Below are 1,098,192 nucleotides of genomic sequence, written 5' to 3' on the forward strand. Positions count from 1 at the left end.
TTGAGATACACTGTTCTATAACAATACACCTAACTTGATGTTCAAACAATGGCATAGCAAAAAGGGTGCGGGGGGTCCGCCCTGGGTGTCGTCCTCCTAAGGTTGTGGCACCCATCCTTCTCTCCACCACCCCCACCCCGCTCTTTTCCTTGCCACACCCGTGCACTCCATGCCTTCCCTGTACCTTTTTTACTTCCCATGTGCGAGGTTGCTGCCCTTGTCGGCATCGGCGCTCTCTCTGACAACACTTCAGGGACCTGTGTCTAGGAAGTGACATCAAAGGGCGAGCGGACACTGACGTGGGCATGCTGTTTACGCCGGAGAAGTTAAAAAGGTACAGGGAATGGGAAACATAGAAACATGATGGCAGATAAAGGCCAAATGGCCCATCTAGTCTACCCATCTGCAGCATCCACTATCTCCTCCTTTCCCTATTGCATCCACTATCTCCTCCTTTCCCTATTGGCTAAGGCTTTTAACATTTGTACCTCCTCTTCCTATAGGCTAGGCTCTTTGCACCTGTATTGTGAGGTCATAGAGCTGCCCATCCGCAGTAACCATTATCTCTTTCTCTCTCTCTGAGAGATCCCACGTGCCTATCCCAGGCCCTTTTGAATTCAGACACAGTCTCTGTCTCCACTACCTCTTCTGGGAGACTGTTCCATGCATCTACCACCCTTTCTGTAAAAAAAGTATTTCCTCAGATTGCTCCTGAGCCTATCACCTCTTAACTTCATCCTATGCTCTCTATTGCAGTTTCTTTTCAAATGAAAAAGACTCAACTCATGCGCATTACATTAAATAGGTATTTGAACGTCTCTATCATATCTCCCCTCTCATGCCTTTCCTCTAAAGTATACAGATTGAGATCTTTAAGTCTGTCCCCATACACCTTATGACAAAGACCACGCACCATTTTAGTAGCCTTCCTCTGGATCGACTTCATCCTTTTTAGATGTTTTTGAAGGTGCGGTCTCCAGAATTGTACACAATATACTAAATGAGGTCTCACCAAAGTCTTATTCAGGGGCATCAATACCTCCTTTTTCCTACTAGCCATACCTCTTCCTATGCATTCTAGCATCCTTCTAGCTTTCGCCATTACCTTTTCAACTTGTTTGGCCACCTTAAGATCATCACATACCATCCTACCCAAGTCCCACTCTTCTGTCATGCACATAAGTTCTTCACCCCCCTAAACTGTACCGTTCCCTCGTGTTTTTGCAGCCCAAAAAAAATGACCTTGCATTTCTTAGCATTAAATTTCAGACCATTCTTCAAGCTTCGCCAGGTCTTTCTTCATGTTATTCACACCATCTGGCTTGTCTACTTTATTGAAGATTTTGGTATCATCTGCAAAGAGGCAAATCTTACCGGACAACCCTTCAGCAATATCATTTATAAAAATGTTAAAAAGCACAGGCCTAAGAAAAGGGCAGGGGAGTGGCACCACCACCCCAGACGCCTTTCACCCTTACTACGTCACAGTGTTTAGCATCTGGGACAACTAGAGGACCTATCTAAGAAACTCTTCAAATATATTCCATCAAGGTCACTGTGCTTTTCTCAAAAAGATCATTTCCAACTACCTGGTCTTAAAGAGGTCAAACTTTCATTCACCAGCAGTAGAGCCTTTTCCTATGCTGGACCTGCACTTTAGAATTTTTTATTTGACAATTTTTATAGTGATCTTTCATATTCAGCTTTTTGCAAATTAATTAAGACAATTCTATTTCAGCAATATTATGGGTCGATGATCATTGACTCTGGGTAACATTAGTCATTTTAATACATGCCCTGTAGTTTCTGGTATATACATTTGTACCTTTAGCCTTGATGTTTCTTGTAATTGTTATGAAATTTTTGTATTGTGTGCTATATCAAAATGAATAAACCTAATCCAAGCGAGGAATGCCCCTGATCTGCTCCAGCTATGTCCCCTTTTCAAATTACGCATTGCAACTGGAACATAATTTTTACAGAATCACACTTTCTGAGTTGTGCCTGCAACTTTAATTAGTCCCAATTAGCACCAATGACAAGGTGTTAAATGCCAAATATTAGTGCTGATTAGCCCAATTAATCAAATTGTACACATATATCGGCTATGCACACCGATGTACATGCACAGCTTTGGGCACCATATACATAATTTGGGGGTAAGTCTATATCACATATGATCATTTGACTTTAGTGACTAAAACATTCATACCGCTACTCTGTAACACAAAGCAAAATTAATTTGCTAAATATTTATACAGCCAAAGCCTCCATGCTCTCATTAAAGGTGACAAAGCAAAGCCTAAACTGTTAATATATCTAGGGATCATCAATTCAGGTTTGAACCCAGTCCCATTCCATAGTTTGTTTTCCTGTAGCAGTAAATAAACACCACAGCCTGACATGTCAAGCCATTCTAATAAAGCAACCTATGTGGATTTACTCAGTTTTCTATACCGTTCTCCCAAGGGAGCTCAGAACAGTTTTACATGAATTTATTCAAGTACCCAAGCATTTTTCCCTATCTGTCCCAGTGGGATCCCAATCTAATGTACATGGGGCTCTGGGGGGATTAAGTGACTTGTCCAGGGTCACAAGGATCAGTGTGGGTTTGAGTGAGGTGCTGAGGCTGTAGCTTTAACCACTACACCACACTCAATCCAGACTCACTGCATGCACTTAGAATATTTATTGATTGAAAATGATATTTATTGATATTTATTTGTTAATTAAATGATAATTATTTTTCCTGTCCGTGTTTCAAAGCTTGGGCAGGGTCTTGGTCTTCAAAAGGGTTTTCTCCTGGTCTGTATCTTTGTACACAACCCTAAGGGAACAAGAACCTTGTTCATGGAGGTTTGCAATTGATGTTGAAGGATAACGGAAGCCTTCCTTTCATACTCCTGTTTGATTGAAGAATTTTAACAGGGCACTGTTCATTTCATAAAGCTCCTCAATGTCCTTTCCTCCAGATATTACTTTCTTGTATACTTCATCCATCTTGTCTCTTGTCTGAACTATAAATAGAAAATATCATATGTCAAGTAGATAACAAATCAAACCTTCACCATGTAACAAGGCCAGGGGTCACATGAAAGGCAGAAAGGCTGGCTAAAATAGAGAATAAAAAGCAAGAGAACTTGCATTTGTTACATGGTGATCACATATTGAGGAAATTCTCTATATCAGTGTTTTTCAACCGCTGTTCCGCGGCACACTAGTGTGCCGCGAGATGTTGCCTGGTGTGCCATACAATCAGGGCCGCCATCAGGGCAGTACCACCAGTCCTGCATTCAGGGGCCCGGAGCTGACAGGGGGCCCGGGCTCCCCCAGGGTCCTAGGCCACAGTCTAGGGAGAGGGGCGGTCCACCCCACGTGGACAGGAGAGAGCTGGAGGGGGACCCGCGGAGTTCAATACATCCCGAGCCGCGAGGCTGGTCTTCTGTTCCTGCCTGCCCTGCAGCTAACATATAGCCGATCGCAAGAGTTCCCCGATGTCAGCGCTGATGTCGGAGGGAGGGCTTAAGCAAAGCCTGCCCTCCGACGTCAGCGCTGACGTCGGAGAATACTTCCGTTCGGCTATTTGTGCGCGGCAGGGCAGGCAGGAAGCAGAAGACAAGCCTCGCGGCTTGAGCTTCATTTTGCTGAGAAAGTTGCAAAGATGGGCTGGGAGGCAAACACGGAACACAAAAGGGGGGAGGGAGTGCGTTTTGGACACAAGGCATGAACTTGGGAGAGAGGAAGGGAGGGAAAGAGATGCTGAGGTGGGGGAGGGAATGGGTTTTTGGACACAGAAGGCATGGACTTGGGAGAGAGGAAGGGAGGGAAAGAGATGCTGAGGTGGGGAAGGGAATGCGTTTTTGGACACTGAAGAAATGGACTTGGGAGAGAGGAAGGGAGGGAAAGAGATGCTGAGGTGGGGGAGGGAATGAGTGTTTGGACACAGAAGGCATGGACTTTGGAGAGAAGAAGGGAGGGAAAGAGATGGTTGTGTACACGGGGAATAGAAGAAAGGAGAATTTTTGGTCATAGGGAGGGAGTGAGGTACAGATAGTGGCATACCAGGGTGGGGGGGCGGTCTGCCCTACCCCGGGTTTACATCCCAAGGGGGTGCACAGCTGGCCACCCTCCAGTGTTGTCCCTAGGCCGGCAAACTGCGGCTATTTAGCCACTTGAGTGCCACCGCCGCCATCGGAACAGGCCGGTGCCAAGTTCTCCCTGCTTTTCCCTTTGGGGCCGGCCAACTCTCGCCACTCGCGTCAATTCTGACATCGGAGAGGATGTTCTGGGCCAGCCAATCGCTGCCTGGCTGGCCTAAAACGTCCTCTCCGATGTTAGAATTGACGACGGGTGGCGAGAGTTGGTCGGCCCCGCGGGGAAGAGAAGCAGGGAGAACTTGGCGCCGGCCTATTCCCGATGGCGGCGGTGGCACTCAAGTGAATTACTTTATATATAGTCAATATAGGCACAGAGTTAAATTTTTTAACATTTTCTAATGGTGGTGTGCCTCGTGATTTTTTTCATGAAACAAGTGTGCCTTTGCCCAAAAAAGGTTGAAAAACACTGCTCTATATGATGTCCAAAAAATCAGCACGGAAAAACTGCTTAGCGCTATTCTTTAACCGTGCCTAAAGTTAGCCTTTAAAAACACCTTTTTGAAGCTCCTGTTAACTCTTAAATCCCATTTCCCCCTGTTCACAGCCTTAGTGATTTCACCTTGTTTGTTATTAGAAATAAATTTTCCAGAGCTTCTTATTTGTCTTGTCTATGTTGTAAGCTCTTAGGAATAAAAGCTATTCCTTATATGAGCACTGTGTACCTGTATATATTGTAGTGCTAAACAGAGTAAAGAGGATGGGACTTGATGTACTGCTTTTTCTGTGTGGTTACAATTAAAGTGGTTTACATATTTTAAATATGTACTTATTTTGTACCTTTGGCAATGAAGTGTTACGTGGCTTGCTCAGAGTCACAAGGAGCTACAGTGGGAATTGAACTCATAACCTCAGTGTGTTGGGGCTGTTGCTGTAACCACTAGGGCCTAGATGCACTAGAAGATCAGAAAGACCATGTGGGTCTCTCCGATCCGATTTTTTGGCCAATTCAAAAAGAGCTATTGATGCACTATAAAGATTGCATTCAAATGATTCATGCTGAGGTTTGTCATAATCCCCGTCTCTCCGACTGATTGATGGTTGTGAGAGCGACTCTTGCACATGTGCTGAGCCTGTAGGGAAAGCCCGCACAGCTGTTCGGGGCAGGAAACCTTTTTTTTTTTAATGGGCACAAATGCAACCTGTATAGAATCCAGCTGATAGGAAAAAGGCAGTCTGTTATTACATTCAGAAACATTTTCCAGATAGTGCCTCTGAATATCCTGGTCAGCAGCACTGATTGAGATGCTTTTATCTGGATAAGTGCTTTTGAATATTGACCTATAAGGGTCCTTTTTGTTACCTTAGCATTTGAAATACCATATTTTTCGCTCCATAAGACACACCTGACCATAAGACGCACCCTAGATTTAGAGGAGGAAAACAAGAAAAAAAACATTCTGAACCAAATTCTCCCTGCCAGGCTCTGCACCCTGTCCCCTCTCCCTGTCACGCTCTGCACCCTGTCCCCCCCTTTGGTGGTCTAGTGGTAGGCAGGGACAGGGCACAGATGGCAAGGCAGATGACTTTTTAAAATATGTAATGTCACCTCAGTAAAAACTATAGAAAAATAGACAAACATAGTGCAAAATATAGACATCGGATATAAATTATCAAAACTGACACATTCTGATCACTAAATTGAAAATAAAATCATTTTTCCAACTTTGTTGTCTGCTGATTTCTTTCTTTCTTTCCTTCCTCAGGCCCAACAATTGTCCCTTCTTCCCTCCCTCCTTCCTATGTCCTCCTCAATGCCTTCCAGCCTTTGTCCTTTCCTCACCCCTTTGTCTGGTGATTTCTTTCTTTCTTTCCTTCCTCAGGCCCAAAAATTGTCCCTTCCTCCGTCCTATGTCCCCCTCAGTGCCTTCCAGCCTTTGTCCTCTTCCTCACCCCGTTGTCTGGTGATTTCTTTCTTTCTTTCCTTCCTGAAGCCCAAAAATTGTCCCTTCCTCCCTCCCTCCTATGTTCCCCTCACTGCTTTCCAGCCTTTGTCCTCTCCCCCCCCTTCAACTCAGGCCCAACAATTGTCCCTTCCTCCCTCCCTCCTATGTTTTCCTCACTACCTTCCAGCCTTTGTCCTCTTTCCCCCCCCCCAACTCAGGCCCAACAGTTGTCCATTCCTCTCTCCCTCCCATGTTCCCCACATTGCCTTCCAGCCTTTGTACTCTTCCCCCCCCCAACTCAGGCCCAACAATTGTCCCTTCTATCCTCCCTCCTATGTTTCCCTCACTGCCTTCCAGCCTCTGTCCTCTTCCGCCCCCCTCCCTCAAAGCCTGCCCGCCTGCCCGCTGGTTTTAATTGTCTCCTGCTGCTGCCGCTGTGAGGACACATCCACGAAGCAGCAGTGGTGGTGGGGGGAACTCCTGGCTAAAGCAGTGGGTTGAACTCGTCAGTGCGACACCGAGAGCAACCCAAGGAATGAGCGACGAGCCAGCGGTGCTTCACTCCCTACGAATAGAACAAATTGCTGGGAAGAGCCAGGTGGGTGTCTGACATCAGAATTGATGTCGGGGCTAAGGCTTCTGGGCTGGCAGCGTGCAATCGCTGCACCCGCCTGGCCCTTCCCTTCCTCTACTTGCAGCGAGTGACACAGCGGGCGAGGGGCAGGTGCCGGTCTAAATAAGGTAACAGGCAGGGGGATTGGGTATTCGCTCCATAGGATGCATCCTTTTTTCCACCCACTTTTTTTGGGAAAAAAGTGCGTCTTATGGAGCGAAAAATACGGTAGATCTATTTATGTCCTTTTTTACCCAGCACTCCCAAGTTACCCAGTTTTTGGAGGAAGACTTTTTGAACAATCTTGGTTGTAAACTTATATCCCATACTTGTGTGGTATTTGATTCTGCCCCTTGTTATCAGTGCTGCAGGACCCATAATGCATCAGGATGAAGCTGTCAAAAATCTAGAACTGGGTAACTTTGAAGCTCTGCTTACCTTTGAATTTTCTTTCCTTCTGGATCTTATCACCAGAAAAAGAAAATTTGAACATGTGACACCACTTTTAAAATCAACACACTGGCTACCAGTGTGTTATTGATTTACTTATAAAATATTGCTTTTGGTATACAAAACTCATCAACCACGAGCCCTCCCCCCGTACCTAAACAATCCCCTACATACCCTCCACTTACAATAAAATATTCTTACTATACTCTCTTCCAGACAAATAACTTATGACTCAACTCACAAAACTATCATCTCAGCAGTCGGACCCACCTTATGAACTCTCTCTCCAATGAACTTAGACAGGAATCTAACCAAGACCACTTTAAGACTACGCTCAAGACATTTCTTTTCAAGGACACTTTTACTTAGCCCTCACCTTCTTTAGAAATTTGTAAATGATACATTAATTTGGATATGTTTAAAGTGCCCTGGGAAGAGGTTGGCACAATACCAATGCTCTGACCTCAATTTCATATATTTTCATGTTAGCTTTATGGCTACTATTAATTGTTTTGGATTGTAAGCAGCCATGAAGGTTTTCCCTAGGTGTCGGGGTAGTAAAATTTTAATAAACTTAGATCTTTATAAAGTTAAACTGACTGCCCTGTTGTTTCCGGTTTACTCCTCTCTTTCCCTCTCTCTCTCTCTCTCTCTCTCTCTCTCCCTCTCTCTCTCTCTCTCAAGATGTCAAATGTTTAAGTGTGTCAGTAATCAGCTCTGGTCTGGAGAGAACAGTTGATAAAATCTTTCCTACTCATTTTTATTTAGGGAATTATATTTATATGCTTCAGACTGCTGTAGGCAGTATACTGTCTCATCACTGGGAAGAAAATTCTAAACACTATTGTGACACTTCAATAAATATGAAACAATTGGCCTCTTCCCTGGAAAGCAAGGGAAAAACAACACTTGTGAAATAAAGTCCTTCAGCAAAATGTGAGCATGGAATCAAAGCATGTTCAGTGCATTTTGCAACCACCCACAATTCTATAAACTGAAATGACTGTACCTAGGTTTTATGATAAATTACAGATTGTTTAATGTCTATCTAAGGTTCGGGCAGTCAGTCCATGACTGTGTGAAGGTGATAAAATGGGTTGGAAAGTTAAACTTGAAGCAGAGGTTGCGTTCCCAGCCTTGGACACTGTAGATAAGTTGGCTCCACAGTCGCTATTCAGTCTACTGTAGTTTCATGTATTCCAGTGGAATTGTAGGTCACATGGTAGTACAGGGAATTTTCAGCCAAGGCCCAAGTCATATCCAGGCATCCAGGATTTCAAGATATGGACAATGAGCATGCATGTGATAGATATGATTCACTGCTTTCATTGCATGCAAACCTCTTTCATTCATTGTCAATGTGAACTTGTAGCTTGAAAACTTGACTGGCTCTAGAGAGCCCCCCAGGACAGGTCTGAGAACCACTACACTAAGGTATTTTTCTTTGTGGTCTAAGCATGCTTGAATTCTGTCATCATGTTGGTTCCTTTGTTTTACTTACTTATTTGGAATACTGCAAATGATGCAAGTGCCAAACTAAGAACCAAAGCAGTGATGAAGAGCAGAAAGCAGATATATTGACTTTTTTTGCTTTGTTCTATCGGCAGAATAGACTCATCGGCCCTCATTCCTTCTTGGGTATCTAAGAAAAACAAATAACAAATAATCTCAGGTTTAGCACTTTACCAATCAGTGATATAACAACTGTGTTTCACTGTGAGTACCATATTTTTGTACATATTAGTTGTGGTTAATATTCATTTTTACATTTTAACAAGACCGTTCACAGCTAATATATGGGTGCAGTTTATATATATTCCTGTTTATTTAATTGTGTAGTGAACCATACAATGTAAAGTCTTAACCTAAGAATGAAGCAAAACACAGTAACACAGTTTAAACACGTGGAGGGGCATAATTTAAAAAAATGTCTAAGTCCCCTTTTGGCATAAGGCCTTAAACGTTGAAAATAAAAGCAGGGAAAATGTCCATTATCAAAAAAAACATCCAAAAGGAGGTTTTTTAAAAAAAATAATGGCCTGCCTCTACGTTCAGCTGTTTAAACGCCCAGACCACCACTACATCTAATCTATACCATATAATCAACCTAAAAAAAGCCTTAGCCCCAAACATCGAAAACAAGGGCTTTTAGGCAAAGGAGGAGCCAGTCCTTTGCCTAAAAGCTGGATTCTGTAACTGGTGTCTGTCAAAAACAATACCAGTTACAGAATCCACCCCCCCCCCCCCGGCAACATCGGGGCAAGAGGGAGTCCAAGCCCTCTTGCCCCAAAGCACCCCCGACCTCCCCGACTACAATTGGGGCAAGAGAGAACCCAAGCCCTCTTGCCTCATAAGAACATAAGAACATAAGTAGTCGCCTCCGCCGGGGCAGACCAGAGGTCCATCCCGCCCAGCGGTCCGCTCACGCGGCGGCCCATCAGGCATATTGCCTGAGCAGCGGTCCCTGACTAATTTTATACCTACCTCTACACTTATCTCTAAACCTTCCACTGCTCTTATCTGTACCCCTCAATCCCTTTGTCCTCCAGGAACCTATCCAGGTCTTCCTTGAAACCCTGTACTGTGCTATTTCCTATCACGGCCTCCGGAAGGGTGTTCCATGTGTCCACCACCCTCTGTGTGAAAAATAATTTCCTTGCGTTTGTTCTAAACCTGTCCCCCTTCAATTTCATCGAGTGACCCCTTGTTCTTGTGGTTTCTTTCAAATTGAAAAATCTGTCCTTGTCAACCTTTTCGATGCCCCTCAGGATCTTGAAGGTCTCTATCATATCTCCTCTGAGTCTCTGCTTTTCCAGGGAGAACAGCCCCAACTTCTTCAGTCTGTCAGTGTATGTAAGGTTTTCCATACCCTTAATCAGTTTAGTTGCTCTTCTCTGGACTCCCTCAAGCATTGCCATGTCCTTTTTGAGGTACGGTGACCAGTACTGTACACAGTATTCCAGATGCGGGCGCACCATAGCCCGGTACAGTGGCAGGATCCCCAACCCCCCCCTGCCGAGTCCAATGGGGCCAGGAGGGAGCCCAAGCCTCCTTGCCCTGCGTTTTCCAACTCCCCTCCCCCCCATGATCCGGCCAGGGGGGAGCCCAAGCCCTCCTGGCCACGTGACCACCACCCCATACAAGATCGGGCAGGAGGGAGCCCAACCTCTCCTGCCCAGGTGGATCCACTACCCCCCACCCCCACTAAAATATGGGCAGGAGGGATCCCAAGCCCTCCTGCCCTCGACTCAACCCCCCCATGACTGCCCCTCTGAACCCCCGATCGGCACCCCCCGCTGACCCACGACCCCCCCTGCCCATGTGCTTAAGGCCCCGCCCACAGGAGGAGCCTAAGGCTCCTGGGCTTATTCTGGTTGGCCCAGGTGCCTCAGACCCCACCTGTGGGCAGGGTTTGAGCCTCCTGGGCCAATCCAGCCCCATTCCTGAGCTGGCTGGCCTGCCGGATGGGCGGGCTTGGCACCCATTTTTCCAGCCAACGCTTTCAAGGTATGGGAGTGGGATTGGGGGTGGGGGGGTCGTGGGTCGGTGGGGGGGCCAATCGGGAGTTCGGGGGTGGTCGTGGGGCAATTGAGTCAAGGGCAGGAGGGCCTGGGATCCCTCCTGCCCGTATTTTAGTGGGGGTGGGGGGTAGGAGGTCCACCTGGGCAGGAGGGGTTGGGCTCCCTCCTACCCGATCTTGTAGGGGGTGGGGGGTCACGTGGCCAGGAGGGCTTGGGCTCCCTCCTGGCCTGATCGTGGAGAGAGGGGGGTTGGAAATTGCAGGGCCAGGAGGGCTTGGGCTCCCTCATGGCCCCATCAGACTCGGCGGGGGGGGGGGGGTTTGGGGATCGCGAGGCAAAAAGTCTTGGGCTCCCTCTTGCCCCAATCATAGTTGGGGAGGTCGGGGGTGCTGCGGGTCAAGAGTGCTTGGACTCCCTTTTGCCCCGATGTCATCAGGGAGGTTGGGGATCACGGGGCAAGAGGGCTTGGGCTCCCTCTTGCCCCGATGCCGGGGGGGGTGATGTATCATGGCAGGAGAGATTGGCCATCTCCCGTGCCGCAATGTGATCACTCCTCTACACGAACTGCCCCACCCGTGGCACGAGAGTTTGGGTATTTCTCCTGCCTCGAGTCGCGGCAGTTCGGATAGAGGGGTGATTGCATCGCAGTAGGTGAGATGAGGCATCTCTCCTGAAGCGATGGTTGCGGTGGGGGGGGTAGGTTGCCGGGCTGCTGAACTGATTGCGCCAGCCGCCATCAGCTCAGCGGCCCCTTTTTCAGCATTTATACCTGTTTTGACTTGGTCTAAGTCAAAACATATAAGTGCCGACTAGGCAACCTGTCAAATGTTTTGGTTATACATGTTGTAAGCCTAGGTGTAGGTCGGCCCACCTCCCGCCCACCGCCCGCCCTTTCCCCTCCTCTAAAAATGCCTCTTTTCGCTGTATGCGTTTAGAGGCAGGGGAAAGGCCTAAGCTAGTTTTAGATACGTCTAAAACCAGCTTTGATCATGGGTACTTGGACCATCAGGCTTTTTGATCATCCAAGTAGCCATTCAGGCCACTTTTTAGACGTTTTTTTTTATTATGAGTCCCTTATTGTAAAATATAATTATGTAAATTACTTTAAAAAAGTGTCATAATGTGAATTCAGTGTTTTGATTTTTATCATTATCATCACAAGACAAAAATCCTTCGAAATGTTCAGAAACGTCCAAATCCATTAAATGTTTCATCGGAAACTTTTCTACTTGATCAGTTTCTTGCAACAATCCCTCTTCTGAATTATACTCTGATTTTTCCAGCAAAGGTGGATTATCATAAACAAGAATCTGCACCTTTTTGAACCCGTTAACCATTGTTCCAGCCTTGTTGGCGTCCCATGCAGCCAACACTTATTGCACCACTTCAGCATAAGTTCACACCACTGTTTCCCAGAAAGAGTTGACATCCATCATTCCCACTCCTTTTTAACAAGTGTCTTAAATGGATAGCAATATCTATAAGCTGAAGTTTACAAGTGAGGTCCCCCAGGTATCATGGCATTATAAGCACCAAGATAATATCTTGGAAGTCAGGACTTCCATATGGAAATCTGTAGCAAAAATATTTACTAACTGAAACAAAGGAAATAAATTCCAGAGTGATTAAGGGTCTGTTTTGGAAGTGAAACAGGGTTTTGTTTTTTTTTAGCACTTGGTGATATGTTTCTAAACATGCTCTTTTTTTCTGGCATATACAGCCAATGAGATGATCCTCTGTTTAGACAGCGAAGGCTGCCATCTATGCTTGTTGAGTCTATGAGGCTGCTTTAAGTAATTTTTCAGTGTATAGGTGGTTCCTGCAGCAGAAACAGGTACTGGTATTGTAATATTATTGTTTTCACACTACATTGAAGAGTGTGAACCCCTCTTTTTCATAGTACTTCTAAAAAATTTTTTTAATTCTATACAAGTTATCATACAAGTAATCCAAACACATCCAGATCTTATAAAGTATAATGCCCTCTAAAGCATTAAGGGCATTGAGAAACTGTGGATCCAGGATCTTAGAAAAGCTGGATCAGTGTATGACACAGTTGAATTATGATGAGTAACCTTCATGCGGACAGGATTTAAAAAAAGGCCATACTGGGCTCCTATGTCCTTTAAATCCTGGCAAAGATTCAGAAATTCCATGCGTTTGGACACAGTTGTAGGCGATAGCTCAGGTACTATGATGATTTTTTTCCCTTGAAAAATCGAAGAAGCTTTAGTCTTGGCCGCCATCAAAATCTGCAGAGCATGTGGGTAGCGCAGCAATTTAGCAATTATAGTGCCTGGATGTTTGGCGCCATTAACAGGTTTTGATGGAGTATGGTGGGCCTTTTCAAATTTGAGTGTAGGGGCAAATTCGATACCTAGAAACTTTGGAACCCAGATCAGCAGAAAAGATGTTAAGTCATTGCCTTCAGCACACTCAGGTATTCCCAGAATACATATGTTGTTGCACCTACTTCGGTTTGATAAGTCTTCAAAGCTGTCTTACAATTTAGTAATGTTGTCGGTATTAGCAGTGATTTTTGGGACCATTTCCTCTAGTTTAGATGTTCTGTATGGGAGTAAAGTCATTATTTGTTGAGAGGTCAATAACTGGGCATGAATGCCCTCCAGTTTGTCCCGCATATCTCTGGAGATAGCCATGTGATTGTTTAGAAGTTCTTTAATTGATTTAAGCTCTGACATTATGTTTTCTTCAGTAAGCATGGAAGGATCCGGCCTTCCTGTCTTCTCTGGTGATGGTGGGTTTAACGTGAGTCTTTTTGAGGTGGAAGGGAGAGTAAAATTAGCCTCTGATTTGCTTTTCTTCATCCTCAAGACGCAGACATACTATTTAGATATATATATCTGATGAATATGAGAGACGGCCGTTCAGAAAGGAAACCGTTTTTCAGAGGAACGGCAGGAGTTGATGTCCGCACCAAGAAACTGTGACCATAGCTAGGCTACAACCTTTTAATGAGCTTTCTTAACCAAATGTGCCTTTAATTGTTATTGAAATGAGACTAGATTGGAAGTGAGCCATAATTCTAAAGGCAACGATTGACCCAGTTACATAGAAAACTGAAGAATGTTACTGTTCCCGCCTAATCTGCAAAAAAGATGGCACATCTAATAAACATTTGTTTGAGGAATGACGTGGTCTCAAAGGGCAATAGATCCTTAATAATGATGCAGCTGGGAAGGTGCATCATCATGTAATGCCCGATGTGCATGTGTCAAAATTTTGAGCTGTGTTCTAGACATTTCCTTTAACCTTGCAGTGAAGCTGAGGAATACAATCAAAATGACAACAACTACTTTAAAACCCCTTTTACAAAACTGTAGTGTGGATTTTAGCACCGGCCACAGCAGTAACAGCTCCAACATGCAAAGAATTCCTATGAGCATCAGAGCTGTTACTGCCATGGCCGGCACTAAAATCCATGCCACAGTTTTGTAAAAGTGGGGTTAGTTTCTCTGTGATTTTAGAAAATCTGTGACATCCCCTCATTAGGTATCAACATGTTCATACTAGGGAGCCTTTCTGTTTTGATCACTCTGACCCTTAATTACTAAATTTTAGCTTGTAATAACAGCATTATTGTGCATTACCTGCCACAAAGCTCATTATATATAATAACACTGTTATCACACACAAAAGGTTAGATTCAGCAAATGGTGCCCATAATTAGGTGCTGGGTTATTACATATTGAGTGTTAATTCTATGAAAGCAGTTCTACATGGAACTATCTTTATAGAATACTAGCTTAAGTCATTTTTGCACCTAACTTTAGACAAGAGCTTTTATGCCTGCCAAAGGCTGACGTAAATGCTCGTCCCTAATTACTTATGATTCACAGTTTATAGGTATTCAAATCATTTTCATACTCAGTGCATTAAACTTACATACTTTGTGCTTGTTACAGAGAATGAATCTTGAAACAGCTTTCTGGTGAAACATGATGTCATGTTGGGAGTTCCCCTTTGAAGCAGCTATTTAAGATGAATTACTAAATTAAAAGTATATATATTAAGAAAAAGTTTTTTTAAAGTTTAAAATAAGCTATTGAAAGGACTGTTGAAGATATTTGGCTATAAACTATGAGTCATAAGTTGTGTTGTATTGACGTATAGTGGCTCTCACAGGATATAGTATACTGATTTATTATTTACTGTGTCCCTGATTACTGAAGGGTACAGAAACGGAAGCATTCTATAACTCTGCACCTAAATCCTGGAAATTCCTATGCCCTGCCCTTGCCACTCCCTTTTCCACACTCCCTTTGGAGTTGCACATAAGAGAAGTTAGACACTCAGATCCTGATTCTATAAACAGCATCTAACTCCTAGAACATAGAAACATAGAAACATAGAAAATGACGGCAGAAAAGGGCCACGGCCCATCTAGTCTGCCCTCACTAATGGCCCACCCCCTAACTACCTCCATGAAGAGATCCCACATGCCAATCCCATCTTTTCTTAAAATCTGGCACACTACTGGCCTCAATTACCTGTTGTGGAAGATTATTCCAGCGGTCAACCACCCTTTCGGTGAAGAAATATTTTCTGGTGTTGCCATGAAATTTCCCACCTCTGATTTTCAATGGATGCCCTCTTGTTGCCGTGGGTCCTTTAAGGAAAATGAGATCCTCTTCCACCTCGATACAGCCCGTGACATATATGAACGTCTCGATCATGTCTACCCTCTCTCTGCGTTCCTCAAGTGAGTACAGCTGCAACTTACCCAGTCGTTCCTCATATGGGAGATCCTTGAGTCCTGAGACCATCCTGGTGGCCATTAGCTGAACCGACTCAACTCTCCGCACATCTTTTTGATAATGCGGCCTCCAGAATTGTACACAGTATTCCAGATGGGGTCTCACCATGGATCTGTACAACGGCATTATGACCTCGGGCTTACGGCTGATGAAACTTCTATGGATACAGCCCATGATTTGTCTAGCCCTGGATGAAGCTTTCTCCACTTGATTGGCAGTCTTCATGTATTCGCTAATAATCACCCCCAAGTCACGTTCTGCTACAGTCCTTGCTAGGATTTCACCATTTAGGGTGTAAGTCCTGCATGGATTTTTGCCGCCAAGGTGCATGATCTTGCATTTTTTGGCATTGAAACTTAATTGCCAAGTCTTTGACCAATGCTCCAGCAGGAGCATCATACTGTCGGGCATTGAGCTTTTGTTGGGCACTGTGCTTTCATCTGTTGTGCGGTTGCCTACTATGTTGCATAGTTTGGCATCATCGACGAATAATGTAATTTTACCTCGAAGCCCCTCAGCCAAGTCTCTTACGAAGATGTTAAATAGGATCGGGCCCAAGACCGAGCCCTGCGGCACTCCGCTGATCACCTCCATCGTATCGGAGAGGGTACCGTTTACCACTACCCTCTGAAGTCTACCTCTAAGCCAGTCCCTAACCCATGCGGTTAATGTTTCACCCAGTCCCATCGAACCCATCTTGCTCAATAACCTGCGGTGTGGGACACTATCAAATGCTTTGCTGAAGTCCAAGTACACGACGTCCAGGGACTCCCCTATATCCAGCTTTCTTGTTACTCAGTCAAAGAAGCTGATCAGATTTGATTGGCAGGACCTTCCCTTCGTAAAACCATGTTCATGGGCGCCCTTCAGCGCGGTTCTCAATCAGCCACTAGGCACCATTTATAGAATCACTTCTAAAGCTACTTAAGCATTCTTAGACACCAGTAGGGACTGAATCCTTAGACGCGCTGCCATTTAGGTCAGGGTTTCGTGGCCTAAATGAGTGCACCTAAGTTAATCCATGCCCAAACTCTGCCCCAGATCGACCTTGAATCAATCCCTAACCCTGCCTACTTGCCTGTAGGTACCTCAGTATCGATACCTATCTCAAAGTGGTAGGTGCCTACCAAGCAGGCACTTACCGGCATTTCAATGATCAGAGCTGATTAAGCCAATTAGAAAAATTTAAGTTAGGTGCCTAGATCGGTTAGACCTGCTGATCTAGTTGCCTAATTATAGATGTATTTTATAGAATCAGGGCCCCTGTTAATAGAATAAGAATGTAAGTACCATGTGCAACTACCAATTAGTACTAATTAGTGTTTGTTAATGCCAATTAGTACTAATTAGTGTTTGTTAAATGCCATCTATTGGTACTTATCTTCAATTACGTGCCAATCTAGTACTAATGAACTAATTATATTACATGCGTAACTGATCCTATTCTATAACTGGGCATGCATTTGTTTATTTTTATTTATTTATTTAAAAACATTTATAACCCGCCTATCTACAAATCTAGGCGCGAAACAATAAACATACAAAATAAACAACTAACAAATGACAAAATACAAAAATAAAACATATCAACAATATCATAAAAACCTCCTAAAATATCTAAGCATCATTGCACAATTACAAAATATATCTTCAAAACAGTTCAGTGCTAATACAGTCACAAACTGCATGCATTTGCATGCACAACCTTAGGAACTATTTATAGAATTTGGGGTAGATGTTAGCAAATAAGAACCTCTGAGCTCTCCAAGCAATTAATTTTTTTTAAGAAGGGGGAGACAGATGATGTAGCTCCTTTCTGGTTCCACCATTCTCCCATACCAACTGCCAGAATGTTTTTGAATGTCAATTATATTACATTACATTACATTAGGGATTTCTATTCTGCCATTACCTTGCAGTTCAAGGCGGATTACAAAATAATTATCCTAGATGTATTACAACAAGAACTTACAAAAAAAAAAAAAAATTGGTCATTTTAAAAAAGAGTAAGAAATGGGTAAGGTTATTTGTTTGGGGTAGTTGGCTTTAGTGAGAGGTGGAGTTTGAGACTTGCGGTATTATTTCTTTTTTCAGAGTTTTCTTGAAGAGTATGGTCTTTATTTCTTTTCTAAAAGTCTTATAGTCGAGGGATGCCATCAGTAGATTGGTGATTTGGTTGTCTAGTTTGGCTGCTTGAGTGGCCAGGAGGCCATCATATAGTTTTTTCCGTTTGACCTCCTTAATTGGGGGGTATGAGAATGGGGTGTGAGTTTTCCTATGTCTGGTTGCGGTGTTGTGGATGAGGCGGTTATTCAGGTAGTTTGGACTGTCTCCGTATAAAGTCTTAAATAGTAGGCAGTAGAATTTAAATTGTATTCTTTCTGGGATCGGAAGCCAGTGCGATTGGAGATATGCTTCTGTGATGTGATCATGTTTCTTTAATGAGTAGATGAGTCTTAGTGCTGTGTTTTGGATAGTTTGTAGTTGTTTTGTTATGGTTGTAGGGCATGGGAGGTAGAGGATATTACAGTAGTCAAGTAGGCCTAGTATTAAGGACTGAACTATGAGCTGGAATTGAGTTTTCTCGAAGAATTTTCAAACTTGTCTTAAGTTTCTCATGACTAAGAATGACTTTTGTATTGTTTTATTGATTTGCGGTTGCATGGTGCAGCATCTGTCGATAGTTATTCCTAGCAGTTTTAGGGTGGTTTGTATGGGGTAGTTGATTGCATTGATTTCAATGTTGGTTATGGTTGGTATTTTGCTGTTTTCTAGGAGGATGAATTTAGTTTTTTCTGGGTTCAATTTCAGTTTGTGATCTTTCATCCAGGTTGCTATTGATTTTATTGTTTGGTATATTGTGTTCGTCATGGAGAGTTCAGGTTGATCGAAGGGTATGAGAATGGTAATGTCATCGGCATAGCTGTAGGAGGTTATGCCTTGTTTGTCCATGTGAGAGTTGAGGGAGGCTGTATAGATATTGAAGAGAGTCGGGGATAGAGGGGATCCTTGGGGAACTCCGCAGGGGTTTGACTGAGGTTCAGATTTTTGTTTGTCTGATTTTACTCTATAGGTTCTTGATTTAAGGAATCCTTCAAACCATGTGTATACTTTATTTGTGATACCTATTGTATCCAGGATTTGTAGTAGAATGTTATGGTCCACCAAGTCGAATGCAGTGGTAAGGTCTAGTTGTATGAGCATCATTTTTTTTCCTGTGCTGAGATGTTGTCTGGCTGTGTCCAAGAGAGATCCTAGTAGTGTTTCTGTGCTGAAGTTGTTTCTGAAGCCGGATTGTGTGGGATGGAGTATGTTATGGTTTTCTAGGTAATTGGAGAGGAATTTGGCAACTAGTCCTTCTATTATTTTGACGTAGAGTGGAATAGAGGCAATGGGTCTGTAGTTGGCTGTTTGGTCTATCGGTCCTTTGGGGTCTTTGAGGATCGGGGTGATGATGATTTCGCTGAGGTTGGTAGGGTAGTGGCCGTTTATTAGCGAGATTTGTATCCAGTTTAGAAGAAGAGCGCAGAATTTTGTGCTGGATGTTTTTAGGAGATATGGTGGACAGTTGTTGAGGTCACAGGATGCATGGCTGTATTTTTTGTAGTATTTGTTGAATTTGGGCCATTGTATGTTGGGGAATTGAGACCATATTCTATTTGCTGCAGTAGAATCTCTATCTATGGGGAGAATTGTGAATTTGTTAGGATGGGTAGAGGTGTCATTGAGGGTAGCTCTTGCATTGGTAATTTTATTTTGGAAGTGTTCTGCTAATAGAGTGGCTGAGGGGGGGTAGTATTGTTAGTGGTCAGGTAGGGTTTGGTGTCGGTTAGGGTTTTTAGAATTTGGAATAGTTTTTTGGTGTCTTGAGTTTCAGTGCCTATTAGGTTGGTGTAGTGTGCTTTTTTCTTGTCCTTTAATTGTGATTTGTATTGTTTGTTGATTTTTTTCCAGGCGGATTTTGTATGATCCGAGTTCGATTTTCTCCATTTTTTCTCTAGTCATCTACATTGTCTTTTGAGTTGTAGCAGTTCGGAGTCGAACCATTTATCTGATCTCCTGCTGTGTCTGGATTTGGTTAGCAATGGGGCTAAATCATCAAGGGTGTTGGAGCAAAGTCTTTCCCAATGTAAGATGAAGTCCTCGGGGTTGTTTTCTAGAATAGTTTCATCTATTTTAGACCAGAATATGGAGGGTTCAATGTGTTTGCGTGAGGTGTATGTTACTTTATTGAGTTTTGTTATAGTTTTTTGGTTGTTTTTGGTCCAGTTGATGTTGAAAGTATAGGTGTAGTGGTCTGACCAGATGGATCTGGACCATGTTCCGTTAGATGTATGAATTTCTGTTAAGGATGGTTGGTGGGTCATGAAGGCTGCAATATCCAGTTGGTGGCCTTTTTCATGAGTTGTTTGTGGATTTAGCATTTGGAAGGATAAGGCTTTGAGAAATGAGAGAAAGTTGTCTACTTGTTTGGATGACTGATCATCTAGGTGTAGATTTAGGTCTCCTAGGAGTAGGTTGTAGGTTGCTATTAGTGAGTTTTGGTATATGAAGTCTTCCACTTCGGTTCTTGCTAAAGACCAGTTTCCCGGTGCTATGTAGCAGAGCATGCAGTTTAGTGTGTCTTTTAGTGTGGTGCTTGAGAGTTGGCAAGCTAAAAGGTCCATGTACGGGTTAGATGTTTTCTCAATTATATTAAGGTTTAGATCTTGTTTGATTAAGATTGCTAGGCCTCCGCCTCTTGTTTTCTCTGCAGACCACTGTAATTTTGTATCCTTGTGGGCAGACTTCAGTTATTCTGGGGTCTGAGTCGGAGGTTAGCCAGGTTTCTGTGAGGAAAAGACAGACCAGGTTTTCTTGTGTTATCCAGGTTTTTATAAGCTCTGTTTTTGGACCTAGCGCTCTGATATTTAAGTAGGCGCATTTGAGTGTGGATATCTCTGTGTGATAGTTGTGGGTTGTGTTTGGATATATAAGTGATTTGGTGTGCCGGTGTGGTTTAGTCTTAGTGTGTGTTGGTCTTCTTCCCCATGTTGTGGTAATGGAGTGTAGAGTGTTAGATTGTAGGTTTGAGTTTCTGTCACTTGATGTTCTCCTATTTTGGAAGAGAGATTTATTTATATCTGTAGCAGGTGTAGGGAGGAGGTTATTTGCTGCTGTCTTCCCACTGGTTAAAAGAAGGATTAACAATATGAAGTGCTGGGCTCGTGAGGTTAGCTTCATTTGGGGGTTTTTTTTTAATTTTTTTATTTTTTTGTTTGGTGGTTGGTGGTTGGTGAAAGGTAGTAGAAGGATCTTTGGTGATTTGGCTGCTGTTTTCAGTTGGTTTTACGTTTGGTAGTGTTGTGGGGGTGGATTGTTTCTTGGTCGCTTCACAAAGGTGCTATGAGCGTCTTAGACAGCGTGCTGTTAGGCGCTGAATCTTTTATTGGTTCAGCGTAGTCCTGTCGGGTGGGAAGGAGGGGCGGAGTGCACTCCCACGCTGGCAAGCCTCCCTGCCTGCTCCTGGGTCCAGCGATGTGGCCACAGTGAGTTTCAAATGAGAAACAAGAAGTAAACAGAAACTAACAGAAACACGGGTGCTGAGAGACTTCCTGAGCCTTCCAACTGGCTCAGTGTAGTCTCGTCGGGTGGGGGGAGGGGCAGAGTGCGCTTCCATGCCGGCAAGCCTCCCTGCCTACTCCTGGGTCCAGCGATGTGGCCAAAGTGAGTTTCAAACGAGAAACAAGAAGTAAACAGAAACACGGGTGCTGAGAGACTTCCTGAGCCTTTCAACTGGCTCAGTGTAGTCTCGTCGGGTGGGGAAGGGGCAGAGTGTGCTCCCACGCCGGCAAGCCTCCCTGCCTGCTCCTGGGTCCAGCGATGTCGGCCCTGTGCAGTCCCGTCGGGAGGGGGGAGGGGCGGAGTGCGCTCCCATGCCGGCAAGCCTCCCTGCCTGCTCCTGGGTCCAGCGATGTGGCCAAAGTGAGTTTCAAATGAGAAACAAGAAATAAAAAGAAACTAACAGAAACACGGGTGCTGAGAAACTTCCTGATCCTTCCAACTGGCTCAGTGTAGTCTCGTCGGGTGGGGGGAGGGGCAGAGTGTGCTCCCACGCCGGCAAGCCTCCCTGCCTGCTCCTGGGTCCAGCGATGTGGCCAAAGTGAGTTTCAAACGAGAAACTCAAAATATATCACTTTCTGAATCGTAAGAACATAAGAATTGCTATACTGGGACAGACTGAAGGTCCATCAAGCCCAATATTCTGTTTCCAACAGTGGCCAACCCAGGTCCCAAGTACTTAGCTAGATCTGAAGTAGTAAAACAGATTTTATGCTGTTTATCTTAACAATAAGAAGTGGATTTCCCTAAGCCATCTCTATAAGGGCCTATGGGACTTCCCTTTTAGGAATTTATCCAAAACTTTCTTAAACCCCGCTAAGCTGATTTTACCATATTCTTTGGCAACAAATTCCAGAGTTTAATTCTTGGGAAGGGTAACATTTTTTAAACTGCTTTCATTACTATATAATGGTATAGCATGCGTTACTTTGAATGAGAACAAAAGGAAGAATGGATTTACATTCCATATATGTTATATTACATTAACTGATTATAATTTAATTGTTGTACCTCTGTTCAACAAAGAAAGCATATTAAAGCTGAAATACTAAAAACATTTTGCCTTATGGCCTAAAGCACTATTAATCCTCCACTCTCAGTCACTCTCCCCTTCCTCCGCATCTGATATTGTAGGATAACACAGTAACATTTTGTAATAAATATACTTTTGAATCTTGTGTTTCTACTATTTTCACTTTCCCAGATATCTCCTATTTTTGCTTTGTGCTTTTCTCTCAGCATCTTTCTTTTTGTATAAGTCCTATTCTGCAGGGAATACCATGTAGCAGGCAAGGGGCTACCTCTTGGTACAGCAGTCTGGAAATATTGTTCACAGCTCTAGGAGAGGGATTCTCTAGTGAGGACAGAAAACTGCACGACCCAGGAGGATCAAAAGCACAGTTTTTTTTCAATAAAAGCCTCCGCAAGATGAATGTTGTTCCAAAACAACAACATAAAAAGTATATTTTATTGAGGCCCAAAATCAACTAAAGTAATACGGGATGCACCAAAAATAAAGGCTGTAGCAGATGGTCTCTGAGGACAGCGGGTATATATTAATACATGTGGGTGATGTCATCCACAGAACCCAGTATGGACACTGCCAAGTGCACTGTCACTTTAAATCTTTAGGCAGTGCCCATACTTCACGCACACCGGTGCCTTCCTGCCCGAGGTCAGCTCACAGAACCATCAGTTCAGTAAAAAAGCTAAGAACCCAACTAAGGAAGAGCAGGTTGTGAGAACATATACCTGCTGTCCTTAGAGAACATCTGCTACAGGTAAGTAACTTTGCTTTCTGCAAGGACAAGCGGGTATTATATTCCACATGTGGAACTTCCAAGCTGCAAGGATCATGAGTATGAAGAAAGAATATTTTATATATAAACATGAACCTGTTAAAACCCTAAAGGTTGGAGGGAAAGTTGGCATCTAGGAAGAATAATAGATTTTGCAGAACTGCTTGCCCAAAATAATTGTCTCCAAATGACATGGAATGTTGCCCAGAAACAATCACTGCTATAGATCTTGTCAAAAAATGCAAAAAAAAAAAACCCATTTCAAGTCTGACTTAAATATTACTGGGTAGATCCTTCCTCGCCCTAACGCCTGCTACCACCAGATCAGCCCACAGACATAAACTATCCTTCCCCTCTCTACATGGCATCCTCCACGCAGGTAAACTGGGAAGATCCCTCCTCTCCAAAATCACGGGCCTTTGGAACGATCTCACTATCCCACTGCGGAACCTGGGCTCCCTCCAACTGTTCCGAAAACAACTGAAAACCTGGCTTTTCTCTAATATATAACATCTCCTGCTTACTTCCCCTCTTTTCATATGCTCTTGTAAATTCTCTCTCCCTTCTCTTCTTGTATTTTTAAGCTTTGTAAACCGTGTCGAGCTCCACTTCCGTGGAGATGATGCGGTATATAAACTTAAGGCTTAGTTTAGTTTAGACTTTACCTCTCGTTGCCTTCCCACCCTCCCACCCATTCACTCTACCTTGGTATATCTAAAGATCAGGTGAAATTCCTGCAGCACTTTTTGGACAAGTTTTTCTTTCTGCAAAATTTTTGTGAAATCATTGTTTTTCATTCAGAAACTGCAAGAAATCAAAGATTTGGCCAAAAAGATAATCTATTTCCTTCCTGCTCACAAAAGGGCTGCCATGAACAGCTCTGCCATTTCAGGGTTCAGAAGGAGAACGTATGTAAGGAGGCTCAGGATTGGGGGGGGGGAGGGGGGAGAGGAAAGCGAAAAGGAAATAAGGTGACGGTCTAGAGATTTTTTTTTTTTTTAATTCTTTATTCAATTTTATAACTTACATCAAGTGCATCAAAAGGTATCAACCATTTTAACTTAAATATATCACTTGAAATTCTACAATTCTTCATAATAGAATTATCCCTTTCCCTCCCATCCTTTCAACATCTCATAACGCTTATACCATATAATAAAATCCCCCCTCCCCCCACCCCATTCATCTGGAATCATTGGATGATTTCAGGAATACGTGTATTAGAAGACGTTATTTCCAATAGTAAACTGCTTGAGTTTTCACAGTTGAAACATAAATATAGCCTTAATAAATCACAAAGTTAGATGGATACAACTGAAGCAGGCCATTCAGGTGGGGTTCCCTGAGTGGAAAAATCTAAATAATCAATATAGTTTGGAGTTCTTATGCTTTCATGTGGACTTCCTAGGACACCAGGCTGCTCAGTGGTACAAATTAATATCTGGATTTATGAATAAAAAAACCAAAGACTGGTCTTAGAGACATTTGGAGCATTGAGATTAAGCATCAAATTACTGTGTCTCAATGGCCACGAATTTGGTCTTGGAGGATGAGATGTACAATGTCTGCATCTATGAGACAAACATGGTTTTTTCTGTTGCATAGAGCATTCTGGACCCCTGTTCGTTTACAAAAATTAAATTGCTCTAAGTCTGATAGATGGCATTGTCATCTTGAAGCAGGGACTTTAGACCATTTATTGTTCTATTATCCATTTATTATGGATTTTTGGAAATCAATTTGGGGCCAAATTAATAGTTTATTAGAAAATAATGTGGCATTATCTTATGATACAGTACTATTTGGAATGTCTATGAGGTCTAGAGATGATTTGATGAGGGAGGATTCAGATGACCGATGAGATAGTTGCATCAAAATTTGGAAATGCCTAGGTTAAGAAAATCAAATATGTGTGCATCTGGTCATTATTAAAAATCCTTAGTAGCAAGGTTTAATTTATTGAAATGCTACTTTCGTTACCTTACAGGAGTATTCCCTATAATATTAAAGTTTAATTTCTAATTATGCAGATCAATTTCTGGTGATACCAAAAAACATCAATTACTCTGTCTTTGGCTTTATTGTCTTTTTTATTATATATGTTAGAATTGAAGATAGCATGGGCTATAAATTTTTCTATAATTAATGAATAAACAAATAAACAACCTTTTACATATTACCAGCATTGATATTCCCCCTCCCCCCTCCTTTTTATTAAGCTGCACTAGAGGTTTTTAGCGTGGGCCAGCAAGGTAAGTGCTCCGACTCTCATAGAACTTCTAAAAGCATCAGAGCATTTACCATGCCAGCTAGCGCTAAAAATCTCTAGTGCAGCTTGATAAAATGGGCACATAGCATCTTATTTATTTGTTCCTCTTTGCTTGTATTACATCATTTCAATTACAAAAGTCTGCAACAAATCACAAAGAGGGCCATTTTTGATAGGACATCTGGGCCCGATTTTGGACGTTTCCCACAAAACAGGACAGGTCATCCAAATAATAATTTTTTTTTTTTTAAATCCCCAGGACGTCTAATTTTATTCGCCATTTTCGACCAAAAAAGTCCAAGTTAGAAATGTCCAAATAGGCAACATGTAGAAGTGGTAGAGGCCAGCATTATGATAGACTGGCCACATAGACATTCCAGTAGAGCAGTGGGGTACCTTAGAAGGCACTTCTGTGATTATTGGACGTTTTTGTGTTCTGAAAATATCCCTAAAAGTCAACATTTAACGTAGAATACATAAAATAGACACACACCTAAATTGTAAATTAAAATACAGACTCATAGCATTAAACATATATCTTGGGGGGGGTCCCCCCAGAGAATTCTGAGTAGTCTCTTTGTTTGAGCTTCTATAAGTAAAGAATTCTATAACATGGGTACAAAAATGGAGAAGGCTTGGTCATGAGTCACTGCCAAATGAGAGGATGTAATCTCAAATACTATATGAGATCCAAGGATCTAATGATTAAAGAGAATGAATACTGACCTGAGGTGTCATCATGTCTTTCAAGTAGTGTGGCCTTCACCTTTCAAGGCTTTGAAAGTCTTTACCACTTTTTTAACTATGGGGTGATATGTTTGTGCAGGTCAGCATTGGTATGCAGTCCAGCCACTGCATTTTGAACTAGTAGCAGTACATGCATTAACTAATTCACTGCATCAACATATACCACGCTACAATCAGCTTGTAGATTGGACACTGGCTGACTGAATTACCATCCTAAATTCTTCAACAGGAAGATATTTCATGTCATATTAATGTAAGCATGTGCAAAATGGCTTTAGCAGTTATTTTAACTTGATTTTCAATGAATAATTAGCATCAAACAACATCCAGATTTCTAATTTCTAACAAGAATAGGAAAGGAGATAGACAAACAATTTATCCAGGGAACTTCTCTTTGTACAAGAGTTAAGGCCAATTTCTTTTGAGAAAACCACTTTTGACCCATAGGCATGCAACTGGAGATAATATCTAGCACAGAGAAACCATTCATTGGAATTAGGAAATGCAACTGAATATCAATGTTTAGCCCTGGAAGAGTAAAGTGATAATGCAGGGTACAGGGACAAACATTGAACAAAATGGTTAATAGCATAAATCCCTGAGCTATCCCTGTCACAAAAGATTTCCATATTGAACATCTGTTCTTAACCATCACTGGTTGCCTTCTCCCAGACAGAAAAGAAGCAAAACACTTCAAGACTCTTCCATTAGTGACCTTAGACTAGAGAATGACACGGTGGCAGAATTCATCACCGTTCCTGTCCTCGTGGATAACTGCGGGAAACCATCCCATGTCATTCTTTACTGTCTATCTCAACCTTAGTCCTTCTACACCAGCATTCTTTAATGCAAGGCTTGAGGGTCAATGGTTGTGCCCATTCATGCTCTGATTAGTCCCTCTCTCTTTAAAGAATAGTTTCTAGTTTATTTATTTATTTATTTATAATCACAAAATCATATACATATTATACATAACAAGCATCCATACAAAATCAGACAACAAAAAATGCATCTTTCTTCACTACAATATCCACTATTCTACTATAGAAAATAAACGAGATTTCAACACCCATATTTCATTTCACAGAATAAATACCGTTTCAACAATCTTTTAAAAGCCTTTACATTTCCTTGCTGCCTTATATACTGTAGGTCAGGAGCTTGTTCCATTCTGCGGGGCCTATGCACGAGAAAACGCTCGCTCTTGCTGTTTGTAATCTTATTTCCTTCCTGCAGAACGTAGTTTTTGGAGGGGAGCATAAGATGAAATGCTATCAATCAAGTATGTTGGTGCTTGCCGATAAATACTCAGATAAATTAGCAGGAACAATTTATATTGAACCTTGTGTTCCATTCTAAGCCAATAAAGTTTGATGTAATAATCTGACACGTGATCATATTTCCCTACTCCAAAAAGGCTTCAAATAGAATTTTGGGTAACCTGTAAGACATGCAAAGCTGTCATAGAAACCCCTAAAAAAACCCAAAATTACAATAATCAATGCTGGACAATACAATTGACTGGACAGCATGCTTATATTCATTTCCGGAAAGGTACGATCAAAGATTATGACATGGGGATGGTTTCCCGTGGTTATCCGCGGGGACGGACAAGGATATCTAGTTATAAGCACGGCAGGATTAACCAATAGGTCAAGTAGGCATGTGCCTAGGGCCCGAAATGGTCAGGGGGGCCCGATGAAGAAGGGCATCAACATTGTTTTTTCCAAACGGCGATGGAACCCTCCAGCATCGATCGGCAATGTGGGCCCCCCAATCGGCAACACGGGCCTCACCCCGATCAGCAACGCAGCCCCCCCCCCCAATCGACGGAAAGTAAGCCAAGCAAGCAATGCGGGTAAGAAAGGCAACAGGAACTGTAATTGTGCAAGCGGTGCTGCTTGCCCAAAGCTTCCCATTTTCGCTTGAGCGTATGGTGGGGTGGGGCAGGGCAGGGGGTCCCAGTGTACTTGTGTGCCTAGGGGCCCTCGACGAATTAATCCTGTCCTGGTTATAAGGAATATCATGACAGTGGCATCTTCACTGTCAAGATCTTGTTGCAATGAAATCTTGATGGCGGAGTATCTGAGGAATTCACTAACTGCTACTGATGGATTAAACAAGCTTATTGTGAGGGAAAAGTATAGCAGAGACTTCAGCAGGTAGTATAGAAATAGTCATTTTGTTAGGTTTTCATGGCCAGAAAATCTTTCTTACTGGTCATTACATGAAAAAATGTTCTCATAATAAGTATGCAATTATTATTTAGCTATTTTTTCCAGGGTAAATTCTTCACAATCAATATAAATATAAATATCCCCCAGATACTCTCATAGCCTTTTTTCGATCCTCAGCAGGCTCCTTTACGGTTTATATTGATGTATTCACCTCATGGGCTTCACTTGTCATCGGATCAAACTTTTTAAACTTTTCTTCTTATACTCTAATCCAGGGCTGCCCAAGTCCGGTCCTCGAGATCTACTGGCAGGCCAGGCTTTCAGGATATTCACGATGAATATGCATGAGAGAGAGATTTGCATCCCAAGAAGGCAGTGAAGGCAAATCTCTCTCATGCATATTCATTGTGGATATCATTAATTTATATTTATAATAAAAGTCACTTATCTGTTTAGGCTTAATGCAAGGAGTGCCTCTCCCGATGCAATCAAGTTTCAATTTTACTTTTTCAGGGTCGAGGTTTCTGCAGCGCTCTGCTATACCAACTCCCAAATATATTTTCCATTATGTTAAGATTTTAACCGCGCTTCACAGAGTTTGTTGGCAAATGTTATTTCATTTGGAGACGCCACAAAATGAAATAACAGTTGCGTGTCAATCTTCAGTTAGGCGCTATTTAAAGAATTACACCAAGTGGCGCCTAAAGTGGATTTAGGTGCCAGCAAGTGCCTGAACCTTAGGCATCCCTATTTATGCCAGGGTTTTCGTGGTCTAAATACCAGTGCCTAAGTCCAGTTTAGGTGCTTACATGCAAATCACACCCAAGGTCTGCCCACGATCCGCCCCTAACCACACTCACTTTCTGGTAGGTGCCTTGGACTAGGAGCCTACCTGAAAGTCGTAGGCGCCTACCATCCAATTAATTGTAATTTTTGCCAATTATGAGCTGCTAATTACTCATTAAAAGCAATTAAGTTTATTAAATAATTAAGGGCTAGAGGCAGAAAACTCTGATCATGTACCAATGTGCGCTAAACCAGTCTGACTGGTTTAGCGACCGACGGAATTTGCCGACCTGATTCTCAAAACGGCTCACCATGTGGTTTTTCATGTGGTCATACATTCTCCAATTCTGGAGTGCAAACGACTTCATTACTATTAAAATGAGGTCATTAATATTAAAATCAAACATCCAGTCAATCGCATAACATTGCATGCCAGAATCTGTAATACTGACCTGAAAAATAAAAGCGATAGCTCTGCCTGTTTTTTCTTTCTGTTTTTATAAGCAAAGAGGTTGTGTGTGTGTGTAACACACACACAATATCTGGCCCATTAAAAAAAAAAGTGGAGCCAACCCCCCCAAAATGATATCCCCCTAAACCCCTGGAAGCAAAATAGAAAAAAGCCCCAGCAGCTGAGTGGCAGGAGGCTGCTTTGGGGCTTCCCCTGGCCACTCAGCTGTTTGGGCTTCTCCAAACCGGCTCTGCACATGTGTCAAAGGCACTTTTACAGTGACCAATCAGATGGGATTACAGCAAACCTCCAAGAAAATCATTTGCATGCAAACTTGTTGGAACATTGGTCGCTGTTTCAGAATCGGCCAAAACAATTGGCCCACAGTGACCCACATGGTCTTAGCAACCGTGTTTTGTGCATCTAGCCCTAAGTTAGGTACCCAGATCAGCTAGGCGCACCATCTAAGCGCCTAACTTCAGGCATCTTTTATAGAATCAGGGCTCCTTGTACTAAGGCGCGCCAGCATTTTTAGCGTGCGCAAAAGATTAGTGCGTGCAAACCACACGCTAAATGAAAAATACTAACACAAGCTCTATGGAGGTGTTAGCATTTAGAATGCACTAAAATCACTAAATTTTGGTACCCTTTCTTAAATCCACCCCTTTATGTCTGTGAAATGAGTATGATTTTATAGATTCTCTCTCTAACCCCCTTTGTTCTTTTACATCAATTATTTTCACAGATGAAAACATCCTTTTTAAGCATATGTACAGGCAAAAAATTAATTGGTTTTGTATGGATTATTTCTTGACTGTAAAGTGTATTTTTTTTCAGTTCATTTCACACATATATTTTAATAGAAATTTAATATGCACTAATTGACTTAACTTTGAGATCTTGGCATGCACACCGGTTTGCATTTCATTTGTACTTACTTAAATGGTCCTGACAATCATCGGTGCAAAGGTTTAGCTTATTTAAGTTATTTAAGGAGTCAACTGCATACAGTTTCCCTTCCTCACTGAAGTCAAGGAAGTCAATTTCCAGGGAAGAGGTATTCATTGTACTCTATCTGAAATAAAAATGAATGCACTATGAATCACAGAGCGATGTGTTCATTGCTAGTCATTGCGATTGGACACATATGAAATTCACTCCAGACAAACTTAATTGTTCATAGTCTGGAGAGTGTGGCATAGTGGTTAGAGCTTCAGCCTCAGCACTCTGCGGTTGTGGGTTCAAATCTTCCTGTGACCCTGGGCAAGTCACTTAATCCTACACTGATGTAAACTGCTTTGAGTGTGGTTGTATAACTACAAAAAGACATTATACAAGTCTCAATTCCCCTACTCTAGTATGAAATTGAATCGATAATTAGGAGGAACAATGCCAATCTTTCAATTCACACAATGTGACTTGTACACTTTTTCTGGCACAATTTAATTATGTCAAACACCTTTAGCGTGCTGTTTTAAAACCCCTACTTGAATCGCAAAATTCATTATCAAATGCAAGACCTTCATTGTCCTATATTGGACATACGCATCCAAGCACATTCCCACTATGTTGGCTTCAACTAGGAGCCAAGAAGCACAAAGTGCTCTCCCACACACTTCAGTCAGCATGCTGCATCATTTAAATATGATCAAAACCATTTGCACTGCCCTAAACAAGATGATTCGTTTGGGGGGGAGGGGGGAATAATAAAGAAACCAACTAATATTTTATGAGGAAGCAAAAAATGGATACACAAAAGATAAGAAAGGGTCTTGTGCCTGATGCTGTAAAAAAAAAATTAAAAGAAAAGAGTAAGGCCATTGTGTATTCTGTTTGTACATGAATTGGAGAGGTCACAAGGGTCTGCTACCTGCTATAGCATGCTCATTGTATTGTACGCCCCTGCTCGATGAGGGCTTGGCCCTTCCACCCTCCCCCTATTCTTTGCTCCCTCCCACTCTCCTTTTCCCCTTAAATACTAAAGTCGAGACCAATGAATCTTCTGCTAGAAAAGCTGCAGTATGGCTACAGATGTTTTTTTCATACCTACAATTACAATAATTATCAGGGTCACAGACATTGTTTCAAACCTAATTATCCTACCCAATTAAGAACTGTCAAAAGAGCATTCCTAACTTATGCTAACCTTCACCTGGCTACACAAACTCTAGGTAGACCTGAAGTCATAGTGCACATTGAAGGGACCACTCCACTAATGCAACTTTGCAATAACCCAAAGTGTCTTCGGTGATCGATAGGCACTGCCATATAAGCAGATCGCTCTGAGTCCATTTAGCCCGGGTCACCATCAAGCTTCCCAGGCCCCATTGCATGTCCCCTTTTATCTTTCCCCCACCATCCAAAAGAGGGTAGGGACAACTGTTCACGGTTCGGGCAGGCCCCTCCGTTCAAGGGGGTCATCAGTTGCAATGTGGAGTATGAATCCTCCCTTATCCCACCATTGTGAGCTTCTGGGTCGCCCTCACTTGCCCATGTCACCTCTCGTCTGTGCCTGCAAAATGGCTGAGCCAGGAGGGGACTGCAACTCATGTCCCCTGCTACTTTAATCAGATCCCTCCCTGGCTTCCATGATTGGACCCCCCCCCCCCTTCCCTCACATGCCATACCCTCGTCCCTGTGGCATGCCTCCCTTTTCTAAGTCCTGTCCTTATTTCTCTCCCTCCGGTGCTTGCCCCGCCCCCTATTTTTTTTTTTTTTTTTTTTTTTTTACATTTTAGCCCTGCAAGGTCCTTCTCTCTGTGGCCAGTCTCCATCAGTGCTCCAGCTGACAGCTTTCTGGCAACCTGTAATGCTGCAATTATTGTCCTGAGCCCTAGAGTTTGCTCTTGTACATCAGGAGCTATAGCAGATGCCCAATGAATTTTGCTACACTGACTGGTAATAAGAACATAATGAGAAAGTTATTCAGTGTTTGTCGATAATGATAGCTTTTTTGGTGTTTAGTCGTTTATGAATTTGCAAGTCAGCAAATAGCAAAGGGCAACCAAGATAATAAAGGGGATGGAACTCCTCTGTGAGGAAAGGCTAAAGAGACCAGGGATCTTTATCTTACAGACGAGAAGGATAAGGGAAAACATGAAAGAGATCTATATAATAAAAATGGAGTTAGACAGGTAGATAAGATCATTTGTTTACTTTTTCCAAACGTACAGGAAATAGGGGCATACAAGTGAAGTTAATCAGAGAAAATACTTCTTCGCTCAGTGTCTAATTTAAGCTGTGGAATTCATTGACAGTGAATGTGGTAAAAGCCATTAGCATAGCAGGGTTTTAAAAAGGTCTGAACAAGTTTCCGGAAGAAAATTCCATGAACCATCATTAAGGTTGACTTGGGAGCATCCACTGCTTATTCCTGGGTTAAGTAGGTTAAGGGCTCTTTTACTAAAGAGAGCTAAAATCTGGGCTTAACTAATTGTAATGCAGGATTTTACCACATGCTACTATTACTACTATTTAACATTTCTATAGCGCTGATAGGCATATACAGTGCCGTACAACAATGTATTTAAGAGACGGTCCATGCTAAGGCCAGATTTAACGTGGCACCTTTTGGGGTCACGCCCTCAATTTCGCATTGCAAGTTGTGAATTAATAGAAACATTAGCACGCAGTACCTGCTGATGTTGATTCAGGACCATTTACCACCTCCTGTTTAGGAGGCACTAAGTTGTCCTGTGTTAACGCTGCATTATCCAGTGAGCTTGCAGTAAGCATAATGGGTTATGCTTCCATGCCCACTCTCTGCCCATGCCATGCCTCCTTAGAAAATATTTCAGAAAAATACAATAATGCAACATTGTACGTATGGCAAAAGTCAAATAAGCATACAACTCCTCAACACCTTTGGGTGGTGGCCTGTTACTGCATGCTAACCACACATTAAGCCCCAGACTATAAATGCACAAAATTGCAAGCTGTCATGAGATGCACGTGCAACTAAATTGGCTAATGAGCCAATTAGCACCAGTACATCAATTATCAGAATTGGCAACAATTTAGATTTGCAGGCACATCTTGCTAAGCATTATTCTATAAAGATCTACATGCAAATCTTTTAGCATGTGACTTAGAAGGGGGCATGGCCATGGAAGTGATCGTCATATCCATAAGGGATGTCTGCTCCAGAGGCTCATATGGCAGATGAACCAGACCATGGAGAACTAAGTTAAGATTCCAAGTTGGACTTTCTGAAGTTGATTAAACAGCCCAGGTGCTGCAACAACTGTACCACCTGCTGAACACCCTGATGCCCCTCAGATTCCGAACATCCTTTAAGGCCACTCTCCCGTCACTGTGGAGAGAAGTGCAATTGGTGACCTGCGCCTCCGAGGAATCCACCTCCTGAGAAGCAAAACACATGTTAAAAGACATCTGCCATGGGATAAAGCCATGCCATGGTGTGAGCACATTTCAAGGGACCCTCAGCAGTCTCCCAGATGTCCGTAAGAATCCGAAAAAGGTCAGGATGATCAGGAAAAGAGGTAGATTGTGGCCTCTGGTCACTCATGAGGGAACATTCTGCAGTGACAGGCTGCTCAGACTGCAGCTTTAATTTCTGGAGAGATTCAGAAATCAAATCCACAAGATGTGCTTGCTTGAAAAATCTGCGCACAGTGGGATCCTCCCCCAAATCAGGGGCTCCACACTGGTTCAGATCCTGGAGATCCACCAGATCCGCCACATCTGCAGATGCCCTTCTGCAAAAGCAGAGGTATGGAAAGCATATCTAGTGCAACCTCAGGCACTACCAGCTTGGCACCTGCCGGCACCCCTAAGGAGATGCAAGAGAAAAGACCTTGGTCCAAAGGAGCAGGGGGTCCCTGTGACTGGCATAGAGGCCGGTGGAAGGGAGACAGGCATAGACTTTTTAACCAAGTATGCTTGATACAGCATATTAACAATCTGGAGAAAACTCATCCTCTGTAGCAGGAGCTGAATTCTGTGTACCAGATTTGGAATGTTTGGAGGATTTATGAGGTTTATCTCCCAAGACGCGCTTGCATTTTGCCATAGCGTTGCCTGTGCACTCCCCAGGATCCCCAAAGCCATTTTTGTGGGAGTCAGGGCAGAAGGCACTAGAAGACTCTTTGGAGTTTGAAGGCATCGAATCTGGGCAAGCCTCACACCCTCTTGGGTCGCAGCATATGTGGAACACGGCTGCACATCCGACAGCCATCCACCACCTCCTGTCCTAGGGAGGCCATTTATGTGGTTTTCTTTCAAAAACAAAGCTGGCAAGTGCAAAAAATAACTTCAAATCAGGAAAAATCCAAGATGGCCACCAGAGGTGCCGATTTTGATAAAAATAGCCTGGGAAAGCCAAAAGAACTCTCAAAAAACATCGATTTTAGGATTTTAGGGGTGGGTGTAGGGCATGCAAGGAAACCCCCCAAAAAACCTTTTTAAGACCCCCCCAAATCACTGATTCAGGCTGTCAACCTGTACTCACAGAAACATGCTGACTGGAACACACTGCAGACAGAGCTGAAACAGCTCACAGGGATATCCTCTGTCTCAAATAGCTAGAAAGCTGGACTTGGATTCTTCTGACTGCCCCACCCTCCATAGCCAGGTACCTCCACCACCCTTGGACATGCCACGCCGGTATCTGGAGGAGGAACACTGTCTGGTTCCGATCCCGGGGTGCACCTCCACAGAGCCACGCAGACTGCACTTGAAGCTCTAGCGGACGAACCTGGTGTGAGCAAGCTCCCAAGGGAACGGTCCCTAAGCCCCGATCTGATGTGCAGGCTGTCCAGAGAGTTTACTTACAAGCAGGAATCCCCTCCAGAAGCAGACTTTTCCAAAGGTCTGCAATCTCCTGCAATCAGAGCTGACCCCGCAGGGAACCTCCGCAACACAAGGGCAAAAACCACAAACTGAAATTACACAAAATAAAACACAAGCAGAAAAGATAAACTCCTACAGTCTGACTAAAAGGAAGGAAAACTGATGTTTACAAGGACAATAATGAGGTAAAAGGGAGAGGGGTTTAAGTCTCTGAAGTTTGAGGCTTCCTACAAAGTCTTGGCGAGTAGACAGAAATAACCCACTGGTCCCAAAATAAAGTGGAATAAAGTGGGATTGTACAAGAATTTACCCTTATGGGATCATTTTCAAAGCACTTAGACACACAAAGAACCATAGTAACCTATGGTAATTTGTGTGTCTAAGTGCTTTGAAAATGAGCCTCCAAATGTCTTAAGAGCATCAATTTTCTGAAATCATGTATATATGTTATAGAATACTATGCTCAATATTATTTTACCTTTAATTATAAGTAAGTTAGAAACACTTTTTGTCAAGAGTTCAGCATCTTATTTAGCATACATGTAAGCAACAGAATGGTGCTCAACAGTCAATTATATAGATTTTGCTCCTGCTGATAATTCAGTTTTTATTTTCTTGCACTTCCTTCTCTTCTGTGAGCAAAGTTCAGAACCACGCTGTATGTGATTATTCAAAGTAATTGAAAGGTAAGGCCTTTATCTACCCTAAACACTAACAGCTCTAGCCTGCCAGAGATTCAGTATTAAGTATTTGATGTAATTCACAGTACCAGGTAGAGATCAAATATAATACTCTTACACAAAATAATTATGGTGAGAGTTATATTATTTGATAAACATATTTTTGAGTGCTGTACTTTGCTGCAGATCCATCATGTTAAGCTAAAGGAAAATAACAGTAGTGGGGCTCTGTGGGCTCAGAGAATGGAGAGAGGCCCTCAAGAAAAGAGATTAATTGGTTAAGACAGAAGGGGGAGACAGCAGACATGGAAGCTCCTTGCCCTACTGGTACCTTACTGATAGATGAGTAGAGGGAGGGAAAAATGCAGATGCAGAAAGGGAAGGGTTAATATGGAAAGAACAGCATGTTTCTCCTCCCTGGCTCCCCTGCTTGAGCAACCAAAGCTCAAGAAGGGGGAGAAGAAATGAAAAGAGAAAAGACTAGCAGGAAACAGGGTTCTGCATGCAAAGCACATGTTTTTATGCTGAACCAGAGGCTATTTCCTGATCCACCATCCCACAGTAGAAGTCCAACCAGCCATAGCAGCAGCATGAAATCTGTACCGCTGGCATCTCCTCCACATTCCACTTATTTTAATTTTTTTTTCTCTTGTAAGGCTATCTTATTGATGCATTAATTCAGCAATCATTCTTCTGAACTGGGAAAATTAATTAGAGACATTTGCAAAGAAAAATCTCCATTTAATCCTCAGTTAATGAAATGATGATCACAGAGGCTGAAAATAGAGACGGAACAAAATGGTTAATAGTGTAAATCCCTGTGGTATCCCATCACAAGATGCTACCATCCTGAACAACTTTCCTCAGTCCAGAATCATCTTTGACAACTGATCATTCATGCACTTGCTGTCCTTTCTATCTCTGCGACCCAGTGGTCTGACCAGGATTAGTGATTGTACCTGGGCAAATTGCAAGCTTAATTTTCATATACATCTGGCACCCACTCTCTTGCCTCTCTACCTGTTCTGTCACTCATGCAATTGCTCTGCCTGCCTGCTTATCTTAATGCCATGACAATTTGACCTACTAGAGATTTTTGCAGTCTCTACCCTCCCATTCTTGCTTCTAGTTTATCTCATTCTCATATCTCATTAGCCAGTGGCATACCTAGCAAATGTGACACCAGGGGCCAATCATTTTTTAACATCCCCCTCCTCTATTTGAAAAACACAATCTACAACTCGCACCTAAGAAAAGGCACCATTTTATACACTGCAGTGAACACTAGAACATGGATACACCCATCGTAAAACTAAACAAGCTAGATTAGTACAGTCAATGTTAACAGAAAACCATGTCTTTCATACACACAGAACACAGAAACACCATCGCCAAGTATGGAATAAGTAATCACAAACTAAAAAACAAAAATATGCAGATAAAAGTTACATTGAACCACCAAGAAGCCAGACTGCCATACAGTGCAACACCAAAGAAACAGTGATGCATGTCCCCTAATATTGTGCAAAACACGAGGGGGTGCTGAAAAGTTCTCAGCCCAACCAGAAGGGAATAACGTGGAACCATGAAACTTACAAGTTATTCTACATATTCACCCCTAAGTTCCACACATTTGGCACATTGTGTCTGAAGTTTCTGTAATCCTTCCAAAAAAATACTCCGATGTCTAGTCACTGAAATACTGCTCTGCATCTGCAAACACCTCTAAATCACTTGAAAATTGTTGCCGTTTCAAACTCTTCTTAAGGTGTGACACCAGGGGCCAATCATTTTTTAACATCCCCCTCCTCTATTTGAAAAACACAATCTACAACTCGCACAACAAGGGTGTACCTAAGAAAAGGCACCATTTTATACACTGCAGTGAACACTAGAACATCGATACACCCATCGTAAAACTAAACAAGCTAGATTAGTTGACTTTGTTGGAGAGGGTGCAGAGGCGAGCCACGAAACTAGTCAAAGGTATGGAAAATTTGAGCTACAAAGAACGCCTCAGAAAACTGGGACTATTCACCCTCGAGAAGAGAAGATTGCGAGGGGATATGATAGAGACTTAAAATATTAAAAGTATTTGATAAAATAGACCAGGAAACAGAATTACTAACATTTTCGGAGGTGACACGGACGCGGGGTCATAGCCTGAAACTGAGTGGCAGCAGGTTTAGGACAAATGTTAGGAAGTTCTGTTTCACACAGCGAGTGGTTGGCGCTTGGAATACTCTCCCAGAGGAGGTTGTGGCGGAGACTACTGTTCCGAATTTCAAGCGCAAGTTGGATACACACCTTCTTGAATATCAACAGCAGAGAAGGGCGGGAAGTGCCGACTGCACCCCTTTAGTGCTTGTAATCTGGTTGACCCCCTTACACTCCCCCCTTGGTACACCACTGCTTCTAGCTTCAGTATAGTGGTTGATCTATGATTTTCTTTGTAATGCCTCCTTGCTAGTCAATTTGTCTGTCAGCCTCATGTGTTTGCCACTGTTGTTGCCATCATTTGCTAGCATGTGCCTGAGTTAGCTATTAGTGCAGGCTGAACTCATAAATAAATTACTACTAATAATAATTTTTGTAGTGCAGCTGCCCTGGGCCCCACAGCTCCAGGAGTCCCCCCCACCCCCATCCAGGCATGTCTTCCTCTTTTCAGGCCATCTCCCTCCCTTCCCCTCTGATCTTCTTTCAAAATCAAAATTTTCCTTCTGAGAGGGACCCCGGTATTGGCAGCCATTCTAACAAGCTGCCAGCAGCTGCCCGAAGTTTTCCCTCTGCCGCAATCTACTCCCACCCCAACATAATTTCCTGTTTCCACCTTGGTGGATTGAGGCAAAGGAAAAGTTTCAAGGCAGCCACTGGCAGCCTTTGAGAATGGCTGCCATGCCAAGGTCCTCAGAAGGAAAATTTTTATTTTGAAAGACTAGGAGGTGAGGGTAAGAGAGGAAGATGGACCAAGAATGGGAAGACATGCCTGGACCACAAGGCCCCTGTAATTCTTTTAAGTTAGCCTAGGAATGGGGGTGGTTAGGGATGAGAAAGAGGGGGAAACACCAGACCAAAGGTGGAGGAGGGACTAGAAAGAGGTTATAAAATGGGGGAGGGGGAAAAGAGAAATAGTGGTCAATGGAACAGAGGGAAGAGAATGCCAGAGATGTTGGACCCAGAGGAGGAAAGCAAGTCTGGAGAGGGGAAGATGCTGGATGGAAGAGCAGTCGGGAAGAACAAGAATTATGTTGCAGCGGGGTATGAGAGGGAGGGAGAGAAAAAGAAATGTTGGACTGGGGGAGGGGAGCAGGTGTGAGAGATGCTGGATCATGGGAGGAGAGGAGGAAAGAACAGTAGGGAAGAGAGCAGGAGCAATGTTGGACCATGAGGGAGAGGGGAGAGAGGAGGTGAGGTGATGAACCATGGGGGGGGGAGGGACAGGAGGGAAGAGAGATAAGACAGGAAGATGGTGGAGGAAAAAGGATAGGGAGATGTCAGACCATTAGGGGAGAGGAACAGGAGATGCTGGGTTGCAAGAATGAAGGGAGGATTTATACTGGAAATTGTGGAATCATGTGGGAGAGAACAAGGGAGGTGGCAAAGAGATGAATGAGAGGATTGCAAGTACAAAGGTAGAAATGTGGTAATGAGTAGATGAAAGACAGAAGGCTGGGGAAGGCGTAAGATGGGAGAGCTAGAGCATGAGAAAGGGAGATGGAAAGTTGTTAGGTAGCTGAAAAATAAAAAGAAGGCTGAAATTTGAGTGAACAGAGAGGTAGAAAAATAATAATAAAAAAAGAGTAGGAAGAGTTATAAAGGAAAGATCAATATAATCAAAGACAGATGCAGCGAAACAATGAAACAAGACAGGAGAGAGGAAAAAAGGCATGGACAGCAACCACTGGAATGGGAATTATTAAAAGATACATGAAAGCAGAAGAGACAAAATGGGACCAATATGATGGAAAAATAAAATGTCCCCCATCCCCAGCTACGTTCCCCACAGACACAATCCCAGTGTCCTTCTTGTGACCCTAAAGTCTACCATAGTTAGATTGTGGGTCCACTGGGACAGATAAGGAAAAAGGCTTAGAGTACCTGACAAAGAAAATGTATGAACCACTTTCACCTTGATTGATAAAGCACAGTTACTTACCGTAACAGGTGTTATCCAGGGACAGCAGGCAGATATTCTTAACGTATGGGTGACGTCACCAACGGAGCCCCGGTACGGACACTTTTAACTAGAAAGTTCTAGTTGACCGCACCGTGCATGCGCGGGTGCCTTCCCGCTCAACGGAGGAGAGCGTGGTCCCCAGTTAAGATAAGCCAGCTAAGAAGCCAACCCGGGGAGGAGGGCGGGTCCTAAGAATATCTGCCTGCTGTCCCTGGATAACACCTGTTACGGTAAGTAACTTTGCTTTATCCCAGGACAAGCAGGCAGCATATTCTTAACGTATGGGTGACCTCCAAGCTAACAGAGGGGGAGGAGGGATGGTTGGCCATTAGGAAAATAAATTTTGTAACACAGATCGGCCGAAGAGTCCATACCGTCTGGAGAAGGCATACAGACAGTAGTGAGTAGTGAACGTGTGAACTGAGGACCAAGTGGCAGCCTTGCAGATTTCCTCGATGAGCGTGGAACGGAGGAAAGCCACAGAAGCAGCCATAGCTCTGACCCTGTGGGCCGTGACAGCACCTTCCAGTGAGAGACCGGCCTGAGCATAACAGAAGGCAATGCAGGCAGCAAGCCAGTTGGAAAGCGTCCGTTTAGAGACAGGACGACCTAAACGGTTAGGGTCGAAAGATAGAAAGAGCTGAGGGGATGAGCGGTGAGCCCTGGTGCGATCAAGATAGTAAGCAAGGGCACGCTTACAGTCCAGCATATGCAGCGCCTGTTCCCCAGGATGAGAGTGGGGTTTGGGAAAAAAGACAGGCAAAACAATGGACTGGTTGAGGTGAAAATCCGAGACCACCTTGGGAAGGAACTTAGGATGGGTGCGCAGAACCACCTTGTCATGGTGAAAAACAATGAAAGGTGGGTCGGCAACCAGTGCATGCAGTTCACTAACCCTCCTGGCAGAGGTGATGGCATTGAGGAAAAGCACCTTCCATGTAAGAAATTTGAGCGGAGTTGTGGCAAGAGGCTCAAACGGGGGTTTCATGAGGGCTGATAAAACCACATTCAGATCCCAGACAATTGGAGGAGGCTTCAGAGGTGGTTTGACGTTGAAAAGGCCTCTCATGAACCGGGAAACCAGGGGATGAGCCGTGAGAGGTTTTCCGAGGATAGGCTCATGGAACGCAGTGATGGCACTGAGGTGGACTCTGATTGAGGTAGACTTGAGGCCAGCGTCGGAAAGAGAGAGCAAATAGTCCAGTACAGTTTCCACCGCCAAGGAGGTGGGATCGTGGTGATGTAGGAGACACCAAGAGGAGAACCTGGTCCACTTCTGATGGTAACATTGGAGGGTGGCCGGTTTCCTGGAGGCGTCCAAAATGCGATGGACAGGCTGAGACAGATTCTCTGGAGAGGTCAGCCCGAGAGAAACCAAGCTGTCAGGTGGAGCAAGGACAGGTTGGGATGTAGTAGAGACTGATGCTGCTGATGCTGTAAGTAGAGTAGGAAACACAGGAAGAGGAATGGGCTCCCTGGAGCTGAGCTGGAGCAGGAGGGAGAACCAGTGTTGGCGAGGCCACCGAGGGGCGATGAGAATCATGGTGGCTCTGTCCTTGCGGAGTTTGAATAGCGTCCGCAACATCAGAGGCAGTGGAGGAAAGGCATAGAGGAACCGATCCGACCAGTCAAGCAGGAATGCATCCGGGGTCAGACGATGAGGAGAGTAGAGTCTGGAGCAGAACTGGGGCAGCTGATGGTTGTGAGGAGCTGCAAAGAGGTTCACCTGAGGAGTGCCCCACTGAGCAAAGATGGAGCGGAGTGTGGGAGGATCCAGAGTCCACTTGTGAGGTTGAAGGATGCGGCTGAGATTGTCGGCCAGGGATTCTGTTCGCCCTGGATATAGACAGCCTTGAGGAAGAGACTGTGGGCCGTGGCCCAGGTCCAGATGCGGATGGCCTCCTGACAGAGGAGTGGAGATCCGGTGCCGCTTTGCTTGTTTATGTAGTACATGGCGACTTGGTTGTCTGTGCACAGGAGAAGAACCTGAGGGTAGAGAAGGTGCTGGAAGGCCTTGAGAGCATAGAACATGGCTCTGAGTTCCAGGAAATTGATGTGATGTAGACGCTCCTGAGGGGTCCAGAGACCCTGGGTGCGAAGATCTCCCAGGTGAGCTCCCCACGCATAGGGGGAGGCATCCGTGGTGATGATCATGGAGTGAGGGGGCAGATGAAAGAGTAGACCCCTGGAAAGATTTGAGGAGTTCAACCACCATTGAAGAGATTGCTGAAGGGACGATGTCACAGAGATGGGATGAGAAAGAGGATCCGTGGTCTGTGACCATTGGTTGGCCAGAGTCCATTGAGGTGTCCTGAGGTGGAGGCGTGCCAGAGGAAGCACATGGACTGTCGAGGCCATGTGGCCCAGGAGGACCATCATTTGCCGAGCAGGAATAGAGCGACAAAGGAGCACCTGATGGCAGAGATGGAGCAGGGTCCGTTGGCGGTCTGAGGGGAGAAATGCCCTCATCAGAGTGGTGTCGAGGACGGCTCCAATGAACTGAAGTCGCTGTGTGGGAAGCAGATGCGACTTGGGGTAGTTGATCTCGAACCCCAGGAGATGGAGGAAAGAGATGGTGTGTTGAGTGGCTTGTAGCACAAGCGGAGATGTAGGAGCTTTCACCAACCAATCGTCCAAGTATGGGAACACCTGGAGGTTGTAAGACCTGAGGAAGGCCGCCACCACAATAAGGCACTTGGTGAACACCCTGGGCGATGATGCGAGGCCAAAGGGTAGCACTTTGTACTGATAGTGGCGGTGCTGAATCTGAAATCGGAGGTAGCGACATGAAGTCAGATGGATTGGAATGTGAATGTAGGCCTCTTTGAGGTCTAGGGAACATAGCCAGTCGTGTTGAGAGAGAAGAGGGTAAAGCGTGGCAAGGGAGAGCATTCTGAACTTTTCCTTGACCAAACACTTGTTGAGGTCCCTGAGATCGAGGATGGGACGTAGGTCTTCTGTCTTCTTGGGTACCAGGAAGTACCGGGAGTAGAATCCCTGACCCCTTTGGTCTTGGGGGACTTCTTCGATGGCATTGAGAAGAAGGAGGGATTGGACCTCCTTGAGGAGGAGGAGGGTTTGAGAGGAGTGAGAAGCAGACTCTACGGGAGGATTGTCTGGTGGAAGAGTCTGAAAGTTGAGAGAGTAGCCGTGGCGAATGATGGTGAGGACCCACTGGTCTGATGTGATGACCTCCCAACGGCTGAGAAAAAGTTGTAGGCGTCCTCCGATAGGTTGAGGAAGAGGTAACGCTGGTGAGAGACTGGCTATGCCCTGGAGAAAGGAGTCAAAAGGGCTGAGCAGGTTTTGACTGAGGAAGAGGCTTGGCAGGTTGATGAGATTGGGAGCGAGCCTGAGATTGCTGTTGCTGACGAGGTCGGCGAGGTTGTTGCGGAGGTGGGTGAAGAGGTCTGGCTGAGAATCTGCGTTGGTAGGAAGACTGCTGTCTATAGGGGCGAGCAGGCGGAGTCTTCTTCTTCGGTTTGATGAGAGTATCCCACCTGGTCTCGTGAGCCGAGAGTTTCTGGGTGGTGGAGTCTAGGGACTCTCCGAAAAGTTCATCACCAAGACAAGGTGCGTTAGCTAGGCGGTCTTGGTGGTTAACGTCGAGGTCGGAAACTCTCAGCCAGGCCAGACGTCTCATGGCGACCGCCATGGCAGATACTCGAGAGGTGAGTTCGAAAGAATCATAAATGGAGCGCACCATGAATTTGCGGAGTTGGAGCAGACTGGAAATGTGTTGTTGGAAAAGAGGGACCTTACGTTCAGAAAGATACTTTTGTAATGAAGAGATTTGTTGAACCAGATGCTTCATGTAGAAGGAGAAGTGAAAGGTGTAATTATTAGCTCTGTTTGCAAGCATTGCATTTTGATAAAGGCGCTTGCCAAATTTATCCATCGTTTTGCCCTCTCTGCCAGGAGGGGTAGAAGCATAAACACTGGATCCCTGGGTTTTCTTCAAGGTGGACTCGACAAGAAGAGATTCATGGGGCAGTTGGGGTTTGTCAAACCCCGGGATAGGGATGACCCTGTAGAGACTATCCAGTTTTCTAGGGGCCCCCGGTACCGAGAGAGGGTTCTCCCAATTATTGTAGAAAGTTTCCCGTAAGATGTCGTGGACGGGTAACTTTAGAAATTCTTTGGGGGGTTGCTCGAAGTCTAGGGCATCTAAGAAAGCCTGTGACTTCTTAGAGTCAGATTCTAACGGGATAGAGAGAGCTACTGACATTTCTCGAAGAAATTTGGTGAACGAGGATTGTTCAGGCTTGGAACCGGTATCGATTGTGGAGGGTTCCTCATCGGATGAAGAAGCCTCATCATCGGTACCGGGTTGGGATTCTTCCCAGAGGTCCGGGTCCCTGACGTCGGTGTGTATAGGACGGGACAGTGGTGTGGATGGTTCTGCGTGGCGAGTCTTAGAGAGAGATTTGCCAGAACGCATGGAGATGGTACCGGGGGAAGAAGAGCGGTGCCGGTCTCGGTCTCGGGGGGCTTGGTGCCGGTCCCGATGTCGGAGAGGATCGGCATCAGAGTGTAGTTGCACGAGAGGATTAATTGGTTCCGCCGAGAGCACCGGCATAGACGTGTTTAATGGTACCGATGGAGTCGACTCCGGTGGTATGGTGCGAAGCTCGGGCCGGTCCGGTACCGGAAGGAGTGGGGCCAATATTGTTGGTGTTGTAGTTGTTGTAGTTGTTGCTGTAGTTGCTCCTGTAATTGAGTTTGGAGTATGGCCGCTATGCAGTCGTCCAGAGGAGGCACCGGTACCGCTTTTTTCTTTTTCGGTACCATAGGTGCTGCTCTACGCCCCGGCGATGAGGAGGCCGATGACGAGGCACTCACCGAAATCGGGGCGGAGCGTTTACGGGGTCGGCTTGATGCCGGGAGGACAGGTGTCGCCGCTATGGCAGGAGGGCGCTCAAGGGAAGTGGGAGGCTTCTTAGCCGGCTTACCTGACGCTATCGACCCCGAGGAAGGATCAGGCGGTGTCGAGGTAGTCGGTGCCGATTTTAGCGGCGCCGTCGATGGTGTGGCAGACTCCATGGCAGATCCGGTACCAAAAAGGATGTTCTGCTGGATCTGCCTATTTTTTAACGTACGTTTTTTAAGAGTGGCACAGCGGGTGCAGGTGTCAGCCCGATGCTCTGGACCCAGGCACTGTAAGCACCAATTGTGCGGGTCAGTGAGAGAGATCGGGCGTGCACACCGCTGGCACTTCTTAAAACCCGGCTGAGGGGGCATGAATGGAAATACGGCCTCCGCAAAATCAAACCCGGAGGCCTGTATGTTGGCAACAGGCTCCTCCGGGGCCGGCCAGAAAAATAAAGGAAAAAACAAATTTAAGATTTTTTTTTTTTTAAGACGAAATAGAAACCCGAAGGGAAAAAAGCAAAAAAGGAAGAAAATTACACGAGCGGGAAGGCAAAGTAGGATATTTCAACAGCCGTTGAAAGCACATGCGTCTTCTTCGCTCCGCGGAAACGAAGAAACTGGGGACCACGCTCTCCTCCGTCGAGCGGGAAGGCACCCGCGCATGCGCGGTGCGGTCAACTAGAACTTTCTAGTTAAAAGTGTCCGTACCGGGGCTCCGTCGGTGACGTCACCCATACGTTAAGAATATGCTGCCTGCTTGTCCTGGGATAAAAGTATATATGTATGTAAGTTGAGTTTATTTGATATACCGCTTTTCCTCACAATCCTTATTTCTTTTTATTTTATTTTATTTTTTTATATTGTGAAAATTATGTCAAGAATCAGTTTTCTTATTAGTTGTTCTTTGTATTACCAAGTAACATCTATTGCCATGGGTAGAGCCAGATTAATTTTGTTCATGATCTGGGTGCACATTAAGGGGACTTTTTGAGATGTATTCAGGACCAACTATCTGGCTTTTTTTTCAATAAATCAGCAGAATTTTACATAAATATCCAGAACATAAAAAGATAGTTAATAGGCTCGAGCATTTTTCTGAGTTTAAAACCACTATTGGCATTGACAGTTCTCTCTTTCTTGCCCCCCCCTCCCCCCGTGAATGATTCTGTCCTGTCTGCTTCCAATATATCTAACAGCAGAAATGGTGAGTAGAATCCAGCCAATGGGAAGGTAGAGAGCGATCTGCAGAAAATTTCTGTGCTATAGCAGTGACATTTCTGCAGGTGGTGGGACAGAAATGAGCCCCGTCCATTAATTTTTTATGAGCAAAACAATTTGGACAGCTGCAGTATATGTATACAGTACCTGATTCACTATAACACAGTGAATAAAGAACAGCACCTTTTCAACTGCTCTCCTCTCTCAGCTTCTCTCCTGAGCCCAGACACACAGAATGCAAGTACACAAACACCCTCACTAACCCCCTTCCCAACATATGCATTTGCATACAGAGAGGTTGGAAAGAATTCCATGAGCCCTACTCTGCATACTTTCCCCAACAGTATACTGTATACAGCATAGAAAAAGCAGTTTTTGGAAAAAGCATACCAATTGAAAGCCACACACACTACTTACAATCGCTTGACCACCAGCTACATAGAATGGAAAGGGGGGGGGGGAACCTATCAAACTCCAGCAGAAAACCAAAAACACTAATACATTGCTCTGTTTCCTTATTGTAGCATTACTGACGTCCTGGGCTTTTCCAGTCTAGCCACACTATGAAACTGATGCACTCAGCAAACCTATACTTAGATTACATTTTAACCAAGAGATTCAGTTTCCACATTTTGAACTACTGTATTTGAATACCCAAAATAGAATATGATACAGAAATTTTTTAAAAAGCCAGCTTACTTAACTTTAAAGCTAAAGTAAGCTCTCAAAAAAAAATTAATTTAATTAAAAAAAAACAAAAAACAAGCCACACCCTCCTTAACCAGAGGCTCATACGTCTGGTTTGTAGATTTGACTGTAACTATGCTACTTACATATTAGCACTGGAAATAATTTATTTGTACTCAAAACTGATTAGGAGAATGCAACATAGAACTAGCTTTTTCTGTGGTTGTCCTTCCACAATTTAGGGCTGCTTTTACAAAGCTGTAGTAGCTATTCCTCGCCTCCCCCCCCCCCATAGCAAATGCACAAAAGCCCATTCAATTCTTATGGACTTCAGTGCATTTGCCACAGGAGAATTGCTACCACAGCTTTGAAAAGGGGCCCTTAGTTAAAATAAAAAATGGAGAATATCCTACCCATAACTCAAGCCTACAGATTTCTAATATGTAACCTTTTTTTGTCTTTTAAATCTGAAACATAAAACATTTGTAGTAAATTCAAGTGAAAGTCATTTAGACCCTCCTTTACAAAGCCACGCTAGCGTTTTTAGCGCCAGCCAAGGCGGTATGACTCTGACACTCATAGAAATTCTATAAGCGTCAGAGTTCTTACTGCCGCAGCCGGCGCTAAAAACACTTGTGCAGCTTTGTAAAGGAGGGGGTTATTTATTTATTTAACCTCCCCCCTCCCTTTTATAAAACCATAGCGCCTTTTTTAGCGCTGGCCACAGCGGTAACTGCTCCAACGCTCATAGAATTCCTATGAGTGTCTGAGCTGTTACACACTACCGTTTCGTAAAAGGGAGGGTTAGTTTTAGATCCTGTCCTTCCCAGAAAGCTCAGAATGGATTACAGTGTAACATTCACAGTGTTACAATATAACATTACATAGGGCTCCTTTTACAAAAGCGCGTTAGCGGTTTAACGTGCGTAATACCACGTGCTAAACCGCCAGCCGCTACCGCCTCCTCTTGAGCAGGCGGTAGTTTTTGGGCCAGTGCGGGGGTTAGCGCCTGATGAAAAGTTACGTGCGTTAACCCTGCTAGCATGGCTTAATAAAAGAAGCCCATAGTGTTACAACCTCTCCAACCCCACGTAGACACTAAGGCCCTGATTCTCCAAAGTGCATCCCGATTTGTAGGCATCCTACAGCTGTCTAATCAGCCAATTGGGATGCACGTTTTTTTTAAAAAAATGCTCCCCAGGCAAGCCTGAAGGCGCCTCTGGGAGCCTAGGGAGACCCGCAAGATGCCTAAGCTCGTCTAAGGGCCTTAGGCGGGCCTTAGGCTGAACCTAGGCGGCCCTACGCGTCTCCCTAGTAGAGGAGAAGCTTAAAATGTAGGCCAGCAAAATGCTGGCCTACATTGTAAGTAGACGCGGCCGCTATACTTATCGCGGCAAGGGATCTCTCTGCCGCTAAAAGTATAGCGGGCCGCGGCCCCCTGACCAGGAGCGTGCCCAAACCCTCTGCCCAAAGACGCACCCCCCCCCCGACACTACCGACCGCCCCCCTGACACTACCGATCTCCCCCCCCCCGACAATATCGATAGCTGGCAGGAGGGTGCCCAATCCCTCCTGCCCGAAGACGCACCCCCCTCTCCGGCGCTAACAACCCCCAAACCTCCACTCCACCAAACCTGTTCTTAGATGGGTCTTGCACGTCTTGAGCCGGCAGTCACGCCTCGTCGAAATGAAGCGGGCACGCCCCTTCCCGGCCCATCCCGCCGAAGCCTAAGGCCTGATCGGCCATAGGCATAGCGGGTCCGCCCATCCCCACTTAATCTAAGGCCTGATTGGCCAAACAGACCTTAGACTTAATCTAAGGCCTGATTGGCCAATCAGACCTTAGACTTAGTGGGGATGGGCGGACCCGCTATGCCTAAGGCCTGATTGGTCCAGGCTTCTAGAGCCTGAGCCAATCAGGCCTTAGGCTTCGGCGGGATGGGCCGGGAAGGGGCGGGCCCGCTTCATTTCGACGAGGCGTGCCTGCTGGCTCAAGACGTGCAAGACCCATCATCTAAGAACAGGTTTGGTGGAGTGGAGGTTTGGGGGTTGTTAGCGCCGGGGAGGGGGGTGCGTCTTCGGGCAGGAGGGATTGGGTACCCTCCTGCCAACTATCGATATTGTTGGGGGGGGATCGGTAATGTCGGCGGGGGGGCGGTCGGTAGTGTCGGGGGGTGCGTCTTCGGGCAGGAGGGATTGGACATCCTCCTGCCAGCGAAAGATATTGTCGGGGGGGCGGTCGGTAGTGTGTGTGTGGGGGGGGGGGTGCGTCTTCGGGCAGAGGGTTTGGGCACCTTCCTGGTCAGGGGGCCGCGGCCCGCTATACTTATAGCGGCAGAGAGATCCCTTGCCGCGAAAAGTGTAGCGGGCCGTGTCTAATCTATCCCGTTTCTCTAACCCGCGTCTGTAACATGGACGTCGGTTACAGAATCGGGGTTTAGTTTAGGCCGATTCTGAATAGGACGCCTCTCCCGGGCGTCCTATTCAGAATCAGGGCCTAGGTGTCTTGCGGGCCTCGCCTTCAGTATAGGCGGCCTGCCTGGGGAGCATTTTTTTTAAAAAACGTGCATCCCGATTGGCTGATTAGTCAGCTGTAGGACGCCTAAAGCTGCCTAAAATCGGGACGCACTTTTAGAGAATCAGGCCCTAAGAGGCAAATTCTATAAATGGTGTCCCAATTTTAGGCAGCCTACTACTGTCTAACCACCAATCTGAATGCATGTTTGTTTTTTAAAAAATTATCCCCAACAGGCTGTATGGAACATCCTGAAAGAAGCCTTTTGTTTGGAGGCACAGTCTCCGATCCCACTCCATTTTCACCATAAATTTTTATTGGAGTCAACATGCAGCATCGATGTTGCTTCTTGGGGGGGGGAGGGGTCAGCGGATCTCAGCACTCCAATTTCAGATACTCTGTTACAAACTGCCCTTAAAGCTGCATCACAACGTTGGACCTCAGCTCCTCTGTTTGAATTACGATATAAGTTGATACTGCGTTTATACATCTCTCCATCCAGAGCACACCAAGCTACGTTGCGCCTGGATTCTTGTTGTCCCAAATGCCATCAGACGAATGTGACGCTGGGCCATGTTTTATTCGTGTCTGAAGATCTTGTGCTTTTGGAAGCTTATATGCTCATATTTCTACTCTATTGAGGACTAAGTGCACTCCCCAGCCCAGGCTTTTTTTCTCACTTTCTTCATTGACACAGGCGATCCCCAAAGGCCTGAGGAGTTTCATGCGGCGTGTCCTCTTGTTTGCCAAGAAACTGATACTGTTACACTGGCTGGACTCTCCCCTTCCCAGTTTCAGAATGGCATATGCTGATGTTTCATCAACTGAAGATGAAACGCATGAACGTGACCGATATGGATTCTGTAAAGGGCCTCCAGCTTGATTGGGAACCTTATTGGTCTTTTTTAACAGCATATGCGCGTAGTAATGTTCTGAATTAGAGAATGATACTGTGGATGTTACCCGTGGCTAGCCGCAGGTAGCCTGCCAAAATGGTGGAGGGGGAAAGGTGCTCACCGCAGGTATGGGGACAAGGCCATCCACCGCCCCGTGGAGCAGTGAATGGCCTTGTCCCCGCAGTTAAGGGAGGGAACAGGCACAGTCACCGATCACGCATGGCCCCCTCCCTCCCCCTCATCTTCATGGCACGTTTTAAAGTTTGTCTTGTTGAAAGCCGCCGGAGCGTGCGTGCAATCGCGCGTGTGGGGGCGGAAGCTTCTCCTCTGACACAACTCCGGTGGCTTTCAACAAGACTGAAACCTTAAAACGCGCCACAAAGGTGAGGGAGGGAGATGAACGGACTGCGCGAGGGGTGCCAAAGGGCAGTGAGGTGCTGAGAGGGAAGGGTGGATGCTGTGGGGACGGGGCGGTAAATGGGATGGTGGCCCGGTACTGGGGCAGTGACGGGGACAGATTTTTCCCCCCGTGTCATTCTCTATTCTGAATCTCTAATTGAGTGTTAATACTCGTTTTCTGGTATGGTTGCCCTCTCTATCTCACCTCCTTCTTCTATACTTTTTAAAAAATCTTTTTAGGTAGGTAGGTGAAGTTTGGATTACTAATATGATTTGTTCAAGCAGATTCGGTGCCTGTTCAGTTTGTACTACTTGTTTTGCTCTGTTTGATCAATAAAATATATTTGAAATAAAAAAAAAACTTTTACCCTATAGCAGCATTGAATTCAAAAAGCCATAGTTCCAGGATTAAGATGAAGCCATATTAGAATCAGCAGTCACAGTAAAATGGCTTTTTCAATTTGATATAAAGGAGCCAAATTGTTTCCTGAACCTAGCCTAAGTATTATGACGCTAACCTCTAGCCCTGGAACACTTTTACTAGATTCAATTATGTACAATCTAAATACACCGCCTATTGTATCAATTTTTAGTTCAAGGGTGTTTATAAACAAATTTTGGCAAGGAAAATTGTAGACCAATGTTATGTTAAATACTGACTAAAGTCCTCATGTCAAGGGTAACAATATACATTGTGGGCAGGGCAGTACAGGTAAAAAGTATTAAAGTTTTGGAACAATTGACAGTATAAACATTCAATCGAAGGCATACAGCACATTTCCCCCCTAATTTTATGGGATGCACTGAAGGTTAGGCACCAAAAGTGTACTGCTGGTAGTTAAAAACTTAAGAATTGCCATAATGGGACAGACCGAAGGTCCATCAAGCCTCCTGTTTCCAACTATGGCCAAGCCAGGTCCCAAATACCTAGCTAGATCCCAAGTAGTAAAGGAGATTTTATATTGCTTATCCTAAGAATAAACAGTGGATTTCCAAGCCATCTCAATAATGACTTATGAACTTCCCTTTTAGGAATTTATGCAAACCTTTTTTAAACCCTGCTATGCTAACTGATTTCACTACATTCTCCGGCAATGAATTTCATTGCGTGAAGAAATGTTTTCTCCAGTTTGTTTTAAATCTACTACTTACAGCCATGTGAAAAAAATTAGGACACCCCATTAAATATTCAGTTCTTTCTTAAGAAATGTTTACATATCAATGTCAAATCTTTTTTATTTTATTTATGTCTGGAAAAGAACGTGATGTAATTGCAGGTAAACAACAAAGATTTTCAAATTATTAACAAATTATTGCAATGAATAGGTATTATTTTCCCTGATTTGTACAAATGAAAGAATGGGGTGGAGGAGGGGGACTTTTATTATATGGTATGAGATATTGAAAGGTTGGGAGGGAAAGGGATAAATTTTATTTAATATGAAGAAATGTAGAATTTCAAGTGATGTATTTAAGTTAAAATGTGGTTACATTTTGATGCACTTTATTCATTTTTATAACTTACATCAAGAACTTAAAAAAAAAAAGATTTTCCTTGATTTACTCATGAAACAAAAGATATCCACAAAAATGTGTATTCTAACTGAGGAATAAATTAGGACACCCTACACCCTAATTGCTAGTATTATCCCCTTTGACTGAAATAACTGCAGTAAGACGCTTCTTACAGCCATCTACCAGTCTCTGACATCAGTCTGAGAAAAGTTTGGCCCACTCCTCAATGCAGAATTCTTTCAGCTGTGAGATGTTTGAGGGGCTTCTTGCATGTACAGCCCATTTCAAATCACCCCACAGCATCTCAATGGGATTAAGATCAGGGCTTTGTCTCAGCCACTCCAGGACTCTCCATTTCTAAGTTTTCAGCCAGTCCTTGGTGGATTTACTGGTATGTTTTGGGTCATTGTCATGTTGCAGGGTTCAGTTCCACTTCAGCTTTTTCTTACAGATGGTCTCACATGTTCCTCAAGCACCCTCTGATACATGGTAGAATTCATGGTGGATTCTACGATGATGAGCTGGCCAGGTCCTAATGCAGCAAAGCATTCCCAAACCATGACCCTTCCACCTCCATACTTCACAGTCGGTGTGAGGTTCTTTTCCTGGAATGCTGTATTTGGTATTCACCAAACATGTCCTCTTTTCTGGTGTCCAAATAATTCAATTTTAGACTCATCTGGCCATAGCACACCATTCCAGAAGTCCTGGTGTTTGTCTACATACTCTCTGGCAAACTTCAGTCTGGCCTTGATGTTAATTTGCTCTTTCGTCAATTGCTCTTTTGTCTACTTTTATTTTACCTATTTATTTGTCCTTCTATTCCAGTTGTGTTTTACCTTTAATTGTTGATTCTTTCCTCTCTAAGATTGTATTTCTATCCCACATGTCCTATTGTATTCTTGTCTTATCTTAATTAGTTTGTTTTGTGACTTATCCCCTTGTTAATTATATGGTCTATTTTATGTATATTTTAGACAATTTATTTTACCAATTTGTACATCGCTTAGAATTTGGAATAGGCGATTAATCAAATAATAAATAAACTTTAACTTGAAACTTTCTCTTAGAGAGCAAAGGTTTCCTCCTTGCACACCTCCCATGCAAGTTAAATTTGTGTAGTCTTTCTTATTGCAGAGGCATGCACTTTCACAACAACAGTAGCAAGAGCCTGCTGTAGGTCCCATGACGACATTTAGGGTTTTTGGAGGCTTCTTTTAGCATCTTGTGGTCTGCTCTGGGGGGTCAACTTGCTTGGACAGCCAGGCCTGGGCATGTTGGCAGTTGTTTGTAAAGTCCTCCATTTGTACACTATTTTCCGGACCATGGAATGACTAATGTCAAATTCTTTTGAGATCTTTTAAAATCCTTTACCAGACTTAGAAGCTGCTATAATCTTCTTTCTGAAGGCCTCAGACAGTTCTTTTGATCTCACCATGGTGTTTACTCTCACCACAGCAGTCATGAGCACACCAAACTAAATGTCTGAGGTTTAAGTAGGGCAAAACTCCTTCAAAATGCTGAGTAACGATGTTCTAATTGTGCACCTCATGCGATACACCTGAATATTTCATGGGGTGCCCTAATTTTTTCACATGCTTGTAGTAGCTTCATCACATGCCCTCTAGTCCTAGTATTTTTGGAAAGAGTAGACAAAATATTCACATCTCCCCTTTCCACTCCACTCAGTATTTTATAGACCTCTATCACCCCTGAGCCATCTCTTCTCCAGCTGTTTTGGCACAGTAGGTGCAAGGGGGATGTGTTCTGACCATTCCAACACATGCTTTATAGAATACTGTCAAGCTGCATGTACATGGTGCTGCTTTTGTTTATTACAAGTAAACATAGAAGAGGCTGCCAAGTTCTGAGCTCACCCTGATGGGAAGGGTTGGGGAGAGAAGGAAAGGGGTCAGAAGCTGGCACCACCAATCATGCCCAAGGACAATACTAGCCAGCTGAACTGGGAACCAGTTCACCAACTGGACCAGAAGCAGCCTATCCAGCACCCAGAGCTTATAGCTACGACTATCCACCTGCTTGGAGATAGAAAATACCGAGGAGCTGTGAGGGTCAAGTAGTACCTATACAGTTCTTATGTTTCCTATCTTCTCCTGCTGGTCAATGGACATTAACTATCCCGATGGTCTGGAATAGTGGGAAGGATGCTATGGAATTTAGAGTATGTCCTTACCAACTTGTGCTAGTGTTCTAGAATGGCTTTGTGTTCAACTCGGCATTCAAATTTCTTTGGTACCCATTACAGAACTACCTCCTATTATATACAAACAAGGCTGTAGATGACTATTGTTTATTTGGATCATAAGGCATAACTACTAGTCTTTAGTTATAGAATCCTACAACACATTACATGTTAATCACAATGCATTAAAAACTCCTATTTGATCATAAACTAGCAACAAAGCCACCACCATATGAGAAAACATCTTTAGCAAGAATTCCGCTCCATGCAAATTCACTTGCTGTCACAGCCCTGAGAAGTTTAGGCATGGGACTGTCATCAATTCTCTCAAGTTGACTTGTTGCAAAATAGTTTTAAACTTTGCAGTATGACCCGAAGTTGATTTGAGATGCTATACCCCAGGGGAGTCCAACCTTTTGGCTTCCCTGGGCCGCATTGGCAGAAAAAAATGTTTCTGGGGCTGTACAAATGCGCAAACACTGCAGCAAGACAGAGGAGGAAGCCAGCAAGATGGTAAACACCCGGGGGCAGCAGAGGAAAACACTGCATCGCCCTCGACCAGGGCCGCACAAAATACTTCACAGGGCTGCAGGTTTGGACACCCCTGCTATACCCCATTAACACAACAGTTGACCTTTTTATGTTGGTAAGTAAAAGACCGCCTTTTTAGAGGAAGGGGTGAAAGTCCTTTATTTCAAAAATCAATACATGCTGTGTGTAAAAGTCTAAGATGTGCACTTACTATAATGCAAGAAATTTTGGCAGTTTCATTGTGCATGTTTATTGTAACATCCCAGTCTTCAGAGGTTATCAACTCAGATTTTCTGAGTAATCATTAACAATGTAGATATAATTGCATACAGACAGTACATGCAGATGTCCTGATGACTGGGTTAAAAAAATACTGCTTTAGAGGGATGTACACTAATTCAGTGCAGTTTCTGTATAAGTTTGGTTAAAAAGACAGGTCCAATTAAATTCCATTGAAGGTAAAAAGCAGCTTCCAGATGTTAACACCATAGAATCTGCAATATATATATATATTTTTTTATAACTTAGCACCTAGATTCAGGAATAGATTCAGGAATTTCAAATAGTACGCTTGACAATATGTCCCAAACATGTCTTTCCATAAAGGAATGGATCAGATATACGAGCAATGTTGAGAATTCATACTTCAGATTATATTAACTACTCCTATTTCTACATACATAAAAATATATTTAGTAAAAAAAAAAAAACATGCACTTCCAATTACTAGACATTAGGAATTAAAGCTCACTGAAGTGTAATGTTAGTATATGGAAATCATATTTGAAAATTAAAAAGACACAAAAACACGGAATTGTGAAAATCTAGAAGAATTCCCCAACATCTGTTCTCTTGTCACGAAATTTGCTTCTAGCCTTTGTTCGAGCTTTGAATGCTGCAGAGTTGTACAAGTGCTGAAAGAAAAATAAGCGTTACATCATTTACTATGATATCTCTATCTGCACCTTCAGCTAACATGGTTGTATATAAACAGTTACTACAAATACTAGTGAATCTCTCAATTACGGTATTACCATGATTAAAATTGCCACACAGCAACAATAAATATTCCTACGTAATGCTTTAACAGCACAGGGAATTGGTTCACAAAACAATCATTCTGGTGCATCTCTGCAAGCGAGAACAGTTAATGTCAACTGATGCTGGATTTAAATTGGATTAACACTACAAACCCAACACAAAAACTACACACTGTGTTCATTAAGTTCTATGTACTATGTGTTAGTGTAACCTGCCTAGACACAAACATCAGCTTACCTTTTCAAAACGTGAGATTTTCATAGTCTTAAGACTGCCTGCATCAACCATCATAGGTGGTCCAAGTTCAAACACGTTCCGAAGAAACTCATTTGCCTGTGTAAGACATTGTATAGAACATTTGCTCTTGAGCATTACAATGCACATTAATTGCTATATTACATTTCTTTCATATTTATTTATTTATTCAATTTTCTATACCTTTCTCCCCAGGGAGCTCAGAACAGTTTACATGAATTTATTCAGGTACTCAAGCATTTTTCCCTGTCTGTCCTTGTGGGCTCGCAATCTATCTAATGTACTTGGGGCAATGGGGGGATTAAGTGACTTGCCCAGGGTCACAATGAGCCGCATGGGTTTGAACCCACAACCTCAGGGTGCTCAGGCTGTAGCTTTAACCACTATGCCACACACTCTCCTCAACCACTGCATCACTCTCCAGAAAATTCTACACATGTTAAAGTAAACATCTATCCTACTTAAACAGCTCCACTGAACTCTGATGGGCAAGCTATGTGCAAGTCAGCTTTACTTTCTGCTAAAAAGCAAGCCTGGGGTATAAACTTCTGAAAATATTAGTACAAAGTTTAGGAGCCACAAAATGCTTTTCTGATCTTTTGGTGGGGGGAGAGAGATCAAATTTATCCCTCTTTCATTTTCTATTCTTGTACACCAGGCCCTGAATTTTAAATGTCCGATACGTTTTGTAGCCCCGGCCTGTGGCCATTACTGAAACTAGACTCGGATGCCTTAAAACAGGGCTGGCATTAAGGGGGGTACAGACTTGGCATCAGTCTGCCTTGTGCACCCAAGCTTACCTGAAATTAAAGGTTCAGCTTGCTGGTGGGTTTACTAAAAACATGCTGGAACCAAGGATAGAAATTAACGCCAGCCTTGCCTTAAAAGCAGCTCCTGATTGGTAAGGCCCGACTTTAGTGCAGGAAGAGGCGATCAGAGCATACGACGAGTGATTGCCTTCACTCGCTGGCGCTCCAGCTGCTCTCTCCTGCCTCTCCCACAAAAAACTGTATTCGCAGTTTTACAAGATTCTCAGGGGTACCTGAACGGAACCGCTGCAAATATTGGGGGAGGACTGTATACCAAAAAACAATGCTCCTTGGGCCAAAAGTACTTCGAAGTGGCTTGAAGGCCAAAAATTCAAAGACTGAATTTAACCTCTAGAAAAATATACTGAAAGAAAAAAAACAAAAAACAACAACCCAATAAAAATAAATTGAGAAGAAAATATTGGGAAGGCACAAAAAAAAAAAAAAACAACAAACACACCCCACACCCCACTTTCAAAGTTTGATGTGCTGAGAAGGGATTGGGACTTATACCTTTTTGTAGTTTTACAACTACACTCAAGGCAGGTACTTCAAGCATTTTCCCTATCTGTCCCAATGGGCTTGAAATCTATCTAATGTACCTGGGGCAGTGGAGGATTAAGTGACTTGCCCAGGGTTACAGGGAGCAGTACAGGGTTTGAACCCACAACCTCAGGGTGTAGAGGCTGTAGCTCTAACTACTGCGCCACTCTACTCTACGAAAACTTAGGCCCGTTGGTCCCGTGTTCTGATGCTGGGTAAGACGGTACCTGCATGCACACAGTGTGGGCACTGCCCAAAGATTTAAAGTGACAGTGCACTTAGCAAATGTGCATACCGGGTCCTGTGGATGATATCACCCACATGTGACAACGTTATTCTTGCTTGTCCTTGGAGAAGCCTTTATCAGGAGCTCTATTGTACAGGAAGAAAAGCAAGCAGCTGTTTTTGAAAATCAGTTATATTAGTGTCAAAGTGCAAATGATCATCCCGAAGGCATACCTGAATTGCTTACCTGCAAATGGTACTGCATCCCTGATCCCAAGAGCTCTTTAAAGGTGTCATATGTGCGCTTCTTAACCCAACAGTCAATATACATTCGCTCTGGTCCAAATTTATAGTCTCTGTTGAGAAATCGCCTTCCTAGGAAATTAAAAAAAAATAAATAAAAAATTAAATGTGGCTTATAGTTCAGTTGTTAAGGGGCTGGAGGAGTTGCCGTACAGTGAGAGGTTAGAGAAACTAGACCTCTTCTCCCTTGAAAAGAGGAGACAGAGGAGACATGATTGAAACATTCAAGATAATGAAGGGAATAGACTTAGTAGATAAAGACAGGTTGTTCACCCTCTCCAAGGTAAAGAGAACGAGAGGGGATAAAAGGGGATAGATTCCGTACAAACGTAAGGAAGTTCTTCACCCAGAGAGTGGTAGAAAACTGGAATGCTCTTCCGGAGGCTGTTATAGGGGAAAACACCCTCCAGGGATTCAAGACAAAGTTAGACAAGTTCCTGCTGAACCAGAACGTACACAAGTAAAACTAGTCTTAGTTAGGGCACTGGTCTTTGACCTAAGGGCTGCCGCGTGAGCAGACTGCTGGGCATGATGGACCACTGGTCTGACCCAGCAGCGGCAATTCTTATGTTCTTATAATTCTTTAGAAATATAGAGTATATACTATTGGGGGTATGAGGGTAGAGCAGGAATGTTTATATACAAGCTTCTCAGTATTCAGAAGTACTTATCTGAAAGTCTTCTCTAACCACCCTGGCACCATCTAATGTCATGCTAGGACAGAGGTGAAATTATCCAGGTTCTGCTGATTCAACGCTGGTGCCTAGAAAACTAAACAGCTGACCCAGGCAAATTATAGTGGCTGTTCTAAACCACCTGGTGCTTAATTTGGGAATAGCTTTAAATGCTGTGGTTAGCATTTTAAAACAAATGCAGCAATAGCATTTTAAATATCAGGAGGAGAAGCTTTACTTTGGAAACAGTAGCTTTGATTCCCATGTGTCTGCTCATCTCATTCCTTCCTTCCCTATTGCTCCCTTTTAAACTTGCTTTCTTGTTTGTGTTTTTCATGCTCCTCAGCTATAGAACTAAGGCCTTGATGCACTAAAGATAGTCGGTAATACAGACTGGATTGCTGTTGGCTAATTCTCTGGCCGATTCTGAACTAGCAATCAATGCACTACCAAGACTGCATGCAAATGATTTACACGGAGGTGCAAATCATTTGCATGCAAACTCAACAGATCAAATCGCTCAGTGTAACACAGGCAAAATATCTGTGACATTGAAAAAAAGAGAAATAAAAACAACCCAGGCTGACCCGTCAGGTTTTTCCAACAGCTAAACCCATTTTTAGGTTTTTTGTTTTTTTTTCATAGTCAAGCAATGTTAGTGCATCAATCGCTTGGCTACTTTGCATGGGGTTTTAACTAATTTGCATGGCAGAATTAGAAAATACACGCGGTGAGCCGTTTTGTGAATCGGGTTGGTAATAGCAATTGTCACTAAAGCTGTGAAAACAGGTTTAGCAATGATCGCCGACTTTAGTGCATCTAGCCCTATGTTTTCCCGTCCAGTATTTCCTTGCACTTTACTAGGGATTTTTTTAAAAATATACAAGTCTGGTGAGAGGGATGGGATAAAACCAAGTTCACCCTCTTAAAAATGCTTACATGTACACACCTTCAAGATATGACACTATGCAAGACTTGCCTGAACTATGGCTTTGACTAAAGATAGTCTTACAAGAATTATTGAGATGCTTAGGGACATGTTGTGTTAGTGGTGCTTTCAAACAGTTAAGAGGATGCACAGGTATGAGTATTAAGCAAGCTTAATCTTAAAGAGCAATCATCTAGTTCAGTGTTTTTCAACCTTTTTAGAACTGTGGACCGGCAGAAATAAAATAATTATTTTGTGGACCGGCACACTACTAGGGCTAAAATTAAAAACTCCCAAATCATTTCCGCCCCATCTCCGCGAGCTCGGTCACCTCAGTAATTATAGAAAAATAGACAAATATAGTGCAAAATATAGACAGCAGATATAAATTCTCAAAACTGATACATTTTGATCACTAAATTAAAAATAAAATCATTTTATCCTACCTTTGTCTGGTGATTTCATGAGTCTCTGGTTGCATTTCCTTCTGTCTGTGTATCCTTTCATTTCTTTCTTTCTGCACTCAGGCCCAACAATTGTCCCTTTCTATTCCCTCCCTCTTTCCCTCCCAGTGCTTCCTTCCCAAGTCCTGAATGCCTCCTTCCCATGCCTTTAGTGCCCCCAGTGCCTCCTTCCCATGTCTTTAGTGCCCCCAGTGCCTCCTTCCCATGTCTTTAGTGCCCCCAGTGCCTCCTTCCCATGTCTTTAATGCTCCCAGTGCCTCCTTCCCCATGTCCTTAGTGCCCCCAGTGCCTCCTTCCTATGTCCCTCTCACTGCCTTCCACACTTTGTCCCACCCCCACCCCCAAAGCCAGCCTATCTGCCTATCTACCTCTCTCCCTCCCTCCCTGGCCAAAGCCAGCCTGCTTGCCTGACTACCTCCTTCCCTCCTTGTCGGAAAAAAAAAAAAAAAGCCTTCCTCCTTCCTTTCCCCTGCTCTTACCGCCCTGCTGCTGCTAAACCCAACAGGAAATCTTCTTTCCGACGTCAATTCTGATGTCAGAGAGGATGTTCTGGGCCAGCCAGGCAGTGATTGGCTGGCCCAGAACGTCCTCTCCAACATCAGAATTGACGTCAGAAAGAAGATTTCCTGTCGGGTTTAGCAGCAGCAGCAATCTTGCCGGCCCTCCGCAGACTGGCAGAAATTTCCTGCGGACATGCACCGGTCCACGGACCGGCGGTTGAAGATCAGTGATCTAGTTCTCTGCACAGGAAAAACTACGCCATAATCATGTAGCACAGTAATTTGTACACAGCCTTTCCAATTTATAGAGAACCTCTCCAGGAAAGCAAAGCCATTTTCACATAAATTAAGTTTTGTAAATGACAAGGAACAACCAGTCTCAACATTTATCTATCTACCAAGTTTACCTCCACAGCTCTGAGGACATCACGGAAAACAGAGCGCTGTTTTCTTTTGTCTACTTTAGCACGGTGCTTGGTCCCATCTGTAGCCAGTGCTCTCAGTGTCTGAGCCAGGGGTTCAATATCTTCATAAAGAAAATCCTATCAGAATACAAGAACTTCTTAAATACCATTGAAGGATGTTGTAAGAGTGTCCATCAAGAATATTAAGGGTGTCTGCACTTCTGTCCCTATGACTATGTCAAATGTTAATATGAAATGCATTCTAGCTGAAAGCTAAGCTCTCCAGTCACTCATTTTATATACTCTTCCTGACATGAAAAGGAAACAACTGCCCTTTAAACTTGATTTACAGTCAACCATTTCCACCCAGATGAAAAGAATAGGATCTTGCATCCCCCAATGCACTACACAAATTATCCGTGTCCTAAAACTATGTCTAACCTTTTCTACAGTACAAGCACAAGTTTCAGATACATTTGTACTATTGATTCTAGTTTTTATTTACTCAAACACAGTTCTCTGCTTCTCGGATCATGGCCTTATCTAGTCAAGGCTGAGGCACTTTGCCAGAGCCCTTCTGACAGTCCTCCATAAAAAGTTGAATTAAGAAAGACATTAAGCATATACAAGAAGCCAGAATGACTTGGATTTTTTTTTTAAGTCATGCAAGTGTTGAGCCACATGCAAAAAGGTTTATACATTTTTTACTGCTGATTCTAAAGTTGGAATAAAAACAGGCATGTTAAGTTGGTTATTTTTATATGGGGCTCTAAAGATTTCCAGCTCCTATCTAGAAGGCTCTAATAGGCTATGCTCAAGTGTTTAGTGTATCTGCTTATGGTTTAAAGGCTCCAAAGACTGCATATATTCTACAAAATTCTCAACAGACCCAGGCGGTCACTGTTGCTCTTATCAAGAGCAAGATTTTTGACCTGGTTAACCCTTTTGATTTAAATCAAATTAAACATTCTGGTTCCACATTAATGCATATCATTAGACAACCTATATTAAAACTAGACTTACAGCATCAGTTTCTCTTGCTAGTTCAAAAAGAAGAGCCAAAGTTTCTCCAGCAGCAATTCGCATTTTCACATCATCACAGGAGAGCAGGCTTGGAAGCTTTTGCAAATGCCTAGGAAGAGGCTTACTGTTATTTACATTTAGAGCAGGTGTCCAAAATGCTTTGAAAGGGACTGCCACATGGCTTACAATTTCTCGGCCCAGACAGATTTAAGAGTAAAGGAGAAAAAAAACTGAAGGGAAAAGGTTTTGGAAGACATCACACATTTATAAAATGAAGTTACATTATGAAAATATATATAAACTAATATGTATTTTGACATTGCTCAAGTAGCAAAACTCGACAACCAAATCTCCAAGCTACTAATTATGACCCTAGACTACAAAACATTCAGAAAAGAAATAAGACCCTACTCTTCAAGAAATTCCTGCAAACGACTTAATACCACTAGCTCCTTACCACTAACACTCCCTAATACCTTCCCAATTCCCCAAAGCAACCTCATCTACTCCGTATCTCCTTTAGAAATTACCAGATACCTTCTTCATGTAATACCTTTAGTGTAATTCTTTTGTAATCCGCCTTGAACCGCAAGGCAATGGCGGAATAGAAATCTCTAATGTAAAGTAATTACAACCACATGAAAATCATGGCTGCTTTGCCATAAATGTAATATAGTTATCCAAGCTAAAGGCTTCATACTGACATGCACACCCTCCCCACACCCTCCCACTCCCTCAAAATGAGCTCAAGGACTTCAGAATTAACATAAGGACTTTGCTTTCTCATGTTCATCCCTAATTTTTTTTTTTTTTTTAATTATTATTATTAGGATTTTTTTTATATACCGCCTATCAAGGTTATCTAAGCGGTTTTACAATCAGGTACTCAAGCATTTTCCCTATCTGTCCCGGTGGGCTCACAATCTATCTAACGTACCTGGGCTATGGAGGATTAAGTGACTTGCCCAGGATCACAAGGAGCAGCGCTGGATTTGAACCAACAACCCCAGGGTGCTGAGGCTGTAGCTTCAACCACTGCGCCACACACTCCTCCACATATGCACTAATGTGTTACAATAATATAAATTTTACAAGTTGCTATACTATAAAACACTCAGATATATTGTGTTACTTGTGAAATCTAGAAATCCAGCCAGTGAGTTAGCGTATATGTAAAGTTACGTAAACCTTTTAGGTTTAAACGATATAGAAATTTTTTAAATAAATAAATTTTCAGAACTGTCGTACTAAGTGGGATCAGTCATAAATCTGGTTTAAGATTGATCTGCCACAAGCGGCAAAATGTACTTAAAGCACATCTATGGGGTCCTGCTCTACCACTATTCTACTTCCCTTCATGAGATAGCTTCTTTACCTTCCAACACCAATTCCACTGGTATGCGAGTAAAACAATGATTTTTAACATTGACAGCTTTCAGAATGGCTGCTTCCTATATCTTAATACCTGGAACAAAAGTCTTCTTCCCAGGTAAGGAATCAAAGTAATACTTTGGCCTTCTTAGCAAGTTCACCTGCCTCAATCCATAATTTCATTCAAGCATATTCAAGTCTCCAAATACTGCTCAGGATCATGATTCATGCTTTGACTGGATGGCCTTAGACAGGTAGTTTGCCTTTGGTGTCCAGACAGCTGCTGTTTACTTTACTTATTCTGGTAGAACACACTGAACCCCTTATCCCCTCTTTTGCTACCTTATCCCCTCTTTTGCTTTGCTCGTCAGATATTAAGCCTTTTGTTTCTTTGCTCCTGCACATCTTTACATTATTTGTATTCAGTTTACCCATTCCTCTCTACTCTTAACAAATTTATATCAAGCATTATCCAAAATATCTAAAGTAGGTCTCTCCTTAAACAAACATAGGTGGCATGTACCCATTTCCTAGTCTTTCTAAAAGACTTACTGTCCTGGCAGAAATACCATGATATGAAAATGATCACAATTCTTCAGAATCCATATGTAGTTACTTTTAGAAGCTTCTATGTATGTTGATTACAACTGATCAACCCAAGACAGAAGCAATGTAGTTTTCTAGGACATGTTAAGATTTATATAGTTTGACCACTTCATACATACATTTCAAGTTTCTTCTTTACTTCAGCAATTGGGCAGATTGTTAACAGGAGTGCCCATGTAAGGAGGGAGTGCGTGTGAAGGGATGTGTTTGTTGTCACCTTCTCTTTCTGATAGGATTTAGTGAACAGATTCTCCAAGCATTCCATGGTTGTATACAAATCCTAAATATAAATGGGGAGGGGAGAAAAAATAGAGAGAAAGGTTGGACAGATTAGGTTCTTCCCTCTATAATCTGGGTTCTGTGAGAATACACAGGAGTCCATACTTGAGCTGTTGATTCCCATTTCCCGTGAACTACAGAAGGATAGCCATTTAAGAACTTGAGAATTCCTCCCCTTCTGCAGTGGAGCTCAGCACCCTCCTCAGCTGGTACCAAAGCAAATCAAACTCCACTGAAAACATAAGAAAAGAGAAGGAGAGGAATGGGTAACTTCCCCAGCAAGAAATATATTCTGCTCTGAAACTTAGAATTCACAGCAGGAGCAGAAGACACATGTTAGACCTGTTCCTGTCCTTCTAAGACAGGGGGGAAGGTAGACTAAGGCCACAGGCAAAATGGCCACACTTCCTGCCAAAACCAAGGGAAGGCTCGCCGACAAAACTGTCTCCTGAAAGAAGCGGCAACGAGGCATGTTCCTTGTTTTGGTTCTCGTTAATTATTTTAATTTTTATCTCTTCAATATAAAATTGTATTGTATATCGCCTAGAATGTTAATAGGAGAGTAATCAAATTTTTAATAAACTTTGGAACCTTGACTAGACCCTGTCACTAAGGCAGGACCACCTGCATCGGAAAAGGAATCCCCAGCACCCCTGGCAGTCAGCTGAATCTCCCCAACTGCTGGCAGGGTGGCAGGGGAAGCCCGGGCATCTTAACCACTCCCTGCTGATGAGTAGTGCACGTGCAAAGGGAACCCCTGCACAACGACACCTGAACCCGATGCCGGCTCCCACTCGAAGCAGCCAGAACACATGCCGATGGCATCCATCACTTGGCGCCCACAAAAAACGCACTGCTTTTTAAGAAGTGCTCGTAACGAACGCACCAGAGACCCACGCACAACAGCACTGTATAAAAATGTCCCTCAAGCCCTTTTTATGCTCCTTTTATTTCTTGTTCTTTATTTTCTTCTTTTTCTTCTCACAGCTTACCAGCTGTATCAAGAGAGCAGACCTCACTGGCTCTCTAAACTGTAGTCTGTGCCTAACAGGTGGCCAGGCTCCTCTACAGCAAAGACATAAGGGGAGGTGGGGGAAATGGGGGGGGAGGGACTCAACCCTTCCAAGTGTGGCACCCCTGAGGTCAGTAGGACCCCATGAGGGACAGCAAAAGGGACAAGGGATCTGATTCACTAATCAGATCCAACAGGCCCTAACAAACCTCAGAACAGACCCCTGGGATTCCTCACGTAGTAACGGGGAGTGGGGGGGGAGAGAGAATTATGCAGCCGGCTCCCTGATACCCTTAGGGTTCTTACTCAGGGGCCACACAGCCAGCGCTCAAGCCTCTGACCAAATTAGCAGGTGAGTCACTCCAGGGGAATGGACCCCGAGATCTTGAAGGGACCCAGAGCAGGCTGACACTGCAGGAATCTGAGATTGTATTGGGAATAGCAGTCTTCCCACATGGGACTGCGTCCTTTCCCCAGCGGAATATGCCGAGTGGGGGACCTCCGAGTACCAAAGCCACTAGGAACTTCAAAAATCCAGCAGAAAAAAAGTGAAAATAAAGAAAAAGAAAAACAGAGCAAAACACACCCGAGTTCACTTGCTGAAGGAATAACCGAGGAGGGTTCTATGCTTCACTCAAATTCTTAAAGAGGATATCCTTCTGCAGTTTGCGAGAAATGGATATCAACAGCTCAAAGTATGAACCCCGCAACAGAACCTCAATTGCAACCCCCCTCCCCTTCCACAGGGCTGTAGATTATACATAAATCATACTTACAGTAATATCATCAGTAGCAATGAAACAGCAAAGTCCATAAGCTGTTACACACTGGAAAAAAAAGAAATATTTCATTTAAAACTTGATTGGCAAAGTTCTGATTAACTAATGGCATCAAGTATTTAACTTGCTTTAAATACTCTGTGGCTGATGCAGAAAATAACTGCGGGCTCAGCTGTGGCATCACTATAGGTAAATATGAATTGTACGCCAAGCAATGCAAAAAAAAAAAAAAAGAGGGCTTGGGCACAGAGGTTGAACATTCGTAAACAACCATAGGTTGTATTAAAGTGTAGGTTAACAAGCTAATTAAAGTATTCCATGCCATACAAAAGAGTAAGACACTCACTTGACAAAATAATGTAAGAATCTTTCTGCCAGGGCTGTGCAAAAAGGTTTTGCAGAGGATTTCTTGGCAATCCTTCACATTTAAGTGCTGGTTTCATTTTGCATGCAAAAAGGGAAGCCCTTGCAAGTTCTAGACAGGGGGTGGGTAAGCAGAGTGGGCAGACTTGATGGGCTCTAGCCCTTTTCTGCCATCATCTTCTATGTTTCTATAGGAAATTGGGTCATTAGGGCATAGACAGGGGGTGGGTAAGCAGAGTGGGCAGACTTGATGGGCTGTAGCCCTTTTCTGCCGTCATCTTCTATGTTTCTATGTTTAGACACACATGGTAGCATGTCTGAAAAAATACCATTTGTGAAAGTGTGCTGTAAAATTAGGCACCTATTTCGGAGGCGCCTAACTAGATAGGCGCCTATCTAAATTGAATAACAAGCTCAATTAAGCTTTTTAATCAGCACTGATTGAAACATAGGCGCCTATCAAGAAAGCGCGATTCTGTAACAAGGCACCTCTAAAAACTTAGGCGGCCTTCAAAAAAATAGGCACTCTGCATGTTAGGCGTCTTGTTACAGAATCACTGCTCTTAAGCATGCTTAAGTGCTCAACTAGGCAACTAACATTTAGTTGTCCCTAGAGTTGGCCTATTTATTGGGCGCCTCCAAAATAGGTGCCACTCAGCGCAATTCACTAAACAGCACCCAATTTTACTTGAATCGCGCTGAACAGTGCCTAATTGGGCGCTTCTTATAGAATTTTACCTTTAGTTCTGGGCCTAAGTGAGCCTCTCAAATTTCAAAAGCTAACAATTTTTTTGCAAGGCTCCTCCTATTTAAGCATGGAAGAGCAAGCGATGGATGCTTAAACTTACAGCCTCTTTTACAAAGCTGCGCTAAAGGCCCCGAAGCCCATAGAGATTTAAAGGTCTTCAGGGCTGTTGTCGCACGGCAGCCGCTAGCACGGCTGTGTAAAAGAGGCCGTTAGTTTTGGTTTCAACATGTGCACAAAAAGCCACACTTACCACAAAACCTTTTGGACGTGTATCTAGCATACTCCCTTCCCCCCACATTTGCTGCAGGGTATCTGCCTAAATTTACTGCATTTTGTGATATTACACTTTCAGTAGAAGCCACAAATTACTCTAATGCGAGTCTTCTGCATCAGCCCCTCTGTCTGTACATGGGCAGTTTTTTCAGACTAACAGAATTGTCTTAGAGTTCCTCCTAAAGTTTCCAACCTTTGTTTGGAAACCAGTGTCATCAAGAACTGGAAGAGTTAGCTAAACAGACGTTATAACTTCCATGGTCTATTTGTACCAGCCACCCTAAACACATGGTCCATATAGGTGTAAGTTTTAGCATTTGATCGGTGGCATAGCGAGGGTAGGAGGAACCCGGAGCGGTAGAGCCCCTCTGCACCCGCCTCCCCATACACCCATGCCACACTCGTGCCCTCCCTTCCCACCCTCATACCTCTTTAAAGCTTCTCCAGCCTGCTGCTCGTATCCTTGTCGACTTTCTCTCTGATATCACTTCCTGGCCCCACAACCCGGAAGTGATTTCAGAGGGAGTCAGGCTGCCGTGAGCAGCAGATCAGAGTAGTTGCTCGTGCTGGTGAAGATTTTAAAGAGGGAAAGGGCAGGTAGAGAAGCGTGGCAGGCAGGCCCCCACCAAGACAGTGCCCGGGGCGGTCCACCCCCCTCCCTACACCACCACTGCATTTGATATAGATATCTTTTGCTAAATTTGTAATAAAGTTCTGAAACAGATGTGCCAGCTAGGATTAAACATATTTTTAGTAGTTGAGCTTATGCATTACTCAAATTGCAGACAAGAAAAAATTCAAAACCTATATCAAAACAGTTATTTATAAGTTTTGAAATCTCTTTAGGTATTTAGAAGGAATGGGCATGCTCCCATGAATGTATGTTATATAGCCCTAGTATCAATTAATACATGATGCTTATAACAAATCTTAGGTTATCACCTTCTAACCCAGTGGCTCAGCTCTAACAAAACCTCAGGTTTGGTTCTCCAGGACATTCATTCTATTTCTGTGCTCTAAATAGTTATTCTGAATGAGTCTGTTTAATGTCCACAGAAACCAACAGTCTAGTAACTAATTGGTCTATCAGGAACAGCTGTAAGGGTAACTGACTTGTTACAGGAAACGAGAGACAGAAAGAAGGCATGGTATCCTGGCAAGTACCCAACCCAAGAACGGGAAACTAGGCAACTGGAAAAAGTTAATCCCATGAGTAATGTCTTGCCACAATATGCTCACAGGTAACGTGTCACCAAAGTCCGTTTTAGAATTTGAAGTCCTTCCGTACTCAGCAAATAAGTCGGGAGAAATACCTATATTAAACATGGCCTTGACTAAAATGGAATTTAGAGTTATTTCAAGCAGGCATCTTAAGCTTTCCTATTTCTTTTGCAGTCCACCTGTTAAGTGTTAATTTTTAAACCTACATAAAGCAGCATACTCCCAGTTTTATTTTCAAGACCACTCTTTCCACTGTAAAGTCAGCAGTGGATTTTTACCAATTCACTTTTATATTCCACAAAACTCAATCAAGTTCTATGCAGGTAATTTTACAAAGAGAACTAGACTATCAATAAAAAACTAAATCAAATTCTCAATTCAATTAAGTATTCTTTAAAAATTTCTTGAAAAAGGCCTTCAAAATGTTTTCTAAACAAACCATATTTACCCTTTTATCAAGCCGTGATAGCGGGGTTAGCGCAGATATTTCATCACGCGCTAACCCCCGTGGCCAGCTAAAAAACTAACGCCTGCTCAATGCAGGCATTAGCGGCTAGCGCGGCAGGCGGTTTAACGTGCGGTATTATGTGCATTAAACCCCTACCGCAGCTTGATAAAAGGATCCCCAAGTGTTCTGAATTGAATAAGGAGGTTGTTCCAAATCTGTGCTCCAAGATAAGCACAAGTAGATGCAAAAAGAGTAAGAACAAAGGCCCTTAGGGCTTCAAAATTTTAATCATAATGGGTTTCTAGATATAGCAGCTCTAATTGAAGCAGGAAATCTAAACTATATCATGCAAGAAAGGGGTATTTCCATCATTATTAAAAATTGTAATGCCTAATTTAAAATGGATACATGCTTCTCTAGGTAGCCAATGTAATAATAACAATAACTTTATTTTTATATACCGCAATACCACAAACAGTTCATATAAGTTTACAGAGGGAAAGACTGTATACAGACAGCGATATTACAAAAAGAACTTTAAAAATTACATTGTAATGATCTAAATAGGCCACCAGGATGATCTCGGGGCTCAAGGGTCTCTCGTACGAAGAGAGACTGAACAAATTGCAGCTCTACACTCTTGAGGAACGTAGGGAGAGGGGAGACATGATCGAAACATTTAAGTACCTCACGGAACGTGTCGAAGTGGAAAATGATATTTTCTTTCTCAAGGGACCCTCGGCCACAAGAGGGCACCCGCTCAAACTCAGGGGCGGAAAATTTCATGGTGACACCAGAAAGTATTTCTTCACAGAGAGAGTGGTTGATCATTGGAACAAGCTTCCAGTGCAGGTGATCGAGGCAGACAGCGTGCCAGACTTTAAGAATAAATGGGATACCCATGTGGGATCCCTACGAGGGTCAAGATAAGGAAATTGGGTCATTAGGGCATAGAAAGGGGGTGGGTAAGCAGAGTGGGCAGACTTGATGGGCTGTAGCCCTTTTCTGCCGTCATCTTCTATGTTTCTACTGTTTTGTGTATGCCCATCAGTTGACTGGGCAGCTGTATTTTTGTAGAAGCTGAATTTTTTTCCACTAGAAATTTAGAACCTATGTAGATACTGTTACAATAATCCAATTGTCCTAGGACAAGGTTTGAACAACCATTTTTTTAAATACATTTCACAATAAAAATACATGTTCAAATTCTACAAATGCAAGGCATTAGGATCAAGGGTGTCCAACCTTGGCCTTTGCCAGGTCAGGTTTTCAGATTTCTCCAATGAATATGCATGAGATCTATTTGCGTGCAAATTCGTTAGGGAAATATTGAAAACCGACTAGATTGTGGCCCTAAAGGACCAAGGTTGGACAACACTGCATTAGATCAAGGAGTCTGCTTTAATATCTATAGTCATTTCCTCTCCCTATAAAGCAATGTTACTTACCGTAACAGTTGTTATCCAGGGACAGCAGGCAGCTATTCTCACTAGTGGGTGATGTCATCTGACAGAGCCCCGATACGGACATCTTGCAAGCATGTCTTGCTTGAAGAAATTCAGAAGTTTCGAGATGCCCGCACCGCGCATGCGCCAGTGCCTTCCCGCCCGATGCTCCGGGCGTGTCTCCTCAGTTCAGGTAGCTAGCAGAGAAGCCAACCCAGGGGAGGTGGGTGGGACGTGAGAATAGCTGCCTGCTGTCCCTGGATAACAACTGTTACGGTAAGTAACATTGCTTTATCCCAGGACAAGCAGGCAGGTATTCTCACTAGTGGGTGACCTCCAAGCTAACCTCAATGGGATGGTGGGAGAGTTGGCAACTTAGGAGAATAAATTTTGTAACACTGTTTGGCCAAACTGTCCATCCCGTCTGGAGAAAGTATCCAGACAATAATGAGAGGTGAATGTATGAACCGAGGACCAAGTGGCAGCCTTACAAATCTCCTCAATCGGTGTCGATCTGAGGAAGGCTAAAGAGGCTGCCATTGCTCTGACCTTATGGGCTGTGACCTTACAGGGAAGGGGTAATCCAGCCTGGGCATAGCAGAAAGATACAAGCCGCCGTCCAGTTGGAGATGGTGCGCTTCGATACAGGTCGTCCCAACTTGTTTGGATCAAAGGAGACAAAAAGTTGAGGAGCAGTTCTGTGTGGTTTGGTGCGATCCAAGTAGAAAGCCAAAGCACGTTTACAGACCAGAGTGTGAAGAGCTGATTCTCCAGGATGAGAATGAGGCTTTGGAAAGAACACTGGAAGCACAATGGATTGGTTGAGGTGAAATTCAGAGACCACTTTAGGCAGGAATTTCGGGTGAGTGCGGAGGACCACCTTGTCATGATGGAATACTGTGAAAGGTGGGTCCGCCACCAAGGCCTGAAGATCACTGACCCTGCGAGCAGATGTGAGGGCCACCAGAAAAACCACTTTCCAAGTGAGAAACTTTAGTGGAGCCTTGCTCAGAGGCTCAAAAGGAGGTTTCATAAGCTGAGAAAGGAGAACATTTAGATCCCAAACCACTGGAGGCGGTTTGAGAGGAGGATTGACATGAAAAAGTCCTTTCATAAATCTGGAAACCACAGGATGAAAAGAGAGAGGTTTCCCTTGTAGAGGCTGATGGAAAGCCGCAATAGCACTCAGGTGGACTCGTATAGATGTCGACTTGAGACCAGACTGAGACAGATGTAAAAGATAGTCCAAAACAGAGGATAGGGAGGCTCGCTGAGGCTCCTTAGAATTGGAAATACACCATGAAGAAAATCTAGTCCATTTTTGGGAGTAGCATTGACGAGTAGCAGGCTTCCTGGAAGCCTCCAAGACATCCCTCACCGCCTGTGAAAACTGGTGCGGAGTTACGTTGAGAGGAACCAAGCTGTCAGGTGGAGAGACTGCAGGTTGGGATGAAGCAGAGACCCCTGATGCTGAGTAAGCAGTGAAGGAAACACTGGAAGTAGGTACGGTTCCCTGCTGCTGAGTTGAAGTAGAAGGGAGAACCAAGGTTGCCTGGGCCACCGAGGAGCTATCAGAATCATGGTGGCATGGTCGGACTTCAGCTTGACCAGAGTCTTTTGAATGAGAGGGAATGGCGGAAACGCATACAGAAAGCGATTCCCCCAATCCAGCAGAAAAGCATCTGCCTCGAGGCGATGAGGAGCGTAGATCCTGGAGCAAAACTGAGGCAGCTTGAAATTGTGGGGAGCCGCAAAGAGGTCTATCTGAGGCGTTCCCCACTGAGCAAAGATCTGATGAAGGGGCTTGGAATGGAGTGTCCATTCGTGAGGCTGGAGAAGACGACTCAGTTTGTCCGCCAAGACATTGTCCTTCCCCTGAATGTAGACAGCTTTGAGGAAGGTGTTGTGGCGAACCGCCCAATCCCAGACTCTGAGAGCTTCCTGGCAGAGGGAGGCCGAGCCCGTGCCCCCTTGCTTGTTGACATAATACATGGCGACCTGATTGTCGGTGCGAATGAGGATCACCATGTCGTGAAGCAGATGTTGAAAAGCTTGAAGAGCATTGAAGATGGCTCTGAGCTCCAGAAGATTGATTTGATGGAGTCGGTCCGCACAGGTCCAGAATCCCTGAGTGCGAAGCCCATCCAGATGAGCCCCCCAGGCATAGGTCGAGGAATCGGTAGTGAGAACCTTCTGATGAGGAGGAGTGTGAAACAGCAAACCTCTGGATAGATTCGAAGAGGTCATCCACCAAAGTAGAGACTGCCGAAGAGCAGGAGTGACTATGATGTGTCGAGTCAACGGGTCTGACACTTGAGTCCATTGAGAAGCTAGGGTCCACTGAGGAATTCTGAGATGGAGCCTGGCAAAGGGCGTCACATGAACTGTAGAGGCCATGTGGCCCAGGAGGACCATCATGTGTCTCGCTGAGATGGACTGGCGAGAAGATACAGACTGGCAGAGACGAAGAAGAGCATCCATGCGCTGAGGAGGAAGGAATGCTCGAAGCTGGATGGTGTCCAGTACCGCCCCGATGAAGGGAAGGGACTGGGTAGGCTGCAGATGAGATTTGGGAAAATTGATCTCGAAGCCTAGGCTCTGCAGGAAGCAGATCGTGGTCAAGGTCGCCGAAATGACCTTTGGAGCTGACGGGGCCTTGATGAGCCAGTCGTCAAGGTATGGAAATACCTGAAGACCCCTGTTCCGGAGTGCAGCGGCCACCACCACCAGACACTTCGTGAAGACTCTGGGAGACGAGGACAGGCCGAATGGAAGCACTCGATACTGCTGATATAGATGTCCCACCCGAAATCTGAGGAACTTGCGGGAGGCCGGATGAATGGGAATGTGAGTGTAGGCCTCCTTGAGATCCAGAGAGCATAACCAGTCGTTCTGCTCGAGGAGAGGGTAGAGAGAAGCAAGTGTCAGCATGCGAAACCTCTCCTTGACTAGGAATTTGTTGAGGGCCCTGAGGTCCAAAATGGGTCGCAGGTCGCCCGTCTTCTTCGGAACAAGGAAGTACCGGGAGTAAAACCCCTGGTTCAGTTGGTCCGTCGGGACCGGCTCCACGGCACGAAGCCGGAGCAAAGCCTGAGCTTCCTGGAGAAGAAGGGCGGTCTGAGTCAAGTTGGAAGGATACTCTTGGAGGATGGTCCGGAGGGACCCGATGGAAATGAAGAGAGTATCCTTCCTTGATGATAGTAAGGACCCAGAGGTCAGTTGTTATGGCCTCCCAGCAATGATAAAAATGATGGAGGCGCCCTCCGATGGGAAAAACAGGGGGAGGCAGAACGAGGTTGGTTATGCCCTCGACGAGACAGTCAAAAAGGCTGAGTGGTCTTAGGGACAGCAGGCGATTGAGACTTAGGCTGACCCTTTTGGGGAGGCTGACGCTTCGCCGGTTGCCTCGCAGGAGGAGTTTGCCTCAGCTGATAACGCCTCTGATAAATCAACGGCGGACGAGAAGGTCGAGACTGCTGAGGCTTAGGCTTCGGCCGAAGGATAGATTGGAAGGACTTTTCGTGGTCAGACAACTTCTTCGTGACAGTCTCGATGGATTCGTCAAAAAGATCCGCCCCAGCACACGGGACGTTTGCCAGGCGGTCCTGAAGATTCGGGTCCATATCAATGGTCCGCAACCAGGCCAACCGGCGCATCGCCACCGAGCAGGCCGCCGCTCGGGCGGAGAGCTCGAACGCATCATAGGCAGATTGCATTAACTGAAGCCGAAGTTGGGACAGCGAAGCAACCACTTCCTCAAACTCAAACCTAGCCTGGGATTCGATGTATGGTGTGAACTTCCGAAGCACAGGTAGAAAAAATTCCAAGTAGGCTGCAAAGTGGAAATTGTAGTTCAGGACTCGAGACGCCATCATCGAATTCTGATAGATGCGTCGACCAAACTTATCCATGGTTCTGCCCTCGCGGCCGGAGGCACTGAAGCATAGACCTGGCCAGGATGAGACCGCTTGAGCGAGGATTCGACCAGGAGGGACTGGTGAGAAAGCTGAGGACCCTCGAAGCCTTTATGATGCACCGTGCGGTACCGCGCATCCAATTTGCCAGGGACCGCAGGGATAGAGTAAGGAGACTCGAAGCATCGCATGAAGGTCTGGTCGAGGAGCTTGTGCAGGGGAAGCCGCAAGGACTCTGCCAGAGGACGAGGCAAGTGCATGGTATCGAGGCACTCTTTGGAATATCGAGACCCAGCATCGAGAGTAATGTCCATGTCATCCGCCATCTGCCTGAGGAACGATGAAAAGGACAGTTGGTCTGCTGTCGCCGGTCTGCGAGATGGACTAGAAGAAGAAGAGGCTTCAGGCTCCAGAGAGGCCTGCGAGCAACAGGACGAGTAGAAAACCTCGGTGTCCTCGAACTCCGGGCCCGGAGGAGGAGACCCAGTCGAAGCCGCATACCCCAACTGAGGCAATTTCTTTTGAGGCGAAACGGTCGAGTGTCGAGAGGAATGCTTCGAAGAATGTCTGGATCGATGCCCCTCCCGATGCCTGGAAGGGGATCGAGCCCGTCTGTGAGAAACTGGGTCAGACGCCTCCAAGGAGCAGATTGGACTCGATGCCGATCGCAGAGGCGGCGCCTCCCCCGACGACGCCCAGGTTTGATAGGGGGTTCGGAAGAACTCGTCCTGCTTCCTGCTATGCCCAGGACTGGGTGGCCCCGAGGTGGACGCCATACTGAGTCATGGGGCGGAGTAATCGGTTCCAAGGGAGGCAGGTCACTAAACGAGGCTTTCCTCGAGGGGATGGGCTCCAAGGGAGGCATATCACTAAGGGAGGCCCTCCTCGAGGGAATCGATTCCAAAGGAGGTACAGCGCTAATGGAGGACCTCCTCGAGGACCCGGACACCGCTCGCCGCTCCTCCTCGCCAAGCAACGAGGTCGTGCGGCGAGGAGGAGGAGGAGGGGGCGGTCCGCCCCTCAAAGCCGAAGCTGGAAGGTCACCCTGGATGGTGGCAATCAGCCGAGGCCCCATGGTCTGCATGAGCTCCACGAACTGAGCCTCCAGGATGGACCGCAACGAAGCCGATATGGAGGGATCCGCACCAAAAGGGGGCCCTTCCGCACGGTCTCTGCGCTTCTTGGGTGCTGCGTGCTTCTGCTTGCCAGCCTTCGGCACCTTTAGCACCACTGGTGGAACAGTCGGGGTCGATACCTGCTCCGAGGAGACGGATGAAGGCACCGGCGCCGAAGTCGGGGCCGAAAACGGTGTGAACGATGCCGGCTTCAGGAGGCCCGAAGCAGCCGGGGAGGCAGAGGGCTTCGCCGAAGGAGTCGAAACACCCGTCGATGTCGACGTCGAAGCTGCAGGATCCGATGAAGCTTCCATCTTGAACATGGACTCCCACAGCAGACAGCGACGCTTAAACGCTCTCGCCGTCAGAGTGGAGCAAGGCTGGCACGATTTCGGGAAGTGATCCGGTCCCAGACACTGTAAGCAGCGTCGATGAGGGTCCGTGAGCGAAATCGCGTGCTGGCACTTGCTACACTTTTTAAAACCGGTAATCGGCCGGGACACAGGCCGGAAAAGCTCCGCCGCAAGGTCGAAGGCGCGGGGCCCCAGCCACGCGGCCGACCCGGTATCGGAAGGAAAATTTTTTTTTTTTTTTTTTAAAGAAATCAAAGAAAGAAATAAATGCACAGGAGAGCCAAAAGAACTCAACCCGCGGCAAAAAAGAAGGCAAAAAAGAGATTCAATGGGCGCAAATTGAAGATAGACTTCTCAGCTCCGCGGAAGAAAAAGAACTGAGGAGACACGCCCGGAGCATCGGGCGGGAAGGCACTGGCGCATGCGCGGTGCGGGCATCTCGAAACTTCTGAGTTTCTTCAAGCAAGACATGCTTGCAAGATGTCCGTATCGGGGCTCTGTCGGATGACATCACCCACTAGTGAGAATACCTGCCTGCTTGTCCTGGGATAATAGCTAATACTTGGAGAGACCTCCCAGGAAAGGGACTTGGGAGTTCTGATCGACAAGTCCATGAAGCCATCTGCACAATGTGCTACGGCGGTGAAAAGGGCGAACAGAATGCTAGGAATGATCAAGAAAGGGATCACAAACAGATCCGAGAAAGTTATTATTCCGCTGTACCAGGCCATAGTGCGCCCTCACCTGGAGGGCTGCGTCCAGCACTGGTCGCCGTACTACTCGAAAGGGTCCAGAGAAGAGTGACTAAAATGGTTAAGGGGCTGAAGGAGTTGCCATACAGCGAGAGATTAGAGAAACTGGGCCTCTTCTACAAATGTAAGGAAATTCTTCTTCACCCAGAGAGTGTTAGAAAACTGGAACACTCTTCCGGAGTCTGTTATAGGGGAAAACACCCTCCAGGGTTTCAAGACAAAGTTGGACAAGTTCATGCTAAACTGGTGAGACTGGACTCATTTGGAGCACTGGTCTTGACCTTGGGGCCGCCGAGTGAGCGGACTGCTGGGCAGGATGGACCACTGGTCTGACCCAGCAGCAGCAATTCTTATGTTCTTATGTTCTAATTCATCAAGATAATGTTGAATTAACAGGACACACTAGTTGTGGCAGATGTAAATATTGCTGCCATTCTTTGATTATTAATCAAATCAAAATACCTAATACGAACAATGTTTATTATTTACGGGGTCATTCGGATTGTAACACCTCTCAAGTAATATATGGGATTTTTTGTCCTTGTAATAAGATGTACATAGGTCAAACCAAAAGAGCTATTAAATTGAGAATAGCGGAACATCTGAGTAGTATTCGTACCAATAAATTAGAAGCTCCTTTAACTGATCATTGGCATTCAGCTGACCATTCTCTTAATGACCTCAAATTCTGTGTAATTAGGCATTTTGAATTTAATAGACAGGGTGATATCTCTCATACTCTTCTTTATCACGAACGTTTAATCTATACTTGGAATACAGTAATTCCTAATGGTCTTAATAAAGAAATAGAATGGACCACTAGATAATTGTCATGTATTATTTTCCAACTATATATAACAATATATCATCAAGATATCACTTATCATGTGACTCTTTGACGGTCTTTATATACGTTGATACGTTTAGACGTCATACGTTGATTCGATTTTCCTGTCGAAATCTTTTGTCGGCGTGATCTCTCCATTGTGAGGTCCGAAGGTAATTTACTTTCTAGTTTAGAAGTTACACTTTTTGAATATTTTTGATTTTTGAGAACTGTTATATTTTTTGTTGTTTTATTTATTTTCAGTTATTTCCTCCTGATGACGCAAATTAAAGTGAAACACGATCGGTGTTGAGGAAATGTTGGATTGTTTTCACGTTAAGGAGTTCTAACTACATGTTGAATTTGATAAGCTTTTAACGGTGGATTTGGGGACTCACTCATTTTATGTTACCAATTCTAAACCAACTACATAAGAAGTACTTCATTGTACGACTCCCAGTACCGACGAGCAGATCTCAAGAACACTTTTGATTATCTTGAGACGACATATTTGATAGTGGAGATTTTCATGTTTTTCATCAATCATATTCAGCTAAGTATTCATCTATATATCTTCACCACTACAAATTTGCTTGAACAACTTAAATTTAACTAAATGTTTAGGGTTGGTAGGTAGGTGAGTGCAATGATGCAATGTTAATACATCTTCATTCTATTAACCTGTTGGTTTTGAATAAGATATTACACTGAGCACTCTATAATTATTTTTAATATTATAGTATATACTTTAAATGATTTAATTCACTTTATTTGTTACATTATTAAGTAGGTGAATAAATTTATAAAAAAATTTTCTCCCATTTATTTAAACTTATGTTCTAATAACCAGGATTCTGCTTAGAAATACTGAGCACTGAGCAGAGCATGTACCACAGAGATAATGTGGCCAGGACTTGGAAGGGAGGGGATGGAGGGGCAGCACTGTTATTTTGGTAGTCCCTCTTAACCAGAGTAATGCCAAGAAGGCATCTCCAGCCCTCAGGCTAGCAAAAATATCCAGTGTTGCCCAAATTTAAGTGAAAGGAAATATGACCAGAAAGTTAACCTAAGGGCACTGAAGGGAAAAAGTTTATCCCTGAATGGAAGCCTCAGCTCTATGAACTAGGCTCCCCACACTATTCAAAATACCAAGGATAATATTTTATTAGAGAATGCATTACCACACCAAAGCAGCATTAATTGGCAAGAGGTGGTTAAAGGGCTTCCAAAAGCAGGAACTTTTGTAGCCCAAAGTCCACTTTCTCAGATGCAACTGGAAACTTGTATGATACTCCAAAAGTGCATGCTTCAAATAGACCAGGGGTGTCAAACAAAAAAATACACAGTGGGCCAAAATTAAAAACTTAGACAAAGTCACGGACCAACCAAAACAAATGCTATGTTTAAGGACAAGGTTCGGCAAAAGAAACTAAAAGAGTGTAAACATAAAAGTGGCCAAAGAAGCATCGCGGGCACATAATAAACTAAAACCCAACAAAACCAAATAAATAAATAATATAAATAGTGAAAATAAACAACAAAACCTTGCGTGCGTAAAGATTTAAAAATGCATAAATAAAAAAGTCTCTGCTGCAGAGCGTGAAAAAGTGTAGCTGTCTTGCATTAACAAGCGTCGCAATGTGGCAATAGACTATAGAAAAACATAAAAAACATCAGCTAATATTTCATGGGAACTTAAGATAACTTAAAATAACTATGTGCAAGTTAAAAATAAAAAGGAAGAATGAAATAAAGCCATGGTGGCTCTTATCTAGTAGAGACAATCTGTAGCGCTCTGAGCTGAGCAAACCGAAAGTAAAACCGGCTCGAAAACACCTGCAATTTAAAAATGGGGGGGGGGGCACATGACAAGTGTCGTAGTCACAACCATAATCATAAGCAAAAAGTGGCACAAAAAACACTTTAAAAAAAATAAAAAAAACCCACCCAATGGTCACATGAATTAAAACCCGATTAAAAACAACCGACACGCATCATGAAGATAGTACACTTCCCCCTCCATGTTCGCAGGGAGTTAAGGGCAGAGCCGGCCCGCGAATATGAAAAAAAAAATCACAAATAATATTTGGGCCGGTTCTGCCCTTATCCTCGGCTTCCCACAGCTATTTTTAGCCCTGTAATCCTCCCCTTAAGCCTTACCTGGTGGTCTAGCAGGTTTTCAGGCAGGAGCAATCTTCCCACGCTCCTGCCCCGTGCAGATCGCTCACAGGAAATGGCTGCCTTGAGCTCCCGTAGTCTCTCGAGCCATTTCCTGTGAGCAATCTACACGGGGCAGGAGCGTGGGAAGATCGCTCCTGCCTGAAAACCCACTGGACCACCAGGCCAATCGGGTTTTCAGGCTAGCCCTAATGAATATGCATGAGAGAGATTTGCATATAATGGAAGCGACAGGCATGCAAATCTGTTTCATATATATTCATTAGGGCTAGCCTGAAAACCCGATTGGCCTGGTGGTCCTCCAGGACAGGGTTGGGGACCACTGCGCTAGACCACCAGGTAAGGCTTAAGGGGGGGTGGGGGGGATTACAGAGCTACAAAATGCCCGAAAAATTAATATATATTTTTGGTCAAAAATCACGAATAACCGAATCTGTAGATATGGAATTTGAATATGGAGGGGGAAGTGTATAGCTGTCCTACATTGACATACCCAGCGGGCCAGCTCTAGTAGACATTTGGCATTTTCTCGTGGACCAAATATAATTACATTGCGGGCCAGATTTGGCCCATGGGCTTGAGTTTGACACCCCTGAAATAGACTGATTTAGCTAAGGTGCCACTTGCCTCTGTCAATTATTATACCAACTACCATTTAGTCTTTTGTTTATTTCAAAGCAGTAAGTGTCAGAAGCAGGTTAAGAAAGGAGTACATTGAACAGCACCACTCATTTTCCAAAATCAAGTTGAATTTGATATGCAAAGTTGACATTCTGCTCCTGTAATACTTACAGCCTGCCGTGCCTGCACACTAGCTGTTCCATCACACACAATGTTCTTCAACACTGGCTGTAGAGTTCGAAACACCTCCTCACTCTCAATTCCTGCACCTAGCTGAGAACAGAGGAGACACGCCAGTGCAGCTGCAGTTCGCTGCTCATCACTCTTACCTGAGACAAACAAAAATGATTTCATGCAGAATGAGCAAATACAAAAAGGTCAAAGTCATGTAATATGGGAGAAACTAACATATACCTTCTGTACCTGAATGGATTTAGCTCACACCTTTTGGAGTAGTTAAATGACAAAAAGCTGATGTTTTGAAAACCCTAAAAATAAATTCAGGAATTTTAGGAATGGCACAAATGCTTCAGGCTGCATCCTGAAATAAAATCAGCTAGAGCAGCGGTGGGCAAACTTTAACTCGTGGGCCACAACGGGTTCTTAAATTTGACAGAGGGGCCGGATGCTGCAGGAGGAAACAGCAATGATTAACAACAAAGAAAAGAAAGAACCCCCTTCCCAAACGGCAGACAAAGCAAAGCTCGTTACAAGGTGCCTCCTGCAGCATCAGCCCGACATGTATTCGTCCGTTGCTTCTCTGGCCCGGGTGAATCAGTTCAGCACCCTGCATTTCCAGTTGACTCAGGATAGCGTGACCGCCCACAGAAGCAGAGTTTCATGGCCGCCGCAGAATGGAGCCGCCCGGTACTTTGCAGCAGCCATTGCGCACGATGATGGTAAGAGAAAGGGCTAAGGCAGACATGGGCAAACTACTGCCGCCTCCGCAGGCCGGATTCTAAAACTAAACGGGCCGGATATGGCACGCGGGCCGTAGTTTGCACATGTCTAAGCTAGAGCCCCACATATACTCGTAAGTGTAGCAGATTTTGGCTCATTTTCTCCAAAAATGGAAAATCCATCTACTTTTGATTATTTTGAAAAACTACATGGACAAACTTTCTACCCCCTCAGCCCTTTTTTCCATCTCTGAGGGACAAATCCAGGTAATGCATTAAGGAGCTCTTAGTGCTATCTGGCAGAATCCAAACAAAGAGTAAAGTTTCCCCTAAACCAGAATTTAAAAAAGCTGTTGCCATTTGCTAAAAAAAAAGCCAATAAGTTATAAGGAACAGAGATTCAAGACAGGATGAAAATACATAGTTTTCTAATAAAAAATTATATCCAGTAAAAACACATAATTCTTTCAATTGGCCTATCATTGTCTTGTAATTTCACAAACTAATAATAATTCCAATAATACTTTTAAACATGTCCTCCTTTAACCTGAAAAAAGGAGAGGGGCTGATGACAATAATAGTAGTAAGTAGGATATGGGGGTGGGGGGTCCATAACCCAATATGTGCGAGACACCCCTTGCCTTAGATATACAGTTAATAAAAGATGGAACTGAATGATATAAAAATGCTTTAGAGTTACAGTACAAAAGAATATTGCTTGGTTAGAATCACTGGCAAGCTGTTACTTAAAGCTTTTAAATAGATGTTTTGGCCGGCTATTACTTCCTGTAGATTGGGTAATGGATGAGTCCTAAAACAGGGAACAGGTCACTGTGCCCTAAGCTAACACGTTGTTACAAGATGTCCAATGCATTCAAAAGTAAATGCCGGCAGGAGCGAAACAAATAGCACATGATGATATACAAGTCATTATAGAATTGCTAATGTTAGGGAAAATTACTAATGACAAGAAATCACATGACCAATGAACCAAATATGGACTAGTGGCAAAATACAGTCATAAGCAATTTATCATTGATCTTAATGAAGTAATTGTATTGTAGTTGGAAGACGTACTAACTTGCATATGAATAATAAATGAAATAATGTCGAAGCTAATAAAATGGGCTGCAGCCCATGGCTCAGGGAGACTCTTGGTTTGCATTTTATCAGTTAGCGGATCACTAAGAGCTCTAGAATTTGTCTGCTTGTTATTCTTTGGTCTCCCTCAGGGATGAAGAATGGGCTGAGAGGGATAGGAAGTTTGTCCGTGTAATTTTTCAAAGCAATCACTCTGAGCATCCTATCACAGATAAACATTACTTGCCTAAACTGCCTATTACTTTCATGGACCTTATTCACTCACACCTCCTCCCCCGTCTACATCAGCTTCCACAATGCAACTTCAGAAAACCTAAAAAGAAAGACTTCCTAGAACCGAGATAGGTTAAAGCTTCACATTCAAATCCAGTATACCTATTAGTAGTATGGAGCTAAAGACCAATAGTTCATGCTGTGTTCTTTCACTCATACAGGAATCAAAAGCAATGTGTAGTCAGACTTCAGTAACTGGTCACCTCCCATAGACTAGAAAATTCACAAAGACCCATTGAGATAGATCAATATACACTACTTTTCCCAATGTAAAGTAGCATTTTTCACCTAGGACCAAAGATTATGTCATTAACAAGTTACCAATTACCTTTCTTTAGACAGCGTTCTATGCTATCTGTTAAAGTCATTCTTCGCTCCAGAATAAACTCATACAGAATCTTAGTTGCCAGGGCATTTTTGAGACCATCAAGGGCTGCCTGCCTTGTCTTTGCACTGTTAAACAAAAAGAAGAAAAAAAAAAGCAATCCATTTAAGTACCTCAAATCCAAGTTCCTAGCAGGTTGTCATATACCACCCACCAGATGGGATGTTTTAGGATGCACCATTTCAGCTTTGCTTGTTAACACCTAATATGTAGATTTAATCTGAGTACTTTTGGCCTGCTTAAAACGAGTTTGAGGGGGGGAGGTTTATACAATCAGAATGCAGTGAAATTATAATTTACCTTACAAAAAATTCCCACCTCAAAACAATTTGGTGACTGGATTATTATACCATGATGCCATAACCTCTAAAGAAAATTACCCCCTAATAACTTGTGAATTTAGTAGTTAACCAGGTCTTCACTTTTTACATCTAATCCTTTTATAATCCACCTCTATTTCAAAAGGCAATAGTCTCTGCATTCAAGAATAATCCTGAACGAGTTGAAAACTCTGGTTCACATGCCTCATGAAAATCATGTATATCTCAAAGACCTAAAAATCAATATTTTAAGCATATTCAAGAAAGCCAGGCCATTACAAGTTTTAACTTGCATAACAATTCTGGCTTATTAGCAACCAGTAAAAAAACAAAACAAATGGGGATGCCCTAACCAGTTTCTCCACCTAAAATCAATTTGGTTGAAGTGTTTTGTAAACTACCCAATTTTGAAGCTATAGCTAGATAGGAATAGATAACACAATATTTATAAACCGCATAACTGTAAGTTCAACACAGTTAACTAAAGATTAATAATAAAATAACTTAACATAAGAAGCAAATAGATTATTTCTCCAGATACTTTGAGAAAAGGTAATTTTTAAATTGGGTTCTAAAATGTTTGCAAGAACAAGCGCTATGCAACAAACAATCTGCTGCAAACTTGGAATTAGAACTGCACTTAAGACGTTAGCCTGTAATTGACAACCACTTTGCTCTTCCATAAGACTACAAATAGGAATACAATATTGAAGGTAACTACTAAAGAAATAATGATGTCCACAACTGTAAGAGAAGTTTGGCAGAGACTTCTCAGTGTTAAATTATCCAGAGCAAGTTAGAACAAAAATGTGTTCAAATGAGCCTTTGACAATTATGTAAAAACCACTACAGCACTGGCCATTTGTATAAATCACTTACTATTTTGAATCTTGAGCATTACAATTGCAAATGGTAAAGTTTGCTCTTACTGCTAGACCAGTCCAGACTGATGGGTTATGAAGGCAGAGTAGCAGTCTTGACGGAAAAGGGGATTGTGGGAATCCCATGGGTCCTGCGGGACTCCTCCCCCTAGGTCTATGGGACTCCCACAGGGACCCCCTCAGGTCTATGGGACTCCCACAGGGATCCCCTCAGGTCTACAGGACTCCCACAGGGATGGAACTGGGGTTCCTGAGACCTGGAATTTGTAGAAGATAGACAAAAGCAGAAACTGGGACCAAGATGATGGAAAAACTAAATGTCTCACCAGCTACAGCAAGGGAGATGTTCATTTTGAGTGGGCTAAGCCCAAAGTGGGAGGCCCAGCCCCCTCTCATGGCTATGCCATCAATTGTGTTTAGTACAAAATGAAGTACTTGCTGGGTTTGTTTGGGGGATTCCAGTTCAGTTTTGGTACCTGAAAAGTGTTTCTCTCAAATCTGCTTTAAATGATTTTGATGCTGTACTGTTTGAATTTTTACTCATTGTTACATTAAAAATCATTTGTGGATCTTGGAAGGACCTCTCACAAGTTACCTATGCCAGAGGTTGGAACCAGATTTGTTTGCTCTACAGATATGAGCTTTATATTGCCAAAAGATCCAACTCTTATTTAACAAGAAATGGTCGACCCTACTGTCGCATGACCTAATGTCTATTCTAATTCTTTCCGGTGATGTATGCTTCTCTTATTTGTTTATATTGTATTTTATTATTGGTTTAAATAAACTAAGACTTAAATCAAAACTGTCAGAAGTAATTGCTGCTTTTTATGGGGACAGGTAACTTATGGGGGGACAGAGGGAATTCCTCGTGGGGATGGAGGAAATTCTGGTGGGGAAAGGTGGGAAACTGGTAGAGACAGGCAAGATTTTTGTCCCTGTGCAACTCTAAGGTAGAGACATAACACCAGACTAAGGAATGTGCAATCTGAACTAGCCTACATTGCACCAACAGTCGAATTGGATCTTTGTGCAGAAGCCCTGCCTGCCCTCCCCCCCCCCCCCCAAATAATAGCAGGGTATGACCCAACAGGAAAATCAGGTTGGCATACCATGGTCTGTGAGATCTAGGGCTTCCAAGATGGTCAAAGAGGAATGCATGGCCATTCTGAGGCCTCTAAGGAAAATATACAGAAATCCTCAAGTTTCATCCAACCACCATATTTAGAAATCTTCAGGCTATTGACCCTTATACTCTCCACCACCGTCACCTCTTTCACATATTCTTATCCAAGTACATCAATGCTTGCCTCTAACTCTTGCAAACATCTTTCCCTATACTGAACTCCCTCCTCAAAATACATCTTCTTCCAATCCTCTCCCTTCCCTTTCTGTCCAGACTATGGCCACATAAGTTGTGTGTGTTCTTTGCCAGGTCAGCTTCATTTCCCTTGCCCCCTGTCCCTGCCACCCTCTTCCTTTTCTAAAAATTAGGAAAGAGGCTGCATCTCTCCTCTCCAAACTCACTACCCCTTCCTGATCCCATTAATTTACTGAGCTTTATCTGCCCTGCTGTAACCCCTTTCCATTTAAACTGTTTGACACTTTCAAAACAAGCAATTACACCACTCAAGCCTTCATGTAAACCAGGGGTGTCAAAGTCCCTCCTTGAGGGCTGCAATCCAGTCAGGTTTTCAGGATTTCCTCAATGAATATGAGATCTATTAGCATACAATGAAAGCAGTGCATATAAATAGATCTCATGCATATTCATTGGGGAAATCCCGATTGGATTGCAGCCCTTGAGGACGGACTTTGACACCCCTGATGTAAACCCTACCTGCCCTTTCAATGACTGCCCCATCTCCTTCTTCCCTTTGTATCCAAGCTAATGTTCACTGCCATCTTGCCTTTGTCTAAAACTATTAAGTCACTATAATCTGTCTTTAAATCTACTACATTCTACAGAAATACCCCTTGCCAAAAGAGACTCCAGTGACCTGTTCCTAGCCAGATCTAAGGAAGCAGGGTCAGGGCCTGGCTAGTACCTGAATGGGAGACCACCTGGGAATACCAGGTGCTGTAGGCTGAGGGGCCCTATGTTGGGCAGCAGCAACAAAGTGGAGCCGCACTCACAGGGTGGATTCCTCATTGCACGTGTTTTCATGAGCCAACTCAGTGGCATGATCCATCCATCCTTGAGCTCTCTGCTGCTTTTACATCATTGGTCACCACTTGAGAAGATGTCCTCACTTGATTTCATGGCTCTGTTTAGTCTTGAATGTCTTCATCTCACTCAACATACTTAGGGGTTGATTCAACAAAGGCTGCCTTAAATTAGTGCATGAAATTAAAGTCTAAAGTGCAAATTCTATAATGGCAATTGAGCAAATTGCCATTATAGAATACTAGTGTAAGCAAACATTTAAACATTTACAGTAGGTGTGACCATGTCTATAGCAAGATTAAGTATGTGCACCTAAACACTGTGTGCAGAGCGGACAGTATTCTATAACAAGTGTGTTCTAGAATAATCAGATACCTATGGAGTAGCCTAGTGGTTAGAGCACCTGCCTCAGCACCATGAAGTTGCGAGTTCAATTCCCACTGCAGCTCCTTGTAACTCTGGACAAGTCACTTAACACCTCATTGCCCAATATAGCAAGTTTCATCCCCTATGCCCCTCCCATCTGAATGCCTCTTTGCATTATGACAGAAGTGTGTAATTGCATGCATGCGTATACAATTAACTGCAAATTAGTGCTAGTTAAGGCCAGCTGATAGCAAAGGGGCCAATTAAAGTACTTACATTACATCCTTAAGTGGGTGAACTATTTATAGATTGAAAGGGTTGGTGTATGCTCTGATGATCCTCTTCCACTGTTATGCCACTATCAGTTAGTGTACCTCAGGGCTTTGTCTTGCGACATCTTTATATGCGTTCCCTTGATGCCATCATCCCCTCCCATGTTTTCACTATCATCTTGACACCAAAAACTTCAAGATCTACCTCAACATCAGAAATTTCACCAGGAATCTAGGCCCAAGTCTGTCTGCTTGTTCCAGCTGCTGCCTAGATACCCCACTAACATCTGAAACAGAACATGACCAAGACTGAACTTTTCATCTTTCTCCCTAAACCAATCTCTCCTCTTCCCCCCCATTCTTTATTTCTGAGGATGTCATCCTTCCAGTCTCCTCAACTTGTAACCTTGTCCTCTGCACAGATAATACTAAAACCTGTTTTACTATCAAAATTTACCTTTTTCTGAACACTACTAATACCCTTACCACCACATCCGCTCCCACTTGCTCCTCACAGCTCTCCACTGAATCATATTTCCCTTTCACAGGTCTCCTATATGATTTACCTTCCACTCATATAACCCTCTCAAAGTCACTTTGCTGGCTCCCTAAGTTTTCATATATTATTCAAAACTCCAACATAGAGCATTCATGCAATACCTCAGTATCTTTTACTTGCCTTAGGCATCTGAGCCAATCAGGGCCTTAGGCCCCTTCCCTCCTGGCAGGCCTCAGAGCAGGAAGGACTGAGCATCCCTCCTGCTCTCAACTTCTAACAAAGCAGTATTTGGTGGCAGGAGGGAGTGGGCATCACGCCTGCCTTTTTAATTTTTTTTTTTTTTTTTTGGGGGGGGGAGGCCTGGTGCGGAGTGAGGTCACCAAATGAGACCACATTCCAGGAAGACCAAGAGCTGCTGCTGCTACTACTATTTATTATTTCTATAGCGCTACCAGATGCGCACAGCGCTGTACAAACAGAGAGTCCCTTCTCAAAACAGCTTACAGTCTAAATTATGAAAGATACATTGGCTGGCTTGGCTTCTCTATAGATTTACTTAGGCTTCTGGAAAGTGCTGGAACTCCTGTTATAGGTTCCTGGCAGATTCAGGGGTACCTACTTGTCTGCACATAGTCTGTGGTTGCCATGGAAAGTCAGGTGCATAAGCCTTTTTTTTTTTTTTTAACTCCCTAGGTCATAAGTTCACTCTCTAGATGTTATCCATTATTCCAACTGCCAAACTGTGAAGGCCAGAGCTGCCCTGCACTCCAATACACAGCATTAGAGAATGACATGGGGACTTCCCTGTCCCCCAGCGGGAATTCATTTTCCCATTCTGGAGAGTTTTTTTCTGTCCCTTCCCCATTCCTGCAAGCTCTGTCCTATCTGCCCAAGTCTCAAACACTTTAAAATCATAAGTGTTCAAGGCTTGTCTAGTTAAAGCAGAGCTTATAGGAATAGGGCAGGGACAGAGACAAACTCGTGGGGACAGGGAAATTGAGTTCCTGCGGTGACAGAGAAAAATTTGTCCCCGTATCATTCTCTACACAGCATTGATATGTTAAAACTGTAAGCCTGCAGCTCTGGGAAATAGATGCACCCATCCCTATAACTCCTTACTTCAGTGCATACTATTTGCCCCGGGCTACATATGTCATACAGCTCCATATATAGTCTATACATGCAAAGAGGCCCTTTTCTATAGCACTTAATTCATGCTGAAGAAGCCTTGTGTGTACGTACCTTGGATAATTTATTGCCCTAATCTAAACAAGGAAGACTGATATAAAACATACCCTCAAGCTAGAGCTGTTCATCAAAAGATTAAGGCACTTTAAGACCATGTTTGTATATTAAATGAAGGATTTGTGAGCCAGTTATGCGTCTGTATCCAAAACAAATTTTCAGATTGCAAGATGAAGTATCACTTAGTGATAGACATGCAAAGCTAGTTTCTAGATTAAGGTTCAACCCTATGTGTTAACTATAGTCCAATGGCTGCACAGTGGCCTACTTTGGCTGTACACCTATGCTCTGAATAGCATTTCCTTACCTCTTATCTAAAGTAAGGTCTACAAATCCCTTCAACTTGTATTCAAAATCTTCTTGAGTTACTTCCTCTTCAACTTCAGGTCCTGAAACATGAAGCAGACTTTGGTTTGAATGATGGAGACCAGTTTGCTCAAAGTTCTCTTCATCTATAACCTACTACATGTGTGCTATCATCCCCAACACAAACATTTGCTAACAACCTGAATGACTAGTGCCTACCTTCATCCGTAAAGCTAGCAGCGTCACTGAAGCTGCTGCAGTGACTCATGGTTTCGATAGATGCATCCTCATCACTAAAAGGTTGCACATTCCTTTGCTGGCCACCTGTAAAATAGTTCACAGAATTACCCAAGGCAATGCATTCCTCAAGATCACTATCATACCTGAAAGAACACGTAGAACCAATAAGTCTCTAAAAATACTAGTCGGGTACAAATTCCAAACAGTAAAAAATTTTGTAAAAACAAATTGTGACATTAAATCAAACATATATAGGGAGATAATTAATGCATACCTAAACTAAATACATAATACACAAAGGTACAACACAAATTTTCAAATCTCAGTTTTCATAATTATACTATTCTTTATTCAAACAATATCACATACTATATATCTTATATCATTTTAAAACCAACTGCTTCAACCTCACCAAACTCTATTCAAATATAATTCTTAAACACTCATTCAAAACATATCACATTACAAAAGATAATCGCTAACAAATGAAAAATTACACTCCTTTATGGGGGGGGGGGAGGGGTAGTCAAAAATGTGACCTTAGGCGAATATGCACAATAAACGCATCCCCCACATGAATAACAGGCCAGAGTTTCATCATACTCCACTACTGGATGTGATAAAATTTTCAGAGATTGCGAATCCTCTTGAAAGCGAACCCAGGATATTGTTTCAACCGAGGATGCATACCAACAATGTACCAATACTTTCTAATTATATTGCATACCCGATGTGAACCAGAAGTGTACACGAGTGGCTTTATGTTCATTCTTATTCAATCTGTTAGCAAGTGTGAATTCATGACTACAACTCATATAATCTTCCCATTCACTATATCAATACTTAGCCTACTTAAATGCTCTTTTTATACCATGTAGAGATAACCCCTTGCCATAAAATCACAGATTCATTCATTTAGCTTGATTTTTAAATTTGTGGTCACAAAATTCCCCCCAGTTGGATATCCTTGATCATCAAGGTTGGGCATGAGGCCTTTTAGCTTCCGATTTCAATGTCCTTACTGCATTTGCATAAATACAAAAAAAAAAAAAATGTATGGTTAATGTATCAGCTGTAACAGTACGTTAGCTTTTGTGTGTTATTCCTCCTGAGGAAGCCGTTTGGCGAAACCCAGGCCTAGGTTTTGAACTTATGGTATGGGAAGTGGGTTGTTATATACTTGATGCAACACAGAGGGCATAATTGTTCCTGCTGAGCTGACTGAACAAAGTGTATTGATCAGGCATTGCAGAATACATTTGGATCCTGATTGCATTTATTTAACCAGATACAGCAAATGATTTATCAAACATTTTTGGTCAATTGGTGGTTTACCAGCAGGGTCTGGCAGGAACGTGAAAGTGAAGGATGGTTCCTTAATTATACTCTTGCAGCTCTTATGATCCTGTTTTTTATTATTATTATTTATTTTTAACATTTAACAATCCGGTTTCAAAGATAAGCACCTGTATCGCTGCAGTATGTTAAAGACTAATGTCTTGCTTACTAATTTCCCCAGGATTCAGGCCTGTGGAAACAAAACTATTGATCAGATACTGGCAAAAAAAAAAAAAAAGAGCACCAAGTGCCATTAATGAACCAGTGACAGAATGTAACCACCCCCATGGATAACCATAGAACACCATCTCCTGTCATTCTTTAAGGAGAGAGAAGAATCAGAGTATGAATGGGCACAACCACTGACCCTCAAGCCTTGAACTGAAGAATGCTGATGTAGGACTGAGGTTGAGATAGACACTAAAGAATGACACAGGATGGTTTCTCACAGTTAGCCACAAAGACAAATGGCCACAGTGTCATTCTCATTCCAGAGTTCTCGCTCGATGAACCTGGCACAGGCTGTGTTTCAGCACAACACCTAGTGTCAGGGGTCAGAGTGGATAATCCAACCTCTCAAATAGTTGGAAACCAAAGTTTTAAAATCACAGCACAACATATGAAGTTGGCATCCCAACTTGGTACACTGTGCTACGATTTTAAAACTGCTTGGTGGTTTTATGGCTTCAGTTTCCAACTACATGCCCCTGTCTGTTTGTGACTATCTTTAGGGCCAACTGACCCAATCCCACCTCCGACTCTCCTTAATTTATTTTAAAAAGGCTGGTGGTCTAGCAGTGAAGCAGGGCAGGAGTGATATTCCTATGTTCCTGCCCCATGCAGAATCACAAACAAATATGACTGCTGCAAGCTACTGTAGTCTCGCAAGACTACAGCAGGAAATCACAAAAACCATTTTTTTCACAGCTCTGTATGAGGCAGGAGCTTAGGAAGATCGCTTCTGCTCCGCTTCACCACTAGACATCAGTCTTTAAGAAGTTGGAGGGGGGGGGGGGTTCCAGGAGGCAGGGTTGGGTCAGTCAGCCCTAAGTTGGGGAGGCTTTAAAAAGTAAGTTATGGCGAGGTCCGGGAGGAGGGATAAACCTCAAATAATCAAAGTCACGAGTGCCAAACCCATCAATAAAGGATGCTGGCCGATACCTTGCCACAGCATACTAGTGTGCCTCCGGAGATTTCAGGTGTGCCACAACACACTGGGGAGGAGAGGCACCAGCTGACTGCCTACTGGACGTGCCTCTCGTGGCAAGAGGCACATCCTGTAGACAATCAGCTAGCGCCAGCACCTCTTCTTTCTGGTCCTCTTTCCTGCTGGCACCCCCTTCTGCCATCTCAGGGCCTGTCTGGAGGGCCTTCATGCGTGTGGTTATCATGACGACATCCATACACTTCCGGATTCCTAGAGCCACGGCCACTACGTTTAGTATGCCGCGGCTCAAGAAGCTTTGCGGGACAGTGTTTTATTGTATTAAAAGAAAAGAAGCACTAGGGGAAACATTAAGTAGCCGAATGTGAGCTGCACTGGCCAACAGTCACCCTGGTTATTTTCTTCTAGCATACAGCTGCTGTACCAAAGTCAGTAAGCAGCTCATTCCCCCTCACCCCCCTTCAGCAGGGGAAGTTAACAGCAAATCAAGTGCTTTAATGGAAGGGAAATCTTAGATCTTCTGTGCCAGGTCATGTTCCAGCCTTGCTGAAGCCTCTCAAAGTAGGGAGATATTGAACATAACTATTGATTTCAATGTTTAAGCATTCAGAGGCTTATTTTTTCTAGTCTTTAGACACTACTGAAAGGTTCCAACTTTTCTATGAAATGTTTTCATGATAAAACTAAATGTATTAGATAAGTACTGCATTGTTACTACAACAATATCTTAAAATAATTGCTGTTAAAATGACCAGTTGGGAGTTTTGTTCTGTATATATTTAATGATGCAGCATTGTATAATCAGTATGTTTGGTTAATCAAGAATGTGTAACATCAGATATTCTGTGACCTTTAAGTCCTAAGCCACAGAATATCTACTGTCCCTAAATATGTTACCTGCAAGCCAAGAGAAGTAGTATACATCCAGGTACAGTGGGTAGGCTGCCTTCCTGAAACTCAGTTACCACAACAATCCTTTATTTTGTATGTGAACCTAAATTGCTTTGCTCACAGCCAACTGTGCACTAACCACTAAGCTCACCCTGAAATCTCCATGAACACCAATGTGGTCATTTTCAAAGAATGCTGCTACAAACATCTATGTTATTGTCCCCCTGTTCATAATTAAGACATTCCAGTCTCTAAAATGGATGTTCATATTGGCTATTTCCAGCATATGATATCCACTTCACTTTTTGAGCAGAAAATCTTGATGTATTTCCTGTTCAAAACCACAAGTGAAATAGATATCCATTTGACAATGATTTGGACATCACTATTCTAACTTAGATGTGCTTTCAAAAATGCTCCTCACTAGTAACAGATCACCTGCTAGTGCCAATAGGGTGGCCCCCCAAAAAATTAACACATTTCATTTGTCCACAAGGCTAATTTTATTCCTTTACTGTACTGTATATAAAAATGAACACTACAAAATTTTACTTAAAGTTTAGGGGTCACCCCACATCTTTTTTTTTTTTTTTAACTACTGCTAAGTTTTTAACAGTTACCATAATTCTTGTGCACGCAACAAATCAATGGTCTATAACACAAAAGCTGCCTTTGATGCAGAAAGAAGCTTCTTCCGGTGGCTGGCCACTAGCCGAAAACCAAATTGCTTCTGTTCTTCATCATTTGTCAAAGTATTCTATTTTTCAATGAGGCTTATTCCTTATTCTGCTGCATCATTAACAGTCAGTTTGGATGCCCAATTCCAAAGTTCCTTGAAAACTGGATCGTCAGTCCATGCTGCGGAATGTTTATTCTGGAATATTTTCACTTTTGCTGATCCTCCTTCAATTAAGAGATCAAAAAATGACTTTCTGCATTACAAGACTTTCTTTTTTTCTAGACCACAATACCTTCCAGATCGATGCAGTCTACATCAATGCTCTTCAACCGCTAGTCTGTGGACCAGTGCCGGTCCGCAGAAATTTTCTACCAATCCATAGGGCCGGCACTTCCATCGGGCCCAAGAGATTGTTCTGTAGCCGCCAGTCCTCAGTACGATCAATGCAGCATCTTTGGGCCGGCTCCCTGAGTGTTGCAGTACACAAAGCCGTGGGATAAGGCTCCTTCCCGCGGCCTGCGCCTGACCCGGAAGCCTTCTCTCAGATGTCACATCAGAGGGAAGGCTTCCAGATGAGGTGTGGGACGCACGCGAGGAGCTGCTTCCCACAGCTTTGTGCAATGCAGCACTCAGGGAGCTGGCCCGAAGACTCTGCGTTGATCGCACCGTGGACCGGCCTGAAGCTAACATCAGGGGGGCAGGCCAGAAGGCAAGGCACATGGCGGGAAAGAGACAAGGGGAAATGCATTTATTTTTTTTTATTTAGTGATTTTACATCTGCCCTAATTGTTTGTTCAAGAAGCAATGTATTTGTTTGTTTTGCTCTGGGGGTTGTACTGCTTGCAGGGTCTTGCATCTTAGGGTTTGTTTGTAGAATATTAGTACTTTTAGTTTTTGGTTTTCTGGTAGGAATGAATGTTGAAAAGCATACATTGTGCTTTGTGTATTTTAATTTTGTGGTTAACCGTTATGTGTTGTTAATATGATTATATTGTATGTTTGTACATCTGAAAAATGGATGGAAAAAATGGTGTTACTACTAGTACTATTATGGGGGCGGGATCTGAGTTGGAGATGGCAATGACTTAGCCCATTGTTCTTCAACTGCCAGTCAGCAGACCGGTGCTGGTCCACAAAATAATTATTTTATTTCCACCGTTCCATAGGTGTAAGAGGTTGAAGAACACTGATCTACATCATCAAAAGACTGTACATCACAGTGAAATACAAAAGAAATATCATCTTCCTTATTTTCATAAGAATCTTACAAAAAGGAATCCAATAGTTTTTGGTTTCATCTATACACGAGACATCGTGGAATGTCTGGCAACGGTGGATGCTGTAAGTTTTGCACCATTCGTAGCTTTGTTTATGGTGCAATTCTGTCATCGAAAATGGCAAGTGCTGCTAGGTGCTCAGACAGAAAACAGATGTCTAGAAATGGCTATAAGCACCTTGTTTGCAACAGTTTTATTTGAATATGTATTGATGCAGAGTACTGGTCACCGCAGTAGACACTGATTTCATAGGCCGATACTCATCTCCATTTTCAGACTCATCAGATGTTGAAGAAAATTTAGATGCTATATGGGTAACTGCTTTGGTCTACTTTTCCTCATGCTTCGCTTTTGTCATGATTTTCTTTTCCTCGAGCTGCCTCTTTCTACTTTCTTTTGCAGTTCGAAGGTCAACTCCACTTATACAGCAGGAAAACACGTTCTGCCTTTGCTTCTGTAGGAATTCTCGATCTTCATTTGTGCAATCACTTACATACATGACACAAGCAAACCGTGCATGCTGGGGTGACCTCTAAATATTGTCTAATTAAGGTGCCTCAGCCAATCGAGGATTTCCTTAGGGAGGAGGCTAAAGAAGTCCCTGATTAGACTCCTCCCTAAGGAAGTTCCTGATTGGCTGAGGCACCCCAGGTCTCTCCCAAAGGAGGAGCCAGAGGCGCCTCAGCCAATCAGGGCCTTAGGCCCCTCCCCGTGCATCAGATGCACTGGGGCATGGCCTAAGGCCGGTATGGCATAGTGGCCCGGCAGAGCAGCAGGAGGACTTTGCACTTCCTCCTGCTCCCAAAAATCAGATCACGGAGGCCTAAGGAGCAGGAAGGACCGGGCACCCCTCCTGCTCCCAACGATTTTCAAGGTCCGGGGAAGGAGGGGGGTGGGTGGGTCTGGCCAGGCCTGACCCGACCAGGGGTGGGCCGGTCGGGGGTGCCGGTCTGGGGGGGTTTGCGGTGGGCCAGTCAGGGCCATGCCGATGGCAGGAGGGAGACCTACGGAGCAGGAGGGACTGAGAACTCCTCCTGCTCCCAACTTTTATGTAGGGGGCCGGGCCAGTGGGTGGGCAAATTTTGACTCTCCTGCTCTCTGCCACCCTTCCCCGCAGTGCAGCCCCGCTTTAAAACCACAGGCTCGCACTGTGGGGAAGGGCGGCAGAGAGCAGGAGAGTCGGGGGAGCCAGATAGTCAGGGCAGGCAGAGAGCAGGAGAGTCGGGGGAGCCAGATAGTCAGGGCAGGCAGAGAGCAGGAGAGTCGGGGGAGCCAGAGAGCAGGGGAGCCAGAGAGAAAAGAGTCACGGCAGAGCAGTTTTTTACACAAGCGACTGGTCCTCACCAGTCGCTTACTCTTGATCTGCCAGTCAGTCTGTGAGTAGGGGAAAAAGTGTAGTGAATCGCGTCCTTTCTGCTTTGCATACCGATTCCCCTCATTTGCATGCATAGATTGGGATGGGATCACTACACAGGTTAAGGAATCGGGTCAGAGGGAAATCGGGTCGCAAAGGGCTCCCAAACTGATCGATACACGATCGGTTTGCTTAGTGAATCTAGCCCTAAGAAGTTTGTAATTTTTTTTCCTTTTAACTATTTAGCTGGAAGCGGTACCATTAAGAGCAATGGCCAGCCCAGCTGTGACCTGGGCTAGGTTTCTATATAGATAAAACTGTATATAATAAATTAGGTGTAGTAGAATTACACCATAGCTTAAAATTCTACTAGTCAATCCAGTCTGGTAGGTTACAGTCTTATCCCATAAGAAATATATTTAACCATCACCCAAAGCCTTAATTAGGGGGCACTACCCAAGTTTGCCAAATTTAGTACAGTCGTGTGTTTCAGGCACTAGTCTTATATTTCCTTAGCTAATCCATTACTTGGCACATAGCAAAAAAAAAAATTAAAAATTAGGGGGTGCTAAGCCAATGTATTACATCTACATGAACAAAGTTATTGAAAAATATTTGTACTGCTGGGTCTACTTGAAAGATTTTGCATGGTGGAACAAAGCTGCCAAGATGATTCTGGACAGGGCAAAAGTTGATTCAACATTGGCTTCCAGTAAAGGCATGAGTATTAGTCATAAAAGCTATTTTTAAAATGTTTTTATAGAAAATGTCTGCTTTATTTAACGCACATTGTTAAGTGGTCCACTGAAACTGATGGTATGTCAAGTGCCTGTAAACACCAACTTTCAAGTCAGTTGAGCTCCCTCAAAAAAAAATTTGGCTTGAACAGTTTACATTCCCAGTCTTACAATTGTGCAATAAGACATTTCAGATTACAGTGTGTTGGTTTGGAATGCATTAACATCCAAAATATGACATTTGTCCTCTTATAAAGAATTCAAGAAAACTTTAAAACATGATTTCTTAGGTTATTAATAGAATCGACTTTAGTTTGGATTCATAAGTATTTAACCCTAGTTGCTAAAAGCTATTGTATAGGATGGAGACTAATCTGAAACTCCAAATAGTTTTTGGCCATTGCTTGTGATCACAGCTTCAGTAATTAGTTTGCAATGGTATCACAAGGTGGATATTTTTATTTGTATTATGCCTTTCAGTTACAGTAATTTCCCTGTCCCCAAAGGGCTTACAATCTAAACTGGTACTTGAGGTTAAGAGACTTTGGCCAAGGTCACCGACAGGAAGGGGGATCTGAACCAGGCTTGCCCACCTGCCTCTTAAAACCATTAGGCTACTATGGCTATACAGACCACTTGCATATAGACAGTTTAGTAATTCTCATTGAGCTGGAAACCAAGCAGATTGGAAGTGCCAAGAACATATTAAATATAATGAATAAACTAGGTTGGTGTGTCCAGAATGTACTTTCACAGAATCTTTACTTGTGAGTCGGATGACAACGGCGGCCTCGGGAGACCCTTGAGACAGCACTATATGTGCGAAACATGTCGGGTCCGACTCCCAGGTTTGGCTGTGTGTAGAAGCTAAGTATACAAGTTCTTTAACTTTTGCACTTACTCTAACTTATTGAACTATTTAAATCAGATATATTTTTATTAATGAATAGAATAAATAATACACAGCATTAAAAAATGGATGACCTATGATGAGGCACCACATAAATCTCCCGCTTTCTGGAGTTGGCTTAGCGGTGGAGTGGTGGGGCTGAGGTATCCTAGTGAAGAAAAGTACACTCTGGACACACCAACCTAGTTTATTCATTATATTTAGTGCATTTGAGAGGGTTGGTATTATCAATATACACTGGCCATTGTTATATAAGAACAAATTAAATAGCACCCACAGAGCATGCTCATATCCTTTGATACAAAGCAACTATGAACCAGTCAGCGGTTTTATTCTATCCCTAGGATACAAACGCCAGCTTCTAGATGTCTAGAAGCTCGAGTTGTACTAGTTCTTTAGCCACAGCTCCCCACGACGACCACCACTCTCTTGAAACAAGAGGAAGCCCCTGCCCTTCAGTGACGGGCACGAACTTTCACCATCTTCCCAGCAGAGGACGTGGCCGAAAGCGTGACATGCGCGCGGCAGCCACACATATGTGGACTGAGGCAAGGCTGTCCAGCCGGCTAGGCTCCACAGACGTCATCATGTTTGGCAGCTAAAACCTACTATAAGGCTCCCACCCCACACTAGAACTGCTCAGAACCAGAACAATTAGGAAAAATATGTAACAGCTCATGCTACCGACTGAAGGCTAACAAGATAATTTCTTAAGTAGCGAGCAGTAAATATTCCACGTCGCAGGACTAAAATGATAGCGGGGCTCCAATGGGCTTCCAAACCCGATTCCAACACTACAGTTCCCAAACATTAGGCCCTCACTACTGAGGTGCGGCTTAAGCCACGACCACAACCATCTCCTCTGCTGCGGTTGTAAGGGCCGCAAGGTATCTGTGGAATGGTAGTTTTATCGGATCCAATTTTGCACGAGTCCTACAACAGGATGCTTGGCCTTACCTACAACTCCCAGAATGCGTCACTTCTGCCACGCATGCCTAGTGACGCGGCCTGGCTGCCAGCTGGTACCTTACCTGCTCGGCTGTTCCTCTTCTTAGATTTAGGCATGTTTGGAGCTTAGGAACAATAAGAATCAGCCGATAGAAGAGCACTTTTTACTAAAACGTCTTTCAGGAATCAGATGTAAATCTCCTAACGGCAGAGGCGCGAAACGGCGGGAAGGAGAAGAAGCGAAAGAAATTCCGGTGATTGCCTGCGAACGAAAACGATACATTTTCCCTCTCGAAAACTAGGGCTGAAGTAAATGCCGGTGGCGCGGGGCTTATATACCAGGCGACTGCAAACGTCAAGGGGCGGGTCGTGACGCAGCAATGACAAAAGAACTGACCAATGGTTGGACTTTGGAATATCTATCATCGCTCTCCGTTGACTCTATGGTTGGAAGAGGGATGGGTGGGTGGGTAGAGGTTGTTGTAGTAGGGTGAGGCAGTGAGAAAGTCGGCATTCCTTTCCAGCGTACTGCAGTGCTGTCAGGCACTTACATATACTGTAGTAACACAGTAAATGACGGTAGATAAAGATCTGACTGGTTCATTCAGTCTAATTCATAGTCACATTCATAGCACTTGATGGAGGGGAGCACCTAAAACTGGAGAAATTTGGTTTACCTCTTATACCCAAAGCATTAATTTTATGAATTCGTGTGGCTGTATTTTAATTTTAACCATACAGATATGAAAAAGCTGCTGATACTGAAAAAATAGTACTTAACTATTCTGGGCCAACAAGAAGTCAGATTGGAGATTAGAATTTTGCACCTGATTACTGAGCAAAAGTTGAGAAGAAACAGTTTTATATGAACAAGAGAGAGTAGGGGTTAGCCAGGGTGTTGGGTTGCTTAGAGGTGGGACCTGAACTTAACTAAGCCTTTACTATTCCATTCTGGATATTTGAGGTGAGGGGTTTTGACAGCTTGGCATGAGAAGGTAGGGCAGCAGACTGTGCTGGGCTGATTTACCGACAGAACTTTGCTAAACTAATTTTGCTATGGAGCTGGCCTGGAAACAAATAATTATACCTGTTAAATGTAGTTATGTCATTTTTTTAATTTTACATGCAAGTTTGTTTATAAAAATTGTTATAAACTCTCTCCTTGGAGGATGGTATACATTTAAAACATATATATATATATATGGAAAACAGTAGGAACAAGCTTGTTCACAATGAGTAAAAAGGAGAAAAAAGAATCCCTTTATAAAACAAAAATCTTTATTATATGTCCAGCAAAACCTTTTGTGACATATTCAACAGATGAAATCCAAAGTTTTACAAAGAATCAGTCTATATAATATGTCCCAATAGATAAAATCCAAAGACTTGACATGGGCCATGTTTTGATGTGATGTTGTTGTCAAGAGTTACAAAATCTAAAAAGCATACGAGAAAATATATATGTAATGCAAGAAAAACAATATATACAAGTACACTTTAAGTCTAGCATCTTTCAGTCTTGCAATAAAAAACTGTATACATACATATATACTTTTATGATTAATACTATATATTTTGTATATTGTTGGTTGTCACTACGTATCATAAGAACATAAGAATTGCCTCTGCTGGGTCAGACCAGTGGTCCATTGTGCCCAGCAGTGCACTCACGCGGCGGCCCCTAGGTCAAAGACCAGTGCTCTAGATGAGCCCAGCCTCACCTGCTTACTTTCCAGTTGAGCGGGAACTTATCCAATTTTGTATTTATGTATATACAACATAGAAACATGATGGCAGATAAAGGCCAACTGGCCCATCCAGTCTGCCCCTCCGCTGTAACCATTATCTCTTCCTCTCGCAAAAGATTCCACGTGCCTATCCCAGGCTTTCTTGAATTCAGACACAGTCTCCACCACCTCTTCTGGGAAGCTGTTCCATGCATCTATCAATCTTTCTGTAAAAAAGTATTTCCTCAGATTACTCCTGAGCAGTGGCGTACCTAGCATATGTGACACCCAGGGCCCATCATTTTTTGGCAACCTGTACGAAAAACATGATTTTTAGTAACAAGCCACACTTTACACATGAGTACCTAGGAAAAGGCAGCATCTTACATATTGCAGTGAGCAGTACATCAATACACCCATTGTAAAACTAAACAAGCCAGACCAGTACAGATCAATCCTACATTGTCAATCCTAACAGAAAACCATGTCTTTCAAACACACAGAACACAGAAAACACCTTCACCTAGTATGGAATATGTCATCACAAACTAACCCCTCCCCCTTTTACAAAACTGTAGTGTGGATTTTAGCCACGGTGGTAACAGCTCTGATGCTCATAGAATTCTGAGCATCAGAGCTGCTACCACCACGGCTGGTGCTAAAAAACGCTCCACAGTTTTGGACTCTGCATAAAATGCAACACCACAGAAACAGTGACATATGTCTTCTAAAGCAATAAATAAATAGAAAATGTTTGTTCTACCTTAGTCTTCTCTGGTTTCTGCTTTCCTCATCTTGTTACTGTCTTCCTTCCATCCACTGTCTGCCATCTCTCTGCCCCTCCCTATATGGCATCTTCTCTCCTTCTAAGCCCCTTCCAGAAACTGTATGCCTCCCCCTTCCATCTCTCCTCTAGACCCCTTCCCCCCTTTGGTCTGGCATCCATCATCTTCCCTCTGTTCCCTCATGGTCTGGCATCTTTCTCCTTTCATCTCTCTTTCCCTCCCCCCTGTGGTTTTTAGCATCTCTCTCTTCTTATTTCCTCCGCTCAGATCTGATATCTCTGTATCATTCCCCGTTCTCTGGCATCTCTCTCTCCTCTCTCTCTTCCCTTTCCTTCTCTGGTCTTCCTTCTTTATTTTCTGCCTCCATCTAAATTAAATTCTTTCTTACTATGTAGTCCTCAGTTTCCCTCTTTTCACTATGTCTACCCACAGCTTGCCACCCCTTTCCTTCACCCCTCCACTATCTCACTAACTCTATCTTCTTCCCCCATCCAGCATATGTCCTTTTTTTTATCCCTCCTTCCATCCAGTATGTGTTCTCTTTCTCCACTTCCATTCAGTATTTGCTCTCCCTTCTCCCCACTTCCATCATCTACCCCCTTCTCTCAATCTCTCCATTCACCACAGGCCCATCTTTCTCCCTTCCTCACCTTTCCAATTTTGGCAACAAGATCAACACCCCCCCCCCCCCCCCCCCCCGGAGAACAGGCCCGGTCCGACAAACCTCCATGACCTGTGGCTGGCGATGTCTAAACTGCCTTCTTACAACAGCTGGAGTGTTGTAGTTGCATATGGCTGCTGTAAAGGTCGTCTCTGATGCAACTTCCGGTTGTGTCAGAGATGACCTTTACGGCAGCCACACGCAGCTTCAACGCTCTAGCTCAGGGGTGCCCACACCTTTTGGGCTTGCAAGCTACTTTTAAAATGACCAAGTCAAAATGATCTACCAACAATAAAATTAAAAAAAAAAACACAAAGCACACTGTATGCTGAGAAAATGTTAATTATCATTCCTATTCTGGGTTTTTCTCAAAGAGGTGAAGGCAGATGACTCTATGCACTGTCACTTCAGTAACAACCATACAAAAATAGACAAATATACCCCCTCCCTTTTTACTAAACCACAATAGCAGTTTTTAGTGCAGGGAGCTGCGCTTAATGCCCAGGGCTGCTCTCGACGCTCATAGGTTCCCTGCGCTAAAAATCGCCATTGCGGTTTAGTAAAAGGGGGCCATAGTGCAAAATATAGACAGAAGATATAAATTCAGACACATTTTGATCACTAAATTGAAAATAAAATCATTTTTCCTACCATGTCTGGTGATTTCATGAATCTCTGGTTGCACTTTCTTCTTCTGACTGTGCATCCAATCTTTCTTCCCTTCTTTCAGCCTATATGCTTCCTCTCCTCCAGACCTCATTCCACCCCAAACTGTTTCTTCCTCTCTCCCTGCCTCCCTTTCTTTTTTCTCTCTTCATGCCCCCTTTCTTTTTTTCTGTTTCCCTTCTGTCTCCCTACCTGCCCTCTTTCTTTCTTTCTCCCTGCCTGTCCTCCACCAAGCCACTGCTGCCACCATCGAGGAACAGGCCCCAAAGCCACCGCCGCCGCCGCCCCAAGATCTCTCTGCTTCCCTGCGTCGGGCCGACCAGCATTCCTCTCCCCGACATCAATTCTGCTGTCGGAGAGGAAGTTCCGCCCAGCCAGACAGCAATTGGCTGGCCCGAACTTCCTCTCCGACGGCAGAATTGACGTCGGGGAGAGGAAGGCTGATCGGCCCGGTAGATTGGCAAGGCAAAGTGAGTCTATGCGATCGACTCACTTTGACTTGGCGATCGACCATTTTCCGGACCTGGCCGGCTGTGCATCCCCCCCTAAGGCTGCACCCGGGGCGGACCTCCACCCCCCCCCCCCTTGGTACGCTACTGCTCATGAGGCTATCACCTCTTAACTTCATCCTATGCCGTCTCATTCCACAGCTTCCTTTCAAATGCAAGAGACTCAACTCATGCACATTTACATCATGTAGGTATTTAAACGTCTATCATATCTCCCCTCTCCCGCTTTTCCTCCAAAGTATACATATTGAGATCTCTAAGTCTGTCCCCATACACCTTATGATGAAGACCACACACCATTTTAGTAGCCTTCCTCTGCATCGACTCCATCCTTTTTATATCTTTTTAAAGGTGCGGCCTCCAGAATTGTACACAATATTCTAAATGAGGTCTCACCAAAGTCTTATACAGGGGCATCAATACCTCCTTTTTCCTACTGGCCTTATCTCTCCCTATGCACCATAGCATCCTTCTAGCTTTCGCCATCACCTTTTCAACCTGTTTGGCCACCTTAAGATTATCACATACAATCACACCCAAGTCCGCTCTTCTGTTGTGCACATAAGTTCTTCACTCCCTAAACTATACCATTCCCTCGGATTTATGCAACCCAAATGCATAACCTTGCATTTCTTAGCATTAAATTTTAGCTGCCAAATTTCAGACCATTCTCCAAGCTTCGCCAGGTCTTTCTTCATGTTATTCACACCATCCTGGGTGTCTTCTCTATTGCAGATTTTTGGTATCATCTGCAAAGAGGCAAATCTTACCCAACAGCCCTTCAGCAATATCGTTTATAAAAATGTTTAAAAGAAAAGGCTAAAGAACAGAACCTTGAGGCACTGGTAACATCCCTTTCCTCAGAACAATATGGCATTTTTTCACATATACATATATATATTTTGCACACAAATATAGTGGAATCTAAACATGTATATGCATAATCATTGTGTAAATGTTAGCGCCTATTTGTTGCCTGCGTAAAACTGGTGCACATTTTGATGTTTTAATAGTTTGCCTGTTATATACTGTAATTGCCTGCCTAATTTTTAAGGAGAAACAATGTAAGTAGTTTGTCTTTGAAAATTAGTGCAACATATGTACACTTCTCCCTCCATATTCGCTGTGATAGGAGATTAACAGAACTGCAAATACAGAAAAACTGCAAATAACTTTTTCATATGTTATTCGCTGGTTTCTGTTAAAAACCATTGTGAATATGGTGAAACCGCGAATAACATGGTGGGAGACCTGGCCTGTTCTTGAAGGAGAAGCAAAACATAGTGAAGAAAGTGCTGGTAATCAGCGATTTCTCTATGCAAGCTGAAGTAATTTGGGGAGGGAGCCAGCAAGCTAAAAACCGCGATTGATGAAACCGCAAATACAGAGGGAGAAGTGTACAATCAAACCACAAAAAATGCTTATATTAACATACACTTCTCCCTCCTAATCCGCGTTTCAGCATCTCACGGCAGCCATTTCCTATGAGTGATCTGCACGAAGCAGGGGCGTAGGAAGATCGCTCCTGCCCCGAAAACCCACTAGATCACCAGGTAAGGCTTAAGGGATTCCAGGGAAAGCGGGAGGGAGGTGGGGAAGGTACGAAATACAGGTTTAATTCCGGGGGAAAGCGGCGGGTGGGTCAGAACCAGCCCAAATATTATTTGCGGTTTTTTAATATTCACGGGCCGGCTCTGCCCCTAACCCTGGCGAATATTGAGGGAGAAGTGTATTAGATTATGGCAGATAAAGACCTGTATGGTCTATCCAGTCTGCCCAAAAAGATAAACTCATAACATGTGATATAATTTCCATTTTCAGGGCACAGATTGTAGTCTGCCCGACACTGGCCCATCTGTTCAGCTATGATCAGGACACAGACCGTAGAAATCTGCCCAGCCCTGGTTTTGTTTCTCAATTATTAATTTTGCCATCTAATCACCACTAAGCTTATTTGGTTTTATGCCTTACATACAAGATTTTCATATGTTTATCCCACACATTTTTGAATTCCATTACTAAGAACATAAGAACATAAGAAGTTGCCTCCGCTGAGGCAGACCAGAGGTCCATCTCGCCCAGCGGTCCGCTCCCGCGGCGGCCCATCAGGCCCATTGCCTGAGCAATGGTCCCAGACTATCCCTATAACCTACCGCTACTCTTATCTGTACCCCTCAATTCCTTTATCCTCTAGGAACCTATCCAAACCTTCTTTGAAGCCTTGTAACGTGCTCCGGCCTATCACAGCCTCCGGAAGCGCGTTCCATGTGTCCACTACCCTCTGGGTGAAAAAGAACTTTCTGGCATTTGTTTTAAACCTGTCTCCTTTTAATTTTTCCGAGTGCCCCCTTGTACTTGTGGTTCCCCGTAATCTGAAAAATCTGTCCCTGTCTACTTTTTCTATACCCTTCAGGATCTTGAAGGTTTCTATCATATCTCCTCTAAGTCTCTGCTTTTCCAGGGAGAACAGCCCCAGCTTTTTCAGTCTGTCAGTATATGAGAGGTTTTCCATACCTCTTATCAGTTTAGTTGCTCTTCTCTGGACTCCCTCAAGTACCGCCATGTCCTTTTTGAGGTACGGCGACCAATATTGGACACAGTACTCCAGATGCGGTCGCACCATTGCACGATACAGTGGCAGGATGACCTCCTTTGTCCTGGTCGTGATACCCTTCTTAATGATACCCAACATTTTGTTTGCTTTTCTTGAGGCTGTGGCGCACTGTGCCGACGCCTTCAAAGACGTGTCCACCATCACTCCCAGGTCTCTTTCAAGGTTACTTACCCCTAGCAGTGATCCTCCCATTTTGTAGCTGAACATCGGGTTCTTTTTCCCTACATGCATGACCTTGCATTTCCCTACATTAAAGTTCATTTGCCATTTTTTGGCCCATTCTTCTAGCGTCGTTAGGTCCCTTTGCAGATCTTCGCAGTCTTCCATGGTATCAACCCTGCGGTAGAGTTTGGTGTCATCCGCAAATTTAATAACTTCGCAATTTGTTCCTGCCTCCAGGTCATTAATAAATATATTGAACAGGAGCGGTCCCAGCACCGACCCCTGCGGAACTCCGCTCATGACCCCATGCCAGTCCGAGTAATGGCCCTTCACTCCAACCCTCTGTTTCCTGTCCGCCAGCCAGTTTTTGATCCATCGGTGGACCTCCCCTTGCACCCCGTGTCTCCACAGCTTTTTAAGCAGTCTTTCGTGCGGTACCTTGTCAAAGGCTTTTTGAAAGTCAAGGTAAATGATGTCAATGGATTCCCCTTTATCCACCTATCTGTTTACCCCCTCAAAGAAGTACAATAAGTTTGTGAGGCATGACCTACCCTTGCAGAAGCCATGCTGGCTCGACTTTAGCTGTCCATTGTTTTCTATGTGTTCACAGATACTGTCCTTAATCAGTGCTATTTTCATTTCCACCATTTCCTAGAGGAGATTTCAAGTATCTACCACCCTCTTCATGAAAAAGTACTTCCTGATTGTGACAAGGTGAAGTTCCTCTCTCAGGCCAGCAGAGGAAGCTTGAGAAGTGAAAGAAAAAGCTAATCTGCATACCATCCTGCAAGGGCTGGTGGGAGCTGTCTGCTCACCCTTAGGGAACAGTGGTACTGAAAAAGACAGGTCCCAAGCAGAGAGCAGAGAAAACCAGAAGGAGCTGGAATGCTGCCTTCATCCTAACTCTCAGTAAAGTCAGTGCTGACAGAGGGCACTGTACCAGAGAGAGATCCTGCCCTATATTGCCAACCAGTAGAGGACCCAGAGAGAGAGCATCTGAGGGACCAGGAGAGTTAGAGATAGGGATATTGATAGGCCAGCAACCAGAGAGACCAGTAATAGCCCAGAGTGAGAGTCTACTTGGTAGAGATTGGAGAAACTGGAGAGCCCTCAAGGTTGAGGGAGGACCAGTGAAAGAGCATCTGAGTGACTTGGAGAGTGCTCAGAGAGATAGAGAGTGCCTGAGGGATCCAGTGCAATGCCTGAAGGACTTCTATGAGTTTAATCCAGTATCATTTCCATGATCCTCTTGTTGCATTTTTCTGTATTTCTTAAACACAGACTCTTTTGCCCTTATTTTTTCAGCCATTTGTTTGGAGAAGCATATAAGCTTCCCATTTCTCTTGTTTTTGTTTACTTTCCTTGTATAAAGACCTGTTGCCATATTTATATCTGATGCCATAGTTATTTGTTATTCAGTAAGATGTTCAAAGCACAATGTCTTCCAATGCAGCTGGTAGCCCTTTAAATTGAAAGTTTCACAATTGCTCAGAGTAATGTCACAAGTTGGAGAAGCAGTGGCTCCCTCGCACCCAGTTACAGGTGAGCACACACTCTGTTATGGAAAGTTGGCTGTCTGACAGGTTTCCATAGGGAATGGTTCTATTATTGTTCTTCTACATAGTACAATCTAAGTTACTGGGCGATAAGGTAACTTGTCCAAGATCACATAAAGGCAAAGGTATAATAGAATTAACCTGGAATCATAAGAGTGCCCTTGATTTAAGTCAAAAAAGCACAAACCAATAAAGTATCTCTCCTTCCACATCTCCCCTTCAGATGTCCTGCAACTCTCTTCCCCACCCCCTTCAGATGGCTAGCATTTTCTCATCCTGCCTCTTACCCCCACCCCACTATCCCTTCACATTCCCTTCCCATGTCTCGCATCTTTCCTTCCCTACTCTCTCCAGGTATCCAACATCTCTGTCCCTTCCTTACACCCCCACCAGATGTTCATCACATACCCTACCCTTCCCTTCTCTTCCCTCCTCCTAAGTCAGGGATAAGCAATTCCGGTCCTCGAGAGCCACAGGCAGGTCAGGTTTTCATGATATCCACAATAGATATGCATGAGATAGATTTGTATCTCAAGAAGGCAGTGCATGCAAATTCATCTCATACATATTCATTGTGGATATCCTGAAAACCTGACCTGCCTGTGGCTCTCGAAGACCGGAAATGCCTACTCCTGCCCTAAGTGTTCAACATATCCCCATTTCCATTTCTACCCCTTCACCTATTTCCAGCATTTTATATCCCCTTACCTAACCCCCTCCCCTTCCGTGTCAAGCATATCCCCTTCCCTCCTTTCTTTCCTTTCCCCTCCCTCCAGGTATTCAGCATTTCCCATTTCCTTCTTTTCCCCTTTGTCTGTGTCAAACATCTCCCTCCTGACAGGCCTGCCGGCACCACCACAACCACAAACACCTTATCTCTGCCAGGGCCAGAAGATGCAAAGATAGATCAACATGAAGAAAAGTCTTCTAGTACAGACCTGCATACAAGTGCTACTGCATCCTTCCCTTTCTGATGCAAAGTTTCTTTTGGAGGGGGTGGGATGTAGCAGGAATCGACTGTGGGCCTGTTCTGAAAGGCCCAATGCCAAGCTGATGGATAAAATAAGATAATATTTGAAATATGATTTTCAATGTGGTTGCTCCTAGCCTAGACTATTACATGATCATCCTGCTATAATCATCGGATCCTTCAACTGCTTTGTTGTTCAGTTGGCTGGTGCCGAAGTCTTGACTGGATTTAATGGCAGGCCTCTCCAGAGACTACTGTTTCTTCAAGACTATTTTCTGAGGGTTTTTTGGTTCTTTTTACATTCATTTTATTCTTTTTATTTCTTTTATCTTTATTCTTTATTTCTTATTATTGGACTTTACACATCGATGTCCTTTATACAATAACTCCCAAAGGCCTTTGTTACAGCTAAATAGAACTCTTAATATTTGAATTGTAACTTTCCCTCACCATTCTTGGAATTTTGTTAATATCTTTATCTTTACTATTTTAATAATTGTTTATTTACTCAGGTACTTTAGCTAGATTGTGAGCCTTTGGGACAGATAGGTAAGTTCTAAGTACCTAATTTTAATTTTATTTATTGTAAGCCACTTTGATCTACTGCATTAAGCAGGATATCAAATGTACAATAAACTATGGAATAATTTTCTAATCCAGCTAAGGTCTGAATTTTGCTTGAATAAATTTCAGTCAGGACTAAAATCATTTTTAACTAAAGATGCATTCTCAAAGTTGATTACAGAACATTTATACTATTCATTGGGGTTTGAACTGGTAGTAGGTCTGGGGATCCCAGCAGGATGGTACTTACTGTCAGCATAGCTATTGCTAGCAATTAGCATTTTTGGTTGCCCTAACCAATGTCAGCAAAGGCCTATGGGAAATTATATCAATCTGACTCTGGGATGTGGATGCAGATAGACCCTAAGGCATAGATTCTGTAAAGTGTGCCTAACTTTAGGCGTGCTTTAGGCGTCCGATTTAAGTGGATAATGAGCGATTTAAGGGTCTTAACAAGCGTTAATTGGAACTTAGACGGACTTAGATGTCCTTTAGGCATCCTTAGACATCAGATTACACTTAGGCATGCTTAGTATAAGAAGGTCCATCTGAGCAGTGTTTTCTCTTTTAGGACATGTATTCTGTGTTAATGCTTATTTTTGAGTCTTTACTTTTCTTGATTATTTTTTTACCTTTTCATTTCTATATCTGCCACAACTCTCCATTTCATAGGACCATTAGCAGCTATAGTAATTTGCCATTTTGATGTTTGTCTAACCTTTTTCATCTTTCCAGGAACAAATCTAGGTGAGAATTATATATTGCTAGCTATTTAGGTGTCTTTATTAGATAAGAGCTCAGGCAGAACTGATTTCATCTTTTGGACTCCTTTTGGACTCCTTTTGGTGATTCTCCATTAACTTTTTCTCACCCTGAAATCTTCCACAATTCTCTTCATTCCACAGGGTCATTAGCAGGTCTGAGAATTAGTGATGATAATAATTGGTTCCAGGAATCTTGGCTGAAAAAAACCCATGCTGTTTGAAACTTTGGTGCCAGCAAAATAGATATGCAAGTTACATGAATATGTGGAACCTATAGCAGTGCTTTTCCTCTTAGAGCTAAAGGTAAAACTTTTTAGAGTCATAATTGTTGGGTATCCTTTTAAAAAAAGGAAGTGTTTCTTATGCTTCTGTTCATTCTAGCTGTTATTCTGAGACAGTTGGATTATATTTTTCCATATATGTCTTGACCTTTTCCCCTTTTTCTCCTGATTTCCTGTTCCCAGGTCTGTTCAAACTGGGTTCAGCACTAGAGCTTGCACTTGGACAAAGCTCAAATACTAAAACAGACAGAATAAGTAAGAATGATGTACTGAAACCTTTGTTTGCCCTCTTGATGAATTATCTACATTTTCACAATACTAACATGTTTCACACTTTTTTTTTCCTTCAGAAGGGTATAGTTATAGAAGATTTTCTGAGAAAACAGTCAATTGGTGAGTTTTACAAAGGTGCGCTAAATCCATGCATGTGCTAACTACTAACGTGTACATAGGATAACATGCACGTGTTAACCTTTACCATATGCTAACGGCGCCTAAACGGTGCCGCTTCAGCAGACGGTAAAAGAAATTTCCCTTTCCTGAACCCATGTTGACTGGGTTTCAGCAAGTCGTGTGTATCTAGGTGCCGGACTATGCTATCCTTGATCAGTGCTTCAACCATCTTTCCAGGGACAGACGTAAGGCTCACAGGTCTGTAGTTGCCCGGTTCCCCTCTCGATCCTTTTTTGAAAATTGGCGTGACGTTCGCTATCTTCCAGTCATCTGGTATCTGTCCAGTTCTAATTGTCAGATTGGCAAGTTTTTGCAATAACTCTCCGATTTCAACCTTCAATTCCTTTAAGACTCTCGGGTGAATTCCATCCGGTCCAGGGGATTTGTCACTTTTAAGTTTGTCGATCTGGTAGTATATCTGGTCCAACTCCACTTCAACTGTGGTGAGGCTGTCTTCTATTACTCCACTAAACACTTTCACTGCTTCTGGTATTTTTGCAGTATCCTCCTCCGTAAAGACGGACGCAAAGAAGGAATTTAGTTTGTCTGCAATTTGTTTATCTTCCTTGATGTACCCTTTTCTTCCCTGGTCGTCCAGGGGTCCCACCGCCTCTTTTGCGGGATTTTTCCCTTTCACGTATCTAAAGAAGGGTTTGAAGTTTTTGGCCTCTTGCGCTATTTTTTCCTCATAGTCCTTTTTGGCATCCCTCAATGCCTTGTGACATTTCTTCTGATCATCTTTATGTTTTTTCCATGCTTCGGTTGTTTTCATGTGTTTCCATTTTTTGAAAGAGTCCTTCTTTTCTTTTATGGCTTCCCTCACCTGTCTGGTAAGCCATGCCGGTTCTCCCTTACCTTTTGTTCTCCCCTCTTTGGAGATCCTCGGAATGTGGAGATTTTGTGCTTCTGTGATAGTATGTGGTAAAGGTTAACGCATGCATTTTATCCTATGCACACATTAGTAGTTAGTGCATGTGTGGAGTTAGCGCACCTTCTGTGAAGGTATTGAACTTGGGACATGGCGTTTGTAAGGGTACCTCACATAACCCCACTAACCTTAGTGTGGGGCCGCTAACATCCTTACACTTACCCCCTCTTCTATTAAACTGCGCTAGCAATTTTTAGCGCAGAGAACCGCGCTGAATAGCCTGCACTGCTTCCGATGCTCATAGGAACTCTATGAGCGTCGGAAGCAGCGTGGGCCATTGAGCGCGGCTCACCGCGCTAAAAACTGCTATCGTGGTTTCGTAGAAGAAGGGGGTTAATCTTTTAATCTCTGTTTTCCTATTATTAATGGAGTTCTTTTTCCTTTTTGTTTACATTTTTATACCAATATTTTTTGCACTGCTCAGAAGGCATTCAATGGATGGTGTGAGGGGCATTTTCAACAGGATGACTAAGTCCAACTTTGGACGTTTCCTGCAAGATGTCCAAAGTCAGAGGTAGAAAAACACCATTTTCGCAACTGGAAAAACTGCTAGACATCCAAATATATATATATATATAAAATTGCCTATTTAGATATCTTGGAGCCAAGATTTCCAGTCTTAAGATATCTAACTTTGCTATTTTCAACCACATAAATGTCCACATTCAAAACATCCAAATCAAGACCATTTGGACATGGGAGCGGCTAGCATTGTAATGGACTAGCCACATAGACATGCTCATGGAGCAGTGGGGTACCTTAGAGGGCACTGCTATGAACTTCATGTAAAGGGTGTCAGATGTGCCATAAGCCTCCCAAAACTTACTGTATCCATCTGTCTCCCACTCCAGTAGCCCTTATGGTTGCAGGTGGCACCTATATGGCAGTATAGTAGGGGTTTTGTGGATTTTCATGTGCTCCCACTTTCTACCATAAATATAGTGGTTAGAGTGTCTTATGGGTCCGGATCCTCCTCTCTAAGGTTCACTAGCCCACCCACCAGGCTTCTTAGACTCCTATGTGATGCTCTACTAAGCTTTCCCATACCAGGTACTGCTGTTGTAGAGACAGGTATGTATTGTTTCTTTCAGATCTTTGTTGGGTAGAAGGGGGGGGGGGGGTCAGTGACCACAAGGGGAGTGTGGGAGGTCATTACTTTATCCTTCCAGTGGTCTTCTTTTCAGTTTGGACTCCTTTTTGGCACTTAGACGCTTTTAAATCAGGTCTAGCTCCAGACGTCTAAGTTCCATCCAGGACGTCTTGGGGAAATGTTTGATTATCACTGCAAGACGTCCAAGTCTAAGCACGTTCAAAGCCTGCCCAGAACACACTTCCTACACGCCACACACCACTTTAGTGTTGAATACACAGCAGCTATGCCGTCTCACAAGACGTCCAGAAGGGCTGTTTTGAAAATCGGCATTTCAATGTCCTGGCAATTAGGACATCCAAATGTTGATTGATTTATTTTTTCAGTTTTCTGTACCATTCTCCCAAGGGAGCTCAGAACGGTTTATATGAATTTATTCAGATACTCAAGCATTTTTCCCTGTCTTTCCCGGTGAGTTCACAATCTTTCTAATGTACCTGGGGCAGTGGGAGGATTAAGTGACTTGCCCAGGATCAGAAGGAGCAGCATGGATTTGAGCCCACAACCTCAGGATGCTGAGGCTATAACTTTAGCTTTAACCACTGTGCCACACTCTCCCATTTTTTGGACGTCATACTGTTTCGAAAATGCCCCTAATAGTAAGAAACTAATATATTTGAAACTCTACTGCCACACAGGAGTTGCATACCCCTCTCCCCAAATTTGTTGTCATTACATTGAAACATTTCAGTTTATTGTGTTCATCTCCTGATTCAATATATTTCTTGTATCCCTCTCTTTGGCTCTTTTTATATTTAAATTGATTTTTTGATGTGTCCAAAATATATATGGAAAGATAACCTGACCCCAAATGTTTGAATTGCAACTTTTTTTTTTGTTGTTCAGAAAGGATTGTTACATGAAAACATATGTTTATAATGTTTACAGATAACTGACTACATATACCAGAGAAAGCTTGGGTTCATTAACAAAATTGACTCTAGTAATCCCTCTTTACTATAATGAATTAATCAGGTAATGAAATGGCATTTTAGTGAAAAGCAGAAGCATTTTACATTCATAAATCAGTTCATACTTCAGCAAACAGCTTAACGAGTTAATTACCTTCTTACAAAACAGGAATGTCAGAAAGCTGATGAGAACCAACTTCAACATCAGGATGTGCACTCCATAGTCTGACTCAAAATGTTTCGTCCAAGAACAGCATAATTATTTTAACTGTTATGAAATCACTTTTGCTTTTTACAAGGGTTGATTTTCTCTCTAACCTTAAAGTGTCTTGAACTAAATACTGAAGTTTTTAAGCAGTAATTCCTTAGGCATAATATTTTTCCCCTACCAGACTTAGGGCTCCTTTTATTAAGATGCGCTAGCGTTTTTAGCGCAAGCAGAAAATTACTGTGCACTACGCTTCTAGAACTAACGCCAGCTCAACGCTGGTGTTAAGGTCTAGCGTGCGTGGCAATGTAGCGTGCGCTATTCCATGCGTTAAAGCCCTAGCGCACCTTAGTAAAAGGAGCCCTTACTGACCTTTTATGGTAAGGGTAGGGGGTGAGCAAGGACAGTGGAACAGCGATACAAGGCTGATGTGACAGGCTTTCATTTATATAAATAACATTCATTGATGCCATGGTTTTTCCCTTGATTAGATGCCCCTGCGCCCACATAGTTTGGTCATTGGATTAATGCTGCTGTGAAAAGCAAAAATACAGTAACTATTGAGAATACAAATATGAGAAAAGTCCAAAAAACCTGATTTCTTCACCAAAACTAATTTACCCCCTCCCCTTACAAAACCGTAGTGCAGTTTGTAGCCCAGACCGCAGTGGTAACAGCTCTGACACTCATATGTGTTTCGGAGTTGTTTCCACCTCGGCCATCACTAAAAAACACACCACAGTTTTGTAAAATGGGGGGAGGGGAGGTAATCTTTTACTAGTATGTAGGGAAGGAAGGCTTATTATGTACTAGAATCAGTTTGTCACTTTAAGTGAATTTAAGAAATCTGATTCATGTTGTGTTTCAAAAATTTTAGTCGCTGTGCTCTGGCTTTTCATGGCATAATAGTTCAGTAAGGAGCACTGACCAAATTTCCCTTTGTAATCCAGTACATGTGCAATCTAAATCTATAGGTGTTACTATACTGCAGTAGCTTAGATCCCCCCCCCCCCCAATCTAAGGGCATAAACACTTAGGAGGCAATTCTATAAATTGGCGCTTCAATCTAGGCACTCCAATGCCCTTTAGAAAATTGGTGTTAACTTAGAACCACTTATACCATATATACTACTTATACCATATATACTATATATATATATATATATATAAATAGTATATATGGTATAAGTGGTTTATATATAAACTAGTGTTTAAGCCCATTACATTAATGGGTGTTAGAAAGCAGCCCCCTTTCCCTCTCCCCCTCCAGTTCCTCCCTGACTGTCTCTCCGTGGCCCCCTTCTGTCTCCCCCCCAAGCAAAGCTGTCTGCCTCCCAGCACACCCTTTCACCCAAAGCAGCCTCCTTTCCCTCTCCCCCTCCAGTTCCTCCCTGACTGTCTCTCCATGGCCTCCTTCTGTCTCCCCCCCAAGCAAAGCTGTCTGCCTCCCAGCACACCCCTCCCCCCAAAACAGCCTCCTTTCCCTCTTCCCCTCCAGTTCCTCCCTGACTGTCTCTCCATGGCCCCCTTCTGTCTTCCTCCCCAAGCAAAACTGTCTGCCTTCCAGCACACCCCTCCCCCAAAGCAGCCCCCTTTCCCTTTCCCCTCCAGTTCCTCCCTGACTGTCTTTCCATGGCCCCCTTCTGTCTCCCCCCCCCCCAAGCAAAGCTGTGCGCGCTTAGGGTTTTATTATATAGGATTCCCATTCACCAAATATAGAAGAAGGGATCCAAAATTAGAAATAGAAACATGAAGACTAAAATTTAACTGGAAACCCAAAAAGTTAAACTTGGCAAATATTGCAACACTGAACAAATAAAAACAGAAAAGCACTCCCTTTGTACTGAACATAGTTGGTGGTATACCAACAGGTAAGCCATGAGTTCAGGCCGCCCAAAATTTGCCATCACCCTTGCTGTGATTGACAGGGAACCCCAAGCTGCATCAGTTGAAGACCAACTCCTCCTCCAATCTGGTGGCCAGAGCTTTCCAAGCTCTGCAGCTGATGGCTGGGTCAAGGTGTAGCCACCGCTGCTGGCCTCCCCCATGCAAGCTCAGTTTTTATTCATATGCAAAAACCAAGTATGCACAGAGGAATGAGACTGACAGCAGCAGCTTAGGTACACTACTGGTGGCTGCAGAACTTGGGAGTTCTGGCTGCCAGAGTGGCAAAGGAGGATGAAAACTTCAACTGGAAGTGCATGGAGATTCCCCACTCAGGCATTTATATTTTGCATTTGGGCAGGGAGAAAATTTGGTGGCCATCCAACTTTGTTTTCAGCACTGCCCCTCCCCTTCTACCCAATCAATCATCTAGGTATGCCACTTTAGTGTACCAAGGACAGGGCAGTGGGGGGGGGGGGGCATGGTGACAGGGGACTGGTATAGCTGAGTCATGCATATGTGGACCATGGCCCTGTGAATCCTTCATGCGTCCCTGGAGGAGTTTTTGGTTTATGAGGATCCACTGCAATTTTGGTTTCAGCTTTTGGACAGTTTTTGTGGCAGTTTTAGGTTGTCTCTAGTTGTTTGTTTTATTTATGGGGAGTTGCAAGATCTATAAAAGCAACAATTGTGCAATTTTGCTTCTGAATACTGTGATATTTTTCTGGAGTCTGGGAAAGCCATGTCCATAGAAGCAAACATTGTGTGTAGGTCTGAGTTTGATACTCTTATTCCTGTTATATTTGGACATTAACACCATCTGGAAATGTATTAAAAGCCTATTTCTGCTAGCAAAAATGATTTCATCTGGAGAAATTGCCTTCTTAGTTAGGATGGAGGCTTCTCTAGGCTTGGGGTGTAGGAACTTTGGCACCTGCTAAGAGAAGCAAGAGAGAGCGAGTTACTGTGCAGAGAGGGATTCCTCGTCAGCTGCTTTGAAGAAGAGCCCTTCTCTTAATAACCCCTTTTTGCAAGGGTTGGTGCGGGCCGGAGGTCCCAAGAGGGTTGTAACAGGCAGTGCCGAGTTTTCCAAGGCAGAGACGGAGGCGTGGCCTGTAACCAATACAGATCATCAGCTTTGCCTGCCCGGCAACAGGAGCTCACAGCTCCGAGCAGCTCGGAATACCTAGATCCACGGATCCCCAAACTCCCAGCACCGGGATGCACAGACTCAGGTTGCTCGCCGGACTGTCAGCATCCAGGTAGCGCCTTCTTCCCCCTCATTCTGCCGGTGCATGAGAATTCTGCAGCCTCTGCTTATTGATTTCAGCCAGGTTAGTGGGCTCACACGATGGGTTGTTTTTGTTTGGGGGCGGGGCGGGGCGGGGCTAGTGCAGCTTTCTTGATCTGTCAGTAGTTGTACTTTTTTTTTTTTTTTTTTTGCAGTTTTACATGGAACAGATTGAAGAAAAGAAGCAGTGATTTTCCTTTCGTTGTATGATTTATTTGCACTTTTTTTTGTTAGGGACTGTGCTCTATAAAAAACGACAGATATACATTTTTGCTATGTAATGCCTAAGATGTTTAATATTTTTGTGGATTCTGGAAAAAAAACATATACTGTAATGCCATGATCAGGGTTGCGGAATGAGGAGCGGTAATTAAACAGCCCTAAGAACAACTAAAGACTGCATGTGAAGTTAGTTCTTTTTTTTCTGTTGTGCTACTCAGCACTTCGTCTCTAATTTAAACCTGTTTTGATAATTTAAATAAATAAATAATTTATATTCTGCATATCCTACAATTCTATGCGGATTACAAATTATTCAGGTACTCCCACTAGGGATTAAGTGACTTGCCCAGGGTCACAAGGAGCAGTGCAAGATTCAAACCCACAACCTCAGGGAGCCAAGGCTATAGCTCCAATCAAGGTTTTTACTTATATGATAATTCTTAATCCATATTATCGTGGATATTTTGCTTCCAGGTTAAATAGTAGGATTTTGGATAACAAACCAGGACAGTTACTAATTAATGGCAACGTCATTTCATACTAAATATTTGTGCTGGTGGTATTGGAGAATTGTCGTACTAAAAATATGCAGACTTCAGTGTAATATGTTTGTATTTGTTGCAGCCAGTAATGTCCATAGCTCCATGCATTTTGTGTAGGTCTGAATTTGATGTTCTCATTTATGTTACATTTGGGTCTTTACGTCAGCTGGAAATGCATGTATTATAAAAAAAAAAAAAAATAAATCACAAATCAAGCCTGTAAACTTTTGCCAAAGCATTTCTTCTATATTCATAATCTCCTCTGCTACCGATGCAAACCTGTCTCACTTTCTGTTGCCCAATAGTTATAATAGGCTTTTACTGGACAAGAGAAACACTGAAGTCTCTCCAAATTTGTGTCCTTGGGAGGGAGGAGAAACCAAGCAGATACAGTATTATAGTTTTGAAGATGAGGCAAAAATGCTGGGTCAAAAATGCTGTTCTTATGGCAACAGGAAATGTGCATTGCCCAGGGCACAGACTGCGAGGATTCCTTGAGCTTGCATACAAAGCCATCTCTACATTCCCTTATTTGTAAGATGTACAAAGCTTGGAGCCACTCGTGCCTCACTGCTTTTTCACATGTGATGACGCTGTGAGTAGAGAATGGCACGGGGGACACATTTTCCCCCGTCCCCACAGGAATTCATTTTCCCGTCCCGTCTCAGCAAGTTCTTTTCCTGTCCCTGCCCCATTCTTGAAAGCTCTGTCCTCATCTGCACAAGTCTCAAACACTTTAAAATCATAAGTGTTTGAGGCTTGTGCGGTTAAGGCAGAATTTACAGGAATGGGACAGGGATGGGAAAAATTTGTCCCCGTGTCATTCTCTAGCTGTGAGTTAACCTTCTTTAATGACCCCTCTTCCCATAATTTGCCTGAATAGGTTCTAGTGGTGCCTCACCTGTGTGCAAATAGATTCAATTAAACCGAGAAAACACACGTTTAGAAGTCTGAAGTGCTTCTCACAGATCACAAATTTTATTCTTAAAATAAATCCTGTATGATATTTGCATCCCACTATAGTCAATTTACCACAGATAGTGGGCTTTTTTTAAAAAAAAAAAACACTTATTTTTCCCACTTGTCCACTGCCTTTAGAGCCATTCTTTTCCAAAATGCTAAGAAGCCCATTTTATTCTTAAGTGTTTCTTAGCATTTATCATGTGCTAATCATTAGTACAGTGTCTCTCAAACTGTGTGCCATGGCACAGTGATGTGTCCCAAAGATATTCCAGGTGTGCCACGAGAGATTCCAGAATTTTACTTTATTTTTAAATACAGTGGAACCTTGGTTTATGAGCATAATTCGTTCCAGAAGCATGCTCGTAAACCAAATTGCTCATATATCAAAGCGAGTTTCCCCACAGGAAGTAAGGGAAACTCACTTGATTGGTTCCACCTCCCCCTCCATGAAGCCACCAGCGCTGCTCACACCCGTGCTTGAAGCAGCATCCCCTGCCTGCCCAAAACAAGCTCCTTCCCCCATATAGCACCAGCACGTCCTGTGGGTTGGTGCTGCGTGCCGTTACCAGTGAACGAAGATCTCGCCAGAAGGCCTTGAGCATGCGCAGATGCTCAAGGCCCAGCCCAAGCAAGAGGCGGGATCTTCGTTCACTGTGGGTTGGTGCTTCGTGCCGGTGCCAGATGGGGTAAGGGGCTTGTATGGGCAGGCGGGGGATGTCGCTTCCAGCACAGGGGTGCGATGCAGGTTCTCAAGGGGGCGTTCGCAGGCGGGAGCAATGTTGGTTCGAGCGGAGGGGGTGCGATGCCGGTTCTCGGGGGGGGCATTTGCGGAGGGCAACAATGCCAGTTCGAGTGGGAGGGGTGCTTGCAAATCGAGTCAACGCTTGGTTTGCGAGTCATGATTTGCGAGAATGTTTTGCTTGTCTTGCAAAACACTCGCAAACCACGCTACTCACAAACCGAGGTTTGACTGCATTCCCTTCACAAGTATACACTAGAATAGATGACATGTATGTTGTGTACACAAGAATCTTTCAATTTTGTGAGTGTTTGCATGCGTAAGGATACAACCGCCCAGACAAGCATTATTCATTGACGTGATTGGTCCCTGAAAAATTACAAGTAATTTTATTTTTATTTTTTATGCAGTAGTTATCCCAACTTGAGCAACAAAGCAATCTTATCTTTGCAAACATAGATTTTCAACTCTTACAGAAATTAAATTGAAAAAAAGCAAATGGCTGCAGATGGTGGATGATGAAATGCGTGTTTGCTTGTCGACTATCGAGCCATGTTTTGAGTCAATTTGCACTCATAAACAAGCACATCCATCGCATTGATTAGCAATTCTATCTATTGTAGTTTCACCGTTGTTATAATTACCCATCCATAGCTTAAAAAAACTGTAAATTAATAACTCTCAAATTACATTTTTTGTTGGATTTGCAATTTTATAATTTCAGTTATAATGTGCCGTGAAAAACATTTGCTCTATTTAGTGTACCGGGGCTAAAAACGTTTGAGAGACACTGCCTTAGTAAAAGGAGCCCATAGTAAAGAACTCCTTATGAGAAGATTATATCCATTCATCTGTCTCCAACCTCATATCACATGGGTGATGGTCTTGTGCCTTGATGTCATTTAGCAGTGTGGTGTTCCAGTTACAAGTGCTGAAATTCATGCTAGTCAGGTCTGTAACTGCAGAGCTTAGATAGTGTCAGACATACATTATTACCAATCCTGCCAGAGTAACCTCCTTTGCTTGATCCCTTAACTCCCTTTTGCTAAAGATGGAGCTATTTGTGTCTTAAGTCCAAGGAAACATACTGAATGAGTTTCCCAAAGGGTGGTGTCAACCCTGCCTTAACTTGCTGGCCTTACCAATGTCAGTAAAAGCCTAAGGGAGGTCATATCATTTATGTCTGACCTTAGGGGATGTCATTGCAAACAGCCTTAGCCAGCCTAAATTAAATCAGTGCTTAGAGGACCTGGCAGTAAAGAGGTGCAAAGAGGTGTTCTCTCTGGAACCCGAAGCTTGGAACATTACCCTCCCCACCCCCCTTTCTCTCTCTACCTCTCTCTCTCTTTCTTTGTCTCTTTCTAAAGATTGCCTTTCTGTATTTCTATATTATATTCTTTATGCAATCACTTCTGGCTGTGCTTGTCATTTGATTTTACTTCCTAATGAATCTTCTGTGAGGATATTGAACCCGGGACCTGGCGGATTGTAAGGTCACTTCAACCTAACCCCTCCAAATCTGACCTTTTGGAGGGTCTAACCCAGAGGTCTCAAAGTCCCTCCTAGAAGGCACTGCTTTCAATGCATATTCTTTGGGGAAATCCTGAAAACCCGACTGGATTGCGGCCCTCAAGGAGGGACTTTGAGATCCCTGGTCTAACCTTACAGGTGGCTTGGCTACCAAATCAAGTAGGAGAGGCAGTTTAGTTTATTAATTTTTTTAAATCAAGAACTAACATTCTAGGATAAAGAAACCCAGAGTCCTTGGGGTGCGATAGAAGTGGTATCATAATTCTTTATATTAAAAACTTCTGTTTTGTATAAGCATTTCTCTTACATATCAGTGATGCTTTTAAAGATGTTCTATCCATTTAATTATCATGAGCTTCATGTTTGGCAGGAATACATGTTCTACTGTTGGTTGGTTGGTAACCAAAACAATCTTCTGCAGAACGGTTAACATCCAATGCAAACTTATACATTCCCAAAGAAGAAAGATCAAAATTCAAATGGTAAATTTGGAATTAACAGGATACTGCTGTAAGGGATGACAGATTTGTAATAATAAAAAAAAATAAAATAGATAGCTAACTTAAAAAAGAAAAATTATATGGTGCTCTAGTCCAGTGTTCTTCAACCTTTTGACAGCTATGGACTGGTGGAAATAAAATAATAATTTTGTGGACTGGCACCGGTCCGCGGACTGGCAGTTGAAGAACACTGGGCTAAGTCGTGCCCATCTCCACCCAATCTCCGCCCCAGACTCCACCCCCATAATAGTACTAATTGTAACATCATTTTTTCCATTTATTTTTCATATATACACACACACACAATATAATCGTATTAACAACACATAATGGTTAACCACAAAATTAAAATACACAAAGCACACTGTTTGCTTTTCAACATTCATTCCTACCAGAAAACAGATAATCCCATGCAAATGCAGGACCAAAAACTAAAAGTACTAATATTTACAAACAAACTCTAAGATGCAAGACTCTGCAAGCAGTACAACCCCAGAGGAAAAGAAGCAAATTAATTTCTTCCTGAACAGACAGCAGATGTAAATCAATCACTAAATAAAAAAATTAAAGCTTTCCCCCCTACTGTTGTTGTCTATCTACCTCCATGCTGTGCCTTGCCTTCTGGCCTTTCCCCCGGTGTTATCTTCGGGTCAGTCCATGGTGCGATCAACGCGGTGTCTTCGGGCCGGCTCCCTGAGTGCTGCATTGCACAATGATGTGGGCAGTGGCTCCTCGCACGCGTCCCACTCCTCATCTGAAAGCGCTCCCTCTGATGTTGCGACGTCTGAGAGAAGGCTTCCAGTTCAGGTGCAGGCTGCGTGTAAGAGCCTTTTCCCATGGTTTTGTGTACTGCAGCACTCAGGGAGCCGGCCCGAAGACGCCGCGTTGATCGCACAGTGGGCTGGCGGCAAGAACACTGTGGACCGGCAGAAAATTTCTGCAGACCGGCACCGGTCCACAGACAATGGTTCAAGAACACTGCTCTAGTCCAATATAAAACCCCAAACTACCAATATTGCAAAAATGGTAGAAAGGAACTGGGCACTCATTAACTGAATGCAGGGCCAGTTCAAGGGGTTACGGTACCCTGAGCCAACTTGCACTCCCCTCGACGGTGCTCCCCACCCAAAGCATAAATTTTCTCCCCTTTTCTCTCAAGCCTCTAGTCCAGCACTGCTCCCTCTCCTCTCTCCTCCTCCCCTATAGCCCTCTAAAAATTACCTTGCTTGTCACTAGCAATAGCTTGCATAGCAAGCTGCTTTCAGCCAGCCTTGGGTCTTCCCTCCACTGTGTTCCACCAACAGGAAATTGCAGGTGGAACATGGCAGACAGAAGACCCAGGGATGTCCAAAAGCAGCCTGCCTTGTATACTATTGCTACTGGCAAACATGCTAATGTTTAGAGAGCCGCAGGGGAAGGAGGAGGGAGGAAGAAAGAAAGAAAGAAGAGGAAACAATGCCAGACTAGGGGCTGGAGAGAAGGAGGAGAAAGCTTTAGACCAGGTAAAGTACTGACAGTGAGCTCAGGGACCAGGGATTTCAGCACCCTGTATCTCTGGTGCCCTGGGCCAGAGCCTCACCTAGTCCAATAGCTGAGCCAGCCTTGAACTTAAGTCAGTAATGTCAATCCTTTGGGGGATTAAAGAAATCATTTTCTCTTTGATAATATAAAACAATTCTTTGGGTTTCTTTTGCAACCTGAAGCACTTACCACTTTGCTTATCAAAAGGACTTTAAAAAAAAATTGACATAAGAACATAAGAATTGCCGCTGTTGAGTCAGACCAGTGGTCTATCGTGCCCAGTAGTTTGCTCATGCAGCGGCCCCCAGGTCAAAGACCAGTGACCTTCTAACCAAGACCAGCCCTACCTGCATTCCTTCTGGTTCAGCAGGAACTTGTCTAACTTTGTCTTGAATCCCTGGAGGGTGTTTTCCCCTATAACAGCCTCCGGAAGAGCGTTCCAGTTCTCTACCACTCTCTGGTTGAAGAAGAACTTCCTTACGTTTGTACGGAATCTATCCCCTCTCGACTTTAGAGAGTGCCCTCTCGTTCTCCCTACCCTGGAGAGGGTGAACAACCTGTCTTTTATCTACTAAGTCTATTCCCTTCATTATCTTGAATGTTTCGATCATGTCCCCTCTCAGTCTCTTCTTTTCAAGGGAGAAGAGGCCCAGCTTCAGAAGAATCCTCTTGTACAAGAAAAACAGAAAGAAAACATAAAACTAGGAATTTCAGCAATAATGCTAATTAACATAAAGTAAATAAGATCAATCTTTCTCAGACCACTACTTATGGAGGAGGAGGGTATGATAGAGTAAAGAGAGACTCAAAAGAGAAAAAAAATCTAGGAATAGGCTTAATAGCAACGATCCCATAATCGTAACTACTGTTCTGATCCTTACCCAATGCCAGGTTCTTCAAATCCACAAAGGATCATAATTGTTCTGGTATAAAGAAGACATATTTAACTCCCAGAAACTTTACTAAACATTTGCAAGGATATGCTAATTGGAATGTTGCTCCAAGAGTTAATGTCTCATTTCTCATAGCAAGAAACAGTTTCCTCCGCTCCTGTGTAGTTCTTGTGACATCAGGGAACATCCAGATTTTTTTCCCATGAAACAAGCATTGAGAGTTACGAAAATATAATTTCATGATTCCATTCACATCTTGTTCGAAAACAAAGGATATTAATAGAGTAGCCCTCTCTGTATTTTCAGATACTGTGGTTTCCAACAGCATGGTAATATTTAAGGAATTATCTTCTTTTTGTTGTATCTCAGGCGTTGCTCCCATAGCTTTTTTATCAGGCAAATAATAAATTTAGTTTATTGGAGGTATATGCTTGGGGGAAATTTTTTATATTTCTATTAAATATCTCTTCAACATATCCAAAGGAGCTACACCATAAGCTTTAGGAAAATTCAAAAGACGAATATTCAGTCTTCGGTTATAATTTTCTAATTGTTCAATTTTCCTAGCCAAAAGATTTCTTTCTTTAACCAGGTTGTTAATTACAACCTGAACATCTGCCACATTTTTTTAACTTGTTTAATTTCATTAGAAAATTCTTATTTCTTAATTTTAAGAAATTTCCCAAGACCATCTACAATACTTACAAGGTAAGCGATTTCCTGGGAAGACCTGGACATTGAGGAGTTCAGCCTCTCGAGAGCGTCCCATATGGTCTCGAGAGTAATCACCTTTGGTTTTGATGTTCACAAGCCGCATTTCAAATCTCCCTGCCGTACTTGAACTGTCGCGAGCCCAGCCCCTTGGTCTGGGGTTTCCCATGCCTCTGACTCCACGCAGGGCTCCCCTGGCAGGACCATGATCACGGCAGGGTGCGGTGGTGGAACAGCTCTTGGAGGGGAGAGTGAAACCTTCAACTCAAAATCTCCAACCGTTCTCCCGGGTGAAGACAGCTCGGGCACTCCTCCAGGTACTCCTTGGGAACTAGTGGTGACGGCGGTAAAATCCAGAATTGATCGCTGGGCAGGGTTAGATGTCCTATCAAAAGGGCTTTTACTAAAGTGCAGTAAAGATTAGCAGTTATTGCAAGGTACATGGCCAGTTACTGTGCATTAACTGCAAAGCCTCTGTGGTAACTGTTGGGGGCATTACAAGCATTTGACAATGTAATTACCACAGACAAACTTTTACTACCTGTTAAGTGCATTGGCAGAGAGCATGGATGCACTTATCACTTGCTATTACTACTATTATATTACTACTATAATATATAATATTTAACACTTCTATAGCACAGCATCAGGCAAGAGGAGTAGAAGCAGCAAGGGAGAAAAGCAGTTTTAGAAGCAAAAACGAGCAGAGGAGGGAGACAGAGGAGAGCAGGAGGCTAGGGGCTGGGTGAGAGTTAGCTCCGCCCACCCCCACCGCGTCAGAGGAGTCAGCACCCGAACCCCCCATAAAAGGGGGCGGAGCCAACGACGAACGTGGTGCACAGCATCAGGCAAGAGGAGTAGAAGCAGCAAGGGAGAAAAGCAGTTTTAGAAGCAAAAACGAGCAGAGGAGGGAGACAGAGGAGAGCAGGAGGCTAGGGGCTGGGCGAGAGTTAGCTCCGCCCACCCCCACCGCGTCAGAGGAGTCAGCACCCGAACCCCCCATAAAAGGGGGCGGAGCCAACGGCGCACAGCCATTAGGCGCGCGGCAAAGGCGCTCGCCTTAGCGAGAGCGCCTTTGCGAAGGGCCTCAAGAAGGGCCAAGTCACTACACCCAAGAGCACAGGGAAGGACTGAAAGGTAAGGAAGTGGCAAGCAGCGCAGAAGAGACGAACACACAAGCAGCAGTAAGGTAAGGAAGAGAAAAGACAGCACACACAAGAAAGCAGCAAGGCAAGAAGCAGATACAGAAGGAACAACCACACACAAGCAAAAGTTAGGCAAGGTTGTGCAAAGGCACCAGGCACAGAAAGAACAATCACACAAACAAAAGTAAGGAAAGGTAGAGCGTAGGCAGTCCATACAAAGGCAGAAGGCAGTAAAGCAAGAAGCAGGTGCAGAAGGAAGCAGGCACCGAAGGAACACGTAAACTTATCTGTTTTCTTAAAGTAGTAACCCCGATGGAAGCAGAAGGTAACCAGAAGATGAGCTTTCCAGTGTTCTGCGCGGACTGTCATATGTATGACTACCTCCCCTCGGGGAGACAGTCATACGTATGCAGTCGGTGTCAGGAGCTGAAAAGCTTGAAGAAAGAAGTCAAGCGACTTGAGGACAAGATACAGGAGCTAGAAGGACTTTACACCACGGAGGACCCTACCAGGGCATTTGAAGACTTCAGGAGTGAGAAACACATCGAGAAGGAAGTCAGGGAACTCGAGGAATTCATTGAGGAAGCATACAGGAGGAGGGTGGAAGAGAACGAACTCCAGATGAGAGATGATGCAACACCAACTTGGAAGGGGGAGCAAGAAGCAGATGACCTCAAAGAAGACACCCACAGAAGAATACCACACGAGGGGGAAGAATTGGCTAGTCGATGCCCAGAAGAAGAGAGAGCTAAGCACACCGAGGACATTGACCTGAGACCGATAAGAAAATTGAAGAAGGGAAAGTCAGCGATCCTGGTGGGAGACTCGATATTGAGGCATGTGGACAGCCACATAGCAGGAGGAAGAGAGGATCGACTGGTGACCTGCCTCCCAGGAGCGAGAACCAAGGACATCGTGGACAAAATTGGGAAGGTCCTGGAAGGAGCGGAGACGGAAGAGACCGCAGTAATGATCCACATCGGGACGAATGATGTCAGCAGGAGAGACTACAGAAGAGGCACGCTGATAGAACAGTTCAAGATTCTAGGAAGGAAACTGAAGATGAGGACCCAGAAGATAGCATTCTCAGAGATCCTACCGGTACCAAGGGCAGATGTGAAAAGGCAGGAAGAACTACAATCAATAAATGCATGGATGAGGAGATGGTGTGAGGAAGAAGGGTTCCACTTCGTGAGGAACTGGACAACGTTCTGGGGCAAGAGCAAGCTCTACAGGAGAGATGGACTGCACCTGAGCGTGGCGGGAACAAGACTTCTAGCAAACAACGTCAAGAGAGGAATAGAACAGGCTTTAAACTAAGAGAAAGGGGAAAGCCGACAGTCGACCTAGCGTCGATGATTCGGAAGAAGGTATCCCATGAAGATACTGAGGGGAAAAAAGGCAGGGAAGAAACAAGAGACAAATTACAGGAGTCAACTAACCCAGAAGAGGAGGTTAGAAAGATTGTAGCAAAAGAGAAGACACCAAAGACTGAAGCACAGGGAAAAGAAATGAAGACGACAAAATGCCAGGATCTAAACTGCATATATACTAATGCAAGGAGTTTAAGAAACAAAATGGGGGAGCTAGAAGCCATGGCCAATGCAGAGGACATAGACATCATTGGAATCTCTGAAACGTGGTGGAATGAGGAAAACAAATGGGATACAGCACTGCCGGGGTACAAGCTCTATCGCCGGGATAGGTCAGGTCAGAAAGGAGGAGGAATAGCCCTATACGTAAAAGAAAGCATACAATCGACAAGAATGGACACAGCAGAGATGATCAACAAACTGGAATCGCTATGGGTTAAAATACCGGGTAGGAAAGGGCATGAAATAAAGATGGGCCTATACTATCGTCCACCCGGGCAAACCGGAGATAGCGATAAAGAAATGGATGCCGAGATGAAGCGAGAATGCAAAAGTGGTTACACAGTTGTTATGGGAGACTTCAACTATCCTGAGATAGACTGGAGTCTTGGAAGCTCAAGATGCGCTAGGGAGACAGAATTCCTGGAGGCTATACAAGATTGCTTCATGGAGCAGCTTGTTAGAGAACCGACGAGAGGAAATGCCACTCTGGATTTAATCCTAAATGGACTAAGGGGACCTGCAAAGGAAGTGGAAGTAGTGGGACCATTGGGAAACAGTGATCATAATATGATCAAGTTCAAGGTTGAAGTAGGCATACCGAACGGAAAGAGAACCATAGCGACATCTTTCAACTTCAGGAAAGGAAACTATGAAGCAATGAGGGAAATGGTAAGGAAGAAACTTAGGAACACTTCCAAAAAATGGCAAACAGTAGAACATGCCTGGTCTTTTTTTCAAAGACACAGTGAGCGAGGCACAAAATCTGCACATCCCCAGATTCAGAAAGGGGTGCAAAAAGGGTCGAACAAAAGACCCAGTATGGATGACTAAAATAGTGAAGGAAGCGATAGGCAATAAGAAAAATTCATTCAGGGAATGGAAAAAGGACAAAACTGAAGGGAACAAGAAGGAGCACAGGAAGTATCAAAAAGAATGTCACCGTGTGGTTCGAAAAGCCAAAAGAGAGTATGAAGAGAGGCTAGCCAGGGAGGCACGAAATTTCAAACCGTTCTTCAGATATGTTAAAGGGAAACAGCCAGCTAGGGAGGAGGTAGGACCGCTGGACGAAGGAGACAGGAAGGGAGCGGTGAAGGAGGAGAAAGAAGTCGCAGAAAGACTCAACATGTTCTTCTCGTCTGTATTTACAAACGAAGACACAACTAACATACCGGAACCTGAACAAATCTTCAATGGAAATCAAGCAGAAAAATTAACATCCATGGAAGTGAGCCTTGATGATGTACACAGGCAGATAGAAAAACTTAAAACTGACAAATCCCCGGGTCCGGATGGAATCCATCCCAGGGTTCTGAAGGAATTAAAGGAGGAGATAGCGGAACTACTGCCGCAAATTTGCAACCTATCCTTGAAAACAGGCATGATCCCGGAGGATTGGAAGATAGCCAATGTCACGCCCATCTTTAAAAAGGGATCAAGAGGTGACCCGGGAAACTACAGACCAGTGAGTTTGACCTCGGTTCCGGGGAAACTGACGGAAGCACTGATTAAAGAACACATCAATGAACATCTGGAAAGAAACGAACTTTTGAAAACAACCCAACATGGTTTCTGCAGGGGGAGATCGTGCCTAACGAACTTATTGCACTTCTTCGAAGGAATTAACAAACGGATGGACAGAGGAGACCCCATAGACATCATATACCTTGATTTCCAAAAAGCCTTTGACAAGGTGCCTCACGAACGTCTACTCCGGAAACTGAAGAACCATGGAGTGGACGGAGACGTACATAGATGGATCAGAAACTGGTTGGCGGGTAGGAAACAGAGGGTAGGGGTGAAGGGCCACTACTCGGACTGGATGGGGGTCACGAGTGGTGTTCCGCAGGGCTCAGTGCTAGGGCCGCTGCTATTTAATATATTCATAAATGATCTAGAAACAGGCACGAAGTGTGAGATAATAAAATTTGCGGACGATACAAAACTATTTAGTGGAGCTGGGACTAAAGAGGAATGCGAAGAATTGCAAAGGGACTTGAACAAATTGGGGGAATGGGCGGCGAGATGGCAGATGAAGTTCAACGTTGAGAAATGTAAAGTATTGCATGTTGGAAACAGAAACCCGAGGTACAACTATACGATGGGAGGGATATTATTGAATGAGAGCAACCAAGAAAGGGACTTGGGGGTAATGGTGGACATGACAATGAAGCCGACGGCACAGTGCGCAACAGCCGCTAAGAAAGCAAATAGAATGCTAGGCATAATCAAGAAGGGTATTACAACAAGGACAAAAGAAGTTATCCTGCCATTGTATCGGGCGATGGTGCGCCCGCATCTGGAATACTGCGTCCAATATTGGTCTCCGTACCTTAGGAAGGATATGGCGTTACTCGAGAGGGTTCAGAGGAGAGCGACACGCTTGATAAAAGGGATGGAAAACCTCTCATACGCTGATAGATTGGAGAAACTGGGTCTCTTTTCCCTGGAGAAGAGGAGACTTAGAGGGGATATGATAGAGACTTATAAAATCATGAAGGGCATAGAGAGAGTAGAGAAGGACAGATTCTTCAAACTTTCGAAAAATAAAAGAACAAGAGGACACTTGGAAAAGTTGAAAGGGGACAGATTTAAAACGAATGCTAGGAAGTTCTTCTTTACCCAACGAGTGGTGGACACCTGGAATGCGCTTCCAGAGGGAGTAATAGGGCAGAGTACAGTACAGGGGTTTAAGAAAGGATTGGACAATTTCCTGCTGGAAAAGGGGATAGAGGGGTATAAATAGAGGATTACTGCACAGGTCCTGGACCTGTTGGGCCGCCGCGTGAGCGGACTGCTGGGCATGATGGACCTCAGGTCTGACCCAGCAGAGGCATTGCTTATGTTCTTATGTTCTTAAGAGCGTACACAGTTCTGTATATTTTGACATTAAATAGACAGTCCCTGCTCGGAAGAGTTTACAATCTATCTTGGACAGACAGACATGACATAGAGGATTGGGGATGCAGAATCCAAGGTGAGAAGAATTAGGTGTTGAAAGCCAGAGACGGAGCCTGCTGTAGGGATTCAGGCAGTTTGTTCCAGGCATATGATGCAGCAAGACAGAGTCTGGAGTTGGCAGAGGAAGGAGTGTGTGGCGCGGTGGTTGAAGCTACAGCCTCAGCACCCTGGGGTTGTGGGTTCAAACCCTGCACTGCTCCTTGTGATCCTGGGCAAGTCACTTAATCCTCCATAGCCCCAGGTACATTAGATAGATTGTGAGCCCACCGGAACAGATAGGGAAAATGCTTGAGTACCTGATTGTAAAACCGCTTAGATAACCTTGATAGGCGGTATATAAAATCCTAATAAACTTGAAACTTGAGGAAGAGAAGGACACAGATAGGAGGGACTTATCCATTGAGCAGAGCTCACGGGGGGGGGGGGGGGGAGGGAGGGCATAGGGGTAATGCGAGTATTGCGGTTCTCACAGAACATGAGTCATACAGCTGAATTCTGGATGGATTGGAGGGGAAAAAGATGGCAGAGCGGAAGACCTGAGAGTAGCAAGTTGCAGTAATCTAAGCATGAAGTAATGAGGGCGTGGATAAGGGTTTTGGTAGTATGCTCAGAGAGGAAAGGTCATATTTTGGTAATATAGAGGAAGAAGCCACAAGTTTTAATGATATGTTGTATTTGGATGGAGAAGGAGAGAGAGGAGTCAAAGATGACCCCAAGATTGTGAGCAGACAAGAAAGGGAGGATGAAAGTGTTGTCCACAGAGACAGAGAATAGGGAAAACGGGGAGTGGGTTTAGATAGGAAGATGATCCGCTCCGTTTTAGCCATATTCAGTTTTAGATTGCGGTGAGACATCCAGGCAGCAATGTCGGACAGACAGGCTGAGACTCGGGTTTGGGTTGCAGTAGAGATGTCTGGTGCGGAGAGGTAGATCTGGGAGTCATCAGCATATAGGTGATACTGGAAACCATGGGAGGAGATCAGCACTCCAAGTGAACATTTTCAAAAACATTTGGGGGTCCTTTTGCTAAGCTAGGGTAAATACTAACGTGAATCTACTGTAGGAAAAAAGGGCTTACTGCAAGACACGCTTAGGCGTGTTCATGTGATACCCATGTCCTAAAAACTAAAATTTACTTTTTAGTGCTGAGAGTGGATTGGGAGAGGGGAGAGGGGGCAGTTCTACACTAATCGGTTAGCACAGCTAGATTGCTGACTGTAACCAATTAACATGTGGTTAATGCATGAGCTCTTACAGCTTCATGAACCAGTGACCATGGGAAAATTAATGTGTGGTCATTAATAGGGAAAAAATAAAAATTGGCCATTTTACCCCAATGGTAAAAATGGCCTTAGAGGGAAGGAATGCACTAAGAATACTATCACTGCAGTTTGATAAAAGAAACCCTTGGTGTCCTTTCTGTGAATATCAGCTCACTCTTCTGCTTAAGTATTTCTGATATGTCCTATACTCAGCTAAAATTCTGAAAGACTATGACAGACTCCGGAAGGCCTTTTTTTTTTTTTGCTGTGGTAAACACATGTTAGTGCTGACTGCAGCTTACTCAGTTGACACCTAATAAAGCTAATACAAATTTATATAAATGTGCATATTTTTCTTAGGGGGAGATATTCACACTAATGAAAGTCAAATGAGAGACTATACTTTAATTACAAATGTTTGTTATACTGAATATATCTTTCTTTTCCAGATCTAGTTAAATGTTCATCAAGTTTCCCCCACCTTTACTGAATAATTTTACATGTGGAGACAAACGTTCAGTAAGGAATGTGGAAGCTGGCATTTTGACTCTGTTGAAATTTTAAAAACATGGGAAGTGGAGCATCAAAAAAACAGCTGCAAGAGACACCTAGAGGCACATCAGAAGTCAAAAACTCCAGCACAGGTCCTTCCTCGGCCATTTATGATGAGACATCCAGTGGAAGAGAGATAGGCCTGTCTAAAGCAGAGGAAGATGAAATACAGGAAGAAATTGAGCGGATGGCACAACGGTTTAACAGAACTGGAGAGGACATTAATGATGTGAGTTTTATGATGCGCTGTGCTTCGTTTCACTTTTGATATTTGTCTTGTGTTAAAGCAATTAGGAAAAAAGTGTCAAAATGCACCTATTGTATACTTGCTTTATAAAGGCACTATCAGAACATTCTTATTAAATTGTACACTTCTCCTTCGGTATTCGCAGGGGATAGGGGCAGAGCCGGACCGCGAATGGAGAAAAATTGTGAATATCTTCTTGTCCGGCTCTGACTCACCCCTGCCTCCCTCCCGCCTTCTCCCCGGCATCCCGGCCTTACCTGGTGGTCTAGCAGGCTTTTGGGGCAGGAGCGATCTTCCTACGCTCCTGCCCCATGCAGATCGCCAATAGGAAATGACTGCCGTGAGTTCCCGTAGTCTCTCGAGACTACGGCGGGAGCTCACGGCAGCCATTTTCTATTGGCGATCTGCATGGGGCAGGAGCGTAGGAAGATCGCTCCTGCCCCGAAAGCCCGCTAGACCACCAGGTAAGGCCAGGATGCTGTGAGGAAGGCTGGAGAGAGGCGGGAACGTTTAAAAATATGGGGGGTTTTCCTCCCCCCCAAAAATCACGAATTTGTGAAACCGCGAGTGTGGAAACCGCAAATGGGGAAGGGGAAGTGTAATGTTGTCTTAATGGATATTTTCATACACCATCATGGCTTCTCTTCTAAAGACATGATATATGAGTTATTATGGCCTACGAAACTAACTATTAAAATATTACAATGAATGAGTGTTTTGAAGTTCTTTTGACAGATCTCTCATATTTTTAAAATATCAGTGGTGACTGTTTTATAATGACTGCACACCTCTACATAACTAGGGTTACCATTTTTTGGGGCGCAAAAATCCAGACTGCATTCCTGATCTGTAGTGGCAAATACTGATTGGACACAAAGCTTGCAGAAAGAGTATCACTTCAAACTGCAGCCTTGGAGTTGGAAACGAAGTTGTTTATTTATAGCACATGGAGCACTGGGAATTAAAGATACAGTTCAAATTAACACTGTAGTTATTTCCCTGAGCACTGCACAGAAAATTTATCTCATCATATTGCCTTGACTGTGCAGACAATAATAGTTCTGGGGAGAGGAATCTAGGCACAATGCTGCATTCTCCATTTCATTTCCCAAGGGTTCCAAAGTGGCTTACGATTCCAATAATTATGGATAAAGACCTATCTGCTTAAATTCCATGGTATCAGAATAATTGAAAGTAGCAGTGCAGCCACAGGTGGGCCTAAGTGAACAATAGAAACATAGAAACATAGAAAGATGATGGCAGAAAAGGGCTATAGCCCATCAAGTCTGCCCACTCTACTGACCCACCCTAGTAAGTCTAAATGCTAGTGACCCAGTTCCTTAACTCGACCTTCGTAGGGATCCCACGTAAATGTCCCATTTACTCTTGAAGTCAAGCACGCTGGTGGCTTCGACCACCTGCACCGGAAGCTTGTTCCAGTGATCTACCACCCTTTCCGTGAAAAAATACTTCCTGGTGTCACTACTAAATTTCTCCCCTCTGAGTTTAAGCAGATGCCCTCTTGTGGTTGAGGGTCCTTTGGGAAAGAGGATGTCATTTTCCACCTTGACACGTCCTGTGATGTAATTAAATGTCTCAATCATGTCCCTCCTCTCCCTGCTTCAGGCCCACCCAACAGTGGCGCATCCTTACGGTAGCTCATTGGAATCCCCAAACTGAAGATCATTTCTGAAGGCCCTCAGAACTCCCTGCTGTCAAGCTCAGCAGTAGGCATCATTCCTGAGCTACTGACGCAGGCATTGCACACATAGACACGTGTAAAAACTTAAGTATGTACAGAATGTCTGCAGAATTTTTAACTTTCTGTGTGGGCTGGACCAGCGAATATTAGACCTTTGTTTTTTACAAGTTAGACCTAGCCAGGCGGTTGTTGGTCAAAGGTGAGATTATGGCCCTTATTTTAGAAACATTCCCATGTGTAAATAGTAGCATTGTAACATCTGGAAAGGACCAGCCATATAAATGCTATTTCAGAACTAGGGTCATTCATATGTGGAGAAGTTAACTACAGGGTGTCCCAAAAGTTATTATACACATTTAATAAATTCTTAAAAATTACACAAGAAACTGAATTTAAAGTCATTGCAATTTTACTTGCTAGGCTTGCCATCACGTTCCAATGCCTCAAGGACTAGTTGTATATCTCCACACGAGTGCCTCCATTTTCAATAACTTTCAGCCACCTTCAGATGCAAGCCTCCGACGTTTTGCAGCATCTCTTCCCTGACCTCGCTGCAGGCCATGTGCATTCTTTCCTCAAGCTGTGACAGGTTATGGGCTTTGCTTTTGATATACTCCCACAAAAATAAGGTCACAAGGTGTAAGGTCAGTGGAGCGCAGAGCCAATTCGAGGGGACCCATTTGACCAATCCATCAGTCAGGAAACTTGATATTCAGGAAATCTCTGACTAACCTTGCAAAGTGGGGAGGGGTTCCGTCTTGTTGAAAAAAGATATTACGAAGGTCACCTCTCGCTTAAAGTTGTGGCACAACAAATTCTTGCAGCATATTCAGGTAATTTTCCCCTTTAATGGTGGTCTTGTTACCGGATATATCATGGAAGAAAAAGTGTTTTCATCGGTGGTGGTAGTAGCAGGCCTTCCGCTGCGTGGTTTGTCAAAAACAGATCCTGTTTCGAGAAACTTGCCATGGATAGCGTAAATTGTGTCACGTGTTGGAGCAGTATGACGGCCATAAAGCTTCTCAACTCTCGCTGAACTGCAGTCGGAGACCGAAAAACTTCTTACTAAGTGGAAATTTTGCAATGCTGTTCTAATGTCTATTGGCGAGCCATGGTTAAGTGATGATACGCTTAAAACTTGCAAAGCCCAACTATTCTTTTGTTGATGGCCTCAAGTTTCTCTGAATGATACCTGGAATGAAATAGAAAAAAAAAAAGTGTGTAGTGACTTTTGGGACACCCTGTATATACAGATCTGAAAGGGATGTGGGTAGGGCTAGGAGAGGGAGTGTCCTGTTCAGGTCTTCAATACAGACGTGGATTCCCCATTTCACATAGGGAATCCATATCTGTACTGAAAAAGATAGACTTCAGTATTTACAGATGGTATTGTATTTATTATATTTGATAATACCACTTGTACGTGAGAATTAAGTGGTTTACAAAACTAAATACATTAGGCCCTTTGGACTTCACTCTGTCTCGAACAGGCTCACAATCTAAACTAAAGCGCTTAAGAGAAAAAGAACATCATTCATATAGTAAAGATAAAACTAGAAAGAAGACGAGAAGGAAGAAGGAGTCCCAGAGATGACCCAAGGCATGTATAAGTGCCTGCTGTAAGGGCAGCAGTAAATCTCCACATCTGCACCCTTTTTAGTAACCCTCTCCCAACGCCCATACCCCTATGATCAACCCTCTTTTCAACATCTGATCTCTTCTTCCCTCCCAGTTGCTACAATCACCCTAATGCAGCAACCCTCCAAAGGCCAGCCCCTCCTGTGACAAACTTTCTCCATGTGTGGGCAACCACCCTTCACTTATTCCCCATCCCCCAAGAAGTCTGATTGAGCGGTATAAAATTTTTTTAAAATAAACTTGAAACTTGATCTAAGCTTGCAAGATGCAGCCCTGGCAGCCCTGCCCCACTCCTCAATCCACTCAATCTTACTATGTCTCCGGGATCTAGTGGAATAAAAATGGCCATTGAAATCTCTAGTGGTAATACTGCCATCTCTATGTAACAATATAATCCATCTTTCAAAGTAATTGCATCAGCAAGTTCTTAAACTCAGAATGGGGTCAAAACTAGGGTTACCAGATGTCTGGAAAACTGTCCAGGTGCCCAGATGAACTTTCCAAAGCCCGGCAGTTTATCCGGGTTTTGGAAAGCCCCAATAAGCTCCGGACGCATCTGGAGGGCTACTGAGCATGCGCGGATGACGTGAAACACATCCTTGCATATTCTAGGCCTTCCAGACACGGCCGGAGCTTGTCAGGAAAGGCTTTGTGGGGGTGGGGCTGGGGGAGGAACAGGGCGGAGCCAGAGACAGAACAGGACGGGGCCATGTTTCCAGGGTTTTGCAGCCCAAAATATGGTAACCCTAGTCAAAACAATTCCCACTATCAATACCTATACCCACATTCCACATCAAACTAATAGAGTAGCATTTGAGAGAATCTTATCATATGGAGAGATTCAATCTCAGAGGCCATTGCTTGGCCATTTTAATGGAGGTTCAGAAGAGATGAGAGCCTTCGGGACAGTAAGGGAATTTTTCAAGTACCTTTCTTATTTCTAATCTTAATGTATATTTTCTGTAAACCGCTTAGAACCTAACGGATGTAGCGGTATATAAGAAATAAATTACATTACATTACATTACTGGTGCAATTTTCATTCTAAAAACTGAAGCAGAGGGAATAAGCTCTTGTTTGGCAAAACATGAATTCACGTTGGGCTCCTGTTTTCTGCCACAGCTTCTTCTAAGACTGAATCTCTGTATAAAGTAAGTTGAATGATTTTTGGAGTAATGAATGATATCCAAAATTAAAAAGAAGGATCAAGGAAGAATATTAGAGACTACTGCTTTTGAAAAGCTCTGAAAGGCTACAAGACTGATAATCATATCTATCTATATACACACATATAGAGGACCCAGTTCTATATGTGGGCCAAAACAAGAACACTATCCCCAAAATTATAATTGGCAATTAACAACTCATAATTGGAGTTAATTGAAAGTTATGTGCACAACTTGGTAGGCACATAGCACAAAGGGCTAGATTTGCTTACCTCCGATTCAAGTTACAAGTTTATTAGAATTTGATGGATCGCTTAATCGGTTTGCTAAGCGATGTACAAAATTATTAAAAGAAAAGTGTGAATTACAAAAAGGACAAACCAAATAACAAAATTCTTAGAGACAAGACAAACTTGAGTTGGGAGGAAGGGGGGGAAAAGTTACAATTCTATTTAGAAGAAAAACAAAAAAGGAAAAGAACAAAAGGAAATGGGATAGTTAAAATTTAAAAATATTAAGCAAATCTAAAGTTCAAGTATTATAAGCATCTTTAAAAAGATAAGATTTAAACGATTTTTTAAAGGAGGAGAGGTCTTTTTCATTTTTAATATAATGTGGTAATGAATTCCATCATTGGGGGCCCATTACAGAGAACATATCGGATCTTCTTGTGCCTACTATTTTCAAAGAGGGTATAGATAAGAGATTTTGGAAGGATGACCTGAGTGGACGTATTGTCTTATGGGGTATTAACATTCTGGCTATGAATTGAGGTTCATTATAGGTTAGGGTTTTAAATATTAGCAGCATGAGCTTAAAAAGGATGCGATGATTGATAGGGAGCCAGTGAGAATCGATCAATAATGGCATGACGTGGTCATATTTCTTAGCATTATATATTAGTTTAATAGCTGTATTTTGGACTAGTTGAAGCCTTCTTTTTTCTTTTTGGGAGATGTTAAGTAGTAGTGAGTTGCAGTAATCCATTTTAGCTATAATCAGTGAATGTATCAGAATATTAATCGATTTGGGCTCAAGAAATTTGGCGATTGATCGTATTAAACGCAATTTATAAAAACATATTTTGATTCCGTGTCTGATTCGTGCCCGATTGCATGCAGGCCGACAAATTCACAAAAGGCCTGCATGCAAATGTGGAAGATCGTTGACACTCCCCCCCACCCACTGCACGGATCACTAGTGAGCGATCCCGATGCATGCATAGACCATCTATAGATGATCTGCGCATGCATCTAAGAGCCGTCAAAGCCGCAATTTTATTTTATTTTTTTTAGTTTTACTAACCCAGCAAGCCCATGGTTTTAACCTGCTTTAAACCTGCGGGTTAAAACCACGGGCTTGCAGTGCGGGGAAGGGCAGGAGAGATGCGGGGCAGAGAGATAAATATTTGGGACAGCAGAGAGCAGGGCGGCAATGGAGCTTGAGAATAGGAAAGGATGTCTGCGACTGATCCCCAGCAGTCGCTTCTTGTGTTGATCAGCTAGCCCAGTCGGTTTGCTAGATTTCTTTAGTGAATCAGATCCTTGCCTACTTTGCATGCTGTTCCCCTCATTTGCATGTGCGGATTGGAATCGGATCAGCAGAGAAGTAAGTGAATAGGGCCGGAGTAAAATCGGGTCGCAAAGAGGTCTTGCTTAGTGAATCTAGCCCAAAGTGTTAAGCGATATGTTCAGTGCACATATTTAAAAGGGGATGTGGTTAGGGGGTGGATCATGGGTTTCTGCAGCCGCCTAAGAAGTGGCTGAGAATTGCACACCAGCGTCCTATACAGAATCACATCTGCCCTAAGGGACAGACGCCTAACCCCACCTAACAACCCCGATTCTCTGACCGGAGCCCATGTCACAGCTGCCGGTTAGAGAATCACGTTGCCACTGAGCTGATCACGGCAAGGGAATCTTCCTGCTGCAATCAACTGAGCAGCAGCGACCCCCCTCCCCCCAACACTGTCCATGGCAGGAGGGTTGCCCAATTCCTTCTGCTGCAATCCCCGAACCCCCCCCCCCCCTCGAAGTCTCCTGGCAGGAGGGTTCCCTGCCGTGGCTCAGCTGATAATGGCAGAGAGATTTTCAGCGGCCGCATCTATTTGAAATATAGGCCCGCATTTTAAAGGCCTACATTTCAGACATCTGTCAAGGCTCTAGGGAGATGCCTAGGGCTGCTTAAACTCACTCAAGGCCACTTCCAGGTGAAACCACGCCCAGCCTTGGGCAAGCTTAAATGTTCCTATGCGCCTCCCTAGACCCGCAAAAACACCTACAGTGTAGGCCGCCTGCCTCGGGTAGGTTTTTTCTAAAACCATGTGTCCCGATTAGCTGGTTACACAGCAGTAGGACATCTACCACTGATAAAACTGGGACGCCGTTTATAGAATTTGCCCTAAGTTCTTCATTTATGCGGCAATGTGTGCACAACTTAGGCACATTAATTAGGCCAAGTTTTCCTTGGCTTAAAATGGGTGCGCCTAACAGTTATGATGATACCAGCGGAAAGTATGATTCTATAAAGTGTGCATAACTTTTATAGAATCGCGCTTAGCACTGCTCTAGTCAGCACTGATTTATTATATAGAATATGGCCCTAAGTGTTATTCAATAAACGGTGCTCCGAGATTATCGAACAGTGCCTAGCACCGGGGTCTCAACCTAAATTTTAGGCATAAGGATTTGCATCAACAGAAACCTGGTGTAAATCCTCACACCTGAATTAGACGAAGATCTAGAGTAGTCTATAACACAACCCAAATCCCTGGAATGCTCATGACCCACCCATACACCTCCCATGGTCACGCCCCCTTTTTTGGATCCACGCACAAGAATTTACACGGGCATCTATATAGAATAGTGCATAACAAAATACACATGTAAATTCTAATTATTGCCAATTAGCACTGATAATTGATTATTAATGTCCAATTATCAACAATAATTAGTTTGTTACACAATTAAATTGTACATGCAAATTTGTACATACAATTTTATGTGCCTTATAAAGAATCTGGGAGAAAATGCTCTCAAATGCTACTCTATTAGTTTGAAGGGGAATGTGGGTATAAATATTGATAGTGGACAATATACTATCTCCCTCTCCTACAAAGCCATGCTAGCGGCTGCCACGCGGCAACAGCCCCAAAGCCCATAGAGATTTAAAGGGCTTCGGGGCTGTTCCCGCACGGCAGCCGCTAGCGCAGCTTTGTAGAAGAGGGGATATATGTCACATTACAATATCAATAGGCAACTGCATTCTATATACTGCACATTCATGCTTTTTGTTGCAGGCTACCCAGCTTGTGATTTCCACTAAATAGAAACCACATTCCATAGTTTTCAGCCATCTGGCAGGTACAGAGGAAGGTTAGATGCCATCTGTGTAATAGGTTTGGATGAACTTATGGTACAAGAGTTCACATGAGTCATTGGCTATTAAGAAGATTTGTTTGTCTAACAATTCTATTGAAATATATCAGCAAACAGTTTTAATCCTAAGAGATATTTGTATTGAAAATTCAAGTCGTTGAAGTTGTTTTATTTCTGGTATATTATTTTAAATTGCTTCTAGGCAGCTATTATATGACAATATAAGGGGGTGCTGAAAAGTTCGCAGCCCAATCAGCTAACTTCTTAAATTCTGAGCATTATTTTGCCATTGTGGCTGAAAAGAGTTTTATCTTATTTCATTACGCGCCAATTTGCAGAAACAAAATTCTGTGTTTTGACATTGTTTCAGGTCATTGATTGAACCCTATCCATGTCATTCTCTTCTTGGTTGGGCTGAGAACGTTTCAGCACCCCCTCATAAAGTATGATCACAGGTAAAGGGTAAAAGGTTAAAGGGTCAAGGACTTGATATATCACCTTTCTGTGGTACAACTGAAGCAGTTGATATATATTACAGGCAGGTATTTTCTCTGTCTCTAGTGGGCTCACAATCTAAGTTTTTTTCCCTTCGCTTCTTTCTTTGTTCTTTGCCTGAAAGGATTCCGTAGCTGTGAGTAGCACTGCACAGACAGACGAGGTCTCCCTGGCATTTGAGAGCTTCCTTCACAAGAATGGCACCCTCTATACTTGCTTCACTCAGAATGGCACCCGACTTTATTTTGATGAAGAAAGGGTAAGAAAATCCACAGAGTGATCTCCCAGCAAGGCTGCTATATATTTCAAGCTAGAGTTTTGTCTGTACGGCTCCCTCACTACCTAATGTGTGTGTATTTTATTTAGGGTCTGATACCATTCCCTCAGGAGCTTTACAACCAAGGAAGATTCATCGATGTGCAGAACTGGGTATGGTGTTTCCAAATCAATATTTCCAGTGTTTATATAAACATAGGAGAAAGCAATAGATTAATCATTATTTAAGAGCGATCAGTTTGCTTCACACACTCATTAGGTCTGCCAGGGTGCTGAAACAGGATGGAGATATTGAGGGCTTCCTACTGTCCATTTTCATCTTCATTATAATAACTCAGGCAGTTCTCAGCTGAGAGTCTTGAATCAAATATACAGGCATTTTATTTATTGAATATAATGAAAAAAGTCCAAAATGTATCACAAAATTAAACATGCAAAGTGGCATTGTAGAAAAGATGTGCAAATCAGCATTGAGACGCTAACATCAGATTGCCTCAGGTTCTTCTAGATTTTTAGAACAGGATCTGCTGACATTTATACTGTGGTTATGTGCAGCAGAAGCAGGGCCAGTGGTATATAGGCTGGGACCCAGGGCATAAATTAAGGAGGGGGTCTTCTTCAATTCCTCTCCTCTCTGCCCCTTCCCCCGATTTTCCCATCCACCATCTTTCCCTTTTTCCTGCTAACTTCCCCCCCTTCATTTTAAAAATCAGCCGCTCCAGTGGGCATTCATGGGCCAGGATGCCTTTCCCTTCTCCCCATCAAGTTCCAAAGTCCCCCTCACCTGTAAAAATGCAAGGAGGTTGCAGGCGCGGCAGCAATTCTCTAACGCTGTCCATGACCTCCTTGGTGCTGTTCCTTTACCACGGCCTGCCCCTTATGATGCAACTTCCTGTTTCCGCTTGGGCAGACTGTGACAGAGAACAGTGCTAAGGAGGCCACGGGCAGTGTTAGAGAATTGCTGCCACGCCGATGACTACCTTGCATTTTTACAGATGAGGGGGGCTTCGGATAATATTCTACTTCAGTGCAGTAAACCAATGAGATCCAAATTCAAAGTGCACAAAACTTGTGCACTAATTGGAAAAAGGTTTTTGGACACGTTCACAACGGTTCTATGGTATGGGTAGCTTCACTGTCAGCAGTCTGAAGAAAGTAAAAGTGCAAGCACATTTTTGCATGTTATTCAGGGCATAAATATTAGCTTCAAAAAAATTTATTGTAAAATTTTTTTTTACCAGGCTTATATTTATTCACAAAACAACATGGTACTTTCTTTTTCTTCAGACATGCACACAGTGAAGTCTTTGTTACCTCCATCCGCAGATGTTACTTCCGTTCTGCATAGCATAGCATAGCGGGAGGGGCCTTAGGTACTTGGACCAATCAGGCCCTAGGATCCTGTGGGTTGGGCAGGGGAGGGGCGGGCCCGCCTCATTTGGACGGAGGCAGGCCTGCTGGCCAGACGTGCGAGGAGCTGTCCGGTCCAACTTGAGAAAGTAAGTCTAAGGGGGGGGTCCGGTGGGGGGAGGTTCGTTGGGGGGTGTCTGGCAGGAGGGGTTGGGCACCCTCCTGCTGGCGATCTTAGGGGGAAGCTGTTGGGGGGGGGGCTGGTAGGAGGGGTTGGTCACCCTCCTGCCACGATTGTCGGGAGGGCCGTTGGGGGGGTCGGCAGGAGGGGTTGGGTACCCTCCTGCTGCGATTGTCGGGGGGGCAGGTTCTGTCAGCATGAAGGATTGAGCACCTTCCTGCCGGCAATCTTAGGGGGGTGTTCGGGGGTCCGGCAGGAGGAGTTGGGCACCCTCCTGCCGGCGATCTTCGGGGGGCCGGGGGGGGTTTGTCATGTTAAACCCTATTCTGTAACTGACGTCTGCAACATGGACGTCGGTTACAGAATCGGGTTAACTTTGGATGGGTGTAGGCCCGATTCTGTATAGGACTCCCGGACCGGCATCCTAAACAGAATCCGGGCCTAAGTGCACATGCGCGCTTAGGGTTTTATTATAAAGGATAATTTGAATTAGTCATAGAATATTGAAATGTCTGTCTAAAAAAGAAAGACCACTGGCAGTTGTGTAGCTCCTTTCCTGCCTCCCCCCCCACCCTTCCCCATACCTTTTAATCATCACCAATACGAACAGTTTCTCCGGCCTGTTGCTCACACTGGCGTTGGCTTTCCCTCTGATGTCACTTCCTGGCTCTGCGACCCAGATGTGATTTCAGAGGGAAGCCAGGAGAGTGTGAGCAGTGGGATGGAAAAGTTGCTCATGCTGGTGAAGATTTAAAGAAGTGGGAGTGGAGGCTAGGATAGGGAAGGGAGGGTGCAAGCATGGCCTGGAGGGGCAGAGAGGTGCCGGCGCTCCCGCAAAGATGGGAAATGTATGGTGCTAAATGTTATGCATTATTTCTACACCATATTTTCAGAGCAAAAATGCATTCTAATAGATGCAGGGCACCCAAATGGGGCAAAAATGGCAGATCCATGCAAAAACACGTGCCCATTTATAGAATAGTGCATGTTTCTGTGCAGATCTGTAAAGGGGGTATGGCCATGGGAGGGGCATTCTCTTAAAATGCGCTGAATGTTACAGAATTCAAGGGATCCACGCCCAACTTGCATACTAGGATTTATACCTGGTTTCAGTTGGTATAACTCCCATTGCCCAAAGCTGAGCACGAATCTCGGTGCTACATGCTAATCTGTAAAGTGCGCCAATCTCGGGACACCTGTTATAGAATACTGTTTAGAGCTGATTTTTTTTTTTTTGCACCAAATTTTAAGCACCATTTATAGAATGTTTCCCCATATCCACAGTACACACAGTCACAATGCAATCATGTGGCCTGGTTTTTTAATTGTATAAAGGAAAGCTGTGTACTGAGCAGAACCTTGAACCATTACTGGTCCCTGAGAAATCTGCACCTACCTATTTGTTATATCATGAGTTCAATGATTGATGTCTTCATTTACTAAGCAAGTTTCCAATAGGCACACATGTTAATAGGCCCCCAAGAATGGGAAAATATTTACTAAAGCCAGATATGCCTAAACATTGTCTGAGTTAAAAAAAAAAAAAACCCCAAACAAACATAGAATACATTGTGATTCTGCTAATTAGCAACAACTGGTGCAGAATAAACTCTAAAACTGAGCTACCTGTGATAAACTGGTATAAATTTTAGACCTCTGAGGTTTGGGAATTTATGCAGTTGTAAAATATTACTCATGATTTGTCATTTTACTTCTATGAACCAGTTAACCAGCAGCTCAGACAGCATGGAGAATGCTTTGGTTCCTGAGCCCAGCTATATGGATAATGAACGCACTAGTGGATTCTATCTACCTGGAAAGGGGATGGTCACAACCTATATTTTTGAAGTAAGATTGTTTATTACATGATTTATAATGCAAGTAAAGCTGTATACCCTGATAATATAATATACCATCTAACAAAAGAATCCTCTATATAATAAAGGCTGATATCTATCTGATTGTGCCAGGTGGAATTTGGCAAAAGAAATCTCCATATTGGTCAAACCAATGCTTTTGTGTTACACTGCATATCACCTAGGTTAGCACTGTCCCTACAAATTGCTGAGTCATCTTCTGTCCTTCTATGCTCCTTCCAGAAAGTATGCCTCCCCCTTCCATCTCTCCTTTCACCCCATTGGTTTGGCATCTCTCTCCTCTCCTTCCCTCTCCCACACCTCTCCTCTGCAATCCCTTTCCCTTTTTTCCCTCATTTTCCTTTTCAATTTATTTTCTGCATCTGTCTAGATTATGTTCTTACTACCATCTCATCAATTTCCTTTTTTACTGTCTACCTAAAGCTTGCCACCTCTTTCCCTCACCCCTCCAGTGTTTCCTTAACTCAATCCTTTTCTCCCCATCATGTGCCCTCCTTTTATTTATCCCCTCCTTCCATCATGTACCCTCTTTCTCTAACCCTTCCATCTAGTACCTTCTCCTCTCTCTGTCCACTTCCGTCCAAAGCCTGCTCTGCTCTTTCTCTCCTCCCATTTCCTTCCTGCATTTGCTCCCTTATCTCTCCCATCTGCACTTCCATCCAGCATAGGCTCCCCACTACCATCCAATGTCTGCTCTTTCTCTCTCCATCCACTCCTCTTCAATCAGCATCTGCCCCCTTTCTTTCCCTCCAGTATCCTTCCCCCTTATGTCTCTCCCCTTTCTCTGTACATCAATTCCATCAGCACCACCCTTCCATACCACCCTGCCCCCTTTCTTTCCCTCCACCACTCTTCCATTCCAGCAGTCCTGCTCCTTTCTCTCCCTTCATGCAGCAAGGTCCCGCAATGATTGTAGCTGCCGGCTGGCAGTCCACCCCACTCCGACATACTTGCTCTGGAGCAGACTCGGCAGCCGCATGCTGGAAGGTCCCACGATGACTCGTCTGCTGGCTCTGCTCTGGAAGAAGTAAGTTACGTCGGAGGGGGTGGATCTGGCAGACACAGGGAGTTGTTGCAAAGTCCCGCAATGACTGCGTCTGCCGGGTCCACCCCTTCCGACGTAACTTACTTCTTCTGGATCAGAGCCGGCAGATGAGTCATCACGGGACCTTCCTGCACCTCAGCGCAGCTGCCAACTCTGCTGCAGAGAAAGTAAGTCAGAGGTAATGTGACCATTTATTTTTTTCATCAAAAGGGGACATCTATTAATTGACTGTGTATCCTTTCTTTCATTTCTTTCTTTCTGCACTCAGGCCCAACAGTTGTCCCTTTCTATTCCCTCCCTCCTTCCTTCCCATGTCCTTAGTGCCCCCAGTGCCTCTGTCCCGTGTCCATAGTCCCCCAGTGCCTCCGTCCCGTGTCCTTAGTGCCCCCAGTGCCTCCGTCCTGTGTCCTTAGTGCCCCCAGTGCCTCCTTATGTCCCCCACTGCCTTCCAGATTTTGTCCACCCCCAAAGCCAGCCTGCCTGCCTGCCTGCCTACCTATTTCCCTCCCTCTCTGCCGCACTAAAGCCAGCCAACTTGCCTGTCTACATCCTTCCCTTCCTGCCGCAGAAAAAAAAAGCCTCCTTCCTTCCTTTCCCCCGGTCCGCGCCGCTGCTAATCGCCAAGAAGTCTTCTTTCCAACGTCAATTTTGACGTCGGAGAGGATGTTCCGGGCCAGCCAGGCAGTGATTAGCTGGCCTGGAACATCCTCTCCGACGTCAGAATTGACGTCAGAAAGAAGACTTCTTGTCAGCGATTAGCAGCAGCAGCAGGGAGGTAAGACTGCAGTGGCGCAGACCGGGAGAAAGGAAGGAGGTACAGGTCCAGTTGCACAGTAGGGCAGGAGACCCGGACCTGGCCGGCTGTGCACCCCCCCAAGGCGTGCACCTGGGGTGGACCGATCCCGCCCCACCTTGGTACGCCACTGATGCTGATCTAGATGCCTAACTATGGGCATCTTTTATAGAATCTGGGCCGTTCAACCCAGGTGGAAAAGTCTGTGTTAAACCACCAATATTTTAGTGGCATTGATAGAAAATGCTCTAATATTAATCACCATACCCTTTTCCCATTTTGGTCACAGGAGAGGACAAATGTCTGCAAATACTTTGATAGCCACTCTGGTGCCTGGCTTATTTTGCCACTGCAGTGGGAAATGAATTTGGATTTTGTCAAATATCGTGTGCAACAGGTTAAGGTAAGGAAACAAACAGACCAATAAGTAATGGTTACTCATTGAAAAATATTATTGATGCAGCTAAGCCAGGGTGAAGAAGTCTTTCAAGACTTCGGTTCTGACTCAGTGGGTACAGGACCCTGTTCAGATCTTGCCCCAAGCTTGTTTGTTAGGAGCTCATAATCAGAGGACCTGGCCCTGGCAGACTAAACTGGTGCACATGGGTCTAGCGGGTGCTAAATGTCTTATTGCCCAGTATTGAAAACGTTCTGTTGCTCCTACTAAGGAGGAATAGATACTTAAGTGTAGCAAGTTAGCCCAGATGGAATGCTTGGCAGCTAAACATTTGGGTTTTTATGAACAACAAGAGAGTACCCGGCATAAAATATTTCAGTGCCTTGAACATTCCGTGGGTGGGGGGAGGGGATTGGGGAGGGGAGCTTTGGTGGGTCCTCTGAAGAAACCACAGAGGGTTCATCTTACGGGGTTTATGAGTGTGAAGGGTTGGGAGGTTGGTGGGGATTTTGCTGCATGATTGTGGGGTTGACAAGGGGGGTAGGGGTTGGTGATTTTCATAGAGGTTTCGTTTTGGTTTTCCGTTGCAATATCTGGGGGAGTTATTCAGTTTTTACTTTGCATTTTATGGTACTGTGTATAATTTGAGGTGTTTGTTGGAAGAGACTGTTATGTTCTATTATTTTTCTTGCAGGGAGTTTCATTTGTTTTGTATTGCAATTCTGCTTGTTGTTATTATATACAAAAATTTCTAATAAACATTTATTGAGAAAAAAAAAGAAGTCTTTCAACTGTCTGATAAGGTAATAAACAGAAATAAAATGAAGCATTAAACAAGGAAAATAAGATACCTTTTATATTGGACTAACATACTACATTTTTTTGACTAGGAGGCTGTTTTACAAAGGTGTGGTAGTACTAACACGTGCTTAACGCAGCAAAAAATGGCTTACTGTGGGGCGCTGAGGTGCAGAGTTAGGCAAGTAATATATTACTAACCCCACTGAATGGCCTGCTCCCGACACTTATAGGAACTCGAGCGTCGGGAGCAGCGCAGGCCATTCAGCATGGCTCTCTGCGCTAAAAACCGCTAGTGCGGTTTCATAGAAGAGGGAGTAAGTAACATCTTATGGTTTACTAGTGTTTAAGCCCGTTATATTAACAGATGCTAGACTATATGTCTATCTGTCTTTCTTTTTTTCTGTCTCTCTCCCTCCTACTATCTGTCTGTCTGTCTCCCTCCCTCCCGTTGTCCGTCTTTCTTTCTGTCTGTCTCTCTCTTCCTGGCCCCCTATCTGTCTGTCTTTCTTGCTTTCTGTCTGTCTTTCTCCCTGGCCCTCTGTCTGTCTTGTCTTTTTTTCTGTCTCTCTCCCTGCCCGCTGTGTTTCGTTCTTGTGTGCTGCCTGCCTGTCTTCCTGTCTCTCTGTGGCCCCCTGCTTGCCTTCCTTTCTTTGTCTTTCTCTGTGGCCCCCTTCTGTCTCCCCCCCAAAGCAAACCAAGATTGCTCCCTGCCCCCCAGCACACCCCTCCCCCCAAAGCAAAGCAAGTTCGCTCCCTGGCCCCTTTTCCATCTCTCCCACTTCCCTGTGCAGCAGTAGCAGCAGCATTCCCTTCCCCTCCATTTCCCAGTGCAGCAGCATTTCCCTCCCCCTACCTCACTTCCCTGTGCAGCAGTAGTATTCCCTCCCCCTCCACTTTCCTGTGCAGCAGCAGCAGTATTGCCCTCCCCCTTCCCTTCCCTGTGCAGCAGCATTTCTGTTTGTTTCTGGCCGGCTCCCTTACAGTCCTTGCTGAAGTTATTTTTGAGTTTAAAGCTGCCATGGCAGCTCCTCTCATGATCTGCGCCTGCGTCGGAAGCCTATGCTTATAGTCTTTCTTATGACTAAGAATACAGTCTGAGTATGCATTATAGAATATTGTATTTACCCTATATATATAATCATCTTACATAATTATACCCTAATACATTCATTCTATGTATATATACTATAATTCTAGTTTCTGTATTTTATTTATCATATATCCGACTATCTTTATATTTTTCCGTGTTCACCCTGTTGTGTTCCAAGTGGGAAGTAGCCTGCTATTTCCTCCAGGTTGCTATTCCCCCTGAATATTTCTTTATTTGTTAGTGTTCTGTGAAAAGGATAGTCTTTATTCCTTTCTTGAACTTTCTGGTGTCCTTTTCTAGTTTTAACTTCTTCAGGAGGAAGTTTCGCCACACTGGAGCCATCACTGAGAATATTCTAGTCCTGACACTTTTGTATTTGATGTCTCTGAAGGAGACATATTCCAGTAGGTATTCTTGGCTCGAGTACAGGACGCGTGTCGGTGTATGGTTGTGTAGTCTGGTTGCTAGGTATCGCGGTTCTGAAAGATGAATGATTTTGTGTATCAGCGACATGATCTTGAATTTTATCCTGCTTTCAATTGGGAGCCAGTGTAACTCAGTAGCGGGGTGGCACTCATCTGCTTCGATTTTCCCAGCAAAAATCTTGCTGCTGCGGTTTGTACTGCTTGGATCTGTCTGATCATGTGTGACTTCAAATCATTTCGAAAAGAAATCAAAACCCTGCTATTCAAAAAATTTATCTAGATATCAAAACTCATCCCCATGTCTATCCCCCTCTCTTGTAAACTTCCCTTCAAAGTCTCATCCACTCTTGTAATTTTCCCTTCAAAATCTCAATCATGTAAACAGCACCCTAAATTGTAATTTTCCTGGAAATGTCCAGCTATCTTCTTTTGTAATCTGCCTAGAACTGCAAAGTACTGGCGGAATAGAAGTCACTAATGTAATGTAATGGTTATGAGCAAAAGATGACAGTATCAGAAATATATAAGTGAAACATGAAAGCACTGCAATGACAGTCTCAAGAGGAAAGGTGGGGAAGGGGGGAGTGTGAAACATAAAGTGATGGATGATTGGAAGATAAAAATGTATAATTTTATGGTTTATACTATAATAGAAATGCCAGATCTTTATTAAGTCCTCTCTTGGTGTTGAAGTATTTCATCTTCTTAACCTCAAAGGTTTTATTTTCCTGGATTATTTTAAAATTTCCTCTTAGTATTCTGACTATAAAGTTATTGATTCAATTCTCTGGCCTTTGAAAGCTTTTTTTAAAAAAAAAAAAAAATATTAATAAAAAGTATCATCATATTTTCCTTTTTTGTCAATATTAATTCTATTTATTACCTTTAAAGTGGACTAACATGGCAACCACATTACTTTAACTGCCCAATAAATAATTCACCTTATAATAACAGTCCTGCAACAGTCCTTTAGCTGCTTCTTCCCATATTTATAATTAGCCTTTGAGGAGCTGAAGCAATAAACAAAGCTTAGCAGAACCTGCTGTAAACACCAAGCTACTGCCTCATGCCACACAGGACAGTTGCTGAATTCCTAAGGGAGGATCAAAGGCTTTCACTTAATAAGCAACCGATGAACTGCAGGTCCTACTGCAGTACTTGATACATAATTTGGTTATTATAAATTTATTACCAGGTCATGTAGTATGCATGTCGTTGCAAAGGTACTGCTATCCAGAAGAAATTTGTATGAAAAAGGTTTTAATTTTTTTTTTTAATACTAAGCAGCTATAACACAGGAAAATCCAGGACTGCCAAGTCTCCCACATTCAGCGGGTCATCTCCCCAACTCCCATTAGGGAGCCAAGAACTCCCATTGACAGTAGGAGATATGTTAATAGGATAACATCTCATGCTGCTAAGGGAACAGTATTGCAATAAGAATTGCAAAATTTCACAGATCTCATTGTGAGAATAGTCCTACAGCTACAGGCATTTGGCATTTTAATAAGGTGTCTCCTGCTGCCAGAAGAGGAGGTGGCTTATTGGTGCTGAGGGCCACGGAATTGAGGCATGCTAGGGGGTGGAGCCAGGAGATAAAGTGGGTGAGGATATAGGCAGGACTGGGCAGAGTTGAGAGAAGTAGAAAGGGAGGGGGGGGGCTGTATTAAAATCTTCCTGTCAAAAATTGGGCCCCCTTGGCAACTCTGAAATTCTGTCATTTCAAGTGCCATTGTAAGGGATGAGACTAAGGGAAATGTGTATTAATATAGGGAACTGTAGTGTTGAGATGGCTTTTTCAAAGACTGAAAGTCTAAAACAAAATGTCTGATTATTCTATTGACAAGTAAATTGACACTAAAAGAGCAATTAAATTGAAACAGATTGTTCAGATTCTAAGAACCTCAGACTCCCATGGTGCATTGCAGGTGATGATGTCACAGAACACAAGGCCGGATGAGGCATTTATGAGCTCTATGTACTGTAGGACAGAAAAGAGGGGAAATAATAAATACTACTAGCAGCAATGATGTACTTAGGGTGCAATTAAAGAGAAAACATAATTTTTAGACGTTCCATTTAAGATTGCTTGGCGTTATTTTTTCAAGTAAAGATCCTTGCTTGTAAAACAATAACATATGGAATGACAAATGGAATATGGAGCCTTCTCCTATGATGAGGTCTGGTATAATTGTATTTTTAAAAATTGTACAAGCTAAGGTAATGGTTTATTTATGATGAAATCCAAAACGCCTGAAGAATTTAGGTGTGCCTAATGCTCTAGCAGTGGAGCCATCCGAGTCACAGGTGAGCTGACAGCCCAGCTGGTTTCATCAGAATGTCCTGAACTGAAGTTCTCTGTACAGCCCTGTAGAATAGGGTTATTTTCCCAGGTCAGAGAAATGGTTTATCACGGTTTGTGCTGGTGCTGCAGGTGACATAGAACAACATGTTTCAGATCAAAGTCATGGCAGCAATCTGTCATTTTTTCTGCCAAAAGATCGCTAGTCCAAGTAGCGATGTGAGTCTGGTGGATGTGGGAGATTTCATTTCACAGTTTGTCAGAGAAACAGCAGCACTTTTTTTGATCTATTCAGATCTATCCAGTTCTACCAGAAAACCAGGTGAAAGACTGGCACACAAATGAGAAATTTAGTTTGAGTCAAACTGATACTTTTTCCCCCCCAAAAAAGATAAGGTTGCTGTTGCTTTAAGTGATGTACAGTAGTTCATAAATATCTGCCTGTGATCCATGAATCTACAAGACAGGGGGTTCTGTTTGATGGATTCACCCTCTCCCCCTCATTCTAGCAGCTGACCTCATAAATATATTTATGAGCTCAGGGGCCCTATATGCTAACCAGTGAAAATATTTTCAGGTTAAATATCAGTGAAATTTAGCTATGAGATACAAATGAGCTCTTGATTTATTTATATTCTTAACTTATGTTCCCAGAGAATTTCTCGCACATTCTAGGGTGTGTAACATGTGAGAAAATCCTAAAACAGGCTCCTTCATATGAAGGAACATAAGAGCATAAGATTTGCCGCTGCTGGGTCAGACCAGTGGTCCATCGTGCCCAGCAGTCCGCTCACATGGCGGCCCTTAGGTCAAAGACCAGTGCCCTATTTGAGTCTAGCCTTACCTGTGTATGTTCTGGTCGAGCAGGAACTTATCCAACCTTTTCTTGAATCCCTGAAGGGAGCTTTTCCCTATAACAGCCTCTGGAAGAGCTTTCCAGATTTCTACCACTCTCTGGGTAAAGAAGAACTTCCTTACGTTTGTACGGAATCTATCCCCTTTTAATTTTAGAGAGTGCCCTCTCGTTCTCTCTACCTTGGAGAGGGTGAGCAATCTCTCTTTCTCTACTAAGACAATTCCCTTCAATATCTTGAATGTTTCGATCATGTCCCCTCTCAGTCTCCTCTTTTCAGGGGAGAAGAGGCCCAGTTTCTCTAGCCTCTCATTGTACAGCAACTCTTCCAGTCCTTTAACCATTTTTGTCGCTCTTCTCTGGACCCTTTCGAGTAGTACTACTGCCCAAATTGGAGGACCCCAGAGCTTCTTCCCTGGAGGAGTGGTCTCTAGTCCCTGGCAGCCTAGTGAGCCCAAAGTCTACCTCCTCAGCCCCAGTGCAAGGCTAAAATGTTTTAAACTTCCCATATTGAAGCCCTTACCCTGACCAAAACTATATTGAGGGCTAGACTACCTTCCCCCCAGTGCACCCCCACGAGGTCCTGGAGAGAGGGCAACAGGGACAGAGGCGACCCCTACTCCTGCTCCTGCAACTGTCTAGATGAAAATAATGCTGGCTGACCTCTATCGACAGACTTACGGTACTTAACCCCTAGAAGTCAGACTGCCGAGAGGTAACCCTTAGAGGTCAGACTTCCGAGAGGTAATATAATGGCATTCATAGGGTTGCTTTGATAATTATACACCCAAATGATTTTATACATTCAAGTGATTTTACAAGTGAGTGATTTTATGATTTTGTACAAGTGATTTTGATTTTTGTGTCAAGGGCATGCCCTAACAGCTCTCCACCATTTCCTGTAAAACAATGTGCTAACCAGCGTGGCTTGATTATTATTCCCTCACTTGCTTTCACTTTTAGAATAAAAATATTACTCTGAATACAAATCGAATATTCAATAGAAACCCACATTGACCATGGCTTTCTAGTTGCTTCTTCCATTGCTGCTTTTTTGCAGGAGGCCCTGCCTGGAATCACAGATTATAAAGAAATAACTGCTGCTCTTCGGCAGTGCAATTATAACACAGATGAGGTCATATCCGTCTACCTGGCCATTTTTGGTGAAAGTTTGGAGAATTCATTTGATGATCAGAGTTTTGAAGAGACCTTTCTTCACAGGTAGGAACTATTATTGTATTTGTGACAAAAAGGCATCAATATTTTATTTTTCTAAGATATAGAAGTACCTGTAGTATTTTTTTTATAAGATTGATGGATATTATGATATACAGTACTAGATTTCAGGGCTTCCTGTGTTAGAACATTTTATTAAAGTGCATTTTCAACATGCTTTAATTCCACCCACCCTATGAATGCCAGATTCACCAAAGGGCATTAAGGGGTTAATTCTATAACTGTTCTCTTATATAAACACCCAAGGGATATCTGATTGGCACATATTCTATAAAGGAAAGTAAGCTTATGCAGATAAATGCAAACACTTATACCAGCCATACATGCACTTCAGATGTAACCTAAAAACCCATTTGTACAATAAGTTCCTGATAGAACATTGATCTAGGCATCTGTACTGTATACTTCTCTGACTTTGCCCAGCCTTTAGATCACTGTTCTTGTACTATGTGCTGGTTCTGTTCACCTTTTAGATAATTCTGTTAACCACATCAAACTACCAGATGTATAGCAATATATAAATAAAATCTTATACAGAATCAGGCCTACACTAACCCCGATTCTGTATCGCGGCAAGGGATCTCCCTGCCGCAATAGGTATAACGGCCACGGCCGCCTGTCGTCGTCCCCCTGCAATCGCCGGCAGGAGGTTGCCCAACCCCTCCTGCTGGAGGATGCCCCCCGTCGCTCCCAATCGCCAGCAGGAGAATGCTCAACCCCTCCTGCCGGAGGACGCCAACCCCTCCAGACCCCCCTGCTAACACCCTCCCTGCGGACTCCCCCCTAACCTTCCCCCCCCCACACTAACCTTTAATTATTGGCCGGCCGGCCGGGTCTTGCTACTGGCCCGCCTCATCAGCCCATCCCTGGTATCAGGACTGGCTCAAGGTAGGCATGGATCAGGTGAGGTGCTGGCTCAGGGTACCAAACTTCAAGGGCATCAAAGGCTGCATCACTTGTTCCCCTGCAATATCCAAAATCTTTGTCCCCTGATTTGGCAATCCCCTTCTCTTTTAGGCCGCCCTCCCTGCCTACCTTTATATGCGATTGTTTCCTCCTATGCACCGGCAACATTTCACCTAAGGTTACCTGTACCAGCCCCAGCATCTTCCCTCTGCCACTCCCCTGCAGAAACAGACATTGCATCAAAAGGGGAGGGGTGCAGCAGAGGGAAGACGCTGGTGCTAGTGCTGGTAGCTTTAGGTGAAATCTGCCAGTGCTTGTGAGGAGGCAGCCATATATAAAAGTAGATGAGGGGAGGGTGGCCTGAGAGAGGGGTGGTGCCGAACTGAAAGTTGGCTCAGAATGCCACAGTCCCTTGAGCCAACTGTGCTGGCAGGAGCCTCTCCTACCTGGTAAAATCATTTTGAATATCAGACCCTATGGGGCATATAATCAAAACTTCAACACTTCAAAAAACCTGCCCAAGTCGGCACTTGGTCGTCCTAAAAGACCGGTCGTCCAATTACCGATAATCAAAACGGCTTTTTGGATGTATCCAAGGACTTTTTAGGCCTCTAAATCCCACTGGAGGAGTGGTTTGGGCAGGATGTGGGCCGACCTAGACTTAGTTGTCTTGCAGAGATAATTGAATGTTTGACGAGACTTCCTAGGTGAAACTTATACATTGTGAGATGATGTAAAAGCAGATATAAGTGCCAAAAAGATATCCGAAGTGACTAGATAACCACTGCAGGGACAAAGTAAACACCCCCACATACTCACCCTGTGTTCACTGACCCTGTTACACCCCCACAATGTTCAGAATAAAAACATACAGTACATACCTGCCTCTAGAACATCAGCACATGCTATAGGAAAGCCTAGTACAGGTGGCTTAAGTAGTGTGTGGGTGTATGTGTGTGTGTGGGGGGGAGGCTACTGAACCACAGAGAGGAGGACCCAGGCCCATAAGCCACTCTAACCATTACATTAATGGTGGAAAATGTGAGCACACCAAAATCTCCCAAACTCTACTGTACTGCTATATAGGTGCCACCTGCAGCCATAAGAGCTATTGGGGGTTGTAGACAGGTGGGCATAGTGGGTTTGGAGGGTATTTTGAGAGGCTCACCCTTTTTATGAAGTTCATGGTAGTGCCTTATAAGGTGTCCTTCTGCTCGGTTGCCATGTTTGGGTGGTCAGTGCATCACAATGCTGGCCCCTTCCATATCCAAAAGATCTTGTTCTGGGCGTTTGGGACTTGGATGAAGTGTTGGTCGAGAATGTGGTATAAAGATAGATGTACCTGCAGTCTGGACGATCAAACATCTGGATGTACAGAGAGATGATTTGGGGGAAAAAAAATTAGACTTACTTTTCAAGAATGGACAGTTTGCAGCTGCCAACATTGGGTGGCTAGCGCCCTATGTCCAAATCGGACTTAGATGTTTCTTTTGATTATGACCCTCCACATGTTTACACATGGTTTCCCTATTCACCACTTTGTCACTTTAATTAATTTTATTTATTTAATTTTTCGCTATGTAAACTCCACCTGGTTTAATAGGAATGTGAATGAGAAAAGTTTTCACTTGGTTTTCAGATCATTTTCAGACCTTTTTCATGATTTTAAAATGATTGTAAATAATTTTTTTTTTCTGGTAAACAAGATTTTAATGTGCCTTAGTGCATTTAACATACGGAGGCCCTCTTTTATCAATCAGCGTTAGGGTTCTTTATCGTGAGTCGCTGCGGTAAAAGCTCCGACGCTCACTGGAATTCAATGAGCATCATAGATTTTTCCACAGTGACTCATGATAAAAAACCCCAACATAGCTTGATAAAAGGGGGCCAGAGATTGCTTTTGCATAAACTAAAATAAACTAAACCTTACGTTTGTATACCGCATCATCTCCACAGAAGTAGAGCTCGGCACGGTTTACAGTAATTGGTATAGAAAGAAAGTACAATGAAAAGTAGAAGGTCTTAGAAAGAGAGGTTTAGAGGGAATTAGTAAATCGATGAGGGAGAGGTCATTGCATTTTGGAGAAGAGCCAAATGGATTAATTTGTGAGTTAAGACACTTTAAACTGAATTTGCATGCACTAAATTGTTAAAGGTGTACTAATGAATCAAACATGTGCTATTATTGTGCAGCCCTCTTTCTTAAGTAAAACCAAAGACCTGAAAATCTGTGAGATGCTTTTTAAATATTATCATGAAATGTGAAATTAGAATATTGGCATTTTGGAATTTTATTACATTATTTGCATTATTTTATTTCTACCGGAGGAAGTGATCAGGCAGAGTACGGTACAGGGATTCAAACAGAGACTGGATGGATTCCTGAGGGATAAAGGGATTGTGGGATACTGAGAAAGCTAACCAGAAAATAAATGTAGAAACCCAACCAGGTCGTGCAGGTGCAAGACCGGAGGGCTAGGACTTTGATAGGAAGATAGGACTCAATTAGGAAACCAAGGAGGCATGGGGGCCCCTTCTGGTGATTTAGACAGGTCGTGACCTGTTTGGGCCGCCGCGGGAGCGGACTGCTGGGCAGGATGGACCTATGGTCTGACCCAGCGGAGGCACTGCTTATGTTCTTATGTTCTTATATTTATTTAAAAGTGTTTTGATATACTGCCAATCACAAAGACATCATAGTGGTTTACAATACCAAATTAAGGCCCTTTTTTACTAAGCCGCTTTAGAGGTTTCTACCGCAGCTTGGGGTGCTTAAATGCTCTGATGCTGCTCTGGCACTCAAGCTTCAAGTTTCAAGTTTATTATAAAATTTGATTAATGGCTTATTCCAAATTCTAAGTGATAAACAGATCGATAAAAAACAAAATTGGGGAGACAAACAAAACTAACAAAAAGACTAAATCTTACAAAACATAGTAAAAACCGACTTTGTAAACATAGTACAACACAAGGAAAGAATAGGGGAAGAAATACAATCTGATTAATAAAAAGAAGGACAATTAAGGTCAAAAACAATAGGAAGGGGAGGGACAGAAAGTCTCAAAAGATAAAAAGAAACTCCTAGGCAATTCATTTAGTCATTAAATTCATCTTTAAAAAGAAAGCTTTTGAGTTTGCTCTTAAATTTTTCCAATTTTTTTTCCTCTCTTAAGTAAATTGGAAAGGAGTTCCATGTTTGAGGAGCTGTGTAGGAATTCTATGAGTGTTGGAGCAGCATCGGAGCATTTAGCATTCCGGGCTGAGGTAGAAACCATTGCCGCAGCTTTGTGAAAGGGGCGGGGGTAGGAATAGTTTAAACATAAATGATGTTCCATAAAATCTGAAAAGTTAAACTAGACAAAAACATTGAGCAACAGGAGAATTTGCACAAAAAATAATCAGTGGAGAAACAGAACCCAAAAGGAGGGGTGAGAAGGCTAAATTAAAAGAATAAAAACGCAGGGCTCCTTTTACTAAGGTGCGCTAGCATTTTTAGCGCACGCAGCAGATTAGCGTGCTAACCCCGCGCTACGCGGCTCGAACTAGCACGTCTAGCGCACGCGGCATTATTCCGCTCGTTAATGCCCTAACACAGCTTAGTAAAAGGAGCCCTCAGTGACTGGAAAGAAATGCCTGTCAGAGTAATAGTGTTTTAAATGCTACCTTAAACTTTTCTGAAGATTCAGTTATGCAATTCTAAAGACAAAAAAGCTCCATAAAACTGAATTTTTAGGTCAAAGCAGAATATAAATGTAAAATGAAATGAAATGAAATTGTGTGTGCTAGATAGCTACTGCAGATCCTTTTCTTATGAACTTAAGGGGTTTTCCATTAGACGGTATAAGCCCTTTTTCACAAAGTCGATTATCACGGCGGCCCATGGTAATTGCACCGAAGCCCATTGGGAATTAATGGACTTCGGTTCCATTGCCGCACAGCAGCCGCTAACACAGCTATGTAAAAGGAGGGAATAGAGGGGAATTCTATAAATGGTGTAGAAAAATAGGCACAAAAAAAAAAAAAAAAATCAGCGTAAAGCGCTATTCTATAAACAGCTCTCAGGGTTGAGTGCTATTTACAGAATAGTGCTTAGAGCCAAAAGTTGGACACTGGTATTTACACCAGCTGAAACATGGTGTAAATGCCAGCACCCAACTCCTCAATACTTAAACGACTAATGTCTCCACTGTCTCATCACCTCTATAGTAGAAATTTTTTGATTGTTAACGGGCTTCAGACATGCCATTTTTTGTACGCCCACATTTTTTGGCGATACAAAATGCTCTTAGTAGCTATGACTGCGGCTTCTTCATTCGCCCAAATTTTTTATATTTTTATTTTTATTTTCTTTTTTACTTTTAAAGTGCATAGTGCCCTCATAAATATTTGCAATAAAAATATTTTGCAATAAAATTTTACTTATCTTAAATATCTGTTGGTTCCTTAATAGGATCAAATATCGGGTAGGGGCTTGTCAAAAAATCAATCAAAAAATTTCTACTATAGAGGTGATGAGACAGTGGAGACATTAGTCGTTTAAGTATTGAGTATTGAGAGGTGACTAATGTAGAAGAGGAGACTGTGATCTTTACTTATACGGTGTGATTTTCAGCACCCAACTCCTGGCATTTGTGCGCAGAAATGGAGCAATTCAATAAACCCTGCCTGACTTTTTGGAATGTCTCTGCTCCTCCCCTGTAAAATATCTACTACTAGGGAGTCAATTAATAGTATTCTGTGATGATTAAATAATAATAATCTTTATTGTATCACAGCTCTATCTCAACTTACAAAAATATATGTTAAAAACAAATGACTCAATAACTCCAAAAGTACACTGATTCAGTATCCAATAACGCTGAAAAAATTCTTAAGGCTAGATGTTAAGCCAAATCTTCATAATACTCCTGCCATCAAATAATGAGTGGCAGAGATGATATAAAGTCAAATATCAGCGTTAATTGGAATATTGTGCAACTAGTGCAATTTGTGTAAACAATTTTTGATGTGCAAAAAGTGCACTTAAAGTGCCTTGTACATATTGATTCAATGCCTGGCCCCCCGACCCGGGTTTTGTGTTCTTCATCAGGAGGGGTCTGCACAGGCGAACTAAACCGGGAATGGCACCAGAACAGGAACTGTTCGCCTGTGCAGACCCCTCCTGACGAAGAACACGAAACCCGGGTCGGGGGGCCAGGCATTGAATTAATATGTACAAGGCACTTTAAGTGCACTTTTTGCACATCAAAAATTGTTTACACAAATTGCACAATATTCCAATTAACGCTGATATTTGACTTTATATCATCTCAGCCACTCATTATTTGATGGCAGGAGTATTAAGAAGATTTGGCTTAACATCTAGCCTTAAGAATTTTTTCAGCGTTATTGGATACTGAATCAGTGTACTTTTGGAGTTATTGAGTCATTTGTTTTTAACATATATTTTTGTAAGTTGAGATAGAGCTGTGATACAATAAAGATTATTATCTGCTCCTCCCCTGGCCAAGACCCCCCCTTTGAATTACACACTAGGGTATTTAGGCATGCAGGATTATTTGATGTATTATTGTTTGTGAACCGCTGTGAACTTCGAAGAGGTACTGGCGGTATACAAATAAAAAATTGTATTGTATTGTAGATGCATGTGCAAATCCTAATTATTGCCAAATAATTGCAATCATTAATAGTTACCGTCAACTATTTCTTAGTTAATGGCTCATTTGCTCATTAAGCTGTCTCTTGGATCCATGTTCAACTTTCAGCACATAAATCTTAGCACCATATATACCGTAGAACCCAGGGGATAATGTAAGACAATCTGTCCTGAGGCTGATGGCACCACATAAGCTAGCCAATTTAGGGGTCCTTATATTAAGGTGCGCTAAAGATTAGCTCTTGCTAAATGCTAAAGCGCCCATAGAATATAATGGATGCCTTAGCATTTAGCATGCGCTAATCATAGCGGTTAGCGCACCTTAATATAAGGACCCCTTATTGAGGAATGAACTTTCAAAGAGTCCACAATGAAGAGGAGGCTTGACCTCAAAACCTAATTCCTCAATAAACTAGTTAGTCTATAGGGTGCCACCAGCCTCTCTTATTTTTTTTTTCTGAAGACTAATACACCTGCCCTCTTAAAGTTTTCTGTCAATGCTGAAATAGCCTATGAACGTGCAATAACAATCCCTTAATTACCAGAGATTTTATTATGGAGCTAAGGTAAGAGTTGCTACTTCCTATTACCAGCACGATAAAGTACCTGAATGTAAAACCACTTAGGATATAAGTGGTAGATAAATACATTTATTAATCATTTTGTTGTGGTATTATCCAAAGGGACCTCTTTGAAAGGGATTCAAGGATCGAAAGCTTAAACCACAAACTCCAAGAAAGAGAGAAAGAAGTGGAAAACCTCCAGGTGAGGTGCAGATGCATGCAAGAGGAAAATCAGCGCCTGACTCATATGACCCAGTTTTTGCATGCCAGAGTGGCAGAGATAGAAGCTGAGCAAGAGAGAATCCTGGAAAAGATGAAGGCTCTGCAGCGCACGCCACCGCCCCCACCCCCTGTCCCTGCGCCTACAAAACCAAAACAGCTGTTCGAACCAAAGAAACTTTCACGACTCTCAAAGGCAGCTCGAGATCTGAACATTTCCAACCAACAGCTCAAAGCTACCGTACGCCTTAGTCTCTCGGAGTTTGGACAGCATATAAGTAAGCTAGGAAGTGTCATACTAGAACTGAAAGATTTTGAACTGGGGTCAACGAAAGAAATTGAAGAACTGAGAACTCTTTATAAGAGGGAAGCTCTGGAAAGGAAACTGCTCTACAATCAGCTCCAAGAGCTCAGGGGAAATATCCGTGTCTTCTGCCGCTGCCGGCCAGATCCCCAAGGCCTCACACTAGTAGAATTTCCCTCAGATGACCAGATCATAGTTAACCAAAATGGAAGCAAGAAGAAATTCCAATTTGATCACGTATTTGCTCCTCGTTGCACTCAGGTAAGCATTCCTTTCAGCCTATAAAGATCATTTCAAAGGCCATGTTTGTGCAACCATTAATTAAACTTCCAGAACAAATTACATGCATGCAATTCATTTGTGTTTTGAGCTTTTGGTATGTTTAGTTTAGTTTACAATTTGTTATACTGCTTATCGTACTTCTAAGCGGTGTACAGAATATAAAATAGTGAAAAAAAGAGGAATTACAAACTAATAATATAAAACTATACAGACAAGACATTACAAACATATTGGAGACAGAAGGATATGGGGGGGGGGGAATTCTTAAAATATATAGAATAGTAAGACATTTAAGGGAAGTACAATAGGGAGGGAGGATCTTGTCTGAACAGTATTTGAAGGATTCATATTTTAGTTTTTTATCTGAGCTAGCCCAGAAGAAAAGATTTCAGATTTCAAAAGCATTAGTGAATAGGAAGGTTTTTATTTTTGATTTGAAGAGGTTTAATTGGTTTTCTTCTCTTATATAAGTTAAAATAGAGTTCCAGAGTGAAGGGGCCGTTACTGAAAAAATAGAGGATCAGGTTGTATCGTAGTTTATGTGGCGAAGAGAGGGTATTGTAAGTACCGTAGATGTTGGGATTGCGATCTGAGTGATCTGGATGGTGTGTAGGGGATCAACAGTCGGTTTATAACAACAAATCATCTCTAGCCAATTAGTTCAGAGTGACATTATTGAACCAGTTGCTGTCAGAGTGGTCAATAACAAGACATAACAAAGATGCACACAGGTCAGACTAAAACGCCTAAACCAGTGGTCTCAAACTCGCGGCCCGGGGGCCACATGCAGCCCGCCAGGTACTATTATGAGGCCCTCAGTATGTTTATCATAATCACAAAAGTAAAATAAAACAGTTTATTGATCATATGTCTCTTTAGCTATAAATTACAATATTATTATTAAGACTTAGCTAAAAGGAAAGATTTATAAACTATAAAGAGCTTTAAAATTACCTCAGGCAGAATTGTCATTTCTTTAATAAGACATTAACTATTTTTTTCTGAGACCCTCCAAGTACCTACAAATCCAAAATGTGGCCCTGCAAAGGGTTTGTGTTTGGGACCACTGGCCTAAACTATCTTATAACTAATTTAGAAGCAGAGAAAATGATGCCAGAAAAGGATTATACAACCTTTCCAGTGTGCCCATCCAAAGCAGCAGCTCCTTATTTAAGAGATCCCTGGTTCTTGTCCCATGCTTTTTTGTTTTATTTATTATAATGAATTTTTAGACTGCTAATTGAACAGGTTGTTTAAAAACATTTTTTTTAAAAAACACCCCAAAACAGCTAAACAGCAATATTCACTTGAAGAATCCCCAGCAAAATATACAATCCCTTAAGAGCGTGTCCAAAGAAAAACTTTTCATACTATTTTTGTCTGTACCACCTGCACCTCAGTCAGAAGACCCTGGATCCCTGGAAGTGGTCACTGTTTCAGGAAAGCTTCACCTACATTGTCAATCGGTGGGGCGCCCGACGTTCGATCTGCCATCTGATGTTATCGGCAGCCAACAAAAAGGCAATTCAGTCCGAAGATACGAGCCAGGAAGTGAAGGCCTGAACGCCCTGGTGCAACCCTGACCAAAGGCAGATCTTCTTTATGCCTTCCCTTCATGGCCCATTGTAGGCCCATGAACATACAGTATATGTATTGTCTTGATGAGAGGAAAAACAGGCGGTCTACACTGTTGTACTACCTATAAGCGAGCACTGTGTAGTAGAGGACTACGGAGTCTCTATCTTTAATTCTTGGAAGGATTCCATGATCATCTGCAAAAGCGCTGAAGACTTGAATAGCCTGTGCACAGTCAGGTCCTCTACAAGATTAGGGGCTTCACCAGATCCAGCCCCCCCTAGAGATGATATAGCATTTCCTGCTACAGAGGATTCTGACTGGATTTCCCTGTCTTACGCATGGCATTGTCACTGGGAAATTGTGCTTTTGGGAGGGGGACCCCAGGTGCCAGCATGGCTGCAGTCCCTCAGGGTTCCATGCAGTCCTTATTATTCCTGAAGGCTTGAGACATTATATTGATGAATTTAAAAGGGAACCCCTGCGAGGACATCCAGACAGCCCCTGTGGATACTCTCAAGCTCCCTTCTGGGGTTTTGCGGTAGTGCCAAAGCTGCACTTTGCCAGGGATGCACTTATATTGCTCCCTGGCTCAAACCTGGCACTCACACCATTGGGGCACTAACAAACCCTGAGGGACTAGAGGGGGCTTAGCCAATGGCTTCTGACCCCATGCATTGCCTGGCACGTGGAAACGGATGATCCTCGGATGGCCATCCTTTGCAAATTTGGCATGAATCCAAAGTATCCTGGCCTGAGGAGTCCATTACACCTATTTTAAGGCAAAACCGAGGTGTTTTGAAGCAGATAGAGGTTTTTATTTTCAAATTGTGAAATCCAAGATGGCCATCGTGGCAGCGGTTGTAGCACCAAAAACAGCCCAGGGAGCTAAAATTGGGTCTAAAAACTAGCAATTTGGGGATTTTAGAGATGGAAGAAACCTGACTAACTCCAGAACCCCCCTCAAAACAATTTTAAACCACCATTTTCCAATTTTGTTTGTCAGGCTGTCAACCTGTAACTCACTGGGCCATGCTTTGTGCTGGGAGCTGCAAGTGCTGAAACTGCAAACAGCTTACAGGAAGAACTTCTGCCTCAACAAGCCTGGAATCTAGACTGCTTGTGTCTTCGGACTGCCTCTTAGGCCTAACAAACTGATCGGAGATGTCAACTCCCACCGGACCTCGCGTACACAAACAGGAGGAGGAAGCATTTGGCCCCAATCCTGGAAAACCCACCATGGAGCCACTCAGCCTGTGCTCAAACCCACTGCAGACAAACCTGAGGCAAGCTATGCTCCCAAGGGATCAGCCCCCTGAGCCCCCCTGAACTGTAGTGCAGGATGTCCAAGTGTGTGCACTGTAAAGCAGTGTGCCCTTTGGAAGCAGACCCTTGACCTTAGAGTCTGCACTGTCCTATAGCCAGAGATGTCCTAAGAAAAGCCTCACAAACGGTAATCCCCCCCCCCCCACCAAATATAATTGAAAAATAAACAGAAACAGAAAAGACCGGCTCCTACCATCTCGCTTGTAGAGAGACAACTGAGGAATTGAAGAACAGCTCAGAGGGAGGGGAGGTGGAGCAAAAGAATGCTGATGAAGCTCCCTATAAGAATATTTATGAGAAGGGAGTGACCACCCACAGGTTCAGGAATAGTGTCTGTCATACCAGTTATATTTAGCTGCTTTTGGATTTGTCGATGGGTGTGGTACCTGAATTGTACTTTTAAGATTTCTTTCTCCTTTCTTTTGTTCTGTGTTAGCTTTTAAAAGTGGAGTTCTTTTATGCCATAGATTTTTGTGAAGCACCCTACTGATTATGCGAAGGGCAGTATATAAGCCTCTTTTAATTAAACATTATCCTTGCATAAACTTAGTTAGATCTGGGAGTTATTATTGAAAACAAAAGTATAGGACCAAAGCAGATTCTAAATGTAACAAAAACTGCTTTTCTTAGATAAAAAAATGTGTGATGTACAGTAGTCCAGTCTCTATTAAATAAGTGTCCTGGATTACTATAATGTATGTAGAGTAATTAATATAGAAAAAAAAAATTCAGATTATAAAAAATTAATCTGACAGGTATTGATATAAGGGAGAAGATGGGAGAGGGCCTTTCCATTGTTATAAAGATTACATTGGCATCTAATCAAAGAATATTTATTTAAATTGCTTTTATTGACTTTTAAGGTGTTTCACAATCAAACCCCCCTATATTTACAGTAAAAGGCTAGATAAAAAATTAAGTACCTAGGAGACAGCAGAGATCTCAAGTTTTCAGAAAGTGATGTGTAGAACTAAAGTTGCCTCTGGAGTTAAAAACAGCACATAATTTAGGGGTCCTTTTACTAAGGTTCGCTAGTGCGTCTTAGCGCACGTTAAATGCTAACGCGTCCATTATATCCTATGGATGTGTTGCCACATGTTAGCATTTAGCGCGCGCTAAGACGCACTAGCGCGCCTTAGTAAAAGGACCCCTTAATGTCATTTAGAATTGGTTAGAGATTACGCTCTTTCCCTCAACTTGAAGTGATTTCAGAGTGAAGGATGAATTATGGTATGTTGTATTTGATTATATCTGAGGACATGAATATTTGTTTTAGGAGAGTTTATAATTATGTTTATTTTGACTCTTTGATGTGAATTTTGATGATTATGGTTAATATTTGGACTATAATTATGTAAGAGGATCTGCTCTTTCTCTGTTATATCATATTTTTGCTCTGTCTTTTATTGTATTTTGATCAAGTGTAAACCTTTTTCAATGGACTTGTTCCACTAAGATGGTTTAGAACAGGGCTGCCCAAGTCCGATCCTCGAGATCTGCTGTCAGGCCAGGTTTTCTGGATATCCACAATGAACATGCATGAGAGAGATTTGCATACCAAGAAGGCAGTGCAGGCAAATCTCTCTCATGCATATTCATTGTGGATATCCAGAAAACCTGGCCTGCCAGTAGATCTCAAGGACCGGACTTGGGCAGCCCTGGCTAAGAACATAAATACAGTGGTACCTTGGATTACAAGCATAATCCGTTCCAGGAGCATGCTCATAATAAGTGTTGTGAGTTTGATTCCCACTGCAGCTCCTTGTGACTCTGGGCAAGTCACTTCAACACTTCATTGCCTCAGATACAAAATAAAGACCTATCTAAAATATGTAAACTGCTTTGATTGTGTAAACCAGTGATTCCCAACCCTGTCCTGGAGGAACACCAGGCCAATCGGGTTTTCAGGCTAGCCCTAATGAATATGCATGAGAGAGATTTGCATATGATGGAAGTGATAGGCATGCAAATTTGCTTCATGCATATTCATTAGGGCTAGGCTGAAAACCCGATTGGCCTGGTGTTCCTCCAGGACAGGGTTGGGAACCACTGGTGTAAACCACACAGAAAAATCGGTGCACAAGTCCTACCCCTTAGTTCAGAATAATCAAAATGAACATGGAAGGATAATTATGTGCGGTTTGGGCAATTCCTTCATGCTAAAAGCCAACATTGTTAGGTTATTTCAGCTGTACTGTTATATGCCTGCCAAATGAAGAGTAAGCTAATGAGGGAGAAAAATAGGCTAAAAATCAGAAATTGAGCACAGTTTTCACTAATACAGAAAGGTCAGAATTTAAAAAAATGCCTACCAAGGAAAGTTGCAATAGAATTTCTTTATATCATAAGGATTTTATTTAAACCAGCCTGACATGGCCACGATTCATTTGGCTTGGGGGTTAACGTTAGTGGACAAAACAGAGGGGAAATGAGGTCACTTTTTGCAATTTCAAATACAATTTTTGTGAGATAAAGAAATGCCATCCTTGTGATCTGCATTTCTGTTGCCCCTTTGCCTCTTGTGGATCTAAGCAGCCTCTCTTGCATCGATTCCTATGAATGGAAAGTTCCATTTGGACAAACTGCTGATGAGTTTCCTCCCAATTATAAATTTGGCAGGAAGATGTGTTTGATGGGACTCTTCCAATTATCAAATCCTGCGTTGATGGCTATAACATTTGTATTTTGGCCTATGGACAAACTGGTTCTGGAAAGACATATACAATGATGGGCACAGAGGACAAACCTGGAGTGAACATAAGGTGAGCCGTGATAAGCATGGTTAAGGATAAGTTATCTGTCTTCTGGAGAATGCATTTGCTGGATGTCTAATTAAGCAAATATTAAATTGTTTTTGAACATATGACAGATGTGAAGTAAGGAGAGCATGTGTTGTCCATAAATAAAAACAAGAATGCAAAGTATTGCACTTATTTCTCCTATTATGAATCCATTCTCTGTTTCCTAACCCTACCCCCTGGATACAGCTGGTCCTTGTTGTCAGTGTACCCACAATGATTATTCATGAAATAAATTTACATGCACTTCTACCAATGTATGCACATTTATCTCATTCTCAACCTGAGGACTGGGTTGAGAACCATTGCAAGACAGATACCTCTACATTTAGATTTAGCATTTGAGCAATAAATCTTTGTTCTGCAGAGGGAAAGAGGTTTCCTTCTGCTCTTTTGGGGTCCCAGCTCAATCAAAACCAAAGTTGGGATCTGCTGCTATAATTTCATTTTCCAACTACCTAGACATTTTTTTTTTCTTCTATTTTATATCTCTTTTTTTTTTTTTAAATCTCCCCTAACTCATTTTTCTGGTGACAATCATCAGTTAGGGTCCATGTTCTAGAACAGTGTTTTTCAACTTTTTTACACCTATGGACCGGCAGAAATAAAAGAATTATTCTGTGGACAGGCATCGGTCCATGGACCAGCGGTTGAAGAACACTGGGCTAAGTTGTGGGCCAGACCCCGCCCATCTCTACCCAATCTCCACCCCAGACCCCTCCCCCATAATAGTACTAATTGCACCTTGCATGTCCCGTGCCTCATCTGGAAGCCTTCCCTCTGACATTGCAACGTCAGAGAGAAGGCTTCCAGTTCAGGCGCAGGATGCCCGCTGGAGCCACTGCCCATGGCTTTGTGTAATGAATCAGTTAGAAAGAGGGAGCTAGCTCGAAGATAACACCGCATCGATCGTACCGTGGGCCTGATGCACATGCTGGCCCTGTGGACCGGCAGGAAATTTCTGTGGACCGGCATTGGTCCATGGACCAGTGGTTGAAGGACACTGTTCTAGAACGTTCTCTGGAGACCTGCAACAATAGATCCTAAATCCAGCCATTAGGAAAGTAATTCTGTAAGGAATCACATAGATGTAGGTGGCATGTATGTATATAAATGGCAATATTCTAGTTATTTGCACACATATGTGAACATTTACTCTTCTGTAAGTGTGCCCGTATCTTCCATAATATGTATTTTAAAGGTGGTCATTCAGGGGGAAGTATCTGGTCAGAGCACAGCATGAACACACATTTAAATGCTTAACTTATAGAACACTATAAGTTATGTGAATCTCTCCCTTTCTAAGTGCTAGCATTTAAACCAGCTCTATGGTGCCAGGTGCTTGTGCTTAAAATCTTATATACAGATATGCCTAGTTATGCTAGTATTCTAAAATGGAAAGAAAATGTTTACTTTCCTATATAGAATAGGCACCTAAATATAGGCTCCCCTGTATAGAACTGCCCTCTAAATGCCATGATTGTACAATAACTAGGATTCCCCTCAGGTATTATGAACACTACTTCTGCAGCATTTCCAGCCTTAGTCAACCAGAGATCAGAGGTTTGACCTAAGAACTGAATCCAGATCCTTTGCATGGCAGTGCACAACACTGTCACTGGTTCCTAGTATACAAGTATTGTACTACCACCCATAATATTATTGTACTACCACCCATAAGTATTGTACTGCCACCCATAATATTATTACAAAGATTTCTTGCTCTAAATGTATGTTATTTTATTCTTTTAAATAGTGTTGCTGGTGTAAATGTATACAGTGTGTTCTCATTCATGGGAGTATGGTTCCCGAAAATGTTCGCAAACCACAAAATTGTGAATAATGAAACATTGAGTCTACGGGATAATAGAAGTTAGGTTATAGCAGTATACATAACAGCGGAACCTGGATAGGCCTGCTCCCTAAACACACCCCTTCACCTATGCCCCACCACCCCTCCTTCCTCAACAGAAACATACAAAACTCTACAGATGGTGAAAATTAGCCCTGTTTATTGCATATTACACATTAAATATATAAACAGTATTAACATCATAACACAAAATTCCTGAGCTACCTTAAACAAAAGTTATGGCCCCTGACCCCGCCATGCTAGCAAGGATCTGAGGGGTGGCATGTCCCCCACATTCCCCATTCTCCAGGGTCACCTGAACCACTAGGCACAGCTCCAAGCTGGGCCACCGTTCATCCCCTGATGAGCCCAGCAGCCAGTAGCTCGGAATACCACACCCCGAGTCACCACAACCCGACAATCTGAGCCGTAACCCAAAGGGCGGGCGGGAAAAGCTGCCTCAGAAGATCAGGTAAGCCCCGAGTCCTCCCAGGTCCCGGCTTTTAAACCCCACCCTCCCGACGATCTCCCCAGCTGCGGCCTGCCAATAGCAGGTCTTCCCCATGGCGGGAAAGACCCGCCAGCCTATCTGCCTCCAGCCCTCTCCCTGACCGGCCCTGCACCTATGACGGCTATCAAATAGGCCTCCCAGCTCCGCGTTAGGTTTGCCCATTGAGATGGGCACTCAGGCTACCAATTACACTCCCAAACCATAGAAAGTAAACCTTTGAAACGCATTGCCAGAGGATGTAGTAAGAGCGATTAATGTAGCTGGATTTAAAAAAGGCTTGGTCAAGTTCCTGGAGGAAAAGTCCATAGTCTGTTATTGAAACAGACATGGGGGAAGCCACTGCTTGCCCTGGATCAGTAGCATGGAATCTTGCTACTATTTTGGTTTTTGCCAGGTATTAGTGACTTGGATTGATCACTATGAGGTCATTTACTGGGCTAGATAGACCACTGGTCTGACCCAGTAAAGCTATTCTTATGTTCTTATGTAATGGATCCTATTGAGAAGTACCTGTAGTTCATTCTCTGGATGCTTGGAGGTAAGGTTACCAGATTTTACTTTAGTCAAATCCGGAACCCCAGACCTGCCCCAGGCCCGCCCAGTTCCACCCATCCCTGCCCCGTTATGCCCCAGACCCACCCCCAATCCTACCCTAGCCCCGCCCCCCACTGCCTGCTCTTGTTGGGCAGGAGGGCATCTGCAGATGTGCATGATTTTGAGGAAACTTTTCAAAATCCGGACAAAGTGCCTGGTTTTTAAAAGCTGTCCGAACCCCTGGACATATCCTCGAAAAGTAGGACATGTCCGGCGAAATCCAGATGTCTGGTAATCCTACTTGGGGCCATATCTGAAAGCAAAGCCTGACCGTGAGGTGAAAGTGAAAGCAAAAAAAACCTTTTTTTAAAAGCACCAGTCCACAAATACGTGATCACTGTGATGCAAATGGGGAATATTAGTAGCAATTGATTCAATTGTGAATAGGCAAAATCACACATTGTGAACATGTAAATAATGAGAACAGACTGTATACAGGAATAGACTTAGGAATTAACATAAGTAATACTCTCTTTCTGCCCATTCCACCCAGCATCTGCCCATCTCCCTCTCATCCAGTATCTGTCTTGCTCCCCCCCCCCCCCGAGAGGGTCCAGGGTCTTCTCTCTATTCCCCTTTCATTGCAGTGACTGTCCTCCCTCTTGGTGGCAGCAGTGGCTTGGTGGAGGGCAGAGAGAAAGAAAGAAAGGGGGCAGGCAGGGAGACAGTAAGAAAGAAGGGAAACAGAAAAAAAGAAAGGGAAGCAGGGAGAAAGAAAGGGCATAGAGAGAGGAAGAAAAAGTTGGGGGAGGGAATGAGGTCTGGAGGAGAGGAAGCATACAGGCTGAAAGAAGGGAAGAAAGATTGGATGCACAGTCAGAAGAAGAAAGTGCAACCAGAGACTCATGAAATCACCAGACAACAAAGGTAGGAAAAATGTGTCTGAATTTATATCTGCTGTCTATATTTTGTTCTATGGTCCCCCTTTTACTAAACCACAATAGCGGTTTTTAGCGCAGGGAGCCTATGACCGTTGAGAGCAGAGCTGGGCATTCAGTGCAGCTCCCTGCACTAAAAACTGCTATTGTGGTTTAGTAAAAAGGGAGGGGGGTATATTTGTCTATTTTTGTATGGTTGTTACTGAGGTGACAGTGCATAGAGTCATCTGCCTTGACCTCTTTGAAAAAACCCCAGAATAGGAATGATAATTAACATTTTCTCAGCGTACAGTGTGCTTTGTGTTTTTAAAAATTTTTATTGTTGGTAGATCATTTTGACTTGGTCATTTTAAAAGTAGCTCGCAAGCCCAAAAAGTGTGGGCACCTCTGCCCTAGACCTTCACTTCAACCTTCCACCCCGCCCAATAATTTTCAAGTCCCTAGTGACCACGTCAGAGAGAAGGCTTCCAACGCAGCCACGGTTCAGTGAGGTGTAGACGGCCGTGGATTTCAGCAGGGGAACCGGCCAGACATGCTGGGCAGGGAAGGGGATAAAGGTAGAAATGCTGCACAGGCAAGGGTAGAAATGTTGCAAAGGCAAGGGGGAGACATGCTGCTGCTGCTGCACAGGGAAGGGGGGGGGAGAAATGCTGCACAGGGAAGGGGGGAGAAATGCTGCTGCTGCACAGGGAAGGGGAAGAGAAATGCTGCTGCTGTAGCACCCAATTGGGGAGAGAGAGGGAAGGAGGGAGAAGGAAGACAAGGGAGAGAAGCCAGAGATGCCAAGTCCATGGGAGGGAGGGAAAAGAAAAAAGGAAAGGAGATACCAGACCATGGAGGGGGAGGAAGATATGCCATGGCATGAGTGAAGGGAAGGAGATAGAGATACCACACCATGGTATGGAGTGGGAAGGAAGGAAGGAAAGGAGAAGAGAAAGAGAGAGATGCCAAAGCATAGGGGAGGGGGTAGAGACAGAAAAATGGAGAGGGGTGAAGCTGAAATGAATCATGTGCAAAGGAGAGAAGGAACCCTAGATATACAGTTTATTGAAGGAACATAGAAAGAGGGAAGATGCCATATGGAAGAGAGAGAGGGTGGATAGTAGATGAAGGGGCAGAGAGAATGTGGGCAGTAGATAGAAGGGGTAGAGAGAGGGCAGAAGCTGGGTGGAAGGGGCAAAGAGAGGGCAGATTTGCATGGAAGAGAGAGAAGACAAACGCTGTATAGAAAGAAGAGAGCAAAGAGATGATGATTAAAGCAGAAATGACAAAAGGTAGAAAGATTTTTTGTTGCTTTACTTAGAATCAAGTAGTATTGTAACTGTATTGATAAAAGTTTATAAATAGGAAATGGAAATAAGGCAATTTGTTTTGACTAAACCCCTTTCCTCAGGACAGAATACCATAACTGCAGTATACTGTACTGAAGAAAGATTTGGCCTCTGAAAGCTAATTGAAAAATAAAATGGTATTTTCTTATTTCTCATTATTTGTTTTACCTTTATTTGTTAATTTGCAAAGTGGTGATTGTTATGTATCAGTTTTTTTCAAATTTGCATCTACTGTCTTTATATTTTGCACAGTATTAGGGGACATGTGTCGCTGTTTTTGTGGTGTTGTGGTGTTGCATTGTATGCAGAGTCCGGTTTTTGGCGGTTCAGTTTAACTTTTGTCTACATATTTCTATTTTTAGTTTGTGATTATTCCATATAGGGCGAGGGTGTATCTCTGTTCTCTGTGTATGAAAAGGACATAGTTTTCAGTTGCCATTGACTACAGGATCAATTGACTGTGCGGGATCTGGCTTGTTTAGTTTTACAATGTATGTGTTGGTGTTCTAGTGCTCACTGCAGTGTTTAAGATTCTGCCTTTTCCTAGGTACACTCTTGTTGTGCAATATGTGGATTGTTACTAAAAATCATATTTTTCATATAGATGGGGGGGGGGGGGCAAAAAATGATGGGCCCCGGGTGTCACATATGCTAGGTACGCCACTGCCCCAACCCTCCTCCTTTACAAGCCTTGAGAAGCCTCCATCCTAACTAAGAAGGCAATTTCTCCAGATGAAATCATTTTTGCTAGCAGAAATAGGCTTTTAATACTGTACATACATTTCCAGATGGTGTTAATGTCCAAATGTAACAGGAATAAGAGTATCAAACTCAGACTTACACACAATGTTTGCTTCTATGGACATGGCTTTCCCAGACTCCAGAAAAATATCACAGATTTCAGAAGCAAAATTGCACAGTTGTTGCTTTTATAGATCTTGTAACTCTCCATAAATAAAACAAACAACTAGAGACAACCTAAAACTGCCACAAAAACTGTCCAAAAGCTGAAACCAAAATTGCAGTGGATCCTCATAAATCAAAAACTCCTCCAGGGACACATGAAGGAGTCCCAGGGCCATGGTCCGCATTTGCATGACTCTCAGCTCTACCAGTCCCCTGTCTCAATGCCCTCCTCCCCCCCCCCCCCCCACTGCCCTGTCCTTGGTACACTAGAATGGCATAGCTAGATGATTGATTGGGTGGAGGGGGGGGGGGGCAGTGCTGAAAACAAAGTTGGATGGCCACCAAATTTTCTCCCTGCCCAAATGCAAAATATAAATGCTTGAGTGGGGAATCTCCATGCATTTCCAGTTGAAGTTTTCATCCTCCTTTGCCACTCTGGCAGCCAGAACTCCCAAGTTCTGCAGCCACCAGTAGTGTACCTGAGCTGCTGCTGCCAGTCTCATTCCTCTGTGCATACTTGGTTTTTGCATATGAATAAAAACTGAGCATGCATGGGGGAGGCCAGCAGCGGTGGCTACACTTTGAGGACCCAGCCATCAGCTGCAGAACTTGGAGAGCTCTGGCCACCAGATTGGAGGAGGAGTTGGTCTTCAACTGGTGCAGCTTGGGGTTCCCTGTCAATCACAGCAAGGGTGATGGCAAATTTTGGGCGGCCTGAACTCATGGCTTACCTGTTGGTATACCAATATTTGGTATACCACCAACTATGTTCAGTACAAAGGGAGTGCTTTTCTGTTTTTATTTGTTCAATGTTGCAATATTTGCCAAGTTTAACTTTTTGGGTTTTCCGATAAATTTTAGTCTTCATGCTTCTATTTCTAATTTCTGATCCCTTCTTCTATATTTGATGAATGGGAATTTATATATAAACCACTTATGCTCGTAAACCAAGATACCACTGTATACTACTTGGACAAGGTGTATTACGTGGTTTTCAATTGGGTACTCAAGCATTTCTCCCTATCTGTCCCAGCAGCTCACAGTCTATCTAATGTGCCTGGGGCAGGGGAGGATTAAGGGACTTGCTCAGAGTTACAAGGAGCAGCGCAAAATTTGAACCCACAGCTTCAGGGTGCTGAGGCTGTAGCTCTAACCACTATACCACATTCTGTATTTGGCGAAGGTCTGTTTGTGTTGTCACACCCACGCTCTCTGCGAACACCCTGAGCCGTCGGGTAATGACATGAAGCTTGTTACTGGCGTGGTCCCTTTAGAATTAGGGTCACCTTTCAAGTTGGTAGTCCCTGGCAAATGCCCAACTAAGCTTATTCTTCAAGGGTTTTGAAAAATCACACTTTGTCAGAATGGCCTTGGTGAAAACATAAGCTTTTATTCGGCCACCGGCCGTGGAATTACTGTGCCGCTCCAGGTTTTCCTGGTAGCATGAACATCATACAAAAACAACAGAAAAAGTTCATCTCACTCGTAGTCACCCAGTAATCAGCTCTGGACTGGGTTAATAAACCACATACAGTCATTAATATTCCAGGAGGTTAGGAGGTGAAACAGTTAGCACAAATAACTCTCCATTGTAGCTTTACAGGAGAGACATTCTTGTTCAGGATTGAGAAATATTCTGTGCTGTCTTCCAGTGCTCTTACACTCTCCAGCTGGGCTGGACTTTCTCCCTAGTCCCGAGCAGGCTTTTCCCTGAGAGGGTTAATTTCCTTATCCCTATGAGGCAGGCAGACTAATTGAATTAGTTAGTTGCTAAGGCACTATCTTTACAGCTGGGCCCTTTCACGGAGTGTGGAAGTCAGGAAATTCTGGGCTTTAAACTAGCCATCATTACACCCTGGCTTTTGGTTCAGCTGTGAACATAACCTGCAGAGGAGATTACTGTAGCCTTTCCAAACTCCAGCAAAACAGCCTGTAAAATTGCAATACAGGATTATTTCCCTAGTAACTCCCACAGTCATTAGTTCACAGAGCAAGCAGAGAAATACAGCCAAGACAAAACCTCTGTTCACAGACCTTTCCCAGGATATTCAGCTCTCCATTTCCTCTGAACAGCTTTCCTGTATAGCCCCACTTTCTTCCCATACCATGGGCTCTGGGGAAAGGAATTCAGTGGCCAAATTACCAGCCTATTTCTCCGTCATTTCCCAGTCAGTGCTGAGGAACTGCTCAGCCCCGTCCTGCCTCTGCTCTACTGCCAAGCCTCGTTCTGCTCTTCCTCCCTCTGCTCTCTAACGAGCCTGGCTTTAAGCTGAGGGGAAGAACCACTCCCCCTTGGCTTTGGATGGGGGAAGGGAATTCCTTCCTCAGCCCATGCCGTTTCTCTGAGGGGAAACTGCTTGTGAGCTTTCTGCCTTACAGGCAATGGCCAATAGCAAGGCAGCTTCTTCCTGCCTGGCTTTGGGACTGCTTCAGGTAAGTCTAAGCCTTCCTGTTCTATTTCCATTTCATAGTCACTCACCAGGTAGTCAGCTAATTTATTGTCCTGGGCCCTGACCTGGTCAGCCCTTCTGCACTGGGGTTTATATACCGTATTTTCTCGCATATAACGCACGCATTATACGTGTTTTTTACGTACCGCGCATACCCTCACACGTTATACCCGTGAGCGTGTTGTACAAAATTTTTTTTACATAGTTCCCCCCCCGACGTCCGATTCACCCCCCGTAGGACCGCTCGCACCCCACCCCGAAGGACCGCTCGTACGCACCCCCACCCCGAAGGACCGCTCGCACGCACTCCCACCCGCACCCCCACAGCCTCCCGACCCCCCCCCCCCATCATGTAGAAGCTCCTACCGGTGTCCTGCTGCTTCCTCTTGGCGGTCCCGACACCCGACACAATCGGGGCAAGAGGGAGCTCAAGCCCTCTTGCCCCAGCCAACCGCGGCACCCCCGACACGATCGGGGCAAGAGGGAGCTCAAGCCCTCTTGCCCCCCCCCCCGACTCCCCGACACGATCGGGGCAAAAGGGAGCCCAAGCCCTCTTGCCCCGCCGACTCCCCAACTCACTGACAATATCGGGCCAGGAGGGAGCCCAAGTCCTCCTGGCCCTGGCGAACCCCCCCCCCCCCCCTAGTTGTTCGGGCCAGGAGGGAGCCCAAACCCTCCTGGCCACGGCGACCCCCTACCCCCACCCGCACTACATTACGGGCAGGAGGGATCCCAGGCCCTCCTGCCCTCGACACAAACCCCCCTCCCCCCAACGACCGCCACCCCAAGAACCTCCGACCGCCCCCCCAGCCGATCCGCGACCCCCCTGGCCGACCCCCACGACACCCCCATCCCCCTTCCCCGTACCTTTGTGTAGTTGGCCGGACAGACGGGAGTCAAACTCGCCTGTCCGGCAGGCAGCCAACGACGGAATGAGGCCGGATTGGCCCATCCGTCCCAAAGCTCTGCCTACTGGTGGGGCCTAAGGCGCCTGGGCCAATCAGAATAGGCCCGGGAGCCTTAGGTCCCACCTGGGGGCGGGGCCTGAGGCACATGGGCCTAACCCGACCATGTGCCCAAGGCCCCGCCCCCAGGAGGGACCTAAGGCTCCCGGGCCTATTCTGATTGGCCCAGGCGCCTTAGGCCCCACCAGTAGGCGGAGCTTTTGGACGGATGGGCCAATCCGGCCTCATTCCGTCGTTGGCTGCCTGCCGGACAGGCGGGTTTGGCTCCCGTCTGTCCGGCCAACTACACAAAGGTACGGGGAAGGGGGGTGGGGGTGTCGTGGGGGTCGGCAAGGGGGGTCGCAGGTCGGCTGGGGGGACAGTCGGAGGTTCTTGGGGGGGCGGTCGTTGGGAGGGGGGTTTGCGTTGAGGGCAGGAGGGCCTGGGATCCCTCCTGCCCGTAATGTAGTGCGGGGTGGGGGTAGGAGGTCGCGTGGCCAGGAGAACTTGGGCTCCCTCCTGGCCCGATATTGTTGGGGAGTTGGGGAGTCGGCGGGGCAAGAGGGCTTGGGCTCCCTTTTGCCCCGATCGTGTCGGGGAGTCGGGGGGGGGGGCAAGAGGGCTTGAGCTCCCTCTTGCCCCGATTGTGTTGGGGGGTGCCGCGGTTGGCTGGGGCAAGAGGGCTTGAGCTCCCTCTTGCCCCAATCGTGTCGGGTGTGCCGCGGTTGGCTGGGGCAAGAGGGCTTGAGCTCCCTCTTGCCCCGATCATGTCGGGGGTGCCGCTGTTGGATGGGGCAAGAGGGCTTGAGCTCCCTCTTACCCTGATCGTGTTGGGGGTGCCGCGGTTGGCTGGGGCAAGAGGGCTTGAGCTCCCTCTTGCCCCGATCATGTCGGGGAGTCGGGACCGCCAAGAGGAAGCAGCAGGACACCGGTAGGAGCTTCTACATGATGGGGGGGGAGGTCGGGAGCCTGTGGGAGTGCGAGCGGTCCTTCAGGGTGGGAGTGCGGGTGCGGGTGGGAGTGCGTGCGAGCGGTCCTTCGGGGTGCGGGTGCGTGCGAGCGGTCCTTCGCGGTGGGGGTGCGAGCGGTCCTGCGGGGGGGGGGGTGTGAATCGGACGTCGGGGGGGCATCAGGCTTTCAGGGTGGTGACAGAACTTCAAGGGGGAGAGGAGAGTCGGGGCGGGCGAAAGGAGATTCGGGGTGGCCAGAGGAGAGTCGGGCGGGCGAAAGGAGAGTCGGGCGGCGACGGGAGAGTTGGGCGGCGACGGGAGAGTCGGGCAGCATGCGCGGTATACGGGTGTGCGCGGTATATAAAAATTTCTGTACATAGATTTGTGTTTTTCGCGCGCTATACCCGTGTGCGCGTTTTACACGGGTGCGCGTTATCTACGTGAAAATACGGTACTTTCCTTAATTTCCCTGTGGCAAACCTTGGGAAAGACGTCCGTTTGTCACAGTGTGAAGAAGTCATTTAAATTTGTTTTATGTGTGGTACTAATAGTGAGTAAGGGGACTGGACTCGGTAAGCACTGATATTCACTAGGTACTATTTTATAAGGTAGTGCCTAAATGCCATAGAGCCTAACTGCAAGGGAAGCCATGCACATGGGCAGAGCACTGGTGTACCATGGGATGTGCATAGAATACTGTAAATTACGTGCATCATAAGAGAGCATTCCTATACAGGGATGTGCCAGTGTTGACCTTATGCCAGTATTCTATAATGGAATCTTGGTTTTAAGTTAACACCAATTTTCTAAAGGGCATTGGAGTGCCTAGATTGAAGCACCAATTTATAGAATTGCCTCCTAAGTGTTTATGCCCTTAGATTGGGGGGGGGGGGAGGAGGATCTAAGCTCCTGCAGTATAGTAACACCTATGGATTTAGATTGCACATGTACTGGATTACAAAGGGAAATTTGGTCAGTGCTCCTTACTGAGAACTATTATGCCATGAAAAGCCAGAGCACAGCGACTAAAATTTTTGAAACACAACATGAATCAGATTTCTTAAATTCACTTAAAGTGACAAACTGATTCTAGTACATAATAAGCCTTCCTTCCCTACATACTAGTAAAAGATTACCTCCCCTCCCCCCATTTAACAAAACTGTAGTGTGTTTTTTAGCTCTGGCTGAGGTGGAAACAACTCCGAAACACATATGATTGTCAGAGCTGTTACCACTGCGGTCTGGGCTACAAACTGCACTACAGTTTTGTAAGGGGAGGGGGTAAATTAGTTTTGGTGAAGAAATCAGGTTTTTTGGACTTTTCTCATACTTGTATTCTCAATAGTTACTGTATTTTTTGCTTTTCACAGCAGCATTAATCCAATGACCAAAATATGTGGGCGCAGGGGCATCTAATCAAGGGAAAAACCATGGCATCAATGAATGTTATTTATATAAATGAAGGCCTGTCACATCAGCCTTGTATCCCTGTTCCACTGTCCTTGCTCACTCCCTACCCTTACCATAAAAGGTCAGTAAGGGCTCCTTTTACTAAGGTGCGCTAGGGCTTTAACGCATGGAATAGTGCACGCTACATTGCCAGCACGCTAGACCTTAACACCAGCGTTGAGCTGGCGTTAGTTCTAGAAGCGTAGTGCACAGTAATTTTCTGCTTGCGCTAAAAACGCTAGCGCATCTTAATAAAAGGAGCCCTAAGTCTGGTAGGGGAAAAATATTATGCCTAAGGAATTACTGCTTAAAAACTTCAGTATTTAGTTCAAGACACTTTAAGGTTAGAGAGAAAATCAACCCTTGTAAAAAGCAAAAGTGATTTCATAACAGTTAAAATAATTATGCTGTTCTTGGACAAAACATTTTGAGTCAGACTATGGAGTGAACATTCTGATATTGAAGTTGGTTCTCATCAGCTTTCTGACATTCCTGTTTTGTAAGAAGGTAATTAACTCGTTAAGCTGTTTGCTGAAGTATGAACTGATTTATGAATGTAAAATGCTTCTGCTTTTCACTAAAATGCCATTTCATTACCTGATTAATTCATTATAGTAAAGAGGGATTACTAGAGTCAATTTTGTTAATGAACCCAAGCTTTCTCTGGTATATGTAGTCAGTTATCTGTAAACATTATAAACATATGTTTTCATGTAACAATTCTTTCTGAACAACAAAAAAAGGTTGCAATTCAAACATTGAGATCAGGTTATCTTTCCATATATATTTTGGACACATCAAAAAATCAATTTAAATATAAAAAGAGCCAAAGAGAGGGATACAAGAAATACATTGAATCAGGAGATGAACACAGTAAACTGAAATGTTTCAATGTAATGACAACAAATTTGGGGAGAGGGGTGTGCAACTCCTCTGTGGCAGTGGAGTTTCAAGTATATTATTTTCTTACTATTAGGGGCATTTTCGAAACAGTATGATGTCCAAAAAATAGGAGAGTGTGGCACAGTGGTTAAAGCTAAAGTTACAGCTTTAGCATCCTAAGGTTGTGGGCTCAAATCCATGCTGCTCCTTCTGACCCTGGGCAAGTCACTTAATCCCACCATTGCCCCAGGTACATTAGAAAGATTGTGAACTCACTGGGAAAGACAGGGAAAAATGCTTGAGTATCTGAATAAATTCATATAAACCGTTCTGAGCTCCCTTGGGAGAATGGTACAGAAAACTGAAAAAAAAAAAAAATCAATCAACATTTGGATGTTCTAATTGCCAGGACGTAGAAATGTCGATTTTCAAAACAGCTTTGATAAACGAGCATTTTGGATTACGAGCATGCTCCTGGAACGGATTATGCTCGTAATCCAAGGTACCACTGTATTATCATATTTTATCCATCAGCTTGGCATTGGGCCTTTCAAAACAGGCCCACAGTCGATTCCTGCTATATCTCACCCCCTCCAAAAGAAACTTTGCATCAGAAAGGGAAGAATGCAGTAGCACTTGTATGCAGGTCTGTACTAGAAGACTTCTCTTCATGTTGATCTATCCTTGCATCTTCTGGCCCTGGCAGAGATAAGGTGTTTGTGGTTGTGGTGGTGCTGGCAGGCCTGTCAGGAGGGAGATGTTTGACCCAGACAAAGGGGAAAAGAAGGAAATGGGAAATGCTGAATACCTGGAGGGAGGGGAAAGGAAAGAAATGAGGGAAGGGGATATGCTTGACACGGAAGGGGAGGGGGTTAGTAAGGGGATATAAAATACTGGAAATAGGTGAAGGGGTAGAAATGGAAATGGGGATATGTTGAACACTTAGGGCAGGAGTAGGCATTTCCGGTCTTCGAGAGCCACAGGCAGGTCAGGTTTTCAGGATATCCACAATGAATATGTATGAGATGGATTTGCATGCACTTCTTTCTTGAGATACAAATCTATCTCATGCATATCTATTGTGGATATCATGAAAACCTGACCTGACTGTGGCTCTCGAGGACCGGAATTGCTTACCCCTGACTTAGGGAGAGGGAAGTGAAGGGAAGGGTAGGGTACTTGATGAACATCTGGTGGGGGTGTAAGGAAGGGACAGAGATGCTGGATACCTGGAGAGAGTAGGGAAGGAAAGATGCGAGACATGGGAAGGGATAGTGAAGGGATAATGGGGTGGGGGTAAGAGGCAGGATGAGAAAATGCTAGCCATCTGAAAGGGGTAGGGAAGAGAGTTGCAGGACATCTGAAGGGGAGATGTGGAAGGAGAGATACTTGACAGCTTTGGGATAGGAAGGGAACAGAAGTTAGACTAAGGTAGTTAGGCAAGGAAAAGGGAGATTGGACTTGGAGAGGGTTAGAGCTTTGAGCTCTCATGGGGGTAGTAGGGGAGGCGTATGGCTGAAAGTTCACATAGGGCATCAGATACCTTCAGGCTGGTTTTGTTCTTAAGGTATTCTGGCTCTTAAGAGTTTTGAAAGAATTGCTACATTACCTTACACTAGATGAAGAATAGCTGCAAGTGAAAAGGGTGAATAAGTCAATCTTTACTGGTTTATGCTTTTTTGACTTAAATCAAGGGCACTCTTATGATTCCAGGTTAATTCTATTATACCTTTCCCTTTGTGTGACCTTGGACAGGTTACCTTATCGCCCAGTAGCTTAGTTTGTACTGCTGTAGAAGAACAATAATAGAACCATTCCCTATGGAAACCTGTCAGACAGCCAATTTTCCATAACAGTGTGTGTGCTCACCTTTAACTGGGTGCAAGGGAGCCACTGCTTCTCCAACTTGTGACATTACTCTGAGCAATTTGGAAACTTTCAATTTAAAGGGCTACCAGCTGCATTGGAAGACACTGTGCTTTGAACATCTTACTGAACAACAAATAACCATGGCATCAGTTCTAAATATGGTAACAGGTCTTTATACAAGGAAAGTAAACAAAAACAAGAGAAATAGGAAGCCTATATGCTTCTCCAAACAAGTGGCTGAAAAAATAAGGGCAAAAGAGGCTGTGTTTAAGAGATACAGAAAAATGCAACAAGAGGATTATGGAAATGATACTGGATTAAACTCACAGAAGCAAAGAGGGAAATATGGCTAGCAAAAGCACAGGTGGAAGAAAAATGGCTAAAGATATAAAGAGAGGTGAGAAGGCCATTTTCAGACATATTGGAGAAAGGAGAAAAGCTAGGCAGTGGCGTAACAAGGGGGGGGTGACGATCAGCCCCAGGTGCAGACTTAGGGGGGGGTGCACAGCCGGCCGTTAGTCTAAATTACATTCTTACAGCAGCTTGCGTGTGGCTGCCATAAAGGTCATCTCTGACGCAACCGGAAGTTGCATCAGAGACGAACTTTAATGGCTGCCATAGAGCAGCCGGCTGCTGTATGAAGGCAGTTTAGATGTCGCCAGCCAAAGGGTAGGGATGTTTGTCGGACCGGGCCTGTTGTCCGGGGGGGGGGGGGGGAGAAAGCACCACGAAGGTAAGGGGCAGGGAGGGAGAAAGGAAGGAAAGGTGGGACGGAGAAGAAAAGACGCTGAAGGGAGATGGGTAAAACAGAGGGGGGAGAAGGACGCTGAAAGCACATGGGGAAGACAGAGGGGGAGAGAAGGACGCTGAAAGCACATGGGGAAGACAGAGGGGGGGGGGAGAAGGACGCTGAAAGCTCATGGGGAAGACAGAGGGGGAGAAGGCCACTGAAAGCACATGGGGAAGACAGAGGGGGAGAAGGACGCTGAAAGCACATGGGTAAGATGGGGGGGAGAAGGAAGCTGAATGCACATGGGGAAGACAGAGGGGGGAAGAAGGATGCTGAAAGCACATGGGGAAGACAGAGGGGGGAGAAGGATGCTGAAAGCACATGGGGAAGACAGAGGAGGAGAAGGACGCTGAAAGCACATGGGGAAGACGGGGGGAGAAGGACGCTGAAAGCACATGGGGAATACAGAGGGGGGGGGAGAAGGACACTGAAAGCACATGGGGAAGATAGAGGGGGGGAGAAGGACGCTGAAAGGACATGGAGAAGACAGAGTGGGGAGAAGGACGCTGAAAGCACATGGGGAAGACAGAGTGGGGAGGATGCTGAAAGGACATGGAGAAGAGAGAGTGGGGAGAAGACGCTGGCAGGGAAGATGACAGAGATGCCAGACTATGGGGGGAGCAGAGGGAAGAAGATGGGTGCCAGACCAATTTGGAAGGGGGGAGAAAGGGAGAGGCACAGTAACAGAGCAAATGGAAGACGCAGAGAGAAGAGAGACAGTGGATGGAAGGAATTGAATGAGAAGATGAGGAAAGCAGAAACCAGAGAAGACAAAGGTAGAACAAAAATTTTCTATTTATTTATTGCTTTAGGAGACATGTGTCACTGTTTCTTTGGTGTTGCATTGTATGCAGAGTCCAGCTTCTTGCTGGTTCAATTTAACTTTTGTCTATGTATTTCTATTTTATCCCCCCTTTTACAAAACTGTGGAGCGTTTTTAGCGCCAGACGTGGTGGTAGCAGCTCTGATGCTCAGAATTCTATGAGCGTCAGAGCTGTTACCACCATGGCTAAAATCCACACTAGTTTTGTATAAGGGGGAGGGGTTAGTTTGTGATGACATATTCCATATTAAGCAAAGGTGTTTTCTGTGTTCTGTGTGTTCGAAAGACATGGTTTTCTGTTAGGATTGACGGTGTAGGATTGATCTGTACTAGTCTGGCTTGTTTAGTTTTACAATGGGTGTATTGATGTTGTACTGCCCACTGCAGTATGTAAGATGTTGCCTTTTCCTAGGTACTCATGTGTGACGTGTGGCCTGTTACTAAAACTCATGTTTTTCGTACAGATGGGGGGGTGCCAAAAAATGATGGGCCCCGAGTGTCACATATGCTAAGTACGCCACTGACCTGGACAACTCAATTCCAATTTCTACTGCCTGTCTAAAATGGTATCTATATGTGTATTATTACCAGACCAGAATAGGTAAATAGTACAATATATAGTGATAGTGTCTGAAGATCTAAAGGCAAAGAGACAGTGTGACAAGGCGGTGGCTGTTGCCAGAAGGATGCTAGGCTGTATAGAAAGAGGCATAGCCAGTAGAAGAAAGAAAGTATTGATGCCCCTGTACAGGTTGTTGGTGAGGCCCCATTTGGAATATTGTGTTCAATTTTGGAGACTGTATCTGGCGAAGAACATAAAAAGACTTGAAGAGGTCCAGAGAAGGCGTCAAAAATGGTAGGAGGTTTGTGCCAGAAGACGTATGAGGAGACTGGAAGCCCTGAATATGTACACCCTAGAGCAGGGATGTCAAAGTAAGTCCTCGAGAGCCGCAATCCAGTCGGGTTTTCAGGATTTCCCTAATGAATATGCAAGAGTAATGTTAGGAAATTCTTGTTTACTGAGAGGGTGGGTTGATGCCTGGAATGCGCTCCCGAGGGAGGTGGTGGAGAGGAAAACGGTGACAGAGTTCAAAAGGATGTGGGATGAACACAGAGGATCTCTAATCAGAAAATAATGGTATATATTGAAGAACTAAGGCTAGTACTGGGCATGGTCTGTCTCCCGTATATGGCTTTTCAGTTGAGGATAGGCTGGGATGGTTTAGATGAGCTGGCATGAACTTCAACGGAGACTCCAGTAGATGCACAATACTGGGCAGAGTTCTGGGTTTCTGGCCCAGAAATATCTAAGAAAAAGAACAATTTAAATTAAATCATTAAATTATAGAGAGTGTATGTTTGGGTAGACTGGATGGACCATTCAGGTCTTTATCTGTCATCATTTACTATGTTACTATGTAATATGGTAGGATGGCACTTAATTATTATTATTTTTTTTAATGATACAGATCAATCAGGGAACTCTTACGTATATGTCAAGAAAGAGAGAAAATCAAGTACACAACAAAGGTAAGATTTCATATTGTTGTAACAATTTATAAAGGGGAAAGTTTGATAAAACTGATCATCTCCATACTATGATTGGCATAGGCTTTTGAGTATCTCCTGCTCAGTTGCTGCTGGGGCCTGGCTGCACATTTGCAAAGAGGTGCTACTGTACCACAAAAATCACATTTTGATAAACAATAGATCCAAAAGCTTCCAGCCTTTTCTAAAGTACTATAAAATATACATAGCAAAACCAAATTCATAGAACAACTGAGAGGAGGAAGCAAAAATACAGGACTAACAGGATTCATCCTTGATGGTTTTTCAAGTTCTCTTTTATTAGGGCTACCAGATTTTCCGTTTGGAAAATCTGGACCCCCTCCTAGCCCCACCCCCCAATCCCGCCCTAGCCCCACCTCAGCCCCGCCCTTGCTGCCTGCTCATGTCAGGCAGGAGGCATCTGCGTATGCATGTATGTACGTGACATTGCGCATGCGTGGATGGCCTCCTGCCCAACGGTGATTTGATAGAAGCTTTTCAAAATCTGAACAAAGTGCCAGGTTTCGAAAAGCTGTCCCGACCCCCAGACATGTCCTCAAAAGGACTTGTCCACGGAAATCTGGATGTCTGGTAACCCTATCTTTTATAAAACCCTGGCATGCCTTAGCAATAATTTTTAAGCTATTGTTTTTCATGTTTCTACTTCTATTGTTCTATTTTTGTATTACAGTACAGTAGATGCTATACAGGCTAAAGATTATTATATGCCTTGATTCCACACCATTTAAAAGTTTGCAAAATAAAATTTCATGAGATAGAGACACATATCCCCCACACTAGCCCAAATATAAATATCTCCTGATATTCTCACATTTACATGGCCTATGAATTTTTCAAATTAGAAGCCATAGTTTTGACAGCCCTGCTTCTTATAGCTTCTGAGTACCGTATTTTCACTCATATACCGCGCACACGGGTATAGTGCGTGAGAAACTGTAATTTATGTAAATACATTTTTATATACCGCGCACACCCGTATACCGCGCATGTCGCCCCAACTCTCCCGTCGCTGCCCGACTCTCCTTTCGCCCGCCCCGACTCTCCTCTGGCCACCCCGACTCTCCTTTAGCCCGCCCCGACTCTCCTCTCCCCCTTGAAGTCCTGTCCCCACCCTGAAAGCCTGATGCCCCCCCCGACGTCCGATTCACCCCCCCGCAGGACCGCTCGCACCCCCACAGCCTCCCGACCCCCCCCCCCATCATGTAGAAGCTCCTACCGTTGTCCAGCTGCTTCCTCTGCCGGCAGTCCTGGCCCTTCTGTGAGCGCTGCGTCTGCGCTGCTTCCTCTTCCGGCGGTCCCGCCCTTTCTCTGATGTCAGAGAAAGGGCGGGACCGCCGGAAGAGGAAGCAGCTGTGGGGGTGCGAGCGGTCCTTCGGGGTGGGGGTGCGGGTGCGAGTGCGTGTGAGCGGTCCTTTGGGGTGGGGGTGCCGGTGCCGGTGCGAGTGCGTGTGAGCGGTCCTTTGGGATGGGGGTGTGAGCGGTTCTGCGGGGTGAATCGGGCGTCGGGGGGGGGGGAACTATGTAAAAAAAAAGTTGTAAAACGCGCTCATGCGTATAATGCGCATGGTTATGCACGGTTTGTAAAATCGTGTATAACGCACGCGTTATATGCGTGAAAATACGGTAATGTGAGAGTAAATGATTTATTGAAGATTACACAATAAGTGGTGAATGTGGATCTGGAATCAGAGGCTCTGGGTTTCGAGGTGTAATACACCACCCTTGAGGACAATAAACACACCCGACTTTCTGGATTTGCAAGCTATACAAATAACCTGCTTCTCAGAACAAATATGTGCAAATATGCCTGACGAATAATCAGTGTGGATGGGATGAAAAGCAAGTACGTTTGTGGCCCTCTGAAACTAAGTTATACATCTCTCTTCTACATAGTGGTACAAATTTATATAAATATGTCCCGTTCAAACAAAATGTTCCGACATCTGGAGCATGAAATAGGAAACATGCCCTCCAATCTCCCATGCAGTTCCAGAAGTGCTCTTTAAAATATGGTGTCCAGGGCAATGCCCCGGTCACTTTACCTGATATGTAGCTCTGCTGATCTTTACATTCTCAAGGGACTTGTATACTTAGCAAATAATTTTAAAAGCAATCTTTCAGGTAAATATATGACCTAAAGCAGTGGCATAGCCATGGGGTGGCACTTGGCGGCCTGTGACCCCCCATTCGGGGCTTAGGCCTCCTCCAGAACTTCAGCACTCCTTCACCTTTGCATGCGCAAGAAGTCCTGGCGTCTGCAGCTGAAGGTATGCTACTGTCTTCTGCTTTAAGGAAGCAGCATGAGAAGGAAGAGAGTGGTGGCATTGTATTTATTCTGCTAGGGCCTGTTATTCTTGTGAACCGCTTTGGCTTAACTGTTTTTGTTAAAAATTGTGGTATATCAAATAAAATAATTGTAATTGTTGTAATTACACCCTTGCCAGCAAAAGTATGTTTGGTGCACCCAGGAAGGTGTGTGTGGGGGGGAGGGAGCAATGCATTGCCCCCCAGTCCACCCATGTCTCCCCAAAATTGGAAGGCTGGCTACGCCCCTGGCCTTAAGTATGTTCATTTTTATTAGTATAAGAAAGAAAGGATCAACACAGAGAATAAAGACTAATATGTTCATAGCATAAACATACCATTTCTTCAGGAGGGTCTTGGGAGAATCAATTAACTAATATGGCCTTTTTTGCCATCAGCACCACCTTCCTTAGAAAGCAAGATATTCCTTTGAGCTACGTTGTGATTAAATTTACCAAATAAAATTCTGATTTCCAAGGAATAGTACAAGACCACTAAGCAGATATTGTCTTTAGGAGTGACTTCCAAAATATATGCATTTAAACTTATGTACCTGTGTATGCATAATTTTATAAAATAATCTGGGATATTTGTGCATGCCAGAGAGTATTTACTTTCTGCAAAATCATTTTCAAAGGAAAAGTATGTTCTTATGTTACCATTCAAAACTGGTGTAATTTATGCAAGTATCTGCTATAAAAGCCAAGCACCCTGATATAAATTATTCTATCAGTGATAGATTTTTGTTTATCTGAAACATATTCTAATGTCTTCTGTGATTGTGTGACCTATATTTTATGGACCTTGCTACCTTTACCATTACTTCAGGAAGATGACTACCTTTCTTTTCAGAAGGAACGCAAGGAGTTTGTTTTTTTCAAATGGGTTTTTGGATTGGAAGATTATTAGTGGGGTATAATGGGGCGGGGATGGGTGGCACTGACTGGGCCTGAGGGTGGGTCTAGGGGGTCTAGATTTTACTATAGTAAAATCTGGCAACCCTATACCCCCTGCAACACATACCAGGCCGTCCTATTCCCATGGTACCCTAACTGGGGGGGTCTGCAGAACTTATAAATCAGCTGCAGTGACAGGGGTCCCTCTCTGCTGTTGCCCTTAGAGGTAGTCTTGTGGTACTAGTTACTAATAATTAAAAGTTAGTAGTAAAACGACAAATATTAGTCTATGTTGATAACTTCCTCCCTAAATCTTTAAAAAATCTACAAAAATATGACACATTTGATTTTGCATACTTTATTGTTACAAAAATTTTCTGTTAATCCAAAATGAACTTACATCCGAAATTCATAGGAGTGGAATTGATCATACTATTTCTATATACCTAGATATCCATGTTAGAAATCTACAACGAGACTATCAAGGATCTGCTTTCCAAAAACCCAAGCAACTCTCTAGACATAAGGACACAAGGAAAGAGTGTCACAGTGCCTGGCCTGACAGAGATTGTAGTATCAACAGAAGCTGATATCAAAGATACAGTAGCACTAGGTGAGAAAAACAGGACCGTGGCTTCCACAAAGATGAACACAGAAAGGTAATGAATATGTCATATATGCTAAATTATTTTTAAAAATAGCATTAAAATAAATTATCTGCCGTGAATTCTCATGGTATTTGCTTAAAAATGGATTTTTGACTGAATGACAGATTTGGAAATAATTTATTGTTACTTATAGTGGCGTAGCGAGGGTGAGAGGTGCTCCTCCCCTGCCTTCTTCCTCACCCCACTTGCTGTGCACTAGAGAATGACATGGGGGAAAAAATTTATCACCGTTCCCGCTCCATCTTCGTGAGCTTGTCCCTGTCCCTGCTCCATCCCTGTGAGCTCAGTCCCCATCCCTTCCCCGTCCCCATGAGCTCAGTCCTCGTCCCCGCCCCGCAAGCTCGGTCTTCGTCCCTGCCCTGCAAGATCGGTCCCTGTCCCTGCCCTGCAAGCTGTCAGATCCCATCCGCACAAGCCTCGAATAGTTATGATTTTTTACTGAACTTATTTTATTAAAGTATAAAAAGAGACAACATTCTGTACAATTGTCATTTTATAAACACAAGTAATACAAAACAAGGATCAACAAAACTCCTTTTTCCCCTCCCTTTCACAAATATCCCCTCCACTATTGTGAAAACTGAACAAACCAAATTACTACAGAATGCTACATAGAAAAATCAAGCTAACAGAATACTTCAGTCACACATGGCAGGAATAGTGTTGTCAACTGCCCTCTGGTCAGAGAGAGCCCTAAGCTAGCTGGAAGCTAAAGAAGCAGTGCCTGGGCTTTGCGGTCCCCAGTTATTTCTAATATCAGCTCTAGCAGGATACATATTTCAAATCTGTAATATTCTAATCACAAAATATAACATTTATTTTTTTCTACCTTTTCTTGTCTGGTAATTTTATTCTTCAAATCACATTAGTCTCAAGCTTGGTTTTGAGTTCTTTCTGTCTTCATCGTGGCATGGCTGGCTCCTGAAGGTAAAATAGGCGCAAGAGTTGCTGGGGAGGAGATGTCGAGTCTGACACAGGTGCAATTTTTTAACCATAGGAGACTTTTCACTGCTGCCACGGGGTAGTAAAAGGTCTTGTCCCTGTTTCTGCGGGGCAGTGAAAGGTCTTGTCCCCATTCCTGTGGTAAATCAATTGCAAATGTCTCCATTCTTGTGGATTTACTGCGGTGATCACAGTTTACTGTGGTAAACAGTCCCCATGTCATTCTCTACTGTGCACGTGCCCCTTCTCATTCACCATATCTTTTTAACTTCTCGTCTCGCCCCTTTGATATCACTTCCTAGGTGCGGGACCTAGAACTGACATCAGAGAGAGTGCCGATGCCAATGTAGGCAGCAATGTTGCTCACACTGGAGAAGTAAATAAGGTACGGGGGAAGGCAAGGGGCCTTAAGCATCCGGGCCAATCAGAGCCTTAGGCTTCTTCCCGGTACATCCGGGGAGGGGTCTGAGGCTCTGATTGGCCCAGGTTGTATAAGGCTCTTCCTATGGGAAGGGCCTTAAACAACATGGGCCAATCAGAGCCCCAGGCCCCTCCCCGCTGCATCCCAGGAGTTGAAAGCCCATTATGGAAGAGGTGGGCCAGCTGCCTGGGGGGAGTCGGCATCCCTCTGGTCAGCCATCTAATTAAAGGTATGGGGAGAGGGATTGGAGGCACAGGGGGTGTTGTGATGCAGTGGGAGAGAATGGACATCTTTCCTACTGCTGCTGGGGGGGGGGGGAGTTGCTTGGCAGCGGGAAAGTGGGCATCTCCCTTGCTGCAGGGGGGAGGGGGGTATCGATTCTCAAAATGGCTTTTCTAGCAGTCTCCGACCCTGCTATGCTGGGGTTTTAAACTGTGTTGTCACTGTATCAGCACCCCTGGACCAGTCACTGATTTATGTCACCAAAAACCGACGCCGCTCTTAGAGAATGGCTCGGCGATTTTAAAGAATCCACTGGAATGCTCATTTTAATGTTGATGAGCCCATTTGCATGTCAGTGTCAGAGACTGCTAGAAACCTCGTTAAAAACAGAGATAAGCCATTTTGATAATCCACCGCTAAACCGTCAGAAAACAGTTTAACGATGGCTTTAAACTTTTGAAAATCTGGGCCTAAATGTTTAAATAATTGCAAAGTATTCTGAAACTATGTAAGGGGGGGGTCTTGTTTTTTTCCATACACCATGTATAAAGGAACATAGGTGCCTACTATTTTTCATAAAATACTAACATGTAATATATGCATAACTTAGGCATAAGCACTTATTCCAGCCATAGAGCTGGTGTGTGTTTGCCTATGTTCTGGAGATATGTACATAACTTTGTGTCCCACCCAGACTCTGCCCATTTGTACATCCACCTGTAAACTATTAACTATCAGAAATATGCATATACAGTGCTCCCACGGTCATTTGCGGTCCCAGTCATTCACGGTATTTTCCGACTGCGCAGGAGAGGGCAGCCAAAGAGGCAGGAGAGCAGCCGGAACGCCAGTGAATGAAGGAAATCACTCGCGGTATGCTCCAACCGCCTCTTCCTGTCCCGAAGCCTGTATGTTTCCCCCCTTCTTCTTCCTGGTCTCACCTTAAGATTTGGCCCACCGTTCCTATCCTCCCTCCATCCCGGCTTCGTGGTCTCCTCTGGACCACCGACACGAACCGCTGCTGCTCTTCACTCACGTCTGCCTTCACCTGGCCTCCTCTTCAAAACAGCATGCTGAGGATCGCTGGCCAGCTGTAGCGAACCTCACAGGCCGCTGTCCACCTTGGTAGCACGTTCCCTCTGACGTGATCCCGCCTTCCTCTGACGTACGGGATCGTGTCAAAGGGAATGTGCTACTGCGGTGGACAACGGCCTGCGAGGTTTGCTACAGCCAGCCGGCGATCCTCAGCAGGCTGCTTTGAAGAGGACACCAGGTGAAGGCAGATGCGAGTGAAGAGCAGCAACGGCGACAGTAGTTCATGCCAGCGAGCCAGATTTACTATAAAATTTAAAATGTCTGGTGGGCCAATTTTTAACACACCGCAGGCCAGATTTGACCCGCGGGCCAGAGTTTCACATGTCTGACCTAAGTGTTATAGCATCTAACTTCAAAAAGGATGTATGCATAGGTGGAACATAAATAATCCATAGGCATGTCTCCTAAGTAAGTACATACATTTTAGAATACTATAAACAATATGTGCCATTTCATGCACAGAGGTGTGAAAATTTTCACCTCCCATTGACATGATATAAGAGGGCAAACCTAAATATGGAAGTACAATAGCCAACTCACAGCAATGGAATCTTGACACCAAGATGCAATCATAGAATTGACATTAAGCACAAGGCCTTGGCGCACCTAGACTGATTCACCAGTTTATAGAATTGCCGTCATTATTCGTTGGGAAATACACTACAAGTTCTTATGGAAGACATATATACATAGGCCTGGATTCTGTAAATGGCACCGAAATTGACTGGCGCTGTCCGCTTAGGCGCCATTAACAGAATCGTGGTGACTGGTGCCTATTAAAAAGCTTAGGTGCCAGTAATTTAGGTCAGGGTTTTAAAGGCCTATATTTCCGGCACCTAAGTTTTTGGGAGAATCCTGCCCAGCAGCACCTAAGGTCATCTCCACCTCTAGATGCCTACTTTAACCTTTGGCACCGCTAGGCGCTATGCTGTAGGCACGATTCAGATTCCTACTTTTATTTTAATGAGTTTTTAATCGGTTTTAAATGGCACAGTCAATTATCACACCAATTAAAGCTTTATAGTTAAAGCAATATAGTTAGGCGCCGCTGGGCACCTAACTTTCAGCACTGTTTACAGAATATGGCCCATAGAGCAGTGTCTCCCAAACCTCCAGAAACTGCGGCACACTAAACCCTGTGAAATGGCTGGAGGACATCCGGAAATGCGCAGACGTCATGATGATGTAATGCACATGTGCAAAGGCCCTCCAACCGGGCCCTGAGCCACCAGTAGGGGATGCTACAAAAAGAGGCGTTTAGAGAAGGAGAGACGCCGGCAAGGTGGAGAGGCACCTCTCCTCCTTGCCGGTGTCTCACGGCACACAGTTTGCGATACACTGACATAGAGTACGAGCTTTCAAGGCTAAGCTCATATTTTTCAACTTTATATTTGAAATGTGGAAGAGGTAAGGGTATGTTGCTCCATATTTATTGGGTGTGCTATGTTTTCCAGGATCTGTGGCGTAGGATGGTGCACTGTGTGCAGGTGTTGATGGAGTTTGTTGGTTTATTGTATTTCCAAGGCTGGCTGACCTGCTTAAGGTCATCCTTTGTATTAGTGGAAAAATAATATATCAGAACTGGCTACTAAGGAATGGTCCATCCTTTACACAATGGAGAAATGCCTTTAATGAACTGATGGAGCTGCAGTCTAGGTGGTAGCTAAGCACTTTGCAAAGTGTGTGGATTTATGGTCTCCATATCTGCCTGCTCTTCCCCCATGGGCCTGAAGTATAGTGTTACATTTGTAATGGGGTGGATGGATAGAGCTGCTGACTTAGAGCAGGGAGGTATTGTCAAATAAAGTGCATGCAGATTGTAAGTCTCAGATATGTCAACAGGGGATATCATTACATACGTGTTCTTTACCGTAGTTGTAAAGTGAGCTCAATTCTGGAAATAATAAAGAAATTTGAACTATAAATGTAACACTATTGTAAACCACCAACATTCAACAATCCTTTTGTTAGTACAGTTCTCTGTATCAGGTTTACAAGGTTATCCTGAAAGTCCTTTCTTCTCTACCTCGTGTATCCTGGTTCTTGTCTGTACCCCCCTGTCTTTCTCTTTAAATAATTATTGCTATAGACTTTGTTCCCATTACATGAGACCCTTCATTTAGGAAACTATTTAAATCTTTCAGAATGCTTTAAAGAACATCATTCCCCACATTCTGTAAATGGCACCCAAAGTTGGGCATGCAATAATAGAATAGGGCCAGTCACACACAACATAATTAGCTGGCATTAAATTGGTAATTAATTGGTTATACATACCACTAATTAGCTGTGGTAACATGAGCAAGAGAATGCCTGGATCCAGGACAAACTGGAGCCAGACAACAGGTGCAGGTAAAAGAAATGACTATTTATTATAGGTATCAGGTAGTGGTCCTGTTTCATTCACAGGTGAGGGAGAGAAAACTCCACATAGAACTGTTCTGTAGATGTACCAAGGTTCTCCAGAGGCCTGCATGGTGTACATTACTATCTCTCAACATGGGAATACAGTATGTTTCTCAGAATTACCAATGTAGTCTCTAGTAATTACTTGGGTCAAAAATCCAAAGTTGGAAGGTCACTCGTACATAGGCAGTGGAAGCAAATGCAGTTGGGTGTTGCTGCTTCCATCTCGGCCTTCTTAACCTAGTTGTGCCCCAGTCTTTTCTACTTTATATATTTATTTATTTATTCATTCATTCAATTTTCTATACCATTCTCCCAGGGGAGCTCAAAACAGTTTACATGAGTTTGTTCAGGTACTCAAGCATTTTTCTTTGTCTGTCCCAGCAGGCTCACAATCTAGCTAATGTACCTGGAGCAATGGGGGGATTAAGTGACTTGCCCAGGGTCACAAGGAGCAGTGTGGGCTTGAACCCACAACCCCAGGTTGCTGAGGCTGTAGCTTTAACCACTGTGCCACACTCTTCCAGGACTATACCTCCCATGTCACTCCCCCTTGGGCAGGACTATGGGTTTTTAGCTGGCTTTGACACTGTGAGGGCGTATCCTTAAGGGGAAGTGGCAGTGTCTTATAGACTTCCTCACACTAGTGTTAACAAGAACTAATTAAGATTAATTTGCAGTTGCATGTATATCAGACTTATGTCCCTATTTCATAAACAATGGAAAAAACTAATCTTCCCTGACCCTAGAATACGGATGAGGGGAAGAGACAACTATACCCACAGTTTATGCTCACTTGGGCACAATATTGTGACAGCTAGCGCACTAGGGGTTATGTATATACCCCGTGGCGAGCTATGTGACTGAGGGCTCTCCGTTCATCACTTATTATTATTATCTTTCTCGTTACTTTGGTTGAGTTTTTTTCCGTGGGTATAGTTGTCTCTTCCCCTCATCCATATTCTAGGGTCAGGGAAGATTAGTTTTTTCCATTGTTTTGCCGTTTCTTCCCTTTTTGAGTTTTTTTGAGATTTCATTGTGAATACCTATTTCATAAACAGCAAGCTTAACTTGTCTCAGGAACTATTGCAAAGGGGGGTGTTAATACGGGAGGGGCACATGCATGTTGGTACTATTCTGACTATACTTTATAGAATAGTTGCATTTATTTGCCCAACGGCTGCATTTTGGTACCACCATTTATGTCGGCCATAGACATGACCTAAATGGTTGGGCCTAAAGTTTGGTGCATAACTGGTGACTTACATTAGTATTCTATAACAAATTTGGCATGTAACTCTGCCCTTATAGAATTCCAGCTCCCAATTTTTTGCCACCTTACTTTAGCGACCTATACTGAATTTACCCCAAACTAAACTTTAAAGATAGCTGTACCCTAGGTAGTGACCAATATTTCAAAGGACACAAAAGTTGTATGGGCTAGATTTTGAGCTTGTGCAATGACAGATAGACATGTAACTTAATCTATATACTGTAATTCAGCAAAGCTATCCATATCGGTAATGACACTGAAGATGTGGTTAGTGCTGCTACAATGACTGCATTGTCTGCACCTTCAGAACTGATACCTACATGAATACCAGGGGCAGCAGAATGCCTTTTTGCTTGGGGATGCCCAAGCTCCACCCCTGGCCCTCCCTCATAATAACTGCAATGCGAGAAATCCCAGAGGTCCCAAAATGGCAATAGCAGCAGCACAACAGTCTGGCTGCGGTGATGCAGGAGCCAGGAGGCGAGCAGACTCAGAAGGCGATAGGAAGTTATACATTATATAACTTCCTACCACCAAATTTTGGGGGTACCATGTCACCCGTGGCTTCCCCGGTTCTGACACCTATGAATACCTTTGTTGAATATATGGATTAAGTTAAAAGCCAGTGGTCAGTGTTTAAGGGAAGGGAATGCGGACTTGTATACCAGCTTTTTGTGGCTTTGCCATTCCAGAGCTGACATTCAAAGCAGTTTAACTTATGCCAGACACAGTCTGCAGGCCTCATCCTTAGGCCTGGCCATTCTACCTGCATAATCCCTTTTTATACAGGCATAGATCCTGATTAAGCCTTTGAAAGTTTACCCTGAACATCTGTTTTCTTTGCTTTATATTTTTTTCCTTCTATTTCTGCCACATATTGTTCCCATCCTTCCACAGGCAGCAGAATGGAGTGAACCATATCAGTAGCAAGCGAGAGGGCTTGGAGACAGGGCTGGAGATTGGTTTGTTTGATCCCCCCCAACAAAAAAAGGTGTTCTAATGCTCCTGTGTGCTCCTATGCATGGATGCTGGAATTTACCTGTTACACAGAAAGAGAGCTTGTCCTCCTGTAGCTAGAGATATTATTCTCAGTGCTTATTCTAGAGTAAAATCAGTGCAAAATTCAGCACTTAATTTCCTACATATTTTCTCTGGAATGATTTTGTAAAGAAGTGGAATCTTTCATCACTGTCTCCTCCCAACTAGGGAACCCAGGCTACTGGGAAGACCATTGACCCAGAGCATGAGCCAGTATTCAAACTGTTAAGGAGCAAAACCAATACTGCACCAAACCAAATAAGAATTTACAGAAAAAACAATGACAGAAAATTGTTTAATTCAGGCAATGCACAATTTTCATTTATGTATGAAGTTGCAGCAGTTTAGCTTTTCTTTGTCTTGTGGCTGGGTTACTGTGTGGCTGAACCAAGATTTCTTTATCTGCAAACTCAGAGGTGTGGAATAATCCCATGAACTGGCCCAACTACCTTTTTATTTATTGGCATATGCTAAAAATTACTATGGATTTAATATAATATTTCTAAGGCTCAGATGTTTTGAAGAACCAATTGCATTGAGAATAACATAGCACTGCTTTTTATAAATACATGCACTATATACATACTGTCATATGAAAAGGTTAGGACACCCCATGAAATATTCAGTTCTTTCTTAAGAAATGTTCACATATTGATCTCAAATCTCTGGAAAAGAAAGTGATGTAATTGCAGGTAAACAAAATTTCCCTTGATTTACTCATAAAAGATGTCCACATGACTGTATGTATGTATGTATATATATATATATATATATATACACACACACACACACATACTAGTCTTTAAGCCCGTTACATTAACGGGTGTTATAATATGTGTCTGTCTTTCTTTCTGTCTCTCTCCCTACCCCTGTCTCTTTCTTTCTGTCTCGCTCCCTCCCGCTGTCTTTCTTTCTGTCTGTCTCATTCCCTGGCCCCCTTTGTCTGTCTGTCTTTCTGTCTCTCTCCCTGCCCCTGTGTCTTTCTTCCTTTCTTTCTGTCTCCCTTCCGCTGTCTATTTTTCTTTCTTTCTCCCTCCCTCCCGCTGTCTGTCTGTCTGTCTTTCTATCTGTCTCTCTCCCTGCCCCCTATGCAACAGCATTTCCCTCCCCCCACTTCCCTGTGCAGCATCCGCAGCAGCATTCCCTCCCCCTCCATTTCCCTGTGCAGCAGCTTTTCCTCCCACCCCACTTCCATGTGCAGCAGCAGCATTTCCCTCCCCCACTTCCCTGTGCAGCAGCAGCATTCCCTCCCCCTCCATTTCCCTGTGCAGCAGTATTCACCTCCCCATCCCACTTTCCTGTGCAGCAGCAGTATTTCCCTCCCCCTCCACTTCTTTGTGCAGCAGCAGCAGCAGCGGTATTTCCCTCCCCCTCCACGTCCCTGTGCAACAGCTGCAGCAGCATTCCCTTCCCCTCTATTTCCCTGTGCAGCAGCATTTCCCTCCCCCACCCCATTTCCCTGTGCAGCAGCAGCAGCAGCATTTCCCTCCCCCCACTTCCCTGTGCAGCAGCCACAGCAGCATTCCCTCCCCCTCCATTTTCCTATGCAGCAGTATTTCCCTCCCTCACTCCACTTCTCTGTGCAGCAGCAGAATTTCCCTGCCTCCCACTTCCCTGTGCAGCAGCCGCACTAGCAGCATTCTCTCCCCCAACAAAAATGCAGCTAAAACGGCTCCCTTAGTTCCTTGCTGGAGTTATTTTTAAATTTAAAGCTGCCGCAGCTGCTCCTCACAATCCCCACCTGCGTCGGAAGCCTTCTCCGACGCAGGTGCGGCTCGTGAGAGGAGCAGCCACGGCAGCTTTGAACTTAAAAATAATTTCAGACAGGGAGTGTAAAGGAGCCGGCCAGCCCGGACATTACCTTGGGGTCAGCAAGTGTGGGGCCATTGTCATATTTCCTCACAAGCTAATAGAACCCTAAGCGCGCCTGCGCACTCCTACCTGCCACGGACCTACAGATCATGGGTCACGCAGGTAGGAGTGCGCATGCGCGCTTAGGGTTTTTTTTATATCACATGACTTTCATTAAAACATCAGAGTAGTTTACAAATTCACAAACTAGAAAAAAACCAGAGAGAGATGTGGCTTGTAAAGCAGACAAAAAAAAAATCATGTACCTGCAAATATATTTAAATTTGGAAGGACTAGAGCTCTTTAATTGTGCTGAATCATTATTATGCCATATTCTACTGCTGGTTCTGACAGTTCCCGATCACACCTGATGGTAATGCTACACGTGAATGGCACCGACAGTATCTCAGGAGTGGTATCTTATGGAACACTAACCCTGTGTGATTTGGCTGGATCTGAACGCATATCCAAGACTGAAGCTACCGGACAGAGGTTGGTGGAGGCAGCTGCAATTAACAAATCACTAACAGCACTGGGACAGGTATTTATAGACTATTGTATTTAATTAAAAAGATAAGAATGACTTGTAGATCATTAATGCAGTACTATGTTAACCATATTCAAACTGCTCAGGGTGTATGATGAAATACTACCAGAAGGGCACAATTTACATGTTGAAGCACCTGCCTTTAGTGTTACTTCACATTCTCTGTTCTGTGCTATTCATTGCACAGTTGAGTTACTGCACTTTTCAACTATCTTAAGATGACTACAATTTCTAATTCTGTTGATAAAACATGCAGGATTTTTTTTTTTTTGGCTTTATAACTGCAGTCTGTTTCAGACTGCCCCTTTTCCTTTGGTTTGGACTGTACCTGATATTTAGACAGTATTAGGTTACATTCAGTTTTTAAGCTGACTTTCTGCCTTCTGAAATGCAATTAAAATATAAAACTTGCTTGAATTGGATTTAAGGCATCACAGCTAACACAAATCAATCTTCAATGTTCTTTTTCTATGACAGGCAAATGCATCAACACTTACCTCAGAGAAGTGTACTGTCAGATGTTTTTAGAAAGACTGGTTTCTATCCTCAAGATTATTCCCTACCTCATTAGCTCTCGTGGACACTGAGTGGGAATCCTTCAACTGCATTACTGCCAGTGGTGGGTGGTGCCTCAATTAGGGTTACCATATGGCTCCAGAAAAAGGAGGACAGATAGAGACATCTGGGTTTTACTTTCATTGAAGGCAATGGAAGTAAAACCTGGATGTCTCAATCCGTCCTCATTTTTCTAGAGCCATATGGCAACCCTAGAATCTCATGTTTTCAATCGCTAGAGATAGGCAGGTTACATGGGCCCAGCTGCTCAAAAAGTTGCCGTGCCAGTAAGACTCGTTAAAGCAGTCTTACTGGTACAGAAACTCTCCTGATGTTCAAAAGGGTTCTCTGCGGTTGCTACTGATCCTCGAAGTAGCCACCAAGAACACTATTCAAATACATTATAAGGAGCTCATTAGTATTCTAATGAGCTCTCCTTGTGATGCACCAAAATGGAATGCACTCCCCTGCCCCCTTTTTTACATCACAATTTTCCAGCAGCTCTGGACCTTCCAGTAGCTGTTGTGTGCTCACACAACACCTGCACAAAGCAAAGCTGCTTACCTGTAACGGATGTTCTCCCTAGACAGCAGGGGAATGCAGCCACACTTGCTGGTCAAGTTCTGACTGAGCCTGCATGCCGATAATCTCCCCAGATACAGTAGATTTTTTTCTACTGAGCATGTGCAGGATGCCTTGCCTCTGGGAGGCCACCCCTTAGCTGTCAGTTATGTCACTAGCTTAGAAAAGTATCTAGTAAGAGGGGATGGCGGGCGGGCAAGTGTGGCTGCATTCCCCTGCTGTCTATGGAGAACATCCGTTACAGGTAAGCAACTTTGCTGGTGAGACCCTAGCTTAACACTGAGATGGGTGGAGGTAGACAAACTTATAATGCAAATAAATTTCAGAGGACTGACTGTCCAAAATGCGTGTCTTGCGTTGAACTTTGATCCAAACAATAGTGCTTAGTGAAAGTATGTACAGAGGACCAAATTGCTGTTCTGCAGCTATCCTGAATTGGGACTGATCTCGTTTGCAACTGAGGAAGCTGTAGCTTGCACTTGATGTGCTCCAATCTGTCCTGGAGGAGATAAATGATTTCTAGTATAGCAACAAGAGATGCAATGAGCAATCCATGAAGATATAGTCCATTTAGATCAGGGGTCTCAAAGTACCTCCTTGGGGGCCGCTATCCAGTCGGGTTTTTAGGATTTCCCCAATGAATATGCATGAGATCTATGTGCATGCACTGCTTTCAATGCATATTCATTGGGGAAATCCTGAAAACCCGACTGGATTGCGGCCCTCAAGGAGGGACTTTGAGATCCCTGATTTAGATACTGCATTTCCTTGAGTCACTGAATTGAAGGAGACAAAAAGTTGATTAGTAATATGGAGAGGTGCAGTTTTATCTAGGTAAAACAAAAGTACCCTCCTGCAATCTAGTGTATGAAGACTTTGTTCCATTGAAGAAGGATGTGGAGGAGGAAAAACCGATGTTAATGTTATAGACTGATTGATATGGAAGTCTGTTGCTATTTTTGAAAGAAACTTTGGATAAGTGCACAGAAGCACTTTAGTAGGAAAAAATTGGAGGTATAGAGAATAAATGACAAACGCTTACAATTCGCTAACTCTTCTTGCTGATGTAAGAGCTATGAGAGCAGAACCCAAAGTTTCAAAAGAGTGTTTCATCAAATGGTCCAAGACAACAAAAGATGCTGCCACAGAGTCCACAGAGTTGAAAAGCTGTTTGAGCACAAAATCTATTCTGTGGTTTTGGGCATCCTTCAATACCACACCACCATCACTAGGGAGAGAAGTGCGCTTAGTAGCTTGCAACACTAGAGAATCCACTTTGGGGAAACAAAAAGCTGATTAAAAGTATCCACCATCGGCTAGAACTTAGTCATAGGCTTTAACACTTGAAGATGTCCTGGCATCTCCTAGTGATCCATAAGCATCTTCGTGATATCTGGATGGTCAGGAAGACTGTGGCTTTGTGCTACTCATAAGGGAACACTGCGCTGTCGAAGTCTGAGGAGTCTCTAATTTTAACTTGTGGAGGGATTCCAAGATCATCCCTATAAATGCTGATGGTCTGAACAGTCTCCACATAGTGGGGTCCTCCCTAAGACTCAGAGCGTCCTGCAGATCCAAGTCTTGTAGCTCTGTGGCTCTTGCATCATCACTCAATGTGGAAGTACAGTATACCTCTGCAAATTCATGGTTCACAAAATCATGGACTCAGTCTTTTGTGGTATTTTCCAACTGCCTCTTCCTGGTACTAAAGTCAGGCAGCTCCTGATTGGTCTAGCCCAGGAGTAAGCAATTCTAGTCCTCGAGAGCCACAGGCAGGTCAGGTTTTCAGGATGTCTACCATGAATATGTATGAGATGGATTTGCATGCACTGCCTCCTTGAGATGCAAATCTATCTCAATCATATTTTTGTGGATATCCTGAAAACCTGACCTTCCTGTGGCTCTCGAGGACCGGAATTGTCTACCCCTGGTCTAGCCTGACTTTAGTTCCCAGAAGAGGCGGTCGTAAAATACTAAGGATGATCCTGCACCCGATTTTCAGCATCTGCTGGTACCCCAGCTACCCTCTTCTGCCTCTGATCCGCTCCTAAACTGCATTTGCGGTTTTTAAAATTTGTGGATGTTCCTGGAACGGAACCCCCATGAATTTCGGGGGAGTACTATACCTGTCAGAAAAAGTAAAAGCATAAAAATAGCATCCGGATCATCTGAATCATCCGCAGGTGGATTATACATGGCAGTGCTACTGGGGACCTGCGGTCTTGGGGGAAGAGAGCCCCAGCGCTAATAGGCCGCAATATTATGAATTCATAGAACCCTTGTTAATCAAATAAGCATGAAACATCATATTAATAAATTCAGGGGGAAATCCTTGCCCCTGAGGGGCAGAGGACTCCTCTGTTCTTTGTTCTGAGCATTTGTGTGATTTTGGCACTGAATCAAAGCTGCACTTTGCTAGGGATGCATTTGAGTTGTCCTAGCTCAAATTTGGACTTTATGGATGGTCCTTGGATGGACTGGGCACCTGAACCTCCCAAAGGGACAGAGGGGGGCTAAAGTAGCCGTTACTACCTCCTTAATGCGCTCCATGGCACGTGGAACACAGATGCTCCTCCGATAACCATCCGCCACACACAGGGCATGGATTCACAGTATCCAGCCCTGAGGAGTCCATCCTACCAGTTTTTGAATAAAAATGAGATGTTTTTGAGGCAGATACAAGCTTTTTACTCCAAATCAGGAAAACCAAGATGGCACCTGTGGGAGCAATTTTTGCACCAAAAACAGCTGAGAAAGGTAAACTGAAAATTAAAAAATGATGATTTTATAATTTTTCAGCTGGGGGGACCCAGGACTAACCACCAAACTACCCAAAATGTGATTTTGGAGAACCCCCCTCAAAATTGATCTGCCAGGCTGTTAGCCTGTTACTTACTGTGCAATGCTGTGTGCTGCAAAATGGAAGCTGTAAAAGCTTACAGGGAAATCTTCTGTCTAAGAAGCCTGGAACCTGGATTGCCTGTTTCTCCTGAATACCTCTCGGGCCGAATGTACCAGATGAAGACCTCCATCCCTACCAAATCCCGCGCACACTAATGGGTGGAGGAACACGGTCGGCCCTGATCCTGGATACACTGCCATGGAGCCTGTGCTCAAATCCATTAGCAGACAAACCTGGGGTGAGCTATGCTCCCAAGGGAACAGTTCCCGAGCTCCCAAACTGTGAATGCAGGCTGTCCAGGTAGGTGCACTGCAAAGTAGCCAGCTCCATGGAAGCAGACTCTGCATGCTACGTTTGCAATCTTCCACAGCCAGAGCTGTCCCCCAAGGGGATCCTCTGCAATACAAAAAAAGGAATCACACAAAGTAATGGAAAAAATACTGAAATTAAAGAAAAATAAACACAAGCAAAAAAGACTAGCTCCTACTGTCTCGCTTGTAGGAAGACAAATAGAAGTTGGAAGGCAGCCTAGAGGTAAGAGAGGAGGTGTAAAATGATGCAAATGAGGCTTCCTACAAGAGAGGTCGTGAGATGGGGATGGATTACCTGAGAGTTCAGGAATAGAGTGAGGTTGTACAAGAACTTTTTATGTTTAAGAAATGTACAAAATTACATGGATGTAAAAAAAGAAAAGTCTGCGTTAAAAATCTAACAGATTTATAACCTAGTCTCATTTTATCAGCCTGTAAGTGCTTTAGATAGAGCTACTATATTAGTAGTAATAGATAGTAAAGAAGGTGATTAAAAAGGAAGTTAAAAAAAATTGCAAGTATAAGTATGTTGTTGCTTTCCGTACCATATCTTGTTAGAGGGTCAAACAGCACTGAGTTACCCTATAGCAGTCATGTTTACTGTTTTCCATCAAGTTCTGATAAATACATTTCTCTGTCTGAGCATCCTATTTTCTAAAGCCACTGTCCTGTACTATGAAGGCACACAATCTATGGAGAATTAGGTCCTTAATCTCTTGTAATTATTTGCTTACTAACATTGTGCATCATTTGTCACCCAATGAACGCTTAATATAATAAACATGATAACCTATACAACGATACCCAGACCCCCACATAAGAATTGCTGCCTCTGGGTCAGACCAGTGGTCCATCATGCCCAGCAGTCCGCTCACGCGGCGGCCCTCTGGTAACCCCTTTGCTTGCATCGAATGTAATAATGTAACTCCTGGGTATGACCAGTTTCTACTTCCCCCCCAATACTAATGTAATATAAATTTGGTAAAGCAATAATGTATCGTAATTCCAAATTCAGCAGTTCAGAGATAAATTCAATTTTAACACTGCAATTAATGTTGCTCTTTCACTTCGACAGTGATTTCAAACAACCCACTTTAGTAAATACAAAAGTGAAGCTAAACACATGGGAAAACTACATGAACCACGTTTGATATATTTTCTTACCTTTTGTATCTTGTTTTGCACTTTTTACTTTAAATGTCTAGCTGCAAAAAATTATAGGTGTTCTCCAATTAGACATTAGTTTTCAAGCTGATGTGTTTTACTCATAAGACATTGCAAAAGCCCATTTATTTAATATGTTACTCTAGACTGCAGGAATAAAGGATATATTTTCTTTTTAATGTGAACTGTTGTTTTATGGTGATAGGTTTTTACAGCACTGAAGAACAACACTCTGCACGTGCCCTACCGAAATTCTAAGCTTACTCATCTTCTGCAGCCATCACTCAGCGGCAATGCCAAGGTAACAGTATACCAGGGAGTGTATTTAACCACTGCCTTTTGTGTTTATTTATTAAATCCTCATTGAAAAACATCAATGAGGATTGGAAGTGTTTGAATTCAACTAAACTCCTCAGAAGAAACAGTGTTGGTGAAGGTGAACAGCTAAGTTTGTGGATATACAGTTTATTTAAAGTGATAGACAATCTCAATTAATGCTTAGTAAGCAATTCATTTGTATAGCTCACTATCAATTCTGCCAGCTTTGGATCTTTCTGAAAATGCTACTTCCCCATGTCACTGCACTGCTGCATTAGTGGATAATTCCACATCCATACTATGGTGAACAGAAAAAAAAAGTGAGAATGCCCAACTGTTAGGTACTATTCTAAAAATGGATCCTATCTCATTTTGGGAAATGTTTACAGGTTTCATTATGCAGAATTTTAGTAGCTGTATTGATCCTAGATAAAACTGAAGTTGTTGCAACTTTTTCAGAATTATTAAGAGCTTTTGAAGCATATGAGATTCCTTCAGTACTTGTATTTACTTTTAAAAAAGGTTTAAAAAAAACAAACAGTAGGATAATTTATGAAAATGAGATACCGTGGTACCTTGGTTTACGAGCATAATTCGTTCCAGAAGCGTGCTCGTAATCCAAAGTACTCGTATATCAAAGCAACTTTCCCCATAGGCCATAATGGCAATGCTGACAATTTATTCCACAACCCAAAAGGTGCCGAGGAAGTGGCGAGGGGTGGCCAAGGGGTCTGTACCTGTTGGGTGCCGGGTCTCTAGTTAATGCCTCCTCTGTCCGTCAGCCGCTGGAGAACCCCGCAGTGCCGCTTCCGGGATATTCCTTGTCTGTCTGCCAGCCGCTAGAGAACCCCACAGTGCCGCTTCCGGGGGATGCCTCATCTGTTTGCCAGCCACTGACGAACCCCACAGTGCTGCTTTAGGGGGATTCCTCTTCCGTCCACCGGTCAGCCTTCCACACATGTTGGGAGAGCCCATGCAGCCGAGTGCCGTCCCACCTGCACGTTCTGTATGATCACGCACATCTATTATTGACGTGCGTAATCATATGCAACATGCAGGTGTACGGCACTCAGCTGCGTGGGCTCAGATAGAGGCTCTCCAACATGCGGAAGGCACCCGGCGGACGGAAGAAGAATCCCCCTGAAGTGGCGCTTCCTGCAGCTGTAAGTGCTCATTTATCAGGGCAGTGCTTGGTTTGCGAGACAAAAGTTTGCTGAGTGTTTTGCTCATCTTGCAAAACATTTGCAAACCAAGGTTCCACTGTCTACCTTTTTACTTTGTTCCATGTACTACTTTAAACATTTTTTATACTGTTTTAACACAGCAAAATGGTTTTATATTGACTGACATCAGACCAAGACCACGATCACGATCAAATGACATGGACCTTTACCTTCCACTACCATAACATTTAGCACCAGAAGCACACATGTATTTATTGAAGTTTCTTTGCTGCTTTCCAGCTAACAGCTAATGATTAAACTTTCCTTTTCTTTTTAAAAGGCATTAATCTTATGTTTTGTTTTCTGCTCTAGGCATGTGTTTTTGTGAATGTAAGTCCAGATGCCAAAAGCCTTGGTGAAACATTGAGCTCACTACAGTTTGGCTCTTCCATCCAGCAAGTAGCTCTTGGCAAAGCTACTCAACACATAGTGCATGCAAAGCCTGAAAAGTGACATTACCAGCCTACCTAGCGATGCATAGTAGCCGGGACAAATGAGAACTGTTCTGAGATTCTTAATGCTTCCCAAAGAGCATACAAATCCAAAGAGTAACACATGAGTTAACTGGATACACAAAAATCAGGAAACAAGTATAAAAATTAATCTTTATTGTATAGCATCATAATTTGTTTCTGCATATTAATAAAAGACATTCCTTGCACATTGTAGACTACTGAATGCCACTTCTAGATGTATATAAAAATTTGTTATGTGGTCCTGATGATTCTCTAACCTTTCAGCAGACCATCAATTTCACATTACACTCTATTCCCTCCATTCCCTGTCGTTACAATCACCACTTTAGTATCAGTTGTTTACAGGCTGGCAATAGAGGCTTGAGAAACTTGATGCACTACAGTACTTTCATGTTATGCATGAAGCCCAAGTGACCTAGATAATAAAGGATTCAGAGGTATTTGTGAACATGAGTCTCTAGTCTTCACAGCATGACAATATTCCACATTATGACCATCTTAAAGGGTCACAGTATTTTTAGGTAAAGGGAATGGGACTTAATATACTGCTTTTTCTGTGAGGTTACACAATCACAGGTACTTATTTTCTTCCTGGGGCAATGTAAGGTACAGGGTAAGCCAATTGTCAAGCAGCGAGTTGCTATCTCTATACTATTCTAGAGGTCTGTCATTCCTTAACACTTCTTCGCTTAGCAGTTGGTTTAAAATGCTGCTTTGTTTTAAGGCTTCTAAGTTTGAAAGATCTTCTCCGATGACAGGGATGTCTTCAGGAGTATCCTCTGCTGCCGATTCGCTCTCACTGTCTGACAAAGTGCACAGCAGTGTATCGTTTTCATATGTGGGAAAATAGTACCTAAAAAAAAAAAAAAAAGACCATTAGCCAGTTGTTTGAGAACTATTTTGTACTGTATGAGATACCATTGACAGATCATATTATTATACTGAACAGATCTGATGGTATCGTGTGGCTTGGCTGTGTATAATGGATTTTTTTTTTTTAAATATTTTATTTCTTTATTAATTTTCAATTTAAATCAAGCTAAACACTTGTACAGAAAGCAATAGTCATAATAACAAAATAATCATGAGGTAATTTAACATCCAATAAGAAAACATTATTTAACTATTTAAGCTCAAGTCCTCCTAAGGGATCCAAGATTTTAAATTAGCGAAAAATAAAATTAAAGAGATTATTTTGCAAGCTGTTCAAAGCAGAAGCACCGAAAAATGAGGTTTCTTAATTATATTAGGGTTCAAGATGATTCTCTATCCAAACGAGACATAGCTACAAAAGTTGTCAATTGAGATGGTTCAAAGAATACATATTTAACAGAGCGGTAACACACTATACATTTACATGGATGTCTCAAATAAAAAGTTGCCCCCAGAGAAGTAACCCCAGGTTTCAAAAGAAGAAATTCACGGCGACGCTTCTGTGTCTCCCTTGTAAGGTCAGGGAACATCTGTACTTTACAACCAAGAAAAATTTTTTGTCTATTTTTAAAGTAAAGTCTTAATAACCATGTTTTGTCTAACGGAAGCGCCACAGTTAGAATCAAAGTTGCTGGTGATGCCAAGTCTTTATCAGATGTCTCCAATAATTCTGAAACATTTAAAGTTTGTTGACCCAATTCTTTTTGTTGATTTATAGAAATTTTCATAGGCAAATAATAGACACATAAGAATGGTGGTAACATTTCTTCTGATACTTCTAAAGTTTCCATCAAATATCTCTTAAGCATTTCTCTCGGGTTTACCATTTCTAATTTAGGAAAATTAACTAGCCTTAAGTTATTACTACGAGAATTATTCTCAAGCATTTCAACTTTCCTTCTCAAGTTGGTGTTATCTTTAATTAAAGTCTCTTGAAGTTGTTTTGATGTAGTTATTTCCTTTTCAATTTTCTGAATGGTTTTATCTGAGTCAGATAGTTCTTTTCTTAAATCTTTAAGTTCTTTTGTATGTTCTGTAATTTTTCCTTCCAAGTATTGAAATTTAGGTGTAGTGAGCTTTACAAAGCCAGTAATTAGGTCCCATAATGAATCTAAGGTTACAACTTCAGGTTTTACCAATGAAATTGAAGCTTGTAAAATAGTAGAGTGCTCACCATTCTGTAGAAAGTCTTCATGGCCTGTCTCTTGGATTTCACCCCCTTGTGAAGCTGGATTCTCCTCGGGTATATTTGTTAGGGCTCCTTGAGCATGAGCCCCAACCTCCAAACCTTCTCCCGGATTGACACTTGCCTCTGAGGGAGAGAACACCTCCAACTCCGGGGTTTCCCCACCCCTGGGAGAACTGGTAACCTGAGGGCGTGGGGGCGGCTCCCTTACATCGGGGCTTCCGTGCCCTGGAGGAACAGCTACGGGTTCGCCTCCCTGTGTCCTCAGCAGGCTGCCTTCCGACGCTTGAGAAACCTCCTGCACTCGCCTCAAAAGCCGCTCGATATTGCCCAGAGAGGGAACCTCCGGACGCCGCAAGGATGCAGCAGCACTCCGTCCTCTTCTCTTGGGCATAATTGTAAGTAGACTCAAACCCTTCCCAGAGTTCAATTATGAAGAAATTATTGATTTATAAGCAAGCCCGACGCGAGCAGCTCAGCGCGTCTGACTTGAAGCAGCCATCTTGGATCTGTAATGGATTTTTTTGTAAATGGAGTGCAGCAACTAGATGCATCTCTCAGTCGGTAAAGAGACCTTGCTAATATCTTTTCTAGTAGACAGGTGTGTCATTCTGGTATTCTCCCCATGCTCATGAGATGTGCAGAAGGAATCCAATTCCAGATTTTCAAATCCTCTTCCTTTTCCAGAGGGCTCTGCTACCCACTTCAGTTTGTGCCAAAGCAGGTATATAGATACACATAAAAAGGAGAGGTACAGGGAGACTCCCTGAACTACAAAGCTGTTCTCCTCTGAAAATATAACAAACATATTAAACATTTTAATTGAACAAGCGAAACATCAAAATAAACATACCAATAAGAAACATTTATGGAGCTCAAACATTCCCCCAAGGTGTTATAGCAATAGATTATTCTTCATTCCCTTAAGGTCTGACTAACATCAAAATTTCAGTTTTTACTCGAACTTCCTGATTGAGACAGTAGGCAGGCGGAGTAAATACTGACAGGACAGGGTTCCAGAAAAGATATTAGCAAGGTAAGAACCTAATCTCTTTTTTCTAGTGCAACAAGTGTGTCATTCTGAACAGTACAAAAGGAGTCCCAGAACTCTAGGGCAGGACCTTTGCGCCAGCTCATAGTACTGAGGACTCAAAAACGGTATCCTCCTGTGCTGCCATGCCCACTTTATAAAACTTGGAAAATGTATACAGATTGGATCAGGTTGCTGCTCTACAAATCTCCCTGGGCGAAATCGTCCAAGCTTCTGCCCACAAAGAAGCCATGTTCCCTCTTGATCGACATGAAACACTGAAATGACCTTTGGCAATAAGGACGGGACCATGCACAAGGAAACTCCCACCTCATTGATCTTGAGGAAGGGCTCCCAGCACAACAGGACCTGCAGCTCCGAGACTTGTCTCGCTGAAATAATGGCCATGAGAAAAACGGTCTTGATAGTAAGATCCAATAAGGAAGCCTCCTTAATAGGCTCATATGGAGCCTGAGGTCAAATAAAACCACATTAATGTTCCATGACAGAAACGGTTATCTTACTGGTGGTCTGAGCCTTAATGCCCCCTTTAGGAATCTGGCTACGTTTGGATGAGAAGCTAGGGGAGCTTTGCATCCACAGGCTCTGAAACACCCCAAGTGACTCTTATGTGAGGTCGTTGTCGAGACTTGCTTGGATGAAAGCTAGAATCACTGCAATTGCAGCACTAAATGGCTCCATATTTTCTTTCATGCACTAGTGTTGAAATGTCTCCCATGCCTTAGCGTAAGCAGAGACTGTTGTAGGCTTCTTGGCCCTGAAGAGAGTAGTAAGGACTACCTCTGAGTATTCTTTGTGCTGTAACACCATGTGCTTAAGAGCCAACCATAACACCAAAGCAATCCAGATCTTCTGACCACTGTTCCTAAGACAGAAGATCGTGCTATACCTGTAGTCTGAGACCCTTGTCCCTCTGAAACACATTAATGAATATGCATAAGATGGAGGTGACAGGCATGCAAATCTGCCCCATGCATATTCATTAGGGCTATCCCAGAAACCCAATTGGCCTGGTGGTCCTCCAGGACACGGTTGGGAACAACTGCTCTTGAATATAGCACCGAGCTGCACAATTCTAGCTTGCATCAGCCAAAATTATCTTCTTTTCACTATGGCCCTGACCACATCTGGAAAGACTAACAGTCTCTTTTACAAAGCTGCGCTAGCGGCTGCTGCGCGGCAACAGCCCCGAAGCCCTTTAAATCTCTATGGGCTTCGGGGCTGTTAGCGCAGCGCAGCCACTAGCGCAGCTTTGTAATTCTCAATACTTCTTCTTCCCTCTTCTCAGTTTCCAACAAAAATACCACCACAGGTGGTTGATCAGGTTCCAACATGAAAGGTATTATTAGTATTGAAGATTTTACCTGAAGATACTCCTGATTAGGGATGTGTAAAATGACATGGGAAAACATGTCTAAAAGGTATGATTTCCCATGCCATTTCATATTGTTTTCTGCCTGAAATGGAAAGAACCCCCACCACCAACAATTTTTTTTTCATTTCATTACCAGTGCACACACTTTTTGAAAGCAATTATATTGCTCACATTAAAAAAAACAAACATTGAGAAAAAAAATGAACAAAATGAAAGTTCCCTTAAATAAGAACACAGAATATTAAAGTTGTCATACTGGGACAGGCCGAAGGTCAATTAAGTCCAGTATCCTGTTTTTAACAGTGGCCAATCCAGGTCACACGTATCTGGCAAGATCCCAAAGAGTAAAACAGACTTTATGTTTCTTATCTAATCTAACCCAGTATTTTTGAGCCGCACTAAGCCTAATTAGGCTCAAGGCAATTTACAAGGAATTATAGACTATATAAGCTACATTATATTATAGCAGTTTCAAGAGAACCAAATTATGAGTGGAGTAAAGGGGAAGGAAGGAATTGAGATTCCATGACTGTACTGGTATAAAGTATGGAATTTAGTGATACTAGGTATATTGAGTTAATTGTCTATAGTGTGTATGCTCTCAAAGAAAAGAGTTTCCATACTAATGTCAGTCGGGAGGTTGTTTCAAGTCTTGGTGCCAAGATAAGTGAAAAGCGAGTTCAATATGCATTTGTATTTCATTCCTTTGGGAGATGGGATGAGTAGCTGAAGCAATTTCAGTTTTTTGGTTGATAGAAACATAATGGCAGATAAAGGCCAGATGGACCATCCAGTCTGCCCATCTGCAGAATGGTTACTCTTCCTCTCTCTAAGAGATCCAATGTGCCTATCCCAAGCTTTCTTGAATTCAGACACAGTCTCTGTCTCCACCACCTCTTCTGGGAGGCTGTTCTACGCATCTACCACCCTTTCTGTAAAATAGTATTTCCTTACGATTACTCTGGAGCCTATCACCTCTTAACTTCATCCTATGCCCTCTCATTCCAGAGCTTCCTTTCAAATGAGACTCGACTTATGTGCATTTACACCACGTATGTATTTAAACATCTCTTATCATATCTCTCCTCTCCTGCCTTTCCTCCAAAGTATACATATTGAGATCTTTAAGTCTGTCCCCGTACGTCTTATGACAAAGACCACGCACCATTTTAGTAGCCTTCCTCTGGACCGACTCCATCCTTTTTATATCTTTTTGAAGGTGCGGTCTCCAAAACTGTACATAATATTCTAAATGAGGTCTCATCAGAGTCTTACACAGGGTCATCAATACCTCTTTTATCCTACTGTCCATATCTTTTCCAATGCACCCTAGCATCCTTCTAGCTTTCACCATCACCTTTTCAACTTGTTTGGCCCCTTAAGATCATCACATACAATCACACCCAAGTCCTGCTTTTCTGTTGTGGATATAAGTTCTTCACCCCTTAAACTGTACCGTTCCTTCAGGTTTTTGCAGCTTAAATGCATGACCTAGCATTTCTTAGCATTAAATTTTAGCTGCCAAATTTCAGACCATTCTTCAAGCTTCGCCAGGTCTTTCTTCATGTTATTCACACCATCCTGGGTGTCTACTCTATTGCAGATTTTGGTATCATCTACAAAGAGGCAAATCTTACCCAATAGCCTTCAGCAATATCGTTTATAAAAATGTTAAAAAGAACAGGCCCAAGAACAAGCCAGGAATTGACGAATAAGTTTATGAGCTGGCTCTGATGTTTATGCATATAGAATTTGAAACATTAAACAGGATAATTTGAAGGTTATATGAGTTTTGATGGGAAGCCAGTGTCAAGTCTTATAGTAAGGCGAGACAGAGTCAAATTTTTTGAGTTTGAATATTAGTCTGATCGCCATATTTTGTATCATCTGTAGTTTGTTCAGGAGTGTGGAGTTTAGACCCGCATAGAGGGAGTTGCACTAATCCATCTGCGACAGTATAAGCATTTGTGTTAATACAGCAAAGTGGCGCTCTTGAAAAATGGGTCTGGATTAGTCTTAGTCTTCTCATATTGTAGATGGGTTTCTTCCTTAAGTTGGATACTCGAGATTCATATGATAGAGTCAAGAATAACTCTAAGGACCTTGAACACTTATTGATAATCAGTGTGGATCCTGAGGTTAGAATTACAGCAGAAAGAAGCATGTGTACAAGTATGAAACCACAGAACTTTGGTTTTGTCCATGTTTAGTTTGAGTTTGTTGAATGCAGCCCAGGTCTGTATTTTGTCTACTCCATTTGATATTATCAGTGTTGTGTCATTAGTACTTATCCTAGGAATAAAAAATGGACTTTTGTTTTAGGAAATTATCTAAATCTTTTTAAAACCCTGTTAAGCTAACTGCTTTCCCCATATTTTCCAGCGCTGAATTCTAAAGTTTAATTACATGTTGAGTGAAGAAATATTTTCTCTGGTCTCTTTTATATGTACTTAGTATCTTCATCGCATGTCCTCTAGTCCTAGTATTTTTGGAAATTCTACAACAGATTCACATCTATCAGTTCCACTTCACTCAGGCCCCAATGTTCTAAGCTTACCATGCCTTTAATGATCAACACTAAACCAGATCTAACCGGTTTAGTGTTGAAGTATTTCAGCTACCAATGCACAAATTGGCTAATTGCGGTCTTCTTCATGCTCTGTAGCAGCCTCTGATAATCATTTTGAAATGTATTGAAATGAACTCATCACTATTAAAATGAACACTCCGGACAATGCCCAGACATTGCCTGATGATGCACAAAATGAAGTGCTGGCCTTTAATGCTCCAAATTTAATGGCAGGTCTGGAGGTATCGGTAGTATCAATATGCATGTGTTAGAAGCACATCTCATGTGCATGTATCAAAGGTATGTCTCATGCATGTTTGTTAAAAGTTCAAAGACAAAAAAATATGGGGTTAAGGGCACCATGTCCCACTGAAGCAGTGTAGAAAAAAAACCCACTATACATATCTTGTATTTTCACATTTGTATGGCTTGCTTATAGTATTTTCACATTTGTATGGCTTGCTTGTAGGTAGTTCTCTGCCCCCTCCTCCTCTCCCTTCCTTCAAATGTGTCGATCCGATGGACACTTATTGCATATGCCATCTTCTCCAGGCTGAAGAGCCCTGGTTGCTTTAGCCTTTCCTCATAAGGAATTCGTCCTATCCCTTTCATCATTTTTGGCGCCCTTCTCTGTACTTTTTCTAATTCCACTATATCTTTTTTGAGATGCGGAGAACAGAATTGCACACAATATTCAAGGTGCGGCCACACCATGGAGCAATACAAGGGCATTATATCATCATCTTTGCTCTCCATTCCTTTCCTGATAACTCCTAACATTCTATTTGCTTTCTTAGCCGCTGCTACACACGAAGCCGAAGGTTTCAACATATCCTCAATGATGATACCTAGATCCTTTTCATGGGTGGCGACTCCTAGCATGGAACCTTGCATCACATAGCTATAGTTCACATTCCTCTTTTCCACATGCATCACTTTGCATTTGTTCACATTAATCATAATCTGCCATTCTGATGTCCAGCCTTGCAAGTTCCAATTTTTCACAATGTTCTTGTGATCTAACATCTTTGAACAACTTTGGGTCATCAGCAAATTATTGCACTCATTATTCCCATCTCTAGATCATTAATAAATATGTTAAAAAGCAGTGGTCCCAGCACAGACACTTGGGGAACTTCCTATTCACCCTTCTCCATTGAGAATACTGACCATTTAACCCTACTCTCCGATTTCTATTTTTTAACCAGTTTTTAATCCATAATAGGACAATATCTCCTATCCCAGGGGTGCCCAAAAGGTCGACAGGAAGACAGAAAGAAAGAAGGAAAACAAAGAAAGTGGGGACAGGAAGACAGACAGAAAGAAGGGAAACAGAAAGGGGGCATGGAGAGAGAAAGACAGATAGAAAGAAGGGGGGCAGAAAGAAAGAAGGGGGGCAGGGAGGGAGGATGAAAAAGATGGGGGAGGAAATGAGGTCTGGAGGAGAGAAAGCATACAGGAGGCTAAAAGAAGGGAAGAAATATTGGATGCACAGTCAGAAGAAGGAAGTGTAACCAGAGACTCATGAAATCACTAGACAACAAAGGTAGAAAAAATGATTTTATTTTCAATTTAGTGATCAAAATGTGTCTGTTTTGAGAATTTATATCTGCTGTCTATATTTTGCACTATGGCCCCCTTTTACTAAACTGCAATAACGGGTTTTCGTGCAGGGAGCCATGAGCGTCGAGAGCAGTGTGGGGTATTCAGTGCAGCTCCCTGCGCTAAAAACCGCTATTGCGGTTTAGTAAAAAGGGAGGGGGTATATTTGTCTATTTTTGTATAGTTGTTAATGAGGTGACATTACATAAAGTCATCTGCCTTGACCTCTTTGAAAAACCCCTGGAGTATAAATTATAATTAACATTTTCTCTGCGTACAGTGTGCTTTGTGTTTTTTAAAATTTTATTGTTGGTAGATCATTTTGACTTGGTCATTTTAAAAGTAGCTCGCAAGCCCCAAAAGTGTGGGCACCCCTGTCATATCCCATGACTTTCTAATTTACTCAGAAGTCTACTAAGAGATTTAAGTTAATCTGGGGCCCTTTGACATCTTTTCATGGATTCTTTGTAGTTGTATTTTCCTTTGTTCCTGTTGGTATATTGTACACACACCCAGGGGGAGGGAGGGTGGGAGGGGAGTATTTCTTTGTATGGCTCTATTCCCTTATGAAATGTTGGTTGGGTGGGTTTTTTTTTTTATTGTTGTATGGATTTTGATTATAAATGCATACATGATTAATATTATTTGTATAGATACTGTATTGCATTTTTGTTGGTTTTGAAACTCAATAAAGATTTATTAAAAAAAAAAAAAGAAGTCTTTTATAAGTTACTTTGTCAAATGCCTTTTGAAAATACAAATACTACAATATCAACCAGCTTACCTTTATCCAACAGTCTCGTGAGACTATGAGTAACCTCGTGAGGCTGCCACTGAAAGTCTCAGCAGCTACGTTTGTCACTGAAAGAGCATGGAATCACTCCTGTGCCGATAGCACAAGGTAGGCCTGGGATCTTTCCTCTGGATCTGGGAGTGGGGTTGATGGTGTCTGGGGAGGGAGGGGGATTGCTCTCTTTTCTTGTAGAGGGTGTGTTGACGATGGGGGAAAGTCTCCAGGTTTGGAGGGGGGAAGGGAGGGGCTGGACTGATGGCAGCGGCGGCAGAAGCAGAAAAGGAACACTAATGGGAGGGAGGGTGATAGGAATGGTACTTCGAGGACAACTCAAGTATAAACTGAGACCCCCAAAGCAATTCAGATAATTGGACATCCGGATAATTAGCATTTGGATAATCGGCATTCTACTGTACATGTTCTCTGCACAATGCAATTCAAGAATATACTAGACAGCTATAGAAATAAATTCTAGATGTATGACTGCTTGTTTTGAGAGAAAAAAACTTCACATTTTTTACTGCATTTCTCCAATATTGTCAGTAAAGTACAGCAGCACTCTATAAAACAGAAGCTACAAGAGACAGTCTTCTTGAGATCATAATTTCCAAAGTATGCTCACACAAGTTCAAAATTTATCACAGGTGAATGAGCAAGTAATGCTTACTGTGGTTGATTCCATAAAGACCTATCTGGGAGTAAGGCTATGTGCTTGGTTTCTTCCATGTGATTTACTAATGCAGGTTTGGAGTGGAACATCATTTGGCATCCATGACACCGGCCCTGGTGGATTTCCCGCCTGAGAAAGTTAACCAATTTCACTTGTTGATAGAACTTCAATCCTGAGAAGCAGAAACCCAAATGAAGAGAATGCTTAATTTAAGTGTATACGGAAGACATGGATTATCTTGCATAGCAAAACTGTTCATTCATAAAAGGTGTTTCTCTGAAGACAAGCAGTTCATCGGTGGATGTGTGGATTGTGTGATATTCAGTATCACCTATCCCAGAATTTTCAGGAAAGATCTAATAGTCTTTTCAGTGCATGCATGGGAGGTCCTGTGATGCTGTGGTCCTGAGTTTCACTCAGTTCTATTCAGACTGACAATGGTAGGGTCTATATGACTGGTGAACAACTATTTTCTTAGGACACCACCTGCAGGTGGGCAACTTCATTTTCCAACGATAAGCAAATTCACAAACCTACATAGTTAGAATTCCCTAGCTAAAGGTCATCTTCAGCAAAAAAGGGAAAACAAAAATCTTATTGGGTAAAAGCCTTACAAGTTTTAACTTTTTAAGCTTGTTTTATTTCTTGGAATATAACCTGAAACAAACCAGGCCCTAAGGACATACAGCTGTGCTTTATTCATTAGAAAAGCTATACAGAACAACCAGTATAACTGTATAATTCCATTAGAAGATTATACTTGAACAGTAATTTTAGCTTAGTTTCAGTCATATCTTAGAACCTTCCCCTCTACCACATGGAGTCCCCCAAGAACTGATTTTGGTACCCATACCATTTAATATAACTTATGTCCCCTTTAGGTAGCCTAGTCCAAATCTTGGAGTTGATCCCTTTTGTTTTAAGTTGATGATATTCAAAACACTGTTCCCTCTAAGCTGAGCAGGAGTCCTCCACCCACAGTCTCACCAATAGAGGGTGCTGTTTTACTGTCACATTTTTCAATTGTGAGGGACAGGCAAGTTCTGCAGGACTCCAGGGAACATACCTGTCCTTAGCGACTGAAAATATTCCACCCCCTAGTGGTAGCAATGCAGCTGGAGGACACCTGCTCAGCTTAGAGGGAATTAAATCTGCAGGACATCTTACTAATCAATCAAAGGAACATTAAAGGATGGCAGATAAAGACCTGCATGGCCAATCCAATCTGCCCAACAGTCACACTCATTTGAACCAAAAAATGAATGCGATTGTTGGGCAGAATGGATAGACCATACATATTATTTATTTATTCGATTTTTAGCCCGTCCTCCCAAAAGAACCCAGAACGGGTTACAAAGTACATCCACAATAATCCAGACAGAGCAGAGATGACATTTTACATAAATTACAATATAGATGACAGTTTACATAAATTACAATATAGACATAACAATAAAACATATGTACTAAGTAGCATCTGGTGAAATTAAGTGACATAGGTGAGTTGACTGGGTGGCATTTCAGGGTGAATGACTTTAAGGTGCTGGGTTAGTAAAGAGGAAGGTTTTCACGGCCTTCCTGAAGTTCCAGAGTCCATCTAGTGATCTGACAGATGGAGGGATTGTGTGCCAAAGTTTGGGTATGAAATGTGAGTAGGAGCGTTTGCGGGCAGTTTCAGTTTTGAGGGAGCGGCCAGAAGGTATGGTCAGTCGTTTTTCTCCTTGGGACCTCAGTGGTCGTTTTGGGAAGTAGATTTGTAGTTTAGTTTTCATGTAGTACGGAATCGTTTCATGGAAGGTTTTGAAACCGAGGAGCAGGGCCTTGAAGGTGCAGCGTTTTTGAATGGGCAGCCAGTGCATGGAAGCTAATGCAGGGGTAACATGGTCTTGGATGCCTAGGTTTTTCAGAAGGCGGATTGCAGCGTTTTGCACCCTTTGGAGGCGGGAGAGAGTTTTGGTAGGCAGTACCACTAATAGAGCGTTACAATAGTCTACGCGGGATAGAACAAAAGCGTAGAGTATTTGGGCAAATTCAGATTCTGAGAAGTAGGCACGTATGGTTTTTAGCTGGCGGAGGTAGTAGAAGGAGGATGATACTAGTTTGGATACGTGATCTGTCATTGATAAATTAGAGTCAAGAGTTACTCCTAGGCTGCGGACGTTATCTTTGGGTGTAAGGGTGTTTGTGGCCCAGGAAAAGGACGGACGGGGGTATACGCATAAATCTTTGTGGATCCAGAGAAGTTCTGTCTTGGATTCATTTAACTGTAATTTGTTTATGGTCATCCAAGACTTTATTTCAGTTAAGCAAGACTGGAGATATTTGATTTGTGTGTCTCGGTGACAGCCTAGGGGAAGATAGAGTTGTAGGTCGTCAGCGAAGGAGTGGATTCTGATGCGGTGTTTACCCGCTATGTCCAGTACTGGTTTGACATAGAGGTTGAAGAGGAGAGGTGAAAGTAAAGCTCCCTGAGGCACTCCATAGTGGAGTGGTTTGGGTTCAGATAAGGATTTTCCTAGTAGGACTCTCTGCGATCTGTTGTTCAGGAATGAAGAGAACCATTGAAGTGCATTGTCACGGATTCCAATGGACTTTAGCCTGGACAAGAGGAGAGAGTGGTCTATGGTGTCGAAGGTGGCACTGAGGTCTAATAGTACCAGCAATGCATCATTTCCATCATCTAGGATTTTTCAGCAGTCATCTAGGATGTCCAAAAGCACAGTTTCTGTGCTGTGGTGTTTCCTGAAGCCCGATTGGAAGTTGGAGAGGGTGGCGTTTGTCTCCATGAAGTCTGCAATTGCGTGAGTACAGTCTTTTCCAATATTTTTGAGATGAATGGGAGGTTTGAGACAGGTCTGAAGCTGCTTGGGTTGTCTGGGTCCATGGTTGTTTTTTTCAGGAGTGGTTTTACTATGGCTGATTTCCAGCTCCGTGGAACTACACCTGTCATAAGGGACTCATTTATTAGGGGTAGGATGGATTCCAGGAATACCTCATTTGTGTTCAGCAGTGTAGTGGAGGGACATGGGTCCAGGATCGAGGTTGCGGGGCGTACGGAGTTGATTATTGTTTTGAGGTCATTGTGGGAGATCGGTTTGAAACTGTTCAAGGTTTCCATCTTAGGTAGATTGTCATCTTGGGCAGTCTCTGGGATGTATGGGAGTGCTTTGGCCTCAGAGTACAGATTTGCGCTTATCTTTGATATTTTGTCATGGAAGAAGGTGGAGAGGGATTCGCAGTCTAGGTTCGTTTGCAGGGAATGCATTGGACCTTGGGATAAGGAGAATAGGTTTTTCATTAATGAGAAGATGGCCCTCAATCTGCTTGAGTACTTTGATAGTAGAGCAGTGAAATGAGCTTTCTTTGCTTCATGTGTGGCTAGTTTGTAGTTTTGCAGCAAGTTTTTCCAGGAGGATTTGTCCTGGTCACTGAGAGTTTTGCGCCAAGTATTTTCTGCTTTTCTAACTCTCCTTTTTTATACTCTCAGGTCTTCTGTAAACCAGGGTGAAGAGAATGGTTGTGAGTTAGGTTTAATCACCTTGACTTTTGCTAGGTTCTCATAGAGTGCTTTAATGCCTGAGTGCCAGGTCAGTGCCTTCTCTTCTAGGGAGTTAGTGCCTAGTTGTAGTTTGGAGATGCCATGGGAAAATATGGTTGGGTTTACTGATTTTGGGTCGAACGTAATTGTTTCCTGGGAATTTGTTCGGTCTGCTGCCTCTTTAACTCTGGTGTGCAGGCTGAACGTGATTATATGGGGACCACGATGTTTGTCAGCGAGGATGTTATCTGGTCAATTTGTGGGCCGTCTGGGAGAAAGATTAGGTCCAGTGTGTTTCCAGAGGAATGAGTTGGAGAGGTGACTTGTTGAGTGAGTCCCAGATCTGACAGTGTTTTGATGAAATCTCGTGGGGCGCCTGTGACTTCTGGGTAGTCCGCGAAGTTGAGATCGCCTAGGACTACGATTTGTTTATGGATTACGGATAGGTTGCTTATAATGGATAGCAGTTCATCGAGCGCAGACATAGGAGAAGAGGGTGCTCTGTAGACTAGTATGATTGTAATTTTTTTGTCGTGGCCTATTGAGAAAACGAGGCATTCTAGGTCTGGTAGTGTTATAGAGTGTATTTGGCGTGGGTTTAACTTGGATTTGGCGATCGCTGCCACCCCTCCCCCTCTCTTGTTGGGACGGGAGCATGCCAGTGCTTGGTAGCCTTGAGGGCATAACGCACCCAAGGTGGCTCCATTATTGTCTTTGAGCCATGTTTCCGTCACTAGTAGGAGGTCCCAGTTGTACTCTGTAATGGCATCTGTGAGAACGAGGTTTTTGTCGTTTACGGATCTGGCATTCACTAGGGCTGCTGCGACATTGTGTGCAATGGGGGCATATGTGTCAGTTTTGATCTTTATGAGGTTGTGGGTATTGATTTTCTTGGGCTTTGCGCGGTAGCAGCTTCTTAGGTCTCCATATTGACCCTGGCCAGTGATGGTGGGTATGTGGTATGCCATCACGGGGAGTATGAGTGTGATGGCTAGAAGGGGGCACGGTGTATTGACTTGGTTGTGTGTTGAAGAAGAAGTTGACTGCATGCTACAATAGGAGCCCCTAAGGGCGGAAGAGAAATGAGCTGTGAGCTCTGGGAAGAAGGGGTGGGGAACGGTGGCTGCTTTCCTTGCAGCGGCTTGAGGCAAATAGTCTCCTCTTCCGGCTGGCTGTGGGGAGGAGGTAGATCAAAACTCGGGTCAATGAGCAGGGAACGGTGTCTGGATGCCAGAACAGATGAAAACCTCCAACAAAGCAGTCAATTCAGACTTCAGACTAGTCAACAGCCCCAGATCGTATCGCACAAACTGCCTCTCAGATTTCTTCTTCTCCACACAGCTAACAGCTGATCCAGAGCGTATCAGCAGCACAAACACCACAGAAGTCTTTGGATTTTATCCTGGCAGTCAGCGGCCACACTTTCTCACAGTGGAGCAGGCAGGCAGTCTCGACGGAAGCAAGGCAGGGCAGTAGCAGTTACAAGATGGCTCCTTGCAGCGTTCAGTTGAAGCAATTTCAGAGCTCCCGGCAAGGGACTAGGGGGCGGAGCAAGCTCACACGCCCAGCCCAGCAGTGAGAGGGTAATCAGGAGAGGTAAAGGTGTCAATGAAAAACTCACTTACTGACTCCAAAGTGGGTTGGGTTCAGCTGTTCAGTATAAGGATTCTGAGCCGAGCATCACGCGACCCCGACTCTATTTAAATTAAATGCCGAGTCCTCCGCATTTAATGGGTAGCTCCCACACTACCTCTTCACTGGCAGACTCTAAAGTGAGTAGGTTCAGCTGTACAGTTTGAGGAGTCTGTTTAAATTTAAATGCCGGTACCCCCACTGGTCAGAAATAGGGCGGAGCATAGCCAACTACTTCATAAAATTAACTCACAGTCCAACAGTCGCTATCAGCATTAAGTCTCTTCTGAATCATCTGATATCAGCAGGCTGCTTCTTCAAAGTAATTCACAGTCCAACTGCCACTGTCAGCACTAGGCCTCTTCTGATCTGTCCTTACTAATCAATTTAACAAGCAAAGACAGATCTTCAGGTGATCACTGGAAATATTCACTCCGAGTTCTCATTCATAGAGCTAGGCACTAGAAGAAATACCACCGAAGATGTAATGGGCTGTCTTAAAAATAACTTTTTTATGATAGTCTTACACAGAGCTTAAGCTGATGCTGCTTCTTCCAGAGTTCTAGAACGTATCACAATGACTATCATCTAACAACTTAAACTTAATCCAGAGATGGCATATAAGTTCTCAAGTTGGTAAATTCTGCTGCTCTCTGTATAGCAGATAACCAAATTCTTGGTGCAAAACAGTATTAAAATTCTAGGCATCATCATAGATGATGAATTGAGTTTTCAAGCATATATTTCAAAATTGACTAATCAATCACAATTCTCTTATACACCTTATTGATTAACTGTTTCAATTATTGTAATGTTCTCTTTGATTAACCGTTTCGATTATTGTAATGTTCTCTTTGAAATATTGGTGAAAACCAATATTGAATGTCTCCATATAATCCAAATGCAGCCATCAAATTTCTTCCGAAGGAAGAACACTGACTGCCTATATCATCTCGTATTTCATTTAAGATTCTAATTTTAGTACATAAGATATATTATTCAGAACTGTCATTATTTTTGCAGTGTTTTGTAAATTCCTCATACATGTCTGGTCTCTTAGATATGCTTAACAGAAATTATTAATGATTTTTTCTTTTAGACACATCTGTCTGGGTACTAAGAAATTCCATTTTTAGTGAAACAGAACCTAACTCTTTGGAACAGCTTGCCTATATATTGGAAATATCCCTGCCAAAGTTTAAGACAAAGCTAACATATGTTTTTTTTTACTAGATCATTTGATACAGTAATACTTACTGTGAATGCATTATTGTAGCCCATCTTGCTAAAGGGGGGCTATAACTAAATAAACTATAGAGTATTAATTATATGCAAAGATTATTTTGGAACAATATTTGGTGGTATGGCACAAATAATAGGCTGGATCTGAGACTTAAGTAGCATGTGTTTTTCTAGATCTTCTCAACTTCTCTTTTAAAATGATGTAACCATGTTTTCTTCTCTTTGATTAATGAGATTTATTCTCCTGTAAATCATATTTTAATTGTGTAAACCATTCAGATGTATCACGTGATGGATGGTATATCAAGCACTGAATAAAATGAAACTTGAATAACTGTCTAGCACCAAGTACAGTAATATAATCATCTTTTACAATTTGATGAGCCTGTATCTTTAGTGCATTACTGAAAGCCCACAAAATTAACAAATAATAGCAACTGTTTGCGATAACATTTTCTTTCACTTGTATACCAGGTGAAGGTATCAAGTCTGAATCTAAGGGCAAAGGAAGAATAGGCAGAGAACCAACAGAGCAATTCAAGCTGGCATCCGACTCTCAGGATGCCCTTATTAGTTCTGCGAAATAATGGCCCATCTGCCTTTTGCAATGAAGCAGAGGAATGCCACAAAGGCCTTTTCAGTCAGACAAAAGGAAAATATAACATCTGAAGATCAATTATGACTTTTTTTTTTTCAGTGCTCTCACCCCATGTGCTATAGACTAAGCTAGCACACTAAAAGTACTCACCAAGGGCTGCCTTTGTTTTGTTAAGGTCAAATCCATGTGCATCCTAGAAAATGAGAAGTCGGTTATTACTGCATTGAGTCCTTCATGCGGGAATAAGCCTGGAAAGCTTTTACAAAATACTGAGCCATGAGCTGAAGTAAACAATACTTTATATTCTTCCTTTTATCGCTGTTCTGCATTCTCTAACAATTTAACATCAATTAAAATGAGTATTTCATAAAAGGAAGTTTATGAATTTTAAAGCAGCAAATGCTAGCAAAAGAAATGCCTAGATAATACAAACAAAGTATCTAATTATCTATTTATTATGGAAGGGTTTCTACTGAATTTAATGCTTGGTTAGGGTGCTGGACTAGCAGAACTGGAAACCAAAGTCCAACATTTTATTCTGAGAACAGGTACAGCACAGGCAACAGCAGTCTGCACATTCTCATAAGGCCCTGCCAGCTTGCTTCAGCCTTACTACAGAATGAGAGGGTTAATCTCTATCAGACATCAGGTGCCCCAGCAAGAGGCAGGAAGTTCTTCAAGTGGCACCAGCATGTCCTGTGGGCTGCGTGCTGGTGCCAGATGGGGAGTAAGTTTGAAGTTGTTCGGGCGGGGGCTGCCGGTTCGAGCAGAGGGGCCTTTGTGAGCAGGGGAGGAGCGATGCCGTTCTTAGGGGGTGGAGCAGCGCTGCTGGCCTCGGGGGGTGGGGGGTGGGAACGTATCAAGTGAATGTCCTTTAGTTCCTATGGGGAAACTCGCTTTGATATATGAGTATTTTGGTTTACGAGCATGCTTCTGGAACGAATTATGCTTGTAAACCAAGGTTTCACTGCATTTCAATCCTGACCAGGTCAGGTAAATTAATTTTCCCCTTCTCTACTTCTTCTGCTTTCCTATTGTTGTTTTCCTTGCTATTTTATTAGTTATGTTGCAAATGGCTTTGATTTCCATAACTGAAAGGCAATTTCATTTACCAGTCAGCAAACAAATATAACTGCTTATCCATATATAATTGAAAAGTTATATGGATTATATTGGATAATGCTGGGCCTTTTAAAATCACTACATGGTCACATATTATTGGTATAATTAGGGGCCAGATTACAGAAGGGGCGAAAGTAGTTAAATATAAAACCTAAACTAAATGGATAGTGCCGATGCAGCAATTATGCAATGGCCCTTATATTATTTTCCTGCCTTGAATGCCTAGAAGCACGTCATATAGAAGTGCTGTTGTTTTTATATTCATTCACAAATAATCTACCTTCCTCAGGAGTCCAAAATTGGTTCAATAAGTCACAACAGAGGCCGTATGGGTCCTTTTTCCTCTAGTCCCTTTTATTTGGTTTGAAATTGATTCATCTGGATACTCTTATATTGTTACAATAAACTTTTTATGTTTCTCCCACTGTGTGGTATGACCTTATATTAGGAGCACCTACCTATTCATGATTTACATGTGTAAATATTGACATTTGAATGTATACCTTTATTAAATATAGAAACTAATTTTAGAATGAGCTATGGAAATATGGCAAAGGGGCATGGTTTGGGCAAGACTAGGGTAGAACTAAAAAAATACAGTGTTCCCCCGGTCGTTCGCGGTCAGCGGTCCTGGTCATTCGTGGTATTTTCTGACTGTGAACCGCCGACAAGGAGAGGGCAGCGGGAGAAGCAGGAGAGAGCAGCTGGAGTGCTGTGAATGCAGGAAATCACTCGTGGTACGCTCCGACCGCCTCTTCCTGCACTTCGGGCCTTATCCAATCAGGAGCTGCTTTGACACGCAGCTCCTGATTGGATAAGGCCCGACTTAGTGGAGGAAGAGGCGGTCAGAGCGTACCGCGAGTGATTTCCTGCACTCGTGGCGCTCCGGCTGCTCTCCTGCTGCCCTCTCCCGCTGCCCTCTTCAGGCTCCCCCATGAAAAAAACATATTCGCGGTTTTTCGAGATTCGCAGGGGTTCCTGGAACGGAATCCCCGCAAATATCGAGGGAAATACTGTACACATGCATTTTCAATTCAGAAGGGGAAAGCACATAAGAAATAAGCATCAGAATTTACAGTTGCTCCTGGGTATTGTGATATAGAGGTTGAGTACATGCAGCAGGAAAAAGGGATGAGTGGAATAATTCCCCCAGTTATGCCCATTCTAAGGAATCAATTTTGAATAAAAACACTAAGAATCCCTTAGTAAAATACTAGCACCAGTCCTGCAGCAATATTGTAGATCAGTGTTTCTCAAGTCATTCCTGGACTACCCCTTTGCCAGTCAGGTTTTCAGGATATCCACAATGAACACGAATGGAAAAAGATTTGTATACAATGGTGTCGATGTTTACAAACCAATCTCATGCCTATTTATTGTGGATATCCTGAAAACCAAATTGGCAAGGGGGTACTCCAGGATTGACTTGAGAAACACTGATCTACAATATTGCTGCAGGATTGGTACTAGTATTTTACTAAGGGATTCTTTTACTAAGCTGCAGTACTGTAGCAAAAAAAAAAAAAAAAAAATGGTTTACTGCCGGACGCGCTGAGATATCCTATACAGAGGTACCTTGGTTTAAGAGCATAATTCGTTCCAGAAGCATGCTCTTAAACCAAAACACTCGTATATCAAAGCAACTTTCCCCATAGAAGATAATGGAAACTTAATTCGTTCCACATCCCCAAAAACTTAATTACCATTAGGGACTCCTCCACCGCTGCCTCTGCCACAGACCCATCCACGCGGCTCCTCCAGTTCTCCTCCTCTGCTGCTGTTGGCTGCCTTTCACTGCGGGTGGTGCTGGCTAAGCAAACGCCGCCGCCGCCACCCCAGCAACAGAGCCCAACTGGACACTGTTGGCTCTGCCGCTCCCGGACGCTGTCCCCCCTCCCCCCGGATGCCACTACCCCCTCTGCTGGGACTCTCAAATGCTGGCTCACTCCTGCCAGACGCACCCCGACTCCCATGCTCCACCCGAGGCCACCGGCGCTGCTATCGCCTCTTCCTCCCCCTCCCCGACTGGCCCTGTCCTTACCCCTGCACCGCTGGTGATAAAAGTGCCTGCCGCCGGTCTGCTGCTGAGCCTTGAGCATCTGCGCATGCTCAAGGCCTTCTGGATCTCACCCTCTCCGAGATTCTCATGAGAATCTCAAAGAGGGTGAGATCCAGAAGGCCTTGAGCATGCGCAGATGCTCAAGGCTCAGCAGCAGACCGGCGGCAGGCACTTTTATCACCAGCGGTGCAGGGGTAAGGACAGGGCCAATCGGGGAGGGGGGGGAAGAGTGATAGAAGGGCCGGTGGCCTCGGGGAGAGCAATACTGTTGGTTCCCGCGGTCGGGTCAGATCGGGTCGGGTGGGGGCTCGCATATCGAGTCAATGCTCGGTTTACGAGTCAAAAGTTTGCTGAGTGTTTTGCTCGTCTTGCAAAACACTCGCAAACCGGGTTACTCGTAAACCGAGGTTTGACTGTAGTAATTTTGCTATGTTCATGCACTACACACGGTGGGTCTGGGGGTAGAGAACATGCATGCTCTGCATTAGTTAGCACAGCAAGACTGCCACACGCTAACTGTTTAGCATATTTGCCCTTACTGACTTCACAATGGGTGATGGTAGAGGTTCATGCGATAATGGGAAAATCAGCATGTGGCCATTAATGCTAGAAATAGAAAATTGGCCATTTTATCTCTGCTCAAAAATGGCTTTAGTGTGCAAGAATGACCTGCGTAAGGACGTGCTAGGGTCACATTTTACTGAAGTTTGGCAAAAGGGCCCTTCAGTCACAAATGAGCCTTTTTGTACTAAAGTAGTACATTTTGGTTTCTCCATCACTCCAGAAAGCATGCTTCTTTCAAGGTCTGACCTTCATGTGATCCAATAATTTTTCAGTTGTGTCTGCTTGCTTGTCACAAAACAGACACACAGCACAGATAGGGTGTTCTTCCCAATCGGACCAATCACTAAAAATATAAAAGAAAACAAAGGTTCATCAGGCTGAATTTATCCTGCTAAGCATCTGGAAGTTGAAAGCTTTAATTATGCAAGGAACCTTGGGTGAAAATATAAAGACAGCTGGCGTTTCCAAGGTTTAGAAGGAAATCAAACCCTACCATGAATGGTTAAAAAAAAAAAAAAAAAAAGTTTGCACCACTTTTACCTTTAGTTTTGTAAAGCTGAAAATTTTGCTCCCGTATCATAGGCCTCCATTCTAAGCCACAGGGTGTGTCCATAAAAAAAAAAATCCCATAAAACTGTGTACAGCAGTAAATCTCTAGTGAACAAAGCCAAGCAGCACCCAAACCAATAATTAGAATTTAATGAGCGAGAACAAAACTGATGTGATACAAATCATTTCCAATATTCAGCAACTTCCATGGTTCTAAAAAGGCTTTGCTGCATAGTATATCTGTGGATGACAGACTTTAACCTATGGCTGTTGTCTATTATACCCTGCACTGTACAATTGTGAAATTAGAAATGAGTGCTTTAAGACTTCAATATATTGGAGAAAGTACAATTTGTTGTAAGGCCACAGGGTGGCATTAATCAGTTTTACAATAGGTATTCAAGAAGGGAGAAATGCTTTTCTCTTATACCTATTCTTTGTATTATGTATTAAAATTTTATGACTGTGTCAAAGTATTGGATCATATACAGTAATTTGCTGTGCACACTGGAATACAAACTTCCATAATGCTTCTTGCAAAAAATTTCCAGAATTTGATAATCTCATCCTGGGGAAACTAAGAACTGAGTTCTTGCTTTCTTGGCTTTTGGTCCTATCTTTTAGCTGCTTGGACATGATACTCTATGTCTATCTTCTTTCCAAATGGAAATAAGGTATGTAGAGTTTCCTATATCCTGAAAGAAAGGATGGATAGGCACTGGCTACCAGTTAAACACTGTGTTCAAAGCACTTGTTATGGCCTACAAGAGATTCCACTCCTTGAATCACAGCTCTAATTTATTATATGTTATACAAAATTTTTTCAGATTTGATTTTCTAGTCCTCCAAATTGGTAGGAGGAGCCAGTAATGGTGTCCCCTCCTGAGGAAGAGTCTACAAAACTCGAGTCGGGGGGGTCATCCATTCTACTGTGGCTAAAGTTTTAATTCAATGCACGTTTGAGCACTGTACTTTAAATCCAGACTATAGTTAACAGAGAACAGTTGTTATCAACCTCTCGCCGTTCCAGATAAGTTCAACAGCTACTTGTATTTTATTACTTATTTTATTTTGAATGGTATCTGGCGAGTGGTGATGGGACCGTAAAGAGCGATGATGGTCCCACATGAACCATAGTCTTATGTTATCACAATACAAGTTGGTTATGGGTCTGAGCACTTTACAAATAATTTTGTATAACATATAATAAATTAGAGCTGTGATTCAAGGCGTGGTATCTACAGTTTCATCACAGAATTATATAAATATTTCCCTAGTTATTGTTAGTATTTAGTACTACAAGAGATTCCACTTCATCACCCCTGCCTACATCACATTCAAACTCCCTCAATATACTCCCGCCCGCCCACTCTGCTTTGAAGCAGAGAAACGACTATAAATCCCTGCAGAAAGATCCCTCTAAATCAGTGGTCTCAAACTCGAACCCTTTGCAGGGCCACATTTTGGATTTGTCGGTACTTGGAGGGCCTCAGAAAAAAAGACTTAATGTCTTATTAAAGAAATGACAATTTTGCATGAGGTAAAACTCTTTATAGTTTATAAATCTTTCCTTTTGGCTAAGTCTTAATAATAATATTAAACTTATTATGAGAGAGAATTATAATGACAAAACAAGGGTGATACTGAAAATACTGCTTTGATTAGTCACCCATCAGCAATCTATAAATCTTTGTATATATAAAAAATGAACACACAAAATATGATATGTGCTTAATAGTGAACGCTCAGACCCACAACTATATCCCAGTGAAATATCACAGAGAAGCTGTGTAAAGAGACCATCATATTTTGTGTGTTCATTTTTTATATATACAAAGATTTATAGATTGCTGATGGGTGACTAATCAAAGCATTAATAATAATATTGTAATTTATAGCTAAAGAGACATATGATCAAGAAACTGTTTTATTTTACATCTATGATTATGATAAACATACTGAAGGCCTCAAAATAGTACCTGGCGGGCCACATGTGGTCCCCGGGCCGCGAGTTTGAGACCACTGCTCTAAATGGAAGTAGCTCGTAAACGCTTATACAGCCACTTAATCCCCTGTCTTTGGAATCAATTGCCTGTCCAGATAAGATCACAAGACTCGCTAATGACCTTCGGAAAATGCTGAAGACCCATTGCTTCAATTGAACAATGCTAATGGACAACCTCCTCCTAGCTCCTCTTCCTTATCTCTTTCTCTCCTCCCACTCTGTTCCCTGCTCCCCTTCCTTTAACTCCTTGCTCCCCTCCTGCTCCCCCAATCTCTCCCCTCCTCTTCCCTTCTTCCCCTTGTCTCTCTACGTCTTCTCACCTGTCTCTTCTTCGAATGCCTATAATTTTATTGTCCTGTAACTTTATTGCAAATGCCAATTGTAACCCGTTCTGAGCTCCCAGGAGAACGGGATATCAATCTATCCATACAAATTAAATAATTAAAGGTGTTTTCACCTTATTCTCTACTTTAGCCATCTTTTGGATAAAAATAGGAAAGATCAACACCCTAAACTGAAAATAGCAGCAATTTTGCCAGAATATATAGCAGGTCTTACTCCTCCTGATGATCGATGAGTTCCCGGTCATCTTCAGACTGCACTTCTTCCCAAGACTTTCCAAGCTCCTAGTTTAAAAACAAAACAAAAACAAACCTAGGAATGCATGAAGACCTTTATCAATACATATATAAAAGATTTCATAAAACAGTTTAAAGCAATTATGTACCACTTGTTATATTAAGATTTGGATGGCCTTAAAGAAAAGCATTAATTGAAAAAGAACAGCTACCTGGAAAGTGCAGATCACTTTGAGTCAGTGGCTGTATATGATGTAAAATTGATTTGTCTGTATATTTAGTGAATGATACTAAAATCTGCAGTAAGATACCTTGAAAAAGGTGGGTAACATGAAAAAGGATTTGACAATAGTCTAGAACAGATAGCAAAACCAAATACTAACACATGCAAAGTCATGCATTTATATTGCAAAAATCCAAGAAAGCAGTATAGCATAGGGCCTAGGCAGTGCTTTACTAACGCAGTAAGTAAATGTAACTAATTACTATACTGTTACTTTTACTTGTAAAGAAGTAATTTCACCAAGTTTTACTACTTTTTACTTAGTTACCTCTGATGCTTGCAGTTAAAAGTAAAAAGTAAACGTGGAAGAGAGATGTAAATGACAATTCCTTAGTAAATCAAATAAAACAGTAAAAATTGGAACAGGATTTTACTATTGTAAACCTGTCATGCAAATAGTGGATCATCTCATCTTAAATTTTGCTGTTAAGGGAATATAACCTATATAAACAGTGGAGTTGCCCATGTTTGAACTGGTTACTGGTTTCTAGACAAAGAGAACAGTGATGAGATGGGTCACTTTAAAGCAGAGATGAAGCTGAAGCTGGTAGTAATTCTTGGTGAACAGACAATGTAGTTGTGATGCCCTTTTTGAATAAAAAGCATTATATTAGGCAAGAAGGCCCAGATTCTATAAACGATGCTTTGACTGGCAGCTACTCACAAAAGTGGCGCCAATCGCATGTCAATCACGCGACTGAATCATTTATAGAATCGTGGCCACATCACAGATAGGTGCCAGGAATGTAGGCCAGGGTTCAAGACCTACATTTCCTGCATCTATCTGTGATGAGAATCACAACTACTAAGGCTAAGGGCTCCATTTACAAAGCTGCGTTAGCGTTTTAGTGTGCGTAATAGCGCGCGCTAAACTGCTGGCCACACTAGACACTAATGCCAGCATTGAGCTGGCGCTAGTTCTAGCCACGTAACGCGGGTTTAGTGTGCGCTAAAAAGCTGCGTGTGCTAAAACCGTTAACGCGGCTTCGTAAAAGAAGCCCTAAGAGTACCTCTGGCATTAACCACGCCAATTTTACCCTTAGATGAACTGGATTGGGCACATAAAATGATAAAATTCTCTTAATATTTTAACCAAATCCATCTTCTCTGAATCATACAAAAACATAGAGAAAAAAACTCAGTTTTGAATACTACTGAGGTTTGAATCAATTGTATTTTGTGAGAGAAGTGATTTACTTTCTACTTCCTAAACAAAATTCAGCGTACAACATTTAAACTGATCTCTTACCACACCTTCTTACCAAATAATTTATGACATAATAACGATCGTATTCTCTGTTCTTTGAATTAATTCTGCGATGCTGCTTCTTTCTCATGTGATCTTTCAATGTGTTTTTGTCCCGAAATATTTTCTCACAATATAAACACTGCAAACTAAAGCAAGGTGGAGAAATACGAAAATGATCATAAACATGGCCTCTACAAAAAGGAAATAGTAGTATAAAAAGTGAATTCAGAACATGAAGTTGTGAAAAAGAAACCCTCAAGAGGAAGATAGGAAAACCGTCAGAAAACAGTCAGTGAAAGTAGTTAGATGTTCAAAGGCTCAAAACAAAATTCTACACAGAAAAAATTGAGAAAAAAATGTCAGATCATGGACTAGAATATTCACATTTGAAATTTAGGAAAGGACTAAATTATTTTTTTGACATTTTGATGAGTTAACTGCTTTAGTAGTGTCTCTCAAACTTTTTAGTTCCGGAACATTAAATGCAGCAAATATTTTTCGCACCATATTATAATTGAAATTATAAAATTGCAAAACCAACAAAAAATTACATTTGAGAGTTATTTATTTAAAGTTCTTTTAAGCTATGTTTGGTAATTGTAATGGTGAAACTACAAGTAGATAGAATAGAATTGCTAATCACTGCGATGGATGTGCTTGTTTTTGAGTGCAAATTAACTCAAAATGCAGCTTGATAGTCAACATGCAAACATACATTTCATCATACACCATCTGCAATTGTTAACTGTTTTTCGATTTAATTTCTTTCTGAGCTGAGAATCAAAGTTTACAAAGCTAAAAAGATCCAAAGGGTAACAAAGCCTCAATTGCTTTGTTGTTCACGTTAGGATAACTACTGCACAAAAATAAAACTAAAATTGTTCACTGTTAGTTTTCAACAACCAATCACGCCAAAGAATGACGACTATCTGGGCAGTTGTATCCTTATGCACACAGATGCTCTCGAAACGTACATGTCAACTAACCTTTCCATCTCTGCAACAAGTTCAACAGAAAAAACTATTTGAGTCTACTTTCGAATTCCAGGCACCCAAAGTATGGAACAGCCTACCATTATACTTACGTCAACTTCCCTTATTACAATTTCAGGAAAATGTTAAGTCATATCTCTCTTCCCTGTATTCCTCATGATCTGTGCCTATTAATGTTCTTTGAATCTCATTATAAAGATGGATCTGGAAATCTTATGGTAACCTGCAATGAATCCTTGCAGGATATAAGAAACGGTGTGGAATGGTATCTATTCTAGTGTATACTTATTAAGGGAATTTTTAAAAATGAAGTAAAATTCTGGAATCTCTCATATCACACAGTTTGAGAGACACTGGATTTTAGGGTACTGATTGTTTATTATATTATTTTGAGATGATGTTCTGTGCTTTAGTAGTTATATATTTGTTAGAAAATAGAAAACACTTAGGGCTCCTTTTACTAAGCCGCATTAGGGCATTAACGTGCGGAATAGCACGCGCTGGACGCTAACGCCAGCATTGAGCTGGCATTAGTTCTAGCCACTTAGCGTGGGGTTAGCACGCGCTAATCTGCTGTGTGCTCTAAAAATGTTAACGCAGCTTAGTAAAAGGAGCCCTTAGTCAAAACTACAATTAATCCTAATTAATGTATTTATTATTTTATTGTAAATCATTCTGATGAATTATTTGAATGGCTGTATATTTAAGAAATAAAATTGGATTAGATGAAAAAGCAAAGGAAGAAGCACTAATAAAATGAACTCAAAAAGAGACATGTTGAAATGAGGAAGCAATTTATTTTAGCTTACTGAAAAAAAAGGTGAAGGAGATATGCTGAAGAAAGAAAACAGGAATACAAATGCCAATAAATTATTAACAAATCCACACTTAGGAAAACTCTATAGTATTCTCAAGTCCCTGTTACAACCTTTTTTCTCTATTCTTGAATCCTCTATTAACACTCTATTTGACAAATTATTTTCATAAGAAAATTCATTCCTTACAGCAGAGTTTCTCAACTTCTTCAAGCCAAGTACCCCCTAAGTCTTACAAATATCAATCAAGTACCCCACCCAAGCTCCTCCCCTGACCCCACCCCATAATAGTACTTATTGTAATGCAATTTCTTCCATCCATTTTTCATATACACATAATATAATCTTATTAATACATAATGGTAACCACAAAATTAATAAAACATAAAGTACAGTGTACAAAGTGAAAATGTTAAATTTATCATTTGTATTTGGGGTTTTTTTTTTTTTTTCAAGAGGTCAAGGCAGATGACTCATTGCCACTTCAGTAACAATCATAGAAAATAGACAAATATAGTGCAAAATATAGACAGCAGATATAAATTCTCAAAACTGACATTTCAATCACTAAATTGAAAATAAAATCATTTTTCCTACCTTTGTTGTCTGGTGATTTCACTTCCTTCTGACTGTGCATCCAATATTTCTTTCTTTCTGCCTCCTGCACACTTCCTCTCCTCCAGTTTTCATTCTCTCCCCCAATCAACATCTCTCTCTCCCTCCACGAGTCCAACTTTTTACTCTCTGCCCTCTCCCTCTGTGTGACATTTCTCCTTCCCCATCCATCTGTCCCTCTCTCTCTCCATGAATCCAACACTTTCTGCCTCTCAAGTGCGACATCCCTCCTTCCCACCCCCAATCCATCTCTCCCCAACCCCACTCACATGTTCTCTCCTCATGACCCATTTCTCCCTGTTCTCCACACCATGTCCATTTCTCCCTCTCTCATCACTCTCACTCATCCTGCAACAAATTTCCTTCCTTCCTTCTCTCTCCCCCAATCCCACTCACAACTATTATGCTCTCTCCCCATGCACCGTCTCACCCTCCTCTCCAGCGTGCAGCACCTTTCTTTTCCCTCCTATTCAAGTCCAGTACTAGTAGCAGCTTCCCCTTCCTCTCCCCTTCTGCCAGGTCCAGCAGCTCCTCTTCTCCCTTCCCCCTTCCCTTTCCCTCCCCCTTGTCCAGCAGCACCTCTCTCTTGCCCCATGTCCAGTAGTACTCCTTCTCCCGTCCCCCGGCCCTTCCCCATGTCCATCAGTACCTCTTCTCCTTGTCCAGCAGTACCTCTCCTCTCCCTGGCGGCAGCTCACTTTATGCTTTTAACTTCCCCACACAGCAGCCACTAGTGTTAGTTTAGTTGCGGTTCCATCAGGTAGCCTTAGGGTCTTTGCTGGGCCGGCCAGCCTCCGATGATGCAACTTCCTCTTTCGTCAGAGACGGTCTGGTCTAGCAAAGGCCCCGAGGCTGCCTGATGGAACCGTGGCTAAACACTAGTGGCAGCTGTGTGTGGAAGTTAAAAGCATGCAGTGAACTGTCGCTAGGGAGAGGAGAGGTACTGCTGAGTCTGCAATTCCATCAGGCAGCCTCAGGGCCTTTGCTAGGCTAGCCCGCCTCCGATGATGCAAGTTCCTCTTTCGTAGGAGGCAGGCCAGCCTAGCATAGGCCCGAGGCTACCTGATGGAATCACCAGCTAAACTAACGCTAGCGGTAGTGTGTGTGGAAATTAAAAGCACACAGTGAGCTGCCGCTGCTGGCCCGGGGAGGGAGGCTAGGGAGAGACGACGAAGAAGGCAGGAGATACGCAACAGAAGGAAGTTGGGAGACATACAGCACCGGCGCTGCATACCCCGTAACAATGGTGCGCATACCCCCTGAGGTATGCGTACAACATGTTGAGAACCTGTCTTGCAGGCAACATTTAAAACTTCTCTTATTTTCCTTCTGCTTACAAGCTCTACAGATAAAAAGTAAAATATCCAGTACCTTGTCAAAATTCAGTCGGCTTTCCTCCTTTTCTCAACCCAGTCCTCAGAGAACATGCAGCCTGTTGAGTTTTCAGGATATCCATACTGAATATGCACGCTATAAATTTGCTTACTACAGAAGCAGTGCATGCAAATCTCTCTCATGAATATTTAATATGGATATCCTAAAAACTTGACCTGCTGGGTTTGCCCTGGGTTGAGAAGCACTACCTTACAGTACAAAAATCTGACATCTATCAGACTAACACTGGCCCCCTCATGATCCACTTCTCTCAAAATTTAGTAGACAATTCAATATCCTTTTTGTTTCCTTTTATATTTATGTTTATTCAAGATACTTGCCATGATCTCAATAGTCTCCAACATAGGATTTTCTAATGTATTTTTGGAAAATAATACAATTTGTCTCTTTCTTATGGTTACATCTATTAAGAATAGAGTAGGGTTTTTTTTAACTGCAAGTCTGTTATTCCAGAATTTTGAAAACAAATGGAATATTAGCATCTTGTGGCTGAACAACTGAACAATTTCTTAGATCAAACTAATTTACTTCACACATATCAGACAGATTTCTGGAAATCCCACAGCACTGAAACTACTTTTCTAGGACTCTCCACTTATATCCAGACTCATCTTCATCAAGATAATTGGTTTTCTTGTTTTCACTATACCTTTTTGCAGCTTTTGACATAGTGAATCATCCTATTTACAGATAAGAGTTAGATACCTCCAGTAACAAACTGTTAGCCAAATGGAAGGGATCCTTTGAGATAAGGAGGCAGTTAGGCTCAGTAACCTATGAAAAAAGTCTTAATGTGAACTTGTTAAAAGCTTTGGTGGAAATGGACAGGTTTCTGGGGTAATGTGTAGAAGAAGAGGAGGATGATCTAGGCCCCAACATTAAAAAGATGATAGAAGGTCAGGGATTGAGAATTGGAGAACACTTGTCTCTCTAATAGAAGGTTCAGGATCATGCCTTACTTCACCAATTTGAGAATGTGTTATCTCCCATTTTAGGTAGATCTTCGATAGGAGTTCATTTGATTTTGATTGAGACCCTTTCCTGAGAAAAGTGTTAGACAAAACCCATATCATCTCCCTGAAGCAAAAAAGAAAGAGGTAGATAGGGAAGTTGCTGAGATGTTACACCTTGGGGTTAAAGAAGAATCTAATAGTGAATGGGCTAGCCCTATTATGTTAGTACCAAAACCCAATAGGACCACAAGACTGTATAGATTTCAGAAGGGTCAATAATATATCACATTTTGATACCTATCCAATGCCGAGGATGGTTGAATTAGTGGAACAACCAGGGAAAGCACAATTTTTGTCCACACTGGATCTTCCTAAAGGATGTTGGCAGATTCCCTTAGATAAGAAATCCAAAGAAAAAAAGGTGTCCATTATGCATCAGGGTCTCTTCCAATTTAATGTCCTCCCTTTTGGACTCCTTGGGCACCTGCTACCTTCTAATGAGTAATGAAAGTGTACTTTGACCATACCAAACCTTCGCAAAAGCCTATTTAGATGATGTCATCTTTTCAACTAGTTGGGAAGAACATCTGTAACACTTAGAAGCTGTCTACAGATCCCTTAGGGAAGCAGGTCTAATGGCTAACCCTAAGAAGTGTGCGATAGGTCAAAAAGAAGTGCAATGTTTAGGGTACTGGGGGGGGGGGACGACTAGATAAAACCAATGCCCTCCAAAGTAGAGCCCATATAGAACATAAAACCCCAACAAAGACACCTGCAAAGATTTCTGGGAATAATAAGGTATTACCAGAAATTTATTTGTAATTTTGAAACTATACCAGCTTATTTGACCAAGTTACTGAGAAACAACCAACTCAATCCATTATGCTGGAATGAGGTGGCAAATTGTACTTTTTTATTAAATTTAAGGAGGCTTTGTGTAAGGAGCCCATTCTCAGGAATGTGAACTTTGATTTGAAATTTCTGTTACAGACAGATACTTCTGGGGTAGGGTTGGGGGCAGTTTTGAGCCAGTATTATATCTCAGCTGAAAATTGTCTAAAACAGAAAAGCAGTATTTGACTATAGAAAAAGAGTGTCATGTAGTCAAATGGGCAGTGGAAGCCTTACAATATTACTTTTTAGGTCGCTCCTTTGTATTAGTGACAGACCATGCTCCTTTAAAGTGCTTGGAAAAATGAAAAATACAAATGCTAGTCTCATGAGATGGTATCTCTGGTCCAACAATGGGGGGGGGGGGAGGGGAAAGGAAGGGTACACATTCTGTCACTAGAACTGGGGAGTTCCAGAGAAAACTCCCTTAGAGGGAAAACATATGAGAAGACAACTTGACTCCGAGAGTAGATTTTGGAAGTCTTTCATTTCTATTGGGGCAGATTATCAGAATCCTGCTAGTGGGTGGTGATAGCGAGTTTAGGAACAGCTACGTGGGAGGTAGCAGGAGAGGCCAGTATCTCAATACTGACCTGTACCAATTCTTTGAGACTGAGCAACACCAGATTTGATTCCTTCATTACTCTGAGTTTGAACTCAAGAGTAAATTGAATACTAATTTGCATATGTTTTCCCATTGAGAGAACTGCTATTGGAAGGACCTTTCTTTGTGCCATTTGAGGATTTCCAGGACTTGGGAGGCTTGACCTATTATGAAGTACAGTAGACCTTGGGAATTGATAATAAAGACCTAGAGACTATGTTTTGTTTACTAGGAGTTTCTCAATCTGATGAGGAAAAGGCCCTTGAGGAAGGACCTTTGGAGGATCTTGGCCTTTTTATTCTTAGACTGATTTCTGAGCACTTTTCTTAGAATTCTGGTTCCTACAGGCAACCCGCGAGGAGAGGAATGCAGGCCTCTGGACTAACCCTTGATAAGCCTGCTACAGAAAACAGCGAGGACTGGAAGTGAGTGGACCCTGGTGATTCATCTAGATGATGGACACTAGTCACAGAGTAGAATATAAAATATCAAAATAATTGTTGTTCCCAAATTATGTAGTAGGTTATGTGGGAATTTTCAGGGGTTGGGAGGCACAGACAAGGATGAGGGATTTCAAATGTGTCGTATTACAGTTTTATAATTTACATGTTTTAGTCAGTGTATCTCTGGATTGTTGGCAATTAATACAGAAAATGTAATAAAACAGACATGCATCTTATGAAAGAATTTAGTGATAAACATGGTATATAGAGTAAAAAAAAATCATAGTATTTAGTATAATTATAAGCTTAAGTTCTACTGATAGTCAGAATTATAAGTTGTCTTCTGACTTCATGACACCTTTCAAAGAGTTCAGATATAACTCACTTCACCTCAGGAATTGTGTTTCACTAAACTTATAACTAACAATATTGGGCAATTTCACATTTTTTTTTCTATTAAAAGCTGTATATATGTTACAAGATACCAAATCCTAGAGACTTGGAAATATGGAAACCAATTTTAAAAAATCTGGATGATCCATGTAGACCGTTTACCTTTCCTTGAATACTTGCTTATTCTTGGCTAAAGACAATTAAGTAATGTGGAATTCTGAGGCCAACATTAGGAATACAAATTATCTTTCAAAGCTAGTTCATACTTATCAATTTTCTTCTGTAAAGAGTCCAAAAATTCAGTGCAAAATACAATGTTATCTGGTAGGCCAACATTGAAAGCGTGATCTCTGTTCATGTGGTTGAAAAGAACAGATCTAGACAGGAAAAAACAAATGGACAGGCATTATAATTTTCACTGCTTCATTTCCTGTTCTTTGACAGGTTTGGAGTTCTTTTCTTGAGGATTATGAACTATGTATTGTAAACTGCTTAGATCCTTTTAGGCTGCTATGGGGTATATAAAGTTCTAGGGATATGGGTGTGTCTTTGTCCGATGCTCAGAAGCAAGACACCTATCTACTAAGCATTTTTAAAATGTTTTCCTGTGGTTATATGTATAACTTTGTCTGCTTTATTCATAAAAGTGAAAATTCTACATAAAGTAAACATTCACCCATGCAGATTGGTAAATGGCATATAGCTGTAGTTTCTAGTTGCTTGAGAGTTACTCTAAAAGTAGTTTTGTCTCCCTTCCCACCTCACTCTCTTCCTCTATCATCCCTCCACTCATACTTGTAGGTCCAGCATCTGTTCCCTTCAGTCTCGATCACTTTCTCTCCTCACTTATGGGTCCAGAATCCATCCATCTCCCCTCCTCCGTACCCTGATGCACCTGCTGGACCCTCCCCCCACCCACTTCTGGTCCACCTCCCTCCCTCCATGCAATTCTGGCCTCCTGGATCCCCCTCACTTACTGAAGCAGCAGTGGCAACTGATCATTGAGGCAGCACTGTAAGTAAGTTGCTTGTGGCCAGTCCCAGCAGGGCCTTTCCTCTGCCGTTTCAGAAGTGATGTGCCAAAGGAAAGGTCCTGCTGGGGCTGGCCGCAAGCCTGTTTTCAGTGCCGCCTCTGTTGACTGGCTGCCGCTTCAGGCAAAGGAGGGATCTGCAGCTCAGGATTGCAGCCACTGCTGGTGCTTTGGGACTGGAAGGAGAGGGTTCGCGGCTCAAGACCACTGCTGTTGCTTCAAGGATGGATGGAGGGAGGGGGGTTCGTGGCTCAGGACCGCTGCTTTGGGGCTGGAGGGGGATTCATGGCTCAGGACCGCTGCTGATGCTTCAGAACAGGAGGGAGAGAAGGAAGGGTGGTTCGTGGCTCAGGACTGTTGCCGCTGCTGCTTCAGGGACTGGAGAGAGGATGACTTTATTTTTGCCAACTCTTATAAAGAGGCATAAAGTCAACTCTAACTTTTGCTTTTCTCTGTCTCCATCTTCTAGCAGGGAGATATAACCCACATGTCTAAAAAGGTCTGACATGAACAGTGGCGTACCTAGGGGTGGGGTGTGTGTGTCAGATGGTGCAGCCCATAACAGGGTGCTCCGATGACTCCCTCAAAGGGCCGGCACCGGTGTCAAGAACTTCTTCCCAGCAGCAGCTCTTGCCAGCATTGGGCCTTCCTCTCTGCTGGGTCCTGTCTTCACAAAAGTAGGCAGAGAGGAAGGCCCGATGCTAGCAAGAGCTGCTGCTGGGAAGAAGTTCTCGACACCGGTGCCGGCCCTTTGAGGGAGTCATCGGAGCAGAGAGGAAGGCCTGATGCCGATAAGAGCAGCAAGTTGTGAATGTTGTACTGTCGACTGGAGGGTGACAAAGAGGAGAGGATGGGGAGAATAATGCTGCACCCAATTGGGGAGATGGAGGGAGGGAGAAGGAAGACCAGGGAAATGAAAGAGATGCCAGACCATGGGAAAATAAAGGAGGGAGGGAAAAGAAGGAAAGGAGTTGGCATGTCAGGCCAGGGAGGGGGAAGAAGATACCAGGGCATGGGGGAGGGAAGGAGACAGAGATTCCAGACCAGGGAGAAAGGGGGGGAGGGAGGGAAAGGAAAAAAGAGGAGATACCAGAACATGGAGGGGGAGGAAGAGATGGAAGAGAAAGAGACACAGATGCCAGACCATCAGGAAGGGAGGGAAAGGAAGGAGAGGAGATGACAAAGCATGGAGGGGGAGGGAATAATGGAGGGGTAGGAGAGGAGGGCGATACCAGCCCACGAGGTCAAGGAAGCAGATGCCAGACCATGGGGTCATTTGGATTGGGAAGGAGGGAAGGCAAGGAGACGAGAGATGCCAGAGCATGGAGGAGGGAGTGGAGACAGAAAGAGGAAAATGGAAGGTATAGAGAAAGAGGGTAGATGCTGGATGGAATGGAGAGTGAAGAGAAGATGAAGAAAGCAGAAACCAGAGATAACAAAAAGGTAGAAAAAATATTTTTTTTGTTGCTTTAGAATAAAGTAGTATTGTATTGATAAACGTTTATAAATAGAAAATGGAAATAAGGCAATCTTTTTATTGGACTAATTTTAATACATTTTTTTTACTAACTTTTGGAGATTAAAATACCCTTCTTGAGGCAGTGGTGTACCATGGGAGTGGTTCGCCCTGGGAGCAGCTCCTGAGGGGTGCTCCTCTGATCTCTTTTTAAATTTTTCAGGGGGGGAGGGGTATAAAATGAACAGCCCTGGGTGTCACATACCCTAGGTATGCCCACTAAACATGAATAAATAATATCTGATTTTACACTAAGAACATAAGAACATAAGTAGTGCCTCTGCTGGGTCAGACCACAGGTCCATCATGCCCAGCAGTCCGCTCCTGCGGCGGCCCAACAGGTCATGACCTGTCTGAATCACCCCTTGGTTTCTCATCGAAGTCCTATCTTCCCATCAAATTCTTGACCCTTTGTCCCCGCACCCCTTTCAGTACCCTACGATCCCTTTGTCCCTCAGGAATCTGTCCAATCCCTGTTTGAATCCCTGTACTGTATTCTGCCTGATCACTTCCTCCGGGAGCGCATTCCATGTGTCCACGACCCTTTGGGTGAAGAAAAACTTCCTTGCATTTGTCTTGAACCTATCCCCCTTCAGTTTCTCCGAGTGCCCCCTCGTACCCGTTGTCCCTCTCAGTCTGAAGAACCTGTCCCTATCCACCCTCTCTATGCCTCTCAGGATTTTGAAGGTGTCTATCATATCTCCCCTGAGCCTCCTCTTTTCCAGAGAGAAGAGACCCAGCTTATCCAGCCTCTCAGCGTATGGGCAGTTTTCCAGCCCTCTTACCAGCTTCGTTGCTCTTCTTTGGACTCTCTCAAGTACCGCCATGTCCTTCTTGAGGTGCGGCGACCAATACTGAACGCAGTATTCCAGATGCGGGCGCACCATCGCCCGATATAGTGGCATGATGACTTCCCGCGTCCTGGTTGTCCTTCCCGCGTCCTGGTTGTCCTTCCCGCGTCCTGGTTGTCCTTCCCGCGTCCTTCTTTATGATGCCCAGCATCCTGTTGGCTTTTTTCACCGCTGCTGCACACTGTGCGGATGGCTTCATTGATGCATCCACTAGCACACCCAAGTCTCTCTCAAGTCCGCTGTCTCCCAGCAGTGCCCCCCCCCATTTTGTAGTTGAACAACGGGTTCTTATTTCCTATATGCATGACCTTGCATTTCTCAACGTTAAAGCGCATTTGCCATTTGTTTGCCCAGTCTTCCAGCTTGTCCAGGTCCCTTTGCAGGTCCTCACACTCCTCCCTGGTCCTAACTCTTCCGCAGAGTTTGGTATCGTCCGCAAATTTTATAACCTCGCATTTTGCCTCCGTTTCCAGGTCATTGATAAATATGTTGAAGTATTTATCACACAAAAGATTTAACTCACACTGGTTTCTCAGTACCAGAGCTGAACATTTCAATTCAGCATGTACCCTTGTATATAGAAATATATATGGTTGGAATATGTGCTTGCCCTGTACATTTGATGTATCTCAAAAGTCCCTGCCCAGGCAGAAATAATGATTTTAACAAAGCATTTTACAACAGGCTTCTGGGAACCAAAATCAGTTTAAAACTTGAAACCTTCAAGCTGTTGACAGTTTATTGGGTAAAATCCTTTATTTTACATATCAATTACTGTTAACGCTCTGGAAATAATTTATGGTTCAACTTAAGAAAAAAAACCAAAACTGGAGTTTCTGGTTACAGTATTTACTAGGTTAGTAAACAATGTAAAATTATTTCTATTTGAACTTAGAATATTTAAGATGCTGGTTTATTTCTATACCAGAATGAATGAAGCATCTGGGTTGCCTGACAACAAGCTCTTTTTTCCCACGTCTACCCTCTCCCTCTACTTTTATTTGTTCCTTCTTTCCTTTCTCCTTCCTTTTCTCCCTTCTTTGCGTTATCAGGTATTTACTTGTCTTTTGGTATTGATTTCTGTTCCACGCAGTTCCTCCTCATCTCTATGTATGTCTGAATTATTTGAAATTTTAGCAATTTTAAATAAGCTGCAGACAGTATTATTTTACACTGCTATGATGTGGATTCTAGTAATAGTATATTGAATATCAAATAAATTCAATATTTTGCAGGTCTGCAGCTTTGCATGAACTTGCAAATTCAACATGGCCCTCAACTTAAGTAACAAATTCTAAACATTAACCTGTTGCCTGTGAATTCCTCATTGCAGAACATGCATATGCCGTGAAATTCCGAATCATATCGTTCTTGCTGCTGTTGCTCCAGGATTTCTTTCTGCAAGCAAGAAATAAAACAAATCAATGCAAGCCTGATGAAAAATTCCATCAAAAACCATCCCTCAAATTCTATAAATGGCACTCAAAATTGCAGTGCAATTTAACTGAACAACACATCAATTAACACCAATAACTGTGTGCTGACAATTACTGGTATTAATTGGCAACAATTTGCCTTTATGCATGCATCTTCCTAGTCAGTATTCTATAAAGATGTGTATGCAAATTTCTAAGCATAAATCCCAAAACGGCAGGTGTGCCACTTATGTGCACAAAAAAGGAAAAGGACTTGGGTGTGATTGTATGTAATGATCTTAAGCAGGTAAAAAAGGTGGCAGCGGTGAAATCTAGAAGGAAGCTTGGGTACATAGGGAGAAGAATGGCCAGCATGGGCTGGTCAGTGGCATTCCTACAATTTACGCAGTGTTATAGAATATGGCAGATCTGTGTTTAATTTAGGCACAAGGATTTACACCAGGTTTCAATTGGTATAAAGCCTTGTGCCCAACAAGGAGCACTGTTTATAGAACAGCGTTTAGCACTCATTTTTTTCAACACTTAAATATAGGTGCCATATCCTGATCCTTGGAATTGTTTTGTAAGTTAAGAGATTGTGATATTGCTGTATCTCAGGCCCGGATTCTGTATAGGACGCCCGGGAAAACCCATCCGTCCGGCCAACATTTCACGGTTAGTGGGGGAGGGGGTTCAGGGGGGGATCCGCACATGGGGGGGGGGGGCTCTCCAGGCAGGAGGGGTTCACCACCCTCCTGCTGGTGATCAAAGTCTGGCGATCATAGTGGGGGGCTCTCCCGATAGGAGAGGTTGGGCACCCTCCTTTTTCGTTCGTTCATGGGGGGGGGGGGGGAGACTGGCAGCCGCAGCCACAGCTGCTATATTAATTGCAGCAGGGAGATCCCTTGCTGCAATAAATATAGCGGCTGCATCTACTTACAATGTAGGCCAGCTGAGGCCTGTGCTGCAACATGGAAATGGAGGGTGAAATTAAAGTTTTGTCTGATAAAGTTGCTACTCAATCCCAGGAGTTAGTCCAAGAAACTGATAAAGTAGCTTCTTTAGAAGCTGAAAAAGTACAAAATCTTAGCGTAACTTTTATGAAGGATAGGAATTTTGTGCAAAGGAAGATAAGAGTACTTAGAGAACCAATAAAGAAGGAATAACCTATGGTTCCTGAACTTTCCCAAGCCACAAATTATATCTTCAGTGAACTAGGTAGTATTTTAAGGAAGGTCTTAAGATACCAGAAGAAGTTCTACCTACAATTGTAAGAGCACAGTATGTATTGGGGAGAGCTACCGAAGGTACAGAGATTTTGGGAAGAGCTCCTACGGACTTTGGTTTTCTTGAATCCTCACTTGAGATAGTCACAGAGACTTACTTTGTTACTTCTGTCCTGAAATTAGGCCATAACAATATCTTACATTTGTATTTTCACAATATTAATCAACAGTATATGGGTTCAAATATAAGTATTTTTCCTGATCACTCTCGAGACATGCAGAAATGGCACCAGGCATTCTTGACCTACTAGTCAAGGGTGGCAGCTTTGGGAGCCAATTTTGTGTTGAAATTTCCTTGTGTTAGAAGTTTCTTTGATATCTGAAGTGGTCACTGGTACTGTGGGCACAGCAGGGAATCCTGGAACTGAGATTGCAACGGCCTAAGGTAATTACCATGGAATCCATATGGGAGGCCATATCTAATATGCAATCTTCACTGGGGAATCAAATCCAACAATTATCTTCACGCTGTACTACTGTTCTTTCAGAAAATTTGGAACTCAAAAATAAAGTATCAAGTCTGAAGAATAAAACGTGTGACATTGAGATTAAAGTAAAAACTTTGGAAGTACAAGCTCTAACTTGGGTCAAGGACAGTGCTAGTTTGCACTTTAAACAAGAAATGCTGGAAAACTCTGTAAGGAGAAGTAATCTCCGGATTATCAATTTTCTGAAAGTACAACCTATAACTGCCCTAGCTATGTTTAAAAGATATTTGTCAGAAATTTTTAAGGTACCAGAAACCTCGTACCCACCTCTCTCAAAAATATATTACCTCCCAATGAGAGTTAAATCCCAAAATCCAAACCCAAATCAGCAGAACTTATCTGATGATAGTTTGGATTTGACACAGTTTCTAGAGAGGTTGGATACTGAGATTCAGGTCCCCGCCACATTAATAGTACAGTTTGCAATTGATTCAGACAGAGACTGGATGCTTAAGATGTTTTTTAAGCATAAAGATGTTCCATTTATGACAAATATAATAAGGATGTACCCTGATGTATCTCGTTCAACCCAGAGAAGAAGAAAGTAATTTCTAATATTGAGGCCTCAGGCTGCACAATTAGGGGCAACCTTTGTCCTAAGATATCCCTGTAAGTGTGTTATGACATTTGGGGGGAATAGATATGCATTCTATGATCCACAGCAGTTATCTAAGTTTATTTCTGATAAAGAGTTTTCATGAGTTTCTCTGCTCTCAAGTTAGCTCTAAAAGATTTGTTCAAGAGCAGTCAGATCGCCTCTTTAGTTTGCCTTATACTTAGTTTCTTGGTTGCCTTATTTCAGTTTTTTCTTCAGCTTCGTCTCCGAAATTGTGGACTAATAATGCGTTGTATAGGTTGATATCCTCTAAGCAGTTTGGAAATTTGATTTAATTTCAATTTACATTGTATGTTTGCTTATTGACTTGTAATTATTGTCAATTATTAAAATTATAAAGAATATTAAAAAAAAAAGAAATTTCCTTGTGTTTGTGTGATAGTCTATGAAGGGACAGCTTATAATTTCTTTGATCCTAAACGCCTATTGGACTTTATTTCTGCAAAATAGGAACTTAAGGTGGCGGTATGAATTTCTCAGAGAAGATGATCCACTGTTAGTAAGGTGGGCTGAGATGGTCATTTGGTGTTAGCATTCTCCGAGAGGCCATTTAAGGCTTTTTAACTCAATCATTCTACTGCTGTCCTGCACTCATTTAAATCCACCTGTCCCCCTTGGAAACTCAGCTACCTCACCTTGAAAGCAGCTCAAAACTCGTTTCTACTTTTGCTTCTATCAGGGACATTTACTTCTGGAAAATATATACAGACTTCTTGGATAGCTTTAGAGAAAGTCTCTACAACTACATTGTGTTTTCTGACATTAAACCTATACCCTGCCACCCTGCCCCTCACCCCCCCACTCCTAGGCTCACATTACACTTACACACCCATCATCCATAATAACATTTCCATTAATGCTATAAACTATAAACTAAGAGCTCAAACCCATAGCACAACCCTTGTGCTTTCATATACTCTCCTACATCTCCTGTCTACCAATCAAATAAATAACATAATTTCAAATCCCAACCCCTTCTTCCTAATTACAGTGGTGCCTCGCATAACGAACGCCTCGCACAGCGAACGCTGCGCACAACGAACTTCATGTCTTGCTTCCTACAACGAACTTCGTTTCACACAACGAAGTCGCCCGAGCTGCATCCTTCCGCGCAGGCACTGTGCTTAACTGCCCTCTCTCCGCCTGGCTCCCTGTGCAGTGGCGGACCGTCGGCTCGCAGGGGCCCGGCGCCTACTGCTGATGCGTTGGGGGGGGGGCGGAGCTACTCTCGCCGCTTCCCCGATGCTAGAAAAAAAAAAAAAATGAACAGTTAAGTCCCAGTTTTTGCCGCTGAGACTCTGCCCTCTCTCACTGTAAAATTAGACTCTACTTAGTCTGTCTTTAAATTTAAAAAATGTGTGTTGTTTTAAAAAACAATTATGTTTTTAGATGTATCTAAATAAAAATAATAACAAAAAATTTATCTTTTTTTATGTCATCTTAGCATATTTTATGCTACAGAACGAATTATTTTTTTTAACATGTATTGTTATGGGAAAACGCGTTTCACATAACGAACTTTTCGCATAACAAACTTGCTCCTGGAACCAATTAAGTTTGTTGTGTGAGGCACCACTGTACTTCCAATTCAAAACAAACTTAATCACACCCATCCTTTCCACCATACAATGAAATGGTGTCATACATTGCCCATTTTCCTTCTTGGACTAATCAACCTAGCAATGACCTCTCATCCAACTTGGCATCCTACATATCACATCACCATTCACACAGATCCTCTCTACCTATCAACCAATGCACCATGAACTCTGGATTCTGTTGGGGTAGGGGAGGGAGAAGGTAGTACAGAGATGCTGGACTATAGAGATGGGGAGGAAAGAAGATGCCAGATCTCTGTGGGAAAAAAGAAGAGAAGGGTGAGAGATATGCCAGACTGCTAGGAGAGGAGAGAGAAAACAGACAATGGGAAGGGGTGAAGGTACATCAGGTCCGTTTGTGTTGGTTTTAGTTAATAATTAAGACCCTATTTTAAATTGTAAATTGCTTTGAATTAATGATATTGCGATACATCAAAATTTTAATAAAACTTGAAACTTGAAGTAAGGAAGGAGATGCCAGGGAAGGGGACAGATGCCAGATCACAGTAGGGTGAGGGGAGGAGGGAAGGAAAGGAGGGGAGAGATACCAGACTATGGGAAAAGGGAAAAGGAAGGAGAGAGAAGGGGATGGTGGTGCATATGGATGGAGAGGAAAGGCAGAGAGAGGGAAGAGTTGGTACACATGAATGGAAGACATGGAAAAGTAGACATATTGAAAAGGAAGCAGAAAAACAGAAGAAATTTGCTCAATAAAGAAATATTATATATATATATATATATATATATATATATATATATATATAAAGTTAATGCCAAAGATGGATAAAGGGCAAAAAGGAGAGAAAAACAGCAAATAGATAAGAAGGCCATAGAAAAAGAATTAAGAGTACAGACAGAAGGAAGTAGAGCCAGAGACTGGAAAAGATGATTAGAAAAATAGTCACCAGGTAACAAAGGTAGAAAAATGATTTTATTTTCAGTTCAGTGATTGAAATATGTCAGTTTTGAGAATTTACATCTGTTGTCTATATTTTGCATTATCCAAGAAGAAATGCATCTCTCTTTCTCTGGTGGTACACTGCATGCAGAATATGGCATCATGGGTTTCATTTGCATATATTAGTACTTTTACTTTGTGGTCCTTTATTTGCATAGGGTTTTGCACTGTGTGATCAAGGCCAGTTGTTCAGGTAGTAATGAATACTGAGAAGCATATTTGCATTATGGCCCCAAATAGGAAGATGTTTGTCGGTTCTCCTTCAGTCCTTCTGGATCCCAAATGGCCCTCATAAGAACATAAGAATAGCCTTACTGGGTCAGACCAATGGTCCATTTAACACAGTATCGTCTTCACGGAAGCCAATCCAAGTCACAAGTACCTGGCAAAAATCTAATTAGTAGCAGCATTCCATGCCACCGATTTAGGGCAAGCAGTAGCTTCCCCAATGTCTGTCTCAACAGCAGACTATGGAGTTTTCCTCCAGGAACTTGTCCAAATCTTTTCTAAAACCAGCTACATTACCATGTCCTCTGGCAATGTGTTCCAGAGCTTAACTATACTCTGAGTAAAAAAATAATTACCCTATTGGTTTTAAAAATTAGCAAAGACCACTGGAGTACAATCTTCCTATCAGACATTCAGATCTCTCCTAAAAATCCATCTTTTTGAGAAAGCCTTTGGTATTTACTTGAGTGACAGCAGTTGCTCGAGGACCCACTGTCCTCTGCAGTAACACTATCTTCTCTTTTTATCATTACTGTATTTCTCTTTCCTATTGTAATTGGTGTTCCTTTCCCTCTTCATTTTAATTGTACACCATTTGTTATCTCCCAGAAGAAAAGCAATATATTAATAAATAAAATGAACCATAGCATTCATAAGCTCTGGGAGGAAAGAGGAAGTCTAAATAATTGCCAATGCTTTGGAGCTCAATTTGAGGCCCATGCTTGCAGAGTTCCAGCAGGGGACATATACAATAGAGGAAAATTTTTCCGATAGTTGCAAATGAACGGCGATGGTGTTGGATCTCAGCCTTTGCTCCAGTTGCACTAGAAGAAATAACTGAGCCAACAAAGAAAGAAAGTATACAGAGATAAACATTTTCTTCATCCAAAATACAATATTGTTTCTTGATATTCCAATTAGTTCTTTTAGACAGAAGACCCTAGTGTGAAATAGCCTCAGCTCACCTTTTTACCTCAATTTCTACTGTGTGGGCTGGATACAAGGACAGAATGCATCTGCAAAGTAAATGACTGCACAGTGGCAGAGGTACAAGTCTCAGAAATAGCTCTCCTGCTCTAACATGTGATAACTATTTCATTGTACATTATGTCCCTAACATGTTCTGTACTTTCTTGTGGAAGACTGTTTCTGTTAATTAACGAAGCAGCAAATTAAATCTGCTCTTCCACTGCATTTCTTGAAGAATGTGTTTTTCATTTACATCAGTTAAAAACATACTGAAAAACAGATCCTCTCTCATACCATCTGTTCCTGATGTGCTGTCTCTGTGCTTCCCCTTCAACTGTCTGCCATTAACTAGTGATCCTACACAGGAATTGCAGTGCTTTGCAAAAGATTTTGCACACTGGTATGTTTTTCACATTCTGCTGACTAAAAGAAATAAAATTCAAAATGCATTAAATATTTTTTCACTGCAACATTCTCCAAGCTTTTGAAATCAAAGAGCAATTATTCTTAATTACTTTTTGAACATTTCTATATGAAACAAAAAAATCTCAGTTGTAAAAGGCCTTCGCATCTTTTGTCACAGCAGTGGTTAGAGCTACAGCCTCAGCACCGAGGTCATGGGTTCAAGTACCATGCTGCTCCTTGTGACCCTGGGCAAGTCAATTAATCCCCCATTGCCCCAGGTACATTAGATAGAGTGTGAGTCCACCAGGACAGATAGGGAAAAATGCTTGAGTACCTAAATATGAATAACTTAAGCTATATATATATGTGGTATATAAATACTTAAATAAATAAATAAATAAATTAGCTCTGGTTAACAAAAATTGTCTCAATAAGGCCCATAAACATGTTAAATGGAGTCAACATGTGCTTAATTACACTAGCTGAGCTAATTCAAATATTCCTAGAAGCATCATCATACTTTTTCTTTTGTATGAAAAGAATGTGAAGCAAAGGTGTAAACATGCCAAACACGAACCACCAAAAGAATGCTAGGATAAAAATTATCAAAAGTACAGATTACACTAGTCTATGATATTTTAGAAGTCATCTACTTCAGAGGTAAAATGAGTTATTCATTATGGATTTTGATTATGCAAAATTCAAATATGACAAAACAGCTGAATGGCTACTGTTCTAAGATATTTAAGTATTTACATTCTACGTATATGTATGGAGGCCATAATTGAAAGAAACGTCTAGGTCCGATTTGGATAAAGGGCACTGGTTGTCTAAAGTCAGAAGTTGCAAAAGGTCCATTCTTGAAAAGTACGTCCAAAAGATTTTTTTTCGAAAATCGTCTCTATGTACATCCAGGCGTTTGATTGTCCAGACCGCCAGTACATCTATCTTTATAACACATTCTCGACCAAATATTCATCCGTCTAAAACAGGGGTGTCCAATGTCAGTCCTCGAGGGCCGCAATCCAGTCGGGTTTTCAGGATTTCCCCAATGAATATGCATGAGATCTATTAGCATACAATGAAAGCAGTGCATGCAAATAGACCTCATGTATATTCATTGGGGAAATCCTGAAAATCCGACTGGACTGCGGCTCTCGAGGACCGACATTGGACACCCCTGGTCTAAAATGTCCAGAACAAGACCTTTTGGATGTAGGAGGGGTCAGCAAAGTGATGGACTGGCCACCCAGACATCACAAGAGAGCAGTGGGGCACCTTAAAGGGTGCTGCTGTGAATTTCACAAAAAGGGTGCCACAAACATCTCACCAGAATTTGGTTTTTTTTTGGTGGCCTCACATTTTTCACCATAAATAGTGGTTAGTGTGGCTTATGGGCCTGGGTCCTCCTTTCTATGGTTCACTATCCCACCCTCCAGACTACTTAAGACACCTCTGTGCAGCACTATTAGGCTTTCCTAAGCCAAGTGCTGATGCTCCGGAGGCAGGTATGTACATTTTTATTCAGGTTTTTATGGTGGTGTGAGAGTGTCAGTGAACACAGGGGAGTTTGTGGAGGTCTTTACTTTGTCCCTGCAGTGGTTCTTTGGTCACTTTGGATACCTTTGGGGCACTTATACCTGTTTTTAGATCGCCTAAGTTCCATCTAAGCAATCTTGTTAAACTTTCAATTATCCCTGCAGTTAGGCTAAAAGCTTAGGTCGGTCCACATTGTGACCTAACCCCTCCTCCAAAAACACCCCTTTCTGCTCTGGGCATACACTTACTGGAACATTGGTCCGCAACTTGGCAACTAAGTTTTAATACCAAAGAGTGTAAGGTCATGCACCTTGACAATAGAAATCCATGCGTAACTTACACCCTAAATGGTGTGACCTTAGCAAGAACCACTGCAGAAAGGGACTTGGGAATAATCATTAGCGAAGACATGAAGTCTGCCAACCAAGTGGAGAAAGCTTCATCCAAAGCTAGACAAATGATGGGTTGTATCCGAAGAAGTTTCGTCAGCTGGAAGACCGAAGTTATAATGCCATTGGTGAGACCTCATCTAGAATATTGTGTACAATTCTGGAGACCGCATTATCAAAAAGATGTGCAGAGAATGGAGTCAGTTCAGCGAATGGCCACCAGGATGATCTCAGGACTCAAGGATCTCCCGTATGAGGAAAGGCTGGGTAAGTTGCAGCTATACTCACTTGAGGAGCGTAGAGAGAGGGGGGATATGATTGAGACGTTTAAATATGTCACGGGTCGTATTGAGGTGGAAGAGGATATCTTTTTTCTTAAGGGGCCTGCGGCGACAAGAGGACATCCGTTGAAACTCAGGGGTGGGAGATTTCATGGTGACACCAGGAAGTACTTCTTCACCGAGAGGGTGGTTGATCATTGGAATAGTCTTCCACTGCAGGTAATCCAGGCCAGCAGCACGCTGGACTTCAAGAGAAAATGGGATAAGCATATGGGATCACTTCAGGGAAGAATTTAGGGGGTGGGTCATTAGAGTGGGCAGACTTGTTGGGCCGTGGCCCTTTTCTGCCGTCACCTTCTATGTTTTTATGTTACAGTGGGATTCAGAGGCCTAAAAAGTTTCTGGATATGTCTAAAAACCCGTTTCGATTATTGGCACTTGGACAATCTGTCTTTTTAATCATCCAAGTGCCGACTTAGGTGGGTTTGCAGATGTAGTTCTGTTTCAATTATGAGCCCCATACTGTTTAGATAGTATAGTTTAAATAAAAATTGTAAACCTAAGTCTTCATTTGTGTATGGTTGTTTTACATGATATTTCACCTGTTCTATTTATATAAAACTTTAAAAGTCAGCAAAAGGGCTATATACATTTTATTATGAAAGTAAAGACAGAAACCTGTTATATATACTGTACATTATAATTTCTTCCTTATTCAAAGTCTACTCAGAGCTTCTTGACTTGTCTCTTGTTAATGTCCAGCAATATGTTCTATTTTCCCTGATGGCATTTTTCCATTTCTGCAATGTCCTGCTGAAACTGAACATCATGCTCATTAGGTGATGTTTCAAAGCAGTGCCAAACATCCATGGAGGGACAGATGAACCTGCCTACAAGACTGAGGACCCAAAAGCCCCATCCTCTTAAACCACCATGTCCACTCTGTAGAACTTTGTAAAGGTATGGAGAGTAGATCAAATAACTGCTTTACAGATTACTTTGGGTGGAACTGCCCGGGACTCCACCCATAAATATGCCACACTTCTGGCCAAATGAACTTTGACAGAAATAGGCAGCCGATTGCCACAGTTAATGTATGTCGACGAAATTGGCATGCAAATCTATCTGGCGAAAGATGGCTTGGAAGCTGGTCTGCCTAGTCTGGACTGACTAGTTAGCACAAAAAAGATGATCAGAAAGGCAAGACTCATTTGTCCTTTCCAGGTAGTAAAGTAGAACTCTTTGCACATCTAGCTTCTGCAATATCTCATCTTGTTTGTTTGAACCCGTAGGATAAAAAGTGGGTAAACTATTGGTTGAAACGAAAAGCTGACACAACCTTTGGTAAGAAAGAAAGACGGTATCGCACACAGAGAAATCCCAGCCTCCGAGATTCTTAGGAAGGGCTCTCTTCAAGAAAAAGCCCACAATTCCAATATCCGTCTTGCAGAGACTATTGCCACCAGGAATACCATCTTCATTGTGAGGTCCAGAAGAGATGCCTCATGGAGAGCATCATATGTAGGCTTGGTTAGGCCCTTCAGAATGATATTAAGATTTCAGGATGGAAAAGGCCAGTATACAGGAGGTAGCAACCTGAGCACTCCCTTCAAGAACCAGGTCACATCAGGGTGAGATGCCCAACAATTGTTTTCCCCCTTGAGCTCAGAAACAAGACAGATATGTTGTCTGAACCTTGCGATATGCCACTGCTAGGCCCTTTCCTAATCCACTTGAAGGAATGCCAGGATCAGACTGGGAGAATGTGACTAGCGGTGTGCCCCAGGGCTCGGTACTTGGGCCCCTCTTATTTAATATTTTCATCAATGACCTAGAGGATGGAACATCCAGTGAGATCATCAAGCTTTCAGATGACACAAAGCTATGCCGGGCCATCAAATCACAGAAGGACAGTGAGGAACTCCAGAGTGACTTGAGCCGATTGGAGAATCGGGCAGATAAATGGCAAATGAAGTTTAATGTGGAAAAATGCAAAGTGATGCACTTAGGCAGAAAAAATAAATATAGTATGTCAGGTGAAAAAACAAGTATAGTATGTCAGGTGCTACTCTGGGAAAAACCGAACAGGAAAAGAACCTGGGCATATTAATCGATAGGACTCTGAAGCCATCGGCGCAATGCGTGGTGGCAGCGAAGAACGCAAATAAAATGCTAGGCATGATAAAGAAGGGAATCACGAGTAGATAGGAGAAAGTAATAATGCCGCTTTATAGGGCGATGGTCAGACCACACTTGGAATACTGCGTCCAACATTGGTCTCCATACCTAAAGAAGGATATAAAAATGCTCGAGAGGGTGCAGAGACAAGCAACAAAGCTAATAAAGGGCATGGAGAACTTGGAATATGAGGAACAACTTAAGAGGCTGGGATTGTTCTCCCTTGAAAAGAGGAGACTGCGAGGGGATATGATCGAGACTTTCAAAATACTGAAAGGAATCGACAAAATAGAACAGGAAAAAACATTATTTACAATGTCCAATGTGACACGGACAAGAGGATATGGACTGAAGCTAAGGGGGGACAAGTTCAGAACAAATATTAGGAAGTTCTGCTTCACGCAACGAGTGGTGGACACCTGGAATGCTCTCCCTGAAGAGGTAATTGCAGAATCCACCGCTCTAGGATTTAAGGATAAGTTAGATGTACATCTCCTTATGAGAGGCATAAAATGACATGGGTAAGGGTAATCTAGATGCACTTCTCCTTATGAGAAGCTCAGAGTGATATGGGGACTAAAACTATGCCAGGGTACACTTGGCGGGGCCTCCGTGTGTGCGGATCGCCGGACTTGATGGACCTAGGGTCTGTTCTGGGGATGGCACTTCTTATGTTCTTATGTATCAGAGTAATTGGTGCTGTGAAAGGCTCAACCTAATCTTTGGGGCACCAGAATTGGAAAGCCTTCCAGGTCTTAACGTAGGCCACAAACGTTGACTGCTTCTTTGCTCGAAGGAGAGTAGCCCTTGTGGATCAAGGCTTTGCTCTCAATAGCCATGCCAAAAGACCAAAGCAATCTGGGTTCTCCATGGGAATTGGACTCTGACTGAGAAGACCCGCATGCACTGGTAGTCTGAAGCATTGATCTCGTTGGAAATGGCTGGTGAGAGCAGTCTGGGGCTAGCAAGATCACAAATCCCTGGAGAGATGCAATTCTGAGGATGACCCAGCCCACCATGGGCCACGGGGAGAAACACATATAGAAGCCTCTCTTCTGGCCAGGGTTGAACCAATGCATCCAACCTTGTGCTTCCCGGTTTGCCTCTTCGGCTGTAAAAATGTTTCACCTTTACATTCTTGGCCGATGCCATCAGGTCCATCTCTGGCCTTCCACATAGCATTGCATAATGAGGCCGAATCTCTTTGAAAAACAGGGACCACTCCTCTGGGTCTAGAGCAGTGTTTCTCAACTCGGTTCTGGAGTACTCCCTTGCCATGTACATTTTTCTCTCCCGCTAAGTGGGCTGCTGAGAGTGCCTGAAGATGGACTTCTGCCCACTAGAACAGCATCTGAGCCTCCAGATTTAAGGGAGCAGTTCTGGTGCCCCATTGTCTTTTCATATAAGCTACCGTGGTGGCATTCTTGGAGAAAACTCGGACTGCCTTTCTTTCCAGGTACTGTTAAGCAAATGGCTTGGAGTTCCAGGTGATTTATAAACCATTTCCTCTGCTGATCTACTGATCTTGTACCAGATGACTGATACAATGGGCTCCCCAGCCAAACAGGCTGACATCAATCAGGGTCACCCATGAGGAGATTCAGAGGGGTAAGCCCTTCAATAAGGCGTCCTCTTGGAACCACCAACACAAGCTGCTTCTCGCACTCCCGGCCCAGGGAAACTGCCACTGTAAGGAATACCTCTGTGGGGACCACCTGGAGAGCAGAGCATCCTAAAAAGGGTGCATATGTGCCCTCGCCCAGGGTGGCCACCATCGAGCCCAACACCTGAAGGTAATGCCAGGCTGTAGGATTTGGCATTGCCAAGAGTCTGAAATCTGCTTCCTGAGTTTCTGTTTGCAAGGCTCGGGAAGAAAGACGCAGCCTTTCACTGTATTGAAGTACACCTGTCAGATATTCCAGGTATTGGATCGGCTCCAGATGACTCTTCTTGAAATTGACAATCCAGCCCAAATCCTGTAAGAGATTCACAACTTGTCACACTGCCTGCTCGTTCTCTGGCTTTAATGGTGCTCTGATCAGCCAATTGTTTAGGTATGGGTGCACCTGTATTTCCATCTTGTGGAGGTGAGCTGCAACAACCACCATCACCTTAGTGGAGGTGCATGGGGCCGATGCCAGACCAAAAGGCAGGGCTGCATACTTGAGATGTCATGTCTTTCAATGACATTCTCAGTATTTCCTGTGGTCTGGGATCTAGAGAGGCTAAGAATTCCCCTGGAGCCACTTCCACAATGGACTGAATAGTCTCCATGTGGAAGCACGGTACTCTCAGCGCTGCATTTACAGATTTTAGGTGCAGGATCAATCTTAGATTTTCAGGTGCTTTCTTGGGCACTATGAAGTACGAGTTTAAAGAGTATCTGCTAGAGCCTGATTCTTCTTCAGGAACTGATTTTATAGTTTGAATGTCCAACAGTCTTTGCATCATTGCTCGAACACTGTCCTTTTTCCAGCCTGGAGGCTGGCGAGTTGATAAACAGATCTAAAAGGAGGGCAATAAAACTTGTTCTTATGATCCTCTCGAATAAAATCTAGAACCCAGCAGTCCGAGGAAATTCGATCCCATTCCCTCCAGAATGCCTACAGACTCCCGCTAATGTGTGGGAGCGCAACAGCGGACCTGGTGTCATTGTGATTTATTGGAGGTTGTGCTGACAAGAGACCCTGAGAGTTGCTGGGATCTAGAGTTGCCAAAGCACTGGCTGGACTGCTGATAAGATCTCTGAGCAGAGGAACCTGCCCAGAATTGTTGGGAACATCATGAGGGATGAAAATTGCCTCCGTCTCCCCCAGCGGGTTGGTGAGGTCTGTTATTGGGCAGAGATTTTGGGTGGCAATCTGCCACATTGCCATAAAGTCATCAAGGCCCCTTTCAAATAGCATCTGCCTTTTGAAGGGCAATATGCTTAAGGTGGCTTTGGAGGCTGAATTGCCAACCCATTGTCTGATTTACAGCATGCAGTGGGCAGAAAATGCATACGCCAACACCTTGCTCATGACTCTAATGATGTTATATAGAGCATCTGTCACATAATTCACCCCCTCCAGTACCAGCTGGGGACATATGTCCTTCTCCTCAGCTGGATTTTGCCATAACCTGGTGTGGCATGCACATGCCACAAACGAGGCTGCCACAGTCACTTTGATCCCCAAAGCTTGTGCTTCAAATTGCCTAAGAACTGCATCCATCTTACAATATTGCTCATCATTTAACATCACTTCTCCTTACTAGAAAGGGAGGTACATTTAGTTACTTGAGCCACAGTGGAATCTACCTTTGGCTGACTAAACAGCTGCTGAAATTCCAAAGCCATAAGCTAAAGTTTGGACATTGTTTTGGATACCTTTAGGGAGCCCTCTGGAATCGCCCCTTGTTTAGTGACCTGCAAAGGTGATGTCTGGATGTGAGGGAGAAAAGGTGGTCTAAGCATTTGTGCTGCTCATGACCGTGCACTGTGAGGTAGATGGCTGATGAAGCTTCAACTTCAACTCCCTGAGCGCATCTGTAATGACATGTGGGCAGTAGCCGACTTAAACAGTCACTGCACCAACAAATCGTCTTCCTGGTCGAGAGCAATGATCACCTCTTGACTCCCTGCTCCTGAACCAGAATCTTCCTGGGACAATAAAGGCGTGAGCCTGATTGCCAATCCTCCAGTCCTGCTCTGCTTAGTCACACAGACTGGGAGCTGGCCTCCTGCACGGTGGAGAGAATTTCTGAAGAGGCATCTATCCTTGGTCTGATACTGGCACACTCTCAGGCAGTGCAGTGTGTCCCGGGCCCATCAAATAAGCTTTCCATAGAAGATTTACAAATTCTAGAGTAAATCCTTAGACAGAAGGACCCAAGGATCCCTGCAGAACCTCAGACTGGCTTCTCTTGCCCCCCCCCTCCCTTTCACTTTCCCAGCCACAGAGGAGGCTAAGCCCAAGGCTCCCGCCCTTCCCTTGCATTGCCACGGCATGTGGTACATGGACACTCCTTGGCTGACCATCCAGTACAAAACTGGCATGATAGGGGTAGAACAGCCTGAGGAGCCCATCCCAGTCAATTTTGAGCCAAATTGAGGGGTTTTGAGGCAAATGGAGGCTTTAGGAAAAAAGATAGTTTAAAATCCAAGATGGCCACCACCAGAAACATCACACCTGCTAGAAAAATTGTGCCAAAAATGGCCCATTGGGGCTCCTCTATAAAGGGAAAGGGGTTTTGGAGGTGGGGATCCCTATCTCTGGCTCTAGAAACCCTTAAATTTAACTTTTTCAACCCCCCCCTCAATTTACCCAATTGGGAATAATGGGCTGTTCTCATTGTGCTGCTGGTGTCTGCCTGTGTCAGTTTTGCTTCAGCCTGACTGAAGTGGAGAAAACTTTCTGCCTTGAATCCTTGTGGAACAGTCCAGATTAGAGAGTTGCGCGGGGACAGAAATCCCACCCGTCCCCACCCGTCCCCGCCAAAATCCCACCCATCCCCACCCGTCCCCGTGAGGAATCCCTCCGTCCCCACCCGTCCCCGTGAGGAATCCCTCCGTCCCCACCCGTCCCCGCGAGGAATCCCCTCCGTCCCCACCCGTCCCCGCGAGGAATCCCCTCCGTCCCCACCCGTCCCCGCGAGGAATCCCCTCCGTCACCATCCTTCCCTATAAACTTCAGAAATAGTTATTTTATTTAATTATGCTACTGAATTAAAGGCTCTGGTAGAGACCCATTTACAAATAAGCAAAGAGACTATTAATTTGGAAATATTAATTGGGAAGAATACATACTTTGTAAATGGGCTTCTACCAGAACCTCTAATGTAAATATAAAATATAAATACTCAGCTGATGAGAACCCACAAACTGTCAGCTGAGGACTTCCTTTGCAGTTGGCCTGGGGTCCCTTTTGCCAAGCTTGGCAGGCAGCAGTAGCGTCCCTGAGTCACAGATGCTGGCACCTCAGTGGCTCATGGATGCTGCCAGCAACTGCTGCGCTTGGTGGAGGGGAGTTCTGACCATCTCTAGAGGAGGTCCTCTGCTGGCGGTGCTTGGGGATCCCCACCAGTCACAGCAAGGGCCAACAAGTACTTCAACACTGTAGAAATAAAACCAGAAATGCATTTCCTTTTCTTTTGAACACAAAACAAAGATATCTGCCATATACATTTCCCAAGGCAGATGACTCTATGCAATGTCACCTCGGTAACAAAATACAAAAATAGACAAATACACCCCCTCCCTTTTTACTAAACCACAATAGTAGGTTTTAGCACAGGGAGTTACGCTGAATGCCTCGCGCTGCTCTCAATGCTCATAGGCTCCCTGCGCTAAAAAACAATATTGCGGTTTAGTAAAAGGGAGCCATAGTGCAAAATATAGACAGCAGATATAAATTCTCAAAACAGACACATTTTGATCACTAAATTGAAAATAAAATCATTTTTCCTATCTTTGCTGTTTGGTGATTTCATGAGTCTCTGGTTGCACTTTCTTCTTCTGACTGTGCATCCAATCTTTCTTCCTTTCTTTCAGCCTCCTGTATGTTTCCTCTCCTCCAGACCTCATTCTCTCCCCCAACTTTTTCTTTCTGTCTCCCTGTTCCCCCTTCTTTCTGTCTCTCTGTCTGCCCCCTTTCTTTCTTTCTCCGTGCCCTCCCCCAAGCCACTCGGTTTGCTGCCACCGCCATCGGGGAATAGTCCCCAAGCCACCGCTGTCCCAAGCTTTCCCTGCAGAAGCGTCGCGCTGACCAGCATTCCGCTCCCTGACGTCAATTCTGACGTAGGAGAGGAAGTTCCGGGCCAACAAGGCATTTCTCCTCATTCCATCCAGCCTGAGCCCCATCTCTCCTTGATCCAGCATTTCCCTTCTGTGTCTGTCAGAATTACCATTCCACCTATTTTCCAGCATCACCCTTCTTTGTGTCCATCTCACCTATATCCGTATCTCACCACTTTTTCAGAATCTTCATTTGTCTCTGTCCTTGTCTTTACCCCATATTCACCATTTGCCCTTTCAATGTCTTTATCTCCCCCCCCCCCCACACACTTTTTCAGCATTACTTCTATGTCTCTATTTCACCTCCTCTTCATGTCCCCTCTGTATCTCTATCCTTATTCAGAAGGTCCTGCTTACCCTTTCTCTTCTTTGTGTCACTATCTCCATTTTCAGCTTTCCCCCCTTTTCCATTGTTAATGCACCCTGTAGCCAGAATCTTTCCACCCTCCCTCCACTCCGGCCCAGCCCAGTATGAAATATTTCCTTTTGTTTCTCTCCCCTCTCTCTTCTCCTCCCTCACCCACGAGTCCTGCATCTGGCCCTCTCCCTTCTACCTGCACCTGGCAACACCCCCCTGCTCCGCGGCTCTCTTAAGCAACTCGTCAGCAGCGGTGATCAAGACAAGCTGCCGACATCGAGGCCTTCCCTCTACGAGTCCCACCTTTGTGGAAAAAGGAAGTTGAAACAAGCGGGACTCGCAGAGGGTAGGCCCCGACGCCAGAAGCTTGTGTCGATCGTTGTTGCCGAAGAGAGCCGCAGGTAGAAGGGAGAGGGAGATAGGAAGGCAGTAGAAGCTCCGGAGCATGACACCGAACCCGGCCAGGATGATTTCTTTTTCAGGCTGCTGCTGCCGCTGCCGCTGCCGCTGCCATCCCCCACCCGAAATGACAAAAAACAGCCTAATGCCCGCGTCGGGAAATAGCCATGCTGAGCAGTGAGCTCAGCACGTACACAGATGAAAGCCTTGCTTGCTGATTGGTCCGGCGGCACGGTGGGGCGGGGCCGCCGGACCAATCAGCAAGCAAGGCTTTCATCTGTGTACGTGCTGAGCTCACTGCTCAACATGGCTATTTCCCGACCCGACGCCAGACTTGCATCGCCAGACTTGCATCGCCAGAATTTAGGTAGGTTGTTTTCATCCCCGTGGGAGTCCCGTGGGCAAGGGGGCGTCCCCGTGGGAGTCCCGTGGGTCAGGGGGGCATCCCCGTGGGAGTCCCGTGGGCCAGGGGGCGTCCCCGTGGGAGTCCCGTGGGCCAGGGGGGGAACCCGCGGGATCCCCGCGGGACCCGCGGGATCCCCGCGATCCCCGTTCCCGTGCAGACCTCTAGTCCAGATCTGGAAATCTTCAGGCTGCCAGTTGGACCAGAACTGACTGAAGGCTCAACCCCCAACAATCCTCAAGGTGCAACAGGGGGAGAATAAAATGCCACCAGCTCCCTGAAACCCAAAGGGATTCATACAGGGGCTCCACAGCCTGTACTCAAGCCTCTAATAAATCTAAAGTTGAGCAGGCTCCCAGGAGAACAGACCCTTAGCCTCAAAGTAATACAAAGCAGCTGGCTCATCAGGTACACCTGGGGGTTGCCTTGTGAGCTGCAGTCCACCCTCACAGAATCTGCATTTTCTCCCAGGCAGCGTAGTCCCAAATCTGGGGTTTTCTGGCACCAAAGTGATCCAAAAATAATAAAATCTGAATAGAGCAGATCAGAACACCTTCTTGATTCTCTTATAGAAGGAAAAACTGAAGAGGAAGCTATACTCCATTGGTGAAGGAGGAGGAGCTGAAAGATGTGCCTCATACCCTTCTGCAAGTAGTTTGCAAGCATGGATTGATCAACTAATTTATGGATTCCTGCGTATATGTAACAGAAAATTTGTTGCAACTAACTGGAAGGCTTTCCATGCTATTTCATTTGGAAGAAGTTTGCAAATCTGAGGGCCCTTTATCTTATTTTCACTTAACCTTGGGAATTTTCTATGGAGGTACTTGAAAGCTGTTTTTGTCTTGTCCATGGATCCTATCAAATATTTTCAATAGACCCAGCTTGATGTGTAAGGGTGGCAAGAAAATGTTTCATTCAACAAGTGCTGGACGATGAACATTTTCCTTTCAGGCTCCAATGATTGTCTGGGCAGTCAGTCTTTCTTGATACAGTAGGAATTAGAGAATGACACGGGGAAAAAAATCTGTCCCCGTCCCACCATCCTCTGCACCACCCCATCACCGCCATTCCTTTCACCGCACCGTCACCGCCATCCCTTTCACCGCCCCGTCACCGCCACTGCCATCCCATTCACCGCCCGTCACCGTCTCCGCAGCATCCATATAAGCCTTAGTACTGTAATATTTAGCTTATTCCTTTCTTATAAATCAAAGTTCTGGCTGCTGAACTAGAGAAAGAGATGTTCAGCTGGCTGGGCTTTGTTTATAAATTTTTATCAACACAACTAATATACTACTTTATCCTAAAGCAAAAAATAAATAAATACATTTTTTTTTTCTATCTTTGTTGTCTGGTTTCTGCTTTCCACATCTTCTCATTCAATTCCTTCCATCCACTGTGTGTCTTCTCTCTGCATCTTCCATTTGCTGTTTCTGTGCCTCTCCCTTCACCCCCCTCCCCAATTGGTCTAGCTCCCATCTTCTTTCCTCCGCTCCCCCATAGTCTGGCATCTGTCTTCTTCCCTTCCAGCATCTTCTCCCCACTCTGTCTTCCACATTTCCCTTCACCCTCCTTCAATGTCTGTTCTATTCCTTTCCACCACCACCCTTCCCTCCCTCCTTTACCATCTGTTCCTTTCTACCACCCTTCAGCTCCTCTCGCGTGGCCTATCTATCTACCTTCTTCATCTTGAACCTTCTTTGGTATTAGTGGGATAAATAAATTGAAGGAGATATCATCCACAGCTAAAACCAGGGCTAGTTGATGAGGAGCAGATAGGTTGTGAAGGAAGGCTTAGGATGTCATTGTCTAAGGAAAATGCTTGAGTACCTGATTGTAAAAACCGCTTAGATAACCTTGATAAGCGGTATATCAAATCCTAATAAAAACTTGAAACTTGAAACTTTACTTGCAAATGAGCCCCAGAAAGCAGAAGGAACCCTCTACTTCCTGTGCCAGCTTTCTTTCACCAGCCCAAGCTCAAAGGAGGTTCTTGAGCTCCCTCCGGAGTTTTCACCCATTGAAAACCCATCATTTCCCCCCACTCTCTACTTCCTAGCACTGATTTCTCATGCCTAGTCTTGCCAGCACAGAAGGGGCCAAAAGCCTCACCTTGAATTGGACTCGAGAGCAAGGAAGCGGGGCGAGGTTGCTCCTTGGCCAACCTGCCCTCTTTCTTCTCGGTTGCACTTTGCCGCCCTCCTCTTCGTTTGCGCAACTGAACACGATTCTGCTGCCAGAAGCGTCGATGACGATGAGCAGCCCGGCTTTCCTCGACTTGTCCTCTCCTCTCGGCTGGCGCAGGGCCTTTGCTGGGGGCCGCGTCCGGCTCCTCCTTCGGGGCGCCCTCGTGCAGATGCATTATGTCAGTGATGTGGTTCAAGAACAGCCTGAAGCGGGGGCTGTGGTGCTGTTGCACGAACCGGGCGTAGGCATTCTTCTGGGGAGGGGGCGGCGGATCCATGGGGGAGGGGCGGCCGTCACTCTCACACCAATGAAGCCATTTTCCTCAGGGCGCTTGACCTGAACCCGTCAGCCTCCCGGGCCAGAACTTGCCCGTCGCCGGCTGCTCAGTGTTCAATCTTCTGCTCTGCTGCAACTTCCTGTTTCCGGTTGCGTCAGAGCAGAAGATTGAACACTGAGCAGCCGCGGGTGCGCGGCTCTTTGAAAGTGTGCAGGTCGCCGAAAAGGAAAGCCTGCAAACTAAGTTGAGGTGAAGGGAGGGAGCTGGCTAAGATCCATCGGGCGGGCGGGCAGGGGCTATGGGGACTGCGCGATCCTTGATGCCTCACTGCGGAGACAAGACCATTCACCACTCCATGGGGCGGAAAATGGCCTTGTCCCCGTCCCCGCAGCAACTGCTATTTTTCTTTCCCCGTTTTGGCGGGTTACCTGCGGCTAAACGCGGCTAGCCGCGGGTAACCGCCACTGTGTCATTCTCTAGTAAAAATCTCTTGCACAATTATCCTGCTCATAGAGAAAACAGTAGCACTTTGATTAGCCAATCTGTAGCCCAAGCAAGAGAGCAACAACCTTCAAGTTGCCACAAAGCTGCCACTGATGCTGGTCATAGTTTATGTACCTCAAGTTGCTTCATGTTGACATAGGTTTCCCTTTTATGAAATGTATGACCAACTGGAATTGATAGCAAAAAACAGCTTTAAGACTTTTCTTTGATGAATCAATGAAGTCTCTACTCATCTGGATCATGAATGATATTGAGGGTTACCATCAGATTATCAATGTTGTTGCAGGCTACAAGATCACCTTTCATGAAGAATAGGACAAGATTATTTTAATAGTCACAGAACATAGAAGCCCTAACATCACCTGCCAGGAAATTACACTGTTGTAGTCTTGAACCTGACAGTTCTGCCTTACTCTTAAGATAGTTCTAAATCCCTGACAAAATAATTCAGTTCATTTTGTTATGAGGTGTGGTTCAGATGATTGATTGTTCATAACCAGAAGTTTCATCCTCACCCTCTTCAGACTCAAGCAGGAATGATTCGGATGCACTAGGAACTGGAAATAACTTCGCTGTGGGGTAGTGGATATATAGCTGATGGAATTGTTGATATGATCTGTTGGCTTTCTCCAGACCATTGGCACTGTACCACTTTGACTATATCTTGAACAGGGTGTACATCAAGTACAAAATAAACAATAGAAGGAATAGCTTTCTTTTTCCTGTTCAACCATAGGTAAAGATTTGTTGCATTAGCATATATGCAGAGCCAGAAAATGTAAAAATCCTACAAGTAAATAAAGTCCACTTCAAGAAAATTTGTATTTTATAAAGTTTGCAATAAATAATATCCATGCACAGGAGTATATTTCCATGCAATACAAAATGGCCTCAATATCCTTCTGCAGCACGAGAAAAATGAATGCCATGAGTTAATGATTCTAAAGATATTCTGAAACATTACATAGAAGGCTAGGCCAAATATTTGTCATATACCATTATATGGAATGAGATATTGTAGCCTACTCAAAAAACTAATTTTAGACATTGTTGAATAACATTACCAAACTGACAGAGAAATTGAACAGGCATATCAGATGCAACTGGATAAGAACTGCAGACCAAATATATTTCTGGATCATAATCTAGTCATAAAAACACAGAATAGGACATAACAGATAAATATTGCAAGGCCCATGTAATCTGCCCATCCACTGTATCCTTGTCCAATATTCTCCTAAGTTTTACCATTTTTGCAACTGGAAAATATTCTGGCAATTCACTTAGGAGTCAATCAAAATAAAATCAATTTGCAAGACAGATTCAAAAGGAGTACCGTATTTTCACGCATATAACAAGCGCGTTATATGTGTTTTTACAAACCGTGCATAACCTTGCGCGGTATACGCGTGGGGGCGTTGTACAAAATTTTTTTTACATAGTCCCCCCCCCCCCCCCGACGTCCGATTCACCTTCCCCCCGCAGGACCGCTCGCACCCCCACCCCGAAGGACTACTCGCACGCACCCGCACCCCCACCCCGAAGGACCGCTCGCACGCGCTCCCACCCGTACACGCATCCCCACCCTGAAGGACCGCTCGCACGCACTCCCACCTGCACCCGTATCCCCACCCTGAAGGACCGCTCGCACGCACTCCCGCCCTCTTGCCCCAGCCAACCGCAGCACCCCGACACGATCGGGGCAAGAGGGAGCTCAAGCCCTCTTGCACCAGCCAACCGCGGCACCCCCGACACGATCGGGGCAAGAGGGAGCTCAAGCCCTCTTGCCCTCCCCCGACACGATCAGGGCAAAAGGGAGCCCAAGCCCTCTTGCCCCGCCGACTCCCCAACTCCCTGACAATATCGGGCCAGGAGGGAGCCCAAACCCTCCTGGCCACGGCGACCCCCTACCCCCACCCCGCACTACATTACGGGCAGGAGGGATCCCAGGCCCTCCTGCCCTCGACGCAAACCCCCTCCCCCCAACGACCGCCCCCCCAAGAACCTTCAACCGCCCCCCCCAGCCGACCCGCGACCCCCCCTGGCCGACCCCGACACCCCCACCCCCCTTCCCCTTACCTTTGTGTAGTTGGCCGGACAGACGGAAGCCAAACCCGCTTGTCCGGCAGGCAGCCAACGACGGAATGAGGCCGGATTGGCCCATCCGTCCCAAAGCTCCGCCTACTGGTGGGGCCTAAGGCGCCTGGGCCAATCAGAATAGGCCCGGGAGCCTTAGGTCCCTCCTGGGGGCGGAACCTTGGGCACATGGTCGGGTTGGGCCCATGTGCCTCAGGCCCCGCCCCCAGGAGGGACCTAAGGCTCCCGGGCCTATTCTGATTGGCCCAGGTGCCTTAGGCCCCACCAGTAGGCGGAGCTTTGGGACGGATGGGCCAATCTGGCCTCATTCCGTCGTTGGCTGCCTGCCGGACAGGCGGGTTTGGCTCCCGTCTGTCCGGCCAACTACACAAAGGTACGGGGAAGGGGGGTGGGGGTGTGGTGGGGGTCGGCCAGGGGGGTCACGGGTTGGCTGGGGGGCGGTCGGAGGTTCTTGAGGGGGCGATCGTTTGGGGGGAGGGGGGTTTGAGTCGAGGGCAGGAGGGCCTGGGATCCCTCCTGCCCGTAATGTAGTGCGGGGTGGAGGTAGGGGGTCGCCGTGGCCAGGAGGGTTTGGGCTCCCTCCTGGCCCGATATTGTCGGGGAGTTGGTGGGGGTAAGAGGGCTTGGGCTCCCTTTTGCCCGATCGTGTCGGGGGGGGGCAAGAGGGCTTGAGCTCCCTCTTGCCCCGATCGTGTCGGGTGTGCCGCGGTTGGCTGGGGCAAGAGGGCTTGAGCTCCCTCTTGCCCCGATCGTGTCGGGGAGTCGACGGGGCAAGAGTGCTTGACGTTAGAAAAAGGGCGACCGCTAGAAGAGGAAGCAGCGCAGGCGCAGGGCTCACGGAAGGGCCAGGACCGCCAAGAGAAAGCAGCAGGACACCGGTAGGAGCTTCTACATGATGGGGGGGGGGGAGTCGGAAGGCTGTGGGGGTGCGAGTAGTCCTTCAGGGTGGGGGTGCGGGTGGAAGTGCGTGCGAGCGGTCCTTCGGGGTGGGGGTGCGAGCGGTCCTGCATTGGGGTGAATCAGACATCGGGGGGGGCATCAGGTTTTCAGGGTGGGGACAGGACTTCAAGGGGGAGAGGAGAGTCGGGGCGGGCGAAAGGAGAGTCGGGCAGCGACGGGAGAGTCGGGCAGCATGCGCGGTATACGGGTGTGCGCGGTATATAAAAATTTCTGTACATAAATTTGTGTTTTCCGCGCGCTATACCCGGGTGCGCGTTTTACACGGGTGCGCGTTATCTATGTGAAAATACGGTAGGTCCGTTTACTTGGTTTCTGCTTTCTCATTAAAAAAAGGCATAAGCCAAGGCCACAGGCATAGGCTGATGAGTTTAGCCCACAGGCAATATGTATCATCCATTTATAGAGTATCATATTCCTAATGATCAGAACTGCGAACAGATAACTGTAAAACCCAATGACAACCCATAGCAAACACTGCCAAAACATTTCAGTGGCTTATTTTTTCTTATAATTATCTAGTCACAGCCCTATGTATGTACAAGAAGGTTAAAGACTTTAACAGATGGGGTTATTGCTGGTTATTCTAAGGAGTGCATTGCAAAGGAGAGATAAAGTAAATCCACATTAACAGCTCTGGAGAAGTGGTGCCACACCTTTTGAATCTATGTTAATTTTCCTACACTGGTCTGTTAGCCTGGCAGCAATGTTGTGCATTACGAAATGGGACACAGTTCTGACTTCTGCTCATTGGTCCCCTAGGGCAGTTATTCTCAACCTAATTCCCAGGGAGCACCCAAACAAGTCAGATACCATGATGAATATGAATAAGATCTGCAAGCACTGCTTCCCTGATATGCAAATCTATTTCATGCATATTCATTGTGGATATTCTGAAAACTTGACTGACAGGGTGTGCCCTAAGGACTAGGCTGAGAACCTCTGCCGTTGAGTGTAAGCCCTATCCTCATTTCACATAAGACAGCAATTTATATTCTAACTCAAACGCCCACAGTTCTTACCATCAATAAGAACTTTCTTTGGAAAGAAGAACCAGTGACAAACAGCATCCCATATAGCATAACGACACAGAAAAATGCCACAAGTCCCATGCTAGGAGTCTATGATCTCTATTTAAAGTACTTCACTTTGGATAGAGAAGGAAAGGTCAGCCTTCCAGAACATGATTAAACATTCTCATTTTTGGGAGAAAAACAAATAAGGGCAGATTCTGGTTTGTAAACATGTGTGAGAAATTTTAAGATAAACCTGAAGAGATGTATACAGCAAGTTATAATAATAATAATAACAACTTTATTTTTCTATACCGCCATAGTCAGGCGACTTCTAGGCGGTTCACATTGAAAGAAGGCTGGACATTCAGGCCCTGATTCTCCAAAAGTGCGTCCCGATTTTAGACAGCTGTAGGCGTCCTACAGCTGTCTAATCAGCCAATCGGGATGCATGTTTTTAAAAAAAATGCTCCCTATATTGAAGGCGAGGCCCGACCGCCCCCCCCCCCCCCAACACTACCGATCACTGGCAGGAGAGTGCCCAATCCCTCCTGACAGAAGATGCCCCCCCGACACTACCGACCGCCCCCCCCGACACTACCGACCACCCCCCCCGACACTACCGATCGCTGGCAGGAGGGTGCCCAATCCCTCCTGCCGGAAGACGCACCCCCCCCCGCGCTAACAGCCCTCAAACCTCCCCCAACCAAACTAACCTTTCCTTGTTGGCCAGACGGGACTTGCCCGTCCAGCCGGCAGGCCAGTCTCGTCGAAATGAGGTGGGCCCGCCCCTTCCCGGCCCATCCTTCCGAAGCCTAAGGCCTGATTGGCCCAGGCCTTAGGGATAGCGGGTCCGCCCATCCCCACTAAGTTTAAGGCCTGATTGGTCCAGGCGCCTAGAGCCTGGGCCAATCAGACCTTAGATTAAGTGGGGATGGGCGGACCCGCTATGCCTAAGGCCTGATTGGTCCAGGCTTCTAGAGCCTGGGCTAATCAGGCCTTAGGCTTCGGAAGGATGGGCCGGGAAGGGGCAGGCAGGCCTCATTTCGATGAGACTGGCCTGCCGGCTGGACGGGCAAGTCCCTTCTGGCCAACAAGGAAAGGTTAGTTTGGTTGGGGGGAGGGTTGAGGGCTGTTAGCGCGGGGGGTGGGGGGGTGCGTCTTCCGGCAGGAGGGATTGGGCACCCTCCTGTCAGCGATCGGTAGTGTCGGGGGGGCGGTCGGTAGTGTCGGGGGGGGGGGCACCCTCCTGCCAGCAATCGGTAGTGTCGAGGGGGGGCGGTCGGTAGTGTCGGGGGGCATCTTCTGGCAGGAGGGTTTGGGCACCCTCCTGCCAGCAATTGGACAGGCGGCCGCGGCCTGCTATACTTATAGCAGCAGAGAGATCCCTTGCCGCAATAAGTATAGCGGCCGCGTCTACTTACAATGTAGACCAGCATTTTGTTGGCCTACATTGTAAGCGTCTCTTCTTCTACTAGGGAGACGCGTAGGGCCGCCTAAGACCCGCCTAAGGCCCTTAGGCAAGTTTAGGTGTCTTGCGGGCCTCGCCTTCAATATAGGCGGCCTGCCTGGGGAGCATTTGTTTAAAAAACGTGCATCCCGATTGGCTGATTAGACAGCTGTAGGACCCTACAGCTGCCTAAAATCGGGACGCACTTTTGGAGAATCAGGGCCTCAGCAAATAACAATAAGTCTTAATACAATACAATAAGTCTAAATAAAAAACTTACATACTAATTGGAGTTCTATGGGTAAAGAATACATGAAAGGAGCTTCTTGAGAGAAAGAAAAAGGCATTTACAGAGGGGGAAATCCTAGTGAGGGAGAGGACAGTTTTAGTCAATGAATTTGGCAAATAGGGTGGTTTTAATTGATTTTCGGAATGCACTGTAAGTCAGATTGGGTTCATTTATGTAGTTTCTCAGCCAGACTTACTGTCTGTTTTCTTGGAACTTAAAGGTTCTATCCAGGAATGATTTGTATCTACAGCCTGTGATCTTTGGATATGCAAAGATGTTTTTGTTTCTGGTTGTTCATGTGGGGTTGTGTAGGATGAAGTGAGTTTGCAGGTATGAAGGTGCTAGTCCCCAGACTTGTTTGAAACAGGTGCAAGCAAATTTGAATAGTATTCGCGCTTCTATTGGTAGCCAGTGCAGTTTTTTATAGTAGGGGCTAATGTGGTCATTTTTTCTTAGTCCAAAGATTAGGCGAACGGCGGTGTTTTGTACTAATCTCAGTTTTTTTACTGTTTTTGTGGGATACCCAGGTAGATGATGTTGCAGTAGTCAAGAATGGATAGGATCAGCGCCTGCACCAGCAACCTGAAGGATGTTGGGTCGAAGTATTTTTTTAATGGTCCTTAGTTTCCATAGCGTGAAGAAACATTTTTTCACTAGTGAGTTTGTGTGGTCAGTCATGGTTAGGTGTGTATCTAGAGTGATACCGAGTATTTTTATGGTTTTGGATATTGGGTATTCGTGATTGTTTATTTTTATCGATGTTCTCATAATTTTGTCATTAGGGCTTGCCAGAAAGACTTTTGTTTTCTCTGTGTTTAGTTTCAGTTTGAAATTGGTAGTCCATTTTTTGATTTCCGTCATTATGTTTGAGAGGTTGTCTACAATTTCATTTGTGATGTCGTTTAAGGGGATTAGAATGGATATGTCGTCTGCGTATATGTAGTGCTTTAAGTTTAGTTTTTGTAGGAGGTGACCTAAGGAGGCAATATAGATATTGAAAAGGGTGGGCGATAGGGGGGGAGCCTTGAGGCACGCCTGACGGGTTTTTCCATGGGTTGGAGTAATTTCCATTGCTGATTACTCGGTAGAATCTGTTTGTTAGGAATTCTTGGAACCATTTCTTTACCTTTCCAGAGATTCCCATTACATCAAGGCACAGTAGCATGATTTCATGGTCTACCAGGTCGAACGCGCTGCTGAGGTCTAGTTGTAGGATCAGTGCGCTTTTGCCTTTGCTAAAGAGATCATAAAGGTTCAGTAAGGAGGCTAAGACAGTTTCTGTGTTGTATCCTTTTCTGAATCCTGATTGGTGTTCACTAAGGATGTTAATCTAGATGATCATCTAAAATCGGTTATATTAATCTCTCTTGATTTATCTGCAGCTTTTGACACCATTGACCACTCTTTACTTCTATCTAGATTAGCTGACTGCAACATCACAGGTCCCGCTCTTAACTGGTTTATATCTTACTTTCATCAACGCATCTTCAAAGTTCATATAAATAACCAAACTTCTACCCCTGTAACCCAAACTTTTGGAGTCCCTCAAGGCTCTATCCTATCCCCACTCTTATTCAACATTTTTCTATCCCCTCTTCTGTCTCTGGCACAATCGCTAGGTTTCTCAATTTTCGCTTACGCCGATGATATTCAGCTGCTTTATCCTATCAATACTTCAAATTCTGCGGATATTACTGACCTTAATACTAAATTTAATATCCTAAGCGATTGGCTGTTTTCTAATAAACTTTCACTTAATGTTTCCAAATCTTGTGGCTTACTCCTTCCCATTAAAAAATCCGAAACATTACCAGGAACAATCTACATCAAATCCACGCCCCTACTTATGGACACAAAAATAAAACTACTGGGTGTTACTCTAGATAGAGATCTCACTTTCCATGATCACATAAGTACAGTTGTAAAAACATGCTTCTTTAAACTTCGTATCATTCGTTCACTTATTTCCACCTTAAATACTGATTCAATCACTATCCTCATTCATTCTCTGGTCATTTCTCATCTAGACTATTGCAATTCATTACTAAATGGACTACCCCAAAAAGAAATCCGCCGTTTACAGATAGTACAAAATACCGCAATTAAACTCATTTACCAGACGGGAAAATTCGAGCACGTTACTCCGCTCCTTAAGGAAGCTCATTGGCTCCCGGTTACATACCGTATAACTTATAAAATTTTACTGCTTTCTTTTAAAATCAAACTTTCACATCTTCCTTTATTTCTGGACAAATTACTTATACCCCAAAGTTCTCCCCGCACCTTACGATCTGCTGACCAAAAACTCCTTTTCATTCCCTCCATAAAAGAATCTTACTATACTAGGAAAACAAATTTTGCTATAACAGCCCCTACACTATGGAATTCTCTCCCTCAATCTCTTCGAGACGAAATTCATTTACCTAAATTTAAAACTAATCTTAAAACTTTCCTATTCAAGGATGCCTTCAATAAATCCTAATCTTTTATATCCACTTACCTACTCATCCTTTTCAAAAAAATATCTTTTTATTTCTGCGCATATCATTTATACCATGCACCCTTATCCTTCATGTTCTATCCCTTCCCTCTATCTCATTTCCTCAAATATTATGTAACTTTTTCCCTCCTTCTCAACTTTCCTCACAGTCACGTTTGTCAGTATATGTCTTATGTGTTTTTTATTAATTTTTCCAATACACTATCAACTAGTTCTAACTTTTCTCCTTATTAATTTCTTGTTTTTTTTTAAATTGTTAACCGGTCAGATATTTGTTTTATGATCGGGATATCAAAAATCAATAAACTTGAAACTTAAATTTGTCTAGGTAGTTTACTAATTGAAGATTGACCAATCCTTCCTGTATCTTTGTGAAAAGGGGAATGCTTGCTATGGGTCTGAAATTGGATGTCAGTGCTGTAGAGGTTTTCTGATCTTTAGGGATGGGAGTGATTAGTATGTGTCCCATTTTTTTGTTTAGTGTTCCGCTTGTAAGGGCAGTTGTTAGCCATGCGAATAGTTCCTTTTTGAATTCTGGTGGGGCAACTGTCATGATTTTGGGGGGACATGCGTCGAGTAGACAGTTAGATTTGGTGTAATTGTTGAGTAAATTTAGGAACTGATGCCAGTTTGGGTATTCGAAGTGGTCCCACATCATGTCTACTCTGGAGTCTTGGTCATGGGGTTTGAGGTAGTGAAGTGCATTTGTTGTGGTTGTGGGTAGAGTTGCTCTTAGATCAGCGATTTTATTTTTAAAAAAGTTGGCTAGGGTTTGTGCCGATGGAGTGCGCTCATTGTCCTTTTTCAAGATTTGTGTTGTATCGGTTAGTGTTTTTACCAGTTTGAACAATTCTTTGCTGTTTATTTTTGAAGTACCAATTTTTTTTGCATAGTGCTTAGTGCGTTTTTCTTGATCAGATTTTTGTATATTTTCATTTTTTGTTTCCAGCTTGTCTTGTCTGACTCATTGTTTGTTTTTTTGCCAGATTCTCTCCAATTTTCTTAGTTCCTGTTTGGTGGTTAGTAGTTCACAATCAAACCATTCATTTGGTGGTCTATTTTTCTTTTTGTATGTTTGATATGGGGCTATTTGGTCTAGAAGTTCTTTGCTGTAATTTTCCCATCTTGTAGGGAAGTCCTGAATTTCTTTGGTTATGGGACATAGCTCATAGTGAGCCCAGAATTCGGTTGGGTTTATAATGCCACGGCTGGTTATTGTTTTCGTGTTGTCGCTTTTGTGTTTTTGTTGTGTACTCTGTTTTAGCCAGTGTAGATTGAACTTGCCAATGTAGTGATCTGACCAGATGCAATTATCCCAGGACCCTGGATAATATTGTATTTTGGGGTCTATTGTTTCTTTGTGGGAGAAGGTGATTATGTCTAGTTTGTGTCCTTTTTCATGGGTTATTTCTTTGTCTGGATTTGGAAAGTCAAGTGACATTAGGAAGTTGGCGATTTCAATTACTTCTGGTTTTGTCTTTTGTTCTAGTGAGTGTTTATGTCTCCCAGAAGTAGGTTGTATGATCCTTTTAGGGTAGTTACGGTAAGGAATTCGAAGAATTCTTCTTTTGCGTTTGACCATTTTTTGGGTGGGATATAGAATAGAGTTGTAATTAGTGATTCTTCTAACTGTGCGTTAGTGATTTTGCAAGTTAGTATTTCAAGGTTTTCTGAAGATTTGGAGTCAGTCTTGATGTAGTCAAAGTGCTCTTTTAGAATAATCGCTAGGCCTCCTCCTTTTTTCCAGCTTCTTGATAGTGGGATCATTTTGTATCCCTGAGGTAGGATTTCTTTCATGATAGTGTCTGTGTCAGAGATCATCCATGTTTCTGTCAGAAACAGGAGATCAGGTTTAGTTTGTAGTATCCAGTCATTTATTATGTGTGTTTTGTTTCTCACGGAGTGGGTATTTAGGTAGTATCCCTTAATCTTTTCGTAGCTGTTTGGTGTAGGGATTATATTACCGTCTTTGATTTTTCAAAAGGGAAGGGAGGAAAGCAGGTCTAACAGAGAAGTCCATGCTAAGCTTCTCAAATGGTAAACACACATAAGCACCGAAAACATCCCAGTTTTTAACAAACAAGAGGCAGGAGCACATGATTTAAAAAGAGCAGACTTACTAACACTAGGAAGGAGCCTAGATGTATCACCCATCAGTAAAGCCCCTCCCCCCACAGCTAAATTTGCAAACAAAGCAAATATGAATTAGATTTGTCAAACACCACACACCTCTACACAGCTATTTATAGAAATAGAAAAGAAGTAACATCTTAACCCTGATGAGCCGGGATAGCAATGACAGTAATACAACTAATGAACAGCAGGTGGTGCAGTAAGGAATGAATAGCATTTTCAGCTGATGGGAGTTATGTGTTTGTTTCTCCTTTCTCAACAGTGACATAATACAGCAAAAGCACAAACACAAATGCTACCAAAATGTAGATACTTTGTAACATCTGTACACAATGCTACTGTAATCAATAGATACTTACAGATTTTACATATCTGTAAAAAGGAATGGCTGTGGGCAATATACTGTACAGTATTTGTGTTATTAATTAAAGAAAACAGATTTAATTGTACAAAAAACTAAATGGAACCCCCCTCCCCCTGGTACAGTGTAGAAAGGAGAAAGAAGTGAGGAGGCACCAAAATAAGGGAAATGGGTCGATCAGCAAGAGTAATGTGGAGTGAGTGAAAGCGATGAGGACAGGAAACTGAGAAAGTAAAAGCAGCAGCTACTCCTAACACACTCTTAGAGGCATGTCACTCTGTTCTCATCACCTTTTCATTATATCAGTTGACAGGGATGAAGTGCACGCTCTTTTGGGTGACACAATACACTCTAGCCCTGTGACACACAAGCTAATATAGATTCTCTTTTTTTCTGCTCTCGAGAGTTCAGTTTTATTTTCTACATATTTCTCTCTTATTGATGCAGCATAGGTGTATTAAGGAAATATGTACATATCTAAAAATGATAACATAATGCACTGAAAAGAGATCATCGAATTCATATCTCGGGTAATTCAATTTGGCAGCACCTATCAGATCCTCTAAATCAGTGTTATTGCAAACTGTGTGCCCCGGAGGATTTCAGGTGTGCCATGAGATGCCAGCGAGGAGGAGAGGCATCAGAGCCAGCTGACAGGACATGCCTCTTGCGGCGAGAGGCACGACCTGTAGTCAGTCAGCCAGCGCCTGCACCACTGCTCCTTCTCCTTACCTCTCCTTCTGCAGCACCCCCCTACGGTGGTAATAGGAGACTCGGGACCGCGGCTAGAGGGCATCCGCGGATGCATGGACATCAATGTGATGACATCACGCATGCGTGTGACATCATCACGTCAACATCCGTGCATTTCCAGGTGCCCTCCAGCTACAGCCCCAAGATTAGGGTGCCAGCAGCATAAAAAGTTTGCGACACACTGCTCTAAATTCTAAGATGCTGGTAAAATTGCACTTCATGTTGCACTTCACTTTTACTTTTTATTTTAGAACTAAAAGGTATACACGGTTTAAGAACATAAGAATAGCCTTACTGGGTCAGACCAATAGTCCATCAAGCCCAGTAGCCTGTTCTCACGGTGGCTAATTCAGGTTACTAATACCTGGCAAAAACCCAAAGCGTAGCAACATTCCATGCTACCGATCCAGGGAAAACAGTGGCTTCCCCCATGTCTTTCTCAACAACAGATTATGGACTTTTCCTCCATGAAATTGTCCAAACTTTTCTTAAAACCAGCTATGCTATCTGCTTTTACCACAACCTCTGGCAATGGGTTCCAGAGCTTAACTATTCTTAGAGTGAAAAAATATTTCTTCCTATTGGTTTTAAAAGTATTTCCCTGTAACTTCATCGAGTGTTTCCTAGTCTTTGTAATTTTTGACAGTGAAAAATCAATCCACTTGTAACTGTTCTACTCCACACAGGATTTTGTAGACTTCAATCATATCTCCTCTCAGTCTTCTCTTTTCCAAGCTGAAGAGCCCTAACCTTTTTAGTTTTTCTGTACTCCTCTTCTTGGTTTTTATATTTCAGGAACGCCAACTCTGTTGTCTTAATTTTTTTCCCGCTTTTGAAGAATCCTCATCTGCGCAGAGTGATGATTCAGTATTGGCCTCAGCGCAGAGTTTCTTATTTGGACATACATCTTTGGCACCTTGGACCCCTGAGGAAGACAGCATTGTCGAAACATGGACTGTGTTGGGTCCACAGCTCCCAAAGATTTGGGTCTTAGATATATTTTATGTGGATTATCAAATTGTATATTTTTAAATAAAGCCTGCATCTTGATCACCACCATCTCCACAGAGTTTTCATTTTCGCTGCCTTTATTTTCTCTGCCACTAGTTTGGAGAACCATATTGTCTACAGTGACACCCAGATCCTTTTCTTGGGTGCTAAACCCCAAGGTGGATCCTAGCATCTAGTAACTGTGATTTGGGTTATTCTTCTCAATGCGCATCACTTTGCATTTGTCCACATTAAATTTCATCGACCAACTGGATGCTCAGTCTTCCAATTTCTTGAAGTCTGCCTGAAAATTTTCACAATTGGCATGCGTTTTAACAACTTTGAACAGTTTAGGTTTATCTGCAAATTTAATCAGCTCACTCGTTGTTCCAATTTCCAGATCATTTATAAATAAGTTAAATAGCATCAGTCCCAGTACAGATCCCTGCGGCATTCCACTGTTTACTCTCCTCTATTGAAAAAAAATGACCATGTAACCCTACCCTCTGTTTCCTATCCGATAACCAATTCCTAATCCACAACTGAACTTTGCCTCCTATCCCATGACTCTTTAATTTTCTCAGGAGCCTCTCATGAGGAACTTTGTCAAAATATTTCTGAAAATCTAGATATACTACATCAACTGGCTCACCTTTATCCACATGAATATTCACACCGTCAAAGAAGTCAAGCAAATTGGTGAGGCAAGATCTCCCTCAGCTGACTCTGTCTCATTAAATCATGTTTGTCTACATGTTCCACAATTTTATTTTTTATAATTGCTTCCACCATTTTGCAAGCACTGAAGTCAGGTTTACTGGTTTGTAATTTCCCAGATCTCCCCTGGAACCCTTTTTAAAAATTGGCATAATAACATTGGCCACCCTCCAATCTTCAGGTACTACAGATGATTTTACCGACAGGATGTTCAAGTTCTTTTAGTACCCTGGGATGTATAACATCCGGTCCAGGTGGTTTATCACTTTTTAACTTGTTGATTTGGCTTAGTACATCTTTTAGATTCACCAAGATTTTTTTCAGTTCCTCCGCATCATCACCCTTGAAAACCATTACCAGTTCAGGTAGATCTCATAGAGAATCTCTGATATTTTAAAAAATCTCTCTCGTCCCAATTTGATGATTAACTCAAATGCAGTATGGTGGGAGAGGATAAGCTCAAATGCTTTTCAAAACTTTTAAAGTGTAGTATATTGTCAGACATGCAGGGACAGTGGAACACCTTTTAGGTTAGAGGGGTCAATCAAACCAAATTTCTGGCTCTTCCCTCATGCTCTCTAGTTGCTATATGCTAAGTTAGGAAAAATATTCGTCAGGCCATGACCCCAGTGGCCAACCCCATCATTGCCAAGGCAGAAATGGAAAATATTTGAATATAATCTTTTCTGCTCATTTTAGTTGCTATCCAGAAAATCTAGAATTTTTTTTTTTTTTTGCTAGTGCTGATGCTTCAATAATTGAAGTATAATTACTTTTTGGAGAATTAGCATCTTCCTGCTTTGGCCATGGTTTTTATATCAATGTGTCTCCAGTGGGGTCAGGAAACTAGGAGTTAACTGCCCTCATATTGGGTACTTTCTCAATCTCGTCCAAAAAGGACTGCTCCTACCTTGTTGTCCAGAGCCAATGCTTGGGTCTTAATTAAAAGGTCAAGAAGTGGATCTAGCATTCTGACAACAAGTGACTCACACTAAGTAGAGCTGCACAATACCAGAAAAAGTGATTCAAGCCACTAACAGTGAGGAAGCCAGGAGGCTGGTATCTGGTGGTGAGGAACGGGAGATAGTTTTCTATGATATTATAAAAAAAAAAAAAAAAAAAGGGACAATTATATTAAACTGCTATGGCATTAAAGGAAAATGGGAATGTGATTAAAGCTATACTAGGAAAACATGGTCAGCTTCCTAGCCCCTTGGCTTACTTTTCAGACTTGCCAAAAGTGATTTTATGAACATGGATAGTTTTCCTTCACACATCTTATTCTCAAAAGGCTGATCTTGAATGTTCTAGAAAATAAAATGAGCAGTTCTAACTTAAGAAAAGTTAAGCGAGACAAATGTTACCATGAAAAAAGATTTTGCTGAAATTTGTGTCTGTATAGTCTGGATATAAGAACTTAAGGAGAAAAATGGTACAAATTGTAATGCCAATAGCTCTGCAATGGAAAAGTTGGAAAAAGAAATAAATAATTTTGGGGTTCTTTGTACAAGCCTTCAAATCCATACTATATTAACATATTTGTAACTTTAAAGGCAATAAGTTCTATTTCTCATGCTGTTACTGCAATACAGTAAGTTCCTCTTTGCAATGAAATGAAAGTAGCACATTAAGAGATGACATTAAGCAAGATTTGTAAACATGCAGTCACTCTTTCACCCATCATTCTCCAGTGCTAATGTGAGCATGAGTTGTCGTATTCTTCCTGCCCTGGGAGCTCAGCCACAGCAGTAATGAATCTCATATTAAAAGGAAGTCTTTGATCTGTGCCTGGTACCATCAAAACTTGCCCCCACTTAAATTCCACAGCTTCATGAAGGAGATGCAGGAGAAGTCGCTAGACTCATACAGAGATCTATATTTAGCTACAATGCAATTTAAGGCTGACAGGAAAGGAGTAACCTAGTGATCAGAGTAAGAAAAAAGAATCCAGGGTTCAAATCCTGCATCTCCCACATGTTCTTTGGGATTCATTTTCAAAAAAGAAAGACATCCAAAAAGTGACATGCAGGCACAGATGGATGTTTTTCTTGCCAAATCTTTCCAATTTGCTATTTTTGAAACCTATTTTCTGGACGAATATATATGCTTTTCGTCTGTAGTTCATCTAAATCTCAAGGGGTATGCTAGAAGCATGGTTTGGGCGAGACTTGGGCAGGCTTATGACTTGGATGTTTTTCAGCCATGATTGAATATTTAAGAATACACGTCCAGGGCACAATTTGGATATCTGGGGCTAGACTTATTTAATAACGAATAAGTGCCAAAAAGGTGCCCAAACTGATGAGATGACCACTAGAGGGATGTAGGCATGACCCCTCCCCCCACTTCTCCAGTGGGCACTGACCCCCTCCAACTCCACAAAGATGTAAATGAAACAGTGCATACATTCCTGTATGCCTGCTGCAGATGTTATGCCCGGCCTAGTAGAGCAGCAAGCAGGTCTCTGCAATAGTCTGGTGGTCAGTGCAGGGGACTGCAGAGAAAGGAACCCAGGCCCATATCCTACTCCAACTATACTTGTGGTAGAAGGTGTAAGCTCACCAAAACCCACTGTACCATTATATAGGTTATACCTGCAGGCATAAGGGTGTGATGTACAGTTGGGTACAGTAGGTATTTAGTGGGTTTTGGAGCACTCACCATAAACTCTAGGGGGTTATGGTGAGATGTGTACCTGGGCCTTTTTATGTAAAGTTCATTGCAGTGCTTCTCTAAGGTTCCCTACTGCTCTGCTGAGATGTCTGTGTGGCTAGTCTACTAAAAATGCTGGCCCCTCCTATATCCCAATGGCTTGTTTTATGTATTTATCTTTTGGATATGTGTTGCTTTTTTAAAATGGTTCATAAAGATAGACACACATCTGCAAAAAGGCCATTTTTGACCCCCCCCCCAAAAAAAAAACAACAAAAAACAAAACAGGATAGACGTTTTGAGGTTTTGAAAACAGGCATGTTTGATACTGGATTTTTGTGCATCTTCTACAAAATGTTTTAACTTGGATTTGGACATCATATCAAAAATGGTCACGTGACCTTGAGCGAGTTACTTTATCTTCCATTGCATCTGGGACAACTTAGATTGTAAACCCTCTTGGGCAGTGAAATAACTATAGTATCTGAACTGTAACTGCTTTGAACTTGGAACTGGAAATAGGTGAATAATTAAATCTAAAAAATCATTAGGATTTCCCCTACCTGACGTAGTAAATAAGGCAAATAAGAGCAGCTTTCCCATTCAGTCTGCTCAGTTAAGGGTCTCTCTCTTTAGTTCTCCACCAACATGATTAGATGATCAAATAAACATATCAAACTTAATACTTGCTGTGCCCCATATATCTCTCACCACCCATCCTAATTTTGTTCAAATCCTGCCATAGTGCCAGACTCCACTACCTCCACAGATAGGTTACCCCAATTCAACATCCAAACAGCAATCCACAGAGCCACCAAGTCTGTAGAGTCCTGAACACTCAGCATTCCCACAATTAATGGAAGCCTGATGTAGTCATATGACTACTGTTCAGTGTTGTAATTATTACAGCCGTACTGAATAGCATATGTTGCTCCTCATCTGAATATGAATAATGAAAAACATTATTTGGTGAATATAAATACTGAATACGAATAATGGGCATTGAGCTTTAATGAAAGAAGCAAAGGGAAATCAGAGATCAAAGTGTTTATTTCATTATAAATTAGCAGAATTTTGATGGCAACACCTAAAACAAATAACAAATGAAATATCCATGTAAAAAGTAAAAGTAAATGTAGATCAGATTTAGGATGCTATTTAAAATTTGGTAAGGTGTTCCAAATTCCCCTGGGTTATTAAATGTTGCAGAGTGTACACAGTAAAGTCCTGGATTATTTGTATCTGAATTTAAGATGTAACAGTTTTTTTTATTGATGATACTCAAGAAGAAGCAAACATATAATATAAATGTGGTTAGCCATACAAAGCCAAAGACTACATAAACAAAGTCTTTATAATCAAGGAAGAAAGTATGATCATCAGTTTTCAAACAAAGTAACTAATAGGTCACAACTATCCCCACTACAAGATAAGAATGCAGTCACATCCATCTCAGGGCTCTGGACTCTTATGAGCCCCAAGGATTAAGGTTACAACCCCCCCCCCCCTTTTTCCCTAACTTATTTTTAGGAAGCTTGGAACGATATTTCAATGACCACAGAGAAATACAACAAGCAAGAAATGGAAACAGTACTGCGCTTGGCAACAGTACTGCGCTTGGCAGTTATTTTCAAGAATAACCAAACCACCATCCCACGTAAAAACTATAGAAAATAGAAACAATACAGTACAAAGCATCCAAAAAGAAGCAGCTCCACCCTCCCCACCCACACCCCTTTCTTACTGCCCCCAGAGTGGATGCAGGATGGCTCAACTCATAAGTACATTAGGCCAGCAAGTTCAAAATCTGACTATGAGATTTATGCGGAAGGGAGTCAAGATAGGGGTCCCAGATATTAAGAAAGACTTTTCTCTTTTTATAAGAATCATGAACGTCTCTAGCCTCCAACCCCATGAGTTCATGTATGTTGACTCTCCACCCCCAATAAGAGGGGATGTTAGCTGAGATCTATTCTTTCAAAATGGCTTTATGCCCCAAAATACTCAGTTTGCGAACCCAAAGCCTAGGCCCTCTCCCCTGAAGCCCGCTAGAACCCATTATACCCAACAAAAGGACCTCTGGTGACATCGCTACTCTATGTCCCAGGACCTGTAAGCCGTAGGCTCCCACCCGCTTCCAAAACACCTGTATATCTGGGCAAAGCCAGAAAGCATAGAAAAAGCTAGCTGCCTCCAGTTTACACTTTACACAATATTGGGCCTCCTGAAATCCCATTTTATACAGTTGGGAAGGCGTGAGATAAGCTCTATGGATCACCCTAAAAGCGCATTCCCTCAGCATAGCACAATAAACTTCAGTGGGGATGCATCTCACACTAGCCCTGGGGTCCCAGTGGGACACTAAACCTCCCAAGTCTTGTTCCCATCTATGCCATAAAGGTGAAAGATCCTCAGGAGGTACCTCTGTTGATAGAGCTAACCGAATGCCAGAAATGGATACCCTCCCCACAGAAACAAGATCAAAGAAATGATGTATTTTATCGCCAAAAGGGAAGGCCAGGGTATTTGTGTTCAGAGATCAAAAATAATGTTTAACTGACAAAATACATAACAGTCTCCCCACGTGGGCGTCACTTTGTGTGTGAATATCTCATAAGTAAGCAGACTACCGTCGGGGCCAATTAAGTGTTCTAACAGGACTAATCCGGCCTCTTCCCAGCGGCAAAATGCATTTGTATTTGAATTTAAATCACTATTCAGCTGAATACAAATAATGTATTTGGGGCACTATTTGGGGGTGAACTGGTTTGAATATGAATATTCAATGCAGCCCTACTAATTATGCCCATTTTGTGCAGGTTACCCCAATCTTCTTGGAAGCCTGATGCAAATGAACTAACACTTTATACCCTTTAGCTTTCATTTTTCCTCTTTGGTCCTCTAAAAGTTTCATATGATTGAGCACACTAAAACCTCCACCTCCCCTTCTTTTACTGTACCTATTTGCTCTTGCCTGCCCTTACCACCAAGCTCTGTTGAAATTCTGTTACAGTTTTGGTTGCCACTACTCCTAGAAGATTATTACAGGCATCTACCATGCACGGTAAAATAATATTCTCTCATGCTTTATTTGTATCCTTATACTCAGAGCTTCACACCACAACATCTTGTTCTAAAAATTTCCTTTTCTACAGAAATTTTCACCTTTCCATACTTTATTGAAACATATCAAAACATCTGAATGTCTATCATGCTATCCGATCTTTTCTCCAGCAAATTAAGCCTTTCTTTTTAGCAGCAGTGTAACAGGCCATATACCCTTATATTAGCCCTTTTCTACGGGTTGAAAACTGTTTCTGCAGTACCCACCCAAAGCACGGAAAGACTGGGTACAGGCTTCAGTAGTTCATTCACTGCCCGAAGTAGTGTGTTCTCAATGTTGAAGAATGTGTGGGTGGGGGAGGGGAGGAGAGACATATAGCTCATGGCAACGTGAAAAAAGTAAGCAAATTGTTTTTTGCTGGATTAGTGTAAAGCTGACTTCATAACAAGAATGTGTATGTTTTCCCATGAAGTGCTTTTATTTAAATGTCATCTGAATTAGTAAGTGTCACAGGCATAACTACTCACCAATCTTTGTTGCTGGAGCTCTTCTCGGAGAACTCGATCTTCAGGTAAAACGTCACACAGAAGAAAATAATTATCCTGTTTCTCTAAAAATGAGAGGAAATAGTTTGGCGTTTACACTTGGTGTATACTGGAAGATTAGATTAGATTTAAGCTAGTAAAACAGATGTTCTTCAAAAAAAAACCCAACCTTATTTTTTTCCCCTCAATAAAAGCTTGTGTATACAAAAGATTAAGGAGGGTAGTTGACAAATATAATGGTAGGTTGTTCCATACTTTGGGTGCCTGGAATTTGAAAGGAGACTCGAATAGTTTATGTTGAACTTATTGTGGAGATGGAAAGGTTAGTCGACACGTAAGCCATGTGAACATCTGTGTGCATAAGGATGCAACCACCCAGACAAGCATCATTCTTTGACATGATTGGTCCTTGAAAACTAACGGTGAGAAATTTTAGTTTTATTTTTTAAGCAGTAGTTATTCTAAATTGAACAACAAAGCAATCGAGGCTTTGTAACCGTTTGGATCTTTTTAACTTTGCAATATTGGATTTTAAGCTCTGAAAGAAATTTAAAAAAAAAAGAGAACACGACTGTAGATAAAATGCATGTTTGCTTGTTAACTATCGAGTTGCAGTTTGAGTTAATTTGCATTCATAAACAAGCACATCCATAGCATTGATTAGCAATTCTATTCTATCTGCTTTAGTTTCTCTCTTGTTACAATTACCCATACATAGCTTAAGAACTTTAAATAAATCTCAAATTTACCCCCCATACACATACACTTTTACTAAACCACGATAGTGGTTATTAGTGCAGAGAGCTGCGCTGAATGCTCCGCACTGCTCCTGACACTCATAGAGTTCTTATAAGCATCGGGAGAAGTGCGGAGTATTCAGCGTGGCTCCCTGCGCTAATAACCACTATCGTGGTTTAGTAAAAAAAGGGGGGGGGGTAATTTTTTGTTGGTTTTGCAATTTTATAATTCAATTATAATGTGCCATGAAAAACATTTGCTGCATTTAGTGTGCCAGAACTAAAAAGGTTTGAGAGACACTGCATTAAAACAATATGCAAAAAAACATACTATATACAGCTAATAATTCTAACCCAGGAATGGAGAAGAGTTTTCAAGTTACATTTGTAAAGGGAAAGTTGTGAAGTCAACAGAAAAGGCAACCCATTCCACTCACCTACTGGAGCTTCTGAGTTTGTCCTGATCACACTACAGAAGTCTGTTGTGGGCTGCTCAGTGAACCTTTTCTTCCAGTACAATATATACCTAAAATATATATACATATAGAAAATATAAAAAAAATCTATCCCAATAATGGGGGCCTAAGCTCTAAAGTAAACATTAATGTTCTCTGTTATAAATCGCTAATGTGAGATGAGATGTATATACGAGGGGCCCCTGAAAAGTTCTCAGCCCAACCAAGAAGAGAATGATGTGGATCCATTAAACTTACAAGTTTATTTCACTCTTTTCTTGACACTTTTCATTTCAGTGCATTTAGTAAATGGGCACAAGTATAGGGAAACCAAGCCATTGTGACATCACCAATCAGGTTGGCTCTTAGGCATTGGTGGAATGAGGTATTATGACATCACAATACAAGAGGTCCCTGAAAAGTTCTCAGCCCAACCAAGAAGAGAATGATGTGGATCCATTAAACTTACAAGTTTATTTCACTCTTTTCTTGACACTTTTCATTTCAGTGCATTTAGTAAATGGGCACAAGTATAGGGAAACCAAGCCATTGTGACATCACCAATCAGGTTGGCTCTTAGGCATTGGTGGAATGAGGTATTATGACATCACAATACAAGAGGTCCCTGAAAAGTTCTCAGCCCAACCAAGAAGAGAATGATGTGGAGCCATGAAACTTACAAGTTATTCCACACTTTTCGTTTCATATCATTGAAACAAAATGTGTCAAGTATGGAATAACTTGTAAGTTTCATGGCTCCACATCATTCTCTTCTTGGTTGGGCTGAGAACTTTTCAAGGGCCCCTTGTATTGTGATGTCATAATACCTCATTCCACCAATATATATACACACACAGTGTGAACTGAAACCTTCCCACACACCAAAATGCTTTTTTTTTGTTATCTTCCACAGAACTCTGCTGATTTTTATGAAGTTTAGTGCATCATGTCCTCAATGAAGTTGATGTAAAATGTAAATATTTCCTAACGCACCACAACACTACCTTGTGAAAATGAATTGTTGCCGAGATACCCGCATAAGGAGACAATAGCTTGTAAACAGTCTCTGTATCAAATGGTTTTCACTGCAGAAGACCGAATTCTGATAAAGAACTTGGTACTGCTAAAAAGTTACAGCAGTTGACGATTGCTGAAAGAGTTCCCACAGAAGGATTGGAACAAAAACAGCCCTGATGTGCTACGCAAGATCCAAACACGGGCACTGTGGATCGTAAGCCAGGCAGTGGATAACCATGCTCGATTCACACACAAGAACACATTGATGTTGTACACAATCTTGTACCAAGCCAGGAGGACGCATTGCAAACACACCAAACAACTTGCCAAATAGCAAGAGAAACAGGAATAAACCAGGCAACTCTGGTTAGGATAATTTATGATGATCTGAAATTTGTGTGTCTTAAAAAGTGACATACCCAAGAGTTAACTTTACACAACACAACAAAGACATGCCTGAAATGGTGCAAGCAGCTTTTGACCAAGTACCTGGAGCACAGAATCAGCTTCATCTGGTTTACAGATGAAAAGATATTTATAGTAGCTCCACCAATTAACACACAGAATGACTGCCCGTACGCACCTTCAACAACACTGAAGCGTGAGGTTAATGCCAAATATGGACCTGCCCGATCTTCAGCCAGTCATGGTCTCAGTCAGAATCTTGAAACTGAGATTCATAGATCTGTTCTTAGTAACATAGTAGATGACGGCAGATAAAGACCCGAATGGTCCATCCAGTCTGCCCAACCTGATTCAATTTAAATTTTTATTTTTTTTTATTTTTTCTTCTTAGCTATTTCTGGGCAAGAATCCAAAGCTTTACCCGGTACTGTGCTTGGGTTCCAACTGCCGAAATCTCTGTTAAGACTTACTCCAGCCCATCTGCACCCTCCCAGCCATTGAAGCCCTCCCCTGCCCATCCTCCACCAAACGGCCATACACAGACACAGACCGTGCAAGTCTGCACAGTAAATGGCCTAGTTCAATATTTAATATTATTTTCTGATTCTAAATCTTCTGTGTTCATCCCATGATTCTTTGAACTCAGTCACAGTTTTACTCTCCACCACCTCTCTCGGGAGCGCATTCCAGGCATCCACTACCCTCTCCGTAAAGTAGAATTTCCTAACATTGCCCCTGAATCTACCACCCCTCAACCTCAAATTATGTCCTCTGGTTTTACCATTTTCCTTTCTCTGGAACAGATTTTGTTCTACGTTAATACCCTTCAAGTATTTGAACGTCTGAATCATATCTCCCCTGTCTCTCCTTTCCTCTAGGGTATACATATTCAGGGCTTCCAGTCTCTCCTCATACGTCTTCTGGCGCAAGCTTCCTATCATTTTCATCGCCCTCCTCTGGACCGCCTCAAGTCTTCTTACACCTTTCGCCAGATACGGTCTCCAAAACTGAACACAATACTCCAAGTGGGGCCTCACCAATGACCTGTACAGGGGCATCAACACCTTCTTCCTTCTACTGACTAGGCCTCTCTTTATACAGCCCAGCATCCTTCTGGCAGCAGCCACTGCCTTGTCACACTGTTTTTTCGCCTTTAGACCATTCCTCTAACTTTTGCAGATCCTTTTTCATATTTTCCACTCCCTCTTCGGTGTCTACTCTGTTACAAATCTTGGTATCATCTGCAAAAAGGCACACTTTTCCTTCTAACCCTTCAGCAATGTCACTCACAAACATATTGAACAGGATTGGCCCCAGCACCAAACCCTGAGGGATTCCACTACTCACCTTTCCTTCCTCTGAGCGACTTCCATTAACCACCACCATCTGGCATCTATCTGACAGCCAGTTTCTAACCCAGTTCACCACTTTGGGTCCTAACTTCAGCCCTTCAAGTTTGTTCAACAGCCTCCTATGAGGAACTGTATAAAAGGCTTTGCTGAAATCTAAGTAAATTACATCTAGCATATGTCCTCGATCCAGCTCTCTGGTCACCCAATCAAAAAATTCAATCAGGTTTGTTTGGCACGATTTACCTTTTGTAAAGCCATGTTGCCTCGGATCCTGTAACCCATTAGATTCAAGGAAGTACACTATCCTTTCTTTCAGCAACACTTCCATTATTTTTCCAACAACTGAAGTGAGGCTCACCGGCCTGTAGTTTCCTGCTTCATCCCTGTGACCACTTTTATGAATAGGGACCACATTCGCTCTTCTCCAATCCCCAGGAATCACTCCCGTCTCCAGAGATTTGTTGAACAAGTCTTTAATAGGACTCGCCAGAACCTCTTTGAGCTCCCTTAGTATCCTGGGATGGATCCCATCTGGTCCCATCGCTTTGTCCACCTTCAGTTTTTCAAGTTGCTCATAAACACCCTCCTCCGTGAACGGCGCAGAATCTACTCCATTTTCTCATGGAACTTTGCCAGACAGTCTCAGTCCTTCTCCAGGATTTTCTTCTGTGAACACAGAACAGAAGTATTTGTTTAGCACATTTGCTTTCTCCTCATCACTCTCCACATATTTGTTCCCAGCATCTTTTAGCCTAGCAATTCCATTTTTTATCTTCCTCCTTTCACTAATATATCTGAAAAAATTTTTATCTCCCTTTTTTACATTTTTAGCCATTTGTTCTTTCGCCTGTGCCTTCGCCAAACGTATCTCTCTCTTGGCTTCTTTCAGTTTCACCCTGTAGTCCTTTCTGCTCTCCTCTTCTTGGGTTTTTTTATATTTCATGAACGCCAACTCTTTCGCCTTTATTTTCTCAGCCACTAGGTTGGAGAACCATATCGGCTTCCTTTTTCTCTTGTTTTTATTGATTTTCTTCACATAAAGGTCCGTAGCCATTTTTATCGCTCTTTTCAGCTTAGACCACTGTCTTTCCACTTCTCTTATGTCCTCCCAGCTCTTTCTTCAGGTACTTTCCCATTGCATTAAAGTCCGTACGTTTGAAATCTAGGACTTTAAGTATCGTGCGGCCGCTCTCCACTTTAGCCGTTATATCAAACCAAACCGTTTGATGATCACTACTTCCCAGGTGAGCACCCACTCGAACATTAGAGATACTCTTTCCATTTGTGAGGACCAGATCCAATATCGCTTTTTCCCTTGTGGGTTCCGTCACCATTTGCCTGAGCAGAGCCTCTTGAAAGGCATCCACAATCTCCCTACTTCTTTCCGATTCCGCTGACGGAACATTCCAGTCCGCATCCGGCAGATTGAAATCTCCCAACAGCAGAACCTCCTCTTTCCTTCCAAACTTTTGGATATCCACAATCAGATCCTTATCAATTTGCTGCGATTGAGTCGGAGGTCTGTAGACTACACTCACGTAGCTAGAAGTTCCATCTTCTCTTTTCAAAGCAATCCATATAGCTTCTTCCTCTCCCCAGGTCCCTTGCATTTCGGTCGCTTGGATATTGATCTTTACATAGAGAGCTACTCCTCCACCTTTATGACCATCTCTGTCCTTCCTAAAAAGATTATATCCCGGTATGTTTGCATCCCATCCATGTGATTCACTGAACCATGTCTCTGTGATAGCAACAATATCTAGATCTGCCTCTAACATCAGGGCTTGCAGATCATGAACTTTGTTGCTTAGACTGATCTTAACCCTATGATCATTGATCATAGGGTTAAGATCAACAGCGCTTACTACTGGGACATCCTCTTGATGCAGAAGCTGTTGCCAGCAATCTGTCATGTGTCAGGAGAGTACTTTATCTTCCACAGGAAAATGCCCCAGTATATCGGGCAAAAGACACCATAGAACTGCTACATCGGGAGACCTCAGACTTCATTGGTCCAGACCTCTGGCCTGCGAATTCACCAGACCTAAAACCAGTTGACTACTGGATCTGGGGACCGCTACAGGAATGTGTCTACCAGACAGCGATATCTGACGTCAAAGACCTTAAACAGTGTCTCATCTCGGCTGAGCTGAAGCAGCACATCGTTGAGAAGTCCATAGATCAGTGGTGTCTAAGGCTGAGGGTGTGCATTCGTGCAAAGGGAGCACATTTCAAACATCTGCTTAGTTAAAACATTATTTTTTGACTTTACATTTTTCTGCACAATTAAAACTCTCTCACAGACAGTGCCGTGTGAGCTGGTGCATTGTCGTGATGCAATAACCATGAGTTGTTGGAGAAAAGTTCAGGTCATTTTTGTCTAACTTTTTCACGCAGCCTTTTCAGCACTTCCAAATAATAAACTTGGTTGTTTGTCCAGTTTGTACAAATTCATAATGAACAATACCTCTGATATCAAAAAAGGTTTGTAACATTGTATCGACTCTTGATTTGGACTGGCAGAACTTTTTTGGTAGTGGAGAATTGGCCGACATCCATTTTGATGCTTTGTTTCAGGGTCATATTGGTACACCCATGTTTCATCACACAGTGATAACATGGCCCAAAACATCATCTTATCTCTCCATAAAGGTCTTGGAAAACTTCAACTCTCCTTTGCTTTTGTTCATCGGTGAGCTCCTTCAGGACCAGGTTATGAAACCTTCCCAAGTTGTTTGTACAGTGCAGTCAACATAAGCGCACTGAGGCAAGTTCGTGAACTTAATTGTCAGTCCTCGTATATCTTGCATAATTTAACAATTGCCTTTAAATTTTTGATTTGCCCTCATATGTGTGTATAGACAGACAGACAGACAGACATATGTATATCTATCAGGTGATCAGCCTATTTTAAAAGTTGAATAACAGCCGTGGGCTGAACTGGGATTCAGGTAGTCAATGCTGGATGCCTTCATTTAATATCTAGGTCAAGGGTGGGCAACCATGGTTTTTGAGTACCACAACCCAGTTGGGTTTTCAAAATTTCCACAATGAATGTGCATGAAATTGATTTACATGTATGGCTTCCATTGTGACCCTTGAGGACTGTGGTTGCCCATGCCTAGTATAGGTCCTTGACAAACCTTGAAGCTATGCTGGTGCCAGTTGATAGTCAGTGTGCTTGTACCAGCACACCTAACTGAGCAAAGAAAAGCAGTTTCTTTGATGCTTTCTGGTAGAATACAACTAAAAATAAAGTTAACAGCACACACAGATGCAGCCTGGACAGAGGAGGAAAACACACTTATACAAAAGCTATGTCAACAAAGTAGGAGTTGAAAGTGAAAAAAAAAAAAAAAAGAACTCAACATTTTCCTGAAACCCCACCCATAAAAAATGTTCTGCTCTTTCAGCTGGTTTATGAAAAGGGCTGCTGTGTCAATTCCAGTAGCAATGTCTTTAACCATAGCATTGCACAGAGTTCTGGTCCTGAAGAAAAACTAAAATCTTTGAAGATCATGGCACCTTTCATCGAATTCTTAAAGAAAATTAACCAAAAGGCACAGCTAGATATCAATTTTTGTCGCCAAGTAAGTCTCCTCTAAAACCATGGTACTGAGGGACTACAAAGCGATCCAATTTCCACCCAACTCGGCAGTGCACAAAATCAAAACAATTCATGCCAGCTATCAGATTTTATTGTACCAGAAACCATTTTTTATTGTGCTATTAACCCTTAGAAAACAATACAATAAAGCCTGACTTTTTTAAATGTTACCAGATGTATTTTTAGAACAAGAGGCAGATTTAAAACAAGACCATTGGGCAAAGGGGGGGGATGCTGCTGCTGCACAAGGAAGGGAAATGCTGCTGCTGCACCCAATTTGGGAGAGACAGAGAGAGGAGGGAGAAGGAAGACAAGGGAGAGGAGAGGAACAAGAGATGCCAAGTCCATGAGAGGGAAGGAGACAGATGCCAGACCAGGGGAAATGAAGAAAGGAGGGAGGGAGATGTCAGGACCATGGAAATAGCAAGGGAAGGAGAGAGAGATAGGAAAGGAAGGTAAGACATGGAAAATTAGATTTTGAGAAGAAAGCAGAAAAATTGAATGTTAAGTTAATGCCAAAGATGGATGCAAAAAACATAACTGACCATGTAATATGGTCTTCATAATGAATGATCTCTTAGGAGTCATTTTACTAAACCGTATTAGGTGCTAATGTGTGCCTGACAGTGAACAAAATTAGCCTAATATAGGACATGCTAAAGCATCATGTGTTACTGCACACACATCACAAACCTAATCGCATGGTAAATATTTTGGGAACTTTTTTTTTTTTTGAAGCAGTAGAGAGTAGGCATTCCTGCATTAACCATTTAGCACATCTACATTACTAAGGCAGGCCTTAGAACAGGGGTGTCCAACCTGCGGCCCCGTGAAGTATTTTGTGCGGCCCTGGTCGAGGGCGATGCAGTGTTTTCCTCTGCTGCCCTTGGATGTTTACCGTCTTGCCGGCTCCCTCCTCTGTCTTGCTGCAGCGTTTGTGCGGCCCCAGAAACATTTTTTTGGCCAATGCGGCCCAAGGAAGCCAAAAGGTTGGACACCCCTGCCTTAGAAAATTGGAAGCCTGGGTATCCAAATGGCAGATGAAATTTAATGTGGACAAATGCAAAGTGATGCTTATTGGGAAGAATAACCCAAACCATTGTTACCTGATACTAGGGTCCACTTTAGAGGTCAGTACCCAAGAAAAAAGATCTAGGTGTTATCGCAGACAATATGCTGAAACCTTCTACCCAATGTATGGCAGTGGCCAAAAAAGCAAACAAGAAAAGGGATGGTACATAAAACCATGAATGATGTTATAACGTCTATGATATCGCTCTATGGTGTGATCTCATCTTGAGTACTGCATTTAATTCTGGTCGCCGTATTTCAAAAAAAGATATATTGGACTTAGAAAAGGTTCAAAGAAGACTGACCAAGATGATAAATGGGATGGAAATCCTCTCGTATGAAGACTAAAGAGGTTAGGGCTCTTTGGCTTGGAAAAGAGACAGCTGAGGAGAGATATGATCGAAGTCTACAAAATCCTGAGAGTTGTAGAATGGGTACAAGTGAACTGATTTTTTACTTCATCAAAAATTACAAAGACTAGGGACACTCTATGAAGTTACAGGGAAATACTTTTAAAACCAATAGGAAGAAATATTTTTCCACTCAGAGACTAGTTAAGCTCTGGAATGTGTTGCCAGAGGGTGTGGTAACAGTGGTTTAAGCAGCTAGTTTAAAAAAAAGTTTTGGATAAGTTCTTGGAGGAAAAGTCCATAGTATGTTGAGACAAACATGGAGGAAACCACTTCTTGCCCTGGGATGAGTAGCACAGAATGTTGATATTATTTGGGTTTCTGCCAAGTATTTAAGACCTGGATTGTCCACTGTTGAAACAGGACACTGGACTAGATGGACCATTGGTCTAACCCAGTATGGCTATGTAATACTGACATAAAGAAAATGTTAAATACAGGAGGATAATGTATGATAGCTTAGATATACTGTGGCTGTATATAACTATAAAAAATGCTGTACTATAGCACAGATTTAAAAATAATCTTTTGATGTCTTCATCAGATTTATCTTCTCCACAGACAGACTAGGATTTTAATATTGTTAATTTATCACAAACAATAAGGTACTAATTGTTATGTGAGAGAATGTATTTTTATTGATATTATTATATATGAGACACCCAACACCCCATACTGAATTTATAATGAAAAGCAAAATATAATTTAAAACAAATTTACAATATGTACTCTTGAAACACAAAGTTAAAATAAAACAAAACAAAGGAACCCCAAATCCACTAAACTAGAATTCAAACTGAAAACCCACTTGCAGGGACTCATCCTAGTTTCAGAACAATGCCTCCCCTCCTCTTCTCTCTGGCCTCATTATCAGCATCTACCTCAGATTTTCCTTGGCTGGCAGAAGAATGTTTCACACCCCTGCAGCCTCCTCTGCCATGTAGTCCAATATCTTAGCATAATACTGTAATGCTATACATGTGTGTCAAGGATGCTACCGCAGCTGCCACTCTTGCTGGGCAGGTCACAGAGTAAGCAGAAGTAGTTTGAACTAGCGAGAACAGACTTCCGAGATCCCCAACCCCTATAACAGGATGCACCTACGTAATCTTGATCATCTGAATCCAAGAGCTAGAGGGTGCTGCTCAGCTCTATTTTCACCAAAATGACTAGACTCACATGAGTATTAGATTATAGAACAAAAGGCATTTCAACTTATCAGTCAAAACTAGCATTTACATCATCACATATTCTTCAAAGATAGAGTATTCTGAAAATCATTCTACATATACACTAATGCTTTCAAATAGCTGTGTGAAAAAAATCCATTTCTTTTCATGAAGTCATGTGTAACTATCAGAGATTTCCAATACATTTTATAGCCATTCACTCATTCTTAGGAGAAACCTACCTTCTGAAATCTACTATCAGCTTGACATCAGCTATGACAAGCTTGTGCTCGATAATCATGTGTTTGAGAAGCTTGTCCTGCTCTTCAAGAAAACACTCATCACAAAAGAGACAAGGCACAGATGGAGAACTTTCCATAGCAGCAGCACCAGCTGGACTCTCTGGCAGAGATAAAGGCTCCAAGATACAATCTCTATTCACTGAGGAGAACAAAGATATAAAATATAGAAATAAAAATAACCTGGTGACTTCTCCCCAGTTCTCAGTACAAGAGTCATGGCAAATCACTTAAAGACATATTTCCAAAAGAGGTAAGAATGGTAAATAAGAGGGTTCCAGTTCCAACTATTTTGGCTATAGAAAAACACAACACAAATTCTACAGTAATATGATACAAATAGCAAAGCTGTCCAAATTGTGGGGGCATGATGATGCACTGGAATAGCAAAATTTCAGCTAAAATGTTTAAACTCTGACAAACTGATCAGCATTTGCAAATAACTTTTGGCATAAAATCTCTCACAAAAAACTCATACAGTAATGAAGACATTAAAAAAGGCCCTACTTCTTTACTCCTACATCAGCATGAAACCAACAAAAAGAAAGATATTTGTATGTGATAGGACATCTCAATGTTAATTTCATATGTGTAATATCCATTTTCTAGCTAACTTCCATCTAAAGCAAATGATTTAAAATTTTCTTGTTTACACTAGAAAGGATCCCCAATTTTGACCAAAAATCCAATTAAAGAGTTTGGTATTTTTGTTGTGAAATTTAAAAATTTTGGATGAGATTTATTTTTTGACTGTACATCTTGTGCTATAAGAGCTCCACACATACATCTCATATCGAGAGGCATCTGCATGAGTTTAAAGACCATATGGGTCTTTTCAGATTATGCAAAAGACTCGGGTTCATTTCAACTCACCTGTCCGGGGTCCTTTTACAAAAGCTCAATTACATGCTACAAAGCGCATATGGATAAAATGGGCTTCTAAGAATTTAAACCCCCCCCCACCCTTTTTGTTTTCAAAACCGTAGAAGAGGTTTTTAGTGCCAGCCAGCAAGCAGAATACTTTGCGCTACTCTGACGCTCATAGGAATTCTATGAGCATCAGAGCAGCGCAGAGCATTCAGCACGCTGACTGGTGCTAAAAACCTCTTGTGCAGTTTTTTTAAGGGGAGGTTAGCGTGTGCCAAGTTTAGTAAAAAGGTCCCCAAGTTCTTTCCCAATTTTGGCCTCATTGTTGTAACTCAAAATCTGGTTTTCTCCTATATATCTTATGAAATTCTATACAGAAGTGGGTTGATATTCCATACCTACTTCTTATTCCTGCAACAGAAAAGGCTGATTAACGCCAAACTTACATTTAGTTCTCAGAACATTTCTGTACTCTAAATCATCTTAGATGCCTGGTTAAAAAGTTACCCCGCCTGAGTTTAATAGTACCTACCTATCTTAAATCCACTCATTCATAGCCTTGCTGACTAAACTCTGAAGCCTTTTATTTGTTATTCATTGTATGTCTTGTCTGTCTTGACTAGACCATACGCTCCATACAGTAGTGACTGTTATGAGAGTAGGCAAACTGCCCACCCTCAGCAATGGGCTCTTATAAAGTTAGGTCATGCCTAAAACTATGCAAACCAGCAGATACTTTTACAGCAATTTATGTGCATATTTTAGCTTCAGCGTTTGAACTGGAGGATATAAGTGTTGTGTTTATGGATTTTTGCTCCTGTTCCTCTTTATTTTTATTTTTCATATTTTAAAGTATCGCATAAATACAATGAGGACAGCCAAAAGTGCTGCGATGCTTTTATTATTCAAACCCAAATGACTCGACACGAACATGTTTTTGACCTATGGCCTGCGTCAGGAGTCTCGGTGCTTTTGTATCAGCCTGTTTGAACAGTACAGCTTGTGGTATTATTCCCTTAAAGTGAAAAACCAATATGGACCATCATATCAAAAAAATATAAATCAAGATTGCCTTTAATAAGGGACATGACAAGCTTTCACAGACTTTCATTGTTAGTTTGTTGGGTTTTTTTTTTTTTTTTTTAAGACTACTGCATTCTCATAGTAAGGTAACACCACAAAAGCACAGATTTCTGATGCAGGCCAAAACACATTCATGTCAAGTCTTTTGGGTTTGTATAATAAAACATCGCAGCACTCTTGGTCATCTTCACTGTGTTTGTGTGAGTCTTTATCTTGTGGAGGTGTTTCTCCTGTTTGGTTCCTACTTTAAAGTATACATTAACATTTATGCCTGCTCTTTAGCAGGCATAATGTCTGTACCTTCAATCTAGGAAGGATCTGTGATAGTATTACATCAAGTCACCTAAGTATTTATCTATTTGCTATTCTAAAATAGTGTCAAAATAAGTGCCTTCCTGCTCACTTACCTAGGCAACCTGTTATAAAATTATCTCTTATGTGTTTCCATAGTATTGCACACGACTTGTTATGTTCTATATAAATCATGATAATACTAAATACAACCTCTTCATCTGCCATGTAGCTTCAAAAACACTTCAATTACAAATCACAGACTGAGCTAACACTATCTTAATACACGTTATCAAGAAGCTGTGAACAGCAAAAGAAACACAAAATGCTCCATTTTACATAAAATAGAGAGCTTAGAATTGAGCTGCTGAGGTCTGGATGTGTTCAGTCCTAGTGGTATATTAGAATAGGATATGTGGACCCATGGAGGGGCATTTTCAACATGATGTTCAAGTCCAATTGTAGATGTGTAGCTGAAAATGTCCAAAATTCTCATCCTGAACACACCTTTACCCCTTATTTTATATTGTAAGCCCTTCATGAACACCTAAAAACATACTGTACACCACTACAAAAGCCCTCAGGGCTGCAAGTCTTCTGTCTATAGGTACAGTTGGTACTTTGTAGGTTTTGAAAAGCTCACAATTTCCACCACAAGTGTAGTAGTTGGAGTGGGATATGGACCTGGGTCTTTTTCTCTACAGTCCACTACCTATTCTTTTAACCAGCTTGCTGCTCTAATAGGAATGGCCATAATATCATAATGGCCATAATATCATTGTCACCTCTATGGTTGGGGTATAGGTGTAATGCCTTAATTATTCCAGTGGGTAGCTTGTCAGTTAGGACACCTTTTTGTGACTTAATTATGATTGAAATAGGTCTAGACAAAAATGTCCCAATTTTATCCTTGTTGTTTTTAGCTTGTTCCATTCATTATCCCTGAAAAGAACATTCAAATTGTGGGCTTGTTCAAGTTCAGTCAAAAAACAGCCCCCCCCCTTGCAATTTAGACAAACTGGAAAAAACCCTGTTAATTATGAGTTTTGAAAATCACAACTTAGACATTTTCCATGGGAAAACATCTATCTTCCACTCTGTGCCACATGAGACATTCTTCTCTTTTGAAAATGAGAGCTGTGGAGGGGCATAATCAAAAATGTGCCTAAGTCTGAGGTTGGACATTTTGTGCAAGTTGTCCACAAAACCTAGCAGGAAAAATGTACAAATATGCCAAACGTCTATCTTTTATTTTTGAAAATGAGCTAGGTACAAGTTTGGGTCCTTAGGATATCTACCTTTTTTGCCCATTTTCAAATATAAAAATGTCCACAAGCAAGTTTTGTAGACAAACCCAACTACCTTGGCTGATCGCAGCACAAGGAATCCCCATCAGCTGAGCTGGTTTCGTGGATTCCAGGCAGCTCAGCCGATGGGAATTCTCCCTGAAAGGATCAGCGGAGCTGCAAAGACCTACACTCTTCCCCCTGACATACCATCCAGAAAGTTGGATTTGATTATCAGCACTTGGACATCTCTGCTATTATTATTTTCTCAGTAACCGCCCCCATGCTTTGGAATTCTATGCCCACCCATTTACGTGAAGAAACGATATTAGATTGATTTAAATAAAAATTAAAAGCATTCCTATAATTGCTCTCGGTTCTAAACCTTTATTACAGATGGGTCCCCTCCTCGTGTATTAACCTTAATTGTTTTTCTGTTCTATTTTGATATGTAGTTCTCCCCCTTTCGTCTGAGTACACCTGTGCGTCTTATCCTAAGTATCCCCTGATTTTATGTATGCCGTTTAGAAACTAGATAAGCAGAATATAAAATTTTAAATAAACTTGGATTAGGATGTCCAAGTGCCAACAGGCAGGTTTTTGGATGTTTTAAAGTTTTGATTGTGAGCCTCATAGCATCTTCTAAATACTTACAGGAATGCACAGGTATTTGCTGGCTAAGCAGCAGGAGCAGCCATTTTACTAAGATACATGCTGATAAAATGAACAGCCTGGAGTTGGAGGCTTCCACTTAGAGTTTTTAGCACTTATATATAGAACACAGAGGTCATGAAATCACCAGTCCTATATGAATTGAGGCTCCATATGTCTTTATAAAATATGCTGCAAAACAGGCACTGGTTTGGTCCTTTACACATATACAACTTTTCATAAAATTACCCTCCATTTTCTCAGCTACTAAATGCCTGATGAAAAGATTTTGGGTCCAAGACAACCCCACTTCATCTCATGTAACTACTTTCAACTCATAAATGGTAAGGATTTGGAACAAAATCCGACTTAAAAAAAAATAAAGGCAATATTAATCAGGTTTATGAACTGTCAGATCTTACCATCAAAACAGAAAAAAAAGAAGAGAGATTTCTTACACAGCAGGTGCCCATTAAAACAGGTGGGATGAAGAAAACGTATAACAAGCAACTGTACTTAACAGACACATTCAACAGGGTCATGCTGTGGGGGAGGGTTCAGGACAGTAGTTTCATTAGCTTCAGCAAATGTTGCTATGGGTACCAGAGAGGTGGCCTTGGTTCACAAATGAAAAGGAGAAAAGTAGAAACTACTGAAAAATTTAAAATAAGTATTAAATAAAATCTACAGATAAATTTAAACATAGCTTTTAAAATGCAGATACCCTCAAGAGTTGTTGCAGACTACACTGTGATTAAGTTTCATCCTTGTAATTTAATTTTAACGCAAGACATACCAGCTTCTAAAATAGGTAATAGGTACAGTTGTTGTTAGGTGCCATCGATTTGTACTCGAGTCCTAGCGACTTGATGAATTGTGGATCTAAAAAGAAATTGGTTTTGTGCTCTTCTGGAAAGGTCCTTCAGCATCATCCCCATGGTTGTTTTCAACGTGTCCAGCCATGTAATTGCAGGTCGCCCTCTTTCGCTTGGTTCTTCCCAAATAATGTCCTTCTCGAGTAATCTCTCTCTTCTGATGGTATGACCAAAATAAGACAGTCGTAACTTCATCATTTGAACTTCAAGTGACATACCCAATCTCTTCCAGAATCGATTTGTTAGTTCTTCTGGCGGTCCACGGCACGCCTAAAATCCTTCTCCAGCACCAAAGTAGAGAATGACAAGGGGACAAATTTGCCCCTGTCCCTACAGGAACTCAATTTCCCTGTCCCCACAAGTTTTGTCACTGTACCTGTTCCTGCAAGTTCTGCCTTAACCGCACAAGCCTCAAACACTTACGATTTTAAAGTGTTTGAGGCTTGTGCAGAAGAGGATGAAACTTGCAGGAACGGGGTAGGGACAGGAAAAGAACTCATGGGGATGGGATGGGAAATTGAGTTCCCGCGGGGATGGGGAAAAATTTGTCCCAGTGTCATTTTCTACACTAAAGCTCAAATGAGTCAATCTTCTTTCTGTCTTGTTTCTCTAGTGTTCAGCTTTCACATCCATAACTGAGAAAATTAGTGCATGGACAAGTCTGATCTTCATTTGGAGCGTTACCTCCTTGCCTTTGAATACTTTGTTGAGCGCTTTCATTGAAGAGAGACTAAGTGCTATTCTGCAGAGTATTTTTTCTCAGGTGGTTGCTTCTTTGTTTACAAAAGAGCCCAGGAGATTGAAACCCTTTATATCTATTCTATCGCCTTCAAGCTCAAAATCTTCATCATTTTCCGTGTTCATGACCTTCGTCTTGTTTATGTTCAGTTCTAATCCCATGCTATGACTTTCAGCTTTGACTTTTCTCAATAGATACATCATGTCTTCTTTGCTGCTAGTGATGAGGGTTGCATTATCTTTATAGCACAGGTTGTTTATATTTACATATACATAGTAGATGCCGGCAGATAAAGACCCGAATGGTCCGTCCAGTCTGCCCAACCTGATTCAATTTAAATTTTTTAAATTTTTTTTCTTAGCTATTTCTGGGCAAGAATCCAAAGCTTTACCCGGTACTGTGCTTGGGTTCCAACTGCCAAAATCTCTGTTAAGACTTACTCCAGCCCATCTACACCCTCCCAGCCATTGAAGCCCTCCCCTGCCCATCCTCCACCAAACGGCCATACACAGACACAGACCGTGCAAGTCTGCCCAGTAACTGGCCTAGTTCAATCTTTAATATTATTTTCTGATTCTAAATCTTCTGTGTTCATCCCATGCTTCTTTGAACTCAAGTCACAGTTTTACTCTCCACCACCTCTCTCGGGAGCGCATTCCAGGCATCCACTACCCTCTCCGTAAAGTAGAATTTCCTAACATTGCCCCTGAATCTACCATCCCTCAACCTCAAATTATGTCCTCTGGTTTTACCATTTTCCTTTCTCTGGAAAAGATTTTGCTCTACGTTAATACCCTTCAAGTATTTGAACGTCTGAATCATATCTCCCCTGTCTCTCCTTTCCTCTAGGGTATACATATTCAGGGCTTCCAGTCTCTCCTCATACGTCTTCTGGCGCAAGCCTCCTATCATTTTCGTCGCCCTCCTCTGGACCGCCTCAAGTCTTCTTACGTCTTTCGCCAGATACGGTCTCCAAAACTGAACACAATACTCCAAGTGGGGCCTCACTTGGAGTATTTCGGCCACCAACTTTGAAACCAACACTTTCTTCTTCACAATTTGCTTTTCTGAAGATGGTTTCACCATAGAGGTTGAACAGGTGACAAGATGCATCCTTGCCCGACGCCACGTTTTATTGAAAACCAATCAGTGCTGCTGTATTCACTTCTCACTGTAGCCTCTTGATTTTCAAATAGGTTCTCTATCAGCTGAGTTATGTGTTTGGGCATTCCCATTTGCACTTGAGTTCTCCATAGTTTATTGTGATCCACACAGTCAAAAGCTTTGCTGTAGTCGATGAAGCAAAGGTATATGGATTTTTGGTATTCTTTGCTCTTTTCCAATATCCATCTAACATTGACAATAATGTCGCTTGTTCCTCGACTTTTTCTGAAACCAGCCTGAACTTCGGGTAGTTCTTGTTCAATGTATGACTGGAGCCTTCGTTATTATTTTCAGCAATATTTTATTGGCGTGTGGGATTAATGCAATTGTTCTGTAGTTGTTACAGTCCTATACTTTGGTATAGGTATGAACAGTGATCTTTTCCAATCGGTTGGCCATGTTTTTTCCTTCAAATCTGTTGACACAGTCGGGTGAGGGCCATGATAGCACCTTCTGAGCCTTTTTTTTATTAATTTAATTGGAATACCATTGATAACAGGTGACATGTTTTTCGATAAAGCTTTACTTTCTGCTATGGCTTCTTTTAAAATATATCTGGTTTTTCTTCGGCTTCAGTTTCCAGTTCAATTTCCCCAATATAATCCTCATTGCCTTGTTTGTATAAAATGTTCGTAAATTCTTTCCTTCTCTTTTTAATGCTTTCTGGATCATTCAATATCATTCCATTGGTGTCTTTAAGCATCCCCATTTGAGACTGGAATTTCTGCTGCAATCTCAATCTCCTGAAAAGCTAATATGGTTTTTCCATTTACATGTTCTAATTAAATTTTCTGACAAATATCCTTGAGATATCGTTCTTTGTCTTGCTGAACTTGACATTGAAACCCTCGGTTCATTTGTGATAATTTTACTTGTCTTCTTTCTTCTGTTACTTTTCTGGTTTCTTCTGAGATCCAAGGTGATTTCTTGGCTTTTTTCCTTCCTTCATCATTAATTACAGTTTTGATGTCATTCCATAACTCTTCAGGCTCTGTATCTCCTGTAACAAGCAAGGCAAACCTGTTTAGTTTTATTCAATTGTCTGATGAGATGTTTTCAATGTTGTATATTGGGAGGTTTCTAATGATCTTTCTTCTTGTGAAGCTTCACTTTGATCTTGCATGTCAAAAGCTCATGGTCACTTCCACAATCAGCTCCTGGTTTAGTTTATGCAGTCAAACAGCAGATTTCCATCTCTGTCCTACTCAGATGTAGTCAATCTGATTTCAATACATACGATTTGGAGAGGTCCATGTGTTCTGGTGGCGTTTGTGTTGGAAATGCATATTCATGATTGACGGTTTGTTTTGCAAAACTGTACTAAGTTATCACCAGCTTCATTTTTTCCTCCTATGCTGTGCTTTCCAACCACTGCATCTTCAGATGTACTTCCTACTTTTGCATTGAAGTCCCCCATAATGATCAGTAGATCTTGTTTCGGTGTTTGATCTATTACATTTTGAAGTTGTTCCTAGAACAATTCTGCATCCTCATCTTCTGCATCTATCGTTTAAGCATATACTTAGATCAAGGTGACAATGATCAGCTTTCCCTGCAGACGGATTGATATGACTATCACTGATAACACTGTACTTTTTAGTACCATCTTTGAAAGCTTAATGAGGATGAATGCTGTGTCATTTTTCCTATGTGTTTCATGAACAGAGTAGCAGATCCAATGCTCGTTTGATAGAAAATGGCTCTGTCCTGTCCATTTGAGCTCACTGATCCCTATCAAAATTGATTTTTTTTTTTTTTTTTTTTGGGGGGGGGGGTTCATTTGATCTATAACAATTTCCAGTTTTCCTTGAGTCATACTTTGTATATTCCATATTCCTATATTGATAATATCTTTACAGCTTCTGATCTCCCTTTTCTGTCCAGCATCATTAGCATCAGGACATCCTGGTGGCTTTGATCCGTCAACACTGAGCATACTCTGGGAAACAGTCAGCTGTTCCCTAATAGTATGGCGAGTGCCTTCTGACCTAGGGGACCATCCTCAAGTCCCCGTGGCACGTCAAGCCTATGTACCATGACTGGAGAATATGTACAGTACAAGTCCAAAAATCCAGATGCAAGAAATCTGGACTACCCAAGAATTCCAACTCTAAAATTATGACATCCAGACTGCATGAAAGCACAGTTACTTACTGTAACAGGTGTTATCCGGAGACAGCAGGCAGTTGGTATTTAGCTCCTGTGTTTTCCTTATGATTTCTTCTCTCTGAGCTTTTATCATTTCTTTTTTCTTGTAGAGTTGATGTATAAATTCATTTCTCAGTTTCTGACTGATGAGTTTGTAGAGTTTTTCTGCATGGTCAGAATTTATAAGTGGTTGCCAAAGGATTTTTGATCTCGAGTCCTTTGGGGATGATGTCCTTCTTGCAGATTGTCAGAAAATAAAGGCGACTGTTCAGTTTGGTTTCTTTTTCTGTAAGTTTGCTCATTTGTCTTCCATCTTGAGTGAAATGGTATGCTGGCCGTGTTAGCTCACTCTTGAAGGTAATATGTAGCAATAAAACAAAAAGGAAAAACAAACAAACCTTTTTTATTGGACTAACAACGTACTGGACTTACTCTTTCCAAAAATACTAGGAATCATGCAATGAAGCTACTAAGTAGTATATTTCGATATAACCCCAAATAAAAAATTAGTGATTACTTATGGCATGATCCCTGACAAGTATATCCATCAAAAGAATCCACTCTTCAAAATTGCAATTCACATTTATTCATACATTCAGTCGTTCAATAATTTACCAATGTACTATATAAGTTCAACATATAATCAAATAAATTCACATAAATTCATTCATACATAGAATACTTTAATAATATCACTGTAATCATCAATTAATACACATATACCCATCATATGTCCCAGAGATTTAAACAACGGAGATATCTTACTCGTGTGATAAGACGGGCGGCTAAACGTGCTACTTATGCTGAATGACAATAGCTTTTTCTTCCTAAGTCCCCTAGAGACAAGCTTCCCTTCTCTCTTTTGTCGTCTCATGTACATAACATTATTGGCCAACATTGGCATTTGTTAAGTTTTCATCCGGTGTTTGGAAGCAAGCCTAGGTTTGCTTTCAAACGCAGTAGAAATTTGGGGGAATGTTTTAAACATCATGCTCATTATTCTATTGATGATGGTGAGATGGGTCATACCCCTTGTGGAAAGTATAGGCACTGTCAATATTCTATGAACACTGAGAGTGTATTAATTCCTAATGTGCATAAACAGTTCAAATTACATCAAAAAACCAATTGCTGTTCCTCTCAGGTAGGGTATGGCATTTTTTTTGTCCTTGTAATAAGCTCTATATTGGGCAGACTAAGAGAGCTATTAAACTTCGTATTGCTCAACATCTCATCTGTATTAGAACCCAGAAAAGTGAAACTCCGTTGGTGGACTATTGGGTTCAGTTTAACCAATCTTTATCTGATTTACACTTCTGTGTCTTTAAGCAGTTTGCTGCCAACACTGGGGGGGATATCTCTCGGCTGCTAACTTATCAGGAGCAACGGTTGATTTTTTCTTAGCGCACTGTGATTCCGGATGGTGTCAATAGAGAGATTGAGTGGCTGGTTTTGCATTAAAGAAAAAATATATATATCTTTTTTAGCTAGTAACGGATTGTCTCCAATTGGTTTATATGAATGATATTTAGCTGTGGCTTTCGTCATCACGTATTTTCTTATTTAATGTGCCGCTCTCTCTCTGTTGTCATTACGTTTGGGCGGTGGCCTTATTCGTGGCTCCTGGTTAAGTCAGCTTCTACTTCCCACCTGGTATGATTGCCTATATTTACGCTTATATTGTTTGTTTTGAGTAAGTTGGTATGATATGTTATGTGTATTGTAGTCAATATGTTTTTGTGCTTTATTTTTCTCCCAGCGTTACTCTTCCTCTTGATAAAGATTAATATCGAAACACGGCTCGTGTTGAGGAGGGAGTTGATTATTTCGGATTATTTCATTGGATTTATGCACTTGCACTTTATCTACTGTGGTGACTTTGGGATCATTTTGCACATGAACGTATGAATTAACAGCTAAGGACTCCAATCTGTTCTTGATATCTTGGTGGATTCAATATTGGAAGATTAACTAGCTGAATTTAAGCTACAGTTTGTCTTTATTCAAGATAAGTGATTATTGAAATGACTGTTGTGAATATGCTAACAGCATGAACGATTGGATTCCTCTGCTTTTTAGATTTTGGATATTTGGGTATATGTGTATTAATTGATGATTACAGTGATATTATTAAAAGTATTCTATGTATGAATGAATTTATGTGAATTTATTTGATTATATCTTGAACTTATATAGTACACTGGTAAATTATTGAACGACTGAATGTATGAATAAATGTGAATTGTAATTTTGAAGAGTGGATTCTTTTGATGGATATACTTGATTTGATTTGAATCCACTGTGCATTTTTGATTGTTGTTTTTCTCTTAGGGATTTTGTTTTGTTTGTATTATGATCCCTGACAAACAACACTCACATAACCCAAATTTCTCAACCTCGGATTATATGCGAGACAACCTTTTTTTCCTCCATTTTGTGGGAGAAGAAGGTTTCCTAGGTTTATATTCAAGTATATACGGTACGATAAGAGACTGGAGGACTTGAATATGTATATGCTGGAAAAAAGAAGAAAGAGAGAGGCGCATACACACACCACCTTAATTATTGAGATGGCTTGGGTAAATCCACTGCTTATTTCTAGGATAAGCAGCAAAAAATCTGTTTTATTCCTTGGGATCTTGCCAGGTACTTGTGACCTGGGTTGGTCATATTGGAAACATGATACTGAGCTTGATCGACCTTCAGTCTGTCCCAGTATGGAAACTCTTATGTTCTTATGAGCTTACTTATTAGTCAGTTCATAGAGCCTGCAGGATATGTTATTTGTGCAAGGATTTTTAACACCATGCTATCGATCCGAGTCAAAGATTTATTGTGCAGGTGCACAATATGAGATTTGTGCTCCATGTGCACGTAGCTGCCTTTGAAGAAACTTACCTATACAACTCGCATTGGTTTTAAATCAGTTCAATTATGGAAGAGACAATTGGATGATATTATTTTTCTTTGAGAAGACACTGAATCTCAATTACATGATTTTGTTAGGTGGTTAAATTCTTTAGATCATAATCTTGAATTTACAATGTCCCATAGTAGACAACAGTTGGATTTTTTGGATGTCCGATTATGCAAGCTAATGGAAGATTACCGATATTCACTTCTTTATATCATAAGGATGTAGCCAATAACACCTTGCTATACTTTCAGCGTTTCCATCCATATAGTTTGAAGATGAGCTTACCTGTTAATGTTCTTCATATGAGGTTTAAATCCAAGCTATTGATTTGAATCAACAGTTTATTGAGCAGGTATATCCTTCTTCAGCTATTCGGAAGGCTCGTCTATGAGCTTAGGGCTCCTTTTACAAAGCCACGGTAGAGGTTTCTACCGTGGGCCAGCAAGGTAAATTCTCCGACACTCATAGGAATTCTATAGGAAAAATATTTTTAATTTTCAATTTAGTGATTGAAATATGTCAATTTTGATAATTTACATCTTTTTATATTTTGGACTATTCAGGAAGAAATGCATTTCTTTCTATTTCTCTTGTGGTGTACTGTGTGCAGAGTCTGGCATATTAGGGTTTCATTTGTGTACAATAGTATTTTCGGTTTGTGGGTTTGTATTTGAAAATATTTGTTTCTGTTTTCTGCATGTGTGACTGAGTCCAGGTGTTCTGGTGGGGATAGAAGTCCAGAAACTTTGGTTGGGGTCGTGGCCCCAAGTATGAAAATATCTGTCAGGTCTCCTTCAGCTTTTTTGGATTCGATACAGCCCCAAATGAAAAATTAGTGATTACACTCACATAAACCAAATTTCTTAACCTCGGATTATATGCGAGACAACCTTTTTTTCCTCCTTTTTGGGGGAAAAGAAGGTTACCTAGGTTTATATTCAAGTATATACGGTATGATAAGAGACTGGAGGACTTGAATATGTATATGCTAGAAAAAAGAAGAAAGAGAGACAGAGAGAGTGGTAATATGATACTAATCTTTAAGAACTTGAAAGGTATTAATATTCAAACAAATCTCTTTTAGAGACATTGGGAAGTTGAACTAGAGGACATAAATGGAGGTTGCAGGGAGACAGACTCAGAAGTAACGTCAATTTTCCACAGAGAGATTGGTGGACGCTTGGAACACCATTCCGATAGAGGTGGTAGAATCCAAAACTGTGAACGAATTCAAAAATGTGTGGAGTAGACATATGGAATGCTTAAATAGAAAAGATGGAAACGTAACATAGCTGTTAAGGTGTTCTTGGACAAAAATAGTGGGAGCTGAAGCCAATGCTGGGCAGACTTGTATGACCTATGTCCCACCTGTGATGAGGGACAGATGAAGATTCGACAACTCCAGTGTGTTGGACCATTTTGTTGTCACATACTGTGAGTGGGGAAACTGTGCAACTTAATCTTGACTGCAAGTTGAATGCTGTCAGCAAAACACCATATATCATCCCCATCATGTTTGGCTGCCTACATAGTTGGCATGGTGGTGACTTCATAATCAGCATTTAAACATAGTGACCAGGGCCTACATGGAGTGGTAGGTGAGGCTTTGGTCACCTTGGGAAAACTGGATAGATCATGAGGGTCTTTTTCTACTGTCATTTACTGTGTTACTTCAAATATTGTTTTTGTTGCAATACTTATCTTAGTGAATATCACAAAAATGAAATATTCAGCAAAACAGCTCAGAGACAGAAGAGTGCAAAACAATTGTGATGGATGAATTTCATTAGTATTCCACAGATAAGAAAAGAAAAACAATCTGTGATAGAAATAAACATTGAACTGGCTAAAGCAGTGATTCTTAAACCTGTCCTGGGGGACCCCGAGCCAGTCGGTTTTCAAGATATCCCTAATGAATATGCATGAGTGAGATTTGCCTATAAAGCAGGTAGTATGCATGCAGCTTTCTCTCATGCATATTCATTAGGGATATCTTGAAAATTCGACTGACAGGGAGGTCTCCCAGGACAGGTTTAAAAACCACTGGACTAAAGGGAATGAGATGTCAGAAAGTATTTTATTGGAAAAGAGAAAATCTGCATTGGAAAGCAAAGCAGAACTGGCTAAAGCAAGAAAGTCATCAGAAAGCAGAAATTAAGTACTATCGACAGAAATGATGGTAGAAATCACTCCTTCAACTAGCCAGAATCAAACTACAAAGGAGAGGAAATTCAAAATAGACTATGATACAAGGAATTTAAATGGTGAAAATTTGATCAGAGTAAAGGGTATAGAGAGTTGTGAGGACCCTTTCAAACTGGAGACAGTTAAAAAACAAAACACCTGAAAGCAAATTGAGCTTTGGAAATACATAACAGCTAAGAATGCACTTTGTGTCTCCAGAAGCTACACTCTTGGCCATATACATGGAAAAAAAAAGGATAACAAATGTTTGCCCATAGGAAAGCACTATTCAATACTGCTTATTATATTGCAAAGAACAAGCCATTGTCTGATTTTGATAAATTATTGGCACTGATTAGTAAACTAGGGTCCTCTTTTACTAAGGTGTGCTAACCAATTAGTTTACGGGCGCTAAATGTGACTCTGTATATGGCGAGTTTCTCTTATAGAACTACATTAAGCACCATTCTGGTTGGCGCCAATTTTTTTAGGCGCCCTTAAGTAGAATTACGAGGTTTATGCACTCAAAATGTATCTTCAAGCCTTCTCTCACACATTTAACAATAAGCCAAATAAAACATCAAATACTGTACTACTTACACTCCATGAGAGTCACGGGTACTTTAGTTCCTCACTGAAGAAGTCTCTTCAGAGTGACCTACATCAATATTTTCCCCTTCTCAGGTATAAGGAGAGACCAAAAAGGACTCGACATCACTCTAAGAGCCGGCCCACAAAGGTGGAATAAACTTCCTCAATTTATTAGATCAGAAAAAAATATTTCAACATTTAAAAAACTTTTAAAAACATATTTATTTAATGATGCCTTCGACCTTCAGTAGTTTTTTTTTTTTTTTTTTAACGATTTATGAACTGGTTTTATTGTTATAGAAGCTAACGAAGTTTGCTTGAGCCATTTTGTTCTATCTTTTTACCCTACCTTTTGTACTTTCCCTTTTTTCTTATATAACCCGAAATTGTAACTTTTTAATTTTCCCTTGCCCCTCAAGTATGTTTTAAATGTTTTTATTTTATGTCATGTAATTAATTATTATGTTAAGTTTCTTATCTCTTTTTATTATTATATGTACATCGCTTAGTAATTGTTATAGGCGATCCATCAAAAGATTGAATAAACTTGAAACTTGAAACTTCATTAATTTGTTGCGACTCCGGTTCATGCCTGATAAAATACTGAAATCATCCTCCAACCAGAACACCTGAGCATGAACTCCCAGCCTATAATTGGAAAGGCTTAGCCCCTATCAAGGCTATCATCTCTTTCAATCTTTCTTCCTGAAGCCTGAAAAAGGCTAACACTTTCTTGTAAGAGAAGATAAACTATTACTACTACCGCTTACTTCTGTATGCAACCACATAGAACAAAATCCCTGCTCAAAAGAGCTTACAATAATCTGTCTTGAATAGACTAGGAAAATAATAGAAATTAGCTTGCCAAAACATTTATTCCAATAAGTGTTTGCATATTTTGCTCACTCTCAAATACCGACCTTATATATTTTGGGGAAAACTGTATCTGTATTTATGCAAAAAAAAAAAAAAAAAAAATGTATATATATATATATATATATATATACACACACACACACACATATATATATATATATACATATATATATATATACACATACATATACATACACATACACACATACTCACAGTATATACAGTCAAACCTTGGTTTTCGAGTAATGCGGTTTGCGAGATGAGCAAAACACTCGAGCAAATTTTAACTCGCAAACCGAACGTTGACTGCCGCTGATCTTCTATGCTGGGCTGCTGCGGGGCCTTGAGCATCTGTGCATGCTTAAGGCCTTCTGGCACCAGCATAGAGCATCAGAGGCGAGTCCTACCCAAAGATGTTCAGCACAAACAACGGTAGCTGCCCCTCCATCTGGCTTGTCCTGCTGCCGGGGTGTCCAGGAGAGAACGCTGTGTGCTCGAGCTTGGGTGGGGCTGTTAGTCTGTATGAGACGGGGAGAATCACAATGCGCTGTATGCACCCTCTCTTCCTCTGCACTACCTCTTCATATCTTGCCAGGTGTTGCTGGAGGTAAGGGTTTGGGGGTGGGTAGTGGGGGGAAAGAAGCCGGGGAGGGGTGGAAATGAGTAGCGCCAGTGGTCCAATGGTATACCGGACAGGAGCAAGCTTTTTGCGATCTTGCCCTGTGTTGAGCCCCTCCCTGAATGGCCATCTTGAGTTCTTGCGGCCCAGAGATATACCAGGCATGAGCGAGCTATCCTCGCTCCTGCCCGGTGCTAAGCCGCTCACTGAATGGCTGCTGCAAGTTCTCGTGGGCCTCGTGAGAACTTACGGCAGCCATTCAGTGAGCGGCTCAGCTACTTTCAAAATTACCTTAGAGAATTCATTTTAAACACTTGTAGCCCGCATATCAAATATCTATGTGGATAACAACAATATGTACATAATTACAAATTTAGGTGCCTATACTCAATTTTTCAGACGTGTGTAAATGGAAATGTCTTCCCAGCCCTCTGTGCAGACTATCTACCTGTGATTAAAGTACTATTTTACTTGAGGAAATGCTTTTGAAAATTACATTCCCTTCTTGTTATAGCTGGTCTATTTTTAGCCAGCTTGAATTTAGCAGGCTAAGTCAATTTTAAGCGCTAGCCAGCTAAGATTGAGCTGGCCAAAAATAGACTGGATATTCAATGGCAGTTACCGAAAATGGCCTTACATTGAATATCGGTGATCTGTGCTGAATGTGAGAGTTAGCCGGCTTGCCTCTCACATTCTTTATTATTGTCCCCACAGTTCAAAATGCATTAAATTAGGAGATTGTTTCATTGATCTATGTAGAGAATGACACAGGGACAAATTTTCCCCATTCCCATGGGATCTCTCTATCCCCGTCCCATTCCTGCAAGCTCTGTCCTCATCTGCACAAGCCTTGAACACTTTAAAATCACAAGTATTTGAGGTCTGTGCGGTTAAAACAGAGCTTGCAGGAATGGGATAGGGACAGAACTCATGGGGATATTTAGATCCTGTGGGGAAGGGAACACATTTTCCCCATGTCATTCTCTGAATATTTTTAGAATATGTCTATAATAGATTTTTAGTGATGAAAGTTTAAAGTAATTATGAATAAGAGGCCTAAAAGGCTTGTGTATGAGTTGTCACACCCTTTGCTACAGCAAACTTAGATTAGTTCTATAATCCAAAAATGCCTTGACAAGGCCCACTATTAGTTAAAAGGGTTAACTGAAAAGTAATGAAACTCCCTCTGTTTTTCATTCTATAAAGTAGACATAGCAATACTGTACTGGTTCTCATGAAGTTCATACATCAACGTTTCTGAACCAGCAGCCAGACTGCCGCAGTCTTTATTTATGGGGCACAGTGAGAGGAAGAACTTTATATGTTTTGTCATGGCACATGAGGAAGATGCGTCTGTGAGAGTACGCCAGAGATGAGATTTCATTAAGTGCCAATTTTCAGAAACAAAATTCTATGTTTTTTGACATTGTTTCAGATCAATTGACTGAACTTTAGCAGTGTCATTCTCTTCTTGGTTGGGCTGAGAACCTTTCAGCATCCCCTCGTATGTCTGTGTCCAGGATCCAGAATAAGGAATTCTACACTGATTTGCACATTGAAGGCTCTATTAAATAGTTTGGCCAGACAGAGAATGCAAGTGTTGCTTATGGTGGATGCGGCAGGGAGCCACTAAATGGTTCATTAAAAAGTCATTCATAAATAAGGCCCTCACTGACATATATTACTTGCAGAAAAGTTGTCTTTCCGCTCATACACGGAAGTTTATTTAATGTAAGCCCAATATTTGTCCTACAGAAACGTTAACCATTCCCCTCCAGTCCTCAGTACAAGTCTATAGTAACATACATCAACAAAGCATGATGTAGACCAGTGGTCCCCAAATCTATCCTGGGGGGAACCCAAGTTTTTAGGATATCCACAATGAATATTCATGAGGGAGATTTGCATGTACCCCCTCCACTGTTTGTAAATGAATCCTGAAAACATGACCCAGCACATGTTTGGGACCTACTAATGAAGAAGAGAGGAGTGGCCTAGTAGTTAGAGCTGCTGCCTCAGCCCCCTAAGGTTGTGAGTTTGATCCCATGATCCCAGCCTGCTCCTTGTGACTGAGAAAGTCACTTAATCCTCCATTGCCTTGGGTACCATAGTTAGATTTTGAGCCTGGCAGGACAGAATTGAGACAGAATTTAAATAGAAATATATACAAAAAGACCTAAAAAGTAAGAGCAGGAACAGGGTTAGGAGATTGGGTAAAAACTGAAAATATCCCTTTTCCTTGGAGTTCAGGTTTTTTTTAATGTCTGGAAATAGGGTAATTGAACTTAAGGTGCTGAAGTCATTTTGCTCTAAGAGGCTAACTGATGTATTATATCACTAGGGAAGGTTGCCATGGCATTATTTATTTATATGCTTGTATTAATTGTTTTAGCTCTTGTTTACCACTCTGGTCATCCGTCCATAAAAACCTGTAAATAATAAATCAAATAAACACATGGGATGAGAATGACATGCTGCAGCTAAATATGTAAATTTACAGGGTTTTGCACTCACTTGGGACAAACACATTCTTGGCCATCAGGCCAAAAAGTGGTGATGAGCTGAGGCCAAACAGCAGAAGCATCTTCAGCCTTAATAGTGGGTGGGGGAGTAGGGAGAGGATTGATTGTCTGTTGAGAAAATATGGGTTCTAAGGGTGAGAGGAAGGAGTACAAAAAGAGAAAAAAAAAAAGCAGAAGGGAGAAGTGATGAGAGCAAGAAGGAAGCAAGGTGTAAATTAGAAAACAGTGAGAGGGAAGGGTTGGGCAAGGTGATAGGAACACTGGTAAGTGCACTTACCATGTAATCCTCCTTTCACCAATGAAAACAAATTATTGATAGAGACAGGTCAGAATACAGCAAGATTTCTTCATCCCCAGCGAGTGAGTCCTGTGTTGCTTACTCAAAATAATGGTACAGAAACCAAAAAGAAGACACGTGGACAAACTGGATAGGTGTCAACGAGTCTTCATCCAGAGTTACTTATGCTACTTTTCCAATCATACATTATACTATGTATGTTTAATCTATAACCTGTTCTGAGCTCTTTTTGGACAACGGGATAGAAAACGAATTAAATAAATAAATTTACTACTGGAAAATAAAGTTTGATATCAGTCCTATTCATGTCGTTTCTACATAGAACTACCTGGGAGAATAAAATGAACTAACTCCTGATTACAAATTCCATCACTATTTATTATTTCTCTTAGAGGAAGCACAAACATCAGAGCTTAGGCTTTAAAATCAGACAGTAGAATACATTAATAAAACTCACCTTTCCCTGCCTCTCCCAAGCACATAACAGAAGCCATACTCCCTGTTTTACCTCTTCCCTAACGTGTCATCATCTGCTAATCAGAAACAGCCTGATAACGTCATTTTTGCACGCCTTCCCTCGCTGAGGATGTCGGGACTTGTAGTAGTCCGGGGCAACACGTCTTAGTCGTCAGAAAACATTGCTACACAGAATGGTGGGATACCGTAAATCTTTCCGTTTTTCGATTATGCGCCGGGATTGCACCTGTTCCCATTTTACCTCTAAGGAGTTGTAGCTTCTCGCCTATTTTAAGCGTTTAACTTTAAAGGAAGGACTTCGTTTCCCGACGTGCACTACGGCTCCTCTGACTAGACAGGGAAGAACTGAACAATGAGTGAGGCAAGGGGTGGAGCGCTTCTGTTTTGGGGCTTGGACGTAGAGAACGGCGAGGACGTAGTGGCGCGTGCTTGAGGTTCAGGCGAAAGCGCGTGCTAGGATTATAGCTTGGTGCCGCGCGCATAATCTGCCACCGTCAGTTTGGTTGCAGAGCGCGAGACCCTTACGGCACACGGGCGCGCGTGGACAGAAGCTCGTTCGCTGCCTACTAGCGCCGCCGCACTCCGGTTGTTGTGGGGGATTTTTGTGTTGTATTCAGACTGCTTGAACAACCGGGGGGAGGGCGGATACCCCAACATCCGTCACGCCTTAAAAGATGTGGATACCTACAGAACACGAGAAATACGGCGTTGGTGAGTTGGCTCCTTAACTTTGCACTCCTTTTGCGTTTATAGTTATTTATTACCATTGCAAGTAAGTGTTATGCATACAATACCATGAAAGCAAGCAAGCATTGCATCCGGCTTTTCTGTGCTGAGTTGTGGAAGTAACAGCTGCAGCTCGGACATGTGTCAACATGAAAGGAGATGGGGAGACTGGAGCGCTGCAGTGATTTCTAGCAGGGGACGCCCGGGGGAGGAGAGAAGGGAGGATAGCGGGTTAGGGTTGGAAGACTAAAACTGGCTTGGAGGATTTGTTTGCAATGTCTTAGGGGGGCGGTTATTATTCTTCGGGTCGGAATTAATGGCCCCGGCCAGTACAGGGTCTGTTTTCTAGTGCTTCAGGACATATTGTGACAGCAGTAGTGGGGTAGTTTACGAGCCGCTGCGGATCTGCTGTGTGACGAGCGGGATAAGAGCCAGTCTTCGCCTCTTGGCTGGGAAGTTGTGGTACCTGCCTGCTGGGGGGGGGGGGGGGAGGCTGGCTATGGGAAGAAGGCTCCGGGGCTAAGAGAGAAACTGAAGCCCAGTGGTGAAGAACTAAAGTTTGAATCAAACGGACCCGCTCCTTTATGTGGAGAGGTTTTAATCTTCCCCACCAAGGGACTGGAAGCAAATTATAATCCTTTCATCGGGGGGCGATGCCTACGACTCTGGAGCATGCAGGATTATACTTGGAGCTGACAGCAGCCAGTCTAGAGTCAGCTTCGCGCTTTTAATTGGATACTTATCGATCGGTAGTTGGTTTTGTGTTTTTGGTTTTTTTTTTTTCGCGGTTGGGGGGGGGGGGGGCTGGGGCTGGGTCTGGGTCGTTGGAGTCTTGTCTCTTTTTATTTTTGGTGTGAATGCTTAGTATCTGTTTTCTGCACGCGGTTGGTTATGTTGAAGCTTGGGGAAGCTGCTGAATGGTTTCTTTCAGGCGATTGAAGAGACCCATTGTACACTCTGACACCACTTATGAAGAGAGACTAATATTTGGATGCGCTCTTGGTTAAGCATAGAAAACAATAGCTAGATTGCTTGGCATACATTAAGTGGAAATCAGGACATGCGGATTCTGACTTGTTTTGGATTTCAGTTCACTCCTATTGTCTACTCAGATTCCGTTTATATTTTGATTTTTTTTTTGCCGAGAATTATGATTTTAGTGCCTGATCCCGTTTCTGTTCCCTCTGTATTGTATGCAGAATAGATGATGCCCTCTGCTTAACAGAAAAGCTGCCCTATTCTTCGCAAATGTAGCGACCAGATGTTGCTGCCTTCCAAGTGCTGAATTATAAACGTCATCGATAGGGTTTAGTTTCCTGATTTTCTGTATAGACTATGTCACAGCTGGGATGTCGGCATCACTTACTTCCCGTTTTTGTTAACTTGCTGTGTTGAACCGAGTTTTAAATTCAGGATGGAATTTCATGGGGGTATCTAACAAGTCTCAGCAGTACTCCACAAATAAATTCTTTCCAGCGTTTACGCTCCCCCCCCCTATTCCCAGGGTGTTTGTTGAAGTTCTGTGCTTAATGTTTTTGGTACTTATGATGCATATTCAGAATAGTTGCAGAATATTTATGTCATCCATTATCCAACTATATTTGTTAAGCGAACTTAAATGATTTGGAGAGTGACTTTTTTTTATAGATATGTTGGATGATTAAAGGATATTTATGGGTACAGCTTTCTAGGACCATAGGTGATACTATTTAATGAGGCCAGATTTAGTACTGGAAAGGTTTTAATGAGAAGAAATATGCAGGTGTATGAGAAGCTTTAACCTAGAGCACTTTACCAGCTATGGTTTTCATGCAATGGTAATTGTTTCTTTAACAGTATTGACAATACGTTTCTTTTGATCAGATAAACAAAGTTAACATTATTATCAAATAGAAAATACTTTAAAACATTTTCAAAGAGGTGAATAAAACATATAACAAAGGCAATAAAATTCAAATTGTAAGACTTGGATGGTCTTTCTTCTCTTCCCTGGATTCTCTTAAGTTAAATTGCAGGCATGGTATAGTCTTTGCAGCAGTAGTTATCACATGATATATTGGTGTACATATAGTAAAAGCATGTTACAAAAACTGTTAAAAGTGCCAGCATGTTAAACAAAAGTGAGGTAAATTGCAGCTGGGTTAAGGACTTATTTTAAACCAGTTCTCTCAAAGTTTTTTAGCTCCAGCACACTAAACGTAGCAAATGTTTTTCGTGGCACATTATAATTGAAATGATAAAATTGCAAAACCGACAAAAAATTAAATTTGAGAGCTATTTAAGCTATGTATGGGTAATTGTAACAACAGTGAAACTAAAATAGATAGAATAGAATTGCTAATCAGTGCGATGGATGTGCTTGTTTTTGAGCGCAATTAATTCAAAATGCAGCTTGATAGTTGACAGGCAAACATGTATTTCATCATCCACCATCTGCAGTCATTCTCTTTTTTAAAAATTTAATTTCTGTCAGTGCTGAAAAAAATCCAAGTTCGCAAAGATTAGAAGATCTAAATGGTAACAAAGCATTGATTGCTTTGTTGCTCAAGTTAGGATAACTACTGTTTTCAAGAACCAATTCATCAAAGAATGATGCTTGTCTGGGTGGTTGTATCATTACACATACAGATGCTCATAACATTGACAGACTCTTGTGTATGTAATGTACATGTTATGTATTCTAGTGTATATTTATGAAGGGAACTTCTTAAAATAAAGTAAAATTCTGGAATCTCTCATGGCACAACCGGAATCTCTTTGGGGCACACAGTTTGAGAAACTGGTCTAAACAATGTTGAAGTGAGAAATGCAGTTCTCCTCCGCCCATAAGCACATAAGCAGTGCCTCTGCTGGGTCAGACCAGAGGTCCATCGTGCCCAGCAGTCTGCTCATACGGCAGCCCAATAGGTCCAGGACCTGTATAGTAATCCTCTATCTATATCTTATCTAATCCCTTCTTGAACCCCAATACCGTACACTGTCCTATTACACCCTCTGGAAGCGCATTCCAGGTGTCCATCACCCTTTGAGTGAAAAAGAATTTCCTAGCATTGGTTCTGAATCTGTCCCCTCTTAATTTTTCTGAATGCCCTCTCGTTCTTGTAGTTATCAAAAGTTTGAAGAATCTGTCCCTCTCCACTTTCTCTATGCCCTTCATGATCTTGTAAGTCTCTATCATGTCCCCTCTAAGTCTCCTCTTTTATAGGGAAAAGAGCCCCAGTTTCTCTAATCTTTCAGCATATGAAAGGTTTTTCATACCTTTTATCAAATGTGTCGCTCTTTTCTGAACCCTCTCAAGTATCGCCATATCCTTCTTAAGGTATGGCAACCAATATTGGACGCAGTACTCCAGATACGGGCGCACCATCGCCCGATACAACGGCAGGATAACTGGTTGTAATACCTTTCTGCGCACTGTGCCAACGGCTTCATTGTCTTGTCCACTATTACCCCCAAGTCCTTTCCTTGGTTACTTTCACCCATTACCCATTATTTGTTTCTTTCTCTAGTCGCTGTGTGGCTCGTCTCTTTAAAAAAAAACACAAAAACAAACTTATTTTTCTTCCGTTGGTTCTCATCCGGCGGGGCTTGGGCTCAGGCCCTGCTGCTGGACCTTGTTTTGTTGCAGCCGTATTTTTTTTCTATGTCCCGGCCTCTTACCGGGTTTAAGAAGTGTAGCCAGTGTAATAGGACGATTTCTCTCACCGACCCCCATCGTTGGTGTATCGAGTGCTTGGGGCCTGAACATTGTCCTGAGTCCTTCCCGCGCTGTGCTACCCTTCAAAATCGAGCTCTCTGGAGGCATCGTGCCAAGATCCTGGAGCTCTTCAGTCCTATGGAGTCATCTGCTGAAAAGGCCTCGCCCCTGTTGCGGCTTTGTTGTCTAAGGCCTTGACCTCAAGCAAGTCGCCCTCGTCCTCGAAGGCCTTGTCTGCTGTGCCTCTAAAGGTCTCGTCCTCAGGCAAGTCTCTTCTTCCCTCTATAGGTAAGCTACCTAAGAAGCCTCCAGCTGAGTCTCAGGCAATCCAGGCAACGAGTGCAGTCGGGCCAGCCTCTATGAGACCTCCTACGAAGCGTGCCTCCAAACATAGGGAATACTCATCTTCGAGGTCGCCCTCTATGGAAAGCACTGCTGCACCTTCTAGACCAGAGTCATTGGTCTCGGTGCCTCTCTTTGAAGACATGCTGCAAGCCATATTGACCACGCAGCTTACCTCAGTCTTGGCTAAGCTTGCCCCTGTCTCGGCCCTGCTTGCTGCGAGCCAGCCTGAGCATACTGTCGAGGCACCAAAAGCAAAACCTCTTCGGTCTTGACCCTTGTCTTCCTCACCTCGACCTTCCAAGTCCGGGTCTCCAGCTACTCAACCTTCTCCAGAGGTGGTGGAGAAGCCTCGATCAAGGCCTCAATCGAAGCATTCCTTGAGGCACCTGGCTTCGAAGAAGAGTAAAGAGTCTCCTAGGAAGAGTACTGAGTCTCCTATGCCTCGTTCGTTGAGGCCTATCGATTCCCCTTCTAAGCCTAGGCATAGGTCTTGAACTCCGAAGCTTTCAACGCCTCGTACTTCTCCGCCTCGAGGCTCATCCAGGTCCCGGACTCCTCTCTCATAACATTTCCGAGGGATCCTCCTTCGCCTGTCTGTAAGAGGCACGAGTCAAGGCTGTCAATTCCTCATACTCCTTGGACCTCTCCATCGCGACTTCTCAAACGTAAGCATTCTCTGACCCCGCCTATATCACACAGCGGGGCTTCTTCTGTGACTCTTACATTGGATACAGACCTCTCTTCTCAATACTCCAGGAAGGCTTCTCCTTTTTATTCAGCGACGCCTCGGTCTCGCTCCGCTTCGCCTCCTGATGACTCTTCGGCTTCCAAGTCCACATCTTTTTCAAGATTCATCTTTGACATGAGTAAGGCTCTTCAAATTGATCTCCAATCTGAGTCTAAGTATACTCCTGAATATTTGGCTGAGATGGAATTGCCACATCCACCAAAAGACACCATGAGACTTCCCGTGAATCCTGTTTTGAAACAAACTTTTCTCAGGAATCTCGATTCCTTATTCCATCCTGGCTGTTCCCTCTAAAATGGAATCTTGTTACCGCATGGTTCCTTGTATGGGGTTTGAAAAGCTGCAATTGTCTCACCAATCCTTGGTGGTGGAATCATCTCTTAAAAAATCTAATCCTACCAAGGTTTATGCTGCGGTCCCTCCAGGCAGAGAGGGACGCATGACAGATAAATTTGGATGCCATCTATATCAAAATTTCATTATGGCAAGCAGGATCTTGAATTACAACTTCATGTTCACATCCTACTTGAAGTACTGCATTAGGACCATGCCCTACTTCTTTCCTGATCTGGCTGAGCACCGGTTGCCTGCGTTTCAACAACTTCAGCAGACCCTCTCACAAATACGTCTCTTCATGCTTCAAGCCACTCATGATGCATTTGAAATGTCATCTTGAGTCACTGCTTTTGCTGTGGCAATGCAGCGTCTGGCTTGGCTACGCATTGTGGACATAGACCCTAACTTGCAGGATCGTCTAGCCAATTTACCGTGCCAAGGTAATGAGCTCTTTGACGACTCCATTGAGGCTGCCACTAAGCGTCTCTCAGAGCATGAGCGGTCCTTTGCCTCTTTGATTCGACCTAAGGCTAAACCTCCATCTTCCAAGCCTTATAGGCCACCTCCACTTCAATATCCACAGAAATCTATTCCAGCTTTCTTCAGGCCTCCACCTAGGAAACAAATAGAGCAGCAGCGTCAGCAAAAACCCCAGACTCCTTCTGCAGCTAAACCTGCCCAGTCTTTTTGACAATCTTAAGTCTGAGCATAACATCCACCTTCATTCATCATACTTCTCTCCTCCCCATAGGAGGTCGGCTCCATCACTTTTACTAATAGTGGGAGCAGATTACATCAGACCTCTGGGTTCTCACCATCATCCGAGAGGGTTACTTGCTTCAATGTCTTCAAATTCCACCAGATCTCCCTCCAAGAGAGTTTCCTTCCAACATGTTGCAACTTCCCCTTCTTCTTCAGGAGGCTCAGGCTCTTCTTCGCCTCCGGGCTGTCGAGGACTCGACCCAATGGGACACGGGCTTCTATTCCCATTATTTTCTGGTCCCAAAGAAGACAGGGGATTTGCGACCTATCCTAGATCTCAGAGCTCTCAACAAATTTCTTGTCAAAGAAAAGTTTTGAATGCTCTCTCTTCCAACTCTATATCCCCTGATGGATCCAGGAGATTGGTTATGCTCCCTAGATCTCAGAGGCTTACACTCATATTCCAATTCATCCAGCCTCTCGCAGATTCCTAAGATTTTGGGTGGGGAATCTTCATTTTCAATACCGAGGCCTTCCTTTCAGCCTTGCCTCATCTCCCAGAGTCTTCACAAAATGCCTTGTGGTGGTGGCTGCAGCCCTGCGGACGCAGGGTCTTCATGTCTTTCCATATCTGGACGACTGCCTCTTCAAAGCATCGTCTCAACAGGAGGTTATTGTAGTGACCCAATGGACTATAGCGTTTCTCCAAAGTCTTGGTTCGAAATCAATTTTCCAAAGTCCCAGTTACGTCCCTCCCAAACTCTACAGTTTATTGGAGCCATACTTGACACTGTTCAACTCAGAGCATTCCTGCCTCAACCACTTCAAGATGCTGTCATTCACCTTTGTCAGCGAGTGTCTTCCCTCACGTCAGTCTCGGCAAGACACATGATGGTTCTTCTCGGTCACATGGCTTCTACAGTTCATGTGACTCCTTTTGCCAGATTTCACCTCAGAATTCCTCAGTGGACTCTGGCATCTCAGTGGCGGGAAGCTTGCAACCCACTCTCTCAACACGTTACAGTGACTCCTTCGTTGAGACAGTCTCTCCACTGGTGGATGCTCTCTTTCAATCTTTCCAGAGGTTTGCTTTTTCACACGCCCCCTCATCAGAAGATTCTCACGACAGATTCTTCAACCTATGCTTGGGGGGGCTCATTTCGATAGTCTCCATATTCAAGGCCATTGGTCCAGCACAGATCATCAGTGTCACATCAATCTGTTGGAACTCAGAGCGATCTTCAATGCTCTCAAAGCTTTTCAGCATCTTCTTCACGATCAGGTAGTTCTCATTTGAACAGACAACCAAGTCGCCATGTACTATGTCAACAAGCAGGGAGGAACAGGATCTCTCCTTTGCCAAGAAGCTCTGAAGCTTTGAAATTGGGCAATCCTTCACAACATCTTCCTGAGAGTTGTCTATATCCAAGGGCAGCAAAACTGTCTGGCGGACAAATTGAGTCATCTTCTACAACCTCACGAATGGACATTCAATTCCTCGCCTCTACATCACATTTTTGCTTAATGGGGAATGCCTCAGATGGACCTCTATGCATCTTCCCACAACAACAAGCTGCCTCAATTCTGCTCCAGGATATAATCTCCTCACTGCCTCGAGGGAAATGTTTTCCTTTGGGAATGGATGAATCAGTTTTTCTATGCGTTCCCTCCATTCCCTCTGATTCTCAAGACTGATGCCAACATGATTCTGATAGCTCCTTGGTGGCCAGACAACCATGGTATTCCATTCTCCTTCAACTCAGCATCAGGGAGCCTCTACTTCTACCAGTATTTCCCTCTCTCCTTACACAGAGTCAAGGGTCTCTGCTTCATCCCAATCTGCAGTCTCTACACTTAGCAGCTTGGTACCTCTCAACCTAACTGCCAGTAAACAGTTCTCACAATCTGTACAGGACATTCTAGCGGCTTCCAGGAAGCCGTCCACTAGGCAATGTTACACCCAGAAATAGACTAGATTCTCTGCTTGGTGTACTATCCATCACAAGGAGCCGCAATCTACCTCCTTGTTTTCGGTTTTGAATTACCTGCTGCACTTATCTCAATCTGGTCTCAAATCCACATCTATTAGAGTCCACCTAAGTGCAATTGCTGCTTTTCATCAGCCTATTGAAGGGAAGCCCCTATCTGCTCATCCAGTGGTTTCCAGATTTATAAAAGGACTTTTCAATGTCAACCCACCTCTTAAGCCATCTCCAATGGTTTGGGATCTCAGTGTTGTTCTTGCTCAATTGATGAAGCCTCCTTTCGAACCAATAGATTTGGCTCATTTTAAATATCTCACTTGGAAAATGGTTTTTCTCATTGCGCTCACCTCTGCTAGACGAGTCAAAGAGCTACAGGCTCTAGAAGCAGATCCACCTTTCACAGTTTTCCATCATGACAAGGTGGTCTTCTGTACTCATTCTAAATTCTTACGTACAATGGTTTCAGAATTTCATCTCAATCAATCCATTGTTCTTCCAGTGTTTTTTCCAAAGCCTCATTCTCATCCTGGAGAAACAGCTCTTCATACTCTGGACTTTAAACGTGCTTTGGCTTTCTACTTGTAACACACTCAACCTCATCGAACTGCTCTTCAACTTTTTATCTCCTTCGATCCTAATAAGTTGGGGCATCCTGTTTCCAAGTGAACCATCTCCAACTCGATGGCTGCTTGCATCTCTTTCTGCTGTGCTCAGTCTGGTTTCCCTCTGCAGGGTTGAGTCACAGGTCATAAAGTTAGAGCTATGGCGGCGTCTGTAGCTTTCCTCAGATCAACTCCTATTGAGGAAATCTGCAAGGCTGCCACTTGGTCCTCGGTTCATACATTCACCTCTCATTATTCTATGGATACTTTCTCTAGACGGGATGGCCATTTTGGCCAGGCAGTTTTACAACATTTATTCTCATAAATTGCCAACACTCCCACCATCCCATCCTGGTTAGCTTGGAGGTCACCCACATGTTGAGAATATGCTGCATGCTTGTCCTGGGATAAAGCATAGTTACTTACCGTAACAGTTGTTATCCAGGTTACAGCAGGCAGATATTCTCACAACCCACCCATCTACCCTGGTTGGCTTCTTAGCTAGCTATATGAACTGAGCTACCTCACAGGACACGCACGACCTACGTTCGGCGGGAAGGCACTCGCGCATGCGCGGTGCAGCACTAGCGAACTCTTTGAAAGTTCTACAATCAAGTTTGCTTGCGAGGCTGTCCGCTAAGGGGCTTCGTTAATGACGTCACCCACATGTTGAGAATAACTGCCTGCTGTTCCTGGATAACAACTGTTACAGTATGTAACTTTGCTTTCAGCTAGCACGTCAGGTTTCTGAGATGCACTTTACTGATTTTTTAAGATAGTTTGCCATATCTGCACAATATTACGAGTATGAAGTGTGTCCCACCAAACTTGTGTTAAGGAGTTTACTCTAAAAGCAAGCATGAAGACAATAAGGAGACATGTTACAGCATATATTTACACCTCTCTTAACTCACACAAAAGTGATGTCAGCATGTTCAGAAATGTTTGAGACACTTGCTTTTATACTTGTACTGTACATTTGTCTCTCTTTGCAAGAACCAACAATAGTCTCCCATTATACTGGGATTGAACTTTCCCTGATATCTGCTTTCTTTCACCTTGATATCTTGATGAAATATTTCCCTATGCTCATCACTGACATCATCAAGATTGGGTGGAAAGAAGTCTAGGTGAGAAATAAGAAGCGCATTTTAAGAGATGTTTTGGCACCCATTAGCTGATATGCTGTCAGCATGTTCTCCACAAGCTCAATATAATTGTCTGATCTGTTCTTACTAAGAAAATTCTGAACAACCAGCATGAATGCGTTCCATACTGCTGATTCAGCTGGGTTTAGCTTCTGTTTGAGCACATCATCAAGGATCAGTTCATGGATTTCAGGTTCAACAAAACACTTTCTTTGATTTTGGCTTCACTTTTCTCAAAACCAAACGTACTTCTTAGCTGCTGAAACGCATCACCATTTCTGGCCATCGCCTTGACAAAATTTTTCAGCAGACCCAGTTTTATATGAAGTGCTAGAAGATAGATTTCCTCATGATGCACTAACGGTAGGTGCTTCATATTGTATCTGCCAGGTATGGATTCATCTCAATTTGGCCATTGTTTCTGCTTGTTGGCATCATCACGACAGTTCCAAAGACACAAGAATCACCACAGAAGTTCCACTGGTGATCTGTATAGCATGTGAGTTTTAAAAGTGTCTCCATTGACTTGTACGTTTCCTTCAACTCAACTGCATGAGCAACAGGAACAGATGGCTTCTGGTTTCCATTGTGTAAAAGTACCGCTTTAAAGCTTCTTTGCTTGAATCATTCAATAGTCTCCATTCGTCAGAAATATGTTCATATCCCAGTTCACGCATGAGACTGTTAATATCAGTACAGAAACAAATGTTTCCTTCCATTTGGTAAAAGGAAACCAGGATGGGGTGACGATCATGGAAAAAAGATATTTTGGTGTCCTGCCTTAAAAGATTCCATTGCTTCAGCCTTGAACCCAACAATTCTGTTTTGTCCTTTGACAGTGACAAGTCTCTAACCAGATCATTAAGATCTTCTTGAGTTAGCAGGTGAGGTTGTTTTTCATCCACTTCAGGTTCATACAACTCCTCCACAGCAGCAGAGGCATTCTTCATCTGAACTTTAGGCACATTGTGCTGCAGATGTGGAAGGAAGAATTGGAACTGGATTCTTTGAGTCATGAGGAACGGGTTTAATTGCTGATGGGCAATCAGGATACACAATTTTTATTTTATTTCAAGGATTTTGTCTCTTAATATTCTAAGCTTTGTGTTAATAATGTTATAAGCAATTTGTTTAATTTATTTCTCCTGCTTTATTGTATGTTATTATACAAAATGTCAATAAAATTTTGGAACTGAAAAAGGATACACAATTTTTGATTTATTTCTCTTTATAAATCCAGAAATTTTTGTCATGCAAAAATAACAGTCTGAGTGATGATTTATTGGTTCACACCACACCAAAAGGATCTTCTGTTTCCCATTCAGCCACTGTGTTAATCCAGAATAGCGGTATATAAGAAATAAATTACATTACATTACAATAGCAGTCAGTGCAGCACACATGAGGTGCCCACGCTTTATCTTGGTCGCCAACTTTACAGCCCAAATAATGCTTGTATGCACTTTGAAGTCTGCTAGACAGATTCTTTAGCTGATCTTGTGTAGTAAATTGTCTGCAGACATAACAGAAATTAACAGGATGGTTAATACAACCTCGTCTGTTCATAATATTTATAATATCTTAGACAAAAACAAACAAATATAAAAATTCAAAGGTAGAAAAAGTAGCGCAATCACTTTTTAGTATAAACTTTCAAATTACTGGTATATGTGATCGATGAGTTATCCTAAAATATAATATTGTGTTACAGAAACAATAAAATACCGACGCTTCAAACTGAAGCATAACTTAAAAACAGGATGTGAAAGACAAAAACTGTTTTCAGATTTAGAGTCAGCATGTGGCCCTTGTTAAGGTACAGGTGACAGAACTCCAGGAGCAAAATGCTTGTTGACCAGTGATTTATTAGTGTTCTCTGGGCTTTGTTTTCTTATCTTGAAAAATCTTTATTATTTTAATTTGGTTCCTGCTTTTTCCTCTTAGCCTCTTTGTAAGTTCCCCAGGACTTTCCTGGTTACAACTGCATTTCTCTTTCTCAAACTTTAGCTTGATCATCTTCTTTGTCACTGTTCCCTTCTATGTGATTCATAGTTTCAGCATAGCTTTTTGTACCATGCTGTGTTTGTAGATCTGTAAGATTTAGCGCAGTTTCTGAGTGCATGAGCTAAAATATCTATGCACATGTCTGGATGGTTAGACCCGTAAAGTTTATACTTATGTCTATGCACATGTCTGGATGGTTAGACCCGTAAAGTTTATACTTATATATTTATTTATTTAATTTGTTTTCTAACCCATTTTTCCCGAAGAGCTCAGAACAAGTTAAACATACATGCAGTTAACAGGTTACAATTTGCCATAGTTAGAGTACAATCTTTTTTATTATTACAAACTCTAAACACTCTAGAAAATCTCATTAATTGTTTTCATTCCCCTCTGTAAAGGGATGCAAATACAAGAAATTTCAGGAATGATTACTATCTTTTCAGGCAGCCTCATGGACTAGGGATTGAACTCATATATTCACATTCCCAATTTCGTATCAGCAATTCCGACGTGCCTTAAAGATGTATCTTTTTAGGGAATCTTTTGGAAGTTAGAAATTGGATGTTTATTCATTTGTATTATTAATCTTAGTGAACCGCATAGAACTTGATGGTATTTGTGGTATACAAGTGAGTTTTATGTTATATTATGTTACAAGTTTTGTAATACAAGTTTATATCCTAACTTGACACATACTAGGGATCTAATACCAATATATATATAAAATACAGTTTACAGGTTAAATTTGCCATAGTTATAGAATTGTTAAAAAAGGGATGGTTAACAAGACCAAGAATGTTAAATTGTCCCTGTATCGCTCCATGGTGCAACCTCATCTGGAGTATTATGTTCAATTCTGGTTTCTTTATCTCAAGAAAGATATAACAGCACTAGATAAGGTTCAAAGAAGAGCAACCAAGATGATAAAGGGGATGGAGCTCCTCTCATATGAGAAAAGACTAAAAAGGTTAGGTCTCTTCAGCTTGGAAAAGAGATGGCTGAGGGGAGATATGATGAAGTCTGCAAAATCCTGAGTTGAGTAAAATGGGTACAAGTGGATCAATTTTTCACTGCATCAAAAATTACAAAGACTAGGGGACACTCGATGAAGTTACAGTGAAATACTTTTAAAACCAATAGGAGGAAATATTTTTTCACTCAGAGAATAATTAATCTCTGGAACGCATTGCCAGAGGTTGTGATAAGAGTGGATAGCCTAGCTGATTTTAAGAAAGGTTTCAACAATTTCCTGGAGGTAAAATCCATAGTCTGTTATTGAGACAGATCCTGGATCAGTAGCATGGAATGTTGCTACTTGTTGGGTTTTGACCAGGTACTAGTAATCTGGATTGGCCACTGTGAGAACGGACTACTGGGCTTGATGGACCATTGGTCTGACCCAGTAAAGCTATTCTTATGTTGTTATACAGTGCAAGGTTTTTCAATACAAGTTTGTCTCTCTGTCACTATGTAACATAATTTTCATTCCTGGGCAATAATTGTAATTCCCTAATTGCTCATGCCTAAAATGTATAGAAAATGTCTGTTATTTCCATAAAACTTTACTTTTTTGAACCAGGATAGTTGAATTTTTCAATTTACCTATTTAAAATGTGAAAATGCTGAATTTCCATTGTTTCTTTTGTCATAAAAAGCAACATATGAATCACAATTAACATGTATTTATATTGAAGTTATACAAAGATGACTACAGAAGATTTAGAAGTGAGTAGTTTTTCAAGATTTGCAATTATATTGTAAGTCACTTTCACAAATCAGCCCCCATCACAATTATATTGTAAGTCACTTTCACAAATCAGTCCCCATCACATTCTCATTATATTGTCCTTGGTAGCAGTGTTCAAAGTCCTGATGGAAGCGGTCTCTTTGCTCCTCTGAGTATGCTCCCATATTATCCCTGAATGTCTCAAGATAACCATCAAGGACATGGACTTTGAGAGACATCCTACAGCCCATTGTACTGTAATTCTTCACCAGGATTCTTAGCTTTGTGATTGCCCAGGAAGCTCTAAACCACTGTGACAAAGATGTTTTAAGCTGTTTTTTCCTTCATGGAAAATTCCTTGCACTCTAGGATCATCTTTATCTAGGGTTTGTCAAAAACACAAGCTTTGACCTTTGCCTCAGACAGATTAGGGACGATATCTTGGAAGGTATTTGAAGGCTGCTGAATACTTATCTAGAGCTCTGACAAATTGTTTCATTAGGCTCAATTTGATGTGCAGTGGTGGCATCGGGACCTTCCAGGGGTCCACCAGTGGTTTCCATATGACGTTGTTTGTCCCCACAGAGAACTTGGTCTGCTATGGCCAGTTCCAACTTTGATAGTACACCTTTGTTTATTTCTGTTGTCCCAAAGGCAGAGATAGCAAGGAAATTTGGTAAAATCGCCTTGGAGACCCCTTAGGAATGCCACTATTTTGAAGTCTCTGATGACCTTCAAGCCATATTCATTATACTTCAAGGCACCTACTAAGGTTTTGATGCTGTTGTAATCCTCTTTAAGGTGCACTGAGTGTGCAGTACAGCTTTGATGAGCTGTCAATGAAACTTGGATGAACTGCCAATGAAGAGACACCACTCTTTCGGGCTACAGGCAATTTCAACCACTCTTTCTGGTTACAGGCAATTCCAATTGTCTCAAATAGACTGGTCACATTGTGGCAGAAGCAGAGCCCATTTTGATAGGTAAGGAACGTGGAAAAGGCTTGGTGACTCTTCCTCTGATCTGTGACTTGCACACTTTCATCCAAGAAGTTCCACTGCTTGAGCCTAGATGTCAAAACCTTGTTATTGGACTTGGTGAGATCTCTGATCCAAGTCATTGAGGTCTTTTTGGTGTGGATTGTATGGGTTTCTCTCAGCTTCACAACTGATATTGTAAACTGGATCTAAAACGTCTTTCACACTCTCTTACATGCTGCTCTCTTCTGAAGACAACTGCTCTCTCTCTAGGGGTGTGGGTATGGGGAGCTCGAGGCAATGTGGCACTGGGGGGATGGATGAATGAATGTCTGGATATGTGATTGCAGATGCAAGCTTGCCAGTTTGATGTTTGGAAGGGTCCACCATGCAGAAGCAGCAGTTGCTTGAGTGATCAGTGGGTCCCTACCAAATTATTGGGATAGCAAACTTCATGATTCTCTTTTCCCCACTATACCATCCTGTAGAAGAACAAAATGAAATTGTGTAAATGAAAATAATAAATTTATTTCACCTATGAATAATGTGTGTGACTCTCCAACATATTTACCGTATTTTCACGCAGATAACGCGCACCCGTGTATAACGCGCACACGGGTATAGCGCGCAGAAACCACGATATTATGTATAAAAACTTTTGTATACCGCGCTCACGGGTATAACGCGCATGCTGCCCGACTGTCCTTTCGCCCGCCCCGACTCTCCTCTGGCCACCCCGACTCTCCTTTCGCCCACCCCGACTCTCCTCTGGCCACCCCGACTCTCCTTTCGCCCTCCCCGACTCTCCGTGCGCTGTCCCGACTCTCCGTTTACCCGCCCTGCCCTGCCCCCCCCCCCGGCAGGACCACTCCTACCCCCACCCCGCACTACATTACGGGCAGGAGGGATCCCAGGCCCTCCTTCCCTCGACGCAAACCCCCCTCCCTCCAACGACCCACGCGCCTTAGGCCCCACCAGTAGGCGGAGCTTTGGGACGGATGGGCCAATCCGGTCTCATTCCGTCGTTGGCTGCCTGCCGGACAGGCGGGTTTGGCTCCCGTCTGTCCGGCCAACTACCAAAGGTACGGGGAAGGGGGGTGGGGGTGTCGTGGGGGTCGGCCAGGGGGGTCGCGGGTCGGCTGGGGGGGGCAGTCGGAGGTTCTTGGGGGGGGCGGTCGTTGGAGGGAGGGGGGTTTGCGTCGAGGGCAGGAGGGCCTGGGATCCCTCCTGCCCGTAATGTAGTGCGGGGGGGGGGTAGGGGGGTCGCCGTGGCCAGGAGGGTTTGGGCTCCCTCCTGGCCCGATATTGTCGGGGAGTCGGCCGGGCAAGAGGGCTTGGGCTCCCTCTTGCTCCGATCGCGGGTGCGGGTGGGAGCGCGTGCGAGCGGTCGTTCGGGGTGGGGGTGCGAGCGGTCCTGCTGGGGGGGTGAATCGGGCGTCGGGCGGGGTGGGAACTATGTAGAAAAACTTTTGTATACCGCGCTCACGCGTATAACGCGCGAGGGGTATGCGCGGTAGGTAAAAACGCATATAACGCGCGCGTTATATGCGTGAAAATACGGTAATATATGATATATTTTCAAATAATATTGCAGATTTTAAAATTTAAATATTTTTTTAAAATTAAACATTCTAGAAATTTTTTAGCAGAAAATTCTGTCATCCTAGTGAGAAATAAAATTGTATTACCTTCCAGAGTTCTTGGTCAGTGAGGTGCCCAGAATTTGTCTTGATATCCAGTAGGCTTGCCAAAATATGCCTTGTAGTCATCACACATCTTAACAGATTCTTCTGTGGAGTACTTTTTCCCTCTTGTCTTATTAAAATTGGCCACATATATAGCAAAATACATCTGTCAAATGTTTGCGCCTTAGTAAAAGGACCTTTAAGCTTGGAATTGATCTGGAATGTTCTGCAAAAAAGGTAAATTTCAAAATATCAATGTCCTCATCCCAAAAGCAAAGTTTGAGAAGAATGATAGCCATTTTCTATACTTTCTTGGCATAGGCAATTAAAAAAGAACACTTATTACCAGGAACAAAAAAATAAAAAAAAATTGTTACATGGTAAATGGTGAATGTATCTTTTTCTTTGTGTTTTTATTGGTATGACATGAGTATTGTTCTGTTACATGATAAATCTAAGGGCTCCTTTTATCAAGCCGCACTAGCGGTTTAACGCGCGTAATACCATGCGCTAAACCGCCAGCCGCGCTATCCGCTACCGCCTCCTCTTGAGCAGGCGGTAGTTTTTAGCCAGCGTGGGGGTTAACGCGTGATGAAAAGTCATATGCGTTAATTCCGCTAGCGCGGCTTGATAAAAGGAGCCCAAATGTTTTGTGGTGTCCAATGGCTATATGCTTGTAAAGAGAGGAATTTGTTTTAGCCTTCAACAGGTAGAGACAAAGGAAAAAAAGAGTTGAGTGGTTCATACTAGCACAATGGAGCAAATTCTATAAATGGTGTCCCCATTTTAGGTGGCTTACTGCTGCCTAAAAGCCAATCGTGATGCATGTTTTTTTGAATAAACCTCCCAAGGCAAGCTGCCTACATTGTAGGCACGTCCGTGAGCCTAGAGAGGCGTGAAGGGCCACCTAACCTCACCTAAGGCTAGGCGTGGGTGAAGTTTTGCTTGGAAGAGGCCTTAGGCGGCCCTAGGCGCCTCCCTAGGCCAGTGAAAGGTGCCACAAATGTAGGCCAGCAAAATGCTGGCCTACATTTCTGGCACCTTCAAGTAAACGCGACAGCTGAACTGATCGGCAAGGGAACCTCCCTGCCACAATCAGTTTAGTGGCAGGGACCCATTCCCCCCCCCTGCGCGAAGGCTACCCGAATCCCTCCCTACCTTTAATAGTTGGGCGGCCGGCCGGCCAAATGTTTCCTCCGTCTATCCGGCAGGCCTGCCTTCATCTGAATGGCGGGTCTGCCCCTTCCTGGTGCACTGTGGGATGCACCGAGGAGGGGCCAAAGATTCTGATTGGCCAGATCCCTTAGGCCCCCACAATACACTGGGAAGAGGCGGCCCGCCTTTCAGATGAAGGCGGGCCTGCCGGACAGACAGATCGAGGAAGCATCAGGCCAGCTGGCCAACTGGTAAAGGGGGGGGGTGGACTAGGGGGGTAGTTGGTCTGGCTAGGCGGGAGGGGGTTCCGGCTGGGGGCTTGGCGGCCTACCTTCGCAGGAGGGACCCCCCATCCTCCCATGCGGTCATTACAGGGAGTGGGGGTATCCAGCAGGAGGGACTGGGCATCCCTCCTGCCGCAGTCATTATGGGGGGGGGGGGGATTGGGGGTGTCTGGCAAAAGGGTCTGGGCATCCCTCCTGCTAGGGGATGTGTCAGCGGATGGGCAGCAGGAGGAATTTGGCACTCTTCCTGCTGTGGACATTCAGGAGTGGAGGTGGGGCTGGCTTCGGGGGTCCTGGCAGGAGGGAATGGGCATCCCTCCTGCCGGTAGTCCTCGTGGTGGTGGTGGGGGGGGGGGCGAGGAGGGGACTGGCTGTGGCCGTTAAACTGATTGCAGCAGGGATGTCCCTTGCCACCATCAGTTCAGCGGCAATGCGATTCTATAACCGGCACCTGTAATATGGGTGCCGGTTAGAGTGGTGGTTAGGCGGCTTAGTGCGATTCAGTTGAGTATCGCACCTAAGTGCGATTCTCAACAGCTGCTTAGGCGGCTTCTGAGAACGGGCACCCTATACTGAATCCGGGCTAATATACTCAGTATAGTTAGTGGCAGAAAAATGGGCCTTTGATCACAAACTAAAAGTTCCAATGTTAGAAAACCATGCACTTGGCCTTCAGGTCATTCACATTGCACTCAAATTTAGTAACTAATACCTTAGGCCCTCTTTTACAAAGCCTTGGTAGAGGTTTCTACTGCTGCCCGGGGCACTAAATGTTCTGATGCTGCTCCAACACTTATAGGAATTTTATGACCATTGGAGCAGTGTTGGAAATTTAGCACTCCAGGCCATGCTAGAACCCTCTACTGCAGCTTAGTAAAAAAAAAAAAAAAGGGGGGGGGGGGTAATTTCTGGATTCTGTTAGGACAGTTTCTTCAAATGGAAGTGTTATGCATACCATGATGAGAATGAAACTCGCTCCTAAGCCACAGTATGTGGAGAGTGTGCTGATAACTAAGCAGTTGTTTTTGCACATAGGTTTCTTGTGCACTAAACCGTGTACAAAGGGTGGCCGTAATATCAAAAACATTTGTGTGCACTGAAACTTTACCACTTTATTCATTGACCCCCATAAAAAGGAAAAGTAGCAAAGGAGTGTTTTTGAGAGCTGCTAGGGGTGGGGATCTGGGTTCAGTTGAGATGCAAGGATAGGAATGTGGGCCAGGTATGATTAGGCCTTTGGACAAGCTCCAGTTCTTTGAAGATTAAATCTCTTGGTTAGATTGACCTCTCTTCCAACTGTGCTGGATAGTTAAATATTGTTGGGAATAGCAACTTAACAGAAACGGAAGAAAAGATTTAATTGAAGCAGACTAATACTGTAAAACAGATATACTGAAAGCAGGGGTAGAAGAATTAGCACAGTTGTTCAGTTAGATTTAGAGCCTTTCGTCCCCAGGTTACCTAGTTGGGCGGAGTTCTAGTAACCATGTTATTCCTGGAGAAAACTAAATTTATAGTAGAATGAACAGCCTTTTATTGGGCTGACCATTGACAGTGTTCTTTCTACACAGGCATTTAATAAACAGTGCTTTTGGTATGGGCCCCAAAGTGATGGACTGGATCAGGAACTGGTTGAGTGGATGGTGACAGAGGGTAGTGGTCAGTGGATATCCATCTGAGGAAAGTGATATTACTAGTGGTGTTCCTCAAGCTTTGGTTCATGGGCCTATTCTTTTTAACATTTTTGTAAACGATATTGCTGAAGGGCTGTCAGGTAAAAATTGCCTCTTTGTGGATGATACCAAAATCTGCAATAGAGCAGACACTCCTGATGGTGTGAATCACATGAAAAAAGACCTAGCGAAGCTTGAAGAATGGTATGAAAGATTTAATGCTAAGAAATGCAAGATTATGCATTAGGTCTTCAAAATCCCAAGGGATTTCTCAACTCGGTCCTGGAGTACCATGTTGCCAGTCAGGCTTTCAGGATATCTGCAATGAATATGCATGAAAGAAATTAGCATATAATGGAGGCAGTGCATGCAAATCTAGTTTATGCATGTTCATTGAGGATATCCAGAAAACCTGACTGGCAGGGGGGTACTCCAGGACTGAGTTGAGAAACACTAGTTTAGGGGATGAAAAATTATTTTGTGCATGAAAGAGGATCAGGACTTGAGTATGATAGTATGTGATGATCTTAAGGTGGCCAAACAGGTTGAAAAGATTATGACAAAAGCTAGAAGGATGCTAGGATGCATAGGGAGAAGTATGGCCAATAGGAAAAAGGAGGTATTGATGCCCCTGTATAAGACTCTGGTGAGACTTCATTTAGAATATTGTGTACAATTCTGGAAACCACACCTTCAAAAAGATATAAACAGGATGGAGTCTGTCCAGAGGAAAGCTACTAAAATGGTGCATGGAATTCGTCATAAGGCGTATGGGGACAGATTTAAAGATCTCAATATGTATACTTTCGAGGAAAGGCAGGAGAGGGGAATTATTATAGAGACGTTTAAATAGCTACGTGGCATAAATGTGCATGAAGTGAGTATCTTTCATTTGAAAGGAAGCTCCGGAATGAGAGAATGAATAGAATGAATTTAAGTGGTGATAGGCTCGGGAGTATACTTTTTTACAGAAAGGGTGGTAGATGCATGAATAGTCTCCTGGTAGAAATGGTGAAGACAAAGATTGTGTCTGAATTCAAGAAAGTGTGGGCTAGGCACTTGGGATCTCTCATGGAGAGGAGGCAATAGTGGATGCTGTGGATGGGCAGATTGGATTGGCCATTTAGTCTTTATCTGCCATCATGTTTCTGTGTAAAATCTCTGTCTATACACATTTCTGGATTCAGGTGATCTTCACTACTTTTCTTACAGGGTTATTGATTTGTGCAAGTGTGCACAAACACACACAAAATTCAGTATGAGAGTAAAGATCGTTGCTGGGCAGAGTGGACAACATACTGGTTGGGAACTGTCCTCCAATGATACAGTTATCTAGAAGGGTTCCCCCTTCTAATAATGTTGGACTAGTTGCTCTAGTACATTTTGAATAGATAAATAAAATAGCATACCTCCTCCCTATGCCCACACATTTTTTTCTTTCCCTAAGTCCTTATCACCCACATGTTCTCTATCTCAGCATCTCTCCAGGGTTGGCCCAATCATTAGGCAAACTAGTTGGTTGCCTAGAGCAGCAACTTCTGGAGAGCGGCTGAGTCAAAATAAATTAAATCAGTTCTGATAGCCCCAATTGAAATAAGCATGTAATTTTACCCACAAGGAAGTGTTCAGTTTTCAAATATTGAAATATCAGTATGTTAGGGGGCAACCTTGGAGCTTGAAAGATAATCAAGGGGAGTGAAGACTAGAGCTAAAGTTTTCCCAACTGTCCTGCTGCTCTTTCTGGCATATTCTCCTCCAATTCTTTCTTGGCTAGTCCCAATCCTATCTAATTTTTATCATCCTGTCTCTACTTCCAACTATTTATTTATGTGGTTAGTTTTATATCCCATCCTCCCCAACGAGCTCAGAACAGGTAACAAAGTTGATATTCATAATGCATAGACAAACAAATTATGAATTTACATGTGTACAGTAACGTTAGGTATGCAGAGTCAAGTTTAGCATACAATTTGGCAATTTTAAGTTAACAAACTTTTTTTCCATCTTCAGTTAACAAATAGATTGGATCTAGATCAGTGAACATTAGAATACATATGGTTGGAAGGGAGTAACTGGATTTATGGGAAGAGGTAAGTTTTTTATTGCTTTCCTGAAGTTCAGAAGCCCTTTGAGGGATCTGATGTGAGGAAGCAGTTGATTCCAATAGCTTAGTAGGAAGTGGAAGTAGGAATGGCGTCTGGCACTCTGGAATTGGAGGGCACGACCAGGAGGTATTTGTAGACATGTTTCCTCCTGGGAGCGAGTAGTCTGTTTGAGACGTAGGGAGGAAGTTTGGTTGATATGACAGCTGGTCCTCCCCCCATCCCCCTTTCCACCTCTAGAATAGCTATTCTGTTTTCTTCTTGCAGCACATGACTTTCAGTAAGCTTGAGCTGCTTAGTGCACACTCTCCCAAATTACTCTGTCTTATTAGAAAATAGTGAGTTTGGGTAAAGTACGGTTCAGCATTATGGAGGGCTGAATGATGAAAGTAGAAAAGAGACCAATTGATATGGATGTAGTGCAAGTAGCAAAACTCTCTGGGAGAAGGAAACAGTGTGAGGGTAATGCTTAGGTTTGATGGGAGCCTCTCAATGAAGAACACTCTGAATTACTAGTAATCAGTCCATTAAAAGGTTGTTCATCTACTTAGAATGCAAATTGCTGGCTGTAGTCCAAATCGTAATTAACTACAGTTCAAAACTCTTTTAGAGTTGAATGTAGAAACATAAATTACTGCTAGCCAATAGTCCAGTGTCCAATGAGCAGATATATACATTGCTAAAATAATGACAATCATATTGATCCTGAATTGACCTACTTCTTGGGAGTTTCAGATCCAAAATTGGGTGGGTTTGGAAACTGGAGTTTCTCTATAAGAGTGGAGATGCATTGTAGAGTCAGCATAGGGCAGTTTCTGTGGCCAGTATGTGCGAAATATGTTTTATCCCAGGACAAGCATGCAGCCTATTCTCAACCTGTGGATGACATCATCCACGGAGCACAGATGTGGACAGCTTCGCAAGCTGATTTGTTTGCAGAACTTAGAAAGTTTGTGACTGCCTTCCCGCCCATGCAAGGGCGCGCATCTCCTCAGTTCTCAGTTTTCTGCGGAGCCAAGAAGTTGTGTATTTGACGCTCTGCGCTAGACTCGGTTCTACTTTGTGCCTTCTCTCACTGCGGCTTGTGTTTTCTTGTTTTATTCTTGCGCATTTTTTTCTTTACTTTTAAAAAAAAACAAAACAACTTATTTATTTGTCACAGCAGGGCCTGCTTTGTGGCCTGCGCCGCCAGGTTTCGATTTTGCTGAGGCCATCTTCCCGTCTATGTCCAGGCAGGTCACAGGCTTCAAAACGTGTAGCCATTGCCAGCGCAGAATCTCCCTAACTGACTCACATAGGTGGTGCATTCAGTGTCTCGGGCCTGACCATTGCCCGGAGTTGTGCACTCGCTGTGCTACCCTTCAACCTCGAGCCCGCAAGCGTTGTTGAGTAGAAGTGGAGAAGCTTTTTGATGGCATGAATCCCCTTCCCCTGGTCTCGACCTCGCAAAATCCGGTCAAGCCTCTCACGGGGATTCCGCCTTCTGCCTCAACCAGGGCTTCCTCATCTTCAGGCAAATCGGCTAAGTCTTCTCCTGACAAGACTCTTGCCTCACTGCCTCCCTCAGGTCAGGTGCCACCAGTAGTTCTCAAGCTGCCTAAGAAGCATGTCTCCGTCGAAGACTTGTTCTTCTTCGGAGCCCAGTCCTCCACCCATTTTGGATCTCAGAGCCCTCAACAAATTTCTTGTCAGGGAGAAATTTCACATGCTATCTCTAGCATCATTATACTCCCTTCTGGATCAGAATGATTGATTATGTTCTCTAGATCTCAAAGAGACTTGCACTCACATTCCCATTCATCCAGCCTCTCGACAGTTTCTCAGATTTTGGGTGGGGAATCTGCATTTTCAGTACATAGTGCTACCTTTCGACCTGGCTTCATCTTCAAGAGTGTTCACCAAGTGCCTTGTGGTAGTGGCAGCAGCTCTATGGATGTACCAAAGGCTGAGTGGAATTGTCCAGATCAGAATGTTGTGCACTAATGAAAGTGTCCTCCAATGCATCTGATAATATAGGAATCTTTATTCATCCAATGACATAAAAATGCATCCAACGACTCTATGACTCAACATGCACATGTTTTGGCTAACAGGCATTCCTCAGGAGTCTTGAGAGCCACCAATGTGACTCTGATAGGTCTTACCAGACTTCGAACAAAAAAGAAAGTCAACTAAACCTTCTCAAAAAGTGAATATAACATCAGGTAACAAGCATCCCGCTGCTAAAAATGAAGAAGCTCTACGGACCATGGCCTCCAGGTGTTTCCGTACCTAGACGACTGGCTCATCAAGGATTCAACATCTCAAAGGGTTATTGTAGTGACCCAAAGGACTACATGGTTCCTACAAAGTTTGGGTTTCGAAGTCAACTTTCCCAAATACCATCTACAGCCCTCTCAAACTGTACAGTTCATTGGAGCTGTCTTGGACACTGTGCAACTCAGAGCATTCCTTCCTCAACAACATCAAGATGCTCTCATTCATCTCTGCCACAAAGTGTCTTCCTTGACTACAATCTCCGCAAGACACATGATGGTTTTCTTGGGTCACATGCAGTGTTCCCTCTAAGCGGGCGGGTGTTGTGAGCAAACTTTTTTCACTGTGAGCTAAAAATATCGGGCGCCAGCAAGTTATGAGCCAAATAAATATGTTGCTTTCTACCACAGAACTTCCTTACGTTTGTATGGAATCTATCCCCTTTCAACTTTAGAGAGTGCCCTCTCGTTCTCCCTGCCTTAGCTACTAAGTCTATTCCCTTCAGTACCTTGAATGTTTCTATCATGTCCCCTCTCAATCTCCTCTGCTCAAGGGAGAAGAGGCCCAGTTTCTCTAATCTTTCGCTGTACGGCAACTCCTCCAGCCCCTTAACCATTTTAGTTGCTCTTCTCTGGATCCTTTCGAGTAGTACCGTGTCCTTCTTAAAGTACCAGTGCTGGACGCAGTACTCCAGGTGAGGGCGTACCATGGCCCGGTACAGCAGCATGATAACCTTCTCTGTCTCTTCAGTCCAGCATCTGCCCCTTCCATTCACTGTCTGTCTTTCCCTGCCATCTCTCCTCCTGCCCCCCCCCCACCCCCCAATTTGGTCTAGCATCCATCATCTTCCTTCTGTTCCCCTCATGGTCTGGCATCTCTATCCTTCCCTCCCCCCTGTGGTTTTTAGCATATCTCTCTTCTCATTTCCTCCACTCAGATCTGATCATTCTCTGCTCTCTCTTCCCTTTTCTTCTCTGGTCTTCCTTCTCTATTTTCTGCCTCCATCTAAATTAAATTCTTTCTTACTATTTAGTCCCGTTTCCCTCTTTTCACTGTGTCTACACACAGCTTGTCACCCCTTTCCCTCACCCCTCCATTATCTTACTATTTTCTTCCCCCTTTATTTATCTCCTCCTTCCATCCAGTATGTGTTCTTTCCCCACTTCCATTCAGCATCTGCTCTCCCTTCTCAACTGACCTCCATCTGCCTTCTGCTCTCTCTCCCTTCTTCTCACTTCCATCATCTGTCCCCTTCTCTCTCTCTCTCATCTCCTCCATTCCATCATCTGCCCCTTCTCTCTCTCTCTCTCTGTCCCCCCCCCAACTTCCATCATCTGCCCCCCTTCCCCTCACCTTTGTGGGTCACTTTCTTTCCCCTGAGGGTGGCTCATGTCACAGGGGAAGCTTTGGCCGAGCAGAACCGCTTGATTGACAGTGGAACTTACTTGATTGATGTCGATGCTGGGGCCCGTTGCCGTTTGAAGGAAAAAAAAAAAGGTGGAAAAAAGGAACCTGTAAAGGCGAGAGGAAGGGAAACCTCCAGGACAGCTGCTTTTTGCCCTCCTTCAGCGGCCCAAGAGTTCAGACCAGCAGCGGCAGCTCTGTATGCTTTTAACTTCGGCACAGAGCTGCCCCTAATCAATAGTTTAGCGCGGTTTCATGAGGCAGCCTCGGGGCCTTTGATAGCCGGCCCGCTTCGATGATGCGATGTGGGCCGGCCTAGCAAAGGCCCCGAGGCTGCCTTATGAAACCGCGCTAAACTATTGATTAGGGGCAGCTCTGTGCCGAAGTTAAAAGCATACACAGCTGCCGCTGCTGGTCTGGAGGTGCGGAGACAAGGCAGGAGGCAAACGCGGTGGAAGGCAGGAGTCCCGGCGAAGGCAGGAGTCCCGGCACAGCGACTGCAACAGGAAGTTGCAAGTCAGCTGACGCCGGCCTTTCGTTGCGGCGGGGACCGAATCCTTCGCGGACCGGCAAGATTTTGTTTGCGGACCGGCGGTTGAAGAACTGTGCTCTACACTGTGTGCGCTGTGACGAGAAACTTGTGCGCTGCGAGGTAATATTTTGTGCGCCAGCGCACCCCAGCGCAGCTTAGCGGGAACACTGGGCTTCTACAGTTCACGTGACTCCTTTTGCCAGACTTCACCTCAGAATCCCTCAGTGGACCCTGGAATCTCAATGGGCACAGGCTTGCGACCCACTCTCTCAACGTATCCAAGTGACTCCTTCCTTGACACAGTCACTCCACTGGTGGATGCTCTCTTCCAATCTCTCCAGAGGTTTACTGTTTCAAACACCCCCTCATCAGAAGGTCCTCACGACAGATTCCTCAACCTACGCTTGGGGCGCTCACCTCGACAGTCTCCGTACTCAAGGTCATTGGTCCAGCATGAATTGTCAGTGTCGTATCAATCTGTTGGAATTCAGAGCGATCTTCAGTGCTCTCAAAGCTTTTCAGCATCTTCTTCACAACCAGGTAGTCCTCATTTGGACAGACAACCAGGTAGCCATGTACTACATCAACGAGCAGGAAGGAACAGGATCTCTCCCTCTTTTCCAGGAAGCTCAATAGGTGTGGCACTGGGCAATCCATCACAACACCTTTCTTAAAGCAGTTTATATTCAAGGAGAGAAAAATTGGCGGACAAATTGAGTCGTCTTCTGCAACCTCACGGATGGATACTCAATTCCTCACCTCTCCATCACATTTTTTCTCAGTGTGGAACTCCTCAGATAGATCTCTTTGCGTCTCTCCACAACTACAAACTGCCTCAGTTCTGCTCCAGGATATACTCTCCTCATTGCCTCGAGGCAGATGCTTTCCTTCTGGAATGGACGAATAAGTTTCTCTATGCATTCCCTCCATTTCCTCTGATTCTCAAGACTCTTGTCAAACTCAAGATGGAGCATGCCACCATGATTATGATAGCTCCTTGGTGGCCCAGGCAACCTTGGTACTCCCTTCTACTTCAACTGAACAGCAGGGAGCTACTGCTTCTACCAGTTTTTCCCTCTCTGCTTACACAGAGTCAGGGGTATCTACTTCATCCCAACCTGCAATCTCTGCATCTGACAGCTTGGTACCTCTCAACCTAATGGCCACGCTACAGTTTTCTCAATCTGTACAGGACATTTTTAGTGGCTTCTAGGAAGCCTGCTACTAGACAATGCTACAATCAGAAATGGACTAGATTTTCTGTTTGGTGCACCATACATTACATGGAGCCCCAATCTACCTCCTTATCTTCAGTTTTGGATTACTTGTTCCACTTATCACAATCAGGCCTCAAATCCATATCCATTCGAGTCCACCTTAGTGCAATTGCTGCTTTTCATTAGCCTATTGAAGGGAAACCCTTTTCTCATCCTGTGGTTTCCAGATTTATGAAAGGACTTTTCAATGTCAAACCACCTCTCAAACCTTCTCCAGTGGTTTGGGATCTTGCTCAAATGATGAAGCCTCCTTTAGAACCAATGGATTCGGCTCATCTGAAATATCTCTCTTGGAAAGTGGCTTTTTTCATTGCTCTTACGTCCGCTCACAGGGTCAGCGAGCTACAAGCTTTAGTCGTGGACCCACCTTTCACAGTCTTCCATCATGACAAGGTGGTTCTCTGTACTCATCCTAAATTCTTACCTAAAGTGGTTTCGGAATTTCATCTCAATCAATCAATTGTACTTCCAGTGTTTTTTTCCAAAGCCTCATTCTCATCCTGGAGAAACAGCTCTTCATACTTTGGACTGTAAGCATGCTTTGGCTTTCTACTTGCAACGCATGAAACCTCATAGATCTTCACCTGAACTTTTTGTCTCCTTCGATCCAAACAAGTTGGGACATCTGATTTCCAAGTGCACCATCTCCAACTAGTTAGCGGCTTGCTTATCTTTCTGCCATGCTTAGGCTGGACTGCATCTACAGAGTCGAGTCACAGCCCATAAAGTCAGAGCCATGGTGGTATCAGCAGCTTTCCTTAGATCTACTTCTATTGAGGAAATCTGCAAAGCTGCCACTTGGTTCTCGGTTCATACTTTCACCTCTCATTATTGTCTGGATACTTTTTCCAGACAGGGGGGCCATTTTGGCCAGGCAGTATTACAAAATTTATTCTCCTAAATTGCCAACACTCCCACCATCCCATCATGGTTAGCTTGGAGGTCACCCACAGGTTGAAAATAGGCTGCTTGCTTGTCCTGGGAAGTTACTTACATAACAGGTGTTATCCAGGGACAGCAGGCAGCTATTCTCACAACCTACCCACCTCTCCTGGTTGGCTTCACGCGCGCCCTTGCATGGGCGGGAAGGCACTTGCGCATGCGCGGTGTGGCAGTCGCAAACTTTCTAAGTTTCTGCAAGCAAATCAGCTTGCGAAGCTGTCCGCATCCAGGCTCCGTGGATGACATCATCCACTGGTTGAAAATAGCTGCCTGCTGTCCCTGGATAACACCTGTTACGGTAAGTAACTGTGCTTTCTGCTCATAGTCCTTTTTGGTTTTCAGTGCTGTCAACCTGGCAAGCTTCACAAACAAATCCACGAAAACATTTTTATATATGTATTTGTAGATTACACTCAGAGACACCCGATATTATTTGTACATTTTTACTTTTTCTCTTTAATATGTTCTTGTATGACATTATCACCTTTGTCACATTACCATTTGCTTGCTTCACCTTTTTATGTTCACACATTATCTTAAGTATTTATGCTTAAATTCATTAGGACCCCTGAGGAAGGCGTGTCATCCGAAACACGGACCGTGTCGGGTCCCTTGGTTGGCTATAAGGTTGTATATGTTACTGCATTTACTAATAAACAACGCCTGCATCTTGTACATTGTCTGCAGTCTGTTTGTTGTTTTGTAGATACTGGTGTCATGAAGGCCATTCTGAAAATTTTCAGTGCAGAAGATGAGGATGTTTTGCCACTAACACTGATGTTAGCAGGAATAAACATTGGTAAAATAGCTCCATGTGCATCAGTTTACTAGAAAGTAATTGAGTAGCAATATTCTTCCCTGTCCCCTTTGGAAACTTTAGATTCTGTCCAGGCACTGGTAGTGCACTATCAGCGTATTTTCCTCAAAAATGGCTGCATACGTGCATAGAATATTAAAAAAATTGTAAAGCACATGAAGTCTAGTTGTCTAAAAGGTATACAGTACAAGCAAACTATATGCAGGAGATTTCGCCATTATATGCATATTCATTTTGGGTATCATGAAAACAGTCTGAGGACTAAATGTGTCTCAAGGACTGCAGCGATTTTAGAAAATCCTAGAGCGATCTTAGAAAATCGATGCTTTATGCTTAAAGAAACAGAGAATGATTGGGGGAAATCATTAATCAGCTGGATTTGTAAATCACTTACTAGACATGCATTTTCCTGGATTGAAAATTCATGCTTATGTGTAATTTATTTCTTAGGGACCTTCTGCAAGATTCAGTTCTACCATAGAACACATTAGAGTGATTTATAAAATGCATACATGATTACATGGTTTAGTGAAGGATTTGCTTGTCTCTACCCTGTGTTTCTGTTGTAGCTAGATTTAGTTATGGCATTATATAGCATTTCAGCTTCTTCTTGGTTAAGATCGGAATGGAACTATGAATAAACTGACCTGAACTGATATACAAGATCCCTTCTCAGTCTTTTGATTGATTTGAGATTTTGTACTACATAAATTTTCGATGTCGGTTCTCGGGGTCTGCAACCCAGTCGGGTTTTCAGGATTTCTCAAATGAATATAAATGAGATTGTTTGCATGCACTGCAGCCTTTGTATACAGATAGATCTCATGCATATTCATTGTGGAAATCTTGGAGGACCAACATTGAGCACTATGATAAGGGGTGGGTGTGTTAATGCCCTGCCTCCTAACATCAGAAATGTTGACGTTATGGCTATTATCATAATATAGGAGGATTTGATTTCTGGCTTAAAATAAAACTCTTCAAAGACATGCCGAAGATCTTTTATTTGGGAGGTATTTTTTTAAAGGTTGGGTTAGAACATAAGAACATAACAATTGACGCTGCTGAGTCAGACCAGTGGTCCATTCTGTCCAGCAGTCTGCTCACGCAGCGGCCCCTAGGTCAAGACCAGTGCTCCAAATGTGTCCAGTCTCACCAGTTTAGCATGAACTTGTCCAACTTTGTCATGAAACCCTGGAGGGTGTTTTCCCCTGTAATGGACTCCAGAAGAGCGTTCCAGTTTTCTACCACTCTCTGGGTGAAGAAGAATTTCCTTACGTTTGTACGGAATCTATCCCCTTTCAACTTTAGAGAATGCCTTCTCATTCTCCCTACCTTGGAGAGGGTGAACAGTCTGTCTTTCTCTACTAAGTCTATTCCCTTCAGTATTTTGAATGTTTTGATCATGTCCTCTCACAGTCTCCTCTTTTCAAGGTAGAAGAGGCCCAGCTTCTCCAATCTCTCACTGTACGGCAACTCCTCAATCCTCTTAACCATTTTAGTCTCTGGACCCTTTCGAGTAGTACTGTGTCCTTCTTCATGTACGGCAACCAGCGCTGGACGCAGTACTCCAGGTGAGGGTGCACCATGACCTGGTACAGCGGTACACCATGGCCCAGTACACCATGGCCTGGTACAGCCTTCTCCGATCTGTTCGTGATCCCCTTCTTGATCATTCCTAGCATTCTGTTCACCCTTCTTGCTGCCGCAGTACATTGTGCAGATGGCTTCATGGACTTGTCGATCAGAATTCCCAAGTCCCTTTCCTGGGAGATATCTCCAAGTACCGCTCCGGACATCGTGTATTCGTACATGAGATTTTTGTTCCCGACATGCATCACTTTGCACTTATCCCTGTTGAACCTCATTTGCCATGTCGATGCCCATTTCTCGAGCTTGATTATGTCATGTTGCAGGTCTTCGCAATCCCCCTGTGTCTTCACTACTCTGAATAACTTCGTATCGTCCGCAAATTTAATCACCTCACTCGTCATACTAATGGTTTTCTCTCTTCTTTGCCCTGCTAAACATAATTATGTCATGAAGTCTGGAAACATTTTATGCATTTTTACTTGTTGTTGGACTAGCCTATTATCTCACTTCATTTAATTATCATGTCCATCTGGGAAGTGCTAAGAGGTTTGGCATTTTTCAAGCAAACACATTAATATTATTTTAAAAAAACATTGGGAGTACATGTAGACAGAAGGAAGTCCATTTGTGCAGTGTTGCTCAAAAGGTGAGAAACAAGGAGAGAATTATGCTGGACAGGAAAAAATAGTAATGTTACACGAAGTCCTCAAGATAGACATACTGATAATCAAGTGAGATGTACATATCTTTCTTGAAAAGGATAATACAAAATGATGTTAAAGCGTAAGGCAAAAAAAAAAAGGGCAGAGAGACAAAATATTCTCTTTGTTAAATTGTAAGAGAATTGTGAAAAATTGGGGAACTTTGTGACTGGTAGACTGGGCATCGAAATGGCAGATGATGTTTAATGTGAGCAAGTGCAAAGTGATGCATGTAAGAACATAAGAACATAAGCAGTGCCTCCGCCGGGTCAGACCATAGGTCCATCCCGCCCGGCAGTCCGCTCCCGCGGCGGCCCGAACAGGTCACGGCCTGTCTGAGTCACCAGAAGGGGCCCCCTTGCCACCTTGGTTTCCCATTGAGTTCTATCTTCCCATCGAAGTCCCAACCCTCCGGTCTTGCACATGCACGACCAGAGCAGGCCGCGACCCCTGGTTAGAGGTGGGAAAGAGGTACTCGAAACATAGCTATGTGATGCTGGATTCTATATTAGGAATCACTGCTTAGGAAAAGGATTTAGGTATCATTGTTGAGGATACATTGAAACCTTCAGCTCAATGTGTGGCAGCAGCTAAGAAAGCAAATAGAATGTTAGGAATTATCATGAAACAAAAGAACATAAGCATAGCCTCTGCCGGGTCAGACCAGGGGTCCATTGTGCCCAGCAGTCCGCTCCTGTGGCGGCCCCCAGGTCCATGACCTGCAAGTGATCCTTCACCTAAATAAGGATTAAGAAGAGAGAACCTCAGAACTGATTACGCATTTCTTATTGGATCATGAATATAAGGAATAACTGGCTTGGTCAAGTTTACAGATTACAACTCAAGGAGATAGTGGGACTTTAAGATTGATTGATGGACTCTATTTAAAAACTTTAGATAGTATCTGTAGCTTTTCCCAGCCTATGATTTTGTTATTAGTAGCACTCTGCACTTTGTATTACTTGTTATTGTAGATATTAAATGTAGATGAAATAAATTTTGTTAGTTTTTAGGATATGAATTTAATTAAAGAAATTAATAAATTAAACATTTAATTAATGTTATGTTTTGGTATTCTTGGTATAGCATTTTAATGAATTGAATATCAGTAATAGATTATATTTACCCTACTTTGTATAGTTATTATAAAAGGCTTGCCATTTCAATTCACTGTTTAGTCCCTTGGGATGCAGAGTATCTAATTTAAAGATCCACCGTTGCTCTTTACCCCCCCCCCCCCCCTTGGTTAAATGTAGAACCTCGAGGACTGAAAACCTAAGATCTTCTATGCTATGCTGTTTAGTAAGCCAATGTTGGACAAGGGGTACCTCCAACACTTGAGTCCTGATTTTGCTTAAATGCTCAGTTACATACTGTGGGAAGTCTTTCCAATATATATTAGGAGGTATGGACATTGAATAATATATATTACTCCACATGTACTGCATACGGACCAGGTTTTCCCCATATCTCTTCAGTACCCACCCAGGGATATTCATCTGGGATAATGATATACTATATTGACATAATGTATATCTTGTACAAGGTTTATGTCCACCCAATCCCAAAAGGTATTCACTGTCAACTCCATAAATTGTGATTGCATTAAACGCTGTTTGAGATTATGACCCCTTGAGAATGCAAATCTTGGATGATCGTGAAACGCTGGATGATGCTGTAATACATGCCAGTGTGATCTAATCATTTTTTAAATTTGAAAGTCATGGAAGAACACATACCAGAGATTGTTGTTGATCCTTTTGTTGAGGTTCTAATAGAGTGACCTGCTCCACATTTATTGCTCTCATGTGTCTTGTTGATGACAGATGTTGGATAGTCTCTTTCTGTGAACTTCACCTTCATAACTGTTGATTTCTGATTGGTGCCTTCACATGAGGAACATAACCTTTTTAGATGTAAAAATTGACCTGTTGAAATATTGTTCCTAAGATGTCTTTGCTAAATGATTTAATTATTATTTAAAATCTTTAAGAACATAAGAATTGCCGCTGCTGGGTCAGACCAGGAAATTATTTTTCACTGAAAGAGTGGTTGATCGCTGGAATAGTCTTCCACTACAGGTGATTGAGGCCAGCAGCGTGCCTGATTTTAAGGCCAAATGGGATCGGCACATGGGATCTCTTCACAGGGCAAAGGTAGGGGAGGGACATTAAGGTGGGCAGACTAGATGGGCCGTGGGCCCTTATCTGCCGTCTATTTCTATGTTTCTATGTTTCTATGACCAGTGGTCCATCGTGCCCAGCAGTCTGCTATCGCGGCGGCCCTTAGGTCAAAGACCATTGCCTTAACAGACTATCCTTACCTGCGTACGTTCTGGTTCAGCAGGAACTTGTCTAACTTTGTCTTGAATCCCTGGATGGTGTTTTCCTCTATAACAGCCTCCAGAAGAGCATTCCAGTTTTTCACCACTCTCTGGGTAAAGAAGAACTTCCTTTTAACTTTAGAGAATGCCCTCTTGTTCTCTCTGCCTTGGAGAGGGTGAACAACCTGTTTCTATCTACTAAGTCTATTCCCTTCATTATCTTGAATGTTTTGATCATGTCCCCTCTCAGTCTCCTCTTTTCAAGGGAGAAGAGGCCCAGTTTCTCCAGTCTCACTGTACGGCAACTCCTCCAGCCCCTTAACCATTTTAGTCGCTCTTCTCTGGACCCTTTCGAGTAGTACTGTGTCCTTCTTCATGTACGGCGACCAATGCTGGATGCAGTATTCCAGATGAGGGCGTACCATGGCCCGGAATAGCAGCATGATAACCTTCTCCGATCTGTTCGTGATCCCCTTCTTAATCATTCCTAGCATTCTGTTTGTCTTTTGTGCAGCTGCCGTGCATTGCGTGGACGGCTTCATCAATTTATTGACCAGTACTCCTAAATATCTTTCCTGGGGAGGTCTCTCCAAGTACTGCACCGGACATCCTGTATTCATGTATAAGATTTTTGTTACCGGCATGCATCACCTTACACTTATCCACGTTAAACCTTATTTGCCATGTCGCAGCCCATTTCTCGAGCGTGTTTGTCACGTTGTAGATCTTCGCAATCCTTCTGCGTCTTAACTACTCTGAATAGCTTCGTATCGTCCGCAAATTTAATCACCTCGCTCATCGTACCAATTTCCAGGTCATTTATAATTATATTGAAGAGCACGGGTCCAAGCACCGAACCCTGTGGCACTCCACTCGTGACGCTTTTCCAGTCTGAGTATTATCCATTTACTCCCACTCTGTTTCCTATCTGCCAACCAATTTTTAATCCATGTGAGTATTTCACCCTCGGTTCCATGGCTCACAATTTTTCAAAATTGTCGTTCATGCGGGACCTTGTCGAATGCCTTCTGAAAATCCAAATATACAATGTCGACTGGCTTGCCCTTGTCTATCTGCTTGTTTACTCCCTCGAAGAAGTGCAGTAAGTTCGTCAAACAAGATCTTCCCTTGCTGAAGCTATGCTGGCTGATCCTCATTAGATTGTGTCCATCAAGGTGATCAATGATGCGGTCCTTTATCGGCGCCTCTACCATCTTTCCCGGTACCAAGGTCAGGCTCACCGGTCTGTAGTTTCCTGGATCTCCCCTCGAACCTTTCTTGAAGATCGGCGTAACATTTGCCGCTTTCCAGTCTTCCGGAATCCTTCCCAATTTGATCGACAGATTGTCTATTAGTTGAGGCAGTTCAGCTATAGCCCCTTTCAGTTCATTGATTACCCTCGGATGATTAAGCGGTGAGTCCTCCTATAGGGTATTTCCCTGGGAGGGCTACGTACTTCTGAGTAAAGATTGAAAATTGGTCTAAGCATTAGCTTTAGTTATATGAGAACGTTGGAGCACACTTATTCATTACTGCAGTCTTATAACATCGACCATTAGGCAAATGCATATATCATGAAAGAGTATGAATGATGTCTCTCCAGCAAGATGCACTGGAGGGGGGAAGGCCCATTTTGGATGACACAGACCAGCTGGGAGGAGGGAATTTGCGTCCCTCAGGTCCTCTACTTAGAGGTAAGGGGAGGGGGCATTGAAGGCGGGGGGCGGTGTTGTATGACAGGGGGGTCAATTGACAGTGTGAGAGTGTGGGCAACTCTCTCGCTGCAGGGGGTGCACGCTGCTGGGTGGTGGCAGGCATTTCTTGGCAGTGAGAGAGTGGGCATCTCTCCCACTGCAGGGGGAGCGCATGGCGGGCGGCAGCAGGAGTTTCTTGGCAGCAGGAGAGAATCAGCATCTCTCCCGCTGCTGGGGGTGGGGTTGGGTTTGTTGGCAGCTGGAGAGATTGAACATCTCTCCCACTGTTGTGGTTTTGGGAGAGGGGATAATGTGTTTTTTTTCTGTGCATGTGCCCATCGCTATCACCAGTGATGGGCACATGCAAATTTAGCGAATCTTCAGTGCTGTCTGCCGACCTTATTTGCATGTGCGATTTTTTGAGAAGGTCTTGCTTTTTTTAGTTTGCTATCAAAATGGCTGCATTAGCAGACCGTCGCTTTTTAACATTTTTTTTGAAAATCCTGGCCTCTGTTAGGTCCTTGCTCATACTCACTGTCTAACACCTGCCATAGCAGGATACAGATCTCAAATCTGACATATTGTAATCACAAATGGGAAATAAAATTATTTTTTTTCTACCTTTTGTTGTCTTAAGACTTTTGAAGAAGTTAAAGTAACAGTATACTTTTTCATTGTCTGTACTGGGCTCCATGGATGACGTTACCCACATGTAAGAATATCTGCCTGCTGTCCCTGGATAACACCTGTTACAGGTAAGTAACTGTGCTGTATGTACATTTTGAATTGTCTTATTTAGACTGGAGAATATGAAACGTGTAGGGGTCAATATTCAAAATGATTTAAATGGCCAGGAGATAGAGCCACTGAATATATATACCTAGTTAGCACCTAAACCAAACCTGGCTATTTTGTGGGCGGTCCAGGGGTGGAGCCAGCACTTATTCAGTTGCCAATATTTAGCACTTAACTGGATATGTTGTTTGCATAACACATTCCTGTCTTTATCTGGTTTAACTTATCCGGTTACATCCTGAATATCACACTTAAACAGATAAGTGTTATTTGACTATGTATAGCCATATATTCCATGCTGGTGCCTAGATATAGCCTGGCAGTGAATGTCTGTGGATTCTGCCAGTAGCAGCCAAAAAGCCATTGATCACTGCCAGCTGAATATTGACTCCATACTGTATAGTGGTATACAGATTTTTACTGAGCACTGCATATTTCGCTCAAGTTTCCAACAGTTGGCAGGGGCTGGAGCAAGCAGATGCAGCAAGAGCCTGTGATTGCTCAATCACTATGGCAGCCAACTGCCTGGTTTTGGACTGAATAGTCTGCTTTTAAGAGGATCTGTATAATGACTGTTTAGAGATACCGACTAAACACTAAAGCTGTGCTTCCCAAATTTTTTTTATAATGTAACTTTATTTTTGCTATTGAAAATCCATGTGATCTCAGATGATAAAGCCACTTATTACTCAAATAGGCATATTCATTGTGTTTCTTAAATATTCAGTAAGATAAATATATAAACATATTTGCAAAAGTAATTATCTGATGTACAGTACTGAGTACATCAGATAATTACTTCTGCAAATATGTTTATATATTTATCTTACTGAATATTGTGGCGTTGCCGGTGCCCGTGTATATGCTTGGCTCCGGTCAGCGCTCAGAACAGCCCGCGTCTTACGTGCTTCCAGAGAAGGCTGGAAGTCCTGCTGGTTCCTCAGTGCAATAAAGAAGCACAAAACAGGTCAAAACAGTCAGTTTTAAGTGAAAATAAAGCCCCACTTTATTGTGGTTATCAATCCTGAACAGGGTTCAGTCCATTCTTTTCATAAACCAAGAAAACATGGAAAAATAAAACTGAGTTGAAAAAAAACAAACAACTCACACCTTTCTTGCAGGTATCACAGGTAAGTATGAGAGTTCAATCCTAATAGTTCTGCCTTTGGCAAACAGGCAGTAACAAGGTATACCACTTCTTTTAAATAAAGACAGTGCTGTGCCCAAGCCTAGATAGAAGCAGGCTTGGTCCCAACCAACTTAACAGTAGTTGGTGGGGGAGGGGAGTAGCCGAATCCACTAATTAAACTCTGTGTAAAACAGAATGCCACAAATGGCCCCACAATCCCAACCAAGGATATTATGTGGATTCTTCCCCAATAAACTACCATCCCAGGCACACAGTCAAAATTGAAGCTTTTCTTACTTTCAAAAAAACACATAAAACAAACAGTCCAGCAAAAATAAACCTGGAAAAAAGGTTTCCAGTCTCAGGCACCTTGCAGTGAGCTCTGCACTGCTCACTTGCTTCCCACAGGTGCAAACAGGTTCTACTGAAAGAAGCTCAAAAGATTGCTAGCATAAGTACAACAAAAAGAAACCAGTAAGAGTACTTAGCTTTCTTCCATGGAGTAAGCTTCTGTATTCATGACATGGGCTCTGTATACAGTCCATGGGCTCTGGTTCAGCTAGCTGGTTGGCTTCAGAGACAGGGGCTGTATCCACCATCTCCACATCCTGCAAGTTGTGAGGTTCAGGAGAGCAGTCCTGCAAACCTCCTTCCTGGGCTGACCCAGGGCAGACTGCCTGCTTCCTCCTCAGTGCAGCCTCAAGAGCATTGAGGCGACCATGCCCTGTTCTAAGAGGGGGCAGGGCAGCCTGCAGCTTCTGCTTAGTTCTCACAGGACTTCTAATCAAGTCCTGCAGCTGGGAGTTAGCTGAGTCAGAGGAATGGTTCTGGGGCTGATCTATGCTGTTCCACTCATAGTCCTCCCCTCCCCAGGGATTTGTAAGCTGAGTTTTAAGAGGCAACTCAGAGCCTACCTTCCTATTGTGGTTTGCTCTGTCACACTGGTTGGCCCTTTTTACAGCCAGGCTAGGTTTAGGCATAGCCTTTCCTGGCACAAGCCGAGCTTTAGGGCTAGGGTTGTGACAATATTTAAGAAACACAATGAATATGCCTATTTGAGTATTAAGTGGCTTTATCATCTGGCTTGCAAAGACACAGATTAAGTTTCTCGTACCCTCCCTATGACACTGCCACTGAGTCATTGATTTTTTTTTAGGTAGAGGCTGTGAGTGTATGTGCGCATTACTGAGTAGATTTAGGTAGGTTGTAGATGACTGTATCAGGAGGGAATGGATTCATTATGTTTGAGGGAAGTATATAGAAGTTTGTACTTGGAATTTCGTCTTCCTGCCTGTTAAAGGTAGTAAACTTAAAAAATATCATCAATATCTTTTGTCATACCAGGCAGCATTATGGGGCAAGGATCTGGAACATGTCTTCCAATTCCTATGTGGAATTTAGAAGACACTTAAAGACATATTTGTTCTCTAAATATTTGGGTAATTAGTTTGAACCTACATAGATATTGCAAACTTTATTAAAGACCTTCAGGGCTCCTTTTATAAAGGTGTGCTAGTGTTTTTAACGCACGCACCGGATTAGCACGTGCTAACTGAAAATCTACTGCCTGCTTAAAAGGAGGCGGTAGCGGCTAGTACGCGCAGCAATTTAGCGCGTGCTATTCCTCGCATTAAGGCCCTAGCGTGACTTTGTAAAAGGAGCCCTTAGTCTTATTTTCTAATTATTTGGTTATCTAATTTTTATTTCATTTAATTGTATATCTTATCTTTTGTAACCGCATAAAACTTCATGGTCCTGTGGTATATAAATTGATTGTTATGTTATGTATGAAAAAGTTGGGGGGCGGGGTTAACTCAGTTTGAGGCTGCATTGGTAGTAAATGAGTCTTTTGACTGCATGATTGCTATATATCAGGATTCTTCATTTTATCTTTGTGTTAATTTGCAGTGTTCTGCCCCATCACAAGCCTCGGCGTACCTGCTTTTCAGTGATTGTGATTAGACTAGACCAGGAAGAGTTTTTTTATTTTAGTGACTGAGCCACATAAATGGAACAAACCACCTTCGGGAATTAAGCAAACTAATAAACCTCATTTAAGTACCAGATGAAGGACTGCCTACTTTGTTTAGCTTACAGTTTGGCTGCAATGGATTTCCTTGATTTACCATTTAAGTGCTAGTTGAAGGACCACATGTGTTTTGTCTGGCTTATCTGCCCTATGGTGCCTGAGACTTAACTTGCTTATTCTTTACTTATTTGTTATATTTTTCTTTGCTTGATTTATTTTGTATGCAGTGTTCTCCCTAGCGCCTTTTAGCTGGGCGCTCTGCCCAGCTAATTTAGGTGAGTGCCCGGCTGTCTTCCTCCAATGAGTAAATAGCATTTTGAGTAAGCAACATTTTGGAAAAAAAAAAGTTGTATCGCCATTTTCTCATGCTACGTCCCCTTCCCTCAGGGCGTCTCTCCCACACTGCCTTTGCAACTGCAACACAAACAAGTTCCTTGCTTCGGGGTCTGTACGGCTCCCGCCGGTTGGTCCTCGACAAGTGGCTGGCACAGCTGGGGGTGGGAAGCAGTGGAGGTAAGGCTAAGATCAGCTCAGCCAATAGGAAGAGCAGTAGCAATGAGGGGCAGATTTTGACTGGAGGAATGCGTTGCTCCCTCCACAATATTTTTTAATTTGGCGTTGGAGTGTTGTGCAGCGGGACCTCTTTGCATTCTCCTACCTAGCCTCTATCATACCGCATCGCTTTCTGGGGAAGTTGCCAATGCCTCTGGTGTTGGCTGTCCCGGAGGAGAGCGTTGGGGATGTGGGGTCAGCCGTCTTCCACTTCTCTCCCTGTAGAATGCACTTCCACAAGGATCATGAGTTCTTTGAGGTAAAGAAGGCTGTGTCCCGAGTCAGTCTCCACATATTAGTATCCTCATCAGGAGGCTTTAGTGTAGAAAATTAGTGGGTATGAGAAGCTGGGACTCGGATCTTGAATTTGTACTTGGATATCCGTCTTGTCTTGAGGCTCTGGACTCTAAATGTTGGTTCTTAAAGGAGGCTCGATAAAGTATTTGGGTGGAGAGAGCTTAAAGGCCTAAAAGTTCCAGTATTATTGTATTATTTCAGCAGTAATCCTGAAAGCTTTTATCACTAGCCATTGCCTAGACGTGCGAAAGTATATCATCTCTGCCCATCTACTTTGTTGACTTTCTTTTATCTAATTGTAATAGGTTAATATAGTTCTCCCTTTCTACCTGGATAACCTGTATTGTGAATCTGTGAATGTATTTCTGGAGTCTCTTTGAGTCAAAATTTTCTTCCTTTCTCCTCTGCCCCTATTGGCAACATGTCTCCCTCTCTCTCTCATTCCCTCCCCTGCTGCAAAGGTGGGAGCACTCAAAATGTAGGAGGGAGAAACGTGGAGAAAAAGGGGAGGCAGAAGAGAGGGGGGTAGATGTTGGACTTGGGGTGTATAGAGGGAAGAGAGAGAGACTACAGACTGGTGGAAAGATTCTGGACCAAGGAGGGAGGAAAGAAGGAGAGAGAGAGAGGCAGAGAAAGACCCAGAAAAAAAGGAGAACAAATGCTGGACATTGGGGGAGGGGGGGGTTGTAAGCAGAAGAAATACAGAGAGAGAGGCCTGGACCAAAGTGGAAAGCCAGGAGGAAGATGCTGGACTATGGGAGGTGCAGACGGAAGAGACAGAGAAGGAGAGTCCCTGAGGAAGAAGAGAGAGATGCAAGATCATAACAGCAGAAGGAGAGAGAGGGAGGCATGTTGCCAATAGGGGTGAAGGAGAGAGGAAGAAAAGTTGGACTCATGGAGAGACATAGAGAGATGTTGGTTGGGGAAGGGAATGCAGGAGGCAGAAAGAAAGAAATGCTGGATGCACAGTAAGAAGGAAGTCCAACCAGAACTAATTAAATCATGAGACAACAAAGGTAGGAAAAATGATTTTATTTTCAATTTAGTGATCGAAATGTGTCAGTTTTGAGAATATATAATCTGCTGTCTATATTTTGCACTAAATTTGTCTATTTCTATAGTTGTTACTGATTGCATATCTGCCTTGACCTCTTTGAAAAAATCCCCCAAATGTAAATGATAATTAACATTTTCTCAGCATTTGTGTTTTAAAAAAAAATTTTGTGGTTACCATTATGAATTAATAAGATGTACATTAAAAATGAATGGAAGAAATTGCATTACAATTAGTACTATTACAATGGGAGTGGGGTCAGTGGCGGAGTTTGGGCTGGGGTACTTGGTTGGTATTTGTTATACTTAGGGGGTGTACTTGGCTTGAAGAAGTTGAGAAACACTGGTCTAGCAACTATGGAGTTCACTCAGTAAGGGCCCATTTTGCAAAGCCACAGCAGCAATTCTCCCATGTCAAATGTACCTATGGGCTTCAGTGCATTTTCTGTGGCAGAATTGCTATCGCAGGATGCAAAGCATTAACTGATTCAACATGAGTTTGAAGTTGGTTGAATACCACTCTCTCAAGTATGGTAGTTTTGAAATAAATGGAAGGTTTGATACTGGCCAGTAGTTATTCAGAATAAGAGGATCTGCATTCTTTTTTTCAAGGGTGGCTTAAATGCTACTGAAACACTGCCTAAGTGTCAAACCTTAAAAAAGGAAGTCATATTGAGTGTTGGAAAAGAATTAATAATAATTAACTAATAAAAATAGTGCATATTTCAAGATTTTTCCTTATTGGTAAAACCCCCCGAAGTTACTTTGGAGAACATCTGGGACTTAGTTCTGAACCTAGGGAAAACTCTTTCCCCACAGGTTGAAGAGATAAAAGGAAAATTAAAAGTACAGAAAGAAGAAATATTAGTTGAAACAAGAAATTAACCAAGGTAAAAGTGACACTCATAAAATGACTATAGAATTGAAAACAATTAAAAATTTTCAAGAGATACAAGTTAAAGATAGCAACAACATACGGAGAAAATTAGAAACTCTTAAATTATAATTGCCCTAACAACTTGCGGATATTAAATTTTCCTAAAAACCCTATGATAACTCCTCGAGATATGTTAAAGAGATATTTCCTGGAAGTTCTGAATGATCCAGAACAATCATTACCCCCCTTTGTTAGGGTATATTACCTTTCAGATAAGAAAAGCCAGGAACAACCAGATCAAGAACTAAATATCAGGACTAGCCTCTTGATATTTCCGAATTGTTGGAAACTTCTGAGGAAATAATTATGAAACCAGCAACATTATTAGTAACAGTCGATTTAGCTCCTCATAAGGAATGGATAATGAGGTTATTCTTTAAAAATAAATTGAAAAAATATTTGGGACAAAAAATATTGATGTTTCCTGATGTCTCTAAAGATACTCAGAGAAGAAGGCGAGAATATTTGTTGATGAGATCCGCAGTAACATCTATTGGTGGAGTTTTTTTCTATGCTACCCCTGCAAGTGCATAATTAGATATAAATCCCTTAAATATGTTTTTTATGATACATCCCAGTTGACTGGATTTTTGTCTCTTAAACACCTTGACAAAGAATAAGTGATAACAACTCTAAGGGCTCCTTTTATCAAGCCGCGCTAGCGGTTTAATGTGCGTAATAATGCGTGCTAAACCGCCAGCCACGCTAGCCGCTACCGCCTCCTCTTGAGCAGGCAGTAGTTTTTAGCCTGCGCGGGGATTAATGCATGATGAAAAGTCACGCGCGTTAACCCCGCTAGCGTGGCTTGATAAAAGGAGCCCTAAATGAAGATGAACCTCCCACCATTATAGGCTGTTTTTTTTTCCTTGACTTAAGTATTTCTTTATTGAACTTTGTCACTTAATTGAATCTTGGACCCTTATAATTGAGGACTTGAGAATAATAGAAATATTGTTATTATTTCTTTAATTTTGATTTAGTGTCTTTTTGATTCACACTATTGGTATGTTTAATTTCTGTCAATCTTTCTGTTCAAGATGAATATGCTTGGAAATTGTAATTGAAAATTAAATAAAAAACAAAACAAACAAAAAAATAGTGTATATTTAATGTTCTCCACCACCAAATTTCCCCATCCCGCCCCACTCCACCTGGCTGGAAAAAATTTCTGGGGCGAACACTGTGTATGTATTATTGTTCTTTGTCCTAGGTAAGAGTGGACTATAAATAATAAATGTTTAAATCTAAATGAGTAGCTGAATATGGTTTGGTGTCATCCATTGCTTCCCTTCTATCTGCTTACTTCCTTCTTTCCTCTCATACCCATTTGTTTTTTTCCTTCATTATTTCCCCTCTCTGTCACTTTCTTTTCCATCCATACTATGCGTTTACCGCCCCTCATGACCTCCTTCTTGCTTGCCCTCCCCCAGGCTATCCTCTTTCTAACACTCCCACCATAGGCTCACCTGCCCCCAGACTTGGGCCCCAATTCACTAAAGTCAGCTATCGTCACTAAACCTATTATTGCAGGTTTAGTGACGATCGCTGCTAACCGACCCGATTCACAAAATAGCCCACTGTGTGTTTTTCCCCTGGATCACCTACCGTATTTTTTTTGCTCCATAAGACACACCTCACTATAAGACGCACCCCAGATTTAGAGGCGGAAAACAAGAAAAAAACCCCATTCTGAACCAAATTCTCCCTGCCAGGCTCTGCACCCAACCCCACACTCCTTGCCAAGCTCTGCACCCTGTTCCCCCTCTGGTGGTCTAGTGGTGGACAGGGCAGACAGGGACAGGGCAGGCAGGCCTAGTGGCTGGCAGGCAGGTAGGGACAGGGCATGCAGGCAGGCCAACAGCTATTGAGTCGCTATCGAATACTCATTTATCTAATACTCTAATTTAACACCTGTCATCCACACTCGGCCACTCCTACAGGTTCATGTCAAAGCTGGTCTTTAGAATTGGGGGTGGGTAGGATGCGCGGGTGGAACATAAGTTGGAGATGTAAGCTGTGAATAAAGGGGTGGGAATGTTTTCAAATGCATTGTTGGGGTTTCTGTGTGCATGTACCTGAATGAATTCAAGGGAGTGTGTGTGATTTAAGTGATCAACAAAAAATTTTGTGGTTGGCTTTCAGTTGACTGGGGTTGCACTATCTCATCCCAGGTTAAGCTAGTTTGATATGTGGAACAGCATGATTTGCCTGACTATTTTCCATTGACAGCTTGAATGCCTCAGTAAATTTACTCTGTGTTCTTGGAGGAAAACAGGGAACCCTGATGTCCCACTGGCATACAGCATGCCTTCCCAAAGGGCTGTTGCTAAGAATGTGAGGCAAAAAAAGATCTTGCCTTATGAATTGTGTACAGTAACCCCATCAAGAAAAATAGCAGTCTGATGAAAATGGCTTCAATTGTTTTACTGGTTTGTTTTATAATGTTTTTGTTTGATATATGAAGAGAGATTTGTGATATTTTTGTTCATACAGTTTTCTAAGTTTAATGTTTTTTGACTTTTATTTCTTGCTTTTGTCCTAAGTTGTAGGAAGCATTAGTACACTAGTGACTTTGGGATTCAATTTATGCTGCCCAACTATTATCTAAGTGCTCTGCCAAATTAGTTGCTTGACCACCTGCTTCTGTTTTTCTGTTCAGTTTGCAAATGTAGGGCATTTATTAATTTTTTGGCACCTAAACTATAGTGGTTTTTTTTGGAAAAGGCATGGAAGCTCTTGATTTGCAGTTCTTGCTCTGTCTGAATCCTGAGTATTGGGTAGACAATGGGTAGACTACCAAATACAAGAAAGAGTGTTAATGTTGAAGAGTTTTGGATAAATTTAGAACATAAGAATAGCCTTACTGGGTCAGACCAATGGTCCATCAAGCTCAGTAGCCTGTTCTCACGATGGCCAATCCAGGTCATTAGTACCTGACCAAATCCCCAAAAATAGCAACATTCCATGCTACCAATCCAGGGCAAACAGGCTTCCCCCATGTCTTAATAATAGACTATGTACTTTTCCTCCAGGAATTTGCTATCTGTTCTTCCTGGTTGTCCTTTAGATTACGGAATTGATGGTATTTTACACCTATGGAAGGAGGAATCGACTAAAATGTTGGATTATTTGGCTCCTTTACTCTCTAAATCAGTTCAATATGTTCAAAAGGCACCTTGGTATATTACTTATTGTGAGCTTAAGTATAAATGTAGAAAATTGGAACGAAAATAGAAGAAATGTAAGTTGGAGACAGATAAATTGATTTGGAGGAAGAAATATCTCAATCTACAAATTAGAATTAAATAGATCACGAAAGACTTACTGTGGAAATAAAATTTGGAAGATCTAAAAACCATAGTAAAGCCTTATTCAAACTTTGGAGATCCCTTAACACTATCGATAAGAATAACCATGAAAATAGTGTATCTAATGCAGAAAAACTTGCAAAGTTTTTTTTAATAATAAAATTAAAAACATCAGAGCCCTTTTACATAAAATAGAATATGAGGTTTTACTTCCCTATTTGGAAACAACAAATGCTATCCCTTTGGACAGGTATTGGAAGGAACATAAGAATAGCCTTACTGGGTCAGCCCAATGGTCCATCAAGCCCAGTAGCCCATTATCACGGTGGCCAATCCAGGTCACTAGTACCTGACCAAAACCCAAGGTGTAGCAATATTCCATGCTACCGATCCAAGGCAAGCAGTGCCTTTCCCCATGTTTTTCTCAATAACAGACTATGGACTTTTCCTCCAGGAACTTATCCAAACCTTTCTTAAAACAGCTACACTATCCGCTCTTACCACAACCTCTGGCAACGCGTTCCAGAGCTTAACTATTCTCTGAGTGAAAAAAAAAGAATTTGCATATACAATGGAAGACCAGGTTAGGACCTTATGCAATAGACTAAGAGCTCCTTTTACAAAGGTACGCTTAGCGTTTTAGCGCATTCTAACCATGCGCTAAATGCTAACACATACATGTTAATCTATGAGCGCATTTATGGTTAGCACGCGTGTATATTTAGCGTGCACTAAAACGTATAGCGCACCTTAGTAAAATAGGGGGTAAATCAGAGCAATTGCTCCCTGGATCCATATCCATCTTATATTTTTCGAGATATTTCAGGCCAGGCTATTTCTTGGTTAACTTCATTGATAAATGGTTTTCTAGATTCTCTTATCCAATCTATAATTGGCTAACACTCTTAATCACTTGGGGAGAATGTTTGGACTTAGATAAAAATGGACTATTATAAAAAAAATTAGAATTAGAATAACGGACATCAGTATGAACCCGTAGCATACAAACGAGACATCATGGGCTCGGACAGTAACTCATAGGTGACCAGCACCAGACCATAAGTCTAAATGAGAACTGCCCCATACATCATTTAGTCCTATTTAATATAATCAAAGTCCCATCTGAATCATAATCAAACATTCACACCAGGGAAAAAGGAGAATGAAAAATAGATAAACTCCCAAAATCGTCACTGTGTCAAAAATAGTTAAAGTGCAAAGTGCTCAGAAAAGAAATTCATGTTAAGATGGTTTAATAAAAAGTGCTGTGCTAAACTGAATCTCACTGAAATTTCATGATGTCACTTGACAATAGATTTAAAGTGCATAAGGATATTAAAAAAGTTCATAGAAAAATTGATGCTAGAAACAAAAATCCATAGGTCAATTCAAAAAACACTATTTTCAACAATAAATATTGTCCAAATCCTATGCAAAATTCATACTGCCTCATAACAGTTCATATCGCCAAGCAATTCATGGAGAAATTCATTAAAAAATATTGTTCACTGAAGAATACTTAGCTGAATCTTGATGAAAGTTTATGCTGGTGATATGAATTCTTGTGTGGCAGCATAAATTTTCAACAAGATTCAGCTAAGTATTCTTCAGTGAACAATATTTTTGCATGAATTGCTCCACGAATTGCGTGGCGATATGAACTGTTATGAGGCAGTATGAATTTTGCATAGGATTTGGACAGTATTTATTGATGAAAATAGTGTGTTTAGAATTGGCCTATAGATTTTTGTTTCTAACATCAAGTTTTTATGAACTTTTTATATTTTTGGGTTATAACATCAATTTTTCTATGAACTTTTTAAATATCCTTATGCATTTTAAATCTATTGTCAAGTGACATCATGAAATTTCAATGAGATTCAGTTTAGCATTGCACTTTTTATTGAACAAACTTAGCATGAATTTTTTTTGAGCACTTTGCCCTTTATTTTTGACACTGACGGTTTTGGGAGTTTATCTATTTTTCATCCTCCTTTTTCCCTGGTGTGAATGTTTGATTATGATTCAGATGGGACTTTGATTAAATTGATATTAAATAGGACTAAATGATGTATGGGGCAGTTCTCATTTAGACTTATGGTCTGGTGCTGGTCATCTATGAGTTACTGCCCGAGCCCATGATTCCTCGTTTGTATGCTAAGGGTTCATACGGATGTCCATTATTCTAATTCTAATTTTTTTTTTTTTTTTTGTAATAATCCATTTTAATCTAAGTTCAAATATTCTCTCCAAGGGATTAAGAGTGTTAGCCAATTATGGATTGGATACTAGATTGGACATTATTGGCAACAACATTGTCCTGAGGGTTTCTTTATTGAGCTATTTCTAGATTCTGACCATTTTTCTACATCGATGGATCATATGGTTCTTACCCCTTTATTGAAAGTTCCATCCTTAGATCAGTGTCCTTTATTTTACCAACACCATTTTGCAGCATTGGTCCAGTCAGTTATTTTAGCTTAGCTGGACTATTGCAATTTTATCTATGTTGGTTTAAGTAAAGGGAATCAGAAAAGGTTACAATTAATACGGAACACTGCGGTATGACCAATTTTGGGAAAATCAAACGTGACTTCATTGTTTAAGAACTTATACTGTTTTGTTACAGACTTCAGTTTAAATTTGCTTGTATTTTTTATAAAATTATTTATGGATTGTTTGACTCTTTGATATCCTTAACCTTAAACTCTTCAAACATTTTGGGTTGTAGAACTATTCATATACATCTTATCTTTTCCTTCAATCAAAGGTTCTTGATCAACCAGCAAAATTGCTTGATCCTTTTCCTTCCTATTGACTGCATTATGGAATGACCTTCCCATTCAGACATGATAATGTATTTCATTTTAGGTTTTCCATAAAAAGTTTAAAAACTATGTAATTCCTAATGATCTATCTTAAAATCAACATGTATTTGAAAACATATTTTTATTGTAAATTGAGTCGAGCTCTATATCTTTAGGGATGATTTGATATATAAATTTAAGATTAGATTAGATTTAGATTTAGATGTGTCTGAGTGTCAACTCTTCATTACTGATAGACTGGATACATTAAAATTTCATCATTCCTTCATTTAAGTACAGAATGGGAGGCATGGGGGGAACCTATATGACAGCCGAAGCCTTAGTGCTCCCAGTTTAAGTGTGAAGAGGAAGAAAATGAGCACAAAATTTTTGTTGTTGATGAATACCTGATTTGGAGTAAGTATAGTTTGTATGTAAAATGTATTTAAAACAGTACAGTGTTCCCCAGGCGGTTCGTGGTCCCGGTCATTCCTGATATTTTCCGACCGTGAACCGCCGACAAGGAGAGGGCAGCGGGAGAGGCAGGAGAAAGCAGCCGGAGCGCCGGCGATTGCAGGAAATCACTCGCGGTATGCTCAGACTGCCTCTTCCTGCACTAAGTTGGGCCTTATACAATCAGGAGCTGCTTTGACACGCAGCTCCTGATTGGATAAGGCCTGACTTAGTGCAGGAAGAGGCGATTTGAGCATACCGCGAGTGATTTGCTGCACTCGCCGGCGCTCCGGCTGCTCTCTCCTGCCTCTCCCACTGCCCTCTCCAGTCTCCCCCTTGAAAAACTGTATTTGTGGTTTTTCAAGATTCACGGGGGTTCCTGGAACAGAACCCCTGCGAATATCGGGGGAGTACTGAACTTACTTTTCTTTGATAAAACTGTGAATAAATACTCAAGAAAGTAATGGAGAAGCATATAGGCAATATATTGTAAAGCAGTGTTCTTCAACCTTTTTACACCTATGGACCTGCGGAAATAAAATAATTATTTTATGGACTGGCAAACTATTAAGACTGAAATTAAAAACCCTGTTTCCGCCCCGTCTCCATGAGCTCGGTCCCTGCAAACCATCTGATTCCATCCGCATAAGCCTTAGTTATGATTTTATATTGAATGTATTTTATTAAAGTATAAAAGGAAACAATATTCTGTTCAATTGTCATTTTATAAATACAAATAATATAGAGCAAGGATCAACAAAAAACCCTTGATCTTAGAACTTCCTGGAAACAAATCCTGTAATGTCCTATTTCCTGTTGGACTATTGAAGCCTGTCAATTGTCGGAAAGAAATCATATCTTCAGCTTTCCAGTATAGACTTGCAGACAGTTTCCACAGGGAGATGGTCTTTTTCAAGCTAGATGGGCAATATCTCCACTTCCTGTCCTCATTCTTTGACATGCAGGTGTTGAGGCTGAAAGCCAAGCTGTGGTTTAGCATCTGGTCTTGCAGAAAAATGAAGTGAAAGTCTGGTGTTTTGTGTTCAACAGCCTTGTCAGACCATAAATGACACCGATAGACGTTTGATTGAATTATACAAAATAAATAACTTTAGGAAGATGTGTGTACACTTCTCCCTCCTTATTCGCTGTGATAAGGGATTAAAAGAACCACAAATACAGAAAAACTACAAATAACTTTTTCATTTGTTATTCGCTGTTTTCTATGAAAAACTATCATGAATATGGTGAAACCATGAATAACATGGTGGGAGACCTGGCCTGTTCCTGAAGGAGAGGCAAAACACGGTGAAGAAAGTGCTGGAAATCGGTGATTTTTTCTGTAAATGCTTGGAATCAGCGATTTCTCTATGCAAGCTGATGTAATTTGGGGGAAGGAGCCAGCAAGCTAAAAACTGTGAATGCGGAAACTGCGAATACGGAGGGAGAAGTGTATCTTACAAAAAATGTGTTATTAGACTATTAAAAGTGTAACATCAAAAGGTGTTATGTGCTAGGATTTGTTTTCTAAAAAAATAAAAGTTTTTAAAACTGACTATTCTTTGAGACAAAGCTATAATAGATTTTTCACTATTTACATCAGCAATAAGTATTATCCCAGGACAAGCAGGCAGCATATTTTCACAAATGGATGACATCACCGACGGAACCCAGGTACAGACCACTTCAAAAGTGCATCACCGCTTTAAGTGTTTAGAAAGTTTGCGATAGCCCGAACCGCTCATGCACGAGTGTCTTCCCTCCCGACATCGGGCGCACGGCCCTTAGTTTCTTTGTTTTCACGGAGCTAAGAAGTCGCATTTCAACAGCTGTTGAATTTTTTTCTCATATCGCTGCCTTCCCACTCTCGTGGTTTTCTGACGTTTTAGTCAGGTTTTTCTTTTCTTTCTTCATAAAAGAAAAAATAAAATTTTTTTTTGTGTTTTCCCTTTCACGGGTTCAACCTGGCAGGGCCTGTTCGTTCACCTTGGCCTCCAGGTTTGATTTAGCTGAGACCTTGTTTCCATCAATGTCCCGGCCTCAGACAGGATTTAAAAAGTGTGGACGTTGTGCTTGGCCCATTTCCCTCACTGACCCACATTGCTGGTGCCTCCAGTGTTTGGGGCTTGAGCAACGTCCAGAGACTTGTTCCCATTGTTCTTTTCTACAAAAGAGAACACTTGAGAACCGCCTCATCCAGCAGAAACTGCTTTTCGGCATGGAGGGAGATTCAACATTGATCTCTCGACGTCAACAGATTCATCTTCGGTGTCGCATGCAGTGGATAAGCCGGCTAAGAAGCCTTCCTCCATTCCTTCAGATCCTCAGGTCACTTCAGCAGTGAGCCAAATCCTGCTGACCTCGAGGAGACCCAAAAAGCGCTCTGCTCCGATTTCGGTGAGTGCCTCGACATCGGCCTCCTCATCACCAGAGCGTAGAGTGGTACTGAAGGTACCGGTGCATTTCCTAAAGCAGCAAATTAGAGACTTGCTGCAGGAAGAATTAAGAGAGCAGTTACAACTTCTGCTCCCTGTTATGTCGACGCTGGCTCCTCCGGTGCCAGTCAGGTCTGAGCCTTCGACGCCAGCATCAATTTTTAGAGAGTCTCCATCGGTGCCGCCTAACCTGGTTAAGGAACCGATCATCTTCACAAACATCTCCTGAGACGGTGTCAAGTCAGATCGGGCAAGACTTTGAAAAAGATGAAGCATCTTGAAGCCCTCTACACCAACTACTCGGCACTGACTTCCAGTTACCTGAGATTCTGACCTTTGGGGTGATTCTGATCAAGACCCCATTTTATCTGATGAAGAAGGTTCTTCAGAAGAAAAGTCTCACCTACCATCTTCTCAGGAGCCTCATATCAAGTCTCATAAGTCATCCTTTGCCACCTTTTTACGTGAAATGTCTGACACACTTTCCATACCTTTAGAGGCTGATTCCAAAAAAATCTAAGGCATTTTTGGATTCTTTAGATTATGACCAGCTGCCCAAGGAGTTTCTCAAGCTTCCCTTACATGACATTCTAAGGGAAACTTTTTACAAAAACTTAGAAACTCCTCTTACCATCCCTGTGGCTTCTCACAAACTTGATTCACTTTATAGGGTGGTTCCCATCCCAGGGTTTGACAAATCTCAGCTTCCCCATGAATCCCTCCTGGTGTAGTCAATCCTGAAGAAGTCTGCAGGAGCTAGTGTATATGCCTCAGTACTTCCTGGCAGAGAGGGTAAGGCAATGGACCGCTTTGGCAAATGTCTTTTTCAGAATGCCATGCTTGCCAACCGGTCTGGCAACTATGCTTCTCATTTTTCTTTTTATTTAGAGCATTTGGTCAACCAGGCTGCCGCCTTTCAAAAATACTTATCTGACCATAAATTGTCTGCATTTCAGCATTACATCTCTGACTTGCTGCAGCTTCGTAAATATATGGTCCTCTCTTTATATGACACCTTTGAGCTAACCTCACGTGCTGCGACTATGTCTGTGGCTATGTGGCGCCTTGCCTGGCTTAGAGTGTCGGAGCTTGATGTTAACCATCAATATAGACTGGCTAATGCTCCTTTTTGGGACATCTTTGGATACAACCACCCAAAAGCTATCGGCCCATGAGACCAGGTGGGATAGTTTGGTGAAGACCAAAAAGAAACCTCTCCCTTCTCGTCCTTTCTGAAAGCAATCATCCTACCAACGTCGCTTTGCTGCAAAACCTGTGCCTCCACCTCAGTCTCAACCTAGGAGGCAGAGCCAACAACCACATCAACAACAGGCTGCACCTCTAAAATCTTGACGTATTTCTCAGGAGCATAGTCAATATTCCTATTTTACAGACTTTGCCTCAGCCCTTCGGAGGTCGTCTTCAGCTCTTCATCAGTCATTGGGAGCTTATAACATCAGACATCTGGGTTCTCAACATCATTCGTCAGGGTTGCCCTCTCAGTTTTCAAACTATCACCAGACAACCCTCCAAGACAGTCTGTTTTGGACCCTGCACAGTCTTCCCTTCTTCTGCAGGAGGTTCAATCCCTGCTTCTGCTGAATGCCATCGAGGAAGTTCCCCTCAATCAGCAGAAGCAGGGATTCTACTCCCGTTAATTCTTAGTTTCCAGGAAGACTGGAGGATTGAGACCCATCCTAGATCTCAGAGCTCTCAACAAATTTCTAGTCAAGGAAAAATTCTCTCCTCAATCAGAACTACTGGCTATGTTCCCTGGATCTCAAGGAGCCTACCCACATATCCCAATTCATTCGGATTTCAGAAAATACCTCCGCTTTCAAATCAATCGATGTCATTACCAGTACAAGGTACTTCCCTTCGGCCTGGCATCTTCTCCCAGAGTCTTCACAAAGTGCCTGATTGTGGTGGCTGCATCTCTCCGATCACATGGCCTTCAAGTCTTTCCTTATCTGGATGACTGGTTGATCAAGGCTGTTTCATCTCAGGATGTGGTCCAAGCAACATCTCAGACCATTTCTTTTCTTCAGGTTCTAGGATTTAAAGTCAACTTCCCCAAATCATATCTCATTCCGACTCAACATCTGCAGTTCATTGGGGCAATCCTAGACACCTCTCTCATGAGAGCGTTTCTTCCTCCAGATTGCCTTCAGGCTCTCATACGTCTGTGTCAACAACTGCTACCTCTGCAAACCATATCTGCCAGACACATGATGGTTCTTCTAGGCCACATGGCTTCCACTGTCCATGTGACACCACTGGCAAGACTGTATCTTCGCACTCCTCAGTGGACTCTCGTTTCCTAGTGGTCTATCACAACATATATCTGTGACATCATCTCTTCTGCAGTCGCTTCAATGGTGGATGACCTCTTCCAATCTCTCCAGAGGTCTCCTTTTTCACTTGCCCCCTCATCACAAGGTCATCACGATGGGATGCATCCCCTTATGCCAGGGGGGGCTCATATGGACGATCTTCAGACCCAAGTTCTTTGGACCGACAGGGAACTCAAATTTCACATCAATTTCTTGGAACTCAGAGAAATGTTTTATGCCCTCAAGGCTTTTCAGCATCTTCTCTATCCTCAAGTCCTCCTCCTCCTTTGCAAGGACAATCAAGTAGCAATGTACTACATAAATAAGCAAGAGGCACGTGCTCTCTTCTGTTATGTCAGGAAGCCCAAAAAAATCTGGACTTGGGCGACAGCTCGCAATCTATTCTTGAAGGCTGTCTACATTCAAGGGGAGAAGAATTCCCTAGCAGACAACCTCAGCAGAATTCTTCAGCCTCATGAATGGACTCTCAACTCTGTAACTCTCCAGTCCATCTTTGCTCAATGGGGCACTCCTTAAGTGGATTGTTTGCGGCTCCTCACAAAAACTGGAGCAAAACTGTTGCCTCAGTTTTGCTCCAGACTTTACTCTCTTCTCCGTCTGGCACCAGATGCTTTTCTCCTGGATTGGATGGGCCTGTTTCTATATGCATTCCCTGCACTTCCTCTCATGTTGAGAACTCTGTTCAAGCTCAAGAGAGAAACAGCCACCATGATTCTCATTGCTCAACAGTGGCCCAGACAACATTGGTTCTCCCTTCTACTTCAACTCAGCTCCAGGGAGCCCATACCTCTTCCAGTATTTCCTACTCTGCTCACTCAGAATCAGGAACCACTTCTACATCCCAACCTGCAATCACTACACCTGACAACTTGGTTTCTCTCGGGCTGAATCCATCTCACTTACATTTTTCTCAGCCTGTTAGTCAAATTCTAGATGTATCCAGGAAACCAGCCACTCAGCAATGTTATCAACAAAAATGGACTCTGTTGTCTTCCTGGTGTCTTTTTCATCATCATGATCCAACTTCCTTGGCAGTGGAATCGGTGTTGGATTATCTTCTTCATCTGTCTGACTCTGGTCTCAGATCTACATCTATCAGAGTCCATCTCAGTGCTATTACAGCTTTTCATATGCCAGTCGAGAGAAAGCCTCTGACTGCTCAACCTTTGGTCTCCAGGTTTATGAAAGGACTTTTCAATGTGAAACCACCTCTCAGGCCTCCACCTGTCGTCTGGGACCTTAATGTAGTTCTTTCCAGTTTGATGAAGCAACCATTTGAACCAATGGCCACAGCTCATTTCAAGTTTCATACCTTGGAAAGAGATCTTCCTTATTGCTCTCACCTCTGCCAGGAGGGTCAGTGAGTTACAAGCATTAGTAGCAAATCCACCCTTCACAGTTTTTCATCATGACAAGGTGGTTCTACGTACACATCTAAAGTTTCTTCCAGAAGTTGTCACTGAATTTCATCTCAATCAGTCAATTGTTATACCAGTGTTTTTTCCTAAGCTCCATTCTCATGCTGGAGAAACTGCTTTGCATACTTTGGACTGTAAACGGGCTTTGGTCTACTACATTTACTGGACAAAGCCACATCGAACATCTCCTCAACTGTTCATCTCCTTTGACCCAAACAAGTTGGGGCATCCTGTATCCAAGAGAACAATTTCCAACTGGCTGGCTGTCTGCATCTATTTCTGTTATGCTCAGACTGGACTGGCACTGGAGAGTCGTTAGAGCTATGGCAGCTTCTGTTGCTTTCCTTAGATCTATACCCATTAAGGAAATCTGTAAAGCTGCCACCTGGTCCTCAGTTCATACATTCACGTCTCACTACTGTCTAAAGTCTTTCTCCAGGCGTGATGGGTGCTTCAGCCAATCTGTATTACAAAATTTATTTTCTTAAGCCAACACTCCCACCATCCCATCTCTGTTAACTTGGAGGTCACCCATTCATGAGAATATGCTGCCTGATTATCTTGGGATAAAGCACAGTTACTTACCTTAACAGGTGTTATCCAGGGACAGCAGGCAGATATTCTCACATCCCACCTACCTCCCCGGGTTGGCTTCTTAGCTGGCTTATCTTAACTGAGGGACCGCGCCCCCTACGTCGGGCAGAAAGGTACTCGCGCATGCGCGGTTCAGGCTATCGCGAACTTTCTAAACACTGAAAGTGGCAATGTACTTTTGAAGTGGTCTGTACTGGGGCTCCATTGGTGACGTCACCCATTCGTGAGAATACCCTTTCTGGAAACGTCAATCGCTCCTCCTAAACTTACTTGCTCCACTTCATCACTGACGCTGAAACCGTGGATTGAAGACAAAGTTTTATTTTATTTTTCTTTCCAGCTTATGATTTATCTTTAATCTTATCTATTGTTTTGCCTTTTGTCTTTGTTTTGTTCTATTTCTATCATTTAAATTTCTCCAGAATTCTACTGTTCAACGGCTCCCCCTTCTGCTTCTATTCCTTTCTCTCCTCTCTTCTACCTTCCAAAGTATTTAGATCAATACTGTTTTGTTAAAATGTTTATTTTATTTTTATTTTTCCTCTAACTCTACTTTTCACTTCTCTATTACCCTCCAGGTACTTTAGTTAGATTGTGAGCCTTCGGGACAGTAAGGGAATTTTTCAAGTACCTTTCTTATTTCTAATCTTAATGTATATTTTCTGTAAACCGCTTAGAACCTAACGGATGTAGCGGTATATAAGAAATAAATTACATTACATTACATTACATCTGCCTGCTGTCCCTGGATAACACCTGTTACGATGAGTAACTGTGCTTAATGTATAGCTTACTACAGATATTAGTAAAAATAATGACTAGAATATATACGAGTACAATTTAAATATTTATGTACAAAGCTGACCTAAGCATTCTAAATAATAGGACTGTGTTTATAGTACACTGTTTCTGTCCTAGAAAATGTGGGTGGAGTAGTGGAATCCTTTTCCTTTTATACATACAAACTGGGCCAAACATAGTAATAACAATTGTGGAGAACATATGCTATTTGTGCCTATATGTCAGTAGGCATTTGAAAGAGGTTGGTGTGGTTTGGACAGGCTTTCAAAGTATATGCATAATCTGTATTTTAAAATGGCAATATACACATACCTGGAAAAATATCAATGTACAGTAAAACCTTGGATTGCAAGTAACTTGGTTTGCAAGTGTTTTGCAAGACAAGCAAAGCATTTGATTAAATTTTAACTTGATATACAAGCAATGTCTTTCAATACAAGTACATACAGTATACACACATCACAACTGAGTAGATGGTTCTTCTCTCTCCGACTCTGCAAGAGTGTAGTGACTGTTCTAAACAAGCAAAGTCTTGCAATACGAGTACATGCAGCATACACGTGTCACATCATCACAACTGAGCCAACAGTTCTCTCTCTGACGCTGCAGGAGTGTAGTGTCTATTCTAAATGAACGAGGGCTTGCAATTCAAGTACGTATAGTTTATACGTATAGTTTATATGTATAGTGTATTAAAGTTTTTGGGTTGTGGAATGAATCGTCCGAGTTTCCATTATTTTTTATGGGGAAATTCGCTTTGATATATGAGTGCTTTGGATTGCAAGCATGCTGCTGGAACAAATTATGCTCGCAAACCAAGGTTTTACTGTATGTTTATATCTGCTTTGAGTTACACATATGTGTCAGCTTTTTTGGACTTAGACTTTGGAAGAGAGCTTGATGCAGGGGTGAGGGGATGGGGAAAATCATGCTTTTCTTTCTGGGATTAAAAACCACCTTGAAATGAAAAGAAATGGAGTTTTTGGAGCTTGGCTCTTATGAGGAAACTATTAGCCAGGCATTAGGTGGCCAAAACAGATTGGTACAGTAGTATACATCACAACAGGTTCAAAGGTAGTTTAATCTTCACTAGTCCCACAATATGCAGATTAAATAAAACAAATTAGGTGTGATGGTAAAATTCCCTCACTTATCCCTTTGTGGGAGTTCATGGGTAGACATAGATTACTTGTTTTTGCTTTTACTTCAGATTCTAAGGATACATGAGACTTGGCCAACTGGAATGAAAACAAACCCAAACCAGATAGAATGAGCATAGGCACAGCAAACCAGGAATTGGGGCCAGCTGGAAACTCAGGAGAGAAACATGGGAATTGTAAGAACTATGGGTATCATAGTTAATGTCCCAGTGCTGGTAATCCAGAAGCAGGACATAAATTCCTGCTCTCTTTTGTGGGCGAATGAAACTCAGACAAATAAAGCTGGAGTTTTCATTAAAAATAATGAAACTGCCTGAAGTTTTCTTTTGTTGCTGAATATTTGCTGTTACAACCTAGTCCAGCAGTGTGCATGGGAGGCACTGGAAGGGACAAATAGCATAGTCACATATTGAATCGCTCGGTAAGGCGGGGCCGCAATGAGCCCAAAAGGGGTCAGCTGGGATTCCCTGCCATTATATATAAGCAATAGTTTGTTACGGTGATGTATCTGACCCTGATACTATGGATTAACATCAAGCAGCACTTGCAATAGACAAATGATGGTGGAAATCATTTTTAATGACAAACACCATTGCACCCTTTTAAAACAAAAATGTAGGCGCCTCTTGGCACCTAGAAAAACAACACCTTCACCACATCTGTGGAGGCGTCGTAGAATGCCTAAGGTTGCAGTAGGCATGGCTAATGCCAGAAATGACCTTAGGCGTTCTAAGGTGCCTCTGCAGACGCGATTGTCATCAATGAAATGCATCAGAAATATAGACCTTTACATCCCTGGCCTACATTTCCGCCGCCTACCTTTAACAAAAGCTGTTTTTAGGTAGCTGCCAATAACAATGCCGTTTACAGACTCTAGCCCTTAGTGTATAGCCCTCCATGGAGACTACATTGTTTCTTGCATTTTTACCAAACTTTTCAAACCAACTGCATATTGAAAATGCTTAAGGGTTTGGCAGTTGCAGCATTAAGGACCATGAGTTATAGGCTGGCCTTCTGTCCTGTTATATATCAATCTATAGGTCAGGATTTCAGTGCCGATAGACAAAAATGTTTAAGAAAATATGTATTATAGATTGAAATATTGCATTTGACCAAATGGATATGATTATGGATTTAAAAGAAAAAATGAAATGGTATCTATCTTGAGTGTAAAAACTTGGTGTTCTTTGAATTTGGCTGTTACGACTGGATTAAAAATTATTTCTTGACATGTCTGGTTAAGATGCTTGGTCCCAATGATGCTTTTGATATTTTTCTATCTCTGCTATTAAATCTATGTACAGCTTTTTTTTAAAGTTTACATTAATTCACTTAAAGAAGCACTTTAGTTAAAATTTAACATACTTTTCTGTACTTTACATTTAAGTGTAGTGATTCTCTCTGTTTAATTAGTCAACAGGCTAATTTCCAAACTAAGGGCTTGATATTTATTAAGGCTTTTTTTCCATTTTGTGTCTATATGTAAAAAAAAGTTTAGTAAATCAGATCCATGATTTGAAGCTTGTCAGCATATTAAAGAAATGGTCACATACTTCCTTACTAGAATGCTAAAGCTGGACTGCTGTCAACCACAACCTAGGAAACATCCAGCTGACAACCTCAAGACATCTTCCTCTTGCCTTCTCTGACACAATTTATATTTTAAAATACTTTATTCAGAGAGATCATGTGATGAGCTGTCTGGCTCCAGGGCTCCCTGCCCCATCTATTGAATTTTCTACTTTAATTCATCCATTGGTGATAATTGGATTCTTGGTGCTTTTGAGCACAACTTTATGGACAGACTTGTTACAAAATCAGCAGCTGGACTGGCCTCGAAACAGAAAAAAAGATAACGAGAAAAGGAGGCTACATGAGGACCCCATCACAGAGGAGGCCACACAACCCACGCTGCACTTTGTTGCAGCGCACATTGCTCAGCTCATTACTGCTATAGGTCAGGCTAGAGAGGGGTGGACAATTCCGGTCCTCGAGGGCCGGAATCCAGTCGGGATTTCAGGATTTCCCCAATGAATATGCATGAGATCTATATGCATGCACTGCTTTCCATGCATATTCATTGGGGAAATCCTGAAAACCTGACTGGATTCCGGCCCTCGAAGACCGGAGTTGCCCACCCCTGGGCTAGAGAATGACACGGGGAAAAAATTTGTCCCTGTCTCCACAAGCTTGGTCTTGTTTCCGTCCCATCCCCGTGATCTCGGTCCCCATCCCTGGCGATCTTGGACCCCATCTCCGCCACGTCCCTGCAAATCATCTGATCCCATCCCAAGCTTCAAATAGTTTTATACTGAACTTATTTTATTAAAGTATTAAAAGAAACAATATTCTGTACAATTGTCATTTTATAAATCAATGTACTGTCTGCCAAACTAGAGGAAGAGATCATCAGCTGGCAGGACTTTGTGTATAAATATTTATCAACACAACTAATATACTACTTTATCCTAAAGCAAAGAAAAAGAAAAGAAATATAAATTTTTTTTCTACTTTTGTTGTCTGGTTTCTACTTTCCTCATCTTCTCGTCATTCTCTCCATCCACTGTCTGCCTTCTCTCTGCCTCTACCATATGGTATCCACTCTGTTACTGTGTTTCTCCCTCCATCTCTCCATCCACCTCCCCTTCCCCACACCATTCGTTTGACACCAATTTTCTTCCCTCCGCTCCCCCCATAGTCTGACATCTCTATCTTCTTCCCTTCCATCTTTCCTTCCCTCCCCAGGTGGTTTTTAGCATCTCTCCCCCCCTCAGATCTGATATCTGTCTCACCAATTCTGCATGTGCCCTTTTTTCTTTTTCCCCTCCTTCCATCTAGTATGTGCTTCCCTCTCTCTCTCCTCCCCACTTTCCTTCAGCATCTTATCCCCTCTCTCCCCTACCCACTTTCTTCAGCATCTTCTCCCCTCTCTCTCCTACCCACTAACATGCAGCATCTTTTCCTACCCCGCCCCCCCTCTCTCTCTCTCTACTTCCTTCCAGCATGTTCCCACCTCTCTCTCCTACCCATTTCCATGCAGCGTCTGCTCCCCACTCTTTCCTAACAATTTCCCTTCAATGCCTGTTCCTTTCTCCCCTCCCCCTCTCTCTCCACTTCCCCTTTGCACGGTCCAGCAGCCCCTTTCTCCCCTCCTGATCACCACAATCCAGGTATCTCCCTCCTGCCTTCCCCTCACCTTTGCTACCGATTTTAATTTTTTTGTCTCCGAGCTTTCATCAAGTCGTGTGCGGCTACCCGAAACTTCTCCTCTGATGCAACTTCTTGTTTCCGGTTGCGTCAGAGGAGAATTTTTAAGCAGCCACCACACGACTTGTTTAAAGGCTCGTGCTGCTCAGAGAATTACCAGTGAAGGGGAGGGAGGGAGGGAAATTCCCGGATGGCGAAGATCGGGAGGAAGCTGTAGGACCGCACGATCGCATGACCACACACATTCCGTCACTTAACTGCGGAGACAAGGCCATTCACCGCTCCATGGGGTGGTGAATGGCCTTGTCTCTGTACCCAAGGCGACCACTTTTTTTTCTCCCCGTTTCGGCAGGTTATCTGCAGTTAGCCTCAGGAAACAGCCACTGTGTCATTCTCTAGTTCAGGCCTTGGAACCAAGATTGGATAAGCTTTCCAGGCAACTTAGCACATTGGAGATTTTTATAATTGAATCTGCACAGAGGATCACTACTTGAGGAGCGAGTGTCTGTCTTGGAGGACTCGGCGACTTCAATGGAGAACCAGCGCACAGATTCTCTGGCCCATCTCACCATATATGCAGATAAGCTGAATGATCTAGAGAACAGGTTGAGAAACAGTAATCTACGTTTTGTGGGATTTCCTCAGAAGCAGCTCTCTAGAGTTATTGGAGTGTAGGTTTATGTCGGACTTGTCCATCATGATTTGTCCAGAACTGTTTCAAATCGAGAGGGCCCACCACCTCGGTCACAGACAAGAAGGATCAGTCCAACCCCATGTGATTATTGCCAAGATCTTTAATTATGCGCAAAAAGTAGACTTGTTGCGAGCATATAGAGTGCATGCAACAGAAGTGATTTATGAAACCGTGTCTATTAGGATCTTTTAAGACTATTTGACCTTCCTTTTAGACAGACTCAGGAAGTTCACATCAATTTGTAAATCTTTATCAGATTCAATTCATGCTGCTTAAAGTACAACACCACAGGATATGGAAAACTTTTGACTCTGGACGCTGTGCAGGATTTCTTGTGCTGCACTTTGAAACATTCTACAGAGGGCACCTGATATGCCTTTGTTCCTTCCATTACTGTCAGAGGAAGGCTCTAGAAGCTCGAATTTGTTATGCATGAATGCTGGCGCTTATCTTTATTTCAGTTATTGCTAGTTTGTTTGTTTTTTATTCATTTATAACCCGCTTTTTCCAGAGCGGTTCACAATAAAGCATACACAATAATTAAAACACATTTACACACCAGCAAATCAGCGACCAGCACTTACACTGTTACAATGAACTCAATACCCATATTTCATACTGCAAAACAGGTGTCTTCAATAATCTCTTAAGATCACACAAATTTTCCTGTTGTTGTTTGTACATTGGTATTCGAATCCATTCCTGTGTCCATTGTTCCAGCCATTCTGGACTCAGGTTCTGCACACTTTAGGTGAGATATTGGGCACAGTTTATCCTAAAACACAGGAATGCTGTCTATTGCATAGTAGGCCCCCTGGGGTTTCAATTCATGCTCATAGACTGGCTATGGTGTTCTTTGTAGCTGTTAAATTAACTCTAGCCTGACACTGGAAGCAAACAGTGATCCCTTCAGTTGAGATGGTACTACACAAACTAGATTATATATGTTTAATGTCCAAATTGACTGCTTACAAATATGCTAGAGTGGTACCTTTTTATAAAGTCTGGGATACTTATCTTGAGTGGAGAAATGTGGAGCATTGATTAATTTCTGGGATTGGTTTAACATTACATTTCATTTCTGTTTGATTCGACTAGTTACTAGTGGGGCAAATGATGAAAAATTTTGGGGAATTGTTGGGTTGGGATTGACTTTGTTTTGATCTCTGGACATCACATGTATATAAGTTTGCTGAAGACATGTTATTATAGCCTGTATAACTTCCCTATTTGTGTTCTAGGGGATTTTTCTATTATTGATTGTGATGTGTTACTTATTTATGGATAAAAATTATAAAAGAAAACATTAAAAAAGAAAAAGAAGAAAATCATTTCCAGTTCAGATAGATCTCTTACATTTTCTTCCGTAAAAACTGAAGCAAATAATTCATTCAGTCTCTATGCTATGGCCTTATACTCCTTGAGCGCCCTCTTGCTCCTTGATCATTTAACAGTCCCATGGATTCCCTCGCAGGTTTCCTGCTTCTGATGTACCTAAAAAAATTGTTACTATGAGTTTTTCTTTTTTATCAAGTTTCTCTTCGTATTCTTTTTTTTAGCTTTCTTTTTAGAAACATAGAAACATTCCAGAGCTTCCTTTCAATTGAAAGAGACTCGACTCATACACATTTACGTGACATAGGTATTTAAATGTCTCTATCATATCTCCCCTCTCCCATCTTTCCTCTAAAGTATACATATTGAGATCTTTAGGTCTGTCCCTATACGCCTTATGATAGAAACATAGAAAAATGACAGCAGATAAAGGCCAAATGGCCCATCTAGTCTGTCCATCTGCAGTAACCATTATCTCTTTCTCTGAGAGATCCCACGTGCCTATCCCAGGCCCTCTTGAATTCAGATACAGTCTCTTGTTTCCACCAGCTCTTCCGAGAGACTGTTCCACGCATCTACTACTCTTTCTGTAAAATAGTATTTCCTCAGATTACTCCAGAGCCAATTACCTCTTAACTTCATTCTATGCTTTCTCATTGCAGAGTTTCCTTTCAAATGAAAGACTTGACTCATGCACATTTATATTACGTAGGTATTTAAACGTTTCTATCATATCTCCCCTCTCTCGCCTATCCTCCAAAGTATACAAATTGAGATCTTTAAGTCTGTCTCCATATGCTTTATCATGAAGACCAACCACCATTTTAGTAGCCTTCCTCTAGACTGACTCTATCCTTTTTATATTTTTTTGAAGATGCGGTCTCCAGAATTGTATACAATGTTCTAAATGAGATCTCACCAAAGTCTTATACAGGGGCATCAATACCTCCTTTTTCCTACTAGTCATACCTCTTCCTAAGCACACTAGCATCCTTTTAGCTTTCGCCTTCACCTTTTCAAACTGTTTGGCCACCTTAAGATTATCTCCTTCACATCCAAGTCTTTCTATTCGGTTGTGCACAAAAGTTCTTCACCCCCTAAACTATACATTCAGGTTTTTGCATCCCAAATGCATGACCTTGCATTTCTTAGCATTAAATATTAGCTGCCAAATTTCAGACCATTCTTCAAGTTTTGCTAGGCCTTTCTTCATGTTATTTATACCATCCGGGGTATCTACTTTATTGCAGATATTGGTACCACCTGCAAAGAGGCAAATTTTACCTTTATCTAACTTGCTATTGTTTATGTCTCATTTTATTTTCTTCATTTGGATTCTTTTTCCATTCTTTAAAGGATTTTTTTGACTCTTATAGCCTATTTTATGTCACTTTTTAGACATGCCGACTCTCATTTACCTCTTTTTTCCAGCTTTGTTAATATGTGGAATACATCTGGTCTGGGCTTCCACAATGGTATTTTTAAGTAATATCCATGCCTGGTTCACAGTCCTAACTTTTGTCACCGATCCTCTTAGCTTCTTTTTAATCATTTTCATTATATCTTAGTTGCCCGTTTGAAAATTAAGTGCCGCTACAATAGATTTCTTTAGTGATGTCACTCCATATTGCTGCTCAAATTTGATCATGTTATGATCACTATTCCCCAGCTGACCCAAAACAGTTACTTCCCATAGTATGCCCTGCTTTCCAATAAGGATCAAATGTAAAATAGCTTCCCCTCTTGTCTGGACCTGGAACAGTTGCTCCAGATTGCCCAACAAGTGCATCAAAGTTAAGAGAAGATATACACTATGACTGCTTAAATCCTAAGATATGTGGTAAGCTTACTCTATAGAAAGGTTCCTATGTGAAGGAGGTACAAAAATCCATAAACCAGGAATAGTTCTGTCACAGTAAATCTATGCTGGTTACCTCAAACCCAGAATATTTTGTATAATAAAGGGTAGAATTGTAGTGTTAGGCTGCATGAAGATTGTTGGCAGTTCTGTTTTATGTGAGTACTGAATTATCACATTTCCTTTATATTGTTGAAAATTCATTAAAATATATAGTGATGTAAATAAGGACAATTTTTGTTTTCTGTAACAAAAAAAAAATCTGTGCACATGAAAACTGGGCAAGTGATTGAATTTGTACTGTGAGGTTTGAACTTAATGTTGGCTTTCTTCCCACTGAAAGTCTTATAACCTATTTTTTAATATACAACTTCTGATGCTGTTTGTTACACAGACAGATTCTTTTATAACAAATATGACTTATTGTTACAGAATTATTTTTTCCTGTTTTATTGTCTTTACTGTTTCCCTCTTTTTTGCTTTAAAGATATGGCGGTATACCATGTAGTTTCTAGATATATTCTTGTAAGTAGTGGAAGAGTTAAGTTACTCAGAGATGACCTGAGGGTCTATGGAAGGACATAGGGAATACGTAGGGTAGGTAAGTATTTAGGGAAACAAGATTGTAAGGCTCAGTAGGTCAATAGGTCTTGAATTTAGACCTGAACGAGATCTGCTGTCATAGCTACAAGTAACATACAGTATTTAACTGCTTTATGTAGATTGTAGATGTTTTAGAGAAAATTCTTTCAGATCATTGTAAAGAACATTACAATACTGAATTTGTAATTAGGGAATAGATTACTTTCTGGGTGCCTTTATTCTCCAGCAGGTTCTTAAGAGAGCAAATTTTGCATAAAACACAGAATGAGGGTCATTTCTACAGTTATCATGTGAGGGTACAGTTAAAGCAAAAGCCAATATGATGCCATGAAAGTCAAATGTATATTTCCTAATATATTACTGGCCATTGAGGAGATACCAAGTTTACATGCAGGGTTTGCAGGTTTTTGGCCTTTTCCTCAAAGAGCAGTCCTTTCCAGCAGCAGGCAGTGGCGTACCTAGGGGGGCGGGGGGGGGGGGGGGGGGGGCGGGCCGCCCCGGGTACCAGCCCTGAGGGGGTGTTCCCGGCCTTGCCGCTCAGTCCCCCCCCACGCCCGAAGGACCGCTCGCCCCACTGACCTTCCAGCACACCTATGAAGCAGCCCGCAGCAGGATCGCGACGTCAGCAATCCCTCAGCTGCTTGGGCGCTGCTTCCTCTGACGTCAGAGGAGGGGGCGGGACCGCGACGCAGGAAGCAGCTCCTAAGTAGCGCAAATATAGCTGACGTCGCGATCCTGCTGCGGCTGCTTCATAGGTAGTGCGGGGAGGCCAGGGGGGCGAATGGTCCTTCGGGGTGGGTCGGGGATCTGACCCAGTTCTAATACCTCTCCGTCTCCGTGCCGACCGACCCCCTCAAGGACCGACCCTTGGAAACATGTTTTCAGGCTTGGAATCCAGTTAAAAGGCAATAGACGCTCTGTCTATACCTGGGACCAAACTGAAAGAAATTTGTCCAGCCCTGGCAAGTTCAAACCCAACTCAAACCAAATTCTGCACTCCTGGGGAAGGGGGAGGTTTTGCTTCTGAGAAAGTGCTCCTTAGTACATCAGAATCTCTGTCTGCTTCTTGGCACCAGCACTGGAGAAATAATGAGACGCCCTACTTTCTTTCTGCATGTGAAGCCATCTGGAGGGGGGGGGGTGTTTGTGAGTACCAGAAGGCACTGCGAGGAAGGAACGGGGTATATTAGTAGATCTGTGTGTGATGGAGGGCACTAGGGCCAGCAGGAGTGAGGTACATAGTTAGAGCTGTAGAGGGGGGGGGGGGGAGAAGGAGGGTGTCCCTATTGCAAGGGAGGAGTGAGGTTTTCCCTCGCCTTTTCTTCAGTCCTAAAGTTCACATTTTCTGGCTTTGGCTGCCTTCAGCAGTCATGCGACCGGGTAACAAAGCCCCCCTGACCCTGCACGCTGTCTGATTCGGCTGCTGTTGAACAGTTTGCGTGCCGGAACCCTTCTCAGGCTGAGTGGAATTTGGGTTATGAGCTGCAGGGAGTGGTTGTGAATTTCTCCGTGAGAACCTTGTGCATCCTCCTCCAGCTTGAGTCCGCACTAGACGCCCGCACTAGACGTCCCCACGTAGACGTCCGCACTAGACGTCCGCAATAGACGTCCGCACTAGACGCCCGCACTAGACGTCCCCACTAGACGCCCGCACTAGACGTCCCCACTAGACGTCCGCAATAGACGTCCCCACTAGACGTCCGCAATAGACGTCCCCACTAGACGCCCGCACTAGACGCCCGCACTAGACGTCCCCACTAGACGTCCCCACTAGACGTCCGCACTAGACGTCCCCACTAGACGTCCGCACTAGACGTCCCCACTAGACGTCCGCAATAGACGTCCGCACTAGACGTCCCCACTAGACGTCCGCAATAGACGTCCGCACTAGACGTCCCCACTAGACGTCCGCAATAGACGTCCGCACTAGACGTCCCCACTAGACGTCCCCACTAGACGTCCGCAATAGACGTCCCCACTAGACGCCCGCACTAGACGTCCCCACTAGACGTCCGCACTAGACGTCCCCACGTAGACGTCTACGTGGGGACGTCTAGTGCGGACGTCTAGTGCGGACGTCTACGTGGGGACGTCTAGTGCGGACGTCTAGTGCGGACGTCTACGTGGGGACGTCTAGTGCGGACGTCTACGTGGGGACGTCTAGTGCGGGCGTCTACGTGCGGACGTCTACGCGTGCGCGTCCTCGTGCGCGCGTCTTACATTCAGCACCAAGTGGCAGAAACCTAAACCCCAAACTCAGATAAATGCATTCCCAGGCCTTGTTCTCCCCTCCTCCAGGTCAGATTGCTGTTGAAAGCTGAGGCAACAGGAAATACGTCAGCCTCGGGGAGGATCGGAACTCAAGCTGGAGGAGGATGCACAAGGTTCTCACGGAGAAATTCACAACCACTCCCTGCAGCTCATAACCCAAATTCCACTCAGCCTGAGAAGGGTTCCGGCACGCAAACTGTTCAACAGCAGCCGAATCAGACAGCGTGCAGGGTCAGGGGGGCTTTGTTACCCGGTCGCATGACTGCTGAAGGCAGCCAAAGCCAGAAAATGTGAACTTTAGGACTGAAGAAAAGGCGAGGGAAAACCTCACTCCTCCCTTGCAATAGGGACACCCTCCTTCTCCCCCCCCCCCTCTACAGCTCTAACTATGTACCTCACTCCTGCTGGCCCTAGTGCCCTCCATCACACACAGATCTACTAATATACCCCGTTCCTTCCTCGCAGTGCCTTCTGGTACTCACAAACACACCCCCCCCCCTCCAGATGGCTTCACATGCAGAAAGAAAGTAGGGCGTCTCATTATTTCTCCAGTGCTGGTGCCAAGAAGCAGACAGAGATTCTGATGTACTAAGGAGCACTTTCTCAGAAGCAAAACCTCCCCCTTCCCCAGGAGTGCAGAATTTGGTTTGAGTTGGGTTTGAACTTGCCAGGGCTGGACAAATTTCTTTCAGTTTGGTCCCAGGTATAGACAGAGCGTCTATTGCCTTTAAACTGGATTCCAAGCCTGAAAACATGTTTCCAAGGGTCGGTCCTTGAGGGGGTCGGTCGGCACGGAGACGGAGAGGTATTAGAACTGGGTCAGATCCCTGAAGAAGCTCATTCTCCTTCTATCAGTTTGGTTCGGTGCAGTGGCGTACCTAGGGGTGTGCGGGGGGGGGGCGGGCCGCCCCGGGTACCAGCCCTGAGGGGGTGTTCCCGGCCTTGCCGCTCAGTCCCCCCCCACGCCCGAAGGACCGCTCGCCCCACTGACCTTCCAGCACACCTATGAAGCAGCCCGCAGCAGGATCGCGACGTCAGCAATCCCTCAGCTGCTTGGGCGCTGCTTCCTGCGCCGCGGTCCCGTCCCTCCTCTGACGTCAGAGGAGGGGGCGGGACCGCGACGCAGGAAGCAGCTCCTAAGTAGCGCAAATATAGCTGACGTCGCGATCCTGCTGCGGCTGCTTCATAGGTAGTGCGGGGAGGCCAGGGGGGCGAATGGTCCTTCGGGGTGGGTCGGGGCATCAGGCCTTCAGGGTGGGGCGGGCGGGCGGGCAGGCAGACTTTCAAGGGGGAGGGGGGTGACAGGCAGGCAGGCAGGCCTTCAAGGGGGGGTGCAGGTCTTCGGGGGGGGGGGTGCAGACCTTCAAGGGGGTGCAGGCCTTCAAGGGGGGGACAGGCAGGCAGGCCTTCAAGGGGGGGACAGGCCTACAAGGGGGGGGGGACAGGCCTACAAGGGGGTGCAGGCCTACAAGGGGGGGGACAGGCCTTCAAGGGGGGACAGGCCTTCAGGGGGGGTGCATGCCTTCAGGGGGGGTGCCGACCTTCAAGGGGGTGCAGGCCTTCAAGGGGGTGCAGGCCTTTGGGGGGGTGCCAACCTTCAAGGGGGGGTGCAGGCCTTCAAGGGGGGGGGACAGGCCTTCAAGGGGGGACAAGCAGGCAGGCCTTCAAGGGGGGGACAGGCCTACAAGGGGGTGCAGGCCTTTGGGGGGGTGCCAACCTTCAAGGGGGGGGACAGGCCTTCAAGGGGGGACAAGCAGGCAGGCCTTCAAGGGGGGGTCAGGCCTTCAAGGGGGGGACAGGCCTACAAGGGGGTGGGACAGGCAGACCTTTAAGGGGGGACAGGCCTACAAGGGGGTGGGACAGGCAGACCTTTAAGGGGGGATAGGCCTTCAAGGGGGGACAAGCAGGCAGGCCTTCAAGGGGGGGGTCAGGCCTTCAAGGGGGGGGGACAGGCCTTCGGGGGTGCAGGCCTTCGGGGTGGGTGCAGGCCTTCGGGGTGGGTGCAGGCATTCGGGGTGGGTGCAGGCCTTCGGGATGGGTGCAGGCCTTCAGGGAGGGACAGACCTTCGGGTGGGGGGTACAATCCTTCGGGGAGGGTGCAGGCCTTCAGGGGTGGGGTTTAGGCCTTCAGAGGGGGACAGACCTTCGGGTGGGAGGTAAAGTCCTTCGGGGGGTGCAGGTCTTCAGGGGTGGGGTGTAGCCCTTCGGAGGGGGGACAGACCTTCGGGGGAGGGGGGTCCTGGTGTAAAAGTACACAGAGGGAGAGAGGGAAGGGGGGGTTCAAAGATACGTGCATATGCCAGACTTTGGGGGTTAGAAATAATGGGTCTAAAAACAGAGGAGTGGGAGAGAGATGGTGCATAATGGGATTTAGGGAGGGAAGGAACAGAAAGGGAGAGAACTTGGAAACAGGGGATGGTGTGGAGGGGGGATAGAGATACTGGATAGGAGGATAGTTGGGAACAGAAAGGGAGAGATGGTGGATCCTGGGGTGGTGGGGAGTTGAGAAAAGGTGAATCTGTGGATGGAGACAAAAAAAAGGAAAGATGCCAGATCTCCGGGAGAGGGAAGGGAAACGGAAGGGGAGAACAGAGATGGCAGACGGATGGTTAGCACGGAGAAAGGAGACCCTGGCAAGCAAGACAACAAGAGCCTGGGACCAACAAGATTTGAATATTGATCAGAGAACAAAAGGTAGAAAAAATAATTTTATTTTCTGTTTTGTGATTACAATATGTTAGATTTGAAAAGTGTACATGAGACAGCTTGAAATGGGAACTTTTCTATTTTTGTGAATGGCAAGGCTGAGTTCAGTTAAAATATATGCTTTATAAGAAAATATAATAATGTGTTTTATAAAGTTTATAAGCATTGCTGGCATACTCGGTGAGGTGTTCCTAGTGTTGGTGGTGGTGGTAGCATGTCAGTGTGTTGAGAGGAAGAGGTAGTCTGGGAAATTCTGCTGAGCAAACTCTGGGCCCATTTCCACCCCCAGTTAGTCCACTCCACTCAACTGGTTCACACACTGAGTGGGTCTTTGGGTGTTATTTCTGGGTAGTTGTTTTAGAATCTCTTCCAGTGGTTTGTCAGTATCTCCTTCTGGTCCAAGGAAGGAAACTTTGTCAACCTTAGCATTGACCTTCAGAATATGTTTGTAACAGCGCTGCTTGTGTGGCATTAGGCTATGTAGTGATCGAAAGAAAAAAACAGACCTTTGCACATTTTTGCACTATATGGTGGGTGTATGAGGAGATTCATTTCCTGCACAGTTAAGTCCATGTGAAGTTACCTTGTGCTGTATTTGACATCTAGCAAGGTCTCTGTTTGGAAGGAAAGATCTAAGCTTAAAAATGAAGTGGCCAGAAGTTATGTTAAAAGTAGATAGCGTAGCTGGTTTTAAGAAAGGTTTGGACAAATTCCTGGAGGAAAAGTCCATTGTCTGTTATTAAGACATGGGGGAAGCGTCTGCTTGCCCTGGATTGGTGCACTCAGTTGTTCCCACTTGGAGAACCTATTGACTTTTACTGCTTTTCTGTGTGGCTTTAACATTTTTGCTATTCAGTATACCTAAACTATTATTCAGTAGAAAAAATTTGTTTGTTCAATCAAATCCTGTGTGGACATTGGACTTCTATGAGTGAATGTTCTGCTTGATTGAACAAACTAAATTTTTTCTACTGAATAATAGTCTAGGTACAATGAAAGTAAATAGCAAAAATGTTTGAGTAGATAATTAAGGAAATCTTTTTCATATTGCTTGCTTATGGACTGGGAAAAAAGACTGTTCAAGCAAATGTCTCCAGAACTGCTTTAATGGAAAAATGTGATTTTTTTTTTTTAAAGTACTTTGTGAAATTTATTGTTGTTGTGAAATTTATTGTTATACTTTGTTTAAACTTAAAAAGCGGTGTCATTAACAGTGAATCTAATCGAAAAATCGATTCAACAGGGTGAATCGGATCGAATGAAATATTTTTCTCTGAATCAGGCAGCACTATTGGCTACCATGAGAATGGGCTACTGGGCATGATGGACCATTGGTGTGACCCAGTTAGGCTATTCTTATGTTATGTTCTCATCTGTAGGGGCCTTTGTTTTCACTTCTTATTTTAATGTATTTTTTTCCTGGGAACTTATCAGTGTTTTTTTATAATGGGAACAAAAATGGAAGAGAATTAATGTGTGTGGAATGGGGGGGGGTAACTAATTTCTTCAGCTAAATAATTCAATCCACTTCAAACAGACATAGGAGAACTCACGCACCATTCACACACCCTCCAACCAAAAACGTCAAAAGAAAAAAACTGTTCGACAACCTCCTAGCCATTCGAGCTGCAACACTTGACCCCCAACTCTACAACCTATTGACCTCGACCACAAACTACAAAACCTTAAAAAAAGAAATAAAAACCCTTCTATTAAAAAAAACACATAAAACCAAACTAACATAATCAGAACTGTCCCAAGCATCACCTGCAACTACTCCATATGTACTTCTGATGTCATGACAATTCAGACATAATTTATGTTATGTTATGTTTGGAATAATGGTTACATAAATGAGGTTCAATAAAAGAAAATTTTCTGTGGGAGCATTTGTTGGAACTTCTGTTATCCTGATTTCTTCTATCTGTGGGCTTTCTTTAGCTAACCTACTTATCTGGGGCTTTCCACTTCTGCAGCTGCCCTTTTCACGGTCCACTTTGCGCTTGCACTCTCTGGGGAGGGGGGGTTGGGTCTGGGCTTGGTGGGGTAGGTGTGTCTGGTAGTTTTGTCTGGGTGGTGGCTGGGTGTTTCTTGGGTGCTTGTTGTGCGGATTGGTGTGTCTGGTGAGCGGTCTGGGTGTTGTTGCTTGTGGGGGTTTTTTTCATTATAAAATATGGCTGAGGGTCTAGTCCGGCTTATTATTCTTGTGGGTTCTGGGGTGGGATTTGTTTGCTTGCCCCAAGTTTTGGCCTTTTGTTGTGTATTGCTATGCCTCTCATTGGCAATTTTCTCTTGGGAGAGGCTTGTTCATGCTTGTTGTTGCTGTTACTCTCATTCTGTGTTCTTTTTGATAATGTATAAGTTTCTGTACAGACCATGGTTGCTTGTCTGGACCTTTTGCCATTCTCAATAAAAATACTTTGAAAAAAAAAAAAAAAAAAAGAAAATTTTCACTGCCTGTTTCTATTCTGACCATTTATTCCATTTCATGGTTATTGCAAAAAAAAAAAAAAAAAAAAAAAATTTTACATGAGGGGGGGGGGGGGGGGGTGTCAAAAAATGATGGGCCCCGGGTGCCACATACCCTAGGTACGCCACTGGCAGCAGGTGCTATATTTCTTCAGAGACCTGTGTGCTTCTATGTAAATTGAATCATCACCTGCCTAATCTGTACAGAGTATCATTAAAACATTAAATGCACCCTAAGGAATTGCATAATGATGCAAATAATCATGCAAAATTATTGTAATTCTGTGACAGGCAGAATGTCCAAATGAGAGGATGCTGGTCAGATGGCATGTGGAGGGGAATGTTATATTTCTAAGCTATAACTAGGATCTGCAATATGGAGAAAAATTCTTCTAGAAATGCAGGGTGGAGCTGTGCTTGTAGAATAAGATCTTACAATTGTGTGTGTCAAAACTGTAAATGAATACAAGTTCACAGTAGCATTTATGGTGTGTTCACAGGTTGCTAACTCTGAGATAAAACTAAATTGGTTCATTTGTGAATGTGAGAGACCTTATGCTGAAGATTTCTCAGGTTTATTAGCTGTAGTTTCATCTAAAATCTGGACAGTCTGAGTCTCTCTTCCTGCTTCATCTATTTTTGCATTGTATAAGTATGTTCCTGTTTGAGGAAATGTAGTGTAACAGGAATCGAATCTTTAGGGCTTTGTTCTTTTATTTCTGGTTCTATTTTTAAAATGACTAAACAAGCAACTTTGGATAAGGAATCAACTTAAGTCCTACATGTTATTTGTGTGTGTTGTATGTGTTAGGGAAAGGGAACCCAACAAATCATTTAAAGCAAAACTATGGTCTTGAATAAAATGGAGGGGAAACCTCTTTAAAAAGTTTGAGGTTTAATTTTATGCAGGGTGGGCCAAAAGTAGGTATACAGTATTTATTCATTATTTCTTTTTTTATTTTACAGGTGTCACGAATAACATTTTGTGTGAAGTATTTGTATCAGTTACATCGTTTCACTTTTACTTGATTATCGTTCAGTACTGTATTATACTATTCAATATCTCTAAAATAAAAAGAAATAATAAATAAATATGTACAATATACCTGCATAGATCGTATCGATCAGAAAAGGAGTATGCATTACAAAATATAGTCTTTTCTAAAATATATATAGCACTGCAGCTGCTGCTGCCAACCAAAGGATCTCATTTTTCTGTCAATACACATGTTAGAAAAAGCCATTTTACAAAAGAAACCATTTAGGAAAAGAGCAGCATCGCTTGAGGGTTTGCACATGTAAGTAGTGTGATTTTGCTACTTACACATTGATAGAAAACTTTTTACTAAAAGTGGTGAGGGTAGCCCTAGAGGTCTCCATCCTTTTCCATGTAAAGGGCCACAAAGTGGACAGAAGAAAGCTCCAGGGGCTACCAAAAGACTTTAGCCTTACAAATATAATTTAAAATACTAATTTTGATTCTTCAAGCATACCACCATCCAACAGTGCAACATTATGCAAATAAGTGCAAGTGATGAGGGTGCACACAGCACAGCCACCACATTCCATTGCTGCCTATCAGCCCACCCATCAGTACCACAAACCTTTTCTCTAATTTTCAAATCTATCAAGTCAATATTAAAACAAGGTGTATGTTTACCAGCAAACAGTAAACCTGTAATTCCACTTTGCTTAGTTTTTTGGGTCTGAGCTGAGCATAGGTGCACTGTCGGGAGGTTTTGCCACTACTGCGATTAGAGAAAAAGCCCTGCGATGCTCTCCTAGGTAGTGTATGACTTCATGGTTACATTGCACATGTGCATGCATGCACAGGAAGAAGTGAGTTAACTAGCATTTGTGTGTGTATGTGCATGCACATGTGTGTCAATATGACCATGCAGGCACATATGACCCAGCAGTGCCTCATGGGACCTTTACCTACAGCAGCAGGGGTCACTGGATATGAGGGCCACAAAAATAAACTGTGGGGACTGTGTGTTGGAGATCACTGCACTAGATAAAAGAAAAAGGAACTGGCACTTCAAATAAGGGAGAAAATTGGCAGTAGCTCACCAATGCAAAACAGTTAATGGAGAGGCCACAACCTCAAAGCCTAAAATGAAATTTATACTTTAAAGAACAGCACAGATTGTGGATCCTTTAAATCTCTGTAAGGTGCAGCTTATACTTAGCAATTTTCTAATTGAAGTCTTTAAAATTAAACAGCAACATTCAAATATATGATACAATTAAATTATTATTTGACTCATTAGGGAGGCAGATGTGCCCTGGTCCTAGGAGTCAGATGTAACCAGGTACTGGCCTTAATCCTGGATGTGGGTATGGGAGACAGGAAAGGGGAAGGTTAAGATGTTTAAAGGGATTGGCTGGGGGATGGTGAGGGGTGGGAGTGAAGTTTTGAGGAGCTCCTAGAAAAGCTGTTTCTCACAGTGGGCATCTGCTGCTTGGTTTTTATTATCCATTGCTGTCATGCTCTCCTCCCTTGATTGGTATCAGTTGGATGACTGAATGTTTTATGTGCAGGGTTTGTTGTTGCAGTAGGCAAGTGCAACATTTTCTGGAGGAAAAGGATGCACTGCTGTATGGAAGTTGGGGTAGCCAGGTTGGCAGGTGTCAAGCCCACAGCTATAGTCTGTAGCTGGTAGCATGGCATAGACTGTGATTGGGGAGAATTAATAATTTATCCCATAGACTGTGATTGGGGAGAATTAATAATTTATCCCTGTGGAGAATTACCACCTTGTAAGTTCAACTTAAGTATCTGGATTCACTGGAAGCAGTTAATACTATTCTAATTAAGAATGGTTCTGTGATAGAAAATACTAAGGAGATACTGACTCTGTTTTGAAAATGTTCTTTACGAATCCTTCATCACTTTGTTAGATCAAAAATGTAGTATTTTTCTTATTCCATAGAAATAGATTATAGAAGGGGTTAGTAATGATCCATTTGATGCCACTCTGACCACTATACTAAAGACATCTGTACTGGAAGGTGGATACTAGTTTATCCTGATTACTGCATGTACAAAGGGTTGTGTTCATGAGGAGCTAACTAAATTAAAGGTAGGCAAAGCAATGAGGCTGGATGATATATATACGAGGGTGCTGAAGGAACTTAAGGAAGTTCTGGTGGCTCCGCTGACTGACCTTCTCGATGCTTCTCTAGAGTTGGGCATGGTACTGAAGGACTGGAGAAGGGTGGATGTGGTCCCTCTCCACAAAAGTGGAAGTAAGGAAGAAGCAGGGACTTACAGGCCAGTAAGTCTGACTTCTGTGGTAAGCAAATTAATGGAAATGCATTTAAAACAGAGAATGGTAAAGTTTCTTGAATCCGGTAGATTACAGGACTGGAGGACTGATCAATTTCTATGACTGGGTGACCAGAGAATTGGATAGAGAGAGTGTGCTAGATGTGGTGTTATTTAGATTTTAGCAAAGCCTTTGACAGTATTCCACACAGACGTCTAATAAATAAACTTGAGTGCTCTTGGGATGGGCCCCAAAGTGACGGACTGGGTCAGGAACTGGTTAAGTGGAAGACGACAGAGAGAAGTGGTCAATGAAGATTGCTCTGAGGAAAGGGATGTTACCAGTGGTGTGTCTCAAGGTTCTGCTCTTGGGCCTGTTCTTTTTAGCATTTTTATAAGCGATATTGCTTAAGGGCTGTCAGGTAAGATATGCTTCTTTGTGGATGATACCAAAATCTGCAATAGAGTTGACACTCTGGATGGTGTCAATAACATGAAGAAAGACTTAGCGAAGCTTGAAGAATGGTCTGAAATTTGGCAGCTAAAATTTAATGCTAAGAAATGCAAGGTCATGCATTTAGGCTGCAAAAACCCGAGGGAACTTTACAGTTTATTTATTTAATTTGTTTTCTATTTCATTTCCCCAACGAGCTCAGAACAGATTACAGGTTAACATACATAAAATACCGTTAATAGGTTCCAATATGACTTAATTACAGTATAAGTTTACAATACAAGATTGTGTCCTAATTCGATACATATTAGAGGTCTAATATATATACTAGGGGTCTAATACCAATAAACATAATATACCCCCTCCTTTACAAAGCTGTGCTAGCCAGTCGCCACAGTAACGGCTCTGACGCTCATAGAATTCCTATGAGCATCTGAGTTGCTGCAGCTGGTGCTAAAAACGCTTGCATGGCTTTGTAAAAGAGAGGGGATAGAGTTTATGGTTTACAATTTACAATAGTTATTCTTAACAGTGCATTTCTTTGCAATGCATCGGTCATGGGCAGGGGAATTAGGTGAAGAGGTATGTTTTTATTGCTTTCCTAAAGCTGAGGAGTCCTTCAAGGGATCTGATTTGTGGGTCAATAGAAAGCAACAAGCGAAAACCAAAAAAATGACCCCAAAATATCCAGAGAGAAGAAAATCCAGAAGAAACCAAAAGAAACTCTGTGGAATGACGTTCCTTAATGGACTTTATTTGAAAATGTCAAAGTTCCAAAGGTACACTAAAATCATCCACATAAAAGTACAGTAATCCACATAAGAGCCCCAAAGGACCTTATCTGCTAGGGATGCAGGACCCAACACGGTCCACGTTTCGACAAAAAATCTTCAGGGGTCCCTGGGGGTCCTATAATAATAATAATAATTGCATTTCTTATATACCGCTATACCCTAAGTTCGAAGCGGTTTACAATGAGGGTCGTGCCGAGAGAGAGTACAGAGTTAACAGCAGGAGACATATGTTTACAACAAGATACATATGTTTAGAACAAGATATGAGCTAAGTATTGGAACCAGGAATTTGAGATACATAAGCTTTGGAACATGATATCTAAGATGCGTTGGTATGGGGCAGTTTGCCAGAAGAAAATGTAATGAAAAAGAACTAGTTGGGGGAGCTTGCAAGAAGGTACAGGGAAAGAGAGTAATGGAGTTAGCGATAGGAGGCGAGATATTTTGAGTCAAGTTACAGAACGAAGGGTTTAGAGCAGGTACAAGAGATCAAAGCTGAATGCAGGAAGATCATTACAATGTGAATAAGAAGTAGGATATTACAATGAATAGGATACAGGTTCAAAATGGGAAGTAAGTTCAAAAAGGTTCCAGGTGAATGACATATCTGAAAATCAGCATGGTGTAAACTGTATAACTTAGTCAATATAGTAATTTGCAACCAGTGATTGTTGGAAAGATATTTTAGAAGAATTAGAGAAGGGATCTGCCCTTGAAAATGTTTAGGACACCTTTGTTTGAACCTACTCCTCCAAACTGTTATTTGTATTGCATTTGCATTTTCCCAGAATGTGGAGTCCCTCAAGGCTTACCAATTTACCCAATTTTATTTAATACTAGTCTTTAAGCCCATTACATTAATGGGTGCTAGAATAGATGTTGTGTCTGTCTGTCTGTGTTTCTTTATCTCTCTCTCCTTGGCCGCTGTCTGTATCCTTCTGTCTCCAACCCCCACCCCGAGCAAAGCTGTCTGCCCCCAGCACATACCTCCCCCACAAAGCAGCCCCCTTTCCCTCTCCCTAACTGTCTCTCCGTGGTCCTCTTCTGTATTCCCCCAAGAGCAAAGCTGTCTGTCCCCAGCACACCTCCCCCCAAAGCAGCCCCCTTTCCCTCTCCCTATCTCTATCTCTCCATGGCCCCTTCTGTCTCCCCCAGCACACCCCTCCCCCCAAAGCAGCCCCCTTTCCCTCTCCCTGTCTCTCCATGACCCCTTCTGTCTTCCACCCGAGAACAAAGCTGTCTGTCCCCAGCACACCTCCCCCCCAAAGCAGCCCCCTTTCCCTGTCCCTATCCATGGCCCTTTCTGTCTTCCCCCAGCACACCCCTCCCCCCCAAAGCAACCCCCTTTCCCTCTCCCCCTGGCTCCCGGTATTGATCCCCTTCTTACCCTCCCTCCATCCCGGCATCTTATGGCCTGCTCCTCTTCAAAGCAGCCTGCGATCGTGGTGGCCGGCTTTAGCGAACCTAGCAGGCCGCTCTACAACTCGGTAGCACATTCCCTCTGACGCGATCCAGTGCGTCAGAGGGAGCGTGCTACTGAGGTTGGAGAGTGGCCTGCGAGGTTCTTTAAAGCTGGCCACGATCGCAGGCGGCTCTGAAGAGGAGGATCAGCGGGGGCGGCAGCGGCGAGTGAGGGTGGAAGATGTGTTCCTTGCTGAGGACACAGGCATGGAGAGAGCACAGTCGCGCGCCTTCAGCCACCGCATGCGCCTCCAGCCCCTGCAAGTGCCGTGAGGTATCAAATAGAATACTGCCACAGAAGCACACCTCACGGAGCCAGGAATCACGAATTTTCAAGAGCGCATGCGTGCTCTAGGGTTTTATTATTATAGATGGTGGCTCCATTAGGTTGGAAATTGGCAAATTTGGGGCTTAATCCCTTTATCTATGCTGATGTTACTATTTTTATTCCCTTCAAAAGTGATATACATGATATATTTGCAGGTATAAAAAGAGGAACAAAATTAAATTTAAGTTTGCCTAGCACTTTTAGGGCTCCTTTTACTAAGCTGCGCTAGTGGTTTTAGCACGCACTACAATGTCGTGCGCGCTAGACGTTAATGCCTCCATTGAGCTGGCATTAGTTTTTCCACGTAGTGTGGGGGTTAGTGCACGCTAATCTGTAGCACGCACTAAAAACACTACCGCAGCTTAGTAAAAGGAGCTCTTAGTCTGATTTCATATAGTAGTTTTAAGATTGATAACAGTTTACCAATTACAAACCAGTCTGAAAATATTAGGACTGATCATTAACCAACATTTAACATTTGAGCGTCTCGTATTAGCTATAATTACTAAACCCCCCCCCCCCCTTTTTCACAAAAAACGTAGCGTGGTTTTTAGCACCGGCCACAGCATGCTTATAGGAATTCTATGAGCGTCGGAGCTGTTACCACCATGGCCAGTGCTAAAAACCATGCTATGGTTTTGTGAAAGGGAGGGTAACTGTACAGGATTTTATGGTAATTGTTTTCTTTGCCATTGATATGTTTCATTTGCTAGTTCAGGCATTAGTGCTGGCCCAGGTTGATTATTGTAATGCTGTATATTTTGGTTGTAAGGATACTGTGCTTAACTAGCTTCAGACCACAAAAAAATATTGTGGCAAGCCTGATTTATAGAGCATCAATATATGAGAGAGTTTATTACATTGGTTTCCAATCAAAGCACATTTTATATTTAGACTTTGTTTATTCCTCAGATACTGTATGGTATTACTCCAGGTTACATGCAGGATCTTGTGGACATTCCTAAATGTAATAAGAACATAAGAATAACTTTACTGGGTCAGACAGCAGGTGTCCTCCAGCTGCATTGCTACCACTAGGGGGTAGAATATTTTCAGTCGCTAAGGACAGGTATGTTCCCTGGAGTCCTGCAGAACTTGCATGTCCCTCACAATTGAAAAATGTGACAGTAAAACAGCACCCTCTATTGGTGAGACTGTGGGTGGAGGACTCCTGCTCAGCTTAGAGGGAACAGTGACCTGGCCAAAACACAAGGAGTAGCAACATTCCATGCTACTGATCCAGGTCAAGCAGTGGCTTCCCCCATGTCTTTCTCAATAAGGGAAGACTTAATTCTTCACTTTTCTAGATATTAAAAAATTGTATACAAATCTATTTACTCTGCTAAGTTTGTGTATGAAGAAATTCAATAGTGCAATTCTCTCCCTTTGGTAATTAGGAGTCAGCAAAATTATTTGATATTTTTTTAATATGCTGAAAACATTTTTATTTAAGAAGTTTCTTCTTACTGAAGGTTAATTAAATCTGTCTTATTGTTAAGTAATTTCTTAATTTTTTTTATACTGATTGTAAGCCATATTGAACTATAATTTAGTAATGTGGGATATAAGTCTCAAGAAATGAAATGAAATTTGCTAAAAGTCCTACCTGCCAGTCAGTATTTAGCCAGTGGTAGTCAGCGGTTTTAAAATACTACCACAGCAGAATAGGCACTAATATTAAATGGCAGACTATGTCCAGGCACTGGCATTGAATATTAGTATCTGACCAGATGTGGTCCAGATGCCAGCTTTTATACAGGCCTCAGCTAATACAGGCAGTCCCCGGGTTAAGAATGAGTTACGTTTTTAAAGCTTTTCTTAAGTCAGATTTGTATGTAACTCAGAAATTGTAGATTTTAAGATTCTTGCTGCTTACCTCTGCTCCCAGCTGACAAAAAGGCCAACTACCCCTACCAGAGTTTCCTCTAAGGTACTGCATGCACAACCACACACTGTTCTTAATGTGGCCATGCATCATTCCTGAATCTGTTACAGGGGAAGTATATGAGTCTTACTGCTCAGTGAAATCAAATGAAGCTGCAACTGCATTCTTAAGTATGAGTCATACTTAAGTCGAGTGTCTGTAACTCGGGAACTGCCTGTATTCAACTGGGACCCACTTAAGACACTTGTGTGAGTTCTGGCTGATTATTGGCTGGAACCCATATAAGTGAATTGTGCATATGCTCCCCACCTCTATGACACAAGCTGCAATCCTCCTTACAACCTCCTCCTGACACAAGCTGTGATTTCCCACCTCCCTTTTAAGGAGAGCCCTCAGGCTTACCTTACTCCTTAGTGATCCAGTGAGGTGATGGGGTTAGGGGACAAACTTCACTGCTACTGCCCCTAGAAGTTCCATAGTAAAAATAAGCACCATGACCTCCAGTGGGAGTTTCGTGGAACTCCTAATCTAATTTTTGATTTTTTTAAATTTTTTACCAATTCATCCCAATAGGAGGGCTCGACTTGGTTAACAAAATATTAATAAAATTATATAGGAGATTAGAACAGAAACTATGGGCTCCTTTTACGAAAGTGCGCTAGCATTTTTAGCGCACGCATTGGAAACTACCGCCTGCTCAAGAGGAGGCTGTAGCGGCTAGCGCATGCGGCATTTTAGCACACACTATTCCGCGCGTTAAGTCCCTAACGCACCTTCGTAAAAGGAGCCCTATATATTTTAGGCCAGAATTTTATCTCTTATGATTGATTATTTAAAAAAGAAGGATATTTAGTAAATATCTGAAATAAATATGTCTTCAGTACTTTATGAAAAGTGGGTAGATGAGAGAGAACTCTAATTATAGAAGGAAGGTCATTCCAAACTTTTACAAATAAAAGGGAAAATGATTGACAAAAATTGGCCATAGTTTTTATTCATTTAACAGTAGGAAAGCCAAGTTTATATTTCTGAGAGCTCTTAGAATTAGAGATTTCTTGTGAATTAAATGAGACAGGAACCAAAGGAGAAAAAAATACCATGTAGGATTTTGAAAATTACAGTTGCACATTTAAATTGGATCCTCCAGTAAACAGGATGCTAGTGAAGGGATCTCAATAAAGGTGTGACATGATCATATTTATGTTTACCGTACATCAGTTTAGCTGCCGTGTTCTGGATAAGTTGTAGCGTCCTCAAATTACATTATCCCATTATCCCATTATCCCACTCTTCTGGAATTCCTCAAACCCGCTCTCGACTAGATCCTCCCAAAAACTGAAACTATCTTTCCCTTCTATAAAAGGTATATCCCGCGCAGGAAAACTTGGAACATCCCTCCCCTTTAGAACCATAGAACTCTGGAACAATCTTTCATCCCCGCTCAGAAATTCTAGCTCCTTCCAATCCTTCCGCAAACACTTGAAAACTTGGCTCTTTTCAAAAATCTAATCACCTCCCGTGCTCTAGTATCCTGTCCCCCTCTATCTCCTCAGTCCCTCTCCTATATCCTTTCTTTGTAATTCCTTTCCTTTCAAACTCTGTAAACCGTGCCGAGCTCTGCGCACGCGGAGATGATGCGGTATACAAACCTAAGGTTTAGTTTAGTTTAGTTTAGTTTAAACAAGCATAAAGCGAGTTGCTATAGTCCAGCTGAGATAAAATAATGGCCTAAACCAAAACTGCAAAATGTTGCTGAAAAAAAAGATGATGTACTCTTCTAATCATCTTTAAACTGAAGAAACATTTTTTAGTAACATGATTAATTTGATTAGATAATGAGAATGAAGACTCCAGAATAAAACCCAGAATTCTAGATGAAAAAATCAATTTTCAGTGAGTTACCAGAGGCTAATAAAATTTGAGCTAGGCAACTGCTCAATTTTTGGCCCAAACCATAATAATTTTGTCTTGGTAGTATTTAATTTCATGCACACTGAAAATGCCCAATCTTGGATTCTTAAGATACAGGAATTAATGTCTGATTTCAAACTATTTAGAGAAGTATCGACTTCTAAGATTAATTTTTAATCTAAAGAAGTCAGATCATGTGACATCTTACTATTGAAGGTTGCATTGGTTTCCAATTGAAGCTATAGTAATATTCAAATTTGAATTTTATTATTATGTTACACGGTCTCATAGCAGAGTACATGGTGGATCATTTTATATTTGCCAGCTCTAGACACTCTCAATGGTCCCTCAAATTTTTTTGCCTTTCCTCCAGTTAAGGACCGCTGGTAAAAAAAAAACCAACACTTTAACAGATTACTTTCATTCCAAGCAGCAATAAGAGATAAGGAGTTTAGTCATTTAATTGTTTATGCTTCATCTTATCATCATTATAGGAGACTGTTGAAAACTTATTTATTCGATAAATTCTTGAAAGATAAGCATTGTAACTCCCTGAATGTGTTCAGTCTGAATTGTGAATGACAAAACTGAAGGGTATTGCGGTATACAAATATATTGTTACTAGTATTTAAGTACTCAATCTTTATAGTGAAATACTATTAGTAATCTGTGACCATCATCGCCCTTTACGGTCCCAGGGCTCAGAGTAAAGGGCGATGATGGTTCCAAAATAACCATAGTCTGTTGTTATCACAGATTAATTTGGTTACGGGTCTGAGTATTTTATAAATATATTTCTTTATTTATATACTTTGAATTATGAGCATTAGAGCTGTGATATGGTGTGTGAATTACTAGTGTTTAAGCCCATTACATTAACGGGTGCTAGAATAGATGTCTGTCTGTCTTTCTTTCTTTCTGTCTCTCTCCCTGTCTATCTTTCTTTCTTTCTGTCTCTCTCACTGCCCCTGTCTATCTTTCTTTCTTTCTGTCTCTCTCCCTCCCGCTATCTTATCTTTCTTTCTGTCTCTCTCCCTCCCGCTATCTTATCTTTCTTTCTGTCTCTCTCCCTCCCGCTATCTTATCTTTCTTTCTGTCTCTCTCCCTCCCGCTATCTTATCTTTCTTTCTGTCTCTCTCCCTCCCGCTATCTTATCTTTCTTTCTGTCTCTCTCCCTCCCGCTATCTATCTTTCTTTCTGTCTCTCTCCCTCCCGCTGTCTATCTTTCTTTCTTTCTGTCTCTCTCCCTCCCGCTGTCTATCTTTCTTTATTTATTTCTGTCTCTCTCCCTCCCGCTGTCTATCTTTTTGTCTCTCTCCCTCTCGCTGTCTATCTTTCTTTTTTCTATCTTTCTTTCTATCTCTCTCCCTGCCCCGTCTATCTTTTTTTCTTTCTGTTTCTCTGCCCCGTCTATATTTTTTTCTTTTTCTCTCCCTGCCCCATCTATCTTTTTTCTTTCTTTCTGTCTCTCACCCTTTCCCGTCTATTTTTTCTTTCTTTTTCTCTCTCCCTGCCCCCTGTCTCTTTCTTCCTTCCTTTCTTTCTCTCTCCCTCCTGCTGTCTTTCTTTCTTTCTTTCTCTCTCCCTCCCGCTGTCTATCTTTCTTTCTTTCTATCTATCTCTCTCCCTGCCCAGACCCTCACTGAAGCCGCCTTCCACCTGTGCCAGCTAAGGGATCCCTTGCCCTTTCCTCAATCCAGCTATGGCCAACTGGCCGCACACACCTGCCCAGCTATACAACGGGCAAACGTGTCCTGTCTCTCCTCTGGATACCGTTCGCTTACCCTTGGTGCTGGATCGCCGCCTGATGCTGCTCCACAGGAAGTTTGCGAATTGCTGGGCCATGGCGAGCCGAACCGAGCCCCAGCGCACTTCCACACTCCTCTGCGCTTTCACTTTCTCCGGGGCGGGGGAGAGCTCCTTTAGCCCTCGCTCGCCGAGGTGGTGGTGGCCCACCCCATCCGTGTACTCTCTCTCTCCTACCTGCCTATCTAGCTGGGGTCCGCTGTCTTCTAACTTATTCCCTGGACCCTCTTCTGCTCTTCCTGGCCCTGCTCTTCCCGGCTTCTTCTGCTCTTCCCGGCCTCTTCTGCTCTTCACGACCCTGCTCTTCCCGGCCTCTTCTGCTCTTCACGGCCCTGCTCTTTCCAGACTCTTCTGCTCTTCCCGGCCCTGCTCTTCTCGGCCTCTTCTGCTCTTCCCGGACTGCTGCCTCATCTTCAGCGCAGCTAGGAGCCCCAGAGAGATCGCTGCAGAGCAGCAATTAAACTTCCTGCCTGCCCTGGGATCGCAATACTCCATACTTCCACATGGGGCAGTCCGCCCTCCCCCCCTGGTAGGCCCGGTCGTCACTGGATCCGGCCTCACAGCGTCACCGAGGGAGGGCAATGGTGAAACTGCTGCAGGCAGAGTTCTATTCTACTGTGCATACGAAGGCGCAAAGCGTGGAGGCACGGAGGCACAAAGCATGGACGCACGGAGTTTGAAGTGCGCATGCGCGCTAAGGATTTTATTATAGCAGATGTTATGCAACAGAAGTGAATTTATAATTTGGAAAGCACACCTCTTTTGTTGAATAGTTCTTTCTTTTGAAATATTTATTAGATAGGAAACTGCATTTGTATATTACAGAAAGAGCTGTTCTCTTCACACCCAACTTTCCTCTTCACTTAGGGCCTGTTTTACAAAGCCACGATAGCGATTTCCATTTGGTAAATTCAAATCAATTCCTGTGGACTACATCACATTTGCCACACCGGGACTTGTTAACACAGTTTTGTTAAAGGGGCCCTTAGAATTCTGGTACCATTACGACATTACCCACGACCATGACGAGGATCCTAACCTCTTCATGAACTCCTGGATCTCCACCAGCACTCATATCCTAAACGAAATGACCCCACTGAAGAAAAGAAGGATTAGACCCAGAAACCTATCGGGCTGGTTTGACCCAGAGCTCCTTGGAATAAAGAGAGAACTAAGAATATTAGAAAGGAAATGGACAAAGTTAGGAACCCCAGAGTCTAGAGACGCCTGGCGCCGAATGCTAATTAACTACAAAACCACTATCTCAAAAAAGAAAAAATCCTTCTACACCAACATTATAGGTAACACTTCCTTAAACAGCAACAAACTTTTCAAACTAGTCAACGATTTGTTCGATACCCAATCCTACACAAACCCAGTAGAAGAATTCCCGATCACAGCAGATGACCTGGCCGACTTCTTCATCTGAAAAATATCCAAATCAAGACATGCCCTCCCAAACACACAAGACTCCCACTGGAACTACGCCATCACCCAGGACCCTGACTCCTCCTCAAAAGCCGACATGAGCTGGTCATACTTCAAGGAAACTGACTGGCTAACGTTCATCAAATACTATAACAAATATGCCAAATCATATTGCAGATTAGACCCCTGCCCCCAAACGTGATGAAATCTGCCCCTATTATCTTCAAAACCAAACTTCTAAACTGGATCATCTTCAATTATCTGTTGGGAAGTTCCCAGAAGACCTGGGCCAAATTGTCATAACTCCTATAAAAAAGAACAAAAAAGAAGCATCCAACAACGCCTCCAACTACAGACCTGTCGCGAACATCCCTCTTGGCTGCCAAATTAATGGAAGGCCTGGTAAATGCCGATCTAAACAACTACCTAGACAAATTCAACCTACTGCATACTAACCAATCTGGCTTCAGACCCGGCTTCAGCACTGAAACTGTAATGGCCTCTCTTCTAAACTATCTACATTCCCTTCTCAGTCAAGGCTCCAACGCTTTAATTCTCCAACTAGACCTAAGCAGCGCCTTTGATCTAGTTGACCACTCCATCTTGCTGAACTGCCTGGAATCAATAGGCATCTCAGGAAACACTCACACTTGGTTCCGGGGTTTTCTTGAACTCAGATCTTATCAAGTACTCAAGGAAGACAAATTCTCCTTCAGCTGGAATAACAACTGCAGACTTCCCCAGGGATCCCCGCTGTCACCGACCGTCTTCAACATTTACCTCATCTCTTTGGGACACCTACTACAGACCTTAAATCTCACCTTCCACGTTTACGCCGACGATATCACCGTCGTACTTCCACTATCCGATATTTCGCAGAATTTCATCAATCTTCTATCCAATATCCTAAACCAAATAGAACTTTGGATGAAGACCTTCAAACTCAAACTGAACACAGAAAAAACTAAATTTTTCCTGGCCTTGCCCAACGAACAGATAAAAGACAACAAGATTCATGTGAATGGCAGAGATTACAAAATTGCTCAATCTATAAAAATACTAGGGGTTACCCTTGACAGACATCTAACACTAGAAAAACATACAGATCAAATATTCAAAAAATGTATCTCTACTCTATGGAAACTCCCCACCGTCAAAAAATTCTTAGACGAATCATCCTTTCGACTACTAGTACAAGCCTCTATCCTGAGTACTCTGGACTACTGCAACATCATATTTCTAGGAGCTTACAAAAAGTCACTACACAAACTAAGATTAATCCAAAACACCGCAGTCCGACTCATCTTCGGACTAAAAAAATGGGAACACATCTCCCCATACCTACAAATACTTCACTGGCTGCCAGTAGAATCCAGAATACTTTTCAACTTTGCCTGCATCAGCTTCAAAGCTATCTTCGGGATGCTACCAACTTACCTAGCTTCCCAATTCCTCACCAACTGCCCGAATAAGTCCTCCCGCAGAGCAAACCTCTTTAACTACCCATCTCTGAAATCATGTCACTACAAGAAGTACCTAGACAGAATGCTATCATTCCAGGCAGCTAAACTGAACACATGGCTAGCAAAACCAATTCTCGATGCCAAATCATACGCTGACTTCAGAAAATCACTGAAGACCCGTCTCTTCAACGCCAGCTAGTTTTCCTTTACCAATTGTAATCCCCCGAAAGCCCATCTGCTTTCTTTCCCTCCCCCTTTCGACGTATTTTGCTGTAACCCTCTCTTACTCTCATTGTAAATATCTTCCTGTAAACAGCGCCAATTTCCTGTATCTTGTTCACATTGTAATACCCTGTATCATATTGTAAATATCCTCCAATATCTTACCCATATTGTAATATCCTGTATCTTATTCACTTTGTAATTTCTTCCTGTAAACAGCTTTATTCTCTTGTACCTTGTTCTGAATCCCTTCGTTATGTAACTTGACATCTTGCTCCAATGCTAATGTTTTTTTCAGATCCCCGGCCCCAAAGCTTGTTTTCTTGTTCTAAACATATGTATCTTGTTGTAAACATTTGTCTCCAGCTGTAAACACTGCACTCTCTCTCGGAACGACTCTCATTGTAAACCGCTTTGAACTTAGGGTATAGCGGTATATAAGAAATAAAATTATTATTATTATTATTATTAATGACGCTTTATGTTCTAGGCTTGAATATATTGGGCTGTAATTTGTTTTACTTACTTTTTTTTTTTTTAAAGTAAACCAGGTTACAAAATATTTTCCTTAATGAAAACCTGAAATAGCTGATTTTAGAATTGCAGTTAATTGAAGTGTATTCTCTCTTTTCAGTCATTGCCACTTTTCGCGGAACAATCCCACATGGCTTGTCCTTAGAGATTGGAGATACAGTCCAAATACTAGAAAAATGTGATGGTAAGTTTGAGACGAAACACTTCAGTGTACTGAAGGTGATACCAAACAGAAGTATAGATTAAAGCTCAGGCCATTTGTCTCATTTGTTTGTTTTTTTAAAATCTATTTTTAGCTTACTTAAGGGGTTCCTTCATTACGGTTGCGGTAAGCACCAGCACGTGCTTACCACAGCTGATAAAGGGTATTTGCCAAGTTGCATGTGCACACCGTGTGCTAAAAAATAATTTGTCTTTTCTGGGAAGGAGGCATGTTTAGGGGTGGAGAGTGGGTATGATATTGCTAATCAGTTAGTGTGTGGGACATTGCCATGTGCTAACTGATTAGCGTGGGGACAGAACATGAGCCCTTATTACCTACAAAATGGCTGGATGGCCATTAATTCTGGAAATAGGAAAATCAGCCTATTTTCAGCAAGTTTCCTTGGTGCATGGAAAAGATACACAGTAAGAGTATGCTAAGGCCACTTTTGCCATGGCTTTAGTTAAAGGGCCCCAAAGGGATGTAAGACTTATCAGATCACTATGAAGTCCTTTTACTAAGATACACTGATGGATTTAACTCACATTAATAAATTTGTGTATGTGTGTATGCAGTTCATGCATTCCATAGGTATACAGTGGGCTGCGCAGTATTTAGCACTTATTAAATCATTAGCACACAAATGGACCTTGTGTGTTTGTTTGTGTATATGCACCTTTCCTTGCTTTCCCCCCCAAAAGTCTGTCTGTTTTTTTGTTCTCTTATGCACATGAAATTCAGAGGATATGACAGAGGGTCCATGAGCATGAGTAAAAGAGAAGATGTGATGGTAGTAAAGATAGCAATGTACACAACAATATTAGTAATACACTTCTTAGCAAGGCAACAGGAAGTGAGACTAAACAAAAATCTAGACAAAACATGAAATTGCTACAGAAAAGTAGCTGGAAAGCAATAACCACAAAAGCTCGCAGTCTAGGTAAGAAAAATAATGATCTGCAAGCCCTAATGTTAGAGGCAAACTTGGATATTGTAGTGGTCACAGAGACATGGTTCAGTGATTCCCAAGGAAGAGCAGAGATGGTCAAAAGGGTGGAGGAGTCTCTATGTATAGACTAATATCCAAGTGACTGAAATGCAGGGGGCCTCGGGTAAAGAAGAAGCAATATGGATAACTTTGAAAACAGAAAATGGAACTTTTGTCTACAGGGTGTTGTCTAAAGACTTCCCACTCAAGCTCAGTAAATTGATAAAGATCTTGTTGCAGATATCCAAAAGCTGGAGAAGAAAGAAGAGAGGTTGCTGGGTGATTTCAACCTACTGAATGCAGATTGGAAAGTTCCGTCTGTGGAATCAGAAAGAAGTAGAGAGAGAGAGAGTTGATGCCCTTCAAGGGGCTCTACTCAGACAAATGGTGACGGAACCGATGAGGGAAAAATGATACTGGACCTGATGCTCACAAATGGGGAAAGTGTCTCAAATGTCTGAGTGGATGCCAATCTGGACAGTAATGATCATCAAATAGTTTGGTTTAATAAAACAACTAAAGTGGAGGGCGACCACACAAAACCCAATGGAAGATTAGGTTTATACCTTTGATAATCTTCTTTCTGTTAGTCCCTGGAGGATTCCATACGCTAGGTGTTCAATCCCAACTCGCAGTCCAGGTGTTGTAGAAATCCACATCTTTTCTGAATACATGCTCCACCCCCCTAGGCTGAGATTTGGCAAACAATCTTAGTTCAGTCCCAAAGCCAAGCACATACCTACAAATCCAGGACAAGGAGGTATGGGGGAGAATCCCCATCACAAGTAAATCATGAACTGACTTGCTCTGCAAAATATTAAAAGTGAGAAACAGGAACAAAGGCACTTGGAAAAAACATTGAGGAACTATGCAGTACTAACCTGCTGTGTGCAGTGAGCACCCAACAAAGGCCCTTGGTAATGTGCATACTCACAGAAACTCCCCACAGGATCTGCCAACTGGCTAGAAAAACTTCAAACCTGTAATGAGAGTGACTGAGGCAGAAAGGAGCAAGCTGCTCACAACAGCTGAGTGAAGACAGAGAGGCTGGGTCATATGGAATCTTCCATGGTCTAACTGAAAGAAGATTATCAAAGGTATAAACCCAATATTCCATTCTGTTACATCTCTTCCAGATTCCATACGCTAGGTGATGTACCAAAGCCACGGTAGCTAGGGAGGGACAGAAGAGCCTGCCCTCAAATCCAAGGTCCCAAAAAAATGGAATCAGAATGCGCTGCCACAATAACTTGGTAAAACCAGGCAAAAGTATAAAGAGAGGACCAAGAAACCGCCCTGCAAATTTCATCTGGATTAATCGTGCGAGATGCCCCCCACGACGCAGCCACACTTCTCATTGAATGCTGTAAACGAGATTGGCGGCTGCTTGCCTCGGGTGATGGAAGTTGTAGAAATGGCCATTTTAATCCATCGAATGATTGAGGACTTGAATGCCAGCCTACCATGGTGAGGTGCAGCAGTGAGAACAAAAAGGTGATCAAACAGCCTGAACTAAATTGTCCTTTCCAAATAAAGGAACAAGACCCTCCAGACATCCAAATTGCGGAAGATCTGATCAATACGTTCTGAACCTGTTGGATGAAATGCTGGCAAGCTAACCTCTTCATTGACTTGGAAATTCGAGACCACCTGCAGCAAGAAGAAAGGTACAGTCTGGAGAAAAACACCCACATCCGAAAAATGAAGAAAGGGGTCCCTATATGCATTAAAGAGCAGAAACTCTAAAATACACCATGCTGAGACAACGATGACCAGAAAAACTGTCTTTCAAAGGGGGCCTCACCAAGTCTCTGTAAAACAATGTTAAGATTACACAAAGGGAAAGAATAACGAAAGTGAGGAAGCAAATGAAGCACCCCCTTCCTACACCTGGTCATATCTGAAAGAGCAGTAAGCAAACTAGTACCTCAGCATGGTCGAAAACATGCAAAACCTGCAACCTGAACTTTCAGGGAGGCCACTGCCAGACTTCTGTCTAAGCCCTCCAGAAGGAAAGCCAGGACTACCTAACTGGGAACCTTCTCAGGCGCCACACAATTCCTAGCACTCCACTGTAAGAAAGCCTACCAAGCTTTGGCAGAAGAAGCCATAGTAGAGGGAACTTCGAGCACAAAAGAGTCGAGAAAACTACCTCCAAATAACCGCTCATCAACAAGGCTGCCTGCTCAAGAGCCATGCTGAATGGGGCAGGCCCCACAATGAGCCCGCAACCCAACAGGCTAGCATCCATGCTAAGAATTATCCACTCTGAAATCCGAAGAAGCTAGCCCTGGCCAAGAGCCACCCTCTGAAGCCACCAGCTCAAATTGCTGCTAACTGGCTCTGTCCAGGAGAGAAGCCTCTGAAGGGGGAAAAATTTAGCAGAGATCACCATCAAGGGCACATCGGTGCTCTGATCCAGGGGATCACCTACAAGAAGGCTGCCTGAGACCCAGAACCTGCAGATAAAACCAGGCTGAGAGAGCCGGACAGTCCAAGTGAATTCTATCTGTTGATGAAGGCTCTGTCTACTTGCCCTGCAAAGAAACATATGACCCTGCCTGGAGACGAAGAGAAGCCCCAGAAACTCCAGAGACTGGGAGAATGCCAAGCGTGTCTTCCTGAACTTGAATTTGCCAATGCCTGTAGCAGAGACACTACCATCCCCACCGTGCCTTAGTACACCCAAAGAGACAGAGCCCGGAGCACCCACTGTCCCAGGAAGGGTGAATGTGGACCCCGTGCTGGTGGAAAGCCGCCTCAACTACAATCACTTTGCTGAAAGTGTGGGAGCTGTCGTGAGATCAAGGGGCAGAGCTGCAAACTGGAAATGTAGTTGCAGAACATGGAAGTTCAGAAACTTGTGATGTTCTGGGCAGAATGAAATATGGAGGTTAACCTTAGGGAGATCCAAAGACACTGGAAACGCCCCTGGAGACAGCAGCTAGCACCTTGTACTCCTTTGTCCATTCAGAAAAAGGGAATTCGCAATAAGTCGGTGACCAACTGTAGAACCAGAATATGTCTCCAATTCTCAGAGGACGTATAAGGAGTATCTGCCTTAGCCCCCATTTGTGGATTTATTTTTTTCATCTTCACAGATGATATACAACTTCTCATTCCTTTACATTCTCAATCATCTTCTGAATATTCCATTATTTCTGCTAAATTAGACAAAATTGTAGATTGGGTAACACTAAATAAATTAAAAATTAATTCTTGAGTAGGGAGTGAAGGTGCTCCTGGCAGAGGTAAGCAGCAGACTTGAAATGTGAGGGAGATTGGCAGAGGTGGCCCAGGAAGAGATATGGGGGTAGGGGCAGAAGTGCTTCTGGAAGAAGTGAGCAGCAGAGTTGGGGAGATATAAGGGGAGGTGCTTTTAGAAGCAGCCTAGGAAGATGTATGGGAGGCGGAAGCAGCTATTGAAAAGGTGAGCACTAGACTTAGGGAGAGATATGAGGGTTGGGGCCACAAGCAGTTCAGAAAGAGGTTGGGGGATGGGGTACTGGGAGTAAGGGCAGAGGCAGCCCTGTTGGATTTGATGGTTGGAAGATGCGGTCTGCAGCTGCAGAAGTGAGTCAGCGGCATCCATGAGGCTTGGTAAATTTAGCCAGTTCCTCACTTGGTCCATACCTAAAGCCAGCCCTGACATTCATTATAGATATCATGAAAGCCTAACTGACTGGGGATCCCCTCATCAGATTTGGGAGCTACTAGCTTATAATTTGTAGGCCTTTTGTTTAGATTGGGTACTGCTTAATTCAACACACAGTTCCAGGTTTATCATACACTAATATTCTTATAAGTTGAGGAGTTTGACTGAAGAAAGGGGCTATTCTGTTCTAGCATGTTGAGATAAACTTCCTATCTATGCCACTATGGTACATGCCTTATTTAATTCCTAGTAAATAGCGCTATCTTGTTTGATATCAAATAGGCAGAAATTAACCCTTCCTTTAACAAAACTGCAAAAGCGTTTTTTTAGTGCCAGCCGGCACATGCTGAATGTTTTGTGCTGCTCCCACCACTCATACCCCAATTTATCAAAGAGCTGATATGATAAATTCTTATTTTTTATCTTGTGTACTTTTTGTTTTAGAAATAATCTTTCAATATATCTGTTTAAATTCAGTCTTTCTTTCTAACTCAAAAAGATGAAATGCAATGTTAGAATAAAAAGATGGCACATTTTAAATTTTAAACTTTTATGTAAAATCAAGACAAAAGTAATAACATTTTTTTTTCATCCATAGGATGGTACAGAGGATTTGCCTTAAAATGCCCAAATATTAAGGTAAGAATAGTTTTAATTAATATTGCTTGAGTTCTGAGATTCATGACGAACCCATCAAAATTTTAATTCCCTTTAGAAACAAATGAGACATGGGCTGATCAAGAGACATGTTCCCTTTAATATGGTAAAGTCCTTGTGATAAAGGTGTGGAATAGTTCTATTGTCAGAATTAATTGACACAGCTTTGATAAAAGAATTGGAAATTAAACTGAACATATACTTAAACTGCTAATAATGGTAATGCAACCAAGAATGTGTGATAATCAGAGCCCAAAATGAACTAATTTTTAAACAGGGTTTCTGCCCCTTTAGCTGGCCAGGTATAGGAATGCCATGGAGATCTCACAAGAAGGTGGTCTTAACCATTATATAATGGGTTCCTCAGGATGTGTATGCACTGAGTTCTGGAGGAATCTGCCAGTTGTAGTCACTGGTTGAGGACTTGCTTTAATGATTGAACTACATAGAAGAGGGAATAACCTTTGAAATGTGGAAAAATACTGCATAGTTAGAAATGAAGGCTTTGGTACCATAGCTCCAGTAGAGGCAAGTTCCAGTTGAGATGGAAACTTAGAGGAGAAAGACATTTCCAAGCCTAAAACATAGAGTGCTTAAAATTATCCAAGCAGGCAGCATAGTCTCAACATATGGGTGACGTCGACCACGGAGCCCCGATGCGGACAGCTTCACAAGCAGACTTGCTTAAAGAACTTTTAGAAAGTTCGCGACTGCCGCACCACGCATGTACGAGTGCCTTCCCGGCCGACGTAGGGCATGCATATCCTTAGCGTCTCCTCAATTCTAAGTTTTCCGCAGAGCTGAGAAGCCCTCGTTTCAAGGCTCTGCGCAAGAGTTAGTTCTACTTGTGCCTTCTCTCAACGCAGCTCGTGTATTTTCTTTACAGGGTCATTGTGTTTATCTGTGTGTTTGTTAAAAAAAAAAAAAAGCAAAAAGCTTTGTTTGTTTTTTTTGATTGTGTCGCGGCGGGGCCTTCTCAACAGCCTCAGCCTGAGGCCGTGTTTCATTCCATGTCCTGGCCGGTCACAGGGTTCAAGTGCGATCTAGTGTCAACGTGCGATCTCCATCACTGACCCCACAAATGGTGTGTACAGTGTTTAGGACCTGATCATCGTCCAGAGTCGTGCGCCCACTGTGTTACACTTCAAAATCAAATCCTTAAACGTCATTGAGTTCAGATTCAGAAAATCTTCAGGGGAATGGGAAATGTCTTCAACTAAAGCCTTGACCCCCTGATTCTGACCCCGACCTCGACTCCATTGAAATCTTCTACGGTGCCAAAACCTTCAACCTCAACCTTGCTCAAATCTTCCTTAATGCGGAAGTCTTCGTCTTCGGGGAAATCAGCTAAATCTTCTCCTGAGCAGTCGTTATTTTCAGTGTCTCCATCAGGTAAGATAGCTAAGCCAACCCCTCCGGACATGTCACCCTTAGAACCAGTGGGTCCAAGGCTATCAAGGAAACGTGTCTAAAAATCAAGGCAACACTATTCCTCAAGGTTGTCTTCCTCGGAGTCCATAGCCACACCAATTATACCAGATCCAGTGGTCTCGGTGCTGGCTTTGCAGAATATGTTAGAAACTATTCTGCATCAGGAGTTTGGTAATATGCTTGCCAAATTGACTCCTGCCTCGACCTTGCTTCCTGCAGTCCAGCCTGAGCACTCAGCAGTAATACAAGGACTCGAGTCCTTGAGAGTGCCTCGAGAAAAAACAACACACTCTATACAAGGAGTTGAGTCCTTAAGAGTGCCTCGAGATCAATCTACACACTCTGTGCAAGGAGTTGAGTCCTTAAGAGTGCTTCGAGATACCTCTACACAAGGAGCTGAATCCTTCTCAGTGTCTCGACGTCGTTCTCTGACTCCCAGTCCTACCTCTACACACAAGGCATTGCCTTCTTCGAGGCACAGAATGAGGACTCCTCGACATTATCTTTATCTTTTATCTTTATTTAAGTTTTTGATTAAACGCTTATCCATGAGTACAAAGCGTTGTACAAAATATTTAAAAATAGCTGGAAGATAAACATTTCAACTTATTAGACATACATAAACTAATTATTGGACATACATGAACAATGGGAAAAGGGGGGAGAACCACAATTTTTGTAGAAAGAATACATAGAAGGAAAACATAATAGGAGATGGGAAAAGGTTAAAAATTGCTGGAGTAGAAATGGGAAAAAGTTAAAAATTGCTGGAGTAGATACGTGTATGATTGTCAGTTATAGGCATCTTTAAAGAGGAAACACTTTAAACTGCTTTTTTTTTTAAAGTTTTATTAGGATTTTATATACCGCCTATCAAGGTAATCTAAGCAGTTTTACAATCAGGTACTCAAGCATTTTCCCTGTCTGTCCCGGTGGGCTCACAACCTATCTAACGTACCTGGGACTATGGAGGATTAAGTGACTTGCCCAGGATCACAAGGAGCAGCGTGGGGTTTGAACCCACAACCCCAGGGTGCTGAGGCTGTAGCTTCAACCACTGCGCCACACACTCCTCCACTTTTGAATTTCTGCAAGTTTTGTTCGGCTCTTAGGTATAGAGGGAGAGAGTTCCAGATCAAAGGGGCAGTAACTGAAAAAATAAGGGTACAACGAGTGCCAATTATCATCAAGGATGGGATATTAAGGGAATGCTGTGAGGTTGATCTTAAGGCTCTGGGAGGATCATAGGGGATCAAGAGTCTGTCTATGAAAGTTGGGGCATTAGTTTGCATAGTTTTAAAGGTCAAGAGGACAATTTTATATGTAATCCTATGTAGAACAGGCAACCAGTGGGCTTTTTGTAACAGTGGGGCGATGTGATCAAACTTATTTGAACCTAAAATAATTTTGATAGCTGTGTTTTGTATAAGTTGAAGACGTTTTATATCTTTTAAGCATATCCCTTTTAATAATGAATTACAGTAATGTATTTTAGATATTACAAGAGAATGAATTAACATGTTAAGGGAATTTGCGTCAAGGAGGGGGACCAAAGATCAAATCATCCTGAGTTTGTAAAAACAGTTTTTGACAAGCGCACTAAATTGAGGACAGAATGAGAGTTTGTTATCAATAAGAACGCCTAGTATTTTGAATGTAGTAGTTAGTTTAAGAGAAACATTGTCGATGGAAACTGGAGCAATTAACTGTAAACCTTCTTTCCATGGGAAAAGCACAGTGCTAGTTTTAGAAATGCTTAAAGAAAGCATATTAGCTTTCAGCCAAACGTGAATTTTGGCTAGTTTGAGATCAATGATAGAGAAATCATTGTGGCTAGTGGGGTCGATGGTATGCAAAAGTTGAAGATCATCGGCGTAAGCATAAACAATAAATCCGATCGATTGACAAAGAGTTAAGAGGGGAGCCAGGTAGATATTAAAAAGTAAGGGGGATAATATGGAACCTTGTGGAATGTCAAAGTTGGAATTAAAAGAGTTAGAGATTGAGTTACTGAAATGTACGGTGGCAAACCTGTCAGAAAAATAAGATCTGAACCATTCAAGGACTTGATGGAGGCAAGTCGTTGGAGAAGGAGATGGTGATCTATGGTGTCAAATGCGGCGGTGAGATCTAAAGAGATAAGTAAAGCAGACTTGTGTTGGTCAAGGTAATAATGGATAGTTGTGGTAAGTCGTAGAAGGGAGTTCTGTGGAGTGATTTTTATGAAAACCAGCTTGATTAGGATGCAGAACCTGTGTTTTGTCAATGAAATTTGACAACTGATGAAAGAGGCTGGGTTCGACTCGATCATGGGACCGTGATTCCAGGCATAGTTCTTCCCCTACATCATTTGTCGAGGCATTCATCGAGGCCCAGGTCTTCTTCTCGAGACAGGCCTCATTTATCGAAGCATCGGGACTCTTAGAGACCACCAACTCCTTTGTCGAGGAGATCTGTTGTGGAGCCTCACCATTCTCCTAAGTTGAGTTCTTCTCCTGTGAGGTTTTCTTCACCAGCTGGTTTTTCAAAATGTAAACGTTATGCTTCCTCGACTCATTCCAGAAGGGGGCGTTCATCTGCATCTTTTCCTATGGATCCAGATCTCAGGTGTCAATACTCTAGAGAGGCTTCACCTTCGTTCTCTGCTGTGAAAGGTACCTTGAGGGTTCTCATACACCTTCTCCTCAACGAGGTCATACCTCTTCAGATCTGGTGTCCTTTTCAAAATTTCTATGGCAAATGAGTAAAGATCTTAACATCACTTTGGAATCTGATTCAAAATACTCTAAGGAGTATTTGGAAGAACTAGTTATGTCTCATCCTCCTAGGGATTCTCTCAAATTACCCATGAATGGCATTCTTTCTCAGACTTTCAAAATAAATCTTGATACACCATACTCCATTCCTGCTGTGCCAGCCTAGATGGAATCTAGATATCAGATGGCTCATTGTAAAGGATTTGAGAAGTCTCAACTATCACATCAATCTCTTCTAGTTGAATCCTCTTTGAAAAGATCTAATCCTGCCAAGATTTATGCCACAGTCCCTCCTGGTCGAGAGGGAAGAACTATGGACAAGTTTAGCCACCAGCTGTATCAAAATTTGATGATGACAAACCGAATTTTGAACTACAACTTTGTCTTTACTTCTTATCTGAAGCATTTGGTCAACGCCATGCCTAATTTTTTCAAGTATCTTCCTCAACATCAACTTCCAGAGTTTCAACACATGCATCACACTCTGGGTCAACTTCACATGCATATGGTTCAAGTTGCATATGATGCGTTTGAAATGTCCTCTAGAGTCACTGTGTTCTCGGTGGCAATGCACCGTCTTGCCTGACTCCGCACCGTAGATAAGGACCCTAATCTACAAGATTGACTGGCCAACATCCCATGACAGGGCAATGAGTTGTTTGATGACTCTATTGAGGCAGCTACAAAGCGCTTATCTGAGCATGAGAAGTCATTTCCCTCCATAGTCAAGCCAAAGCCTTCCACTGCTAAGGGTTATAGATCTCCTCCATCGTACCAGAGGCCTTATCCTCAAAAGGCAGCACCTTATTCAAGGTCGCCTCCTAAGAAACAGCAACGGCAGCGTAAACCTCTGCCTCCTGCTGCACCTAAGGTCTCTCAGTCTTTTGGACCATCTAACACAGAGCATAACCTCAATCATTCTGCCTCTGTCCTCCTCTCCCCACTGAAGGTCATCTCTATCATTTTTACCAATGATGGGAGCTCATTACATCCGACCTCTGGGTCCTCACAATCATCAGGAAAGATTACTCTCTTCACTTCATCTAGGTTCCACCATATCTTCCCCCAAGAGAGTATCCTTCCAATCTGTCACAGACCACCCTTCTTCTTCAGGAAGCTCAAGCTCTGCTTCATCTTCATGCCATTGAGAAAGTTCCTCTGGAACAGCAGAGCAAGGGATTTTACTCCCGTTACTTCCTTGTTCCGAAGAAGATGGGCGATCTGCGACCTATCTTGGATCTCAGAGCTCTCAACAAATTTCTTGTCAGAGAAAAATTTTGGATGCTGTCTCTAGCATCCTTATATCCCATTCTGGATCACAACGATTGGTTATGCTCTCTGGATCTCAAAGAGGCTTACACTCACATTCCCAGTCATCCAGCCTCTCGCAAATTTCTCAGATTTTGGGTGGAAAATCATCATTTTCAATACAGAGTGCTACCCTCGGCCTGGCATCATCTGCCAGAGTTTTCACCAAGTGCCTGGTGGTAGTAGCAGCAGCACTGCGCAGCCATGGTCTTCAGGTTTTACGATACCTGGACGATTGGCTCGTCAAAGCTTCAACATCTCAAGGGGGTTATTGTAGCGACCCAATGGACTATTTGGTTCCTCCAAAGTTTGGGGTTCGAAGTAAACTTTCCCAAATCCCAGCTACAACCCTCTCAGACTCTACAGTTCATTGGAGCTGTACTGGACACTGTGCAACTCAGAGCATTCCTTCCTCAACAACGTCAGGATGCTCTCATTCAGCTTTGTCAAAAAGTGTCATCCCTCACTTCACTCTCAGCGAGACACATGATGATTATGCTAGGTCACATGGCCTCTACAGTTCACGTGACTCCTTTTGCCAGACTTCACCTCAGAATCCCTCAGTGGACCCTGACATCTCAGTGGGCGCAGGCTTTCGACCCACTCTCTCAGCACTTTACAGTGACTCCTTCGTTCAGTCAGTCTCTCTTCCAATCTCTCCAGAGGTTTACTGTTTCAAACGCCCCCTCACAACAGATTCCTCGACCTATGCTTGGGTGGGGGGTAGGCTCATCTCAAAGGTCTCTGTACTCAAGGGCATTGGTCCAGTTCAGATCGTCGGTGTCACATCAATCTGTTGGAACTCAGAATGATTTTCAATGCTCTCAAAGCTTTTCAGCATCTTCTTCACGATCAAGTAGTCTTCATTCGGACAGACGATCAAGTAGCCATTTACTGTGTCAACAAGCAGGGAGGAACAGGATCTCTTCCTCTTTGCCAGGAGGCTCAGAAGTTTTGGAATTGGGCAATTCTTCACAACATCTTTCTGAAAGCCATGAGGAGAGAAAAACTTTTTAGCGGACAAATTGAGTTGCCTTCTACAGACTCACAAATGGAAACTCAATTCCTCACCTCTCCATCACATTTTTCTCAGTGGGGAACTCTTCAAATAGATCTCTTTGCATCTCCCCGCAACCACAGACTGCCTCAGTTTTGCTCCAGGATATACTCTCCTCATCGCTGCGAGGCAGATGCTTTTCTTCTGGAATGAACGAACCAGTTTCTGAATGCATTTCCCCAATTTCCTCTCATTCTCAAGACACTCATCAAACTCAAACACGAACATGCCACCATGATTGTCATAGCTCCTCAGTGACCCAGCCAAACATGGTTCTCTCTTCTACTTCAATTCAGCAGCAGGGATCCACTACTTCTACCAGTTTTTCCATCTCTGTTGACACAGAGTCAGGGGTCTCTGCTTCATCCCAACTTGCAGTCTCTTCACCTGACAGCTTGGTACCTTTCAACGTAACTGCCAAGTTCCAGTTCTCTCAATCTGTCAAGGACATTTTAGAGACTCCCAGAAAGCTTACTTCTAGGCAATGTTATCATCAGAAATGGACTAGGTTTTCTGCTTGGTGCGCCCTTCATCACAAGGAGCCTCAATCTACCTCTTCAGTTCTTCAGTTTTGGATTACCTGTTGCATTTATCTCACTCAGGCCTCAAATCCAGATCCATTAGAGTCCATCTCAGTGCAATTGCTGCTTTTCATCAGCTGTTGGATGGGAAACCTTTATCTGCTCATCTTGTGGTTTCCAGATATATGAAAGGACTTTTCAATGTCAAGCCGCCTCTCAGACCACCTCCCGGGGTTTGGAATCTCAATATTGTTCTTGCTCAATTGATGAAGCCTCCTTATGAACCAATGGCTTTGGCTCATCTGAAGTATCTCACTTGGAAAGTGGTCTTCCTTATTGCTCTCACGTCTACTCGCAGAGTCAGTGAGCTACAAGCTTTAGTAGCGGACCCACCTTTCACAGTATTCTATCATGACAAGGTGGTCCTTCGTAATCATCCAAAATTCTTACCAAAAGTTTTTCAGAATTTCAGCTCAATCAATCCATTGTACTTTCAGTGATTTTTTTTTTTTTTTTTCTCCAAAGCCTTATTCTCACCCTAGAGAAACAGTTCTTCATACTCTGGACTGAAAGTGTGCTTTGGCTTTCTATCTACAAAGGACTAATCCACACAGATCTTCCCCTCAACTTTTTGTCTCCTTCGATCCAAATAAGCTGGGACATCTCCAACTGGTTAGCTGCTTGCATCTCTTTCTGCTATGTTCAGGCTTGGCTGCATCTAGAGGGTCGAGTTACAGCCCATAAAGTTAGAGCCATGGTGGCATCTGTAGCTTTCCTTAGATCTACTCCTATTGAGGAAATCTGCAAACTGCCACTTGGTTCTCGGTTCATACTTTCACCTCTCATTATTGTCTAGATTCTTTTCCAGACAGGATGGCCACTTTGGCCAGGCAGTATTACAAAATTTATTCTCCTGAATTGCCAACATTCTCACCATCCCATTCTGATTAGCTTGGAGGTCACCCATATGTTGAGAATATGCTGCCTGTTTGTCCTTGGATAAAGCACAGTTACTTACTGTAACAGGTATTATCCAGGGACAGCAGGCAGATGTTATCACAACCCACCCACCTCCCCTGGTTGGCTTCTTAGCTAGCTATCTGAACTGAGGAGATGTGTGTCCTATGTTGGGCGGGAAGGCACTTGCGCATGCGCGATGTGGCAGTCACAAACTTTCTAAAAGTTCTTCAAGCAAGTCTGCTTGTGAAGCTGTTCGCATTGGGGCTCCTTGGTTGACATCAACCATATGTTGAGAATATCTGCCTGCTGTCCCTGGATAACACCTGTTACGGTAAGTAACTGTGCTTTCTCATGTGGCTGAATGCAGTGGACATGTCCTTTAGTCTCAAAATTGTTCCTCAGTGTAGAATGTTCTACAAAAATATAAATTATGTTTAAAATGATACAGAGAGGCACTTTCAATAGGATGTCCGAGTTTGTATGTTTTGGGGAAGACGTCCAGAAATATGGTAGAGGAAATATCCATTTTTCAAAATAGCAGGACGTCTATTTTTTTTTTTTTTTTTTAATGACGTATCTAGATTCTTTGGCCCTCAGTTTGTCTATCTTTTTTGGCCATTTTCGAATACAAAGAAGTCCAACTGAAAAATGCACAAAAACAAGCTATTGGGACATTCAAGCAGCCAACATTCTTAGCAGAGTGGTCACAGACAGCTGAACACAGCTGTGCACAGAAGAACAAAGGAGCACTCTAGGAGCCACCTATTAGGACGTTCCTTTCAAATAAGGAATGGATCTAAGATTTCAGGGTATATTCAGCCAGGATAGGAGTGCCACAGGGCTCGGCGCTCTCTGCCCTATTATTTAACATCTATATGGCTGCTTTAGGTAACTTATTTGAGTCCTTGGGAATTGAATACCGAATATATGCAGATGATATCATTTTTTTCTTCCCAATAGGTGTTGGGGATGATAATGTTGAACAATCATTGTCTGTATACATGTGTAAGATTGAGGAGTGGATGGGAGAATAAGGCTTGAAATTAAATGTAGATAAAACTGAAATAATTTTCATTGGGAAGTCAGATTATTAGTGGCCTGCCGAGGTTAAAGTTATCGATGATGTTCTTTCATTGACTATCTTGGGTGTAAGACTTGATTCAGGCCTAACAATGAACTTGCAAGTAACTAAGACCAGTCAGGCATGCTTTGCAAAAAATGCACTTGTTGCACAGATTGAAACCAATGCTTGCATCATTTGATTTTTGAACTGTTGTTCAGGCCATGGTCTTGTCATGGCTTGATTACTGCAATGCTCTATATCTTGGAATAAGAAAAGCAAGATTTAGAACACTGCAGGTTATACAAAATGCAGCAGCACGTTTGATAATGGGTGTGTCTAAGTATGACCATATTTCACCCTGTCTCAAAAAACTCCATTGGCTTCCTGTCGCCTTCAGAGTCCAATATAAAGCAGTAATGATTTGCAATCAATTCTTGTATGGCAACATCCCAGAATTGCTTAAAAGTAATATACTCAGCTATACACCAATGAGATCTCTGTGTTCTGAGAGTTTGGCCTTACTGAAGACGTCCTTGAATCTAAGACTTGCTGAGACACCATTCACGTGGTTGGGAGATTTAATTGTATCCTATTCAGGGTTATACAGGAGGCAGATTATGCCGTTGAGAGAAGAGATGGATAAGCGGAGCTGCTGAATTTCCATGGAGTATGCGATTTATGATGCATGATGCTTTGAATTTTATTTGCAATGGGATGGGTAGCCAATGTAATTGTTTGATGAAGGTTGAAACAGAGTCATATTTTTTTCAGGTTGAAAATTAGTCGTACAGTGTTTTGAATGAGTTGAATTTTATGGATAATAGTAGTGTTGATTCTCATGTAGGCGGAGTTGCAGTAATCCAGTTGTGGTAGAATCATCATCTGCACAATCAGGGCAAAATGATGCTGATGAAAATATGGTCTGATGAATCTTAATTGTCTCATAGTAAAGAGGGACTTCTTCCGGAGGTGAGAGATTTGTGGTTCCATGGTAAGTGTGGAACCTAGAATGCAGCCTAGGATTTTGGAGGTTTTGTCTACTGGGAGGGTGTTGCCTGATTGAAGAGTAATGCTTGTCGGTGCCGTCTGCTGGGTAGTGTAGAAGTATAGAACTTTGGTTTTGGTAGCATTTACCTTTAACTTGTTTATTGTTGCCCAGTTTTGGATCCTTTCAGTGTTGATTGAGATTGTGTTGGCAGTGTCTGACTGATTGTTGGTTGTAGGAATGAGGAGGAGAATGTCATCTGCATAGGATATTATGTTTTCGAGTTTGATATTTCCGAGTGAACTCATGAATAAGTTAAATAGAATGAGGGAGAGAAGAGAGCCCTGCAGAACTCCACAGAAGGCCTTCCAGGGGTTGGAGATCTCCCCATCCTTTTTGACAATGTTCTGTTCTGTAGGAAGTCACTGTACCTGTTATTCCAATCTCTGACAGTTTTGTTAGTAGTAGGTGGTGGGCTACTGAATCAAAAGCTGCAGAAATGTCGAATTGTAGGGGTGAAGGGGTCAGCAACCTCTATTATGATTGTCAGCGACCCTCATTATGATTATAACTTAATTACTTTGCCTGAAGGAATGTGGGCCTTGCTCATTATTTTAGGATAAGTTTCATTTCCTTAATTTGCTCATTATTTTAGAAAATTGGCTGTGCATAAGTTTCATCTCCTTAGTAGGGTGCCTTTTCTGGGAAATCATGTGTGCATTTCTTTTTCTGCTATAAGAAAGTGATAATGTACCTCTCCCTCCTGGACATGTAACAATCGAAACTGCAATGCATAGATAGGTTGTGTATTTACTATAGGCTCATAAGGACATCCAGATGACCAATGGTATGCTTTGTATTAGGACCAATCATGAGTTGTAAAACTGTCAATAGTTAACCTGTAGAAACCCCCTTGTAACATCCAATATGTATATGAGAATGGTATAAAGGAACTTGCTTTTCCTCATTTGGACACTTCTGAGGCAGAACCTTTACTGCACAGGAGTCCTGCATATGCTGAATAAAGATACTTTTGTACTGTCTTCATATCTCTGGTTTTGTGTCTGTACAAGTGACAGCCCATACTAGGTAATTGTTTGGTTTTGGTGATTAGGGTAAGGATAAGAAGTTCCATGCTGTGTTGTTGTCAGAATCCGAACCGGGACAGATGAAGGCAAGAGTGTTCGATGTAAGTTGCTTGCTTACATGGGTTTCAAGGAGTTTGGTAAAAGTGGGAATGCCAGCAATAGGCCTAGTTTGAGGCTACGGAGAGATCTACATTTACTGTTTTTGATATAGGGGTGAGTGCAATTTTTCCCATTACAGTGGTACCTTGGTTTAAGAGCATAATTCGTTCCAGAAGCATGCTCGTAAACCAAAACACTCGTATATCAAAGCAACTTTCCCCATAGAAGATAATGGAAACTTGAACAATTCGTTCCACCAACCCTAACCCCCCCTCCGAGGCTACCGGCGCTGCTCCATCACCCCCTCCCCCCCGCTCTAACCGGCATCGCACCCCCCCAAACCTGCATCACAACCCTCCCCCCCTCTGCGAACGCCCCCCCCCGCGAGAACCGCAAAGCACCCCCGTGCTGAAAGCGGCATCCGCCCGCCCTTCCTCCCAAGCACAGTCCTTACCCCTTCTGCTCGTTGTAAGGGTGAATGCGAGCTCCCGCCTCTTGCCTGGGCTGGGCCTTGAGCATCTGTGCATGCTCAAGGCCTTCTGGCTCTCGTTCTCTCGGAGATCTCGTTCTCTCCGAGAGAACGAGAGCCAGAAGGCCTTGAGCATGCGGGGGTGCTTTGCGGTCGTCGCAGTGGGGGGGGGGGGGTTGCGATGCCGGTTAGAGCGGGGGGGAGGTGCTCGTACACCAGAACATGCTCGGTTTGCGAGGCAAAAGTTTGCTGAGTGTTTTGCTCGTCTTGCAAAACACTTGCAAACCGGGTTACTCGCAAACCGAGGTTCCACTGTATTTCTGGTAGATGGCCATGATTTGGGGAGCTATTTAGGAGATTGGTGATCCAGTTGATGATTTGTTCAGAAGCGACTGTGAGGTGATATGAGGGGCAGTTCTCCAGGAGGCTGCTGCGTGTAGACAGTTTGGATATCAGGGGTTTTTTTGTATCAGAGGTGGACAAGTTGGCGAATGAAGCCCAGATGCGGTTTCCTTTAATAAGTTCTATGGGGTGGTCAGATGTCTCCAGAGGAGGTGTTTCTGTGATGGTAGTTTTGGCTACTTCTGATTGAACTGTTTTGATTTTTTTTTTTTTTTTTTTGAGAAAGAAATCTGCTAGTCCTTGAGCTGTAAATTTGTTGTGGTGGCCTGTGGATTCCTGGTTTGGAGGGGTTATCTTACTAGATTAAAAATAAAATAATTTATTTTACCTTTCTTGTCTGGTGATTTTATCTTTCTAATCATCTCGTTACACATCTCTGGTTCTGCTTCCCTGTGCTTTGTCTATTCACTCTTTCTTTTTCTTTTTATTCCTCTTTTACTTTCTGTCCTATATCCATCTTTCATGATCAGGGAAGGGAAGGCCCGCCATTTTGCACAAGTAGGCCTCAGAAGAGGAGTGATTGAGCATCCCTTCTGCTCCCAACTTCTTTGGAACATACAGGGGTGGGGTGGGAAGGATGTTCAGGGGACCTCTGGTGGCAGGAGGAAGTAGGCATCCTTCCTGCCTTTTTTTGTGGGGGAAGGGGGAAGATAGGGGATGTTTGGAGGGGAGCCTGGCGCAGGGATGGGCTTTCGGTGGCAGGAAGGGAGTGGGCATCCCTCCTGCCATTTTTTACTTGCACTGGGGAGGGTGGTATGGCAGGGGGAATTCCTGGTGCCATGTTCATCGGGGATCATCGTGGAGGGCTTTCATTGGGGGGGAGGGAGCTTTTTTTTTTTAATGGGGCAGATATTGTGTGTAACATGCACAGCAGCTGTACCCATTTTTTCAAAAAAAGGTTTCCTGCCCTGAACAGCTGGTTGGAGGCTGCTTTTGGGGCTTCCCTTACCTCTCAGCTGTTCGGCCTTCCCCTGCCGGCTCTGTGCATGTGTGAGAGTTGCTCTCACAGCGATCAATTGGATGGGATAGGCAGGGATTATGACAAACCTCCACATGAATCATTTGCATGCAAACTTTTTAGTCTTTACCGATCCTCTTTAGTGCATCTAGCCATGTGTTAGACCAAGGTCCATCTAGCCTAGATTCCTGTTTCTAACAATGGCCAATCCAAGTCACAGTACTGGCAGAAATCCAAATAGTAGGAACATTCCATGCTACTGATCAGGGCAAACAGTGGCTTTCCCCATGTCTGTCTCAATAGCAGACTATGGACATTTACTCCAGGAACTTGCCCAAATCTTTCTTAAACCCAACCATGCTAACCGCTGGTAATCACATCCTCTGGCAATGAGTCCCAGGACTTAACTATTCTTTGAGTTTAAAAAAAAAAATTCCTTCTATTTGTTTTAAAAATATTTCCATGTAATTTTATTGTGTCCCTCGGATTTTGTACTTTTTGAAAAGGTGAAAAAATTGATTAATTCTTGCTAGTGCTGCCCGATTCACGATTTGAATCGGTTCACCGATTCACTTCGGGTGAATCGATTTGAATCGATTTAAATTTTTTAAAAATCGCCTTCCCCTCACCCCCTAAAGCAGGAGCGGCAGCGCTGCTCTTGCTGGCTGGCCGCTGCTGCACCTGTTTTAGAAGGCGAGGAGGGAGGGACATTCGGGAAGTGCTGCAATCCGATTCCCTCCTGGCCTCCCCGTAGGACTGCCCCCCCGAAAGACTGCGCACCCCCACCCCGGGAAGGCCTCCGTGTTGCTGCAGGCCTCCCTGAACCGTTTACCTTATCGCTGGAGCCTGCAGCCGAAGATCGCGGTTACAGCGTCTTTGTGCTCTGAGCTGTTTGCTCCACTGCGATCCTGCCTCTGACGTCAGAGGAGGGCGGGACCACAGCAGAGGAAACAGCTTAGGGCACAAAGACGCTGTAACTGCGATCTTCGGCTGCAGGCTCAAGCAATAAGGCAAACGGTTCGGGGAGGCCAGGAGCAACACGGAGGCCTTCCGGGGGGGGGAGGGGCAGTCCTTGGGGGGGGCAGTCTTTCAGGGGGTGGGACAGGCCTTGGGGGGTGCAGGCCTTCAAAGGGGGGAGACAGGCCAGGGATGGTGGCATAGGCCTTCAGGGGGACAGGCAGGCCTTCGGGGGGGACAGTTTTTTAGGGGGTGGGACAGGCCTTGGGGGGTGCAGGCCTTTAAGGGGTGGACAGGCCTTTAAGGGGGGGGTGCAGACCTTTAAAGGGGGGACAGGCCAGGGATGGTGGCATAGGCCTTCAGGGGGAACAGGCAGGCCTTCAAGGGGGGGGGACAGGCCTTCAGGGATGGGGGCACAGGCCTTCAAGGGGGAGGTGTAGGCCTTCAGGGAGGGACAGACATTCAGGGGAGGGGGGCCTTGGTGTAAAAGTACACAGAGGGAGGGAAGGGAGGTTCAAAGAGACGTGCATATGCCAGACTTTGGGGGGTCGTGCCGTGTTCGCTGGCTGCACCGGGTTGTTGATAGCGTCCACGGGTGAGCGAGTGGTGCGGCGCTGGCTCTTAGCTTTCCTGTATGCGGGCCACTCACTCATGGAGACTTGACGGCGGGGTGGCACCAGGGCCTGCGGTGCAACACTGTTTGTGCCGGCTGGAGGGGGGGCATGAATGTGCAGGGCGCGCAGGAGCAAGATCATGGGGAGCCTTCGACAGTGGCTGTCTCCCCTCCCATCAGCTCTCGTACTTGCCAAGGCAGTGATTCACTTCGGCAACTTCTTCTTTCCTCAGAGGCGGCAAAGGACCCAAGGCTACCTAAGTAAATCACTGCTTCAGGCAAGTACTGAGAGCTGCTGGAAGGGGAGGAAGCCACTGTTGGAGTCTGGGCTGCTGGATAAAGGGAGAGCTGCTACTGGACTTGGAGGGAGGTAGAAGGAGAGATACTGCTGGGAGGGGAGGAGGGAAAGGGATGGGAAGAGAGTTAATGTTGGATAGGGGGAGGAGGGAAGGGAGAAGGAAAAAAGGAAGGAAACAGCTGGCAGTGAGATTTATAGGAGGGGAAGGGAGTGAGGGTGGGATGGAGAGATCAGATGAGGGAAAGGGGAGAGACAGAGGAATGAGAAAGTAGAGACAGATTGATGCTGGAAAGGGGGTCAGCAGAGAAATGAGAGAGAGATAAAGATACTAGATCTGGTGTAGGAGAGATAAAGAAGAAAGCAGTGAAGCTTGAATGAATGATGTAAAAAGGAGAGAGGAGGCACAGGATAGATGGAAAGGGGAGAAGGACATAGAAAGAAGTCAGATACATATAGAAGGGAGAGAGGGCAGACAGTGGATGGAACGGGCAGATGCTGGATTGAAGAGACAGGGCAGACGCTGGAAGGAAAAGAGTGAAAAGAAGATGAAAGCAGAAACCAGAGACAACAAAAGGTAGAAAAAAATAATTTTATTTCTACTTTGTCATTAGAATATATCAGATTTGAAATATATATCCTGCTAGAGACATAACTGGTGACTGCAAAGCCCAGGCAGTGCTTCTTTAGCTTCCAGCTGGCTTAGGGCTCTCTCTGACTAGGGGGGCGCTCCCCTAACACTATTCCTGTCATATGTGACTGCAATATTCTGTTAGCATGATATTTCTGTATAGCATTCTGTAATAACTTGGCTTGTTCAGTTTTCTTGATAGTAGAGGGGATATATGTGAAGGGGAGGGGAGACAGGGGCTTTTTTGGTCCTTGCTCTGTATATTTATATTTATAAAATGACAATTGTACAGAATATTGTTTCTTTTTATACTTTAATAAAATACGTTCAATATAAAAGCATAACTGAGGCTTGTGCGGATGGGATCAGATGGTTTGCGGGGACCGAGCTTGCAGAGATGAGGTGGAAATGGGTTTTTTAAATTTGAGTCTTAGTAGTTTGCCGGTCCACAAAATAATTCTTTTATTTCTGCCGGTCCACAGGTGTAAAAAGATTGAAAAGCACTTCTCTATCTAATGTACCTGTAGTTTTCTGGAATCAGGAGTGATTAGTGAGGAATACTTTAGGTACAGCACACCACATTGTACTTTTGCACATTGGGAAGACTGGCACATGCTGGAACAATTGAATTGAGCTAGTGAACATTTCAGATTCTTTGTTTTCCTTCTGCTAGTACTGCTGCTTAAATATATTGAATATAAATGCAAACATTTTTCCCCTATTCTTTCCATTCCTTTAGCCTTTTTAAAAATCAGTGCACAATGTTACAGTTGTCTGCACTGTTTCTAGTTTGCGAGTTGAAGACAGTCTTGGCATAGGCCATTTATTCTTTCTGTCCTAAATTGTGTGAGAGCCATCTCAGGATGTTGCCAACTTCCTCATTCAAAGAAATAGCATTGAATTCCTGAGTGGAGCCAAGGATTTGCTCTGACAGCATGTTTTGCTGTTGCTTGAACAGAATACTTCACTGCATTTAATGTTGTTTTATACAATGATTTAAAATCATTAGGAAACTAGATGCAATGCAATTGTTCCATAAACATGGTGTTAGCTTCAGACTTTTAGTTTTAAAATTTTGTGTAGGCTATTAACCTTTCTGATTCTTACAATTTTTAATTTGTGTAGCCTAACAGTTAGTGTGGTGAGCTGGGAACTAGGGGAACCAAGTTGAGTTCCCACTGTAGCTCCTTGTGACCCTGGGCAAGTCACTTAACCCTCAATTGTTCCAGGTATAAGAAACTGAAGAGCCCTTTTACTATGCTGCAGTAAGCACTAGCGTGTGCTTCCTGCAGTAAAAAAGTGCTTACAACATGTTCCACAGTAATTTTGTACTCTATGCATGTTTCCCATGTTCTGTACAAACCCCCCCTCCCCATAATTTTTTAGTGTTGGGAGAAGGTTGGGGTGGAGAATAGACATGAATTAGTGCAGCTACATTGCCACCTGCTGATTGGTGTGCATTTAGTGCATGAGTTACCATATTTTTCGCTCCATAAGACACACTTTTTTTCCACCCAAAAGTGGGTGGAAAACTGGATGCGTCTTATGAAGCGAAGGTACAAATTTTGTTACCTCCCCTCTGTACCATTGTAAAACCTGCCCTCTGCACCACTTTTCTAAACCTACCTGCCCACTGCCGCTGGACCTCCTTTTTAAACCCGCCCGCCCGCTATCGCCTCACCACCTTTCTAAACCCACTCGCCCGCTGCCCCTGAACCTCCTTTTTAAACCCACCCGCCCGATTCCGCAGTACCACCTTTTTTTTAAACACCCCCTCCCCCCGGTTCACCTGTCTGTCTCTTCCGTCGTCGTTCCCTGTTTTTTACCTGGTGGTCCAGTGTCCAGCCAGCTCCTCATTTCCTAGCCAGCTGTGAAACAAATCAACTATACGTTCACTATACTCGGAGGAGGAAGCTATACGTTCGCCTACTCGGCTCCGCGCTACTTTCCGAATGGCTGCCTTAGGTTCTCGTGGGACTCGCGAGAACTTATGGCAGCCAATCGGAAAGCAGCGCAGGGCCAAGTGGGAGAGTGTAAAGATTCCTCCTGACGGCCGCGCTGCTGATTTGTTTTGCGCTGGCCAGGAAATGAGCCCAGAAGAGTGAAGGCTGCCGCGGCAGGCAGGGAGGAAGCGAAGCCGACTGGAAATGATGGCGGCAGAATTTTAAAAGATACGAGGGCTTGCCTGGGGCTGGCTGGTTGGCCTGGAGCTGGCTGGCTGGTTTGGGGCTGGTTGGCTGGCCTGAAGCTGGCTGGCTGGCTGGTTTGGGGCTGGCTGGCCTGGGGCTGGCTGACTGGGTGGCCTGGAACTGGCTGGCTGGTTGGCTTGGAGCTTGCTGGCTGGCTGGCCTGGAGCTGGCTGGCTGGCTGACTGGTTTGGGGCTGGCGGGCTGGCTGGAGGCAGGCTGGCTTGGGGCTGCCTACCATTAGACGTGCCCACCACTAGATGTGCCCTGTACCCTGTCCCGGCCTACCATTAGACCTCCAGAGGGGAGACAGGGTACAGGGCACACCATTTGGTTCAGAATTTTTTTTTGTTTGTTTTTCCTCCTCTAGAGGTGGGTGCGTCTTATGGTCAGGTGTGTCTTATGGAGTGAAAAATACGGTACATCCTCCTACAACTTATCATTTCTATAGCATTGCTAAATATAACACAGCATTGTACATTAAAACATTCAAGAGACAATCCCCGTTCAATAGAGCTTACAAACTAATCGAACAGACAAACAAGACAAGTAGGGAGTTAGTGAGTTTCTCAGGCATGGTTACTTTACAAGTGAGTAGGGGTTTGGAGTTAAAAGCAACCTTGAAAAGGTAGACTTTTAGTCTGGATTTGAATACTGCCAGGTACGGAGCTTAATGTACTGACTCAGGCAGTCTGTTCCAGGCGTATGGTGCAGCAAGGAAGACGGAGCACAGCCTGGAGTTGGAAATAGAGAAGAAGGGTACAGATAAGAGGGGCTTGTCTGAGGAATGGAGCTTGCATGGAGGAATGTAGGGCGGATAAGAGCGGAAAGATACTGAGGGGCTGCAGAGTGAATATACTTGTAAGTTTATAAGAGGAGTTTGAACTGTATGCAGAAATGGATAGGGAGCCAATGAAGTGACTTGAGAGGGTTGATGTGAGTATGGTTACTCTGATGGAATATGTCATGCAGCAGAATTTTGAACGGATTGGAGGGGAGACAAATGGTTGCGGGATGCGGGAGACCTTTGAGAAGCAAGTTGCAGTAGTCTAGGCGAGAGGTGATAAAAGTGTGGATAAGGGTTTTGGTAATATCCTTAGAGAGGAAGGGGTTGGATTTGGTGACAATTATAGAGAAAGAAACAACAGGTTTTGGCAGTCTGTTGGATTTGTGCGGAGAAAGAGACAGAGGAGCCAAAGATGATCCCGAGGTTGTGAGCTCACGAGTCAGAGAGGATTAGAGTGTTATCCACTGAGATAGAGAGTGGGGGGTGAGGAGAGGTGGGTTTAGGTGGAAGGATAAGTAGCTCAGTCTTGGTCATGTTCAGTTTTAAGTGATAGTTGGACATCCAGGCAGGGATGTCAGACAGGCAGGCTGAGATGCTGGCCTGGATTCCTGTGCAGATTTTAGGTGTAGAGAGGTAGATGTGGAAGTTTCAGCATAGAGGTGTTATTATAAACCATGGGAGGAGATCAGGGCACCAAGGGAATGAGAAAAGAGGTCCCAGGACATATCCTTGGGGTACCTGGATTGATAGTGGGATAGCAGTTGAGGATCCATCATTGCAAGCACTAAAGGTGTGATGTGAGAGATAAGAATAGAACCAAGAAAGAACAGAGCCTTGAAATCCAAGTGAGGACAGCGTATCAAGGAGAAGGTGGTAGTCTACAGTGTCAAAAACAGCAGAGAGATTGAGAAAGACGAGGATAGAGTAGAGGCCTTTGGATTTGGCCAGGAGCAAGTCATCGTAGACTTTAGCAAGAGCCATTTCCTTAGAGTGCAGGGGGCGAAAACCTGATTGGAGTGGGTCAAGAATAGCTAGGGTTGAAAGAAATTCAAGGCAATGGTGGTGGACTGCACGTTCTAGTAGTTTGGATAAGAAGGAGAAGAGGGAGATGGAGTGGTAGTTGGAAGGGTAGGTAGGGCCTAATGAAGGTTTTTTTGAGGAATGGTGTAATTACGGCATGTTTGAAGGCATCAAGAGACAGTTGCAGTGGACAGTAATAGGTTGAGGATATTACAGATGGAAGGGATGACAGTTGGAGAAATAGTGTTGAGTAGATAGATGGGTGGGAATTGGATCAGAGGAGCAGGTAATAAGTTTGGAGGAGGAAAGAAGTGAGCAGCTTCCTCATTAGTGATTTCAGGAAAGGAGGAAAAGGCGGTATAGGTTGAGGGAAGATGGATAGAGTGGGCTGCGGGAGTGAGAGATAGGGTGGCTTAGTAGAGAACTCAAGGTTGATTTTGTGAACCTAATCATGGATATACTTAGCCATAGTATGGGGGGAGATTGCTGGAGAGGCTGGAGGAGAAAGTACTTTGAATAGAGAGCTCATAGTGGCAAAGAGATGGTGAGGGTTGGAGCCAGGAGAGTTAGTCAAATGGGTATAGTGATCTTGTTTGGAAGTGAAAGAGCAGACTGGAAGGAGGTCAGGAGGAATTTGAAACATATGAAGTCAGCATGAATTCGGGATTTCAGCCCAAAGCGTTCAGCAAACCTGGCACAGGAGTATAAGTAGCGGATTTTGGAGGTCAGCCAGGGTCTACAAAATAGGTGGCAGTAGGGGCTCACACACTAATGGGAAAATTAGTGCTTGGCCATTAATATAGAAAATGGGAATTTTAGCCATTTTACTGCTGCAGTAAAAATGTGCTAAGCGTGTGGGAAAGACCCGCATAAAGGTGCAGTAAGTCCACCTTTATGCAGCATTGAAAACCTCTTGGACTACTGTATATATTCGAATATAAACCAGGGGTCCCGGGTTATATTCAGACCAGTACCCCCCTCCCAGACTTATTGCCTGCCGCCCCAATGCTCTTCCCAGATTGTCCTGCTTGCTCTGCCACATTGCCGCCCTGCTCTGCCCAGATGTCTTCTGCCTGCTTGCCCCGAATCACTGCTCTGCTCTGTCCAGATGTCTTCTGCCTGCTTGCCCCGAATCACTGCTCTGCTCTGTCCAGATCTTTCCTGCCTGCTCCTCCCCGGTTTTCGCCTGCCTGCCGCCCCGAATCTCTCCTGCCCTTCCCCGCACTGCGAGCCCGTTGGGATCGCACACCAGCGATCCGTACTGGCAGATGGGGGCGTTCCTCCGATCACCCCCATCTGCATATTCAACTTTGAAGAATCCATTGGACCCGCCCGAATCGGGAACGGGTCGGTCCTGATCGGGCAGGTTTGTGAATCTAGCCCTTAGTGGAAATTAGAGATCTATCAGTGGCCCTCTTCAGTAAATTGTGCTCACCTGATCAATGAGGCAGGCTCTACTGCAAGCAGTAGTATAAGTTGTCCCAGGACAAGTAGACAGCATATTCTCACATGTGTATAATGTCATCCATGGAGGCCCAGCACAGAAGGCCCCAAGTGCATCGCCACTTTAAGAACTTTAGAACTTTCACAACTGACCTCACCGCACATGCGCAAGAGCCTTCCCACTCGACGTAGGTGCGCGGCTCCTCAGTTCAATGTTTGTTAGTTTTTTTTTTGCAGAGCTGTTCAGTCGCGTCATTGAATATTCATTCTTTTTTCTGCCTTGCCTTCCCGCTCGTGCGTCAAATTTATTTTATTTTTCTTAGTTATAGTTTTGTTCCGTTTTTCTTAAAAAAAAAAAAAAAATAAGAGAAACTTCAGTTTTCTTTTTTTCCCTCGTTTGCCCTCAGGCTTCGACGGCGGGGCCTACAGTTTCACCTCAACCTCTCGTGTTTGATTTGACTGAGACTGTTTTTCCGAACTTGATGTCCCGGCTGTTAATGTGGTTCAATGGACAATTTCTCTGATAGATCGACATTCATGTGGTGTATACAGTGTCTTGGGCCGGAACACCATTTAGACTCTTGCTTGCAGTGTTCCACTTTAAAAAAGCGCACCTTGAAAAGCTGCCTTCTTCAACATAAACAGCTGTTCGGTGTCACTATGGAAGGAGACCAATCTTCATATCCTTCGATGTTGATGGCACCATCAGCAAAGGCACCGCATTTGGTGGTGCCAACACCTAAGGCACCGCACTCCTAAGATCTTTATCGGCACTGCCTGGTACCCCGGCGTTGCAGCCTCTTCCTCCTTCGGGTAAGCCAGTGAAGAAGTCATCAGCTTCCCAGGTAGGGTCGCAGGCAACTAAGGCATTGAGTTCAGTCATGCCAGCCAAGTGTCGACCCTTAATACAGCCCGCTCCACAATCAAGGGGTTTCTCTTCATCAGAATCATCCTCTTTTGAGCGGGTCATGGCACAAATGATACCGGCAAAAAAGCCACAGTTACCAGCGCCTTCTTTGAAAGAACAATTTGAAGAATTCTTTCGTAAGGAGTACAAGGAAATTTTTCACAAATTATTACACCCGATACTTACTCCACAGGTACCGCCTATTCAGGTATCAACTCCAGTATCACCTGTACAGGTACCATCTCGGTACCACCTATACAGATTCCAACTTCATAGGTATCGGCCCAGCTTGAGCGTATCATTACCAGAGATGCTGGTACCAGTCCTCACTGTTTGATGCCGTCTCCTGGTTCTCAGCACCACCCATTAACCAGGCATGCATCAAAGTCTCATGCTTCCAGTCATCGGTCTTGTTTTTTGAGACATCGTTCCTCTTCTCCTACACTTTTTCATTCCAGAAATTCTTCTCGTAGGCCCAGGCATATTTCTGTTAAATGTTCAGAGAAACGTAAACACTGAACACCTTCTCCCTCACCTGATTGGTACCGATATAAAAGAAGACATAGATCCTGGTTCTAGATTCTGACCTTCACATCAAATCTTTCATTGATGATTGTCCATCAACAACTGAGCCTTATGATTCTCCAGAGCACCATTCTCCGATGACTCCTCAAAAAGAATCATCTGCACCTGACTCTTTCTTTTACCCGTTTTATCAGACAGCTTGGTAAAGATATGTCTCTTAAACTGGAAGTGGATTCCATGTATACTCCTGAATACATGGAGACTATGGATATTAAACATCCTCCTAAAGAAGTTATAAAGCTCCCTCTTCATGCTTTTGTGAAGGATACTGTTCACAAAAATTGAGAGTCCCCCTTGTTTGTCCCTGTTGCTCCTAGGAAACTGGACTCTCTCTATAAGATTACGCTCACTGTAGGATTTGATAAGCCTCAACTATCTCATCAATCCTTGGTGGTGGAGTCTCCAAAAGTTTACATCCTCCAAGGTTTATGCTTCAGTTCCACCAGGGAGAAGGGGTCGCACCATGGACAGATTTAGAAGATGTCTGTATCAAAATTCCATGTTGTCCAGTCGTGTCAACAACTGTACTTTTCATTTTACTTGCAACCTTAAACATTTGCTTAAACAGCTACCAATATATCAAAAGTACCTTCTTTCTCATTGTATTAAGGGTTTTCAACAGTCTCCACCCTATTTCAGTTACGTCAGCATTTGGTACAATCTGCTTATGACTCTTTCAAATTATCTACAAGAGCTTCCTCTGTTGCCTTGCAATGGCTGGCGTGGCTTAGAATTGCTGACATGGATGTCAATCTTCAAGATCAATTGGCTAATATTCCTTGTCTGGGCGATGAACTTTTTGGAGATACCATTGAGAATGCCACTCAAAAAATTTTCACTCATGAGAAATCTTTGGACTCCTTAGTTAAACCAAAACCATCCACGTCTTATCAGAGATGTTATTCTGCTAAACCAACCACTTCTTCATGCCCTCAGCAGAAAAAGCAAAAACAACAGCGTTCCCAAAAACCTTCAAAGACTGCTCCGGCTAAATCTACTCAGTCTTTTTGACCAGTTACTCGAGAGCATAGTATCAATCAAGTTGCCCCTGCCTCTCCCTCAACCAGTTGGAGGTCATCTTCAACTTTACTTTCATTGTTGGGAGTTGATCATGTCTGACCTCTGGGTTCTAAACATTATATGAGAAGGTTACTTCCTTCATTTTCTCATTGTACCTCCAGACCATCCTCCAAGAGAGTGTTTCCAATCTCATTCAGCCCTCTCTACTTCAGGAGATAGAGAGTCTACTTCTTCTCAATGCCATTGAGAAGGTTCCTCCAGAACAAGAGAACATGGGGTTTTGCTCTTGTTATTTTCTGATAACAAAGAAGACGGGAGGTGTTCAACCGATATTGGATCACAGAGCTCTCAACAAATTTCTGGTCAAGGAGAAATTCAGAATGTTATCTCTGGCAACTTTATATCCCCTTCTGAATCACAGTGATTGGCTATGCTCTCTGGACCTGAAGGAAGCCTACACTCACATTTCAATTCACCCGGCTTCCAGAAAATATCTCAGATTTTGAGTGGCACAAAACCACTACCAATACAAAGTCCTACTTTTCGGTCTGGCATCTTCTTTCAGAAGATGCCTGGTAGTTGTAGCAGCTGCCTTGAGGTCTCATCAAGGACCTCTCATGTCACACTGTGTTCTCAGCGACACAACAGACTATTATATTTCTCCAGAATTTGGGATTCAAAATCAACTTTCCCAAATCTCAGCTTCAACCATCTCAGAAGCTCTAGTTCATCAAAGCCCTGTTAGACTCGACTCAGCTCAGAGCGTTTCTTCCTCAGCAGCATCAAGACGCACTTATTCAACTCTACGATCAGGTTACACAGATTCAATCTCTCTCAGCAAGGCATATGATGGTTCTTTTGGAACACATGGCATCAACAATCCTTGTGATTCCTTTTGCGAGACTGCACCTAAGGATTCCTCAGTGGACCCTAGCATCTCAGTGGTCACAAGCTCTCGGCTCACTCTCACAACATATTATAGTGACTTCCTCACTTCGACAATCTCTTCAGTGGCTGATGAAATCTTCCAATATTTCCAGAGGATTGCTTTTTCAAACACCTCCCCATCAGAAAGTCCTGACTACAGATTCATCAACTTATGTTTGGGGAGCACATCTGGATGGCCTGTGCACTCAAAGTCTTTGGACCACCAGGGATCATCCCCATCATATAAATCCGTTGGAACTCAGAGCGTTTTACACTGCTTCAAAGCTTTTCAACATCTTATACAAGATCAAGTTCTCCTTATCTGGATGGACAATAAGGTAGCAATGTATTATGTAAACAAGCAAGGATGCACAGGATCTCTCCTCTGTCAGGAGGCTCAAAAGAGTTGAAATTGGGCAATTCCTCACAACATTTTTCTCAAAGCTGTTACATTCAAGGGGAGCAGAATTCTCTGGCTGACAAACTCAGCCGTATTTTTCATCCACACGAATGGACTTTGAACGCAGCAATTCTCTATTCCATACTCCTCAAGTAGATCTGTTTGCAACTCCCCACAATTACAAGCTATCCTACTTTTGCTTCAGGCTGTACTTACTCCATTGCCTGGAAGCAAACGCTTTTCTCCTGGATTGGACAAACAAGTTTTTTTTATGCATTTCCACCCTTTTCTTTTGTTCTCAAGATGCTTATCAAGCTCAAGCAAGAGACAGCCACCATAATTCTGATAGCTCCTTGGTGGCCCAGGCAATCATGGTTCTCCTTTCTACTGCAACTCAGTATCAAGGAGCCAATACCTCTTCAAATTTTCCCATCTCTTCTCACGCAGAATCAAGGGTTTCTTTTGCATCCCAATCTTCAGTTATTACATCTGACAGCTTGGTACCTCTTGGCTTGAGTTCAGCTGATCTTCATCTTTCTCAGCCTGTTCAACTGATCTTAGAAGCTTCTAAAAAACCAGCCACTCAGCAGCATTATCAATAAAAATAGACACGGTTTTCTGCTTGGTGTCTTCTTTTTCATGAGGACCCAAAATCCATCTCTGTTTCTCTGGTTTTGGATTATCTCCTCCATTTATCTGACTCTGGCCTCAAATCCAATTTTGAGAAAAGAAAAGTTTTCAGTTGTTTTCTAAATTGTTCATAAGAAGATGTACATATTAAGTACCAAAAATCTTTATCATGATGTGCTGCTTGATAGGCCAGTGTATGGTCAAGATATTTATTACTGTTGCATTCTTTAACTGGGGGAAAAATGAACAAAGTGTGTGACTTTCTATTATTCTTGTAAGATGCTATAAGAAATATATCAACTAGATATGATGGAGCAAATCCAAAAGCAACTTTATAACACAGACATCCCAACTTGAAAACAACAGTTTTACTACTAAGTTTGGGTCATCACTTACCTGTGACCAGTGCTCTTCCTAGCTGTACCCCTCAATCAAGCATTTAAAAGGTTCATTAAGCACAGTTACTTACCATAACAGGTGTTATCCAGGGACAGCAGGCAGATATTCTCACATGTGGGTGACGTCATCCACGGAGCCCCGGTACGGACAGCTGCAAAAGTGCATCGACACTAAGAACTTTAGAAAGTTTGTGACTGACCGCACTGCTCATGTGCGAGTGCCTTCCTGCCCGACGTAGGCGTGTGGCTCCTCAGTTAAGTAAAGCCAGCTAAGAATCCAACCAGGGGAGGTGAATGGGTAGTGAGAATATCTACCTGCTTTATCCCAGGACAAGCAGGCAGCATATTCTCACATGTGAGAGCCACTGCAGCCAATGCAGTGGCTCCACTGGGAGCCAATGCAGCTCACAATAAAGTGGAGTCACATGGTCCGTATTTCCTTCAGACCATAAATTAATATGCCCACTGTATTCTGTATTAGTTTGAGTTTGGCCATATTTTTCTTGGTACTAGACAAGTAGATGATATTACAGTAGTCAAGAAGGCTTAACAGTAACGACTGAACAAGAATTTTAAAAACAGATTTCAAAATATGGTCTTCCACAGAGTGTATTATCCCTTATGAATCACAGCGTCAATCTGATTCTTCATGGTCAGATGTCGATCAAAAACTATGCCTAATATTTTAATTGTTGTCACTGAATTTCATCTCAATCAGTCGATTGTGCTTCCAGTATTTTTTCCTAAGCCTCATTCTCATCCAGGAGAAACGGCTCTGCATACTCTGGACTGCATGTGACCATTGTAAGGATAATAAAATGTAAGGATGGTCGCACCCCCACAATGTTAGGTTGGAGGGGTTATGTTTGACATGGCCTTACAATCCGCGGTCCCGAGTTCAATACCTTCACAGAAGTTTCATTAGGGATAGAATCAAATAAGAAGCACAGCCAGAGGTGATTATATAAAGAATATATTATAGAAATAGTCTTACAGAAAAGCAATATTTACAATCATTACAATTAAGTATTACAATTAAATAGAGAGCATAGCAGTTTCCCTGCCTTACAGAGTTCAGAGGCAAAGAGGGACATAGAAGCTTGCAGTTCTAGGAAGAGCCAGAGAGAGAAAAGGGGGATGGTCTAAGTTTCGTGTTCCATAGATAAAGGGAAGGATAGACAGAGAGAGGGAGAGCCAAGACAGAACCAGATTGCCAAGCAAAGAGCCAAGAGATAGCTAGATAGAAAGAGAGAGAGAAGGCCAAGACCCCTCTCCTGATAGCTTGATAGAAAAAGAGAGATATTGATAGAGCAGAGAGCAGGCTTTTATACCTTGGAATCTTATTCTGAATAGAGAAAATATTGTATCTCCCAGTATCTTTCTGTTTAGAACTTGCAAACTGTTTGAGACAATGGTCAATTTAATTGACAATGGAGAGTGTGATATCTGCAAGCATGGTGATGGGATTAGCCTCTGGCTTCTTTGTCCCATTCAAGCAGGCAATTGTCCTAAGCACCCTCTTAATCAGACATTAACACCTTTTAGCTAGTCATGATTCAATCAGGGAAACTTAAAACAGTTTCCCTGCACTAAGGGTCTATCTGCCTTCCCATGCCAGAGTCAGATTGATATAATTTCCCATAGGCCTCTAGGCTGACATCTCCCATACTTTTTTTTTTTATTCTTTGAAATGAAGGCAAGCTTGTGGTACCCTTCTTTAAACAGTCAATCTGCAATTAGCAGATGCTTATTTTACCTCCAATATTATAGTCGTACGTCCCCTTTGCTGCAGAATCTCCAAGCTATGAAGATAAACAATTCCCATTATGAGTTCAAACCTCTGTCTTAGGTTGTATAGGCCATCATCTGGGCGGGGGACCCCAGTATGCTTATATCTTACCCGTCGTTGAGTGAATGAACGGTGCATAAGGGATGCAGGAAGCTTTTTCAAGAGGTTCAGGAATAAAGGTACCAAGATGTCATAAGAGAGAGTATCTAAGTATGGGATATGGGAAAATATTATGTCTGACCTTGGTAATGGTAATGCAATAGGCCATGCCAAATTAAAACCAAATTAAAACCAAATTAGCAAGTGTCCGAGAAGATACTGGAAATACATGTATAACTGCCTTAAAAGCTAGAAGGAACTTGGTATGATAAGCTTTGTAAAGAAATGTACATGTGTTTCACTTTACAGCAAAGGAAAATCATAATAATACATAGCAAAATTTGTACAATAATTAAGATAATGATAGGGTGAATTAAAACATTAAATACGTGGTTTGCAGGGGGCGAATAACCAAAGAAAAGTTCCCAAACTGAGACATGAGCGTCTTGTAGCAAATTTTTTACAGTTTGTGCAATCTGTCCATTTTCAAAATCTTCTTTGGAGGTTTTCTTAAGTTGTTCAATGTAAGTATGGAGTTCAGTAAAGTTCAGCAGCTTTTGAAATGTCTCGTTGCCCATACCAAGACGTAGTGGATGTACAGCATATGAAATAAAGTCTGGAATGTCCATAGAATAGGTTAAATAGGTGGAATCGTACAGCAAAGCGTTCTTAGGAAGGTGGCTATATCCGATGAACAGGAAACATTGTGTACAGCATGTGTGTAAAAGTCTTTGCAGTCAGGGTGCAGGAAGATGAATTAGTCCAGCAGGAACTGGCAGTCTTTTTAATCTGGTGAGATGCACGCTTGGGATGAAATGATGTTTGCACAGGATCTGATGTTTGCACAGGTGTTCACCCTTGAGATGAAATGATGTCTGTGCATACAGGGAGGGATTTGAAAAGAGTCCCGATATCATTCAGCAGCTGTACTCCAGTGTGATCCAAATAAGAGAGAGAAAATGGAAGAGAAACCATGTTGCCTGTACTGAATGTATATATATATATAGAGAGAGAGTATATATATATAGAGAGAGTGTATATATATAGATATATCTATATATATATCTCTATATATATAAATATATCTATATATATATATATCATCTATATATATATAGATATATATATATATATATATATATATATATATATATATATATGAGAGAGAGAGAGAGAGAGAGAGAGAGAGAGAGAGAACATTGCGCAATTGGGCTAGTTAAAAAAAAAATGGGGAAAGAGCTCTAGAAATGGCCAATGTTATGTATCCTGGGGTACCCCCTAAACTAAAACAAATAGACAAAAGACAGACCACATGGCACAGACAACATAAAACACAAAGTATGAGGCGTAAGGCTATTCATCCCTCTGTCAAGTGTGCAGGGCTGAATTTAGTTCTGCAAATAAGCACATTGTTATAGAAAAAAAAAAACCCAGCAAAGATGAACACCTGAGTTGTACAACTAATGCATATCATAACCATCTCATATTCAGAAAAGGCATAAAGCTAATATCTTCTTTGGAGCGTCTCTATCTCTGCAGTGATAAAGAGGAACCTTGGAAAACATTAGAAATATCTTTGTGCCAAAATTGGTCTGGAATGGCTATGTATATATATCCGAACTGCTGCTGAGAAAAAGAAAAAAAAAATTTCAAATTAGCAGCATCCTCAAGGTCACTTAAAACAAACTTTGTCCATGTTCCATTCAGGCCGACCTGGACCACATGTCTGCCACCTGGGTCCCACTGCAATTGGAGGAGTGGGTACTGCGGTGCAGAAGTCAGGTGCAGGCTAGATTTGTCTTCTTTTGTCTGCACTGTCATGTCCTGGCATTCAGAGGCAAGGGGCACATTAGTCATGTCTAGGACAGAGAAAAATGCACATTTAGGGTTAAATTTCACAGTGATGTCAGAGCAAGAGGCAGCCACTGGTACTACAGGCTTTGAAATCTTAGTTAGGGCCCGAGAGTGTATAGTGAGCCTAACAGAGCCCTCTGATTTAGCAAATGACCAAGCTGGAGAGCCACATGCTAAAGAGATAGGTCCACTCAGACCCCTCTCCTCCATCTTAGGAACCAGTTCTGTTGCTGGAGGAAGTACTGGATGCTGTGTTTGTAGTTCAGGATCTTTGCCCTCAAAGAAAATTTCTGTGTACCTTTTCCCACAGTCTTGTGCCCAAATTGAAAGATCTGGAGCCTCTGAGTGAGTTACACTACGATCATGCTTTCTGCACTGGCATGCTACACTGTGTGACTAACTTCACAGGAATAACCTCATGAACCAAAGGTTTAGAAGCATTTAGAATTCCTGTACCCAATGCAAGACCAGCCACCTCAACTATTTCTTTGCCTGCATTCTCACTCGTGCTGGCAGTAGTTTCTACAATGTCTTTCATTTGTTCCTTTTGTGGGATAGACACACACTTTGAAGCTTTGTCATTTAGATCCTGAATCTCACAAATTTCCATATTTTCCTGATCTCCAGTAGGAGGCGCTCTATCTGTAAAACTGATTCTGGCCCCGGTATCGATTAAAGTTAATTTATCCTGACCCTCTATGGTAGTATTAACATTGGGGCAGTCGGAAGTGTCCAATATCAAAGGTGCCACATACCTCAAGCTGAATTCTGAGTCTGACTTCTTTCCCTTATCCGTCGTCTCCAAAAGTGAGTCCACAGGTAAGTGAAAGGAGTCTGGCTGGGCTGTGAAGGCCTGAGTCACCTTGGCATTCGGACACAGAGAGTCAGGACATCCCTATGGACTAGCACTGTTGTTCCTAGCTGTCAAATCACTTTTTACCCTGTCCAATTCTATCTGCATTGTGTGACGATCCTGTTCCCATTTCATTTTCTCTTTTTCTAATGCTTCTGTCTGTGCTCTGAGCTCATGGAAGGGAATGTAAGTGGAGGAATTTCTGTAACTACCTCTGCCATGCCCTCTATTTCTTGTGTGTGGTGTTTTATTGTATTGGGGTGCTCCCTCAGCATGCCACCTTCTAGCTTCAGAGACTGAAATAATTTGAGCTGGCTGGCTCTTCCACACAGACCCAATCCTGAGTAGTAAAGTGTCAAAAGGCGTAGTTTTAGGGTCCTCCGAGAACAACAGAAGGTGTTTAGTAATCTCGGGAGATAATAATTCTAATAGGAATTCTTTATGTTCTCTCTGACCATAATCTGAGGAACTGGGCCAATGTTCATGTTCGTTAAGTACCGCATTGATTACCCACACTCTATATGCAAACTGCTCTGGTGTATCACTTGGCAGGGGTGAAAGAGTTCTAAGTACTTGCAAAGAGGTGCAGCGAAATAGTTGTTCGATGCCCATCTTTACAAATTGGTATGGATGAACAAGAGATCCAAATTTATAATAATGTGGACCCAGGGCTAGGTGCATAAGCTTATCAAAATCTGAATTGTTCCTTTTGTATTTCCCTAGACCCCAGTGAATCAGTATGTCAATAGCCCATTTGCACCATTCATTTATGTTAAAAGGCATAGGGCCCACTTTCTCCACTATTCTTTCAATGTCACTATCTTTCATATGTCCCTGCAGCACTACAGTTACTGGAGCTGTGTCACTTATAGGGGTACTATTGGTATTGCTCTGGCCTGGTAATGAATTTTCCTCACTTTCGTTTGTCGGTTCTTCTTCCTGTTCTACATCTGTAGCTAGTTTACCCTTTCTCTGACCTGCTACAAAAACGGTTTTCTGACTACATGGATTATATGGTGATGGTGGCACAGGTGCAGATGGCAGAATAGCCTGTCCCTGCGAGGCACATTTTGACTTTAAATACTTTAATTCTGCCTTGGCCTCTTCTAATTGTTCATTTACAGTTAAAAAGGAATTTGTGGCCTGAACAATTTGGGTTCTTAGCATGGATATATTAATTTGTGCCTCATCTAAGTCTTTGGACAGTTGATGGCACTGAGTGTTCAAGTCAGTATTATCTTGTCTTAGGCTAATAAGTCCTCTACATAAGCCCTGAATGAAAAGGCATTTGCGTTTATCTGTTTTCTTTCTAAACTCCTGAGAATGAGAAACCATTTGTTTCTGAATATCATGCCATGTGTGTTCTGGAAAATTACCCTCATATGAACCCCCTTTCTTGTCAAAATATTTGTGTACAATATCTGTGAGTTCTTGAAAATCAAAAGGGTTCATATTTGAGGCTGCAGAAGTCTGCCTTGGTTCGTGGGCCTTGCTCATATATTTCATGAGAGAGAATGGGCTTCTAAATGTCCCTATCTGTGTGTAGCCTTTGAGATTGAAATGCTCCCACTTATGAAGGAGGGAGACTTTAGTTAATAGGTAGAAAAGCGAGGTAAAGCGTGTTAGGCAAGAGTCATTGGCATAAAATACACTTATGCCCACACTTGCCCACACTGGTTACTACCTGAAATTTACAGGCAGAAGTTTAAGAAGTCTGTTAGAAGAGCAGAGGTGTCAGCTGCCAGTTCCAGTTCAGTGTGCACTGGGCCTTTCACCAGGGCAGAGACTGACAAGAAATAGAATTAAAAGCACAAGGTAAAAAAGTAAAAGTTGTTAGTACAGATGTGGCGTGTCTTAATTGAGCGACTGTTTTCACTTTGAACCCTGCTTTTCTTCAGAGCAGCTCAAATATTCTTAAATGCAACACACTCTTGCAAGCATATAATAGCAAATCATACAATGCAAAGTGGCAAAGGTAAACTACAAAGACTTTTGATAGTAAAATCTCACCAAATATAAAACCCAAAATATTACTGAAACTTTTCACAATTGTGTCATCCAGTCTAAAACAATTTAAGGGTTCCAAAAGGACTTTTGATTTCTATCTCACTCTATCTATCAATCAAAAATAGAAAGTCAATTGATATATAAAATCTCACCAAGTATAAAACCCCACAATATTACTGGAACTTTTCAACAGTGTGTCATCCAGTCCAACGTATAATCAATCTAAGGGTTTTGCAAGGACTTTTGATTTCTATATCACTCTGTCTATACATAATCCTATTGCAAAGTGCATTAAAAAAAACCTTCAATTCTACTTACCCAAATGATCAGGAAGGACCGAGACAAGCCCCCAAAATGTAAGGATAATAAAATGTAAGGATGGTCGCACCCCCACAATATTAGGTTGGAGGGGTTATGTTTGACACAGCCTTACAATCCGCGGTCCCGAGTTCAATACCTTCACAGAAGTTTCATTAGGGATAGAATCAAATAAGAAGCACAGCCAGAGGTGATTATATAAAGAATATATTATAGAAATAGTCTTACAGAAAAGCAATATTTATAATCATTACAATTAAGCATTACAATTAAATAGAGAGCATAGCAGTTTCCCTGCCTTACAGAGTTCAGAGGCAAAGAGGGACATAGAAGCTTGCAGTTCTAGGAAGAGCCAGAGAGAGAGAAAAGGGGGATGGTCTAAGTTTCGTGTTCCATAGATAAAGGGAAGGATAGACAGAGAGAGGGAGAGCCAAGACAGAACCAGAGTGCCAAGCAAAGAGCCAAGAGATAGCTAGATAGAAAGAGAGAGAGAGGGCCAAGACCCCTCTCCTGATAGCTTGATAGAAAAAGAGAGATATTGATAGAGCAGAGAGCAGGCTTTTATACCTTGGAATCTTATTCTGAATAGAGAAAATATTGTATCTCCCAGTATCTTTCTGTTTAGAACTTGCAAACTGTTTGAGACAATGGTCAATTTAATTGACAAAGGAGAGTGTGATATCTACAAGCATGGTGATGGGATTAGCCTCTGGCTTCTTTGTCCCATTCAAGCAGGCCATTGTCCTAAGCACCCTCTTAATCAGACATTAACACCTTTTAGCTAGTCATGATTCAATCAGGGAAACTTAAAACAGTTTCCCTGCACTAAGGGTCTATCTGCCTTCCCATGCCAGAGTCAGATTGATATAATTTCCCATAGGCCTCTAGGCTGACAACCATTAGCTTACTATTTGCAAAGGACTAAATCACACAGATCATCCCCACAACTTTTTGTCTCTTTTGGCCCTAACAAGTTGGGGCATCCTGTTTCCAAGAGAACGATTTCCAATTGGTTGGCTGCGTGCATCTCGTTCTGTTATGCTCAGGCTGGGCTGCATCTGGGGAGTCAAGTCACAGCCCATAAAGTTCAAGCTATGGCAGCTTCAGTAGCTTTTCTCCGCTCTACCCTTATTGATGAGATTTGTAAAGCTGCTATTTGGTCCTCGGTTTATACTTTCACCTCTCATTACTGTCTGGAATCTTTTTCCAGACGGGATGGGCACTTCAGCCAAGCAGTATTGCAAAATTTGTTTTCCTAAAGGCCAACCTTCCCACCATCCCATTCTCGTTAGCTTGGAGGTCACCCACATGTGAGAATATGCTGCCTGCTTGTCCGGGGATAAAGCAGGCAGATATTCTCACAACCCATTCACCTCCCCTGGTTAGATTCTTAGCTGGCTTTACTGAACTGAGGAACCACATGCCTACGTCTGGCAGGAAGGCACTCGCACATGAGCAGTGCGGTCAGTCACAAACTTTCTAAAGTTCTTAGTGTAGATGCACTTTTGCAGCTGTCCGTACCGGGGCTCCGTGGATGACGTCACCCACATGTGAGAATATCTGCCTGCTGTCCCTGGATAACACCTGTTATGGTAAGTAACTGTGCTTAATGAACCTTTTAAATGCTTGATTGAGGGGTACAGCTAGGAAGAGCACTGGTCACAGGTAAGTGATGACCCAAACTTAGTAGTAAAACTCAGTGATACTTTTCATGTAACTGTGTACACTTAGAATCATTGTTTGCTTTACCTTAGTTTTGTAAATAAATAGGCCAAATCAGAGCACATTGTGGCATCAATGAGCTTCCCTGCATATAAATGGAAATATAACAACATGGCACAGTAGTCAGCTCTTCCTAAGGAGAAAGGGAGTTGAACTCTTAGGGATATCAGGACACATTGTTTTTTTAAACAAGGATTTTGAAAGCTGATTTACAATTGGTTAGTTCGGTAGTCATAACAATATACAAATTTTTTTTACCTAAGAAGCAAACTTTTATGAAGCCTCTTTTGGCTTTTTTATTGCTAGCCATGGCGGTATTAGCTCTGATGCTCATAGGAATTCTATGACCTTCGGAGCTTTTACTGTCTTGGCCGGCAATAAAAAAGCCTAGCATGGCTTCATAAAAGGAGGTGGTGAGGGGTAAATTAAATGAGTTCGCAAATTTTTTTAAGGAGTGGGAAAGGGGAGATTAATCTAAGAAACTTCTCTTTACCATTTTATCTTGTGGTTGGAAGTTACTAAAAGAAATGTGTCATTTCCATTTTATTTTGTATTTTATCTGATGTTTTTCTTTTAGGGGATATTTCCATCCAGCTATGTTCACTTGAAAAACGCTTCTGTTAAGAACAAAGGGTAGGTGATATAGATGTTTACAACTTTTATTAGACCATAAAACACTTCCAGGATATGCTTTGCATTATTATATTGGGGCCATGGCAGTAAATTTGGAGACCAAAATAAGGGGCTCATTAAAAAAAAAAATCCAAAAAGTGGCATAAAGGGACAGATGGATGTTTTTCTCACCAAATCCTTCCAATTCACTATTTTCAAAATACATTTTGTAAACAGATTTCTATGGTGGTTGTCTGCAGTGCATCTAAATCTCAGGGGGGTTGTAAGAGCACTAGGGAGGGCTTAGGATTTTCTGCAATGATTGAACATTTTAGAAAATGTCCAGTGCACAATTTGGATGTTTGGGGCTAGACCTGTTTTAAGTTTATTCAAGTTTATTATTCAAGTTTTAAGTTTTAAGTTATTAAGTTTATTCAAGTTTATTATTCAAGTTTATTATTCAAGTTTATTATTCAAGTTTATTATTAGGATTTTATATACCGCCTATCAAGGTTATCTAAGCGGTTTTTACAATCAGGTACTCAAACATTTTCCCTCTCTGTCCCGGTGGGCTCACAATCTATCTAACGTACCTGGGGCTATGGAGGATTAAGTGACTTGCCCAGGGTCACAACAACAAACATGTACCAAAAAGGTGCAAATATTGACTAGATGGCCACTGGAAGGATTAAGGCATGACCTCCCACACTTCCCCAATGGTCACTGACCTCTTCCCCCCCCCAAAAAAAAAATAAAAAAATTATATATATATATATATAAATGAAACCATACATACCTGTCTGTATGACAGCTTCAGATGTTGTGGGCAGTCCTATTAAAGCAGCAAGCAAGTTCCTGGAGTAGCCTAGTGTGCGGAGTAGTGAACTATAGAGATGGGCCCATATCCCACGCCAACACTTATAGTGAAATATGTGAGCCTTCCAAAATCCATCCAAATCCCACTGTACCAACATATAGGTGACATCTGCAGGCATAAGGTCTGTTGGTGTGATGGACAGTAAGTTTTGGGTGGGTTTTGGAGGGCTCATACAATATAAGGGGATTATAGTGAGATGTGTATCTGGGACCTCTTATGTGAAATTCACTGAAGTATCCCCTAGAGTGCCCCACTGCTCTACTGGGGATGTCTGTGTGGCCAGTCTATTAAAAATGCTGGCTCTTCCTACATCCCAATGGCTTGATAAGTGCAATTTTCTTTTGGATTTTCTTTTTGAAAATGGTTCAAAAAAATAGATGCACTGTGCACAAACACATCTGAGAAATGGTTATTTTCAAAACAAACATCTAAACTTGGATTTAGACATCATATCGAAAATGCATCTCCACATCACATAGTCAGTAAATAATATAGTACTCCCCCGAAATTCGCGGGGGGTTAGGTTCTCAGAGTGACTGCGAAAAGTGAAAAACCGTGAAAAATGGATGTGGTACAAAAATGCCCTCCCTGCTCTGTTTTTGGCTGCTGCCATTGGTCGCCATCTGCTGGAAGGCTCCATCATGCGTGCACGCTCTACCGCTGCAACTGCCACCGATCTCCTCTCTCTCTCTCCCCCCTCACCAATCTCCCTCACAGTGGCCGTGCTGGAAGTAATAGGTGCCGCTGCAGCAGCAGACGGGCCAGATTCCATGGCGTGAGGGGTGATTGTGTGTGGGGGGGGGGGGCGGGGAAGATGAGCACCAGGTGCTGGGAACCGTGTCTACTGAGTCGCCTCTCACATGGACGCAAGCTGCTGCTTCTCTCACGTGTCCTTCATCTGAGCCGATGCTTTTCAAATGCAGCAGGAGGAAGAAGAAAAAAACCTGCGAATGACTGAGGCCGCGAATGCTGAACCACGAATTCGCAGGGGAGTACTGTACATGCTAAAATAATACAGTGAAAAAGAAATTGATACAGTGGCAGAAATTTTCTTTTTTCATGCATGCTCTGCTATTTTCTTACTATAACAGTCTACAGCAGTAGTTCCTAAACCTGTTCCTGGAGGCACCCCAGCCAGTCAGGTATTCAGGACTGGCTGGGAACAATTTTAGGAACCACTGGTCTACGGTAGAGGTACACAAAAGAGGTATAACTGAGTGTCCGATATTCAGACTATGGGAGGGAGGCCGCATACTCACATAGTTGGCACTGACCCCAGATATTCAATGCCAGGCTGTTTCTGTTGACCGGCATTGAATATCTAGGGGTTTGGGGCTGGCATTAACTTAACTGGCTAAGCCAATATTTAGCGCTGGCTGGTTAAGTTAGTAGCAACCAAAGATAGGCCTACTATTTACATGTCCCGATTTGGCCATTAAACTTGGATGGTCAGTGCTCACTATTGTCCAATATTGCACAATATAGCTGGTTAACGTTTAGGTACTATCGCTGGATATTCAGTGGAGATAACCAGTTATCTTGTGCTGAATATTCACAGTTAGCTAGTTAAACACTAAGTGGTCAACTGTTGTTTCTGGACTGTTAAATAGCTTTAAATATTAGTTAGTGAGTTTCTATGCTTTGTTTTAAGCTGATTTATACTGTACTATAGGCAGGAATAGTCTTTTTTTTTTCTTGCGAGATATGTACATGCTGAAAGAAACAAATATTTAATGTAGCCTATTTGTATAATAAAACAGAATCTTGTGTTGTGCACATAATATGTACAAGGGTCCAATTTTGTTGTGTGTAATTTAATTTTGTTTTATATGTCATAGACAGTTTGAAATGATAATCCCGACAGAAGATTCTGTAATCACAGAGATGACGGCAACATTAAGAGACTGGGGTACAATGTGGAAACAGCTCTATGTGGTAAAATCCATATTGGCTTCTTCATTATGCTTTTCAATGCTTCAAAATATTTATAGCATGCAGCCTTGCAAAATTATAGTAAACTCACTTTAAGGATATTTATGAAAACCTTCAAAATGAAAATGATTGAAAATGATTTCTTATGACATTCTTGTAACTCTTATGACATCTCTTATGCTATGTCACAATTCTTGTAACCTCCTGAAAACTCTTATGTAATCCGCCTTGAACTGCAAGGTATTGGCGGAATAGAAATCACCAATGTAATGAAAGATGTAGAATAGAGGAGATTGCATAATACTTCTACTATCTTTAAATATTTGGATTTTAAAACATTGAAAGGGGGGAGGGTCTTTATTCAAAACAATTTAACCAGGTAAGAGAAGTTTGTGCCCAGTTAAATTGTTCTGGCCAACCCAAGCACTTTCAGAAGCTTTTAACCAGAGAGTGTTGCTGAATATTAGTCCTCCCCATTGAGGCATTCACTGGTTAGTGCTGAAATGATCTGGGGCCAGAGTGGGAGCAAAGCTGAAAGTTATTTATACATTGCAGATATTCCGTGCAAGTGTCTATGTTCAAACAGTAGTCCTGACTTGCCCAGAGAGTTATCCAGTTACCAACACTGAATATCAGCTGTATCTGGATAACTTATGAGTGCCACCAAACACTGAGATTTTTTTTATGTAGGCCCTGAGAGCAGGACCACAGAAGACAAAGGCATGGTAGACCCTGACTGATTTTCAGAGGATTGTGTTCATAAGGAGCTAGCTAAACTGAAGGTGGACAAAGCAATGGGGTCAGTTGGTGTACATCTGAGGATACTGAAGGAACTTACAGAAGTTCTGGTGGTTCCGCTGGCTGACCTTTTCAATGCTTCTCTAGAATCAGGAGTAGTACCGGAGGACAGGAGAAGGACAGAAGATGTAGGGAACTACAGGCCGGTAAGTGTGACTGTGGTAAGTAAATTAATGGTAATGCTTTTAAAACAGAGAATAGTGATGTTTCTGGATTACCCTGGATTACAGGATCAGGGGCAACACTAGAGGTAGCAGGTCTTTTTTAGACAAATCTGATCAATTTCTTTGACTGGATGACCTGAGAATTGGATAAAGGGAGTGTGCTAGATGTGGTGTATTTAGATTTTAGCAAAGCCTTTGACAGTGTTCCACACAGACGTCTAATAAATAAACTGAGCGCCCTTAGGATGGGCCCAAAAGTGATGGACTGGGTCAGGAACTGGTTGAGTGGAAGGCGACAGAGGGTACTGGTCAATGGAGATCTCACTGAGGAAAGAGGCTTTATCAGTGGTGTGCCTGTTCTTTTTAACAATTATGTAAAAAATATTGCTGAAAAGCTGTCAGGTAATATTTGCCTCTTTGTGGATGATACCAAAATCTGTAATAGTGTAGACATGCCTGATGGTGTAAATAACATGAGGAAGGACCTAACGAAGCTTGAAGAATAGTCTGAAATTTGGCAGCTAAGAAATGTAAGGTCATGCATTTGGGCTGCAAAAACCTGAGAGAACAGTGCAGTTTAGGAGATGAAGAACTTTTGTGCATGAAAGGGGAGCGGGACCTGGGAGTCATAGTGTGTGATGATCTTAAGGTGGCCAAACAGGTTGAAAAGGTGACAGCAAAATCTAGAAGGATACTAGGGTGCATAGGGAGAGGTATGGCCAATAGGAAAAAGGAGGTATTGATGCCCCTGTGACTCTGGTGAGACCTTATTTAGAATATTGTGTACAATTCTGGAGACCGCATCTTCAAAACAGGATGGAGTCAGTTCAGAGGAAGGCTACTAAAATGGTGTGTGGTCTTCGTCATAGGGTGTTTGGGTACAGACTTAAAGATCTCAATATGTATACTTTGGAGGAAAGGTGAGAGAGAGGGTACATAATAGTCGTTTAAATACCTACATGGCATAAATGCACATGAGGCGAGTCTCTTTCATTTGAAAGGATGCTCCAGACTGAGAGGTCATAGGATGAAGTTAAAAGGTGATCAGCTTAGTAGTAAGAAAATACTTTCTTACAGAAAGGATAGTAGATGCATGATATATGCTCCCGGTAGAGACAGTGGAGACAAAGACTTTGTCTGAATTTAAGAAAGTGTGGGACAGGCATCTGGGATCTCTTAGGGAGATGAGGAGATAGTGAATGCTGTGGATAGGCAGACTGGATGGGCCATTTGGCCTTTATCTGCCATCATATTTCTGTGTTTCTAATTAGAACTGTTATTATTTTGGGAGAAAAAAACCTCAGCGATCTTTAAAATGAACCTGAACTTTGATAGTTTTCATTTTAGCAGGTCAAATCTCTATCATTGGTTTAAAAAAATCCCAAGTATAATTTATTAATGACTATTTTCAAAAAGTGCTTCTCTGTGAACTAACTGTGAACAGGCAACGATGTCACATGGAAGACCATGGAGGGGCATAATCAAAACATACATCTAAGTCTGATTGGGACATATAGCACTAGACGCCCAAAGTTGGCAGTGGGAAAATGCCCATCCTCGAAAATATTTCTCATATATATACATGTCTTTTAGGTCATCCAAGTGCCGACTTGGATAAGCTTTTAGACGTGTTTAAGTTTTGATTATGAGCCCCCTAGTACTTATCTCTCACCTGACGGGGTCACTGTTTTCACTTCCTCGGCAGAGCTTCATCAGGGGTCATGTGCTACAATATTCCTTCAAAAGAAAATTTTAAGAAAAAGCAAAAAAATGTTAACATTCCTCAGTGTTTTCTTCAGCCGGCAGAGCAAAGAGAAAGGGAACCACCATCTTCCCTCCCTGCCCTGCCGACCTGGTTTCAAAACTGAGGCTCAGGTTTCAAAACTGGGCCACAAACTAAGATCCTGTAAATGTGCCTTGGATCCATTTCCTTCATACCTATATGAGAAAATTCCCACTCAGGCTATTTAATCTCTTATCAGACTTATAAATTCTGCCTTACTATCAGGTCTATTTACTGCAGAGATGGGCCACATTGCCCTGACCCCACTACTGAAAAAAAATGATCTAGACCCATCCTCACCGTCCAGTTATCGACCCATAGTGAATATTCCTCTCCTGACCAAAATGTTGAGTCTATTATATCTGCTCAGCTGTCATCATACTTAGAGAGATTCTCCATTCTTCTACCTTGCCAATATGGTTTCAGACTTCAGCACCGAATCTCTATTGGTCTCACTAATTTCAAAGGTTCAGCAACTACATTCACGTAACAAGTTTGCAATCCTATTACAATTTGATCTATCTGCGGCCTGTGACGTCGTTCACCACGACATCTTGATCTACCAACTTTCTGAGATAGGCATTGATTCTACAGTCTTTGACTGGTTCTCGAAATTCCTACAACCTCGCTCATAAACTGTTAATATGAATGGCACCATGTCATCCTCTTGGAAGCCTCTATGCGGAGTCCCACAGGGATCACCTCTTTCCCCTATCCTCTCCAACATCTAATGTCTACTTTAAAACTTATCCATCTATCTCCCTTTGAAACATTATACACATATGCAGATGACATCTTGGTCCTTCTTGAGATAGATTTGAATCTCTCAAACCTCGTTGAAAATATAATAGCATGCATAATGAAACTTCAATCTTGGCCCCTTACTGTGCAAATGAAGCTGAATGAGTCCAAAACCAAACTACTGTGGCTTGGCCCTAAACTAGATCAACTACCTTCATCCATTTCATTGCCATCTGGATCTTCACTGTAGATTGAATTCTCAAGTAAAGTTCTGGGTGTCATTATATACTCAAAACTTTCATTCAATGACCATCTTAATTCTCTGGTAAAAAAAATGCTTCTTTAGTCTCCATATGCTGAGGAAAGTGAGATCCTGCTTCCACCAACAACATTTTGCTGTCCTCGTACAATCAATCATTCTTTCGAGGTTGGATTATTGTAATTTGGTCTATCTAAGTCTAGCCAAGAAAAGTCTTCAAAGACTTCAACAGATCCATAATACTGCAGCTAGGTTGATCTTTGCAAAAAGCAAATATGATCATGTTTCCCCGCTTTTGTTAAAACTTTACTGGCTCCCAATAATCTCTAGGGTTTACTTTAAATGTGCCTGCCTAACATTTAAGATCTTGCATGGCACTCTTTCACCTTTAATTTCTTTATCCTGGAACTCTGTGAGACCTGATATTACCAGATCTATCCAAAAGCTTAAATTATCTTTCTCCTCGTTAAAAGGCGTTATCTATATTGGAAAATTAGGGAAATCTCTCCCTTAAAATTACGGAGCTTTGGAATAACTTTCCTGTCCAGCTGCGTAATTTGGGCTCTTTCCAATTATTTTGAAAATATCTGAAAACTTGGCTATTTTCAAAAATGTAAATTCTGCTGCTCTCTATATAACCACTAATTCGTATTATATTTTCCTTTCTTAAACTCTTGTAAACCGTGTTGAGCTCTATACTTAGAGAAGATGTGGTATATAAGCTTAAGGTTTAGTTTAGTTTTAAACTTCAACTCATGGAATATATACCTTAAAGTGATGTGAACTCTATTAAAATGGCGTCACTGATGTTAGACATTTTGGCCCTGATTCTCCAAAGTGCATCCCGATTTTAGGCGTCCTACAGCTGTCTAATCAGCCAATTGGGATGCACGTTTTTAAAAAAAAAAATGCTCCCCAGGCAAGCCTGAAGGCGCCTCCGGGAGCCTAGGGAGACCCGCAAGATGCCTAAGCTAGTCTAAGGGCCTTAGGCGGGCCTTAGGCTGAACCTAGGCGGCCCTACGCGTCTCCCTAGTAGAGGAGAAGCTTAAAATGTAGGCCAGCAAAATGCTGGCCTACATTGTAAGTAGACGCGGCCGCTATACTTATCGCGGCAAGGGATCTCTCTGCCGCTATAAGTATAGCGGGCCGCGGCCCCCTGACCAGGAGAGTGCCCAAACCCTCAGCCCGAAGACACCCCCCGACACTACCGACCGCCCCCCGACACTACTGACCGCCCCCCCCCGACAATATCGATAGCTGGCAGGAGGGTGCCCAATCTCTCCTGCCCGAAGACGCACCTCCCCACTACTGACCGCCCCCCCCGACACTATCGACCGCCCCCCCGACACTATCGACCGCCCCCCCGACATTACCGATCTCCCCCCCCTGACAATATTGATAACTGGCAGGAGGGTGCCCAATCCCTCCTGCCCGAAGACGCACCCCCCCCCCGGCGCTAACCCCCACTCCACCAAACCTGTTCTTAGATGGGTCTTGCACGTCTTGAGCCGGCAGGCACGCCTCGTCAAAATGAAGCGGGCCCGCCCCTTCCCGGCCCATCCCGCCGAAGCCTAAGGCCTGGTTGGCCCAGGCTCTAGAAGCCTGGACCAATCAGGCCCGCCCATCCCCACTTAATCAGGCCTTAGATTAAGTGGGGATGGGCGGACCCGCTATGCCTAAGGCCTGATTGGTCCAGGCTTCTAGAGCCTGGGCCAATCAGGCCTTAGGCTTCGGCGGGATGGGCCGGGAAGGGGCGGGCCCGCTTCATTTCGACGAGGCGTGCCTGCCGGCTCAAGACGTGCAAGACCCTTCCAAGAACAGGTTTGGTTGAGTGGGGGTTAGCGCCGGGGGGGGTTGCGTCTTCGGGCAGGAGGGATTGGGCACCCTCCTGCCAGCTATCGATATTGTCGGGGGGGGGATCGGTAATGTCGGGAGGGGGGGCGGTCGGTAGTGTCGGGGGGGGGTGCGTCTTCGGGCAGAGGGTTTGGGCACCCTCCTGGTCAGGGGGCCGCGGCCCGCTATACTTATAGCGGCAGAGATCCCTTGCAATAAGTGTAGCGGGCCGTGTCTAATCTAACCCGTTTCTCTAACCCGCGTCTGTAACATGGACGCCGGTTACAGAATCAGGGCCTAGGTGTCTTGCGGGCCTCGCCTTCAATATAGGCGGCCTGCCTGGGGAGCATTGTTTTTAAAAAATGTGCATCCCGATTGGCTGATTAGACAGCTGTAGGACACCTACAGCAGCCTAAAATCGGGACGCACTTTTAGAGAATCAGGCCCTTTAAGCTTATTTAAGCAATAGTTGGACTCCACTTCATCTTGAAGTACCAATCAATAATATCTTATTCTCATATTATAAATTTTAATAAGCTATATACCTCAAATGTTTTATGTAAACACACCAAAATGACTCCTTTCTCTTTAACACCAAAATACAATCTCTCTTCTTTTTATCAACAACTTTAATAACAAAATATCTCAAATCCATGCAGTGTTGAACTAATGGCTCTTTAAGATGTTTCTTCAAAGATTAGACTAGTGCTCTGCAATATGCTTTCTTAATTCACTGGATGTCAAACTGACATAAAGGTTACTCCAGGGACATTTAATCATATATACAACACAATTGTTTTGACAATTGCTAAAATGCCTCAATGCATACATTTTGCCATCAAATGGATTGACAATTTATTTAATCTGCAGGGTAATAGAACAAATTACACAACTACTGCATTTAAAATATCCACTGATAAGACGGTTTAATTTTGCCTTTACAATCCAGTAAATCAGGAGCATTTTGATTTTTGTTTGGGTTAACCATCATTGCACCAGTTTGCTTGCAGTTTTGTACTGTATATTTGAATTATACCCAGATATCCGGGACTTCACACATCCAGGTCAAGACATGAAGAATGCCCATGCTATTTTAGAAGAGGCTCTGCCAAATATAGATGCCCTTGTATGATAGGTACAGTATAGCAATTTAAAGACCCTCCAAGTATAGAAGAAGTGATGTTTAGAAAGCCTCACATGAGAATAACAAAGATAGAACTCCCCCCACTCAAACAGATATAGGAGCAGTTTTCTAAATTTGCTGTTTCCTCTGTAAAAGGCCTCAGTCATTAATAGCCCTGAAAGCATGTGTTTCCCCCTCTGGCCACAGCTTCCCTTCTGCCTTGAAAATCAGTTTAAAACATTGTTTATGGTAAATGGCATTTTTCACTTAGCTTGGGCACCTACTGATACAAAAAACCCAGTGCCATTTATAGAATCCTCGCCATAATGTTTTTGCTTCCACTATATAACCTGAAAGTCAGTTTCTTTTGTTCATCATCCTTCCTATAGAGAAATTGTGCTACATTTATAAACAACTACTGACGTAATTACAAAATCATATTTGCAGTTATATATGCTGTAGTCTTTCTAATGCAAGGCCTACTTATTGTCCATTCTCACTTGCTATGGTCAGAGTACTACCTACTGGCCCTAGAGGCTTGTTACTTCTCTCCCTCCAAACTTTTGGCCTACTGCTCTCCTCCTAGACCCCTTCAACTATAGGTCAGTGTGACAGGATGAAGTTCCCTTTCACGCGGCAGAGTGAAATCCCCGACGGACAAGGCCAAGCAGCCTGTTTAGAGTGCTGCCGGCCCGACGCTGCTTCAGATGTAGGTAGGGCTCACTCGCAGTTGGCGGGGAGAGAAGGATGGAGGGTCAGCAGGGGTTCGGCTTTGCGGGGGAAATGGGTGGGTTGAACAGGTCCTGGTGAATCCCGGACTAGGGCTTATTTTTGAGGTAGGGCTTATGTTATGATGCTAGGGCTTATTTTTGGGGTAGGTCTTATTTTCGGGGAAATACAGTACACTTCTCCCTCTGTATTTGTGGTCTCAGCATTTGCGGTTTCGATTATTCATGGATTTTAGCTTGCTGGCTCCCCCCCCCAAATTACATCAGCTTGCATAGAAAAATCGCTGATTCCAAGCTTTTACAGAGAAAATCGCTGATTCCCAGCACTTTCTTCACCGTGTTTTGCCTCTCCTTCAGAAACAGACCAGGTCTCCCACCATGTTATTCACGGTTTCACTATATTCACGATGATTTTTAATAGAAAACAGCGAATAACATATAAAAAAGTTATTCACGGTTTTTCTGTATTTGCGGTTCTGTTAATCCCCTATCACAGCGAATACGGAGGGAGAAGTGTACTACTGTTGGTTGGTACTTTATTGGTGATGCCTTTCTCTTAATGTAAAAGGCTTAAATTCCCTGCTTAAGTCTCACCACCTATTCCGGGACTTGTTGAGGTCACGTATTTATTTAGCCTTTCTTCAGGAAACCGATTTATTACCATATCACGAGTGCTATTGTAGACATACTAACTTACCCCATCTACATTTTGTATCTAACCAACAGACAAAGAAGACTTTGAGGGGGGGGGGTATTGATAGCCCTGTCGCAGGATTTTCCATGGCAGGTCCTGCCTCCCCTTTTTCCATTATCCTGGAACTCCTCTAATCCCAACACCACCAGATCCACTCAAAAATTCAAACTATCCTTCCCCTCTTTAAAAGGCATATCCCATGTAGGAAAATTAGGGACTTCCCTCTTCTTCAGGATCACCGAACTCTGGAACAGCTTTACTACCCCGCTTCGGAGCCTGACCTCCCTCCAACTCTTCCGAAAACATTTGAAAACTTGGGTTTTCTCTAAAATGCAATGACCCCTCCCTATCGATATACAAAGTCCCTCTAAACTTCTCTCTCTAAGTCCTTCTACTTTTCATTGTAGTTCCTTTCTATACCAACTCCTGTAAACCGTGCCGAGCTCTGCTTCTGTGGAGATGATGCGGTATACAAACTTAAGGTTTAGTTTAGTTTAGTTTAGTACTTAGAGATAAAGAGGGAAGATATTTACTCCTCAAAGTGGCGCTCAGCCCCAAACTCTCACACTGTTCAATGTTTATTTCCCTAATGAGGGTCACATTTCTTTTCTTGATTTTCTGACACAGCTTCTTCTCCAACATGTGGAGAGTTACCTGCTTCTGGGAGGGGACTTCAATTTAATACTGCACCCAGCTTAAGATAGCTCGGCCGCACACACTACTTATGGAACTTCGGTTAGGGGTGCCCCTGGCAAATTTTTGAAGAAGTGGAATTTATTTGATTTATGGAGGGAATTACACCCTCAGGCAAGGGATTATACTTTCTATTTTGCAGTCCACAAAATATTTTCACAGATAGACTACTGGTGTGGGGACTCCCGCGTTTTCAGTATGATGGAAGATGCAGAGATATTACTTCGCTCCTGGCCTTATCACTCCCCTCTAACTCTGGAGTTTGGTCTTCCGCAGTTTAATCGAAGAGCTTTCAATGTCATCTTAATGATGCCCTATTGATGATCCCTCAACACACTGAGCAAATTGAGAAAAACAAGAAAAACACTCAGCAAACTTTTGACTCGCAAACCGAGTGTTGAGTCGATTTGCGAGCACCCCCCCCCCCGATAACCGGCATTGCTTCCCCCCCCCCGCTCGCAAAGGCCCCCTCGCTCCAACCGGCCCCCTCGCACAACTTAAACGTACCCCCCCCCCCCTCTAGCGCAGGCACAGATCGTGTGCCTAGAAGATCTTCCGGCTTCTGCCTGCCTGCCTTGAGCATGCATTTGCGCATGCTCAAGGACTTCTAATTCTCCCTCTCGCCGAGATTCTCGCTTTGATAAACGAGCATTTTGGATTACGAGCATGCTCCTGGAACGGATTATGCTCGTAATCCAAGGTACCACTGTAATAACTTTATTCTTATATACCGCCAGACCATGGATGGTTCTAGGCGGTTCACAACAAGTAAGCTGAACATTCAAGAAATATAGAATTCATAAAAGTACATCAATTTCTTAAAAAGTGTAACAGTACATAATTATATTTTAAGAGATTAAGGAGCTTTGGTTACAAATTTGTCAAATATATAATAATAATAATAGGGCTAGCAGGTTGTTGGTGCACAAATTAAAACAGCAAGCAGAGTGCAATGCCATCCCGCTGGTTTATGAGCTGGATGGCACTTTGTGTATATCTATGGAATCTATTTGTGACATCTTTACAAAATATTATACTAATCTGTATACTCTGGATCATGCCTCCCCCGCCTCCCCTTAGAAGGTATTGAGCAATTTTTGGATACAGTTTCTTTACCCTCCTTGCAAGCCTCGGCAATGGATGACCTTTCTTGCCCTATGATTATGTATGTTTTCTTTGTAAACCGCTTAGGTCTTAGGTGGTGTAGAAATTTTTTAAAATAAATAAATAGAGCTGGATGAAATCCAGGAAGTTATAAAAGACCTGCCTCTGGGTAAGTCTCCCAGCGCAGATGGATTCTCCAACTGCTAGTATAAAAGATTTAGTTCACTTTTGGCTCCCCTGCTCCTTAGAGTATAAAATATCTGGGAGTCAATATCACTCGGCAGTTAGAAGATCTGTATACTGCAAATCTCCCATCTAAAACTCAAGAATTATTTATGATTCTGGATCAATGGGAAGGGCTGACAAGTTCTTGGACTGGCAGAATTCATGCCATTAAAATGATGCTCTTGCCAAAACTGCTGTTTTTATTTATGGCTCTCCCTACCCTAAATTGTTCTTTTGCCAATTTAAATGGAGGGCTCTGGCGATGTAATATCCTCGATGAACGGGTAGGATGGTGGTCCCAGATTTTTTCCTCTATAATAAAGCAGCACACATGCAGATTTTATATGACTGGTTGACTTTGACTCACTCATCTAAGCTTTGGATTTGGCTGGAACAGAGCTGGATTCCCTCCACACCATTATGGGCGGAACCCTGCTTACACACATCAATCCGAACTATTGCCCACTGATCCCCTTTGGCATTATAGAGCCCTTTGGATTTATGGGGAGCAATTAGAACTCAATTTTTCCTGGATAGAAAATATTTTCAACAAACCTCTTTAGGTTATTTGCCAGAGTTCCAACTAGCATATACTGATAATTCTTTATGGGATGAGGTAATCGAGGGCTCTATACCATAGGACAGCCCTGGGAGGAGGAGAGGGTAATTTTGTTCCAAACTTTACAGAATGAGTATTGTCTCCTAGTAAGGGCAAGAAAGGTCATCCATTGCCGAGGCTTGCAAGGAGGGTAAAGAAACTGTATCCAAAAATTGCTCAATATCTTTTAAGGGAAGGCGGGGGAGGTATGATCCATAGTATACTGATTTGTATAATATTTTGTAAAGATGTCACAAATAGATTCCATAGATATACACAAAGTGCCATCCAGCTCTTTCCGATACACACAGATATGTACATTTGTGACCCGCCATGCAACTGATGATTTGACTCTGGCTGAAACAAATTTAGAAAAAGCATTACATAAGGGGCACAGTAAGGGAGTGGTATCCAGGATATATTTGGCCTTGGTGAACTACACTGATCCAATCTCTACATACAAACAGCGTTAGGAGAAGGAACTTCAGATCACTTTCACAGCCCAGCAATGGGATCGAAGCCTTTCTTCTTTGCTTAATGTATCTGTAGATAGCACTCTTAAGAGAAAATGGGCATAAGATGTTGTTCCGTTGGTATTATACACTGGTCAGTCTCCGAGCCTGGTTCTACCTGGGCGATGGAGTCTGTTGGCAAAACTGTGGTGACCAGGGTGATATATTCCATATTTAGTGGACTTGTCCAAAAATTAGTGGGTTTTGGAACCCAGTATATGCTTTGGTTCAGCAGATTACAGGAGAGCTGTTCCCTGAGTGGGCGGAGCACTGTCTTTTTCATGTACGCCTGCCTGGGGTTCATCCTATGGTCCATCGGTTGGCTTCCCCTATTTTTGTGGCGGCTAGGCTGGTCTTGGCCAGAGTGTGAAGAACGCCTTCACCCCATCCATGACAGCAGTACTCCACAAATTAGATTTTATCTTTCTGATGACCAAATTAACTGTATTGTGACTTGTGGCCTTTTATAAAATTTGGGACCCATACATCTCCTGGAAGGACGCTCAATGGCACCCTTATTTGTTAATTTTACAGGTTTCCACTGATATATATTTGCTGTTGGATTTGTAGAACCTAAATGAACCCCTAAGGGTGGGTGGAGGGGTGGGGTGGGGGATGGGGGATGGGTTTTCTTTGTATATTACTGAATGGTATAAGTAAACTTCATTCTGGTTTGTTATTTGGTGGTTTGTACTTCATCCTCTTTATTGGATAGCATGATATGTATGTTGTACATTGCTTTGTATTTTCTAAAACTCAATAAAGAAATTTTTTTATGGTGCATCTTGCAGAAAAATGTAAAGTCAAAAAAGTAATGTTTCAGTGCTCCCTTTGTATGAAGGCACACCCTCAGCCTTGGCCACCACTGATATATGGACTTGTCAATGACGCTCTGCTTCAGCTCAGCCCAAACAGAGATGAAGCTCTTTAAGGTCGTCAATGTCAGATATCGCTGTCTGGTAGACATGTTCCTATATCAGCCCCCAGATCCGGTAGTCAACTGGGTTTAGATCTGGTGAATTCACAAGCCAGAGGTCTGGTCTAGAGAATGACATGGGGACAAATTTTTCTCTGTCCCTGCGGGAAATAATTTTCCCATCCTTACCCCATTCCTGCAAGCTCTGTCCTCATCTGTAGAAGCCTCAAACACTTAAAAATAATAAGTTTTGAGACTTGTGCAGTTAAGGTAGAGCTTACAGGAATGGGGCAGGGACATGAACAGCAACAAAACTCACGGGGATGGGACAGGAACAAATTTGTCCCCGTGTCGTTCTCTAGTCTGGACCAATGAAGTCTGATGTAGAAGTTCTACGGCCTTTGCCCGATGTGCTGGAACATTGTCTTTCTTAGACCACAAACAGAAACAAAGGAGGAATCAAAATTACTGAGAGATAAGTTACACATCCTATATAATAAAAAGCTAGCCGCGCAAGAGCACTCAGACCTGCGTGATCTGTAATCCCTGATCCGTAGGTCCGTGGCCAGAGAGCGTATGCGGCGGACAGATCGGGAAAGCACAGCACAGCCGGCGACTCCCCCCCCTACCGCCCTCACTCACTGCCAAAACCACCACCTCCTCCTTCTCGCCGGCTCACCCTCTTTTAAATGAAGACAAATGCGCTGCACCGCGCTAACGCTGGCTTTGCTGTCTTCTGTCCACTGCGGCCACCCTCTCTGACTACTTCCTGTTTCCGCTAGGGTTGGCCGCAGTGCATAGAAGACGCCGAAGCCAGCTGTAGCCGCCGATCTCCGTTCCTCCGGGGAAGGGGGGGGGGGAGTCTGGGAGGAGAGGGATCGCGGCCACTCAGCGCCCCCACCGAGGAGCCCAGCAACTTTCCGGTGCCCGGGACCCAAGTCATTTGCCGCCCTCCCTCTTCCCTTACCGCGGGCCTGACTGGCGATTCAAGCAGCGTGTGCAGCAGTCTTCACACGCTGCTTCGGGCCCTTCTACTGCCCTGATTTACTCTGGCATGTCCGGAGCAAATCAGGGCAGTAGAAGGGCCCGAAGCAGCGTGTGAAGATTGCTGCACACGCTGCTTGAATCGCCATGTGTAGTCAGGCCCGCGGGAAGGGAAGGGGGGGGCGGCAAAGGACTCGGGACCGCGTTTGTAGTCGCTACTATGGGAAGGGAAAGGGGGTAGAGGAAACGCTAATGCTACTGCACAGGGAACTGGTGTGGGGGGAGGGAAATGGAAGGGGGAGGGAATGCTGCTTTGCACAGACAGACAGAGGGAGGAAGGGAGACAGAAAGACAAGAAGAAAGACACAGGGGCAGGTGCACAGGGAACTGGTGTGGGGGGAGGGAAATGGAGGGGGAGGGAATGCTGCTTCAGACAGACAGAGGGAGGAAGGGAGACAGAAAGAAAAGAAGAAAGATACAGGGGCAGGGAGATATACAGAAAGACAAACAGACAAAGGGGGCCAGGGACAGAGACAGACAGCGGGAGTCACATCAGGAGGGGTGCGGGATGCCGCAGAGGGAACTTTTCCAATGGGTGCAACTGGGCAGCTGTCGGGAGCCTCTGATCAGGGGCAGAGCAAGGTAAGTGTATCATAGGGATAAGAAGGAGGAGGGGGGAGAAAAAGGAAGGGACGCCTACTGCTGGACAGGGGGAGAAGGAAAGAGGTGCTGATGGACAGGGGGGGTGAAGAAAAAGGAACGGAGGCCTAATGTTGGACAGGGGGAGAAGGAAGGTGCTGCTGGACAGGGGGGAGGTAAAACAAAGGGAGAAGGGCTGCTGCTGCATAAGAAGAGCTGTAAAGGGGTGGTGGTGGACACAGGGGAGGGAAAAGGAAGGGAGAATGGACAGGGGGAGCAGGCAAGGGGTGGTGATGGACAGCCAAGGAAAAAGAAAGACAGAAAGAAAGAAAGCGGCTAAGGGGAGAGAGAGAGAAAGAAATAGAGACACACACACATATATTCTAGCACCCGTTAATGTAACGGGCTATAAGACTAGTATATTTAATAATACACTTGCAGGGGTAGGTTAATATAAAGGTAGCACCCAATTTCTTTGTCTCAATTCTCATTTGGTTAATTTTGTTACATCATGATATAGCCAAATTTTTTGACCACAAAATTGTGAAACAGAGCTTTTGAAAAATAATCTCACCTATTACCGTTGCCGCCAATGATCTCTGCACCACTCTGTCTAGCGGGCGGGCAGAGTAGTGATTCCTTCTCCGGAGAGGAGGGGTTAGTGACTGTTAAGAATTTTCTAATGTATGTTTACATGTTTATAATATATTTGTGCATTGCATTTCTTTGTAAGATGTTAAAGATTTAATAAAGATTGAACTAAAAAAAAAAAAAGAAAGTTCCCACAGAAGGGTTGGAACAAAAACATCCTTGATGTACTGCTATGCAAGATCTGAGCAACGGGCACTGTGGATGACTGCACTTGATTTGCACGCAAGAGCACATTTACGTTGTATGTGATCTTGTATTGAGCCAGGAGGATGTATCGCAAACACACCGAACAACTTGCCAAATAGCAAGAGAAGGAATAGGACAAATAACTATGGTTTGGACAATTCATGATGATCTGAAATTAAATTGTCTTAAAAAGCGTTGTGCCAAAGAGTTAACTTTACTCAACAAAGACACACACCTGAAAAGGTACAAGCAACTTTTGACTATGTACCTGGAGCACAGCATCAGCTTCATATGGTTTACAGATGAAATATTTACAGTAGCTGTACCAATTAATACACAGAATGATCGCCTATATATGCCTTCAACAACACTGAAGCATGAGGTTAATACCAAACGCGAACTACGGACGCGTCTAACCTTCAGCCAATCAGTCATAGTTTCGGTCGCAATCTCGAAACTCAGATTCATCAATCCTGGGGTTAAAATCAACAGCGCATAGTAGCGGGACATTTTCTTGACATGGAAGCGGTTGCCAGCGATCTGTCTCATGTCAGGAGACTACTTTATCTTCCAACTTAAGGGGAAAAGGAAAAACAGCAGCTGTACCAATAAAATGTGTACCAATAAAAGGTAATCTGAAGAGGAACAATACAGACCATCAATAGAACCTGTGATTGTGCTTTCTGTTTTTCATTTATTCGTGTCTTGTCAGTAGAGTTATATGAATCTGAAAAAATAAGAAGAAGAAACTGAAGTTGATTTTCTTTAATGATATTTAAAATAAAAAACAATGTTAAAAAAGAGTGCTCATTATTTTAATGAAGTAGGATCTACGCTTGGGCTTTATTCTGTGTGAGTACAAATGGTATGTACAACAATATTCTGCTGCTATATAAAGACGTGGAGGGGCATTTTTGATTTAAAAAAAAAAATCCAAATATCAGGTGGAGAAAATGTCTATTTTTTTAATGGGCCGGCTAGATGTTTTATCCAGCTAGACATCTGATTTTCTTTTTGCCATTATGGCAAATAAAACATCCAAAACAAGCCTTTTGCATGTAGGAGGGGCCAGCATTTTTAATGAACTGGCCACACAGATATGCCAGCAGAGCAGTGGGGAAACCCAAGGGGCACTGCTGTGAACTTCACATTAAGGGTACCAGGTATAACTCCCATACTTTATATGACTTGCCCTCCCAAATTCCCTCAAATCCTACTGTACTTACCTGTCTACTACCCCAATAGCCCTTATGCTTGCCTGTGTCACTTGTATGGTAGTACAGTGGGTTTTTGGTGGGCTCACACTTTCCACCACAAGTGTTCTAGTTAGGGTGGCATATGAGTCTGGGTTCCCTTCTCTGTAGAGCCCACCAATCTACTCCAGAGACCTGCTTCAGGCTCTCCTAGGACTAGCCATAATATCTGCAGCTGTCATAGAGACAGATATATATTGTTTGATGTACTGTTTGGGCAACTTCCTGGAGGAAAAGTCCATAGTCTGTTATTGAGAAAGACATGGGGGAAGCCACTGCGTGCCCTGGATCGGTAGCATAAAATGTTGCTGCTTCTTGGGTTTTGGCCAGGTACTAGTAACCTGGATTGGCCACAATGAGAACAGGGATTGATGGACTATTGGTCTGACCCAGTAAGGCTATTCTTAGGTTCTTATGGGTGAGAGATAGTCAGTGATCATTGGGAGAGTATGTGGATGATATATTTTCATCCCTCCAGTGCTCATCTGGTCATCTTTGTGGTTTTTATTCATTTTAAAAACAGATCTAGCTCAATACATTCTAATTGTGCCCTGGACATTTTATAAAATGTTTGATTATCACTGTAAAATATTCAAGTGATGAACACTAATGCCGCCCAAAACACACCTTTAACATGCCCCCTTAAGATTCAGATGCACTGGAAGCCAAATGATCAGAAAGACATCTAGAAAGTCAGTTTTGAAAATGCCCACTTGGACGTTTTGACTAGTAAGACATCCAAGTGCTAGTTTATGCCGTCTTTTGAACATCTCAAACATTGCACACATTTATGATATAACTAGTTGTTTAGCCCGTTACATTAACGGGTGCTAGCAGCCCTTCTCCCTTATTTTTACCTCCTCCCTGTCCAGCAGCACCTGCCCCCCTTTCCCTGCTCCCCCCATATAGCAGTAGCCCTTCTCCTTTTATCTCCCCCTGTCCAGCAGCACCCCTCCCATTCCCTCCTCCCCCTGTCCAGCAGTAGCTCTTCTCCTTTATGTCCTGCTCCCCCCCCCTGTCCAGCAGTAGCCCCAGGAAAAGAGTGAGGATCACAGGACCAAAGCTTTTACTGACATCCAAGTAGGGGAAATCCACTCTCCCCACCTCCTTGCTCCTGCTGCACTTCCTCCTCGGCTATACACACGCGCACACACACGCTTACATACAGCTCTCCGGCTCCTCGCGCCCCTCCTCCACCTTCCACTTCTTCGGCGGGGGCCAACGTTTTCTTTATTTTGTTTTCTTTTCGCGTGTTCCTCCATCACGGAAAAACAGCACTACCAGCCAACTTAGTTCCTTGCCGCCCCCTTCCCGCGGTCCCGAGTCGGGCAGAGCAAATCAGGGCAGTAGCAGGCCGCCAAGCAGCGTGTTTAGAGTGCTGCGGCCCCTGCTGGAGTAAGGACATTTGTTGGGACCGCGGGGCGAGAAGAGGAGCGGCGGCAAGGAACTAAGGGAGCCGAAGGTAGGGTCGGATGGGAGGCTGAACCGGGGTTCGGGTGTGCCGGGGAGAGGAAGAAGACGACGCCGATGACCGGAGAGAGAGAGAGACACTGCAGCGTCTCTGAAATTGAAAAAAACTTCGGTCTTGACTTTTTTTTTTTTTTTTTTTAGTTGAAAGACGCGGTGGTGGCTCCTCTCATGATCCCCGCCTGCGTCGGAAGTCCGACGCAGGCGGGGATCGTGAGAGTAGCCACCGCTGCGTCTTTCAAAGAACCGTAAGCCACGCATGCGTACTTCCTATGTGTCGCTACATCTCACGGAAAAGCGGCGCACACTTAGGAACTGCGCGTGCGCGGCTTACCATTTTATTATATTAGATATGATTCAAAGGAGCTATAGCTATCATACCACTCTTTCACCTGATAGTATAGTTTTCTATCAGCTGCTTTGCATCCCTTTACTCTTAATTTTTTCAATTTTTCAATTTTTTGGGATCCTCAGCGCCACCACTCAGAGCTCAACAGGATTTCATTGCTCTAAGCTTTACGTGCCAGCTCCTCATCGGGTCCCTTTGTTAATTTCTATCTTATATATTTATAAATTATTTGCTTTTGTACAATTTACTTATTTTGTCAACATTTAAGCATGTACTTAGCTTTTATCTTGTGGTCGTGATATTTCCCCTAGCCAGAAACCACAAGATAAAAGCTAAGTACATGCTTAAATGTTGACAAAATAAGCCCGCACGCACACAACAGTCCTAGGCTTCAAAAGCAAACTAGATGCATATCTCCTTGAGAGAGGCATATAAAGATATGGTTGGCTATAAAATAATGGTTATTATATACAAAACAAGCTGAATATCTTTAAATTTATAACCACACAAATTGATATTCATATAGTAGTACCATCAGAAATATAGTGCTCAACTTATTTCAATAATGAAAACGGTATAGACCTCAGTGTTTCCCAAGATAAATCTTGTGAAACAACCTATGCCAGTAAACATACTAACATAGGAAATACATCCTCGGTCTAGTTTGTTACCGTACTTTTATGTCCAAAAATTTTTAAATATTATTTCAAAACTTTTTAGGAAAGTGAGCACTTATCTTATTTTCTTCTGATGACTCAAAACCACCGCAGTTGCAGTTTTAGCGGTATATACATACACCGCTTACGATCAGTCTCAGAATTGGTAAATATCCCAACTGGTAAATATCCCAACAGGCCCTGTTTCGCCCTACGGCTGCATCAGGGGATTATCTACAAACAAAACACATTATTACTATAAGATACAGGAAAAATTCCCATATACCACGCTATATACTGAAACTACTTACAATTTAAACATGAGCTACTGCTTCAATGATTCTTTGTAACGAAATGGCGGCTCGGCGTACTTCCGGGTTTTTAAAGGGAACATCGGAGCGATATTACACCAATCAGCTCCAAGTGCTCACCGGGCTATAACCAATCCTAATAGCTTCCGGGTTTTTCTTCAGAAAAACGCGCGCCATTCAACCCTAACATTTAAACCATATGGGGTATAGGTTTTTAGTCTGTATACCCATTTCTGTTCTTTCTGTCTTAGATAAAGTTTAAAATCTCCACCTTTAGTTGAGGGGTATAGTTTTTCTATTACCCAGCAACGCATCTCTGAGAACTTATGATTATTATCAAGGCAATGCTGTACCATAGGTGCCGGAAGTACGCCGAGCCGCCATTTCGTTACAAAGAATCATTGAAGCAGTAGCTCATGTTTAAATTGTAAGTAGTTTCAGTATATAGCGTGGTATATGGGAATTTTTCCTGTATCTTATAGTAATAATGTGTTTTGTTTGTAGATAATCCCCTGATGCAGCCGTAGGGCGAAACAGGGCCTGTTGGGATATTTACCAGTTGGGATATTTACCAATTCTGAGACTGATCGTAAGCGGTGTATGTATATACCGCTAAAACTGCAACTGCGGTGGTTTTGAGTCATCAGAAGAAAATAAGATAAGTGCTCACTTTCCTAAAAAGTTTTGAAATAATATTTAAAAATTTTTGGACATAAAAGTACGGTAACAAACTAGACCGAGGATGTATTTCCTATGTTAGTATGTTTACTGGCATAGGTTGTTTCACAAGATTTATCTTGGGAAACACTGAGGTCTATACCGTTTTCATTATTGAAATAAGTTGAGCACTATATTTCTGATGGTACTACTATATGAATATCAATTTGTGTGGCTATAAAATAAGCCAGGTGTATACCTAGCAGGGCCTCCGCGTGTGCGGATCGCCGGACTTGATGGACCGAAGGTCTGATCCGGAGATGGCGCTTCTTATGTTCTTAGAGCCACGGAGCATAAGTTCGCTACGGGCTGAAATCTCCAAGCCGGTTTTTTTTGTTTGTTTTTTTTTAATGTTCAGCAGCGGCGGCGGCGGCAGATGACAGCTGGGTGGACCGCTCAGCTAAAAGGCCCTAGGGAGAACACTGGAGATGAAGGCTGATCGGCCCGGTAGATCAGGACGGCAACACGAGTCTATCACGGAGCCCGGGATGGGCTTCGCGATCGACTCGCGTTGCCTTCCTGAGCTACTGGTCGATCGCGATCGACGTGTTGGGCACCCCTGGCTTAGAGCAATGAAATCCTGTTGACCTCTGAGTGGTGGCGCTGAGGATCCCGAAAAATTGAAAAAATTAAGAGTAAAGGGATGCAAAGCAGCTGATAGAAAACTATACTATCAGGTGAAAGAGTGGTCTTTTGAACATCTGTCATTTTTGAAAAGAGTCTCTTAGTTTGATATTATACATGAAAGGTGCTCTAAGATTTCCAAATGTTGGTGCCGTGCATGTTTTTTAAATTGTCTTTGAAAGAGACCTCTGCAGTCTTATCTTTTGAAACTTATAAGGCAGTGCTTAAAAGTACCTTTTCAATGTAACTGACAAAAAAGTCAACTCCATTAAAAATACACTGAAGTGGGTGATCTGTACTTATCTGATTGGTGCCACCAAGGCATCCAATCTTGCACACAGCCATGACAGATCTGAAGAACTGTGTAATGATACTAAACAGATACCCTGCAGATGGCATTTCAAAAAAGCTGTGTTTTAGAAAAACTGTTCTTTTTTAAGTGGTGTTTTGTTTTGGGAAATAGGAACATGTTAGAATTTGAACAATCAGTTCTATAACATCGACAACAATCTTCTTGATAATGCATGGAATAAACACAAGACAAAAAACATATCCTCAGCATAGATGTTCAAGTGAAGATTAAAAAAAAAAAAAAAAAAAGCTATGCAAAGAAACATAAAACGGAAACACACGAGTAATATATTTTTCCCATGAAATGAAATCAGCACTTTATGAACAGTTAGGGGCCCTTATACTAAAGCTTAGAACAAACTAATGTAGATTGACGCTAAACACTGCATGTTCTATACCTTTGAGTCACAATGTTTATTAGCACAAGCTAATGTCTGTTAGAGCATGCTAAGATTTAGTAAAAGTGCTGTTTAATTTGGAAAGGAAATGCTTTCAGGTAGAAACTCAGGTGACACTTAAGCAACAATAAATTAATCTAACTGTTTCAAATACATAAAGGTGCTCATTTTCAAAGCAGATGGACACCTTAAAATGCCTGTTTAAAAAAAAAAATAATAATTTGAATGTTTCATACTGAAGTTCATCTAAATAACAAAGGGGTGTATTGTTGGTGTCTTTTGGGTGGGACTAGGGAGGGCCCCAAAGTAGGACATCCAACAGGGATTTTTGAACAGGATAAAATGTCCATGTCTATAAAAGAGGACATTTTCTTCTAGACCTATTTCAGTCACATCCAAGTTGCAAAAAGTTGCTGTAATTTAGCAGCTGACAATTGAAGGGATTAAGGCATGACTCTTTACGAATCCCTCAGTGGGTGCTATCACTAGGATTACCATATTTTTCTCTGGAAAATTCCAGATACTTGACCCCGCCCTGTTCTACTCCCCAGCCCCACCCTGCTCCACTTTTAGCCCTTTGCAGTTCTGCCTCTAGCCCCGCCCCATTCCACCCCAAGCACCACTCCCACAAAGCCACCTCTCTTCTTCCAGATGAGCTCCAGATGTGTCTGGAGGGCCTGGAACATGCGCGGATGTGTATAACATCATTCGCTTATGTTCAGAGGCCCTCCAGATGTCAGGACTTTCCAAAACCAGGACAAATGCCAGGTTTTGGAAAGTCCATCTGGGAGCCTAGACAGTCCTCTAAAAAGAGGACATGTCTGGGTTTTTCCAGACATCTGGTAACCCTAGCTATCACCTTCCCTCTCCCCTGAAAGTGAAACTAGAAAGGAAGCTCTATGTCAGCTGCAGGTATTATAGCCTGAACTGCCTAGAAGTCATTCGAATGTGGCGGTATAGAAGAATAAAGTTATTATTATTATATAATCTAATCTAAATCTTGGATTTATATACCATGTCATCTCCCCAAATGGAGCTCGACTTAGTTTACATAAATATTGATGAATCTCACATATTGGTTACTCTTCCTGATACACTGACCTGAAAAGCAACATGGAAAACATACAAAAAGTAGACATTCTATGAAAGCTCATTGCCAATATTTCTCAGTTCCTCTGTGATGTATGTTTTACTTTTGATTTTGTGTGCCATAGAAAAATGAAGGGGATCTCTTCCATCGACTTTGGCACATCATGAATGAAATATTGGACCTGCGTAGGCAGGTACTTGTAGGACATCTAACACATGATCGGATGAAAGACGTAAAGCGGCATATCACAGCTCGTTTGGACTGGGGCAATGAGTGAGTAGCAGATCAATGTTAACAATATTATTCCATATAGCAAAATACCGTGTTTCCCTGAAAATAAGTCCTAGTTGAAGCGCTGGATTCGCAGGCAGCAATGCTTCCCCCGCTTCCCCCCCCCCCCCCCCGCACACCCTCCCCCCACCGACCATGAGACTGACATACCATTACCTTCTTCCAAATGATAGCGTCACGGCAGCAATCTAAGCACACTGCTTTGTGCCTTCTCCCACCGGGGCATTTCTCTGCCGCATCACTGATGGTGTCATCAGCAGTGCGGCACAGCAATGCCCCGGCGGTAGAAAGCCCGAAGCAGCCCATTTAGATTGTTGCTGCGATGCTGCCATTTGGAAGAAGGTAATGGTATGTTGGTCTCTCAGTCGGTGTGGGGAGGGAGAGCTGGAAGGGTCGGCGGGGGTTCAGCTGCAAGGCGGAGGGGGGGGAGATAGAAAGATGCTGTTGGTTTGTGATTGGGCAATGTTTCCCCGAAAATAAGACCTAGTGGATTTTTTGAGCCCAAAATTAATATAAGACAGTGTTTTATTTTTGGGGAAACAATGGTATTATGGTTTAATACACATTGGAGCTGGGTGATTGGTGCACCTACCCCTGCATAGCTGACACTTTTGTTTGTTTATTTATTTATACAGTTAGTGTGGTATACAATCTTGCATTCTAGTCAATGACCAATTAAAACATTCACAATAAAATTACAGTAACAAATAAATCACAGCACAACTCATATCATCTTTGACTACGTACTTACCCAGTATATTAATCCTGCAATTGTTACATCGCAGTAGATCAGAGAAACCTTTACAAGTTTTTGATATTGGAGATAATTTTCATTGTATTGCAACTTTTCAGGAAGTCTAATCTACAAAAGAGCTTCCTCCACATAAAATATCCTAGACCTGTTGTCTTGCAATCAAATATGCTTAAAAAAGGGAACATCCAGCAAAAACTGCTCCACAGATCTTAAGGTGCATCGAGGACAATAAATTATAAGAATAGAGGACAGTGCCTCTGAGGTTACATTGTTTAATGTTTTGTAGAGAGTCAAAATCTTCAAATGGATCCTCCATTTGACTGGCAACTAGTGTATTATTCCAAGACAAACAAGCAGCATATTTTTCACATGTAGGTGACATCATCCACGGACCCCCGGTAAGGACAGCTTTAAAAGTGCATCACCACTTTAAGAACTTAAGAAATTTCATTAACTGCCCTTACCACACATGCGCAAGTGCCTTCCTGCCTGACGCAAGCTTGCAGCTCCTCAGTTCTTAATTTTCTGCGGAACTAAGTTCTGTTTCTGAACATTGTTCAGTTTTTTTGCCATTTGCTTTCCCGCTCTCACGTTTTTTTCCTTTATTCTTAACATATTTTTAAGTTTACTTCTTTTTAAGAAGAAAAGTAAGATGAATATTTTTTCCCTCGGGGAATTAATTGCTTTAGAAGCGAGAGCTGGTACTAAAGAGTATAGGTGTCTTTAAAGAGAAAAATTTTTAGTTTAGCTTTAAATTTTTCAAGAGTTTTCTAATCGACGATCTAATGAAAGAGTATTCCACAGAGAGGGGGCAGTGACCAAAAAAATGGATTTGCGAGTGGTATCGTAAGATGGTTCGCGTATTGATGATATGGAAAGTAGGTTTTGGTTTCTAGATCGGAGGGCCCTGGATGATGAGTATGGGATAAGTAGTTTGTCAATGAATGCTGGTTGGTTAGAGTTTTTTGTTTTAAAGGTGAGGAGGAGTATTTTATAGGTGAGGCAATGAGTGATGGATGGCCAATGTGCTTTACGGAGGAGAAGAGTAACATGGTCAAATTTTTTTGCATGATAAATTAATTTAACAGCAGTATTTTGCAATAGTTGTAAGCGACGGATTTCTTTCTGGGATATACCTTGATATAGAACATTGCAGTAATCTATGGTTGAAATTACGAGAGAGTGAACCAGGATGTTGATAGAGAGGGGATCAAGAAAAGAGAGAGAGCAGATGAGCCTAAGCTTAGGAAAACATTTCTGCGTAACTGCACCAATTTGTTGGTGAAAGGTGAGGTCCTTGTCAAGGATGACCTCGAGAAGTTTGACTTTACTGTCCATTTGAATTGGGGAAGAATTAGTGCAAATGGGTAAGCATGAATGTTCATCTTGTCACCACCACTATAGCCCAGGGCTGGGCTCTATAGCAATCCCAGTGGTTAACATAAACAGTGCACCAGCGTGTGACCCGGCATGGAGTCACCCTGCAGGACTGGATTCTCAGCAGTAATCAGAGTTAAAGCCAAGAAAAATAACGTTCCAACAATGGTAGTAATTGAAAGAATATTAAAATATTAGGCGTCATCTTTGACCATAAACTTTCCTTTCATAACCATATCAGCAATGTCATAAAGTCATCTTTCTTTAGGCTTCGTCCAATCCGATCTGTTGCACAATTCCTTAACAATAATTCTCTTAATATTCTTATCCACTCTCTCATTATTTCAAAGATTGATTACTGTAATGCACTTTTTAAAGGCATAGCTCAAAAGGAAATCAAACGTTTACAGATCATACAAAATACTTCTATTAAGCTCATTTTCAAAGCCAAAAAATTCGACCATGTTACTCCACTCCTTAAGGAAGCCCATTGGCTTCCTGTTGCTCATAGAATCATATATAAACTTAGTTTGCTCACTTTTAAATCTCTTTCTTTTAAAACTCCGGCTTTTATTTATAAATTATCAATCCCTTACACAACGAATAGAACACCAAGATCTACTGAACAACATTTGTTGACAATTCCATCTCTTAAAATCATAAATACACGACGCCAATACATTTTTTCTGTTACTGCACCCCAAACCTGGAATTCCTTACCCTACCATTTGAGACAAGAAACCAACTTAGAAAAATTTAAAAGTAACCTGAAAACTTTTTTATTTATTGATGCCTTTATAAGTCAACAATAATTTCATTATAAAATAATTCCAAAACTTTGTTTTACCCCTGCCTCATGTACCTTCCCTAAATGTTTTCCCCATCTTTATATTATAATGTAACTTCTAACCCTTCTCTTTCCTAAGTGTTTCCAGTATTGTCAAATTTGTCATTAGTTTAGTCAACATTCTTTAATGTATTACTTTTTAAATTGTAATTTTATTATGTACATCGCTTTGAATTAAGATAAAGCGATTAATCAAATCTGAATAAACTTGACTTGAACTTCTTTTACTCAATCCTTCATGCAGGTAAGTAATTCATTAGGCTTTTGCAGCATTAGTCAGGATTTCACACAGCATTAAAACAAAAACTGCCAAAAAGGACAAGAAAATAAAACAGTCTAAAATAAAGTCCAAAACTTTCTTTCACTCCTAAATAAAGGTCCCAATTGCTCTTGAGACCACAGCTCTCCACAGAGCTAGCACTGCCTGCTCCAAAGCAGGAAATTCAGTAAATCAAAACTGCAGTTCAGGATAATAGTTTCCCCAATTCTCAGTAAAGAAAATGAGGAAAGCCTCTGGCAATCTTATATGACTGCCAGGAAAGGAGAGTGCACAGGTTTTGTCAAAAATACAGCCACAGATATGGCCTTCAAAATCCCACCCAGGGTGACAACAAAACCTCTCCCCACACACTCCTAGCTTCCTCAAAACCAACATTAAAAAAAAACATACAGCAAACAAACAGTTCCCAAAAATTCAAACTCACTGTTTGTAGCTTGAGGCCAAGTCCACCTGCATAGGCTCAGGATAATTAGCTTCACAACCTGCACAAGCTTCTTGACATTCCATAGGCTCTCCATTCAAAAGTGGCAAGTCTTCATCTTGTCCAGCCTCTGTCAGCTCCATAGGCATAGGGTTGTTGCTCCTGTTTGGCCCAGGTGGATCTTTAGGGAGGCAAGGCCTGAACTTCCTCCCTAACCAGCCTGCTGGCTTGAATGCCACTGCTGGCTTACATACCCTAGGGGTGTGGCCTGATCTGAGTGAGTCAGCAGAAGTCCAGGGGCCTCTTGAGCTCCCCCGGTGGTGACTCGAATAAAGCTCACCTACTTCCTCCTCAGATGAATCCAGCTCCCTCTGGTGGTCAACGGCATTATCTCCCAAAATATAACCCTGGGAGATCCTGGAATTTTCCTTCCTTGTTTTTATTCTTACTTTTTTCCCTGGCTTGACTGGGACCTTGGCAGAGCCCGGGTCTGACTGGTCACAATCTGAGGAGATCAAGAAAAGAACACTGGTGGTTTTAAGGATGTTCAATGAGAGTTTGTTATGCCGGAGCCAGGAACTGATTTTATTGAGTTCATGATTGATTTAAATTATTTCATCAGGTGATGTAGGATTTAGGGGGTAAAGCAGTTGAATGTCATCAACATATGTAAATACAGTGAAACCTATAGATTGGGCCAGAGTAAGTAGAGGTGTCAATAAAATATTAAAGAGAAGTGTAGAGAGAATCGAGCCTTGGGGAACTCCATAGCTTACCAATCTTCACTGGCTTCCAGTGCTTTCCAGAATTCATTTCAAATGCTCCCGTCTGGCTTTCAAGATCATTCACGGCATCCTTCCGCCCCTAATCCCACTATCTTTTAACGCCTCAAGGCCTGCTACCACCAGATCCGCCCACAGACATAAACTATCCTTCCCCTCTCTGCACGGTATCCTCTATGCGGGCAAACTGAGAAAGTCCCTCGTCTCCAAAATCATGGGCCTTTGGAACGATCTCACTATCCCGCTGCGGAACCTGAGCTCCCTTCAATTATTCCGCAAACAATTGAAAACCTGGCTCTTTTCTAACACATAATGCAATCCGCTAAGAAGATCGACTGTCGGCTCCGGGCGGCTTTCCCGCAGAGGAGAGAATCCTGCATTCACCGTGGGCCTCATCTGGGGCAGCCTCCTTGGAGCGGCTGGGGCACGGGCAGTGTGTCTGGGAGGGAATGCATGGATGGGAGAACATCGCAGGGGAGGAGACATAGGCATCCTGGGACTGTCTGCCAAGTCTCTTCCCTGAAGAAGCCCTTTCTGGAAACGTCAATCGCTCCTCCTAAACTTACTTGCTCCACTTCATCACTGACGCTGAAACCGTGGATTGAAGACAAAGTTTTATTTTATTTTTCTTTCCAGCTTATGATTTATCTTTAATCTTATCTATTGTTTTGCCTTTTGTCTTTGTTTTGTTCTATTTCTATCATTTAAATTTCTCCAGAATTCTACTGTTCAACGGCTCCCCCTTCTGCTTCTATTCCTTTCTCTCCTCTCTTCTACCTTCCAAAGTATTTAGATCAATGCTGTCTTGTTAAAATGTTTATTTTATTTTTATTTTTCCTCTAACTCTACTTTTCACTTCTCTATTACCCTCCAGGTACTTTAGTTAGATTGTGAGCCTTCGGGACAGTAAGGGAATTTTTCAAGTACCTTTCTTATTTCTAATCTTAATGTATATTTTCTGTAAACCGCTTAGAACCTAACGGATGTAGCGGTATATAAGAAATAAATTACATTACATTACATTACATAATCATCTTTCTAACATAAGATCATTTCTTCTCCTGTTTATATTCCTTCTACTCATACACTCTTGTAAATCATTCTCCTCTCTTCTTATATTTTTAAGCTTTGTAAACCGTGTCGAGCTCCACTTCCGTGGAGATGATGCGGTATATAAATCTAAGGCTTAGTTTAGTTTAGTTTAGAGTCATTGAAGCTAACTTTATAGTTTTGATCCTAAAAGTAGGAAGAGAACCATTGCAGAACTGTACCAGAAATGCTAATAGATTCTAATCTTTTAAGGAGTAGGAAATGATCAATTGTGTCAAAGACAGATGTGAGGTCTAAAGAAATCAGAATGGAGGATTTGCGATGGTCTTTAAAGTAGTGAAGTTGTTAGTCCGATGAGAGAGCGTTCAGTAGAGTGATTTTTTCGGACCCGTTTGGCCAGCCATCGATTAAGGTTAGTGGGGGGGGCTCAGTCGGAGGAAAGGGGTTTAGGGGGGGAGGTTGTCCGGCAGTAGGGCTTGGGCTTCCTCCTGCCAGTGTGTGGGGGAGGGGGGGTTCTGTCCGGCAGGAGAGCTTGGGCTCACTCCTGCCAGTGAGCAGTGTGTGTGTATGTGGGGTTCTGTTCATCAAGAGAGCCTGGGCTCCGCCCTGCTGGTGAGTGGTGCAGGGTTCGGGGGGGTTTCTGTTGACTGGAGGGCTTGGTCTCCCTCCTGCCAATGATCTCAGGGGTTCGGGAGGTTCTTTCCAGCAGGATGGCTTGGGCTCCCTCCTGCCAGTAATCGCAGTTGGGGGTGGGGGGGTTTTTAGGCAGGAGGGCTTGGGCTCCCTCCTGCTGATGATTGTGCGGTTGTTGGGGGTGTTCTTGAGCAGGAGAGATTAGGCATCTCTCCTGCTGCGATCGTTACTGGGGGGAGGGGGGACAACGGTTCCAGGATTCTGTAACCGGCGTTGTTTTTGACAGATGCCAGTTACAGAATACTGCTTTTAGGTGAAGGTCTGGCCCCTCTTTCGCCTTAAAAGTCTTGTTTTGGGCATTTAGGACTTGGGCAATTTTTTGGTTGGGAATGTGTGGTAAGGATAGACGTAGTAGCAGTCTGGACGATTACATTGCTGAACGTAGAGGTAGGCCATTCTAAAAAAAACCTTCATTTTGGACTTTTTTTTGAGAATGGACATTTCTCTGCTGCCTTCTGTGTCGAGGGACTTAGGCCAAAAGGGGACTTAAGACGTTTCTTTTGATTATGCCCCTCTAAGTTTTTATTTTTATTCTTTTTCACTTTGGTGTGGCTATTAATGTATGTATGTGTTTAAGCTATGATATACTTGTATTGATAGCTGTGTCTTATGAGAAAAGCAGTCCTTATAGGACTCAGTTATCACTAATCCTTGCAATGAGTGGTGGACCATATTTCACCAGGCAGGACCACGAAGTTTTGCCAGAATAGTGATATAGATACATTTCTTTGTCTAGGACACATTAATAATGCAACTTTTTTTTGTTAATGGTTGTTTGTTAAATTTTGTTGTACTGTTGCTCTGTCTTAACCCTTTCAGGACCAAGGGACATATTTGTCCCATAACTTTAAAATCCTATAAATTTTGATTGGGATAGTCTACAGTTCTAAATTTGATATGTACGGATTCCATATGATACTGCCTTTATGTAAACAAACTGGTTCCGACATTCATTCATTAGCGTCGTTGCCAGATTGATGAGAAGATTCACTTGCCACACTGTCCATAAGCCAGAAGTGTGATTTAAAAAAAAAATAATAATGATATTTCACAAAAAAAAATCAATTTTTTGGCATCTGCAAGCCCTTTTTACCATAAAAATGTCGTCAAAACCACAAAAATTGGCCTACGATCCTTATGGTCCTGAAAGGGTTAAAAAGCAGAGATAAGGAAACATTTTAAGACTGTGAAATATAAAACAACAAAACAAAAAAATCAATGTTCTAATGGTTTTCTAGAAAATTCACTGTTAAGTAGCTCTTTTATTGCTGCAACTTTTTTTTTTTTGCAGACAACTGGGATTAGACTTGGTTCCAAGACAAGAGTATGCAATGGTGGATCCAGAAGATGTCAGCATTACTGAATTATATAGATTGGTAGGTAGATGGCATTATCTTTCCAGCTTGATTTTAGATCAGAGTTCCTATAGCAACTGTCACAGCTGCTTAGTTCATAAATCAGTGTATTTTGCATGTGAAAGCAATCTTTAATTTTAGGGATAGAACTGAACTGAGATGTTTATTCTCTCTAATTTCTTTTAAAGATTTGTTTAGTAAAATCCTGGCTTAACCACTACTTTATTAGAAAAAAAAGACAGTTTCTTGCCATATACCAGCACCATTGGATGCATGTTTTTAATTTACAAAAGATCAAGGATATTGCTATCCATTCTTAATTCTGTTTTTTGTTACTTCTCAGATGGAGCATCGACACAGAAAGAAAGACACTCCTGTGCCTGCAAGTAGTCACCATTTGTTTGTTCAGATAAAGAGCTTGATGTGCTCTAACCTTGGAGAGGAACTGGAGGTGATTTTCTCACTGTATGACAGTAGAGAGAACCGACCTATCAGGTAATAGACGAGTGATTTTAACCAACATGCTTCAGTAGCCTGGTTGGGTGGCTCCTTTAAATGGAGGGCCTCTTTCAGCTTTAGATTTTTTTATTTTAATGTGATAGGAGAACTGGGAAAGTGTTGGGTATTCACAGCGTTTCAGCTGGCAGCTCTAAAAGTATAAGCTTTACAGTATGAATGTTGAGTAGTTTCAAGTGCATTCAAATGAGACCAATTTCTACATTTAGCCTTTATAATTTTGATATGTTAAAAAAAGGAATTACTTCAAATATACACAAAACAAAAAAATATCTTATTTGTACTTTAACTTCTTGGTTGCTGAGAAGAGGAACCAAATTAAGAACTATTCCAGAATCTATTACCATCTGAATTTTTTCTTTACCAGCATCTGTTAGATATGAAAGGGCCCAGACTATATCCACCAATATCTAAAACACAAAGGTATAAACACATGTGAAACAAGGTGCTATAAATATAAATAAGCATGTAGAAGTCCAGTACAATTATGGCGGTCTTACAAGGTCTTTTTACATACATGTAGGCCTATGTAAGGCAGCTTATGTGGCTTCCTTTCACTTCTGTAAGAATCTAGGGCAGCCCTCCCTGTACCCAGCCTTAGAAGAAAGTATATCACTGCTATGAATGGGCCTGAGCTCTGCAAACCCTGGACAGGAGACCTGAAATATATATTTACTACTATTACTATGTATTTCAATAGGGCTCTTTCTAGACATGAGCAGTGCTATACAAACACACACGAAATGGTCCTTACTCCATGGAGCTTACAAACTAATGAAGACACAAATAAGATGTTTCAAGATGTACTTTAACAAACATGGTTAGTATTATCAAGACTATGATCCTGAAAAGCCAGTCTAAATTTTAAAAGCAATCTAAAACCTAATTTTCTGAGGTAGAATTTGAACATGGCTTAAGGAGAGAATGGGAAAGTGGCATCCAGGTATACAGTGGAGCAAGGTGAAACTGATTCTGCAACAGGACATATCCCACCAAAACTACAATGTGATGGCTCTTGAAATTTTCCAGTGAAACATTTGATTTGCTATCCATAATACTCATACCTTCCATATTCAATCAATCCACACATCCGGAAAAATGGGAGAGAAAATAATTCAACCCCCCCCCAAAAAAAAAACCCCAAACAAGCAAACCACAAAACCCAAAAACAAAACAAACCTACCTCTCCCTATGTCACAATAGCATGGACATTCAAACATATCTACAATAGAGCACAGTAATTGGGCTAATACTATAATTCCAGAATATATGTTCTAGAAATTAGCAGGTGATTATATCATTCATGGCAACCCATGCAATATTAAACACATTGCTCTTTAATAGATCTGTGAATTTTTCTGTCCAGAAAAGCTTTCAATGGAAATTCCTTTGAAAGATCTATAACACGAGTCAACATGACCATTTATTTCAAATCTGAAAAGTACTCGGCATTTTGCATGTGCTCTGATTTATTGTAAAGTGAGACAGTTCTGAACTCTGCATGAATATTCTCTCTCAGCTTCCCCATCCCTGACTGATCATCTAGACCTGGATTCCAAACCCCACAATCCCCAATCATTGTGCCTTGGATTTAAAGCCTCAACCTTCCCAAAGACTAGGCTGTGAAAACTAAGGCTGTATATCTATTCTGCTTTTTGTATGTCTTTTCATTACTTTTTATTCTTAATTTTGTTAGGGTTGCATTTCGATTAAAAATTGAATTGCAATTGTGCAATTGTGTTATTTTTTTTCCCCCATCGCAGCTCCTTGGGACTGGGCAATGGAGTGTTAAGTGACTTGCCCAGAGTTGCAAAGAGCTGCAGCTCTAAAAGAAACCACAAACAGATTAGGTTCTTACCTCAATAATCTTCTTTGTGGAAACGACTAGTGGTCCTTAACAGCAAAGCCTTACATCTGAATTCACAAATCGCCTACAGGAAACTGTCAATCTTCCCATCTCTACCTCCTTCCCAGAGAGCTGCTCATGCCACCTCAGTTTGTACAAAAGCAATCAAGTAGCACTGTAATGAAAGAACTGGCAAGAATCCCCAACAGTACAATTCTTTCTGCTCTGTCACAAACATAACATTCAAGCAACTGCTATAAAACAGATACAAAACTATGTGCAACCAGTACTAATCTTATACAGAGCTCTCAGCTACTCACATGTACCGCTATCCAGCAGACTCTTAAAGCAGAGTATACACTCAAGTGTATATGTATGTATGTGTATATATATATATATATATATATATATATATATATATTCTCCACTCACCTGAAAGACTGATTTCTCTAGCTCCAGACTAATTCCAAGGCAGAAGGCAGGTAAAGTCTATGTACAGGGCAGGGCTTCAGGACCACTAGACCAGTGATTCCCAACCCTGTCCTGGAGGAACACCAGGCCAATCGGGTTTTCAGGCTAGCCCTAATGAATATGCATGAGAGAGATTTGCATATGATGGAAGTGATAGGCATGCAAATTTGCTTCATGCATATTCATTAGGGCTAGCCTGAAAACCCAATTGGCCTGGTGTTCCTCCAGGACAGGGTTGGGAACCACTGCACTAGACATCTACAAGAAAGTTATTTGAGGTAAGAGTCTAATCTTTCTTTCCAGTGCAATGTCTCTAATGGTCCTGAACCATAGGAACATATCATAAATACAGGATGTCCGGGGCGATACTTGGAGAGACCTCCCAGGAAAGAGACTTGGGAGTTATGATCGACAAGTTGATGAAGCCATCCACCAAGGGCTGCCGCATGAGCGGACTGCTGGGCACGATGGACCACTGGTTTGACCCAACAGTGGCAATTCTTATGTTCTTACACAGACACACTCTTACCCTTGCTATGCGACACCAAAATTTTCAAGAAAATTTTTATTTTTACTATTTAATGTCTCAAAATGTGTACATTAGATCCATGCCTCAAAATATCTCTGATCATCATGGGAAAAAGTATGCACAGCAGGAATAATTTTATAAAACCTTGTGCATTAAACCTGGTTTACATGAAGAAAAAAGCTTTTATAAAATTGTGCAAGTACATGTGTATGAAACACAATCTCAGTGAAACTCCAGAAGTCTTTGGTAAAGCAGAAAATCTTTTATTTCTTCCTGACCAAAAAGGGTGTCCAATTTGCGTCAAAATAATGACAAAGTAGGCACACATAGTTCAGTACGTTCATTGGTTTTAGAGTTAGTTAGAACTTTTCTTAGTCCCTCTTGCCTGCCTGCTCATTGGATAGTGCTACAAGACTCCAAAAAAATATATATGACAGAGGAACTTCAAAAGACTCAACAGTGAGGCAATAAAGGTCTAGGGGTTCCCACAGTGGTAGTGGTGAAGAAAAACAACTCGACTAACAAAATGAATAACTAACTAAAATGGAGTGAAATTAGGTGCCTTCAGTGTGAAGGGACAGCGACGGGAGAATTTCTCCAATGCTACTCACATCAAGGCGGAGACAACCAAGCCTCCACCTACACACCATCACCGGGCACCTAAGTGTGCTTTAAATCAAATGGTACAATCACCATAACATAATAAACAGTGAAAAAAGTGCATTCAAACACGGCTACCACTCTGGAAACCCTCCCTAGCCAACTCCCAAAGCTGAAAGGAATTTTAGGGAAAAAGAGTACTTAGCTCAGTGAAAGTTGTAATCCAAGCGTCCAAAGTAAGGCAAAGAATGCCACGAGAAGCCAGGTTCAACCAGCCTGGTTTCGGGAGCAAGTCCCTTCCTCAGGAACCTGTAATTCAAAAAGTCAATCACATGATCCAAGTCAGCTGGGCAGAGAGAGGAGCTAACAGAAAGGAGCAGAGACGGGGCTTAAAAAGCCAAGCTTCATGACATCACATATCAAACAACCAATCACACACACAAACACAACTGAAGAGTATAAAGAAACGCAAAACTACACAATACTGTTCCATTCAATGCAATCATTTAGTCCTTGAGGAGACACACACAGTAGTTGAAAGATCCAGAATTGCTCCCTAAGTGTAAGATGAGCCATTTTGTCACCCCTGAATTCGCTTGGAAGTTGTTCAAGTACAAACCAAGACAGGTCAGCGAATTCATGATTTTTTTTTCTAGACAAGGGGGGCAGAACTGGAAGCAGTGTGAATCCTGCTTTTATGTTCTAAAGTCTAACAGTGCTCATTGGATGGAGCAATGGCAGTTCACAACCTATCAGAGACTTTCTTGACTACTTCTTGTCTCTCCACCTCTAATTACTTCTCCCATTACTCTTATTCCCCAGACCTCCAACCCTATTTACAATTGCCCATATTTGGGCATTTGCTCCTCCCTTCAAATGCCCACCCCTCATGTTATGTACTCAGGCTAGTCACTTGAACAATAGCCCTTATGATTAGTTATGCTGAGACATCAGATTTCATGTTCACTTGACTGTAGGCATTGTGTTCATACAGTGTCAAATACTATCCCAGGAATGCCCCCCCCCCTTCTGATTCAGCAATAATTCTTACTGCTCTATGCACACAGTGTTAAATAAATTCCCTCTACTTGAATTTATAGGTTATTTTACTCTGCAACAATTAACAAATAAAGTCATAATATCTATTCTGTTATTTCTTATTTCATTTCTCACAACTCCCTCCTTTTCTTTTTAACACTTATGCTAATTTTTCATTATTTTCTTGTAATGAACTGCTTTCAGTTCTGATAACATTATCTCTACTAGATTCTCATAATCAGATGGTTTGTTCATTCTCTCTTGTAATTCTCATCTACCAAATTTTCATGTTTAGATGATTCTTTTTATTGTGTCTTCTTTATCTCCTTTAATAGGAACAAATTATTTACTGACTGCTGTGTTTTCAGTGTAATTTGTTTGTTAAAAACCATTTCTATTAATTTTTGTGTTAACTATCTGTCCCTGAATTCTCTGTTAATTTTACTGCTAGTGTGCTAAGTCCCTGTAATGCTCTGGAAATGGTTCCATCAGGAGCTATGTTGATAGGAATTAAAGTACAACTTTCCCAGCATGACACAGATCTCCTTTCTCTGCTAACATCATATCCTATTTTCCCATGCCATTCCACTGCTAGCATCAAGTTGCTCAGCTATTCCTTTTATTGAATTCCTTGTGTAATTGATGAACCTTTGTTGATTGTAATAAATGTAATTAATCCAATCAACATTTTTATTCATGGTAACCTACCAAAAGAGAGAGGACTCGGACCCTGCTGCTATCTGGTTTGTTGCTTTAAACTCATCTGGAACTCCTCTGGGGTCCTCTATGGAGTCTATGTATATGTTGTCATCAAATGAGGTACCTAATGTATTTCGCTTAACCCTAGGCTTTACCTCATTCTGACTTCTCTCAAATGCTAGAATAAACGGTATAGCCCATTGTACAAGTGCACAAGTGCCCTTCCACTTTGGAGGAGGTATCGATCTTTCTCAGGATCTTTCCTCCATAGATCAGCCCTTGGCACCACGAAAGCTGAGTAATTCTTCTGTTCTTCTTTATCATGAAAAGTATCAATACAAGTCGTTAGTTCACCCAGGTTCCGTGTGATCTATTCCCCCTGTTGAGAGAGACAAGCGGTGTGGTTCCCACTTACCATGGAGAACACTGGTGGCACCTTTCTGTCATTTCAGTGCATGGCAGGAAACATCCAAGAAAGTGCCTGGCGTTCTTTCTTTCCCCAGGCATTTGAGTCTTTGTATAGTGCCATCATACAATGCATTCCATGGTTCTTCTCTTCTTACCCCAAAGGGAAGAGCACTACTCAAGCCACTGGCCACCCAGAGACATAAGCATAGCAATTACTCTTGTGCAAACTCTTCACAGTGAATTTAACCCATTCTACCCAAGTATTTGAGTCTCCATAACCTGTTTCTATTTCTATGTCTGCCTCAAATATTTTATTTCTAAAACTTTACCTTTGGATTATTTGGAGGTTTGAAAGGTGTATGCTGGGGCAAAAGAGAACATTTTGTCAGTGTGGCCTGCTGTCTTATCTTTCTCCACTATAATTCTAAAGCAACGGGCTAATGGATTTTTCCCTGAGACTAGAATCCCCATCCCAAAAACTATTTTCACGATTCTGTCCCTCAATGTGTTTTTTTTCCATGAAGTCTGTTTGATTGTCATGTAAATAGTGTTGCATTGCTTACCCTCACAGTGTGGATTGGAATGCCCCTTTACAATACAGTAGAAATGAACTCTCTGATCCTAGAGTGAGTCTTTGATTCCAAGCAGGACAATAAGTACCCAAGCACATGTATTTATCCTCAGCACTGTATCTTTTTTTTAACTTTGCATATCCCCCACAATCTGTCAAGCTACACACATCAAATTGTATAACCTGTGGATTGTTAGTTTCTTTTACCTTAATTGTAAATTTAGTGGGCCCAGTATGTTTAAGGTGAACTTTTCTTGATTTTCAAATAAGAATGATAAGGGTTTGGCTGCACTCAAGCATGAAAAACAACCAACCAAATCAGTACCATTACATTACATTAGGGATTTTTATTCCGCCATTACCTTGCAGTTCAAGGCGGATTACAAAAGAATTATCCAAGATATATTACAACAAGAACTTACAAAAAAAAAAAAAAAAATTGGTCATTTTCAAAAGGAGTAAGAAATGGGTAAGGTTATTTGTTTGGGGTAGTTGGCTTTAGTGAGAGGTGGAGTTTGAGACTTGCGGTATTTCTTTTTTCAGAGTTTTCTTGAAGAGTATGGTCTTTATTTCTTTTCTAAAAGTCTTGTAGTCGAGGGATGCCGTCAGTAGATTGGCGATTTGGTTGTCAAGTTTGGCTGCTTGAGTGGCCAGGAGGCCATCATATAGTTTTTTCCGTTTGACCTCCTTAATTGGGGGGTATGAGAATGGGGTGTGAGTTTTCCTACTGGTTACGGTGTTGTGGATGAGGCGGTTATTCAGGTAGTTTGGACTGTCTCTGTATAAAGTCTTAAATAGTAGGCAGTAGAATTTAAATTGTATTCTTGCTGGGATCGGAAGCCAGTATGATTGGAAATATGCTTCTGTAATGTGATCATGTTTCTTTAATGAGTAGATGAGTCTTAGTGCTGTGTTTTGGATAGTTTGTAGTTGTTTTGTTATGGTTGTAGGGCATGGGAGGTAGAGGATATTACAGTAGTCAAGTCTGACATGCTCCCTTGGTTTCTCACAAAATCTCTCCCTCTCAAAGAAACAAAGTATTATCATTAATCCTAACCCTACTAAAATTAGAATTATTATTCCAGTAATTGTAGTTTCTTCTCCCCACATTCCCAAGTCCCATATATAAGTGTGTGAGGAAATGTGAATGCAAATGGTGTTAAATAAATTACTAGCAGTCTTTTAAAACCTAAAATAAAGCAGTATCAGAAATAGTGTCAGAAGAAATATGAAACACGAAAACAGCATTTAAAATGTCCAAGTTCAGAACCCCAGAATATATTGTGAGCATCTCTGCAGTTTTACTGTCCTTTAAGTGTTCAGCGAAGAGATCCTCTGATCTCTGTACACAACACTTGGCAGGAGCCTCTACTGGTCCTTTGATCCTGGTGTTGTGGGTCCACCCATTTTCTTTTATCTGCTCTGCAGTCTCCGGGGTGAATATGATCTGGAATTGTCCCTCCCAATCAGGCTGTAGCTTGATTTCTCTCCAGGATCCACCATCTCCAAGGGTGGTGGTTGAGCCAGATACCCCTTTGCCCCTGAGGAGAGACAAAGACAATGCCAGTATATGCCTTTTAAAGAACTGGTCCTCTGTTTCAAACAGTGGGAGACCTCCCCCCCAAGAGTACCCATATACGGTAAAACAAACAACATTTCATTGGCCGGGGAGGGGGAAACTCTATATCTTTCCTTGGTGCAGTTCTTATTCTTAAGAGTGCAAAAAGTAAGCACTTAGTCCAAAGCAATTTAGTTTCTAGAATCAATTTGAGTAATTGTTTATTGTTTGATTCATCTGTTTCACTCGTCCTGATGAGGGTAGATACCAGGGAGTATAAAACTCCCAAGATACTCCTAATCCTTCCATTATACCTTGGAGCACCCTAGAAGTGAAATGAGTTCCCTGATCTGAGTCAATGTTCTCCACTATCACATACCTTGGAATAATCTGTTCTAAAACAACTTTAGCCACCCCTGCTGTGGCTGTAGTCATGGGATAGGCCTCAACCCATCCTGTTACATGATCTACCAGTACTAAAAAATATATATATTTGAACCTACCCACTGGGGTTCAGTAAAATCAACCTGGATGCTCTGAAATGGCTGCAGTCTCTGCTGTAGGCCTCTTAAAAATTGCCCTATTTGAACCTGCCCACTGGTGGCTCAGAGAAATCTAAATCCTCAAGCATTCATATTCCTTCAAGGCTAAGTCACACAGGTGAATGCATGCCCCAATGACTCCCTTGATGTAATACTGATAACACCTCCCACATAAGTTGTTTGTTCAGCATTTATCACTGATCTGGTAGTACCTATTTACCCTTTTGTTTTAATGGCTCCTATCCAGGACTTCCATTGGGGAGTGCATGAGTTGTTGTCACCTCAATGGAACAAATGGCAAATCATTTGCATGCAAAAAAAGTAGTGAATCAATTGCTGTTTCAAAATTGGCCTGTAATTGGCCAACAGCGATTGAATCGCTACCTTTAGTGAATCTGGGCCTAGGTTCTTACCTTTTCTAATCTTCTTTCTTGTAAATCCTCACTTTATTCCAGGATCAGTGGGCTGTTTACCTTCTCCTGCTCAAACATTTGAAGCTTTCAACCCTCCCCCTCACAGCTTACCACTGAACACGCCCCTGTAGCTCTCAGTCAGTCTTCAAGCAGCTAGGAGCATCTGCAGAGGATAACAAACGAGAGAGAGAAGAACGGGGAACTCCCCGACAAGTAAATCAATTCTACTGATATAAACAAATGCAAAAACAATGTAAAACGAAATAACAGGTTATGAGACACTGAAAATCTGAACAACAAAACAGTGCTATAAACAGTATAATAATGGGTGATTTCAACTACCACTATTACAAAAACAACTTTATCATCTTTTATTGAGGTGGAGGAAACTGTAAAGACACAAATAAGGTGAAAACGAGTAAGCCTATGAATCCTCACTGGTCATAAAAAAAAACCAAACACGCCACCATTTACTGTAATCTAGCATACCTCCACCTACAATAGGTAAGGCCCAAAACAAATAGACTGTGTGTGTCAAAACAGATGTGGAAAGCAACCAGCGCTGCTATTGTGGAAAAAGGCAAAATCCATAAATAAACAACAGCAAAACATAAACAGCAGTTGATTTACTGGCAGCCACACCCTAGAAATAAAAGAAATTTGTTCACACAAAATTTCATCTGCCACTTGGATGTCCAATCTTCCAATTTCCTAAGGTCTGTCTGCAATTTTCACAATCCGCATGCGTTTAACAACTTTGAACAGTTTAGTGTCATCTGCAAATTTAATCACCTCACTCGTCGTTCCAATTTCCAGATCATTTATAAATAAGTTAAAAAGCTCCGGTCCCAGTACAGACCCCTGTGGTACTCCACTGTTTACTCTCCACCATTGAGAAAAATGACCATTTTACCCTACCCTCTGTTTCTATCCGATAACCAATTCCTAATCCACAACTGAACTTTGCCACCTATCCTATGACTCTTTAATTTTCTCAGTAGCCTCTCATGAGGAACTTTATCAAAAGCTTTCTGAAAATCTAGGTACACTATATCAACCAGCTCACCTTTATCCACATGTTTATTCACACCTTCAAAGAAATCGAGCAAATTGGTGAGGCAAGTTCTCCCTCGGCTGACTTTTTAGACTGCTTCTACTTCCACCACCAACTTCTGCACTTTGTTCACTGACAACCATGATACCATAACTTCCATACCAATCTCAAAATCCAAGAAAGTCAAAACAGTAACCAGATCCTCTGACTTCTCATTGCCAAAGAGATTTTGAAAGATAGAGCCATATTCTCAAAGGCTACCTTCATTTAAGAACAGATATCTGAGGTCGCTGGCCCCACAATTAAAAAATTGTCTAAATAAAGAAATTGCACAACCTTTGGGCATACTCTTGTAAGTAAACCTTATTAACAGAAGGCATCAGTGTGAACTGGTATTAGTTGAAAGGCTGCTTCTATGCTGACTTTTGCAAGTAAGGCGCCTTACTTGCAAAAGTCAGCATAGAAGCAGCCTTTCAACTAATACCAGTTCACACTGATGCCTTCTGTTAATAAGGTTTACTTACAAGAGTATGAGCAAACTTAACTATATTCCCCAAATCAAAGGATGTGTATTATTATGAGAATCTAATCTAATATTTGATTTTTTTATACTGATTCATCTCAATAGGAGTGCTCGACTCGGTTAAAAAAAAAATATTAATAAAACTATACAGGAGATTAGAACAGAAACTATATCCTTCAGTAAACAGTCTTTGACAGAATGGTCCAGAGGGCATGATAAATTGTAAATGAGCCAGTATTTACCTGACTCTTTTGTATGGATCACACTTAAAGGGGATAACATAACTGGGAATGGAAAAGAGCCTGTGACACTTCCTAGTGCCTCTAACTTGGCATCTACAACCTCCTTTCCTTGAACTGGTATCCAGAACTAAGAATCATTGCATCCTTCTGCCTCCCATATGCTGCAAGGCATAGTGTCATCTTGGTTCTCACCAATATAGGAACATAGCCCAAACTCTGTCCTTTATCTGCCAAACCACTCTGCTCCAAGGAGACTCTTTGTAGGAGTCAGGAAATGGACAGGAGACATGGTTAAATTTCCAACAAATGCCTCCATCCACTGATGCAACATTAACGGGCCTCTCTGTCACTCTGAACACCTCAAAGGAACACCAAGTTACTCCCATACCTGACTCCAAAGCCACTTGCTGACATGGATCAACCATGTCCTGCATCCCTCATGTCAATTGACTATTTTCTCTTTTATCCCAAAAGTTTTTATCATAATTAAGCCAAAATCTATTCTCTCTAGGTTTGGATGGCTCCAGAATCACACCCCTATAAGCTATCAACTTTTTCTTCTGACACCATAGCATTTCATCTCATAGAAGGTAATTGCAATGGTCCTTGCAAAAGATTCCACACTAGGTTTGACTGTAATAGTTAAACCAGATTTAGAACATTAATATGAGAAGACTCGGAACTCTTCAACCAAAATCTTCTTTAATGCAGTTATCAAACAAGAAAAAAATAACTTACAGTTCAGATATGCTGGACAAGAGTTAATGCCTTGCAAACTGGGAGTCTGTTCTCTATTCATGCATGAGAGGCTGGGAGCTTTAGAAACATGCTGAGAAATAATACTGTTTATACTTATTCACTGCTAAAATCTTGATGGAATCACAATAGATTTGAAGGCTCATGCAACCCTAATACAACATAGCAGTTTCAGTTGACAAAACAAACATGCTGCAGACTAGCTTTTACAGACCTGGGGGGAGGGGGGTTTGTGAGAGGCAGGCTAGTTGCCCAGCATGCTTAGGGAACAAGTAAATCAATAGAAAGAATTCCATAAGACACAGGAAAATATATATGTGCTCAGAAAGAATATAGGGACTTGTAGTCCTATTACATTAAACTTGCATAAACTTTTGGCTAAAGCACAAGTTAATGTATCCAACTAAATATAGAAGAGAACTATGAACGATCTCAAGCGCTCACAGCTAAAAGCCCGATGTATATTTCAGACTAATAGCCACACGGTGAGCTATCATTGATCTTATGTGTTCTCTTTTTTTCAATTTTTCTCAGTTTTTTGAGCATTTATATATTTTTTTGTAAAAATTTTTTTGAACTTATTTTTTACTGGTCTTCATTAATTTATTAACAGTATTTCTCTTTTGAAAATAAACCCTATGAAGTGCTTAGCTTCATAACTATAGGGTACTTAGCTTCACAACGACGAAAGATCTCCGTTTCGCTCATACATTTAGAGGAGCTTCGTCAGGACACCGCCAGCAATCATACCACATTTTTTCTACACAGCTTCTGAAGTGATATCTGATTTCCTTGTGGAGTTGTGCCTTTCCTCAGCAAACATGCCTTGGCTTTAGATTTTGTGTTTGCCTCACTGCTGCTCCCTGCTCCTCCTCTTTGCTTCCCTTTACTTGGCTTGTGAAGACTAGTGGCAGGTGTAGGCGTTTCCCTGATCAGGTGTCTCCTGGTGGTAAAAATGTGGTATGATTGCTGGCGGTGTCCTGACGAAGCTCCTCTAAATGTATGAGCGAAACGGAGATCTTCCATCGTTGTGAAGCTAAGTACCCTATAGTTATGAAGCTAAGCACTTCATAGGGTTTATTTTCAAAAGAGAAATACTGTTAATAAATTAATGAAGACCAGTAAAAAATAAGATCAAAAAAATTTTTACAAAAAAATATATAAATGCTCAAAAAACTGAGAAAAATTGAAAAAAAGAGAACACATAAGATCAATGATAGCTCACCGTGTGGCTATTAGTCTGAAATATACATCGGGCGTTTAGCTGTGAGCGCTTGAGATCATTCATAGTTCTCTTCTATATTTAGTTGGATACATTAACTTGTGCTTTAGCCAAAAGTTTATGCAAGTTTAGTGTGAGTCACAAAATTTATAGGATTATTAGTCCTATTACATTAACCAATTACCTGCCTCAGTGCAAATGGAGGTAGAATAGTAATATTGAGCAGTAAAAGCCATGATTCCTCCCACTTGTAGGACCCTTTAAAGTCACAATTTGAATGCATTTTTGCTACTATATTGGAGCATCAGTATATCTAGTAAATGGATTTGTCCTCTTGGTAGAGAACAAGGTATTTGACAGTGTAATAAGGACATTTGCTGTGATGCTGTCTTTTATGAGTAGCCACAATGGTATAGTCCAGGATGTTAGTCAGTGTAGCCTGAGAATATTATAATCCAGGGTGTCACCTGCTGGGGTCTCGGTAAGGTTAAGAAGACCCCTGGTAGAGGGTAGCACACTCCCGACGCGGCTCCCAAAGGGGGAGACCTCCCTGGTGTCTCACTATCTTGGGCTTTGCTAAAAATAAAGCACCGTGAGTCAAGTTTGAACCAAAAATAATGTGTAAAGTTTAATTAGTCACTTAACCCACAAAACTATAAATCATATCAGATATTATTATAGTCCAAGTTTCCTTTCTTCTCAAACAAGGGCAAAAAGAAAGAAAAACAGAAAATAAAAAGACTTTTAACTTTCACCCAGTCCAGTGAAAGCACAGCAAGCTTTCTATCAGGTATAATTCCAGTCCAGGTTTTAGGGCTTGCTCTACCTGATCACACAGTCTCTGAAAAAACACAGCACAATTAGTCTCTTAAGAAATTATCCAGCCTTGAGCTGGAGTCCTGGGCTTACCAATCAATACAGTCCAGTTTCTTCACCAGGTATTTACATTCTTGGATATAAAGTAAACTTTAAGCAGGAACAAAAGACAAAGCCTTACTGCAGGCTCCTAAACTTCCAGCCCTGATTAGCTCACAGTCCTTTGGTTCCTCTTGAGCTTCTGCACAGCTGCAGTGTAGCCAGACAATCAAGCTGGTGCAGCACTGCTCTAAGCTTGTTTTACAGCACAAACAATCAAGATTAGTTCTTCCAAAACTCCTCTCCACTATTATTCCTGTACAGCCTCGTACCTGCAGTGTTTAGTGGAAAGTTGCCAAGCCCACATCCATGGCTTCTTCCATAACGGTCTCCGGCATACACCCTTCATCCAGGTCCATGCTTTCTGGTGTATCCAGCTGCTCTGCTGGTTCCTGAGGCATTGAAGCCTCACACTCCATTGGCTCTGGAGTGAGGTCTGGCCTTTTCCTGGCCCGGAGAACTCTCTCTGCCAGACTCTCTTGGGCAGCCTCCCTTAATGCTCTGGAGAGCTGCTTAAAAGGCTTAGGGCCACGCCCTACACTGGGTGATTGTGTGCCTAGCTTGTGTGTTCTTGGGCTCCCCCTCAGGCTACAGGGCAGAATATCACTGGGAGCTTGATTAAACCCCTTAGTGTGACTGGAAGCTTTTCTGGGCCGGGCAGTTAACCTATACTCAGGGTACTGCTCTAGGCTAGAAGACTCAGGATAGGCAGCTAGGCTTTCAGGATCTTCTTCCTGATCCTTCTCAGTGAGAGTCTGGTCTCGAGTAAGAGACTGAGACCAGGGTTTCACTCTGACATGACCGTCTCGGGGAGCGGAAATGTCACAAGGGGTTCTCAACCAAGTTCTTAGAACACACTAAGAAAGTAAAATTTTTTTGATAGCTGCAGTGAATTTTCTTGAAATACATTTCCAAATTTATTGAATGCATATCCATTGTGCTGGGCTTGATGGATCTTTGATCTGTCCCAGTATGACAGTTCTTATGCTCTTATATTCTTATGTAGTTATTTTGAAAACCTGACTGGTTGGATATGTCCTGAGGACTAGGTTGAAAGACACTTATCTTGTCAGAGGGTTGGAGCTGAAGAAAGGGAGATGCAATCTGTCCTGGTTCCATTTTTAGAGTTGAGATAATGCCATTCTTCCAGCACTCTCAAATAGTTTAGGGCAGGGGTGTCAAAGTCCCTCCTCGAGGGCCGTAATCCAGTCGGGTTTTCAGGATTTCCCCAATGAATATGCATTGAAAGCAGTGCATGCACATAGATCTCATGCATATTCATTGGGGAAATCCTGAAAACCCGACTGGATTCCGGCCCTCGAGGACCGACTTTGACACCTGTGGTTTAGGGGAAAGAAAAGCCTACTCTTCATCCCAGAGTTCTACAGTGGTTGTGCTTCTCAATATGGCACTACAAGTAAGTTGACAAACACAAGTGAAAAATCCAACAGAACTGCAGTAATATATTGAATCGAATAACAAAAGAAAGAACTGCAGGTATGGTGTACAAGACGCCAAGTCTTTAATAAATAAACATAAAAATAATCATGAATGTAATCATAAAACAGTTTGTATCCACAAAGGATGATGAACCTGGACCCGACATGGTCCATGTTCTGAAGAAACACTCCTTCCTCAGGGGTCCCTAACATAAACAATTGAATATGTATGATCAAATGTAATAATAATAATAATAACTTTATTTTTCTATACCGCCAAAGTCGTGAGACTTCTAGGTGGTTCACATTGAAGAGAGCTGGACAGTCAGCGAGTTACAATATAAAGATAGTCAGAGAATTACAGTATGCAGAATCTTAAAAGGCAGCGAATTACAATATACAGATTGTTAAAAATTGTTAAACATTTCAGACTTATACGCAGGAGTGGACATATTTGAAATAATAGAATTTGATTTAGTGTTTGGTGTAGATACTTTTTAGGTGATGTTTCTGTCGAATAAGGCAGTTTTATGGCTTTTTTAAAGGCGTCATAGGTCAGTCTAGCTCCTTTAATGTAGTTGTCTAACCAGTTGTTGAGTGAGAATGGTGACAACAAAGAGATGTGAAAACCTCATATGCCATATTGTTGAAGTGTGATAATGAACATGAATGTAAGTATAACGGTGAAATATGAATAAGTGAAATAAAAAGGTGGATTGCACAAAAAGAACCATAAGACCCATGCAATGGGTATGGGCCTTGATTTTCTTGATTTATATGGTACCATGTTCCTACACCAATCCAAAAGGAGCATAAAGTCAGATAAATGAGAGGAGGGCATTCAAGGAAAATGTCCAGCTAAGGATCAGAGGTTGTTCTTTGAAACTATAATCCACTGTTACACTTGCATTCTTTTGCTTTAAAGAAAGTTTATCAATAAAGGCTTTAATTTATAAAATACCAAAATGAGTGTCTCTTTAGATTTATTTACAACTAAGTACCTTGGGCCCTGGAAGTGAATCCTCATCTCCCCTGTTGTAGAATTTAAGTCAGGGTTTCTAAGTGTTCTGTTTAGATGAGAATTAAGAAATCCAGATTGGGATTTGCTCCATTCCCCCTATGTTTTAGAAAAGGCTCTGCTGGATTATAGAGTCTTTTGTAAAATATGTAGAAAGACTTCAACGAATGCACAGACATTTGCTGGCATGTCCAATGGGAACAGAGATTTTATGAATGAAGACATGGGATAAAAGAGCATCTCTCATTGCATATTTGTATAGAAAATTTGCATCTGTTTTGTGCCCACATCTAAACCACATCCTCTTGAAATCTCTGCAGTCCAGGGATATGCAGTACACATCCTAACAGAAACTTTCTAAAATCATTTTTTTTACACATGTAAGGAATTTAGATTTGTAAGTGCTGCTATTTACATGTCTAGATGCTATTAAAATGACCTCCACCTTGTTACATTTGGATATTAAACTTTTAATATCGCTTCAAGATAGTCCCCATTCCTAAAAATAGGGAAGAACAATGTAAGAATGTTGGAAGGAGTTCAGATGCAAGATCCTTTATCCAAAATTCTGAAAACTGAAAAGTTCTGAAAACTGAAATTTGATGCAAACCGGAAGCAGTCAATTTCCTTGATGTAACATATGCTGAAACCAATGCAGGTGCATGTGTTTCTCCTGTTCTCTTTGAAATTCAGGTTGGAGGGCTGAAAAATGGCAAAGAGAGCTGCAGTGAGAAGTAGAAAAGAAAGCATTTATCTGTCAAAAGCACAGAAAGTCGAGGTATTGAAGAATCTTGACCTAAGTGTGTCTGTACAATGGCTTCTTGAAGTGTTTGCCTTATTTTGAAATAAAAAAAAATTGGTGTCAATTTTATGGTCTTTTTTTTTCTAACTTTACTGCGTGTGGCCCTGTAGTGCTTAAGGCACTAAAGGCTGAAGTTGCTATTTCAATGAAGTATATAATAACACAGTCATTGAAGTTAGGTGAAGTTTCGGAAAAGCTTAAACAAGCTGTGATTTCACCGCTATTGAAAAATTCTACTTTTAAATGTTACCATGAAGGAAAATTTTCGACCAATCTCGAATTTGAGATTTATGTCAAAGATGTTAGAAAGAATTGTACTACAACAATTGGAAGATTTTGTAGGAGAGCAAGGATGCCTAGATGATTTTCAATTTGGCTTTTGGAAGCATCATAGTACTGAATTGTTCTTGACATTATATGATGAGATCTGCAAAGGATTCGATAAGGGAAAGCACTACTTGCTGGTATCTCTTGATTCTGCTTCCGCTTTCAATACTATGGATCACCACATACTATTGGATAGATTACGTGTTTTGGGGATTGCAGGTAATGTATTATAATGGTTTCAATCATTTTTGAGTAACATCTTTTGTGTGGCTAATGGAAACAATTGATCCGCATTTCTCCCTTTGAAATGTGGAATGCCACAGGGCTCTTCATTAACTGCAATGTTAGTCAATCTTTTTCTAGCACCAATCAGGAAGTTGTTTTCTGATCTTGGAGTACAATATCGAATTTATGCAGATGATCTGCAGTTCTTTTTTGAATTTCCAGCAGACATGATAGAGTTTCTGAGTACTATCACATTATATTATGGATGACGAATTGTCTTAGTCTAAATGTCTCAAAGACAAAAATTTTGTGGCTTTCTTATACTGGAGCTGAAGAAGCCCTGCCGAATTTTGTGTGCACAGATGTCACAATTCAAATTCAGCAAGAGATCAAAAAGTCTGGGAGTTATTTTACATACATCTTTAAAATTCCGCAGTCATATCTCTTCAGTTGTTAATACTGTATTTTTCAAGCTCAGAATGATCCTAAAATTACGAGACATGTTGTCACCTGTGAATTTTAGACCGGTTATGCAAAGCTATGTTTTGCTGCACTTAGCCTATTGTAATTCACTTTTTATGTGGTCTGCCGAAGGGCTTTACAAGTGGCTCAGAACACAGCTGCTAGGATAATGGCCAGATTACCTCGCTACTCACATGTCATGCCTGTACTGGCTGAACTTCATTGGTTACCATTTGCCATGGCGAATACAATTCAAGATATTGACCTTGGTATTTAAATCTGTTCATAACTTGTTGCCTAAGGTGATTGCCTCTTTATTACAGACATATGTACCTTGTCGCCCTCTGAGATCGCAAGCTAGAGACCTTTTGATTGTCCCTCTGCTTCGTTCGATCACTAAGGTTATAAATAGATCCTGAATGATTCAGGTAGCAGGACCTTAATTGTGGAACTCAATTCTAGACTCTATTCATTTAATTTCTGATTTTTTGGCATTCCAGAAAAGTTTGAAAGCTTTCTTTTTCTCCCCGATTGGCCTTTTCAAACCTAGGCAATGTATAATTTTAGCAGTTATCGGGCCTTATTTGTTTTAAGGAACAGATCTCGGGCTGTAAGTTATATACTGTATTGTATTGTTGTTTGTTGAACTTTGTTTTAATTATATATGTATTGCTGTCACCCGCATAGATGCTGGATATGCTGGCTACAAGTGTTTTAAATAGATAAATAAATACTATTCTGAAAACAAAAAAAATTCCAAAAAACAAAATATGCCTAGTCCCAAGGATTATCCAATTTGCTAACAGTACTTTAATTTTTTAATAATCAATTTATGAGGATCATCATTACCATACTCTGTTAAGAATGCAATACAGTGGTGCCTCACACAACGAACTTAATTGGTTCCAGGAGCAAGTTTGTTATGCGAAAAGTTCGTTATGTGAAACGCGTTTTCCCATAACAATACATGTTAAAAAAAATAATTCGTTCTGTAGCATAAAATATGCTAAGATGACATAAAAAAAGATAAATTTTTTGTTATTTTTATTTAGATACATCTAAAAACATACATCTCCCTGTCCTTTTACTTCCACTATCTTCCTATCCCATCTCTATTCCCTTTTGTCCCTCTCCCCATGATCAATCATCTCACCACCTCTCTCTTCCCTCACCCTCAGGGTTCAAGATTGCTTCCACTCTTTTTCCTGTTGTTCTCTCTGCCTGTCACCCTATGATTTAGCATCCCTTCTGCCCTTGTCCAATATTTCCCCTTCTCTCCCTCCCTCTCATCCCCTGCTTAATTTGTCCCCCTGTCATTCTCTACTCTGCACCTCCCTATGGTTTCAAATAATAAGCTGTATTACAACCATGTGAAGAGTCCACCCCCGCGGTGACTATAGCTCGTTGTGCCGCTTCCGCTTTTTATCTAGAAAAGCAGAAGCAGCAGGTCTTGGCTGGCAGTGGGAGGTGAAGATATGGGAAAGCTTCAAAAATGGTGCGCAGCTCAAAGGAAACGTCGCTAAGAGTTGAGAGATATTTTCCAAGATAAGGTGGGGGGGAGGGTCTTGAGTCATACGTGGTCACGCAGAGTGGGTGGAGTTTCTCCTGACGTTTCTGTTGCTCGGCGCGCAGTTGGTAGTGCGGAGTGTGTTGCTGGCGCGTGCTCTTAGAGTCGATTTTTCTGCCGGCTGTAAAGCAACCATGCTCGTTCTATTTTCTAAAGCGCTCGGGTTCCTCTGGCGGCGGCAAGAGAATGACGAGGCAGAGGCAAGACCTATGCAAGGTACTTCTGGGTAGATTGTTATTTCTGGGCAGAGTCTGAGAAGTAGACGGATGGATATATCAATGTTCTATCAAAAACTTATTGTACAAATAGGTACGCCAATTTCTGTTCATGTAGCAAATGTGCGTTGTCTTTGGGCCTTGATTAGTCGAAGCAACGGCCCGCTGACTTTAGTCCATGGATGCAGCTCGGGCGACTTCGTTGTGTGAAACGAAGTCCGTTGTACGAATCAAGACAAGAAGTTCGTTGTGCGCAGCGTTCGCTGTGCGAGGCGTTCGTTATGCGAGGCACCACTGTACTTCATTTAGGGATGATTAGCCTTGAGAAAACCAACGGGTGAAACATGTTGGCTTTACTATCCCTGAAAGAAAGACCACACAGCTAAGTACTTTTAATATATAGTACGCTAAGTTATGCTTAAATATTTATAAAAATGTATTAAAATTAAAAAATCAAGATCCAGAGAGAAGGTGGCACTTAAATCCTTGGACAGTGAAAGTATTTGAATCCTAGGTGGTACCTCTGAGGATCGGGGAGTTACACATTTGGTGTGAGGACTATAAGGAATGTATATGAAGTATTATAGTCCCAAGGATTATGCATAAAGGATTTTGTACCTGTATTTGTGCATATCCTCGACACTGCCTGCTGGTCAGACAAAGAAGCAAGGGGGGCAATTTTGACAGGACGTCTAAGTCTGAATTCAGATGTCTTGGGAAAGACATCCAGAAATTTAGTAGAGAAAACGTCCATTCTCAAAACAGCAAGATGTCTTTTTGGCCCTTAGTGTGTCTATCATTTATGCCATTTTTGAAAATAAACATATCCACATGAAAAATGCACAAAAACCAGCTTTTTGGATGTGCTAGTGGCTAGCATTCTTAGCAAGCTGTTCACAGAGAGCTGAGCACAGCAGTGGGGCGCAATCTAGGGTGTACTACAGAAAATGTCACATTTCAAAGTCCCAAGTACACATCACTATAACTTACTTATATTACATGGTGAGCCCTCCAAAACCCACCCAAAACTTACAGTGCCCACCTGTACACCACAACAATAGTCCTTACGCCTGCAGGTATCATCTTTATGTAGGTACAGTAGGTTATGGGTGGGTTATAGTGACATGTGTACTTGACACTTTTAAATGTGATATTGACTGCAATACCCCTGTGACAGAGTGCTTGAAACCCTGCCACTTCCCCTGCGTGACACTGGGCCTCTCCTCCCTCGAACAGAGGAGATTGAGAGAGCACATGATCAAAACATTCAAGGTACTGAAGGGAATAAACTTGATAGATAAGGACAGTTTGTTCACCCTCTCCAAGGTAGGGAGAACGAGAGGATACTCTCTAAAGTTGAAAGGGGATAGATTCCGTTCAAACGTAAGGAAGTTCTTCTTTACCCAGAGAGTTGTAGAAAACTGGAACAATCTTTCAGAGTCTGTCATAGGGGAAAACACCCTCCAGGGATTCAAGGCAAAGTTAGACAAGTTCCTGCTGAACAAGGACATATGCTGATAGGGGACTGGTCTTAGACTAGAGGGCCACCGCGTGAGTGGACTGCTGGGTATGATGGACCACTGGTCTGACTCAGCAGTGGCAAGTTTTATGTTCTTATGCTCAGACTCAGAATAAACCTCAGGAAAACCCGGCAAGCCCCCTCCTGGCTAATTTGTCTCATAACCACAGCAGCACTGAGAAAGAGTTTCTCCCAGGGAGGGGGGAGGAGAGAAAAGTAGGAAACCAGGAAGTGACTAAGGGGAACTTAAAAGGCCAAGCCAGGCCCAGGAGGAGAGGGTGTGTATTAGAGGGAACCTAGGAGCTGGAGAAGCTGGTTAAAGGGCCTGTAGGAGTTTGTATGAGGTAAGACTCTACTGCATTTAACAACCCTGCCTTTGTTCTAGTGCCTGCTAAGACCTAGGACCTAATGTTGCCTAACTGTTCCCTGCACATAGAATAAAGACTGTTTGGGGCGTGGCACACCTAGGACTTGTGTTTGAGAAAGATGGTGAAAAAGCCTAACTGTTTTATTTGAAGAACACAGACTTAAGGAGTCTGTGAAGAAACAGGTTCTGCACTACTGTTGAATAAAATAGGTTTTTTTTTTCTTGAATGTCTGTCCAGCTATGCAACCCTTCTCCTGAGCAAGCTGCCCCATTCTATCACAACCCCCTAAGAGTGTCTCTCTGCTCTTGTCTGCTGGACTCAGTTGTCTGTGTCTGAAGTTGTAAGAGGGGGTGCTGAAAAGTTCTCAGCCCAACCCAGAAGAGAATGACCTAGATATGGTTCAATCAATGATCTGAAACAATATCAAAACATAGAATTTTGTTTATGCAAATTGGCACTTAACAAAATAAGATAACACTCTTTTCAGCTACAGTGGCAAAATAACGCTCAGAATTTAGGAAGTTGGTTGCTTGTCCTTAGAACTTTTCAGCACCCCCTCATAATACAGGCTAAAATGTACTGGGGGGTTTTCACATCTTTGGGTGGTGGGAAGTGGTTGGTGACCCCTGGGGAAGTAAGGGGGGTCATGCCTTAATCCTTCCAGTATTCATCTGGTGTGTTTGGGCACCTTTTTAGCATTTAGTTGCTTTTAAAACAGGTTTCGCTCCTAACATCTAAAAAATAGTCCTGGATATTTTGTTAAAGGTTTGATCATGCCTGCAGAATGTCCAAGTCCTAAGCCCACCCAAAACCCACCTCTAACATGCCCTCTTAAGATTTAGATGTACTGGAGACAAAACGACCAGAAAAACATCTAGAAAGTCTGTTTTGAAAATGCCTACGTGGATGTTTTGACTAGTGTCCAAGTGCTGTCTTTTGGATGTCTATCTTTTTTGAAAATGAGCCCCATATTGTATTCCAGAGCAGCATCTAATGTTCTGCCCTATGTTATGTGTGCATTTTTGCAGCTCTTTTATAAACACATATATGAGTGTTTATGCTAAGATGTGTAAGCAAAGTGTACTCTGTGGACTTAAATCCCCAGAAAGCTTTGCTTCTCCTAGAGCTGAGACCTAGAGAGCATAAGCCCTCCTTTCTTTAGCTTCTGGTATCCATTTTGTGAGATCACATGGCTGCATGAAAACTTGGGTCTAGCTTTGTCCTTTTATCAGGTTTTAACCCTTTATTTCTGCTAGCCTAATACAGTTTAGATTCAATATCTAAGTTTGGAGCAAAGTGTTATTCTCCACAAGTTGTGTGGACAAGCTCCCAGCTTGCCTTTGGACAAGGTTGTTCTGGTAGAGTAAGAAGATTCTGTACATAAAGTTGGACTGCCTTGAAATCTTCAATTTGCAAGTGTTTATTCTTTACTTCAAGTTATTAAAGAAAGTTGTTCAAAGAACTACAGTCTGGCTGATAACAATAAGGTTACAGAAGTAAGGGTTAACTGAGAGGGGTTCTCAGAGAAGTGCAAATCTAATGCAATGAGTTCTGCAGTGCATGTCCATGAGGAGTCTCTGTTTTTCAGTATAAAACCTGAGGAAATTCCAGTAAAAATCTATGGTAAAACTGTTCAGTAAAGCTGTAATCCGCACAGTGAAACTTGGAACCAGCATAACTAAGGACTACAATGTTTTCTGAAAAAAAAAAAAAAAAAAAAAAAAGATTTAAAGTTGAATACAGGGAAATGAATACACTTGCCAACAATCATGCATTGAGAATTAGAGAAATTATCTAGAATTCACAGTTTTATTTTAACAATGTACAGTGGATTGCCAGTGCAATTATTCAAGTGAACATCATTCCTAATTCTTTTTCCCTTGGGTTAACTGTTCCAATTCATTCAGCTGTACAGTAGACTAACCCAGTGGTCCCCCAACCCTGTCCTGGAGGACCACTAGGCCAGTCGGGTTTTTGGGATAGCCCTAATGAATATGCATAGGGCAGATTTGCATGCCAGTCACCTCCATTATATGCAAATCTCTCTCATGCATATTCATTAGGGCTATCCCAAAAACCCAACTGTACTGATGGTCCTCCAGGACAGGGTTGGGGATCATTGGACTAACCTAAACTGAGTGCTTTCTTGCACTCCTTGTTTATTATTGTGTCATTTGAAGAAAACATGTTTTCTTTGTTGTAATTATCTCTGCTTTTTTACTAAAATTTAAATTGAATGTCATTAAGTTAGATCTGCATCATTAATTTGTGTCTGTCATATATATCTCCTATATTTTGTTACTGTGTTCATCATTAGGAATTTATACATAGTTTTCTTTATACTTCTGTACTAAAGATACTTCTTTATACTTTTGTACTAAAGATGAATCATTTGGTGCTAAAAGTTCACATAATTTACATCACATACTTTTAAATTTATTTTTCTTTACTAACATTTTATAAAGAGAGATTATTTTGTCTTTAAATATATTAAACTCTCATAATGCCAGTCAAGTGCTTGTATGGAGAGGGCTAGCACCACTCCCCTTTGCTCCATCACTCATAGTTCCTCACAATCTTTAGTATCATTTATGAAGGCCAACTCATATTTTGCTAATTCACAAATGTGGCTCTTACAACCAACCAAAGCCAGCCAGCAAGTCAATCTCACTCAAAACAGCAATAATGTTAGATGGAAGGAAGGATTAGTTTACAAGATGGCAGCCATGTTTCCTACCACGAGCACCACAATGCTACTTCTTGTGCCAGCCCTGTCTACACACTTATCTCAGCTCTTTAACTTTAAGTCATACAGTGAAGGAGGGACCTGCAGTGCAAGTCTCGCAAGATTTTAAAATGTCAGACTTGCACTGGAGTTTTTTCCTGTACTGCATGGCAGTTGAGATAATTTGCCAGCATCCCCAAAGGGCAACAGTTTTTAGTTTGCATGGGAGTTCCAGAAACCCAACCTTGGCATTCTATCCTTCATTGCATTTATTTCTTTCCTCCTTCTAGATGCCATTCTCCCTTCAATCTCTCCCTCTGGATAGTCTCCTCCTTCCTCATCTTCCTCATTCAGATACACTTTACCATTTTTAACCTCTTCCCTTCTGAAGATATTACGCCCTTCTCACCTATTCCCTCTGTACCTTCTACAGAAACCCTTCCTAATGCTCTTCCCTCCTCACTCCCTTCTTCCCTCTAAATGCTCTTTTTACCTTGGTTTGAGCTTCTCAAACTCTTTCCTCTAACACCCTTCTTCTCTCAATTCTGCAACTTCAGAGGATAAAGGAATTGAGGGGTACAGATAGGAGTAGAGGTAGGTCATAGGGATAGTCAGGGACCACTGCTCAAGCAATAGGCCTGATGGGCCGCCGCGGGAGCGGACCGCTGGGCGAGATGGACCTCTGGTCTGCTTCAGCGGAGGCAACTTCTTATGTTCTTATGTTCATCATCTTCCCAGGCAAACAGGCCATCTTGAATCCCCACTGGCTGGCGGCAGTGTCCCCCTGCTGCCTACATTAGAGAAACAGGACAATCCCTAAGAAAAGGAATAAATGGACACACATATGACATTAAAAATTTGTACATAGATACAGAAATTAGAACCAAGATGTTATGTCAGGAAGTGCTAAATTCTGGTGGTTATTTTAGAAAACAATCTGCTGCTGCAGAGCCTTTTCTAAAATACCTACAGGAATGCACATGTAGATAGATAATAAAATTTGACACGACAGATCTAATTACCTCTGAAGAAAAGCTTTTCAAAAATTATTATTATTATTTTTTTTTTACATAACACCCCCCTCCTCCTCTTTTACTAAACATCGGTAGAGGTTTCTACCATGGCCCAGAGCAGTAAATGCTCCGATGCTCATAGAATTCCTATGAGCATCAGATCATTTAGCGCCCTGGGCTATGGTAGAAATTTCTACCATGGCTTAGTAAAAGAGGGCCAAAGTTTATTATTGAAGTCATCATTTATAAAGGAAGCAACTATAATTTAATATATAAATACCTCAAAAAGTTAAGAAATGTCTCATAGTTTAAAGTAATATGTCAGCATTCCATGGTTTTACAAAACTGCAATATGTTTTATCCATATTAATGATTTAAGTTATGCTGAATCACTGAGTTTTTTTTAATGGCATTTGTAAAGTTAATGAAATCAGCAATTCCCATGTATGATTCTTAAGACATTTTTTAGACAAACATAATCCTAGCCTGTGCTGAAAAGGATTAGAAACTAGTGTTATCCTCCAAGTTTATTATTTCCTTGACTCTACCACCACAAGTATCTGGTTTTTGATTCTTGCTGGCAAGAACAAAATGTTTTAAAAGAAAATGACAAAATATTGACAAGATATGTGAGTTATAAAATCAATGCCAAGAATTCACTGGTGACTATTGTTTTTTTTCCTTAAACATTATCTTTTACCTTGAAGATTGTAGTCCCCGTTCGTCATGGTTTTAAATGTCTTTGAATGTTATTGTCATTCCTGGAGATGCTCTGTCATCTTAAATCTGTATTTTAGCTAATGTATGTTTTTATGAATTTGTACACCGCCTAGAAGGCTGATTGGACGGAATAAGAAATTTTAAATAAACTTGAAACTTGACCGAAAACTGATAAGTGGATCACATTTCGTGAGGTCTGATTTTAAATTGCAGGTGAACTACGAGTACCGTATATACTTGAATACAAACTGACCCAAATATAAACTGAGGTAACCTTTTTCCCCCAAAAAAGTAGGAAAAGAAATTAACTTGAATATAAACCGAGGTTAGAAATTTGGGTCATCATATTAAACTTTCTATCGGTGTTCTTAGCTAAATTAAAGTTTAATGGAGTGCTTTTCAGATTATTTCACAATGTACCTCAAATTTTTGTTTTCTAGGCAGGTTTGTTTTATGATTTGGCATTTTCCTCTTGCTTCTTTGTACTTCAAGCTTGATTGGATTCATGAGACCTCATTTCTAGTTGCCTGAGGATTTTTTCCCTATTTGATATTTTTCCACTCTCACCTCCTCCCAGTGCAACTAGTCCAGTCATTGCAATGATAGACATCAGTCAGAGACTACACCAAGCTGTTCCCAGAACCCTGTAATCATAGATCCTAAATACCAATGACCACTTCTGGTGTCATCCCTCTCTCTCCTCCGATGCCCATGGTGCTAGTGCCCTACTCGTGTAAAAGAGAATCTCAGCTGAATTACTTATTCCAACAAACAAAATCTAAACACATCTTTAAGAAATATCACTAATTCTACCTCGCCTTAAAAATTTACAAGTCCAAATTCATTATATCTTCATCCCAACCAGCATGAATACCTCATTAGGGAGAAACGTGTTGGTCCCGGTGTATGAGAGCAGTGTTGGTCATCCTGGGATAAGAGGAGTGGATGTAGAAGGGGGGAAGCAATGCACCAATGGTCAGAGGGAGGAGGTGAGGGTGGACAGTAGTGTACCAATTGTCATTGGAGGAGAGGGGGGACAGCAGTGTACCGGTCAATGGGGAGGGGGGGGGTCTTTAATATAAACTGAGTCTCCCATTTTTTGCCCTCAGTTTATAGAGTATTGTATATATGGTAATAGCTGAAGTTCAAAGGGTGGATTGTCTAAGTGAAGATCTTTCCTTGTTATCTCACAGTGAAAGGTTTTTTGTCAGACTGAACAAGAATGGTTTGCCAAAGTCTCCAGAGAAGCCTGAAAGACATTGTTCTCTCTTTGTTGTAAGTACACCACTAGATTGTGTGTGGTCAATTCATTGACCTGTATTCAATCTGATTTGCTAAGCATAACATGCAATATGATGTTATCAGAAAAACAAAAGTATGAGCTTTGAATTTTAAAGGCTATTTTAATTTTCTAATTAAAACTAAAATCTGGACAATCGCACAAACTTTTGAATAGTATACCTTTCCTTTATTATGTAATATGTAAAAAAAACCTTCTGCACACAAGAGTGAAATATAACAATTTTATTAGCAAAGCACTGACAAATAAAAAGACCTGACCCAGGACCATTTATCAGTGGATAACTGCCTGCTTCAGGAGTCACAAATACTCTAAAAATCAAAACCAAAGTGCACATAATCAACAGTATGTAACAAAATTATAAGTATAAGTCAAATATAAACAGAAATTATTTGTGAAGGCCAAAGAAAAAGTGTGATAAAGTTAACATGCATGCATAGACACATGAATGTAGACATATATGAATCCAAAACACTTCTATTCAGCAAAAAAAACTGCTAAACATATATGTAAACAAAGTTACATCTGTATAATGTGATAAAAGGTGTGCACAAAAACAATATTCAGAGGAATCTAATGAATCTGACACATTGAATCAAGCCAATATGGTCTCCAAACATGGGAAGGAAAAAGCCTCAGAACCCCACCACCACCCTATAGAGATTGAGTGCTGGATAACAGACCTCATAGGCATAAAAAAAATCCTCCTCCAGTGGAGCCTATCTTCCAGTCTTGTGCAATGTAAATATTAAAAAATATTCAAATCAAGAAATCATATGTGTAAGAGCAGAAAATTTACTTATCTTAACACAGAAAATCAATAAATACCAACGGTGGCCAGTATTTCACTATCCAAGCTGCCTCAGGGTGTAAGTATGTCAATCGGTTCCTTTAAATCAGCTTATCTTAACCAAACTGATTTAAAGGAAACGATTGAAGTACAGGGTTTTCAAGGCCTATATTTCTGGTGTCTACCTACTTTAGCACTTTACAGCTCCTAATGCCTCTTTTGGCATTAGCCAAGCCTACAGTAGCATTAGGTACCTAAAGCACCTATATAGGCGCAATTACGGCACTTTTTTCTTTTAGGTACCGGTAGGTGCCTTGAAACTTAGTGTTTTGCACTTAGGCTCTGGTAGGGTGCCTACCAGCGCCTAAGTTAAGACGCTGTTTATAGAATATGGGCCTTAGTCCTTTTCTGAAATGGGGAATAAATATGTATTAACTGTCATACCCTTGTCCCACCCAAACATGCCCTGACCATGCCCCCTTGTCATTTACATGCACTTTGGTTTGAGATGTGATTATCCCAGCTTTGTAAAATGGGGACATAGATGTTTATGAAAGATAAACATTTAAGTGCCTATTTATCCATCCATCCATTCATTCATCCATCCATCCAAATATTTCAAATGCAAATAGGGCTTGAATGATGAGTGCAAAATATTATAAATGCATTGTTTTACAATTTTGACCTGAAATGAAAAGACCAGAGTGGAGATTTCAAGAAATGTTGGTGTGCAGTTTATTCAATATTAATAATAATAAAAGTCTGTGGCTTTTTCATTTCTGTTTGGACTATGGAGTTTTTTCTTTCCTCCTGGTTTGTTTTTCTGTACAATATTGACCTACAGTATATGGTATTGCATAATTACATAGGTATTAGGCTAATTATTGCATACTGTTCTTAAAATGCTTGTTTTGAAGGGAATGTATAACCACCACATCTATCTTCTTCTAGGACTTGGGTAGCGGCGACCTCAGAAAAGACATGTTCATCACTGTACATATTATCCGAATAGGTAAGTCCTTTCATAGTCTGCAGTTCTAGTAATAGGAAAAAAAAATCTGTAGACATAAAAAAAATCAGCTTCTTCTGCACAAATATGTGTTTAACTGATTATCTGCAATAATATGAAATCATACAACAGTTTGGGGAATAGAGATCCCAGTAAAACAGACAAGACAATGGCATAGCCTAGGTTGGGATTATGTGCAGCTAGAGTTATTTACATAGTGCAGGATTACAGCAGTGCTAAGAACTAAGAGTACTATATGTTCTATACAGAAAAGGGGGAAGGAAGACACTTTCTTGGGCAGTGTTTTGCACAGGACTGGCTCAAGAGACTGGTGGCCTGAGCCAACATTTGCATTAGCACCTCATCCCCATGATCTAGTAGTTCCCCCTTCACCTCAAGTCTCCTCCCCCTAATGCTGGTGATAAAGGACATCAAAATCCTGAATCTCAGTTCGACATCTACCCCTCCCCACCTGCAGAGGGGAGAGGAGAGAGAGAAATGCTGGACTGGGAATTTAGCACCCTTTATCATCAGCACCCTGGCTTTGTAACCTAAGGGAAGCAACTGGTAGGCTGAACCAGGAAGAGGGTTTAAGAGTCCAGGAGTGGCACATGTATGCAGAGAAAGGAAGAAGATGATACCTCTTTATGCAGTGATGTGTAAACAGACAGCATGGGCAAGTTGAGCCTACAAGAGTAATGGAGTGCCTAAGAGTATCTAGTGCTGTGGAACCAGAGAAGGGCATTGAGAGGTAAGACATGGGGGAAGCCACTGTTTGCCCTGTATTGGTAGCATGGAATATTGCTACACCTTGGGTTTTGGCCAGGCACTAGTGATCTGGCTTGGCCCCCGTGAGAACGGGCTACTGGGCTTGATGGGACCATTGGTCTAAGGCTATTCTTATGTTCTTACATGTTTGATGTTCTATTAAAAAAAAGGGGCTGACCAAGTCACTTAACAAGGGAGTAATAGCTATGTATATCAGAAGGGTACTTGTGATGAACAATACATATAATTCACCCCTTCTCCCAAAGAGTTCTAACATGCAAAATCACTGGATTTTAAAGTATTATAAAAAATAAATATGTTATTTCAATATATGTTCAGAGACCCGGGGACTGTGTGAATTTTTTTTTTTTTTTTAATATTTACATTTTTATTGAAAATTTTGTAACAAGCCAAAAATTAGATAAGCTCAGTACTAATACAAAATACAATCAATAGATATCAACCAACTAGCACAAGACTAGAATAAACATACTATTAGTGCAATTTTCACCCTCATGTCCCCCTTCCAAGCCCCCCAACCCCACAGAAGTAATGATCAAAAATATAAAACAACAAAATCCCACCCATCCCACCTTCCACCCTCCCACCCAAGAGTAGACTTGCCAAGGACCAAGCCCACCTGGACCCTTTAAAGAGAATCCAAAATAGCTCCTAATTTGAGCCAAATATAAGTAAGGGAGATATACATAAGGCGTCGTTTAGCCACCGCCATCTCCATCCGTCCCATAGACAATAGACGGGTAAGCCAATCTGCATGAGAAGGGGCCAGCACATTTTTCCAATGGTTAGCTATTAAACATTTTGCTGCCGCCGCCAATCCCAAACAACTGTGTGATTTATTTATCTTAAATTGAAGTCCCATTGACCAATCATTACATGTATATTGACAAATGTTTGATAAACTGGTGCAGTCTCAAAATTCAAAAATTTATCTTCAGTGTCAAGACTCGTAGGGTCCCAACATAGACTATGTTTTGTTTTCTTCCTCAGGGAACCCAATCCAAAATGTATATGCGTTAAAAAACAGGGGCATATTATTTTCTTATTTGTGTCTGTTGTTTATTATGGAAATCCTATGAGGAGATCGCAAGAATAGAGGCTTGTATTTTATTTGTTGTAATCACAATAAAAGATTGGCTTTTGGGAAAATGCTGAGGATTATAATTACTATAGTATGTTCAGGGTTGTTAAGTATAAGTTCAAGGTCAGAAAAAGATTGACAATATCTAGTAGTACAACTGACCTAGATTAGTTACAAAACCTATGGAGAGTGATCAAACTTGGGTTTATAAAAACACTCAGAGATATGAAACTCTATAAGGAAGGCTGAAAAACCTCTCTTGGGTGAAGAGTTCACCTTCCAGTCATTGTTGTTTTATAAAAATTTTGATCACTGACTCCAAAGATAGTGTATTTGCTCAATTTCAAAAAAGTTCACATAGTTGTTTGCTGGTGTACTTAAAAGTCACTGTATGGTATATGTAATGCAATTTGCACTTAGCTTCAGCAGAATTTGAGGGGTCCTTCTGCTGAAGCTAAGTGCAAATTGCATTACATATACCATACAGTGACTTTTAAGTACACCAGCAAACAACTATGTGAACTTTTTTGAAATTGAGCAAATACACTATCTTTGGAGTCAGTGATCAAAATTTTTATAAAATTATCTCCTTTTACAAAGGTGCGCTAGCGGTTTTAGCGTGCGCGCTACACGCTAACACTTCCATGGAGCTTGCGTTAGCATATAGTATTTTTTTGTGTAGCGCGGGAGTTAGTGGGTGCTAATCTTCAGCACACACTAAAAACGCTAGCGCACCTTAGTAAAAGGAGCCCATAGTCTGTGATGTCAAATCTATATTTTTTGTTTATTTAAAACACTGATGTCTCATATAGCATTTATTATTACCGAACCGTAATTTTTCTTAGATGTCACTATAACAATAGTAAGGAAGGCAACACTTATCTTATGGCGGAACTAGCCACAATCAGGATTATAATTATTGCAGGAAAAGGCTTCCATGAGATTGTTGGACTAGTTTTGGAGGGAAATGGAAATAGCAGATAGGCTGCAGCTCCCTCTCAATACCAATATATTTGTGTAAGACTCCTTCATGATCCACGCACTTATCAGCTCCAGCCCTCAAGACCAGACCTCATATCTTAGGGTACCCTTAGTGGGGGCCACCAAAGAGATCTAAAAGGGCTGCCATTGGCCCCCAGGCCTTGCATTGAAGAACATTGCTGTAGATGTATCAGCACGCATGTGACTGGAAAAGTCTTTCACTGCCTTCTGAGGATGTCTGGCCACTGCCTGCACATCTTCAATTGATTTGGTACAAACATCAGTGGCAGTAGAGGAGGGAGTGATACTGCTGGTCTGCCAACTTCCCATGTGAAAATCAGCAAAGCCAGCCTCTGCTGGTCTTGGGGAGCTGCTACATGGTCAGAAAGATCTGGAGAAAACCTAAAGGAGGGAAAGAGAGAGGGGTGGGTGACTGACAGGGAAATGTTACTTAGAGGAAAGATGGAAGGGCTCCATGGTAAGGGGGAATAAGGACATAAAAGAAAGAGTAGGGAAATAGAGGAGATGTTAGATTTGAGAGTGGGATGGGGAGAAAAAGGATATAGAGAAGGAATGAAACATGAGGGAAGGAATGGAGGAAGATTCTGGACATAGGAGGGACAAGGCAGAGAAAGAATATGTTTGGAATGGGATGTGGTTGTGGGGTTGGTGGACATAAGGAAAGGAATATGTGGCATAAAGGGCATGAGTCGAGTCTCTTTTGAAAGGAAGCTCTGAAATGAGAGGGCATTGGAGAGGTGATAGGCTCAAGAAATACTTTTTTACAGAAAGGGTGGTAGATGCATGGAAGAGGTGGTGGAGAATTCAAGAAAGCATGGGATAGGCATCTGGGATCTCTTAGAGGAAGAGATAATGGTTACTGCGGATGGGCAAACTATATAGGCCATTTGGCCTTTATCTGCCATCATGTTTCTATGAATGGTGAAATATTCTGGATACAAGGAATTATCCCAGGACAAACAGGCAGCATATTCTCACACATGGGTGACGTCACCGATGGAGCCCGGGTACAGACACTTGAAAAATGAATTGCAACTTTAAGTTTTTGAAAGTTCACAATCAGCCCGCACCGCACATGCGCGAGTGCCTTCCCACCCGACGTAGGCGCGTGGTCCCTCAGTTTCTTTGTTTCCGCGGAGCTAAGAAGATGCATTTCAACGTCTGTTGAAAACTTTTTTGCCTTCCCGCTCTCACGTCAATGACTTTTTAGTCATTTTCGTGTTCTTTTCTTTTTGTTATAGTTACTTCGGTTAAAAAAAAAAAAAAAATCTCTTTTTTTAATCCCTCGCGGGTTTTTGGCCCAGTGGGACCTGTTGTACCACTTTGGTCTCCGATTTTGATTTTGCCGAGGCAGTCTTCCCGTCGATGTCACACCTGAAGACGGGATTCAAGAAGTTTGGTCGCTGTGCTCAGCCCATCTCTATGACTGACTCACTTCGCTGGTGTCTTCAGTGTCTAGGGCCTGAGTACCTTCCAGAATCCTGTACTTGTTCATTACTTCAAAAAAGGACTTTGAAAATCTGCATTCTTCAACAACAAAGTTTGTTCGGTGTCACTATGGAGAGGGAGCTGACATTACTGCCGACACCGGCACTGACCAAGGAGACGCTGCACTCATCGACACTGGCAAAAACATTTCCAGTGTCGCAACATCCAGTGGGTAAGCCGGCGTCCCTTAACCCATCTGGGACTCAGATCAAAGTGGCATTGAGTTGAGTCATGCCAACCTCGAAAAAGTCCCATAAGCGCCCGGTCCCGATTTCAGTGATTGCCTCGACATCGGCCTCCTTATCACAGGACCAGCGTGCAGCATCAGTGGTACCGGCAAAAAATCCAGTGGCACTGGTGCTCTCCCTCAAGCAAAAGATTGATAATTTGCTTCGGGAGGAATTGGGTGAGCATTTTCAAATGTTGGTGCTGACTCAAATTGTGGCCATGTTGACACCGGCTATCCAGGCCATGTTGACACTGACTTTTCAGGCGATTCAGTCTGAGCAAGGGACAACACAGACCGCACCTTAATCTAATGCTCCACCAGTGCAGAGCTCATCACATAGGAATCAATTGATCCATCTACATGGCACCAGTCATCCTCGACTCAAACATCGAGAGAGGTTACTTCGGTGCAGTACCAGAAGCACTCTCATAAGACCAAGCATCTCAAGGCTTCAACATCGAGTCTTCGACACCATCCTCATTCCATACAGGATTCAGATTTATTTGGAGACTCAGAACAGGAACCACTCTCTACTGCAGATGAGGACTCTTCTGGTTCAGATTCACCTCAACAATCACCTCAAAGACCTTCTGCTTTTTCTGAGTGGTCTTATTTTTCTAAATTTCTCCGTCAGATGTCTGAAGAGCTTTCCATCCCGCTAGAAGCAGATTCCAAGCATAGCAAGTAGTCCTTGGAGGCTCTGGATTATGACCAGCCTCTTAAAGACCTACTGAAGCTCCCATTCCATGATATTCCATGAGAGACTTTCTATAAGAATCTCGAGACTCCTCTCTCCATTCCGGTGGCTCCTAAAAAACTGGACTCTTTGTATAGGGTGGTTCTTATTCCAGGTTTTGCTAAACCACAGCTTCTTCATGAATCTTTAGTGGTTGAATCCACTCTAAAGAAATCATCAGGGGCTAGTGTCTATGCATCTATACCTCCTGGCAGAGAAGGTAGAGCAATGGATATGTTTGGTAAGCGTCTTTATCAGAATGCAGTGTGGGCCAACAGAGCTGGTAATTATAATTTCCATTTTTCATTTCACCTGAAATATTTGGTCAAACAACTTGCATATTTTCAAAAGTATATTCTATCTTGTAAGCAATCGAAATTCCAACAACTCATTGCTTCGACTTTGCAATTGCAGAAATATATGGTGCACTACTTATGATACTTTTGAACTTACCTCACGAGCCGCCTTGCCTGGCTTCGTGTTTCTGAACTTTATGTAAATCACCAGGATCACTTGGCCAATGCTCCCTGCCCAGGAGATGAGCTTTTTGGTCCATCAATGGATACGACTACTCAAACACTATCCGCTTATTAGACCAAATGGGACACTTTGGTTAAACCAAAGAAGAAGCCTCAACTGCCCCGTACTTTCAAGCCAGCTTCTTTGTACCAGCGCAGGTTTTCGTCTAAGCCTGCTCTTCCTGCTCCTTCTCAGCCTAGGAAGCAAAAGCAGCAACCTGAACAGGCTGCTCAACAAAAGCCCACACAGCCTTTTTGCCGTGTTCCTCAGGAGCATAGCCACAGTTCCCATTCTCCAACCTCGGCCAATTGGAGGGCAGCTTCAGCATTACGTAAATTGGGAGGTCATCACCACAGATCTCTGGGTTCTAGACACCATTCGCAGGAGTATGCTCTCCATTTTCATACCCTACCTCTGGATCATTCTATCATCTCCAAGAGAGTCTATTTCGGACTCGATACAGTCTTCTCTCATTCAGGAGATTCAATCCCTCTTCCTTCTCAATGCCATAGAAGAGGTTCCTTTAAATCAGCAGAGTCAGGGATTCTACTCCTGATATTTTTTAATCCCAAAAAAGACTGGAGGTATACGACCCATTCTGGATCTTAATAAATTATGACAGATACCCAGAAAATTGCCACTTATCTTTTAGAAGTTTCCTAGTGCTGGACTTGTTTTGAAGCAGAAAAAATCATCCAAATGAAGCCAATGCTTAATATAGAAAAGCGGAAACTTCTAAAGGGCAATTATGGGGGCATCTGTCATAATTTATTGTGGAAAACTGCACTTTAGACACTTTATGGGACTATGAAATATGCACTTTATCTGATTAAATGTTTTGCTTAGACAGTTGCCCTTTGGAGTTTTTCAGACCGAGGATGTGTCTCCCTTCTTCAATATTTGTGTAATATTGAAGCAGGAAAGTCTATGTGGAAAGATTGATTCACTTCAAATTCCTATTAGACACTGAGGTCTTTTCTCCAAGGTTTTTGCCATTTGGATATAGTACATAGTGCTGTGAATTAACACTGGATGTTTTTGTTATTGAGTGACTATTTATTAGCATCTTTGCTTGAGTTTTTTTTGTTTTTTTGTATTAATATTAAACCAGATTTACATGTGGGTCATTCCATGACAAATGGTCCAGAGCTCCCCACTCAGCCGTCTCAGAAATTAATGAAATTATTTCAGGAGAGGATAACCAAAATTTTGGGACATGATCTCAACTAAGTCCAGAATCATAGAATAACATGCACGCGTTAGCGTTTAATGCGTGTTTAGTGTATGCTAATATTTACTGCGCGCTAAAATGCATAGGGTACCTTAGTAAAAGAAGGGGCAAGTTTGTGAGCAGCTAGGCACATGATAGAAGTACGTTGCAGATGGTAGGAGTCTGATTAACAAATAAGTCTCTTGTTGCCACTTCAAAGGCAGACAAGACACAAATAATGTCATTTAACAGTAGTTCATTTAAATCCAAAAGCATAAGGACATAAGAATTGCCATATTAGGACAGACTGAAGGTCCATCAAGCCCAGAATCCTGTTTCCAACAGTGGCCCGCCCAAGTCCTTAAGTACCTAGCTAGATCCCAAGCAGCTTCTATAGTATATTTTAATCACTGGATTCAGTTGCCAGTTGTCTAAGATGTATTAAGTTTTCACATATTGATACTAATCTCAGGTTTTTAGAGCATAACAAGGAGATAAAGTTTGTCCTTAGCCCCATGAGCTTTGTCCATGTCCCCATCCCTTCACCATCCTCGCGGGCTCTATCCCTGTTCCCACCCTGCGGTTAACCGAGGGTACTCGCCCCCGTGCCATTTTCTACATGGCTATCAATTTGTATCATTTAAATTATTCAACAGGAAAATGTAGTTACTGTATTTTTCATTCCATAGGATGCACCCGACCATAAGACACCCCCCCTGTAGATGAGGAAAAACCAAGGAAAAAAAATTCTGCCCACTGCCCTGCCCTGTATTCTGTCCCCCATCTGGTGGTCTAGTGGTAGGTTGGGACAGGGTACAAGGCAGGTGTAGTGGTAGGCAGTTGGCAGCCCCCCTCAGGCAGATCTAGTGGTAGGTAGCCCCCCCTTGCCGATACAGCGCTGGACCAATGGAAGTTAAAAAAAATTACCAGGGGAGATTGGGGGGGGGGGTATTCGTTCCATAAGACGCACCCTTATTTTCACCCACTTTTTTGGTAAAAAAAAAAATGTGTGTCTTATGGAGCAAAAAATATGGTACTTGCCTTACAATTATTTTGTACTCCCAAAAAGAATGTATTGTAGACTGTCATATTGCATTCTTGAATGATAGTATATACAGATTGTATGAATCAATTCAACAGCACAAGTTACAGAAATTAATCACTATTCCCCTCATTCTATAAGAAGGCACCTAAAATTAGACGAAGTCGGAGAATAAAAAAGAACCCAACAAGTCTACAGTGAATCCAATGAAGCAAAGCACAAAACAAGACTGCAGAAATGATGCTTGTGATGTTAGCGTTTATTCAATAAATTCAATGATGTAGAATCACAAAACATCAGAATCCACATATGGTTTAGAAGTTATGTAATCTTTTATTTTTAACGTGGTCCGTGTTTCGACTTGAAATGTCTTCCTCAGGGTTCCTAAGCGTGTGAAAGAAGGTTATTTAAGTGACAAAAAATGAGAGATATGAAATGATAAAGGAAATGCAAAAAATAAGGACACTAATGATAATGCGTGATATTTAGAAGCGATGAAATTAAGACGTGAAAATAAGAATACATATTTGTGATATGATGTTGAAAAAGTGAGGATAGTGATTAATATAAAGTGTGTATTGAAAATTCAGAGTGATCAATTAAGGGTGCATATTGAGAATGACAGTGAGCCATGATAGATATTTCTGGAGTGATACATAAAACGGAAAAGATAAGTGCAAATATATTATATCCTCTGAGAATATCAGATATAAGAACACGAAATCATATGATATGTGTTTTTTTAAAAGAGATATACAGTGCTCCCCCGCAAATTCACAGTCGGTGGTTCGCGGTCCCGGTCATTCGTAGCATTTCCGACCGCAAATGACCGGGCAGGGGAGGCAGGAGAGGGCAGCCAGATCTTTGCTGTTGCTTGTAATATAACTTTAATTAGAATTGTTGCACTAGTATGTGGGACTAGGTTCTTCCTGGAGTGTGAGGCAGGTTGCAGAGCTTTGGCACTAGACCCCTTTCCCCCTCCCATCCCTGATACTGTTGTGATTTGTACATGCTCCTACCTCTGGCTTTACTCACATCGGAGGTTACAGCAGTAGCAGAAGGATGGTTGTGTTGTGAATGCAAATGGTACGCATCCTTTTTCTCTATGCTGCTATGCTCAGCGAGAATGTACCTCAGCTCCACATTCTCCTGGATTAATCCCACCAGCGAATGAGCGGACAGGGGAGGCAGGAGAGGGCAGCCGGAGCACCAGCGAGTGAAGGAAATCGTTTGCTGTATGCTCCAACCGCCTCTTCCTGTAATAAAGTCGGGCCTTACCAATCAGGAGCTGCGTGTCGAAGCAGCTCCTTATTGGTGAAGCCCAACTTTAGTACAGGAAGAGGTGGTCGGAGCATACAGCGAGTGATTTCCTTGACTTGCCAGTGCTCCGACTGCCCTCTCCTGCCTCTCCAGCTGCCCTCTCCTGTCTCCCCTGCCTAAAAACCATATTCATGGTTTTTCGAAATTTGCGGGGGTTCCTGGTACAGAACCTCCGCAAATTTCAGGGGAGTACTGTATACCAGAATTATCTGAATTCAAAGAAAAATGCCGTTGTGGATACACAAATAGCAGAGAAATCATTTAAGGGTAAAAAAATGATTAGAAAAATGAATAGAAAAAGATGAAAACAACTCTTCCCCAGTTAAAATTTAATATAGCCCAAATTTAAAAGGTTAAAGAGGTATGGCTAATGAGGGGAGGAAAAAACCTTGATTTGGGGTTAGATTTATTTTACAAAGTTGGAAGTGTTATAAAATGAGATTATATTAAAATGGTATAGCTTCTCAATAAAAGGTTCCAATATAAAAATAAATAAAAATGTTTAAAACAATAATATATGAAAGATAAAACAACATGTAACCATATGCTGATTGACAATAGCGGTCTACCAAATGATCTAAAAAAGTCAGTTACAGAATAAGGATAAAAACACGAAATATTAGCACATGCTTGAATTATATAGGCAATCTGAAAATACTACAAGAATAAATAGCGAGCAAGTCTACGCTCTGGGGCTCATAATCGAAAGAAAAATAAGTCTAAAAACTCACCCAAATCAGCATTTGGACGATCTAAAGGTCAGGTCGTCCAAGTGTCTATAATCAAAATGTTTTTTAGATGTATCCAGAGACTTTTTAGGCCTCTAAATCCCACTGTGCGCCCAGAGCTGAAAGAGGCATTTTTGAAGGAGTGGTTAGGGCGGGATGTGGGCCGATCTAGACTTACCCCCTCTTCTATTAAACTGCACTAGCAGTTTTTAGCGCAGTGAGCCACGCTGAATGGCCTGCGCTGCTTCTGACACTCATAGAGTTCCTATGAGCGTCGGGAGCAGCGCGGGCCATTCAGCGTGGCTCTCTGCGCTAAAAACTGCTAGCGCAGTTTAATAGAAGAGGGGATTAGTCATTCTACAGGGATAATCAAAAGTTTGACAAGACTGCCTAGAAGGAACTTATACGTTGCGACTTAGGCGATCTAAATACAGGTCTACGTGCCCAGAAGTTATCCAAAGTGACCAGATAACCACTGCAGCGACAAAGTACAGACCCCCTCATACTCCCTCAATGATCACTGCCCCCCCCCAATAAAAATCAGAATAAAAACGTACATACCTGCCTCCAGAACATCAGAACCTGGCATAGGAAAGCCTAGTAGAGCTGCACAGAGGTGGCTTAAGTAGTCTGGGGGAGTGGACAAGTGGATCATAGAGAGGTTGACCCAGGCCCACAAGCCATTCTAATCACTGCATTCATGGTGAAAAATGTAAGTCCACCAAAACCCTATTGTACTGCCATATAAGAGCCACAAGCAGCCATAAGGTCTATTGGGTTTGTAGACAGGTGAGTATAGTAGGTTTTGAGGGTGTTTTGAGGGGCTCACCATGACCTATAAGGGAGTTGTGGTAAGAAGTTTAAGTGTCAGCCTTTTTGTGAAGTTCACAGCAGTGCCCTATAAGGTGCCCTTCCGCTCTCTTGCTATGTCTGGGTGACCAGTCCATCACATTTCTGGCCCCTCCCATGTCCAAAAGCTCTTGTTCTGGGCATTTGTGACTTGGACGATTATTTGAACAAGAATATGGCATAAAGATAGATGTACTGGTGGTCTGAACGATCAAACGCCTGGATTTTTGAAAAAAAAAATTTTTGGATGTACTTTTCAAGAATGGACATTTTGGCACTGCCAACTTTGGCGACTAATGCCCTATGTCCAAATTAGACTTTGACGTTTATTTTGATTATGCCCCGCCACTTATCTGAGGCTAATGCAGTACTGAACAATGTTAAAACAGGAATAAACCATGATGCTGCTATGTTTAATCGCACAGATGATTCAAAGGAGACAACTGATTATTTGGAAGGCTGAATTATATAGGCAATCTAAAAATACTACAAGAATAAATAGCCAAGTCTCTGAGGCTAATGCAGTACTGAATAATGTCAGAACGGTAATAAAACATAACCTATGAATCTGAGTGCTGCTATGTATAATCGCGCACATGATTTGAACAAGATAACTAATTATTGAAAGGTGAAACATCCATATTAAAGAAAAGAAAAAGAAACTCGTTTACAAACTATGTGTGGATTCTGATGTTGTTTTGTGATTCTACATCATAGAATTTATTGAATAAATGCTGACATCATGAGCATCATTTCCGCAGTCTTGTTTTGTGCTTTACCTAAAATTAGATACCAGTTGTACACATTTGTTATAGAATACTAGCACATTTATGCATATGCTGTACACATAAGTGCAGAAATGCAAGCTATGCGCAAACAGTATTCTTTTACTAAGCTGCATTAGTTGCTAATGTGCAACTATCACAACTTAAAATGACAAACCACAGGATGCAATCAAGCATCCTCTGGTAATTGTCAAATGTGAGCCCTTACTACTTACAAAATAAGTGACTGTAAGTCCAAACAAGGTAATTTTTCAAAATGGCCATGTGCTAATGGTATTTTTTGGCCATTAATACCAAAATATATGGTATTTTTATGGCTATGGCAAAAATGGCTTTAGTGTGCAGGAAAAAGCCATGTAAGGACCTGCTAAGACTCCTTTTCTGCAGTTTAGTAAAAGGGTCTTTTAGGGCTCCTCTTACGAAGCTGCGTTAGTGGCTTTTAATCACGCGCTAACCCCTGCACTAGCCGGAAAACTACCGCCTGCTCAAGAGGAGGCGGTTGCGGCTAGCACGGCTGACAGTTTAGCGCGCGCTATTATGTGCGTTAAACCACTAACGCGCCTTTGTAAAAGGAGCCCTTAGTGTAGAAATCATAAACATAAACAAAATGAAGATTTTGAACATGGAAAACGATGAAGATTTTGAGCTTGAAGGTGATAGAATAGAAGTTGTAAAGGATTTCAATCTCCTGGGCTCTTTTGTAAACAAAGGAGCAACTAGCAGGGAGGAAATACTCCACAGAATAGCACTTGGTTCCTCTTTAATGAAGGCTCTTGACAGAGTGTTCAAAGGCAAGTTGGTAACACTTCAAACGAAGATAGGACTTGTCCACACATTCATTTTCTCAGTGGTCAGTTACAGATGTGAAAGCTGGACACTACAGAAACAAGACAGAAAGAAGATTGACTAATTTGAGCTTTGGTGCTGGAGAAGGATTTTAGGCATGTTGTGGACTGCCAGAAGAACTAAAAAAATCTGTTCTGAATGAAATCAAACTGGCTATGTCACTCGAAGCCCAAATGATGAAGTTACAACCGTCTTATTTTGGTCACACCATTAGAAGAGAGAGATCACTGGAGAAGGACGCCATGTTTGGGAAGGTCGAAGGAACCAGGCGAAGAGGGCGACCTGCAATCAGATGGCTGGACACATTGAAAACAACTATGGAAATGATGCTGGAGGACCTTTCTGGACTAGCACAAAGCCATGTTCTTTTTAGATCTGCAATTCATCAAGTTGTTAGGATTCAAACACGAGTCAATGGCACCTAACAACAACAGTGCATAAATGCAAGGGGGCATACATATAGGCAGAGCTGGTTGGGACACACACAATTTACAGAATATTATAAATTACAGGCGTAAGTGCCAAATGAGTGCTGATTTATGTCTGCTATAGACCTGATGTGAGTGAGCATTCCTAAATGTACATGTTTCTGCTAATTTACACAAGTATTCTGAAATGAAATCTGTGTTCACAGATTCTGTGACAAAATATGTTCTTTACATCGCATTTAGGCACTCAGTTATAGAATTTCCCACTTTCTATCTCCATGGTTGGATTCATAATTGGTGTAATTGTTCAGTTTTCTATATTTTTGAATAAATGTCTGCTTTTGCCTTAGGAATAGGGAAAAGGAATGGGGACTTGTATACCGCCTTTTTGTCACTTTGGCATTTCAAAGCTGACATTCAAAGCAGCGGGTGCTAGAGGATTAAGTGACTTGCCCAGGGTCAGAAGAGCAGCACCAGGATTTGATCTCACAACCTCTGGATGCAGAGGCAGCAGCTCAACCAGTGAGCCACAGCCCTTACTCTTATTCTTTCCCTTTGTAGTCTCTCTCTCTCTCTCTTGTTTGTTTCTGTTCCTCTTGCCTCTATCTTGCTCAAATGAGGAAGTGTTTCAGTTCTTTGGTTTATTTGACAGGTCGAATGGGAGCTGGAGAAAAGAAGAATGCATCCAATGTACAGTATCGACGCCCTTTTGGCTGTGCAGTCCTCAGTATTGCTGATCTCCTTACAGGAGAATCAAGGGATGATCTGATCTTGAAAGTATACATGTAAGAATTCATTTTGTTGCTATTATGTTCCTTTATAGAGTTCTTTCATCCAAATCAACAGAAAATACACATGGTAGGATTGAGTACAATTTTTAAGCTGAGCTTATATTTTGGCAGGCCAGGGATGTTTTGCAAAATCGGATTTCATAATGGGCAGTAATGTGTTTGAATGTAGCCATAATACCTTCAAGTTTCAAGTTTATTTAAAGAATTAGTTGGGCTTCTTAGTGTTCATGGTTGACTCAATTTTTAAATGTCATGGTGAGCTTTTAAAATGCCCATCATAGACTTTTTAAACAATCCATATACTATATATTTAGTTTTGTTATTCGGAGAGGCGCTGAATACTTGAACAATACTCATGGTGGCTGTTATATGTAAGGCAGTGATATTCAACTGCTATGAGGGTAATTTTTATGAATAATTTTTGTGCATAAAACAGATTTATGGAAATTATGAAATTAAGTCATTCTGAAAAGTATGTGTGGTAAAAGCCGGTGTATACTTGCATAGTAAATATGCTTGGTGGCAGAGTTTAGGCAGATTAAGATTTACCATCATATTTAAGAAAACACATACATATGCACATAAAGTGCATTCTGACATTTAGTCCATTTTAAAAATAGGAGCAATGTCCATTCCAGAAATCTAGGCATATTTCCAACCAGATTTGTGCTAGTAGTTTATAAAGACAAATAGGCATCTATGTTTTTACAAAAAACGGGTGCCTTCTTATCTTATTTACCTAGGTGCTCTAATAAAATTATTACCCATGGCAGCATTTCTATAACAGGGCAACAGGGTTCATATTTAAAACAGAGTGAGAGTCTTATTTTATATGAACACCTTGTACTTGTTATAGACCTAGTGTAAATAATGATTCCTAAATGTAGTAGGCTTTGAGTGAATTTCTTCATAAAGGTGGTTAATAAATCCCAATAAATAAATATATATAGGCAACTTAACTGTATTCTATAAATTGCCTACCTAAATGTATGCCCCTACTACAGCCTGTCCATGCTCCACCCATGTAAATGCCCTACTTACAAACAGTGGAGTAGTAAGAGGGTGGGGAGGTGGACTGCTCCTGGTGCCATCTTCGTAGCGGGTGTTGGCGCCTCTCTTCTCTGTTCCCCCTCCCCCCATACCTCTTCAAATGTTTGCCAGTGTGAGCAGCATCTTCCACTTGTTGCTCTTACCGGCCTTGGCTTCCTTCTGATGTCACTTCTTGGTCGTGGGACCAGGATGTGATAGAAGGCCATTGTGAGCAGCAGGTGGAAGATGTTACTTGCACTGGCAAACATTTGAAGAGGTACACTTGGGAGGGGGGGAGTCGCATGGCATGGAGATGTCGGGCGCCAACCTCCCTTGCAACACCACTGCTTACAAGTATGCAATATGCCATTTGAGTGCCTATTTGTAGAATACAACTTTGGCTCCTAAATGATATTTACAAGATAAATGTACATAGGTGCACAATTGTGTTTGAAATTAAAGTAATTTTTTAAATAGAATTGCCCTACATATGCATGGCTAAACAGATTAATATAGAACAGCAATTTTTCTGTCATGTTTTAAACTACTTAGCTATACATAAAGGGCAACGCCATAATCTAGATGCCCACATTTACACCCCTTTGTGCAAATAAATACCTAGAATGCTAGCATTTGTGCACATATGTATATATACTTGCTTACCTTACATATTTTCAAAGGGGGCATACACATGGAAGGAGCATGGGCACTTATATGTCCCCAGTGGCATATCTAACTAGGCTGCTAACTCCCTCCTCCAGGTGCATCATCTCCCAAGCAATAAGGAGTGCACTGAACAGTTGCAGAACTGCAGTCTACATGTGTGTGGCTGTCTGTTCTGCTGATCCCATGACTCGGAACAGGAAGTTGACGTCAGATGCAAAGCTGACAGCTGCACCACGCATGTAAACTATGGCTCCACTACTGCTCTATGCATCCTCTTACTGCCTGCATCTGGGACAGACTGCACCAATCACCCTGCCTTTGGTATACCACTGCACATCTCTGCTACATTTAGACACCTGCACTTAGAAGACTTGATTTGCATTTTATCAAAATTTTAATAAACTTGAAACTCTATGCCTGGTTTAACTGCAGATTTTTATTAGATTTGCCTGTACCGAGTTACACTAGTATTCTATAATGGCTTATGCCACATGCCCTCAGGGCACCTAAATGGAGGCACTCAGTTGTAGAATTGCTTCCTTAGGGGCTGAATTTCATTGTTATCCATTTAGCTAGGTGAAATGCCCTTGCTCCTCATTTGCTGCACCAAATTTGGGTACATATTCCAGATTTGCATGCAAACTGATCAGATTATAAGCCGATAACAATCATCTACCTTAATTGGCACTAATTAGGATAGTGGATCGAAAACTGTGCCCCATGGCACACTAGTATGCTGTGGCAAGATTGCTGGTGTGCTGCAAGTTGCCAGCACCAGCTGACTACCTACAGAACGTGTCTCATTGAGAGAGTCATGTCCTGTAGACAGCTGGCGCTGGCGCCTCTCCTGTTGAGCAACCCCCACTGGCAGCTCAGGGCCCATCTGCAGGGCCTTTGCATAGATGTCAGTGTGATGATGTCACACATGCTTGTGACATCATCACGTCGATATCCGCGCACTTCCTGGTGCCCTCTAGCCGTGGTCCGTTGTTTAGTATGCCGCAGCTCAGGATAGTTTGCGAGACACTGAATTAAGATTTGCTCACAGATCTGCCTGCGCACTGTTCTATAACTGCACGTTTAAATTTTCTTGCACACAACTCAGGAGAGGGCATGAGTAGGGGCGGTCATAGGCATTTCTAAAATTTAAGTGATTCTTCTTGGCTGGAAATTTTAAGCAGACTTAGCCATATAGTAATAGAGAGTTATTCATATAGGTCATCACTATTCAGGTAAGTCTGTTTGAGTATCAGGCCCTGTGTGAACAAAACCTTGGAGGAGTAGCCTAGTAGTTAGTGCAGTGGCCTGAGAACCTGGGGAACTAGGTTCAATTAACAGCAACAACCATATGCAATTTTAGATGTCAAAATTCCAAAGGCACATTACATCTGTGAGCACTAAGTTCCCCAAAACAAATATGCATTTGCATATAATATACTTTAATATAAAGGGAGAAAAGACCTTGAATGACTGAACTTGTCTCTTTATGGTTTAAGAAATGGTGCTAGTGTCTAAGTGTGATGATGTCCACTGAAGCAGATATGTTTTTTTCAATTAACATAGTAACATAGTAGATGACGGCAGATAAAGACCCGAATAGTCCATCCAGTCTGCCCAACCTGATTCAATTTAAATTTTTTTTTTTTTTTTTGTAATTTTTCTTCTTAGCTATTTCTGGGCAAGAATCCAAAGCTTTACCCGGTACTGTGCTTGGGTTCCAACTGCCAAAATCTCTGTTAAGACTTACTCCAGCCCATCTACACCCTCCCAGCCATTGAAGCCCTCCCCTGCCCATCCTCCACCAAACGGCCAAACACAGACACAGACCGTGCAAGTCTACCCAGTAACTGGCCTAGTTCAATATTTAATATTATTTTCTGATTCTAAATCTTCTGTGTTAGAATCAGAAAATAAAGTGAATCATTGTAGTTAAGAAACAAAATGTTAAGTACACATTAAGGGAGTTTTTCAGACCAATGATTGAGATCTGACCTGTTCCATTCTTGAACCATAAAGAGACAAGTTCAGACATTCAAGGTCTCTGAGATCTTTTCTCCCTTTATATTAAAGTATATTATATGCAGATGCATATTTGCTTTTTGGAACTGGGTTCAGTGCCCACTGGGCAAGTCACTTAACCCTCCATTGCCCCAGGTACAAAATAAGTCCCTGTATATAATAACCACAGAAAGGCAGTATATCAAATTCCATCCACATCCCCCCATCCAAAATATTGTAAGCAGCATAGTGCTTCCTAATGTAGTGCTGGGATACGGCATTGGTGCTGACTAGCGAAATCATTTCTTATAATACTGTATTTTGCTTATCTTTCATTTAAAGTATTGATCTGCTGGTTTACAAAATCTCATGGGATCCAAAAGCATAGCTGACATTACAGTACTGTAGTAATTTAAATTAATTAAATATAGTGGACAGAAGTAATACATCCATTTTAAATTGGGAATTTTATGCTTACATGTGGTTTTAGGGCATCTCTTTTATTGAGATTGTGGAAATGAGTTTGTAATATTAACTCCAGAAAAGCTTCATATATTTGCCCTAAACTCTGACTCAGTGTTTTTCTAGCAATTAGTGAACTGAATCAATGGAGTAACCTGTACTGATGAAAGTTGAAAGGAAAAGGCAAAAATAAAAAGTGTGAGGATATGAATTATTGCTTTCTTTCCCGCTTTGCTTTCCAAGATTTGTATTCCTGTAAACATGTTAAAATAATATTCTTTTTATGTTGCTATGCCTAGCTGCTGCAGTCCTTTGCATGTGAATTCACTAACACATTTGAACCACCTAAAAGGCAAAGTTAGATTGCTGGTTAGGTTTACTAAAGTGCGCTACTGTCATTAACATATACTTTTTACTTTTAGTAATGTCAGAACTGGTTTGTTTTAAAGATGTATTTGTAAATAGTGTGAGTAATAAATTTTTTAATTAAATAAGTAAGTGTGTCCTTTGTATAAAGTGAGACTTATAGTAATTAATTGCTTTAATGAATGTTAGTGCATGGTCGTGCATTTAATAAATCTAGCACATTGATCTATTTTCCCTTATGTTACCGCCATTTATTTTCATGTTTGTAATTTCTTAGTGTACGTGTATCTGGTTTTTCTCTGAGGATAAGCAGTTATATATTCTCACCTATGGGTGACATCATCCATGGAATCTGGCATGGAGAGTCAAAAGTGTACCATCATTTAAAATTTTTAGGATTGCCCGTACTACGCACATATGAGTGCCTTCCCGCCTGATAGATCTGCGGTTCTTAGTTTTTTGTAAAATTGAGAAGCTGTGTTTTCAAGTTCATTCAAAGCATGCCAAATTTCTTTTTTTTTTATTTTTTAAAATTCTTTATTCATTTTCAAAACTTACAATAAGTGTGACAATATGTCCAAACAAATTTTTCTACTTTTTGTGCCTTCCCTTCGTTTTCTTCAGTTTTGTCACAATATTTAGTTTTCTTCATTTTTTATTTTTTTAAAAAATCATATTTTTCTTAGTTTCTGGTTTTCAGGCCTTCAGAAATTTTGTAGCCCTTGCTGGGAGCGTTGAATCTTTTTTCAGCTTGAGTTTCACTCGTCCTTCTAGGGTCATTGAGCATTTTGACTTTGTGTCGGCAGTTTTTCCATTGACGTCCAAGGCACACAGTGGCTTTATAGGACCATTTCCAGTACTGACCCACATAACGGGTGTGTACAGTGCCTAGGTCCTGATCATCCAGCTATTTCATGCATGTTCTATTCTTGTATGCAGAAGAGGTAGATTAGGGCCAGAAAATTATAATTTGAAAAATTTTTTGGTATAACTTAAGGAACATCGAGCATGTTCAACCATTGAGTCTGGCTTCGACACTGGCACCGGCTGTGCCAATGGTTCGATCCTCGGTGCTACCTGCACTGGGAGAACCTCACAAGATAGCTAAGAAGTACAAACATGTCTCCCACTTCAGATGTGCATCGGCATTATCGTAAGCGTCTTCTCTATTGATGTTTTCCAAGTATTGATGTACTGATGTCCGATCACCATCTTTGCAGTTAGGGTCTCCTCAGAGGTGTGTCTTGGCATCAAGGTCCCCAGTGCCTTGACACCCAACTTAACAAGCACCTAATATACCCTTGTCAATATCAGTACCAGTGCCATTACTGCAAGATTAGCTTTGAGCGCTGTTGCAGCAAGAACTAACTGGATTAGTACAGATACACACTATGCAACCTCCTGCATTGACAATCCCTGCTGAAGTCCAGTCCAAGCATCATCTACTTACTCGTTCAAGACATTGATATCAGATGCCTTGACATTGAAAAGACACTTAATGCGTACGTCGTCAGAAGGAGTGGAACACACCAACTTCTCTTCTATGTTCTTCATCATATTCTTGATGTTCCCCTCAACACTCTACTTCCAGAAGAGCTGACAACAAAGGACTCTCTCTCAAATTTGTCACCACACTCTTCTTTCTGATTATCCAGTTTTCTGCAGATGGATCCTATGGGATAACCTCAGATCCTTCACCACCTCCTCCTTTATGCAGGCTTCCACCTGAACGTCTGTCCTTTACCAACTTCATCAGACAGATGGGTCAAGCAGTCTCTGTTAGTATGAAGTCTAAGGAGGAACCTCAAAGTGAGCTCATAGAGGCTTTAGATCAGTGGTCTCAAACTCAAACCCTTTGCAGGGCCACCTTTTGGATTTGGAGGGCCTCAGAAAAATTAGTTAAGGTCTTATTAAAGAAATGACAATTTTGCATGAGGTAAAACTTTATAGTTTATAAATCTTTCCTTTTGGCTAAGTCTTAATAATAATATTGTGATTTATAGCTAAAGAGCCATATGATCAAGAAACTGTTTTATTTTACTTTTGTGATTATGATAAACAAACCGATGGCCTCAAAATAGTATCTGGCGGGCCATGAGTTTGAGACCACTGCTTTAGACTATGTAAAATGGCCTAAAGATTGCAACAAAGTGCCATTGCTTAAATTCATGAAGAGGAAGCCCTCTTTAAAAACTGGGAAACCCCATTGTCTCTCCTAGTGGCTCCACATAAGTTGAGCTCTTTATACAGAATCCAAACTTGTCCTGATTTTGACACACCCCAATTATAACATCAATATTTATTAGTTGACTAAGCCCTCAATCAAGCGAACAGTTCTCATACATATGCCAGTACACCTCCAGGCAGAACTTTGGACAAGTTTGGTAGGAGAGTATTTATTTATTTATTTATTTCATTTTATATCCTGTCTTCCCCAGAGAGCTCAGAATGGGTTACAAGGTAACATATATGATTAAATAAAAACAAGATGCAAAAAACTAAGGCATTATGGGCTACAGTGGTATTTAAATAATATAGTTTTTCATTCTAAATTAGCAAGCACAGAATGAGGATTTTTCATCCAGATAGTCCATTTTAAATTAGCAAGTCCAGAGATATTTTAGTTTCACATAGAAACATGATGGCAGATAAAGGCCAAATGGCCCATCTAGTCTGCCCAGCCGCAGTAACCATTATCTCTTCCTCTCTCTGAGAGATCCCATGTGCCTATCTCATGCCTTCTTGAATTTATACACAATCTCTGTCTCTACCACTTCTTCCGGGAGATTGTTCCACGCATCTACCACCCTTTCTGTAAAGAAGTATTTCCTTTGATTACTCTGGAGCCTATCACCTCTTCATCCTTTGCCTTCTTATTCCAGAGCTTCCTTTCAACTGAAAGAGACTTGACTCATGTGCACTTACGCCACATAGGTATTTAAACATCTCTCCTGCCTTTCCTCTAAAGTATACATATTGAGATCTTTAGGTCTGTCCCTATATGCCTTATGATGAAGACCACGCACCATTTTAATAGTCTTCCTCTGTACCGATTCCATCATTATATCCTTTTGAAGGTGCAGCCTCCAGAATTGTACACAATATTCTAAATGAGGTCTCACCATAGTCTTATACAGGGGCATCAATACCTCCTTTTTCCTATTGTCCATACCTCTCCCTATGCACCCTAGCATCTTTCTAGCTTCACCGTCACATTTTCAACTAGTATGGCCACTTTAAGATCATCACATACAATCACACCCAAGTCCTGCTCTTCTGTTATGCACAAAAGTTCTTCACCCCCCCTAAACTGTACCGTTCCTTCAGGTTTTTGCAGCCCAAATACATGACCTTGCATTTCTTAGCATTAAATTTTAGCTGCCAAATTTCAGACCATTCTTCAAGCTTCGCTAGGTCTTTGTTCATGTCATTCACATCATCTGGGGTGTCTACTCTATTGCAGATTTTGGTATCATCTGCAAAAGGCAAATCTTACCTGAGAGCCCTTCAGCAATATCGCTTATAAAAATGTTAAAAAGAACAGGCCCAAGAACAGAACCTTGAGGCACACCACTGGTAGCATCCTTTTCCTCAGAGCAATCTCTGTTGACCACTACCCTCTGTCGTCTTCCACTTACCCAGTCCGTCACTTTGGGGCCCATCCCAAGAGCATTCAGTTTATTTATTAGACGTCTACATGGAACACTGTCAAAGGCTTTGCTAAAATCTAAATACACCACATCTAGCACAGTCCCTCTATCCAATTCTCTGATAATCCAGTCAAAGAAATTGATCAGATTTGTCTGACAAGACCTACCTCTAGTGAATCCATGTTGCCTCTGGTCCTGTAATCCAAATTCCAGAAACTTTACCTTTTTCCATTTTAAAAGCATTTCCATTAATTTATTAACCAGAGAAGTCAGACTTACTGGCCTGTAATTCCCTACTTCTTTCTTACTTCCACTTTTGTATAGAGGGACTACATCCGCCCTTCTCCAGTCCTCCGGTACTACTCCCGACTCTAGAAAAGCATTGAAAAGGTCAGTCAGCAGAGCCACCAGAACTTCCCTAAGTTTTTTCAGCACCCTCAGATGTACACCATCTGGCCCCATCGCTTTGTGTACCTTTAATTTAGCTAGCTCCTCACAAACAACCCTCTGAAAATCAATCAGGGTCTACCACTCCACCATCCCGATTCGCATTTGTTTTCTATGGTCTCGCTCCTGAATCTTCAGCCGTAAACACAGAACAGAAATACGAGGGCCGTTCAAAAAGTATCAGACCTTTATTCATAAAAAATACTCGTATCCAGATACAACAATCTTATACTAATCTCCTTCAAATTAGTCCCCTTGGGCTGCCACACACTTCTTCCAATGGTTCTGCCACTGTCAGAAGCAGCGCTGGAACGGGAGGGGGGAGGGAAGAAGATGAATGCCAAGCCAATAGGGGTGGAGTGAGAGATGGAAGGGGGAGGCAGACAGTTTCTGGAAGGGGCAAAGAAGGAGAGAAGATGCCATATAGAAGGGGCAGAGAGAGGACAGACAGTGGATGGAAGGAAGAAAGTGATGAGAAGATGTGGAAATCAGAAACTGGAGAAGACAAAGGAAGGAAAAAAAATTCTATTTATTTTATTATATTTTTATGCTTTAGGATAAAGTAATATTGCAACTGTGTTGATAAGTATTTATAAATAGAAAATGGAAATAAGATGATCCTTTTATTGGACTAATTGTAATACATTTTTGACTAATTCAATACTTTCTCAGGTTAGGACAGAATACCATAACAGCAGTATGCTGAGAAAAGAGGTTTTAGCCTCTGAAAGCTAATTGAAAAATGTATTAGTCCAATAAAATGGTATTATCTTATTTTCCATTTTTATTTCCCCCCCCTGCTTTTGGTTCCCTTTTATGAAGCCACATTAGGCTTTTTTTTTTTATCTCCAACCACGGCAATATTAGCTCTGATGCTCCTAGGAATTCTATGAGTGCTAGATCTTTTACTGCCACAGCTGGCGATAAAAAAGCCTAATATGGCTTCATAAAAGTGTGTGTGTGTGTGTGTGAAAGAAGTTATTAAGCCATATTAGGCTTTTTTTATCACTGGCCATGGCGGTAAAAACTCTGATGCTCATATAATTCATATGAGTGTCAGAACTGTTGCCACCGCGGCCTGCAATAAAATATCCTAATGCAGCTTCATAAAAGGGGGGGGGGAGAGGTGTTATTTGTTAATTTGTAAAGTGATGCTTGCTATTTCTCTGTTTTTTCACATTTACATGTGCTATCTTTATATTTTGCACAATATTAGGGGACATGCATCACTGTTTCTCTTTCTGTGGTGTTGCATTGTATGGAGAGTCCAACTTCTTGGTGGTTCATTTTAATTTTGTCTACATATTTCTATTTTACACCCCCTCCTTTTTTTTTTTTTTTTTACAAAACTGTAGCGCAGTTTTTAACGCCGGCCAAGTTTTTGCCATAAAAATCTTGGTTTATATTCGAGTATACATGATGTATTTGAGTACATGATGTGTGAAGAAATATTTTCTCTGGTTTATTTTAAATCTACTACTTAGTAGCTTCATCGCATGCCCCCTAGTCCTAGTATTTTTGGAAAGAGTGAACAAGTGATTCATATCTGCCCTTTCCACTCCACTCATTATTTTATAGACCTTTATCATATCCCTCCCGAGCTGTCGCTTCTCCATGCTGAAGAGACCTAGCTGCTTTAGCCTTTCCTCATAGGGAAGTCGTCCCATCACTTTTATCAATTTTATTGCCCTTCTCTGTACCTTTTCTAATTCTACTATATCTTTTTTGAGATATGGTGACCAGAGCTGCACACAGTATTCAAGTTTCAGCCATACCATAGAGCAATACAAGGGTATTATAACATTTTCTTCTTTGTTTTCCATTCTTTTCCGATGATTCCTAACATTCTATTTGCTTTCTTAGCTGTCACCGCCACACATTAGAAACATAGAAACATAGAAATAGACGGCAGATAAGGGCCACGGCCCATCTAGTCTGCCCACCCTAATGACCCTCTCCTACCTTTCTCTGTGAATAGATCCCACGTGTCTATCCCATTTGGCCTTAAAATCAGGCACGCTGCTGGCCTCAATCACCTGTAGTGGAAGACTGTTCCAGCGATCAACCACTCTTTCAGTGAAAAAGAATTTCCTGGTGTCACCTCGCAGTTTCCCGCCCCTGATTTTCCACGGATGCCCTCTTGTTGTCGTTGGGACCCTTGAAAAAGAAGATATCTTCCTCCGCCTCGATGCGGCCCGTAAGATACTTGAACGTCTCGATCATGTCTCCCCCATATTGAGCTGAGGGTTTCAACGTAATCTCAACAATGAGAACTAGATCCTTTTCCTGGGCAGAGACTCCTAACATAGAACCCAGCATCACATAGCTATAGTTCAGGTTCCTCTTTCCCACATACATCACTTAGCTCTTATTCACATTAAACCTCATCTGCTATTTTGATGCCCAGTCTCCCAGTCTCACAAGGTCCTCTTGCAATTTTTTACAATCCTCTTGCGATTTAACTTCTTTGAACAACTTTGTGGATCAGAATGAAAAACGTCACCTCATTAACAGTAGCAGACCAGGTGGTTAGCCTTGGAGTAACATTGGACGGCCACCTGTCCCTATCCACCCACATCTCCCAGGTGGTCTCCACTTCCTTCTACTATCTCCACCAATTGAGAAGAATCAAACCCTATATCTCCAAAACAGACCTGACTCAACTCCTCTATGCCTATTGTGACCGGGCCAGTCCCCAAGTATATAGGAAAGTCTGGCTCGGACCACAAGCAAGATTTTGTAGCGCCTTTTATGTGGTTAAGTGCAGGAAAAACCCGGATACCGGATTTCTGAAAACAGCATCAGGTTTATTAGTGTCCCAAAGAAAAAAAAATGAGGAAAACAATCAAACTTGGTATCTTGGGCTTTCCCTTATCCCCTGCTTATTCTTTCAGATAACTCAGTCCCGAGGAAAGTTACATTGGGCTTAATCTAGGAACTGGTTCAGTCCTCAACACAAACTTATTAAAAATTCAAAAGCAAAATCTCACCCCGGGTTCAGGACCTTTAGGCCCTGATTCTCTAAAGTGCATCCCGATTTTAGGCGTCCTACAGCTGTCTAATCAGCCAATCGGGATGCACGTTTAAAAAAAAAAAAATGCTCCCCAGGCAAGCCTGAAGGCACCTCTGGGAGCCTAGGGAGACCCGCAAGATGCCTAAGCTCGTCTAAGGGCCTTAGGCGGACCTTAGGCTGAACCTAGGCAGCCCTACGCGTCTCCCTAGTAGAGGAGAAGCTTAAAATGTAGGCCAGCAAAATGCTGACCTACATTGTAAGTAGACGCGGCCGCTATACTTATTGCAGCAAGGGATCTCTCTGCCGCTATAAGTATAGCGGGCCGCGGCCCCCTGACCAGGAGGGTGCCCAAACCCTCTGCCCGAAGACGCACCCCCCCCCGACACTACCGATTGCCCCCTCCCCGACAATATCGATAGCTGGCAGGAGGGTGCCCAATCCCTCCTGCCCGAAGACGCACCCCCCCGGCGCTAACCCCCCCAAACCTCCACTCCACCAAACCTGTTCTTAGAAGGGTCTTGCACGTCTTGAGCCGGCAGGCACGCCTCGTTGAAATGAAGCGGTCCCGCCCCTTCCCGGCCCATCCCGCCGAAGCCTAAGGCCTGATTGGCCCAGGCTCTAGAAGCCTGGACCAATCAGGCCTTAGGCATAGCGGGTCCGCCCATCCCCACTTAATCTAAGGCCTGATTGGCCAATCAGACCTTAGACTTAGTGGGGATGGGCAGACCCGCTATGCCTAAGGCCTGATTGGTCCAGGCTTCTATAGCCTGGGCCAATCAGGCCTTAGGCTTCGGCGGTATGGGTCGGGAAGGGGCGGGCCCGCTTCATTTCGACGAGGCGTGCCTGCCGACTCAAGACGTGCAAGACCCTTCTAAGAACAGGTTTGGTGGAGTGGAGGTTTGGGGGGGGTTAGCGCCGGGGGTGTGTGTCTTCGGGCAGGAGGGATTGGGCACCCTCCTGCCAGCTATCGATATTGTCGGGGGGGGGAGGGGGGATCAGTAATGTCGGGGGGGGCGGTCGGTAGTGTCGGGGGGGGGTGCGTCTTCGGGCAGAGGGTTTGGGCACCCTCTTGGTCAGGGGGCCGCGACCCGCTATACTTATAGCGGCAGAGAGATCCCTTGCCGCGATAAGTGTAGCAGGCTGTTTCTAATCTAACCCGTTTCTCTAACCCGCGTCTGTAACATGGACGCCGGTTACAGAATCGGGGTTTAGTTTCGGCCGATTCTGAATAGGACGACTCTCCCGGGCGTCCTATTCAGAATCAGGGCCTAGGTGTCTTGCGGGCCTCGCCTTCAATATAGGCGGCCTGCCTGGGGAGCATTTTTTTAAAAAAACGTGCATCCCGATTGGCTGATTAGACAGCTGTAGGATGCCTACAGCTGCCTAAAATCGGGACGCACTTTTAGAGAATCAGGCCCTCACTGTCCCCACATCACCTTCTGGGTGTAGCAGTTTCCCCCTGTTTTCAGCTCCTTCCATACGGCATAGCACAGCCTGTGTCAGCTCTCTCATATTTCTCCTGTTTTCACATTCACAGCACAAATAGAATTAACTTTGCTTTTCTTGCTTTATCACTGTTCCCTCCCCAGGGAGCCTTCACAGCCTAATGGAGAGGCTGTGCAGGTCAAGCCACCCTTAATTAAAGGTCTTCAAGCCCACCCAATATGACCCTTATCTGCTTTAGCCCCTGCTCCCCTGGAATCTGAATGCTGTGCTATTTACTGTAGCAATTTCATTAATTAGGCAGGGCTGCCCCAGCCCTGCTTCAGCTCAAGTTTAAACGTAGCTGAAACTTTTCCCACCAGACAATACAGGACCCTCACACACTATACTCTTCCAGGTCCAGGTCCTCATCAAACACACTACCCCCAGGGTCACTATACATTTCCCACTCACACTCCTGGGCACCCGGGTTTCCCACCCCCACATTCACTCCAGGCTTTTCCTCCCATCCCCCTCTCTGCATGCAGGCTATCTCTCTGGGAACATTTACCTCAGCATAATCTCCCAGCCCTGCTTCATGTGGGTTACTCAGCCATTCCTCATTCCTCCCAGGGTTCACACTGCCCCTCTCTGTGAATGGGTCTCTGGCAAATCTTCCCTGCTGGGGATTAGGCAGCCTCTGGAAACTAGGATAGCCAGGTGTTGTGTAGCTTCCCCAATCAGAGCCACCTGTGTCCCCTTGCTTCCACAACTCACTTCCTATTTGAGGCTTTTCACTCTGCACACCACGAGGGCTAACTCCTCCCCTTCTCAAGTGGGTTTCAGGTTTCTCCCTGACTCGGGGAAAGGATTGATAGGGGATCTTTCCAGATTTCCCTGCCCCCCCTGCCTGAATTTTGGACGGAGTCACAACCTGCTCATTTCCCTTTCCTACAGCCTGAGTTAGATTGTGTTTATCAGCAGGGTGTCCCTGCCTTGGTCGGGTGGTTACAGGGTTAAGGACTTTATTCTGGGCAGGTCTGGCTGCTTTCTGATCCATGACAGGAGCTTCCCTGTCACATTATGTTCTCTCCAGTATGGATTACTGCAACTCCCATATTCAATGGAGTAGATAAAAAGGAACTGAAATGCATCCAGTGATTCCAAAATGCAGCGAACCGCCTCCTCTACAACCTCAACTACCATGACCCCATCTCCCCAGCCCTTCGCACAGAACACTGGCTACCAATCAACAAATGGTGCACATTCAAGGCCCTTGTAATAGCGCATAAAAGATTCCACGCCACCACCCCAGCCTATATAAGCTCCAAGCTACACCTGTATGCCTCTACCTTCCCCCTCCACCCTAAAGCAGAGAAACGACTGTGCATCCCTACAGGAAGGTCTCTCCTGATGGATACCGCCCACAAATGCTTCTACAGGCACTTCATCCCACAGCTTTGGAACTGACTCCCCTCCTCAAATCAGATTACAGAACTCATTGATGACCTTCCGAAGAGCAGTGAAGGCCTTTTTCTTCAACTAGAGGTCCAACCGCAAACAGTCCCCTCTGATCTCTCTTCCGCCAACAACCATAAGCTGGCAACCCCCTGATCCAATCTTCTGTAATACTCCTCCAGGATTCCCTATGATTGTCCTCAAGTTACTGTACTACCAAGCCTTGCCCTTTGTGATTATATTGTATAGTATTGTATCGGCAAACGTATTGTCCAATGTAACTTATGTGAATGTTGACTTGTAACCCGTTCTGAGCTCTCGGGAGGACGGGATAGAAATCGAAATAAATAAATAAATCAGCAAATTTAATTATCCCACTAGTTATTCCCATCTCTCGATCATTGATAAATATGTTAAAAAGCAGCAGTCCCACCATAGACCCCTGGGGAACACCACTATTTAAATAATCATACAAAAAACCAAATGCAGCTAGAATTCTTATACTAAACAAATATGATCTGCAAATAATCTAAATGGATGAAATAGCATATACCGTCTCGCCCAGCTGTAACATAAATCAAGGAGATTTTTATGCCAATGACATAATTTAGAGGAGGATTCTTCCCTAACAGGGTTCTGAGGCTTTTTCTCCGTGGGCAAGATGATATATGCTGCTATTTCATCCATTTAGATTATTTGCAGTAGAATACCACTATTTACCCTTCTCCATTGAAAATATTGACCATTTAAACCTACTCTCTGTGTTCTGTCTTTCAACCAGTTCTTAATCCATAATAGGACACTACCTCCAATCTCATGACTTTCTAATTTTCTCAGAAGTCTTTCATGAGGTACCTTGTCAAATGCATTTTGAAAATCCAAATACACATCCAAATACAATATCAACCGGCTCACCTTTATCCACATGTTCATGCACCCCTTCAAAGAAATGCAGTAGATTAGTGAGGCAAGATTTCCCTTGACTAAATCCATGTTGGCTTTCTCTCATTAATCCATGCTTATGTATATGTTCTGTCATTTTTTTTCTTTATAATAGTCTCTACCATTTTGCCCAGCACCAATGTCAAACTTACTGGTCTATAATTTCCCGAATCACCTCTGCAACCCTTTGTAACTTCCCTCCAACCCACTTGTTTTAGCTAAGGAGTCCCACATGAGAGAATATGTTGCTTGCTTTAACCTTGGATAAAGCATAGTTAGTTACCTGTAACAGGTGTTATCCAAGGATAGCAGCAGATATTCTCACAATCCTCAGTTGGCTTCTTAGCTTTTTTACTGAAATGATTGGCCTGTGAGCCGACGTCGGCCAGGAAGGCACTAGTACATGCATAGTATGGGCAATCTCGAGACTTCAAAAAATTTTAAAGTGATAGTACACTTTTTATACTGTCTGTACCGGGCTCCGCGAATGACATCATCCACATGTGAGAATATCTGCCTGCTGTCCTCGGATAACATCTGTTACAGGTAAGTAACTGTGCTCTATCCTCGGAGAATACCTGCTTTAGGTGAGTAACTTTGCTATTTGGCAGGTTTTTGTGTATTTTTGAATATTTGCTTTTATTTTTATTGGCATGATTCAGTTAAATTCTTAAGGGCCCCTTTTACAAAGCTAAAGTAGCAATTCCCCTGTGACAAATGCATTAAAGCCCATTCAGTTCCTATGGGCTTCTGTGCATTTGTCTTGGGAGAATCACTACTGCAACTTTGTAAAAGGGACCCTAAGTTAAGTATTTTGCAGTTAAAAAAAAAAAAAAAAAAGCTAAAACAAATCAACAACCTTTATGATGTCAGATATAAATGTATAAATTTAGTTTAATTTTTTGATCTACTGTCCTTTGTAAAATTTTTAATAATATTATTTAAAGTAAGTTACTGAGGGACTCTTTTACTAAAATTTAGCAAGCACTAAATGCTACATGTCCTATTTTATACCAATGAGCCATATGGTGTTAGCACATATAAAGTTTTAGTAAAAGAGTCTCTAAATGTTTTACAGAGAATATTTAAAATACGTTACAAAATATTGTTTAACCAAAGTTGCAGTATGGATTAGTTTAAAAAAAAAATGTGGCACCTCAGCAATAGTTTGGTCTGATCTGGGTTATAGCTAACATAGCCAAACTAACTTGACTTGAGATGTGGGTAGAGGTGACAGAATTTGTCACTGTCACATTTCCCCGCGGATAATCTCGGGAAACCATCCCCATGTCATTCTTTAAGGAGAGAAGGAAGAATCAGTATGAGTGGGCACAACCACTGACTCTTAAGCCTTGCATTGAAGAATGCTGGTGCAGAAGGACTGAAGTTGAGATAAACACTAAAGAATGACACAGGATGGTTTTCCGTATCTATCCACGGGGATGGTGACAAATTTTGTCACCGTGTCATTCTCATGAATGCATACTATAACTATTTCAAGTCTGATAAAAATACATTTTTTATTCATCTACATCAGTGTCATAAAATGATTTGAGCTGCCCCAGGATATGTTTACCTCCTTTAAACTAAACAGCCGTTCTCCATACTGATATTTGGGAAAGTTGTATATGATCAAAGCCAAATAGATTTATCTATTCAAGTGTACAACCATGGACATGGATAACTGCAGTAGGTGCTCATCTGAGGGTCATAGCTTGATCTGTTGTAATGTCCCCATGCCATGTCTCTGATTGTGACCCAGGCCACCATTTAGGCCCATGCTGTTCCCTTTCTTTTTATGCTTGTAGCTGTGATGCCTCCTTATTTTATGACCACTGATGGAGGTATCCTCTCATCCTGTTTTATTTGATAATGGTATCCTATATAATGATCATAACCCCCTCAGAATTATGTTGAGCTGAATCTTTTTATCTTGTTTTCATATTCATTTTATCTTCATAGAATCATCAGAGTAGCAAATAAGCTATTTTATTGATTGCATGTGATGAATACAAGTTCTTGCTAAGACTCATCAGAATATTTCTGTTTCTAGGTGTAACACAGAAAGTGAATGGTATCAAATTCATGAAAATATTATTAAAAAATTGAATGCTCGATACAACTTGACAGGCTCTAATACTGGTAAGTTTAGATGCTTATAATGTTTCTTATTCATATTTTTATGTTGTCCTGAGTTTCATATTTCGCATGGCTGAGGATCACCTATTGGGCACCTACTATTATAATAGATTGCATATCGAACAGTAGGAGAACATACCAACCTTCCAGGACAAACACAGTCTGACCTTGAGGTTGCCATACTCCTGAATTTCAAATGGATACTTCAGCATTAACTGGCTAATTGGAACTTTAACTCCATCACACTAAATTGGAATAGAGACAATGGTTTCATAGCTTACTACAGGTGTAAATGGACAACTATTCAGAGGTCACTTTGTCTTTTTTTCTGTCTCTTACCACAATTGTCAGTTCATTGAACTATGCTGCTATTAGCTCTTTTTCACACCCCGCCCAACACTTTTTAATGCTTTCTCTTTAGTCTGTATTTCAGTCCCTTCCCCATGCGTTGCTTTGTATATATGTAATTCTTTTCCTGAAAAAGATTGGGGGTATGACATGTCGCGATGTCCTGTTGAAAGATTCCATTGGTCACAGGGAAGACCGTCAAGATGTACAGGTGTACTTGATCGGCAAGGATGAAGAGTGTATCGGTGTACTTGATCGGCAAGGATCGGCAACCATATTGGTTGAAAGTGCTTTCCAGAGGTATCAAGAGACCCAGATCATACCCAAAAAACATTCCTCAGACCATAACACTGCTGTCACCAGCTTGTGTACATCCAACAATGGTTGCTGGGTGTTTGTTTTCGGCTGTTTCACTCCTGACACGCCAACATCCATCCATTCATTGGAGCTCAAAATATGATTCATCGGAGAAGGCAAACCTCTGCCAGTCGGTACAAATCTGATGTTGGTACTCTGTGCAAATTGCAGTTTTTTGTAATGAACCCTTGTGAGCCGTCTGCTCTGGAGCCACATTTGCAACAGGGTTCACTGCACAGTCATTTTGGACATACATCTGGAAGCCCCCTGATTCATTTGGATGGTGAGTTGTTCCACGGTAGCATGCCAATTGGCCCTACACAGCCAATGTTCACGTCTCGCATCGATGGCTTGTGCTACCCCACAGTTGCCACATCGGGTCATCAAAAAAGTTCCATTCGTCCACTCACAGTACAATTTAACCACAACAGCCCATGAACAGTTCACAAACTCTGCTGTTTCTGAAATTCTGCCACCCTTGGCCTCGGTAGCTGATGATCATGCCTTTTTCAATTCTGATAAATCATGCTTTTTCCACATGACAGCCACAGTTGTTATATTTGCAATTTGCTGACATCCCACCTTAAATACTCATGAAGTCTGTGGGCAACATGTTCATTCAGTCATTGGCTGTGCGTCCCTGACGTCAGGGGTAGGCGGTGGTAATACTAATGTGGCCCGACTTTACAGTATAGTTTCAAGGCAGCTTATATATTTCATCTCCAATGGAGGCAGCTTTGGCAGTTCCCATATAGCACTTTCAGTCTGCTAATTTCTATGCCATTTAACATCCTACTTCTCACAGTTTTCATTTTACAACTCCAATGACACTTTGCATGTCATAGCTGTGTCGGTAGGGGACCTGTCGTGGATTCAATAGTTCCCTTGATGTCTCAGCACTTTCAAGAGAGGCTATATCCCTGCTTCTTTAACATTGGCACATCACAGCTGCTATATCATTGGGAAGTCGCAGCTGCATCTGTGGTCCATTTCTCTCAGCTATTTTAGTTGCTTAGATTGATTTTCTGTATTGGCAGCTTGCGTTTCTCAATTGTGGAAGCAGTATTCTTATATTTGCTGCAATGGTAGCCTGCTGGACCCTGCTGTAACATTAACTGGAAGTTTCTCATTTGCAGCACCAGTTTATTTTAACTTCAGTTACAGCTTATTTTTCATATCTGTTACAATGACCTACTTTTTGTATGCAGTGGTATGCTGCTTATCATGGCCATGTCATGCTAACTTATATAAAAATAGCATCAATGGAGATATTAGTCAAAATATAGAGAGCAGGCTACATTAGATATAAAAAGATTAAACTTGTAAGTGCCCTAAACAATCTTACCTCAAGAATGATATCCCGAGTGCTAATAACATTGCACAATTTTTAAAGGAAAAATTCAGAAATTAAGAGCATCTTTAACTTGTAGTTATCCTTTAATTGAATTTGATTCAAGATCAGTAAGCCAAAATCTGGGTATTATTTCTGACGAATAGAACTTTTCAGGCCAAGATCAATGAAAACTGTCTGGAGCATAGGAAACAGAGAGTGAGGGTAAATAGACAATACTCGGACTGGAAGAGCGTCACTAGTGGAGTGCTGCAGGGCTCGGTGCTTGGACCTGTGCTTTTCAACATCTTTATAAATGATCTGGACATTGGTACGACGAGTGAGGTGATTAAATTTGCGGAAGATACGAAGATATTCAGAGTAGTGAAAACGCAGGAGGATTGTGAAGATCTGCAACGTGACATAATCAAGCTCGAGAAATGGTCATCGACATGGCAAATGAGGTTCAACATGGATAAGTGTAAAGTGATGCATGTCGGTAACAAAAATCTCATGCACGAATACAGGATGTCTGGGGCAGTAGTTGGAGAGACCTCCCAGGAAAGAGACTTGGGAATTCTGATTGACAATTCGATGAAGCCGTCCGCGTAATGTGCGGCAGCGGCAAAAAGGGCGAACAGAATGCTAGGAATGATAAAGAAGGGGATCATGCCGCTGTACTGGGCCATGGTACGCCCTCACATGTAGTACTGCGTCCAGCACTGATCGCCATACATGAAGAAGGACATGGTATTACTCGAAAGGGTCCAGAGAAGAGCGACTAAAATGGTTAAGGGAAGAGTTGCCGTACAGTGAGAGATTGGAGAAACTTGGCCTCTTCTCCCTTGAAAAGAGGAGACTGAGAAGGGGACATGATCGAAACATTCAAAATACTGAAGGGAATAGACTTAGTAGATAAAGACAGATTGTTCACTCTCTCCAAGGTAGGGAGAACGAGAGGGCACTCTCTAAAGTTGAAAGGGGATAGATTCCGTACAACAAGGAAGTTCTTCTTCACCCAGAGAGTAGTGGAAAACTGGAACGCTCTTCTGGAGGCTGTCATATGGGAAAACACCCTCCAGGGATTCAAGACAAAGTTGGACAAGTTCCTGCTAAACTGGAATGTATGCAGGTGAAGCTGGACTCATTTAGAGCACTGGTCTTTGACCTGGAGGCTGCCGCGTGAGTGGACTGCTAGGCACGATGGACCACTGGGCTGACCCAGCAGTGGCAATGCTTATGTTCTTATGCTCAATATCAACTCTTCATGACTTTCTGCATTATTGTTCAATCTTTTATCTTTCTTGTGAAGAATGAAGATGTTGCTCCAAAGGTGACTGGTATGGAAATTGTAAAAAAAATTGGATGAAAACTCATAAATTGTTATAGAGTACAGCTAAATCAGAAATTCCGATGATAGGCCAGAATAGACCCAGAATTGTCAACGGATATAATAAGTGACATGAGAGTGCATTCCACAATTTGAAATCTAGGTGTGTGGTTTCAAGAACAAGTTGAGAAAGTGATTCGAGTTTGTTTCTATTATTTGAGGTTGATTTCTGAAACCTATATTATGTGCAAATGATTTTCAAGTTGTAGTTCAAAGACTAGTTTATCCAGACTTGATTTTTGTAATGCTTTTTACTTGGGGTTAGTCCAGACCAAAGTACAAGCTGTCCAAGTAATACAGAATGCTGTGGCTAGTGTGATTAAAGGGTTAGGCAAATATAAATGTGACACCATGTTAAAACAATTGCACTGGTTGCCAGTGAAATTTCGTGTGCAGTATAAAGTATTTTGTTTGGTTTATAAAAACATAAGAATTGCTGCTGCTGGGTTAGACCAGCGGCCCATCATGCCCAGCAGTTTGCTCACACGGCAGCCCTCTGGTCAAAGACCAGTGCCCTAACTGAGACTAGCCCTACCAGCGCACGTTCTTGTTCAGCAGGAACTTGTCTAACATTGTCTTAAATCCCTGGAGGGTGTTTTCCCCTATGACAGACTCCGGAAGAGTGTTCCAGTTTTCCACCACTCTCTGGGTGAAGAAGAACTTCCTTACGTTCGTACGGAATCTATCCCCTTTCAACTTTAGAGAATGCCTAGAGAACTCTTGTTCTCCCTACCCTGGAGAGGGTGAACAACCTGTCCTTGTCTACTAAGTCTATCCCCTTCAGTACCTTGAATGTTTCGATCATGTCCCCTCTCAATCTCCTCTGTATGAGGGAGAAGAGGCCCAGTTTCTCTAATCTTTCACTGTACTGCAGCTCCTCCAACCCCTTAACCATCTTGGTCTCTCTTCTCTGGACCCTTTCGAGTCTATATTGTGTTGCTCCAGCTCTTCTGAAAAATGCTATCCAATTTTATACAGCCAGACAGGCACTGAAGTAAACGAGGAGAAAAGATGGTAATACCAGATTTATGGATAATCCAACATACAGTGACTCACCATGGTTGTTTCTTAATAATGGACCCAAAATTGTGCAATGCTCTTCCTGGGTATTTGAACTATTGTAACTCTTTCCAGCAAATTCAAAAGGCAGCTGAAGACTCATTTCTTTGTGGAAGCCTTCTCTTTAAGATTTGAGGTGATATGAGATGTTACACTTATGATGGCTGTATCTGAGAATTCCTTTGCTCTATTAGAGCGTTATGATGCTCCAGAAAAAAAGAACTGAGGTGGAACTAGAACTAGTGAAGATAGCTCAAGAAATAAAGCACCCCTGAAGCACAAATAAAACTCAAGCACAATCAGGAAAATTATTGCTGCTAGGAGATTCCATCATCAGGGGCAAAACTTTCCAGTGACAGAGAAAAATATTACAAATGAACTGAGTGTTTCAATATCAAGTTCACCAACAGGAGATTCTGCCATGTCAAGGTAGAGACACAAAGGGCTCCTTTTACTAAGCTGCGCTAGCGGTTTTAGCGCGCGCTACATGCTAACGCCTCCATAGAGCTGGCGTTAACATTTTCCGTGTAGCGCGGGGGTTAGCATGCGCTAATGTACAGCGCATGCTAAAAATGCTAGCGCAGCTTAGTAAAAGGAGCTCAAAGAGAACAGAGAAGGCGACCAGTGGTGCTCAATATTTTTATTGTAGACAAGACTTGACACGTATGTGTTTTGACCAGATGGCCTGCCTCAGGAGTCTATAAACTAATATAAAAACAATAAATTACATAAATAAATAAAAATGAAATATTGCTAAAGACATGTAAATAATAGAACCAACCTAAAAATATAAAGGTTAAAAAATGCTTTTGCACCCTCTGGAAACTCCGTACCATCAAACATTACTTTGACTTCCTCTCCTTTTGATTGCTGGTTCAGTCCCTAATCTTAAGTTCCTTAGACTATTGCAATATCATTTATCTGGGATCCTTCAAGAAAACCATCAAACGCCTGAGAATCATTCAGAATATTGCTGTCCGCCTCATCTACGGCCTCATAAAGTCAGATCATGTAAGTCCGTTCCACAGAAAACTTCACTGGTTGCCAATGGAGGCAAGGGTCATCTTCAAGTTTGCCTGCCTCTGCTTCAAAACCCTAATGGGTTCATTCCCGATTTACCTGTCGTGCCATTTCGTGTTCCCAGGCACCACTTGCACTCATAGTGCCTACCTGTTTGCCTTCCCCTCCCTGAAGGGCTGTGTCTACAAGAGATTCCTTGATAGAACACTATCGTTCCAAGCTGGCAAATGGAATAAATGTCTAACCACCCTCATTTCAAGTGCACCCTCCTACCAATCCTTCAGGAAATCAATAAAAACCTATCTCTTTGATAAATTTCTCTGACCCCCCCCCCCCACCTTGTTACATCACTGATATACCTACTGTACCTCTGTCATATTTCCGGTTACACCTTAGAACAACAGTATGGCTCCTCACCCAGTCACCATCGGTCCTCTCAACGCTCTAGTCCTAGACATCAATCATCACATCATTGATCAAGTTCTTCATTGGTGCATTGATCCACTTCAATGAGACATTGACCTTCTTCTTCTTCTTCTCAACGTTCAAAGTCCAGGAAGCACTGTTCTTCATCACGTGCTTCCAAATGCAAGAGAGCATCACGACGTACCTCCTCCTCTTCTTCATTGGATCCGGAGTCATCGTAAGCATCGATCCTCTCGACACATACCGTTTCCAAAGCTCATTTATGACTCTGACGTACAGACTGATACAGATGATGATCTCTCTGTTTCTGCAACTGAGGCTTATGATACTCCTTCAGAGCCTTCTCCTCAGAAATCTCCGCCAAAGACAAGATCTCCTACTGAAAGACTTTCCTTCACTAAATTTATTAGGCAGTTAGGCAAAGACCTGTCTGTTAAACTAGAAGCCGACTCTGCCTTCAGTGCTGAATATCTACCGTGTTTCCCCGAAAATAAGCCCTAGCATGATTTTTGGGGTAGGTCTTAATGTAAGCCCTACCCCAAAAATAAACCCTAGTCCCCGGAAGCATAACCTGAATGTCCCTGGATTCGCCGGCAGCAGCGCTTCCCCTGCCCCCCCCCCCCACCCCTGCCATGCAGCTGAACCCCCAATGACCTTTCCATCTTTCCCTCCTGTCCGAATCCTGCCAACCCTCTGACCGTGAGGCCTACAAAGAGCAGCGTCGGCAGCACTCTAAACAGGCTGCTTCGTGATCTTCTCCCGCCGGGGCATTCCCTCTGCCGCATCACTAATGATGTCATCAGTAATGTGGCGCACAGCAGGCCCCGCCTCCAGTGGTTTGGGATGTTAATGTTGTTCTCTCTAGGCTCATGAAGCCTCTTTTTGAATCAGTGTCTGCGACTCATCTTAAATATCTCATACTCATACTTAAATATCTCATATTTATGCTCGTTGGGTGAGCGAGCTTCAAGTGCTGGTGGCAGACCCACCTTTTACAGTATTCCACCATGACAAAGTAGTGCTTCACACCCATCCAAAGTTCCTTCCAGTGTTCTTTCCCAAACCTCATTCTCATCCTGGAGAAATGGCTCTTCATACTTTGGACTGCAAATGAGCCTTGGTTTATTACTTACAGCGTACTGAGCCACATAGAACATATCCTTAACTGTTCATTTCCTTTGATCCTAACAAGTTGGGATGCCCTGTATCCAAGAGAAATATTTCTACATGGTTGGCAGCTTGAATTGCCTTCTGTTATGCTCAGGCTAGGCTGCGAATGGGGGGGGGGGGGGGGTCATGTCACAGCACACAAAGTCCGAGCTATGGTCACTTTCTTATGTTCCAGTCCTATTGATGAGATCTGTAAAACTGCTACTTGGTCCTCAGTTCATACATTCACATCTCACTACTGTCTGGAATCTTATTCCAGACGGGATGGTCACTTCGGCCAGGCAGTATTGTAAAATTTATTTTCTTAAAGGCCAACACTCCCACTTTGCGTTTCATTGTGCAGCGGCCTACACAGGAGTTTTTTTACGCCTGTTTATTTTCGATTTTATTTCATCCAATCTGGTTTTTGATACTTTAGTCACCAACGTTTGGGACCCCTGAGGAAGAAGTGTTTCTTTTAATCACGGACCATATCGGGTCCGGTCTACATGAATATTAGGACCAGTTCTTTGGATGTATTTTATGTGTTAGTTTTAAGATTTTTGCTATTATAATAAATTCCTGTACCCTGTACATCTCCCTGCAGTTTTGTTTTGGTTCCCAGTTTTTTAAGTTACAAATATAGAATTTGGAGGGATGTGCGTACAACGCAGTATCATGGATTATCAATAGAAAATGTTCTTCATCATGTTATAAAGGAGAAACCAAGATTATCATGCTTCTTGGATTCTAGTGAATAGCAGAGCAAGTTGGTGTAAGAAGGAAGAACATGATTTTTTTTAATCTGAGAAGTAAAATAGATACTAAAAAAATAGATGTACAGCCACATTCTGCACCACAATTGCTGTTCCATGTTGACAAAGGGAAACTTGAACTTACTGTTTCCTTTTAGTTATAGTAGACAGGATAACAGATAGGAAATAAGATATCTGAATGAATGCAGATTTTGCCTGTTGATAGCATATTTAACTACAGGAAAGCCTTAAACATGTGAGGTGTATGAGAAATGGAAAATTGTATCATATCTACAACTAGAAAAATTGGGGGAAAAAATCCCCACAGAACCTATAGCAGATAAAAGAGATTAATTTCATGTTCCTTTTTTTAAGCCCTCAGGGTAACTTACAGCATTATTAGACATTCCTTCTCAAAAGACCTTATGTTTGTGGGCATTTGATATATTGCTCTATCTTTGGAATAATTCAGGGTTGTTTACAATTCTTTCTATCAGATGGGCTCACATTCTAACTATAGTACCTGGGGCAATGGAGGGTTAAGTGACTTGCCCGGGGGCACAAGGAACGGTGCTGGGATCAAACTTGCAATCTCAGGCAGCTAAGGCAGCCATCCCTTTAAAGCCATCACTTGTCAGGAGCCTCAGTGCAATGCAGTAGTGTAGCTTGTTTCTATTTTGGTCACAGCTTGCCAAAGCTTTTTTTAAATCACTAATTCTCTAAGGTCAGATTTAGTAAATTGAAAAAAACTTTGTTATAATTACAAAATTAGAATTTGGAAAAGTACTTAAAGTTGCATGACAGCAAATCCATAAAACTTACTTAAAACACTCGCTTATTTCTTCCTAATGCTATCACGTAAAATTTGTAAGTAGCTTAGACTAGATAAAGTGCACTCTCTGTATCCGATATTGAACTTCTAATTTAAAATGGCTCTAAGTAGAAACTTGGAATTAGTTTAATTTGCATTTCCTTCATAATTATACTCCAAGAAACAACAATGTTATCCTCTGTTACTTTAAATAGATTCCTATGCCATCTGTAGAAGATTTCTTGCAAAATATTTGGTTAATTCATATGTAATAACTTAGAAATATTAGCATTCTTTAATTTTATTTTTTATATTTTATTATTTATTGAATTTTTAGCGTTAATACAAAGCTGAACAAGAAAAAACAACAGGTAACAAGTGACTGCATTATAGATACCTATGTACTAGGAACTAGAACTATAAATACTGTATCATTAATAAACAGATTTCAGAGCTGTGTATAAAATAAAGAGAAACCTGTGATATTCAGGACACTTGAGTATCCAGACATAACTGGTACAGGTGCAAAGTATCTTTCATCGAGCCGGTTTACTACAATGATCCACTACAAATCAAGTACATATAAAAGCTAAGTGCTAATTTTTTAACAGTATTTATTTCACGTAGCACTTTATCATAGCTTTTTGCACATTTGTAGTTTTGCACATGAAAATACCGGCTCGATGAAAGATACTTTGCACCTGTACCAGTTATGTCTGGATACTCAAGTGTCCTGAATATCACAGGTTTCTGAGAGCGGTATAGAATAGCAAGAACCCTTGTTATTACTTGTCCTCTATTCGTTGGTTGATTTATTTTGATTCGTTTAAGAGGACCTAGTCCATTGTTTGTGGTTAAGTATAAAATAAAGAGACCAAATACAGTAAGGGATTTTAGACATTGAATATTGAAAATGAGAGGAGCTTTGCGTTAGAGCAGTATGAATCTAAGATGTTCCATCTTTTGAGAAAGGAGGATATGCGATTGTTTTAATGCTATAATTTCTTCATATTTTCCATAAGCACAAAGGTATTCTATCATTCATGGTATGAAATATTCAATTATTTTTCCAGTGTAATATAGTAATATTCAATGCTAAAGCAATCATAAGATCAAATAATTTGGAATAATTAGATTTTATGACAATATTGGGTTCAGAAGATCATAAAATAATGATTTTATAGGTTAGCTGGACCTTAATAGAAAATACTATAGAAATGGTATCCCGTATTTGAAACTTATATATTTTTATGTTTCCACAGTAGAAAATCAGGTAAGATGATGTTCCTGAGGGTTTATTGCAAGACCAGCAGATGTTTGAAGGATTGTGTGGAAGTTTTCCAAGTTTTGAAGTCCAGTATGTTTTGTGCATAATAAAGTATGAAGATTGTAACAATGCAGCAGAAAGTAGAGGATGACACGGGGACAAATTTTTCCCCATCCCCGCGGGAACTCATTTTTCCGTCCCATCCCTGCCCCATTCCTGCAAGCTCTGTCCTCATCTACACAAGCCTCAAACACTTTAAAATCATAAGTGTTCAAGGGTTGTGCGGTTAAGGCAGAGCTTACAGGATTGGGGCAGGGAGAAAGGACAGCAACAAAACTTGCGGGGACGGGATGGGGAAATTGAGTTCCTGTGGAGACAGGTAAAAAGTTGTCCCGGTATCATTCTCTTGCAAAGAGAAAAGTACAAATTGATTTAGTCCAGAAGAGTTTCCAATCTGAGTGTCTAAAAGTCTGCTTTTTAGATGTTTGGAGAGCTTTGTAGATAGTGGATGCTGATTTTGTTGATTGCAGAAGAGAAATGTAAACTAAAGTAATATGAGAAAATTTTGATGAATTTGTGGTCTAAGGCAGTGTTCTTCAACCGCCGGTCCGTAGAAAATTCCTGCCGGTCCGCACAGGGCAGGCGATATCGACTACTGCAATTTCATGCTGGTCCACGCAGGGCCTGCAAGATCGATGAGCTGCAGGGCCAGCGAGATCATGGGGAGCCTCCAACAGTGGCTTTTTCCCCTCCCAGCAGCTTTCAGTACTTACCAGTGCAGTGATTCAGGAAGGCAGCCTTGGGGCTTTTGCTGAGTCGCAGCCATCTCTGATGATGCAACTTCCTCTTTCCTCAGAGGTGAGGTGGCGTGACCCATCAAAGGCTGCCTTAGAAAATCGCTGCGCTGGCAAGTACGAGAGCTGCTGGGAGGGGAGAAAGCCACTGTTGGAGGCTGGGAAGCTGCTAAGCAAGGGAAAAAAAAGGAACAGCTGCTACTGGACCTGGAGAGAGGGAGAAGGAGAGATGCTGCTGGGAGGGGAGGAGGGAAATAAGTCTGGGAAGCTGCTGAATAAGGGAAAAAAAAGGGACAGCTGCTACTGGACCTGGAGAGATGGAGAAGGAGAGATGCTGCTGGGAGGGGAGGAGGGAAAGGGAAGGGAAGAGAGTTACTGCTGAACAGGAGGAGGAGAGAAGGGAGAAGGAGAAAAAGGAAGGAAACAGCTGGCAGAGAGATTAGAGCAGGGGAAGGGGAGAGACAGGAATGAGAAAGTAGAGAGATTGATGATGGGAAGGGGGTCAGCAGAGAAATAAACAGAGAGGGACAAAGATGCTAGATCTGGTGTTGGAGAGCAGTGAAGCTGGAATGAATCATGTAAAAAGGAAAGGGGGGGTGCAGGCTGGATGGAAAGGGGAGAGGGACATAGAAAGAAGACAGATACCATATGGAAGGGGGAGAGAGCACACAGTGGATGGAAGGTACAGATGTTGGATTGAAGAAACAGAGAGGGCAGACGCTGGAAGGAAGAGAGTGAAAAGAAGATGAAAGCTGAAACCAGAGACAACAAAAGGTAGAAAAAAATAATTTTATTTCTATTTTGGGAATAGAATTTATCCGATTTGAAATATGTTAAACATAACTGGAGACTGCAAAGCCCAAGCAGTGATTCTTTAGCTTCTAGCTAGCTTAAGGCTCTCTCTGACCAGGGGGCAGTTGCCCTAGTTGCACTCCCCTAACACTATTCCTGCCATGTGTGACTGCGGTATTCTTTTAGCATGATATTTCTGTGTAGCATTCTGTAATAATTTGGCTTATTCAATTTTCTTGATAGTAGAGGGGATATATGTAAAGGGAGGGGAGACAGGGGTTTTGTTGATCCTTGCTCTGTATAAAATGACAGTTGTGTAGAATGTTGTTTCTTTTTATACTTTAATAAAATACATTCAATATAAAATCATCACTGAGGCTTGTGCAGATGGGATCAGATGGTTTGCGGGTACCAAACTTGCGGAGACGGGGTGGAAATGGGGTTTTAAAATTTCAGTCCTAGTAGTTTATTTCCGCCGGTCTATAGGTGTAAAAAGGTTTAAGAACACTGGTCTAGGGTATAGATTTGCAGCCAGTGGTGATAAAGTTAGTTATTAAAGTCCAAGTTCTCTTTTGTGAGGGGTTCAATCCATATTTGTGGCAGAGGTTATCAAAAGGAATTAGATTACCATTGTCAAAGAGTTGAGACATTGACTAAATCCTAGCATTATACCATTCTTTTCTTGTTTTAGAAAATATTTTACACTTAAAAGCAGAATTATACCATAAAAATACGTCATTAGTGTGTGACCATTCTTGGTATACATGGTGCATTACAACATTAATGGTGCGAGAAGTAGCCTTTTAAAATGCATGAATTATCTTTGAATTTAAACTTGTCCATGGATGAAAGAAGTTGCAAGAGGACATTATCTAATATTTCTTTTTCAAAAGAGATCCATCTAGGAGAGTTGGGAGTTATTTTTTTTGAAACCAGTATTTGGCATGAGCAATTTGAAAGGCTAATTGATATAGTTTAAAATCTAGTAAATTTATGCCTCCATATAGTCGGGGCAATATAAGCTTTTGTATAGCTATATGAGGGGTAGAGTTATGTCAAATAAATCTGGAGATTATGTATTTATTTATTTATTTATTTCTTTTCTATCCCGTTGTTCCAAAGAGCTCAGAATGAGTTACAGGTTAAACATACATAATTTCAGTACAAGATTATAACACACGTTTTTATCCTAACTTAGCACATACTAGAGGTATGATATTAATATACAGTTTACCAGTTATGATTTGCCATAGTTATCCTTACAGTACAAGTTTTATCCTAATTTGACACATATGGGCAGTTTACAGGTTAGATTTGCTATAGTTATAATGCAAGATTTTACATTGTAAGTTTTCCTTGTGATACATACTGGTTCTGATACATTTCTTTGTAGTCCATGGTTCAAGGGCAGGGGTTAGGTGAACTGGTATGTTTTTATTGCTTTTCTAAAGTTGAGGAGTCCTTCAATAATCTGATCCGTGGTGGCAGTTGATTCCAGTGGCTCGTTATGAAGTGGGAGTAGGACCATTATTTGGTGGTTTGCAGTGGAAGGGCATGACCAGGGGGTGTTTTGAGGCATATTTCATCCTGGGAGCGGAGGGACCAGTTAGGCACATATGGAGGAAGTTATCCATCATGTATCCCGGTGCCATGTCAGGCCCTTGAAGACGCAACATTTGACTATGGGCAGCCAGTGAGCTGACACTAGAGCCTGGGAGACAGGATTGCGAGCATGGAGATTTTTTATAAGCCTGATCACCACATTTTGAACACAATGGAGACATCATTCATTCTTCACCATAAGACCATTGAATAGCGCATTGCAGTAATCCATGTGGGAGAGTACTATGATTCAGAGTAGTTGGGCAAAGTCAGACTCTGAAAGGTAGTTCCTTATTTTTCGGAGTTGTTGCAGGTGGTAAAATGAGGAAGATACCACCTGAGAGATATGGTCAGAAAGCGACAGGTTGCAGTCAAGGAGTATTCCTAGGCTGCGCACTTGGTCTTTCACAGTTATAGTAGCTAAGTTCCAGTGCAGCAAGGGACAGGCATGGTGCAGCGTTCTTTGTGAATTCAAAGGAGTTCCATCCTGGTGGCGTTTAGTTGTAGTTTATTGACAGACATCCAGTTTTTGATTTCTGAAAGGCAGTTTAGGAGTTTCGAGATCTGAGCGTCATGGGCTTATCCTAGCGGTAGGTATAGTTGGATGTCATCCACAAAGGAGTGAATCTGTTTTTGATATTTGCGGGCTGTGTCTAGGACAGGTCTAATGTAGAGATTGAATAATAGGGGGGATAGCAGAGCCCCATGTGTAACACCATATTTGATCGGTTTCAGCTTTGATAGCGCGTCATTGAGCAGAACACTTTGGGATTTGTTAGAGGGGAACCATTGTAGCGCAGCATCTCGGATTCCAATTTCAGAGAGCTGTTCAATGAGGAGAAGATGTTCAATAGTGTTGAATGCCATGCTGAGATCTAGCAGCACCAAAAGGACATCATTACCCTTGTCCATGAGTTTCCAGCAGTCGTCGATGATGTCGAGAAGAATGGTTTCAGTACTTTGGAATTTCCTGAATCCAGATTGGAAGGCGGCTAAGGCTCCTTTTTCGTCAATGGAGCGTAATTGGTTTAACACTTTTTTTCCCAGGATCTTGGAGACGAAATGTAGTTTGGAGACAGGTCTAAAGTTGCTGGGCATATTAGGGTTGAGAGTGGGTTTTTTCAAGATCAGCCTGATGACTTCCAACTTCCAGTTTGCGGGCACTATGCCTGTTTGTAGAAAGGTGTTGATGAAGGGAAGGATGGTGTCTTTCAATGCCATTAGAAGGTGTGGCGGATAGGGGTCCAGGTTAGAGCCTGAAAGGTGAATTGTGTCTAGTATTACAATGATATCATCGCAGGAGTCTGTTTTGAAGTTAGTTAGGTTCCCAGTTGTGGTTTTAATTGTTTCGTCTAATGTGTGTGTGTGTGGGAGGGGGAGGGGAGGGGGGTAATGTCTAAAGCATGGCAGTCAAGGTGAAACTGTATTTTGTCTACTTTGTCAGCAAAGTAGTCTGACAGTGTTTATTTATTTTATTAGCTCCAGACAGGTAAAAGTCTGGAAACACACCTGCTCGGTATATAAGCATTTTAAAGTATATAAAGATTTTGTGAACAAGGACACCCCTGTCCAGTAGCATTTTGTGGGTACCTACAATGAATATTAATGGATATATTTGCATACAATAGAGGTAGTGCCTGCAAATCTCTCATAGATATTCACTGTGGATGTAATGAAAACCCAACTGACTGTGTATATTTTTGACTGTGTCAGAAATTACTGACATAAAAACAAATTTATCAATTTCCTGTTTATAAACATTAAATTAAGAATATTCCTTGGTTGCCAACATTTTTATTTAAAATGGCACTTGATGATGAACGTTCAAAGAATGAATATTCCATACCAGATGCAGCACATATTAGTAGCATCTTATTTCCCTTTCATTTTTGAGTAAATGACTAACATTGCTACAAAATATATTTTGTTGTTTTGTCTATTCAAGTAGTTTTTGCATTCTTTTCTACCCCTTGAATTGTAGGTTTGGCTGTTTCACTTCAGCTGCTGCATGGAGATATTGAACAAATTCGAAGGGATTATACATCCGTGTTTACCCGTGGGGTATCTATAACAAGGAAGCTTGGGTTTTCTGATATTATCATGCCTGGTAGGTGAAAACGAGAAACATGATGAGAGGCTTGCAATAATGTATATTGTCATGGGACAAAAATCAATATTTCAAGAATTTTCAAACTCAAACCAACAGTAATTGTAACTGGGATTTTGGAAATGCCTGTCTAAAGGAAGATAATAAAATATATTTCTCAATATTAAATAAATAATATTAAATTTAATGTAGTCATTATTTTTGAGACAGCTGTTAAAAACTGTAAGGCTTGGTCTGATTAATTTGTTCTGCCACTAGTTAGTTCACACTATATCATATGAGTTGTTTCCTTAAATTTCCTATGAGAATACATTTACTTTGATTTCACATCTGCTGTAAGCAGTTGCCATATAAACAAGTGGATGGAACAGACTTAAATCTCCCTCAGCTGAATCTTAATTTAAATACTCTAGTGTGTATTCTCTATGTAATAACATTGAGGTACCGGTAAATATATTTGGCCAACAGTGATCAAGGTTTGTGGGTTTTTTTGTGTGACACTGGCGGAGTTATGCCCAGATATTCAATGTTGAGCCATGTCTGGGCACTAGCATTGAAATCTAGGTTTATTTATTTATTTAATTTTCTGATACATCCCTTCTGGATTCCATACGCTAGGTGTTCAATCCCTTCCCGCAATCTGGGAGTTGTAGAAATCCAGACACTTTTCTGAGCATGTGCTCCTCCTACTTAAGAGAGTGGGTTAGAGCCCCCTACAGTTTCAATTTCTGTAAGCAATCCATGCACAAGTCTTTTGAATTGCTCTGCTTCTTTTTCTTCTTTTTCACTTAAAGTTTGTCTTTTTGGGTGGCTTCAGTGTCTTGAGACCCCTTTCCGGTGGTCCTCTATCGGAGGAAAGGATGCAGTCCCTCGAGTCCGGACTGCTGCTTCACGGAGAAGCTTTGATGGATCTGTGGAGCCAGCCTGCCATCTGCCACCATTCTTTGACTTGGGGTCCATTCCCCAGGGAGTTTGCTTGCCCGCTGACCTTGTCAGGGGTTTAAGTGCAGGCTGTATGTGTCCTGAGTGAAAATCCCCCCGAGTTTCAGGGCGCAAGCTGGATTTCCTGCACTCGGTGTCCGGCTGACTGGCAGTCCGAAGATCAAGTCTGGTCAATTTGGAGCTATTCTGAGGCAGAAAATCATTACAAAAGTCTTACCACAGCAACTATGTCCACAGTTTGGAAACATTCTATTATCTACCCTACAATCAAAAACAATAAAGAAAGTATTCAAGACTGCTCCAATTATAGGCCAATTTTAAACAGCCAATTCCTTGCAAAACTAATGGAAAAAAATCATATTTAACCAAATCTCAGACTATTTTGACAAAACTCAAGCTTTCCACCCTAATCAAATTGGCTTTCGAAAAAATCACTCTACAGAACATAACCATACAATACTTTCTATACAATACTTTCCATACCATATCCATACAATACTTTCTGGATCAGCATAAATTGGTTATTCTTGTTTCTTTAGATCTGTCAGCGGCGTTTGATACAATAGATCACCAACACCTGCTTCAAAGGTTAGCTGTGGCGGGGATCTCTGAACAAGTCCTTGAGTGGTTTAATTCTTATTTCTCAAAATGCACTTCTGTTGTCTCTTTCAGTAACTCCACTTTGTCAGTTATCCAAAATAACTTCGGTATCCCTCAAGGATCTATACTGTCCCCTTTACTCTTTAATATCTATCTGGCCCCTTTATTGAAATTTTGCCAATCCATTGGTCTTACTGCCTACGTCTACGCAGATGGCATTCATATTATCCATCCTATCAATGCCTCCAGCCTCAATGACATTAATCTCATTAATTCAAAATTAGACAAAATTAGTCAGTGGCTTCATGAAAACGTTGTCACTTAGTATATCTAAAACCAAATGTCTTTTATTTCCATGGAGACAGCTTACATCTCCTTTCCCCATTAACGATGCTCCAATTATTTCTGTTAGTGCCGTTAAAATCCTGGGAGTAATAATAAATAGTAACAAAGTAACATAGTAGATGAAGGCAGATAAAGACCCAAATGGTCCATCCAGTCTGCCCAACCTGATTCAATTTAAATTTTTTAATTTTTTCTTCTTAGCTATTTCTGTCCTACCGTCCACAAATTAGTGCAGTAGTAAAGAATTGTATCTTCAAACTCAGGATGATTAGATCTCTTGTGAATATCTGGACCCCCAATCTCTTAACATTCTAAGCCACTTTCTCATCATATCCAAGCTCGACTACTGTAATGCATTGTATAAAGGTATCTGCCACAAAGACATCTGTCGCCTACAACTGATACAAAATACTGCCATAAAAATTATCACACATATGAAGAAATTTGATCACGTCACTTCCTTACTAAAAAGTGCGCATTGGCTGCCAATCCCACACTGAATCATATATAAAATAGCTATTCTCTCCTTTATGTCCCAAAATACTAAAGAACTGGCCTTCATTCACAAGCTCCATATTCCACATGATCCTTCAAGAGTCCTAAGATCATCCTCTCAACATCTCCTTCATATACCGTCCTTGAAAATCATTAGTACGCGCAGGCCTCTTCATTTGCAATTACGGCCCCCACAGTATGGAACTCCTTACCACCTCATATTAAGACCGAACAAAATTTAGATAAATTTAAGGAAAATCTAAAATGCTTCCTCTTCCAAGATGCATATGATTACTGAATAAGTTTAATGACCGCCTGGGTTGTTTAATAATCTTATCTCCCTAGCCTCCCTACTGTTTTTTACCCTCTATGTCTTCTTTACTTTAAAATTGTAGTTCTCACCACTTTCCTTTTTATGTTTGTCAAGTATTGTCTAGTCGGTACTTATCTGTTCAGTGTTTCCCCCTTTTTTAAAAATTGTAAAACACTTAGAATGACATAATTTAAAAAAAACGCCTAAGGCCCTAAATGTTGAAAGTAAAAACAGGGAAAATGTCCATTATCAAAAAAAATATCCAAAAGAAGGTATTTTTTTTATAATGGCCTGCCTCTACGTTCAGCTGTTTAAACGCCCAGACTACCACTATGTCTACACTTACCACATATAATGAACCCCAAAAAAGCCTAAGTCCCGAACACCCAAAGCCAGTCCTTCGCCTAAAAGCTGGATTGTTGTCAGGCGGGTGGGGGGCGCTGGGGCAGGAGGGCTTGGGCTCTTTCCTGCCCGTGTCGGGGGGGGGAAGGGTGGATTGCGGCAGGAGAGATGGCTCATCTCTCCTGCCGCGATAGGATCCCAAGTGCCGTGTTTGGCAGCACTTGGAGGTATCGCTATCGCAGCAGGGGAGATGAGCCATCTCTCTTGCCACGATGGTTGCGGTGGGGGGTGGGCCGCTGAGTGATTGTGGCATCTGCCATCAGCTCAGCAGCCCCTTTTTTGGCACTTATACCTATTTTGACTTGGTCTAAGTGAAAACGTATGAGTGCCAACTAGGCAACCTGCCTAAAATTTTGGTTATACCTGCGGTATGCCTATATCTAGGTCAGCCCACCTTCCGCCCTTTCCCCTCCTCTAAAAACGCCCCTTTTCGCTCTATGCATTTAGAGGCAGGGGAAGGGCCTAAGCTGGTTTTAGATACGTCTAAAACCAGCTTTGGTTATGGGTACTTGGATGATCAGGCTTTTTGATCGTCCAAGTACTCATTTACGCCACTTTTTAATTGGGGTTTTTTTAATTTTTTTATTATGAGTCCCTTAGAATTTATGATTAGTGTTTTATCAAAATTTAAATAAACTTGAAAATGCTGACAGGCAAGGCACTTCAGTGACTGTGAGTAAACCTCCATTATTTTAAGAACATAAGAATTGCCGCTGTTGGGTCAGACAAGTGATCTATCGTGCCCAGCAGTCCACTTCCACGGCGGCCCGTAGGTCAAAGACCAGTGCCCTAACTGAGACCAGCCCTACCTGCGTATATTCCAGTTCAGCAGAAATTTGTCTAAATCCTTGGAGGGTGTTTTCCCCTATAATAGCCTCCGGAAGAGCGTTTCAGTTTTCCACCACTCTCTGGGTGAAGAAGAAACTGTTTTATTTTACTTTTGTGATTATGATAAACATACCGAGGGCCTCAATATAGTACCTGGCGGGCCGCAAGTTTGAGACCACTGATCTAAACGTATTCAACCAAATAGTATGCCATTGTTCATCAGACATAGCCAAGTTGATATCCTTACTCCATACATCACACTGTCCAGTAGAATGGTGATATATATATATATATATGATTGCAGTAACATACCATTTGGATGCTTCTCCAGGTGTAAATGTAATATGTTCACATAGATAAGTAGGCTGTTTTGACTTCCATCACAGATTTAATACAATATGATAATTGTAGCCATCTAAAAGAAAATAGTGAGCAGCTGGTATGTTATATAACTTCTTTAATTCCTAAAATGATAGCCATCTTTCTCCAGTCATAAAGGGGCAAATTATATAAATGGCGTCCTGACTGTAGGTGGTGGTAGGCGCCCTATCACTGTTTAACCAGCCAATCGGGACGTACTTAAAAAACACCCACATCCTGAGGCAGATAGGCATCTTTGCGAGCCTAGGGAGGTACATAGGGCTGCCTAAGCTCGCCCAAGCCTGGGCGTGGTTTTGCCCCGGAAATTGGCTTAGGCGAGCTCAGGAAGCCCTAGGCGTCTCCCTAGGGCTGCAATAGGTGTCTGAAATGTAGACTAGCAAAATGCTGGCCTGCAGCTCAAATAGACACAGCCACTGAACTGATGGCGGCAAGGGAATCTCCCTTCTTCGATCAGTTTAGTAGCCATGGCAAGGACCCATCCCCCCTGCAAAGAATACCAGCAGGAGGGATGCCCAGTCCCTTCTGCTGGAGCCCCAAAGCCACCCCACTTCTAAATGTCCGTGGCAGGAGGAGTACCCTATTCCTCCTGCCACCAGCCCCCAAAACATTCTCCAGCAGGAGGGATGCCCAGTCCCTCCTGCTGGAACCCCCTCCCCCCCCCCAGCAAAGAACATCAGCAGGAGGGATGCACAGTCCCTTCTGCCGGAACCCCTGGAACTCCCCCCCCCACTCCGTAAAGAACATTAGCAGGAGGGATGCCCAGTCCCTCCTGCTGGAACCCCCCCAAGCCCACCCAGACCCCAAAGTACCTTGTTTTAAGTTGGCTGGCTGGCCGGATGCTTCCTCTGTCTGGCAGGTCCGCCTTCAATGAATGATGGGCATGCCTCTTCCCAGTGCATCGTGGGATGCACTGGGGAGGGGCCTAAGGCCCTGATTGGCCCAGGTGCTTAAGGCCCCTCCCATGGCCTTAGGTACCTTGGCCAACCAGAATCTTAAGCCTCTCTCCCAGTGCATTCTGGGATGTGCTGGGAGTGGCCTAAAATTCCAATTAGCCAGATCCCTTAGGTCACTCCCAATTGCACACCAATGTGGCTCATATTTGCCAGCATGAGCCCACCATCGGACGTGCACGCGGGCCTCCCTTCTGCATGTTCCCATTTAAAGCCGTTAAATGTATTTTGCCTTTACTTTTTGATTTACCCTCACATGAAGGTCCATTCCTGAGAGAAGGATACAATTATAAAGCCTCATGATTTTACCAGCGTGTACTCTAGTGAATTATTCTCCACTACTGTTTAAGCCCGTTACATTAACGGGTGCTAGAGTAGATGTCTATCTGTTTTATTTTCTTTGTCTCTCTCTTTGGATGCTGTCTGTCTGTCATTCTTTCTGATTGTGTCTCTCCCTGGCCCCTCTCCCCCTGCTCTCTGTTGTGCCATGCCTGTTTTTGTTTTTTTTAAATAATTTTTATTGAGATAGCAGCTGTTCTTACCCTCCCTCCCTCCCACCGGCATGAACCGCTGCCACCGCTGCCGCTCCTCTTCAAAGCAGCCTGCTGAGGTTTGCTGGCCGGCTGTAGCGAACCTTGCAGGCCGCTCTCCACCTCGATCGCATCAGAGGGAACGTGCTACCAGGTGGAGAGTGGCCTGCGAGGTTCGCTATAGCCAGCCGGCGAACCTCAGCAGGCTGCTTTGAAGAAGAGTGGCTGCGGTTGGTGAGTGAGGGCGGGAGGGGGGAGATGCCAGAGTGTTCCCTGCTGCTATGTTCTAAAATAGAATTCGGCACAGACCCAGAGATCACGGCAGCTGGGAACACGAAACCCTAAGTGCGCATGCGCGCTTAGGGTTTTATTATAGAGGATAATCAATACATTATTAAACCTTAACCAATACTTGTACTTTTGTAAAGATGTTACAATACAGTTAGCCTTTTCTGAGTTGGTTCTCAATACAGCCCTCTTATGGCATTAGTAGTGTATACTAATTGACCTGAGGCAGTGAAGTAACGACCTACCTGAACCGAGTTGCTGCCTTCTATCTGGGTCCAATTTCCTTCCCACCCCAGCCCTAGTTCCCTGTGGTAATAGAAGCTTCGTTTGCATTGGCAAAAGCTGTCTACGTTGCCAGCTGTCCAAACCACCCGGAAGAAAGAGATGGGGAGGGGTTAGACAATACAGCGAGCGGGCAGCCACCGCAGTGAGTGTGATGCGGAATTTTCCCGCACTACCAAGTGATGCTGCCTCCATGCGCCCGCGTCCTGCCATCACCGCGCCCTTTGGAGTCGCAGGTGCATCTCGCCTCGCCGCCCAACCTGACTGAGCGTGCGCTAGAGCTGACCCCCGAGCCCAGCCTTGATCCACGCAGTACTGGGCGGTTTCACCCTGAGCGCAGTGGCGGCCACCGTGGCCAGCAATCGGGGCAGTGAGTATGCAGCTCAGGAGACTGGGAAGGCGTTGGCGGTTGGCGGCCTGGTGATCGTCAAGCACCGCCAGCTGCGCACTGTCACCAACGCCTTCATCCCGTCACTGTTGCTTTCCGACCTGCTCACAGCGCTCCTCTGCCTGCCCTTCTCCTTCACCATGCTGTTCCCTGCCGCTGTGTTCTAAAATAGAATTCGGCCACGGATCAGAAAACACCGCTGCAGGGATCACAAAACCCTAAGTGCACATGCGCGCTTATGGTTTTATTATATAGAATTCTTAGATTGTGTTTCAACTAGTGCTGCCTGATTCAGGAAAAAAAAAATTCGATTCGATTCAGCCTATTGAATCAATTTTTCGATTCGATTTTCCTAGTCAATTGGGTGGTTTTTTCCAAACATCCTGGTGGGTTTATTTTATAGCCTTTTCACCCCCTTTGCCCTCTCCTACCCACACTGGTCCTGTGGTGTAAACAAAATAAACAAAAAATACTTTTCTTCTCTCTGTTAAATCCTAGCTCACGTTCGCAGTCTAACACCAGCTCTGGAAGGATACACATTTCAAATCTGACATATTGTAATCACAAAACAGAAAATACAATTATTTTTCCTACCTTTTGTTGTCTGGTCATTTTTCAAATCATGTTGGTCCCATGTTGGTCTAGTTGTCTTCTGATTAGGCTCTCCTTCTTTCTTCTTTCTTCTTTCTCCGTGCTAACTATCCATCTTCCATCTCTGTCCTCCCCTTCTGTTTCCCTTTCCTCCCCCGGAGGTCTGGCATCTTTCCTTTTGTTCATCTCCATCCCCCTGCAGCTGCAGCAATGGACCCCACCATCCACAGATCCACCATCTCTCCTTTTCTCAACTACCTTTTCATCCAGCATCTCTCTTCTGTGTCACTGTCACTATTCTCCTCTCCAGTACTGTCTCTCTTGTGTCCCTGTTCCTAAGCTCCCTCCATGCCCAGCATCTTATCTCTCCCCATATCCAGCTTCTTCTTTCTCTCTTCCTTACCTCCTGTATCCCCTTCCCTAAGTCAGGCTTTCTCCTACTATCTCTCCTGCCATCCTGCACCCTGCCCACCTACTTTGGAGCGGTATCTATCCCTCTTGTACCCTTCCCCTTGTGGTCTTGCATTTCTCTCTCCCTCTCTCCATTAGTCCAGCATCTCTCCTCTGCTTTCCTCCCCCTCTTTTTGGTTTGGTCTCTTTCTTCCCTTCACCCAGGTCTCGCATTTCCCCTCCCCTCTCTTCCTCCTTCCTCCTCCTCCCTCTGCACAGGGTGCGAAGGTTGTTCAAACTTTCTGGCCTACAAAGTTTAATTACTTCAGGAATTAAAGTTGGAGCTGCCTCAAGCCTCTAAGGCTTAGTGCTCGCTCATGAGCAGTACCAAGGAACAGAATGCCTGTTTTCCCTCGCATCTGGAGATCACTAAGATGTTAACAGATCAATGGAATATTCCTGAGGGGCCCTTAGGGGTAGCGAAGTCCATGTCTAAGCTTTACTTGATGGATGCTGAGTTCCAGCAGAAGTTTGCTACACCCAAAGTGGATTTGCTGGCAGTGTAGGTTACGAAGCAAACTTCACTTCCTAGTGAAGGGGGAGTAGTCCTGAAGGACACACAGGACCACAGGATAGACTTTGTCCTCAAAAAACAATTCAAGGCTTCTGTGCTGGGACTGAAAGCAGAGTGGTGGCATCTTATATTGCCCGGGCATGCCACACTTGACTAAGCTGGATTCCGGATCTAGACAGCAATACTAACTCCCAGTTCCTGTTGGAGGGGGTTATGTTGTGGATGCTCTCTATGACCTTTTCAGGGTCTTGAGCAAGGTGAAATAGGAGACAATCCCACCAGGTAATGCAATGTCCTTTTGCGCCGAGGATGTGTCTCTAGGAGCTTCTGCCCAGGAGGGAAGAGTTAGGACTGCCATTATAGTGGGAGAGTTGATCGTTAGATATGTAGAAAGCTGGATGGTTGGTTGACATAATGATCACTTGCTTGCCTAGTGTAAATGTGTTGGACTTCATGCATCACATAGATAAGTTCTATACAATGCTGGGGAGGAGTTTGCTGTCTTGGTACACGTGGGTACCAGTGACATAGGAAAATGAGGTGGGAAGGTTCTGGAAGCCAAATATAAGCTCTTAGGTAGGAAGTTAAAATCCAGAACCTCCAGGGTAGCATTTTCAGAAGTGTTCCCTGTTCCATGCTCTGGAGTCTCAATGCATGGTTAAGGCAATAGTGCAGGGATGAGGGTTTTAGATTTGTTAGGAACTGGGTGACATACTGGGAAAGGGAGAGCCTATTCTGCAAAGATGCAAAATTTAAAAAGGAGATAGAGCAGCTTTTAAAATAGAAGTTGGGAAAGGCCAACAGTCGCTGAAAAGAGCATGGTTTGGAACAAGGTATCATCATAAAAGGGAAGATAGAACATCTCGATAGCGAGATTGCAATACAGGTCACAGTAGACCAGGTTTCCTTAAAAACAAAGCAGGCTGATTTTAAAGATTTCAAATTAGCCATGCTATCATTTGAGCAAATTGTAAATAGATATGACAAACATTGTTTCAAATGTCTGTATGCAAATGCCAGAAGCCTAAGAAACAAAATGGGAGAGTTAGAATATATTGCACAAAATTAAAATTTTGATATTAAAAGACATCTCTGAGAGTGGGGGAAGGAAGATAACCAATGGGACAGTGGTATCCTGGGGAACAAATGATATAGGATGGATTGTTTTATGTTAAGGAGAGTCTTGAATCAAATGGACTGAAAATTCTACATGAGCAGAAACACACCTTGGAATCCCTATGGGTAGAAATTCCATGTGTGAAGGGGAAAAGGATAGTGATAGGAGTGTACTACTGTCCTCCTGATCAGGATGAATGGACAGATGTTGAAATGTTATCAGAAATTAGGGAGGCTAACAAACTGGATAAGAGTAATAATGGGTGATTTAACTATCCCGATATTGACTGGACTTCGTTGCTGGGGAATGCGGTGAAATCAGTTAGCTTAGCAGGATTTAAAAAGGATTTGAATAATTTCCTAAAAGAGAAGTACATAGGCCATTATTGAGATGGCTTGGGGAAATCCATTGCTTATTCCTAGGATAAAGCAGCATAAAATCTGTTGTACTACTTCAGTGGTCTCAAACTCAAACCCTTTGCAGGGCCACATTTTGGATTTGTAGGAACTTGGAGGGCCTCATAAAAAATAGTTAATGTCTTATTAAAGAAATGACAATTTTGCATGAGATAAAACTTTTTATAGTTTATAAATCTTTCCTTTTGGCTAAGTCTTAATAATAATATTGTAATTTATAGCTAAAGAGACATATGATCAAGAAACTGTTTTATTTTAACTGTTTTATGTGATTATGATAAACATACCGAGGGCCTCAAAATAATACCTGGTGGGCCGCATGTGGTCCCCGGGCTGCAAGTTTGAGACCACTGTACTACTCGGTATCTAGTTAGGTGCTTGGGACCTGGGTTGGCCACTGTTGGAAATAGAATACTGGGCTTGATGGACCTTTGGCCTGTCCCAGTATGGCAATTCTTATGTTCTATCGCTTGCCTGATAGTGTCACTCATAAGAGCAAAATAATTATTGGTGCAGATGGCATCCTTGTAGGTGGTTCCTTTTATTTCCACCTTGTTTGTTTAGTAGTAGTTTAAAAGTATTGTTGTTTAATGTTTGTCTTTAGAGTAGAACAGACTTATGTAGTTTCTGGGAGTTTCTCCGTACCTCTCTCTCTTGTGTTTGCAGTCTAGGACTCCATAGAAGCTTTGGTACCGACAGAGGGGGTGGAGCTCATCCCAGAGTGATAGAAGGTGGAGTGTGAAAACAAAACAGTGGGCTCTCTACAATCCTAATGGCTAGTGAGGGTCAAAACTACCATTCCTGTTTACAAGAAAGAAGATTAGCAAGGTTAGAACTAAGGGCTAGATTCATTAAGCCCACCGATTAAGTTCCGACTACTTAGCAATCCCTTTACGACCCAATTTCCCTCCAACCTGATTCACTAACCTCGGTCCCGATCATCCTCCGATCTGCGCATGCAAATGACGGGGAACGACATTCAAATGTAGGCAGGAAATGATTCACTAAAAAAAATGAGGGACATCGACTGGGCTGACCGATCCAAAAATAAGCGACTGCTAAGGACCAGTCGCTCAGGTCCTTTCCGACTGCCCTGCCTTCTGCCACCTTGCTCTTTGCCCTTTTTCTCTGCTCTTTGCCCCATCTACTCTCAGTTCTCCTGTTCTCTGCCCCATCTGCTCTTGGCCCGATTTCCTGCTCTCTGCCTCATTTGCTCTCAGCCCGATCTCCTGCTCTCTGCCTCATCTGCTCTCTTCCCGGCAGTGCAAGCCCGCGGGGTTAAAGCCAGGGGCTCATGAAAAAAAGTAAAAAGCTCTGCTGGGCATGGAGGGCCAGCACATGCAGTCGGTTGAGGGCGTGATTCAAGTCGCCCTCATTTGATCTAATCCGATCTGTGCCCTTAGTGAATCTAGCCCCTAATCTTTTCTTAGCATGCAATCATGGCATTTCTTCTAGTTTAATTAAACAGGAAACTACTGAGGCTGCTCCCAAGAGTTCAACCAGAGGTTTTGCCACTACCAAAAATAAATATTAAAAATACCACAAAGCACACCCTACCCAGAGAAGATGTTAATTATTACATTACATTACATTAGGGATTTCTATTTCACCATTACCTTGCAGTTCAAGGCGCATTACAAAAGAATTGTCCAAGATGTATTACAACAAGAACTTACAAAAAAAAAAAAAAAATTGGTCATTTTCAAAAAGAGTGAGAAATGGGTAAGGTTATTTGTTTGGGATAGTTGGCTTTAGTGAGAGGTGGAATTTGAGACTTGTGGTATTATTTCTTTTTTCAGAGTTTTCTTGAAGAGTATGGTCTTTATTTCTTTTCTAAAAGTCTTGTAGTCGAGGGATGCCGTTAGTAGATTGGCAATTTGGTTGTCTAGTTTGGCTGCTTGAGTGGCCAGGAGGCCATCATATAGTTTTTTCCATTTGACCTCCTTAATTGGGGGGTATGAGAATGGGGTGTGAGTTTTCCTATGTCTGGTTGCAGTGTTGTGGATGAGGCGGTTATTCAGGTAGTTTGGACTGTCTCCGTATAAAGTCTTAAATAGTAGGGAGTAGCATTTAAATTGTATTCTTGCTGGGATCGGAAGCCAGTGCGATTGGAGATATGCTTCTGTAATGTGATCATGTTTCTTTAATGAGTAGATGAGTCTTAGTGCTGTGTTTTGGATAGTTTGTAGTTGTTTTGTTATGGTTGTAGGGCATGGGAGGTAGAGGATATTACAGTAGTCAAGTAGGCCTAGTATTAAGGACTGAACTATGAGCTGGAATTGAGTTTTCTCGAAGAATTTCCGAACTTGTCTTAAGTTTCTCATGACTAAGAATGACTTTTGTATTGTTTTATTGATTTGCGGTTGCATGTTGCAGCATTTGTCGATAGTTATTCCTAGCAGTTTTAGGGTGGTTTGTATGGGGTTGATTGCGTTGATTTCAATGTTGGTTATGGTTGGTATTCTGTTATTTTCTAGGAGGATGAATTTCGTTTTATCTGGGTTCAATTTCAGTTTGTGATCTTTCATCCAGGTTGCTATTGATTTTAATGTTTGGTATATTGTGTTCGTCATGGAGAGTTCAGGTTGATCGAAGGGTATGAGAATGGTAATGTCATCGGCATAGCTGTAGGAGGTTATGCCTTGTTTGTCCAGGTGAGAGTTGAGGGAGGCTATATAGAGATTGAAGAGAGTCGGGGATAGAGGGGATCCTTGGGGAACTCCGCAGGGGTTTGACCAAGGTTCAGATTTTTGTTTGTCTGATTTTACTCTATAGGTTCTTGATTTAAGGAATCCCTCAAACCATGTGTATACTTTATCTGTGATACCTATTGTATCCAGGATTTGTAGTAGAATGTTATGGTCCACCAAGTCGAATGCAGCGGTAAGGTCTAGTTGTATGAGCATCAATTTTTTCCTGTGCTGAGATGTTGTCTGGCTGTGTCCAAGAGAGATCCTAGTAGTGTTTCCGTGCTGAAGTTGTTTCTGAAGCCGGATTGTGTGGGATGGAGTATGTTATAGTTTTCTAGGTAATTGGAGAGGAATTTGGCAACTAGTCCTTCTATTATTTTGACGTAGAATGGAATAGAGGCAATGGGTCTGTAGTTGGCTGTTTGGTCTATCGGTCCTTTGGGGTCTTTGAGGATCGGGGTGATGATGATTTTGCTGAGGTTGGTAGGTTAGTGGCCATTTATTAGCGAGATTTGTATCCAGTTTAGAAGAAGAGCGCGGAATTTTGTGCTGGATGTTTTTAGGAGATATAGTGGACAGTTGTTGAGGTCACAGGATGCTTGGCTAGTATTTGTTGAATTCGGGCCATTGTATATTGGGGAATTGAGACCATATTCTATCTGCTGCAGTAGAATCTCTATCTATGGGGAGAATTGTGAATTCCAGTCGTCCTCATTTGATCCGATCCGATCTGTGCCCTTAGTGAATCTAGCCCCTAATCTTTTCTTAGCATGCAATCATGGCATTTCTTCTAGTTTAATTAAATAGGAAACTACTGAGGCTGCTTCCAAGAGTTCAACCAGAGGTTTTGCCATTTCCAAGCGTTAATTCTGTTAACTTTTGGGCATTAACTGCAAAAACTTGCTGTACTTTAGCAAATAAGGTCTACAGAGAATACTGTAGGCCAGGGGTGCCCACACTTTTTTGGCTTGCGAGCTACTGTTAAAATGACCAAGTCAAAATGATCTAACAAAAATAAATATTAAAAAAACCACAATGCACACTGTACCCAGAGAAGATGTTGATTATCATTTATATTCAGGATTTTTTCAAAGAGGTCAAGGCAGATGACTTTAAAATATGCAATGTCACCTCAGTAACAACTATACAAAAATAGACAAATGTACCCCCCCTTTACTAAACTGTGATAGCGGTTTTTAATGCAGGGAGTTGTGCAGGGAATTCAGCGCAGCTCCCTGTGCTAAAAAAAACGCTATTGCGGTTTAGTAAAAGGGGGCCATAGTGCAAAATATAGACAACAGATATAAATTCTCAAAACAGACACATTGTGATCACTAAATTGAAAATAAAATCATTTTTCCTACCTTTGCTGTCTGGTGATTTCATGACTCTCTGGTTGTACTTCCTTCTGACTCTGTTTTCTTTTGTTCTTTCTTTCTTCCTCCTGCATGCTTTCTCTTCTTCAGACCTCATTCCATTCCCCAACCAACATCTCTCTCTGTCCCTCCATGAGTCCAACTTTTTCTTCCTCTCTCCCTGCCTGCCCCCCCCAACTTTATCTTTCTTTCTTTCTCTCTCTCCCTGCCCCACTGCCGCCAATTTCACCCTGCTTCCCCACCGCTGCCGCAGCAACAGAGCCACCTGTCATAGATTATTAAATTATTGAACAAAGTGTTTTGATAAGTAAGAGGATGGAAAAGAGAAAAAAAACACAGAAGGAAGGCAAGGAAGAATTCAAATGCTATTTTTACAGGGAAGAGGACAAGAAAGAGAAAGGGATGGAGAAGATGAAGAGAGGCAACAGAAAAGACAGAAGATGTTGAAGGTTCTATGGTTCAAAACTATTTTTCCAGAGAGAGACCCTAAGGGGGAACTATTATAAGCTTTTGACATGTGCCAAACCCGTTTTACACATAGAAAGGGGCTTTCAGAAAACTGTATGACCATGCAATGGAAAGCAATCTGCACGTACACACTCTGGAAGGTGTCATTTAGGGGGAGAAGAGATGGAGCTGCAACGTATGTGCATATTTTAGGAAAATTGTGTGCATACTTGCAAAACTTTACAGTTTTTGGGGGGACAGTTGTAAATCGGTTTGTGAGCTCTTGGAGCTGGACCTGGGAGCCTGTTATATATAGAGGCAGTTAGGTACCTGTGTTATTGTTGTCTATTAATTTACAGCAGACGCGTGCAGCAACTGCACAATGGCAGGCCCACAAGCCTACCCTGACGGAGAGGATGTTCCAGCCCAGCCAGGCATGGGCCAGCCAATTGCTGCCTGGCTGGCCCAGAACTTCCTCTCCGACGTTAGAATTGACATTGGGTGGAAGGCTTGTGGGCTAACAGCGTGCAATCGCTGCATGCGCCTGGCCCTCCTTCATCGGGGAGCAGGGAGAGATCTTAGGCTCCACGATTGACTCGCATTGCCTTAGCGATCGACGTTTTGGGCACCCCTGTTGTAGGCTCTTTACTATGAGCTCATTATATTGTAGGCTCATCATACAGTAGGCTCGTTACTATGAGCTCATCAAAGTGAGCCCATTACCAGCAATGCTCTAGGGCAGGGGTGTCAAAATCCCTCCTCGAGGGTCGCAATCCAGTTGGGTTTTCAGGATTTATCCAATGAATATGCATGAGATCTATTTGCATGCACTGCTTTCATTGTATGCTAATATATCTCATGCATATTCATTGGGGAAATCCTGAAAACCCGACTGGATTGCGGCCCTCGAGGAGGGACTATGACACCCCTGCTCTAGGGACAGCACCTAGACTTCCTACAATGGAGGCAAGCAAGGTGCTAAAAATAACAAAATTAAGCAATAGAGTAAAGAAATTCAAGGGAAAACCTGAGGTTGGGTTTAGACGCTACATAAAGTCAGAGGGTTTAGATGCTACATAAAGTATTCACCGTAGAAGAAATACATGTTTCTGATATTTCTCCTGTAAGCTGTGATTTATAACTATTCAGTGATGACTAATAAAGGTTATACTAAATATTGGAATGCTTTCGACTACTGTACAAAGTATTTTCAGAATTCTCCTGCTGTGTGTTTCAGTGGATTTAGGAAACACATGCAGAAGTTTCCTTCCTTCTTTTATCCCAGATTCTGCATGGATCCCTTGGTACCTGATGGGCTTTGTCTCAAAGAAACTTCCTTTTAGGAAATAACATGATAAGGTTTGCAATTTTATGTTGTGAGAGGATAATTTTAATAAGGAAATACATAATTTAAGAGTACAAATCGGTACTTAGTTAAGTGCTGTTTATAGAGGCACACAGTTGCATATTTGTCTTTATAAAATTCTAGTATAATGCCCCTTTGTGAGCATTTACAACTTTAGGAAAATGCTAAAGACTCATTTCTTCTCTTTGAACCTGTAGCTCGAAATACAAAGGTGCTCTACCTCCTCTATCTATAACTCATTGTTCATGATCACCGACTAGAAATCTTATTGTAAACCACATTGAATCCTTGTTAAAACATGCGGTATAGAAGAAAGTGTATGGTATGGTATAGTATAGTATGGTATGATATAGACTGGCAGAAGTCTCCCTCCAGCAGGCTCCATGCTTGGCATCTGATATCTCCACCTGGGGAAGAAAGATGTTAGCAAGTGGAATTTTCCTTTCCTCCCCCCAGGAGAAAAACAAATCACCACCGTGAACAAGGTTGACTGAATTGTTAAACATTTTATGCAACTACACTCCCCCCTCCATATTTGCGGGTTCAGCACTCACAACTTTACTTTCAGCATATCCAGTTCCTTTACTCCAGTCCAGTTTCCCAATTTCTTCGAGTCAAATACCACATAGATAAAAAATTTTCAACTGAGTATCCCTGAGCTCCGAGCAGCAGAGATTTAAAAAATGGGCATTTTATTGTTTAACAGTAAATAACTAGGCAACATACATAACAAATACAGGCACACACGTACACACACCTGCCCTTAATCACCCTGCCCTCTCTCTCCGAGCTTTTTGATTTTGCTGTCTCAAGATTGAGTTACAAGATCAACAGGCTCTTCTTGCACCTCAACACATCAGTTATTATAAAATGTCTAAAGCTCTGTCTGATGTTATAACAAACTATATTAAAAAAGTTTTGATATCACCTCAGAAAGAGCAGTACACAAGCCTGCCACTGCAAAACATTATGCGAAAACTTGTACAAAAAAATAGTTGGAATCCTACCATATCATAACAGCTCCCAAGACTCAAAAAGCAACAACCTTATGTGTGAAAAAATGCATTGTAAATTCAATATTACCCTGAGTCCTAAAACACAAATACACCACCTACCCCCTCTTTTACTAAAGCGCGCTAACTGATACACGAATACAACACCTAACACATCCATAAGAACATAAGAATTGCTGCTGCTGGGTCAGATCAATAGAAACATAGAAAGATGACGGCAGAAAAGGGCCACAGCCCATCAAGTCTGCCCACTCTATTGACCCACCCCATTGAGTGCTAGTGACCCAGTTCCTTAACTTGACCCTCGTAGGGATCCCACGTGTATGTCCCATTTATTCTTAAAATCAAGCACGCTGGTGGCCTTGATCACCTGCACCGGAAGTTTGTTCCAGTGATCTACCACCCTTTCCGTGAAGAAATACTTCCTTGTGTCACCACTAAATTTCCCCCCTCTGAGTTTGAGGGGGTGCCCCCTTGTGACCGAGGGTCCCTTGGGAAAGAATATATCGTTTTCCATCTCGACGCGACCAGTGACGTACTTAAATGTCTCAATCATGTCGCCCCGTTCTCTGCGCTCCTCCAGGGTATAGAGCTGCAGTTTGCCCAGTCTTTCTTCGTATGAGAGACCCTTGAGTCCGGCGACCATCCTGGTGGCCATCCGCTGGACCGATTCAGCTCGAAGCACGTCTTTCCGGTAATGTGGCCTCCAGAATTGCACACAGTATTCCAGATGAGGTCTCACCATGGTTCTGTAGAGTGGCATTATGACTTCAGGTTTGCGGCTGACAAAGCTTCGATTGATAAATCCCATCATTTGCCTTGCCTTAGATGAGGCCTTCTCTACTTGTTTAGCAGCTTTCATGTCTGCACTGATGATTACCCCCAAGTCCCGTTCCTCTGACGTCCTAGCTAGCGTTTCTCCATTCAAGGAGTATGTTCTGCATGGATTTCCGCTGCCGAGATGCATGACCTTACATTTATTAGCGTTGAAGCCCAGCTGCCATGTCGAGGACCAGTTTTCCAGCGTGATCAGATCCTGCGTCATACTGTCCTTGAGGTTGCTTTCACTTACTATGTTACACAGTTTGGCATCATCGGCAAACAGTGATACTTTACCCTGAAGCCCCCGGGTTAGGTCTCTTATGAATATGTTAAAAAGGGATGGTCCCAGGACTGAGCCCTGCGGCACTCCGCTAGTCACCTCCGAAGTCTCAGAGAGGGTGCCGTTGACCACCACCCTCTGAAGTCTTCCAGAGGGTGGTGGTCAACGGCACCCTCTCTGAGACTTCGGAGGTGACTAGCGGAGTGCCGCAGGGCTCAGTCCTGGGACCCTGGAATGGTCCATCCTGCCCAGCAGTCCGCTCATGCGGTGGCCCCAAGGTCAAGACCAGTGTTCCATAGAATATAATGGATGCGTTAGCATTTAGCGCACTCTAAATCGGCTAGCGCACATTAATAAAAGGACCCCCTAGTGCAGGGGTGTCAAATTTAAATATACAGTGGGCCAAAATAAAACACTTGGACAAAGTTGTGGGCCAACCTTGATATTTATTGAAAAAATGTCTACCATTGAGGAAGCCAAAATTAGAGAACTACAAGACTAAAATAGTGTAAACATAAAAGTGGCCAAAGAAGCATCACGGGCACATAATAAACTAAAACCCAACAAAAAATATAATATAAATAGTGAAAAATAAATAATAACAAAACCTTGTGTGTGGAAAGGTTTAAAAATGTATAAATAAAAAATTTCTACTGCAGAGCGTGAAAAAAGTGTAGCTGTCCTGCACTAACAAACATTGCAATGTTGCAATAGACTATAGAAAACATGAAAACCATCAGCTAATATTTTATGGGAACTTAACTTAAAATAACTATGTCCACATTAAAAAAATAAAAAGGAAGAATGAAATACACTTCTCCCTTGGTATTCGCGGGGGTTGAGTGCATAGCCAGATCGCGAAGTGTGAAAAATCGCAAATAAGTTTTTGGCCAGTTCTGACCCACCCCTGCCTCATTCTGGACCTTCCCACCTCCCTCCCGGCATCCCAGACCTTACCTGGTAGTCTAGCAGGCTTTCGGGGCAGGAGTGATCTTCCTACGATCCTGCCCCATACAGATCACTCATAGCAAATGGCTCTAGTAGACATCTGGTATTTTCTCACGGGCCAAATATAATTACACTGCAGGCCAGATTTGGCCCGCAGGCCTGAGTTTGAAACCCTTGCCCTAATTAGAAAATAGAATAATAGGACTGTTGCAAGATTTCTAGACAGAAACATTCCAATTAATAAATTCAAAATGAAATACTTTTTTCTACTTTTGTGAGTATTTTATTTTTCCATTCGCTTTAGTCACAATATCTCAGGGGGGGGGAGTTCTATTTTTTTCTTCTATCTTTGCATGGTGCCTTGTCCACTTGACATATCCTCTTTCTTCATATTCACCTTCCATCACCCTTCTGCATATCTAGCTATTGTGTCCAGCATCTACCCTCTATGTCCTTGTCCCTTTGTCCCCCTATGATCAGTATTTCCCCTCTGTGTCCCCGTTCCCTCTCCATCCAGCACTCCCCCTTTGTGTATCTGTCCCTATCCTCCCTCCATGCTTAGCATTTCTTCTCTGTGCATCACCTCTCTATTATTTTCTTCCCATAGTCCCACCCTGTGGCTTGCATGATCCCCTCTCTGTTCCTTTCTCTCCTCCTGCAGTCTGCATCTCTACCTCCCTAAATCCAGTGCTCCCCCGATCCAGTCTCTCTCTCCTTCTCTACTGCCTTCCCCCAGTCCAGCTGCATTTTTCCCTCTTCCTCTCTAACTATAGCAGTACCTCTCCTTCCAGTCCAACAGCACCTCTCCCTTCCCCTCCCACCCATCCTCCCACCAACCAGGGTCCAACAGCACCTGTTCCTTCCCTCAACCCCACCCATCCAGGACCCACCTCCCCTCCTCCCACCAACACACCCAGGTCCAGCAGCACCTCTCCCTTCCCATTCATCCATCCAGTTCCAGTAACACCTCTCCCACCCCCACCCACCCATGCCAAGCAGCACCTCTCTCCTCCCCACCCAGTTCCAGCTGCACCTCTCATCTTTCCAAGCAGGTCCAGAAACACCTCTCCCTTCCCTTCTCCTCCCCCCAACCAAGGCCCAGCAGCACCTCTCTCTCTCAACCCTCCACCCAACCCACTGAAGTCCAACAGCACCTCTCCCTCTCACCTCCCCACCCAGGTCCAGAAGCACTTCTCCCTTCCCCTTCCCCCACCCACCAAAAGTCCAGCAACTCCTCTCCCTTCCTCTCTTCCACCCACCCAGGTCCAGCAACACCTCTCCCTTCCCCTCCCTCACCTACCCAGATCCAGCAGCACCTCTCCTTTCCCCTCCCCCCCCCCAGGTCTAGCAGCACCTCTCCCTCTCACCCAAGCACCACCCAGGTCCAGCATCACCTCTCTTCCTTCTACCCACCCAGGTCCAGCAGCACCTCTTCCTCTACCCTACTTGATAACTGTACATTTCCATTTGCTTGCACAGCTTATGTACCATTAGCAGTTCCCTCTAGCAGCCTCAGGGCTTTTTCTAGTCTGAGCCTACCTTTAAGAAAAGAGGAAGTTGCATCTTCACAGGCAAGCCAGCCTAGGAAAGGCTCTAAGGCTGCCGGAGGGAATGCTATGGCAGCTGTGCAAGCAAGGCTGTTGTTGCTAGTTTGGGAGGTAGAAGGGGCAAAAGGACGGCGACAGCAGAAGTGACAGCAACTATGGGTGATGGCAGCAGTCAGCAACTGCAGAAGGGTGGGAGTCATGCAGGCCGTGTTTTGTAGTTATTGTAGTCTCTTGTGTTCTTTTTCTGCAATACCACAATATAGTGAGTTGCAATAGTCCAGGTATGGTATTAGGACAGACTGTGCTACTGTCCTGAAACTGACCTGGGTTAGGACTGGTCTTATTGTCCTCAGTTCTCATCTTAAAGAAGAATATTTTCACTAGAGAGGTGATATGTATGTTGAAGGTTAAGTTCCCTTCTGAGCCACCGTAGTTTCCCTTTCTCGTGGCTGCTGGGGAGGGAGTGGTCCTGCTGGGCTAAGCGACACCTCACTCCCGAAAGCCGAAACCTCCCTTCGGTTCAGCAATGCCGGTTCGCCCCGAGGCGAAGATGTGAGGAAGCCGTCCATCGTCCCTTGCCGTCGTGGGGTGAATTCGGGTTGACAGGCTGTAGCAGCCGCTCTCCTCCTCCTTTTAGGCATCGATATAATCTCCGATAGACTCAGATAAGAGGAAAATTTTCCTGGCAGGGAGACAAGTTGTCGGCGTCCTAACTACACCGCAGCCATCTTGCTTCCTCTCTCTTTTTTTTTTTTTTTTTTAGTATTATTATGAAAACCATTGTAATACCACACCCTGTACTCAAAGTTTATTTAATTTGAGAAGAGAGAGTGATCCACTGCATCGAAAGCTGCCGAGATGTGAAATTGTAGTAGTATAAATTGCTTGCCTTTGCTGAGTTGATATCTTACTTTAGAAGTTTGTTCAAGTAATGGGTGTTCAGTTCTGTGCCTTGGCCTGAAGCTATGTTGTGATTTGTGGAATCCATCTGTTTGGTCTATGAATTTAGCTAGTTGCGTAATAACACAGAATTCTAGTAGTTTGGCAGGCTATAGAATCCCTGCTACCAGTCTGAAATTTTTTGCTTTGGTCAAGTCGAGATTTTCGGCTTTAGGTATGGGTGTTGATGCTATAGTCAATATTGTTTTGGATGCTATAGCCGATATTGTTTTGGGATAGAGCCTGTTTTCTAAGCATGTGTTTACTAGGTTTGTCAACCATAGCAGAAAGTTAGGGGGACATGAGTTATTAGGCTAGCTGGGCATATATCTAAGTAACAATAGTTTTTATCTTCAGCCAGCTCAAGATCTCTTGTGTTGACTGAGGTGAATTTTGACCAGCATCTGTCAGCTGGAATCCCTTTGTTCTCGTTATATTTTGCAAGGTATAGATCTACATTATCTTCTGGGTCATGTGTGAATGATGTCCTCACGGTTCTGATTTTTTCTTGAAAGTAATGTGCCAGATTGTCTGTGTCTGGTTGTTGTGAGGCTGGACCTTTTGTTATATCTTTGGTGGAAATCAGCGAGTTATAAATGCTAGCGAGACATTTGGAGGAGTTTTAGATTGGGCAAAAGTATGATTTTTTTGCTTTGGTCACTGCTACCGGTAGTTTGTATTGTTTTATTTCTTTACTCCAGTTAATGTAGTGTTCTAGTTTTTGTTCTTTTCTCCAGATCCTTTCTGCTCTCCTTACTTCTTTCCTCATGGCATTTAGCTGTTCTGTGAACCATGGATTATTTTGACGTTTCAGTTTTCTTGTTTTTATTGGTGCAATTCTATCTAGAACCATGTTTGCTAGATTTTACAAGGCTGTAATGCCTTTGTCTATGTCTTTGTTCATTGGCTCTAGTTTTTCAATAATTTCCTTTCAGAATTTCTCTGTGGAATTTTACTAAGTTTTAAAAATTTTTGTTTTTTTTGTTGCCTGTACCATTGTTCCGTATATTTTTAAGTAGAAGTTCAGGAGATGATGATCTGACCAGGTAAGTTGTGATTTTTAGGCTATTTGTTAAGTGTGTGATGAAATCTAGAATGTGTCCACCTTTGTGAGTAGGGTCTTTTGGGGAATTTCTAGTTGTTCTATTAAGTTCTAGTTCCATTGAGTTCTAGTTGTTCCATTAAGCTTTGGAAGGTGCGCACCTTTGGGTCACCTTGTACTTCCAAATGAAGGTTTAGGTCTTTTATGACTACCAGATTAGGGTTGTTAGTGGCGTAGTGAGAAATCAGGTTAGTGGTTTTATCTTCTACCGTGTTCCAGTTATCTGTTGGTCTATATATTAATAACAGTTTTATGTTTTTCCTTCCTGCTTGGTTTTTTAGGTTGCAGACCATATATTCCAGTCCATGGTCATTGCAGCTGTCTAGATTTTGTAAAGAAAAGAATGATTTGTACATTAGGAGGATGCCCCTTTCTCTTCTGTTTTTTTTCTGAAAGATTGGATTAATTTGTACAGGTGGGCAAAGATTAGCTAGTACTGGGGAGTTGTCATCTCTACTATATATATTATCCCTGCTTGGCTATTTGTTATCAGGTCCTTTATTATTAAGATCTTGGTCTTGTTGCAGACAGCATGTGTTCTGTGACTGGGTGAAGGCCCAGCGAGTGCTCAAGCCTTGGAAACCAACACAGGTAAATTGACCGAGCATTAGTCTGGAGGTTGGTGGAGACTTTAGCAAGACCAGGAAAGACAAAAATAAAAGTCCAACTCACTGTTTCTTGGCAAAGAAGCAGAATTTATTGTAACAAAATAAGATTTCAGATCAAACAGTTCCTTCAGTAGGACTTCACTATAGGTACTTTATTTTTGGCTCCTGCCTTAAGCAACTTTCTCCATTCCTAGAGCTTCAGGATTCTAAATTCTTTCCATTCAAAACAAAAGTCTCTTTTCAAAGTATGCCCATCAAATCCGCAAAAAGGTTTCCAAGCATACCATTGTCCATAACATTCTAAAACATATCTCAGAGCTCTAGTAAGGGGCACAGGATTTGCACAGTCCTTCTGTCCTATAGCCTCCACTTCTTAAAAGGGTTTGTAATTCTAGACCAAAAAACTGGATGAGGCCTGAACACAGGGCCTTGCAAACTACTGTAAGTGGTAAGTATTTCTAAAAACCTTTACCATTCTGTTACTGTCAATAAATGGTTAAAACCTGAGTTGCTTTCTTTGAGCTTTTAAAGCACTGCTCAAAGGATTGTTCTGCTGTCTAGAACCCGCCCAAAAAACCCCTTTCAGGTTATACAAAACATTCGCTACTATCTTACTACTTCAGAACTTTTCACAGCTGCACTCCTGGAATTATCCTCTTCTACCACTCGGGCTTAGATTCTCAAAAATTTGCATTAAAATCCGATGGGCCACTATTGCAGCCGTTATAGTAACACTTTAAAAAAAATGAGTCATTCTTCAAAAAACACTCATAGTTAGGTGTGGGAATGTAGATTTATTCTGCTAGTATTCTAAAGGCAGTTCTGTGTGAACTTGCCATTATAGAATTCACGCTTAGGACCGGATTTTGTAACTGGTGCCTTTGCCGGTGGCCACCTTAAAAGTGGCTTCTTTGGGCAGAGGGAGTGAAACCTGTGGAAATTCATCATCGGATATTGACTCAGTATGGACATAGCACCATGAATCAACAAAAGGTTTATGAGTGACATAGTAAATGATGGCAGATAAAGATCTGAATGGTCTATCTAGTCTTGTCCATTAGTTATACATATTATAAATTCATGATTAAATTAACTTGTCTTTTTTCTTTGATATTTCTGAGCTATAGACCATAAAGTCCACCTGGTACTGTCCTAGGTTCCAACTGCTGGAGTTGCCATTCATGCTCACTCTAGCCTATCTCACTATCCCATTCTTTGCAGGATACCTACCGTAAAGTCTGGCCAGTAACATCCTCATGTTCCAGTTTACTGGAGTTCCTACTGATGCCCTCCCCAGCCCATCCTCCACCAAATCACCATATATGGGACACAGACCATGCAAATCTGCCCAGTACCGGCCTTAGTTCTTTAATTCATACTATTAATTTTCTAGTTAGAGATCTCTATGTTTAAAGTGGGAAGAACAGGTGTAACCGACAAAGGTCATTCTCTTTGCCCATCAACATAGCGCACACAAGAGCTCATTGACAGGGTAGATGCCTTGATTAGAGAAGACCAATGGATAATAGTGTCTCAATTGGCTGCAACTTTGGATATCAGCTATGGATCAGCATTTTCCATAATGCTTGATGACTTGGGAAACAAGAAAGTCTGCGCTCGATGGATTCCCAAAAAACTTACTGATCTGCACAAGCAACAGTGTGTAGAGGTTGCAGCCTAGTTCCTGAGATAGTATGAAGAAGATCCAAGTATTCTGGAGAGAATTTTCACCAGCAACGAGACAAGGGTACATCACTGTGACCTGGAGAGCAAAAGGCAAAGTATAATGAAGTAAAGGAAGCGGTGCTCACCGGCTTCAGGAGCAGCCTAAAAATTTATTCTCTGCAGGAATGCAGAAGCTGAATGATACAACAAATGTGTCGTCTTGCATGAGGACTATGTAGAAAAGTGATATGTTCATTTGCTCACAGTTAACTATTAAAATCATTAAATGTATGTTGCCTTTACTTTCTGATTTACTCTCGTAGAAGTAGAAATCAATTGAACCAAGGTAATTAGTTTCAAATTAATTCAAATGTCCCAAAATTAAAGGGGCTATAAAATAGTTGGGGGACAATGCAGAAAGATCACTAGAGAAGGTTTGCCTTTAGAAAGTGTTTATTTACACTGTGCATTTGATCTTTGAAGTGCTGCACTAAGACAGGACCTTTATTTCTGTTCTGGTTTTAAGAAGATTCTGATTTGTAATTCAGTGGTTTGTTTATTTATTTGATTCTTACACAGGTGACATGAGGAATGATATGTACATTACTATAGAAAGAGGAGAATTTGAGAAAGGAGGAAAGAGTGTGGCTAGAAATGTGGAAGTGACAATGTGCACATGGGACTTTGCAGGCCAATACTTAAAGGCAAGTACATCTTACTGTTAAATATTCTAATTTCCTTGGTTAGAAATTGGAAACTTACATCCATTTTACTGGAAATTAATACTATTGACTATCACAGAAAAAAAAAATTCTTTGTTAACAGAAATCTGATATGTTTGGAGAATATAAGGCATATTTGTATTGCCATCATTTTGTTAATGCAAATGGGGAAATATGTGGCTGACCACAGCCAGTGCTTGTAACTTAGTCACATTGTATTACAATGCAGGAAATATTATATTAATGTCTAGTGTCTTCAGATTCCATAGTCATGTTGCAGGGGTGATGCATACCAAGAAGGAATAGAAAACTGCTGCTGCAAGATGATCCATAGCTGTTCCTCAGAATTATGAAGCTTCCCTTCCATCCCTAGCTAGCTGGAACTATATACCCCCCCAAAAAAAAAACTGCCCCCCAAAAGCAAAGTAACAAAAGACTTAGTCAGTTGCCAGCCCAAAGAAAGGACTGGTGGAGAAAACTACTTAAGAAGATAAGAATTGCCAAACTGGGACAGACCGAAAATCCATCAAGCCCAGTATCCTGTTTTAAACAGTGGCCAATCCAGTTCCCAAATACCTAGAGATCCCAAGTAGTAAAACAGATTTTATGCTGCTTATCCTAGGAATAAGCAGTGTTTTCTCCAAGCTATCTCAATAATGATCTATGGATTTATCTTTTTGGAAATTATCCAAACCTTTTTTAAAACCCTGCTAAGCTAACTGATTTCTCCAAATTCTTCAGTAATGAATTCCAGAGTTTAATTACACATTGTGTGAAGAAATATTTTCTCTGGTTTGATTTAAATCTACTACCGAGTACCTTCATCACATGCCCCTTAGTCCTAGTATTTTTGGAAAGTAAAAGAGTGATTCACATCTACCCTTTCCACTCCACTCAGTATTTTAGAGACCTCTATCATATCACCCCTGAGTCGTCTTTTCTCCAAACTGAAGAGCCCTAGCTGCTTTAGCCTTTCCTCATAGGGAAGTCGTCACATCCCTTTTATTATTTTTGTTGCCCTTCTCTGTACCTTTTCTAATTTTGCTATATCTTTTTTGAGATAAGGGTCCAAAATTGCACACAGTATTCGAAGTGTGGCCATACATAGAGCAATACAAGGACATTATAATATTTTCATTTTTGTTTTCCATTCCTTTCCTGATAATTCCTAACATTATGTTTGCTTTCTTAGCCGCCACTACATATTGAGCCGAGTGTTTCAACGTATCCTAAATGATGACAGATCCTTTTCCTGGGCAGTGACTCCTAACGTTGAATCCTGCATCATGTAGCTATAGTTTGTGTTGCTCTTTCCCACATGCATCACTTTTCACTTGCTCACATTAAACAGCATCTACCATTTTGATGCCCAGTCTCATAAGGTCCTCTTGCAATTTTTCATAATCCTCGTGTGATTGAACAACTTTGTGTCATCAGCAAATTTAATTATCTAACTAGTTATTCCCATCTCTAGATCATTGATAAATATGTTAAAAAGCAGCAGTCCCAGCATAGACCCCTTGGAGAACCCCATATTTACCATTCTCCATTTAGAATATTGATCATTTAAACCTACTCTGTTTTCTGTCTTTCAACCAGTCCATACCTCCCATGACTTTCTAATTTCCTCAGAAGTCTTTTATAATGTACTTTGTCAAATGCCTTTTGAAAATCCAAATACACAGTATCAACCAGCTCACCTATATCCATGTTCATTCACCCCTTTAAAAACATGCAGTAGATTGGTAAGACAAGATTTCCCTTGACTAAATCCATGTTGGCTTTCTCTCATTAATTCATGCTTATGTATATGTTCTATATGTCAACTCAATCAAAACCAAAAATGTAGTAAATCATGTTTCCAAGGACAAATATATTGCAATTCAAATCATCACAATACCACTGAAGATATTTCAATTATATAGAGCCATCAGAAGTGGCACTCCAGGTACACAAGATACCAAGCTTATGGAGCTATATGCCACTACGCTTCTTCATCGGCTCATAGATTAATACAGGGAATCTTGTTATAAACTATATATATTGAATTTTAAATAGCTTATGTTGAAAATTTAAATCAGATTTATCTGTAAGGTCCTGGTAAAGACTTTAGCTTATACCAAGAGATAGAAAACACCAACGTCGACATGCATATTTCATATGCAAAGTATTGCTTCAGGGTGCGGCAATATTAAATCAATAAAGTTTTAAACATGGCAAGCACCAACGCTGTCCTCAGCGTGTATAGTCTAAAAGTTTTAGTCCTATTTTCGACCTCCAAGCCCTCAACAAATGTCTTGTAAAAGAAATGTTTCACATGCTATCCCTTGGAACTTTATACCCATTTCTAGAACAAAACAATTGGCTGTGCACTCTCGACCACAAAGATATCCATTCACCCCAACTACAAAAAGTTTCTTCGTTTTCAAATAGCTCATCAACAGTTTCAGAACAAAGTACTGCCATTCAGCCTTGCTTCCTCTCCAAGAGTATTCACAAAGTGCCTGGTGGTGATTACGGCTGCTCTAAGGTCTCACGGGTTGCAAGTGTTCCCGTATCTGGATGATTGGTTGATCAAAGCTCTGTCACCTCAAGCAGTGCATTCAGCAACACAGGTGACAACTTCTAGGGTTCGAAGTCAACCTCCCAAAGTTGACTTCTCAACTACCCAACCCTCAACTTTCCAAACCTTCAACTTCCCAACCCTCAAAGTTGATTTCTCAACCCTCTCAAGAATTAGAATTCATAGGAGCCTGATTAAACACTGCTCTTCTGCAGGTGTTCCTTCCTCAACAAAGGCAAATCACCTTGCTTCATCTTTGCAACCAGGTGACCACTCAACACAGCAAATCAGCAAGGAAAATGATGTGTGTCATGGGTCACGTGGCAGTTCATGTCACTCTCTTCACTCGACTTCACCTAAGGACAGCTCAGTGGACCTTGGCATCACAATGATGTCAAGCCACGGATCCCTTGTCTCAATGGATCAAAATCACTTTGTCTCTTTCCAGAGGCCTGCTTTTTCAAATACCTCCTCTTCAAAAAGTGTTTACGACAGACGCATCCATGTATGCGTGGGGAGTTCACCTGGATGGTCTCAAAACTCATGGTCTGTAGTCTCCTTGAGAACAAGCAAAAAGCAAACAACAAACAACAATTCCTTTTGTCTCCTTGAGAACAAACATTCCACATCAACCTGTTAGAACTGAGAGCAATTTGCAATGCTCTAAAAACATTTCAAGATCATATCTCCAATCAAGTCCTTTTTGTGCGAATGGACAATCAAGTGGTGATGTTCTACATCAACAAGCAAGGGGGCACAGGCACTCTTCCTCTATGTCAAGAAGCCGAACACATTTGGAATTGGGCAATTCCTCGCAACATATTTTTCAAAACCATATATATGCAAAGCAAACAATGCCCTTGCAGACAATCTAAGCAGATTTCTCTGACTTGACGAGTGGTCTCTGAACTCCAAAGTTTTGCACCACATCTTTTCTCTTTGGGGGACTCCTCAGATAGACCTGTTTGCATCTCCCCACAATCACAAGTTACCTCGTTTCTGCTCCAGACAATACTTTCCTCTTCATCTCGAAGTGGATGCTTTTCTTCTGGATTAGATGAACAAGTTCCTCTATGTGTTCCCACCAATCACTCTTATTCTAAAGATTTTAGTAAAGCTCAAGCAAGAGTCAGCCACTATGATCCTGATAGCTCCTCGGTGGCCCAAGCAACCATGGTTTTCCCCTTCTACTTTGACTAAGAGCTAAGGATCCAATTACATTGCAGATCTCTCCATCTCTACTCACTCAGAGTCAAGGATCTCTTTTACATCCAATCTACAGTCGCTGCACATAACAGCTTGGTATTTCTTGGTCTAGCTTCATCAGAATTTAATTTTTCAAACTTAGTACAGGCCATCATAGCTACTTCCAGAAAGCCTTTACTCAGCAATGCAATCAACAGAAGTGGACACGCTTCATATTGTGGTGTAACTTTCACGATGTGGATGCTTTACATAGAAACATAGAACATAGAAACATAGAAGATGACGGCAAAAAAAGGGCTACAGCCCATCAAGTCTGCCCACTCTGCTTACCCACCCCCTGTCTATGCCCTAATGACCCAATTTCCTTATCTTGACCCTCGTAGGGATCCCACATGGGTATCCCATTTATTCTTAAAGTCTGGCACGCTGTCTGCCTCGATCACCTGCACTGGAAGCTTGTTCCAATGATCAACCACTCTCTCTGTGAAGAAATACTTTCTGGTGTCGCCATGAAATTTTCCGCCCCTGAGTTTGAGCGGGTGCCCTCTTGTGGCCGAGGGTCCCTTGAGAAAGAAAATATCATCTTCCACTTCGACACGTCCCGTGAGGTACTTAAATGTTTCGATCATGTTTCGATCATGTACTTAAATGTGTCTCCCCTCTTCCTACGTTCCTTCCTTTCTCCTCTTCTGTTCCTTCAGTGTTGGACAATCTTCTACATTTATCCAACTCTGAACTTAAGACTACTTCAGTCAAAGTTCACCTCAGTACTATGCTCCTTTCAACAATAAACTTCTTCCCACTCATCCAATTGTATCTCGGTTCATGAAAGGATTTTTTAACTCTAAACCTCTGCTGAGAAGCCCTCCAGTTGTTTGGGATCTTAATATAATCCTTTCCATACTGATGAAGCCACCATTTGCACCAATGGCATCTATTCATGTAAAGTTTCTCATGTGGAACGTAGTCTTCTTGATCTCCATCACTTCTGCTTGTAGAGTAAGTGAGCCTGAGAAACAAAATGGGGGAACTAGAAGCCATGGCCAATGCAGAAGACATAGACATCATTGGAATTTCTGAAACATGGTGGAATGAGGAAAACAAATGGGATACAGCACTGTCGGGGTACAAACTCTATCGCCAGGACAGATCAGGACAGAAAGGAGGTGGAGTAGCCCTATACATAAAAGAAAGCATACGATCGACAAAAATGGACACAGCAGAGACGGCCAACAAGCTAGAATCGCTATGGGTTAAAATACCAGGAAAGAAAGGGCCTGAAATAAAGATAGGCCTATACTATCGTCCACCTGGACAAACCGGAGATATCGATGAAGAAATGGAAGCCGAGATGAAGCGAGAAAGCAAAAGCGGGAACACAGTTATTATGGGAGACTTCAACTACCCTGGGATAGACTGGAGTCTTGGAAGCTCAAAATGCGCTAGAGAGACAGAATTCCTGGAAGCTACACAGGATTGCTTCATGGAGCAGCTTGTTAGAGAACCAACGAGAGGAAATGCCACTCTGGATCTAATCCTAAATGGGCTAAGGGGACCTGCAAAGGAAGTAGAAATAGTGGGACCGTTGGGAAGCAGTGATCATAATATGATCAAGTTCAAGGTTGAAGTAGGAATACCGAAAGGGAAGAGAACCATAGCGACAACTTTAAACTTCAGGAAAGGAAACTACGAGGCAATGAGGGAAATGGTAAGAAAGAAACTTAGGAACACGTCCAAAAAATGGCAAACGGTACAACATGCCTGGTCTTTTTTCAAGGGCATGGTGAGCGAGGCGCAAAATACATATATCCCCAGGTTCAGAAAGGGGTGCACAAAGAGTCGAACAAAAGACCCGGCATGGATAACCAAAATAATGAAGGAAGCAATAGGCAATAAGAAAAATTCATTCAGGAAGTGGAAAAAGGACAAAACTGAGGAGAATTGGAAAGAGCACAGGAAAAATCAAAAAGAATGTCACCGTGTGGTTCGAAAAGCCAAAAGAGAGTACGAAGAGAGGCTAGCTAAGGAAGCACGAAACTTCAAACCATTCTTTAAATATGTTAAAGGGAAGGAGCCGGCTAGGGAGGAGGTAGGACCGCTGGATGACGAAGACAGGAAGGGAGCTGTGAAAGAGGAGAAAGAAGTGGCGGAAAGGCTAAACATGTTTTTTTCGTCTGTATTTACAAATGAGGACACTTCAAACATACCGGAACCTGAGCAATTCTTTCATGGAAGTCAAACAGAAAAATTAACATCCATAGAAGTGAGCCTTGAAGACGTACGCAGGCAGATAGGAAAACTAAAACCTGACAAATCCCCGGGTCCGGACGGAATACATCCAAGGGTTCTGAAAGAATTAAAGGAGGAGATAGCGGAACTACTACAGCAAATTTGCAACCTGTCCCTAAAAACAGGCGTGATCCCGGAGGATTGGAAAATAGCCAACGTTACGCCCATCTTTAAAAAGGGATCAAGAGGAGACCCTGGAAATTACAGACCAGTGAGTCTGACCTCGGTTCCGGGAAAAATGGCAGAAGCTCTGATAAAAGAAAACATTGATGAACATTTCGAAAGGAACGAACTACTGATAACCAGTCAACATGGTTTCTGCAAGGGTAGATCGTGCCTAACGAACTTACTGCACTTCTTCGAGGGAGTTAACAAACAAATGGACAGAGGAGACCCCATAGACATCATATATCTAGATTTCCAAAAAGCCTTTGACAAGGTGCCCCATGAACGTCTACTCCAGAAGCTGAAGAACCATGGGGTGGAAGGAGATGTACATAGATGGATCAGAAACTGGTTGGAAGGTAGAAAGCAAAGGGTAGGAGTGAAAGGCCACTACTCTGACTGGAGGAGGGTCACGAGTGGTGTACCGCAGGGCTCGGTGCTCGGGCCACTGCTATTTAATATATTCATAAATGATCTAGAAACAGGGACAAAGTGTGAGATAATAAAATTTGCAGACGACACCAAACTTTTTAGTGGTGCTCGGACTATAGAAGACTGCGAAGAATTGCAAAGGGACTTGAACAAGCTAGGGGAATGGGCGACGAGGTGGCAGATGAAGTTCAACGTTGAGAAATGTAAAGTATTACATATGGGAAGCAGAAACTTCAGGTACAACTATACGATGGGAGGGATATTATTGAAGGAGAGTATACAGGAAAGGGACTTGGGGGTAATGGTGGACACAACAATGAAGCCGATGGCACAGTGTGCAGCGGCCGCTAAGAAAGCGAATAGAATGCTTGGTATAATCAAGAAGGGTATTGCGACCAGAACGAAAGAAGTTATTCTGCCGTTGTATCGGGCGATGGTGCGCCCGCATCTGGAGTACTGCGTCCAATTTTGGTCACCATACCTTAAGAAGGATATGGCGTTACTCGAGAGGGTCCAGAGGAGAGCGACACGTCTGATAAAAGGTATGGAAAACCTTTCATACGCTGAGAGATTGGAGAAATTGGGGCTCTTTTCTCTGGAGAAGAGGAGACTTAGAGGGGATTTGATAGAAACTTACAAGATCATAAAGGGCATAGAGAAAGTAGAGAGAGACAGATTCTTCAAACTTTCAAAAAATAAAAGAACAAGAGGGCACTCGGAAAAGATAGAAGGGGACAGATTCAAAACGAATGCTAGGAAGTTCTTCTTTACCCAACGTGTGGTGGACACCTGGAATGCGCTTCCAGAGGACGTGATAGGGCAGAGTACAGTAATGGGGTTTAAGAAAGGATTAGACAATTACCTACTGGAAAAGGGGATAGAGGGGTATAGATAGAGGATTACTGCACAGGTACTGGACCTGTTGGGCCGCCGCGAGAGCGGACTGCTGGGCACGATGGACCTCTGGTCTGACCCAGCAGAGGCACTGCTTATGTTCTTATGTTCTTATGACCCACCTTTTACTGTATTTCATCATGACAAAGTGGTTCTTAGAACTCATCCAAAATTCCTTCACAAAGTAGTCATGGAATGTCACCTGAATCAATCCATTGTGCTTCCAGTTTTCTTCCCAAAGCCTCATTCTCTTCCTGGAGAAACAGCTCTTCACACGTTGGACTGTAAGCGTACCTTGGCTTTACTGCAGTCAAATAACTAAGCCATACAAGTCTTCATCTCAACTGTTTGTCTCCTTTGACCCTAACAGATTGGGTCTCCCTATAACCAAACAAACTATTTCTTCATGGTTAGCGGCCTGTATCTCCTTTTGCTATGTGCAGGCTGGGCCCCTCAGTCTTATGCAGGCTGGGCCCCTTATGCAGTCTGGGGCTCTTATGCAGCTCAAGGGGCATGTTACAGCACAAAATGTCCAAGCTATGGCCCTGTCAGTAGCTTTCTTACATTCCACTCCCACTGATGATATTTTCAAAGCAGCTACATGGTCCTCAGTTCATATATAACACTAAATGTGAATCAAAAAATAATTATAATATGTTTTAAATTATTATAAAATAATTTATAGAGTGCTCAGTGTGATATCTTATTCAAAACCAACAGGTTAATAGAATGAAGATGTGATAACATTCCATCATTGCACTCACCTACCTACCAGCCCTATCTAATTTAGTAATTCAAGCTAAATAATGATGGTAAAAAATTTATAGATGAATACTTAGCTGAATATAGTTGGTGAAAACATAGATATTCACATATATTTCCTTAAGTTCTGCTTATTGAAGCTGGAGGTTGTACAATGAAGTCTTTTCAAATATGAAACCCGTTGGTTTAGTAGAAAATGTGAAAAAAGTGAGTCTCCAAATCCACCGTTAAAAGTTAATACATTTCAGCATATAGCCAAAACTCCTTGTAGTGAAAGCAATCCAACATTTCCTCAACACCGATCGTGTTTCACTATATCTTGCGTCATCAGGAGGAAACAACTTCGGACCACACAATGGAGAGAACACGCCGACATAGGATTCCAACTAGAAAGTTAAATCAACGTTAAATTAACTTTCTAGTTGGAATCCTATGTCGGCGTGTTCTCTCCATTGTGTGGTCCGAAGTTGTTTCCTCCTGATGACGCAAGATATAGTGAAACACGATCGGTGTTGAGGAAATGTTGGATTGCTTTCACTACAAGGAGTTTTGGCTATATGCTGAAATGTATTAACTTTTAACGGTGGATTTGGAGACTCACTTTTTTCACATTTTCTACTAAACCAACGGGTTTCATATTTGAAAAGACTTCATTGTACAACCTCCAGCTTCAATAAGCAGAACTTAAGGAAATATATGTGAATATCTATGTTTCCACCAACTATATTCAGCTAAGTATTCATCTATAAATTTTTTACCATCATTATTTAGCTTGAATTACTAAATTAGATAGGGCTGGTAGGTAGGTGAGTGCAATGATGGAATGTTATCACATCTTCATTCTATTAACCTGTTGGTTTTGAATAAGATATCACACTGAGCACTCTATAAATTATTTTATAATAATTTAAAACATATTATAATTATTTTTTGATTCACATTTAGTGTTATATTATTTATCAGGTGAATTGATTTATAAAAGATTTTTTCTTCTATTCATTTAACCTCAGTTCATATATTCACATATCATTATTGTCTAGAATCCTATTCCAGACGAGATGATCATTTCGGCCAAGCACTATTATAGAATTTATTTTGTTCTTAATGCCCAACTCTCCCATTTCAGTAAACTAGTGAGTCCCACATGTAAGAATATGCTGCCTACTTGTCCCTTAGAAGGGGCAGGCAGATATTCTCACATCCCTCTCACCTCCCCTGGTTGATTTTTTAGCTTGCTTACTGAACTGTGAGCCAAGGTCAGGCGGGAAAGCACTTGCACATGCACAGTGCAGGCAGTCTTGAAGCTTTGCAAAGCTTAAAGTGACAGTGCAGTGCATTTTTCACTGTTCATACGAGGCTCTGTGGATGATGTCTCCCAAATGTGAGTATATCTGCCTGCTGTCTCCGGATAACTCCTGTTACAGTAAGTAACTGCGCTTTCTAGAGATAAGTGAGAATACAATCAGTGTCAGATTAATAAAGCATTAATTTCCTTTTAACCTTATTTTGTTTTTGTTTGTTTTTCATTATCAGGATTTTATCTCATTTGGCTCAGGAGAACCACCAGCAAGCGAGTTCCATTCTTTTGTGCTTTATCATAATAATAGTCCCAGATGGGCTGAGCTGCTAAAACTTCCTATTCCTGTGGATATATTCAGGGGAGCACATGTTCGCTTTGAATTTCGCCACTGTTCCAGTAAGAGCTGTTTCTGTTTTATTGCAGGCATTGTTTTACATTACAAATGTAGCATACTTCTTGAAAAATGTAATAGCTAATGACACTTCAACCTTTGACAAATATGGTTTGTTTGGTTTTTTTAAAAATAGTCTTTCCTTTTATTATCTTCAAAGATTTTTGAAATTGTTTCTAATTGAACATACATTTCCAAAGTTAGTAGTAGGAGATTCCAAATCTTAGGCCCGGATGCGCAAGTTATGCGTGGGTATAACTATCATCACTAAACCAGTTGAACCGGATGTAATTTACCAACCGATGTCTACAATGGCTCACCACGGATTTTTCCGTGTGTTCGTTGCAGCCTCTGACTCTGCCATGCAAATAACCTCATTAATATTAAAATGAGGTAATTAATATTAAAACAAGCATCCTAATTTATGCCCTAACATTGCTTAGGCTTGCACTAAATCTAGCGACCACTACAAACGACCTGAAATTACCAAAAGGTCTGCCATAGTCAGCCACAACGGCCCTGAAAAAAAAGAGAGGCAGGAGGAATGCCCAGTCTCTCTTGCCTCTGAAACCCAGAAACTTCAAAACCCATGCAGATTTTTTTTAAGTTGTGAGGAGGGGGGGTCATTGTCAGGGGGGATCAGGGGGTGTGGGGAGAAGGGTTCCAAGTGGCTGAGGCAGGAGGGAGTGGGCATTCCTCCTGCTGAGGTTTTTTTTTATGAGGCCTTTGTTCGGGGGGTCTAGCAGGACTTTTTTTTTTTTTTTTTTAAATAGGCACAGATGTGCGTATGCAACACAGACACAACATCTGTGCTCATTGAAAAAAAACAACCTACTCTTCCTTCCTGCTCCGAACAGCTGAACGGCAGGAGGCTGTTTTGGAGTTTCCCCTGGTCAGCTATTCGGGGTTTGCCCTCCCAGATCTGCACATGTGTGAAACTTGCTTGTTCAATGACTAATGGGGTGAGATTACGGCCGACCTCCAAGAAACTAATTTGCATACAGAATCGGTTGAATATCGATCATCATTTTAAAATCGGACAATTTGTTAGCTTCACAGTGACCCATAGGATTTTAGTGATGATTTTAGTGCATCCCGGCCTTAGTTGCTTGTAAGGTAAACATTGTTGTGAATTTTCTACTATGTAATCTTGAAGGGATAGGAAATATTTGGAGAAAGGATTACAAAAGAGTTGTATTTGCTAGGGGTGAGAGGCTTGTAGAAATGACATCGTTCTCCAGATTTAGAAATAAACCTAAGCTGTGTTAGATCATTAGAACTAAAGGGTGAAAAAACCTGGTGAGAGAATAATGCTACACTCAGGTTCTCATCTAGCCATGTTCTCTGCAATATGACCACTGCTCTCTCCCAGACTAGAGAAGAAGGAGGCAGGCTTATGCTTTGTGGAAGCAGCCTAGCTCTCAGGGAAAGCAAAGCCCTTGGGAATTTAATTCCACAGAGCACACATTACTTATACATCTATTACAAACACTTAATTAGTTCTTATACAAGAAACTGAGCAAATGCCCACATAACATGGGATCAGAACACTTCCCACCTGGTATCGCTAGATAACACTATTACTATTTATTTAATAATACCACACAGTTCTCTCAAAGTCCATGTCATTGAAACTTGACTTGACTTCTGGCTTGTCTTGTCATCTCCGAAGCGTGGATGAACTCTTTCTGGCAGTCTCGCAGGAACTGTAACAAGAGACTTACAACACAGACAAACAGATAACTTAAAGAAAGAAAAAGAGAGAGTCTTTCAATTTCTAGGATGGACAACGGTCCATGACATCCTCATCTCAGGTTCCTTTACGATGCAGGAAGATCACTTCTCTGATTGGCCGGATGAAAGTCTTTGCTGGGATGTAGTTATACCGGGCTATAATCTGTTCAGGAAAGACAGGGTAGGTAGAAAAGGAGGGAGGTAGCTTTATATGTTAAAGATCATATTAAAGCCATACAATTGCAGGATGTGCAGGGCAAGGAAGAGGCACTATGGATCAATTTAGAAAGAGGGAATGGTGAATATATATATACTTTGGTGTGATATACAGGCCTTCTTCAGAGACAGAAGAAGTGGACAGAGATTTAATAGTAGTCAATCAGAATATATCTAAAAAAGGGGAAGTTTTACTAATAGGTGATTTTAACATGCCGGATGTTGATTGGGGTATCCCTGGAAGTAGGGAGATCCTGAATTCTCTACAAGAATTGTTCCAGCAGTTGATAATGGAACCCACATGGACTTAGGGCCTGTTTTACAAAGCCGTGCTAGTAGCTGCAGTGCAGTAACGGCCCCGAAGCCCATAGAGATTTAAAGGGCTTCAGGTTTGTTGCCCAGCGGCAGCCGCTAGCGCGGCTTTGTAAAACAGGCCCTTAGTGCTTACAAACAGGGAAAGTGTTTCTGATGTTATAGTGGGTGATCATCGCATCCAGTAATCACTCATGATACTGTTTAATATTAAGATGGGTATAGAGAGGGCTCATTCAAAAGCAAAGGTTCTAGACTTTAAAAAAACTAACTTTGTTCATATGGGGGATTATGTCAAGGAATTGTCTGGATGGGAACGTCTGGAACGCGTAGAAATGCAGGGGACAAAACTGAAAGGAGTAATTGTAAGAGCGACAAACCTTTTTGTGAAGCAAGTAAGTAAAAATAAGAGGAAAAGAAGGCTGCTTTGGTTCTCAAAAGTAGTAGCTGAGCAGGTAAGGAATAAAAGGTTAGCTTTCATAAATTACAAAAGATAACAGAAAGTGAAAGACAGGCAAAAATATCTGGAAAAGTTAAGAGAGGCTGGTCGTGTAGTCAGGAAAGCAAAGATACAAATGGAAGAAAAAAATAGCTGATACAGTAAAACGGGGAGACAACATTTTTTAGACATATTTAGTGATAGGAAGAAGTGCAAAACTGGTATTGTGAGACTCAAAGTTGAAGGGGAGAAATATGTAGAAGCTGATAAAGAAAAGGCTAAATTGCTTAACAAATATTTCTGTTCTGTGTTTATGGCTGAAGCGCTGGGAGCAGGTCTGCAGAAGACAAACATGAATATGGATGGAGGAGTAGTAGACCCTGATCAATTTTCAGAGGGTTGCATTCGTGAGAAGCTAGCTAAAATAAAAGTAGACAAAACAATGGGGCCAGATGGTGTACATCCAAGGGTGCTGAAGGAACTTAAGGAAGTTCTGGTGGCTCCATTGGCTGACCTTTTCAATGAGTCAGGAGTGGTACTGGAGGACTGGAGAAGGGCAGATATACCGTATTTTCACGTGTAAAACGCGCACACGGGTATAGCGCGCGGGAAACTGTAATTTATGTAAAGAAATTTTTATATACCGCGCACACCCGTATACCGCGCATGCTGCCCGACTCTACCGTCGCCGCCCGACTCTCCTTTCGCCCGCCCTGACTCTCCTCTGGAGACCCCCGACTCTCCTTTCATCCGCCCTGACTCTCCTCTCCCCCTTGAAGTCCTGTCCCCACCCTGAAAGCCTGATGCCCCCCGACGTCCGATTCACCCCCCCGCAGGACCGCTCGCACCCCCACCCCGAAGGACCGCTCGTAAGCACTCTCACCCGCACCCCCACCCTGAAGGACCGCTCACACCCCCACAACCTCCCGACCCCCCCCCAATCATGTAGAAGCTTCTACCGGTGTCCTGCTGCTTCCTCTTCCAGCGGTCCTGCCCTTTCTCTGACGTCAAGCCCTCTTGCCCCGCCGACTCCCCGACACGATCGGGGCAAGAGGGAGCTCAAGCCCTCTTGCCCCAGACAACCGCGGCACCCCCGATACGATCGGGGCAAGAGGGAGCTCAAGCCCACTTGCCCCCCTCAACTCCCCGACACAATCGGGGCAAAAGGGAGCCCAAGCCCTCTTGCCCCGCCGACTCCCCAACTCCCTGACAATATCGGGCCAGGAGGGAGCCCAAGCCCTCCTGGCTCTTGCAACCCCCCCCCCCCCCGCTAGTTGTTCGGGCCAGGAGGGAGCCCAAGTCCTCCTGTCCCTGGCGACCTCCCCCCCCGCTAGTTGTTCGGGTTAGGAGGGAGCCCAAACCCTCCTGGCCACGGCGACCCCCTACCCCCACCCCGCACTACATTAAGGGCAGGAGGGATCCCAGGCCTCGGGGGGGGGGGGGCAATGGCAGATACATAGGAGAGATATTAGAAATGGGGAAAATAGGAACACAGAAGCGAGATAGTTTGTGGGAATGGGAAAGGGACAGAGCTCGCAGGCTCCAGCGGCTTGCACAAATTACATTGTAACGTGCCACGAAAATAAGAGGGAGGGAGGTAGATAGATAGGCCACGCGAGAGGAGCTGAAGGGTGGTAGAAAGGAACAGATTGTAAAGGAGGGAGAGAAGGGTGGTGGTGGTAAGGAATAGAACAGACATTGAAAGAGGGTAGAGAAGAACAGACCCTGAAGGGAAATGTGGAAGACAGAGTGGGGAGAAGATGCTGGAAGGGAAGAAGACAGATGCCAGACCATGGGGGAGGGAGGGAAGAAGATGGGTGCTAGACCAATTGGGGGAGGGTGAAGGGAGAGGCACAGTAACAGCAAATGGAAGACGCAGAGAGGACACACACAGTGGATGGAAGGAATTGAATGAGAAGATGTGGAAAGCAGAAACCAGACAACAAAGGTAGAAAAAAAATTATATTTATTTATTTATTTTTTGCTTTAGGATAAAGTAGTATATTAGTTGTGTTGATAAAAATTTATAAACAAAGCCCTGCCAGCTGAACATCTCTTTCTCTAGTTTAGCAGCAGGAACTTTGATTTATAAGAAAGGAATAAGCTAAATATTACAGTACTAAGGCTTATATGGATGCTGTGGGGACGGTGACAGGGCGGTGAATGGGATGGCAGTGGCGGTGACGGGGCGGTGAAAGGGATGGCGGTGACGGTGACGGGGCGGTGAAGGGAATGGCGGTGACGGAGCAGTGCAGAGGATGGTGGGCCGGGGACGAGGCGGTGACGGGGACAGATTTTTTCTCCGTGTCATTCTCTAATGCAGATTTCTCCTTGACATTCTGTACTAAGTGCTGTATACACATAAGTTCATGGGATTTGTAGTTGTTCAAGAGTCTTTAGAGAATCTTTCAATTTCTCCCATTCTTGCCACATCTTTTGTGGCAGTGGAACCTCCCACGCATTAAATGGTTATCGGGGCCATGGACCCCAGTGCATCGTACAGACTATTAACTGTTGATAAGACACATCTGCGTGTATATGGCCTTTCTTGTGTAGATACTTGAAATGTAAAAATGTTTCTTTGAAACCACTACTTTAGATTCCAGTGTCCTTACCCTCTCCTTGTCCACCACCATTTTTTTTACTATGTTCTTCTGTCCCCATTTTCAGCTTCTTCTCTGTCTCTTTTTGTGCTCTTCATTCCACTTTGGAGTCACATATCTCTCCAGCCTGTTTCCCTGGTCTAGCACCTTTCCCCTTCTCCATCCCTCTTCCATTCTAGTCTGTCTTTTCCTTCTCCAACCTCCCACCCCACTCCGTCATGCATTTCTCTTCTGTCTGCTCTCTTGTCCCAGGGGTGCACCATTTTTCATCAGATAGTCTTCCTCCAGCGTCGATGTCTCTCCTTAAGAGCATCCTGCCTATGTGAGAAACATGAAGTTGCGTCAGAGTAGATGGGATGTGCCTGAGGAGAGGCTCCGATGCTGTTGGAAGACTGACTATGTTAATCACCAGCACCGGAGAACAGTGGAGGATCCCTGGGATTGGAGAGTGCAAGTGAAGGGAGATGAAGGACTTGCGCCACAGTGGCAGAGAAGCGGAGGGTGAGAGTGGATTCCAGGATAAATTTACCACTAGGCAACAGGGTGGCTGGGCCCCCTATATGCTGGGGTCCGTAGTTGCCCCCTTTGCCTATTGGTAAAAGCAGTCCTGAATATAGCATTGCTTTGGAAAATCATTTACACTAAGCTATTACTTCAAATGTTCTTTTTTTCTCATAGATGGTTGGTAAAACTTTTGCATGGACTGGTAAATTTTTACATCTCAGAATAAGGTCTAAAGTTCATGCCAGAGGCAAGAAAGTGAAAACAATTTTTAAACATTACATTTTTTCACTTGATTCTCCTTTCTCTTTCTGTCCTTTTATATTTTAATAGCAAAAGAAAAAGGTGAAAAGAAGCTGTTTGGATTTTCCTTTGTTCCACTAATGCAAGAAGATGGCAGGACACTACCAGATGGAACTCATGAGCTCATTGTGCATAAGGTAATTTCAAATGAAAACCTATAAGCTAAATGTTGTTTGAAAATAAAAACAAATTTGCAAAAAAGTATTCACTCTAGAATGCAGCATCTTCAGGATAGTGGCACAAATGTGTATATTTTCTTCCCCTTGGCAGTCCCCACACCTACTTGTGCACCATTCACTGGCTGATGATAGTGACAGCTGACTTCCTTCCCTTCTCAGTAGCTAAATGCACTGCTTTCCTGGCACACTGAAATCCAAATGGCCCCAGTGAATATTGGATAGTTTCCTGCATAGGCAGAGAATGCTTTTTTGTTTGGGGGGCCCAAAAGCTCCACCCTAGACCCCACCCCAGACCTCACCCCCATAATAATAGTACTAATTGTAAACACCATTTCTTCCATTCATTTTTCATATACACATAATATAATCTTATTAATTACACAATGGTAACCTCAAAATTAAACTACACAAAGTGCACTCTTTTTCCCCTTCCCACCACTGCATAGCATTTCTTCCTCTCTCTTACACCCCCATGTGCAATGTCTTCCTTTCTCTCTCTCATTCCCTCCTTTGCTGCAAAGGGAGTGGGGAAAGAGAGAGATAGATCCAGGGTGCCTCTCTCCTACCCCCTCTACTGCCACATCCAATATTTCTCCCTCTCTTAACCCCCGGACTGTGTGCAGCATCTTTCACCCCTGCCCACCAGCTCCATGTCCAACATTTCTGCTTCTATCACCCCTCTCCAGCTCCATGCCACATCTCTTCCTCTATTCCCTCCACCGCCATGTCCAATATTCCTCCCTCTTGCATCCATTTCCATCGTCCCACTGTTTCCTCTCCACCACCACATCCAACATTTCTCTCTCTTAATCTCTCCCTACCTCAGGCCTCTCCCATCACCATGTCCAATAATTCTTCTCTTTCTTCCTATCTCCATTTTCACCATCTCTTTCCTCTTATTAAAACCCATGCTTAACAATTCTCCCTTTCTATTCCCTCCCCCACCTCAGCATTCTTTCCCCATCCTTCCATCCTATGTCCCAAGTTCATGCCCCCTCCCAAGAGTGTGTACCTGTGTTCTGGCTGGTTCTAAAACATCCTAGTAGGTCTCCTGCTCATTCTTTCCAGCTGCACTTCTTTTTTCATAAAGCCACAGACAGCAGCAGAGTATGGCCAGAGGTCATGGTGTGCTCTCAAGTATGACATCTCTCACGTCTCAGTCCCCAGTCCATATTGCCTCTGCATTTTCCTAGCCATGTCTTCTCTTGCTTCTCTGCTTTCCTCGAGTTGCCCATCTCTCCCTCCCCAAATCTCTCTCCCTCTCCCCATCTTGCCCCTTCCATATCCATTTCTCCCTTTTCCCCCGTCTGCCTTCCCTCATGTCCATCTCTCCCTCTCTTACTGCCTCTGTCTATATCTGTCCTTTCCCCTTCTGCCCCCTCCCCGAATCTCTCTCTCCCCATCTTGCCCCCTCCACATCCATTTCTCCCTTCCCCCCTCTGCCTTCCCTCATGTCTATCTCTCCATCTCTTACTGCCTCTGTCCATAACTCTCCCCCCTTTCTGTCCCCTCCCAAAATCTCTCTCCCTCTCGCCTCCCCCCATGCCTTCCCTCATGTCCATCTCTCCCTCCCCCTTCTGTCCTCTCCCTCTCCCCATCTTGCCCCTCCACGTCCTTTTCTCCCTTCCCCCCTCTGCCTTCCTCATGTCCATTTCTCCCTCTCTTACTTGCTCTGTCCATATCTCTCCCTTTCCCTTCTATCCCCTCCCCAAATCTCTCTCCCTCTCCCCATCTTGCCCCTCCACATCCATTTCTCCCTTCTACCCACCTTCTCTCATGTCTATCTCTCCTTCTCTTACTTCCTCTGTCTATATCTCTCCCTCCCCCTTCTGTCCCCTCCCCAAATCTCTCTCCCTCTCCCCATCATTCCCCCTCCACATCCATTTCTCTTTTCCCCCGCCTTCTCTCATGTCCATCTCTCCCTCTCTTACTTCCTCTGTCCATATCTCTCCCTCTCCCCAGTCCCATATGCTCCTCCCATCTACACCTAACTATCGGCCAGCATGCCTGCTGGTCGGCACTCTGTAACGCGCCCCTGCCAGCATCTACTTCTCCCCCTCCTCTCTCCCGCCCGCCGCTTTTAACTTCATAGAAAAGTGCTGCACCACGCTGCCGCTGGCTTCGGCGTCTTCTCTCCATTGCGGCCCACCCTTGCAGAAACAGGAAGTTGTCAGAGAGGGCAGGTCATAGTGGAGAGAAGACGCCAAGACCAATGGCAGCGTGTCGCAGCGCTTTTCTAAGCAGTTAAATGCAGCGGGCAGGTGAGCAAGTGGGAGGGAAGAGGGGGAGAACTAGATGCCAGCAGGGGCGTGTTAGAGAGGCACACTGGCTGGTAGCAAGCTCCAAGCTTCACAAGGAGTGGGGGGATTTCCCCCCCCTCCCCACTGGATCACCTACAGGATGGGCAATTTTGGGGCCTCTGTGCCCCCCTCCCCCCCCCCCCCCCCCCGTTTCGATGCCTATGGTTACCTGGGACTGTTTGTCCCAGAACACAACAATGTAGCTTCAGTCATAGAACCAGCCCTCTCCTTTTAGTGTTAACTTCCAGTCATTTCTATTTGTTTGGTCAAATTTTTACACAGTAAGGTGTTCATTTTAATATCAACAAGCAAAAAATAAAAGGAATTGACCCCAAAATATCCACAAAGAAGAAAATCCAAAGAAAACCAAAAAAACTCTGTGGAGTGAAGATGTTCCCAAATGGACTTTATTTGAAAGTATCAAAGTTCCAAAGGTACACTAAAATCATCCACATAAAATAATTCCATCCACATAAAAGTAAATCATCCACATAAGAGCCTTAAAGGACCTAGTCTGCTAGGGATACAGGACCCAACACGGTCCGCGTTTCGACAAAAAGTCTTCTTCAGGGGTCCCTGGGGGTCCTATAAAGGTGAGTACGTGGGAAACAATTGTGTGGTGAACCGGAAGTGAGACACTGCTTGCATTTGCAATGGAAAAAGGTGTTGTTTTTTTGGTGTTCATTTTAATATAACTTTTTCTGCATATTTAGCTCTGTTAACATGCAGAAAAGAACCCATTCTAAAATGTTGTTGCTGTAGACATTCCTTTAAGCGTGCTAACAAGTGTACTTGAGTACATGCAACATGTAGGCATTCCTAGAAGGCGGAGCTAAGGTGGAGGTGAGATGTGTACTCTTATTTTATAAAATAGGTGCAAACACACATAGAGTTTACACATTGATTTGCACTTGCCTTATAACAGTGTTTCTCAACTTCTTCAAGGCAAGTACCCCCTAAGCCTAACAAATACCAACTGAGTACCCTCGCCCAAGCTGCACCTCAGACCCCACCCCATAATAATAGTACTAATTGTAACACAATTTCTTCTATTTTTCATATACACACAATATAATCTTATTAATACATAATGGTAACCACAAAATTAAAAAAACACAAAACACACTGTATGCACAAAAAATGTTAATTATCATTTATATTTGGGGGAGTTTTCCAAAGAGGTCAGGGCAGATGACTTTAAAATATGCAATCAGTAAAAACTATAGAAAAATAGACAAATATAGAGCAAAATATAGACAGCAGATATAAATTCATAAAACTGACACATTTTGATCACAGAATCGAAAATAAAATTATTTTTTCTACCTTTGTTGTCTGGTGATTTCATGAGTCTGGTTGCATGTCCAATATTTCTTTCTTTCTGCCACCAGCATGCTACCTCTCCTCCAGACCCCATTCCCTTCCCCAACCAACATCTCTCTCTCTCTCTCTGTCCCTCCATAAGTCCAATGTTTTTTCCTCTCTCCTCCACCCCTATTGGCAATATGTCTCCCTCTCTCTCTCTCTCACTTTCTCTCTCACTGTCCATCTGTCTTGAGAGATCAAGTTTCAAGTTTATTAAAATTTTCATAAAATGCAAATCAAGACTTAAGAGCATAAGAACATAAGAGTTGCCTCCGCTGGGTCAGACCAGAGGTCCATCGCGCCCAGCAGTCCGCACCCGCGGCGGCCCATCAGGTCCACAACCTGTTAAGTGGTTCCTGCTTTTTCCTATAACCTATCTCTAAATCTATCTGTACCCTCTAATTCTATCTGTACCCCTCAATCCCCTTATCCTTCAGAAATTTATCTAAACCTTCCTTGAACCCCCGTAGCGTGCCCTGCCCTATCACAATCTCTGGGAGCTCATTCCATGTGTCCACCATCCTCTGGGTAAAGAAGAACTTCCTAGCATTTGTTCTAAACCTGTCCCCTTTCAATTTCTCTGAGTGCCCCCTTGTACTTGTGGTTCCCCACAGTCTGAAGAATCTGTCCCTGTCTGCCTTCTCTATGCCTTTCAGGATTTTGAAGGTTTCTATCATGTCTCCTCTAAGTCTCCGCTTCTCCAGGGAGAAGAGCCCCAGCTTTTCTAACCTGTCAGCATATGAAAGGTTTTCCATACCTTTTATCAATTTAGTTGCCCTTCTCTGAACTCCCTCAAGTATTGCCATGTCCTTCCTGAGGTACGGTGACCAGTACTGGACACAGTACTCCAGATGCGGGCGCACCATTGCCCGATACAGCGGCATGATGACTTCCTTTGTCCTGATTGTGATACACTTTTTGATGATACCCAACATTCTGTTTGCTTTCTTGGAAGCTACTGCACATTGTGCCGATGCTTTCATTGTTGTATCCACCAACACACCTAGGTCTCTTTCAAGGTTACTTACCCCTAGCAGTGATCCCCCCATTTTGTAGCTGAACATCAGGTTCTTTTTCCCTACATGCATGACCTTACATTTCTCTACATTGAGGCTCATGTGCCACTTTTTTGCCCATTCTTCCAGTCTCACTAGGTCCCTTTGCAGGTCTTCACAGTCTTCCATGGTTCTAACCCTACTGCAGAGTTTGGTGTCATCTGCAAATTTAATAACCTCACATTTCGTCCCCGTCTCCAGGTCGTTTATGAAGATATTGAACAGGAGCGGTCCCAGTACCGACCCCTGCGGAGCTCCACTCATGACCCATCGCCAGTCTGAGTATTGGCCCTTCTAAGCATTTTACAATTTGTATTAAAAAGGGGGAAACAATGAACAAATAAGTACCGACTAAATAATACTTCACAAACATAAAACAATAGGAAAGTGGTGAGAACTACAATTTAAAAGTAAAGAAAGCATGAAGGGACAATAACAATAGGGAAGCTAGGGAATAAAGATTATTAAATAATCCTAGCTGTTTCCAAGTCTATTCAGCAGTCATATGCATCTCGGAAGAGGTAGCACTTTAGATTTCCCTTAAATTTATCTAATTTTTTTTTCGCCCTGATATGAAGTGGCAGGGAATTCCATACTGTAGTTGTCTTAATTGCAAATGAAGTGGCCCGACATGAGCTAATGATTTTCAAGAATGATGTATAAAGAAGATGTTGAGAGGAGGATCTTAGGACTCTTGAAGGTTATGTGGAATAAGAAACTTGTAGATAAAGGCCGGTTCATTAGTATTTTGGGACTTGAAGGATAGAATAGCTATTTTGTATATAATTTGATGTGGGATTGGTAGCCAGTGCGCACTTTTCAGCAGAGGAATGACATGGTCAAATTTCTTCCTGTTTATAATAATTTTTATGGCAGTATTTTGTATCAATTGTAGGCGGCGAATATCTTTTTGGTACATACCCTTATATAATGCATTACAGTAGTCAAGTTTAGATATAATGAGAAAGTGAATTAGTATGTTGAGGGATTGGGGGGTCCAGAATGTTTGCAAGAGATCTAATTATCCTAAGGCATCTCTCCTACCCACTCTACTGCCACATCCAATATTTCTCCCTCATCCCCTGGATCATGTGCAGCATTTTTTATCATTGCCCACTAGCCCCATGCCCATTCTCCTTCTATCACCCCTTTCCATCACAATGCCACTTTTTTCCCTCCATCACTATGTCTAACAATTCCTCCCTCTCGCATCCCCTTCAATCTGTCCTCTCCTCCACCATATCCAATCTTTTTCCCTCTCATCTTTCTATTCCCCATGCATCTATACCTCACTCCTCTCGCTCTATGCCCAATTTTAATTTCTTCCTTTCCCAATGTGCACCATCTCTCACTCACATAATCATGCCCATCAGTTCTCCTTTTCTATTCCCTCCCTCCCTCCTATGTCCCAAGTTAGTGCCCCCATGTTCATGCCCCGTCCCTTCCTTCTGTGTCAAGTTCGTGGCCTGCCCCCCCCCCCCCGAAGCCAACCCATCTGCAGTAGCTGAAAGTGCTGCCGGGGATCCCTCCCTGCTCACTCACCTGCCAAAGCCGCAGCCAGGGATCCCTCCCTGTCTGCCTGCCTGCTCCACCACCCCTGAAGCCTACTTTGCCGGAGCTGGCACACTCTATCCCCCCCCAGCAGCAATTCTGAGCAGTGACGGGCTAAGGCACATGCAGCGACTCACATGCTGAATGAGGCCAACTCACAAACCTTCCCCCCACTGTCAATTCTGACATCAGAGAGAAGGTTCCAGGACAGCCAGGCAGCGATTGGCTGGTCCAGAACCTTCTGTCCGACATCAGAATTGACTGGGGAAAGGCTTGTGGGTTGGCCACACATGCTGTGGCCTATCCCTGCGCGGAGTTGCTGTTGGGGGAGAGGGATGGAGCATGTTGGCTCTGGTGAGGTGGTAGGGTCGGCTTCAGGGTGGGGGGTGGTGCAGCGGACAGGCAGACAAGGAAGCAGGAAGGGATCTCCAGTGGCGGCGGCTTCAACGGGAGGCAGGTAGGGACCCCCATCCAGGCTGCATGCCCACAACAGGTGGCCCGAATACCCCCTAGGGTATGCATACTGCATGTTGAGAAACACTGCCTTAGAACATTTGAATTTGTGAGTTAAGGCACAGTTCTGAAAGCCTGGTTTTTGCTTTTTTAAAATTCTTTCTTTATATTTTAAACATTTGACAAACTTTATCAGTCAAATAAAGAAAAATACAATGACAACAGAAATATCCTAGAAACATTAAAATTTCTTGCACAAATTAAACAATGAAATAATAATTCACAAGGTATAGTTAATCCTCAATCCATGGAGGCGGAACTGCAATTAGACTGAAATAATTAACAGGTAAATCTTTAACAAAGAAAATAAGATGGAGCTAGACGGTGCCAGAACATATCTTCACTGAGCTTGTACTTGGATGTAACAGGTTCACATATTAGTTACGCACTGCCCTTTGGCACAAATAAATCTAGATAACTGTTGTGGCTCATTGAAAACATACCGACACTTTATAAACCATAACACATTTACAGGGGTATCTCAGGACAAATGTTGCACCTAACTACAATGCCTGGGGTCTCTCTTTTTTTTTTTTTAATAATTCTTTATTCATTTTAACACTTACAATAAGTGAAACAGTATATAACATCCATTTGGTCTTACATACATCACTTAATATTATACAAAACTCAATTTCAAATTCCATATCCCTCCCCTATTCGATAACATTCAACTCAAGACAAATATATAATAACCTCCCCCCTCCCCACATTGTTACTCTCAAAGAAAACCAAGAAATCCACACCCCCTTTCTTGGATGTGCATATTTAAGTAGAAAAACTTGATATTCAATAATTACAGTAGTTTGTTAATGGCTCCCAAATATCCTGAAATTTCTTAATGCCCCCCCTTTGTATGGCAATTACCCTTTCCATTTTAAATATGTGACATAACGAATTCCACCAAAAACTATAATTTAAGCAATCCTAATTTTTCATTATATGTTGTATGGCAACCCCTTTCATAATGAGTAATAATTTATTATTATTAGATTAAATTTGACTATTAACTCTCATTGATGTTCCTGGGATCTCAAAATAAGAAATTGTTTCCTTCTCTTCTGTGTAGAATGAGATACGTCAGGATACATTCTTACAACAATTGACATAAAAGGAATATCTTTATATTTTAAAAAAAGTTTTAGCATCCAATCCCTGTTGGAGTCTATAGCAAACTATACCAGCAACGTAGCTGTAACCTGGACTTCAGTATCTGACCTCTCTAGGAAATTGGTTAAATCCAAACTATCAGCAGATAGATTCTGCTGGTTAGGATTTTGAGATTTAACTCTCCTAGGCAAGTAATAAAGTTTTGAGAGAGGTGGATACGAAGTTTCTGGTACCTTCAAAACTTCAGTTAAATACCTCTTAAACATATCATGTGCTGATACAGGGAACACTTTTGGGAAATTTATATTTCTTAGCATTTTCCAGCATTTCTAGCTTGAAATGAAGATTCCCATTGTCCTTAACCCAAGTTAAAGACTGTGTTTCGACAACTTTTAATCTGGTCTCATGTATGTCCACCTTGCTTTCCAAACATGATATTTTATTCTTTATATCTAGCTTTTCTGAAAAAACTGTCGTATAGTGTGAGAAAAGTTGCTGAATTTGAGTTCCCAGAGAGAATTGCAAACTTGATATTGCTTCCAATATCGTTTCCATATTGAATACCTTTGGTCATTTCCTGAGCCCACTGTAAAAGGCAAAGTACCTGTAGGCACAGCTGTATTCGCTTTAATCTTCGGGGAAACTCCGGTAGCCTGTTGCATTCGACTCTCCAATTGCAATGATTGTGACAAAGATACCTCCACTATCCCCCATACAGAGCCGTTTCCCGCACTGCAATTAAGGGTCAGAAGGGGAGTGTCTGGACCGGTTCCACCTCCATCTGCCCTTCCATTGCCTTGGGGTGAATCGGAGGACTGCATTCCTCTGGAGATAAGGTGGCGCCCTCAAAGGAGAAATCACATGCCTCAGCCTGTGTGTCTCTCCCTTCCGAAGATCCCTCCGGTTCCTGCATTCGGGCGCCTTGCTCCACATAGGCATCCATTGGTCCAGTCCCAGGAACAGATTCCTTCAAGAACACCCGGATCTTTGATTTTCTTTTAACCATAAAGGCAAAATTGAATGAATTTATACAGAAACTCCAACAGCGTCTCTGTATCAGCACTCAAGCCCTCATCTTTGGTAAACTCCGCCAGCCACTGGGCTAGATCTATGGCAGGACTCCCCAGAATGTTGCTGCTAGTTTTTAATCAATCCACCCTGAAAGCCTGTTTTACAAATGCACATACTGTACATGCATATGTTGCCTTTATTAGACAAATAAGAAGAGAAGAGTCTTGCCTCAATATTAAATAACCAAACGAAGAAAAGAGGCAAGCAAGATGTCAGAATCCAACAACACAATTATTTTATTACTAGTGTTTAAGCCCGTTACATTAACGGGTGCTAGAATAGATGTGTAAACTGTTAGCACAATGGGGTGCTGAGGCGTTTCTTTCTCTTTCTTTCTGTCTCTCTCCCTGGCCCCATGTCTGTCTGTCTGTCTTTCTGTCTCTCTCCCTAGCCCCCTGTCTGTCTGTCTTTCTTCAAAGGCAAGGACGAATGGAGACACGGAGTTTCAAGTGAGCATGCGTGCTTATTGATAAAATCATTTTCCCTACCTTTGTTGTCTGGTGACTTTATTTTTCTGTGCTTTTAACTATGTTTCCAAGGTCTCCTGCATGCTTCTCCTCTGGTCCTCCTTCCCTCCCCCATCTTCTCCCTTCCTTTTACCTCACCCCCTTGTCCAGCAGTACCCCTTATCCCTTCCCTGCTCCTCCTTTCCAGCAACACCTCTTCTCCTTCCTTTTACCTCCCATGTCTAGCAGTACCCCTTCCCTGCTCCCCCTGTCCAGCAGTAGCCCTTCTCCCTTCCCTTCACCTCCCCCCCTGTCCAGCAGTACCCCTTCCCCATCCTTTCACCTCCCCCTGTCCAACAGTACCCCTTCCCTGCTCCCCCTGTCCAGCAGTAGCATTTCTCCCTTCCTTTTACCTCCCCCTGTCCAGCAGCACTCCTTCCCTGCTCCCCCTGTCCAGTAGTAGCCCTTCTCCCTTCCTTTCACCTCCCCCTGTCCACCAGTACCCCTTCCCTGTTCCCCTGTCCAGCATCACGGAGGGAAGGCAATCTGTAGCACATGGAGAAGTCTCCCGGTTTTCGTGGTGATCTGCAGTGGTTCTGAGCTCGCAGCATCGCAGAGGGAAGGCGATCTTTAAGCCGCTGCATGCTCCTTGTGATGGGGAAACCGCCGCACGAAACTGCTGTACGCTCATGCGGAAATTGCCAAACGAAACAGCCTCACTATCCTTCTATCACCTTCTGCGCATGTGGAGGCACGGTATCACGGAACACGGAGATTGAAGTGTGCATGCGCGCTAAGGGTTTTATTATAGCGGATTGTTCAGAGTCATAAAAAACATAGAAGATTCCGACTAGGATCCCAGTTTCAGCATCCATGGATGCCATCCTCAGGGGGCAAATGATACTGGATTGCTTGTCTTTCTCATCTGTATTCTTGTCATGAGCCCAGCAAGGTTTGGCTTCTGTTCCTTCCAGCTCCTGCCTTGCTCTGCCTCCCAGTTGGATTCTGACATCTTGCTTGCCTCCTTTCTTCGTTTGCCCTTTATTAAACAGACATTATCTAGGTGTGATGAACATATATTTTTAAATACTGTTTTAAAATCTCTTTATGCACTAAGCTTTATTTAGAACAGCATGCATGCTATATTTATATAACTATAATAAAAATGATGAAGCTTGATTAGCTGGCTAACCAGATGACTCAGTATAGTAGAATCTGATTCTGATTCTGGATCTGGATCTGGCTTCTGTTTATCAGATTAACAGGGGCAGGGAATGATGTAGAGGTAGCATCCAACAATCATATAAATGAAACAGCTAATGCTGGCTCAAGAGTACACTGGTAGTGTCTTCTAGAGGGAATTGCCATCCATACTTCTGAATCACAGAACTCCTACCTTAATGGTTTGTCTAAGAGGGATGAAGGAATGGGAATTAAAATGAGGAAAATCCCTAGGTAGATGTCTAGAAAGAAAATGGAGAAAGAATAACCAAGAACCCATGAAAACAGCATGGAGAAAACTAAACCAACAATACAAGCTAAAACTAAAATAAAAAAAGAAAGGCACATTACACCAACCTAATAGGCAAAGAAACCCAAGACACAAAAAAACTATTCCAAATATTAAAAGAACTCACAGACACCAAACCCTATCTGGCCAATAACGACACCCCTCCCACCTCGATACCCTTTTAGCCGAATATTTTAAAAACAAAATCACAACTGCCAGGACTATCCTCACCGGAACCCCAACTCACCTAGAAGAGATCACAATGCCCCCCACAGAAAAAGAATCAGCTGCGGCAGACAGAACTTGGTCCCACTTTCCCACTATATAATGGTTGACCTTAACAAACTCTACAAAAAATACAGCCATGCAGCCTCTCCACACCTATTAAAATCCTCTAGTACCAAATTCTACGCTCTCCTCTTACAATGGATACAAACCATGCTCACAGATGGCCTTTTCCCACATGACCTCAGCGAAATCGTCGTCACCCCAATCCTAAAAGATCCTAAAGGAGCAATGGATCAACCATCCAACTATAGACCCATAGCCTCAATACCACTTTATGTCAAACTAATGCAAGGCCTGGTAGCCAAACTCCTCACCAACTACCTAGAAGACCACAGCATACTACACCCTACACAATCTGGCTTCAGAACCAACTACAGCACAGGTTCCCTCCTGGATACAGCTAGACAACACCTCAGCACAGGTAGAAAAATGCTGATTATACAACTGGATCTCACCGCAGCATTTGACCTGGTGGACCACAACATCCTACTACAAATACTAGATACAATAGGAATCACAGACAAGGTACACACATGGTTTCAAGGATTCCTACAATTCAGAACTTACAGAGTAAAGTTGAACAAATAAAAATCAGAATCATGATCCAACCCCTGCGGCATACCCCAAGGATCTCCACTATCCCCAACTCTCTTCAGTCTCTACATTGCATCCCTTGGCACCTGCCTGGACAAATTAGGCTTAACCTCCTATAGCTATGCAGACGACATCACCATTCTCCTTCCTTTTGACCAACCAATGTCCTCTATGACAGACATACTACACAGGACACTTGAAACAGTAGCAACATGGATGAAAAATCACAAACTGAAACTGAACCCAGACAAGACAAAATTAATTCTCCTCGAAAATAATAAAACACCAACCAATCTAGTAATAAACTCAATCACATACCCCATACAACCGACTATAAAACTTCTAGGAATGAGGGTAGACAGATGCTGTACCATGCAACCACAAATCAACAAAACAATACAAAAATCATTCGCGGTCATGAGAAACTTAAGGCAAGTTTGAAAATTCTTTGACAGAACACAATTCCAGCTCTTGGTCCAGTCCCTAGTCCTAGGTCTTCTAGACTGCTGCAACATACTCTTATCTCCCCTGCCCCACAACCATGATAAAACAACTACAAACAGTTCAAAACACAGTGCTAAGACTTATCTATTTACTGAGGAAACATGACCACATCACGGCGACATACCTCGACTCACACTGGCTCCCAATACAAGCAAGAGTACAATTCAAATTCTACTGCCTACTATTTAAAACCATAAACGGAGACAGCCCAGCCTACCTAACCATCCGCCTAATCCAAACTTCCTCAACCAGACATAGGAGAACCCACAAACCCTTCACGCATCCCCCAATCAGAGACGTCAAAAGAAAAAACCTGTACGATGGCCTTCTAGCCACACAAGCAGCAAAACTAGACTACCAACTCTACAATTTACTGATAATGACCCCAGACTAAAAATTGTTCAGAAAAGAAATAAAAACCATGCTATTCAAGAAATCCTTGAAGACAAACTAACACACCGCAAGACTCATCCCAATTCTCAGAAGCAACTCACTTTACTTTTCAATTCCTCTGGAAATAGCCAGATACTCCTTTTGTAATCAGCCTTGAACCGCAAGGTAATGGTGGAATAGAAATCACTAATGTAATGTAATGAATGAAGATTCATGGGACTTTTCTTCAAAACGAAGCATATACTAGTTGAGCCAAAAGCTTGAGGAATCGAGAAAACCTACAGTGTGCAAACAAAATATAATAATAAGCCATCTTTGTATGTAAGGAATCATGTCACCCTCACTAAATTATTACTATTACTGAACACCATAGCACAAAAGCATCTCATTAAATAGAAATCCTCATTATACAAATTCATTTGAGCAAAACTGCTTTTGATTCATAATGAATTACATAGAGTGCAAAAAAACTAGCAGATTTTAATAAGTAATGTCCTAAGTTCCTTTTCCCATGCTTGTAGGTGCTTTTTTCCCTTACAGATAAGAAATGTATTTTCCAATTTAAAAAGCTATTTACTATAGGATTTTGAGTAGGGGAGACACTGATCTATGTCTAAGCATGGCTAAGGAAATTGCTAACTTATATATATATGAGTATAATAAACATAAACATATATGTTTTGAAAAAAAAATTCATTAAAATCAAAGCATTGTAGCATAATGTATCTAAGCTTTAGTGATGGAGGAAATAATATTTATTGAGGGGGAAAGCAAAAAGCTGACAGTGACTTGACTTTTAAAGGTTCTAGCATCCAACCATTGGCATAATGATTCGGATCTTGATAATTAGCCAGTAAACTTATTTATGAAAAGCCTTTAATCTTTTTTGTTAAAACTGCAGGTAGACAGATACAACAGGTAGTTTGGGGATAATTGGGCCACTCAGCTACAATTATGACCTATTACCAAGGCCTGCTTAAAACACACTTATGATTGTGTACTGCTTGCAAAAACACTTAAAGTTAGAAAATGACTTGTAGCCCCAATATTCTTGATCTACCAACTAGACCAGTTCAACTGCATATCAATAAGTTTAAATAATGGATTGTATTATTAGTATACTATAGAAACAGAACAGAACTTGCTGATATAAAAAGTCCATATTGTCTATTCAGTCTCTCATCTACACCATTGTTTCTCAAATTCTTCAAGCCAAACACCCCCTAAGTCTAACAAATACCAACCGAATACCCCTGCCCAAGCTCTGGCCCAGACCAAACCCAGATCCACCCAAGCTCCGTTCCTGACCCCTCTCCCCCATAATAATAGTACTAATTGTAACACAATTTCTTCCATCCATTTTTCATATAAACAGACTATAATCTTATTAATACATAATAGTAACCACAAAATTAAAAAAAAACACAAAGCACACTGTACACAGAGAAAATGTTAATTATCATTTATATTTGATGACTTTATAAGAACTGCCATCTCCGGATCAGACCCATGGTCCATCTAGTCCGGCGATCCGCACACTTTAAAATATGCAATCAGTAAAAACTATAGAAAAATAGACAAATATAGAGCAAAATATAGACAGCAGATATAAATTCACAAAACTGATACATTTTGATCACTAAATAAAAAATAAAATTATTTTTCTACCTTTGTTGTCTGGTGATTTCATGAGTCTCTGGTTGCATTTCCAATATTTCTTTCTTTCTGTCTCCTCTATGCTTCCTCTCCTCTAGATCCCATTCCCTTCTCCAACCAACATCTCTCTCTCTCTCTCTATCCCTCCATAAGACCAACGTTTCTTCCTCTCTCCTATACCCTATTGTCAATATGTCTCCCCCTCTCTCTCTCTCTCACTGTCCGTCTTGAGAAATCCAGGAATATCTCCCACCCCCTCTACTGCCACATCCAACATTTCTCCCTCTCATCCCCTGGATCATGTGCAGCATTTTTCACCACTGCCCACCAGCCCTATGCCCATTCTCCTTCTATCACCTCTCTCCATCACAATGCCACATTTCTCCCTCTATCACTATGTCCAACATTCCTCCCCCTTGCATCCCCTTCAATCTGCCCTCTCCACCACCATATCCAACATTTTTCCCTCTCATCCTATTCCCCATGCATCTCTCCTTCACTCCTCTCTCTCTATGCCCAAGTTTCCTTTCTTCCTTTCCCCATGGGCATCTCTCACTCACACACTCATGCCCATCGATTCTCCCTTTATATTCCCTCCCTTGTGTCCCATGTTCATACCCCTTCCCTTCCTTCTGTGTCGAGTTCGTGCCCCTTCCCCCTCCCTGCCTTCCAGCTTTGTCCCAAAGTGCCGGGTTTTGAAAAGCCGTTTGGACCCCTGGACATGTCCGTGGAAATCCAGATGTCTGGTAACCCTAAGAATGTCCGATTTACATCGGACTCATACATACGAATGTGGTCGTCCTCTCCTATTTCCTTCTCCTTCTTACCAAGCAGGTCCAGCATCTCTGTTTCTCCCCTCCCTGCAGTCTTTCCAAAGTGGTGGTGGCTGTTTGGCAGGAGTAACGCTGTAAAAAGAACACCTGAGGTCAGCCCCATTGGGGTTTTTCCTCTGCCGCGTCTGCTTCCTATCATGTCACATCCTTTAGGCAGATGTGGCAGAGGAAAGGCCCCAATGGGGCCAACCTTGGGCATTCTATTTACAGTGCTGCTCCTGCTGTGCTGTGCTTGGGACCTGAAGAGATGTCTGGGAAAATTTGTAGAATGAATTGAAAGCTATACAGGCTTGCAGAACTGGGCATGCAGCTTGAAGATGTGGAAGGTAAGGTGGAGGAGCATACGGAGGCTCTTGCTGAGTCCTGTGCACAAACTACAGCTTTTCTACTGAAATATGAGAAACTGCAATACCAACTAAATGATATAGAAAACCCCAAGGCAGGAGTTGAAACCTCCAGTTCCACAGAGTGTCACAGGCAGAAGGGTGTGCTGGTCCTTTGTTGTCATTTTTTGTCAGTTGGTTAGGCCAGAAAGCCCTCCTCCCTCCCCCCCCCCCCCTTCTTGCTTTGCTCCTTCATAGGTATGCATAGCTATTAGCTAGAAATGTCACTGGGACATTTCAAGCCTTGCCTTGGTTTTATATCTTTGTGTGTACATCTTTGGGAGATGGGATTAGAGAGAAACCTGCAGGCATATTAATAAATAAACTCTCCTCACTGCTAGATATTAAGAAAATATACTGTTAAATATTTCCCAGAGGAGTTTTGTGAGCCTCTAACCTGTGTACTTCTGATTTGGTTACACAAATACACTCAGATTCTTACATGTTCTGCGTTATATACAAATCTGACTTAAGAACAGCTTAAAAAATATAATTTTTTCTTAACCCAGGGACTGCCTGAATAAAATCATAAGTACCGGTATTCAAGCTTGTGCAAATGGGGACACAGGGATAGGGACAGAACTCGCAGGGACAGACAGAACTTGCAGGGATGGGGCGGGGGTCAGAACAGAGTCCACGGGAATGGGGGACAAACTTTATCCCCATGTTATTTTCTATTCTGGAGGCATGACGGAATGCCCTCCCCCTTACTCCCCCAATAGTTACTGACCCCCCTCCCAAAGATGTGATTGAAACAGTACATACCAGCCTATAAGACAGCTTCAGATGTTATGGCCAGTCCTATTAGAGCAGCAAACAGGTCTATAGCTTAGTGGGCAGTGTAGTGTACTGCAGAGAAGAGGACCCAGGCCCATATCCCATTCTAACTAGTACACTTGTGGTAGAAAGTATGAGCCCACCAAAAATTTACTGTACTGACGTATAGATGACACCTGCAGGCATGAGGGCTATTGGGGTGGTATACAGTTGGGTACAGTAGGTATTGGGAATGTTTTGGAGAGCTCACCATACAATGTAAGGGGATTATGAAATGGTATCTAGGCTTCTGAAATTTATTTCAAAATCTCCATAAATTATCTTACAGGTACCTCAAAAGAGATATAAATGTAACATGCATTTATATTATTTTTGTTTGTTGTCATCTAAAGATGTCTTAATTTTCACAGTGTGAAGTAAAAACTCCAATAAAAAAGGTATTATTTTTTTTCCTTTGTGTTTTTGTTTTGTTTCTACATATTACACAGTGTGAAGAAAATACAAACTTTCAGGACCCTAATCGCTACCTCAAACTTCCCTTTTCAAAAGGAAATATTCTTGGAAACAACAGCCAAGTAGCCAAAACCACTAAAGAATCTTTTTGGATCACCTCTTTCCTTTGTTCTACAAAACTGACACAAAATGGTAGGTCAGAATGGCGCTAATGTAAATCATTCAACCTTCAATTGAATTTTGATGTCTCTTTTTATTTACAATAAACACTTGACTTGTGCTTCATCAAATTAGTTATTTACTTTGCACTATTATGATGAGGCATAGAAACAACTACATGTTGAAAATATTGAATTTATCTTCAGAATCAAGCAACATACAGCGCCGGCTAAATAATGCTGAATATCGAGCCCACTTTGTTTAATGTAGTAGTCTCCAACCTTTGGAACCAGCTGCTAAACGCACTTGTGCTGTATCTTCCTTATCCACTTTTAAGCAGACGGTGAAAGCACTTTTTTTTGAAGGGCATATTTCTTGGCTTGTAGGTCTATACGTCTGCTGGAAAGAGGAAGAGAGGAGGGTAACAAGGTTGATATGCAATAACTCCTTTTCTATCCCATCGTGCTATGGAGTTCTCTTCTACTCAGTTGATTTTATGTTTGTACTCCGTCTAGACCAGTGTCTCGTAAACTTTACGAACCACAGCACACTAAACTGGCGGCCACGGCGCGAAGGCACCCGGAAGTGCACAGATGTCGCCACAATGATGTCACATGCTTGCATGACATCATCATGTTGACGTCTGCACATGAGCGGATGTCCTCCAGACGGGACCTTGAGCCGCCAGTGGGGGTGCTGAAAAAGGAGAGGCATAGAGAGAAGGAGAGACACCAGGGAGGAGAGGCGCTCGTGGCGGCTGACTGCCTACAGCATATGCCTCTTGCTGCGAGAGGCATGTCCTGTAGGCAATTAGCTGGCGCTGGCACCTCTCCTCCTCACCAGCGTCCTGTGGCACACCTGAAATCTTGTGCGGCACACTAGTGTTCTGCAGCACACAGTTTGCGATACACTGGTCTAGATGGATTTTGTTTCCTTGTGCAGTTAATCACATTTAATAAACTTGAAAATTGATGGTCTGGACATGTCGGATGAGATATTCCCTAGAAATATCCCTTGATCTTGTTTAATCATGTCTCTCTGTTGTCCTAAAAATTTTAAATTAAATATGTAAAAAATCAGAACACATCATAGGGCTCCTTTTACAAAGGTGCGTTAGGGCCTTAACGCGTGGAATAGCGCTCGTTAAAATGCCGCGCGCGCTAGCCGCTACTGCATCCTTTAAAGCAGGTGGTAATTTTTTGGTCAGTGCGCACTAATCTTGTGCGTGCACTAAAAACGCTAGCGCACCTTAGTAAAAGGAGCCCATAGTGTCTTATCTTTATACAGTAGTTAAACCTTTAATTTTATAGCTATATTGTTTTGTATAGAATAACCTAATAAGAACATAAATATTATTGGCCCCCTTATACAAAGCCGTGCAGTCGAGTGCCGGGTGGCAAATGCTGCAACGTTCATTCAGTTTCTATAGGCGTCAGAGCATTTACCATGCCAGCCCATGCTGCTGGCTTTATATAAAAGAGAGGGATTGGTTTTGTTTTGAGGTATACAGCCCTACTTGTTATGATTTCTTCCCATTTTTTTGGAGAGCCCTTACAATTTAGAGTGAGAAGTTAAGGTCCCTTTTTTCTAGTTTTCAATTGTAAAGAGAAACATTCTACTTCTGTTCTGTACCTCATATTAGGATAATTTTATTGATTTGATCTGGGAATGAATAATTATGCTCTCTATAATTTATATACAATTGATTATGTGTACTTGTGCTCCTCACCACAGTCCTTGCAGGTATACAGCTAGGCCATGGCAACTGCCAGCAACAGAAAATTCAACTTTGGTAGAACAGACTAGACATTTTTGTTTCGTATGTGGTTTGACTGTAAGCCAGTCCTCACCATGCTTCCCTGTTTTCCATGGCTTCTTTCAATTGTTTGATGTTCATTCCCGTATCATTCTTGATTGTATCCAGCCAACAGACCCTTTGGTCTCCCTTGCTTCATTTTATCACTGACCATTCCAAGTAGCACTTCCTTTTCTAGTGAGTGTATATATACTTGTATGTGTTTCTCTCTCTCTCTTTCTCCTTATATAGATAAACATACAAGAGATACATATACAAGTATATATACACTCACTAGAGCCGTGACAGTTAAAAGTAGACGCAATTAGCTGAGCTGATCACAGCAAGAGAATCCCTGATCAGGTCAGGGGGCAGGACTCCCCAAAGCTGTGCTTCGAAGAGTCCTGCTGGCTCAGCTGAACCGGGGGGGGGGGGGGGGGGGAGAGAGGAAAATACCCCACCATGATCAGCTGAGCTGGCTGCAGCAGAGAACACCCCCACAACCACCCCCGAAATTGGCAGGAGGGATGTCTGCTCCATCCTGCCTAACAGCACCCAACACCCTTTGTGGATTGGCAGGAGGGATGCCTACTTCCTCCTGCCGCTGCCCCCCCCCCCCCGAATCTCTAGGTTGGCCTCCAAGTTGGTTGGATGTATCATTCATTAATTACTTTTTCTTTGACTGAGATGATAAAGGGGGGCAGGGTTCAGTGTTGAACCTTGAGATTGTGATTTATCCTCCCAATGAAGTGACCAAGTTGTGGGAAATTTGATCTTCTAAGTTAATTTTTCCTTCTTGTGATATAATGGAAATGACTGATGTTTAGAATTCCTCTCTTAAAGAGTCCGTGGATTTGATTGTTCCAGAGAAAACTGTTATTGTTTGTGATACAGCAAGGAATGCACCTTGTGGTTACCATTATGTATTAATAAGAGGATTATAAAAGGAGTTATGTGTAATGGTGAGGTGATCTGAGTGTAAACGTAAGAAAACATGAAAAAGAAACATAGAAACATGATGGCAGATAAAGGCCAAATGGCCCATGTAGTCTGCCCATCCGCAGCATCCATTATCTCTTTCTATCCCAGGCCCTCTTGAATTCAGACATAGTCTCTGTATCTACCACCCTATCCAAGAGACTGTTCCACACATCAACCACCCTTTCGGTAAAAAAGTATTTCCTCAGATTACTCTGGAGCCCATCACCTCTTAATTTCATCCTATGCCCTCTCATTGCAGAGTTTCCTGTCAAATGAAAGAGACTCAACTCATGTACATTTATATTACGAAGGTATTTAAATGTCTCTATCATATCTCCCTTCTCCCGCCTTTCCTCCAAAGTATACAGATTGAGATCTTTAAGTCTGTCCCCATACGCCTTATCACAAAGACCACACACCATTTTAGTAGCCTTCCTCTGGACTGACTCCATCTTTTTTATATCTTTTTGAAGGTGTGGCCTTCAGAATTGTACACAATATTCTAAATGAGATCTCACCAGAGTCTTATACAAAGGCATCAATACCTCTTTTTTCCTACTGGCCATACCTCTCCCTATGCAACCTAGCATCCTTCTAGCTTCTCCCTCTCCCTATGCAACCTAGCATCCTTCTAGCTTTTACTGTCACCTTTTCAACCTTTTTGGCCACCTTTAGATCATCACATACAATTACACCCAAGTCCCGCTCTTCTGTGGTGCATATAAGTTCTTCACCCCCTAAATTGTACCGTTCCCTCGGAACACTGTCAAAGGCTTTGCTAAAATCTAAATTCAATATATCTTGCGCACTCCCTCTATCCAATTCTCTGGTCACCCAGTCAAAGAAATTGATCAGATTTGTCTGACACAACCTACCTCTAGTGAATCCATGTTGTCTCCAGTCCTGTAATCCACAGGATTCCAGAAACATCACCATTCTCTGTTTTAAAAATAGTTTGAGTAATAACATTGTTTATTTTCTAATAGCAATAGTGAATGCCTCACTGAGGGAGGGTGCATTCCTGAATCAGGATGCAACTGTCAAACCACTGTTGAAAAAAAGCGCTTTAGATCCTTTGGTTAATTTTAAATGTAGGCCAATTTCTGTTTTGCCTTTTTTGTCAAAAGTTATTGAGAAACTGATATTGAAACAATTGTTGAGCTTCACTGAAGATGTTAATCAATTCAGTTTTCATGAAGCTCATAACTCAGAAATGCTATTACTGTCTGTGGTAGATGTATTGCGAAGGGGGATGGATGAGAATATCCTATTTTGTTTGGTCTCTCTTGATATATCCTCAGCATTTGATTCTATTTGACATGATGTCTTGTTGTAACTACTTTGGAATATGTGTATGCAAAATTTTTGTATGACTGGTTTGTATCTTATTTGAAGAGCAGACAGATGATTGTAACATAGGATGGTCTGGAATCTGCTACCTTTGAAGTATGTTAGAAAAACATACAGGGACTCATATGTAAATACTAATCAGTGAATTGAATAGAATAATAGGAGAGAGACTGACTATAATGGTACTATATACCAGTGGGAAGAGAGCAAATGACTCTTAAAAACGCTCAGAGAAGTGAAACTCTGAAGGGGAGGTGGATACCTTCCCTTGGGACAAGTGTTTGCCGTCCAGTCATTGCATTTTACTTTATAGAACTTCACTTTCTGGCCACTGGTAAAATTATGAGCTGTTTGAAGTTTTTGAAGTTTGAAGTTTTTGAAGTTCACAAACGATCATCTCTTGGAAAGAAATGTGGTTACAACAGAGGTTTCACAGTGTGTAGCATCGGGTCTCCTGAAGCAGACTATTCGAAACGGGGCCGCGTTGAGACCCCTAAGAGCCTTTACAACCACAAACTTTAAAAAAAAAAACTCGCACAGATAAGTGTATAGTTTCCAATGATCAATAGTCTTTTTGTATAACATTTTTGAACAAAGTTTTTGTCGATTTAATAACTCATTCAAACAGCTCATAATTTTACCAGTGGCCAGAAAGTGAAGTTCTATAAAGTAAAATGCAATGACTGGACGGCAAACTCTTGTCCCAAGGGAAGGTATCCACCTCCCCTTCAGAGTTTCACTTCTCTGAGCGTTTTTAAGAGTCATTTGCTCTCTTCCCACTGGTATATAGTACCTTTGAAGTATGGGCAGAAGTTACCTCAGAGGTCAGCACCATCCACAATGCCAAATGAATGAGACAGATTTGCACATAATAGAGGTGACAGGCATGCAAATCTGCCTCATGCATATTCATTAGGGATATGTTAAAAACCCAACTGGCTGGGGGTCCTCCAGGACAGGTTTAAGAACCACTGTTTAATTTGTACTTGCAACTACTTTGTGCTGTATTGCTTGGGTTGAAGGTTGATTTTAGACTGAATACAGATGTGCAATCTTTTTTTCATTTGATGGTGATTTGATTGTTGGTTATAGGAAACTGCTCTATTGTTTTAATGTTATTTCTCAGTGCCTGAATGCACATGGTTTACGTCTGAATTTATCAAAGTCTGCAGTGATGCTGGGGTTTTTTTTTTAATTTAAAAAAAAAGGATGAAGAATGGTTTGTTGAATCATCTTCAATTTGGTGATGTTACTATTCATATTAAGGATAAGATTATTAGTTTGGGAATAATACTAGAGTCACAATTGAATTTCAATGCTAAAGTTGTTCAAGGGTGTTTTTGACAAGGTAGAACTATTGTAATAGTTTGTATATGGGGTTGTCCTCTTATATGCTGGACTTGGAAGATGATACAACATGTTTCTGTGAGCTTAATAATGGGGCTAGGATGATCTGATCATATGGCTAATTCAAAGAAAACATTTTATTGGCTTCCAGTACATTTTGAATGGAAAGGTTGCATATATTTTAAGCAGATTTTGCAGCTTTATTACCCTACTCACTCACTGAGGTCCGCTGGGAAGAAACAATTAGTAGTGCCTCAGGGAATACATTAAGCAACTGCTTGCCAGAGTGCAATGTCATTTGCTGGGCCTTCATGCACTTCTGGGAGCCACATCTCCATGAAAGGACATCTGCATCTCATTACTATGTAACATGGAGTGACCCAATTATGGTTGCATTAAGGCATTTAATCAGTGATCTTTTAGCATGCATTAAGGGGCAAATAATATTGATTAGTGTCCTAACACAACTCAATAAATACCCCTCTAAAGATGATAGGTTACTGTTCTGCCCAATGGAGGTAAAACAAAACTGTACTTTTACTGGGGACAGAAGCTTCTTTTGGCAGAAGTCTACTGTGTTACTATGTAATGAGACATGAGTTTTCCCCTCAGTTCTGTATATGGTGCCTACTGTTTTGCATACATATTTGTATAAGTAGACAATGTGCATGCAAAACTTAATTATTAATTGGCCTAATTAGCATTGATAATTGGCAATTAATGCCTTCTAATTGGCACTAATTAAAAGTTACACACACAGCTCTGAAAACATGATTCTATAAAATGTATGCACAAGTTGCAGTGCATGGATTTGAAAGAAATCGTGGTCAGGGGTAGATGGTGGGCATTCCTAAAAGTTATGCACATTGTTATAGAATACTCTCTATCCACACACAATTTAGGTGTAGGCATTTAGGCCTGGTTTTAGCTGGCTTAAATGGATCTATCTAAGTTATATGTCACACACAAGTGCTATGCACAATTCTAAAAAAGATATGCATACCTTGTAGAACCTTGAGTGCTAAGCGCTGTTCTAGTCAGTGTTGTTTTTTTAGGCACCATACATAGAATCAGACCCTTTTGTGATTCTGAATGTTAACTTCTGGTTAAAATATACACAGAAAGAATTGGACGATAAGGATCAAATTGGTTCAGCCTACTGAGAGATTAATTTCTTCCATTGTAATCCTTGCTGTATTATAAACTCTTTTCTGTATTGGTAGGGGAAATGCTGGATCTTCTTAAGTGGCGAGCCCATCCAGAAAAAATAGCAAGTTGTTTATCCAAATTAAAAGAAATAGATGGTTCAGAAATAGTAAAGGTAAAACATGGCTTTTCATTTTACTCTTTCAATTAGAAAATGAGTTGGGGAAAAAGATTTCTGTTAATTAATATTTGTCTTCCTTCATAGTTTCTACAAGATACATTAGACACCTTATTTGGCATTTTGGATGAAAATTCGCAAAAGTATGGGTCAAAGGTATTTGATTGTTTGGTAAGTATTGATATTCCTATACTGTGACTCATTTAAATGAAGCTAAATTTTTTAAAAATGATTTCATAAAGTTTGTATATAACTTGACTTTTTTTTTTTTTCAAATTTAGGTTCATATAATTAATTTGCTGCAGGACAGCAAGTTTCAACATTTTAAGCCAGTAATGGACACTTACATTGAAAGCCATTTTGCAGGTGCCTTGGCATACAGGTAGATTATTTAATTTTCTAGTTTGATTAGACATTTCTCCATTGAAATTGTATTAAATGTTAACAGTCCATGAAGCCATTTTTATTTATTGTTTTATAGAATTGCATAGAATCATCTTTTCTACCCAGGTTTGACAGTTACTTTCATCCAGCAGTGGATCTTAGCAGTTAAATGGTTTATACTCCAAGATTGTCCCAGAGCTCCATTTGATGCTTGGAGTCAAGTTTTTCAAAGAATGAAAACATGCAAAAGAGCTCAAGGCATTTTCTTAGGACCTGCAGTTTTTAAAGACTCAGTGAGGATTATCTAAATTCATTTTATCTACTCGTTCCATTTTGTTGCAAAACAAATTTTATTTGCTGCTAAATTTGATTCCATTGTCAAACCCTTGTCTCAAAAACTGGTATGTCTGTATGTAGATATTAAAATTAGCTGAAAAAATATTATTACAGTGGTACCTCGGTTTACGAGTGCACCGGTTTGCGAGTGTTTTGCAAGACGAGCAAAACATTTGCAAAATCGATGCCTCGGAAATCGAGCATGGCTCGATTTACGAGCGGCACCCCCCCTGCCTCGAACCGGCACCCCCCCGCCACGATCCGACCCCCCCCACCACGATTGGGCACCCCCCGCCACGAACCGGCACCCCCCCCACCACGATTGGGCAGCCCCCCGCCATGATCCGACACCCCCCCGCCGCTTCTTACCCTCATTTGGGCACTCTTGAAAATCGGCTTCCTCCTCTGCTGGGCCTTGAGCATCTGAGCATGCTCAAGGCCTGCGAGTTCACGTTCTGAACACAGTTGTAAGTGAAAGCAACCTCCAGGATAGTATGACACAAGATCTGATCACGTTAGAAAACTGGTCCTCGACATGGCAGCTAGGCTTCAACGCTAAAAAATGTAAGGTCATGCATCTCGGCAGAGGAAATCCATGCAGAACATACTCCTTGAATCCCACCCGTCCCCGCCAGAATCCCACCCATCCCAGCCCGTTCCCACGAGGAATCCCTTCCATTCCACCATAAAAGTTATCTGTCCCTATAAAAAGCAGCAATTACTTCTGACAGTTTTGATTTTTTTTTAAGTCTTAGTTTATGTAAACCAACAATAAAATACAATATAAACAAATAACAGTGAATAGAAATAAGAGACATCACCGGAAGGAATTAGAATAGACATTAGGTTGTGTGACAAAGTAAGACTGTAGGATTCAGTATCTTTTTGTGCATTTACCTTTCAAGTGCATATGAATGGATTATTAATTTATAATTTAAAGACCTGTCTAAACAGTGCAGCACCTGAAAAATTCAGATCAATCAATGCATAGCTACAATGAATGGTTAACACACAAGTTTCACAGATTCATTAGGTAAGAACACCCCTCCCCACAAGCAGTCTCTAAGTATAAACTGGAAGAAAAGGAAACATACATGGGTTAAAAAGGAACAAGAGGGGGGTGTGGGTGCTGGAACTGATATATGAACGGTGTGGTAGCAAATCACAAAGCAAACGTGGTGAATTTCAAAGTCAAATGAGATTTTTACAATATTTTAAAGCAATAATCAGAGGCAGACTTTAAAACTACAGTCTGCGTTAGAGGTCTGTATGAGAACAGGGATAGGACTCACCGCGATCTCAAATTAAACAGGCTTCCGGTCTCCTCGGGTCTCTCTCGAAAGGCTTCCTTCCAGTCCAGTCTCCTCTCTCGAGTTTCTCAGTCAGGGCCTTTGGAGGGATCAGGAAGCTAACTAAATATAAACTGTTTTCCCGCTCTAGCCTTGCATGTGACCCCTCCCAACCAATCAGCAGCAAGGCTCTGTGTGTGACATGTGCGTATGTGCTGAGTTCACTACTCAGCATGACTGTTCCTGCTGCGGCGCAAGATCTGGACCGGTCTTTTCATGAAATTTCAATTGTGGATCAATGAAGCATTAGGTAGGCCTCAAGAACCCCGGTTCCATCCCGTGGGAGTCCCGTTAACCTGGGAGGGGTCCCTGTGGGAGTCCGTATAGCTGGGAGGAGGGAGGGAGATCCCCGCGGGTACCTGCGGGATTCCCACGATCCCAGTTCCCATGCAGACCTCTAGTTCAGAGGCAAGGGAGGTACCCAGGAAAAGAACTGATAAATGATCAACAGAGAAAGGAATAGAGAGGCCCATATTGGAAGAAGGAAGGCCCCAGGAATATGCTTAGGGTGTATATATATATATATATATATATATATATATATATATATATATATATATATATATATATATATATATAGAAACTGCAACTTAAGCCAGGCATGACTTGTTTCCATGAATGTTTTGAGCGTGCAGAGTAAGCCAGGCATTCAGTTATGTTCACCAGAAGAATTTTGATTTTGTTAAAAAAATTGGCTGTGGTGGCCTTTCTTTGTTAAATGGGCACAGAATCTTGACTACTTACTCATGCTATCAGTCTGCTATAAATACTGTGCAGCACAGTTCATGTCCTGTATTACATTCTAGACATTAATGTATTCTTGATATATGTTCTTTGATTTTAACTAACAGTGCAAATATTCAGTGGAAAAAGAGCCGATCTAAGGCCTAGTGCTTTTAAAGGGTGAAAAATAGTTTGGCAAATTTTCCAGTTGGGTACCTGTGTAGATGACATCACGCCAATGTATATAAATATGAATATGGCATGAGCAACAGAGAATAAGCTTGGTCAAGTGGATGTGACACTTTGGGTGTCATCAGAGCTGCCAGATGGAGCGGGGGAGATTTTTCACAGTTAGACTGAAATTTAAGCAGTGCCAGCTTATAAGGTAAGCAGGGCTGGCCCTATAATGAGGCCAACTGAGGTGGAGGCTTCAGGCGGCACTTAGAAGAGAGCAGCATCACAAAGCGCTGATGACAAAAAATGAATGGCAGTGAAGAAAATGAGCAAGGAAACACATGGTGTATGCAGTGGTCCTCTAAATTCATCTCCCCAGCTGCCTCAGAGTGCCAACCATTCCCTGCCCTCCCAGAGGTCTGACATCTTGCCCCCTCTCCTTTCTCTCAAACCCCCTCCTCAGATTTATCTCCGCTTATTTTGCAGCAGTCACCAGGTAGTAGCAGCAATTCACATTTGTTGCCTGCCACCAGTCAACATCTCCTCTCTTCCATGTCCTGCCCCTGAGGAAACAGGAAGTACCATCAAATAGAACAAGATATAGTAAAGAGAAGACGGCTGACAAATGCAAATTGCTGCCAGTGACTGATACAAAGTAAGCAGAGGTATATTGGAGAAAGGAGGTTTGAGGGGGGGGGACAAGATGTCAGACTGCCTGAGGGGGAAAGTTTGAAAGAAAGATGCTTGTAGAGAGAGGAAGGAAAGGAAAGATACCGGACCATGGGATGAAGGGGGAAGAGGGAAACAAAAGGAAATATGCTGGATCTTGGATGCAGGGAAAGGAATGGGAGATGTTGAAGTTGGAAGGGGATAGAGGGGAAGAGAGGGAGACATTTTGACCTGAGGAACAAAGGAGAGGGAAAGATATGGACAGCAAGAAACAGGAAGGAGGAGAGGAAGACATGCTGGACAGCAGGAGGTAGGAAGGAAAACCAGAAGGAGAGATGTTTGAGGGAGGGAGGTTAGAGGAGAAGGAGGCAGAAATGCTGCACAACAGAAGGATGGAAGGGAAGCAAGAAGGAGGGATCTATGAAGGAGGGTTGGTGAGGGAAAAATGTTGAACAGGAGGCATAAAGAGAAGCCAGAAGGAAATATGTTTGGGGTAGGGAAGGCGGGAGGGGAGATATTGGATAACAAGAGTTAGGAAGGGAAACCAGAGGGAGACATGTTGGATAACAATCAGTAAGGGAAGCAAGAAGGTGAGATGTTAAAATCATTGGGTGGGGCATCCAGCATTTATCCATCCTTCTCTTCCAACAGGTGGCAGAAAGGGAAGGTTGACATACATCTTGGAATTGAAGAATGGAGGATAAAGAGTGAACATGCTGGACAATCGGAGAGAGGAAAGAAAAGGAGTGATATTGGACTCAAGGGAAGGAAGAGAGAGGGAAATGTTGAACTATGAGGAGGATGACAGGGAGGAGGAATAGAGATGCTGGGGCATGGGAGGTGACAGGAAGAAAAAGAGATGGGACAGGGATATGTTAGGCTTCAGTGGTGTGAGAAGGAAAGGAGAGGGAGGAAATGCTGGTCTACAAGAGTGGAGCAATGGAAAGGGAAAGGAGATACCAAGAATGGTAGAAACCAGCGTCAAGGACAGATAGATGCCTGAACGGGAAGCAGCGAGCCGTCAAGCTTTTTTTGTCTTTCTGGCTACTTATCACTAACAAAACAACAAAAACTCCAGTGATGTGACTAAGGATAAAGAACTTCCACTATGGGATGTCAGATTGACCATATAGAGTAATATAACTCTTAGGCCGGTCAATTCTTCACTCATCCCAAAGTATTTTTTTCATAGTGTCTATTTTCTACTTTTGTTGTGCATTTTTCAAATCTTATGCGACTAGAATAAATTATGTAATTAAAATGACTTAGCTTTTTTTTGAATGCATATATTATTTAAATCATGCTGCATATGTTTTCTCCAGCGTTGAAAAGAACGCTCCCCTATGCCAATGCGTTTCACCACTCTTTATCAAGGCTGAGGGCACTAGGGAAAACACACAATAAATTCAAATTAGAACAGATAATACTACTATTCTAAAGAGCAACAGGAGAAGCCACATACCTGCATAGCTGAATATTCCTGTTTATCGTGCCAATCAGCATCTGAAAGATGGCTGCGGCGTCCTAGCACTCACTGAAATATCTCCCATCCCTGACGTCATATCCAGAGAATAATTAGTTAAGGTCAACTTGAGCTAACCAATCAGATGTTTCATTTAACCCCTCCGGAGCCATGGAGTTCAACATGAACATCCAACGAAGTTCTTTTAAATTAAGATTTCTTTCAACATTATCTCCCTCCCACCCTGCTGTAATTATATCAAGTACTCTCCATTTGAGATTTTTTAAAGTTTGGCCACATAGTTTCCAATGGTGGATCAATGGAGAACTTTCATTGCGGGTATGAACCCGGGACTTATGTTCAGTCAAACACAATTTTATAGGTCTTAATGTGCGTCCTACATATAATTTCGGGCAAGGGCATTGAATACAATATATAACCTGGCTGGAGTTACAGTTTGTCATCGCTCTAGAGCGATAAGTGATGCCAGTAACTGGATGAGCCCATAGTTCACCAGAGATCGTGAACGGGCACCATTGACAGTGCCCGCAGGGTAGATGACAACCCTCAATTCTAGGAATTTTTGTTGTTTTGTTGATTTTGATTTTGAACACTATTGAATACTTGTGAGGATTACTTACCACTAAAGCGCAACTTTGATCCGTTGTGTGAAAGAGAAAGGGGGACTGTTCGCCCTAACTCTCCGGTGTCCAGGACCCCACAGCTCATGATGCAGTCAATGATATCGACTGCCTTTCTCTGCTCAGCCGTGGAAACCCACTCTACTTTGGAGGTGAGCCCGGAGCTTTCGGGGAATCTTGGCATAGGAACTACCTGGGCGTTTCTGAGCCTGGAGCAGAGGTCAACTCCTCACCAACCCGGAAGTCTGTTGGTGCAGGTTGCTGCAGGAACTCAGCCGCCCGGTGAGAGAGGATTGGACTCCAGCAGAGGAGGGATGCCAGCACTGGAGCCTCAGCAGGATGGTGATGAAGATGTTGGTCAGCTAACCCCTACTACCATTGAAGGAGAGGTGAGAGGAGCTTCTGGAGGAAATAACATCAGTTTTGGGGAGCTGTAAAGACCGGAGAAAATTGATATGGAAGTGCTTTGGCAGGCCATATCTATCATGGACGCCAACCTTAAATTGAGTCTTTCAACTATCAAAACTGACTATGGAACTATCTATTCCAAGGTGGAGCAGCAAGGAGTGTGACTAATCAGAAAATTGGAGAAACAAGAAGAAAGTTTAAAGGAAGTAAAGACTGTCCAATTGGAATTGGTTAAGAAAAGATCCTTTATTTATCGCAAGTTGGAGAACTTTGAAAATTCACTTAGGAAAAATAACTTAAGGTTTTTGAATTTTCCTAAATGTCCTGTCATCTCACCAGTTGAGATGGCGAGAAAATATTTCCAAGAAGTCCTTGCCATTCCACTGGAAAATTTACCTCCAATTGTTAGGGCTTACTATTTATATTTCAGGAGACCTCAAGGGGAGTCTACTCCTAAGGAAAAACCTAAAGATAATGTGGATTTGGGGAAGGGAGGGGGAGACCCTGTAGAGATAGAAAGAAGATATATGCTTGTTGTTAAGCTGCCCACCTGAGTGATGTGCTTTGTGTTAAACTGGAAAAGCTTGCTATTCTTTTAAGTTAATGATTAAAGTTTATTTAACTGATTGAAAAGAAGTGCGGACTCTCGGATTTGGCTGAAGGGAAGCTATTAGTGGGGTCTTCCCCTCTGCTGCTATCCTGGTGGGGGCACTACAGGATCACAATGCTCAAAAAGATGTGGCTATATTAAAAGTTCTTGTACAATTGCACTGTATTCCTGTATTAAAAGTTCTTGTACAATCCTACTCTATTTCTGGACAAGTGATAGTCAATCCCATCTCATGAGATCTCTTGTAGGAAGCTTCATGTATATATTTTGGACTCTCTCCTCTTACCTCATGACTGCCCTCTGACTTCCAATTGTCTTCCTACAAGCAAGACAGTAGGAGCTAGTCTTTTCTGCTTGTCAGTGGCTTACCTAGGGTATGTGACACCTGAGGTCGATCGTTTATTAACACCACCACCACTACCACCCCCACCCCATATAAAAAATTATTTTTAGCAATTTTATTTATTTATTTTTATAGCCTTTCCTCCCCAGAGAGCTCAAAACACATTACAGTTTAACATTCACAATGTTAAAATATAACATTACATAGGGATACAACTTCTTCAACCCCATGCCAGTGCTGTGTTGTAAACAAAATAGAGAGGAAAAGTCTTTTTTTATTTGTTGGATCCTAGCTCACGCTTGCTGTCTAACATCAGCTCTGGCAGGATACACATTTCAAATCTGATGTATTGTCGTCACAAAAAAGAAAATAAAATTGTTTTTTCTACCTTTTGTTATCTCGTCACTTTATTATTCAAATCATGTTGGTCCCAGGCTCTGATTTCTGTTTGTCTTCTGTTAATTCGCTTGCCAGGGTCTCCTGCCCATTTGACGTTTTCTTCTTTCTCAGTTCTCACCATCCATCTTCCATTTTGTACCTTCTTTCCCACTGTCTACCATCTCTCTCTCTCTTTTCCTGCTTTGTACCCTGGGTCAAACCTCTCTATTCCCCTCCGTGTGGCATCTCTCCCTTCCTCCCCTCTATTTTCATGTGCAACATTTCTTTCTACATAACATAACATAGCTTTATTTTTGTATACCGCCACAATCAAAAGCATTCTAGGCGGTTTACACAAAAGATAAAAACTGGACAATCATAATATGAGACAATACAGCATATACTGGACAATAATAATATGAGAATACAGCATATTGACTAAAAAGACAATAAGAATTTAAATTAATGCAGTAAAACAATAAAATGATATTAAGAATAAAAACATCAAATTAAGAGATAAATTTATCAAATAATATTGTCTTAATTTCTCTTTGAAAGGCGCCACAAGATAACATGGCTTCGCTAATATAGTTGCCCAACCAGAACTGTTGTTTACTTGCTTGAAATGCAAGCATCCTAGCTAAAAAAGACCTAGGGCTCATTTTACAAAGGTGCGCTAAAATGCCCCGCGCGCTAGCCGCTACCGCATCCTTTTAAGCAGGTGGTAATTTTTCCTTTGCGTGCGCTAAAAACGCTAGCGCACCTTAGTAAAAGGAGCCCCTAATTTTATAAACTAAATCTTCGGATATGCAAATAAGTTACAATTCCTGGTTATCCTCACGGGGTTATATAGCACAAAATGAGATAACAGGTAGGGGCCAGTCCCCAAACCAACTTAAAACAGAGACATGCGAATTTGAACATTACTCGTGCTTCCACTGGCAACCAGTGTAATAAACAATAATAAGGGCTGATATGATCGCTTTTTCTTCAGCCCAAATATCAGGCGAACAGCCAGCGTATTCTGCACTATTCTCAATTTTCTCACAACTTTCTTTGGTGCGCCCAAATAAACAATATTACAATAGTCCAATATGGATAGTACCAATGCCTGTACTAACAATCTAAAAGATAAAAGGTCAAAATATTTTTTGATGGTCTTTAATTTCCACCACCAAATTCGTATGATCTACCAAAGTAAGGTGGGAGTCTAAAGTGACTCCTAATATTTTAATAGATTTTAAAATCGGATAATCATGCCGATTTAGGTGAAGCGATGTCCTAGTTAATTTGTCATTTGTACCTGCTAAAAAATTTTTTGTCTTTTTCTGTATTCAATTTCAATTTGAAATAGGTTGTCCATTGCTCTATTTCTGTCATGATGTGAGAGATTTGTTCTAAAATTTCTTTTGTTATGTTATTCAAAGGAATTAAAATGGAAATATCATCTGCATATATATAAAAAATTAAATTCAACTTTTTCAATAGGTGTCCTAGAGATGAAATATAAATATTAAAAAGAGTGGGCGACAACAGGGAGCCCTGAGGTACCCCAGATGGATTGCTATGTCCAACATTTCTCCTCTCTTCTTCGTGCATGTCTCTCTCCCCTCCACCATATGCAGGATTCCTCTCTCTTACCCCTTTCTACCTCTATGTTGCATCTCCCATCCTCTTCTCCAGCCCATGTCCAACAATTCTTCCTCTCTTCCCCCATATGCAGCAGCTTTCCATCCCTCCCTTCCATCCTCCTGTGCAGCAGCTTTCCAAACCTCCCTCCAATTCCCCTGTGCAGCACCTCTGGGCCCGACACCCCCCCCCCATAAGATTTGACATTTGTTTGGATCGCCAGCAACAGCAACAGCTGTGGCGATGGCTGACCATTAGAAGCAGTACCAAACGGGCTGTTTGCAGCCTGCTTCACTAGGACTTCTCTCTGCTGCATCATCAGTGACATCATCGGTGATGCAGCAAAGGGAAGGCCTGAGCAGGACACAAGAAGCCTGTTCAGAGTTCTGCCTCCAACAACCGGCCACCCTCACTGCTGCTGTTGCTTTAGAAGGTAGGCCCGGAGGTATTTGAGTTGTTTCTTTGTCAGCTCCCTTAACTCACTGCTCTGCTGGCGTTGAGCCAGTCCCACTTACTTCCTTTTCCATGAAGTCAGGACCCAGCAAAGAGGAAATCACGATGCCGGCAGAGCAGCGAAGTTCCTGGATCATGACACTTATGGTCTGCACCCTCATGGGCTGCACCCAGGGCAGATCGCCCCCACACATCTTGGTATGCCACTGCTGCTCGTGTTTGCTGTGTGTGGGGGTCCCTCTAACTTCAGTATTTTCATGGCTATGCGTGTTCGTGCTGCAGAGGTTCTCAGCAGGTACAGCTACGGGAGATTGCAGACTTTACTGGCAAAGTCTTCATCCAAGAGGCTCAGGAACCGTTCCCTTGGGAGCATTGCTCACCCCAGATTCATCCACTATTGGGTTCGAGTACAGGATGTGTGGCTCCATGGCAGTGTATCCAGGATCATGGCCGACTGCATTCCTCCACCCGTTTGCATGCGTGGTGTTTCCGTGTGAGGTGGAGGTCTCTGGCTGAAGCGTTGGGCCCGAGAAGCAGTCAGAAGACTGGGAGTCCAGGTTTCAAGGCTTGTGAGGCAGAAGATCTCCCTGTAAGCTGTTTCAACTTCCAACTTGCAGCTCCCAGCACACAGCATGGCACAGTGAATAACAGGCTGACAGCCTGTGAGATCGATTTTTTTGGGGGGAGGAGTCTCCAAATTAGGATTTTAAGTTGTTTGGAAGTTAGCCCCCCAAATCCTAAAACCACCATGTTTTAGTGGTCATTGTAGTTTCCCCGGGTAGTTTATTAGTAAAATTGCTCCCACGGTAGCCATCTTAGATTTTCCAGATCTGAATTTAAAGCTTTTTTTCTGCTTCTACAAGCTTTGTTTTTGCAAGAAAACACATCAGATAGACTCCTCAAGGCAGGATACTTTGGATTCATGCCCTATTTGCAGCAGATGACTGACAGGCGAGCATCCATGTTCTACGTGCCGTGCAGCTTCAGCTTTAGCTCCCTTCTGCCTCTTGGGAGAGTTGGGGATTCTACTGCTCAGTCCATCTGAGGCCAGTGGGAACAGTGGCGAACCCTGAGAAATGCCAGATGGATTACACCTGATTTCTGAAAGATCAACCTTGAAACGGACCTGATAGGTACGAAGCTTAAGAAAGCCTCAAAACCATTCCAACACCTCACCTCTGATGACAATTGCATCCAAACATTATAACAACTTCTCATGATCCACCAAGTCGAAAGCGGAACTTAATATCAAAATGCATATCAAGGCATTAAAGCCTTTGTTAAATAAATTGCATAGATTGTCCGAAATAGCAGCAATTACTGTTTCCGTGCTAAACAAAGGTCTAAACCCTGACTGAGATCCATGTAAAAGAGAGAAGTGGTCAAGATAGTCCAACAGTTCTGAGTGTACCAGACCTTCCATTATTTTCACAAAAAATGGAATAGATGCTATTGGTCTTCAATTTGTAATCAGTGCAAGTGAATCTTTGGAATTTTTAGGAATTGGCGTAATTATAATATGACCTTTGTCAATAGGGAATTTCCCATTTTTCAAATTATTAGTCAAGTAATCCATCAGATTTAGTTTTAAATCTATTGAGGCTACTTCCATAATTTCCGATGGACAAGAGTCCATAATGCAGTATGATTTAACATATTTATTATATAGGTTTCCCAATCTAAATCCTGAAAGGAGCTCCAAGTCAAATCTACATAACTTGCATTTTTTGAGTAGTAGGCATTTGATGAACATTGTTGTCATTTTGAGTGAAGTTGTTTCTTAATTTTTGAGTCAAAATGTTGAGCTAGTTCATTGGCTAATGGAAACTTATTATCAGATGTAGATTGAGTGTGATGTGTAGTATCGAATAAATTTGTGACCATATGAAAGAACTCTTTTGTGTTTTTACTTGTTGACCCAATTTTGGATGAGTAGAATGCTTTATGTTTTTCTTTTTATCAGTTGTTTATAATTTTTAATATTTGATGTCCAATTGTTACGGTCTGATTGTTTGCCCATTTTTTGCCAAATCCTTTCTAGTCGTCTTACTGATTGTTTCATTTTTAAAAGTTCACTATCAAACTAGTTATTATGGTTATTTAAGCGATGTTTACCTATTCGTTTTGGTGCATTTGTATCTAGGATAGTTGTGCTTGTCTTTATCCAATAATCATAGAAGTCTTCCCCCTCACTAGGCCCTATTAAGGATTCATATTGTGACCAGTATTCTTCTGATTTAATGTTACCTCTCGTAACCTTATCCTTTTTTATACTTAAATACTTTTTTAAATTGAATTGATTCTAATCCAAAATAAAATAAGTAAAATGGTCAGACCAAATATCTTTACATCAATTACCATTGGAAAGAGAAATGGATGTATGTAAATTATTCTTTGAGGACATGGCTACTATGTCCAAATGATATCCTTTCTCGTGTGTTTGTTTAAATTGCGGATAGCTATAATTAAGCGATGTTAAAAAGCTCAAAAAATCCTTAGTGTCATTATTATTCTCTTCCTCCAAGTATATATTTATATCTCCTGCAATCAAATATAAGGGTGTGTAACAGAATTATTTAACACAAATTCAAAAAATTTTTCTCTAGCCTTTGCCCAACTTTTTGGTTGGACATAGAATAGTATACAGGAGAGAGAGCCCTCTAGTTCCCTATTGCTAATTTGACATGATAGTATTTCCAGATGGTTAGTCATTTTTGAATCCAAAAATTCAAATTCAAATCCTTCCTGAAGAATAACTGCCAGTCCTCTCCCTCTTCTACCATCACGATTTAGGGCTCCTTTTACGAAGGTGCGCTAGCATTTTTAGCACATGCACCGGATTAGTGCACGCTAGCCGAAAAACTACCACCTGCTCAAGAGGAAGCAGTAGTGGCTAGCGCACACTATTCCACGTGTTAAGGCCCTAACGCGCCTTCGTAAAAGGAGCCCTTAGTGTAAGAATTTTAAACTTAGCAGGCAATAAGTCATTTATTATTGGATCTTCATCAAAAATAAGCCAAGTCTCTGTTAAGGAGAGACAGGCTATTTGTTGATAATCCAATTCTTAATTAAAAAAGCTTTATTCCTAACAGATCTTGTATTAAGATATGCATAAGAGATATTAACAGGAATATTATATGATAAAAATGTTCTAGTGCTAATAGATTTCAGTTTCCTATTTCTTTTTTTAAAGGTACTTGGATGCCTGTAGTTACTTGCAATTACATTGCTCTTGCTTGGTCTATCTTCCTGTTGATCAAATGAAATTCTAGGGGATACTGCATAATTATTAATGTTTTGAACCTTTTGAATAATATGCATTGAGTGTAGTTGTGGATAAAGGGAATGCACTTCCTTAAGTCTGCCACAGATTAGATAAAACAATAAGAACAATAAACAATTCTGTGATTGCACCTAATGTGCTTCTCCTCTCTCTGTGCCACCAACTTTCCTTCCTCTGACTGTAAGGGTGGAAGGGATATGGTTGAAGTGCCCTTACAAACGCCAGGACCCGGGTTCAATACCCTCATAGAAGATTCATTAGGAAGTAAAATCACTCACAAAGACCACTAAAAGTGCTTGCATAAAGAATATTTTATAAAAATAGGCTTACAGAAAAGCAGTATTCATAAGCATTACAATTAAGCATTACAATTAAGGAGAGAGCAAAGCAGTTTCCCTGCCTTTCCAGAGGAAAAGAGAGACAGAAGCGTGAAATTTCAGGGAGAGCCAGAGAGATAGAGATAGAGAGAAAGGGGGATGGGGGTGATGGTCTAAGCTTCGGGTTCCAGAGATAGAGAGCGATGTGTTGCAGAGAGGAGGCTTTTATAGCTTGGAATACACCGGCTTGAAAGGAGTCCAGATATCATTCAGCGGCTGACCCCAGTGAGGTGATCCAAAGAAGAGATAGAAAAAGAGAGAGAGAGAGAGAGACCAGGTTGCCTGTACCGAATGTAGCAACATGAGACAATATTAATGCATTTAAACTGGTATAGGTATGGCAAGAGAGAGATAATATTCAGGTACTTAAGGTTCTTAATCGGACATTCCAAAAAGATATGTTTTTGTGTGCTGCATACAACTATTATGGCACTTCAGAGAGACCATAATTCTGTACTGAATTGATCATATCTAGTGAGCACCATGGAATAAACACTGTATAAAACCTTTTCTTAAAAATATAACCCCTAACTAAGCTACACCTAAGTTATGAAAACTATAGGTAAAAAGAACATTGCGCAATTGGGCTAATAAAAAAAGTGGGAAAAGAGCTCTAGAAATAGCCAATGTTATGTATCCTGGGGTACCCCTCAAACTAAAACAAATAGACAAAACACAGACCATATGGCACAGACAAAACATAAGTTTTAGGCGTGAAACTATTCTTCCATCTGTCAAGTGTTCAGGGCTGAATTTAACTCTGCAACTAAACACTTTGTTATAGAAAAACAAAACAAAGATGAACACATGAGTAAAGTATATGTACAAATAATGCATAGCATACCCATTCCATATTCAGAAAAGGCATAAAGCTAATGTCTCTTTGGAGCGTCTTTATCTCTGCAGTGATAAAGAAGATCCTTGGAATACATTAGAAATATCTCTGTGCCAAAACTGGTCTGGGATGGCTATATATATATTAGAGAATGATATGGGGAAAAAATTTGTCCCCATCACCGCCCCGTCCCCAGCCGACTATCCTCTGCACTGCCCCGTCACTGCCATTCCCTTCACCGTCCCGTCACCGTCACTGCCATCCCTTTCACCGCCCCGTCACCGCCACTGCCATCCCATTCACCGCCCCGTCACCGTCACTGCAGCATGCATAAAAGCCTCAAACAGGTATGATTTTATATACTTATCTTTATTAACGTATAAAGGAAACATACTTTACAACTTAGTTAACTATACAAAAACAAAACACACCCTGTACTTTTAATTGTCCTTATTTTTTAACCCATGGATGAACAACAAATCATCCACAATCTCTGGATTCAATCTAGTTCTCCTTTCTTCCACAGTCCTTCCTGCAATAGAGAATGCCCTCTCTGAAGATGTGCTGGTAGCTGGAATGCACACCCCTGACCCCCATCCCCATCATAATAGTAAATAGTACTAATTGTAATGCAATTTCTTCCATTCATTTTTCATGTACACTACTGTATATAATATTAATTCATTATGGTAACCACAAAATTAAAAGAAACACAAAGCACACTGTATGCAGAAAAAATATTAATTAATATTTGTTTCATTTTTCAAAGAGGTCAAGACAGATGATTAAAATATGCAATGTCACTTCAGAAACAACTATAGAAAAATAGACAAATATAATGCAAAATATAGATAACTGATATAAATTCTCAAAACTGACACATTTTGATCACTAAATTGAAAATAGTCATTTTTCATACAATTTTTCTATCACTAATCTTCCCCCACCCCATATATATTCCGCAGGTTTTCAAAGAGGTCAAGGCAGATGATTTTATGCAATGTCACCTCAGGAACAACTATACAAAAATAGACAAATATACCCCCTCCCCTTTTACTAAATCGCAATAGCGGTTTTTAGCGCAGGGAGATGCGCTGAATGCCCTGCACTGCTTTCAATGCTCATAGGCTCCCTGTGCTAAAAACCGCTATTGTGATTTAGTAAAAGGGAGCCATCGTGCAAAATATAGACAGCAGATATAAATTCTCAAAACAGACACATTTTGATCACTAAACTGAAAATAAAATCATTTCTCCCACAAGTGGACATGCTCTATGGCTGCTTTAACTGTAAGGCGCCTGAATCTAAGGCTATATGCTACCATTCTGTAATGGAACCTGGGAGCCCATTCACTGCTATAGAATAGGCGTTCCCTGTACAGTCTCAGAGTGCCTACTAGGAAGAACCCACTTGGAAAATTGCCCCTTATTTATTAAAGATTATAAAAACAGAAGCAATAATATGAAAAACAAAACCCAGCCTTAAAACAGGCTGAATTAATTTGTGAACCATTATTTAAAGGATACTCAGAAAAAATATTGTTTTCCCTTAACTTAAATGAAATAAACATATTCCTATCCATCATTTGACTATAGCTAAGGGCAAAATAACTTCATAGAGCTGCAGTGAAATAGAAAAGTGATTTTGTTTTACTGTAATCTCTGCATTAAGTAGATTTGCACACCCCAAGCTCCTTAAATTCTGATGCACTTCTAGCTTTTCCTGTATCAGACTTTGCAAGATTAATAAATGGAGCATTCTTCTGCCTGAGGATGAAAAAAAAGGATGAAAAAAAGGATGAAAAAGGATGAAAAAAAAAAAAAGCCTATAAAGTTCAAATCACAGCTTGACTAAACTCGAACTCTTTTGATTTCATTCTTCCTGGCTGACCACAATAAGCACCAAGGTTGGGGAAGGGGTAAAACGCGGTCCTCACGGACCTGGCGGACCTCGCGGATCTAAACCCGTACCGCCTTAAAAATCTGAGGTCCGTGTCGGTCCGTGTCTGTGGCGAGAGCAAGCAGAATCAGGTCCAATGTCCGTGCGTTTTTTTTTTCTCAAATTGTATACCACTACACTTGCTGTTTTTACTTGCTTCGGGCCTTCCTCGTTGCTGGGACCTGCCTACTTTCTGTTTCCGCGAAGGCAGGACCCGGCAGCGAGGAAGGCCCGAAGCAAGTAAAAGCAGCAAGTTGTAAGCTTCCCTCCGGGGCTCTATTGTGTGCGTGCCAGCTTCCCTTCTCTTCCCTCCGAAACCAGAAGTAGCATCCCAGGGGGGGGGAAGAGAAGGGAAGCCGGCACGCACACGATAGAGCCCCAGCTTACAACTTGCTGCTTTTACTTGCTTCGGGCCTTCCTCGCTGCCGGGTCCTGCCTTCGCGGAAACAGAAAGTAGGCAGGTCCCGGCAATGAGGAAGGCCTGAAGCAAGTAAAAGCATGCAAGGCAGGCGTCAAAATTTTCGGCGCGAGTCAGCCCGGGAATGAGCAGGATTAGCTGGGCGGTCATCTAAATCAGCCGGGGAGAACACTTACTTGTACCTGATGAAGTTTTCAGGCTTTCAGCTCCTCCCAGTGAAATGAGTGAAAAGTGAATCCAATCGAGCAAAAAGAACTGACCAATGAAGAGCCTGTATATCAGGGGGCGGAGTCAATGCGGCAACGTGCAAGTCGGGTAGAGAGTTGGAGGAGACAGACCACATGGCGGAGACAAACATGGCCGCCGGAAAAAATCTGACACCTGGTCCCGAACCAAAGACACACGGTGAAGACAAGGTAAATAGCGGTACATAGAAGGGGGTACATTTGCCTGCGGGGACAAATCTTTTCACCGTTTTTGTGGGCGGTGAAAACTTTTGTCCCCGTGTCTGCGGCGATTTGGCTATGGAGTCTCCATAACCCGCAGCCAAACCGCAGCCACGCCGCGGTTCTCTGCGGGGATCGCTCTCCGTGTCATTCTCTAATATATATATACGAATTGCTGCTAAGAAAAAACAAAACAAAACCCATTTTAAATTAGCAGCATCCTCAAGGTCACTTAGAGCAAACTTTGTCCATGTTCTATTCAGGCTGACCTTGACCACATGTCTGCCACCTGGGTCCCACTGCACTCTGAGGAGTGGGCACTGCTGTTGAGAGGTCAGGTGCAGGCTAGATGTATCTTCTTTTGTCTGCACTGTCGTGTCCTGGCACTCGGAGGCAAGGGGCAGATTCCAAAAATCATTAGTCATGTCTAGGACAGAGAAAAATGCACATTAAGAGTTAAATTTCACAGTAATTTCAGAGTAAGAGGCTGAAACTGGTACCACAGACTTTGAAACCTTATTTAGAGCCCAAGAGTCTATAGTGAACCTACTGGAGCCCCCTGATTTAGCAAATGACCAAGCTGGAGAGCCACATGCTGAAGAGATAGGTCCACTCAGACCCCTCTTCTTCATCTTAGACACTAGTTCTGTTACTGGAGGAAGTACTGGATGCTGTGTTTGTGGTTGAGAATCTTCGCCCTCAAACAAAATTTCAGTGTACCTTTTCCCACAATATAACTTCTCTTGTGCCCAAATGAAACATCTGCAGCCTCTGAGTAAGTTACACTACGATCCTGCTGCTGCACTGGTAGGCAACACTGCATGGCTAACTGCACAGGAATAACCTCATGAACCAAAGTTTTAGAATCATTTGGAATTTCGGTACCCAATGTAAGACTAGCTACCTCAACTATTTCTTTGCTGGTATTCTCACTCGTGCTGGCAGTGGTTTCTACACTGTCTTTCATTTTTTCCATTTCTACAGGGATAGACACACACTTTGAAGCTGTGTCATTTATACCCTGAATGTCACAAATTCCCACATTTTTCTGATCTTCAGTAGGAGGCGCTCTATCTTCAAAACTGATTCTAGCCCCCTGCATCTATCAAAGTTAATATATCCTGACCCTCTATGGTAGTATTAACATTGGGACAGTCGCAAGTGTCCATAAGAACATAAGAATTGCCACTGCTGGGTCAGACCAGTAGACCATCGCGCCCAGCAGTTCGCTCATGCGGCGGCCCCCAGGTCAAAGACATGTGCCCTAACCGAGACCAGCCCTACCTGCGTTCATTCTGGTTCAGCAGGAACTTGTCCAACCTTGTCTTGAATCCCTGGAGGGTGTTTTCCCTTATAACAGACTCCGGAAGAGCATTCCAGTTCTCTATCACACTCTGGGTGAAGAAGAACTTCCTTACGTTTGTACGGAATCTATCCCCTTTTAACTTTAGAGAGTGCCCTCTTGTTCTCTCTACCTTGGAGTGGGTGAACAACCTGTCCTTATCTACTAAGTCTATTCCCTTCAGTACCTTGAATGTTTCGATCATGTCCCATCTCAATTTCCTCTGTTCGAGGGAGAAAAGGCCCAGTTTTTCTAATATTTCACTATATGGCAGCTCCTCCAGCCCCTTAACCATCTTATTCGCTCTTCAGTGGACCCTTTTGAGTAGTACCGTGTCCTCCTTCATGTACGATGACCAGTGCTGGACGCAGTATTCCAGGTGAGGGCGTACCATGGCCCAGTACAGCGGCATGATAACCTTCTCCGATCTGTTCGTGATTCCCTTCTTAATCATTCCTAGCATTCTGTTCACCCTTTTCGCTGCTGCCTCACATTGTGCAAATGGCTTCATTGACTTGTCGACCAGTACTCCCAAGTCTCTTTCCTGGGGGGTCTCTCCAAGTACCGCCCCGGACATCTTGTATTCATGTATGGGATTTTTGATACCGACATGCATTACCTTACACTTATCCATGTTGAACCTTATTTGCCATTTTGCTGCCCATTTCTCGAGCATAGTTATGTCGTGATGCAGATCTTCACAATCCCCCTGCGTCTTCACTACTCTGAATAACTTCGTATTGTCCACAAACTTAATCACCTCACTCGTCGTATCCATTTCCAGATCATTTATGAATATGTTGAAGAGCACGGGTCCAAGTACCGAGCCCTGCGGCACCCCACTGGTGACGTTCTTCCAGTCCGAGTATTGTCCATTTACCCCCACTCTGTTTCCTATCCGCTAGCCAGTTTTTAATCCAATATCCAATATCAAAGGTGCCACATACCTCAAGCTGAATTCTGAGTCTGACTTCTTTCCTTTTTCCTGTGTCTCCAGAAGTGAGTCCACAGGTAAGTGATAGGATTCTGGCATGGCTGTGAAGGTTTGAGTCACCTTGGTATTCGGACACAGAGAGTCAGGACAGCCCTATGCCCTAGTGCTATTTTTCCTGGCTGTCAAATCACTTTTTATTTTGTCCAATTCTAACTGCATTGTATGTCTATCCTGTTAGCATTTAATTTTCTCTTTTTCTAATGCTTCTGTCTGTGCTCTGAGCTCTTGGAAAGGAATGTAAGTGGAGGAATTTCTGTAATTACCTCTGCCATGCCCTGTGTTTCCTGTGTGTGGTGTTTTCTTGTATTGGGGTGCTCCTTCAGCACGCCACCTCCTAGCTTCTGATACTGAAATAATTTGAGTTGGCTGGGTCTTTCACACAGCCCCAATCCTGAGCAGTAAAGTGTCAAAAGGGGTAGCTTTAGGGTCCTACGAAAATAACAGAAGGTGTTTAGTAATCTCAGGGGATAATAATTCTAATAGAAATTATTTATGCTCTCTCTGACCATAATCTGCTGAACTGGGCCAGAGTTCATGCTTTTTAAGTATAGTGTTTATTACCCACAACCTATATGATATAGTGCATCGGTTGGCAGGGATGAAAGAGTTCTAAGTACTTCCAAGGAGGTGCAGCGAAATAGTTGTTCGATGCCCATCTCTACAAACTGGTATGGATGACCAAGAGATCCAAATTTATAATAATGTGGACCCAGGGCTAGGTGCATAAGCTTATCAAAATCTGCATTATTCCTTTTGTATTTCCCTAGACCCCAGTGAATTAGTATGTCAGTAGCCCATTTGCACCATTCATTTATGTTAAAAGGCATAAGGCCTACTTTCTCCACTATTCTTTCAATGCCACTGTCTTTCATATGTCCCTGCTGCACTACTGTTACTGGTGCTGTGTCACTTATAGGGACACTATTGGTATTGCTCTGGCATGGTAATGAATTTTCCTCATCTTCGTTTGTCGGTTCTTCATTTGCAGCTAGTTTACCTTTTCTCTGGCCTGCTACAAAAACTGTTTCTGTTTCTCTATAAACTGACTACATGGATTATATGGTGAAGGTGGCACCGGTGCCAAAGGCAAAATCTGTGAGGAGACAGCATTAACCTGTCCCTGTGAGGCACATTTTGACTTTAAATACTTTAATTCTGCCTTGGCCTCTTCTAATTTTTCGTTTACAGCTAAAAAGGAATTTGTTTCTTGAACAATTTGGGTTCTTAGCATGGATATATGAATTTGTGCCTCATCTAAGTCTTTAGACAGCTGATGGCACTGAGGGCCTGATTCTCTAAAAGTGCGTCCCGATTTTAGGCAGCTGTAGGCATCCTACAGCTGTCTAATCAGCCAATTGGGATGCACGTTTTTTAAAAAAAATGCTCCCCAGGCAGGCCGCCTATATTGAAGGCGAGGCCCGCAAGACACCTAGGCCCTGATTCTGAATAGGACGCCCGGGAGAGGCGTCCTATTCAGAATCGGCCTAAACTAAACCCCAATTCTGTAACCGGCGTCCATGTTACAGACGCGGGTTAGAGAAACGGGTTAGATTAGAAACAGCCCGCTACACTTATCGCGGCAAGGGATCTCTCTGCCGCTATAAGTATAGCGGGCCGCGGCCCCCTGACCAGGAGGGTGCCCAAACCCTCTGCCCGGAGACGCAATCAGGCCTTAGATTAAGTGGGGATGGGCGGACCCGCTATGCCTAAGGCCTGATTGGTCCAGGCTTCTAGAGCCTGGGCCAATCAGGCCTTAGGCTTCGGCGGGATGGGCCGGGAAGGGGCGGGCCCGCTTCATTTCGACGAGGCGTGCCTGCCGGCTCAAGACGTGCAAGACCCTTCTAAGAACAGGTTTGGTGGAGTGGAGGTTTGGGGGGGTTAGCGCCGGGGGGGTGCGTCTTCGGGCAGGAGGGATTGGGCACCCTCCTGCCAGCTATCAATATTGTCGGGGGGGGGATCGGTAATGTCGGGGGGGGCGGTCAGTAGTGTCGGGGGGAGGTGCGTCTTCGGGCAGAGGGTTTGGGCACCCTCCTGGTCAGGGGGCCACGGCCCGCTATACTTATAGCGGCAGAGAGATCCCTTGCCGCGATAAGTATAGCGGCCGCGTCTACTTACAATGTAGGCCAGCATTTTGCTGGCCTACATTTTAAGCTTCTCCTCTACTAGGGAGACGCGTAGGGCCGCCTAGGTTCAGCCTAAGGCCCGCCTAAGGCCCTTAGACGAGCTTAGGCATCTTGCGGGTCTCCCTAGGCTCCCGGAGGTGCCTTCAGGCTTGCCTGGGAAGCATTTTTTAAAAAAAAACATGCATCCCGATTGGCTGATTAGACAGCTGTAGGACGCCTAAAATCGGGATGCACTTTAGAGAATCAGGGCCTGAGTGTTCAAGTCAGTATTTTCTTGTCTGATACTAATAATTCCCTCTATAGGCCTTGAATGAAAAGGCACTTTCGCTTATTTGTTTTCTTTCTAAACTCCTGAGAATGATTAACCATTTGTTTCTGAATATCGTACCATGTGTGTTTTGGAAAAGCCACCCTTCCTGTCAAAATATTTCTGTACAATATCTGTGAGTTCTTTAAAATCAAAAGCATCCATATTTGAGGCTGCAGAAGTCTGCCTTGGTTTGTGGGCCTTGCTCATATATTTATATGGCCGTCTAAATGTCCCTGTCTGTGTGTAGCCTTTGAGATTGAAATGCTCCCACTTATGAAGGAGAGAGACTTTGGTAATAGGTAGAAAAAATGAGGTAAAGTGTGTTAGGCAAGAGTCACTGGCATAAAGAATACACTTATGCTCACACTTGTCCACACTGGTTACTACCTGAAATTTACAGGCAGCAGTTTAGCAGGAAAAAATATAAGAAGTTTGTTAGAAGAGCAGAGATGCCAGCTGCCAATTCCAGTTCACACTGGGCCTTTCAACAGGGCACAAAGGAAAAAAAGTTAAAAGTTATTAGTACAGATGTGGCGTGTCTTAATTGAGTGACTGTTTTAACTTTGGATCATGCTTTTCTTCAGAGCAGCTCAAATATTCTTACATGCAACACACTCTAGCAAGCCTATAATAACAAAGTATAAAATGCAAACTGGCACAGGTAAAACTACAAAGACTTTTGATAGTAAAATCTCACCAAATATAAAACCCAAAATATTACTGGAACTTTTCACAAATGTGTCATCCAGTCTCAAACAATTTAAGGGTTCCAGAAGGTCTTTTGATTTCTATCTTGCTCTGTCTATCAATCAAAAATACAGTCTATTGATAAGTCTTTTGATTTCTATCTTGCTCTGTCTATCAATCAAAAATACAGTCTATTGATAAGTAAAATCTCACCAAGTATAAAACCCCACCATATTACTGGAACTTTTCACCAGTGTGTCAGCCAGTCTAAAGTACAATCTAAGGGTTTCCCAAGGTCTTTCAATTTCTGTCTCACTCTGTCTATACTGCACAAGGCCTTTTGAGTGAAAAATACCATCTCTCACCTTGTCTTATGCATCCAATAATCCTATTGCACAGTACATACAAAAAAAAAATCCTGCCTATTCCATACATGAGAAAAAAATTTAATTCTACTTACCCAGATGAAATCGTCAGGAAGGACCGAGACAGAGTCCCCCAAATATAAGGATGGAGGGGATATGGTTGAAGCACCCTTACAAATTCCAGGTCCCGGGTTCAATACCCTCACAGAAGATTCATTAGGAAGTAAAATCACTCACAAAGACCACTAAGAGTGCTTGCATAAAGAATATATTATAGAAATAGGCTTACAGAAAAGCAATATTCATAAGCATTACAATTAAGCATTACAATTAAGGAGAGAGCAAAGCAGTTTCCCTGCCTTACAGAGTCCAGAGGAAAAGAGAGACACAGAAGTGTGAAGTTCCAGGGAGAGCCAGAGAGAGAGAGAGAGATAGAGAGAAAGGGGGATGGGGGTGATGGTCTAACCTTCGGGTTCCAGAGATAGAGAGCAATGTGTTGCAGAGAGGAGGCTTTTATAGCTTGGAATCTTATTCTGAATATAGAAACTATTGTATTTCCCAGTATCTTTCTGTTTATAATTTGTAAACTGTTTGAAACAATGGTTAGTTTAATTGATAAGGAAGATGTGACACTTGCAGGCATGGTAGATGGGATTAGTTTCTGGCTTCTTTGTCCCATTCAAGTAGCCTATCTTCTTGATAAACAATCCAGTTTGGCTGGATGCTTAGTGTATGTGAATTCTGTGCAGGAGCATTTAGGGTCTAACTGCATCAACATTCCAGTCAGATTGATATAATGTCCCATAGGCCTTTGCTGATGTTAGTTAAGTCAACTGAAAGTGTTCACTGCTAGCAATGCTAGGCTGACACTGACCTTCCCCTCCCCCTGTGCCACCAACTTTCCTTCCTCTCACCCTCCCCTCCCCCTGTGCCACTAACTTTCCTCCTTCTTACCTCTTCCCTCTCACTGTGCCACCAACTTTCCTTCCTCTTACCCCTTCAATCTCCCTGTACCACCAGCTTTCCTTCCTGAAGTTCCTTTCACCTCTTCCCTTCCCTGTGCCACCAACTTTTCTTCCTCTCACCCTCCCCTCCCTCCTGTGCCACTAACTTTCCTTCCCCTCAACTCTTCCCTCTCCCTGTGCCACCAACTTTCCTTCCTTTCACCCTGCCCTCCCCTTCTGCCACCAACTTTCCTTCCTGAAGTTCCTTTCACCTCTTCCCTTCCCCTGTGCCACCAACTTTCCTTCCTCTTCCCTCTTCATATGCCACCAGATTTCCTTCCTGAAGTTCCTTTTGCCCCTTCCCTTCCTCTCCTCCCTGTACTCCAAGGTTTACTTCTTTGGGATGTGGTAGCAGCAGTGACTCAAACATGCTGCTTGCTGCTAACCCGGAAGTCTCCCCTCTGCTGCAGAGAGACTTCTGGGTCAGCGGCAGACAGCGTGTGGGAATTGCTGCCAATACTGCGACCCGAAGAAGCAAACCTTGGAATACAGGGGGGGAGAGGAAGAAAAGTTGGTGGCACAGGGGCAGGGAAGAGATGAAAGGATGATGTGATTTGATTCTGACATGGCCGGCTTGGTGAGATTTGGCAGGTGAAAAGGAAATCGCATTCCTTCCTCCCTCCTATCCCCCTGTGCAGAAGTTTTTCATTTCTCATTCCCATCTCCCTGTGCAACATTTCCCAATTGAACACCCCCCCCCCCATGAGACCAGAACTTTTGGGCCTCCTAAAACAGCAGCAGTAAAAGGCTGTTCTCAGCCTGCCCACCAGGGCTTTCCTCTGCTGTATAATCATTGATGTCATCAGTGATGCGACAGAGGGAAGGCTGACAGGCGGGTCAGGAGCAGCCTGATCACCACTGCTGCTGCTGCTTTAGGAGAGGAGACTCAGGACTCACTGGATCAGCAAGTCTGATCGGGCAGCACTAATTTCATGCTGGGCTGCATGAAACACCTTGCCAGATGGCATGCAGCCCATGAGCCGCGGTTTGGACACCCCTGGTCTAAGGTCACCCTCAATAAGCTGCCCTTTAAGGGGCAATTACTGTTCGGTAAGGGTCTGGATGACCTTATGGCTAATGTGAAGGACCATAAACCTAAGTTCTGATCCCAACAGCAGGCCCCATTCCTCTAGGGGACAGGGGCATTCTAATTTTCGTGCCTCCTGGCAATATTGTCAATACTCTGTAGGTCCCTCAGGTCAGATATCTTATCAGACAACTAAACCACAGTTTGGTGAAGCTAAGCATCCACAATCTTCGTGAGTCCGCCCTACTTTCATCCCAAAGAGGCAATTATGATGCCAGGCCCTCGGCCAACCCTCCGCAGATTGGAGGGAGGTTCTTGGCATTCCTGGTGGAGTGGATAGATATCACAACAGATTGCTGAGTGTTGGACATTCTGTGAGACAGGTACAAATGCGCATTTTAGCAACCTTTTCCAGAATTTTTTCTGGACTCTCCACACGATGCCCAGACAAAATGGCCAAGCAATCCAGAGATTGCAGGACATTCCAGCCATAGAGTCTGTCCCTTAGTCCAGCAGATGCTCAGTATACTTCATCATGCCAAAGAAAGGCTCTGAAGACTGGAGACAAATCTTGGACTTCAAAGCGGTCAATGTTGCCCTCAGAGTTCCCCATTTCAAAATGGAAACAGTGAGGCCAGTGAAATTTCTGGCCTCTGGATTTGACAGAGGCCTATCTTCATATCCCTGTTTTTCCAGACACAGAAGATACTTGAGGTTCCACATCTTGCAATGGTGTTTCCAGTTTGCGGTCTTGCCTTTTAGGCTGTCAACAACGCCTCAGACCTTTACCAAGGTGATGGTGGTGGTAGAAGCCCACCTACGGAAACTCGGGATTCAAATCCATCTGTATCTGGACAATTGGTTCATTAGAGCCAGAGCGGAATACAAAGGGCACCTAATGGTGTGCCAGGTTGTCCAGTTGCTTCAGAGACTAGGCTGGATGGTCCACTTTCAGAAGAAAGAGTTGCCTCATTCCAACGCAAGACCTGGAATATCTAGGGTCCTTTTCGGCATGGGGATGAACAAAGTGTTTCTTCCCGAGTCGCGCCAGGAGAAGCTTTGGCAGTTGATGTGTACCTTTCGGGACTCTCTGTCCCCAACAGCCTGGCAATACCTGCAAGTTCTGGGGTCCATAGTCACGACCATTGATGTAGTTCCTTGGGCTATGGTGCACTTGCTTAACTTCTGTTGGAGTCTGCAGAGGGATCGTCTGCATGTGCAGCTCGCTTAGATGATGGAGGTTCGGCACCGTCTAACTTGGTGGTTTAACCTTCTTTCTTTGTCAAGAGGAGTTACCCTTCAGATCTCCATCTGGGTGATCTTGATGATGGACACCAGTCTTTACATCTGGGGGATGCTATGTGCAGACAGTCTGGTACAGGGTTGTAGGTCCCCTTCTGAGAGAAAGTGGTTGATCAGTCATCTGCAGCTTTGAACGATCCAGCTGGTTCTCTTGCATTTCGAGAATGTGCTCCAGAACAAAGCAGTTTGTCTTCTCGGACAGTGCCACAGTGGTGGCCTATATTAATTGACAAGGGGGCACCCGGAGCCGATCCACCATTTACAGTGTTCCACCATAACATGCATAGTGCTTTGCACTCATCCAAAGTTCTTACCAAAGGTCGTCACTGAATTTCATCTCAATCAATCGATTATTCTTCCAGTATTTTTTTCCCAAGCCTCATTCTCATCCTGGAGAAACTGCTCTTCATACTCTGGACTGCAAAAGAGCATTAGTTTACTATATGCAAAGGACTAAATCACATAAATCATCTCCACAACTTTTTGTCTCTTTTGATCCTAACAAGGTGTGGCATCCTGTTTCTAATAGAATGATATCCAGCTGGTTGGATGCATGCATCTCGTTCTGTATTGCTCAGGCTGGGCTGCAACTGGAGAGTCATGTCACAGCCCATAAAGTTTGAGCTATGGCAGCTTCAGTAGCTTTTCTCCACTTTACTCCTATTGATTAAATCTGCAAAGCTGCTACCTGGTCCTCGGTTCATACCTTCACCTCACATTACTGTCTGGAATCTTTTTCCAGATGGGATGGGCACTTTGGCCAAACTGTATTACAAAATTTATTTTCTTAAAAGGCCAACACTCCCAGCATCCCATGTGAGAATATGCTGCCTGCTTGTCCTATGATAAAGCACAGTTACTTACCGTAACAGGTGTTATCCAGGGACAGAAGGCAGATATTCTCACAACCCATCCACTTCCCCTGGTTGGCTTCTTAGCTGGCTTACTGAAATGAGGAGCCATGCGCCTACGTCAGGCGGGAAGACACTCATGCATGCGCAGTGCGGTCGGTTGCAAACTTTCTAAAGTTCTTAAAAGTGGTGATGCATTTGGGACCTTCCGTACCAATGCTCTGTGGATGACGTCACACACATGTGAGAATATCTACCTACTGTCCCTGGATAACACCTGGATAACAGTTACGGTAAGTAACTGTGCTTTACTTCTTACAAACTTTACTTGGAGGCTTGTTGTTTTTTTTTTTTTTTTTTTTGGGGGGGGGGGTTTCTCCAAAAATTTTTATTAAAATTTTGCAAATAGAAAATACAATGTGTCACACAATGCAGAGGCTTGTTTTTTAAGCTTTTTTTTTTTTTTTAATGGTACAGCAGCTGCAAAAATTCTGCTGACACATACGTTTTCCAACTGCAAAAAAGAATGTGTCTGGAATTGTAAACAAAAAGGCTGTTAAAAAACTGTTTTTGAAACAGTATTTAAGTATTTGAGGGGTTATTGTACTAAACTGCACATTTAACACCTCTATTATCTAATAAAAGTAGTTAACATATAAACTAGTTCAAAATCTGTGCTAATAAATTAATGAGAAACAAATAACTCCTTATATTTTAGTGCAGTGACAATAAATACATTAAGATGCACAAAATTAACAGATTATTGCAAAACAACTAACATTTCAGCAGTTTTTGCTTTACTGTCTTCATTAATATCCCTACTTTATGATCACCATTAACACATGCCTCATTTCCATCTCATTAATATTGGCAGTTAATGCATGCATTTAAAACTATGCTAGTCCACTGTTAGCACATTAATACATTTGCCCCATCAAGAGAACCTAGAAATTGAATCCAGACAGTTCTTATGGTTCTCATGAGCCTATGACATCTGCATGTGACACTGTATCCCAGTTTGCTTGTATTTATAATGGTACATTTGATTGAACAAGAGGGACTTCAAAAACATGTAAATACCTTTCTCTCCTTGGATATGAAATAAACCACAAAAAAGGGCAACTTTATTTTAGTTGCACTACAGCTGTAACCTCAAGACGGATTAAGACTTATTTCTTTCATTGTCTGAGCGCCAATATAACACCAGCTATATGTTTGTTGCATATCAGTTATGTGGTAATTGATAGTACAAAATGTTTCTCATTTGCCAAAGGTTGTAAGATCATTTTAAAGAGGAAGAATTTCAATGAAAGTGCTTTCTTGCTACTCCTGCCCCCAATAAGTCCTTATCAGGAATCCTTTGTGTTTACCCTAATTTATTCTGCAGTTCATTTGCAGTGCATTTTCTGACAGAATAACATCTCTAAAATGAATGAAATTTTTCATAATTATTCACACTGGTTTAGATTCAGATCTGAGCAGTGTATACAGTTACTGTACTCGATTATTCCTCAGTAGCTTAGATCTCATCTATAGCAGGAATAGCCTTGCTGTAAGTGATCTATATTATCTCTCTCCATTTTATCCCTATTTAAGAGAGTTAATTTTCTGGAATATTTTCTGAACATTTTCATGTTAATAATAGTTTGTCTTTTGATGTTGCAGAGACCTTATAAAAGTGTTGAAATGGTATGTTGATCGAATAATAGAGGCAGAACGACAGGAGCATATCCAGGAGGTGCTAAAGGTAACAGATGTCAAGAGTTAAGGATTAGATGCCAATAAAGGGCAAGCAGTGGCTTCCCCCATGTCTTTCTCAATAACAGACTATGGACTTTTCCTCCAGGAACTTGTCCAAACCTTTCTTAAAACCAGCTACGCTATTCACTCTTACCACATCCTCTGGCAACGCATTCCAGCGCTTAACTATTTTCTGAGTGGAAAAAAATTTCCTCCAATTTGTTTTAAAAGTATTGCCCCCTTTTCTCACCAGCAGCATTTCCCTTCCCACTCCACTTCCCTGTGCAGTAGCAGCAGAAGCATACCCTCCCCCAACCCACTTCCCTGTTCAGCAGCACCTCTTCCGTGCTCCCCCTGTCCTTTTTCCCTGCTCCTCCGGTCCAGCAGCACCTCTTCCCTGCTCCCCCAGTCCAGCAGCACCTCTTCCCTGCTCCCCCTGTCCCTCTTCCTTGCTCCCCCGGTCCAGCAGCACCTCTTCCCTACTCCCCTAGTCCAGCAGCACCTCTTCTCTGCTCCCCTGGCCCAGCAGCACCTCTTCCCTGCTCCCCTGGTCCAGCAGCACCTGTTCTCTACTCCCCCTGTCCAGCAGCACCTCTTCCTGCTCCCCCTGTCCCTCTTCCTCTTCCCTGCTCCTCCGGTCCAGCAGCACCTCTTCCCTGCTCCTCCTCACTGCCTTCCATACTTTGTCCCTCCTGCACCCTCCGAAGCCAACCTGCCTGCCTGCCATCCCCCTGTGCATTAGAACCCTCTCCCCCCCACCCCCGCCAGCAGCACCTCTTCCCTGTTCCTCCTATCCAGTAGCACCTCTTCCCTGCTCCCCTGCTCCCTCTTCCTTGCTCCTCCGGTCCAGCAGCACCTCTTCCCTGCTCCCCCAGTCCAGCAGCACCTCTTCCCTGCTCCCCCTGTCCCTCTTCCTTGCTTCCCCGGTCCAGAAGCACCTCTTCCCTGCTCCCCTAGTCCAGCAGCACCTCTTCTCTGCTCCTCTGACCCAGCAGCACCTCTTCCCTGCTCCCCTGGTCCAGCAACACCTGTTCTCTACTCCCCCTGTCCAGCAGCACCCCTTCCTGCTCCCCCTGTCCCTCTTCCCTGCTCCTCCGGTCCAGCAGCACCTCTTCCCTGCTCCCCCTCACTGCCTTCCATACTTTGTCCCTCCTGCACCCTCCGAAGTCAGCCAGCCCATCCCCCTGTGCAGTAGAACCCTCTCCCCCCCCCCCGCCAGCAGCACCTCTTCCCTGTTCCTCCTATCTAGTAGCGCCTCTTCCATGCTCCCCTGGTCCCTCTTCCCTGCTCCCCCAGTCCAGCAGCACCTCTTCCCTGCTCCCCCTCACTGCCTTCCATACTTTGTCCCACCCCCACCCTCCGAAGCCAGCCTTCCTGCCTTCCAGCCATCCCCCTGTGCAGTAGAACCCTCTTCCCCCCGCCACTATTGCTGCCGTGCAGCCGACCCCACTGACCCTCCCACCGCAAGATAACCTTTAAACCTACTGGCTCCAGCAGCGGCCACATCACACTAAAGACGCTGCTTCACGGCCTTCCAATGCTCTGATTTCTTGTGCCGCGTCTCTGATGATGTCATAAGAGACGCCGGCAGAGGAAATCAGAGCATGGGAAGGCCGCGAAGCAGCATCTGTAGTGTGATGTGGCCGCTGCTAGAACCAGGAGGTTTTTGCGTCTCGCGGTGGGAGGGTCAATGGGGGTTCGTGTACGCCGGGAAAGAGTGCACGGAGGGGGGGAGGGGGTGACGACGGTGGTGAACTTACAGTGAGGGAGGAAGTCAAAGCGTGCATGCGCACTGTTGCCTGCTGGGGATCTACAGCTCATGGAAAACGGAACCACGCAGGTAAGAGTGTGCATGCGCGCTTAGGGTTTTATTATATTAGATAGTTGTGAAAGGGAGCCCTCAGTCGCACAGCCTGCAATGGGGACAAGCCCCCTAAAGCTCCAGCTGTCACAAATATATACCCAGAAAGGGTGCTAACTGTGAAACATCCCTGGACTCCCTTTAGGTGAATTTAGTGAAAAACCAATACACAATTACATGTTAAAGGTGAAAACAATAAAGAATATATATATAATTCACTCGTGAAGTAGTAAGGCTGTCTCTGCCCCTCGTCCAGGGGTCAAAAAAGCAGCGTCCACAATCAGCAAATCAAGTCATTGAAGATAACCATCTATCTCGAAGTACTTAACTTCTCCGTAGAAGGCCAGCTACTGGAAAACAAAGTTCGTCCTACGGTGCTCCGTTTCGGGAGTAAAAAAACCCCTTCCTCAGGAACTAACCGTGCTGTTTCATTGCGGGCTCTCAGTCACCAGCTACAATTTGAAAGCAGAGTTGAAAATGGTGCTGAACCAAAGGGGACGCCTCCACTATTTTAACTGCAGTAAACATGTGACGTGGATCGTAAGCCAATCACATGATAGTCAGCCCGGAGGATACAGGGTTGTCTTTATGATCCTCCGGGAAATATAATGTTTATACAGATACTCCCAAAAAGGGAAAGAAAATTATGACGTGAAAAATATGATTCATGAAAACCTAAATGGCGTGCTGCCATTCGATATATTCATTAAGTCCCAATGGATATAAGGACTGGAGTTCAAAAATCCAGTATTGTTCTCTCCGCTGAAGGAGAGATAGCCTGTCTCCTTCATGGTCCTCATAAATCTGTTCAATGATCGTCCAGCTGGAGCTTTAGGGGCTTGTCCCCATTGCAGGCTGTGCGACTGAGGGCTTTCTTTCATAACTATTAATTATATTCTTTTATATCTGACCGTGAGTGGTCTAGGCCGTTTTTTGTAGGGGCGTTGGGAAATTTTCTTCTTGATCATTGTTTTCTCTCCCTTTTTTTGGGTCTGTTTGTTTTTCTATTTCACAACTGGAGCATTCCTCAAAAAGTTTGCTTAGCTATCTCTCTGCATGATACCCATAACCCTGTACAAATTTCAAAGAAAACCTGGTACAGTTATCATAGCACCATACTATCTTTGCATTCATTGGGTTCCTCTTCTCAAAAGACTCCTATTGCTCCCTCCATGAAGGCTTAAAATCTTTACAACTTTAATGCAAGACTAGGGCACCCTCTTGTATTTCAGCCACAATTCCCTGGTTCTGATGAGATAGAAGTAGACCAGTGTTTTTGGGTCTTCCAATGGAATCCTCGGAACATGGAAAATATTTTTTTCTAGTGTATTGTCATTTTGGCTAGAAGACTTTTTAAACTTCAAGCCTTAGTTCCATATGAGCATGATGCATAATTTTATCATAATAAGGTATTTCTGTGAACTGAACTAAAGTTCTCGTGGTAGTCACATCATTTCACATTAATGAAGAAACAGTAATGCCTGCTATCTATCTTAAACCTATTAAGCACAAGTGTAAGAAGATCCTCCATACTTTGGACTTATAAATAAGGTTTCACTATATTAAAAAGACAGCATCTATCTGAAAGACTGCACAGCTTTTTATCTCCTGTGATCCTAGATTTGATACTTCTATGGTAAAGCATACACTAGCTAACTGGTGTGTATTAAACTGCATTATGGTCAGATCGGTATCCTCTTAACCAGTTTAGTCAAGCCTCAAGTTTTGGGAGAACTGTTTTCATATTGTAATGATCAGATAATATCACCAATTATGTGTGAGATTAATCTTGCTGTCTAAAGAAAGCATCTGTTACAGATCGGAGAAGGTTATCATGCCGCTGTACCAGGCCATGATGCACCCTCACCTGGAGTACTGCATCAAGCACTGGTCACTATACATGAAGAAGAACATGGTACTACTCAAAAGGGTCCAGAGGGGCTGGAGGAGTTGCCGTACAGCGAGAGATAGAGAAACTGGGCCTCTTCTCCCTCAAAAGGAGGAGATTGAGAGGGGACATGATTGAAACATTCAAGGGAATAGACTTAGTAGATAAAGACAGGTTGTTCACCCTCTCCAAGGAAGGGAGAACGAGAGGGCACTCTCTAAAGTTGAAAGGGGATATATTCCGTACGAATGTAAGGAAGTTCTTCTTCACGTAGAGAGTGGTAAAAAACTGGAACGCTCTTCCAGAGTCTGTCGTAGGGGAAAACACCCTCCAGGGATTCAAGACAAAGTTGGACAAGTTCCTGCTCAACTGGAAAGTACGAAGGTGAGGCTGGGTTCATTTAGAGCACTGGTCTTTGACCTAGGGGCTGCCCATGAGCAGACTGCTGGGCATGATGGACCACTGCTATACAAAGAGCATGGGATACTGAACAAACAATGTTCTTATGATATACAAAGAGCATGGGATACTGAACAAACTGAGCAGTACAGTATACACAATGATTGGATCATGGAGTCACTTGATCACATGATTTCATCTCATGAAAAAATTTGTTTTCATTGATTTAGTAAAAAAATACACAAATCTATAATTATTTGTAAGACTTATTCTAATGTGTTCCATACCTCAGGAATTCTATTTATGTACTTAGAGTTATTAACTGTCCTATCTAAAAAAAAAAACAAAGAGTGATGTGCAAAAAATACAACACAGATAAAAGACATAGGAGCCTGTTCACTAAACTGCATTTATTGCAAAAATTTAACTTTTGGTACATGTAGGCTTCATGATAATTATTGGGTCATTCCCAGCACTTAGGGGAAGGAAGCCATGCTGCTTACAAACGGCAAAATTTTCTACTGTGTGTTAATGGCCCAGACACACTGAATGCAGTTAGCTACACCTTTGGAGGCATTGTTAACTGCTCCACATTATCAACCATATTAGCAATTAACAAATAGCAATCTACTTTTTGACTGCAAAGTACAGTGAATGCCTGTTCCACACCATCCACTCAAATTTACACATTAGGCATATACTGCCTTTCTATACTTTCAATCACAGTGTTTAACATATCATATAGAGATGCTTATTTTGTACCTGGAGCAATGGAGGGTTAAGTGACTTGCCCAGAGTCACAAGGAGCCTCAATGGGAATCGTGATATAAAATACTTTATCCTAGTCTGGAGTTGCTGTCTAAGCCCTCTCCAGCCTGTCCCAATCTTTTATGTCATATACAGGACACAGACCGCAGAAGTCTGCCCAACACTGTCCTCATGTTCAAACTACAGAAGTTACCATCAAAGCTGTCTTCAGCCTACCCTAAACTATCTTGCCAAATATGGGACACCGAGCATAGGAGTATGCCCGGCACTTGCCTTTGTTCTTCACAGCTGAAGTTGCCATCTAAGTACCACTCAACACATCAACACCCATGCAATCATTTAAGTGTTGTTTTTTGTACCATCCATTTTCTAGTCAGGAATCCTCTGTGATCATCCCATGCCTTTTTGAATTCTGTCACCTTTTTGTCTCCACCAACTTGCTCGGGAAAGCATTCCAGGCATCAACCACCCTCTCTGTGAAAAAGAATTTCCTGACTTTACTCCTAAGTAAACTACTCCAGAACTTCAATTCAGGTCCTATTTATTTATTTATTCAATTTTCTATACTGTTCTCCCAGGGGAGCTCAGAATGGTTTACATGAATTTATTAAGGTACTCAATAATTTTTCCCTGTCTGTACTGGTGGGCTCACAATCTATCTAGGGCAATGGAGGGATTAAGTGACTTGCCCAGGGTCACAAGGAGCAGAGTGGGTTTGAGCCCACAGCCTTAGGGTGCTAGTGCTGTAGCTTTAACCACTTCGCTATACACTCCCCTTTTCTGGAAAGATTTGTTTCTATATTAATACCTGTCAAGTATTTAAATGTCTATATCATATCATAAATAAAATGTACTTTGTTTTTGGCTAAGTTTAACCACCTATTTGTGTTTTTGTTGAGTATTCTTTACTCAACCAGTTAAGTTCATGGCTTGGTGAACAGGATATCTAAATTATTTATATCCAGTGATAAAATATCAACTAATCTCACATATTGTTTTTTATCATTTTGTAGGCCCAAGAATACATTTTTAAGTACATAGTTCAGTCACGAAAGCTGTTCTCTTTGGCCACTGGTGGACAAAATGAGGAGGAGTTCCGTTGCTGTATTCAGGAGCTCCTTATGTCAATTCGATTCTTCCTTTCCCAGGAGAGCAAAGGGATTGGTGCTTTATCTCAGTCACAAGTAAGCACTGTTAACTGTTGAAAATTGTGCATTGATTTGATTTATTTATAAATATTACAGACTATTGTGATGATAATTCCAGCAGATTCCTGCAGCTTCCATAACTCATAATCATTTTTTTTTTCATTCCAAGACCTCGATTAGCAAAATTAATTTACTATAGTTAAACTGTTTTAAACAAAAGGAAGGCAATTTAAAAAACCTATTGAAATTGCCTATTTGAAAATTTCCCTCTCCTCTTATGATTAAACGTTTACACATTGAGGGTCATTTTTGAAAAAAAAAAAATGTCTAAGTCCAGCTTGGACATTTCCAGCTGGACATCCAAAGCTGGAGGAATAAAAATGGCCATTTTCAAATGGCAAACTGTTGGACGTCCAAATATATATATATAGATATAGATATAGATAGATAGATAGATATTTTTTTTTTAATCATCCACTTAGACGTCTTGGCCACTAGGACATCAATCTTTATACCCCATTTTCAATCAGAAAAATATCCATGTTGAAAACATCCAAATACAGATCATTTGGACATGGGAGGGGACAGCATAGTAATGGACTGGCCACACAGACATGCCAACAGAGCAATAGAACACCTTAGCGGGCACTGCTGTGAACTTCACATAAAGGGTGCCAGATGTATATCTCACCATAACCTTATAATATATGGTGAGCACCCCCTAAAAAAAGTACTATACCTACATGTGCACCACCCCAATAGCACTTATGGCTGCAGGTGGCACCTAAACTAAACTAAACTAAACCTTAGGTTTGTATACCGCACCATCTCCGCATGCGCAGAGCTCGGTACGGTTTACAGAGGTTAAGAGGAAAGGAATTACAAAGAAGGGATATAGGAGAGGGACTGAGAAGATAGAGAGGGGCAGGGTACTATAGAACGGGAGGAGATTAGATTTTTGAGAAGAGCCAAGTTTTCAAGCGTTTACGGAAGGATTGGAAGGAGCTAGAATTTCTGAGCGGGGATGAGAGGTTCCAGAGTTCCGTGGTTCTGAAGGGGAGGGATGTTCCAAGTTTTCCTGCGCGGGATATACCTTTTATAGATGGGAAAGATAGTTTCAGTTTTTGGGAGGGTCTAGAAGAGAGCGGGTTTGATGAATTCCAGAAGAGTGGGATAACGGGAGGAAGGACGCCATGTAGAATCTTGAAGGCTAAGCAGGCACATTTATAGAGGACTCTGGAGTATACTGGGAGCCAGTGAAGCTTAGAGAGGAGTGGGGAAACGTGATCGAACTTGCCTTTTGCGAAAATAAGCTTGGCAGCGGTGTTCTGAATTAGCTGAAGTCTATGGAGGTTTTTCTTAGTTAGGTTTATATAGATGGAGTTGCAGTAGTCTAGTCTAGAGAGGATGGTGGATTGGACGAGGATGGCGAAATGAGAATGATGAAAGCAAGATCTTACTTTTCTTAACATATGGAGGCTAAAGAAGCATTTTTTTACCAGGGAGTTGAGGTGATCGTTGAAGGAGAGAGAGGAGTCTAAGATGATACCTAGGACTTTGCTAGAAAACTCAAGATGAAGAGTGGGGCCGGAAGGTAGAGGGATGGAGGTGGGTAAATGATCTGAAATTGGGCCGAGCCAAAGTAGTTTGATTTTGGACTCATTCAGTTTCATTTGTACAGATTGGGCCCAGGATTGGAGGTTCGTAATACATGTGGAGATGTTCTCAGCGAGGTTCGAGAGGTTCGCGTCGGTTTCGAGGAGGATGAGGATGTCGTCAGCATAGGAGTAGAGAGTTTCTAGGGGGGATAGATGAAGGAGTTTCAGAGAGGACATGTAGATGTTGAAAAGAATAGGAGAGAGGGGTGAGCCTTGCGGGACTCCACATTTCGGCTTCCAGGCTGGGGATGAGGAACCGTTTGTGTTAACGGTGTAGGAGCGGAAGCGTAGGAATTTCGAGAACCAATCAAGGACTGTGGAGCTTATGCCTATTTCGGAGAGTTGGAAGATAAGGATGTCGTGGTGAACGACATCGAAGGCTGCGGAGAGGTCGAATTGAAGAAGAACAGTATGTATGCACCTATGTAGCAGTATGGGTTTGGGTGGGTTCACACGATTGGCATAGGTCCTCCTATCAATGGTTCACTAGCCCATCTACCAGGCTACTTAAAACACCTGTGTGCAGCTCTACTAGGCTTCCCCATACCAGATGTTGCTGTTTTAGAGACAGGTATGTACCTTTTTGTTCTCATTTTTGTATGGTGGAAGGGGGAGGGCAGTGATCACTGGGGGAGTGTGGGGGTGTCTTACCCCGAGTCTTGCAGTGGTCATCTGGTCAGTTTGGGCACCTTTGTGTCACTTAGATGTTTCTAAAACAGGTCTAGTTCCAAACGTGTAAGTTCCATCCAGGATGTCTTGCAAAACATTTCATTATCGCTGCAAGATATCCAAGTCAAACCTGCACTTAGGCATGCCCAAAGCCCGTTATAACATGCCTCCACTATGCTCATCTCGTGCTCTGTCACACCTCGCTAAGGGCTAGATTCTGTAAAGGCATGGTTTAGATGTCCAGCTGAGCGCAATTCTATAATGGATAGACGCACTATAGAGCATCGTTCTCAGCACCGCTCAGTGAGTCTAGATGTGTCTAAATAGTTAAATGTCCTTTACCTAATCGTCTTTTAGGTGTCACATAGACGTCTACAGAACGTTATCATGTCTCATTGTTATGACATCATTAGAATGGCTATTTTATGCAGTTTTTCATTAAAATTGTATGAAGTGAAATGCTGGCACCACTATTTTATTTATTTTTTTAATCTTTTTTTTAATGTCTTTTCTGTGACAAGGAGGATGGGGGATTCAAACCAGCAACATCAGGGTGCTAAGGCTGTAGCTCTAACCAGTGCACCACACACTCAGCTGTTAAATCACATGTGAATTGTAAAACTAAGTCTTTTGAGCTCTTTTTAGGTGCAACTTAGATGGACATGACTTAGGCATCCCTTAGGCATGCTTGAAGGATCCTCTTATAGCTGAATGGGGCTTTTATTTTTGGGTTAAAGAGGACTTCAGGTTGATTTTAAGCTCAAAAGATCTTTAATAATGTATTATTTAATCAAAGCACATGAAAGAAATATAGACTGTATATTCTATATTAAACCTTCTATTTTATAATGCATTATTTAAACCATAGATGTCAAACTCAAGGCCCGTGGGTCGAATCTGGCCTGCTTGGCCATTTCATGTGGCCTGTGGTCCAATGCCCCCGGTGTTATCTTGTGGCCGGCTGCCTCCTCCTCACAGCTGCAATGTTCACGAGCTGTGTGCAGCAGCTCTTCGCATGCCTTGACATTGCGACGTCAGAGAGAAGGCTTCTGGTTCAGGCACAGAACGTGCGAGGAGCCGCTGCATGTGGCTTCGTGCACACTGCTGCTGTGAGCAGGAGGGAGCTGGCCACAAGATAATACTGGGGGTATCAGACCGTGGGCTGCATAAAACGGCCAGAAGGTAAGAAATGAATGTGTTTCCATTTCACATGTTTAAAACCTTCCATCTGCAATAACTTCACAGGACCTGCTGTTGATTTCATTATCCATTCTATGACGGGCAACATCATCCACAAGGTCTTTGATAGCAGTTATTCCAAGCACCAGCAGTAGAGATATAAGTGTTGTAGACCAGGACACAGTGGATATCATAGGAATTGCCTGTAGAATAAGCAGCATCAAGAAATAGGCGTCTGCTGCTCTTTTAAACTGTTCCCATAAGTTCAATGGCAAAAAGGTGATTGGATTGTACTTATAGGTCTTTATTGCATTTCCAAAATATTTACTCCTCTTAAAACAAAAACATTTCCTTTTCTTAAACTGGGGCTGGTCGTGGAAGCAGTGGTCATTGGCCTTCACTTGCCAGGAACATTCTTTTTTGGCCATCTCTTGACTCTGCTCCACCTCTCATTTAATTCTGTTCTGCTCTGGTTCAACATATGGACTCTCCCAGTCCTCGTTTGTTTCATCATCACTGTAGGGCATTTTTTCATCATTGGGATACTGGGAGGCATAGCATGGAGGGAGGGAGACAACAAAGGCAGGGGGAATTATTTTATTTTCAATTTAGTGTTTGAATTGTGTCAATTTTGAGAATTTTTATCTGCTGTCAGTATTTTGCACTGCTCAGGAAGAAATACATTTGTTTCTTTTTCTCTGGGAAGTTGTACTGCATGCAGATTCTTGAATCTTAGGGTTTCTTTGTTATATATAAGTACTTTTAGTTTTTGGTCACATATTTGCATAGGAGTTATCTGTGTTTTGGTAGGAATGAATGTTGAGAAGCATACAATGTGCTTTGTGTAGTTTAATTTAGTGGTTGACCTTTATGTGTTAATAAGATTATATTGTGTGTGTATATATGAAAAATGAATGGAAAAAATAGTGTTATAATTAGCATTATTATGAGGGCGGGGTCTGGGGCAGAGATTGGGTGGGGTTTGGCCCGCGACTGAGCCCATGTTTTGGATTTCGGCCCCTTAATGTGATTGAGTTCGACACCCCTGACTTAAACAAAGAGCATAAAAAAAATATATATATATATATACTAAACCTTCTATTTTGGGGGGTAAAGAGGACTACAGGTTGATTTTAAGCTCAAAAGATCTTTAATAATGCATAATTCAAGCAAAGCATATGAAAAAATATATAGATTGCATACTAAATATCATTTCCAACAGGTTAAGAACATTAAAAGAAATATACTATTCACACAATGGCTGCAGTTCAGAGCAAGTGGACGTGACTGATGTACAATCTTGACATCATCAATATGCACCTAGATGGCAGAATGCCACTAAAAAAAAAATAGGAATATGTGCTGGGGTATCTGACCATACTTGGGATTTTAACCTTTGGAAGACAGAAGCAGTGCCTTTAACCAGTGATTTACAGGCACTTTTTTTTAGACAGAGGCTCTTTGCAAGGTGATATGATACATTAGGAGATCCTAGCCATCTCAGAGTAAAAATAAGTTTCCCTCTGGACCCTGGAAAAGGTAGAGTGAAAATGTAAATGGCAAAGTCCATAATCCATACTCTCTTATGAGAGCAAAAAGAGGCTATTAAAGTATTGGGGGGTGTTGTGTGCATTTGAACCCATGACTTTTGCACCATGGAAGCAGCGCCTTTAACCACAGAGCTACAAGTGTTTCCTTTTAGGTAGGGGTTACTATTATTCTTTAGTGGCATTCTGCCATCTAGGTGCAGTTTGATGATGTCACAATGATGTCAAGATGTGCATCAGACACGTTCACTTGCTCTGAACTACAAGCCATTCTCTGTGAGTAGTGTATTTCTTTTAATGTTCTTAACCTGTTGGAAATGAGGTTTAGTATGCAATCTATATATTTTTTTTCATATGCTTTGCTTCAGTAATGTATTAATAAATATCTTTTTCAATTAGTAGTAAAGAGTCCTCCTCTTTAGGCTACAAAATAGCAGGTGAAGTATGCAATATATATATTTTTTTCATGCACTTTGTTTAAGTGATACATTATTAAGTGATGCATTTTTAAACATTCGCATTTTGAGCTTAACATCAACCTGGAGTTCTCTAAAACCCATAAATAAAAGTCCCATTCACCTATAAATGGACGCCTAACTGCCGCCTAAGTCACATCCACCTAACTAAAATCTATCTAGTGCCCAGCTCCCGCTCCAAAGTAGACCTGGTTTTGCAACGCCTACATTTTAGGTGTTAGGTAGATTCATTTGGGTGCTGAGCGGCATATGATTCTGTAAATGGACGTCCAAATCGAAGCCACTCCCACATCATGCCTACACCATGTTTATTTTTTAGGCACAGCTTTTTCTGATGGACATCCACAAAATTGTGGATATCTGTTTGTAGAATCGCGTCCAGCCTTTAGATGTCTAAGTTCCAATTAATGCTTATTAAAGTCCTTAATTGAACTTGTTATCCATTTTATTTGGACACCTAAGTCGGTAGACGTCCACATTTTGGACGCCTAAATTAGACGTCCTTTACAGAATCTAGGCCTATGTGTCCAGAAAGGCGGTTTCGATTATCTGCACTTGGACGTCCTACAGTGATTAGGAAGCCAAGTTCCAATTTAGGATGCTTTTTGGACATCTATGTTTTTTGATTATGAGACCGATTGATCAAGAGATGGTGTTTCTAGGAAAGGGTTGAAGCAAAGATAAAGATAGGGTATTTGCAGTCCTGTGGCTTGTACTGTACCTATTTGATGTATATAAGGAGGGCATACTTTCCATTATTTTCAGTATGACATCTTTTAATAATAATAAATTTATAAAATAAATTAAAAAGTACAGTGAATTCTGATTTTACTGGGATATCACTTAATTGGGACAGCCATTTACTTATGGCAAATATCTGCCACATGACATATTTATGAATAATATAGTATGTCATCAGTACATCATTTAGTATAAATAGACACCTAGCTACAGTTGCTCTCAGACTTGCAGTGACTGCATTTCTGATATTGGTAGCAATTTTTTCATGAAAAATGTAGATCCTTCCAAAAATGCTTAGAAGAGGTTTAACACTTGCTGACTCCTATATCTGCATAATCTTCGCTGATTTTGTTCATCTGTAGTCAATGAAGATAACGCGACGGGGTACATTTCAACAATTCCTACATTGTTATTAACTATTTTTAGATTAAATATTGTTCTGTAATTTGCATCAACTGTTTCTGCTCATTTAAAGTCATCATTGTATTTCTGTTAGTCAATAAACAAAAAGCTTATTTTGTCTTATGTACATTCAGCTTTTTACTTGAAACTTTGTTTAGTTAGGGCCCTGGCAAGAGTCTACCTCTAGGACTATGGTGGTAATTGAAAAGTTTTTGAACTATGTCAAGACCAATGCAATCTAGCATACCGATGCAAGCGTGCAGATAAAAAGTCTTCATTTTCTAAGATCACTGTAACTTTCTGATGACCAAGGGGAAAGAGTGCTCTGCAGTTTGTTCTAAACTGCACAGTGGTTAGACAAGGTTCAAGTTATAGTACCTGGCATGCTTGCAGATTGTTCATAATGAGGCAACTCATCTATTCATCTTGTCCCAGGAGGTAGAGGAGGTCATATCTGGCCTGCAGAAAGGAGTGTCTAGATGAGGTTTACGTATGCCCTAATGTGATCTGAACTATTGGTATAAGTGAATAACAAATGGATCATTCACTGTTTAAACTGTTTTTCTTGATAAATGGGACCTTTCCTGGATGTGGTTTGGCAGCTACTGTGAACATAGACTTGGCTTGATGTAAGGAGAGATTTATGTCACCAGTGGCACTTGAAGATGGTCTGTAATGCTAGCTGCTTATTGCCTGGAGCATCTCTGCTTACTACCTACTTCCACCACCCCCACCCCCACCCCCATGCACACACACACATTTTTTTTTTTGTTTTTGTGCTTGTTTTGTCCAGTTACTTTATTCCCATCCCACCCTACTCTTTTCTTTCTTCCCTTGTTTCCTGATGAACCTAGAGGTGGTATATTTTACATTGTTCTCTTTGGAGGGCAGAGATGGAGGAAGCTTCTGAGGATGTATGCATTGGGATGTATGTGATTAGCATATATTGTGAGATGATTGTTAAATATGAGAGGAGGTATACATGAGGAACATCTTTTGCTAGGTAACCAGTTTTTTGTCCTAGGACTGAACCAAGCAGAGGATGCTTTTAAGCATGTTATATGAGTGAAATTAGAGGGGCTATATAAAGGTTATATTCTGCACTGTTTATTTGTTTGATGCATGAGCCTGGATGGGAAGTATAAATGGATAGGGGAGGATTGGATTACATATGAGTTGAGAATTGGAGGGTATGGCATGACCATGGGCAAAGGTGGTTAAGGGGAATGGTACAAAGAGGTGTGTTATATGGGCTGGGGGGATGTTACCTGGGAGGAATAGGACGCTTTTGTCAGGGTATTTAATTACAGGTTCCACAATGGAAGGGAGGGTCCTATGCTGGGAGTCTTAAGGATTGCGATATGGATTTGCTTGAATTGCCTCTGCCATGTCAGAGGGTGGGATGAAAGGAAAAGGCTGTAGATTGTTATATAGAAACATTTGTGGTATCGGGACACACACTAAGCATTAAAGCACTATGACACAAAGGTGTAGATGTGGCTTTCTTGTAAGAGACCCACCTTACTGACAGTGAACACAAAAAATTAAAGAGATGGTGGGTGGGAAATATTTATGGAACCTATGCTGGGGCAAAAAAGATGAGTGGCAGTTCTGCTGTGCAAGTGCATGACTTTTGAGGTGGAGCAGACCCATTAGAAATCACAGGGCCGCTAAATGTTTATAGCATAGAGAACAGGTTACTGTGGGTAAGGTTTACTGCCCAAATAATTAGATCCATCATTTCATGAGGGGTTGGTGTGCTATATCTCTTCCCTAGGGACATCTTACATTATTACAGAGGGCAATTTAATTGTGTGCTTGAGGATGATATAGATGGATCCTCTGGTGGTCAGGACAGTGCGCATTGTCAACAGCATAGGCTAAGTTTATGTGAAGGTTATGATCTGTTTACATGTGTCAGGTCTCTTACATCTTGGAGAATGAGACTAGATATATCTTTCTAGACTCCTAATACCTCACTTCAAATAGAATATTTTTTTGGTTTCCTGTAAGATCCTGATGGGTGTAAGTGATGCCCAGAATCTGTTGAGATCTTGGATCATGCCATGATTTGGTTGGATTTACATAAGAACCTTTTGGGAGTGAACATACCATTATAAACCAAAGCATTGTTTTGGCTGTGCATAATGTTATCTGTTGTTCTATAATGTCTAGCTGCCTCTGACTACATTTATTTTCCATTTATTTACTCTTCAGGCTGTGTTCCTCAGTTCCTTTCCAGTTGTGTACTCAGAACTGCTGAAAATCTTTGATGTGAAAGAAGTGGCAAACTTGGTACATGATACTTTGGGAAGCTTGCCAACAATCACACATGCAGATGATTCCCTCCAAGCTGTAAAGCTACAGTGCATTGGGAAGACGGTAGAAAGTGAACTATATACCAACCCTGGTAAGGAAATAATCTGCTTATAGCAGGGAAGAGAAGTTCAGATAGCTCTATTCACATTTTAGTTATGAAGAGACTCGTGCAAATATACATCCTCATATTTCCAGACCAGTAAATCAATTGGCTAATTATTTTCAAAGGAAAGTATGGGGAATGAAATCTCAATTTTCAAGTGATCTAGAGGATTGGGGGTCTATCTAGAGATAAGAATAAAGGTGATGTTACTGTGAACTTAATTTAGACTAGGTGTAAAAAAGTAGATTGGGAGGAGTTTTTAAAGGTATATAATAGACATGTTAACCTTTTCCTATTGTGTGTCCTGGATGACGGGACATTCCAAAAATGACATAGACAGTGGACAAACAGTCTGTATGGACTAATAAAGAGCCAGGAACACAAAATATTTGAATTTACAGACTTATGACTTATTTACATTATATTTACAATAGCCATAAATGATAACGGTGAAAAATACAAAACTTTGCTAAAATAATTACGATTGGAACCAGCGTAATGTAAAATTTATTACGATAGGAAAAGGTTAAAGTATATTGCCACCTTGATCTTTGTCCAATTTATATTTTAAAGGAGGCTCCTCTAACCTTCAAGGTTGCTGTTTATGATTGGATAAATGTTATGAGAAGGCTTTTTTCTTATGGATCTGAGAGAAACTGTTCTGACCCCTATATTGAGAACCTTTCCTCAGGACCTACACAGGAAAACATACTAACTCTAGACACCACCAGCCGCAATTGCTTCACAGTTGGAATGCGTAAGTCAGCATGAGTCAATGAACGCAACGCACACTATGGTTCATATGACAGAATGCTATCCATCAAATACCTCGGCGCCTGCTGCAAAGATACGCCATAACTAATAATTTATAAAGAATTCGATATTCCAGTTTCAACCAATATAAAGATACATAGCATTCCGTCACATGATCACACTTGCGCAATCAAAACAGTGTTCGAACAATCACGTTCTGAACAACTTGCAGCGCACAAAACGATGATGCAGGTATCCCCAGTAACACCAAGTTACAATAGTTAGTACTTGATAACACCTCACTCTGCAGGATAGTCTTAAACATGGTACCTGATAAATACGATTGTAAATTGCTCAGCAAACGCAACTTAAAAAATGCTTTTCTAACTACACACCCCCTGAACATACACACACCCCCTGAACATCAAACAGGAATCCACTAACACAGTGTTCTTCATCCACCGGTCCGTGGGGCCCAGACAGTGGTACGACAACCTACTAGCAACACATGCAGCTAAATTGGACCCCTCCATCACCAACCTACTGACAGCTTCAACTGACCTCAAAGCTTTTCGAAAAAAAATCAAAACCATACTATTCAAGAAATTCATCCTAATTTCATAACCCCACTCTTCTCCCCTCTCTCCCCCTCTTAGGATCCTCCCTTCAAAATGTGATTTAGACCTAACGCCTTTAACTGCATTCCTCTTCCTGAAAACGTCCAGCTATCGTTTTGATGTATCAGGCCCAAGGTCTTTAATTGTATTCCTCTTCCTGGAAATTTCCAGTTATCTTTTTGTTGTAATCCGCTTAGAACTGCAAGGTACAGGCGGAATAGAAGTCATTAATGTAATGTAATGTAATGTCTTCAGCTGCCGGTCCACGGTTTGATCAATGCAGCGTTGTCTTCAGGCCAGCTCCCTCTTCCTCAGTGCTGCAGTATACAAAGCCATGGGCAGAGGCTCCTATGCGCATCCTGCGCCTGAATTGGAAGTCTTCTCTCCAACGTCGCAACATCAGAGGGAAGGCTTCCAGATGGCACTGCAGCACTGAGGAAAAGGGAACTGGCCCAAAGATAATGCGGGGGGGGGGGGGCGGCATAAAACAGCCAGGCAGGAGCAAGCCAGAAGGCAAGGAACAGCATGGAGGGAGACAACAACGGTAGGAGGAATGATTTTATTTTTTAATTTAGTGATTGAATTGTGTCCGTTTTGAGAATTTGCAACTGCTGTCTGTATTTTGTACTGTTAAGGAAGAAATGCATTTGTTTCTTTTTCTCTGGAGTTGTACTGCATGCAGAGACTTGCATCTTAGGGTTTGTTTGTATGTATTAGTACTTTTGGTCCCGTATTTGCAAAGAGGTTATCTGTGTTCTGGTAGGAATGAATATTGAGAAGCATACAATTTTGTGGTTAACCATTATGTGTTGTTAATTCGATGATATTGTTTGTTTGTGTGTAAGTGTGTGTGTGTATATATATATATATATATATATATATATATATATATATGAAAAATGAATGGAAAAATGGTGGTACAATTAGTACTATTATGGGGTTGGGGTCTGGGGCGGAGATTGGGTGGAGATGGGCAGGGTCTGGGCCACGACTTAGCCCAGTGTTCTTCAACTGCCGGTCCACAGACCGGTGCCAGTCCACAAAATAATTATTTTATTTCTGCCGGTCCATAGGTGTCAAAAGGTTGAAGAAAACTGCACTAACACCCCTAAATATTTCACCTTCTTGAATATTACAATTGTAGTATCCAATAAGTCGATTTTATCAGGAAAATCATTTTCAAATGATCAAACAAAACACATCACCTTAATTTTCTGTACACTTAATTTTAATCTGTTACAATTCATCCAAACTATAATCTCTGTCATAACTTCCTGTAGCCACTATACAGCCTTTCCAAAATCCCGATCAATGGGGAGAATAAACTGAACGTCATTGACATAGAGCCGATATGAGACCTGCGTGGACCGTAACAACCTGCAGAGGGGAATGAGACAAACAAAGCAGCTGATAAATCAGATCCCAGCGGAACACCCGTCATGACATTCTGCCGGTGGGACAATGTGCCATCTATTAAAACCTCCTGCTGCCTATTACTCAAAAAGGATGAAGACCGTTTTAAAATTTCTCCACAAACACCACAACTTTTCAATTAAGCAAGCAAAATGACGTGGTCCAACGTGTCAAAAGCAGCTGACACATCGAGAAACACTGCCAGATATTCCTTCCCATTATCCAGGTTGCCTCACACTTCATCCAGCAATGAGACCAACAAAGTTTCAGTGCTATGATATTTTTGAAAAGCGTACTGGCAGTCATCTAAGATTCCAGCCCCGACCTCGACTCCAGTGAAGTGTTCTACGGGACTACTACCTTTCACCTCAACCTTACTCAAACCTTCCTCATTTGGGAAGTCCTCGTCTTTGGGGAAATCAGCTAAATCTTCTCCTGAGGAGCCGTTATCCTCACTGTCTCCTTCAGGTAAGATAGCTAAGCCAACTCCTCCGGATATGCCACCCTTAGAACCGGTGGTTTTGAAGCTGCCCAGGAAACGTGTCTCAGATTCGAGGCATCATTCTTCTTCAAGGTCGTTTTCCTCGTAGCCACACCAAATGTACCAGATTCAGTGGTCTTGGTGCCAGTTTTGCAGAATATGTTGGAAACTATTCTGCATCAGGAGTTTGGTAACATGCTTTCCAAATTAACTCCTGCCCCGACTCTGCTTCCTGCAGTCCAGCCTAAGCACTCAACAGTATTTCAAGGAGTCGAGTCCTTGGCAGTGCCTCGAGCTCAACCTAATCACTCTATACAAGGAGTCGAGTCCTTAAGAGTGCCTTGAGATGAATCTACACACACTATCCAAGGAATTGAGTCCTTGAAAGTGCCTCAAGTTTACTGTTTCAAACGCCCCCTCATTGGAAGTCCTCACGACAGGTTCCTTGACCTATGCTTGGGGGGCTCATCTCGATGATCTCCGTACTCAAGGCCATTGGTCCAACACAGATCATCAGTGTCACATAAATCTGTTAGAACTCAGAGCGATCTTCAATGTTCTCAAAGCTTTTCAGCATCTTCTCCACAATCAAGTAGTCCTCATTCGTATAGACAATCAAGTTGCCATGTACTAAGTCAACAAGCAGGGAGGAACAGGATCTCTCCTTCTCTACCAGGAAGCTCAAAAGGTGTGGAATTGGGCAATCCTTCACAACACCTTTCTGAAAACGGTTTATATTCAAGGAGAGAAAAACTGATAACATTTTATAACAAACCCTTTGTACCACTTGTTGCCCATTCCTGCACTTTGGTTATTGCTTTTGACAGTATGTTTGCCATATTTGTTTGATTCATACTCACAGGAATTAATAGGAAAACATTGCATATGAAAATAGCCATTCCCCAGGTCTGAGGACTATCGAATTCGGTGTGGTCATAAAGATGTTGTAATTGTATAATAGTGATGAGAGGAGATCCTTGTAGTACTGCATGGTAGAGACCAATAGTCAGAGAAGGATCTATCTTTTAACACTCTGTAGCATCTTTTCATCAGGAAGCTGTGAAACCATTGTAAAATTTTTCTGATAATTTCTGTTTCAGCTAGGCTGTTTAGTAGCAGTGAATGGTCAACCGTGTCAAATGCTGCTAAGACAGGCTTCGAATATTTATCCATTGGGCCCATCATTGCTGGAGTTGAACTTTTTGGCTTAATTTTCCTTTTACACTCTTACAGTCTTACCTCTAAATAGAAGATCAAGCCAAACTTCAACTCTATAACTCCTCTCACTCCACGTGGGTCCAAGGGGCAGGGCGTGCCCCTTAGGGCATGCTCATTGGGTCACACCCTGCGGCTGCGGTGGCCTTTTAAATTAAGGAAGACGGGCCTGATGACGTCAGCGGTCTGTCTCACCTAATGCCTGCACTGGGTCGGACACCAGCCCAGCAGGAGAAACACAGGTGAAGGAAATTAAATTTAGGTGCCACAGAGGTCCGTGGCACACAGCAAGGCTCCTCCAATACAACCCCCAAATACTGCTAAGACACATCAAATACAATGTATTACACACACATGCACACAATATCAAATTGTAGCAGTAGCATTTGTTTTCCCATTCTTAATTCTTTTCTGACATTCAAACTCAGATCTATCAGACATGTTTCTGTACTACGTCAGTTTCTGAATCCATTTTGGAAGGACAATAGCATATTATATTTGTTAATGTAATCTTTTTATCTTCTGAAATAGGTGGGTTTTTTGTTTGTTTTTTTTGCTTCCCATCTTTTTGGGAATGGTAAATGTTGTCATTATGGGCCAGATTCTGTAATCGGCGCCTATGTCAGCTGCCTAAAAAGTGGCCACTGATCGTCTGTCAATCACATGACAGCGCTAGTTACAGAGTCATGCCTAAATTCAGCCAAGATAGGTTGCTGAAATGTAGGCCTGGAAAACCCTGGCCTACATTTCAGCCGACTATGTCGCCAAGGGATCCTAAAGTCAAGCAGCAGCAGCCATAAACTGATTGCAGCAGGGGAATTTATCTCTGATCAGTTGAACCAGCAATGTTTCCTTCCTGCTAGAACCCCTGAACCCTCCTTTGAAGTCCCGTGGCAGGAGGAATGCACACTCACTCCTGGAACTCCCAAACCCCCATTTGAAGTCCTGCGGTAGGAGAGATGCACATTCCCTCCTGCCTGCAAGCTCCCCCCCTTCCCCGAACCCATGATCCGCCCCAACCATCGAGTCACAGCTGGGTAGCCACTTTAACCCACCTAACGCCACTTCTGGCATTGGCCATGCTTACTTTGGTGTTTCGTGGCCTAAAGCAGCTACCTAGCCACAATGTCAGCCACCTTTTATTTAGGCATTGGTAGGTGTTTCAACCCTGCTGTTTCTAATGGCATTTTTCAATTAACTTAGGCAGCAGCAGGGCACCTACCAATGCCTAAGTTTAGATGCTGGTTATAGAATTTCCCTGGATATGAATTTCCTGTCGCAATCTGTCAGCTCCCACTGTTTTTCTCCTTTTGAAAAGCCTATGAAAGGGAAATGTGCGTAGCAGAAACATACTTTTGGTGTTTCTAGCAATGTTAATTGTAATTTTATTGCGTACTTGTTTTATTTTATTTGTATGTACTTTGTAATCTGCATAGATCTTTGCGGAATATAAATGTTTTAAAATAAATAAAAAATTAAAACTGTCAGCAGTTTTTAAAAATGCTTTTATGGAGCTGGTGCTCCTGCCAACATATGTAAATGCTGTTGAATGTTGATCTTAGAGTTCCTATAAAAGAAGAAGAAAATCCTAGCTTCCACTGGTCTGTTATCCTTTAAATTATTCTTAAAGGCTGAATGCATCATAGCAATAGGATTATGCTTAGCTTCTTTGTTTACTTACCTTCTAAACATTTTTCCCCACTGGATTCCTCATTATGTTCATTTCTTCCCATCCTGAAATACTTCTAGAGCTTCCCACTCCCCCCCCCCCCCCCCCTCCTCCTCGATTCCTTTCATTCTGTATCTCATCCACATTCTGTATTTCATTCGTCCATTTCTCCTTCTCTGCTTATAAAGCAGTTTATTTATACATGTTGCATACTAGAAGCAAACCGATACAAAGCTGGGGGATCCACAAATTAGTTTTTTTTTAGCACTGCTTTATCACACTACACTGGTACTAAAGGGTTTCCTGCTTTGTTTTCTCTTCGAATAGCTATAATACTGTATAATGGTTTTCATGCTTAAAATCACTTGGTTAGGAAACAATATTTCCTTATATTATTTTCCTTTCTATTTTTATGCACAGAACAATGATTAAAAACATTTTTCTCTGTGCTGTAGTTCTATACATTAGAAGCATGCATCTTTTTATAGAGAATAAAAAAATAGAATATGTAATATAAGCTAGTGTCTTTCACAGCAAAATGAATAGAATGAGAATGGTGTTCATTTATCTTCTTTTTTTTTCAGATTCTCGTTGCATTCTTCTGCCTGTAGTTTTACACCACCTCCACATGCACTTGCAGGAGCAGAAAGATCTTGTAATGTGTGCACGTATCCTTAGCAACGTGTTTTGTCTCATCAAAAAAAACAGCTCTGTAAGTAAATACAGGTCATGGGGAACACTGAATTCATTATGTGTAAGTGCTTGAACCTAGAATTACAGTTTCAGGAATTTCTTTTAATTTGAAATCCATGCCATGCATTTTATTGAACAGCATCCTTGAATTTATGTCTATATATTTTTTGTTGTTGTTTGAGATTATTTTAAACTGACTGGATTTAATCAGGTTTAGGGTGCATCTCTTATTTGGTAGAATCTAAATTTATAGTTGTGATTTCCTATACCATACTTTTTCTTAGATATCTGGACAGATAAACATATAGGACCAAATTCTATAAACATTGCAAAAAAAGAGTGCTAAGTGCTTTTCTATAAAGTGCTATTTTGAGTTGGGTACCATTTATAAAATAATGCTTAGTACCGGAATCCATGTCTAATTTTTAGAAGCAAGGATTAAAACAAACTGAAACCTGGTATACATCCTCATGCTTAAAACAGGCAGGCATATTCTGTTACAGTTCATAGATACCGTATTTTTCAGACCATAAGACACACCTACCTGTAGAGGAGGAAAAACCAAGAAAAAAAAAATTTGCTTCAGAATTTTTTTTTCTTCATGGTTTTTCCTCCTCTACACATAGGTGCATCTGGTGCTTGGAAGCCCAAAGCCCGAAACAGCCTGCAGCACAAAGCCTGAAACAGCTCGAAGAAGCAGCCTGCAGTCCGAAGCCACCAAAAGAAGCCGCCTGTAGGCCGAAGCCCCCTCCCCCAGTACCTTTTTTAAATAGTAGTGGTTGTCTCCTGCTGGATGGCTGCCTTTCTCTGCAGAGCAACGCAGAACACAGGAGCACGACCTTTGTGCTTCCTGCCTGGTCCCGCGCTGCTGTGATTGGCTGCGGTCAGTAACTGACTGCAGCCAATCACAGAGCGGTGCAGGACCAGGCAGGAAACACAAAGGTCATGCTCCTGCATTGTGCGTCGATCTGCAAGGAGGCAGCCGTCCAGCAGGAGACCTCGCTGGACCACTGCCACTTAAAAAAGGTACCGGGGGGGTGCACGGTGTATTAGGTCCATAAGACACCCCCCCTTTTCCACCCCCTTTTTTTGAGTGGAAAATGTGCGTCTTATGGTCCAAAAAATATGGTACTTATTCTCCATTTCAGAAGAGGACTCAGGCCCTGATTCTCCAAAAGTGCGTCGCGATTTTAGGCAGCTGTAGGCGTCCTACAGCTGTCTAATCAGCCAATCGGGATGCACGTTTTTTTTAAAAAAATACTCCCCAGGCAGGCCGCCTATATTGAAGGCGAGGCCCGCAAGACACCTAGGCCCTGATTCTGTATAGGACGCCCGGGAGAGGCGTCCTATTCAGAATCGGCCTAAACTAAACCCAGATTCTGTAACCGGCGTCCATGTTACAGACGCTGGTTAGAGAATCGGGTTAGATTAGACACGGCCCACTACACTTATCGTGGCAAGGGATCTCTCTGCCGCTATAAGTATAGCGGGCCGCGGCCCCCTGACCGATCGCTGGCAGGAGAGTGCCCAAACCCTCCTGCCAGAAGATGCCCCCCCGACACTACCAACCGCCCCCCCCCCCAACACTACCGACCGCCCCCTCCGACATTACCGATCTCCCCCCCCCCGACAATATCGATCGCTGGCAGGAGGATGCCCAATCCCTCCTGCCCGAAGACGCACCCCCCCCGGCGCTAACAACCCCCAAACCTCCACTCCACCAAACCTGTTCTTACGGCCAGATGGGTCTTGCACGTCCAGCCGGCAGGCACGCCTACAGCTGCCTAAAATCGGGACGGCACTTTGGAGAATCAGGGCCTAAATGTCTATTTTTATTAATTTATTTATTTAAAAATTATTTATAGCCCGCCTATCCACAAATCTAAGCAGGAAACCAATTTACATACACAGGCATAATAAAATCTATAACCCGAAAGATTAATGTAGAGTTACACCTACTACCAAGCACATCAGCCCAACCAAGAAAAGAATGACATGGATATGATTCAATCAATGATCTGAAAAAATGTCAAAACATAGAATTTAGTTTCTACAAATTGGCACTTAACAAAATAAGATAACATTCTTTTCAGCTACAGTAGCAAAATAATGCTCAGAATTTAGGAAGTTGGTTGGGCGGGCACCCCCTCATATGTTTATTTTTCTAAGATGGATTTTTGTGCTGTACACACTTGGTGCTAAATGTCCATTTCTAGAACAGGTTCTATGTTGATAGATTCTGTTCTAAAATACTGGTGAAATGAGATACACTGATCTGCACTTCCTACTCATTAAATTCAAATAATTCTTGCATAAAGATTACTTTTATAATAATTTTGAAGCCTTGGTCTCCTTCTGGACAGTGTCTGCAAACATACATGTTTAGCTCTACCCTAATCAAAACTGTGAGAGAATGTTCATAATGCAGAAAGTTGCATTAGACCAATAACAAGTGTTATTGCAGTGTAATGTGGTTTGCACATTTTCCTAATTGCTATTCGGTGCTAATCATGAAAAGTGAACATTTCACAGAAACATGTCAGACTGGAGTAGATCACCAAAAATAACTTAAATGCAACCAATAATTAAAGTGCCTTTTACAACGCATTGCCTGGTGGTGATTCAGTTCTGAACGTGGTGGACAAGATATTCAGAGGCACATGTACTTATTAAAAATCAGAGCTAATACTTAAGAGGTTGACAAGGAAAAATACAGGCTCATCACCATAGAATAGAAATCTTTTGTGTGGAGAATGTTTCCCATTACCAAAATTTGTTTTCTCTTTTGCCTCCATGTTTATGTATGTAGCTAATGCTAATTCAGACAAAACCACAACACAAACTACCGTATATCAGTAATAAAAATGCTAACAGTAATTGAGAAAATTAGACTTAGAATATTGTATGATTCATAAAGATGAATCAAGAACCAATTCTTGGTTTTCTTCATATTTTTTTCGTAATTGAACGATGGCATGTCTTCCTATTTATTGTGAGCTTTGAAGGAATTTTGTTTGTATGTATAAATACTGTTAAATTATGTTTAAGATCCTTTTTTTCCTTGTATCATCTGATATTGTAACTATTAAACTTGCATTAAAAATAAAAAAAAGAATATTGTATGTTTCTCTCTCTCTTTTTGTATGTGTGGAAATAAACACTAGCTTGTGCTCAGTTTAACAATGTTTATTAATATATCGATATATGAGAACACACATCTTAAAGGCATAATATGTTCTAAACTATGGACAAAAGCCAGCCCCTTATATAGGGAATTTGGCATTTTAAACACAAAGGGATCTCATGACTACATGAAAATGAAGAGAAACTTGCAAAAGAGGCAAAAACTCAGCAATTTTTTTAGATACATCAGAAGCAGAAAACCTGTGTGAGAATTTGTAGGACCGTTGGATGATCAAGGAGCGAAAGGGGCCATAGCGGAAAGACTGAATGAATTCTTTGCTTCGGTCTTTACGGAAGAAGATGTAAGAGATCTACCTGAACCAGAAATGGTTTTCAAGGGTGATGATGCGGAGGAGCTGAAAGAAATCTCGGTGAATCTGGAAGATGTACTGAGCCAAATTGACAAGTTAAAACGTGATAAATCGCCAGGACCGGATGGTATATATCCCAGGGTATTAAAATAACTCAAAAATGAAATTGCTGACCTGCTGTAACCTGTCGCTAAAATCATCTGTAGTACCTGAAGATTTGAGGGTGGCCAATGGTAACGCTGATTTTTTTTAAAAGGGCTCCAGCGGAGATCCGGGAAATTACAGACCGGTAAGTCTCACTTCATGCCGGGAAAAATGGTAGAAACAATTATAACAAATAAAATTGTGGAACACATAAACAAGCATGATTTAATGAGATGGAGTCAGCATGGGTTCAGCTGAGGGAGATCTTGCCTCACAAATTTGCTTGACTTCTTTGAAGGTGTGAATAAATATGTGGATAAAGGTGAGCCATTTAAATAGTATATCTAGATTTTCAGAAAGCTTTTGATAAAGTTCCTCATGAGAGGCTCCTGAGAAAATTAAAGTGTCATGGGATAGGTGGCAAAGTTCAGTTGTGGATTAGGAATTGGTTATCAGATAGAAAACAGAGGGTAGGGTTAAATGGTCATTTTTCTCAATAGAGGAAAGTAAACAGTGGAGTGCCACAGGGGTCTGTACTGGGTCCGGTGCTATTTAACTTATTTATAAATGATATGAAAATTGAAATGACGAGTGAGGTGATTAAATTTGCAGATGACACTAAACTGTTCAAAGTTGTTAAAACGCATGCGGATTGTGAAAAATTGCAGGCGGACCTTAGGAAATTGAAAGACTGGGCGTCCAAATGGCAGATGAAATTAATGTGGACAAATGCAAAGTGATGCACATTGGGAAGAATAACTTGAATCACAGTTACCGGATGCTAGGATCCACCTTGGGGATTAGCACCCAAGAAAAGGATCTGGGTGTCATCGTAAACAATACGATGAAATCTTCCGCCCAATGTGTGGTGGCGGCCTAAAAAGCAAATAGGATGCTAGGAATTATTAAAAAAGGGATGGTTAACAAGACTAAGAATGTTATAATGCCCCTGTATTTCTCCACAGTGCGACCTCATCTGGAGTAATGCGTTCAATTCTGGTCTCCTTATCTCAAGAAAGATATAGTGGCACTAGAAAAGGTTCAAAGAAGAGCGACAAAGATGGTAAAGGGGATGGAACTCCTCTTGTATGAGGAAAGACTAAAACGGTTAGTGCTCTTCAGCTTGGAAAAGAGATGGCTGAGGGGAGATATGATTGAAGTCTACAAAATCCTGAGTAGAGTAGAACGGGTACAAGTGGGTCGATTTTTCATTATGTCAAAAATTACAAAGACTAGGGGACAATCAATGAAGTTACAGGGAAATACTTTTAAAACAAATTGGAGGAAATTTTTTTCCACTCAGAAAATAGTTAAGCTCTGGAATGCGTTGCCAGAGGATGTGGTAAGAGCGAATAGCGTAGCTGGTTTTAAGAAAGGTTTGGACAAGTTCCTGGAGGAAAAGTCCATAATCTGTTATTGAGAAAGACATGGGGGAAGCCACTGCTTGTCCTGTATTGGTAGCATGGAATATTGCTGTACCTTGGGTTTTGGCCAGGCACTGGTGACCTTGATTGGCCACCATGAAAAGGGCTGCTGGGCTTGATGGACCAAAGGTCTTACCCAGTAAGGCTATTCTTATGTTCTTAAATAGATTCATTATTACAGGTACATAGGTTAGTTTATTCTTCCATGATACTCTCCTTCACCCCTTTGAAGGCCTAGTGTTTATTAAGTTATAAACTGGTCACTACCCAAGATACAAGTGATTTATTATGTTTTTCCTCTCCAGAAGGGCAGTGAAATGCAGATTCAGCAAAGAGATCATACATAGTACATGTAGTTAATAATCTTACTAGTTCCAGAAGAATCCTAACTTAATACTAGAAGTGCATTAATAAGTGTATTTCCAAAGTGGAATTTTTCTAGTTCCACATATGTATGATTAAATGAAAAGTGATGCCCCCACCTCCATAATGCATTAACAAATATTGGCACTGATGCACTACACATGTTCACTTGTTCTTTGAAATCTCTTTGTTCAACTCAGTTGGCAAGAAATGTCTTTGTGAAGAGTCAGTTTTTCTGTTGCTTGTGATATGGAGGCATGCAGCAAGCACCAGTCAGTGTGATTTAAGCAGCATTCCATGATAGAATTTCAGACTGTTGAATAAGTCCCTCTGATTGAAATTCATTGCCACATGCAGATTGTGGTGATGATTGTTTAATGTGACTATTGTGTGTTGCTTGGCCAAAAAATGTAAAAGATTGTAGACCAGAAAAGGCTGATTTGTGTGATCAAAAATGAAGTGGGTGACCATGTCAGCAATGAATGAGTCTCCCATCAGAAAAGTTTACAAACTTGTAAAGGACAATTTGAGGATCACTCAAACCGTTACATTGTGACCCTGAAACTTTGAAAGAGTGATTGAGTAGAATTCTGAAACACAAGAAGAAAATGTTGCTTCAATATGACAACTCTAGACCTCAGATTAAGGCTTATCCATATAGTGTCACCCAATGGGTCATGGGGCCTTTAGCAGGGACCCCGCTGGGTGGCACAACAAGGATCTAGCATGCTTCCTAAAGGAGGACAGCCCTACAGAGGTGCTAAGAATAGGCAGTTGCCAAATCCAGCACTCAGCCTTTATTCCATGGAATCTTTTAACTCGGATTCATATAGTGCATTTATTCAAAAAAATAAAACTTAGGCAAGAAGCACTACCAAAAGGCACAGCAGAAAATGAGCAATAACAAAAAGAGAAAAAAAAACCCCAATAAGTATAGAACTTCCTTTAAATACTCCTGCACAGTTCCTTAGATAGTCTGGGTACCACGCCCTTCCTCCAAACCTTGCCTTTATTCTAGCTATAGTCCAGGCATTCTTCCCAAGACCTCAAGGACTGTTCCCCTTGTAGTGTAACTCACTTTTGGTCACTACTGAAACTTGAGTGCAGGTCGTTTGGCATCTGTGTTGGTTCCTGGGTCTTTATCATTTGCTGGCTGCATCCCCCCTCCCCCCCGAAGAGCTGTGAGGAGCTATGGGGGTCTAGGTCTTCAGGCTAACACAGTCTGGCTGCAAAACAAGCATCTGGAAGATTTTTTGTTTACTTGTTTGAGGCAGTAAGTCTTCACCATCTTCCAGCTTCTGTTTAAGCTAAAGCAGGCACAGCACCAGCAGCACAGTGAGTACTGGCCATTGTAGTTTATGGGACACATCAGGGGACAGGTCTTTAATTTGGGGGGTTTCTGGGACTTGGATTTCAGTTTGTCACTTCCAAAAACCCTTTTCCCATTTTTTTTTTGCACTTTTATTTAGTTGTCCCGGGCTGTTTTTTTGGTGTTCTTGGATTCAGAAACACCTCAATTTTTATTAAAATTGATAGATATGGACTCCTCAGGCTATTTTTCCCCTGATTTCATGCCAGATTTGCATTAAATGAGTGTTTTAGGAGCGTCCTTGTTCCATGTGCTGCAGAGCATGTGAGGGGAGCAGGTTCACTGAGTTTAACCCCTCTGATCTCTCTAGGGCGGTTTTGGGGAAAAACCTTTCCCTGGAGCCCTTAGATAGCAACTTGGCATCATCTGCAAAATGTAGATGCACAGAAGTTTCTGGGCCCATGAGAAGACAAGGAAAGTCCCTGGAGGTTACCTCAGGTCTAATCTAATCTAATCTAAACCTGAGGTTTGTATACCGCATCATCTCTACATTCGTAAAGCTCGACACGGTTAACAAGAATTAGGGTAGAAAGGAACTCCAGTGGAGGGAAGAGGCAAAATGAAGAGAAAATTTAGAAGACTAGAATAACCAGAGAGGGAGGAGGAGTTACATTTTTGAGAATAACCAGGTTTTCAGATGTTTACGGAAGAGTTGGAGGGAGCTCAGATTCCTAAGAGGGGAGGTAAGGTTGTTCCAGAGCTGAGTGATTCTGAAAGGGAGGGAAGAACCTAGTTTTCCTACAAGTGACACGCCTTTTAGAGAGGGAAAGGAAAGTTTCAGTTTTGGGGTGGATCTGGCAGAATTGGGGTTAGAGGAGTTCCAAGAAAGAGGAATGAAGGGAGGGAGAATACCGTGTAGGATCTTGAAAGTGAGGCAGGCACATTTGAAGTGGACTCTGGAGATAATCGGAAGCCAGTGGAGCTTGGATAAAAGCGGTGAGACGTGGTCAAATTTGCTTTTTGCGAAGCTAAGCTGCAGTAGTCCAGTCTGGAAAGGATGGTGGATTGGACAAGGACGGCAAAGTGTTTTTGATGGAAACAGGATCTCACTTTTCTCAGCATGTGAAGGCTGAAGAAACATTTTTTTACTAGGGAGTTGAGGTGGTCGTTGAATAAAAGTGTAGAGTCAATGATGACTCCCAGAACTTTACTAGAATATTTAAGATGCAGAGTGGGGCCAGAGGACAGTGGGATGGAGGTGGGCAGTTGGTCCAATTTTGGGCCGAGCCAGAGAAGTTTTGTTTTAGATTCGTTCAGTTTCATCTGCACAGTGTGGGCCCAGGATTGAAGGTTCGATATACATGAGGATATGTTCGCCGAGAGGTTGGTGAGGTTCCGGTCGGTCTCGAGGAGGACAAAGATATTGTCTGCGTAAGTGTAGAGTGTTTCAAGGGGGGAGAGATGGAGGAGTTTAAGGGAGGACATATAAATGTTGAAGAGGATAGGAGAGAGAGGTGAGCCTTGCGGGACTCCACAGATCGGGTTCCAGGGGGAGGAAGAAGTGCCCTTCATGTTGACTATGTAGGAGCGGGAGCGTAAGAACTTCGAGAACCAGTCAAGGACTGTGGAGTTTATGCCTATCTCGGTGAGTTGGTAAATTAGAATATCATGATGGACAACATCAAAAGCTGCAGAGAGGTCGAATTGAAGAAGGACGGCGAATTTGTTGCGAGAATGGAGATATTGAACTTTTGAGATTAAGGAGGTCAGAAGGGATTCGGTGCTGAAATTGGGACGGAAGCCGTATTGGTAGGGTTGAAGAATGGTGAATTTCTCAAGGTAGAAAGATAGTTGAGTGGATATGATGGACTCTAGCATCTTGGTAAGAAGGGGAATGTTAGCTATTGGACGGTAGCTGGATGGTGTAGAGGGGTCAAACTCAGGTTTTTTCAGTAGTGAGGTTAAGGAAATATGGCCTATTTTTGGGGAGAAGAGACTCGAATGGAGGGTGGAGTTTATGAGAATGGTAAGAGATGAGATGGCCTGAAGGGGAGTGTTTTCGTAGAGGTAGGAGGGGAAAGGATCCAAGGTACAGTTGCAGGATTTCAATTTGAGGCAGAGATTATAGACCAGGGATTCGGAAACAAGTTCGAAGGAAGACCAGGATCTGTCTGCTGGGATAGGGTAGGAGCCTGTTGGGATAGGGTTGGGGTCAATTGGAATCAGAGATTTGTAGGATATTGCAGGTGGGAAGGAGCGCCTCAAGGTGGAGACCTTATCATTTAAGAACTTTGCTAGAGAATCGGCTGAGGGGGAGGAGGGAAGTATGGAGTCATTTTTGGAGGTTAAGGAACGCCAGATGTTAAATAATGTGCTATTCTGATTGTTGGATTTGGAGAGGTCCTCCTGTTCAGGGATTTATATCGGATTTTATTAGACTTATATTTGAAGCCTATATGGGCTATCGGGGCTTATACTGCCAGGCACCCCTGCAAATGTATCAAAAGTGACTTTGTTGCTCTGGGAGAGAAGGTGAAGCAGTCAGGTGTGCAGGTGGTATTCTCGTCCATCCTCCTTGTTGAGGTTAAGAGCCAGGTCAGAGAAGCACACATCCTGAAGATGATTGCATAGCTAGTGGATGGTATCGTCGAGAGCATTTTGGCTTCCTGGACGATGAGATGATTTTCCAAGGGTTACTGAAGGGAAGACGTGTCTTCAGTGGCAGACTGGCTAATTACTGAAAAGGGCTTTAAACTAGAAGTGATGGGGCAGGGTGATCAAAGCCATCGGGTGAGTATAAGCCCTCAGGTAAGTAAATCACAGAATACCTCTACATGGATGGGAAAAGGGGACAATGTCTGGAAAATAGTATATACTAATGCTCAAAGTATGGGAAACAAAATTCTGGATCTAGAAGCAGTGATGGAAGAAGATGAGTTGGATATAGCAGCGATCACAGAGACATGGTTCACCGAGAACCAGATGTTGATTGGAGTATCCTTATTGCAGGGTCTTCTAGAAGTAGGGAGATCCTGGATTCTCTACAAGGAAAAATGTTCCAGCAGTTGGTAATGGAACCCATGTGAGATTGGGTCATACTGGACTTAATGCTTACAAAAGGGGAAAGTGTTCTGATATTACAGTAGATGATCATCTGGATATCGCGGTTTGTAAGGGGAGGGATAGGCTTGCCAAAAAAGCCAGGTATTTATAGTCAATTTGAAATCCTTAAATGGGGTTAAATTGCTTATAAGTAGGAAGTGGCAGATAATTCCAGGTAAATGATGCTGTAAAATTGAATGCCCTATAGGGCTCATAATCGAAATAGAAAAACATCTAAATATCGGCCTAAATCGGCACTTGGACAATCAGTGAGACAAGTCGTCCAAGTGCCGATAATTGAACCAGGTTTTAGACATTTTTAAAAATGCCGCCAGCCTCCCTGAACCCCTGGCACCCCCCAACACCTCCCAAATCCATCTCCCTGACACCCCCCCCCAATACCCCACTCTGGCACCCATAAGCCCACCTCGACCCCCCTCCCCAATTCCTTTCATAGTCAGGTTGGTCGGAGGGATGCCTGCTCTGTCCAGCCGGCAGGCCTGCCTCTTCAAAATGGCGGGTCTCCCCTTCCTGGGATGCACCGAGAAGGGGCCTAAGATCCTGATTGGCCCAGGTGCCTAAGGCTCCATCCATAGGAGGAAGGACTGTGGCTCACTGGCTGAGCTGCTGCCTCTGTACTCAGTGGTTTGTAAGATCAAGTCCCGGTGCTGCTCCTTGTGACCCTGGGCAAGACACTTAGTAACATAGTAACATAGTAGATGACGGCAGATAAAGACCCGAATGGTCCATCCAGTCTGCCCAACCTGATTCAATTTAAATTTTTTTTTTTTTTTTTTTTTTCTTCTTAGCTATTTCTGGGCAAGAATCCAAAGCTTTACCCGGTACTATGCTTGAGTTCCACCTGCCGAAATCTCTGTTAAGACTTACTCCAGCCCATCTACACCCTCCCAGCCATTGAAGCCCTCCCCTGCCCATCCTCTACCAAACGGCCATACACAGACACAGACCGTGCAAGTCTGCCCAGTAACTGGCCTTAGTTCAATATTTAATATTATTTTCTGATTCTAAATCTTCTGTGTTCATCCCACGCTTCTTTGAACTCAGTCACAGTTTTACTCTCCACCACCTCTCTCGGGAGCGCATTCCAGGCATCCACTACCCTCTCCGTAAAGTAGAATTTCCTAACATTGCCCCTGAATCTACCACCCCTCAACCTCAAATTATGTCCTCTGGTTTTACCATTTTCCTTTCTCTGGAAAAGATTTTGTTCTACGTTAATACCCTTTAAGTTTTTGAACGTCTGAATCATATCTCCCCTGTCTCTCCTTTCCTCTAGGGTATACATATTCAGGGCTTCCAGTCTCTCCTCATACGTCTTCTGGCGCAAGCCTCCTATCATTTTCGTCGCCCTCCTCTGGACCGCCTCAAGTCTTCTTACGTCTTTCGCCAGATACGGTCTCCAAAACTGAACACAATACTCCAAGTGGGGCCTCAACAATGACCTGTACAGGGGCATCAACATCTTCTTCCTTCTACTGACTACGCCTCTCTTTATACAGCCCAGAATCCTTCTGGCAGCAGCCACTGCCTTGTCACACTGTTTTTTCGCCTTTAGATCTTCGGACACTATCACCCCAAGGTCCCTCTCCCCGTCCGTGCATATCAGCTTCTCTCCTCCCAGCATATACGGTTCCTTCCTATTATTAATCCCCAAATGCATTACTCTGCATTTCTTTGCATTGAATTTTAGTTGCCAGGCATTAGACCATTCCTCTAACTTTTGCAGATCCTTTTTCATATTCTCCACTCCCTCTTCGGTGTCTACTCTGTTACAAATATTGGTATCATCTGCAAAAAGGCACACTTTTCCTTCTAACCCTTCAGCAATGTCACTTACATACATATTGAACAGGATTGGCCCCAGCACCGAACCCTGAGGGACTCCACTAGTTACCTTTCCTTCCTTCGAGCGACTTCCATTAACCACCACCCTCTGGCGTCTGTCCGACAGCCAGTTTCTGACCCAGTTCACCACTTTGGGTCCTAACTTCAGCCCTTCAAGTTTGTTCAACAGCCTCCTATGAGGAACTGTATCAAAGGCTTTGCTGAAATCCAAGTAAATTACATCTAGCATATGTCCTCGATCCAGCTCTCTGGTTACCCAATCAAAAAATTCAATCAGGTTCATTTGGCACGATTTACCTTTTGTAAAGCCATGTTGCCTCGGATCCTGTAACCCATTAGATTCAAGGAAATACACTATCCTTTCTTTCAGCAACACTTCCATTATTTTTCCAACAACTGAAGTGAGGCTCACCGGCCTGTAGTTTCCTGCTTCATCCCTGTGACCACTTTTATGAATAGGGACCACATCCGCTCTCCTCCAATCCCCAGGAATCACTCCCGTCTCCAGAGATTTGTTGAACAAATCTTCCAGTGCCCACCTCTTTGAATGTCAGCTTTGAAATTCCAAAGAGACAAAAAGCTGATATAGAACTCCCCATTCCCTTTCCCTTTGGCACCCAGGCTAATCAGGGCCTTAGGCCCTCTTCCCAGTGCACCCTTCGATACACTGGGAGGGGGCTAAGACTCCCATTGGCCCAGATACCTAGGAAGTAGGCATCCCTCTTGCCTATCACGGTTGGGGGTGTAAGGGATTTGGTGGGCTAGCCGCAGGAGAGAGTGAGCATCCCTCCTGCCTATTGCAGTTGGGGGGTGTCAGAGTTTCAGTTGGGCCGGTGACAGGAGGAAGTGGGCATCCCTTTTGCCAATTGGTGGGTCCTCTGTCCACCGCAGCTGGCTCAGCTGATTGTGGCAGGGAGAATTCCCTACCCCCCCTCCCCAATCAGCTGCAACTTCATGGAGCATGCCGATTCAGCTGATTGGGGATAACTTCCCCTGCTATGATCCACATATGGCTGCTGCGGTCTAGCAGCAAAGATAAGCAACTGAAATGTAGGCCAGGGTTTTCCAGGCTTACATTTCAGCTGCCTATCTTGGCATGAATCATGGCTAGGTAGCTGCTTTAGCCCGCCTAACACCACTTCCAGTGTTGGCCATGCATACTGCGGCGTTCCATGGCCTAAAGTGGCTACCTAGCCACAATTCCAGCTGCCTTTTATTTAGGCATTGGTTGGTGCTTCAACACTTCTGTATTTTGCCATTTTTCAGTCATCGGCATCGGCAGGGCACCTATAGCCACCTAGTTTAGACGCTGGTTATAGAATTTTCCCCTAAGTGACTTGCCCAGAGTCAGAAGGAGCAGGCTAGGTTTGAACTCACAACCTCGGGCAGCAGCAGCTCTAACAGTCACTCACTCACACAGTAACCTTTTTTCCCCTTTTGGGGGGAAAAAGGTGGTTACTTCGGTTTATATTCAGATGGGTTTATATTCAAGTATATATAGTACACTACTTTCTCCAAAATTTTAGACATAAAGCACAAGTTGGAAATAGGATGGTAATGAGTTGTGAGTGATGGGTCCAATGTCAGTTTCTTCAAGATAGGGTGGACTATAGCTAATTTCCAGGTCGTAGGAAATTTTCCAGTGGAAAGACTCAAATTTATAATTGCCAAGAATGGTGGGAAATGAATTCAACTGTGGAAGTTTCAGCCGCGAAGATGGAAATGGGTCACATCCTGAAAAGGTGACCCTTAATGAGGCTATTGTTTTCTGAAGGGGCAGTAAGTTTGTGGTTGAAAAAAAGCCCAAGTGAATTGACCAAAGGAATAAGAAATTGGAGTACCGGGATCATTTGAGACATCAGTAGAAGTCTCCTGTAAGGGTAGAGGAGGGAAATAGGATTAAAGTGTTAACTTTATTTACAAAGAACAATGCTAACTCCTGAGCTGAAGACATAGGTCTTGACAGGTCACTCTGCCTTTTGGTCAACTGACAAAAGATTGAGTGAAGCTCATTAGAAGGATTTAAAGATTTCTTTAATATACAGGAGTAGTAAGATTTTTATAGCTAATTTCAGATAGGGATTATATTCCCAGTGGAATTCTATACATTTTTGAGATTTTGTTTTTCATCATCTACATTGTGCCCCCTCCCCCCACACCCACAAACCCAATTGTCTTTTTAATAAGCTAAGACCCTGATGGTACCAAGGATTTTTCTGTTGAGATGAATGTATTTTAAGCTGAATTAGAGGGGCCAGAGAATCAAATGCAGATTTTAAAATTGCATACCAAGAATCTGTCTATTCAGTGAATATGAATTAAAATCTGGAGGGAGATCAAATAGTGAAATAGGGATGTCATTTAGATCTACTTTAGAAAGATGACATGTCCATCTTTCAACATTCCTGAATGGAGATAAAGGGGTTGAGGCACATATTAGTGTAAATTTAAGAAAATTCAGACCAGGAGATTGGGATTTACTAGAGAAATTGATGAGTTATTAAGAGTAAGGGCTAAATCCAGTATTTGACCAGCTCAGTGTGTGCGAGTGTCAATCCATTACATAAAATTAAGATCCCTAAGAAACATTAAAAAAGATTTAGCTCGCAGGTGAGTGTGATCATTTATGATATGTTTAAGTCTCCTAGAACAGCCAAGTTTGGAAAACAAATAGAGGCTTCTGTTGTTGCTTGCCCTGGATTGGTGGCATGGAATGCTGCTTCTATTTGGGTTTTTGCCAGGTACTTGTGACTTGGATTGGCCTCCTTGAAGACGGGATACTGGGCTAGATGGACCATTGGTCTGATCCAGTAAGGCTATTCTTACATTCATGTATTCATATGTTCATAACTCAATTGAGAGGGCTGGAGGGACAGTAAAGCAATAAAATGTGTAGGGGAAGGGGAATTTAGTTTTAATAGTAATAGTTCTGGGTAAGCAAATAGAGAGGGAATCTCCATGTTGAGTAAGTTTTTGGAGAAAATTTATTGCTATTCCACCTCCTGTTCTGGAAGCAAAACAAAGACATCTTCATAGTCCAGAGATAAACTGCTGTAAAGAGAGGAGTCTTTGCTTGGTTTTAACCAGATCTCTGTAAGATAACATGGATCAAAGCCAAAGGAGCTAATTAGATTCTATCCCAAAAAATGATTTAGAAAGTAATAACCCATAGTTCACTAGTATAGTTTTAAATGTCAACCATGATTTAGGTGACTGGTGAATATTTACCTAATGGGAGTAAAATAGAGATAATTTCTATGAAGACACTGCAAAGACATTACAAAGGTCAGTTGCCCCATATCACAGGAACAGGTAAATGTAGTGAAGTGTTCACAAAACAAGTCAAGGAAAAATAGTAAAATAAAAATACACTTACCAATATAGAAAGCTATAGCGCAATTGTACAGAAAAATTTAAAAGGAAGGTATAAAAAGGAACAGAAATGAATTCCTAAGTCCAGCATTGCCCTTGCCCCAGTCTACCTTAACAGACATCTTTAATCATAGGGTTGCTGGCAGCAGCAGCAATTCCTATATGTTACCTACAACTGACTCAGAAGTCTGCTGTGCCTTGCCACCTCAAATACAATTTCCTGTTTCCACCTAGGCAGAACGTGGCAGAGAAATGGCTTATGGGTCAGCCACATGTAGCATATGGGAATCACTGACGGTGACCCTATGATGAGATAGTGGATGCTAAGGAGGGGCAGACTGGATGGGCCATTTGGCCATTATCTGCCATCATGTTTCTTGCTTAAAATGGAGAGGAGGGGGGAAGGTCTTGGAAGATGGGAGGAGAGAGATAGTAAACAATTTTAGGAAAGGAGGGAATAAAAGGGAGATACGAACTCGGGTTACAAAGGAAGGAGATGCATGTGGTGACTGGAGATTGTTGCTGGAGGCAGGATTAGTGGAGGCATGGTTGATCGCTGCTGGTTGTTCCTAGGATGGGGTGGCATCTGCTCTCTCATTGGGGAGGGGCTGGTGATGTCTCCAGATCTGTGGAGTGGGGCCATGCTGTAGACTACTCCTCCTGGTTGTCTGCTGATGGAGGCAGAGTGCTGTATTCTTCAGGAACTGCCCATGAGCATCCGCTGCCCACCGAGAGCAGTGCGGCCCGGCACTGGATTGTTCTATCTCTGTGCATCTTCTGCCTGGAAGCGATGAGTTGGGGCTGGAGCAACTGGAAAGACCGAGCTGATATCTGTCTCATCTGGGCTTTTGCCATTGAGATTATTTAAAATGTGCTGAGGCAACAGAGCTACTTCAGGAGATTGGACTTCTATCAGACTTATTTGATTTTTTTCCCCCAGTTTATGAATTATTTTAAATTTTATTCCATTGTTTTACCCCTATTCTTTTTATTTTATTAATTGAATTTCCCTGAATTCTATTGTTTAACGGTTCCTCCCTTCTATTCCTTTTTACATATTACTTTAATTCATTTAGATATCATTTACATAGATGGTGCTCCTATCTGTAAAGTTAGGAATTTCTATGAAATATTCTACATGCTTCTCTCCTCTCCACTCTTTCCTGCCCTCCATAGTCCTCCCTACTCTCTTCTAACCCCTTCCTCTGTAATGTCACCTAGAGCTTGTATAGGTATGTGCGACGCACAAATGGAAGAAATAAAATAAAGATACTGCACAAGAGGGAGGAGGGAAGAAAGAAAGAGATAGATCCAGGGGCAGAAAGGAATGAGGGAGAGAACTGATAATGGGAGGGAAGAGAGAGGTTGATACAATATGGTGGACCTTGGGGAAGGGGGTCAGGTGGAAAGGGACGGGAAGATTCTAAGGGATGAAGTGGAACAAGGAGAGGAAGAAGTAATAGTTGTTAGAGAGGGGGATGGAGATACTTTATTATGCTTGAAACCCTTGGGTCATAGACTGTCTTTAGCCATTACTTTTAAGAGTTCAAAAAAACTTATGCTAATTGAGCTAATATGTCAAATGTTAATTTTTCAGAATGAGTGTGATTTCCAAGATGCAGTAGTTATCCCCATCTGTCACTTTTCCATTACTGCAACCAATAATTTTGTAGCCAATATCCGGTGAATACTTGTGTTTCTAAAAGTATACAAAGTATAGTATGTTTTAATAAATATCTTGTTTTCTTTCTTTATGCTAGGAAAAATATATCTTGGAGGAAGTAGACGTGATTGTGAATAACCTTTTAGATATACTGTTGAGAACTATACTAGAGATTACAAACAGACCTCTGCCATCAAGCTCTGTAATGCGGCTTCAATTTCAGGATGTGACTGTAAGTGTTATCTCAAAACAGTATTTTGTGCCCAGATTTCTGTGCCAAAACCTTTGCAAGCTTCTGAGATGCGACGAAGACAAATTAATTGTTTAACAAGCTCAGTTACATCAATAATTGGGTGCTAACCAATTATGATGTTAATTGGCATTCATTAATATTTGTGCACACATCTGTGTGCTATTCTATAAGGCAGTGTGTCTTATTTCCATAGTATTTATCTCCAAAGGGGGGCATAGCCATGGGAGGAGCTTTGGGTGTCAGGGGCATTCTGAAAATTTGCATGCATTTTTTTAGAATACTTTGTCAGTGCACCTAACTTGACTGCCAGACACTAATGATATCTCCTTTGGATGTGCTTTGGTGAGGTTTAGATATAGGGAAAAATTTTGTATGGCGTCTTTGGATGTGTCAGTGGCTTTTGACAGTGGATGTGAGAATTCTGTTACATAAGCTGCAGATGGGAGGTGTAGTGTTGAGATGGTTTCATTCCTTACTGCGTGATTGTAGATTTGTGATAAAGAGTAGAAGTAGGTTATCCTCAATGATTTCATTGAGAAAAGGAGTGCCACAGTGGTTCATTTTATTGGTCCTGCTAGTTAACATCTATGTAGCATCGCCAGGGCAGTTATTAGAGGACCTAGAGGTATATTATCGCATCTATGCAGATGATATACAATTTTTCTTCCCAGTGCAGACAGGGATTGAGTATGTAGTTAAAAAAACTGACTAAATGCATGGCAAAGATTGAAAATTGGATGAATATGAACAAATTGGTCCTGAATTGGGAAAAACAGAAATTATGTTTATTGGGAATGACTGTCTGTTATTGCAAGGACAGAAGGTGCAGCTGAAAGATATAAAATTGTTGATACTTCCACATATGAGATTGTTCGGGGTTCATTTAGGTGCTCACTTTACAATGCAGGACCATACATTACAGGTCATCTAGAGAGCGTTCTTTCAATTGTGGGTTCTTTCCAGAGTAAAGCCAATGCTGTCAGTATCTTATTTTCAGACGGTGATACAGAGCCTGATAATTTCTAAATTAGATTTTTGCATTATACTGTTGTCTAAGGTGTAGGCTATGCAAATAGTTCAGAATATGGCAGCTAAAATGATCACTGGGGTATCATCAAGTGATTTATGGTGCAGCGCCCTGATATCTGACTCAAATTCTGAAGAAATACTTGACAAATCGGTCCTTGAGATCACAGTCTACAATAAGACTATCCATTGAATCAGTGAATGAGATACATTATATGTAAACATGGTCTACAGCCATTTAGGTTGCTGGCCTACAATTATGACATGCGCTACCAGGTTCTTTGAGATTATGTAATAATGTGAAATCATTTAAAATATTGCTAAAAACTCATAAGTTTTTCAAAGCATTTTATTAGAATGAATAATCTTTGTAGCAGATTCTCTGAATTGTATATCTTTCCTTTCTTATTTAAAGGATATTCTGACAGCTAACAGTTCTGTAACAGTTTTATAATGTTTGTGAAATACTGACGATTTATTGATGTGATAAGATATGTTTTATTGTAATCCACTTAGGTTTAAGCAGAATAAATATTTTTTTTAAATACATAAATATACCAGGTTTCAGCAGATGTAAATTTGGCACCCAAAGTTATGCGTGAGATTCACTTCATTTATAGGATCCAGTACATATTGCATGAGACCATTCAGTTTCAGTGGTTAATTATGCAGCAAAATAGTTTTGTTATTTTTTTTGTTTTGGGTGGTTTGAGTAGGAGAAACTTGACCTCTCCTCTTGAGTTTTCAGCCCAGATGGAACATGCCCTGTCTTCCATTATATGACTTACGTTCTTCAGTAGCTATGAATGTAAAGCTCGATATCCAAGCGACTGAAATGTAAGGGATCTGGGGAGAGGAAGAAGTGATTATGGATCGCTCTGAAAAGAGAAGATGGAACTTCTGTCTACGTGGGAGTAGTCTACAGACCTCTGACTCAATCGCAGCAATTGATAAAGATCTGATTGCAGATATCCAAAAGTTTGGAAAGAATAAGGAAGTGCTACTGTTGGGAGATTTCAACCTGCCGGATGCAAACTGGAAAGTTCTGTCTGCGGGAATTGGAAAGAAGTAGGGAGATTGTAGATGCCTTTCAAGAGGCTTTGCTCAGACAAATGGTGACAGAACCCACTAGGGAAAAAGCGATATTGAATCTAGACCTCACAAATGGGGAGAGTATCTCTAATGTTTGACTGGGTGCCCACCTAGGAAGTAGCAATCATCAAACAGTTTGGTTTGATATAGCAGCTGCACAAAACTTAAAGTCCTAGATTTCATATGTACGGACTTTAAGAAAATGAGAGCGTACCTGAAGAAAGAGCTGTTAGCATGGGAGGACATAAGAGAAGTGGAAATATGGTGGTCTAAGCTGGAAGGAGCAATAAAAATGGCTATGAACCTTTATGTGAAGAAAAATAAATAAAAACAAGAGAAAAAGGAAAGTAATATCGTTCTCTAAACTATTGGCAGAGAAAATAAAGGCAAAAGAGTTGGCGTTTCTGAAATATTAAAAAAAAAAACCAAGAAGAGGAGTACAGAAAGGGCTATCAGGTAAAACTGAAAGAAGCCAAGAGAGATACGTCTGGCGAAAGCGCAGGTGGAAGAGAAAATGGCTAAAAATGTAAAAAAGGGAGACACAATTTTTTTTCAGATATATTAGTGTAAGGAGGAAGATGAAAAATGGAATTGCAAAACTAAAAGATACTATGAACGATATGTGGAGAGTGAAGAGAAAAAAGCAAATGTGCTAAACAAATACTTTTGTTCTGTGTTTATGGAAGAAAATCCTGGAGAAGGACCAAGATTGTCTGGCAAAGTTACACAAGAAAATGGAGTAGATTCTGCACCATTCATGGAGGAAAGTGTTTATTAACAACTTGAAAAACTGAAAGTGGACAAAGCGATGGGACCAGACGGGATCCATCCCAGGATACCGAGGAAGCTCAAAGAGGTTCTGGTGGGTCCTATTAAAGACTTATTCAACAAATCTCTGGAGATGGGAATGGTTCCTGGGGATTGGAGAAGAGCGTATCTGGTTCCTATACACAAGTGGTCACAGAGCTGAAGCGGGAAACTACAGGCCGGTAACCCTCTCTTTGCTTGTTGGAAAAATAATGGAAGTGTTGTTGAAAGAAAGGATAGTGAACTTCCTAGAATCTAATGGGTTACAAGATCTGAGGCAACATGGCTTTACTAAAGCTAAATCGTGCCAAATGAACCTGTATGAATTTTTTGATTAGGTGACCAGAGAACTAGATCAAGGGCATTATGCTAGATGTAATTTACTTAGATTTCAGCAAAGCCTTTGACACAGTTCCTCATAGAAGGCTCTTGAACAAACTTGACAGGCTGAAGTTAGGATCCAAAGTGGTGAACTGGATTAGAAACTAGTTGTTGGACAGATGCCAAAGGGTGGTGGTTAATGGAAGTTGCTCGGAAGAAGAAAAGGTGAGTAGTGGGCTCCCTCAGGGTTTGATGCTGGGGCCGATCCTGTTTAATATGTTTGTGAGTGACATTGCTGAAGGTTTAGAAGGAAAGGTTTTCCTTTTTGCAGATGATACCAAGATTTGTAAGAGTAGACACCAAGGAGGGAGTGGAAAACATGAAAAAGGATCTGCAAAAGTTAGAGGAATGGTCTAATATCTGGCAACTAAAATTCAATGCAAAGAAATACAGAGTAATGCATTTGGGGATTAGTAATCAGAAGGAGCCGTATGTGCTGGGAGGTGAGAGGCTGATATGCACAGATGGGGAGAGGGACCTTGGGGTGATAAGTGTCCGAAGATCTAAAGGCAAAGAAACAGTGTAACAAGGCAGTGGCTATTGCTAGAAGGATGCTGGGCTGTATAAAGAGAGGCGTGACTAGTAGAAGAAAGAAGGTGTTGATGACCCTGTACAGGTCATTGGCGAGGCCCCACTTGGAATATTGTGTTCAGTTTTGGAGACCGTATCTAACAAAGGACATAAGAAGACTTGAAGTGGCCCAGAGGAGGGCAACAAAAATGGTAGGAGGTTTGCACCAAAAGATGTATGAGGAGAGACTGAATATGTACACCCTAGAGCACAGGTGTCAAAGTCGGTCCTCGAGGGCCAGAATCCAGTCGGGTTTTCAGGATTTCCCCAATGAATCTGCATGAGATCTATTTGCATGCACTGCTTTCAATGCATATTCATTGGGGAAATCCAGAAAACCCGACTGGATTCCGGCCCTCGAGGAGGGACTTTGACACCCCTGCCCTAGAGGAAAAGAGGGACAGGGGAGATATGATTCAGCCGTTCAAATACTTAAAAGGTATTAACTTAGAACAAAATATTTTCCAGAGAATGGAAAATGGTAAAACCAGAGGACATAATTTGAGGTTGAGGGGTGGTAGACTCAAGAGCAATGTAAGGAAATTCTTCTTTACAGAGAGGGTGGTGGATGCCTAGAATGTGCTCCCGAGGGAGGTGGTGGAGAGGAAAATGTTAACAGAGTTCAAAAAAACATGGGATGAACACAGAGGATCTAGAATCAGAAAAAATTAAGGCCAGTACTGGGCAGACTTGTTTGTAAATGGATGTTTGGTTGAGGATGGACTGGGGAGGGCTTCAATGGCTGGGATGGTTTAGATGGGCTGGAGTGAGCTTTCATGGAGACTTTAGTAGATGGAACCTAAACACATTACCAGGCAGAGCTTTGGGTTCTGGCCCAGCAATAGCTAAGAAGAAGGAAAATTTAAATTAAATCAGTAATTTAAAGAGTGGGTAAGGTTGGGCAGACTGGATGGACCATTTGGGTCTTTATCTGCCTTCATCTACTATGTTACTATGAATACTGCTTCCCTAAGTTGAGTGTCAGTAGAGGGAATGACAGAGAGGAATTTTGAATGGGGAAACAAGTTTGGATGTCAAGAGTCCTCCCAACTTTGGGGGATGAGGGGTAGGGTAAGAACATGAGTTGCCATACTGGAACAGATTGAAGGTCCATCAAGTCCAGCATCCCGTTTCCAACAGTGGCCACTTACAGGTTACAAGTATCTGGCAAGATCCCAAGGAGAAAAATAGATTTTATGCTGCTTATCCTAGGAATAATCAGTGATTTCCCCAAGCCATCCTAATAATGGTTTATGGAGTTCTCTTTTAGGAAATTAGCCAAATCTTTTTAAAACCCCGCTAAACTAACCACTTTCACTAAATTCTCCAGCAACAAATTCCAGAGTTTAATTACACATTGAGTAAAGAAATATGTTCTCTGGTTTGTTTTAAATCTACTATTTAGTTGTTTTATCACATGACCACCTAGTTCTAATACTTTTGGAAAGAGTAAACAAGTAATTCACATCTACTTATTCCACTCCACTCAGTATTTTATAGACCTCTGTCACGTTTTCCCTGAGCCGTATCTTCTCCAGGCTGAAGAGGCAATGAAATAGAGAGCCATAAGAGTCCAGGCTCTCATACCGTTGTTGGACACGGAGAGGCATGTAGAAGGGGAGGGGGAGTGGAGAAGGAGGGTTTACATGCTTTCAGATTTGACTTTTTTTTTTTTTTAATTCTGAACAATAAATTAAATTATATATTAATTCTAGTACTTTACAAAAATATTCTCGTTGTCTACTATTAACTTACTAATATTAGTGTGTTGTGCTCAGTAACCACCACCACAGTCATATTATAAAATTTGATTCATAATGACCATGATTTAATGGGAGCCATCATTGCACACACAGGTTCCCTACTTCTCCATTGAACCAGACAAGAAGCAGATAAGTTTTTGTTTTTAATTTATCATTTAATGAATCACGTTAGTGGATTTATGGGACTTTTATTAAGGCACGCTAGCTGATTTAGCGTGTACTAAATGTTAATGCATCATAGAATATAATGGGCGTGTTAGCATTTAGTGGGCACTAAATTGGCTAGCGCGCCTTAGTAAAAGGACCCCTTAATTAATAACATTGAGCACATATCACATTACAGTCTCTTCCTCTGTAAACTGCTCTGAACTATTTGTGGTATTGCGGTATATAAAAATAAAATTGTTATTATTATTGCTTCTTGTCGGGTTCAATGGAGGAGTAGGGAACCTGTGTGTGCAATGATGGTTCCCATTAAATTGTGGTCATTATGAATTAAATTTTATAATATGACCGTGGCGGTAGTTACTGAGCACAACACACTAATATTAGTAAGTTAATAGTAGACAATGAGAATATTTTTGTAAAATACTAGAATGAATATATAATTTACAGTGATCTAACGTATCCCATAGTTTGTTAACAATTAATAAATTAAATTAAATATAGATTTTTTTTTTTCACTGATCTACACAACGTACTATATACACTTTCAGTGTGAAAGAACAATTTACAGAAATATTCAGAATATAAGGAATCACCATATACAATACGGCAATAAGAGGCATCAAGGTAACATCATAAGCTTACAGGAAGAGGGTGAACACACATCCAGGAAGTAGATATCTACTCCATCAGTACAACCTGCTCTCTATACAATTGTAACAAAATATAGATTATTGACTTTACCCCAGTCACTAAATTAAATATCTCCAAGGCTGAATTAGGACACAGATGTGATAAGAAATACAAAGATAGATTTTAGTTTGGATTGACATTAAGCAGTATTTTAAATGGGATACTGTTCTGTGACTATGGGCCTCTTCTATCAAACTGTGCTAGCAGTTTGTAGCACAGTGAGCTGCGCTGAATGGCCGGCGCTGCTCCCGATGCTCATAGAGTCCCTATGAGCTTTGGGAGCAGCGCAGCTCTCTGCACTAAAAACTGCTAGCGCATTTTGATAGAAGAGGCCCTATGTATTAGGACTGTAGTGTTTATGATGGAAAATATAACATTTCTTCACTAGAAGTAGAGAATAAAAATAAGTGTCTATCAGGCTTATAATAAAAAAAACATGGACATCCCAAAAGCATCCTAAATCAGCACTTGAATGTCCTAATCGCCAGGATGTTCAAGTACCAATAATCAAAACCGTCTTTCCGTACGTCTAGTGAGGTGTTCAGCCTCTGTATGTTCAGAGCATGAATGGGCATGGTGGAGGCATGTTATGATAATATAATAATAATCAATACAAGTGGAATAGTCCAATGAAGAAAAGGTGCAACAAATAAAGATGTCTTTCAAACCGTCTGGACAATCAGGTTATTCTTTATTCTTCCAATAATACTCGACCCGACATGTACATGTTTCGGCCCTACGGCCTGCGTCAGGAGTCTATAGATAATGTGTAAAATTATATAAACGCATATAGAGACATATGAACACTATAATAATATAATATACGTTAATGAAAATATAAATAACATTCAAACAACAAAAAATATTAAAAACATATTAGGGAAATATTTAGAATAGAAACAGCAATTTACATATAAAAATCTCAAGGATCAATGTAACCAAGTATATATTTAATCAACCAAACATAAACCATAAAATATGATTATAAATATATGAATAATTCATTATAAGTTCATCATATAAATATCATATAAATTTAAAATTGACCATAGCAACACATAAAATAAAAATCAAAGTAGCACATAAAATTAAAATCAAACTTGATCTAGATGTCACAGCAACGCAATTTAAACATTTCATATGTTGTTAATTAATAAGATAATTAAAAGATAATTAATACTAATTAATTACATATAATTACATATAATGGTTATTAATAAAAAAATTACTCAAAATATATATATAATCAATATATTATCACAAGAAGATTAAAAGTAACCAATGTATAATCCCTAAAAAACAATGTGTAGTAATTTATTTAACAAAAAACATTTAAAACCAATCAATGTGTCTAACCACTGTACAATCAATAACCACGCAATAATAGAATGTATATTTAAACGCTAAAAACAAGATATAATAATATAAAATATAATCTATAATTTTAATATATTTTTCTAAAATATATTTTATAAAATTATAGGACCAATGTCCCTTAGTATACTTGGAATTAAACCTAATCATAAAAAGAATATGTAAAACAACCAAACCTACTGAATAAAATAAATGAGATATAAGAGCACTGCAGTACCTTGGAGATCTTTGAGCATAAATAACCTCTAGTATGGACCACTCAAGAAAACTGTATTAATCTAAAATAGAAATGGTATATCTATTAAAGAGGACACTAATGTGAAACTGAAGTGTCACAAATCGATAGACACTAAAAAATTGGAGCTGTAGATAAAAAGAAAGCTGTAGATAACAAGAAAGGACGTTTGCCCAACTAATATGAGGCTAAGGTGTCATACATTGATAGACACTGAAAATTAAGCTTGTGAATCAAAAAGAGGGAAGACGTTTGCCAAAAGGACGTTTTTCAAACCACCGGCGCTTGAACTTAGCACAAAAAGTATACATAAAAGTAAGAAGTGAAAACTAAAGCTAAGCCGCCGTCACTAAAATACTGGCATAAAAAACAAAACTTAAAAATGAAAAGTGAAGCAGAAGAAAATTAAAATTGAGAGTAAAAAGCCAAAACTAAGACAAAAGAAAGAGGAGAATTCTTACCAGAACGCCGTCATGTGAATGCTGGCTGTAAAGAAAAATGTGAGGTGACCAAGTCGCAAAACTGCAGTAAATAAAAAGCGGAAGGAAACGTGATGACGTCAAAAACGTGATGACGTCATCCAAAACAATGAAGGAGACAAGAACAAAACCACATCTGAAAAAAGCAAAACCAATGTACTAATGAAACTATAAAAATGAAAAATAAAACAAAAGGACAATCTAAACCTAATGATGTATATGAAAAAGATGATAAAATGACGTCAACCAATGATGACGTCATCCAAACCTATGATGGAATAAAAAACAAGAACAAATATACAAAAAAAATATACAAAAAAAATAATAATAAAATATATAAAAAAAAATATATATAAAAAAAATATAATAAAAATAATATAAAAAAAATATATATACAAAAAAAAGGGGGGCAAAGTCTTAAAAGTGCAGAAAAAAACAAAAGCAACACTCTAACATTGTGAGCAAAAGAAAAATGTATACGTGTGTTTAAAAATATAAAATGAATAAATAATAATAAAAAATAAATAATAAAAAATAAAAATTCAAAAGGTAAAAAATAAAACATAAAAAAGTAAAGAGAAAATATAAAATACCAAAAAATACTTACAATAAAATATATGAATATGGGGTTCACATACAAGATCTCAGATCTAAATCTATGTTAAGACCTTGTGGACTGATGGTATTAAAATTATGTATAAAACGTTGTTCCTCCTTTATAAGGAAATTATCAGAATTACCACCTCTCCATCTGGTTTTAACAACTTTCAAAACAAAAAACTTCAGATCCGCAATGCAGTGTCCTTTATCATACCAATGTTCAACAATAGGAGCAGATTGTACATTTCGACTAATACAGCTTCTGTGTTCTATTAATCTTGTTTTGATCATACGTTTTGTTTTCCCAATGTACCATTTATCACAAGGACAAATAATAGCATAGATTACTTGTGATGTCTGACAGTCACTATATTCTTTTAAGTTTATTTTAACCTTAGTCACTGGATGTTCATAACTAGTTATCGTCATGCTATGCTTGCATACAGAACAATGTCCGCAAGGTATGTGTCCAACAGGGTCATTTCCGATGACTTGGGATTCTGGTAAAGCAGATGGCACCAACATGTCCCTTAGATTTCTATTTCTTGAATATGCTATTATAGGTTTGACACTTTCGAAACAAGCATGAGGCTGTAAAATATGCCAGTTTTTTCTAATGATATTTTGTATATCACTAGAAAGGTATGAAAATCTCAGAGTACATACCAGTTCGGGTTTGGATCTGGCTGCAGCTTGATGTAATAAGTCATCTCTATGTTTCGTTAGTGCTTTCTGATAACATTCTTGAACACATTTTTCTGGATATCCCCTAGCTAAAAAATTGTGTCGCATGGCCGGAGCCTGTTTTTTAAATTCTTCAATATCTGTGCAAAGTCTGCGTAACCTTAAAAATTGTGAGAAAGGAAGATTCTCCTTGAGACTCCTGTTATGAAAACTTGTAAAATGTAGATATGAATTCCTATCAGTTTCCTTTCTAAAAATAGTGGTTTTTAAACCATAAATGGTTTTAAAAATTCTCATATCCAAAAAAGAAATGGATTCACTATTATATTCCATCTTAAATTTCAGATTTCCATCACACGTATTCATCCATTGGTGGAAATTATTGAGTTCTTCATTTGTTCCCCTCCACAATATGAAAATATCGTCAATATATCTTTTATACAACACCACATTATTTTGAAAAGGATGTGTATGTAAAAAGACATCCTCAAAATTCGCAACATAGAGATTGGCAATGTCCGGAGCCATGGATGATCCCATGGCTGTACCTTTTATCTGTTGAAAAAATTGTCCTTGAAAACAGAAATAATTGTTCGTCAATGCTATGGTTGCTAATGTGAGTATAAAATGATTAGGTATTCTTTTATGTGTCTCTCTTTTTCTAAGTGTCCTACCAATGATTTCTAATGCGGACAGTTGTGGAATATTCGTATACAATGATTCAATATCCATAGTGACCAAAATGATATCATTCAACAAACCCTCATACTCATCAATGATGTTGATCATGTGTGAAGAATCTCTAATGTATGATGTAATGCTTGGAATAAATGGTCTTAGAAAAAAATCTACAAATTTTGACAAAGGTTCTAAAATGGAGCCATTTCCAGAAACAATAGGGCGACCTGGAGGATTGGTGTTAGATTTGTGTATTTTTGGTAACATATAGATGGTAGGAATCGTAGGATAATCAACAGTCAAAAAAGCACTCTCTTTCATAGTAATATATCCCGCTTCTCTCGCTACCTTGACTAGAGAATCAATCTCCGTTTTGAGTTGTTCTGTAGGATCCATTTGTAAAGGTGCATAGTATGTTTGGTCAAAAATTTGTCTTTCTACCTCAGAAATATACAGCAAACGATCCATTAAAACAATCCCGCCGCCTTTATCAGCAGGTTTGATGACAATGTCAGTATTTTCTTTCAATTCTTTAATAGCAGATTGCTCTGTTTTTGAAAGGTTAAAAAACATTTTCTTTTTGTGCTCTTTTTCTAAAATAGCAATGTCATGAGTGACACATGATTGAAAGGCTTCAATAAGTGGGTCTATAGGGCCCGGAGGAAACCAATTTGATACCGGTTTAAGAACCGACATATCTGTATAAGATGGACCTTTTGAAAAAAAGTGCATAATCTGAAGTTTTCTCTGAAATCTGAAAAGATCAATTTTAGTTTGAAAAGAATCATATGGACTTGATGGAACAAAGGATAAACCTTTGCGTAGAACATCTGTTTGAGCTTGAGATAGACTAAATTTGGAAATATTGAATATGGGAATTTCTTCTCTCTGGCTATGCTTTTGGGATGGCATGAGTTGAGAATTGTTTAATAACTCACGCTGCCTCTGCTTCTTCCTCTCCCTCTTCCTCTTCCTCTGTTCGGATAAAAAGACCTGTTTGGGTACTGATGAGGCTGTGGATATCTGTTTTGTTGGTAATAATGATAGCCGCCTCGTGTATTTGGACCCTGATAATTTGTTAATGGTCTGTGATTGTTCGGCTGTATCTGTCCTTTTTCGGGCCATATCCTTTCTAAAAAATTATCTGTATGAAGATCTACTTGAGAAGCAAGATGGGAGGCAGGATTAATAGGGCTTTTGAGTGGAGATTCGAAAAGTTCATCTGAATCACTCCTAATTCTTTTCCTCATTTGAGAGCCCGATGTCGATGGTCCATTATTAATGGTACCATTAGGTGACTGAATAATAGGAACAGAGGTGCCTTGTCTATCTCCCTTATTTTTTCTTTGATTACCTTGATTACCTTGATTTGTGTGATAAAACCGATCTTGGTTCCTAAAGGTTGATAATTTCCTTCTTTTCTGAAATTCTCTAGGTTTACTCCAAGGGTAAATACTCCCTTTGTTGTAATCTTCTAGATCACGTTGCATTTTGGAATTTTTAGTTTTTTTGATCCCTAATGTAAAGGATTGTAATTTCTTCTCTACTCCATTCATAATGCAATCAAAATTAATATCTTCTTCTTTCAACTGATTGCATTTTTCTTCTATTTTAATATTTATAAGATCATTCTTCTTTCTTGCTGTTTCTACAATTAAAATCATAAGGTCTAATGCGCATTTATTCAAAATCGCGCACCAATCATGTAGAAAGGCCTCATCATCTAAAAAGAGACGAGGCTCTTTCATAATCCTTAGCCCCCTAGGGATACGTTTGACTCTACAATATTGTAAAATAGTAGCAAAATGTAACTCATTCTGAATAAAATTCTTTTTAAGATCTATAAGATCAGTCCATTTGTCAAAAATGGAATCAAAATCAGGAACATCAATGACAGGTTCCGGAATCTCTTGGAGAAGTCGATGTAGACGATCCTCTGTGTAACTAAGAACATTATCCCAAGGAGCAAAGGACATGGTAACCCCAACACAAGGAGTGCAAAACACAGGGGAAACAAATCCACAAAAGATAGAATAATCAATACAAGTGGAATAGTCCAATGAAGAAAAGGTGCAACAAATAAAGATGTCTTTCAAACCGTCTGGACAATCAGGTTATTCTTTATTCTTCCAATAATACTCGACCCGACATGTACATGTTTCGGCCCTACGGCCTGCGTCAGGAGTCTATAGATAATGTGTAAAATTATATAAACGCATATAGAGACATATGAACACTATAATAATATAATATACGTTAATGAAAATATAAATAACATTCAAACAACAAAAAATATTAAAAACATATTAGGGAAATATTTAGAATAGAAACAGCAACTTACATATAAAAATCTCAAGGATCAATGTAACCAAGTATATATTTAATCAACCAAACATAAACCATAAAATATGATTATAAATATATGAATAATTCATTATAAGTTCATCATATAAATATCATATAAATTTAAAATTGACCATAGCAACACATAAAATAAAAATCAAAGTAGCACATAAAATTAAAATCAAACTTGATCTAGATGTCACAGCAACGCAATTTAAACATTTCATATGTTGTTAATTAATAAGATAATTAAAAGATAATTAATACTAATTAATTACATATAATTACATATAATGGTTATTAATAAAAAAATTACTCAAAATATATATATAATCAATATATTATCACAAGAAGATTAAAAGTAACCAATGTATAATCCCTAAAAAACAATGTGTAGTAATTTATTTAACAAAAAACATTTAAAACCAATCAATGTGTCTAACCACTGTACAATCAATAACCACGCAATAATAGAATGTATATTTAAACGCTAAAAACAAGATATAATAATATAAAATATAATCTATAATTTTAATATATTTTTCTAAAATATATTTTATAAAATTATAGGACCAATGTCCCTTAGTATACTTGGAATTAAACCTAATCATAAAAAGAATATGTAAAACAACCAAACCTACTGAATAAAATAAATGAGATATAAGAGCACTGCAGTACCTTGGAGATCTTTGAGCATAAATAACCTCTAGTATGGACCACTCAAGAAAACTGTATTAATCTAAAATAGAAATGGTATATCTATTAAAGAGGACACTAATGTGAAACTGAAGTGTCACAAATCGATAGACACTAAAAAATTGGAGCTGTAGATAAAAAGAAAGCTGTAGATAACAAGAAAGGACGTTTGCCCAACTAATGTGAGGCTAAGGTGTCATACATTGATAGACACTGAAAATTAAGCTTGTGAATCAAAAAGAGGGAAGACGTTTGCCAAAAGGACGTTTTTCAAACCACCGGCGCTTTCAAGGAACGATCTTTACAATATGATTTAAACCAGTCTAACACTTGATCATAGATCCCTATGTCGCAAAGCCTATGGATTAACAATTGATGAGCTATAGTATCGAAGGCTGATGATAAATCCAATGAAATAAGTACTACAACTGATTTATGATGATCTAATTGGTAAATGATGTTAGTGGTTAACCCTATTAAGGATAAGTCAGTTGAATGGTGTTTATGGAAACCTGTCTGATTAGGGTGCAGGATGTTTGTTCAATGAAATCAGAAAGTTGATTAAAGACAATTTTTTCTGTAAGTTTAGACACAAATGGAATATTGGAAATGCGTATTTTTACATATTAGCTTAGCTACATAACTATAAAAAATTTGAACTACATCCACCATTCATTGTGTAAGACTGAATTTTTGTCAGTATACATACAAATGATACATACAAATCTCTAGTATGGCTAATATTTTTCTATAAAGTTGGTAGTTAGAACTTTGCATTCACTCTCTCACACTTAGTCATGACTAATAAAGATATCCTTTGGATAAACACAAGAAGTTGCCTTCATTGTTCACTGTGTCATAGTTTATTTATTGCCCTACATTTTAATCTACTTTGATTGTGCTTGTTAATTACTGAGCATGAAAAATGGTGCTAAAGATACATAAATGTTACTTTAATTGGATCCAAATTGCTATGCGGAATTGATGGGGATTTGCAAGTGCTTAAAATATCTTAATATAAAGAATCCATTTTATTTATTAATTCTGTTCCCTTCCCGCTATTCATAGTCATCATTCAGTTTTTGGAAGTGCAGCACTGACATTTAAGATATCGTGCCTGCTTTTAGAAGCTTTTCATTGTCTAATTTATTTTCATTTTTTTGGGCTTCTTGTATGATAAGTTCTGTTTTCTTGGTTTTCTTTAAGGGGGAGTTTGTGGCCTCTCTCTTATCTCTTTTACGACAGATGACAGACAGACACTACCAACAACTCTTGGAAAGCTTCAACACAAAGGAAGAGCTAAGGGTAAGCTGTAGAGTTGGTAGGTTTTATATCTTGCTGTTTTTCTTGCTATCTGTTTAAACGAGTCCTTTTATCAGTACAGGAATTGTTTATACAACTTTAACAAATAGGAGGGGCCTGTCAGAGATATCTTAAGTGCCTAATTACTGTCAAATGTTTTTCATTAAGCTTATTCTCATGGTGCCAAGCAACAGGATTTACTAATATTTTTACTTTTCAGAATTGCTTTTGAATTGTTTATTGTTTTCCATGAAAAACTATGGAAAGCTCTAAAAGAAAAACTACATTTTCTATCACTTATTACTTAGAGAAATCCATCCTCTAATTAATTTACCAACCATATATCTGAGACAGGCAAAGAAGATGTTGTCTTAGTGCAAAATGTAATTTCATTAAGATGGCTATTTTCGATATGACATCTAAATCCGAGTTTAGACATTTTGTGGAACATGTACAAAAAGCCATTACTAGACATGCCCATTTTCAAAACTACTAAATGTCTATCTTGTTGTTTTTTTTTTAATTGATGTGTTTGTGCTCAGTGCATCTATCTTTTTGAACAATTAAAAAAAACCACATCCAAAACAAAACTGCACAGAACAAGCTATTAGGATGTAGGAAGGGCTAACATTCTAAGTAGACTGGCCACACAGACATCCCAGCAGAACAGTGGGGCACCCTAGGGGGCACTGCAGTGAACCTCATGTAAAAAATTACAGGTACACATCTCACCATAGTCCCCTTATATTGTATAGTGAGCCTTCCAAAATTCACCCAAGACCCAATGTACCACACCAATAACCCTTATGTCTGAAAATGACACCTGTATTGGGTACAGTGGGATTAAGATGAGGTTTGGAAGGCTCACAAATTCCACCATAAGTGTAGTGGTTAGAGTGGAGTATGGGCTTGAGTTCCTATTTCTATGGTTCAGAACACTACCCACTAGGCTACCCCAAGGACCTGCTTACTGCTTTAATAGGACCGACCATAATATCTGAAGCTGCCATACAGGCAGGTATGCTCTGTTTTATTCACATCTTTGGAGAATGGTGGGAGGTCATTGTCCACTGGGGAAGTGTGTGTGTGTGGGGGGGGAGGGTCATGCTTACATCTCTCCAGTGGTCATCTGGTCAGTGTGGGTAGTTTTTTGGCACTTATTCATTGTTAAAACAGGTCTAGTCCCAAACATTCAAATTGTGCCCTGGATGTATTCTTAAATGTTTGATTGTGGAAGACCACGCCTCTAAAACACCTTCTTGAGATTTAGATATACTATGGACAATCACCATAGTAATTTGTCTAGAAAATAGGTTTCAGAAATACTGAATTGGAAGGGTTTGGCAAGAAAAATGCTCATTTGCCCTTTTATGCCACATTTTGACATTTTTCTTTGTTGAAAATGAGCCCCTAAGTCTACTAACACAAAAATTAGCACACGATATGTAATTCTTGCATAATAGTGCCTATCATTAAGGTTTTAACTGTTGCTGCAATCTATTCATGCATCCTTTCATATACACTATTAATTCAATCATCTATACATTTTATTTATTTTTAGTGTGAATTCTCCATTTGTCATTACAACTGTACCCACAGGAGAGAAATACAAAAGGCAGTTCCTCCCTTATCAAAGTGTCTAGGCTTAGGAATGATGATACCATTTTAGAATGACCATTATTTGTTACTGGGCAGAATAGGGATAAATAAATTGACCTCTTAGCAGAGTCATGAGCATATGAAATATGCCAACATGGATAAAGGCTTTCTGGAGGTAGAAAAGAATGCCTGAAGCAGAAAAATGTCATACAAAAATAATTCAAACAAAAACAGAATCGCGGCTTTCATTAAAGATAGGAGCCGGCTATGTAGGCCAGGGTTTTAAAGGCCTAATTTTCTGATGCCTGCCTTTGATGAGAATCACATTTATGGAGACACCTTAGAATGCCTAAGGTCGTTTCTGGCATTAACCATGCGTACTTCAACCTTAGGCGTTCTAAGGCGCCTCTGTAGACACAATGAAGACACTATTTTTCTAGGCGCCAATTTAAAAAAAATGATATTTTAATCATTTTAAATGGCTTTTACTTTGTAAGTTAGGCATCGGTAGGGTGCTGTTTATAGAATATGGGCCATAGTGACTAGTAGGGGGAATACTGTGTAACTGTCCCTTTGACCATATTCATGGGCTTTTTTTGTGCATACACCAATAAATCAATTTCTACAAATATTTATTACAGCAGGAAGAAGTAGTGTGGAGAGGAGACTAAGCAGCAGATTTGACATAGGGTCAGCAGGGAACCAATCCCCATTGGTGGAAGGCAGCACAAGTTCCTATAATGGTACATATGAAGTTATGTCATAGAGGACCTGACTCTTGTTGGCAGTATGGAAGTAGGCTGCTGGGGAAGAGCCCTACTGGATGAATGTTTGAGGCTAGACTTGTTTTAACAATGAATAAATGCCAAAAGAACATAAGAATAGCCTTACTTGGTCAGACCAATGGTCCATCAAGCCCGGCCCGTTCTCATAGTAACCAATCCAGGTCACTAGTACCTGGCCCAAACTCAAGGAGTAGCAACCCAGGGCAAGCAGTGGCTTCCCCCATGTCTTTCTCAATAACAAACTATGGACTTTTCCTCCAGGAAATTGTCTAAACCTTTCTTAAAACCAGCTATGTTATCCGCTCTTACCACAATCTCTGGCCCACACTGACCAGATGACCACTGAAAAAAACATAAGAAGAGCCTTACTGGGTCGGACCAATGGTCCATCAAGCCTAGTAGCCCGTTTTCATGTTGGCCAATCCAGGTCACTAGTACCTGGCCAAAACTCAAGAAGTAGCAACCCAGGGCAAACAGTGGCTTCCCCCATGTCTTTTTCAATAACAGACTATTGACTTTTCCTCCAAGAAATTGTCTAAACCTTTCTTAAAACCAGTTACATTATTCGCTCTTACTACAACCTCTGGCAATGCGTTCCAGAGCTTAATTATTCTCTGAGTGGAAAAATATGTCCTCCAATTGGTTTTAAAAGTATTTCCCTGTAACTTAATCGAGTGTCCCCTAGTCTTTGTAATTTTTGACGGAGTAAAAAATCAATCCACTTGTACCTGTTCTACTCCACTCGGGATTTTGTAGACTTCAATCATATCTCCCCTCAGCCATCTCATATGTAAGCGTGACACCCCCCCCCCCTTCAGTGCTGGATGAAGACAAGGCCAATTGTGCAACAGCACAAATGGGCTGCCTAAATCAAATTGTGAAGAAGGATTGCAAAAAGGTGGTAGAGAAAGGAGGTGCAGACTGACTGTTAGGGCTGTGTGCAATGTTTACAAGACTGAGTGAATGGTGGAAGTGAGAGGGTGTCAGTGTGGGAGAAGGAGATGTTAAGAGGATACAGAGAAGAAGCAAAAGCTACTGTACGGTTTATATTGTGAAAGAGTCCACGACCTATCTCCTAAAACCAACTACTGACCCATAAACATATATGGACCTTTCCCACTTGCATGCTTACCGCACCCACACAATTCAGTCACACACATTGTAAAACCAATTCTTGACCTGGTTGACCACTTCTTTCCCATCTCCATTCCATTGGTATCTCAGGGTAGGTGCTATAATGGTTCACTTCCTTCTTGTCAGGTAGAAGTTTTGTGGTCTAGAGGCTGCCTCTGAAATTTCATCTTTGATACCTTTAAACTGTGGTGTCCCTCGGGGTTCTGTCCTAACCCCCTTGGTGTTTAATATTTTCCTCAGTCCACTAGTTTTGTTTATTCAATCATTTGAAATTAAATTTTTCATCTACATGGATGATATTCTCATAGTCTATCAAGTTAATCCATTTTCCCCAGATCTGGTGCCCCTCCAGTTTGTCTTCGTGCACTATCTGTATGGCTTACAACTCACAAACTTGTTCTTAATCCAAGCAAAACCACTGCTTGTTGAATCATAGGTTCTCTTTCAGTTCCTACATCGCCTGTGAAATTTTTTGACATAGTCATTATATGCCTGTTCAAATGTTTCATTATCTAGGAGTCATTTTTGACTCCAAACTGACCTTCTCAGATCAAGTATCTCAGGTAATAAAGAGCACCATCAGTCATTTTCTTGATTATGACTCTACACACACATCTGCATGTATTTGTGATCTCTCCTATAGACTATTGCAATACAGTCTATTGATGACTTCCCTCCTTCGGTGTTTACAAATACTCCATAACTATTTTACTAGGTTCCCATGTAAGATGAAAAGATGGGATCATGTAATACCTCTCCTCATCTGTCTTCGCTGGTTACTGGTTCAATTTAGATCCCAGTTTAAAATACTTTGTCTAGCCCATAAGGTTCTACACCTCTGTACCCCCTCATATCTAGTCTCTGTTACAATATCTTATACACCTTCTTGTGTTTTGCAATCCCTAGACTTTAATAGTTTTGTCTTACCATCACCCAAAGAAGCCTATTATGAATCAACATACTCTGAAGCTTATTTCTTGGCTCCAGCTCTATGGAATAACCTGCCATTTTAGCTTTGATTAGAACAATCATTTTCAAAATTTAAGGTATTACTGAAATATTACTTTTTTGAAATGGCTTTTGGCACTTCTTTTACTTTCTACTAGTTATCTAGCTATGTGATTGGGATGGCTATTGTTGACTTGTAGTACTGGGCGGTTCCCAAGGTGATGAACCTATCTAGTCTATACTGTATTTTACCCTTAATATAGTTTTATATTGTGATGTGAATGCCTATGAATGAGTGGTGCTGTTCTGTCCTATCAGGCAATGGTGTTGAGCTCATAATGAAGAAACACATATTTTAGAGTAGGGTGGTTCAGAGACAGGGGGAAATAGGACCTCACAATTACTAAGTCTGGCTCTGGAAATTTGCTACCTTTATGGACCATCAAGGGGGTGTTGCAGGCCTTGAAAAAAGCAGTTGAAAGAAGTTAGAGGAGTGACTACTACTCTAATACAAGATAATCTGGTGTTTCACACTAAATTGGAGCAGACAGAAAATTTAATGAGACATCTGAACCTCCATGCTTCCCTCAATTGATAGGAATTTTTCCCCCAGATATTTAAAAAAAATATGGAGGAACTGCTGCTTATTACAGCAGAAGTAATGCAACCTTTAAACAAAATCTATTTCTGTTGCGGATTCACAGAAGTCGATACTTGAGCTGCTGATTCCCCTTTCCCGCGAACAGCAGAAGGCTATTTCTTTAAGAAACTGAGAACTCCTCCCCTTCTGCAGTGGAACACAGCACCCTCATCTATTAGTCCCTTCCCCAACCAACATTTCTCTCTGTCCCTCCATGAGTCCAACTTTTCTTCTTCTCTCTTCCACCCCCATTGGCAGCATGTCTCCCTCTCTCTCACACTGTCCTTCTCTCATTCCCTCCCTTGCTGCAAAGGGAGTGGGGAAAGAGATAGAGATCTAGGGTGCATCTTTCCCACTCCCTCTACTGCCACATCTAACATTTCTCTCTCCTTTCAACCAGTCCAACATTTCTTTCTCTCTGCCTCCTGCAAGCTTCCTGCCTCTAGTCTTCATTCCCTCTCCCAATCAACATTTCTCTCTCTCCCTCCATAAGTTCAACTTTTTGCTCTCTGCCCTCTCCCACTTCCCCGAAGTGTGACAGTTCTCCTTCCTTCCTTTCTGCCCTCCCCATCCATCTCTCACTCTCCATGAGTCCAACACTTTCTGCCTCCTGCACACTTCCTCTCCTCCGAACCTCATTCTGTTCCCCAACCAACATCTTTCTCTGTTCCTCCAGTGAGCCCAATGTTTCTTCCTTTCTCCTCTACCCCTATTGGCAACAAATCTCCCTCTCTTTCTCTCTCTCTCACTGTCCATCTGTCATGAGAGATCCAGACATCTCTTCCACCCCCTCTACTGTCACATCTAACATTTCTCCCTCTCTCATCCCCCGGATCATGTGCAGCATTTTTCATCACTGCCCACCAGCCCCATGCCCATTTCTCCTTCTATCACCCCTCTGCAGCACCATGCAACATCTCTCCCTCCATCACTATGTCCAACATTCCTCCCCCTGTCATTCCCTTCAATCTGTCCCTCTGTTCCCTCTCTACCCCCATATCCAACATTTCTCCTCTTATCCTTCTCTCCCCATGCTTCTCTACCTCTCTTCTCTCTCTATACCCAATTTTCTTCTTCCTTTCCCTCTTACTCACACACTGATGCTCAACAATTCTCCCTTTCTATTCCCTCCCTCTTGTCCCAAGTTTGTGCCCCTTTCCTCCCTCCTGTCTGTGTTCCATGTTCATGCCCTCCTTCCTTCTGTATCGAGTTTGTGCCCCCTCCCCCTCCCTGCCTTCCAGCCATTGTCCAAGAATCGTACTACTCCAATGTCCTAACACGCTCCTCCCTCCCCCCACTCCTTTTTCCCTTTGTCCTCTTACTTGTTCAAACCGCACTACTCCTTCTGCCTTCAGCGGCTTGTTCGGGGGACATGTAGCAGGCAGTGATTTACATGCTGCACGTGGCTGACTCAAACCTTACCGCCAACGTTAGCCCCTTTCTAGTGTGTTTTTTGCACAAATTCAGGTCCAGCAACCATCTCGGATTTTTAGCAATCTTTTTTTCAGCTCCTCTTTGCTTCTTTAAAATTCAGATTTTTGCCAGGAAAACTGCTAGAATGGGATGATGAGGGTCTCCTAGATTGGATTCATGCAAAATTTGTCCAAATTTACTGCTGGTTGAGCATTTTTGCACCGCATGGGGCAGTTGGGGGAGGCACTAACTACTGGTTCAGCCTTCCTTTTAAAGAAGCAGGTGATTTCACGCTCAGCTTGTCGGGGTGGCCATTTTTTATTTCAGGGCTGGATTCTGTGACAGCAGCCAGCCATGAGATCGCAGCCTTAAATGCGCAAGTTTCAATCATCTAAGGGTGACTATGCCCCAGGGTCTCATCGTTGGGTAAACATATGCGGGGTTCCTCAAGGCTCACCTTTATCTCTGACCCTGTTTAATATTTACCTTGCATCATTGGGAAACCTCTTGCAAAGTTTAATTCTTAGGTTTTATATTTATGCTGACGACATCACTATAGTCATAAGAACATAAGAATTGTCGCTGCTGGGTCAGACCAGTGGTCCATCGTGCCCAGCAGTCCGCTCACGCGATGGCCCACTGGTCAAAGACCAACATCCTAACTGAGACTAGCCCTACCTGAATACATTCTGGTTCAGCAGGAACTTGTCTAACTTTGCCTTGAATCCCTGGAGGGTGTTTCTCCCTATGACAGACTCCGGAAGAGCGGTCCAGTTTTCTACCACTCTCTGGGTAAAGAAGAACTTCCTTACGTTCGTATGGAATCTATCTCCTTTCAATTTTAGAGAGTGCCCTCTCATTCTCCCTATCCTGGAGAGGGTGAACAACCTGTCCTTATCTACTAAGTCTATTCCCTTCAGTACCTTGAATGTTTTGATCATGTCCCCTCTCAATCTCCTCTGTTCGAGGGAGTAAAGGCCCAATTTCTCTAATCTTTCACTGTATGGCAACTCCTCCAGCCCCTTAACCATCTTAGTCACTCTTCTTTGGATCCTTTCGAATAGTACCGTGTCCTTCTTCATGTACGGCGTCCAGTGCTGGACGCAGTACTCCAGGTGAGGGCACACCATGGCCCAGTACAGCGGCATGATAACCTTTTCCGATCTGTTCGTGATCCCCTTCTATATCATTCCTAGCATTCTGTTCACCCTTTTAGCCGCCGCCACACATTGCATGGACGGCTTCATCGACTTGTCGATCATAACTCCCAAGTCTCTTTCCTGGGAGGTCTCCCCCTAATGTGTCTGACAGTAGAGATAACAAATTTTATAGCAACTATTCTGAAACAGATTGAATTCTGGATGATTGATTTCAAATTGAAACTTAAACCTGAAAAAACTATATTTTTTCTTGCAAGTCCTAGTGACAAGATTAAAGAATCAATGATACATCCGAATGTTTTTGACTATCCTATAGAACAGTTCATAAAAATATTGGGAGTGACTTTAGATCGACACCTTACCTTATAACAACACACAGATTTGTTACTCAGGAAATGTTTCTCAGTTCTTTGGAAACTCTGAACCATTATGAAATATTTTGATACAGCTTCCTTTCATTTGTTAGTTCAGTCTTCGATACTGAGTATCCTTGATTATTGTAATATAATCTACCCGGGCGCCTATAAGAAAAAAACTAAAAGTGGTTCAAAACACTGCTGTCTGACTGATTTTTGATCTGAAAAAAGTGGGAGCATGTTACTCCTTATTACCAAAAATTACGCTGGCTACAGATTGAGGCTAGAATTCTATTCAAATTCGCATGTATTTGCTTCAAATCAATCTTCGGCATGTCTCCAGGTTACCTCGTTTCTCTTTAAATCTCTCCAATAAGCCCACACATAGAATCCAGTTATTCACATATCCTACTGTCAAATCGTGTCGTTTGAAGAGATTTCTTGTGAGAACTCTCTTCTTCCAGGCAGCCAAAATGAACACCTGGTTTGGCAAAATCATGCCAGGAATCCCATCCTATTATTTTTATAGAAAACTATTAAAGACACAACTATTTGACAAATTTGTAACCCAAGCTTCCTAATGCTTTTTAAATACAACATGTATTGTGTACATTCTAGAAATTGATGTATCTTTTTGAACTGTATATTCACTGGATGTTCAGCTTTATCTGCTGTGAACCGCCTAGAACTATTTGTGGTCTGGCGGTATATAAGAATAAATTATTATTATTATTATTCTCAGGGTGCATGAGATTTTTGTGCTCTGAGTTTCCAGCCAAGAATCTGTCTATTCTATTCTCCCTGCACAGTCTCTGCCCAACGTTTCTTCCTCAGGGAGTTCAGTGTCTGCATCAGCTCCGTCTGTTCCTTCTTCACAGCCAGTTTAGGGGGTGCCAGTGGCGAATCTGGTCCTCGAGCATTTGGTTGTAAGGATGCCCTGCTCAGAATGGAGGATCTGGATTTGAATGCTGGATCCGCAGATCCTTTAGGGCAGGGCTGCCCAAGTCCAGTCCTCAAGATCTACTGGCAGGCCAGGTTTTCAGGATATCCACAATGAACATGCATGAGAGAGATTTGCATACCAAGAAGGCAGTGCAGGCAAATCTCTCTCATGCATATTCATTGTGGATATCCTAAAAACCTGGCCTGCCAGTAGATTGCGAGGACCGAACTTGGGCAGCCCTGCTTTAGGGGCTCTGGATCCTGGTGCTGATCATACTGTGGTACTCTTGTTTAACTTTGCGGCGCTGCTTGATCTGATGCTCAATCTTTGCAGAGCTTGAGCTACTTCTGTTACTTCTTCTCCCTGGCTTTGTAGCGTAAGTTCGCAGTGAGTCCTTTCCGTGGCAACCGGATAGCAGTCTTATAGTTATGGACCAGTTTGACTCTTCGAATGGGCTTTTCTGGAATGCTAGGGCTATCTCCCGCCGGTATCCTCTGGCGCAGGAGTGACAGCAGCTGTTACGGTGGACCTAAGTGATTCCCGAGACGCTAAGGTGTCCTGACGCACATCACTGCCTAGTGCCAGTTTATTGACTCTGCTAATTTAGAAGTTAAAGCTGCTGTGGCGAAATCCCTACTCTTCAAAAAATACATAAAACCTATCTAATAGGACCAGCTTCTACCTAAACCCCACCTAACCACTCTACACCCTTAATGTACTCTAATATGCTTCTAACTACCCAACTAATGCTAAAACGCCTCTACTTACCCAACACTTACCACCTTAAGATCTCAACAACTCTTTGGTAATTCTTATTACCCAACATTTATCACCTTAAGATCTCAACAACTCTTAGGTAATTCTTATGTGACTCTTATTACATCTCTTATGCTTTTCCTGTAAACTTTTATGTAATCTCTGAAAATTTTTATGTAATCTGCCTTGAACCGCAAGGTATTGACAGAAAAGAAATCACTAATGTAATGTAATGTAATCCTTTGTGTTGTGCCTGCCTAGCTTGCTACGTATGCTTGAGACTAAGGCGGTAGAGCCGCCTCCTCATCTTCTGAGGGCTTGGATGGACTTTATGATGGATGGATCTATGACCTTTTGAGAGGGCTGGCTTTAGAGTCAGTGTATTTATTCTATGTCAGCCTGCTGAATGCTTTGGGTTTGGCAGTAGGCTGCCGCTATGTCCTCCATGGCAACTCTAGCCCAGCTGCCTTTCATGGGCAATTGCTGTTGGGCAATTGATTGGATGCCATCATGACTTCGGTGATAGATCGTCGTCTGCAGGCGCTGCTGAATGGTATGGCGCCCCCCCCCTTTTTTTTGAGGGGGCTCCCACAGGATTTCTTGTGCCGACAGACCACATTATCCTTCCTCATCATGGAGATCCTTTCAGGGGTCGGTTTGCGAACTACAAGCGCTTTCATCCTGCCTCTGCCCGAACTGTCTCTGATTGCACTTCCTTCTGACTGTGCAGCCAATATTTCTTTCTTTCTGCCTCCTGCACGCTTCCTCTCCTCCGGACCTCATTCCCTTCCCCAACCTGCATCTCTCCCTGTCCCTCCATTAGTCCAACTTTTTTTCCTCTCTCCTCTACTTCCTTTGGCAACATGTCTCTCTCTCTCACTGTCCTTCTCTCATTCCCTCCCTTGCTGCAAAGGGAGTGGGGAAAGAGAGAAAGATCCTGGGTGCATCTCTCCTGGATGCATCTCTCCCACTCCCTCTACTGCTTCATCCAACATTTCTCCCTCCTTTCCACTGGTCCAACATTTCTTTCTCTCTGCCTCCTGCATGCTTCCTCTCCTCCAGTCTTCATTCCCTCCCCCTCCATGAGTCCAACTTTTTACTCTCTGCCCTGTCCCCCTTCCCCTGAATGTGACATTTCTCCTTCCCTTCTTTCTGCCCTCCCTATTCATCTATCCCTCTCTCCATGAATCCAACACTTTCTGCCTCCTGCATGCTTTCTCTTTCTCCTCGCCCCTTCCCTCAAGTGTGACATCCCTCTTTCCCACCCCCCAGACTATCTCTCTTCAACCCCACTTGCAACATGTTCTCTCCCCATGCCCCATTTCTCCCTTTCCTCCACACCATGTCCATTACTCACTCTCTCTTCACTCTCACTCATCCTGCAACAATTTTCCTTCCTTCCTTCCCCCATTTCCACTCACAACTAATATGCTGTCTCCTCATGCACCATCTGATCTTCCACTGCGTGCAACACCTTTCCTTTCCCTCCCCTTATTCAAGTCTAGTAGCACCTTTCCCTTACCCTCCCCTTATGCCAGGTCCAGCAGCACCTCTTCTCCCTTCCCTTTCCCTCCCCCTTGTCCAGCAGCACCTCTCCTTCTCCCCATGTCTAGCAATATCCCTTCTCTCTTCCCCATGCCCAGCAGTACTTCTTCTCCCTGTCCAGCAGTACCTTGCCTCTCCCTAGCAACAGCTCACTGCATGCTTTTAACTTCCCCATGCAGCTGTCACTAGTGTTAGTTTAGCTGCAGTTTCATCAGGCAGCCTCGGGGCCATTGCTAGGCCAGCCCGCCTCCGATGATGCAACTTCCTCTTTGGTCGGAGGGAGACCAACCTAGCAAAGGCCCTGAGGCTGCCTGATGGAACCGTGCTAAACGAACGCTAGGGGCAGCTGCATGGGGAAGTTAAATGCACGCAGTGACTGCTGCTAGGGAGAGGAGAGGTACTGCTGAGCCAGCGATTTCCATCAGGCCTTTCCTAATCCTGCTCGCCTCCGATGATGCAACTTTTTCTTTTGTAGGATGCGGGCTGGCCTAGCAAAGGTCACACAGTGAGCTGCTGCTGCTTGTGTTTGGAGGGGGGAGGGAGGCTGGGGAGAGAAGACAAGGAAGGCGGGAGATATGCAACGGCAGGAGGAAGGGAGACATACAGCGCCGGTGCTGCATATATGCATTTGCAGAAGGAAGTTGGGAGACATGCAACACCAGTACCACGTACCCCCTTCAAGCAGCTTGTGTATCATACTGCATGTTGAGAAACACTGGTCTAAAATATTTAAGTGTTCTATTTCGACAGCTGCCTTGAACATGCACAGGCTTATGTTGGTAAATCTAAATGTACTTTGCCTATCTATCTGCTCTGGTTCCCAATGCCATCTTTATATTCACAGATCAGCTTAGAGTCTGTAACATATTTTCAGTAAGGGACAGAACAGCTTAAGGAGCATGAGGGTAAAACCATAAATCATTGCATAGTTTTTTTTTTTGGTTTTTTTTACTAAAGCATAACACGTGCTAAGTGCCATATGGCCCATAGGTATAAAATAGGACACACAGCATTTTGCACATATTAAACTTTAATAAATGGGCCCCCAAATTTGCTAAGTGGAGGCCCAAGCCTCCAGCGGTCAGCTGAGCCATGTTTGTAAAATTAATTTTGCAATGCAGAAATGAATTTAATTCTTTTATATTGAGCTATTCTTTGAGAGAATTATTCAGTTGTTGCCTTGATTTTGTAAGACAGAAATATATCAATTTAAAAGATAACTGGAATTCCCAGTTCACTCTTTATTTGTATGTTAGTAATTGGATAGTATTGAATTTTTGTTTAGAGCAATCATACATTGATCATTGAGGGTCATTTAATTCTGTTTACTGAATTGATTCTGTTAATCTAATTATAACGTCCTATTATAAACATTGTAAGTAGTAGTAATACTGCAAGCAGGAGCCCAAGAAGGCAGTCTTTTAGGAATCACCTGTGAAACATATAACAATTAAAAGAGTTGAGAGTAAACTTGTCAAAGTCTTTGACATATTTAGTTTGCTTGTTTGGAAAGCACTCGATATACAGAATAATAAAAATAATGAGTATGCTGGCTTTTGTAATAAATCTGCAAAAATGAATGAGCACTTTAAATTTCTGTTCTGAAAAAATTGTCATTTGAAATGCTTGTTGCTGCAGTTGACTTATTGTGCACTTGATTCTAAAACCATCCTAATTTCAAATGTTTTGGATTGCTTTGTTATTTTAATGCTCTCATTACTGAACTTTTACACAATAAGCAAATAGAAAAAAATATCTTATTTTAAAAAACTATTTCTAAGTCTGTCTGGGTCTAAATTTCTATATGCGCTGTTTCATTTACTTTAGTATGATAGCTTTTATGTTGATATGTATTTCTCTTCTTTTTAATGTAAGCACATTTTTTTCTCATGTATTGAGCTGCTTTCTTTATTTCCCCAGGATTTCTTGTTACAGATTTTTACTGTGTTTCGAATACTCGTAAGACCAGAGATGTTTCCAAAAGACTGGACTGTGATGCGTTTGGTTGCAAACAAGTAAGATTAAAATACAGAAGTATGCCACTGACAGAGTGTGGTGTAAAACTACTTAATCATACAATAAATATGATACGTCCAAATTTGAAAATGCATGAAATTGGCTTGGGGCTTTGTACTGTTTGCAAACCTTTAATTTCTTCTGGATTAACCATAGCAAATGTACTCTCAACATTATGCTTGTGGAAATTAATTTTATAAGTCATTTACAAGCTTGTGCACTTTTCTCATAGATGTGCTCAGAGGTGGAGTTTGAGTGGAACATGAGTGGAGTCGCAAATTATGCTCAAATTTTATAAAGTACACATTTGAGCAGGTATAATGTTGACAGCTTCCTTGTAGATGTAATTTCTGCAGCATTTGTACCAGTATTTCATAAAGACTCAAAGATGTCCTTTTACTAAATGTTGTGCAACCGACTGCATTCCTAAGGGTTGCATGGCACTTAACATATACTAATTTGTTAGCATGCACTAAGGGGCCGATTCTATAAACAGGCATCCTGATTGTAGGTAGTTACTATCCCTATCTATCCCCAGTCAATTCTGTTCTGTCCCCATCCATATTGTTACTGACCCCTCACCATCCTCAGTCAATTATTTTCTGTCCCTGCACCATCCCCATCATATATTGGTACTGTCCCCTTAACATCCGCACTATTTTACTTCCCAATCCTGTACTGATCGCAAGAGGTTGTAAATTCAAACAATTGACCTTTATGTACTTAGTGAGCGTAACCACTTCCTTGTATAATGTTACAAGCTCGCTTACCTCACTAAGGATAGCCATTCAGATCAACTTCCAGTTTTTGATGGCCGATAGAGAGTATAAAATCGAGATTAAGACCTGTACAGCCTATCCAGACCTCATCTTGAAATACTGCTTTCATATTAGCTCCATAATCAGTCACATAGATAAGACTAGCTTTATAGAAATTACTCGTATACTCAACCAAGATGCTTGAAACAAATTGATGAATAATCTTACCAGTTTATCATGGGTCTCCCTCATTGCCACAGTTGTTGAAAACATGCATCAGTTTTCATCAAGGTGAGCTCCTTTCAATTTTTACTTTTAGCTGAGGTGTTGGTCTAGTTTTTGAGTCGAGATGTACATGGGGACAGTGGCGTAGTAAGGGGGGGGAGGCTGACCGCTCTGGGCACTGCTTGGTAGAGGCGCCAACACCTCTCCTCCTCTCTGACCTCCCCCCTCCATCCCATTCCTCCCTCGCTGCACTCGTGCCTTCACTCCCCTCCCCCTCCACCACACCTTTAGCTCTTCGCCAGTGCAAACAGCAGCTCCAGCCTTCTGCTTATTTCAGCTTCAGCGCTCCCCTCTGACATTACTTCTGGGTCCCGCGACTAGGAAGTGACGTCAGAGGGAGAGCCACTGGCAGCAAGTTGGAGATGCTAAACAGGTACGGGGGAAGGGAAGGAGCATGCATGGCAGGGGAGGTGGAGAAGAGGATGATAGGGGGCACCACAGCCCTGGGCACCTCCCACCCTCATTATGCCAGTGTGAGTACATCCCCATTCACTTTTGATCCATCCTTGCAGATTTCTACTGGTTTCCTGTTTCCTCCGTTCCCACACACACATTTACTCAGAAGTAATGTTAGAAGATATATATTCATAGAAAGGATAGCAAATACATGTAACAGCCTCCCAGTAGAAGTAATAGAGATAAAAACAGTAGCAGATGGCATGAGATAAGAACAGAATCTTCATTTGCTGAGAAGTAAAAGGAAAGCCAGAGATCTACTGTCTATGGCATAATAAAAAGAGGTAAATTGGTTATAATAGATGGTCCCTGTGGTCCTTATCTACCATCATATTTTGTGTTTCTCTGGATTTTGTCATCCCTTCCTTGTTCTGCTGAATCTTTCTGACAATCTCATTCTTACTTGTAATTGGATAGAGAAAAGACAATAAGTGCCAAATTCTCAAAACTCATTGGTAAAATCCGGTGAGTCGAAGTACTGGCCATAGTGGGAGCGATTTGACTTTTATGGGCGATTCTCATCATAATAGCATGCAAATTACATGCATGCTATTTGTGCAGAGAATCACCAGTAAAAGGGGGGGGGGGAGAAACTGTGCCTGGTGCTTGCTCAGAAGAGTATGGATTCCAGAGAAATGTATATTGGTACTAGATCCCAAATATGTCACATTAGGATAAAAACTTGTATTGAAAAAACATGCACTATTAAGGATAACTATGGCAAATTGTAACCTGGAAACTGTTTGTACCAGATCCCTAGTTTGTATCAAGTTAGGATACAACTTTATAATGTAAACTTGTTCTCTAATTGTCAAATTGTAACCTGTCAACTATTTAATATGTATGTTTAAACTAAAAGCCATTCTGAGCTCTTTGGGGACAGCGGGATAGAAAACAAAATAAATATTCACTAGGTATAACTTCGCTCCTGTCAAGGTTGCTCTACCTGCCCCGATCAACTAAACTACAGGTCTCCCCATGTTCTGCCAGCTCAGCTGCTGATTGACTGAAAGGGAGAGCAGCAGAAAGGAAAGTCCCCCCTCCTGCCAACACCCCCCTCAGCTGCTTCTGCCCCCCACCCCCACCCCACCCTGTACAAGATATGCAGGAGGGATGCCCACTCATTCCTACTGGCAGCACAGGGGTTCTAAAACAAACCCTGTACCCTCTGTATCTTAAAGGTGAAGGACCCTCCTGCTGCTGGGGTCCCCACATCCCCGACAACCACCCATGATTGGCCCAGGCACTCAAGGCCTCTCCCATAGGAGGGACCTTAAGCGCTTGGGTCAATCAGAACCTTAGGCCCTCCCATTGCATTCCAGGGTGCACCAGGAAGGGATCTAAGGCTCTGATTGGCCCAGGTGCCTAAGGCCCCCTCCTTTGGGAGAGGCCTTGGGTGCCTGGGCCAATCAGAGCCTTTGGCCCCTCCCAAACCATTTTGAAGAGACGGGCCTGCTGGACGGAGGGAATGGGCATCCATCCGGCATTCTTCAACACTAAGGAATTGGGGGGCACAGGGGGTTGTCAGGGGGTCCTTCACCCTTAAGATATGGGGGGTACAGGGGGTTGTTGGGGGACTCTGGTGGCAGGAGGGAGTGTGCATCCCTCCTGCTGGCCTGGGTAGGGGGGCATTGAGTGGCCCTGGGGAGGAATTGGATGGCCCTGGGGGGTTTGCTGGAAGGGGGAGGAATCGGGGTTCTTTTTTTTTAATTGGGGGCTTTTTGTGGTGAAGTCTGAGCTGTCAAGCCTTACTTTCAGTGCCTGAGCCAGTCAGCGTTCAAGCACTGACTGGAAAGTAAGACTTTGACAGATCAGACCCTGCTGGAAATTTTTGCAAGCAAATGTAGTACGAGATTAGAGAATCACTTGAACAGTTTAGAGAATTGCTCGGGGTGCTTGTTTTAATATTAATGACCTAATACTTCCATTTTAATATTAATGACCTCATTGTACTACATTTGCATAGTATGATTGGAGGCTGCTAGGAAACATGGAAAAGAGCACAGTGAGCTGTTCTGAGAATTGGCCAATAAAATATTTGGATGTTAAACCAGCTAGGACTGGTTTAGTGTCCATCGTTAAATACAAGGTGAGTTTTGAGAATCTGGCCCTGAGTGTATTTCCAACTTAATGCCACTATGAAATAAAGTGGGAGCTCCTGAGATTATTTCCAAACCTGGGATCTCTCAGAGAGAGAAAGAGATAATGGTTACTGCGGATGGGCAGAATCTGCCATCATTTTTCCATGTTTTTATTCCTTTCATTAACCTCCAAATTTTATATATTTTTACTGTTAGTGCTTTCTATGCTATATTATGCCTTTATTCTAGTTTTTAGTTATCTGATTGTGTGCATTTGGGTATAAACAGTGTTAAAGTGACACTATCTTCTGTAACAAAAGTTAACTTTTTTTTTTTTGCCAGTGTTATCGTTACAACAGTGTTGTATCTATCAGATGCCCTTCGCAAGAACTTCTTAAATGAAGGTTTTGATTATAAGGTAAGACTGCTTTATAATTATTTCAGCTGTGTAAAAATGCAGTAGAAATATTTAATGATTGGTTCTATAACCACTTTGGGGAAAATTCTATAACCAGTGCCTAAATGTAGGTGTCGGTAGGCATCCTGTCAATGGTCAGTAACAGCAGGGTTGAAGCACCTACTGATGCCTAAATAAAAGGCGGCTGAAATGGCAGGTGGAATCGCAGCTAGGAAGCTGCTGTAGGCTGCAGAACGCCAAAGTAGGCATGGCTAACCCCCGAAATGGCATTAGGCGATCTAAAGTAGCTACCCAGCAGTGGGGAAATTTGGTCTGTTGAGAGCACGCCAGAACATTGTATCATACAGAGACAGGCTCACAAACAGCGTCTTTCCTTGATGAAGCCTTTTTTTGTGAAACGAAGACACTTTGTAGGGAATTAAGATAAGTGCTGTAATGGTTCTATATTATTTATGACACAAAATTTGGAGGATTTTTTGGCCGATGATGGAAGTCAATTCTGGGGGGCAGTGTTCCTCTATAAGATTTATCTTGGCGGTTTGTCCCTTCTGCTGAGGTCTTTTTTCTCCATTTAAAAAACAAAAATGCCAGCAAATTTGGTTATTTGCATTTATATAGTAACAACAAGTCACTGAGTTCATTGAGATTGTTGTGTTTCCACTTTGTGTACTATGGATGCCAGACATAAGAGGCTTGTAGAACCTAATCTTCCCCAGCCCCAATTGTGACCTTGCCCAATTCACCTTCTACTGCCAGCAATGTAGAACCCATTCTTTTACCAGTTTGGCAGCACCAGCAAAAGCAATGCGAAGAAGTGCAGGACCAGTTCCTGTGCATGCCAATGCTAGCTCTGCCAATCATGCCCCCTCAATGTAAACTTCTTGCACTGGAGGAATTTGACCAGTGAAGCATGTAGGAAGCTGGTCCCATGTGTTTTCACCTTGTTTTTGTCAGCAACTGCTTGTAACCTGCCCCCACTAGGGAGAGACTATAAGAGGAGAAAGGGAGAGAGAGAGTGGGTGATGCTGGATTGAGGCAGGGTGGGCAGAGAGAGACACACACACATAAAGCGAAAATGGAGTAATGCTAGATGGGCAGAACAGACACAGAGAGAATGGGATAATGCTGAATGGTGAGAATAGACACCAAGAGAACAGAATGATGCTGGATGGAGAGAAGAGACACAAAGAAAAAGGGTAGTGCTGGATGGGGAAAAAGAGAGAATGAGGTAATGGTGGATGGTGAGAAGAGAGATGGGTTAATGCTAGATAAGGAGAAGAGAGAGAGACATGGAGAAATGCTGGATGAGGGAGAAGAGATGGGTTAATGCTAGTTAGGGAGAAGGGACAGAGAGAGACAGAAATACTGGATGAGGGAGAAGAGAGAGAGAGATCAGAGTGGTGCTGAATGGTGGAGAAGAAACAGAGAGAAAGAAGGTAATACTGGATGGGGAGAAGAGCCAGAGAAAGATCTGGGAAAATGCAGGATGAAGGAGAAGAGAGAGAGAGGGGGGTGATTCTAGAGGGGGAAAAGAGAAAACATGGGGCTGTGTTGAATAGCAGGAGGAGAGAGAGAGAGAGAGACAAAGATGAGATATTGGATAGTAAGGAGGAAAGAGATAGAGTAAAAGAGAGCTTGAGGAATAAGAATAAAGGGAATGGGAGGGCCTAAATGAAGAAAAGATGTGGTAGATGCAGTAAAAAAAATTGAGACTGAAGATTGGATAGTAAGAATGAATGAAATCTGAATGGACAAAAGAAGTATGCAGAAAGAAAAAGATCAGAGATGGATATAGAAGAGGAAGTGGCCTTAGGGATTTGGCCAATTGGAGTCTTAGTCCACTCCCAGTGCATTCCAGTTTAGTTTTAGTCCACTCCCAGTGCATTAAGGTTTAGTTTAGTAATTCCAGAATGCAATGGGAAGGAGGCCTAAGATTCTGGTTGGCCCAGGTGCCTAAAGCCCCTCCTTAGGTGCCTTGGCCAATCAGGGCCTTAGGCCCTTCCCCGGTGCATTCCAGGATGCACTGGGAAGGGGAAGGCCCACAATTCAAAAGAGGCAAGCCTGCCGGCCAGGAGTGAGCATCCCTCCAGCCGGCCTTCAAGAAAAAGGTATGGGATGGGTTTGGGGGGGGGTGCCAGCAGGAGGGATTGTGCATCCCTCCTGGGGATGTTAAGGAGGGTGCTGGCCAGAGGGAGCGGGCATCCCTCCTGCCAGCCTTCAAGAAAAAGGAACTGGTTGGGTTTCGGGGGGGGGGGGGGAGTGCTGGCAGGAGGGATTAGGCATCCCTCCTACAAGGAATGTTGCCATAGACAGTGGGGGGGTTTCCCAGGTTCCCTGCTGTGGCCACTCAGCCGATCGCGGAAGGGACTCCCCAAAGCCACGATTCTGTAACTGGCGCCTTAGATTGATTGACTCGCAATCTGACTTTTGCGCAAGTTACAGAATCATGGCTTTGGGGAGTCCCTGCCGCTCAGCTGATGGGGGAGGGGTGGAATTTAATTGCTGCGATAGGTTGCTGCGGTCTAGTGGCAAAGATAACCAGCTGAAATATAGGCCAGGGTTTTCCGGGCCTACGTTTCGGCTGCTTATCTTGGTTTGATTGGGTAGCAGCGTTGGCCAAAACCTACTTTGGCATTCCGCGGCCTAAAGCAGCTACCTAACCACGATTCCAGTGGCCATTTCAGCCACTTTTTATTTAGGCATCGGTAGGCACTTCAACCCTGCCATTTCTGACTGCATTTTTCAATTACTTAGGCACTGGCAGGGCACCTACCGACACCTAAATTTAGGTGCTGGTTATAAAATTTCCCCCTTAGTGCATACTAACGGAATTAGCACACATTAAGCTTTAGTAAATGGCCCCTAAATGATCATAACACTGCACTATAACATACAAAAAAAAGGTAAAACAACAATATTGAATTCTTCCTCTTTATTTTTTTAGATCTGGGATTCCTACTTCTATCTTGCTGTCATTTTTATAAACCAGTCTTGCCTACAGCTGGAATTGTTCACATCCTCAAAAAAGAAAAAAGTGTTGGAGAGGTAAGTAGCCTCTTTGGCTAACATTACCATTTATTATTGCAGAATTTTGTGAAGCATGCCTGATTCTTGAACAAGAAACTAACAACTTCACCTTTCTGAGTAAAGAAAAGTTGACTAAAAAAAGAAAACTGTTTACCAATCAAACTTTCAATAGTTGATATTCTTTTCAGTCTGCCATCTACAATATTCAAAAGGTTCTATATCAAAAGGTGGCCCTGATTTTATAAAAGATGCCTAAAATTAGGCACCTAAATTGGCACGCCAAGCCAATTTAAGCGTCTAAGGTAATTATTTAATTAGATAAATCAGCACTGATAACAAGCTTAGGTCTCCTTTGTGGTAGAGTGTTTTAGTGCGGGCCAGCAAGGTAAATGCTGTGACACTTAATCAATTCTTATGAGTGTCGGAGCATTTACCTTGCCAGCCCATGCTAAAACATTCTACTGCAGCTTGATAAAAAGGGGGCCTTGATTGGCTTAAATTAAATTAAAGCGCCTAAATCAGTAGGCATCTAGGCTGAGGTGCCTGCCAGAAAATGGGTGTGGTTAAGGGTAGATCGTTGGTGTGTTTTCCATGGAAGCACCTGAAATGGACTTAGATGCTGATATTTAGGTCAAGAAAACCCTGCCATAAATAGAAGGCACCTAAGGTTTTAACGCCTACTGGCACCTAAGTCCATTTTAGATGCCGCTAGGTGTGATTCTATAAATGGTGCCTAACTTAAGATTGGCAGCCACTATGCGTTGGGTTCCTTAGTGCCTAATTTTTAGGCACTGTTTTAGAATCAGGGCCAAAATGTCTGTGGCGTGACAGTACCAAATATTCGACTGATCTTCTCTTGCTATCTGATCTTGATACTGGGGTGCTTTTATTAAGGCACATTAACCGATTTAGCTAAAGATTAGCACGTGTTAAATGCTAAGGCATCTATTATATTCTATGGGCGCCTTAGCATTTAGCACGTGCTAAATCGGTTAGTGCACCTTAATAAAAGGACCCCACTGTGCGCAAAAGGTTAGACCGTGGGGTATCTTATTTCATGATATTCCTGGATGTCTCAGCAGCATTTGACGCTATTAATCACCAAATTATTTTGGCTAGATTACGAGCCATGGGTATTGCTGGGTCTATTTTGAATTGGTTCAGTTTATTCCTGACAAAACAGGGCTTTTTGTGTTGAAGTGGGTCAGGATAAATCAGATTGGTGTACTTTGACCTGTGGTGTCCCCAGGGTTCTGCCTTATGTCAATGGATGATGCTCTGTCTGATCTCAACAACTGTTTTCATGACATACAGGATTGAATGTATCAAAATCAGTTAAAACTAAATGTAGCTAAAAGTGAAGTTTTATTTATTAGTCAAGAGAGGAATCTTCAGCATTGCCCGTCTGAGACTGAGCTTGAGAGTGTGACAATTCCTGTACTGGGGATGTTATTAGACTCATCATTATCCTTCAAACCACAGATCAAAGCTGTCGTTTCTCGTGTGGTTTTCAAACTACGACTGTTTAGCAGATTGAGGGATTACTTATCAAATGAAAATTTTAGAACAGTTATTGTGTTGTTGATAACTCCTTTATTTGATTACTGTAACTCACTCTACTTAGGATTACCACTGCGTGTCTTGCACTCTATGCAACTGGCTCAGAATGCTGCTGCGCGGCTGATTGTTCACGCCGTGAAATCTGATCATATCGTTCCAATCCTTAGTTTCAAGTTCAAGTTTATTAGGATTTTATATACCGCCTATCAAGGTTATCTAAGCGGTAGAGACCTACACGGCTTGCCAATCTGTGTGCAGATCAAATTCAAAGTCTTATGCATAATTTTCAGATTGTTACAGGACAACTCGCCATCTGTGCCACTTTCCAAATAGCTGCCGGCAGTTCTCGCGAGGTCCCGCAAAAACTTCTGCCAGCCATTCGGAAAGTAGCGCAGGTCCAAGCAGGAGCGTGTAAAGCTTGGTCCTGACCTCCGCGCTCCTGACTCATGTGCCTGTTGCCCAGAAATAGTACGGAGCTATCAAGGGAGGGATATACACTGGACCACCAGGCTGCTTGAAAAAGATGCTGTGGTGGCAGCGGGGAGGTGGGGTTGTTTTAAAAAGGTGGTCCGGTGACAGGCGGGCGATGTTTAAAAAGGTGCTGTGGCTGCAGTGCGGGGGGAGGGCGGCATTTAAAAAGGTGGTGTGGCTGGTGCATGTGGCTTGAAGGCCTTTCTTTTTAAAGACGCATTTGGAATATAATAGTCCTTTTAAGGACTGTAATGGAATTTCGCTCCTTGCTTTTTCTTATTCATTTTAATCTTTTCTACAAAGTGCTAGATTATTTATTTTTTGTTCCCCACCCCCTTTTGTTTTGATCCTTCTACCTCTCTTTTTAATTACACAAATGTATTTCTACCCTTTTCATTTTGTTTCGGTAAGTTAATGTTCGTCTGTGTGTTTGATTGTCTGTTTTAATAATTATAATTTGTTTTTAACTTATGCCTTTCTACTCTTTGTTTTTATATATTATGTAAAACCGCTTTGAATTTTGATAAGGTGGTATATCAAATTTTTAAATAAACCTGAAATCTGATAATATGCACTGAGATTTCCACCCACTTTTGGGTGGTAAAAAAGTATGTCTTATGGAGCGAAAAATACGGTACAGGGTACGGTATTGGAGTTTAAGAAGGGACTGACAACTTTCTGAAGGAAAAGGGGATAGAAAGGTATAGATAGAGGGTTACTATACAGGTCCTGGACCTGATGGGCCGCCGCATGAGCGGACTGCTGGGCATGATTAACGTGACCATTTATTTTTTTCATCAAAACGGGACATCTATTAATATTCAGTCCCGCCCCTAATCCCGCCATAGCCCCGCCCCCAATCCCACCCTAGCCCGCCCCCAATTTCTTCCATTCATTTTTCATGTACACACAATATCTTATTTCATAATGGTAACCATAAAATTTTTTAAAAAACCACAAAGCACCCTATACGCAGAGAAAATGTTAATTATTTATATTTGGGGGGTTTTCAATGATGTCACCTCAGTAACTATAGAAAAATAGACAAATATAGTGCAAAATATAGACAGCAGGTATCAATTCTCAAAACTGACACATTTTTATCACTAAATTGAAAATAAAATCATTTTTCCTACCTTTGCTGTCTGGTGATTTCATGAGTCTCTGGTTGCGTTTCCCTCTGACTGTGCATCCTATCTTTCATTTCTTTCTGCACTCAGGCCCAACAATTGTCCCTTTCTATTCCCTCCCTCCTTCCTTCCCATGTCCTTAGTGCCCCCAGTACCTTCCTATGTCCTTAGTGTCCCAGCGCCTCCTTCCTATGTCCTTAGTGCCCCCAGTGCCTCCTTCCTGTGTCCTTAGTGCCCCCAGATCCAGTCTCGGTTCTCCTTTGTACCTTTGTTCCAGGTCTCCCTTTCTCTCTCTCCCTCCTCTGTTATGATCTTGCCTCTCTCTGCTCTTCCTCAGGGGCTCTCCCCCTCTGTCTGCATCTTCCAAAGTCCTGCTTCTGCCTCATTTGGTCCAGGCCTTTATCTCTCTAGTCTTTCTTCTACTTACAACCCCCCCCCTTCTCTGCTGTTTTCTCTCCTTCCTTCATCTCTCCTTCCTATGTCCTCTCACTGCTTCCAGCCTTTGTCCCACCCCCTCCCAAAAAGCCTGCCAGCCTACCTCTCCAAAGCCAGTCTGCCTGTCTACCTACCCCAGAGCCAGCCTGCCTGCCTACCTCCCCAAGAGCCAGCCTGCCTGCCTGCCTCCCCCAGAGCCAGCCTGCGTGTCTCCCCCAAAGTCAGCCAGTCTGCCTGCCTACCTCCCCCAAAGCCCCAAAGCGATTGGCTGGCCCGGAACGTCCTCTCCGAAGTCAGAATTGACTTCGGAAAGAAGGCTTCCAGGTTCAAGTAGTGGCAGCAGAGGAGCAGTGGCGGTGAACCTAAATCGGGCCTGGAGGGAGGCTTTTTTTTTTTTTTTTTGGTGCGGCAGGGAAGGGACAGGAAGTGATCGCCTGTCCCGTTGTCCCCACTCACAGCTTCCAGACGCTGTCTCTGAAAACGGGACATTTTGGGCGTCCCGAAGCTGTGTGTGGGGACAATGAGATAGGGGATCCGAAAACAGGACGTATGGTCACCTTAGGCATGATGGACTTCTGGTCTGACCCAGCAGAGGCACTGCTTATGTTCTTATATCTGTTTTAGTTGGTTTATCTTGAATTTATGCTAATCTTGAATATCTTGAATATACGCTTGACTATTTATTTACTTATTGTTACTATGCCAGCCAAGCCATGCTTATATACATGCACACACAGACAGACACATATGGTAGAGTTTAATATTGAAAAGTACAGTGTCTAGCTGTTTGGTTTTTACAGGATTCTTCCAGGATGGAATATGTTGGCATAATCATGATTGTTAAACTCAATTGTCAAAAGGGAATCTGAAAATATTCATTTTTTTTATTTTCAATTTTTTTGCAGGTATGGAGATATGCGGGTAACAATGGGCTGTGAAATATTCAGTATGTGGCAAAATTTAGGTAAGGGAATCATGTTAATTTCATAGAAGTATACTAAGATGGTAATGAAGCAGGATAAAAACAATACAAATTAAAGATTGAGAAAGTTTAATAATCTTGCATAACTGTGTATATTATCATACAGAGTTCAATTAAATGAGGTACTAGTTGCTTTGCTATATGTTAGTATAATCAAGCCACCTGGTCCTAGATTCTGCAGGGAAAGGGCAGGACCGCCGGAAGAGGAAGCAGCTTAGACGCAGGGTTAAGAGAAGGTGCAGGACCGCCGGCAGAGGAAGCAGCAGGACGACAGTAGGCAGCTTCTACATGATGGGGGGGGTGGAGAGGCTGTGGGGGTGCGAGCGGTCCTTCGGGGTGGGGGTGGGGGTGCGGGTGCGGGTTCGAGCACGAGCGGTCCTTCGGGGTGGGGGTGCGAGTGGTCCTGCGGGGTGAATCGGACGTCGGGGGGAGAGGGGAACTATGTAATAAAAAAAAGGGGATAACGCGCTCACAAATATAACGCACACAAATATAACGCTCACAAATATAACGCACAGTGGAATTACCGTATTTTCACGCATATAACGCGCACGTTATACACGATTTTTACAAACCGAGTATGGTTATACTCGGTTTGTAAAAATCGTGTATAACGCGCGCGTTATATGCGTGAAAATACGGTAATTCCACTGTAGGCATAACTAATGCTGGAATTGGAGTTAGGCTTCGGAAGGCGCCTCCATAGGCATGATTCAGGTGAAAGCTGGGCGCAGGAAATGTAAGTTTTGAAACCCTGGCCTACATTTCCCGATGCCACGACTCAAACAGTGCTGTTGTGTGATTGATTGACACATGATCGGCAGCCATTTTTGAGGTGGCCACCACTGACATCGTCATTTATAGAATCCGGGACAAAAGGTAGGTCTCCCATTGAGATTATAGATCAGCTTTATTGTTAAAGAATATTGCCTTATTACCCTTTGGCTTTTTTCATTCCCATAGCCTACAATTCTGAACTGCACCCTATATAGTGATAGTACTCAATCAATTTATGACCAGTTTCAGAGATTAAAGTATTCAAAGAAAAATGTAAAACATTTTAAGAATAAGATTGCATAATAGACATTTTTCAGGATATGCAGAGAAAGTCTGCTCCTGTATGATACTTTTGAAATAAAATGTATATTTTCCAAGAAGACACAGAAAGAAAGTTATTTGCTAGGTTCTCTCTTACTTTAACAGAGAAAATAAGCAGACCAACGCAAACAGAAAATCAAAAGATTTTAACAATTCTAAGACTACCACGGAAATGTAGGCTTTTAACATTCTGGCCTACGTTTCCAGTGCCTACTTTTGACGAAAGCCGCAATTTTATAAATGGCACCGTTGTGTGATTGACATGTGATCGGCACATTTTGTTTAGCCAGCCACCGATAACAGTGCCATATATAGAATCTGGTCCTCGCTGTTTTTACAGGGGGTGAATCTTGATATAACAGCGGGATCTGGATAGCCCCTACTGTCTTCCCCCAACCCCCACCTCCCCTTATCCTAGTCCCAATATCTGAAACCACACACCAGCTTGGAATATAGCCGCAGCTCAATTTATTAATAAAATATCAACCAAATTCATTTGCATAAATTAACATCTTTAACACAGTAACTTCATATAACAAAATCTGCCAGCTCCTCCCGAGCTACCCGGTGTAACCATCAGTAAATGTTCCCCAACCCCGCCATAAACAGCAAGAGTCTGAGGGGTGGCATGACCTCATGCCCCTTTAACCAGGTCAATATCCCCCAAGACACGGCTCCCAGCCGGCCCTCCGCTCATCGCCGGATGAGTCCCAGCACCCAGTAGCTCGGGAGATCTGCCACAGGACTGTATTCATACAGGCCCCCCCCCCCCCCCCCCCGCCCACCAAGTGAGCTGTGACTATCACCGCGAGGCCAGGACTCTTTCACAACCCGATGCAAAGTCATCAAGCAAGAGATCCCAACCCACAGCTGACAAATGAACCCCATCGCTATGAAATAACCCGGCACACGAAACATCCACCCAGTCGTGCAACAACTGTAACCCTCCCTGACCCATTACCCACTTACCCACCTGTCGATTAAGCTTCGCCAACCCTCGAGTCCAGCGACGTGACGCCAAACAACTAGGGCGCGGTACAATATCCGACCTAACAATACGCCAGGGAACCAATCCAACATCACCCTTAAATCATCCTTAATGATGTTAATCAAATCCTTCCCTGAGCAGGTATCAACATCATTCCCCCCTAAATGAAAAAGCAAAATGTCCGGATGACGGGGTCGAGATCGCAGACGTTCCATCAACAACAGCAGCTGACTCCATCGCATCCCACGTTGGCCCCACCAGGAAACATGGAGGCCCTCATGACCCAGCCCGAGATGGCGACCGCCGGGGCGAATCAACGCACGCTCAGCCACCCAGTGAACAAAAGAGTGACCAACGATCCACAGGGAGTAACAGCGGCCACTGGAATCTGTAATAAAAAACAACAATAACTACACACAAACAGTACAATGATCATGCCCCCATCCAGCCGATTACCGAGCTCCCCTCCTACTGCCCAACAACGATCCCGAACCCCCGCGACAAATATAACCCCGAAAAGCATCCGAAACCCAACGCCCTAAACGCTGGATACCCTCCCCAGACATGCCTGCAATGCTAGCACTCGTGGCAGCTCCGATTCGAAAGGAATGAGTCCCATAGGAAGTCGGGTCCTCACCACAGCACCTCAAAGCCAAACGCAACACCGCCTGAAATTGATAGCGCGTAAGAGGAGAGCCGTTTGCTTGGACAAACAAAATGGCACCCCCTTCCGGACGAACCGCAAGATAAGACCGCAAACAAGTAACGGGACACGAACGACAGTCTGACACCGCATGCAAAACCACCCAATGCCCAACCGCACACTCATCCGTCTTAGAACTGACAATGCGAAGCTGCACGGTCGTTCCGTGAAAGCTGACATGGGAAACTAAAAGCCCACGAAGACCAAAGCGCGACGAGGGACAAACCAACAACTCGCTAACTCGCAGAGCACCAAAAAACGATGTGGCAAAAGCGGCCTGAAACAAACCGGCCTCATAAGACGAACTGGTAACAACCGACAAAGTATCAAGCAACCGCAGAAGAAGCTCATGGGTGATAGGCAAACGGGAATCAGGGAGAGTAGGGTGATCGCGATTCATGGCTCTCAGCATATGCTGAACCAGAAAACCTGAAACCGGGCAAGCCCACCCTAAGGCCCTACAAAAGAAGGCAAATCCCGCTAGGCGTCCACGAACAACTCCATGAGACACCTGAGCCCGAAAGGACGACAACACAAAATCTGCCAATAAAGATTCAGCCACGTCGCCCGGGCACCAGCCCCGAGCAGCCAAAAAAGCCGCCACTGACCGAAATCCCATAGTATAATGTGACCATGTGGAAGCAGCTACTGACAAGCGGAGCATCTCCCAGATTCCTTCCTGACCAGTTTCCATAAATGTGCTGGCATCGGCGAACCCTCCGCTCGAGCTTCTGGCGCCAACTGACGAAACTGCAAAAAATTTAAACGAGACAAGGCGTCAGCAATACCATTTTGGAAACCCGGAACATGACGCGCCTGCACATAGAAATTTAAACGCAAGCAGCGCAGCACTAACTCCCGCATCAAAGAATTCACCGCCAAACAACGCGCAGCCTGCCTATTCACTACCTCCACCACTCCTAAGTTGTCGCACCAAAACACTACCCACCAATTGCGGAAAACATCAGCCTACAATTCGCATGTCACCACAAGTGGGAACAATTCCAATAAGGTAATGTTTCTCGTAATACCAGAAGCTACCCACTCTTCGGGCCAGCGCTCAGCACACCAAGCGCCACTGCAGAATAACCCAAAACCTACCCCACCTGCCACATCAGAATACAGCTCCAAATCCATACTGGTCACCTCAGGCATCTGCATGGGAAGCGTCCCATTAAAATCACGCAGAAAAAGGGCCCACATACGGAGATCCGCGCACACCCCTCCCGAGAGCCGCAGAAAATGCCTCCGATCCCGCATGCCTGAAGTAGCTGCGGCCAAACGACGAGAAAAAGGCCGGCCCATAGGCAACACGCGACAAGCAAAGTTAAGGGAACCCAACAATGATTGAACCACCTGCAAGGTCGATTTAGGGGCCGAAAGCACCTGCTCAATATGCACAAGCAATTGCTGTACCTTCACCTCAGGAAGCTGAGTAACCATAGCCTCCGCATCCAATTCAATCCCTAAAAACACTAGGGAAGAAACCGGGCCTTCAGACTTATCGAACGCTAAAGGAACGCCGAAAGCCATTGCCATCTCCTCGAAAGTCCTTTTTAAACGCACACAATCAGTACTATGACCTGCTCCCACAAACAAAAAATCATTACAAGTAATGGACAACTGAAGATAAACCCACCTGCTGTACCAACACCCAATGCAGAAAAGTGCTGAACTTTTCAAAGTACGCACAAGATATTGAGCAACCCATTGGCAAACAGCGATCGTAAAAATAAGAACCCTCAAAACGAAAACCTAATAAAGGAAAAGACTGTGGATGAATCGGCAACAACCGGAAAGCCGATTCAATATCCACTTCGCCAAAAGAGCTCCACGCCCGGCCGCAACTATGTGCCTCAACGCACTATCCAAGGACGCATAACGAACCGAACAAAGATCACGCGGAATGCCATCATTAACCGAACATCCTAAGGGTCGAGACAAATTGTGGATGAGACGAAACTGACCCGGCACCTTCTTAGGAATGACCGCCAACGGAGATAAAAGCATCCGAGTAAAAGGGGGCTCCCGAAACGGCCCAGCCACACGACCCAAGCGCAATTCCTCTAACAATTTGACCCGAACAACATCTCGTAACTGTGAAACCGAAGAAGCATTTTGAACTTTCCCCCCAACCATGGACCCTTGAAAAGGGATCACAAAACCAGACGTAAAACCCGATTCTAAGAAGACAGCCGTCTCCCAAGGACAATACCTCCCAAGCCAAGAGCGCATGGCCGCAACACGTATCGGCGTCGGCAACAACTGCCCACCATTACTTCCCGACCGGTCCTGCTGGGAGGCCACTCCGCTTAGGACACTTAAGGGCTGAATGGGACTGACTACAGACGGAACAGGCATGCCGAAACTTACAGTCAGAAAAGGGGCAGGTGGACTTGTTAAATTTCCAGCACACGTCGGAACTCGGCATCGACCCTCCCCACCGTTCCCGCGAAATGGCCGCCCACTGCCAACAGGACCCACGCCCGCCCGCCCGCCCTATCGGACCCGCCAGAGGTTTGGAAGCCATATGGGTAAGCCACAAGTTCACGTCCTGAGTGCCCCATGACATAAACTTGTTTTCCTCCATTTTGTCCCGAAACGCCTCATCATAATTTAACCAGGCCCACCCTCCAAACCGCTGATATGCATCAAGTACGGTATCCACATAAGACAACAATAATCCATAGTCCTGCGGGTTAGCGCGCCCCCAAACGCTCGCCAGTCTCAAGAAGGCCCTCATCCAATTAATAATAGACCGCGCAAACTGAAAAGATTTGACCTCTTTACGATCCCGTTTAGATTTTTTATGACCCCGCCTCTGCGCCCTGCCTTCCATAAGGCGAAATATATCCAGACAGGACCGTCTGCAAATTTTCCGACGCAACACCCTAGGCACCTTCTCCCAAAGCTCGGTAAGAGCCACTAACGCAGGCGCACCCCGCACTCCTCCCGCAGAAACATTACATTACATTACATTACATTAGGGATTTCTATTCCGCCATTACCTTGCGGTTCAAGGCGGATTACAAAAGGTTAATTTAAAAACAGAGTTACAATGATTAGCTAGAGAGGTAGGTTGTAGATCTTATAGACATTTAGCGGGTTGTTGAGGGTGAGGTGGTTTGTAGTAGAGTTGATAGGTGGTCAAAGTGGAGGTTCTTTTGTTATTATTAGTGCAGTAATGGGTAGATCGAGCGTCAGTTTTAGTGTTACTAAGAGGTCGTGATGTTATTGCTGCTTCAGGAATTTCTTGAAAAGTGTGGTCTTTATTTCCTTTCTGAATGTCCTATAGTCTGGGGTGGTCATCAGAAGGTTGGAGATTTGGTTGTCCAGTCTTGCGGCTTGAGTGGCTAGTAGGCCGTCGTGTAGTCTTGTTCTTTTTACTTCCTTGATTGGGGGGGGTATGAATGGGGAGTGCGTTTTTCTGTGTCTGGTAGTGGGTGCTTGGATGAGGCGATTGTTCAAGTATGATGGGCTGTCTCCGTGTAGGGTTTTAAATAATATGCAGTAGAATTTGAATTGGATTCTTTCTTGGATTGGAAGCCAATGTGAGTTGATGAAGGCATCCGTAATGTGGTCATGTTTTTTCAATGAGTAGATGAGTCTCAAAGCTGTATTTTGGATTGTTTGGAGTTGTCTAATCGTAGTTGCAGGGCAAGGAAGGAAGAGGATGTTGCAGTAGTCCAATATACCCAATATTAGAGATTGTACTATAAGTTGAAATTGTGTTCTTTCAAAGAATTTTCGGACTTGTCTCAGGTTTCTCATGATTGCAAATGATTTCTGAATTGTTTTATTTATTTGCGGTTGCATAGTGCAGCATCTGTCTATGGTCATGCCAAGTAGTTTTATGGTGGTTTGGATGGGATATTTGATTGATATTTGAAACGCCACCTTCACCGCCCGCTGAAGCCTCAGACCTGCCCGCTCGACCGGCGGAGGAAGACGACGAAGCAGACGAATCGGATAAAGAGGACCCCGACGACGAGGACGATGACTCCCGGCGCTGGCGCTTACGTTTTCCCTTCCTACCACGCGACCTCCCTTCAAGAGCAACCTGCACAGGCGCCACATTACCCTGAGAAGAAGACGAGCCAGGGTCTCCACTCCGAACTGCTGAGACGCCGCTGGCAGCAGTCCCCGCCGTCGTAGCAAGACCAGAAGTCGAAGCCGAGACGCCTTGAACAGCAACCCCAGGTAAAGTGGATGAGAGTAGAGTAGGACCTGTAGCGCCACCGCCAGCAGCCACGACACCCCCGAGCGCCGAACTGCGCTCCGAACCAGAACCACCAGTCCGCTCCGCTACCCCGACTCCGCCGACATCCAACGCTCCAGCTTCACGACCTCCAGGGAAAAAGGATGGCACCTGTGGAGACCAAGTAAAAAGAGAGGCAGGACCAGGCAAAACTCCTCCCGACATACCCAAAGGAACTCCCCAACCAGAACCGTAAGTGCCCGCGGGCATAAAGCCCATGGCTACCGGATCAGGACTCCCTCCCCAGTGAGAAGCAGAAGGCCCCAATCCACTGACTGAAGATCCCTGCCCCCTACCCGGGGAACCCCAGCCCGTACCCCATCCCCCAGGAAAAACCCCGGACCAAGCCTCAGATGGCCCCCCTACCGGAACAGACCCGAAACCCATGCAATCCACACCCCTTCCCAAACCAACCACACCAGGAGACCCACTGGTCTCCAACCCGCCCAAAACCTGAGGCATCCCGGCAGCAGCCTCAACCCGTAGGTGACCTGTCCCCACCTCCACACTCGGAAGAGCAGCGGACTGAGCATCAGCTGTCTCAGACCCCCCCCCTGCTCGAAATCCGCGGCAAGGCAGAAACAGAACTGGTAGCAACAGGCAAAGCAACCGTTGCAGACGCCCCGCCCACGTACGAGGTAGCTGAGCTGCGGCCTGCCGAAACAGCCTTAAAAGAGCTGCTCGACGCACCCGACTTGCGCCCTGCCTTAACCGCCGACACCGCAACCACGGACCTTCCCCCCCCCGGGCCCCCACTGCACCTACCCCGCAAGCGCCGACAGTGCAGCAACTTTGGAATGGCGTGCTGGACGTGCAAGCTCCACCCCTGGATCCCGACCCACCTGTTCCTCCGGCTCCTCCGAAAACGAGTCTCCCGCGAGCAGCGAAATCTCAGCAACTGCCGCCTCATCTCCCCCATGAAGCACTCCGTCCGACTCCATCCCGACCGCAAGAACCGCCAAAAGGAGCCGTGAACAACTTCCCAGAAGGAGAACCGCAAAAGGAACCATTAGAAAAAGCCGCCCTGGAGGACCAGAAAAACCCAGTCCTCCAGGGTCCCGGCTTTAAAACCTCCTCCGTTGCCGCCCCCTCTTCCCCTAAATCAATTGCGCACCAGTTTTCTGGCGCGCTCCTAGCCACCCAATAAATCTTTCTCTTTCTCGTCCCTCTAACCCCTCCCCCGACTCGAAGGCGACACAGGGCTCCCAGCCCCGTGTTATCATACGCCCTTCGAGACGGGCTCTCGGGCTACTCTTTACAGCAAAATTTTAAGATGAAAGATACTCACTATTTAAATACTGTAGCAAAGGGTAGGTCTGACAGTAGGCATCTTATCACTTCCTGCTTGTTTGCTAGCTGACTTTCTTCAACCCCTTCCTAAATTTTAAATCTTATGCTTGCATCATGGGATCAAAATATGAAGGAATACAATATCCAAAACATGACAGCAATATATGTAAATGGGTATTTATAATGATATATACTGGTATACTCTATGGTTCACTTTGAAATTAATTGTTGCAATCTCAAAATATTGTATAGATCAAGGGGTCCATTGGAAATTAAGAAGGGATCATTGGGTTGGGACTGTGGCTGTTAATTTTCAAGCTGAGAGATGCATTCTCTTTCACAAGAGAGTTAAGGGCAAAATTCATCTTATCTGTAGATAGTAATTTTATTTGTAACCATCTCAGTAATTTGGAGATCCTTGTTTATCATTACACTGACATTCCTATAATTATTATATGACTTGGATACATCACTTTCTCTTCCTAGAAGTACATCTGGCTCTGACTCATTAATGCTTGCATTAAAGAATAGTAAATATATATAAAATAGATAATATAGAGCAGTGTTTCTCAATACACGGTATGCACACCATTGGGGGTACACGGGCTGCTTGTTGGGGGTACGCAACCTGGCTACTGCCAGGGATCCCTCCCTGCCACCTGCTCGCTGCTGAAGCCGCTGCTGGTATCCCTCCCAGCATGTCTGCCGGCCCGCTGCACCATCCTTGAAGCCGACCCTGTTACTTCATTGGAGCCGGACTGGCTTTGTCCTCCCCCAGCAGCACTCCGTGCAGGGATACAGGCAAGGACTCACATGCTGCTTAGCTGACCCAAAATCATCTCTCCGACATCAGAATTGATCTTACAGGGAAGGCTTGTGGGCCAGCTACGTGCAATGTGTGAATCGCTGCACACGCCGTCCCTGCATGGAGTTGCTGCTGGGGTAGGATGGAGCGAGTCCAGCTCCAACGAAGTAACGGGGTCGGCTTTGGGGGTGGGGGGTGGGGGGTGAAGCGGGCTGGCAGACAGACAGGCAGGGAGGGAGAGAGGGATCCCTGGCAGTGGCTTCAGCAACGGGTGGGGCAGGCAGGGATTCCCGGCAGTGCCTGCAGCTTCTGTGGACGGGTCAGCCTTTGGGGAGGGGGGAGTGCAGATGGGGCATGCAGGGATCCCCAGTGGCGCCTGCGGCTTCTGTGGATGGGTTGGCTTCGGGGGAGGGAAGGGGAGTGTGGGCGGGACAGGCAGGGATCCCTGGCGTGCAACTTAATTTTGGTACAAAGCTGGAAGGCAGAGAGGGGGCACGAACTTGACAAAGAAGGAAGGGAAGGACATGAACATTGGTCACTTAAGGGAGGGAATATGGAGAATCGATGGGCATATGTGTGTAAGTGAGAAATTGTGGACATGGGGAAAGGAAGAAAGGAAAATAGGGCATATAGCGAGAGCAGTGAGGTAGAGATGAATGGGAAATAGAAGGATGAGAGGGAGAAATGTTGGATATGGTGGTGGAGAAGGCAGATTGAAGGGGATGCAAGGGGGAGGAATGTTGGACATAGTGATGGAGGGAGAAAGTGGCATTATGCTGGAGAGGGGTGATAGAAGGAGAAATGGGGCTGGTGGGCAATGGTGAAAAATGCTGCACATGATCCGGGGGATGAGAGAGGGAGAAATGTTGGATGTGACAGTAGAGGGGGTGGGAGAGATGCCTGGATCGCTCAAGACAGATGAACAGTAAGAGAGAGAGAAAGAGGGAGACATATTGCCAATAGGGGTGGAGGAGAGAGGAAGAAAAGTTGAACTCATGGAGGGACAGAGAGAGAGAGAGAGATGTTGGTTGGGGAAGGGAATAGGGTCCCGAGGAGAGGAAATGTGCAGGAGGCAGGAAGAAAGAAATATTGGATGCACAGTCAGAAGGAAATGCAACCAGAGACTCATGAAATCACAAGACAACAAAGGTAGGAAAATAATTTTATTTTCAATTTAGAAATCAAAATGTGTCAGTTTTGTGAATTTATAACTTTTGTCTATACAGTATTTTGCTCTATACTTGTCTATTTTTCTATAGTTCTTACTGATTGCATATTTTAAAGTCATCTGCCTTGACCTCTTTGAAAAAAAAAAAGAATATAAATAATTAACATTTTCTCTGCACTTTGTAGGTTTTTTTATTTTGTGGTTACACAGAAGGGAGGGAATAGGGAGAATTGATGGGCATATGTGTGTAAGTTACAGACTGTGCGCATGGGGAAAGTAAGAAAGGAAAATTGGGCATATAGGTTTAGCAACTGCGGTCGCGGCAACCTGTCCCCTCCCCATGAAGACTACCGGCAGGAGGGATGCACAAACCCTCCTGCAAACACCCCCCCCCCAACATCACCAGCAGGAGAGATGCCCAATCCCTCCTGCTGGACCCTCCCACCCCTGCAAACATCACCAGCAGGAGGGATGCCCAGGCCCTCCTGCCGGACATCAACCCCACACCCCGAACATCGTTGGTAGGAGGGATGCCCAATTCCTACTGCTGGAACCCCCCCCCCCCCCCCAAACATCGCCAGCAGGATAAGATCATTGGAGTTCATAAACCACGTTTCAACCAAAAATAGACAATGCAGCTTATCATTGTTTATCATGTCTCTAATCACTTGTGCCTTATTGCTCATAGATCTTCCATTCAAATAAGCAAAAGCCAAACACTGAGGTATAATTGGAGAAGCTAAGGACCATAGCTGAACAGATCTTAAATCACAATTTGCTTTCCTGACCACTCCCTAGGAACCTCCTACATCCTAATTGGACCGGAATCGGGGAAATGTCCCAAGTCTGAACAATTAATTAGTGTTCTGTCTAAAGGAGCAAAACCTTTAGCTCTGTCATGTCTATCAACAGAAAAGTGGACAGGAATGATGAAAACTTAACAATTATAAGAATGCCAGTACATGTAGTTCCATGTTTTAAATCTAGTAAAAGCCTAGTACAAATAACTTAAAAATAATCTGTAGTAGCTTAAATCGTTATAAAAATTCACTGTCCAGTAGAAATAGATCTCGTATGTGCTTCTAAAGATGCTTCGCAAAGGTGCTCACCAAGGCGAATGCCTTTGATTCATGCCATAGATGGCATACTGTTAGGTGCTTGACTTTAAAGTCCTGAATGAGAAAGCAGAGCTGAAGGGGTGGGCGGAGCAAGCTCGCACACCCAGATTCACTCATCCTGCTTCAGCTGCTGAGATTACCCCAGAGAAAGTAGGTGCACAGATCTCCAATTTTTCCAAGGTAGGTGCAATTTTATACTACCCTGCTTTTCAGGGTAGTGACTCCTTTCTCCTGTCCACTGAGCCAGAAGAGTTTATTTGGATTTCATGGAACTTGGGTTTATAACAGAAGTTTTCAGCGAGTCTTTGGAGTATACTCAACCAGTCAGGTTTCCAGATTATCTGCAATGAATATGCATGATAGATTTACATATATTATATGCAAATTACCTCATGCATATTCAGTGTTGGTATTCTGGAGAGATGCCCACTCTCCCCCACTGGCAAGTAACCCCCCCTGCCGCCATTGCAGCTGTCTCCGCCAACCCCACCCCCCACCCCCGCAGTGGGAGAGATGCCCACTCTCCCCCGCTGGCAAGTAACCCTGGATGCCTAAAGCCCCTCCTATGGGGCATCCAGTACAATCAGAGCCTTAGGCCCCTTCCCGATGCATCCGGGGAGGGGGCCTGAGGCTCTGATTGGCCCAAGTTGTTTAAGGCCCTTCCCTTGGGAGGGGCCTCATACAACCTGGGCTAATCAGAGCCTCAGGCCCCTCCCCAGATGCATCCCAAGATGCACTGGGGAGGGGAAGGCCCATTTTAGATGACGCAAGAAGCTGGGAGGAGGAGGTCCGCGTCCCTCCGGCTCTTCAACTTTTCAGGTAAGAGGGCAGGAGGGTGGTGGAGATGGTGGCGGGAGCGTTACTTACCAGAGGGGGAGAGAGGGCATCTCTCCCGCTGTGGAGTGGGAGGTTGGCGGAGATGGCGGCGGAAGGATTACTTGCCAGTGGGGGAGAGTGGGCATCCCACTGCGGGGGGGATCAGCTGAGATGGCGGTGGGGGGGTTACTTTTCAGCAGGGAAGAGTGAGTATCTCTCTTCTGCGGAGGTTGGGTCAGGTCGTGGATTTTTGTGCAGCAGGAGAGTATGAGCATCTCTCCTGCTGCATGGGGGAAGGGGGGCTAGGTCAGTCGCATGGGGATTTTCGTGCAGCGGAAGAATATGGACATCTCTCCTGCTGCTGGGGGCAGGTTCGGGTTAATCACGGTGGGGATTTATGCAGCAGCATCTGTCCCGCTCCTGGGGGGCTTTTGTTGTTTGACAGTGGGCTGTTGAGGGGGGTTTCTTGACGTGTTATTCCTGCGCATATGCCCATTGCTGTCACCAGCGATGGGTACATGCAAATTTAGCGAATCTTCACTGCTGTCCGCCGACCTTATTTGCATGCGGGGTTTTTTAAAAATGTCTCACTTTTTTAGATTTTCTATCAAAACGGCTGCGTTAGCAGACCATCGCTTTTTAATGCGGGTTTTTGAAAATCCTGCTCCGAGTTCCTTTCTGAACCTGAACCCCATCCCAGAGTGCAAGTACAGTGGAGTAGCTGGGGAGCATGACACCGTACTCCCCTCCCATCCCTGCTTTTCCCCGCCGCTTGAGCACTCTCCGTCCCTCACATAACTCTAGAAGTGACATCAGAAGGGAGCCAAGGCAGGCGTGAATAGTAGTTGGAAGATGCTGCGAGAGGTAATCTGGGAGGGAGGGGCAAGAGGAGGAGAGGTAATGGTACCGGGATACTGTATAACTTCTCCTTGCTTTTTAACTTTTAAATTGATGCATTTTTGACTGCTTTAATGTACTCTCTCTATATATTGATTATATGAGTTTTTTACTTTGTTGTGAACCACTTTGAACTTGTGGTATAGCGGTATACAAAAAATTAAATTATTATTATTATTATCCTCCTCCGCTCACCCTTACTATGTTACTTGCAAAGTATACCTTCCTCTCCCACAATCCCACCCCAGGCATCTACTTGGGTTTTCCCTGGTGGCTAGTGTGTTAATATATGTAGATTTTGTATGTATTGTTAAATAAAGTTATTAGCAGGGGCTCATTCAGGCTGCATCCAACATTTGGCACACAATAGGGATCTCACCATAAGCTATCATCAGAACAGAATACCAATGAATTAAAACCAATATCATGTCCATAGTTTTTCACATTCTGTACAAATCATGAGATCTTTTTTTTGTTTGTTTATTTTAGTACTTATTCCAGTGCAATAGGTGAGACATTTTAGACCAGTGTTCTTCAACTGCCGGTCCGCGGACCGGTACCATTCCGCAGAAATTTCCTGCCGGTCCACAGGGCCGGCACATGCATCGGGCCCGAAACTATGTTATCTTCGAGCCGGCTCCCTCTTCTTCACTGCTGCAGAGCACAAAGCTGCGGACAGTGGCTCCTACGGGTGTCCTGCGCCTGAATCGCAACGTCAGAAAAAAGGCTTCCAGATAAGGCACAGGGTGTGCAAGGAGCCGCTGCTCGCGGCTTTGTGCACTGCAGCAGGGTAGAAGAAGGAGCTGGCCCGAAGATAACACCGGGGCCGGCATAAAAAGACCAGGCAAGAGCAGGCCAGAAGCTAAGTCACAGCATGGAGAGAGGGAGACAACAAATTTCCCTAGTACACACATGCATAAAGTAGGTGCTTGTACAAGGCTATGCCTATTTCTTTGTAATATTTGAATACAGTATAATACAGAGAGGCATATTCTAAGATGGCCTCCTAAATTTGTGCCAAACTTAATTTAGAAGCTTAAAAGTTATCCTTATAAACTGAGACCTGATATCCATTTGCCTAGATTTATGAATTTAGGGATTGAATTGTGCCAGTTTTGAGAATTTACATCTGCTGTCTGTATTTTGCACTGTTCAGGAAGAAATGCATTTGTTTCTATTTCTCTGGGGTTGTACTGCATGTAGAGTCTTGCATCTTAGGGTTTGTTTGTATATATTAGTACTTTTAGGTTTTGGTCCCATATTTGCATAGGGGTTATCTGTGTCCTGGTAGGAATGAATGTTGAGATGTGCTTTGTGTAGTTTAATTTTGTGGTTAAACATTATGGGCTCTTTTTACAAAGGTGTGCTAGCGTTTTTAGCGCACGCACCAGATTAGCTGAAAACTACCACCTCAAGAGGAGGCGGTAGCGGCTAGCATGCGTGGCATTTTAGCGCGCGCTATTCTGTGCGTTAAGGCCCTAATGCACCTTTGTAAAAGGAGTCCTATGTGTTATTAATAAGATTATATTGTGTGTGTATATGAAATTGAATGGAAAAAATAGTGTTACAATTAGTACTATTATGGGGGCAGGGTCTGGAGCGGAGATGGGCAGGGTCTGGCCCACGACATAGCCCAGTGTTCTTCAACCGCTGGTCTGTGGACAGTGCCAGTCCACAAAATAATTATTTTATTTCTGCCGGTCCATAGGTGTAAAAAGGTTGAAGAACACTGTTCTAGACAGCTTACTGTATGTTCTGGTCACACCATCTTTACTGTAAACACGCCTAACAGGGAATCTCAGGGAATCATCAGGGAACCAAAAACAACCAAAAAGGAACAAACAGCACTCCTACATGCTGCATCACACCCAGTCTCTGAACTCAGTTTCAAAAATGACACGAGTTTGGAGACTGGGTGTGATGCAGCGTGTAGGAGCGCTGTTTGATCCTTTTTGGTTGTTTTAGGTCCCCTGACGTAGCCTTGACCAGTGAAACGGGGATTCCCTGTTGGCATATTTACAGTAAGATGGTGCAACCAGGACATACAGTAAGCTGAAATAATTGGAGTAGGATGGCACTGGATCATGGAGCATAGCTAAGTTCTTTGCTTTATTTGAACAATGCTGGTTGTTATCACACCACAATGAATGTTCAAGTTATGGATACCAACTGAAACTGTAAAGTTCGGACGGGTGAAATTGAATGACTGATGGTTATCACCTTAAATGTTTGTGCACTTATGAGTGGAATCGCAGTGGTTGTTTGGTGTGTTTTTGTTTGTTGTTGTTTTTAAGTGAGGAGTGTGTGGCGCAGGGGTTGGATCTACAGCCTCAGCACCCTGGGGTTGTGGGTTCAAACCCCGCGCTGCTCCTTGTGACCCTGGGCAAGTCACTTAATCCTCCATAACCCCAGGTACGTTAGATAGATTGTGAGCCCACCGGGACAGATAGGGAAAATGCTTGAGTACCTGATTGTAAAAACCGCTTAGATAACCTTGATAGGCGGTATATAAAATCCTAATAAACTTGAAACTTGAAACTTTAAAGACCCATGAAGCTTTGAGGTCTTTTTTTCTCCATAATTTTGTGCTGTTGATCTGGATTTTTGGAAGTATGCACATTCATGGTCTGGTTTGTATTCTAATTTACATGTGGTAGTGTGGCTATCTTTATGTGTCAAGCATAATTCTTTTTTCTTTTTTATGGTAATTGAAATCACCCATTATTATACTGTTGTCCACTTCTCCAGCTTTCCTAATCTCTGAAAACATTTCTTCATCTGTCTGCTCATTTTGTCCCAGGGGATGGTAGTATAACCCTACCTTTATATTCCTTCCCTTCACACATGGAATTTCTATCCATATGGATTCTACACTGCTAACTATGTCAAGCAGAATGTTTATTTTATTTGATTCAATTCCCTCTTTAACATATAGCGCAGCCCCCCTCCCCTCCAATTTGATCTACTTTATCCTTGTGATATAATTTGTACCCAAGTGTCCCATTGATTGTCCTCCTTCCGCCAGGTCTCTGAGATGCCTATTACACTGGTCAACAAGCATTTTGCTACTGGAGTTCTGTTACCTGTACCTTAACAAGGGCTGCATGTTGACTCTAAATCTGAAAACAGTTTTTGTCTATCACAACCTGTTTCTAAGTTATGCTTCAGTTTGTGTTGATATCATTTCGTCAATAACACTACCGTGAAGCTTCGGTATTTTACTGTTTCTATAACACAATATTGCATTTTAGGACAGCTCATCGATCACATATACCAGTAATTTGAAAGTTCATACTAATAAATGATTGTGCTTTTTTTTCTAACTGTGAATTTTTATATTTTGTTTGTTTTTGACTAAGATATTATAATTATTATGAACAGACGAGGTTGCATTAACCATCCCGATGATTTCTTTTATGTCTGTGGACAATTTACTGCACAAGATCAGCAAAAAGAATCTGTCCAGCAGACTTCAAAATGCATGCAAGCATTATTTTGGCAGATACAATGTGAAGCACCTGTTGTTAGTACAGCATGAGAAAATCTATCTTCCAGCACTTCACATAAAACTTGGTCTGCCGAAAAATTTTGTCAAGGCAATGGACAGAAATGGTGATACATTTCAGCACCTAAGAAGTACGTTTGGTTTCAAGAAAAGTGAAGCCAAAATCAAAGATAATGTTTTTGTTGGACCCCAAATCCTTGATGATGCGTTAAAACAGAAGCTGTAACCAGCTGAATCAGCAGCATGGGAAGCATTTATGCTAGGTGTTCAGAATTTTCTTGGTAATCACAGATCAGAGAATTATGCTGAGCTTGTGGAGAACATGCTGACAGCTTATCAGCTAATGGGTGCCAGAATGTCACTTAAAATGCACTTCTTACATTCTCACCTCAACTTCTTCCTACCCAATCTTGGGGAAAGATTTCGTCAAGATATCAAGGTGATAGAAAGCAGATATCAGGGAAAGTTCAATCCCAGTATGAAGGGAGACTATTGTTGGTTCTTGCAAAGAGAGACAAATGTACAGTACAAGCGTAAAAGCAAGTATCTCAAACATTTCTTAACATGCTGACATCACTTTTGTTTGAGTTAAGAGAGGCATAAATATATTCTGTAACATGTCTCTTTATTGTCTTAATGCTTGTTTTCAAATTCTTTAACACAAGATTGGTGGGACACAGTTCACACTTGCAATATTGTGCTGATATGGCAAACTGTCAAAAAAAAAATCAGTAACGTGTATCTCAGAAATCTGATGTGCTAGCTGAATTTCAATTTTAGATCTGAAATCAGTGTCATTAAATTAACTAAGAACATTTCTTAAGTTCTCAGTAGCAAAGAAAACCTTTTTTTTTGTTGACCAGTGTTATATCTACCTCATCATTCAATGCTATATCATTTAACTTTCCTATTTTATTTTTTTAGGCTTCTAGCATTTGTATACAGACATTCAAATTGTGTTTTTTCCTTTTAACTACAGGCTGCTGAGAAGACAGGGAAAATCTGAGTCTTTTACTCTGCCTTCCTCATAAATCCTTCTGGCTTTCTTTCATCATTATTGAAACCTCTCCACTGGGACTCCCTAAATATCCTGTTTCAATAGTATTTTTCAAGGATGCCTCACACTGAACTGTCTGCTCCTGGGCGACTGTCGGCTTTCCCCCACATCTCAGTTTAAAAGCTGCTCTATCTCCTTTTTAAATGTTAGCAGCCTGGTTCCATCCCAGTTAAGGTGGAGTCCATCCTTTCAGAACAAGCTCCCCCTTTCCCAGAAGGTTGCCCAGTTCCTAACAAATCTAAATTCCTCATCCCTACACCATCATCTCAACCATGTATTGAGACTTTGGAGCTCTGCATGTCTCTTGGGTCCTGCATGTGGAACTGGGAGCATTCTGAAAATGCTACCCTGGAGGATCTGGATTTCAGCTTTAGCTACAACAGCTGGGCAGAAGCCCCTGGAGATACATCCTTGGTGCAAGAGGCTAAGTAATTCCCTGGTGGGCAGGTTGTAGCTACAGGATTATTTCCTACTTCATCAGGGTGATGCTCTCCTTATAGGAGACCTCCCTCCTCCAAGGCAGCACAGGGTCTACCAGACTGGAGGTGGGATTTTTCTACAAAATCTGTATAAGTCTCCTCTATGTACTTCTCTGTCTCCCTCAGCAACTCCAAGCCTGCTACTCTAACCTTAAGGGAACATACTCGTTCTCTGAGAGCTAGGAGCTCTTTGCAGCAATCACACACATATAACTTCTCACCAAATGGGAGAAAAACATACATGTGACAGTGCAAAAGACTGGATAGTACCCCTCTTGCTGCTGGACTACTGTATGCATCTTTTTATTGAGCTGATTAATTAATTAAACCTTATTAAGCTACTAGGAATATATTAGACTAGTATAGAGTGCCTTAGGATTATATTATATGATTTTTGTAGTGTTTGTTTCTTAGATAGTCTTAGGGTTTTATTATAGGCTTATTTAGTGTTTGATTCTTTGCAGGTAATGAAATATAAAGAGTTTTCCTGTTGTTCCAATTAGAATAATTGACAATAAATTAAGACTACAAGTAAAGAAATGAGCTAGGGAATGGACAGGAGGGAATGGAGGTTAAGCCATACCCTGCTCTACCTGCCAGAAACTATCTTTAACAGAAGGTTCAAGCTTACAAAACTGTAGAACTATAAAAGGCTAGTATCCTATGAAGACTAGCTAAGTAAAGTTTGCTCTTTTAAAATCTAAACTGTCAATTGAGCTTTTCTCCCCAAACCTATCAAAGCTCAGAGAAAAATAATGTATACCTACCCAGAGATATGTCTTCTACTCTTCTCCTCTCAGAAAGAGAATGTCCTTTTGCCTCAATCACCCAGTTGGAGCTCAGAGTCATTCAGCTAGCTCTGATGAGCCATTCAGCAAGACTCTGATGGGCCAAGCGGTCAGAGGCTTCTCCAGCAATGTGATGGTAGTAGCCTAAGTCAATCACCAGGGAGAGACCAAGAACATTCCTCTGGCTCAGAAAGCCAGCCTTCTTTTTCTTTAGGTGGAACATCACTTCCTAGCACTGTAGCATGAAATGATTTTATAATTCTGCTTGGAGTTAAAATATGTAGCCTGATATAGTTAATGGTACTGAAGTTATAAATTTTAAATTTGAATTTTTGCCTGACCCAATAGATCATTATATTTTTGAGGGTCTTAAAGTAAAAATGATATGGTTTTACAATTCTGCTTGGAGTTAAAGTTTATTAATTTGATTGATTTAAAAGTGAATTTCTGATGTGGTCTTTGAGCCAGTACAGCCATCTGGTCAGAAAGATGTTAAATGCCCCATTCAATAGAACACAAAAGGAAGGACTGAGCCATCTGCCTTCAGAAAGTGTTAAGTACCTGGCAAGGGTGGATAACAGGATGTAAGCCAGAAGACCAAATTCATCTCTGAACTACCCCAGTCTGAACAACAGAAGCTAATTTTTGTGTTAAATGCACCTATTACAAAAGAAAGGACTGAGCCATCACCCTCAGATAAGACAAAAGACATGGCCAGGGTGGATAGCAAAGCTAAACAGAACTTTAACAGGATGTAGATCAAACAGAAGCCCTTCACACCAAATTCATCTCTGGACTGCAAGATCAAACAAGAGCCCTTCACACCAAATTTATCTCTGAACTAACAATAGAAGCTCATTCGATCAGATGATCTCATCTGTCTATCCTCCATTTTAAACCACTCAAACATTGATTCACACTCATCCAGCAAGGACAGTATTGGGACACCATGTTAAGCCACTGTAATTCAATCATCATCTACCTAGGAACAGAGAATGGATTCTATTTTTAGAACAGGTATCAACCCTATAAAAATGAAGCAAAATCCTTTCTCAGGAGGGAGGATGATGCTCACTCTCCCTCTGGAACCAGCCTGGATCAAGCTACACTTCTTCACCTCCCTGGATCACTATGCTGCTTCACTAGGCCATGCGGCCTCTGCTCCATTTTAAGGACTATTCACATTGTGAGTAACTTTTTGAATCCAGATAAATTATTCCTTCTGCTTTAGCAACATTTGTTTTGTGCAATCTTATTGTCTTTGCTTAAAAAGTCCCATCTGTAACAACTGCCTACCTGCTTGATTAAATTTTCAGTTTGCTTATAAATGTTCTGAGGCTTAGTTCTTGAATAAGTATTCATATATATTTAATTGTTATTACAGAGCTGATTGTTAATCAAGCGAGCTAACTTCCCCCCCAAAAAAATTAATATTTATTTATAAAATATATTCCTCTCTATGAGAGTGATATATTTTATTGGTGGAGAGTAATAATATTTTATATAACAGCACTGATGGCAGCACATGTGGTGGGAGTAGACAATGTTCAAGCAGAATTCTTCCGCTTCGACTTCATGGCCATGGTGAGAAACAAGAAAGCCTGGAAGTGAGAGGCTCGATATTCTTGGGCAGCCGTCGCTTCAGGAGCTTTCCTCCTTGGCTGATGTTCAGCTGGGTCATTTGATGGATTGCGGCCCATCTGGGCCGCATTGTTCTGGGGGCTCCAGCTTGGCCTTGCGGACCGTGGTACACAGATCTGATGCATCTGTGCAGTAGTTGCAGCCTTCAACTGAGTAATCATCCGAAGCTGTTCCCATTGAGTACAGTGTCTATAGAAGATCTGTAGACCTGTACCTGTATCACCATTTTTAAGCCTTGGGCCTAGTATTAAAAAATTCCCTTCTGTCAGCATCTTGGAATTTCAAGCTGCTTGTCAGCCAAAGAGACCCATCGACTATAGAATGTATGATAAGGAGGATCCAACATAGACCAGTGGTCATCAAAGCCTGTCAATCTTATCTCCAGGACAGTTTATGAGGACACTGGACCTTGGGCAGATAATGTAGGACACTTCATATGTGAGAAAGGTAACAATAATTTTATTGGTCAATGATACCCTTTTTTGGGGGGTCAAAAGACTAGAAGAAGGAAGGACATGACCAGTCTCAGGGCAGATGGAGTTGGAGAGTTGGTCTTAAGAGGTGGAGAGGGTAACTTGAAGTGTGTGCAGGAGAGGAGAATGGGGTGTTAATGTGAAGAGACTAAGACAGCCTAAACTAGAGCCTTTGCACAGCTCAGATACATACTCAGGCTGTCCTGAATCAAGTTACTTGGACCAGTTTCCTTGTGTCTCCCTGCACTGGAGAGAGAGAGAGAGAGACTGAAATTGTTCCCTACCAGTAACTGCACCTCTGGTCATCAAAAGACTTACAGCCGTTGATGCCTACTTGTATCCTTCCCAGAACAGAGCCCTGAGGCAGGTCGTAAACCATCTGACACCCTGCAGAGCAGAAGAAGCTGACTCACTGTCAAATAAAAAATCCTCAGGTTGCAGACGTTCCTCTTTCTCATTGGTGAGCAGGTACACCTTCATATATATAAGAACATAAGCAGTGCCTCTGCCGGGTCAGACCACAGGTCCATCCTGCCCAGCAGTCCGCTCCCGCGGCAGCCCAAACAGGTCAAGACCTGTCTGAATCATCAGAAGGGGCTCCCTTGCCACCTTGGTTTCCCATTTAAGTCCTGCCTTCCTATCGAAGTCCTAGCCCTCCGGTCTTGCACATGCACGACCTGGTTGGTTTATACTCATTACCTGGTTAACTTCCTATACTTGTGTTACATCCCAGCTCCTCCCTCAGTATCCCACGATCCCTTTATCCCTCAGGAATCCATCCAATCCCTGTTTGAATCCTTGTACCGTACTCTGCCTGATCACTTCCTCCGGTAGCGCATTCCAAGTGTCCACGACCCTTTGGGTGAAAAAAAACTTCCTTGCATTTGTTTTGAACCTGTCTCCCTTCAGTTTCTCAGAATGCCCCCTCGTATTTGCTGTCCCCTTCAGTCTGAAGAATCTGTCCCTATCCACCCTCTCTATGCCCCTCATGATCTTGAAGGTCTCTATCATATCTCCCCTGAGCCTCCTTTTCTTCAGAGAGAAGAGCCCCAGCCTATCCAGCCTCTCGGCGTATGAGCAGTGTTCCAGCCCTCTTACCATTTTCGTTGCTCTCCTTTGGACTCTCTCAAGTACCGCCATGTCCTTCTTGAGGTGCGGCGACCAATACTGAACGCAGTATTCTAGATGTGGACGCACCATCGCTTGATACAATGGCATGATGACTTCCCGTGTTCTGGTTGCTATGCCCTTCTTTATGATTCCCAGCATCCTGTTGGCTTTTTTCGAGGCTGCTGCGCACTGTGCAGATGGCTTCAGTGATGCATCCACCAGCACACCCAAGTCTCTCTCGAGTCTGCTGTCTCCCAACAATACCCCCCTAATTTGTAGCTGAACAACGGGTTCTTTTTCCCTATATGCATGACCTTGCATTTGTCCACGTTGAAGCGCATTTGCCATTTGTTTGCCCAGTCTTCCAGCTTGTCCAGGTCCCTTTGCATGTCCTCACACTCCTCCCTGGTCCTAACTCTGCCGCACAGTTTGGTATCGTCTGCGAATTTTATAACCTCACATTTTGCCTCCTTTTCCAGGTCATTGATAAATATGTTAAAGAGTAAAGGTCCCAGCACTGATCCCTGTGGCACACCGCTCGTGACTCCCCGCCAGTCAGAATATTGACCCTTTACTCCAACCCTCTGCAGTCTACCCGACAACCAGTGCTTGATCCATCTGTGCACATCCCCTCCCACCCCGTGGTTCCACAGCTTCTTAAGTAGCCTTTCATGTGGCACCTTGTCGAAAGCCTTTTGAAAGTCGAGGTAAATGATGTCTATGGGCTCCCCATTGTCCACCCGACTGCTTATTCCCTCAAAGAAGTACAGAAGGTTCGTTAGGCACGACCTTCCCTTACAGAATCCGTGCTGGCTTGTTCTCAGTAGGCCATTCCTCTCGATGTGCTCGCAAATGTCATCCTTGATCATAGCTTCCATCATCTTCCCTATAATTGAAGTCAGGCTCACCGGCCTGTAGTTCCCGGGGTCACCCCTCGATCCCTTCTTGAAGATGGGTGTGACATTTGCCAATTTCCAGTCCTCTGGTACCTCACCAGTTTTCAAGGATAGGTTGCAAACATGTTGGATTGTGCCCGCTATTTCCTGTCTTAGTTCCTTCAGAACCCTTGGGTGGATCCCGTCCGGGCCTGGTGATTTGCCGCATTTTAACCTGTCTATCTGTTTGAGGACATCCTCCCTACTTACCTCTATGTGCTCTAATTTTTCAGCCTATTCCCCACTCATGAGCTTCTCTGAGTCCGGTATATTAGATGTGTCTTCGCTCGTGAAAACCGACGAGAAGAACGTGTTCAACCTCTCAGCTACCTCTTTTTCCTCCTTAATCACTCCCTTCCTGTCCCCATCGTCCAACGGCCCCACCTCCTCTCTTGCTGGTCGCTTCCCCTTAACGTATCTGAAGAATGCCTTGAAGTTTTTCGCCTCCCTGGCCAGCCCCTCTTCGTACTTCCCCTTTGCTTTTCTAACCTCCCGGTGGCATTCCTTTTGGCATTTCCTGTGCGCCTGGTGATTTTCCTCTGTTGGGTCCTTTTTCCATCTCCGGAAAGATATATATGCTTTAGCTGGGGTAGATAGCATGCAGCCTTACAGTACACAGGATATTCTGCTATGGTTGTTGATACTCTTCTTAAGTTTAAGAAGTTGTCCATGGTTTCGGCTTATGCTAAGGCATGGAAGGCCTTCCAACATGGGTGCACCCAGAACTAGGTGGACCCTTATTCAGCTCAGATCTCGCTGATTCTCACATTTCTTTAGGTTGGTCTGGATAAAGGCCTCATTGTAGCTTCTTTTTGAGTCCAGTTGACCGGGCTCTCTTCTTTTAGATCCTGGGAGCGTCAGTCCTTGTTGGTGTATCATCCTGCTGTCGCTAGATTTCTAAAGGGGGACTCTTTGTGTCAGTCCACCAGTTAAGCACCCTTTCCCTTCCTGGGGACCTTTACCTGGTGCTGTCTAGTCTTATCAAGACTCCTTTGAGCCCTTTTAAGATGCTTCCCTCTTGGACTTGATGCTCCAGAACGTTTTTCTGGTTGCCATTCCTTCGGTGAGATGTGTGTCAGAACTACAGGCTCTGACTTGCAGAAAACCATTCCTCTATATTTCGGAGGCTGAGGTTTCCCTTCAGACGGTTCCTTCCTTCCTGCCAAAGGTGGTTTTGGCTTTCTATGTTAATCAGGAAGTGTGTTTGCCTGTCTTTCAGCCTACTGATTTCAGGACATATGGTAGAATGCTGAAGAAACTGGATGTGCGCAGAGTTCTTCTGCATTATCTAGCAGGCACTGACAAGTTTCATTTCTCTACTGTTTCTTTGTGCTGACTCATTCAGTTGGGTGGGGCACTCCCACTTCCAAGGCCATGATTTCTAGATGGATCCATAGAGCCATTTTGTCAGCCTACATTCTTTCTGGGAAAATCTCCTGTTTCAGGCAAGGCACATTTTTCCATGAGAGTGGCTACTTCGGGGGCCGCAACTTAAGTTGTCTCTCATGAGATTTGTAGAGCGGCAACTTGGTCTTCTCTTCACATGTTTGCCAAGTTTTACAGCAGTGAATGTGGCGGCAAGACAGGACTCTGTCTTTGGGTCCTTGGTCTTCAGGGTCAGCACAGAAACCCTCCCTAGCTCCTTGGGGCAGGTTTTGTATGTCCCATCTGTCTCACCTATTGCACTGGAAAAAGAGATTATGTATTTACCCTGGTAAGCTCTTTTCCAGTAGATAGGTGAGACATTTTAGACCCCCACCCAGTCCTTACTGAGCCTATCTACTGTTTTACTCTGTTTATGCTTCTCCATGCTGATGTAAACTGAAAAAACACCATGATCACCTTCTCTCAGATCAGGCAGCATTATGGGGTAAAGATCTAGAACAATTGCTTTCGCCCGCTACTTATGAGGAATTCAGGAAGCGCCTAAAAACACATCTGTTCCTGAAGTATCTAGACAGCTGACCTGTATATCTCTTTCTCCTCAATAACGGTTCTCTTGACCTATTAACCACTATCTTTCACCTCTTAAGTTCAATCAATTTGTATCCTTCTTTGAATCTTTTGAAAACCGCATAGAATTTCATGGTACTGCAGTATATAAACTGTTGTTATTATTATTATTATTATTATTGGATGCCCGTCAGCCCTTAGGGGATGGGAAGAATTTGTATTCAGTATATGTTTCAGCTTTATATGGGTGCTGTTTCTGAGCTCCTTAAAGCCTGCATTGGCGGTTAACATTACTGTTTGAGTTAATTCTTGAGCCGAACAGTTGGTTTAAGCCTGTTGCTACAGGTGCCTCTACTTCACGTGTATTGGGTGGCTCTTAGTTCTTGGGTACTATCTGTAGGTGGAGCTAGAGAACCCAGTGAAGTATAGCAGAGGTAGAGTGGATTCTTTCTGAAGCAGCACACAGCTATAAGGAAATAAACCATCTGTCTAGAATGTCTCACCTATCTACTGGAAAAGAGCTTACCAGGGTATTTACATAATCTCTTTTTTATTGAAGTTTCAATGGAAAATACAGAAATATAAACAGCAACATAAGCATAATAGGACAATAGGACTTTAATTGTAGAAAGTTACATGACACAGCCAGGAGGAGGAATTGCATATATAATAAAAATATAATATAATACAGCAGAACACCACTGCTCAAAGCCAAAAGGTAGAAAAAGAAAGAAATCATGAGGAATATGTCAAGATGAGTATATTGAGATCTTACCAACTAGATAAGGGAGAAGCTTGTCCTGAAGAGGTGTTGAATGAAGATCTGCTAAGGGGAAGAAAAACTCCATTGGAATATTATACCTGCTGGCATTCAGACTGGGGAAAAGGTTAAACTTGGGCTTCAATAGGTTATTTCATTGTCCTTCTCTTTACTTTTTTGTTCAGTTCTCTGCTTTTTCAGCAAAGTCAGTTTAGGCAATAGTGTAGCCTTTAGAGTCTCTGTTAGGGTTTTTTTTTAAAATAAAAAGTGTTTTAGTCTAGATTAGTATTTTAGGTTGCATCTCAGAGCATCAGATCAGATTAGGGCACAGATAGCAGTTGAGGAAAGTCTTTGTTAGTGTTTAATTCCTACCCATCCCTGACCTGATCTCTGATTTATAGGGACAAACCAAACAAACAAGACTGTTCCTGATGCTGCTTTTATTCAGCAAACCCTTTTAAAATACAAAATCTACATTTGTCATAGAGGGGCCCAACTTGGGTCGTGTTTTGGCAAAACATGCCTTCCTCAGGGATCCTATGGTGTAAATTGGATTTGAATGAGTGTGATTGTTAAATATGGTGAATACTGAATAATAAATAAGGAACAAATTGTGCCCAGTGAAAGATGTGCATTTAAAAATAAATACTAGTGAGCAGAGCACAGTGATTGTGCTGGTGGAGAAATAAAGAACTGATGTGTGCACTTGGAAAGAAGCCATGTGATCTAGTGGAGTGCTAGAACACTATGCATATATGCATATAAGGATTGCACTAGTATTTTTAAAAATGCACACCTTTCACTAGACACCATTTTTTCCTTATTTATTATTATTCATTAATTCAACACATTTAACTTTTAAAAAGGAGACTATGATTACATGAGGAGAATGATAAAAAGGAAACTTAGAGGAGCAGCTGCAAAGGTCAAAACTATACAATAAGCATGGATGCTATTCAAAAATAACATCCTCGAAGCCCAGACTAGATATATTCCATGTATTTATTTTTTTTTTAAGTTCAGTAAAGTTTTATTAAAATTTGGTACAAAACATGAGATTACATTAGGCATCTTGATGAAGAGATACAAATCAGTTTATAGAATAGAAATACCGTACAATGCCTCTGTGAAGGCTCATAGTGTGAAGAAAAGAAAGAAGAATAAAAGGTGAAGGGAAGAAAGAAGAAAGTAAATGGAAGCTAGGAGAAACATACAGATCAGAGTATAAACCAAAAATGAGCAGGTAACATCTTTATGTCAAATAGAGGTATGAATCAAGTTGTTACTTCTAACAAAAGTACAAGGGTAACAGTAGGTTCTATCATATTAGCGAATAGACAATAATTCAAGCTCAAATCAGGATCAAGAAACCCAAGGTCAAAGGAAATCAGTATGTGGCTGAGTAGGGAAGTTTAGTAATTTCCAACAAGGGAACCCATATTTGTTCAAATTTTTTCAATGAACAAGTTCTTTCCGCCGCAGTGTGTTCAAATTTAACTATCATACAAACAGTGTTCCACCACATATTATATTCCACTGCCTCTAAATTCTTCCAATTAGAAAGAATGAGTTTTATAGCTATGAGGACAAGTATATGCAATAGGCTATCTGGTTCCTTTGGAAGTGGCTCCGATGATACTATACTCCCTACTGTAATAATGTTAAATGTCAAGGGGGTGGACACCTGAAGCAAGGAACAGATGTCTGACCATACCTTATGCCAAAAGGACTGAAGCAATGGGCAATCAAATAGCATATGACATAGTGTTACCATAAGACTAGCATTTGTCGCTCAGATTGTAATTAAACTTGGCTAGTCGACTGAGTCCAATAGGCCCTGTGCAGGAGAAAAAAGGAAGTTTGAAGGAAGGGCGCAGCCTTACATGCAAAGGCTGTACGGGACCATATAGATTGCCAATCTTCCTCGGTCAGTATCAATTGTAATTCATCAGACCATCGGTTTTCCACTTCATGCGGTCTCAGTGATTTTTTTGAGTCTGATAAACTTGTACCACTTAGACGCTTCTTTCTTATTGCAAGCATTAGAGAGACATAGAGATAGTATGTCCGGTGTATCGTCCACCAGTGATTTAGAGCAGAGCAGCCCCTGTATGACATGTCTAAGTTGAATCCATTGAAATCGCTGGGTGCAAGGCAAACCCATGGTTTTGCACAACTGTTCAAATGTGATCCATTCAGATCCATTGTATAGTTGACTTATCTGCCAAACCCCCGCTTTTTGCCAAAGTTTCCAATCTATCATGTTTTTTGAATTCTAATCGAGTTATTACACCATATAGGGGAGTGTAATGTATCAAGCCAGGGTAGGTCAAGTAGGCATTCTATCTGTTTGAATACCGTTTTCATTGCTAAAAGTAAATGATCACGATCGTGTTTAGGTTCAGGTGATTCCATGAAGGGCAGATATTGTAGATGATAAGGGTAGAGTCGTTCTTTTTCAAAGGGTAACCAGACGTTATTGAGTAAAAGGGGAGTATAACAAAGAATCCAGCGAGAGCCTTGTCTAAGTAGAAAGGCGCAGTGATAGTCGAAATAGTCTGGGAAATTGACTCCTCCATCTTTTTTGCATTGTTTATGCTTAATGAAGTGCAATCCTGGGAGTGTTGTTATTCCACAAATATCGAGACAGAGCTGCGTCTATTTTTTTTTTTGTATAAAGATGGATGAAATAGTATTGGCAATATGCTCGGAGTATATAATATCTTGGGTGTTAGCACCATTTTGATGGATTCTAATCTTCCCCACCATGAGAGATTTAATGGGGTCCATTTACCAATTTGATCCTTGATAAGCTGTAGTTTGTGAGAAGAGCAGGATTCTATGGTGGAATCAATGGTATTTCCGAAATTTATAGCCAAGTATTTTAACTTATTATCAGACCATTTAAAATTATGATGTTTGACCTCGAAATGATGAACAAAAGAATTCAACGGCATGAGTTCAGTCTTGCTGCTATTGAGTTTGTAGCCTGACAAAGCAGCAATAGAAAGCAGAGCTGGGAGAGAGTCAGGAGTGGTATATATGAGCACATCGTCCACATAAGCTGAGAACTTTACCTCTTTACTACCACATTGAGCCCCATGAATGTTAGGGTTAGTGCATATGGAATGTAGGAAGGGCTCGAGTGCCAGGTTGAAGAGGAGTGGTGATAACGGACACCCTTGTCTTGTGCCTCTAGTTAGGTTGAAAGGAGTTGACGCCATACTGTTGATCTTAACATTAGTTGTAGGTGCCGTATATAATACTTTAATCATGGACATAGATGATTCATCAAATCCAAACCACTTCAAGACCAAAAAGAGATATTCCCATTCAACTCGGTCAAATGCTTTTTCAGCATCTAGAGCCAGAGCCAGTAGAGGGGTTTTATTGTTGTTTGCATGATGTATTACATTCGCAAACCTTCATGAGTTATCACTGGAGAGCCTATTGTCATGAAGCCGTTTTGTTCAAAGCCAATCAATTTGGGGAGCACATTCTGAAGACGAGTAGCAATTATTTTTACGTATATTTTCGCATCCACATTGATGAGGGATAGTGGACGATAGTTGGAAACATGAAGGAGATCTTTCCCAGGTTTAGGCAAAACTATGATACTAGCTTCTGTAAATGAGCCCTGTACTCTTCCAGACTGAATGAAGTAACTGTATAGTGAAATAAGATGGGGAGATAATAGATCTTGGAATGTTGAATAAAATTCAGATGTGAGTCTATCTGGTCCAGGCGCTTTCCTTTTAGCCATCTGTTTCAAGACTAAACGTATGTCATCTTCATTAATACTCGAGGACAAAGTAGCATTATCATCCTTTGTAAGCATGGGGTGTGGTATGTCAGACAATATTGTGGAAGTGTCTGGAGCTGAGATTTCAGATGTATACAGATTTTCATAAAACTTATGAAATGATTGGGATATTTTACCAGGATCCGAAGTAAGTTGACCTTCAGGCATAACAATTGCAGATATGTTTAGTCTTTTCTCCTGAATTTTCAGATATCTTGCTAACACACTTCCTGCTTTATTGTTATCACACAATAATAACTTGCTTTCTGCATGAAAATGGCATTGCCTGCTTTCCTGCTAAGTAACAAATTGTAATCAATTCTCGCTTGATGTAATTTCTTTAAAGTAGCCATATCTGCTGGGTTGATTTGATGGCATGTTTCAAGATCTTTGATGGATTTCTCACAGTCATACAATTTATTGTTCAGTGATTTTGTTTTGCCAGCTTGATAGGAAATAATAACCCCTCTGATATAGGCCTTGAAGGCATCCCACAAGGTCAGCCAGCCTGTATCTTCAATCTTGTTGAATTCAAAATATTCAGCGATAGCTTTGCGAACGGTCTCCACAAAGGCAGGTTCCTGTAATAACGCATTATTAAACCTCCATGCCGACCCTTTTTTGGTAAGTGCAGATCCATCAAAAGTAAGTTCGATGGAGGCGTGATCAGAAACTGAAATCTCATTTATTGCAAACTGTGATATACTATTTATGAGGATGTTGCTCACCAAGAAAAAAAATCTATTCTAGAGTAAGAATTGTGTGGGGCAGAATAGAAAGAATATTGTTTATCAGTTCCATGCATAAGTCTCCAGACATCTACTAATTTTAATTGTGTGATCATATTATGTAAGCTTTTCCATGCATGAGTAGGTTTGTGTTGTACATTCGATTGTCTGTCTATGACTGGGTCTAGTATTAGGTTAAAATCACCTACTAAGATATGAGCTTGCGATTTATCTTCTAGTATAGAAGCCAACAGGCCATTGAAGATCTCCGGTTTGTCTTGATTAGGGGCATAAATATTAATCAGCGACAGCACCATCTGATTAATAAGAATATTGACTTTGATCACCAGTGTCTGTTGACCATCAGTGTCTGTTGTTTGAGATAAAAATTTGATGTTGTCACACTTTCTGATTAGAACGGCTGTGTCGTTTTTCTTTTGCATTGCAGGAGAAGCAATAACTGGTAGGAACCAATTTGTCTTTAGTTTGGCAAATTCCACCATATTTAAGTGAGTTTCCTGAAAGCAAACTATGTCAGGGATTTCTTCGAGATATATTCTAGAATTTTTTAAATTTTGATAGGATTATTAAACCCCTTGACATTTAGAGACAATATTTTCACCATCTAGAATAGTTGAAATAGCAATTATATGTGAAAGTTGACAGTATTAGAACCTCAACCTGAGCACAGGGGAACAAGAAATAACAAACAATACCTATTGAATATAACACAACATACAGATGTACCCGCAAGCTGAACAGAACCCCCATGGGTAGATAATGCATAAGGGTAGCATAGTCACAGGGCCGGCAATATAAAATATATATCTTTCATCATCAGAGTCATCGTTCAAACAGGTGAGTTAGACATATGCTCAAGCATTGAAAATATGGTACAAACCCAACTATAACATGGTGATATAATAAAAAATAAAAAAAAAAACAACAAAATGCAAACTATAGTAATGCCGAAATGTCAAGACATCGCATTTGGGAAAAAGCATATTGTGAATGTTGTCCATGTGATATGACAATTACATGTGCACAACCAGGGTTGGTGCCTAAATAAACCCAGAAGGAGAATGATTGTGAGAAGGCAGATGCCGACCTATCCATATGACTTTAATCATACATGTATTTAATTAAGGAGAAATCCAGAGCTTCTACTACAACTAAAAATAAAGAGATGACAGGCATTCGGATAATAATAATCATTCACCATAAATGGACTGCCCTTAACTATCTAGTTGTATAGCTGTGCATATGCTTAAATGTATATAGCACGTATATGAGTATAGCATATTTCAAAACAGTGAAATCAATTAATGATGATTATGCACCTTCATATTCAAATTACCCAGGAAATAAGGTAAAGTAATAGTCTTACTATAAATTGCATCTAGCACCCTTAATTATGTAGGAGTGAGTAAATTACTTAGAAACACTGATAATTTCATTAGAGAGCAAAATTGATAAGGTTAGCCTGTAGAAGACATATAGTTGATATGAGCAGGGTGTTAAACAATAAGGATGTCTGAAGACAATTAATGAAATAATGCAATCACATGCAATAATGCATCTTGCGCTCAGAATTAATCAATCACTCCATCAATTAATGAGAAGAGGATACATTACATTACATGTCACCACTAGCTACCGCAGTAAAATATAAAATTGATAAACGTGTGCTGAATGAGACAAATAATTGATGTAAACGGACTGCTAAACAGTAAAGATGATTTAAGACAATTAATAAAATAATGTAATCCCTTCAAGAAGCTGTGTCTAGCATTCAATTAATGTGAAAATCAGTACAGTTCATTACATATTACCACACGAAGCTTCAATAAGGTACGAAATTGATAAGTGGGAGCTGGATGAAACATGCAGCCGATATAAGCATGTTGTTAATCAGCAAAAATAATTGAGGAGAAGTAGTAATATAATACAAGCACATCAGAAAACTACAGACAGCGCACAAAAGTTAACAAACCAACAAATAATGTGAAAAAAGGTACCATTAATAAAATAAAATGTTTGTGCCGTAGAACTTCATCTAACGCATTAAAATTTAATCAAGCAATCAGTTAATATGTAAGTAGTGAAATTTCATATATACGTTGTTAGCCTGAGTAAGTATAAAATTGGTAAGCACGTACTAGACAAATCCATGCACGTAACAAATCATAACAAGGCACAAAAAGACATTAGTTAAAGCTGCATTCAGTATCTATTCTAAGAGGAGTGAACAAACGTAGAAGAAGTTGATTCCTATGCCATTAGTATTAAATAATAACAAAGAGGATATTACTGGAAGCTATACCTGCTTAAATCGTACTTGCCTGCACATTTAGATATGCGAGTCTAATGGATTGTCAGTAACTACGTATGATTTGTTGTACTAAGTAAAAACAAAAGCTGGGGTCATAGCACTGCACCTATGGTGATATACAAACAACATTAACAAACAACACTCACTCAAAGGAACAGTACTGATATAACATGTCTAATTAAGGTTAGAAAAGGATCAGAATAGCATCAGCTATAGTTGTAATAGCAACACTCGATCCAAAGAAAATTCATAACATGAACGGAAATGGCGAAAAGAAGAGCTTAGACTCCACATGGCTCCAGAATCATGGCCACCATACTGTTTTCATGCATCAGGAACGCAATGAACCTCTCATCAGCCCAGCCGGGTAATACTTGAAAGATTAAACCCTGTCAATACTTGTTAGCTGTAGCTCTTCCAGGTAATCCGAAAGCAGCTTAGGATCTGTGAAATTCCGGGTCTGGTTGTTCACTGTAATCCTCATCGTGGCAGGGTAGAGCATGCCAAATTGCGCTTTAAGCTCTCAAAGTTTGGACCGGAAGGCAAGTAGTTGTTTTCGCTGTTGAGCCACATTTTTGCTGAGGTCTGGTACAAATAATATATGGGTGTCCATCTTGATTGGAGCCTTGAGTTTCACCTTTTGCATCACCTCCGTCAATTGTGTGTAGCGAAGGAAACAAACTATAATAGCTCTGGGGTATCTCACATTGGCCGGTCTGAACGCCGGTACTCTGTGGGCCCGCTCCAGCTCAAATTCTCATGCGAACTGTATATTCAGGATTTCGGGAATGAGCGTTTCCATGTATTTCACTACATCTGCACCTTCCTTGCCATCCGGGACCCCAAGGATTCGTAAGTTGTTATGTCTTGAGCAGAGGTTAAAATCTTCAAGATCTTTTTCTAGTTGGGCCACCTTCTTGGATTGGGTTTGAAGAGTCTTGATAGCGGCTTGTGCAGCAGCTTGCTTAGCTTCTACCCCATCCACTCAATTAGTCGGTTGACTTAATTCCTGTTTTAAAGAAGCTAAGTCGCTTCTGATTTCAGAGGTGTCTTCTTTTGTTTCGTTGATGGTGTCCCTCATGGCCCATATCTCCGTTATGAGAGTCTGAATGGAATCAGAGCCCGCTTTGTTATCCGCCGTCTTTTGTGGGGATGTAGGCTCAGGTTTGTAGCGTTTGCCCACCTTAGATGAAGCCATTAGGTGTTAGCAATGTAGATATCCAAAGCAAATTTTTTCCATTAAGAAAAACACTGATGATTTTTCGATTGTTTGACTTCTGAAGCCGGAGCACAAGGACTATGCCGCCATATCTTATCACGCCCTCTAGTGCCCCCGATATATTTCATGTATTAAAAAAAGAAACACAAAACAGATGTGGGCATGATTAATTAGTGAGGTGAAGGAAACTATTAAAGAAGAAAGAGAATCCTTCAGAAAGTGGATGAAGGATCCGATTGAAAATAATTGTTAACAGCACAAGGAATGGCAAGTCAAATGCAAGGCACTAATAAGGAAGGCACAGAGAGACCTTGAAAAGAAGATTGTGCTGGAAGCAAAAACACTCAGCAAAATCATTTTTAGGTATATTATTTATTTATTCAATTTTCTATATTGTTCTCCAAGGGGAGTTTAAGAACAGTTTAATGTGAATTTATTCAGGTATTCAAGCATTTTTCCCTGTTTGTCCTAGTGGGCTCACAAACTATATTATTAAAAGCAAGAAGCTGGGAAGAGAATCAGTTGGACCGCTAGATGACCGAGGGATAAATGGGGCTCTCAGGGAAGGCAAGACCATAGTGCAGAGATTAAATGAATTCTCGCTTCAGTGCTTGTTGCAGGTTTCCGGGTCTCGTTGCGTTGTTGTCAGGTAGAAACTGACGTGTCAGTCATCATGCAGTGGCTTTCTTCAGGGTATGCTCTGAAATCTGCAGTGTGACTTTGAAAATAGTGGGTTCACTGAGCTGATTGGAAACAGGGCAGTCCACCAATTTGAATTTTGGCGGGGAAGTCAGTTAGTTAGAAAATTGAATTTTGTTGTTAAAGTCCATAGAATGGAAAAGTTTGTAGTAGGTTTAAAGATGTTCTCCTCGTGGAGCTGGATTAGATGTTCTCTCAGGATTTCCACAGCTGGCATTGTGCTTGTTGCAGGTTTCCGGGTCTCACTGCATCTTTGTCAGGTAGAAACTGACGTTTCAGCCATCATGCTGTGGCTTTCTTCAGGGTATACTCTGAAATCTGTAGTGTAACTTTGAAAATAGTGGGTTCACTGACCTGATTGGGAACAGGGCAGTCCACCAATTTGAATTTTGGTGGGAAAGTCAGTTAGAAATTTGCATTATATTGTGAAAGTCCATAGAATGGAAAAGTCTCTGGTAGGTTTAAAGATGTTCTCCCCATGAAGCTGGGTTAGATGAGAAAAAGGAAACCGATAAGGTTGTCCACACTAGTGCCGGAGAAAATGAAGGCGAAAGAGTTGGCATTCGTGAAATATAAAAAAAACCCTAAGAAGAGGAGTGCAGAAAGGACTATCAGGTGAAACTGAAAGAAGCCAAGAGAGAGATACATCTGGCGAAAGTGCAGGCAGAAGAACAAATGGCTAAAAATGTAAAAAAGGGAGACAAAAGTTTTTTCAGATATATTAGTGAAAGGAGGAAGATGAAAAATGGAATTGCTAAACTAAAAGATGCTGGGAACCGATATGTGGAGAATGATGAGGAAAAAGCAAACGTGCTAAACAAATACTTCTGTGTTCACGGAAGAAAATCCTGGATAAGGACCGAGATTGTCTGACAAAGTTAACGCGAGAAAATGGAGTAGATTCTGTGCCATTCATGGAAGAGAGTGTTTATGAGCAATTTGAAAAATTGAAGGTGGACAAAGCGATGGGACCAGATGGAATCCATCCCAGGATACTGATAGAGCTCAGAGAGGTTCTGGCGGGTCCTATTAAAGACTTGTTCAACAAATCTCTGGAGACGGGAGTGGTTCCTGGGGATTGGAGGAGAGCGAATGTGGTCCCTATTCACAAAAGTGGTCACAGGGATGAAGCGGTTATTGGAAAAATAATGGAAGTATTGCTGAAATAAAGGATAGCATACTTCCTTGAATCTAATGGGTTACAGGATCCGAGGCAACATGGCTTTACAAAAGGTAAATTGTGCCAAATGAACCTGATTGAATTTTTTCATTGGGTGACCGGAGAGCTGGATCGAGGACATATGCTAGATGTAATTTACTTAGATTTCAGCAAAGCCTTTGATATGGTTCCTCATAGGAGGCTCTTGAACAAACTTGAAGGGCTGAAGTTAGGACCCAAACTGGTGAACTGGGTTAGAAACTGGCTGACGGACAGATGCCAGAGGGTTGTTGGTAATGGAAGTTGCTTGGAGGAAGAAAAGGTGAGTAGTGGAGTCCTTCAGGGTTTGGTGCTGGGGCTGATCCTGTTTGTGAGTGACGTTGCTGAAGAGTTAGAAGGAAAAGTTTGCCATTTTGCGGATGATACCAAGAGGGAGTGGAAAATATGAAAAAGGATCTGCAAAAATTAGAGGAATGGTCTAATGCCTTGCAACTAAAATTCAATGCAAAGAAATACAGAGTAATGCATTTGGTGATTAATAATAGGAAAAAACCGTATATGCTGGGAGGTGAGAAGCTGATATGCACGGACGGGGAGAGGGACCTTGAGGTGATAGTGTCCAAAGATGTAAAGGGGAAAAAACAGTGTGACAAGATGGTGGCTTCTGCCGGAAGGATGCTGGGCTGTATAAAAAGAGGCATAGCCAGTAGAAGGAAGAAGGTGTTGATGCCCCTGTACAGGTCATTGGTGAGGCCCCACTTGGAGTATTGTGTTCAGTTTTGGACACGATATCTGGCGAAGGACATAAGAAGACTTGAAGCAGTCCAGAGGAGGACGACAAAAATGATAGGAGGCTTGTGCCAGAAGACCTAAGAGGAGAGACTGGAAGCCCTGAATATGTATACCCTAGAGGAAAGAAGGGACAGGGGAGATATGATTCAGACGTTCAAATACTTGAAGGGTATTAATATAGAACAAAATCTTTTCCAGAGAAAGGAAAATGGTAAATCCAGAGGTTGAGAGGTGGTAGATTCAAGAGCAATGTTAGGAAATTCTACTTTATGGAGAGGATGGTGGATGCCTGGAATGCGTTCCCAAGAGAGGTGGTGGAGAGGAAAATGGTGATGGAGTTCAAAGAAACGTAGGATGAATACAGAGGATCTAGGTTGGCCACTTTTGAAAATAGGATACTGGGCTTGATGTACAATTGCTCTGTCCTAGTGTGGCAATTCTTATGGTCTTAAAAATAACAAATGCAGGGGGTGAATGGGTAAATTCTCTATCATCTATTCTAAATCAGGTCGAACTTTGGATGTCAGCATTTCGTTTAAAGTTAAACCCAGAAAAAACTAAATTCTTCTTGGCAGCCCCAAATGACAAAATCAAGGAAACCACGCTACATGTGAATGGGCTTGACTACTGTATTGAGCAATCCTTAAAAACACTAGGAGTCACTTTAGATAAGCATCTCACTTTGGAGAAACACTCTGACCTAGTATTTAAGAAAAGTATCTCGGCACTCTGGAAACTCCGCACCATAAAAAAATACTTTGACGACGCCTCTTTTCGTCTGCTGGTACAATCTTCTATTCTGAGTGTTCTGGATTACTGTAATATCATATACTTAGGCGCCTTCAAGAAAATCACCAAGAAGTTGAGGTTGGTCCAAAATACTGCCGTCAGTCTCATCTTTGGCTTGAAGAAATGGGAGCACATAACCTCTTTCTACCACAAGCTGCACTGGCTGCCGTTCGAATCCAGAGTTCTATTTAAGTTCTCATGCATCTGTTATAAACAGTATTTGGTATGTCACCGGACTATCTTTACCCTCACTTCAACCTGAGCCACAACAATAAGAGCTCCCGCAGAATAAATCTGTTCGCTTTTCCCTCACTAAAATCGTGTCACCTAAAAAGATTCTTCGAAAGAACCTTCTCCTTTCAAGCGGCCAAACTAAATTCATGGCTAACCAAAATTATACTTGATGCCTCTTCATATCTCAATTTTAGAAAACAGATTAAAACTCAGCTATTCAACAGACCAAATCCCTAATCGTTCCCCATGACTTTCGCCTCTCACTCTTCTAAGATTGCTGCTCTCTCCTCAAGGCTTGCATACATTTTTTCCTTGTATGCTCCTTCCTTATGGTGTGTATGCATTTCTCCTCACTTAAATTGTTTGCATGCACTTATTGTATCTATTGCATGTATTCTGCTGCATGTACTTATTGCTACATGTTCTTATTGTATGTACTTATGCATGTCCTTATTGCACGTACTTTTTGTACAAATGCATGTATTTTTGTTCCCTTCACTTAAATTGTAGACGTATAACCAGCATGTTAACTTTTATAATTGCTTTGTTCATCTTTTTTGTTATCAACTGCAACTGCACTGTTTGAATTGAATCTAACTGCCTAGAACTCCCTGGGTATGGCGGTATACAAAATAAAAATTATTATTATTATTAAAATGAGCCTCAGCCAAGCAGCTACAAATCAAACTGAATTGGGGAGGACAAGAAAAATTTTTTCTAACATGAAAAGAGAGCAGGGGACTTATTATTAACAAATGTGCCCCCCCACCCCTCCCATCACCAATCTCTCAACCCTTGAAAATAAATCAGTGGCTCTTTGGGTCACTGGAAAGTATTTTCTCCTAACCTTGTGCCATCCATTTGAAACACTGCTTTAACATTAGTCCAGTCTTTCAAATACTTGGGTGTAATTTTTGATCAACAACTCTTTCAACTCTCATATACTCTTAGGGCCTGTTTTTACTCTCTCCATCAAATTAGGTCCTTCTGCAGCTATGTTGATGATGCTTCCACTACTATCTTAATAACTACATTATTCTCATCTCATGTCTTCTAGTATAATATTGCCTACCCTGGGCTTCCAAAGACTCACCTTAAATGTCTTCAAATGGTCCAAACTAGAGAATGACACGGTGACAAAATTCATCACAGTTCCCGTCCCCGCGGATAACCGCGGGAAATAATCCCATGTCATTTTCTAGTGTCTATTTCAACCTCGGTCCTTCTACACCAGCATTCTTCAAAGCAAAGCTTGCAGGTCAGTGGTTGTGGCCATTCATACTCTGATTCTTCTCTCTCTCCTTAAAGAATGACATGAAGATGGTTTCCCGCGGTTATCCGCAGGGACGGGAACGGTGATGAATTTTGTCACCGTGTCATTTTATATGCCAAACCACTGTTATCTGCTTACTTTCACGGGCACATAAATCTGATCATCATATCTCCCTTTCCTTTCTCAGCATCACTGGTTGCCTGTAATTTTGCATGTTCACTTTAAAGTCCTCACAGTGGTACTCAAAGTCCTATTTTCTGGTAGATCTGCCTATCTTTCAGTCCTTATGACTCCCTACACTCCATCAAGAGCATTGCACTCAATATCCTGTAATCGTTTAACTCTTCCTCCTGTTCATTGCTCTTGTCTGGAATCCACACACCATTCAGATTTTTCTGTATTACCCCTCCATTTGGAATGCTGTCACTTCAGAGCTTTGAGGAGAACAATCTCATTTACAATTTTGAGCTCTACTCAAGGCTCACCTCTTTACCCAAGCTTTTCCATTCCTTCTTTTTTATTTTATAACTGTTTATTAGTTTTATACAAACAATTTATACAAAGTGAAAACAAACATCTTAAGAAAATCAACAAACAGCATTTAATACTGTCAAATTTATGAAACACCCCTAACCCTCCCTCCCTAACCTATCCTGGATGTGCATGAAGAGTATCAAAATAATAGATAAAATAATATGAAGCCATCCTAAGCTCTAATGATCTCTAACAAATGAATCCAATGGGCTCCAGATATCTTTAAATAAACTGGATTCACCTTTCTGTTCTGCCAGCATTCTTTCATACCGATAATATAGACACAGGCCCTGATTCTCTAAAAGTGCGTCCCGATTTTAGGCAGCTGTAGGCGTCCTACAGCTGTCTAATCAGCCAATCGGGATGCACGTTTTTTAAAAAAAAATGCTCCCCAGGCAGGCCGCCTATATTGAAGGCGAGGCCCGCAAGACACCTAGGCCCTGATTCTGTATAGGACGCCCGGGAGAGGTGTCCTATTCAGAATCAGCCTAAACTAAACCCCGATTCTGTAACCGGCATCCATGTTACAGATGCGGGTTAGATTAGACACGGCCCGTTACACTTATCGCGGCAAGGGATCTCTCTGCCGCTATAAGTATAGCAGGCCGTGGCCCCCTGACCGATCACTGGCAGGAGGGTGCCCAAACCCTCCTGCCCGAAGACGCACCCCCCTACCCGACACTACCGACCGCCCCCCCCCCCCCCCCGACACTACCGATCGCCCCCCCCCCCCCCGACAATATCGGTCGCTGGCAGGAGGGTGCCCAATCCCTCCTGCCCGAAGACGCACCCCCCCCCCGGCGCTAACAACCCCCACTCCACCAAACCTGTTCTTACAGATGGGTCTTGCACGTCGAGCAAGCAGGCACGCCTCGTCGAAATGAGGCGGGCCCGCCCCATCCCGCCGAAGCCTAAGGCCTGATTGGCCCAGGCTCTAGAAGCCTGGACCAATCAGGCCTTAGGAATAGCGGGTCTGCCCATCCCTACTAAGTCTAAGGTCTGATTGGCCCTTAGACGAGCTTAGGCATCTTGCGGGTCTCCCTAGGCTCCCGGAGGCGCCTTCAGGCCTGCCTGGGGAGCATTTTTTTTTTTAAAAACGTGCATCCCGATTGGCTGATTAGACAGCTGTAGGACGTCTACAGCTGCCTAAAATCGGGACGCACTTTTAGAGAATCAGGGCCACAGTGTCTCCCACCAGAATGAGAAGTTTAGATGATCCCAAATTCTTCCAGTTTCTTGTAATTAACTGTAACCCAACTCTAGACATTACAAAAAAAAGTTTATCTTTATGATCATCAAGTGGACTTTTAGGCATTATTGAGGTACCAAATAAAACAATCCCATATGATAATAAAATAGGAACTCCAAGAATTGTTATAATTTTGCTCCATATCAATTTCCAAAAAGCCTGGATCAGTGGGCAATGAAATAATAGATGATCTAGTGTACCTGGTTCAAGTTGACAATGCCAGCATTTATTAGAGCGCGTATTATCTAATTTTTGTAATCTCAAGGAGTCTAAAGTATTCTATACAGTAAAAAGTACAAAGTTTGCCTCATAGCAGCTGAGGCTGTACACTTCACTCTGTGATTCCATATTCTAGACCAATGAGACACAGGGATGTTATGTTGTATTTCCATACTCCAAATATCACAGAGATTTGTCCTAGATTTTTTTAGGCATATACTCAGATGCCCTTGAAAGTCCACTTGAAAATATAAAAAGGGAAAACTCTGTTGACTTGAAAGAGTACGCCACTCAGGAACCCCTTTTTGAATAGTTTGTTTCAATTGCAACCATTTAAAAGATTGAGGGCTCCTTTTACTATGCTGCATTAGCGGTTTTAGCGCACGCTTAGCACGTGCTGCATTGCTACGCAACCATTGAGCTGGTGTTAGTTCTTGGCGCGTAGCGTGGGGTTAGCGTGCGTGGCAATATAGCAAGCTCTAAAAACGCTAGCGCACCTTAGTAAAAGGAGCCCTGAGTCTTTGATAAATCAAATGACTGATGCAACTGAAGCAGAGAAGTCAATTTATCTTGAAAAATTACATCATCCAAAGTTCTTTTTATGTATTTTAAATTTTTATTTAGTTTATAATGCCAACAAAAAGTGTAATACAATTTACATACAAATAATAATAATCAAATAAGCACTTATAATCAATCAGTATCTATTCAAAAATAAAACTCCCTCCCCCATCCAACATTACCATCAGGAATAATACCAAAAGAAAAGATATACCCCCCCAGGAATGTGTGAGTGCAAAACAACAGAAAATAAAGATAAGGACAACTATAACAAATCTACAAAAGACGTCAATGGACCCCAAACTAATTTAAATATCTTATTATGCCCATCATTATCCAAAGTTCTAATTCCAGCCTGTAGCTACTGTTTCCATATAATTTTTGAACTCCCCACCATAATTTTAAAATTTAACCACAAAGATTGACATTTTAATTTCTTAGTGGGGACTGGCAATAAAAGATCTAAAAATCTTAATGCTTTCCAAGTTGAATGGAAGATCTGATTATTTTTATAAATTCTCAGAAGTCTAATGCTCAATAGATGTTTAAGGTGAAGCAGAACCATAAGCTGTCCCTCAAGAATAAGCCAATCCGGCAGATTCTCCAAGAGTTCAGGGAGGATCCAATACATACATACCCTGCCTCAATATATAAGCCTGATGATACCCTATAGAAATTTGGACAATTTATTCCTCCCATAGATTGAGACTTTTGTAAAGATGTTAAAGAAATTCTGGGTGTCTTACCCAACCATATAAAGTCTAATAAAACTTTATTTAATTTTTTATAAAAAGATGCCTGAAAATATATAGGTATTATACTCATCGGATAGCAAATTACACATGCAATCATCATTTTAACAGTTTGAACTCACCCCCACCAGGAAAGGTGTAACGGGTTCCATCGCTCGCACATTTCCTGGACCTTTATCAGCAATGATCTTTCATTTACCAGCATAGTTTCTTCCAGGTCCCTTTGGATCATTATTCCTAAATATTTTATTCCATCTTCTTTCCAAAGGAAAGGGAATGGATCTAGTAATCCCTTTACACAATGGACATTTAATGTAAAAACCTCAGATTTGCTCCAATTAATTTTATAACCAGAAAATTTTCTGAAATTTTCAATCAACTTGAGCAAAGATGGAATAGTCTGTTCAGGATTGGTTAAATGGAATAAGATGTCATCTGCATACGTTGAAACTTCATACATTCGACCTGCATATGGAATTCCCTGTATCTCCTCCATCTGTTGAATTGCCAATAACAAAGGCTCTAAAACTATATCAAAAAGCAGAGGAGACAAAGGGCATCCCTGCTGAACTCCTCTTTCTAAAGGAAATTTCTCTGTAAGTGTACTATTAATATAAAGTCTAGCAGAAGGGAAACTATACAGAGTTTGAATCATATGAATAAATCCAGCTCCTATACCAAACCAATTCATAGTTTGATACATGAAAGACCGTTCCTTCTTGAGATCTCTCATTTGAGTGTCTAGCTTGAAATGGCTTTTCTTCTCTGAAACTATTTTCTTCCTGTTCTATTCTATATGGAATATGTATGTAGTTCCGTTCCTTTTTAAATCGGTTTTATTGTACACCACTATGATTTCATTGACAGACATTATAGAGAGATTTTAATAAACTATTCTGTTCTCCCCAACAAGCTCAGAATGGGTTACAGGTTAACATACATAATATCCAGTCAAACGGTTTACAATCTGTCATGGCTAACTTACATAATATACCGTCAGATGGTTTACTATTTGTCATGATGAAAAAGTGGTATTCATAAATCATAATGATCTATATTTTCTGAATTGATAGATTTTAATAAATGCTGCTCAAATTGTTATTCGATTTTTAGGAGAGCACAAACTTCACTTTATTCCAGCACTTATTGGACCTTTCTTAGAGGTAACCTTAATACCGCAGCCAGACCTACGAAATGTAATGATACCTATATTCCATGACATGATGGACTGGGAGCAAAGGCGCAGTGGGAACTTCAAGCAGGTATGTGAAGTAATTGTTTTCACTGAGAGTAAACTGCAATCCTGAGCCAGAATGCACTAAAAATTGTCATTAAGACCATGTAAGTCACTATGGGCCGGGTTTTTTTAAATTTAAAAACAGAGAACAATGTTCAGCCGACTTTGCATGCAAATTAGTTTCATGGAGGTCAGCTGGAATCCCACCCCACTAGTTGTTGGAAAAGCAACTTTCACACATGCTTAGAGCCAGCAGGAGAAGCCCAAACAGTTGAGCACTAGGAGTGGCCTAACACTCTAATTGGTTCAGATACCTTAAGCCTCTCCTATGGGAGAGGCCTTAGGTATCTGAACCAATCAGAGTCTTAGACCCCTCCCAGTGCATCCCAGGATGCACCTGGAAGGGGGCCTAAGGCTTTGATTGGCCCAAGTGCCTCCTACGGGAGGGGCCTTAAGTATCTGGGCCACTCAGAGTCTCAGGCCTCTCCCTGGTACATCCCAGAATGCACCAGGAAAGGGAAGGACCACCATTTTGAAGAGGCAGGCATGTTGGTAGGAGGGAGTGGGCTTCCCTCTTGCCAGCTTTCTGCAAGGTACAAAGGGGGCTTGGGGGGGTGCTTGAGCTGGGGGGTTCTGATCTGATTCTCCCAGCCTACCAGAACCTTCTCTTGGGGATGATGGTGGGAGGGGTCAGAAGGGGGAGGGCATTGATTTTGGTGAAGGCTATGAGGGGGTGTGGGGGAGTCCAGGGTTTGGTCAGTCAGTGGTATGGGGGTTGTCCAGGTGGCCAGGGCAGGAGTGAGTGGGCATTAGAGAATGACACGGGGACAACTTTTTACACATCCCTGTGGGAACTCATTTTCCTTGTCCCATTCTGGAGAGTTCTTTTCGTGTCCCTGTCCCGTTCCTGAAAGTTCTGTCCTCATCTGCACGAGCCTCAAACACTTTAAAATCATAAGTGTTCGAGGCTTGTGCAGTTAAGGCAGAGCTTAGAGGAATTGGGCAAGAACAGGAACAGCGACAAAATAGCGACGGGATGGGGAACTTGAGTTCCTGTGGGGATGGGGAAAAACTTGTCCCTATGTTATTCTCTAGTGGGCATTCCTCTTGCTGATCTTTAAGTTGTTGGGGGAGGGGTGCCATTATCATAGGGGTGTGTGAAGAGAGTCTGGGTGATCAAGGCAGGAGGGAGTAGGCATCCCTCCTACTGATGATCTTCACTAGGGAGGTTTGGGAATGGGAGGGGAGGGGTTGGGTGGTGGCGATCTTGGGGGGGTCAAGAGCATGGGGTTGTGTGGCTGTGATCTTCACTAGGGTGGGGGTCGGGCGCATGGAGGAGTGAGGGCTTCTGAGGCAGGATGGAGTGAGCATCCCTCCTGCTTCTTTTTTTTTTAGGGCAATATGGCAGACCTATTGATAACACAGTTACCTGTCATTTTTTTGGGTCAGTAGAACTAATCACAATTTTTTGTGTGTTGCAATGCAATTTTAGGGCATTGCATGGTGGGCTGGCTTTAATTACCTCATTTTAATACTAATGAGTCCATTTGCATAGCAGAATCAGAGGCTGAAAAGGATGCATGGAAAATTGCGCAGTGAGCCATTGAGTATATCAGTCAGCAAAATAACATTGTCGCTAAACCAGTTCAACTGGTTTAGTGATGATCATTAGATGCATGGTGACTTTAGTGCATCCGGGCCCTGGTGTTTAGTAATTCACAGCTGAAAAGAGAGGATTAAAGGTTAGTATATCCATGTGTTACAGACAATGGTAAGATCATTGACAGCTTGGAAAGGAGCCCATTGACCTCAGCATGAGTCCAATATGCTTCCTTGTAGGAACACTAATTATTGCTTGAATTAGATCTCTGGGTTTGACCAAGCCAAGACTAGAGATGCTGAGAAGTGCCATGGTCATCTTTTCATTGCCTTTTAAATTTGAGATTCCTTGTCAAATCAGACATCAGAGTACTAGAAGGATTAGGGGGTTATATTTTTTTTTGGCAGTCCCATATAAGACCGCTGTTAATAATTCACTGATGGTCATAAAATATAAGAAGTTTGACAATGGGCATATATTGGGTCAGTGGAAAGTTCTGATTGGGATTGGAAGTTTTGAAGAAACAATAGAGGCAGAAGACAGCTTAAGAAATTTCTTTCTAAAGAGGTATGCATAGGCTCTTGCAGTATTCTGTATAGACTGAATCCAGTGCATTTCTAATTATATAGTTAAAATACAGGAAAAGGGTGCTGAAAATAGACAATTGAGAATATGCAAATGATCATGTAAGTCTTGAGGGATAATTGGTAGTTTCCCCTAGTCTTTCTGTAATTTAAATAATGCCTCTGTGAGAAAAGGTAAAGAAAAGATGTGGACGTGCTTGATTCTATTGCTGCTGCTTTTAATTTTTAGCCAGAGAAACTGTAAAGCTTGTACAGTATTCCTTCAGCTCCCACTCAGTTTTTCCATGCTGCCTTAGATCGTTTTTAACCACCCACCTCCATTCTGCTTCAGAAATTATGAACCAGCAGGATGATATTTATGGGCATGCATTTTCTATAAAATTATTTGCACCTTTCTTTTGCTGCATTTGCTATTAGATTTCGATTGATTGTGCTCTTAGCAAAAGGATCCTTGTGTACAGTTATAACTAATGTGACCATATGTCCCGTTTTGAATGGGAAAGTCCGGTTTTTAGATCCCCTGTCCTGTTGTCCCCGCGCACAGCTTCGGGATGCTGAAACAGCATCCCGAAGGTATGCATTGGGATAATGGGACGGGCGATCACGGAGAATGGGCTCTCTTCCTGCTTCCCCGCCCGCTGCCACAACTACAGGAAAGGAAGGTCCAGGCGCCGGCCCACTAGCCTTCTCCCCAATGTCAATTCTGACATCAGAGAGAAAGTTCTGGGCCAGCCAATCACTGCCTGGCTGGCCCAGAACTTCCTCTCCAACGTCAGAATTGATGTCAGGGAGAAGGCTTGTGGGCTGGCGCCTGGACCTTCCTTTCCAGCAGTTGTGGCAGCAGGCAGAAAGCAGTAGCGGGCGGCAGAGGTGGACCAGATGTGTGTGTGTGTGTGGGTGTTGTGAGAAGAATCGGTGGTTGACCAGGCTTTGGTGCTGGAGGGAGGCAGACAGACAGGCAGGCTGGCTTTGGTGCAGCAGAGAGGGAGGGAGACAGGCTGGATGGCTGGCTGGCTGGCTTCGGGGGAGGGGTGGTACAAAGGCTGGAAGGCAGTGAGGGGGACATAGGAAGGAGAGAGAGAAGAAGGAAGGAGAGAGAGAGGCAGAGAAAAGGTGGGGTTGTAAGAGAAGAAAGACTAGAGAGAGAAAGGGCTGGACCAAAAGGGAAAGACAGGAGGCAGATGCTAGACTATGGGAGGTGCAGACAGAGGGAGAGAGACCCTGAGGAAGAACAGAGAGATGGAAGATCATAACAGAGGATGGAGAAAGAGGGAGACCTGGAACAAAGATGGTAGGTACAAAGGAGAACTGACACTAGATCTGGGGAGGGTAACAGAGGGAAAAGAGAGAGAGATCTGGACCCAAATGGGATGGGGCTGGATTGTGAAAGAAATGTTGGATGTTAAAGAAAGAAAGAAAGATTGGATGCACAGTCAGAAGGAAGTCCAACCAGAGGCTCATGAAATCACCAGACAACAAAGGTAGAAAAAATGATTTTATTTTCAATTTAGTGATCAAAATGTGTCAGTTTTGAGAACTTATATCTGCTGTCTATATTTTACACTATATTTGTCTATTTTTCTATAGTTACTGAGGGGACATTGCATATTTTAAAGTCATCTGTCTTGACATCTTGGAAAAAAAAACTGAAACTTGTAAATGATAATTAACATTTTCTCTGCGTACAGTGTGCTTTGTGTTTTTATTTTATTTTATGGTTACCATTATGAATTAATAAGATATTGTGTGTACATGAAAAATGAATGGAAGAAATTGGAGGCAGGGGTGGGGCTAGGGCGGGACTGAAAATTAAAAGATGTCCCGTTTTGATGAAAAAAATTAATGGTCACATTAGTTATAACACATGAGAAAAGTACAGGTCACCTGACAGGTGGATGCTAAAGTAGCCCACACCTGAAGCTGGAGTACACAATAGAGAATGACATGGTGACAAAATTCATCACCATTCCTGTCCCCGTGGATAACCGCGGGAAACCATCTCAATGTCATTATTCAAGGAGAGAGGAAAGAATCAAGAGTATGAATGGGCTCAACCACAGACCCTTAAGCCTTGCATTGAAGAATGTTGGTGTAGAACAGTGGTCTCAAACGCGTGGCCCAGGGGCCACATGCGGTCCGCCAGGTACTATTTTGAGGCCCTCGGTATGCTTATCATAATCACAAAAGTAAAATAAAACAGTTTCTTGATCATATGTCTCTTTAGCTATACATTACAATATTATTATTAAGACTTAGCCAAAAGGAAAGATTTGTAAACTTTAAAGAGTTTTACCTCATGGAAAACTGTCATTTCTTTAATAAGACATTGACTATTTTTTTCTGAGGCCCTCCCATAGAAACATAGAAACATAGAAATAGACAGCAGATAAGGGCCACGGCCCATCTAGTCTGCCCACCCCAATGACCCTCTCCTACCTTTCTCTGTGAATAGATCCCACGTGTCTATCCCATTTGGCCTTAAAATCAGGCATGCTGCTGGCCAAGTACCTACAAATCCAAAATGTGGCCCTGAAAAGGATTTGAGTTTGAGACCACTGGTGTAGAAGGACTGAGGTTGAGATAGACACGTAAGAATGACACAGGATTGTTTTCTGCGGTTATCTGCGGGGACGGGAACGGTGATGAATTATGTCACTGTGTCATTCTCTTTATTTTTTAAAAAGTTAATGGTTACCACTACTATTAGTGTTATGCTTATCACTACACAGTTAAAATTAGAAAACCAATGCACTGAAAAAATGAATGACCTACTAAAGATCAAACAGAATGCTCTTGAAAAAAAGCAGATGGTAATAGTTCAGCATTTGTCTTGACTTGTTTTTTTATAGGCTGTCAGTGCTTCTTAACCCTATATTGGGGGCACACCTAGTCAGTCAGGTTTTCAGGATTACCACAATGAATATGCTTGACATAAATTTAAATATATTGGAGACCCTTTGCATGCAAATCTATCTCATTCATTTTAGAGTGGTGTAGGTGGAACAGATAGGCTGTTATTAAGGAATGAGACTTATAATTTTGGGAAGCATGCATAGCCAGCTGGTGTTAAAGTGATGCTTAGCTAGCTGGTACAGAAGTTGATCTAGTATTCAATATGTATATGTGTTATTAAGTATGAGAAAATAGTACTATATTATAGAATTTTATTGTAAGAAATTTTGGGGGAAGAACTTTAAAAATTCCAGTATTGGTAATTTTCTGAGCAACCACTAAAAAAATTCTGGGAAGTTGTATGCATTTCTGATAACTTTTGATATCCTGTTGCATTTATTTTATTTCAAGCTAGTATTGATGACACTGGCTTTATTTTCAAAAGGATTATAAGTTCAGTGTAATTGAATCCAACAACACTATTTTTTACACCTGAACACAAAAGGCTTATAAACCACTTTGGAACGTGATTCAGGACGCCTCAGCCCCACCACTCCACCGCTGCAATTAAATTTTAATATTGCACCGGGAAGGCTGTGTGGTGCCTCATCATCGGCAGTCCTTTTATAGTATATTTTATTCAATTTTAATTTTGCAAATGTCTTAATCAAAATGTCTGTATTAATACTGCATTTACTAAAAGTATAAATTATGACTTATCTCAGGCCGCCTTGGGAGCCAGACCCGACATGTTTCGCACTGCTTGAGTGCTGTTTCAAGGGTCTCCCGGGGCTGCCGCTGTCATCCGACTCCTGCTATAAAGAAAAAAGAAAAAATTTATAGCAGGAGTCGGATGACAGCGGCAGCCCCGGGAGACCCTTGAAACAGCACTCAAGCAGTGCGAAACATGTCGGGTCTGGCTCCCAAGGCGGCCTGAGATAAGTCATAATTTATACTTTTAGTAAATGCAGTATTAATACAGACATTTTGATTAAGACATTTGCAAAATTAAAATTGAATAAAATATACTATAAAAGGACTGCCGATGATGAGGCACCACACAGCCTTCCCGGTGCAATATTAAAATTTAATTGCAGCGGTGGAGTGGTGGGGCTGAGGCGTCCTGAATCACGTTCCAAAGTGGTTTATAAGCCTTTTGTGTTCAGGTGTAAAAAATAGCATTTATTTTATTGGCAGCAGATGTTCTTTTGTTTGTTTGTTTCTAAGAAATCAGTAACTGTGATCACCTGCCAGTGGAAGACCACTTATTAAATCTACCTAGCGGATAAGAAATCATGTCTTGAAATTCCACATATTATTAATTACACACATATTTTAATTTTCTACCAGAACTGCGGTATGTTTTTCTTGAACAAGTGAAATGAAAATTGCTTGTTTCTTTTATTTCTGTTTATTTCCATTAAACCAGAAACAGGAGTAAATCAACGTACAAAGTGGTAATAATCTTGAGCTCTAGGCATCATATGTAAACCCATGGCTTAAGAATGTTATTATTTTGTAGATGGCGGAGTAACTTAAAGGTTAGAACAACTGAGAACTAGGAGAGACCAATTCATATTCCACTATAGCTACTCGTGATTTTAGGCAAGTCACTCCCCCCTTTTGTAAAGCTCCAATGCTCATAGAAATACTGTGAGCATCAAAGCTAATAACACTGCAGCCAGCGATTTAAAAAAAAAAAAAAAAAAAAGCCTAAAAGGGGAAGGGTTAATTCACCATTGCTTCAGGTACAAACTTAGGAGCCTTTTTAACCAAACAGTGGTTAAAAGTGGCCTTAGCATGCCCTTACATAAGTTATTCCCGCACACTAAGGGCTCCTTTTACAAAGGCACATTAGGGCCTTAACACGTGGAATAGTGCGCACTAAAATGGCCGATTTTTCTATTTTCCTTTTTAATAATCCAATTATTACCTAAGGGGCTCATAATCGAAAGAGAAAAACGTCCAAAAACCAGCCTGTCGGCACTTGGACGAACATTTCTCAAAAAGTCCAAGCACTGATAATAAAACCGAGTTTTGGACGTATTTAAAAATGACCTAGGCCTTCATAGTGCTGCTCAACGTCCAAAGCTAAACGGGGCATTTCGGGAGGCGTGTTGAGGGCGGAAGTTGGGCGGGACGTGAGCCAGCTTAGACTTAGTCGTATAGCATGTATAACAAAGTTTAACAACAGAGCTTAGACGAAACTTGGACATTGTGACGTAGACCATGTAAAACATGGTCTAAGTCACAAAAACCCACCTAAACTCACCAGATAAGCACTGCAAACACATAACCCCACACACTACCCCAGTGATCACCAACCCCCCCCCCCATAAAAATTTTATTCACAACTTTAAATTTCAGCCTCCAGACCATCATCACCTGGCCACCTGACATAGGAAAGCCTAGTCGTCCAGCCCAGAGGCAGCTTAAGTCATCTTGAGGGTGGGTTAGGGACCCATAGAGAGGAGGACCCATGCCCATAAGCCCCTGTAATCACTGCATTGATACTGAAACATGTGCACTGCCCTATACACTCACAAAACCCTTTTTTACTGGCATATAAGTGGCTCCTGCAGTCATATGGGCTACTGGGGTCTAGGGGAATCTGGAGGTGGTTTGGGGGGCTCACCGTCACCTATAAGGGAGCTGTAGGGAGGAGAAGCCATGGTACCCTTTTTGTGAAGTTCACAGCGGTGCCCTATAAGATGCCCCACTATTTAGGTGCCATGTCTGGGTGTGCAGTCCATCACTTTGCAGATCCCTCCCACGTCCAACAGGGCTTGTTCTAGGCGTTTTGGACTTGGACGGAATGTTGGATGGAAATGTGGTATAAAGATGGACGATTTAGTGGCTTGGACGATCAGATCGGCAGGATGTATAATTAGACGATTTTCGAAAGTAAAAAAAAGTTGGACGTATCTTTTGAAAATATGTCTTAGGCTCTTTTTAACTTTGGACGACTTGCAATATGGACGTAAACGGACTTAGACGTCCCTTTCGATTATGCCCCTCCACGCCTCTACCACCATCCATTATGTAGGCGGTAAGGGCTCATATGCTAAACCTGTGCTAATTGGTTAGCACGTAGTAATATCCACGCATTAACCGATTAGCACAGAACAGCCCACTCTACCCTAGACCCATCTCCAAAGCAAAATAAAAAATTAATGTTATTTTTTAGTGCAGGGTAGCGTGCACAGATTCCAAAATTACTGCAGGATACCTTAGCACACCCCACATAAGCCATTTTTTGCCTTAGTGCTTACTGCAGCTTTTTAAAAGAGCCCATTAAATTGGAAGACCTGTGATGACAGGAATATACCTGAACATAATTCACCTTGAGCTACTACTGAAAAAGGTGTGAACTAAATCCAAAAATCCTTTCCCTTCCCCTTTCTTGACTGAACATGGGTTCTTTTCCACTATTTTATTGTTGTCCGTATTTCTAGAAGTATTTATCAGAACCCTAAAAGGTCAATTACCTGTGGGCACTTGGGCACTCAGAAAAACTGTGATGAAAAAAACTGCATAGGAATCACAGAAGGCTTACGCAAGTGGTCAGATACATAGAATATGCTGTCACATTTTTGTTTCACAGTGAGATTTAGGAAATGTGACTTGTTCTAGCTGCAACCCTGCAGGAAGAATTCAGGCAATCTACAGTGGCTGGGCTCCACGCTTTTTTTGTTTGAATCCATAAATAGCTGCTTCAGTAGCAGCAGCAAGAACAGCAGTTACCTCTGAGCCAGCAGTTTAAAGACATTGCTCTATTTTAAATTAGTCCTGAAAAGATTTCTCAGTGATGGTAGAAGCTTAAGACGGATGGTGATATGACCTACCAAAAAAACTTACAATTCTGAGACGTGAAGTCATGCACTGACCATACTGCCTTCAAAAGAAATCGTAGTGAAGAGCAATCAGCATTTCTATGCATGCGTTTCAGGTAGAAGCAAAGCTAATTGACAAATTGGACAGCTTGATGTCAGAAGGAAAAGGTGACGAAACATATCGAGAGCTCTTCAACAGCATGTGAGTATTAAATTTAACAAAATTTCATTCAGCAAATGAGGTTTGACAGATTAGGTGATAATGTCAGTGCTAAAAGCAGCTGCGATATTCATAGAGGAGTCTCAGCTGTTAAAACAAATAAAATCCTGCACAATCACCTAGAAAAGAGAAAGACCATATCTTTTATTGTAGCATTAGTGGTGAGGATTTTCATTCCGACTGGAATGTTGATCAAGGATAGTACTTTGCATATATTGCATGTAAAGCCAGCTGTATTGCTATTTCCTTGTACTGTGAAATTTAAAGAATAAGATGCCCTTAAGTGGGAGTGAACTGTACGTTTGACATTTTTAACAGAAAGCTGACGGAAGTAATAAATGGCTGTGTATTTTTTTTTTTATTAGATGTATTCTAGAAGATAAAGTGGTTAGTTAGGCAGCTGCACGGCTGACTTCCCAGTGATTGGTCATTTCTGATCAATTGCAATCCCTTATGCTAAATGCTTGATGAAGTCCGTGCAGTACGCTTGTGTTCTGTATCATGGATTCATACTGTCTAATCCTGGAGATGGGAGAATGCTGCTATTTATCCCTAGTGCACCTGTCACAGCAACAGGGACTAGATCATAGATTGAATAGGATAGGAAGAAAATGGACAAAATACCGATTGAGGCATTAAACTCCATTGCCCTTTGAATTTTAAATTGAGATGAGCAGTTCATTTTGCTACCTAAGATTTGCAATTTTCTTTATATTTTCTAAAATTTTTTATAAAATAGTTCTATATTTTAGTGGTCATTTTGGTCAATTGATTTGGGCTGATACCCTTTACTCAACAGCATGCGTTCTTGCTCTGCATTGAATCTTCGCATCACTATTTTCACATAGGAGCGTCATTTATTTTCTCTATTACCTTTTAGGAAAAAAATGATCAAAAGGCAGCTTTGTTTTCCATTTAGAAATGAGGAGACCGATTTATTGGGTGAGATTTAAGGAGGGACATTCTGTGAAAGTAATCAGATTACCTGTTATTTTTCTACAGTAGATTGGTCATTTATAGTCGCAGGTGAAATTTAAAATGTATTTGTATGTCCTGTTGGTGAAATTTAGTCTTGTGATATAACAGTAAAGGCAGAACTGATTTTGAAGTTTAATGAGAAAAATGTAATGTACAAGAAACAAAATAATTGTAGTATATTAAAAGATAAATTGTAAGGTTTCAGTTTATCTTTCTTAGACTACAGGTTATCTTAATCATATTTGTGGTCTGAACCATTATATCTTTGTAAAAACTTAATAGATGATGGAATGCCTTAGCTGTCTTTTCTTGCAGAACTTTAAAAGAAATGTTTAAGATCTTTTGTAGTTTCTTTAAATTATAATACATTTTAACATATTGAACATGTTGAACATCAAAGGCAATGGTTTTTTCAATGTTAAACATTCTGGAAGTAATTTTATAAAGCATTTTCTGCATGTAAAACATGTTTTACATATGGAAAATGGCTCTTATAAAATTAGGCTTGCTAACAAAATGATATGTAATGCTATTCCTGCAGTATGTAGACATTCTAGGGGGCTTACCGTATATACTCAAATATAAGTCGATCCAAATATAAGTCGAGACCCCCATTTTCCCCCCAGAAAAGAGGAAAAAATGGTTGACTCGAATATAAGACAGGGGCTTAATATTCAAGTGCCCTGCCCTGCCAGGATCTACACCCAGTGTCCCTTCCCTCACACCCTCCCCTGCCAGGCTCTGCACCCAGCCCCCTTTCCTCCCTGCCCTACCATGCTCTGAACTCAGCCCCCTTACCTGCCGGGCTCTGAACCAAGCTCCCTCACTCCCTGCCAGGCTCTGCACCCTGTCCCCCCTCCCTGCCAGGCTCTGCACCCTGTCCCACCTTCTTCCCCTGTACCCTGTTTAAGTTCTTTAAGTCACAGAATTATTTTGCTCCCAATAAGATGGGTTCAAGTTTTTTTTTCTCCAAAATTAAGAAAATAACAGCAATATAGTATATACTATCCTTGACTAGAGTGGTCTGCTTCCTGTCCGTGAGAGAAGATGGTGCTCCCCTAGGGAAAACTTGCCCTTCTAATTGTGTGGTAGGCCGTGACAGGAGGGATCCCTCCCGTCTCCCATCCCAGCCCATACTAACTATTTTTTACCCCTCCACCGCGTACACCTTTTCCCTGGTGGTCCAGCGGTGTATCTCGCACCAAGCCCCTCCTGCCGATGTCAGTGGTCAGAAGCCAGTGGCGCACCCGGGCCGGCACATGCAGGAGTGAGCTTTTGCAGCTTCCGCCCCACCCTGCGCCACTCACTGAAACGCTGCCACAAGTTCTCCTGGGACTCACGGTTCTCGCGGCAGCCATTGAGAGAGCTGCGCCGGGCCGGGCGGGAACTCCAAAAGCTCACTCCTGCGCATGCTGGCCCAGGTGGCAGGAGGGGCTCAGCGTGGGATACGCCACTGGACCACCAGAGAAAATGTACGCGGGGGAGGGATAAAAAATAGTATAGGTTGGGATGGGAGACAAGAGGGATCCCTCCTGTCCTGGCCTGCAGCAAGTCTGGGAGGGTGTCGGGTGGTCACTGGGTGATGACTCAAATATAGGACGAGACCCCCATTTTGGGGCCATTTTTTGGCCCCAAAATCTCATCCTATGTTAAAGTATATGCGATAATTTGCATTGAAATTGGGTGAAATTGTGATGTGTGTACAAATTTTATAAAATATGTGAGTATTTGCAAAGAGTGCATATACACATTTACATCTTCAGAGCAGATACAAATGTGTGATTACTGGAGCTAGTTTTGGGTGCATGTTTTATAAAGGCACATATGTGCATGTGTTTCCTTTGTAAACTAGACACCTTTCTAGATATTTGCATCAGCACCTTTTTAATAAAATTCACCCCTCTATGTGAACTGATATAATGCGAATATTGTGGGGTGAAGATGCTCATTAAATCTATTATGTGAAAACCATTTAAATACTAACACCCATAAGCGTCAAGAAGTGCATTATGTAAAAAGTATGCACATAGGTGCCCACAATTTTCTCAGTGAGAGTTTTGCTGAATTTTCAAATCAAAGTTATGCAATATTTTCACTTTGAAAATAACCCTTGGAAAATTATATGCTTGTATGTACATCTTTAGTTCACACAGATGTCTGGGTTTATGCACATTTAACCAGATTTTCAAAAGTATGCACATACACATAAGTGGCAACCTTTTCTCCCATTCTGCTGGAAGTCATCCATTTGATCTGGGTAAAACTGGCATGAATTAAGGTGTATGTATATACTTTTACCCACATATCAGGTGGGCATTTTTTTTAAAGTCTTGTTTCCACAGATAAAATATTGTTTTACCTATAGAAATGCTTTTGAAAATGAGCCTTTAAGATGGTATTTTTTAACAGGGAATCAAGATTATTAGAAAATGAAGGTGCCTATTTTATTTTTAAAAAACCATAGGCGCGCATGTTCCTTTTTTTAAATATTACTGCACTAATGGGTTAGTATCCAGCGATATAGTGCAGAACGCATATACTCTCCACCTTTGATCCGCACATACAAAAATTACTGCGGATTGCCTAAGTGTGCATTAGTGCTTACTGCAGCTTAGTAAAAGGGCCTCTAAGTCTGGATCACCATGAGATTTCCTCTAGGCTTGGTTCAAGTGAGGTCATGAAAGGCTCAAACTGAATGCAGATTCCAAAGTTGCAGTCTATATTAGCTCCACTGGGAAGACTGGTACCTCTGATTCATAGAAACACATGCTCAAGGCTGACCAATGGGTGAAATAATACGTAGACATGTATGCTGGCAATAAGAGGAAAAGAAGGCCACTTTTGCTCTCAAATGTAGTAGCTGAAAAGCTTAGGAAAATAAGTTAACTTTCATAAATTACAAGACTTTGCAGAAAAAGGAAGACAGGCAAAAAGATTCGTAAAAGCTTAAAAAAAGCTGGAAAAGCTGTCAAGAAAGGAAAGATGGAAATAGTAGAAAAGATACAGTAAAATTGGGGACAAGATATTTGTTTTAGATATGTACTGTAGGTGATAGGAGGGGAAGGCTTGTGGGCCAGCGGCGTGCAATCACTTCACGTGCTTGGCCCATCCTGGAGTTGCGGCAGTAGCAGGTGGGGGGGGGGGGGTAATTAAATGGAGCAGGCAGCGGCAGGCAGGGGGTGGGTGGCAGTCAGCCCATGTACCCCCAACAGACGGTCCAAGTACCCCCTAGGGTACGTATACTGCAGGTTGAGAAACCCTGTCCTAGAAGACTGGAGAAGGGCAGATTTGGTCCCTCTGCACAAGAGTGGAAGTGTGAGGAGGTTGGGAATTACAGGCCTGTTAGGCTGACCTCAGTGGTGAGTGAACTAGTAGAAACACCTCTAAAACAGAGGATTGTGAAGTTTAATCGAATGGACTGCAGTATCTGAGGCTGCATGGTTTTACTAGAGGCAGGTCTTGTCAGACAAATTTGATTGATTTCTTTGTCTGGGTAACCAAACAGTTTGCTATGGGAAGGCCTCTCTACATGTGTTGTACTTGGATTTTAGCAAAGCCTTTGACATGATTTCACATAAGTGACTAATAAACTGAGTGCTTCCAAGTTTATTGTTACTTGATATACCGCAATTCAAGGGACCTATCAGTACAGTGTACAATATTGTTGTAATGATAGAAAGGAGAAAAGAAAGAATATAAATAGAATACACAGAATTATAACTTTGAGAGGGAACTACAATATTTAATAGGAAAGGAGAAGAGAAAAAAATTAACTAGTTAAGCACATATCTGTATCCTGCATTCAGAGTCTCAATCTATAAATAAGGGATGATGGGAATGAAATCAGGATAGTAAGCATCATTGAAGAGAGGTTTTTAGATTAGCTTTAAATTTTTCAAGAGAGGTTTCTAATCTAAGTTGGAAAGGTAAAGTGTTCCACTGGTAACTGAAAAAGATTGATTGAAGAACAAATAAGTCTAAATGAAGGGATGTTAAGATCAGTGTTCCCTCTAAGCGGGCGGGTGTTGTGAGCAAACTTTTTTCACTGTGAGCTAAAAATATCGGGCGCCAGCAAGTTATGAGCCAAATAAATATGTTGCTTTCTACCACAGAACTTCCTTACGTTTGTATGGAATCTATCCCCTTTCAACTTTAGAGAGTGCCCTCTCGTTCTCCCTGCCTTAGCTACTAAGTCTATTCCCTTCAGTACCTTGAATGTTTCTATCATGTCCCCTCTCAATCTCCTCTGCTCAAGGGAGAAGAGGCCCAGTTTCTCTAATCTTTCGCTGTACGGCAACTCCTCCAGCCCCTTAACCATTTTAGTTGCTCTTCTCTGGATCCTTTCGAGTAGTACCGTGTCCTTCTTAAAGTACCAGTGCTGGACGCAGTACTCCAGGTGAGGGCGTACCATGGCCCGGTACAGCAGCATGATAACCTTCTCTGTCTCTTCAGTCCAGCATCTGCCCCTTCCATTCACTGTCTGTCTTTCCCTGCCATCTCTCCTCCTGCCCCCCCCCACCCCCCAATTTGGTCTAGCATCCATCATCTTCCTTCTGTTCCCCTCATGGTCTGGCATCTCTATCCTTCCCTCCCCCCTGTGGTTTTTAGCATATCTCTCTTCTCATTTCCTCCACTCAGATCTGATCATTCTCTGCTCTCTCTTCCCTTTTCTTCTCTGGTCTTCCTTCTCTATTTTCTGCCTCCATCTAAATTAAATTCTTTCTTACTATTTAGTCCCGTTTCCCTCTTTTCACTGTGTCTACACACAGCTTGTCACCCCTTTCCCTCACCCCTCCATTATCTTACTATTTTCTTCCCCCTTTATTTATCTCCTCCTTCCATCCAGTATGTGTTCTTTCCCCACTTCCATTCAGCATCTGCTCTCCCTTCTCAACTGACATCCATCTGCCTTCTGCTCTCTCTCCCTTCTTCTCACTTCCATCATCTGTCCCCTTCTCTCTCTCTCTCATCTCCTCCATTCCATCATCTCCCCCTTCTCTCTCTCTCTCTCTCTCCCCCCCCCCCCAACTTCCATCATCTGCCCCCCTTCCCCTCACCTTTGTGGGTCACTTTCTTTCCCCTGAGGGTGGCTCATGTCACAGGGGAAGCTTTGGCCGAGCAGAACCGCTTGATTGACAGTGGAACTTACTTGATTGATGTCGATGCTGGGGCCCGTTGCCGTTTGAAGGAAAAAAAAAAAAGGTGGAAAAAAGGAACCTGTAAAGGCGAGAGGAAGGGAAACCTCCAGGACAGCTGCTTTTTGCCCTCCTTCAGCGGCCCAAGAGTTCAGACCAGCAGCGGCAGCTGTGTATGCTTTTAACTTCGGCACAGAGCTGCCCCTAATCAATAGTTTAGCGCGGTTTCATGAGGCAGCCTCGGGGCCTTTGATAGCTGGCCCGCTTCGATGATGCGATGTGGGCCGGCCTAGCAAAGGCCCCGAGGCTGCCTTATGAAACCGCGCTAAACTATTGATTAGGGGCAGCTCTGTGCCGAAGTTAAAAGCATACACAGCTGCCGCTGCTGGTCTGGAGGTGCGGAGACAAGGCAGGAGGCAAACGCGGTGGAAGGCAGGAGTCCCGGCGAAGGCAGGAGTCCCGGCACAGCGACTGCAACAGGAAGTTGCAAGTCAGCTGACGCCGGCCTTTCGTTGCGGCGGGGACCGAATCCTTCGCGGACCGGCAAGATTTTGTTTGCGGACCGGCGGTTGAAGAACTGTGCTCTACACTGTGTGCGCTGTGACGAGAAACTTGTGCGCTGCGAGGTAATATTTTGTGCGCGTGCGCACGTCAACGCAGCTTAGCGGGAACACTGGTTAAGATGGGTTTGTTTGTTTTTATAAAGAACACAGTGCGAGGGTATGTAAGGTATTAAAAGTTGGTCTAGATAAGGGGGTGAGTCTATGTGTAATGGGTAGCCAGTGAGTAGTTTTAAGAGGAGTAACATGATCATACTTTTTAGCTCCAACTATGAGTTTGATTGAAGCATTTTGTATAGACCCTAAAGCAGGGGTGCCCACACTTTTTGGGCTTGCGAGCTACTTTTAAAATGACCAAGTCAAAATGATCTACCAACAATAAAATTTTTAAAAAACACAAAACACACTGTACGCAGAAAAAATGTTAATTATCATTTATATTCGGGGGGTTTTCAAAGAGGTCAAGGCAGATGACTCTATGCAATGTCACCTCAGTAACAACTACACAAAAACAGACAAATATATCCCCCTCCCTTTTTACTAAACCTCGATAGTTGTTTTTAGTGCAGGGAGCTGCGCTGAATGCATTGCGCTGCTATCGATGCTCATAGGCTCCCTGCGCTAAAAACCGCTATTGCGGTTTAGTAAAAGGGGGCCCAGAGTGCAAAATATAGACAGCAGATATAAATTCTCAAAACGGACACATTTTGATCACTAAATTGAAAATAAAATCATTTTTTCTACCTTTTTGTCTGGTGATTTCATGAGTCTCTGGTTGTGCTTCCTTCTTCTGTAAAACCAATATTTCTTTCTTTCTGCCTTTCTTTCTCCCTTTCCCCCCCCCCCCCCCCCACTCTTTCTTTCTGCCTTTCTCTCTCCCCTGGCCCCCCCTCTTTCTTTCTGCCTTTCTTTCTCTCTCCCCCTGGCCCCCCTCTTTCTTTCTCTCTCCCCCTGCTTGTCTTTCTTTCTTTCTCTCTCCCCCTGCCCCCCAGCCATCGTGCCGATTTCTCCACTTCCCCAATTCTTTCCCTACCCCCACCCCCACCCCCAAGCCAGCATGCCGATTTCTCCCTGCTCCTTCCCCGAGCCAGGCCTGGTGCATACAAACACCGGGCCCACAAGACTTCACCTCCGGCGTCAATTCTCACATCGGGGAGGAAGTTCCAGGCCAGCCAGGCAGCGATTGGCTGGCCCAGAACTTCCTCTCCGATGTTAGAATTGACACCGGAGGTGAAGTCTTGTGGGCCCTGCACTTTTTCCCCGCCCACCAGCCCACCTCACCTTTTGCCTCCGCCTACCATGCAGCAGGCCGGCAAAGCACAACCAATGAGAGGAGACTTAGCTCGCTCACCCACCAGTGAGCCTGCGCGATGGATTGAAGTCGTGTTGCCAGCCAGGTTAAAGTTTGCCCTGGGGTTTGGAGATCGCCTCGCTGGAGTGACTCTGCAGGGGAGCTGGTGCCAGGATGCAGTGGTTAGACGGAGCGCTGTTTTGGAAGTGAAGTGAAGGGAAGTGAAGTCTTATGAGTCGGAGAAGCAGCAGGGAGAAAAAGATCGCAAAGGCAACTCGATCGACTCGCGTTGCCTTTGCGATCTACTAGTCGATCGTGATCGACCATTTGGGCACCCCTGTTTTACCCAATCACTTTAGGGCAGGGGTGCCCAACACGTCGATCGCGATCAACCGGTAGTTCAGGAAGGCAACATGAGTCGATCGCAGAGCCCATCCCGGGCTCCGTGATAGACTCGTGTTGCCGTCCCGATCTACCGGGCCTATCAGCCTTCCTCTCCCCGATGTCATAGATGCCGACGCGGGCATTAGGCTGTTTTTGTCATTTCGGGTGGGGGTTGGCAGCGGCAGCAGCAGCAGCCTGAAAAATAAATCATCCTGGCCGGGGTCGGTGTCATGCTCCGGAGCTTCTACAGCCTTCCTATCTCCCTCTCCCTTCTACCTGCTTCCGGCCACACCCCCTGCTCCGCGGCTCTCTTCGGCAACTCAGCAGCAGCGATCGACACAAGCTTCTGACGTCGGGGCCTACCCTCTGCGAGTCCCGCTTGTTTCAACTTCCTTTTTCCACAAAGGCGGGACTCGTAGAGGGAAGGCCTCGATGTCGGCAGCTTGTCTTGATCACCGCTGCTGACGAGTTGCTGAAGAGAGCCGCGGAGCAGGGGGGTGTTGCCAGGTGCAGGTAGAAGGGAGAGGGCCAGATACAGGACTCGTGGGTGAGGGAGGAGAAGAGAGAGAGAGAGGGGAGGGAAACAAAAGGAAATATTTCATACTGGGCTGGGCCGGAGTGGAGGGAGGGTGGAAAGATTCTGGCTACCGGGTGCAGTAACAAAGGAAAAGGGAGGAAAGTTGAAAATGGAGATAGTGACACAAAGAAGAGAAAGGGTAAGCAGGACCTACTGAATAAGGATAGAGATACAGAGGGGACATGAAGAGGAGGTGAAATAGAGACATAGAAGTAATGCTGAAAAAGTGTGGGGGGGGAGATAAAGACATTGAAAGGGCAAATGGTGAACATGGGGTAAAGACAAGGACAGAGACAAATGAAGATTCTGAAAAAGTGGTAAGATAGGGATATAGGTGAGATGGACACAAAGAAGGATGATGCTGGAAAATAGGTGGAATGGTAATTCTGATAAACACAGAAGGGAAATGCTGGATCAAGGAGGGATGGGGCTCAGGCTGGATGGAATGAGGAGAAATGCCTTGTTGGCCCAGAACTTCCTCTCCTACGTCAGAATTGACGTCAGGGAGCGGAATGCTGGTCAGCGCGACGCTTCTGCAGGGAAAGCTTGACACAGCGGTGGCTTGAGGGCTATTCCCCGATGGCGGTGGCAGCAAACCGAGTGGCTTGGGGGAGGGCACGGAGAAAGAAAGAAAGAAAGGGGGCAGACAGGGAGACAGAAAGAAGGGGGAACAGGGAGACAGAAAGAAAAAGTTGGGGGAGAGAATGAGGTCTGGAGGAGAGGAAACATTCAGGAGGCTGAAAGAAAGGAAGAAAGATTGGATGCACAGTCAGAAGAAGAAAGTGCAACCAGAGACTCATGAAATCACCAAACAGCAAAGGTAGGAAAAATGATTTTATTTTCAATTTAGTGATCAAAATGTGTCTGTTTTGAGAATTCATATCTGCTGTCTATATTTTGCACTATGGCTCCCTTTTACTAAACCGCAATATCGTTTTTTAGCGCAGGGAGCCTATGAGCATTGAGAGCAGCGCGAGGCATTCAGCGTAACTCCCTGTGCTAAAACCTACTATTGTGGTTTAGTAAAAAGGGAGGGGGTGTATTTGTCTATTTTTGTATTTTGTTACCGAGGTGACATTGCATAGAGTCATCTGCCGTGACCTCTTTGAAAAAACCCGGAATATGAATAATTAACATTTTCTCTGCCTTTCATTGTGCTTTGTGTTTTTTTTTAATTTTATTGTTGGTAGATCATTTTGACTTAGTCATTATAAAAGTAGCTCGCAAGCCCATAAAGTGTGGGCACCCCTGCCCTAGAGTTTGTGGATAGCATGATGAGGGGGTCTAGCAAAGCTTGAAGAACGGTCCAGAAATTAGTAGATAAGATTTAATACTAAAAAAAATTCAGGATCATGCACTTGGGTTGCAATAATCCAAAAAAACAGTATAGTATTAGGGGTGAAGTACTTCTGTGTATGAAAGAAGAGCAGGACTTGGGGTGATAGTATCTAATCTTAAGGTGGCTAAATAAGTAGAAGAAGCAATGGTCATAAAAGGGGGAGGGGAATGGTTAGCAGGAAAAAAGAAGTGATAGTACACTTGTATGTCTCTGGTAAAGCCCCAATTAGAATACTGAATACAGTTCTAGAGACCGCACCTTCAAAAATATATAAACAGGATGGAAACAGTCCAGAGGGCAGCTGCAAAATTGGTCATTGGTCTCTCTCATATAGAGTATGGGGACAGACTTAAAGACCTCAATATGTATACTCTGGAAGAAAAACAGGAGAGAGGGGACATGATAGAAACATTTAAATATCTCCATGTCATTAATGTGCAGGAGATGAACCTTTTTCAAGTAAAGAAAAATTCCAGAATGAGAGGACACAAGATGAGGTTATAGGCTCAGGAGTAAGGGGTGGTGGATGCATGGAAGAGCCTTCTGGTAGAAATGGTATATCTGAATTCAAGAGAGCACGGAACAGGCATTTGAGACTTATCAGGGAAAGGAGATTATAGCGAATAGGCTGACTGGATGGGTCATTTGGCCTTTATCTGCTGTCATTTTCTAAAACATATTTTTTGAAAGATAATCTAATTCTATCCAAATATCCTTAGGGAGAGAGTCTAGACCTAATAATTCAGAAAGCCCAATGCCACATAGGACTGAATTCTATATATTAAACCTAAAAAATCAGCACCAAAAAATCCCTGCTAAATGCTATTCCATAAATGGTGCCTAAAGTTGGGCATAGTTTTTAGAATAGCGCTTACGTCTAGGAGCCACATCTATCTTTAGGCATGATCATTTGTACCAATGGAAACGTGGTGCAAGCCCTCTCACTTAAAGTTAGTTGCAAATGCCTCTTATTCTATAATTACAATGTAAATTTGAGGAACTCCCCGATCTGCCCATTACCCTCCCATTTGTGTACCCCCCTTTATGTCATCAGGTGTAAATTTTAGGAGCATACATTTAACTTAAATCCAATTGATGCTAATAATTACTTTTTAAGAAGCCAATTAGCGCTAGTTGACTTGTTATGAAGTTGTGCATGCAAATTAGGCATAGGCTGCACTATTTGGGCGATAGTGTTAACATTGAGAGTTGCAGCAAATCATGGCCTGTAGATCTAAAACTTAAGAGGCCTTTTCAGTAAAAACATGTTAAGCTGGAATTAGTATGCGCTAATAGCCCAGCAGCTTGACACTTACCCCAAAATTCTGTACATGGTGCATAATGCTGTGTGTGCACATAGGTGCACATGGCTGATACGTGCACACATCTTAATTGATTAATGGTCACTGATAATTGGCAATTAACACCTTGCAATTGATGCTAATTGGCACTAATTAGAAGTTACATGCACAACTCAACGTGATTCTATAAAATGTATTGGCTAGTTGTAACATGCAAATTTGAATAGGGACATGACCAGTGGTAGATCTTGGGCAGATTATGGGCATTTCTAAAAGTTAAGCGCACTGTTATAGAATAAGCCAGATGCACACACAGGTGCAGGCATATTTAGGCCTGGTTTTAGCTGGCCTAAATGGGTGCTGCTAAGTTATGTGATGCACACAGGCGCTAAGTGAAATTCTATAAAAGATATGCACACCTTGTAGAATTGTGCTAAGCACTATTCTCATCAGCATCGATTTTTCGGTAGATATATAGAGAATTTTGGCATACCTTAATTTCCACAGAGAATAGACACGGAATGTACCTTACCATGGTATCTTACTGCATGTTAACTATTAATGCAGCAGATTACACAGATCACTTAATACCACCTCACCAGAAGACATTAATTACATTTGCTTTATCTGCAATGCAGTTAATGTACAGTATACTACTACTACTACTACTATTAATTATTTCTATAGTGCTACCAGATGCACACAGCGCTGTACAGAGTCACAAAGAATAAGAAAACAGTAAATATAATTGTAAATATAGTATCTGTATAAGAATATTCTGGACACATAGAGGTTTTGCAGTTACTGTGCTTTAATTTTTGCAAGAAACATGCTGTAATGGCACATTTTTACTACATTTTAGTAAATGGATCCTATCGGTGGCGTACCTAATATATGTGACACCCGAGCCCATCATTTTTTGACACCCTTCCACCTATCTCTATGAAAAACATGATTTTTATTTTATTTCTATTTTTTTTTCCAATTCTTTATTATTTCCAAAACTTACAATAAGTGTAACAGTAAATACAACATTTTATACTCAAATATCACACTTTAATATTCTATTAATATCCATTTCAGAATTAATCCCCCTCCCCCCTAAACAGTCACAATGTCCAACACATAATAAACCTCATATCAATATACCAAAATTCATTATCATACCAGACCCCCTTCTTCCCCCCTCCCGGATGTGCATGTTTAAAGGGGAAAACAATAATTAAACATTATATCAGGCCTATTTTAAAAAATGAAAAAAAAGCCTCCTGACCGGTATGGCCACCCCCGGCACGGCAGAGCACTTGGCATCCCCCCCCACGGGATGGCACGGCACTCAAAACCCCCACGGCACGGCACTCGACACCCCCCCCCAGCACGGTACTCAAACCCCCCCCCCAGCACACCTCTGGCCTAGCTCATACCTAAAAGTTGGGAGCAGGAGGGGTGCTCAATCCCTCCTGCTCCTCCGGGTCCAGCGACACATCTGCTGGCCGCTCCGGTGTATCATGTGATGCAGAGGGAGGAGCCTAAGGCCCTGATTGGCTCAGGCGCCTCGGGTTCCTTCCCCCTTGGGAGGGGCCTGAGGCACCTGAGCCAATCAGGAACTTCCTTAGGCTTAGGCTTCCTTAGGTTATAATTGATTACACATAAAATTAATTGCAGGCTCTAAATTAGAGAGTTGCGCAGGGACAGAAATCCCACCCATCCCCGCCTGTCTCCGCCAGGATCCTCTCCGTCCCCAACCATCCCCGTCAGGATCCTCTCCGTCCCCACCCATCCCCGCAAGGAATTACCTCCATCCCCGCAAAAAGCAGCAATTACTTCTGACAGGATCATCAATTCCACAGTTTCTTTTGTGTTTGAGCTGCTGTTTTCCTTGTGGAATCTCTTTGGTGGAACCCTTTTTTTGTTTTCTCTTCAGGTAATTAACTTATAAACCCCCTCTTTTACTAAGGCTGACGTGTCCATTATATTATATGGACGAACCCTGCTTCCAAAGCCTTCCATCCCCGTGGGAGTCCCGTAGGATAGAGGGGGGTCCCCGTGGGAGTCCCGTGGGCCAGAGGGGGGTCTCCTTGGGAGTCCCGTGGGTTAGGGGGGATTCCCTCGGGACCCGCAGGATTCCCGCGATCCCCGTTCCCATGCAGACCTCTACTCTAAATTCAGAAGTATAATGGTGAGAAACAGTCTGGGGAGTCAATACAGCTATGCCAACTTATCTGCAAGAAACAAGGACAATTGGAAACTTTCACAGAAAACAAACTTCTTGTCCCCATACTTCACTATACATTTACCTGGATTACTCAAAAGAAAAGTAGCCCCAATCTGAAGGACTCTTGGTCACATCAAAATAAATTTCTGTAACCTTGTATATTTGTTTGCCCTTTCCAATATGGACCAAATTGGTGAAGCTGCCTTTATTAATACTTGGGTAGGTTTTAACACTAGTGATGTTTTGTTATATAGTACTAACTGCATTTTATTATTTATTTATTAGTTTTGTGTGCCATTTTGGCTTTCATTTTTGGTGCTCCTTTGTTTAAATATTTTTTTATATATTTATTTCTGTACAGGCTATTTATGATTTTAACCCCCCTCCTTTACAAAGCTGCACTAGTGTTTTTTGTAGCTGGAGCTAAAAACACTAGTGTGGCTTTATAAAGGAGGAGGTAAATTAAATGCACGATAGATTTATGTTCTTTTGACTGTATATTTTATTTGTCATTTAGGCCCCCTTTATCTAGCTGCGTAAGGGTTTGTGTTTTTTTTTTATCACAGACTGCTATGGTAAAAGCTCCAACACCATAGAATTTCTATGAGCGTCAGAGCTTTTACCACAGCGACCCATGATTTAAAAAAAACCCTAATGCAGCTTGATAAAAGGGGGTCTTAGTTATTATTAGCTCCTGACACAGCCCCTGTATGGGCAAAACATAGCCATATTGGGCATTCTGGATATTGATAGTGGTAAATAAAGCTTGTTTGGATTCTATTTTTCTGATCTGCTCTTTTGTTTAAACAAAAGAGTCATGAGGCAGAGATGTCACCAATCTAGTTGGTCATCTCCTATGTGTGTATATATTATAGACACACTTCAATACCCACAATTAAAGAAACAGTTTACTTGTGGGTATTGAAGTGTGTCCATAATATACACCTAGAACCTCAGCGACACCACTCAGGGCTCAAACAATTCATTGCTTTAAGCTTTATGTGTCCATTCTTCATCGGTTCTTCACTTTAAGGTATATCTCTTTCAGGCATGTACATTCATTCTTTTACTTATTCATTTACTTTAATATAAATCTTTTAGATCTTTTAAATAGTTTAAATATTTTGCTTAACTTAGTGGTCATATGAGTAGGGAAACTTTGCTGACATGTTTCGCCAGAAGCATTTTCAAGGTACCATCCCTATAGCAATACAAAAATTATGTTGTAGAGTTTCTACATTGGCTAATTAATAGGGAGATTGGTTTTAATATTCTGTGATGAAGATCTTCTTCTACTATTACCACAGCTCTCATTAAATTATAAACTTTTTTATAAAATATATTCTACAATTTATAGTGAAGTGCTCAGACCTTATAACCAGTGCTTTAGTGATTTCACTAAAATGAGGTTAACAAGGGGACCATCATTGCCTTCACTGTCCCCTGACCACCCTTGAGACTGAGAGCAAGACGTGCTCTGTTGTATATGATATTAAAAAAGTGTACTTATCTGAAAAGGGTGGCTTCTTGTATGTCGTTAATCCTCAATAGTGATGATATATCTTTAGCCAGAGTTTCTACAACCATTTACAAAACCACCTAAATGAAACCACTAATACCCTAAATACCTATTCTCTTAACACCATCCCATTTGACCACTTTAGCAAAACTAAGATGACGGCAGCATTCAAATTATCATTTAAATATCTGGCGTGAGCTTCCAGGTGGTCGCGACATCAGTAACTACACAGCCAGATGCAGGACCATGTCTGACACATCCTCTCTCTTACCCCTCCCCCACAGATTCCTCAGATGAATGAGATCCAGTCTAACTCCGCATTCAAACCATGCAGAGCCACTGTATTTAACCAGTAGATCCACTGTCCTATAAAATTTAACTTCTCTTCCACATTGCCACCCTCCCTTCCTACTTTCACATAATCAATAATCCTCCCAATGTTGGACAATTGGGGCTTGCACATTCTCCATTCTTATACGAAACTAATGTTCATTCAGTCTAATTTGAATCAGCCGCATAGTTCACCCAACATATACCAGTTCACATGGGCACAGTAATATATATACTACCCCGCAGTTGTATAATTAGTATTAACTTTTGCTCTTATTATTCTACTTGTCTGAGGATCTTACCATTGGTGTCCCTCCAGAATTTGAGCACATCTGGTTGGTGACATCTTTGCATCATGACTCTTGTTTGGATTTTCGTCTCCGTCTTAGAAGTTCTGATTTGATTTCACTGCTCTTTTGTTTGCCATTATGGAGACTGTTGCAGATTGTCTGCCTATCTATTTTCTTGGACAGCTCTATAGATGTCTCCAAGAAAGTTGTTAATACAATTTCTTGGGGATCAACATTTGATTCCAAAGAATCTGTTTTTGTTTATTTAGCAATTAATATACTCCCTTTACTGAAAAAAATACAGTGACCATACATAATAAAAACAGAAATCAAGAAAGAGAAAGTTAACACTCAACAAGAGCACTCATACTGAAAAGTAAAAATTCTTTACAGGATATACTGCTGAAACTCCTTTATGAGATTTCAGAGGCACATAATCCTTCATTAAAGTAGCATTATGGTGTGCAGGTGAGACTACTGTAGTTTCAACCACTTTGACCAGATTTTTTACTATTGTAAAATTCTCAAAATAATCTTTGTTAAATACAGACTGAGCTTACTCGACTCCTCAATAGCAGTCCAGAGTCCAAGGAGATTATAGCTGTTCTCTTCAAAGTAAAAGCAAAGCTGGGAACTTCCTGTACCACTTGCTCAACTCCAAACCCACGGTCAGGGGAGCCTCACTTGCTCATTGCAAGCTCTTAGGCAAACAGTGATTGTGGCAGCATATTCCCCACAATGACTCACTGATTAGGGTTCAATTGCAAAGTGGCATTTGAGCCATCAATGTATTGATCTGAGTGATTGTTCTTTTTCTGGACTTCTATCATAGCCCTCTACTTGTATGTAGCTTGTATTATTGTCTTTCTTCAAAATAAATAAAAACTAGAAAACAGCATGTGTTTCGTTTTTTACTTATCATATGATGCAGTGTCTCTAGTGTGCCCCGACGGGACCCGTTTCGCCCAAAAGGGCTTTTTCAAGGGTTCTTTAAGGAGCTCTTATTTTAAAGAGTAATGTATACTGAGTCAGATGACAGGGATGGCTGCGGGAGAACCTTGATAAAGCACAGGAATGCGAAACATGTCGGGTCGTTTCTCCCGAGTCAAGCTTGCTGAAAGATAAGTGGTTTAAATACCAAATGGCTATAATACAGTTTTAATGGAGTTTATAAAAAAAGTAAAATAAATAGAATTAAAATAGAAGTAGAACATAATTGAAAGCCTGTGATGAGAACCACGTAATTCTTCCCGCTACTAAGATATATTGAGCGGTGGAGTGGTGAGGCTGAGACCTTCTGAAAAATTCAAAACATTTAACACTGTGCTTTATTCAGAATTTGGACACTGGAGAATGTAATAATGTGGGACATGATTTGTAATAGACTATTGTAATGGTATCTTATTTGCTTTGATACTTCTTTATTATCTTATTTCTCAACCTCTTCTTCCAATTTTGGTTTTTTTTAAATTCCTTTAAGTTGCGATGATGATAGTATGAGTATGTGTCTTTTTAGACCCCTGACGTAGCTTCAGGCCGAAACATAGGCCATGTCAGGTCAGCCTGATTAAAGAATCTTTTGTCCCAGTTTCTGGGTCAATTGTGCTTTCATTTTGTTATGCTACTGGATCCCTCTATTTTTGTTGTTTGAATGATATTTGAAAGTAGCAGAATGAAAAATATACAAGAAAAATATACAATTTGAAGACTTTTACATGGCATTGTATGGAACATTGATCTATATTGTCATAAAAAAAGAACATACATTATTGTCTTGGCATTAAAAATGAATCAATAAAATGTGACATTTTTACTTTTATTTAATCCACCTCTGCCTTTTAGCACATATTTCTATCATTTGTGGCTATAAGTTTGGATTCCAGGGTCTGTCTCTTATTTCTGCCTTGTTACTATTGTCATTTATTATTGCCTGGCCATTCTTCTAAATTAACTGTACTATAAAAAAAATTCACTAAAAAAATTTTCACTTAGGGGCCCTTTTATTAAACTGCAATAAGTACTAGCATATGCTTACCTTAAATTAAAAGGACTTATAGTGCGGGATATGCTCATCACAGCTTAAAAGGGCTTATTGCAGAATGTGCTTAGGTGTTCTGCGGTAAGATCCCAATCTGAGTGTGCAAACTGCACTCTAAATTTTTTTTCTTCACATAGAGGTGTGTCTGGGGGGCAGAGAGTGGGTGTTTCTGCACTAATCATTTTGTATATCTACATTACTGCATGCTAATAAATTGGCACAGAAATTGCACATGAGCCCTTACTGCATAAAAAATAGGTGTCAATTAGTGCTCAAGAGCTAATTACATTTAATGGCCATGTGCTAATGGCAACATTAGTGCTTATATATTAATTCAAATAATGGGAAATGTGGGGAAAAATGGCCTTGGCACATGGAAAGACCACATATGGTCACACTAAAGCCACAGTTTATCATGGCTCAGTTTAGTGCACGCTAATTGTTAGTATGTACTAAATCAGTTAGCACCCCTCGACAAATTTCTCACCTTTTTCTTAAATTTCAGAGCTTTAAATATTCTAGAAAAGTAAAAATTATTCAGTAGCAAGCAATAGTTTATACTGGTAATTCTAATGAAGAGCAAAAAATAAAAAGAAATTAAAACATCCTATAACTGAATTGAGCAATTTATGTTAATTTATGTTAAGAATCAAGAAGTCCTTCATTTTGATATTTATTATATGGATAATATAAATTTTATTTTATTTTAATAATGCTTCCTGGATTAGAATTCCACTGTTTGGTCCATATCCTAGGTAAGACATTATCTTTAAACTGTACAGCTTGTGATAAGAGCTTCAAGTCAGATCTATGAATGTTGCAGTGGTTGCTAAGGCACTGAAGGCATTGCCACCAGTAGCATGATTGCCATGGCAATAGATAAAAATAAATATTGAAATTGTCCTTTTATTTTGATTTCAGCTTACTTAAGAAAATTGAGCGGGAAACGTGGCGTGAAAGTGGCGTTTCATTAATCGCCACTGTAACCCGTTTGATGGAGAGATTACTGGATTATAGGTGAGCAATCATTACTTACCTGCCACTGAGAATTTACTTATTTTTGGAATCCTGATGGTAGGGCATTACATAGGGGCCCTTTTACTAAAGTCTAGTAAGTTTTTTTGCACACACCACACATTATATGAAAATTTAAATACATGATTATTGCAGAAGCTGTTTGATAATTGTTGGAGACATGTCCAGCATGCCCCCTAAAATTTACCTACATGGACAAGTTGCCTACTCTGTGTTTTATGCCAAGCACAGTTAGAAGCACTAGCACTAACTCTTGAGGTGGCATTAAATGTGCATCTGCTAATTACACATTTGACAGCATATAATAATTACTCTGCACTAACTGCAGTGTGCAGTCAAAGCCCTACTTATGCCCATGCCCCATGCAACCACATTCCTATCCTGCACTAATCAGTGCAAGATTTTTATTGTGCTTGGTAGCCATTAAAAATGTTAAAACTCACACTAACCCCCAGATCCTATATAAGCACCCAATTTTGGGCATGATTCCAAGATGCACACACAACTTAATTAGCTAACAAGCTGTTAACCCACAATAATTAGATGCTAACAACTAATTATTGACGTTAATTGACATCATTTGGGATTTGCATGTACATCTAACTGCACACTATTATATAACACTGGACGCCTAAATCCCATGGCATGCACCCCAAAAGGGGACATGGCCATGGGAGGGCATGGCATTCCAGGTCAGGGCATTCCAGGTCTAGGCATTCCAAAAAGTTGCAACTTGGGCTCAGGAATATACACCAGGTTTCAGCAGGTATAAGTCTGGTGCCCAGAGTTGAGGGCGGGAGTCAGTGCTAAGTGCTATTCTATAAAAGGCACACATTCTTTATAGAACAATACGTAATGCTGAGTTTTTCCAATGCCCATGTTTGAGCGCCATTTATAGAAGTCCCCATATCTGCTTAGTGCACTTTAGTAAAAAAAAAAAAAAAAAAAGCTCCATAGTGTTTTCAATCCTACTAAATAATAGTTCTGTTTATTTTAGGTAGCAGGATATCAGTACATAAAAAAATAAGAAAAACATGCTGATCAGACCAAGATTCATCAAGTTCACCATCCTGTTTCAGATAGTAGCCAGTCTGCATCAAAAGTACCCACAATTCCCAGAAAAAAGATCACTGCTATAAAGGGACCATTTTACTGAAGTCTTGTGTGCACTAAGAGACATTAAAAATAGGAAGGATGCCCAGCATTTAGGAGGAAACTCTATAAGAGGTACCTAAAGATAGATGCCTTAATTAATGAATGGGCTTCAGTTATGTGCTTTAACAGGCTCATAATTAGAAAAAAAAAAAATATATATATATATATATATATATATATATAATTGGGAGCTAGGCGCCTATCTTGATAGGCATGATTCTATAAAAGATAGGCGCCTAGGTGCCTAATGTAGGCCTTTAAAACCCTGGCCTACATTACAGGCACCTAAGTTTTAAGCTAGGCGCCACTTAGCGCAATTCTGTAATAGCCACCTAAGGGCTCCTTTTACTAAGCCGCCTTAGGGCTTTAACGCGCAGAATAACGCACGCTGAATTGCCGTGCGCGTTAGACCTTAATGCCAGCATTGAGCTGGTGTTAGTTCTAGAAGCGTAGCATGCGGTAATTTCCTGTGTGCGCTAAAAACGCTTGCGCACCTTAGTAAAAGGAGCCCTAAGTGCGATTGACATGCAGTAGGCACCTATCTTTTTCAAGCACCCTAACACAGAATCTGGCCCTTAATGCATGTTAATATTCATTAGTGTGCCTTAAGTTTTAGTAAAAGAGCCCCTGAGATAAACATGGGGAAAGTCGCTCATGAATTCAGCCTGCTTGAAAGCTAATGAGCAGCGGCAGGCTTGGGAGTCTGAGGCTCTTTTCTCCTTTCCTTATGGTATCCTTTGAGCTGAATCTAATATAATAAAATGGTAGGACGCGCATGCGCACTAAAAAAAACGTGTTCCCTGATCCGTCGCGTTTTTTTTAGTGCGCATGCGTGGGTTTACGTCACCAAACTCAGCAACTTGGACAACAATTGCGCTTATGCTCAAGCCGCCACCACGAATCCTCTCTCGAACCGCACCAGGATCGAGAGAGGAGCTGCGGCGGGGGCTTGAGCATAAGCGCCATTGTTGTCCCCCTACCTAGCTGCGAGGCTGCGGCGGCCTTTCTCATGGTTTCACAGTGTTTGGTCCGCCAAACAATTCCTGCCGTTGACCAAATTTGCCCCACCGTTCCTTCCCTTCCTCCATCAGGTACAGTTCAGCTCCGCCTATGTTAAAAGCAGCTGCTTTGAAATTGGAGCCCTGCCGCCACCGTAACACGTTCCCTCTGCCGCGGTCCCATATGTCAGAGAAGGGGCGGGACCAAGGCAGAGGGGAAAGTGCTACGGCAGTGGCAGGGCTCCGATTTCGACGTGGCTGCTTTTAACATTGGTGGAGCTGCACTGCACCTGATGGAGGGAGGGAAGGAAAGGTGGTTGTGCGCTGTTGAGCCCCTCTGCACGGGCCCAAACCAAAAAAGGAGCCAGGACTCTTCCCAACCCGGCGCCGCCAGACCCGACAAAACGGCCCTACACTCACAGACCCGCGAGCAGGATTGCCATGGAAACCTAACCGGAATTACATGCAGTCGCGCAAGTGTCAGTGAGAGGGGATCAGGAGCTAAAGAGAGATTGAAAAAACAAACAAACAACAGTGCACAAGTAGAGAGAGACACACAGACAGTCACAGAAGGACAGGGGGCTAAAGACACAGATTGAAAAAATAACAAAACACAGAGGACAAGGAGAGAGAGACACAGGAAAAAAAATGACAAACAGACATACAGCAGCCAAGGAGACAGACATACTTACATACAGCGTCCAAGTAGACAGACAGAGAGACAGCAAAAAAATACAAACAGCCAAGGAGACAAACAGAAAAAAATAAAAATTACAATGCCCAAGGATAAATTCAGGAAAAAAAACCTTCCAGACATACAGTGGCCAAGGAGTTAGACTGAAAAAAAGGCATACAGACATACAGCAGCCAATGAGACAGACAGACTGACAGCGACCAAGTAGACAATCAGCAAAAAAACACAAACAAACACACAAAGCAAAAAATTTGAAACATACAGCGGCCAAGGAGACAGGCATGCAACAAATAGGAAAAATAAAAAAACTTAATAAATCAACCATACATGAAGAAGGAATAAAAAAAAAAAAAAGGGAAAAGACACCTACAGGGAAACACAGGATCAAGAGCATATAGAGAAAACAGAAGTTTGCAGGAATCAGGAACATATAGAGAAAGGAGAGCAGAGACCCCTGCAAGAAGAGAAAAATAGCAAAGAGACTGGGGATGAGAAAGAGAGCAGAGATGCTTTGCAGGGAGAAAAAGCTAAGCAGTAATGTTACAGCTTGAGAGTGCAGACTGAGGAAGAAAGCAGAGACAGCGCTACACAGGGAAATGGAGGGAGGAAAGAGACAGAAAGAAAAATACAGACAGACATAAATTCTAGCACCCGTTAATGTAACGGGCTTAACGACTAGTATAATATATTATGATAGCATAACATTATATTGAAAGTTAATTCCTTTTAATTAGGGAACAAGTGAATATATCCCCTATGTGTTTGGAGTATTGGAAAGTCGCTACTTTCCCTGGGATTAGTAACATGACATCTTGCTACTCTTTGGGATTCTGCCAGATGTCTGTGACCTGGATTGATCACTATTGGCAGCAGGATACTGGTCTAAATAGACAAATGATCTGACCCAGTATGGCTATTCTTATGTTGAAATGTACTTGAAAATCTTTTCGTATTGGTTTTTGCCTCTTAATAGTGCTTTTGTTCTTCCTTGTTTTTCTTATTAGGACTTGTTTTGCATTTTATAAATGATGCTTATTTGGCTTTCACTGTGTTTTCCTTCTGACCATTAAGCCATGCTGGTAGTTTGGTTCTTTTAGTCACGTGGAGGGCGGGGGGGGGCCCGGCGTCGGGAAATCTACGATGAGGGTGGGGGTTTCCAGCAGGAGGGATTAGGCACCCTCCTGCCAGTTTTGTTCAGGGGTGGGTGTTCCTACAGGAAGGATTGGGCATCCTCCTGCTGGCGATCTTCAAGGGGGGGTGAGGAGATGTTCCAGCAAGAGGGATTGGGCATACTCCTGCCGGTTTCGTTTGGGGTGGGGGGTGTTCCTGCAGGAGGGATTGGGCATCCCCCCTGCCGCATTCATTCGGGGTGGGTGGGGGGTGTTTCAGATAGGAGGGATTGGGCATCCCTCCTGCCATGTTCATTCTGGGGAGGGGGGACTAGTGGCTGCATCCACAGCCACTAAACTTATCGCGACAGGAAGATCTCTTGCCGCAATAAGCTTTGTGGCCTCATCTGCTTACAATGCAGGCCATAATTTTGCTGGCCTACATTGTAAGCATTTCCCGCTCTTCTAGTGAGACGCGTATGGCTGCCTAGGTTTGCCTAAGGCAATTTACGGGCAAACCACACCTATGGCTAGCCTTCGGTGAGCTTAGGCAGGCATGCAAGCCTCCCTAAGCTCCCGGAGGTGCCTCCAATCTAGCTAGCCTGTCTTGGGAGCTTTTTATCTAAAAACATGCGTCCTGATTGGCTGGTTAGACAGTGGTAGGATGCCTACCACTGCCTACAATCGGTTTGCAGTTTGCAGAATCTGGGCCTCAGAACGTAATTGGAAGAAATCTAAAACAGAAGATAATAAAACTAAATAGAGATAGATGATTCATTGGTATAAAATGTTATTAAAAAATAAGAAAAAAAAGTTATTTCTCTAATCCTGACTTTTACAAAAGCATAGCACAGTTTTTAGCGCTGGCCCCAGTGTAGAGAATGACACGGTGGTTGTTACCCGCGGCTAGCCGCGGCTAACCCGCCGAAACGGTGACCAAAAAAAAAGGTCACCGCGAGATCGGGAACAAGGCCATTCACCGCCCCGTGGAGCGGTGAATGGTGAGCATGCACGGTGAATGAGCGTGCAGTCCAGCAGCCCCCTCTTTCCCGCTGTCCGTCCGGCCATGCATCTCCCTCTCGTTCCCTTACCTTCTCTTTGTGGCGAAACTGGCAATTTCTATAAGGATATGCGCTGTATTACAGCCGGAGCCTTGAAGTCGCATTGCGTTGCCTGCTGGAAAAGTCTCCTGTGACACAACTTCCTGTTTCCGGTTGCATCGGAGGAGACTTTTCCATCAGGCAATGCAATGCGACTTAAAGGCTCCGGCTGTAATACAGCGCATAGCCTTATAGAAATCGCTAGTTTCGCCACAAAGAGAAGGTAAGGGAAAGGGAGGGAGAGAGATGCACGGCTGGCTGGCTGGCGGGAGGGAGCTGCTGGACCACACAAAGGGTACTGAGGATGGGGGGATGGAGAGGAGAAGACGCTGAAGCAGCCTGAAGGGAACTGGGGAAGAAAGAGAGGGGAGAAGACGCTGGGAAATGGGGAAGAGAGAGTGGGGAGAAGATGCTGGGAAATGGGGAAGAGAGAGTGGGGAGAAGACGCTGAAGGGAAATGGAGAACAGAGAGTGGGGAGAAGACGCTGGAAGGGAAGAAGACAGAGATGCCAGACTATGGGGGAGCGGAGGGAAGAAGATGGGTGCCAGGCCAATTGAGGGGTGAAGGGAGAGGCACAGTAACAGAGCAAATGGAAGCCATAGAGAGACGGCAGACAGTGGATGGAAGGAATTGAATGAGAAGATAAGGGAAGAAAAACCAGACAACAAAGGTAGAAAAAATAATTTTCTATTTATTTATTTTGCTTTAGGATAAAGTAGTATATTAATTGTGTTTATAAAAATTTATAAACAAAGCTCTGCCTGCTTAATATCTCTTTCTCTAGTTCAGCAGCCAGAACTTTGATTTATAAGGAAGGAATAAGCTAAGCAGTACTGAGGATTGTATGGATGCGACGGAGGCGGGACGCCGGAAACAGGGATGGGGCAGTGAAGGAGACGGTGGGGACAGGGCAGTGAAGGGGATGGTGGGACAGAATTTTTCCTTGTGTCATTCTCTACCCCAGTGGTAACAACTCCAATGCTCATTGAATTCCTATGCACGTCTGAGCTGTTATTGCTGCTGCTAGCGCTAAATCATGCTACATTTTTGTAAAAGGAGGGGTAAATTAATTGATCTTCTATCTCAGATGTTAAAATGCTATTTGGTATTTTAAATAATTTGACTGACCTTCAAAGTATACAAACTAGTAATTTGAATAAATTACCCATTGCTAGTCAATTAGGAGAATTTTTTAAGTCTAAACTTTTAGATATCAAAAATGTTTTTAAGGAGTTGAAAGAAGATATAACACACTATCTAAACTGTTTTCATGCCAAACATGTCCAGTAGATAGAATTTGGTCTGATTTTTTTACCATTGCAGTGGAATACATTTTATTTGTTTTATCAAAAATATGTGTAATCTTTTTGTTAACTTGATTATTGTCCTTCTTGCATTATGAAAACAGCTTCTTCTAGCTTTGCAGTTATTTGATTGGATTCAGAAGCAGTTGGATTTGGGTATTTTTCCTTCTATCTCTGGCTTTTGCAAACCTGCGTTAGAGGTTTCTACTGCGGGCCAGCAAGGTAAATGATCCGACGCTCATAAAATTCCTATTGAGTGCTGGAGTATTTACCTCGCTGGCCCGCAGTTGAAACCTCTACCGCAACTTTCTAAAAGGAGCCCTATATTAGGTGATTTTTTGTTTGGATTACACAAAGAAATCCAATTAGGAAATAGCTAATTACATAAGCCTGTAGCATTGATCCCATTTGCTGTGAAGTTAATGGAAGGTTTGGTAAATTCTCAAGTTGTGGATTATTTGAATACATTTGATGTTTTACATTCTTTGCAATCGTGATTTAGGGCGATGTTCAGTACTGAAACTGTAATAAGTTTTTTGATAAATGATTAATCTTTAATTTTTGAAGGAAAACAGGCATTTCTTCTTCAATTTGACCTTTTATGTGCCTTTGATTTAGTAGATCATACTATTTTATTGTCTATCTTTGACAGCATTGGAATTACTGGCCAAATTTACCATTGGTTGAAAGGTTTTTTTTGTCTGACCATTCTTATCAGGTTAAGTTTGGAACAAAATTTTTTTTTCAAGATGGAGTAACCTATGTGGAGTACTCCAGGGCTCTCCATTAGTCCCTGAGATATTTTATATATTTTTAAGTTCTCTGAGATTTGTGTTAGAGAAGAATGGCTTTACAGTTTATATTTCCATTCTAGTTCCACTAAATAGTTTGTAGAAGGATTATTGAAAGTTCAACAAGGAACGAAGTTAGAATCTTGAATGAGTAAACATAATTCTGAAAGCACTGAATTTGGATTTGAGTAAAGTTGAGCATTATCGTCCAATAGTGAGTATTCCATGGCAGGCAAAATTGCTGGAATTTATAGTGTATCAACAGTTTGTTGATTACATATCTTCTAAGGGTTACCTGCACCCTACACAACATGGTTTTTGACTGCTCCATAGTACTGAAACTCTTTCATTTTAGTTTCTGAGATAAGAAAGATTATGAGTTTTGGAAAACGGACATTATTGCTTCAGTTTGATATATCTGCAGCGTTTGATTTAATAAATCATAATGTTATGCTGTATAGATTGAGTGCTATTGAATTGGATGGAAGGGTGTTGAATTGATTTTCAGGTTTTTTAAGGACAAGAAGCTATTGTGTTAAAGGAATCTAATCTAATCTGGTATTTGTGCGTCACACTATGCCTACAAAGGTTCAAGGCGCCTTACAGTAAGAAAAGGAGAGCACTTTAGAACATTGCAGAAAGCTAAACAAGACATTACAATAGAACATGTTAACAGAATCTAATGAAGGAGTAGATTTTTGGGATCACTGGATAAAGACAAATATATCTGCGCCAAAACAAAAAAGCAAATGTCATCTCAATAGGCACAATAATTGGTTTGATAGTGAACTCCTAAAAATGAAACGATCAGAAAGATAATTAGAAAGGATTTGGCAAAAAACTGGTAAACAATCAGATCGTAACAACTGGAGATCAAACATAATAATTGATAAACAATTAATAAAAGAAAAACATAAAACATTTTCTTCGGCCAAATTAGGTTCAATGAGCATAACTTCAAAAGAATTGTTTCACTTGGTTTCAAATTTATTTGATACTACACAATTTTACTCAGTCCATACACACTATGGTCTCCTTTTACTAAGGTGCGCTAGCGTTTTTAGCTCATGCAGGATATTACTACGCGCTACACCACGCATTACATGGCTAGAACTAATGCCGGCTCAATGCTGGTGTTGCTGTCTAGCGCGTGTGGCAATGTAGCGTGCGCTATTCCGCGCATTAAAGCCCTAATGCAGCTTAGTAAAAGGAGCCCTATGCCTCCATTGGCCAACCACCTAGCCCAATACATTAATTTAAAAATTAAGAACCTGAGAAACAATTGTTTCCAAAATGACAATTCTAATTATCAAACACTTATTCTACTGGAAAATGCAAGCCATGTGGACCTGGTTTGGAGCTCCTTTCATGATCTAGATTGGAAAACGTACTCTAAACTATATAATAAATATGTAAAATCATACTGTATTTTGGACTCTTGTCCACCAGAAATCATGAAGGCAACTCCAATAGAATTCAAATTAAAATTGATGGATTCTTTGACTTATAATCTAAAGAATGGTGAATTTCTTATTAATAATGGCCACATTATAATTACCAATACCTCAAAATGTAAAGTCCTAGGACCAAAAAACTCCTGGTGAGATGAAAGTAGAAGGAAATTCCTTTCAAATAAAGACAAAAGGACCTCAAGTGTTCACATCCAACTGAAAATGGAATATATCCAAACAGAGGAAGTGAACTATCACTGGTCCAAAATGTCATATTTCTTTTTGCACTCTAGTAATCCTTAAATTAACTATTTTTAATTTGATTGGTTGTTTTTAATATGCCAAAAAGTAAGGCAACCTATCCAATATTGCACCTGGAAAAATATATCCATGGATAAACGGCTCAAAACCTTATAAAGCGAAGAGTACTTCGCTTATATCCAGGACCCAGGGCAACTCGTAGCTGTATACAGTATAGTGGTAAATACAGTAAATGCTCAGCTTTACTCAACAGAGCGTCTCAACCCAACCTTTTTGACACCAAGAACCGCTTTTATAGAAGCAAATTTTTCCGGGGGGGGGGGGGATTCGGGGCAGCTTCGTAGGGAAGTTTTATACACAATGTACATTACATTTCTAGAAAAAAAAATTAGAAATTTCTACCTTTGTTATTTCTGCTTTCCTTATCTTTGTGTCATTCTGTTCCTTCCAACCACTGTCTGCCTTCTCTCTGCCTCTTCCATATGGCATCTACTTTATTTCTATGCCACTACCAGAAACTGTCTCTCCCTCCACTCTACCCCCCTCCCCCCATTGGTCTGGCACCTATCTTCTTCCCTCCGCTCCCCCCATGGTCTGACATATCTGTCTTCTTCCCTTCCATCTCTCATTCTCTCCCCCAGGTGATTTTTAGCATCTCTCTCCTCCTTTCCTCCCTTCAGATCTGGTATTTGGATTCTCCCCCTCCCCCAATGCTCCAGTATCTCTCTCCTCTCCCATCCTTTTTTATTCTGCTCTTCCTTCTCAATTTATTTTTTCTACCTCTTGACTAATTACTTTCCAGTCCTCAATTTCCCTTTCATTCTGTCTACCTATAACTTGCCACCTCTTTCCCTCACCCCTTCCATTATCTCACTAAATCTATTCTCTTCCCCCAATCCAGCATGCGCTCTTTCTTTATCCCCCCTCCTTCCATCCAGTATGTGCTCGCACTCTCCTCTCCACTTCCTTTCAGAGTCTGCTCTCCTCTCTCTCAACTTTCAGAATCTGTTCCCCTCTCTCTCTCCCCTTCCAACCAGCGTCTGCTCCCCTTTCTCTCCTCCCCACTTCCTTCTAGCATCTGCTTCCTCTCTCTCCACTTTCAGCATCTGTTCCCCTCTCTCTCTCTCCCCTTCCAACCAGTGTCTGCTCCCTCTCTCTCCACTTTTAGTGTCTGTTCCCCTCTCTCTCTCTCCCCTTCCAATCAGCATCTTCTCCCCGCCCCACTTCCATCTAGCATCTGCTTTTCCCTTTCTCTCCACTTCTCTTCAGTGTCTGCTCTCCTCTCTCTCCCTTTCAGCGTCTGTTACCCTTCCCCCTCTCCCTCCACTTCCCTTCAGCACCACTGAACCTCTTCCCCTCGTCGGGCCACCTTTCTCCCTTCCCCTCACCTTCGCGGGTGCTCTTCAGAGTTTTCTGTTTCTGAGTGTCTGGATGTGGCAACATTTTCACAAGTCCCGTGCGACTGGCCCAAAGCTTCTCCTCTGACGCAAGCCACCCAGGCAGAAACAGGAAGTGCGTCATTGGCGAAGCTTCGGGGCAGTTGCGCGGGACTTATGAGAATGTTGCCACATCCAGACACTCAGAAACAGAAAACTCTGAAGCACACCCGCAAAGTTGAGGGAAAGGGCGGGAGATTTCAAGACAAGGGGAAGAGATGCCCATTGCCGGCAGTTCTCTTGCAGCCAAGCTATCAGGTGGCTGCGGACAGCTAGTGGGCTGCGGACCGGGGGTTGGGGACCCCTGATTTAGAACATTGCAGGAAATCTATGGAAGACTTTACAATACAAGGAAGCACTAAAGGTAAATAAAGACTTTGGGATTTCTCAAGTTAGAGATTCCCATTCCGAGTGGAGAAAGAGGTAGTTTGTTACTGCACAGTAGGGCCGCAGGAGGTATATTAAAAGAACAATTAGAGGAGAAGTAGCATACTGTAAGAAACTTAAAAGGATAAGACAATGAAGTCATGAGGTAGAAGGAATCTGTTATGATCATTAGCTGATGTGTAGCTGAGTATGGTACCAGTTAAAGTCATTAATTGGTTTGTAGCTGAGTACTAGGTTACAGTGTGGTAATAAGGTGAAGAGTTTGGTGTTGAAGGAAGTTGGACTTAGTTGCTGGCAGATCATATGGAGTCAAAAAAACGGGTCTTTAATTTCTTACGAAATGTGGTGTAGCTGGCTTCTGTTCTTATGGAATTAATGTAAATTTAGAGTACAAATTGTGGTGTTCCTTAAGGGTCACCTGTGTCTTCATTGCTTTTTAATTTGTATATGAGCTCTTTGGGTGAATGGTTGACAAGTTTAGACATTTTTATTTTATTTTATGCTGATGATATTTTTAACTTAAGTCCTGCATTGGATAATCTGGAGGAGGCTTTGAGATTTGTTCAGCCAATAATTTCTTACAGCTGAATAAACAAAAAACTAATCCCCCCCTTTTACAAAACCATGCAAGAGGTTTTTAGTGCCAGCCGGTGCTCTGAATACTCCGTGCTGCTCCAATAGTCATAGAGTTCCTATGAGCGTTGGAGAAGCGCAGAGCATTCAGTGTGCCAGCTGTCGTTAAAACCCTCTTGCACAGTTTTGTAAAATGGGAGGTAAATTAGCTTATTTTGGTAATCCAAGTGGGTTTATTGGTCAGAAAATAGTACTGAGTACTGGAGAAATTCTTACGATAGAAGAAAAAAATTAGGGTTTTGGGAATTATTTTGGATTGTGGCTTGACATTTGAGAATCAAATAAATGGACTGGTAAAAAGTCTTTTTTTCATTTGCGTCAGAAAAGAAATAAAGACTCTACTTTTCAAGAAATTCCTGCAAACAACTTAATACCGCTAGCTCCTTCCCACTTCCCAATACCTTCCTGATTCCCCAAAGCAACCTCATCTACTCTTTATCTCCTCTAGAAAATATTAGATATGTTCTTCATGTAATACATTTTTTTGTAATTCTTTTGTAATCCACCTTGAACCGCAAGGCAATGGTGGAATAGAAATCTCTAATGTAATGTAATGTAATTTACGGGCAATACGTTCTGTTTTATTTTTAGAGAGTTTTCAAATGGTGGTAAGAGCTATCGTACTGCCTCAGTTGGATTACTGTAACTCTTTAAATTGTGGTGTTACACTGAATTTTTAAAAATAGTCTGCAATTGCTTCAACATATGGCTGTGCATTTGATTTTTAGAACAAAAATATGACCAGTTTCCTCCTCTTGTGAATCAATTGCATTGGTTGAAGATTGAGAAGAGAGTACATTTTAAACTGGTTGTACTTACATATAAATTGCTGCAGAGAATGAAACCAGAAGGTTTAATGAAGTACAGTAAAACCTTGGATTGCAAGTAACTTGGTATACAAGTGTTTTGCAAGACATGCAAAACATTTTATTAAATTTTAACTTGATATACAAGCAATATCTTGCAATACAAGTACATACAGTATACACACATCAGAACTGAGACGATAGTTATTCTCTCTATGACACTGCAAGAGTGTAGTGACTATTCTAAACAAGCAAAGTCTTGCAATATGAGTACATACAGTATACACGCGTCACATCAACACAACTGAGCTGATGGTTCTTCTCTCTCTCTCTGATGCTGCAGGAGTGTAGTGACTGTTCTAAACGAGCGAGGTCTTGCAATACAAGTACATACAGTATTTTGTATTAAAGTTCTTGAATTGTGGAACGAATCGTCTGAGTTTCCATTATTTCTTATGGTGATATTTGCTTTGATATACCAGTGTTTTGTATTACAAGCATGGTTTCGGAACAAATTATGCTCGTAAACCAAGGTTTTACTGTATATGACTTTTCCAATAAATAGAGCTACCTTCCGGTATAAACAGTCATTGATGCATGGTTATTCTATAAGATCATATGGTGGTCTGAAATCTTTGATGAAGAAATCTTGAGTTTATAGGAACAAAGCTTTGTATTTTTCTCATATCCACTAGCCACCCAGCTATCTACATGCCTAATGGTCAAATCACCAACCAAAACAGGCATCCTAACCTTTCCTTCCTGGGCAGAAGCTGCTGGAGACACATCCTCAGTTTGAGAGGATATTGTATTCTCTCAAGTAGGGTTATCATATGGCTCCAAAAAAAGGAGGATGGATTGAGACATCCGGGTTTTACTTCTATTGGTTTGAATTGCAGTAAAACCCAGATGTCTCAATCCGTCCTCCTTTTTCTGGAGTCGTATGGTAACCCTACTCTAGAGAGCAGGTCCTGGCTACAGGATTACTCCATGCTCCTCCAGTATGATGCTGTCCTTTTTTGTGATCTTCCATGGGACTTTTTCTACATTGTCTTTGTAGGTTTTCTCTATATACCTCTCTGCCTTAGCTCTTCCAAGTCTGCTACTCTAGCCTCAAAAGATTTGACTCATTCTTTGAGAGCTAGGAGCTATTTGTACCAAGGACACACATATAACCTCGTGCCATCTGGGAGATAATCATACATGTGACACTCAGTGCAAAAGACTTAATAGCACCCTTTTTGATTTCAACCAGAGTGGAAAACGTTGGTCATAAATGCAACACTCAGTCAGAATGAAGAGAATTCTTAAAACTTGATTTTTATAAATAGAGAGTTTGAAGAAAAGTGAAACCTCAGTCATATATTTGTTCTCTCTATTCTGGACCACAGTGTAAGGGCCTGTTGTCGGTCTTTAATCTCTGTTGGCTCTGTTTAGATGTGCTATTTTTATTACATAATTTTAGGTTTGTAAAAACATATTAAGTTGTAAGTTTTAAAAACCTGACTATATTTCTTTGTTTTTAGGGATTGCATGAAGGTGGGCGAAGTGGATGGTAAAAAGATTGGCTGCACTGTTAGCCTTCTGGTTTGTAGACCATTCTATTTTTCTCTATATCTTTGAGGTGGTGTTTTTCTTTCCATGTGAAATAAATGTTAACAAGCTAAAAAAAATAAGTAAATACTTTGGGAAGACAATTCTACAACTGAGCACCTCCATTTAGGTGCCCAGAGCAGTGGTGTAGTGAGGGTGGGAAGTGCCAGGGGTGGTGGCATGTGCCCTCCCCTCTCCCCGTTTCCTCATCTCCATCCTCTGCTCCTTCTGTGCCTCCCATGCCACACTTGCACTCTCCCTTCCCCCCATACCTCTTTAAAATTGTTGCCAGTGTGAGCAGCTTCTCCAGCCTGCTGCTCATGCCAGCGTTGGCTTTCCTTCTGACGTCGCTTCCTGGCTTGGTGACCCAGAAGTGATTTCAGAGGGTAGCCAGGCTGGCATGAGCAGCAAGACAGCAAAGTTGTAAGGGTAGTTTAAATCGACTCCAACTGATTCAGAATACGGCGACAAAATTTCATATTTGGAAAGTGAAAGTTTGACCATGTGTCTCCTCTGTTGAGTCAACTTCATTGGCTTCCTGTTTACCTGAAAAACAGTATAAATGTGCCTGTATAGTATTTAAACTTCTACACAGTATATTTATATTCCTATTACCTTTATCTTTGAATGCCCAACAAATTTCTCATACCAGGAATACACAAAAGTATAAACTCTCATTCCCCTCTTTTAAAGGGATTAGATCAATTGGTAAGCTCTGTCGATCTTACATATATAAATTTACTGAGAGTTGGAATAAAATTCCATCTTCTATTAGGACTCTTACTTCCCTTGAAATCTTTCAAAAGGCTTTGAAAACTTTCTTATTTCAACAATATATAGATAATTGCCATAAGATGGGAAAATAATCTCTGTATATCGCCGATAGCAATTTTACCAATCGGGTAGTGTTAAATTTTGGTTTAAGTTCATATCTTATCATATTCTATCCAAAGATTATGAATCTGTCTACTCTTTTATGTTAATCGAATCGAGCTCCTATTTGGAGATGACGCAATATACAAATCTAAGTTTTAGATTAGATTAGATTTAATTGATTGGGACATTGTAAAAACTGCTTCAAAGAGTTCTCAGTATCTTTCCAGATGAAGAATATATCATTTAAAAATCGTTTCCAATTTTGATGCATTCAAACTAATGAGATGGATATAAAAAACTTTCTTCAAACAAATCAACATAAATAGTTGCTATAGATGGGGCACACGATGCTCCCATTGCTATTCCATGTGGTTGACGATGATAAAATGACATATGAGAATGAGATCTTTCTTAGATTTGGAATGATTCCAAATCAATAATAAAAAGGAAATCTAGTTATCAATCTGCATTACAGTAATAACAAACATTATTTACTCCTTAATATAGAAACATAGAAAGATGACGGCAGAAAAGGGCTGTAGCCCATCAAGTCTGCCCACTCTACTGTCCCACCCCATTAAGTCAGAGTGCTTCTCAACCCACGTAGAGATCCCACGTGGATGTCCCATTTATTCTTAAACTCGAGCACGCTAGTGGCCTTGATCACCTGCACCGGTAGTTTGTTCCAGTGATCCACCACCCTTTCTGTAAAGAAATACTTCCTGGTGTCACCACCAAATCTCCCTCCTCTGAGTTTGAGCGGGTGCCCCCTTGTGACTGAAGGTCCCTTAGGAAAGAATATGTTGTTTTCCACCTCGACACGACCCGTGACGTACTTAAATGTCTCAATCATGTCACCCCTCTCCCTGCGCTCCTCTAGAGAGTAGAGCTGCAACTTGCCCAGTCTTTCCTCGTATGAGAGTCCCTTGAGTCCGGAGACCATCCTAGTGGCCATTCGCTGGACCGACTCAACTCGAAGTACATCTTTACGGTAATGTGGCCTCCAGAATTGCACACAGTACTCCAGATGAGGTCTCACCATGGCTCTGTACAGTGGCATTATGACTTCAGGTTTACAGCTGACGAAGCTTCTAATGATACATCCCATCATCCGCCTTGCCTTGGATGAGGCCTTCTCTACCTGTTTGGCAGCCTTCATGTCTGCACTGATGATTACTCCCAAGTCCCGTTCTTCTGAGGTCGTAGCTAGTGTTTCTCCATTCAAGGTGTATGTTCTGCATGGATTTCTGCTGCCGAGATGCATCACCTTACACTTCTTTGCGTTGAAGCCCAGCTGCCATGTTGAGGACCAGTTTTCCAACTTGATCAGATCCTGCGCCATACCATCTGTGAGATCGCTTTCACCTACTATATTACACAGTTTGGCGTCGTCGGCAAACAGCGCTATTTTTCCCTGAAGCCCTCGGGTCAAGTCCCTTTGAATATGTTAAAAAGGGATGGTCCCAGGACTGAGCCCTGCGGCACTCCGCTAGTCACTTCTGATGTCTCAGAGAGGGTGCCATTGACCACCACTCTCTGAAGTCTTCCACTTAGCCAATCGTTGACCCATGCAGTTAGTTTCTCACCTAACCCCATCGATTTCATCTTGTTTAATAGTCTACGGTGTGGGACACTGTCAAAAGCTTTACTGAAATCCAAGTATACTATGTCTAGAGACTCTCCCGAGTCTAGCTTTCCTGTCACCCAATCAAAGAAGCTGATGAGATTGGACTGGCATGACCTGTCCCTAGTGAATCCATGTTGACAGGGATCCCTCAGATTCCCCTCATCCAATATCATGTCTAATTTCCCTTTAAGTAGAGTTTCCATGAGTTTACACACTATTGATGTGAGACTTACTGGTCTGTAATTCGCAGCCTCCGCTCTGCAACCCTTTTTGTGCAGAGGAACAACATTGGCAGTTTTCCAGTCCAGGGGGACCCTCCCCGAACTTAGGGAGAGATTGAAGAGCATGGCTAACGGTTCCGCCAAAACATCGCATAGCTCTCTGAGCACTCTTGGGTGCAGATTGTCCGGTCCCATGGCTTTGTTCACCTTGAGTCTTGACAGTTCTCTGTAAACATCAGCTGGTGTGAACTCAAACTCCTGAAATGGGTCATCCATGCTTTGCTTTGCATCCAGCCGAGGCCTGTGCCCTGGTGCCTCGCAGGTAAAGACTGAACAGAAGTAATCATTCAGTAGTTTGGCTTTATCGGAGTCAGTTTCCACATAATTCCCGTCTGGCGTTCTAAGGCGTACTATCCCGTTTGTGTTCTTTTTCCTGTTGCTAACGTATCTGAAGAAGGATTTGTCCCCTTTCTTGATGTTCTTCGCTAGAGTTTCTTCCATACAAAGTTTGGCCTCCCTGACTGCTGTTTTGACCGCTGCAGACTTTGTCCTGTACTCAATGTTTGCTTCTTTTTCCCCCATGCGTTTGTATGATAGAAATGCTCTTTTCTTCTCCTTGACGAGGTATGATACCTCATCTGTGAACCATTGGGGTTTCCTTTTTCTTTGTTGTTTGGTTACCGATTTTATGTAGCGGATAGTTGCCTCATGAAGTTATATTAACACATAGTATTCAGTGTGACTGCAGGTTACATAGTAATTAGATATAAATGCATACAAAACACTTCATTACTGTGTAAATTCTATAATGCAGTTTACATTGAACACTGCAAGCCCCATTATAGCTGAAAAAATAATTGCAGCAATAAGCTGGGGTTATTGTAAAGTTTCATGAGCATCAAGCCACAAAGCTAAGGCCTGATGATCCTGGAACTCATGTTAAAGGGACTGGCAATGTCCAAGGGACTGTCCCCTCCCCCTTCTAACCTGGAATGACAGCATGACACCGTAAGGTTGGACACCCCAATCTTGTACCTCCCCACCTGGAAGTCCCACACACACAAACAAATTCCCTGAGCCAGGAAAGCTCCCCCAGGCCCCTGCAGGCCTACTTTCAAACATTCCTGGTATCTAGTGGGGTTGAGCAGGAATGATCCCAAAATGCTCCTCTGATGCTAGGTTCAAAATGGTGCTAATACCATAGATTATACCTTGAGGCTGCTGCTAGAGGTCATAGTGGACATTTAGGGCTGAATTCTATAAACCGCATCCCGATTGTAGGCGGCCTACTGCTGCCTAACCAGCCAATTGGGACGCACATTTTTTAAAAAAACCTGCCTGAAGCAGGCCACCTACATTATAGGCACCTCTGGGAGCCTAGGAAGATGCGTAAGCTCACTTAAGGTTAGGTGTGAGCATGCCTTGGCCCAGAAGTATCTTTATGTATATTTTCTGTAAACCGCTTAGAACCTAACGGATGTAGCGGTGTATAAGAAATAAATTACATTACATTACCCTAGGCCCATGGTAGACGTGTACAATATAAGCCAGCAAAATGCTGGCCAACATTGTAAGCAGACGCGGCCGCTGAGCTTATTGCAGCAAGGGATCCTACTGCAATAAGTTTAGCGGCTGACCGTCCCTCCCGTACATCACTAACAGGACAGATGCCCAGTCCTTCCTGCAAGAATCCCCCCACCCCCGTACATCACCGGCAGGAGGGATGCCCAGTCCCTCTTGCCAGAACATCCCCCTGTACATCGCCGGCAGGAGGGATGCCCAGTGCTATCAGCACTTGGCATAGGAAAGCCTTGTAGAGCTGCACAGAGGTGACTTAAGTAGTCAGGGGGTGGGCTAGTGAACCATAGAGAGGAGGACCCAAGCCCATAAGCCACTCTAACCACTGTATTTATGGTGAAAAATGTAAGGCCACCAACCCTCCCCCCAAAAAAAACCTACTCACCTGCCATATAGGTGCCACCTGCAGCCATAAGAGCTATTAGGTTTGTAGATAGGTTGATATAGTGGGTTTGGGGGGGGGGGGGCTCACCATTACCTATAAGGGAGTTCTGGTGAGATGTTTATGTGGCACAATTTTTGCGAAGTTCACAACAGTGCCTTGTAAGGTGCCCCACTGCCATGTCTGGGTAGTCACTCCATCCCTTTGCTGGCTCCTCCCACGTCCAAAAGGTCTTGTTCTGGACATTTCAGACTTGGATGACTATTAGGTCGAGAATGTGGTATAAAGATAGATGTACTGGCGATCTGGATTATCAAACGCCTAGACGAGAGTGGACCTTTTGCGGCTGACTTTGGGCAACTAGCGTCCTACGTCCAAATCATACAGACGTTTCTTTTGATTATGGCCCTCCACGTTTCTGGGAACACCTTTATGCAATTTGTGTAAAAGTAATTGTACAGCTTATATCTACTTAATTTTTACACTCATAAGCAGTCACTCAGATTTATAAAGCTCTTTTCTACATGCTGAACAAACTTTACATGTGGAAAAAGCTTTGTAAAATTACTTTTCGCATAAAATACTGAGAATCTGTAGAGATGTGAAATATTTCTGCCATATTTTATGAGAGGGTTTATTGAAAATAAAGCTACTGATTTAACAATTTCTACCCTTTCTGGTCTTTCATTTTCCTTAAGCCAGTTGCTCTCATACTCTCTCCAACTTAAATTTACCATCTCTCTTTTACATCTTTTTCATTACCGTATTTTCACTCATATACCGCGCACCCGTGTAAAACGTGCACATGGGTATAGCGCGCGGGAAACTGTAATTTATGTAAATAAATTTTTATATACCGCGCACACACGTATACCGCGCATGCCGCCCCGACTCTCCCATCACCGCCCGACTCTCCTTTTGTCCGCCCCGACTCTCCTCTGGCCACCCCGACTCTCCATTCGCCCGCCCCGACTCTCCTCTCCCCCTTGAAGTCCTGTCCCCACCCTGAAAGCCTGATGCCCCCCCCCCGACGTCCGATTCACCCCCCCCCCCCCGCAGGACTGCTCGCACCCCCACCCCAAAGGACCGCTCGCACACACTCCCACCCACACCCGCACCCCCACCCCGAAGGACCACTCGCACGCACTCCCACCCGCACCCCCACCCCGAAGGATCGATCCCCCCATCATGTAGAAGCTCGTACCGTTGTCCTGCTGCTTCCTCTTGGCGGTCCCGGCCTTTCTGTGAGCCCTGCGTCTGCGCTGCTTCCTCTTCCGGCGGTCCCGCCCTTGTCAGAGAAAGGGTGGGACTGCCGGAAGAGGAAGCAGCGCAGACACAGGGCTCACAGAAGGGCCGGGACCGCCAAGAGGAAGCAGCAGGACAATGGTAGGAGCTTCTACATGATGGGGGGGGTCAGGAGGCTGTGGGGGTGCGAGCGGTCCTTCGGGGTGGGGGTGCGGGTGCGGGTGGGAGTGCGTGCGAGCGGTCCTTCGGGGTGGGGGTGCGGGTGCGAGTGTGTGTGCGTGCGAGCGGTCTTTCGGGGTCGGGGTGCGAGCGGTCCTGCGGGGGGGGGGTGAATCGGACGTCGGGGGGGAACTATGTAAAAAAAAGTTATAAAACGCGCTCACGCGTATAACGCGCAAGGTTATGCACGGTTTGTAAAAATCGTGTATAACGCACGCGTCATATGCGTGAAAATATGGTACTTACTCTGACATCAGTTTAGCAAATGTTCTTTATTTACTTAACCTGATCTTTTTTTTATTATTAACCCTTTTATACTTATAAAAGCATTGACTTCAAGGTGAGCCGTCAATGTCATTTCTAACTTATGTACTACAGAGGCATTTTTGAAAAAGGAAATAATATTATTTGTGCATGCATTTCTCAGAAGGAAACAAAAACTTTCAGGTCAATATTGAAACTCCACTGTCACTGTTTTTGTTTTAAATACGTGTTTCCCTGAAAATAAGACCTTCCCTGAAAATAAGCCCTAACACGATTTTCGGGGTAGGTCTTAATATAAGCCCTACCCCTGAAAATAATCCCTAGTCGCCGGCAGCAGCGTTTTCCCTGCCCCTTCCCTGCACCTCCTCCTGCTGCGCTCTCCCACGCCCCTCCCTCCTGCTGACCTTTCAATCTCTCCACCACCAACCGCGAGACCAAAATACCTTGTAACAAACTGCAACGTCGTCAGCAATCTAGACAGGCATACTGCCTTCTCTCGCTGCGTTCCGTGTGCTGCGTTGGTGATGACATCATCAGTGATGCAGCAGAGGAACACCCAGGTGGGAGAAGGCAGCAAAGCAGCCTGTCTAGATTGCTGCTGACGTTGCCATTTGTTACAAGGTATTTCGGTCTCGCAGTTGGCGGGGGAGAAATGGAAGAGTCAGGGGGGGTGCGGTGGGGGGGATGGGAGGGAGGGATAGAAGCTGCAAAGGTTCTGCTGCACAAGAATTGGGAGGGAGGGATAGAAAGATACTGCACAAGGGGATGGGTTAGAGGGGAGGAAAGATGCTGCACATGTGGGGGAGAGAAAGGAAATAGGAAGAATTGGGGTGGAGGAGAGGAAGGGAGAGTTGATCATTGTACATGAAAAAAATAAGACCTACCCCGGAAATAAGACCTAGTGCCTTTTTTGGGCCCCAAATTAATATAAGACAGTGTCTTATTTTTGGGGAAACAGAGTACCATCCACAACAGCATTTTTGTTTAAATGCCAGCCATAGCAGCAGCAATGCTTAATATACATGGAGAGCAGCAGCCACTGCCATGATACAGATAGTGGATCAAGTTTAATTAAACACAGCATGTTTACAGATCAAAATTAAACTGCTTAGCTTTATAATAGTGGCTGAGTATCACCAGCTATCTTTATAGTTAGGTAGATCGCCCATGCTCAACCCTCACTCTGCCCCAGCACTATCTTGATAGTGCCAGGGTGGTCTGTTAGAATTTTCAGCGGCACTATCTAAAGAATGTTGCTGAAAATTCACCAAATAAAGGATTTACCTGCATATCAGCAGTCACTATATTGATAAGATATTATGAATATCTAGCCCTTCATGGCTAGTATCAGTGCAGAGGCTGCATGACGAACGGTTTACCATGGTTTAAACCCAATTTTATTATTCTCCTAGAACTTTTACAAAACAGAACTAAACAAAGAAGAGATGTACATTCGTTACATTCATAAACTGTATGATCTGCACCTGAAAGCACAAAACTTCACAGGTACTTTTTTAACCATTTTCTCTGATAAAGACAATTAATGTAGTCCTAATATGTTGGATTCTAGCCTTCTATAGTTAATCTTCGTCTTAGGTACTGCCATGCAATTGAAACTTTGAAACTTTATCTGCCATGAGATGAAATTTTACTTTCTATCTTTTTATGTCTGTTTCACAAGTGAAATACAAAAATGAACTATAGTAGTGAAGTCTTCTTAATTATCTTGGACCTTCCCTAAGTTCTCCATTTTTAGCAACATTGGGTCAATTTTCAAAGTATTTGGCTTCCTATCTTTGGCATTTAGGGGGAAGTTTTTAACATAGGTTACTGTTAAATTGTGTTGTTTTACTGGTAGCCTTAGTTATTTGAAACTTGTTCTCATTTCATAAAATGGAACCTATGCTAAAATAGTAAAATAGCACGACATGTGGTAAAATAATCCATATTAATGGTAGTTCATGTTCATAACTATGCCCTTAGATGGCTTAATTGACCCAAATAAAAATTGAGCCACACTGAGCAACTCAATTCAGGTGCCTCCTATGACAGCCCAAATTTAGATGGCCAAGGGCAGAGTAGGCTCAGGGGGAAGTAAGTTAGGCGATCATTGTCAATTTTGAGTACTAGATTCCTAATTAAGAACATAAGAATTGGGTCAGCTATTGGGTCAGACCAGTGATCCATCGTGCCCATCAATCCGCTCACGCAGCGGCCCTTGGTCAAAGACCAGTGCCCTAACTGAGACTAACCCTACCTGCATACATTCTGGTTCAGCAGGAACTTGTCTAACTTTGTCTTGAATCCCTGGAGGGTGTTTTCCCCTATGACAGACTCTAGAAGAGCGTTCCAGTTTTCTACCACTCTCTGAGTGAAGAAGAACTTCCTTACATTCGTACGGAATCTAGCCCCTTTCAACTTTAGAGAGTGCCCTCTCATGGAGAAGGTGAACAACCTGTCCTTATCTACTAAGTCTATTCCCTTCAGTACCTTAAATGTTTCGATTATGTCCCCTCTCAATCTCCTCTGTTCGAGGGAGAAGAGGCCCAGTTTCTCTAATCTCTCGCTGTACGGCAACTCATCCAGCCCCATAACCATTTTAGTTCCTCTTCTCTGGACCCTTTCGAGTAGTACCGTGTCCTTCATGTACGGCGACCAGTGCTGGACGTAGTACTCCAGGTGAGGGTGTGCCATGGCCCAGTACAGCAGCATGATAACCTTCTCCGATCTGTTCATGATCCCTTTCTTTATCATTCCTAACATTCTGTTTGCCCTTTTTGCCCTTTTTTATCAGCCTAAGGGCCTCATTTACTAATGTGCAATAATGCAAGTTCCATTATTCCCTGTGGATTCTAGTTGCTGAGCCCATAACTCAAATTAATGCCCATTAACATGTTAGAGTTAAATATTAATTGAAGCTCTACTTTTAATAAAATACTATCTTATAATGAGAACAATAATTGTATGTTTGTACGTTTGTCACTGATTTGGATGAGGAAAATGGCCCTAAGGATTTTGATGAAATGGAGTGAACTAAAGTTTTCAGGTGCAAGAAACTAATTTAGCTAGGTCTGGAATTCAGCAAAACTCATTTTGGCAGTGAACTGGGGATTTTCCCAAAAGGCAGTGTATATGTAGCTACTGCTCCCACCTCTTCTTGCAGCCCATTGGTCAGACATTCATAAGGAAGCTTAGCCAGCCAAAAAGCAACAAGGTAAAGCAGAACAGAAGGTTGCTAGGCCACTTTCTGTAGCTTATTGGCTGCTTAAGAAATTACTGAGGAATACACTAATATTTAGGCATCAGAATGGGGAGCCAAGGGGGCCATCGTCCCCCAAAGTTGATATGATCATCAAGGGCAGTCCTACCCATCATTTGCAGCCCAAAGGACGTCACTGGCAGCAACTAATTGCATATGCTGCCCTGCTGCTGGCACTGGCGTCCTCTCACTAATTGTGGCCTGCCCCCTCTGACATAACTTCCATTTCATCAGAGGCGAGCTCGCAGTAGAGAAGAAATGCCAGTGCCTGCGGCAGGTTAATGTATGTGATTGGCTCCTGACAGCAATGTCCTTTGGGCTGCAAATGAAGGTAGATCATGGGGTGGGGTGGAGAAGAACTTGGGCAGAGAGAGCACACAAGGAGACAGAGAAGGAGAGAGGGACTGGGGTGAAAAGGAGGGAGATAAGTCATTCTCAAGGGATGGGGTAAGGAGGCAGAAAGTGTTGGACTCATGGAGAGAGAGGGAGTAATGTTGGATGGAGAGGGTAGAAAGGAGGGAAAGAGGAATGTCACACTCAGGAGAAAGGGAGAGAGGGCAGAAAGTGAAAAGTTAGACTCAGAGAGGGGGAGGGAAGGAGGACCGAGGAGAGGAAACATTGAGGAGGCAGAGAGAAAGAAATGTTGGACTGATGGAGGGAAAGGAGGGAGAAATGTTGGATTAGGAGGGGGGGTAGAAAGGAGGAAGGGAGGGGAGATGTTGGACTATAGGGGGAAGAAAGGAAGAGAGGGAGAAATGTTACACTGGTTGGGAGGAGAGATGTCTCAAGGAAGGGAAAGATGTCAGATTCTGGAGAATGGTGATGAAAGAAGGGAGAGAGAGCGATGTCAGACCATTGGAAGGAGAAGGAGAGAGAGACCAGGAAACGGAAGGAAAGGAGGGGGAGAGAGAGATGCCAGACTAGGGAATGGAAGGAAAGGAGGGGAGAGAGAGATGCCAGAATTTGGAAAGGAAAGGAGAGAGATGCCAGACTTCGGGAAGGAAAGGAGAGAGAAACCAGACTGCAGGAAGGGGGGGAAGGGAAGGAGAAAGATGTTGGACTACAAGAAGGGGGAAGGAAGGAAAGAGAAATGCCAGGCTGTGAGAAGAGGAGAAAGATGCCAGACCATAGAAGGGGGGAAGGTGGAAAACAAATATGTCAGGGGGCCCGTCGCTGTTTAAAAAAAAAAAAAAATTGCTGAGTCGTCTGTTGTTACTTGTTTGCCCTCCTTCAGCGGGCCCCCCTAACAAGTTCAGGCCCTAGGCACGTGCCTGCTGGGCCTACCCTGGGTGTCAGTGGGCGCCCTGGGCGTCAGTGGGTGCCAACATTTTTTTTTTTTAACTGCTTTTACTCCTTTTTAAAAGGCATTTTGCACTTAGGTGTTGGTAGGGCACCTACTGGCATCTAACTTAAGGCACCATTTATAGAATATGGGCTTAAATGACTATCACTAGTATAAGTGTGTTTGTAAAATCAGAATAAAAAATAAGCTATTCACTGAACCAGATAAACAGTACAACACAAATATTAATGTAAAGTCTCAGAATTCTTGTAAAATATATTCAACAATGAGTTATGTATAATTCTTGATAGTGTACTCATGGTAAGAAAAAAAACCCCAACAACTTTTAACAACCTTTTAAAAAATTCCTGCTCATCTTGGCTAACAGAGGCTGCTTACACCCTCTTGCTGTATGATGAATTGCTTGAATGGTCTGACCGGCCTCTGAGAGAATTTCTGAATTATCCAATGCAAACAGAATGGCAGCGCAAAGAATACCTTCATGTGACGATCATTCAGAACTTCGACAGGGGAAAAGTAAGTGGTGCATGTTCTCATAAAGTCTACATATATAAGAATACAATTAATATAATGAAGTATGCTCCCTAATGCATACTGACCACCTCCTTTACAGTACAGAGGACCACTGAGTCAATCCAAATTGCTTATATCTTGCAGAATTGCCTCACTTAATAGATGTTATTAGACAAAACTACTCTAGAAAGTAAAGGGACTAGGAATGCCTTTCATCAAAACTTTTGCTTTATTCAACATCTACCTTATGAATAAATTAGAATGGCTTCTTTTGTTAATCTACTTAAGTATGTATGTAAAAATAAAGGTCAGTAAACAATTTGATGATATCTTTTTATTGGACTAAATACTGTACATTTGTGATGGTTTTTCAAGAGCTATGCTCTTTTCATTAAGACTCTGCAGAATGAGCTACAGTGATGTTTCTAGCAAATGTTACTACATTTGTGATTAGATTTTGAGATCTATGTATTCTTTATTAAGTCAACATCATCCTTAACTTAGGGCTCCTTTTACTAAGCTGCGTTAGGGCATTAACGCGCGGAATAGTGTGCGCTGAATTGCCGTGCGCGCTAGACCTTAACGTCAGCATTGAGCTGGCATTAGTTCTAGCCATGTAGCATGTGATGTAGTGCGCGGTAATATCCTGTGTGCGCTAAAAATGCTAGCGCACCTTAGTAAAAGGAGCCCTAAATCTTATTTAACCTAATGAAGAGCATATAGATTTTGAGAATTAGTCACAAATATATTTAGTCAAAAAAGTCACCTGCAACTAGTTTGTTGACTTTTTTCTGAAAACATCAATGAATATGAAATGTTTAGAGCACGTGACCAATTTTTTTATTAGTAAAGCATTGGTTTTGTTTTCTCTTTACTTAGTAAATCCATAAACCACCCCTCTCTCTAATATTCTTATAAAATTTATTACTTACCTTTCCTGATTAAAAAATTATACACTATGAGGTACAGTCAGTTTCAAAATCACATAAAATAGGTGCCATCGACTCAAGTCCTAGTGACAGTCACATTTTTGTGACAGAATACAGAAGCAGTTTGCCGGGCCTTTCTTCTGAGCAGTATAAATTTGATGTTGTCACTGTTGTGACATCAAACATGATCCTCCACCTCCAACACTGCCAATCTGCTGCTGCTCAGATGGGTGGTACATAATTAGTCTGACATCTTTGCTGAAACCTGTCCACCTTTGGAGGCCCTGCTGGTAGTGAAACTACCAATAGCATAGCTTTCAGCTTCTCAAATGCATGCAAGCCCCAGTGGCACGACAAGCGGGACTCGCAAGAACTGACGCCAGCTATTCAGAAAGAGGCGCGGGCCCAGGCAGCAGCGCAGAAAGCACACTCCTGCCAGCCCATTCACCACTGGATCACCAGGTTTAAGGGGCATTTACAAAGGTACTGCGTGGAAGATTGCATGCAATCGCTGCTGCTAGAGTAGTAAGGAGAAACACAGGGATGGGGAAGAGCAGGTGGAGAGGAAAGAAAGGGACTGCATTAGAGAAGGGAAAGAGGGGAAAAGATGCCAGCATCATGGGGGTGGAGGGGGGCAGGCCGTGAAGATATGTGGCATTGAGGTGAGATGGGATGGGGAGAGGGGAGGGGATCTTTAGAAGAAGGGAAGAGACGGGAGAAGCTGTACATGGGGAGAGATAAGAACATAGAAGAGAGATGCTGGGTGAGGAGGGACCGCAGGGTCAGGGATGCAGACTGTCAAAGGTAGACAGGAAGAGGGTAGGAACAGTGGAACATAGAGGCAATGCTGGAAAATGGAGGAGATTAGGATACTGAGGGACAATGATGGAAAAGGGGCAGATGGGGACACAGAGGGCAAATGCTAACATGGAGGTACGATAGGGACAGGGACAGAGAAGGAAGATGCTGGCTAGGGCAAATAAGGGTGCAGAAGGAACAAGGATAGTGGACCTAGGAATAGAAGAAATGTCAGAGGGACAGGAGACCCTGCACAGACAGAAGAAACAGATAAAAACAGAAAAGAGACACTTGGAGTCAAACTAAATTACCCCCACAAAAAAAGTGTTCAAACAAAGGTAGATAAAGTATTTTATTTTGCATTTACAGTATCAATTAAAATTTTAGCTTTTGGAAATAAACATCTCTGATATCTTGCATTTAAAAAAAAAAAAGTACTGTGGGGTTGGGGTGTTTTAAAAGGAAGTGCGGGCGGGGGTGTTTTAAAAAGGTAGTGGGGGGGGAGGAGGAAAAAATTGTTAGTCAGCTGGGACGGATCCCTCCTGTCCCAGCCTACCACTAGACCACCAGAGATGAGGGGGGGGGGCAGGCTATATTTCAGGGCAGTGGGACAGGGTGCAGAACCTGGCAGGGAGGGGGGGACAGGATGCAGAGCTCATAATTGGCAAAAAAAAACAAAAAACAAAACACAAAAACACAAACTTAATTGGTGATAGGCACCTATCTTCTTAGGCACAATTCTATAAAAGATAGGTGCCTATCACATGGCGCCTAGTGGCACCTAACAGTAAAGTAGACATGTGACTTAGGTGCTGCTAGGCGTGATTCTCTAAAGAAATTAGGCACCTATAATGAGACCTTTAAAATCCTAGCCTACCTTATAGGGGCCTGTTTTAAGTTATATGCTTTAAGCGCAATTCTGTAATGGGCACCTAAGAGTAAAGGGCTAGATTCACTAATCTGTCTTCCGTGGGCGATCTGTGGCCAATTCCAGCAGGCCCGACGAATTCACAACAGGAAAAAATTCAAATGAGGGCAATCGGAGGAATGCCTTCATCTGCTGACATGGATCACAAGTGTGCGATCCCACGCATGCGCAGACCATCTGTAGATGATCTGCGCATGCGTCTAAGACACCTCTGAGCCGCGAATTTTTAAAATTTTATTTTAACTTTTTAGTAACCCAGCGAACCCGTGGTTTTAACTACTGGCTTGCAGTGCGGGGAAGGGCAGGAGAGATTCAGGGCAGCAGGCAGGAGAAATCCAGGGACCAGTAGGGAAGCGATTCGGGGCAGAGCAGGCAGGAGAGATCAGGGAAGAACAGGGCAGCAATTTGGGGCAGAGCAGGCAGGAGATATCTGGGAAGAGCATTGGGGCGGCAGGCAGGAGAGATTCGGGGCAGCAGAGAGCAGAGAGTGCAGAGAGCAGGGCTTCAATGGAGCTGGAGAGTCAGAAAGACGTTTACGACTGGTCCCCAGCAGTCGTTTCTTGGGTTGATTGGCCAGCCCAGTTGGTTTCAAAAATTTCTTTGGTGAATCGCATCCCTGTCTACTTTGCATGCGTTTCCCCTCATTTGCATGCACGGATTGGAAGCAGATCACAGGAGAGGTTAGTGAATCAGGCTGGAGGGAAATCTGGTCGCAAAGGGGTTGCAAACTGATTGGTACACGATCGGTTTGCTTAGTGAACCTTGCCCAAAGGACCACTAAACTAGAGAGTTGCGCGGGGACAGAAATCCCACCCGTCCCCACCCGTCCCCGCCAAAGTCCCACCCGTCCCCACCCGTCCCCGTGAGGAATCCCACCCGTCCCCGTGAGGATTCCCTCCGTCCCCACCCGTCCCCGCAAGGAATCCCCTCCGTCCCCACCCGTCCCCGCGAGGAATCCCCTCCGTCCCCGCCCGTCCCTATAAACTTCAGAAATAGTTATTTCATTTAATTATGCTACTGAATTAAAGGCTCTGGTAGAAACCCATTTACAAATAAGCAAAAAGACTTTATTAATTTGAAAATATTAATTGGGAAGAATACATACTTTGCAAATGGGTTTCTACCAGAGCCTCTAATGTTTATAAATTTTTATCAACACAACTAATATACTACTTTATCCTGAAGCAAAATAAAAAAAAAAGAAATATAATTCTTTTCCTACCTTTGTTGCCTGGTTTCTGCTTTCCTCATGTTCTCATTCAATTCCTTCCATCCACTGTCTCTCTTCCTTCTGCATCTTCCATTTGCTCTGTTACTGTGCCTCTCCCTTTCTTCCCCCTTCCAAATTGGTCTGGCACCCATCTTCTTCTCTCCGCTCCCCCCATAGTCTGGCATCTGTCTTCTTCCCTGCCAGCGTCTTCTCCCTACTCTCTCTTCCCCATTTCCTTTCAGCGTCCTTCTCCCCCCATCTTCCCCATGTCCTGTCAGCGTCCTTCTCCCCCCCCCACCCCCGTCTTCCCCATGTCCTTTCAGCGTCCTTCTCCACCCCTTTGTCTTCCCCATGTGCTTTCAGCATCCTTCTCCCCCCTCTGTCTTCCACAAGTGCTTTCAGCATCCTTCTCCCCCCTCTGTCTTCCACAAGTGCTTTCAGAGTCCTCCCCCCCCTGCCCTTCCCTTCCCTTCCCATGGCCTTTCAGCATCCTTCTCCACCCCTTTGTATTCCCCATGTGCTTTCAGCGTCCTTCTCCCTCCTGTCTTCAAGTGCTTTCAGAGTCCTTCCCCCCCCTCCCGTCTTCCCCATGGCCTTTCAGCGTCCTTCTCCCCACTCCTTCTCTACCGCCCCGGGTGCAGCACAGCCGGCCAGGTCCCCTTACTTTTGTGGCACTTCCCCGACCGACTGACAACAGCCCCGGTCCGACAAACCTCCCTGCCCTTAACTGCGAATCTAAATTACCTTATTACAGCTGCTGTAAGAAGATAATTTAGATTCGCGGCTACAGGGCAGGGAGGATTGTCAGACCGGGGCTGTTGTCGGTCGGTCGGGGAAGTGCCACAAAAGTAAGGGGACCTGGCCGGCTGTGCTGCAACCGGGGCGGGGTGTGGCGGGGCGGACCGCCCCCTCCCTTGGTAGCCACTCGAACCGCGAGGCTACTCTCCTCCTTACCTGCACTGCCTGCAGCACAGAGCCAAACGGAAGTCTTCCCGACGTCAGCGCTGATGTCGGAAGGAGGGAGGGCTTTGTTTAAGCCCTCCCTCCCCTCCGACGTCAGCGCTGACGTCGGGAAGACTTCCGTTCGGCTCTGTGCTGCAAGCAGAGAAGGTAGGGAGAAGAGCTGCGCGACTGAGTACATCCAGCCCCGCAGGAACCCCGCGACCCTCGGAGGCGTCCCCACAGGATCCCCGCGACCCTATGGGGCGTCCCCACGGGATCCCCGTGACCCAAAGGGGGAACCCACGGGATGCCCGCGGGTCCCGCGGGATTCCCGTCGTCCCCGTTCCCGTGCAGCTCTCTACACTAAACACCTAAATCGGCACCTACATTAATTACCTAAATGAACTTTAACAAGCGCCTATCACAAGGCACATAACACCTAAATGGGCATGTTTCAGGGTGGAGACGGAGATAGGCGGTGTTAGGTGTGATTCTGTAAAGAACTTAGGTGCCTGCAATGTGAGCCAGTAAAACCCTGGCTTACTTTACCAGCACCTAAGTTTTATGATAGGCGCAATTCTGTAAATGGTGCCTAAGCATGATTGACATGCAGCAAGTGCCTCTTTTCAAGGTGCCAGCTGATTTAGTTGAATGTTAAAAGTTAATGCTAAAGACGGATGTATTTCCTTCTGAAATCACGGGGGTAATACTAGTAAAGACTAGGAGAAGTCAGAAAATGCTTTAGTCAAAAATATGAACTGACTTCACTTTACAATGGTAACCTATCTATGGTGTGATCAAGATTTTTTCAAGTTACTCAGAGGCATGAAACTCTACAAGGAAGGGATATACCCTCCCAAGAATGAAACAGAGTTCACCTTCCAATCATTGTAACTGTTTCAATAAAGATCACACTTCAAGTTAGGATACAAAAAGTGATAAATAAAGAATGTATCACAGTCTTTCAAATGCTTCAATGTGTCATGGTTTTCTTTTCTTCGTGAACTGTATTAAATTAACATCACTGAAACTGAATTAACATCACTGAAACTGCAAGCAGTTTGAAAATAACTTTGTGAAATGAGAGCATTTTCCAGCAGCGGAGCAATTACACATCACCAATTCTAATATTATTCAAAGTTTTAAAGGACTTTTATTAAATTTATGATTGGGTCTCCTGAGGAAGAAAGTGAAATGGGGCCACGTTGGGACCCCAAACCCTTCATAAAGCTAAGTTATTATTTTATAACTCATCCAGTTTCAGTGATGTTAATTTAATACAGTTCACGAAGAAAAGAAAACCATGACACATTGAAGCATTTGAAAGACTGTGATACATTCTTTATTTATCACTTTTTGTATCCTAACTTGAAGTGTGATCTTTATTGAAACAGTTATAATGATTGGAAGGTGAACTCTGTTTCATTCTTGGGAGGGTATATCCCTTCCTTGTAGAGTTTCATGCCTCTGAGTAACTTGAAAAAAATCTTGATCACACCATAGATAGGTTACCATTGTAAAGTGAAGTCAGTTCATATTTTTGAAAGACGGATGTATGGCAGAAAGTGAAGGAGAGAAAAACAGCAAATGGATAAGGTGGCCCTGGATACACAGTTAAGAGCACAGACAGAAGGAAGTCTGGCTAGAGACTGGGAAAGATGGTTTGAAAACCAAAATCACCAGGCAACAAAGGTAGGGGAAATGATTTGATTTTCAATTTAGTGATTGAATTGTGTCAGTTTTGAGAATTTACATCTGCTGTCTATATTTTGCACTGTTCAGGAAGAAATGCATTTGTTTCTATTTCTCTGGGGGTTGTACTGCATGCAGAGTCTTGCATCTTAGGGTTTTGTTTGTATATATTAGTACTTTTAATTTGTGGTCCTGTATTTGCAGAGGGGTTATCTGCATTTGTGACCAAGGCCAGGTGTTCTGGTAGGAATGAATGTTGAGAAACATGTATGCTTTGTGTAGTTTAATTTTGTGGTTAACCATTATGTATTAATAAGATTATACTGTGTGTATATATGAAAAATGAATGGGAAAAAATGGTATTACAATTAGTACCATTATGGGGCGGGGTCTGGGGCAGAACTTGTGAGCCCCCCCAAACAAAAAAAGCATTCTGCTGCCTAAGCATTAGTTATTCTCATTTAAAAATTTCTCCCTGACCACCCCCAGCAAAGGTCAAGATGTAACAGTAGTAAAGATAGCAATGTACACAACAATATTAGTGATACCCTTCTTAGCAAGGGACTAAACAAACAAGACAAAAATTGAAATTGCCACAGAAAAGTAGCTGGAAAGCAATGATCACAAATGCTCGCAGTCTAGGCAACAAAAATCATGATCTGCAAGCCCTAATGTTAGAGGCAGATACTAGTTTTGATTAAGTAGGGTGGATATTATGATTATATTTTAAGATGTATTTAACAGTTTGTAAATTTGATATTGTGTTAACTTTTATTGTAACCCGCTTGGAACTTTGTGGTTAAGCGGGATATAAATATGGAAATTAAGGGCTCTTTTTACAAAGGTGCATTAGGGCCTTAACACACGGAATAGCGCGCGCTAAAATGCTGTGCGCACTAGCCACTACCACCTTGAGCAGGCAGTAGTTTTTTGGGTAGCATGCGCTATATCGCGTACTAATCTGGTGCCTGCGCTAAAAACGCTAGCGCACCTCTGTAAAAGGAACCCTAAATTAAAATATTGCCCAACTTTGCAAATATACAAGAACAAAAGTATCAAGACGGAAGAAAAATCAACAAAAGCAGAAATTATATTCAAAGGCAAAACTTTACATGGCATTAAAAGTTCCAGGACTTTAAGTCCCTTGCACAATATAAATTTGGAACTAAAGAAATGAAATTTGTACCCTGGCCTTTACATGATTTTATGCCTGAAGTGTTGGATGTTGAGATAAGCTTCTTGGCTTGTCTTTAACTAAAATACTAGAGAATGCCACAAAAATATTAAGTATCAAAACCCATACTCGGCACCAGAAGGGTGTGGAAGAAGAGCTAGTGAAGCTTCTTTCAATAAGGGCCTAACAGAAGATGTCACTGATAAAAGTACACAACTGTTAACAGTCCATGCAAAACAAAAAGTTATCTTTTTCTTTCATACAGTTCTCATTGCCCTTTGCTTTCAGCCTCACTGGTTGGAGACTTTGCTTGTTCTTCTTTCGGTTTTACCTTTCTTTTTTTTTTTCTCTCTTCCCTTGACCCTCTTTCCTCCATTTTAGTGTCTCCCCTAAAGTCCCCGTGCTCAGGGCAGGATTAATTCATCAAGGGCCCCTAGGCATACAAGTACACTGGGCCCCCTGCCCCGCCCCACCATGTGCCCAGGCGGAAACAGAAAGCTGCATCAGAGGGAAGCTTTGGTCAAGCAGCACCGCTTGCACAATTACAGTTCCCGTTGCCTTTTTTACCCGCGTTGCTTGCTTGTCTTACTTTCCGTCGATGGGGGGGCTGCGTTGCCAATCGGAGGGGAGGGATGTCCCACATAGCCGATCGATGATGGAGGGGCCCATCGTCATTTGGAAAAAACAATGTTGATGCCCTCCTTCATCGGGCCCCCCTGACCATTTCGGGCCCTAGGCAAATGCCTACTTGGCCTATTGGTTAATCCTGCCGTGCCCGTGCTATGTTCAATATTTTCCTTTGCTCCTTTCTTTCATGCCTTACAGTTCAGCTTCTTCTTCCATTTATGTTTTAGACCCAATTAATTCTCATCTAACAGTGCAGAGTTAAATCTGGTGCTTATGATGAAGTCAATCTAGGTTTTCTGCCTGGCTTTGCGTCTCTATCCAGATGTTTAACATCTACAGTGGATTTTATATTGTCAGATTAAATTGAAATTATTTTGAAGTATGTTGTCATAATTTAACAAATAATTCTAACTTGTAGCTCATTTGTTTTGCTTTGAACAATAAATTGCAATCTTATGGATTTTTTTTCTGATTTGCCTTTAAGAAGAAAGAAAAATCATTATGAAAGGAATTATAATTTGGTAGCCACCATTTGACTTCTGTTGTAGCAGCAAGGGAACATTTACTTATAATGTATTTGAATTCACCTTTAAAAAAAAATACTCTAGTTGGATTTATTTTGTCAGCTTACATTTTTTTTAAACTTGTTTGTCACAGTGTTGGGAGAATGGAATCATCCTGTGTAGGAAACTTGCGGATCAGTATGAGAGCTACTATGACTACAGAAATCTCAGCAAGATGAGGGTAAAGTAATTATATGCTGTGCAATCCATCAGAATGCTTTGTTAGCAAGCTTTATTTAATGACTGTATGAAACTTAAACATAACCATGCAATTTTTTTCTATGCATACAAATCTGAGATTAAGCATATGGGCTTTCAGGGATAGAGAAATTATCAAAGCAGATGAAAATTTGTAGGTGTTAGCTCCCCGCACAAAAAAAAAAAACTGCTTTCTTTTCACGTCAAATAACTATATTCACATCATCACAGTGTGTGGCTGGACCATTAATGTCGCCAGAGGAACATTAATCCTTTGGTGGGCCTCAGGCAAACAAGTACATTGGACCTTTCCCATACCCCCTCCCAGTCTTAATATACATACATTTTTAAACTCTTACAAATTGTACCCCTGGTTTTGACAGCAAAGTAAAACCAGCAGAGGAAGAAGCAGCAGGTAAGAAATGTTCCTTACCAACTCTTCCTGCTGACTCGAGGACAATTCAAAGGGAGTGTGAAGAATAGAAAGAGTTCTAAGTGCAATGGTGGCTCTAGTTTCCCTTCCCACATGTTCCCCTAATCATCACCACTGCTCTTTTTTTCTGCTAGCAATTCACTTAACCAACCAAAAATCTGCCAATTGGGAACCACCAAAATATACATCTAAGAAGGCCATTCTTAAATATTTTCATCCTAAGAATTTGCATACTGTACCTATGCTTTAATCTGCCCTCAATTCCACATCCAAATTGTATTTTCCCTCCTTCCTCCCTTTTGTATCATGCTATTGTTTTTTTGTTCCTTGTATTGAGGTGGGTTTTTTTTTCCTGTTTTAACATATATACTTCTTTTAAATCAGTGGTCTCAAACTCGCGGCCCGGGGGCCACATGCGGCCCGCCAGGTACTATTTTGAGGCCCTTAGTATATTTATCATAATCACAAAAGTAAAATCAAATAGTTTCTTGATCATATCTCTTTAGCTATAAATGGCAATATTATTATTAAGGCTTAGCCAAAAGGAAAGATTTATAAACTATAAAGAGTTTTACCTCATGCAAAATTGTCATTTCTTTAATAAGACATTAACTATTTTTTTCTGCGGCCCTCCAAGTACCGACAAATCCAAAATGTGGCCCTGCAAAGGGTTTGAGTTTGAGACCACTGTTTTAAATGTTTCAAACCGCATAGACATAATGATAGGTGGTATATCATCCAATAAATAATAAACTTGAAACTTGACATCCACCTGCAAAAAGCTTAGACTTTGTTTTTGGTTTTATTTTAGAAAAAAATCCTCACATTTTAGAGTTCAATGACTTCAAAGCAAATTTATTTTAGTTTTATCTTCAAAGCCACATCCCCATCATCTCACTTTGAATAGATTGTTATCGCTCTTCATCTAGTTAAACAGGGTTCTGTGACTCATCAAGTCTTTTATGATCAAAATGAATTACTTTAAAGAAAAAATATGATTATATAGCTTTGCTTCCATTTTAAGATAAATTATGAGATATCAAAAGAGCTACTGTAGAGTAATGTAAACAGCATATGTACATTTGGTTTCCTATAGCCCTCTAGCATAAATAGAAGCATGTTTTGAAATCCAGCTACTTTAGGCCTGGTTAAAAACTTTTATGCAGCTTTTTATATCTAGTTTAGAAAATATCAAATCAACCTTTTCCTATGAGCAGATTTCAGATACATGCCCACATATCTTTTGGACTATATAGGTTGTTTAAGCATGGAACCAGAGGAATTAAGGGGCCCTTTTACTAAAGTGTGGTAGAGTTTTGCACTTACCACACTTAGGGGCCCTTTTACTAATAAATTCTGTTATATCCCTTCCGGATTCAGGCTAGGATTTTCAAAAAACAATGTTAAAAAGCGATGGTCTGCTAACACAGCCGTTCTGCTAGTGAATTTAAAAAAGTGAATCATTCTCCAAAAAATGCTCATGTAAATGAGGTTGGCAGAGAGTAGTGAATACTAGCTAAATTTGCATGTGCCCATTGCTGGTGATAGTGATTGGCACATGCTCAGAAAAAAATGCAAAACAACAATACAACAACTGCGCTGCCAACCAACATCTCCTCCCCCCCCCCCCCAGCAGCAGGCGAGATGCCGATTCTCTCCTGCCACAAACAACCCACCGCCTGCAGTGGGAGAGATGACAACTGTCTCCCGTCACAAACAACCCTCTCCCCTGCAGCGGCGGCAAACCCCCCTCCCTTGCAGTGGGAGAGATGCCGATTCTCTCCTGCTGCAAACAACCCTCCGCCCTGTAGTGGGAGAGATACCCACTCTATCCCCCTGCCTCTGACGCCCCCCTCCCCCACTTCCATGTAGATGTCTCACTGGAGGGGACGCAGGTGGCCTTCCCCTCCCTGGTGTATCCTGGAATGCACCGAGAAGAGGCCTGAGGCACTAATTGGTCCAAGTTGTTTAAGGCCCCTCCCATAGAAGGGGTCTTATACAATCTGGGCCAATCAGAGCCTCAGACCCCTCCCCGGATGCACTGGGAAGGGGCCTGAGGATCTGATTGGCTTAGCTGGTTTAAGGCCTTAGGCCAGCCTGGTGGAGGGAATCCACATCCCTCTGGTCAGACATCTACATGGAGGTAAGGGGCAGGGAGGGCGTCGGAGGCAGGGGGAGAGAGTGGGCATCTCTCCCGCTATGTGGCAAGAGAGAATTGGCATCTCACCCGCTGTAAGAGGGGTCACCACTGCTGCAGGGGGGTTATTTGTTGTGGAATACAGTGGGCATCTCTCCCACTTTGGGGGCGGGTTTGCAGCAGGAGAGAATTGGCATCTCTCCCCATTTCGGGGGCGGGGGTGTTGTTTGTGGTGGGAGAGAATCAGCATCTCTCCCGTTGCGGGGGGGAGGGGGTTGTTTACAGTGGGAGAGAATATGTAATGTAATGTAATGTAATGTAATTTATTTCTTATATACCGCTACATCCGTTAGGTTCTAAGCGGTTTACAGAAAATATACATTAAGATTAGAAATAAGAAAGGTACTTGAAAAATTCCCTTACTGTCCCGAAGGCTCACAATCTAACTAAAGTACCTGGAGGGTAATAGAGAAGTGAAAAGTAGAGTTAGAGGAAAAATAAAAATAAAATAAACATTTTAACAAGACAGCATTGATCTAAATACTTTGGAAGGTAGAAGAGAGGAGAGAAAGGAATAGAAGCAGAAGGGGGAGCCGTTGAACAGTAGAATTCTGGAGAAATTTAAATGATAGAAATAGAACAAAACAAAGACAAAAGGCAAAACAATAGATAAGATTAAAGATAAATCATAAAATATGTATTTTTCCCGCTGCAGGGGGTGTCCCCGCCACTGCAGGGAAAGGGTATTTGCTGCCTCTGCAGGAGAGGGGTGTTGTGATGCAGTGGGAGAGAATGGGCATCTCTCCTGCTGCATCACACCACAGCTTTCTAGCCATCTCTGACACTGCCTGTATCAGCACTCCTGGACCAGTCGTTTATTTTTGTCGCCAAAATACGATGCTGTTTTTAAAAAATGGCTTGGCATTTTTTAACCATCCACAGGAGGGCTCATGTCAAGGTTGAAGAGCCCATTTGCATGTCATTGTCATAGACTGCTAGAAAGCTCGCTAAAGACAGAAATAATCCGTTTTGATAATCCACCGCTAAAATGCGTGCAGACTAAACCATTGGTAAATAATTTAGCGACGGCATTAAAGTTTTGATAATCTGGGCCACTATCAAGGGAGAGGTGGTATTTGCTGGGAGTGAGTACAATTGGGTGGTGCTGATTTGAAAGGAGGGAATGATCATAGAGGCATCAGATTGGAGGGATATATCTAGTGGGGATCAGATTACATTAAGACATTTATATTCCACACACACCTCGAGATCAGTGTGACTTACAAAAGTTAAGAGACTGAGCCTTACCCAAGAATTACTTTACCAAAACAATAACATAGCTAATTGTTAAAAGTTGTCTATTACAACAAAATTCTAAAATTGTTGTTTTAAAACAACAAACTTCTGAAATAAGCAAATCTTTAACAACTTACAAAATTGGATATAATTAGTTTGGCATCTTGTCTGGTGAGGAAATTCATTCCACCACCTAGCTGCTTGATAGGAGAACATTGCTGAAAAATTGTTTTATAAATAATTTTCCTTTAGATTTCGATAATATAAAATGAGGAAATCCCTAAAAACTGGATCAGAATATCTGCCTGATAGATTAATGAGCTACATAAGAATAGCCATTCTGGGTCAGACCTATGGTCCATCTAGCCCAGTATCCCGCTTCTGACAGTGGCCAACCAGATCACAAGTACCTGGCAGAAACCCAAATAGTATCAACAACACATGCTACCAATCCTAGGTCAAGCAGTGGCTTCCTCATGTCTATCTCAATATCTGATTATGGACTTTACAGATAAGCTAACATCCTTTGGCAATGAGTTCCAGAGCTTAACTACATATAGTCCGTTCGCATTATTCACATGTTTATGATGCTCAATATCACCTATCATACTGTTGCACCAATTGTAACCATATTTCCCATTCATGCCACTATGTTAGCTTATTCGCAGACCAGCACTTTTTTTTTAGTTGTTTAAATCTTTTATTAATTTTCCAAAGTTAACAAAAATGCAGTACAGTATCTACACAAACAACATTATTCATATATGCATTTATAATCAATCAGACCAGCACTTTAAAAAAAATCCTAGCATCTTTACTTTCACTTTCACTTTCACCTCGTGGTCAGGCTTTGCTTCTAGATATGGCCCCTCAAGTGTCCAGAGAGTGAATTACAGGTACTTAAAGTTTTGTCCCATCCAGGAACCTAACCCTATTTTCCCAATAGTATCTACTGTTCACTTTCTGCGGTTTTGAGGCACAACATGTACCGCTGGAACCTAACCTCTATTTTTCCATAGACTCAACATTTTGTTATTTGTGATTTTGTGGTTCACGAACATTTCCAGGAACTATACTACTGAAAATAATGAGAATGGACTTGCATGGTCCATCCAGTCTGCCCAACAGTCATAGTCTTCAAGGCAATGTTGAACAAATAATCCTGTTTATTACATTTTACTTGCAAAGCTCCACTTGCTAAGTTCCCCTCCCACCCTGAGATAAGCGAGAACTGTACTCAGATAATATGAATGTACAGTAGTATAAGATGTGCATACTTGCTCCTGATACATCTTGATATGTATGCACGTTGACCGTAGAAGTCTGTCCAGTAGGGTGGTTCAAAAGAATTAACACATTTCATTTGTCCACAAAGCTAAATGTATTCCTTTATATAAAAATGAAAAACACACAAATTTTATTTAAAACAAACAAAGTTTAGGGGTCACCCCACCTCACTGTTTTTAAAACTACTGCTAAGCTTAACAGTATATTGTAATTCTTGTGCACTCAACAAATAATCAATGGTCTATGACATAAGAGCCACCTTTGATACAGAAGGAAACTTCTTTTGGTGGCTGACCACTAACCGAAGAACAAATTGTTTCTGTTCTTCATCTTTTGACAAAGTGTCATATTTTTCTATGAGTCGTATCCCTCATTCTGCTACATCATTAACAACAGTCAGTTTGGATACCCGATTCCAAAGTTCCTTGAAAACTGGATCATCAGTCCACTCTGGGGGATGTTTCTTCAGGAATATTTTCACTTTTGTTAATCTTCCTTCAATCAAGAGATGAAAAAATGACTTGTGTTCTGTGTTACAAGACTTTCAAAGGTCACAGATTCTGTTTCATCTGTACACATGAGATTTCGAGGAATGTCTAGCAACAGTGAATGCTGTAAGTTTTGCACCATTTGTAGCTTTGTTTCTGGTGTGATTCTGTCTGTCATCAAAAAAGTCAAGTGCTGCTAGGTGCACGGATAGAAACCATAGATGTCTAGAAATGGCTGTGTGCGCCTTGTTTGCAACAATTTTATTTGGGTATGTGAGTAGATAGCAGTTCAACATCATTGTATGGAGCCCTAATTCCCACTGGCGCTTCATTCCAAAGCCAAGTCAGTTACATTACTGAGTCATTGTGCTGTGTTCTGAAACTATGCTCTGAATAGGAACATCCAGTCCACATGACAGTCTTGCGGTTAACAGCTAATAGACTGACTTCCCAAGGAGCTAGTTTTCGGGTTCAGATTGCAAATTAGATGGTGCCATACAAACTAATTATGCACAATCATCTACATACACAACACTCAAGCAAACAGTGCATGCTAGGGTGACCTCTAAATATTGTCTAACTAAGTTGAAATTTGACACATGAGTAAGACATACCAAGTAGACAAAAATAAGCATTGTGCAGACAAGATTTGACAAGGCTGATTTTTTTGCATACTTTCATGGACCACCCTACTGTCCAGCATCAGCTATGCTGCTGGAGTCACCATCAACCTAACTCCAGCCTGTCCCAATCTGTCTTGCCATATATTAGACACAGTCCATATAAATCCATCTAGCATCGGCTTCAATTCCCTACTTCTGGGACTTTGATTTAGGCATCATTCCTGCGCATCATAAATAAAGTTATAGTTATTGATCTGTTTAGTTTTGGGTTGATACTATCTTCTTTCTATTTAAAGATCCTTTGTATCTATTGCACACATTTTTGAACTCTGTCACTGTTTTTGCCTTCACCACCTCTACAGGGAGGGCATTTCCTGCCATTACTCCTAAGTCTACTCCTGTAACCTCATATTATGTCCTCTAGTTTTATCGCTTCTCCATCTCTGGAAAAAATTTGTTTATAGATTAATACCATTCAAGTATTTAAATGTCTGTGTCATATTTTCTCTATTCCTTCTTTCCTCTAGTGCATACATATTCAGGTATTAAAGCCTCTTCTCATACGTCACTCAGCCCGGTCCCAATATCATTTTCGTCACCTTCCTCTGGTCTGTCTCAAGTTTTATTACATCCTTAGCAAGATGTGTTCTCCAAAAATAAACACAATATTCCAAGTGGGGTCTCACCAATGACTTGTACAGGGACATTAACACCACTTTTTCTACTAGAAATTCCTCTCTCTATGCAGCCCAGTATCCTTCACTATCACGCCAAGGTTCTTCTTCCTGTCCATGTTTATCAGCTTCTCACCCCCTAGCATATTTGATTTGATTTGATTTTATTTCTTATATACCGCTATACCGTGAGGTTCAAAGCGGTTTACAATGAAGATAGATTAAAGATACATTAAAATAAAATAAATAAAAATGGTACTTTGAATTTCCCTAGCTGTCCCGAAGGCTCACAATCTAGCTATATATAGCTATATATCATATATAGCTCCTTTGAATTTTTACTCCCCAAGTGCATCACCCTGCACTTCTACTCATTAAATTTTAACTTCCAAACATTAGAACATTCTTCTAACTTTTGCAGACCTCTTCTTGTGTTTTCTTTTGCCTCTGGCCTGCAAATCTTCATGTCATCTGCAAAAAGTCACACTTTTTCTTCTAACACTTCAGAAATATCACTTATAAATATATTGAACAGAATGGGCCCTAGTACCAATCCTTGAGGCATGCCACTACTTACCTTTCCTCCAAGCAAATTCCATTCACCACCACTCTCTGCCATCTATCAGTCAACCAGTTTCTAATCCAGGCTTTGCTGAAATCCAGGTAGACTACATCTAGCACACATCTGGCTGAAGCACCGGGAGCGGGACTGCAAAAGACAAACGTGAATAGGGATGGAGGAGAAATAGACCCTCATCGATTTTCAGAGGGTTGTGTTCGTGAGGAGCTAGCTAAAATAAAGGTAGACAAAGCGATGGGGCCGGATGATGTACATTCAAGGGTGCTGAAGGAACTAAGGGAAATTCTGGTAGCTCTGCTGACTGACCTTTTCAACGAGTCTCTAGAGTCGGGAGTGATACCGGAGGACTGGAGAAAGGCGGATGTGGTCTCTCTCCACACAAATGGAAGTAAGGAAGAAGTAGGGAATTACAGGCCAGTAAGTTTGACTTCTGTGGTAAGCAAATTAATGGAAACACTTTTAAAACAGAGAATGGTCAAGTTTCTGGAATCCTGTGGATTACAGGACCGGAGGCAACATGGATTCACTAAAGGTAGGTCTTGTCAGAGAAATCTGATCAAATTTTTGACTGGGTGACCAGATAATTGGATAGAGGATGTAGATGTGGTGTATTTAGATTTTAACAAAGCTTTAACAGTGTTCCCCATAGGCATCTAATAAATAAACTGAGCACCCTCGGGATGAGTCCCAAAGTGACGGGCTGGGTCAAGAACTGGTTGAGTAGAAGGCAACAGAGGGTAGTAATCAATGGAGATCGCTCTGAGGAAAGGAATGTTACCAGTGGTGTGCCTCAAGGTTCTGTTCTTGGGCCTGTTCTTTTTAACATTTCTATAAACGATATTGCTGAAGGGTTGTTGGGTAAAATTTGCCTCTTTGTGGATGATACCAAAATCTGCAGTAGAGTAGATATGCTGGATGGTGTGAATAACATGAAGAAAGACCTGACAAAGCTTGAAGAATGGTCTGAAATTTGGCAGCTAAAATTTAATGCTAAGAAATGCAAGGTCATGCATTTGGGCTGTAAAAACCCGAGGGAACGGTACAATGTAGGGGGTGAAGAACTTATGTGCACGACAGAAGAGCAGTATTGGATGTGATTGTATGTGATTATGTTAAGGTGGCCAAACAGGTTGAAAAGGTGACGGTGAAAGCTAGAAGGATGCTAGGTTACATAGGGAGAGGTATGGCTAGTAGGAAAAAGGAGGTATTGATACCCCTGCATAAGACTTTGGTGAGACCTCATTTAGAATATTGTGTACAATTCTGGAGGCCTCACCTTTAAAAAAATATAAAAAGGATGGAGTTGGTCCAGAGGAAGGCTACTAAAATGGTATGTGGTCTTCATCATAAGGTGTATGAGGAAAAACTTAAAGATCTCAATCTGTATACTTTTGAGGAAAGGCGGGAGAGGGGAGATATGATAGAGACGTTTAAATACCTACGTAATGTACATGCACATGAGTCGAGTCTCTTTAATTTGAAAAGAAACTATGCAATGAGAGGGCATAGGATGAAGTTAAGAGGTGATAGGCTCCATAGTAATCCAAGGAAATACTTTTTTACAGAAAGGGTGGTAGCTGCATGGAACAGTCTCCCAGAAGAGGTGGTGGAGACAGAGACTGTGTATGAATTCAAAAGGGCCTGGGATAGGCACGTGGGATCGGCACGTGGGATCTCTCGGAGAGAGAAAGAAAACATGGCCATTTGGCCTTTATCCGCCATAATGTTTCTATCATCTATCCAATTCTCTGGCCACTCAGTCAAAGAAATCAATAGATTTGTTTGGCATGATTTCCCTTTAGTAAAAGCATGTTTTCTCAGATCTTATAACCCACTAGATTCCAGATAATTCACTATCCTTTCCTTCAGCAGAGCTTCCATTATCTTTTCAACCACCGAAGTGAGACTTACCAGCATGTAGTTTCTGACTTCTTCTCTATTACCGCTTTTTGAAGAGAGACCACATTCACTCTTCTCTAATCCCACAGAAACTCTCCCATCTCCAAGGATTTATTAAATAAATCTGCAAGAGGTCCCACAAGAACTTCTCCAAGTTCCCTCAGTACCCTAGGATGGATCTCCTTTGTCTACTTTATTTTCTCAGTTGTTCATAAACAACTTTCTTCTGTGAACAGTGCAACATCTACTCCATTCCCATATATATATCTTTGTCAGCCAATTGAGGTCCCTCTCCAAACTTTTCATCTGTGAACACAGAACAAATGTGTTTGTTTAGTACAGCCACTTTTTCCTCATCACTTTCAATAGAAGAATCACCTCAAGAATCTTCAAGGTGGACTCTTAAGGAAAAATAATCTATTCATATATAAATTGTTTATGGTCAATTCATTGAAAGGGCTACTAAGCACCAATAATTTAGTTTTTTCTTTGTTCACATTCAATTTAAAAGTTGAAGCCCATAATTCTAGGCCATTTAATCCATTTTTCACCTCAAACAATATCCTGACTATCAGAGGCACTTCACTGAGGGCAAGGAGGCTTTGATAAGGAGATTGAATGGGCCTTTGCATGCAGTTTTTTTTCTCAATAATAGCAGCTGCACTTACTATCTCTTAAGGTGTTGTTAAATGCAGCCAACATAGCATTCATACAGTTAGCATGCAGCACCAACCCATGTTCTAATTCTCACAGCTGGCAATTCTCTTTTCTGCTTATGTCATGCCCATGAGCCACCCCTACCACACTGCACAGCTAGCGCAGGTTTTATACCATGCTAGCTGGTTTTAATGGTAGCAGTTAGCATGGGTCCATGCTAACATCTACTATGCAGTAAAACACACACTAGCTGCTTCATAAAGCTTAGATAAAGGCCCCCCCCAAGTGTATATCTTTCAAAATAATGTTATAAGCCTACTGACTGAAAAACCACCCCATAATTAGCAGTATAAAAATGATTCATTCATTCTTCAATATTTGTAGTTACTGTGTTCTTTTTTTTTAACATGAAATTTTATTGAAAAATTTTTCATCAAATACAAAAATAAAAGAAAACTAGAGGCAAAAAACGAACACCAATACCAACAGAGTAGTAAGATATATGAAAAACATTAGCACAATAGAAAAAAGTATTGTGAATTATTCATCAATAACAATAATGTACTGAAAAAGTGATGTAAACTACTCAATAGTAAAATATTATATGAATCAAAAGGGGAAAGACAGAGGAAGGAGAAGAAATTAAAGAAAGTCTCTATCATGTCCCCTCTAAGTCTCCGCTTTTCTAGGGAAAAGAGCCCCAGTTTTTCTAATCTTTCAGCATATGAAAGGTTATTCATACCTTTTATCAATCGTGTCGCTCTTTTCTGAACTCTCTAGAGTATTGCCATATCCTTCTTAAGGTACGGCGACCAGTATTGGACGCAGTACTCCAGGTACAGGCGCACCATCACCCGATACAAAAGTAAGATAACTTCTTTCATTCTAGTTATAATACCTTTCTTGATAATACCTAGTATCCTGATGTCTTCATTTCAAAAGGATGTGCAACATGTTCCAGAAACAGGGGTTGGAAATAGCAGAGAAGGAACATAACTGCTGAAAAGTACTCAAAATACAAAGTGCATCTTATTTGCAAGGAACAACCAAAAAACAAGCACAAATGAAATTACACGTTATTGGGATCTTTTACTAAGGTGTGCTAACCATTCGTATGCACTAAGGCCCTGATTCTATAAAAGGTGCCTACTGATCTAAGCAACAAACTTACCTTCCCCCCCCCCTTTTAACAAAACCGCGCAAGAGGATTTTAGTTCTGGCCAGTCTGCTGAATGCTCTGCAATGCTACGACGGTCATAGGGTTCCTATGACCATTGGAGCAGTACAGAACATTCAGCAGGCCAGCCGGTGCTGAAAACCTCTTGCGCAGTTCTGTAAAATGGGAGATGGTTAATTTTTTTTAATCGACTTAATTAATGCTGATAATTGAAAGTGCCATTAAAATACAGTAGAATCTCAGTTATCCAGCACCCATGAGGAATGGTGGATGCCGGATAGCTGTATTTTCTGGCTATTTGAGAGTTAATGTAAAAATAGTTGTTTCTCTTTTCCCATCTCACTCTATCATCCCCCCACCCCCACTTGTAAGTCCAGCATCTTCTTCCCTTCTTTCTTGATCACTTTCTCTCCCCCCTTCTTTCTCACTTTCTCTTCCCCCTTCTCCCCCACTCCCTCCCTCCGTTACCCAAAACAGCAGAGCCACTCCTGCAGCCCCCTCCCTCTCTCCAGTCCCAAAACAGTAGAGCCAGTCCTGACAACCTCCTCCTTCCCTTCCTCCATCCTTCTGTTTCCAAAGCAACAGAGCTTCTGGCCAGCCCTGGCAGGGCCTTTCATTTGATGTGTCAGAAGTGAGACAGCAGAGGAAAGGCCCTGCCAGGGATAGCCAGAAACTGCCTGCTTATCAGCACTTCCTTTGCTCGCCAGCTGCCACTACATCGTTGAGGGAGGGAGGGGGGTTGTCAGGACCAGGTCTGTTACATCAGGATAGAGGGAGGGAGGGAGGAGGTTGTCAGAACCGGCTCTACTGCTTTGGGAACAGAGGGAGGGAGGGGGTTGTCAGGACCTGTTCTGGTGCTTCGGGAATGGAGGGAGGAAGATTGGTGACTGCCGCGATGCTTCAGGAGCTGGAGGGAGGGAGATTTGTGGCTAATGCCGATGACTCTGGGGCTGGAGAGAGGGAAGGAGAAAAGGTTATTGAGTCAGGAACACCACTATGGGCGTTGTCTTAGAAGCATGGGAGACATTTTTTTTTTTTGCCAACAATTTTTTTGCCAATTGGTTGAGAGTGCCAGTTAATTGAATGCTGGATAGCTGAGATTCTACTGTGCAATTAAAAAGTTAATTAGCTGGTAGGCCTAACTTGGCAGGCGCCTACCTCCTCACTGTAGGCATCTATACTGATGTGCTTACCGGTAGGCACAGTTAGAGATGGAGCTTGGGCGTGAATTGACTTAGGTGCTGGTAGGTGGCTATGTTAGGCGCTAATATATTAGGCCAAGAAAACCCTATCTTAATATACCGGCGCCTAACATTATGACACATATCAGTGCTAAGTCAATTTAGACACCACTAGGTACGATTCTACAAACTGTGCCTAACTTTGATTTGACATATGGTAGGTATCATTTATAGAATCTGGCCTTAAATTCTAAGAAGCCCATTTTATACCTATGAGCTTCTTAGCATTCAGGCCTGGATTCTGTTAATGGTGCCTACATCAGCAGGCGCCTCCAAAAATGGTGCTGGCTGCATGTCAATCACACATAGGCGCCGTTAATAGAATTGCGGCTTACATCTAACATAGGCACTAGTTTTGCAGGCCTACATTACCGGCGCATATGTTTGATGAGAATCACATTTACAGAGGTGCCTAGCAGCACCTAAGGTCATTTCTATCATAAATCATACCTACTTTGACCTTACGCGCCATTAGGCACCTTTATAGGCACAATTACAGCATCCTTCTCTGGAGGCACCTACAGGTGCCTATATTTTTTTAATGTATCCCCAGGCACCATTAATATGAATCATGATTGAAGTATATATGCATAAACCAATACAACAACCGTAAGAAGTTATCTTGCTGTTGTGACTAACTTCAATCTATCCAGTTCAACACAATTCACAGGTCCTCAGCGGGCCACCACATACTCAAATCATTTCATTGTATGTGGCTTTATGCTCCAAATCCTCATCGGACCATGTAATCATTTTTTAAATATTTTTTTTTAATATTTTAAGATAGAACTTATTATAAATCGAGTTTAAATATATGCTAAGAATACTTAGCTCAGTGTGTTCGACGCTAGTCAGGAGGGAACAGATCTCGCCAACATGTTTCGCCCGGTCAATCCCCAGGGCTTTATCAAGGCTCCCTCTCCTAAATAAATATAAATGTACAATGTACAACAGTGATATAACCCAGCATATATTACTCCCTGTCATACTTTATCCTATTTACGAATAAAATTTATTTAACAATAAAATTCACTCACACCAGTCGTTTAGCTCACTCCACCATTGCGTCGGAACGGTAATGGCGGCCACGCTCTAAGTCAGCTGTTTTATACGTAACCCCGGCTATGACGTCAAGGGGCAACGTCAAGATACTACTAATATCTACTTATATGTTTATATGGATGAAAAAAATGTGTGTCGGACCTCAGGGAGGAGCATTTAAAAATTGATACCACCCTATTCAGGAAACCAGTAGCTCGGAACACTTATGCCCAGAGGGACCTGCTTCTGATGGATAAGCCACAGGCACAGGAAAAGGAAGGACGATTAATTTGTGTTCTTCCGTTCTCTAAGGCTTCTGGGGTCCTGATCTCTCTTATTAAACAACATTGGCACATAATCCAATTACATGATTGCTTTTCTGAGCTCCCCTTGTTCTCCTATCGGAGAGGTAAGACTATTGGGCAGGCTTTGATTAAACCTGATAGTGTAGATAGAAAGATAGTAACTGGGCACACTGCCTGTTTCCAATGCCAATGGTGTAGCCACACACTAGCGGGGCCCCAGTGGATGGATCCCCAATCGGGTCTAAGGGTTAAATCAAAGGCTGATACAACTTGTAAAACTACTCGGGTGGTTTATATTATAGTCTGCCCATGCAACCTTGTATATGTGGGTCGTACCAAGAGGGCCATTAATGTACGACTCAATCGCGGATTAACACCGGGGCTATGTTGGCCCCTATAGTTCAACATTGGGTGGAGAAAGGGCATGATATCCAGCATCTAAAATGGAGGATCATTGATAACATTAGTGAAGATATACAGGAAGGTGATTGGGAGAACAAACTGAATCTGCTTGAACAACGGTGGTTTTACCGTCTGAACACGGTGGTCCCGAACGGCTTAAATAATGAGCTTGATTGGGGCTCGCTAATTTAATAGATGGCCCCGGGGGTCCGACACACATTTTTTTCATCCATATAAACATATAAGTAGATATTAGTAGTATCTTGATGTTGCCCCTTGACGTCATAGCCGGGGTTACGTATAAAACAGCTGACTTAGAGCGTGGCCGCCATTACCGTTCTGACGCAATGGTGGAGTGAGCTAAACGACTGGTGTGAGTGAATTTTATTGTTAAATAAATTTTATTCGTAAATAGGATAAAGTATGACAGGGAGTAATATATGCTGGGTTATATCACTGTTGTACATTGTACATTTATATTTATTTAGGAGAGGGAGCCTTGATAAAGCCCTGGGGATTGACCGGGCGAAACATGTTGGCGAGATCTGTTCCCTCCTGACTAGCGTCAAACACACTGAGCTAAGTATTCTTAGCATATATTTAAACTCGATTTATAATAAGTTCTATCTTAAAATATTTAAAAAAAAATATTTAAAAAATGATTACATGGTCCGATGAGGATTTGGAGCATAAAGCCACATACAATGAAATGATTTGAGTATGTGGTGGCCCGCTGAGGACCTGTGAATTGTGTTGAACTGGATAGATTGAAGTTAGTCACAACAGCAAGATAACTTCTTACGGTTGTTATATTTTTTTAATGACATTTTAAATGGTTTTAAACGAAGCAATCAATTACCATGCTGATTAACACCAACTAAAACAATTAAGTTAGGCAGCAGTAGGGTGCTTACTGCTGCCTAACTTATGGTGCCATTTAGAAAATTTGAGCCATACTATGCACTGATATGTTAATACGTGCTAAATCCATTAGTACACCTTAGTAAAATACCCCTATAGGAGTTGTTAGGGCAGAAGAACACCATCTTACTATTTTGGCATGTCCCTTTAATAGCTGATAGAAGCACTAAAAGTGAATGTAATTATAAATTGTTCAGATTACTCAAGGGTAAACTTTAAACATAGCACGGTAATATCAGGTATGCCACTGCTGTTAATATTGTTTACTTCTTCCATGCATAATGTCAATAACATACAGCTTTCTTTGAGAATACAGTTGGTCTTTTACTGTTAGTACATTATTATTTGCCATAGGGTCCATTTAATTCCTTTGGACTCTTTTGCAGATATGTTCTAATTGTTACTAAAAGAACCCCATAGTTCTGTGGTGCTTCAGATAATTTCTCCCAGTTCTGACTTTCTGATTGTGGTGGGTTTTTTTTTTTTGTTTTTTTTCCAGATGATGGAAGCCTCCCTGTATGATAAAATTATGGACCAACAGCGTTTGGAACCTGAATTTTTCAGAGTTGGATTTTATGGAAAAAAATTTCCATTTTTCTTAAGGGTAATATAATTAAAATCATATTAGCTGTTTATTATTTAGTATTTTTCTGTCTTTGTCCTAAAAGAATTATTCAGTATTTTTGTTGTTCTAGCTAAGATCTGATTAGAACACAAATTTCACAGGAAATTAAAAAGTGGTCTGTAAGGAGTATTATATTCTACTGTTTCTCATTAGCTCAAAAACAATCATACTGCTTCTTTACTATAGGATACCAAAGTGCCTCTTATGTTTTCCAGGGTATGTTTTCCAATGGCACATCTTTGCAAGTGAAGGATATATGGGTTCATTCTTATTTGAATGAGTACTACTACTATTTACTTTTTCTATAGTGCTACCAAAAGCTCGCAGCGCTGAACTTTAAACATACAAGAGATGGTTCCTGCTTGAAAGAGCTTACAATCTAATTATGAAAGACACACTGGACAAAAATGGTAAATGTATGCTGTTCAGTGGGAAAACAGAAAGGGAGCAGAGGTAGAGAGGGTAGGGGGCTACAGAGGGAATGACAAATGTGGTGCTTTACAAATTTGTTGGGTTAAGACTTAAACACAGTTTCGAAAAAGTGAGCCTTCAGCCTAGATATGAATACCATCAGAGATGGAGCCCATCATATTGAGTCAGCCAGGTTGTTCCAGGCGTACCACACAGCAAGGCAGAAGGGATCAAGGTGGGAGTTGGACGTAAAAGAGAAGGGTACAGACAAGAGAGATTTATTCGACGAATGGAGTTCCCAGAGTTGAGCAAAGGGAGAGATAAGAGAGGAGAGAGATTGAGGAGCCACAGAGTGAATACACTTGTAGGTCAGTAAAAGGAGTTTGAATTGTATGCAGGAATGGACAGGGAGTCAATGAGAAACTTGATGAGGGGGTAATGTGAGCATAACGACCTTGGTGGAATATGAGGCAGCAGAATTCTGACCAGATTGAAGGGGAGAGGATGGCTTAGTAGCAGACCCGCAAGAAGCACGTTGCAGTAATCTAGGTGAGAAGTGGCAATAGCATGGTTGAGGGTCTTGGCAGTATGTTCAGAAAGGAAGGTCCAGATTTTAGTAATGTTGTATAGAAAGAAGCAACAAGTTTTGGCGGTTTGTTGGATATAAGAAGAGAAGGGGAGAAATCAGTCAAAGATGACCCCTAAGTTGTGAGCCGATGAGACAGAGAGGATGAGAGTGTTATCTCCTGAAATAGAGACTGAAGGAAGGAGAGAGGCAGGTTTAGGAGAAAAGATAAAGAGTTCAATCTTGGCCTTGTTTAATTTTAGATGGCGGTGAGACATCCATGTAGTAATTTCAGACAGGCAGACAGAGACTTGGGTCTGTATTCCCATAGAGATTTTGGACGTAGAGAGGTAGATTTGCGAGTCATCAGCATAGAGATAGTATTGAAAGCCATGGGAGGAGATTAGAGCACCAAGTGAGGAAGTGTAGATGGAGAAAAGAAAAGGTTCCAGGACAAAGCCCTGAGGTATACCAACTGATAGTGGAATGGAGGATCCTACTGAGCATATGCAAAAGTTGTGATGGGAAAGATAGAAAGAGAACCACGAGATAACAGATCCCTGGAATCCAAGCAAGGACAGTGTATCAATGAGCAGGTGGTAATCTACAGTGTCAAATGCCACAGATAGATCTAGAAGGATGAGGATGGAGTACAGATCATTGGAGACTTTAGCAAGGATGGTTTCCGTAGAATGGAGAGGGTGAAAGCCTGATTGAAGGGGGTCAAGAATAGCTTGAGACAAAAGATAAGCAAGACAATGGTTCTAGACTGCACGTTCAAGTAGCTCGAATAGGAAGGGGAGGAGGGAGATGGAGTAATAATTGGAGGGGCAAGTAGGGTCCAGTGATGTTTTTTGAGGAGCAGCATAACTATGACATGTTTGAAGGCATTGGGTACAGTCGCAGTAGAGAGTGATAAGTTAAAGTTATGGCAGATAGCAGGGATGATAGTAGGAGAGATAGTGATCAGTAGACGAGTGGGGATGGGATCAGAGGAACAGGTAGTGTGTTTGGAGGAGGGGAGAAGATGTGCAGATTCCTCTTCTGTGATTTCTGAGAAGGAAGAAAAGGCAGAAAGGGTTGACAGAGGGTCAGTGGGGCGAACAGGTGAAGGGAGAGGCAGTAGTGACTCAGTTAAAAACTCAAGGTTAATCTTATGAACCTTGTTGTGCAAGTATTCAGTTATGGGCTAGGGAGAAAGCGAAGGAGGAATTGGAAGTGAGAGCACTTTGAGTAGAGTATTGAGCATGGTAAAGAAACAGCAAGGGCTAGATCCAAGAGAATGAGTCAAGTGGGAATAGCAAGTAAAAGGGCAGATTGGAAGGAGGTCAAAAGGAATTTGAAGTGAACAAAGTTAGCATGAGCACGGAATTTCAGCCAGTGACGTTCCGCAGTTCATGCACAGGAACGTAAGTAGCAGATCTTACTGTTTACTCTTCAGTTACCTATAGGTTTATATAGGTTTGTGCGACTCACAAATAGAAGACTAGATTAGATCTTAGAGGTCAGCCAGGGCTGGGGTGTGGCGTACCTTACAGAACATTGCATGGGTGGAGCAAGGGTGTCAAGAGCAGTAAATAGAATAGTATTATAAGTAGAGACTGCTTCATTGACAGATTTACACAGTGTAGTGTTGGAGAAGAGGGGGAGACTATGGTGGAGAGAGTGCACGGGTCAATAGCCTGAAGATTCCTGAATGTATTGGTGAAGATCGACGGTCGTGTCTGGTGCGGAGTCATGAAGGTTATCTGATGATGGTCAGAGATTGGAAGAATTGAGGTGAAGTTGGCAACTGAGGAATTAGAGAAAAGGACGAGATCAATGCGGTAGCCATTCTCATGTGTGGGGGTGGTGGAGCATAGCTGAAGACTGAATGAGTATATTAGAGCAAGAAACTTTGAGGTGTAGAAGTCAGAGATGTCCTTGGCATGAATGTTGAAATCAACCAAGGATAAAGGTTTGAGAAAAATGGAGAACCAGGAGTCAAGGTCAATGAGAAAGGAAGGGAGGGATTTGTTAGGAGGTCAATAAATGGCCGCTATTCGGAGAGGAAAGGAAACAAATAGACAGGGTGGACTTTGAAGGAGGAAATGCAGTGAAACTGAAGTAGATGAAGAGGTTGAAATCTACAGGAGGGTGAGAGTAGCAGGCTAACCCCTCCTCCATGACCTACCAGGCGAGGCATTTGGGAGAAGTGGTATCCTCCAAAACATAGGGCAGCAACTGAAACAGAGCCTTTCAGGACAGAGCCAGGTTTCAGTTAGTGAAAGCAGGTGGAAAGAATGAGAGATGAAGAGATCATGGATGTAAGCAATCTTGTTGGAGATAGAGTAGGCATTCCACAGGGGGCATAACTGGCTTATCTGTACTGACTCGATTACCAGAGCAGCTACTAGATCTACTACACGGTGTGGTGAGTTATGCCAAGAAACAAACCAAAACCGAGGAACAGACCAGGGTTCAACTGTCTGCAGTGAAAAACAATCCAGAACAAACAACCCAAAAAAACTGCAGACTTTGTACACGATGCAGGCAGACTTTATTATGACAAGTAGATCTTTGATTAAAAACCTTACCTGGTAAAAGGTTTTTAATCAAAGATCTACTTGTCATAATAAAGTCTGCCTGCATCGTGTACAAAGTCTGCAGTTTTTTGGGTTGTTTGTTCTGAGTTATGCCAAGAGCCAGTGGTGCCCTCTTAGGACCTGGTGTACCTTGGGGTGCACTTCAACACCAGGCAGGAGACCATCTTTCTCCCAGATGAGTGCATGGAAAACTTACAGTCACAATTGAGAGTGCTGTGCTCTTAGCAGGGCCTTCAGGTCTGGGACTATCTACTGTACAGCTCATTAGGTCCATAGCAGCAACCATGCGACCATGCCAGTGGGCTCCTTACTACCAACTTCAAGATTCACAGCCCCTTGTTCAGATCATTCACTTGGTATTACACTCCCAGGCATCTGCAGATGGGCTTGCCTCTGGATTCCCCTGATTTGGTGATAGTGACCACCGATACAAGCTTTCAGACCTGGGAGCCCATTGTCTGGGAGGACTTGCACAGGGCTGTTGATTTTGAACAGAAATGTCTTGGATCATCAATTATCTGAAGATGAGAGACATTTGTTAGGTACTCCTGCACTTATTTCTCCTACTGGGCAAGGAAGTTTGAATTATGGCCAACATCATAATAGTGACATACATACATCAATAGACATGGAGGATCTCACAGTGCAGCTGTGGCACTGGAAGAGGGATGGGTAGAACATCATCTATCTCTACCATTTCCATGGATCACATTGCTGAATCAAAGAACAGGCTTTCTCAGAGGTAGACTTTCTCAGTCAGAATGTGCTAGACTCGGGGGAGTGGGAGCCCTGCAAAGGAGCTTGCCAGCTTCTAATCAAGTGCTGAGTTTTCCTGTGTTTTAATCTCATGGTGTCAAGGCACAGTACAATGTGCTTGAATTACCTATATGTAAATTGCTTTGAGTGTGGTTGTAAAACCACAAAAAATACTTGAAGTACCTTTATGTAAACCACTTTGAATGTGGTTGTATAACTATAAAAATGTGGTATACAAGTCCCGATCCCTTTTCCTTATGGTTTTTCAGCTACAGGAAAGTTGGTCAGTGTTGGCTCAAATGGCGATTGTTAGCTCAATGGCAATTTTGAGCCAATCAAGTAGGCAGAAGGGATTGAGCTTCCCTCCTGCTGTTTGCTCTTCCGAAGGTACAGGAGGGTTCCGGGGATGTGGGAGGAGGGCCCAGGAATGTTGGGGAGATGTGGTGGGATGTTGGGGGATGTCGGGGAGGTACGGGATATCGAGGGGATATCGGGATATGAGGGGGCTGACAGGATGTGGGGGATATCAGGGGGAGAGGTGTAGGGCTCTGTGACTCAGCTGATCCTGGCAGGGGGAATCCCATCAGCTGAGTCACCAGGAATCCCCTAAGAACATAAGAAGTGCCATCTCCAGAACAGACCCTAGGTCCATCTAGCCCGGCGATCCGCACATGCGGAGGTCCCGCCAGGTGTACCCTGGCATAGTTTTAGTCCCCATATCACTCTAAGCTTCTCATAAGGAGATGTGCATCTAGCTTACCCTTACCTATGTCACCTTATGCCACTCATAAGGAGATGTACATCTAACTTACCCTTAAATCCTAGAACAGTGGATTCTGCAATTACCTCTTCTGGGAGAGCATTCCAGGTATCCACCACTCGTTGCGTGAAGCAGAACTTCCTGATATTTGTCCTGAACTTGTCCCCCCTTAGCTTCAGTCCATTGTAAATAATTTTTTATCCTGCTCTATTTTGTCGATTCCTTTCAATATTGATGGGGATTCCTTTTACCGTGATCAGCTGATGGGAAGCCTATGGGTATTTTATTTTCACTCTTAGGGTGGTGGGAAGGGGTCATGACCACTAGGGGAGTAAGGGGAGATCATGCCTTAAATCCTCCAGTGGTCTTCTTGTCAGTTTGGGCACCTTTGTGGAACTTAAACACAACTCAAAGAGGTCTAACTGCTGGCATCTAATTTCCGTATAGGAAAGTTTTGATTATGGCTGGGGTACGTCCAAGTTGAAGTCCGCCCAATTTCTGCCCATAACACACTTCCTAACATTCCCTTTGCTCTCTGGACGCACAGCAGCTTAGAAGTGCTGCTGCACGTTCAGAAAGTTGGTTTTGATTATCAGTACTTGGACATCCCTGCTATTAGGACGTCCAAATGCCAACTTAGGCTGGTTTTTTGGACATTTTAAAATTTTGATTATGAGTCCCTTAGCCGTGCATGCATGTATTTGAAGTAATTTTAGAAGAGGTTCAGCCAGCATGCCAGATTTTGAAGCGGACATGTTCTGCGTGTGGTTTGGGCAGACCTTAAGAGGGTCATTTTCTAAAACATCACACAGATTAAGATGGCATTGCCCCTCATTGGACCACCAAGATGGCATTGTCCCTCACTGGACCACCTACTATTTTATATATAGATATTTTATATTATTATATATATTATATATATATATGTAATATAAATAGGTATTTTATAAATAGGTATTTATTGTACTTTCATGCATTTACACTTCCGAATAAGGTGTAAATGCATACAGGTGCGTTTTATCTATCCCCCAAATCTCTTCTCCCTAGTCTCAATAGGCCCCTTTGGCCAACCTCAGATCCTTTGTGAGGGGCAATGGGTAAATGTTCAGTGAGAGGGCCTCTTAAGGCTTTAAGTTGGAGGATGGCTCGGAGGGCTAAAAAAAGGATTTGAAAAGTTAGGTAGGTGTTGGACAATATTCAGCCAGGGCCCACATAATTGTCTTAGGCAGGCCCTAGCTGAATATCTGCCAGCACCCATTTAAGCTCGGCAAGCTAGCAGCAGAACAATTAACCCTGCGTATCTACTGCCACTATATCTAGGGCTAATGTAGCTGGTCAATGTTTTCACCTGCTCCTAGATATGCATGACTGTTAGCTCAGTTCTCATGTGGACCTGGGGTTTGAAGGAGTGATCAATGAAGGAATTGCGCTTACCGCTGTGGTGTTCAAAACCAACTCAAAAGCTAAAGTTAAGTTTGGTAACTCGATACCATAATCAGCGCCTTGCTTGTTTAGTACATATATTAGCCATGTAGTATGTATGTATGATAGACTAGTGGTCCTTAGTCTTAAGCAAATCTGGTGTTGTTTAGCCAAAAAGAATATGCATGAGGTAAATTTTCATATTCATCACATCTCCATTGTATATAAATATGTCATGTGGCTATCCTGAAAACCAGGCTGATTAAGTGTGCTTCCAATACAGGTTTGAGAAACATTTCATTACTCTGTTAAAGATATGTCTTCCTGTGTTTTATTACAGCTCCCAATTATTTTCAGCCAACTAGCTCTGCTCTTTTCTTCTGCTTAGAATAAAGAGTTTGTTTGCCGAGGTCATGACTATGAGAGACTGGAGGCTTTCCAGCAGCGAATGCTGAATGAGTTCCCACATGCAATTGCTATGCAACATGCCAATCAACCAGATGAGACCATCTTTCAAGCAGAAGCACAATGTATCCTCTTATGAAGAAGATAGGCAGTCATCCTGTTCTCACAGAGCCAGAAATTAATAACTAGAAACATCAAATTGATTTAAAAACTATATTTATTTGCTTGCAGATTGTGTCTAACAATTTTGGTACACACATGAAATTGTATGGTAAAGTTAGCTTTGTTAATAAAAAGATTTAACATAACAGGTATGATGGAGTACATGTTTGAAACCCCATAGAGGGATAGAGACATTAAGTGTATTGGAATCTTATAATGTATTAATTTATGTGTGATGCCATTACCAACATGTTCAACCAAGCATTTGATTGCATATAATTGTTTTTAGTTTAAGGATATTATTTTTGTTATTGAAAATGTTGAAAGCATGGGTGCTCATAAAACCACTTGTGGATGTTTGCAACAAATGCTGTTTGAATTCTCGGTGTCATTTTATAATTTTGTTCAAGAATTGGGTTTCAGCCCTGAATTCATCTTGACTCAAGCTTTCAACACAATCTAGTGATGCATTGCATATTAAGAATGTAAACAAAAGACAAAATTATTAAATGATATATATAAATGGTGTTTCTTGCTCTACATGGTAAATCATTGACATATATCTCTGATTCTTTAGAGCGGCAATTATGGTAGGTTTATTTCCAAACTACTTGCAGGCAGCTATATGTGGATATAAGCACAGTTTATAACAGATTGAAAAGATTGGGTAGGACCAACCTAAGTTCTGTGCAGCTGCACAAGGTGCAATGAAAGCATGGTGCAAAAATTGCTCCCTTTGTTGACTCCCCTGCAGTAGCTTGGCGCAGTGGGCAAGGCAAGGGCACTAGGGGGCTTGTTGCATAGGACATGATTGTGGCTCAATTTGCTCCTGGATTGAGCATATTCAGGGTAATTCTGAAACCTTTTTTTATAGTCTTCTAAGACTGCACATGACTGCTTAACAACATGGGTGGGTAACCATGGTCCTTGAGAGCCACAACCCAGTCAACTTTTCAAGATTTCTATAATGAATATGCATGAGATCTATTTGCATACAATGGAAGCAATACATTAAATGAATCTTATGTATATTCATTGTGGAAATCTTGAAACCTTGACTAAGTTGTGTCCCTCAAGGATTGTTGTTGTCTACCCTCTGTTCCTACAACTACATTATGTACAGTATAACATGGGAACCAAAGTTGAATTTCTGAAATACAAAGAAAAAGAAATGTCTCTAGTATGGGAATCCAGGTTCAATATGAATGTCCTTGTAGAAGCAAATAATCACACTACCAGTTACAGTACGTTCTTAAGGAATTTATGGTGCATATGGCCCACACTCTGCATTGACTGCTGTTGACTTTTACCAAACACTCAAAAGTGATTTGTTTGGGGGGTTTTATGCCTTAACTCTTTACGTACAGATCTGCAAATGTATGCGGTGACACCAGTTCCTGAGAGCCAGGAGGTCCTACAAAGAGAGACCATTCCTGATAACATCAAAAGTTTTTATAAAGTCAATCATATCTGGAGATTCAGGTATGACCGGCCTTTCCACAAAGGGACAAAGGACAAGGAGAATGAGTTCAAGGTATTGTGTATATCTTTAATTACTGGTGGTTAGGATGCAAGAAAGCAAATTACTTTCATTATTAGATTGTTAAATGAAGTTTGTGATGAGGCATTGTCCCTACAATGAAAAGTCGCATTTCATTGCTATACTAATGTAGTTTTAATTACTGAATTGTAGAAATTAGATAAATAAGTGTGAATTTGTTGAAAAATTCTGTGTGGTGCTGAGGGGATGTACGTTCAATGCCATCCACCAACCAGTCTGGGATCTTTTGGTGATATAATGTAGGGTTCCACACATTGCCTTGCAAGCAGCCAAATAGTACTAGGAAAGGTTTAAAATTTGACTATAATACACTGTCAGCCACTTGATACTAACATAGAACAGAAAGAAGTCACACACACTGCCTGTAAGTATAGAGAGGGATGCAATCTATATAGAGTGCAGGAGGATTTTACAAGTATGTGTTGATTATAAAACATTTTCATCAGTGTTCGTACTTGAGAACTTTCAAGCAGGTGTACATGTTCATGCCTGCATGAGTGCATGCAAGGCACATTTTCTGCCAGGGAAAGTAGTATTTTATAAAGATATATAGGTGCATATATGTCTTTATAAAATATCACCTAAGTAGGTGCCCTGCTATAAAATTAGCTTCCAGAGGTTAGATTTACTGATATGTGCTTCCACATTACAATACTAATCCTGTTAAAGTGCATAATTAGTAAATAAACACTTTATTAAATATAGCCCAAAGTATATAATTCCATGATAGTTTAAGCCATTGCAGCATATTCCAATTTTCACATATTAACTAGTCTCCCATAGTGTCACCTCTCCCCCTTGCAATCTGTGCAAAACTGCTGTATGACTCATCTTCTACCAACCTCGCTATGCTCATGTCACCCCTCTCCTTAATTCACTTCACTGGCTCCCTATCCGCCATCGCATACAGTTCAAGCTCCTGTTGCTGACCTACAAATGTGTTCTTTCTGCTGCCCCCTCAATATCTCTTCCTTTCTTCTCTCTCCTTATACACCTCCCAGAGAACTCTGTTCCTCAGATAAGCCGCTCATAGCTTTATCCTTCTCCTCCACTGCCAATTCCAGACTTGGTTCCTTTCATCTAGCTGCCCCCTATGCCTGGAATTAATTACCTTAGTTTGTCCACCAACCCCTTCTCTTACCTTGTTTAAAAGCAAACTGAAAACCCATCTTTTTGATATAGCCTTCAATCCTTAACCCTACTCCTCTGCCCTCCAACCCAGCCAACTGATTAACCATTACCTTTAACTATATCAATGACATCCTGTTTGTCTGTCTTGGCTGTTTAGATTGTAAGCTCTTTCGAGCAGGGACTGTTTTCTTCTTCTTTGTGATTCTGTACAGCGCTGCATACGTCTGGTAGCACTATAGAACGAATTAATAGTAGTAGTAGTGTATGTGTGTGTATATATAAAACAGCTGTTACATGTATATTATCATACATGTTTAAAAACCATTTTAAAAAGGGAGCTGTTCGTACTTGGAGAGGTTCACCATGTCTTAACTAAGCAAGGGGGGATTGTTTTAGGTAGGCCAAACATATGAACATGTATTCCTTAATTTATAAACAGAATACCAAGCACTCAAACTATAGCAATTAAATTTTCCTACCATACTAAAACGAGTCTTTCCAAGATGCAAAACTTTCCCCAGTGTTGTTTCTCCTACTCCCTATCCTTTCAAAAATTGTAGTTCTAGCTCCTTTTCTCACCCTCATGCCATTGTCTCCTTCACACAATCCCTGATTCCTCCCCAGGGTATTAGATTGTAAACTGCCCAGAAGGCTCACCCAAGATGCAGGATAGTGTAACTTAAATAAACTTGGAAATTTAGAATACCTACATATAGACAAGAAAAAGTCACATCTGCATTTACACCTGTTCCAAGGCACAAATAAATATCTGCTGGAAAGACAGATGTGAAGGCCAAGGACAAACCCACCCAGTGGCGTAGTGAGGGAGGTTGGCATCTAGGGTGGTGGCACCCGGCATTACCATGCCATTCACCCCATACTCTTCCCCACTGTTCTATGCATCCCCCTTATCCCCATGTACCTCGTGAAATGTTTACCAGCACGAGCAGCATCTTCCACCTGCTGCTCGTGCCGGCCTCGGCTCCCTTCTGACGTCATGTCCCTTCTTATCCTCTCAAAGACTCTAGTGGGGAGCAGAAGTGAGCCCCAGTCACTCCTACACTGTCCAGCTCTCAGGTTCAAAATGGCACTTGAGTCCGCAATTTCAATGGAGCAGAAGTGACTGAGGCTTGCTCCCATGCCAGTCTAAACATTGGGAACCCCACTAAGAGACAAGGCTATGGTAGGGGCATGTGGGGTGGGGGAGGGTGTTTTACTGAGATATGGGGTGTTTGATAGGGCTTTGCGGTGTTAAGGGGAAGGAGATCAGTAACTGAAACATTAGAAGGGGACAGATTGGATGATGTTTCAGTGATATTGGGGTGGGTATTGAAAGATTAGGTATCTTACTTCTGCTAATCTTCCTTCTTGTAAATCTCCTCTGGAGACTGAACTCGAGGGATCTTGTATGTCTGGTAGCTTCTACTGCAGGGCTACTAAAACTTGCTCTCTCCCCTTTGGGCTACCTGCCCGGGAGTTTCCTGTCATGCTTAGTTAGTAGAAAAGCCAGGTAGATCTATGACAATAGGAAAAAGAAGAAAAGAGAGGGCGCGGGAACTCCCGATACCAGTCAATTCTGCTCAAGAAATTATTACATTAAAAACCACGGCCAAAAAATGCCAACTCTAATCAAACATATAATGTGAACATTATAAAAACTGTAAAACATAGGAAATTTATGGAATGTAGACACAGCCCGAAGATCAGAAGGGACACCCCCCCACCCCCTCACCAACCCTTAAACCTTACAAAGGGGAATACACATGTAATTCTTAGTGAGGCTAGTCAAAGACAGAAATCCAGCTTACCAGTTACTGAAGAGGCGACCTGCAAATCGGACAAAACAGATGGGCGGAAGTTCAGCCTCCAGAGGAGATTTACAAGAAGGAAGATTAGCAGAGGTAAGAAACCTAATCTTTCATTCTTGTACAATCCCTCTGGAGGCTGAACTCGAGGGACATATCAAAGCAGTCCCAAATCTCAGGGGGGGCCCAATGAGCTGCTGCGAGAACAGAAGCGCCAAAGGTCGTATCAGCCTTAGCCTCCACATCAAGCCGGTAAAACCTGGAAAAGATATGAAGGGAAGGCCCATGTGGCAGCCTAACAAATCTCCTCAGACGAGACCACATGAAATTCAGCCCACGAGGAAGCCATTCCTCTGGTAGAGGGAGCCTTCACCCCAAGGGGAGGCTTCTTCCCTGCCGCCACATAGGCTGAACATATCCAACGCAAAATGGTAGCCTTGGAAGCAAGCCGACCCTGACGCGCAGGGCCCGCCAGGACAAACAGATGGTCCAACAGACGGAAGTCATAGTGGCCTCTAGTTATCGCAAAACACGGTCCTGAGACTTGGAACTCAAAGGAACAAAGGCTGGCAGACAAACTTCCTGGTTGACATGGAAAGTGGAAACCACTTTCGGGAGAAAAGAAGGCAGTCCTCAAAATCACTACAGATCAGGAAGTCGGCTGGACTTAAAGAGCCTGCGCACCATCTGATCCTCTCCCAGAACGCGGAAATCAGTGTTCTGGGAATCTCTGAGATCCGCTAAGCTAGCCACATCAACGGACTCCACTGAAGATCCATGCGACAGCAATGGCATAAAAATTGATGCAGGCACCAAGGCAATAGCGGGGAGCTACTGCTGGCATTCAGGTGGACCAGCAAGGGAGCAAATGGACATGCTAGAATCCAAAGGCTGAACAAACTGCCACACCGGAGTCATAGAGGGAGATACAGGCATAGCCCTTATTCTCATGAAAGCCTGATATATCATATCCACAAATCCGGCGGAAATTAATCCCCAGCGGCCAGAGCCGATCTGCAGGACTCAGATTTTGAATGTTTAGAAGACTTATGAGATTTTTCCCTGTAACTGCGCTTGCGTTTCGCAAAAGTTCCCTCTTCGCCCAAGTTTGGCGCCCTGGATGCTGGAATCACATCTCCGGTGGAATTGGATGAAAGCAGTGCTTCTCCGGAGGAGGATAGTATGGAATCCACACAGAGTTCACACCCCTTGTGGGCCACTGCATACAGAATACACATCTGCAAATCTGCAAGCCATCCGCCACATTTACAGCATGAGTCCATGCCATCCTGTCCTGAGGTGGCCATCTGTGAAGTTTGGAGCAAAAATGAAGCTTCTAAGTCCAAAAAATATAGTTTTAAAAACTTTTAAAATCCAAGATGGCTGCCGCAGGTGCCGATTTTGCATTAAAAATGCCCGGGGGAAAAAACGCAGGAAATCGTGAAAAACAGAACTTTTAGGATTTTACAGGTGGGGGGACTACGGCATGCAAGGAAACCACCCAAATCCTCAATTTCAGCACCCCTCATAATCATCAAACTCTGACTCACAGACACCACAGAGAGCTGTGCTACAATGAAAGTCTATGGCAGCCTGCAATACACAGTACAAGTAAGGAGATCAGTACCTCAGGAGCTGATTAAACTGTATTTTTTAGGTCTTCTGACCGCCTCACCTTCCTGTCACCACAGATCACAACCACAAGGACCCATCAGGGAAATTAGGGAAGACACGCGGTCCGGTTCCGATCCCGGCGTACCTCCATGGAACCATAGCAGCCTGCACTCTACCCCATTGCTGACGAACGAGGGGAGAGATGGCTCCCGATCCTGAAGACTTGATCCAATCTTCAGGCTGTCTAGAGGGCTTACTGCAGTTTAAGCTCACAGAAGCAGACAAAATTTAAAATGTCTGCGATCTCCCGACGAAGGATGACTCGCACAGAGTTGATCCGCAGCATGTGGGCAAACCCACAAAATAAATAAAAAAAGACTAGGAATTGAAAACAAATCATGAGCAGAAGAGACTGATTTCAACCATACAGAGAAGCTGCATGTTCAAAACTGAGCATGATAGGAAACTCCCAGGCAGGTACCCCAAAGGGATAATTAATTCCAAAGGGGAGGGATCAAGTTTTAGTAGCTCTGCAGCAGAAGCTACCAGATATACAAGATCCCTTAAGTTCAGCCTCCAGAGGGATTGTATAAGAATAGGGATTGTGGATAATAATGTGGTGCTGCTCCACTTTTTTCCCCATGTGCATCTTTTTGAAATTATTGCTCCTACTATATGTGGAGATCATAAAATATACAGGGTCCTGCACCTGTTTTATCAGAGGCTCTACTTTTGGCAGAGCCTTTTGTAAAAAGACAGAGGGAATTCTCTATGGCCCGGATTCACTAAAGTCAGCAATTGTAGCTAAACTGCTGCTACCCACCTAATTCACTAAATGGCCCACTGCATGTTTTTCCCCATTTTCCAATCCGATCCAACTCATGCAAATGAGTAAAGCCCGTGCAAAATAGCCAAGCAATTGATTCACTAACATTTGCTTGGCTAGTTTGCATCGGGTTTTATGATCCTAAAACCTGACTGCTACAGACCTGTCAGTAACTGTGTTACCAACAACGAAATAGGGGGTGTAAAGGATAATTTATAATATCTTTATTCAACAATTTCCTTTTGCACATCAGTGTCTTCAGTTATTTACAATTAATAGTTTAATTTTTATTAGCCCACTGTTCTAAATATGTGAACAATACCCTACTTTAAAAATAGGACTCATCCCCAAAATCTATAGAGAGGTTGAAGTATCATAAATATGCATAATTCTCAGTAAAGAGACCTCTTATAACTTAGATGTTATTTCAAGTCCTCATTCTGAATGCATGTGATGTAATCATTTACTTCAAGACCTACTTCCTAACCTCAAATTTAATTACTTATTTATTTAATTTTTATTAAGAAATTAGTTAAAAGACTAACTAGCTAACTGGGGGTGCAATCTTTTACTCAATATTTAACATTATCAATTATGTGTCTCTAAATATGAACTTTATAAAACAGCAACAACACTTATCTTGGTGGCTTTCCCGCCAAAACCAACGTTGGTGGACCATGCAGGTCTGCCGGTTTTTTTCACAGGTCTACGTGTTTGTTTTTATTCATTTTTTTTTCATGGCAAAGATATTATGCATGTATTACACATGCAAAATATCTGCCCCATAAAAAAAAAGAACAAAAACCAGGCAGATCTGTCAGAAAACCGCACACACCCCCCCCCCCCCCCCCCGACAAATGTGCCCCCCCCCCCCGGCATGTGGCGACCCACAAATGGCAGGAGGGATGCCCACTCCCTCCTGCCATCAGCACCATCAGCCTCTTCTCCCCCCCCCCCCCACGGCCGGCTGGACACCCCCTCACCGAACACCCCCGCACTGTGCCGAAATAGCAGGAGGTATGCCCACTCCCTCCTGCCGGTCAGGTCTCGTCACTGCCACCCTCCCTGTACCTTTAGTTTGGAGCAGGAGAGGTTTTCAGTCTCTCCTGCTCTTCTGCCGCCCCCCCCCCCGTCAGCAATGCAAGCCATAGGCCCTGCCCTGATGCATCATGTGATGCACGGGGTGGGGTCTAAGGCCCTGATTCTCTCAGGCGCTTTGGGCTCTTTCCTGAGGCACCTGAACTAATCAGGGACTTCCTTAGGGAAGAGTCTGAGAAAGTCCCTGATTGGCCAAAACAATGGCCATTCAGGGACTTCCTTTGACTCCTTCCTACTCCACTCAGGATTCCGTAGACTTCAATCATATCTCCCCTCAGCCATCTCTTTTCCAAGCTGAAGAGCCCTAACCTTTTAGTCTTTCCTCATAGGAGAGGAGTTCCATCCCCTTTATTGTCTTGGTCACTCTTCTGTGTACCTTTTCTAGTGCCGCTATATCGCCTGCTGGGTGAATCTCTTGGCAGCCTCATAAAACTTTTGATTATCCATGCAATACAACTAAATCTAGGTCAGCCCACGTTCAGTTCAAATCCCATCCTCACCACTCTTTCAAAAACGCCCCTTTTAGCTCTCGATGCACAGCGGCATCCAGAGGCCAAAAATCTCTGGATACATCTAAAAACCTGTTTTGATTATCAGCACTTGGACGATCTGTCTTTTAGGTCATCCAAGTGACGACTTGGGCAAGTTTTTAGATGTATTTTGTTTTGATCATGAGCCCCATAAGTTCTTTTTCCTGCATTGCTATTTGAAGACTATTTGGTTTGATCTCAATGTTACCCATGAACTTTGTATTCTGTTACATTAAGGTTTTATTAGTGGTGACATCATGCTCAAGCTTCACTTTTAGGTTGATTATCTCAGTTACAAAAGACTGTTTATCATCTAGGATCTATGTATTCTTGATTTCTAAAGCAGCCTTCTCTTCAGAAACAGTTTTGTGCTTCTCTCTAAGCTCAGAAAGCTTTAGACAGGTTAAGTCCAACTCTACATGTAAATTATTTATTGTTTCTTTCAGCATCTGCTAAGTAAGGTCAGCCTCATTTGAAGACTTCTGAAATTTTTCAGCAATGACTTTATTTTCCCTTGCAAGTTCTTTTTCCGCTAACAGTCTATGCTCAGAAGAAATGAGCATTTCTTTCTCTTGCAGCAATTGGACCCGCTCACAGTATGCTACTTCCCTGCTCATTTTCATCTCTTCGAGAAGTTTGACAAGTCCACCACTGGACACCCAGAGCTCTATGTTCTCTGTAATAGATTTGTCAAGCTGCTTATCGATTGCTTCATGCTCCATTTGCAGTGCATCCTTTGCCTCATTTAACATCTGCTTCTCCTTGCAATATTCTTCTACAGTCATATGCAAAGGTTTTTTTTGTTTGTTTGTTTCATCAGGAGCACTTGCCTTTCTGATCGCAGGCCTTCATTGATGTGCAAGAGGTCCTCACGCTCCCTTCTTAAAAATATAGATTCACATTCAAATTCTAGATACTTCTCCTGGAAGGAAATTTTTTCTGCAATAGTAACTGCTGTTTCTTCTGCCATTTTCTGTAGTGCTGCATTGGAAGATTCCACATAGGCTACCTGCCCCTGTAATTGGTAGTCTTTGCCTTCTTCAGGCAGATACTTAATTCCATGGCTTCTTGTGTTTTAGCTTTCAGCTGAGCTTGTAGCCAGACATATTCTGGCTCTGGCACCATTCTCTCTCTTTCTCCAGCTGTTCCTCTCAGTAGATGACAGCAATTTCTAAGGAGTGGAGCTCCTCTAGTTTTGCTTGTATTTCTGTTACTGCCAATTCCCTCCCCTGGGACTGGGCACTCTGCTCCTTTATCACCTTTTGGTTTAGGGCCATCCAGAGTTTGACATTCTCTGCAATGTGTTCTCACTTTCTCTTTCTTTCTCTTTTTGATTTTTCAACTGGTTTTCCATCATCACCAGTTGTCCTTGGAGGACTTTCTTCTCCCCCTTTAACTGGAGCACATGCTCAGCCGTTGACCTCTAGTCATCTATTAAAGTGGTCAGCTGCCTCCAGCTCATTAGCCAGATCTTGAGGTGGACTTTGAACTTCCACCTGGTGATCCTTCCGGGGTTCTGTCTCCTCTTCTGGCTGCAACATCAGGGATGATAGCCAATCTCCTCCTTTAGTGACTCCAAATCACAGGGATGGACAACACTCCATCTCTTGGGCTTTACCTGAGGCAGGGTTTGGATCACTTCCCGGTGCACCTCATTGGTCTCCTTTCTTTATTTGGAGTTTTTGGGCTTCAGTTTCTCAGCACACCAAGGTTCACAACCTGCTTCCATCTGCTGACTAGCCCCTTTTCTGCCTCCTGCTGTCTACTGGTTATGCCAGGTGATCCATGTCATTGCTTCTCTGTGACTGCTTTCTGGACCTCTTTCCAGCTGCTTTCTGGTTTTTCTATGGGTTCCAGTCCCAGAACTGGTAGTTCTCTGACTCCATAGAACTCTGCTGCACAGTTAACTAGACTTCTTGCCACTCCAACTCCCAGATCCCCAACTTAGAATTTTACTTTACTAGCAGCCTGTATTCTACCAGTATATCCTGGAATGCTGACTTTTAAGCAGCTACTTCAGGATTTCCAAGTGCTCCAATTACAGCCTATAGCTTTTAATATCCCACAGCTTGGAGTCTCTACTCCCTCTAGCTTGCTTTGCATTCAAGAGCTGGTCTTGTATCAGGACCCCTCCCCCCCTAGCTCCTTGTTCCAATCTGTATTTGCATCAGTTTTTCTGGCTTAACCTGTTCTCAGTAGTAAACTTCACTTTTACCAGCTGCAATCAGTGAGTTAATCAGAGTAGCTCTCTAGCCTACTCTCGCACTGCTATAGTTCACACACAAGCTGCCTGCTGGTCAGCAGCAGCTTAATTAAGCCTGTCAGTACTTTGGGTGTTTGTAGTTTAAGCTCACAGAAAAAAAATCCTGCTTATCTAGCACTGAATAAACTTCTTAAAGTCCCTGACTTGAGGCAAAGCTAATCTTCTTATCCCCTTTTCCCAAAAACCTAACCTCCTTTATTGAGGTCCCATTCTCTGGAGGTTTGTGGGTTGTCTCTTGTTTCAGAGGCAAAAATCCCCAAACTGCCACCATATGTAAGAGCCTGAGTGGACTTTAGGGTGAAGCCAGTGCACACACAGACTGACACGGATGAAAGCTACAATAAAATTTTACTTCATAGACCTGAGCCCTGTTAATTCACAGGCTCAGGGAAGGAAAAGTAGTCTCTCAATTTCAAAGGCAAACAGTCTCTCTCTAGTCAAGTATTATAATCTGGTTACAGCCAGACACCAGAACAAAATCCACATATATTCAGTATAAGAGGTTGACTTACCTTTAGCCAGCACCTTTAATATCCAACTCTTTAATACATATAGCAGACTTCTTATCCTGCCAGTCTCTCTCACCATCTCTGTCTGTGGAAATCTGTCAGCCATTACCTTGGCACACTCAGAGACTTTCTAGTCCCTTCCAGGGCTCCCTTTCAGGCCACAACTAGGAAAGGTTTCTATATGGAAGTCTCTTCCCTGGGACCTCTCTGACTAACTCACTGCCAAGGCATTTATCCTTCTTCTTGGCTGAGCCCCGCCCATCTGCCTCAACAGGATTGCATCACTCTCCCAATGTGTCTCAGTACTGAGCTGCAGAGGCTCAGTGCCTTCTGGGACCTGGGGTTTACCTATTCTTGTGCTAGCATCCCCTGTTGCCCAATGGTACACTAGCAGCCATGGAGATGGAAAATCTCTTACCCCCTAACACATGCTCTCCTATATTAAAAAGTTTTTTTCATTTACATTTGTGTCTGTCTTTTTTACGACTACTACTATTACTGTATTTCTTTAATGCTACTTCTATTTCTATAATGCAACACTGTACACAACATTTGTATGAGACAGCTCCTGTTCAACAGCGCTTACAATTTATTCAAGACAAACAGGAGAAATAAGAAATGATTTATTATTGGCAAGATTAAAGCAAACAGGGGTACTGAACAGATGAATAGGAGGTTAAGAGCTAAAAGCAGCCTCATTAAGGTGGGCTTTTAGTGTAGATTTGTATTCAGCCAGAGAAGGAGCTTAGCATACTGACTCAGGAAGTTCATTTGAGGCATACAATGCAGCAAGATAAAAGGAATGGAATCTAGGTTGGTAGTGGAGAAGGGTACAGATAAGAGAGACTTTCCTGATGAATGGAGTTCCCAGATAAGGGTGTTGGGAGAGATAAGAGAGGAGAGGTACAGAGGAGTTGCAAAATGAATGGACATGTAAGTCAATAAGAGGAGTTTGAACTGTATTCAGAAACGGAACGAATGAAGTGACTTGAAGAGAAGGGGTTGTGTGAGTGTAGCCACACTGGCAAAAGATAAGCTGTGCAGCAGAATTTTGAAAAGATTGAAAGGGAGAGAAATGTTTTAGTGGGAGACCTGTGAGAAGCCAGCTGCAGTAATTTAAGCATGACATGATGAGAGTGTGGATAAGGGTTTTGTGTTCAGAAACAAAAGGGACAAATTTTGGTGATGTTATAGAGCACTGTTCTTCAATCGCCGGTCTGCAGAAAATTCCTGCCGGTCCGCGCAGGACCGACGAGATCAACATCTCCAATTTCCTGCCGGTCCGCGCAGGACCGGCAAGATCGACGAGCTGTAGTCCGCGCAGGACCGGAGAGATCATGGGGAGCCTCCGACAGTGTGCTTTCTCCCCTCCCAGTGGCTCTCCTTTCTTACCAACGCAGTGATTCAGGAAGGCAGCCTTGGGACTTTTGCTGAGTTGCAGCCGCCTCTAATGATGCAACTTCCGATTTCCTCAGAAGCGGTGCGACCCAACAAAGGGCCCGAGGCTGCCTTCCTGAATCGTGCTGGCAAGTAAGGAAAGTTGCTGTGAGGGGAGAAAGCCACTGTTAGAGGCTGGGAAGCTGCTGGGCATGGTAAAAAAAAAAAATAAATAAAAAAAAAGGGACAGCTGCTACTGGACCTGTTGAGGGATAAGGAGAGATGCTTGTCAACAGAAAAAACAACAACACTATTTTTTACCTGTAATAAATGTTTTCCATTGAAGGCAGGACTGATCAGACACACAGTCCTTCCTGCTTCCTGTGAGAGTTGTATTCCTTCCAGAGCTATGAGGATATCAGAAGGGCCATACACATTCAAAACTTTGCACTAATTCTGAGCATGGGGAGAGCTACTCCATCTCAGTGCTCTTGGATAATATCCATTTTTGTGCTTGATCAATCTTACTATGGAAACTAATTGTTATAAATTCATGGACAATGATGTATGGTTAAGTTGGTTAAGTATGTATTGATTAATTATATGTATATTACAGAAACTTTACCAAAAATGTAATGCTGATGGAAAATATGTTTATAAAATATGCAAGTACATACATGGAATATACCCAGACACATTTGCATCTTCTTTGGAGCACATGTAAATACATGTGTGCCACTTGGCAGAATCTGAGTGCCTATTTTATAGAGGCATATAGGAACCTATGTTTTCCTGCATAATATAAATGTCTTTCTGGAACTTTGATATATTTATTTATTTTATTATTTATATTTCGCATATCCTACAATTCTATGCGAATTACAAATTATTCAAGTACTCAAGCATTTTTCCCTATCTATTCCTGTGGGCTCACACTCTATATAATGTACCTGGGGCACTGGGTGATTAAGTGACTTGCCCAGGATTACAAGGAGCAGTGCAGGATTTGAACCCACAACCCCAGGGAGCTGGGGCTGTAGCTCTAACCACTGCACCATACACTTCCCAAATATATAAGTGCAATCTATAAGTGCCCTTTTAGGAAATTACTCCCCACATGTAAGCTACTGTATGAAAATCAGAAAGAAGTTTTTTAAGAAGATCAATATTCAGCAGGACTGATCCAGGTAGGAGTAACTCCTACCCAAATAAGTCCCACTTATCAGGGTTGTACAGCACCTAACTACGTCTCTGTGTACAACATAATTGGCTAGAGGGGATATTCAGCAGCACTATTCAGTTAAGTAACACAGTAAAAGATGGCAAAAAAAGACCCTCATGGTCCATCCAGTCTGCCCAACAAGATGACCGAAGCCCCACCCACCACTCTGTGTAGGCCTAGGTCACCCACATTTAAATACTGGTTGTGAAGTCACCACCATGCCAACCATATAGGCAGCCAAACATGATGGGGATGATATATGGTGTACTGCTGACTTCATTCAACTTATCAGCCAAGATACCTTCCCCTCCTCCTAAGCTGAACATTTCCCCCACTCACAGTATGTGACAGTAAAGTATTCAACACACTAGAGTTGTTGAACCTTCACCTGTCTCACCACTTGCGGGAAACAAACCTTACAAGTCTGTCTGGTATCGGCCTCTGCTCCCCCATGCTGGATTTGCCCATGTGTAGAGCACAGACTGTACAAGCCTATCCAGCATCATTGAGTATCCCTGGATAGCCCCACACAGGCAATTTAACTGGGCAGGAGCCTCTCCTGCCTGGTAAAATTGGTTTGAATATTGACCCCATAATTATTCTGTACCTTTGGATGAACATTAATAGCCAAAAAGTCTTCTTTGATAAACTTTCTTTATGATTATGCTATTATAAACTGAGTTTGGAGAGTAACTCCAAATGGAGTTGCAGTCAGATACACCTGGCTCTCAGAGAACAAGTTTGTTCCCTTGAGGATAGAGTTGCAGACTTGTAGGAGCTGAGGGAGACAGAGAGGTACAAAGAAGAGACCTACAGGGACATCATAGGGAAGCTCCACCTCCAGTCTGGCAGCCCCTGTGCTGCCTTGGAGGAGAGAGGTCTCCTAAAAGGAGAACATCACTTTGGTGATGCAGGAAATGATCCTGTAGCCAGGACCTGCCCACCAGGAGTTGCAGAACATTTAAGAAGTCCCAATAGAGAGGTTTCAAAAATGGTGAAAGAAAGCAAAGAGTGCTTATGAGGGAAGCAGAGTAAAGATGTCAAGTTATTCCTGTCATCATCTCAGCAGCTTGTAGATACAAGGAAAAAACACAGTTTGAAGTGATTTATACAAATTCTAAAAGTCTAAAAAATAAAGTAGGAGAGTTAGAGTTTATAGCATTGAATGATGAGGTAGATATAATAGGCATCTCAAAGACCTGGTGGAAGGAGGGCAATCAATAGGAGACTGTGTTACCTGGGTATAAATTATATCACAATGGTAGAGTAGATCAAATTGCAGTGGGGATTGTGCTATGTGTTAAAGAGGGAATTGAATCAAACAAAATAGACATTCTGCATGACACATATAGCAGTGTGGAATTCGTATGGATAGAAATTCCATGTGAGAAGAGAAGAAATATAAAGGCCAGGACAGAATGAGCAGACAGATAAAGAAATGTTTTCAGAGTCTAGGAAAGCTGGCAAATTCAGCAACAGTATAATAATGGATGATTTCAACTACACTTCTCCCTCCGTATTCACGGTTTCAGCAATCGCGGTTTCGATTATTCACAGTTTTTAGCTTGCTGGCTCCTCCTCCCAAATTACATCAGCATGCATAGAGAAATCACCTATTCCAAGCGTTTATAGAGAAAATCGCTGATTCCCAGTGCTTTCTTCACTGTGTTTTGCCTCTCCTTCAGGAACAGGCCAGGTCTCCTACCATGTTATTCGCGGTTCCACCATATTCACAATGGTTTTTAATAGAAAATAGCGAATAACATATGAAAAAGGTATTTGCAGTTTTTCTGCATTCGCGGGTCTGTTAATTCCCTATCACAGCAAATACAGAGGGAGAAGTGTACTCCTTTGATTCATGTTTGACTGCCTCTGAATTGAAAGATATTCATTTCCATTCATACATCTCGTAAGGGCAGATTTTGATGAAGTTTTCTTCTTCTTTTTTCCTTTTGTGCTTTCCTACTGTGGATTGGGAAAGTATATTGCTGTATAGTTGAAGGAGTTTTTTGACTTATGATGAACTGAGGGCTCACTCTTTTTACAGCTTTGCTCTGTTATGATGAGTGCCTCATTGTAATTGAGGTCTTTTTCTCCTTCACAGTAGTTTGTAGCAATTGTACTTCCCATTCTCCAGTAGAAGGAGATAAAATAATTTTTGTGTATATTGTGGTAGATTTATCTTATCTAGGGTTAGTGATTTCAACTACCCCAACATTGACTGGAAAAATATTACATCAGGGAGGTAAAAGTCCTAGATATCATAAATGACTGATCATCAGTAAGGATAGACTCCTGACGCAGCTACTGGCAAAACAGGGGTTTCCCTGTCAGGTTAGGTTTGTAAGGTCTGCAGTGCCCTAGACTTGAGTGTGAATTGGGTGAAGCTTGGGAGTTCCAGTACAACACAAGTTGCCGCTAAGTGACTGTTTCTCACGACGACTTGTTTTTGAACTTGAACTTTTTTTTATCTATATCTGTTATTATTAGGAGTGTCCTAAGCTTTGACAATTAAGTCCTCCTATGCCAAATCATCTGTGCAGCACGAGGGTGCATGGTTTATGGAAGAAACTTTTTCAATGGAGTGGAGATTTTTTTTTTTACCAATGAAGCATGACTGATGCTTTTCTCCACTTCTTTCATTTGGATGGTGTATATGGGTAGCTCCTTAGGTTGCTTGATAAAGTACGTTTGTATAGAGTAGTGATTAATCGTACTTTCTTCTTATAATTTGAGAGATTTCATCTACTTCAACATTGACTGGATAAATGTTACATTGGGGAGGTAAAATTCCTAGATGTCATGATTGACTACTTCTTGGAGCAACTGGTCCAGGAACCAACAAGAGGGGAAGCTATTTTAGATTTGGTCCTTAATGGAATGCATGACATAGCACAGGAAGTAACTGTGTTGGATCAGTTTGGAAACAGTGATCATAACATGATCAAAATTGAGCTGATAACTGGATTGACGTAGCTAAAGAAATCTACTGTAATGGCATTTAATTTTCACAAGTGTGATTACGATAAAATGAGGAAATGGTTAAAATGAAGCTAAAAGAGTCTGTGGCAAGTCAGAAATGTAAACCAGGTTTGGATGTTGTTTAAAAATACCATCGTGGAAGCCCAGACCAGATGTATTCCATGTATTAAAAACGGTAGAAAGAAGAGAAAATGAGAGCCGGCGTGGTTAAAAGGCAAAGTTGAGAAAACATCATTTAAAGAATGAAAAAAGGATCCCAATGAAGAAAATAAGAAGAGCCTTAAGCACTGGCAAGTTAGATGCAAACATTGATAAAGAAAGCTAAACAAGAATATGAAGAACAACTTGCCAAATAGCCAAAATTTTTTAGGTACATCAAAAGCAGAAAACTTGTGAGAGAATCCATGGGACTGTTGGATAATCAAGGAGTAAAAGGTGTGCTCAGGGAGGTTAAGGCCATAGCGGAAGAAGATGCAAGAGATCTACCTGAACCGGAAATGGTTTTCAAGGGTGATGATGTGAGGAACTGAAAGAAATCTCAGTGAATCTGGAAGATGCACTAACCAAATCGACAGATTAAAAAGTGATAAATCGCCTGGACCGGATGGTATACATCCTAAGGTACTGAAAGAACTTAAACGTGAAATTGCTGATCTGTTGTTAGTGATCTATAACCTGTCACTAAAATTGTCTGTAGTACCTGAAAATTGGAGGGTGGCAAATGTTACGTCGATTTTTTTAAAAAGGGTTCTGGAGAGATCCGGGGAATTACAGACTGGTAAGCCTGACCTCAGTGCAGGCAAAATAGTGGCAGCAATTATAAAAATAAAAATTGTGGAACATGTAGATAACCATGATTTAATGAGCCAGAGTCAGCATGGGTTCAGCCGAGGGAGGTCTTGCCTCACCAATTTGCTCGACTTCTTTGAAGATGTGAATAAACATGTGGATAAAGGTGAGCCGGGAATGTAGTGATTTTCTGAAAGCTTTTGACATAAGAGGCTCCTGAGAAAATTAAAGAGTCATGGGATAGGAGGCAATGTTGAATTGTGGATTAAGAATTGGTTATCGGACAGAAAACAAAGGGTAGGGTTAAATGGCTATTTTTCTCAATGGAGGATGACAAATAGTGGTATGCCCCAGGGATCTGTACTAGAACGGGTGCTATTTAACTTATTTATAAATGATCTGGAAATTGGAATTACGAGTGAGGTAATTAAATTTGCAAATGACACAAAACTGTACAAAGTTGTTAACGCATGCAAACGGTGAAAAACAGCAGGAAGACCTTAAGAAATTGGAAGGCTGGGCGTCCAAATGGCAGATGAAATTTAATGTGGACAAATGCAAAGTGGTGTACATTGGGAGGAATAATCCAAATCATAGTTACAGGATGCCAGGGTCCCTCTTGGGGGTACAAAGAAAAAGATCTGGGTATCATCATGGACAATACGCTAAAACCTTCCACCCAATGTGCAGCAATGGCCAAGAAAGCAAACAAGATGCTAGGAATTATTAGAAAAGGGATGGTAAACAAGACTAAGAATGTTATAATGCCTCTGTATTGCTCAATTGCACGACCTCACCTGAGTATTGCATTCAGTTCTGGTTTCCTATTTCAAAAAAGATTTAGTGGCACTAGAAAAAGTTCAAAGAAGAGCAATCAAGATGATAAAGGGGATGCAACTCCTCTCATATGAGGAAAGGCTATACAGGTTAGGGCTCTTCAGCTTGAAAAAGAATAATAATAATAATAAACTTTATTCTTATATACCGCCATACCCATCGAGTTCTAGGCGGTTTACAACAATTAACAAATGATCTGCATTGACAAGCTTATTTACAACATGTTACAAGCAGATTTACAAACAAATTACCAGCAGATTTACAGTAGATTACAACAATTTTCAATTTACCACAATCAGCAATGAAGTTACCACAATTTACAGTAGTCTGCAATGAAAGGAAGATGTACAACAGTTTAACTGAAAATTGCGGCTTAGATCAAACTAGACAAGGGAAGTAGAGAGAGGGTCAAGGGGGAATCAGGTGTGGGAGGAAGGGGTTGGGGGTGGGGCCGGGGTTATGTGAGGTGAAGGGATTAAATAGGAGTCGTGTTTGTTGAATAGGTAAGTTTTTAGTAGTTTTCTGAAGGCAAGGTAAGTGGGGGCCTCGAGTATCATCTGGGCCAGCCATGGGTTCAACTTGGCTGCTTGGAAGGCGAAAGTTCTTTCGAGGGATCTTCTGAGAAGGCAGTGTTTTGGCGAGGGGAAGGCGAACAGTTGAATTCTGCGTGCTGTCCTGTTGTTGCAGTAAAGGTTGAAGTGGGTATTTATGTAACTTGGGGAAGAACCGTTAACCGATTTGTAACAAAAGCATGCAAATTTAAAGAGAACTCTAGATTCTAATGGCAGCCAGTGCAGTTGGTGAAAGAGATGGCTGAGAGGAGATGATTAAAGTCTACAAAATCCCGAGTGGTGTATACCGGGTAAAAATGGATCAATTTTTTTTACTATATCAAGATTTACAAAGACTAGGGAGACACTCAATGAAATTACAGAGTAATACTTTTAAAACCAATAGGAGGAAATATTTTTTCACTTAGAGAATAGTTAAGCTCTGGAATGCATTGTAAGACAATGTAGTAAGAGCGGTTAATGTACTGATGGTAATGATGGATGGGGGATAGAATTTTTTTCTTTTGTATAGATTCTGATTGTTTATAAGTGCTTATTTGATTATTATTTGTATGTAAATTGTATTGCACTTTTTGTTGGCATTAAAAACTAAATAAAGTTAAAAAAAGGAGCGGTTTATGTAGCTGTTTTAAAAAAGGTTTGGACAAGTTCTTAGAGGAAAAGTCCATAATCTGCTGTTGAGACAGACATGGGGGAAGCCACTGCTTGCCCTGGATTGGTGGCATGGAATGCTGTTACTATTTGGGATTTGCCAGGTCTTTGTGTCTTGGATTGGCCTCCGTGAAAATGGGATACTGGGCTAGATGTACCATTGGTCTGATCCAGTAAGGCTATTCTTATGTAATGTAATGTAATGTAATTTATTTCTTATATACCGCTACATCCGTTAGGTTCTAAGCGGTTTACAGAAAATATACATTAAGATTAGAAATAAGAAAGGTACTTGAAAAATTCCCTTACTGTCCCGAAGGCTCACAATCTAACTAAAGTACCTGGAGGGTAATAGAGAAGTGAAAAGTAGAGTTAGAGGAAAAATAAAAATAAAATAAACATTTTAACAAGACAGCATTGATCTAAATACTTTGGAAGGTAGAAGAGAGGAGAGAAAGGAATAGAAGCAGAAGGGGGAGCCGTTGAACAGTAGAATTCTGGAGAAATTTAAATGATAGAAATAGAACAAAACAATGACAAAAGGCAAAACAATAGATAAGATTAAAGATAAATCATAAGCTGGAAAGAAAAATAAAATAAAACTTTGTCTTCAATCCACGGTTTCAGCGTCAGTGATGAAGTGGAGCAAGTAAGTTTAGGAGGAGCGATTGACGTTTCCAGAAAGGGCTTATATTCTTATGTTCTTACTTCTTACTGATTTATTTGTGGAAGCAGTTTATCGTTGATCAATTTACTTCTGACCCCTGGCACAGGAATTTTGCCGAAACACAAGCCATGTCGGGTCTAGTAATAAAGTTGCTTCCTTCTTGATTGAGACTTGACTTCATTGTTCCTACTGTGGCCTTCAACACTCTTTCTACAGTGTCATAATTAATTTATAGTACCAAATTAAAAATACATAATTAGAGAAAAACTCAAATATCATCCAGATACATAATCAAACGAAACCATCAGTTCATAGAAAATGTGTTCATTTAAAGCCTGTAACTTAAAACAGTTTTATTACAAACAAACATTCTTACGATTGCTGGCATAAGCTTATTGGAGCAATATATCAAACCTCATTTTGAACCAATCAAGTTTTAAGCTTCTATTTTTACATAAAAATAATCAGAGGCTAGAACATTGAAAACGTCCATGTGATACATGATTTAATTCTTGAGTAATAATTTTCAGTTTATTTAACATAAAAAACAATGTTGCACCTATTATTTAAAGCCAACTTTGAAGTATTTTGTGCAGTAACATCATATTTGCTTCTGATTATTTTTATGTAAAATTCAGAACTGTTTCCTGTAAAACACTTGCATGATGTCTTTGAGGAACATCCTACAGTCAGCCCCAATGCAGCCTTACAAGACATTTACCCCCTCTTCTACGAATCCACGCTAGCAGTTTTTAGCGCAGAGAGCCGCGCTGAATAGCCTGCACTGCTCCCGATGCTCATTGAGTTCCTATGAGCGTCGGGAGCAGCACGGACCATTCAGCGTGGCTCCCCATTCTAGAAACTGCTAGCGCGGTTTCATAGAAGAGGGAGTTAGTATAAAATTGTGCATAGAATATACATAACTAAGCAAAAGGGAAAGAAAGCATTGGAGCTTTGGATAAACAATAACTGTGTAAAATGCAAAACATCTCCGGGTTCCTTTTTATATTCTTTCTTAAAATGCTTCTCTCTGAAATCACTGTGGTCCCAGGCATTGAAAACACTGTACATTATCAATTTGAATGGTCTTATTCAATCTTTCTTCTTGGAAGAGGGGAGTCAATTGGAGGGCAGGACTTACAGAGGCCTAGTGTAAATTTGTGGTGTTGGCTACTCTATTGATAAGAGAATGTATCATACAATTTTGGATGGATCTTTGGCACTGTCCTGGAGTAACACAATGAGAGAAATGGCAGAATGGATACTTGCCAACTGAAATTATCAATTTCGTTGGAGAAATTCCATTGCTGTAATATTTGGTATAGATATATCATCCAGTATGTTGCACCGTGTTCCAGATCTCAGGGCACTATTTGAGAATTTACTGTAAAAGGTGATATCGGGGGTGAGTATAGAGAAAGGGTGTTTGGCACAGTTTATTTTTATTTTTTTAAAGTTCAAGAGTTGGGTGGCATTGCTTTCTTTGTCATCTGTGCTATTTTGATTGTTTCAGTGCCCTTTATCTTATCTGGTAAGTGTTGGATCATATGCCTCACTTTTGAAAAAGTAAAGCTAGTTAAAAAGAAAAAATCAGAGCTTACCAGGTAACTGAGTCAAAATGAGGTTCTATAAGTTCATGCCAACAATATTAAGAATGTGATTGTAGAAAATCTGATTTTGGTTTTACACTGTTTCATTGCTTGTTGGTTATTTATAATAAAGTATCCTTTGTTTTCTGATATTTGGTTTTACTTTTTTTTTTCTATTTTGTATTATTTTTGTAATACATTGCCCTATATGACTCAATAATTAGAACCAGCCCTCCTTAAACTAGAGGAAAAGTAGTAGCCAATAAAAAAAGCCACATGCAACATAAATTTTATGTCAAAATAGTACTACTGTATCTCCTTTGCATATGTCAAATATTAAAAGTTTTTGTAAATATATTTGCTGCATTTCAGAGCCTCTGGGTAGAAAGAACTACATTGACCTTAGTACAAAGTCTACCTGGAATCTCTCGCTGGTTTGAAGTGGAAAAACGTGAAGTAGTAAGTATAAGCAACTACTATAACTACTTTCCATTAATTTCTGTGTTGAGCAATAATCTAAATTCTGCTTCAGGTCACTTATTTTATACTGTAAATCACCTTGAACCTATTTAGGCAGTGAGCAATTTGCAGAAAAGAACTCCATTAAAAAATAGAAAAGGAAAGAAAAGAAGAAAATATGTTTTTTTGTTTTTTTTAAATACATAAAATTCTATAACAATCAAAATATCAATAATAAAAGTTAACTAATTAATACAAACTGAAAATTTTATTAAAAATAAATAGCTACATTAATACAGATTGCAGTCCCAAACTCGTTTCTTCAATTTAAAAAAGCCAATTGAAAAAAATGCGCTTTTAGATGTCTTTTAAAATTTATATACAATTCTTCTTTTCTCAATTCTATAGGCAAATTGTTCCATAGCCGTGGAACTAAATTTAAAAAATGCACAATCTCTAGTTGAGGCAAGATGGGCCTTCGAGATATGGGGAACAGCTACCCTATTATCATTCAAAGATCGTAATAAACGCCTCGGTGCATAAAATAACACCAAGTTAGAAAGATATGATGGTTGTAACTGAAATAATGCTCGATGTGCCAACATCAAGATCTTAAATTTGATCCTAAATTTCATTGGCAACCAATGGAATTTCAGATACAAAGGTGTCTATATGCATGTCTATATGCAGATACAAAGATGAATATATGCATGGCCTAACAACCGAATCGCAGAATTTTGTACTGTTTGTAGGCGCTTCAGTTGTCCTATTCCTATACCTGTATATACTAAATTACCATAATCTAATTTAGATAGTACAAAAGCATGAATTAGCGTATGTAATGCTTTCTCATCCAGAAAATCTCAAATGGCTCTAAGCTGTCTTAGTGTCCCAAAACCTTTAGCAACCATGGATGAGACCTATTCCTCAAAATTCAAATGACAATCGATTATGATCCCCAAATACTTGAAACTGTTTACTAGCTTTATACTATAGCTATTTAAAGAGAGATCTAATTGTGGTGTTGCCTTATCTCCTGAGATACAACATGCTACTGTCTTTGGCATATTTAAAACCAATTTCTGTTCACTCAACTATTCTTCTATTCTTTTTAAACAATCTAAGAGAGGACCTAGATCAGGGATATCAAAGTCCCTCCTTGAGGGCCACAATCCAGTCGGGTTTTCAGGATTTCCCCGATGAATATGCATTGAAAGCAGTGCATGCACATAGATCTCATGCATATTCATTGGGGAAATCCTGAAAACCCGACTGGATTGCAGCCCTTAAGGAGGGACTCTGAGACCCCTGACCTGGATCTAATGTTGCAGGGGATAGTCTATAGTCAAATAAAATGTCTGCATAAATATATATACTAATTCCTAGTTCCTGAATTCGTCTTGCCAAAGGGCTCAGAAATATATTAAATTGAACTGGTGATAAGGCCGATCCCTGAGGTACCCCACAATCTGATGATCTATCCTGAGATGTTGATCCATCAGTGGCTACTCTAAAAGTACATCCTCGAAGAAATGCTGAAATCAATCCCAAACTACTCCTGATAGGCCAATCTCTTATAGAAAGTTTAACAAAAGTTCATGATCAATTAGATTGAACGCTGAACTCATATCTAATGATACTACCATAGTGAAATTCCCCCATCCAGGATTGAGTGAACCTCACTAAGAAAGCCTGCTAACACTGTCTCAGTACTGTGCATTGTCCGAAATTCCGCCTTTCTTGGATTAAGTGCATTTGTTGATTCTATGTAAGATACCAATTGTTCTAAAACTATCCGCTCTGTCAATTTTGCTAAAAAGCAAAGATTAGAAATTGTTAAATTAAGTTTAATATTGCACAAAATAGGATTCCATTTCACTGCTGAAGCAGTAAAGGTACACTGATCCCTTTGTGTCAAACATGGTTCTCAACTTGCAGTTATAATTTGCTGCTTGATTTAGGGCCATAGGAAATAAACATTAGCATGCAAGTTAAGGTTCTTTTGTACATGCTAAAAATAATGAACAATGGAAAAATACTTTATTGTGCATAGTCAAGGGTATTTTGAAAGTATATTAGCATGAGCATACAAAATTTGCAAGCCCACACATTAATATAACAAAAGACCACTGTAGGTGTTCAGAGATCTGAAACTAAAGAGCAGTTTTTAATCTCAAAAAGGTTTTTGCAACTAACCAATTGTTTTGAGGCTCATATTGATTTTTAGCCACAAATATCTGAATACCTGCAGTGGTCTTTAGCAATGTTCACTCTAAACCAGGGGTCTCAAAGTCCCTCCTTGAGGGCCACAATTCAGTCAGATTTTCAGGATTTCCCCAATGAATATGCATGAGATCTATGTGCATGCACTGCTTTCAGTGCATATTCATTGGGGAAATCCTGAAAACCCGACTGGATTGCAGCCCTCAAGGAGGGACTTTGAGATCCCTGCTCTAAGCTATGCAGGAGTCCGCCACCTACAGTCCTGTCTGTGAAGGGTGCTGTTTCAGTATCATATTTTCAATAGCAAGTTACATCCCTAGCAATTGAAAATGCAGTATTGAAGCAATGCAGTTAGAGGATTTCCACACAGCTTAGAGGGAGCACTGGCCTTTAGTTACACTTGAAGGACAGCAAAAACAAACTTTACACCTTTGGTAACCTATTGCAAAGGAAAATAGATTCATGTTTAAGTGCTCAACTGTCAAAGTGTGTTCTCTTCTGCCACCTTTTCTGTTATTCTCTCCCTCTTCTTCATACCACCCATATTCTGATGATGTCTTGTGAAAGCTGCCTTTGTGTATTTGGAGAGAGAAGTACTGGAGAGGGAGGACACTCAACCAGTTGGGTTTTCAGGTTTCCCACAATGAATATACATGAGATTGATCTAGGTACATAGGAGGAGACTGGCTGGATATGCCTTGAGGACTGGGTTGAAAACCATTGCCCTAGTAGAAGCACTTCCAAAAGAAGACCCTCTGCTTTTATCACTAGCCAGAGTGTAGGAATGAGCCCCCCACAAAAAAGCCTATCTTGAACACATGTTTTAATGCCAACAGTGGTCAGTAGTGCAGTAATCAGATCAACCCCAGCAATATTCCTGAAAATTATATTAATATCTTGGAGCCTGTCCTGCTTGTTAGTGCAGGTTACATTCATCACTTCTTTGAAGTGCAAATGTTAGTATATTTCTTTTCTGAGTTGAGACACTCATGCTTGGAGGCGGATACACTAAAGTGTCCAATCGTTTAACAAACGTCGCAAAACCAGTTTGACTGGTTTAGTGACCAACCAAATTTGTCAACCCAAAGTACAAAATGGCTCACCTTGTGGTTCTCTGTGTGTTCATGCATTCTCTGACTCTGCCATGCAAATTACCTCATTAGTATAAAAATGAGGTCATTAATATTAAAACGAGATATCCAATTGATAGCCTAACATCACAAAGGCATGCAATGACTGATAACACCGACTTGAAAAAAGCGACAGGTCTACCATATTTTTTCATTTGTTTTCTGTGGGCATAGATGTTGTATGTGTGTTTAACACATGCACAGTATCTGCTCCATAAAAAACTCAAGCCCCCTCCTCCCCAAGCACGCAAATTGCCGTGCGGCCCAACATTTAGAATACCGTATGCCAATTAATACACACACAGAGATGTATTTTCATAAAAATAATATTTATTCAATTTATATCCAACTAGACTTGAGGTTAAAATTAGAATTAAAATTAAAATGCAATTTATTATATGCCTTGCATGCATTCCCATAATCCCCATAAACAGTCTGTGGGGGAGATGTATCACTCATGAGACCAAAGTTGTCCATGCATGTGGGAAGGTTTCCACTTGAAAAAGGGTATCATAGTCAAGAATGGATTGGATTGAATAGTAAAATTAAAATGATTAGTGACACGTCTCTTTTAGTTGGTCAATGTTCAGCTAATACGTCACCTTAAGAGGCAGAACTTATTCAGACAAAGACATTCTGTATGTTCTGAACATATATATTCCTATTACAGTAATTTTAAAAATATTCTAGATATGTATTTATATTGCATAAAATAATATTACAGTGTATATTGTGGCCACCACTATAGCCTAAATCAGGGTTCCAGAACAATCCTGAAAGTAGCCACCAACAATGCCCCAGCGTGTGACCCAACAGGGAGTCACCCTGCAGGACTGAACCTTCAAAAACATTCACAAATATTTTCCCACAAGAATCAAGTCTTCACACAAGGAAGCAGAGTTTGAAAAATAAGTCAATTTTACTTATTCAATAAAGCAGTTAAGTAATTCCTCAATCTTTGTCACAGTAGTCAAGATTCCATGCCTCATTAAAGAAGAAAGAAAAGAAAACTGCCAAAACAAGAAGGCATGAAAACAAAACAGTTCACAAACAAAATCAAACTTTCTTCTTCTGCTTCTTAATTCTCAATTGTCTTTTAGATCACAGTTCAATACAGAGGTTGCTCTGCCTGCTCCAAAGCAGGTATGTCAGTACATCAGCAATAAAGTTCAGCATTCAGAATTCCTCAATTCACAATAAAAAAAAAAAACCAAAATAAAAGAAAGCCTCTGGCAACAATCTAGTTCTGCCAGGAACAGGAGAGTGTAATAGGTTTTGCAAAAATAAAGGCCTTAAGATAGGCTTTCAAATTCCCTCCCAAGGTGGAAGCAAAACCTCTCCCCACTTTACACTCCTAGCTTTCTCAAAGTTCCCATCCATTAAAAAAGGGAAAAAAGAAAACAGCACACAAACAGACCAAAAAACAAACACACTCACTGTTTGTGGCTGGAAGCCAAGTCCACCTGCATCAGCTCAGGGTAATTAGATTCACTGCCAGAACAGGCTTCTTGAAAATCCATAGGTTCATCCCTTAGGAGGGACAAGTCTTCAGCTTGTTCAGCCTCGAGCAGCTCCATGGGTTGTGGCCCGTTGTCCCTGTTTGGCTCAGGAGGATCCCTAGGGAGGCAAGGCTTAAACTTCCTCCCTAACCGGCTTCCTGGTCTGAATGCCAGTGCTGGCTTATGTAGTCTAGGGGCGTGCCCTGTTCTAGGTGTGTCAGCAGATCTCCAGGGGCCTCTAGAGCTCCCCTGGTGGTGGTTTGTACAAATCTCACTACCTTCCTCTTCAGAAATATCTGGCTCCTCCTGGTGGTCAGTGGCATTATTTCTCAAACTAACATCCTCGAAAATCCTGAAATTTTCTTTCCTGGATTTTACTTTTACTTTTTTACTTGGTTTGACTGGGACCTTGGCAGGCCTTGCGTCTGACTGGTCACAATATATATTTAAAAGAACTCCTTAGCACCACTTAAATTGACAATTTACCAAAGAAATGCAAACCGTAAAGAAAGGATATCTCTTTTCATCGGTACCCTTCTTATATAGTCTTAAAGAATGAATCACTGAGCTCTTTCTGACCAAGATAATTCCCTCCAGAAAAAGAGCTGACAGTTTACACAGACAAAAAGCCCCTCTGCATATCTTGCTGTGTTTACATTAGAATGTAGCCCAAAATCCGAGAAGGCAAGCAAGCCTCAAAGACAGAAAGAGAAATTCTGTCCTCCACACTCCATATATGGTCCCCATGGTAACAGTCCCTGGCCTCAGCTAAAAGTCAGCAGCTAAGGTCAATACCCATATGTTGCATCTGGGTTTTTCAAAATCTAAACTTTATAGTATTTATTACTTTTGTAAAACTAATAAATACTATAGTTTTATGTTTGAGTGTCACACCATACAGTCACACTTTTGATCATTCTTTCATTTGGGATCCCAAACATACATCCATATATTTATATTTCACATATTAAATAATTATTAAAGCACATTTAAGAGATACAGGCTTCCCTTGCTCAGGAGTGTGAGATCATATATCTTCATTACAATTACCAGAAGCCAGAGGCTCTTGTTAGTTCCCTGGGCATAGCAGTTTAGACAGAGAATACAGAAAAACCAGGCTTCAGGTGGGAAAACTGAAATGTGTTTCAACTGAACAAAGAGAGGAGAAAGAACACTTATAATTTTAAACCTTTACCTCTACAAATGGTTTATATACTTAATTTTTTCCTAAGTCTTGCTTAACCAACAAATTACACAATTATATGTATTATTATTATATTATGATGATTATTCTTACTATTAATTCCTAGTGTTTTTCTGGCTTTGGCTGTAATCCATATTCAATTTTTTTTTTTAAATCTCTTTTACAGAGAAGCACCTATCTTTTCATATGCTCTTAATTGGGCATTGGCCTTATCTACCACATTTTTATTTCTAACTCATTTACCCAGAATCATATAAAAAGTAGATGTCTGCATGTAGAAAAATCTACATCCAACTGGAGTTTCTTTTTCCTTTATTTATGCTTGCATGTATTAAACAAAAATACCTTGTACACTATCCAACCCAGGACAGCCTGCTGCATCCTATGCCAGAAAGCGCCAAATTACCCCCCAATGATGTCCCCCTGACAATAACCATGGGCCCCCCAATGACAGTGGCACCCTCTGATGACTGCTGCCAAACCCCCTGATGACAACCATGGGCCCATGATGAGAGCCGCTAAATCCCACCCCCACCCCTGACAACAATGCCCGCCCCCACCAATGATGGCAACAGCCCCCGAAAAATATGAGACAGGAGGAATGCCCACTCCTGCCTGCCTCAGCCACCCTAGTGCATCCGAGCCACCGGAACCATCCCCCACCCCCGTGACATGAAGGCCCCCTCCCACCAATACCCAAAAGAAGGCCCTGGTAGGCTGGGGGGAGTCAGCTCAGAACGATAAAGATAGAAGTCAATTGCAGACCTCCATCGAAGTAAAAGTCCAGGGACCAGAATTCTTGTGGTCCCCAAACTTTAAAAATTACCCCTTCCCCCAAGTTAAACAGCAATGAACAACAGTAGCAATGCTTGTAAACAAAGCAGATAGTCTCTCTGACCCACCATTACAACATGTTCAAAAGTAAATGTCTTCCCCATGGAGATGTCAAATAAGCATTCCAAATGAACAAGAATTGTTTCCGTCTTTTAGAATGGCCGTTTACCATTCACGCCTCCCAAGTGATTAATGCTTTGAGTTGAGTCCTCCACTTCCAAAATGACAGAGGCGCTGAAGAAGTCCTGGACTGTAGTATGCATTTACGTGCTAGGAGACGCACTTTATGGCTAACGTGACCATATTTTTTTTTCATCAAAACGGGATATTTATAAATTGTCAGTCCCGCCCCTAATCCCACCCTAGCCCCACCCCAATCCCGTCCACAATCCCACCACCGATTTCTTCCATTCATTTTTCATGTACACAAAATATCTTATTAATTCATAATGGTAACCATAAAATTTAAAAAAAACCACACAAAGCAGACTATATGCAGAGAAAATGTTAATTACACTGCACAACAATTTTTTGGTTAAGTCTTGATTCCTGAAAAGTTTTTGGTGATTATGACAGGTACCAACTTGGTATGCTCAAATATGGTTTTGGTTTTACTGCATCACGTAAGAACTATGAGAAATAGACATTTTTATGTTTACTGACAATAAAATATATAGTCAAGTTTACGTTTCGCACAAGCGACTAAATGAAACAGAATTAAAAGTGTTTTGCTCCCGAGTTTCTTTTATATTCAGTGTCTGGTGCATCACGTTGTAGCATCCAACAATAGTCGGCAAGCATTGACGGATTCCAATTGCCCTGGTATCGTTTCTCCATCGTAGCTATGTCTTGATGAAACCTTTCACCGTGCTCGTCACTCACAGCACCGAGATTTGCGGGGAAGAAGTCCAAGTGTGAATGGAGGAAATGAATCTTGAGTGACATATTGCACTTCATTCTCTTGTATGCTTTGAGAAGTTTGTCTACCAGCTGAATGTAGTTTGGGGCTCTGTAATTGCCCAGAAAATTGTCAACAACGTCTTTCAAGGCTTTCCAGCCAATTTTTTCCGGCCCAACTAACAGATCTTCAAATCGCTTGTCACTCATAACATGTCTGATCTGGGGGGCCAACAAAAATACCCTCTTTGATCTTGGCATCAGTTATTCTTGGGAACATCTGTCTTAAATAACGAAAACCTTCCCCTTCCTTGTTCATTGCTTTCACAAAATTCTTCATGAGTCCCAGTTTAATGTGAAGAGGAGGCAAAAATATCTTTGTCGGGTCAACAAGCGATTCATGTGCTACATTTTTCTGTCCTGGAACTAACTTTTTACGGAGTGGCCAGTTCTTTCTAGAATAGTGCGACTCTCTGTCTCGGCTGTCCCATTCGCAGATGAAACAGCAGTACTTTGTATAGCCAAGCTGCAGTCCTAGTAACAGAGCAACGACTTTGAGGTCTCCACAGATATTCCAGTTATACCTGGTATACTGGACATACTTTAGTAACATTTCCATATTCTCATATGTTTCTTTCATATGTGCTGCATAGCCAACAGGTACTGAAGGATAAACGTTGCCATTGTGCAACAGAACAGCTTTCAGGCTTAACATTGACGAATCAATGAAAAGACGCCACTCTTCCGGGTTGTGATCACAACCAAAGACCGAGAACAATCCTTCAATGTCACAACAGAAACAGAGACTGTCGACTTGTGCAAAAAATTTGGTTATATCATGATGCCGGTCTCGAAACACAGAAATTTTCGTACCTGGTGATAGCAAACACCATTCCTGCAGTCTCGAACCTAGCAGCTCAGCTTTTGCTTTTGACAGACCCAAATCTCTGACCAAATCGTTCAATTCGGACTGTGTTATCAGATGTGGATCGCCTGATGAGGATGGTTCAAAATCCGGGTCAATGTCACTGTTAGAACCCTGCACTGCAGTTTCTTCATCTGGTTCGTCTAAGGTCCAATCCTCTGGTGGTTTCGGAACTGGAAGACTGTCATCATGTGGCATGGGTCTCATTGCTGAAGGCAGATTAGGATATTCAATTGACTTCTTGTTTTTGGCAGAGAAACCAGACACATTAGTCAAACAGAAATAACAGTCCGTCACATGGTCTTTCTGTTCTCGCCATATCATCGGAACAGCAAATGGCATCGTCTTTCGAGTACCTCTGAGCCAGGCTCTCAGACTAACAGCACATGTCGCACAGCAAATGTGAGGCGCCCATTGCTTGTCTTGATCACCTATTTTGCAGCCAAAATACAGATGATAGGCTTTCTTTACAAGGGCAGTCATCGAACGTCTCTGAGGCGTAAGTGTATATTCCCCACAGATATAGCAGAATGTGTCGCGGCTGTTACGACACCGACGAGACATATTGCCCGACACCAAAACGTCTATAGCATCAAGCTTACTTACTGTTATATTGCTACAGCTACTATACTACTATACTTTACTATACTGATACTATATACACACACGGACTATCTATATTAACCAAATGAGCAGGATCGGTGTATGGAAGCCACCATTATAGCATGGTGAGACAGCGCAAGCTCGTTCAGACCTGCCCAGACATGCCCAGGATGTCATCTTCCATAAAACAGCTTCCAACCTGGCTAGATTTTATGCATGGACATACCCAGGCGGCACAAACCGTTGTTGATAAGACACTTATGGGAGAAAAAATTGTTTGCATCCAAATATAAGAAAAAATCACGACAAAATTGAAGATTTCTCTGAAATGGTACGTGATGGGTAATTTTTGATGTAATATTCATGATCAGCACCCAAAATTCTATAAGAAACACCCAGCAGTGTTCAGGAAGCAAAAACTTTGTTGTGCAGTGTTATCATTTATATTTGGGGGGTTTTCAAAGATGTCAAGGCAGATGACTTTAAAATATGCAATGTCACCTCAGTAACTATAGAAAAATAGACAAATATAGTGCAAAATATAGACAGCAGATATAAATTCTAAAAACTGACACATTTTTATCACTAAATTGAAAATAAAATCATTTTTCTTACCTTTGCTGTCTGGTGATTTCATGAGTCTCTGGTTGCGTTTTCTTCTGACTGTGCATTCTTTCTTTCATTTCGGTCTTTCTTTCTGCACTCAGACCCAACAATTGTCCCTTTCTATTCCCTCCCTCCTTCGTTCCTATGTCCTTATTGCCCTCAGTGCCTCCTTCCCATGTCTTTAGTGCCCCCCAGTGCCTCCTTCCCGTGTCCTTAGTGCCCCCAGTGCTTCCTTCCTATGTCCTTAGTGCCCCTTCCTATAGCCTTAGTGCCCCCAGTGCCTCCTTCCTATGTCCTTAGTGCCCCTTCCTGTGTCATTAGTGCCCCCAGTGCCTCCTTCCTATGTCCTTAGTGCCCCTTCCTATATCCTTAGTGTCCTCAGTGCCTCCTTCCTATGTCCCCCTCACTGCCTTCCAGCCTTTGTCCCACCCCCTTCCCCGAAGCCTGCCTGTCTGCCTCCCTCCCTTCCTGCCGCGCCAAAGCCTGCCTCCCTCTAGCACCCGATTCAACTCCCCACTCCCGTCCGCTACTGCTCCTGCCCGTCAGCCTCCCTCTTTCCCTCCCTCCAGCGCCAATTCAAACCCCCGCCTGCCGCTGCTGCACCTTCTTGCTGCCCAGAAGCCTTCTTCCCGATGTCAATTCTGACGTCAGAGAGGAAGTTCCGGGCCAGCCAATTGCTGCCTGGCTGGCCCGGAACTTCCTCTCTGACATCAGAATTGACGTTGGGAAGAAGGCTTCTGGGCAGCCAGAAGAAGGTGTAGCGGCGGTGGGCGGGGGTTTGAATTGGCGCTGGAGGGAGGGGAAGCGATCGCCTGTCCCATTATCCTGGCGCACAGCTTTGGGACGTTGTCCCTGAAAACGGGACATTTCGACGTCCCAAAGCGGTGGGTCGGGACAACGGGATGGTCGGTCCAATAATGGGACGGTCCCGTTGAAAATGGAACGTATGGTCACCTTACTTATGACACATCTCGCAACCCCCCAAATGTCCATGGCATATCCAACACCATTTGCTTTGCTGTACCTGCTATTGATCTCCCCAAGAGCTGCTGCAAATACTGTTTAATAGCAGACCAAAACTTCAGAGTATACCAGCAGTCCAAAAAAGAATAGGAAATAATACAATATTAGGTTCTCAATGATATTTAAGGCATAGGGTGGGGGGTCTCAATTCCTCCTATTTTATGTAACTGCACTTGTGTAAAATATGTCCTATAAAGCACCTGGAAGAAGCACTCTTGCAGTGTCACCTCCCTCTGATTAATTTCAGTATTCCTCTAACAGTTTTCAAAACATCCTAGTGGTCCAGGACAATTTAAGCTCTCATTCCCTACCTAATTTTATCTGGTGGACATCCTTGCTCTTCTCAAAATGACTTATGGCCTTATGTAAAGCCGATACTAAAGTATTACTGTCCACCACCCATGAAAAAAAAGCTTGGAGACTCTGACCCAGTTGTCATAGTTTTGCAGTTGGCAGGGACTTAATATAGTGCTTAACCTGACAATATGCAATTGTGTCCCCCCAATGAGCACCCAGCATATCCTGCAGCACTGACAAGGGCTTCAGTTTACCTGTACCATTCATGAGATGTTCAACTAATATGTTGGCAGGTGTGTGAATAGTGTGTAGGTTCTCCTGTGTCTGATTGAGGTGGATTGAATTAGTTGATTGTTCCAGTAGGTGGGGCTGTCTCCATTTATAGCTTTAAATAGTAGGCAGTGGAATTTGAAGTGTACCCTGGCTTGTATTGGGAGCCAGTGCGAGTTGTGGTATGCTAAGGTGACCATACGTCCCGCTTTCGGATCCCCTGTCCCGTTGTCCCCACACACAGCTTCGGGACGCCCAAAATGTCCCGTTTTCAGAGACAGCGTCCGGAAGCTGTGCGCGGAGACAACGGGACAGGCGATCGCTTCCTGTCCCTCCCCTGTCGCACCAAAAAAAATAAAAATAAAAAAAGCCTCCCTCCAGGCCCGATTTAGGTCCACAGCCGTTGCTCCTCTGCTGCCACTACTCGAATCCGGAAGCCTTCATCCCGACGTCAATTCTGACGTCGGAGAGGACGTTCTGGGCCAGCCAATCGGCAATTGACGTCGGAAAGGCTTCCGGTTTTGAGTAGTAGCAGCAGAGGAGCAGCGGCGGTGGACCTAAATCGGGCCTGGAGGGAGGCTTTTGTTTTCCGCGGTACGGGGGGGAGAGGAGGTAGGCAGGCAGGCAGGCAGGCTGGCTGGCTCTGGGGGAGGGAGGTAGGTAGGCAGGTTTTGTGGGAGGTAGGCAGGCAGGCTGGCTGGCTGGCTCAGGGGGAGGGAGGGAGGTAGGCAGGCTTTGGGGGAGGTAGGCAGACAGGCTGGCTAGCTCTGGAGGAGGGAGGGAGGTAGGCAGGCTTTGGGGGAGGTAGGCAGGCAGGCTCTGGGGGAGGCAGGTAGGCTGGCTGGATCTGGGGGAGGTAGGCAGGCAGACTGGCTGACTTTGGGGGAGACAGGCAGGCTGGCTCTGGGGGAGGCAAGAAGGCTGGCTCTGGGGGAGGTAGACAGGCAGACTGCCTTGGCTTTGGGGAGGTAGGCCGGCAGGCTTTTTGGGAGGGGGTGGGACAAAGGCTGGAAGCAGTGAGAGGACATAAGGAGGGATGAAGTAAGGAGAGAAAATGGCAGAGAAGGGGGGGGGGTTTGCACTGTTCCCTCTAAGCTGAGCAGGTGTCCTCCAGCTGCATTGCTACCACTAGGGGGTGGAATATTTTCAGTCGCTAAGGACAGGTATGTTCCCTGGAGTCCTGCAGAACTTGCCTGTCCCTCACAATTGAAAAATGTGACAGTAAAACAGCACCCTCTATTGGTGAGACTGTGGGTGGAGGACTCCTGCTCAGCTTAGAGGGAACACTGACTGACTAGAGAGATAAAGGCCTGGACCAAAGGGGAAAGACAGGAGGCAGAAGCAGGACTTTGGGAGGTGCAGACAGAGGGGGAGAGCCCCTGAGGAAGAGCAGAGAGAGGCAAGATCATAACAGAGGAGGGAGAGAGAGAAAGGGATACCTGGAACACAAGTACAAAGGAGAACTGACACTGGATCTGGGGGCACTAAGGACATAGGAAGGAGGCACTGGGGGCACTAAGGACATAGGAAGGAGGCTCTGGGGACACTAAGGACAAAGGAAGGTACTGGGGGCACTAAGGACATAGGAAGGTAGGAGGGAGGGAATAGAAAGGGACAATTGTTGGGCCTGAGTGCAGAAAGAAATGAAAGATAGGATGCACAGTCAGAGGGAAACGCAAACAGAGACTCATGAAATCACCAGACAGCAAAGGTAGGAAAAATTATTTTATTTTCAATTTAGTGATAAAAATGTGTCGGTTTTGAGAATTTATATCTGCTGTCTATATTTTGCACTATATTTGTCTATTTTTCTATAGTTACTGAGGTGACATCGTTGAAAACCCCCCAAATATAAATAATTAACATTTTCTCTGCGTATAGGGTGCTTTGTGGTTTTTTTTTTAAATTTTATGGTTACCATTATGAAATAATAAGATATTGTGTGTACATGAAAAATGAATGGAAGAAATTGGGGGCGGGGCTAGGGTGGGATTAGGGACGGGATTAGGGACGGGGCTAGGGCGGGATTGGGGGCGGGACTGAATATTAATAGATGTCCCATTTTGATGAAAAAAATAAATGGTCACGTTAGGTATGCCTCTGTGATGTGGTCGTATTTCTTCAGCGAGTAGATAAGTCATAGGGCTGTGTTTTGTATTGTTTGTAGTTGTTTTATCGTGGTTGCTGGGCAAGGGAGATATAGTATGTTGCAGTAGTCTATTAGGCCTAGGATTAGTTATTGTACCAAGAGTTGGAACTGCTTTCTGTCGAAGAATTTTCGAACTTGTCTTAGGTTTCTCATGGTTGCGAATGATTTTTTAAATTATTTTGTTGATTTGTGGTTGCATGGTACAGCCTCTATCAGCACTCCAAGGAGTTTTAGCGTGGGTTGAATGGGGTGTGAGATCAAATTTATTACTAAGTTTGTTAAGGTTGGGGTTTTGCTGTTTTCTAGTAGGATGAAGTTTGTTTTGTCAGGGTTAAGCTTTAGTTTGTGTTCTTTCATCAATGTTGCTACTGTTTGAAGTTTTCTGTGTATTGTGCCTGCCATGGAGGGTACTGGCTGGTCGAAGGGGAGGAGAATGGTGATGTCATCTGCATAACTGTAGGAGGTTAGGCCTTGTTTGTCTAGGCAGGAGCTGAGGGAAGCAATGTATAGGTTGAAGAGTGTGGGAGACAGAGGTGATCCTTGGGGTACTCCGCAGGGGTTGGACCACAGTTCTGATTTTCCTTTGTTTGTTTTAACTCTGTAAGTTCTGGATTGTAAGAATCCTTTAAACCATGATAGTACCTTGCCTGTGATTCCTCTTGAGTCTAGTGTTTGTAAAAGGATGTCATGGTCTACCAGGTCAAAGGCTGCGGAGAGGTCTAGTTGTATGATCAGCATTTTTTTTGCCTGTGCTGAGGTGTTGTCTAGCAATGTCCATGAGTATTCCTAGTAGGGTCTCAGAGCTGTACTTGGTTCTAAAGCCAGACTGTGTGGGGTGGAGTAAGTTGTGATTTTCTAGGTATAAGGTTAGGGCTTCAGCTATGAGGCCTTCCATTAGCTTGTTCACTGTTTCCCAGTGGACCCAACACAGTTAACTCCTGTACTATGCCTTGAATTCCACTAAAGACCAAATCTAAAATAGCTCCCTCTTTTGTCAATTCCCAGATAGTTGCTTCAAGAAGCAGTCATTTATGACATCTAGGAATTTTACCTCCCTAGCACTCCCTGATGTAACATATAACCAGTCCATTTTGGGGTAATTGAAATCACCCATTATTATACTATTGCACAATTCTCCAGCTTGCCTAATCTCTGAAAACCTTTCTTCCCAAATCTATCCTTCTTTGCCCATTGGATTTCTTTAAAAAATATTTAATAGAAATTTTGTCTATGCCTGTCTAGGATTTGAGTAGTTGATCCAGCTCAACTCCAAGAAAAAGCTTAAGATGATGTTAATTCTTGGGAGGATATTTCCCATATATTGGAGACTTCACTTACTGAGGTGGCAGAAGAGCAACCCTGATTGTTTCCTTTGTATTTGAGCAAGACTTAAATGCAATAATTAAATTATTTTTTTGAATTTCTCAGAAATTGTTTTGTGGTCAAAAATTTGGATATATCTAGATGTTGCAAAAGTGACACAAGATAGAAGAAAAGAATCCGCTATAATAAAACCCTTAGCGCACAAGCGCACTTCAAACACGGTGGGTCCGTGATCCGTGGCACCGTGCCCACACATGCGCAGTGCCTGCCTCAGCTGATTTCCTGCCCCAATCTCCGACGCCGGCCTCAGCTGATTTCCTGCCCCAATCTCCGAAGCCGATTCACTTCCTACCTTCTGACTAGCTGCCGGGACACCTCTTCTTCTCACCCCTGGACCAGCATCTGCAGTTTCAACAAGCAGCCAAGGGCCATTTGCTAGGGCGATCCACTTCGATAATGCAATCCGAGCCGGCCTAGCAATAGCCCCAAGGCTGCCCAGCCTAGCGGATGCTAGACAGGGGGAGCAGGGAAGGGGTGCTGCTGGACAGGGGGGAGTTAAAAGGAAGGGAGAAGGGGTGCTGCTGGACAGGTAGGAGGTAAAAGGAAGGGAGAAGGGCTACTGCTGGACAGGGGGAGCAGGGAAGGGGTGCTGATGGACAGGGGGAGTAAACTGAAAAGAGAGAGACAGAAATAAAGGTAAAGGAAGGGAAAGAGACAGAAATAAAGACAGACATAAAGAAAGAAAGGGGGCAGGGAGAGAGAAAGAAAGACAGACATACAGAAAGAAAGAGAGAAATGCCTAAGTCTACACATCTATTCTAGCACCCGTTAATGTAACGGGCTAAAAAACTAGTTTCTTATAATGAGAGAAGAAGTTAGGGGGCTCTTTCTTATTAGCATATCTACGTAAATATATGATGCGTTATTTAGGTAATAAGTATGTATTTTTTCTACCAGACCTACTGAGATAATTTTTGAACCTTAAAAAGCTCTCCAGGAATTGAAAAATAGTATATTATAGGAACGGGTTTGTCAAATGTTAGCCATTGCCTTTCTATATTTCTTTCTATATTATCTCCTAATTAGACCCCCTCCTCCTACATTGTAGTCTATGGAAGACTTATAGTACTTAATTCTTATAGTTTGATTCCTTGGAAAATATTATGGTCTGTGTTTCTGTAGCAAGTGTTGTTACATGTATTATATTTTGCAATAAATATAAGTAAAGTTAAAAAGAAAAGATCCCCGTCATACAAATTCTATACAAACACCCTCCCTTGATCGCTCTCATTATCTTCCTTACACACACTCTTGTTTCCCTCAAAACAACAGGTAAGAAGGGAATTCCAACTCAAAGCCGCCATCAAATGCTAAATTGGCTGGCCCGACATCAGAATTGATGTCGGAGGGGTAAGGCTTGTGGGCCAGAGGCGTGCAATCGCTGTACGCGCCTGGCCCTTCCTGGAGTTGTGGCAGCAGCAGAAGGTAATTAAATGGAGCGGGTGAGCAGTGGGCAAGCAGCAAGCAAGCGAGTGGCGGAGGGCGGTCAGCCCGCGTACACCTAACAGGCGGTCCGTGTACCCCCTAGGATACACGTACCACAGGTTGAGAACCCCTGCTCTAGACCAGTCAACCACTCTGGGCCCCCATCCAGCCCCCCCCCCAATAGCATTATACAGTTATTGGAGTGAATCGGTCATTGTGTTGTTCATTCTCTCCACTCAACACACACTCCATTACAATCATATATATCCATACTCCCCCATCAAACTAATGTTCAGTTTTTACGAATCGCTGTCTTCAGTGCAAGCTCAATAGCTCAACGTGAAGAAGAGTGGTTAATGTAGCTAGTTTAAAAAAAGGTTTGGGTAAGTTTGTAGAGGTAAAGTTCGTAGTCTGCTGTTGAGACAGACATGGGGGAAGCCACTGCTTGCACTGGATCGGTAGCATGGAATGCTGCTACTATTTGGGGTTTTACCAGGTACTTATGACTTGGATTTGCCTCCGTGAAGACGGGATACTGGGCTAGATGGACCATTGGTCTGACCCAGTAAGGCTATTCTTATGTTCTTAAGAGGCCATCACCAGAGTCTCTCTGACCAAATCAGTTACACCACAGTAGTCAGCCATTGAGCAGTCCTCTAGATCCTGCTCTCTGTAGATGAAAGAGGTGAATGTTCTTTCAGCATTTGCAGATTGCCGACGAAGGCCTGCACTGCTGCAAAGGTATCATAGAATTTGGTGACACCCTGATATACAATTCGGAGTCAGGCAAGATACAAAAGGACAAAGCAAATTTTCTGGTCAAACAAGAGGGAGCACACTGAAGCAAAAAATGATCGCTGTAATGCCACTCTTGCTGAAAAAGTTCTGAAAACAGATTACGCACTTGTTATCATAAGTAAGGTTTTGTCCTCTTCTTAATGCTTGTAAGATGGCAGTTTTATGCGTGTAGATGAGGAGCTGGAGTTTTACCATGCAGGGTCTTGCTATCGCTTCTTACTGTACTCCTTTTCTATGTGTTCTCTCGATGCCGCCAGCAAGGTGAGAGAACTGCTCAACCAGCATTCAAGAAAAACCCAGAGGTCCACCTCTGGCAGCATTTCTGGAAGGCCCACAAGGTGGAGGTTATTCCTCCGGGACCTATTTTCTAGATCTTCAATTTTCTCCTCCAGGGCTTCCAGTCATTTCTGATGTTGCTTCTGAGTGGACTGCACACCAGTCATACGGTCCTCCATATCGCTAGCGCGTTGTTGGAAAGTAGTTAGCTCCAACATGTCATGAAGTTGTTCCAATTTAGTGTTAATAGGGTGGAAGCATATCTCCTAAATTTCTTCTAGTCCAGTGGTCACCTCTCCAGTTATTTCAGTGACCCAGGCAGGTCTATGGGGGCACCACCATTTTCTAATAAGCCCCTCGGATGACGTCTCAATCCTTCCACACCACTCGTATGGACATTTCACAATTTAATCGCTGTCTGCTAGAGTTCCAAAGTTAGTCGTATTCAAGCATGATCTCCGATGGTGAATTGGAGGGTTATGTTAATCCCAAAAAAGAGGGATTTTAGAAAAGGCCGCAGGAAAGTCATTGTCTGACTTGTCTCCCAGATATTACATCATGCGATCTCTTGAGCAAAAGGTATAATCAATTTAATTTGACAATGATGTTGAATTAGTGATGCCTTCTCCCCATTCTACAGATTCTCAGTGTCAGTCAATATGAAAGTTAACACATTTTATATATGGTACTCTTGATTACCTGGCCAAGGTCTTTGTGGATAATTACTTTTTCTTGCCTCTCTTAAGTTTTCTGCCTCAGGATGTGAAAAATAGCTTGTCAGGTCAGACAAGTGATTAGAAAATGTGGTTATACATTCCTACTAACAGCACCGTAATATGAAATTTTCTATAATTATACCTAATTTTCACTGCTTAGAAACATTTTGTTGGCGTCTTTGTCAGATGCCTTATGGCTTCTTTTTCATCATCTTCTTTCTCTTATTTTACATAAGTATATGTTCATCAAGGATCTGATAATTTAGGGCCTGTTTTACAAAGTTGCACGGCAACAGCCCCGAAGCCCTTTAAATCTCTATGGGCTTCGGGGCCGTTACCGCACTTCAGCCGCTAGTGCGGCTTTGTAAAACAGGCCCTTAGTTTCTTTTTTTTTTCTGCATCAGGAGTTAAATGTACAAGTGTTAATATTTATCTAGAACCTATATACTAATTCAGATTAGCAGTTTAATGCAAAAATTACCATGTGCCCATTCTGAGTTCATACAGCCCATAATAACATGTGGTAATTCAAATGTTACAAAAACCACAGAAAAGTATTGTCAATAAATTAAAATGGCCCTCTAAATTGCATTCACACACAAATAGTATGTTTGATGTCACATGAATTAACAAGTGGATTTGATTTAATATTTTAACCTTTCATTGCTTTAGGTATAAACAAGTTTATGAACCTTCTAGGGATAGAACTTGAATATATACAACTTTGATAATTTTTGGGCTTGCATGTGGTATATAAGAAATTTAAATAAATAAATAGAATGAAACTAACCCTAAATAGTCTCTGAGGGCAACAGAATGGCTGTTTTTGTATATGGTAGTTTCAGTGAGATTTGTTGACTTTCATTAAGCCTGGACTAAACATAAAAAAAAAGTACTAAGGGGCTCATAATCAAAACGTAAACACGTGTAAAAATTCGCCCAAGTCGGACAACTTGGACAACCGATTTTTGGGACGTATCAAGGGACATTTTAGGCCTCTGAATGCCACTGTGTGCCCATAGCTAAAAGGGGCATATTCGGAGGAGTAGTCAGGGTGGGCTGTGGGCCAACCTAGACTTAGTCATCTTGCAGGGATAATTGAAGGTTTTATGAGACTTCCTAGACAGAACATATGTTGTGACTTAGACGATGTGGAAACAGGTATACTGTAAGTGCCTAAAAGGTATCCAAAGTGACCAGATAGCCACTGCAGAGACAAAGTAAAGACCCACACACACTCTCCCAGTGTTCACTGACCCCCTCACATACCCACAAAGGTTGGAATAAAAAAGCACAGTTACTTACCGTAACAGGTGTTATCCAGGGACAGCAGGCAGATATTCTTAACGCATGGGTGACGTCACCGACAGAGCCCCGGTACGGACACTTTTAACTAGAAAGTTCTAGTTGGCCGCACTATGCATGCGCGAGTGCCTTCCTGCCCGACGGAGGAGTGCGTGGTCCCCAGTTAAGATAAGCCAGCTAAGAAGCCAACCCGGGGAGGTGGGTGGGACGTAAGAATATCTGCCTGCTGTCCCTGGATAACATCTGTTACGGTAAGTAACTGTGCTTTATCCCAGGACAAGCAGGCAGCATATTCTTAACGCATGGGTGACCTCCAAGCTAACAGAGAGGGAGGAGGGATGGTTGGCCATTAGGAAAATAAATTTTGTAACACAGATTGGCCGAAGTGTCCATCCCGTCTGGAGAAGGCATCCAGACAGTAGTGGGTAGTGAACGTGTGAACTGAGGATCAAGTGGCAGCCTTGCAGATCTCCTCGATGGGCGTGGAGCGGAGGAAAGCCACAGAAGCAGCCATAGCTCTGACCCTGTGGGCCGTGACAGCACCTTCCAGTGAGAGACCGGCCCGAGCATAACAGAACGCAATGCAGGCAGCAAGCCAGTTGGAAAGCGTCCGTTTAGAAACAGGACGACCTAGACGGTTAGGGTCGAAGGACAGAAAGAGCTGAGGGGACGAGCGGTGAGCCCTGGTACAGTCAAGGTAGTATGCAAGGGCACGCGTACAGTCCAGCGTGTGTAACGCCTGTTCCCCAGGATGAGAATGGGGCTTCGGGAAAAAGACAGGCAAGACAATGGACTGGTTGAGGTGAAAGTCCGAGACCACCTTGGGAAGAAAACTAGGATGGGTACGCAGAACCACCTTGTCATGGTGAAAAACCGTGAAAGGTGGGTCTGCAACCAGTGCATGCAGCTCACTAACCCTCCTGGCAGAGGTGATGGCAATGAGGAAAAGCACCTTCCACGTAAGAAATTTGAGAGAATTTGTGGCAAGAGGTTCAAAAGGAGGTTTCATGAGGGCGGATAAAACTACATTCAGGTCCCAGACGACTGGAGGAGGCTTCAGAGGTGGTTTGACATTGAAGAGGCCTCTCATGAACCAGGAAACCAGTGGATGAGCCGTGAGAGGTTTTCCGAGGATAGGCTCATGAAACGCAGTGATGGCACTGAGGTGGACTCTGATTGAGGTAGACTTGAGGCCAGCGTCGGACAGAGAGAGCAAATAGTCCAGTACAGGTTCCACCGCCAATGAGGTGGGGTCGTGGTGATGTAGTAGACACCAAGAGGAGAACCGGGTCCACTTCTGATGGTAACATTGGAGGGTAGCCGGTTTCCTGGAGGCATCCAAAATACGACGGACAGGCTGAGACAGATTCTCTGGAGAGGTCAGCCCGAGAGAAACCAAGCTGTCAGGTGGAGCGAGGACAGATTGGGATGCAGTAGAGACTGCTGCTGCTGTGTAAGTAGAGTAGGAAACACAGGAAGAGGAATGGGTTCTCTGGAGCTGAGCTGGAGCAGGAGGGAGAACCAGTGTTGGCGAGGCCACCGAGGGGCGATGAGAATCATGGTGGCTCTGTCCCTGCGGAGTTTGAATAACGTCCGCAACATCAGAGGCAGCGGAGGAAAGGCATAGAGGAATCGATCTGTCCAGTTGAGCAGGAATGCATTCGGTGCCAGACGATGAGGAGAGAAGAGTCTGGAACAGAACTGGGGCAGCTGATGGTTGTGAGGAGCTGCAAAGAGATCCACTTGAGGAGTGCCCCACCGAGCAAAGATGGAGCGGAGTGTGGGAGGATCCAGAGTCCACTCGTGAGGTTGAAGGATGCGGCTGAGATTGTCGGCCAGGGAGTTCTGGTCGCCCTGGATATAGACCGCCTTGAGGAAGAGACCGTGGGCCGTGGCCCAGGTCCAAATGCGGATGGCCTCCTGACAAAGGAGGGGAGATCCGGTGCCGCCTTGTTTGTTTATGTAGTACATGGCGACTTGGTTGTCTGTGCACAGGAGAAGAACCTGTGGATAAAGGAGGTGCTGGAAGGCCCTGAGAGCATAGAACATGGCCCTGAGTTCCAGGAAATTGATGTGATGTTGACTCTCCTGAGGGGTCCAGAGTCCCTGGGTGCGAAGGTCTCCCATGTGAGCTCCCCATGCATAGGGGGAGGCATCTGTGGTTATGATCATGGAGTGAGGGGGTAGATGAAAGAGTAGACCCCTGGAAAGATTGGAGGAGTTCAACCACCATTGAAGAGATTGCTGAAGAGACGATGTCACAGAGATGGGATGTGAAAGAGGATCTGTGTTCTGTGACCATTGGTTGACTAGAGTCCACTGAGGTGTCCTGAGGTGGAGTCGCGCCAGAGGAAGTACATGGACCGTCGATGCCATGTGGCCCAGGAGGACCATCATCTGCCGAGCTGGAATGGAGTGATGAAGGAGCACCTGACGGCAGAGGTGGAGCAGAGTCCATTGGCGGTCGGAGGGGAGAAACACCCTCATCAGAGTGGTGTCGAGAACTGCACCAATGAACTGAAGTCGCTGTGTGGGAAGTAGGTGCGACTTGGGGTAGTTGATCTCGAACCCCAGGAGATGGAGGAAAGAGATGGTGTGTTGAGTGGCTTGTAGCACAAGCGGAGACGTAGGCGCTTTCACCAACCAATCGTCCAAGTAGGGGAACACCTGGAGGTTGTGAGACCTGAGGAAGGCCGCCACCACAATAAGGCACTTGGTGAACACCCTGGGTGATGAAGCGAGGCCAAAGGGTAGCACTTTGTACTGATAGTGATGGTGCTGTATCTGAAACCGTAGGTAGCGACGTGAAGTCGGATTGATTGGGATGTGAGTGTAGGCCTCTTTGAGGTCTAGGGAACATAGCCAGTCATGATGAGAGAGAAGAGGGTAAAGCGTGGCAAGGGAGAGCATTCTGAATTTTTCCTTGACCAAACACTTGTTGAGGTCCCGGAGATCGAGGATGGGACGGAGGTCTCCTGTCTTCTTGAGAACCAGGAAGTAGCGGGAGTAGAATCCCTGACCCCTTTGGTCTGAGGGTACCTCTTCGATGGCATTGAGAAGAAGGAGGGATTGGACCTCCCTCAGGAGGAGGAGGGATTGGGAGGAGTGAGAAGCAGACTCTATGGGAGGATTGTCTGGTGGAAGAGTCTGGAAGTTGAGAGCGTAGCCGTGGCGAATGATGTTGAGGACCCACTGGTCTGATGTGATGACCTCCCAACGGCTGAGGAAAAATTGTAGGCGTCCTCCGATAGGCTGAGGAAGAGGCAACGATGGTGGGAGACTGGCTATGCCCTGGAGAAAAGAGTCAAAAGGGCTGAGATGGTTTTGACTGAGGGAGAGGCTTGGCAGGTTGGTGAGACTGGGAGCGAGCCTGAGGTTGATGCTGCTGACGAGGTCGGCGAGGCTGCTGTTGTGGCAGGTTGAGAGGTCTGGCCGAGAACCTGCGTTGGTAGGAGGATTGCTGTCTGTAGGGGCGAGCAGGCGGAGCCTTCTTTTTAGGTTTCACCAGAGTATCCCACCTGGTCTCGTGAGCCGAGAGTTTCTGAGTTGTGGAGTCCAGAGACTCCCCGAAGAGTTCATCACCAAGACAAGGTGCGTTCGCCAGGCGGTCTTGATGGTTGATGTCGAGATCAGAAACTCTCAGCCAGGCCAGACGCCGCATGGCAACAGCCATGGCAGAAGCTCGAGAGGTCAGCTCAAAGGAGTCATAAATGGAGCAAACCATGAATTTCCGTAGTTGGAGTAGGCTGGAAATTTGTTGTTGAAAAAGGGGGTCCTTACGCTCAGGGATATATTTTTGAAAGGATGAAAGTTGTTGCACCAAATGCTTCATGTAAAAGGAGAAGTGAAAGGTGTAATTGTTAGCCCTGTTGGCAAGCATTGCATTTTGATAAAGTCGCTTGCCAAATTTATCCATAGTTTTGCCCTCTCTGCCAGGAGGGGTGGAGGCATAAACACTGGAGCCCTGGGTCTTCTTTAAAGTGGACTCGACTAGAAGAGATTCATGGGATAGTTGAGGTTTGTCGAACCCCGGGATCGGAATGACCCTGTATAAACTATCCAGTTTTCGAGGGGCTCCCGGTACAGTGAGAGGGTTTTCCCAATTTTTGTAAAAAGTTTCCCGTAAAATGTCGTGGACGGATAACTTAAGGAATTCCTTGGGGGGTTGTTCAAAGTCTAGGGCATCGAGAAAGGCCTGGGACTTTTTAGAGTCGGACTCTAATGGGATAGAAAGAGCCGCTGACATTTCCCGAAGAAATTTGGTGAATGAGGATTGTTCAGGTTTGGAACCGGTATCGACCATCGAGGGTTCCTCGTCCGTTGACGAAGCCTCATCCTCGGTACCGGGTGGGGATTCTTCCCATAAGTCCGGGTCCCTGACGTCGGGGTGTGCAGGACGGGACGGTGGTGTGGATGGCTCCGTGTGGCGAGTCTTAGAGAGAGACTTGCCAGAGCGCATCGAGACGGTACCGGGGGATGAAGATCGGTGCCGGTCCCGGTCTCGGGGGGACCGGTGTCGGTCTTGATGTCGGGGAGGGTCGGCATCGGAGCGTGGTTGCACGGGAGGATTGAGTGGTTCAGCCGCGAGCACCGGCATGGACGTGTTCAACGGTACCGATGGGGTCGACACCGGTGGTATAGTGCGAGGCTCGGGCCGGTCCGGTACCGGAAGGAGTGGGGCCAACATTGCTGGCAACAGCTGTTGGAGTTGCTGCTGTAGTTGCTCCTGCAATTGGCTTTGGAGTATGGCCGCAATGCGGTCGTCCAGAGGAGGCACCGGTACCGCTTTTTTCTTTTTCGGTACCATAGGTGCCGCTCCATGCCCCGGCGATGAGGAGGCCGATGACAAGGCACTCACCGAAATCGGGGCGGAGCGTTTGCGGGGTCGGCGTGATGCCGGGAGGACCAGCGTCGCCGCTGTGGCAGGAGGGCGCTCAAGGGAAGTGGAAGGCTTCTTAGCCGGCTTACCTGGTGCCAGCGACCCCGAGGAAGGATCAGGCGGCGTCGAAGTAGTCGGTGCCGACTTTTGCGGTGCCGTCGACGGTACGGCAGATTCCATGGCAGATCCGGTACCAAAAAGAATATTCTGCTGGATCTGCCTATTTTTTAATGTGCGTTTTTTAAGAGTAGCACAGCGGGTGCAGGTGTCAGCCCGATGCTCTGGACCCAAGCACTGTAGGCACCAATTGTGCGGGTCAGTGAGAGAGATTGGGCATGCACACCGCTGGCACTTCTTAAAGCCCGGCTGAGGGGGCATGAAGGGAAACACGGCCTCCGCAAAATCAAAACCGGAGGCCTGTATGGTGGCAACAGGCCCCGCCGGGGCCGGCCTGAAAAATAAGGGAAAAACAAAAGCAAATTTTTTTTTTTTGTAAGAACAAAAAAGGAACCCAAAGGGAAAAAGATCAAAAAAGTGGAGAATTTCACGAGCGGGAAGGCAAAAAGTAGATTTTTCAACGTCCGTTGAAAACACATGCGTCTTCTTCGCTCCGCGGAAACGAAGAAAACTGGGGACCACGCACTCCTCCGTCGGGCGGGAAGGCACTCGCGCATGCGCGGTGCGGCCAACTAGAACTTTCTAGTTAAAAGTGTCCGTACCGGGGCTCCGTCGGTGACGTCACCCATGCGTTAAGAATATACTGCCTGCTTGTCCTGGGATAATGTACATACCTATCTCCAGAACATCAGCACCTAGAATAGGAAAGCCTAGTATAGCTGCACACAGGTCTATTAAATGGGGGGGAGGGGTAGTGAACTATAGAAAGGAGGACCCAGACCCATAAGCTACTCTAACCACTACTTTTATGGTGGAACATCTGTGCCCACCAAAACCCCTCAAATCCTACTCTACTGCCATATAAGTGCCACCTGCAGCCATAAGGGCTATTGGGGGTTGTAGTCAGGTGGGTATAATGGGGACTCACCATAACCTGGGGGACTCACCATAACCTGAAAGGATTCGACAAAATGGAGCAGGGAAAGCAGTTATTTACAATGTCTAATGTGACACGGACAAGAGGTTATAGACTGAAGCTGAGGGGGGACAGGTCCAGGACGAATATCAGGAAGTTCTGTTTCATGCAGGGAGTGGTAGACACCTGGAATGCTCTCCCAGAGGAAGTAATTGCAGAATCCACCGTTCTAGGATTTAAGGGTAAACTAGATGCACATCTCCTTAAGAGTGGCATAGAGTGATACGGGTAAGGGTAAATTAGATGCACATCTTCCTTAAGAATCATACAGTGATATGGGGACTAAAACTATGCCAGGGTAGACTTGGCGGGGCCTCCGCGTGTGCGGATCACCGGACTTGATGGACCCAGGGTCTGATCTGGAGATGGCAATTCTTATGTTTATGTGGTACCCTTTTGTGAAGTTCACAGCAGTGCCCTGTAAGGTGCCCCACTTCTCTGTTGTCATGTCTGAGTGGCCAGTCCATCACAATGCTGGCCCCTCCTATCTCCAAAAGGTCTTATTCTGGGCATTTGGGACATGGACAAATTTTTGGTCGAGAATGTGGTATAAAGATAGACGTAGTGGCGGTCTGGACGATCAAACGCCTGGATGTCCAGATAGATGATTTTTAAAATATATATATATATTAGACATACTTTTCGAGAATGGACATTTTTCTCTCAGCCGACTTTGGGCAACTAGCGCCCTACATCTAAATTGGACTTAGACGTATGTTTTGATTATGCCCCTCCACACTTTTAGCATACAATGGACAGTTGAAGATATGTTTTTCTATTGTGATTTGATAGGAGTATATGGAACTATTCAGATTTATATGCTAGCTATAGAAGTACTCATAGTACAGTCATTATTTATATACCACTTGTTTATTTCTGATTTAAAAATGGTCTGACCGAGATCTTTTTCTCAGCTAAAACTCATCAACACCATTTTCATGTATTTGATGATGTGCAGATTAAGCATATGTTGAGTTTTTACATTAGTGTTTTTCTGAAGTGGACATTTTTGTTTAGTAATAAAGAAGTGGCAGTGAATGCACTTTGCAGTTAATGTGGAGGTATTCCTACAAATTAACTGTTAACATGTCAGATAACACAGAGCATTACCATCACCTCAAGAAGTATAACTAACTGTGCTATATTATCTGCTACTCACTTTAAAAAATGTGGAGGGGCCTAATCAAAAGGAACGTCTAAGTCAGTTTTCGTCCAAGTCGCAAGTCGTCCAAAGTAAAAAACAGCTTAGGACACCTTTTCGAAAAATACGTTCACATTTTTTTTTCGTTTTGAAAATCATCTATACGTCCTGCCGATCTGATCGTCCAAGCCGCTAAATCGTCCATCTTTATACCACATTTTCGTCCAACTTTTCATCCAAATCAAAAATGCCTAGAACAAGCCCTGTTGGACGTGGGAGGGGTCTGAAAAGTGATGGGGTACCTTCCAGGGCACTGCTGTGAACTTCACAAAAAGGGTGCCATGTCATCATCTCACTACAGCTCCCTTATAGGTCATGGTGAGCCCCCCAAACCACCTCCAGAATCCCCTATACCCATTTATCTACCACCCCAATAGCCCTTATGGAAGCAGAAGCCACTTATATGCCAGTACAAAAGGGTTTGGGGGTGTATAGGGGAGTGCACATGTTTCAATATCAATGCAGTGATTACAGGGTCTTATGGGCATGGGTCCTTCTCTCCATGGGTTCCTAACCCACCCCCAAGATTACTTAAGTCGCCTCTGTGCAGGTCGACTAGGCTTTCCTATGCCAGGCTGCCAGGTGATGATGATCTGGAGGCTGAATTATAAAGGAGTTGATTACGATTTTTATGGGGTTGTGGAGTTATTGATCACTGGGGTAGTGTGTGTGGGGTCTGTAATTTGTGTCTGCAGTGTTTATCTGGTGACTTTAGGTGGTTTTTTGTGACTTAGACCATGTTTTAAATGGTCTAAGTCACAACGTCCAAGTTCCATCTATGCTGTGCTGTATAACTTTCGGTTATATATGCAGTATGACTAAGTCTAAGCAGGCCCACGTCCCGCCCAAACCCCACCCTCGACACTGCTCCTGAAACACCCCCTTTAGCTATGGTCATTCAGTGGCAATGTGAAGGCCTAGGCCGCTTTTAAATACATCCCAAACCCGGTTTTATTATCGGCACTTGAGACGTTTTTGTCTGATGATTGTCCAAGTGCCGACTTAGGCCGGTTTTTGACATTTTTCTCTTTCGATTAAGAGCCCCATAGTCTCTGCATTAACCGGATGACAACATTCTTAGAATTTTTCAAGTTTTAACATAGAGCTCTAACAGATAACTCTCAGTAACTGCAAAACCTTACCACACTTTAGTACTATAAAGAGGCCCTAAAAAACTTTTTGGTATGGCTTAAGATTTTCCGCACTCATTGGTCGAGGCGAAAAGAAAATGTAAAAAAAAAAATACAAACTATGTTGTATTTTGGTTTTAGATAAGGGAGGGGGTAATAACTTTACTGAAATGTTCAGAATTTATTTTATAAATACTTTACCAATTTTATGTCTTAAGTGGCTAACTGTTTTTTAGGTGGAAATGAGTCCTCTTGAAAATGCAATAGAGGTGTTAGAAAACAAGAACCTGCAGCTGAGAACGCTGATCAGTCAGTGTCATACTCGACAGATGCAGAATATTAACCCACTCACAATGTGTCTGAATGGAGTAATAGATGCAGCAGTTAATGGAGGAGTTACCAGATACCAAGAGGTAAGTTAAAAATATGTTAACAAATTATTGAGAACAGTTAATGCAATAGTAAAGTAATAGCATTTGACTTTTATACCCTTAGCAGTTGTTACTGGTAGAATTAAATTTTAGAGATACACAGAAGGACCATATTACCGTATACACGAATATAAACTGAGATTTTGGGGCCACAAAAATGACCCAAAAATGGGGGTCTCGGTTTATATTTGAGTCTACTACCTGAGTTTTTAAAAAAGTATCAAAATTTAAGCCTACTTGGCTGTGGGGAATGGAGTCGCGGGGGCAGGGGCAGGTCTGACATGTGAGGTAGGCAGCTGATTCCTCCTACCGCTGGCCGCGGCAGTCCTCCATGCTGTTTGCCAGCTGCCAGGAGGAGGAGGGAGTGAGGAGTCAGCGGCAAATCCAGATTGTGAGCAGCCTTGCCTTCGGTCTTGTCCTGGTTCTGCTAAACCGGCTAGCAATAACTAAGCCAGATGCATCGGGGGCCTTCCCTCTTGCTAATTCGCTAAAGGCTCTGCCGGTTTTGATCCCTCCCCATCTGAAGTTACTTCCTGATTTTGAAGGGTGGGATCGAGACCAGCAGAGCCCTTAGCAATTTAGCAAGAGGGAAGGCCCCTGCGGCATCTGACTTCATAATTGCCAGCCAGTGTAGCGGGACTGGGACAGTACCGATGGCAGGGCTGCTCATAATCTGGATGCACCGCTGACTCCTCACTCCCTCCTCCTCCTGGCAGCTGGCAAACAGCATGGAAAACTGCCACGGCTGGCGGTGGGAGGAATCAGCTGCCCTCCTCACATGTCGGGCCTGCTCCTGACTCGCAACTCTGTTGAAAGAAGCAAAGGGTAAAAGGTGATGGGGAGAGATCTTGAATGTAGTTGGAGGGGGAGAGAGAGAGAGTTGAGGTGTTGGAGGAAAGATGGGAGAGGATATGCTGGATGGAGGGGGCAAGCCAGTGGATACTGGTTAGAAGAGTGAAAATAAAGGAGGAAAGAGAATATGCTAGAAGGGGGGAAAGAGAGGGTAGAGTTAGAAAAAATACTGGAGAAATTGAAGCAGAGATGCAGAAAAATTAATGGAGGAAAACTGAAAGGAAAAGGTTAAAGTTAGAGATGGATGTAGTAGAGGAAGTGAAGACAGGAATGAGAGAAGAGGCAGATAGACTGCAGACCCTGGAAAGAAAATTAAGAAAAGACAGAAGAAAGCAGAAACTGGGATAAACATGAATAAAATGGCCAGACAACAAAGGTAGAAAAAATAATTTTATTTTTAATGTCATGAACAGAAAATGCAGTTTTACTGTAAACTTGCACTGCTTCCAAAGTGTAGCGTGCAATATCTCTTTCTCTGGTGTTGAACTTCATATGGCTTCTTGAGGTTTAAGTTTGATTTTTGTCTACATTTATTTAAATTTGTGGTTGCCTGTAGTTGCGTGTTCCTATGTAAGGGCCTTGTGAATATGTTAGCTTTGGGATATATGCATAACAAATATTTGTATTATGTTTAATGACTTATGAGATAGCTGATGGGGAGGGAGGGTGAATAGTCTTTATAGATTGGCTCACCACGATAACCGAAACTTCTAACGTTGGTTTATATTCAAGTCAACCTTTTTTCCCCCTTTGTGGAAGGAAAAAAGGACACCGGTTTATATTCGAGAATATATGGTAATGTGAATCAATGAGAGATGAAAACTGTGCACAATTGCTGTTAATCGATTAATAACATTATCATTTCTATACTACTACTAGACATACACAGCGCTAATACATACACATAAAAAGATTGTCCTTGTTCTGTGGAGCTTAAAATCTGTTCAAGACAAACAGAGCAAATAAGAGAATTAGGCAATTTCATTTATGTTGGGAATGGTCAAAAGCAACATGGGTATGAACAGGAAAATAAGATATTAAAATTTAAAAGCAGCCTTAATGAGGTGGGCTTTTAAGTTGGATTTAAATTCGGCAAAAAAAGAGCAAGAAACATGGATTCAGGAAGTTTATTTCAGGTGTACAGCACAGCAGTGTGGAAAGAATGGAACTGGCAATAAAAGAGAAGGGCACAGATAAGAGTGACTTGCTCAATGAATTAGGCTCTGGGGTAAGAGTACAGAGAGAGATGAGACATAACGAGGAGCCATAGAATGAATGTACTTGTAGGTGAGTAAGAGAAATTTGAACTGTATGCAGAAATGGATAAGAAGGCAATGATGCAATGAGAAGAGTTATATGAATGTAGTGGCCCTGATGGAATATAAATTGTGCAAATGGAAAGAGATGGTTTATATCTGAGACTTCTGAGGAGCAAGTTCCAGTCTAAGAGAGAGAATTGATGAAAGTATGGATAAGGACTTTGATGGTGTGTTCAGATAGGAAATGACAAATTTGGTGATTCAGAGAAGGAAAGGAAACGACACATTTTAGCAGTGTGTTAGATACATACAAAGATGGCGAGATATGAATGATGACCCAAGGTTATGAGCTAAGGGAACCAAACAGATGATAGTGCTATCCACAGAAATAGGGAAAAATTGAAGGAGGAGATGTAGGTTTAGGGGGAAAGATTAAAATAAAAAAACTGTGTCTTAGCCATTCTAAGCTTCAGATGGCAGTGGGACATCCAGGTGTCAAATATCAGACAAACAGGCTGAGATTTGGGACTCTACTCCTGGTGAAATTTCTGGATGGGAAGTATATCTGAGATGCATCAGCATAAAGATCATACTGAAAATCATGGAAGAGCAAAAGAACAAATATATATAGAGAAAAAAAAAGAGGTCCAGGGACAGAAGCCTGAGGTAAAACAATTGATAATGGGAATAGTAGTGGATGAGGATCCAGGAGAGCATGTAGGATAGTGATGGAGAAGGCCCCACAAGAGCACACACATGAGGGTAATTTTATAAGGAGATGCCTAGTGTAACTGTATTTTAAGGCACCTATTTTGGGTCAGTTTTATAGACAAGTGGTAGACTTGTCTTATAAAATACTAGCAAGCTGGCATAAATCATGCCTACATTGCAGACACAAACCTACCATGGCACAGATGTTTACACTTCTAATTTTTAAGTGTGCATGTAGATTAGCATTGTTATATACCAGTGGTTCCCAAATCCTGTCCTGAGGGAACCCCCAGCCAGTCGGGTTTTCAAGATATCCCTAATGAATATGCATGAGAGAAATTTGCATACCTGTCGCTTCCATTATATGCAAATCTCTCTCATGCATATTCATTAGGGATATCTTGAAAACCCGACTGAATATATATATACAGTATATGCTCTACCCATGTTCCACTCAAATTCCACCCTGTATATGCCTATTAGCAAAGTATGCACCACCATCTTAAAGAGTACACATTTGTTCTAGTTCTGTTACATCCACTACGGCAGGGCTGCCCAATTCCGGTCCTCAAGATCTATTGGCAGGCCAGGTTTTCAGGATATCCACAATGAATATGCATAAGAGAGATTTGCCTGCACTGCCTTCTTGGTATGCAAATCTCTCTCATGCATGTTCATTGTGGATATCCTGAAAACCTGGCCTACCAGTAGATCTCGAGGACTGGAACTGGGCATCCCTGCACTACAGATTCTGTATGATAGGTGTTAAATCCGAACCCGTGAACCAGATCTTGCAGAAGTTACACGTAAAGCTTTCTGCACCTCACACATAGCAGTGGAGTATAGTGCCTCCTTAAATTTTTTCCTTCTACAAGTGAACATTGCAGAGGTGTTTCTGATCTGCTCTGCGCTGCTGTATTTTCTTAATTTGCTCTTTTTTTTACGCAAGTTCGATTTTATTTTTTTTTTGGGTGGCCTCAGTACCTTGAGACCCCTTATTTAGGGGATATCTGCCCGGAAAAGGAAGCAGATCCCATGGAGCTGGCCTGCAACTTCACAGGGCATGCCTTCGGGTGGACCTGTGGGGCCAGCCTGCTGTATGCTACCTCTGAGCTTGTGGTCTGTTCCTCTGGGAGCATGTTTGCTTTCTGATACTCTCAAAGGTGCCCTGAATAAGAATCCTTGGGGCATCAGGGTGCCAGCTTTGTATTTCCCACTCCCATTCCACATTGAGATTCCAAGGGGGTGGAAGTCTCGGTCGAGGTCCATCTGACTGGAAGCTCAGAGATTCCATAGATTGGGCTGTTTTGAGAAGTTTCTGAGGCAGAAAATCCTTTCCCTACACTTCAGCTGCAGAGAGTGAGAAACAGAGCTGACAGGCAGGCACTGCACAACACTGTGAGTACAGCCTCATTATTTCCTATGGGAAAATTGGGGGGAGGGGTTCTAAAAAAGTATTTTTGGAGAGTTTCTGAGGGTAGGGTTCAGGTCTACCATCTCTAAAACCCATATTTCTGCATTTTTTATTTTTTCATATACTCTCCATGGGCTGTTTCTGGTGCGATTTTTCTGGCAGCAGCCATCTTGGATTTTAAATGGTTTTTTTTTTCCTGCCTCAAAACCCCCTCGATTTTGTTAAAAATTGATAGGGATGGACTCTCAACACCTGATCTGATGAACTGTTGTGTTGTTTGTGCCAGATTGTTTGTGGAGGAGCATCCATATATCATGTGCCATGGCATGCGTGAGGAGGGGATGAGAGCTTTGGGCTTCACGCTCTCCGGGTTCTTTAAGGCTGGGGAAACTATGTGGGTCTGGGAAATGGGCAGAAAATCCTTCCCGGTACCTGAATCTGGCGATAATGCGAAGCACAAGCGCATAGAATCCAGGAACCCCTCAAAAATCTCATCAGGAGTCTGTTCAGGACTGGTTTCAGCCCTATAATGGTTTATCCCTAGAGTGTGTCCAGCTCTTGTGGAGAGCATATTTTACAGACCCAGATCATGCTCCGCAGCCGGTGGGCATGTCACAGTGTTCCAGGACAGTTCCTTCTTTGACAGAGGTCACTGCTCTGGACCCCAGTACCAAGGTTTACTTAGACCCAGATTGCCTGAGTTGGCGCACTGCAACCATGCATCTTTTATCTCAAAATACAGGAGGCCTCAGGGAGCCCTGATCTTGGTGATGACCCCTCCATATGCTAGCTGTTTACATCGGTGTCAGTCCACCAATTTATTACAGATGCCATAAAAAGTACTGAAGTTGGAAGTTCAGTCTTCCACTTCTCTGTGCACAGTCAGGAGCCACTGCAGTTCTCAGACTTCCTTTTTTCCGGCACATCCAGTCCTCACTTCCCTGGTCACAGAGCAGTGGGAAACTCCTGCAGGCTCTTTAAAGATGGCTAAAGCTATATCTAAGTTTTATCCTATGGAAAAAAGAAGCTTGATCACGTGTCTCCTCTTTCAATTGAGAGTGCAATTTAAATGTGCCTGTATGGCTTTTAAAATCTTACATGGGCTTGTTGAACCTCTAATTGCTTTTACTTTAAGTACTCTAAGATCTTCAAACTCTAGAACCTTTCATATATATGAGCTTTCTTTTCCATCTTTGAACGGAATAAAATCTGCTAGTAAAATTTCTCGTTCTTTTCCATATTTTCTTAAAGTAATTTGGAATAAATTACCCTCTTATAATAAACTGTTCTTCTCTCCAGATTTTCCGTTAAGGCATTGAAAACTTATCTTTTTAAACGTCTTTTAAGTAACAACCCTAATGAATATTAATAGGTCTTAGTAGTCTGTATCGTCCTAATTGATCTTTTTATAATCTAACTATGTAAACCGAGCCAAGCTCCTCTTTTCAGGAGATGCTTTAGTATACAAGTCTAAGATTTAGATTAGATTAGATAGAGGAGACATGATCAAGCATTCAAGATTACTTTTATGGATCATGTCATGCAAGTAGTCAGCCATAATCTGAACAGAGAGTTAAAGGAGAGGAGGACTGAAATGTAAGTGCAGTTTGAGGAGGGAGATGAGTGTGACAAAGAGATGGTAAAGGAAAATATCAAGAGAGCTTATCAAATGGACATAATAGTCTTGCTTATCAAGTACAGTAGCATACTCAAAGGAGGTTAGCATGAAAAATTTTTAAGGCAGCTATTAAAACTTGACTACCTGGACAGGCCTAGATGGATGTATACACTCATGCAACACATCCTTATTGCTTGTTGTAGTTCTATTTAACTTTGCACTGCTTCTGTAAGATGAATTAAAATTTGCTGGCAGTGGTCAGCAAAACACTGATTGCCACCAGCTGAATATTGGGCCTTTCAATCCTACCCTGAACCTGCAAAGTACGTGGGAGTAAAAAATCCCCACTATCACTAGATACTGTTCATTTTTAGAAGGGAAACTGTGCAGTGAGTTTTCCTTAAAAAATTGACTTGAATGTTTTCACTGACCTCATCATGCTTTCTAAACCTTTTTGTCCTGCATTTATCTAGAATATATTGAATTTGTGTACATGTATACTTTACATGTATGCTGATGTAACATCTATAATGATATAATGAAAAACCTTGTGCAGTTGTTTCACAGTTTTGCTAATTGGTTACTGGAAACCCAGATTGAAATACAGTAAGACTGTTTCCATTGAAGGATCAATTTTGTTATATATGTGCATAATTTGTTTGAAAAGAGTCAGAGATATGCAGTCAGAAATCTGACCAGCCTGCTTAGAGAGTAAGGTTAGTAACCTGATGAAGATGATGATTGATGATTTTTGCACTGAAAAAATGTACAAACTGAGCATTCAGTATGGTTCTGTTGTTTAGGCATTCTTTGTGAAGGACTATATCCTCAATCACTCTGAAGATGGAGATAAGATCAACCGTTTAAGAGATCTGATGCTTGAGCAGGTAACAAGAATAGAAACATATCTGCAGGGATTTTTATATTTTGAATTTTTATTGTTTTCCAACAGATTTTTTTTTTTTCAAACATAAACCTAGATGTACATGTAACAGACATTTCCACATTAAGCAAATTTTTCACCAGTTTCCTGTTTTAGGTTTTGGAACTTATAGAAGAAAATGGTATATAATACTCTTTCCTCACATTCTTCTTTCCTCACACTCTTCTGTCTCTCTACTACCTCTCTTCTGTCTCTCTACTACCTCTCCTCTACTACCTCTCCTACATGTTTCTCCACATGTAGCGTTATATATACATGTTCAGTACATCACAGAAAGGTCATTCATCCTCTTGGTACCATCATGATGTCATCGCTGATGCTCAGTAATACAGCAGATGTTTTTCGTGGGTTTATTTTTGACACATGGCAATTTTCACTTTTACATCAGCAACTATGGAACAGTTTGATATAACTTTAAAATCATTTTATTTACACTTTCATAACTGGATTGACCTTTGGACTGTGTGCAACAGTCCTGCGATTTTCCTTCTATTAATTTGATTTACTTACATTTTTTCTGTTCTTTAATTTCTTGTGATTTCTGTATAAGACCAGTACCATATGGTATTTACAGTGTGTAACCCGTTGTAAGCTCTTCTGGGAGGACGGGATATAAATCCAAATAAATAAATAAATTTAAGGCACTAACTGGTTCTAACAGTGGTTTTTAACTTGTAGTGCCCCTTTTTCTGTTCACCTGTTTGACTGGTACTATATGGTTTTATTCAATTTGATGCAGTGTGTAATTGTTTCCTAAATTCTTTTTAGAGGCTGGTCCTCTATAGGGTTACCAGATTTCTTCTTTAACAAAAGAAGAGAACATATTGTCCTGCCCCTGGCTTTGCCCCCACAAGGACCTCATGTCTCCTTTTCCGAGCTCCGTGACGGGTCTAGAGGGTCTAGATGTGATGTCATCATGTCAACATCCAATCATGCACAGAGGCCCTCCAGACGCAGCCCCGAGCTCGAAGCCTTCCAAAACCCAGACAAACTGCCAACAAATATCTTCCTACTTGGGGCCAATGACACCAACAACACTTTGCAACATTCATTCCTACCAGAACACCAGGCCTTGGTCACACGTGTAGAACACAGATAAACCCTATGCAAATACAGGACCACAAACTAAAAGTCCTAATATACACAAATGAAACCCTAAGATGCCACTCTCTGCATGCAGTACAACACCAGAGAAATAGAAAGAAATACATTTCTTCCTGAACAGTGCAAAATATAGACAAACAGATGTAAATTCTGAAAATTGACACATTTCATTCACTAAACTGAAAATAAAATCACTTTTCCTACCTTTGTTGTCTGATTTTATTTTTCTACTCATCTTTTCCCAGTCCCTGGTTGCACTTTCTTCTGTCTGTGCTCTTAACTCTGTTTCCAAGGCCTACTTAACCATTTGCTGCTTTTTTCTCCTTCACTTTCTGCTCTACATCCATCTTTGGTATTAACTTTTAACATTCAACTTTCTTCCATTTTTCTGCTTCCTCCTCAGATCTATTTACTTTTCCATGTCTTACCTTCCCATCTATCCATACCCACTATCTCCTCCCTGTCTCTGCCCTTCCCCACCATCCATGTGTGCCATCTCCTCCCTCTTTTTCCCCCCTACTCCCATCTATCCATAAACAGCATTTCTTCCTTCTCTCTTCCCTTCCGTACCTCTCCAATCCCTGTGTACCATCTCCTCCTTCTCTTTCCCTCTCCTACGGTCTGACATCTGTCTTCCATTCTTCCCCCTCCTATGGTCTGGGATCTTTATCCTCTCAGTCTAGAATCTCTCCCTCCTTCCTTTCCCTGGTCTGGCATCTTTTGTTTTAATCTGGTTGTTTTTCTTAGCATTTTTCTAGATTCAAGTAACTGGCAGCCCATTGAACAAATTTATTTTATCAATAGTTCTTAAATTCATTAATTCATTCATTAGTAATATCAACCCTTTATTACTGTAACTCCCTCTATCAGGGCATTACTAAAAAAGAGATTAGGAGACTACAACTTATCCAAAATACTGCTATTAAAATCATCTTTAATGCTAAGAAATTTGATCATGTCACCCCCTCCTTAAAAAAGCTCACTGGTTACCTATTTCCCATAGGATTACTTTCAAAAATCTTCTTGCTTTCAAAGTTCAATCTAGTCACATTCCCTCATTCATAGACAGATTGCTTATCCCTTATGAATCTCAATGGTCACTACATTCTTCCCAACAATATCTCCTTGCAGTTCCTTCTGTCCATCAGTTGTTTTACGATACAACATGTAAAACAATTTTTTCAGTAGTCACACCCACATTGTGGAACGCTCTACCCCTGACCCTGAGACAAGAAAATAACCTCAACAACTTTAAATCTAGTCTTAAAACATTTCTTTTCAAAGATGCTTATGAGATCTATTCCTAGGTCCCTCTTTTCATAAGACTCAGACATTAGGCCAAACATTAAAGACTCCCTCTACCCCTTTCGTTTTTCACTTTCCCCTTTCCTTTTATTTTTATGCAATGTATTCTTCCTATTTACTCTTATGTATCATGTTATGTCTGTACTATTCATGTGAATCTATCATCTACCATTTTATATTTAAAAAACTTTTACTTCTGTATAATTGTAAACTGCTTTGCATTTAAAAGTGGTATATCAAGACCAAATAAAACTTGAAACTTGAAATGTATCATTCATATTTTCATTTCATTTATATAAATGTCAATTTGAACAGTGAGTAAATTTAATCAAGCACAATGTAAGAAGACTTATCACAAAATGTATAGAGTCTAATTCTACCTTTTTTACAATCTGCTTTTTAAGTCTGTGGAACATTTAAGCTTATGTGTTAATCAGTAACTGCTGTTCTGCAGTTACATTACAAGGAATGTTTTGAAAACTTCCTTCAAGAAGATGGTCTGGATAATTTTTTTTCTTGGTGTCTCCTTTTTCTATGTAATGCTTTTAGAAAAGGGAGAAGACCTAGGGCTCCTTTTACTAAGCTGCGCTAGTGGTTTTAGCGTGCGCAAAATTGCCCCATGCACTGTACGTTAACGCCTCCATAGAGCTGGCGTTAGTATTTTTTGTGTAGCGCGGGGGTTAGCGTGCGCTAATCTTTAGTGCGCACTAAAAACGCTAGCGCAGCTTAGTAAAAGGAGGTCCTAGTCTCTATTTAACTTTTTTGCAATTCAGACTAGGAATATGAGGAGCAGAAAAAAATTAAACAAGCTAGCAAAATGAGTATCATTCTCTCTCCCCCTTATTTTTAAAGGCACAGATTCTAGAGTTTGGCTTAGCAGTGCATGAGAAGGTTGTGCCTCAGGACATGAGACCTTTGCACAAGAAGCTGGTGGATCAGTTCTTTGTGATGAAATCAAGCTTGGGAATACAGGTATGTAAGCAGATAATACAGGTACCCGGGAAGCGATGACGGGGCTTCTGAGAATGCTTTGTGGTGTTCAAGGTTAAATCAGTAAGCAACAAACAGTGACATCTTTTGGTGGTTTTACAGCATTACACCTTATCTATGCACAGTTTTCCCCTTGTTTTCCAAGGTTTGTTTTTCAATGCAAAGTGTTGTATCTGAAAGTCAGTTTGTAACTAGTTTGTTTTTCATCCTCTGTTCCTCAAAAAAGTTAAAAAACAAAAACATGTCAGCGTGCTCAAAATATGTGTAGTCTGTATGTGTTTACATTCTAAAGACGACCTTTCCAGTTTTGGATTTCCATATGTATATTTCATCTAGAAATATAAAGATGCCTTAGTGTGCTAGTGTTGACAGCTTGGTGATGTCCTGGAACTGTCCCTCAAAGCCTTAGGGTTTTAAGGTGCTAAATAATTGAACAACTTCACTAGTTTTTCTAGCTGTTTTAGGACTAGGTGATATGTAGTCAGGGTATGCATTCTTGTATGGTCAATTAACCAGGATGGTGAAACAATGAGGATGCAAACAAAAATTGGATATGATAAGGAGTGTTATTCTACAGGCAAACTTCCACGGGTGGCATCTGGGTGTATCCTTGCAACGAATAGCTAGGAAGAATGGATGGACCAATTAGTCTTTTTCTGCTGTCATCTATTATGTTACTGTGTTTAAAAGGTTGACCTCGGATTAGCTTTATTTTATTTTTATGGTATGTTTCCTTAATAACAAAATGTTTTTATCAAATCGTCAGGATCTCTCCAACTGCGTTCCAGCTAGTCCTGGTCTTTTCCCTAATGGAAGCCCCCATGTGTGTAGAAATTCAGTACCTGTTTCCATGAGCCCAGATGCCAGGGTGATATCCAGACGGAGGTAAGATATGGTAACTCAGTTGTCATGTGACATTTTCATAAACTGAAGTACAATCACACTTCCATAGCATACTGAATAAGTTATGAAATGATCAGTGGAAAGAAAATTCCATTTTCCACTTTTAACATGAGACAAAAAAAGACTATATTTGGTCTTAGTTATTATCAAATTATACGAGGACACACAACATATAATATGTTCATAAAATGATTCAAAATGTTGTGTGATCGTGGCACCAAGGTACCCCCCTCTTCAAACCCAGCATGCCCCCAAAAAGAGGGAGAAAAAGCTTCAGACTAATGTAGACGTATAGAACCAAAAGGTACAAATCAAAACTGCTTTTGATACTTTCACTGGCAAAAAACTCCCTCACAGAACAGCTCAGGTTTAGAAAAGAGCAAAGTCACCCGGAGGCACGTTGAAGGACTTAGCTGACAAAAGACAACTTGAGCTCCAATGCTGTCACATCTTCTCCAATCTTTCCAACAAGCAACATTGTTTCACCAATGTTTGGCTCATCAGGGGGACAAACAATACAGCCTTGAAAAATGCAGCCATGCTGAGACAAGTCTTAGGTATTATACCATGTGTAAACTTGTCTCCAAATGGCACTTTAGTGGACTGTGGTAATGAATGATTATTTTGTCTTTTTGTGAACCAGTCCTTTAAGTTACCCAGCTGTCAACAGATATTCTTCCTCATCACTGTCTTCACAAGCCTCTGCTGAAGTTAGTAATCTCACGGGACAGTCAGAGAGCTCTGACGAAGTTTTCAACATACAGGTAACTGAGGTGCAGTCAGGCTGAATCATCAGTATGCTGTGTTTGTTTCATTGTTTCATGACCATGGATCATACTGTTTCCTCTAAATGTAATTACCTATTGCCAACAGTGTTTTCCTTTTATTTTGTTATTCTTCTGGTACAGAGTTTTGCCCTGTAAGTCCTTGTTGAATAGATTAGTTATTTCATTCAAACATTCTGTATTTCAACTAAGATGCCACATGGTGTGGGGAGCATCAGTAATAAGCCATGAATTCCACACATACTCGTAACAGTAAAACAGTTGCATTCTCACCATGTCAGGGAGATTTAAGCTTTACGTTGAAAAGGTCCTATAGTTACAATTAGTTATCACAATCAATATGCAGTCCAAATTAAAAAGTCACATATAAATTCATGTGGATGTTATAGTGGTGATTATATAACTAAGCCACATGTACATAGATATCTTTACTGTCTTGTCAGTATTTGACTTGTGTGCTGTTTATACTGTGTTATTGTTAGAACTCCATTGTGAAACATTTTTCTTTGCTAAATTTGTTTTGCTATATTTTTTTTTTGCTAAATTTGTTTTGCTATATTCTTGCAAAATGTTTGCCCCTACCAAAATATTTGCATAAGATAACACAATTTTGGCAAATCTATTTGCATAATCAGTAACCCTTTATATCTTCTAGCCAAGCCCATCTACCTCAAGCCTAAGTTCCACTCATTCTGCATCACCCAATGTGACCAGTTCTGCTCCATCCAGTGCCAGAGGTTTGTGCCATACATTTACCATGGAAATTATTTAATTGGATTGCATATTATTTTAAAACTTTATGCATTTCACTGATTATGTTATTTTATATTCCAGCATCCCCTCTCTTATCTGACAAACCCAAGCAGTCCAGAGAAAACCCCTGCCTGTCCCCCAGAGAGCGACCCTGCAGTGCCATCTATCCAACTCCCACTGAGTCTTCCCAGGTAGCAGCTTACAGTCAGCCCCAACCATCACTGCTTTCTTTCTGAAGATAAGGAGCTCCTGTACTTCATTCCTCTACAAGTCAATTATAGATTTCATTTCAATAGCAAACTGGTGTGGAAAATAATTTGTTTGGTTTTCTGTGGCATGGAGGCAGGAGTTGGCAGCCCACCACCAGCTAATGGTAGTTATGTGCATTCATTCATACTAGAAGGCAAACAATTGCTTAGTTTAAGGTAACCTGAGTCATAATTTGCAATAAACTACCAATTTAGCTGGTGGGTAACTCTGGGATGAGCCTCATCACTGGTCTTGAGTGCAACAATAGCAAATACCAAATATGGATCTGTATTTTCTGACATATAATCTTCAACAAGCTGATTACTTAGTACAGGGTAAGATTAAAGGAAAAAAATGGTTACTTTCTATGAAGCAAGTCTCCTTTCTTCCATTATAGGCATTAATTTAAGAAGTTATTTATAATTATCTTAGCCTGGGTCAGTCTATTTATTATCCTCTGAGCCATATCCTTTCATTCTGTGAATCAAAAGGAGGGGTTGTGTTTTCTCCTTTGGATAGCATAATGTCGACACTCTTTCTTCCAGCTTTCAGTCAAAGCAGGCAAGATAAATGGCTTTACCTGTGCCATTTCTAATGTCAGTTTGACACAGATGATATATGGCCTAATGGTTTATGGTTTGTTTATTTATTTACAGCCTACCTGGATCTAAGGCATAGCATAGTCCAACAATGTCCAGAGTCAAAAAATCTTATGCAATATTTAAAACATCTTGCAAACTAGGAAACATGGAAAGAAAGTGGCTATCAAAATACATTGACAGCATTGTGCACTTATTAATGCTAATATATTTGAGTCATACGCTTGTATATCAGACTTAACTTGGTAGTGTCTGCCAGTGAGAGGTAGTGTTTACTACAATAGGACGCCAAATCAGACCTTTCCTACAGCTGATACTTTGATTTATCTGGGCAAATCGCTTTATCTACCCAGTTTGCCTAACTGGCCTAACTGTCTTTGTGAAATTATAGTAAACTGGTCCCTTTTATCCTTGCCTCCTTCTCCCTCCCCCTACATATGGCTACTTGCAAGTACACTTCCCCCTCCCCATTCACGGTTTCGGTAATCGCTGTAGGGCTGTAGGGAGTTCCCGTCGTAGTCTAGAGAGACTACGGGAACTCACAGCAGCCATTTCCTAATGGCAATCTGCACGGGGCAGGAGCGTAGGAAGATCGCTCCTGCCCCGAAAGCCCTCTAGACCACCAGGTAAGGCGGGAGGGAGGCGGAGGTGGGTCAGAGCCGGATATTTGCGGTTTTTCGACATTCGCGGTCCGGCTTTGCCCCTATCCCCCGCGAATCCGGAGGGAGAAGTGTATTAGAAGTTGGTTATTATCGTTATCAGAAAGTTTGAGGAATGACTGTTTTAAACTGATGCAGGTAGCAAGATACCCAGCATTCTTTCCAAACTGTGTTTTCTAAGTTACAGTATGGCTAGCAGTTTACTTTCTCTTCTTACAACCTTAGGGGTGGATTACTCATGCCGCTTTCCCAAGCATAAACTGAATTGTAGCACTGCATGGATAGTAATCAAGAACTTTTCATTTCATTAATCATTATAGTTTCCAAACGTTAATTTTAAGCTTTTACAGTAACATCATATTTTTGTTAATACTTTATAATTCTCGGAAGAAAGAAAACAAAACAGAAGATCATTGAGACATGGGTAAATAAAAGGCCTGGGGCTACTAATATTGAGATTCTAAGCATCCTCTTTCTCCTTGAATCTAAGGACTCCTTTTCCTAAGCTGCGCTAGCAGTTTTAGTGCGTGCTGCATTGCCACATGCGCTAGACGCTAACGCCACTATTGAGCTGGCACACGTTAGTAAAAGGAGCCCCAAATTGCTTGGTCAAGATCCATTCATTATACTTAAATAATGTAGATGAACAATTTGGTCACTTCTTTATGGGCCTTTTTATAAAAAATTTCCTCAGTGCTCTTTTTCATTTAGCATACTATGAAAAATCTACAGTATGGAATCTTTATCCTTTTTTAAGAGAGCAGCACAGCAAAACAGAGCTGTTAACCCTATAGTTTATTGAATCTAAAACATTCTAATAGAGCAGAGTTGTGAACATAATGCATAAGATGATCATGGTTTTTTTTTTTACCTCTGAAAACCTTTGGTGACCATATTAGACATAACAAAACCCCGTAGGAATAAAGGGTAAAGTGAATGGGACTTGATATACCACTTTTTCTGTGTGGTTACACAATCAAAGTAGTTTACATATTTTAGACAGGGCAATGGGCAATGAAGTGTTAAGTGACTTGCCCAGAGTCACAAGGAACTGCAGTGGGAATCAAATTCACAACCTCAGAAGCATAGAGGCAGCTGCTGTGACTATTAGACCATTCCTCCAAGCTTTTGGAACATATTGTAAAGCCATGACCTCACAAGATCTGCGGCAGAGCTGTTGCTGAGATTCTGTGCATACTGTTACTTCTGCTGCACTATGTTCTGTAGTAATATCAACTGAATTACAGCATGGTGTTAACACTTGTCACTTTTAGAAACTGCTTCTAAAAAGGATATTGTCCATCACTTAGTATAATAAATACAAGACAAGATACGATTTTTGCAGTTACAACACCCTGAATATGGAATTCCCTACCATCATTTATTAAAGAAGAAAAATCATTGAGTAAATTTAAAGGACTGTTAAAGTGCTGGTTGTACAAGGATGCTTTTGAGACCTAATTATCGGAGTCCCTATTGATCCCATTTGATGCTTAAACTCATTAATCCTGTCTTAGGCTCTGAGAATTTTGAAAAAAAAAATAATAATTCTTAATTTTCTACTTTTTCTACTATACTTTTAAAACTTTCTTACCCTCCATTTGTATTTTCCTTGTATGTATCCTTTACTATACTTATTGTAGTTCTCCCTACTTCCCTTATGTATTGATATGTCAGGTCCGTTTGTGTTGGTTTTAGTTAATAATTAAGACCCTGTTTTTAATTGTATATCGCTTTGAATTAATGATATTGCGATACATCAAAATTTTAATAAAACTTGAAACTTGATATCGTACTTAACAAACTCATATGAATGTGTTCACATAACAATAACCTTACTGGGTCAGAACAGTGGTCCATTTATTTATTTATTTAAAAACTGGAGTCACATATAAAAAGCAATGAACAAAGAACAATACAAACCACTCTTCAAAATAATATCAAAACATATAAAATAGGACCTACAAGTTCTTCACTCTAACGTATTTGATAACATTTTACGAAAATGCCCAGACAACGCTAGGAAAGACAGATCAAGTTCAAGTTTATTAGTATTTGATGAATCGCTAAATCAGTCTGCAAAGCGATGTACAAAAATATAAAAAAAGGTAAAAATACAAAAGGACAAACCCAATGACAAAGACATTTTTAAAGACAAGATAAACTTGAATTGGGAGGAAAGGGGGAAAAGTTACAATTCTTTTTAGAGGAAAAACAATAATGGAAAAAAACAAAAGGGAACGGGGTAGTTAAAAGTCAGTAAATAATTAAACGAGTCTAAAATTTAAATGCTAAAGCGTCTTTAAAAAGATGAGATTTTAAAGATTTTTTAAAAGAGGAGAGATCTTTTTCATTTTTAACATATTGGGGTAATGAGTTCCACCATTGGGGGCCCATTACAGAGAACATGTCGGATCTTCTTGTGCCTATTATTTTCAGAGAGGGTATAGTTAAGAGATTTTGGGAGGATGATCTAAGTGGACGTATAGTGTTGTGGGGTATCTACAAACAGCTTGGTTTTCAACATCTTCTTAAAGCTGAAGTGATCTGCACATAATCTTAGTTGCTCAGTAAGTTTATTCCAGTATGACATTCCAGCAATGGAAAACATTTGAAGTTGAGTTGCCACATATTTTACATTGTCAGCTGTCAGTGCTACCAGTTTCATTTTCCCCTCTGAATGCAATGCTCTTGGAGCCCAGTGCCCCATCTTCACAGTGGCCAATCCAGGTCACAAATATCTAGCAATAACCCAAATAGTAGGAACATTCCATGCTTCTGATCCAGGGCAAGCAGTGCTTCCCCCATGTCTGTCTCAAAAGCAGACTTTTCCTCCAGAAACTTGTCCAAACCCTTTTTTTAAAACCAGCTACGTTAACGCTCTTGCCACATCCCTTGGCAACATGTTCCAGAGCTTTACTATTCTCTGAGTGAACAAATATTTCCTTCTATTACTTTTAAAAGTATCTGCCTGTAACTTCATTGAATGCCCCCTAGTTTTGTTTTTTTAAATTTTATTTATTTATCAAAATTTTCAATTTTTACAAGCATATATCTTGACAATGAAAATAGAGTTAGAAATTAAAAGAAATTATAATAAGAATCAATACCAACCAAAATTAGCATTTAGTAACTATTAAACCTCATTATTAGAAAACTCGGGCAAGATGCTGAAAAGACAGGAAATAATTCAAAAATACTATCAAGAAAGACTAGATTACAATAAGCGGATCTGTTAAGCCTCTTAAATTCCAACTTAATTCGCATTTGAAGGGGTAGAGATAGCTATTGGGGCTGGAGGTTTCCTTGCTTCCAAGAAATTTTTCAGGTGTTCAGAATTAAAGATGTCTCCTCCATTTTAACAATGCATTTGCATGGGAACTGCAGGAAAAAAGTCCCTTTGCAGTCCAATACCAGAGGTTTAAGTGCCAAAAAGGCCTTTCTCCTCTGTTGAGTGGACCTACAAAGGTCAGGAAATATCAAAACTGAGTTATTCATAAATTTTTCATCTTTAAATCTGAAATACATTCAAAATATCCAATTCCTATCATATTCTAATGCAAACGTAGCAATTAGGGTTGCTGTATTTGAAATAGATTCAGAGCTCTCCAGTAAGCCAGTAATATCTAATTTTGCAACAAAGGTAATTTTTTCAGTGGGCTGCCTAAGGAAATATGCTTTTGTTATTGGGAGCATAGATTCAGCAGGGATTTTCAAGCCCTCATTGAAATATTTCTTTAACATCTCGATTGATTATAAGATAGAAGATTGTGGAAAATTCAAAAACCTTAAATTCAGACGTCTTTCATAATTTTCCAGTCTTTCCATTCTCTGGTGAATATTCAAATTATCCTTTACCAAAGTTGTTTGAACTTTCTTAACCCCTTCTATAGTTTCACCAAATTCCTTTACTTGGGAGTCCACCTTTACTGTAAAATCCCCAATTTGTTTAGTATAAGTTTGTACCACCTCTGGGAGTTGGAAAATCTTATCTAAGCGTTCAGTCAATTTTTCCTCCATAACCGTAACAGCCTCCCATACCTCCTCCAAAGTTATTTTCTCTGGTCTTTTCTTCAATTTGGTGGAGCTCTTAATCCCAGCATCTGCAGTGTTGGCTGCTGTGTAGTCAGACCTCGGGAGCAATCCCCCCGACCATCCTCCTACTGCTCTTCCACAGATTTCCCCAGCTGGTTGTGCCACCTCTTGGGAAAGAGAAGAAGGAAACGATGTCCCAGGAACGAAGCTTCCGTCGGCAACCTCTCCGGTATCCGCGGGGCTTCCCATTGACTTCTCAGCTTCACTTCCAGGTTGAAGTGGAGTCTCGCAGTCCTCGGGGCTCAGCGTGGCTTCTGCCGTGTTGCGGGCGAAATCTCCTGTCTGCTGCTCACCTCCTCCCCGTGGACTTTCAGGCTTAACCAGTAAAAGAAAGCTCTCCAGTGTCTGTTGTATCGACACCGGGGAGGGAGCCGGTTCGACTGGGAACAAACGCAGCTTCCCTTTCCTGTTCACCATGTTATTCTTCGGCGGTGTCCAACGCTAGTCAGAGCGTCCTCTCACTGAACCGCCTTCGCCGCCATCTTGCCCCTTTGCTTTTTTGCTTTTTTTGACGAAACACTTGCCCCCTAGTTTTTGTAATTTTTAATGGAGTACAAAATATCGATCCACTTGTACCAGTTCTACAACACTCAGGATTTCAGTTATATCTCCCCTCGTTTATCTCGTTTCCAAGTTGAAGAGCCCTAACCTCTTTAGTCTTTTCTCATATGAGAAGAGTTCATCCCCTTTATCATTTTGGTCGCTCTTCTTTGAACCTTTTCTAATTCCGCTATATCATTTTTTAAATAAGGTGGTCAGAATTTAATGTAATACTCAAGATGAGGTTGCACCATAGAATGATACAGAGGCATTATAACATTCTTAGTCTTGTTTACCATCCCTTTTCTAATACTTGTAATTCCTAGCACTTGTTTGCTTTTTTGGCCATCACCACACATTGGACAGATTGTTTCAGCGTATTGTCTACAACAGGGGTCTCAAAGTCCCTCCTTGAGGGCCGCAATCCAGTCGGGTTTTCAGGATTTCCCCAATGAATATGCATGAGATCTATGTGCATGCACTGCTTTCAATGCATATTCATTGGGGAAATCCTGAAAACCCGACTGGATTGCGGCCCTCAAGGAGGGACTTTGAGGTCCCTGGTCTACAATGACACCTAGATCTTTTTCTTGGGTCTGACCCCCAGCATCTGATAACTAGGATTTGGGTTATTCTTCCCAATGTATACAGAACTTAAAGAAGATGTTGAGCTGCTGCAGGGGAAGCTTTAGCTTTGTAGAACTATTGCCTTACCAGTGGTATTTTTCTTCCTTAGCATCTCTTCTGTTTACAAGTCACTTGTGATTATTGTGAGTTAAGCTGAATTGGAAGGCAGATTAATTTATAATGGATTTTATGATTCATTGACAATGCCATTTACTAACAGTATACATTAACACTAGTAATGTGCATTATTTGCTGCAAAGCCCATTGCATAAAAAAGTCCATGCAGGAAAATAACACACAGAATGCATTATCTATTAGTAAATGATGTCCACTGTAGGAGGTAGGTTTTCTTTTGGACAGATTTTAAGTGTTTGTGCTATGGGGTAGGGAGAGCCTTCTCCTGGTGCACAAGGCAGGTTTATTTGGGGGAAAATGATCTTTAGTGTATGGACCAGGGGACTAAGTCAACTTCTTGGAGTTGGCGTAGTAGATTATATCACTTAATGTTGATAGAGAAATTTAGAGCTAAGAAGTCTCTTAAACAGAAAAAATATTTTTGTCAGTCTGGGACCCTCATATCCAAAGCCTCTCTCCCAGAGCACAGAGTTTAGTACTTAATACTAGTTGATAACGGGGTGGGTTAGGATCAGGAGGAGCAAAGAAAGGGTAAAGAAAAAAATGTTTTTGTTGGTTTTATGGATGCTAAGATTTACATTCAACCTACCTGTTCTGTAAGATTGGAGGAGATATCAGATCCAAGTCTCCCAATGGTTAATGGCTTTTCTTCTTTTTTATAATAAGACATCACTGGCAGGTGGGAGAGGTTCTGTTAGAAAGAGAAGGGTATTTATTGAGGGGCTTCTTTGGTCCAGGTTAGTTATATTTTGTATGCTGTTTCTGGCTCACCTAGAGATATTTATAAATGTATATAACTTATCCCCCTCCCCTTTTACCAAACCACGAAAGCAGGTTTTAGCGCAGGCCAGTGCACTGAATGCTCTGCGCTGCTCCTGACGCTCATAGGAACTCTATGAGTGTCGGGAGCAGCACAGAGCATTCAGCGTGCTGGCATGTGCTAAAATACACTTTTGCAGTTTAGTAAAAGGGGGATAATGTAGAGTTGGGGAAGGGACGTAAGGATGGGGATAGAAATTGTAAAATATTGAACAACTCAAGAAATAGCAGATCACATATACTTTTATTAGTTATGCTTAATTAAAAACTGTTTAAATAAACTATCAGTAAATGAAACTTATAGGGCTCCTTTTACGAAGCCGCGTTAGCGGTTTAACCCGCGTAATAGCGCACGCTAATTTGCCGGCCACACTAGCCACTACCGCCTCCTCTTGAGCAGACGGTAGTTTTTCGGTTAGCGCAGGGGTTAGCGCACGCTAAAAATGTGCGTGCGATAAAGCCGCTAACGCGGCTTCGTAAAAGGATCCCATAATGTTGGATAGATCAGAAACTACTCAAGTAACATTAATATATTTTACGGTACCTGGTCTCAGTTGCACAGAATTGAATAATTACCTCCTTACTATTATATGGTCTATCTTATGGTTCTCTAGAACTTATAAGTGCTGAATTGACACTTCAGCCAAACCTAGTTAATCATCTTGGTATAGCAGTTTAAATAGTAAAGCAGTGTTATGGTATCAATGTTTTGGTGATTGGCTAATTTAAAAATTATAAAATGTAGCTGATTAATTTGATGAATCAGAATTTATTGTATTTGATTCAGTTCTAGCTACTCATTTTCTGATATACCAAGTTAAAACAAAAATGTCTGTTAGACTTGGATATCTGTGGGTAATTAGGGGATCAGGTAATATACCAGGTAATTTTTGACAGATCTGTGTACTCGAGAATAATAGATACATCAAGTAGCTTAAAATCTTTGACAATGCATTTGCAAATTCATATGAAAGAGCTACACTGGCATGCTTGGAGGTTTTTCCTAAGATGGACTATTTTCAATGCAACCTAGTTGTATATAATTAACTGCATTCCATTTGTACTTAACTAATTGAATAACTACACATGGAAAGGTAATTTTAAAAAAAGCTTGAACCAGTTTGGTAGTTCAAAAAGATTCCCAGTTCAGTCTCTAAGGCCTTTTGTCTCTTTGTCTACTAGGGATGTAGAAGAGACGGCACTTACAGCCCTGGAGCAGGGCAAGTCATGGTCATCATTCATGGCTAATGCCTAGTAGCTGAATATAAAACAATTTGAAAAATCCTTGAGCATTTGCAAACGAAGACTATAGAAACATGGTTCTGGTTCTGAAACCCAAGGTGCAGGAGCAAACTGCCAGATTGCAAAAAAATCAATGACTTGATTGCTTACTCTTAATATAGGCAACATGGGTCAAAAGGGAAGAAAAGTCAGAAAAATTATCCATAGCAAATCCAAAAATAAACAGTGCTGCAAATGTCATTTTTTTCCAGATTGACTATTTAAATATATTATAAGTTATGACCTTCAACATTTTGTTGTGATTTGAACTATCTGTATGTTTAGGTTACCATAAATGAAAATTAGTTTTAGCTTTATTGACTTCATTAAATTAAATGGAGACTATGTTTAAAGATGCACAAAGATACATGCATATGATCAAATAATGTGCTGTAGTCTTCAATTCCATTATAGATAGTTGTAAATAAAGATTAAATAACTCATCCAATCTACTTAGTTCATTCTAGTTCCACATTTGAATTACTGAATTTATAGAGGGCTATATTCAAAAACCAGTTAGGTCTGACAATTGCCCTCTCTGCAAGCTGAAGTGTACATGTTATTCCTCAATATACATACTTTTAAATGCATTCAACACAGTGCTTCCCGAGGGCATATAGTTTTCCCATTTTCAGAACTATATGTTTCATCTAGAATAGAATAAAACATTCATAGAAAAGCAGATTGCAGAACATAGCAGGTCTTTTTCCCCTAGCTAATTTTTTTGAAGTCTGTAGATTTGAGTTACCTGTGGACTTTTGAAGTGCCCAGTTTGAAAACTGCCCCTATAAATTTGCATATGAAATGGAACACAAGCTCCTGTTCCCCCATCCTATCCTTTATCTGACCTCTCAAACTTTTTACCCACTTCTAGTCTTAGTTTCTCATGCAATACATAGCTAAAAGCAATCATCTTCAGCTCATTCTTAGAAGTCTCATGCATAAACCAATTGTCTGGCCCCTTCTGAGTCCTATTAAGTTTTTTTATATCATATCCACCAATTGCACCTGTAAAGCATTTTCCAGTACACTCACAGTGGCTGAAAACCTTTAATAAGAATACCCATAAAATAAAGCTATTGTCCAAAAATTTCCAGCTTATCTCTTTAACTATGATCCCTCTACGGCTGCAGATCATTCTAGTTATTCCGAAAGGCCAATGCAGTCATGCCAGTTCGGTTTGGAATTGAAGCCACTATGTCATGCATGTTACTCCCGTGCCTTCTTGAATCCTAATGCAGAGTGCTGTTTTGGGTTGAAAACAGTCTGGTTTATATTTTACAGTACTGAAAAGTTGAGTTAATAAATGTAATATTCAAGTTACTAGTTATGATTTTTAAGCTTGTTTTCAGTTGAATGTGAGTTTAAAACATTGCTCAGCATTCTGTCAAGCATAAGAATTGTGCATGTGGTTGCACACAAAAGCCTAGGGAAACAGTCCTCAGATCTACGAGTATTTGAAGTTTGTTCAAGTATGCTATGCTTGAGTTTGAGCAATGCGGTCTAAAACTGGAAAGGCAGTAGAAATGGGTAATTCTATGTTATCACTGTTTTCAGATATTTTTGTGTATGTTGCGTTGTCATTTTATGTCACATTGTCAAAATTCTTGAAAGAATTTCAAGAATTTGAGTCTAAACTCACCTTATTCTACATGACGTTCTAGTTCAGGGGAATACTGTTATTAAATGTAGGCTGTAGCTTGTCTGACACCTGTTCTTCACATTTTATCTAAATGTTCTGGAGTGATTTCTTCAAACTGACCTCTAAAAATTTTTTTCCATTTCATCCAAATTTTATATTCCTATTCCTAAACTGTTGTGATGACAATCCCCCCCCCCCCTCCTCATTTGTATGTTCCTTAATGTTTTGGCTGACCCCTTTCCTTTCCATAAAATATTTCTCTTCTCTAAATAATTTGTCTTAACAAAGACCAAGAAATGTCACTGATTTTGCTTAAATGAGCACATTGTGTTAAACTGTCTCTGCTGCAAAGTCACTAAACTGCTAACAATGTTGACTTTTAAACTGAACTGTTCTGAATTTCCAGAGGATGATGTTTAATCAAATCGGAGATATTGCCTTACCTCGAAGTGACCCTAATCTGTCTGCTCCTGAAAAAGGTAAATTTTAGTTGCCAAGAAGCACTGAGTAATAACAAAGCATTTTTTGGATTAAAGCTACTTGATAACTTTCTGGTGCCACTTAGTTTGCTTTTTATAACTAGTACATGTGGGAGTGAGAGCACTTTGTGAAAGGAATACACAGGCTGGGGTAAATTTTCAAAGCCTTGTGTGGGAAGGCTACAACAAATGCATTCACTTAACAGAATAACAGGCTTCTCAATGGTATTTGCCAGATGCTGTCTTGGAAATTTAGCAGGTGCCAGATTGAAATGACTTTTCAGCATGTAGTTCTAGACATCTTTTTGGTTTGCTTAAAAAAGAAAAATAAAAAAAATGTCATCCATTCAGTACTTTGTGAGTGCAACATGTAGGATACAGTCATGTTATACAACCAGATAACATTTTGATTATGAAATTGCTTTAAACATGTGGAGGGGCATAATCGAAAGGAATGTCTAAATCTGTTTTCTAAGTCGCAAGTTGTCCAAAGTAAAAAATAGCCTAGGACACATTTTCGAAAAATACATCCACAATTTTTTTTGTTTCAAAAATCATCTAACTATACGTCCTACCAATCTGATCATCCAAGTCCCTAAATCGTCCATCTTTATACCACATTTTCGTCCAACTTTTCGTCCAAGTCAAAAACGCCTAGAAGAAGGGAGGGGTCTGCAAAGTGATGGACTGAACACCCAGACATGGCACCTAAATAATGAAGTACCTTACAGGGCACTGCTGTGAACTTCACAAAAAGGGTGCCATGTCTTCTCCTCACTACAGTTCCCTTATAGGTCTTGGTGAGTCCCCCAAACCACCTCCAGAATCCCCTAGACTCACTTATCTACCACCCCAATAGCCCTTATGAGTGCAGGAGCCACTTATATGCCAGTACAAAAGGGTTTGGGGGTGTATAGGGAAGTGCACATGTTTCAATATCAATGCAGTGATTACAGGGGCTTATGGGCATGGGTCCTTCTCTCCATGGGTTCCTAACCCACCCCCAAGATGACTTAAGCCGCCTCTGTGCAGGTCGACTAGGCTTTCCTATGCCAAGCTGCCAGTTGATGATGATCTGGAGGCTGAATTTTAAAGGAGTAATTACGATTTTTATGGGGTTGGGGAGTCATTGATCACTGGGGTAGTGTTTGGGGGTCTGTAGTTTGTGTCTGCAGTGCTTATCTGGTGACTTTAGGTGGGTTTTTGGGACTTAGACCATGTTTTAAATTGTCTAAGTCACAACGTCCAAGTTCCGTCTTTGCTGTGCTGTATAACTTTCGGTTGTACATGCAGTATGACTAAGTCTAAACCGGCCCACGTCCCGCCCAAATCCTGCCCTCGACACTCCTCCTGAAACACCCCGTTTAGCTATGGTCGTTCAGCGGCACTGTGAAGGCCTAGGTCGCTTTTAAATACGTCCCAAACCCGGTTTTATTATCAGCACTTGGACGTTTTTGGCTTCACTAGGCATCCTAATATTTTGTGCTGGTATATTAGGTCAGGGTTTTCCTAGCCTAATTTACTGGCACCTTACACAGACACCTAGCGACGTCTGAGTCATACCATGCCTATTCTCCACCCCTTAACCCTGCCCACTTATGAGGCAGATGCTTCAATTTAGGCATTGGTAGGTGCTGCTCCAAGTTCCAAATGGAACTCTTAAATGGTTTTTTTAATGACGTGGTCAATTACCACAGCAATTAAACTCATCCAATTTTGAGTTCTGCGCAGACCTCTATCATATCACCCCTGATCCATCTCTTCTCCAATCTAAAGAGCCCTAGCCACTTTAGCCTTTCCTGCAAAACAAATTTAAAGTTAATTTTATGGTCAGACTAAGAATACTATGCACTAAGCTTTGGTAAATATACAAGACTAGCACAGATGACCTTTCAGCTTTAACACACATATATGTTAAAAGTGCCCATTAATTATATACGTGGAGGGGCATAATCAAAACAAACATCTAAGTTCGTTTTGGGCCTAAGTTGCCCAAAGTCGGACATGGGAAAAGGTCCATTTTCAAAAAATACGTCCAACATATTTTTTTTCCAAAACTCGTCTAACTGTACATCCAGCCGTCTGATCATCCAGACTGCTAAGTCGTCCATCTTTATATCCCATTTTCATCCAAGTCAAAAACACCCTGAAATAGATCTTTTGGACATCATTTTGGTCAGCAAAATGATGGACTGGGCACCCAAACATTGCACCAGAGTAGTGAGGTACCTTATAGAGCACTGCTGTGACCTTCACAAAAAGGGCGCATACACATACACATCTCACCACAACAACCTTATAGGTCATGGTGAGCCCCCACAAAACACCCCCCAGAACTGACTAGACCCACCTGTCTACCACCCCAATAGCCCTTATGGCTGCAGATCCCACTTATATGGCAGTACAAAAGGGTTTTGGGAGGTGCACATGTTTCACCATGAATGCAGTGATTACAGTGGCTTATAGGCCTGGGTCCTCCTCTCCATGGTTCACTAACCCACCTCCAAGACCACTTAAGCCACCTCTGTGCAGCTCTACTAGGCTTTCCTATGCCAGGCTGCCAGGTGCTGATGTTCTGGAGGCAGATATATAAAATTGTTATTACGATTTTTATGGGGCTGGGGGGGGGTCAGTGATCACTGGAGCAGTGTGTGGGGGCCTGTACTTTGCCCTACAGCAGTTATCTGGTCACTTTGGATACCTTCTTGTGACTTAGATCTGGCTTTAGATGGCCTAAGTCACAACGTCCGAGTTCCATCTAGACAGTGTTATAAAACTTTCGGTTATACATGCAGTACGACTAAGTCTAGGACAGCCCACATCCCGCCCAAATCCCACCCTCACCACTCCTGCTAAAATGCCCCTTTTAGCTTTGGGCGTACTGCAGCACTGTGAAGGCCTAAGTCATTTTTAGATACGTCTAAAACCCAGTTCGATTATTGGCACTTGGACGACTTGTCTCACTGAGCGTCTAAGTGCTGATTTAGGCCGGTTTTTAGATGTATTACCATTTTGATTATGAGCCTGATAGTACATAATGTAAATGTCTGTGCTTATACATTATTTCATGCTAAGAACTAATAGGGAATTTTAGTGTACATATGCTATGCCTGCATGCTATATTTTATATAGGCATGAATAAACATGTCTGCTTACGTGCTTTGTTCTGGGCTGTAAGTTGAAAAGACTTTTCTCCTTCCTCCTTCTCTACTATACCTTAATCTTGCACCCTGTCACTCTCTTTGTACCCTCTCCAGTGGCATAGCCACAGATGGTCTCAAGTAGACTTAGGACCAAGCAGTGGCACAGTAAGCTGAAGACTCCTGGCATCTCTTCCTTCAGGAGATCGGGATGTCACATAACTGCACTCCCCTAACCCCCACACCTGGTACCTTTAAATCCTTTAGTTCTTCACCAGCAGTGAGCAGCAACGCATTCCCCTTGCTCGCACTGTCCCAAGCCTTCCCTCTGATGCAACTTCCTCTTTGCAGGACCAGGAAGCTGCATCAAAAGGAAGGCTCAAAGCTGACGCAAAAAGAGAAATGAGTTGTTGGTCACTGCCAGTTAAGACCTAAATGATTTAAAAATACTGGTTTGGTGGGAGAATCAGGGGAGTGGATTTAAGTGGCCCCCACCCCCATTGCTTGGGGGAGGGAGAGATGCCAGGCATGGGCAGGGTTGTCCCACCCACTTTGGGTTCAGGCCCATCCAGAATTGGGTGTCTGGCTGTGCCCTGGCCTTCTGCATACCTTTACTTACTAACTTTCTTGACGTAGCCTCTCTTTTTTTCCCCACACAAACTAGAGTTTGTCTTCAATTTTGCCTTGTAATGTTTTCCTTTTAGCTTGGGACTTCTATACCAGATGCAATTAGTAATTAACACACACCTTACAGATGTAAATAAAAGGGATGAGGAAACCTGGCAACCACCTGGGCTACCAAGTTAAGAAGGGGTTATCATGCTGTCCTTTTGAACCATTTTACTCATATGTATCTGTAAACATACAAGTCTAAGAAGGAAGGGAAAAACTGAAAGCAACCTTTTCCAGAGTCCATTGGTGAATAATGGTGAATATGAGCATTTCAGTATTTAGCTATGACAGTTATTTTATTTAATCTGTATTAAACTTTCAAAACAGTTTCTAACATCATAGCAGACTTAAAAATATCTGACACAGGAAAGAGGAATAATGATACAAATACAAAGATCAAAGAAAAAGAAGCAAGAATATTTAAGAGAAATTCTACTTAAAAATATAAGAAAAAACAAGCTATCATTTCCTTATGGCATACATAATGTGGAGAAAAGGATAAGATATAAAATATTAGACAAGAAAAAAAGAGTCCTGCCAAATTACATTAATACGCAAAGCATATTAATGTAATTTAGTTATGTCAGCCATGATAAATGGTTAGTAGTATATAGCATGACCTTTAGAACTTGTGATTAAGGTATGCATGTGTTCATGAACTAGCCCCTATGATATGTTTGACAATTATTTTTGTTCACTAGAGGCTAATGTTTGAACTCACACAAAATAGTGAATATTTTATGCTGTAATGTAGACTCAAATTGCTTTTTTGGCATGAAAGGTATTTTTTCATGTACTCGTAATAATGACAAAGTTATCTGGATAAATGTTCTGCAGAATACACTCAGAAAAAGTCATCCTGATAACTTGAGGCCTGCTATTTGTATGGCCTGATTTATAAGGGCAACTATTATGTCCCGCACCTATCAAGTACGTTTCAATTACAACCTCTCTAATACTTGGAGTAATCCGTCTGGCGTTCCGCAGGGGTCACCATTATCCCCATTGCTTTTCAATGTTTACATGTCATCATTAGGTGCACAATTGACCCAGCGGGGGATAAAATTATTTAGTTACACAGATGACTTTACAATCATTATCCCATTCGCTACTTCTCTCTCTGAAGCTACCCCTATGGGAACAGAAGTACTAAACTTGATGGAACAATGGATGACTGAATTTAGACTGAAGCTTAACTCAGAAAAAACAAAATTCTTTGTAGTCTCGCCACACCCACTTGACACTAAAGTATCATCAATAAACTCAGTTACCCTATTCAACCTACAATGAAGGTTTTGGGGGTAATACTGGACCAGGGCCTAACCATGAAAGACCAAGTGGACTCTTTGGTTAGAAAGGATATTTTTTTTACTCTCTGGAAGCTTCGGTTCATTAGAGCAGTGTTCTTCAACCTTTTTACACCTATTGACCGGCAGAAATAAAAGAATTATTTTGTGGACCCGCAAACTACTAAGACTGAAATTTTAAAAAACCATTTCCGCTTGGTCCCCGCAAACCATCTGATCCCATCCGCACAAGCCTCAGTTATGATTTTATATTGAACGTATTATATTAAAGTATAAAAAGAAACAATATTCTGTACAATTGTCATATTATAAATACAAATATACAGAGCAAGGACCAACAAAATCCCTTATATCCCCTTTACTATCAAGAAAACTGAACAAGCCAAATTATTACAGAATGCTACACAGAAATATCATGCTAACAGAATACTGCAGTCACACATGACAGGAATAATGTTAGGGGAATGCCCCTTGGTCAGAGAGAGCCCTAAGCCAGCTGGAAGCTAAAGAAGCACTACTTGGGCTTTGCAGTCCCTAGTTATGTCTCTAGCAGGATATATAGTTCAAATCTGATATATTCTAATGACAAAATAGAAATAAAATTATTTTTTCTATCTTTATTGTCTGCCCATTTTGTTCATGTTTATCCCAGTTTCTGATTTCTTCTGTCTTTTCTTAATTTTCTTTCCAAGATCTTCAGTCTATCTTTCACTTCTGTCCCTTCCTGTCTTTTACCTATTACTCCAATATCCAGAGCCTCCTTTTTCTTCTTACTGCATCCACCCTGTGTCCAACATCTCTCACCTGTTTTCCTACTCAGTCAAGTCTGCTTTTTTTCCTTCACCCTACAACCTCCAAGTCCAACATCTGCCCCCTCTCTTCTGCCTCCCCTTTGTTTCTGGTTTTTCCCTCTCTCTATCTTCCTTCTGCTAACATTTTGAGTCCTACCACCTTTGATCCAGTTCTTTCTGTCTCTCTCACTCTCTTTGTCTTCCCCCTCCCCAGGGCCTGGCATCTCTCTCTCCTCGGTTCAGGGTGTTTCTCCTCTCTACCCCCTCTAGTCCAGCATCTGCCCTGTCTTCCCCCTCCCTTTTGGTTCAAGTCTGCTTTCCCACCACTGTGCCTCAAGGTCCTTTTCTGTCCCCTCCCCCAGTGTCCAGATCTAGCATCTCAATGAGTTTTCCATTTGGTGGCATTTGACTGATTTGCTTAGCATATTGGGGGGGGCGCTATACTCACAATCATATTAGTTTCTCTTTTAGACCAATAAATGCAAAAGGGTTAATTACTTGCCCCAATCCCGTTTCACAATGTATCAGGAAGAATTGTGCTTTTTTGTCAAATCCAGTTAAATGGTTTGAAGATGAACATTCCCTGCATTTTTCCTACTTTTATAGGCTCTGGGATTCACAACTGTTAACGCAGAGGCTAATTGTGCCCTCCAGAATGCTGAATCCTAATGATATTGCTGAAAACTTGAAAATCTGTTTTGCTGGGCTTTTTCTGTTTATAGTAAACCTGCCTTCGATCTTGCCTTTGATGTAACTTTGATGTTGCAGCCTGCTGCCCACCAAGGCCCTCACAACGGGCATGGCCTTACCTCCGCTGCTTCCGCTCCCCTACTCCTTCACCTGATGATGCATAGCATTGATGTTGCAGCCTGCCGCCACCAGGGCCCTCACAACAGGCGGGGCCTTACCTCCGCTGCTTCCCTGCCCATACTCCTTCATCGTGAGCAGGGAGGGGTTATTTGCATAGCGTTCCAGGCCGCACGCCAACCCTCTTCCCCGCCCCTACTTCACCGTGAGCAGGGAGGGGTAATTTGTATAGCGTTCAAGGCCGCGCACCACAAATGCTATGCAAATTACCCCTACCTGCTTAAGGTGAAGGAGTAGGAGCGGGGAAGAGGGTTGGCGTATAGCCTGGAACGCTATGCAAACTACCCCTCCCTGCTCATGGTGAAGGAGTAGAGGCAGGGAAGAGGACCGGCGTGCAGCTTCAATGCTGGTTGTGGGATGATCAGGGTGATCTGTGGATGCAAGATGACAGCCGGGCGCTCCCCTAAATTAGCCGGACGGAGCACCAGGCTAAAACATGCTAGGGAGAACACTGCGGCCCTGTGCGGACTGGCAGGAATTTTCTGCGGACCGACACCAGTCCGCGGACTGGCGGTTGAAGAACACTGCATTAGAGCATATTTTGATGCTTCATCATTCAGAATTCTGGTACAATCCCTTATGCTGAGCCATCTTGATTACTGTAATATTGCCCATCTGGCAATTTCCCAGAAGAATATGCAGAGATTACAACTGGTGCAAAATGCGGCGGTCAGGCTGATTTTGGGGTTGAAGAAGTACGATCACGTAACCCCTTTATACCGACTCCTGCACTGGTTGCCGATGGAAGCACGTGTGAAGTTTAAGTTTGGTTGTTTTTGCTTCAAGGTACTATTTGGTTTAGCCCCTGAATATATAACTGACCTTTTCTCTTTCTCAACCAATAGACACAAGAGAAGCTCACACCTGAAGTTTGTCTCACCACCGGTTAGAGGATGTAAATTTAAAAAACATCATCAACATCTTTTCTCTTATCAAGCAGAATCATGGCAAAAAGATCTGGAACAATTACTTAAACATGCTAATAACTATGGGGAATTTAGGAAACACCTAAAAACATATCTGTTCATGAAGTACTTAGGTAGCTGATCTGCACAATCTCTCCCACAACAACTGATCTCTAGAACTGTTAGTCACTAATCTCTAACTTTGTTAGTTCTACTCAATTCGTAGCATTTTTAATCATTGTAAACCACATAGAACTTCACGGTCTTGCGATATATAAACTGCTATTATTATTATTGTTGGCTTTTACAAGGGGTGTTCAAGAATTTATCTACCTCAGTAGGAAAGAAAAAAGTTTGAAAATAAAATTTTGTTTTATTTTTTAATATAGTCTCCTGATAATTCCAAATACTTCATCCATATTTCCTGCAATGACTTTAACCCCTTTGAAAAGAATTCTTCTGCTTGACCTTCAAACCAAGACATCACAGCTTCCTTGATGTCTTCATCACTTGAAAACTGCTGTCCACAGAGAGATTTCTTCAAAACTCTGAATACGACATAATTTGAGGAAGCCAGGTCAGGACTGTAGGGTGGATGCTTCAGCTGCTGAAACCCATTTTCTCGGATGGCAGCCTGTGATTGTCATGAAGAAGCAGCACATCTGCTGTGAGATTTCCTCATCTTTTCTCCTTGATTGACTCCCACAAGGAGATCATTGTGTTGGTGTAACTCTTCCCGGTTATGGTTATCTTTTGTGGCTTGAACTCCAGAAGTAAAACTCCTTCATCATCCCAAAAGACAGTTGTCATGACTTTGCCTTCAGCTTTTTCTGTCTAGAAATTTCTGGGGTGGACGATGACTTGTGCTTCCACTGTATTGACTCCATTTTGGACTCAGGATCTGTGTGGTAGACCCAAGTATCATCTCTAGTCACTAAACAATGAAAAAAATTCACTTGGTCTTCATGGATCATCTCCAAGTTCTCCTGATAGCACTAGAGCCTCATGGCCTTCTGACATGGCATCGGCATTCTTGGAACCCATCTTGCACTAACCTTGGACATGCCCAACTTTTCATGAATTATTTTCCAAACTGTACTTGCTGAGATGCCCATTTCTTCAGCTATTCGGGAAATCTTAATTTGTCTGTCTGACAAAATTAAATCCTCAACTTTCTTGTACATTTCTGTGGAAATTGCTTCCACAGGCCTTCCAGTGTGAAGGTCATTTTCAATGGACTCTCTACCCCACTTAAACTGCTTGCTTCAAAATTTTACTTTGTAGGATAATGGAGCAGACTCACCATAAACTGCAGCCATGCATTCATGGATCTCCTTTGGCTTTTTCCCTTCTTTTGTGAGAGATGTTATCACTGAACGATATCTTATTTGATTTGGACGAGGACTCTCCTGATATCCTGTCTCTTGGAATGTTAGACTCACATTGAGCTGCAGCTATACAAAATGTACAGACTTATAGCAACATGCTTGCTACTTTCTTTCATACTCAGGTAGATAAATTATTGAACACCCCTCATACAAGCCACAGTAGAGGTTTCTACCATGTGCCATCGAGGTAAATGCTTTGATGCTCATAGAATTCCTATGAGTGTTGGAGCATTTACCTCACTGTCCTGCAGTAGAAACCTCTACCACAGCATTATAAAAGGGAACCTGTATTTGGAAAAAAAATGGCCTAAATACCAACCCCCTAATTTTATATATGGTACTTTGAGTTGCACATGCCCAATTTGCACATATCACTTAATTGAATAATGAGCCAATTAGCACAGCACCAAAAAGGGGGCGTGGAAATAGGCAGGTCCTGGGCAGTTCAAGGGCATTTTTCAAATTTATATGCATAATTAGAGAATAAAGGACATTCACACTTAAGTTAGGCTTGAAGATCGTTGATCCTGGATTTAAGAATTATTCTATAAACCAGTGGTTCCCAACCCTGTCCTGGAGGACCACCAGGCCAGTCGGGTTTTCTGGCTAGCCCTAATAAATATGCATATGAGAGATTTGCATATAATGGAAGTGACAGGCATGCAAATCTGCTCCGTGTATATTCATTAGGGCTAGCCTAAAAACCCGATTGGCCTGGTGGTCCTCCAGGACAGGGTTGGGAATCACTGCTATAAACCACTCCTAACTTTAGAATACTGCTCAGTGGGGAGGAGGGGTCTGTGTTGATTTTGTAGGCACTATGAAGCTCATAATTAAAAAACTAAAATGTATAAAAATCTAATTTGGCACTTGGACGTCCTAATCACCAGAATGTCCAAGTGCCGATATAGAAACATAGAAGATGACGGCAGATAAGGGCCATAGCCCATCAGGTCTGCCCACTCTACTGACCCACCCCCAAGTCTACTATCCTAGTGATCCCACTCCTGTTGACAGGTTCCCTTGGCTTAACCCTCTAAGGAATCCCACATGGGCATCCCATTTGCTCTTAAATTCTTGCACGCTGTTTGCCTCGATCACCTGCACCGGGAGCTCGTTCCAAGGATCAACCACTCTCTCGGTGAAGAAATATTTCCTAATGTCGCCATGAAATTTCCCGCCCCTGAGTTTGAGCAGATGCCCTCTTGTGGCTGAGGGTCCTTTGAGAAAGAGAATCTCTTCTTCCATCTCGATACGGCCGGTAATATACTTAAACATCTCGATCATGTCTCCTCTCTCCCTAAGTTCCTCGAGAGAGTACAGCCGCAAATTTTTCAGCCTTTCCTCGTACGATAGATCCTTGAGCCCCGAGACCATCTTGGTGGCCATCCGTTGCACCGACTCTACTCTAAGCACATCTTTTCCACATGATCAGAAGTTTTCATGTCTGCGCTGATGATCACTCCCAAGTCTCATTCTGTTGAAGTTCTAGCTAAGGTCTCACCATTCAAGGTGTAAGTTCTACACGGATTTCTGCTGCCGAGGTGCAGGATATTGCATTTCTTAGCATTGAAGCCCAGCTGCCAGGTCGAGGACCAAAGCTCCAACAAATGTAGGTCCTGTGTCATACTATCGGGTGAATTGCCGTCTCTCACTATATTGCATAGTTTGGCATCGTCAGCGAATAACATTATCTTACCTTGAAGCCCCTGAATTAGGTCCCCTATGAATATGTTGAAAAGGAGCGGGCCCAAGACTGAGCCCTGCAGTACGCCACTGGTCACCTCCGATGTTTTAGAGAGGGTACCGTTAACTACCACCCGCTGAAGTCTGCCACTCAGCCAGTCATTGACCCATGTATGTAGTTAGTGTTTCTCCCAGCCCCATTGATTTCATCTTGCTCAACAGCCTGCGATGCGGGACACTATCGAAAGCTTTGCTGAAGTCTAGGTATACGACGTCCACGGATTCTCCCAAGTCTAGCTGTTTTGTTACCCAGTCAAAGAAGCTGATAATCAAAACCCTTTTGCTGGATGTCTAGTGAAATGTTTCTCTTGCTGTGCACCCAGAGTTCCAGGGGGCATGTGAGAGGCATGTTCTGGGAATGTTATGGGTGGGCTTTGGGTGTGCTTAACTTGGACGTCTTGTGGCTATAATTGAACCTTTTCCAAAACATCCTGGACGGAACTTAGATGTTCAGAGCTAGACCTGTTTTAGAAGCATCTAAGTTCCACAAAGGGAACTAAACTTACCAGATGACCACTGGATACATTAAGGTATGACCTCCCGCACTCCCCCAATGCTCACTAACCCCCTCCCACCCCCAAAAAATCTGAATGAAAGAGTACATACCTGTCCCTAGAACAGCAGTTCTTGGTATGGGAAAGCCTAGTAGAGCATCACATGGATGGGCTAGTGAACCATAGAGAGGAGGACCCAGGCCCATAAGCCACTGTAACCACCACATTTATGGTGGAAAGTGTGAGCCCACCAAAATCCTACTATACTGCCATAGAAGTGCCATCTGTAGCCATGACAGCTGTTGGGGTGGTAGAAAGGTAAGTCTAGTAGGTTTTGGAAAGCTCAGCATAAATTATAAGGGGTATATGGTAAGATGTGCTTCTAGCACTCTCTGTGTAAAGTTCAGAGCAGTGTTCTCTAAGGTGTCCCTCTGCTCTGTTGGTATGTCTATGTGGACAGTCTGTCATATTGAAGACCAATCCCATGTCCAAATGGTCTGGATTTTTTGATGTTTTGAACTTGCACATTTCCTTGGTCGAAAATGAGGTATAGAGTTAGGCATCCTAAGGGTTGGACATTCTGTCAACCTAGACATCCAAGTTGATGATTTTCAAAAATATATATATTTTTGGAAGTTTAGTGGTTCAGCTTTCGAAAATGGCTGTTTCTGTGCTTCTGAATTTGGATGTTTAACAGGAAATGTCCAAATTGGACTTAAACTACCAAAGTTTGACAGTTAATATAGAAGGGCAACCTTCCTCCCTATATATATGTCAAAATAAGGAGAAGTACAAAAAATCTATAACACTAAGGGCCTCTTCTATTAAACTGCACTAGCATTTTCTGGCGCGGGGAGCCACGCTGAATGGCCCATGCTACTCCTGACGCTCATAGAGTTCATCAGTAACACAGCTGCCTACGACTAAGGCTTATTTTCGGGGGTAGGGCTTATATTAAGACCTACCCCAAAAATCATGCTAGGGCTTATTTTTGAAGAAACATGGTAGATGTCACCTGTTATAAGAACATAAGAAGTTGCCTCCACTGGGTCAGACCCTATTAAATTTTGTCCAGGCAACAAATTATTGTACAAAGCACTTTGCATACGCTCCTTAGTTAAATTTTGAAATAAATGATTTATTTTTTTTCTCTGCGTTCAAGCAAATTTCCATGGAGTATGAGGGGGAGGGGATATTCAAACCAAAGGCTTTGTCCAGGTAATTACACAGAATGGCTAGTCAAGCCTTTTGAATATTGACATCATAATGATTAAATTATAAGGAAAAACTTTATTAGTTACATAAAATTACAGGATGCAATTGTTGAACATTCCAGCATCTAGTTCTGCACTTGTAAGTAGAGGGCCCAGGATCCCCTTTCTGTTCATGCTGCTTGTTTTCAAATTTGTTGGGCAGGGCTATATTACTTGTTGTACCTGAACAAAGAAAAAAAACTTTGCACTATTGAAATAGTAATGTCTGATTGCTATCAAGAATACAATGCAAGTAGTATTTTTGAAGGGATTTATATCCTACTCTTTCTTTTGTATACAGAAAAGTTATATATGCAGCAATATAATGAATATTTATGATGTGTTCAAGATAATTTGACATTTAGAGGATTGTTTCCTTTTATATTTCTTTTAATGTCTGTGCTTTACATACTGGAGCTCATTTAAGGTATCATTGTATATTTTAATGCTGTCGTCTCCTTTTCTAGCAGTGAACACTACCCATAGCAGCTGGAGTCTGGACAGTGGGAAAGAAGCCAGAAACATATCAGAAAGTGGAAGACTCACATGTCCACCGGTACCACCCCGACCCACACAAGCAGGTATAAGGAATTTTAGACAAAACTAGACACACTGAAATTGATATTCAAAATGATTGTCCTGTTAACTTGGAAGTTAACCAGACAAATATTCAGGGTTTATATTACTGCTGAGCTGAGCTGATATATTCCTAGGATGCAGGTAAACTTTATTGCAAGATTTTGAAGGGGAATACTAATGGGAGGCAAATAAATTTTGTATTTGATCCCAGCATGGATTAGACCAATCCATACAGGAAAAATATAAATCCTAGTAAGGTTATGCTGCTTATATACTGTAGGTTCTGATAGATAGGATTGATATGAGGAGAGAGTTATATCCTGGGGAGATGGATTATGACCATATAACCAATAAAGGTTAATTAATAGTCACACAAGTAGCTCTTAATATGCTAATTCCTCACTGGACACAAGGTTTTCATTTACTACAAATACCAATCATACCAGTATGGGAATAAAAGTGGGAAAAATGTTAGTGGGATTAATACATATTTGAATGGGACATAGAAGGCTAGCGGCCCTCAAAAATGAGAAAGGGGATTTAGAGCATGCAGAAGATGGCATTTATTTCTTTACCACACTATCTGCTAGGCAAGGTACAGATAAATATACCAAATAAACAAGATTAAGACAAAATAGAAAATACAACACAGAAATCAATATTTGTAACATCTGTAAATAATTTTTATAAAGCTATATTCCAGCCTATGTGGAGAAGGATAAAAGGGGCAAAGTTATCTCAACCAAATAGATCTGCTTCATATAGTAGGTGGACCAAGAACAACTGAATATACCAACGACAGAGGAGAGGGTAATGTGGGTGATATTTTAGAGCCTTCTTGGCAAGGCACCAGGTTCTGATGGATTTAGGGAAGAATTTTATTACATTCTCAATGAAGTAATAATTGCATCACTGATAGCAATGTACTGTATAACCAAATTTTTCAGTGCAATAGGTATGTCATTCTGGACAATCAGTTTATTTCCCCATGGTCACGAGCCATATGCATAAGGAATCCAGTCCGGATTTTTTCTGTGACCCTACTTCACTGTGAGCTCTACTGCCATCTGCAGTTTTTCCCTTCTGCACGTGAGATGGAAGGAGTGTTTTTTGTTTTGTTCTCTCCTTTTCTTATTTTATTTGGTGTTTTTGATTTTTATTCGGTGTTTTCAGTGCTTGGAGCTTTCTATCTTCAGTGTTAGCTCTGCCTGCGTGGAGAAGGATCTGACTGTGGTCTGCAGCTAACAGGCCGATCCCTGGTAGTACCAGGGACTTGTGCCAGCCTACACAAGTCTTTTTGGAGCTCGGGGCCATCCCTACTTGGCATTCCTCACCTACTGCTTAGCAGGGGTTTTAGTGCAGGCTGTTAGGCATCCATAGGAGGTTAAGTGGTGTCTCGCAGGGTGCCAGCTGCATTTTTCATCTCCCCCCTTCTGGTAGTACATCTGTCAGTCTGTGGGATGGGAGTACGGTCAGACATCATGTCTGGCTGGCAGCCTGAAGATCAGCTTTGAAGAAACATCTTCCAGCATGAGGCAGTGACTTTTCTTATTTCCAGTTACTGTAAAGAGCTGAGGCAGGCTACAGCACATTGCCAGCACAGGTCACAATGAGTGTTGCAGCCTGTGAGGTAAATCAGGGGAGGTCTGAAAATTACATTTTTAAGGGTTTTTGCATGTGCCTTTGTGTTCCCCCTCCTAAAAATCTCAAAATCGCCAGTTTTAAACTTTGGGAAGTTTGTTATTTTAATGATTTTAGGCATGAAAATCTTGACAGCAGCTATCTTGGATTTTTAGCAATCTTTTTTTCAGAAGCTTCCTGAACTTCCAAAACTCAATTTTATGCCTCAAAGCTGATTGGAATAGAGTCCTTGGACTCTTCTACTCCAGTTTCATGCAAGATTTGCGCAAATTTTGCATCTCAAGAGCATCTTTGCACCACATACCACACCGCACGGCCCAGAGAGGAGGCAGTAGCCAGCTTAACCTCTCCCCCGCATGCTCAGTTAACAAAAGAGTGGTCTTTTCTGTTGGGGCCTAGAAATGGTGACCATTCTGCTCAAAAGGACCCAGATGCCCAAGTAGCGACAAGTAGTCATCACAGGGTGATTCCTCATTCCCTGGACCAACTTTCTTCTCAGAATTTATGGAAAGCCTGTCAGGAGAGCTGTGCTCTTCTCGCACAGTCTTGCTATGCATTGGATTTGCTTCCTCAAGCCGCAGCCTCTCGGGGTGCATCAACTTCACAGTCTGCTACTGCTCAGGATTTGGGAGACCTACATGCAGGGATACTGATGATGTTGATGATAATTTTACTGTTCCCTTTTTGTCTGCACATGCAGCTCCTTTGTCAGGGGACCCGGGAACATATGCTAGCACTTTAGATCCTATTTTGGTTTTAGAACCTGGGGACAATTTATTTAAGTTCACTTTCTTAACCAGATTTCATTTTAGAGTCTCTGCATGAGCTCAATTTGAAAACTCTGCCAGCTTCTTCTACCGCCTCCTTCTGGATCCAGTCGTGCTTCCTGTATAGTTCCATCCACTAATAGATTGCAATGATGCTGGTCCAAGGGAGGCTGATCTTCATATAGGGGGCCGCTTCTTGGCATTTCTGCAGGCCTGGTATAAGATCTCATCTTACCGCTGGGTTCTGGACATCATTCAGTCTGGCTACCAGCTGGAATTTGCCCGGCCTCTGACAGATTGGCATGTGGACTCCCGCAAGGTGTCCGGAGAAGGTGATAAAAGTGTAAGCCACTGTGAGAAGGTTGCTCGATATTCAGGCCTTAGAGCCTATGCTGCCCAAGGACTTGGGTTCAGGGAGATATGCCATATACTTTATCATACCAAAGAAAGGCTCCAATGATTGGAGACGCTTTCTGGACCTTACTCACATAAATGCAGTGCTCAGGGTTCTGTGATTTCGCATGGAGATGATTCATTCTGTTATAGCAGCGGTGAGACTAGGAGAGTTCTTAGCCTCTCTAGATCTTACAGGGACCTACTTGTATATCCTTATTTTCCCAGACCACAGAAAGTTTCTCAGATTTCATGTTCTGGAAAATCATTATCAATTTTCAGTTCTACCCTTTAGCCTGGTGATGGCTTCTTGCACATTCACTGAAGTGATGGTTGTGGTAGCAGATGACCTGCACAAGATGGGATTGCAAGTGCATCCCTACCTGGATGACTGGCTGATCAGAGCCACCTCGTTGTCCAAGGGTTGGCATATAGTGTATCAGATGATACGAGTCCTGGAGGACCTGGTTTGGATTGTAAATTACCAAAAGAGCAATTTGATGCTGACCCAATCCCTGGAGTACCTGGGAGTCTTGTTCAACATGGCTGCCGGCTGAGTCTATCTACAGAGGCACGCAGACAGAAGCTGTGTTCTCAGATTTCTTGTCTCTTGGACAAGTCAGCTATGTTGGCGTGGAACTATCTTCAAGTCCTGGGGTCCATGATGGCCACAACAAATGTGATGTCTTAGGCAAGAGCCCACATGCATCCTCTCCAGCAAACATTACTCTCATGCTGATCTCCACAGGTGGATGCATTACAAAAGTGTCTTCCCTAGATGCTGGAGGTTCAAGTCAGCATGGATTGGTGGCTTCATCCTCAGTCCTTCTCCAAGGGCATGTCTCTGCAGACCTGGGTGATCATAATGACAGATGCCAGTCTCCTGGGCTGGGGAGCCTTTTGCAAGCATTGTCCAATTCAAGGGCATTGGACACCCTCTCAGAAGAAATGGTCAATGAACAGATTAGAACTGTGTGCCATTCGGTTGGCTCTGGTGAAATTGCAGAAGACTCTATAAGGTCAAGCAGTCAGAGTCTTCTCCAATGCTATAACAGTGGCATATGTCAATCGCTTGGGAGGCACCAAGAGTGCATCTCTGTCTGGAAGCTCTCATGCTCTTTCACTGGGCAGGTCCTAAGGCTCTGATAGTCCCAGAGACCTAAGGCCCCTACTATGGGGCATCCGGGCCAATCAGAGCCTTAGGACGCTTCCCAGTGCATCAGGAGAGTGGCCTGAAGCTCTGATTGGCCCAAGTTGTTTAAGGTCCCTCCCATAGGAGGAGCCTTAAACAATCTGGGCCAATCAGAGCCTCAGGCCACTCCCCGATGCAGCCCAAGATGCACTGGGGAGGGGAAGGCCCATTTTAGATGACGCAGACAGCTGGGAGGAGGGAGTCCGCGTCCCTCCGGGTTCTGAGGTAAGGGAGAGGGAGGGCGGCAGAGAATAAAACTGCTGAACATTCTCAGTGTGCATAAGAGCATAAGAATAACCTTACTGGGTCAGATCAGTTGTCCAACTAGCCCAGTAGCCTGTCCTCATGGTAGCCAATCCAGGTCACTAGTACCTGGCAAAAGCCCCAGAAAGTAGCAATATTCCATGCTACCGATCCAGGAACGAGACTTGAGAGTTCTGATTGATAAGTCGATGAAGCCGTCCATGCAATGTGCAGTGGCAGCAAAAAGGGCGAACAGAATGCTAGGAATGATAAAGAAGGGGATCACGAACATATTGGAGAAGGTTATCATGCCACTGTACCGGGCCAAGGTGCGCCCTCACCTGGAGTGCTGCATCCAGCACTGGTCACCGTACATGAAGAAGGACACGGTACTACTCGAAAGGGTCCAGAGAGGAGTGACTAAGATGGTTAAGGGGCTGGAGGACTTGCTGTACAGCGAAAGATTAGAGGAACTGGGCCTCTTCTCCCTCGAGCAGAGGAGATTGAGAGGGGACATGATTGAAACATTCAAAGTACTGAAGGGAATAGACTTAGTAAATAAGGACAGGTTGTTCACCCTCTCCAAGGTAGGGAGAACGAGAGTGCACTCTCTAAAATTGAAAGGGGATAGATTCTGTACAAACATAAGGAAGTTCTTCTTCATCCAGCGAATGGTAGAAAACTGGAATGCTCTTCTGGAGTCTGTCATAGGGGAAAACACCCTCCAGGTATTCAAGACAAAGTTAGACAAGTTCCTGCTGAACTGGAACGTACGCAGGTAGGGCTAGTCTCAGTTAGGGCTCTGGTCTTTGACCAGAGAGCTGCCGCATGAGCGGACTGCTGGGCACGATGAACTACTGGTCTGACCCAGCAGCGGCAATTCTTATGTTCTAACAGACTATGGACTTTTCCTCTATAAAATTGTCCAAACCTTTCTTTTTTTTTTTAAATAGGTTTTTATTGAGTTTTATATTTTATAAATACATTCAATACAACAGGCTACATTAACTGTTCTTACTACAACCTCTGGCAACACATTCAAGAGCTTAACTATTCTCTAAGTGAAAAAATATTTTCTCCTACTGGTTTTAAAAGTATTTCCCTGTAACTTCATTGAGTGTCCCCTAATCTTTTTAATTTTGGACAGAGTAAAAAATCAATTCACTTATATACCCATTCTATACCGCTCAAGGTTTTGTATAGATGATGTTGTTATCCCTAAATCAAGGAAGGACACTCAATTGGCAATTTCATATTTCCCTGCTAAATTTTTGAATCCAAACTGCTAGCAAAGATTATGGCAGACTGCCTGGTATAAGTATTGTCTGCACTTCTAATTGCTAATCAGACAGGTCTCATAAGAAATGGGTTGCCATCAACTTGTGCTTGAGTCCTAGCGACTTAATGAATTGCAGATCTAAAAAGAAATTATTTTTTTGCTAGTCTGGAAAGGTCTTTCAACATCATCCCCGTGGTTGTTTTCAATGTATCCAGCCATCTGATTGCAGGTCGCCCTCATCGCCTGGTTCCTTCGATCTTCCCAAACATGATGTCATCCTCCACTGATTGGCTGGCCCGGAACCTTTTCTCTGACGTCAGAATTGATGTCAGGGGGAAAGCTTGTGGACCAGCCTCATGCAATCGCTGCACACGCCTCGCCCCTCCATGCATGGAGTTGCAGGAGATGGCTGGAAGGAGTGTGTCAGGTGGCTACGGCAGCGGGCGGCGGGCAAGGAGAGGTTGGATGGAAGGGATGGAGCATGTTGGGTGGCAGGGAAGAATTGGTGGCAGTAGCTTCAGCGGGGGGCAGGCAGGGAGAGATCCTAAGCAGTGGACAGCCTGCATATCCCCAACAGGCAGCCTGCGTATCCCCTAGGGTATGCATACCACGGGTTGAGAAATACTGAACTAGAGTACATGAATGGAGGTTGCAGGGAGGTAGACTAAGATATTTATTGTGGGGATGCTATGCAGCTTGGGGGGGAAGGGAATACACTTTGACTGGTAAATTGAATATTATAAGCAATACTTGGAGTCTTGGTTCTAACTACATATTATTACATTACATTAGTGATTTCTATTTTGCCATTACCTTGCAGTTCAAGGCGGATTACATAAAGGAGTTATCTGGACATTTAAGAATACTTAAGGAGTTATCTGGACAGTTTCGGAGGGTGTGATAGGCCAGAGCACTTTACAGGGGTTCAAGGAAGGTTTGGATAGGTTCCTGGAGGATAAGGGGATTGAAGGGTACAGATAAAACTAGAGGTAGGTTATAGAAGTGGTCAGAAACCACTTCACAGGTCACAGACCTGATGGGCCGCCGCGGGAGCGGACCGCTGGGCGGGATGGACCTCTGGTCTGACCCAGTGGAGGCAACTTCTTATGTTCTTATTACATAGTGGAGCGGGTTGCTATTGAGATGATTCTTGCTGTGTTAGTTTGTCTTCAAGGATTTCTTGAATAGCAGGGTTTTTATTTCTTTTTTGAAGGTTTTATAGTCTGAAGTTGAGATCAATAAATTGGAGAGTTGGTGGTCTAGTTTTGCTGCTTGAGTGGCTAGGAGGCCATCGTACATTTTTTTTTTTCGTTTGACGTTTCTGATTGGAGGGTGCGTGAATGGAGTGTGGGTTCTCCTATGGCTGGTTGTGATTGTTTGGCTGCCTACATGGTTGGCATGGTAGAGACTTGAAAACCAGCATTTAAACATGGGTGATGGGTTCTACAGAGTGGTGGGCGTGGCTCTGGCCTTGTTGGCCAGACTGGATGGACATGCAAGTCTTTTAATGCCGTCGTTTACTGTGTTACGTAGTAGCTTCATTGAATGCTCTATAATCCTTGTATTTTTGGAAAGAATAAACAAGTAAATGGGATAGGGACTTGATATGCCACCTTTTCTGTGGTTACAATCAAAGTGGTTTACATATTTTAGACAGGTACTTATTTTGTACCTGGGGCAATGGAGTGTTAAGTAACTTGCCCAGAGTCACAAGGAGCAGTTGGGGGATGTTTTGCATCTACCTGTTTCATTCTACTCAGTACTTTATAGACCTCTATCATATCTCCCCTTAGAAATCTCTTCTTCAAGCTGTAGAGCCCGTCTTTTTAACCTGTCCTAATAGGAATGTTGTCCTATCTCCTTTATCTTTTTTTGTTGCCTTTCTCTATATGTTTTCTAATTTTGCTATAGCTTTTTTGAGATGTGGTAACCAGAATTGCAAACAATATTCAAGGTGCAGTTACAAAGCCATTACAGCATTCTTAGTTTTGTTCTCCATTCTTTTCCTAATCATTCTTAACTTTCTATTTGCTTTCTTAGCTGCTGCTGCTACACATTGAGCAGATGGTTGAATATAAGAAGGGTAGAGGGACTGTGGGGGGGGGGGGGTGGAAGGGGTGGAAAGGAGATGGAGAGGAGATACAAAAAGGAGGGAAAGAAGATTAGAAAATACTCCAGATGTTATAAGAACAACTCTTTGCCCAAGAAGGCATACAAATAAAACAAATTTATGTTTTTAATTTAGTAGGTCGTATTATCCTTCTAATATTTTGTCAATGACACATCAGCTTGTACCATAGTAGAAGGGTGTTTAATTTAGTAGGTGTCAGGGAGAGGATAGGGTAAAAAGAGGGAGGATAGATTGGATGAACAGAGGGGATGGGGAAGAAAATAAAACTTGGTGATGTTATACAGAAAGTTGGCATAATTGATGTATTAAGGCTAGAAGGTGACAGAGAAAGTACCTGCACATAATATGTAAACCACTTTGGTCGTACCAAAGAAAGATGATATCAAAAACATGACCCTTAACTGTGCATTGAGTGAAAAAATATTTTTTCTTATTTGTTTTAAATATTACTATGTAATTTCATGGAGTGTACACTTGTCTTTGTACTTTTTGAAGTTGTAAAGAGTTGACTCATATTTACCCATTCTTCTCTACTCAAATTTTGTAAACATCTATCTAGTCGAGCAGTGGTCGCCAATCTTTTTCATGTAAAGGGCTGTAGTATGAATACGAGAAAGCTCTGAATGCCAACAAAAGGTTTCAAGCTTACAAATACTACACATTTTGTAAACTACCTTGACCAGCTAGCTCAGATTGGGCATTAAACATTAAAAATTAATACTAATGTTGATTCTATAACAATTCAAGGATATATTTTACAAATTAACTTTATTTTTGATTGTCAACAGTAGCAAATTCCATAAATGAGACACCTGAGTAACACACTTAATAAATTGTTTGCAGTTACAATATAAAGTGGGCAAGATTGAAATTAATGCATTTATAGGATTTGAAGAACATTTCAACCATCTATTTGAAGATTGCAATGGAGAACTTCAGGGGCTACATGTGGCCCTGGAACTGCACATTGGAGACCAATGTTATAGTCTTGAAATTATATAGCCCCACAGTAGAAAATTACATGGGGGAAAAATGTGTCCCTGTCCCCACGAGTTTGGTTCCCGTCCCTGCCCCATCCCCGCAAACCATCTGATCCCATCCGCACAAGCCTCGGAAAGTTTTATACTGAACTTATTTTACTAAAGTATAAAAAGAAACAATATTCTGTACAATTGTCATTTTATAAATCACAAATAATACAGATCAACAAAACCCTGTCTCCCCTCTCCTCCCCCTCACAAATATCCCCTCCACTATTGAGAAAACTGAAGGCAAATTACTACAGAAAGCTACATAGAAAGATCAAGCTAACAGAATACTTCAGTCACACATGTCAGGAATAGTGTTAGGGGAGTGCAACTAGAGCAACTACCCACTGGTCAGAAAGAGCCCTAAGCCAGCTAGAAGCTAAAGAAGCACAGCCTGGGCTTTGCAGTCCCCAGTTATGTCTAACATCAGCTCTAACAGGATACATATTTCAAATCTGATATATTCTAATCACAAAATAGGAAATAATTTTTTTCTACCTTTTCTGGTCATCACATTGGTTTCAGACTCTGGTTTCTGTTTCCGTCTGTCTACTCTTAAAACACTTGCCAGGGTCTCTTGACCACGTCTTCTTTCTCCATGCTCAACATTCATCTTCTATCTCTATGTATGTTTTTTCCCCTATGTTCAGCAAGCATCTCCCTTCTCTGTCTCCTATACTTCCCTTTCTACTATTTCCCCTATGCCTATCTCCCTGCCTTAATCATCTCACCATTGTATGATCCCCTCCTTCTGTGTACTGAATCACTCCTCTATATCCCTATGCCCCCATTGTCCAGCATCTTCCTTCTGCGTTCTTATTCTCCCCCATGTCTAGCCATCTTCTCTCTGTGTCCATATACCCGCCCAAGTCTAGCATTACCCCTCTGTGTGCATATACCAACCCCATGCAGATGCAGCATTCCTCTTTTTGTCCCTGTTCCTATGCTCCCATCCATGCCCACTATCTCCCCTCTTTTTGTATATCTCCCTGTGTCCAGATTCTCCCCTCTCTTACTCCTTTACACCAATGTGTCTCTTACACTCTCTCTTTCCTCCCTACCTCCGCTATGTTCAATATTTCACTCTTCCTTCATCCCCTTGGTTTAGCTTTTCTCTTTCCCTTTCCTTTTCTATCTTTTTCCCTGCAAGTCCTGTACCTCTCTCCCTTCCCTCTCCTCTAGCCCCCCTTTCCATGGGTCCAACACCTCTATCCCCTCCCTTTAGTGCCCAAGTGTGGGTCTGGCACATCTCCCTTCGCTTCAGCTCCACTCCACCCACCACATGGGCCCAGCACCTATTTCCTTTCCCCCCAATCCCCAGACCAGATCCAGAAACTGTCTCCCTTCCCTTTAGCTCCAGCCAATCCAACAACCCAAGCAACTCCCTCCCCCCTATGTGGGTGCAGCAGCCTCCCTCCTTATCGCAGTCCAACAGCCCCTACCCTCACATTCTCCCTCCCGATGATGGGCAGCAAAATAACCCCCCAAAATAACAAACCTGCAACTCTCCTGGGTCGGCCCCTTCGTACCTTACATCAGAAGGAGGGACTCGGCGGCAAGAAGGTTTCTGTTGGAGCATCCTTGCATGCAGGAAACATCTAACAGGCTGGTAGACCCGCCCCGGGAGGCATGAAGGGGCCGACCTAGGAGAGTCACAGGTTTGTTGTTGGGTTTTGTTTTGTTTTTGCCGCCAGTTATCAGGAGGGAGGGAGGGTGTGAAGGTGGGGGGCTGTTGAACCCACGACAGGGAGGGAGGCTGCTGGATTTGTGGGGGAGGGGCTGCTGCTGCACTTGCGATTGCAAGGGGGGATGCTGGACGCGTGATCACAAGGAGGGCTGCTAACCGAGAGGGGTGGAAAGGGAGGCAACTCACAGCAGATACTTTACTGCAGGGACAAGACCATTCACCGCTACATCTATATAACTATATGTTGGCTACCCTACTAAATATTTTCCTCATGATCTTTATCATCAAATTTGATGTGGAATTATTTATATTTCACAGTTTCACCAGCAAGAAATGTGGCTCCCATTTCTCCTTCACCTATTGGAAGATCTCCAATGAAGGTACAGTGATGTGTGTTTACATATCTATATAGATAAATTAATTGAATGAAATATATAGAAATATAATATATGTATGATATATAATATGATCTTTATCTTTCTGTATCAAAGATGTTCATGATCCACCAAACCAGTCTGGTTTCCAGCATATCCCTAAGAAATTGGCATGAGATATATATAAATTGAGAAAATACATGCAGATATAGTATATCACATGCTTAGTCATTCAAAACCAGACTGATTCAAAGCTCTGAACACTGCAGTTTGATTTCCTTATTCGGTCTATAGCTATTTATGTGAACACTAATCAGACCACATAGCTCAGTTATATTCCCTTACTGTGTTGTACCCCAGAACTGAAGTTCATTTTCAAAGTGATATTCCTTTGTGAGATAGTTTATAAAAAGCTTTTCCATGTGAAAAACCTGTCTTACATAAAGGAAAGTGTTTACATAAAATTGTTTGACTGCATACTTATGTAAAAAAGTATGCACACAGAAAGTGTATGCCTACTTTTGTGTGATCTTTTGTGTGATCTCTGGGGAATAGTTTGGAAAGAGTTAAAGGCAGAATTATAATATACATGTATATGTTATAAATTAACTCCTCTTAAGGCAAAAGAGTTTTTTTATGGGTCCAAAACTAGCTAACAGTAGGGATCCCTCCTGTCCCAGCCGATTCTAAGAATTTTTACCTCTTACCCACCTCCCCCACATACCTTTAGTATCCCTGGTGGTCCAGCGGTGAACCGCGGAAGGAGCGACCTTCCTTCACTCCTGCCCGCGCAGAGCCACTAGCTGGTTGGCTGACTTGCATTCTCACGATACTGCGAAAACTCACGGCAGCCAATCAGCTACTGGCTCTGCATGGGCAGGGGTGAAGAAAGGTCGCACTTGCCCATGCAAAGCCATTAGCTGATCAGCAGAATCAGTTCTACGCGGGCTGGAGCAAAGGAAGATTGCTCCTGCTGCGGTTCGCTGCTGGACCACCAGAGATACTAAAGGTACATGGGAGGGAGCTTCGCTAGGTCCTTCCTCATGTTAGTCACACCATCAGGGGTGTCTACTCTATTGCAGATTTTTCGTATTATCTACAAAGAGGCAAATCTTGCCTGGCAGCCTTTCAGCAATATTTCTTACATAATTGTTAAAAAGAACAGGCTCAAAAACTGAATCTTGAGGCCCACCACTGGTAATACCCCTTTCCTCAGAGAGATCTCCATTGACCAGTACCTTCTGTCACCTTCTACTCAACCAGTTCCTGACCCAGTCCATCACTTTGGGGCCCATTCCGAGGGTACTCCGTTTAGTTATTAAATTCCTGTGTGGAACTCTGTTAAAGGCTTTGCTAAAATCTAAATATACTACATCTAACACACTCCCTTTATCCAATTCGCTGGTCACCCAGTCAAAGAAATTGATCAGATTTGTCTGACAAGACCTGCTTCTAGTGAATCCATGTTGCCTCGGATCCTGTAATCCACAGGATTCAGAAACATCATTGTTCTCTGTTTTAAAAGTATTTCCATTAATTTACTTACTACTGAAGTCTAAAACCATTACTTTTGAATGAGCCCTCTCTACATCTGTCTTAATATTAAACCACACCAGGTGGTGATCACTGGATGTCAGATGATCACCCACTGTATCATCAGAACTACTTTTCCCATTTGTAAGTACTAAGTCTTTTTAACATTTGTAAGTACTAAGTACTTTTTAACATATTTATAAGGGACTTGACACAAGGACTACAGGGCAAAGCAACATTATTCGCCGATGACGCAAAACTGTGCAACATAGTAAGTGGAAGCTTTTTACAGGATAGTATGACAAAGGACCTTCATATGTTGGAAAACTGGTCCTCGACATGGCAGCTAGGCTTCAATGCTATGAAATGTAAGGTCATGCACCTCAGTAGCAGAAATCCGTGCAGAACTTACACCTTAAATGGAGTAACATTAGCTAGGACCTCAGTAGAACGAGATTTGGGAGTAATCATCAGTGCAGACATGAAGGCTGCCAAACAGGTGGAGAAGGCCACATCCAAGGCAAGGCAAATGATGGGATGTATCAATAGAAGTTTTGTCAGTCGGAAACCAGAAGTCATAATGCCGCTGTACTGAACCATGGTGAGACCTCATCTGGAATACTGTGTGCAATTCTGGAGGCCACATTACCGGAAAGACGTGCTTAGAGTCGAGTCGGTTCAGCGGATGGCCACTAGGATGGTCTTGGGGTTCAAGGGTCTCTCGTACGAAGAGAGACTGAGCAGACTGCGGCTCTACACTCTAGAGGAACGCAGGGAGAGGGGGGACATGATTGAGACATTTAAGTTCATCACGGGACGTGTCGAGGTGGAAGATGACATTCTCTTCCCCAAAGGACCCTCGACCACAAGAGGGCATCCGCTTAAACTTAGAGGGGGGAAATTTAGTAGTGACACCAGGAAGTATTTTTTCACGGAAAGGGTGGTGGACCACTGGAATGAGCTTCCGGTGCAGGTGGTCGAGGCCACCGGCGTGCTCGACTTCAAGAGAAAATGGGACACTTACGTAGGATCCCTACGTAGGTCGAGTCACTAGCATCTAGACTATTGGGGTGGGTCAGTGGAGTGGGCAGACTTGATGGGCTATGGCCCTTTTCTGCCGTCATCTTTCTATGTTTCTATGTTTCTAAGTCCAGTAAGGCCCCATCTAGCCTGGGTTCCATTACCAATGCTGGCACAGTTCTCCTCGAAGAGGATCTCCCACTTCTAGAAGTCCCTGCAATAGGGATTCCCCAATCAATATCTGGCATATTAAAATCATCTATTAGTAATACTTTCCCTATTACAGCTATATTCTGAATGTCTACTATTAAATTTATGTCCACTGACTGTGAACGAGGACTGAGTATTACACCAATGTAAATACATTTTCCATTCCCTCTATTCAGTTTGACCCACAGTGCCTCTTCCTTAACCTGCAGATCCTGCAATTGTGTGGCTTTAATACAGACATGGGCAACTCAGGTCCTCGAGGGCCACAATCCAATCGGGTTTTCAGGATTTCCCCAATGCATGAGATCTATTTGCATGCACTGCTTTCAATGCATATTCATTGGGGAAATCCTGAAAACCCGATTGGATTCCAGCCCTCGAGGACTGCAGTTGCCCATGTCTGCTTTAATATGATCTTTAACATATAACGCCACTCCCCCTCTTTTTCTTCCTACCCTTATAGCCTGGTATAAGTTCTCTGTGAACCATGTCTCTGTGATTGCCACTAAATCCAACTCAGCCTCTTCCATCAAAGCCATCCAGAACCTTTTTTCCTATACTTCGAGTATTGGTATATACTGCTTTCCAGACATTGCCCCCTTTTCCCATTTGTGTAGAGGTATTTAGTGATTTATACTAAATTTACTGATTTATACCCGATTTACTGATTTATACCCGAAGGCTTATACTCATCTGCAGGCTTTGATCACCCTGCCCCATCATAAGCCTTCTTCAGTAGGGTAGCCAATCTGCTGCTGAAGACACTTCTTCCCTTCTTTGATAGATGCACTCCATCTCTGCCCTTGGAAAATCATCCCATGGTTCAGAAAGCCGAAATGCTCTCAACAATACCATCCATGCAGCCACACATTCATCTTACATGCAGATTGATTGTATGCACGTTAATTCAGATTAGCATGCATTAGATCAATTTTACATTGACTAAAATTCAAGATACACAAACTAAGGGGTCCTTCTACTAAAGCAGCATTAACAGTTAACACAGAGCCAAATTAAGGGGCTTTGTGGTATTTTTATAGTCAACATTCATAAACCTGGCATTTCATTTTTTTGTGTCAGGTGGGATAGCAGTGAGCATGGAAAGCATTTGGGAATTACCGTATATACTTGAATATAAGTTAAGAACCCCCTTCCCCCCAAAAAAAAAGAAGGAAAAATGGTTGACTCAAATATGTCGGGCAGCTTAATATTCAAGTGCCCTGCCCTGTCAGGCTCTGCACCCAGCCCCCTTCCCTCCCTTTCCTGCCAGGCACTGCACTCAGCTCCCTTTTCTGTAAGGCATTGCACCCAGCTCCCTTCCTGCCAGGCACTGTACCCAGCACCCTTCCTTTCCTCCCCTGTCAGGTACTGCACCCAGCACCCTTCCTTCCTTCCCTCCACTGTCAGGCTCTGCACCCAGCACCCTCCTTCCCCTGTCAGGCTCTGAACCCAGCACCCTTCCTTCCTTCCTTCCCTCCCATCAGGCTCTGCACCCAGCCCCCTTCCCTCCCTTTCCTGCCAGGCACTGCACTCAGCTCCCTTTTCTGTAAGGCATTGCACCCAGCTCCCTTCCTGCCAGGCACTGTACCCAGCACCCTTCCTTCCCTCCACTGTCAGGCTCTGCACCCAGCACCCTCCTTCCCCTGTCAGGCTCTGAACCCAGCACCCTTCCTTCCTTCCTTCCCTCCCATCAGGTTCTGCACCCAGCACCCTTCCTTCCTTCCCCTGACCCCCTTCACTGCCCTATCCTCTTACCTCTGCCGATCCCTGGTGGAGGTGTAGCGGGTAAGAGCAAGCTTTCTGAACTCCTGCTAACCGGCTGCACAGATCGAGTTTCTTTGGCTGAGCGGCCCAAGCAGGAGCGCGATTTGGTGCTGCTGCTTGACGCTGAGAAGCTTCTTTACTGGCTCCCGCAAATTCTCGTGAAAATTCATGGGAGCCAGTAAGGAAGGCGCTCAGTGCCAAGCAGCAGCACCAAATCGCACTCCTGCTTGTGCCGCTCAGCAGCCGAAGAAACTCGATCTGCGGCAGCCGGTTAGCAACGGGTCAGGAGTTCAGAAAGCTTGCTCCTGCCCACTGCACCTCCACCAGGGATCGGCAGAGGTATGAGGATAGGGCAGGGAAGAGGGCAGAGCCTGGCGGCGGCCTGCAAAATTCTGGGAGGGCAAGGAAGAGGGCAGAGCCTGGTGGCGGCCTGCAAAATTTTGGGAGGGGATGTTGGCTCTAATATAAACCGGGACTCCCATTTTTGGCCCCAAAATCCCAGTTTATATTCAAGTATATATGGTAATACCCTGCACTTAGGAGGAAATTCTATAAATGGCACTTAAATAAAAATAAAATAGAAATTCAAAGCACCTCCTGGCATCTAAACAAATGGTGCCAGAATTGTGCCTGCGGAGGCGCCTACCAGTGCCTAACAGCACTGTAGGCATGGCTAATACCGGAAGTGGCGCAATTCATGACAAAGTTAGGTGCCAGAACTGGCACTTATCTTTGTCAGAGGCATGATTCTCTAAATGGTGCTGTAGCATGATTGACATGTAATCGGCAGCCGCTTTTAAGGCAGTCACCAATAGCAGCGCTGTTTAGAGAATCAGGCAGTTAATGCACACTAAGGATTCAATTCTGTGAATGGTGCCCAAATTTGGGCATTTAAATAAATATGCACTAAGGGCTCCTTTTACTAAGGTGCACTAGCGTTTTTAGCGCACGCAGGATATTACCGGGCGCTACGCGGCTAGAACTCATGCCAGAGGCAACGTGGCGCACACTATTCCGCGCGTTAATGCCCTAACGCAGCTTTGTAAAAGGATCCCTAAGTATAACTCTATAAAAGATGCTGAAGGTTAGGCGTCATTTATAGAATAGCACTTAATGACAGGATCTGTGCCCAATTTTGGGAGCGAAAACGTACACCAACAGAACCCTGGTGTAAATCCCAGCACCTAAATGATGTGTTGATCCCCCAAATTCTATAATCCTACATGAAAATCCTAGCAATGCCCTTGTCTCACCCATGCCCCGCCCATGGCCATGCCCCTTTGTATAGATCCATGTGGAAGAATTTATGCACACATCTTTAGTAACTATAAAGATGCATACTTAAATTCCAATTATTGCCAGTTAGCACTGATTTTTAGGGTGTCATGTCAAAAGCGCGCAGGGACAAAGGCACGTGCAGACAATTGAGCGCAGCGCGGAGACGCGTGCCGCAGAAAATTACTGTTTTTACGGCTCCGACGGGGGTGTGTGGGGGAGCCCCCCCACTTAACTTAATAGAGATCGTGCCGCGTTGTGGGGGGTGTGGGGGGTTGTAACCCCCCACATTTTACAGAAAACTTCACTTTTTCCCTGTTTTTAGGGAAAAAGTTAAGTTTACAGTAAAATGTGGGGGAGTTACAACCCCCCAAACCCCCCCACAACGCCGGCGCAATCTCTATTAAGTAAACTGGGGGGGGGGGTTGCTCCCCAACAAAAACCCCCGTCGGAGCCCCTAAAAACTGTAATTTTCTGCGGTGCGCGCCTCCATCTTGCGCTCAGTTGTCAGCGCGCACCTTTGTCTTTCGCCGAGTTGTCTGTGAACCGATTATTAGCGCCCAATTATCTGTGCTAATTGCCTCATTAAGCAATTAAATTGCATATGTCCAAATTTGTGCATGTTCTTTTGAGTGCTATATATATATAATTAGGGGTGACTGCCTAATGCAGATTTAATTTGAGACCACTTTGTACTCCCTAAATAGGAGGTACTTATAGGGAAATTCTATAAATGGTGTCTTGATAGGCGCCTATCTCTTGTCAATCACACTTAGTGCCTATTACAGAATCACACCTAACTTAAAACTTAGGTGCTTGTAATTAGGCCAGGGTTTTAAAGGCCTACATTATAAGCGCCTAAGTCCTTTAGAGCAGTGATTCCCAACCCTGTCCTGGAGGAACACCAGGCCAATCGGGTTTTCAGGCTAGCCCTAATGAATATGCATGAGAGAGATTTGCATATGATAGAAGTGATAGGCATGCAAATTTGCTTCATGCATATTCATTAGGGCTAGCCTGAAAACCCAATTGGCCTGGTGTTCCTCCAGGACAGGGTTGGGAACCACTGCTTTAGAGCAATGGTATTCAACCCAGTCCTCAGGGCCCATCTGGCCAGTCGGGTTTTCAAAACCTCTTTCATCCATATTCATTGTAGATATCCTGAAAACCCGATTGGCCAGGTGGTCCCTGAGGACTGGGTTGAATTCCACTGCTTTAGAGAATCACGCCTAGCAGCGCCTAAGTCCTTCTTTGCTCTTAAACACACCTACTTTGGAGTTAAGTACCTTCAGGCACCATGCGATAGGTGTCAATCTTTTCTAGAATCGCGCCTAAGAAGATTGGTGCCTATCACCTAATTAATTTTTTTTCAGTTTTGAGCTTGGTAAAACTCATAATTGAAGCCAAGTTACTAATTAAGTTATAGAATTTCCCCTTAAGTGCTTCCATGTTAGCTGTGAGAAGGTACTCATGTCTGTTTTATCATTACCTCTGTAAGTAATTCTCTAACTCCTGTTTGTTTGTTTTTTTTAAGCTTTATTGAGTTAGGGTGATTTTCACTCTCTGGTATTCTATTTTAATTGTTACTTTTATAGTGTGGCCTTTTTCTTCTTTTTTTTTTACCATACTGGCAGCTTTTTAATGCACAAGATATTAGCATGGATCCTTGTTAATGTGTACTGCAGAGTAAAAGCAGTTGTGAATGTTTAATTCTCCTTACCCCCTCTTCTACAAAGCCACACTAGCGGCTGCTGCGCGGTAACGGCCCCAAAGCCCATAGAGATTTAAAGGGCTTTGGTGCTGTTGCCACACAGCAGCCGTTAGCCTAGATTTGTAGAAGAGGGGGTTAAGTAAAAGGCCCCTATATTTAATAAGCCAAAAATGTTATTCCAGAGTAAGGGCCTCTAGTATTGTATTTTGCTTCTGTGACCACATTTTTACCTTTTTTCTTAAAGTGCAACACTGAAATTTTTGTAGACTTTTTTTTTGGGGGGGAGGGGGGCTACTACTACTATTAATTATTTCTACAGTGCTACCAGACGCACACAGTGCTGTACAGAGTCTCAAAGAGTAAGAAAACAGTCCCTGCTAGAAAGAGCTTACAATCTAAACAGGCAAGACAGACAAACAAGATGTAATGGATACATTTAAGGGGAACGGTTAATCAGCTGGCTGGGTTGGAAGGCAGAGGGGAGTACAGGACAATCAAGCCATTGTGACATCACTGATGAGGTTGGCTCTTATTGGTGGAATGAGGCATTATGACATCACAATCTCAGCTCTGCTTCCCAAAGACAAACAGGATGTCATGGATACAGTTAAGCAGAACAGTTAATCAGCTGGCTGGGTTGATGGGCAGAGGTAGAGTTAAGGATTGAAAGCTATAAATCAAAAAGGTGGATTTTCAGTCTGCTTTTAAACAAGGGAAGGGGCCTGACAGACAAACTCAGGTAATTTATTCCATGCATAGGGGGCAGCTAGATGAAAGGAATGAAGTCTGGAATTGGCAGAGGAGGAGAAGGGTAACGTTAAGAGTGACTTATCTGAGGAATGGAGTTCTCTGGGAGGTTTGTAAGGAGAGAGAAGTGAGGAGAGATATTGAGGAACAGCAGAATGAACACACTTGTAGGTCAGCAATAAGATCTTGAACTGTATGCGTTGGCAGATAGGGAGCCAGTGAAATGACTTAAGGAGAGGGGTGACATGAGCATAATAAGGTTGGTAGAAGATGAGTCGCGCAGCAGAGTTTTGCACAGGTTGCAAAGGGGAGAGGCGACACTGGACAGACGCCAGAGGGTGGTGGTTAATGGAAGTCGCTCGAAGGAAGGAAAGGTGACTAGTGGAGTCCCTCAGGGTTCGGTGCTGGGGCCAATCCTGTTCAATATGTATGTAAGTGACATTGCTGAAGGGTTAGAAGGAAAAGTGTGCCTTTTTGCAGATGATACCAAGATTTGTAACAGAGTAGACACCGAAGAGGGAGTGGAAAATATGAAAAAGGATCTGCAAAAGTTAGAGGAATGGTCTAATGCCTGGCAACTAAAATTCAATGCAAAGAAATGCAGAGTAATGCATTTGGGGATTAATAATAGGAAGGAACCGTATATGCTGGGAGGAGAGAAGCTGATATGCATGGACGGGGAGAGGGACCTTGGGGTGATAGTGTCCGAAGATCTAAAGGCGAAAAAAACAGTGTGACAAGGCAGTGGCTGCTGCCAGAAGGATTCTGGGCTGTATAAAGAGAGGCGTAGTCAGTAGAAGGAAGAAGGTGTTGATGCCCCTGTACAGGTCATTGGTGAGGCCCCACTTGGAGTATTGTGTTCAGTTTTGGAGACCGTATCTGGCGAAAGACGTAAGAAGACTTGAGGCGGTCCAGAGGAGGGCGACAAAAATGATAGGAGGCTTGCGCCAGAAGACGTATGAGGAGAGACTGGAAGCCCTGAATATGTATACCCTAGAGGAAAGGAGAGACAGGGGAGATATGATTCAGACATTCAAATACTTAAAGGGTATTAACATAGAACAAAATCTTTTCCAGAGAAAGGAAAATGGTAAAACCAGAGGACATAATTTGAGGTTGAGGGGTGGTAGATTCAGGGGCAATGTTAGGAAATTCTACTTTACGGAGAGGGTGGTGGATGCCTGGAATGCGCTCCCGAGAGAGGTGGTGGAGAGTAAAACTGTGACTGAGTTCAAAGAAGCGTGGGATGAACACAGAAGATTTAGAATCAGAAAATAATATTAAAGATTGAACTAGGCCAGTTACTGGGCAGACTTGTACGGTCTGCGTCTATGTATGGCCGTTTGGTGGAGGATGGGCAGGGGAGGGCTTCAATGGCTGGGAGGGTGTAGATGGGCTGGAGTAAGTCTTAACAGAGATTTCGGCAGTTGGAACCCAAGCATAGTACCGGGTAAAGCTTTGGATTCTCGCCCAGAAATAGCTAAGAAGAAAAAAAAAAAATTTAAATTGAATCAGGTTGGGCAGACTGGATGGACCATTCGGGTCTTTATCTGCCGTCATCTACTATGTTACTATGTCACTGAGGGATACCAGTTAGGAGTAGATTGCAGTAATCTAAGTGTGAGGTTACGAGAGCTTGGACAAGGGTCCGGGTAGTCTGCTTAGAGAGGAAGGGGCAAATTTTGTTGGTATTGAAGAGATAGAAGCAACAGGTCTTAGCAACTTTTTGGATATACGTAGAAAATGAGGTGTCAGAATCAAAGAAGACTCCAAGGTTGCGAGCAGAGGAAACTGGAACAATGACAGTATTATTTACAGAGATGGAGAAAGGAGCAGGAAGAGCAGAGGGTTTAGGAGGAAAGAGGAGCAGCTCAGCTCAGTGTTTCTATTTCATTTTATTTTAAAGTTGAATATGAAATAGAAATCCAGTTAGTAAATAGTAGGGTGGGAATATTATGAATATCCAGAGATTTGCCACTAGAGGGCACTATATTATAAGAGTAGACTTTGTAACATTTTTATTTGGTTCAAGAAACTGTTAATATTTATAAGATTTCATAGTGTGAGCAAGATAGCTAATGGCAACATCAGATTTAATCAAAAATTGTTTGCCTCCAGTACAGCCTTCTTTTTTCTTTTTTAATAAAAATTTAGAATAAGTTGACATAAAATGACCACAAGGCCAATCTGGTTGGCTTTTCTTAGATGTATTCAGCAAGGTGGATTTCTTACAGGTTTATATCATGTCATTTATCAAACTCGTAGAGCTGACTTCAGAAAAATGGCATGATCTAAATGAATTTTTCATGTTCCCAGTCTACAAATCATAATTCAATGGCATGCTAACATAGTGGTAATCAAAACTGCTTGACTTAAAAATACATTTTAAAACATTTGTGCTTCATTATGTAAAGTAACTATCAGAACACTTAAAACTGCTTTTTGTGATACATTTGGAAAAAAATTATTTCTTTGGCTTATTCATTTTCTTCTTATAATAGGGTTCTGTACAGTCTTTCATTCCATCGCCTGTGGAGTATCAGCCTGCAGGACTAGCATCCAATTCACCAGGACTTTCTGGAAGTTACAGCAGTGGCATCTCTTCCCTTAGCCGATGCAGCATATCCGAAACATCTGGCTTTGAAAAGCAAGCCATTGAGCAACCAGTGATATTGTCGAACTATAGCATCTCAGAAGAGCCAATGAGGAAAGACAGTAAAACTCCACCGCCTTACAGTGTATACGAACGGACTTTAAGGCGTCCCGTTCCTCTACCTCAATGCCTAGCCATACCTGTTTCTATAGATCCACCAGCGCTCCCACCCAAACCCCAGCTCATTCGTCCCACCAATCTAGAAAATGGAAGCAGACGGACAGAACCACGTCCTAGACCTCTTCCCCGAAAAGTTTCTCAGTTATAACAAATTGTGATGGTTTCATTGACATGAAGTGAAAATCTTTCAGATGACAAAATGGCTAAGTGTGGAGGAAGTATAGGCACTTTAATAGTTTACAAAATGTTTCAACTGAGTGAATTAGTGGAAAAAATTCACATTGCACATTCTGAAAAGGTATGAGATGACATACTAGTCGTTATTCAGAAATTAAAAAATTCCACTTAAGTATTCCAGTTTGAGAACTGGAGGAAATGTTGCTAAAGACTTTTTATATATTATGTTTTCAGAGGATGCTTGATCCTTTTTTATACTCTAAAACTTAAGTATTAAAATCAGGGCACATTAGATTTCTAGTCATATAGGTTTTGTCACATACTTGATTTTACTGGTAAGCTTAACACATATTGTAACAAAATTACTTTTAAACTGTAACATAATGACAAGCATGTTCTGCTTTATGGTGTTCATGATGATCTCATAAAACAAAACAAAAAGGAGAAAGGTAGTTCTCACAAGCTTGGATCCCAATGAGTAGCTTCATTCACAGTTCATGTTATTAAACCCAGCAAAATATTCACATCAGACTGTTGTCAGTGCATTAAGAAACACCTCCCGTTTTGTAATTTTTAGTGTTTTAAGAATATTTTACCAATGGTCTGTGGTGCATTAATTGTACAAAGAGGCAGAGGTGAAGTTTTACTCTTTTGTTGATATACTTAAAATCACTGGTGCATTTGGTTCAGCGGCTTTATTAATGAACGCTAATAATTCTGTGGATGCCAGAAGATGTTTAAATCCCATCATGCATTAAGGCTCGCTCTGATTTTGTATTAAAAGGCTTAAATCAGTGAGCAGATAAACATGGACAAAATGCACTAGTGTGATTAGACCTTGTTCAGGAGAAATGAAAAGTTACTGGTGGTGTAGGGAGTTTATTTTATCTTGAGGCTTGGTTGAGTTCCTGCTCCTCCCCCCCCCCCCCCACCCACCCCCACACACACACACACAAAGGGCATTAAGCTACAAGTACCTAATCTGTATACAAAAGAGTTGTACATCTATCTATACAGTACTTTAGGTTGCCTAACCCTAAAGAGTAACATTCCAGTATGCAAAAGCAAGGTCACTTTAAGTCCAGTAGAGCAAGTAAAAATGTCAGATGGGGTTGTGATTTCACAGCTGTGCACCTACACGTCTATGAAATGCTCAAGAATGGTTATGGTAGTATGGAAAGCACCTTCAATAAAGGTATGCTTGTATTATTGCTTTTATTCAATGTTTATATCACTTCAAATGGTGGAAGATCTATGATCTTTATTTGTCATGTATTTGATCTACAGTCATTTCTTTTAGCTGGGACATTCATTTTGGCTATGGTATTTGGAGGTTTAAGTTTGGGGTTTTTATTTGTTTTGGGGGGGTTTGGCTCCCTTTTATCAAGCCTTATTAGGATATTTTATCGCCGGCCGCTGTGGTAAAAACTCTGACGCTCATAGAATTCCTATGAATGTTGGTGATAAAAAAACCTTAACACGGCTTGATAAAAGGGGCCTTTTTAAAAAAAAATTTTATTTTACTAGCTTGCCTGAAAGGAAATCACTTTTTACATTCTCTCCATTGAACTGCACAGCACAAATATATGCTGTTAAAGTTGGCTGTAGAAGTTTTCTATAATAAATGTTCAAGTATTTTTGTACATAACTGGATAGTTTTAATAAAATATGTCATGTGTATAAAAAAAGGCAAACTCTTTGTGTATGAAGTATGATTGTTATAATTATGCCAAATACTTTGTGTATTGAAAAATGAATATTTGTACATATAAGCTTTTAACAATATTTCAGCCATATTGAATTTACAATTTTGAATGTCAAAAAATAATATATGTTAAAATATTTATGATTTAGTTGGAATATTAATAACTGAGACAGGAACACATTAATTTTAGCTTTGTATGCTGCAGACTTTGCAAAATAAAAATTTCTGCAGCTCCTCAGTGCAGTTTTGGCTTTTGATTGTAACATTTTTGTGTTTGTAACATACCATACAAATTGCAGAATACTACATAAACACATATAAATATATAATATATATATATGTATATTGATATCATGAGGTAATGCCTCAGAATTAAGTAAGGTATCACAACTATGTTAACAAAGCTACTTTAATTTTCCTGTGTAGTATGATAGAATTGTGTTATAAACACAGTATGAAATTCTTGTTTATTGCTCCTGCATTTGCTTTTTCCGTAAGGTTCCAGGAAACATTCTTGAATTTATCATGTGTATGTTACCGGAATCACTTTTTTCAGCCAAACATTTTCTAATGTTCTGTTTATCAGTGCTTCATGTTGGTTGCCACTGAAATGGAAAATGCAAAATAAAAAGGACTTGATTAATACTTTTAGTACATTTTTCTCTGGCACAGTAGTTGCATATTTTGTTCTTCGCAGATGCATTTTCTCTCATAAACTGAACTGAAAGATAAAGAAATGGAGCCAATTAGGTAAACTCTTCTCCAGTTCATTTCTGTGAGTGGTTTACAAAGACGAGTAGACTGAGCATCTGCACATCTGATTAATACATTAAGAGACACATAAAATAACCTCTCTCTTTTTCCTGTTTTATCACATAGGCATACAAAAGTATTGAGGTTTTTAAAAAAAGTTTAGAAGCTTTGCTTTTGAATGAGCCCTCTCTATACTCATCTTAATATTAAACCATTCCATACAGTGATCACTGGATGCCAGATATCACCCACTGTAACATCAAAAACACTTTCCCCGTTTGTAAGCACTAAGTCCAGTATGACCCACATCCCGCGTGGGTTCCATTAACAACTGCTGGAACAGAATCTCCCTTCTTCTAGAAGACCCCGCAATAGGGATACCCCAATCAACATCCAGCATGTTAAAATCGCCTATTAGCAAGACTTCCTCTTTTTTAGATATATTCTGAATGTCCACTATTAAATCTACTTCTTCCGTCTGTGAAGGAGACCTGTATATGACACCAATGTAAATATATTTACTATTCCCTCTTTCCAAATTGATCCACAGTGCTTCTTCCTTGCCCTGCAGATCCTGCAATTGTGTGGCTTTAATGTGATCTTTAACGTATAACGCTACTCCCCCTCCTTTTCTTCCTACCCTGTCTTTCCTGAACTGATTTTAGCCCGGTATAACTGCATCCCAGTCATGGTTCTCCGTGATCGCCACTATATCCAACCCCTCTTCTTCCATCACATCTTCTAGGTACAGAATCTTGTTTCCCATAATTCGAGCATTAGTATATACTGCTTTCCAGGCATTGCCTCCTTTTCCCATCTGTGTAGAAGTATTCAGTGATTTACTTACCTGAGGGCTTATACTCACCCGGGAGCTTTGATCACCCTGTCCCATCACTTCTAGTTTAAAGCCCTCTTCAGTAGTTTAGCCAGCCTGCTGGCAAAGACACTTCTACCCTTCTTTGATAGATGCACACCATCCCTGCTCAGCACCCCTTGGAAAATCATCCCATGATCCAGGAAGTAGTTGAAGAAAAAAGTAAAAATGCCTCTGCTCACATACATATAACAGAGATGTATGTGCAGTGCTCAGATTGTAGACTCTGGTCCTCAAAACCCAACAAGAGGTTTGAAACTCAGCATAACGAGATGACACAAACTAGCCTTGGAAGCTACACATGCAAATATATCTGATGAATGTTTATTGTTGATATCTGTTTATGGCCCTTGCTAATATAGTACCTGTACCAAACAGATTGGCCTAGTTATTTTGTGAATTCCATTGTTTTGAACCTTGGTGTTTGTGCCCAATAGATGATATGATAGTGAGTGTATTCTAAACCAGAGGTGTCACACTGTAATCCTGGACAATCACAAATAATAGAGGTGGTATATGCACATAACTCATGCATAGTTATAGGGTTACCATACAACCAAGAAAATCCGGACAAATCCTCTTTTTAGAGGACTGTCCAGGCCTTTTTTTTTTTTTTTTTTTTTAGTTAAATGAATTTGTATTTGTCCATCCAGGTTTTTAAAAAGTGAGTCACCCGAAAGCCTGCCCCACCCACTTTGGGCTCAGCATAAATTCTGCAACCAACTTCCCCTTTCCGAAGTCTGGCTTGTCTTTGGTCTTCCTCTTCTCCCAGCTGCCCTGCATTTCCTCTCTAGTCCCTCCCCCCTCTGTGGTCTTCCAAGGCTCGGATTCAGTGCTGGCAGCGTCAGTAATTAAGACACCCACTGCCAGCCGGTTCTTCCTGAACTCTTCTCTCTGCCACTTCTCACATCCTGTGATACAATTTCCTATTTCCATGCAGGTGGGACTCAGCAGAGAGAGGACTTCAGTAGCTGGCAGGTGGCAGGTGTCTAAATCACTGACACAGCTGGTAATGTGTCACAGAAGTCAAAGACTGGGGGGGAGTGGAATGGGACTAGAGAGAAATACCAGAGTCCCGAACCGCATGTCAGAGAAAGATGCTGCTCAGAGAGGAGGAAACAAAGCTGGCAGGGAGATCAGAGGAGAGGGTAGGGGCAGGGTAGAGTGGAAAGATTATTCAAAGGAATAAAGGAAAGGGGGAGGCATGAGAGAGACAGAGATTGATGCAGAGAAGGGAGTCAGCAGAGAAATAGAGAGAGAGGAAAAAAAAAAGATACTGGATCTGGTGTAGGATATTTAAAAATGAAGAGAGCCAAAGCTGGAATGAATCATAAAAAAGAGAGGGGGTACAGACTGGATGGAAGGAGCAGATCCTGGATGGAAGGGAGTAAAGAGAAGATGAGGAAAACATAAATCAGAGATGACAAAGGTAAAAAAAATATGAAAATTAATTTTAAAAACTTGTTTTTCTTTAAAATAAGGTAGTAGTGTATTGTGGGCAGGGGCGGGACTGAGGGGCAGAGTGGCGTGGAAGTGAGGGCGGGATCATATGTTCTCTTTTTTGTCCACAAATATGGTAACCTTACATTAAGGAGATCCTGAGAATAGGTAGTAAGAGTTGGAAAGTAGTGGAGTTTTAAGTTTGCATTCAAGTAGAGACAGGCATGAGTCTGGAATCTGTAGGTGAGAAAGTCAACAGCAGCCCTAAAACCAAAGTATGGAAGCAGGGATTGATTAACTTGAAGATTTAGAAGTAAAGATTCTGAAAAGATTCAATAACAAGTGAGACTATTATCCTAAAGGCATGTTACTCAGCAATCCTGAGCAACAGCCAATCCCTGATGCCTCTGTCCATGGTCGGGGGGGGGGGGGGGAGGGAGGGATGTCTGGTATTTCTCTTTCCTCTTGCTTTAAATTTCTGGCTTGTCTGAAGATTATAATTCCCAGGCTTAATCTATTTCAGATCCTTACTGGGGTCTTGTCCTGACAACTAATTGCAAAATATGAAAGTTTCTTTCAGGTTGAAAATTAGTGAAACACTGATTCCTCAATTGCTCATATCTTTTATTTGATCAATTTTAAAACCTGATGAAAATATCTAGCTCCCATAAAATAGACAAGAAATGTGTAAAGTTAATCTAATTAAAAAGTTATCACCTTATTTTTATTTTATTTTTTGTTTAATCCTCCTTTCCATGTTTGGAACAACACAGAGTCCTTCCTCTGCAGAATTCCCCCCTGCCAGAAATAGGAAATTCTGTCAGAGCGAGCAATATTGCTTACAAAAATCTAAAAAAGGGCAGGACCAGGAACTGAACCTTGCGGTACATCACTAGTAAAACCTCTTTCTTCAAAGTGAGTCCTATTTACAACTACCCTTTGTTGCCTTCCACTATACCAATTCCTTACCCAGTCCATCATTTTAGGGCCCATACTGAGGGCACTCGGTTTATTTAAAAGGACATCTATATGGAACATTGTCATAGGCTTTGCTAAAATCTAAATACACCACATCTACTGCTCTCCCTATATCCAGCTCTAGTGCTCTCATCCTATTCTCTGGGACATAGAGGGAGGGGAGAAGGAGAGTAAGAGATGCCAGAGTATGTGTGTGTGGGGGGGGGAGGGACAGGGAGAAGGAGAAGGAGGAAAAAAGAGAGAGATGGGAACTGCAGAGGCAGGCTTAGAGGGACATATGCTGGAAATAGGGAATGGGAGGGATTTTTAGACTTTAAAATTCTAGCATGTTTTTAACCCTTTCAGGACCAAGGGACATATTTGTCCCATAACTTTAAAATCCTATAAATTTTGATTGGGATAGTCTACAGTTCTAAATTTGATATGTACGGATTCCATATGATACTGCCTTTATGTAAACAAACTGGTTCCGACATTCATTCATTAGCGTCGTTGCCAGATTGACGAGAAGATTCACTTGCCACACTGTCCATAAGCCAGAAGTTTGATTTTTTTAAAAAAAAATAATGATATTTCACAAAAAAAAATCAATTTTTTGGCATCTGCAAGCCCTTTTTACCATAAAAATGTCGTCAAAACCACAAAAATTGGCCTACGATCCTTATGGTCCTGAAAGGGTTAAACTGTAGTTTTATGGTGCCAAAGCATGTAGATGTGGGTAAAGTGGTTGTTTTTTAGTTCAGTTAAAAATATTGTACAGTGCCAGTCTCATTTACATTTATTTTTTAAGAACATAAGAATAGCTTTACTGGGTCAGACCAATGGTCCATCAAGCCCAGTAACCCGTTCTCATGGTGGCAAATCCAGGTCACTAGTATCTGGCAAAAAAACCCCCCAAATAATAGCAACAGTGGCTTCCTCCATTTCTGCTCCAGGACCCATTCCTTCCTCTCCCCCTTTTTGTTGAGTGACTAAAATAGAGGAGCTGGAGCAGAACACCTCTGAGTCTAAAAATAAGTAGCAGAACTGCATTCTAGACTTTATCCCCCAAACTTAAGTCCTGGATATATACGAAGCTTGAAACACTCAAAACCCAAGACCGCGGAACCTGAAGATATGTACTGCATTACTATTATTTTTGTCCAGCAGTATTGTATTTGCGTTTACACTGTGCGGTGATTTTTAAATTGGACGCTGACAAGTGTCACTAGGGGCACCAGCGACAGACCAAATACTTGTTTATACATATTATTTTTGCACAATCACTTTGAATCACATGGAAAGGGCCCGGGATATTCTCACAATTTACCCTTTTGGGTTACTGAGTGACAACTCTATGTTATAGGGTTTACCCCATATACAAGTTGTGATAACTGAGGGCCTCCCCGTATCACACTGAATATTTAATTCTTCGATTTATTTTAATTGATTTGTTTTTTTCAATAATGTGCTGCTGCTTTTGGTTTCTATTATCTTGCCCAGGATAGATAGAATGGAATGTTGCTACTCTTTGGGTTTTTGCCAGGTACTAGTGACCTGGATTGGCCACCGTGAGGATGGGCTACTGGGCTAGATAAACATAAGAACATAAGAATAGCCCTACTGGGTCAAACCAATGGTTCATCAAGCCCAGTAGCCCGTTCTCACAGTGGCCAATCCAGGTCACCAGTACCTGGCCAAAACCAAAGGAGTAGCAATATTCCATACTACCAATCCAGGGCAAGCAATGGCTTCCCCCCCTGTCTTTGTCAATAACAGACTATGAGCTTTTCCTCCAGGAACTTGTCCAAATCTTTCTTAAAACCAGATACACTATCCGCTCTTACCACAACTTCTGGAAATGCATTCTAGAACTTAACTATTCTCTGAGTGAAAAAAAATTTCCTCCTAATGGTTTTTTAAAAAATTATTTTAAATTTTTTTTATTGAATTTAACATACTTGACAAGTATAAACTACTTGTTGTAGAAATACAGAGTAATGTTCCAACAAAATTATCATCATATAGCATCATAAGATTTAAAGTATAGATTATTATGAAACTTAACTCTTCCTTAGACCTCAATTAGGAGGAAGAGAGAAAAAGAAATTATAGGGAGCATTGCAGTAAGTTACAAAGAAAAGACTTAAATGCTACTACCCAGCATTATTCTTTTGAGCTACACTCCCACCACTAGATAAACCCTTGAGATCTAGAAAGGATCGTAGATGGTCTGGTGTGAAGAACACATTTTAAACCCATAAACTTGATAACACATTTGCATGGATAAGCTAACAGAAATGTAGCACCTAGCTTCCTTGTCTCTTCTCTCATTCCCAAAAACAGTTTTCGCCTTTCCTGAGTTATTCTAGTTACATCATGATATAACCATAAGCGTTGACCACAGAAATCATTCCAGACTTTTTAAAGAATAACCTCATAACAGAACTAAGATCTTGTTCAAAAATAAAGTTAACATTTAAAGTTGCTCTTTCTTTAACATCTATAGACGACTCCTCTAATACTGCCCTAAGATTTTGCAAGTCTGTATCAGAGACCAAATTCTCACCCCTCGGTGTATCAGAATTTCTTTTTGAAGCAGGCAAAAAATATGCTTTATTTATGGGCGGGATCTGGTCTTGCGGAAAATTCAAAAATTCTATAAGAAATTTTTTGAAAATCTCAATTGGTGATATTGTCAGTATTCTTGGGCAGTTTAGCACTCTCAAGTTCAATCTTCTATTATAGTTCTCTATCATTTCTATTTTACGAGCTGCAAAATTTTATTCTTTAATTATAGTGGTAATTGAGTTTTTCAAGGAAGTATTTTATCCATGCATTCTTGTTTAACTCTAACCAAACTATCTGCAGGAAACGCTGGATCGTCTGCTGAGCTGGAGTCAATGTGAGCAGCGGCGACTGTGCCGATCTCACATTCCCCTTCCTCTTAGTATGGGGCATTTTGGCAAAGTAAGTAGCAGCTTCCCAGAATTCGTTGTAGAATTTTTTGAAGAAAACGCTAAGCCTACGAGCTCAGCTAAATGGCGTCCGCCATCTTGGATTCCCTCCTCCTAATGGTTTTAAAAGTATTTCCCTGTAACTTCATTGAGGGGTAAATTCTATATTACTGCGTTTATTTTAGGCGTGCTTTAGGCGTCCGAAGTAAGTGAATAATTACAGAGTTAAGGGTCTTAATTAATGTTAATTGGGAAATAGACGGCACATAGATGTCCCTAAAAGGTAGTTGACGGACTGACGTCTATAGAAAGCATAGTCCCGTCTCCAGCTCTGGACGTGGGCATGCCGTGGGCGTAACAAATGGAGATGCTAGATAGGCGCTACCTGAGCGGACAACTGCGTCTAAATATCGTGTATTATGTAGGCGTAAGAAACCCTGGTCTAACTTGGATTTCAATGCCGTTTCAACTTTCGTAATTGCGACTCTTTGTTAGACGCGAGGCAGACGTCCGCTGTGTTTTTTCATCAATAATTCCAATAGTGAGTTTGAATAGGTAATTTTCATCTTTTCTCTGTCCTAATAAATACAATGACACCATATCAATGGAACACATTATAGTGCATGGATAACAAACCACATTTCTGCCCAAACAATAATATAATTTACACATGGCTTTTACAACCCCCCTTTTTTTCTCAACAAACAGCACTGCAATCGGCTCTCTTTTGAAAGCAAAGAAAAAACAGCACACATTATCAGCACTTAAAAAGAGAATAAACAGATACACACCTTAACATTCAGCTTCCCTCATTGCAAAATGGAGGTCTTCAGTTGCACAAAACTGACCTCATTGTGACCTCATCAATCTGCACCTTCAAAGTAGTATGCCACAATTAAAAGATGTGCTGGATGTGAGTTAGGAGCACAGGCTCCTAACACATAGGCTCCTAACACATAGAGCTACAGCTGCTTCTACTTAGGTCCATCTCACCACCCTTTCATATCATACTTGACTGAGCTGCCTATGCTCATTAGCTATCATATCAGGATGAACTCAAATAAGTTTAAGCAAAGGAATGCCTAAAGATTTGGAAGGTTTTCAAGTAGAAAACAAATATCAACTATGTATTAAAGAATTGCAGCACAAATGACGCTGATCGGTAAGGGCAAAAAAACACCACTTTTCAGGGTATGACGCCTAAACGGAACAGATTACTTACAGTCATATATCCATTAGTACAGTGCTTAGAATGAAGATTAGCGTGTGAGAAAAATGGAGCTCCACCTCACATGTATTCAACCACACTTGGGAATATGGGTTTGGGGCTCAGTGAAAGCAGCACTTTTAACCATTGAGCTACCACTTTTGTCTCAGCCTACTATGAGATTATAGCTAAACTCCTTTTCCCTTAGCACTTCACTAAGATATGATATGACAAGGGAGCCAGAGACATTGGAGCAAAAGGTGCTGTAGCTCAGTGAGTAAAGGCACTCTACCAATCTTTCGGGCTTTGAAGGTTCAAATCCCAGCCTGTATTTTACTTGTCAAACAAAGTATACAGGGGTAACTCTTACACAATAAGGTTACTATTGAGTGACTAAAGAAATCGGTAGCACAAAAAATAAAGTCACCACAATCATCAATATGCTTAGTAAGCTTGTTTTTTGCTTAGAACTCTGCTCAGAGACATGAAGGCTGATTACTCGGCCTCACCTACCAATCATTGCAGTGTTCAAAAGAAGCTTTTAAATCTTAAATATTCTTTTAATGCGCTAGCTTATCCGCTATGCTAAAGATATTAATATATTCATAAGTTCTTGTGAACTATACAAAATGACTTAACTTTGAACAGTGACTGGTTCCGACGTGCACGTTTCGTTTGCTGCGTCAGGGAACCGACAATAACAGCTGAGTTTTAAAGCTGGTAGTGAAGTCACATTAGATTACAAAAACTGGATATCTCAAAAAAGTGTTTCTTCTTAGACGTTGAAACGTCTAAGAAGAAACACTTTTTTGAGATATCCAGTTTTTGTAATCTAATGTGACTTCACTACCAGCTTTAAAACTCAGCTGTTATTGTCGGTTCCCTGACGCAGCAAACGAAACGTGCACGTCGGAACCAGTCACTGTTCAAAGTTAAGTCATTTTGTATAGTTCACAAGAACTTATGAATATATTAATATCTTTAGCATAGCGGATAAGCTAGCGCATTAAAAGAATATTTAAGATTTAAAAGCTTCTTTTGAACACTGCAATGATTGGTAGGTGAGGCCGAGTAATCAGCCTTCATGTCTCTGAGCAGAGTTCTAAGCAAAAAACAAGCTTACTAAGCATATTGATGAGTGTGGTGACTTTATTTTTTGTATTTTACTTGTGGCATATCTACCTTCCAGGTGCACCTTGATGATGCTTTCCACTTCTTATAGGAGTTGAATATAACATTACTGTATAACTTTGCTGTGTAGCAGAAAAATAAACTTTTCCCCCTTCCATGCTAAGAATTAGAGTTCAACTCATCTTATATTTCTCCTTTTAAACATGGCATACTTTGTTAGTTTTTATCATGGTAAAGTATACATTTCTGAAATTGTGAAGAAACAATAATATACAACTGCAGTGTTTTGTCTCCTAGCAGAATTAACTGCCTATAAGAAGCGGTATAAGCAAATCCAAACTGCTATAAGCACAAGAAAGCATTTCTAGCTCAACACGGTAATGCTCCTGTTCCGAGCTCTGACCTCTGAAACTCCCCGGTTCGACTCCCACCTTTGCTCATTTTAATAAGGTCCTAGTTTTTTCCTATTAGCTCTTATAACAGGGTCTACATGGTGGACTTTGCCATTTGTAAGGTGCACATTTCCCTTTCCAGGCAAACCTATTTTCAACTTACCATGGCTCGGACATCCTAAGCAGTGATGAGAGGAAACCTTTCCTCTGACAGCAAGATGACATTTGTGGATCGCCTGGTTAATGTGCTCTATTACACCTTGTCCATCTTATCAAGCACCCTGGTTCAAATCCCATCCTCACTTTCACTTTTATTTCCTTGCATCCTAACAGTTCTCAGAAGTGGTGGAATTTGCTGTTTCTCCTCAGCATTCTGCAGCCACAGGTGCATGAGATACTTTCATTTGCTCCTAACTGCAAGCCATTCTAGTAGGAATGTGTTTCTTTTGATGCAATATAGGCATTGGCCAACTGCTATGAGTTAAATCAAACTTCAGAGGGCTTGGACAGGTGTTGAAGAATGATCCAGTTAGGGGGGGATGTTTTTGGTGGGGGGAGGGTGTTCAGCATGAGAGAGAACAGGTTGCATTAAATATTAGACAATGGGCTGCACATAATAAAAGCTGAAGCAAAATATTGATATGTAAAGGCAAGGCTAAAGAGTTACCAGGTGTCCTGGCTGAGAAATGAATATAAACTATTTGCTAACCTTACTCAAGACTTGAACCCCCTGATGTATGGAAGATGAAAAGCAATGCCTTAAGGCATAGATCTATAGAGGTAACTTTGTTTAGAACATAGAGCTTCGTATCAAAGCTTAGAGATGTGAAGGAAATGACTACAACGTCACTACAGCTGTATATGGCAAAACGACATCCAATGCACATCCAATTAGATTTGAATCCTAACGGTTCCTATGACGTCAGCCGCTAATTAGGCGTGCTTAATATATAGAAAGCTTTGGCACAGCCATTTTTCCTATGTAAGACCCCCTCATGTGAGTTGGTGTTTGTGGTTCCGTTTCCTCAATGCTGAAACTTTGTGCTATGACTTGCCTGTTCTCCTTTATACTCCCTTCTGCCTTTGACACTCCTCCCCACCCCCATTATCTGTATTTCTTTAGTTTATGGATTTTTCTGGGTGTTGGTGTGAGGGATTGTTGAGGACTTAGGTTTTGTGTTAAGTGTGGAGGGGAATCAATTGTTAGGGAAAAGAAGGGGCCAGGCCAGGTTACACACAGATGCCCACACCTACCACTCTCCCTGCTTTCATAATGTCATGGTCTGCCCCACCTCCATTTTCCATATCTGCAACTCTCCATGCAAGAAATTCGATTTCCGTTTTGGAGCCATGTTGCAAGGTGAAAACATCTTTTCAGGCTACTTGTAGAACACGTTCAAACACACCCCCATAGGACAGCCAATGAGGTGTGATGGGCGTGGTTAGGAAGCGGGACAAGCAACCGCACCCAAACGGTGCCCAATAGGCATAGAGAAAGTTTTCCCGCCCTGCTGACATCAGACGCTACACAGGCGTGCATGGGTATAAGAAGGTCCAGGTGAGCAGTGTTTCCTTTCTATTCTGTCCTATTGCTTATGCAGATGTTTGAGACTTTACTCTGTCTTAGTTTTTTTTCCTATCTCTGCCTCCCATTTCTCTCTATTCCACAGAACCATTAACAAGCTACATGTCATTCTAATATGTTGTTTTATCTTTTCTAGAAGCAGCTCAGATAGTTAAGTCCAGGTGAGAATGATATTTTGTAAGCTACTTAGGTGTCCTTATGATAGAACTAAAGAAACCAACCAGAAAAACTGACTTCTCTTTATGGGCTTTCATTGTGTGCTATTGTTTATAATAGTTATTTTATTTCTGATATCTCCTACTCTCCATTCCACAGGGCTGACAAAAATGACTGAGAAGACTGATAAAGACCATGCTGGTAGAAATTTTGCTGGTAGAAAAATGGATATGTAAGTAAAATGGATGTGTTCACACATCTGAGAGGGTTTACTCATACAGCTAAAGTTAATTCTTTGTAGAATCAAATTACAGGCAAGTTAAAATCAGGTGAGGAATGGTTCTGTGTACTAACACATTGATAAAAATAGGTCGGGTGTGTTGGGGGGGGAGAAACACTGCCATTCAGTGGACATCCAATCAGTGTACATGGTTCAGGTGGAGAACTCCTAATGAGTGCCTAATGGCTGCCATTTTTAATAAGGAGTCTAAAGGTATGTTAGCACCTCTGTTACTTCTAGGTGTGTGTTCTGCCACAACTTCAGTGTTTAATTTTGGAGACATAGGTCTTTGTTAACAGTTTCTCTCTATTCTTCATTTCAGGTTAACTATGCTCATCACCTATGTGTTTGCCAGAGAGAGACCAGACGAGCAGCTCAGCACACCAGCTTGCACCTAGCCAAACAGTTGTAGGTGAGAATGATATATGGTAACCTTTATTTGCTTACTCTACTATTCTTCACTTGAGTCACTCTTCTGATGAGTGAAATAAATGTTTCACACTTCTATTGTTCTCTTCACACAGGTATCCTTGATGACTTTCAGGAACAATAGTAAATTGATAATGTTGGCCTCATAGAACACCATGGCATGCATTCCTGCTGTTATATGCATACAAACTTTGTTTTCAGTTAGTCTATTCCCTCACATGAGTTCTAAACAGTAGCAGTGAAGGATTACAGGTGATATTAACCCACACCATCAGCGAGTTAAGGCTATTGCTTTAACAACTATACCATGGTGACATCTAGGCAGCTCAACATAAATGAGGTTAACACATTGCTTCAGGGAAGGGAGAACAGATATGGACCTTGGGGGTTGAACCCCCTGTTTGTGAACCTTGTGTAAACCAGCTTCTCCTCTTTTCTGTTTTCAGGTGTCTAGACAGGCAACTGTAGTTTTTCCTGCAGTATTTTCAGATGGAGTTTTGTATTACTGAGAGCAGTGCAGCTGTGAGCATCTTTGTGGTTTCCACACCTGCTTAACCAAAATAGTGCAGCTCAAGAACCAGGAGGATAGATTGAGGTATGTGGCCTTTACTTCCATCACCTTCCGTGAAAGGAAGAAAAACCCACATGTCTCATTTGGATTCTCCTGGTGTGGAGCCAACTCTTACTAGCAGTAACCCTATTCCTTAACAACAAATCTACCACAGTGACTTATATTCTCTTCCTTATGTAGCCATTTACTTTGGAACAGGGACTGGCTTACTTTGCACATCATAGCTGAGATGTCGTCATCTACCTACAGTTGCATATACCCTTGCATTCACTTGCTTTTTTCCTAGATTCTGCAATGATTTGACATCAGAGTGGCTAGCAGGTAATAGAATGAATGACAGACCCCAATAAAGATTGTCAAACTTTCTATATGTCACCTTGTTGTTATATTGAAAAGGGCCCATTCAGCAGTCCCTCCTGAACCCCTATCTACCTTGGACTCTGTCCACTAAACTGCTGATGCTACAAGGTTAAAACCACACAGGAAAGTTTAAACTATAAACAATTTTTTTATTAAAATATAAAACTTTTTAAAACGTAAAACTTTTTTTAAAAGAACTATTTACATACACATAACACAGGGAAAGAGGGTGGGTGCCCCCCAAGAGCAGCTTGAGCTACCTCAGGCGAGGGGGGCGGAAGAGGTGCAGTCATTGAAAGGGTGTATGGCTTCTGGTACCATGCACTCTTTCGGCTACCAGCTGCAAGAGGGCATGTTCCATCCTCTCCACACACCCTCTCAATACCTGCACCTCCTCCAAGAGGGCAGAGTAGGGCTCCATCTCCCTGACCGCCCCCTCCTGAGGCTGGTCGGGCTGCTCCTGGGGGGGAACAGCAAGGAAAGGGGGTGGGATGGGATCAGGAACAGGAAGGGCAGAAGAGTGAGGGGAAGGGCTATGGGTGGGGGAAGGGGAAGGTCCAACAGGGGATGGTGGTGGGGGTCCTGGAGGTAGTGGTGGAGCAGGCGGTGGGGGTCCAGGGGGCAGTGGTGGGGCAGGCAGTCCAGGGGGCAGTGGTGGGGCAGGCGGTGGAGGTCCAGGGGGCAGTGGTGGGGCAGGCGGTGTGGGTGGCTCAGCAAGCTGCCACGGGGAATCTTCCTCTTCTTCCCCCTCCTCCTCCTCTTCCTCCGCCGATGACCAGGGCGGAGCCCCCTCCCTCACCTCCGGGGCTCAGGGTGGGGTCATGGGTGCCACCTCCTGAGGGGGTGCCTGCGCTGCTGCTTGACAAGAGAGAAATAGGATACAGTCAGATATGTCCACAACACTTTTGAACATGACATTCTTTACTATGTTATTTTCTTCAAATGCTAATAATAGGATGCAAAGCACCTACTCCACTGTAAACATCAAAATGTAGCGTAAGTAAGTGAGGCAAGTAGAACACCATAACGCCATTGTGACATGATATCACAATATCAGCTTTACTGCAGATTTTATGATTAAGAATGGTTTACAGCTACTCAAGCATTTTCATCTATTTATTCTGGTAGGCTGATCACAAAGAAACACACGCTGGACTCATTACTCACCAGCTTCAGTGCGCAATTCCTCCCTCACCCCCTCAAGGAAGGCCCACTCCTGGCGCCTCAGCAGCCACCCCCTTTTCCTGAGATCCTCAACCTGGATAATAGAGAGAGAGAGAAAGAACAGAGAGGGAGGGATATGATGAGTGTCATCTAGCACTGTGGCATAACATGTTTACTTAAGTATTGACCTCTATAAGCACATAAAAATGGAGTACGCTGCCCTCCAAGAGCCCCTATCCGCTTTGCTGCCTGCCTCCACCCCCTTCTGCCACATGTTTTACATGAATGTATTCACGTACTCCAGCATTTTCCCCTTTCTGTGCTGGAGGCATGGCTATCTCTCTACTGTACCTGGGACAGTGGGGGGGGGGGTGTGAGGTGACATGGCCAGCATCACAAAGAGGAGTGTGGGATTGAACTCACAACCCCAGGGTGCTGAGGCTGTAGCCTATCAGCACTGCCCCACATTACAGCATGTCCTGGTGAGCTTACAATCATGCAGCAGGGGCAATAAAATAGTTTGGTCAGAAGGAGCAGCGTGGCTTGAAACCCCTGACGTCAGGGTACTGACGCTGTCGCTTTAAACATCATGCCACTATCTCCCTAGACCAGCAGATTGATACAGGAAAGTTGTAGGTATTTGAAATGACATAGCAGCACTTTAATATATTTGTTTTCCTTTGGCAAAGTTGATTTCAAGATGTTTCTATTACAAATGCGATGTTCATGACCCAAAAATTAGTTGTGTGCATGTTGTGAATGGAATAGATGCCTTATAGGAGCTGAATTTGTCATTTAAAATCCTACTACTGCTCCTTTGGGATGTGCTTTAATTTCAGTATTCAATGTAAAAGATTTATTATGCACAATTGTAGTTTTTTAAAGGAATCAATATTTACCCACAATAACATGACCAATTTGATTGAGACAGGTTTCCATCATCATTACTTTTTACATGATTATTTGTGAGGGACTGACTTGGAATACTTACTTCCCTGGGACATGAGGCTCTTCTGTTATACCGCCTGGTCAGGCGGGTCCAGGAGTTCCTGAACTGCAGGTATGACCTGCGGTGGCCAGGCATCACAAAATTATGATGCTCCCAGGGGAGAAACAGCATGGCCAAGAGTCTGGTGTCAGCTGTGGAAAAGTTTGGCTGTCTCCTGGCAGCCATTTTAGGAGAAATAACTGCATATGAAGAACGGGTGATTCTACGACGTCACAACGCAAAAAAACGCGATGACGTTTTTGTGCCACTTGGGCGTGCTTGCAGCGGCCACTCCGTGCTACATCAACACTGTTGATTACATCCTAAACCACGCCGATATCGCTGTTATACAAAAAAGTATAGCAGAACGCTTAGAAGCTTACCATGTAAACCTAATGAAACTTCACCTCCCCCAAACACAATGACAAGTTATAAATGAAATAAATGAAGATTGGGAAGTGAGGTTCACATATTTTAGCTTAGCTATGCATGTTTGGGTGGATGGAAAAAAAAAATAATATTATGTCTTTAGTAACCTTAGTCAGGACTTGAACCCCTGACCTTTGGAAGATATATGCAGTGCTTTTAAGCACTGAGCTATGTTGGGGATTTGGGAATGGGAGTCTCCAGAAATGGCTTTAGGTACAAGCTTTGACAAGGGGCAATTATTGCAAGTATCTACAGGTGTATTTGATCTGAGAACACCCAATGAACGTCCAAAACGATTTCAAAATTCTAACGGCTTCTATGATGTCAGACGCTACTTTATGGTTAGGGTTAGGGCTAGAGTTAAGTAGCTCAGTAGCTCAGTGAGTAAACGCGCTGTACCAATCATCCATAGGTTGTGAGTTCAACTCCCGGCTTGTCTTTTACTTGATTATAACATGAGGGGTTTATGCTGCAGGAGTGTGTTGTTGGGGTGTTGCAGGGGTGTCTAGGATGACAGAGAACAATCACTTGCGTTTTCAACAACGCATTTGAATTTCTTAAGACGGAACCTTAGTGAGCCGGGGGAGGGAGGTCACCGCAGCCTCGCGCCTCAGATGAAAAGGTTCATTTTTTAGGGACCGTGTAAGCTGATCTGGGACAGTCTTCAGCGACTCGGAGCCCTCCTCCCGGCTGGGCAGAAGGAGAAGGCTTTGGCGGTGGTGGTTTTGGTGGTGAGTGAGGGCGGGAGGGGGGAGTCACCTGGCTGCTGCATCTGCACTCCTGCTGGCCACAGACCTACTGATCACAGAGCAGAGATCACAGAAGCACACAGGTATGTGCGCATGCTAGGGTTTTATTATATAGGATATACACCTATCGCATCTCATTTTCATCACAAACACATTAGCGAGACTATACACAATACATTACAAAGTTGAGCTTGGGTTTGATAAAATAAACAGCATAATTTTAACTCTGTATTATATTTATTGAACCATACTTAAGAATATGGGTGTTGCATCCGTGACAACGGTGCTTTACATCATTGAGCTACCAGTCTTTTGCCTCAACTGACTGTGATATGATAGCTAAATAGAGTATACTTTAGCACATCACTAAGGTATGCTATGACAGGGGAACCAGAGACACAGGTGTAGGTCAGTGAGTAAAAGCACTATATCGATCATCTGTAGGTTGTGAGTTCAAAGATTGTCTTTTACTTGTGGCATATCTACCTTCCAGGTGCACCTTGATGATGTCACAATGAGGTCAGCATTGTGCTGCTGGCTACTTCCTCTTCCTGTGAACTAGAAGCCACATTCAGGTCTGATCTGTGTTTTGATTCTGTTTCTAAGTTGGGCCAGTGTAAGTTATGGGATTTACCTTTGTTCTGACGAATGAGCTGATTGTAGCAATGTTTTAAGACCAGGAGAGTGTTCTTTCGAGCAAGATATCACTTCTAAACTATCCTCTCTGAAAAAATGTCTCTGGGAAATCGAGAGAAAGCTTATTGGATGACTTAGGGTGCCTTTCCTGCCAGTCTTTGTGGAACTTAAACGAAGTTTATAAGAAGTCTATATGGTGTTCAAAGTCCTATCCTTTCCACTTCTCTAGTTCAATATTTTTTATTGAGTTTTTTGAAAAAATATAAGAAACAGTTCAAGTACAGGGTATCAAAAAATAAAACAAAACATTTAGTATAACAAATATTCAGTTATATTGTGCAATGTAGAATTGAATCGTTTTAAAAGATCTAAAGTACTAGGACTGTTCATGAAAAGATAATAAAAGAAAAGATAAGAGGAAAGAGAAATTGAAAGAAGAAAGAAAAAGAATAAAATGAGGAAAAAGATGAAGGTAAAGAAAAAGAAGAAGAAGAAGAGAGGAGTGTCTATGAAATAGATTGAACATATGAGTCTAGGAATTTCCAGGGTGATTTACATTGTGTCAAACTTTTGGAAAGTCAAATTATATTTTTCTTTTCATAAGCATATGATTCAAATTTATGATACATGCTCAAGGAATTCCACCAAAAGGTATAGTTTAGTAATGAAGAGGACTTCCAATTTTTCAAGATGTGCATAAGGGCAGTCACAAACATTGCATCAATGAGTTTAGGAGGACAGTTAGACTGTGTAAAACAAGGGTGTTGAGATCGGAGAATTATAATGTCAAAGGAAATTTCTTCTGAACAATTGGTAATAGACTTTATGGTGTCCCAAATGCATGTCCAAAAGGAACGAACTTTAGCACAGTGGAAAAGCATGTGATCAAGAGTCCCAGCTTCTTTCATACAATTCCAACATATAGAGTCTTGTTTTAGGTTAGCTTTCCACATCCGAAAGGGTGTCCATACCGCATTCCACATAATGAAGAACATTGATTGTGAGACTCTGGATGATAAAAGAGGTCGGTTTGTCGATGACCAGAAGAGTTTCCACTTATCCTTTCCACTTCTAATAGGAGGTGAGTATGACATTCTTGTACAGCTTTCTGTGTAGCATACATCTACCGGTTCCCACCTTCCATACTGATAATGTAAGTTCAACACCCACTCGGTACGTTTCATCTTCTAGTTCTCCTTTGAAACATAACATATTTTTTTTCCTTGTATTAATGGTAAACTGTACAATTCTGATATCCTAGAGGAAAAAGATACAACACAGCAGTATTCTCTGTCTGCCATACCCTACCTCACTGATATTGCCAGATCAACTAATATATAGTTTATAAAATGGTATACTGTGTTTTGGTTATCCTTTTCATCATCCTATACTTACAATGCTGAATGACTGATAATAAAGAGTATAAAAAAAGTATAATCTAAAAAAAAACCAACAAAAAAAAACATCGTACCGACAACTATCACGGGTTTATTGGAGATGTCTTAATGACGTTTCAGAAACCTGCGTCTATCTTGCGCCAAGCGGTTGTAGAGACGTCTTCTGCACGCCTAAGTACCGTTTGATTGACACTTGCGTTTGCCGGACGTCTAAAGCATGCCTAAGTAAGACGTACTAATAGAGAATTTACCCCTGAGTGTCCCCTAGTCTTTGTAATTTTTGATGGAGTGATAAATTGATCCACTTGTACCCATTCTACTCCACTCAGGATTTTGTAGACTTCAATCATATCTCCCCTCAGCCATCTCTTTTCCAAGCTGAAGAGCCTTAACTGTTTTAGTCTTTCCTCATACGAGAGGAGTTCCTCCCCTTTATCAACTTGGTCACTGTTTTTGAACATTTGGTCTGACCCAGTAAGGCTATTCTTATGTTCTTATGTTAACTATTTTTCACAATCGCATATGAGTAATCACCTTTATAACCATTGTCTGATCTCCATCGGCAAACAGTTTTTACCTGCCTCCTTTCCTGCATTTGGAAACACATGGAGCTGTTGGTCTCATGAAACTATGAGATTTCCCACACAGATGGAGGAAAGCTAGCACAGGCGGTGGCAGCAAGGGGTAAGAACTACTGTTCACAGATGGCGCCTGGAGGACCATATACAGAAGATGAGGGAGAGACACACACACGGCCCTAGCCCGTTCCACCCTCAGCCCAGCCCTGTTCTCCCCACAACCCTCCCTCCCTCCTTCCATCCCCCAGTCCCACACAAATCTCGGCCACGTCTGGAGGGCATATGCGCATGCACGGATGTGATGCGATTACATCACATACATGCACACATGTGTGTGATGTCACTGTGTTGTATCCGTGTTTGCGTAGACGCCCTCCAGACACGGCCCCGAGTTCAAAGATTTTCAAAACCCGGACAAAGTACTGGGTTTTGAAAAGTCATCCTGGCGTCTGGAACAGGGCTCTGCTAAATGTTTGGGCTTTTGATACATGTCTAGTTGAGAAAAATTCCATAGCAGCTGGAAACTATAATTTGAGAAAGCCTGAACAGGAAGTGACCTGGAAAAGACTGACAAGTCCTGGGTTGCTGCCAACTACAGTATAATTTCTCAGACAACTTGACAGAAAGAGACAGAGAATACATAAACCTTGCTGGAGAAAGTTGCTGTAATAAGATTCCTGGACTTGTCACATGATCAGAGCTTCTTTTAGCCCAGTCATTGTTATCTGGATTTTTTATTTCATTGTTTTGGGGTTTGTTTTTTTGGGGGGGGCACTTTCAGCTCCATCAGGAACCCAATTTCTCCATCACGTCCCCACGAGTTTTGTTGCTGTCCCTGTCCTTGCCCCATTCCTGTAAGCTCTGCCTTAACTGCACAAGCCTCAAACTCTGATGATTTTAAAGTGTTTGAGGCTTGTGCAGATGAGGATAGAGTTTGCAGAAATGGGGCAGGGATAGGAAAAGATCTTACCAGGATGGGATGAGAAAATGAGTTCTTGCGGGGACAGGGAAAAATTTGTCCCCATGTCATTCTCTAAGCTGGAACACAGTCTAGGATCCATTCTGGTGTTATAAGACTTTATTCACAGAAATCCAGGAAATTGTTCTTTTATATTCCCTTTCAGCTAGCCTCTCTCTTTATCACAGTGAGTTCTCAACTAGGAACCATTTGAATTAGGTGAATCGATTCGAATCGGTTCATTTCTATAAAAAAACCGGACTTACCGATTCAGCCCCGATTGAAGTTCATTCTTTTTTTCATCACTGGCTGCCAGACTCGTTCCCATCTAATGTAACTTCCGGTTTTACGAAACTGGAAGTTACATCAGAAGAAATGAAAGGACGTGGGAGCGTTGAGGGGGGAGCGAGCAGACCTCGTGCAGCAGACCTCAGAAGCTAACGGTATTTTTTGCTGGCGCTCTCTCCGCATTTCTCCTCCCCACGATTCCACATCCAGTCGAGTAAGTAAATGAACCGGCAGGTGGGGGCTGAGAATCGGCAGGGAGGAGCTGAGAATTGGCAGAGGGGGGCTGAGAATCGGCAGGAGGGCTGAGAATCGGCAGGGAGGGCTGAGAATCTGCAGAGGGGACTGGTGAGTCTTGGCTGGGGATGGAAGCTGGGAATCAGGAGGGGGGCTGGTGAGTCTAGGGGGCTGGGGATGGAAGCTGGGAATTTTTGATATGATATTGCCTTGGTTAAATAAAATGTTTAAACTTATAAAGCTGTGTCATTAATAGTGAATCGAATTGAAAAATCGATTCGACAGGGTGAATCGAATCGAATCAAAATATTTTTCTCTGAATCGGGCAGTACTAGTGTGTAGTCCAGCCACTAGATGTCTTCATTGTACAATGAGGCTTCCCCATCCTCGTGGCTTAGGTTCTGCCCCTGCAAAAGTTTCAGTCGTAGCTGACCTGGGGCTACTGTTCCCTCTAAGTAAGAGCTATTCAGTTCTGATTCTGCAGGTCCACAGCCAGGTTTTCAGGATATTCACAATGAATACACAAGAGAGATCGGCATGCACTGCCTCTTTTGTCTGCAAATTTCTTTCATGCATATTCATTGAAGCTATTCTGAAAACTTAGCCTACTTATGGATCTCGAGGACCAGAATAGAGTAGCTCTGCTCTAAGCTATGCATGAGTCCTCCAACTACAGTCCTGTCAGTGGGAGGTGCTGTTTCACTATCACATTTTCAATCACAAAGGGCAACCAAGCTCTGCAGGACTTCAGGGAACCTGCCTGTACATAGTGATTGAAAACACAAGACTGAAGCACCACACTCAACTGGCAGCAATGCAACTGGAGGACTTCTGCTTGGTTTAGAACAGGGGTGTCAAACTCAGGCCCACGGGCCATATGTGACTCGCAGTGTAATTATATTTGGCCTGCGGAAAAAACCAGAGCGCTACAGATTGTCTCTACTAGGTAAGAACCACCATGGCTTCCTTTTTATTTTTAACGTGCACATAATTATTTTAAGTTATCTTAAGTTCCCATAAAATATTAGCTCACCCTGTGCATTAGCCCAGAAGGAGAATTTCTTGCCTCCGATTCAAAAAATTTGATTATTTTATATTACAACGTTGTTCTCCGCATGACTCTCTTTATGTGCTACATCGGACATCCCGGACCCCTGAAGAAGAAGTGTTTCTCTGAAACACGGACCATGTTGGGTCTGTACTCCATGCATATGAGAGCCATTTTTATGGATTACAATTTTGTATAGACTTTCAATAAAGATTCCTGCACTTTGTACATTCTGCTCTGCAGTTTTTTCCTTGTTTTTAATGTTCCTTATTTTTCTATAGTCTATTGCCACACTGTGACGTTTGCTAGTGCAGGACATCTATACTTTTTTCACGCTCTGCAACAGAGACTTTTTATCTACGCATTTTTAAACCTTTCCAAAAGCAAGGTTTTATTATTTATTTTCATTATTTATATTATATTTTTTTGGTTGGGTTTTAATTTATTATGTGCCCACAATTCTTCTTTGGCCACTTTTGGCTTCCTCAATTGTAGACATTTTTTCAATAAATATCAAGGTTGGCCTGGGACATAGAAGACTTAACCTGATCTTCCATTGTCACAGATCCTCTTAATCAGCCCATGAAGCTGAATTGAAGGTCAGTGGCAGAGTCAGAGCAAAGTAGTCTCATTCTAAGCCCACATGACTGAGGAGAAGAATCTTTTTCTATTAGGGAAAGAGAGAGAAAGAGAATCAGCAGTATGCCGAGGCTACCAAAGTGCACGAATACGTTACACAATGTAAAATTAAGCTAAAATATTTATTTGCAGAATGTGATATAATTAATTTGAGCATCACCTTCTTGGCTAATTCAATGTACTGAAGCTTCTCCCCACTGCTATCGTTCGCAAAGGAATTTCAATTATTGTATGCTCTGGTACTCCCAGTCCTGCTTGTAGTAATGCACTACTGCTGAGAGATGAATTACTTAACCAGTGCAGAAATTTATGTATTAATTTCCATTTGTTTATTGATCTTCCACCAAAATGCTCCAAGTGACTAACAGCATATAAAATGTAGATTAAAGCAGACTAGCAAGAAGTGGCTCCCCCAGTTATTTTGACTCAAGTAAAAATCTAGAGAAGTCAAACTTCATTTCCAAATCTCTCAAAGTACAATGAAGTTATGTTCATTATTACAAGCAGAGCTGAAAGCTCCACAGCATCCTTTAATTAAAATTAAAATTCTATTGAGAGCATTAGCAATGGGGAGGCACTTCAGTACATAGATCAGCCAAGAACACCAGCCAATTTGAAAGGAATGGGATATTATAAGAACATAAGAACATAAGCAGTGCCTCCGCCGGGTCAGACCATAGGTCCATCCTGCCCGGCAGTCCGCTCCCGCGGCGGCCCGAACAGGTCACGGCCTGTCTGAGTCACCAGAAGGGGCCCCCTTGCCACCTTGGTTTCCCATTGAGTCCTATCTTCCCATCGAAGTCCTAACCCTCCGGTCTTGCACATGCACGACCTGGTTGGATTTCTATACTTATTACCTGGTTAGCTTTCTATACCTGTGTTACATCTCAGCACCTCTCTCAGTATCCCACGATCCCCCTATCCCTCAGGAATCCGTCCAATCCCTGTTTGAATCCTTGTACCGTACTCTGCCTGATCACTTCCTCCGGTAGTGCATTCCAAGTGTCCACGACCCTTTGGATGAAAAAAAACTTCCTTGCATTTGTTCTGAACCTATCTCCCTTCAGTTTCTCCGAATGCCCCCTCGTGCCTGTTGACCCCTTCAGCCTGAAGAATCTGTCCCTATCCACCCTCTCTATGCCCCTCATGATCTTGAAGGTCTCTATCATATCTCCCCTGAGCCTCCTTTTTTCCAGAGAGAAGAGCCCCAGCCTATCCAACCTCTCGGCGTATGGGCAGTGTTCTAGCCCTCTTACCAGCTTCGTTGCTCTCCTTTGGACTCTCTCAAGTACCGCCATGTCCTTCTTGAGGTACGGCGACCAATATTGAACACAGTATTCCAGATGTGGACGCACCATCGCTCGATACAATGGCATGATGACTTCCCGCGTCCTGGTTGTTATGCCCCTCTTTATGATGCCCAGCATTCTGTTGGCTTTTTTCGAGGCTGCTGCGCACTGTGCAGATGGCTTCAGTGATGCATCCACCAGCACACCCAAGTCTCTCTCAAGACTGCTGTCTCCCAACATTGCCCCCCCCAATTTGTAGTTGAACAACGGGTTCTTTTTCCCTATATGCATGACCTTGCATTTTTCCACGTTAAAGCTCATTTGCCATTTGTTTGCCCAGTCTTCCAGCTTGTCCAGGTCCCTTTGCAGGTCCTCACACTCCTCCCTGGACCTAACTCTGCCGCACAGTTTGGTATCGTCTGCAAATTTTATAACCTCGCACTTTGCCTCCTTTTCCAGGTCATTGATAAATATGTTGAAGAGTAACGGCCCCAGCACCGATCCCTGTGGCACACCGCTCGTGACTCCCCGCCAGTCAGAGTATTGTCCCTTTACTCCGACCCTCTGCAGTCTACCCGACAACCAGTGCTCGATCCATCTGTGCACATCCCCTCCCACCCCGTGGTTCCACAGCTTCCTAAGCAGCCTTTCATGTGGCACCTTTTCGAAAGCCTTTTGAAAATCAAGGTAAATGATGTCTATAGGTTCCCCATTGTCCACCCGACTGCTTATTCCCTCAAAGAAGTACAGTAGGTTCGTTAAGCATGACCTTCCCTTACAGAATCCATGCTGGCTTGTTCTCAGTAGGCCATGTCTCTCGATGTGCTCGCAAATACCGTCCTTGATCATAGCTTCCACCATCTTCCCTATAATTGAAGTCAGGCTTACCGGCCTGTAGTTCCCGGGGTCACCCCTCGATCCCTTCTTGAAGATAGGTGTGACATTCGCCAATTTCCAGTCCTCTGGTACCTCTCCAGTTTTCAAGGATAGGTTGCAAACATGCTGGATTGTGCTCGCTATTTCTTGTCTTAGTTCTTTCAGAACCCTTGGGTGGATCCCGTCCGGGCCCGGCGATTTGCCGCATTTTAACCTGTCTATCTGCTTGAGGACATCCTCCTTACTTACCTCTATGTGTTCTAATTTTTCAGCCTGTTCCCCACTCATGAGCTCCTCTGAGTCCGGTATATTAGATGTGTCTTCTCTCGTGAAAACCGACGAGAAGAACGTGTTCAACCTCTCAGCTACCTCTTTATCCTCCTTAATCACTCCCTTCCTATCCCCATCGTCCAACGGCCCCACCTCCTCTCTCGCTGGTCGCTTCCCCTTTACGTAACTGAAGAATGCCTTGAAGTTTTTCGCCTCCCTGGCCAGCCCCTCTTCGTATTTCCCTTTTGCTTTTCTAACCTCTCGGTGGCATTCCTTTTGGCATTTCCTGTGCGCCTGGTGATTTTCCTCCGTTGGGTCCTTTTTCCATCTCCGGAAGGACACTTTCTTGTCATTTATTGCCCTCTTTACTTCTGTTGAGATCCAAACCGGGTCCTTTGACCGCTTGTTCTTGCCGCCTTTCCTGAAACTTGGGACGTACATTCTTTGTGCTTCCTGCAGGGTGTCCCTGAATAGGGTCCAGGCGCTTCCTACAGTCTCCATCCTAAGGATGTTTTTGAGCTTCCTCCCCACCATTTCCCTCATAGCAACATAGTTCCCTTTCCTGAAGTTGAGCGCAGTTGTTGCAGTCCTCCTTACTGTGGGTGTCCCCCTTTCTAATGTGAATCGGATCGCGTTGTGGTCACTGTTGCCTAGTGGTCCTCCCACTTCTACCCCTCTTGCAGGCCCCCCTAATCCGTTTAGGATGAGGTCAAGAGTAGCACTCTCTCGCGTCGGTTCCCTGACTAGTTGCTCCATGAAGCAGTCCCTCACAGCTTCTACAAATCCTGTTTCCCTAGTGCAGTTGGAGTGACCCGTACTCCAGTCAATCCCCGGGTAGTTGAAGTCCCCCATCACTGTTACACTTCCAGTCCTGCATTCTTGTCTCAGTTCAGCTTCCAAGTCGTGTCCGATTTCCTCCGGCGTACCAGGTGGGCGATAGTACAGCCCCAGTTTTATGCCTGCACACTTGTTTCCCGGCAATTTGACCCATAGCGATTCCAGCCCTTCTGCCTTCTTTGCCATATCCATCCCGACCGAGTAGATAGAGTCCTTTATATATAGTGCTATGCCTCCCCCCTTCTTGTGGGTCCTGTCCCTCCTGTATAGCTTGTACCCCGGCAGTGCCACATCCCATTGATTCTCCTCTGTCCACCATGTTTCTGTAATTCCAATTATATCCAGGTCCTCCCCCTTGGCTACGACCTCTAGTTCACCCATCTTGGCCATGAGGCTTCTTGCATTTGCGTATAAGCACCGCAGGTCCCGTCGTTTTTCCTCCACCTCCGTATTTACCTGGGCCGCCTCCCCTTGAGTTTCGGGCAGTTCTCCTGTTCCCTGTGCTTCTGCTTTGCCCTCAGCCTTTATCCTTGTAGCTTTCGGTTTCCCCACATTTCCGCCACCCCACTCCCCCGCTTTTCCTCTGGGTTTTCTAGCCCTACCGGCCCCCTCCTGGGCTATCATCCCTTGAGCCTCTGTTTGATCCCCCTCGCCTTGTGGCACCCCTATATTGCCCTCAGTTTTCGCCCTCGTGCCACCCAGTCCCCCTGTGTCTCCATGCCCCTTAGTCTCCTCCCAGCAAGCTCCCTTTACCTGGTGTTTCCCTCGCTGTCTGATCATAAGATTCACCGGTCTCTCTACTTCCTCCTTGCAGTCAGCCCGTTCAGCATCTGTGCTGTGCCACAGGGATTGGTCTTTAATTCAGGTCTTGGGGAAAAGTTTGATGTTTTGCAGATGATATCAAAAGCTCTAACAGGGTAGATGCTCTGAAAGATGCAGAAAACATGAGGAATAGCCTAAGATCTCATGCTAAAAAGTATGCACGAGGTCATGCTTTTAGGCTGAAAAAGCCAAGGGAGCAGTACAGTTATGTATAAGTGATGGACCTGTAAGTGAATGATTGTAATGGATGATTTAAAAGTAGCCAAACAGGTAGACAAGGTGATAGGAAAAGTCAGAAGGATGCTCAGATGCTCAGGGAGAAAAAGGGTCAGCAGAAAAAAAGAAGGTGATAGTGCCTCTGTATGTCTGTTGTGAGACTTAGTTTGCAGGTCTGGAGACTGCATCTGCAAAAGGTTATAAATAGGATGCAGTCTCTAAAGCCATCTGTGGTCTATTTTCATTTAAAGTCATCTTTGGTCTTTATCATTTTGCCAGGACAAGCTTAGCCATTAGGCAAGGCTAGGCAGTCACCTTGAACAATAAGTTCTGGTCAGTGGCAAAGAGCAGCTAACGTCAAACCAAAGTAATAATAGTTCCTGACAGTCACTTTAGCTCAAAGAACCATCAGTGTGTATTTTACCTCTAGGGAAGTGAGCAATTTTCAAGCAGCTCATTTACTGGGTAAATAATTTTGGCAATTACCTTCATATATATACACATAAAGCAAATATTTAAAGTGTGATGTCCAATTAAGTATTTTTACAGGAGTAAAAGGAATACCTAATGGTTACAGCTGCAAGCAGAGAACGTGCTCCTTGTGAGCTTTGGCAAGTCATTTAACCTTCCATTGTTCCAGGTACGAGCTTAGATTGAATGCCCTCTAGGGGCAGGGAAATATCTAATGTACCTATTAACTTGCCTTGAGCTACAACTGAAATAGTGTGAGCTAAATCTAAACTTTCCCCCTCCCCTATTTTTGTTGGAAGGGTAGTGTTGGGATGATCATGATTGTTAAGTTCAATTATCAAAATCTCAAGAGGAAAGTTGGGGACCTGAAAGTTAATTGATGATGAAGGGGAGGGACGTAACTGATGATGAAGGACATTAATTGATGATGAATGGGAGGGATGTAAGGCTGAAGGTTCATTTTGTGTCCTTGCACCCACCCTGCCTAAATGATATGGGGACAGACTTAAAGATCAACTCCCATCACATTAAACTTCCAGATTAAATTTGCACAGAAGTGTGAAATAGACATTTGCTTTACCATACAGAAAGCTTTTGATCTTTCAGGCCTTGTATGATTTACAACACAGATAGGTCTTTGTTATTTCAGACCTGTATACCTACAGAGTCTTTAGTCCTCTGGTGCCGCCTAGTAAAATTTGCTTAACAGCATCTAACCCACCTATTTTGCTGACCCATAGAGCCTTTTAGGCCTGTAGTACTACCTAGTGAAATTTGCTTAAGTATTATTCTACACCAAGAATATGCCTTGGTCCAGTAGACCAAGAGATCTGTGGGTTCTCAGTGGTGTGTGGAAATGGAAACTATAATCCCTACCAACGAAAGTGCCAGAGGTCAGACATTTGCCTAACAATGCCCACCTCACTGCCATACCCAAGCTATCTTCAGCACACTCAGACTAGGGATACAATCAAATGCACAAAATCACTATCCCTATCTAAGTGGATCAGAATCTCTTTTACTCAGTCTAGATCAGTGGTCTCAAACTCACTACCCAGGGACCACATGCGGCCTGCCAGGTGCTATTTTGCGGCCCGCAGTCTGTACTAGTGCTGCCCACTCTTTGCAGCATCCTCCGGCTTCCCCCTGGCCTCCCGCTCTTACCTTCAGCTAATTACCGGTGCTGCGGTGATCCTTGCAGGCTGCCATCATCCTTAGCAGCACGTTCCCTCTGCCGTGATCCTGCCCCTGATGTCATAGGAGGGGCGGGACCGTGGCAGAGGAAATGTGCTGCGGAAGCCGATGGCAGCCTGCAAGGAACACTACAGCACTGGCGATCCTCTCTGCAGGCTGCGGTAATGAGCTGAAACTAAGACCAGAAGGCCGGGGGGGGGGGAAGCTAGAGGATGCTGCAAAGAAGGGAGGAACATGCAGGCCTTCGGGGGAGGGGGGAGATTATAAACTATAAAGAGTTTTACCTCATGCAAAATTGTCATTTCTTTAATAAGAAATTAACTATTTTTTCTGCGGCCCTCCAAGAACCTACAAATCCAAAATGTAGCCCCACAAAGGGTTTGAGTTTGAGACCACTGCTCTAGATAGACAAGAGTAATCAATCTAGCTGTTCATGGTATACCGAGCACCTTGTAGCAGCACATCATCTATGCGATATTTGATCTTATTTTTCTTAGATTTGTGATCATGGGTAGGGTTACCAGACATCCGGATTGACACGTCTGGACGATTTTTCAAAACCTGGCACTTTGTCCGGGTTTTGAAAAGCTTCCAGCTTGGGACTGTGTCCGGAGGGCATCTGCGCATGCACAGATACAATGTGGTGATGTCATCACGTCACACCTGTGCATACACAGATGCCCTCCAGACGTGGTTCCAAGCACGAGAACAGGTTGGGGGAGGGGCGGAGCTGGGGGGGGGGGGGCAAGGCTAGGTTGGAATGGGGCGTGCCCTGTGCAAGGCTTGTTGAAACTGGGCTGGGTCCGGATTTCGCAATAGTAGAATCTGGTAACCCCAATCTTATGAGACTTCAATATACATATCAAAACCCTAGATACCACCAGAGCTGTCTTACTAAATATAATGCTGAAGATTCAAAGCCACTCAACCTAATATTGAAAACTGTAAATCCAACCTGAAAATACTAGTACCAAAGTGTCACAATACTGGATTCACTCACACTCTCATATAAACAGTGCCTGAACCGACCAGCTTCACACATTTGCTCTTAACTGGGGAGGGGGGGGGAGGTTGTATGGATCTTCAGAACGTCACCGGGCATAATATACTTCTGGTTGCTATGGTCTCCAGCGATCCAGAATAACCTTTAAAATTCAACAAACTCATGCTCCAATTTTTCTGCATCGTCTCTTGATACCGTACTCTCCATCTAGGGCACTTAGGTCAACACAACAAACTCTATCGACTATCCCTTCATTAAAAATAATAGGGACCAGGAGATCTACTATTTTCTCGGTCATAGCGCCCCAGCTTTGGAACAATCTACCAATATATGTTCGTACTGAATCCTCTTTAGAAAAATTCAAGCGTTCCTTAAAAAGTTTCTTGTTTAAGGACGCATTTGAAAAATAGACAACATAATTTATAAAATTAGACAACACAATTTATAAACTTTTTGTGTGTGTGTGTTACCCACCATATGTGTGTTTTCCCTTAAATGTTTCCTTTCTCTCTTTAAAAATTGTAGTTCATCCCCCCTCACCTTCCGTGCCAGTCATGTATTAGAATGTATAGAATTTGTATATAATTGTATTACAGAATTTTGTTTTGCCCCCCCATTTTTTAAAAAAATGTTATAAGCATTGAAGCATTTGATACTGCATACTTAACAAATTTAATAATAAACTTGAAATTTGAATTTTTTTCCTGTATTTTAGTTTTTTATATTTCTTCTTTTCATAATGTAAAATTTGCTCATAAAACACCACCACTTAGCTCTATGCTTATTCTTCAGTGCGTTATTAATCTTCAAATACGCCACCTCTCCCGACATGCATGTTTCACTGGAAACTTTCTTCAGGGTTGAGGTGAACTAACATTTAAGGGACATAGGCTCCCTTAAATGTTACAGTTCCCCTCGACCCTGAAGAAAGTTTCCTGTGAATTGTTTTAACAGCAATTCAAGAATGGGCTGAAAACAACAAAGGTTGCCTGAACTCAAGTAAAATGAAGCTCTTGTGGGCCCGAACACAAATGGCCACATACCTGACATCAAAATCCCTTGTGGGAGCTACGAACTATCCTTAAATCACAAATCGGGAACTTTGGGGGTACAACGGAACTCACATCAATTCCCCAAACTCAAGCAACCCGCACTATCTTGTCTCTCTCCATTCAGATTTGGGGGGGGGAGGGGGCTGGGAGGGGGTCAGTGACCACTAGGGGAATGTGGGAGGGTCATGCTTACTTACCTCTAGTGGTCATCTGGTCGTTTTGGATACCTTTATGGCACTTAGACACTTGTAAAATTGGTCTAGCTCTAAAAAGAGGACATGTCCAGGTAATTCCAGACATCTGATAACCTTTCCCAAATGTATGGTAGTATTCAATAAGGACAGCCAAGTCTGCATTATAGAATAGGCTTTCACCCTGTATTATTGAGACACCTAAATGGAAGTGCTCTGTTGTACAATTGGTCTCAGCAAGAAGAAATGAAACGCAATAAGAGTTAATATTGGATTGAAAATCAAATCAAATGAAAACCTAGCTGACTTTCAAATTCATTTTCAATCAGCATATTTAGGGTTTCAGACACTCTGGACTTACTTCTGAACTAATGTTAAAACTTAGGGCCTCTTCTATTAAACTGTGCTAGCAGTTCCCATGAGCAGTCCCCATGAGCGTCGAGAGCAGAACAGGCCATTCAGGGCGGCTCTCTGCGCTAAAAATTGCTAGCACAGTTTAATATAAGAGGGGGTTATTTGTTTAGACATTTTTCTCATTTGCAAAATCAACTGCTACTCCATCCTCCTACTTTCAGTGGGGTTTGCTACGTGAGGATTTTGAACACAATATTTTCCGTCCTCATGATTCCTTTTTGGAATTCCTTACCTTCTCTTATTAGGTTGGAATCAAATTATTTTTCATTTTGTAAAAAACTAGAGACCTTTTTATTTTATAAATATTGATTAGACAGGTTAGATTGTTGTTATATTTTGCTAGTGTGGTTATATTTTACCCTCCCCCCTCCCTCTTGTACAAAGCCGCATTAGGCTTTTTTATTGCCAGCCACAGTGGTATTAGCTTCAACGCTTATAGGAATTCTATGAGCGCCAGAGCTAATACCGCTGCGGCCGGCGATAAAAAAATCCTAATGCGGCTTCGTAAAAGGGGGGATTAGTTTGATTTTGTGAAGTGCATTGAATCCTGAAAGTGGGATAGAGTGGGAAATAATAATCATGTTGATATTGATATTAATGATTTGACTTAACTGTGTATAATTCTTTCAGCAATAAAACTCTTCTGAGTGCTGTATGTATCAATAACTACAGTAGGTTCGCCATTACTGCAACTTGTAAGAACGTCGTATGCAAGCAAAGTGTCGAGGCACTGTTTATTTTTTTTTTTTAAATTATATTTATTAGCAATTGCAAAAGGTAACATACAACTAAAAGGGAGTCAAATAGTAAGAAAGCGAAACAGCTAGGTCAATATGGGGACAGATTAACCTCATACTGGAATCAACAATCTCTTTGACGTATGATGCAATTATATGTGGAACATTGCTGCATATCAAGCCTCCCATGAATCGCTACAAAGGCAGGCTTTTCCTAATTATGACAGGGATCGCTATGCAAATGATAACCTGCAACTGGAAAAATTGCGACCACCTCAACTTTTCTTTTTGGTGGGCCAGTTTATGTTTAGGTTACAAATACGAGAAGATGAATGCGGATATGTTGGGACATAGCAAATTATTTAAATTGGTTTGGGGCCCGTTGACATCCTTTGTTACTTCAACATAGTTGTCTTTGTTTAAATTTTTTGTTTATTTATTTTTATCTTTTTGGTTTATTTCTTGATTAAATTGTTGGATGGGAGGGGAGGGATATTTTTCTTCTGCATTGTTATTGATGGAATCTAAGGGTTTACGTTGATTATTAATGTCTGTATAATTCCTGGCACTTTGTATTAGTTTTGAAAATTAATAAAATAAAAAACAAAAAAAAAACAAAAAGGTACCACAGCAAGGTGAAAACATGCCAGCGATAGTACAAAAAGAACAATAAACCGTCCGGTAGATGCCCATCACAATTAACCCTTATCTTATTTTCATTCAATTGAGTAAACTTAGGGCCTCTTCTATTAAACTGTGCTAGCACTTTGTAGGCGGTGAGCCGTGCTGAATGGCCCGCGCTGCTCCCGACGCTCATAGAGTTCCTATGTGCGTCGGGAGCAGCGCGGGCCATTCAGCACGGCTCTCTGCACTAAAAACTGCTAGCACAGTTTGATAGAAGAGGTTCTTAGTATAGGATTGATACTTGAACTTTCCTCTACCAGGAAAAAGTAGAAAGGCCTTTAGCAGCAAATTCCATTTTCTATCAAATGTATAGTATATTTAAAAAAAAAAAAATCAATCATCCCTGCATCATTTATCGAAGAGTTCTAAAACGAGTTCATTATTTGGAAATTGAACATATTTCACACATAATATGATCAGATTTGGGCAAAGTTAGGTCTAATAAAACTAAAGCTTTTAAAAAACAATTTAATATGACCCAAAAATTCTGGCCAGAGGATGCTACGTATGGCATTGAACAGAGGTGGATGCTGAAGCTGAAACAAAACAACAGCAGGTTTTTGGAAACTATTTATTTTTCTTTTGCTTAAGTTATTCATGTGTTATGGCAAGAGCTAGATGGTTAATTTGACCATTGTAAAAAGTACAAGCAGTGAAGGCCATACTGCCCTCAGCACTTTCAGACAGCTAAATATAAGTTGCTATCACTGTGCAGATTATCACTGAAAAGGAAGATCTTCTAAAGAAGATCTAGTAAATGCAAAATTTCACGTTTCTGGAAGGCTTGGAGAAGATAAAAGGAGGATGCCCAACTAAAAATCAACTTAGATATGAAAAGAACCTCATTACAGTTGGGGGAATATGATCTTATCTTCATGCTAATTCTAATAAACATTTTAATTAGAAAATATCCCATTCCAGTAACCTGTTGCAGTTTCTATATCAACAGGGGAAATATTCATATGGCATGCAAATTGGTTTGTTAGGTTTTGCAGAATGAGGTTCTAGAAAATAAATACAAAAAGCTGGTAACATAGCAACAGAGTACATGACAGCAGCTAAAGACCCCTACGGTCCACCTGCTCTATCCAGTAAGATGGCTAGAATTATACCTGATGCTCAATGCCCTTGTTTGGGGTTGTACCTACTACTCCATGCAGGTTACATTCCTTTATCTCTTGACCAAAGTGTGAAGGTCATTTAAATTTTGCTTGGCTTACATCTTCTTGCTACATTAGGCAATGTCTTTATGAATTCCATTACTGTTTCTGTCCCCGCCCACCTCAGCTGAGAAGGAATTCCAAGTTACTATTATGATTACTTCCTTGCAAATTCAATTCACATCCTCTAGTTCTAGAATTTCCCTGTCTCTGAAAATGACTTGCTTATATATTGATCTCTTTGCAGTATTTAAAATATCTCATCTCCCCTATCTCTCCTTTCCTCTAGAGCAGGGGTAGGTAATTTCGGTCCTCGAGAGCAGGAGCCAAATCAGGTTTTCAGGATATCCACAATGAATATGTACGAGATGGATTTGCATGCACTGCCTCCTTGAGATGCAAATCTATCTCATGCATATTTATTGTGGATATCCTGAAAACCTGACCTGGCTCCGGCTCTCGAGGACTGGAATTGCCTACCACTGCTCTAGAGCAGGGGTGTCAAACTCAATCACATTAAGGGGCCAAAATCTAAAACACAGGTTGTCAAAGGCCATACCCCACCCAATCTATGCCCCAGACCCCGCCCCCCTAATAGTACTAATTGTAATACAATTTTTCCATTCATTTTACATATATACACACACACAATATAATCTTATTAGCAACACATAATGGTTAACCATAAAATTAAACTACACAAAGCACACTGTATGCGTCTCAGCATTCATTCCTATCAAAACACAGATAACCCCTACACAAATACGGGACTACAAACCAAAAGTACTAATATATACAAACGAAACCCTAAGATTCAAGACACTGCATGCAGTACAACCCCAGAGAAATAGAAACAAATGCATTTCTTCCTGAATAGTGCAAAATATAGACAGCAGATGTAAATTCTCAAACTGACACAATTCAATCACTAAATTGAAAATAAAATCATTTCCCCTACCTTTGTTGTCTGGTGATTTTGTTTTTCAAACCATCTTTTCCAAGTCTCTGGCTGCACTTCCTTCTATCTGTGCTCTTAACTGTATATCCAGGGCCACCTTATCCATTTGCTGGTTTTCTCTCCTTCACTTTCTGCCATACATCCATCTTTAATCCAAAAGAAACAGGGGATTTAAGTTTGAAACCTGTTACTTGGGGGAAGGGGAAAGAATCAATACAGAAGAAATACAAAAAACCCTTATCCATCAAATAATAAACTTTTTTTTAGAAATTGCTGCATAATTGTTGACTTAGCAAAAAACTATTGAATTTCAAATGTGCTCATAAATCCTTCAGCAGGGCACCAAGCAGTGATACAAAGTCACTGGCACAATATGTAAATTTTTAATCACATCACATTTAATTGAGCGCTACAGCTTCCATAAATATTCATAAGGCGTCTTTTTCAACTAGGAGCGTCAAAGTCAGAGGACTTAGGCACCAGAAAATTTTCTTTAAAAATGCCATTTCATTCGGCTTCCTGATATAGCTCTGCAAAACACAGATTGTGTTGGAGCCAAGAGACACAATTTTTCAGATACCGTATTTTTCACTCCATAAGCCGCACCTGACCATAAGACACACCCTAGATTTAGAGGGAGAAAACAAGAAAAAAAACTTTCTGAACCAAATTCTCCCTGCCAGGCTCTGCACCCTGTCCCCCCTCCCTGCCAGGCTCTGTACCCAGTCCCCCCTCTGATGGTCTACTGGTAGGCCGGGACAGGGCACAGGATGGACAGGGCATAGGGTGGACAGGGCACAGGGCAGGCAGACCCCATACCCCCCATGTACCCCTCCAGTACCTTAAATCATTCCTCCAGTACCTTAAATTATGCCTCCATGCCCCCACATGCCCCAGTACTTTAAATCATCCCCCATACAACCACATGCCCCCCAGTACCTTAAATCATCCCCCATACCCCCACGAGCCCCCCAGTATCTTAAATCATTCCCCAGTACCTTTAATCATACCCCTTCGGTACCTTTTTAAATTCCTTCCTTCGTAGATGGCTCTCATCTTTCCCAGCCAGCGGCGCATAGGCCAGAAGCGCAGAGATCAGGAGCAAGCCCTCTGCACTCCCGCCTGGGCCTGGGCCGATCTCTGAATGGCTGCAGTCAGTTCTCGCAAGCCCTAGTGTCAGCATAGTGAACTTTTGACATCCTATCCTGTGACAACACAGCAGAGTTGAAAGAGGTGCTCCTTGTGTGTTTCCTATTATGGGCAGCTTTGTTTTATGATCAGTCAAGAAGTTGGTGAACTTTGATATACTGTAGAGCTCCTCTAATGAGCAAAAGAAAGTGTTTTTCTGCTTCCTCCCCATAGGTCAGGTTACTACGTGCTTGCTTTTTAGTTTGGCTTTTTAGTTTGGCTTCTTGTGAACTGTCATTATTTGATTAGGTTGGCTAGTGAGCACTTGGGGTTTTCTTCTTCAGTGGCAACCTTCAAGTCTTATTTGCATAGCATTCAGGGATGACAATACAGAAGAAAAAAAAAAAAAAAAGAGTGTGAATGTTGAAGCAGTTCCAAACTGGCTGCTAAATGTTTTCCTTATTGATTCTCAGAATGGTTCAAGTCTCAGACATTACCTAATATTTCTTGCAATATGTTATTGTAATATCCGACCCACTGGTCCAATCAATAATCTATAATCCAACTATAACTCAACTAGTGAGTAATGGCAATCCTTATAGATTTCACATTTCTAGTATATTATCTCAGAAATTTGATTCAAATACAGTTGTTTTAATTTTAATTTAATATAATATAAGGGGAAAAAAAAGCCTCAGAATTTAGAGCCTCTTGCACAGTTGATCAGTGTCACATGGTTCAGCAAGACTGCCAATTTGATTCATACAAACAATCATTGGCAAAAAAAAACCTTTAATTTCTTTGTTATAGTAATTTTTATTCTTTTTTATATTTCTTGGTCATAACTTTTCTAAGGGCAGGGTTTGAGGCGTCTGGGCCAATCAGGCCCTAAGGCCCGCCATTCTGCGGTTGGCAGGCCTGCCAGACGGACGGGCTTGGGACCCGTCCATCCAACTTTTTTAAGGTACAGGGGTCTGTGGGGGTGGTGTCACGGGGTCGGCAGGTGTATCACAGAGTCAGCGGGTGGGGGCCGATCGGGGGCGGTTTTGTGGGGTGCATAGTGGGCAGGATGGGTTGGACTTCCTCCTGCCCATATCTTAGTGGGAGTGGAGGGTGGGGGTTTCGCCAGGGCAGGAGGGGTTGGGCTCTCTCCTGCCTGGATCGAGTTGGGGGGGTCATTGGGGCAGGAGGGCCTGGGATCCCTCCTGCCCATGTTAAGTCGGGGGGCACTGGGACAGGACGGCTTGGGCTCCCTCCTGCCCAAGCCGATCACGAGGCTGTGTCGGGGCAGGAGGGGTTGAGCTCCCTCCTGCCCGATCTTGTTGGGGGGGTGAATCGCGGCCAGAGAGATTGGCTTTTATCTCCTGCCACGATCGTTGCTGGGGGTTGGATTCTGTAACTGGTGTTGTTTTTGACAGACACCGGTTACAAAATCCAGCTTTTAGGCTAAGGACTGGCTCCTCCTTCGCCTAAAAGGCCTGGTTTTGGGCATTTGGAACTTAGGCTGTTTTTTGGTTGGTAATGTGTCTAAGTGTAGACGTAGTGGTGTCTGGGCATTTAAACAGCTGAACATAGAGATAGGCCATTCTAAAAAAAAAAACCCTCATTTTGGACAGTTTTTTTTGAGAATGGACATTTTCCCTGCTTCTACTTTCAGTGTTTAAGGCCTAGGCCAAAAGGGGGACTTAGATGTGTTTTTTTTATTATGCCCCTCTATGTATCCAAATGGAGCCTTAAAAGACAATTGCTATTAGCCAGCTTTTTTTTTTTTTTAATGATTTTTACTATAAATGTCAATCCTATTGAGAGCTTTCATTCCAGAAAATGTATTCTATCTGCCATAAGAACATAAGAATAACCACACTGGGTCAGACCAATGGCACATCTAGCCCAGTATCCTGTTTCCATAGAGGCCAATCCTGGCAGAAACCCAAATAATAGCAATATTCAATGCTACCAGACCCAGGGCAAGCAACAGCTTCCCCCCTATCTGTCTTATTAGCAGACTATTGACTTTTTCTCCAGGAACTTGCCCAAATCTTTTTTAAACCCAGCTACGCTAATCATTGTTACCATTATCCTCTGGCAATGGTTCCAGGGCATAACTATTTGTTGAGCGAAAAAAATATTTCCTCCTTTTTGTTTAAGCAGTATTTCCCTGTAACTTCACCGAGTGTCCCCTAGTCTTTGTTATTTTTGAAAGGGTAAAAAATTGATTCATTTTTACCTGTTCTACACCAGGATTTTGTAGATCTCAATCATCTCTCTTTTCAGCCCTCTCTTTTCCAAGCTGAAGAGCCCTAACCTCTTTAGCTTTTCCTCATACAAGAGGACTTCCATCCCCTTTATCATTTTAGTCACTCTTCTTTGATCCTTTTCTAATTCCTCTATATCATTTTTGAGATACGGTGACCAGAATTGAATGCAATAAGCAAGATGAGGTCACATCATACTGCAATTTCTGTCACCTTCTCTGCTCCTAGTTCTAAAGTGAGCTGGTTTTTTATGCTGTACATTTCTCCCAGTTCTGCAGTCTTCCTTTAGGCAATGAAAAGCCGGTGTGTGGTTCCTTTTAAATTCTACCACTCCTCATAGGCTCTCTAGTTGTGGCCTTCATGCATATTCAGAGGGTACTCCTGGCATCCTTGTCAGAGCAAAACTCCCCACTCTGATAATCTCTTTTCAATGACAGTGAAGCAGTGGATTCCATACTGTCTACACAGTTTAACAACATCAACAAAAAGCATTTCAGATGATATCAGTTTAGTGGATCACTCCTCTCCGGGATCTTGTGACCAAGTGATCAGATTTTCATTTGGTTAAAAAAAGGCTCAAAGGGGATTATTATCTATTGCTACCCTGACTACTGGATGGTCTACTCTGTTCTTTCTCTATCGTCAGCTAAATTGAAAGGAAAAGGAAAAACCACCCCCTCCGCTCATTCTAATGGAACCAGATTGGTCCAGAGACTAGGTTATGTAGTCTTAAGGTTACCAGATATCTGGGGAAAGTCAGACATGTCCTCTTTTTAGAGGACTGTTCAGGTGTCCAGACAGATTTCCAAAACCTGACATCTGCGATGACATCACATGCATGCATATGTGTGACATCACGTTACATCCATGCATGCACAGATGTGTCCCAAACTCGGGGAAGGAGAAGAGACGAGGTTTGTGTGAGGGCAGGGCTGGAGCAGAATGGCTCAGGGCTGGGGGGTGGGATGGGGAGGGCTGGGAAAAATGGGGCAGAGCCACATGTCCTCTTTTTTTTTTTTCTTGAACAAATCTGGTCATCCAATGCAGACGACATAACTGAAAAGTGGATATTCTTCCATTTTCCAGAGCTCACTGCTTGTTGCAGCAAGATCCAGAATTACTACAAACTGGGTCCATTCTGGCCCGTTTCCTGATCATTTGGAAGGCCAGGCTGTGAAAGATAAGTTATTCAGTTTCCCAGAGCTCAGTATTTCTTGCAACAAGATCCAGTCCTAATATAAAATCTAATCCATTCTATCTCACAGTCTGACCATGTAGAGGACCAGGATATGCAGATAACTTACTCTTTGATGCCTTACTTAAGACCTCCGCTTCATGGGCATATTATTCAATGGGTTACTTCAAAGGCTAACTTCATGGGAGATATTAGCATCTCTTCTAAACTATTTATTGCATAAAACACTAGAGCAGTATTGAACTCAGGTCATGCAAGGGGGCCCTGTTATAGCTGAATGTTTGTTTTGTCGCAGGCTGCAGATGTTTTGCTCTTGCCTTACCTATGCACAATTCCTTTGCTGTATGTACCACTTTAGAAGCAGTCATTCCAGTCAGTTTAACCTTCAGAACTCAAACTCTTTCTTTTTATATTCACTTTTCCTTGTGAATACTGCAACCTAGTGCCTCCTGCAGGCTGCCAGTGGTATGGCCAATCCTACCAATATCTCCCTACACCAGTCTTCCACAAAGTTTTAGCCCCCAAACTTAGAGTAGCTTCTAATTCTTTCCAAGCATTAGGGCTGGGTGCATTTATTATCAGAACATCCTGGAAATAAGCTAATACCCCTTTCAATTCCCATTAAGAGGAAGATTCTCAAAACATACCATGCCTTAAAAGGTGGTTGCTAAACTGGCTCCAGCACCTATAGCAGAGGCCTTAAGCACTTGGGCCAATCAGTGCCATAGGCCCCTCTCCAGCATCTCCCAGGATGCACCAGGAAGGGGAAGGCCTGACATTTTAAAGAGAAAAGCCTACTGGACGGAGGGAGTAGGCATCCCTCTGGCCAGTTTTCCTCCTAAAGGTACATGCTCATGAGAATCGCCCATAAAATAAAAATCGATTCCACTATGGCCACTACATTAACTTGCCAGATTTTACTGGCAAGTTTTGAGAATCTTCCCCTAGGTCACCAACCTTCCCTAGAAGAACAGTGGTAAGGCTCTCAACCCAGTATGCTTTCTAAGCCTATGCTCTGCTGCAAGCTTCCATGCTTGACAGGCAATTCAAAAAGGCATTATCCCTGCTTCCAACTGTTACTTTAAAAGCTGCATACTTTTACAGACAATTTATCATGGTGAGATAATTGTACAGGGCTCCTATTCTCCTAGTATCTCTCGTCTCCCCATTTCCTTTTACCCTCTCCATAGAGCCCATCTAGTCTGCCCATCCACAATAACCATTATCTCTTCTACTCTCTAAGAGATCCCACGTGCCTATCCCACGCATTCTTGAATTCAGACACAGTCTATGTCTCCACCACTTCTTCCGGGAGACTGTTCCACACATCTACTACCCTTTCTGTAAAAAAAAGTATTTCCTTAGATTACTCCTGAGCCTATCACCTCTTAACTTCATCCTATGCCCTCTCATTTCAGAGCATCCTTTCAAATGAAAGAGACTTGACTCACACGCATTTACACCACTTAAGTATTTAAATGTCTCTATCATATCTCCCACCTCTCACCTTTCCTCTAAAGTATACAGATTGATTTCTTTAAGTCTGTCCCCCATACACCAGGGGTGTCCAACCTTTTGGTTTCCCTGGGCTGCATTGGCTGAAAAAAATGTTTCTGGGGCCGCACAAATGCACAAACGCTGCAGCAAGACAGCAAGCCAGCAAGACGGTAAACACCCGGGGACAGCAGAGGAAAACACTGCATCACTGAAGAGGCCTGGTTTGGCGCACAGTATGCAGAAGCGTTAGCAGGGCGTGACAGAGACCTTCCTAGTTTTGATCAGAGGGTCTTATATACATGCAAAACACATTTAAAACTTTGAAAAAGTCAGGATAATAAACAAAATATCAGGAAAACGATATATAGCATAGGAAAAGGGGAATTCACTATTTATGTAAGGAGGTAGGTGGGCCAGAATCATAGAGGAAATCAGGTAAAGAACTCTTAATGACTCCATTTTGGGATCAGTGATGTTCTGTCTGTTCTTTGTTCTCGTGGTTCTAATTGATAACAGATGTGCTTAGGTCGGTTAGGAAGTGCATATTAGATAACGTATCCCAAAATGGAGTATAACATGTATTAAGTCCAAACCTTAACTAATTTAGAACTCAACTCAATCAACTATCCCATCCAAACCACCATAAAACTTCTAGGAATGACCTTAGACAGATGCTGTACCATGCAACCGCAAATAAACAAAACAATCCAGAAATCCTTCGCAATCATGAGAAATCTGAGACTAGTCCCGGAAATTCTTTGAAAGATCTCAATTCCAGTTTATAGTACAATCCCTAATCCTAGGAATGCTGGACTACTGCAACATCCTCTTCCTCCCATGCCCTGCTACTATGATCAAACAACTTCAAACAATCCAAAATACAGCTTTGAGGCTCATCTACTCATTGAGAAAACATGACCACATCACTGAAGCTTATATCAACTCACATTGGCTAGCAATCCAAGAAAGAGTTCAATTCAAATTCTACAGCATGCTATTTAAAGCCCTGAATGGAGACAGTCCTTCCTATCTGTACAACCGCCTCAACCAAGCATCCACACTCAGACACAGAAAAGCGCATTCCCCATTCATACCTCCTCCGATCAAAGAAGTAAAAAGATCAAAACTACACGACGGCCTCCTAGCCACTCAAGCCGCAAAACTGGATACCCGGATCTCCAACCTGCTGATGACCACCTCAGACTACAAGACATTCAGAAAAGAAATAAAAACTATACTTTTCAAGAAATTCCTAAATCAGCCCTAACCTCATGTACTATTAACAATGAAAAAAATTAACAAAAAATCTACCCTTACTTCCCCAGCAATAACAATTATGCTACCAATGTAACCTCCATTTACACACTTCTTGTAAGCTGTATTAATCCTTGCCCCAAAAATGTCAAAAGATCTAATATTTACCACTCTAGTATATCATTCGTTCTTCCATTGTAACCCCAGTTTATAAATCTTTTGTAAGCTGCCTTGAACCACAAGGTAATGGCGGAATAGAAATCCTTAATGTAATGTAATGTAATATACCGTGTTGTGTGTGAATGGGGCCCCAAATGAATGATGGATGCTATGAAAGATATGTGAAAGAATGGTGTGTACTTAATTTCCTATATTTTATCACTGAAGAAACTCTAAGGAGAAATCCTGAGGCAACATCTGGAAATGGTTAGGTTAAAGCCAGGAACACTGTTACCAAGGAAACCCTCTGCCCTTTAGTATAGGAAGAGATCTGGGTCTTCTGTGTGTGTGTCAGTGAAACTTGAAACTGTCAATTTTTGCAAAATTCAGAGCAGGGGGGAATAGCACAGTTACTTACCGTAACAGGTGTTATCCAGGGACAGCAGGCATATATTCTCACATGTGGGTGACGTCATCTACGGAGCCCCGGCGCGGACAGCTTTTCAAGCAAACTTGAAGTTTCAAGTTTGCACACTGCACCACGCATGTGCGTGCCTTCTCGCCCACTAGAGGGCGCATCCCACCTCGTGGTCCTCAGTTCCATAACTAGCAAGGAAGCCATCCCCGGGGAGGCGGGCGGGTTGTGAGAATATATGCCTGCTGTCCCTGGATAACACCTGTTACGGTAAGTAACTGTGCTTTATCCCAGGACAAGCAGGCATGATATTCTCACATGTGGGTGACCTCCAAGCTAACCAAAAAAGGGCAGGTGGGAGGATGGCAATTTAGGAAAACAGATTTTGCAAAACTGACTGGCCAAACCGGCCGTCACTCCTGGATAAAGTGTCCAGGCAGTAATGAGAGGTGAATGTATGAACCGAAGACCAAGTGGCAGCCTTGCATATGTCCTCCATCGGAGTGGATCGGAGGAAAGCTATCGAAGCTGCCATCGCTCGGACCTTGTGCCCCGTGACTCGACCCGGGGGAGGAAGGCCGGCCTGAGCGTAGCAAAAGGAAATGCAAGCGGCCAACCAGTTAGACAGAGTGCGCTTGGAAACTGGATGCCCTAATCGATTGGGATCGAAGGACAAAAACAATTGAGGAACCTTCCGATGAGGCCTGGTGCGTTGAAGATAAAATGCCAACGCCCTCTTACAGTCAAGCGTGTGAAGCGCCGTCTCGCCCGGATGGGAGTGGGGCTTCGGGAAGAACACAGGAAGGACAATGGACTGATTGAGGTGGAAGTCAGAAACAACTTTAGGTAAAAACTTAGGATGGGTGCGGAGGACCACCTTGTCGTGATGAAAGACAGTGAAAGGAGGGTCCGCAACCAAGGCTTGCAACTCCCCAATCCGCCTGGCAGAGGTGAGGGCAATCAGAAACACCGCCTTCCAAGTCAGAAATTTCAAGAGGGACTTGTTGAGTGGCTCAAAAGGGGGTTTCATCAGTTGAGCCAGAACTACATTCAAATTCCACACGACAGACGGAGGCTTAAGAGGGGGGCAAACCCTGAGTAACCCTTTCATGAAGCGTGTCACCAAGGGATGGAGTGACAGAGGGCGTCCCTCCAGAGGTTGGTGGAAAGCGGAAATCGCACTGAGATGAACCCGCACCGAAGTGGTTTTCAAGCCGGAGCGCGACAAATGAAATAAATATTCTAAAACCGAGGATACCGGAACTGATACCGGATCCAGGTGAAAAGACGAACACCAGGTGGAAAACCTGGTCCATTTCTGCGCATAGCAAAGCCTCGTCGAGATCTTGCGGGAGGCTTCCAACACCTCCTTCACCGATTGAGACAGGTCCGGAGGAGTCAGGGAACAAGAAACCAGGCTGTCAGGTGCAATGACTGCAGATTGGGATGTAACATGGATCCTTGACTCTGAGACAGCAGAGAAGGAGAGACAGGCAGGGGAAGAGGCTCTCTGGCACTGAGCTGGAGCAGCAGGGAGAACCAGTGCTGACGCGGCCATCGAGGTGCTATGAGAATCATCGTGGCCGTGGACGATTTTAGGTGTACCAACGTTCGCATGATCAGAGGGAACGGAGGGAATGCATACAGGAACCTCCCTTCCCAGTCGAGTAGGAAGGCATCCGCTTCCAGACGGTCCTGCGAGTACATCCGAGAACAATATAGTGGTAGTTTGTGTGTCTCCGGAGAGGCAAACAGATCCACCTGTGGCGTTCCCCAGCGAGCGAAAACCTCGCGTAGAACTGCTGAGTGTAGAGTCCACTCGTGCGGTTGCAGAAGTCGACTCAGTTTGTCCGCCAGGCAATTCCGTTCTCCTTGGATGTAGACCGCCCGGAGGAAGATGTTCCGGGAGGCCGCCCACTCCCAGAGGCGAAGAGCTTCGGAGCAGAGGGGCCATGACCCCGTTCCTCCCTGCTTGTTCACATAATACATTGCCACCTGATTGTCCGTGCGGACGAGGACCACCTGGTCCTGCAATATGTGAACGAAGGCTCGAAGTGCTAGGAAGATGGCTCGCAGCTCTAGCACGTTGATGTGACACTGACGGTCTTCTGTCGACCACAGGCCCTGCGTGCGAAGACCGTCGAGATGGGCTCCCCACGCGTACTCCGAGGAGTCCGTGGTCAGGACCTTGCGAAAGGGCGGAGTGCGAAACAATAGCCCCATGGACAGATTTGAAGAGTCTGTCCACCAACGCAGCGATTTCCGCAAGGGCGGAGTTACCGAAATGAGGCGAGACACCGGGTCGCACTCCTGACGCCACTGGGACGCGAGGGTCCACTGAGGGATCCTCAGATGTAGCCTCGCAAACGGTGTGACATGTACCGTCGAGGCCATATGGCCCAGCAGCATCATCATGCGCTTGGCCGACACCTTCGACAGTTGAGAGACCTGGTGGCTCATCCGTACCAGGGCTTCCAACCGCTGGGTCGGCAGGTAGGAGCGTAGGCGCACCGTGTCCAGCACCGCACCTATGAATTGAAGAGACTGCGACGGCCTCAACTGAGACTTTGGAAAGTTTATCTCGAACCCGAGAGTTTGCAGGAAGGCAATAGACTGTCGGGTCGCTGAGATAACCCCCTCCCTGGTCGGGGCTTTGATGAGCCAATCGTCCAGGTAAGGGAACACGTGAAGTCCACGCGACCTGAGGGCTGCTGCAACCACCACCATGCACTTCGTGAATACTCGTGGGGACGCGGCCAGGCCGAAGGGCAGTACCCTGTACTGGAGGTGGAGGTCCCCCACCTGGAATCGTAAGAATCTTCGACAGGCGGGGTGCACCGGAACATGGGTGTATGCTTCCTTCAGGTCGAGGGAGCACATCCAGTCCCCTTCCTCCAAGAGGGGATACAGAACCGGGAGAGACAGCATTCGAAACTTCTCCCGGGCCAGGAATTTGTTGAGCTTCCTGAGGTCCAGTATGGGGCGCAGGTCCCCGGTCTTTTTTGGGACCAAGAAGTAGCGGGAGTAAAACCCCGTGCCCCACTGGTCCTTGGGGACCGGCTCGACCGCCCGAAGCTTCAAGAGGGCTTTGGCTTCGGTTATAAGGGTCGGTAGCTGCGAACGGTTGCAGGGGACTAAACTTGGGGGACTGTCCGGCGGCGAGGACACAAAGTTGAGCGAGTAGCCCTCGGAGACGATCCGGAGCACCCAAGCGTCTGAGGTAATCCCGGTCCATGCCTCCCGGAAGGACCGAAGACGGCCCCCGATAGGAAGGGGTTCTTGTGAAAGTGCGGAGGGGAACCCGCCCCGTCCGCTCAGCCCGTCAAAAGGAAGGCGCTGGCTTAGAAGGGCCCTGCGCCGGGGCTTGGGGTTGTCCCCCTCTGCCTCGCTGAGACGGACGTCTCGGAGGCGGTCTCGAGAAAGCCGGGGTCGACTTCTGAGGGTATCGGCGCGGCGGAGGCCGAAAGGGTTTCTGCGGCGGGGGCCTAGGTTTGGGGCGGACCAGGGATGCTAGAGAGCGCTCCTGTTCCGACAAGCGCTTGGTCGCCGCGTCCAATGACTCGTCGAATAACTCGGACCCCACACAAGGCAAGTCTGCCAGGCGTTCCTGCAGGTTTGGGTCCATGTCGAGGGTGCGAAGCCAGGCCAAGCGGCGCATGGCCACCGCGAGGGCCGACACCCTCGAAACCAGCTCAAAGGCGTCGTACACTGCATGGAATAGGTACAACCGCAATTGAGACAGGTTGGACATAAACTTGTCGAATCCTGCTCTTTGGGAGTCCGGTAACGAGTTTCGATATTGAGGAAGGTCCTTCACCATACCACGCAAAAAGGAGGAAAAGGTGAAGGCGTAATTTAGAACCCTGGTGGCCATCAGGGAATTTGAATAGAGGCGACGGCCAAACTTGTCCAGGGTCCGCCCCTCCCTGCCTGGTGGAACCGCCGCAGAAACCCGTGAGGGCTGTGATTTTTTAAGAGCAGACTCCACCAGAAGGGACTGGTGTGAGAGCTGCGCCTTATCGAACCCTTTAGGGGGAATCGTCCTATACTTCGATTCCATTTTTGAAGGCACAGACGTGACTGTAAGAGGGTTTGACAAGTTCTTCAGCCAGGTTTGCAGAAGGACACTGTTGAGAGGGAGTCTAGGCACCTCCCTAGGAAGAGTGGGGAGGACCTGTTCCTCCAAAAATTCTTTGGAATACCGAGAGCCTACCATCAGGTCAATCCCCAGGGCTTGGGCCATGTCCTGAACGAAGGATGAAAATGAGGACGGCCTAGCCTGGGGAGAGGGGGTTCTCGACCGCCCCACCGAGGAGAGGGGGGAGGCCTCATGGGAATAATGAGGGTCCCTAACCGATCCCGAATCCCAGGATCCCCTCTCGAGGGCCCTCGAGGGGGAAGGGGAAGTTATCCTCCTCGCAGAACCCTTGGGTGAGGACCCCGGGGTTCGTGGGACGCTCTCCCGTTTCCTCGGCGAGGCGGCCCGGGAAGACTTCCCATGGGGTGAGCGGAGGAGCCTCGGGTTGTCGAGGCGCAGCTCCGACACCTGCAGCGCCTCGCCCCCGAACGACGAGGAACGGTCGCGCCGAGGCGAGCCTCGGGGCCGCTTGGACTTCCTCGATCGACGCCCCGTCCGAGGTCGCGTCGAGGGCGAGGCGTGTCTGGAAGACCCGGAGGAAGAGGAGGAAAGGCGGCGCACTCTGCGCAACTTTTCTTTGGGCCTTACACTGCGCTCAGGGGGTTCCCCCGAGGTCGAGGTCCGGGGCGGGGCCGAGACCGAGGTGAACGGGGCCACAGTACCCGAGACCGAGGTCGCCGAGGCCGGGGCTCCCGAGGGAGCCGAGGCCGGGGCCTCCGAGACCGAAGGCGCCCAGGCCGAGGTCGAGGCCGCCGGAACCGCAGCACGCTGCAACACTTCCAGGGCTCCCGACAGCTCCGATGAGATCAGAGCTCGGAGGAGATCCTGGAAGGCCGGAATCCCCACGAAGGTGGGGAGTTCCGAGTCCGGGGCACACTCCCTGGAGGGCGACCTCGGTCTCGAGTATTCCCTCGGGGTGTGCGGAGTCGAGGTCCGATGCGGGGCCGGGGTCGACCCACCCGCCTTGGCCTGACTCGAGGATGGCTTCTTTGCTGAAGGGGATGGAACAGAGGACTTACCCGAAGCTTGCTTCACTGACGACGCCTTCGAGGAAGAGGGCCGAGGCGAGGCCGAGGCCCCCGAGGACGCCGAGGCCGAGGTCAAGGCCGGGGCCGAAGCCGAGGCCGACGTCGAGGCCTTAGGCGGCGCGTCGACGGCGAACAATTCGGCCATTCTTGCCTTACGGCGACGGAGGGCCCTGTTTTGGAAGGTAGCACAGCGATCACACGAGTCTGTCGGATGTTCGGGCCCAAGACAGACAATGCACCACCGGTGAGGGTCAGTGATGGAAAGCAACCTCTCACACCGGCTGCACTTTTTGAATCCCGTAACAGGACGGGACATCCACGAAGAAAAAGAAGAAGGCCGGGAACGTACCGACGTCCCGCGGCCACGGCTTCCGGGAGCCCCCGGAGGCCGACGAAAAACGAAAGACTTTTTTTTTTTTTTTTTTTTTGAAAAGAAACGAAAGGAAAACAGCACCGCGAACTAATTCGAAGGGAAAAACAAACTAAACGCGGCAGCTAGAAGGCAAAAACACTGGAGCTCAGATCCACAGGGCTTTCTTGCTCCGCGGAAAAATTTGAACTGAGGACCACGAGGTGGGATGCGCCCTCTAGTGGGCGAGAAGGCACGCACATGCGTGGTGCAGTGTGCAAACTTGAAACTTTAATCAAGTTTGCTTGAAAAGCTGTCCGCGCCGGGGCTCCGTAGATGACGTCACCCACATGTGAGAATATCATGCCTGCTTGTCCTGGGATAAAACTCCATTCTCTGGTGCTGACAGGGACATGAACTTTTTAATACTTTTCAACAAATGCATAGATAAACGGTTTGATTTAAGTTTTTTGAGAATGACAAAAATAATATTGGGTATGTTATAATATGTTTGTGCATATTTGGACATTAATGTAAACAAAAACATGATTTTAAAATCTTTGTTTGAGTTGGGAAAAACTTGTAAAGGAATTTCCTTTGTCCAAATCTAAGGACAGCCTCTGTTAATGGATTGGCTGACAAGTAATGATGTCATGCAGGACAAAAGATACATATTGGAGAGCAACAAATTATCAGATTGAGATCTTTGTCAGGAAGGCCAACTTTTGGTATCTGTAAAGATCTCCTGGTGATGTAATAAATCTTTTGAGAATTAATATGAATAATTAATTTAAAAAATAATGTTTTGGAACCTTTTACGTCATGTGCCATTTTTCATATTCTTTTTACCCACATATGAGCAAACTTGGTTGCTCAATCACCCTCGACTGGGGCTGCAAAAAATACTTCATGGAGCCGCAGGTTGGAAGACCATGCACCATTTTAGTAGCTTTCCTCTGGACTGACTCCATCCAAGCTTCAGCTTCAATAATCAATCAGGTTGCTGGTCTCTTCAACCCTGCCGGTTAACCATTTGAATACATCTAAACCCTTTCTTCCATACCCCACATCTCTCAGTTCAATAAGCCAGCTCCATAGCTTCCCACCCCACTTTTCCTTTCTGGATTCTCAGGGGCCTGTGAGCCCACATTCCAGTCAACTAACAGGGTTCACTACAATCTTTCAGCCTCTCTGCCCTTCCTTGGGATCTACCCACTGCTAGGCCTCTCTGCCACACAGCAAAGTGAGAGTAAATCTGCTTATCTTCGGACAGTTTGAAGGTTGTGGCTCCTCCCAGGGAAAACCCTCTCTTCCCTTCTACATCTGGGAACTTGTCCCTCCTCCTTCAAATTGGGGCTTCTTCCCCCTCTCCTTCCCCCAGCTTACAGAAAAACAATCTTTCCTTTCATGCGGAGTCCTTTGTCGTTACCTGTATCAGAGCGTGATCTTTAACTGCACCTTCTCCCCTGCTTGGTGGGGAAGTTGAGGGAATGCAAGTTGCCGTACAGCATGATGATTTGTGACCATAATAAAATGTGTACAATGTGGCATTCACCCAGTCATCATTCTATGTGTACCGTCCTTGTTCATCATCTTTCACCATGACCGAAAAAGATCATTAAAAATGAGAGAGTTCTTTTAAAATCTTTACCCCTTCCCAGGACCGTCATAAGATGGAAATGTGCCCTGTGCGACATGCCTCTTTAAGCTCCTATCCCACCCACTGAGTCACAGCCAAGCAGGGAAAGCGATGCACAGGACTTAATTTTGGATCCCCTTCCTCCCTTACATCCTGGATGGCCACACTGCCCGCACATAGCTTGCTATGGCCCTGTCCTCTCCCATCTGCCCAAAAAAGGCCTAGACATTCAGAAGAGATTAATACAGAGCAAGATATTGGCGCATCTTTTTTCATTTCAACCATGTCTTCACTTACATACATTAGGTACAATCTATGGTAAGAAATGTTATTTTTTTGTGCTTGTAAAACTTCACAGATTACTGGAGAGGTTTAAGAGAGGGAAGGAATGGGCGGTTGAATGTACCTTTTTATTTGTTCTTAATTCTTGAGAATCACAGTATGAAATGATAATTATGTAACAGTATGAGCCATATTGATTTTAGTTAGAAAGAAAAAACTTTAAAATAAAGCAAGAGATTGAAGAGAACGGTCTTAGAGCTAGAGGAAAAAAACAGAATTAGGGCTAGTAGTTTGTCTGATACAGAGTCCAGCTGCTCCAGGAGCTCAATAGAAAGCTGAAGCACTCAATATTTTGGAAGGATTAAGGGTGCTATTCTTAACAATTTACCAAAAGATATGGCATATCTAAATTTATCCTTTGTTGTGTGAGATTAGGAAAATGATGAAAATCGTATCCCGATAAGAAGGATAAAGAAAAGAAATGCAGTCAAACCTTGGTTTGCGATAGAGAATGACACGGTGACAAAATTCATCACCGTTCCCGTCCCCGCGGATAACCGCGGGAAATCATCTTCATGTCATTCTTTAAAGAGAGAGGGAAGAATCAGAGTATAATTGGGCACAACCACTGGCCCGCAAGCTTTGCTTTGAAGAATGCTGGTGTAGAAGGACTGAGGTTGAAATAGACACTAGAAAATGACATGGGATTATTTCCCGCGGTTATCCGCGGGGACGGTGATGGATTTTGTCACCGTGTCATTCTCTAGTTTGCGAGTAACGCAGTTTGCAAGTGTTTTGCAAGACGAGCAAAACAGTCCCGCAATTTTTAATTTGCAAAACGAGCATTGTCTCGATATACGAACTTGTACGTGCGCAAGTGCGCCATGCACGCATGTCGATGAGTGCAATCTTGCCCAGATCCTGACTCGGCTCAACAGATTTCCCACCCTACTCACCCAAAGTCTGTTTGGGAGAGGGAGAGAAGGATTAAAGCTAATGCAGTCGCACAACCAGTGCCCAGCCTATGTGCACATCTTACGTGCACAACTTCTCCCTCACACCAGCCAGTTTTTGGGATGTGGAACGAATCATCCAAGTTTCCATTACTTCCTATGGGGAAATTCACTTTGACATACGAGCGCTTTGGATTACGAGCATGCTTATGGAACGAATTATGCTCGCAAACCAAGGTACCACTGTACCTATACTGAAAATGATTATTAAACAAACATTTAAACTATAAACTTTAATGACAAAAATGAGAAGTTAAAAAAGAAAACGTTTTCTTGTTCAACTTCTCATTTTTGTCATTAAAGTTTACAGTTTGAAGGTCTGGTCTTCTCTGCTCCTTTGTTTATCCTTTTTGGTTTGGTGCAGAGTTTGGTCTTCTTTTTGGTTTGGGGGGGATTTTTTATTATTAAGCAATGACATTGCATATTTTGGCTAGCATGACAGGGGATAAAATCTCCAGAGCTATTGTTAAATTAGTAATTACATAAATACAGCTTTACCTCCCCAGAGACCGGCTGGGTCAGTGCAGCAGATTGGCAGTAGTAGCATGAGAATCGTAAAGGCCATAAAGGAAATAGATGGTTCTGGGATTTTATATAACGGTGACACGTGTAATGGTAGCTCTTTAGATTAAAAAATGATTAATTTATAGAGCGTGTATGGTTGGGCAGGCTGGATGGACCATTCGGATCTTTATCTGCCATCATTTACTATGTTTCTATGTTACTATAAAACCTCTCCAGCATCAGGTATCTTGTGAAGTAGGTAATACAAAACCCTACAAAGCCACTCAGGACATACAGAACAAATCTATAATTTCATAATAGCACCACCTTCCAAAACTCACACGAAAACATACCTAGGAAAAGGAAGCACTGTAAATATTTCAATGAGTCCTAGAACATACACCAGCTGAGAAACTGAACAAGCTGAATTACTACAGATCTCTGTTCAGACATTTGACCTTGAAGTCACACATGCATCAACTCTACCCTCATGCACAAACAACTGATATAAATGTAAAATACAACAATAAGACTAATATACAAATTGGTGGCAGAGCAAGGTTGGGAGGCATCCAGGGCGGTGGCATCCCCCACCCTCTTCTCCACACCCCCGCTATATATAGGTCCCGCCTTCTTCTCTAACCCCCCCCCCCACACACACACACACACACTATACGTGCATCCCTTTCCTTTTCCATTACCTCTTTAACTTTGTTGGTGTGAGCAGCATCTCCAACCTGATGTCCACGCCAGACTCAGCTCTTCCTCTGATGTCACTTCCTGAAAATAATTGAAGGCATATTTGTTTCTGAAAACATTTCCAGGCATTGGATAATGCATTATTTTGCATGTAGCTTTTTAATGATATTTATTGCAAGCTGTCTTTTTTAATGTTTTAATTTTTAGAATCTGATATTTAATAATAACTTTAAAAAGCAAATAATAATTTTATATAATGTATTAATAATTTTAAATTTATTATTTGTTGGGTTTTATTGCTACTGTTAAGTTTTTTTTGCTACTATTCATATTTGTAGTGGATATTAGTTGGTATTAGTTGTTTGTTTTTTTTATTCTTGTATGTTGTACTAATTGTTTTTACTCATGATTTGCTATTTGTTTTAAATTGATTTATGTATATTTTATTGCAATCCACTTATAGTTTTATACTATAAATGCTTTTCAATCAATAAATCCCTTTAGCCGCCAATATAAAATGAACTTCTTACCAGCTATTCTAAAGTGGAAGATTTGTTAGGCTGCAGATACTTGTATGTGTTCCAAGAATAGAACTAGAATGTAATACAATGAAAGGTATATGAGGTGAAGTAGAAAAGTGTTGAATGACATGAAACATTGAAACGAAACAATTGTATGAAAAGAATGTAGGCATCGTTCACATCTAGATAAGTCTACCTCAACATAGAGAACAAAAATTATAGAACATAGCATGAGCACAATTCAAAAGAATAAACTCTACTATCTTTTTTTTTAATCTGGTTTGAAATAGCAAATGTCTTTCAATAATGTTCTGTTTAATTCAGTGTGAGAGGAAAGATAAAATGACTTAGGCAGAGGCCTTTTAATATTAGCATAGAAAGCCTTCAAACATTTATAGTCCCCTGAGTTTGGATTAAAAGGAGTTAAGAGGCCCCTTTTGTAAGCCTGAAAAACATATTGAAAGGCTACCAGCAAAAAAAGGCTACAAAAAAAAAAAATCTGAACTGAATGATGATGAAAAAGCAAAATCATGACTTGGAACATCTTATAGTTTTGAAAATGTAAATAGTGTCCTTTTGAGTAAAACCAGTCCTTTCAAATCTTTGGATTTCTCATCCATGGCCAACCTTCATAAGTGATGTGCAGTGCCAATACATTTGAATGATTTTTTTTTAAGTCAATGTGTATTTATTGAAAGTTTTGCAGGTAACAAAGCAAATGTATAATAACAAGTACAAATCATGTGAAAGATATGCATAACAACAGGTTGATTAAACCAATATAACAATCAGAGCTGATTTCCTGTATGGGAGTCAAACATATGAACAAAGAACAGACACATGAGTAGACTTTTATCTGTAATAGAAAAAGTATAAGAGGAAGTAAAAAGAATACTAATGAAACATAAAAAGAGAACTAAGAATCAGAGCCTTGGAGGTATAATTTGAGGGATTTCCATTTAGAATGGAATTGTGGAAATCTATCTCCCTTTTTAGCTAAGTATGCTTCATATCTATAGGTTAGGCAGACAAGGTTCCACCATTGTGTAACGGATATTTTGGAAAGGTCTTTCCAAGAATTAAGAAGGAGTTTCAAAGCTAAGGAAATAAGTATATCAAATAGAAAAGCATCAGAGGAAGAAAGGGGAGAAGGGAGAGCCGAGGATTTGAGTAATAGCATTTGATAGGACAGGGCCACATCAATATGAAAGAGAGAGCAAATAGTGTTCCAGAGCGATGACCAAAATGGTTGTACAGAGGGACATAGGAATAGTAGGTGTTTGAGGGAGCCTAGTTCAGTAGAGCATGTCCAACATTCTTTTGTAAAAGTGGGATTAATACGGTGTGATTTAATTGGGGTCCATTGAGCTCTATGGCATAGAAAGAATAAGCTCTGGGTTAAGGATGCTGATCTAGAAGAATGAAAAATAGATCGTAGATAAGAGGACCAGTCACAATCAGAGATAGGGCATCCAATATCTTCTTCCCAAGCCTTTTTGACTGAAGGAAGGGGAGGATATCGTAATTCTTTAAGGAGGTGATAAAACCTGGATGCTGCATGGCCTAGAGTACGGTATTGGTTAGAGAGAGATAATAAAGTCGGTGGATGACGTTTAGATTTCGGAACACAGTGAAGTTTTCGTAGAGCTGAACGTAGTTGCAGCCATTGATAAAAATAAGAATCAGGGAGGCCATATTTGGACTGAAGCTCATGGAAAGTGAGCCAGGAGTCATCAGAGTGACATAATGCAGCAATGTCCCAAATCTGGTGAGTGGTCCAAGGCAGCCAGAATATCGGTTGTTTCCCTATCAAGATTTTAGGATTTCTCCATAATGGGCAAAAGGTGGATTGAGACCAGGGACAGTCCAATGAGCGGTCTAGGTCTTGTAAAGTTCGGAGAGAGGTAAGAAGTAGGGGATTGGGGGACTTAGTTTGCAGGTGAGTGGATCCAATGAGTCTAAATAATGGTATAGGATGTAAGAGGGCCATTTCGAGGCGAAGCCAGTTGGGGGCTAATGTAGAGTCAAGGGGCTCAGAAGAGTGTAGCCATTCAGAGCTTTGTTTTAATAAAAAGGCTGGATGGTAAAGAAATAAATCAGGGAAATTAACCCCACCATCTGATTTAGAGGATTTAAGTTTACTTTGTGATATTCTGTGAGGTTTATTGTTCCATAAGAAATCAAAGAGAAGTTTTTCCAATTGCTTGTAAAAGGATTTAGGAAAGAGAAGAGGAAACATGGTGAACAAGTATGTAATTTTCGGAACAACCATCATTTTAAGAGTGTCAAGTCTCCCCCACCAAGAGAGGTGCAAAGGGGACCAATTAGAGAGAGATAATTTTACCAAGGAAACAGACTTAGCCATGATGAGATTCGCTGACACTTTAAGATCTTTATCAAATGGAACACCCAGATATTTCATTCCAGTAGATATCCAAGTAAATGGGTATGATGGAAGAACAAAGGGTGTGCAGGTTTCATTAAGGGGCATAAGTTCAGTTTTGTCCCAATTGACCTTATAGCCAGACATAGAGGAGAATTGGGAAATAAGGGTAATAAGAGAATGTAAAGATTGTTCAGGATCAGACAAGTAAAGAAGGATATCATCAGCGTAAACAGATAATTTAAATTCCAGGTCAGCAATGGAGATTCCCTTAATAGAGGTGGACAATCTGATATGAGCTAAAAGGGGTTCAAGGGCTAAATTGAACAATAGAGGGGATAAGGGGCAACCCTGACGAGTACCTCGTTGTAATATGAAAGAGTCAGATTGAGCATCATTAACTACAATTTTAGCAGTAGGAGAGTTGTACATTAAAGAGACCATATGAACAAATTCAACAGGAAATCCAAAATGTCGTAGAACACAGAAGAGGTATTTCCATTCCACTCTGTCAAAGGCCTTCTCAGCATCAAGAGAAGCTACCAAATACGGTTTATCCTTTGACAGAGTGGAATGCAATATGTGACATAGCAATCGAGTGTTATCAGCACCATATCGTCCCTTCAAAAAACCAACCTGGTCTCTGTGAATAAGAGACGATATAACAGACTCTAATCGGTGGACTAAAATTTTTGCAAATATCTTATAGTCCAGATTTAGTAGAGAGATGGGCCTATAATTTTTGACCAATTGAGCATCTCTATTGGGTTTTGGAAGGACAATGATACTAGCTTCATGAAAGCGGGAGATGCAGTTGGGAGAAGCGATGATAGATTGGTAGTAAGATAAAAGGCGTGGAATTAAGGACATTGAAAAAGTCTTAAAGAATTCCGCAGGAAGGCCATCTGGTCCTGGTGCTTTAGAGGAAGTCATAGAGGAAATGGCACGTTGTACTTCATCTGCGGAAACAGGTTGTCGTAGAGGTTCAAGTTGAAATGAAGCGATGGAAGGTAGATGTGCAGATTGTAGGAAGTCAGATATGATATCATCTGAACAAGTTGCTTCCGAAGTATATAAAGAGGCATAAAAGGAGTGGAATTCCTTAAGTATGTCAGAGGTTGTAGTATAAGTCATGCCAGAAGGTGATTTGATATGAGAAATTCGTTGTTTGGATCTTTGTCCTTTAAGGTAAGAAGCTAGTTGATGACCCGCCTTGTTGGAGGTAGCGTAGTATGTAGCTGATTGGCGGAACATGGAGACAGACGCAGATGTACTAAAGATCTCATTGTATTGGAATTTAAGATGTTGTAGAGATTTGTAGAGAGTAGAGTCATAGGAGTTATAAAGTTGAGATTCCAGAGAATGAATTTCCTGTTCTAGACTATGAAGCGTAGCTTTTTTAGTCTTAAGTTGGTGGGCCATATAGCTGATACATTCACCTCGGAGCCAGACCTTATAAGCTTCCCAGACAGTAGCATAATTGGACACGGAGGGCTCATTTCTATCGAAGAAAGCATCTGGATATGGAACCACGGGGTACAAGGGGTGATCCACCGATGGATCAAAAACTGGCTGGCGAACAGGGAACAGAGGGTTGGCGTAAAGGGCCATTACTCAGACTGGAAAGGGGTCACGAGCGGAGTTCCACAGGGGTCGGTGCTGGGACCGCTCCTGTTCAATATCTACATAAACGACCTAGAGGCGGGAACCAAGTGTGAGGTTATTAAATTTGCAGATGACACCAAACTATACAGCAGGGCTCAAACCAGGGGAGACTGCGAAAATCTCCAAAAGGATCTAACGCAGCTGGAAAAATGGGCCGAAAAATGGCAAATGAGCTTCAACATAGGGAAATGCAAGGTCATGCACGTGGGGAAAAAGAACCCGATGTATGTTCACATACAGAATGGGGGGAACACCGCTAGGGGTCAGTAACCTGGAGAGAGACCTGGGAGTGATGGTAGACGCAACACTGAAGGCATCAGCGCAGTGCGCTACAGCCTCAAAGAAAGCTAACAGAATGTTGGGTATCATTAAGAAGGGTATTACGACCAGGACGAAGGAAGTCATCATGCCGCTGTATCGTGCAATGGTGCGGCCGCATCTGGAGTACTGTGTCCAGTACTGGTCGCCGTACCTCAAGAAGGACATGGCAGTACTTGAGGGAGTACAGAGAAGAGCAACTAAACTGATAAAGGGAATGGAAAATCTCCCATATACCGACAGGTTGAAGCAGTTGGGACTTTTCTCACTGGAAAAGCGGAGACTTAGAGGAGACATGATAGAAACCTTCAAGATCCTGAAGGGCATAGAAAAAGTAGACAGGGACAGATTTTTCAAATTAAGGACCACCACAAGTACAAGGGGGCACTCGGAGAAATTGAAAGGGGACAGGTTTAGAACAAACGCTAGGAAGTTCTTTTTCACTCAGAGGGTGGTGGATACATGGAACGTGCTTCCAGAGGCTGTTGTAGACAAGAAAACATTAAATGGTTTCAAAGAAAGTTTGGATAGATTCCTAGAAGAAAAAGGGATTGAAGGGTATAGATAGGTATAGACCACTACTCAGGCAATGGGCCTGATGGGCCGCCGCGGGAGCGGACCGCTGGGCAGGATGGACCTATGGTCTGCCTCAGCGGAGGCAACTTCTTATGTTCTTATGTTCTTATGATTCAGCAGTGATATAAGATATAAACTCCTTATTGCCCAATAATTGGGTGTTCAATCTCCATGAGCGATACGATTTATCAGACGACCAGTTGATAGAACAAGATATGGCGGCATGGTCGGAGATAGATATGTCGTGGATAGTAGTGGCAGATGCGATATTTAGAATGTCTTTGGATGTTAAGAAGTAATCAATCCTGGAGTATGATTTATGGGGCGCCGAGTAGAATGTGAAGTCCTTGGTGGTAGGATGAAAGATTCTCCAAAGGTCAGTCCAGCCATAAGTTTGCATTAAATTGGAAAGAGTCGATCGGACCCTAAGTTTGGCAGGTCGACAGAGAGAGGATCTATCAAGAAAAGGATCCAACGGAAAATTAAAGTCTCCAGCAATGATAGTGTGTTCTGAAAAAGAGGTATGAGAAATGGAGTGAAAGTCCTGGAAGAAAGAGGGGTCATCTGAGTTCGGTGCATACAAGTTTAGTATATTCAGTGGTTTGCCATCAATTGTGCCTTCGATATAGGACCATCTGCCCATGGGATCAAAAGAGTGAACGGTCAGTTGAAAGTTGAGTGATTTGCGGATGAGAGTAATAACCCCATTTTTTTTACCCAGGGCGGGAGCAGCGAAACAGTGCTGGATCCATCCTCCAATAAGCTTTTGTGCTTCTGTGAGGCTAACATGTGTTTCTTGCAGAAGGCATATGTCCGCCCCTAGGTGCTTAAAGTATTGTAGTATTTTCTTTCATTTTATTGGACTAGATAGACCCTTAACATTAAGGGAAACGATGTTCAGCTTGACCATGATGTCAGAGAAGTAGGAGCAAACAGGGGCATCCCAAAAAGAAGAATAATAGGACCCAAAAGGAAGAAATGCTCAGAAGGGAATATATGAAGTCCTCGGATCATAGCTGTATTGTAACGCAGGAGAATACATGGATCCATAAAGTGGAAAACAAGGAGGAAAAGAAAAACAATGTGAGGCTCTGAGTAAAAATAAAAAATAATATGCTGCCATTGAAAATAAACAATGAAATTTAGCATAAAAAATGGGAAGAGTAGATACTGTAGATGGGGACACATGTGGACGAGAGACACCTAGCTCGAGTCCAAAGCTCCAGCCAACAATGAAGGTTCAAATCAGAGTGCATCCAGCCTGCAAGTATGGCGTTGAAGGCATGTTGGAAATAGTAGTAAAAGTCAAGTCATGGCTCCAATATTGTCATCAAGGTATTTTTGCAATTCGGTGGGTTCATCAAAATTTTTGGTGGAATTTCGGTAAGTAATTCTCATCCTGGCCGGATAAAATAATCCATACTGTGCTCCGATTTGTTTGAGTTGAGGTCTCATAGCTAGAAAAGCTTTTCTTTTTTGAGCTGTGTTCTTGGAGAGATCAGGTACAAGCAAGATTTTTTTGCCATCCACAAGAAGAGGTTGTTTGATTTTGGCAGTTTGCAGTATTTGAAGGGCTTGAGGGTATCGTAGAAGTTTGAAAACCACGGGTCTCGGTGGTTTAGATGGTATGGGAGAGCCGGAGGGTACCCGGTGTGCTCTCTCTATCTCTAGAGCAGGTGAAAATTGAATGTTTAAAAGGGCTGGAAGGAGAGAGTATAAGTATGCAGTAATATCCTTCCCCTCAACAGACTCTGGTAAACCAATGATTCTTACATTGCTGCGTCTCATACGATTAGACATGTCATCCAAATCTTTCTGTATGAGATCCATTTTGTGCAAACTGCGTTGCATAGTTAGAAGCTGGGTATCATGGGCGGTTAAGCGTTCTTCTGATAGTTCTAGGCGGGCTTCCAGTTGCTTAAATTGCAAGGTGATCGTACTTAGCTCCGTTTTTATATCTGCAGTCGCGGCTAAGTTCTCTTGCATGAGTTCCTTTAGAATTTGTAGGTCGTGAGACAGGGACGCGTCAGCCACGAGGAGCTTAGATGAGGCCTTGTCCGGGGACGGAGGTTCATGTTTAGAACGCTTTGATGCGTTCGGAGCAGCGTGGGGGCTAGACGCAGCCGATCCGTCCGGCTTATTAGATTTAGTGGCCATCAGGAAGGTTTTAGTAAAAGTTTTCTGACCTGATAGGGGCCGTTAAATGCGCTGGATGCCGCGTACAATAATCAGGCTGGAGCGAGTGAGCGAGTCAGGCAGCCATCTCGTAGCCGGTCACGTGACCACCCTACATTTGAATGATTTGATGTGAGTATTTAAGTCTTCCAGATTAACTGTACATCTTTCAGATCTGAAAAAATAAAAGCATAACACCCCACCCCCTCTCGATTCTAAATAACACGATTAAAGTTACAATGAAAATCTGTGCATATTTCAATTTGTCCATGCAATTTAATAAGCTAACAAGCCAATCAGCGTCAATAACAATTACACGCACAAGTTTCTAAGCAAATTCTATAAAATGGTGTGCATAAATTCTACTGTGTGGCCAGGGGAGGGGCATGAAGAGGCTGTGGGCATTCCTAAAAGTTAGGTGCACTTTTATAAAATATGCCTGATCTATGCACAGTTAGGGGAAAATTAATTTGATTGACCTTAGCTAGGTTAAGCATATATTAAAGTATGTTCCAAATCAATACACAAAACAGCAACTGGTATGGTCAACTTGCTAGATGCATTTCTCTAATTAAAGAGTTTACAAATATTGTCAGATAAAAATCTGCTGTCCTAAAATCCACCTGGTCCTAGCAGACCAATATCAATAAATCTTTAATTGAGCAGGCTGCCAAAAACCTCTGTTATGATTGTATAATTCCAGTTAATTACTGAGTTAATTAGAACTTCGAGAAAAGCTTCTGTTTATGAAAGTGGAATGAAATGATTGTGTACTTGTCTGAGTTAATCTCGGTTCTTTAATGCCCATACAACAGGTTACACTTCCCTTGTGTCCCCCACAAAAGATTGCCGTGCATTACCTTCTCATTGCTGCTATTACTGGGTTGGACCAAAATGATTCTGCCCTTCCCACTAATGTCATTGCAAGCAAGGGGCATATCTGAGAGGGAAATCTTTGGTGAGCTATTTGGGAGTGATTAGAAATGGCTATGATTGGCGATACCCAATACATCAAGCTTCGGAGTAGTTTTGATGGGTATGTTTAAATTTATGGTAATATATTAGTGTATAATTTATTGAATGAGCCTATTGATTCAATTACTTGCTTTCCTAGTTAGAGGAGGAAATAAGGGCTCCTTTTACTTAGCTGCAATAGCGTTTTTAGTGCGCGCTAAACCCGTGCTACGCGGCTAGAACTAACGCCAGCTCAATGCTGGCATTAGCGTCTAGTGTGTGTGGCAATTCTGCGCGGGCTAAGTGCGTGGTAAAACCACTATTGCAGCTTAGTAAAAGGAGCCCAAAGTGTTGCTGACTAAAGGATTAAGGGCTCCTTTTACGAAGGTGCGCTAGGGGCTTAACGCGCAGAATAGCGTGTGCTACATTGCCATGCAGTAGCTGCTACCGCCTCCTTTTGAGCAGGCGGTAGATTTTTGGCAAGCGCTTGCTATAGTGCACGCTAATCCGGTGTGTGCGATACAACCGCTAGTGCACCTTCGTAAAAGGAGCCCTAAATGTTTATTGTCCATGTTATGTTTCTTATGTATTGCATTTTATTTCTTTATTGAACAGCTATGAACTGTTTGGGGTTTTTTTGCGTATCTTGAATTGCATTGTTTTGTACTTATGAATTGTTTTATTTGATTTCTTGTAAGCCTTTTGGACTAAAACCACATGGTATAAATACAAAGATAAGAGGTAGATAGAAAACTAGATGGCACAATGGTATGGTATTACTTATAGATAACAGGACTAGAGCATCCATCAACCACATATATGGATAAATTATTTAGAAAAAAAACAGAGATGTGAAGGGGCATTTTTGATAGAATGTCTAAGTCCAACTTTGGATGTTTCCCCGAAAACATCCAAAATTGAACTTCCAGAAGGCTCCATTTTAGAAAATGCTGGATATCCAAATTTGGGGTTGGTGGGGAGAAAATCATCTAATTGGACGTCTTGGCCACCAGTAAGTCCAACTAGATGTCCAACCTCAGAATGTCTAACTTTATTCCCCATTTTCGACCACAAAAATATCTTAAGGTCAAAATGGCCAAATTCAGACCATTTGGACGTGGGAGGGTCCAGCATTGTAGTGGACTGGCCACATAGATATGCCAACAGAGCAATGGGATGCCTTATAGGGCACTGCTGTGAACACATAAAGGGTGCCAGATGTATATCTCACCCCCTTATAATGTATGGTGAGCCCTCCAAAACTCACCCAAAATCTACTATATCCACTTGTCCACCACCCAATAGCTCTTATGATTGAATGTGGTACCTACATGACAGTTTAGTTGGGTTTTGGTGAGTTTTTGTGCACTCACACTTTTCACCATAAATATAATAGTTAGAGTGGCTTATGGGCCTTGCTTCTTCTCTCTATGGTTCACTAGCCCACCCACCTGACTACTTAAGACCCTTGTGTGATGCTGTACTAGGATTTACCATACCAAGTGCTTCTGTTCTAGAGTCAGGTATGTACTGTTTCATTCAAATTATGGAGGGATGGAAAAGGGTTCAGAGACCACTAGAGGAATGTAGGGCTCATTACTTAATCTCTCCAGTAGTCAGCTGGTCAATTTGGATACCGTTTTGGCATTAAGATTCTTCTCAAACAGGTCTAGTTGAAAACGTCTAAGTTCCATCTAGGATGTCCTGGGAAAGGTTCAATTATAGCTGCAGGACATCCAAGTCTAAGCCCACTCAAAACTTGTCCAGTCTCACCTATCAACACGCCCATTTCTACTCTGGATGCCCAGTGAATAAGAAGTCCCGATAATGTCCAGAAAGTCAGTTTTGCGGTTTATGCTGTCTTTTGGATGTCCATCTTTTTTGAAAATGAGCTCCATGGTATGCAATCATTTAGCAACCTGTTAATAGAAAAAGACTAACCAGCCTGTCAACTTTGCCAAGCTATACTTGCCCACTATATCCTAAGGGACTTATTTTCAGAACACTAAGACATCCCCCCAAAATATCATAAATCATAACTTGGATGTTTTCATGACAAAACGTCCAGGTGCTAATTTTTGAAACCAGCTTTCTGGACATCTTGCTAGGCTGTGTGTCCAAAGTTCCAGGGAGCATAATTAAGGCATGTTATGAGTGGACTTTGGGTGTGGTTAGCACTTGGACGTCTTGCGGTTATAACTGAACATTTGCCAAGATGTCCAGGATGGAGCTTAAATGTTCAGTTAGACCTGTTTTAAAAGCATCTAAGTGCCACAAAGGAAACCAAACTAACCAGATGACCACTGGAGGGAACTACGGCAGCCATTTTGGATGAATGATCTGCACGGGGCAAGAGCGTAAAAGACCACTCCTGCCCCGAAAGACCGCTAGACCACCAGGTAAGGTCCAGGATGCCGGGGGGAAGGAGGGAGGGAGGCGGGGGTGGGTCAGAGTCGGCCTAAAAGCTATTCACAAATTTTCAATATTCGCGGGCCAGCTCTGCCCCTAACCCCCACGAATATTGAGGGAGGAGTGTAATACTCTTACTGTTATATAATCACTTATTTTTTTTCTATTAACTCTGCCCAAGCATCCCACTTGCCCTGCCCTGGCCATCTTGTTAATTTTATTTCTAGAACATGCCACTTACTATAAATCTAAAATTAATAAAGTGAAAACGGAATACTATTCCAAACGCATCTCTATGGCAAAAAACTCTGGTGCCCTATATGCCATAGTCAGATCCCTTACATCCAAAAAGGAGATAACCAATACAAAAGGGCTTGCACCCTCAGCTCAGGACCTGGCAAACTACTTGGTTGATAAAATTGAAAAAAAAAAATCAGAGCTACCTTACCACAGAACACTCAGAACTATTATTTACGTATTTTATTGTAATGTACACTGCCTAGAAGCTTGCTTAGGCGGTATAATAAATTTTAAATAAACGTGGAAACTTAAGTTCATGGATGTCATGACCCTGAATTTTCTTTACTCATTCGTGGGCATCGGCGTCTAAATCCCCATCTTACCTATCTGTTTAGTTTTCTGTACTCCAAGGACCTCATGGTCAAAGCTTCGGCGCTAAAGCAAACAGTGCCCACCCCATACCGGAGGAAGAGTGCAGAGAAATAGGCCTCCGATGTTCAAAGCTCATGGCACTCAAATTTTATGCATACTGCGAGACCAAAGGTAAGGGGAGGAACATGCCTGGAGTTTCATAGTAAGCGCAGCCCTGTTCTGCCTCAGCCCCGCCCCCATACAACCTCATCTCCTCTTCTTCCCAGAGCTCAGGGCCACGTCTGCAAGGCCTCCGAATATGCGCAGATGTGATGCGATGAGGCCCTCCAGACGCAGCCCCAAGCTCTGGCTGAGCTAGTGCCATCCAAAACCCGAATAAAAGTGCAGGGTTTTCTAAATCTATCCAAAAATCCGGACATCTGGTAACCCTAGGTTGGTGCACTGGGAGAGCATCGCAGATGACTTCATTAACATCATTTGATTGCATTTAGATTTCAAATATTTTTATTGAGTTTTCAATAACACAACAAAAAACCCATATAGGAAAACAAGTGAGAAAAATGCAGTAATTAACAGATGAACTGCAAGGTTCAACTGAACCAATCAGAATTCCAAAAGAATGACATACAAATCATCTCATTTAAATGCAAGTTTGGCTGCATGTTGTTTCCTGTGCTAAAGCCCTTTGAGCACTCTGGGCAGATTATAGCCAGTGCTCGTCGGCTCTAACGCCGGTGTTAGGTTCTGATCATCTGCCTCAACGCATTTCTGCTTTTTCTAGTATTGAAACTAAAATGCCAAGCAGTTGCAGATTTTGGTGTAATCCATGAGCAAAGAAAGCTTTGCTTCTAACTCATCTGTAGTATTAGTCACAAAAATATTTAACATCAGCGACCACAGGAGAGAACCCTGAAGCATTCTGCTCTTCACTTTCCATGCTAACCCAGTCTGATATTAAAACTCCACATCTGGAGTGGTCAGTTTATTTATAATAATAATAACAGCTTATATACCGCAATACCGTAAAGTTCTATGCGGTTTACAAAAGATTAAGCAAAGGTACAAATTGACTGACTTCAAGAGGGGAAGAAGAAAGAGAAGTAATTAGACAGGAAATTCATTGTTGAGGAGAAAAGTGATCAAAAGGACAGTAGGTCGCTATTGAAAGGAAAGAGGTCTTTCTATGCATCCCAATCTTTCCTGAAATCCAAGTCCACTCCATCCAGTGCCCACACCGGATCTAATTTGGTTATAAAGACAGGCTGCCTCAGATCTTGCAGCCTGCCAATTTCAAGAGGCTTCATTATTCTTTATTTTTGTATATTCTCCATTGCTTTCTGAGTACTAGAATACAACAGGACCTTCTATAATTTCCACTCTCCTCCTACCATTTCCAAAAAGAGGGACATCTGCCCTTATCTTGTTCCACAAAATACTCCTGTCTCCAAGGATCTATTAGGTATTTTGTATTGATATTTAATATAATACAGCAGAAGAATAAAAGAATATAAACAATAAAAAACAAACTATAAAAAAATATATAATGGCATCTCCTTTATATTCAATTCACATGCAAAAATCATATGAAAAGCATATTAAAAAAGATAATAAACTACTGTAAAGACCAATGTTCAATTACTGTTTTAAGAGCAGACCATTTAGTGACCCAAGAAAGTGAGAGCATATTCTTTTTCACTAAATGTAACTCAAATCTATACGTAAGACAGACCAGAACCTCTCTGATATCCATTAATATCCTAACATGTATCTCATCTAGCTCCTTTTGATTTTCTGATTTCCATTTCTCAATATGTATACTTTGAAGGAAAAGTAGGGGGAGATATGATAGACATGTTTAAATACATATGTGGTGTAAATGCGCATGAGTCGAGTCTCTTATTTAAAAGGAAGCTCTGGAATGAGAGGGCTTAGGATGAAGTTAAGAGGTTATAGGCTCAAGAGTAATCTAAGGAAATACTTTTTACAGAAAGGATGGTAGATGCGTGGAACAGTCTCCCGACACAACAGAACAGCAGGACTTGGGTATGATTGTTTGTGATAATCTTAAGGTAGCCAAATAGGTTGAAAAGGTGACGGCAAAAGCTAGAAGGATGCTAGGTTGCATAGGGAAAGGTATGGCCAGTAGGAAAAAGGAGGTATTGATGCCCTTGTATAAGACTTTGGTGAGACCTCATTTAGAATATTGTGTACAATTCTGGAGGCCACACCTTCAAAAAGATATAAAAAGGATGGAGTCAGTCCAGAGAAAGGCTACTAAAATAGTATGTGGTCTCCATCATAAGGCGTATGGGGACAGACTTAAAGATCTCAATCCGTATACTTTGGAGGAAAGGCGGGAGAGGAGAGATATGATAGAGATGTTTAAATAAAGGACTAGAAAGCACAATGCTCCTAGCCAGCGGTGAGATTACCACAGAGATAGACACATTTGTTACCAGCTGTGGAGAAAAAGCCTCAAATTATAATGTTACAGCAGCAATTAACACTGATTTGCTTGTCATTGGCATAAAAAACTTCACATGCAAAAATGTTTGTCTCACACAGGGCCAAAGCCCACCACTGTTCACAGGTTAATTGAAAAGGAAAGCTTTCACTTAGCTCTAAAGCATGGTGTCCGCTGTCTTACAGCGATGTTATCCTCCACCCCTGGCAGCAACAAGATAAACAATCATGGTGCTGCACACTGCTTAAAGTCCATGCTCAGTTGTGCTTCCTACAAGGGCCTTGTTTCGCCATTAACTGGCTGCATCATGATTTTCACAGCTGTAGTTCTCACTGAATATCCATGCACATTAAGAGCTACAGCTGTGAAAATCCCCGATTCCTCTTTCACTCCCTCCAACCCAATTCCATCCAGCATCCTTCCCCCTTATGTTTCAATCTCCCTCTCCCTGCACACCAATTCCATCAGCATCTACCCCCTTTCTCTCCTTCCACCACCCTTCCATACCAGTCTCCTGCTCCCTTCTCCCTCCCTCCATCCCAAAGCCATCCAGTATCTTTTCCCCTCACCTCCCCACTGCTGCTGTCTGCTTCTCAAACCAGCAGCAGCAGCTGTAAACTTAAATTCAGTTATCGCAGGATCTTCCTGCACCTTCCCGTGGCTGCCGGCTCTGCTCCGGAACAAGGAAGTGATATTGGAGGGGATGGACCGGCAGCTGCTAGAAGGTGCAGGAAGGTCCTGCGATGACTGAATTTAAATTTTACTGCCACTGCTGATGGTTCAGGAAAGCAGCAAAGGCAGAGTAGGGCGGGAGGTTCTGTACTCGGTATGCCGGCTGTGCAACCCCTTAGATTGTGCCCCCAGGGTAGATCGCCCCACCCTTGGGGCACCACTGCGGTGCAGATAATTGGCAATTAACACTTCATAGTGGCATAGTTGGCACAAATTAGAAGCTACTTGCACAACTTGGCACGTTCTATAAAGTGCTGCGTATCAGTTCTACTGTGAGAATCTGAGAAGGGGGTGTGGCCAGGGCAGCAGCATAGGTGGATTATGGGCTTTCTTAAAATTTATGCACACTGTTATAGAACATGCCCGGTATAAATATTTAGGCCTAGTTTTCCTTGGCCTAAATAGTTGCATCTAAAAGTTATGGCCCATTTAGCGCAATTCTCAGGAGTGTATGCACCTTTTATAGAATCGTGCTAAGCGCTGTTCTAGTTGGTGCTAATTTTTGGGACGCCACATATAGAATATGGCCCAGAATGCTCAAAAGGACTGGAGCACAGCTGTTAAGATGTGTGCTTAGCATTGACGCAAATTGTATTGAAATGCATTTAAATGAAAGTAAATGAGGTCAGTTACTATTCCTTCCCAATGCTTAGATGGCAGCGCTACAATGCACAGAAGCAAATGATGGCGTTTAATGCCATAAACCTACTGCCAGCTCAGGGATAGTATTGAAGGTTGATAGCATTGAAGGTTTTCAGAATATTTCTTGTCAATTTGTTCAAGTTCAATTTATTTAGTATACTGCAAATGTAAACCAAGGTTAATCTACGCAGTTTGCAATAAAAATATTGCTTAAAAAAAGGAAGCAAAAGTAAAACAAAAGGGAAAGGGAACAAAATAATCAAAACACATAATTGTCACACTAAACTGTAGATTTTACCCTCTATTGCAAGTGGAAGAAGCCCAGTTTTAAGCAATGAAAGTGAGAAACAAGTCAGAAGAGCCCTGCTTTGCCTCACATTGTCGGCTTCATTGGAGTTTTAATTGGGTTTTAGCAATAAAACGTATGGAGTTACAGATCATTGTAACTTTTGGCAATATATGACTACACTCAAGGCACAAAGTTTAAGATAAGTGGCTGTTTCTGTTTTTGCACAAGCTTTGCAATTTAGCTGCGAGAAAATTTCAGTAAATTTGTGACAGCTTTTTAGATTGTTCTATGCTAGCAAATACGGCACAGACAAGGGGCTCATAATCAAAACGGAACTACGTCTAAAAACCGGCCTAAATTGGCACTTGGACGATCTGTAAGACAAGTCATCCAAGTGCCGATAATCGAACCGGGTTTTAGATGTATCTCAAAACGACTTAGGCCCTTTCAGTGCTGCTGTACGCCCAGAGCTAAGAAGGAGTGGTGAGGACAGGATCTGGGCAGGACATGGGCCAGCCTAGAATTAGTCATACTGCAAGTATAACCGAAAGTGCCTAGACGGAAATTGTGCGTTGTGACTTAGGCCATGTAAAACCAGGTCTAAGTGCCAGAAGGTCTCCAAAGTGAGCAGATAACTACTGTAGACACAAAGATTAGGCCCCCCACACATTCCCCCAGTGATCACTGCCCCCCTCCCCACCTCCATAAAAAAATGGAATAAAAAATTTACATATCTGCTTCCAGAACATCAGCAGCTGACATAGGAAAGCCTAGTAGAGCAGCACAGAGGTGACTTAAGTAGTCTTGGGGGTGGGCTATTGACCCATAGAGAGGAGGACCCAGGCCCATAAGCTACTCTAACCACTGCATTCATGGTGAAACATGTGCACCCCCCAAACCCTGCTGTACTGCCATATAGATGCCACCTGCAGCCATAAGGGTTATTGGGGTTGTAGACAGATGGGTCTTGTAGGTTTTAGGGGTATTTTGGGGGGGCTCACCATGCTGGTGTGATGTTTATATGGCATCCTTTTTGTGAAGGTCGCTTCAGTGCCCTGTAAGGTGCCTCACTACTGTGTTGCCATGTCTGGGTGTCACTTTGCTGGCCCCTCCCACATCCAAAAGGTCTTGTTCTAGGCGTTTTGGACTTGGATGATTTTTTGGACGAGAATGAGGCATAAAGATAGATGACTTAGCGGTCTGGCCGATCAAACATCTGGACGTATAATTAGACAATTTTCAAAAAATATATATATATTTTGGACGTATTTTTTGAAAATGGGCTTTAGACACTGCCAATTTTAGGTGACTAGCAACTTAGGCCCAAAACGGACTTAGACATATCTTTCGATTATGCCCCTCCACATGTATTTCTTAATACTGGTTTTGGGTAAAAACATTTTTGAAAAAATATAGAAAATACAGATATATACAAAAATATAAATTAAAGATCAAAAATTTAGTTATAGATAAATATGAAAGCTTTTTGACCCATGAATAATACCTACCACCACCTTATTACCTTTGGCGAACTATATATGTTCTATGGTGTGGTGTTCTGAGGTCTTTTTCTTAGGCATATGAGTAAGTGAGTTGACTATGTATACCATCACCAGATCTTTAAAAAAAGGGGGTCAGGAGTTGAGCAGAATGACAAACATCTAAGTGCTTTTGAATATCAGAAAAGATATAATCAGGCCATCAGCAGTGACACTAAAGAGCAACAATACTTACTCTGAGATTGATACACCATAATCAGCATTAGGTCAATAAACCCAATTTTTCAGAAATTATATGTACTTTGTTTTTATATACAGGGTGTCCCAAAAGTCACTACACACTTTTTTTTTCTATTTCGTCCCAGATATCATTCGCAGAGACTTGAGGCCATCAGCAAAAGAATAAGCCCCGTAACCTGTCACAGCTTGAGGAAAGAATACGCCCGGCCTGCAGCGAGGTCAGGGAAGAGATGCTGCAAAATGTCGGAGAGGCTTGCGTCCGAAGGTGGCTGAGAGTTATCGAAAATGGAGGCGCTCATGCGGAGGCATGCAACTAGTCTTCGAGGCGTTGGAAAGTGATGGCAAGCCTAGCAAATAAAACTGCATTGACTCTTTAAATTCAGATTCTTGTGTAATTTTAAAGAATTTTTTAAAAGTGTGTAATGACCTTTGGGACACCCTGTATATCAGCTTGTCATTTTATATAAATATTTAAATTTCAATACTCATCATTTTATCGCAAGTCGGCTTAGGGTCTCTCATTCGACATGAGTCATGTTTCGTTATAAGCTGTATCAAGGAATGACATCATTAAGGTGCCAGCTACGTCACGCTGTCTGCTCACTCTCACTGTGCCGCTAGGCCACCATATTTCACTTACTTTCTTCTTGTGTTAAACATACATACCATCCTCTAGTCACAAAATGCATCATCATATATTAATGCATGAGAAACACACCTTATTTATCCCAGGCTACATTAGTTCCATTGAATCCTATTCACTAATAATGTGTATTTTCTATGTTTGAGAATGGAGTTAATAGTGTTTGATATTATTTTTATACAAAAGTTGCTTACCTCGATGAGCTTTACTTGCTGCTATCAGATACATCTTTTTTTGTATTACCAGCAGGTACTCAAAGTCAAACATACAGTGTAGATGCACATAATTAAAACTTAGCAACTCCACAGCAATAAGTATCAATCAAAATTTTCAGAGTAACCTCCATCTGGCCACCAATATTGGTAGTCTTTAATGGTTTTGCAAATGCAAAACGTTAGTGGCCAGATGGAGATTTTTTTTTTTATTGATATTTATGGGTGTAGACGTGCCCAATATCCACTGCATCATTCTGCATCTGTTGTTCAAAACAACAGCATAACGGGAAACCATTGGTTTATAATGGGTTCTTAAAGAGCCAGATGTACTAAAAGGCATGTCCCACTTTGTGGGCTGTGAGGAAAATGGTTATTGTGTCTGATCCATTGATGTATAACCAAGCTTATTTAGGTTACTTTGTTTTTTTTATTTTTTTAATATTATCAATAACAGACTATGGACTTTTCTTCCAGGAACTTGTCCAAACCGTTCTTAAAACCAGCTATGCTATCTGCTCTTACCACATCCTCTGGCTTTTGATGTAAAATATAGATTAAACTCCTCAGCAGAGGATGGACATACCAGCTTTTCTATAGCCACATTGCTACTTAGCAGTTTGACTAACTGAAATAATTCACGCAGCTTATTCATTAAGATGTGCCATGGAAATTGCCAGATATCGTCTTTTGCAATCCGCCTTCAACTGCAAGGTAATGGCGGAATAGAAATCACTAATGTAATGTAATATAGTTCTCTTTTAGGCCATTTATCCTTCTTTTAGGCCATTCACATTCAATCTTTCTTAACTGCCTACAATGTTTTATAAGTTCATTAGTCATCCATTTCTTTCTTTCTTTCATCTACTTGTTTCACAACCGTCTCCCGCATTGGGGCGAACTTATCTATTGCAGCTTGAAGTGACATTTGCCATTCTTGCAATCGCTACATTAGGATTACTCATATCTATCCTCTAACTGCATTTTCCATTCTTGCCATATGCATGCCACATCAAATTTAGGCCTCACTCTCCTCACTTCATTTTTGTTTTTTACATATATTTCTACCCTGTCCCTCAATATCACTTTCATAGATATAAATGCACGATCAGTCCAGGGCGTAAAATCAATCTGTAATTCAGTCATATCAAATTTTTCTACTGAAATGAACACTAAGGGCCTATTTTACAAAGCCACGCTAGCGGCTGCCACGCGGCAACAGCCCCGAAGCCCTTTAAATCTCTATGGGCTTCGGGGTCGTTACCGCGCGGCTTTGTAAAACAGGCCCTAAGTCTAACATGTTACCCACTATTTGGGTTGGAGCATCCACCCATTGCTCAAGACCTAAAACATTCATCGCTTCAGAAAACACATTCATCTGACGTCCCTTTAAATAAAGGGGCATGTTAAAATCACCAAATATGATCGTATGAGTGAGATCTAATTGTGATCTCAGGAATAAATTCAGAAAACTGGAACTGCCCTGCACTTGTACACCTGGCAGACAATAAACAAGACAGAGTGCAAAATCCATATTCTTCATTATTAAAACATCCATCGCATCTATCGTTCCTTGATAGAATACAGTTAAAGCAAGGGCACATCTATAAAACAAAACAACTCCTCCCCCCCTTTTTATACCCTCAATATGCCCAATTCCAGCTATACTGAAATGGACAACATGCATTCGCAACAACCACATCAGATTTCTCTAACCACGATTCTGTTACACCCATCATATCTAAGCCATACTATTCTATCAGGTCATGCACTAACGATGCTTTCAGTTTTAGTTTCTAACATTCACACGCCCCACCCTCAGCATATCACTTCCTCTGCACCCATCCAAAGGAACCTGAACTACAATTCTAACGCTTCCACGCTGTTTATCCACATGTTTATACTGGTGATATTTTAGTCCAGCTGTCCCCAAAATTTTAGCTCTTCAGTTTAGAAAATCGCAACAAATAAAGCAAGAAGTGAATTTTTTTTTTAAATTATTGTTAGCAAAACAGACACAATTGTAAACGTTATCAAGAACAACCCTCAGAATATTACATGCTTTTTTTCAGTGTAAAAGCAAACCAATAGCACATGGCTTAGTGCTTTCTCAGTGTTTAGCAAAACCAAACAGCATAAACAGACAATGTCCATTTCCAAACAACAAAACAAAGCCAACAAATTAGCGCAGGGAGCCATGCTGAATGCTTTCTTGCTGCTCCCACCGCTCATAGAGTTCCTATGAGTGTCGGGAGCAGCACAGAAAATCCAGCATGGCTCCCTGTGCTAATAACCGCTATTGCAGTTTAGTAAAAGATGAGGAAACAAAAGACATATACAACCAAGTACAGTGGACTTCATTAGCCCATGACAGCCAGCGGTGAGAAAATTGAATTTTAGCTCGTAAGTTGCAATAAGTAGTTCTCTTAACTTCTGGTTTACTGCTCTAACCCTACCAACCCTTTTTTAATTTGTAAAATAATATTGGATACTTGTAAAACAAGCATCTGTTTTGACAGTCCTTTCTTTGACCAACATATTTCTCTAAACATGACACAAATGTTTATTCAGCACAGAGCAGATGTTTGAAGCATTAGTTAGTTAAATGATGTTCCAACATGCTGAAAATATCAACATTTGTGGGTGGATGGAGTAGAAGCAAGTGCTATTTCCTCAGTCCACAATAAACACTGCAAAAATCTCAAAAATAACAAGTAAACATTTAAGAAGAAACAGAAGGTGAAGGTTCTACCAAAAATATAGCTACACAATTTGATTCTTTCATTTAAAGGCTAGAAATGATGCATTGGTGAATATCTGTTTGAAAGAGTCAGGTAAACAGTTAAAACAGGAACATTTAGAATACGGTAACTGGCAGATGAATTTTAATGTAGACAAATGCAAAGTAATGCACATTAGGATCATATAAACCCAGAGTTGCCCCTGAAAAGCAAGATTAACAGACAGAAACTGACCTATTTTGGACAGGTGATAAGGGTGAATTCATTAGAAAAAGGAGGTGCTACTTGGACTGGTCAGTGGTAAATGGAAGCAGTGGAAACCAAAGACCCATTGGCTGGATACCATCAAGAATGACACGGGAATGAACATCAAGCAATGGAAAGAAGCTGTGGAAAGCAGGGAAGCATAGCAAGGACTGGCCTAGAGTTTCCAAGGGTTGGACATGACTGAATGGATTGTAGTAGTAGTAGTAGCACATTGGAAAGAATAACCCAGATCATAGTTACCAGATGCTAGGGTCCACCATGGGGGTTAGTGCCCAAGAAAGAGATCAGGGTGTCTTTGTAGACAATATGGTGAAACCTTCCACCTAATGTGTGTTTGCAGACAAAAAAGCAAACATGATGCTAGGAATTATTTATAAAAGGATGGTAAACAAGACTAAGAATGTTATACCTCTGTATCGCTCCATGGTACGACCTCACCTAGAGTATTGCGTTCAATTCTGGTCGCCTTATCTCAAGAAAGATATAGAAGAACTAGAAAAGGTTCAAAGAAGAGCGACCAAGATGATAAAGGGGATGGAACACCTCTTGTATAAGGAAAGACTAAAAAGATTAGGGCTCTTTAGCTTGAAAAAGAGACGGCTGAGGGAAGATATGATTGAAGTCTATAAAATCCTGACACTCGAAGAAATTAGAGAAATACTTTTAAAACCAATAGGAGGAAATATTCTTTCATTTAGAGAATAGTTAAGCTCTGGAACGTGTTGCCAGAGGTTGCAGTAAGAGAGGTTAACATAGCTGGTTTTAAAAAAGTTATGGACGATTTCCTGGAGGAAAAGTCCACAGTCTGTTATTGAGACAGACATGGTGGGAAGCCACTGCTTGCCCTGGATTGGTAGCATGGAATGTTGCTACTATTTGGGTTTTTGCCAGGTACTAGTGACCTGGATTGGCCACCATTTAGATGGGCTACTGGGCTAGATGGACCACTGATCTGACCCAGTAAGGCTATTCTTATCTTAGGCATGCCAATACCAAGTTACACTAGCAATTTATAAAGGTACCTATGCCCACTTCCTCCTGCCATACTGAACCCACCCCCCCTTGAAAGAAAATTGGCAGGAGGGATGCCCATTCCCTCCTGCAATACTGATCTCTCCCCTCTCCCCACAGAGGGATGCCCACTCCCTCCTGCCACCAAAGGTCTACCCCCACACCAGGTGCCCCCCAAACATCCTATACCCTCCCCCTTCCCCCCAAAAAAAGGCAAGCAGGATGCCCACTCCCTCCTGCCACTGGAGGTCCTCCAAACCTCCACCCTCCGAACCCCCCATATCTTTATAGAGAAGTTGTAGCGGGAGGGATACTCAGTCCGTTCTGCTTGTAGGCCCACAAATTCAAAATGGTAGGTCTTTCCCTTCCCAGTGTATCATGTGGGTTCAGCATGGCAGGAGGAAGTGGGAATTCCTCCTGCCGTTTTTGCTGGTGCGGGAGGCCATCATCAGTGTGGGGGGGGTGCTTTGTAAAAATTTTTTCCTAATGGGGCAGATATTGTGTATATGTAATATGCACAGCATCTTTGTCCATAAAAAAAAGAGGTTAGGGCTTTTTTTGGTTTGCTGAAAATGATCACTTTTTTAGTACATCGGGAAGCCATGTTAGAGCATCAATCACTCCACTAGTTCACATGGCTTTTTAATATTAATCAGCTTATTTGCATGGTCAGATTGGGGAATGAGCGATCGTGCAGAATACCAGGTGGTGAGCCGTTTTCTGTATCGGGTCGGCAAATGCAATCATCATTAAAGCTGTTAAAACAGGTATAGTCTTTTGAGACTTGGTCTAAGAATTAGTAGTTGATGCTGGATATTTTCTTGACAATCAGAAATCAGTCAGTATTGCTGTTCATTCAGTTTTTTGTCTTCTCTGTCTTCTTTTTATTTTAATGCTACATTTTTATATTCTCTCGTCTTTTCTCTACCTCTCTGTCTCCTCCTTTTAGATTTGATGGCCTGCTTTTCTGTGTATCTGCATTCTTTCTTCATTGCCCTTCTGGGTTACTCTGCTTGTTGTAATGTCTGTTAGAGTGTCTCTTTGTTTATGTGTACGCCTTTCCATATGGTTCTGAATGTACTTGTATCTCTGTGTGTGGCTGTACTGATAGTAGAAGATAGGCTTTCTACAATGAGTGAGATGCACAAGCCCCTGCATGCAAGAGGGTTAAGGCATCACTGAAGCAAGCAAACCTGAAAGAGTGTAGGTCAAGCAGATAAACGGAGACCCAACTGTCTGTGGCTCTAGGCAGCAAGCATACAGCTTAAAAGGGAGAACTATAGGTCAGGCTCAGCCAGCAACATTTGTGCAGCCCTGAAGGATCCACCCAACAGATACTGAATATTTTCCAGATAGCAGTACCAATAAGGCTACGATACAGAGAAGATAGGCTCAACTATTTTTACACATATTTACACAGATAACCATTTAGGGAGAGGCCACAAAATATCTGTTAATGGCACAGGGTTGACATGAATTGTACTGTACACACATAAGGGGAAAACCACACTAAACAGTTTATTTGTCATTCCATCTTGAAGGTTTAGACGCTATTGTGCGTCTGGCTCAAAAACCTAAGCAGAAGACTACAGAAAGGGAAAGTATAGAGAACTAAAAAATGGCCCACTCTTAAAGTGCATCAGCTTATATGAAATATTAGGACATCAAGCATCTTGAGCCATATGGTATTGAGAGGATCAAATCATTTGTCCAAATTATTTTCCAGATGTGCTAGACCAGTGATTTTAAACCTTTCCTGGGGGACCCCCAGCCAGTCACGTTTTCATGATATCCCTAATGAATATGCATGAGGCAGATTTGCATGCCTGTCACCTCTATTATCAGTGGCATAGTGAGGGTGAAAGGCGCCAGGCGGTGGCTGCCCTCACCCGCCCTCTTCTCTGCCCCCCGCTCCTTCCCCGATCTCGCTTGCCCCCCTTCCCTCGAACCTCTAGTTCAAGTTGTTGCTCAGTGGTCAACGAACGTGCTCCTTGCGACCCTATTGGCTCTCCTTCTGACATCACTTCCTATGTGCGATACCCGTAAGTGACATCAGCGGGAGAGCTGATGGGTCATGAAGAGCACATTGTTGACTGCTGTGAACAACTTCAGTAGAGGTATGGGGGAAGGGAAGGGGGTGCGTATGTGCAGGGGAGGAATGGGAAGAGGCGGGAGGCAGAGAGAAGGATGGGTGCCGGAACTCCCACCAACATTGCGCCCAGAGCATACCATCACCCTCGATCCCCCCTTACTATACCACTGTCTATTATATGCATACCTGCCACATTAGGGATATCTTGAAAACCCAACTGGCTGGGGGTCCCCTAGGACAGGTTCAAGAACCACTGTACTAGACAATGCATACCAACAACCTTGCAAGTATTGCACATACAAGTGGGGTCAGGCAGTGGGATAGTAAGGGTAGGAGGCACCTGGGGGGTGGCGTCCCCATGCCCTTCTCTGTGTCCCTACTCCTTCCACATCCCCCCCCATTCCTTCCTTATGCTCTGCCTCTCCCCATGCCTCTTGATCTTCGTTAGCATAAATGGCTTTTGCAAGCATGCTCCTTGCGCCAGCATTAGATTTTCCTCTGACATCACTTCCAGGCCCCATGACCCGGAAATGATTCAGAGGGGAACGAGGCTGGCATGAGCAGCAGGCAGAAGTTGCTCGTGCTAGCGAAGATAATATGGAGGTAGAGGGTGGGAGAGGAATGGCACGAGGGTGGTGTGATGTGGCAGGGTGGGGTGGAAAGGTGCCAGCGCCCCCACTGACTCGGCGCCCAGGGCAGTCCGAACCTGCTACACCCCCCTTAATACGCCACTGGGGTCAGGTGTTAGGTAGCGCAGAGGAAAAGATCAAATATCAGATCTTCTAAGGAATAAAATTCAGCAACCTAGATGCCTAGGTCAGTATAGAGGTGAGGGAGGAAGAAGGGGCGTCTGGTTCAAAGGCTGAAGCAATTGAAGTTGGAGAGAAATAGTAAGGAATCATAGGAAAATCCAGTCACTTTTAGCACCCTGTTGAATCAAACATTTTGCAAAAGACAAAGAAAGTTGCACAGAAGTAAACAGAGCAGCATTTTAAAAAGGTGAAGGTGGCTGAAGCAATTAGGATGGATCATTTTTGAGGAAACTGGAAAAACATGCAATTCAAATTTTTATTTACGCCGATTATATTATATTAATGCTGTCGATTGAGGGGGCTGTGACTTATATTGATTCTATGGTTAGAGACAAAGTTGGCATCCTTGAAAAATGGGTGATTGCACACAGGCTAAAATTAAACCTACCTCTTTTCTGACATATCCTCCAAATTAGACTTCTGTTTGAGAATCTTTATTAATACATGGCGTTTGTTTTGCTCTAGAAACAGTTATCAGAAATTGAGTGGTATTAGATAGCAATTTTTCTTTTGAGAAACAGATTATGGGGCTCATTTTCAAAAAATAAAAACGTCCAAAAAGTGGCATAAAGGGGCAGATGGACATTTTTCTCACCAAATTCCAATCTGCTATTTTCTTTTATAAAAAATTTTTTATTGGAATTTTAACATATGAAATGTAACATTAATTAAATAAATATATCAAAAGGAAATTTTACAGTACAGTATTTCCTTGTAACTTCATCGAGTGTCCCCTAGTCTTTATATTTTTTGACGGAGTTAAAAATCAATCCACTTGTACCCATTCTATTCCACTCAGGATTTTGTAGACTTTAATCATATCTCCCCTCAGCCGTCTCTTTTCCAAGCTGAAGAGACCTAACCGTTTTAGGCTTTCCTCATACGAGAGGAGTTCCATCCCCTTTATCATCTTGGTCGCTCTTCTTGACAGGTTCTAAAATCAGGCAGAAAATGAGCCCTTGAAGTACTTTTTCCCCTAGGCTTAAAAATCCTAAGTTCAAAGTTAAATTCTAAGGAAAACGTTTTCACACATGACCATTAATAAGTTTTGGGGTTGTATTAGCCTATGACTAAATCTGTATAGGAAGATTTGATATTAAGATAGATAACACAAGATATTCCAGTAAATGGCAGTGTTCCCACAATAATAAACCAAAATGTGTTTTTAAAAAATGTGTGAAAAGGATATCAAACAAGGGAATCACTAAGTGTCAATCCTGTTACTTTTAAAGGCTTACTGGGCTCCTTATCTCATTATTTGTACCTTAAAATAATCTCCAGAGTGCTTGGTATTAGCAAGTTAAATGTTACCATAAGTACTTGCATATCCAATCATAAATCCTCTTTATACATTTCAAAAACATCAGCAAAAAAGTACTTGGCTCAGTTCAAAATGCTGCATTCACAGATATGATACCAATGTTTTGGCAATTCTTCCTGTTTGGGGGTCAGAGCACCACACAAACTTCCAGCCCTGCACTTCATGGATCTGAGCATGAAGGAAATCGCAATTATTCAGATAAGAGCAGTGATTCTTACTAACACCTCCCTTTTTCTCTGCTGGCTTCAATCGGGTGTGATATGTACAAGGCTCTTAAGTCGGTGAACCCACCAGCCCTGTATATCTTAGGCCTCAAAAGAGGTCAGCAGAGTAGGAGGCAGATACAAGTAAGAATTATTGCTTTCCTGCTGTCAAGAAGAGGGAGAGGAAGGTTAGGAGAACTGCAACAGGCAGGAGTTTTGAGAGGATCATATGAGGGAATTTTCCTGCATGAGCAGTTTTGCTCAGTGCCCAGCACCTACCTTGGGTCAACTCTGACTAGCAAAAGAGCAATTCTGTAGGTTGTGCTGTTTGATCATATAAATCTATTATCTGAGAATGTTTCTTTTTTCTACTTTAGAGACCATAAATATTAAGAACAGAAGAATTGCCATACTGATTCAGATCAAAGGTCCTTCAAACCCAGTATCCTCTTTCCAACAGTGGCCAATTCATTCACAAGAACTTGGTATGAGCCCCCGATTCCCCTCCAAATAGTAAGATTCTGTGCTGCTTATCTGTTTATGGACTTTTCCTTTTTTAAACCCACCTATGTCATTTGTTTTGACTATAATCTCTGGCAATGAGTTCTAGATTTAACTATGCATTGAATGGAAAAAAAAAATTTTTCTGTTCATTTGTTAAGGATTAATATGTAACTTCATGGCATTTCCTTGAGTCTTTGTACCATTTGAAAGAGGAAATAATCTCTGTCTACTTGTTTTACTTATACTGACCTCTACCACATCTCTCTTCACTCATCTTTTCTCAAAGGTAAAGAGTCCTAACCTCTTTAGCCTTGCCTCATGAGAGTCGTTCCATCCCTTTCATAATTTTGGTTACCCTTCATTTTACTTTTTCTAATTCTGCTATAAGAAGGGGTGCTGAAAAGTTCTCAGCCCAACTACGAAGAGAATATGGTTCAGTCAATGATCTGAAACAATGTCAAGACGTAGAATTGTGTTTCTCCAAATTGGCACTTAATGAAATATGAGATAACACTCTTTTCAGTTACAGTGGCAAAATAACGCTCAGAATTTAGGAAGTTGGTTGGGCTGAGAACTTTTCAGCACCCCCTCATATATAATAAAAGTGAGCCAAGTATAGGACAATAAAGCCATTGTGACATCACTGATGAGGTTAGCTCTTAATGGCGGAATGAGGCATTATGACATCACAATCTCAGCTCTGGTTACCAGACACTGAAACTCTTCACACTACGAGGGGGTGCTGAAAAGTTCTCATCCCAACCAAGAAGAGAATGACGTGGATATGATTCAACCAATTATCTGAAACAATGTCAAAACACAGAATTTCATTTCTGCAAATTGGCTCTTAATGAAATAAGATAACACTTTTCTTCTACAGTGACAGAATAACGCTCAGATTTTAGGAAGTTGGTTGGTTGGCTGAGAGCTCTTCAATACAGAGATATTTAGGATTCTTAGTTTTGTTTTCTATTAAGAACATAAGAAACGCCCTCACCGGATCAGACTGAGGTCCATCAAGTCCGGCGATCCGCACACACGGCGGCCCATTTAGGTACTCCTTTTTGGAGACCCGGATTTACCGTATCCCTCAATATGATATGCAAGAAGGTGTGCATCCAACTTGGTTTGAATCCCAGAACAGTAGTCTCCTCCGGGAGTGCATTCCAAGCACCCACCACGCGCTGTGTGAAACAGAATTTCCTGACATTTGTCCTAAACCTGCTGCCACTCAGTTTCAGTCTATGTCCTCTTGTCCTCGTCACATCAGAATATTTCAGTAATGCTTCTTTTTGGTCTATTTTATCAAATCCTTTTAATATTTTAAAAGTCTCTATCAAATCCCCTCTCAGTCTTCTCTTCTCAATCCCCTCTCAGTCTTCTCTTCTCAATAAATCTTCTCAATAAGTCTTCTTTCCTTAATAAATCTTAACATTCTATTTGCTTTCGTGGCTGCTGCCACACACTAAGCATGAGATCTCAAGGTATTGTCCACTATAACCGCTAGATTATTTTCCTGGGTGGTGACTCTTAATATGGAGTCTAGCGTTGTGTAGCAATAATTTGGGTTATTCTTCCCTAGGTGCATTACTTTGCACTTATCCATATTAAGTTTTATTTGCCACATGGTTGCCTAGTCCCATCCTACAAGGTCTTCCTGCATTTTCTCACAACTGCAAGAAGTTTAACAACTTTAAATACTTTTGTGTCTTTTGCAAAATGTCATTACTTCATTTGTTCCCATTTCCAAATCATATATAAATATTTAAAAAAGCACCAGTCTCAGTACAGATCCCAGTGGTATTGGCATTAATAATTAAATTAAAACATTTTTACGCTACTCAATCTACCATCCTTGGCAGTTTACAAGAAAACATGCATAATGCATTGAGATCGTGACCAACAATACAAAACACAATCTTAAAAGAAAATTACATTAAAAAAAAAATCAAAATGCATTAAAAAGCCACGTAAAACATTTTCTTGCCATGACTATAGGGTACAAATATAAAAACTATTTGATCTGCTACCAGACCTCTATTGCAACAATGCATCTTCAAAATTACACAGCCACACATTTTAATTTAAGTTATTTCCTTCCTGATTAAATAAATCAGTCTTTTGTGAAATTTTAAATAAGTGAACAAATCATGAATTAACGATTTAAACTTTCTCTCTGGCTTTTAAATATCCCTAATTATGGAATTAACTTCCTTTAATTCTGAGGTATTCCAGCTCTTTTCAATCTTTCCGTAAATCTTTAAAAACTTTTCTATTTGCTAAACATTTTGAAAATTAATCCTCTTGTATTTTAGCTTATTGTTAACCGCGTCGAGCTTCCTCTGGTTGAAGACCTGGTGTATAAAGTTAAGTTTTAGTTCAGTCTAGTTTAGAATCCCAGAGCCTTTGCCCTGCAACATAGAAAATTTGTGACCTATATTCATCAAATCTAATAGTGCAAAATAAAGGAATGTCTTCATGTGCTGATCATAAAGTACAAGATGATCGATATACGTAAGTTTGTAACAATAAGTACAGGAGCATGTTATCCAACACCCTGAAGAATAAAGTACCTTGCATTTAGTTCTCCATTCTACTGGTAACCAATGAAGAACAAACAGTCCTGGAAAGATGTAATCAGTACTACTAATAGATGGAGCAACTGGGATCAATATTCATAAAATGGTTTCCAAGTAAATTCTGGAGTTACCTGGCAAAACTATAGGTTTCAGATTCCCACCTCCAGTACTGCTTGAATGTTGACAGAGTGGCCCTGATTCTGCAAAGTGCGTCCCGATTTTAGGCAGCTGTAGACGTCCTACAGCTGTCTAATCAGCCAATCAGGATGCACGTTTTTTTAAAAAAAAATGATCCCCAGACAGGCCGCCTAAATTGAAGGCGCCTCCGGGAGCTTAGGGAGGCCCGCAAGACTTAGCAGGGATGGGCCGGGAAGGGGCGGGCCCGCCTCATTTCAAAGAGGCAGGCCTGCTGGCTGGGGGTCATCGGGAGGGGGTGGTAGCGCGTGGGGGCATTAGCATGGGGGGTCCGGAGGGAGTGCAGCCTTCTGGTACGAGGGGTTGGGCACCCTCTTGCCAGCGATCGGACAGACGGCTGCTATACTTATCACGGCAGGGAGATCCCTTGCCACGATAAGTGTAGCGGCTGCATCTACTCTAACCCGATTCTCTAACCGGCGTCTGTGTAGCAGCTGCGTCTACTCTAACCCAATTCTCTAACCGGGCGTCCTATTCAGAATCAGGGCCAGTATGCCTATCCAAGATGTTAGCTGAATAAAATTTTTCTAGTTATGTCTAGAAAGAGTTGGAGGCGTATGGGGATAGACTTAAAGATCTCAATATGTATACTTTGGAGGAAAGGTGGGAGAGGGGAAATATGATAGAGACGTTTAAATACACACATAATGTACTGTAAATGCGCATGAATCGAGTCTCTTTCATTTGAAAGGAAGCTCTGATATGAGAGGGCATAGGATGAAGTTAAGAGATGATAGGCTCAGGAATAATCTAAAGAAATACTTTTTTACAGAAAAGGTGGTAGATGCGTGGAGCAGTCTCCCAGAAGAGATGGTGAAGACAGAGACTGTCTGAATTCAAAAGGGCCTGGGATAGGCACCTGGGATCTCTCGGAGAGAGAAAGAGATAATGGTTACTGCAGATGGGCAGACTAGATGGGCCAATTGGCCTTTATCTGCCATCATGTTTCTAAGCTTCTATTGCAATAACCTGTAGTGCATATTTAGAGATTTCTGCTGGTCTGAAAAGGTGGTAGATGCATGGAACAGTTTCCCGGAAGAGGTGGTGGAGACAAAGACTGTGGCTGAATTCAAAAAAGCATGGAATAGGCACACAGGATCTCAGAGAGAGAGAGAGGAAGAGATACCTAATGGTTACTATAGATGGGCAGCCTGGATGGGTCATTTGGCCTTTATCTGCCATCATGTTTCTATGCTTCTATTGCAATTACCTATAGTGTATATTTACTGATTTCTGCTGGTCTGATTTCTAAATAAATAAACAAAGACTCAGCTGAAAATGAAGTGTTTAAATGTATTTCTAATTAACAGAGAGGAAGTGTAGTTTGGTGTTCTGCCAGCAGGCGACAAGGAATACACCTTTAGGGGAAAGTTAGTTTGAAGTTGGAGAGTACAGACATTTCAAGTCTTCAGCTGATCCTGAGAGAGGAAGGAATGAGAAGCTTTTCTTCTAGAAGGCAGAGAGAATGGAGTTGTTCCTGGGATTCCAGCGACGAAGAAGTGCTTAGACTGAAGAAAGGAGAACTATCTTGAAAACCAGGATAGCTCCAAGTAAATTCTTTGAAAACCAGAAAGAAAATAACTTCAATGCAGAAGTGAATTGATAAGTAGGAAAGAGGGAACTGTTGCAACGAGCAAACATATTTTCAATTTTCAACATCTAAGGTCTCCTGCGGTGGAGCGATATGGAGAAAGCTGTGCTACCCTGTGTGATGCCATATAATATAATCTCCTATGCAATACAATCTGTGCTTCAAAGTTTTCTTTCAAAATTCGTTCAGCATCTTTAATTTATGCCACATTTTATAATAATAGAAATTCAAAAATTAACAATGAACTGCCTAAAACATTTCTACAAAACTTACTTTTTAATATCATATGTTCTTTTGTTCTGAGCAGATAACTGTAAATAGTAGGATTATTTTATATATAGATTTTTCTTTCCTTTGCTAAAAAGTCAACCTGACACGGAAGATAAGCTTAAAATGGAAGGATTCAAAAACTAATTGAGAAGAATGAATAGCACAAGGACGGTGATAAACAGAAATACTGAAAAACGAAAGCTTGTATAGAATATACTGGGAAAAATAAATGAGATATTCTGAAAAAGAACATTAGGAAGAGGAGCTAAAAAATGAAACAACAAAAAAGATTGGAGGAGTTTTGACTGATTTTTAATGTGTCAAGGGATAATTAAGCTGTGCGGTTTTAGTATCCTACTGTGGTTAGAGTCCTGTGAAGCTATCAGATGAACACATATCTTTTGTGTAGCAATATTTCTTCATTTTGCTCAGTCTCAGAGCCATCTCATGAAGCAGTGACATATGAGATAACATTATTAATGGAAAGCAAGAAACAATAATTTTTCTAATATGCATATGATAGTTCCAAGTCTAATAGATGTTGGCACTGTCATATTGAACCTGGGACATTGGATCATTTATTATATTATTGTCCCTTGATACAAGGAGATCCATTTGGGATCAGGTAAACAAAGTAATGGAAAATCCAGTGGCACTAACATATGACACTGTGCTATTTGGCACTTTGATAAGAGCTAAAAGCCAAATATCATCTCACAATAATAAACCTCTTTATTATGACAGGGGTTGCCATACAGCTTATTTTAAGGAATTGGAAAAACTGGGATAGATTGAACTATACCTTTTGGTGGAAGTCTCTGTGTTACGTTTTAAAATGGAACATATTATGATGATACATCAGGGACATTATAAGAAGTTTCTGAAGATTTGGGAGCCATTGACAAAATTTTGCAAAGAGTGTTGATTTTGCCCTTTGATCATGCATGTCCAGGGTGGGTGGGAGGGGGGTTGATAAATATTTTTAATTCTTTAATTTGAGTGAATATTTGAATATGAAGATCAGAGGTGATATATCTATTTGTCATAGATTACAATTTTGATTGAGTTTAGGTGCTATTATAGTGTAATTTGATTGTATAATATGTTGCACTTGTTTTTGGTTTCAAAATGAATAAAGATTTTAAAAAATACATATGCACCCATTGTACAGCACTGGTTAATCAAAATGTTTAAGGCTACAAAAGCAGCAATTTTGGTTCAAATGTTCTTTGCGTTCCTAGTCAACATTTGGAACAATTGGTATCAGCATATTCTGTTTACAGTGCTGCCAACTATCTCCACCATTCATGAGTGACATGTTGAAAAAGTGCTATTTAATCTCCTTTCCCTCAGCATTTGCATTGACAGAATGGGAGAAAAATTCCAAAGTGCTTGAGATGACAGGGACTGACTCAACATGCCACTCATGACTTACAGTTGGTCAGCAAATCTGTACTAAAATGTGTTAATTGCTTTCAAGCTTCCATTCCAAATCTTCTCCACAGTCAGTCCTAACATTTTGTTTGCTCTTAAGTTTCATAGTTTTTCTTGGTTTTACAAGTTTTTGCAATTTAACTATAGCTAGTGGTCATGTTTGTGGCAAGAACCTAATATGCATTCTACCCTTATTTTATGACCTTGTAGGTGTATTCAGATTTTTTTTGTGGTACTGAATAGAATCTTACAGGTGGCTCTCCATGGTTACATAATAGATGATGTCAGATAAAGACTTGTGTGCTCCATCCAATCTGCCTAACAAGAAAAACTCATAGCATGAGATATGATGTGATAGTGTGATGCTACATATGCATGCTTGATCTTTGATTTGTCCTTGATATTTTTTAGGGCACAGACCATAGAAGTCTGTCCAGCAATGGCCTTGTTCTTCACCTATTGAAGTTGTCATTAAAGCCCCACTCCATCCCATCCAAATCTGTCCAGTCACAATCAGGGCACAGACCATAGAAGTCTGCCCAGCACTGGCTTTGCATTTCCATTTACTGGTGTTGCCATCTAATTACAGCTAAGATTGTTGGATCCATGCCTTTCATACAGGATTCCTTTATGTTTATCCCACACATTTTAGAATTCTCTTACCATTTTCATCTTCACCACCTCCAATGGGAGGACATTCCATGTATTCACCATCTTATATCTGAGTACTTCCTGATCATTCCTGAATCTGCCTCCCTGCAACCTCAGTTCATGTCCTCTAGTTCTATTACCTTCCAGTTTCTGGAAAAGGTTTGTTTGTAGATTAATACATTTCAAATATTTGAATGCATCATATCACTTCTGTCTCTCCTTTCCTCCAAGATATACATCTTCAGATCCTCAAGTTGCTTTTCATATGTCTTGTGGTGCAAATCCCATGCTATTTTCATTGCTTTTCTCTAAACCATTTCAACTCTTTTTACTTTGTTAAATAAATACCACCCCCAAAACTGAACATGGTACTCTAAGAGGGACTTCACCAATGATTTGTACAATAGCATCAACACCTCCTTTCTTCTACTGGTTAAACCCCTCTCTATGTATCCTAGCATCCTGATCTTAGCTACCACCTTATTGCATTGTTTTATCATCTTCAGATACTCAGATACCATCACCCCAAAGTCCCAAGGTACCTCTCCTGTGCTTATCAATCTCTCTCCTCCTAGTTTTCACATCTCCTTTGGATTTCTGCACCCCAAGTGCATTACTCTGCAGTTCTTTGCATTAAAATGTAACTGCCAGATCTTTGACCATGTATCTAATTTTTAGAGATCTCTTCTCATGTTTTCTACTCTATTGGCTATCTACATGTCATCTGCAAAAAGGCTCCGCTCAGCTGGTAAGTCCCTTCTATCTGTGCCCTTCTCTTCCTCTGCCAACTCCAGACTCTGTCCTGTCTACCTTGCTGCGCCATATGCTTGGAACAAGCTACCCAAATCCCTATGGTGGGCTCCATCTCTGGCAATGTTTAAGGCCCAGTTAAAAGCCCACCTCTTTGAGAGTGCTTACAACTTCTAATTCCTAACTTCTCTTACCTTGGGTCTGCATCCCTAATTCTATATATTATGTCTGTCAGTCCTCCAAGTTAGATTGTAAGCTCTTCTGAGATGGGACTGTCTATTAAATATCAAAATGTACAGCGCTGCGTATGCCTTTCAGTGATAAATAGTAGTAGTAGTATACTGATATACTAAGACCCTATTGCAGTGTAAAACCTTAGTAATTAATGTAGGGGCCCTTTATTCCTCCTGTAAAGTGATTTGCCATAGTGAACCATAATGGTCTATTGCCTAGAAATATTAAAGAAAAGACAATTTAAACATGGATGTATAATTTGTGTGAATGTTGTGCAGTATATATAATTACTTTCCCAGGTGCAAAGAATATTCCAGAAGTGGGAGAAAGTGGTCTAATATTCTGCCAGTAGATGTTAGTGAATATTCTTTCAGAGGAAAATTAGTTGTAAGCTTTCTACTGGTGGGGAAAGGGTTATTTAAACTAGTTTATGCCTTTCACCTTATGCTTCCACCTGGAGAATGCATGCTTTTCAAGTGTTGAGCTAATTCTGAGAGAGGAAGGAATCAGGGTCAGATTAAAGGGTAATCCCAGTAGGCATGTGTCTAGGGCCCAAAAACATCAGGAGGGCCCATTGGCATTAGAGGAAAGCAAACAGGGCAGCAACCCTGGGCCCATCTGTCCGGGCATTTCTTCCCCTTACCTTCATAGTGCTTTTACAAATCAGTTTTCTGTCTCAGAGGGGACCTGATGTGGCAGCAATTCTCATTAGTTGCATGTGCATGGCTGCCTCAATGCTTCTCCTCTGACACGATCTGGCAGAAACCGGAAGTTACATCAGAGGAAAAGCTTTGGGGAGCCACGCGCGTGCACCTTGTGGGAACGGCTTCCTTGTCAGGGCCCGTCAGAGAGAGAACTTTGGTTTTAGAAAGTGTCTGTGAAGGTGAGGGGAAGGTAGAGAGAGATGGCTCGATAAGAGGACGAGGTTCAGTGGTGCTTTAGGTTTAGGGGAACAGACGCTGGATGGAAGTAGGGGGAGGGGTGAGAGAGGGACAGACACTGAATGGAAGAGTGGGGAGAGGGGGGACAGACAGACATTGAATGGAAGGGGGTGAGAGAGGGGAGCAGACGTTGGAAGAAAGTTGAAAGGAGAAAGAAAAAAGGGCACATGCTGGCTTGGGGAAGAGGATAGAGTTAGATACTGGAAGGGGTGAGGGAAAGAGGTGGCAAGCTGTAGGTAGACACATTGAAAGAGGGAAAGTGAGGACTAAATAGTAAGAATTTAGACAGAGGCAGAAAATAAATTGAGAAGGAAGACCAGGGAAGAAGAGAGAGAGATGCTAAAATCTGCTGGGAGGGAGGGAGAGATGGAATGGAAGAAGACAAATGCCACACCATGGGGGGAGCAGAGAGAACCAGATGGATGCCACACTAATTGGGGAGGGGAGGGGAAGGAGAAATGGAAGGGAGAGGCAGACAGTTTCTGGAAGAGGCATAGAACGAGAGCAGATGCTATATAGAAGAAGCAGAGAGAGGGCAGACAGTGGATGGAAGGAAGAGAATGAAGAGAAGATGAGGAAAGCAGAAACCAGACAACAAAGGTAGAAATAAATTTTCTATTTGTTTTATTTCTTTTTGCTTTAGGATAAAGTATTATTGTAGCTGTGTTAATAATCATTTATTAATAGAAAATAGAAATAAATTGATCTTTTTTATTAGACTAATTTTAATACATTTTTTTTTACCAATTAAGAGATCAAAACTCCCTTCCTCAGGTCAGGACAGGGATACTGTAACAGCAGTATAGTTTACTGACCAGAAGAAAGAGGTTTTAACTTCTGAAAGCTAATTGAGAAATGTATTAGTTCAATAAAATGGTAGGCACTACATTTTCTTCCCACCATGCCCCATGCCTCCTACCCAAATGTAAAATATAAATTGGTGGGCTTCCCAAAACCCTGCCAGCTGAAGATCTCTTCCTCTAGGAAGGAAGGGGAGATTTGTTCAGAGATGTTTGGAGGTTGCATAGAAGAAAAACTACACTGGCACTGGTATGGTAATTTTTGTTGTTTGTTTTGAATTTTTAAAATAAAAGAAATAAAGTGGAAATAAAGAAGTAAAGAAGAAAATTGGTGAATAAATGGGGGCGGGACAGGGAGTAGGGCAGAGGGTGGGCCAGGGGGGCCCAGTGGACTTATGTGCCTAGGGGCCCTCGATGAATTAATCCTGCCCTGTAGGTAATAGGTAATGTGCAGGTTAGTGCACACAAAACAGGCAAATTGCTGCAAAACACTATGATTCATTCTGCTGTAGCTTATTAGCATGCACTAACCATTCGTAAAAGACTATAGGATGCTGCCACTTCCCCTTAAGGAAGCTCCCTCGCAGTGTCAGAACCACTTTAAGATTCATAGTCCCACCTAAGGGGGAAGTGACATATGAAGGGTGGAGCCAGGAGAGCAGGAACTAAGAAGTATTAAAGCTCAGCACATAGCTAGGTTAAGCAAGTTCCTCCACCACCTATGTACGCAAACCTTTTAAAATTGCACTTAGCACCAGCCCATGTCATAACTAATTTAATTTAAATTTCTTATATATCGCAAGTCTACAAATCTAAGCGGTTTATAAAACATACATAAAAATATTTTAACACTAGTACATAACATTTCTCAAAACATTTAGTCCAAACCTCAGTTTATGTCCTCTAGTTCTATTACCTTCCAGTTTCTGGAAAAGGTTTGTTTATAGATTAATCCAGGCCTAAATACCTGCACCTAAGTTGTGCATCGATCAGGCATATTCTATAGCAGTGCAAATACATTTTAGGAACACCCATGATCCAGCCAAGCCCCCTTTTCAGATTCACACTCTGGAAATAATGCGCATCACTTTACAGAACGGACCTACCAAGTTGTGCATGTAACTGCCACTTAGCATCAATTAATAGGTGTTAATTAGCAATTGCTGATTAGGCTTGTTAATTAAGTTGTATGTGCAGATAGCTGGGTGCACTGATTTGCATGCATAACTTAAGGTGCATATACAGAATTTGGGGATAAGTGCTTGTGCCTTCTATCTTTGCTCCTTCAGAGAAAGTTATATAAAAAGATTGCGGAGCCATTTTTAATGCTCTATCATATTGGCTTTTGACTCCTTTAGAAGCGTAAAGGCATAATCGAAAGGGATGTCTAAGTCCGTTTCGTCTAAGTCACAAGTCGTCCAAAGTAAAAAACAGCCTAGGACACATTTTTGAAAAATATGTCCAAATTTTTTTTTGTTTCGAAAATCGACTAACTATACGTCCTGCCGATCTGATCATCCAAGTCCCTAAATTGTCCATCTTTATACCACATTTTCGTCCAAGTCAAAAACGCCTAGAACAAGCCCTGTTGGACGAGGGAGGGGTCTGCAAAGTGATGGACTGAACACCCAGACATGGCACCTAAATAGTGAGGTACCTTACAGGGCACTGCTGTGAACTTCACAAAAAGGATGCCATACCTTCTCCTCACTACAGCTCCCTTATATAGGTCATGGTGAGCTCCCCAAACCACCTCCAGAATCCCCTAGACCCACTTATCTACCACCCTAATAGCCCTTATGGCTGCAGGAGCCACTTATATGCCAGTAAAAAAGGGTTTTGGTGGTGTATAGGGGAGTGCACATGTTTAAGTATCAATGCAGTGATTACAGGATCTTATGGGCATGGGTCCTCCTCTCCCATGAGTTCCTAACCCACCCTCAAGACGGCTTAAGCCACTTCTGTGCTGGACGATTAGGTTTTCCTATGCCAGGCTGCCAGGTGATGATGGTCTGGAGGCTGAATTTTAAAGGTGTGATTAATATTTTTAGGGGGGGTCGGTAATCACTGGGGTAGTTTGTTGTGTTCTGTTTTATGTGTTTGCAGTGCTTATCTGGTGACTTTAGGTGGGTTTTTGTGACATATGGTCTAAGTCACAAAGTCCAAGTTCTGTTGATCGTGGGCTGTATAACTTTCGGTTATACATGCTGTACGACTAAGTCTAAGCCAACCCACGTCCCGCCCAACTCCCACCCTCGACACTCCTCCTGAAACACCCTGTTTAGCTTTGGTCGTTCCGCGGCACTATGAAGGCCTAGGTCATTTAGAAATACGTCCAAAACCCATTTTTATTATCGGCACTTGGACGTATTTGGGCAATCTTCATCCAAGTGCTGACTTAAGCCGGTTTTTGGATATTTTTCTCTTTAGATTATGAGCCCCATAGTGTACATATCATCATTCAGATGTCAGACTCCTGAGGCAGGCCCATTGGGGCCGAAACACGATCGTATCGAGTCTTGATACATAATAACAGTGATTGGACACTAGAGTCTCCTTCGCTGTTTCTTACTTGCCTAAACATATACATATATATGCACCCTATTAGACTAATATTCTATAAAGAAAAATAGGCACATACTTTACAGAATAGGCTCCAAATAGGTGCCCTCTAGGTACCTAAACGTAGGCACCTGTTTATAGAATTACCCTCCATGTGATAATAACGAATGCATAATTTTGAAAATTCAGAATTTTGTGTGTGTAATTCAAACCCTAACTTAGAATTGCATCACTTCCTCCTTTTCTGGTAGGTAAAACTACCCACAAAAAGACATCCCAAACGAACTTCCACCTGCAAATATAGGGAGCAATTTTATGCAATCTCATTTCTGCAAGTAATGCACTACTTTGCTCATGGAAATGACTTTTAAAATTGTCCTCCCTACGTGTACCTGTAAATGCAATTCAAATGAAATATTCTAAATGAATTATTTTCCAGATGGCCTTCAATCTGGCTGCAACTTCTACGGTACGATTTTGAAATGAAAGACTGAAGTGGGCTGCTTCAGCAGTCATTCAAGTAATGGGAATAGTTTCATCAGAATTGCCATGGAAACAACATCCAGGAAAGACATTTGGAAATGTACAGGCTCAAGATGTGCTGTGTGTCAAAGGCAGGCTTTTCATATCTTTAGTTATGTGATGGATCTATAATTTCAGGTGTCAGATAAGCATTAGGCAAAGTAATCTTCATCTTACAGACAGTTTAAAACACAAATTGATCTTAAAGGGATAAAATGCAATATTGAAAGCTATTCATTTTGATGGCTAATTTTTTTCAATTTGACTCAAATATGTGAATATGGTAATATGCCGTAACATCTTTATATGCCCTTTTATGCTTGAATCATAATAAAATGCAACGCATGTAAACCTTATTCTGAAAAAGCCTTTATAGTTAGTGGTACGTAATATTACAATATCTTGTAAAAATGCTCACTCCTTTGTATATTTTTCAAATTTGAACGTGTGAAAAATACAATTCTCAATCTATTGAAGCGTGAAGTGCCGTGCTTATTTTATGCCACACATATTGCTTAATACTAGGACCAAAAAGCATCACTTTAGTCCCATAGTTCATTAAATCTCTTGCTTGCATGAAGTGTTCCCTACTTGTCCTTAAAAAAGAGACTTTAACATAAGCGCCTTAAAAGGTGCTTTAACTAAGCACCCTTTTGTAATATTACCTCCTGAAAATATATGTAGACTATGAGGCATTTTTACTAAATTGTAGTTAAATTTGCAGTTTCTGTGGCTTAGAGCAGGAATTTACTGTGCAGTAGCTGAAAATTTACCCCTCCCCCCTTTTTAAAAAAAAAACCATAGTGCAATTTTTAGCGTCAGCCGTGGCAGTAACAGCTCCAATGCTCATAGGAATTCTATGAGTGTCAGAGCTGTTGCCACCGTGGCCGGCGCTAAGAACTGCACTATGGTTTTGTAAAAAAAGAGGGGGGGAGGGGTAATATAACACCCATTGGGAGAATTTCCATTATTTTTTAATGCACCTTTTGCGTTTAACATTCAGAGGGGGAGGAACACGATGATGGTTGTGTAAAGTTAGCTCTGTTGAGTTCTGTTATGTCTGCTACTGTATTTATTTTCTTTGTTGTGCTTTGCTGGTATAGTCAAGAGAAAGGGCCACAGCAAGAGACACAGGTGCATCAACACTGCCTTTCTTCTGCTGGTTATACTCCTCTCTATGAATCCTAGTACCTTTCTGGCCATGGCCACCACCTTATTGCATTGTTTTGTCATCTTGAGATCCTCAAACAACAACCCCCCAACCCCAAGGTGCTTATGGGATGGGAATGGGACTTTTTTTGTGGTTACACATTCAAAGCAGTTTCTATATTCCCAGCGTTTCTCCTTGTGACCCTGGGCAAGTCACCTAATCCTCCATTGCCCTAGGTACAAAGAGCAGCGCTGGGAATTGTCCTACAACCTCAGGGTGCTGAGGCATCAGCTCTATCACTAGTCCATTCCTTACCGCCTATCAATTGCTCTCCTGGTACATCTTCTTTGGATTTCTGAATACCAAGTGCATCACTCCGCAAGTCTTTACATTAAATTTTAACTGCCAAACCTTTGACCACTGGTCTAATTTTTGGAGATCTCTTCTCATGGTTTCTACTCCCCCTGGGGTATCCACTCTACTGGCTATCTTCATGTCATTCGCAGAAAGACAAACTTTTCCTTCTAACTCTTCAGCAATGTCTCTCACAAATATATTAAACAGAATGGGCCCTAATACCAACCCCAGAGGCACTCCACTACTCACCTTCTTTTCCTCCATGCACATTCTATTTACCATCACCTTCTGTCTCCTGTCAGTCAACTAGTTTTTAATCCAGTTCACTACTATGGGTCCTAAATCCAGCCTTCTCCGCTTAATCAAGATTATTCTGTTAGTAAACATATCAAAGACTTTGCTGAAAACCAAGTAGATTATATCTAGTGCGTCTCCTTATCCATTTATTTGCTCACTCAGTCAAAGAAATCAATCAGATTCATTTGGCAGGATTTTCCATTGGTAAAGCCATGTTGCTTTGGCTCCTGCAACCTTTTGGATTGATACTTACTGGCCTGTAGTTTCCCATTTCTTCCCTGTCCTCACTTTTGTGAAAAGGGACTATATCAGCTCGTCTCCAATACTGTAGAACCTCTCCTGTATCTAAAGATCTATTAAATAAATTCTTAAGAGGTCCTGCCAGGATTTCTCTGATCTCATTAACCTGGGATGTATCCCATCCAGCCCTATAGCTTTGTCCACTTTCAGATTTTCAAGTTATTTACAAACATTTTCTTCCATGGACAGTGTAATATCCACTCTATTCCCACATAACCAATATTCTTCAATCAAACTATGCTATATTAAACCATACAGTCAAGATGACTTTTATGCAATGCAAAAACTGTGGTGCCAGTCCGAAGGGAAACCAGCTGTCAGCTCTCTGCAATGAAACGAAGAGTTGACACAACACAGTGAGGAATTACATGATATAAAAAGACTCTCCCAGACTCCAGACAATTAGTTTCCCACTCGCAGAGTATAACAAGTTGGGAATTGTTTGGTTACAATGGGTTTTGATGGTATATGATCTGTGACAGATACTCACTCCTCCAAATGATGTCCCTTCATAAAACATTTGCTGCTCTGGAGAAAAATTCATCCAGATATCTTACCCCCCCCTGTCCTTCCTTCTCCCCTCCCCCCCTTTAAAATTCCCCCTCAAATTTTTACTCCTCTTGTAACTCCCCTTCATAGACTCAACTATGTAACCAGCCCCCTAAATTGTAATTTCCCCGTAAATGTCCAGTTTTTCTTCTGATGCAATCCTCAAATTTCTACCCTTAAGTTATCCCAAAGACTCAATTTATATAACCAACTCCCTAAACTGTAATTTTTCCTGGAAATGTCCAGTTATCTTCTGATGTAATCCGCCTAGAACTGCAAGGTACAGGCGGAATAGAAGTCACTAATGTAATGTAATGTAAATAAGATGTTCCATTGCTCCAAGTACTATAGTTAGATTGTGAGCCTGCCAGGACAGATAGGGAAAATACTTAGAGTAGAGTACCTGCTTACTAGTTAATGTAGTATAAACTGCTCTGATATCCGCAGAGCAAAGGCGATATATCAAATAAAGGTAACCATAATGATAACCAAATAGAATCTATTGTGTATTTTAAGATTTAAGAAAGCACCCGCTAAATAACAACACCATCAAAAAGTCTCCAAAGAACTACTGAAAAATCTCCAAACTCATACTGCTTGGATTCCATTATTGGAGGCATTAATTTGCAGAACGTTTGAGGTTTACAAAATAGGTGAATATCCTGGAGGCATTCCACCAGCAGTAATAAATAACAAACCTAATGCTCTCCCCTTCAATGTCGTCTTTAGCTGACAACAGCAGAACTCCCAGTAGAGATTTTAAATCCTCTCTTCTGTGTCAAATGAGGTCAGTGAACAACTTGTTCCCCTTGATGAACCCAAGGATTATAACCTGCCCTGAAGGCAACCCCCTAGGTGCAGGATAGTATACTGTTAATAAACTTGGAAATATGGAATATGCTTGAGTTTCCAGCTATAACACCTGAATGAAGAACAAACTGATTCATGAATCTGATGGAGAGCAGGAGAAGGAGACCCAGGGTCAGAGGAATAGTTCCTAATCTGCTTCTTAGGGTTGAGAAGTTATCAGGCTACATTAGAGCAATAATTCACATTATTAGTCTCTAAATACAATTTAAAACAGTGTAGCACTGTTGCCCTAAAGCAGCAATAAATAAGTTAACCCTCAGTACATAGCAGTGAGCCACCAAGCTGCAGCCTGATGCTGCCGAGCCACATCTATCAGGGCCTGCAGTACTTCATCTGCCACCACAATCATGATCTGAAGGCCCCTCCATACATAGCCCCCTCTCTGCACATCAAATCCATGATCCCTATGCCACAAGCTCCCCTGCACACAGTCCCCCTGATCTCCAGGACCTTCCCCCACACAATCTCCTCTCTCCAGCCTCCCCACATATAAGATTATCCCCCAATTTCCAGCTCCCTGCACATGTCCCCTCACATACAATCTGCCAGGCACATCAGCCTATCACAATCTCCAGCCCCCATCTGACCTCCTAAAGACTCCTTATCTACTCTGGGGACCCACTAAGTAGTACATGGCGGTCTAGTAAGCCCCAATGGGCAGGAGCAATCTAACTGATGGTCCAGCTGTGATCTTTGGGGATCCAACTCATGCACCCTCTTAATCCTGAAACGGCAGAAGAAATAAAAAATATTAACGACAAACTTGATCTAATAAAAAACTGGTTAATTGACAACAAATTATCCCTGAATGCTCAAAAAACTAAAACAATGCTTTTTACATGGAAAAGTGACATAACTCTAAAAACTCCATTCTTATTAGATGACTCCCCTCTTGATTCTGTTTCACAAATGAAAATTCTCGGGGTAATAATCGACAAGGATCTTTCATTTCATTATCATATCAGCGAAACAGTTAAATCCTGTTTTTACAGACTCCGTCTTTTACGCTCAATTTCTACTTTCTTAGACCCAAAATCTATAAACATTCTGATTCACTCATTAATTATTTCAAAATTAGACTACTGTAATTCTCTCCTAATAAACATATCTCAGAAAGAAAGGAGACGACTACAAATCATATAAAATACCGCTATTAAATTAATTTACAAAGCTAAGAAATACGATCATGTCACCCCTTTACTCATCAAATCTCACTGGCTTCCAATCTCTCACCGAATCACCTTTAAAATCTTATTCTTAGTTTACAAAACTTTAATATCAAACGAACCCCTTTTTATATCAAAAATGATAGTTCCGTATAATCCTCCGCGATCCTTAAGATCATCTTTATCTAACCAACTTTCAGTCCCTTCATTAAGAATTATTGGCACGAGACGTAAAGATATGTTTTCAGTGGTGGCCCCCTCATTATGGAACGCTCTCCCAAACTTTATTAAAAATGAAAAGGATCTTGTCTCTTTTAAAAAATTGTTAAAAACCTACTTGTTTCAAGATGCATTTGACTTATGAAATGATCTTTCTTATAAACGCATATGTTCTTAAGATTCTCTACTCCTATTTTTTTTTTTTTTCTCCCTACTTATACCTTTTTTTCCTTTTTTTCCCTATTTATACCTATTGTACTCTCCCCTCTATGTAAATTTTAACAAATAATGTAATTGTAACTTTCCCCTTCCTTCCTCCTCAATCATGTTTGTCTAAATTTGTTTTGTCAATTGTCCAAAGTAGTAAAATTGAATGTATTACCACAATCTGCTGGTTTTTAAATTGTACATCGCTTAGAAATTTGTAATAAGCGATAAATCAAATGTAAATAAACTTGAAACTTGAAACTTGAACTAAGGAAACATGAACTCTAGCTATAGTCCTGTGAGATTACAACTAGGGGCACCATGTTGACTGAAAGGCAAGAATGACTGGGCTCATTCTTACCAATAAGATCCACTAAACCTTCAGGTACTACATGGTAGACCTCTGGGTAGAAGGGAGCCCTTCTCCTTGGGAGTGGGAAGCTCATATGGGATACTGGAGATCATGGGGCAGATGTGTAGGGATTCGCCGCTAGCTTAGAACTCCTGTGCTGCACGCGCCTAGAGCTCGCCGGGGAAGAAAGGCGGTCAAAGCAATCCAAGCGTTCCTGAAAGAGTGCAGGCAAGTGTCAACCGGTAACAGGATGGTCTGATCGGTCGTGTCACACCCTGAGGCAGCAGATTTGTGAATCGCTGGCCACCGTCAGTGTACCAATCAGCTGAAGATATGTTGAAACATTTTTCTTCTATCTTTTTGTGTCTTCCATAGCACAGCACAGAGCTTTTTTCAGTTTTGTTGAAGGTTTTTTGCCAATGAGGTGACCGCTCAACCACTTTTAGGAAACCACTTTTGTGGAGGTGGGAGGGCCCTTGTCTAAGGCTTTTTCCTTCTGTTTCAATTTGTTGCAAAACCTATGCTGTTCTTATATCATATCACTAGACATCAAGCATCAATTGTAATTGAAAGTGTTACCATATATGATTATTGCTTCAAGACATCCAAGTGCTAAGCAAGCCCAAATCCCTGTCATAACATACCTCCAACGCACCCCCTTGAACTTTGGGTGCACTGCAAACATAAAGGCTAGCCGGATGTCTAGGAAGTTGGTTTCAAAAATCAGCACTTGGAAGTTTTGCTGATTAAAATTTCCAAGTACTAGTTTATGCCATTTTTTTGGACGTCTTTCTTTTTTGAAAATGAGCCCCTTGGAGTTCACTGCTGTTTTCAGTTTATCACTTCAGAGGTCATCAAAATCCCAAATCAAGAAAGACAATGGTCATGTAGTAATAGGGCACTCCTTGCCTGCCTACTAACAAAGATGCCAAAAAAAATTCAGGTCTTCGGTTCTGCAGCAAGCATGACCATCGCCTTTCTTGATTTGATTTGAGATTTTGATGACCCTTGATGCAGGCTGAAGCTGAAAGTCAGTTTCTTCTTTAATAAAATTGGATGCATGATTTCTCTGGTGGTTCCTTACCTTTTAAATTACCACTGCTGGTGCTGATTCTCTCTGAGACATAGGTGAAGATAGTAAAAGGGGCGTGGGAGGGGGGCTGGTCTGCCCCAGGCCTGGTCTTCCTAAGGGTACAGCACCCACTCTTCTTCTTGCCATGCACGCCCGCCCCTTGCCTTCCCCTGTACCTTTTTTTTACTCCCCCCGTGTGAGGTTGCTGCCCGCATCGGCATCAGTGCTCTCTCTGATGTCACTTCCGGGAAGTGATGTCAAAGGGTGAGCCAACACCGATTTGGACATGCTGCTCACACTGGAGAAGTTAAAAATGCATGGAGATAGGGAAGGGGCACACGTGTGTGGTGGTGGGGGGGCAGGGAAAAGGGTATGGGAGAGGCACCACTGCCCCGGGCGCTGCTGGGTGAGCAGAATCAGCCTAAATGTAGGCACTTTTACAATACATCTACTGCTTGTGTAAATGTTAAAGCCTAGATGTGACATTTGTATACAACTTACAGTATTTTGTATGTATTCCACATAAATGTTGTCTCCACCCAGTGGTGTAGTAACACCCTTACTGCACCACTGGGTGGAGACAACATTTATGTGGAATACATACAAAATACTGTAAGTTGTATACAAATGTCACATCTAGGCTTTAACATTTATACAAGCAGTATATGTATTGTAAAAGTGCCTACATTTAGGCAAATTTATGCATAAATGTCGTTATAAAATAGGCTCACTATCTATGTTCTTATGGTGCTTTAATGATGGTGTGCTGTTATAGAACTCCTTCCATTGCTGCTATCTGTTTATCGGTGGTCACCCCCTCTCCCCCTGTATTCAGTGCCATTTGCTATACAGATAAAGGTGCTCAATTTGCAGAATAGGATTAAATGCCATAGCCTGCATTAAAAAAATAGTGACCAATGTCTGACCCAATAGTTTTTACCTCTGCATATTATATAATATATTAAATAAAAATGAGATCAAGCATATACTCTGGTTATAAAATATTTCAGTGTTAGTATTTGGAGCTGTAATAGATCATTTGCAATGTAGAAGAAACCCTAGCTTCATTTGCAGCACTGCTTAGTTTTAAATATAGTGTAGAAAGAACAGATGAACTAGGATAGACTACAGTTACCTTTAGAGATTGTAGCAGTCACACATCAGTATTAATTTTTCAGAAAGCTCAAGAGGATTACGGTAAGTGCTACTAGTACAATAGGGTATCAAGAGAAACTGAAAAACAACTGAACCATGTGATCTGTATTATAACCATGTGCACCCTGTGAACCATTTCTTCTTCGAATATACTAGCAAATAGCTTAATTCCCTGCTCAAGAAGTTCTTCCAGTTCCATAATTAATGTTTTATAACAAAATCAACTTACAATAACAATGAAGCTCAATTTAACCATTCCATAATTGAATACACCTAGTATGAGAGACGCTGCCCGAGTCTGCAAAGAACTCCACAGAGGTTTTGATAAAGTCATTTTCTTTCTGGCCAGGAAGGGCGTTAAAGTTGCACAAAAATGGCAAGGTAGGCACACACAGATCAATACAGCCATCAGTTTTATAGTTAGTATAAACTTTTCTTGGCCCCTCCTGCCTGCTTGCCCTCTCATTGGATGGAGCAAGAACAGTTCTTTGCCTTGTTCCGGTCTCTCCACCCCTAAATACTTCTCCCGTTACTCTTATTCCTTAGATCATATTTACAGTTGCCCATATTTGGACACTTAGAGGTACATAATCAGCACTTGGATGATCAGAAAGACAGGTCGTCCACATACCGATATTCAAACAGAGTTTTAGACATATCTTTTGACTACCTCTTTGCATCCAGAGTGAAAAGGGGCATTTTGGGAGGAGTGGGTAGGGTGGAGGGTGGTAGGTGAGCCGACCTAGACTTAGTTGTCCGGTAGCCATAATCCAAAAAAGTTTAACAGGTTGCCTGGATGGAATTTATACATTTTGACTTAGACCAAATCAAAACAGGTATAAGTTCCGGATTGGGCCGCTGAACTGATCACAGCTGCAGCGATCAGTTCAGCGGCCCAGGTAACCCGTCCGTCCCCTCCCTCCCCCCCGGAATGATCGCCGGCAGGGGGATACCCAATCCATCCTGCCTGAACTTGCTACAATCTCCTGCAACCTTACCTGATAGGAGGGATGCCCAATCCCTCCTGCCGCAATCCCCCCAAGCATCGCTGGCAGGAAGGATGCCCAGTCCCAACTGCTAGATACCCCCAAACCCCCTTAATCATCACTGGCAGGAGGGATGCCCAGTCCCTCCTGCCATACACCCTGAACTCCCTGGCCAAGGTAGGCTGCCTGACCCCCACAAAACAGCCCAGCCAGAATTCCCCTCCCTTAGCCCACCTGACCCCCCGACCTTTTGTTTAGCCAGCTGGAGGGACCTTTCTAGCCTCCGGCCAGTAGGCCCGCCTTCACCAAAATGGCGGGACTTCCCCTTCCTGGTGCATCATGGGATACAACTGGGAGTGGCTTAAGGTCCTCCCAGGGGGGTAGCCTAAAAGATCTGGTCAATCGGAATCTTAGGCCACTCCTAGTGCATCCCAGAATGCACTGGGAGTCAGGCCTACGATTCTGATTGGCCCAGGTATATAAGGCCTCCTCCTATGGGAGGGGCCTTAGGTGCCTGGGCCAATTAGGGCCTTAGGCCCATCCCTGGTGCATCCCACAATGCCATTTTGGTGAAAGTGGGCCTGCCAGTTGGAGGCTGAATGGGTCCCTCCGGCCGGCCAACTACAGAAGGTAGGGGGGTTGGGGTGTCCAATAAGAGGGGCTAGACATTCCTCCTGCTGTTGACGCTTGTGGGGGGTTTCAGGGGTGTCCGTAAGGAGGGATTGGGCATCCCTCTTGCCAATGATGCTTGCAAGGAATCATGGCAGGAGGGATTGGGCATCCCTCCTGGGGCAGGTTGTGGGGGATCACAGCAGATTCGGGCAGCAGGGATTGGGCATCCCTCCTGCCGTGATAGTTACAGGGGGGGGGACGGACGGACAGGACAACTGTTCCATGATTCTGTAACCGGCGCTTATGACAGACGCCGGTTAGAGAATCGTAGTTTTAGGCAAAGCACTGGCCCCTCCCATACCTAAAAGGTCTTGTTTGGGACTTGGGTAAATTTGGGGGGGGGGGAAATAGGGCTGAATGTACAGGTAGGCCATTCTCGAAAAAGAGCACATTTTGGATGTTTTTTCGAGAATGAACATTTCCCTGCTTCCTACTTTGGACGCATAGGGCCTTAAGCAAAATAGGGACTTAGACTTTTTTTTAATTATGACCCTCTTACTCCTTCCCTCACATGCTCGCCCCTCACATGACATGCTCAGATCAGCTATTTGAACAATAGTCTTTATGGTTAGTTATGCTGACACCTCTAATTTAATGTACACTTGACTGCAGGCATTCTGTTTATACAGTATCTAGTACTGTCCCAGGAATGCCTCCCTCCCTTCTGCTGATTCAGCAATACTTCTTACTGTTATGTACACTCAGTCTTAATCAAATTCCCTCTACTTGAATTTATGAGTTATTACCTTTATTAGTGTCTTTTCTCTGCTTTTATTTTACCACATCCAATTAGATGTATTATATGTATGTGTTATGTTACCTTTCCCCAACTTATATGTTCACACCTTTATATCATTTTTGCAACAATTAGAAATATATTTGTATTTTCATTACTCACACAAGTGACAACAAAATAAAAATGCAAAACAAAAATTATATTTTTATATTTTTAACAGCTGATAAGTTAGAATTAATTTCATGATTCTGGCTAGAAGCAACTAGGTATTAACGCAGAACAAAATCTTTTCCAGAGAAAGGAAAATGGTAAAACCAGAGGACATGATTTGAGGTTGAGGAGTGGTAGACTCAAGAGCAATGTTTGGAAATTCTTCTTTACGGAGAGGATGGTTGATGCCTGGAATGTGCTCCCGTGGGAGGTGGTAGAGAGGAAAATGGTGGCAGAGTTTAAAAAAAAAAAGCATGGGATGAAAACAGAGGATCTCGAATCAGAAAATAATGGTATATATTGAAGAACAAAAGTCAGTACTGGGCAAACTTTCATGGTCTATGTCTCATATATGGCCATTCAGTTGAGGATGGGCTGAGGAAGGTTTTGACAGCTGGGAAGATTTAGATGGGCTAGAGTGAGCTTTGACGGAGACTCCTGTAGATGGAAAATAAACAGTACCAGGCAGAGCTCTGGGTTTCTGGCCCAGAAATATCTAAGAAGGACAATTTAAATTAAATCATTAATTTATAAAGTGTGTATGGTTGGGCAGACAGAATGGACCATTCGGATCTTTATCTGCCATCATTTACTATGTTACTATGTAAGTTTGGTGACTATACTGTGTGTACTGTACATAAATTCTATATTGGCAATTACGCATGCATTTGCAATTATAGAATACTAGCATAAGTCCATATTTATGCATCTACCTTTAGGTGGGAGCACTTATGCTAGCTGAATGACAGCAGCCCAGCTGCTGTCAGGTATGTAACTGACAGGATTTTATAACCTCAGTGCATGCTAGGTACACCCCGACCCACCCTCACCCTCCTAGCAGTTGTGGTCTAAAGAAATTACTTGCTAAGGTTAAAGAATACTAAGTTTAGTAATGTAACATTTAACTCCCAATTAAAAACAATTGATTGTTAATTTAACAATTCAGTTACATGCATAATTGGAGGTATTCTGTAAACTGTGTGCACAATTTTGTGCACTAACCCCCAAATACTAAGGATAGGGCCTTAAGTTGCATGCACAAATTGGTGTGTATAGCTATTTTGCATTTGCAGCTTCATTATTTAACTAATCAGCGCTTATAATTAACATCTAATTGGCCCTAATTATAAGTTATGCAGACAACTTTCTAAACACATTCTATAAAGTGGTGCATGTATCTTTAAAGGGGGCATAGCCAGGAAGGCGCATGGGTGGATTGTAGACATTACTAAAAGTTGGACACACTGTTATAGAATATGTCCAATCCACACACAACGTACGAGGTACAAGTATTTAGGACTTGATTTTCTTTGGCCTAAATGGATGTGTCTAAATGTTAATCATGTATATTGTGGTATGCAGCCTATGCCTGCTAGGAGTGTCCCCAGAGCAGTGCACAGTTCAAGAGCAGACACTCCACAAGCAACTCCATTTAAACCCCAAACTGAGAAATTGGATGACTTTCCTTCTTTGACCTATAGAGGGAGCGGGAGAGTAGTGGTTCAGGTTTCCCATCCCCCACACAGTCCTAGGTTAGTTCCCAGGAAATCCTTTTCACCTGAGGGTTTGGGGCATGGCTGCAGACTGTTATCCCAAAGAGCTGAGCTGTTAGAGAAGGAGAAGGAGCAGCTAGAGGACGGGCAGCGGCGCTCAGGGTTGAGAGCTCTGAATGGTAGCGAGCATATGGAAAGCATGGATCTGACCGAGGCTGGAATGGAACCGCCTCTCTGCATGCCTGAAGTTCCTCAGAACATGGAGCTAGAGACAGAGCCTGTTGCTGAGCTACAGAATGGAGTCCTGCCCATGGAAGTTTGCTGTTTCAGAGGCAAGTAGTTGAAACTGCCTAAGTGAGTAACTGAAACCTGGCTTATCTAAGCAGCTTCCAAGTTTTCTTTTTGGTAACTCTGAAGGAGCTGGGGTGCTTGGAGGCACAAGTGAGAACTGTGAAAGACTTGTTTTAATTTTTGAGTTTTATGTTTCCCCTGGGTGGGGGAAGGGTTGTTCCAGTTCCAGGCAGTGGGGTTCGCTCCACATTTTCTGTGGTGGGATCGAGGGCCTATGATTGGCAAAGTTACTATCATGCAGAGCACACTGCCTGGCCAGCACGACAGCTGCTGGGAGGGCCACTGCCATAGCACTGGCGCAGGCTGAAGATATCAGCATTAGAGACTGTTTTTTTGAAGCTTTACCAGTTTTGGACTATTAATTGGCTGGAGAGCCAGCAGCCGCTTTGGGGAAGGCTTGCATTATGTGTTTGGAACTGTATTTAACCAACATTCACCCAGAGACTGTTTAACGTGATATTTCAATTGTTTTTGGGAATATTTGTGATAACTGAACATCCTGACAAGTTTGTGTTTTTTTCTTTCATGAATCTGATTATGTCGAAACAGGCAAGCTGGTTTGATTTATTTTGATTTGAAGAATAAACCCAGTTATTTCCTGAAGATTACTTACCTGGTGTGGTGGTGTTTCCTTCTGTGAAACTTTTTTTCCTTCCTTGTGCTGCCCGCAGCGGCTCACAAGAGTTTTTCCTTGTTCCGGTGTCCCAGGACCCATTGCCCTGAGGCTGCCGGTGACAATATGGACACTAAGGGGCTCATTTTCAAAAAAGAAAGACATCCAAAAAAGGCATAAACCAGTACTTCGACATTTTAATCGCCTAAATGTCCAAGTGCTGATTTTTGAAACTGACCTCCTAGACATTCTCATAGGCTTTTTGTCTGCAGTATGTCTAAAGTTCAAGGGGGCATATAGGAGGCATGTTATGGGTGGGATTTTGGCGTGCTTGGACTTGTGTGGCAATAATCAAACAAGTCCCAAGACATCCAGGACGTTATTTAGATAACCCAAACTAGACCAGTTTTAAAAGCTTCTAAAGTGCCACAAAAGTGCCCAAACTGACCAGTTGACCACTGGAATGGAAGGGGACATGGGGGGGGGGCAAAGGGGATATTAGGGGGGGGAATGGAAGGGAGACATTGACCACACACACACCCAGTGGTCAATGTCTCCCTTCCATTCCTCCCTAATATTTGAAAGAAACAGTACATAGCTGTCTCTCTAACAGTAGAACTTGGTATAAGAAATCCTAGTAGAGCAACAAGCAGATGTCTGGAATAACCTGTTGGGCAGTGTAGTGAACCATAGAGAGGGTGACCCAGTCCCATATCCCACCCTACCCACTACATTTATGGTAGAAAGTATGAGCCCACCAAAACCCATCCATTGGGGTGCTAGACAGGTGGGTATAGTAGGTTTTGAGGGAGGTTGGAAGACTCTAAGGGGGCTATGGTGAGATTTATACCTGGTACCCTTTATGTGAAGTTCAGAGCACTGCCTCCTAAGGTGTCCCACTACTCTGCTGACATGTCTGTGTAAACAGTGTAGTATAAATGGTAGCCCTGCCTATGCCTAAATGACTTGGTTTTGGACATTTTGAACTTGGATGTTTTTCTTTTTAAAAATGGCCCCAAAAAGTTGAATGTATTGAGGGCTAAAACGTCTAGATAGGCAATTTTTTTTTTTTTTTTGGGGGGAGGGGGGAAGTAGACATCTAGCAGTTTCAAAATGGACGTTTATGCCTCCCGATTTTTGGATACATTTCTCAAGATGGCCAAATGGGACTTAGATGCACTATCGAAAATGACCCTCCACGCATGATCCTATATATGGTGAATATGTTTTATCGAAATGCACTTTCTGGTCACTATTTATTGTAATTCTCACTAAGGACTTTTTCTCCATAAATTTTTTTTTCAGCCATATTTATGTATGTATTCCATGCATTTTATTCTTTTTTACTAGAAGTAGTTTTAATAAAATGCTTATGTAATTTTTCTGACTTATATAAGAACATAAGAATAGCCCTACTGGGTCAGATCAAAGATCCATCAAGCCCAGTAGCCCGTTCTCATGGTGGCCTATCCAGGTCACTAGTACCTGGCCAAAACCCAAAGAGTAGCAACATTCCATGCTACCGATCCAGGACAAGCAGTGGCTTGCCCCATATCTTTCTCAATAACAGACTATGAACTTTTCCTTCAGGAACTTGTCCAAACCTTTCTTAAAACCAGCTACACTATCCGCTCTTACCAAAACCTGTGGCAATGTATTCTAGAGCTTAACTATTCTCTGAGTGAAAAAATATTTCCTCCTATTGGTTTTAAAAATATTTCCCTGTAACTTCAAGTGTCCCCTAGTCTTTGAAATTTTTGACGGAGTGAAAAATTGATCTACTTATACCCGCTCTACTCCACTCAGGAATTTGTAGACTTCAATCATATCTCGCTGCAGCCATCTCTTTTCCAAGCTGAAGAGCCCTAACCTTTTTAGTCTTTCCTCATACGAGAGGAATTCCATCCCCTTTATCATCTTGGTCGATCTTCTTTGAACCTTTTCAGTGCCACTATATCTTTCTTGAGATAAGGAGACCAGAATTGAATGCAACACTTAAGGTGAGGTCGCACCATGGAGTGAAACAGAGGCATTATAACATTCTTAGTCTTGTTAATCATTCCTTTTTTAATAATTCCTAGCATCTTGTTTGCTTTTTTGGCCACTGCTGCACATTGGGAGGAAGGTTTTATCATATTGGGGTTCTTTTACTAAGGCACGTTAGCCATTTTAGCGCATGCTAAATAGGATATAATGGATGTGTTAGCGTTTAGAGTACCTTAGTAAAAGGACCCCCTTGTCTACAGTGACACCCAGATCATTTTCGTGGGCGCTAACCCCCAAGACGGACCCTAGCATCTGGCAAATGCGATTTAGGTAATTCTTCCCAATGTGCATCACTTTGCATTTGTCCACATTAAATTTCATCTGCCACTTGGATTCCTAGTCTCCCAATTTCCTAAGGTTTGCCTGCAATTTTTCACAATCTGCATGCTTTTTAACAACTTTGAACAGTTTAGTGTCATCTGCAAATTTAATCACCTCACTTGTCGTTCCAATTTCCAGATCATTTATAAATAAGTTAAATAGCACCAGATCCCTGCGGCACTCTACTGTTTACTCTCCTCAGTTGAGAAACATGACCATTTAACCCTACCCTCTGTTTTCTATCCGATAACCAATTCCTAATCCACAACTGAACTTTGCCACCTATCCCATGACTCTTTAATTTTCTTAGGAGCCTCTCATGAACTTTGTCAAAAGCATTCTGAAAATCTAGATACACTACATCAACCTGCTCACCTTTATCCACATGTTTATTCACACCTACAATGAAATCAAGCAAATTGGTGAGGCAAGATCTCCCTCTACTGAACCCATGCTGACTGTCTCATTAAATCATGTTTGTCTACGTGTTCCACAATTTTATTTTTTATAATTGTTCCACCATTTTTCCCGCAATTGAAGTAAGGCTTACTGGTCTGTAATTTCCCAGATCTCCTCTGGAACCCTTTTTAAAAATCGGAGTAACATTCCTATAATTATTTGTGGTCATTTTTTTTATATTGATGTGAAAATATAGCCCTCAATTGTAAACATGTATAATATTGTTTTGTTAGAATATTAGGTGAATTAAGTCCTGAGGTCTTGCAATTATAAATGGATCCTGATTTAAAGGTATCCTCTTATCACAGTCAACTTTTTCTAGTACAGTGCTTATTGAAAGATTATATTAATGAGTGATATGTTACTAGTGTCTCATCAAGTGGCTCTCAGCAGCTCTGTCACACCTAACAGGGGGCTGTAAGATGCACCTGGGAGCTCCCTCTTCTGCATCAGTGCTATTAACATCACATAACTGACGGCTTATATTTATGCACAAAATAGGCAATACAAGTTTTTCTATCTTTCGCAACCTGTCTCAATTCTGTTTTGGAGAGTGACTGTCCAGAGAAAGAAAGTAATTAAGTCTCCTGGCCATTCAATCATTGGCCTCTATGTTAAAATTGACAAGTTTTATCAGTGTCAGCTATATATAAAGCTTTTAGTAATGTTGACATTAACTTTCCACAGGGAACTGGGTTGAGAGAAACAGCTGATTGCTTCTAAACCATCAACAGCTTGAGGTGGCAATGAAATTTAATCACTAACAACCCAAAATGGATTTGAACTAAAGATCTAGAGGCAAAACATTCTATATCCAACTACCAACTAATCAAGCCATTCAATAATGCCAAATTTAAATTCTTCTTGAAAAATTCTTTCCTACCATATGACAATATTCTTGCATTTAATTTAGGATTTACATTCTGCTTTCTAAAGAAGATGCAAATTACAACAAAATACATACAATTCAAGTATACACAAACAACATCTCACATAGGACAATTTTATAACAGGACAGCCCACAAACATTAATTTAGATGATTTTAATATACATCTTAAAAACTTGCAAGATTCAAATGTTATGCTTTTTAAAAATGTTATGTTTTCAGATAGATTGCACTGGATTTCAACTGCAGAGCATAGTATAGGAAGTAACTGTGTTAGATCCGCTTGGAAACAGCGGTCATAACAAAACAAATTTGAACTGATATCTGGAGTGACATCGCGAAAGAAAACTACAGTAGTGACATTTAGGGGTCCTTTTACTAAGGCATATTAGCCATTTTAGTGCGCGCTATATGCTAACATGTCCATAGACTATAATGGACGCGTTAGCATTTAGCACGCCTTAGTAAACGTATTTCTTAATTTTCAAATGAACAACTATGATAAAATAGGAAAATGGTTAAAAAGAGGCTAAAAGGATTGGTGGCAAAGGTTAGGAATGTAGACCAGGCATGAGTAAATGGTTAAGAAACATCTTTGAGAGGGACATCTTTTACACTCAAGCCAGTTGAATCAACGGACTTCAATGGTATTCAAGGTGTTATTTCTTTTTGGAATGCTTAATTAACCCTTTTAGCAGGCACAATAGCTCCTTGGAAATGGGTTAAATCAAAGACTTCCCACTCTCCTTGGTTTCTTCCGAGCTGACCCTTCTAAAACATAACTGTAGATAACAAGAGCTTGGATTTGAACAAATTCAGATAGAAGGCAATTCGATAAGCTGGAAGATCCAGCTTGCCTGAGTTCAGGGCAGGCAGGTGAAGTCAAGCAGAGGAGGGAGAGAGGAGAAAATCCACCGAAGAAGGCAGAGGGTGAGGGGCTGAGGCGAGAGGTAACTCCGCTCACTCCCTGACATCACCCGAAGCAGACTTGAAGCTCCCCATTAAAAGGGGAGGAGCCAATGCTGCACAGCTTCTGAAGATCCAGCTTGCCAGCTTACCTGAGTTCAGGGCAGGCAGGTGAAGTCAAGCAGAGGAGGGAGAGAGGAGAAAATCCACCGAAGAAGGCAGAGGGTGAGGGGCTGAGGCAAGAGGTAACTCCGCTCACTCCCTGACATCACCCGAAGCAGACTTGAAGCTCCCCATCAAAAGGGGAGGAGCCAATGCTGCACAGCTTCTGAAGATCCAGCTTGCCAGCTTACCTGAGTTCAGGGCAGGCAGGTGAAGTCAAGCAGAGGAGGGAGAGAGGAGAAAATCCACCGAAGAAGGCATGAGGGAGCAGACTCGAAGCTCCCCCTTAAAAGGGGAGGAGCCAACAGCTCTTTGCAAAGGGCCTCAAGAAGGGCCAAGTCACTACACCCAAGGACACCAGGGAAGGACAGCAAGCAGGCAGAGAGGGATAGAGAGAGGACAGCAGCAGCAGGCAGAGAGAGAGCGAGAGAGGACAGCAGCAGCAGAGAGAGAGAGAGCGAGAGAGGACAGCAGCAGCAGGCAGAGAGAGAGCGAGAGAGGACAGCAGCAGCAGGCAGAGAGAGAGAGAGAGGACAGCAGCAGCAGGCAGAGAGAGAGAGAGAGAGAGAGAGGACACCAGCAGCAGGCAGAGAGAGAAAGAGGACACCAGCAGCAGGCAGAGAGAGAAAGAGGACACTAGCAGCAGGCAGAGAGAGAGAGAGAGAGAGAGAATGACAATGGATGCAGAGGGAAACCAGAAGATGAGCTTTCCAGTGTTCTGCACATACTGTCATATGTATGACTACCTCCCCTTGGGGAGACAGTCATATGTATGCGGTCGGTGCCATGATCTGGAAAGCTTGAAGAAGGAAGTAAATCGACTAGAGGACAAGATACAGGAGCTAGAAGGACTTCACACTACGGAGGACCCAATCAGAACAGCTATAGACTTCATGAATGAGAGACACATTGAGGAGGAGGTCAGGGAACTCGAGAAATTCATTGAGGAAGCCTACAGGAGGAGATTGGAAGAAAACGAATTTCAAATGAAAGATGAAGTTACACCAACACCAACATGGAAGGGAGAACAAGAAGCAGATGACCTCATAGAAGACACCCACAGAGGAACATCGCACGAGGGGGAGAAAATGGCTAGTCGATGCCCAGGAGAGGAAGCAGCGAAGCACACCGAGGACATTGACCTGAGACCGAAGTGAAACCTAAAGAAGGGAAAGTCAGCGATCCTAGTGGAAGACTTGATCATGAGGCATGTGGACAGCCACATAGCAGGAGGGAGAGAGGATCGACTGGTGACCTGCCTCCCAGGAGTGAGAACCAAGGACATCGTGGACAAAACTGGAAAGATCCTGGAAGGAGAGGAGACGGAAGAGACCACAGTAATGATCCACATCGGGATGAACGATGTCAGCAGGAGAGACTACAGAAGAAGCACGCTGATAGAACAGTTCAAGATTCTAGGAAGGAAGCTGAAGATGAGGACCTAGAAGATAGCGTTCTCAGAGATCCTACCAGTACCAAGGGCAGATGTGAAAAGGCAGAAGGAACTACAATCAATAAATGCGTGGATAAGGAGATGGTGTGAGGAAGAAGGGTTCCACTTTGTGAGGAACTGGACAACATTCTGGGGCAAGATCAAGCTCTACAGGAGAGATGGACTGCATCTGAGCATGGCGGGAACAAGACTTCTAGCAAACAACGTCAGGAGAGGAATAGAACAGGCTTTAAACTAAGAAGAAGAGGAAAGCCGACAGTCAACCAAGCGTCGACGATTCGGAAGAAGGCATCCCGTGAAGATACCGAGGGGAAAAAAGGCTGGGAAGAAACAATGGACAAATTACAGGAGTCGACTAACCCAGAAGAGGAGGTTAGAAGGATTGTAATAAAAGAAAAGAAACTAAAGACCGAAGCACTGGGAAAGGAAATGAAGACAAGAAAATACCAGGATCTAAATTACATATATACTAATGCAAGGAGCCTAAGAAACAAAATGGGGGAATTATAAGCCATGGCCAATGCAGAGGACATAGACATCAATGGAGTCTCTGAAACGTGATGGAATGAAGAAAACAAATGGAATACAGCACTGCTGGGGTACAAGCTCTATCGCCAGGACAGGTCAGGACAGAAAGGAGATTGAATAGCCCTATGCATAAAAGAAAGCATACAATCAACAAAAATGGACACAGCAGAGACGACCAACAAGCTGGAATCGCTATGGATTAAAACACCGGGATGGAAAGGGCCTGAAATAAAGATGGGCCTATACTATCGTCCACCCAGGCAAACCGGAGATATCGATGAAAAAATGGAAGTCGAGATGAAGCGAGAATACAAAAGTGGTAACACGGTTATTATGGGAGACTTCAACTACCCCGGGATAGACTGGAGTCTTGGAAGCTCAAAATGCGCTAGGGAGACAGAATTCCTGGAGGCTATACAAGATTGTTTCATGGAGCAGCTTGTTAGAGAACCAAAGAGAGGAAATGCCACTCTGGATCTAATCCTAAATGGGTTAAGGGGACCTGCAAAGGAAGTAGAGGTAGTGGGACCGTTGGGAAACAGCGATAATAACATGATCAAGTTCAAGGTTGAGGTAGGAATACGGAAAGGAAAGAGAACCATAGCAACAACTTTCAACTTCAGGAAAGGAAACTACGAAGCAATGAGGGAAATGGTAAGGAAGAAACTTAGGAACACTTTCAAAAAAATAGCAAACGGTAGAATATGCCTGGACTTTTCTCAAGAACACGGTGAGCGAGGCGCAAAATCTGTATATCCCCAGATTCAGAAAGAGGTACAAAAAGACTCAAACAAAAGACCCGGCGTGGATAACTAAAATAGTGAAGGAAGCGATAGGCAATAAGAAAAATTTATTCAGGAAATGGAAAAAGGGCAAAACTGAGGGGAACTGGAAAGAGCACAGGAAGTATCAAAAAGAATGTCACTGAGTGGTTCGAAAAGCCAAAAGAGAGTATGAAGAGAGGCTAGCCTGGGAAGCACAAAATTTCAAACCGTTCTTTAGATATGTTAAAGGGAAGCAACTGGCTAGGGAGGAGGTGGGACCGCTGGACGACAGAGACAGAAAGGGAGTGGTGAAGGAGGAGAAAGAAGTGTCAGAAAGACTTAACATGTTCTTTTCGTCTGTATTCACAAACGAAGATACATCCAACATACCGGAACCTGAGCAATTCTTCAATGGAAATCAAGAAGAAAAATTAACATCCATGGAAGTGAGCCTTGAAGATGTACGCAGGCAGATAGAAAAACTAAAAACTGACAAATCCCCGGGTCTGGACGGAATCCATCCAAGGGTTCTGAAGGAATAAAAGGAGGAGATAGCGGAACTACTGCAGCAAATTTGCAATCTATCCCTGAAAACAGGCATGATCCCGGAGGACTGGAAGATAGCCAACGTTACACCCATCTTTAAAAAGGGATCAAGAGGTGACCCGGGAAACTACAGACCGGTGAGTCTGACCTCGGTTCCGGGGAAAATGGTGGAAGCACTGATAAAAGAAAACATCGATGAACATTTTGAAAGAAACAAACTTCTGATAACTAGCCAACATGGTTTCTGCAAGGGGAGATCGTGCCTAATGAACTTATTGCACTTCTTCGAAGGAATTAACAAACGGATGGACAAAGGAGACCCCCATAGACATCATATATCTAGATTTCCAAAAAGCCTTTGACAAGGTGCCCCATGAATGCCTACTCCGGAAACTGAAGAACCATGGGGTGGAGGGAGCCGTACATAGATGGATTAGAAACTGGTTGGCGGGTAGGAAACAGAGGGTAGGAGTGAAGGGCCACTACTCAGACTGGAGGAGGGTCACGAGTGGGGTCCCGCAGGGCTCGGTGCTCGGGCCGCTGCTATTTAATATAATAATAATAATAATAATAACTTTATTCTTCTATACCGCCACAATCTTGCGACTTCTAGGTGGTTTACAATCAAGAGTGCTGGACATTCAGCAAAATACAATAAGTAGATATTCAGAGGAAATACAGAGATCAGAGACCTCAGGAGGTAATAGTATAGAAATACAATTTGCTGAGCAAAATTGTAATATGTACATTTTAGTAGGTAATGTCCGACAGGACCTGTTGGGGATAAATAGCAACGTAAAGTTACATTCATAAATGATCTAGAAACAGGGATGAAGTGCGAAATAATAAAATTTGCAGACGACACCAAACTATTTAGTGGAGCTCGGACTAAAGAGGACTGCGAAGAATTGCAAAGTGACTTGAACAAACTAGGGGAATGGGCGATGAGATGGCAGATGAAGTTCAACGTTGAGAAATGTAAAGTATTACATGTGGGAAACAGAAACCCGAGGTACAACTATACGATGGGAGGGATGTTATTAAATGAGAGTACCCAAGAAAGGGACTTGGAGGTAATGGTGGACATGACAATGAAACTGACGGCACAGTGCGCAGCGGCTGCTAAGAAGGCAAATAGAATGCTAGGCATAATCAAGAAGGGTATTACAACCAGAACGAAAGAAGTTATCCTGCCATTTTATCGGGCGATGGTGTATACGCATCTGGAGTACTGCGTTCAATATTGGTCGCCGTACCTTAAGAAGGACATGGCGTTACTCGAGAGGGTTCAGAGGAGAGCAACGCGTCTGATAAAGGGGATGGAAAACCTTTCATACGCTGAGAAATTGGAGAAACTGGGTCTCTTTTCCCTGGAGAAGAGGAGACTTAGAGGGATATGATAGAGACTTACAAGATCTTGAACATAGTAACATAGTAGATGACGGCAGATAAAGACCCGAATGGTCCATCCAGTCTGCCCAACCTAATTCATTTTAAATTTTTTTTTTTTTTTTCTTCTTAGCTATTTCTGGGCGAGAATCCAAAGCTTTACCCGGTACTGTGCTTGGGTTCCAACTGCCGAAATCTCTGTTAAGACTTACTCCAGCCCATCTACACCCTCCCAGCCATTGAAGCCCTCCCCTGCCCATCCTCCTCCAAACGGCCATACACAGACGCAGACCGTACAAGTCTGCCCAGTAACTGGCCTAGTTCAATCTTTAATATTATTTTCTGATTCTAAATCTTCTGTGTTCATCCCACGCTTCTTTGAACTCAGTCACAGTTTTACTCTCCACCACCTCTCTCGGGAGCGCATTCCAGGCATCCACCGTAAAGTAGAATTTCCTAACATTGCCTCTGAATCTACCACCCCTCAACCTCAAATTATGTCCTCTGGTTTTACCATTTTCCTTTCTCTGGAAAAGATTTTGTTCTACGTTAATACCCTTTAAGTATTTGAACGTCTGAATCATATCTCCCCTGTCTCTCCTTTCCTCTAGGGTATACATATTCAGGGCTTCCAGTCTCTCCTCATACGTCTTCTGGCGCAAGCCTCCTATCATTTTTGTCGCCCTCCTCTGGACCGCCTCAAATCTTCTTACGTCTTTCGCCAGATACGGTCTCCAAAACTGAACACAATACTCCAAGTGGGGCCTCACCAATGACCTGTACAGGGGCATCAACACCTTCTTCCTTCTACTGACTACGCCTCTCTTTATACAGCCCAGAATCCTTCTGGCAGCAGCCCCTGCCTTGTCACACTGTTTTTTCGCCTTTAGATCTTCGGACACTATCACCCCAAGGTCCCTCTCCCCGTCCGTGCACAGCTTCTCTCCTCCCAGCATATACGGTTCCTTCCTATTATTAATCCCCAAATGCATTACTCTGCATTTCTTTGCATTGAATTTTAGTTGCCAGGCATTAGACCATTCCTCTAACTTTTGCAGATCCTTTTTCATATTCTCCATAGATAGAGTAGAGAGGGACAGATTCTACAAACTTTCGAATAATAAAAGAACACGGTTTTTTGACATTCGTGGGGTTCCTGGAACAGAACCCCCACGAATATCGGAGGAGTATTGTAATACATATTCATCAAGAAAGGAACTTCATTTAAAAATAGGATAGAAAAGAGTAAAAGCAAAAGTAAAAAATTTTCCTTCTAAAAATTCCAAATCTAACTAATGTATGTACCCAGTTATGTGATTATTTCATATGTATAGCAGTGCTGAATATATTTCTTACTTTTTGTCTGAATATGGACCAATGCATATTCCACATCCAGTCTCTGTTTTCTCCGATCTATTTTTTCATCTAATCAAAAAAAAAAAAAATAATGATCAGATTTGTTTGACATAACTTCCCTGGAGGAAAACAAAGCTATTTCTAATTAGGCAGTGCGCCAGCTTCAGTATCCTCTTAGTGATTCTATTAATTTACACACAGTCTATCTTCCTGGCAGTTACAAACCTTCTTACCTCATCTCTGTGAAAAATAACTATAACCTTCCATCCCCAGTCCTGTGGAACAAGTTCTGTTTAATGAGGGTTATTGAACAAAACTGGCTAGATGTGGATATTTCATTCACAAAGAGAAAAATCCAGTCATGTATTCTGTTTATAATCCCAAATTTTATTTGATATGCTTTATCTAGGGGAAGAAATTTAGATCTAGGAATTGAAATTCTGAATGAGGTGTGTTTCTCATAATAGAAACATGATGGCAGAAAAAGGCCAAATGGCCCATCCAGTTTGCCCCTCTGCAGCAGCCACTATCTCCTTCTCTCCCTAACAGATTTCATGTGCCTGTGCCATGCTTTTTTGAATTCAGACAGTCTTTGTATCCAGCACCTCTGCTGGGAGACTATTCCATGCATCTACCACTCTTTCTGTAAAAAAAGTATTTCCTTAGATTATTCCTGAGCATATCACCTCTCAACTTCATCCTATGCCCTCTTATTCCGAAGCTTCCTTTATGCCACATTGGTATTGTGCCCGGGGGTGGCTGAACTGGCAGGAGCTAGGGCCCTTGACCGGATCACACAGACCTCGGCCGAGCAGTAAACACAGACAGGTTTTAAACTGGAAAAAGAAATGTACTTTATTGCCCAAAGTCAGTTCATCACTCTGTATAACTTCACAGTAGTTCCATCCATGGTGCAAAACAAAGAAACACATCATACTCAGTTCAAGCTTCACCTTCTCTTCCACTGCTTACAGTTTGATCAAACAATGTAAATCAGGCAAATCAAACAAAACAACAAAATACAAGCTGTTTACAGCACAAGTTCTTCACCCAGTACTTGATAGCCAGTGCTTGGGGGGGAAACCAGGAATAATACTTCCCTAAGCTTGGAATTTCACCTCCCATAAATGGAACCAAATCTTCAGGTTCCCCAATCTCTGCCCACAGAAATCCACAAAATAAACCAGCAGCCTCAAAAAGTTCTTAGACAAGGCAAAAAAAACCAAACCAACCACAATTCAGAATAACTGGGCCTTAACATACTACTTCAGCAGAAGGTGACACAAACAAATCATGGCAAAGGCAATATCTTATTGGTCTCTGGGTTCTGGCAAGGTCTTGAACAATCCAGCTGCCTTGCTCCCAAAACCCTTCCTCCTGCAGCACACCCTTGGTAATTCAAGGTGCAGAGCTCACTGGCTTTAAACCACAATCTTTTCCTCTTAGTTATCAGCAAGCACCTTTACTGCATGGAAGCTCCTAACTCAGCTCTATGCCTTCTTCATTAGCCCATCCCCCACATTCCACAGATTATTTCCCAGGCATATACTTCCTCCTCCCTAGAATCTTGCTCCATTTTAATGTCTTCAATATCAGTAGCAAATTCAGTATTAGAGATTTTTACCTGGGAAATTTGAGTGGGTGGTTTGTTGCTTTCCAGCCCTGTGCTTGGGTAAACTCCTTTCCAAATCAGTCAGTCTTGCTCTGGGAGATGGTGTAGGCTTCTCCTGCTCCCTAGCAGCCACTCCCACTCTGTTCTGATTAGAACTCACACCAGCTGAGCTACCCTACCCCATGTTAGCAACATTCAGAGGAAGGGGGGGGGGGCTTCTCTCAGCTGATTACAGCCTTTCCCACCTGGGCTGGTTGTCTTAGCAGTTCCAGCTCTGGTTTCTATATTTCCTACCTTGGGGCATGCTGGGCCTTGTAGTTTCTTGTCTTTCTCTAATGTCAATTTCCTGAACAGATCTTAGGCGATTTGACGGTTTTGGCACTAGTATTTAAAGGATGTTCTTGGTGCTGTAGAGCCCTGGGCCTATCTTTAGGGACAGGTGTTTCACCCCTCAAAGTCTTGCCCATATCTTTATCCCTACTTTCTGGGCGCTGTAGCATTTCCTTTAAAGGAACAGGGGTGACACTGTGACAGTATTTAAAAACATATCTCCCCTCTTCCACTTTTCCTCCAAAGTATACATATTGAGATCTTTAAATCTGTCCCCATAAGCCAACCATTTTAGTAGCCTTCCTCTGGACCGACTCCATCCTGTTTATATCTTTTTGAAGGTGCAGTCTCCAGAATTGTACACAATATTCTAAATGAGGTCTCAGCAATACCTCCTTTTTCCTACTGGCCATACCCCCTATGCACCCTAGCATCCTTCTAGCTTTCACCGTCACCTTTTCAATCTGTTTGACCGCCTTAAAATCATCACATACTATCATGCCCAAGTCCCACTCCTCTTTCATGCACAAAAATTCTTTACCCCCTAAACTGTACTGTTCCCTTTGGTTCTTCAGCCCAAATGCGTGACCTTGCATTTCTTAGCATTAAATCTTAGCTGCCAAATTTCAGACCATTCTTCAAGCTTCATTAGGTCCTTCCTCATGCTATTAACAACATCATGAGTGTCACTCTGTTGTGGATTTTGGTATCAGGCTTGTGATTTCTTGAGTGCCCTGTAATGGCTTTACCTTCATTAGTGGTTCTCAGCCTTTATTCTTCAAAACCATAAAGTTTGGTTTTCCTTCATTTTTCCATAAATACTAGTAGCAAAAGCCACATTTCTATTTTCCCTTTGGTTACACATTAAGGAGGTAATTTTATAAACCTTTTTTGGCATACAAAATGCTGATATAAATGTAGAAAAGGCTTATTACATCAGGCTTAAGGGTTCATAGGGTGCAAGATGGTACATAATTGTACAGTAGGAACACTTAGGGGAGGAGTTTGTGTGGGGCATAGATGGAGTCACCATTTGCACATGTATTTTATAAAATTCATATGTATGCAAACAGGGGCAAATTCTATAAAATCCATCTAAAGTTACGTATCTATATCAGCATGCCTAGCCAATGTAGGCACCTAACTTAATTAATTAATAGACTTAACTGACATTGATAATTGGAACTTAACACTTCATAACTGATGTTAATTGGAATTAATTGAAAGGCATCTAATTACGAGTATTTGGCAGGATAAAAGACTGCACAAAACATACATATTATTGTTTTTAGTCTGTGCACCGCCTGGAACTGCAGGCCAGACCAAATAGTATAGTCAATTTTAAATAAACATAAACCCTTTGCCTTTTCAGTGCAGTGCTCTTAAAAGTAATAGTGGCTCGGAAATGATCATATGCTGTACAGGACTGATGACACTTTGTTAATTCAATTTGCAGAAGCATTTTTGAATACTGGAAGTAATATGTGACTGGAAGTTTCTGAATGGATTTTTGAATTTCTTTCAGATTAATTATGTACAAGTAATTTTCCTTAATTATATGCTTGAAATTATGTGTTGAAGGGTGAAAACAACTTAAATAGATTCTGGTATTCCTTACCAACAATAGAATTTATTTTACAGGACAAATAAGCCTTCTGTACCAAATCATCCTTACATTCTTGTTCCCTAGCAGATTACTTGTGTAATTTTATTCAACTTAAAAATTAACTCAGTGAAATAAAAATGAGTCTGTTACTTAGTCAGCAGTGGAAATTAGGCCATGCTTAGAGTTCACGTATCTTTTTACATAAGCCTCTTCTTCATGCTGCTCAGATGCTTCTGTCATGCTGATTTCAGCACTGCAATAGGTGTTTCATTTGTTCTGCAGGTGCAGACTTCACAGCCATAAATAAGGATAAATGCTCATCTGTTATTCAAGCTAATTTTCCTAAATGATGCACTGCTAAGTGATTATATAGGTGGTGAAAGCTGATATTTCACGTTCATATTTATAGAATGTCTTATTTACATAAAGGCAATCCAAAGAAGTTTACAACAAATTACTAAAGAATTTTAATATATTGCATTATGAATATATAATAGTATAATAAAATGACACAGGTCAGTATTCAAAAGCACACTACTAGCTGTGTAAATGCTTTAAAAAACAAAACAAAACACCCATTCCTATTGGGCCAATGGATACTTTGGATGTATCCATTACTATGGGGTTCTTGTACTAAGCTGCGGCAAAAAGTGGTCTTTCCGCGCTCTGTTGCGGGTCTTTCCAGTGAGCTAAGGCCATTTTTAACACACTCAGAAAATGGTTGATTTTCCTAATTTTTTAATTAATGTCCAAGCGCTGTTGTCGTTAGTATACAAGCACTTACTGACACCTATTTAGTAGGTGGTATGTCCCTGTCTAGACTAGGGTGCCTACTGATCGAGGCGCCTATCTTACCACCACCCCCCCCCTTTGTACAAAGCTGCATTATGCTTTTTTTATCGATGGTTATGGCAGTATTAGCTCCGATGCTCATAGGAATTCTATGAGCATCAAAGCTAATACCACCACAGCTGGTGAGAAAAAAAGCCTAATGGGCTTCATACAGGGGGACCTTATTTTTATTTATTTTTTTAAATATTATTCTTTATTGATTTTCAATTCAAGTACAAAGTGCAATAAATTTTACATACAATTAATATCATGAACAGCACTACATTCAATCAAAGAATAATACAAAATTTCCCCCCCCCCCTCCCAACCTACCTGGATGTGTATGCAAACCAAATAGGAAATAAAGGCATTATAAACTAATCAGTTAACAACATTCGTTAATGGACCCCATGTTATTTTTTTTTTTTTTGTTGAATCGATTTTTATTATCAAATAACACAGAACAGATCAATATGTCAGAACCACAGTAACAGAAGAAAACATCAGAAACAAAATAGGAGGTCCAACAATCCCACCCACACCACCCCCCCTCCCCAAACCCCCTAGTCTGAAACGAGAAGAATTGTAGTGCAGTAGGCTTGGACTCAGATAGCCCACTGCCCAAGACAATGAGTAACACCAACACTGAAAGAAAGAAGAAAGAGAGTAAAGAAGGAGAAGAAAGAAAGAGAAAGAGAAGTATACCTGGCGCCCCTCAAAGATGGAAAACAAGCCCAGGTCTCAGAAAAAGTCACAAGGAATTTAGAATGTCACTTCTAGCCCGTGGTGATAATGAAAAAAGGTAAGAATCCCAGATCCGAAGAAAGAGTCGCCTTCGTCGTAAGCTGTAAGACGCATCTTTACACTCCAGCAGCAGCAGAGCATGCAAACGATTCCTCCAGTCCCAAAAGGATGGAGAAGGTTCCCCAATCCAAACAGATAGAATTACCTTCTTCCCCAAGACACCCACCCGTCTCATAAACTGCCGCTGACCCGAATCAGACAAGTGGAAGGCCTCATACTTATCCAGCAAGAGACCAGCGGCAGAGAAAGGTAATGCATTGCCTAAGACGCTCTCCACATAAGTTACAACCTGCCGCCAAAAACGTTTGATTTTCACACAAGACCAGAAGGCATGGATAAACGAATGGGGTTGCTGGAGACACTTAGGGCATAAAGGAGAGTCCGTGTAACCCGAATAATATAACTGACTTTTCGTAAAATAGCCCCGATGAAGAACCCTAAACTGACACTCCCGTAGATCTGCATTAACGGAAACTCCCGGGATTCTTGCAATCAAGGAAGGGAGATCTAAAGCGTCCCGTGCTATCCCCAGATCCTGGCACCAACGGGCGTGTAGGACAGCGCGGTCAGCCGGACCCAATAATCGATGGAAGTCCTTATAAAGACCAGAAACTGTAAACCCATCTTCCAAGTAGGGATTCAGCAGCGCCGCAAATCTGTCCTCAATAGGAAAAGCCAAAGCGGTTCGGGGGAGGGATCAAACATAATGATGAAGTTGCCGAAATGCAAGAAAGTCGCCCACAGAAAAAACACCCGACCGGACCAGAGCATCCCAGGACAGTAAAGAACCATCTGCCTGGAGAACATGGGTAATCAACGTGAAGTCCCGGGATGCCAATTTACGAAAACTAGCAGTCTCCATGCCGGGGCTGAATTGCAGATTCCCCTGAATAGGTAAGTATCTAGTAATCGAGGGAGTACCATTCCAGGAGTCCAACACATAAGACCATATAACGCATAGCGAGTGCAACAACAAACTCCCCCGAAGAGCCGCCGGCAAGGCAGAACGGGGCGTGTGCACCAAAGATAGAATATGCCAAGGTGCAAAAAATTCCTTCTCATAGAATTTTGGAGTAAAATCCTGACGATCCGAAAGCCACTCCCCCAAAAAACGCATCAAACAGGCAGCATTATATAACCGAAAATGTGGTAACCCCAGTCCCCCTCCTCCCCATGCGCCGAACAGATAACGCAGCGCCACCTGTGGTCGCCGTCCCCCCCAACAGAATCGAGAAAGCATAGAATGTAACTTAGTAATATCCCGTTTCAAGAGCCATAAAGGGAGCAACTGCAAAGTATAAAGCCATTTTGGAAAAAGGACCATATTAAACAAATTGATCCTACCCGACAAGGACAGAGGAAGAGGAGACCAACGAGCAAAACACTCAGCCGAAGAACTGAACAAAGAATCAATGTTAACACGATATAACTCGGAAGTACGAGGCGTCAGCAAAATCCCTAAATAACGAAACGAAGAAGAAGCCCATTGAAGAGGAAAGGGTCCAGGCCAAGAGTCCCGCAAAACCGAGGATGTGGCCAACGCCAGAGATTTATCAAGGTTAAGCTTAAAACCCAAATAGTCTCCATATTCTTGAAAAGTGGCCATCAGATTGGAAAGAGATATTGCGGGTTCCGAGATATGGACCAGGAGATCGTCCGCAAATGCCGAGATTTTAAATTCGGAAGAACCAATTCGAATACCCGAAATAGCTCCATTAAGCTGAATATCACGGATCAAAGGGTCTAACGATAGAGCAAAGAGCAATGGGGAAAGGGGGCAGCCCTGACGCGTGCCACGACATATGGGGAATGAAGGAGAACAAAGTCCATTGGCCCAAACAAAAGCTGTAGGAGAGTGATAAAGCACCCGAATCGCATCCTGAAAAAAGCCTGTAACGCCATACCGAGTTAAAACCTCAAATAAAAAATTCCAAGAGACCCGATCGAAGGCCTTTTCAGCATCGAAGCTGACCAATAGAGAAGATAGTTGGGTTCTCTCCACGAATTCCAAAGACGCCAATATAGATCTAATGTTTTTCACACTAGTACGCCCCTGCACAAATCCCACCTGAGGGGAAGCAATCAACTCAGGAAGAACACAAGCCAATCGATTAGCCAAAACCTTGGCGAACAGTTTGGCCTCCACATTCAGCAGCGAAATGGGGCGATAAGAAGAAGAGAGGGCTGCATCCTTATGGGGTTTCAATAGCACAACTATTTGAGCCGAAGTGAGAGATTCTGGAAGGGCACCCCCCCTGAATGGCTGCTGTGAAGGTATCAGCTAAGACTGGAGCCACCGTAGGAAGTAGGAGTTTATAGAATTCCATCCGGAAACCATCTGGTCCGGGGGCCGTTAACAAGGACCCCTTCTGTATGACGCCTGCCACCTCCTCAGCCGTTATAGGGGCATTAAATTTAGCTACCGCCCTATCAGACAGGCATGGAAGGGAGAGGCCATCCAAATATGCCGTGCCTTCCATTAAATCAGATTGTTGTGAATAAAGCTTCCTATAATAGTCAAAAAACACTGCATTAATCTCGGCATCCGTCCTGACCAAACCCCCCCCTGCCGATCGAAGTTGCAAGATATGAGTACGTCCCGCCGAACGACGGACCACCTTTGCCAGAAGCGCCCCTCGTTGATTCCCATGGCGAAAAAATTGATATCTATAATAAGCGAGCGACTTGACTGTTCTAGCATGCAACAATTCCTGAAGCTTACACTGGGAGGCTAAGAGCTGGGAACGCAAAGAGGAAGCGTGAGATAGACTATAAAGCCGACGGAGGTTACCAATCCTACGTTCCAACTGTAAAAGCTCCCTATCCCGAGCACGACGTTGATGGCTGGAATAGGCCATAATCTCACCGCGGAGGACCGCTTTCGCAGCCTCCCAGAAAAGCGTAGAATCAGCCCGATGGTCAATATTATGGTCAGACTATTTTTGAAGCAGGAATTCCTGAAATTTCGGGTCCTGATACAAACGGAGCGGAAATCGCCAACGGAAGGAACCCGGTGGAGAGACATCCAAATGCAAGATTAACAAAAGCATGGCATGATCAGAAACGTCAAAGGAACCAATCGTGGCCGATTCAATCTGAGAAAACAAAGCGCTAGAGATCAGCCAGTAATCAATCCGGGATAAGGACGCATGAGCTCTAGATATATGAGTGTAGTCACGCTCTCCTGGGTGAAGCGTCCGCCAAACATCAATAACGTCCAAGGATGAACAAAGTAAAGAAATACCTTTAGTAGGATGCATCCGATCCTGGGGAGCAGGAATTGATTTATCCAGCAAGGGGTCATGAACACAATTAAAATCCCCCCCCACGAGCAAGGGCACATCCGACTGTTGGCCAAGAAGGCGAATAAGTGAGGAGAAAAATCGAGAGTCATAGTTGTTAGGAGCATAAACATTACAAAGAATCAGGGGCTGACGATTAAATAGTACCTTGGCGATGATATACCCACCTCCAGGATCCGTCCACTGCTGTTGAATAACAAAGGGTAGCCCCTTCCGAATCAAAATCAAAACTCCGGCCTTACGGTTGCTCGCAGGTGCCCCCAAATGTTGACCAACCCACCAGGTCTGAAGTTTAGCATGCTCCGCCGCTGACAGATGCGTCTCCTGCAGGAAGACCAAATCAGCTCTCTGACGGTTCAGGGCTCTCAAAATCTTATGTCGTTTAATAGGCGAAGTGACACCATTTATATTCCAGGAAATACATCTAAGAGGCTTCATAAGAAAAAGGATATAGACAAAAATCAGGCAAAAATCCATAAAGAAAACCGAGAGCAAGGCCGTCCCAGCCAGCGACCAGCTCCCAGAACCTCAATCTAGACCCAAGCATCCACCAAAGGATAAAGGCCAACCACAGGGCACCAGGAATACGGAAGGAGAAGAAGAAAAGAAGAAGAAAGAGAAAGAGGAAAGAATAGAGAGAGAACAGAAGAAACCCCCAGCATATCCACCCCCCCACCCCTCCCCCCGCCGCCCCTTCCCCATCCCTCATGCGACCCACTAGTGGTCCAAGGGTCCTGTGGATCAGCTCCCAACTCCCCCTCCCAGCAAACCATACCTACAAGAACCACCCCCAGCCACTCATAGCAATCCCACCGATAAACACCCAAAATGAAAGCACCCTTGAATCCCACCCAACCCATACATAAACAAGTCCTACAACACGTATGATGTCCAATAGCAGGTTAAGCAGTAAAATGGACAACCACAAGTCATAACAATGTAATGCTCTAAAACACTATATAGTGGCTTAAAGAGCCTCCATATGTGCCACCAAAACCACCCACCCAACATGCAAACATTCCCACCCTTATCCTATTCATACACACCACTCCCTCAACCGGTCAACAACTGCAAGAAGGAAGTACCCCCCTCCAATAAAGAGCATAGCATCCCCTTCAACACAAACAGGCTCTCCCCCCCCAACCATCCATACAGTCCCCGAAAGAAGGAAAAGAAATGTCCCACAGAAGTCCATAGCAATCCATCGCCCCAGGCTCCATAGCAAGGCCTTCAAGCCAGCAAAAAGAAGGCACTGCAACGATCAGGCCCCCGCATGAGCAGGCCACCAGGTACGAAGGCCCCCAGGAGATATCAAGCTGAGGCAGTACATAGGGCTCTGTGCTTCAAACTATTTCAACCCAAAACAAAATAACAAACTCCAAAGCAGTCAAGGAGCCGGGTCTGGTGCCTGCATGGAATGTAGGAATCGAAGAGCTTCAGCCGCCACAGTAAAGAAGCGGGTCTGACCAGCATGTCTGATCCGCAAGCGGGCAGGATACAGCAGAGCAAAAGGAACTTTCATCCGAAACAGCTGGGAGCAAATGGGGGTGAATTCCTTCCGTCTGGCTTGCAAAGCAGGAGAATAATCTTGGAAACACAGCACCCTGGAGTTGTCATACATCAGGGGGCCCGAAGTACGAATAGCTCGCAGAATCTCTTGTTTATGGGCTGAGTTCAATAACTTAAGTATGACAGTGCGAGCTCTCGAGCCAGGCTCACCCAGCGGGCCCAAGCGATGCGCGCGTTCAAGTCTCAGGGGACCATGCGCTGTTGATAGTGTTAAAGAACGCTGCAGCCAGGTTTCCAGAAAGGAATGGAGCTCACCATCCTTCACAGATTCAGGCAGGCCAATCAATCGCAGGTTCCCCCGGCGAGACCGGTTCTCAAGGTCCTCGAGTTTAGCTTCCATGGCGACAAGCTGAGCCCTCATTTGCTGGTGGTCCCCTTCACGTTGCTGCACTCGATCTTCCAGAGTGGTGAGACGCTGCTGGTAGGAGGAAAACTCTCCCTGCAACGTTTCCAGACGAGTGTCCACAGAGTCCAATTTATCCACGATAGGCTGTAGTTTCGAGGTCAGGGATCCCTCCAGCAACAGCTTCACCTCTGCCACAATCTCGGACACCCACGCGGTTGGCGCCGGGAGCGGTGGGGGAGACTCGCGGTCGGCCATCTTGGAGTCACCCACACGGCCGCGATCCCTCTCCCGGCGGGGCAGCCTACTTGTCATAAAGCCCCGAAATCGTCAAGACACCGCTGAAAAGCAGCAGCGATGTAATCGCCGAAATGCAGTGGCGAAATCGCGGCTCTCCGGGGTCAAAAAAAGCTGATGGTGGGAACGGGATCGGGAGCTTACCCCACCGACGTCTGCTCAGCAGCTCGACATCACGTGACCCCCATGTTATTTTAAATAGTTTATTATGACCCAATATTTCTGAATTCATTTTTTCATATCTATAACCTAGACAAAAAGTTTCCCACCAAAAGGAACAATTTAGCCTGTCCCAGTTTTTCCAATTCTTAGTAATCATTTGCATGGCAATCCCTGTCATAATTATAAGGAGTCTGCTTTTATACCTGTCTAATGGATTTTTAACGTTCAACAACATCCAACAAATGATCACATCATAGGACAACGGAATCGATGTTTCCAATATCCTATTAATTTGTCCCCATATTGATTTCCAAAAATGATCCAGTGTCCCTACTTCAAGATGACAATGCCAGCATCTATTAGACTTTGAACTATCCAACTTTTGCAAACGAACTGGGGTCCAAAAAATCCTATGTAACAAAAAGAACCAGGTTTGTCTCATAGATGCTGATGCTGTACATATCATCCTCTAAGTCTAAATCCATGGCCATTGAGTAGCAGAAATCTGCTGCTTTAACTCAATGCTCCAATTGTCTTTTAGGCTTGTTTTAGGTTTTTTATTCAAATAATCAGATATCTAGTCCCAGAAACCATCAAAACTGTCTTCTGGAGATACCTTTACCTCCCTCCTTCCCAATTTTCCCATAGGCTATAATAGCTATACTCACTGTGCAGGCCTGTACTAATGCTATAGCCTGCTTCAGCTCTCACTGCAGCTGGATAGTGGAGAAGACTCTTACCTCAGACAAGTAAATCCTTAGGCCTGGACCCTTCAGTCTTTGAGCTACCAGTTGGGCCGTTGCCAGACTGAGACCTCAGACCCCCCACTGACCCATACCCCACAACAGGGGGAGGGAAAATGGAGTGAGAGGCTAGCAAGTGATTATGCTGTAAGAAAATAAGACAATAGTGCTGGGTGAGGTTACAGTGAGCTCCTGAGATTTGTGATGAGGAGAATGAAGTCCTGAGAGTAGTGACATGAGCACAATGAAAATTCAAGAAATGTAATTAGTTACTGACAGAGGCAGAAAAACAAAACCAATAGTGTGTAGGGGAATCAAAGTACATAGCTGAAAAGATTGAATACACTTGAAGAAAAGCAAACAGATCTGGAAAAGGAGATACGTTAGTAACTATGGAAACAAAGTTAATAAAGTTAAAATATTACTATAGAACAAGTTTAGGTGATAGAGAAATGTGAAGATAGAAAATTCTAGTATGCAAAGGAAATTTAAGTCTGTACTAGGCAGGAAGATATGACAAATTGTGTATTCTAAGACACATCTTAGATCAGTTAGAAAAAAGTATAAAAAGACAGCACAGCAATACAGAATTGAGATAGTCAGCTCTGAGATTTAGAGAGTGACGTCTCCCTGGCACAACTATATACAAAATATATTAGCTGCTTACAATTTATAATTGGCTTAATATTATTTAAATTGCTTAATGCTTAGTAAATAAAAGAGAAATTTCATTATACTTGTGCGAGTCTCTGGTGGTCATTCTTTGTTGAATAGGGTATTGCAGCCTAACCTATTCGGGAACCGGCACATATCAAAGACGTCCTGGACCACTATGGAGCCAAACACTCAAGCGCCTGATAAAACAGGAGTGATTCTTGCTCCCAGGGGAATGATTCTGGAGCTTCTTAACTGCTAATGCAGGCTAGTTAGACAGGTTCCTTTACAGTTGCCCTGCCAGCAGCAGACAAGTCATCGGAGGATCTACATCCTTTCCTAGGCAGAGCTAAATCAGGGCACTGAAGACCTCCTGGGCACCGCAAACCTCAAAATCAGATAAAAATACCCGAAAATAATAAAACTTCTCAGAGCAGAGCAGATCAGAAAGACACTTTCTCGTTTTCAGAAGAAAAATCTGAAGAGAGGAAGTACAGCCGATTGGGGAAGGAAGTGGAATTGAAGAAATTGTTTTGATTCCTTCTGCAACAGCTCATGATTGGGGGAAGTAAACCCACTTATTAAGACTCATATGCCTTGTGTAACAGAAATTGATATGAAGGTAAATGGATATTGATATCAGGGAGAGGGATAGACTGTTGACATTTCTTCTGTCCTCTTCCCAGCAAACCATTGTAAATGACATCTGTTAACTCAAAATGACAGTGAGTGCCATGTTGCTCTGCTTAGTAGATTATGTAGTGCATTTGATAGTGATAAATAATTTTACTCTGACTGATTAAAATAAATCATTATTAACAAATGCATTTCTGTACTATTAGACAGGTGTGCAGAAGATAGGCTACACAGAGTTTATATTTAACACTAATCAGTACTTCATTAGAGTGTTTTAGATATTAAAGTGGTATATCAAGCCGTAATAAACTTGAAACTTGTTTTGATGTTTCTGATTTTTTCGGGTACTAAAAGTTAATGGAAAACAAGATGCTGGAGCGGAGGGATAACCTAGTAGTTACAGACTAAGGGCCTGTTTTACGAAGCCGTGCTAGCGGCTATGCTGCGCTAATGGCCCCGAAGCCCATAGATATTTAAAGGGCTTCAGGGCCGTTGCTGCATGGCAGCTGCTAGCGTGGCTTTGTAAAAGAGGCAGTAAGTACAGTAAACTCTCAGTTATCCAGCACCCATGGGGCTTGGTAGATGCCAGATGACTGTAGTTTCTGGTTGCTTGAGAATTGCTTACTATATAATAATTTTGTCTCCTTTTCCACCTCATCCCCCCCACACACACACTTGTAAGTCCAGCATCTGTTCTTCCCTTCCCATCCTCCTTTCTGGTCTGGGTCACTTTCTCTCCCCCTTCTCCCCACCCCCCTCACTTATGGGTCCAGCATCCATCCATCTCTTCTCCCCTGCCCTTCACTTTGCTGGACCCTCCATCCTCGCACACTTCTGGTACACCTTCCTCCCACCTGGGTCTGCCCTCCTTTCCTGCATTCGGGTCTGGCCTCCTGGGACTCCCTCACTTACCTGATGCAGTCCTGACCCGTCAACCCCCCTCTTTTCCTCCCTCACTTACCCAAAGCAGCAGAGGCAGAACTATAATCATGCTGCTCATGGCCATCCCCAGCAGGGCCTTTCCTCTGCCGCATCAGAAGTGACATGGCAGAGGAAAGGCCCTGCAGGGGCTGGGCACGAACAGCCTGTTAACAGCAATGCTTTTGCTAACCGGCTGCTGCTGCTGCTTCAGGAAAGTGAGGAAAAGAGGGAGGGGGTTAGCGGGTCAGAACCACCGCCACTGTCGCTGCTGCTTAGTATAAGTGAGGGAAGGGGGTTGGCAGGTCAGGACCACTGCCACTTCGAGGCTGGAGGGAGTGAGGGGGTTGGCTGATCAGGACCACTACCGCCGCTGCTGCCGCATAGTGTATGTGAGGAAGGGAGGGAGGGAGGGAGGAGGGTTGGGGTGGGTCAGGACCACTGCCGCTGCTACTTTATGGGTTGTAAGTAGGGATGGAGGGGAGTTGTCCATTCAGGACTGCAGCCGCTGCTACTTCGGGGGCTGGAGGAAGACAGTTTTTAAAAAAAATTTAGTCAGTTGGGTGAGAGTGCCGGTCGCTTGAATCCTGGATAATTGGGATTCTATTGAAATGGACTATAATTCAGGGCAGGGCTGTGGAGTCGGAGGAAATTTTGGGTACCTGGAGTTGGAGTCAGAAGTACAAAAAACTGAGGAGTCTGAGTCGGAACATTTATCTACCGACTCCATTTTTGAACTTGGCATACCAATCACGAACGATTCTTTCAGCTATAGCACCCACTATATACACAGCACAAATGTTGCGAGCAACTTCTGCAGCCTTAGAACCTTGATTAAAAGCAAAAAGAAGGTGGTGTCGAACATATTCATTTCTCTCAACTTGACATTCCATTTTAACGATCTGAAAATTAACCAGTGCTGTGGAGTCGGAGTCGAGGAGTCAGAGTCGGAGGAAATTTCGGGTCGAGGAGTCGGAGTCGGAGTCTGAAGTACAAAAAAATTGAGGAGTCGGAGTCGGAACATTTATCTACCAACTCCACAGCCCTGATTCAGGGTCTCACCTGCACTACTGTAACATGTGGACGGCGGTCATGGCCCCTGGATGTTAGCTTGATAAGTGGAACAAAATCAGCCAGAAAACAAAGCAGTAGAAAGCAGCAGGAAGTCTGTGCAAAGAAGACAGGATACAGCAGGATCAAAAGCATGCATTGGTGCAGAAGCTCTGTATTCTTCTTGTTTTAGTGCTGTAGTGTGCTTGTCTGGTGTCCTGGTTGCTGGTAGGGATAGAGCAGAGAGGTTGAGGAGCTATTGAATGGGTAGAGGTAAGAAAGAATGGGGGGTGGGGGAAGTTAAGTGAAAAACTTCCATGGTCAAAGTATTAGCTTGCCCAACTAAGTGGCTCTGTACAAATGCCACAAGAACTGAACACTAACAATGGTTAGGGATCATCTAACAATTAGCACTGTGAGAACCTAATGAACACTGAACAATAAATAACTACATAGTATATTATACAACAACAAATACATTAGTTTTCAGAAGAAGTTGCCCAGATAAGTAAGCAATTACCTGGGTATATCCCTATCCCCCTCCCCCCGAATATTGATCCCTCTTCAATGTTCAAAGATATGTAGGGAAGCCTTGCAGTTTTTTCAATGTCAAACTATGAAAAAATTCTCAAAATAATTATCTTCATCCCATTCCTGTGCAGAAATATTTTGTTTTACAGGTATGAAATGACTTTGTATAGGGATTCAAGACAAAGTTAGACAAGTTCCTGCTGAACAAGGACATACGCTGATAGGGCTAGTCGTGGTTAGAGCGCTGGTCTTAGACTAGAGGGCCGCCGCGTGAGCTGGGCATGATGGACCACTGGTCTGACCCAGCAGTGGCAATTCTTATGTTCTTAACTTGAATACTTGTTTTTGAATATGAGGATGGCACATAAGCAGCATAAATATGACATATATATTTCTAGTTTCATCACTGATTCTTATGGCCAACCTTGACACAGCATCTGAGACTGAAACTAACATAAAAATTAGAAGAAGCAAGAAATGTCACCCAGCTTTTTGATATAAGATAAACATGATCTGCTCAAGAAGCTTCTAGCTATTCAGCTGATATAATGAAAGCCAAATCAATTTGTGGTATAATACTTTCTTTGTGAGGAAGTGAGTGAAATAATCAACGCTTTCAAAACAACCATACAGATAATTATAAGCCATGAAAACAAGCATAAGAAAAACAAGACTGTATGTCAGGGGAGTCCAACCTGCGGCCTGAGGGACCACATGCGGCCCCGTGAAGTATTTTGTGCGGCCTCGGTCGAGGGCGATGCAGTGTTTTCCTCTGCTGCCCCCGGGTGTTTACCATCTTTCCGGCTCCCTCCTTTGTCTTGCTGCAGCGTTTGCGCTTTTGTGCGTCCCAGAAACATTTTTTTCGGCCAATGTGGCCCAGGGAAGCCAAAAGGTTGGACACCCCTGCTGTCTGTCCTCTAAAATTTTAACCATGAATTGTTAAAATCTATTTTTTAGTGACAAAAATGTACATGCCTCTATATAGGGAAAGCCAGAAAACATAAAGGGCTCCTTTTACAAAGACGCACTAGCGGTTTTAGCGCACGTGCTAGCCGCTACCGCCTTTTAAGCAGGCGGTAATTTTTCAGCAAGCATGCTAATCCGGTGCGTGTGCTAAAAACGCTAGCGCACCTTTGTAAAAGGAGCCCAAAATGTACTAAAACTACAAGGGCATGATTTAATCAGTAAATGGAGTCAATGTAAACTTTGCTGGAGTCAAAAGCAAAAGACAAAATAAGGGAGAAAACCATCTGGAAAATGAGTAGCTTCACAATTGCCCAAAATGACATCCTGAGGAACAATCTGAAGGGAAAGAAGGATCTGCATATATTCTAGCACCCACAGCGTCTAATGCAGCAATCCAAAGTTGGGTTTAGTGAGATTTCAATCAACTCCTTTTAAACATGTATAGCCAAAGAGATTTTAGATGGTTGGTAAAAAAAAAAAATAAAAAGTAAAGGCTAGGCAATCCACATGATATAGTTATCTTTAATATGCAATGCTGGTCCTAGTGAGAAAAGAACAAGGCAAAGTATGCAACAGAGATGAAACTTTATTTCTGTGTTTATTTTTTTATGACATTCATATGTAATAATCCATATATTTATGTTGAACATTCTCTCTCTGTTCAGTATAAATATTAGAGCTAATACTTGGCTCATGGTGATTTGCAGCTTGTAAATGATCACAGCCCAGGCTGAACTGAACCTGCATATTCAAAGCTGGAGATGTCCAACAATGGGTGCTGATCCGGAAGTTAACTGTATAGCAGCCAATATTCAGACCAGTGTCTGGTTAACTTAGCACATAAAGGGGTCCTTTTACTAAGGTGCGCTAACCGATTTAGTGTGCTAAAAATTAGTGCACACTAAACGGCGTCCTTAGAATATAATGGGTGCCTTAGCATTTAGCGTGTGCTAATTTTTAGCATACGTTAAATCGATTAGCATATGCTAAATCGATTAGTGCGCCTTAGTAAAAGGACCCCAAAGTTAGGACATCCTTTCTGCTGTCCTGATTTTATGCATTTATTTACACAATTAGTGTACTGAATATTGCTGCCCCTACCTAGCAAGTTAGGAATGGCAGCACTACCTCATTAAGAGCTGCTGAATACTGGCAGATGGCCAGCTCAGTGGCATTTAACTGGGCAGGAGTCTCTCCACCTAAGGGGTGGGAAATTTCACGGCGACACCAGGAAGTTCTTCTTCACCGAAAGGGTGGTCGATCGTTGGAATGAACTTCCACCTCAGGTGATTCAGGCCAGCAGCGTGAAGGATTTTAAAAGGAAATGGGATACACATGTGGGATCTCTAGGGGGGTAAATTCAAGGGGGTAGGGTTGTTGGAGTGGGCAGACTTGATGGGCTGTGGCCCTTTTCTGCCGTCATCTTCTATGTTTCTATGTTTAATTAAGGCCCCCTTATATCAAGCCACGTAAGGGTTAAAAAAAAAAAAAAATTCCTTCTCGTCCCTTTTATCCTTTTCTGCATCTGTCTAGATTAAATTCTTACTACCCAATTCTCAATTTACCTTTTCACTGTGTCTACCTACATCTTGCCACCTTTTTCCTTCACCCCCTCCAGTATTTCACTAACTATCCTCTTCCCCCCATCCAGCATGTGCCCTTTTTTATTTATCCCCTTCTTCCATCATCAGCTTTCTTTCTCTACTCCTTCCATCCAACATCTTCTCCTCTCTCTCTCAACTTCCATTCAGTATCTGCTCCCCTCGTTCTCTCCTCCCCACTTACTTCCTGCATCTGCTCCCCTCTTTCTCACTCTCCTCCCCACTTCCATCCAGCATCGGCTTTCTTCTCTCTCCCATCCCCACTTCCATCCAGAATAGGTTCCACCTCTCCTCTCCCCACTAACTTCCAATGTCTGCCCTTTCCCTCTCTTCAGTTAGCATCTGTCCCTTCTCTCTCCCTTCATCCAACTTCCATCAGCATCTGCCCCTTTCTTTCCTTCCAACCCAATTCCATCCAGATACTTCCCCCTTCTGTCTCTCCCTTTCCCTGCACACCATCAGCATCTGCCCCCTTTCTCTCTCTCCACCACTCTTTCATACTACTATCCTGCTCCCTTCTCTCTCCCTCCACCCCAATGCCATCCAATATCTTATCCCCTCATCTCCTCACTGCTGCTACATGCTTCTCAAACTAGCAGTACAGCTGTAAACTTAAATTGCGGGACCTTGCTGCACCTCCCTGCGGTTGCCATTAAGGAAGTGACATCAGAGGAGGTGGACTGGTAGCCGCAGGGAGGTGCAGGAAGATCTGGCAATGACTGAATTTATTAATAATAATAATAATAATAATAACAACTTTATTTTTCTATACCGCCAATACCCAAAATGTTCTAGGCAGTTCACAAAATAAAGAGGACTGGAAATTCCAGTGATGATACAAAGTTTACTACCACTGCTGATGGTTCAGGAAAGCAGCAAAGGCAGGGTAGGACGGCAGGTTATGGACCTGGTGTGCTGGCTGTACACCACCTTAGATCTTGCACCCTGGGGTGGACTGCCCCCCTTGGTACACCACTACTCACAGCATACCTTGAAGAAAGCCAGAGCATGATGGCTGAAATGTCATTTTCTACCTGACAAGACACAGTGAGACCCAGAAATCTGCAATAAACTTGAATATTATACCTATATGAAAGGATTATACTGTATCCAGTACTCCACTGTGAATTTGCGGTTCAGAATTCACAGACTGAG

At 42.5% G+C, this 1,098,192-nt stretch overlaps 5 protein-coding genes and 1 long non-coding RNA gene across 19 annotated transcripts; 2 read left to right on the plus strand and 4 right to left on the minus strand.

Annotated features, from left to right (window-relative positions):
• Positions 1-1,318: 1,318 nt before the first annotated feature.
• On the minus strand, positions 1,319-46,541 carry LSMEM1 (leucine rich single-pass membrane protein 1). Of its 4 annotated transcripts, none has more exons than XM_033959598.1 (4): positions 46,408-46,541; positions 30,171-30,303; positions 8,605-8,745; positions 1,319-3,017 (listed from the first exon to the last, which is right to left on the minus strand). In XM_033959598.1, the coding sequence occupies exons 2-4, from the start codon at positions 30,295-30,297 to the stop codon at positions 2,896-2,898; spliced, it is 390 nt and encodes a 129-aa protein (XP_033815489.1). In that variant the 5' UTR covers positions 30,298-30,303; positions 46,408-46,541; the 3' UTR covers positions 1,319-2,895. The 4 variants fall into 4 exon arrangements, with proteins under 4 accessions (XP_033815489.1, XP_033815487.1, XP_033815490.1 ...); XM_033959596.1 differs by having other exon boundaries at positions 30,171-30,307; XM_033959599.1 differs by lacking the exon at positions 46,408-46,541 and adding an exon at positions 46,138-46,199 and having other exon boundaries at positions 30,171-30,307.
• Positions 46,542-54,868: 8,327 nt separating this feature from the next.
• On the minus strand, positions 54,869-98,770 carry IFRD1 (interferon related developmental regulator 1). The gene is given in 13 exon segments (XM_033958686.1): positions 54,869-55,650; positions 56,015-56,110; positions 57,857-57,960; positions 57,963-57,984; positions 60,886-61,020; positions 61,906-62,014; positions 64,002-64,162; positions 65,950-66,000; positions 80,381-80,538; positions 82,811-82,935; positions 88,925-89,006; positions 89,143-89,247; positions 98,546-98,770. Coding segments are annotated over 13 exon segments (1,272 nt in total). The 5' UTR covers positions 98,580-98,770; the 3' UTR covers positions 54,869-55,560.
• A 17,600-nt stretch (positions 98,771-116,370) lies between these two features.
• Positions 116,371-205,736, plus strand: LOC117366674 (kinesin-like protein klp-3). Of its 3 annotated transcripts, XM_033958355.1 has the most exons (15): positions 116,371-116,589; positions 116,702-116,954; positions 131,577-131,908; positions 140,429-140,563; positions 140,671-140,733; positions 143,837-143,959; positions 146,116-146,229; positions 152,755-152,915; positions 160,176-160,839; positions 166,381-166,523; positions 184,258-184,318; positions 188,008-188,216; positions 197,828-198,014; positions 203,740-203,835; positions 205,388-205,736. In XM_033958355.1, exons 3-15 carry the CDS (start codon positions 131,696-131,698, stop codon positions 205,526-205,528), a joined length of 2,310 nt encoding a protein of 769 aa, XP_033814246.1. In that variant the 5' UTR covers positions 116,371-116,589; positions 116,702-116,954; positions 131,577-131,695; the 3' UTR covers positions 205,529-205,736. The 3 variants fall into 3 exon arrangements, with proteins under 3 accessions (XP_033814246.1, XP_033814245.1, XP_033814248.1); XM_033958354.1 differs by lacking the exon at positions 116,702-116,954; XM_033958357.1 differs by lacking the exon at positions 116,702-116,954 and having other exon boundaries at positions 116,399-116,517.
• Positions 205,667-313,878, minus strand: ZNF277 (zinc finger protein 277). Of its 5 annotated transcripts, none has more exons than XM_033958358.1 (13): positions 313,513-313,703; positions 303,055-303,398; positions 293,888-294,086; positions 284,597-284,685; positions 283,405-283,487; positions 242,954-243,045; positions 238,517-238,627; positions 231,163-231,295; positions 229,598-229,665; positions 226,732-226,828; positions 222,891-222,933; positions 215,728-215,902; positions 205,667-206,404 (listed from the first exon to the last, which is right to left on the minus strand). In XM_033958358.1, the coding sequence occupies exons 2-13, from the start codon at positions 303,140-303,142 to the stop codon at positions 206,203-206,205; spliced, it is 1,380 nt and encodes a 459-aa protein (XP_033814249.1). In that variant the 5' UTR covers positions 303,143-303,398; positions 313,513-313,703; the 3' UTR covers positions 205,667-206,202. The 5 variants fall into 5 exon arrangements, with proteins under 5 accessions (XP_033814249.1, XP_033814250.1, XP_033814253.1 ...); XM_033958359.1 differs by lacking the exon at positions 313,513-313,703 and adding an exon at positions 306,251-306,421; XM_033958362.1 differs by lacking the exons at positions 303,055-303,398; positions 313,513-313,703 and adding an exon at positions 313,774-313,878.
• A 42-nt stretch (positions 313,879-313,920) lies between these two features.
• DOCK4 (dedicator of cytokinesis 4) lies at positions 313,921-964,412 on the plus strand. 5 transcript variants are annotated; one of them, XM_033958349.1, is made up of 52 exons: positions 313,921-314,243; positions 401,892-401,975; positions 407,235-407,275; positions 442,409-442,464; positions 445,159-445,255; positions 467,224-467,372; positions 474,886-474,970; positions 475,293-475,444; positions 502,446-502,527; positions 504,294-504,354; positions 518,056-518,188; positions 535,701-535,789; positions 550,868-550,993; positions 576,208-576,332; positions 586,195-586,357; positions 592,491-592,597; positions 609,477-609,633; positions 616,297-616,394; positions 616,485-616,568; positions 616,679-616,779; positions 644,924-645,005; positions 650,928-651,098; positions 659,952-660,144; positions 666,889-667,016; positions 683,832-683,966; positions 698,780-698,878; positions 712,075-712,169; positions 716,093-716,168; positions 719,113-719,213; positions 723,697-723,755; positions 767,071-767,219; positions 776,220-776,305; positions 795,202-795,297; positions 808,968-809,028; positions 816,859-816,952; positions 820,376-820,524; positions 829,479-829,565; positions 845,243-845,347; positions 852,256-852,397; positions 853,802-853,968; positions 874,830-874,916; positions 903,019-903,195; positions 909,871-909,954; positions 913,272-913,391; positions 914,176-914,294; positions 914,956-915,076; positions 915,753-915,834; positions 915,932-916,041; positions 926,903-926,975; positions 940,006-940,119; positions 950,797-950,858; positions 961,614-964,412. In XM_033958349.1, the coding sequence occupies exons 1-52, from the start codon at positions 314,207-314,209 to the stop codon at positions 962,031-962,033; spliced, it is 5,871 nt and encodes a 1,956-aa protein (XP_033814240.1). In that variant the 5' UTR covers positions 313,921-314,206; the 3' UTR covers positions 962,034-964,412. The 5 variants fall into 5 exon arrangements, with proteins under 5 accessions (XP_033814240.1, XP_033814241.1, XP_033814244.1 ...); XM_033958350.1 differs by having other exon boundaries at positions 940,009-940,119; XM_033958352.1 differs by lacking the exons at positions 313,921-314,243; positions 442,409-442,464.
• A 33,834-nt stretch (positions 964,413-998,246) lies between these two features.
• Positions 998,247-1,015,750, minus strand: LOC117366506. The gene is made up of 3 exons (XR_004540597.1): positions 1,015,699-1,015,750; positions 999,163-999,628; positions 998,247-998,287 (listed from the first exon to the last, which is right to left on the minus strand). It is a non-coding gene; the product is annotated as an uncharacterized LOC117366506 (long non-coding RNA).
• Between the last annotated feature and the right edge of the window lie 82,442 nt (positions 1,015,751-1,098,192).

The sequence above is a fragment of the Geotrypetes seraphini genome, chromosome 9 (genome assembly GCF_902459505.1).
Source record: "Geotrypetes seraphini chromosome 9, aGeoSer1.1, whole genome shotgun sequence".
NCBI classification, from domain to species: Eukaryota; Metazoa; Chordata; class Amphibia; order Gymnophiona; family Dermophiidae; genus Geotrypetes; species Geotrypetes seraphini.

What these genes read in the sequence shown, in the direction of transcription:
- LSMEM1 (XM_033959598.1), bottom strand. Translation starts at nt 30,297, where the DNA reads ATGAATACCTCTTCCCTGGAAATTGACTTCCTTGACTTCAGTGAGGAA. An exon ending in TGATTGTCAGGACCATTTAA is followed by an intron (nt 8,746 to 30,170) that starts GTAAGTACAAAT and finishes TGTTTTTCTTAG; the next exon opens with ATACCCAAGAAGGAATGAGG. An exon ending in ATTTGCAGTATTCCAAATAA is followed by an intron (nt 3,018 to 8,604) that starts GTAAGTAAAACA and finishes TTCTATTTATAG; the next exon opens with TTCAGACAAGAGACAAGATG.
- LOC117366674 (XM_033958355.1), top strand. Translation starts at nt 131,696, where the DNA reads ATGGGAAGTGGAGCATCAAAAAAACAGCTGCAAGAGACACCTAGAGGC. An exon ending in TCATCGATGTGCAGAACTGG is followed by an intron (nt 140,734 to 143,836) that starts GTATGGTGTTTC and finishes TCTATGAACCAG; the next exon opens with TTAACCAGCAGCTCAGACAG. An exon ending in GAAGAGACCTTTCTTCACAG is followed by an intron (nt 152,916 to 160,175) that starts GTAGGAACTATT and finishes TATTATCCAAAG; the next exon opens with GGACCTCTTTGAAAGGGATT.
- ZNF277 (XM_033958358.1), bottom strand. Translation starts at nt 303,142, where the DNA reads ATGATAAAAGCTCAGAGAGAAGAAATCATAAGGAAAACACAGGAGCTA. An exon ending in TCCGGATAACACCTGTTACA is followed by an intron (nt 294,087 to 303,054) that starts GTAAGTAACTGT and finishes TGTTCTCCTCAG; the next exon opens with TGAATAGAGATTGTATCTTG. An exon ending in CTGATAGTAGATTTCAGAAG is followed by an intron (nt 284,686 to 293,887) that starts GTAGGTTTCTCC and finishes TATATATTTTAG; the next exon opens with GTATATATTGTACTGGAAGA.
- DOCK4 (XM_033958349.1), top strand. Translation starts at nt 314,207, where the DNA reads ATGTGGATACCTACAGAACACGAGAAATACGGCGTTG. An exon ending in TAAAATGCCCAAATATTAAG is followed by an intron (nt 407,276 to 442,408) that starts GTAAGAATAGTT and finishes TTTTTCTTTTAG; the next exon opens with GGGATATTTCCATCCAGCTA. An exon ending in TCTGTCTGCTCCTGAAAAAG is followed by an intron (nt 926,976 to 940,005) that starts GTAAATTTTAGT and finishes CTCCTTTTCTAG; the next exon opens with CAGTGAACACTACCCATAGC.